The sequence below is a fragment of the Dromiciops gliroides genome, chromosome 4 (genome assembly GCF_019393635.1).
Source record: "Dromiciops gliroides isolate mDroGli1 chromosome 4, mDroGli1.pri, whole genome shotgun sequence".
NCBI classification, from domain to species: Eukaryota; Metazoa; Chordata; class Mammalia; order Microbiotheria; family Microbiotheriidae; genus Dromiciops; species Dromiciops gliroides.
The window spans coordinates 63373835-64527267 of record NC_057864.1 but is presented as its reverse complement, the minus strand read 5'-3'; the positions used below and the strand labels follow the sequence as shown (position 1 = coordinate 64527267).

Genomic DNA, 1153433 nt, shown 5'->3' with positions numbered 1-1153433 from the left:
ATAACACTAAGAGAAAGCTAAACTCATTGAGTACAATGACCAGTGATGGCCCTAGAGGACAGATGGTGAAACACATTCCTTTCTCCTTAGTAGGAAGGTGAGACATTCCTGGTGCAAAATGTTGCATATGCTGCCAGATCCAATCACTTTGACTTCAGATCAATTTAACAAACATCCATTAAGTGCTTACTGTGTAAGGTAAGAGGGAAGGAATGCTGCATGGTGGATAGGGTTCTGGTCTCAGACCTTGAGTTCAACTCTTCCCCCTGATGCATATTACTGTATAATTCTGGGAAAGTCATTTAATTTTCTATTGATGCAGGTAACTTCAAGATTGTGAATTATAGAGTAGTTGTTAATAATCTACATTGGTGGGGAAGTTTCCTTAGGAGGAATTGCTTACTTCAAGGAAATCACTGGTATATATTTTTTCTAAATGCAAGGTACTGTGCTAGTGATGGACAGTGGGGTTGCTGACTTGCTTAACTGCTTTTCTTTGTTATAAGAGAAGTTTCTATGGTGGGTGCTAATATTGGAAAATAACTGTGGTATTTTTAAAAAACCTTTTCTTTTTTAAGTGGCTTTATTGCTTTGCAACTGACTGGAAACAATCAAGAATCTTTTGGTAAGGAGGTTTCTCTATTTTGTGAACTACATATCAAGCATACCTTGAAGGTGGCAAACTGATGTTCCATTAATATGCCTGTAGAATCATGCTGTATCTGTTGTGGGAATACAGTGGGACCTCAAAAAACCTAAAGATTCCAACTCCCAAGGAATCCTTAGATTCTCAAGGGAAAAGCAGCTCTGTCTCCCACCTTAGGAATGGGTGTTGCCTAGTGTCATGGGGCGCAGAGCACCCCAGAATTTCTCTGGGGCACACCGAGGAATCTTCTCCTTGAGAAACTAAACCAGAGAACAGATAACGCCTAGAGAGATAAGCTGAACCAAACTGGACTGAGCTAGCTTCGGATTCCTACCCTTCATTCTGGTCTCCCTTACTCTGGAGAGATAAGTTTGGGTGTGGCTTCGGCCTTTGTGTTCTGAAGAGGGATCCGTAGCCACCCCTCACCCAATTCCTTTAGTCACTACCAGTGGGGGATGGTCCTCCACTGCTCACCCAATTCCCCCAGCTACCACCAGTGGGGGATGGTCCTCTCTCACTAAAGGAACTTTTCATGGGCAGATGGTCCACCCCCATCAGTCCTCTATAAAAGTACCTTCCGGTCTCCTGTTCAAGGAGATTTGGTACCTCTGAGCCATGTGCTTTATGCCAAATCTCCCCATGAAAAGTCTAAGGATTTCTTTCATGGTTTCCCTCCCCCCACCCTTCCCTTCCCTTGGCCCTAAATAAACTATCACCTTGTTCTAACTAAGTTTTGTGTGCAAGAGGGTGTAATTCTTTAAAGAGGAATTCCCAAGAACCCCTCCCACCAACCCGTACCCCATTTCCCCCCATATCACTAGCATGACCCTGTTATGCTGATAAGCAATACCAAGGCCTCCAAGATGCTAGGCAGGATCTGGTTGGATGCTGCATATCCTACTGATACCCCATTATTCAAAGATCTCCTCCCAGTTATTTTGCCCTTCTCTCCCCATTGTTTTGTAAATATGCAAAAGACCACCCATATTCCTCTCTCCTAATAAATCTCTTTTTATTTTATAATATTTGTGATGAACCTCCAATTCTTTGGGCGAGCTAGTCCCCTAATCCAGGTTATAAATCCCCCCAAACATATCCTTCCTAGTGTCAATTTTTGTATTTTGCCTGTCTCCTACAGAAAAAAGAAAATAAACAAATCTGAGAAATCATTTTTATAATTTCTCCTACTGGAAAAACCAGATCAAAGAAATCATTTTCATAATGTCTCCTGTCTCTTAAAAAAAAAACAGATCAGAAAATGTCTCCTACAAAAAGAATAACAGATCAAAGAAATTATTTTTTATAATTTCTCCTGCAGGAAAAACAAACAAACAAACAAACAAACAGATCAGAGACAGACAGGAGAAACATAGTACCAGTTTATTTTGTCTCAAGAAGAAGCAGCATGAATCATGTGAGACTCCTTCCAAAGAAGAAGTTTGAAGACTCCCTCTTTCTAAGGGTATATAAGGTTTCTTTGTTCATTGGTTACAGGTGTTACCAATTTCATTAACATGATACAAATCAACCCAAAAGCAAATACTATAACAAGAATGGATGTAATGCAAAGCAGTTTTAACAATTTCAGTTATAACAAGTATGTAGGAAATACAGAAACACTATAAGATTACATGATTCCAAAAAGGAGTTTGGCAAGGATGAACATGCCCAGATGCTCCCACAAGATAGGTACTTACTATCCTGGGGAAAGAAGTCACCAGATAGGGACTTATCTGCTAGCTATCTGGGTTCAGTTTGGAGTTCAGTCAAAGAGCATTTTGCTCCTATTAATCCAGGGTTTTATAAAACACTTTGGGATAATAAGGCAACTCCATCAAATCCAGATGATCCATACATTCATATTAACACAAGAAACTGAGCACCATGGCTGCCCTCTACCCAAATACTCAGCTGGTGCCAAATATCTTTATTTTAATTTAAATAATTTTTTAAAAATTCAGTTTAAATACAGATGTTTTATTCTCAGAACCTCAGAGTGGGGAGACTACCTACTCCATAATGGAGACCATCTCTTCCAATGCATTTATAAAGTGTTTTAAGATCTGTAAAGCACTTTTCAAATATTATCTCATTTTAATCTCGAAATGTTTCAGGGTGGGGGGGCAGCTAGGTGGCCCAGTGGATAAAGGAGGACCTGAGTTCAAATTCAGCCTCAGACACTTGACACTTACTAGCTGTGTGACCCTGAGCAAGTCACTTAACCCCCATTGCCCTGCAAAAAACAAACCAACAAACAAAAAAAGAAATGTTATGGGGGACTTCCGACCTGGTTCAGGGGACTAGCTCATCCAAAGAATTGGAGGCTCATCATGAATCTTGTAAAATAAAGAGATTTATTAGGAGAGGAATATATGGCCAGGGAACAGATCACCTTGGTGACTGTCTGGCTGAAGTAAGAGAAGACTGGTCTTTTATATTTTTACCAGACAAAAGGGAGGGAAGGTCATTACAAAGAACTGGGAGAGAATTACAAAGCAAGAAGAAACACAAGATAAACTGAGGCCAGATAACTAAGAGGGGGTCTTTGATGATGGAAATATCAGTAGAATATGCAGCATCCCATACAGATTTTGCATATCATCTTGCAGACTTTAGCATTGCTCATCAGCATACTGGGGCCATGCCCTACCACAGCTCATTCCTGGGATGGTAGAGAGCTGTTTTGCCTTTGACTGAGGGGGTTTGAATCTTTTGGATTTCTTGGGATCCCACTACAACAAATGAAATGTAGATGCTATTATTAGATTTATTTTACAAATTGAGAGAGGCAGAGGTTAAGTGTCTTGGCAAGTCACATAGCTAGGAAGTGCTTGAAGTTGGATTGGAATTCAGTTCTTTCTGACTATATGTCCTTTGCTCTAGCTTCCTCTAATGCCTTTTTTTTTTTGTGAGGCAATTGGGATTAAGTGACTTGCCCAGGGTCACACAGCTAGTAAGTGTTAAGTGTCTGAGGCCGTATTTGAACTCAGGTCCTCCTGAATCCAGGGCCGGTGCTCTATCCACTGCGCCACCTAGCTGCCCCTAATGTCTTTTTGTAATACCAGCTACTGGGGAAGCTGACCCTGCTGAATTGGTTGAGGTCAGGAGTTCTGAGCTACTGAACCAATTGGGTGTCTACACTCAGCACCAATATGTTGACAAGTACAATTTACTAAGAACTGACTGATCTCACCTATTCTCCATTCCCAGGCCAATGAATTGCCTGGGGCTGACCAGACTTTGTCAATTTTAGCTTTCGATTATTCCTAGCACATAGTGGACACTTAATAAATGACTGACTAAGGAGGAGTGAACTAACCTCATTCAGAAATGGAACAAGTTCAAGATCCTATACTGATCTGTAGTGAAACTGAGCCCAAGAGTACCATTGTATTTCCAGTTGGAGTGAAATATACCAACACATTCACCAGGGGGGGGGGGGGAGCCTGTGGAAATTTACCAGAAATGAATTAATCAAGAATTTACAGATGAAAGAGTAATCCATACTATGAATAGAGTTGAATGGTGCTGAAAAAACATCTCTAGAAAAGTCCAAATTAACACTTTGGTAGGTGAGGGACTGAAGTACACAATGGTCATTCAAATAAATACTCTTACAAGTTTATTTTTATTGTCCAGCTTGTAATCCTATTAGATAACATTGCATAAAATAAAATATATAAAATTACAGAGGAAACAAATTAGGTTGAAATATAAACATACACACATTCATAGATTCTAGGTTAAAGCTGCCTGCTTTATAGGGCCTAAGAAAAAGTAATAGGTTACTCTCAGGTAAAATTCCTGAGTGGGAGGTGGAGGCCATCCTGGGGGGTTGCCTGCCCCGCAGGTTTCTGGGTGATAAGAGATGTGGTTCAACTGGTTGCAAACAAACAGAACAACAGGGCCCTTTTTCTTTTGATCTTTCCCAAGGTGCAGGTGTTTCCCCTCCTCAATTCTGCTGAGCACAGATTTCCACTGCAGATGGGAGGGGGCTAACTTTTACTTTTTGTTTGATCAGGCAACCCCCTGGGGGCGGGGGGAGGGTGACATTTTGGCCTTTGTTCTGCAGGATGCATAATCAGCCGAAACAAAGACATCTGTGGAGGCTTTGATGCATTTAAAAAAAATGTGTCTCAAGAACCTCTTAGCTCTGGAGGGGTCTAAAGGTAGTTTCCATATTCATGATTGGCCTTTTTAGCTGTGTGTTATTTTTTGGGCTTGGGTTCTGAGGGTGGGAGAGATGAGAGAGGTGATGTTTCTGCTCACCTAAGCATTTATATGCCTAGAAAATACATGTAGAGATACATACAGGACAAATTGGGGAGTGGGGAAAGGGAAAGGGTGATCTGTTACCTTTATCAGGCCATGACTCACTAGCCTTGACTCAAAGTGGCTAGCTGCTCCATATCCCACCCTCCTGAAGCTACATCCTTAGTAAAGATAACTTTTCCTGAATGGGCACTTCAATTTGGACCTTGTTCAAGGGCAAGATACATAAAGACTATAATTTCAATAAGGAGAAAACACCCCCTCCCCCATCCTTCAGTCCTCCTTTGTCTATTAGCTCCTTCCCTAATGCCCATGTCTCCTTCATACTAAAAAAACCCCTCTCTCCATCAGTTGATGTATCTACTCATTCCCTATAGTTATCATCCTGTATCTTTCCCATCTTGGATGGCCTTGTTTTTTCTACATTTTCAAAGTGGACTAATGATTTGCTCTTGATTTACTCATTGGATTTAAGTGAGGCAGAGCTGCACAAAGCCATCAGCCTTACTCTCTCTTCTTGAGTCATTCCAAGTCCAGTGGCAGGACAAAAGTCAAGACAGCCAGCAATGGCCCAGGAGGCACTGCATGACTTTGGCATCTTCTATGTCTGACCAAGCTCTAAGTGCTCTCCACTTCCTACTTCAGCTATCTTCAGGGCCTTTGGACAAATTGTTCTCATCTACCCATTCCACTGGAGGAAGTCTTCATATTACTTAGGGTAGGCACTCCCCTAGGTCACCAACAGGTTTGAGGCTTATTGGTTACATTTTGTGGTTAAACTCCTTGCAAAAGTTGTTGAGAGTGCCTCTCACTATGTTCTTAACTCTACCATCTGACTCAACCTTATCATTCAACCAAACTGCTCTTCCCAAGGTTACTTTGTTGTTATTGCTGAGTCATTTCAGTTGTGTCTGACTCTCCCTGATCCCATTTGGGATTTTCTTGGCAAAGATATTGAAGCGGTTGCCATTTCCTTCTCTAGCTCATTTTACAGATGGGGACACTGAGGCAAACAGGGTTCAGTGACTTGCCCAAAGTCACACAGCTAGGAAATGTCTGAGGCTGGAGGCTGGATTTGAACTCACTCCTGACTCCAAGGCTGGTGCTCTCTCCATTGTGACACCTAGCTGTCCTCCCAAAGTTATTATCAATCTCTTAATTGTTAAATCTAATGGTTTTTCTCTCAATCCTCATCCTTTTTTACCTCTCTGCAGCCTTTGAAATTATCATCCACTCTCTTCTTAATATTATTTTCTCTCTAAGATTTTGTGACACAACTCTCTCTTGGTTTTCCTCCTACCTATCTGACCATTCCTTCTCAGTTTCCTTTGCTGGATCTTCATTCAGGCCATGTTCATTAACAGTGAATGGACCCCAGGGCTCTATCCTGAGCCTTCTTGTCTTCTCTCTCCATACTATTTCTCTTGATGACCTCATCATCAGCTCCCATGGGCTCAATGACCATCTCTATGCAGATGATTCTCAAATCTACTTAGCCAGTCTTATCCTCTCTTCTGAGTACCAATATTACTTCATCAGCTGCCTACTGAACATTACAAACTGGATGTCCTGTAGACATCTTAAGCTTAACATGTCTAAGACTGAACTCATTATTTCCTCCCTAAATTGTCTTTCCTCCTGAACTTCCCTATTACTGTGAATAACAGTGCTCCCATCTTCTCGGTCACTCATGCTTACAATCTAGATGTCAAGCTTAACTCCTCACTTTCTCTCACCCATCATATCCAGAATGATGCCAAAGCCTGTACATTTCACCTCTGTAACATCTGTCACATATGCCCTCTTCTCTTCTCTGATAGATCCATCATTGCTATGGTCCAAGCCCTTATTACCTTATATGAGCCTGGACTATTGCAATAGCCTGCTGACTGATCTGCCTGTCACAAGTCTTTCCCTTCTCCGGTCCATCTGCCACTCAACTGGCAAAGTAAAACTCCTAAAGCCCAGGTCTGACCATGTCACCCCGCCTCTACCAAATAAACTCTGATGGCTCCTTGTCACCTCCAGGATCGAATATAAAATCCTCTGTTTGGCATTCGAAGCCCTTTAAAATCTTCCCCTTGCCCCCACCTTTCTAGTTTTCTTACATATTACATCCATCCCTACTCCATACACATACTCTATAATCCCATGGCACTGGTCTCCTTATTCCTCACCCAAGATACTCCATCTCCTGATGCCAGGTGTAACGATTGGAATAACGCCACCTGCTGGATACTTACTGTAGAAGAGTTCTGCCCATGAAGCGAAGGTCTTTGAGGGCAAGACCAGGAGTCTTTTCTTCAGGAGTCAGGAAGTGACGCGGACTAGTGGGAGGAGGAAGGAAGAGACTGGCGCTCAGTCTCGCGCTCTCTTTCCTCTGGACTCTGGTGGAGAAGGGAGCTAGAAATGTGCTCTCCCTTTAATAGATAGGAATCTAGGCCTTTTTCTCTCTCTTTACCAAATTCTTATTCTCCTTAATAAATGCTTAAAAGTCTAACTCTTGCTAAAGCTTATAATTTATTGGCGACCACTCATTAGATATTTTAGACAGACTAGCTAGAATTTTAACCCTTAACACAGGCATTTTCACTTGCTGTCCCACATGCCTGGAATGTTCTCCCTTCTCATCTCTTCCTCTTGGCATCTTGGTTTCCTTCAAGTGCCAGCTAAAATCTGCCCCTTCTACAGGAAGCCTGTCCTAATCCCCCTTAATTCTAGGGCCTTCCACTGATTATTTCTGCTTTATCCTTGATATATCTTGTTCACACTTAGTTATTTATATGCTATCTCTTCCGGTAGACTGTGAGCTCCTTGAGAGCAGGAACTGCCTTTTGCCTGTCTTTGTATCCCCAGCACTTAGCACAATTCCTGGCACATAGTAGGTGTTGGGTTTTTTTAATGTTTATTGGGGGCAGCTAGGTGGCGCAATGGATAAAGCACCCACCCTGAGTTCAGGAGAACCTGAGTTCAAATTCAGCCTCAGACACTTGACACTTCCTAGCTGTGTGACTCACTTAACCCTCGTTGCCCCACAAAACAAACAAAAAAGAATATCATGATTAAAAAAAATGTTTATTCACTGGCCTACTGCTTGAGTACCTGGCACTAGTAGGTGTTTAAAATGCTCTTTGACTGGTACCTACTTGAAGTTCTCCATTGAAAAGGAACTGGGGCAGCTAGGTGGCGCAGTGGATAGAGCACTGGCCCTGGAGTCAGGAGGACCTGAGTTCAAATCCAGCCTCAGACATTTAACACTTACTAGCTGTGTGACCCTGGGCAAGTCACTTAACCCCAATTGCCTCACCAAAAAAAAAAGAAAGAAAGAAAAGAAAAAAGAAAAAAAAGGAACTAACTACACCCCAAGGTGGCCCATTCCATTTTGGGGTAGTGTTCATTGTTAGGAAAGTCAACCTTATATCAAGCTAAGATATGATACTCTGTGTGAGAAATAATTAATAGACAATATCTTGGGGAACCCATAGGCCTCCCCTTTTGGGTCTTCTCTTCCAAGGACTGGGATTCCTTGAGAGAGTTCATCAAATCTCATCTAGTTTAAATCCAACCCAATTCCAGGTCACAAAAGGAGGTTTAGGTGGAGACAGCTTATTTTTTTGTCTGGATCATCCAAAGATTTCTGCTGTCGTCCTTGGACTTCATTTTGGTATAGCCTACCTTTAAGTCATGTCAGCCAATTGGATTTGAATGGTACTGATCAATTAGATTTGTTTGATGTATAATGACCCAGTTAGATTTGATTGATGTAGTAACAACCTGCCTCTTATTGAAAAGGGATAAAAAACCTGGATAGGTAAGTCTTGTGGTCTCCTGGGATTTCGCACTTGCTCTGGGGGATCACATGTACCATCTGGGGAATATGAAAAACTAAGGAGATTCTTGGTTAATCCCTTACTCATAGAAATTGTTAAATTGATAGTATGCTTACCCAAAACTTGTGTCTATAGTAATTATTTTCACTATCACATTTGAAACTTCTGTTCCTCACTCCCAGCTCTACTATCTGGGTTCAAGAAGAACAAATCCAATCTCTCTTCCACATGGAAGCTTTTCAAATATTCAAACGCAACTGTAACGTTCCCCCTAAGTTTTCTCTAGGCTAAACATTCCCACTTTGTTCAATCAGTCCTCATATGGCATAAAGCTGAGGCTCTTGATCATCCTGATTGTCTTCTACTGAGCAGTTTCCAGCTTATCCACGCCTTTCCTAGAAATCCTATACCATCAGCCAACAAGGATTTAATTAATTTTTTTTGTTTTTTTGTATGTTTGTTTTTTTGGTGAGGCAATTGGGGTTAAGTGACTTGCCCAGGGTCACACAGCTAGTAAGTGTCAAGTGTCTGAGGCCAGATTTGAACTCAGGTCCTCCTGAATCCAGGGCCAGTGCTTTATTCACTGTGCCACCTAGCTGCCCCCATTTAATTTATTTTTAATAGTATTTTATTTTTCTCAATTACATGTAAAGACAATTTTTAACATTTATTTTTTTTAAAACTTTGAGTTCCAAATTTTCTCCTTTCCTCCAACCTCCCTAAAATGGTAAGCAATTTGATATAGATTATGTATCCAACAAGTATTTATTAAATACCTACTATGTGCCAGACACAGCTAAATGCTATAGATACAAAGAAACGCTAAAAATGTTCCCTGTTTTCAAGGAGCTCTCAGGGAGACAGCATGCAAAAAAAACCCAACCCCTATATAAATAAGGTGTATGCAGGATAAATTGGACATAATCTTAGAAGAAAAATACTATAACACCTCAATGTGGTGTGTAAGTTCTTGATGTCTATGATAGTGGAGTGCATGCCCTGGAAGCTTCTATCACATGAACAAAGTTGTGAGTACTGACCCAGCAATGAACAGAGGGTGTCTGAGATCAAAGTCTAGTTGATAATTTCAGTAGTAAAAATAGCTCACATTTATAAGGCACTTTAAGGTTTGAAAAGAGCTTTTACATTTAATCTTTACAACAATCCTGTGAGGTGGGTGCTGTTATTATCACCCCCCATTTTACAGGTGAGGAAACAGGCTCACTGAGATTAATCAACTTCCCCAGAATTACACTGATAGTAAATATTCGAAGCAGAATTTAAACTTGGGTATTCCTGACTCCAAATCTGACAATCTTTTGTACGACTCCCTGTAGCTAAGCTCAGGGAAGCTCTTCACCTGAAGTTTTAGCCACTGGTAGATGCATTTCTTTGCCTCCCTCTACTCCTGAAACTACGCACTAAGAAATGGAGGAGGATGAGATTCATAGGTGGAGGAAATGCCTTTGCTGGGAAAATCATGGATTTTTTTTTTCTTTTTAAAAAGGGGCTCTGACTTCCCAAAGGCTTTGGGATTGGATCCCATAAAACACTTGTGTTAAAGATCCCTTCCTTTATGTAAGGCCCAGAGATGCTTTTGGGACTAGTGCAAGAACACTGACCTTGGAGTCAGGGGACCTGAGTTCAAATTTCAGTTTAGATGTATAGTACCTCTATGACCTGGGAGAGGTAATCTAACTTCCCCAGTACTGACCTTGATGGCTTTTCATTTTTCTGGCTCATTGTCCTAATCTGGAAAACTTTGGAGGCTCAGTATCTGACACTCCCCAAGGGAAGTCAGCACCAGGTAGCAAACTAGACATTAAAGAAACTTGTAAAAATATACAAAATATATTTTAAAATTTGTAAAAATATATAAAAATATTTTAAAACATAACATATATAAATATATAAAAACAATGCTATTCCTTACCAATTTTTTCTTTCAGAAAACATACTTTTCATTAACATGTTACTTACATGACATACAAGTTAATTATTATTTGTAAATGAGTTAATAAATATTTTTAAATTATCGGTTTTAATTTCTAACTTTGCAATATTAGAAATTTAGCTTAATTTATAATAGCTATAACCCCCTTCAACAGAAGTTCTTTGGTGTTTTCAATAAATTTTAAAGGGGTCCTGAACCCCAAAAGTTTGAGAATCACTGTTCTAATTCATCAGTTTCATCAGGGGGTCCTCATCAGACTGATCATTATGCTTTTCTCTGAAGTTTGGCCCTTTGACTCTCCTCAAACTTATCTTCTTGACCTTTTTCCTAAAAGGCCAGCTATGTAATTTGGTCCAATGATTTTGGTCTTTGTATTGTGGTGGGGTTTAGTTAGAAAAATAAAATAAATAAAAACCCACAACACATCTTCATTAAAGCTTCTTTTTCACATAGTCCCCACAGCCTCAAATCTCACCTAGTTAGCTTCTTTGGTAGCTCTGGGAACCCCTCATTCCTGTATGGTAAAAGTGAATCACTCCAATCTCATGCATGCTTATGGTGAGTCACTGCAACCTGACTCCTCCCTCCCCTGGGGTCTAGCCAACATATCTGTTCACATCACCTGGGTCATGGGGTTCACAGTAATAACCTCGTTTCTTCACCCACCCTCACACAGGGCAACTATGTTGGATTATTCAAATGACCAGGGCCTGCTTTCTCAAAAACATCTTGAAGGGAGTGGCCATCCCACCAGTTCCTCCCAGTGTGGGTTCTTAAACACCCAGAAGAGTCAGCCATTGTAGTCCCAGTTATATAAAAGCTTGATAAGCAGATCCTAGCAAGCCAGAAAAGTCTTCAAGTAGGGTTGAAAAACCAACATAACCAACTGTGTATCTGCTTTTGAGGACAGCTTAGTTAAGTCTGGAGATACTCATTGCTAAGTTAGCGGCAAGGTGATACTTTTTTAGTCATGACAATTCTTTTTTTTTAAATAATAAATGTTTTTGGGGGCAGCTAGGTGGTGCAGTGAATAAAGCACCGGCTTTGGATTCAGGGGGACCTGAGTTCAAATCCGGACTCAGACACTTGACACTTATTAGCTGTGTGACCCTGGGCAAGTCACTTAACCCTCATTGCCCTGCAAAAAAAACCAAAAACCAAAACAAACAAAAAAACCCCACAAAAAATATAATAAAGGTTTTTATTTATAGTTTGGGGTTCCAATTTTTATCCCTCTTTCCCTCCCTCCCTTCCCCCTTCCCTGAGGAGGCAAACAATCAGATATGAGTTATACATTGCGTGTGTGGATGGCCCTGTCTCCTGTTTCACAGGAGGCTTCTGGGGAAGGAGGAAGGAATGAGGGCCTTTTGGTTCCTGACTTGGGCTTGGCGGGAGGAGATGCTGGGCTCTCTTAGAGATAGTTAGATGAAGTTTTCTTTTTACCTCTCTCTCTCTCTCTCTCTCTCTCTCTCTCTCTCTCTCTCTCTCTCTCTCTCTCTCTCTCTCTCTTCACTAACTTCTAATGCACTTTAATAAATACTTAAAAGTCTAAACTCTTGCTAAAGCTTCTAATTTAAGGCAACCATTCATTATATTTTAGACATCATAGCTAGAATTTTAGGCCTTACAACATGTATGATTATATAAAACATTACCATATTCATAGTCATAACAATTCTTGGCAATAATCTATAAAAACATAGCAGAGTCTCAATCTGTCTCAGTGGAAGAAGCTATTTGAATTATTGGAAAAAATAATACAATGGAAGTTCCATTTTCTTGCACTAGTGGAACATAGAATCTCCCCATAAGACACTTCATTGCATGCTTAGCCACCCTCTCCTGTACTGAGTGCTCCTTCTCATGGCCCCTGAAGCCCAGGGTGAAGAGGAGGAGTAAGCCTTCTTAATCTTCACTCAAACTTGCAGACTTTCCCTTTCTCAACACTGCAAAACAACTTCTCCTTTCAAGTTTACTCCATCCATCTTTCTTACTCAGTCCACATCCTTGCTTCAGTCATCTAATGGGTTCCTGGTCACTTTTTTCAAGGAGTTCAGTGCCTAGCTCATAATCTTCCTCCCCACTCCATCTGCTGATCTCGTACATAGGCACTTCTTCATACTTAACAATGTCCCCTCAAACACCATTACCTGAAGATTCATTAAGTTTCTAAATTTCCATGACCTCCATTTTCACTTCATCTCAGCCATCACCAATACTTTTTTCCATCTCTGTGATATAGAATTCTAAAATTCTTCTCTCTGAACATAAGCTCCAATCTTTCCCTCTGCCTCATTTCTCTAGGCTTTCCTCTTCTCCCCTGAGTCCATCATTCTTATTCTGCTCCTACAAACCTCTACTCACACAGTTGAACCTTATGGCTAACCATACATTATCAACTACCTTTGAATAACCCTTGTCTTTTTATGCTGTCACAAGTTGCACCTTGCCCAACCCCAACTTTGATTACTTCCACCATCTTCTATCTCTGCTTCCACTACCATGTTACTTAATGTACCTAGAGAAAGTCATATAACTAAAACAAAGAGCCTCACTATAAATTTATGTCATCTAATCTCAACTGGGCCATCACTGCTATATGCAAACCTTTTATTTTCTTCCTTAACTCTCTCACTATGCATAATAGCTACTCAAAATTTATTCTCCTCAAATTTCTTATACCACTTCTTCTACCATTCCTTTTAGCAGAGGAACTATCTTGAGTTCTGTTTCAAAATCAAGCAATAGGGAGGGAAAATGAGCAAACAAACAAAAAGAACCTGACACTAGAAAGTTCTATAGTGACAGGAAAGATCAAGACAAATTCAGAAAAAGACAGCAAAGTTATAACAAGGTAAACAGGAAAGAGAAACCATAAGGGATTCAATAAGAGTAAACTGTTTCCATTCCTACATGGGAAGATGATACTTGTAGCTCCTAAAAATGTTATCATTATTAGGGCAGTTAGAAGGAGTATGCATAGACAGAGGTCACTGGTGTGAGTTGACTATGATGGGATGATATCCAAAAAAATAAAAATAAGGGGTGAGAAAGAGAGATGTACTAGGAGAAAGGGGAAATGAGAGGTAGAATGGAGTAAATTAACTTACATGAAAGAGCTTTTACAGTGTTGGGGAAAGTGGGAAAGTGATGGGGAACACTTGAACCTTATTCTCATTGGAATTGGCTCAAAGAGGGAATAACATACATGCTCTCTTAGGTAAAGAAATCTATCTTATCCTACAGAGAAGTAGCAGGGGAGTAGGATAAGAGAAGGGGAAAAAATAGGATGAAGGGAAATACACAGTAATCATAACTGTGAATGTGAATGGGATAAATTCACCCATAAAATAGAAGTGAATAGTAGAGTGGATTAAATACCAGAATCTTACAAAAAATTTTGGGGAAAAATTTTTCGGCAGGTTTCTCTGATAAAGGCTTCATTTCTCAAATATATAGAGAACTGAGTCGGATTTATAAGAATACAAGTCATTCAGGGCAGCTAGGTGATGCAGTGGATAGAGCACCAGCCCTGGATTCAGGAGGACCTGAGTTCAAATCTGACCTCAGACACTTAACAATTACTAGCTGTGTGACCCTAGGCAAGTCACTTAACCCCAATTGCCTCACCAAAAAAAAAAAAAGAATACAAGTCATTCCCCAATTGATAAAGGATCAAAGGACATGAGTAGATAGTTTACAGAAGAAATCAAAGCTATCCATAGTCATATGAAACAAAATGCTCTAAATCACTATTGATTAGAGAAATGCAAATTAAAACAATTGTAAAGTATCACCTCTCAACTATCAGATTGGTCAATATGACAGAAAAGGAAAATGACAAATTTTGGAGGGAATGTGGGAAAATTCAGTGCCAGTGCACTATTGGCAGAGCTCTGAACTGATCCAACTATTCTGGAGAGTACTTTGGAACTGTGCCCAAAGGGCTATAAAACATTGTCTACTCTTTGACCCAGAAATACCACTACTAAGTCTGTATTACCAAGAGATTTTTTTTAAAGTATATGTACAAGAAGATTTATAACAGCTTTGTGTATGTGTGTGGGGTGGTGCCAAAAAATTAGAAATTGAGAAGATGACTATCAATTGGGGAATGAATGGCTGAACAAATTGTGATATATAATTGTGATGGAATACTATTGTGCTCTAAGACATGATGAGCAAAATGCTGTCAGAAAAACCTGGAACGACTTACATAAACTTATGCAAAGCAAAGTAAGTAGAACCAGAAGAATGTTGTACACAGTAAAAGTAATATTGTTTGATGAAGAACTGTGAATGACCTAGTTATTCTCAGCAATACAATGATCCAAGACGATTTCAACGGGCTTATGATGAAAAATGCTATCAACCTCCAGAGAAAGAACTGATGGAGTCTGAATGTTCCTTTTTTTTTGGGGGGGGGGTTGTTGTGTTTTCTCTCACAACATGTGTAATAAGGAAATATGCTTTGTTTGATTGAACATGTGTACTCTATATCAAATTGCTTGCCTTCTCAAGGGGGGCATGCAGAGAGGAGGCAGAGAAATTGGAACTCATTTAAAAAAATGTAAAAAATTGTTTTTACATGTGATTGAAAAAAAATTTTAAAAGAAAAAATACTATATAATTATTAGCTACCATATAGTAAAACAGTCAATTTTGCAGAATATGTTATCTTGGGGTGTAAGCCATTTTTCTTTGTTTATCAATTCCACACCTTTATTTCTTGTACTTAGTGTTGATTTTAAATTTCCTACTTTGGAGGTACTTATAAGACTTTCTTTGACATGAAAATACTAGAATTTGGTAACTGTATTTCTGGATAATTTAAACTAGGAATTACTCTCTAACATTGCCCTGTTGATTTTTCTTGTTCTATAGGAAAGGTCTTAGCCTGGGGTTCAGGAATTTGTTGTTGTTGTTAACATACTCTGATAACTCTTGTTAATTATTTTGTTCATTTAAAATCATGATTCTGAGAAGAGGTCCATAGGCTTCATCATTTTGCTAAAGAGGTCTATGACACACACAAAAAGGTTAAGAACCCCAATCTACACATTTTCCAAATGCATCCAGCCAATGTTATATAATGTTTTCCCTGAAATATGATATTTATGATGTTTGCTTCGTAATTTTTCCTGGAAAGACAATTCTCAAATTCTCTTTCTGAGCTTTTTCAAGGTCATTTGCTTTGGTTTATGGAAACCACATACATTCTTTCAATATTGCTGTTCTTTGCTGAATTTGCTAAAATTTGTCATTCATTCCACGTACTTTTGTGCTGTATTTTCCAATTTTTTCTTAATGTCCACTACTTTTTTTTTTTAAGGCTTCCCACCTTTGTTTCTAAAAATTCTTCAAAGTTTTTCCTAATCAGGATTTTTTCTCTATATTTTTTGTTGTTCATTTTCTTGTCTTTTCAAATTCTTCAAGCTCTCTAATTTCCTTCCTTATATTTTCCTTTGACTCTTCATATTCATGTAGTACCTTCTTTCTTATTTCTGAGGAGCTAGTTTTTGTTATTCCAATATTATCCCTTCATCCCAGAATCTAGTGTATTCTTTTCCCTTTCCTTTTCCTGATAGTCCATATTCATTGTAGTAGAGCCTCTTTTTTGTTTATTTTTTCAGTTTCCATGCTTGTTTTTCTGCCAAGTATCTACTAGATACTAGTTAATGCTAATAACAACACATAACAGTGATGATAAATGATTCTGTACTGACAGCCTTAAACTCATTTTTCAGAGACCACCAAATAAACCACATAAGTAATAAGGATTCATCTGTCAACCATATATTTGTTCAAGAGATACGTGAAACAGCAGTTTCCTGAACTAGTGCTATGACCACAGGGGACACAGAAATAGGAAGACCAAAGCATAGGCATTGAAACAACACAAGCATTATTTGGGAGAAGTAGTTTGTACTTCTTCCTTGAAACACTCTAAATTTCACAGAGAAAGTCCTAATGTCAGGGAGGGAAAGGAGGAAAGAATTATGCTCACTTAAGAAACCACCCATGGATATCAGAGATGAGTCTGGATGATGGCTTCTCTGGGACCCAAGTTAAAGTAATGAAAGTGAGTGCCCAATAATCTTCAATGACTCCTTACTATCTCCAAGACAAAAATGTGAATTCCTCTGTTTGACATTCAAAACTCTCCACCATCAAGATCCAATCCTGCTTTCTGGACTAATTTCACATGGCTCCTCCACGTGTACTCTATGTTCTAGCCCAACTGGCCCAAGTACATGTATAATATATACAGTTTCTATTCATTGTATGAGCACCTTAGGATGAGAAGTACAATTGCTTTTCATTCATCCTCCTCCTTCCTACAAAAGAATTCATTCTGTTTTAGCCCTTGCACAGAAATGTTCCCCCTAAGAAATGACAGGAAGGAAGAGCTTTGGGGACTGAATCTTGTTGGACTTCATTTTAATTCTGTTCTCTTCCTATACATGCTTAAGAGAAAGGCTCCAGGTCCCCTGAGTATGAGAGCACTTTTCTGTGACTGATTTTGTGACTCTGATAGATGACAGGAAACTTGTGGCATGTGAAAAAAAAAAGAGGTGTTCATTATGTTAGTTAACGAGTAAAAGAATTCATTTTATGAACATAGACAGGAAACACAAAAGGCAAAAACAAACCTCTGGGGAAGTGATGTTGACCTTACTGCCAATAGCAACCTTAATATATTAGAAATTAGCACAATAAAGCTTCATAAAATGAAATAGAGAGAAGGCATCAAACAAGGAACCCCCAATCATCATTATTTTTTTTGGTGAGGCAATTGGGATTAAGTGACTTGCCCAGGGTTACACAGTTTGTAAGTGTCAAGTGTCTGAAGTCAGATTTGAACTCAGGTCCTCCTGACTCCAGGGTTGTGCTCTATCTACTACACTACCTAGCTGCACTCCTAAAACTTTTTAGAAGAAAGTTTTGTTTTCCATTTCTTTCTTTTCTTTTCATTTCTTTCTTTTTTTGCAGGGCAATGAGGGTTAAGTGACTTGCCCAGGGTCACACAGCTAGTAAGTGTCAATTGTCTGAGGCCAGATTTGAACTCAGGTCCTCCTGAATCCAGAGCCAGTGCTTTATCTACTGTGCCACCTAGCTGCCCCCTGTTTTCCATTTCTTAAAGTGAGAGGTGGCATGGCATAATAGAGAGAAGCCCCAGAGTCAAGACCTGGGTTCAGGTGTTGCCTCTGACTCATACTAGTTATGTAATCTTGGACAAGTTACTTAACCCAGTAATCTCAAGGCTAAGTTGAAGAAAAGATTCCAGTCCACAATTAGAGAGGGACTTTCCTCACTTGGACTTCTCTAGTTCCCTGCAAAGTTAAAAGACCACTAAAGGTAGGTAAGGATACCAACCTGACTGCTTTATCAAGACAGCAGCCTCCTTTCTTATAATGCCCACGAGTCAATGGGACTGAGGCTGTGTTGGTGGCCGGTAATCTTCCTGATCATCATTTGATAAAAAAACAAAAACAACAACTTTCCCCCCAAAATGAAGGGAAAGAACATACCAATTTCTCCTCTGTGGCCTGGGGTGAGATGGAAGATGGAACTAAGCAATCTTGTTGAATAACAAATAGAAAACTCCCCAGAGTTGCAAAGTGATCTAGAAGCATGAAAATATGTCTCATCAAAAAGACAGGAGCGGGGGCAGCTAGATGGCGCAGTGGTTAAAGCGCTGGCCCTGGATTCAGGAGGACCTGAGTTCAAATCCAGCCTCAGACACTTGACACTTACTAGCTGTGTGACCCTGGGCAAGTCACTTAACCCCCATTGCCCCACCAAAACAAACAAACAAACAAAAAAAAGACAGGAGCTAGTAAAGGAATGAAATATAAGGAGCTTATAGGGTTCATTTTTACTATTCCCTTCAGAATAAAGAGTTTGTTGTCTTTCCTACACAATAACAGAGAGAGAATGCCAGGTTAGTAATTTGTATTGAGTGGGTTATCCATCATCTATATTTAGGCCATTATACCTCATGAGACCTTAGGAAGCATAAACAAAAAAATAGATTCTAAGAGACTTACGAATGAGTTTGCCATTCTAAATTGTTCAACAATCACATCCCCACATAAACTCTGTGTTGTAGATGACATAAATACATTTATCCTCATTTTACGAATGGTTCCAAAAAAAGCTAAATGCCTTACCCAAGATCACATAGAAAAGCCCAGGTCTTCTTCTTCTAAGTTCTTGTGAGTTTTCTTATCATATAATATTGCTTTATTTTTCATGTCCTCCTCAGATCAGAGTTATCATTAGCATGGGGAGCTCACTCCCTTTACCAGTGTATACCCGCTGTTGAAGATATACCCTTATTACCTTTGCCTCATAAACTCCCTTATTGCCCTCAGAGCTCAGCTAAAGTACTATCTCCTATACAAAGTGTTTCCTGTCCACTACACTCCCACAACTACCGGTGCCCTGTCTAAACTACATTGTATTTATTTGGTATTTATTCCACATATTCTTATATATGTATGTATTTTTTCTCCCGATAGTATGCAAGCTTCTTGAAAGTAGGGACTATTTGACTTTTGTCTTTGTGCCAGGAATACAGTAAGCACTTAATAAATACTTGTTGATTGATCAGTAGATGCATACACATTGAAATGACTGGTGCTAAAAACATCTAACAAAAGAAAAAAGGGCCTATTTGTACAAAAAACATTTATAGCAGCTCTTTTTGCGGTGGCTAAGAATTGGAAATCAAAGGGATGCCCATCAATTGGGGAATGGCTAAACAAGCTGTGGTATATGATTGTAATGGAATATTATTGTGCTATAAGAAATGATAAGCAGGATGATTTCTGTGTAGTTTAAAATCTAAATTGTGGGTTCTAATCTGCCCCCCCGCCCAGTTGGAGGGCAGGGAAGATGGCTAAAATCACTGATCACATTTCAAAAAACCTCAAAAGACTTATATGTACTGATGCATAGTGAAATGAACAGAACCAGGAGAAGTTTGCACACAGTAACAGCAATATTGTACAATGAACCAGAGTGTAGGTGGCATGCCAGGAGGCATGTCTGGTGGGTTCCCAGGGGGTGGAGCAGTCCCATCGGGAGGTGCCTCTTCTGGACCCACCGTGGAAGAGGTTGACTAAACTCACCAGAAGAGCATTTCACACAGCTTTCCAAAAAGTGAAGGACTCAAATTTGTAGCCAAGGCAGTAGCAGTTTTTAAAGTTAACATTTAAGCTACTGCAAAAATCTGGGCACTCTGAATACTTGAATATGTGCAGAAGGAGAGAAGTGAACAACATTGCACTCTTTCAGTATTGTAAACAAGTGGAAATGCAATTCTTGTCCTGGGGAATAAAAATCTATTTAAAATTGGCAAATATATTACAATGAACTGTGAATGACTTAGCTATTTTCAGCAATACAATGATCCAAGACAATTCCAAAGGAGTAATGACGAAGCATACTATTTGCTTCTAGATCAAGAACTGATGTCAATCGAACACATTTTTATTTTGAGTCTTCTTATGCAAAATGACTTAATAGTAATGTTTTACATAATTTCACATGTATGACCTATATCTGCTTACCAACTCAGGGAAGGGATGAGGGAGGAAGGGAAGGAGGGATAGAATTTGGAACTCAACACTTTAAATTAAAATATTTATTAAAAATTTTTAAAAAGGGGCAGCTAGGTGGTGCAGCGGATAGAGCACTGGCCCTGGAGTCAGGAGTACCTGAATTCAAATCCGGCTTCAGACATTTAACACTTACTAGCTGTGTGACCCTGGGAAAGCCACTTAACCCCAATTGCCTCACTAAAAAAAATAAAATAAAATAAAATTGATGCTTGCTTTATATATGTAATGGAGGACCATAAATGGGACCATCAGGCCCCATAGAAAACTGTGCCTACTGTGGGGAGGCTTGGAAAACCTGCTTCTGGAAGGGTTTGATGATGTCTAATGAAGAGCCCTTTTCTCTATTTTGGAATATATGTCACCATCCTATGGCCACTTCTGGTCGGCTAATATGGTTAAAAAAAAAAAAGATGGACTTTTAAGATTGATGCTTATATGGGGCAGCTAGGTGGCACAGTGGATAATGCATCAGCCCTGGATTCAGGAGGACCTGAGTTCAAATCTGGCCTCAAACACTTGACACTAGCTGTGCGACCCTGGGCAAGTCACTTAACCCTCATTGCCCTGGCCCTGGGGGTAAGGGGGGAGGAATTGATGCTTATACACATAAAACACAGAAATTATATATGTAATGCAGATCTCACCCAAGTTAGGTGGGGAAGGGGGCAGTTGGGTGTTGTGGGCTGTACATAGAGGGAAATGTAACTCCTGATTCATGGAGAGAATTCTGAACTCAATGCTACATAGCATTATAAGGAAATTATTGGGCTGGTCCTAGGACTTCTTTAAAAAGATACATGGATAGTGGACACCACAAGAAGTGAGAGAAGGACTTAGAAACAGCAGATATGCATGGCAAGTCAACTCCATAATGTCTTGGTACCTATTTGACATTCTAGAAGTTACTAGAATAGTCCTCCTTGGGGTAAGATTTTTCTTTCTTTCCTGTTTTGAACTGAGTTTTGAACTTCACTCCAGCTGAAGAGCTCATTCAGTATTATATCGTCTTTGGTATGTTCCAATATGTATAACTTCTAATATTTCCATTTGCCATTTCCTTGAATAAATTACATGATTTGATAACATTTGCTATTTGTTATGGTCTTTTGTGTAATCAGTGCTTGGTGAGAAAAAACTAAACAGGCAAATGTAAACTAATTGCTACCCTCTTCCAATTGCCTATTTTGTCCAGAACATTTTGTGCCCCTAGACTCAGCAGATATTTGAAATGTGGCAGATAGATATAATTCTAGCCTAATACCAGCCTCAGAGACCAGAAAGAAGAGGGTTCATTCTCAATGGTGCTCCTGCATTGCCCCTCCCTTCTGTCTTCACCCTAACATAGCTGCCCTTACCTTTAACTCTCTCATTCTTTCCACAAAGCCCAGCCAGGCCTCAGATCATAACTATCTATGCAACCCATGAACTGCATCTACCCATTTACATAACCCATTTGAACATCTTACATGTCATTTTATAGTGATTTTGTAATTTTGCATGTTTTTTATATTTGACCCATACCCCCTTCCCCAATACACACAATCTTAGTACGGGTTAAGGGACCAGAATGAGATGTTTGAAATGAATATTAGAGCAGGAATCAAGGTAAAAAGTTTATATAACGTAAGGGAACTCTGCTAGAAAATTTAAGGCTAGAAGGAAATCATTTGGGCTCAGAGAAATGTCTGAAGCCTCAAGAAACAGAAGATAATATCCAAAGGGGAAGAGTTTTTACTCTTGCTCATACTCCACTGTTACCCATTCTCATGAAGTAGCAGCTTCAGGAGGGGAATGGGAGAGGTATATTCATCCCATTTAGAAGATTGAAGAATATGGATTATCCCCATGCCCCATTTGCTAATTGTAGCAAATTGTGAGAACTCTTTCATTCTTTTGACCTGCCAATTATCCAATGTTTCCAACCCTCATTTTGGTCTTGACGTTAATCCTAGCTGCTACTAAAAATATAACCTTTTTTTTTTTTTTGCAACAAACATTTATTTTATTCTTTCCATTTACATGTAAAGGCAGTATTCAACATTCATTTTCATAAGATTTAGAGTTCCAAATTTTTCTCCCTCCCTCCCTTTCCTTCCCCCTCCACAAGACAGCAACAGATCTGATATAGGGTTATATATCTCTGGAAGTATAACTTTTTAAAAAAATTCCTGGTCTCTCTCATTCTATTTTTGACAGCCTCATTGTTTGTTACTGTTATTGGTGGGGGTGGTGTAAAAATTATGGAGAAAACTAGCTTCTCTATGGCGCCCCCTCCCCCCCCCCCCCAGCACCGCCCCATGCTTCAGAAACTCCCAACTATGTCCTTACGGCACCAGATCCCATAAACACAACGGCATCTTCCTGGCCATCCTAGGTCTCCATGCATGCTCTTGACCTCCTCCCCAAGGAGAGGGAACAATCAAAGGTGAAAATGGTGTCAGATGGATACTCCATGAAACAACCAATCACTTTCCCTTCCCAACATGAAATTTCCCATCCACCTATTCCTTGCCTAAAACAGGACCGGTCTTGCAGAGAGCAGTGAAATGAGAATATAAAGGCTGAAATGTAAGCAAGACTGTGTGGAAAAAAACAACAGCACCACCATCACCTCTAGAATAGGGTAGAATAATAGGCCACAATTTCAAGACAGAACCAGGGACCAAGCTTAGATGAGAGTCATCACATGTCCAGACAAAACTCTAGAAATAAGATCTTAATCTAAGTCAAAGAGGATTTACAAATAAAGAAGGAAGGGAAGGCATGATGGGTTCCTGGGGAAGGAGAGTGCTTTTTTTTCCTCTTGCAAATGTTTCAAAGAAAAAAACTGATAGAAACACCAAGGAAGTGCCCTCCAAAAGTGCCAAACTGGTGGGTGAAGATGCAAAATACCTTATCTTTACAACTGCCACCCTGAAGTCACAAGTAGAAGAGCATTTTCTTTTTACCAGAAACACTACAGTTGAAATATATTATTTGTCAGGCGGGAGGGGGTTAGAAAAGAGAGGGAGATTGAGGTTATCCCAGTGAGAATGTGTTGATATATTTATTACCAAGAACTTCATAACCAGCAATAGGATATAGTAATGTCCCCTTTCAGACCACTCTTTCTGGCTACAGGAAGAAGAGCTGCCCCAGCCAAATTCACAGACATAAATATGCACAGTACTTAGCAACCTTTGCTGGGGGAAGGGGTTGTAACATAAAAATAATTTTCCCTACCCTTTCTATCTCCCTAGCTAATTACCAGCATAGTGTCACTCTCTGTATCTTCGTAGTAGTATTCCATTGATTATTTGTTTTGGGGGGGTTTTTTTGCAGGACAATGGGGGTTAAGTGACTTGCCCAGGATCACACCGCTAGTAAGTGTCAAGTGTCTGAGGCCGGATTTGAACTCAGGTACTCCTGAATCCAGGGCCGGTGCTTTATCCACTGTGCCACCTAGCCACCCCAGTACCACCTTGCTGCCCCTATTCCATTGATTATTAGCCATATTTTAGTTAGCTTTCAAAAACAGTTATTTACTAAGTGAGTATAGTAAGAAAAGTTGGTATAAAACTCTTTACAAAGCTGCTGCATTGAAAAGTGAGTACCATGACTGTGAGAACAATCAATGGTGTACTTTTCATTTGGATTTACATGAGTTTATGGGGTATTTTTCAAATCCCTTTCTCTACAAGATTATAAGATTTCAAATTTAGATCCAGAAAGGATTTCAGAGGTCCTTCAGTCTAATCACTTCATCTTTCAAATAAAGAAACTGAGACAGAGAAATGAACCAACCTAATTGGGGTCCCACATGTATTGTAGGTAAGGGGTAGAGCCAAGTTTCAATTGAACCAGGTTGACTCTATATTAAAATGTCCCTTGGGATAATAAGATCATTGATCTAAAGCTAGAAGGAAATTCAGATATCATTGAATCTACCATCCCCCAATTATTTAAAAAGAAACCAAGTCCAGAGATGATAAGCACTTTGCCCAAGTTCACACAGGTCATAGGCATGCTCCCCTGACTCTAGAGCTGGTGTTATTTCCATTCTAATGTCATGATTCCAAAGAGCTTTATATAGCATTATCTTCATCAGCATCGCTAACATTTACATAGGGCTTTAAAGTTTACAAAGTTCTTAAATACATTATCTCATTTCACATTCTCATAATGATCAAATAAGGTAGAATATATATCACAAACTTAATTTTACAATTAAGTTAGCTGAGTTTCAGAGGTTAAGTATATGTCCCAAATTACACAATGACCAAAAGAGTGAATTTGTGATTCATAGTGAGATAAGAAATGAGAAGAAATATAAAACTATTCTGTATTCAGGTAACTCTTTTTCCCATCATGACCAAATTTTCCATGACTTTTTCCCCTCTGTGGAAGGCTACAATGGTGATCATGTAATGACTCACCATTGTGGTGCTCTGAGTTGGGACCATCATAATGCATGCTTAGATGCCACAATGGCATGTGGCACGCTATTTACTGAAGGAGGAAGGGTGTGATTTCACTGAAAAGCAGATCTAATGAGCAGAAAAACCTCATAGCATAAGGGAAAAAAAGTTGTTCTTTTACCATAGTCACCAAGGATCCTGTGATTTTGTGATCCATTGTGACAGGAGGAGGCAGAGTTGTAAACCAGTAGGATTTAACATTTAAACTTTGGTACTCAGAAACTTGGAAAATAGAGAGAATGCAATGATGGTTACTGCAAAGAATTTTGGGAGAAATGACAATAATGGGGGTGGGACAGGGAAAGAAAAGAATGGGAGAGAGAGAAAAGGGCATTAGCATGGTGGTTGAGGGAATCTAAAACACTGTCCTTGGAGTCAGAAAGACATGGGTTCAAATTTTCTTTCTGTCATGTGATGTGTGACCTTGAACAACACACCTAATTTCTCCAATTGTCATCAGTTTCCTCATCTTTAAAATGTGAAACGTACTACCTCTGTTCACAATATTTTTATGAGGCTTAAAGTAGAAGATGTAAAAGTTGCTATGGAAAATAAGAGGTGTAGGAGACCCAGGCTGACTGAAATCCAGTCAAACCCTCTTCTCTTGCTCATTGCTTTCAGACTTGCATTCTCTGGGGACTCCTGGATATGAGCTCATGAGCTTCCCATACATGCTGAGCAGGTAGGAAGGGCTTGCCTGATTCCTCTTGAGCCATTCCCACTCCAATCCTGCTTTCCAGTCCCTTTGAATGGTACCAGGGGCATACATGTAAAGTATATGAAGCAGAATGTATATACATATGTACATATTGTGAATATGTACATACATATATATACATATATATATATATATATGCAAAATCCACTGGTCAAATTCATTAACAGTCTTTCCTTTAAAGTAGATTGTGTACATGAATTTCATGTATATATGTTGTTTTGTTTTGTTTTTGTTTTTGTTTTTGTTTTGAGGGCAATGGGGGTTAAGTGATTTGCCCAAGGTCATACAGCTAGTAAGTGTCAAGTGTCTGAGGCTGGATTTGAACTCAAGTACTCCTGAATCCAGGGCCAGTGCTTTATCAACTGTGCCACCTAGCTGCCCCCCATGTATATTTTTGTTATATCACATAACTGGCTTATATATAGTAGAGCAAACATATACTCTATTATTTGCATGTTGTTAATTCTTTTTGGGTTTCATTAGCAGAGCAAACTGTAGATTTATCCTTTTTCCCCTATCCAGATCTCCCTTAGGCTGGAGCAGTGTTAGTATACTAACCTGTAATGATTAGAATGATGCCACCTGCTGGAGAACTACTGTAGGAAAGCTCCACCATGAGGAGGAGTCTAAGGGCAAGTCATGTGGTCAAGGTCCTTGGTATCAGGAAGTGACATTTGCTCGTGGGTGCTGTCTATCAAGGCTACCAGCCAATCAACTTGAGGAGCCTCCCATTTCTGGGAGGGGGACACGAAGTAGGAAGTGGACGCTGGCAGAGTGCTTTTTCCTCTTTTGGTTCCTGACCTCACCATGGCGGATTGGATGATGGGTCTCTTAGAAATAGTTAGATTTTCACCTTTCTCTCTGATCCTAATGCTCTTTAATAAATACTTAAACACTTGAATACTCTTGCTAAATCTTATAATTTATTGGCAACCATTCAGTAGATTTTACATAGTATAGCTAGAATTTTAGCCCCTTACAAACCCTTTCCCAAGAGTATAACCACAATTGGCTTCCTCTCTACAAAGATTTTGAAACATATACTTCCCAAATGAGCCCTTCTATTGCCAATTATCCAGGGGTCTCTTTGGATCTTGTTGCCTCAGTTCTTCTATCTTCCTTTTCTTATCTTCCCTGGGAAGTAATGAGTGGTCATAAAGCACACTGTCTTTATAGTTCCTCAGCCATTTTCTGGGGCCATGTTGTAAATTGGTAGAGTTTGATGTCTCTCAGCTTCTTGGTATGATATGGATCTCTGCCCGTATGCTATCTTGTTTTTCTTTTCTTTTTTTTGCTATCTTGTTTTTCTATGAAAAATAACATTTTTATATCAGGACACTATCTTCATCCAAAAAATAAGGGGGTTTGAGGTACTTTCCACTTGTGATTACAATCCCCTGGTTGGAGTTTCCAAACTTGAGCATCATACACTGCTTATCCCTAAGGCCATAGCTAGGTGGTAGGTCTCTCAATCAAATGATATATCAGTCCATATGTGGTCTTTTCTTAGAAACCTCAAGACAAAGCTATGGCTCTTGCCAAAGCCTCAATATATATGACATAAAGCTTGTACTAACATTCTTAGTAGCATTATAGGCATGTATCAGAAAGGGCAGTTGTTTCTCCATCAGTCTCTTGCTTTGGTCTTAGCATATCAGAATATTCACTGGAGTAAGATCAAAAGGCTCTATCTACAGATATCCTTAGATATATGGAGAAGTTTTGGAATTCTTCATTCCTTCCAGGTCAGTCACCTCCTTAAGTAACTTGTTCTCAAAATTTCACCCCTATCTAAATAAATTCTAGGAAAGCCAGATACTGAGAAGTAATTCTTCCATGTTTCCTTGGTTGTTATGGGATCCTTCTAGATTCTACTTGGTTAGACCTGTGTATTCTGATTTTTCTTTCCATTTTTTTCCCTCTACCTCCCTTACTTTATTTTCAAAGTCCTTTTTGAGCACCTCTATGGCCTGAGACCAATTCATATTTTTCTTGGAAGTTTTGGATGTAGGAGCCCTGATGTTGCTATTCTCTTCTGAGGGTGCACCTCAATCTTCCTTGTCACTAAAGAAACTTTCTATGGTCTTCACCTTTCTCTGTCTGCTCATCTTGCCTGTCTTTTAGCTCCTTAAAGTGGGGCACTGTTTCCAGGCTGCACTGTCCCAAGCTTCAGGGGGTCCGGGGTGGTATGATTTAAGGAGGGGCAGGTTCTTCACTCACCTGGCCTGTTCCCTAGTCTGTAGATAACCCCAGGCCAACTTGCTAATTAACCAAACAGCAAAACTTTTGTGTGCTGTGGTTGTTAGCTCTGATGAGCCAGCAGCCTTCTCCTACCTGGGCCACTGTTACTCAAGCCTCATAAATATATCTGCTTGCTATTCCCCTTTTTTTTTTGGCAGGGCAGTGGGGGCTAAATGACTTGCCCAGGGTCATATAGCTAGTAAGTGTCAAGTGTCTGAGGCCACATTTGAACTCAGGTCCTCCTGAATCCAGGGACAGTGCTTTATCCGCTGTGCCACCTAGCCAGCCAGGCCTGTGTATTATGGGTGATCAGTTCATGCCCATGTTCTTCTGATCCCCCTCCAGAGACAATATTTCCATGTAGATCAGTGCTAAAGGCTTGTTTTCCTTCTGTTCCTGGTCTCCATGTAAGTAGTTTGAGTCACTAGCACATTGCTCTTGGCCCAGGTATTCAAAATATTATAGCTATGGACTGGGCTTTGGGGCAGAAATGATTTTTTTTTTTTACCTATACAAATAGGGTTTACTAAGTCTAATACCATACTCCATGTCAGAGCTCCAGTGGTGCCCACCCCAGCCCTACTCCATTTTCAATCCCTTAACCACCAGGAATAGAATTTCTAGGAAAGTTAAATTTAGTTCCTTTTCTCTTGGTTAATGTCTCTGTTTATATATATACACATGTTAAACTGGGTTTGACATTAGGACTGAGCAAGGAAGATTGATTCAAAGTTAAACAATTTACCTATACTAAACATATACTCTCCAGAGTATAATCTCAGTTTCTTTTATGTCCTTTGTCATATTAATAACCTTATATACTCCATGTTATAGATAATCTTCATGTTCCACATGAAGATTAGATTTCTGATATATAGGGCATACCAGATAGGGGGGATCTTTATTCACATTGGTTCTTCCTGGCTAGTAATATATGCCAAACCTGCTACCCATTTTCAAGTACCCACCTAAACATTCATCACAATATAGGTCAGTGTTTATTGTCCATCAATATTTAAAATCAAGCCACAAATACAAAGTCTGGGAGCTTTTCAGTGACAACTCCTTCAAGGTTAAGAACTACAGTTTGTGGAATAATGTCCCTTCCTGTCGGACAAAACTATCCCTTAGTAATCTAGGTTGAAATTATGTGCAACAAAATTACTTGCTGAAATAACAACAACAACAATAATGTTATAATCTCAACCTCTTATCTATGTCATTGGGAAGAGAAATTATTTCACAGCTTAGCCTTATATGCATCATTATCTCTCCTAAAGATGCTATGTCTTTCAAATTAAAGTGAGAGGGCAGCTAGGTGGCACAGCGAATAAAACACCAGCCCTGGATTCAGGAGAACCTGAGTTCAAATCCAACCTCACACTTGACACTTACTAGCTGTGTGACCCTGGGCAAGTCACTTAACCCTCATTGCCCCACAAAAAAAAAAATTAAAGTGAGAGTTAAAGCAAAACATTTTATTAATCATTTGATGCCCATGAGTGACAATAAGCCATATGACTTCCCTGAAAAACACATTAAATAGCTCCTTCATCTTCTGGAATTTTTTTGCAGTCATATCAAAACGTTATTGAATTATACACAATAGTTAGCATACATGCACCAAAAGGCATGAAATACTATTGTTGTTTGTCCTTTTTTTTTTCTTTTTTTAATCATAACAGTATTTTATTCTCTTCTAGTTACATGTAGAGATCATTTTTCAACATTTGTTTTTATAAGACTTCTAGTTCCAATTTTTTCTCCTTCTCTCCCCTCCCTTCTTCCTCCCCATTGCCTTTTGTTTTTCAAAAAGGACTCTTGACATCACAGGGGAATGTCTTGACTTGCTCATGAATTGGATATAAGTGAGGCAGAGCTGCAGAGTCACCAGCCTCACTCTCTCTTCCAAGGTCATGGAAGTCCAGCGACAAGACAAAGTCAAGATGACTAATGATGACCCAGGATGCAGTGGATGGCCTTGGCATCTTTAATATCTAACCAAGCGGGGGCAGCTAGGTGGTGCAGTGGATAAAGCACCGGCCCTGGATTCAGGAGTACCTGAGTTCAAATCTGACCTCAGACACTTGACCCTTACTAGCTGTGTGACCCTGGGCAAGTCACTTAACCCCCATGGCCCTGCAAAAAAAAAAAAAAAAATCTAACCAAGCACCTGCTTTAGCCCCCTTCATGGCCATTGGAACACATTGTTCTCAACCACACATTCCACTAGGGGAAGTCTTCACATTCTTGGGGAAGATATCCCCCCTAACTCAAGAGTCTCAAACATGTCAACTATCCTTAACCTGATTTAGCCTGTCTGCAGAGATGATTTTACTGGTGTGTAGCCACTATGTATGCTACAGGTTTTTGGAGCCACAAATAACATGTAAATACTTAAAATAAAAGTTAATTTCATTAAGAATAATAATAGCAATGACAATATTAAAAAAATTTTAGGATAGAGGCAAAGCAATATTTATAGGAAATTTCATATTACTAAGCACTTTTGTCAAGAAAAGTGAGAGAAAAGATCAAATGGAGCATACAACAAAACAAAACAAAACTAGACAGCCAACAAATTTTTAAAAAGCAATTAAACTGGGGCAGTTATGTGGCACAGTGCATAAAGCACTGGCCCTGGATTCAGGAGGACCTGAGTTCAAATCCAGCCTCAGACACTTAACACTTACTAATTGTGTGACCCTGGGCAAGTCACTTAACCCCAATTGCCTCACCCCCCAAAAAAAGTGAAATTGACAGGCATTGGCAATATATTGGATATGGTGGGGTGAGAGAGAGTGAGGATTCCAGGAGTTATAGAGGAAGAAGAGATGCCAGGACAGTGTCTTGGAAGACATATATGGTTAGTGGGAGTGACCTTGTTGAAGATTTAGCAAAGGAGACTGAGGAGTTGTCAGACAGGTTGGGGGAGATTCAGGAGAGATCAGTGTTATGAAAACCTAGAGAGAAGACAATATCAAGGAAAAGAAGGCAAATAAAAATGGCAAAGGCTGAAGCATGGTCGAGAAGAAAGAATATTAAGAAAAGGCAATTAGCTGTGTGACCGTGGGCAAGGCACTTAACCCCCATTGCCTAAAAAAAAAAAAAAAAAAAAGGCAATTAGATCTGGCAATTAAGAGTTTGTTGGTTACACATGGACAAAGTAGCTTCAGTTGAATAAAGTGGCCAGAAGCTTGACAGAGTAAGAAGAAAGGAAGTAGAGGCACTTATAGAAAACCTTTTCAAGGAGTTTCACCACGGAATGGAGGAGAAATATAGGACAGTAGCTACTGAGGATGGACAGACCATGTAAAAGTTGGTTTGGCGGGGGTGGGGGGGTATGAGGATGGGGAGAGATTTGTTTATTTTTAAGCAGTAGGGAAGCAACTGATTGTTTGGAGATTGGTGGAAAACTTGGTATAATAGAGGAGGTAATCTTTTGGAAAAGATGGGGTAGGGTAGGATCACTTGTCCAGGTAGAGAGGTTAGCTTGTGGCAAGAAGGTGACAAAAGGGTGAAGGTGGAAATATTGCTAGAAAGCACAGGAGTGATGTGAGATAAAGAGGAAGGGATAAGGGGGAGCTCAAATGGCTCCATTTTTTTCAGTGAAATATAAGGCAAAGTTCTTCATTGAAAGTTGGGGGTGAGGGAGGGGTGTGGGAGGCTGGAAGAGGGATTTGGAAGAAGTGTTGTGTTGTGGTGGAATACTATATATATATATATACTATAAGAAATAGGTTGATTTTAGAAAAACATGGAAAGACTTGCATGAAATAATGTAGAGTGAAACAAGTAGAACCAAGTGAATGTTTCATACTGTAACAGCAATATTGTTTGAAGAGTAGCTGGGAATGACTAAGCGATTCTGAGTAATATGAATATTCAAATCAAGCACAAAGCACCTATGATGGAAGATGTTATTCACCTCCAGAGGAAGAACTGATATATGGAAATATGTATTGTATTGTTTCACACACACATATAGTATGTGTGTGCATATATATGTATGTATGTATTAAATGTTGGGGAGGGAGATAGCTCAAAATTCAAAATGTAACAAAAAAATTTTCTTAAAAAAACAAAAGGTTTGATGATGAGAGGAATAGTAAATCAATTGTTGTTGTTGAGTTGTATCCAACTCTTCAGGATCCCATGGACCATACCGTCCATGGGTGTTTTTTTTTTTGGCAAAGATACTGGAGTAGTTTGCCATTCCCTTCTCCAGTGAATTGAGGCAAACAGAGGTGTCTGAACTAGGAAGTGTCTGAGGCCAGACTTGAATGCAGGTCTTCTTGACTCCAAGCCTAGCACTCTACCCACTGAGCTACCTAGCTGCCTCAATGAACCAATTAAGGAGATTAAAAAAGTAAGTCAGATTGTATAAAACAGATTAGTTTAAGACACAGTTATCACAGTTTTGTGATTTTTCTCTGACCTTTTTCAGCAGCATAGGAACAAAAATAGATGGTGAGGAGTAATTCAAGGCTGAGGCTTGGCAGGGCAGCATTGCAGATAGGATAAAGGATCTGGAGAGAAGAGGACAGTGTCATTGTTGTTGTTGTCATTGTTGGTCCTTCATTCTTTGGGGTTTTTTTTGTTTTGTTTTGTTTTTTTGGTGAGGCAATTGGGGTTAAATGACTTGCCTAGGGTCACACAGCTAGTAAGTGTTAAGTGTCTGAGGCTGGATTTGAACTCAGGTCCTTTTGACTCCAGGGCCAGTGCTCTATCCACTGTGCTACCTAGCTGCCCCTGGTCCTTCATTCTTGAAAAGGACCACGACATCAAGGTGATATCATGACTTGCACTGAATTGGATTTACGTGAGGGAGGGCTGTGTTCAAGGTCATCAACCTCACTCTTTCCTCACTCTCCTGCAGAGCCATCTGATATACATGAAGATGACTGGAGATGGTCACAGATGTGTAAGGCAATTGGGGTTAAGTGACTTGCCCAGGGTCACACAGGGTCTGAGGTAAGATTTGAACTCAGGTCTTCCTGACTCTGGGGCCAGTGTTCTATCCACTTCCCCTCCTAGCTGCCCCAGAGGGCAGTGTCGAGTTGGACTGATTATCCAAGGTGTCAACATGAGATAGGGGAAAAGAGTGTAGCTAATTCAAGGGTGATGGCCTGGAAAAGAACAGAGAGGTACAAGATTTATCAAGTCAAAAAACAGGTTTTGGGAATTTGGGACAGAAGGATAGGTGGAATCACAAGAGATTGTGATCAGATAAGGAAATGTCAGAGTTTCAGGAACATGGAAGTGGAATACTTATGGGTGATGGCAAGATGAAGAGTATAACTATATGTAGCGGAGGTTGGGTGGAAGAGTAAATCATTGGAAATGAGTAAGTTGAGGAAGTGGGAAGCGAAGGTGAATGTATGTATGTTGAATTCCCTAAGAATGAGAGCAGGAGCTGGGGAAGATATAAAGACTGTGAACCAGGAAGAACTCAATTCATTGAGAAAAGGTAGGTGTCCTGAATGAAGGTCAGTAAATAACAGCTACCAGAATCTTAATTGGGTGGTAAATATGGATGGAGTGAACCTTAAAGGAGAGGAGGTTGCTGGGCATTGGAGGCTGAGGGAGAACCTAGAAGTAGCGATGGAGAATGAGGAGTATTCCAACTCCCCAACTTGGACCATAGAGTGAAGGGTAAGAGTGAAAGTACCACCAGTACTGGGAAAATGAGGTAAGGGAAGCTGAGTAATCAGGAGGGAGGCAGACTTCAGTGGGTACGAGAAGAGGGAAGGAATAGCAAAATAAAAGTTTTAAGAAGAAAGCAGGAATTCCAAGGAGCACAATGGAAGGGAAGCTTTTGAGTGGGTTTGTGTTGAGGGGGGTGAGATTAAGTGCAAAGACAGTGGAGGACTGAGAATGGGGTTTGAATAATGATGGTCAGCAGCTCAAAATCAGAGATGAGGGCGCAGCTAGGTGGCACAGTAGATAAAGCACCAGCCCTGGATTCAGGAGTACCTGAGTTCAAGTCCGGCCTCAGATACTTGACACTTACTATCTGTGTGACCCTGGGCAAGTCACTTAAGCCCCATAGCCCCGCCAAAAAAAAAAAAAAAAGAAAGAAAGAAAGAAAAAAAATCAGAGATGAGACTGGTAGGAAGGAGTGGGGATTTGTCAATTACTAAGGAATAAGTTTTGGTGGAAGTTTGGCCTCAGGATGGAGACCATTCATTGTATATTCCCAATGTATATTAAAAGCAAAATTCTCTTTCTACTCCCATTAGATATAAAAAATGTTCATCATTTGACAAGTAATATAAATTTCTTCCATTACACAAAAACATGTTTTCTACCTTTTTCATCATCAAACTGCTCCTTATAAAAAGGGTCTCCAAGAAATAATCTACTTTATGTTAACCTGGGGGCATTCTGGCTGGTTTTATTGACTGTCCTTAACTAGATATGGTCACTAATAGGTCCAGCACCTATGCACTAAAATAGCTTGACCTGCTTATATAAGGAAAAGCTTTCTGACTTTCTGACTTTAGCTCTGCAGATGGTAGCAAACAGAGCTGCTCAATAACAAGAGATGCCCAGATAAACAAAACATTACTTAATGGAGATCTCTCTCTCTCTCTCTCCATATAGATATAGAGATAGAGATAGAGATATATGCATATATAGAGAGAGATATATACATATACATATATACACATACATGCATAACATATACACACACACATATATATATATGTATGTATGTATATGAAATTAATCTCATGGCTAACATACAACCAGCAGAGTAGAGAGCAACACTATAGCATTATCAGAAGTTTTTAGCATTCTGGCAATTATAAGAGGTGGAACACCACCCTGATCATATGTTTCCTTTAAATCACAAGGGTTACATGGCCATGTATGTCCACCACAGATGTTCCCAGGTCAAGTGTATTTTCTGCCTGTGTGTACTCTCCCACTGATGATGTTATAATGTGTGAGTGTACCCCATCTGTACATGGAAGAATCTTTTGTCATTTTCTCACTATTTTGTTTGATTTGAACTAATGTGCACTCTAGCTATAAACACATTGCTGGGAGCTCATGAACTTTGATTCTGAGTGTGTGTTTTTTCATAGAGTGCTGTCTCCCAGGTAGTTTTTCTTTTGCTTTTCTTTTCTTTTCTTTTTTTTTTTTTGCAGGGCAATGAGGGTTAAGTGACTTGCCCAGGGTCACACAGCTAGTAAGTGTCAAGTGTCTGAGGCTGGATTTGAACTTAGGTACTTCTGAATCCAGGGCCAATGCTTTATCCACTGTGCCACCTAGCTGTTCCCCCAGGTAGTTTTTCTATACAAAGTACCCTGGGGGATACAGTTAGAGATCAGATGAAGCGGTCATTTGAATGTTGAATTGATACATTCTGTAAAAATGTCATGAGCTCTAAGACCTTCTCCAACCCTAGAATTCTATGGCTTTTGGATGCATACTGGAAAGAGAGAATTGAGATAAACTCTACACAAAACTAAAGATACAGTGAATAACTGGAGTCAGAAAGGCTTAGCTTCAGGTCACACCTACTTCACAAACTGTTAGCCTGACAAATTTCTAGGGCAGTGTCCTCAGACAAATTACAGAGCCTGCACAGAAGCCTAAGAGTTTGGTATGTCTGACCTTTGGACAATGACCCAGTTTCAGTTTCAGAGCCCACAGGATAGAGTTGGAGAGAAATATGCTTTAGTGAATTATTCTCCTCAATTCAATTCCATTCTGACATGAGGATAGCCATCATAAGTTTAGACGTGGAGGAGACCTCAGAAGTCAAGTAGTACAAGCTCTTCGTTTCACAAAAAAAGGAAACTAAGGCCCAACTAAGTTAAGTGACTTCAATTTCAAGCAGATACTAAATATTTGAACCTGGATGCTCTGGCTCCAAAGCCAGTACTTTTTCCTCTACGTTAAACTACCTCCTAATCAATATGAATCGTACTAATAGTTATTAAGTGGTTACTATGTACAAAGCACTGGGCTAAGTCCTAGGGATACAAAGACAAAATGAAAAACAGTCCCTACCCTCAAAAAGCTTATATTCTATTGAAGGATATAATGTTTATAGAGATAAATAAATAAAAGATAATTTGAGGACTGAGATAACACTAAGCAGTTGGTGGAATGAGCCACCTAAAGAGGCAGCATCTGAGGTGAGCCTTGATTCTAAGGGGCAAAGGGAAGGAGATGTTGTTGTTGCTGTTGTTGTTGTTGTTGTTTGTCCTTCATTTTTCTTTTTTCTTTCTTTCTTTCTTGCCCTGGGTCACACAGCCAGTAAGTATCAAGTGTCATAGGCCAGATTTGAACTCAGGTCCTCCTGAATCCAGGGCTGGTGTTTTATCTGCTACACCACCTAGCTGCCCACTGTCCTTCATTTTTCAAAGAGGACCAATGATATCCCAGCTGACGTATTGACTCATGAATTGGATATAAGTGAGGCAAAGTTGCACAAAGTCATCAACCTCACTCTCTCTTCCTAAGTCATCTAAATCCAATGTCAGGGCAAAGGGAAACCAGATTGTGGATAATGGTAAATGACAAACTAAGGAATTTATGTTTTATTCATGAATCAATAAAAGCCATTGTGGGTATTTGAGCAGGCAAATGTTGTGGTTAGACCCATGTCTATTTAAAAGATGGATTGAAGAAGGGAGAGGCTGAAACAGATGAGACTAGGAGTCTTGCAGGTGAGAGGTGATAAAAGGATTGAATAGGGATAGTGATTTTGGAAATGATCAGAAAAAGACAAATGGGAGATATATTATAAAGGTAAATAAAAATAAGTCATAAGACTTGGCAAGTGCTTTGACGGGGTGGAAAGGAAAGAAAAGAATCAATGATGATGCTAGGGGTCATGAACTTGAGTAACTGGAAGAATGGTTTTGCCCTCAATAGAAATAGGGAAGTTTGGAGGAAAGGTGGGTTATAAGGGGAAAATAATGAACTCTGTTTTGGACATGTCAATTCTGAAATACCTATAGGACATTTAGGTGGAGATGGTCTAGAAAATGGTGAGCTGGATTTCAAAAAAGAGATTAGGGCTGAATGTATAAGGTTGGTGTCTTCTGCATTAAGAAGATAAAAAAAAAACCCAAAGGAGATGGTGAGATCATCAAAGGGGAATATAGAGAAAAGAGATTATGGTACAGAGATCTGAGAGATATTCACATTTAGGGAAACAAACATGAATGATGCCTCAAAGGAGACAAAAAAATAATGATTAGAGAGATAGGATAACTAAGAGAGAATAGTGTCACAGAATCCAAGGGAGGAGAGTCTCCAAAAAAAGGAGTGGCAGATTGTAGAGGCAGTCTAGGGTTGCAATTTGGTAAGATGTAGACAATAATAAAACAAGGAATCAGGAGATTTAAGGATAAGGCATAATTAAATTTATCAACCACAGGATCAAGACTGTGAAGGGAGTTTTGTCTAGGAGTCTGTTAATAAGTATCTGATATAGATGTATCCTGGTTCGAGCTAAATTCACACCAGCCACCCACCTCATAGCTTCATCTCAAAATGGCAGGGTCTGAGGCACACTCAGAGTCCATAAAGAAACACATAATAAACACTTAATGGATGCTTATTGATTTTACAGATGTTAAGTGACAAGCTCAGGATTATACAGCTAGCAAATGTCTGGGGTAGGATTCAAATCCATGTCTCTGTGACTCCAAGTCCAGGGCTCTATCCACTATGGACCTACCATTAGAAGTACCAAGTCTTTAACTATTCTTTGCAATACGATGATCCAAGACAATCCCAAAGGACTAATGATGAAGCATACTATCCACCTCCAAAGAAAGAACTGACATTGATTGAACACAGACTAAAGCATGCTCTTTTTTACTTTCAAGTTTTCTTATACAATATGACTAATTTGTTAATGTTTTACATAATTGCACATGCCCTATATCTGCTTGATTATCTTTTCAGGGAGGGGGAAGGAAGGGAAGAAGCATAGAATTTGGAACTCAAAACTTTAATAATAATAAATTTATTTATTTAGAATTTCCCCCAAGTTGCATGTAAAAACAAATTTTCACATTGATTTTTTTTTTTTTTTGCTGGGCAATGAGGGTTAAGTGACTTGCCCAGGGTCACACAGCTAGTAAGTATCAAGCGTCTGAGGTCAGATTTGAACTCAGGTCCTCCTGAATCCAGGGCCAGTGCTTTATCCACTGAGCCACCTAGCTGCCCTGCATTGATTTTTTGTTGTTGTTTTTTTTGTTTTTTTGCTGGGCAATGAGGGTTAAGTGACTTGCCCAGGGTCACACAGCTAGTAAGTATCAAGCGTCTGAGGTCAGATTTGAACTCAGGTCCTCCTGAATCCAGGGCCAGTGCTTTATCCACTGCGCCACCTAGCTGCCCCTGCATTGATTTTTTAAAACTTTGTGTTCCAAATTCTCTTCCTCCCTCCCTCCCCAACCCTCCCTAAGAACTCAAGTGATTCAACATAAGTTATCAAAACTTTAAATAAAAATATTTATTATTATTTTTAAAAAGAAATTCTAAGTCTTGTGATACCAAAGGTAATAGGGAATCTTCCCTTAAGAGTTAAGGAGGGGCAGCTAGATGGTGCAGTGGATAGAGCACTGGCCCTGAAGTCAGGAGGACCTAAGTTCAAATCCGGCCTCAGACACTTAACATGTTCTAGCTGTGTGACCCTGGCCAAGTCACTTAACCCCAATTGCCTCACCCCCCCCAAAAAAAATTCATTAAAATAAAAAAAAGAGTTAAGGAGACAGGGAGCTGAGCTATAAAGTGGAGGTAATAATAGCACCTCTCTCACAGGATAACTGTCAAGGTCAAATAATCAAGTATGTATAAAGCCCTTTGCAAGTCTTTTATATCATGTTGGGCTATTGTGATGAGCAGATATGAAGTTGGCTACAGAACTGAGAAGACCTGGCTCACTTACCTCTCCTTTCCTTCAAAACTGAATCAAGGGGGCAGCTAGGTGGCGCAGTGGATAGAGCACCGGCCCTGGAATCAGGAGTACCTGAGTTCAAATCCAGCCTCAGACACTTAACACTTACTAGCTGTGTGACCCTGGGCAAGTCACTTAACCCCAATTGCCTCACCAAAAAAAAAAGAAGAAAAAAGAAAACTGAATCAAGCCAACTTGCACATACCTTTACGTGCCAGAAATAATCCTTCCACAGCTCCATCAAAAATTAAAAAGATCTCCTCTCTCAATCCAATTAATAATATTTGAGGAGTGGCTAAAAACAAGCCCTTTATAAGGTTGTGAAACTTCTGAATGGATCTCATGCCCCTACAGTGCTTTGTGATGCTAAATACCACTCAGGAAGCTGACCTTAGTTTCCTAGGCTGTAAGATGAAAGTATTGGAGCGGCAGCTAGATGGCACAGTGGTTAAAGCACCAGCCCTGGATTCAGGAGTACCTGAGTTCAAATCTGGCCTCAGACATTTGACACTTACTAGCTGTGTGACCTTGGGCAAGTCACTTAACCCCCATTGCCTGCAAACAAACAAACAAACAAACAAAAACAAGATGAAAGTATTGGACCAGATGTTCCCTATGGTCCATTCCAGCTCTAAGGCTATGATAATTTAAAAAGAGTTGAAGGAATGTTCATACATGTCCAGTATTCTTAGAAGTCAATACATGTCTTGCCCTTTATCATCTCATTCTAATACTCTCCCAACCGAAACCTCAGCGATGTAGAGAGGATACAGAGGTTTGAGAGTTCTGCTTGAGAGACTTCTGTTGCTCACACTTTAGAATTCTGTTTAACACCTCTGCAACTCTGTTTTCAGTATCTGGGTCAGATCAGAGCTCTTCCCTTAGTGATCTGTGCCACAATTAGGGTTTGTTTGACAAGAAAACCAGCACGCGTAATTTTCTGTATTGTTAAACCCATTGAGGACGGATTGAGGTGGAAGACAAACATCTAATTCTCTTCCCTTTCCTCTCAGAGTCCTCTACTTCCCACCCCAAATCAACTTTTAAAAATGTCTTCTGCCAGGAAATGAGTTACTTTCCACCAGTTAGTGTGTGAGATGAGAATGGAATGCACGAGAAAAAAAATAACCTTGCACCAAGCTAAACAACCCAACCGAGAAAAATTTTAAAGACGCTGATTTATGAAAACTCACATCTATCAATCAGTCCTCTTTTTCCTTGGCAAGAATTCCCATCTTGAGGGGCAGCTAGGTGGCGCAGTGGATAGAGCACCGGCCCTGGAGTCAGGAGGACCTGAGTTCAAATCAGGCCTCAGACACTTAACACTTACTAGCTGTGTGACCCTGGGCAAGTCACTTAACCCCAATTGCCTCACATACACACATGCGCACACACACACACAAAAATATTCCCATCTTGTATGTTAGGTAAAGTGCCTCACTCATGGAGACAACTGAATTTAGTACTGTAGTTATTTTATACACTCTGCCTTTGAAGTGGTTTTATTTGTTCAAAGAAGTCCCAGGCTATAACAGCCAGGCCTTTCTAACTCCTCTGTGGCAAGCAGTAGTGGAGGAGGGGGGATCCCCTTGGTGGTTAATAATTCACAAGGAAATAAGATTTTCAGTGAAGTTAAATCAAAGTATTTAGCAATAAGGATAAAAATATTAGACAGAAAGGAGTTAAATGTGCTTATTAATAATTAATATTTAGATGATTCCTTAAGGTTTTCAAAGGACCTTGCAGATTGTATCCCATTTAAATCTTTACAACAACCTTGAAACGTAGGTATTATTATTATTCCTATTTTATAGATGATGAAACTGAGGCTGAGAAAGATTAAGGGATTTAGGTTCACATAGCTACTAAGCGCCTTCTTACCCTAAGGACTTTGTTACTTTTACCACCTAGGTCCCTTTACTGTTTACACATGTACAATGAAGCAATAAGATGCTGTCTTTCTGTGAAAGAGAGATAAAAGCTATTTATTTCTCACCTATGCTGTGCTACGCTTTACTAATATCTCATTTTCATCCTTGCAACAATCTTGGGAAATTGGTACTATTGTTATTCTCACTTTACTGATGAAGAAACTGAGGCAGGCAGAGTTTAGTTGACTTGCTCAGGGTCACGCGATATCTGAGGCCAGATTTAAACTCAGATCTAACTGACTCTAAGTCTGGCTCTATCCACCATGCTGAGGAATAACAATTGGAAAGTGCTACAGGTAATAAAAATAGATTTTTTTAAAGTATGTTTGGGGGCAGCAAGGTGGCACAGTGAATAAAGCACTGGCCCTGAATTCAGGAGGAACTGAGTTAAAATCTGGCCTCAGACACTTGACACTTACTAGCTGTGCGACCCTGGGCAAGTCACTTAACCCTCATTGCCCTGCCAAAAAAAAAAAAAAAGTATGTTTGATGCAAAAAAAAAAAATTTCAACAGACTTTTATTAACCAACTACTATGCCAGAAACTTGAGGAAAATACAAAATTAAGAATAAGGTAGCCCCTGCCCTTATGGAAAGTTATCTCTTTACCTCACAGGATTATTGTGAGAAAAGTGTTTCATAAATCTGAAATCACCACAGAGATGGTTGTTGCTACCAAAAATATGGTAATCATTGTATAATATCACAAAAATAAAATTGACTATATCTTTACAGACAGGAAATGAGTAGACACCAATGTAAAACTCATCAATTAATTAATTGATTCATTCATTAAAATCATTAAGTTGTTAAAACAAAGATCAAATTCAAACCAAATAAGAATAAGGGAAAAGAAAGAAAGGGAAAACATATGATATACAGTTAAAACAGGCCCAACCTGATATGTTTTTAAAAGTAGTTAATACACAAAATAAAAAACATGAAATGAATAAGGCAAAATATATTGACATAGACAACTTGACCATTTCCCATAGAAGCTTAACTATGTAAATCAAATTCCAGGAAACCAGAAGAGCCTAGAAATTGTCTCAACCAACAAGAAGAGAAATATAGCACCAAAGGACAACCCTGTTTAGTATGAAAGAATATAACTTATTATGGGGGAGGATGGTGGAAGATCTTGAGAAGAATCATTTCATAAATCAAATCACCCTGACTGAGCAGAAGGATTAAATTAAATACAGAATAAAAGATGAGAAAGAATCTGTTGTTTACAATAACTGTTTTCTACATCAATGAAAATAGAGTCACCATGTTTAGACTCTAAGATCAAAGTCCCCAGTGTGCTGCATAAACAAATAGAAATAGAGCCAAAGCTCAAAGATTAAATGAGTGACTGACACAGACCAAGTTTATATACAGGAGGTCTGAACTAGAAAGCAGACCATTTTGAGGGCACTCACGACTAAATTCTCAAGATGAAGACATGGGTGGCCTGGCTGCTCTTTCTTTATTGTGTGTTAACCTTTTTTTTTTTAATTTATTTATTTTATTCTGAAATTAAGAAATAAAATAAGCATTTCCATAACATAGTAGAATAGAAAAAAAATTGTACATGAAACTGCAAATCTGTTATGTATAACTTGTTATTCCATTGAAATATATAATAAAAGTTGTCATGTAAGTTTCTTTTTTACCCCTTTTATCTTCCTCCAAACCTGAGATAGCTACTATCAGGCACAAGTATAAATATGTGTGTGTGTATACACACAAATGTGTGTGTGTGTGTGTGTGTGTGTGTGTGTGTATATATATATATATATATACACACACATTTAAAATTTAATAATGACATTTAAAATCTAATGTGTGGTCGCCTTGTTTCTATCCTCAGTGTAGGGGGAGAACTAGTTAAGGTTTACTTATAATTTAGAAGCGCCAGCACCAGTTTTTGGCATTAAGCATTTATTAAAGAGTAAAGAGAGAACACATGGAGTTCAGAAAGTTAAGAAAGAAACCTATTTACCCTAGAGTTCAGACTGGCCTCTTTCTTCTCCTTCTCTTTCTGCCACCAACATGAGGTTTGGAAACGAAAGAGAGAGAAAGAGCGAGTGAGCCTGCTGCACTTCCTACTTCCTGCCTCTCTGCGGGACTGGAAGAGGGGCGGTCCCCACATACAGCTCCAATGCTAATTGGCTGGTAGCATTCAAGTCCATTGATTGACATGACTTAAAGGCGGTCCATGAATTGTGAGGTAACTTCCTGATGCTGATCTGACCTCAGAAAGGTCACCTCATGCTTTCTTGGCAGGGGGCCCTGATAATAATATTCTCATACCATACACACACACACACACACACACACACACACACATATACATGTATGTATATTGGTATAGGTATTTCCATGTGTACATGTACATGTGTGTAAAACCATTGTATACATTTACTTATCGGTTCTTTCTCTGGATGCAGATAGTGTCTTCCTTCATATGTCCTTTGTAGTTACTTTGGATATTTATAATAGTCAAAATGACTTATTCACTCAAAGTTGTTCTTAAAACAATATTGTCATACCTGCATACAACATTCTCTTGGTTCTCCTCATTCAGAGACTTCTTTAAATAAAGGGTCTTGGGGGAACCACCCAATTGAAGGAGGACCATTTTAAAGAGACCACCTAGGCCACTTATGTCTTCATTCCCCTTCTAGGCTGCACTCCTGACTCTCCTTCCTGACTTCCTCTACAAAGTCTTTCTTTGTGCCAGCTATCTTCATTCCCCCTTCTCCATTTTTAGTTCCCTTTTTTTGTGCTGTCTTCCCCCATTAGAATGTAAATTCCTTAAAGGAAGGGATGGCCTTTCTTTCTGCTTGTATTTATATTCCCAGCATTTATCACAAAGCCTGGTGTGGTAAACACTTAATAAACACTTTTAGATTTAATGTGATTCTCAAGATAGTGGAATGAACCATAAGACCAGAAAAAATAATGAATGGTAGTACTGTTTTTTTAGAAGGTAATAGGAATCCCTTGGCAATAAAAAAATCCCAAGGCAATAAAATCAGTCAATACTCAAAGAAATTAATCCAGACTATTCACTGGAAGGTCAAATACTGAAGCTGAAGGTTAAATACTTTTGGCCACATAATTAGAAGACAGGATTCATTGTAACATTGTAAAAGTGTTGTGATGGGGCAGCTAGGTGGTGCAGTGGATAGAACACCAGCCCTGGAGTCAAGAGGACCTGAGTTCAAATCTGGCCTCAGACACTTAACACTTACTAGCTGTGTGACCCTGGGCAAGTCACTTAACCCCAATTGCCTCACCAAAAAAAAAATGTTGAGAAAGATTGAAGGCAAAAGGAAAAGAGAACAGCAGAGGATGAGATGGTATAGATAGTGTCATGGAAACAATAAACAGGAGCTTGGATAGACTTCAGGAGGTAGTGGAGGATAGAAGGGCCTGGTGTGCAGTGGTCCATGGGCATCAAGGAGAATTGGACATGACTGAACAACAAGGACATAAAAAAAAAAAAAAAAACTACTAACCCAAAGATGTTGTAGCTCTCATTTTGGTAAATTTCAGCAAAACATTTCTGAAATAATAGACCTTGTGGCAAGATGGAGAGAGATAGACAAGGAGAGAGTGTCATTGGAGATATTCAGAACTAGTTGAATCGCAAGTCCCAAAGAGGCTTGAGGTCACCTTGTAAAGAAATATCTGGTAGAGGACCTCCAACAACTTATTCTTGCCACCATGCCATTCAAAGTTTTTTATCAATTATTAGATAAAAGAACAGGTGACATGTTTATTAAATTTGCACATGACCCAATGTGATGCTGGGGATTGACAGTCAGGATTTAAAAATAACTTGACAGGCTTAAACTCAATCTAATAAAATAAAATCTAGTAGAGAGAAATACAAAGCCATACTTTTAAATAAATAATTTTTTTCCTATTTTCCCCCCTATTAGCTAACAATGTCCAAAAATTATTGTGGACAACAAATATTGCTTCAAGAACAGAGAACTCAAATGTGTGTGTGACTAGGTTCAAACAAGTTCAAAAAATAATCTTCATAAACTGGGGAAGGCATAGATAGCTATTAGCTTAACTGAAAAAAATCTGTGGTTTTTAGTGGGCTACAAGTTCATCATGTTAGTAAAGGGCTGTAGGGGTGGTTCTGCTTTGCATAGTGCCTAGAGCATGGGTGAAGACTGACAAGAAGGAGAGATTGTAATAGACTTACTGTGTCCCTTACAGGACAATTTCCTGCAGTCCGCCCCCACAAAAGAACTGTGTTTACTTCTGGGCACAGGAGACTGACAAACTAGAAAAGATGTAGGTGACCAGGATGGTCAAGGACCTTAAGACAAGGCCAAAGAAGGATCAGTTGAAGGAATTGGGTGTGCTTAGTAGGTATACTACCTAGACGGGTCAATCTGTCAGCTAGGGCCTAGAAACAGGCCAATCCTTACATTGGGGTGTCATCAGTGATCTTTTGATAAAAATAAAAAGAACAGAATGGGTGAGATGCTACAGAACCTGGAGATAAAAATGGAACCTATTTCATGGGATTTATTGGGCAGGTCAGATGAGATCGTGTAGGCGAAGTACTTCTCAAACCATGAAAGCATTATGCATGCTGGCCATGTCCAACACTGCAGATGAGTCCAAAGTGCTGATTTTCTATAAAGGAAAAGGCAGAATCTTCAAACTATAGGTCAGTGAGATCGGTGTCTATACCTGGCAAAATATCAGAATGTATCGCTAAAGGTATATTTTATGAGCAAAGCTAACACACTGAACAATAGAAATAGATTAAAAAAAAAAAGATCTTGTCAGCCTAAAATTATTTGACTAAATCTAATTAGATGAAATGTTAGGGGGCTAGATGTAAATTCTTATACTTGACCCTAAAAAGTCAACAGGAATTTACTACATGGGGGAACCTTTACTAGATACAAATTCATGTGAAAAATTCCTTGAGGTTTTAATAGACTTCAAACTCGATATATCTTCAGGGTGACACAGAAGCCCCCAAAGTTCATGCAATGTTAGGCTATATTAATGGAGATACTATTTCCAAAATGAAGAATGTAATCCTGACAAAGGGAGCCTGCCCTAGTCATCGACAGAGGTGCTCCATAATTGAATGGAATTCTTTGGAAAAAAAGTAAACACTTTTTCAAGGGAAGTACCCAGATGAGGCCACATGGCTGGTCAGCGACACTGGAAAGGGAGTTCCTGCATGGAATAGTAGGTTGAAATGAATGACCTCTAAAGCCCCATCCAATTTGTGTGATTTTAAAGTTGTGGTTTTTTTTTTTTTGGTGGGGGGGCAATGAAGGCTAAGTGACTTGTCCAGGGTCACACAGCTAGTAAGTGTCAAGTGTCTGAGGTCAGATTTGAACTCAGGTCCTATAAAAATAAGCTATTCAATTAAGAAAAGGGGGGGGCAGCTAGGTGGCACAGTAGATAAAGCACTGGTCCTGGATTAAGGAGGACTTGAGTTCAAATCCGGCCTCAGACACTTGACACTTACTAGCTGTGTGACCTTGGGCAAGTCACTTAACCCTCATTACCCCCCCCCCCAAAAAAAAAGTTATATTGAACTCAGTTCCTCCTGAATCCAGGGTCAGTGCTTTATCCACTGTGCCACTTAGCTGCCCCCTAATTAAGTCATTTTTTTAAAAAAAGTTGTTTAAAACATCCCTGGGTGGTAAGAACCCAAGGCCTGGACACTGGGGCTTTCAGTAGCAGCTCAATGCTGCTAAAGCATAATAGGTGAGCGGCTTCTAGTGGAACAGACTTCTCCACTCATCACAGCCACAGCCTTGAGACAAGAGACCAGAGATAGCTTAGCCTTTGACCCTGGCCTTCACTCTACCCCACCCTTCACAGTGAATCTCTTCCCCACAAGAAAGGAACAGAAATGCTACCCAGGGTAAAAAAATACTGTAGCGTGCACACAGCAACATCGTCATACCCCTCCTCCTTAGGCATATTGCTCAGTCTTTTCCTAGAAGGCTAGTTCTCTGAACTCAGGTAGGGAAAAATTTTGTAAGATTCATTTCTTGTTGCTGCTGTTTGTTCAGTTACTTCAGATATCTAACTCTTTGTGACCCCATTTGGGGTTTTCTTGGCAAAGATGCTGGAGTGGTTTGCCATTTCCTTCTCCAGCTCATTTTACATCAAACAGGGTTAAGTGATTTTCCCAGGGTCACACAGCTAGTGTCTGAGGCTGGATTTTAATTCAAGAAGATGAGTCTTCCTGACTTTAGCCCCAGTGCTCTATTTTGACCTGAAGTCAGGAAGATATGAGTTCAAATTCAGCTGTGTAATACTTGGCAAGTCACTTAACCCCCATTCTATTCTTTCATGATCATTTTGGTCCTGTCTTAGGGTGAACCAAATGCTTTGTCAGAAAAGAAAGGGGAAAAAGGGAACAAATTTGGCTTAACTAGCCTCAGGATCTTTACGATATATTGAGTAAAGGTAATACTCCTTATTAGACTAAGGGCCATGGTATTTCTAGATTGTTTCCTAACTAGTTAGTTATATTCAATTCTTCCTTCCCCCTTTTTCTGCATGTGGATATACTTCTAAAATATCAGTCATTTTCTCTGCCTCTTTCTCTCTGGGTCTCTTTCTGTCTCTCCATTCCTGTCTGTCTTTCTCTCTGTCTCTCCCCCATCCTCTCCCTCCTTCCTTCCCTCCCTCCCCCCCTCTCTCTGTCTCTTACACACACACACTTCTCCCCACCCTCTACCCCCACACGTGTAGCAACTGCTCACAGCAAGTTTCCTCTTCCTACACAGTTGTGGTTAAGTCAAAGCCTACTTTAGAGGATACAAGGTTACCACCATGGGGGGCTAGAAAAGGAGGTGGGTTTTTTGGTGGGGTTAGTTTTGGGTGTGCTTTTCTTCTTTGGTTTTTCTTATAAAACACAAGTTGCTTGCTGAAGCAGCAATGGCTTTCTTTCACTATTCCATTTATTTATTTATTGCTTTGCAATGATAAGGAGAAACAAGAGGAAGAAAGAATAGAGAGAAGAACCAAGGTAAAGAGCAAGTTTGAGTAGTTTGGATAGGGGAATATGTTCCCTGCCTTTGTATCACTGGAGTGAGAGAAGATGCTTCAGGGCACCCTTAGGCAAACTTTTCCTTTGCTGAAGCTTTCTCTTCAGAGGGAGAAGGGAGAAGGGAAGCAGTGTGATATAGTGGAAAGAACTCTTGATTTATAGTCAGAGGTACTAGGTTCAAACCTTGCATCTGCAATTTATGACACCTGGGTGACTTTGGACAAGTCACTTAACCCCTGGGAAAGGTTCCATGTGGAAGGTGGGACTTTAGCTGAGACTTTAAGGAAGATGGAGAAGCCAAAAGGTAGAGATAAGGAGAGAGAGAGAGAGAGTTATGAGGGGGCAGGGGAAGCAAGTGAAAATGCCTGGAGTTGAGAAATGAAGTGTGTGGAAGAACAAGGAGACCAGTGTCACAGGGTTACAGAGTGTGAGGAGAAGCAAGGAGTCCAAAGACTAGAAAGGTAGGAGTAGGCCAAATTGCTAAGGGCTCTTGAGCTCTGCCAAACAGAAGATTTTATATTTGATCCTAGAGGTATGAAGGAGTCACTGGAGTTTACTGAATATAAAAGGGTGGCATGGTCAGATATGTGCTTAAGAATGAACAATTTGAGGGGATACACATCAATTGGGGAATGACTGAACAAGTTGTGGTATAGGAATGTAATGGAATACTACTGTTCTATAAGAAATGATGAGTAGGAGGAGTTCAGAAAAACCTGGAAAGATTTACATGAACTGATGCTGAATGAAGAGAGCAGAACCAAGAGAACATTGTACACAGTAACAGCAACATTGTGCAATGATCAACTGTGATAGACTTAGCTCTTTTCAGCAATACAATGATCCAAGACAATTCCAAAGGAATCATGATAGAAAATGCTCTCCACATCCAGAAAAAAGAACTGGAACCTGAATACAGATTGAACCATACTATTTCTACTTTTTTGTTGGTTTTGGTTTTCTTTTATGAGGTTTTTCCCTTCTGTTCTGATTCTTCTTTTACAACATGACTAATGCAGAAACATGTTTAATGTGATTATATATATATAACCTATATCAGATTTCTTTCTGGCTTGGGGAGTGGGGAGGGAAGGGAGGAAGGGAGAAAAATTTGGAACTAAAAATCTAATGAAAACAAATGTTGAAAACTACCTTTACATAAAATTGGAAAAAATACTATTAAGATTTTAAAAAAAGAAAGATCAATTTGACTGATGAGTGGTGAAAGACTTGAGATGGCTTCCCCAGAAGTTTACTTTCCCTCACCATACTCCTTTAGTAAGTGGGATGCAGGTGACTATTATTGAAGGCTATTGAAGTTTATGTTGGGTTTCTTTCCTGTCTTCCAGCACCTATACCTTTATTTCCACAGAATCAACTGTCTAGTGAAAACTGGAAGAGCCCATCTAATTCAACCTATACTGGACCAAGAATCCTCTCTCCATCTTGCCCAACAAGTGGTCAGTAATTCCAACTTCCATTTAAGACCTTTAACAAGGGAAAATCTATCATCTGAAGCAGCCTGTTACATTTTTTTTGATAGTTCTAACAATGAGGAAGCTTTTAGACAGCTTCTATGGATTGCTTCAATGTGCTATCTACAGCAAGCCAAGGCATTTAAGTTGCATAGAGGGTAAAACACTGGACTTGTTGGCTTCAGGAAGATGTGAGTTTGAGTGCCAACACAAACATTTCCCAGATATGTGGCCTTGAGCAAGTCAGTTTCCTCATCTGCAAAGAGATGTTAATAATGGTACCTACTTTGAAGGCTTGTGACAATCAAATGAGATAATCTATGTAAGTGCTTTGCAAACCTTAAAGCACTATGTAAATGTTAGTTATTAATATTAAACAGAACAATTATAATCCATTCAAATAATTAAAGAAAACCTTCATGTCACCCATTAATCTTCCCAAGTCTAGGTGATTTGGTTCTTTTGGGGGCATAGTCTACAGACCTTTCCCCATCCTAGTCACCTCCCTCTGGGATCTCATTGGCTCACCCTAATACATGTTTGTCTGACCTGAATACAATGTTCCAGGTGTGATCTGACACAGGCAGAACACTGCAGGATTAACATGCCCCTTGGATGGTCTCCTTTGCTTGATCCTCTTCCGGGTCATGCTCTCTAACTGTAGAGATCCTTCAGAGTTCTTTCCAGGGGCTTCTCCTTTTCTTTCTCTATACTATTTCACTTGATGATCTCATCAAGAGAGGGAGAGAGATGTTGCTAAGATTAGTAGTTGCATTGATTTGAATTGAATTTCAAATCAATGCAACTACTAATCTCAGCTCCAAAGGAGTAATGGTGATGCAACATCTCTCTCTCTCCCTCCCCCTCTCTCTTTTTCTGTCTCTCTCTGTTTCTCTCTGTCTCTCTCTCTCCTCAGTAGAAAGGTTGCTACAAGGGAGAAGTCTATTGATGGGAGTAGGATAAAGAGATAGAAGAGAGAGGAGTTCCTGCAGAATTATCAGGAAGTGACAGTGATATAAAAAAAATAAAAAAAGCATCAATTTTTTTAAAAGAAAAGAAAGATCATAGAAAACTTGAGAGGTTCTACAAGTCTGGAGAATGGAAAATATTACTGTGCAAACCACAGACCAGTAACTTGATTATGATTGCTTCCAAACTTCTAGAATGTATTATTTAAGGAAAGATTAGTGTGCATCTAGCAAAGAAAGTGGTTTAGAATCACAAAGAAACAGTATGGTTTCATCAGAAACTGGTCACACTAGCCTATGTTCCCCCTATTATTTAACAGAGCATCTCATTTTATCCTTGTGGTTTTCCCCAAGGGAAGAGGGGCAAATATCAAAACTTAGTTGAGAGGCCAGTCCCAAAGAATAATCATTTGTGGTTAGATAATCGTAGTGGGATGAAGTCTCTTTTGGAGTTCCTTTAGGAAGAGTTGTTTGTTTGTACTGTTTAACATTTTTGTAAATGACTTACAAATCACTTAACCCTCATTGCCCTGCCCCCCACCCCCACCCCCACCCCCCAAAAAAGATGTATAGCATTCAGGGCTAAGAAGGTCTCACTATCCCCTAGTCAGACCATATCTGGGTTAATGTGTTCAGTTCTAGGTGCCTCATTTTAGGCGGGAAAATAAGCTGGAGAGCACCAGGAAGAAGGCAGTCAGGACAGTGAAGGGCCTGGCATTCATACCATGGTGAGGAAGGAAAGAATTGATGGATGGATAAAAAAGAATTTACTAGATGCCTACTTTGTGCCAAGTACAACACTAAACATCTGGGATACAAATATGAAAGCAAGGAGCAGCTGGGTGGTACAGTAGATAGAGCACTGGCTCTGTATTCAGGAGGACCTGAGTTCAAATCCGGCCTCAGACACTTAACACTTACTAGCTGTGTGACCCTGGGGAAGTCACTTAACCCCAATTGCCTCAACAACAACAACAAAAAAACCCCAAATCTGAAAGAAAAGATAATCCCTGCCCTCCAGGATCTTAACATGGGAGACAACATAGGTAGACCAGTGGCCAGGGACTGTCACTTTGGAGAAAGACACTTTGGTCCAGAAAGCTATGAAAATGCTGGTTGGGGCCATAAGGGATTAGAATGAAGGGCTGAAGGGCAGAAGATCATGGGGGAGGTGGTGGTATGAAGCAATGGCCAACATTAATGACTATTCTTTACTGCAATTGCAATAGAAGTATATCTCATTTTTTAAATAAAATCTAAGGTCAAACCAAAGTCCACCAAAGTGGGACTAACCCAGTGAATTATAACTCCAAATGATAGTGAATGAATGCAATAGTGGTTGATAAAGTATGCATAATGAAAGTAAAATCTGAATCATCACGTATTAGTGCAGTTGTTTGGTTTTTTGTTTTGTTGTGTGTGTGTGCATGTGGTGATTTTGTTGTTATTGTTGTTGTTGGGGTTTTTTTTTTGGGGGGGGGGCAATGAGGATTAAGTGACTTGCCCAAGGTCACAAAGCTAGTAAGTGTCAACTATCGAATTTGAACTCGGGTCCTCCTGAATCCGGGGCTGATGCTTTATCCACTGAACCACTTAGCTGCCCCTATGAATCATCACATATTACTGCCTAGTGTCATGACACAGATTGATTGGTTGCACTTCTGCATGTGAATGCTAAATGTATAACCTATGAGTTGAAAAAAAACACCCAACCCTGTGAAGTTAAAAGTACCATAATATCGCTGATATTTTGCAGCATCATTCATTTTGCCAAGTACAATATAAAAAGTTGCTTTCTAAAACTTACAACTTTTAAAATATTGAAATAACTTGAAATGGATAAAGGCAATTATTTTAAGTTTTACACATTTAAGTATGATTTTAATTATCTTGTATTTTTTGTCTCCAGTTTTTAAAAAGTTAAATGATATCCCTACATGATGGATAAATACACAGGCATTTTGATGAGGAAATCCATGGGAATTACAACAGAGATAGTTTAAGTAGCAGAAATACAGAAACACAATATAAAAAGCCCAAATATGATTCACTATGTTTAGCATTGGGAGTCACAAATACTGTCATTGAGAACACTGCTTGCCTAGCTTCAGAGATGAAATCTAATCTAAAAAACCAAAACATCTTGAAAGTATTCAAGATGGCAATACAAGAGAATTTTTCCAAAGAAAATTAGATGCTTTAAATAAGCAAAACCAAATATTTTTCAAAAATAATCTCATATTACGAGACTACTTTCATTGTATAAGACTGCTTACAGGGGCAGCTGGGTGGCACAGTGGATAAAGCACTGGCCCTGGATTCAGGAGGACCTGAGTTCAAATCCGGCCTCAGATACTTGACACTTACTAGCTGTGTGACCTTGGGTAAGTCACTTAACCCTCATTGCCCTGCCCCGCCCCAAAGTGCTTATAAAATGGGTAAGGCAAAAAAGCAATTCAATAGGAGAAATGTTGGAGTTACCTAAAGCTACTTATATGGTCAAAATGATGTTTGGTGAACCATATGCGAAGTAACTTAGAATTTTTCCACTTGCAGATGATACACGGGAAAGAGAATAATCCAGGTCTGAAGATCTTAAGATCTTTGTGATCAATTAATTGGAAAACTAAAGTCTTCCTATTTTTCATTACAAATGTATGAAGCAACAAGCATAGTTGAAAAGGTTCATTGGTTACAAAGTAAGATATGTTATTCAAACACATTAGGGAGGGAAGATTTGTTATTTTGGAAACCTCTTCACAGCAATGTCTCAGCAAGAGAAATATAACTGACAGATTTTTTAAAAAATGAAAATGATAAAATGGTGAAGAATTTCAATGCAGTCTACACTGACAGAGTTCCATCAATGTCCAGGTGAAATACAATCCCACAATCTGTGATCTCAGCTACCTAGGAGGCTGAGACTGAGGGCTCTCTTCAGTTTAAGAGTCCTGAGCTTCAGTGGGCTAAGCCAATAAGGTATCTGCCCTTAGTCAAGCTGCTCAGTCCCTGGGAGTAGGGGACCATCAGGTTGCCACTGACCCAGATGGTGAGCAGGCCGAAGCTCTTGTGAAGATGGAGTCTGGAAATGATAAGGAAACCCAGACATTTACAAAAAAATTCCTCTAAGGAATAATGAACTATGAAGCATTGACAGATTGAAAGAGCTTTTTCTCTTGAGTAAAATCCTACTTTCCACTTACTTCAAAATAATAACATTTGATAGACCATAATTATTCTAAAAATAGATTTTTTATTAGAAGTATCTCTTCACAGAAAAATATGCACATATTGTATATAAATATTGCAGACACAGGACAAATAGCTTACATTAATTAGAACTTTACCAGTAGCACAAAATATTGTGCTGGCATAAACACTTCACTAATAGTTAGCTCCTTCAGAAATTAAGATTTGCCACTTAAATCTTTCCCAAATTTTTCTGATAAGAATTTATGGGAATTCAGAGTACTCAAATATCCCTCTACTTAGAGAAAACCCAAGTAAATACTCATCAGAGAAAATTAATATTCCATAGTGCTGGAACTGACATACACACCTGTAAACACACAATAACAATTGCACTGACATCCTTTGTATGTGGACTGGAAGGTAGTTCCTTGCACCGGAAAATTCTTGTCCTCCTTGTCAAGGAAAAACCCATGCTCTTGGAAATATATCTAGAATTGTAGATGCTCCAATATGGCAGGGACCCTTTCACTCACTCACTCACACACACACATACACACACACACACACACACACACACACACACACACGCACCATTCCTTGCCATTCACATTCAGGAATATTCAGTTGAGGACCAACTTCCCTTGAGGTAGTAAACGTATCCATGAAAGTTAAGTTTCAAACGTGCCCTTTACAAGTTTTAAAGCTCAAAGACCACATAAGAGTTTTCAGAATAATTCTGGTGGCCACTTGCTGCTACACCCTCACCCATACCCAATGGCCAGTGGATTTCATATTTTTCCTCCACTGGCTCATGGACCTTGGGTGAGGTAAAGAAACCACGGACCCAATGATTATCAGGGTCCTATTAGGACCCTTGTAGTTTGTGTGGCTTCCTTTGACTCCAGGTTGGATCCCCCATTCATGGAGATCCTTATCAAGGCAATGTCCTCAATGCTCTCATGGACCATAATGAAGCAGTCCCTATGCTCTTCTTTAGAGCTGCCCTAGAGTTTGTATAAGCCAAAAAATGTCTTGGATTCCTCAAAATTCACCAGTGAAAATGCAGAGACGTTGACGTACAAGCTGTCGGCACTGGTAAGGTTGAACACGGCCCCCAGGTAGCTGCTTTGGGCCCACATCTGCCTGGTGGTGCAGTAATTCATCTTCTTTTCTTCCATCAGTATCAAGTCTTGGGGGTAGCTGGGGTTCCTCTTGTAGAGTATGTGTCTCAGGGGCTGGTTGTCACAGAGCTGGCCCCTGAAGTACACCTTGGAGTAGACAAAGTAAAGGCCAGTGTCGTTGATCACCAGACCGCGGTTCTTGTATTTGACTCCAGAAACAAGGGTGATTCCGTAGGTGTCCTCCCATTCAAGTGGGATGCCTTGTGATTTAGGCTTGCCTAGAATCAGAGAAGAGCTTTAAATGAGGGGCTATTGTGCATCTGAGCACATTGTTTCCCTATCACAAATTCACATGTCCTTGCTATAGCCAAAACTCATCTCCAGAATCACTTAGAAATAGGGATGTAGCTAGGGGTAGTGAAAAGAATATGGGACTTGGAGTTAGGAGACCGGGTTTGAATCCCGGCTTTGCCATTCACTAGCTGTGTGACTGTGGGCAAGTCACTCTGAACCTCAGTCCCTTCATCTGTGAAAGGAGGGAATGAACAGGATGATCTTTAAGGTCCCCTCCAGCACTATGAGTTTATGGATCAATGCCACTGCAGGGAGAATAACAGTGAATTTAATTCAATTCCTGGACCTACTGCTAACTTCCCTTTGTGATCCTGACTGGGTATATTGATTTATCTCTGTGCTTCAGGGTTGTCATCTATGAGTTGGAAGCAATAATATCACTCCTGCGCCAATGTCATCAAGATATCATAAAATTAAATTAAATCATTCAAATGTCTATAAAATGATCTGAATCAAAAGTGTCAGGCTCACAAGACTCAAAAACAAAATGGCCCTGAAGGGGTGATGATGTGTTAAGAGATGTGCTAATTCATAGACTATTGCAGTTGGATAAGATCTTCAAAGTCATATACCCCAAGCTCCCATCCAAAGTTGAGAAGGACCCCCTGAGGTCATGTATTCAACCCCTTCATTTTATATATGAAGGAACAAGACACCAGATACAGTATGGTACTTGTCTAAGATCCTACAGGTGGTAAATAGTGGAGCCAGGATTTCAAATCCTGTGAATCCAAAACCACTATACCATGCTACCTCTGTAACACATTTGATACTTGATCATCCAGATTTGACTTAAAGATTTTGTTTTTGGTGAGGCAATTGGGGTTAAGTGACTTGCCCAGGGTCACACAGCTAGTAAGTTTCAAGTGTTTGAGGCCAGGCTTGAACTCAGGTCCTCCTGACTCCAGGGCCAGTGCTCTATCCACTGTGCCACCTAGCTGCCCCTGACTTAAAGATTTTTAAAGGCAGGCAGCACACTGCTTTGTGAGAAATCCTTATCTATTATGGACATGATAAATTGTAAGAATGATTTTCTATGGATAGTAAATCATTTGTATCCAGGTAATGATCACATTACTAGAAGTATGAGGCTGCCCCCTCCACCCCTCCTTCCACTATATTTCCAATTACCCTATTTCTACTACCAGGTACAGTGGACTTGGAGCTGCTGGGCTAGGTCATTGATTATGCCCCACCCCTTTGCAATGTACACGCCAAAGTCAGTGACTAGACAATTAAGACTAGACATTTAAGGTTATTTTTCATTCTATAGAAGAAATGACTAATCATGACTTCAAAATAACTATAATTGGAAAATAAAACCATCTTTGTGGTTTTATAACAATAAAGACACCAGTTTTTCAAACGTATGTACAATCAATTTTGTGGGTTAGTCAGGCCATGGAGCCTTAGAAATTGGGGGGGATTTCTGTGGTTTCTCTTTTATCTAACTAGTTTGACTGAGAAGCCCCTCCTTTCTGCCAGTGGTTCCCTCTACCCATCCTGTGCCCCTGTTACAAACCTGTTAGATGGGCTGCTTTCTTTAGTGCCTTCTTTTCAAATGTGTTGGGATTACCTGTAATATTTTTTTAAAAGAAAAAAAAAGTTGATGAAGAATGAGACGCAAATCACTTCATTGGTACAAATATAAGCAGGGAATCACCACATGAAAGGAAACAATTTAGAATGCACAAGAGGCAGATGTCATCAGATCGTGTGACTCTTGATGGCATGGTATCTCAGCAACAAATAGCTATATATGAATATATAAAAGGATATGGAAGAATTGTACAGATTAGGAGGGAAAGGATACCATCACTGGAGGCAGCTGACTGAGATCATGTTGAGTGTTTATTAAAATACTAGTGTATAACATTGAAAAAGTTTAAAAAAATAATAATAGTAAAAGAAATCACTCCTATGACTAAGTAGGAAGTGAGGCTTTTAGCTAGCTAACATATAAATATGCATACAAAAAGCAGGAAGGAAGGCTACATTGGGTTATGGTTAGATAGGTTCCAAGATATTCTCTGGTTTAGCACAAAAATAAACTTGAGCTGACACAAAATGTGAGCTAAAGTCAGGATCACTGCTCTCCCCTCAGCTAGCCAGTTTTCCTGCATTTCACCTGCACATCAGTCATTCATGAAGCCTCATTGCTCCTGTGCTATATTTTAACTATCAAAAAAAATTCACAATTCCCCCTACACCCACACATATTATAACTATGAAAATGACATAATCTAATGACCACAGCTAATTACTTGACTCCGAAAACTCTCCCTCCTCTTAGTGGTGGTAACTACTGATGCTCAACATGGTAGCTGCTGACAGTTTTTACATCAGTTGGTTTTGTTTGTGTTACAAGGGAGGATGGGAGGCAGGTTTCTATGGACAGTATATACTGTGATATGAACAACAAAAATCAATAAAGATTGAAAAAACATGCAGGAGAAGGAAGAGGAGGGGGAGTAGGGGGAGATAGAGGAAGAGGAAGATGAAAAGGAGAAGGATGTAGTGGTACTGGAGGAGGAGGACGAAGAGGATGAGGAAGAGGAAGAAGAGGAGGTGGTGGTAGTGAAGTTAGAGAAGGAGGAGGTAGTAGAGGAGGAGGTGGAGAAAATGATAGAGGAGGAAGAGGTAGATGTAGAGGAGGAGATGGAAAAAGCATGACTGAGAAGTGAACCCAAATCAGGCACGTTGTAATGGTACAATGAAACTCAACCACAGTGTAAGATTTGCCCCATTAGCTGAAAACACGACTAGAAAGATATTGAAGAGGTCTTGGCTTTCTCCAGACCCTCTGTACCCACTCATGACCATGAACATACAAAGGTCAGTAAGGAGAAAAATCATTAACAAGCCCTCAGGGATCTATCTGCCCCTGCTTGGAGCTCACAAAGTGCTGCCAATGTCAATGTAGCACTCACCCACCTGGCACTGGTGGCAGTTTACATTTAACATGTTTATATCTTATATACTACAATGACTTATGAGCTCCTGGAAAATAGGCATCTGTGTGTGATGGGAGAAGCAATGGACTTGGAAGTCAGGAGACCTCTATGGGAATCTTGGCTCTGACATTTCCCCAAGCCTGTGTTTCCTTGTTCTTTTCCTCATAGGACTGTGAGGAGAATGCTTTGCAAACTGAAGAGTATTAAACAAATCAGTTGTTGGTATAGAAGGCATGGGTTTAAAGCCTACCTCTGATGATTACAGTCTATCTGATGTTGGGCAAACCACTTAACCTCCCTTGGCCTGTTTCCTCATCTATAAAATGGGGGAATTGAACTAAATGGCCTTTAAATCTGTGCTTAATCACAACTTTACATCTGTAACGCTATGATCCTAAGGCACAGCCTCATTTTTTCAGCAATCTGTGTCTACAGTGTGAAGAACGTTGTGCTAGGTGCTGGGGTGGATGCGCTGTTTAGCCAAGACATAGTTCTTACCATTATCAAGCTTCAAGTCTAGAGCAGTAGGATGACGCAAACCCATGCAACTATAATACACAGGATTATAAGAGAAGGATATTTATGAGATTGGGAAAAAAAAGTATTGTGTAAAATCTGAGGGGGAAAGGATGGTACCAACCCCGGGGATCAGGGGAGGCTTCGTGGAGATGGCACCAGATTGCAGAGGGCTCTGGACAAGCAAGCACACTGGTTTCAACTTTACTGGGATGGCAATAGGGAGCTAGTGAAGATTGCCGAGAAAAAGAATGATATGACCAGATCTCGAGTGAGTCCCTTCTTTTCTATTCCCAATGCCATTGCCCTCGTACAGGCCCTCATTAACACCAACCAGACAATCTCAATTGATACCTGATTGGTCTTCTTGAATCCACTCTCAGGTCCCTGCAATCTATCCTTTTTAACACTGACAGACTAACACTCTTCCTTAGCCGTAGTTCTGATCCTGTTAGGACTATGCTCAAGCATCTTCCATTGCGCTCTGTTATCTACAGAGTTCAGACTCCCCTGGTTGGTATTGAAAGCCCTCTATAATCCAGTCACCCTTTCTTATCCCATACCATTCTCCTCCAAGAACTCTATGCTGCAGCCAGATCGAACCACTGTCCCTCAAACACACCCTATGCTTTTCTCCATCGCTGACCTTTAAAGATGCAAGCCATTCTCCACTCCTGGGATATTCTTAAATTCCTATCCCCATTCATACACCACCTCCTCTGTGAAGCTTTCTGGGGCTTCTCCCCAATCTGTTTCCAGCCCCACACACTGTCTGTTAATCTTTACCTTTATACCACCCTTAACACTAAATTTTGTACTTCTCAGATTCACTCATCATGTCATATTGTATATGATTGCTTTCTCTGCTTATGTTTTATCATTCTACTAGATTTCAGCTATAGTAGAGGCATCTAGGTGGAGCAGCGGATAGAGAACTGGACCTGGAGTCGGGAAGACATGAGTTAAAAGCCTGCCTCCTCAGACACTTCCTAGCTGGGGCGAGTCACTTAATGTCTGTCAGCCTCAGTTTCCCCATTTGTAAAAGTGGGGATAATTATGGTACCTGCTTCCCTGGGTTGTGGTGAAGCTAAGTTGATATATTTGTAAAGCACTTTGCAAATCTTAAAGAGCAATTTATGATTACTATTATTAATACTAATGATTACTATTGTTATTACTAATGATACAGTAATTATTACTCCTTGAAGGGAGGGGTTAGATCTTTTCTAAACTTTCTATCTTGTCCAGTCCCCGCATGGTACTCTGGACAGAGTGAGAAAGTGCTTAATACATGTTTACTTGTATGCATTGTTCTTTGAAGGACTAAATATTTGCTGAATGAGGGATTTAATGAACATGAATAGTCAATGGCTTTTTTCTTTTTTTTTTTTTTGCAGGGCAATGAGGGTTAAGTGACTTGCCCAGGGTCACACAGTCAATGGCTTTTTGACACTACAGCTCAGACTCCACATTCCAGTCACCCTATCAACTTGACAAGTGATGGAATTTGTCAAGTGTTCTAGATAGCACCTCCATAATGGAGTGCCCAAGTAAAATGGGAACTTCGCCAAGGAACTGTCTTCCCTAGTGACACAGATGGAACATAAGACACTGGATTAAAACATTTAACGTTGGAAGAGACCTTAGAGATCACCCACTTCAACCCTTATAGGACTAAACTGGAAGCCTAAAACCGCACTGAACCTTTTGGGATGCTATATATGTGTGCATAGGAGTGTGTATGTGTACATGTGTGTATATATATATATATATATACACACACACACACATACACACACATGTGTACACACATGCCCTATTATGCACACAGTACCTAAAGGTCTCTACATGTGTGCAGTATGCCATATACACACCTAGGCATGCACACACATGTGTATATAACACCTATGTGCTGACAAACCTCTCATATTCTTCACCCCTCCCCTTGCCCACTTAGGATATTTGGAGAAAATTAGGAAATGTGCTGCACACGAGGAAAAGGATTTTGTGAGAAGAAGCTAATGATTTGTTTTAGTTATAAGTAACGACATTTCTAACCAGTCAATGAAGGGGAACATGGGGAGAGAGTCCAGAAAAGGGTGGATTTGGCAAAGGAGAAAGAAGAGCAGAACCCTAGAGGCTGTGGGACCCTAGTGGCTAGGGCTGGATGGGAGGGGACTGAAGGAATACCATGGGCAAGTTCCTTAATGAAGCTCATATAATCTGCACCCCATGGACCAGAAAGTGCTTTCCTTGGGTCCCTGACCCCAAACCCCAAATCTAAACCTTGCAGTCCAATTATACGGATGCATAAATGAGTCATGGTCATTTATGAATATGAAGAATTTCTCAGTTTATTTAGAGTCCTATACTCTTGTTTTCTTGTGCAAGGAGTAAAAAACAAACAAAAAAACCCACAAGACTTTCAGTGACAAGCTGAGACATCTGACAACTTGATCTATACACAGGAAATTGACCTCAAGCAGGAGATAAGGGGTAAGGAAGAGAGCTGGTCGTTTCAAAAGATCAAACATCTTATTGACATTCATAGCCAGATCCAATTATTAATAAATAATACCTAGTCACTTACATAGCACTTTATAAGTAAGCTCATTTGATCCTCATAATAATCCTGGGAGGTAGGTACTATTGTTATCCCCATTTTATAGATAAGGAAACAGAAGGAGACAGGTTAAATGACTTGTTCAGGGTCATAGAGTAATTAAGTGTATGAGGCTGGATTTGAACTCAGGTCTTCCTGACTCCAGATCCAGCACTCTATCCACTGTGCCACCTACCAGCCTTTTTAGAACTGCTATTAGCAATCACATTCCTCCTCTAGAGCTTTGTATCAGTGCTTCATTGAAGTCTGTAGGTGACCCTGGTTTTCCCAAGACTAGGCCTGAAAAGTACAATTTCCATTGGGTTCTATCTTGCTAGCTCAGCTTCCAACACAGGTCCTGTGATACTCTCTCATCAGTGGACCAGATAAGCCCCAGCATGAGGTGGCCAGGGGACAACATATTTTTCAGTCACTGCAGTTCTCAAAGGCTAAGTATCAGAAGAGAGCTTTTATTTTAAAGTGGCAGAAGAAATAGTCAGGCTGAAGAAATCACATGTCCTTGAAGGTTAAAAGTCAGTAATGAAGTATTAAATCTAAAATTAGGAGGTCATTTGCTTAATGCTACATGTGATATGAAACATCCTAAAAATGTTATCTTATTTGATCAAATTGATGCCCTTTTCCATAAGCCCTCTCAAGATTTGGTTTGGTTTCCAGCCTGACTGTATCATTTTCATTTCCTCCATCTTGTACATCAATCAATCATCAATCAACCAATGGATCAACAGTATAAGCTGTAACATCCCCCAAGAATTAAGGGCTGCTCAGAAACATCACTAAGATCCCTGTGTCTAGCTTACAGGGCTTCATAACTTTGATTCTATATACACACAAGCACACATGCACACACAAATGTATATATAAACACATGTATGCATATATACATGCAAATAAACAGAATATATTTATTGATATGCATATGAAAATATGTATTTATAGGTCTCTATATATTGATAACTAGATTTCAACATAATCAGTTTGTTTTGAAAACCTATGTATTTTATTTTATACACATTTTAAAACATTATTTGCCTCGGTTTCCTCAACTGTAAAATGAGCTGAAGGAAATAGCAAAGCATTCCAGTATCTTTGCCAAGAAAACCCCAAATGGGGTCACCAAGAGTCAGACATGACCAAAATGACTGAACAACAACAGAAAAACATCATTCTGAGAAGGGATCCACAAGCCTCACCAGATTGCTAAAGGGGTCCATTACACAGAAATGATTCAGGATATTCTAAGACAGTTTTTCATCCATGTTACATGTATAGCTGATGGAGCACACATTTAGAAATGCACACCAGGAATGGTTAAAGCTTAGCTTGGTTACCCCCTTTTTTTGTCTTCCATTTTTGTTTGTTGTTCAGTCATTTTCAGTCTTGTCTGCAGCATTGTGACTCCAGTTAGGATTGTCTTTGCAAAGACACTAGAGTGGTTTGCCATTTTCTTTTCCAGCTTATTTTACAGATGAGGAAACTGAGGCTAAAAGAGTTAAGTGACTTGCCCAGGGTCACGCAGCTTGTAAGTGTCTGAGGCTGGATTTGAACTCAGGAAGATGGGTCTTCCTGATTCTGGGCCCAGCACTCTATCTACTGCTCCACCCAGCTGCCCTCTGGTTTAAGGTAACATTTTTCCCCTTCTTTTCTTAGGTTTCATTTCCTCCTTTCCTTGTTTGGTCTTCAGCAAATGAAAACTTTCACAAGTGAACAAGAAGCTTTTTTCTGATCTCCCTTATTGCTAGTGCCTTCCCTCTGTTGATTACCTTCAATTTATTTGGTCTTTATCTTGTCTGTAGACAATTGTTTTCATGTTACTTTCCCCTCTTCCCCATTAGACTGTGAGCTCTTTAAGAGCAGGGAATGGTTTTTTGCCTTTCTTTGTATTCCTAGCACTTAGTATAGTGATTGCCATATGACAGATGCTTAGTGAATGTTATTGACTGACTGACAGACAGAATAGGTTTTATTATTTTGGGAGATAATGCATTATGGTGGAAAGAGCAAGTGACAGAAAATCAGAAAAGCCAGGTCCTAAACCTCTCTCTGCCACTAATTAGCTATGTCATCTTGGACAAGTTACTTAAGTTTTTAGAGGTGCAGTTTCAGCATCATAGATTAGATGATTTCTACAATTCTTCCAACTCTAAATTCATGATCTGGGACAGCCTCAGTGCCTTCTCCCTGATCCAGCCCCAATCAGGGATTCTGTATGAGATTACTCTTCACAGTCAAGTATGGCAGTTCATTGAAAGACTCCCCCTTTGTGTAAGAAGGTAGGCCAATGGACAAATAAGTGACCCGCGTTTCTGACACCCAAGAGCCAAGGAAAGCTTACTTCTGGTTAAGAGCCGTAACACTGAGCTTCAGAGTTAACCCAATTTTTTGTTTCCCAACAGAACAACCCTTGCTCTGATAGCTACTTGTCTACTTAGGAAAAGAAAAAGAAATGCTTCACAAAGACTCAAAATTTCATCAGTGTTGGGTCTCCCCTTTTTAATTCAGATCTCACATGAACCTTCCGTGCCTTTGTAGACTGTACTTTATGAGCTGCTGTGGCCAAAACAAGGTTATCACCCATGGGCCAAAACTTCTGGTTATAAGCTTCTCCATTCTTAGTGAGGGTAATCTTCAGATGAGAGACAAACACTACATTATAAAGCCCATATCTGAATCCTTTCTAGCTTTATAGGACCCACAAAGATATCGTGCTCCATTGGTTTAGAGAACTAAAGTTCACTTATATATCACAATGTGGTATCAGAGTAGGATGTTAGTGGTTAACAGTAGCAATAAAGGAAACAAAGTTCAAATTTTGTAAAGCATTTTTTTTGTTTGTTTTTTTTTTAGTGAAGCAATTGGGGTTAAGTGACTTGCCCAGGGTCACACAGCTAGTAAGTGTTAAGTGTCTGAGGCCGGATTTGAACTTAGGTCCTCCCAAATCCAAGGCCGGTGCTCTATCCACTGCGCCAACTAGCTGCCCCTTTGTAAAGCATTTTAAGACCAGACACATGAAGCTAAGAGGATTATAGAACTGTGTTCAATTATATTTAAAATCCTTGTTTCACACCTCTCTGCTCTTCACATGTGTGTACTTAGCTTTCCACTTAGAATATAATCTCTTTGAGGGCAGAGATCACAGGATCACAGATTTTGAGTTAGAAAGAACCTCAGAGGACATCTAGTCCAACCCTTGTTACAGATGAGGAAATTGAGGCGCATGGTGATGAAGTGACTTGCACAAGATCACATAAGCAGTAAATAGCACAATCGGCATGTGAACCCAAGTCCTCTATTCTAAAAGCAATGATCTTTCCAGGGTACCATTCTGCCTCTTCATGGGGCCAAGTTTCTCAGATGTTTTAGTCTCTCCTAATAACTAGTTCAGAGATGTCTGTTGAATTAAATTGAATTATTGCACTCCCTACTCTTTTTCCAACTCTCTCACATATCCCCATTCGTGTTTTATTAATACATAAGCCAGGTCTCCTACCACTAAAAATTTGCAATTATTAAGATCTAAAGATTTTAAAATCCAGCTTAACTTGACCACTGATAATATGCTGTGTCACCAACTAGTAAAGAAGCATATTACCAAAAGTGTGGGTATCTGACATAACATAAAAGGCATGAGTGAACATCTTTATACCTTGAAATGCAGGTGAGCCAATCATTGAGTAAGAATGAGACAACAGATGGATTTCTCAAGTACACCGATATCTCTAAGACGCTGAAAGAACCACATGGCCTCTTAGTCATCACATAAGTATTATTTTGAAGATTTATAAGAAAGTGCGTGATGGGGCAGCTAGGTGGCACAGTGGATAAAGCACTGGCCCTGGAGTCAGGAGGACCTGAGTTCAAATGCAGTCTTAGACACTTGACACTTACTAGCTGTGTGACCCTGGGCAAGTCACTTAACCCCAACTGCCTCACCCCCCCCCCAAAAAAAAATAAAAAGGAAAGTGCACGATGACAAGGACTGGAAGATTTGGGGACCTACATATAGATTGATCAAAGTATCTAGTCATGGATCCCTCAGAGTATCTAGTAACTATCAACTAATCTCGAACACAGAGTTTATAAGAGAAAGGTGCAATTGCTCCAAACAAACATATAGTCAAAGCTTATTCTTGGACCTAGGAGGGAGTCCCTCCTACCTCTTCAAATATCTAATTGACTTAGGGCTAGTAACGGAATTGAGTCAAAAGGAATCCAAATTGGGCTTATGCATGGGTGCATGCATCCCAAAGCCAAATGTGTTTTGAATTTTCTGTAGTTTTGTCTTATTCTAGTCATTTATTTCTTCCATTTACAGAAATAATCAAAACTACAAATATATGGTCTAGTAATACGAGGCAGCTAAAATAACCATGATGATCAACAGAAGAGTTAGAAGTAGCCCAGAGTATGTAGTCAGTGATGCGTCAGAGAATAGAAAGAAAAAGGATGAAAATAGGAGGTATTTCAGCAATCTGGTTGTTTACCCAGGATTTACATGGGGTACCTCATACACATGTATAAATATGACTCACCTATTTGCTGCTCAGGAGATGAAACTACCTGCCCATCGCTGGTAGACTGGCAAAAGAAAATATACAAATGTAAGATGCATTTTGTCTAGTGAATGAAGGAGGTCTCACTGTCAAGACTTTACAGTCCTAGGTAATGACCCCAGCAAACCTCAGAACCTTTTACTCACTACCAGTGACTCGAGAAAGGTCAACATTCTTTGTGCCTTGGCCATATCATTTGAAAAACAGGTTAGAAAAAAACAGATTGCCTGAGCACCTAGGATTCACATGATTAGGTTTGAACATTTCCTTGCTCCATTGAAATCAAAAGCTCCTACATTCACATTCCTAAGTGTTGTTTCTATTTTTTTTCTAAGCTGCTGAGAGAGGCAGGGCAGGCAGCTTTTCTTCTTCTTGTTGGAATCTGATTCCAATTTGCCACCCCCCCCCCATTCACCTTATTACCAAAGATCAGACAAGCTCAGAGCTGGGAGAGACCTCCAATATTGTCTAGTCTAGACTAGAACCTCCATACCTCAAACCTCACTTTGCCCCTCCATCTCTCTGTAGGATGGGGTGACTAGTGCTACCCACTTCACAGCAACCAGAAAAAGGATCAGAAAGCACTTTGTGGAGTGACTACACACAACTCAGCACTCCAATATGTAGCACTGCAGCTAAGAATTGGCTCAAGCTTACCTTTCTGAGTTCAGCTAACTCCTTCTGCAGGTGGAAGAGTTGAAACATTCCCAACCCCAGTCCAGCCAGGGCCACCAGAACCATAAAAAAGATCAGAAGAAGATAGAGACTTGTGTTGTTGGTCCTCTTCTTTAAAGATGAGCAAGGGAGGAGAGGGGGAGGTGGAGGGAGAGGGGGGGAAGGTGGTGGGGGTGGCGGCGGTGGCCTCCTCAGAGCAGCCCTTCCAGGCACAGGGGGTGGACAGGGAAGAGCTGTCACTGGAGGAACACAAGGAGGGCTAGCACTGCTCTCCACCCAGTAGATGGGAGGGTACAGATAATTCAGGTTCTGCTGCATGGCACACAAGTGGTAGCAGAGGTCGGTCCTCCTGGAGTGGAAGGCACTCTTCTCTTGTTTCTTTGGAAAGACCAATACTCCTCCGGTTAAAGTAAGTGGTTAGAAGAACAGGGATTCCTGTGGGGGCCGTATGAAAGAAACTCAGCTCTCTCTTTATACAGCCACAGCAGCCCAGGGAAGCCCCTCTCTTGTTCTCAACATGTGCAGCTTCTCTGAGAGACACCTACTCTCTGAGGAAGCCTCAGGAAACTTAAAGTAAACCTCTGAGAGTTTCCACCCACAATCTTCTGACGTAAACTTTCAAAAGCTCCGGGCTGATGTCCCTGCCTGGGTGAGGGAGACAACCTGACCTGGCCCTCAGACCCTACTGGAGCAAATTCAAGTCAACAAGCATTTAGCAAGCACCTTTTGGGTGCCAGGCTTATTCACTGACAGACCAGCTCTGGATAGTCCAATTCTAACCTCCCCATGGTGGGGACCATTCACCCATTTCCCTCCTCCCACTATCCACAAGGTCTGCCTTATATATCATAGCCAAGATCTGGTCATTTTGCCTTGGTCATAATTGTACATGATTGCATGAATGCTAAGTAACATTGCTTTCATTCTCTAGAAATGTTAACTTTTACCTTCATTTGCACAAGTATTAACTTTTCTTTCTTCTATTCCTTTTCACTCATCGCTGACTTGGTCACCTGGTCACCGAACTAGGGATTCTTGAGAACGTTAGGAGAAGTGGGATGGCATTCACTGCCATGTATATCAAAGGAAGCCATCATCTTCCTTTTAAGTTTTATCCCCAAAACATTCACCCCAGCAGTGATTGGCTCTTTTCATGCAATCCATTTTTCCTCGACTTAGCCCTTAGATGTATATTGAACTTCTAGGCTGGTACCTGAAGCTGTTCATATTTGGTAAGACCTGCCAGATACTTAGCAGATACCACGTCACACCTCCCTCTCCCTTCTCTGTTCTGGTCAGAAACACCCAGTTCCTTTGGCCAATTTTTCTGTGCCATGGCCTCAAGTCTCTCCTACCACTTACTAGCTTTGTACCCTTGTACAAGTCAGTACATGGAAGAGATTATATGAAATAACAAGGCACATGTTAAGTACTTAGGGGCCCAGTACTACAATGGGTGGTGAAAAGGTAGGGTGCAGTGTGAAGATGGAATAAAATGTGCACAACAAACAGTATTAATTGCCTGGAAATGCATGAGTCTTGGGGCCTTTCTCATCAATTTTCTTTTTTATATCTGACACTTAACACACCCATGCAAACACAGCATGCAGTGAATAGAATGCTAGGCTTGGAATCAGGAAGACTTGATTTCAAATCTGGTCTCAGAGACTTACTAGTTGTATGACCGAGGGCAAGTCACTTCACTTTGCCTTAGTTTCCTCATCTGTAAAATGAGCTGGAGAAGGAAATGGCAAACCACTCCCGTATCTTTGCCAAGAAAACCCTAAGTGGGGTTGCAAAGAGTTGGACATGACTGAAACAACTGAACAACTACAAAATACATATACATGTGTGGGTAAAATACATTTATATATAATAGATAGTAAAATATATATATATATATTTGCCCACAAACTATATATATATATACACACATATATAGTTTGTGGGCAAATCAAATGTACCAAAGACCAACTTAAATATCAGTCATTTTCTAATGTCACCCACTCTTTTCTTTTTGTGCTTAAAAGAGTTTTTTTAATTGGGGGCATTCACATAGATACCTCGAGAGCAAGGCTTCACTTCAAGATCTCCTAAGTAAGCAAATCTTCAATATGTAACCATATGAATTATGCATACTCTTTGATCTAGCAATACCACTGCTGCTAGGTTTATATCCCAAAGATAGCCCCCAAAAGAGAAAAAGACCTATTTGTACAAAAATATCTATAGCAGCTCTTTTTTTGGTGGCTAAGAATTGGAAATCAAAGGGATGTCCATCAATTAGGGAAGGGCTAAACAAACTGTGGTATATGGTGATGGTGATGGAATATTATTGTGCTATAAGAAATGACCAGGAAGATGATTTCAGAAAGGCCTGGAAAGATTTATATGAACTGATGTATAGAGTGAAGTGAGCAATACCAAGAGAATGTTGCGCACAGACAGCAATATTATTTTATGAAGAACTGTGAATGACCTACCCAACATGTATTCTCAGAATACAATGATGTAAGACAATAGCAAAGGATTAATGATGAAACACTATCCACTTCCTTTCTTTTCTTTTTCTTTCTTTTTTTTTTTTTAGTGAGGCAATTGGGGTTAAGTGACTTGCCCAGGGTCACACAGCTAGTAAGTGTTAAGTTTCTGAGGCCGTATTTGAACTCAGGTACTCCTGACTCCAGGGCCAGTGCTCTATCTGCTGCGCCACCTAGCTGCCCCCACTATCCATTTCCAAAGAAAGAACTGATATTGATTGAACACAGACTGAAGCATACTATTTTTCACTTTCTTTCATTTTTTTTCTTTTATTCAGGTTTTCTTTTAAAAAATTACTAATATGGTAACGTTTTACATAATTGTACATATATAACTTATATCTGATTTTTTAATAGCTCAGGGAGGAGACAGGGGAGGGAGAGGAGGAGGGACAAAATTTGGAACTCAAAACCATAATTAAAAATGTTTATTGTTAGGAAGAAATATGCAATCATGTGATATTGCTTCTATTTCTGGTAATAAAAATAATAATAGCGAGAATTTACATGGCATTTCAAAGTATGCCAAGTACTTTATAGCTCTTTCCTTTTTCCCTCAAAAGAACCCTAGGAGATAGAAGATATTATTATTCCCATTTTACAGATGAGAAAGCTGAGGGTGAGAGAGATTAAGGGACTTGCCTGGTGTTAGACAACTAAGTAATTGAATTTGCACTCAGGTCTTCCTGATTCCAGGTCCTGTGCTCTCTGTTCACTGTACTATCTACTGCCTTTACATCATTTGGGTAAATATCAGTTGCTGTCTTTTTTATATGGGGTATAAAAGCTCATTATAAATAAAAGGAGGGAGAGTTAGTTCTGACACTGTCTTTTTACAGAGTTATGTAGACTCATTTAATTTCTCTGGGTCTCAGGTACAAAAGGGCTACATGGCTACATCCCTTGTCAACTCATTAGCCATAGTCTTAATCAAAGAGTTGGGAAAAGATGTAGCTCCCCTTCATTTTATTGCTGACTTGGCAAGTGACATTTTGTTCTCTAGAAGTTATGAAAATTAGTCAACTAGCATTTATTAAGTGTTTACCATGTACCAGGTACATACCAAGAATACAAAAAAAGGCCAAAAAAAAAAATCCCTGCATTCAAAAAGTTTAAAGTCTAATGGGAGGAAACACTTGCAAACAACCCAAACAGGATAAATTAAAAATAGCAGGGAGAAGGTACTTGTTTTCGTTGGGAAAAGGGGAAAGGATTATTACAGAAGGTGGAACTCTAGCTAGAACTGAAGGAAGGTAGGGGAAGTCAGGTCATAGAGATAGGGAGGGAGAGAATTTTAGACAGGGCAAACTACTAGTAGAAATGCTCAGAGTCTGAAGATAAAGTATCATGTTCAAGAAATAGCAAGGATTTTAGTGTTGTTGGAGGAGGATCCCTTAACAGATCAGTGCAGGATGGACTAGAGTGGAGAGAAACTTGTGGCAATGAGACCAACCAACAGGCTAGTGATGGTGAGGCCCACACCAGAATGGTGGCAATGTCAGAGGAGAGAAGGGGGTGTATGGGAGAGATGATACAGAGGTAAAATCAATAGCCCTTGGAAACTGATTGGATATGAAGATTGAGAGAGTAAGGAATTGAGGAGGATACATAGGCTTCAAGGCTGAGTGACCAGGAATATAGTTGTACCCTCCACAACTACAGGGAAGTTAGGAAAAGGGGAGAGTTTGGGGGAAAAGACAATGAGTTCAATTTTGGAAATGTTCCTCTTTAGATTTCTTTGAAACAATCAGTTTGACACTGAAGATGAGAAATTCAAGGTCCAGAGAGAGGTTAGGGTTGGACAAATAACTCAGAATTAGCTGCAAAGAGATGATAGTTGCATTCATGGGAGTTGATGAAATCACTATGTGAAACAATATAGAAGAAGAGAAGATGGTCCAAGACAGAGCCTTGTGGAACACCCGCAGTTAAATGGACTGAAGTTCCAACAAAGGAGATTGAGAAGGAATCGTCAAATAGATAGGAGAACCAAGAAAGTGTAGTGTCCTAAAAACCTAGAGAGAAGAGAATATAAAGGAAAAGAAAGTGATTGACAGTGTCAAAGGCTGTAGAGAGATCAAAAAGGATCAGATTGAGGAGAGTCCATTAGTTTTGGCAATTAAGACATCACTGGAAACTTTGGAGTGAACAGTTTTGGTTGAATGATGAAGTCAGACTGCAAAGAGTTAAGAAGAGAATAAGAGGACAGGAAGTGGAAAGACAAGTTATAGATAGCTTCCTTAAGGAGTTTAGCCACAATAGGGAGGAGAGGGATGAGATGAAATACTATGAATGGAGAGATCAAATGAGGGTCTTTTAAGCATGAGAGAGACACACACATGCTAGTAATAAGTAGGGAAGCAGCCAGCAGACAAGGAGAGATTGCAGAGAAGTGAGAGCTGAAGTGTTAGTGGGAACACCATGCTGGAGAAGATGGTACGCAATGGGAACACTTGTACATGCAGAGGGGTTTGCCTTGGCAAGGAGGGCCACCTGATCATGACAGAAAGGGGTAGAGAACATGGTGACAGAAAGCCCCTGAGTGCTTGAGATGAAGAGGGAAGACCATGGAGTTCTCTGTAAATGACCTAAATTTTTTCAGAAAAATATATGAGGCAAGGGTTTCAGCTCAAAGGGTAGAAGGGAAGGGGAGACACAGGAGGTGTGAAGGAGGATAAAAAAAGTTTGAAAAAGCCATTGCAGTGGGTGGAATAAACAAGGATTGCCTTGCTGCAGATGTGGATGCAGTCAAGATTACATAATGGAAATTTGCAGTGGACCAAAATCAGCACGGTTTCATCAGCGTGTAAGTAGGAATGAAGGTGATGGGGTAGTAGGAAGGATTCTGGAGAACTGATTGGTGAAAGGAGCTGTTGAAAAATCATGGAAGTCGGTTCGCCTCCTCTAGGCCAAGCCTGGCAGTCAGCTTCAGATCTGAATGGGCTACTCTGTGACACTTTGTAGCAGCTTCAGAAGGTCCAGCCAAGGCAATCCCCCAGGCCTTTGCAAGGCATTTGGATGGGATACATTTGAGAGCGGATGTGAGGTTTTGTATATACTCTAAATTGGATGCAATAGGCTTGGCCCAAACTAAACCTATTGTGATTTGGTCTTGAAGCCTCAGGAGGCCCAAAGAAACTTTGCCACCAGGAAATTTTCAATGAATACTGAAGTGACCTGGTGCAAAGCCAAGTGTCCTAGAATCACACCAGTACAAACTATCGATGTGGGGGGAATGGACTTGGAGTTCGGAAGGTTGACTAGAAGGCTAGGATATAAACACAAGACTGAGACAGTCTTTGCCCTCCAGAAGTTTATACTCTAAGTAATTAAGGGATTTTGGCAGCTGATCATTGGAAAGGACAGAGGACAGGACAGATCACAATGTAATCCTGGAATGGACAGTACTAGGGATGATATTAAGCGGGTTCTCACCCAGAACTCAGCCAGGCTGATGGCTATGCCTTTTAATCAGCTTGGTCAGCGACCAGCTGATTATCTTTGAGGTTTCTTCCTTATCTGATGAGATGGCATTTAGAGATGGGCCTTAAGCATAGTGCTAGAGTTGATTTTCCTAGGGCTTAGCTGATTCCCTCTTCTCCTTCCCTCACTATCTCCCTCATCCCTGCTGCCCTCTCACCTGTGCTCATCCAGTTCCATAAAATCATCCTCTCCCCTGGGGACCAGAGGTCAACAAAACCATCTCCACTTCTGGGTACCTGAGGTCACTGTTGCCCCCTTACATTTCTGCTTCAATTCCACTTCCCATGATCTGTAAGAAATCAAGAACACACTAAAGTTTAGCTCACATATCTCCTGGTCTGTCCTGCAAAAACCTCAACTCATTCTTTTCCTGACAGTATTCAAACTAAGCAGCAGTGTCCACTAAAATGGGTCTGCTGGGGCAGTTAGGTGGCTCAGTGGATAAAGCACTGGCCCTGGATTCAGGAGGACCTGAGTTCAAATCTGACCTCAGACACTTGACACTTAGTAGCTGTGTGACCCTGGGCAAGTCACTTAACCCTCGTTGTCCTGCCCAAAAATAAATAATGAAAAATGGGTCTACCAACTGGAAGAAGCCCGAGAGCTTCAAGGGAGAAGAGGAAGGACATTCTGGGAATGTTCTCTCTTATGGAAGAATGCTTCTAATCATACCACTGTACAAATGCTTGGGTGAATTCCATTTTAGCTTTTGAGTATAAACTCAAGGGCGGCCAGCGTGAAATAAGGGAGGGAAGGATAGTGAGGAAGTGGTCAGATTCTTAACAGGAAGGGCTTCCTCTAACAGACGGTTCTGCTGGCAGGAGCTGTGAGACATAACCACAGGAGCTCCTAGGCTCAGAGAGTATCCTCAGGGCTCTGAAACACCTATTTCCTCCTCCTTACCTCCACCTCAGAGGTCTATGCCAGTCAGTCAATAAACACTGTGCTAAATGTTGGGGATACCAAAAAAAAAAAAAAAGAGGCAAAAGACAGTCCCTGCCCTCAGGGAGCTCACCTTCTAATAGGGGAGACACCAAGCAAACAAATATGTCCATATGTCCTCCTTTCTAAAAATAAAACAAACAAAAAAACCCATGGATTCCTCATATACTGGGGTATAGACCTAGGGCTCAACCAAGATGCAATTCTAGTTCACGTTCACATAACATTTTTATTTCCTGTTTTGTTGCTAGGTCACTAATCATAGAAAAAACTCAGAAAATTGCTGGACTTCTTCCAGGTCATGCTCTTGAATCATGGGTACCCCAGGTTTCTGTCCTGGGCCCACTTCTTCTCTCCCTCAATCACTATTTCACCTGGTGATCTCATCAGCTCCCATGGATTTACTTTCTCTCTGCTGATGATTTTCAAATCTACTTATCCAGCCTTAATCTGTTTGCTGAGTAGCCCATTAGACATTTCAAACTGGATGTCCCACAGACATCTTAAATTCAACAAGTGCCAAATTGAACTCATTATTTCCCAGACTCTTCCCCTCTTCCTAACTTACTGTTAAGCGTACCACCACCTTCCAAGTCACTTGGGCTTATAACCTAGGTGCCACCCTTGTCTTATATCCAAAAACTTGCCATGGCCTTTATAACATCTCTTTGATATGTTCACTCCTCTCTTCTGACACTGACACCATCTTGGTATAGGCCCTCATCACCCCGAGCCTGGACTATTGCAATAGCTTTTTGGTTGGTCTCCCTGCCACAAGTTGTACATGGTCATTTACATGGTCTCTCCCATTAAGATTGTAAGCTTCTTGAGAACAAGGACTATTTCTTTGTTTTTTTAAACTTTTTTTTGTATCTCCAGCACTAAGTGCAGTTCCTGACACATAGTAGGTACTTAATGAATGGTTGTTGATTGACTCATGTTATCAGTGAAAGAACTCTCTTCTACAATGCCCACAGATTAATGTCTGACTCTCAACAGTACTACATACATGGCCTGATTAGTGGGAATAATGAATCTCCTGAAATATTCAAATCATTCCAATTTGTACTGTCTACTTCCATTGACTGTCACCAAGTAATCAAATTTAGATATAAGGACCACTTCGGAGGATTCATTATTGTCACTAAATGGGACTTAGTTGTAGACTATACTAGAACATTATTTTAGCTAGTCCCATAAACTCTATTACATATTCCTAGCATCTAGTCTTTTTTTTGGTTGGTTGGTTGGTTGGTTGTTTTTGGTTTTTGTTTTTTTTGCGGGGCAATGAGGGTTAAGTGACTTGCCTAGGGTCACATAACTATTTCTATCAGTTCTTTCTATAGGAGTGCATAGTAAGCTTCCTCATTAGTTCCTTGGGATTGTCTTGGATCATTGCACTGCTGAGAGTAGTTAAGTCATTCACAATTGCTCATTGAACAATACTGCTGTCACTACACACAATGTCCTCTCAGCTCTGCTCACTTCACTATACATCGGTGTTCATTAGTCTTTCAAGGTTTTTTTGGGATCATCCTGTTTGTCATTTCCTGTAGCACAAGTCCATTCCACTACAATCATATAACACAGCTTTTTCCATCATTCCTCAATTTATGGACATTCCTTGATTCTCAATTCTTAGCCTCCACCAAGAGTTGCTATAAATATTTTTTGTACAATTTTGCCCCCTTTTCTCTTTTTCATGATTACTATTGTTAACTGTTTCCCTTCCATTCTATTCCCTTCCCCATGATATTTATTCTATTATCCATCTTCTTTCATCCTATCACTCTTCAAAAGGATTTTGCTTCTATCTGTCCCCTCCCCCACTCTGCCCTTCCTTCTTTTGCCTTTCTCCCTTTCCCCTCCTATTTTCCTGCAGGGTTATAGAGATTACTCCACCCAATTGAGTGTGTACATTATTCCTTCCTTGAGCCAAATCTAATAAAATTGAGGTCTTTGAGCCAATTTTGATGAGTGTTTGGCTCATTTACTGCCCAGATTAAATAGATTACTCCACCCAGTTGGGTGTGTCTATTAGTCCCTCCTTGAGGAAGCCCTGATGAGTTTAAGATCTTTGAGCCTTTTCTGATGAGTGTAAAATTCATTTACTGCCCTGCTCCTCTCCCACTCTCTTCACCCACTCCATAAGCCTTTTCCTGTTACTTTCATGTAGGATTTGGCTTCTGCCCTTCCCCCTCCCCCAATGAATTCCCTTCACCCCTCAATTTAACCCAAAAGATGTTATCATCTAGCTAAGTGACACAGTGGACAAATCATCACCCCTGGACCCAGGGGGATCCTAGCCAAAACCTGGCCTCAGACACATGATAGTCGCCCAATTTATGACCCCAGGTATGTTCCCCAGCTCCAATTTTTTTTATGGTTCTCTAGGGTCTTGTATTTGAAAGTCAAATTTGCCATTCAGTTCAGGTCTTTTCCTCACAAATATCTGAAAGTCTTCTTTTTCATTAAAGTCCCATTTTTTCCACTGAAAGACAATGCTGAGTTTTGCTGGGTAGGTGATTCTTGGTTGTAATCCCATTTCCTTTGCCCTTTGGAATATCATATTCCATGCCCTCCGGTCCTTTAATGTAGAAGATCTTGTGCTATCCTGACTGGGGCTCCACTGTACTTGAATTCTTTCTTTTCGGCAGCTTGCAATATTTTCTCCTTGACCTGAGAGCTCTGGAATTTGACTATAATATTCCTAGGAGTTTTCTTTTTGGGATCTCTTTCTGGAGGTGATCGGTGGATTCTTTCAATTTCTATTTTAGCTGCTTCTTCTAGAATTTCAGGGCAATTTTCCCTGAGAATATCTTGGTAGATGGTGTTTAAGCTCTTTCCTTGATCATGGTTTTCAGGTAGACCAATAATTTTCAAATTATCTCTCCTGGACCTATTTTCCAGGTCAGCAAATATCTTTTTCCCAAAAGATATTTCACATTACCCTCTATTTTTTTTATTCATTTGGATTTGCTTTATTGTGTCTTGGTTTCTCATAAAGTCACTGGTTTCCATTTGTTCAATCCTAATTCTTAGGCAATTATTTTCATCAGAGAGCTTTTGTACCTCCTTTTCCATTTGACTTTTCAAGCTGTTGACTTTTTCCTCATGTATTTCCTGCATCACCCTCATTTCTCTTTCCATTTTTTCCTCTACCTCTCTAATTTTATCTTCAAAGTCCTTTTTGAGCACCTCTATGGCCTGAGACCAATTCATATTTTTCTTGTAAGCTTTAGATATAGGGGCCCTGATGTTGACATCTTCCTCTGAGGGTGCCCCTTGGTCTTCCTTGTTACTGAAGAAACTTTCTATGGTCCTCACCTTTCTCTGTCGGCTCATCTTGCCTTTCTTTTACTAGACTTTTAGCTCCTTAAAGTGGGGCACTGTTTCCAGGATGCAGTATCCTAAGCTTAAGAAGTCCCAGGTGGTATGATTTAAGGAGAATCAGGTTCTTCCCTTGCCCGGGCTGTTTCCTGGTCCTAGATGACCCCAGACCAACTTGCAAATCAATCAGCTTTGTGTGTTGTGGTTGTTAGTTTCAACAAGCCTGTGCTCCTCCCCCACCTGGGCCACTTCTACTCGAGCCTACCACCTGGTTCTCAGTAGGGGTATAGAATCCAAGTTCTGCCTTAGCACCAGCATAGACCCCTGTAGTCTCTCTCCTTCCCAGGGCTCAGCCCACTCACCAGACTGTGAGCTTAGCTCCAGATGACACTGGTGCTTCAGCTGATTCAGAGGCTCTGGGGGTCTCCTTCTCTGGTGAGGACTTCCTGAGACTGGATCTGTGTCAGGGTGACTGTGGGGTTGGGCTCGACTCCTGTATCGGCACAGCAGCTCCTTCCTTCTGAGCTTCCAAGCCGTTCTTGGTTAGAAGATGATTTCAGCACATTCTTCTGTGAGTTTTGCTGCTCCGGGCATTTTTTTCCTATGGCCTTATTTGGATGTTTTTTGGAGCGATCGTGTCATGAGTTCAGGAGCTCACTGCCTTTCCTCCGCCATCTTGGCTCTGCCCCAGAAGTCGGGGTCACATAACTATTAAGTGTCAAATGTCTGAGGCCAGATTTGAACTCAGATCTTCCTGAATCCAGGGCCAGTACTTTAACATCTAGCCTCTTTTTACTAGAAAGCTCTAAATCAGATGTAATAGGCTTGGACCAAACTAAACTAGAAAAAAGTGCCAGCTTCTATGGTGTGTTAATTATAACAGCCTATCGCCTATAACATAAGTGTTCAAAGACTGGGTTGGGGAAAGGAAGTTTTTGCATGTAAAACAGTTATACATGGTAGGAGGCACTTAATATTTGTTGCAGGAATGAATGGACACTCAAATTTATCCTCAAACACACTAAGTGGACAAAGGGATTCAGTGGGGTGAGGGAAGAATAAAAGCAGTAGGTCTGAGCCCCACTAGCTCCCTAGGAGGAAAAAAAGGCCCTACAAAATGTTAAATAGCAATCCCAATAGTTAAAAAGTCTGTTCCCACCTACCTAACATTCCACTGAGTTGTGATGTGAGAATATGAACCGCCACCCCCACCCCACCCCACCACGCTCCTACCACCTTTTTCCCCTATCAACTCCCACTGTTTCTCAGTTCCTCAGGAAACAACTTTGAATTTCCAGACACCCCCCTGAAGATGCCTATTTCTACCCACTGGATCTTTCTCCAGGAGCACTTTCTTCTGCTAAGATACAGGTTCCGTATTTCCCCATTTTGATGTTAAGCTCCAATTCCAATGTTTTTTCCTTCCAGGGGGCTTCTTTTCTTTCCCTCTTCCTCCCTAACAACTTGAGTGCATACTTGCTCAGAAGCAGAGGAGAGATGGGGATTCTCTTTCAGCAGTGCACTCTTGTATGTTTTCAGTAAACAGCTGGTCGGTGCCCCCCTCTCCTGGGCTCTTCCCCTGGAGGACCAAGGGATCAGGAGTTAGAGAGGAAGGAGTTATTCCAACCAGAGTGGATGAGCAGGGGAGCTTGCCCACCACTGCTTGAGCTGTGGGCAGGACTATATAAGGAAATATTTTGGAAGCACCTATCTTAGTGTGCTAGACCAAGCTGATAGTCCAGGAGAGACCTCTTCAGTGGGCAGCTTGGTATGGAAGACAATATAGCTTTTTCTCTGGATGAGCAAAGGGGCCCAATATTCTCAACTAAAGACCAAGAATGGCAAAAATATGGAAACAGAGTGGGTGGCCCTCAAATGGATAATGACTGAACAAACCATGGTACATAAATGTAATGTTCTGTTATCATCAAGAAATACTAGCTATGAGAAAAACTAGAGAAGACTTTTATGAATTGATAGAGGGTAAAAGAAGCAGAGCCAGTGAAATGATAAAATGACTTTAATGTAAATGAAAATACTGAAAGTTAGTTGAGGGCCGCTAGGTGGCCCAATGGCTAAAGCACCTGTCCTGGATTCAGGAGGACCTGAGTTCAAATACAGCCTCAGACACTTGACACTTACTAGCTGTGTGACCCTGGGCAAGTCACTTAACCCTCACTGCCCCATAAAGAAAGAAAGAAAGAAAGAAAGAAAGAAAGAAAGAAAGAAAGAAAGAAAGAAAGAAAGAAAGAAAGAAAGAAAGAAAATGTTAGTTGAATTTAGATTCAATGCCATGCCTAATTTATTGATTCCAGGGCCTGATGATAAAACATACCTTTCTGCTCTCAGTGCAGAATCACTCAGGCAATGACTACTGATGATGAAAGTTCTAGGTACAGTTACTATGCTTCATTTTGCTAAAAAATTTTTTGCTTTGTTGCAAGGGATAGTGGGGAAGCAGAAAAGAAGAAAAGTTAAAATTATAAGGAACAGATTATGTGATGTAAAGAACAAAAAGTGTCAATTAAACTTGTTAAAAGTGACCATGCATGGGTATATTAAAATCTGTAAGTTTGTAAATTCTCTTAAGATCTGTTAGTCAACTTTCATTCATTTATTCACCAAACATTTCACAGATCAAAGAGTCATAAGTATATCTTTGGAAGAGATCTCCTTGATCATTAAGGCTAGTGGTGTCAAAATCAAATAGAAATGGCAGGGGGCAGGGAGGAGGAACCAATAAACTGCACATAAGGATCCTTACTTTTATTTATTTATTTGTTTGCTGGTTTATTTATTTATTTGCTTGTTTGCTTATTTATTTATTTATTTAGTGAGGCAATTAGGGTTAAGTGACTTGCCCAGGGTCACACAGCTAGTAAGTGTCAAGTGTCTGAGGCCGGATTTGAACTCAGGTACTCCTAACTCCAGGGCTAGTGCTCTATCCACTGTGCGACCTAGCTGCCCCTAGGATCCTTACTTTTAAAACGTAATAATGCTGTCTCAGGCACATAACTGGAGGAACCATCGGAGCGGCTGAACAGCTGGCTGCCACAGAAATTATGGATCCCTCCCTGGTGGTGAGTTAATAAAATCCAGCTCTTTGAATTAGCTGAGCTGAAAGCAAGTTTGGTTTTGAGACAGCCTTTGCTAGAGCCAGGGAGATTATCCATTTTCCTCTTTCCCTATTCCCTTGTCCTTGACCTTATTAATTTCGCCTTTGCTGTGTATTTTATTCCTATTAATAAAACCTGATTTGTTTGGGGAAAAGAGGCTGTTAAGCTCCTTTCTTATTGGTCTGGGAGAAATAACTAAAAAGGCAGTTCAGAAGGGAGGAAGCTTTGGACTTAGAGGTTATTTTCTGAACCCCAATATTATGGTGAACCACCCAATTAACTCTCCCCATATTAAATTTGGCTCCTACACCCTGGGCAAGTCACTCCATCCTCAATGCCCTAAAAAAAATGTAATGCTATCTTTATTTTATCATATTTTTAATTATTTTGTTAAATGTTTCCCAATTACATTTTAATCCTGTTCAGCTGCACTCCCATGGGTTGCTTGTTTGACATTTGTGCTTCAGGCCATACAGAGTTTTCTCAAGGTACTAAAGTAGCACACTATGAAGTTATTGCATATAGAATACATTAAAATGAAAATTCAAAAGGAATTGTGAACCTGACCTGTGGCCAGGCTCCGATTACCAATGTTTTATTACCATCTAGCTATCTGGACTCTTCCGTGCTTTCTAGCAAACCCCGCAGGAGTTCAGCCCTGCTCATCAGAAAGAGGAAATGGTTGCAGGCACAGTCAATTCCCTTCGCTTACAAAATACTTATCTGTCTCCTCCTCCCAACCTGTAAAGGATAGGGTAAAATGAAGAGCTGACTTTCAAATTCCTCCACCACCTGTGCATTCCATCCATTGGCTGGGCCTCAGTGGCTTTTCCTTCCCTGGTGGCTATGACTTGACTCCCTTTGACACAGCTTGAAACTCAGGATTTCCAAAGATCAGAGAATATCTTGCTGATGTGCTCATAGCCCTTTGTGGTCTGAACTGTTCCAGGGTGCAGTGGAACATATGTACAAGTTGCCCTGAAAAAAAAAAAAAAGAAATCAAGCTATCATTTTGTTCCATGGGGCCATGTTACATGGTACACATTGGCTTCCCAGCCCCGATCAGCCCTGAGTAAAGCTTGGCCCCATTGCTAAGCAGTTGAGTACATGGACTTTTTATGAGATTTCTCTAGGATGGGAAATGAAATTTGTAGTGGGGACCAGACAGAGTCACAGAGCAGTGATCAGCAATTCCTGTCTGTCAAGAGCAGCTTTGGGTAGCTGGTGCTTATATATCATAAACATACATCCTGTTTACTGGTTACCTAGTGCTCCTCTATAGCACTAAGCTCAAGCTCCACCTTACAGAGAGATCATTTTTCATTTCTTTTATAGCTCACCCAGAGTGTGAGTGTGTGATGTGTATTTGATGTGTGATGTGTGTGATGTGTGTGTGTGTGTGTGTGTGTGTGTGTGTGTTCTGAGTATGTGACAGAGATTCATGTGAAAAGCTATATAGGATAGGGGGCAGCTAGGTGGTGCAGTGGATAAAGCCCTGGATTCAGGAGGACCTCGGTTCAAATCTGGCCTCAGACACTTGATACTTACTAGCTGTGTGACCTTGGGCAAGTCACTTAACCCTCACTGCCCTGCCCCCCCCCCCAAAAAAAAAGCTATATAGGATAACAAATAGGGCACTACCACACTTGGATTCAAGACCAGGTCTGAAGTCAGATACTACCTGCTTCACAGGGTTTTTGTCAGGCAGCAAAGTAACAGGGATTGAGGCTGGATTTCACTGAGCTCCTGGGCAAGGAAGACTCCCCCTACCAGCACTGGTCAGCACCTTCTCTGCAGATGACAGTCTTCTCAGTGATGGCCATTGCTAGAGGCTGATATGTGCTTACTGACTCTTCTGTCTCTGGTTCCGTCAACGTGCATTCATATGTTCCAGGTCCTTTGCTAAGTTCTAGGAATTTAAAAAAAAAATGCAAAACATAATTCCTGCCCTCATGGAGCTCACAATCTAATGAGGAAGACAACATGTAAATAACAAGGTATAGACAAGATACATAATAGATGAAGGTAATTTGAAAGGGGGGAGCTATTAGCAACTTGGAGGGATCAGGAAAGGTCTCCTGCAGAAGGTACAAGTTAAGCTTAGTACTGAAAGGAGACAGAGATAGAGGTGAAAGGGAGGGGACTGGGCATTCCAGGCATGGGGGACATCCAGTGCAAAGACACAGAGACAGAAGATGGTATGAGTCCCTGGCTGAGAGACAAGTAGGCTAGCATAATTGGATTGTAAGGTATGTTAGAAGCTGGAAGGCTAGGAAGGAGTCAGGTTATAAAGAACTCAAAATGCCAAAGCATATTTTACATTTGATACTTGAAGTAATTGGGAACTACTGGAGTTCCATGCAGAGGAAGGGAAGGAGGGAGGGAGGAAGGGAGGGAAGGAGGGAGAGAGGGAGGGAGGGAGGGAGGGAGGGAGAGAGAGAGAGAGAGAGAGAGAGAGAGAGAGAGAGAGAGAGAGAGAGAGAGAGAGAGAGAGAGAGAGAGAGAAATGAGAATGAATTAGATCTATGCTTTAGAAAAATCACCTTGGTAGCTGAGTGGTGGAGGGATTGGAGTGGGGAAGAGATGAACCAAGGAGACCAAACACTTGAAAGCAGTCAGAAGAGAGGTGATATGGGTAGAAAAGACAAGATTTGGCAATGGGCTGGATATATGGAGGAAGTAAGCAGTCAAGGATGATCTGGGAGTATGATGATACCCTTGAGAGTAACAGTTCACAAATGGGGAGGATTTGGGATGTGGGGGAGAGAAAATGCATTTAGTTTTGAACATCTTGACTGTGAAGATGCCTACAGGACATCCAATTTGAAATGTCCAAGAGACAATTGAAGATGTGTGACTATAGTTCAGCACAGAGACCAAGGCAGGATTTAAGACCTGGATATCACAGAAAGGACAACAGCATAGAGATAATCAAACTCACCGGAGCTGATGAGGTCACAAAGCAAGACAGCACAGAGGGAAAAGAGAAAAGGACCTGGGACAGAGCCTTGGCAGACCCACACAATCCGTGGGCATGATCTGGAAGAAGATCCAGCAAAGGGGACTGGGGGGCGGGGCGGGCAGACAAGTGGGAAAAAAACCAGGAAAGAGAGCTCTAGGAAAACCCAGAGGGGAGAGAGCATTTAGAAGGTGAGCAAATGTCAAATGTTGCAAAGAGATCAAGGATGCTTAGATTAGGTAACTTTGGAGAAGGTATGTATCTTCAGGTTGCAGGTGACTGAAAAGAGAGGAAGTTGAGACACCAGTTGTAGACAGAGTTCCTCAGGGAGTTCAGCTGGAAAGAAGTAGAGAGATATAACATGACAACTAACAAGGATGGTTAGAGTGAGAGTTTAAGGATGGGGCAGACATGAGGTTGCTTTAGGGTAGCAGGAAAGAGAAGGGGTGCTAGTTTGGCAAACTCCTTACTACTTGCTGCCACTTTCAATTCTCTCTACCACCATCTCTCAGTAACTTCTTCGCTTTTGAAGTTTGTGCTATCCAAATTTATCACCCAATTGAGATTCTGGTGACTTTTAGCTATGAGACCCAACAACATTTGCTTTCCTCAGTGATGTCAGTGCCAGTCTGTCTTCCCACAATTCCTGCCCCAAACTATAGCACTTCAGCGTCCATGATTTCCTCAAATACCCTATTTTCACAGGTTTTTTTTTTTTTTCCCAATTTATTCAACCACTCTACATCAGCCACACACAGGCAGTCATACATTTGCACTTATCGTTACCTCAGCTATTTTGCTATCAGTGTATTAATATGTCCTTTCCTGAGCCAATGGCATTATTGATATATTGAAAAGGGGGTAGAACGAAAGGGGTAGGCATGGTCTCATGGAGTTCAGAATTGAGTGCTTTAAAAGGTCCTCCCAGGGCATATTCTCTGAAAACAGAATTATAAGATTTAGAAGTTATGTAGTACGGGGGCAGCTAGGTGGCACAGTGGATAAAGCACTGGCCCTGGATTCAGGAGTACCTGAGTTCAAATCCGGCCTCAGACACTTGATACTTACTAGCTGTGTGTGACCCTGGGCAAGTCACTTAACCCCCATTGCCCTGAAAAAAAAAATAAATTATGTAGTACTACTCATTCACTGCACAGATGAAGAGACTGAGGCCTACAGAGGCTAAGTGAACTCCCTTAACTTTAATCCTAACAGTGCAAGGGGAAGAAAATACTACATCTTAGAATTTAATGATGGGGAAGGGAAAGCCAGGCACAGTATCTTGGATTTTGGGAGAGCACGTTTCAAAGGGTTCAGTAGGCCAGATAGAATTTTCATGACCTAAAGTTCTCCAAGGGATTAGTACAGGAGGGATAGAAAACTAAAGATTGCAATTCTGAGGACATAAAGGGAAATCATTCTAATGAGGAAGGGGAAAATGGGAATTGCCCATAGAAAGACTGGATGTACAATGCGCTGGCCAACAAACTTAAGATAAAAAAAAATGGGAGAGGGAAGCAAGGAGGCAACAGAGGTTAAACACAGTACTTTATGAATGAATAGGGTCACTGCTCACATCTCAGAATAAGCTGAGGTTGATGAAGAAATCTAAGAACAACAACAAAAAAACCCTTTTTGTTTTTTAATTGGTAGGGGGAAAGGAGAATTAGAGAAGTAGCCTCTGCAGGTGGTGGACAAGATCATGATAACTGAAAACTTCATGAAGATGGACCTGCTCAACTCATATCTGTAGGCACTTTCTAACGTTCAATATAAATGGGAGATCATAAAGAGAACATGGAGCTGTCCTGGATGAGCTCTTCCCACTTAATTCAGGTGTAATACATCTTCAGAAACTGATATAACCTGCAGAAGAGATGACTGAGTTGCTCTCAATGATACTGAAATCCTGTTCTGCAGCCCGGGAAGGCAAATATCCTGATTTTCAAAAAAGAGAACTTAAGAGTTTACCAACTATAAACTACTGAACTTGGCTAATTTGTGGTGAAACTCAAGTACATCATATAAATGAAATGGTCCAGAGAACATCAGAAAAGAAAGTCATGATCAAAGGGTCAGCATCACTTCATCAAGAACAGTTCATGGGCAGCTAGGTGGTGCAGCGGATAAAGCACTGGCCCTGGAGTCAGGAGTACCTGAGTTCAAATCCGGCCTCAGACACTTAACACTTACTAGCTGTATGACCCTGGGAAAGTCACTTAACCCCAATTGCCCCGCAAAAAACAAAACAAAAAACAAAAATTCCAGTTTTGGAGCAGCTAGGTGGCGCAGTGGATAGAGCACCGGCCCTGGAGTCAGGAGTACCTGAGTTCAAATCTGGCCTCAGACACTTAACACTTACTAGCTGTGTGACCCTGGGCAAGTCACTTAACCCCAATTGCCTCACTAAAAACAAACAAACAAACAAACAAAGAACAGTTCATGCTAGACTAACCTTATTTTCCTTCTTTGGACAGGGTTACTAAACTGGTAAAGCTATATAGTTTATCTCAATTTTCAGCAAAGATAACCTACACCACACTATTCTTCTGTAAAAGATGAAGAGATGTGGACTAGATAGTAGAATTTGATGGATTTAGAACTGATTAGCCAGCTAGATTCAAAGACTTAGTCATTAATGACTCCATGTCGGCTTGGAAGGAATTGATCAGTAAAACATCTCAGGGATACTGTGTTTGGCCCTGGGCTGACTTACCATTTTTCATTGATGCCTTAGATAAAGGTATACATAACAAATGCATCAAAATTGCACATAAAATAGAGCTGGGCAGAATAGCTTACACATTGACACAGGATAACAGTGAGGACAGGCAAGAACATCAGGCTGAATCTAATAAGATGCAATTTAATAGGGATAAATGTAAAGTTTAAACATGAGTTTAAAAAAACAACTTGACAAATACAGTCTACCTTTTGTCCCAAGAGGGCCAAACTAGGACCAATGAATGGGTGGAAGTTGCAAGGAGAAAAATCTAGGCTTAGTGTCAATATCAGAAACTCTAAAATGCAAACGGGCTGCCTTGAGATATGGTGGGTTTTCTCTCATTGACCAAACCATGTACATTACAGTGGGAATTCTTTTCCAGGGATTGGACATGATTGCTGAATTCTTTCCAACTTGGAAATCCTAATCTTTTTTCAATAAAGGTCAAAATGAGCTGAGGCTGACAGAAAACTAAGGTCAGCAAAAGGGGTTTGCTGTTGTTCTGAGAATCAAAGAAGGGCTAAGGCATCTGCTTGGACTGGAAAGAAAAATGCTAATAGAAAGTTGAAACCAAAGCTAAGTATGGAGAAAGAAAGAGATAATGTTGTTACCCTTGATGAGTTCAAATTACTTGTCCCAAATGACTGGGACTTAAAACTGACAGATGTAATTGCTGAGCCATAGTCAGTAATACCTGAAAAATGTTGGAGAATGGGAGATGAGGCAAGGGCAAATGTCCAAACTGTTGAGAAAGAGAAGGAAATAGGAGTCTACACAGGCCAAGGAGCTCGACTCCTAAACTTCTGGCAAAATTATAGAATGGATTGGTAGTGATAAGGATCACAAAAAGCTAGCACAGATTCCTCAAGAATAGATTGTGCCAAACTTTAGTTCATTTTTAAAAGTAGATTTTTTTTGGGGGGGGTCTAGATTAACAAAGAGCTGCTGTAGATATTTTGGGGGGAAAGGGAGGGAGAGCTGGAAAGATGTAGTTTAGTGAAGGTACAACTAGATGGATTAAGACCCAATTAAATGGTATGGCCCAAAGAGTATTCATTAAGAGTTTGATATCAGCTTGAAAGGTCTCCATTGGAGTGGCTCTGGGATTTTTGCATAGTCTTCTGCCAAGGGCAAAGGGCCATGCACTCATGGGATCCCTAATCTTTAAATGATGCAAAGCTTAAAGTAAAAAAGCAGACAGATATAAAGATACAAAGTGTCAAGTTTCACTAACACACGGGATAAGTTAGGATCCAAAAGAAAACATTTGTATACTAGAATACTGAGCTGAATATAGTAAAATGAAATTAAATGCAATGCCTTACATTTTTTTTTTCTTTTTAGTGAGGCAATTGGGGTTAAGTGACTTGCCCAGCGTCACACAGCTAGTAAGTGTCAAGTGTCTGAGGCCGAATTTGAACTCAGGTACTCCTGACTCCAGGGCCGGTGCTCTATCCACTGCGCCACCTAGATGCCCCGATGCCTTACATTTTTAAAAAATGACTTACTAAGATGAAAAAAGGATTGGGGGGTGGTGCGGGGAGAAGCATGGTTAGACAACAAACTTGTCTGAAAAAGATCTAAGTGTTTGAGTGGACTGAAAGTTCAATGAGTCAACAGTGAAATATGGCAGCCAAAAGGCAAAAATAATCTTGAGTTGCATCTAGAGAAAGGGGTTGCTCTTTCTGGAATTAAGAGGTAAAAGTCCTATTGTCTTCTGCCTTAGTATTGAGTTCAGTTGTGTGCACTGGATTTTAGTAAAGACCGTGGAGCCCCCAGGGGAGGAAAAAACATAGAAGGGTCTTAAATTTTATCTCACATGAGGATCAATGGATGGAATTGGGGATGTTTGGCCTGAAATGTGAGGAACATGATAACTGTCTTAAAGTACATACAGAGATAGCATATGGAAGAGAGATGAGATTTACTTTGTTTTGTCTAAAAAGGGGCAAAACAAAGTGAAAGCTTCAAGGAGGCAAATAAAATTCAGAGTTATGCATAAGTGAAAAGGGAATCCTGGGGGGAAAGTGGATTCTCCCTCCCTAGAGGTCTTCCAACAGAAACTAAACTGTCACTTATCCAGTATCATTTGGAGTGATTTCTGGGGGATCTTTTTTTTTTTTTTTTGCAGGGCAATGGGGGTTAAGTGACTTGCCCAGGGTCACACAGCTAGTCAGTGTCAAGTGTCTGAGGCCGGATTTGAACTCAGCTCCTCCTGAATCCAGGGCCAGTGCTCTATCCACTGCACCACCTAGCTGCCCCGCGGGGATCTCTTGGTAGAGACCGGACTAGACAGTTGCTGCTGTCCTTTCTAATTCTGAGTTTCTATTCATCCCTGCCTTATTCTCTTTAAATAATAACCTTAAATAAGGAAGCTTGAGTGATACTTTTTCTCCTCTAAGTAAATTTCCCTGCAGCAAGTAGAGGCAATCAAACCCCTCCTACTGACCTTAGAACTTCAAAGTTCTAGAGTTGTTGAAGGTGGTTGTTTCTCCCACTGAAAAACCATTTTTTAAAGCAGGGCTGGGCAGGTCACATCATCAGCAGAATCATTAGAAGTTTCTCTTTTTAACCATCTGACACTGCTTTTTCAGTTAACTGAAACTTTTTAACTTAAGGAAGAATAATTCTATCTCATGTAAATGCTATATAAGAGACTCCCTAAGGGGTATTCTCCCATTAATAGTTAAAAGATCATGGTATCTAAGAAGGAAGGAAGGAGTATTGTATTCATACTATAGAGGAATGTGCTATATTATAGTATTTTTATTTCTTCAGAATTCCTATAAGGTCCTTGTTCTTGAATTCTCATAATTGTATATTTTATAAGCAGAGAAAAATACTAAAATAGTCAACTAAAATAAGGGTTGACTCAATATTTCCTTTACCTTCTCCATCTCCTTAATTTATTGAGAACTTCAAGTACAGTTGCTCTCTCTCTATAATATATATAAAGGAACTATAGGAAATAGTACATGCTCTTAAATCATTCTGTAATCCTCAGATAGTATAGGAAACACCCGACACTTTTATTGAACTCTACCAGAGCACTTTCAAAAACTAAGAACAATTGCCAGGTTGTTAACGTGAACTTTAAAAAGGTGCTTCAACACGACCCCCCCAAGAATTGGTATTACAAGTAAAAATCCAGCATCCCTCACTGTGCATATGCCTTTATGTGGCAAGAAATGAACCAGCAACTGAGTGATAAAACACTAAGCAAATACCAGAAGGTATTTCAGTGTTTGGTGTTTAGTTCCAGCCCACTTCAAAGCTGTGCTTATTATCTGTAAATGACCTTATTGTGTCTCAAGGGAAATGTAAGGTCACTAAAATTATTAGGACCATTAGCTCTGACTTGGCAAAATAGTATAGCTAAAGCCAGCAGAGACCTAAGGGGCTATTCATCTAAGTCAACTGCTTCATTTTATAAAGGAATTGAAGTTCAGGGAGGCTGTGATTTGTCCAATGTCATATGAGGATGGAAGCTGTATGGGAAGTAAGGGTCTCTGACTTCTGAGCCAGTGCTCTTTCCAGTACACCACTGGGCTTTCTAGTAGATCTATGGCATGGATTTTTATTAGTTATATGAGCAATGAAATACCAAGCATAGAAAGAGGAAAACTTGTATGTGTTGAGTTATAACAAATAATAAGCTACTGGAGTTATTTTGTTGTTCTCACTTATTAAGGATTTGGTAAGCAGCAGTATCTTTCAACTCACATAACTAATAATTTGATATAAAAGCAAAAAGGCAGATGTAGAATTAAAATTATTTTCTCCTTAAGTATGGAGTTCATTAAGTTCAAAATAAGACTGAAAGCTATATCGCAGAGATCATAAAAAAAGGGAAAAGGACCCCAATGTACAAAAATATTTATAGCAGCTTTTTTTTTGTGGTGGCAAAGAAATGGAAATTGAGGGAATGCTCATCAATTGGGGTATGGCTGAATAAGCTGTGGTATATGAATGTAATGGAATACTATTGTGCTGTAAGAAATGATGGACAGATTTCAGAAAAATCTGGAAAGATTTATATGAACTGATGCTGAGTGAAGTGAGTAGAACCGAGAACACTGTACACAGTAACAGCAGCATTGTATGATGATCAACTGTGATAGACTTAGTTCTTCTCAGCAATACAATGATCCAAGACAATTCCAAAAGACTCATAATGGAAAATGCTTTCCGCATCCAGAAAAAGAACTATAGAGCCTGAGTGCATATCAAAGCATACTATTTTCATTTTTTTGTTGTTGTTTCTTCTTGTGTTTTTTCCTTTTGTTCTGATTCTTCTCTCATAACATGACTAATATGGAAATATTAGTGGAATGTTTATTATATAAACAGTGGAAATATGTTTACTGTATATTTTATATATATAAAATGTTTTAATGTAATGTAAATATTATATAAAAAGTAGAAATATGTTTAACCTGATTGTAATGTATAACCTATATCAGACTGCTGGCTTTGGGGTGCAGGGGGGTGTCAGGGAGGGAAGGAGAAAAATTGAGAACTCAAAATCTTACAAAATGAATGTTGAAAACAATTTTTACACACAATTGGAAAAAAATACTATCAAAATGAACCTAAAGAAGCTAGTCTAGGAAGAAGACATATATAAGGATCAAACAAAATCAGAATGTTAGCTTAATAACAGAAAACCTGAAATTGTTATCAAGTAAGATTAGCACCAAGCATTTATGTACAATCCATATAAATGTTGGGAGCATTTAGCATTTAAAAAGGTTACAGGGATCAATAATGAGCTTGTGAATTTCTCTTAACAAAAGGAAGAAAAGCCATTAAATTAATAAAGACAAGTGTTCAGATTTATTTGGAAATTCACAGTTTCTACTGGCACTACAGCTCTGTAGTTACATAAGTCTTCTTTCCACAATGTTGAACGCTGCACTCAGATGATATTTTCCCATCCCTACCTCATTCTAATTTGGACCTCAATTCATTGTAATTTTTATAAAACTCAGGCCCTCTTGCTCTGAATGGCTAAATGTGCAGACTGACCAACAAAAATTACATCACCCAAAATGTACTGGTAAACTAACATGAAAGCAGCCAAAAAAAAAAAATTTAAAAGGCTTTAAATAAGTCACATTACATACAATACCCAGAAAAGGCATTAAATCAGTTTTTAAAAAGGATATTACTAAAAAGTGCTCAATAAGTTATAACAGCCTTACAAGGAAGGTAAGCTGTTAGACCTCTCAACACAAAAAGAAAAAAGAAAACGCTTTTTCCAACTTCACTCACCATTGCACATTCACACCCCCTATGGAATAATTGTAATCCAAGTATACAATCGCTGCCAAAATTTAAAAAAAGAGAAAGTATGAAAACATACAAAAACCACACACATCCAAACATTCTGCCCTGCACATCTGTAGCCAATACTAAAGCAAACACATTATGGAATAATTCCTTCAGACTTGACCGTTTAGACAAGGTTTGGCAAACTCACTGGCATGCCTGCTTACATTTGGACTGCATGGATAACAATTTCACACTATAACTGGTCACAAATGGTTTTGTTTTTTTCCATTTGCCAAACCTATTTCTCCCAATTTTGCATGTTTAAAGTGTTAATGTTCATTGCGAACAATCAGAATTCAAATGCAGCCAATGAGTACCCATAATGGTAGTTAGATATCCTTAAAGTGAATCTATTAAAAAAAAAAATAGTTTGGGAATAATGGTCATCTGCAAGGTACCAGGTGGTCCACTTTATGTTTATATCATTCAATTCCCAAGGACAAATGAATTCATTCTAAATCAAGTAAATGAAAACACCATTAACAGCATCCCGTCCCCCTCAGAGAACAGGTGCTGTGGCCCTGCAAGTCTTTTATATTCCTTGGTGAGTTTGCCTCACGGAGATCTTCAAGGCAAGTTTTGTCTGATTTTTCCTGCCTGACACACAGGGACAGGCTGAGCTTCAGGCACAGACCATTTGTAGAGCAATGTAGTGTTTACAGCTTCAAAAGAGCTCATGTTACCAAAGAAATCAAATGACAGAAACAAGTTTCTCTTTCTCTCTCCTCCTCCAGTGGCGTTATAAATAGACACAAGGCACATAAATATGGGAAGGTGCAAGAAATAGGAACAAAGCTGAAGGAAGAGCATTAGGCTTTCATTCCTATTCTACCCAAGGAACTGGGTTTCCAAATTACCTTTGCCCCAGTAATTAATCTGTGAAAAAACATCTTTATAAAATGTCTCCCATTTGTCCAGGTAGGAAGTGATCAGCCTTGTAAAACTGCAGCTCATTAACCAAGATTGACACAATCCCATCTACTTAAACAAGGCAGAAATCATAATTTCTGAATACTTTTCCCATTAGTTTTTAATACCTCCCTAACCCACCCCCCTTCCCCAGCCCCTTCAAATACCACAGACTTCTTCAGTGAACAACAAAAGTCTCCAGTATGAAAAATTCAGCTAGATGTGTCCTGATACTGCTGTGACCCCAAATGTTCCCACCGTGATGTCCTTGTTTCCTTTGATGAGGTCATGCAGGCTCGGCATTGAACCTGACTTAGTCTGAATTAAAGTTTTGATAAACTTTCCTTGGTCTTGAACTCTAGATCGCCTTCGTTTCAAAGCCCTTTTCTCAGTTTTTGTTTTTTGGGTCTGTCCATTACACAAACTTGTGCAAGCTGAAATGCCACAGAAGTAGGACTCCTCTGACTGTGAGGAGGTCTCTGAGCTTCCTTCAGATGGAGGACCCTTATAAGAAGAGTGATAAACCTCTCCCATATTAGAGAAATCCCTCTGGTTCGTAAAGGGTTTCCTTCCTTTAATGTCTCCATTGGCTATAGGATGCGTTGTGTCAGCTGGCTTTACTGTCTCAATTTTTTCAGTTTTATATTTGCAGCGTTTCTTCTGTAACACACACAAGAAAACAGATTAGAATTTCAAAGATTAGGCACTTATTTATCTGCAAGAACAAATTACTGTGGAATAAGTGCTATCTTCTGGTGTCAGGCACTTAGTAGGCACTTAATAAGTATTTAATGATTTGAAAAGTAAGAATACATACGTACAACTGTTAACCAATACTGAGACCCTCCCAACTTTGTATAACACCAATCTTTTAAAATTAACATATTTTAATTCAATTGCTACCTGTGGACAATTGTTATTAATTAAGACTGAGATAAGCACACTAATAACATTCTTATAATCTATAAAACAAGAATCTATTTCCCACTTTTATGGGGAGGGGTAGTATTTAGCTGGCTTCTATTTCTATCTATGACCATACTGACCCTATTCCTTAGCTACCACCTCATAATATACCAAATGTACTCCCTAAATGCAAAATTACCTTTTTTTCTGGTGAGAATTTGAGTGGTTCTACGATGTATAAATCATCTGGGTCTACTACAAGAAGAAAAAGGGCAGATATAAAAATGAAAAAGTCAACTGAGCTGCAATTATTAATCCCTAATCTTGTACAACATTACTATTGTGGTAAGGTTTTTAACCTTGATCCTTTAAGATCTTTAGCAATCTATTACTTATATTCCTAACAATTAAAAAACATTTTATTTATAATTATAATATAAAGTTGTTAACATACACACACACAAACATACAAACACATGCATGCACACACAATAGCTAAAGAAAAACTTCAAATAACACTTCTGATTCAGTCAAGGGCATTTTTCAAAATTTATGGCTCAATATGCACAAATGCTGTGATACTATGAGGCATTAGAAGTATACCGTCTTGCTTAGGTTTTCTCAGAGTCATTTAGGAAACCCCTTCAACAGCCCTGTAATGTTATCTATTCCCTGCTTGATAACAACAATAACAATGATAATTACGATAAAACTAATGCTAGTGTTTTAAAGTTTACAAAATATTTTATAAATATTATTTAATTTTATCTTCACAATAATCCTGGGAGGCAGGTACTAATATTAACTCTATTTTACAGATAAGGAAATTGAGGCAAACAGAAATTAAATGATTTGCCTAGGGTCTCACAGTAAGTGTATAAGGCAGGATTTGAACTCAGATCTTCTTGACTCCAATACAAACACTGGATTTACTGTGCTACTTAGATGCCTCGTGCCACTCTCCCTGCCCTGCTTTTGTGAGATAGAGAAGTCACTATTGCAAGGTGGGCCTATTCCATTATAAAATAGTTCTAACTCTTTGGAAGTTTTACTTTACACTCACATTAAATATTCCCTCCCTGTAACTTCCATCCAATGGTTCCAGAATAATTTAAACTTTTTAGAATGTTTATCATTCCCATCTCAATGACATGAAGTCTGAAAAGTAGGTATAACTTTTGTTGCAAACATAATCCTCCAATTTATAATAAGAAGTGTTATCATTTGCCACAGATATCACTAAAAAGGTGAATATGCTTCATTTTTTTCACCTACTTCTTGAATTATGGTAAAACAAAGTCAATTTTAAAATTCAGGTGGGTTAAGCAGGAAGGTTTTAATATCTGTAAGGTACTGAATGTAAGCCTCAGAAAACTAGCAAACACACACAAATTAAGGATTATCCCATAATTTAATTACAGATCCTGCTTATTTAAGACACCCCTCTCCCCCCCCCCAAATGCTATAATCATTTTAAGCTTAGAAAAGACAAATATTTTACTTCTATTTTGGCAAATGTTATTTTCTAAAGAATCATATAAAGCTTTAAAATATTAAATTCCTCAGAATCATTATTAAATTTCTTTATATGTTCTGTGCGGCATAAATAGGCTATTATATACATCTTAAATACAAACACAACAATTAAATTCTACTCTATGACTGACTTTTGCCCTGTTGTTTCTCAGTCTGAAGAATGCCCAGCAGACTCTCCTGACTTATTGAAATCCCTTTTGACTCTCTGCTCTGGAAGCTGAAGAAAAAAAAGAAACTGCTCTATTTATTTAAAAAAGTAGCCATGTGCTAAATTACTACTTAAGCTTTATTAAAAATAACCACAAATGTTAAACAAAGGAGATGCAGCATAAAATTTCATTCTCACAGATTTTCTCCTAAAATAAATTATATTTTAAGGTCTGGCAAATGTTGATTTAGCTGGATAGTTACATAAACTATATGCACGTGGTAGAAGGATTGATTTATAACATGACTATAACCAAGTAGCACTTTCATATCAAACCCTTTTGTAAAAAAAAAAATAATAAAACCTACTGATCATATAAAACTAGTATAATTATTCTTAGTGGATTATAATTAAGTGATGATATATTAACATCTGCCCAAAAAGATAATATTTATAAGGTTCTGCTATGTCATTACATTATGTTGCCCACTAGAAATCTGTTTCTAATCCATCAGGCCTATTAGGCAATAAGGGACAGAGAAGCTAATCCAAAACTAATCTCAAGAGATAATCCACTAAGATAACTGGATGTAAAATGAATTAATCAAAAGTTTTAAGAAAATGACATTCTTTACATGTAATTAGAAAAAATAAATTTGAATAAAAAAGGGGGAAAAAATAAAATTACATTTACTGAAATCTTAAACTTGTCCATCTACAATGAAGTACATGTGAAGAGCTGCTAAAAGATGACATCTACTGGTGAACCAGTAAATTCTGACTCAAGCTCTCGATTACAGGACAAAAATCAAGGAAAATAAGTTAAAGCGTGAAAATACGATGGGAGTGATATATCATAATTAGAAACAATGTTTAATGCCTAATAATCTAATGACCTTTCTACAATAGAAACAGTAGGCTATATTACACACATCAGTAATATATATAAAACTATTTTTTATGTATCACACATATATACACACTCACACAAAGCCTACCTTCTCTGCCAGTTAACTGAAGAGATTTAGATCTGATAAGGGGAAATGAGGTTCTTCTTTTTAAATTCAGATCATCATAGGAGGAGAAACACCTAAAAAGTTAAGAATCATCAGCATGTACCAAAAAAAAAAAAAAAATCAGAAAATCACAAATAATCCTCCAAAATATTTGGGCTAGATAGTAATTAACTCTACAAAAATTACATGAGGATATGCTAAATGAATAGTACACATTTAAAATCTTTTAAATTGCATTTAAATACTAATAAGTATTCATTAAGTACCTATAGGATATAAGGACAAAGAATAAAATAATCCCATCTCACAATTAGCTTGTATTCTAATAAGGGAGACAATAAGTACATATACATATAAAAACATAAAATGCATGAATATAAAGTTATATCTACACACACACAGAGTAATAGTTTGGAAGGTAGGGCATTAGCAGGTCGGGGCAAATCAGAAAAGATTTTATGCAGAAGACTGCCTGAGTTTCATCTTAAAGGAAGAGAGGGACTTCGAGGCAGAGGTAAGAAGGGAGCGAATTCCAGGAGTGAGGCATGGCCGGTACAAAGGCCTGAAGATGGACTGTCATGAGTGAGGAACAGGGAAAAAGCCAGGTCGGCTTAACTGCTGGGTACAGTACAGGGAATATCTAATAAGGGTGAAAAAGAGAGGTTAGAGCCAGGTTTTGTATAGGGCTTTAAAAGCTACACAGGAGTTTATATTTTATACTAGAGGCAAGAGGATGAACTCAATTTGGTTCAATAAGGAAGTAACAAGGACAGATCTACTTTGGCTGCAGTATATAGGGATGGACTGTATTAGTGAGACAAGTCAGGAAGACCAAGTAGGATGCTTATTGTAATAATCTACAGAAGGGTGGTAACTGTGGGAGTGGAAAGAAAGGGTTGGACATGAGTGATGTTTTTTATAAAAAACATTTATCTATTTGTTCCTTTGTTGTTCATTCATTCATTCATTCATTGTTTATCTATTTTTGCAGGGTGATGAGGTGATGTGATGACTTGCCCAGGGTCACACAGCTGGTAAGTGTCAAGTGTCTGAGGCCAGATTTGAACTCAGGTCCTCCTGAATCCAGGGCCACTGCGCCACCTAGTTGCCCCCCATGAGTGATGTTGTAAGGTAAAAATGACAAGATCTGGCAACTGGCTGTATATGTACAATGAAAGACAGTAAGCAGCTCAGGATAAAATTACAAAATTACAAACCTGAGACCCTGCAATGATGGCAGTGCCTTGAAAGAAATAAGGAAATGGAAAAAAAAAAATAAATAAGGAAATGTGGAAGAGTAGGCTTTCTGTGGAAAAGATAATAAATTCAATTTTAGACACCTTGAGAGAGAGAGAGAGAGAGAGAGAGAGAGAGAGAGAGAGAGAGAGAGAGAAGCTTCTTTGGGTAGTGAGCTAGGGAATCAATTAGTGAGGAATAAAAAGGCTTTCTTGCTTTAGTAAAGGTCCTGGTGAGATTATAGAACATGGATTTGTAAAGTAACCATTTAGTATATTTGTGGAACTTCCTCCAGCTTTGTTCAGCAGCTCACAAAAAAAGAGTAGAGGAGGTAGATGGTGAAAGCAACTCAAGGCTGGGGTTTATAAAGAGGAGGAAGATGATAGGATAAGAGGGCAAGGGATTTAGGAGCAGAGGGCAGTGTAGTATGGAAACGACTAATAACTGGTCTGAAGTGAGAGCCTGGTGAGGGAGGAAAAGTGAACCTGGAGCAGGGGTAATGACCTAAGAAAGTCCTGAGGGGTGGAGGAAAGGGAGGCTCTCTATAAGGAAGGCAAAGAAGTGTATAGAAGAAAAGCATAGGGATAAATGGAAACATAAGAGGTTATGGTCAAATAAAACTGTCTGAGTTTCTAAATAGAGACATCAAACACTTATGGGTAATGGCCAGATCTGGTGTGTGACCATCTTCATTGGCTGAGGTAGAATGAAGGAGGCGGAGAAAATAGGAGGTTAGGTAAGGAGCATTTACATGAATCTGAAAGTCTCCAAGTATAAGGGCAGGAGTTGGGAAGGAGAAAAAGATCATGAACCAGGTACTGAATTCCTTGAGAAAAGAAAAAGAATGGCCCAGAGTTCACTTTACTATAGCTACATAATTTTTATTAGGTGAAAAATTTTAATTTTGAGGACTTCAAAAGAAAGATTATTAAGTGGAGAAAGAGAAACAATCTTATTTGGAGCAAGGAGTATTCTGATTCCCCTTCCAAAACCAGTGAGACTGAAAAGATAATAATTAGATAGATAGATAAATATAGATGATAGATAGATGGATAGACAGACAGAGACGGCATTTATATAATGCTTTAAGGTTTACAGAGTGCTTTATAAATATTATCTCACTTTATTTTCACAATAACCCTAAGAGCTAGTAGGTGCTATTATTATTTCCATGTTGAGAATAAGGAAATTGAGGCAGGCAGAGTACTGGTCCTCTGACTTCTATATTCAATTGTTATTTATATATAGATATGGATATAGATATATGTGATTTTATAGGAAAAAACCACTAAATCTCAATCTTATCAATAGGGCTCTTATCATTCAAAGGAGGTTTTTCTCAATAAAGCTAAAGTAGCCAAGTGCTGGCATTGACAATGAGCCAACTGAATTTACAGGACCTCAAAGAGGTATGGGAAGATCATTTTCCTTCAATTTCACTTGAATAGTAAATAAGTAGTTTACCAAAAAAAAAAAAAGTCAACTGTTTAAACTGTTATTAAAACAAGTTATTCAAATTATATTCGCAAGAAAATGAGAATACTGTTGAAACAGAGAAATAAGCTAGGTTACAGGATCATATATCTAGAGCAGGCAGGGAACTTAGAAGGCCATCAGTCCAGTCCTTCATCTTACAGATGAGGAAACTAGAACAATAGAGGTTCTGTGTCTTGCCTTACACCACAAAATACTAAGTGTCAGTGAGCCAAGACTTGAACCCAGGCATTCCTGACTCTAAAGCTAGTGCCTCCTCTATGCTTATTACTAGAGGAAAAGTAAAATGATCAATTTCTTAGAAGTGTGTAAAACGTTGCAAAGAAAAGACAAAATGAGAGATGATAACCACTGTACCTTTTAGGGCTGGGATAATGATTATTTTTAGGAAGCTTTGACATATAATCTCCATCAAATTGAGAAGTATTCCTACAGCGCTGCATACAAAGCATCAGTCCCAAGACGACACACAACACCAAAGAAATCACAAGGTAGCTTTGTCGATCTGAAACCTAGAAAGGGGTAAGTAATAAAACATTTTATAAACTATTTAGTTACACTAGAGGGAGATGTGTGTGTGTGTGTGTGTGTGTGTGTGTGTGTGCACATGCCTACTTGGTGAATTGAACAAATAAAACCATTTATTTTGTCTTCAGTGATTACTTCAAGATAAAGGGCAAGCACTTTTGAAAGCCTACTTTCTTAGTATGTCAGCACTTAATTGAATTGAAACATTTTAAAAGAATTTGCAAAATTAATCAGAATACTACATACTTATGGTTCTCAGATGTTAAATATGGAACTGACAATGTTATCTAGTTGTAAATATATAGATATACACACATAAAAATATTACATATATATATTTATATTCAAATATAGGCATAATTTTCAAGTTTACAAATCATTTTATATCCCTATTACTTCATCTAAGGCTCACAGCTTCCCTCTGAGATAAGTGCTACAGTTACCATCTACATTCTAAAGAGAAGTAAGAAGGTTCTCAGAGATAAAGTGACTTTGCTTATGGACAAACCATATCTCAGAGGCAGGATTTAAACTCAGGTCTTTCAGATTCCAACACAATGTACCACATCAAACACTTTATTAGTTCTTGAGTAGTGTTTGCAATTGTGGCCAGTAGTTAAGTGATAAATTATGTTTATTTGAAACTTAATTCATTTTTGGAAAAAGTAGCATGTTCTTTTAAAAAAAAAAAAAAGGAAGGGAAGCAGCATGGCTTGGTGGGTACAAAACTGACCTCTGAGTCAAGAGGGGCTTAGTTTGAGTCCTGTCTCTTTGACCCCAACAAGTCACTCACCCTCTCAGTGCCCAGGCCACTCTCTTAGGCTGTGAACTGAAGAAGAATGCTGGGACCCACATTACCAGAGCAGCTCCTCACAGAACGACCTCCGACTACTATTCAGTCAAAAAGACTCGGGGCAGGGGGCGGGGGGAAGAGTTTCAGAGAATGTGGGACTGAAACTGATTCTTCATGGGCAAGTAGCCCGAGAAGAGCACAAGAGAAGATGGGGAGCAGAAAGGAGCCCAGGTTAACCACAACACCGACAGGGTGAAGGAGAATTCAGCTAATAAACTGAATTCAGGTTGAATACGTTAGGTCTACCAGAAAAAGGGGGGATGGGTTGGAGTTGCCTAGAATTATTTGGGGGTATGTCAAGTTACAGAAAGAAAATCTTTGTTTTGGAAACCAAGTTTAATCATGATTTGTTACTCAAAAGTTCATTTGGGGAACATTAACTGGATGTACTTTTCAATTATAAAATCTTGTTAGCTAAATATTTGCTAAAATCTGGATTATGAGACTGTGAGAAAAAGATAAAAGAAGATCTTCAAATTTTAAAACGCATCTATCCAGATTTATGATAATATTTATGTTACCTGCAAGATAATCTATTTCTGAGAAAGGTTTTAATATTCTTTGATTTTCATCTTTACAACAATTTTCTGGCATGGACTGCCTCACCATATTAATAATTACCTCACGTTTTAGTTCTGCTACTGTTGTTGATAAATTAGAAACTAGCTGTGTCATGTTAGTCAGCTGTGCCTGCAGCAATTGGATAGCTTCAGTTTGCCGCTGATCCTGTTTAAAAAAAAAAAGACGTTTTTGTTTTTGAGTTAAATGTGCAGATAGAATTGGGAGTATAACTGGTTGTATTTTGTTTTAAATTTCACTACTTGAACTTAAGTCATAATATAAGCTTTTCATAGTTTTCAAAACTTATGCTATTCTAATTATAAATCAAATATAGCAAGATACACTGAATATCATGACTTTGATTAAGAAAGTTATTTTTCAAGGAACCACCATTTCAAGAATCTGAACCAGGTCAGTTTAAAAAAACCTGCTTCATCTACCTGAAGCACTTTATTTGTAAACTGAAAACTTACCAAGAATTAAAAATCATTTTGTGAATTATGAATTAAAAATCGTGACTAAATAAGAAACAACCCAAAAGTTCATGAAAACTTATACTCTGGGAAGATAATCTTTCTATCTTTAAAAAATTAAGTCAATTGAAATTTGCAATATTTATCCATTTATAAAACCAAATGAAATCCATTGACATCTTGTTCTTACCTACAAATACCATTTGTATATATTTTTTAAATTTTATAATTTTTCAATCAGCATAATTCTACTTTCTCCCTCCCAATATACTATTTCTCCAAAACTATCCTTTTCATCTTACAGCACAATTTGTATTCCATAATATTTATATAACCTAATCCATTCAGCTCTTATCCAATTTATGACCTCTCCCTCAGATTCCCATATTTTGCTCCCTTAAAGAGCTAAACCTTTTTTTTGCACATTCTTAGGATTTGGTTTTGCTTAGGACTAATCACCCACTTTAATCTTCTCTCCCTTTAATTCCCCTTCCCCATACTCCCCCACTTATTTCCATTAAGTGAAATTTATTTTTGTACTCAACAGTGTATAAGTGTCTTTACGATTCAAGTGTCAGTGTTTCCCGCCCCAACTCCCTGCCTCATTTGTACAGATATCTATTTGTGTACCTTGATTATGCAAAATAATTTTCCCTGAACCTTTTCCCCTCCCCCACCAATGTTCTTCCCCTCTTCTTCCATACTTCTTTTAAGATGAAGACACAGCAGAACCAACCCCAGGCCATATGTCTAACTAGACTCCTTCTATGATTTCCGAGGATAAGATTCACAGGAGACATATGTAACATCTCCCCAAATTAGAATGTAAGCAGTTTGTATCTTTGTTTAGTTCTTTATCATTGTTCATTTGTGACTACCTTTTTATATCTCTCTTAAACCCCTGTGTTTGAACTTCCAAGTTTCTAAATAGCTCTGGCCTTGTCATTATTTCATTTTTTTCATCTAAAGGATTATACTTAGTTTTGCTACACCTTTATCTTTTGCCCTCTGGAATATCATATTCCAAGCTCCCTGTTCCTTCAAAGTGGGGGCTGCAAAAACTTGTGTGATCCTGACTATGGCTTCTAGGTACTTGAATTTTCCTTCTGGTTGCTTTCAGTATTTTTTCTTTGACCTGGAAAGCTCTGGATTTTAGCTATGATATTACTGGGAGTTTTCAGTTGGGGGTATCTTTAAGCAAGTGATTGGTGGATTCCCTCTATTTCCTTTGTCCTCTTGTTTCTAAGAGCTCTAAGTAGTTTTAAGATTTCTTGAAATATGATGCATCTCGGGGGCAGCTAGGTGGCTCAGTGGATAAAGCAGCAGTCCTGGATTCAAATCCAGCCTCAGACACTTGACACTAGCTGTGTGACCCTGGGCAAGACACTTACCCCTCATTGCCTCACCAAAAAAAAAAAAGAAAGAAAGAAAGAAAGAAAGAAAGAGAAATATGATGCATTTCTAGTCTCTTGCTTTGGTCATGGTAGCTTGAGAATTCTTAAATATTTGTTTTCCAGAACAGTTGGTTGCTATAAGACTTTGTTTTAATAGTTATCTCATAAAATCTTTGGTTTTATGTGATCTATTCAATTTTTCAGGGACTTTATTTGCTTACTATCTCTTGTGCCAAGCTTTTAATTCCCTTTCTAATCTTTCTTTCATTGTCCTTATTTCTTTTCTAAATTTTCCCTCTAATTCTCATTTCAATGACAAAAAGATTTTAAAACTCTTTGTTTTAATCTTTTGCTTCATTTTCTTTGTGGCTTTGCTCAAAGATGTTTTGGGCTCATTCTCTTTTTCTGGTTTTGTGTCTTGAGTGTCCCTGTCACCATAATAGGTTTTTATGGTGGAAGTCTTTTTTTGTTTGCTCATTCTTCCAACCTACTTCTTGACTTCAGACTTAATGTTAAGGTTAGACTGTTGACTTCTATAGGGAAGACTTAGACTGGTCCTGTTGCTACTTTCTTGGAGTGCTTGAGTATTGTGTTGCTCCAAAATCTCATGGACAGCGCAAGCTTTTAGCACTTCAAAGTGGTCTGATCCATGGTAAAGTTTTAAAAATGCCTCTCATCTGAGCTCTATGCTTGTCTGACCTGGGTTTGGGGTTCTGAGCAACAGCAGACTGCTGCCAGACTCAGCCAGTTAGCCAGCTGCGAATCTCTATTGGTTCAGAGTGAAAGAAATGCAGAATCTCACATCTAGAGTATCAACAGGTTGACTATTTGGTAATGAAGTCTTTGGCCATGGGAACTCGTGAAAGAAAAATACACAAATGGTTTAATCATCTCAGGATGTTTTGGTTTTTGCTGTGAAAGTGGTATAAAAGACAGAGTATACCAAGAATCATACTTTTCAGATTAAAAAAAAATTTAACTTAAGTAATGACACTAAATGTAAGAATCTTGTCTCCAGACGGCATACTACTCCTAGAAGCAAAGACATCTATCAATCTCCCCCCCCCCTTTTTTTGGTGAGGCAATTGGGGTTAAGTGACTTGCCTAGGGTCACACAGCTAGTTAAGTGTTAAGTGTCTGAGGTCGGATTTGAACTCAGGTCCTCCTGACTCCAGGGCTAGTGCTCCAGCCACCTAGCTGCCCCAACATCTATCAATCTTGACATTTTTGCTATTAAATAAAACCATTAAAACAAAAGCAAGTTGCAACTACATAAAAGGGAAGGTTTACACAATTTTATCAGAATTGGATTTCTCACACTTACAGAGACAGCAAGAAACAATTTCATAGGGCATTTGGTGATCTCATATTGTAGCATAATAAAAATAACTATTTGCAAAAAGGTCACCAAGAAAATAATTGCGCCTTGTCATATTTATTGCAAAAGACAAAAAGCTAGAGAAATTCTTTGAAGATCTTCCGAATTAAACAAAAACATACTTTTCCTGTGGTAATTAATATCATAGCAAAGGTGAAAACAGTGAAAAATACTGGTGAATATGACTCAAGAGTAAGGAAGCAAAGATGCAAGACTGGTGGAATATGGAAAAGCCTCACACCTACACATCATGAATTCTCTGAGAAAAGATAAAAAGGCCACACACAATGCAAAGGTTAATTAATATCCTAAAATGAAATTTTAACAGAGAGGAAATGACTATTATAAATAAGAGTCATTCCTGAATCAGCAGTCTTCTTTTATCCAAACTCAACTAGGCAGCAGGGTACAATAGCTAGGGAACCTGGAGTCAGCAAGACCTGGTTTCAAGACTTGATTTGCAAATACTAGCTGTGTGACAATGTCACATCCTCTCTGTGTCTGTTTCCTCATTTCTAAAGTGAAGGGGTAGGACTTGATAGCCTTGTAAGGTCCCTTCCAACTCTAAATCTTTGATTCTATGATGTCTCATGCCAATCCTTTTCCTCTTCTGTGATTCTCTATAGAATATTTCAAAACTCTTCTCTTAAGGCACCTGCATACCCTCCTTTCCCATCCCTTCTCAGTAGACCTTACCTCATATTTAACAACAACAACAACAAAAGTGTGGCTATGTCGTGTGCTCCCTTTCCTCATCCATTTCACATTTGAAATGACCCATCTCCCATTCTCTCCTTTGCTTCAATTTCAGAAAATGAAGTGGCTCATTTTGCTAAAAATAACCCCACTATTTGTTACTACCTCTCATCTCTACCATGAACTTACCCCTTTGATAATCCTCTCATTTGTATTTGTATCTCTAGTGTCTGAAATATAGAAGGCTTGAGTGACTGAATTCAGGTGAATTTTTTAGTTCTTAATGTATTACCCAAGTGTTCAACGAGTCACTTATAATATATAAAAGAATGTTTCATTTTTGTCTATGTCCCCTGAGCCTAGAACATAATAGGCATTTAATAAAACATATTAAATTGAACTTACATAAAGTGTTCACATTGTTCCTCCCTATAAGAGGGGATAGATCACTGCCTTTTACTAAATTTAACTATTTTCTTTAGGTCAGGCCAAAGAAAAATTTTAGTGTCCTGGAATATTAAATAAGAAAGACCAAAGAGACACTAAGAAGGCCAAGAAATTACTTTGTAACTGATTCTGCTCAATCAGCTATTCTCTGCTGCAGATAATTCTATCTTTGATATAAAAGCTAAATATTAGAAATCACATCTCTAACTGAACCAGGCTTTCTTCAGAACTAGAATGGTCTTCCTAATCAGGTACCAGCTACCTGATCTAACTAGCTTTATACATAAAAATAATGTTTTTCATTCATCTAGCAAAAGTGTGTCAAAGGGAAATATGCATTCCCATTCAGCTTTATCCCACTTATTCCCACTCACAAATATTCTGCAGTCCAGACAACTTGCCCTCAAGGAATAGATAAGATAAGTTCACAACTAACCATAATACAAAGTAAGAATATGGCAAGTGCCAAGAGAGGTAGAGAAGAACAGTAGGTGTTCAGGAAGGAAAGACTTCTTTCTGGTTGACAGGAGGCAAATGCCAGAATGACAGAAGGCTTTACAGTAGAAAAGGACTCTAACCTGGAACTCAAAATGTTCATTAGGATTTCACCTTAAAAATAAGACTACAAAAAGGCCAGTTCAGAGAGAGAATAAAGAGGTGGGAAAGGCAGGGAAACAGGCAAAGTTGAGGACTCAGTATAGTGCAATCCATGGAAAGGCCTTAAATATTTAAAAAGCATGGATTTATTCACTGGGAAGATTTAATTGGCAGCAATCTATCAGATGGGCTAGCAGGAAGAAAGATGGACAGGGAAACTGAACTAGTCAGAAGAGGTTTAAAATAAAAACCCCTAACTTTCATAGTAACTTATGCTTCTGCTGTAGAAAACTAAACATATATCATATATGTATAATAGGAGTCCTTCAAAATTTCAATTAGCTTTGCTAACCACCAAACATACTTTGACAAAACTCATTTGCACCATTATTCTGTAAATTTTTTTCTCTCATCTAGCAATATTCTGAGATATCAAACTGAAAAGAATTATTTGAAAAGACCCAAATAAACCATTTTTAGGTATAATTATATTTCAAATGTTCTTCATCAAGATTATGAAGAAACTACCTAAGGGAATTCCTAATGCTGATGGCCACACAAAAACAAAACATTAAATAGCAGCCTTTAGAGTCCACCAACTAGCAGAAAATACAATGCCCTAATAATTACTTCTCCCATTTTAGCAGGAAGATATTTAAAAAAAATTCAGGAGGAGCTTATTGAAAAAAACTGTAGTAGCTACAAAGACTACTTACCTGTTCCTCTGCTATTCGAGAAGTGTTCTGAAGTTTTATTATAGTTTTATTAAAGGCCTTTTGCATTTCTTCCATTTGTTTTCGATATCTGTGAAATGAATAAACTTTTAAATTAGTTTTTCTTTTCCCCTAATTTACTTATTATTCTACATACCCTCTACTTTGGTGAATTCTATTCCTAGTTTCAACTCCTTCACTGATTTTCTCAACAATGATACTCTTTGTTTTCGCTAATAGTTTGTTTATATAGCTCCTTATAAATATAAAGAAAAGAGGTCCTGAGGGTCTACTGGATACTGCTATTTAGAGATGGTGATAACACCATACTCCTTTAGTGGTCTAAGGTTTTGTTTGGTTTGAGTTTTATGTGGGGAGGTGGAGTATGTTGGATAGGTAATGAGAGACAAGGAAAGGCCATTTTGGAACATGAAAGAAGCATTACTCAAGTAACAAGAAATAGGAGGTGAGAAATAGGAAAGAAGTATCTTACCAAATATAATTTTTCCTTACTGTGGCCTACTGAAATCCTACCCTTCCTTCTTCTAAGGCCCAGTTCTGATATTGCCCACACCATGATATGTCTTCTGATAATTTTAGTCAGAAATTATCTTTTCAAACATCGGAAGAAGGAAATGTTGGCCTTATCCAAAACTAAATTTTAATTTTCATGTGTCTGTCAACAAGCACTTAACTACCTATTATATAACAAGAATTTTGTTAGGTGCTCTGGACACGCAAATTAAAAAAAAAATTCTCTCCTCAAGTAGGGGTGGGGAGGGAGGTGGCTATGGAATGCAGCTTGTTCACAGCTGTTATTATTTAAGTTATTATGCTGGGGGCAGCTACGTGGCTCAGTGGATAAAGCACCAGCCCTGGATTCAGGAGGACCTGAGTTCAAATCTGGCCTCAGACACTTAATACTTAGTAGTGTGGAAATTTGTTTTGATTTGGGGACCCTACCTTTAGGCTGAGTTTAGAAAGCCTTAGGCCCTCAGGGTCTCTTCCCCTCCCCCTCTGCTTCAGCTGAGCCAAAAAGCCCCATGGGCTGTACAAGACTCCAGGTCAGACAGCTGGGGGGAAAAAAAAACCCAGCTCCCTCCCACCTGAGTGGAGCTATCTGAAAGATCCCAGATAGCTTGTGCTGAGGCACGGGATGCTTGAGCGTGCCCCCCCCCCCCACCGGCTGCAGCCCTGACTGGCGGATTAGCTTGGTCTGTGGGGGCACAGGAAGCCCCGAGATATGAGTGGAGAGAAGAAAAGGTATATATAGACCTGGGAGTGAGACAGCAATGGGGGGGGGAGTGTAAACGAGAGAGGCTGAGAAGAGGAAGACTTAGGGGGGTCTGACAAGGTACGGGGGCTGACAGGAGGACTGGGGGCCTGCGGACAAGACTCAGAGGTTCAGATGGATGAGACGAGAAGAAGAGGTCAAGCGGCAGCTGACAAGATTAGAAAGGTTGGAGCGTGGCAGACTAGAGACAGGGCTACAAGGACGCAGGAGAAGGCTTAAGGACTAGGAGCAGGGAAAAGAGAGGCCGAAGGGCAGACTGACGGAGCAGACAGGCAGAAGGTCGGTGAGAGAGAAACACAGGGTTCAGCGGTGGCAGTAAGGAGGAGAGGAAAGTTAGAAGCAGGGGGATTTACAAAGTGAAAGGGCACAGGGAGTTAGAAGAAAGGAGCTGAGCAGGGAAAGTGTAACATGCCCTGAGGCCCTAAGGCCCTTATTGTATTAAAAAAGTTCGAGGCACAGCAGGTGACACAGTGGAAAGAGACCACAGCAAAGCAATAAGGTTGTAGATTTTATTTCCCTGTATTCTTAATTTAAATAGTACCTCATAAACAAACTCTGCTTTGATTATTTAGTTAAGAGGCTTCTTAATATTTTGCTTATCAATTTGGGAGTAGAGCAGTGTGGTAGAACTTTATAAACTTTATAAACATTAAATTAACAGCAGTCAGATAGCCCAATTAGTAAAAAGTCCCCAGATTAGTCCTCCATAGTTTAGCCCCCCAAAATTAGGTCCAGCTAATCATTTAAAATATTCTTACATTTGAATGGTGACTGCAGCAGGACATATTTCCAAACCTATAATTTTTCATTTAGTTGTAATTTTTCATAAGTCCAAAATTATATATAATTTTTCCAGATTAGATTAGCTATTAATAATTAATTTTTATTTACAGTAGCTGTGTGACCCTGGGCAAGTCCCTCATTGCCCTGCCCCCCCCCAAAAGCTTGGGATGTAAAAGTTATTGTATTTTAAATCTCATGCTAGCATGCTAACAATGCTAAGCACACAGAAGGTTATATGTTTTATTAATGTCATTTGCTTTTACATCAATGATCATTTCTTTATGTACTCAGCCCATCTTATGGGTTGTCATTATAAAGAAAAAGAAAAATAGTTCAGCCAAATCAACCTATATCAACCTGTAGTTACATCAAAAGAGTAGGCAACATTCTGAACCCATAGTTCTCTGTCTTTCCAAAGAAAGGTGGGAGCTACATTTGCTCATCTCCCAGGACTGGGAAAATCACATAATGATCATAATGCCCAGTCATTATAATTAATAGCTAGCATTTATATAGCACTTTAGCCTCACAGCAATCCTTGGAGGCAGGTGCCATTATTATCCCCATTTTACAGCTGGGGAAAGTGAGGCTGAGAGCAGTTGTGTGATTAAGTGTGAGAGGCAGGCTTTTACCGCAGGTCTTCCCTATTTCCTATTTCTAACCCTATTTCCAGTCCTACTTAGCTGTCTGTGTCTCCTATACAATTGTTCTGCTTTCTTTACTGCATGTATTTCCTGGGGTACTCCTAAAGGACACAATGGAACTGTAATAATGTAATGGAAGGGAGCAGCTAGGTGGCGCAGTGGATAAAGCACCAGCCCTGGATTCAGGAGTACCTGAGTTCAAATCTGGCCTCAGACACTTGACACTTACTAGCTGTGTGAACCTGAGCAAGTCACTTAACCCCAACTGCCTCACCAAAAACAAACAAAATAATGTAATGGAAGGGCTCATTTGACTAATGTAGCTGGACCCAGAAGAAGTGTGAATGTAATAAGGACTGAAAAAATATTATCAAGACTTTTCTAAAATCCCACTGTTTTCATTACTTAAGAAGAAGCCCCCCACACAGCTGAGCACAAAGCTGATTGTTCAACCATTTGGTTAACAGTAAGAAGAAAATCTTGAGGGTTAAGCCTGAAGGGATGGAGCCAGGCACCGGGCAAGCTCAAAATTCTGACAAAATGTTATCAAGGGCTACAAGAGAGCAGGCCCAAGGAAACCATGTGAAGTGAACTCAAGAATCTAGCATGGAGCAGTCTTCAGAGTGTCCCCACAGGGACTCACTCCCACATTAAGTTCTTCTCAATCTTTCATCAATATGCAGAGTTGCCTCTAATGGTGTGTTGTATAGTTAATGAGCTTGCCTACATAGACAAAGGACTCACAGGGACATGGTGAAGGATGGAAAATGAATTAAGCATACATCCTTACCATGGAAAAGGAAGAATGGCCCTCCACTTTCTAGTTTAAAAGAAAACTGGAAAGTGTGTGTGTGTGTGCGCGCGTGCGCGTGCACGCACGCGCGCTCATCTGAATAGACTTGAAGGGGCAGGGGGACAGAGATGGCTTGATCTCCCTCCCTTTAGCTCAGAGGAAAGTAATCTCAGCTTTTAGTAGGAAATGGATCTGATGTCTGAGAAGCTTAGCAATCATGCCTAGCCAGGATCACAGGATAAGAGGCAGCACTGGAAGAGGCCTCAGAAGATGTTACAGTCTCAGTGATTTGCCTATGCTCACATAGCTCCATGGAGGTGGCACTGGACATGGGGCTGCCTGAATTGAAATCCACTACTCTGCCTCTTTAATTTGAAAACCTCTTGGGGGCAGCCAGGTGGCACAGTGGATAAAGCACTGGCCTTGGATTCAGAAGGACCTGAGTTCAAATCTGGCCTCAGACACTTGACACTTGCTAGCTGTGTGACCCCGGGCAAGTCACTTAACTCCCACTGCCCTGCAAAATAATAATAATAATAATAATAATAATAATAATAATAACAATAACAATAATAATAATTTCAAAGCCTCCACCAAGGATGGAAAAAGGAAAAGTTGTCTTTTTTCACTCCATGGTACATATTCCTGAAGTATCTGCCTGAGAGTCGCACACTCCGCTTTCCCCTTACTCACTGCATGTAGACTTGGATATCATTTTCTAGTGAGACTGAGCCCTCTCGACCTATCTTCTGTGTGTCTTCTTTACCCAACTATGATATATGAGAGTTATAGTCATGATTCATTAAAAGCTAAAATTCTGAAAAGGCTCATGCCCATTGCCTGGGGAATGGCTATACATACTGTGTGGTACAGGAATGTAACGGAATACTAATATTACTGTTAAGAAATGATGAACATGAAGAAGACAGGGAAAACTGCATGAACTAATGAAAGTAAAGGAAGCAAAATCAGGAATATATACAATGACATAAAAGTGAACAGAGGGCTAAAAACACCAATAAAGTAAGTGAAACAGAATGATGCAAAATCATAATGACTGATGACCAAATCCTCCCCCACCCCCCAAAATACAGAAGGCATCACCTTCATGTTACTATCTGGTATTTCTGATATGATGGTTGGTTTTCATGAACCTTTTTTTTTTTTCTTCTGAGGTTGGGAAGGGAAATCCAGGTAATGTAAAAAAGATATAAATTTTTAAAAGCTAAGTATTCCCTATAAAATCTAGTTATCTTATGTTTGCCAAAATGGAGAATTAACTCATTTGGCTTAGCACTAAATTTCCCTCAAATGGTCAATAAATAGTTCAATTCTATATGATTAATGAAATAAACCACTAAGGGATCTGTGTTGATCTTTGTTGCCAAAATAAACTAAGATAATAAAATCATAAAACTCTTGCAACAGGAGAAGGCTCAGTAACACATGAACAGTAGGGTAGTTCTAGATCAATGATCCAATCACAAATAACCCAAAATCTCACTTCAGTCTTCCCCACTAGACAAACAATAGCTGGTGAAAAATAAGAAAACTGGTCAATTTGAGCTTTACCATTATTTTACTTTTCCTTCCTGCCCCTCTAAGATTCAAGCAGCAAAATGGTCCAAAGTTGGCTAAGACAATAGAAATAATTCAAACTTGACACCCTTGAATAAGTTTAAGTTTCATAATATCAACCAGCTCTGGTTAAAATTCCACAATTAAAACTAAGGGGAAAAAAAAGTAAATTATTTCATTTTCATCCGACATTGAGAAAGCGAGAGTGAGCGTGCAAGCGCGCATGCTTAAATGCTGTAGGTAAATGCTGACTGGTACCATTATATTAAGAATTATTCAATCCTGACCTACATTTTTTTTCTTTCTTGAACATCCTAACTCCAATCGTTAGGGAAAACACTACTGTACTTGCCCTTTAGGTACAACTGATTCAACTAAACCACCTAGGACAGTCTTACCTTTGGCTAAGTTCCTCTAGGTATCGGCCACTGAGGGACATGTTGACTTCTAGGGCTTTTATGCGGTTGTTAAGCCTCATGAATATAGACTCTTTTTGGTTGGATCCATGCACAAGATTTCCATTAGCATACCCTAGGTCTGTTGAATTTTGTAATTCAGCATAAAAATCAGGAGCTGTCCTCTGCAACCCACCATGTACCGGGATAGCCAGGAGCACATCTTCTGCTGCTTGCTCCTCATCTCTTATGTCAGAGACTGGAGAAGACTCCACAACAGGAGGCGGAATGTGCTTGGGTGTGTCAGTGGTGGTAACCTTGGCTTCATCATCTTCACTGTCTGACACAGAGGCCGTGTGTTCGGGTAGCAGGACTGATTCTGAAGGCTTCAGGCTCATTTGGATGGAGGTGACATCATCCCTAATGCTACTGTCCCTAACTTCACCCACCGTATTTGTTTCATGGATCACAGAATGCTTTTCTATAGAAACAGTTCCCTCAGACTTTTTTTCTGTTTCTGTATAGACTTCAACAATGCTTTCTTGAGGAAAGAGCTGTGACACTGTTTGTCCTACTTCATGTTTAACAGGCTCATGAATCTCAGGTTTGGAGGATGACTTGATTTCTGGAGTTACATCCAAAAGGTCTGACTGAGACACAGCTGGAGGATGGCTGGGCTCTAGTTCAATTGCATCCTTGGTATGATTGATCAAATCCTCATGGATAACACTGCTTACATTACGTGTCACAGCAATTTCAGCTTCTCTCTCCACCATCTTACTGTCCAATTCCTCACTCAGAGGTTGTGACACAGAAGCCTCTACTGACTCAGTAGCCATTGGTAATGGCAGCTGAGCTGTAACAGGATAATATGCCTCTTTGCTCCCCACAGTTCTGCTGCGTTGACGAGAAAGAGCAACTCTAATGGAACACCACTTCAGCATATACTCTGAAAAGCTAGAAACACAACATGCTGTCACTAGCTCACTGCAATATACTTGTGTCTCCAACTCAGACCAAGCGGGGGACTCGTCTTCCTGTTCATCATTCCCCAGAAGAGTGATAGTTGATGGGCTTGGCTCCTCTTCTTCTTCTTGGACCAGTTGTACAATTGGGCCTTCTTTAGGAAAGTCCAAGTTGGGTGGCTCTATATCTGGTAAATGACCTTCTGCAGTTACAAACCTAAGAATAAACACCTCTATTACAAATCTAAAGGCAAAACAGGGTTTGAGCATTTAAAAATATTTGTCATGCAATAAGCACTCTGTTATTATATTAATAATATATGTTAATATTTTAAGTTAACTTTCTACCTTAAAAACACATTCAATATTTCAAATGTTCAAATACTGGAAGCAACTAATTATTTTTTCAAAATTATCATTAATACATCATTTTTATTTGGGGACACTGCTAGATTAAAGGGACAATGTGCCAAACAGTTATATTACTAGAATCCAGGTAACTAATTTTTCAAGTATGATATCATTCTAAATCATAATCTTTGAATAAGGGAAGTCTACCTGTAATGACTACCTTTCTCTTCCCTCCTGGCCTAAGCCCTCAAAATATTTTCACGCATATTCTCATACAGATATCGCTAACAGACAAAAACTAGAAGTAAAAATAAATAAGCAAGTGAACAAAAAACTGAAGACTTAGACGTTCATTAGAAGAGAAATTTTTGCAAGAGATAATTTGAGGGTGGAGTATAGGGAGAACTGAGGGAAAATCACTTTGAGGGTAAAATTTTGAGGTATCTTAATATTTTCTAGGATGGTGTTCTATTGTTTTAAAAACAAGGGGCGGCTAGGTGGTGCAGTGGATAAAGCACTGGCCCTGAATTCAGGAGTACCTGAGTTCAAATCTGGCCTCAGACACTTAACACTTACTAGCTGTGTGACCCTGGGCAAGTCACTTAACCCCAATCGCCTCACCAAAAAAAACAAAAATAAAAACAAAAAATAAAAACAAAAATAAAAACAAGACACTGTGACCAACATTCTTCACCTAAGATCAATAATGACTATAAAAGAAAACTCAAAGTATCATTAAACAATACTATATTTCAACTCTGATTTCCTTTAATACTTAAGAGTATGTAGCATAAAATTTATCAATTGAATATATATTGTCTGTTAATTGTGGAACATTAGGAATATCATAAGTTTTTCAGAGGTTCTACTTTTCTTGTATCTTATATAGGCCCTAGGCACATGGTATGCACTTAATAAATAATAGGACATTTTAACAAGTCCTCTGACCTATAATCATTAACTAGTCTCAACAGAAAAAATTTGCAGTAATGGAAAAAAATAAGTGCTAAAAATACTGAAAAGGTCAAAATTATGCATACCTAGCATTATAACATGGTGAGAAGGGTTGTTTGTTTTTTTCTTCTTTTTTTTTGGTTCATTCATTTTTACCCTGATGTAACAGATTCACCTGCCTTTTTAAGTTTTGCTTGGGATAATAAGGTTTGAGATTTAATGTTTTAGGGGGAAAAACATATATAAATACATTTTTAATAGTAATACCTCACTTCCATTTCAATGGGATTCAAATTAATACTCTGCTGCTTCTGGGTTTAATATTCTAGGTAGGGTACTACTGTAACTTACTCAGGTGATGGAATGGGGCCTGGCTCTGGATCAGGCATCTGAGGCTCTGCTGTCACTGGGGCATTCTCAGATACACTCTTATTTCCTATTTTAAAAGAAATTATACACATCCACATTGAGAAGTTAAGCAGAATATTTTCTTAAGCTGTACCTCAATACAGAATTCTATTTTCTTAGGCAATGATAAAGAAAACAAATAGCTTTATTATCAGAGTATACTGTCCTTCATATAATTCTGCTCAAGGCTTCCTTAACAAAAGCAAAAATTCCTGGTTAGCATTTTCCCAATACCACATAGGCCTGAATATATATCACCGTCATCACCACTACCACCAACACCCTGCCCCTGCCTTAAATCTGGTAATGATATGGAGACAGCCAAATAGTGCAGTGGATAAACCACTGACCCTGGAGTCAGGAAGACCTGAGTTCAAATCCAGCCTCAGACACTTGACATTTACTATCTGTGTGACCTTAGGCAATTCACTTAACCCTCATTGCACTGCCACCCCCCCCCAAAATATGGTAATGATAAAAATCAGAGTAAGAGATGTTCTTTCAGTATATGTGCTTTTTTCTCCCACAACTCATTTTAAGGCAAAAGGCATGAGTATATATTAAGATCAATATGGTGGGGCAGCTAGGTGGCGCAGTGGATAGAGCACCGGCCCTGGATTTAGGAGGACCTGAATTCAAATCCGGCCTCAGACACTTGATACATTCTAGCTGTGTGACCCTGGGCAAGTCACTTAACCCCAATTGCCTCACAAAAAAACAAAAACAAAAACAAAAGATCAATATGGTAACACAAATAGTGTTCTAACTTTCCTTCTCTGCCTTCTATCCTGCTAAAGAACTTACGGAAGGAAAGAAGGCAATGACCTTGTGGCTTTAATTGTGCCATTGGCAGTAACTAACATGAGATACCATGTTGTCAGAGGAGCTAAAATGACAAATAAGATAAAGGACAACCAAAAGACATAATATGGTAGACATATATAGGCTGCTGCATGCCACCAAAAATTATGATTAACAACATATATAACTTGGAAAAGGAGGTAGGCTTTTTTATAGAATGAAAAGCAGCAGATAGACAATGTGAGTAGAATGCTGCTATCTCTGAAATACAGAAAGAAGAGAAAGACTTCTAGTTCATGGCTTCTTAACCCCGGGCATATAGGTATATAATAGGTATACAAAACCTTTTACCACTGCCAAAAATCTTGCAACCCTCACATTCAGTTATGCTACCCCATGTGGGTTCATGACCCACAGTTTAAGAAGCTTTGCTCTAGAATACTAGATAGATCACAAATGGAGGATTTATGGGAAAACACAGATAAAAATCACAGGAGAAGCTATGGGAGAGCCACAACCTCTATCAACAGAGGACATACCCATAAACTACTCATCATGGGTTCATCAAAGTAATAATCACATGGGAGTTTTAAATATCAAACATTTATTAAACAGTTGTTTTGTACTCTAAGAAAGGGCCAGGAAGTTGGAAGAATACAAAACTGAGCAATGACTTAGCTCATGCCCTCATGGAATTTTACAGCTTAGTAAGCTGATGGAACAGTAATGCTGATAGCTATAAGACAAACTATTAAGTGTATGAGACAGTTATAAGACAATATGCCATGTGAGATCCTTAGGGGAAGACTGTTACTAACCACTGTTACTAACCCCAATCGCCTCACCAAAAAAAAAAAAAAACAAAAACAAAAAATAAAAATAAAAATAAAAATAAAAACAAGACACTGTGACCAACATTCTTCACCTAAGATCAATAATGACTATAAAAGAAAACTCAAAGTATCATTAAACAATACTATATTTCAACTCTGATTTCCTTTAATACTTAAGAGTATGTAGCAGGGGGAAGGGGAAGACTGTTACTAACCACTGTTACTAACACCAATCGCCTCACCAAAAAAAACAAAAACCAAAACCAAAAATAAAAACAAAAATAAAAACAAGACACTGTGACCAACATTCTTCACCTAAGATCAATAATGACTATAAAAGAAAACTCAAAGTATCATTAAACAATACTATATTTCAACTCTGATTTCCTTTAATACTTAAGAGTATGTAGCATAAAATTTATCAATTGAGTATATATTGTCTGTTAATTGTGGAACATTAGGAATATCATAAGTTTTTCAGAGGTTCTACTTTTCTTGTATCTTATATAGGCCCTTAGGCACATGGTATGCACTTAATAAATAATAGGACATTTTAACAAGTCCTCTGACCTATAATCATTAACTAGTCTCAACAGAAAAAATTTGCAGTAATGGAAAAAAATAAGTGCTAAAAATACTGAAAAGGTCAAAATTATGCATACCTAGCATTATAACATGGTGAGAAGGCTTCACAAAAGGTGATTTTGACCCCTAGCCGAGGATCCTAACAGCTTAGGAATCAAAATTATCAATATCCCACTCTCCTGACTATTCAAAGTAATGAAGAATTCTAATAAATAGTAACTAAAAGTTATAGTTAATAAACACGTGTTGTGTGTATGTATGTAAACAAGGAAGAACAATTAATAAGGGAAAGAATTATACTTGTGTTAATAACACCTGTTACAAATGTAGAGCTGCTAGTAGCTCTAAAAGTACATTCTTAAGTATTTTATTTATATTTTTCTTTTTGAAATCTAGTTTGTTAATTGGTCTTCCTAGGTAGGTAGAGCAATAGAAAAGGTAATATTTGAGAAACCATATTTGAAAAAAAGATTCAAGAAACGAATAAGGAGGTACCTTCTGCCTCAGCAAGGTCTTCAGTTTTTGCTCCCAAAATATTTGCAGCAATATTCACCATATTTAGAATGGCATCTAAACAGAATGCAACCAGTCAATTATGGAATGTTATGAAATATTACTGTTTCAAACAATTTTCTAAAACAAAAATCTTCATGTAATTCATGATAGAGCCTTAATTCACAGAATACTTGATACTAGTTTATTCACTGATAGGTACAAATATATTAATAAATGTATATTATATAAACATAGTGTGCCTAATCCCAACATTTTTATTTTGATGGATCTGTGACTGATTCCCAACTCCTTCCAACACCACCCCCTCCTCATCTGATGTGACATGTCCATAAACTTCTATATACCCTTCTCTAAATTTATGCTTGTTAGACTTCCTTAGGAAATGAGGCTAGTATTTATTAATATCCATTTTCCATTCTTCAATAGAAAATATCCAATCTTCCAGATCGATTGCATGCTATATGTTCTTGTCTCTCATCTGATGCAGATTTCAATATTTAAAATTGCAGGCATAGCTAACAGCTTTAGAGAGTTGTTTCAAGAATGACTCACACTGTTATAATCATTTTCTCTCCATCCTTTTTGCTTTGCTATTTTATTCCATGATTACCATGTGGTGACTGTAGACTCTCTCCCTGAGGAGGCTATTTATGATATCCAAGCTGCTGCTTAGCCTTTGGTCTCTCTTGTTTCTTAATCCTAAACCATGTTTTCCAACATAATTTTTCCCCTCTTCTTCAATTTGTGCAATTTTTCTACTACTTCTTATTGGGTTCAGCATAGATATACTTGCAATACCATCTCATTCTTTTACAATTTACATTAGTGCCTAAAGTTCTATCATTATAATGATATTTTCACAATTCACTGTGCAATAAATACAAAAGGTCATGTGTTTCATAAAATGATGTTTGAATTAGTTTTGTACAAATGATAAAAATCCATCTCTGCCCACTCTTTTATTGGTTTCTTCAAGGAGACTCTCCAAGTCATCTTTTCGAGTTATTTAGAGTCAAATACCTTTGGTCTTCTGGTTTCCTTTACAGTGAGAATGTCAATATTGATATGATTTGATTATTGAATAAAACCACTCACTGGTCAATGGATTAGGATTTCACTTTAATTGCCAACAGTTAACTCAATGTTTATAAATGTTCTAAAAGTGACATGATTCCTAGAACACTCATCTTGTCACTCTGACTCCACCATTGCAAAAGTGAAAGGGGGGCTACACAGAACTGAAGGCCATTCTGAATCCTTCTTCATTTTATGATTTGCCACGTCCAAATAATATGTCAGCAAGTGTTGAGCCTTTCTGTACTTTGTTCTTGGGGAGGAGAAAGGTCTATTTCTGTGAGTATACTTGGAGTTTTTTCAACATGGTAGAACCTAACAGAACACTATTAGCATAGCTTTCACAAAACCAAGGCTCACACACCACAAGGCATTTTTGTAAAGGTAAATCAGAACACCAATGGTACCTGCCAAGAGAATACATAGACAAAACATAGCAAATGTACCAAATGTTATGTTGGAAGGGGGGCAGAAGGGAGGGCAGGAAGGAGGGAGTAGTGGTTATAGCAGAATTAATGTTGCCCTGCTTTTTTTTTTCTCCCCTTGATTTGGTAGTGGGAATGAGAAAGAGAAATAAAGGATACAAAGGGAAAGGTAAATTAAAGATGAGTTATTTGAAAATTATCTTTGAGTATTTTACAGAACCCCAACTGCCAACCTTATTCACTGTACCCTACGGATAGTTTCTCGTAGGACACCTAGAAAGTTAAGGCATTTTTCAGGGGTTATAAATTTAAAGCTGCATGTTTAGCAATAAGCTGAAAGTCCAATTAACATGTTCATAAGACATTATTTACAATTGGTCTGCTATATTTATGTATATATAATTGAAAGCATACAAGGAGCCCCAACAAATTACTGAGAGCTATACTCATATATCAACACTTGTAAAAAGTTAGAAATGCCTTACGATTTTCCTCAGCTGTAATTTTTTTTTAGGCCAAAGATAATTAAGTTAAAGCCTTACACATGGGGTGGGGAGGTCTTTAATACTGAAATGAGATCAATAGATTGACAGTTCATCTAGTCTCCCAATGTAGAATTGATGAAAATGTACTTGGCACAGTAGGGATCAAGGGAGATCCCTAATAAGTCTGTGGTATTGGGAAAAATGGATTCCTCTGTGTACACCCTACAATTCTTTTTTCCCTGCTTCAACTTGGGATTTGTGATGCTCTCAATATTGTCCACTTGGTCTTCCTAATGATATAATTTAAGGCCAAAATGTAAATATATGGATAAAGGTAAGAGGCAGCTAAGCGGGACAGTGGAAAGAGTGCTGGTCACAGAGTCAGAAAGACCTAAATTCAAATCCTGTCTCAGACACTTATTAGCTTATGTATCCTTTGGCAAGTCACATAATTTCTCAACCTCAGTTTTCTTCCTCATCTGTAAAGTGGGCACAATGACAGACACACACCCTATCTTGCAAGGCTTTTTATGACAAATTTTGCAGACTTCAGAGTGTTATATCATCATTGTCATCATCAACATCAGCCCAATGAACCGAGGGCCCCCCTTGACAAAAGGTGATTTTGACCCCTAGCCGAGGATCCTAGATTTCATTACTTTCAAGTATTTGTCTCAAGTCTCAAAAAGAACTGGACGGCTTACAGCAGCTTCTGCCTTTGCTTTCTCTCCACCCCATTTCTACAGGTATATGAAATATAAAAGGATAAGAAGCACACTTAGGAAATCATCGAAGATTTGGTTTTCCTGGTGTGCTGCTGGCCCTATGCTGCTTCTAGCAGCTTTGCAAAGTCCTCTAGGCACCAGACCTCTGATCTGGTTTTGGAAATTCCCAAGTGAAGAAACTCACTTTACTGACAGCATTTTCTTCAGTTTTTAGTCTTATGGAGCTAGATGCCTTGAGCACTAAGAGGGTAAGTTACTTTCTGAGTCAGTATGTGTCAGAAAGAAGATTTAAATCCATGTCTCCCTGCCTTTGAGGTCATATTTTCCCCCCCTTATTTCCAAGGCTTTATTGAACAGGGTTATAAGACTGTTTTAGAAAATTCTGGTTCCAATTCCTTTCAATCCCCTGGCATGAGATGTATTCAGGGATAGACACATGCACACACATAGACATACACACATATTCATACTCTGTGATGAAGACACACACACACGCATACCATAGCTACTAAGAGTGGTGGGTCTAGTCTATATCTTTTTTTTTTTTTTAAGTGAGGCATTTGGGGTTAAGTGACTTGCCCAGGGTCACACAGCTAGTAAGTGTTAAGTGTCTGAGGCCGGATTTGAACTCAGGTACTCCTGACTCCAGGGCCAGTGCTCTATCCACTGTGCCATCTAGCTGCCCCTATATCTATTTTTAAAATCTTATTCATAGACCCAGTCATGGGCACAAGACTTATAGTCAACCAGTTCTTCAGGTTTAAACCACAGGCTGATCTTCTCAGCACTTTTTACAGAATCACTGCCATGAATGATGTTCCTGCCAACTTGAATGCAGAAGTCCCCACGAATGGTTCCTGGCTTAGAATCAGCTGGGTTAGTCCCCCCCAGCATCCCTCTGCCTGTCTTCACCACATTCAAGCCCTCCCAGACCATGGCTACAACAGGTCCTTAGTTCATGTATTTCACAAACCCAGGGAAAAATGGCCTGTCCTTCAGGTCAACATAATGCTGTTTCAGATGTTCCTCTGAGCCCCTAAGGAATTTCATGCCCACAAGGCAGAATCCCTTCTGCTCAAAACGTTTGATGATTTCCCCGACCAGGCCCCGCTGAATGCTGTCAGGCTTGATGGCAATGAAGGTGTGCTCGGTGTTGGCCATGGTCCAGGGAAGCTTAGGCTGGAGCAGGAGAAGCAGGCAGCTGTGGGTGCAGCGGAGGTGGCAGCTGGACCCGAAGAGTCTGCACTTCACTCTCTGAGGTCATATTTCTATCCAATATACCACACTTCATCTAAAGTCCTTCTTACTAGGGTTTATTAAAATACAGGTGGCTCCTAAAGTAGAGGACTACTGAGTTTTTGTGTCTTTCCTGTCTTTGGACAAAGAATGATGATGGTAGAGGTTTTTGAATCTGTGTTAATAACGATAGAAGAAAAGTGCTATGAATAGAGGAGAACTTCATTTAAACAAATGCTGGATAGAAAAGCCAATGATGTATCATTGTAAATTCAATATAATACTCTTTTTATTTTGTATAGCAAACCTACCTATATGGTAATAGATTCCTCCTATTGAAAGAATTTAATTTGCTAGAAATATACCAAAATATGATGTCACATGCTATCCTGTTACTATATTACATTTATTATATTTAATTTTAATAAAAATTAGCATAATACTATTTCTGTGGGATTATGTCTCACTAAGTAGAAACCACTAGCCTGTTTGAATAAGTTATAAAATCAATGTGGCAATAACAAAGCATGACAGAAAGAAGGCAAATGCAGAAGGCTATTGTAATATTTTATCACTACATTTTTACTTTTCATGACATTTTGTCAGTTTTTCTTTGCTTATTAATTTCTGATAACAGGAAAGTCTTATAGGGAGCAGCTAGGTGGCACAGTGGATAAAGCTTTGGCCCTGGATTCAGGAAGACCTGAGTTCAAATCCAGCCTCAGACGCTTGACACTTATTAGCTGTGTGACCCTGGGGAAGTCACTTAACCCTCATTGCCCCACCAAAAAAAAAAAGGAAAGTCTTACAATCTATAATAGTTAAAACACATACACACACACGTGCACACACAAACAGAAACACATATGTATTTATTCCACTTTTAAAAATTAAAGAGTCCTAATGGGAGATGGCTCCTGACTAATAGTACATTAAATTTCCCTCTGCTTCTCCTTCTGTGTAAGAAGCATCATCTCGGGGCAGCTAGGTGGCGCAGTGGATAAAGCACCAGCCCTGGATTCAGGAGTACCTGAGTTCAGATCTGGCCTCAGACACTTGACACTTACTAGCTGTGTGACCCTGGGCAAGTCACTTAACCCCCATTGCCCTACAAAAAAAAAAAAAAAAAAAAGGAAGCATCATCTCACACAAAGAGGTGGTCCTTCTTGCTAAAGCAAACCCCTCTGCAGGAACAAGCCAACTACACCTTGTCTTTTCCACCAAATTGCCCCTTCTATCATCCCCATTCTCTCATCTACTTGATATTTTCCTGTCACCAACATTCCCATGTCTCCTCCATCCTCAAAAACACATCACTTGATCTATCCATCCCTGCTATTATCCCATATCATTTCCTCCCTTTTATTGCCAAATTGAAGGGCCTTTTCCCCTCCTAAATTCTTAGAGACCTCTGCAGTCTTTGACCTTATTAACCACCCTCTTCTCCTTGATGTTCTCTTCTCTCTAGGTTTTTGGGACACTGCTCTCTCTCCTGGTTCTCCTTCTACCTACCTGATCACTTGTTCAAAGTCTCCTTTACTAGATATCTTCACTAAGGTCTTGCCTGATAACCATGACTATTCTACAGGGATCTATCCTGGGACATCTTCTCTGTTCCCTCTATACTATTTCACTTGGTAATTTATTCCAATTTGATGAATTCAGTGATCATTTCTATGACAATAATTCTCAAATTTACTTATCCAGCGCTAACCTCTCTGCAGACCTCTAACTTTACATATCCAAATGCCTACTGGACATCATGAACTGGACTGTCCAGTTTATCTTAAATTCCACAAGGCCAAAATTGAAATTCTCCACAAATTCCCTGCCATATGCCCCTCCAAATCCTTCCAACTTCCAAACTTTCCTCCTATTCTCCCAGGCACAGTCTCTCTAACATCTCTCACACATGCCACCTTATCTCTCTGACACTGCCACCACACTGATGCACACCCTCCTCACCTCACGTCTGGGTTACTGCAATAACCGTCTCAGTTGGTTTCACTGCCACAAATCTCTCTCCACCCCAGTCCATCCTCCACATCAAAGTGATCTTCCCTAGTCTGACCACATCACCATTCCCCCCCCCCACACACACACACATATACTCAAACTCCAGGGTCCAGTGGCTCCTTATCAATTCTAGGATCAAATATAAAATTCTTCATAACTATTTCACCTCCCACCTTTCTAGTCTTCTTATCCCCTATCCCCTTCCCTGTTCTTTCCCTCCCCCCATACACACTCTGTCTCCTTGTTGTTCCTTGAAAAAGGCACTTCATTTCCACTCTGACCAATGTAAAATTATGGCCAAAGTAGACACTCAATTAGTATAATGTATCTCACTTGCATCTTAAAATCAGTTCTTCCCCTTTATATATGCTAACACCCCAATATGCTGAGACACAAAATCCAGGCTCTTTTCCCCTTTGCCTAGTCATTCCCTGCCCATCCTTGTTAATTCTGTGTATTGTAGCACCCTTCTCCTCAATATCTTAATCACTAATAGTCTCTTCAAAGGTCAATTAGCATATTCTCCCTCCCTTTCTTCTCTTATATCTTTTCTTTTTTGTGTGTGGGTGAGGCAATGAGGGTTAAGTGACTTGCCCAGGGTCACACAGCTAGTAAGTGTCAAGTGTCTGAGGCTGGATTTGAATTCAGGTCCTTCTGAATCCAGGGCCAGTGCTCTATCCACTGTACCACCTAGCTGCCCCTTCTCTTATATCAATTCTCATCTGTGGATATAAGGAAGCCAAGAGCATGTCACAGCAAATGTTAGAAATTTCCAAGTGGGTAATAGAATGAAAAAATTTGGGAAGCACTACAAAGTGTCAGGGGAAAACTACTTACTGGTAGCAGAACCAAGAAGATTTTTTGAAGATTTGTCCTCCCCAGTACTATAATCCAAAGGATAATCTGTTTAAAATAAAATAATTTTTCATCATAAAAATTACACCATTATCAACAACTGTAGCCATATACAGAAACAAAAAATAAACTGGGAACACCAACACACTGGGAAAAATCAGTTAGCAATTTATTAAGTACTATGTGCCAATTATATTACTTGGTGTTGGGAATACAAAAACAAAAATCAAACAGTCCCTGTCCTAAAAGAGCTATCATTCTATCACGTATATAAAAATATATACAAAGTAAATACATGGTTACTGGGGGGATGGTACACCATCATTGGAAAGAGGAAAGAGAGGAAGGGAAATATCAGGAAGAATTTTATGTAAAAAGTCCTAAGTACCTGAGCTGAATTTTGAAGGAAGCAAAAGATTCAAGAGGCAGATTGGAAGAATGGGCATTCCAGGCATGAGTGATAGCTGATGGAAATGAGAGAGAGAGTTATATGTAAGGAACAGCAAGAACCTGTTTAGCTCCATCCCTACAAGGGATTCACATTTTAGTGGAAGTGAGGAAGACTGAACTAGGGTGGTGGTGGTGATATAAAGAGACAAAAGGGGATGGGTAGGAGAGACAAAGAGGTAGAAATAACAAGATCTGATGAATGTTTAGAGAAGTAGGATAAAGTTAGGTGTAGAGTAGAGGATAATGCTGAGATTTGCAAACTTAGGTGACTAGAAAGCAACATAGTAATGCAGTAGATATAGTGCTAGGCCTGGAGTCAAGAAGACCTGAATTCAAATCTAGTCTCAGACACTTATTAGCTGTGTGAGCTTGAGCAAGTCACTTAACCTGTTTGCCTCCATTTCCTTATCTGTAAAGTGGGGAGTCATAATAGCACCTACCTCCAGGGTTGTTGTGAGGATCAAATAAGATAATATTTGTAAAGTACCTGGCACATAGTAGTTAATTAATAAGTCATTCCTTCCTTCACTCCCTCTCTCCCTTCCTTCTTTCCTTGAAGGAAGATGATATCTTTAACAAAAATAGGGATGTTTGGAAAGAAGTTGGGAATGGAAGACAGTGAGTTGGGTTTGACACTTATTGGACATTTAGCCTGAAAAGTCCAAGAAACAGTTGGAGATGAGTGACAAACTAAAGAAAAGAATTAGATATCTAGATTTAAGATTATCTATAGAGATGATAATTGAACTGATAAGAAATAGTAAGGTTACCAAGTAATAAAGAGTGAAAAGAGGAGAGAATATGAAGCAGAACAGAGCTTTGAGATACTACTACAAGTACAGGTTGTGGTATGGTTGGTGAAAAACATTAACTCTGTTGGGTTACAAAAATTTGCATAAGCAGTGGAGCATTTGTAATAATTATAGAACTTAAAATTTAAAAGGGATATTGTATTTCATCTGGTTTGATTCCCTTTATCATATCATATATAGGTGAAAGAAATACTCCACGGTGAGGTTAAGTGAGTAGGTGAAAAGTGACAAAGGTACATTTGAAATATTACAAACTGCACATGTGAAACTCAAATTTCCTGACTCAGCACTGTGGACAGGGCCCAGAAGTTGTAGTCAAAAGACCTGGTTCAAAACAACCTAACCACCTATGGGACTGTGGGTATGTTACTCAACCTGGCTGTACCTTAGACACACACACACAATGAAGGAAAATTAGAATTAAAGTCAAAGGAAGTAAACAGATACCAATTAACATACAAGAGAAAAAACTATTCGACAAAATACACCGATATACTGATGTTAAAAATGGCCAAAGATAAGTTGGAGTGGGGCAGCTAGGTGGCGCAGTGGATAAAGCAGTGACCCTGGATGCAAGAGGACCTGAATTCAAATCTGGCCTCAGACACTTGACACTAACTAGCTGTGTAACCCTGGGCAAGTCACTTAACCCTCATTGCCCCGCAAAAAAAAAAAAAAAAGAAAAAAAAGTTGGAGCCATATATTTTGACTACTTTCAAGAACTAAAAACCAGGATCACTTAAGTGACAAGGAAATATTGTATTAAAGGAAAAGAACAGAAGGACAAGGAGGACAAAAATGCTTAAATGTATTGTTTACCTCTGTAGGCGACTTACCATAGTCCTCATCAAATAGCTCTTGTCGTTCAGAGTGGTACTGAGAATCAGCAATTTCTTCATATTCTTCAACCATGCTGGTGCCAAATACCCTAGAAATATCAATTTATAATAAGAGATTCTCAAAACAAAGCTGAAAAAGCTTATATTCATAAAAGCACATGTAATTATTATCTATATGTCAATAAAATTGCTAGCTTAAGAATGTATTAATAATTAAAAGGTTTTACAAGATTTTTATGATTAAAATTTCAAATTTATACAAAAATGCAAGATGCTTTGAAATCCAATTAAAATGTTTTGAATAAACTAACTGAAATTTCTTACATATTATATTTGATCAGCAAAACATTAATGTAACTCCAATATGAATTTGAAGATTCCAACTTTATGAAACTTAATATCCTAGGTTAACAGGGTTGCCTTGCTATCTATCTGCCTATCATCTATACAAATAAATATGAAAGAAATCTCTTTAAATAATGCAGTTAAAATAAACATGTTAGGATTTTAAAAACATTAGTTGTGAAATATTTTTAAGGCCTTAAATGGTGAAATAAACCTAGTGGTTACTTTTCTCCCAGAATATACATTTTGTACTAAATTACCTTATAAGGCTTAATGGACAAAAGTGTTCTGATCCAAAATGTGATACCAACTCCACCTAAAGAATAAAAGTATTTAAAAAATGGAAAACCAGAAATGTTTAACCATTACAATTCAAGATATATATCCAAGTTCTACATTTTTAATATTTTTATAAGGTATACATTCCCAGAGAGAAAGTGGGGAGAGAGGGAGAGGAAGAAGGAGAGAGGGGAAGGCAGAGAAAGGCTTGGAAACTTTTGTGTTTGCCATGCATTAAGATGGTGAGCTGCAATATACCAAGCTCTATGCATTCAACATTCCAAAAGAGAAGGTTGCTAACCTTTATGTATTTGATGAACATCTGAAGCAAGAGAAAGGAAAAGAAAAAGATATCAGTACAAAGTCTAGACAACATGCTAAAGGCAAATTCAAATATTTTAAAATAACATTTTATGGAGAAAGTACAGAAAGAAATGTACTGTACTGGATAAAGTTGTAGTACTCTCATATTTTGAATAGAAACTAAAACTATAGCCTTGTTTTTATCATTACAATCTATAAATATAATCTAATGACATGTGTTGGTGCTTATATCAAAATAAAGAAATTAATAATTCTCAAAGATTTTGGTTACTTTAGTTATAATAATCTCTACTGACCAGATTGTTAGTTTGTCAAAATTATATTATAATTATCTCATTAATGTTTATCAGATGTACAAAAATTTATTTTCCTATAAGTGAAAATGTATTTTAATCCATTAATAGCACATAGGAAGGAAATAACTAGTCTCTTTCTTAACAGCTACTTTTACTACAGCAGCTTTATTCTACAGGTATATACATGTAGATGTAGTGTTTAAAGGTTATTCTCCTAATGTGAAAGACTATCTATAGCTTGCCATCCTATTTTAAAGAAATAGTCTCAGGCAAAGCTAAAGCAGGTAAAACACAATTTTTTGATAAGGCATAGCAAGTATCCTTTTAAGCATCATTTAACTAATTGTAAATATTGGTGATACTGGAAGATATATAGTAAAACTGCATTTGCAACAAAAAATGTTTAAAAGAACAATTTATAGAGTTTCCCAATTATTGATTGTCCTTGGAGAGGATTAAAAAATTAATTATAATCCTAAGATTATAGATTTTTGAACTCACTAAAATTTAAGCTCTCAGGTCATGAATTCCAAACCCATTTTATAGATAAGGAAACTGGGGCATAGAGCTGTTAAGTGACTTGCCCAAGGCAACATAGTTTTAGGGGTACGACTTGAAACCAGATCCTTTGACTCCAAATACAACACTCTTTCCACTGCACCAGCTACACAGTATAAGAAATTGATCAATACAGAATGAGAACCACAGATACCTGGTTCTGACAAAAACCTTGGTGGCTCAACTCTGCAAAAATGATAAACACCAAAAAAAGTCCCAAGCTGCCCATAATGAAAAGGGGATAATCTGTTTAAGGACTCTTCAACTTGGGCAGGAAATTTTGAAACAAAAATGCATTTATGCTCTAAAAATGCACTTCCACATTTAATAACATAAGCAATAAAATAAATTAAAAACCATGTCGATACTTTGCCTTTATTGAATTGTTGCTACAAAACAGTATCAAAAGCAGTTAAAAAAATAAAATTTCATACTTTAGGCTAAGACTATGAATACTACAAGTTTACCCGTTTGCAAATGCCAATTAAATACATGCTAAGCAAACAGTAAAACCCCCAGAAGACCATTAGCTAGCTATAAATTATTAAAAGAACAGCAGAAGTGATCAATGAAATTGCCACTGAAAAAAAATCACTATACTAGCCATAATAGCGATTTCAAAGTTTGCAGCTATGGACAGAAAAGAGGGTGGGGTGGGGTGAGATGGGAAGGGCAATGTTGTAATCTCAAATCCAACTACAATTTTACTTATTTAACTAGGAGATAGTGGAAAAGGGACATTAAAAAAAAAAAAAGAAACCTCTAAAGATAAACATCAAAAGTAGGATTTCCACATAACATATTTCATTTGTATACAATAAGACTAGACCAAAAGTTTTGCAACAATTGCTTCCTGCTTATTTGTTTAAGCTATATCAGAAATCTCTACATTTTTACTTTTTAAGAAATTATACATAATAAAATTTTATTAATTAGTATAGGGCAATGCTCTAGTAATATACAAATCAAATAAATACAGAATTAAGATGGAAGAAAAAGATAGTTTTAAATCCTACTATTTTTAAATGATTGTAACAATCAAGTTTCAGGTTCCAAAATATTAGGAAAACAAATCTGCTTTATCATTAACAACAAAATATGTAAGAATAAGATTGAGAAGAGTTTAGATAACAGGCAATATGCAATGGTGCACAATAAATTTCCTTGGATAATTATTTTCAGACATTGATATAGGAAGCAGAACTATGACAAGACAGCCTTGGAAAAAATAAAAACTAATCTGCTATTTTATCATGCCCAGAGATTACAAAATGAACTCATTCAGCCAGTTTGCCCAAAAAACAGCAATGTCAAAGAACAATAATTTTTCAATTAAATGATTAATAGCTGCATACTGTCATGTATGCTCAATTTAAATTTTTTAAAATGAGAATAGTGATGTTTTCATTACTGAGTACAATGTTCTATTATGAACTATTACCTTGACATATTTTGCATACATCTGTTCATCTAAAGGGAAACTCTGGACGGTCCTCTCATCTCTACCATGAAAAGTACCCAGTTTAATCCATTTGCTTGTTGGATATCTGGAAAACATACACATCCACCCAAATGGGTGTATTACTTAGCATATTATGTCAAGTTTTTGTCCTTAATTTTCTTTTTCCTATCCAAGCTGACATTGTTTTAGCTCAGTATAATCATGCCAACTTCTCTGCCTTAGCATTCTTTTTCTATACATATGGTAATCACTGCTAAAGCCCCTGTAACAAAGTCTGGAAAGTGCCCCTTTAATGGGGAAATAGTTTTTGGACAGGATGAATTTGCCAGATAGCTGCAAGGGTGAAGATAAGATCATTTACAAGGGCCTATAGACATTAGAGCAATGATGGAAGATAGTCAAGAAAACATGGAACTCTGCATCTGTAGCTCTGCCTGGTTTCAATTGCACACAACAAGAAGACCTCTTGCTGAACCCTCTGGTGTCCCCCTCCCCTCAGCTCGCTTCCTTTTGTGTGCTGCCTTCCCCCATTAGACAGTAACTTCTTTGAGCTAACCCTAGAAACCATCTCCCTTTTCTTACTTGTATCCTCAGTACTCAGAAAAATGCCAGCTCACAGCAGGTGCTTAGTAAATGTTTGCTAAATTGAATTGAAGTGATGTTAGCATAAATGAATGAGTGGATGGTTTCTGTGTTATAGAGCAAACCTTCTTAAACTGTGGGTCCTGAAAAATTTGGCAACAGTAAAAGGTTAAGTATAACTATTTTATATACCTACATACCCAGGGTCATGTAAAAATTTCTTGGGAAAAAGGTGTAGTGAGTGGGAAAAGTTTAAGAAGCCTAGTTATAGAGGCTGTAGGAAGAGAAAGCAAAAATGATGAGCAGAAACAAGGCTATCACAATCATATTTAAGTCTGGAAGGGGTGTACTATTATTTAAAAAAATAGACTAAAATTCAAAACTTCCCAAAGTAGTAAACTGGAGATAATTGTATTGCCAATACAGTTATCCCTACTAAAGGATCCAAAAGACCTAGCTCCTATTACATTAACAAAAATTCAATTCATATATACTTCAGAAGTAACATCTTACTATGCAAAACGAGTCAATTATAACTGTTCTATAAAATGAGGCACTTGCCATGGAAAACAATAAAAGATTGGCAATTTAGGTTTTAAAAGAACTTACCTGTCACTAATAGATACCAGAAAATCTTTAGGAGTAGATGAAAATAATTCATAATTAGCAATGTCGAACTGTTTTACTTGAATTGGCTCACAGAGTTCAATAACAAACCTTTAAAGAAAACATAGAAATTATCTGAATAAGATTATCATAGTGATAATCATTTTATTGCTCTCAACAAATTAAATATCAGTACTATTTAAAATTTTTAATAATTTGAAAGATAAACTAATTTTTTAGCATAAATGATTGTTTCTGCATCTATTTAAGTGATTATGTGGTTTTGGATTTTAAAAAAATATTATTATTATATTGACTGTTTTCCTAATATTAAACCATCTTTATATTCCTGGTATAAATCCAACTTGGTCATAATGAATGATTTCTTGGATAAAACACAGTAGTCTGAAAAGATTTTACTTTAAGTCTTCAAATCAATATACACTGGGGGCAGCTAGGTGGCGCAGTGGATAAAGCACCGGCTCTGGATTCAGGAGAACCAGAGTTCAAATCTGAACTCAGACACTTGACACTTACTAGCTGGGTGACCCTGGGCAGATCACTTAATTCTCATTGCCCCACAAGAAAACAAACAAACAAACAAAAATCAACATACATTAATATTACTGATCCATCATTCTCCTGTGTTTTATCTTTCCCTAGTTTAGGTATCAGGACTATATTTCATAAAAGTAATTTAGGAGGGGGTTTGCTTTCTCAATTTTTGAGAATTTGTACAGTAATGGTACTAAATGTTCCTTAAAAGTCTGTTTAATTCTCCTGTGAAAGCCTAAGGAAAATAAGTTTTTTCTTTTGTAGTGCTAACATTGCTAGTTCTATTTTTTTAACTGAGATTTCAGAACTATCTTTTGTAAGTTCTTCAAATTAAGAGGTTTGAATAGTTTATATTTTTGAAATATTCCTCTTTTTTTGGTAGCATATAACATGCTAGATTCTGATCATTATTTTTATTTCTTTAAATTTTATTGTAATTTCACTTGGTTCATTGGCTGTTTTGTTAATTCTGATTTTCAAGTCTCTTCCATCAAGTTGCAGACTACAAAAATAAACCCTCAAAAATGAATAGCATTTCTATGTAATAACAATATCTAATGGAACTTAACAGAAAGGAAAATTCCATTCAAAATAACTACAAAATACTTAAAATATTTGGGAATCAAATTACCTGAGCACACAAAATACTTGAACAGATTCAATTACAATGTTTTAAAAACATAAAGTATAAAGAAATAAAGGACAGCTTAAATAGCTGGAGGAATACTGCAGTGTTCATTACTGGTCATAGCAACATAAAAAATGATGATTTATACTTAAGTAATTTACACTTTTAATGCTATACCAATCAAATTGTCAAAGGGATATTCTACAGAATTCATTAAAATCATAACACAATTCACCAGGGAAAATAAAAACTCTAGACTATCAAGGAAAGAACACTTTCCAGAACTCAAAACTGTATTATAAAGCAGCAACCATGAAAACTATCTGATACGAACTAAAAAAATAAATCTATGGAATAGACTAGAGAAGGGAGAATTAGAAACAAAAGAACTCAACAACTCAGTGTTTAATAACCAGAAAACCTGAAAACTCCATGTTTAAAAAACAAATTCTAGGAAAACTAGATATCGATGTGGAAGAAATTAGTCAATACCCAATAAATACCATATTCCATTTTATATAAATATATGGGGGGGGGCGGCGAAGAGGGTTAAGTGATTTGCCCAGGGTCACACAGCTAGTAAGTGTCAAGTGTCTGAGGCCGGATTTGAACTCAGGTCCTCCTGAATCCAAGGCTGGTGCTTTATTCACTGCATCACCTAGCTAGCTGCCCCCTCCATAATATATTATTAATAGATATGTGACCTTAATGTCAAAGATGATGACATAAAAAAACTTAGAAGAGAAGAAAATCATGTATCTTTCACAGGTTTGAGTAGGTCTATTCTTTTTTTTGTTTGTTTGTTTTTTGTTTTTTGCAGGGCAATGGGGGTTAAGTGACTTGCCCAAGGTCACACAGCTAGTAAGTGTCAAGTGTCTGAGGCCAGATTTGAACTCAGGAACTCCTGAATCCAGGGCTGGTGCTTTATCCACTGTGCCACCTAGCTGCCCCCGAGTAGGTCTATTCTTAATCAAAAAAGAAACAAAAGGCAATTACAAAAGATAAAGAAGATAACTGATTTACTGAAAAGCTTCACTACAAATAAAATTAATGCACTGGGGATAAGAAAGAATTTGGCTGAATGGGGGAAAAATCTTTATATCAAATTTTACCAACAGTGGTTTGGTATCTATGACATGTAAATAATTAACTTATATGTGCACACATATATGTAGTTACTTGTATACTTGTATATGTGTGCATATACACATAAATGAACAAATGCCATTTCCCAATGTATCAAAGTATATGACCAATTTCTAAAATAATTTCAAACTATTAACAACCATATAAAAGACTGCTCCAAGTCACTAATAAGAGAAATACAAATTTGGAATTATGCAAATGAAATTATTAAAATGTCCAGGATTAAACCTGCCTCTCTGCAACTTTGCTCTACTATTTTATCCTCCAGGCCCAACATTCCTCCTTCCTTCATCTACACCATATAAAACATAATCTGTCTAAATTACACTGCTATATTCTAGGCAAATTATATGCTAAAAAGGGAAATAAGATTAGTCTGGCATGACTTGTTCTTGATAAAAACTTGCTGGCTCTTTGTAATTACTGCTTCCTTTTCCAGATGTTCATTAACCATCCTTTTAATATTATATTCTAGGACTTTTGCCAGAAATCAGTGAAGCTTACTGAATTATAAACATCACTCAGTTACTTTATAAAAAAATACATTTACAAATGATATCAGCAATTTTTAATTGAAAATTCTATTTTTTTCTCACTTCCTTTCTAAAAAAACCCCACATCTTATTAATGTCCTTTTGTTTTTATTTTGCCTTCTTTTCCAAATGTATCCCTTGCAATAAGGATTTTAAAAAGAGGGAGGAAAAGGCAATTCAGGAAAACAAACCAATAGTATAAGTAACATTCTAAACCCCGTTACCTACTCTGGGAAGAGGAGATACTCTTTTTAAGTTATGAATACACCTAGTATATGCTTTCAGGTTAAAAAAAAAAAGGCAATGGGATTATGAAAATTTCCTAACAGTATAGACTATGCATATAGGAGAAGAAGAGGATGAGCTGACAACAGTTTTATTTGTAAGCTAAGATCATTTAACTGGCACAACAATGCTTGTCCAACCACAATTCTCTTTATGTTTAGTTGGACTGCATTCTTTTGAGGAACTAGATAAAATAGCTGGCCAGAATAAGCCCCGAGATCACCCAAATGCCTAACTCTGATGATAGGCCTATAACTATCAAATTTGTTTATATAGAAATATAATTATGACTTTAACTTACCAAATTTTAGTACTACATGGATTCAGCATATATAAGTCCATGTTTTCTATCAGAATTGCAGATGTGCTCTATGAAAAGGAGATAATAGTTACAAAAGGAAAATACTAGACAAAAAAAGAAAAGTATTTTTGAACAGTTATAAACCTCTCAACTTTCCACCTTTTCACTTCTTCAGGTACTTAAGTCTCAGAAAGCATATTAAAATCTATAAAAATAAGGAGTTGAAACAGAACAAACTCATGAGTTAGAGATACCTCAAAAGAAACATCTAAGTATTTGTTTCTAAAACTTAGGGTCAGATTTTATTTAAAGAAATAACATTTCACATTTCCTTAAGACATTAAGATTATAGTTTAAAATGTCCCCATATCCCTTTTAAAAAAAAAAGAAATCACTAAAGGCTCATGTGGTATAAGTTGTAAAAAGTTGTACTGCATCATAATTCTCAAAGAAAACAGTAAAAAGGGGCAGCTAGGTGGTACAGTGGATAGAGCACTGTCCCTGGATTCAGGACTACCTGAGTTCAGGTACGGCCTCAGACCCTTAACACTTACTAGCTGTGTGACGCTGGGCAAGTCACTTAACCCCAATTGCCTCACTAAAAAAAAAAAAGAAAAAGAAAAAAAAAGAAACAGAAAAAAGCTACTTTATTCTGAACTCTTATGTAAAAAAATGTTTAGAAGAATTATCTTATGTATAATTTAATTATGAATCAAGACTCAAATTGGTCAACAAGTATTTATAAAGCACCTATGTGTCAGTCACTTTTGAAGGTGGTGAGGATACAAATACTACATCATCATCATCCATATCTCAAGAAGCTCACATTCAATCAAAGGAGACAGGGTGAACATATATAAATAAGCACATAAAAAACAAACACGAGGCAGTTTAGGGTGGGAAGTTATTAACAGTCAGAGGAAATCAGGAAAAATTTTATGCAGAAGGGAATCCTTAACCTGAGTATTAAAGGAAGTAGGCAATTTCATAAGGCAGGGGAAGGAAGGGATGCATACAGGACTGCAAATATGGGAGTCAGCCAATGCAAAGGCACAAAAGATTCGAGATGGAGCGCTGTGAATGAGGAACAGCAAACCCAAAACTGCATAGCTAGACCATGGAATGTGGGAAGGAAGACAATGATGAAATCAAAAAGATAGGTAGTGAGCAGCTTGTGAAGAACTTTCTTTAACAGCCAACCAGGAGCTCCTGAAATCTACTGAGAAGACAAGTGACATGATTAGAGCCTGCACTTAAGGAAACCTGATTTGGCAGCTGTGTCAAAGATGGGGAAGGGAAAGTCAACAAGCATTTATATAGCACCAACTATATGCCAGGAACTGTGCTAAAAACACCTTTTACAAATATTTCATTTTCCATGTCAGTTAAGATAGAGTTGATTGAGGAGAGACTTGAGGCAAAAAGGCCTACTGGGGGAACACTGAAAAAGTCCAAGTCAAAGTACTGACAGTCTGAATTAAGGTAGTCTGTGGGAGTAATGAGAAGGAATGTGAAAGACAGCAAGGAGGTAGAAACACCAAGATTTGGCAACTGAGTGTGTATGTAAAGTGAGGGAGAGGAAGGAGGAGAGAATAATCCTGGGGTTATGAACTTAAGGGTAGAGAAAGAAGGTGGCTTCCTATGTAGAATTAGCAAAGTTCAGGAAAGGTAATGGTTTGAAAGCAATGCCAGTATTTTCTATTTTAGACATGTTCAGTTTGAAATGCCTAATAGAATAGCCAGTTTAAAATGTCCAGGAGGCAGTTGGTGATATGGGACTGGCATTCCAGAGAGAGAGAGAGAGAGAGAGAGACTAGGAATGAAATATACAGTGGAGAGAAGAAAAAAATTAGGTATGACAACAGAGACTTGGAATATAATAACACATGATAGGAATAAAAAGTATAAGTGAATATCATTACTGGGACCTCAAGTCAAATGTAAAGTTCTTTCAAATAACCCCATAACCATATCAATAACTAGATTGATTAATCTAAAAACTTAACCTTCAAAAATTCAAGAACTTCAAGCTTCTCCTAAACAGATACCTTGGCCTCTGGATTAGCTGCTAATATTTTGGCACCACATTCTACTGAAGCATAATTATTCCGGTTTTTCTGGACCTTCTTGGTTGAATGTTGACCACCATTGGAAGATGGATGCATTGACTGACCTGTTGGTAAACATTATTTATAAACATTTATATTGTGATTATGAGAGAGAACAACTCAACACCCACCTGTCAGTTAACAATAGGAATTACTAGAAACAGGAAAGAAAACAAACAAAAAATTCTGCTTATATGATCAACCTAATGTTATCCACACCATTTTAAAATTCATCTAGTATTCTTTTAACTAGCAAAATTCCAATCAATTCAGACATTTATTAAATTTCCATAATGTACAAGATGCTGTTCTAAGTTTGGGAAATAAAACAGTGATAGGGTAAGCTAGGTAGTACAGTAGAGAGTGCCATGCCTAGAAGACGTGAGCTCATATATAGCCTCAGACATTTACAGTATGAATTTGTATGTGTGTGACCTTGGGGAAGTCACTTAACCTCTGTTTGCTTCAGTTTCCTCATCTCTAAAATGACAACAATCATAGCACCTGAGTGAGATTTTCCCCACCCCTTAGTTATAAGAGGTTTAATATAGTTATAAGTGATTAAATTATGATAATAATCAGCATATTAACTGAAAATTTGTGATTTATTATATTTAGATATCTTATTTTAATCACATTAGTAGATTAAGTTTCTTTTCTTTCTAATTAATGTCAGATGATACTTTCTAATGTTAAGCATTAAGTAATATCAGAGGATACTATAGTCAGCAATAATATATTTTAGAAATCACAAGTGATATGCTTAACTAAAGGGAGTCATGCAGCAGAGTTATGACCCTGTTGCCACAAGAAGACTGATAAGATTATTGGAAAATGCTGACATTTGTCACATAGGCAGTTTCAATATTTCCTAAGAAGATGACTTAAAATTAGATTCTTTTAAAAATTAGTATGGTATATGAGCATTTAAGCTCTGTTGGGGTATAAAAACCCTGTTGAGTACTTATCTTGAGGTCTTTCAGGTCCAACCCCTGACTGACTGGCTTTATTGTGAGATAGGCCCTCTCTCAATAAACCTATTTTCTATGGCTTGGAGACTTTGCTGTTTCTTTTCCTTCATTGGACTTAGAAATTTTCGCGACACACCTACCTCCTATGAAGACCAAATGAGATAATAATTGTAAAGCTCTTAGCATAACGACTGACACATAGTAGGTACTATATAAATGTCACTCATTATTATCTTAAACAAAACAGACCCTACCATCAGTGAGTTTATATGTAAGCCCTGTCATTTCTCCACTAGGAAACCTTTTATCCATGGGTATAGTATCTTTCTGTATTATATAACCTTTTACACATGAGGAATGGTACAGTTACATATGTAACGTTAACATCAATAATTTTCAAGTAATTCTTTAACTTAACACTTGAGTCTTTCTACTCTGGCACAATATAGCAGAAGAAAGAAATCAGTTAACTATGACACTGAAGTCAATCTTTATACACATACACGCACACACGGGTATACGTATATAACAAAGGCACTTCAAACTAGCTGGCTTTAAAGCAAAACTATGTATATGTATGTATGTATGTATGTATGTATGTATGTATGTATGTATGTATGTGTGTGTGTGTGTGTGTGTGTGTGTGTGTGTGTGTATTTGCTGATTCAAACTGTAAAGTATGAGTCAATGAGAAAGAGGTAGAGAAAGAGGACTCAGGGAGGCAACAACTGTGAAGTAGAAGCTAGCCAGAGAGGGGCACACATGATATAATTTTTGTTCTTGCAATATCTCACTGAATGAATACAGTCTTCTCCCCCAATTATAATGCCAAAGACTTATTCATGCTGGTTGTGTTACCAAAAAGGAAAAACAAAACAAAACAAAGCAAAACCCTAAACATAGCTAGAATGGAGATTAAGGACAAAAATCCTATCAGTTCTACCTAATTATGACCAAATTGCATAATTCTACCCTTAACATGGCACTACATACAATGTAAAAATTCAAATTATATATATATATAAATACATATATACACACATATGCGTGTGTATAAAATCTCTTCATTTTATAAAATGGTACTATACTGTTATTCAAATTTTAATGTCTCTCAAATAAGGTTTCAGTAAAACACAAAACATTTGTTATTATTTGAATGTGTTTTTAAAACCTACCTGCTGAAATGTTTGCAACATCTCTGAAATAGAAAAATATTCTTCCCAATAGTAATTTAGTAATTTTTTTAAGTTAGCACTTTATACTAGAGAAATATACTTATGGAATTCCAAATGTAGGATTTCCAAAAACAAAGCATTAAGAATAAGATTACTTTAAATACTACTCATTTTATGTCACTATGAGAAAAGATATAAATAATATTTAAATAGTCTCCACATAAAAAGGGAATAAACTTCTTGCTTACTTTTTTCTTTCTCTACTTCCATAACTTTTTTTTTCCATTCATCAAATGTTGGAATGTCTCCTGGATCTTTGGGACTTACTACTGATGTGGAGTCAGCATCTCCAGGCTTTCGGTAATCTGCTACCTGAAAAAAAAAATTCCATTCAACTTTAAATTTGTTTGAAGGAACATTCAATGCCTACCATATAGTACAGTACACTCTTCTAGGTTCTAGGTCTAGAAAGATTGAAATAAAACATAAGTCTGACCTCCACGAGCTTAAATCCTAGTAGGGAGAACAAAAAGATATACACAAGAACAAAAAATAAAGTTAAGTACATTTTCTAATCATTTTCTACAGTCAACTAGAGTGGCACAAAAGATCTGAGGAAAGATCATTGCTAGCTGAGGAGAATCATGGAAGGCTTCTGAGAGGCATTACCTGAAATAGGTCTTGAAGAAAGATAAAAATTTCAACACATAAAGATATGGGGAGGGTAAATCTCAATATGATAAGAGAGTACACAAATACATAAAAATGGGATATGGCAGTATGACACTGGAGAAGAGCTCACTGTATAGTTTGACTAGAGCATGGAATACATGAAGATAACCAGTGTTCAAGTTGGTTAGAGAAAGATGGCCATGAAGACCAGACTGTAAATGCCTCATATTTTATTTAATAAGCAATGGAGAAACACATTTTCACTAGTCCAAATCGACCCTAAACTATTTTCTTTGAAGTTATTTTTTTTTTTACTTCTTCAAGGAGTAGATTCCTCAGTGTCCAATAATTGTGTGTGTGTGCCTATCAGATTGGCTAATATAACAAAGAAAGAAAATAATAAATGTTGGAAAAGCTGTGGAAGAATTGGAACACTAATGCATTGTTGGTGGAGCTGTAAACTGATCCAACCATTCTGGAGAACAATTTGGAATTATGCCCAAAGGGCTATAAAGCTGTGCATACCCTTTGACCCAGCAATACCACTATTAGGTTTTTATCCCAAAGAGATCATAAAAAAGGGAAAAGGACCCACATGTACAAAAATATTTATAGTTGCTCTTTTTGTGGTGGCAAGGAATTGGAAATTGGGGGGTTGCCCATCAATTGAGAAATGGCTGAACAAATTGTGGTATATGAATGTAATGGAATACTATTGTGCTGTAAGAAATGATGAGCAGGCAGATTTCAGAGAAACCTGGAAGGACTTGCATTCTGAACTGATGCTGAGTGAGATGAACATAACCAGGAGAACATTGCACACAGTATCATCAACATTATGTGTTTATCAACTATGATAGACTTGATTCTTCTCAGCAATACAACAGTACAAGATAGTTCCAAAGGATTCATAATGGAAAATGCTCTCCAAATCCAGAAAAAAAAGAACTGTGGAATATGGATGCACATTGAACCCTACTGTTTCTTTTGTTTTTGGTGCTGTTGTTTTTCTTTTTTGAGGTTTTTCCTTTTTGCTCCGATTGTTCTTTCACAGCATGACTAATACAGAAATATGTTTAATGTGATTGTACATATTATAACCTATATCAGATTATTTGCTGTCTTGGGGAGGGGGGAGGGAGGGAGAAAAATTTGAAACTAGAAATCTTACAAAAACAAATGTTGAAAACTGTCTTTATATGTAACTGGAAAATAATAAAATACTTTTATAAAAATTTTAAAAAAAGTCAAAAAAAGTCATTGTGCATGTATTCAGTGCTGGGAAAAAATAACATCATCACATGGCTGTATGAAATCATATCTGATATCTCTCAAATGTATTTAAAAGTAATGGGGAATTCCAATAGAGACACCTTCCTAATAAAAGAATATCATTATAAAATTTTGGTTAATTTCAATAGTAAGACTGAAATAGTCAGAAGCAAAAGAAAATGGCAGAAAGAAGGCAAAACTGAAGATCATAAGACCAGAATTACAGTCCTGGACCTGCCACTAACTAGCTGTAGGGCTTTCTGTAAATCACTTCAACTTTTTCCATTTTGGCACCTATAAAATATACAAAGATTGGAGCAGCTAGATGGCGCAGTGGATAGAGCACCAGCCCTGGAGTCAGGAGTACCTGAGTTCAAATCCGGCCTCAGACACTTAACACTTACTGGCTGTGTGACCCTGGGCAAGTCACTTAACCCCAATTGCCTCACACACACACAAAGATCTTCAGTCATCCCTTCACAGGTCTTAAATTTTAGAGTTCTAAGGATACTAATGAAAATAGTTTACAATGCTTTAATAACTTTCTGAAAATTGTTTTTCTTTATTTTTCACTATTTAGAAAATTTTATTTTTCACACACAATGCAAATTCATTTCCTATATAGACTGTATATATGTAATTGTATTGTAAATTAAAAACAAAAAATAAAGGAGTTATTAAATATTGAAACTCCTTCATGACTTTTGGCCCACTCTGCAGATTAAGACAATGACAGACATAGAAAAAAAAAACCAAAAAACTAAGCAGGTTATCAATGTTTGCCTTCTTGCAAGATATCATATATACCCTAATATATCTACTCAGAAAGTGGCAATTCAAACATTTATTATTACATTTTCTTTCTTTCTTTTTTAAAGGCAGTAGAAAAACTGAAGAGACCAGTGGAGGGGGAAAAACCACGTTAAGATTACTTGCCATAATTAAATAAATTCACTACCTTAAAAGAGATTTGTTAAAGTAAGATTGAAATTAAGAGCTTGGGGCTTTAGGTGTAGATTGAAGAAGCATGGACCTCACTAAATTAATATAAAGCTATTTATTTCTACTTTTTTCAAAAATCAACTAAAAACCTGATAAGTATAAAAAATTTACAAATCTAGTTGGATAATTAAAATTATTTCTATTCAAAGAATAGCATTATATATTAAATGGTGCTAATATGTTATCTACTAAGAGAAAGTGTAGCACAGTATAGAGAAAGGTAGTGGAGTCAGGAAGCCCCAGGTTTAAAACCTACTCCCCCCTGCTAAAGCATACTGCCTATGAGATCCTGCACAAGTTGCTTAAGTGCAGGAACCTAAGACAATTCTATGACTAAGCTACAGAACAGTTGCCTATGTTCCTCAAATACACCAATTAAATCACAGGTTTCATTCTCTCTTCCCCCTTAAAAAAGAAAACACTAATGAAGCAATCAAAGAACTAGAAGGACAGAACATGGAGAATGGTGAAAGGTCAAAAGTCAGAAACACAAATCATAATACCATCTAAGTATAATACAAATTACCTGAACAGAAAGAAGAAATGGATTAAGGGTATGTAAAAGCAACAACACAGTAATGAATGGAGGACATGAAATTCCTAGTCCTCTGCTAGAACTTTCCCTCTTCCACCAGAGTAGATAAATTTAATAACTTTTTCTTTAAAAAAAAAAAAAAGAACTCCCCAACTCCACCCCAAAAAAGTCTACCCCCTAACATGGAGGGATTGATTACTGGGAGGGGGAAAATAATAAAAATAAAAACTTAGGCGAAGTGACCACTCCCTGTAAGAAACGACAAAAAAGAAAACCAGGCAGAGTTTGACAATGTTCAAGAGAGGGTGGGCAGAGGGAGGAAGGGATAATAAATGTTTGAAAAATAAATATTTTTAAAAGAAAAATTTTCCTATTAATATGTCTATGAGGGTGTATATACAGTTAGCAATTCCATTAAAAATATAATCTCTCTACCTTGATAAAGACAACCACTTAATTTGTGGACAGTTAACAAATAAATGACAAGGAAATTCAATTCAACAAATACCTATTAAGTGCCATATACAAGATACTGGTAGTTACTATCTACTGTGAGTGGTAGTAAACAAAGATGAATATGCTGTCCTCTCTGCCATCTATCTCCATAGATATAAATGATAACATCTTACAACACTGAATTCCATCTCACCCATAAGACTGGTAAAAATGACAAAGAAAAAATAATTGTGAAGGGGCTTGGAAAGACAGGAATACTGGTGCACTGTTTATTGGAGGTGCTGTAAATTGGTCCAGCCATTCAGGAAAATAGGAGCCATTCCTCAAAAATCACTAAACTCCACACTCAATCCCTCACTGGAATGGCCAAACTCCTTGAGAAGAATGTCTACAATAGTAGCTTCCACTTTCTTTCCTCTCACTCTCAACTCTGCAGTAGGTCTTTCAAACTCCTTATTCAAGGAAAACTGTTCCTTCTGAAGTTACTAATGAGTTCTCAACTGCCAAACTGAATGGCGTTTCTAAATTCTCATCCTTCTTGATCTCTCAGCAGTCTTTGACACTGTCAATCACCTTCTTTTCAATACTCATCTTTCTAGGGTTTTGTGACACTACTTTCTGCTCTAGTCTTCTTGACTGGAATTTCATCCAATTCACACCTATTTAACCATGATTGTCCCACAAGACTCTTCTCCCAATTATCTCTTCTCCCAATTATCATCTTTATGTTAATGATTTCCAGATCAACTTACTCAGCCCTAATCATTCTTCTAACCTCCAGTTTCACATCTCCTAACTGCTCATACTTATAGAAAAGTCTAAACTCCTGTAACCAAATAAAGATAGAATTTCAAGGAAAAACCAAAACAAAGAAAAACCAGAGCATTTCTCTTATACTCCAGCCTTTTAATCATGGACAGGAGCACCAGTAATTGGTGTATTTGTTTCATAACTTCCTTTAGAAAACTTTTGGGTAAAGAATCTTTAATTTAAAAAAAAACTTTAATAGCCCTGAATTGATTTGTTTAATCTGAGAGCAGACAACTTAACTGTTATAATACCTGAGTTTCAACTTCAAGCTAAAAGGGAGCTGGGGGATGCTGTTTGTCAAAATTGTTAACTCTGAAACAACTACCTATATCACACAATGCAGAAACACCTGGATAAACAAAATCATCCTTGAGTCAGTGGCCTAAGTAATCTGTCAATCAACTCTGCCCTTCATTGAACATGTGGCAAAAAAATAGTGACTTGATGTTTATAAAGGCTGACTAACATCAAAAACATCTTTGTCACTGATGTCTGATTTCACTTACCTCTTTTAAGTTCTCTGAAGCATTTAATGCAGATTTTTGATGATCCACATCCTGCTTACTTGTTGAAACTGATTCAAATTCTGATTTTGTCATCATTCCCTTGTCTTGTGAAGAAGAAACATTTTCTATATGCTGACCAACAAGACTATTTATGAAAGCAAAAAAAAAAATTTAAGTTAAAAACATTAGCTGGACCATATACATTGCTATCTAATCATGAAATAAATATATTACAGTGATCAGGTCTTTTATAATAAAAATAGCAAGTTAAGAACAACTTTCTATACTCACTTTTCTGGTGGACTGACAAAGGCTGAATGTTCAACATGATGATCTAAACCAAGGGTCCCATGTTTTTCAACTTGGGGGTCTGAATAAAGGCTCTCACCAATATTACAGTCAGTTTCAGACTGCTCAATTTCACTCAAACTAGCAAGTGGGATATCAGCACTGGAATTTTCTATTTCACTGAAGTAAGGGAAAAACAAAAACATTCTGATCACTGAAAAAAGACTAAATTATTTAAAAACACAAATAAGTCTAGCACAATGCCATAAGTAAAGGTGAGAGTTGTGAAAAAGAAAAATGCCTGAATCAAATAGTTTTTCAGGTATACTTATACAGCATTTCCTAGGATAAATGTATTTCCCTATTTTAATTCATATAAAAATGATTCAAAATTTAACTTGTTAATGTCTTCTCTTTCTACAAAATTCACAGAACAAGTACTTTAAAAGAAAAAGCTTCAATTAAAATACTTTAATTACCATGGACAATATTTTGGCAATAAACAATTATAATATATATTATATATACTAATTAACATTGGATTGCCCATATTTCTCTTTCTATATCAATAAAATTTTACTGTGTTAAAGTTGCTATTGTAGGAGAAATCACCTGTCATTTTTAAAAAGCACTAAAGTTTTTATAACATTTCAGAGTTTTATTTTTAAAATATTAAAGGTCCTAACATTTGATTTCTTAGGAATAAAGGTTTTATATACATATATAAATCTTATTATTTGTGGGAAAATATTTTAGATTTACTACTCCCATTTTTTAAAAAAATCTTTATTATATATGTGTGTGCTTGTGTTGTCTGATTACGACAATGACGATGATGATAATGATGACAACAAGGACGGGATAGGGGATAAACCTGTGATTTTGATGATATAAACATACAGAGAAATAAGGAAACATTCCTTCCCCATCCAGACTGTACCATCTTGGAAACTTAGAGAGTTGCCCAGGACACTGACATTAACTGACTTGCTCAAGGGCTCACAGCCAGAAAATGACAGAAGCAGGACTCCAAACCAGATGTCTCAGGCCATCACTCTATGCATTAGCAATAATAAACAGCTGACATTTCAAATTTGCAAAACACTTGACATACATTATCTCATTTGATCCTGTTACTATAGGTATTTTATCCCCTCTTAATGGATAAGAAAGCTAATAATCAGAGCAATTAAAAGTTATTAACATGGTCATGCTAACAAGTATCAAAGGCAGAGTTTCAAACCCAGATTTTCTTGACTCCCAAGTTTATTACTATCCTATCCACTATGCTCATTATAAGTTTCTTGAATCTAGGCCCATATCTTACTTTTATATTCCTCCCTACTGGGTCTGCTAAACTAGTACCTTTTTTTAAAAAATGCATGTGGAGGGGCAGGTAGGTGGCACAGCGGATAGAGCACCAGCCCTAGAGTCAGGAGTACCTGAGTTCAAATCCAGCCTCAGACACTTAACACTCACTAGCTGTGTGACCCTGGGCAAGTCACTTAACCCTAATTGCCTCAGTAAAAAAAACCAAAACAAAACAAAAAACCCAAAATGCATGTGGAGCAAGGAACAGAAAAAAGGGAAAATGTTAGAGTTTTATTAAAATTAACACAACCAAAAGGCAAAATAAGATTGAAAATATATAGGATAAGAATACTGAAGACTGAAAACATATAGGAATACAGCAATGATATCTACTAGAATTGACCAGTGTATAATTTGCAAATTCTAGAAAACTACAGTAAAGAGATTATTCAATATATTTCTTTAATAAATATACTTCTTTTGCAGAATTTATTATTATAAAAAAATCAAAATATAAAGCACAAAGACTGGCATTACTTGCCTAAATTAAATTTGTGGATAAGGTTACTTCATATCAGAAAAACAAATGCTTCTATCTTTAGTTGATCAAGAAAAAAATAAAATTAGTTATACTTAGGTTTCGAGACTGGAGTGATCTCTGAGGTAGATGAGGTGGAAATATTCTCAACATTTTCAATATTTGCAGCTATACTAGGAGAATCTCCATTGATGTCAACTGATGGGAGTGTCTCAACTACAGTTGAACTTAAAATCCTTGACTGTGTATCCTGTTTTTAAAAAAGAAATTATTAATATTTATATAAAACCACAATGTTAATTGTCATCTTATTTATCCTTAATAGGTTTTAATGGAGAATTATTTTCTGGGCTGACAACATTCATAAATATTTTTCCCCACAAAAATGTTATTCCTTTTCACTTTACCAACCTATTTAAATACTTGCATTTAATTTCACATTTTACTTATTTTCACATTACATTTGCAGAATTGTAAATTAACCAAAAAAAAGTCCTACACTATTCTTATTTTTTCCAATTGCCCCATTTAAAATTTTTCTTTAATCTACACAAGAGTTTCCTCTAAGCAAATGAACATTTATTGAATGCTTTCCCTGTGCACAGCACAACAAAATGGGACTGAATATGGTAGGGAGTAGAAGAGAGAGATGATGTTACAACCAATCACCTTATAAAACCATCCTTACTTGCAAATTAGAGTGCTCTGCTTGAACCCTAATTTGTCAATAGACCCCTTAAAACATAGCACCCAGAAATGAACATAATGGCCCACATATAAGTTGTCTAAAAAGCATAGTAGAACTGTTTTATCCTATGTAAATTCTTTGCCTCAATATCTTCATTTGTAAAATGATGTTTAGAGGGGTGGGAGAGGTAGAGGAAATAAACACTAATTAACTGAAAAAAATGTATTTAATTAAAAAAATTACTCACTGACAACTAAATTATTTCACAGCTTTAAATCTATGATCCCATGACTTAGACACCGTGCTTCCACACATGCGGGCTGTTTGCTTAATTCTACCAAAATCCTACTCTGATAATTCTCTGAAGGCTCTTTGGAGCATACATGAATAGAGCATAAGTTCTGATAGGGCTCACCAAACTAGAAAGACTTCAAAAACAATCTCCAACTTGTCTGAGGACTGGTTTTTGCTGAGGCCCAATCATATGGAGGTTAAGCAGTAGATAATTTCTTTTTTTTCTGTCTTTATTTTTGTAAACAAACCAAAGAATAGGGGAGGGGAAAAGGTAGTGAAATTCATTAAAATCTACTAAGGTGGGCAGCTAGGTGGCACAGTGGATAAAGCACCAGCCCTGGATTCCGAAGGACCTGAGCTCAAATCCAGCCTCAGACACTTAACACTAGCTGTTGTGACCCTGGGCAAGTTACTTAACCCTTACTGCCCCACAACAACAACAACAACCACAACACAAAAACAAAAATCAATATACTGAAAAATCTACTAAGGTGAAGAAGGGTGTGCTTTCTAAATTCATGGAGGAAATAGCCATAATGACAAAACTGTGGATCCCTGAAGTATTTAAGATAACATTACCTTCAAATTTCTTTTCACAAAACTACTGTCAAGATCGATCTTCCCAATGCTGGAAATTTTGAAATTATTTATTAAAACCCAAATGTAGGGCTTAAATTTGATCTTGATAGGTACCGAAATCCAACTAGCTTTTTAATGGAGAAGACAGAATCCAAAAGTTTTTTCCTTAATTTTCTTCCCTTGTCATGTTTGTTAATCTGTAAATGGGTTAAAAAAGTCTAACTTTACCTTTACTATCTTTCAACTACAAAAACTGCTTTTATGAATGAAAAGCTAGTTTAAAATTCAGTTATTCATAATTATACTTTATATTACATAATAGTAAAACAGAAGCATAGTAAATTCAGTTCTTACTCTGAATGTTTTTTTAAAAAAAAGAATAGTGGACTCATTTTTGCTTGATCACTATTCTTGCTATAACTTTGTCCTGTCACAAATGTCCTTTTAAGTTTAGGGTATTCTCATTTTTACTCTTTCTACTGATTAAGTGTAGATTTTAATCTTTGCTCTAGCAAACTGATAGACTGTACAAGGTAACTGATTCAGAAGGACTTTCATATTGTCAGTAATCATTCTTCCTTTCTCTTATAGTCCAAATTTTATTTTTTTGCAATATTATTCAGAACTGGCCATATCAAACATCTCTTGATTCTCTTTCTGAAGAAAAGTATTCATAATCTACAGGTGAGATATGAGACTTCTGAAAGTTGTTGGCCCTTTTCCGTTCTTGGTCATGAGTCATATTTTCTAACATACTTTTTTTTTTCTATGCTGCCCTAATGCTCATCTTTGTCATTTAACTTGGTATTAAAGTACATGTTGATTTATTTCAAAGTTCCTTGCAGAAATTTTCTATAACCTTATCCTCTACAATAAATGCTGCTATACAAGCTATCTTCACAGTGATCTTTTTGAAAGTATTGCAATTTCAGAGGAAGAAGTATCTCACAAAACGATGTTTCTTGCTGCTTTTAGACAACAAATCCAATCCTGCCAATTTCTCTTTATTTGTCTCTCCAGAGAGAGGTTATGGGACATTCATACATTTTGTTGCAACTTTCTTATATACGTCCTTGATTTCATTTGGATGTCAAAACTGGTAAGATTCAGTTCCTTTGGTAGTATGTCAACTCACTGGTCAGCATACAATGATTTCAATTAAGAGTTCCAAGTTACTTTATAAAAACTATGTGATTCTTAACTTTCCTCACTTTTTTGACATTACAGAAGCAGAAGGAGTCCACATAGGATGGAAGGCTGCTTCTCTCATGTTATTTTTAGGAGGTGGAAAGGGGGGAAAATGGAAAATTGACTACATAAGAATGTGAATAAAGGAATCAGTTAAATAATTAGACCCCCAAAATAGTAATCAATGGTTCAATTCATTTGGAAGTCTCCATTCAAGTACCCAAGGAATTGGTGGAGAAACCTGTGCTGTTTATTTAACACTGTTATCAATAACGTGGATAATCACACAGCTTCAGGCATATTTATCAATTTACACATGACACAAAATTGGGACAGATACCCAGCACACTGAAAGATAGTCGGATTATTTTTTAATCATATGAACAATGGACTGAATTATAAACAAAATTTAATAGAAATATGTGATTATTTACAGGTCAAAAAACCAAGTTCACAATTACAAGCTGAGAGAACCATAGATAAAACAGCATTTTGTCTGAATAAAATATTGGGTTTTAGTTGACTTCAAGCTAGACATGAATCAATAGTGTGATGTGGCAGCCAAGAGCTGCAATGTAATCTTGGGCTGCATTAAACATCATGACATCAAGGACTAAGGAAGAGTCCTATTTTTTTTCCCCTGAGGCAACTGGGGTTAAGTGACTTGCCCAGGGTCACACAGCTAGTAAGTATCACGTGTCTGAGGCCAGATTTGAACTCAGATCCTCCTGAATTCAGGGCTGGTGCTCTATCCACTGCACCACCTAGCTGCCCCACCAACCTGTTTTTGTATGGCTCATGAACTAAGAATGGTTTTTACATTTTTCAAATGAAGTTTTATTGTATTTTTTTAAATGTACAAACCATTCTTGTCTCAGGGGACATAAACAAACAGACAATGGGCCAGATTTGGCTCACAGTTCATAGTTTGACAATTTCTGGGTTAGAACACATTTGGATATTGTGTTCTGGGCACCACATATTAAGCACCGTCTGCTCGAGAGAGTATAGAGAAAGGTGAAAAGGATGGTGAAAAGCCTTGAAATCACACCATATGGGGATCTATCTGTTGAAGGAAATGGAGGTGTTTACCTGACAGAAGATGATGAAAACTCTTGCAAAGTATTTAAACGACTATCAGGCAGAAGAAGGATTAGAACTTTCTTAGCTCCAGAGGCACAAGTAGGGCAATGAGTCAGTTGTACAGAAGCAAACTAAAATGTGATAAAGGAAAAAAACTTCCAAATGAGTAGAGGTATCTAAAAATGGAATGAGATGGGATGCCTCAAAGGATAATGAATTCCCTATTACTGAAGGTCTTCAAGGAAAGACTAGATAGCCACTTGTTATATAAAAGGGGTTTTAAAGAATAAGCTGGACTGCCAACCAAAAACTGTGATTCTGTATTTTCCATTGTTTAATGGATTGGCTTGAACAAAGAATGAATCATCTAGTGTTCAATCACTATTATTTTTATGGTGAAAACATAAGAGGGGGAACAGGCTATCATGGATGATATTCCTCAGACCATTACCCCCTTACTGAGTAAATGGTAAAGAAAATATAAGATCCCACTATGCTTATTGTTGGTTGATTCTTAAAAAAAGAAAATTTAAAAGGGCAAAATATAATATTAAAATTTGTCTTCCAACAAGGTGTCTCTATTAATGTTAATCAATAATATAAGATTATTGATACCTTTGAGATCAGTATCCTATTAATTATTAATATTAAGAGAGATATAAAATAGGAAGATATAGTCATCAAAAGTTTTGCACTCATGGAGTGAAGATAAGGTCTCCCATGTAACTCCAGTTTATGAATGTCATTATCAGTCATCATTAATTATATCAAATTCCAGAACACTGCAGAATTTCCTTCTGAGAGATCCAAAGGCATGCAGAAGAGTTGTTTATATGCATATATGCAAATATATGCACACACACAGGAAAAATTAAATGAACTTAGAATAACTGTTGTCTAGATGATAAGTAACAATTAGATGCTAAATGAGCTGGTCCATTAAAATTAAGAAATTTAGGGCCAGAATAAAATGGGAGTAAAACAGGTAATATTGCATATGGGAAGTTATGTGTAGTACTTTCAATGATCGTGAAAGATTATTCCCAAAATACATCCTCCTTCATGTTTCCAATAATGTTATATGACAGCAAATCATAAATTAACTCATTCTCTAAGGAATCAAAATTTCAGGTAATAAAAAGGAGAGGAGACAACTCATGATGGACATAAATAGGCCACAACATTCTACAAACTATGAAATGGCATAAAAAGATAATGAGATATCAAATGTCCAGAAATGGTCCTGTCACACTTTGAAAATAAGAGATAAGAGTGTACACTAGTACAGCATGATGTAATGCCCGCCTCCTAGGGAGGGTTTTATAGGGTTAGGAAGCATGTAGAAAGTCTACACCACTAGAGGGAGTGCTCATATAAATAAGATTATGGATCACAGAACTAATGTACAGAAATAAAGTACCTTTCAGTTAAGCAGTAACTTGCAAAGGATTTTCAATAGTACCTACAACTTTCTGTTGTTAAAATGTCAAGTGTTGGTGCCGAGCACTCTACTAAGCATAGGAAATACCCATTAAAAACAGCACCTGCTTTCTAGTAGCTTAGTTCTAATAGGGGAGACATACAAGATATAAGGTAATCTTAGATGGAAAACCACTAGCAGCTGAGGGGACTGAACTAGGGCAGGCCTCCTGCAGAAGACTGCCCCTATGGAGATGAGAGTTGGAGGTGAGAAAAAGAGCATTCCAAGGATGAACTACAGCCAGAGCAAAGGCAAGTAGAAAGGAGATGGAGCTTATGTGAGGAAATAAAAGTAGGCCAAGTATAACATGTGGAAGGAAGGAAGGTGAAAGCCGACTGCAAAGATGAAAAGGAGCCAAAGAAAAGTCTCTATATTTGATACCAGAGGTAACAGAAGTTACTAGAGTTTACTGAGTTTGGGGAAGAGGTTAGAAGGGTGACAAGCTCAAATTTGAGCTTTAAGAAAATTCCTTAGATGGTTGAGTGAAGAATGAATAGAAGTGGTGAAAGACTTGAAAAGCAGGAAGAACAACTGGAAGGTTATTGTGATAGTTGAGGTGAGAAGTGGGGAGGGCCTGAACAAGGTGGTAGCTATGTGAATGAAAAGAGATTGTAGACAAGAGATGTTGTGGAGATGTAAACAACAAAAGTTGGCAAGTGACTGGATATAAGAGTATTGAGAGTAATAAGAGTAAAGAATTGAGGATGACACTGATGCTGACAACCTGAGTCACTGGAAGGAAGTTAGTACAATGAGAACAATCATTAAGTTCAGAAGAAAGATGGGTTTTGAGGATAATGAGCCTCTTTTTGGACATATTTAGTTTAAGATGCCTATGAGACATCCAGTTTGAAATGTTTAATAGGCAACTGATTAGACAGGAACTGAGTTCAAGAGAGAGAATAAAGCTGAATATATAGATCTGGAAGACATGTGCTTAGAGAGGAAAACTGAGCCTATAGAAGCTAAAGAAATCACTAACGGAATGTATGTAGAGGGAAGAAAGAAGAGAAGAAAACCTAAGATAGAATCTTGGGACACACCCAAAGTTAGCTGACATGATACAGATCAAAATCCATGAAAATAGAATGAGGAGTGGTCAGATACATAAGAGGGTAACCAATAGAGAGTTATGTCATGAAAGCCCAAAGAAGAAAGAGGAAAATGGAGAAAAAACTCTCCAGAGTGTCAAATGTTACCAAGAGATCAAAAAGATTCAAGATTAAGAAAAGGCCATGAAGTCTGGTAATTAAAAAATCACTGGTAACCTTGGAGAAAGAAGTTTAAATTGAAAGATGATGGAACTCAAATTAGAGATTTTAGAAAATAGTGAGTAGAGGAAATAGAGGCACCAAGTATTAAATTGTTTTTTAAAGGAGATTAGGGTAGAAGTCATAATTAGCTGGTGGGGAATATAAGACCTAACACAGGTTTTGTTTTGCTAACTTTTAAGAAAGCAGGAGGCAGGTTTGTGTATAAATATCAGGGCAGAAAAACAGTAGGTAAGGACAGAGAGGGGTAAGAGTACAGTCAATCGAAGAGCAGTGGTTCCCACTTAGTTGTTCATAAACTCCTTTAGGGTTCATAATGACAATGCAAGGAGTGTGTTTTAAAAATTCTTTAATAGCACCTTACATAGTAAATAAATTGCCCATTTAAATAAATACATTTTCCTCTGTGATGTTTAAAGTATTATAGATATTTTTCAGCAAAATGGAATTATCATGAATATACAACAATGGTGTTTATACAGCAATTATATCAAATTCTGACCACTTCTAAGTAAAATGTGTTCTTGCACCTTCTCAGTATATCATCAAATTCTTTCTCAACTTCAAAAAAAGACACAACGTTCGATTACAAACTAATTCCCATCAGATGGTCAGGAGCATGCATTCACATACTCTAATTTGCATTCTGTACAGTACACCAAAATTCCCTCATAACCCCATTACTTTCTAACTGTGCCTCCTGAGCTGTATAATCACATGATCAAAACATTACAAATATTTCAGTTCTGACAAATGTTAGACTGTTTGAAAATCATGTACATTACAAGCAATCTTAAAACTATGCTCCGTAGAAACAACCCTTATGTTGCTATACACTGCCTATAGTGCAGGAGGAGTAAGGCTGCTTTCCAATCTAAACTTATCCTCCCTTTGTTTATGTTACTATTTTTCTATCTGGCGGACTCAAAGCACTGGTTGGCAACAGTGGTCAGTTGTTCTGAGAGTTCCTGTAAGTGTCACCAGTGTTCCAAGGGGAGAGGAAAACAAAATCACATCTGAAGAGATTGTCTTACAAAAATTATTTTATATTAAACAATGTTTAAAATGATGAATATGTGCAATTCAACTTTTTAATTATTTATTATTATTAGGACATTTATTATTTAATACAATGCTTGTCATTAGCCAGTAGAAAAGTAAATATTTTATAATAGTTATTCACATGGATAGGTGACTAAAAATTTAAAAATTAATTCCCATCTCTCAACAGAGAGCTAGTAAAATTCTTCTACTATTTTCTATCACATAATTTATGTGATCATGCAATTTCATTTTATTCTTGTTTCAAATCACAAAAATAAAATCAATTGCAGAACAAAATTTAAAACTGTCTAGTACTGAGCCAAATATTGCAAACTGTTGTTCAAATTTTAAAGTCTAACACTGATTATATTATGTTAATAACCTGCCAAATTATAATTTATTTCATTAAATGGTATTTAACAAAATTTGTAAAATCAATAAATTTAATATGGAATTTTATGGATAATAGTAAACCTAAGGTCTTGCTGGATTATTTTTTAATTCTAGAATGTCCCATATAAAATGTTAGTAATTATTTTGTAATTGTTTTTATATAATTTTATTTATAATAACTTTTTCATAATTACATGTAGAAAAAAATTTGTAAACATGCAAATTTTTATTTTGGAAACTTTAGGGTCATCATTGTACTTACTCTAAGGACATAATGAATTAATCTAAGAGAATGTGACAGTAAATCACCCTAGCATTCACTACACTTTTTTTCTGTAGACAAAAAAAATGTGGGAAACCACCATGCTAGAGAAAAGAGAGGATGGGATAAATAGAACATATAGAAGGGTTTGCTTTGGCAAAGTGAAGGGGGTACTTTTAAAGGAAAACATCATGGGTATGATGTCAGAAAAGAGAGATGAGAAGAGAATTCACAGCAAATGGCCTTAGTTTTTTGGGTGGTTGTTTTTTGTTGGGTTTTTTTTTGGTGAGATATGAGATATGGTTGAGGCTAAGGATGTTGTGGGAGGCTTAAAGAGATTACATAGGTTTTGCCACAGTTACTACATAGAGTAAGACAGGGAACCAATTTGGGAAGAATAGAAGTACTGCCTTATTACAGTGAGAACTCAGGTCAGATAAAATAAATTTGTGGTGGACTCAGCATGGTTTCTTGGCTTCACCTGCTGCACTAAAAAGAACATGAATAGAAAGAAAAGCATCAGTTCATAGGAATAATCCAGGGTTGAAATTTGACAATGTATGACTAGCAAAAGGACAAGGTGCACAAGATGATGAGCCTTCTGGATGAGGCTGGGAAGGAAGATTAGAACCACAACAGAGTTTGTACTAGGTCTAGGAAAGTACTGAGTGGTAGAAGAATTTTAAGTCATGGTGTTGACAAAATATTTGGAGTAATAAAGAATAGGAAGAATGAAATTACAAAAGATTATGATTAGATAACAAAACTTCAGTGTTCTTAAACATCAAAGTGGAAGGCTCATGAGTAATAATAGCAAGATCAAGGGTATTGCCATTCCCATGTGTAGTGGAAGTAGAAGAGAGGTACAGGTCTTGAGAGCTGAGTGTACTGGAAAATTAGTCTAAGTCAGAGAACATCAATATTTGTGTTGAAGGGACCTAGTATGAGGACAGGAATTGAGCTAGAAGGTAAGATTGTGAGTCAGGCAGTGATCTTGTTAAGAAAGTAGGAAGAGGGGGCAGCTAGGTGGCACAGTGGATAAAGCACCGGCTCTGGATTCAGGAAGACCTGAGTTCAAATCCAGTCTCAGACACTTGACACTTACTAGCTGTGTGACCCTGGGCAAGTCACTTAAACCCCGTTGCCCCACCAAAAAAAAAAAAAAGTAGGAAGGATGTCCTAGGGGAAGGGCTCTGTAAAGAATGGCCACTGAGATCTAGATGAGTTGATAATTTGGACTGAGAGAAATTCATAGTAGGAAAGGTCACTGAGTGATGGCAGTAGAGGGAGGTTCTTGAATTGGCAATGAAGATCACAGAGCATTAAGACTCCCACCGTGGATAGTAATCATGATCTCAGAGAAAGCTAAAGGAAAAATAAATTTAAAAGTGATAATCAAGATTACATTTCCCTAAAAGGTTCCAAAGACAATGAAGTAATAGCAAAAAAATTTTATAGCAGGTTTCTCTGATAAAGACCTCATTTCTCATATATGAACTGCATCAAATTTATAAAAATAAGAACCAATCCTCAATTGATAAATGGTCAAAGGATATGAACAGGCAGTTTTCAGAAGAAGAAATCAAAGCTATCTAAAGTCCTTTGAAAATACGTTCTAACTCACTATTGATTTACTGTTGTTCAGTCATTTCCATTGTGTTTGACTCTTCATGACCCATTTTGGGGCTTTCTTTTTTTTTTTTTCCTTTTTTTTTTTAGTGAGGCAATTGGGGTTAAGTGACTTGCCCAGGGTCACACAGCTGGCAAGTGTTAAGTGTCTGAGCCCGGATTTGAACTCAGGTACTCCTGACTCCAGGGCCGGTGCTCCATCCACTGCGCCATCTAGCTGCCCCTGGGGCTTTCTTGGCAAAGATACTGAAGTGCTTTGCCACTTCTTTCTCCAGCTCATTTTACAGATAAGGAACTGAGGCAAATAGGGTTAAGTGACTTGCCCAGGGTCACACAACTAGTAAGTCTCTGGAGCCAGATTTGAACTCATGAAGATGAGTCTTCGCGATTCTAAGCCCAGTGCTCTATCCACTGCACCACCTAGCTGTCCCCACTATTGATTAGAGAAATGCAAATTAAAACAACTTCACACCTACCTATCAGAAATGACAAATGTTAGAGATGAGGGAAAAATAGGTACACTAATGAACTGCTGGTTCATATTGAAATGGTCTAACCATTCTGGAAAACAATTTGGAAGTATGCCCAAAGGGCTATAAAATTGTGCATATCCTTTAAAAAAATTTTATTTAAACTTTTAGTTCCAAATTCTTTCCCTCCCCCTTTCCTATTTTTCCCCCTCCCCGAGGAGGTAAGCAATCAGATATATATATATATATATATATATATATATATATATATATATATATATATATATATGCAATTACTGGGCTAAACAACTTCAATAGTTATTAATAATACACTTCTCATTGGCCTTTGAATGTAAAGGGGTCCCTTTTTAGATTTTCTAAATGTGTATAATTATGTGGTACTTCCTAAGAGATCAAATCAGTAGCCTATATACAGACTGCAGTTAACTGAGTTTATCATAATGCTACACAATAAACTCTCCAATACATTTTTTCAAAGATATTAAGAACTCAAAATTATCTAAGATATACATGACTGGGGGCAGCTAGGTGGCACAGTGGATAAAGCACTAGCCCTGGATTCAGGAGGACCTGAGTTCAAATCCAGCCTCAGACCCTTGACACTTACTAGCTGTGTGACCCTGGGCAAGTCACTTAACCCTCACTGCCCCGCCAAAAAAAAAAAAAAGGTTAAGATATACATGACTGTGCATACCCTTTGACCCAACACCACCAGTACAAGCTCTATATCCCAAAGGGATCAAAGAAAAGGGCAAAGGACATATCTGTATAAAAATATTTATAGCAGCTCTTTTTGTAGTGGCAAAAAATTGGAAATCAAGAAGATGTTCATCAATTGGAGAAAGGCTGAACAAGTCGTGGCATATGATTGTAATAGAGTACTATTGTGCTATAAGAAAGGATGGAGTGGGGAAGGTTAAGAAAAACAGGGCAAGACCTCTATGGACTGATCAAAGTGAAGTAAGGAGAACCAATGTCGTAATGACCAACTGTGAAAGACTCGGGTATTCTGGTCAGTACAATGATCCAAGACAATTCCAAGACAATTCCAAAAGACTCATAATGAAAAAAATGCTATCCACCTCCAGATAAAGAACTGATGAACTCTGAATGCAAACTGAAGTATAATTTTCTCACTCTATTTGTCTTGCCTTTGGGGGGAAATATGGCTAATATGGAAATGTTCGGCATGATTTCACAAGCATAATTGATATTATATTGCTTACCTTCTTAGTGGGTAAGGGAAGGAGTGGGAGGAAGTAAGAGAATTTAGATCTCAAAATTTAAAAAGAACACTGAAAATAAGTAATTGGGAGAGGGGAGGGGGCTCCCATGGGGATAAGTGAGTAGGGGTATAAAACACAGTATAACCAAAACTAGAAAGGATGAAAAAGGCAAGCCATTTGTGGAGAACAAGTTCCTACTGAGTGCTAAAAGATGGAAGGAGTATGGAAGATGAAAGAAGAGGTCTAAAATAAAATTAATTATGGATTGAGAGTCTTAGAGAGCACCTTGGAAGGGGTGGCCAGATTTGGAAATGGAAGAATGGGATGATGAGGGAGAGGAGAAGGGGAAACTGGACAACAGTGGTGGGTAGATGGGGTTTGTTCTTCTTCAGTCAGGGTTTCAATATCATTAGGATGGGGAGAGCAAGACGGGTGGGATTATGTTAAACAATGAGGAATAAGTCCTGGCAGAGTTACCATAAATAGAAGGCATTCCACTATGATTAAAAGGTGCAAAATTGGCCAGAAACCACAAATTCCGTCTCCCAGGAGGCAGTGATGCTCGGTCCCATCAGGGTATATAGCGCTGCTCCTGGGGACATTGGGAATCTCAGCTTCAAAGGAAGTAATACTGATATTCCCATCTCAGTACCTTTGTACTAGCTGTCCCTCATGCCTAGACGCAGCTCAAGTCTTCTTCTACATGTCTTTTCTGATGCCCCAGTTGCTAGTACCCTACTCCAAAGAATCACCCTGAATCTATTTAGTATAAATTTTCTAATACTTACATATATACACATTATCTTCCCTAAGGGACCACAAGCTCCATGAAGCAGGGACTGTTCTATTATTGTCCTTGTAGTCTCAGTGCCTTCCACATTACTTACCACAATACAACCAAGAAATGACCCCCACTATTTTATTATTGCTAGTTTTCTGTTAGTTATTGGCCTTATGGAAGTCAAATGAACACATCACATCAACTGAAAAATTTGGGGTAGATTATAGATAATATTTATATATTATCAGGAAGTACAGGAAAATTCACAGTATTGCCATGGTAAAGTTTCTTATTTTGTAACTTTTTAAAAAGAAGTATTTGTAGCAGATAGGTAAACTCTTACTATGCCATAAAAACATAGTAATCATAAAATCTAGTGACTAAACAAAAAGTTAATGGCTAGATGCTATCTTTAAAAAGGCAGGTCACAGGGGCAGCTAGGTGGTGCAGTGAATAAAGCACCAACCCTGGATTCAGGAGGACCCGAATTCAAATCTGGCCTCAGACACTTGACACCTACTAGCTGTGTGACCCTGGGCAAGTCACTTAACCCTCACTGCCCCACCAAACCAAAACCAAAACAAAAGGGCAAGTCACTCAAAATCAAGATAATGCAGCTTTTACCTGTTCATCAATGCTGCAGTCATCTACTACGGGATCATGTTCAGGTGGACTAGGCATGGTTGAGTCTATATTTTCAAACAATTCTGTATTAATGGATTTATCAGTTTCCTCCTAGATGAAAGAAAAAGAATACATCAAAAAATACTGGTTTTGATAATATTCTTAACACAGATGTTCATTAACTACTTGGATACTATATTTCTTCTCATACTTCTCAAACGGTAAAAATTGTCTGTGCTCTACTGTTTTAATTCATTTCCATATCTCTCCTCTTTTCCATTTTATACTACAGAATAAAGCCTTCATCTTAAAATCCGTCTTTGCTTTTCACAACATCCAGGCACATTTTCACTTATGATACTGTCACTATCATTCCTTCATTTCCCCCCCTTTATTGAGAAGAAAAAGAAGCATCAGGCTGCAACTTCATTCGGCAGATTTTTTTTCCCTCTAGAGACTTCAAGTTGAATAGTCCCCCAAAATGCGCTTTCAAATCTGAAAGCAGAAAGTACTACTATTATATATTCAATTTAAGTTTTATAGTGTTAAAGGCTAAAATTCTAGCTAAATTGTCTAAAATATCTAATGAGTGGTCACCAATAAATTATAAGCTTTAGCAAGAGTTAGACTTTTAAGCATTTATTAAGGAGAATAAGAATTTGGTAAAGAGAGAGAGAAAGACCTACATTCATCCTTCTATTAAAGGGAGAGCGCATTTCTAGCTCCCCTCTCCGCCAGAGTCCTGAGGAATGAGCTCGAGTCAGAGCGCCAGGCTCCCCCTTCTTCCTCCCACCAGCAAACATCACTTCCTGATGCCAAAGAAAAGACTCCTGGTCTTGCCCTCAAAGACCTTCACTTCATGGCGGAGCTTTTCTACAATAAGTCTCCAGCAGGGGGCATCATTCCAATTGTTACAATAGACTGAATATTTATGCTACATCAAATCTTTCATAAGTGTTTTTTATGTATACCATGATATGGGTAAAACATAAGGGGCTTTGCTGGAGCCCTTTAGGAAAAAAAAAAACCCAACACTGTATTCAACATATTTATACCTATTTTATAGAATTGGAATATGGTTTTACTATTTTAAAATTAGGTTTGCAATTCTTGGTGTGTTCCTCTGACATGATCACGTATGCTTTAGTTAATACCACGTCAGGTAGAGAATATTTCCATGAGGAAATATGATCCATTTTATGGTTCAATTTCCAAAGAAAGAAGGAAGTAAACAAGAATTCATTAAATGCCTACCATGTTGCAGGCCCAGTTCTAGCACTCTACAAAAACATCTCATTTGATCCTCACAATTCTAAAAGAAAGCCTTAGGGGGAAAAAATTGGTACTATTAAGATTTCTAATTTTTTTATTTTAAATTTTGGCTTTAGAACTCAAAACAAGCTTAGAAAAAATCTTCTAAATGCCACTTCAAAATGTAAAATAATTACACTAAAAAGTACAGAAAGCACATGAAATACCACACTTACACCCCCAAAGAAAACCTTCTTCTAAAATCAATTCTCTGTTCTTATTTACCTTGGAGATACTGAGGATCTCCCAGGAGATGGTAACTTCAAAAGGAAAAAAACAAAAAACTTCAATCTAAAAGCTGAGCGAGTTTATTAAACTGGAATTACTTAAGACAAATCTCTCTGGGTGGTAAGAATGTTTAAATAAGCTTACTCTAATGGAAAAAAATATATCATTTCAGTGCTTTGGGCCCTGAATCTTTGGCTTCCACCAGCTTTATTATTAAAACTATAAGGCCTTATTTCTGTAAGATTCCAACTGCGAAGTTTTACTTATTCTTAAAGTATCCTGATAGTCGTCCTTTTTTTTTTTGCTTTTAAATGTACTTGTGTTTTATTAACCACAATTGCCTCTGCACACATTTGAAACTTGCATGACATGAAGAGAACTGGAGAAAAGTCCCCATCTTATTGGGGGAATTCTTTGTGCAGGATGTGCAGAAAGATAAAGACAAATGTTGTATCAGAGGCAGACATGGATGAGTTTCAATCTCCATCATTATAAGGCGTATTCACACATACTGAATGAAGTCACAGATCCACTGAAATATCAAACTGTAAGTGAAGTATAATTGATTCAATAAATAGAATTATTATGACAAGTCATTAAATGTTCTCCTTACAATAACTCCACAGCCCATAGGTTGGCAACCATGGGGATAAAAATCTTTAATTCAGTCTTCAGATTGTGTTAAAATAATGGATTTAGCAGATAAACTGATTGAACTGACTGGATTAATGGCTGACTTCTAGTTAACTAGATTCTAAGCACATCTGGCTGGTACTTGAGAGTACTTAAGAAAGCATGATTCTCCAAAACTAACAATTTTGAACTTTGACCACCTTCTGGCCCAGTCAACCAATCAGCTTAAAGAGCCTCCCATTTCTGGGAGGGGACAGGAAGGAGGAAGCTGAGCCTGCGCAGGGAGCTCACTCTTTTTGGCTGGGAGACATTGGCATGGTGGCAGGGAACTTCACAGGGGAGTTTAGGAAGGGGAGGATTTCAGGCTATAAGAAATCTGTTCTCAATCTCTATTTTTCTTTTACCGTCTTTCAATAAACCCTTAAAAAGCCTAAACTTGTTTATCAGTAATTTTAGTCAGTTTTCCCCCAAAACTGGCAGGGGGAGGGTCAGACTAGAACCCATATTTAGAATTTCAAATTACACAAGATTAAACTAGAAGTTAGTAGAAATACAAATTCTCTAATCCCTAGCTTCTTAGACCATGGGGATTGCAAAAAATTTGACAATAGTAAAAGGTTATGCATACCTATTTTATATACCTTTATATACGGACTCACATAAAAAATTTCTCAGGTAAAAAGGGTCATGAGTGGAAAAAGTTTAAGAAGCCCTGCTCTAATAAAAAACTTTTTAAAATTTACTTTCAAAGAGGTGTTTTTTTAAAAAAAGGAAAAAAATCTAAGAAAACTTTAATATATATTTATAATTTAGCAACTGTACCTTTTTCTGGAAATGTTCATCATCTTCATTTTGAATTACACAATTGTCATTTTGAGAATAATATGAAGAAGGTGAAGAACTCTCTTTACAACATACACGCCAACTGGGAAACCTGTTAAGATAACACCAAAAAAAATATATATATTTCAAAACATGATCGGCAGAAAAAACTAAAATCTCAATTCATAAAAACTATTCATTGGTTTCCCTGTCTCAGATCTCTCTTCTCTTCAATCCATCCTCCAGAAGTACCAAAGTGTTTGTCCTATGTCACTCACTCCCCTGCTCAATAAATTCCAGGAGTTCCCTATTACTTTATAAGGTCAAATACAAATTTCTCTGTTAACCATCCGGCTGCACTCTACCTTCCCAGAATTATTATGCATTACTCAATCAAACAACTAATCCAGAAGCATTTGTTAAGCATGTTCTTTGTGCCCATGGCACCATATTAGACACTGGGGATATGAAAACAAAATGAAGACACTGTTTTTGATATTTTAATTTACAAAATGATTCTTGAGTTAAGTTTTGAGAGAAATTAAAAGGAGAACATGGCAGAAGGCCATCTAAGTGATAGAGAATCAGGAAGAAAGAAGAAAGAGTTCACATCAGATGGCCTCAATTTTTCCTGTAAAATATAAGTCACAGCTCTCATACTGAGAGGGTGGCCATGGGAGATTTAAGAAGGGATTTTTAAAAATTTGGAAAAGCTGCTATAGAGAATGGGATAGTGAACTGATAAGGCAGGTATGGCAGGATTGCCTAGCAAGCAGTGAGGGCTCATGGTACACCCAGTCAGAACAGATAGATGATTTTTCTCCACATTCATTCAGCAGCAACAAAGCCTCTAGTTCCTTGGATGCTATGCATATATGTAAGGGGTAGGGGGGCGGGGGGAAAAAAATCAATGTTTTTGATGATTTTCCAAGTGCATTTTGATGTGATTTATTTTTAAAATTCGGCAAACTCCTAAATTTTGGGTAATTTTGTGGACAGTGTTTTAAAAGATTCCACTTAATCGCAGAAACTTGAAATTGAAAGGGCATTGATTGAGAGAACAATATAATCTAACTACCCACCCCATACAGCACTCCCCTCCTCAATTCCTCCACACACGTAAGTAATGTGTGTGTTGGAGGGGTTAAATAATTCCAGTGATGGGAAGCTCACTTCCTAACAAGATATTCTATTTTATTTGTTGACAGTAAATGCCTAAATGAGAGCTTTCTACAATTCAATTTAAATGTTTTATTGAGCATCTACTACATGGAAGATGTTGTTGAGTTCAGAGGTCAGGAAGAACACAAAACTAATCTACTACCCAAAATGACCAAAACAGTTCTATTTCTAGACAAAGTATTAAAACTAAGTGGATTCATTTGGGGCAAATTTTATGATGCCACATCGATGTAAGAATTTTGCCTTCTAAATGTAATGTATCAATCTATAGAAAAAATTAAAACTTCAATAATACTACTGGCGGAGCTTTCCTACAGTAACTCTCCAGCAGGTGGCTAGCTAGGATTTTAGCCCCTTACACTAACAAAGGACTGTCTACTTATATATTTAAGGCATCAATAAAATGAAATAAAGAAAAATAGTAAAGACTACTAGATAAAAGTTATTATCCCTCCTCTCCCTCCAAACCTTCCCTATGCCCCATACTCTATTACCTGGGAGCATTTATCTTGTATACAACCAGTCATCTATTCCTGGATAGCAATCATCAGGACTTATAAAATTAATTGAAATAGCCATGGCCTTTCATCAGTTATTACATTTAACTTGTAAGAAAGTTATGATTGGGGACAGCTAGGTGGCGCAGTGGATAAAGCACCGGCCCTGGATTCAGGAGTACCTGAGTTCAAATCCAGCCTCAGACACTTGACACTTACTAGCTGTGTGAACCTGGGCAAATCACTTAACCCCCCTTGCCCCACGCAAAAAAAAAAAGATTGCCTCACTGTTTAAAATTCTTTTTTATTATTAATTTATAACTTATCATAAACAAACATGAACATTCCAATAATAGAATGTTACAACATCAAAAAAGAAAAAAAACCAGAAAATCATATATGAAACTACATATTTCTAAATTAAATACGTGGCTCATTACTTTCAACAGTCAGATTAATTTTAGTATGCATTAAATACTCCATTAAATAAAGGTATGTAAAACAAACATCTGTATATCAAATCAGTTCTGCTCCTGATTTCCAATATAATTATGGAGTTAAGTTCCCTTAGTATACTGTTTAAGCCCAGAAGTAATAAAAACTGCATACATAAAGGAATCCTATGAAGTGGAATCAAAATGGTGGCGTACAGCAAACTCCACCCCCAAAACACCTCAAAGGGATCTAGAAAATGCACAAGGACAAATTCTGATCGGGAAAGTCATAGTGAGAACATCTGTCCAGTATAGGTTAGCAAAGGGACATTAGGAATAGCCAGGAGAGCACTGTAAGGAGCATTCCAGAGCAGTGAAAGGCTGTTCATCAGACCCTTAGCAAGGCATCCCTAGACGGTCTAGGGGCAGGGGGGCCTCAACAGGAACAGTTGCAAACTGGCAGTTTTGTTTCTCTTTCATTCTTAGAGGAGAGAGATTAAGAGAAAAGGCAAAGTTTTGCTAATTATATAATTTTTAATATATATATATATATATATATTTCAAAGAATTCTAACCAAGTCCTATTCTGATACTACAATTGTACTGTGGAACTGACCCTGAATTCTTTTTTTTTTTTTTTAGTGAGGCAATTGGGGTTAAGTGACTTGCCAGACTCAGATACTTTAGGTTTGGAAGAACACACGGCTAATAAGTGTTAAGTGTCTGAGGCCACATTTGAACTCAGGTCCTCCTGACTCCAGGGCTGGTGCTCTATCCACTGCACCATCTAGCTGCCCCCGACCCTGAATTCTTAAAGGTTATGCAAACAGAAGACAAGCTATGGCAGGTTCTAACAAGCTGCAAAAGTTTTGATTACAGCCAAAGAAAAACTATCCTCCAAATCAGCCTATTAAAGCTGCTCATCAGCAGAAAGATGCCCACCCCCCATTTTTTTCTGTCAAAAGCAACTTATGAAATAGCATGTCATTCCATAGAATACGTGCATTGTGGTCAGGCGAGGGCATGCCTATACCAATAAAATCATAGACATTTACAGGAACATTCTAACTTTTCGATACATAATTTCATTCTCCCGCACAACCTCTGTAAGGAAAGAGTCAAATAGATCATCAATCCACATGTAATCAGAGCTTGTCTGGACATGCATAGATCACCTAACACGGAGGCAGCCTGAGGGGCCTTTGGAGCAAGTCCAGATTGCCTAACATGGAAGCCACTGTGTGCCCTACAACCATGGTTTGGGGTAGCCTCCTTTGATTGGCTGCATAGCCAGAAAAGGCTCTTTAATACGACTGAGACAGTAGCTCTTTCTGTCTTGCTCTCTGAGACATGCAGATTCCTGCTGCATCCAGAGGGTGAAGATCACAGGTCACCCACACCTCAGATGTCAAGAACTGAACAAGTGAAAGGGAAAGGACCTCATTCCTCTGCCGCCCCTCTCTTTTATTCCAACTCCAAAGGGGACTGGGGGGTGTTTGTTTCTTCTATGTAGTTTTCTCCTCAGTTAGAGGTGCCTGCAGTGATGTCCTCTGACCTGGAAGGTCAAGCCATTGCACCCACAGACCTAGGATTCCAAATAGGATACTACAGTCAGCCAGCCCAGCAGAGAAGCCCAGAAAAGCCAGATGCCTGAGACTGGAGCTCCACTGTGAGTGTTGGACTTAGAACTGAGCTATGCTATGAATCTAAACCCTCCCCAGAGACTGAAGTGGTACCAAAGGAGAAAGGGATTACGCCTCTCATGTGTTGGAAGAGTATGTTTGTCTATTTAAATCTACAAAACAAATGTTTAAACAGCCACACTGGCCTCACCATTGATCCCTTAAGGCATGATGATACTTCTCCGATTAAATGGGTATAACTTCTACAGAATTATTATTAATAATAATATCTAGTTCTTTTATAGTACTTTAAAGTTTGCAGATCACTATGTGTGTGTATAATCATTTGATCTTCACAACACCACTGTGAGGTAGGAGCAAGGAGACACCTTTTTTAAGTGCTGATTATATTCCAAGTGGAGCAACTAGGTGGCGCAATGGTTATAGCACTGGCCCTGAAGTTAGGAGGACCTGAGTTCAAATCTTACCTCAGACACTTACTAGCTGTGTGACCGTGGCCAAGTCACGTAACCCCAATTGCCTTAAACATTCAGGGCCATCTCCAGTCATCCTGATACATATTTTGCCACAGGACTTAAATGGCTCTGGAGGAAAGAGTGAGGTTAGTAACCTTGCACAGTCCTCCCTCACTTAAATCCAATTCATTGAAAACCATGACATCACTAACATCATGATTCTCTTTGAGAATGAAAGACAAACAACAGATGTTCCAGGCATTGCGCTAAGTGCTTTACAAATATTATCTCATTGATCCTCACAAAAGCACATGGAGGTTAAGTGCTATTGTTATCCCCATTTTACAATTGAGGAAACAGGCAAACAGAGGCTAAATGACTTGACCAGGGTCACATTGCTAGTAAGTATCTGAAGCTGCATTTGAACTTAGGTCTTCCTGACTCTAGGTCCAGAGCTCCATCTACTGATACCTAGTTGCCCCCCTACCCCACCAAGGTAGTTTTGACTATCTTTTCTCACCTTTAAATCTTCAATTACTGCTTAATCAACTACTTAAAGAGATAAATAAACTTAGTATGTAGAAGAATTGTGCAGGGGAAGGAAGCTAGGTGGAGCGAAGAAAAGAAAGAAGAAGGAAGGAAGGAGAGGAGGAGGATGAGGAGGGGGAGGGGGAGAAGGAGGAAGAGGAGGAGGAAGAGGAAGAGGAAGAGGAAGAGGAGGAGGAGGAGGAGGAGGAGGAGGAGGAGGAAGAAGAAGAAGAAGAAGAAGAAGAAGAAGAAGAAGAAGAAGAAGAAGAAGAAGAAGAAGAAGAAGAAAAGAAGAAGAATTGTGAGATTAGGGTCAAAAACAAAAAACAACCCAGCTACTAACCATTACTAATAAGTAAAGCAATACAAATACTAAAGTAGTGAAGATTGGTGCCAGGTAATTTGGATTTATGAAGCTCACATTTTCATGCAAGCCAAGACCCTTAAAGATCCAGGTGAACCTATAAGATCTGGACATCTTCAGACTATTAAAAAACTACCCCAAAATGTTGGAGACATTTTTTTTCTTTTTTACTTCCAATGGGACTTAAAGTCCTGTCTTCACTGAGAGAATTCTGAACTCTGAGAAACAGAATTGTTCTGGAATTAAAGAGAAATTTCCAAATGGGATACTGCAATATAGAATTACATGCTACATGTAAATAGGACCAGAGTTTGCCACAACCTCCTCCCCCCATCCCCAACCTGAGTGGGTTCCAATTTCCCTGAGGCAAGCTTCCTGGTGTGGAAGCATAAAAGGTCCCAACCAGGTTGAGTTAGGGGTGTCTCAGAGTTGGTGGGCATAGGATTCATCCTACCTTGATGACTTACTGAGCAGATATTTCCAGATGGAGATGAGTGGGAATAAGTGCTACTCTATCCTTGCTGAATACTCTTACTGTGTAAGGGCAAAGTAACCCTCCTTTGTTCAAAGTGCAGTGACTTACAAGTACCTCACTTCATCCCAATGCTGAACATGAATTATCAGTGGCTGTTAAGAGCTTACAATATGTGGTGGAATCTTGGGAGAAGACATGGCCTCATGGTTCACATCACAGTTGGGTTGAAGGGAATACTCTACAAATACAAGGATGCCTAAGCAGACGGAAGGACAGTCAGTGCCTGGGTCCCTATCACCAAAGTCCTCCTTGTCATGTATGAGGAGTCCTCTCTGTGGGACTGGCAGTGGGCTCCAGCAGATGCTGGAGGAGGCTGCCCAGAATGGCAAAGAAAATGCCCTAGCCCAAATTCCCTGTATGTTGTTGACTGTGCTGCATAAATTGGACAGCCAACATAGTAAGACTAAAAGTAAAATTGGGCTGGTACATTCCACAGCTAGATGCCCCAGACAGGAATTCACCCTATGGTCTCTGACCCAAAGGTTCTGGTTTCTGCTGAAAGTGCCAAGAGTCTTGTTGTTGAGAGGAGATAAGACTTGGAGCCTTTTGGGGAACTCCCATCCAGGGTGTGACTCTGTGCCCGGAGGGAACAAGTTGTGGACAGAGTCCTCTCCACCAAGGAGCAGAGGTGATTTTAGAAGAAGTTCAAAAGGAAACCTGAGGAGTCCCTCAAGCAATAATAGCTCAAGAGAGTTTGGTCTAATGGAGCCCATGTTGACAGTCTCTCCACCGTGGACTTTCAGACCCTGGGGAAAATCTAAACACTCCTTTTACAGAGACAATTCTATCAGAGCCCCAAAAGGGCAATGCTCTTTTCCCCTTTTTTTCAGAGGACAAGATGGGGAGAAAAGATAAATTCCTCGTGTAGCCAGCATGCAGATAGGGATCAGAGAGGGTAATTTTTCCAAAGAAAATAGGTTTCATAGATTAGACTTAGGTGCATCCCCAGGCACAAAGGCCTGCCACATAAAGAAAAGATCATTATTCTCTAGAGATAGAAGAAGCTCTGTTACCTGTGAGGAAGGCAGATGGTACCTGGCAGCTTGCAGTGGCCTATATGGATTTGAACAAAGCCATTCTGCTTATCTCTAGATAGTGAGTCCTGATCTGGTCAATGCTATACATCAGGTTGCCCAGACCAAGTTAAGTGGAAAGGGGATATCGACTTTGCCAATGCTTTTTCCCTCTATAGCTGTGACTGACACTAGTCAGGAACAATTTTGCTTTCAACATACTTTCACCTTCCTTCCCCAAGGCCACATGAATTCTCTCTCTTTTTTTTTTTGGCAGGGCAATGAGGGTTAAGTGACTTGTCCAGGGTCACACAACTAGTAAGTGTCAAGTGTCTATGGTCATATTTGAACTCAGGTCCTCCTGAATCCAGGGTCAGTGCTTTATCCACTGAGCCACCTAAGCTGCCCCAGCCACATGAATTCTCATTCATATGGCCACATTATGGTGGGTAGAAACTTGAAAAAGGCCTCACTCCCTGAAGGATGTGGTGGTACACACCACTACAGTGATGACAGAGTCCTGACTGGGCAGGCTGAGAGCATAATGGCAGAGGCTCTAGATCAGAGAGTAGTTCATATGAAGGATGAGAGGTGGGAAATCAAGCCTGAGAAAATCTAAGGTCCACCCTGCTGAGCTGAATTTGAGAATATAGTGGGTGGAGAAAAGCTAGAGGATTCCAAGCAGAAAAAGCTGACACTTGCTTCTCCACAATCTAAGGAAACAGACTCAGATACTTTAGGTTTGGAAGAACACACATTTCTCACACCTGGATATACTGATGGCTCTCATTTGCCTAACACCAAGTTATAGCACAGGAAGAGAAAAAAGGTTTGTCTGGGCACCTCTGGCATTAGTGCTCTTCAGACAGGTGGTGAATATGCCAGAGACTGAGGTCTCCAGGCCAGACCTTAGAGTCCTGCTTCTTCTGCTGGACCAGTGGCTGCCCACCTCTGAGGACTTGGCTCATTAAAAATGTCATTTTGCCTGGCTAACTGATGGCTGCACTCGCAACAAGAGAGGCACATGCAACTGGTCTTCAGCGGCCACTAATCAAGTAACAGGAGACACCCTTGGGAGCAGGGGTACTGGCAAGTACTTCTAACTGGCTGAGCTCCAGGCTACATAGCTGGCCATGTGGGAGAGCCTTGAGGGATGGAGCAGGGAAGATCTTCATCTATATCAGTTCCTGGGCAGTGGCCAGAGGTCTAGCCAAGTGTCTTGGCCTGGAAAACACAGAACTAGAAAACCAAAAGCTCTTCCCTTTTGGGTCAGGACCAGTGGAGGTGTTCTGCTGATACCTCCCCTTACATAGCTGTTTGTGGGGCACACCAGTAACTGTCAGAGATATATGCTAAACAATCAAGTTAGAGCTGATACAAGAATAGCAGGTGTTGGGGAGTGGGTCTAGTGTCAATCTGGACATTTGAGTGGTGATAACCATGCTGTGCTAGGCACAGAACCACATGATCTTCCTCAAAGACAAAGGAATGGGGCAGCTAGATGACACAGTGGATAGAGCACTGGCCCTGGAGTCAGGAAGACCTGAGTTCAAATCCGGCCTCAGACACTTGACATGTACTAGCTGTGTGATCCTAGGCAAATCACTTAACCCCAATTGCCTCACCCCCCCAAAAAAACAAAACAAAAGACAAAGAAGCAATTCTAATGTAAGTGGCCCTCAACTTGTCCTGAAATGGCAAAATGGCATTATCTCATCTCAGAGCAAGAGTTTGTCTGTACTACTGAACAACGGCATCATCATGCATCTGCCTGCCTTCATCAGGTGTCCAACCTCCCAAGCCATGTCTGCGACAAATCAATGCTACCCTGGAAGGAAGAAGGGGTCTCTTTTCCAGTGGTTTCTTGTATCCAGACTCCAGGAAGAATTACCTGATAAAAATGGATTTTGGGGGGGGACGATGTATTTCTGGTTCATCCTTCTTTGGCCCTTCCTTATTCCTTCCCCAGCACAGGGATGTCTTGGCCTCAAGATCCTTTTCCCCTCAGAGGGGGCTCCATACAGGTCTCCCTCAACTGGAAAACTTTTTCCTCTGAGATGGTTCAGTGAATTTCTTCTCAGAAAGGGTTGAGGGACCAAGGTGTGGTATTGTTCTGTCTTGCTTTCTAGTAGCATAAGAGAAGATGAAACTGTTGCTATATACCTATGGTAGGTGTGTATTTACCTAGAAGAAAGAGGATCCCTTAGGTAACTTCACAGTAATTCTGAATCACTGGATGAAGGTAAGAGAAAGTCCTTTTTTAGTCACTATGGAAGAAGGGAACAGCTCTTCAACAGAGGCTTTTTGGGGGCAAAGCTAAGTGCTATTACCATGTTCTTAGTCTGTTAGGGCAAAGTAAGTCTCCTTTGTAAAACATTCAGTGACCTGCAAGTGCATCATTTCATCCCAATACTGAACTTGAACTAAGAAGATGCTAGTGTTAGAGCTGAACCCACAACACCACTGGTGTGGTCTGTAGCAGCAGTTTTGTTGTAGCAAAGAATTGGAATTAGTGCTAAATCAATGAGAGAATGGCTAAAATGTGGTGTATTAGTGTAATGGGATATCATAAGAAAAGAAATGACTAATACGACGGTTTCAGAAAAAGCTGAGAAAACTTGTATGAACTGAATTAGACAAAGGGGAGCAGAACCAAATGAAAAGTTTACATGATGATCACAATGTAAAGAAAGGAAAGCAACTTCAAGACTTCAGTACTCTAACCCAAACAGTAACTAACCAATACTTTAAAAGGCCAATGCTGAAGCATTCTTCCTGCCTCTTGGCAAAACAGTGAAGAGGCACACATTTTCAAATACATCCAATGTGTTGATTTGTTTTGCCAGCATATACTTTTTAGATGGGAAAGTTTCTATATAGGGGTTGAGTTAGTGGGTAGTATTAGAAATACCCCCCCCAATTTAAAAATACACAGAAATATATTCTGACTATCACAAACTCATTTAAAATATACTTTAAAAATAAGCTGATTGTAACAGAAGTTAATTGTTTCTTACACACTTTGTATACTGAAATATCATGTTTGCTTTTGATTTGTTCAAAATAAAAAAAATAAAGCAGGGAAAGCATGAACTTAAATTGAAGTCTGGCTTAAATTGGGCCCTGTGCCATTGTCCCACAGATTTCAGTAGACAGTATGATATGGTGGGGGGAGACGATACTAGAGAGTCAAAGAGCCTGAATTTGAAAGTCACAACTTTTCCACTTTAGTTTCTTCATTCACTTAGACAACGAAAGATTGGACTAGATGACATGAAGGTCTTTTACAGCTATAATGCAATAATCCTAAAATCTTTAATTCTCAAGGAATACTTTGAAATACCTGCACTTATGACAATCAAGAAAGGTGACCTGTAAAATGAGTAACTTTTAGGTCTAAATAAATAATATAAAAGTTTGGAACAATCTTGAAAGGAAAATCTATTCAAAGACACAGTGTAAAACTGGATTAAAGTCAACATACTCTACCACATTTTAGATTTTTTTTTATGCTGTAAGATTTTACTTTTTCTCTTCATTTAACATGGGAAAAATTCCTTATCAAAATACTAATCAAGCAAAGTGCCTAGATAAGAATCATCACAACAGCTGAACAAATACTAAGCATTTCTAATAACTATACTACTAAGAAAATAATCACACATTTCCTCACATAAATAAAACAATAAAGCTAGGAAAGATTATTTAAATGTAAAATTGAATTAAAAGTCACATGCTATCCTATGCAGTAGTATCTTCTTATCACTTTTATTTCAAAAATTTACAGACATTCATAGTAATTTAGTAAATGATATTCATTAATTCACTATTCAAATATACTAAACGATGTTAGAAGGAAATTCACATCTGAGTATATTAACAAGGGAAAGGGAAGTGGGGGAATCAATTCAGCATGCAAAAACACACAAATCTTCCCAAAAGTGCAAAAAGAAATTTTGGAAATCCAAAAAAGAAAAAAAATTTGACTATTGCACTAACCACAGAAGTTATTTTTAAAAGATCAATGCACAGCTCAGCTATTGGTTAATTTAATTTAAAATGAGATAAAAACCAAATTCCCAACATTTAAAATAAAAGAAATGGATAAGAATATTACCATAAGTCATCTTATCAAATTATACAACAAAACTCAAAACATAAATGAAATAGATAACTACACACAAAAATATGAAATACCAAAAATTAACCAAATGAGAAAAATATAAACCCAATTTCTGACTTTGCTAATAATATATGGACTATGGCACAATGGGGATCCAAGGAGAACACTAAGGTTATAAAACAGGGAAAATTGGGAAGAATGGCATTGCGGAAGCTTAAGAGTGGAGTGGGAAAAATAAGTTGAGATAAAAAGAAGAGACTTGGATTTTCAGTCTCTCATGGAAGAATGTTCTAGTTGACAAAATGACAGGATTAGAAACAACATAGGAAAGTTCTGAGACAATTTTATGCTCAATGTAAGAAAAAACTTCTTAACAATCTGAACTTTCCCCAGAGTAGCATGGATTTCCTCCATACAGGGAAGTTTTCATGGGTAGTTTTTGAGGAAATCACTGGATGATCCCTTGTAAGATATATTAATTACACAGAGGATTCTTTTTCTGGTATCAGGCTAGATGGGCATTTGAGGTCCCTTCCAATTATAACACTCTGTGACTCAGTCCAGGAAGAATGGGGTTGCTTCAAAAATAAAATTCTGAAGACACAGGAAATATACGAAGATGAATGGAATTGTCTAAAAAGACAAATGTGTTCAAGTAAGGAATTCATTAATCAAATCAAAATCCCCACTCCCTATTCAGCTTCTTTTGTATTTTCTTTCCCCATTAGACTATAAGGTCCTTGAGGGCAGGGGCTACCTTTCTTTTTTTTATATCTATTTCACTCAACCTTTAACATAGTGCCTGACACATAGGCACTTAATAAATATTTGACTATTGAATTATCCTCCTGAGTTCTCACCCTCCCTCAGTTTTCATGATGTATTCTCTCCTGACCTTCATGTTACCAGTCTGACCACTCCTCACTGTCCACATTCTTTTCCCAAACCAGGGGGTCTCCCACCCAAGACTCTACCTAATCCTTGTTATTTTCTAAAAACCTTCTCTTTTGATGACTTATCAGCTTTCACAGATTCAATTAGCTCTTCCAGATGCTACTTACTCATGACATATCTACATATCCATTCCTAGTGTAGATGCTGAAATCTAGTTCCCAACCACTACCTGCCTGCTAAATACCTTCAGCTAGATGTCCCAAAGGTTCAACATTTAAAAAAAAAAAAATGACCTTCCAAAATTGATCTTTTACCTGGTCAGCCACCACCCACACCACCTTCAGTCACCTGAGCTCATGAGCTCTGCTTCAACCTCAACTTTTCCCTTCCATTCACTTTGCTTATGCAACTAAATTTGCTCCATCCAGCTCTTGGAGAAGGAAATGGCAAACCACTCCTCCATCTCTGCCAAGAAAACCCCAAATGGGGTCACGATGAATTATATGTGACTGAAAAAAGTCCAGTTCTACAACACAGCCACCACAGATATCACTTTATCACGTACCTGTCACCTGGACTACTGCAATAGAGTAACTGGACTCTATATCTAGTCCTTCCTCTCGGCAACCAAAATAATCTTTCCAAAGAACATATCTAGTCATGTCATTACTTAATCAAAAAAACCCCCAAAGAACTGTCCAATGGCTCTGGATTATCTCTAAGATAAAATACAAGTTCCTCAGTCTGTCACTCAAAGCTTCTCACATTGTCTCTAGCCTACCTTTTCTTTTTTTTTTTCTTTTTTGTGTTTTTGTTTTTGTTTTTTGCAGGGCAATGTGGGTTAAGTGACCTGACCAGACACTTGTCAAGTGTCTGAGGCTGCATTTGAACTCAGGTCCTCCTGAATCACAGGGCACTGAGCCACCTAGCTGCCCCCAGACTACCTTTTCAAGACTTATTAGGGGGCAGCTATATGATGCAGTGGTAAAGCACCAGCCCTGGATTCAGGAGTACCTGAGTTCAAATATGGCCTCAGACACTTGACACTTAGTAGCTGTGTGACCCTGGGCAAGTCACTTAACCCTCATTGCCCTGCAAAAAAAAAAAAAAAAAAAAAAAGACTTATTAACCCCTTCCCTTTTATATACTCTACTTTCAACTGACCAACTCATTCATTAAACTCTGCATTCCATTTCTTCCTTCCATGCCTATGCCCAGAAAGTGGGAAATAGAATTTCCACATTTAGAATGTAACTCCCTTCTCATTCACCTTTCACTTAGTTCCTTCAAGAACTGAGCTCACATGCCACTCATTCATTCTAGTTGTTGATACTATTTCTTTCACAAAATTATCTTTAAAAAAAAAACAAAACAGTTACCACACTTTAAATTCCTCTAGGAAAATATAAACTCCTTTATGTATGAACATTTTTCTTTGTAGCACTAGCACAGTGACTTGCACATAAAAGGTTACTTAATAAATTGTGTACTAAACTAACCCTCTCCCCCATTTCAGTTTTGGCCATAGTAATATTTTCTCAGAATCCACTAATGTTTGAGGTTTGCCTATACAGCACTACAATAGAGTCTCATTTCTTAATTCTTAACTATTTTGTATTAATATTTTAATTAATTTGTATTGGTATTATTTTTAATATGAACCACTGAAAATCCACAGAAAAGAAAAAAGAAAACTTGAAATCACAGCTTCATTGACTGCATTATATATAATGTCTACTTTTCAAATGAGTCAGGTAAAAAGGGGGGGAATAAAAAGTAGAAACAAATAGTTAAATAGTTAAAATAAGTTTGCATTGGTTTCCCACCCCTCCAAGGTATAAGTAGTAACAAAAACATTTAAGCTAATATTAGTGAAACTGATAAAAAAAAATTCAGTTAGTCTATATAAAGCCATATTGGCATACTCACACAATACTTATCAAATTTCTGAATTAAACCATCTTCTCTCCCATCTGACCCCTTCTCTTCACTTGCACAGCTGCTGCCATGGTTCAAGCTGTCATTGCCTTAAGCCCAGACTTCTGCAATAATTGCAATTTCTGCAATTGGTCTTCCTGCCTCAAGTCTGTCTTCATTCCAATTCGTCCTCCACATAGCTGCTGTGATTTTCAGCAAGCACATGTTTGACTGTCACTCCCCTAGTGAGGCAGCTAAATGGCACAGGAGATGGAGCACTGAGCCTGGAGTCAGGAAGATGGGAGTTCAAATCCAGCCTTAAACTCTCACTATCCATGTGACCCTATGGCAAATCACTTGTTTGTCTCAGTTTCCTCAACTGGAAAATGGGGAAAATAATAACACCTACCTCTCAGGGTTTCTGTGAGGATCAAATAAGAAAATATTTGTAAAGTGCTTATCACAACGTCTGGCGTAGAATAGATTCCCTTAAGTGCTTATTCCCTCTCTACTCAATCAATTTCAGTGGCTTCTTTTTGCCTCCTGGATAAAATTTAAACTTTTTTTTTTCTTAAATCCTACAGAATCAGACCCCTACCTCTCTTTACCACCTTGCTGGTCATTATTCCCCCTCCTCTGCACAATAAATTGGTCTTCTCTGGCCTTACACATAATACTCCATCTCCCCTGCCACTCTATTTCTGAAATTGCACTGGCCATCCCGTGTGCCTAGAATTCATTAATTTACTTACTTCCACCTTGAAGTGTCTTTCTCTTTCTTTAAGATGAACTTTATCTTGAACTTTAAGCACCACATTCTATATGGAAACTTGTCTGATCTTCCTGACTGATAGTTCCCTCCTTTCCAAAAGACCATCTATTTAGCTACTATGCATTTATTTGTATTTTTCACTTTATATTTACGCTGCTTATTATTTGTATATGTACTTTTCAACTCATTAGAATATAATAAACTCTTAGTGACTTGGGATTGTTTCATCTTTTGTACTTGTATCCCTAACACAATTCTTGATACATAGGAGGCATTTAGTACTTGTAATGACTATTAACGTCTTCTTGAAACTCCTACCTTGGCTTAAATCACACTGTACTTTTATCCCCCCCTTCTCCTCCCCATTTACACACACTCTTCTTTAACCTTTCTTCCCCACTTAACTATAGGTGTTTTTCTTTAACCTTTCTATACTCTTTCTGACTCAGCAGCAAAGGTTTAGATGATCATGGCTTTAGTTATCATGGATCTGGAGAAGACTTGCAAATTCACATCACTAGTTCTTAGCTCTCCTCTACCCTGCAGAGTTCAAAATTTCCTGAAGACTATCTTCATTGGTTCCCCTTCCTACCCACCCCATTTCTTTTCTTTGTTGTCTCCCAAACTAGAAACCTTGACATCACTGACCAATCCCTTTCCGCCTTTTATAATATAAGATCACAGGAATATCAAAAGCTGAAATAGACATTAAGGACCATCTAGTCCAATCTCCTTACTTTACAGATAAATAAAGCAAGGGAAGGAGACTGAATGTTTCCCCAAAGTTTCACGGCCAATCAGTATCGCGCAGAAAGAGTCAGGATGTTCCATACATTGTCAGAGCTCAATTCTGGGAACAGGAAAAAGCATTTAGAAATGACTGTGATATAAAAATGAAAAGTTATCAATAAAATTTGAGGTTATAGAGGAAGAGAAAAGGGGGGAAGGAAGGAGGAGGAGGGAAGAGGAGAGGGAGGTGGACTATGACAACCAGAATCTAGGTCTCCTAATTCCCAACCCATTATACTGATGACAATATATCTACTTCCCTTCATTGCTAAATCCAGTAATTTTTTTTCCCTTCAAAACATCTCCAATTTGCCCTTTCCCCACCAGGACCACTGCTATTATTCTAGTTAAATCAATGGCTCTTCTTCCTCCATGCCTATTTTATTTCAATAGCCTAACTGATCCTCAATATTCTAGTCTCACTCAAGTTTGATTCACCTTGCACATCGATACTAATCTTCCCAAAACTTTGCTTTCACTACTGTCATTCTCCTGCTCACGATGAAGTGTATACTGTAAAGAGTTACTGTAGTTTCAATTTTAAATTATAACAACAGCCAATATTTATATAGCACCTACTATATGTCAGACTCTGTGTAAGTATTTTAAGATATCTCATCTGATCCTCACAAAAGCCCTGGAAGGCAGGTGCTATTGTTATCCCCATTTTCCAGGTAAGGAAACCAAGGCAAATAGTAGTTCTGTGACTCTGGAAAAGTCATCTAACCTAAGTGTCAAAGGCCAAATTTAACTCAGGCTTTCTGGACTCTAGGCCCATACTGTATCCACTAGGTACCTAGCTGTCCCTTACCTGGCTTTCAAGACACCTCACAAAATAATCCTGCCTACCAATTCTCATGCCCCATTACATGCCAATATATCCCCCTCCACTCTAGTCAGAGTGTTGTACACTATACTCATTCTCACTGTCAAAAATCTGCATATGACTATAGCACCTTCCATCCTGTAAAGTTATCCAATTCTTATCTAACCTTCAAGGCCTAATTCAAGGTCCACATTTTGCATCAAGACTTCTCTGACAACTCTAGTTATCATACCATACCACTTCACATTTAGCCATATATTTGTTTTATATAATTCAAGCTCTGCATGTGAATCAAATTTTCTCCTCTATAAGATAAGCTCCAAAGATGGCAGGTAAAGTTCTATACTTTTTTTTTTCCTCACAAAGCCTAGAACAGCTTCAATAATAAATGCATAGTGATTAAATAATCTTTCACTTTTTGAATTCTAATTCTAGACTCAGACAACTAGGCTATATACCATTTTCAAAAGAGATACCTGTAAAATGAAAAATGCCTTTCTATTAACATCAAAATTACAACAAGAAGGAAATATAAAGATAGCTTAGCATTTGTGGTGTTACATGTGATACATGTTACAAAATATCTTAAAGTGATAAAGTAGGTATTAAGTAGCTAAATAGGTATTATGTATATGGTGGTGGTGGGGGGGGGGGATCAGACTTTTAAACAAACCACTTAATTGTGAAAGTATAAAGACCTAAAGCAGAAATAAGCCACTGTTCTACAAATGATTTTCATTCATGAAACAAGTCCAAAAAAAGCTATAGTCTTAGGGATTAACATTTTTCTATTGCAAATTCCCAAAAGCATGTTTTCCATTCCCTTGTGACTTCTATAATTTTGTTGTAGGCTTATTACATAAGCCCAAAACTTCTTTAAAAACTATGAGTTGGAAACTGAACAGCTGGGTTTACACAAGAATTTCATTAGTATGGATGTCAGATAGGAGTTCACCAATTTTCAATTAGGTTGATATAGCAGAGAAAGTATCTCCTACAAAAAGCATTGGGGGGGGGGCGGGGACAGGGTGTCTGGCTAACAGAACTGATGGAATCAAACACCCTGCTAACCAATTAGCTTTGATCAATGTATAATGACCCGCCTCTTGGCTCTCTTGACCAGCTCCCTTGGCTTGGAATGCTTTCTCTTGGTGCATGCTCTTCCTCTTAGGACTATGTAGGTATGAAGGCCTGAGACTATGAGGAAGTTAGGGAGACACACAGTCAATACTTTACTGATATTAATATTAAATGCTTACTGCCAAACCGGGTGTAATAACAATATATAAATAGTAATTAATTTATAAAATACATTAGCAAATAATTTTTAAAAACACAAAAACAAACCTGAGGTTTTATCTCACACCAAACTGGAAAAGACAGATGAGAACTGTCAAAGTTTTGAGAGGGATGTGGTAAGAACACTGTTGCAGGAATTATGCAAATAAAGTAACTAATTAGATCATCTCCTTTAACCCAGAGATTCTACTGTTGGGCATAGATCCAAATGTCAATGACAAAAAAGAAAAGGCTCCCTCAATCAAGAAGTAAATGTATAAGATTGAATGTATACCAAAGGGCAAAGTTAAAGGCAGGGGACAGAAAGAGAAGGTTCCTGCACCCAGGGAGCTTGCATTCTAACAGGGGAGGCAACATAAAACCGATTATGTACAAACAAGACATAGACAGGGTAAAAGGGAGGGCTGAGTCAGCAGGTGGAGTGACCAGCATACAGAACAGACAATCAGGCCAGTGTTGTGGATATGTAGAAGAGATTGTGTATGGTATAAGAAGAATAGAAAAGTGGGAAGGCGTTAGGTTTATGAAGGGCTTTAAAAGCCAAACAGAGGATATCATATTTCATCCTAGACGTAATAGTGAGCCACTGGAGTTTATTGATTAGGGGTGATATGGTCAAACCTGCACTTTAGAAAGATGTTTGGTAACTGAGTGGAAAATGGGGTGGACCAGGAGACTTGAAGAAAGGAGACCAACCAGCAGGCTAGGACAACAGACCAGGTATGAGATAAAAAGATCCTGCACTAGGGTGGTGGCTTGGTTGAAGGGAACATGGCAGAGGTTGCAAATGTATGGAGGTTGTAAATTCCAAAATACTAAATCAATCAAATGGTAAGACTTGGCAAAAGACTGGATATGTGAGTGAATGAGAATTGGGAGTTGAGGATGCCACCTAGGTTGTTCAACCTGGTTGAATGTTGTCTATGAGATATCCAGTTCAAAATGTTAAATAGATGTTAAGGTTAATAAATAGATCTGAGAACCATCTTCTTAGAGATAACTGAATCCACAATAGTACAGTGCTCAGGACACAGTCCTGGGAAGACCCAACTTAAGTAAGCATGACCTGGGCTAAAGATTTAGAATGGGAGAGAGACTAAGAAGGCTAAGTCAGATAGGAAGAGCACCATGAGAGAGCAGTATTACAAAAATCTAAATAGGAGAAAGTATCCAGAAGAGGATAAGAGGGTGATCAACAGTGGTAAAATATTTATGGTAGTTCTTTTTGTAGTAGCAAAGAAAAGGAAACAAAATAGTTGTCCACCTAATGAAAAATGGCTAAACAGATTGTGGTAAGTGAATGTAAAAGAACATCACTATGCTGTAAGAAAAGGTTAACATGAAGACACATGGTACAACTTAACAAGAATTGATTAACAAAGACAGGAAAACTATGTATAATGCCCACATCTATGTAAATGGCGCTACAAAACAATCAAAGATGAATGTTGCAAAACTATAAAAAACCAGTGTGACTCTAAAGAAGAACCACTGGAAGATACATGATTTACTTCCCTCCTCTGAGAGCTAGGGGTCCACAGGTGTGAAATATTGTCAGATTTGTTTGATGTATTAATCAGTTTTGTTGATTTTTTTTCTATTTTACTTCTTTTTCTTTAAAAATAAATTGTTATAAAGGAGGGCTCTCTGGGAGGTGGAGGGAAAGGAATATAAGGGGTAATCTAGGGATTTTTAAAAAAATAATAAAAATCCATTTCTGAAAATAAACAAAAAATGCAAACTCCTTAAGGGTGTCTTTCTATCCCTGGCATAGCACAGTGCCTGACAGGTAGTTAGGGTTTAACAACTGCTTGCTTGCTGACTCCAAATTCAGCACTCTTACTTTTATACAAGAGAAAACCATAGCCTACAAGTATTTTGTCCATGGTAACCCATGAAAGAGAGAAAAATACAAAATATGATTCTTAGTTTTGCAGAGTCACTTTCTCCTTCCACATAACAATGGAGGAGGGGAAGTTAAAGGAAGAGATTGTATTAATACTCATAGTGTTCTTAGATTATCTGGAAACATTTAACTGCTGAAGCCCAATATTTTAATCTTTGTCCAATAACTGCCAAGTGAATACATTGCTGGAGAACCTGAATCACACACATATTGACATTGTGAAGTTAAGACAAAAGGGTACAATGAAAAGAGCATCTACTTTGAAGCCAGGGGCCTTGGGTTCAAATCTTATCTCTTCCACCAAAAAGTTGGTGATAAGCAAGTCACTTACCCTCTTGGCTCTCAGTTTCCTCACATGTAAAATGAGCCTCCTGGGTCCACTCCAGCAATATGACCAGGATACTAGTGGGTTATTATGCTAAGTTTCCCCACTTCAACCCATCCCATGAAAGGATATGTTCCAAAAAGAAAGGCCTAGAAAATTGAGTCCCCAAGAAACAAGGCTCAGGCCTTGGCCTCTGTTTTTGTTTCTTTGTTTTTCCATTCTAGGTAAAAGGAACGAAGTCTCCAAACTCGACTTGGAAAGTAAGCTACAAAAACCCAACAACAGGAATCCAGGCCAGATTATTCAGCCAAAGGAGCAAGAAAGAATCTTCCAGTCCCCAACCCAGCGAACTCACCTGACGGTCATATTCATCTGTTCTGGAACTAATGGGATTGATGCTCTATGGGATCTGAGCTAAATTTTGAGCCCACTCTTTCTCTTCTCCCCAAAGGTAATAGGGGAAATGTCTATACAATTATTCTTGAATTCTGTTCAGTCATTTTTCAGTTGTGTCTAACTCTTCATGAGCTCATTTGGGATTTTCTTGGCAGATACTGGAGTGGTTTGCCATTTCCTTTTACACTTCATTTTACAGATGAGGAAACTGAGGCAAAGTGACTTCTTGACCCCAGGCCCAGCACTCTTTCCACTGTGCCACCGAGATATTTCTTGAATAGCCCTTCCTACCTGATGTTAGTGATTAAATGGAACTGGAGTGCTGGTCATGGCCTAACAAATGGGGGTGGGAACTTAAGCTAATGGAAGCAGAGATACCCTAAATCCTCAGGGTGCCCTTATGGCATAGTAAGGGACAATGGAGCAGAGGCATGACTCAGGGAATGGGGCCAGAACATACAAACTATATGTAAGTGTTGTCTGACCCATTAGAATATGAGCTGTACCTAGAAAAGTGTCTACTACCTCAGAGATGTTTAATAAATGCTTGTTGCTTACTTAAAAAAGCAAGCAGAGTTCAAAGATTTTCTTTTTTTTTTTTTCTTTGCTGGGCAATGGGGGCTGACTTGCTCAGGGTCACACAGCTAGTGAGTGTCAAGTGTCTGAGGCCACATTTGAACTCAGGTCCTCCTGAATCCAGGGCCGGTGCTTTATCCACTGCACCACCTAGCTGCCCCGAGTTCAAAGATTTTCAAAGAGGAAAGAAAAAGTTGTCAGGTTTTGTTTTTGTTTTTTCCCCCATGCACGAAAAGACAACAATAATCATCATTTCATGGGACATGTGATCATCTCTCCTTATCCTGTTAATGATGACCTTAAAAAGCAAGCATCTCACATAAGGAAAATTATAGTTCATGTAGTAATAGGTGTTCCAAGGGGTGGAGGAGAGGAGAAATTATTATCTACAAAATGATGGGATTGAACAAGATGATCTCTGAGGTCCCACCCACTCCAAAATTTATGATCTTAAAAAATAACACATGGGGAGCCAAAAAATAGTACTGAAAACAAATGTGTGTAAAGTGTTTTGCAAACCTTAGCATGCTACAGAAATAAGAACTATTAGTTTCGGCAGCTAGTGTGGTACTGTGCAGTAAGCACTGACCCTAGAGTCAGGTGACCCAGCTCACAGCCTTCTTACCTGCATGACCTTAGGTGAAAGTGTTCTTGGACCTCAGTTTCCTTTTCTCTAAAATGAGAGGGTTGGACCAGGTGCCTGTAAGATTCCCTCTGGCTCTAGAACTATTATCCCATGAGCCTCTAGTTTTACCCTCCCTATGCAATTTCAACAGGTACAGTTATAGCAAGAACAATGCTAAGGACGACTTCATGCCTGATCTCAGTTTAGGTTTATCAGAGCAATGAACCTGGAATCAGAAAATCGGGATTCAAATCTCTACTCCAATTACTAATTGTGTGAACACAAGAGAAAGTCTGAGAGCCAGTTTCCTCAACTATAAAATGGAGGTAATAGCAACTACCTCAGAGTAGCTATGAAATGTAAAACAACTCAGAACTATATAAATGTCATCTAACAAATGGGAAGTTAAGTACTTTTTTTTAAAGCTATTGAAACATTTAATACAGCTCTGTGTTGTTGATATGCAGCAAACAAGTCAACACATTGACCATATCTGAAAACTTATGTCTCCTATATATCACCTTTCTGGCAAGTAACTAATGACATGCTTGATCATTAGTCTTATAAGGTCATGAACGGTCAATGGCTTCACCAATAAGAGTTCTACGGTCAATACTGTTTTCCCGGTCAATGTGTATATTATCCTAGCTCTTTTATTTCATTCTGCATCATTTCATTCAAGTCTTCTAGGGTTTTTCTATATTTGTAACATTTAAAATTTTTTTTTTAATTTAACAGCATTCCATCACGTTCCTACATTACAATTTGTTCAGCCATTCTTCAATTAATGGTTCTCTCTCACTTCTTAGTCTTTTGCAGTCTTCCAACTGTACCACTGAACTGAAACTGCTCTGTCCAAAGTGACTGAGGATCTCTTATTTGCCAAATCCAGTAACCTTTTAAAATCTTCAGTCTTGACTCTGGCATTTTAATGGACAGAATGCTGGGCCTAGAATCAGGAAGAACTGAGTTCAAATCCAGCTTCAGATACTTACTAGCTGTGTGACTCTTGGAAAGCCTGTCTGCTTCACTTTCCTCATATGTAAAATGGGCAGAAAGAAATGGCAAACAATGCCAGTATCTTTTGCCAAGAAATCTCAGGTGGAGATTGGACATGACTGAAAATGACTGAACAACAACACAGGGCTGTTATGAGGATCAAATGAGATAATAATTGTTAAATGCAGGGGCAGCTAGGTGAAGTGGATAAAGCACCGGCCCTGAATTCAGGAGGATCTGAGTTCAAATCTCGCCTCAGACACTTGACACTTACTAGCTGTGTGACCCTGGGCAAGTCACCCTCACTGCCCCCTCCCCCCAAAATAATAATAATAATTGTTAAATGCTTAGCACAGTGTCTGGCACATAAGTAGATATTATAAAAATGGAGGGAAAGAAACTAAGTATATAAATGCTGATTCCCTTCCCCTAATCTTCTTTCAACCTGTATGACTACCCCTTCTTAGTCGTCTTTACTGGATCATCATTCATTTCCTGCCCTCAGAAGTAAACTTACCCCAAGGTTCTGAAACTTCTCTTTCCAAAGTTACCATCTCTTAATTCCCACATCTAATAGCCTTTTCTCAATTTTCATTCTTCTTTGTAGGCTTTGACACTGTCAATCACCCTCTTCTTGCTATTCTCTTATCTCTAAATATTCTTCTTTGTCCTGGTTCTCCTGTCTGACAGCTTCTTCCTTTATTAATCTTCATCCAGGTCATGCCCAATAACCATAGCTGTTTTGGGCCTTCTTCTCTTCTCCCTCTATACTATTTCAATTGATGATCTCATGAACATCAGTGGATTCAATGATCACATCTTTGCTACTCAAATCTACTTAACCAGTGCTAACTTCTCTGCTGACTTTCAGTCTCCCATCTCCAACTGCATATTGGAAATGTCAAACAACATTTTCAAAATGAACTCATTATCCTTCTCCAAACAACCCTCTTCCTCTTCCTAAATTCCCTACTACTGAGGGTACCACCATCCTCCTAGTCACAAGCTCACAACCTAGACGTCATCCTTGATTCCGCACTCTCCCTCACTCCCCATATGACTGTGGGGAAGCTTCTTAAAGTCTTTCACATATGATCCTTTCTCTCCACTCACACTTCCACCATCCTCTTCACCTCATGCCTGGTCTATGCAAAAGGCTGATAGATCCCCCTGCCACATGTCTCTTTTTGCTCCAGTCCATCCTCCACTCAACTGTCAAATTGATCTTCCTAAAAATTACAAGTCTGACCATCTCACCCCCTAATTAATAAACTATTGGCTCCCTATCCCCTCCAGGATCAAATGTATAATCCTGTTTGGTGTCTGAAACCCTTAACTTCAATAACTTGCCTTCCCCCCACCTTTCTTTAAGAAGCCTTTCCCCAATTCCTTTCTCTCTCCCTCCCTTAATTTTAGTGAGTTTCCTGTTGATTATTTCCAGTTTATCCTGTACATAGCTTCTTTGTGCATACTCGTTTACATAGTCTCCTTCAATAGACTATGAGCTCCTGGAGAGCAGGGACCTTCTTTATCTCCAACACTTAGCACAGTATCTGGCACAAAGTTGGTGCTTAATAAATGTTTACTGACTGGATAACCTTCCCTTCTCTCTTGGTGAGCTCATCAACTCCCACTGGTTCAATTATTAATCTTTATAAAGATTACTATCGGGGCAGCTAGGTGGCACAGTGGATAGAGCACCGGCCCTGGGGTCAAGAGGACCTGAGTTCAAATCCAGCCTCAAACATTTGACACGTACTAGCTGTGTGACCTTGGGTAAATCACTTAACCCTAATTGCCTCACCCCCCCCCAAAAAAAATTACTATTGCATTTACAGATCCAGTCCTAATCTTTCTTTTGAGCTCTAGTCCTGAATCACCTACTTCATATTGGCTATTTTGAACTAGATGATAATTATCTTCAACTTAACATTATCTAAAACTGGATTCTCCCAAAGAAACATTCCTTTTTTAATCCCCTATGGTACTGTCAAGTCAAGAAGCATTTAATAAATGCCCACAATGTGTCCAGCATTGTGCTAAATACTGGTGATACAAAGAAAGGCCCTTCGAGGGATTAAAAATCTAATCTATGTCCAAACAAAATACATATGGAAAAATTGGTCATAATCTCAGAAGGAATTCTAGTGTCTTCCCTAAGGGGGAACCAAGAAAAATTTTTGCAGAAGGAGGGATTTTAAAGGAAGTTAGGAAACCCAGGAGTAAAGGTGAAGAGGGAGAGCCTTCTTCTAGGCATGGAGAAAAGCAAATGAAAATGTATTTGAGTCTAAAGATGGAGAGATGAGTTCAAGGAACAGCAAGAAGGCCAGAACTACTAAAATCCAGCCTCCTAAATCATAAGCGTGTGTGTGTGTGTGTGTGTGTGTGTGTGTGTGTGTGTCAACCAATATCCACCAATTAGATCTAACCATTTGCCAAGCCTTGTCCATTCTAATTTTACAACAGCTCTCATATCCATCTCGTCTTTATTCACACAGTCACCAATCTAGTTTGAGCTCTTAACACCTCTCACCTGGACTAGAGAAACAGACTCTTTTAAAAAAAATGGTTTTTATTCTAAACTTAAAATACCAAAAAAGAGCATTTCCATACTCAGAAGACAAAAAGAGGAATCTCCAAGCAACTAGGAATTTCCATTTCACACTGCTTGCTTTTTATTAAGATATAAAACAAATTCTACATGTTACTCTCAAATCGTTCTTTTGTCTTTGCTCCTGACCTTCCTTTTGTCTTCTTTGGTGCATTTAAAAAAAAAGTTTCAATAACCTTCTTATTTTTGACATCCTAGGGACAGAATTATACTTTTTTTTAAGCCAAGAAAAATAATTTAGAATTTTTTTGGTTTTAATTTTCTAGTCATTTTCCCCTATGACTTCACATCTTGATGCCTGCTTAGTTTATTAGAGTTCTCAAAGGCAGAAAGTATACAAATAATGGAAATTTGGGGATATACCCAATTTAGGCTTTTCAAAAAGCCTAACCAACCCCATTTAAAACAAAAACAAAAACAAAAAACCCTGAATCACGATGAGATTGCAGGTGATATATTTTGCTCAATAGCCAACTAACTGACTTAAAGGCAAAAATCAGAGGACAAAAATAAAAGATTTTCACAGAAGCACAAGATTTGGGTATTTTTTAGCAGTATGGTAATAGATAGCTAGCCTCAAAACCAGGAAGACCTAGGGTTCAAGTCCTACTTTTGCTACATTTTGGTCCTATGAAAGATTATGATTTAGCTTCTCAGTATACCAAGCATTTTGTTAAGAACATAAATTTCAGAAGACACTGGATTTGCACTGGTAACGAAATCACAGGTCCAGCCCATGCCTCTTTATTTAGCATCTTTATAAAAATATTTGAAAAGAAGTCACAAATTCTGGCTAGTTAAGTGTCAAGGTGATAGGAAAAGAAAAAAAAGTTCTTTTTTTAAAAAAAGGCACAAAAGCTGAAAAGTGGCAGATGAATTTTTTATTTGTAATGAAAAAAACACTAGATTTAGAATCAGAAGACTTGTGTATGTTGAGTATGAATAACTACTTGAGTAATTCTCAACAAGCCCTCTTCTCTATCTGGGCCTTAGTTTCCCTAATAGTAAAATGAAGGGGACTGGATTTAACTATCTACCATATCCCTTCCAATCTAAATCTTATGATCCTATGACAAAAGATGATACTAATCAATTTTAAAAGTGTACACATACACGCAGGTTTCTCTGAGTGTAATCAAGTCCTAGGAAAGTTTGAGTCACTTCAGGAAACTGATCCAATATCCTTCTTTTTTTTGGGGGTGAGGCAATTGGGGTTAAATGACCTGCCCAAGGTCACACAGTAAGTGTTAAGTGTCTGAGGCCGGATTTGAACTCAGGTACTTCTGACTCTGGGGTCAGTGCTCCATCCACTGCACCAGCTAGCTGCCCCCCAATATCCTTCTATAAGAGAAAAACACGTGGAAAAAAATTAAGATTATTTTAACAGCTTACATTTATATAATGCCTTTGGAGTTTACAAAATTCTTTCCTAACAATTACTGTGAGATAGGTAGTAAAACAAATAATTTTTTCTATAATCACACAATTTAATAAATGTCAAAGCAGAATGCAGAATTCAAGTCTTCAGACACTAAATCCAGCACTGCTCTATCCTGCTGCCTCTCCAAGGATGCCAGGTTATACAAAACTTAGGTATATAAATTAAAATACTTTATATAGCCTGGATACCATATAATCAAAAAATAATGCAAAGCACAGGATAACTAGAATAGAAAGATAGTAAGAAAAGGTTGCCCTACAAAGACATCTCAAAAACTTCATGGCTCCTCTAACCGGAGGAACAACTGTGGGTAACTAAGGTAAGTCACAAACTCTCATCCTCATTCATAAAATCAAAGGGCTGGACTAGACGGTCTCTACCGTCCTTTCTAACATCTACTATTCTATGAGAGAAAGCAATCAAAATCAACAAGCTTATGGCACGTGTAAACAAAAAAGACTTTTTCTGCAAACTACATGTGAAGTTAGTTTTAGAGCAAAGGAAAAGTTCTGTAACTTCATCTGGTGGGTAATATGTATCAAATTTATGTAGATACTTTTTTTTTTTGGTGGGGCAATGAGGGTTAAGTGACTTGCCCCTGATGGGGGCAGGAAGGTGGTACAGTGGATAAAGCACAGGCCTTGGATTCAGGAGGACCTGAGTTCAAATCTGGCCTCAGACACTTGACACTTACTAGCTGTGTGACCTTGGGAAAGTCACTTAACCCTCACTGCCCTAATTTCAAAAAACAAATAACACCAAGAAGTGGCATGGGTAGGAAATTTTAAAAAACAAACAAGAACATATGATTTACTAAGAGAAATAGCTATGATATACCTAGAGAGTTGTTATCAAAAAGTACAAGGTCCTCCAATGACTAGTTCTTTGGAGACTTCTTTGGCAACCTAATCCTGGAACCCTAAACCTTACTGGGGATGACAATCCAATTTCCCTGTTTGAACTCAGGAAGTTTCGGAACATTTTGCTCTCCCTTTTCTTACCTCTCTCCATATTTCCTTTCCTCAACAAACAAAACAAAAAACCATTGGGGAACAAACAAGAGCAAAATAATAATGATAATCTCAACATTCCTTTATTCATTGGTTCTATTAGTCTAAATAAGGCAACTTGTTAGTAAGGCCACTACCCCAGGATGGTCGAAATGTTTATATGCCTGCAATTTGGGCTATCCAAAAAAACCCCAAAATCTCAAAACCTACCAAGTAGTTTATCATGCCAATAAATTTCTTATGCCTTTACTTGAAATTTTAAATAAAACTTAGTATCTTATAGTTGAGTGGAATCTTCAGAAATATGAGTAAGTGCACTAGTGAAAAACTCAGTTAGCTTTTGAATACCAAGTCAACCTTCTTATCTAGCAAGTTAGCACTTTTCTCACTATATTTTTGTGTACTTGAGAAATAAATTTTAATAATGGCAAAAGGAAAAAGATTTTATTCAACTCTGGATTATCCATGATAAATGATAGCATGATTAATTTAAGTCTCAAGAGGACTAGAAACATTTTGGTTTCTAGTTATAACTTCTGCTTTCAAGCTTTATTTTTTTCTTTTTTGAAGCTGTTAATATGTTTCAAAACTGAAGACTGAATTTCAACTCTTCTTGTAACCACCTACTTGAGAAGATATTAATGAGTAGCAAATTGATAAAAAATAAAGGACCTATGCAACCCAGGAACTAGGTAGTGAGCCTATGAAATGACTGGGTTGGCTATAAATGAGGATTCAATTTATAGTTTAAAATGGTAAGTGATTCCCCTCATGCACACTTCTAGGTACATAACAACTAAAACTTTTAGAAACAAATGATAGTTGAAGGAATGGAGTAGAAGGTAAAAGACAACTCCCTACTCTTTCTTTACTTTCTAAATTTGAAACTACCTAGCCAAAACATTTTCTTTATGCTTTATATATCCTGTACCCTTTAAGTCTTCAGAATCCAAATAATATTAGGAATTGACAAATGATGAGTCTTTTGGAAACTGTATTAAGCTTTTTTCCTATAAACAACAATCCAACTACAGGTACTTTTACCCTAATGTTATTACATTATAAAATATCTTCCACATTCAACAAGATCTCTGTCTCTGTCTCTGAATTCTTGAGGGGAAGGGTAAAAACATAAAACAAGACTTCAAAGAACACCTAAATAAAGTGCTGTATTTAGCTGACTGTGCATAAAACCCCAGAAATCAAAAGGCATTTATTTATTATTAAACACCTTTTATGTGTCAGGCATATTGCTAGGTGATAGCAACACAAACGTGAAAACAGTTCATAACATAAGACTTCTTCAATGAGATCTGTAGTCACTCTACAACATACACAGGAAAAACTAAGTGGATGAGGAATACTAACTACTGCCCACATTTTGAGATTCCCGGAGATCGCAACCCACTGAATGAAATCTATTAGTAAAAATGTTTTGGACAAACATTGCAGATAGGTAAAAGCTAGGCCAGAGAAGAAAGACAGCAGCAGAACTGCATAAGGGAAACTGCATAATTTTCTCAATAATACCAATATAATCCTCCATACAAACCCTCATTTCATCTTTTTCACCAATATTTCCAATGATACCATACAGTGAGAAAGCATGGCAGAGTTGTGATCTTCACCTACTGGGGAAATAACAAAATCAATGAGATTAAATGCCCGCTGAAGTATTCTAACACAATGGTACATTGGGAAAAGAAGTGTTAGGTATGGAGTCAAAATAACTGGGTTCAAATTCTAGCTCTGCCATTTAATACCTATGTGACCTTGGGTAGAATCAGATAGGTGGTCCAATCTTTGGAGGGCCCAGCCTGGAGTTCGAAAGATTCATATTCCTGAGTTCAAATCTGGCTTCAGACACTTACTAGCTGTATGACCCTGGGCAAGTACCTGTTTGCCTCAGTTCCCTCACCTGTAAAATGAGCTGGAGAAGGAAATGGCAAACCACTCCAGTATCTCTGCCAAGAAAACACCAAATGATATTAAGAGGAGTTGGACATGACTGAAAATGACCGCACCACAATGACATTGGGTAAATCACTTAAAATCCTAAGGTATCAGTTCCCTCAACTGTAAACTGAGGGGGTTGGATTAGATGACTAGAATTAGAAGTTTCCTTCCTTTGATTCTAGGAACCTTATCTGCTCAAAACAAACATCATAAAAGAGGAGTATGAGTAATAGGAACAAGAAAAATTCTTGAACATACTTTTTCGAGCCTTCAAAACACAATACCTACAAATGTGAGGCCACCAAAAAATAATAAAAACGTAAAGGAATACTTTTGATAATACCCCTTTAGCTTCTAGGTACAACGCAAAGACCACCAATCTTGGCCAACCCTTCACATTACACCAAAAGTCTCTTAAGAACCAAAAAAGCTCTCCAGGCCACCAGAAAATAAACAAAGATTCTCCAAAAAAAACCCATCCATCGCCGGGTACCTCGTATTTAACACCCACGACAGCTCTTCATCTTTAAACCTCCCATCCATAGTGTTGTCAAGTCAACAAAACCTATTTATTAAGTGTCTACCATGTGCCAGAAACTGTGCTGAGGACTGTGGATACAAAGAAAAGCAAAAACCAACCAATAACAACAACAACAAAAAAAACAACCCAAAACACCCATGCTCAAGGAGGGGTGCTTTATAAAGTGGCCTTCAAACTCCATCAAAACACCCTGGGTCCGTCCATCTCCGGCAACGTGCATGTGCCATCCTATCAGACCCAGTCCATGCACACAAGCTTCAGACCCCGGTGCCACGCTGAAGGCACTTTCTAGCTCCTGCTCCCCAAGGACCTTCTCCGCCCCCCCCCCCAACACTCCGGCCGGGGAGATGCAAGCACGGCATATCCGCACCCAAGCACCCGGTGGGAGCGCTTGGTGAACGGACGAGTTCGAGGGAGCCCAGGGGCTCTAGGGGGCACCCCGAGGTCGGGGGCTGGGGGACTGCCCGGTAGAAAGCAGAGGCCGGAGCGACTCACCAGACCAGGGAGCAGAGGAAGAGGCAGGAAACCAAGGCCAAGGCCCGCCGGTACTTCTTCATCTTCTCCTCCTTCTTCCCCCGGCCAGAAGGCGGCACATCGTCCCCGCAGCCGCGGCCGCCGGAGCCAAGATGGAGGAGTCCGAGCCCGAGCCGGAGCCGGAGCCGGAGCAGAAGCAGGAGCCGGAGAAAGGGACCGAGAGTGCCGAGGGCGGCGACACCGCCAGCGGCGGGGATAGGCGGGAGGGGGCTGCGCCCGCGCCGCCCTCTCCCGAGGAGTGACAGGCACGGACTGAGGGGCTGCTCAGGGCTGGGGGAGTCGGGGGGCGGTTGCTGCTGCTGCCGCTGAGGCAGAGGCTGCTCCTCCTGCGGCTGCTGCTGTTGCTCCGGCTGCTGCCGCCGGCTCACCCGCGCCCGCCTCCTCAAGCCCCCGCCAACGCCGCTGCTGCCGCCGCCACCGCCGCCGCCGCCGCCGCCGCCGCCGCCGCCGCTGCCCCATATCCCCCCCGCCCGCCCCGAGTCTCGCTCCGTGCTGCTCGCGACCAACGGCTGCTCCGTAAGCCACTCGCAGCAGCCAATCGCCAGCGCGGCCGTGACACCTCACGCGCCGCTGAGCTGGAAGGAGACGCGTCATTCGCCTCCACTCCCACCTCCACCAACCTTAACGGAAACCACTCCCCCCTCGCTACGTCTCCCACTCCGCCCAGAGAGAGGGCGGGGCGGGGGGAGGGAACAAAGAGCCGGGTCGGAAACGTTACCCGTTGCCCCGCCTATCCCTCCCGTCTCCTCCTGTTATTGGTTCACGCTCAGGAAATCCTGCAACCTTTGGACCGGACGCTTATTTCCAGACAAGGTCCCATCCATTTCTACACCCAGCCTTACATTCCGCGCAAGGCCTGCCGGGAGTTGCAGTTTTTGCCTTCCCCCTCACCCTATACACGCTCGCTCCATTTTCTAGCGGCTGGAATGCACGGTTTCGGCGTCTCACTTTTTGTTCATACATCCCCAAAGAATAAGAACAATTTGTCCAATACAATTTCCATTTTACTAATTAGTAGATTTCTGTTCTACTTTTTTTAAAAAACTAATTCATTTTGCAAGAAGCCGTGAGATCAACACTAATATCAAGTTTGACTCGAAAAGCTAATTACTGTTTATTTCTAAAAATTAAAATACCCTGAAGGGCAAGTCCGTCGGGCTGAGTGTTGATTGGCTTGCAGAGGGAGACGTCACACGGGACTGTCCCATCCTGATTGGGTAGATGGAAAGCCCCTGCCTTTACCTGCATCCTAGGAGGATTTCCCCAATCCCAGTTTAGCTGTGAATGGGTTTGGGTGCAGATCTTTCACTCCATCTCTGTTTCTCTCTGTCTGTCTCTGTCTCTGTCTCTCTTTCCCTCCCTCCCCCTCTACCCCTCCCTCCCTCCTCTCTCTCTCTCTCTCCCTCCCTCCTTCTCTCTCTTCCCTCACTTGAAAGTCGTGGAGGGACCAGCATCCCTTTAGTGCTTTATGCTCCCTGGTCAGGTTGTGCTGAAGTTGAAACCCCAGAGAAGCTATTATCAATCTAGGAACACGTGATCCTGAAGTGACGCTCACACTAAGTTAGGCTGCTAGAAAGAAAGGGGCTCTTTCTTCCAAGCCTGTACCAGCGGGGGTGAACAGTGAAAAGAAGTGAAGTATTGGATTCAGTGTTCCGAGGATTCTGGGTTTCGAATTCTGACCCTGTTGCTTACTGGCTGTGTGACCTTGGGCACGTCACTGAACTCCCCAAAGTGTCGATTTCTTCCTTTGTAAAATGAGAGAATTGGTCCAGGTGGCTCCTAAGATATGATTTCCCAACAGATTTTAAAAGGACCTTTGCACTGCTCCAATTTTGTTTTGTTTTGCTTGCCTAAAGGCATCCAGCTGAAAAGCTGGGTATTTTCTGTGGGGAAATCACACACTCTCTTTGGTATTTCCAAAAGAACACTAAACCCAGGAGTTAAAAGACCCAAGTATTTCTGCCTTTTCTGGTCCTCACTTTAGATTCAAGTGCCCTTGGCAAGTGACAATTCAGTGCCACATTTTCCATGCCTGAAAAAAATAAGATCATTTTAAAGGTCCCCTTGGGCCTTTAAGAGTCAGTAAAATGTATGTATCCTCCAGTAGTTTCCTTAGAGATCTAACTTGGAAGTTGAAGTTAGTCAATTAGCATTTATTAAGTGCTTACCTACTATGTGGCTGGAGCAACTGAGGATACCAAGAAAATTTAAAAACTGGTGTCTGCTTTCCAGGAACTCAAGACTAGAAAAGATCTATGACCTACCTTTTTTTTTTTATGTATAAGGTATTTTATTTTTTCCGTTACATGTAAAGATAGTTCTCAACCTTTGTTTATACAAGCTTTACAATTTCAGATTTTTCTCCCTCCCTCCCCTCCCTCCCCCCTCCCCTAGACAGCAGGTAATCTGATATAGGTTATATCTATATATCTATATACATATACATATATATATACACACACATATATATATACACATAATAACATTAATCCTATTTCTGCATTAATCCTGTTACAAGAGAAAAAATCAGAGCAGTGATGCAAAACCTCAAATTAGAAAAAAAAAAACAACAGCACCCAAAACAAAAGAAATAATATGGTTCAATCAGCATCTATACTCCACAGTTCTTTCTTTCTTGGATTTGGAGATCCTCTTCTATCATGAGTTCCCTGGAACTCTTCTGTACCATTGCATTGGTGAGAAGAATATAGTCCATCACAGTAGGTCAACATTCAATGTTGATGATACTGGGTACAATGTTCTTCTGGTTCTGCTCATCTCACTCATCATCAGCTCATGTAAGACCCTCCAGGTTTCTCTGAACTCTTCCTGCTCATCATTTCTTACAGCACAATAGTATTCCATTGTATTCATATACGACAACTTGTCCAGCCATTCCCCAATTGATGGGCACCCCCTCAACTTCCAATTCCTTGCTACCACGTAAAGAGCAGCTATAAATATTTTTGTACATGTGGGTCCCTTTCCCCCTTCCATAATTTCTTTAGGCAAAAGACCTAAAAGTGGGATTGCTGGGTCAAAGGGTATGCACAGCTTTATCGCCCTTTGGGCATAATTCCAAATTGCTCTCCAGAATGGTTGGATCAGCTCACAGCTCCACCAACAATGCATTAATGTTCCAATTTTCCCACAGCCTCTCCAACATTTATTATCTTCCTTTTTTCTGATTTTAGACAATCTGATAGGTGTCAGGTGGTATCTCAGAGTTGTTTTAATTTGCATCTCTCTAATCATTAGAGATTTAGAGCATTTTTTCATATGGGAATAGATAGCTTTGGTTTCTTCATCAGAAAACTGCCTGTTCATATCCTTTGACCATTTCTCAATTGGGGAATGACTTGGATTCTTATAAATTTGATTTAATTCCCTATATATTTTAGAGATGAGGTCTTTATCAGAAGCACTGGCCTCAAAAATTGTTTCCCAGCTTTCTGCCTCCCTTCCAATTTTGGATGCATTGCTTCTGTTTGTACAAAAATTTTTTAATTTAATATAATCAAAATCATCCATTTTGCATTTTATAATATACTCTATCTCTTGTTTGGTCAAAAACTGTTTTCCTTTCCAAAGATCTGATGGGTACACTATTCCTTTCTCTCCTAATTTACCTATGGTATCACCTCTTATGTCTAAATCATGTATCCATTTTGACCTTATTTTAGTATAAGGTGTAAGATGTTGGTCTATGCCTAATTTCTGCCATACTATCTTCCAGTTTTCCCAGCAGTTTTTGTCAAATACTGAGTTCCTATCTCAGAAGCTGGAGTCTTTGGGTTTATCAAACACTACATTACTAGTGTCATTTACTACTGCATTTCCTGAGCCTAGCCTATTCCATTGATCTACCACTCTATTTTTTAGCCAGTACCAGATAGTTTTGATGACTGCCGATTTATAGTAAAGCTCCAGGTTTGGTACCGCTAACCCACCTTCCTGTGAATTTTTTTTCATTATTTCCCTGGATATTCTTGATTTTTTGTTTTTCCAGATGAATTTTGTTATTATTTTTTCTAGCTGTATAAAATAATTTTTAGGTAGTCTGATTGGTATGGCACTGAATAAGTAAATTAATTTAGGCAGTATTGTCATTTTTACTATATTAGCTCTGCCTATCCATGAGCAATTGATATCTTTCCAATTATTTAGATCTGATTTGATTTGTGTGAAGAGTGTTTGGTAGTTGTGTTCATAGAGTTCCTGGGTTTGTATGACCTACCTTTTTATGGAAAGTAGTTCTACCAAAAAAATGGAGAAGGGGTCCAGGCAAAATAGACAATGGATGGAGATGGAGATTTAAAGCATCCTAAGGAGGGATTGTTTTGAATTAGTCAAAAGCTTTTTTTGCTTCGTGTTTGTAAATGTCAAGACATAGTTGAGAGTGTGAGAAAAGCTAAGCTGGTAGATTGTGACCTAACCAAGATAAATGGACTGGGCTCAAATTATAGTTCTGCTAACACACCTTGGTTAACTTGTACAATTCAACTAAACATTCCTCAGGACCTCAGTTCCCTTTGCAAAATAAGGGAGATGGACTCGATGATCTCCCTTCTTCTCTATCTAGATCCTATAACTGCTCATGAGTATGAAGAAAGGCAAACTTGGAGAGTACCTAGCTGTCTTGTCATCACTTTTCCAAAGGAGAGATTCATATGATTCCTAGCATCAAATAACTGGTACCAGCACTTTGGGTAGAAATATTCCTACAAAGGTTTGGGGGAATTTTTTGTTTCTTTTTAACTGGGTCAAACTTTTCCATGTAAGAGAAATAGGAGTACTTTGGGAATATATATACTAAAGTACATATTAATAAAACTGGATTGTAGATTTAGGGCTATAAGGAACTTTAGAAATCACCTAGTCTGTCTGTCTGTCTCTCTTTTTTTTTTGGGGGGGGTGAGGCAATTGGGGTTAAGTGACTTGCCCAGGGTCACACAGCTAGTAAGTGTTAAGTGTCTGAGGCTGGATTTGAACTCAGGTCCTCCTGAATCCAGGGCCAGTGCTCTATCCACTGCGCCACCTAGCTGCCCCAGAAATCACCTAGTCTCAATGGGGAAACTGAGATTCAGCCACATATATAGCTCAGAGGTTCTCTATGCTTCTGGGGGAAACAGTAAAAGGAGAAATTTTTCCTCCATTCCTGAGAGGAGGCAGCAAGTATTTGCGTAATGCTTCAGCAAAATTCAGACAATTAAAGCTACGGCTATGAAATGCAAAGCCTTATATTTTCCTGTTCATCCAATATGCAAGTTGTTAAGACCTTTTGCTGTCCATAGATTATTACTGTTCCCCAGGCTGACTGTGGGCAATGAAGAAGGCAAGTTGGATCGCTTGCAATTCCTTCTAGGTTTGAGAAGTGGTAACTTGAGAAGTGTGTGTGATGTGAATGGATATTTGATGCTTGACTTAGCACTTTGTTGTTCACTTTGCCTTTTGTTTTAGTGTTCCTGTACCTTACTCTGATGTCACAGGTTGTTTTTTTATCTTGTTTGGAGGGGTTTCAATGGAAATGGGAGGTCATGAGCATGAATTGGAACACATGCCTGACCAAAGGTTCCAGAAACATTAAGGCAGATAGTGGAGGGACTAAATACAGCCTTGATGGATTTAGATAACAAATAGCTTTTCCTGAGGCCTGATTCCCCTTGAGCAAATCTAGCCATTGATTCATTCAAAAGATGCTTACTGAACACCTGTGAAGCATAAGTGCCTTGGGAGGATGGAGGGGAAGGGGAGGGGAAAGAGATGCTAAGAGCTATTATTGCCCAGCGTGTTTACAGTCAAGTTGGAGAGATAAGCTGTTCCCAAATAAGTACGATCTAAGATGTCATAATAACAATAATAATAGCTAGTATATATATATATATATATATATATATATATATATATATATATATATCATTTTAAGGTTTGTACCTTACAAATGCTGCCTCTTTTCATTCTCACAATAAACCTGGGAGGTCGGTTCTAGTATTATCACCATTTTGCAGATGATGAAACTGAGGCTGACCAAAAGTAAGTGGCTTGCCCAGTATCACACAGCTAATAAGTGTCAAACTGGAAATCAGGTCTTCCTAACTCTGGGTCCTGAGCTCTATCCAGTTTATTACTTAGCAGCTTTAATCAAGATAAGTTTCCTGTAAGAGAGATAGATGACAAATTCCATAAGAGTTCAGAAGGGAGAATAGCCATGTACTACTGCCACAGTGATTGTGGAGGACTTCATGCAAGAAGTAGGATTTGAGTTCAAACTGGAGGGATGACTAGAACTTTGATAGGCAGCGTGACTGGAGAGGGATAAATAATAGTATATAGCCCCCCCCAAAAAAAAGGGGGGGCAGCTAGGTGGTGCAGTGGATAGAGCACCGGCCCTGGAGTCAGGAGGACCTGAGTTCAAAATCTGGCCTCAGACACTTGACACTTACTAGCTGTGTGACCCTGGGCAAGTCACTTAACACCAATTGCCTCACCAAAAAAAAAAAAATAATATATAGCAATATTGTCATGAGATGATGGGCTAAATCAGAAAATTGGGGCTCAAGTCCTGACTCTTCAACTTCCTATGTGACCACCTCTACTCTGAATCTCAGTTTCTTCAGTTGCAGAACAAAACTAATAACACTTGACCTTCAAAATTTGGGGGAGAGGAATTTACTCCTTTGGGACTAACACTGAAATAACACTGCAGTCACTATGATACTACCTTAATTCCCCATCATGGCGGTGTTGGGCTCTTTAAAGCTGTACTGGCAGAGCCCAAGCTCCAACAAATTCTACAGATGCAGTAATATTATGTATGTATGTATGTGTGTATGTATGCATGCATACATACAATTGTTGCTGTCTGTCTATATGCATACATACATATATACATGCATGTATATATGTATATGTGTGTATGTACACATATATACACAACCACATATATATGCCCCCAGTGGGAGATGAAAATGACAAAAAATTGTCAATGATTTCCAACCCTGTATTTCCCTTCCCCCTTCCATGATGGATTGATAGGGATGGAAGCCACACTGAGGGCATGGTATGGAAGTCCAGAAAGAAGTAAGGCCTGAAGGGCATGAAGTGTGCCCAGTCGAGGTTCTTCCTCAAAATGGTGACCCAGAAGAAACTCAAAAATAAGAAAACAGGGGGCAGCTAGGTGGCACAGTGGATAAGGCACTGGCTCTGGATTCAGGAGGACCTAAGTTCAGGTCCAGCCTCAGACACTTGACACTTACTAGCTGTGTGACCCTGGGCAAGTCACTTAACCCTCATTGCCCCACCACCACCCCCCCAAAAGAAAGAAAGAAAGGAAGAAAGAAAGAAAGAAAGAAAGAAAGAAAGAAAGAAAGAAAGAAAGAAAGAAAGAAAGAAAGAAAGAAAGATAAGAGAACAGGAAGGAGAAGTGAAGAGGGAAGGAAGGGGAATGTTACAGGAAGAGAAGTTTAAAGGGAATGATAGGTGCTATGAGGTGAGAAGGCCCCAGGTGCTGGGGTAGTCCTTAGCATGGTGTTAATGTCCAAAAAACAAAAGTAAAGCCAAGAGAGAAATGAAAGCTGGCTAGTCTGGGGCAGAGGAAAATAAGAACCATACCTGTCTTAAGCCATCCACAAACAACTTAAATGTTGGCATTTTCAACATGAGATTGTTGTCCAGTGACTAATGTGGTGACCACTTGAGGAACTGAACCATATTAGTAATGGTCATCAAAAATAAATATTCAAATGTAGAAATAAGAATTTTAAAGATTCAACAAATTATATACTTTGGGGGGGGGTGAGGCAAATGAGAGTTAAGTGACTTGCCCAGGGTCACACAGCTAGTAAGTGTCAAGTGTCTGAGGCTAGATTTGAACTCAGGTCCTCCTGAATCCAGGGCTGGTGCTTTATCCAACATCATATACTTTTCCTATTTACAATATCATTTAAGCAAAAATGTGTATATTAACAATGAAAAAAGAGGAGCAGAATCATTTTATTGGTTTTACTGTCCTTTTTGGAACATCTTTATTTTTTTGTTCTCTATTATATGGCTATTCTATCATAGGCTTTCTTTATCTTCTTTACACAGGACATTCTATTTTCCTTCTTAGTGCCCATTGCAGAGACTATATCCATAAAACAGTTTTAAAGACTACTGAATAGTTATTTAACAGCTACTTTAATACTGCACTTGTCCAGATATTTCCTTCCACACAACCATATCTTCTGGCAAACCAAGACAAGGCTTGGCCTCATTCTCTAGTCAGTGGTCATCTCTCAGTAATTGTTAGAGTCATTGCCAGGAGTCACTTCCTAAAGTTCAGTTGGCACCCACAGAGAAGGCCCAGAAGTTCCCAACCACCTTATCCAAACTCTCCCAGGAATCCTGGAGAGGGTGAAAGGTGAGTTTGGATGAAAAGACAGTGAGTTCTGTTTTGGACAAACAATTCCAATAGGCTTCATGATGCCTGATTGGAGCTCGGAAGAGGCTACCGCGTGCGCACACACACACACACACACACACACACACACACACACACACACAGGTGGAGAGAGAGACAGAAAGACAGAGAGACACAGAGACAGAGACACAAAGACAGAGAGAAACAGAGACAAAGAGAGAGACAGAGACAGAGACACAAAGACAGAGAGAGACAGAAAGAGACAAAGAGAGAGACAGAGACAGAGAAAATGAGAACCCTGGATCCAGCTGTTCAGGAGAACCAGTTGTTAAATTTTCAATATGAGCATTTATACATTGGAAATCAGCAAACAATACAAACCAGGACTTCATAGGTCATTTTGTTGATTGTCCAGACTTAAGGTGATGAAGAAAATCATAATAATGCAGATAAAACTTAAAAGTGTGTCATGTGTACATTTTTCCCCCTAGGGAGCTGATAATTTGATAACTATCAATTTATATGCAATGTATGCCAACCACCCTATTGGACATTTCTGACTAAATGTCTCATGGGCATTGCGACATTATGTCCAAACACAGAAGGAATTGTCTTTACCACTTAAATCTACCTTTCCCCCTTTCATATTTCTGTTAAGGACAACACTAGTCATTCAGATTTTCAATCTTGGAGTCATTCCTGACTCCTCACTTACCCTCAACTCATTTATCCAATAAGTTGCCAAGTCTGCCTCCATAACAGTTCTCCATTTCTTAGAATCTTTCTACAGACTCCATTTCTTAGAATCTTTCATTTCCTTTAGAGTTCACCTCAATCAATAACCCCTTCAAGTCCTATCCTTATTCTTCCAGTCAATAATATTCCTCTATTCTCATTGTATTTGTAACCCTTATCCCAAAGCCAATTAGTATGACACGCTCTCCTTATTGGTGGAGATGGATGCCCTGGCCCTGTGTGAAGGGTGGGATAGAATTAGGAAGAGTAGAAGAACTCCAGCCTTTGGGAATCTTTAGGTATCTTCAGTCCTTTTTGGGAATATTCAAACAGAAGTCCTCTTTGGGACTTCTAAAGCTTCAAGTAGTTGTTGGAACTCTTCAAACACTGAATCACTTCAGGTGCTTTGAAGACTTTGAGCTTCTACAGGGAAGATGGAAGAAACCAATCCTACTTCAGTTTCTGAAGGAAAAGCCTCTGAGAAGATGTGAGAGGAGCTAGCAGGCTCCATTATGTCCCTATCCCTATGAGCTACAGTAGAGACTTTGGGCCTTTTTTTTTTCCTGGGAGAAATCCGAGACAGTCTCTTGGTTGAGCTGTGTTATTTCTCTGAATGGGCGAGCTCCTTCATTCTCTATTGTCCGGCATTTATCTCCTACATATGCCTTCTCAGATTTTTGTTTTGATATGATTTGGATAAATAAGTTTCTTTGCTACTTGCTATGTGTGTTTATTGTGGCATTTGGTGGGAAAGCAGTTGGTTTTGGTCACCCTTCCCCTCAATAATAATGACAAAGCAAGAAGAAGTTAGATGGAAATTGATCATATCCCCTGGACTAACAATAGTCAAGGGAGAAGATAGTTATACTGCTAGTCTGGTAACCCTCTGTCTCTGAAGAAATCAGAATGACCTCTGGCCCCAACTTCAGGCTTCTCCTTCTGGAAGGAATTAAAGTCTCCTTGGAGAAGGGTGGAGGGAGAAGAGGCTAGATGTATAGAGTCTATCTCCCTTTAAACCACACCAGGACAGACTTCGCCACAAGTTTGCTTCCCTACGAAAGAGTCCTTTCTACTTGCAGGCCTCTCTTTCCCTACATATTTATTTATTTGTTTGTTTATTCATTCATTTATCTATCTATCTATCTATCTATCTATCTATCTATCTATCTATCTATCTATCTATCTATCTATTTTTATTTATTTATTTATTGCTGGGCAATTGGGGTTAAGTGACTTGCCCAGTGTCACACAGCTAGTGTTAAGTTTCTGAGGCCGGATTTGAACTCAGGTACTCCTGAATCCAGGGCCGGTGCTCTATCCACTGTGCCACCTAGCTGCCCCTCCCTACATATTTATTTTGTATATATCTTATATTATTTGCCTTTGAGAATGTTATATATCCTGTAGTAGAATGTTAGCTTCCTTGAGGACAATCCCTGTTTCACTTTTATCCAAGCACCTAGCCCTGTGCCGGTGACCAAAAGGTAACAGGCACTTAAGGAATGTTTATTGATTGATTGGCATAATTCTTTGTCTTCCTTTATGTCTTGTTTTTGTAGGAAAAAACACCAGTTCAATTCTAATGAATGTTTTTTGATTGCCTGTAAAATTAACTCTTTGTCATTGTCATCTTGAAACTTCCCAGTGATATTCAAAGTAAGATTTGGGCTTCATTCCTTTTTTTTTGGTGGGGCAATGAGGGTTAAGTGACTTGCTCAGGGTCACGCAGCTAGTAAGTGTAAAGTGTCTGAGGTCAAATTTGAACTCAGGTCCTCCTGAATCCAGGGTTGGTGGTTTATCCACTGTACCATCTAGCTGGCCCCCTTTGGACTTCATTCGTATTGGTGGTCTATAAATTCTATGAATTTTCTGAATTTTCTTTTTCTTTTTCCTTTTATCAAAGAAATAGTCTCATATGATTTCCTAAAACATGGACAGCAGAAAAGGAAAAGAATAAAAGGGGGATTCTATACTTGGAGGTTAAAAAAAAGTTCCTTTTCCTGAAAAGAAGGGATCTAATGTCTCTGAGGAGAGAGCACAGAAGCAGACATTTGTCCTCTAAAAAAGTAGAGCCCTAGAAGCTGTCAGGTAAGATACCTAATAAGAGTCAAAGGGAAAGAAAAATAGTGGTGCTCATTAACTTTCTGATCAGGAATATTGAGGCAAATGTTATAACTTGATCACGGCAATTAAGAGATATATTGTCTTCCCAGCTAGGTGGCATAGTGGATAGAGTACTGACCCTGGAGTCAGGAGGACCCAAGTCCAAATCCAGCCTCAGATTAAGTATCTTAATTTATATTAGTAACTTCTGTTACAGATACTTACTAGCTGTGTGAACCTGGGCAAATCACTTAACCCTGTTTGCCTCAATTTCCTCAACTGAAATAGGAACTGGAAGAGGAAAAGGCAAACCACTCATATTTGCCAAGAAAATATCAAATGGGGTCATGGAGAATTGGATACAACTTAACCAGATTCAATAACAATTGTCTTCCCAGTAAAAATGTACAAAAAAGATGTCAAAACAAATAGTTCAAATTGGTAGTCATTAATGATATTGCTAACAAAGATTTCAAAGTCTTGGAGAAAAAAGAAGATAACTTGGACACAGGTTGTTTTTCTTCATTAATGCCTTTGGAAGGCAAGGGATATAGAAGAAAAAAATACTGATTTGGGAAATAAACAGTTAGCTAAGAAAGTGGTATCAAGGTTATACCTAGATACCAGGATTTCTGGGCCATGGCTTTTGCTTAGTAAAATGCTTAGATTTGTATCTTGCAAATCTAGTCAAAAGGCTTTAAAATAAAATATGTAAGGGAGGAGAAGCAGAATAGGGGGAAATGTGGTATGGGGATGATATGGACTAGCATTGTAAATTAAGAGAGTGTTGGCACGTGGGAAAATCCAGGAACCAGAATAGGGAAGCATGGGAAAGAACATTTGAGTGAAGATTAATTGAAATAAAAATCAAAGCCATTTTATCAGAATATACTATGGAACTTCTAGAGAGAATGAAGAAATAGGGGGAGTTCAAGAACAGATTACATCCCTGGCACGAAGACAATGGGTATAAGATTAATGGGCAACTTCAATTATCAAGACATTGCTAGAACTCCTTCTGCCAAAAAGCAGAATAGTCAATCATTTCCTGCCTTGTTTTATGAAAATGTAATTCTTTAAAGGGTAGAGGAATCAACAAGAGGGGAAGTTCTATTCCTGATCTGAATTTCCGAAGAATTTGCATGGGGAAAAATGATGGGAACTTTTGGGGAGAAGTAACTACTTTCTGCTCGAATTTGTGAAAAAGGAGAAAAAAAGCCTAGCATAGTCTGACATTTATCTTAGAATTTGAGAGAGTAAGTTTCAAAGGGTTCAGAGGAAGGCTATGTAGGATCCTATGGAATAAAATTCTACAGAAGAAATTAGCTCCGAAATTATGGCATTCTGGAACAGGCCTTACCTAGGCTGGTATGGTGGTTCAGTGTCAAGATTAGACCAAAAAGAGATTCCGGTAGGCCATATAACATTTACCAAAAGGAGTTTCCTTAACCAAAGCATGGAAAAGAACATTGATTCAGATCAATGCAGTCCCCCTTGTTTCCATAGGAAGATAGTTATTTGATTTACAAAAAGAGTTTATTAAGACTGAGGGGATACTTATTACTCTTGATCTGGACTTTTTATGCTTTAGAGAAGCAGGATGGCAGGTCAGCATTTTAAGTCTTAATCATCTGTATCAACTAAGTTTCAAGGATGGTTTCATTTCCTCTTTAGGGGGAAAAAACACTAGGCCAATCTACATGGCAGGGGCTTTCCAGTTGCAGTAGATATTGCTCCAATTACAGACAGGACATACTCAAGAAGGAAATTCCAAATATACAAAGCGAAATAATTCCAATGAGGAGGGAAAATGGGAGTTGTTAGAATGGCTAAAAAAAGTATGGTATATGAATGTAATGAAATACTATTGAAGTGTAAGAAATGATGAAATAAACAATTTTAGAGAGATGAACTGATTCAGAGTAAAGTGAGCAGAACCAAAAAAAAATTATACTATAATAACAACATTATAAAAATGAACAACTTTGGAAGACTTAAGCACTCTGTTGAACATTCTGACCCACCGTGATTCTAGAGAACCAATGATGAAGTCATCTATCTGCCTCCTCATAGAGAGGTAATAGACTGAATATGTAGAATGAGACATAATTTTGGGGTGTAGATAGTATGGGAATTTTTTTTTGTTCAATTATGCATATTTGTTATAAAGGTTTTGTTTTTCTTTGTCTCTTTAAGTGGGGATGGAAGTGGAAGGGAGAGAAAATAAATGCTTATTTTAAAATAAAATTTAATTTTAAAAATTGAAGAGATGAAGAATTCTAGCTGTGGGATGTTAAGTATACTGTCAGAAACAGCTGACATGATGGTTGTTGGTTTTATATAAAAAGAAATTCCCTTAAATCTTTGTTTCAGGCTAAGACTCACTAATAAGGGGAAGAATATATTTAGAAATAAGTGTGATATCAAAGTAAAATGTATTAATAAAACTTTTTTAAATGAAAAAAGGAATCAATGAGTATGCCCAGGATACTCATTAAATAACATAAATTAAAAAAAAACAATGCTATATACTTAATTATACACAATTGCTTCATTTTGTCCATGATATATTTACTAATTTTGTGTCATTATCCGTATTATTGCATCTTAAGAAAATATTGTTTTTGTTTTTAGTGCTTCTATTGTTCAAGTATATTTTTCCCTAATATTCTGGCCTCTATTTTTTCAAACAACATTTTTTTTTTCATTTTGTCAGAGCTCTTCTTTCATTTGTTCATTTCTTATATTGATTACAACCCCCTCCTGGAAACAAATCAACCAACCAACCAATTTTCTTTTGGAATTTCTGGCAGTATTCCTTCCCCTCCCCCCTTGCCATTTCTATTTTTTTGGGGGGGGGGACAATGAGGGTTAAGTGACTTGCCCAGGGTCACACAGCTAGTAAGTGTCAAGTGTCTGAGGCCACATTTGAACTCAGGTCCTCCTGAATCCAAAGCCAGTGCTTTATCTATTGTGCCACCTAGCTGCCCCCAACCATTTCTATTTTTTTAGATGAATTCTGAGCTTTGCTCTCTTGTGACCTCTCAATCCTCCACTTTCATGGAAGTCCATTGAACCATATCCACATTGCCATACTTAGTTTTAATCAAGCCATACAAGACGAAGAATTTGAAGCCAAATCACAAGAATCAATCACAAGAAACAAGAAATGTGGTTACATGGAATACTTGATCATCTTGCCTTACACTACTCATAATAAATGAAAGCAATATCACTGTGAAGATAATTGTAGCTTATGTGGAAAGAAGGGAGGGAAGAAGGTGGGAGGAAGGGAGGAAGAAAAAAAGGAAGGAAGGAGGGAAGAGAAGAGGGAAGGGAGAAGGGAAGGGAGAGAAGAAAGGAAGGAAGGAAGGAAGGAAGGGAGGGAGGGAGGAAGGAGGGAGGAAAGAGAGGAGGGAAGGGAGAAGGGAAGGGAGAGAAGAAGGAAGGAAGGAAGGAAGGAAGGAAGGAAGGAAGGAAGGAAGGAAGGAAGGAAGGAAGGAAGGAAGGAAGGAAGAAGGGAGGGAGGGAGGGAAGCAAGGAAGGAGGAAGGAAGGAAGGAAGTAATAAAGGAAGGAGGGAAGGAAGGAAAGAGGGAAGAGAGGAAGGAGGGAGGGATGGAGGAAGGGATGGAGGGAGAAAGGGATATAAATAAAAATGGAAATAGACACATGTAAGGCATTGATTTGGAACATAACTATTTTTAGGGACATTTAACTGATTCAAAGTAGTACTCATAAGGAAAAATCCTAAAGAGGAAACTACTGCATCTTGCAACTGATTGATCTTGCCAAGTGAAGAAACATTACAGCCAGGGAAACACAGTTAAGGATATAACACCAGAGGTATAAAATCAGTCTCAATCGCAAAACATTACTGAGAGGGATGGTGAATGATTAAAATCCAATCACATGAAAAAAAATCAATTGAGAAAAATAATAATAACCAACTTTAATATCTTCAAAGAACTTTACATACATTATGTCAGTAGAGCTTTGCAAAAGCTTGGTGTGAAATCCAGCACAGCCTCATCCTCCCAAAGATATTTAAATGTAGATGAAAGTAGAAAGAGGACAACATAGATGCAGAATGGAACAGATATGCTGGGGGGGGGGCGCAGCTAGGTGGCACAGTGGATAAAGCACTGGCTCTGGATTCAGGAGGACCTGAGTTCAAATCCAGCCTCAGACACTTGACACTAGCTGTGTGACCCTGGGCAAGTCACTTAACCCTCATTACCCCACCAAAAAAAAAAAAAGAAAAAAAGAAAAGAAAAAAAAAAAGGAACAGATATACTGGCTCTTTGCATGGGGGACAATAGTGGAACCAGATGATGGGCTTATCACTTTCTGACATACTATTTGAGGAACTGGCAATGATATTAAGCTGAAGTTGGAAAGAAAGCTTGGACTTGACCCAAAGGAAAGAAAGGCATTTAAGGGTTGTGGTATGCCTTGGTGGAGATGAAGTCATAGATTTATCAAAGGCTAAAAGTAAATGATTCCCCCTCCCCATTCATTAAACTCCAGTGACTCCTTTCATTCCCCACAACCTAATATAAAATCTTGTTTGGCATTCAGTCTTGCATATCCCAGCTCCCCCAAAGCTTTCCAGTTTCACTTCACACACCCATCCCTACCCCCAAGTACTCTGCAATCCAGTGACACTGACCTCATTGCTTTTTCTTGAAGAACATACTCCATCTCCAGACTGGGCATTCTCACTGATGGTTACCCATGCTTGGAATACTCTTTCTCTTCATCTCTATATCCTGGCTTCCTGGCTCCCTTCCAGTCCCAGTTAAAATACCACTTTCTAGGAAAAGCCTTTCCTGACTCCTCTTAATACAATTCCCCCCCTTTTTGGATTATTTCCAATTTATTCTATCTGTAGCTTGTTTGCACAGTCTCTCTCATTGGACTCTGGACCTCTTGAGAGCAGGGACTGTCTTCTACCTTTCTTTATATCCCCAGCACTTAGTGCCTGATACATAGTGAGTACTTAATAAATGTTTTAACTTAGTAAACTTTAAATTAAATATCTTTAACTTAATAAATGCTCTGACTTAAGGATCTCATTTCCAAAATATATAAGGAACTGGTTCAAATTTATAATATTATAAACCATTCTCCATTTGATAATTGGTTAAGGGATAGGAATAGGTAATTTTCTAAATAAGAAATTCAGGCTATCAATAATTATATGAGTGGCTAAGAATTGGAAATCAAAGGGATGTCCATCCATTGGGGAATGGCTAAACAAGCTGTGGTATATGATGGTGATGGAATATTATTGTGCTATAAGAAATTATTTCAGAAAAACCTGGAAAGACTTACATGAACTGATATATAGTGAAGTGAAAGGAACCAGGAGAATGTTGTGCACAGTGACAGCAATATTGTTCAGCGAAGACTTGTGAATGACTTAGCTACCCTCAGCAATACAATGATTCAAGACATTCCCAAAGGACTAAATGATGAAACATGCTATCGTCCTCCAGAGAAGGAACTGATATTGATTGAACACAGACTGAAGCATGCTATTTTTACTTTCTTTCATTTTTTTCTTGTATTTGAGTCTTCTTATACAAAATGACTAATATGGAAATGTTTTACATAATTGTACATGTAAAAGCCATATCTGATTGTTACCGCCTCAGAGAGGGGAGAGGGGAGGGAAGGAGGGAGGGATTGAATTTGGACCTCAAAATTTTAAATAAAAATATTTATTAAAAAATTTTAAAAAACATGAAAAAATTCTCTGACTGAATGATTTGGAAACTGTATTATCACAAAATCACAGAATTTTGGAGTTGGAAGGAACCTCAGAGACCATTTAATCTCTTTCTCCATTTCACAGAGGAGAAGACTGAGGCCCACAGAAGCTAAGTAACTCACCCAAGGACTCACAAATGATAAGAGGCAGAGCCAGGATTAGAAGCCACATCCTCTGACTCTCATTCCAAAGCCTTTTCATGTGCCACATTGTCTTCTTGGGGCCAAACAAAATAAATCTAATAATTCTTCATCTATATTATCTGAAGGCATCTACTTGGAAAAGAGCCTCGCCGTCCCACTCCATTTTCCAAATTAGAACGGCATTAGCAAATGTTTTATTGTATACAACATTACAGCATTTATGAAAGAAGCTATTCAAAATAGATTTTTTTATTGAACTTTCAATTGATCCTACTCACTCAGTTTTCATTTGATTACTCATCATCAAACCTTTGAGCTTAGTGAGAAATAACTCCCAAAATATAATTGAAGTTAATCATGGAAACCTATTCAATATGCATGTGTTAATCACCTCATTTCTTTTACTAATTAATAAAAAGCATTACATGAACTTTTATACTGTCTATCACCCAAAATGACCTCCTCCCATTTCATCCTTTCCTGCTTCCTAGCACATAGTAGGCACTTACTCAATACAGTTTGGTTGATTATGTGATTGATTTGAAGAGAATTTTGACGGCATCTAGAGAAGCTAAAGCCACCATACTTCTGGTCTATATGGTGTTTTGTGTGGGGAGGACTAATTTAAGGGAGGAAAAGTAGATCATAGACAAGCTCTGGGATGACTATTCTAAACCCCACTCACACTAGCAGGCTGGCTCCCCAGAGGGCAGCTGCGATGTTTCTCTTCAGGGTTTCCTAGGGAAAAATTCTGGAAAAGTTGGGGATTTCTTTTCTAGTGCTAGTGCTCATAAGCCCCTACCAGTATGCTTCCCCAGTGATTATTGATTGATACAAATTAATCAGACAACCTTTAGAAAGGCACTGTGGCAAGAAAGCTATTATAAGACAACCCATCAAAAGTTTGGGACACACTTTTCCACACTTTCCCATAAGTACATACAGAGTCCTCAAGTTTAGAGATTCTATGTGATAAGGGGAGAACCCAGTTTCTGGAAATCTTTTTTCTGGAATCTTCCAAATGTTCTCCTCTTAAGGGGTGGGGCTTTTGTGCTCATCCCTTTCCCCCTTCTTGTCTAGGCTATCTTTAGCTTGGACTCCTCTATGATGCCAATGGGAAGTCCAAAAATAATCTGGACTGTTCAAAGTTCAAAAAGTCCTCCTCTAGCCGAAGGTTAGAATGCTGAGACCAAGACGGAGGCCAAGGCTGGGACACGGACTTGTCTCCTCCCCAACAAGTGACTGTTTCTCAGGGTTTGACTAAAAGGCTTCCATCATTAAACTGATAGGTGCTGGAATTCCTGATTCCAAACTAGGTAGATGGTTTTATATCAAACCAATAGAAAATGACCAAGTACCTCAACCAATCTAAATAGATTTCCTGTCAGTTTAGTGTCACAATGGATAGAGTGTTAGAGTGTTGAACTCAAAAAGGCCTGAATTCAAATTTACCCTGAAATACTTCCTAGCTGTGTGACCCTAGGCAGGTCACCTAAACTTTGTCTGCCTCAATTTCCTCATCTGTAAAATGGGGATAAGAATAGTACGTACTCCCCCTGGGGGTTTTCTGAGGATTTAATTTGAAATAATATTTGTAAAAGGCTATAAAACTGCTAGCTATTATCATTATTATTATTAATTCGTTCAATGGAAAATGTCTGAGCTGTGTTTATACCTAGATCATACCTTAAATCGGTTGAACTAAGATGTGGTCTCAACTGATAAATGTATCAGAGCTAAGTGTAGTGGGGTAATGGATTAATTTACTAAACTCAATTATAAAAACATTATTTAAAAATTATTTTAAACTTTATTTTGGTTATAATCTGGTTTTGGTTCTTATCCCATAAATTAGTATCTATTATTATTTTTAGGATCAAGCATTGTAATTTCAATTTTGAAAAACAGCTAGTGTTTATTAATACATTTAGAGGTAATAGTCTGAGTCTCCAGTCAGTATTGATGTAACACTGTCCATCAGTTGTCTCTCCTCTATACCAGACTGGTCCACCTCCTTTTCTTATTACATATTATCAATGATGTGTTTTACATGGATTCTCAAAGACAAGTAATTGTTAGTCATATGTTGCAGCCTACTTACACCCACCATAACTTTTTCCATTGTTGGTTAGGTTGCCTATAGTTTTGATTGGAAAGTTGAAATCCTATTTAATATCCCTCCTACATATGTAACTCTGGGCGCATCATTTAAACCTTCCTCAGCCTCAGCATCCTCATTTGTAAAATGGGAACGATAGTATCTACCTCACAGGATTGTTAAAAGGAATCAAATTAAATAAAATACAGCCTATCCCAAAAGTCTTTAGTGCAGTTTAAATTTATAATGCACTAAGACTTTTGGGACCCTGTGTAAAATGCTTTGGAAAGCATCAAGTGCTCTATAAATGGTATCTGTTATCATATGGAGGAGTATACCTAAATTAGCAAGTATCTCTTCCTAGTTTTCCCTTTCACTTGCATGCTATTTTATGTTTTCATTTTGTCTTTAGTTACTTGCACCTACCCCTAACTTATTTCCTTCCCCATCCCCGGGGTCTTTAATACCAACTCTTCCCACAAAACTGTGTCGAAGCAGTTTCATTATCTACAACATGAGGGGGTTGAATTAGCTGGGTGTCATGGTCCTTTTTAGTTCAAACATCCTGTGATTCTAGATACCTAACTTACCAAAAATGGGGGTGCATAGAGAAACTTAAAATGATCAAGACCAAGTGCCCCCACTTATGTTTTTATTAACTTCCATTAATGTCCTGACCATACAGCATCTGATTAATCCTTAATTCATTTTATGGTTTCCCACTGTTCAGTTGGGAAAAGTGAAATACCATGTGGTCTTGAGGCCAGGGACTATTTTTGATTTTGCCTCTGTATCTGTAGATCTTAGCACATAGTAGGTGCTTAATAAATAATGGGTCATAATGGTTGGATTGGATTGTAGTGGCTTCCCTAATAGGACCATAAATGCTGTTAAGGGAGAGAAAATGTTGGTACGTCCTTTGCCCTTCTCCACAGACTTAGATACAGACATAAGCATGTAGCAAGCACTTAATAAATACTTGTCAGATTATGTAAGCTGATTTGTCTTAGGGCAGATAATGAGTCAGACTTCATCTCTTAGGTGTGCACTCTCCAGAATATATCACAGTCTCCATTATTCATGGCCTTCCTGCTTTATAAAGCTCTCATCACTGTGCTTCTGTTTAGTCACTTGATTTAACGATTACTTTCTCTCTCCCCTCTTCCCTAGGAAATCTCTTGACTTTATTTTATCCTTATTTCCCACAAAGCAACTTTACAATTCTATGATTAGGTGAAATGTGGAGTTTACTGTACCAGGGACTACCAATCAGTAGATAGCTCTATGCCCACACAGGTGCTGCACAGTAATAAATGTAATTGGCTGCTCTAGCCTATAAAGTGAGTCACTACTGAAATGAAGCTGTGGGCTTTGTTACCCTTTGAGAAGCAACTTGGAATATTTGGTTTTATAGGGCGAAGGGGCCTTTCCCTACTACTTGAAATAGGAATGGGGTTGGAAAGACTTTGACTCATAAGGGTTTTCCCAGTGGAGGCTAGTTAAGGTAGATTTAATTGTAGGAGAAAGAGTAAAAATGGGAACTAGATCAAAGGGACCCAGAGGCAACAGGACACACTGGTTACCTATTAATTTAATAAATAATCTTTCTCATGGATAAACCAGCCTTAGCTACCTACTTCTTTAGGGAAAGAAAAAGAATAGTCCAAGCTACTGTATTAAACTATGAAATAAGTGATGGATAGAGAGGGGATGCTGTTTGTTTTGTTTTGGGTCAGGTTACTTGCTTGCATGATGGCAGATTGACAGACTGTGCAACTCTTATAACCATTCGAGTTTTCACCCATGTATTCAGTCACCTAGAATGTCTTTCTTCCTCCTCTCTGACTATACAGATTGTCCCCATCAGTCAGGGCCAAGCTCAAATGCTATCTTTTCCATAAAGTTATCCTTAACCTCCAATTCAAAGTGATCTCTCTCATTTCCACACTGAAATCAGCACTTATTGACTCCACAACTCATTTGGCATTTGATCATATTTTGCCGTGAGATGGTTCTTTTATTGTTACTCAATACTTAACTCTTACATTCTTATTTAGCTTGTCCGAAGGACTCCCCAATGATACAGTATCCTACTGTACAGGGAAGAAGATATGGTTTCTAATTGGAGAGGACTTTTTGAGCCTATATTCGGGAGAGAGAGGGGAAGAGAGAGAAGGAAGAGGAGGTGGAGGAGGAAGGGGGGAGGAAGGGAAGGGAAGGGAGAGGAAAGGAAGGGAGAAGAAAGAGGCAAAGTGTAGACTTGGTTAATGGAAGCATATGTCCCTTCATTCCCAGAACCTCCACTCCAACATATTGCTAGGAGTGAACTCTTTTTTTTCTTTTTTTTTTTTGAGACTATTTTAAAAAATAATATTTTATTTTCTCCCAGTTATATGTTAAAACAATTTTTAAAAATTATAACAAGTTTTGAGTTCCAAATTTTATCCTTTCCTCCCTCCTTCCCCTTCCATCTCTCTGAGAGGTAAGCAATCTGATATAAGTTATACAAGTGCAAGAATGTAAAACATTTCTATATCAGTCATTTTGTACAAGAAGACTGGAAAAAGAAAGGAAAGGGAGGGAGAGACACAGAGAGACAGAGAGAGACACACACACACATAGAGAGAGAGAGACAGAGAGAGAGAGAGAGAGAGACAGAGAGAGAGACATAGAGAGAGACAGAGAGACAGAGAGAGACAGAGAGAGACAGAGAGAGAGAGAGAGAGAGAGAGAGAGAGAGAGAGAGAGAGAGAGAGAGAGAGAGAGAGAGAGAGAGAGAGCATGCTTCAGTCTTTAGTCAGACAATGTTCTTTCTCTGGAGGTGGATAGCATTTTTTCATCATGAGTCCTCTGAGATTGTCTTAGATCATTATATTGCTGGGAATAGTTAAATCATTCACAGTTCTTGATCATATAATATTACTATTACTGTGTATAACATTTTCTTGGTTCTGCTCACTTAACTTTGCATCAGTTCATATAAGTCCAGATTTTTCTAAAATGATTCTGCTTGTCATTTCTTATAGCACAATAATATTCCATCACAATTATATACCATAACTTGTTCAGCCATTTCCCAATCGATGGGCATCCCCTCTATTTCAATTCTCAGCCACCCCCCCAAAAGAGCTGCTATAGATATTTTTGTACAAATAGGACCTTTTCTTTTTCTTTGTCTTTTTTTGGATCTAGGAGTGAACTTGACTGAGAGTATTCTAAGCTAAGATTTCACCTTGCTCCTGAGACAGAGACCCCTTTACTCTTATGTTGTTTATCTCCTAGATTAATCTGTATGACTTCCCTCTAACTTATGTTTTGCCACTTGCTTTAATAAACATGTTTGCTTGGTATCCATGATGACCTATTATGTATTAAGCTTTTGGTGGGAGTGGAGCTAAACTGGCTAAAATTAAACTAATTACTGTCCTCTTGGCCTGGGTTGGGACTACCTCCCACCTGGAACATAATAACATAATAATAATATGCATTTATATAACAAGGTTTGCACAGTGATTTACAAATATTATTTCATTTTATCCTCACTATAACTCTGCAATGTAGGTGCTATAATTATCTCCATTTTACAGATGAGGAAACTGAGGCAGAAAGAAGTAAAGTGGTTTGCTCAGGGTCATAATGATAGCAACTGTCTGAGGTAGGATTTGAACTCAGGATTTGGACCTCAAAACCATACCCTCTACTGCTCTGTTGTCCTAAAACATCCTCTGGCTCATCCTAGATTATTGGTTCCAAAAAGTTGGGCTCTTCACCCATTGGTTAATACCTTCTGGATCCTCCATTTTGGGGAGGAGTGTAGACTAGGCAGCCCTTCCAACCCTCCCATTCCTCCACAATGGGAACTTTCCCTACTGCCTCACCCCTCCTCACTTCTGTGTGTTGACTTCATTCAAATGTAGGTTCCTTGAAGGCAGGGACTAGATTTCTTTTTGCTCATATTAATAAATGTTTGTTTCCTTTCCTTGCAAACTCCAGATCCAGCACTCTCTCCACTATGCCTCCTAGTTGAACCCCAAAAGAGTATTGTACATTAGGTTGCAGATACTTGAAATGTAATACATATAATTCCAGCCCCAATATCCCTCCTGGACATAAGAAAGCAAAGGACTCCTGTCCTACTCTTCACAAAGAGGGAAATCACAGTCTCCATTGGAGATGTGGAGTGGGGCATTCCAGATCAGAGCTATCTAAATAAATTCCTACCTGAGCTGTCCTGGGGTTCTGGAGGCTAGTCTTTTTTTTTACCCATATAACATTTCAGCTATCTGTCTTATTGCCTTAACTAGATAGTAAGCTGCTTGAAGGTAAGAATCACATGTTAATTTTCTTTGAATCTCCCATAGCACTTAGAGTAATATCAAGCACATAGCTAATGTACAGCAAATATCTGTTGAGCGAATTATTTTCTTTTAGAAATTGTTTTGTTATACCTTTTGTTTTTACAACACATTTATTTCCAAATATCTCCCTCCTCTGCTGCTTTACCTGGTGAATCTTCCTTTGTGACAAAGATTTTAAAAGGAAAAGCAAAGAATAAAAACAAAATCAGTTCAGCAAAATCAATCAACACATTATGACAGTGGGGGCAGCTAGGTATCACAGTGGATAAAGCACCAGCCCTGAATTCAGGAGGACCTGAGTTCAAATTTGGCCTCAGACACTTGACACTTACTGGTTGTGTGACCCTGGGCAAGTCACTCAACCCTCATTGCTCTGCAAAAAAAAAAAAAAAGTATGACAGCATTACACACTTAAATTTCCCTAGTGCCTTTTGCGAGGGGGGGGGGGAGGGAGCGGTTTCAGTAGCCTTACTTCACTTGCTATGACCCATGTCATGGGTCTAGTACTCTTATGTTTGAATTTCTATCTGTAAAAGTAATGCTAAGGGCAGCTAGGTGGCACAGTGGATAAAGCACTGACCCCGGATTCAGGAGGACCTAAGTTCAAATGTGACCTCAGATGCTTGACACTTGCTAGCAGTGTGACCTTGGGCAAGTCACTTAACCCTCATTGCCCTGCCCCAAACCAAAAACAAGAACAAGAAAAAAAAAAGTAATGCTAAGTTGAATATCAAGTCATTATTGTTGTTATCAATATATCCATTCTTATTATTCTTTTGCCATTATCTATTGTCTACTGAAAATATAAGTCCAGGCTCCATTTTGGGAAATTTCTTTCTTAAGTTAAAAAAATATCAATAATGAATTATTATCACCTCTCTTGCATATTCAATTAGCAGTTATCTTTGGAGCATGGCCTCCAGTCACTTCATAAGCTAGCATGCTAAAAGTTCAATAGGTTTTTCTTTTTTTGTTTTCTCATGACATCTGCAAAAGATTTCCCTCCCATCCACCAAGAAAACAGTTGTTTCTGTGGAGTCCAGTCTCAGGATAGTTATTAATATCCAGCCTGAGAAGACTGGCCATCCTAAGATAACTGCCACCTCCTTATGTTACTTCCTATATGTTGTTTGAGACAGCTAGGTGACCTAGTAGACAGAGCACTAGGCCAGGAATCAGGAAGAACAGAGTTCATATCCAGCCTCTGACACTCACTGTGTCACCTTGGGCACGTCACTTAACCTTTGCTTGCCTTAATCCATTAGAAAAAGAAATGACAAACTACTATAGTATCTGCCAAGAAAACCCAATGGATAGTATGGTCCCCAGGATCACAAAGAGTCAGACATACCTGAACAATATATATCGTCTTTCGGTTAATTATGAGAGCCAACATCATCGATTTTCCCATGCATCTTGCATATGGGCCAAGACTGAATTTCCTGAAAGATCAATCATGAATGCAGAAAACACTGTCCATAAGCTAGGCCTGGGTGCCCTAGCCAATTAGCATTTGGAAAAGACCCTTTGCAATCACAGGCCTGTGAAACCTAACCAGTGAAGACTCCTATATCTTTAAGAACACATAATAATAACACATAGAGAGTAATCCATCCTCAAATTATGTGGTTTGTCCTGAAATTCTTGAATTCTTGTGTGTTGTTTGTCCTTCATTCTCTCTCTCTCTCTCTTTCTCTCTCTCTCGCTCTCGCTCTCTCTCTTTTGCGGAACAATGAGGGTTAAGTGACTTGCCCAGGGTCACACAGCTAGAAAGTGTCAAGTGTCTGAGGACGGATTTGAACTCAGGTCCTTCTAAATCCAGGACTAGTGCATTATCCATTGTGCCACCTAACTACCCCCTGTCCTTCATTCTCAAAGAGGACCATGACAGATGTTATGACTTGCAGTGAGTTGGACTGAAGTGAGAAAGGGCTGTGCAAAGTCACGAGCCTCACTTTCTCCTCCAGAGCCATCTGAGTCCAGTGGCAAGATATACATCAGAATGACTGGAGATGGCCCCGGATGCTTAAGGCAATTGGGGTTAAGTGACTTGCCCAGGGTCACACAGCTAGTAAATGTCTGAGATCAGATTTGAACTCCAATTCTCCCAACTTCGGGCCAGTGCTCTCTATATCTAAAGCCTCTTGTGTGTGTGTGTGTGTATCAGCATGGAGAAACCTAGTAGAAGATGAGAAACTCAACAGTGGCAAAGGAATGAGCCTTTCATATAGAAAAAAAACTAGTGAGAACCTGGCAGCATTTATATTCTCTGCATTTGCTTTTCATCCAAGATCAACTGGCTGCAATTCACATCTTTAATAAGTTCAGTGCAAGTGAATTGCATTTGGTTTTGCTATCACCTTTTAGCAGCATGGAAGTAGTGCTTACCATAAAACTATTTATTTTGAGGGTATTTACTGGTAAATGATTGGAAATGAGTAGAAGAACCTGATGACCCTACTAACCTACACTACCACCTCTGGAATAAAGGGAAGGAGGTGGGTGAATTTTCCTCAATTCTTCTCCAGGGTCAGGCTTGGTTGATATAACTGCAGGGGTTAGTTGTTGTTTGTTGTTGTTGTTTAGAACACATAGAAAGAGAAAATAGATGAAAGGTTCAAGTGTCAAATAACAAGTCTGGAAGAGAGGCCTGAGACAGCAGATATGAGAGACTTCAATTATCCATGCATCTACTGGAACTCATTGGGGGAAAAAAAAACCCCAGATAATTTCTTCAGTTACTTTAGTGATAATTTTAACCTTCAAAGGGTAGAGAACCCAATAAGGGGAAATCTTTTAGTAGATCTGCTTCTCATTAATGGTGGGAAACAGGTCATGTGGGAAAAGTAACGGGAATATTTAGGGGAAGTGATCGCCTCTAATGAGAGTTTTTTAATAGAAAAGGAGAGAAAAGCTCGGTGTCATTTGGCATGCACCTTAGATTTGGGGGTGAAACAGATATCAAAGGCTTTAGAGTAAGGGTAAGTAGGACCCAAAGGATTAAAATTCAATGGAAAGGGGCAGTTAGTTGGCACAGTGGATAGAGCACTGGCCCTGGATTCAAGAGGACCTGAGTTCAAATCCAGCCTCAGACCCTTGACACTTACTAGCTGTGTGACCCTAGGCAAGTCACTTAACCCCAATTGCCTCGCCAGAGTGGGGAACTCTCAAGATGGAAATTCAATTAATCGATCAACTTTAAGTTCCTGCTATGGTTCAGGTACTTTGCCAAATACTGGAGAGGTAAAAAGCAAATGAATACATACAAATGAGCTATATATGGGATATGTAGGAAAATAAATTAACAGAAGGAAGGCACTAAAGTTAAGAGGGGTAGGGAAAGGCTTCCTGTAAAATATGGGGTTTTATTTGGGACTTAAAGGAAACCAGGGAAGTCAATGGGCTGAATTAAGGAGAGAGAGAGAGAACATTCCAGGCATGGTTGGCAGACAGAGAAAATGCCCCGAACCCAGAGATGGAGTGTCTTCATGGAACAGCAAGGAGGCTGGTGTCATTGGATTGAAGAAAACATGTCAGGGAGTCAGGGTCTAAGAATACTGGAAAGGTAGGAAGGGGATAGATGATAAATATGTCAAACAATTGGGGTTAAGTGACTTGCCCATGGTCACACAATTAGCAATTGTCAAGTGTCTGAGGCTGGATTTGAACCCAGGTCCTTCTGAATCCAGGGCCAGTGCTCTATCCACTGCACCACTTAGCTGCCCCATCATTGTTTTTTAAGTCTGTGTGTGGCTTAATCAGATCTGCATTATAGAAAAATCAATTTGGTGTCTAAATGGATGATGGATTGGAGTGGGAAGAGATTTGAGGCAGGTAGACCCACCAGCAGGCTATTATAGTCATCAAGACATGAAGTGATGAGGGCCTATATCAGTGTTAACAGAGGGGAGAAGGGGCATATTCAAGAGATGTCTTGGTCTCAGCAAAAAATTGGATGGGGGCACCGTGAGGTGGGAGATAGCGAGGAGTAGAAGAGGAAGTCTAGTTTCAAGCCAAAGGGACTGAGAAGATGACCCTACTCTGTACAGTAATAAGGAAGGGGGATGGTGGTTTGGGGTAAAGAAAATTAGTTCCGTTTTGGATATAATCAGTTTAAGATATCTATATGTGTAGTCAGTCTGAGATTTATAAAAAGACACCTGGAGATGTAAGAGTGGCTATCTGCAGAGAGGTTGAAATGGAAATAGATTTGAGAATCACCAGTATAGAAATGGTGATTGAATCCATGTAAACTATTGAGATCACCAGGTAAAGTAGAAGAGGAGAAGAGAAGAAGGCCTAAGATAGAACCCTGAGAGATGCCTATGGTTAGAGGGTGTGAGCTGGATGAGGATCCAACAAAAGCGACAGAGAAGGAGCCGTCAGATAGCCAGGAGAAAGTGGTGTTCTGAAAACCTAGAGAGAAACAAATATCAAGGAGGAGAGGGTGATCAATGGTGTCAAAGGCTGCGGAAAGGTCAAGGATAATGAGACAGAGAAGGAGCCACTGGATTTGGCAACTAAGAGATCATTGGTCAATTCGGAAAGAGAAGTTTCTACAGAATGATAAAATCCAGAGCCAGATTGTAAGGAATTAAGAAAAGAAAGGGGAGATACCCATTGTAGACTGTCTTTCCAACAACGAAGGGCTGAAGATATAGAATGATAGTAGGGGTGGAAGGATGAAATGGTTTTTTTCAGAATGGGGGAGATATGGGTATGTTTGTATGTGGTAGGGAATGAGCCAGTAGACAAGGAGAGATTGAAAATGTGATAGATTGGGGATGACAGAGAGGGGACAATCTGTTGTGGGAAATAGCATGAAGTAATGTGTTAAAATTGTATTTTCTTGTAGTCACCCTTCTAGTCACTTCCCCTTCTAATCAGTATAGTAAGTTTATAAGTAACTAGCATAAAGTGGCAATAGCAGGAAATAAGATAATAAAGAGGAACCTGGAAGTCACATATGGACTGTCCCAAAGATCAAAGGAGCATAATTTACACAATGTATCATATATATTTACACATATGTGTTGTTGTTTTTTTTTTAATTAGGCTAAAACTATGTGTTTTTTAATGAATTGCTATTGTACCAGTTTGGGCAGTAAGCATTTATTATTTATTAATATTATTATACCAGTAAAGGATTGACCGAGTGATAAAGAATGCAGGGGAAAAAAAATAGGAAAAAAAATTGGGGCAGCTAGGTGGCACAGCAGATAAAGCACCGGCCCTGGATTCAGGAGGACCTGAGTTCAAATACGGCCTCAGACACTTGACACTTCCTAGCTGTGTGACCCTGGGCAAGTCATTTAATCCCAATTGCCTCATCTTGCCCCACCAAAAAAAAATTGGAGAATGCAGGGAGAGAGATTCAGCATGGCAGTTAGCAAGAGAGTAGGAAAAAAGTCCCCCAAAACCCATGCTGTCTCCAGAGGGAGTATGTGGTCTCAAGGAGACCCAAGGGCGTTCACAAGACCTACACTGTCCTAAGCGGGAGAGCCAAGCACCAGCCAAGAGAGCACTTCTGGCATGTCCAAGGGTTTTATCCTCTCTTGATAGAGTCAAGTAATCATTATATATTGATCGAAGCTAATTGTTTAGCTTTCAATTCCATTGACTAACATGACTTGAGGGTGGTCTAAATTAAAATGAATTCTACAGATGACATCAGGGAGAAGATCCTTACTAAGTTGCTTAGGGCAAAGTCCATTATCTAGGTGTGGTTTGTGGTCCTTCACTGAACTAGACAAAACAGTCTATCTCCATTTCTTTTGTTCACTTGAGTTTGTTCCAAATAAGATGAAGGAGAACAGGACTTTCTGAAGTGGGGGGGGACAAAGGACTGAGAAAACTGACCTCTGACTCCCACAGGAAATCTATTATTAATAATTATTTTCTCACACATATATACATATATATGTATACATGATATATGTTACATATATATAGTTTTTGATCCTATGATTTTTAAATCTCAGACAAGTTCCAGACATCAAAAGTTCCAGAATACCAAAAGGTGCTGATAATTTTGAGATGATATGAACACATGAACTTTAAAGTTTTACTAACAACTTTGAGATGATTTGCACATGTTAATGAACTAATCCTAAAATAGCACAGGTAAGAGTCAATCTATTCCCCCTCCCCCCCAAAAACTATAAAAATGACACCTCAAACTCCTGCCCCCCAAGCCCTCTTCCATCTCCACTGGGTCCATGCTGCCTAGTGTTTCCAACTCTAATCCATTGTTATGTGAATAATTTTCTTTGCCTCCCCTCCTCCCTATCCTCTTCCTTATACATTCTGCCTTCTTTCACCACCCCATCCCCTGTCCATATACCATCTACCTCCATACCCCTTTCACTGCTTGTCTCCATCCTTTCTCTGCTGTTTGTTCCCATGCCCTCTGTGGTTATTAAAGTGTGTTTACAGCTCCATTTCCCACTGCTATCACGGTCTTTCATGGAAAGTATCTAAAGAACTAGGTATGCCTGCACTCATTTAATAATTTCATAAATTATCAATTCAAATGGGATCACTTGAACAAGTAGATAGGTTAGCCTTGGTAAGGCCATTTCATCATGTCAGATGGGGTGAAGGAGGAGATAGGAGATGAGGAAGAAGGGAGGAGAAGTAGTTCCTGGTAAACAGCCCAATTTTTTCCTATGAAATGAGGCAAAGATCTTAGTTCAGAACATGAATAGAAGAGCAGCCATGGTAGGCTTGAGGAAGGATGAAGAGGTTTGGAAGAAATGCTGTGGAGAATGGGATAGTGCGTTGACAATGGAAGTATAGTAGAATTGCCTAGTAGTAGTGAGGACCCAGTTGAGTTTGTGTAACAAATTTTTAAAGAATCGGGTTAGTATTATTTTCTCCACCTTTGTTCAGCAGTATGTGTGTAGGAGCAAAGGCAGGAGTGGTCCAAAGACAGGACTTGGCTTGGCCTAATCAATAATGTGATAAGGGGGATAGGGATTCAAGAAAGGAGGGTAGTATAGAGTTGAAATGGTTTACAGAAGGGTCAAGATGAAGAAAAGAGGAGAGGATGGCTAGTGCAGGGGGAAATGGACTAGGAGATAATTGAGGGGTTGAAGGGGATTGGAAGTAAATTCAGAAGAAACAAAGGGAAAAGACTAATGATCAAGAAAAATGGGAGTTGTCTAAAGAGACTGATGTGGATGCACAGGAAACTCACCAACCAACTTACATTTAAAAATACAGTATATACAACATATGGAAACAAAAACAGGTAACAGGATAAAACAGAACATAAATGACATACTTCTTTAAAAACAGTGTCAGGAGTATGAAACCTCAAGATAAGTTGAAGATGGTCAGGGAAAACTATAGTGAATAACATGGTGTTTGTTGCTTTGTTTATAACTCTACTGAAGAAAAGGATCAGAGAAGAGATAGAACCATTGCTTGGGATGGATAGGATGATGATAACTGAAAACAGAGAGAAGATGAAATTGCTCAATTCGAATTTTCTTTTTGTTTTCTCCAAGGAAGATCTCCAGATCAGAACAGAGGCATTAAAAAGAAAAGACATAATTTTAGCCTTGGGGCACTCTGCTTGGCTTTTGTTAGCTTGGGATGATGCCAATAATTAAGCTGTCCACCTGCTCTTTTCTGGGAGCAGTTCTAGTTACTATAATCCAACAGACTGAAGCTTATGATTTGGCTGTCCATAGTGAATTGAGTCCAGAAGTTAGCAGCAGGGAGCAAGGTCCAGAAGAGACACTGAGACCAATGTATTAAAAGAATGCCAGTGTGTACCACATGAAAAGCCCAGGCAGAGGTGCTAAATCCATTGAGGAGCAGGTTTAGAAATCCAAGAAGAGCAATACTCCCTTTGGAGACTCCATGCTCTGTGGACCAACTCAACTATCAGAGGCATCCCCAGAGGACATCAGAGGTCCTACAGAATTGCACATGTGTGTTGCCCTTCTAAACATATTCCCATGCATGGGTCACTCATGTGTAATTTCTATGCATGCTCACTCTCCATTGATGTGACTATTTTGGGGAAAGTATATCCTAGGTTTATGGAAGGAATTTTCTATCACCGATCTTCTTGCTATGTCATTTCACTGAAAGTCATTGCTTATAAACTGAGTGCTCTGACTTAAAAAAAAAAAAAGGAAACACACTGGTGGGGGATTATCAGTTATTATTTTCTGATTTGATGTTTATCCATATAAGTACCTTGAGCTTGGAGTCACTATTCTGGGCACCCCACATGTGAGGGAGGCGGTACACCAGAAGCTACATACATTATTATAGTCATTGTGTGTGTTGTTTTCCAGTACTCTGCATTAGTTTAAATAGTTTTCTAACACTGAATGTCAGAATTTTTATATTACAGGACCACTAGAGCCATTGTATAAATGATATAACAAAGATTTAGGAAACAATAGTTTTTAAACTAGAAATTTTAAAATTAAGTCATAATGAAATTCATTCTACACACACACACACACACACACACACATATATATATAGTGAGGCAATTGGGGTTAAGTGACTTGTCCAGGGTCACACAGCTAGTAAGTGTCATGTGTCTGAGGCCAGATTTGAACTCAGGTCCTCCTGAATCCAGGGCTGGTGCTCTATCCACTACACCACCTAGCTGCCCCTTCATTCTACTTATATTTTAATTACTCTCTTCAGGACTGCTTCTGATAAAAGCACTGTGGGTTTCATACCTTTGCCAGTTCCATCCAAGAATGTAAGCATACCTCTACTTCAGTATACAGGCAGCCTGTTCTTTTAACTAACTGAAGATTGGAACTGCCATTTTTAATTTAAATTTTATTTAAAGGGTATTGTGTATAGAGGGAGCCATTATTAATAGATACAATTACTTGGGTTTCTGATTTAATACAACAGATGTTTGCTTGTGTGTATAATACTCATAGCTTCTGAGATCTTTGGGGAATTTGGAGTCCCTGGTTTCCGGTTCTAGGAGAAGATATTAATAGCTAAAAGCAGTGGGCAAAGGGATTAAGCCTGTGAAGTGTACCTTTATGTTCTATTATCTAACTTGCATGTGATAGTAGATGACCTCCACAAATTTGGCATTATGTTAAGGGTTTGGAATGAACGTTCAGTGTGGAAATGTCCGTCAGTTGCAGTGAATGACAGTGTGATGAGGGGAGTGATTAGGAAAGCCTTTGCAGAGGTGAAAAAGGAGCTTCAAGGTATAGGAGCAGGTCCTGTAAAGGTCCATGTGCATCTCCGTTCCCTGATTGCTTGGCTCATCAATTTCCTTTTCCATCTTGTCATCCACTCTGGAACTATCCAGGTTCTTTGCTTTGATGCAGATGAGATTTTGTCATTCTGAAGACTCTATCTCAATGTAGACCACAGCCATGGAACCTCAACTCACCCATCATTTTGTCCATATTTTTCAATAAATCATTCCTAGAGGTACTACCCAATGCAGTGAAAATCTTGGTATCAGTGTAGCCTTTGGATGGTCCATATGTATTCTCTCATTTTCCCTTCCTCACCAAGCCACTTCCTTTCTGATCATGCATTTCTCAATAACTTCTTTATGCTGCTTTTAAAGCAAGTCATCACATGTTGTAGCCTACTTACTAGGCTTGCAATTAGCTGAATGTCATCCTAATGCTATTCTCAATAGAATGTAAACTCCCTAAGGTGTGAGAATTTGTATCCCTAGCACCTAGAAAAGTGTCTGCCACATAGCAGATATTTAGCAAATATTTGTTGATTGATTAATGATTGAGAAGAACTAATTTCCTGGCATAAATGGAGGTTATAAAACATCTATTGAGTCACGGAAAGGTTGTATTCTTCTTTGGTGAAGGAAGTGTCACCCTGAAGAAATTACAAATCTCAGAAGTGTTGAAGAAGATGACTAGTTTATTCCCAAAGATGAGTTATTCACCATAAACCCAGAACATCAAAAAGCACCTTTAGATGAAGTCAGAACTTGCCGGACAATATTTCTTAGTCTTAATATCCCCAAGGGTAACTAAATCCAACTAAATAAAAGGAAGTGCATGTCCCTTCTTCCTGTCTGCTTTTTAAAAAAGAAAGAAAGCAAAAAATATTTGGTCCTTTAATGAATGCCTGATTTCATCACTATGGGGAGGAAAGGAAGTAGGATAATTGCTCCCATTTTATATATGGACTTAGAAATAAGAATGGGAAACATAGCTCCACCCAAGGTTAAAGAGTCAGTACCTAGCAAATTGCCCAAGATTCCTGAACCTTACTGAAAGTAGCTGACATTTATACTGTGTTTAAAATTTGTAAAGCACTTACATGTGTCTTATAATCTGAACCTCACAACAAACCCTCTGAGGGAGGTACTACAGGGGGCATAGATAGGGAAAACTAGATGTGCAGAGGTTAAGTAACATGCCCATGGTCACACAACTAAATAAGTATCAGCATTAGGATTTTAACCCAAGTCTTCCTGACTCCAGGTCCAGCATTCTATCAGTAATGCTGCCTACTTCCTTCTTTTTTGTTTCTGTATTAATGATAGAAGACCAACTATCATAACCCACCATTTGTTCCCAGAGCAAACTTAATTTCATTGTAGGGATTATAAAGTGACCGCTAAGTCTATTCCAATCCAACCCCAAAGCATTTGTTAAATGTCTAGTATGTTTAAGGCACTGTAGGGTCTCCTCATTTTTCAGCAGTTGGTTTTACCTGACTGTATACCCTATTTCAAGTCTGATTTTACAACAATGAGGATTCAAAAGCAAAGCAATATAGGTAGATATATAAGTTTTGTATCTATTACTTATATATAAATATATTAAAATATGTATGTATATATGTTACTTAATCCTTTATTCACTTGGAGGAGAGCAAATAACCACTTATGGGACTGTATTATGTGGTGAGTAAAACTATATGTGGTCGCCTTATTTCTGTCCCAAGTTTAGGGAAAATTAGCTGGGGTTTATCATATATTTGTTACTTAGAAATTAGAGGTTACTGCAGCAGTTTGGGGGCATTAAGCGTTTATGAAAGTATATTAAATATTAGTAAAGAGAGCACATGTGGCTCTGGAAGATAGGAAAGCCTAGTTATGAAATAGAAGAGGAGAGAGAAAAAGAGGAAGTCTCTCTCCCTGTGTGCCTGGAAGCTTCCTCTGGCTCTGGAGGAAAGTCAGTCCCTCCACACTGCTCAGAGCTAATTGCCTTGCATCATTCAAGTCTATTGGTTTACTGGGCTTGAGAGTGGTCCCTGAGCAGAAAACTGCTGAGGTCAGAGTTCAGAGAACACACCCCCTGAGGGCCAGGCTCTCAGGTAGGTGTTGTTTCAATCAAGTTAACTTTAAGTGAGTTAATGAGCAAAGTCGATCCAATCAATTCCAATATTATCCTCTTGGGGCCCTCTGGGCATCCCCAAACCCATTATTTTCTCACAATTATCTAGCTTCATAAATAGTCATCAATAAGTAAACTGTCTCTGGATAATTTTAAAATTTGACAACAGTTTTTCCTTATTTTTATTTCAACTTTTATATGATAAATGGAGATGATAATACCTACTGTCTTTCTTATCTAGAGCTGTAAAATCAGGCATGAAATAGGGCACACAGTCATGTAAAACCAATTGCTGAAAAACGATACAGTATGTGCCTTGTGCTGATAAGGAAGCCTGAAGTAATCTTGGGCGAATTTGCCTTTCCATAAGAAACCAAACATTCAGGATCCAGGAAGCTTTTTCTAACATCTTAGTACTTTGTTAGAGGTGGAAGAAATGGAGATAGGGAAAAGATGATTCTCCCTTGGCACATCTTTTTTTAATGTGGTTGAATGTTTTTAGTATATAATGAATATGCTCTAGTTCACTCTTCCAAAGCCAACTCTTCCCTTATGGTTCTAGGGAATGGAGGTTGTCTCTCTCTTTTTTTTTTTTGTAAGATCAAATGAGATAATGTCTGAAAAGTGCTTTGCAAACTCCCTATTATATAAATGTTAGTTATATAAGAATGGTAATAATAGCTAAAATTGATATAGTTTGCAAAACATTAAACATATATTACATGTACTTTATATAATATAAAATAAAATAAATTATGTTGTATATTATATCATATAAGCATGCAAAATATCTAATTTATATAAGATATTAGGTATTACATTATATATATATTTTTGCAAACTATATCCATATCAGTTATTGTTATCATTATTATTCTTATATAGCTAACATTTATATGACATAGAGTTTGCAAAGTATTTTTTTAAAAATATTTTATTATTTTCCAGTTACATATAAGGATAGTTTTCAACATTTGTTTTCACAGTATTTTTAGTTCCAAAGTTTTTTCTCCCACCCTCCCTTCCCTCCCTCCTCCCCGAGACAGAAAGCAGCCTGATATAGGTTGTATATGTACAATCACATTAAACATATTTCTACATTAGTCATCTTGTGAAAGAAGAATCAGAGCACAAGGGAAAAACCTTAAAAAAGAAGGAAAAAAAGCAAGTCCAAAAGTAGAAACAGTATGGTTCAATCTGCATTCATAATTCACAGTTCTTTTTTTCTGGATGTTGAGAATATTTTCTATCATGAGTTCTTTGAAACTGTTTTGGATCATTACACTGTGAGAAGAGCCAAGTCTATCACAGTTCTTCATCACACAATGTTACTGTTACTGTGTACAATGTTCTCCTGGTACTGCTCCTCTCAGTCAGCATCAGTTAATGTAAGTCCTTCCAGGTTTCTCTGAACTCCTCCTGTTCATCGTTTCTTACAACATTATAGTATTCTATTACATTCATATACCACGACTTGTTTAGCCATTTCCCTATTGATGGGCATCCCTTCAATTTCCAATTCTTTGCCAGCACAAAGAGAGCTGCTACAAATATGTTTGTACATGTGGTTCCTTTTTTCTTTTCTATGGTCTCTTTGGGATACAGACCTAGAAGTGGTGCCACTGGGACTGGAGGTTTCCTTAGTGCCATCAGCATGAGCCCCAAGAGGTTGTATTTCTCCCACTGTTAGTCATCAGTAAGGAAGGCCCCAATTCTATAAAACCACTTAAAATCAATTAACTTTCACCTAGGAATATTTATTTCAAAGTCATGGCAAGAACAAAAGTACAAACATTCTCTCCCTGCCATAAACATACCCTGGTGGGGGTTGAGGGTAGCAAACTCTCCCTCAACCCACCTTGGTCTTTAGAGGGAGTAGTTGCGGTCTTACCACCATGTTTGCAAGACATTGGTCCCACCAAGTTCACATCCAAATGCAGTATTGATATTGAATGAGTCCTGATCTCAGCTACCACTGAGCTGGGTCCCAAAAGGTCACTCCCATAGGTCACTCTTTGCTTCTCTGGGCATCAACACTAGGCTGGCAAACAAAACAAAACAACAACAACAATAACAAAAACCCAAAACGAAACAAAACAAAAAAACCCTGACATGGACTGGGACTCAGGCTCCTTGAGGTTCATTCTCCTAACTTTTTGGAAACTCCCAAGATGGGGGCCTCCACATTAACTTCTATCACCTAAAATGTAAAATAACAAGCACAGAGGGAAAGTACCAAGGCCTGTTTCATTGGACCACATGGTAGCCTTAGAAGGAAGAGGGCCTCTCCTCTTAAAGTCTCGTCTCTCATCAGACACTGTCAGCAAAGGGGTCAAGCCAAGAGAGAACAGCCAAAGAGAATGAGGCCAACTTAGTCCTTTTTGAAGTTCTAATTCTACAACTAGAGGCAATCACAAAAGCTCCTTCTCCCCACATAGTTAGCAGGTCAGAGCCAGTTACAGAATGCCTACACATGCTCAAATATCTCTGCAAGGCATATCCATCATAGGTCATCATAACTTTTCTGGAGGCAGGCTCCCCAGTATCTCCACATTGGGAGAAGTCGGTCCAAGTAGTCATCAAATTTGCTTTTAGTAATTGACTATTCTTCCTATGATCTCCACCCTTGTAACTTTCCAAACCAAAATGTCCATTCCTAGCCACCAATATGTGTGTTTTCTCCTTCAATGAAATATAAACTCCTTGATAGCAGGAAGTATCTTTGCTTTTTGTTTGGCACATAGTAAATGCTTAATAAATGCTTTTAATGAATTCATTTATTCATTCATTCACTCATGTTTTTAGGAACATATAAATACCATTATAGGGCAGGTAGGTGGTGCAGTAGATAGAGTATTGGGTGGTCTGGAGTCAGGAAGACCTAGTTCAAACCTAGCCTTGGATTCTTACTAGCTGTGTGATCCTGGGCAAGTCACTTAGCCCCATTTGCTTCATTTTCCTCATCTGTAAAATGAGCTAGAGAAGGAAATGGCAAACCACTCCAGTATCTTCCCCAAGAAAACCCCAAACGGAGTTATGAAGAGTTAGATTTGACTGAAATGACTCACACCAACAACAAATATCATTACACTAAGCAGATCCAATACAGACAGAAAGCATGCCGTCATGAAGCTAACTATAGTATCCTTATTGAAAGAGAATTAGAGTGGCAGCTATGTGGCACAGTGGATAAAACACCAGCCCTGGATTCAGAAGGACCTGAGTTCAAATCTGGTCTCAGACACTTGACACTAGCTATGTGACCCTGGGCAAGTCACTTAACTCCAATTGTCTCACCAAAACAAAAAACAAACAAACAAAAAAAGAGAATTAGAGATAAGACCCAGGGGCAGCTAGGTGGTGCAGTGGATAAAGCACAGGCCCTGGATTCAGGAGGACCTGAGTTAAAATCTGACCTCAGACACTTGATACTTACTAGCTGTGTGACCCTGGGCAAGTTACTTAACCCTCATTGCCCCGCCAAAGAGAGAGAGAGAGAGAGAGAGAGAGAGAGAGAGAGAGAGAGAGAGAGAGAGAGAGAGAGAGAGAGATAAGACGCAGAATATCATCTTTTATAAATTTATAAGAGTTCAAAATAGGCTCCCAAAAGCCCACATAACACACCTTTCCCTGTTAAGAAAAGTATGTTGTGGGGCAGCTAGGTGGTGCAGTGGATAAAGAACCAGCCCTGGATTCAGAAGGACCTGAGTTCAAATCTGGTCTCAGACACTTGACACTAGCTATGTGACCCTGGGCAAGTCACTTAACTCCAATTGTCTCACCAAAACAAAAAACAAACAAACAAAAAAAGAGAATTAGAGATAAGACCCAGGGGCAGCTAGGTGGTGCAGTGGATAAAGCACAGGCCCTGGATTCAGGAGGACCTGAGTTAAAATCTGACCTCAGACACTTGATACTTACTAGCTGTGTGACCCTGGGCAAGTTACTTAACCCTCATTGCCCCGCCAAAGAGAGAGAGAGAGAGAGAGAGAGAGAGGAGAGATAAGACGCAGAATATCATCTTTTATAAATTTATAAGAGTTCAAAATAGGCTCCCAAAAGCCCACATAACACACCTTTCCCTGTTAAGAAAAGTATGTTGTGGGGCAGCTAGGTGGTGCAGTGGATAAAGAACCAGCCCTGGATTCAGAAGGACCTGAGTTCAAATCTGGTCTCAGACACTTGACACTAGCTATGTGACCCTGGGCAAGTCACTTAACTCCAATTGTCTCACCAAAACAAAAAACAAACAAACAAAAAAAGAGAATTAGAGATAAGACCCAGGGGCAGCTAGGTGGTGCAGTGGATAAAGCACAGGCCCTGGATTCAGGAGGACCTGAGTTAAAATCTGACCTCAGACACTTGACACTTACTAGCTGTGTGACCCTGGGCAAGTTACTTAACCCTCATTGCCCCGCCAAAGAGAGAGAGAGAGAGAGAGAGAGAGAGAGAGAGAGATAAGACGCAGAACATCATCTTTTATAAATTTATAAGAGTTCAAAATAGGCTCCCAAAAGCCCACATAACACACCTTTCCCTGTTAAGAAAAGTATGTTGTGGGGCAGCTAGGTGGTGCAGTGGATAAAGAACCAGCCCTGGATTCAGAAGGACCTGAGTTCAAATCTGGTCTCAGACACTTGACACTAGCTATGTGACCCTGGGCAAGTCACTTAACTCCAATTGTCTCACCAAAACAAAAAACAAACAAACAGAAAAAGAGAATTAGAGATAAGACCCAGGGGCAGCTAGGTGGTGCAGTGGATAAAGCACAGGCCCTGGATTCAGGAGGACCTGAGTTAAAATCTGACCTCAGACACTTGATACTTACTAGCTGTGTGACCCTGGGCAAGTTACTTAACCCTCATTGCCCCGCCAAAGAGAGAGAGAGAGAGAGAGAGAGAGAGAGAGAGAGAGAGAGAGAGAGAGAGAGAGAGAGATAAGACGCAGAACATCATCTTTTATAAATTTATAAGAGTTCAAAATAGGCTCCCAAAAGCCCACATAACACACCTTTCCCTGTTAAGAAAAGTATGTTGTGGGGCAGCTAGGTGGTGCAGTGGATAAAGAACCAGCCCTGGATTCAGAAGGACCTGAGTTCAAATCTGGTCTCAGACACTTGACACTAGCTATGTGACCCTGGGCAAGTCACTTAACTCCAATTGTCTCACCAAAACAAAAAACAAACAAACAGAAAAAGAGAATTAGAGATAAGACCCAGGGGCAGCTAGGTGGTGCAGTGGATAAAGCACAGGCCCTGGATTCAGGAGGACCTGAGTTAAAATCTGACCTCAGACACTTGACACTTACTAGCTGTGTGACCCTGGGCAAGTTACTTAACCCTCATTGCCCCGCCAAAGAGAGAGAGAGAGAGAGAGAGAGAGAGATAAGACGCAGAACATCATCTTTTATAAATTTATAAGAGTTCAAAATAGGCTCCCAAAAGCCCACATAACACACCTTTCCCTGTTAAGAAAAGTATGTTGTGGGGCAGCTAGGTGGTGCAGTGGATAAAGAACCAGCCCTGGATTCAGAAGGACCTGAGTTCAAATCTGGTCTCAGACACTTGACACTAGCTATGTGACCCTGGGCAAGTCACTTAACTCCAATTGTCTCACCAAAACAAAAAACAAACAAACAGAAAAAGAGAATTAGAGATAAGACCCAGGGGCAGCTAGGTGGTGCAGTGGATAAAGCACAGGCCCTGGATTCAGGAGGACCTGAGTTAAAATCTGACCTCAGACACTTGACACTTACTAGCTGTGTGACCCTGGGCAAGTTACTTAACCCTCATTGCCCCGCCAAAGAGAGAGAGAGAGAGAGAGAGAGAGAGAGAGAGAGAGAGAGAGAGAGAGAGAGAGAGAGAGAGAGAGAGAGATAAGACGCAGAACATCATCTTTTATAAATTTATAAGAGTTCAAAATAGGCTCCCAAAAGCCCACATAACACACCTTTCCCTGTTAAGAAAAGTATGTTGTGGGGCAGCTAGGTGGTGCAGTGGATAAAGAACCAGCCCTGGATTCAGAAGGACCTGAGTTCAAATCTGGTCTCAGACACTTGACACTAGCTATGTGACCCTGGGCAAGTCACTTAACTCCAATTGTCTCACCAAAACAAAAAACAAACAAACAGAAAAAGAGAATTAGAGATAAGACCCAGGGGCAGCTAGGTGGTGCAGTGGATAAAGCACAGGCCCTGGATTCAGGAGGACCTGAGTTAAAATCTGACCTCAGACACTTGACACTTACTAGCTGTGTGACCCTGGGCAAGTTACTTAACCCTCATTGCCCCGCCAAAGAGAGAGAGAGAGAGAGAGAGAGAGAGAGAGAGAGAGAGAGAGAGAGAGAGAGAGATAAGACGCAGAACATCATCTTTTATAAATTTATAAGAGTTCAAAATAGGCTCCCAAAAGCCCACATAACACACCTTTCCCTGTTAAGAAAAGTATGTTGTGGGGCAGCTAGGTGGTGCAGTGGATAAAGAACCAGCCCTGGATTCAGGAGGACCTGAGTTCAAATTTGGCATCAGACACTTGACTCTTACTAGCTGTGTGACCCTGGGCAAGTTACTTAACCCTCAATGCCCTGTCCCCCCCACCAAAAAAAAAAAAGTATGTTGCTAGTGTATTTCACTCTGAGAACAATCTGCCCCAACATTTTCCAAGATAGCTATTTTTCCACATTGCTCTTCTTTCAAAGAAAGCCTCTATGTTTTCCTGAAAGCCCCACTATGGAGAGCCGTCAAATGCTTTACTGACTGAAACTGGGTGTAAAGGAGGGAGACATCTCTAACTCACACACAGCCACAAGGTGAGCTGAGCGAGTTTTCCCCAACACCCATGCCTGCAGCCTCATCCTCATATCACTAGCACGTCATCTCCTCTTTCAAGCTAGGGCTCTTTCTGAGCACATACTAAACATGATATTCACTGAGTAATTAAAATTCCTCATGTGGTGGTGCCTGCCTTGGGTCTGAACCCATTCACCCTGTGCTTTAAATGTGTTGCCTCTTGCATGTTATGCTTTCCTCTAAGTCAGCCAGCTTGCCTGGGCTGGCTCATAATCCACAATGTGGGGAAAGAGATGAGCACATGGGTTTCCAGCAGAGCCAAAACGATGTGTTTTCTCTGTCACTTCTGATGGAGCTGGTCCACTTTTAGATTGTGAAATTAGAGCCTCCTGTAAGAGCTGTTGAGTGAAGGGGATGAGAGACAGCAGCTTGGAGTAGAGAAAGGGTTTCTCTTTCCTTCCCATTTCCTTTTTAGAGTTGTCCCTAGTCAGCAGAGGCTGAACAGTGAGACTATTCTATGGTACTGGTGAAATGCTTTAAAGAGAGACTTGTCTCTAGTTTCCTGTCATCACTGGTCTTAGAAGAGATGACAAATGGAGAAATTAATCCCATAATACTCCTAAGTAAAAAAGAATCCAGTGAAATGAGCTTCTTTTGGGCATTCATTGAACACATATCAGAAACTTCTGAGTGCTTAATAGGTCCTTTGATTATCCATGATATCAGCCGGGATGCTTCTCCATTTGAGTCTGATAATTACAGACTAGTGAATAGAGCTCTGAATTTCGAGTGTCAAAGACTTGGGTTTGAATTCTACTTAAGACTTTTATTAGCTTCCAGACTCTGGACAAGTTATTGAATCTCTCTGGGCCTCAGTTCCCTTAGCTATAAAATGAGGGGTTGGATTTTTTGTTTCAAATCTATGATCATATGAACATATATATATTTGATTGAATGAGTCTATTTATGGATGTTTCTGGTTTTTTGCCAGTATGTATTCCTATTAAGGAAACAATGGGAAGATTCTTCCAAATTCATACATTTTTGGAAATCATGATTCTATACCCATTTCTTGGTCTATATCTACTCCTTCCTCCAATTTCTTTCTTTTCCTTTCTTTTCTTTTTTCTTTTTTCCTTTTTTTGTGGGACAATAAGGGTTAAGTGACTTTCCCAGGGTCACACAGCTAGTAAGTGTCAAGTGTCTGAGGCCGGATTTGAACACAGGTACTCCTGAATCCAGGGCCGGTGCTTTATCCACTGTGCTACCTAGCTGCTCGTTCCTCCAATTTCTTGTATTTGTCAGCAATGACAAGTAGGGGCGTTGCTTATTTGACAATAGTAGCCTTTCCATTCCTTGGCTTTTCTAAAGAAATATCTTTAGGAATAAGGCACATGGGTAGCACAGTGGATATACCACAAAAATTAAGAGTCAGGAAGACCTGAGTTCAAATCCAGCTTGGACAAGTCACTTAACTCCATTTGCCTCAGTTTCTTCATCTGGAAAAATGAGCTAGAGAAGGAAATGGCAAACCACTTTAGTATCTTTGCCAAGAAAACCCCAAATGGGATCACAAAGAGTTGGATATGATGGAGCAAAACAAATCTTCAGGAATGCCCTTCTAAAACATAAAACACTATAGGCGTGATGTCTTATTATTACTGTTAGGCAACAATGAAGCACAGTGTTCTGTACCCAAGTTGTCAATCAGTATTACTGGAGCTTTCTCTCAAACTTATATTGTTTGCTTTTTATGTCTACTTATTGCTCGGTTCTTTTCCTTAATGGAAGGAAGGGTACAAGTATTTATTAAGGGTCTACTATGTGCCAGAGACTCTGCTAAGTACTCTACAAATATCTCATTTGATCCTCACAACAACCCTGGAAGGTAGGTGCTTTTACTATTCTCATTTTAGACTTGAGAAAACTGAACTAAACAGAGGTTAAGTGACTTACCCAGGGTCATACAGCTTGTCAGTATCTGAAATCAAATTTGAACTCAGGTTGATGATATTATGCAATGAGAAAAGATATGTTACTTTGCAACATTATAAAGACTATTTTGAAATTCTTTTTTTTTTTTAGTGAGGCAGTTGGGGTTAAGTGACTTGCCTGGGGTCGCACAGCTACTAAGTGTTAAGTGTCTGAGGCTGGATTTGAACTCAGGTACTCCTGACTCCAGGGCCAGTGCTCTATCCACTGTGCCATCTAGCTGCCCCCTGAAATTCTTAAGAAATATGATCAACACAGTGATGAATCATGATTCCATGGGTCTAGTGATAAAGAATGCTACCTCTTGATGGAGAGATAATGAATGAAAATGCAGAATGTGACATACACTTTTGGATATGACCAATAAGGAAATTTATTATATTTGATTATGCTTATTTGCTACAAAGATTTTGTGTTTGATACTGGAGGTAATAGGGAGCCATTAAAGTTTATTGAGTAGGGAATTGACAAGGTAAGACTTGATCTTTGGGAAGATGACTTTGACTGGCAAATGGAGAATAAATTGAAGTGGAGACAGACTCAAGGAAGACAGACTCACCAGCAGGCTATTGCAATAATCCAGGCACAAGGTGATGAGGAACTGAACCAGAGAGACTGCAGTGTCAGAGGAGGGAAGGGTTTATGAGCCTGTGGGACTAACAGGATAGAAGTGCCCTCAACAGTGATAGGGAACTAATCACTTTACTCAGAGCAGGGCATAGTACAAGTAAGACTATCATTCTCTCTCTATCTGGAGGTTATATTCCTTTTATTTCAGTTTTCAGTTCAGTTATTTTCTGTCATGTCCAACTCTTCATGACCTCATTTGGAGTTTACTTGGCAAAGATATTGGAGTAGTTTGCCATTTCCTTCTCCAGCTCATTTTACAGTTGAGGAAACTGAGGCAAACAACATTAAGTGACTTGCCCTGGGTTGCACAGCTAGTAACTGTTGCAGGCCAGACTTGAAATCAAGAAGATTTGTCTTCCTGACTCCAGGCCTGGCACTCTCATCACTGTGTCACCTAGCTACCCCATTTAGCTTAGGGAAATTTTTATTAGTCATGTCATACTGTTGATTCATATTGAGTTTGAAATCCCCCAATATTTCTCACATTACCTCTTATCCAGACATAACTCTCACCTATTCCTGTTCCACAGCTTTCTTTTTATCCAAGGTGTAGGACTTCATATTTATCTCTGTTAAATGAAATCTCATTAGCTTTAGCCCATAAATATAAAATGTCTATATTTGGGGGGATATTGACTCTGTTGCCCAACCATACTAGCTATTGCACCCAGCTCTGTGTCATCTGCAAATTGACTAAGTATGCCTTCATCTAGGGAGAAGGGGAAGAGAACAAGCATTTATTAAAAACCTACTACTTGCCAGACAGCTGTGCTTAGCACTTTTACAAATATGACTTCATGTGATAATCTGACTCAGTGGTCAAACTCAAATAGAAACAAATCTTAGCAGCAGGCCCGCAGGTTAACTCAGCAGGTTAATAGATAACATTAACTATGCTGTCTATATTTTGTTAAACATTTCCTACTTTAATTTTAATCTGGTTCCTTAGCAATTTTGTCTGCAGTTTGTGGATTGAAAGTTTGACGCCTCAGATCTAAGTCATTGAGAAAATGTTGAACCTACTGTTCAGTGCTCCCAAACAAATCATTAGAACTGCAAATTGCAAAGTGCTTTCAAATCTGCATTATTAATAGGCTTTCTCTAGGGGGCAGCTAGGTGGCACAGTGGATAGAGCACAGGCCCTGGAATCAGGAGTACCTGAGTTCAAATCTAGCCTCAGACACTTAACACTTACTAGCTGTATCACCCTGGGCAAGTCACTCAACCCCAATTGACTCACTAAAAAAAAAAAAAAAGGCTCTCTCTCTTAGGTAGTCCTCTATACCAATGAAATTTCTCCCACCCCCATTAAAAAAAAAAAAAGGCGAACTGAACCAGGACCAAGGAAAACATCCTAGGACGTTCTACTTGGAGGGTTCCTTCTGGGTTTATGTTGATCTATTAATTACTCCCCTTGCTCCAGTCAGTTCCCTCATCTGAACGTACTCAATTGTATTATCATCCAGGCCACATCTCTTCATTTTGTCCACAAGGATATCATGACTTGGTCAAATGCATTGCTAAAATGCATTTCCCCTAATCTTCTTGTTTTGCCTCGTGTCATAGGAGGGTTGTTGGCAGGTATTCTAATGGTGTGATTGTGCCAACAGAGGCAAGTGGGTATAAAACTATTTGCTTAACTTGTAAGGATATAGTTACCAACCCAGGACAAAGATATATGTTGATAGTTATGATTCTCTTTGATTGAATGTCAAGACCTTTCTTTGTCTTCCTTTGTCTCCATGAAGATGATATTTGAGTGGTGACAGTGAAACCCATTGGGTAGTGACCATCTGACAGGTCTGAGAAGTCTGGAAGCTTCCTAGGTGGTTGATTACCTTTTCAATGCTAACGGGGATGTCAGTGACCAAGTCACTGGAGAAAACCTTTCTATTATGCATAAAACAAAGAAACTTTTCTGCTTTAGCTGCATCTGTGGGAAGGACTGCTGTTCAGCAGCATTCCCTAATTCCCATGAGGCTTGTAAACCTGTTTCCTCCATTACCTAGGGACTTCCCCTTGAAATTCCTCTATGTCACAGTGTCATCTCATACCCAGGTAACGTGCACGGGGGCTGGATGCAGTCTACCACTCCCTGTTTAAAGATAAGGGAAATGAGGTTAGTCTGGTGTGACTTGTTCTTGATCAATCAGTAATGTCTCTTAATGATCACTACTTCCCTTTCTAAATGTTCATAAATCATCCACTTAATAATCCATTCTAGAATTTTACCTGCAATCAAAGTCAATCTCACTGGCTTATAGTTTGAAGAACTCACCCTCTTCCCTCTTCTTAAAACTGGGACAATATTTTCCTATCTCAAATTCTAGGGTGGCTCTCCCATTCACCATGATTTTTGAAAGATAACAAAAAACAAGTTCTAAGAAATCACACCCTGGGTTCTTTGATTACCCTGGAATCTGGGTCTGATGACTTGAACTCATTGATAGAATATGGGGGGGGGGCAGCTAGGTGGCTCAGGGGATAGAGCACTGGTCCTGGAGTCAGGAGTACCTGAGTTCAAATCCGCCCTCAGACCCTTGACATTTACTAGCTGTGTGACCCTGGGCAAGTCACTTAACCCCCATTGCCCCACCAAAAAAAACCAAAAACCAAAACAAACCAAAACAAACCAAAAAAAGATAGAATATAGGGGCTGTTACTGTTCATTATCTTGGGTTTCAAATCCCTGTCAACCATTTTTTTTTCCTTAAGAAAGCTACTTTTATTTAATAAAATCTAATTATATAACATTTCACCAAAATTTTCATCTTTAAGGGAAATGTTTTTTAAAAATACATAAAATAGGTGGTCGTGGACACATAGGGCCGGGCCGGGGTTGGTCCTGGGTATTTAGTGTGGTTGAGGAGAAGTCACTGCACTGAAGAAGCTCCAAGTAGCTTGTGGTGGCGTTTGGATCACTCAGAAGTTTTATCCTGGAAGAAGCTGACTGAGCCAGGTGTTTCTGAGATCAATTCAGGTGAAAGAAACCAGCTAAAAGTACCCAACCACCAAATTATTATCTGAGAGGAGTCACTGTTCCACCTTTCCTAGCAAGATGAACCACAAACACCATCATGGAATGCACCATGTGGAAGAAAATACCACTATGATGCCCCACCATCATTCATCTACAGACTCTCATGCTCATGGTGGGGGAGGAGGAGGACACATGATGATGCCTATGACCTTCTATTTTGGATATAAGAATGTAGAAGTGCTGTTTTCTGGATTAGTGATCAATACACCTAGGGAAATGGCTGGGGCATTTGTGGCTATCTTTTGTTAGCCATGTTCTATGAAGGCCTCAAGATAGCCCGGGAGAGCTTGCTTCGTAAGTCCCAGGTCAGCATTCGTTACAACTCCATGCCAGTCCCAGGACCAAGTGGAACCATCCTTATGGAAACACACAAAACTGTTGGGCAACAGATGCTGAGTTTACCTCACCTTCTGCAGACAGTGCTACATGTCATCCAGGTGGTCGTCAGCTACTTCCTTATGCTTATCTTTATGACCTACAGTGCATACCTCTGCATCGCAGTAGCAGCAGGAGCTGGAACTGGCTACTTTCTCTTCAGCTGGAAGAAGGCAGTAGTAGTGGACATAACAGAGCACTGCCATTAATGCCAGACTTTAGAATGTGGCCTTATTCACCACAATGGGAAGCAGCTGGAGACTGGGAGCCAATTTTTAAGTCCTCCCTTTGTCCCTCCATGACCCCCTGCCTCCCAACACTTGCAGATCAAGGAGGTTTACCTACTAACCTCCAAGCTGGATGGTGCCCTCCCCAAAATGTTGATTTCTGCTATTAGGCTGAGATCCTCAGTTCTCCTAATCTAAGTAATGTTTTGTTGTAATTTCTTGATCACATACTTCCCTTTTTAATCTCTTTGTTATAATTTTGTGGATTGTAAATTCTGGGTCCTAGGTGGTCATGGGAAACTCCTACCCACCACTAGAACATCTCCCAGTTTTTGGACTGAGTGGAGAAATAGGGTGTGCCTTTGCCAAGGTATGTGATGTGATACATGGCATTCTGAGAATCTGAAGGATTTACAAATTTAATAAAGGTGTAGCAGCATAAAGAAGTATTCCCTTGAACAACAGTCCAGGTCAGAAGCTTCTGCCAACATTTTGCTTTCTCACCAATCACACTTGACAATCAATTGACAATTTAGGAAATATATTCATATAAAACCATTGGCTTTTAAAAAAATACATAAAATATTAATATACTAGAATAAGTGAAACTATGAATAAATGAAGCTATGAAACAGGCCCAAGCAGGCAGAAAATGTAGACTTTCCTTTTACAGAAAATGTTAATATTAAGGCTATAATAGCAGCATAATTTATTTACATATATAATGCATATATATACATATGTATATGTATATACATACACACATCTATGTCTATATCATCTATATCTATATCCATATCTATATCTCTTTATCATCTATCTGTCTACTCACATATCCACACATATTATAGAAAGGCCAGTTTTGAAAACAGATCTTTTATATACAAAACATTTGATCCTGTTTTGATCAAATAGGGTTTATAATAGCAAAATTGATTAAATTCTTTAAATTCACAATAGGTACATATGTTACTTGAAGGTTTAATTAATCAGCTATGATTGCAAACTTCCCCACTGTACCCTTAATGTAAAATCGTGGTTGACAGTGCATTCAGGTCTCTCATATTTGGATATGCTGTCAGGATCTGAACAATTTTCATTCTTTGCTCAGAGTCTGTAAGTACCTTCAGGAGGGCTTCCCTTCTGAACATTTCTGTGGTAGAATCATCAGACTTGGTTGTATGTTGGCTGGGTTTTGTAGGACAGGGAAGTTGGGTTGCTGGGAAATCCAGTTGCTTAGAAGAATGCTCTGAGTCCTGACTGGATTGTCAGATGGTGCTGGGTACCTTGGTGTTAAGGACCCCGAAGGAAGTTTCATGAAGTCCTCCACTTGGCAGAAATCTGGGTGGAAGTGGAAAATTCCCAAGGAAGAATTTTTATGAAGAAATTCCTCTAATCTAGGTTTACTTCTTCCTGGGGGGGGGGGGAGGCAGATATGTGGTCCAGTGGATAGAGCACTAGCCCTGAAGTTGGGAGGACTTGAGTTCAAATCTCACCTCGGACACTAGCTGTTTGGACTAGCTGGGCAAGTCACTTAACCCCAATTGCCTTCAACATCTAAGGCCATCTTTAGTCATCCTGATATATATATCTTGCCACCAAACCCAGATGACTCTAGAGGAGAGAGTAAGATTGTTGATTTTGCACAGCCCTTCCTCACTTAAATCCAATTCACTGCAAGTCATAACATAACCGATGTCATGATCCTCTTCCAGAATCAAGGACAAACAACAACAACAACTTCTTCCTAAAGGATCATCAAGAACCATAAATATGTCTCCAAGAAATGTACACTGAATTAACCTTTAAAAACTAATTTCTTGGGGCAGCTAGGTGGTGCAGTGGATAAAGCACCAGCCCTGGATTCAAGAGTACCTGAGTTCAAATCCAGGCTCAGACACTTGACACTTACTAGCTGTGTGACCCTGGGCAAGTCACTTAACCCCCCATTGCCCCGCCAAAAAAAACCCAAACTAATTTCTCTCCAAGATACCAATTCAGTCACAATTCTCTAAAACTATAATTAGTTACAATAATGCCATCAATCTTGTCAGCTAGGTACAAGAGAAACCTGTCATCATGAGGAGCAGTTCTTGTTGCAAAGACCATCCATGTTGAGGTTAACAATAATATTCTAAAGTCCTGGAACTGGGTCAAAAAATGTTGCTCTTTGATGTTAGGGTATAAAATTGAAAATTGATTTGAATTCCATTTTGCTAGAACCTCATCAAACTAGATTTAATATTCCTTTCGGAGGTTCCTTCCCCTTGTAAACTTCACCCACTATCTACATCTATGAGAAACTTATCTAAAGGGCAAGCTTTTGTCTTGTGATTACCTCTGCCTTTTTAACCCCATCCATCACCCAATTTCCAGAGAAACTTGGTTAACTTAAAGGTTAAATCTCATCAATTTAAACTATTGTTGTTTGTCCTTCCTTTTTGAAGAGGATCAATGGACCACAGATCAAGGTCTTGATTTGCATGTGAATTGGATTGAAGTGAGGCAGAATCTCACAAAGTCATCAGCCTCATTTTCTCTTCCAGAGTCACTGAAGTCCAGTGGCAAGACAAAAATCAAAATGACTGGAGATGGCTCAGGATGCAGTGGATGGCTTTGGCATCTTTAATGTTTGACCAAGTTCTAAGTGCTCCATAATGCCTGATTCAGCCCCCCGAATGGCCCTTGGAACAAATTGTTCTCATCCACCCATTCCACTTGGGGAAGTCTCCACATGCTTTGGGGCAGATATCCCCCTAACTCACCAGTCTTGGTTACCCTCAGCCTGGTTTAGCCTGTCTGCCAAGATGATTTTATCAGGGTGTGGCCACTGCACATGCTACAGCTTCTTGGAGCCACAGGTGAGAGTCAGGTGAAAGGTGGACACCAAAGGTGGCTAAGCAGCCCTGAAAAGGGCTCAACAAACCTTCACACCAGAGGTGCTAGTCCTCCCTAAACACCTTTTATAACAACTCTCCTTACATGAAGACTACTGCCATTGGTTGGAAACCTTTGTCTTGTGACTTGAATCACATCTAGGCTGTGATTAAGGGGGTTTCAGAAAGAGAGGTCCAAATGATGTAATCTCAATTCTGACTGCCATTGATAGCAATCAGAAGAAGACACCACATGTTGCTCAAGATTTTGCTCCATCATCTAGTTAATTGTTATAAAACACCCTGCCAGACTCAATCACCATCTTTGGTCATTGAGAGAGGCCATTGACCCAAGTTTTTAGTTACTGTTGGTCTAACTAATAAATTGATCCTGCTCAGAACCTTGTCTCTTAATTTACCTTAATCTATCTCTCTCTCTCTCTCTTTCTCTCTCTCTCTCTCTCTCTCTCTCTCTCTCTCTCTCTCTCTCTCTCTCTCTCTCTCTCTCTCTCTTGCAGGGCAATGAGGGTTAAGTGACTTGCTCAGGGTCACACAGCTAGTAAGTGTCAAGTGTCTGAGGCTGGATTTGAACTCAGGTCCTCCTGAATCCAGGGATGGTGCTTTATCCACTGTGCCACCTACCTGCCCCCCTTAATTTAAATTGTTACAAGGATCACACCTTGTTCTCCACTGAGGGATGAATACTGTAATGTTTCAGTTGCCAAGTTTCCAAAAGTGTTCAATGACAACTGCAATCTCTCAATCAGAAAAGAACATGTGCAGACCACGGGCAGTTGCAACACTGTTCCCGTTTTTAACAACATGCCTTTAATCTGATCTACCTGGTTCATTTTTAATTCCAGCCTGAATGGTATTTTCAGAGTATCCTGGAATCTTTGGACCCCAGTAACTAAGGAATCAATACAATGATTGGATGATCCTGCCAGCCTAATGATAGTAATTGAAGAGAGTACCTGGCGTAGATTTTTTTAAAAGGCATCAGAGAGAGGGGTCGGCCAATTGGCTTGATTTGGGAAGAGTTGCAACATCCCAGGTGGCTTTCACATATAAGGACATTATTCTTTGGAACTGTGATCCCAACTTTTTGATACAAAATATTTTCATGAATAACTGGTACTTTTGGCTGATGACTCAGAGTTCCTCTGGTAACAAAAATCCATGTCTATAAGTACTCACTTGTCATTCAAGTGCCTCTTTAAAGGGGAACAGAAGATGAAGAGCCATCCATTTCTAGATCTATGTTGGGAACATGGCTCTGGGTAGAATTACAATTTTCTGTTTTCTCTTTTTTTTTGGAAATGGAACTGACAGTTTTCATTTTACCATTTGAGGTACCTGGTTTTTCTTCTATTCTGAGAGGTGACTTGATGGTTTTCTGTTATGTTTTGCTGTGTGTGATCCTTGTTTCCTTTGGAGAAAACTTCACTTTAAGTTTATTTTGACTATTGCAAAAAAAAAAAATGACATCCAGGCAAACAATCCTAAGGAAGATATCTTTTTCTTTATAAAAGTTTTTGTTTTCCCTTTTCACTTTCTTCTTCTTCTTCTTCTTCTTCTTCTTCTTCTTCTTCTTCTTCTTCTTCTTCTTCTTCTTTTGCGGGGCAATGAGGGTTAAGTGACTTGCCCAGGGTCACACAACTAGTAAGTGTCAAGTGTCTGAGGCCGGATTTGAACTCAGGTACTCCTGAATTCAAGGCCAGTGCTTTATCCACTGTGCCACCTAGCTGCCTCCTGGCATATACCATTAATTAAAACCAAATGTACCCCTGTGAATCCAGAAAACATTGTAATCTCAGAAACAGGGATCCCTGCTTTCTGGCTTTCGTTCTCCTGCAAAACCTGTCCATCATTGGACATGCTCAGCTCTTGGATGCCGTTGTGAGTAAATTCTGTTGTACAATCTGTTAGATCAATAATATTATCAGTTCTGGCATCATCTATTTCATATGAATCTTGACCTTGGGTAAGATTTTCCTCAGTGAATTGGGTAAAATCAACAAGGCCATTATATATCTTCATGTGATTCGTCACATCATTTAAATTGCTTTTTCCCTTATGATCCATTCTGAGGACTTGTCAGACTCATTTTCAAAGAACTTTACAAATCACCAGATGTGACTTTGGCTATAATAACAGCATCAGTACCCATCACTACTTACAATGTCCAGAATGGACATATCAGCTCATTTTAATTCTGACACAACTCTTATGAAACCATGCCACTCTTTTGTATTTATCCCCAATTACTTCTCTTTGCTTCCAGATTCTCTAAGTACTTTTTTTTTGGGGGGGGGGCAATGACAGTTAAGTGACCTGCCCAGAATCACACAGCTAGAACGTGTCAAGTGTTTGAGGCTAGATTTGAACTCAGGTCATCCTGAATCCAGGGCCAGTGCTTTATCCACTGTGCCACCTAGCTACCCCTCTAAATATCTTTTAAACATCTAAATTGGTTGAAGAATTAGTTCCCTGTATATCCAGGGATCTTCCTCTCCCCTTCCCTTTTTAATTGGAATTATTTGTGTCCATGCTATCAGAATTGTACATGTGAAAGTTTCCTCTTAGGATAGCTTGACCTGAAGAATTTTAGGCCAAGGGATCTTATACATCCTTTTCCTAAAATCTTTGAAATCTACTCTTCTCTAAATCAAAAGTGGGTGTAAGAAGATATCTGCTTTCCTTTCCTTATCCATAAGAATCCTAAACTGGAATAAACATTTCTTCTCTATTATATCTTCTTTGACAACCAGTCCCTCTTTGTTGGGGAAAATTAGGTCCAGAACAGTAATCCCCCTTATAGCTTCTACTACCTTTTGAAGAATAAAATTATCATTAAGCCTAGTCAAGTATCCATTAAATGTTCTACTTTTAGCAAAAGGAGAGCTCCAGGAGATGTTAAAATAATTGAAATCCACTATTACCACTATAATAAGCCTGTATGGGCAGTTTATGATCTCTTTCCAAACTTATCATTTTCTCCTTCTGTTTCTATTTCCCTTGATCCTTATCCGAATATTTTCCACCATACTTCCATTGGTTCCTAGATTGTTTCATACAAATATGCCTTGTCTTCTTCACATATTCTCTGTGCTAACCAAGCTGGAGTACTTGCTGTTCCATGTACAGAAAATTCTAGCTCTCATTTCAATGCCTTTGTAACACTCTTGGTAACCTTATAATCTTCCATGAGCTTAATTATCATCTCTACAAAAAATGACTCATAAATCTCTATATCCAGCCTCAGTATCTCCCCTGATCTCTAGTCCCCAATCATCAATTTGGACATTTAAAACTGGATGAACCTGATCCATCTCAACCTTAACTTATCAAAACCAGAATTTTTATATAGCTTTCTCTCCAAATCCAACCCTCTTCTAAACCTTCCTATCTCTGTTGAAGGCATCACCATTCTTCAGGCTTTACTAGATCTACAACCTTGATCACCTTGATCTATAACCTTGGTTCACTTGATGCATAATTTTGATGTCTTGCTTGGTCTTACCCAACATATCCCATCATTTGGCAAATTTGGCTATTTCTACCTTCACAACATCTCTTGCACCTAACCTATTCTCTCTATTCATACAATGACTAGCTCCGATTCTTCACAACTGGTTTCTCTGCTTCAAGTTTCTTTCCACTCCATTCTATGGAAACTTGCACACAACTTGGTTTCAGAGTGACTTTCCTTAAGCCCATGTCTGACCAAGTTGCTCTACTACTTAATAAATTCCAATGGTATCCTATTGCCTCTGGGACAAAATATAAACTCTTTTTAGCTTTTGAAGCCTTTCATAACCTGGCCTCAACTTATCATTTTTTTTTTTTGCAGGACAATGAGGGTTAAGTGACTTGCCCAGGGCCACACAGCTAGTAAGTGTGAAATGTCTGAGGACAGATTTGAACTCAGGTCCTCCTGAATCCAAGGCCTGTGCTTTATCCACTGTGCCACCTAGCTGCCCCCCTTAATTTATATTTTAGTCTCATTGTATGCTAGTCTTCTTCTTCTTCTGTACTCTATGATCCGATGGATCTAGCGTTATCTCTGTTCCTTACATATGGCTCTCCATCTTCTAGTGTTCTTGATTGGAACACAATCCTTTCTCCCCTCTAGGTCATAGAATAGTTCATTTCCTTCACTACACAACTCAAACTTCACCTTCCACATGAGCCTTTCCTGAATTACCATGTCCCAGCTGTTGGTATCCTTCTTCTCTCTACCTTGTATTTATTCTCTTTATATTTGTTTCTCTATATACTTATATTTGTACTTGTCATTTCCCCCTTGCCTCAACACATAATGGAAACTTTGTGAGGGTAGGGATTGTTTTATTTTTTGTATTTATATCCATAGTTCCTAGCAGAGTTATTGGCATTTAATAAATGCTTGTTAATTGATTAATTCTAAAAACCCTTACCTTCAACCCACAAAAGTGATGAAAATACCACGTGAGTTCAAATCCCATCTCTTCTACTTATCACCTGTGTGATGTTGGGTCTCAGCTTTCTTTTTTTTGTTTTTGTTTTTGTTTTTGTTTTTGTTTTTAAGGCAATGGGGGTTAAGTGACTTGCCCAGGGTCACACAGCTAGTAGGGGTCAAGTGTCTGAGGCCGGATTTGAACTCAGGTCCTCCTGAATCCAGGGCCGGTGCTTTAACCACTGCGCCATCTAGCTGCCCCGGGTCTCAGCTTTCTTATCTGTAAAATTAGAGGGTTGGCCCAGATGATGACTAAAGTTCCTAGCAGCACTGAAAACTTGATCCTATGACCCGATTCTTTTTTTCCTTTGCTCCAGTCATTATCCTATTTTAAGTGTTCCAATGCTTTATTGGAATTTCTTCCCATCCTTTTTTCTGTGACATCTTTTCCCTTCCTCCAATCTTCTGAAGCAGGATAGGGGGAGAAAAACAAAAACCTGCCTCTATCACTTGCTAACTGGGACTAAAGGTCTCTTTCACCATATTACCCTCCCTACATCTCTCAATTATACCCTACCTCTAAGCCCTCATAAGACTGGAATGAAGAGGAGTGGAAAGTAAAGTAACTGCTCCCACCCTGCATTGCTTAGAATTTCTAGCACTGGCCTTTCGAGTAATGTTTCGTTGGCCTTCCCAGCAGTTTTTGCCATAAACCATCCCATCTTCTACTGATCAACTGAGTTGCTTGGTCATTTAGACTTCCTACTCCTATGGTAAGCTGGGGACTTCCTGATCCTCAGTTTTTATGATTCAAAGTCATTTGCCAATATGGAAAATCACATCTCTTGCTACTTCTTTCCAATTTCAGGCCTATCTAGTTTAGCCCATCGATATCCTCTTTTAATCTCTCCTTCATCCATGTCTTTTGGAACCACCATTCCCCAATTATTTACAGGCTCTCTTCCATCCCAGAGCTGTGTCCTTTCACACTCTTTCCATCTTGTTAAATTCATGGAGCAAATCTCATTCCTTGAAACCTTGGGAATTCTGATGTCCTCATCCCACACCACCCCCAACTAACATACACTGTGCCAGGAAGAGAAGTTAACACATTCCTAGGAAACTGCGGCTACCTCTAGACCCTCCCTCCCTAGGAATTTAGCAACTGATGCACAGTCTCTCTCCACCCCAACTATTTCCTTCATTCTTAGGGACTTGATTCTTCATATTGGTGACCCTTCAAACATCTTGGCTTCCCAGTTCAATCTCAACTCTTATAATAACTGTTTTTACTCTATCTCAGTTCCCCATATTGATGGTAACATCTTAGCTCTAACCATTCCTCCAAACTATACCACCAACATGATTTTGAACTCTGAAATTGCCTCTTTCTGATCACAAATTTCCAACCTTGCATCTCTTCTTCACCTTCACTCTTCTTAAACTCTTCTTTGCCCCCCTCAATGATCTCTACTCCCATCTATCTCTGATCTCTAGTCCATCATTCCTATTCTAGTCTTACTTTCTTCTCTTTACCTTCTTACCTGAGTCACTGTCCTCCACCTATCCATGTCTTGTTTCCTTCATGTGAGCTACCTCTCCCCATTCCAGCTCTCCCCTCCCCCCTCCCCCAGTCTATTCCTCTGACCGTCGTCGTCATGGGTTAGCTAGGTGATGTCTTGCCATTTTCAATCCTGAATCATTTCTACCATTTGCTTTTTTCTCTTCCTTTTCTTAAGCTGCAGAACAGTGCTGGAGAAAGTTATAAATGATGCCAACTTGGACTATGAAAAAAATTATGTCACTAATTCAACTAGGCACTTACTACATGCTGGGAAAAATGAAAACATTTTGTCAGAAAAGAGATTTAAGCCAACATCATCTGCCATATACCAAAATAAATTCCAAATAGATAAATGAGCTATATATAAAAAGTTGTACAATTTAGAAAGTTAGAGGAGAATACTTATAGCTCTCACATTATGGATAAAGGATGAATTTACAATCAGCAATGACATTGAGAATATTATAAAAGATAAAAGCAAAAAATGTTGCACAAATAAAATAATGCATCTAGAACAAGAAAAATAAAAGACATAGATTCAGAAAAAAAAATTGCCCAAAGCATTTTTGATAAAAATCTGACATCCAGAATTTACATGGAATACAAATTGAGGTTAAGAGTAATCTCAGGGCAGCTAGGTGGCACAGTGGATAGAGCACTGTCCCTGGAGTCAGGAGGACCTGAGTTCAAATCTGGCCTCAGACACTTAACACACAAGCTGTGTGACCCTGGGCAAGTCACTTAACCCCAATTGCCTCACCAAACCCCCCCCCCAAAAAACCCCACCAAAAACAAGAGTGATCTCAACAGCTAAGTAAAGGATAAGAACAAGCATTTCTCTAAAGAAATTATATAAACTACAAATCACTGGTGTATAAAGTGCTCAAAATTGCTGATAATCAGAGCAATGCAAATTAAAATAGTTACTAGGTGTCACGTCACAACTATCAAATAGGTAAAGAGGGAAAATCCAGTGTTGTTGGGAATGTAGAAAACAGGCACATTTGTGTTTTACTGGTACGGGTGTATATTGATCCATCTGTCTTGGAAAATGATTTGGAATTCTGAAAAAAAAAAAAACAACCCTGTAAAAGTAGTCTGCCAAGTCACAAATATGACTTCGTAGGCTAATTTCTAGGGATTTGCTTGAGTTTTAAGGAGGTCAAGTGATTTATAAATAATTAAGTGTCATGAAGCAGGATTTGAAATCAGTAGTCTATCCACTAGGGAATTGTGACACTTTTGCATATTATAAATTTACATATTATACATCATCATTATTATTATTACCACCATTATTATTATTTATGCATTTGTATTAATTCTGTATACACTCCCAGGTTTGCTAATTTCCTAGGCAGTGGGTCTCATTTCATGTTGGTATCCCCAGGCAAGTGCCTGGGACATAGTGGGCACCTAACATTTGTTTAATTCAATTGAGCCAAAAATTCTGTATCTCTTCTAAGTTCAGGGATGCCAGAGGAACAGTCCTTATCTTGGGTTTGTCATGAAAGATAAATAATGTCTCTAGGGCTTGTGTCAGCAGCAAGGGTGGGGCTGAATGCATCCTTCCACAGTTCACTTAGCATCATGCTAGAGGTAAATACATCATGATTAATCCCGATGAAGGCAGGCCTTTCAGCAAGCAAAGACAGGCTGGCCAGAGACAACATTGTCATCGTTGTTTTCCTTTCAAAATGAGGGTAACTAAGCCCAGAAAGGAGGTCCAGAAGAACCAGCTCCTTGTTAAATAACACATATCGAATACAAAAGGTAAAATCTGTGAATAGCCATACTCACAAAATGTTCCTCCCCAAATCCAACATGATTTAGTACTGAGATGGACAGTCAGAAGATTCATTTCCTATTCTCGATTCCGCAACTGCCTAAGCTTTTGAATCAATCTTCCAATAACCCCTTGTCTTAGTTTCTGGGGGTCCAAGTACTCATTTAAGGGGGCAGCTAGGTGGCACAGTGGATAAAGCACCGGCCCTGGATTCAGGAGGACCTGAGTTCAAATCAGACCTCAGATACTTGACACTTACTAGCTGTGTGACCCAGGGCAAATCACTTAACTCTCACTGCCCTACAAAAACAAACAAACAAATTTTACCTCAGACACTTATTGGCTGTGTGACCCTGGGCAAGTCATTTAATCCCAATTGTTTTAAAGACCATTTCCAGTGGTCCTAATCTATATCTTGCCACTGGACCCAGATGATTCTGGAGGAGAGAGTGAAGTTGGTCACTTGACACAGAACCTCCCTCACTTAAATCCAATTCACTGTAAGTCATGATATCACCTCAATGTCATGGTCCTCTTGGAGAATGAAGAACAAACAACATCAACAACAACTCATTTAAGGTAAAATCTAGCAAGCATCTTAAAGCACCTGAACCTCATAGGAGGTTCTCTGATACAGAGTAGAAGAGACATAAAAACAATTATGACATGATTTCTGCCCTCAAGGCACTTACAGTCCATCAGAGGAGGCAAGGCTCTCACAGAAATAACTAACATCAGTCAGAACTTGTTAAGCACATAAAAATGGATAATCCATAGCAAATTGCTTGCCATCTTAGGGAGCCGGGAAAGGAGAGAAGGAGGGAGAGAATTTAGAACCAAAATTGTTTTTTAAAATGTAAAAAGTGGTTTTTATGTGGAATTGGGGGGGTGGAATTAAATATTATTAAAAACAAAAACAAAAACAAAAACCAAAGTCCCAGTATCCACCTGTATATCTCACAACCAGTCTCTGATTTAGTAAATATATCCTAGGGAATTGCCTTCAAAGGTGAGAAGTTCAGTGACTTGACCACAGTCTTTTAACCCTCAACATTTATTTAGCTACTTATTTTAATTATTTCATTTTATTTAACACATTTTTTTTAGGCTCTTTGGTACCAGCATTATACTTTCATAGCACTACATGGTTATTTTCTGGGAAAAAAATGTTAAGTGCTTGAGAGAGGTATGAAATGGTTTGTGTTTGTTTGTTTGCTTGCTTTGAGACTGAGAAAATAATGATTATTTCCAAAAAGAGAATTAAGTATTTTTTCTGGAGACCACATTTTAGGAAAGATATTGATAAAACTGGATGACAGCCATAATAATGAGGATCCTTGTGTCCATGTAACCTAAAGATCAGTTGAAAGAACAGAGGATGTTTATCCCAAGGACAAAAAGACTAGGGTAGAGGTGGGGATATAATAAGGACTTTAAACATCTGAAAGGTTATGATATAGAAAGAGGGATTATATTTGTTCCTCTAGGTCCCAGAGGGTAGAAAGAACTGTGACCTTGTTCCATCACGTAGCTCTTAGCCTTCCTGCATTTTTAATTTTTTCCTCTTCACTGGCTTCATTCCCACTGCCTACAAATGTGCTCAAGATTCTTGCCTTTAACTCAACAACAGAAAAACAGAGCTTTTTCAATCACCCTGCTATCCTCATGAGCTTATGGTCCTTTTTCTCTCCTTCCTTTCATAGCAAAATTCATCAAAAAGAGTCTTCCTTTTTTAGCCACCTTCATCTGTAACTTCTACCTCTTCTTCAATGCATACATCTAGGTCTAATTTGCCAAGTCAGATTTATCCTTACATCAAGAGATCTTATGTGGGTGCTTCCTCTTCATGAAGAGCTCGATCCATCCATGCTTCCTCTGGTCAGTGTTAGCCCAAAGCTGGGGCCTATTAATAAGAGAGGGTTCCCCAGTTTAGTGGGATGAGCCTGGGGGGTCTGGAGTACCTTCTACTCCTAAGAGGCTAGGACACCAGGGAGCCTCACCTCTAAAGAGGCCTTTTTTTGTTGTCTCTGTCTCTTTATGTCCCCATAAAGGGGACAATCTGTTTAAATTTAGGTTTGACTGGTATCTAGTGTCTACTCAAAAGTCATTAAAAGAGGGGGGAAGAGGATAAAAATTGGAACCCCAAAGTATAAATAAAAAAGTTTATTATTATTAAAAGTCATCAATGTACAACCCAGACCAGGTAGAGGACAGCTATTTTTCCCCCTGTATCATAAATAAATGTTAAAAATGCTTAAAAACAAATGTTAAATACAATATTGAAAAATACTTTAAACATGTAGTAATAGTAATATAGATATAGTAATCCATCATACATTAAATTCTCCCAGGAAGTTACTACTTAAAACCTAAAATGAAAGATTTTGTGAGATTAGTAAACAGGTATTTAACTTTCATCTTGCTCTGCACTGTCTGAGCAACTCACTCAAGGTCTTTATCTTCTGGCAAGCTGAGACACAGCTTATCCTCCTTTGTGGTCATCTTTTCCCCTCAGAAGCACTGAAGTAGCTACAAGAAGTACCTTCCATTGGGCAACCGACAGCCAGAACCAAGAGCACCTGATCTCTCAAACTCAGAGATTGTTGCTAAGGCTAGAGGCATGGATATCAGGATTGCTGTGCTATCTATTACCTGAATTCTCTGAAAGTAACACAAACAGGAGAGGCAGCTATAGACCAGAAGTTCAATTTCAGGCTCATCTAGGTCAGAAGATATACTTGTTGCCTTGTTCAGGCAGGTAATATTGATGTCAGAACAAGAACCACCTTCCCTTCACCCCCTCCCCCCCCCAAAAAAAAAAGTTGAGGGAGAGTTGTTAGAAAAGAGGAGAAAGAAAAGAGGTTATTCTTTTTAAAGTCTACTGAGCAGGCAGTGCTATTTTTTCAGAAACTATCTGTCTTCAACATGACATTCATTTAAGGAAAGTAGCGGGGCTTGCACAGGGTAACAAATCAAAAGCCCCCGACTTTTCATCTTCTATAGTGTTAAGGGCTAAAATTCTAGCTAGTCTGTCTAAAATATCTAATGAGTGGTCACCAATAAATTATAAGCTTTAGCAAGAGTTAGACTTTTAAGCATTTATTAAGGAGAATAAGAATTTGGTAAAGAGAGAAAAAGGCCTAGATTCCTATCTATTAAAGGGAGAGCACATTTCTAGCTCCCTTCTCCACCAGAATCCAGAGGAAAGAGAGCGAGACTGAACGCCAGTCTCTTCCTTCCTCCTCCCACTAGCCCGCGTCACTTCCTGACGTCAAAGAAAAGACTCCTGGTCTTGCTCTCAAAGACCTTCGCTTCATGGGCGGAACTCTTCTACAGTAAGTCTCCAGCAGGTGGCGTCATTCCAATCGTTATAATAGCAAAGGGTCCATTGGCCAATGGTTCCAGGGTACAAGCTTACCTACAGAGGAGGTGACCTAATCTAGCTAATTAGGGAAGGGCTCAGACCAACTTCCTTGATTACAGGTGTAAAGTAAGAATTGAGTTGTTTTAATTTTCATTTCTCTTATTATTAGTGTTTTAGAGCATTTTTTTCACATGCTCACTGACAGAAATTTCATCTTTTGAAAGAATTAAATTACAAGATAATATATTTAAAATATGGTCAAGTGGAATTTTATTTTTTAAAGACATCAGTGTAGCTCACATGCCTATTCATGTTATAATAGACCACAAACTAAGGATTCTCATTTGAACTGCCTGGGTTTGCAAAAATTAGACAGTGACAATAACTCACCTCTTTCCACGTATTGATCAACAACAATTGTTGATAAGGAATATTGGAAAGCAATATAGATATCTGGCTCATTGATGTGAGTACAGAACTTCAATCACCTTTTTGTTACTGAACAACTGCATTTTCATGATTGTGTGTAGACAGGAAGCCTGTGATCATATGTAATTTCACAGTGAGCCTACTAACTACATTAATTTCCAAGTAGTGATGAGTGTAAATGATATTTCAAATTGTCTGCAACAACTGTAAAGGGATATGAAAATATCTGTGATGTCTATTGGTGACATCACTGCTTTGGCTAATGCTAATATGGTTTGTTGCCTACATCCATAATTGATACAAATGTTAAATTTCACATAAGGTTAGTGAAAATAAAGATGTAATTTCTCCCCCTGCTAAATTAACCTACCAGCTGGTGCGGATTCCAAGTTAAAGACCCTGAAATTAGACAATAGACTGATGAACTTGGAATCAAGAGATCCAGTTTTGAATTCTGACACAGGTATTTACTAATTGTGAGATTGTAGATAAATGAAAACTTCTCTCAGCCTCATCTTCCTCATCTGTAAAAAAGTGGCAATAATACTAGACTATCTGCCTTACAGAGTTGTTGTGGAGGAAAATTCTGAAAACCTTAAGGCCTGGCAGAAATGTGAACAATTAGTTATTACAGTATCACAATATCCCTCCATTGGTCCTTCATCAGAACTTGTAAAAGCTAGGTTCAGATCATGGGTAGAGTAGAAAAATCCTGCAGACCATAGTACCCCCCACCCCTTGTGAGGCAAAAAAATTTGAGGTAATTGATGGGAAAATATATTTCTCTTTTCTCTAGAGAAAAAGATGTCAAGTGGCCTAGGGTGCTACCTCTTCATCTGTAAATCCTGTCAAAGCAGCCAAGTTCTTAAGGCTTATAATGGAGGCTTTGGTTTTTCAAGAAGGCTTCTTTAGTCCAAAGATACATTTGTACCTAGGGGCAGATAGGTGGTGCAGTATTTAGAGCACTGGCCCTAAAGTTGGGAAGACCTGAGTTCAAATCTCACTTCAGACACTTACTAGATGTATGACTCTGGGCAAGTCACTTAACCCCAATTGCCTTAAAAGTCATCCAGGGGCATCTTCAGTCATCCTGATATATATCTTGCCACTGGACCCAGATGGCTCTGGAGGAGAGAGTCAGGTTGGTGACCTTGAACAGCCTTCCTTCACTTAAATCCAATTCACTGCAAGTCATGGCATCCCCTCCTGTTGTCATGATCCTTTTCAAGAATGAAGGACAAGCATTTGTATCTACTCACCTAAGCTTTCTCCCCTTCTAATTTAAACTCTCTGGTACCATGAGTCATAAATTGCCATAGAAATATGAAAGAACAATATTTCTTGTTTCCAGGAGGGCCTTATTAAGATATGTGTGTTGGTAGAGGGGCAACTAGATGGCACAGTGGATAGAGCACCGGCCCTGGAGTCAGGAGGACCTGAGTTCAAATCTGGCCTCAGACACTTAACACTTACTATCTGTGTGACCCTGGGCAAGTCACTTAACCCCAATTGCCTCACTAAAAAAAAAAAAAAGATACATGTGTGTCCATTGTCATGCCATCTCCTACTTCTGGGAGTTTGGACAGGCCATCCCTGCCCCCACTTTCCTCATTTCTTGAAAGTCTCTCAGAGCTTTCTCTCATTGGTACAATGATTTTATTGCCATCGACCTCATAGTTTACAGAGAGCTTTACAAGCATGATTTCATTGGAGGCTCATAATGCTCCTATAAGGCAGGTAATACAGGTATTATTACTTTCATTTTACTAAAGAGGAGATTGAGGCTCAAAGAGAGTAAATGATTTGCTCATATTTATGTTGAAAGCTATGGTGACTCAGTATCCCATCGTTCCCAGCCCTGCTTATAAATCAGTGTTGGGGAGGTTGTGGTGGGGAGGGAGACACTAAGTATGAAGCTTTTTATGTTACTTGCCCTTTGTCCCACACCCCTACCTGCAAATTGTCATGTTCTTGCTACCATGCAAGTGGATATAGCCTGAGGGATGCACTGGTCCTTGAAAAATACTAAAAGACATAGAGGAAGGTCTCTATTATGTTGGATAGATGTGCAATAGTATTTATTAGAAAACATGGACAAGAAATATAAAGGTTGAAGATACAAATGTAACCCAACTTCCAAAGTCCATTGGTGTAAGGTTGGGACTGGGATTACACATAGATTCATTCTGTTCTGAACCAGTGAATAGAATATTCACAGGTAGGGGATCACATAGCAGAACCAGTATAAAGGCTAGACTAGTAAACAAGAATTGCATAGACATATAGACAATAACTAGTATTTATTAAGCACTTACTACATGCTAGCCTCTGTGCTACATACTGGGAGTGCAAATGCAAGCAAAAAGACAGAAAGTTCTATGAATATATGGTTGGTCTGGTCATCTTCCTTAAACTGGAGGTTCTGGAAGGAGCCAGCCAATCAGGTAGAGAAGCCGGAAGGGGTGGAGAGTATTTCCAATATGAGAATTATTCTAGGAGTAGAATGAGCTTCCATAGTGAAGATATTTCTCTGACATGATAGAAAAAAGTCCTGTGGAAATACAGCAGTATAGCCTAGAGAGGAATGGAAATATATATATATATATTTCCGCCCCCCTCCCCCAGGGAAAGGAGGGCTAAGTGACTTGCCCAGGGTCACACAGCTAGAAAGTGTCAAGTGTCTGAGGCTGGATTTGAACTCAGGTCCTCCTGAATCCAGGACTGGTGCTTTATCCACTGTGCCACCTAGCTGCCCCCCCCATCTATTTAATATTTAGAAAACATCATGCTAGGGGTCAAGATCAAGCTCATTGGTCTATCAGTCAAATACTCTATCTAGCCTCTTCTCTTTTCTGAAAAGCAGAACATTTGCCAATCTGTAGTCATGGACCATCCCTTTCATTCCCCATGGTTTGCAGACAACACTAACCACAGCTCACTAGTATTTTCTGTAGCCTGGCATGTAACTCCTTTAGGACTGGTGATTAAAACCCATTCAAAGCAGGAGGTCTTAACATTCATCACCTCACTTATTTGTGCTTTTAGCTCCATGCTAATGGAATTGAAAAGAGCCAATGAAGCTGTTTAACTGACTTTTGATGAGAACTAAATCAAATGCCTATTTAAAACTGAATTTCTGAGCCGTCTTCTCAGCATTATGCCATAACAAGGCTTGGAATTCTAGGATCACCAAATAAGCTGAGTCCCAAATTTGACATCATTATAATGAAATCTGACAGGTTCAGAGGAGACACAACTGCAAACTCTGAGTGGTGCCAGGCGAGGATAATAAAGAAAGGTTTATTCTTGAGCAGAATAAAACACAAATACCCATCGGAGCCAGTCCTGTCTGATTAAGGGAAATTTAACTCTTCAGAAGCTACCAAGCTGAACCACTCACTATGTGACTCTGGGGAGGCAGTTTGTCTGAAAGAGATAGGAAGGGAAAGACCCAAATGCAGCCTAAACTGAGACAATGTGAATGTGCTTCCCTGTCTGTGAGATAGGATTAGAGAGAACCCAGCAACTTGGTCAGGTGGGTATACCCCCCTCGGCAGAAAGGAAGAGATATAGTCATTGTGGATTACATTTGTTTGATCTAATTTGTATTAAATCTTTGTGGCAGAGTTAAGCGGGAGACCTGGAACACAGCCAAGATGGAAAATTACAAGGACATGTTCAAGGCCCTGGACAAAATGGTATTTACATAACTTATTTTCCCCAGAATGTAATCAGATAAGAAGACTTTATCAGTTCTGACTGTACCCATCAAGGAAACTCCTGAGAGAGCCTCCTTCTTTGGTGTCTTTTCTATTCATATGAGAAGCCTTGGCTCAGTATAGAGACAGATAGACAACAGAGACAGACAGAGAGGGAGAGAGACAGAGACAGAGACAGAGACAGAGACAGAGAGACAGAGAGGCAGAGAGACAGAGAGAGATAGACAGAGACAGAAAGAAACAGAGAGATAGAGACAGAAAGAGACAGAGAAAGAGAAGGAGGGAGAGAAGAAAGGAGGGAGGGAGAGGGAGAACGTTTATAAGAAAGAGCTTTGGAATGGCAGACAGGTATAGTGGGCTTAGGTCTTCTCTTCTAGTAACTAGTAGAGGTAACTGATGAGTGACATCAGCAAGTCTCTTGGTCACTTTAACCTGTTTCCTCATGTGTAAAATGAGGCAGTTGGACATTTTCATCTCTAAGACCCCAATGGTTCTAAAATTGTATTCATCCATTTATTAGTACGGTTGACCTTTTTTCCCCCTTCTGCACTTCCTGGGAACAAGTCCCAGTCTAGTTTCCAAGCTGTCAGCTCCTAAATGAGAGGCCTCCCTCATGGGAGATAACAGTTGTTTATTTTGCAGACAAGGTTGGCCAGGTTTCCAGAGGTCCTGCTTTAACAAAATGTATAAAACTCCAACAGATTAAGCTCTTGTGGGAGTCCTGGACTGAGCACAGTTCTGAATCATCTGGATCTGTTTCCCAGGGAACTCCTACAGGGGATGCTTGACCTGATTCCTCCCCCAGAAACTTAGCCCAGATCAAATGTATCTAAGATCCAGAGCCAAGTTATACATTCACCTCTCCCACTACTGCCCTTGAAATGTGGGTCCCCACTTCCCCCACCCCACAATGGATTAATTTTCCCTCTCAATAACTTTTCCAGAGGCTCTCATCTTGGTGTTTTTAGTAATAATTATGTGCTTGAAACATAATAAGGTCTGAAAAAAATGCTTCTTGACTGATTTAGCTAACCATGTACGAGTAGTAGACCTAGAGGAAGAAAGACCTCAGTTCAAATGTGTTTTAGACATCAGCTGTGTGACCCTGGGCAAATCATTTAACCTGTCTGCCCCAGTTTCCTCATCTATAAAAAAGAGGATAATGATGCTGTGGTACCTACTTCCCACGATGACCATAAGCCTCAAACAAGGTAATTTATATTAAAAACTGACCAAACTTAAAACACACTAGAGAAATGTCTGCAATAAACAATAGCAATAATAGGTAGCATTTACATGGTACTTTAAGGTTTTTAAAGCACTTTACAAATATTATCAGTGGGTTTTGGTTTTTTTTTTTTTTGCCAGTGGTTTGGTTGGTTTTTTTTGGCAGTGGGTTTTTTTGTTTTGTTTTGTTTTGTTTTTGTGGTGCAATGAGGGTTAAGTGACTTGCCCAGGGTCACACGGCTAGTAAGTGTCAAGTGTCTGAGGCCAGATTTGAACTTAGGTCTTCCTGAATCCAGGGCCAGTGCTATATCCACTGTGCCACCTAGCTCCCCCACTTTACAAATATTATCACATTTGATCCTTACAATGACCCTGGGACCTAGGTGCTACTATTATTCCCATTTTACAGATGAGGAAACTGAGATCCAAAATTACACAGCTAATAAATTTCTGGTGTAGGATTTGAACTTAGATCTTCCTGATTCCAGATTCAATACTCTATACATTTTACTACCAAATAATAAAAATGACAACAATAACAACAACAATAACATATTGTTATAAATTGTAACAATTTATTCTACACATAATGTAGCATATTATAATTATATTAATGATGCTATAATAATGTTATTGTCGTTGCTGTTACTAAATACTCTAGCCTACTGCCTGATACATAGTAAGTGCCTACTAAGTGCTTATTGATGACTTGACTCTAAGCATCTTGCTCCCCTTTGCTATGTCAGGTCTCTTTGAATGTAGGATGGAGACTGAGAGTATTTTTCAGGGAGGGGGAGAGAAGCCATTCATTAATGAGAGGAATATCTATGTCATTGCTACAAAGATCTTTCCTGAAGGCCCGGGAAAGATTCCTGTTTCAAACTAACTACTTCAGCTGGACTCAAAGTCAGACAGGAAAACGACAAACTTGCCAACAAACATTTACTATATTGTCTAAATCAAATCAAGAATTGGGCAGTGGGAACACCTCCAGTATCAAACATCAGAAGACTCAAGTTCGAATCTCATCTCTTTCATCCTACAAAGTACTCAGCCCTTTATTCAACACTGTGGGAAGGACTCAAAAAGACTCTATTATTGAGGATCTTATGTGATAAAACCTGCTTAGGGTGGTGCCCAGTGAGAGGCTGGCTTTCTCTCATTTTTCTTCATTTGGGTATCTCTCAGTGCAACCCCAGCACAAGACAACCTTAGTCATTATTCAGTTAAGCTTTCCTTCAGGGGGAGGAAATGCCCGAGAGCAAACTCCATACAGGTAAGCATAGTTATGGTTATATAAACTGGTTAGGACAAGACATTTGTACCTGTAGGCCAGTTGGAACATAGCAACCTCTGGGAGCTCTCTTCTACCCAGATGTTTCTTGAACCTCCGTTGTAAATGCACACATTTCAGTTTGTTACAAAACAAATACCTATGTGCCATGGGGAACAGAAATTTCTGGTGTCAAGGCAGCCACAGCAATGTGACTTTGTAAAGAATAATATTTAATAGTGACCCCCATTCAGATAACCACATGCTCCCTCCATGTTGTACCTTAAGCAGCTGTTTCCTTGCTCTCAGGTTGGCTACAATTTAATGCTGGCATTCACAAAGTGTGGTCCAGGTATACTTGAGCATCCCTGAGACCCTTTTGGGTGGGTGGATGGCATCTGTGAAGCCCAAAGTATTTTTAAAATAATATTATGATATTTTAGTGTCTAATATGGTAAATATCAGGGCAGCTGAGTGGCACAGGGGATAGAGTACCAGACCTGGAATCAGGAAGACTCTTCTCCTTGAGTTCAAATCTGGCCTCAGACAGTTACCAGCTACGTGACCTTGGGCAAGCAACTTAACCGTCTTTGCCTCAGTTTCCTTATCAGTAAAAGGAGCTGGAGAAAGAAATGGCAAAGCACTCCTGTCAGTATGTTTGCCAAGAAAATCCCAAATGGGGTCAGGAAGAGTAGGGCAAGGGGCAGCTACGTGGCACAGTGGATAGAGCACCAGCCCTAGATTCAGGAGTACCTGAGTTCAAATCTGGCCTCAGACTCTTGACACTTACTAGCTGTGTGACCCTGGGCAAGTCACTTAACCCCCATTGCCCCACAAAAAAGAAAGAACAGGAAGAGTAGGGCATGACTGAAAAAACAAACGAACAACAACAACAAATATACCTCAGGAGTATTTTCTGCATAAAGGTCAGGTGACCTGACATGGAGACAGATTGAATAGAGGAATAGCTCTGACAGACCCAACCTTGGTCACCAACAATGTTGCTTAATCTGAATGTGTCTAATGCCCTACAGGTATGACCCTAAATGAGAGGAAGAAATCTTGTTGTCCTCCTGCTCAAAGCAGAGTAACAATGATCAGTAACCACTTGCAAAGGGCAAGATGACCCTAGAAAGGGACACACACACACTAAGCTGCTATTCAATACAGCTGTATGTAAGCAGGAGAAAGCTCTGCCAATGCTTTCATCTTGCGTCTGAGTATGTAAAGTGATCTCAGAAGCATTCCTAGGGGAGCAAGCACGAGGTTGCCACTGAAAAGGGCAATTAAAAACCAAAGGCAGTGGTGGATAGTTACGTAGGACAATGTAGGTGGCTGAATTGCCATCGCCAGATTGGGTTATCTGCCTTTAGGTCAGAGGTCAGTTCTTATTGTTAATGTACATTCTATGGGAATACATGTTGATGGACCCAGAAGTCCTCATCAGGCTAGAAATTAATGAGGGCCTTTGAAACTAATCATTGGCTCTGTCGTCATTGGAATCAAAGAGCATTAATCTTTGTTTTCTTATTCTTTTAAAAAATTTTACTTTATTTTTCTATTAGCAGAAATCTATTTTCTCTTCTTTCTCCTTCCTCCCCACATTGACGAAAAAAAGAAAAAAGAAAAACAAATCCTGGAACAAATATTTACAATTAAGAAAAAAAAAACACAATCCATTCTATAACCTGAGTCTCTTGCTTCTCTGTCAACATGTGGGTATCATTTATGGTTGGTTATTGTGCTTATCAGAGTCCTTGAATCTTTCGAAGTTGTTTTTCGTTATGATGTTTTTGGATAAATTGTTTTTCTCATTCTTCTAACTTTACTCTTCATTAATCCATACACATCTTCCCAAGTTTCTCTGAAAGTGTCCATTTCATCATTTCTTATGGCACAGTAATGCTAGGTAGCACAATGGATAGAGCACCACTCCTGGCGAGACCAAATCCCACCTTGGATACTTACTAGGTTTAAGTCACTTAATCCCGTTTGTCTCTGTTTTATAATTAATAAAATAAGCTGGAGAGGGAAATGGCAAGCCATTGTAGTATCTCTGCCAGAAAACCCTAATGGGGTCACAAATAGATGGGCATGACTTTAAGAACAACAACTGAACAACAAACATTAATATACCATAATCTGTTCAGCCCAATTGATGACTGTCCCCTTAGTTTCCATTTCTTTGCCACCACAAAAAGAGCTGTTAGAAATTATTTTTGTACTCATAGTTTCTTTTCCTCTCTCTCTCTCTCTCTCTCTCTCTCTCTCTCTCTCTCTCTCTCTCTCTGTCTTTCTTAGAGAAATATTCTTTTGTGTTAGTGAGGAGTTGCTACATAACATATGAAGAAAAAAAGATTATCAAGCCAATGTATATCCTCAAAGACAGAAAAGGGAAAATACCCAAGAGTGGGTTAACATCATTGTTGTTTTCCCAAAAAAACTCTATATCCATAGTTACATAGAATGGGAATTAGAGCCCTCTTTTTCACTAATGAAAATGAACCTAAAGGATTATAAATTGAATATATACTTGGTATACATTCATTCATTTGATAAACATTTATTAAACACCTACTATGTGCCAGGAACTTTGCTAACTGCGAGGGATGTGAAAAATGGCAACAACAGTCCCTGTTCTTCAAGGAGCCTACAACTGAATGGGGGAGATGACATGCAAACAAATATATACCAAGTAAGCTATATATAGGATAAGTAGCAAATAGTTCAAAGCGGGAAAGTACTGGAATTAAAAGGAGTTAGGCAAAGCTTCCTGTAGATTCAGTTGAGACTTAAAGGACACCAGGGAAATTGACAGTGGGAAGGAGGAGGGAGAGCATTCCAGGTATGAGAGAGTCAAAGAAAATGTCCAGAACTGAGAGATGGAGTATCTTGTTCATGAAACAGCCAAGAGATCAATGTCACTGGATGGGTTGTCAATGTCAAGAGTGTGGGTTGGGGAGTAAGGTGTAAAAAGACTGGAAAGGTAGGAGGGGGCTAGGTTATGAAGGAATTTGAATGCCAAGCAGAGCATTTTGCATTTGCTCCTGGGGGTGATAGGGAGCCACTGGAGTTTATTGAGTAGGAAGGTGACAAGATTAGATCTTTGTTTTAGGAAAATCACTTTAGTGGCCTAATGGAGGATGGATTAGAGGGGAAGAAACTTGAGACAGGCAGACCCACCAGTAGGCTAGTGCATAACCTAGATATCTGGTAAGGAGGGTCTGCCATAGAATGGTGGCAGTGCTGGAGGACAGAAATGAGCATATTGGAGAGATGTTGCAAAGGTGAAATAAATAGTCCTCGGCAACAACTTGTATATGGAAGGTGAAAGATGGAAGGAGTCTAGGATGAGTCCTAGGTTGTGAGCCTGAGGGCCTGGGAGGAGGGTGTGGCCCTCTATAGTAATAGGGAAGGTAAGAGAAGGGGGTAGATAGATTATGATACTGAGTTTCATTTTGGACATGTTTAGCTTAACATGTCTGTTGGATATCCAGTTGGAGATATGAGATTGGAGGTCAGCAGAGAAACTGGGGCAAGATGGGTAGATTTGAGAATCATCAGCACAGAAATGGTAATTAAATCCAAAAGGACTGATGAGATCACCAAGTGAAGCAACATGAAGAAGAGAAGAAGACTGGGAACAGAACCTTGAGGGACATAGAATGAAAGCTTTCTAAGGTCAGGGAATGATTCATTCTTGCCTTCTTATCCCCAACACAGCACCTGATTCATAGTAGGTACTTAGAATAGCCAGAAATATGGGCAACTAAGTGGTATAGTAGCTTAGAGCACTGTCCCTGAAGTTGGAAGTACCTGAGTTCAAATCTCACTTCAGACCCTGGGCAAGTCATTTAACTATGTTTGCCTCAGTTTCCTTATCTGTAAAATGAACTGGAGAAGGAAATGACAAACCACTCCAATATCTTTGCCAAGAAAAACCCAGGTAGGATCATGAAGAGTCAGACTTGACTGAAAAACAACTGAATAACAAATCAATTTAGAGATGAGCCGATTGGAAACCTAGAGAAGTTAAATAGTAGGATTTGAACCCAGGCCCTGCAATTTTAGATCAGAGCTTTTCCCCCACTGCCCAATTCTTCCCCTTTCATGTTTGTGATTGTTGTAAATGATGATATGGTTTCCTTTCTACATTACAACCTAAGACAACTTCTTAAATGTTAGCTGTTCAAATGCTATCCTGCTATACCATCCTGGTGGCCATTGTGGAGACCCATAATTGAACTGAAAAGGAACTGAATTAGATCCAGAATCAAGTCACAAGATGGAGTTAGTGTGGTCCACTCACTTCCCACAATTCCCTCAGGTAGGAATGTCCCAGGTTCCTGTACCTGGGGAAGAAAGTTGAATCTCAACTCAGCCCTATGTATATTTTAAACCTGGAAGGCACTACTGATCAGAAAGTAGCATCTCCTGACATTATGAAAAAATGGGAGGTACACCAGAAACTGGGTCATCATTAACCTATCTAAGGCCAATGTCCAGGTCTTCATAATCACCTAATAGTGACCCATGTTGCTAGAGAAAAAGACTACATGTTCTATCGCAGGAAGGTATGTCTTATGCTACAGACCCTAATAGCTTCTACCTGCCAAAGTCATAAGTCATTCCAGGGTCAATTTTCTCTAAAGGAAGCTTGTGGCTCTTACCCACTAAGACTTAGCCCCATTTAAAAAGGGACACTGACAAACTAGTTTATCTAGAGGAAACTACCTAGTAAAACAAGGGCTCTGGAAAGTTTATCACATATGGATCACTGGAATGAATGAGAGAAGAGAGCCTACTGGGGCAGGAGGTGATGAAAAAGATATGACAACTATCTTCAAATGCTGGAAGAATTTTATGACTCTTGACATCAAGATGACTAGTTTATCGGTTTTAGAATATATTTTATTTCCCTTTTTGGAAAATTAGGATAATATTGGTCCATCTTTAGTCATCTTTCATGTTTTCCACAGTTCCTCAGAGATGACTTAAAGTATTTCTAAGCCTTTCATCAATCAATCAATCAATCAATGATCATTTGTTAAGCCAGGCAAGATGTAGGAGACACTGGAGATACAAATGTAAAGAATGAGGAAATCCCTGTTCTCAAGGCCATTGCCTGGCACCTCGTAGGCAATTAATAAATGCTTATTGATTGACTGATCAACATTCTCTGGGGGAGATGGCAAGTACTTTTGTAAGTATATACAGAATAAATACCAAATAAATACAAGATAGGGAGGGAGGCACTAATAGTTGGAGTGATTCCAAAAGGCTTTACATAGAAGTGGACACACATCTATAAGAATAAGAAAATGGAACAGATGTGCTTGGTGTTGTTATTCCAGAGAAGAGAACTAGACCTAATGGATGGGAACTATAGGGAGGTAGGTTTGGGCATTCAATAAATATTTGTTTAATCTATGACCAAATGACTAAAAGAATGAACTCCTTAGAAATTAGGACCATACAAAAGAGGCTAGATGACCATTTTGGTTATAGTGGGAATTCTTTTCATGGGTGGGTTAAGGTAGATGGCCACTGAGATGCCTTCTAATTCCAAGACTATGAATTTTTGACCAAAGAATAGTCCATTTTTATTTATTTATTTACTTACTAACTTATTTATTTTTGTGGGGCAATGAGGGTTAAGTGACTTGCCCAAGGTCACACAGCTAGTAAGTGTCAAGTGTCTGAGGTCAGGTTTGAACTCAGGTCCTTCTGAATGCAGGACCAGTGCTTTATCCACTGCACCATCTAACTGCCCTGAGAATGGTCCATTTTTTGACTAAATATACCCACAGGAAGTGTTTAAGCACAGAATGAAAGACTGCCAAAGGGTCTGGTCAAAGGGATTGCTTTGAGGGCGAGGTTGAACTAGATGACCTCTAAGATCCTTTCCAACATTCTTGACATTCTTATCAAGTACCTACCAGGTATATTGCACTGTTTAGGTACAAGGTACAAGAGAAAGACAAACATTTAGTCCCTGCCCTTAAGAAACATACTATCTTTGAGAGAGATAAGACTGACTTATTGAAGCAACCAGGGAATTCTAACCCTACTAATTGACCTTGGGCAAGTCACTCCCTTATCTATAAAATGAGGAGGTTAGATGACAAAATATCTAAGGTCTCTTCCAGTCCTAAGGCCTATGAGTCAGTACAAGCAAATTGCAAATCATATGGTTCAAATAATAAGAGCTATTGAAAATCAGAAAAGGGAAAAAACCAACAGGGATCTCTGAGAAGCCTTCATGGAAAAGCTGGGCCTTGAAAAATAGGTATTATTTGGGTAGGCTAGGGGAAAGTGTTATCAGGCAGTGAAAAGGAATGACAAGGGTGATCAAAAAGGCATGGGGCCAGGAATTGCTATGTGGTTAGGTCCTAGCTGCTTAAGTACTATTGCTATCTTATAGTAAGGGTTGAGTGAGAACATAAGGGTATATATAACCTTTAACCCCAACTACTGAGCTGTCTCACTTTAAGGTCTTGAGTTAAGCCCCCTGTTACTACTTGAGTTACTCCTAGCTCTCACCATTAGGTGGGTGATGGGTACCAGCTACTTCCCTTAATGTCTGTGTATAAAATTGGTATTGGTTAAAACCTCAGGGGAGCCACAGTCACAACACTGATACCCATCTAAAGAGAAAACACGTGCTGAGGCTGCATTAACAATTTAAGAGTTAAATTTTTGAAACCTCTAAATCCAGGAATTGATTGGCACAGAGCCAAGCTCGGGGGGAAGAGCCAGACAGAAGCTCCTGCTTCCTAAAAGGAGAACTGTTTGATACTTACCTGAAAAGAAAGCGATTTAACATCTTTGCACAGGACTGGGTTTCTAAAGAAGATAACTTTCTCAGGGTGATTTTTGAGAATGCAATAAACACTAATAAGTACCAAATGCTTTAGAGTGATGAATTGTTCTTGAAAGCAGAAGGGTTACATTTGATGGCCTCTGGAGGGTCCCCTTAGCCTTGTAGCCCTATAAATTCTATCTTCTCCACCCCATACAGAGAGCTCTGAATAAACAGGAATCAAAGAGTCTGTTCTCTTCAGCTTCTCCTTCAGGGTAAAGCCCATTTCCTTAAACATTCTTACAGGTAAACAAGGCCTTCTTGTCCTGGCTCAGTTTCATCCTGGGACTACAGGGTGAGGGGAAGAAAATTCTTTTCACACGTACTGTTTTCTTTTTAGGATTTAAATTATTAGTTTTAACCGAGAAACAAAGGACACACTGTGTGGATGCCAAGATTTCTAAGACTGGGCATTGCTTCTCAACCTGCAGGCAGGCTGAACCCAAGGAAGTGTGATACTGGTTAGCAGTTTTACCATAGTACATGGCCTGGAAGATGAATAAGCAATTAAAGACAGTTTGGACCATCAGAAAGTTGTAAGCCACAGAGAATAACCTTTGGGTTCTATTAATGGTTCTGCCATGGACATTCATGTATACTGGAGGAAAATCACTCCTCTTTTGAGTGGCCCAACTTCCCTTCCAGAACAAGAGGAAATAACTTTCAAATCTGCCCCTCCCAACTTCCCTGTTTCTATTGATTGTGTCACTGTCCAACCAGACACCCAGGCTCAAAATGTTGGTATGATCTTTGACTCTTTCCTCTCCCTCACCTCCACTATGCAATTAGTTGCCAAATCCTATCCATTCAACTTTTATGAGTCTCCTATCCACCCTGTCAGTCTTACACATTAGTACCCTCAACTGCTCTTTCCTGGGCTAAATGGCCTCCCTCCCTCTAGCCTCTCTTTCCCTTCCTCAATACATCTAACAACACAGCTGACAAATTAGCCTTCCTAATAAATGGGTCTGACCATTTCACTTTCCTACTCAGAAATCATCAGTCATAGCTATTCTCAGCAATACAGTGATTCAAGACATCTCTAAAGGACTTTTTTGTTTTAATTTTTTTTTTTTTTTAGTGAGGCAATTGGGCTTAAGTTACTTGCCCAAGGTCACACAGCTAGTAAGTGTTAAGTGTCTGAGGCCAGATTTGAACTCAGGTACTCCTGATTCCAGGGCCGGTGCTCTATCCACTGCGCCACCTAGCTGCCCCATCTAAAGGACTTTTGATGAAAAATGCTATCCATCCCCAGAGAAAGAACTAATAGTGTCTTAATATAGAGTGAAGCATATATTTTTACTTAATTTTTCTTGAGTTTTTTTGTCTGTTTTCTTTCACAAAATGACTAATATGGAAATGTTTTGCATGATACATATGTATAACTTATACTAAATTGCTCGCCTTCTCAAAGGGGGGGTAGGGAGGGAGGAAGGGAGAGAATTTGGAACAGAAAGTTTAAAAAATAGATGTTAAAAATTGTTTTTACATCTTATTGGGAAAAATAAAGTGCTAAATTTAAAAAAAGAAAAGAAGAAAGAAGTCATTGGTCATTTATTGGTTACTGCCAAGTATGTTGCATAGAAGATGAAATGAAAATTCCTTATCCTGGCATTCAAGGCTCTCTCAGATCTGGCTCCACCCACCCTTACATCCTGATGTTATGTACCTCTCTTCCAGATGCTTTTGGTTCTGGCCAAATAAGACTACTGGTTAGTTGTTCTCTGATCCCATACCACAAACTCTTTTTTTTTTTTTTTTTTTTTTTAGTGAGGCAATTGGGGTTAAGTGACTTGCCCAGGGTCACACAGCTAGTAAGTGTCAAGTGTCTGAGGCCGGATTTGAACTCAGGTACTCCTGAATCCAGGGCCGGTGCTTTAACCAACCACAAACTCTTGCACAGACCATACCCCATATTTGAAATTGGCTCCCTGGCCATCATTACTTGTTGCTAACTTTCTCTTTACCCCTTAGCTTAGGGAGCACTTTCAGAGGTGTGCTTGAGCTATCTCAAAATAACCCCTGAGCTAACTGTTTGAGCATTTTTACTCTAGAAATCAGCAAACACTATAAATCAGAGCTTGATATATTGAGGGTTTTTAAAAAATATAATTTAGACAAAGTTTTACTAATGTAGATTAAACTTAAAAGTATGCTATAGGGCAGCTAGATGGTGCAGTGGATAGAGCACCGGCCCTGGATTCAGGAGTACCTGAGTTCAAATCCGGCCTCAGACACTTAACACTTACTATCTGTGTGACCATGGGCAAGTCACTTAACACCAATTGCCTTACTAAAAAAACCAAAGCAACAACAACAAAAAAGTATGTTATGAGTATTTTTTTCTGATTTTCTTCCCCAAAGAGATGTTTTTTAGACATTTACCAGCACACCCTCCATAGAGATTTTCCTGACTTCTATGACTGAAACTGATCTCTCTCTTTTCCATTGTCCTCATCTCTCCTTTGTCCTTATCACATTCTGCTTCTACTCCTTTTCCCCTTCTCCCATTTTGTTATAAGCTCTTTGAGGGCAGAGAGTAGGTCACTTTTCATTTCTGCATCCCTAGAAGCACAGTGTCATACATACACTAAATAATTAAATGTTGGATTGAATTGCTGTTTAATCACACAGGACTTGAAATTAAAAAGGAATATAGTCATCAACACTGGCATAATGGTTAGAGAGCCAGCTTTGAAGACAAAAAGACCTGAGTCCAAATCCAGCCACTAATATATACTGGCTGTATGACCCAGGAAAAGTCATTTAATCTCTTAATACCCCAGGCAACTCTCCAAGACTAAGTTTCAGAGATCGTCCCAACTTTTGTTGCTAGAGGGAGTACCCTCATCCGTACATTGCCCATCCCAATGAAGTCACAGGTCCAGCCTCCATCCCATAGTCCCCCTTATGTAACACTTGAACATTAACTCACTGCCTCTTTCTTGTGGCCCTGTTATTGTGAAATCCTAATGGTCTCTTGCAGGACAGGTCATCAGCTAGGAGAAGTGAGCTGGCAAATCCACGTGTAACAACCATGAAAACTTCCTGGGCACGCTCAACCTTTGCCTGAAAACTGGGAACGGATGTTCAAGGTGCAATCCTTCTTGCTTAAGCAAACCAGGTAGTTCTACCTGTTGGCAAGTGATCAGGAGGCACAACTCAAGCCAGAAATGTTTGTCACCTGCCTTGGAGAGCAGGGAGAAACCTGGTTGCTCATTGGGTTACACCTGTCCAACTTGGATTCCTTGGCTGAAATGTCAGAATTCCCCCATGGCATCAAAAGCTCTGTCCTCAGGGCTTCTGTGCTTCTTCCTGAGGCCCCTTTTCTGTTGAGGAGAGAACAGTCACAGGGTTTGGGGCTGGGGAGAAAGGATTACCACACTCGCTGTGGCAAAGACAGTTGGGAGTTTAGTAAGCCCAAAGGAAGAACTATGGTCCATTCTAGTAACAGTTCTTGTTGCAGGAGCTGATGTAACATAGCAATGTGTGAATGCTGACAAGGAGGTAGACTTTGACACTTGCCTCCAGGAGAGAGGGGTGAAGGGCAGGGGGCACTGTGTCCCCATCACCTGACTCTGATGACACAGGGGTATCAAACTCCAGTCCGGAAGACTGATGTGGCATTGTGTGTTTCAAAAGAGTCAGGGGTAAGGGAGAGGAGTGGAGAGAGTATAGCTCGAGGAGGGAAAGAAAAAGAAAGGAGTAGGAGGGAGGGAGAAGAGGAAGGATTGATTTCAAGGATTAGTTGGACCATGTATTTTTTCTTTTTTTTTTTCTTTTTTGGTGAGGCATTTGGGGTTAAGTGACTTTCCCAGGGTCACACAGCTAGTAAGTTGTCAAGTGTCTGAGGCCGAATTTGAACTCAGGTCCTCCTGAATCCAGGGCCAGTGCTCTATCCACTGCACCACCTAGTTGCCCCAGACCATGTGTTTTTGATTGAGCAATTTCAGTTCCTGTGCCTTTAAGCTCAAATGTGGCTGTCCGTGGGCACACACTCATACCTAAATAGGGAACGAGCTTTCTGTCTCTATGATCTCTGTAAAGCTGTGGCTGCAATTCGGGAGCAGTAGAAAGAAAACTTCATAGATGTCTGTGTTAGTAACTCACCTCACTTTAACTGCACCCTGCCCCATCTCCTCTCCTTCCCTGATCATGGAGAAAAGTGTGAAACTGTTCTCAAACTGCAGCATTGTACAATTATAGGGCTGAAAGGAACTCATAGATCATCTACTTAGTCATAGAATGAAGAAAACTTAGAAATCCCCATCTCCTCCAACCACTTCTTTTTATAGGGGAGGAAACAGAAGCCAGAGGAGTTGAGATCACCTGCCCAAGATCCCACAGTTAGTGGGATGGTTTCTTAGTGAGGAGTAGGGATGCCTTTTTTTGTGGGACTAGAGGAATGAAGGAGTAAGTGATGCTGCTGAAAGTTTTGGAGAATGGAGGAAGGGAGTCAATGAAACTCATATCTAATGCCCTTAATCTTTTCCACGAATTAAGTGGCCAAGTCTTGAAGTCATCAGCCACAAGCATGAGGGTTGAGGATACATTTGGGGACTTGAGATTTCTAATGGTCTCAAAAGGGTAGCAACAAAGGCTCAGCTGAATTAAATCAACTTGATTTTGTGACTTTCCTCTGGTTGTCTTGTCCTTCATTCTCAAAAAGGACCATGACAGGGGCAGCTAGGTGACACAGTGGATAAAGCACTGGCCCTGGATTCAGAAGGACCTGAGTTCAAATGTGGTCTCAGACACTTGACACTTACTAGCTGTGTGACCCTGGGCAAGTCACTTAACCCTCATTGCCCTGCCCCCCCCCAAAAAGGACCATGACATCAGGGTGATGTCATGATTTTCACTGAATTGGATTTAAGTGAGGGAGAGCTGTGCAAAGTCACCAAACTCAATCTCTCTTCCAGAGCCATCTGGGATCCAGTGGCAAGATATACATCAGGACAACTGGATGTTTTAAGGCAATTGGGGTAGAGTCATACAACTAGTAACTATTTAAGGTGAGATCTGAACTCAGGTCCTCCTGACTCCTGGGCCAGTGCTTGTTTTTTTTTTTTTTTAGTGAGGCAATTGGGGTTAAGTGACTTGCCCAGGGTCACACAGCTAGTAAGTGTTAAGTGTCTGAGGCTGGATTTGAACTCAGGTACTCCTGACTCCAGGGCCGGTGCTCTATCCACTGTGCCACCTAGCTGCCCCAAGGGCCAGTGCTTTATCCACTTCACTACCTAGCTGCTTTTTGTCTTTTAAAACTCAGAAGTAAAGATAAGAAGTGATGGAGGGACTGGGTAAAGAAAACAAAATTAAAAAATAACAACAGGCAAACTAATACACTGTCTGTGGAGCTATTAGTTGGTCCAACTATTGTGGAAGGCCATTTGGGATTATGTTGAGAAAATGATTAAAATGTCCACACCCTTGGATCCATGGATCCCACTCCTCAGAATATACATTAAAGAGGTCAAAGATAAAAAAAAAATCCAATATACACCAAAATGTTTAGGGCAGCACTTTTTGAGGGGAAAAAAAGTGGAAATTAAATATGTGCTCATTGATGAGGGAACAGCTAGACAACTTATTTATTAATATTATGAAATATTATTGTGAAGTAATGAATATAAAGACTACAGTAGGTCTGGGAAAACATAGGAATTGATACCTTAGTGGAATAAATAATAACAAGAAACCAATATCTACAGTGATAGAAGTGGAATTAGAGTTAGATATAGGATAGAAGTAATTAGAAGGCAGGATTAGAAATATAGGATTAATTTCTAGTATACTCAATTAATATAACAATGTAAATGAAACAAAGAGGATGATTGAAGTGAATACAGTGGAAATATAATGACCCAGCCTGACCCTAAAGAAGAAATGTGCCACTTCAGGGAGGAAGGAGGGGAGGGAGGGAAAGAGGGATAAAAATTGGAACCCAAAACTATAAATAAAAAAGTTTATTAAAAAAAAGAAGAGATATGAAAAGGCATTTCCTTCCTTTCTTTGAAGTTGAGGAATACTGCATCAACTTTGAACTTGACTGATGATTAGTGTTACTAAGCATTATTATTTTTATTACTAATTACTTTTTTTTCCCTTTTCTTTTCTAAATACTTGAAAGAGATAGCTCTCTTGTTGGGGAAGGGAGGATATACTGGGAAATGAATGTGATTAAAAAAAAGATATCAATAACAATTTTTTTAAATGTAGAAAAATAAATTTAGGTACCAATTCCTTTCTCTTGGGCCTGACACCAATCCATTGCCTTTAAACTGATTTTCTGAGAAAAAAATCCATAAATAATTTTTTGCTCATTCTAGGAATTGATCCAGAATCTCCTATCTTGGGGATGTGGGCTCCCTTGCCCACAGTTTTAGTCCATGACCCTCAATTCTAGGGAGTGCTTTTAGATCACTGAAAGACTTCAGTGTCTTTGTGGATGTGGGAGGAGACAATGTGAGGAGGAGGAAGTCAGCATAAAAGGAGCATTCTGTGTCCTGCCTGGATAAGCAGCATTCCCTCTATGAAAACTGACATGGGGATTCAGAGAGAATACAGACGGTTCTCATGCTCATCAGACCAAAAGAGAATAGAAAGAAAGCCTGTCAGAGCCCCGAGCTGCTCCTGCACATTCCAGGGCCGTTGGCAGGGCTTGCTGGCCTTATTTTTTCTAAACATAGCAGGAGACTGGCAGGACTGAATATTTGTCTTTGGCCTGCCAGGAAGGGGATTCTATCAGATCAATTGTCCAGATTTTGGCATTTTTTCAAATCAGTACAGAAGACATCACCTAGCAAGATAGGGATAAGGACAGAGAGACAGAATAGGTTTAACACTAGGGCTCGGACTGGGGGGCAGGGATGGGGCTAGGGATAAGAATAGAGATAGGGCTAGGGATGGGGATAGGGGTAGGGACAGAGATAGGACTAGGGCTAGGGCTAGGGCTAGGGCTAGAGATGAAGATAGGGCTAGGGACAGAGATATGAATAGGGGCAGAGATAAGATGGGGACAGGGCTAGGGATAGGAATGGGGATAGGGCTAGAGAATATGGATAGGGACATAGAGAGAAATAAGAATGGGGATAGGGATAGGGAAAGAGAGAGAAAGGGGCATTCATAGGAATAGGGACTAGACCTGTTATTTCATTGATGTGTTTTTCTCATTTTTCCAAGATGAGAGATTCCTTCCATTAATGCAGATTGTGCCTTCTCTGCAAATGAGCATAGCCTGGGGGCAATGAGAAATTGTGTTCTGCTATGTGTATGGACATGTCTGTCTGTCTGTCTGTCTCTCGCTTGCTCGCTCTCTCTCTCTCGCTCTCTCTCTTTCGTTCATTATAAAAGAGAAAAAAAATGGTGGTGGGGAGAAGATGGTTAAGTGACTTGCCAAGGGTCACACAGTCAGCATGTAGGTCTTCCTGGCCCTGAGACTGGCTCTCTATCACCTCTATCACATTACCTCCCATCTAATAAACATGGAATTAATCTTAATGTCAACTGATATATAATTAAAACCCCTAAATGACCAGCCTTGAGCTGTTTTTGGTTTATCAGAATTTCCAAAAGAACTTGAATTCAGAAGAGGATTTTACTCTAGAATGGCCAAATTGAAACCATATTTACTGAACACCTGCTAGTTCCTGGGGCTATGCTGGGTTAAGTGGGAGGATATAGATGAAACAAATATAGAGGATACAAATCCTGTCCTCAGAGGGCTTTCAGTTTAATTTGGAAGGCGATACTTCCATGAACCAGTGAGAGTAAAACAAGGGGTGAATGATGGTGTTGAACTTGCCAGCTAGGAATCAGCTGGAGAAGCCATGTGTAATGTGAGAAGGGCAAATTTCAGCATACTGACTGAGCTGGACAAACAAAGGAAGACTTGCTGAGCATGTGGGCAGGTTGCTGTGGGTTATGGAGATGAATGAATGGTATACCTGGGCCAAGATCAAAGTATACTTTTGTGCACAGAATACTGTCTCCTTGGAATGAGATACCTCCAGTTATGCCTTGTCCAAAGTGTTGATAATTAATTTGATGATATGATACTATGACAATGAACTATATCCAGTGGATGTAAGATAATTTTTATCATGTTTTATTATATGGAGGCAAGTGAATAAAGTGAATAAAACAAGGTTCTAGAGGAAGTGGGGCAGCTGATTCCAAAAACTCCCTGAAATTCTCATTTTCTAAACTGTAGAACTATACCTGAGCAATTTTTGATGCTGGAGCAATCAGGTTTGTTGGGAAGGGAGAGGGGAGATGGAGTCCCACTCAAGGCCACTTGCAGAAGAACATTGATCGGAGTGGCAGAGTAGGACAAGTGTGGAGAAGCTTACTAGCTCACTGGAGCGGTCAGCTCCCTCTCCCACCTCCCAAACCAAAGGAAGCATGCTAATTGGTAGCTTCCTAATTTAGCTAATTATTTTTGTTAATGAGATGCTAAGCTCAGTTTTTGATCTACTGTAAAAACAATACAAGTGCTATCAGCACCCCCTAAATTTTTGCCTCCTGGGGCAAATTTCTGGTCACCCTGCCCTAGTTATAGCTCTGCTAGGTGGGGTATGCATTCATTATTCCAGCCTGAATGTAGACCATTAGGTCATTTAGTTATAGCACAATGCTAATTAGGCCATGGGCATGAGTTGGATTCCCCGTGAGCCAGTTAACTACACCCATAGTTAAAAAACATCACCCCTCATCCCCAGATAGCCATCTACAAAGTGCACATAAGAAAGAACAGGTAAAACAGGAGAGTTTGGATGGATAAGACCATCACTACTGAACAAAGTAGTTCAAAGTACATTTTTTGTATAAAAAATATGGAACACTTCTCACTGACTGAAATAAGTGTCCATTTTGTATTTAAAAAAAAGTTAACGTTTGGTCAGATGGAAATAAGCCTGAAGGCAAGATGCATGTTTCATGGTAGTTGTCATCACAACAACAATAATGATAATGGTTAAACTTTAAATATCACTTTAAGGTATACAAAATGTTTTATAAATATCTCATTTTGTCATCACAATAATGCTGGGGGACAGATTTTATTATTATTATAATCCTCATTTTTCAGATGGGGAAACCGAGGCAAATTGGGTTAATTGACTTGCCCAGGGTCACACAGTTAATAGCTATCTGAAGCTGGATTTGAACTCGGATCTTTCTGAATCAAGGTCCACTGTCCTATCTATTGTACCATCTAAAATGGAATCAACAACTCGCTCAGTGCCAACCCTCTATACTGCATGTTTGGCACTGGAATAATATGTGTATTCCATATTAAGCAGTTCTATCACTATTTTATATATATATATATATATATATATGTATATATATATATTCTCATCTTTCAAAAAAATGCTGTGAGCACTCTTACAATTGAATTCAATTCAAACTAAGGACAAAATGATATTAGAATAAAAATATGAGGAATGATTGGAAGTCGAGATTTGGGGTTAATTTAAGGACAGATTTCCTAACAAATAGAATTGCCCAAAAGTGAAATTGATTTTCTCAGGAGACACTGGCTTTACTGCAAGTGTTTAAAAAAGAAATGGATGACTACTTGTTGGTAATATTGTTGAAGGGACTCTTGGCCAGGTCCTGATTGAACTAGATTGACACTAAATTCCATTACAACTCTTAGACCCTGTGATTCAATGCAGGACAACTCAGAGATTCAATTATTATTGGTACCAATGTCCAATATTCACAGATGATAAAATTATTCCTAATTTCCTCTAGCCCTACTAAGATGGGCTAGAAGATTAGCAAAGTGGATTCATTGAATCATACATTTAAACCTATAAGGAACCTTAAAGCTCATCTAGCCTCTCCTTGACATTTTTACAAATAAGGAAACTGAGGCCCAGAGGGGTTCAATAACTTATTCAAGGATACAAAGAGAGTAAGTCACAGAGCTAGGATTTGAACCTACGTTCTCTTACCCCATATCCAATAGTGACTTCTTTGGCATCTAGAGAAGACTAAGGGGAGACATTATAGCTTCCCTCAAATATTTAAAGGATTATCATTAGAAGAGAGCACAGACATATTATGTGTTACTCCAAGAGGCAAATCTCAGAAAAAATGGGTAGAAGTTACGAGGAGGAAGATTGAAGCTCAATATAAGAAAGAATTTTCTTTCTTTCTTTCTTTTTTTTTTTTGTGAGGCAATTGGGGTTAAGTGACTTGCCCAGGGTCACACAGCTAGTAAGTGTTAAGTGTCTGAGGCCAGATTTGAACTCAGCCAGGGCCAATGCTTTATCCACTGTGCCACCTAGCTGCCCATTGTTTTTCTTTCTTTTTTTTTTTTTTTTTGGTGAGGCAATTGGGGTTAAGTGACTTGTACAGGGTCACAGAGCTAGTAAGTATCAAGCATCCGAGGCTGGATTTGAACTCAGGTCCTCCTGATTCCAGGGCCAGTGCTCTATCCACTGCACGACTTAGCTGCCCCAAGGATTTTCTAATACCTAGAAATGTCTAACAATGAAGCCATCAGACTTGTGAGGTGGTAAGCCATCCATAATTGGAAATATTCAAGTACGTGTTGAATGTTCTCTTCTGGGAATAGCAGCACTATAGCTGGAATTGTAAGAGTACTTTAAGATACATATATACACACATATAGATATCTTAAACATGGGTATAAATATAGTAATCAATTTTTAATATTTATATCTAAATATAAAATATGTATAAGTATATTATGTATAGAATTTATTTTAGCTATATTATAGACAGGACTTCTGTACTGGATGGAAAGGAAATCTATGGGGACTTCTAACTTCCCCTCCAATCTAAGACCTTATAACCTCCCCTTGAAGATGGGCCTTGTTCTTTGAGATTGCACAATGGCAAGTCACTGCTTTCATGACATACTAATACCTTGTCTATAAGTCCAGTTGCAGCCAATGTCTGGGTGGTTTGCAATGTAACAGACAGATTCCTAAGTATTGCGGGTCAGAGCCTAATCCCACTTAAAGATATCTGAGAGAAATGAAATGAATTTTAAGCCCTTTAAAAAAAATCATATGCATTTCTTCTGCTATATATTATTCTCCCACAATCTCTCTGAATCAGCGGAGTGACTGGAGCAGAGCAGCCAGGGCAAGAGATAGAGCACTGTGTCAAGTTGGGGGAACCAAGTGTGGTAGCGCTTGAGCTTCCTGTCAGGGTCATCTCTACAGTCCTGAACATGGTGAGGCATGAACAATGGCTTTTTCTTTTTTGACTTTTTGGAAAGTAGACTCCTACATCTTATCTTTTCATAATATTTGCCCATAAGATCTGAGAACACTGATGTTAACTTTCCCCTTTCCTTCCCTAAAGGGCAGGGATTCTTAACTTTGAGTCTGTAAATTTGTTTTAACATTTTGATAATTATATTTCAATATAATTTGCTTCCTTTGCAATCCTATGTATGTTATTTTATGTATTTAAAAATAGTATTCTGAGAAGGAATCCAGAGGCTTCACTAGACTTTTTTTTTTCAGGGCAATGAGGGTTAAGTGACTTGCCCAGGGTCATATAGCTAGCAAGTATCAAGTGTCTGAGACCACATTTGAACTCAGGTCCTTCTGAATCCAGGGCCAGTGCTTTATCCACTGTACCACCTAGCTGTCCCTTCACTAGACTTTCAATGGCTTTTATGTCATTACTATTCGGTCAATTCAGTTCTGTCTGATTCTGTTACCCCATTCGGGCTTTTCTTGGTAAAGATACTAGAGTGGCTTGCCATTTCCTTCTCATTTAATATATGAGGAAACTGAAGCAAACAGGGTTAAGTGACTTATCCAGAGTCTCACAGCTAGTAAGTGTCTGAGGCTGGATATGAACTTGGGGAGATGAGTCTTCTACCCACGCACTGTACCACCTAGCTGCACTCCAATGGGGAATATAATTCAAAAAAAGCTAAGAAACCCTGATCTTGGGTGTCACATGCTTTTCCTCATCCCATTTTCCATTCTGTCATCAGGTTACAATTAGTGATCAGAGAGACAAGGAAGTATGATATTTACCCTGCTAGGAAAACTGTTACAGCTGCATAAACAGTTTCTTTGCATGGGAAGGGGAGGAGATGTCCAGAATTCAAAGGTACATTTGACCTTGAAGGTAATTTCTTAGGCTCATATCCAGGCACACTGGTTCAGCTGTAGCTTTCACCAGGCATCCAAACCTTACACACACACACACACACACACACACACACACGGCTCTTGTCCTATTTCAGGAACTTGGATATTTTATCACCACAAGTGGAGTGAGGTGAGAAAAAGTCTTGAAGCATGATTGAAAATGAATCTCCAGTTATAAGACTGACTTTTTGAACCTGGATTCAACTTCTTGGAAAAAACGCCAACCTCAGTATTCATTCCTAAATGTTAACAAATCAAGTACTCATCAAGTATAAATTGAAGCAAAATAATAAAATTTTGACACATAGCAGGCACATTGTAAATGCTTGTGGTTATAATAATAGTGATAACTACTGTTTACATAGCTCTTTAAGGTTTGCAAAGAGATCTACAACTATCGGTTTATTCTCCCAGTAACCCTGAAAGGTACATGCTATTAGTAGGCCTCCACGACCATGGATCAGCGCCTTGAAGAGCCACAGGCCACAGTGTGGCTGTGCAGTCTGATACGGGAGCCGCAGCTCCTGAGTGACTTATAACCGGTAACTGCCACATCACCTCATGAGGAGTAGCTGGAGTGTCCTTTCCAGGGCGCTGGCCTGGGCGGATCAATATGGAAAACAAGCTGTTGCATGCAGCAGGTTTTCCCTTTCCGCGACACTGGTGGATCCAAAGGAGAGGCAGAGCCAAGTGCCACCACAGGAGTTGCCAGAGGGATGTGATGTCCAACATCCAACTGCCTAAGGGACTCAACTCCTGATTTTTTCCTCGGGGTTAACTCCCGAAGCCTTTCCCAGATATGGGTATAGCCGCAAGGCAGTGAAGGTTTAAAATCAGGGTTTCCTTCCCCTAGGCGGATTTCCTGCCAAGGCTAATGAGCCCCACCTGCCTGAAACATGCTATTACTATCTTCGTTTTATAGATAAGGAAACTGAGGTTGCAAGCTAACTGACTTGTTCAGGGTTACCCGGCTCACTAAGTAACTTGAGGTCAGATTTGAATTCAAGTCTACCTGAATCCTTGTCCAATGCTCTATCCATTACACTACCCAACTGCTGCTATGTATCATATGGGATTAAGGAAAGTATCTATCATTTCAACAGTATGGGGAACTGAGGCAGACGGAGTTGTCTTAGCTATAGGGTCACATAGTTAGTAAGTGCCAAAGGCAGGATTCTAACCCAAGTCTTTCAGACTCCAATTTGTATCTCTGTATCTATTCTGCCTATGCCATCATGGCCTATCGCTAAAGTACATTATGAACACTAAATTTAATCTGCATAGGGAAGAAGGTTGAACCTGGAGTTATGGTAATTGGGTGGCAGAGTGGCTAGAATACTAGGCCTGGAGTCAGGAAGACTCATCTTCCTGAGTTCAAATCCTGCCTCAGACACTCACTAGCTATATGACCCTGGGCAAGTCACTTAATCCTGTTTGTCTCAGAGTTTCCTCATCTATAAAATGAGCTGGAGAAGGAAATGGCAAACCACTCCAGTAGCTGTGCCAAGAACACCCCAGATAGGGTCATGAAGAATCAGGCATGACTGAACAACAACAACATGGGTTTAAATAATTTCTCTATTATTTACTCTCTTATGTGACCTTGGGCTTTATCTCTTTGGTATTCAGTTTTCTCATTTATAAATGAGGGATTTGACTAGGTGATCTCTACGGTCCATTTTAAAATATGGAGCTATGAGTCCATAAATACATCACTATAAATTTATTCACTAAAGGGACTTATTCCATTAAATGGGGATAGTGAAAGAAGGGAATTATTACTCTAATTACTCTCCACTATTAAAAACATGCACTGGGAGCTAGTCAATAGACTTTTGACTCTGAGGACTCAGGACTGGCCACTCAAGCCAAAGTTCTGAGTTTGTTTAATGTCATTAAGCCAAACCATGTTGATGTATCAAAGGGGAAATTAAAAGTTCATTACCAGGTAGGGTGGGCATGTTCAGGATCATGGGATCATGGGTAGGACCTTAGAGAACATATAGGGGCTGCTGGGTGGCGCAGTGGATAAAGCACTGGCCTTGGATTCAGGAGTACCCGAGTTCAAATCCAGCCTCAGACACTTGACACTTACTAGCTGTGTAACCCTGGGCAAGTCACTTAACCCTCATTGCCTCCCCCCACACCCCACCAAAAAAGAAAAATATGATGCTCCAAACCGAATACAATACTTTAGATGTACTATGGCATAGAGTACAGCAGACATTTCCTTCTTCTGAACAATATAACTTTCTTAATGCAGCCTAAGAACATATTAACTTTATTTTTACTTTCATGTTAAACTGTTGACTCATACGTATCTTATAGTCCATTAAGAACCCTGACATGCTATTGTTAACTATACCTCCTCATCCTGTACTGTTGTTGTTGATTCCTTTTCCTTATTAAGTTTCATCTTTTTAAATGAATTTAATCAGTCATTTTAATCTGTTGTAATCTTTTTGGACCTTGACTCTCTTATTCAACATATTATTCAGCCTCTTCCACTTCTTATCATTCACAAATTTGTTAAGTATGCCATCTATGCCTTTATCTAAATCATTAATAAAAGCATTGTACAGCACAGGGCTAAGAAAAAAAATCCGAGGCCTTATACATTGATCATGAGCCAGAAATGATTAATCTAGGCAGATGAGATTCCCTGAGTGGATGGGTGGAGGGAACATGAAGACTGGTGTGGAATTGGCTAAATATAATGAGTTAAAGTAAGTTTTCTCTCACTCATCCATCAGGACAGCTCACCCCTAGGGCAGGGTCCCAATTGCTTCCCCAAGGAGACGGGGTATGGTGCCTGTGTGGTGGTGTTATACAGGTGGAGAGAAGGGAAATTCTGTCGGGGAGAAGACAAGACATCCTGGATGAAGGGCTCATATACATGCCCTTCTCCTCAATCATCTAGCCATAGCCCTGGTTCAGGCCCTCATCTCTCTCATTTGCACTTAATGTAATAGTGTTCTAACTTGTCCTTCTACTTAAAGTTTCTCCCCACACTGACCCCTCATCAGCTGCCAAGACGATTTTTTTTTCCGAAGCAATGAGGGTTAAGTGACTTGCCAAGGGTCACACAGCTAGTAAGTGTCAAGTGTCTGAGGCTGGATTTTAACTCTGGTCCTCCTGAATCCAGGGCTGCACCACCTAGCTGCCCCCCAAGATGATTTTTTAAAAACACTGATTAGACCATGTCACCCCATCCCCTCAGTGAGAGACATTGGCTCCCTATCATCTCCAAGATCCAATATAAAGTCCCCTGGCTTTTCAAATCTTTTATAACTTGGCCACTTTTTAGCTTTGTAGTCTTTTTAAACTTTATTCTCATCTACATACTTTACAATTCAGTCATGCTGCCTTACTTTGAGTTCCTTGAACACAATACTCCATCACCTCTGTGTCTTTACACCATCTCCTACACCTTGAATCCTCTGGTCTCTCATCTTGGTATCTTAGGTCTCCTGGCTTTCTTCCAGAACTCAGCTCAAATCCCACCTTCTTCAGAAAGCCTAGATAGGGAGAGATGGAAGATTGGAGAGAAAGGGGAAGATAACAGGAGAAATCTATTGGGGAAGAGGATATATATGGGGAATGTGGAAAGGAGATAGCCTTGGATGAGGGGAAGGGCTACCTCTTCATTAGAGACTTAAGTAAAGGATATCAAAACTTTTTTTTTAAAGAAAGAAAAAACTAATTGAACAGGAAGGAGATGTAAAGTAGTGACTATAGTGGCTCACAGGTGCTATAAATTACCAACATGTGCAGTCTGGTAACTTCTTATTTTAACTGGGGGGGTTTCCCCCTCACTGATGAGGTGTGATGCTTATTTGTTTATATGCTGCTGAAGGAATACAGGTGCAAATGTTTTGTTGTTTCTAAATTTTGGAGCTCCTGTCACCCCACACTATTTTTTGTTCTTCTCAGATACACAGAATCCAATCAGAATCCAATTGGGCTTACTCATAATTGTGTTGTTCAATGTCCCTAGGACCCAGAATACAAGAACAATTCTTCTTGCTTCAGTCCGTGTGTGTGTGTGTGTGTGTGTGTGTGTGTGTGTGTGTGTGTGTGGTGGGGGTGCCACCCTTTTTTACTTGACCTAATACTCATTCTCTCTCTCTCCCATACTCAGTTACTCTCCCCACCCTCCACAAAAACATTAAGTTTTATACTCCCTCATACCTTCATTCCTGTCCTTTTTCTCTGTCATTTGTAATACTGCCTGACACTCCAACACAGATATCTTCAATCACTCTTTCTTTCTGCAAACACATTTGTTGTTGTTGCTCAATCGTGTCTGACTCTTCATGACCCCATTTGGGGTTTTCTTGGCAAAGACATGGAGTGGCTTGCCATTTCCTTCTTCAGTCCATTTTATAGATAAGGAAACTGAAACAAACAGGAATGACTTGCCCAAGGTGGTCACTCAGCTAGTAAGTGTCTGAGGTCACATTTGAATTCACGTCTTCCTGCCTTTGGGCCCACTGTTCTGTCCACTGAGCCATGTAGCTGCTTGTAATGACACCACTCAAACAAGAGTGTGTCTTGGCATTTCCTACATAGCTTCAGTGATCATTAGCATTTGGAGGCAGCTGTGTGGCCTGTAGCCTTGAGTACACAGCTGAACCTCCTTTATATTTTATGACTGTGCAGCTGCCAACTCTGCCTTGAATAGAGGCCAACTGTTCCCCCTCTATAAGGCTGCATAGGTGAAAAGGCTACAAAAGAATCACTCTCCCCATGTTTAGGAACAGAGACAGTCCCCTTACATACACAAACCCAGAGGATATTAAAAACATGGTTTCTTGAATTTATAATAGGCACCCAGTTGACATGGTTGATAGAGCACCTGACCTAGAGTAAGAAAGACCTGAGTTTAAGTTTGACCTCAGATAATTACTATGTGATCCTGAACAATTCAATTAACCTATCTGCCTCAGTTTCCTCATCTGTAAAATGGAGATAATAGCTCCCACCTCCCAAGGTCATTGTAAGGATAAAATGAGATGATATTTGAAAAGTGATTTGTAAACCTCAAAGTTCTATGTAAATTCCAGCTATTATTATAATTGAAGGAAATGCTCAATTTCATTTAGAAGTTAGTGAAATAGCCCACTCAACCCTCTTTACAGCTAGCAAGTAAGAATTCCCTGAACCTTGAATCTGGGTGGGAGTTTGAATAGTTTATTGATTTCATTCCCCTGATTCCATATACTGCCCCCTACGCTACATAAATACAAAGTAATGGGTTGGTTCTCATAGGTAGAGTGGAGTGATCATGAAAGACTTCAAAGGGAAGTTGATACTTAAGCTTAAGAAGATGTTAGGTAGTCTATAAATTGGAGGAAAGGAGGGAACACCTTTCAGAAAATGGCAGACTGCCTGTGTAAAGGTTCAGACAGGAAATGGAAACACTATACAAGGAATGTCTGTTAGGTCAGTCCAATTGGACCTACATACACATTTCAGATCTTCCATCCCTTGTCTCCTACTTGGTAATCTGTAAATTTGAGTATCCAACAGTGAGATTACAGGCAACAACAACAACAACAACAAAAAACCCATTTGGATATGTCATCCCTGACTCTCACTCCATTGGTTGAAGAATGGCTCCTACAGTAGAATCCCTGTATCAGTTTATTTTGACTCTTCCACTGGGTGACCTTGACCCGCTCAGTTTTGTTTCATGATCAAAGGTGTTAGAATACATTCTTAAACCGCAGGAGAGTTTATGGGATTAGCTATATAATTACAGAGCATTTTTAAAAAGGTAAATTCTCTTGGTTATTAGCATTAGTTTAATACATTGTACGTTCCAGTGTCCCAAAGTTCAAAGTGAACGACAAGGCCCAGGACTGACAGATTTGTGTTCAGCCTTTGATCCTTTAAGCCTTACCCTTGCTAAAGGAGTGAAAATTGAGCAGCCCAGGTGGATGGCTGGGGCCCAGTACCCTATACTAGGTTTGCTCATAGGGAAATGAAGGCAGATAAGCAATAAAGGCCCATGGGGGAAAATTATTTCCCTTTCCTACAAGGGGTGTGGTGAAAAGATGGAAAAGAAAATGGATTCCAAACCTTCATAGTAACAAATTGGATAGGAAAATGTGCATTCTCTTCCATTCCTTGGACTTCTTTCTCAAACTATTCAGATACCCAGCTCTGCAGTCACTATGAGAAACTCATATTTTTAAAAACATCTGTTTGAAAGTCCCAAGGGGAGCAAACTTCAGGACAGTTTTGTTTTGGTTTCCCAGGCTCCCTTCAGAGACTACTGTCAATGATTTTTGCAGTCTGATTTCTACTTTGTTCTATTCGTTGTTGTTGTTGTTATTGTTTTCATTTTGATTTTATTTTTCTTGATATCTTTATCTTTTTGGTCTTGTCCTCATATTCATTTTCAAATATATCCCTGCCTTTTCCCCGACTCAGTGAGCCACCAGTTTTTTGTGTGTGTTGTGTGTGTGTGTGTGTGTGTGTGTGTGTGTGTGAGAGAGAGAGAGGCAATTGGGGTTAAGTGACTTGCCCAGGGTCACACAGCTAGTAAATGTCAAGTGTCTGAGGCCGAATTTGAACTCAGGTCCTCCTGACTCCAGGGCCGGTGCTCTATCCACTGTGCCACCTAGCTGCTCCTGAGCCACCAGTTTTAATAAAGATTTTAAAAAGAAAAAAGTGATGGATATATCTTGCCTGAAGTCACAAAGATAGTAAGCCACTAGAACTTAGTTCTTGTAACCATCAATCAGATGTTCTTACTACTACAATATGTCTCTACACACATTCCAATCTGGATAGGGGGTCCATTTCACAGTGAAAACTAGCACTGGGCAGAATTTAACAGATATCAGAATTCCAGAGGGCAGCCATTTGTTATGTTCTAGATTGTGCTTTCTTCATTACAAATATTCAAAAATGCTAAACCAAGCAAATAAGAATTCACAGAATGGGAGCAAATGGGTGTTTATCATTCATTCCTGCTGAATTTCTAGGTCATAGCAATTCATCAGGAAGATTCATCTTCCTGAGTTAAAATCTGGCCTCAGACACTTACTAGCTGTGTGACCTTGGGCAAGTCACTTAACTCTGTTTCAGTTTCCTTATCTGTTAAGTGAGTTGGAAAAGGAAATGGAAAACCACTCCAGTATCTTTGCCAAGAACACCCCAAATGGAGTCATGAAGAGTCGACATGATTGAAAAAAAAGACTGAACAACAAAAGCAATTCAATTCCAATTCAAACAAAGATTTATTATCTGCAAGACATTGTGCTAGTCCCTATAGATAGAAGGGTAAAAAACCCAAGAAACAAAAACAAACAAAAACAACTGACTACTGTACCTCAGGGTGCTTACTTATGTTCTGTTGGGTAGAAAAGGAATGCTGGGAGGGGTATGGCATATACTCCCCAAAGGGCAGTATTAGGCAGACTATGATAGGGGCCAAGGAGAGATCTACAGAAAGTTCTATTGAAACATTTAAGGAGGGACAGAAAACTTTGGGGGGCAGGGAGGAGAGAACATGGAATACTCCAAGGTGATCCCCAGGCTGAATCTTGAAGGAGCATAAGGATTCTGAAGGTGCATATAGTGTCTTCAGTGTTATGTAAATAAGATAAAATACTTGCCCTTATAGACCCAGTGGTGTATGACATACACACAAATCACTATAATACAATAAATAGGATGAACAAAGGAAGTATCCAACACAATGCTGTATGATATCTGAGGGAGAAAATGTCATGGGGGGAGGGGATCAGGGAAGGGTTCATGGTGAAAGTGTCATTTGAGTTGAGATTTAGAGGAGCTGAGGGTGTGGAAAGGATTCCATATGACCACTGGATTTGGAATTAAAGTTTTATACACTAGCTCTGTTCCTCATTACTGTACCAGGTTTGTGGTTTGGTTTTCTTTGGGCAGGGGCAGCAGTTGGGGCTAAGTGACTTGCTGAGGATCACACACCTAGTGAGTGTTTGAGGCTGGATTTGAACTCAGGTCTTCCTGACTCCATGGTTGGTTCCTCTATCCACTGCACCACCTGGCTGTCCCACTATTGTGACACTTTGAAAGTTACTTTTTTTGGGGGGGGGCAGGGCAATGAGGGTTAAGTGACTTGCCCAGGGTCACATAGCTAGTAAGTGTCAAGTGTCTGAGGTCAGATTTGAACTCAGGTCCTTCTGAATCCAGGGCCAGTGCTTTATCCCCTGCACCACCTAGATGCCCCCAAAGTCACTTTTTCTTCTATGGGCCTTGTTTTTTTTAATCTTTAAAATGGGAGGATTGGTCTAAAAGATCTTTGAGGTTCTTTATAGTTCTAGATGCTATGATCCAATGAAGAGATCCTTGATTCAAGAGACCCTTCTTCCATTTGTATTTCAAATCATTCTGAACAGCAGTTCTTCCTCAGAGAGAGAAGCAACAGCTAGGTCTATGCCTTCAGATATTGTAAGCTACCACTAGAAACTTCTCAGCTTAAACCTCAATGACACCAACCCAACCCATCCCTGTTCACTCACCCTTTAACATTGAAATGATGATGTGGAATGCAGCATTTATTGCTGTAGACATGCAAAGTTGCTGGGCTGGATTTTTTGTTAAGAGAACAAAATTTTGACTTGAAACCATCCCAGAAAGGACTGTGAAGGCCCTGGGCTCTGCAAACAGATAGGAAGCCTAGAGAAATAGCTTTAAAAGATGTGTCCAGAGCCTCTTTGCCAGCCCTTTGGAGAGTGTTTGGAAGGTCTGAACATCTGGCAACAAGCCATCCTCATCCTTTCCCCAGGCATACACATTCCTTCTCTGTAAGGTTTGAGTTACTGGGGCCCAAAGTCAAACGCTTGAGGATCAGTTGTCACGGAAACTCAGCTAGCACATGAATAGCTGGCTCTCTCCTTGGCCTTCACCTTCCTGGATTCCCCCTGGCCCTCTTGCTCTCAAAGGAAGGACCGAGCAGACCATAACCCAGCCGAAGAGGTGGAGGTCAGGCGTGGGTGGGTGGGAATAAGGAGGCATTAAAGGGGATAATCTGAAATATGGTCAGATGCTTTCAGAACAAAGGGTTTTGCTTTCTCAAAAAGTTCATAGAAGCTCAGCCAGGCATCCAGCAGTAGATCTAGAGTCCAGAAGATAGGGTTTCAGGTACTTCCCCAAGCTGTAGTGACTGTGGCTGTGTGACCCCAGGCAGGCAGTTAATCTCATTCAGTCTCATCTTCCTCTTCTGTAAAGTGGGGATGAAAGGAACACCTGTCTTACGGGGTTGTTATGAGGATTAAATGAGATAATATCTGTAAAAGTGTTAACTATTATTTAATTATTTATTATAGAATATTAATACATCAATTAATTATTAATTAATTATTATCCCTAGGTGGTCTGTGATCATTTAGAGAAGGTTAGGAAGAATTTTGGAGGCTATCTTCCATTATTTGAGGGGCAGCTAGGTGCTGCAGTGGAGAGAGTACCAGCCCTGGGATCAGGAGGACCTGAATTCAAATCTGTCCTTGGACAAATGTACTACAGTACATTTACTAGCTGTGTGATCTTGGGCACTTAATCCTGTTTGTCTCAGTTTCCTCATCTGTAAAATGAGACAGAGAAGGAAATGGCAAAGTATTCTAGCGTCTTTGCCAAGAAAACACCAAATGGGGTCATGAAGAGTTGGACATGACTGAAGCAACTGAACAACTTCCAATGTCTGAAGGTTTCCAATGGGTAGAAGTTGCAGAAGGGCAGATTTTTGGCTTAATCATAAGGAAAACCGTCCTAATAATTAGAGCTATCCAAGTGTGCAATGTGTTATCTTGGGAGGTGATGGGATCCCCCTCACTGGTGGTCATCAACCAAAGATCTATCACTTGCTGGAAGTGTTGTAAAAGGAATTCTTATTCAAATATGGGTTGGGCACATGGCCTCTGTGGTCCCTTCTGACTCAGAAGTTATGGGATTCTGGGATTGTTCACCTAGAATGGCAGACTTATGAGGAAAACTGAGGGCTAGGGCTGTTTGTTTCACTCTAACTGGGCTGACTAGGGGATCTGGGATTATTATTTTCCTAAATGAGCTACTGTCTCTACATAAGTTACTGCATTGTTCATACATAGACTTTCTGGTTATTGAAAGAGACAAGGAAAGAATATTTGCATAAAGATCACTGATAAAATCAGCCCTGAGAAGAAATTCAACCTCTCAGAGAAAATATTGTGGAGAGACACAGACTGTTTTAAGGATCTGAAGAAAAACTGCCCCTTAGATAAAAGTCTTGATGTTGTTTGTCCTTTGTTCTTGAAGAGGACCATGACATGGAGTTGATGTCATGACTTGCAGTGAATTGGATTTAAGGGAGGAAGAGCTGTGCAAAGTCAGCGACCTCACTCTCTCCTCCAAAGCCATCTGGGTCCAGTGGCAAGCTATATGTGAGGAATACTGGAGATAGCCCTGGATGTTTAAGACAATTGGGATTAAGTGACTTCCCCTGGGTCATACAACTCAGAAGTGTCTGAGGTGACATTTGAACTCAGGTCCCCCCACTTCAAGGCCACTGCTCTATCTACTGTACCATTTAGCTGACCCAAAAGTCTTGATAGGACCTGTTGGAATGCTGAGCCATTGCCTAGGTGAGTTAAAGATGGTAGGGATGCATTTACATATCAGTATCTTTAGAGTTTTGAAGGATAGAGCTGATTAATTCTAAATCAAATAACTTTGGGGACAATGGGAAGATTACTGAAGGATAGTTGAGGTCATGTCTGACAGAAAAGTGAGATCAACTAATGGGTAGAAGATAAGGACATTAAACAACAAGCTTAGGCAACCTCTATCTTGGTGATAGTTATTGGGTTTTTTTTTGTTTTTTTGGGTTTTTTTGGTGAGGCAATTGGGGTTAAGTGACTTGCCTAGGATCACACAGCTAGTAATTGTTAAGTGTCTGAGGCCAGATTTGAACTAAGGTCCTCCTGAATCCAGGGTCTGTGCTCTATCCAATGGGCCACCTAGCTGCCCCGATAGTTATTGTTGAATTGGTTTTTGAGTCATTTTCAACTCTGTGACCCCATTTGGGGTTGTCTTTGCAAAGACCCTGGTGTGATTTGACGTTTCCTTCTCCAGCTCATTTTACAGATGACAAAACAGTCCAACAGGGTTTAGTGACTTCCTCAGGGTCACACAGCTAGTGTCTGAAGCCATATTTGAACTCAGGAAAATGAATCTTCCTGACTCCCGGCCTAGCACTCCATTCATTGTGCCACTTGGCTGCCCATCTTTTAAAAAAAAATTTAATATTTAAATTTAAAAAATAATAAACATTTTTATTTAAAGTTTCAAGTTCCAAATTGTATCCTTCCTCCCCTCCCTCTCCTTCCCCTTCCCTGAGGTGGTAAGCAATCATATATAGGCTATACATGTGCAATTATGTAAAACATTACCATATTAGTGATTTTGTATATTAGCTGCACATCTTGGTAGTTACCAGGGAGATAAACTGTAAATGGAAACACTTCACCTTGATAAAATCTATGTCATGTGAATATTGCTTTAAACCACCAAATGCTAATTGGTAAAAATGGCTGAAGCTACACAGACCCCTTTTAACTTCTATGACACGATGACCACCATCATCACTACCACCAGGACCTCATCATTATGGCACCTCCCCCACAGGGTTGTTGCAGGAGATCAAAGAAGATACCATGTAAACCACTTCGCAAACCTTAAAACACTAGGTCGATGCTAGCTACTGTTGTGGTACTGGTGGTTGTTATTACCCAAGTCAATTGAGGAAGAAGTATTTCAAATAGAATGGTCCAAAATAGGCAGGTGTGTCATGTGTTGACTGCTACAAGAGGCCTTTCCTGTTTCCTCTCTGCCTCCCCTCAAGTTATTAATGTCCCTCCTTTTATATAACTTTATGTCTACTAATCTATGTCCATGTTGTTTCCTTCAGCAAAGTATAAATTCCTTTTTGTCTTTTTATCCTTATCCCCTAGTACAGTACCTGACCTATAGTACCATTGATAAAAATGCTTGGCGAATCGAACTGAAGGAAGGGATTGAGTGGGTGAAAGGGGTCTCAGGGTAGGAAGAGGAAATGAGGAGAGCTCATGTCTTAACTAGAAGTGCAAAGAAGTGGGAGGTAGAAGGATACAGAAAGACGAACTTCACTGACCTCCTAATCTTGCCTTGGGCTGACTGTCCTCAGGGTCCCTGGTGGAGTATATTGATCCAACCTGGTTTTTTCCATAATCCAACAGAACCTTCCAAACAGCCCTCTAGGCCCTGCTGGCATTTGATCAAAGTAGTCAGTCTAGTATAATAGGTTAATCTTGTGGTTTAGCACTATTGTTAACCTGACCCCCCTGTTGCAAGAATAATTCCAGACAGTAGGCCCTTTTGAAAAACTCAGTAAAGGAGGCAACTGCACTTTGGGATACTGTTCCCTTGAATACAAAGTTGATATATATCTCTTGAGAGGTATTCCCTGAGAACAGGAACAATGCAGAGACATGCTACAGCCTGCCTGGGTGAGGTATCAGGTCACACTGATGTATTTTTCAAAGGTTTATAATATGATGCTTTCAATCCATTAAAAACCATCCCCAAAACAGCACTTAAGAAACAACTCATCTATAAAACAAGAGCAGGGATGTAGAGAAGATTGATGGCAAATACAAACCTTATCAGAAATGCTGTGTCAGGGGGCAGCTAGGTGGCGCAGTGTATAAAGCACTGGCCTTGGATTCAGGAAGACCTGAGTTCAAATCCAGCCTCAGACACTTGACACTTACTAACTGTGTGACCCTGGGCAAGTCACTTAACCCCAATTGACTCACTAAAAAACAAACAAAATGGCTACTACCTGAGGGAGCTAGGATGCAGAGATAATCCCAAAGCTCAGAACCATCATTTCAAAAAAATCCCTCTGACTCTCAGGAATATGACAAGCATCCAAGCTTTCCCCACCCCACCCCAAAAGGGAACTTTCTAGTTTTCAAGTGGACATCCCAGCTATCCATTATTAAAGCTTGTGCCTTCCCTCCTTTCTACAAGGAGGATGAGAATGTTTTTAAGCTCTCCTCCCCAGGGGTGAATTCTTTGACTTCCCACTAGGTCGTCTTCCCTAACGCCAAATAAAGACTACTTGAATTCTAATTGGATTGTGTGCAAGAGTGTAATTCTTTATTGAAGAATATCTAAGAACCACCACAAATCCCCATTCAGAACTCAAGTTCTGGAAGAAGTAGGAATACTGTAAGGGGAATGTAATGTCACACCTGAGATAAGATGAAGAGGGAGGACTCTAGAAGTAGAAAGGGGGGAAGTGAAATTCAAAGGAATTCTTAAAGAATTAAGTAAAATTATATAAATAGTATTTTCATTCCATGGAACATGATTTAAAACAACAAAAAATAATGCATTTAAATTGTATAAATGAAAACAATGCATTCTTCAAAATAGGGACAGGTGATTCCCCCCCTGCCCTGGCCCCTTTTAAAATTAATATCATTTGGTTATCCATAAGTACCTGTGTCACCTTGGAAAAGTCACTGGGTCTCAGCTGTTGGTTTTTTGTTTGTTTGTTTGTTTGTTTTTTCTTGGTGAGGCAATTGGGGTTAAGTGACTTGCCCAGGGTCACACAGCTAGTAAGTGTTAAGTTTCTAAGGTCAGATTTGAACTCAGGTCCTCCTGACTCCAGGGCTGGTGCTCTATTCACTGCACCACCTAGCTGCCCCCTCAGCTGTTGTTTTTAATGTGTAAAATAAAGGAACTAGATGGACTAGATGACTCCAAGGCAGGAATTCTTAATCTGAGGCCCATGAACTTGTTTTCTTTCTAAAATATGGTGATAATTGCATTTTCATAAAATTTCTTCCTTTTGTGATCTTTGTATTGTTTTTATTTAATTCTGAGTCTAGAGACCTCTCTCTCCCTCTCTCTTTCTCTCTCTCTCTCTCTCTCTCTCTCTCTCTCTCTCTCTCTCTCACACACACACACACACACACACACACACACACACACACACACACACACACACACACACACCTCCTGCTGTGAGGTCCCTGCCAACTCTAAAATGAGCATCTGATCTTCCCTTTCATTTCTGAACATTCCCTCCCCAGGTAGTCATTTGTTGTGTAATAAACAAATAAATAAAAAGGAAGAAGAAAAGAAAGCAATTCAGCAAAACTTGACAACACATCAACCGTGTCTGACAGTGTATGCTATGTTTCACATCCACAATCCCTTAGTTCTGTAAAGAAGGGAGAGAAGTTAATTTTCTCATCTCTTCTTCAAGGACAATCTTGGTCATCATAATTACATAGTGCTATACCAATGTCAGACAGTTGATAAGCCTTTATTAAGCACCCACTATGTACCAGTCACTATGCCAGGTGTTAGGAATACAAAGGACAAAAAGTACATGCTCTCAAAGGGAAGACAACATGCAACTATATTCAAGCAAGGTGTATGCCTACACATGCCTATACATATAGACATATACACACATAGACATATGCATATACACATAGATATATTTATGTATATAATGCACATGTGTATATTTTTGTTGTTCAGTTGTTTCAGTCGTGTCTAACTATTTGTGACCCCATTTGGGGTTTTCTTGGCAAAGATATTGGAGTGGTTTGCCATTTCCTTCTCCAGCTCATTTTACAAATGTGGAACTAAGGTAAACAGGGTTAAAAGTGACTTGCCCAATAGGGCAGCTAGGTGGCGCGGTGGATAGAGCACTGGCCCTGGAGTCAAGAGGACCTGAGTTCAAATCCGGCCCCAGACACTTGACAACTTACTAGCTGTGTGACCCTAGGCAAGTCACTTAACCCCAATTGCCTCACACCCCCCCCAAAAAGTGATTTGCCCAGGGTCATACAGCTAGGAAGTGACTGAGGCCAGATTTGAACTCAGAAAGATGTCTTCCTGATTCCAAGCCCCACACTCTATCCATTGCACCACCTAGCTGCCCATATGTGTGTGTGTGTGTGTGTGTGTGTGTTTGTGAAACATATTGGTGGTAATCTCAGAATGAAGGCACTAACGTTAAAGGAGATGTTTTTAAGGATGTAAAATGTAAGGGGAAATATTACTATGCTATAAGAAATTATAACTGAGGAGTTCAGAGAAAGATAGGAAAACTTATGTGAACTTATTCAGAATGAAATAAGTAAAACTTGAAAAATAATACACACAATGACAAATGGAAAGATTGAAATCTAGGAATTTGAAAATGTATCATCATAGATATCAATTGGGAAGAGAAAAGATCATATTTATAAACATATGTATATGTATGTGTATATGCATGCTTATAAGTTTTTTCATTGATTTCATCGATATGGGAAATGCTCAGTGTGGAAAGTTTCTCCCCCAATGCAGGGTGACAATTCTGAAACATTTTCTTAGAGAGTTTCCTGGGCCACTGAGATTAAATGACTTGACTGTGGTCACACAGGTAGTTTAGGGCAGAAGCAAGTCTTGAATCCAGATTTTCTTTTCTTAAGAACATCCCTCTATCCATTATGTCATGTTGCTTCTCTCTATATTGTTGTTCAGTAGTTTCACTTGCTTCTGACTCCACATTTGGGGTTTTCTTGGTAAAGATACTGGAGCGTTTTGATATTTCCTTCTCTAGCTCATTTGTTTTGTTTTGTTTTGCAGGGCAATGGGGTTTAAGTGACTTGCCCAGGGTCACACAGCTAGTAAGTGTCTGAGGCTGGGTTTGAACTCAGGTCCTCCTGAATCCAAGGCTAGTGCCTTATCCATTGCGCCACCTAGCTGCCCCTCTAGCTCATTTTTACAGATGAGGAAACTGACGCAACCAGATTCAGGAGGACCTGAGTTCAAATCCCACCTCAGACACTTGACCCTAGCTGTGTGACCCTGGGCAAGTCACTTAAACCTCATTGCTCTGCCCCCCCACCACCAAAAAAAAGAAAGTAGAGGCATTGTTTCCAAAAGGTTTCTGTGAACATGTATGATCTGTTAAGAAAAAGTGAAAAAAAAAATTAAGGGTATTCATGCATAGAGTAACAGTGACTTTTGGAAGAGAATTTTTAACTGTCTCAGGAAAGGAGCTGGAAGAAACTAAAATGTAATGTGTATAGTCAAATATTGTGATTTGTTCTATATAGGAATGCAGTATTCAAGAATGAATATTTAGCTATATATGTTAACAGTCTGAAATATATCTACCCCCCCTAAAGATGTGGGCTAGCAGTATTTATGTGCTGCCAGAAAACAAAACAAAACAAAACAAAAAACAACAAAGGTTGTGAAAATAAGAGATACTACCTTGTATTATCATGCTATGGTAATAACTACAATTAATTTCTCCTAAGCTGGGAGATTTGGCAGAGTTATATGGAGCATGAGTAAATTTCTGTTAGAACAGAATAAATTAAAATCATAAGAGGAGGGGTAAAATAGAGAGTGTTGGAGATATGAAAAAAAAAGATGTGAAGAAAACTATCTGGAGAAGGGGGAAAGAACAAAATAAACAGTCCCTGATGCAAAGGGTTTAATAGAGACCATAGACAAAATACAATAAAATGTAAGACAGAAAAGGAGAAGAAATAGAAGCAATCAAAGAGCAAACCAGAGAGGGTTATGTAGTTAGAATATTATCAGAGAAGACAGAGGTCAGGTAAGAATAAAGGCCCTCCCTACAGAGATCTTAGAGTATGCAAGGAGAAGAGAAGTGAGCAAAGTAGGCATAGGACAAAAATGGGCTAAGATGGAGTCAGGTGAGACTAAGAATAACAGAAATTTTTTTTCCTGTATGGTTTCAGGAATAAGAAAAGTACACAGAAAAGACATGGGCTAATTTTGGCACACCAAATTGATGATGACAAATTTGACAAATGATTTCACAATTGATATTAGAGTTTGAGAAATGAGCAACGTTATAGCCTCACTGTTGACTTCAAAACTTTTGTTTGTTTTTGTTTTTGTTTTTTTTTTGTGAGGCAATGAGGGTTAAGTGACTTGCCCAGGGTCACACAGCTAGTAAGTGTCAAGTGTCTGAGGTCAGATTTGAACTCAGATCCTCCTGAATCCAGGGCTGGCTCTTTATCCACTGTGCCACCTAGCTGCCCCGATTTCAAAACTTTTGAGATCTTTGGCTATGATTTTCAGTGGCATGAGTGAGAATGGAGAAATGACTGACACAGTGAAACAAGTGGTATTGATAATTATATTGTTCTCTTAAAACTATATTATAAACTTAATATTAAACATTAATGTAGCCAATCAAACTTTCTTAGCAAATATTTGCATTTGAATAAATGAATGCTAAAGTACAAAATGACAATGTGGAACTTTTTCATTGACTTCTTAGAAGTTTCCAGCAATTTCCCAATTTCTTATTTTTTCCTCATAAAAGGTGGTCATTCTGTTCTCCTAGTTTTATTTTCTTCCTCATTGAATTATTTGAATTTTCTTCCAGATTTCTTTATGCAACTTGATTTTAATCACATTATAGCATTCCATTATATATATATATATATATATATATATATATATATATATATAATTTATTTAACCATTGTGTTGGACATGTAAGTTGCTTGCAGTTTTTTCCCCAATTATGCATAATGATGCTATGAAAACCTTTAAACAGATAAGCTTCTTTTTTACTTGACTAGACTCTCAAGGCATATTCCCAACAATGGAATTAAAGGGTCAAAGTATATTTAACCATTATTATATACTGCCAGGTCCTTAAAAGACTGCCGGTTTCTAATTTCACCAGCAAAGAATGAATATGTCTCCTTTTGTTTTGTTTCTCTGTATATTTTGTAATACACCCCCCTCCATATAAAGTTTGATTGTATTTAATTATTTTTGCATATTTGGTAGATCTGAAGTGAAACTTTATCACTTTTTTTTCTTTTTTTTAGTGAGGCGATTGGGGTTAAGTGACTTGCCCAGGGTCACACAGCTAGTAAGTGTTAAGTGTCTGAAGCCGGATTTGAACTCAGGTACTCCTGACTCCAGGGCCAGTGCTCTATTCACTGTGCCACCTAGCTGCCCCCTATGAAACTTTATCAATGGTTTAATTTGCATCTTCCTATAATTTGCAAGGGTGAAAAATGTGTTGAAGTGATTTTTTTTTCAGAAAGAAGTATCTTATGACTTTATTTTTTTTTAAGAAAAGATTAATGGGCTCTGGGAGAGGAAAATGGGCGACAGGTTAGTCCATCCGTGCTTTCAGTGTCCTGGTGGTGATCTTGTCCTTCTCAATGATATGGACAATCACCCCCATTCCTGACACGGCATCCCGATCCACGGCATTCAGCATTGCTTGGGAGATGGTTTCAAAGAGATGCTCTGGTTCCATATCAGGTTCCCAGAGGGATTCACACATCCCATACATCTGCTCCGAGCAGGTGCCACTGACCACAAAGTCATCAGTCACCATGGGGCAGCCGATGAGGTCCAAGGAACAAATAAAGGGCTCGAAGGTCTTAGGGTGCAAGCCAGCAATGACTGGCTCAGTGTAGTAGGGGCCAAACCGTTTCTCATAGAGGAGGTTGGCTACCATGCTCATGAGGGTATAAGGCTTGATCTGTCGTCCTTCCTTCAGTTCATATAAATTCAGCCGGAATTTGAGGCGCTGAGCTACGGTCTGTACGTCGGTGGCGAGCCCGGCCAAGCCGATATATAAGCGGTCACCCATGGGGAAGATCTTCTGGAAGTCGGTGGTTACCATCTGGGCCTGGATGCCAAAGCGCCTGTCCGCTGCAATGGCCACACAGTTCTTCCCCTTCATGGCCATGACGGCCCCTCCGTTATAGGACATAATAGACATGGTGCCGGCGTTCGAGAAGTACCCAATAAATCAGCAGCTTATCCCCGACTCCGCCGGACTCCTGGCCTCTCAGTGTGCAGTCGTCTGAAGTGATTTTTAAAAACAATTTTATTTCCTCTCACGTATATGGTCTGCTCATATCCCTGGTTCATTTTCCCAGTCTGTTCCAGGCATTCTGGGGATGAAGGAGGATTATGAGAAAAAAGTGAAACTCTCCAGTAACATCAAGATTTAATAAACATAAATGCCTCCAATTTGGCAGGCACTTAGCCTAGTGTTTAGCTTAGAGGATACAAAGTCAGAAATGAAACAGTCCTCTCCACCAGGGAGCTTACAACTGACTGAGTAGAAGTAACACATGCACATATAAGTGGATACAAACTATTTAAAAGGAAATACAATCATTTTTAGCAGGGATGGGGAGAACACTAACAACTGATATGTATCAGAGGCTTCCTTTAGGAAGTGGCTCTTGAAAATAAATGACTAAAAATGATCTCCACATCCAGAAAAAGAACTATGGAGTCTGAATGCAGATTGAAGCATGCTATTCTCACTTTTGTTGTTGTTTTTTGTTTGTTTTTTTCTTTTCTGTGGTTTTTTCCCCCTTTTGTTCTGATTCTCACTTTCGTTGCTTTTTGTTTGTTTTTTCTTTTCTGTGTTTTCTTCCCTTTTGTTCTGATTCTCACTTTTGTTGTTATTTTTTGTTTGGTTATTCTTTTCTGTGTTTTTCCCCTTTTGTTTTGATTCCTCTTTCACAATATGACCAATGTGGAAATATGTTTAACATGATCGTAATGTATAACCTATATCAGATTGCTTGCCGATCTCAGGAGGGAGGAAAGAAGGGAGGGAGAAAAATTTGGAATTTAGAATCTTACAAAAATGAATGTTGAAAACTATCTTTACATGTAATTGGAAATAAAATAAAATACTATTTTAAAAAGTTAAAAAAAAGTTAAAAATGAAGGATTGAGAAGTTATGACAGTGTTATTTTGTTTTAGACATGTTTTAGTAAGCCTAGTTATACTAATTCTCTATTGAATATTATGTTGGCTCTTAGTTTAAGAGATAGACTTTTTATTGTGTCGAAAAATGCTTCAATTCTTACTTTTTCCTTTTTTAAAAAATAATTTTGGGGGCAGCTAGGTGGCACACTGGATAAAGCACTGGTCCTGGATTCAGGAGGACCTGAGTTCAAATATGGCTGCAAACACTTGACACTTACTAGCTGTGTGACCCTGGGCAAGTCACTTAACCCTCATTGCCCTGCCCCCCCCCAAATAAATAAATAATTTTGGGTTTTCAATTGTTTTTCTGCATAAATTGATTGGATCGTGTGGTTTAATGGGTTTTTTTTTTGTTGTTGTTGAAATGTATTCCATTAATAGCTTTCTTGATGTTGAACCATTTTAAAGGTGTTCTTATATTCTGTTAGTTAATATTCTATTTTTATTATTTTTACTTATTTTATCAGGCAAACTAATCTATCATTGTTATTAGCATTTTCTTTGCTAAGTTTTTAAATAATGCTATTTTGCATCATAACTGGCACTGGGAGATGGTATTCAATCCTTATTTTATAAGTAATCTATGCAGTATATGGCTATTATCAAGGGTGGCTATCTGAAAAATATGAATTAACACACTGAACACTAGAGTAAATTAATTTAAATTGGCTAATTTCAAAGGAAGAAATATGAGAAGTTTCTTTTTTAAAAAAAAGTAATAAACATTTTTATTTATAGTTTTGGGTTCCAATTTTTATCTCTTCTTCACTCCCCTTTCCCTTTCCTCCCCTTCCCCCTTCCTGAGGTGGCAAGCAATCGGATATGGATTATACATGTACAACTATGTAAAACATTACCATATTAGTAATTTTGTATAATAACACTTGAAAAAAAAGAAAAATGAAAGAAAGTGAAAAATAGCATGCTTCAGTCTGTTCCATCAATATCAGTTCCTTCTTTGGAGGTGGATAGTATGTTTCAATAGTCCTTTGGGATTGTCTTGGATCATTGTATTGTTGAGAACAGTCAAGTCATTCACAGTTCTTCATCAAACAGTATTGCTCTCTCTGTGCACAATGTTCTCTTGGTTCTGCTCACTTCACTATACATCTGCTCATATAAGTCTTTCCAGGCCTTTCTGAAATCATCCTGCTTGTCATTTCTTATAACACAATAATATTTCATCACCATCATACACCATAGTTTGTTTAGCCATTCCTCAATTGATGGGCATTCCTTTGATGTCAAATTCTTAGCCACCACAAAAAGAGCTGCTAGAAATATTTTTGTACAAATAGGTCTTTTTCTCTTTTGGGGGATGTCTTTGGGATATAAACCTAGCAGTGATATTTCTGGATCACAGGGTATGCATAGTTCTATAGACCTTTGGACATAGTTCCAAATTACTATGAGAAATTTCAATGATTAGCCCACTAAAATCAAAAGTGCTTAACTCAGATGATGTTTCTTTTCAGGAACAAATAACCCCTTTTAATCTAGCTAAATTTTTTTGTACTAAATGTGTTTTTGTAAGCTACAAAATGGTGGGTTTTATTTCTTAATCCATCCCATTACTTTTTTTTTTAATGGAGGAATGGAAGCCATTGATATTTATAAGTTACAATAACCTCCTTATTAGTCTTCCTGCCTCATGTCTCTCCACTCCAATCAATCCTCCATACAACTGCCAAACTAGTTTTCCTACAGCATGGATCTGACTATGGCTCCCTCCTACCCAATAAATTCCAGTGCCTTCTTTTTAACTCTAGGATCAAATATAAATTTCTGTGTTTAGAATTTAAAGCTTTTCATAACTTGACTTCTTCCTTTCCAGTCTTTTAACATATCACTTCTATTCATGCACTTGACATTCAATTACATTGGCTCACTTGCTGCTCCTCATAAGTGATGCTTCATCTCATCTCTATGTCTTTGCATTGGCCGCCCTGCTGGCCCTCATCACTTTATGTTTGGACTATTATAATATCCTTCTGATTGGTCTGTCTATTAGTCTCAACTTTCTCCTCACTCCAGTCTATCCTCCACTCAACTGTCAACGTCATCTTCCTAAAGATCAATTCCTTAAAACTTCCCCAAAACCTGTACTTAAAGATTGGATGCAGGCCATCCATCTCTTCATTTTCTTTTTAAAATTTCTCAATAATGCCCCACTGGAGCCTCATCAATGGCAAACCTCATCAGCCTGAAACATTTAATCAGCCTTGGTACTCATCTCATCAGAACGCTTTGACCCTGTGGATTGGAGGGTGAGGTCATGAACTCCTAAACCTCCATTTTCAATTTCTTTTTGTTTATCTTTCCCTCATTAGTTTGCATACTCCATGAGGACAGGACAGGGACTATCTTGCTTTTCTGTATTTGTATCCCTAGAAGTTAGCACAATTGGCACATAGTAGGTAATTAATAAATGTTTTTAATGACTGTCTAAAGTAAAGGTCTAACCATGTTGTCCACTCCCCCCCCTCATCAATTCAGTAAACTACAGTGGCTCCTATTACCTCCAGGATTAAACATAAAATCCTCTGTTTGACTTTTAAAGCCTTTTACAACCTGACTCTTTCCTACCTTTTTAGTCTTTTTACTCCCTTTCACAAACTTTATGATCCAGTGACACTGGCTTCCTTTACTGTTTCTTGCACAAGACATCAACTCTTGACTGAGCCTGTCTCAGTCAAGAGTTGCCCTTGTCTTCTTTGTCCCCTGGTTTTCCTGGCTTCTGTCAAGTAAGTATTAATTAAAATTCCATCTTCTAATAGAGCCCTTTCCCAGGCTTCTTAGTGCTTCTTGCATCTAAGATTATTTCCAGTTTATCCTGTATATCAAATCTGGCCTCAGACACTTACTAGCTGTGTGACCCTTAACAAGTCACTTAAGCCTGTTTGCTTCAGTTTCCTCACCTGTAAAATGAGCTGGAAAAGGAAATGGCACACCACTCCAGTATCTTTGCCAAGAAAACCTCAACTGGGGTTATGAAGAGTTGGACATAACTGAAAAATAGCTGAACAAAAGTAGGGAATCCTGGGACATAAAAATGGAAATCCCATCCTCTCTCCACTATGGCAGAATATGTGGAAACTTGAATCATTAGGGAGGATAGGAGAGTTTGTTTTCCTTATGCAGGTTAGTGATGTGGGAAAGCTCACCTCTTTTGGCAGGGCTGCCCTCCTAAGGTATCTTGGGCTTTGGCTGTATGCCTGAGTTGAAGAGGACAGTGGACCCTTTCTTAAAGGAAAAAGAGAACCTGACTTACTCCACCCTTGTCAGGAAGTCTTCAGGTGAGAGCAAGTTCCTCATTACAACCCAGTTTTAGGGAACTGTAGGCACTGGGAGAACATGAACTTCTTTCTCTTCAGGTTAGGAACTGGTATAATAAATGGACTCCTAGAATGAATGAATGAGTAAAAAAAAGAATTTACCAAATGCTTACTGTATGCAAAGACCTGAGAATACAAATACAAAAACAAGATGGTATCTGCTTTCAAGGATCTCACATTCTAATGGAGGAATCATACATATGCAAGTCAGAAAGGTTTAATTATTTGCTCAAGGTTACAAGTATTATATATAACTAAGACAGGATTTGACCTATATCACATTGTCTTTCTCTTATTTTTATATGTCTCTCACCACTAAGGAGTCAGGAAGTGCAATGGATAGAGAGAGCATTGTGCCTGGAGTCAGAAAGATCGGAGTTCAACTGTAACTTCACTTACAAGCTGTGTGGCACTGGTTAAGTCATTTGAACCGTGTTGCCTCATTTTCCTCCTCTGTAAAGTGGGGATAATGATAGTGCCTACCTCCCAGAGTTGTGGTGAAGATCAAATAAAATAATTGTAAAGTGCTTAGCACAATACCTGGCATATAGTAAGTGCTATATTGTTGTTCAATTGTTTCAGTCACATCAGACTCTTTATGACTCCCTTTGGGGTTTTCTTAGCAAAGATAGTGGAGTGCTTTGCCATTTCCTTCTCCAGCTCATTTGACAGATGAGGAAACTGAAGCAAACAGGGTTAAGTGACTTGCCCAGGGTCACATAGCTAGTAAGTATTGTCACGGGGGGGGGGGAAGGTGGAAAGAATAACACTTGGGGGGCAGCTAGGTGGCACAGTGGATAGAGTACCAGCCCTGGAGTCAGGAGTACCTGAGTTCAAATCTGGCCTCAGACACTTAACACTTACTAACTGTGTGACCCTGGGCAAGTCACTTAACCCCAATTGCCTCACTTAAAAAAAAAAAAAAGAATTACACTCACACACAGTCCAATTAGAATTAAAATTTTTTTTTTATTTGGTGCTAGGGTAGGTTACCGAGAGGAAAGTTGAAGACTTTGCTTCAAGGAGAAGAGAGCTTAGAAACATTCTTCTCTCAGAACAGAAGGAAGGCAAAAGCTTTTATAGAGGCTAGATGGGGTGTCCACTTGAAAGTGGAAAGTTTCTTTTGGGGGTGGGGTAGGGGAAAGCCTGGATGCTTGTCATATTTCTGAGAGTCAGGGGAATTTTTTTGAAATAATGATCCTGACCTTTGGGGTTATCTCTGTTTCCTACCTCCCTCAGGTAGTAGCTACATCTAATTGACTTTCTTGCTATAGAATTTTATCAGCCCTTACTTCTTCTTCTTTTTTTTGCAGGGCAATGCAAGGGTTAAGTGATTTACCCAGGGTCACACAGCTAGTAAGTGTCAAGTGTCTGAGGCTGGATTTGAACTCAGGTCCTCCTGAATCTTGATTCCAGGGCTGGTGCTTTATCCACTGCACCACCTAGCTGCCCCCACCCCTTATTTCTTAAGTGTATCTGTCCTGATATCTAGTTGATCAATCTAAACTTTAATAATCCCTTGATTCCTCCATGTGTTTGTCCTGTTATCTGGTCATCTTTGGTTTTGCTTCTTACAGGAGAAATTTCTGATTTATTTTTAGTCCCATGTCAGTATCTAAGGCCAGATTTTAACTCAGGAAGATGAGTCTTCCTGATTCTAAGCCCAGTGCTCTATCCACTTTGCCCAAGTGCTTTATACATGTAAGCTATTAAATTAATAACCTCGGTGGGGAATGGGAGTATCATTTTTTTATGACTCTATAGAAGATCAAGAAAAACTGAGTCAGAAGGCACTTCATTGTATCTGTCACTCAAGGAAGGAGGGCTTAGTATGATCCACACAGAATTTTTTTACAGCTTAATATTTTTTGGGGGCAGGGCAATGAAGGTTAAGTGACTTGCCCAAGGTCACACAGCTAGTAAGTGTCAAGTATCTGAGGCCAGGTCCTCCTGAGTCCAGGACTGGTGCTTTCTCCACTGTACTACCTAGCTGTCCAGTACAGCTTAATGTTTTTTATCCAACTTTAGAATTTGATCCAATGGGGGCAGCTAAGTGGCTCAGTGGATAAAGCACCATCTGATTCAGGAGGACCTGAGTTCAAATCTGGCCTCAGATACTTGACACTTACTAGCTGTGTGACCCTGGGCAAGTCACTTAACCATCATCCCCCTCCCACCCAAAGAATTTTATCTCACATTAGTGAGGAAATGACAATTGTGGGACAAGCTTCAGATTCCATCTTCCTATATTCAAAGGCTGGATGGAAGCAACTATCCATTAAAGAGAAATAAATATTGAAAAGAAAAAATAGCAATTTATGAAAAAAAGACCAGAAGAGGATAAAGGCTGAAGACCAGAAATGCTGTTGGTGACTATGCTATAGCAGCAAAGACTCCTCTCCCTGTTACCCAAAAAACCATGAAAGATTTCCTGTGTTTATAAAGCAGAAGTAAATGAATGATTTGGAAGAGGAGGATATTTAAAAAAAAAAAAGTTTGCAGGAACTAGGACTAGGACAAAAAAAGACATCAATGGACTATCATTTATTCCATACTGTTAGTTGAAATTACTATAAAGCTTTCAGAGAGAAAGAGCTTTATAAGGAGAGACAGGTGCCTGGGGGAGGAAAAATAGCAGCACTTAATCTTGGAGTGTCCCATAGTAAATATCTTTTGGTGCCAGTAAATCAGTCAAGGGAGGGGCGGAGGGGATGGAAGGGGTGGGAAAACAGAGAACTGTGGGTGTGAAAGTGCTTAGGCTGGCAACTTCTTGATAATTGGTCACTTGGGGCACTGGGAGGTTAAGTGTCTAGTCCAAGGTCAGAGTATATGTCAGAAGCAGGACTTTAAAATAGATCTTACTTATTCCAAGACCAGCTCTCATTCTAGAAGAAAAACAGCCTTGTTATTGGAATATACTGTTTGCCTGAACTACACCCCTGCCTTGCTCCACTCCCCATGCCCATTCTGCCTCAGACTAATAACAAAACCTGACTAAATCACCACCCTTTCTTCTGTAGATTAAATAACAAAACCTAACTCAGTTATCTTCATCTTGTTTGTATTGAACACACAAAACCCCGTCAAAATGTTGCTCTCAACACACAACTAGGAATTTTCCAGAACAATTTTCCCATAGGGACAGACTGCATCCCATTGGTCCATTCAAATGCTGTAGAGTACAGCTGAATGACTATCATTACTCTGAGCAGACCTGAGAAATCTAAGCCAAATCTGTGTCCCAGGAAATTAAAGTAGCTATAATAAGTAGTCTTCCACAGTGGGCTAATAAATTTCTTCTTCTTTCAGTTTGGCTCCTCATTTTATTTGATGACCAGTCATTTAGAATTGCTAGTGGTCCATTAGATTGTAAGCTTCTTGAGAGCAGAGACTGTCTTTAGCTGTGGTTAACACAGGGCCTAGCATATAATAGGTACTTCTTTTAAAAAAAGTATTTTATTATTTTCCAGTTACATATAAGGATAGTTTTCAACATTTGTTTTCATGTCTTTCCTGCATCACCCTCATTTCTCTTTCCATTTTTTCCTCTACCTCTCTAATTTTATCTTCAAAGTCCTTTTTGAGTGCCTTCATGGCCTGAGACCAATTCATATTTTTCTTGGAAGCTTTAGCTATAGGGGCCCTGATGTTGACATCTTCCTCTGAGGGTGCACCTTGATTTTCCTTGTCACTAAAGAAACTTCCTATGGTCCTCACCTTTCTCTGTCTGCTCATCTTGCCTTTCTTTTACTTGACTTTTAGCTCCTTAAAGTGGGGCACTGTTTCCAGGCTGCACTATCCTAAGCTTCAGAAGGTCCCAGGTGTTATGATTAAAGGAGGGGCAGGTTCTTCACTCACCTGGCCTGTTCCCTGATCCATAGATGACCCCAGACCAACTTGCTCATCAACCAGCTTTGTGTGTTGTGGTTGTCAGCTCTGACGAGCCAGTAGCTGTCCCCCACCTGGTTCCCAGCAGGGGTGAAAAACCCAAGTTCTTCCTCAGCACCAGCATAGACCCCTGTAATCTCCCCCCTGCCAAGGGCTCAGTCCTCTCACCAGACTGTGATCTTAGTTCCAGATGACACTGGTGCTGCAACTTATTCAGAAGCTCCGGGGGAGGGGGGTGGGGGCTCTTTCTCTGGCGAGGCCTTCCTATGACTGGATCTGTGTCAGGGTGACTGTGGGGTTGGGCTCCACTCCTATCTCAGCACAGCAGCTTCTTCCTTCTGACCCTCCAAGCTGTCTGTAATGATTGGAATGACGCCACCTGCTGGAGACTTACTGTAGAAGAGTTCTGCCCATGAAGCGAAGGTCTTTGAGGGCAAGACCAGGAGTCAGGAAGTGAAGCGAGCTAGTGGGAGGAGGAAGGAAGAGACTGGCGCTCAGTCTCGCGCTTTTTCCTCTGGACTCTGGCGGAGAAGGGAGCTAGAAATGTGCTCTCCCTTTAATAGATAGGAATCTAGGCCTTTCTCTCTCTCTTTACCAAATTCTTATTCTCCTTAATAAATGCTTAAAAGTCTAACTCTTGCTAAAGCTTATAATTTATTGGCGACCACTCATTATATATTTTAGACAGACTAGCTAGAATTTTAGCCCTTAACATGTCCTTGGTTGGACGATGATTTCAGCACATTTCTCTGTGGGTTTTGCTGCCCCAGGAATTGTCCAATGGCATTATTTGGATGTTTTTTGGAGAGATTGTGTCATGAGTTTGAGAGCTCACTGCCTTTCCTCTGCCATCTGAGGGTCCACCCCAGAAGTCCTCAACATTTGTTTTCACAGGATTTTTAGTTCCAAATTTTTCTCCCACCCTCCCTTCCCTCTCTCCTCTCCAAGACAGAAAGTAGTCTGAAAAAGGTTATATATGTACAATCACATTAAATATATTTGTACATTAGTCATCTTGTGAAAGAAGAATCAGAGCACAAGGGAAAAATCTCAAAAAAGAAGGAAAAAAAAAAGTCCAAAAGTAGAAACAGTATGGTTCAATCTGCATTCATAATTCACAGTTCTATTTTTCTGGATGTTGAGAATATTTTCTATCATGAGTTCTTTGAATCTGTTTTGGATCATTGCACTGCTAAGAAGAGCCAAGTCTATCACCATTGTTCATTACACAATGTTGCTGTTACTGTGTACAATGTTCTCCAGGTTCTGCTCTTCTCTGTAAGCATCAGTTCATGTAAGTCCTTCCAGTTTTCTCCAAACTCTTCCTGCTCATCATTTCTTACAGCACAATAGTATTCCATTACATTCATATACCACAACTTGTTTAGCCATTCCCCTATTGATGAGCATTACCTCAATTTCCAAATCTTTGCCACCAGAAAGAGATGTACTATAAATATTTTTGTACATGTGGGTCCTTTTCCCTTTTCTATGGTCTCTTTGGGATACAGACCTAGCAGTGGTACCACTGGGTCAAAGGGTATGAACAGTTCCATAGCCCCTTGGGCATAGTTCCAAATTGCTCCACTAATGCATTAGTGTTCCAATTTTCCCACAGCTTCTCCAACATTTATTATTTTCCTTTTTTGTAATATTAGCAAATCTGATAGGTGTCAGGTGGTACCTCAGAGTCGTTTTAATTTGCATTTCTCTGATCAATAGTGATTTAGAGCATTTTTTCATATGTCAATAGATAACTTTGATTTCTTCATCAGAAAACTGCCTGTTCATATCCTTTGACTATTTCTCAATTGGGGAATGACTTGAATTCTTATAAATTTGATTTAGTTCACCATATATTTTTAGTTTTTTGTTTGTTTGTTTGTTTGTTTGTTTTTGGTGAGGCAATTGGGGTTATGTGACTTGCCCAGGGTCACACAACTAGGAAGTGTTAAGTGTCTGAGGCCAGATTTGAACTCAGGTACTCCTGAATCCAGGGCTGGTGCTCTGTCGACTGCACCACCTAGCTGCCATTCACTATATATTTTAGAAATGAGGCCTTTATCAGAAATGCTGGCTGTAAAAATTGTTTCCCAGTTTTCTGCCTCCCTTCTAATTTTGGCTGCATTGCTTCTGTTTCTACAAAACCTTTTTAATTTAATGCAATCAAAATCTTCCATCTTGCATTTCATAATATTCTCTATTTCTGGTTTGGACATAAATTGTTTTCCTCTCCATAGATCTAAGAGGTAAACAATTCCTTTCTCTCCTAATTTATCTATGGCATCACCCTTTATGTCTAAATCTTGAACCCATAATAGGTACTTAATAAATACATGTAATGAGTGGGTGAGATTCTACCTGGGCTCTCAAGGAAACTGGCTGAGAAATTTGCTCAACACTATTCACTTATTCACCCTGCCATACTACGAGGGGAGGGCTAGCATATATATCATTTTACCATTAATTAATGATCTTAATTTATTAATGGGTGGGAGTTATCAAAAAGAAGGAGGAAAATTAACCAAACCTCTCTGAGATAGCAAAAATGGGATAATCTTTATTTTGAAAAAGGCAAAGTAATCAGACAATAAATAAATGAGGGAGAAATCAGTGTGGGCAAAACACCAGCATGCATGTGGTGTTCAGAGAGGACTAGTCCCTCTGGTGTGAGGGCTTGTTGAGCCCTTTTCAGGGCTTGCTCATCTACCTTTGGTGTCTCCCTGTCACTCAGCTCTCACCTGTGGCTCTGAGAAGCTGTAGCATGTACAGAAGCCACACCCCAGTAAAACCATCTTAGCAGATGGGCTATACAAGGTTGAGGATAAGCAACAGACCTTGAAACCATTGGTGACCACCCCAACATATAAAAACTTCCCCCAGTAGAATGAGTAGATGAGAACAATTTGTTCCAACAGTCATGAATGACAGCTGAAAGAGGCACTGTGAAACAGACAAACATCAACAATGCCAAGGTCATCCATTGCATCCCAGACCACCGCCAGTTGTCCTGATTTAGGTCTTGCCACTGGAGTTTGATGACTCAGGAAGAGAGAGTGAAACTGATGACTTTGTGAAACTCTACCTCACTTAAATCCAATTCACAAGCAAAGTCAAGACATCATCCATCATCCACTATTTTAACCTAACATTGTGATGTCATTGATCCTCTTCAGAAATGAAGGATAACCAACAACAGACATGAGATGAAGCATCTGTGGAAGCTTGGCTGGCTTTGGTAGTGGAATTAGAATTAAAATATAGATTATGCAGGGCAGCTTGGTGGTGCAGTGGATAAATCACTGGCCCTGGAGTCATGAGGACCTGAGTTCAAATTCAATTTCAGACACTTGACACCTACTAGCTGTGTGACCCTGGGCAAGTCACTTAACCCCAATTGCCTCGACAAAAATAAAAAGAAAAATGATAAAATAAAATATAGATGATGTATAAATACTTTATAATTTAATAAAAAAAAACCTGAGAGCACCTAATGAGATTATAGATTAGAAGGCACTTTCTGGAGTTAAACCTGATCTCCAGATGGAAGGTCTGTCACCTTCCTTCTAGGTGCTTTCAATGGGTGAAATAGTGCTAGAGATGTACTTATGGAAAGCAGTGTATTTGAATTCATGGCTATTTGACCAACAGTCCAATGTTAGAACTCCAAACAAAATAAGAAATCAAGACTATTGACATTTTGGTAATAAAGAACAAAAGCTTCTTTTTAATAGCAATAATAATTTTCTTTTCAGTGGTTTTAAAAAAAGCTTGGTGTGGGTCAAATTCTTGTGGTCTTAAAGAAGGCTCAACACAAGATAATTGCTACAGATGAAGGGAATAGCAGTGTGACTTATGTTGAAGAATTCCCATAATTACAGGTGAGGCTCAATTGGCTTTATTCATGGAAGATCTCATAGAAGGCAGACAGTGCAGCACAATAGAAACTGATTGGCTCTGCCAGGTTGATGGTGAAATACTGTCCCTTTCTTTTTTCTTCTCTCTCCTTTCCTTCCTCAAACCAATTTCTGAATCCCAGCAGTATTGTTTGCAAACCATGTTACAAAAGTCAGGTTATTTAGAAGTCTTATTTTGGGAGAAGGAAGGGAGAGTAAAGGGAGATGATGGGGGTGGGGGTGGGGGGAAGATGACTTGCCATAGCTTACATCATCGATTCTTAAACTTTTGTTCTCAAGACTTCTTTATGCTCTTAAAAATTATTGAAGACTTCAAAGAGCTTTTGTTCATGTGGCTATATCTATCAATAGTAACTATATGAGAGATTACAACTGCTAAAATTTTAAAATATTTATTAATTAAAATAACAAAAATCCCATCTCAGGTTGATAAAAAATGTTTTTATGAAAAATAACTATTTTCCAAAACAAACAAAAAAACACAGTAGAAAAGGGCCATTGTTTTACATCTTTTTGCAAATCTCTTTAATGGTTAGCTGAATAGAAGACAGCTGGTTACTCCTATCTGCTTCTACATCCAATTTATTGTGATGTTATTTGGGTTGGAGTATATGAAGAAAATCTGGACTCACATATTTGGAAAAGGGGAAAATGTGTCAATAGGCAAATAGCGTCTTAGTATTATTATGAAAATACTTTTACCTTTTGGACTTCCTGAAAAGGTCTCAGGAATCCCCAAGGATCCATGGACCATGCTGTGAGGACCACTGATCTAATCCAACTTCTTCATTTTAAAGATGAGGAAACAGAGTCATAGAGAGTATTACTTTTGATTTTCACTAACTTAGGATTACTTCATATAAATCCTTTTATATGTCCTTGTATTATTCATTTGTTGTTTTAATGGTTTCATATGAAGTTAGACTGCAATAACACAATTTATTCTGTTCAACGAAATGGCTGGATATGAGAATTATTACAAGTCTTTTGCTATTACTAAAAAAATCAGCTCAAGATATTTTCATAATGGACAAATTCATCTTTTGTTCCTTTTAATAATGTCCCTAATACAAATGTCCTAGGCACTTGCTACTCTTAGCACAACCCTAGTTGTCTCTGAGACAAAAAAGCATGATCTGTTTTCTAATTCATTTCATGTTCCAAGGCAACTTACTCCAAATTGGAGGAATTTAACTTCCCTGAAACTCCATATTCCTGCTGAATTACAAGTTTGAGCCAAATAGGCCAGAGTTCTCTACAATTAAGAAACAAGTTTTCCTGGAAATAGCAAAGAGCAGCTGTGTGAGCCTGGCTCACTTTTCTCTACTTCACTGACCCAAGATCTCACATGCTTTGCCAAAGATTCCTCAAAGTACAAGAGGGAACAGAGGGATGGGTGATATATATGCATGTCACAGTTTCCCCATCTGTTTAACTGTTTCTAGTCACTGAATTTGATTTCATTTAATAGTCATTAAGCATTCTTGCTGTTCCTTGCACATGGCATGTCATCTCCTGACTCTGTGCCTTTGCATTGGCTGTTCTCCATGCCTGGCATGCCCTCCCTTCTTACCTTTGTCTTTTGTAAATACTTGGTTACCTTTAGGACTTCCCTGAATTCTGTTGCCACTATTCCTGGACCCCTGGGATACTTGTACCTCAATCCCCCAACCCCACCCCAGACCACCTTGTACTTATTCTGAAAGTTTTTAAAGTTTAAAATCTCATAGGTGAATGTTGTATCCCTATTCCCCCAAAGGTCCCTTCCCACAATTAGAATGTAAATTCTTTAAGGGTAGGAACTATTTGGTTTTTGTCTTTGTATTTCCACAATTTAACAGTCAAAGAGATCCTGACTTCTTGATTTGGCCATCGAAGTGTGTGATCTGGCACAAAGAGTCCAAGCCTTGGCATCAGGAGGCCTGGGTTCAAGTCTCAACTTTTACACTTCCTGGGTATGCAGTTTTGGACAAGTTACTTAGCTTCTCATCTGTAAAATGGAAATCTACCTCACAGAGCTGTAGCCCACAAAGCATTTTGAAGACCTCCAAGCCCTTTGTAAGTATGAGCTATTATTGTCTTGGAAGGATCTTTGGAATGTGTTGAATGATGCCTTCCATTTACTGGTGGCAGAGAACAATCAAGTGGAATCTATTGAAACACTTGCAAGTTTAAAAAAAAAAAGTAACAAATAGTGAGAAGAGTGAGTTTAGAATATAGAGCAACTTTATAGCAGAGTGGTCATCTTAAACTTGGGGGAACCACTCCCCAGGGCAATGGTGGAGTTAAGCTGCTCTCTGAAGGATCATCAGCTTCCTAGTCTCAGAAGTTCAATTTCATCAGTTCCCCCAAGAGGAACCAAGGTTTGGGACATGGTTCTCCTCAAACCAAGCTCACAAAAGGCTGGTTGGCAAATTAGAATCTGATTTATTAATTTGTAACGAGAAATATAGTTGCTAAGTGGGACCAAAATACATAATTTGGTCAATAGATTCTTTCTTTTCCAAGTAGAGATGTCTACTCAGGAAATGAAATTAAGAGGTGAAGCCTTCTTGATGGGCATAGGGTCCATAAAAGGAAATGGCTGGTCTTAATGGACATAGCTATAAAATTATAGGATCCTTTTACTTCTATCATCACTCTTAGGCATATATGGGTAAAACAGATTAGAATCCCTTGTGTTGGTCTGTCAGGACACCCTCTCCCTTAGGTAATTCTAGAAATGCACTGCAATATTCTTACTTTGGACACTCTTTTTTTTGGATATTATATTGACAGTTTTTGCCTCATAATTCTGTTATACTAGCATTATTTCAGATAATTACAATTAATTAGGATACAATCATTAAACATTAGTTATATATTACTTATATTTAAAATATTAGTTCATAAATTATTATACATTTGTCATATATTATATACATTATCACATATTAGTTGTTTTATATTAGTTTGTTTTATTTATCATATATTGGTTATGCTTTATGTACTAGTATAAAAGTTATTACACATTCATTATGTTTTATGCAACTTGTCCATGCACTAGTTATATTTAACAAATTAGTTTACATGTTGCTACACACTTGTTATAGTTTAATCTTTTTCATGAGATTTGGAAGGAATCTACTGACATGTTTGGTAAAACTCCTCTGGAGGATCAATAGAATAGTGTAGACAAGAATTGTATAGGGTGAAAAGGTATGGGTTGGTTACTCGTCCTGAAGAAAAGTATGTTTATATCAAAGGGATCACAATTTATTGTATTTTACATGTGCTCACCCCCAAAAACCCTCCCATTCTGTTATTTGTCAGACACTAGACCTTTCTTCTGTCTCTTTTAACTTTACTCACCGCAAAAACAAATGGCCAAATGAGTGGGGCACAGGTAACAGTGTAGTAGTAGTGCTCTTAGCACTAAGGTAGGCTAGAGCCCCACTAAAGCCTTTTACATGGATTTCCTTTGGCTTACTTGTAGGAGTGACATGAGTCACACAGGATGAGCAGGCCTGGGTGGGTTTCTATCTTCATCAATGGAAGGAAGAAACATATCTATAAGATCACAGATCTACTGAGTATTTGAGTTGTTACTACAGGGAGCTTGTCTGGGGACAATATTAGAAATTTATCAATTCCATTCAATTCAGCAAATTTAGAAAAGAGGGGGCAGATCATGGATTCAAGTTTTGAAAAAAAAATTTATTTTAAAAATTTATCTTAGAAAAATTTGAGGGGCAGCTAGGTGGCATAGTGGATAGAGTTCAAATCTGGCCTCAGACACTTAACACTTACTAGCTGTGTGACTCTGGGCAAGTCACTTAACCCCAATTGCCTCACCAAAAAATACCCAAAACTGAGTCCAAATTTTCTTCCTCCCTCCAGGTCCTCCCTTACCCATTGAGAAGGTAAATAATATATTAATTAAACATGTGAAGTAGTGCAAAATATATTTCCATATTAGCAATGTTGGAAAAAAAGCAAAAAAATAATATGCTTTAGTTTGCTCTTAGAATTCATCAGTACTCTTTCTGGAGATAGATAGCATTTTTCATAATGAGTCCTTCAGAATTTCAACAATTTTTGTTTGTTTGTTTTTATGTAGATTGTATTTTATTTTTTCCAATTACATGTAATAATAGTTTTCAACATTCATTTTTTTGTAAGATTTTGAGTTCCAAATTTTTTCCCTCCATTCTCCCCTCCCCAAGATGGTAATCAATCTGATATGGTTATACATGTGCAATCATATTAAACATATTTCCAGATTAGTCATTCAAAAATGTTTTAAATGAGTTTTTATGTGGAAAGCACAGGGTTAGGCAGTGGGAATAAAAAGACAAGCACAAAACAGTTCCTGCCCTCAAAGAGTTTACATTCTACTGGGGGAAATAAGATGTATAGATAAATAATAAATGTTTATTTCATTTTAAAAATTTTAATTTTACTTTTTTCAATGGAAATAATTGATTTTCTTTTTCTCTTCTTCCTTGCCCCCTCCCCCATTTAAAGAAAAAAAAAAACCCTTGCAGAAAATGTAGAGAGTCAAGCAAAACAAATTTCCACATTGGAGGTATCTAAAAATCTGCACCCTGATTCTGTCACTTCTCTTCATTACCAGTCCTTTGGAATCCTGATTTATCATTTCATTGATCAGAGTTCTTAAGTCATTCCAAGTTGTTTTTCAATGCTATTACTGTAAAAATTGTTGTTGGGTTTGGATTTGTTTCTTTGTTGTTGTTGTCGTTGTTGTTGTTTTTGGTTCTACTCATGTCTGCTTCAGTTCATAAAAGTCTTCCCAAGTTTCTCTGAAACTGTCCCCTTCATCATTTCCTATAGCACAATACTACTCCATTACACTGATCTCTTATAATTTATTCAACCATTCCTAATTGATGGGTGATTTGCCACCACAAAAGAGCTACTATAAATATTTTTTGTATATAGGCATTCTTTTCCTTTTCCTTTTTAATTCTTTTTAGGGCATAGTGGTATCATTTGGTCAAATTGTATGTACAGTTTAGCAACCTTTGAGGCATTGTTCCAAAATTACTTTCCAGAATGGTTGGACCAATTAACAGCTCCACCAACAGGTGCCTGTTTTCCTGCAGCCCCTCCAGAATTCATTTTCTTGTTCTTCTTGTTGTTGTTGCTTTGTTTTGGTCAGCTTTGCAATGTAATGGGTGTGAGGTAGAACCTCAGTGTTGCTTTAACTTGCATTTATCTAATTGTTAGTGATTTGGAGCACTTTTTCATATGGCTATTGATATCTTGCATCTCTTCTTTAGAAAACATCTCATTCATATTACATTGGCCATTTATTATTTATGGAATGATTTTTATTCAAGAAACGATCATTTGAAGAGAGAGAAAACATTAATTTGACTTAGTGATCCCTCTGTTTTTTCCTGGGTGCCTTGTGTGGAAGTGTACCATTCCCTTAGATAACCTACTGGGGCATATGGAGCACTGGCAGCCTGGAAAAACTGACATGATTATAGGATGCATTAAGAGAGGAAGAAAGAGGGTCTAGAATGAGGGAGGTGATTCCCCTACCATACTTTGCCCTGGTCAGGCTATATTTAGAGCATTGTGTTCACTTCTGGAGGCCAGAGGGATATTTGTAAATTGGAGCATGTCTAGAGGATGGTAACCAAGGTGATAAGAGAGATGTTGAGAGGGCTGGAGTCTAAGCTAATTAAAAATAGCAGGCAGCTAAGTGGCATATGGGATAGACCACTGGTCCCAGAGACTGGAAGATCTGAATTCAAATCAGGCTTCAGACCATGACTAGCTGTGTGACCTTAAGCAAATTATTTAATCTTGATTTGCCTCAGTTTCCTCAACCATAAAATTGGAATAATAATAGCACCTTCCTCCCAGGTTTGTTTCAAGAATCGAATGAGATTATAATAATAAAGCACTTAGTACAATGCCTGACATATAGTAGGTGCTATATAAATGCTAGTTATTATTAATAACGGCCACCTTTGTAAGAGTACTTTAAAGTTTGCAAAGCCCTCTACAAGTATCATCTGATTTGATCCTCACAACAGGCCTGTAAAGGTTAATGCTGCTATTATCCACATTATATGGTTGAGGAAACTGAGGCAGATAGCGGTTAAGTGACTTACCCAGGATCACACATTGAGTATTGGATTAAGGATTTGAACTCAGGTCTTCTCTGGCTCCAAGACCAGGATTCTATGCACTATGCCAAAGCTTTCTTTTTCTTTTTTTCTTTGTTCAGTATTTTATTATTTTCCAGTTACATATAAGGATAGTTTTCAACATTTGTTTTCATAGGATTTTCAGTTCCAAATTTTTCTCCCACCCTCCCTTTCCTCCCTCCTCCCCAAGACAGAAAGCAATCTAATATAGGTTATATATTTGCAATCACATTAAACATATTTCTGCATTAGTCATATTGTGAAAGAATCAGAGCACAAGGGAAAAACCTCAACAAAGAAAAAAAAAACAGCCCTAAAGTAGAAACAGTATGATTCAATCTGCATTCCTAAACCACAAAAAAAGAACCACAGTTCTTTTTTCTGGATGTTGAGAACATTTTCTATTATGAAGTTCTTTGAAATTGTTTTGAACCATTGCATTGCTAAAAAGAGCCAAGTCTATCACCATTGTTTATCACACAATGTTGCTGTTACTGTATACAATGTTCTCCTGGTTCTGCTCCTCTCAGTAAGCATCAGTTCATGTAAGTCCTTCCAGGTTTCTCTGAACTCCTCCTGCTCATCATTACTTTTCACATTGATTTTTTAAAACTTTGTGTTCTAAATTTTCTTCCCTCCCTCCTCATCCCTCCCTATGAAATCCAGAAATTCAGTATAAGTCATACATGTATAGTTATGCAAAACATCTTCTCATTAGTCAGGTTGTGAAAGAAAATAAACAAATACCTTTAGAAAGAGGAGCTAACAAATAAAACTATACTTCAATCTGTATTCAGATAACATCAGTTCTAACTTTGTTGATGGTTTGCATTTTTCATATGTCCTTCTGATAGCATCCTGCTCATCATTTCTTTCAGTTACTATAGTTAACTGTATTACCCTCCATCTTAATCCCTCACCTTGATATTTACTCTATTATCTATCTTCCTTCACTCTATCCCTCCTTGAAAGTGTTTTGCTTCTTACTGCCCCTTCCCCCAATCTACTCTTCTTTCCATTGCCTCTCTGCCCCCCCCCCTTATCCCTTTCCCCTCCCCCTTTTCCACAGGGCAAGATATATTACTATCCCCTCTTGAGTGTGTATATTATTCCCTCTTTGAGCCAATTCTGATGAGAGTTAGGCTAACTCACTCCCCTGCTCCTTGCCTATCTTTCCCTCTACTCCATAAGCTTTTTCTCTTTCTTTTATGTGAACTACTTTTCCCCAATCTGCCTCTCCCTCTCCCTTTCTTCCAGTACATTCCTTTTACCCTTTAACTTTATTTTGAAGATGTCATCATGGGTCAGCTAGGTGACACAGTGGACAAAGCATCAGCCCTGGACCCAGGAGACCCTGAGCCAAAATCCAGTGCCAGCCATAAGCCATCCCACCCTGTCTGCTCCACAAAAAAACAAGGATAAACAAAAAATAAATGCTTTACAGATATCATCCCTTCATATTCAACTCACACCTGTGCCCTCTAAGTATATTCCTTTTAGCTGCCCTAATACTGAGAAAGATTTTATGAGTTAAGAGTATTATCTTACCATGTAGAAATGTAAACAGTTTAATCTTTTAATATCCCTTATGATTTCTTATACCAAAGCTCTTTTTTGGGGGAGTGCAATGAGGGTTAAGTGACTTGCCCAAGGTCACACAGCTAGTGTCAAGTGTCTGAGGTCAGATTTGAACTCAGGTCCTCATGAATCCAGGGCCAGTGCTTTATCTACTACACCACCTAGCTGCCCTTATACCAAAGCTGTGGGTTGTAACCTCATATGGGGTCAAGTAACCGAATGTGAGGGTTGCAAAAAATCTGGGAGTAAATGTTTGATTTGTATACCTATTTTATATACCTATATACCCAGGGTCATGTGCAAAATTTATTGGGCAAAAAGGGGCTGCAAGTGGAAAAAAGTTTAAGGAACCCTGCACAAATGAAAAGAAATAGGCCTATTTAGCCTGGATGACAGAAGATTTGGAAGGATACATCAAGTGCTTGAGGGGTTCAAAGAAACTCTAAATTGGAAGAGACCTCAGTCCAGCTAGATAAAGAATTATTGTTGTTATTATTGTTTTTGTTTTCTCACCACACCCTCTTTCTTAAAGACAGCTATCTTGCATAGTGGATAGAGCACTGGAACTGGCATCAGGAAGGTCTTGAGTTCAAATTTGACCTCCAACACCAACTGTATGGCCCTGGGCAAGTCACCTAACCTCTGTTAGCCTCGGTTTCCTTTTCTATAGAATAGGGTTAATAATAGAACCCAGAACTATTGTGATGGTAACATTAAATGGCACTAATGAGGCACTTCACAAACCTTAAAGTGCCATATAATTGTTGACTATTATTATTATTTTTTGGTGATTTCATCAGCTCCTATGGATTCAATTATCATCTCAAGTAGATGACTCATCGATGATGTATTTGGGTTGAGTATCTCTGCTGAACATAATACCAATTGTCCACTGGACATTTCAGATGAGATGTTCCAGCTACATCTCAAACTCAGCATGTACCAAATAAACTCATTGTCTCTGCCCCCTCTCCACTCCCCCCATTATCACTCTCCTAAATGTCTCTGTTTCTATCAAAAGTATCACTATCCTTCCGGTCTCATAGGTTTTCAATCACGGTGTTATCTTTACATCCACCCCCTCCCACTGCCCACCCATCCAATCAGTTGCCAAACCTTGCCCTTTCTACCTCCACAACATCCCTTGAATTTGTCTCCTCACTATTCACATAGCCATCCCCTTTATTCAGGTCCTCATCACTTCTTCTTCTCCCTTTTTTTTTTTACATCAAACATTTATTTTATTTTTTCCAGTTACATGTAAGGGTAGTTTTCAACATTCATTTTCATAAGATTTAGAGTTCCAAATTTTTCTCCCTCCCTCCCTTTCCTCCCCCCTCCACAAGACATCAACCAATCTGATATAGGTTATATATGTACAATCCACAAGTGCTCTTTTTATCAGTTCTTTCTATGGGGGTAGATAGTATGCTTTGTCATTAGTCCCCTGAGATTGTCTTGCATCATTGTATTTCTGAGAGTAGTTAAGTCATTCACAATTGCTCATTGAACAATACTGCTGTCACTATGCACAATGTCCTCCCAGTTCTGTTCACTTCACTATACATCAGTTCATATGAGTCTTTCCAGGTTTTTTCCAGATCATCTTATTTGTCATTTCCTATAGCATAATACCATTCCACTACAATCATATACCACAGATTCTTCAGTCATTACTCAGTTGATGGACATTCCCTTGATTCCCAATTCTTAGCAACCACAAAGAGTTGCTATAAATATTTTTTGTACAATTTTCCCCCTTTTCTCTTTTTTACAACTACTATTGTTAACTGTTTCCTTCCATCCTATTCCCTTTCCAGTGATATTTACTCTATTATCTATCTTCTTTCACCCTATCCCTCTTCAAAAGGGATTTGCTTCTGTTTGTCCCCTCCCCCAATCTGCCCTCCCTTCTTTTGCCCCTCTCTCTTTATCCCCTTCCCCTCCTATTTTGGGGGGGGGGAGGGTTAGATAGATTACTCTACCCAAATGAGTATGTATGTTATTCCCTCCTTGAGCTAGTTCAGGTGAGATTAAGGTCTTTGAACCAATTCTGATGAGTGTTAGGCTCATTTACTGCCCTGATTAAGTAGATTACCCCACCCAGTTAGGTGTGTGTGTGTTAATCCCTCCTAGACAAACTCTGAGTCCTCATCACTTCTTTTTTTTTTTTAGTGAGGCAATTGGGGTTAAGTGACTTGCCCAGGGTCACACAGCCGGCAAGTGTTAAGTGTCTGAGGTCAGATTTTTTGAACTCAGGTCCTCCTGACTCCAGGGCCAGTGCTCTATCCACTTCGCCACTGAGCTGCCCCTCCTCATCACTTCTTAATGAGACAATACTTATAGTAATTGTTCTCTCTGCCTCAGGTATCTACCTATTTCCATATTTCCTCCTTATAGCCACCCAACTTTCCTTAAATACAGATCTCTGTCACTCCCCTACTCAAAAAAACAAAACCAAAAAACAACCCAAAACTTAAGTGCTTTCTTATTGCTTGTAGGATCATATAGAAACTCCTTGGTTTGGCTTTTGAAATTCTTCACAACCTCTCCTCAATCTGCCTTCAAAGGACTCTAGTTCTTATTTGTTTGTTTGTTTGTTTATTTGGTCAGGCAATTGGGGTTAAGTGACTTGCCCAGGGTGGATTCAAACTCTTGTCCTCCGGAATCCAGGACTGGTGCTTTATCCACTTCACCACCTAGCTGCCCCAAAGGACTCCATTTTTTATCTCTGTGCCTTTGCCCTGGACATTGTGGATGGCTGGAATGTACTCCCCTTTTCACTTCTACCTGGAAGATTATTTTCTTTAAGACTCAGTTCAAGGACTATTTTCTCAATGAAACCCATTTTCTGATCCCCTCAATGGCTAGTGTATACATATGTATGTATCTACATACATATGTATATCAGTACACATACACACATATGTGTATATATAACATATACATGCATGTATATGTACTGATACACACATATGTATATATAATATATACATGTGTGTACACACACACATATATCTATGCATACATATTTTGCTTTCTTCAATAGAATACAAGCTGAGGTCAGGGACTGCTCCATTTTTTGTCTAGCACAGGGGCTGTCACATAGTATGTGTTTAACAAATTCTGGGGCATTGACAGTTGTCTTGATGTATATCTTGCCATTGGACTCCAATGACTCTGGAGGAGAGAATGAGGCTGATGACTTTGTACAGCTCTGCTTCACTTAAATCCACTTTACTAGGAAGTCAAGACATCACCCTTGTGATATCAAAGGTCCTCTTTGAGAACAAAGGACAAACAACGACAATAAACATTTAACAGATGATAGTTGATTCATTAACCTTTTTTTTTTTTAGTGAGGCGATTGGGATCAAGTGACTTGCCCAGGGTCACACAGCTAGTAAGTGCTAAGTGTCTGAGGCTGGATTTGAACTCAGGTACTCCTGACTCCAGGGCCGGTGCTCCATCCCCTGCGCCACCTAGATGCCCCATTCATTAACTTTTTGATACTTGGGAAGTAGGCATCCTACTTTAGCTTAAAAAAGTGAGAGAGAGTCGGCTATGTCTGGAACCAGCCCATTTCTCTGTGGGACAGCTGGAGCTGTTAGCAAGTTTTCACTTGCATCAAACCTGAATTTTTGTCTTTTCAGTTTCTACTCATAGCTGCTGGTTCTACTTCAGGGGCTAGACCAAACAAGTCTAATGCCACTTTCACTGGACAACCTTTCAAATACTTACAGACAGCTGTCATGATCCTCCAGAATCTTCTCTTCTCCAGGCTAAATATCTAGGTTGTCATGTGGAAAAGGGATTAGATTTATTATGCTTAAATTGCAGAAGGAAGAGCTGGTGGCAATGGATGATTGTTTCCCAAAGGCAGATTCTGGATTGACATAATGAAAACTTTCACAATTAGAGCTTCTTCAAGGTGGAATGTGGGTTGCCTCAAGAGAGAAAGTAAATTCTCCATTACAGGAGGTCTGCAGGCTGGTTACCTGTTGGAGAGGATACGGACAAGGTTTCTGCTTAGGTTGGACCACAACCTTTGGCATCCCTTCACACTCTGAGATCCTTTGATTCTGTTAGGATTCTGTTCCTTCCAACATCCCCATCCCATTCCATCTCCATTCTAGCTACCATTTAAGCTGGAATGCACAGCTCTCACCCTCACATACATCTTGCCCATAAGTATATGCTCCTTATGCTCTCCACATAACCTTGAAGCCAATAGATAAGAATTATTTAGTTTCTTCTTTTAATCTAAAAGTACCTAGATGGTGGGTTGTTTTTTGTAGGAAACTGTGAGGGCCAAAATTTGATATACGGAGCGTGATTAGGATGACTCACCTTAATATTGGGGTCCCAGAAATATGAGGGACCTTTAAGGCTTATCCTCCCCTCTGAACTGCCCTTTTTAGATATTTCTCCCAGGCCAATAAGAAAGGAGCCTCTAAGCTTTAGTTCACAAAAGGATCAGATTTTATCACTTGGGAATTAATTAAACAATGGTGAAACTGATAAAAATCAAAGATAAGGAAATAGGAAAATAGAAATACAGAGAAATGCTCTTAACTCTAAACTTAGCCTATTAGGGTTTTTTGTAATTAAACTCACCAAACACCTGAACAGCCCACCAGTCTAAGGTTGCTCGCGCACCACAGAGAGTACAAACACGGGCCACCAGCCCAAGGGCCCAGAAGGAAAAAAAGACCAAGTTCCGGAAGATGCCTAGCCTTCTAGAAGCAGCCTGCCTCCCTTCAGCAAGCATTCAATCTCTCCTCCCCCAAAAGGGGAGGTCCTTCAAAAGCTGCCTTTCTGAGCTCAGTAGCATAAGTAACCTCAGGGTGGGCCAGGTGTGGCCCCTCCCAAATGAGTTAGCTAAAAATGGGAATATTAATCTTTACCACAATACTCTACTTAACATTTCTTCTTAATTACTCTTCTTTGTATTTCTCTAGGGAGATGTCAGAGGTGAGATGTTTCTTTAGTCCCTTCTACCACCACCATTCAATGTAGCCACTAATAGATATTCAATAAGTATTTCTTCTTCTTTCCTTTCTTTACCAGTTCATCAGGCCAGTTGGTCAATTAGCATTTATTAAGTGCCTACTGTGCAGCAAGCATGCTGTTAAACACTGGAGAAATAAACACATAAAGGGGAAAAAAATAAAACTAAAAAAACAGTTTCTGCTCTCAAGGAACTCACAGTCTAATGGGGGAAAAATAATATACAAACACATATATATGAACAAGATAGAGACAAGGATATACTGGGAGCAATTTCAGAAGAAAAGCACTAAGATTAAGAAGGACTGGGAAAGGTTTGCTTTTGTTTTTGCAGAAAATGAGACTTTGGCTGTGACTCGAAGGAAGACAAGCAGGCTAAGTTTCAGCAAGTAACCATGACCATGCTTTCTGTCTGTTCTTGGATAGGTCTTGGATGTACATATTGGAGAGGGCGGCAGAAAAAGGGGGAAGTGAGGTGGGGTATTGAATGAAAAGATGGCCCTTTAGGATCCCAGAACAAACCTGGATTCTAGTAATTAATCATTCAACACTTGTCAGTCATTTGAATCAAAGTATCTTTGGGCCAAAGTCAACACCTTAACAATAATTCACATTTATATAGTACTTGCTTTAAAGTTTACACATATTAATTCATTTCATCCTTATAATGACTGTGTGAGGCAGGTGTATTATTTTCATTTTACAGATGAGAAAATTGAGGCTTAAGAGAAGTTAAATGACTTGCCCAAGGTCACAAAACTAGTAAGTATATGAGGTGGAATTTGAATTCAGGTATCCCTGATTCTAAATCCTCTACTATCTCCCCTCTGCTACCTAACTACCAGGAGGAAGCAAAGGGGAGATATAGGTGGCCCTTATTCATTCTCTCTCCCTCTCATTTTTTACGAGGCTTAACACCTGATTGGATTTCTAGACCCTCTAAGGGGTTTTCATTTTTGTTTTTGTTTTGTTTTTTGTTTTGTTTTGTTTTGTTTTGTTAGTCAGGCAATTGGGGTTAAGTGACTTGCCCAGGGTCACACAGCTAGTAAATGTTAAGTGTCTGAGGCCAGATTTGAACTCAGGTACTCCTGACTCCAGGGCCAGAGCTCTGTCCACTGCGCCACCTAGCTGCCCCAAGACCCTCTAAGAGTGATGGAGAAAATATCTCCACACAACTCACAACCTGGAATTGGAAATGCTTTTACTAATTGGGATTTTAACTGAAGGTAAATAAGAAGCACTTTCAATGTTCTATGTTAACCAATAACATTTAAAATCCTATAAATTAAGTGATTCTATTATTAGGATATAGATGGTGGACATAAAAGTAGGAGTAAAAGATCTTCCTCAGGAAGGAATGCAAAAGAACCTTCCTTCTTGGCCATGAATGGGTGTGGAAGGAGAAGAAATGAAAAGATGGCAGCAGTGACAGAGTGAATCAGTAATATTTACTGTGCTTAGGAATCTTGGTGATGTTGAATTCTGCCCACATATTCTTTTCATCTTCAGGATGTTCTTTTTTGTAAGTCAGGTTACTCTTGGAGGATGCTATAAGATCAGTATATAGTGTCTGTAAGGGCTTCTTGGGACCCCAGATGGCCCGCATTGGCAGTCTGTACCGAACATTTTCTAGAGGGGGGAAAAGTACAAGGAATGAGTGAACCTGTGAAGATTTTAAAGCTCTTATTGTGGGGAACGGATGGCAAGGTTTTCAAATTTCTCTGAATCTGAAATATACTTCAAGAAACACTAAATGGCTACTCCATGCAATTGACTGGAAGCAGGAGTTAGGAAGAAATAAATAATATTTGTAAAGCATTTAGCACAGCGCTTAGCACTTTGAATATGTACTTAATAAATGCTTGTTCCTATCCCCACATTTAAGCTCAGTAAAGTCAATTTCTGATTATTTCATAGATTATCCAGGCTTCACCTTGTTTTCTCTCCCATTCAATGGGTTTACTGCTTATTAGGACCTTTGTTTTTGTTCTTTTTTTTTTTTCCTGTAATATCTAACTCTTTGTGATCCCATTTGGGGTTTTCTTGGCAAAGATACTGAAGTGGTTTGTCATTTCCTTCTCCAGTTCATTTTAGAGGTGAGAAACAGAGAAGGAGGGGTAAGTGAATTGCCCAGGGTTACAGTTAGCAAGTGTTTGAGGCCAGATTTGAACTCATGAAGATGAGTCTTCCTGATTCCAAGATGAGTACTGTATCCACTGCATCACCTAGCTGCCTATTAGGGCCTCCACACATGGGCTAAAGGGGAATGAGTAGACTCATGAGTCTATTCTTGTCTTGCTCTGGGGGAAATGGTGATGTGAAATAAAGCCAAAACCCAAGGCCTTGTATGAAGTTTTTTCTGACTGTCATGTCCAGTGACCTCATTAGTTTGATTGGGGAATCCTCTAGCTTGTTAAAGGACTAAAAATGGCCCATAGTCTACAATCTTATAAAGTTGGTTGTGGGATCAGCTCTCCCCTTGTTAAGGATCTCTGAATTTCCATTATCCAAACCCCATAATGACAATCAAGCATTGATTGAACTCAATCTGACTCATATCCTAAATAATAAAAAGAGATAAGCAAGGGGGTAGGATGGGAGACTTATGGGGGCAGAAGGGCAGAACTAATTGTGGGGATTATTTGTATTTCAGAAGGATTGCTCCACTTTATAAAAAGAATTCTCAATTCAGGGCAAAGTTCCCCTACATTCCACCCCTGAGCATTTATAGTTTTGTTTAATAATCTCATCTGCTTGTCAGAAAGGTTGGGTGTAAAGGGGATGATGAAGCATGGGAAAAAGATACAACAGATAAACCCGAAACCGAAGCAATAGGAGCCACTGCTGATTGAAGACAGATGAGAAATACAGATTAAAACATCTGAGAAATTGGGAAATAAATCAATGGGGAACTAGAATCCAATTTCCTGGATGATTTTTTTAGGAGTCATATGTCCAGGTCTTCTCTTTTGTATGAAAATTAAAGAAATTAGAGTTCATGTTTTAAAAGAAAGAAAGTAAATTGTGGACATTAGAAAGGGATTCTTCCCTTTACAGTATGATTCATTTCACTGGTCCTACAGAAGGCTAGCCCAGTGCATTAGAAATATGATTCCAGCCAAGTATGGTATTGTACTCCTGAGATCCTTACTACTGGAGATGAGGCAGGGGAGGGGAGGAGGGAGGGTCACTTGAGCTTGGGAGTTCAGAACTGCAGTAAGGCTAATGCTGATCATGAATCCTCACCAACCTTGCCACCAATATGGTGGCAGCAAGGGGCTAGCTACTAGGCTGTTTGAGTATGGGCAAATTGGTCCGAGTCAGAAATGGAGTAGATCAAAGCCCCTATGATGATCAACAGTGGGATTGGGTCATGAGTGGCTGGGGCACTTCCAGGCCAGGGGAGATAGGGAGACCTAATCAGACAGACAGAAAGAAAGAAAGGAAGCAAGGAAGGAAGGAAGGAAGGAAGGAAGGAAGGAAGGAAGGAAGGAAGGAAGGAAGGAAGGAAGGAAGGGAGGAAAGGAGGGAGGGAGGGAGGGAGGGAGAGCAAGAGAAAGAAAGAAAAAGAAAGGAAGGAAAGAAAGAAAGAAAGGAGGGATGGAAGGGAGGGAGGGAGAGCAAGAGAAAGAAAGAAAGGAAGGAAGGAAGGAAGAAAGAAAGAAAGAAAGAAAGAAAGAAAGAAAGAAAGAGAGAGAGAGAGAAAGAAAAAAGAAAGGAAGGAAAGAAAGAAAGGAGGGAAGGAAGGAAGGGAGGGAGGGAGAGCAAGAGAAAGAAAGAAAGGAAGGAAAGAAAGAAAGGAGGGATGGAAGGAAGGGAGGGAGGGAGGGAGAGCAAGAGAAAGAAAGAAAGAAAGAAAAGCATACTAAAGGTTGATACAAAGAAACTCTTCATTACATAAAGGAATAAAACAGTGAGTTCACCATCACTGGTGGACTTCAAGGAGGAGCTGGATGACTACTTGTCAAGGATTTATTTGAAGGGATTCCTTCTCAGATATAGGTTGAACGGAATGACTTCTGAGGTCCCTTATAATTCTGAAGTTCTGGGGAACCAATACTTGAAATATGACATCGGCTCCAGCTTCTAAAGGATTTGGATGCCTGAATTCTGTGGGACATTCTAATGCAATCAGAGGCTATATTCAGGAAGTATCTTGTTCAGAACGAGAGAGATATTCATCTTACTTGTACTGTACTTGACTGGGCTGCACTTGTAGTATTGTGGCTCATTTCTGGGTGAGGAATGAGTTGAAATGATCCAGAGGAGAAGACAGTCAGAAAGATGCTTCCAACAATGGCATATGAGCATCTATTGAAACTATTCGGGATGTTTCATCTGTGCAAGAATTTTTTTAGAGAGGCATAATTGCTATCTTCAGATATTTGAAGGGCTGTCTTATGGAAAAAGGATCAAATTTCAGAGGGGAAAATCAGAAGCAGTGGGTAGAAGTTATAACATGGTAGACAATAGTTTAATAGAAGGAAGAAAGTCTAATCAATCAGAGGAATCTGAAAATGAACCAAGTTGTGAGGTCCTCCTCATTGCTGGTAGAGCTCAAGTAGAGCTTGGATGATCACTTTTAGGAAGAGGTCATCCATAGTAGTCCATGGACTAGATGATCTGTAAGGTTTTTCTCAATTCTGAGATTGTATGAATCTGGAAGAAGTCCATTGGCTAATGTTAATGAATGATCCCAGAGAATATAGAGTAATAGAAATAGAGTATCGGATCTGGAAGGGACCCTACCAATTGTCTAATCCAACCATGTCATTTTACAGATGAAGAGACCAAAGAGGTTTAGTGTCTTACACACAGGTAGTAAGTGGTAGAATCAGGACCAGAGCTCGGAGCTCTGAGGTTCCAATGCTCTTTTTACGACAAGCTGCAGACTTGATTCAGGTTGGTAGCATTGACAACAAATAAAGGCTGAAGTCTCTGGGATCTCATTAGGTTCCTGAGCTCAATTCTGAGATTAAATGCAAAGAAATAGTGCATATGTAACTATGCTTATCAATTAGGGGATCTAGCTAGCTCTCATTCTTAGGTGTCTGGTTCTTCTTACATTAATGTTAACATAATGTTAACTAGAAGAACTATAGTCATCATTTTTAATTAAGGCAAATTAGATGGGTTAAACAAATCCTAGCCATATGCAGTGAGGCACCTAAGTGATACAGTGACTAGAATGCCTGGCCTGGAGTTAGGAAGACCTGAGTTTAAATCTGGCCTCAGATACATATTAGCTAGTGTACCTGGGCAAGTCACTTAAAAAAAAATCTGTTTCCCTCAGTTTCCCTATCTATAAAATGAGGATAATAATAATACCTACCTCCCAGATGAGAATCAAATGAGATTAATATTTGCAAAGCACAATGACTGATACATATTAGGTCCTATATAAATATTAGCTATTATTATTAATAATGATGATAGTGATAACTGACTTTTACATGATATTTTAAGGTTTTAAGAAAAGCTTTATCCATACCATTTCATTTGATTCTCAGAACACCATAGAAGGTATCTCTAGTACAATATTATGATAATAATAATAGCCAGCATTTACATAGAACCTTAAGGTTCGCAAAGCACTTTACAAATATTATCCCATTTGATTCTAACAACCCTGGGAGCTGGATGTTATTATTATTCCCATTTTACTGATGAGGAAACTGAGGCAAATAGAGGTCAAGTGACTTACTTAGGGTCACACAGCTAGTAAATATCTGAGGTCTGATTTGATCTCAGATCTTCCTGATTTCAGGTCCAGCTGTCTAAGCACTGGGCCACCCAGTTGTCTATTATTAGACCTATTGTGCAAAAGAAGAATCATAGGCTAAATGTGACTAAGGGACTTGCCTACGGTCACACGCCTGTCAAGTGTCCAAGGTAGGATTCATATCCAGGTCTTCTTAACTCTATAGCCAGCATGCCATCCACGACACCATGAGATAAACTGCCCAGTTATTATGTAGTAAGCATATACATTCAAGAAAGTGCTATCCTATAGAACCATGAGATTACTCTTATGATTCCCAGAGATGGGAATATGCTAATATTGCCTCAGCTACTAGTGAGGACTACAGGGACTGAGAGGTTATTTCAAGGCTGAAAGAATTTATACTAAATTTCAGACAAGGAAAGATGCTGGAGGTCGTACAGGCAGTCAGTAGCAAAGGCAGAATTTGAACCCACATCTTGTTTTCTAATTCAGGACCCTTCCCATTGGGCCATACTGCTCTTCCCTCCAACCCAGAATGCCATGGTCTGAGGCTATGTACATCTTTATTTAGTCCTAGCCCTGGTGACTCAAGAGCAAGTTTCAAAGGCTAATGGATTGATTAAAGTCTTATCACATTGGCCAACCCTACCTTTTACATTGACTTGTCGGCCCTTCCCCAAGAGGCCCATCCTTGTTTTGGTCCTTTCCCAGGCTTCCCCAGCATTTTCTCCTCTCTTGTTCTAAAAAGCATCTATTCTGAATGCTTAAGGGATGTTTATGGCATACTCCATGGGATGGCTCCAGCTAAGCTTAGCAACAGTCTATTCACAGTACTTGCTTTTTAAAACATGCTTAATCACTGTCCTTTCACTAAAGTAGGATCTAGCCCAGGCTTTGAAGCCCTCATTCTTTGGCCAGATCCATCTAACTGAAGCAAGAAAAGGGGCTCTTTTTCCTTTTTTAAAAAATGGATTTCCACAGGTAGTTCATGATTATTATGAGGACAAATAATGAGAAGATTTAAGGCTTAGGCTAAATTTGAATTGTTTGTCTGGGCAGTTCCCAAAAACCTGATCTACACTATGCAAAGGTCTGGCCCTTCTTCCTGGTATAGTGGGTAGAGTGCCGGAGTTGGATTCGAGCTGGATTCAAATCCAGATTCTGGCCTTTACTATTGGGTGACCAGGAGCACAGCTCACTTACCTCTCTGGAATTTGGTTTGTTCATTTATAAAATGGGGATAAGAAAAATGCCTGTGGTACCTACTTCACAGGGATATTATGAAGCTGAAATTAGGTAACATATGAAAAGCATTTTACAAATCTTAGGGTTCTTTACTCAGGGGCAGAATTGCATAATGGATAGAGGGACAATCCTGGAATCAGAACTATCTGTGTTCAAATCAGGCCTTGAACACACACTAGCTGTGTGGTCCTAGTCATTTAATCTCTTAGTACCCTCAGGCAACTCCCGAAGATGACTAATTATACATGAGTTGCTGATCTGTATAGGTGGAGGGAGTTTTCACACTAGGATGCCAATGGAAAATCACAGGTTAAAACCAAAAGTACTCCCCTCCTCCCCCAAAAAACCCCAACCCCAGAAGAAGCATACTACAATGTCAATTGGCATTATTTCACCACCTTTGCTCTGTTCTTTTGCATGAGGCAAGAACCTGACTTTTCCCAAAAGATTTGGCCAAGAATAAAATGATGCCTGAAGCTCTAGGCAGATCTTCTCACTTTTGCATTACCAATGTCAGTCAGAACAAGCAAGTATCTGGGAGTGTACTGGCAGAGGGCAGAGAATGGCACTGCCCTTTGGTACAGCTACTGCTTATTCTCTCTGCAAGTTTGGATACCTCAGTTCACTTTTTTTTTTTAGTGAGGTAATTGGGGTTAAGTGACTTGTCTAAGGTCACACAGCTAGTAAGTGTTGTGTCTGAGGCTGGATTTGAACTCAGGTCCTCCTGAATCCAGGGCCGGTGCTCTATCCACTGCGCCACGTAGCTGCCCCCATCAGTTTACTTTTCTAGGTCTCAATTTCCCCGTGTAGAAAAATGAATAGTTGGGTTAAAATATATCTAATGTCCCTTCCGGCTCTAAATCCTATGATCCAAGGTCCCAAAGGGCATGGAGGTCAGTGGCAGGTTAGCAAGCCTGGCACTTCTTAGAAACAGTCTACCTAGCACCTCTGGAGGGTCTTCAACTTTGTTTCTTCCCCAAGAGAGTTTCTCCCCAGGTAGAAGCACTAGGTTCTCCTGTGGTACTAGCCCTCTCCACAGTGTACTGATGGGATTCAGCTATGGTGGAGAGCCCCTGATAGGGGAAATTCTGATTTTTGTCGGCGGGGAGGAGAGGCAATGGAGTACAACTGCCCTCGGAGTCTGGAAAACCCAGGTTCAAATCCCGCTTCTGACACCTAGTGGATATGAGACTCTAGGAAAGTCACCAAACCTTTCCATGACCCCAGCCAACTCTTAAAATCTATAAATCACAGATTAGGCCAGTCTCCACTGGTAGAAAAAGCTTTTATGAGGAACTCCCTATATCAGTGAAATTACAGATCCAGTGTGGGCAAAATGGAGGTTATGCAACCAGATGAGAGAGCTCAAAGAGCCTAGATACAAAGGGATGAAACCTTATAAAATCTGGATGGCCCTAAGCAGGAAATAGGGGAGTAGGCTGGTTAGAAAAGGGGGTAAATGCTAAGACTTGGACTCAGGGTGATCTGAGTTTGAATCTTGTTTTAGATAATTACTAATCGTGAGACCTTGGGTAAATCACTTCAATTCATCCCATCTTAGTTTCTTCATCCATAAAATGGGGGTGATAATAGTGCTTGATTTGGAGGGTTGTGAAAATAAAATGAGGCAATATGTGTAACGTGTTTCAAAAACCTTAGAGTGTTATATAAATGTTAGCAATTATGATTATTGTTATGGAGATGGTGGTGATGATTATTTTGTTGTGAGGATGAGGGGTAGTAATGGTGGGGAGGGTCCTATCCAAAAATTTAAAAAAACATGATTGGGAACTGCCAGTTTTGGGTTGTGGGTAGTGTTTCTTACACTAGGAGGGTTCCATAACATATCCAACCTGCTTCGATGTCCTCACAGATACTGCTTTCTGAAGACTTGTATTTTGTGCTTATCAACCTGATTGGAAAAGGCAATGGATTGCATTAGTTAGGCTTCTTGGCCCTGGAAGAAGCGAAGGCAAAAAACAGGCTGATAGCTGGTCATCACACGACTAATGACACAAGTCATTCACAAGTTCATCTATAAAATGGGGGTAAGAAAAATGCCTTTTTTTCCCCACAAACATAACCCTCAAATCTATCTTGCCTCAGCAAATATCCCAGCCCATTTAAGATGTTTTTCAGCTGAACACTCTGAAAACCAACATTCCACATGGCTCATTGGGCTTCAAAGTATCATTTCCAGGGTGAAAATCTGAATGTGTCTATACTGACGTTTCCCAAGTGTTGTGTTAATGGTGGCGCATTTCCATTAGTTCAGAGGATATGATCACTGGAGTGAGGGAGTTGGATTTAGGATTTCACATGTTGAAATCCTGGTTCCGACTGACATTTACTATATGTGACCATATATAGGTTTGCGAAATTCTTTACAAATATGGCCCTTACAACAACTTTGTAAGGTGGGTGTTAGTATTATCTCCATTATATAGATGAGAAAACTGAGGCTGAGAGTGGTTAAATGACTTGCCTAGAGCCACAGAGCTAGTAAGTGTTTGAGACAGGATTTGAATGTAGCACTCTATCCATTGAACCACTTAGCTAATTTCATACAAGAGATTTCATTTGATTCTCACAACAGCCCTGGAAGCTAGGTGTTATTACCCCACTTTTACAAATGAAAAAGCTAAGGCTCAGAGAGGTTAAATGATTTTTCCAGGGTCACATAGCTAACAAGTATTAGTCAGGATTTGAACATGGGGCATTCTGTATCTGAATCCCTCACTCTATCCAGTGCTAACATCTTAGCCAATGGAAACATTCCACCATTGAGACACAATTTTGTAAACCTATACCACTATAACTAACCTGACTATACCTACAGGTTAGATGTGTGTGTGTGTGTGTATGTATATTGTAAGGGCCTGAAATTCAAAGCTGTGATGTCTAAAATCTAATGAGTGGTTGCCTTTAATTAGAAAACATATAGCACCAATCTTTGGGCATTAAGTATTTATTAAAGTATATTAGGGGTTAGTAAAGAGAAACACATGAATAAAGTATGAGATTTGCCTGCTCCCCTTCTCCTGCCTGTCTCTGCCACCAAGCCGCTGTCCAGACAAGAAAAGGTCTCGCTCCTAAGCGGCTTCTCCCAGAAACCTCCTGTGAAACTGGAAACAGGGCTGTCCACACACACAGCTCCAAGCTAATTGGCTGGTAACACTGATTGACAGGACCCATGGGCAGCAGACATTACTTCCTGACACTGATCAGACCTTTGAAACCCCAGAAAGGTCATTTCTGGATGCCAAAGTCACATGGTTTCTTTTCAGGCCATAGCTCACAATGTCCCTCCCAGCAGGGGGTGTCATTCCAATTCTCTCTCACTCTCTCTATATACATATACATATACATATACATATACATATACATATACATATACATATACATATACATACATATACACATACACATATACATACATGCACATATATACACACATACATATATGTGTATATGTATATGTGTGTATGTGTTAGTATAGGTTAGTATAGATTAGTTGATCTACACTAAGCAAAGGTCTTTAACTAACCTATACCACCTAGATGCAAGCATGTATTAAGCACCTACTATATGCCAGGCACTATGCTACCTCACAGAGATGCTGTGATGTTCAAATGAGAAAATATATGTAAAGTACTGGTCCAATCTCCTCATTTCCTAGAGGTCTACAGCAGTGAAATGATAAGTCCAAGGTAACACAGAAAGTAATCAATAGACCTGAAATGCAAATCCAGTTCTTCTAACTCCCCAAATCCAGAACTCTTTACCCATGTTGCAAGTTTTTGGCTGTGGATTCTTTAACTGGTCACAGTATCTCAATGGGAACAACTTTGAAAGGGGGTAGGGAAGAGGAAAAAAAAATTATTAAGTGCCTACTAAGTGCCAGGCACTATGCTAATGCTTTACAAAAATTATCTCATTTGATCCTTACAACATCCCTGGGAGGAAAGTGCTATTATTATCCTTATTTCATAGTTGGGGAAACTGAAGCAGAGAGAAGCGAAGTGACCTGTTCAGAGTCACACAGCTAGTAAGGGTCTGAGGAGGGGGATTTGAATTTAGGTTTTCCTGACTCCAGACCCAGCTGTTCTAGTCACTGTGCCACCAGATGCCAAATCCCTGGATATCTGGAGCATAGCTCCCAACACCATTCAGCTTCTGGTGCTGAACATGGAATTCAGTTACTTCCAGGTTATCAGAGGAATCAGAATGCCTCATTGCTCTGTTATATTAGAAGAGAGAAATAGGAAGGCTAACTTGTCTTCTCACATAATATTCCTGTTGATGAGAAGAAAACATAGTAAAATGTTAAGTGTCCTTTTTTTTCTTATCATCTGAATTGGGCTTTTAGGTATGCCTCTCTTTGGGGGTGGTTCTCTTTCTCCTTTGGGCCAAGTTTATGTACCTTTGAGTCTTGGTTGGGGTAAGTGGGTTATTATTTTTTAAATCACATAATAAAATATTTATAGCAGGACTTTTTGTGGCACCAAGGAACTGGAAATGAAGTAGATGCCCATCGATTGGGGAATGGCTAAACAAATTGCAATTATGTGAATGCGATGGAATATTCCCGTGCGGTAAGGAATTATGAATACTATGAATCGAGAGAAGCACAGGAAAGACTTAGCTAAAATGATGCAAAGTGAAGCAAGCAGATCCAGGAAAAAAAATATACACAATCACTACAACAATGTAAATAGAAAGAATGACAACATATCAATTAAAAATGAATTTTGTGGAATTTTTTTTTTTGCGGGGCAATGGGGGTTAAGTGACTTGCCCAGGGTCACACAGCTAGTAAGTGTCAAGTGTCTGAGGCCAGATTAGAACTCAGGTCCTCCTGAATCCAGGGCCAGTGCTTTATCCTCTGCGCCACCTAGCTGCCCCTGAATTTTGTGGAATTATAACAGGCAAATTTGACCTGAGCAAAGAGATAGAAGAAGGCATCTCCCCTTGCTTCTTGCAGGATAGCTATGAGAATGGAACACTACATATAAAAGTTTTTCAATATCTTGATTAATTTTGCTGAACTCCACCCCCTCCCCCTTTATTATTTGTTCTAAGGGATGGGTATCTGCGAGACAGCCTTCTTAGGAGACAGGAAGGAGGAAGGATACATGGGAATATGAAGGTGATATAAAAAAAACCAAGATATAGCAACAAAATTTATTTGTAAAAGTACATGACAATTGAATCAAATGCTACAAAACTGTAATAATGAAGCTTGGTCCCAAAGAAGAGATATGGGAAAGTACCCCCATACCACTCTGACTTTGATTTCTTTATAGATTTGGGAGGCTATGGGTATGGAATATCGTCTGTGATTTTCAGGGTTTTTGAAGAATTATTTGTTTTGCTGGACTGTTTTTTTTCCTTTTTTTTTTTTTTTTGTTCTTTCATATAGGACATCAGTGTTTTGGAGCAGTTGGGGAAAAGAAAGGGATACATTAGGAAACAGAGGTGATATAAAAACAAAGGATACCAATAAAATGTAATTTTTTTCAAAAAGTATGTAGCAGATCCTACACTTCAGTCTGTCAGTGAAACACAGTAACGCCTTGATGAACTGAAACTCAACTAACCAGAACTCTCCATTACCTGGGATTTTTATTGTATTAAATTCAATTCAATAGACATTTATTAAACAACTACTGTATGAATAGTACCATTCTAAGTCATGTGGCAGGGGGAGATACAAAGATTAAATATCTTCCCTGGCCTTATGAAGCTTACTTATTATACTTCTCATTGAATAGAATAAGGGGATATAAAAGATACCCATGTAATAATTATAATATAATAAATTTATTTCATATTTCTATATTGTCTTATGGTTTACAAAACACTTTCCTCGGGGCAGCTGGGTGGCGCAGTGGATGGAGCACCAGCCCTGGAGTCAGGAGTGCCTGGGTTTGGGTCCGGCCTCAGACACTTGACACACACTTGCTGGCTGTGTGACCCTGGGCAAGTCGCTTAACCCCAATACCCTCACTAAAAAATTAAAAAAACAAAAACAAAAACAAAAAAACACTTTCCTCATAACAGTCCAGTAAGGTAGATATTGCAATTATTACAAGTACCCCCATTTGACTGAGTCTCACAGAGGTGAATGGACTTGCCCCACACAGCTAGCACCCATGGGAGGCAGGTGTCTCCTGGATTCCTTCAAGAATCAGCTCAAACACCACAATCTGCAGGAGATGTTTCTTCCCAGTCTCCACTCCACCCCTCTCTCTATGTGCAAAGCTTCTAGTGCTTTCCCCTCTAATGTGTATGTACCTTACACGCACGCACACACACACACACACACACACACATACACACACACACACAGTCTCCCCTATCAGAATTTGAGCTTCATGAAAGTTCCCCCCCCTCCCCTCTTTGTATGCCCGGTGCTTAGCTCAATGGCTGGTACCTACTAAGCACTTAAATTCTTGTCAATTGATTGAAAGTGGACTCGTGTTTTACAACTACTTTCAACAACAGGGTTGAAACAAAGAATTGTGATGATTTAATTCTTGTTTAACGGAGCAGACTACTCCTTCCCCATTCCTTCAGCACAATTTATTTCATTGGTCTTAAAAATTCTCTCAGCCCTCTCTTTTCAGTATCTGATTTTCAGCTTATTGAGTTCCAGAACTGCCTGGGTTGATATAGGGCAAAGAGAGAAGAACTGGGAGGACAATTTATACCCATAGTAACAACAGCTTAGAGAAAAACAAGTTCAAAAGACTTTAGAACTCTGATCATTGCTATGATAAGCTAAGTCCAAAAGAATGAAGATGAAACAGGCCACTCACCTCCTGACAGAGAAGGAAGGAATGAAATAAAATGATGAAATTGACATCCATTTTTAGAAATGGGTTAAGAAGGGAATTTGTTTTACTTGGCTATTGCAGCTATGTTTTGAGGGATTGAAAAACTTGCACATTGGTGGTTAGTGGATTAATTTAAATGTGTTACTTGAAAAATAATGCATTTATTTTTTTAGTAAGAGAATTGTCTGGTTGGGGGGTAGTGGTGGTGGGTACTGAGAGATTCTGACTTCACTAGGGTCATGCAGCTATATGTATCAAAGGAGGTAGTTTGAACTCAGGTCCTTTATGACTCTGAATGAGGGTTTCCATCTGCTATGCCAAAATGCCTCCTATAAGTATTTTGGTTCATCAAGGTTTTATTGCAGTTCCGAATCTTGCAATTCCATAGCTACTCTTTCTCCCCACAATATTCCCAGAACGAATTGTCCCATTATAAGCCTTCAACTTACTTGTCATTTATAAAATCCATGAGGGGAAGTTGTAGGTGCTTTGGCGTATCCAGAATCATCATTTTTTTGGTTGGTTTTATGAAATGGGGAAGGCCATGGTATCTTGAGTCCTGCTGATGGAAGCAATTAAGATATTAGGTAACAAGCCACATAGCAAACCTGAGCTATGCCTTCTGTTCCAGGCACTTCCCTGTATGGTCTGAATATATCAGAACCAGAATCTACTAGAAGCCTTTAAGACATCCCTCAATCTGTAGAAGCACAGGGGCCTCTTCTCCATCTGACCAGGTTTTGAAGTTCAAAGCTTCTGAGGGTTATTAAGCAATTGATCCAAAGGAAGACAAGTTGTACCCAGTATCCACTCCCATCCATGGATGGATATTAAATAGAAAAGGTTCGAGAGGCGATATTTAGCTCACAGAATAATAGAATACAGAATGCCTTAGAAGGCTAAGGTCTTGAAAAGTTGAATGATTTATCCTAAGTTGCACCACTAGTTCGTTGGTAGAAGATCCAGGATTGGAACACAGATCTCTTTGACTCTCAGCTCAAGCTCGATCCCTTAGATTAAGCTGAAATAGATGAGTGTGAGTTTGAGATAATGGGATGGACGTGTGCTGACCAACAGGCAGACACAAAAAAATAATCAGTGAAGACCAGGAGAGTTGCTCCATCACCTGGAAAGTAACTTTTAGGAAGCTCTCAGTTGAGGATGATGCCTCCATCTACTAGAACTGCTGAAAAAAGGCCTTGACAGGCTGCTATGACCAAAGGGCTGGAAATCACATCAGGCAGAATAGAATGTGCCTGGAAAAAGATCTGCAGTTCAGGTCTTCCTATTCCCTGAGGTTCTCCAAGGCTCCAGGAGGCATTCTGGTTTAGATACTAGGAAGGACTATAGGACCCAGGATTTTTATTACTGGGTCTCCTACTTTTGGACCAATTAAAGGAGAAATGAGAGTTGGGCTGAATTAGAGTAGATTGTTTAAATAATAGCCCAGTATTGTTCCTTCTGACCAACCATGATTGCTTTTAAGAGGCAGGAGAGGAAATCTTGAGAAATCAAACATCTGCTTATGTCCCAAGGCTAGGCCTTGGGGGAGTACAGATGAAATCATGTCAGGGAGAAGGTCAGGAGAAATATGAATCTTAACATCACGCAGATCTGTAAACTAGGGGTGAGTATTACCGGATAGGGATTGGACCTATTTCATTGGCATAGGGAACATCCAAATGTGGAAAATCCTTCTAACAATTCAGGTTGACACTTGGAATTTATAGTCGTAGAAAGTTGCCTAGGGCAAAATGATTTGCTCAGGATTACAAAGTCACTGTGTATCGGTGGCAGGACTTCCTGGCTTTGGGACAGGCTCTTGACCACTATACCACAGGAATGTGGCCTTTTATGGGTAGCATCATTTAAAATTCCAGGATCTTAGATAACATTTTTCAAAGCTCCCCTGCCTTCCCTTTTCTCCCTTCCCTGGAAGACCTCAGCCATGAACTCTGTGAAACTCACTCCATTGATGGCACCCAAACACAGCAGGTACTTAGGTAGTAGTTTGATGAATGCATCTTGTTTTGTATCCCTTACCTTTTCTTTGAGTATCCTTTTCTCTGCCTTCATTCTCAAGCAGTCTGGGCAGAGGGGGTATTGGTCAATGACAGGAAGGTCAAAGCCAGATGCGCTGTCACTTGGATGTACTCGTGCTGCCTACATGAAGAGAGAGAGAGAGAGGGAGGGGGAGAGAGAGAGAGAGAGAGAGAGAGAGAGAGAGAGAGAGAGAGAGAGAGAGAGAGAGAGAGAGAGAGAGAGAGAGAGAACAATGGTTGTTGTGGAGGGCACAATAGGAAGAAAGGAGATTGGATGGATGGGTGAGATTAATAGGAAAGGATAGAGATAAGGTGGCTGTAGGTAGGTCATAGAATACTAGATATAGAATAGGAAGAGATCTTAGAAGCCACCTGGTCCAAACCTCTCATGTTATAGAAGTAACTGAAGACTGGGGGATTGTGACTTATTCATGGTCACATAGCTAGTGAGTATCAGATATGGCATCTGAACCCTTTGGACTCCATTGGAACACACTAGGTGACTGTCATCACCCATCATTCTCACATATGTCGACCCTTTGGACCTCAGCTTCCCTCTGAGCTGGAACATGGATGAGACATAAACAAACAAATCAATCAATAAACAAACAAATGAATGAATGAGTAAATAAATAAATGATCAAATTGTTAATCAATTAAATAGGAGATCAACAGCAGAGTAAGGTGCCACCCAGATTAAAGGCTACTGAATCCTCGCCTCACACACTAACCCTGACTCCCTTTCCTTCCCCAGAACCAACTGTTCAGCCCACCTTTGGTCTTTTCTCTTTCCCTGAGGATTATCATAAAGGTCATAGGGTTTAGAACTATTTGGAGGAGGTCTGAGAGATCATTTCATGTAGCCCACTTGATTTAGAGATAAGGAAAGAGAGGTCCAGAGAAAGGAAAAATGATTGACTAAATCTCTTGCTCTTGCCCTTACAGGGTCCTGGGGCAGAAGTGGGATGAGGAAGGTACAAAGCTCCAGCTTTGGTTTCTCTTTCAGGGAACATGGTGCTAGAGGTGGGTTGGGAATGCCTTCTGTTGAGGGGGATGAGAACAAGGTCATTTCCCTACCAGGTAGCAGGATGCTTTCTGTGTCTTCTTACCTCACTTTAAATACTGAAGGCACAGATTCCTAGGAGGCTGGAAAAACTTAAATTTGAGGGGAAGGGGAAGGGGAAGGGGAAGGGGAAGGGGAAGGGGAAGGGGAAGGAAATGTGTTTTGGCTGCTTTATCAGCAACTCTGGCTTAAAGCTTGGCCAAGAAAGCAGTCAAAATGGATGCTTAAAAAGAGATTTGAAGGGGGCAGCTAGATGGCGCAGTGGTTAAAGCACCAGCCCTGGATTCAGGAGTACCTGAGTTCAAATCCGGCCTCAGACACTTAACACTTACTAGCTGTGTGACCCTGGGCAAGTCACTTAACCCCCATTGCCCCGCAAAAAAAAAAAAAAAAGAGATTTGAAAAGTCCCTTCCCTCTGTTAATTATCTCCAATATATCCTGTGTGTGTCTTATTTGCACATAGTTATTTGTTTTAAATATTGTTTCCCCCATTAGAATATAAGCTCCTTGGGGGGGGGCAGGGAGGGACCATTTTTGCCCTTCTTTGTATACATAGTGCTTAGCAAAGTGCCTGGCACATAGTAGGCATATACTAAATGCTTGTTGACTGACAGTTTCCTGATTGCATTGATTTCCCTCATTATCTCCTCCTTCATTCACATTAAAGGGTAGGTTATCTAGTTGGGACTTGTGCACCTTAGGATCATAGACATAAAGTTGAAAGAGGCCTGAGAAACCATCTGGACCAAGAGAGGATCCATGGTTTGTCTAAAAGTCACATAGGATGTGAGGGTAACAGGTAAGACCTTGATATCCCTAACTCCAAATTCAGCAATTTTCTCACTGTGACATGATGCTGCCTATTGGGGATGGAATAAATAATGGTTATAGGACTGAAATGAGGAGATAACTTAGTATCCACTTTATGTAATTATAGCACCATCCCTGTCTTGACTGCCCTCTTAGGTTGGTGGTGGATTTGTTCCTGAGTGAAGAACTCCTCTCTTATTCCAACCAAGTGAGATCAGGTTCTCTGTTAGTGCTCTGGAAGACCAGAGGTAAGCAGAGTAATGAGTACTCTGGAATAGGTTGGTTCTTTTATTGACCAGAATTTTTGAGTCTTTCAGAATGGTTAGATTTTTTCCATATTGATGTTATAGTAGAAATGGTTCTCCTGATTCTGCTCACTTCTCTCTGTAAGAATTCCCAAGTTAGGGGGCTGCTAGGTGGCGCAGTGGATAGAGCACTGGCCCTGGATTCAGGAGTACCTGAGTTCAAATCCAGCCTCAGACACTTAACACTTACTAGCTGTGTGACCCTGGGCAAGTCACTTAACCCCCATTTCCCTGCAAAAAAAAAAAAAAAGAATTCCCAAGTTTCTCTGAAACCATCTCTTCATTTCTTATAGAACAATAGCATTCTGTTGCATTCATATAGATAATTCATTTAGCCATTCCCCAACTGATGGGCACCCCCTTAATTTCTAGTTCTTTGCCACCATAAAAAGAGCTGCTATAAATATCTTTGTACACACAGGGCATTTTTCTCAATCTTTGATATCTTCAAACAGTTAATGCCCTTTGATCCAGTGATACCAAACAGGACACTCTTAAGAATTTCTTTCTTTCTTTCTTTCTTTCTTTCTTTCTTTCTTTCTTTCTTTCTTTCTTTCTTTCTTTCTTTCTTTCTTTCTTTCTTTCTTTCTTTCTTTCCTTCTTTCCTTCTTCTTCTTCTTCTTCTTCTTCTTCTTCTTCTTCTTCTTCTTCTTCTTCTTCTCCTCCTCCTCCTCCTGCTTCTCCTCCTCCTCTTCCTCCTCTTCCTTCTCCTCTTCCTCCTCCTCCTGCTTCTCCTCCTTCTTCTCCTTCATCTCCTTCTCCTTCTCCTTCTCCTTCTCCTTCTCCTTCTCCTTCTCCTTCTCCTTCTCCTTCTCCTTCTCCTTCTCCTTCTCCTCCTCCATCTCCTCCACCTCTCCCCATTCTTTCTGTCTCTTTCTCCCTCTCTCTCTAGGCTATACTGTTTCCCCAGTCTTATTGTCCACCTGAAGTCTTGCCTATTGGGGATGGAATAAATAATGGTTATAGGACTGAAATGAGGAGATAATTTAGTATCAACTCTATGTAATTATAGCACCATCCCTGTCTTGACTGCCCTCTTAGGTTGGTTCAGCAAACCTGAACTGATATATTTGTGTGTGGGAAAGACAGAGGTGGAGATGTTTTGCATTTCCTATGAGGTAGTTGTGATTAAGTGAGTGACTCAATGGCTGGGCAGTTTCATATGCTCTGTGCAAGCTCACTCTTGCAATGAGTCCCCCACCTTGTTAATGCAAATAGGTTGGGAATCCATCTTGACAGGACCTTGCCTCTTTTAATCTGGGGTGGGAGGCCAGGGAGTGCTCTGCTTCTTTCTGAAATAAGGGATTCTTTCCTTTCCTGCCATCTCTTCTTCTTTTTCTTTAATGTTAAATTAGCAACTGGGGACAGGTCTGGACCCATAAATTGTTATAACAATTGGAGGACCAGGTATCTGGTTCTTTTGAATCTATGAGACAGAGTTAAGATAAGGTTGGTGGGAACCTCACTCCTCAAGCAACAGCACCAAGAGTAAGAGGAACCTGCTTGTCTGGCCCCTAGATGTGTCTCATGTTACTGACTAAACCAGAGAATCAATAGCCTGCTCTTCAGGTTGCACGGACAGAAAATTCTTGTTATGTCTCCATACCCAAAGTCTAACAAGGTTGCTGCAACCTGGAATGGCAGCATTAACATATACTCCTTGAGTGAAAGGGACACTTGTACTAGAGCTAGAATAGCACCTAGATTCAAATCCCCCATGATGCTTATGATCTTTGTGACCTTGGGCAAGTCACCCAGCCTCAGTGCTCATCTGTAAAATGAGAACTGTAGACAAGAAGATTCAATAGCCTCTGGGGTTTGGCTCAAGATTCAGGATCCTCTGAGAACATACTCACACCTCCTTAGATAATAGACTCTGAAATTAAAGACAACAGAAAGTAAAGGCATATTTGCTTCTATTTTTTTCGGGCCCCCAATAGTCCCCCATCCCCTCTGTCCTGTCTTCCAACACATAACAGCACCTTATAGATGGTCTTCTGTGGTTGAAAAAATGTATAACCCTGTAGCCAACTCCCGTGAAGATCCTCTTCAAGTTTAGTGAACAAATAACATAGAATCCATCCCTGGGCCTGTATGTGAACATTCTCTAGCACGGTAGGATCTGCCACAGGTTCTGTTTGGCTTGTCCAGACTTTGGGGATCCAAGTTTGCCCTTCTAAGATCATGTGGCTTTTAGGGAAAAGGACCAAAGACAGACATTTCTGACCTCTCTCTCATGATTTCTCATGAGTCATTGTACACAAATCTGGGATTTGAAATTGGGATTCCTGGATTGGTTTCCATGTTCTGTACTGGTCTGGTTGTATGTCTCAGTGACTTCTTTGAGCCTTGCTTATTTATTTATGACTACTGAAAGAGCAAAGAATCAATACCTGTTAGTAACAGGTGAAAGATTCCATAGAATAGCTAACAATTATGTGGGGCTTAGGATTTCCAAAGTACTTTACATATTTCTTAAAAATAATTTTTATTGATTTATTGTTTTCACATGGTTTAGATTTAGTCCCGTATTCCTACTTCTGCCCTTTCTGAGAGCCATCCTTGAAAAGTTTTTTTTTTTAAAGCAGAAAATGTTTTGAGTATATTATTTTACTTGATCCTCAAAACAACCCTGTAAGAGCAAAAGCTTTCCACGGGATGTGTTTGCAACAATATGGCACAGCAGATGCTATTGCGCAACATAGAAATAATATTCTCCTTGTTTGTTGATTTTCGTATTTGTCCATTGGATGGCCTTCTCTTGACCTGCTCCATCCTCCCTACTATCAGTCCATCTCAGTTCCTATCAGGTCATCTTTCCTCTGCTGGGTGCCACTCTATCCACTAGAAAAATAATCATTATCCAAGGCTCTGAGCCAAGAGCTTCCACCAGGTACCTCACTCAGGCCCTACGAATGTGGCTCCCAGCAATTCTGCAAGCTGGTCTAGGATGCCAAAGGGAGCCAGGTCAGGCTTTCAGTCAGATGACAAAGCCCTTATTAAATGCTTACTATGTGCCAGACGTTATGCTGGTGGCAGGACCATTGTATCTGTCTCCTAGCCCATGCTCCAGGGCTGTTTCCAGTTTGCTGCAATAATTCTAGCAGCTGCCTTGGCAAGTCCTGGTGAGTTGGGGGGTGGGGTGCGAAAAGAACCACAAAAACAAACAAAATAATCCCACCAGTCAGAGGGCATCTCCCTCAGTTAAGACAAACCACAACATCTTAACATCTTTCTTTAAAGAAAAACCAACAGAGATTTTACTGGGCTCCCACCTCTCTAATCAGACACTAGCTGGGAGTGCCCCCTCACCCCCACCCCACTGCGGCTTAGACCTCTCATTCCTGTTGTGTCTCCTTGATTCTCTCCTGCCTACATCCCTCAGGGCCCAACTTTAGATTAGAGTTCCCCTTCACACACACCCTGGAGATGAGGGGTGGCAGCCTCTATTCAACAGAATACAGGATGTCAGAGATCTAGCCATGCGTTGTTGAAGTGAAACTGAAATGCACACACTCTTTATCCTTTTTTATGAAGAACGATGGCTATGTGACTTTGGGAATATTCAAAACCCCCAAATCAGCCAGGGCACTGAGTTTCTGAATGGAGTTTATATCTAGTGGCCAATGGTGCGCATATCACAAATGTGAAGACACAGAGACCCCAGAGAAATGCTCACAGGTTTAGACCTGGAAGGGATCATCTATAGCACCTAATCTAGCCCCCCTCATTTTATAGATGAGGGAACTGAGGCCCAGAGAAGGTAAAGTAGCTTGCCCCAAAATCACACAGGTATTAAGTGGTAGATTCAGCATTTGAACCCACACCTTTCCACTACATCATGAGGCACCTAGCTTCTGGCCATCCATCCTTAAAACATTTCTTCACCTGCTGATTTTCTGTGGCCACACTTGGTTTTTGCTAGAGGACAGCTTCTTAGATCTCTTATTATTCCTTGTCCATTGTGTGCCCCCTTTCAAGTTATCAGAGCTGTGGTGAGCAGGATCATTTTCACGTTTATTACTGGTGGGGTGTGATGTCTGGAATCCCAACTGCCACGAAAGCTGAAGCTGGCAAATCAATCTCTTGAGCTTGGGAGGTCTGAGCTGCGGGGGTTGATTGGGCACGTACAACAAATCTGGAATCAATATGCCGAACCCCAGGAGGAGGGGGCCATCAGGTTGCCAAAGGAGGAGTAAATCGGCCCAGGTCAGAAACAGAGCAGCTTGTGTTCAGATCCGTGTTGGGATTGGGACACAAGTAGTCCTGCACTTCCAGACTAAGCTAAACCAGTCTTTAAAAAAAGACAGGAGGCTCAGTCTTTAAAAAAATGTTTATTGCCCATAAATCCTTACTTCCCATCTCTGAGCAGAGGTTTCATTCTTCAGGGCCCAGAGAGAAGCTAGGAAGTCATCATGGCTATTCGATAGATGTGCAGGGCGACAGCTTGCAGAATGTTCTAGGTACCTGCTTTGCCTTCATTCAAACCCCTACCCCAGAAACCTGCATGAGGCCGGGGGACACTTTATGGATGTTTCCCTACATGCTGGGGGCAGAGCTGTTGTGATGTGGGTCTGGAGGGGCAGAGCTATCTGATGTTGTGTCCACAAATGGAGGGAACAACTTACTGAACATCAAAGCTACCTTCTCCTTCCCCCCAATCCCCACTCCCAATCAATGATATAGAGAACTGATGGACATCAGAGTCAGAACAGGGCTGGGGATTCAGTTTGGATTTTATTGAGTGGGCAGATACAGGCCAAACCTGGGGTGGGATGAAAAAGCTACCGGAGGTAGTGAAGCTAGCTCTAAAAATAATTATTTGGGACAAATTGGCTAGATTGGCATTGACTAGATGGCATGGACCCTGGGTTTCATCCTGACTTGACTATGTGAGTGTCAGACAAATCCTATCATCGGTCTGTTCCTCAGTCTCCCTACTTGTAGGATACAGCCAAGAACACCTACCTATCTCACAGAGGTGCTGGGAGGATTAATGAGGTCACATCATTCTGGCATTTTTCTGGGTCCCTATATTAACCAAGACTTCTCTCTCTCTCTCTCTCTCTCTCTCTCTCTCTCTCTCTCTCTCTCTCTCTCTCTCTCTCTCTCTCTTCTATCTCTCTCTCTCTCTCTCTCTCTCTCTCTCTCTCTCTCTCTCTCTCTCTCTCTCTCTCTCTTTCTCTCTCTCTCTCTCTTCCTCAGGGAGGTGAAGGAAATAAAACAATAAAAACAACACGACTGTCTGCTTATAGATTATGTCACAGTTAACAGAGCATTGTTTTTAATGGAGTAAACATTTTTATTTATAGTTTTGGGTTCCAATTTTTATCCCTCCTTCCCTCCTTCCCCTTCCCCCTCCCTGAGGCAGCAAGCAATCAGATATGGGTAATACATGTATTAACAGAGCATTTTCACAGACGTTTTATCTTATTTAACCCTCACAGCAACCCTATGAGGGTAGGCCAGAGCAGCTCTTATTCTGTCTCTCTTACATAATGAGGCTCAGTGAGATTAAGTTACTTGCTTATGGTTTAAAACTCTGTTCTACCATTTATTCATTCTATTATTCAATTCAATTCCATAAGCATTTATTAAGCTTCAACTGCCTAGGAATGACGAAAACAAAAACAAAAACAAAATGGTGCCTGCCCTCAAAGAGCTTCTATTCTATTTCTTTTTTTGGGGGGGGGCAGACAATAAAGTTATTGTTATTCACCTTTTTTTTTAAGTCATGTCCAACTCATTGTGACTCCATTTTAGGTTTTCTTGGTGAGGGGTTTGCCATTCCCTTCTCCAGCTCATATTACAGATAAGGAAACAGGCAAACAGGGTTAAGTGATTTGCCTACTGTCACACATCTAGTAAATTTATGAGGCTGGATTTGAACTTGGGTCTTTCTGGCTCCAGGCACTCTGGCCACTGTGCTTCCTACTTGCCCAGGGAATAAGTACACAGTCTCATTGAGCCTCAGTTTCCTCATCTGTGAAATGAGCATAATATCTATTCTGCCTAACTCAATGTTTTGTTAAGAGGATTAAATGAAATAAAGCATTTGAAACAATTGAAAACATGAGCTATTATAGAACTAATGATAAGGCATTATAGCAACAAGCACAGGTATATCAAGCGTCTCACAAGACTATATAAAGCACCAGGAAACACACACGTATGTGCACAAGTGGACAAAAATGCTTAAGTGTGACAGCATTAATTGTGGAGAGAGAGAGAGCCACTGCACATCCCTCCTGGTGACACTAACCTTGCTCTTGCTATCTACCTCCATGTGTCCTATTTCTCCTGCTCTTTCCTTGGTCCAGGGTGCTTTCCCTTGTTACACTCAAACCCCTGTTCTGCTCTCAGCTTTCCTTTCTCCCAAGCCAAGAACATCAAGGTGACTCCATCCCAGAGGACAGGCATACAGGAAGCCATCCAGCCAAGTATTTTCTTTGAGAGAAGGCATTGACCTGTCTTTTTTTTTTTTTTTTTTGGGAGGGGTGGAAAGGAGAGTACAGGATGGGAGCTTTTGGAGTATCCTCTGACTGACATGGGAGTTTGCCCTGTCTACTTGGTGGAAGTCTTCCAACTGAGTCTCTGTAGGTCAACAGGAGAAGAGTTTCCTCCACCCCCATCCAATTCACCAAGGAGCAAGGGAGGAGGGAGATGAGAAGGAATTGGAAGGCAAGTGACAAACTCTGCACCCTGGGGGTTCCAAGAACAGCCATTTGGGCTCATGTCACTGGAAAACTTGAGTACCTGAGGGGAGGCTTCTGGCATTTGAAACAAGCTGGGCAGAGTCAAATCCTTCTTGATGTCAACAGTGGTAGGGGGTGAGGTTCGAGACCTGAGTAATCAAGAGCAGACAAAGTTAACACCCCCTCCCCCCACCCACCTAACTACCGGGATTGAAAAGCCAGTCTCTTCTTGTCTGCTTTACAGGGAGGTCTAATACAGAGGGTTTTTTTGGTTTTGGTTTTTGTTTTTGACCTTACTTGTTATTCTCAGATGGGGAGGAAGAGAATGAGAATGACTATGTTCCTCCCAAATCACCCATCTCTTCCGTCCCCTCTCCCTCAACGAGCAGAAAGCTTTCTATGAATCGGGAATACAGTCCTGAAGATAATATTGTCAGTAGGCTCTCCCCCCACCCCTTACATATAAATTAGGAACAAATGTTCATAAAAGATGGATGAAATGTTGGCCTTCCAATAGGACTTTGAGCTGGAAAAGGACCTCCAGGGTCAACTCATCCAATGTCCCGAGAAGATGATTTTTCTAAGATGAGAGAGGTTGCTGGGATGCTTAACCAACTCTTCTGAAGCCAAATACTCTTTCCATGACAACATTGCAGACTACTCATGTGTTTCTGTTTTCCCAAAGGGAATGAAGTCACTTATAAAAACAATTCCTAAGACAAGTTGTGTTACAGGAAAGCCTAGCTAAGGCGAGAAAGGCTTCCAACCAGAAGCTTGGTCAGTATTTTCATCTGCAAAATGGGGATAATAATAGCACCTACTTCCTGGGATTATTGTGAGGATAAAACGAGTTCATATTTGCAAAGCACTTTGCAAAACTTAGAGCCCTATAAAGGTTATCATCATCATTATTGTAATTATCATTATTATTATCATTATTATAGATGAGCAATTCATGTAGCAATTTGCAGTATGGAGGGGTTAGCATCCAGGCTGGAGGGAGCACATCTAACTTTGGCTCTTCTAAGTGATGACTAGATCCAGTTCCCCTTTCTCATTCTTCCCATCTTGCCCTCTCTAATTCCTAAATATAGAGCCCTGTACACCAAAACAAATTATCCATTTTTTTTTTTTGGTAAGGCAATTGGGGTCAAGTGACTTGCCCAGTGTCATACAGCTCGTAAGTGTCAAGTGTCTGAGGCTGGATTTGAACTCAGATCCTCCTGAATCCAGGGCCAGTGCTCTATCCATTGTGCCACCTAGCTGCCCCCCTATCCATTTCTTTCTATCAGGTTTCCTTCACTTCTTCCCCTTGGTCCTTTGTATATACGCACATATATGTACGTATTTATGTGTATATATATATATATATATATATAAATTATAATATAACATGCCAGTAGTGTGCTGGGCACTAAGTGATTATAAACTGTCTTTGTGCTATTACCTACCTTGTTCCTGGCATCAAATAAGTGGAAAATATGGATGTGAATAATAATAGCTTTGCCAAGAACTGTTTTTTTCCTCTCTAAGTGGGGTAAGGTTTCATTGTCCATTGTTCATTTAAAACAAAGGCATGTAGAGGGAGAATGCCTTAGTATTCACGAAGTATTTGTCCTATTTATCTTTACAACCACCCCCTCTCACCAAAGGGTATGTGTGTAGGGGGGAGAGGACAATGTTCATCATTCCAATTTAACTGCCTCTACTTTCTGCATGGGAACAGGTTAGAACTTTGGCCCAATCACCTGATTCCTAGGAGCTGCAAATTGCTGACCAGGCCTAATCAGGCCGGTCTGAGATTCTTTCACTCTAGAATAAAAACCAGCCTTAAATCAACAGGGCTTCAGAGTGAGCAAAGTGAAGCCTTTTGATACGAGGCCTGGCATTCTTTGGCCAACTGTAGAGAATCATGGTAACAGGAAAATGCACTGGAGGTACACGTGAGAAGTCATGGGTGGGTTCAGCTCCAGGGATATACAAATAGGTTATGTTTTTCCTCTTTCTAGCTTCTCAATCCATTTTCCTTTTTTTTAATTCTGAAGTTAAACAGCAACAGAGAGAGAGAGAGAGAGAGAGCGCGAGAGCATTTCTATGCATAAAACACAGAACCCAAAAAAGGGATTCTCTTAGGAACCCATAACTTTCCATTTCATTCTACTTGTGCTTTAAAAATAGTACATAATAAATTCAATACATTACTTTCAAAATGTGATCTCAAGCTATTTTTCCAAATCTTGAGTTTTCAAGTAAGTATATTTGGCCAAGTGTAGGTTGTTTCCCCTTTACTGATTTGTTTAGTTTGCTTGACAAAAACTGTGTGGCATTTGGGTCACTTTAGGAACTTTTTAAAAGAGTCCCTGGACTCAGAAGATGTTTTGCTACCAATAGCCTACTTTGGAATAGCCAAGACTGCAAACATCTGCAAATCCAACCTTGGGTCCCCCTCCACCCCACCAACACAATAAACTCCGGGTGTGAATACAAAATCTCCTGTTTGACATTCAGAGCCCTTCACAACTTAGCCCCAACTCTACTTTTCTAGTCTTCTTACGCCTTTTTCTCCACCGGTATTCTTCAGTTATTATAACTGGCCCCCTTTCTGTTCTGTGAATGAGACACTCCCTTCCTTCCTCGGCTGTGGGCATTTTCTCTGGCTATCCCTGATGCCTGGAATGCTGTCCCTCATCTCCCCCTACTGGATTCCCTGGTTTCCTGCAAGTCCCAGCTTTATATATATGTGTGTGTGTGTGTGTGTGTGTGTGTGTGTGTATGTGCATACATGCACACACACATATATACACATATTTATTTGTGTATGTATATATGTGTATATATATATATTTCCATCTTCTACACAGCCTTTTCCAATTCCTCTTAATTCTAGTGCCTTTCCTCTGTTAATTATTTCTAATTTATCTTATATATAACTTGTTTGTACATATTTGTTTGCTTGTTTTCCCCACTACATTGTAATTTCCTTGAGGGCAGGGACTGTCTTTTGCTTCTTTTTGTGTTTAGCAGTGTTTAGCACAATGCCTAGCCACATAGTAGGTGCTTAATAAATGCTTATTTACCTACTGGCTGAAATATCTTTCATTTTCTGGGAGCTCAGAGCACTTCACTGTTGAGCAGCTAATACTCTTCATGGAATTCTTAAGCAATTTTTTCCTCCCCTTGACACTAGCCTTTCCATATGCCTTCCCCTAGTTGGGAAAGAAGAGTGGCCTCACCTTCCATCTCCCTTTGACATCTCCTTAAGTACAGTTTGTGCTGGACTCCAGGAATAAGTCGTTCTCCCAGAGCTGGTGGTTCCTGTGCCACCAGCCCTGACACTTCTCAACCCTGTTGTGATGGGGGAGGCAGTGGTAGTATGAAAGGTTTTATAATCTAGTTGTTTGAAACTGATAGTTTTAAAAAAATAAATAGAACTGTTGGTTTCATTAGGAGGTGTTTAGTATACTAATGAACTACATATTGTCCTTGTCCTTGTTTCTTTGTTTCACCCCCACTTTGGGTTCTTTTTTTTTTTTTTTTTGATGATTGCCTGGTGTGCTAACACACCCCTTTAATAATTCCATTTTTTTTTTTTGGTGGGGCAATGAGGGTTAAGTGACTTGCCCAGGGTCACACAGCTAGTAAGTGTCAAATGTCTGAGGCCAGATTTGAACTCAGGTCCTCCTGAATCCAGGGCTGGTGCTTTATCCACTGGGCCACCTAGCTGCCCCAATTCCTAATTATTTGTGTTCAATAAATAATATAATTAAGTTGCCAAAATAAAGGACTTTTTTTTCTTTTAAATCTTAGGAGATGGAGAATAATAGAAAATTAGAACTGGGAGAGTCATTAGAGATCATCTAATCAATGTCTTCCTTTGATAAATGATGTAACTGACAATTGCACTCCCTCTTCATCTCCCCACAGTCATAAGCTAATCAATAATGGTCAAATGGGAAGAAGAAAGACCAAGATGATGGTGTGGCACTCCAGACAACTCCAGCCTTTCTGCTTGCAAGTGGATCTCCTTGCTTGAAAGTGAGGATGACCTCTCTATACTAGAAATAAGCAAAGTACTGCAAATGACCCAATTTTTCCAACATCCCTAGTGTTAAATACACCCTACCTAAGGGCCAGCAACTATTTAGAAGTTTATCCAAAACCAGACAATTAACACATATTTAGGTGGAGAAAATGGACACAGAGCAGAAAGGTTTGGGTTTGAATGCTGTTTTTCTATTTTCTATCTGTGGTTTTTGTTGTTGTTTGTCATTTTTAGTCATGTCTGACTTTTTGTGACCCCATTTGGGGTTTTCTTGGCAAAAAATACTGGAGTAGTTTGTCATTTCCTATTCCAGCTCATTTTATAGATGTGGAAACTGTGGCAAACAGGGTGATGTGACTTGCCCAGGGTCACACAGAGAACAAGTGTCTGAGGCCAAATTTGAACTCAGGAAGATAAGTCTTCTTGACTTCTGGCCCAGCTACTCAATCCACTACACCACTTAGCTGCCCAAAGCTGTGAAGCCTTGGGGCAAATCATTTCTTTTAGCTTTCCTTTCCCCATCCATAAAGTTGGGGTGATGATAGTCATGCTATCTACCAAGCTGTTGTCAGGAAAGCACTTTGTAAACCTTAAAATATTATTATGAAGTGAAATGGTATATGCAAAGTTTTTTGTAAATCATAGAGGTGAAGTATATGAATGTTCTTCATTATTATTATCATTACTATTATCACTATAGTTTTCTGGTTACCTTGACAACTAAAAAGAATAAATAAAACAAGGAGAAATGCTTTAAGCTATGAAGTCTTAATGAATCCATTGAAAGTAAGGTAATGTGGAGGCAAGATAGTGGATTTAGAGTCAGAGAACCTGGATTTGAATCCTAACTGCTATTTACTCCATAGGATAAAACACATCATCTTATGACTTCAGTTTTCTCATATGCAAAATATGGGGGTTAGACTACTGTCTAATGATTTCTAAGGCTCCAGTACTAGATTCTTTGATACCAAATAAAAGATTCAAGGGAGGCAGAGAGGAATCAAGTGAGGGAAAATAGGTTGGTCTGTGAAAGGATTCACATGGAGGGAGAAGGATAGCTGAAGATCTCGAACACTGGACACTCTTCTTGTTCAGGGTAGACTTGGACATTCTAGAGAGACATCGGCATTACATGAAATATATGACACCTGAAATGAGAAGGACTCATTTGTCCAGAGACTTGTTGATCTGATCAAAAGGACTTTAAAGTAAAAATGTAAAGGGAGGGAGAAAAAAGTCCAGATAAAACTGTGCCAGAAATGAAATCTGACATAAAAGAATCAAGGTGAAGGATACGGTTATTAAACCCATGAGAAAAAAAAAATAACTGGAAATTGTCAGAAGGAAGACCCATGACCTGAGATGCTTGATGTGCAACGGTATGGGTGATGAAAGGCACTTGAATTGTCAACACAAGGAAGGATAGTCAACATCATAGGAATTACAAAAACTGGGAAGGAAGGGACTCATCACTGGAATATGACTAATGTAATGATTGGAATGACGCCACCTACTGGAGACTTGCTGTGGAGAGCTCCACCATGAGGAAAATGCCTCAGAGGCATTGTGGCTTTTCCTTGGCGTCAGGAAATGACGCTTGCTCATGGGTGCTGTCTATCAAGTCTACCAGCCAATCAACTGGAGGAGCCTCCTATGGTCTGGGAGGAGACAGGAAGGAGGAAAGGGAGCCTGCGCAGGGAGCGCTGGCCTTTTTTTGGCTTCCAGACTTGATGGTGGTGGTGGCAGAGGACTTCACAGGAAATTTGAGGAAAGATAGGAATGCCAGGCTGTTAGAATTCTGTTCTCAATCTTTTTCTTTCTATTTTCCAATAAACCCTTAAAAACCTAAACTCGTTTTATCAGTGATTTTTAGTCAGTTTCCCCCAAACTGGGGGAACACATTTAGAATCCACATTTAGAATCTTAAATTACACACTAAGAAAGGATATACTTATAGAAGAACATATTTGAGAAAAGTAGTAGTGGAATCACACTGAGTCAATAAAAATGACACAGGTAGAAATCCATGATCCCAAGACATGCAGAGGTTTTGAGTGAGGATAAAAGGAGAATAGTGATACTATTAGAAGAAGATAACATTGACCTTTTAGCCAAACACACCAAATGCCTAATAATTTCCAGGTACAGATTGCAAAACTGCATAGGAATCAGGTTATGGGAGAAGTCCCATTTGCTAAAAGCAGAGCAAATGGTAGATTCTTTAATATTTCATATACGTGAATGTATATGTACATATGTATTTATGTGTGTATTTGTACATGTACATGTATATACACATATATAGTTTGTTTTGTTAAATATTTCCCAGTTACATATAAATTTTTAAACATTTTGAGTTTTAAATTCTCTCCTTCCCCTTCCATCCCTTCCCACCCCTTGAGAAGATAAGCAATATGATAGCAATTACACATGTGAAGTCATGCAAAACATATTTCAATATTAACCATGTTGCAAAAAAACCCCAAGAAAAATAAAGTAAAAAATAGTATGCTTCAAGCAGTATTCAGAGTTTATCAGTTCTTTCTCTGGAGGTAGATAATATTTTTCACCATGAGTCTTTTGGAATTGTTTTAGATCATTGTACTGATCAGAATATCCAAGTCATTTACAGTTGATTGAAATTACAATATTGCTGTTACTGTGTACACTGTTTTTCTGGTTCTGCTCACTTCATTTTGTATCAGTTCATGGAACTCCTGGTTTCTCTGAAACTATCCTGCTCATCATTGCACAATAGTATTCCATCATAACCATATACCACAACTTCCTTTGCCATTCCCCAACTGATGGGCATCCCCATGATTTCCAATTCTTTGCCACCACAAAAAAAGAGCTGCTATAAATATTTTTGTACAAATAGGTCCTTTTCCCTTTTCTTTGATCTCTTTGGGATACGGACCTAGTAATGGTATTGCTGAGTCAAAGGATATGCAGAGTTTTCTAGCCCTTTAGATGTTGTTCCACATTGCTCTCCAGAACAGTTAGACCAGTCAGGTGATAAATTCTCGACTAGCCTTTTGAACAATATAATCTTTAAGAAGAAAGAAGAAATGAAAGTGGGATTACTATGGACTAAATTAGAATTAACAAGGGAGAATTGGTTGATGAAGTGGACATGAGAGGACCCCTCAGAGAAAAGTGAACATATGTTGTACTAGTTTTATGATGATCTTCCTAATGCCCCACTGTAATTACAGAACTCCACTGCTCAAAGACCTTCTATGATTCCCCTTAACTACTGGAAAAGTTCAAACTCCTTAGCCTGGTATCCAGGGCCACCAGCTTCTAATATATCATTCTAATCTGATAAAGCACTACTCCCTTTCAAGTACTGAACTTCATTTGCACATTATTTGGGTTTTGATCACTCAGAGTAAGTGTTAGCAGCAATTGTTTCTGTTCTGGCCAGAAACTCTGTGGGTCTTCCTCTCCCAGACTGATTTTTTTTGTATAGTAAAATGAGGCCATCTTTTGCTTACCTGGGCTTTAATCACTGAATGTGTGTTGTCTCAGATAAATTGAGACTTGAGAAAGATGTTAGCTTAAAAAGGCCAGGGTCTCCCACTGCATTAGGGCCATCACCAGTCATCTTGACCTATGTCTTTCCACTGGACTCCAATGACTCTGGAGGAGAGTGAGGCTAATGACTTTGCACAGCCCCACCTCACTTAAGTCCAATTCAATTGCAAGTCAAGATATCACCCTCTTGATGTCATTGGTCTTCTTTGAGAATGAAACAATACTCTATAGCTAAAATGAGCTAATTATCTGTTCCTTGATCTTACAAACTGCTTTCCAGATTTGACATTCTCAACATCTGAATGCCTTCCACCTCACATCAACAGTGGTTGAAATTCAGCCTGTCCTTCAAGGCCTAGTTAAAATACAACCCTTTCTCCTCCCCCCAACCCTTGCACCAAGCCTTTCTAGATCACTCCCAGCCTACAGTGACTTCTCTCTCAATTGAGCCTTTTTTTTTTTTTTTTTAGTGAGGCAATTGGGGTTAAGTGACTTGCCCAGGGTCACACAGCTAGTAAGTGTCAAATGTCTGAGGCCGGATTTGAACTCAGGTACTCCTGACTCCAGGGCCGGTGCTCTATCCACTGCGCCACCTAGCTGCCTCAGTTGAGCCTTTTATACTTCCATTCTTCATTTAACATTTTTACTATAATTCTTTTTAAGCAATCAAATGAGACTTCTTTATTTTGCTTTTTTCGTTTTTGTTTTTGTTTTTTTGCGACTGTTTTTAAACAGCTTACACTTTATTTAAAGGGCTTCACCCAGTTCCACAGAGGCAGTGGATTGCAAGAAGGATGTGTAAGCCAGAAGAACACTGAACCAGTGCCACCCAACTCTTCTAAGGAGGCAGAGATGCTGTAATTTCCATCGATTACCTCTAGTTTCTGGATCTCTATAAAGAATTGAAAGATTGTTTGCAGCCTTTGCAGGTGAGAGCTCTTTCTGTAATGTGTCTCAATATTGTGTGCTTACTGATGGGGTGCTCCTGTGCCTAGCATGTTGAATCCTAGAACCCAATGATGCCTCAACCTCCATGAGATGCCCATGGTGACTGACTGTTGTCTACTTTAGAATTCTGTATTTCTTTAGTCATGTTTATCTTTCTTTTCCACAGGATGTTCATATAATTACAATGGAAAGAAATCAATATTGATTCATTCTTACCATTTCCATCAGCCTATAGTCATAATTATTGATAAATAAGTTATTCATGCACAGTATCCCACATTATCACCTCTACTAGATTATAAACTCCTTGGAAGTAGGGGCCACATTTTGTTTATATTTGTATTATTTCTAGCTCCATGTACATAGCATTGCACAAAGTAGGATTTGATAAAAGTTTCCTGGAATGAATGAATGAATGAGACAAAGAGAGGAAAGATGGATCTAGCCAAACAAGTACTCTAGATTTTAGGAAGGCAGACCTCAAAGTATTCAGAGAAAGACTGGCATATAACCAGATACTCTATAAGAGAAGATGACTCAAGAGTGAAGGGAGACTCTCAAGAAAGAGATGTTATAATCACAAATGATCCCAGTAAGAAAGATAGGGGTGAGGAGTCCATATAACATCTAACAAATAACATCTAACATATAACAAATCCATATAGTTTTTAAAGGAACTCTAATCAACTCAATCAGGAACCTAATTTCCAAAAGATGGCACACCTAAGCAAGGGAAACCCAAGCAAGGAAGAATATAAAATAGTCCATGCCATAGATTTGTAAGAGCAGTGCTGGTAAGGCCAGGATGAATCAAATCTTATAAAAATTCTAAAGACAACAAGAAAAAGGTTTTTAAAGGCAAGAAGAGTAAATCACTTGTAATCATCCCAGACCAGGAAAATCATCTCCAGAGTGCTGAAAGAATTGTCAGTGATCTTTGATGAAATGTAGAGAATAGGAGAGGATCGGAAAACTCAAAACAGGCAAATATCTTGATTTTTTTTTTTAAAGGAAGAAGTTATATTCCGCTAGTTACAGGTCAGTGAGTTTGATGTAGATCAAGACAAAGTTCTAGAACAAGGTACTAAATATTTGTAAGGAAAGATGGCTCTGGCCAAACAAGTACCCAAGATCTTAGCAGGACACAGCTCAAAAGTGTTCAGAGAAAGACTGGCATTTAGGCCAGATACTCTAAAAGGGAAAATGGCTCAAGAGGTAGGGGAGACTCAAGAAAAAGATGTTATAATCACAAATGATCCCAGTAACCTAGACAAAGATATAGACAGAATGCTTATCTGGTTTTCTGAAGACATGATGCTGGTAAAGCTAACATATTGAATGAGAGAATTAGGATCCCTCAATAGATTAGCCAGAGAAATTATCTAAGTCTAGTAAAACAAGATTTTATAAATATAAATATGAATTCAAGGTAATGGGACATAGTGACTTGCGGGCCATACTCAGAACCATTAGGAAGACCGAGGTTCAAAATTCTTAACACATATAGGCTCACTTCACCACTAAGTGTTCTAGATAATTCTCTAACACAGAATAGAATGTAGAATGTCACCAATCTGTACACATGGAGGGAATTTTCTTGTGTAGATATGGACCTAAAATTTAAATTCTTCTTCTTGGGTTTAAAAATAAACACAACAAAATCAAAGCATTTTTACTAGTATAAAACGACAGAGGCATGGTTAGAAAGTGTTACATGAGAAAAAGACATGGGGATTTTAGTTGGCTGAGGGCTCACCAAAAGTCAACAGCATGATGTGGTGGCCAAAAAGCATCAAACCAACCACAAACGAACACAAAAACACTCAATGTCATCTTGAAGTCTAGGAGCATAATGTTCCAATGAAGGGAGGTTATAATCTCTCAGTACTCTGCCCATCTGGGCTATTGGGTTCTGTTCTGGGTACTATATAGGACATCTGGGGCTACAGTGGAAAGAAGGTTTCATTTGGAGTCAGGAACACACAATTCAAATCTGGGCTCAGACACTAGTACTAGTTGTGTGACCCTGGGCAAGTCATTTGACCACTATGAGCCTCAGTCTACTCATATGTAATTTGTGATAATAATAACACCTATTTCATAGGGTTCTTGTGAGGATCAAATAAGATAATCTATAGAAAGTGCTTTGCAAACCTTAAAGCTCCTCATCAATGGAATTATTATTATGTTTCAAGAGGAAGATTGACAAGCTAAGGCTTGTTCAGACAAAGGGAACTGGCACAATAAATGAGAGACATTTAAAAGCATGTTAAATGAAGAATAATTGAAAGAACTAGAATACTTAACCTGTAAGGAGAGAAAGATTGGAAAAGGGGGTGGGAGGGATGTGATAGTTATCCTCAAATATTTAAGGGCTATTATATAAAGTTATGTGATTGATTCTATGTGGCTCCAGAGAGAGGAACTAGCAAATTTCCCCTGAATGTAAGGAAAGGGCTTTCAATGGAATGTTTCGGCTTCCTACCTCATTATGGCTGAGGCTGTCTCAGTATGGAGTGAGTTCCCTGTCTCTGGAGGTGTTCAATCAGAGGCTGGACAATCATTTACTAGCGATATTTTAGAAGGGATTAATGCCTCTCTCTGGGGGTTTATGACATTAAGTTCACTTTCAGCTCTAGAATTCTGTTTCTCAGATTCTATGACACCAATTATATTGTCACAATACCACAAAGTGCCATGACATGATTGGGAGAGTTCCTTAAGGGAAGGACAGTTTCCAAACACCCTATGGGCTTCCAAATATTTCAAGGGGCATTTTGAAATTCTCTTTAAATATACTAGCCAAAAAGGAGATGTTTTCTTTAATTCAACAAAGAAGTTTGTGCGCTGTGAAACTTGGAGCTGGGGTGGTGGGAGACAGAGAGAGAGACACACACAGAGAGAGACAGAGAGCCAGAGACAGAGACAGTGACAGAGAGACAAAAAGACAGAGAGAGACAAGAAAGAGGGAGACAGAGGTTGTCATAAAATCAAACATGTCAAAATCTACTAAATTTGGAAATCATGGTTCAAGACTTTTTGTAATGGAAAGCTTGTAACTAACTACCCAGGAAGGAAAAGGACATCCTGAAATGTTTCAGAGAACAGAATTTGCTTTTGGGTACAGATAAGTGGTAAAGAGACCGGGGAAATAAGCTGGGTTTCACTTTCCCCAATTTATCCTCATACAAAGATCTTTAACCACTTGTCTGAAAATACTGGCCAAACGGTTTGTATTGCCAGGACAAAACCAGCCACGGGGGAAAGCTAGGTAGCACAGTGGATAAAGCACTGGCCCTGGATTCAGGAGGACCTGAGTTCAAATTCAGTCTCAGACATTTGACACTTACTAGCTGTGTGACCCTGGGCAAATCACTTAACCCTCATTGCCCTGCAAAACAAACAAACAAACAAACAAAAAAAGAACCAGTCAGCTAACATCATAGCTTCACTCCCTGAGCATGTGCTTAGAGAATCAGATGCCAGTGATTGTGGGTGAGCCTGTGGATCTAGATACCTAGCCCCTTTATGTTGGACCGAGCAACATTTCTAGCATGAAGTAGCAAATAGGAATTTAGAACCCAGATTAAGACATTCTGGCCCCAGTGACAAAATTCCAGATTCTCGGCCTCCAGAACTCTCACTGGTCGATTAATTTGGCCACGAAAACATTTGGGGCTTTGAAATACTACCACAGAATTGGCCTGGGATATGGTATAAACTGGGGAATGAGATGGGTCAGGAATTTGGGGATTAAAATAGAAGCAATTAAACCTACTCCCATGCTGAAAAATTCCTTCAGGTAATAAATAATGTTGATACATATACACTTCCATGTTTAACATGACTATATTTCAATTTATAGAATTCATTTTATATTTCAATTTGTAATAATATATTTTAAATATTTCCTATTTAATATTAGCATTGAAGGGTTGTCACGGAAACACTATGACCTGCAGAATACTAGAGCCCCCCAGGAGAGTTTGGGAATCCCTAATATACCAGATATTTCCATCCTCCAAGACTTTCCCCCCATTGGGCTAAATAATAGTTTAGAAGACTGGCTTGGTCATGTTATCTGATCACTAGAGCCTTGGAAGCTTCCTTAAGGTAGCCTTGACACTTTAGTGGTTAAGTTTGTTACCTTTTTTGAAGTGTGATGAACAAGGGCTTGTTTCCCGCCAAATTGGGGATGGTGTCCTTGTTAGAACCTGTGTCATACTTTACGATGGGAAATATGAAAGGAACCTGGAGAGGAAGAAGCAAGCCTGGTGAATTTCAGAACTTGTTCTACTGAATAATAATTACAGCCCCCAATACTGTCTTATTTTGAAGCTTACAAAGTGATTTACTCCCAGCAACTCTATGAGGTAGGTAATGAAGAAAGTCCCCATTTTACAGATAAGAAACTGAGGCTAGAAGAGATTAAGAGTGTGCCCAGAATTAACCCATTTCCTAAAGAGGGACCAGGAATGGATCTCAGGTCTTTTTGAACTCCAAGTCTAGTGTCACATGTCACTGTTCCTCCTCCTTCTCCTCCCATTACTCAATAAACTCTACTGGTACCCTGTCACCTCCAGGATTAAATCCAAAATCTCTGTTTGGTGTTCAAAGCCCTTCTTAACTCCCCCTCCCCCCCCAACTCCTCACTGATACTCTTCAAGCCAGTGACACTTGCCTCCTGGCTGTTCTGTGAGCAAGACACTCCCTCTCTTGGCTCCTGGCCTGGAACGTTCTCCTGCCCCATTCTCTCCTTCCTGGCTTCCTTAAAAGTCCCAGCTAAAATCTCATCTTCTATAGGAAAGCTCTCCCAACCCCTCTTAATCCTAGTGCCTTCCCTTTGTTAATTACTTCTTTTTCATCCTATATACACTTGTCTGTACATATTTCTTTGCTTGTTGTCTCTCCCATTAGATTATGAGCTCCTAGAGAGCAGGGGCTATCTTCTGCCTCTTTTCCTATCCTTAGGGCTTAGCACAGTGCCTGACACATAGTAGGTGCTTAGTAAATGTTTACTGATTGAATGACCAACTAACTCACTATTGTAGCTGTAACTCTAGTCAAGATAACTCTCCATTACATTGCAGTCACCAAAAAAAGTGAGCTGGTTTGGGGGAGAGGACATGGGTTTGAATCTTGGCTTTGCCATTTACTATTGTGTGACACGAAGTAAGTCATCTACCATCTCTCACCTTAGTTTCCTTAATTGTAAAAAAGAGAAAGCTAGACTAGATGGCATATAAGGTACCTATTCCTTTGGTTTCCAGTTCTTGGAGCTGCTATAAATATTTTTATACATATAGGGAATATATACATACATACATAGACACATATACATATGCAATGCACATACACATGCAATGCTTATACAAATACATATATGTATACATATATGCATACCTATACCCATACTCATACCTATACCCATACCCATACCCATACCTATACCTATACCTATACCTACACCTATACCTATACCCATACCCACACCCATACCCATACCCATACCCATACCCATACCCATACCCATACCCATACCCATACCCATACCCATACCCATACCCATACCCATACCCATACTTATACCTATACCTATACCTATGCCTATGCCTATGCCTATACATTCCTCTTTCTTGGATCTATTTGGGGTATAGACCTAGTAGTGGTATCACTGGGTCAAAAGGTATGCACCGTTTAATAGCTTTGGGGGCATAGTTCCAAACTACTTTCCAGAAAGGCTGGATTAGTTCACAGCTACATCAACAGTGCTCAGTGTTATGCCACAGCCCCTCCAGTGTTTACTATTTTCTTTTGTTTTGGTCAACTTTGACATTCTGATGATTTAATTTGCATTTTTCTCTTAGTGACAGAGTATTTTTTCATATGGCTAATGATAGCTTAGATGTCTTCCTCTGAAAACTGCCTATGCATATATACTGTGACCATTTATTAATTGGGGAATGGCTCTATAAGGCCATCTCCAAAGTCCCTTCCAGGTTTAATATTTTATGATGTAGACAATGTATACAGTCTTCACAGGATAGTTTCAAGGACCAGATGAGAAAATCTATGGAAAGTGCTTTACAAACCTTAAAACTCCATCCATACCTATCTGAACTATTATTATCAATACTCAAAACTCTGGAATCCTTTATTGTCTAAGTCGAGAGACAGTTTGATACAGTGGAAGGCACTCTGGGGTCAGAGGACCTGGGTTCAAATCCTAATTCCACTAATTACTGCTAGTGTGACCTTAGGCCAGGGGATCTTAAACTGGGGTCCTTGATTTTTTTCCCCGTTATTTAACAAAAGTATCTAAATGATTGTTGGTGAATTTTATGTATTTTATACACTTAAAAACATTCTGAGCAGGGACCCCAAAGGCTTCACCAGACTGCCCACAAGGGGTCTGTAGGGAAACTTAGGCAAAATCTCCCTTTCCCCCTTCGATTCCTGACTTCAAGTCTTGGCTCCAATCTCCACTTCTTCAGGAAGTGGTATAGATAATATAAATGTGGTATCTAGACCGCACGTGTGTGGCATATAATGTATGTGTGTACGTGCACACATAGACGCATGCCCCGCCCTCTTTGTGCATAGTGTCCCCAAAGTCTTGGTGCAGTTTTAAGGCGATAAAGCACATGACATCTACACACATCCACACGCTTATTTAACCACTAAAGCGTAAAACTCCACTGTGCCTTTTTGGACGCCCCGTGTGTGTGTGTGTGTGTGGGGGGGGGGGGTTCCCTGTTAGGATGTAAGCTACCAGAGGGCAGGGGTTCTCGCTGCCCGCCTTGGCTCAGGGCTGGGCACGCAGTCGGGCCTGCCCTTCCGGTCTTCCTCCACGAGGGGGCGCCAGAGGACAGCATCTCCACGGGCGCCGCGCTGGAGGCGGCTCGGGCCGCGGTTGCGCAGTCGGAGCTGGGGCCGTCCCAGGAAGGAGTTGGGAGGACGTGGTTTTGGCGGTGATCGAGGGGAGGAGTTTCCACGGGGCCCACAGGTAGGGGGAGTGGGGCGGGCCCAGAGAGCCCGGGGAGGAATTGGGGTCCCCGTAGCTCGCGGGGTCATCTACCTCGGGAAGCAGGAAGGGGAGGGGGGGGCAGCCTAGCCTCTCCCCTTTCCCAGCCCTGGCGTCCCTCTCCGGGGTGGGGACATCAAAGGGTGTCTGGGGCCGGGCACCCATGACTTCTGCTCTTGGCCGTTTAGTTCAAAGTGCTCATTTTATGGTGTCGGGGAAACTGAGGCCCGGGGGGGCCGAGCAAAATCACCGGGGGGTGGGGGGTGGGGGGCACGGAAGCGGGACCTGAGCCTGTGAAGTCCTAAAGACCCAGGCTGTAACCCCACCTTCTGCAAAAGGCCCCCCTCCTCGTCCCTCCTTACCCACCCATTCAGCTCTTTTGGGGTCTCCCGCGGTAGCCCGCGTGCGGCCCTGGGGAGCGGGAGGGGGTGGGGGGAGGGGAGCGTGCTCTCTACACTGGACCGACTCTGCTCTGCACCACGCTGCCCCCTAGAGGCCCCCGCTGCCCTCGCATCCTCCGAGCTGACCCCCACCCTCAGACCCCGCCGCGCAGGAACGCTCGGACCCAGCCTTCCGGGGCTTAGGTGGAGAGCGGAGAGCGGGGATGTGTCACCGTCTCCTTTTTTACCGACGGGAAACCGGGGCTCGCAGAGGCTAAATGCCCGAGGGGCCGGCTACTTCCGGGTGGACTTCTGACAGCTCTTCAAAGACACACCCCTCTTTATTATTATGACTATTTCAATCTTTATAGTATTTTGTTTTTTTCCCCAGTTACGCGTAAAGATAGTTTTTAACAATCGCTTTTATAAGATTGTGAGTTCCAAATTTTCCTCCCTCCCTCCCTTACTCCCACCTCCCCAAGACGGCAAGCAGTCTGATGTAGATTATTTATATACAATTATGTCTCATTCACAAAAATTGCGTGGGCTTAGTTTGCCTTGGATTGCTACATTAAAAAAAAATGGGGATTGCTACATTTCAAAAACGCTCAATAAATCATTCCAGTACCTACTTCAAATTAGTCCCTGGCTTGTTTTTTATTTTTTGTTTTTTGTGGGGCAATGAGGGTTAAGTGACTTGCCCAGGGTCACAACAGCTAATAAGTATCAAGTGTCTGAGATCGTATTTGAACTCAGGTCCTCCTGAATCCAGGGCAGGCGCTTTATCCACAGCGCCACCTAGTTGCCCCCCCCCTTTTTTTTTTTTTAGTGAGGCAGTTGGGGTTGATTGACTTGCCTAGGGTCACACAGCTAGTAAGTGTCAAGTGACTGAGGTCGGATTTGAACTCGGGTCCTCCTGACTCTAGGGCTGGTCACTGCACACTTTTAAGCTTAATCTGCATTATTAACATATCTCCATCACTTATCTAAAGTCTAGACAAAGTACAAAACAAATCAAGAACTGACTTGTAGTGTTTCCCAGGTCATACTGAAAGTTTAACAATCAACTCTCCCAGGCCTGAATGAGCTGGTTGCAACACATCTATGCTTTCTTTGAAGTCCTGCAATAGTCATTTTTCAGATGAGGAAACTTGTCCAAGCTCAAACAAGTAATAAGTGACAGCTGGATTCCAACCCAGGCCATCTGACTCCCAAGTCTAAGGTTTTGGGTTTTTTTTGCCCTAACTTGCCTCCCTACTAAACTATTCAAGTTAGAGTGGTACAAAGTTCCCAGGGTGAGAGCAGGTGGTAATGGTGTTTACCCTCTTAGACTAGGGGAGAAGAGTCTAGGGAGCAGAACCTACGAGAACTCTGAGCACCTCAGCTGAGGTCGTGATAAATACATGGGGTCCTAGGATCTTAGAGATGGAATAGAGTTTGGAGGTCACTCAGCCTAATGTCTATATGGTACAGAAGAAGAAACTGAGGCCCTAAATGATTATCCATCTAGTTTTAGGCAGAGGTGAGGCCAGAACCCAGATCTCCTTATTTTCAGGCTGGCTTCGCTGCCTTGGCAGTGGTCACTGAGTAGGGAACAATGGGTGATGATGCCCCCTTCTCTGCTATCCTGTGGGAGTCCTGAGCCCCTGCTACAACATGAAGAAGTCTGCCTAGGCATCCCGGTTTGCTGCCACTAATGATGTCAAAGATTCTGCCCCCAAGAGAGGGGATACATAGTCCCCTGGGATCTGAGCAATTAATGATTTGAAGGGCAAGTTTCAGATCCTTAGTGTCCCCATCTGTTAAATGGGAATAACAGCACCTTCACAGGAGTATTGCAGATATGAAAGGGCCATAGCTATTTAAAAAAGAAGCAGCAGCAGCAGTTTCTGACTCAGTTGACACATGAAAATTCTTTGTTCTGAGCAAAATGTTGTATCAGTCTTATCTCTATATATCATATGACCCTGCTAGATTGTAGTATCTTATCAAAATTTGGTTTCTTTCCTGGCATCTAACACATGGTATGTAAGGAATTAATATTAGTTTAAAAGGAAAAGGGTGTAAGGAAAAATGATAGCAGCAATTTATTTACTTATTTAACAGTATTTCTTTAGCTCTGGTTTGTATTCCTCCAATTTCCTAGTGTGTCACACTGATCTGGGGTCCTGTATAGCTAAACATGTTTTAGAGCCGGAGTGTCAAACCCAAATAGAAACCCTAATGACTTAGAAAATCACAAATTAACACTATGTTTTATGGTGTTTTATTTATTTTCCTAAACATTTCTCAATTTTAATTTAAAATTTAGTTTAAAGCCATTTTAATCTGTCTGGGAGGCTTGGTAGCTTTAGTAGGCCCTGAGTTTGCCCCCTTTGCTATAGAGGAACTAGGCTCTGTGGGTCTTATTTATTAGGATCACAGAATTAGAGCCAGAAGGGACTTCAGCGGTCATCCCATCCAATCTTCTCTCAGGGGGTGAAATTACTTGCCTAAAGTCACACAGGTATTACATGGCTGAGATGGGATTCACACCCAGGCCCTGTGATTCTGAGTCACAGGAAATCGTATTTGTAAAAAGTTTAGCCCAGTGCCTGGCACATAGTAGGTGCTTCATAAATGCTTGATCCTTTCCCCCATTGTATCAACACCATTCTATTCTCTTTAGAGGTAGGCATCTTGTCATTCAAAGTACTATGGTTAGAAAAAAGACAAGCACTTGGAAAGTTTTTGTGACCAAGTCTGCCTTAGTCTGATTTGAATGGGCTAAATAGGTTTGATTTGCCATATTTAATTCTTTCTTGGTTGGTCTCCAAGGATTTCATTTTCCATAGATTAACCAATATTCTCTTTCTTTTCCCCATTTCCCTCTCCCTCCTCCCTCTTTGCCTTTCCCTCTTAGTTCTCTGTTTGTCTCTTTGTCCTCTCTATCTCTCTCCCTCTCTCCCTCCTTTCTACCCCTCCCAGAAACGTGGTTGACCTTGTTCATCTAATGGACCAAAGGCATTGACTAGAAAATCATCTGGTGCAGAAGATCATGGAGGTCCCAGAAAGGGCACATCTTCCAGCCTTCTGAAGAGCTAGCCCTCCCTGGGGCACGTGACTTATGGGCAAGAGTTAAATCCAATCTGCATTTGGATGAGAAAGGCCTGTGTTCACAGCTGATGGCCAGCGCTAGGGTAGCAGGCTGGCAGAAGGTGCTGTATGAGCGTCAGCCCTTCCCTGATAACTATGTGGACCGGAGGTTCCTGGAAGAGCTCCGCAAAAACATCTCTGCCCGGAAATACCAATACTGGTCTGTGGTCTTTGAGTCCGGGGTGGTGATACAGCAGCTGTGCAGCGTCTGTGTCTTTGTGGTCATCTGGTGGTACATGGATGAGGGTCTGCTGGCGCCACAGTGGCTCTTTGGGACTGGGTTGGCTTCCTCCCTGATTGGCTATGTCTTGTTCGACCTCATTGATGGAGGGGCAGGCCGGAAGAAGAGTGGGCGCACACGCTGGGCTGACCTGAAGAGTGCCCTGGTCTTTATCACCTTCACCTATGGCTTTTCCCCGGTGTTGAAGACACTGACAGAATCTGTCAGCACTGACACAATCTATGCTATGTCCGTTTTCATGCTTTTGGGTCACCTTATCTTCTTTGACTACGGTGCCAATGCTGCCATTGTGTCTAGCACCCTCTCCCTGAACATGGCCATCTTTGCCTCTGTCTGCCTGGCCTCCCGCTTGCCTCGATCCCTTCACGCCTTCATCATGGTGACATTTGCCATCCAGATCTTTGCCTTGTGGCCAATGCTACAGAAGAAACTGAAGGCCTGTACTCCACGCAGCTATGTGGGGGTCACGCTGCTGTTTGCTTTCTCTGCCCTGGCAGGTCTCTTGACCATTAGTGGTGTGGGGGCCATACTTTTTGCCCTGCTGCTGGTCTCCATATCTTGCCTTTGTCCTTACTATCTCATCCGCTTGCAGCTTTTCAAAGAAAACATTCATGGACCTTGGGATGAAGCTGAAATCAAGGAAGACCTGTCCAGGTTTCTCACCTAACTTGGGGAGTGCAGAGAGTGCCCACATTCTGGTATTAAAGGCTGAAAGACCAGACTTCCCCCCAAAGAGCAGCAAGGAGGAGAAAGTCTCCTGAGAGCAGTGGGTTGGAAGGTGCCTGAGAGAACAGCAATGGGAAAAGAATAAAGTAGTGATGGTTGGTTATGGGTCATATCTCCCTATCTGTAAGAGGTGACTGCATCCTCCAGAGGTCTGGCAATGATACTGACACTGCATTTGAGATTTATTGTGGCTAATGGCATGGTATAGTCTTGTATTAAACACTGAAGCTAAAAGTCTCAGTTCTTTCATTTGACTCTCCTCTAAGGCGGGGAAGGGAGCAAGCATTTATTAAGTGCCTACTGTTTGCTATGCACTGTGCTAAGCACTTTGTAATTATTAAGTCATTTGATCATTGCAACAACCCTGGAAAGTAGAGGCTATTATAATCCTGTGGGAAAATAATATTAATTATATATATATATATTAATAATGGATTTCTTGTGGGACTCAGAAATCAATTTCTCAGTTCTTACTCCCCCCACATTCCAGAAAGTTCTCCTTGATTTGGGACAAACCCAAGGGAACAAAAGAAATCGAGATCGACCCTTTTGTCTAACTCTGTGAAGGACTGATGGGATCAATCCATACTTAGATACTGGACTTTCCCTTTACTCTTTTATATTCTTCCCCCTGATGTTATCTGTGGAGATCATTTTAATATGGACCACCCTCAAGTCATATCAACCAATGGAATTGAATGATGCTAACCAGTTAGCTTTGATCAATGTATAATAACCCACCTCTATCAAAAGAGCATAAAACCTCTTGGAAGAGGCCATGAGTGCTCTCTCAGCACAAGCTTTTGACTCTGGGCTCTCCCTCTTAGGACAGTGTAGGTCTGGTGGCCTGAGCCCATGAGACATTAGGAAGACACAGGGGTCAATCCTTTACCTGCATTTATATATATATAAAAGTGGGACAGTGAGGGTTAAGTGACTTGCCCAGGGTCACACAGCTGGTAAGTGTCTGAGGTCAAATTTGAACTCAGGTCCTCCTGAATCCAGAGCCAGGGTTCTATTCACTGCGCCACCTAACTGCCCCCCAAGCGATGATTTCTATTGGGGCAAGGACTGTATCTTACCTAAACTTTATAGCTTTTGCTCGAACCTACCTACCACAGAGCTCTGCACACGGTAGAGGAATCAGTGTGGATTAGATTAATGAATAAATAGAAAAGAGAAAGATGATTGATAAAAATACACCAGTTTTCCATTAACTCTGGGCCTGTGTTCCCATAATTTCTTGGGGGTACCTTTCACACTGAACTGGAATCCTGGAAAGCTAACTGTGGTCTTTATAGAATCATAGAATTTCAGATTTGAAAGGGACCGCAGAGGACATCTAGTCCAGCCTGTACCTGAAAAGCAATTCCCTCTAAAGTATCCCTGCACAAGTGGCCATTTAATCATCATCTAAAGGTTTCCAATGAGCAGGAAGACATCACTGTCCCAAAGGGAGCCAGTTTGACTTTTAAGTTTTTCCTGACCTCGAGCCGAATTTGCCTCTTTACAACATTCATCCCTTGCTCCTAATTTTGGTGTACTCTTGGTCAAATAGAATGAGTACTCTTCCATGTGGCAGCTCTTCAAATACTAGAAAGACAGCTGTCATCCTCTGTTGATTCCTTATATTATGCCCTCCTGGCCTCTCACTATTTCGGTTCATACTCCTCTGGATACTCCTCAATTTGCCAAAAATGTGTGCCCAGAACTGAACACTCTCCAGGCTGTACTCTGATCAAGGCTGGTTGCACCAGGATCAATGTCTCCCTAATCTATTAAGACAGCTGAAGATTAGATCAGCTTTTTTTTTTTTTTTTTTGGTTTGCGGGGCAATGAGGGGTTAAGTGACTTGCCAGGGTCACACAGCTAGTAAGTGTCAAGTGTTCGAGGCCGGATTTGAACTCAGGTCTTCCGGAATCCAGGGCCAGTGCTTTATCCACTGCGCCACCTAGCTGCCCCTATATCAGCCTTTTTGCTTGTCATATGACCATTATATTGACATGGTCATAGAATTCAATCGCTTGACCTCAACCTATGGAATCTTAAAATGGGGCTAACTTAGTTCCTGCCTGTGCCCAAACTTTGTAGATATTCAGGTCACATCAGATGGAGGGGGCAAGGGAGTATTTTCTTTTGAAGTGGGTGTTCATATAGGATGAATGAAATTCCATTGCTTTGTGGAGATTGGGTTATTTTTCTTTGGAAAGATGTTTCAGAAAACTGGTTTTGGTTAGGATGTTGGACTAGTGTCTTAAGCCCTGTAGTCTTGTGGGTGTTCTTTTAAAATTTTGAGTTCAGACAAATGAATACTTCAATGGATCTTTGATGATTAGAACACATAAGAGTGTTACTTCTGAGGCATACACCATAGGATAGTTGAATGAAAGTTTTTTCGTGGGCCACATAGGAAATATGTGAAGTATGATTTATCTATCCCCTACTTAAAAAGCCTTCAGATTCTTTGTCAATACAGAAAATTCCAAATTCTTTACTCTGACATTTGAGGCTTTCCATAATATGGGCTCCAACCTATGTTGCCAGCCTTATCTCATAGTACTCTCTTATGTATACTCTATGACCCATCCAAATAACTTTGTATTTGGGTATACATCCTTTCAAGCTAAATGGCCCTGGGTACCAGGGAGCAAAGAAACAAGAACATGGATTAATTCTAGGATATAGAATGAAATGCTCTGATCTGTTATCCCTGATTTGTCCATAAGGAGAGTGGCTCCATGTGCTCCTGGACCCAAAGTGGACAAAAAATTATTATCTATAATGAGGAAAGATTTGGGAAACAAAACAGAAAACTTCCTTGAATGTATGTAACAAGCATCCATGTAAACTCTGATGCAGCCACATTTGGAATACTTTATGTAGTTCTCTGGTCCTCACACTTGACTAAGAATATCCTAGAATTAGGGAATGTCCAGAGAAAGGAAATTAGAATGATCAAGGTAGTAAATTCCATATGAAATTTTATATATATATATATATATATATATATATATATATGTGTGTGTGTGTGTGTGTATGTATGTATGTATATGTATATATATATGTGTGTGTGTGTATGTATGTATATGTATATATATGTGTATATATATGTATAGCACACACACATTTAAATGTATAAGTTATATATATAAAAACAGATATAGATGTAGATATATATACACATCTCTAACTTTTATATAAACAGATATATATATATATATACACATAGATATATCTAAACATGTGCATACACAAACAATATACACGTGTATATTTATCTCTCTAAGGTAAGAGCTAAAAAGAAATATAGTCAAAATTTTTAAAACTGACTGGTGTGGATAAGGTAAAAATGGCCTTGGAACTTGATTGGTGAATCTTGAAGTAACTACAATAAGGGTGTATGTCCTCTCTGAAATTTGAGGGGGAAATTTAAGCTATTAATAGTCCTTCTTGCCATAGGCAATGAAATTATAGACTTACTACTCCCAACAGATGGTAGAAACAATAAATACAAATAAATTAGGAATGAGTTGGGCAGGTTTGTGAATAACTGTCATAAAGAGCTACTCAGTTCAGAAATCCTTAACCAGGTTCACCTCAGAGAGGACAGTGTTGTAAGAGGACCAGGAAAGGCTTCTTACAGAATGTGGGATTTGTGCTGAATCTGGAAGAAAGCCAGGAAGGAGAGCATTTCAAGCATGGAGAACAGTCATTGGAAAGTCAATGGTGGAGGAGTATCGTGTGGGAGTACCAACAAGAAGGACAGGGTCAGTCCCCAAGGTGGGGCAAAGTGGAAGTAGCCTGGAAGGTTAGGAAGGGGCCAGGTTTTAAAGAGCCTTGAATGCCTAAGAAAAGATTTTTCATTTGGACTTAGAGATAATGGAGAACCACTGGAGTCTGAGGAGAGCTGGGTGACAGGGTCATACCTATGCTTTAGGAAGATTGCTTTAGCAGCTGAGTAGAGGATGGTCTCTTCTTAGGAGAGACTTGAGACAGAGAGACCAAGTCTAGGAGAAATAGAGTGAAGCTGGAAACAACAAACCCTTGTTATAGATGGGATATTTGGGGTGAATGCAAGTCAGAAGTCAAGAGCATCTAAGTTAACTTAGGATTCAACATGACCTCTTCAAACATTAACCTAATGCTCAATAACCTAAAAAATGGTCACTACAAAGCAATCTTGGTGTCAGTCTTGAGTTCTTATTTGCATTCAATTGCAGGTTTCTTTTGGAAATATTTAGAATTATTCAAGCTTTTTAATTGAGGGATTAACTACAGTATATTTAAACAAGTGAAAAATATTCGAGGACCAGAGCATAACAAAAAAGCAAAGAATTCAAAGAAAGAGTCTTTTTTTTTTGCCAGCAGAGGGGGCTAGTGATATATTTATATTGAATTTCAGCGGGTCCAAACAGCAGTGCCATCTTGTGGATATCTTGAACTCTTTCTTTTCTTTTCGTTTCTTTTGTTTCTTTCGTTTCTTTCGTTTCTTTCGTTTCTTTCGTTTCTTTCGTTTCTTTCGTTTCTTTCGTTTCTTTCGTTTCTTTCTTTCGCTTCTTTCTTTCTTTCTTTCTTTCTTTCTTTCTTTCTTTCTTTCTTTCTTTCTTTCTTTCTTTCTTTCTTTCTTTCTTTCTTTCTCTTTCCTTCCTTCCTTCCTTCCTTCCTTCCTTCCTTCCTTCCTTCCTTCCTTCCTTCCTTCCTTCCTTCCTTCCTTCCTTCCTTCCTTCCTTCCTTCCTTCCTTCCTTCCTTCCTTCCTTCCTTTCTTCTTTCCTTCTCTCTCTCTCTCTCTCTCTCTCTCTCTCTCTCTCTCTCTCTCTCCCTCCTTCCCTCTTTCCTTTCCTTCCTTCTTTCTTTTTTTTTCTCTCTCTCTCCTCCCTCCCTCCTCCCTATCTTTTCTCTCTTTCTTTCTCTTCCTCCAACCACATTCTTCCCTAAAGACTTTAACCTATTCTTAAGGTTTCCTCCAGTTAAAGTCTAATATTGCCATTGAAATTGAGGCCTTCATAATTTCAGTGTTAGAAGGAGCTGATCCACCAGGCTTTTAAAGAAATGATCTTCTTCCATGATGGGTTCTTCCTTTTATGTCAATATAGCCTATATTGTGGTCTGGGATGCAGATGAATTACTAAATAGGTTTGAAGTGTCATGAGCTTTTTAAAAAAATTTTTTTTAATTTTTAAAATTTAAAATTTTTTTTACAAGGCAATGAGGGTTAAGTGACTTGCCCAAAGTCACACAGCTAGTAAGTGTTAAGTGTCTGAGGCTGGATTTGAACTCAGGTGCTCCTGAATCCAGAGCCAGTGCTCTATCCACTGCACCACGGAGCTGCCCCTGTCATGAGCTTTTTTGACTCTTTGTATTCCCAGTGCTTAGCACAGTGAATGGCATATAGTAGGTGCTTAATAAATGTTTAATGGTTGATTATCTCCCCTGCCTCTTTCAGTAACACCTCTCCTCACACACAATAAAGTATCCCTTGCTCATAGTTAGTCTCTTAGCCACCCAACTTTGCTACTGCCCCTCTCAAAGCTGCTGACCCACTTCCCTAATTCTTCCATGCCATCAAGACATAGTTATCTTGTGTCCCTATTCCTCAGGGCACTGTTTTATACCAGAAGTTCAAAAGAGGTGACATAGAGTAGTAGAGAGAGTTCAAATCCCAACACTTAGCTGCTGTAAGGCCAGAGGAAAGGGGGAAGGGAATAAGCATTTATGTAACACCTGCTATCTGCCAGGTACTGTGCTAAGTGCTTTATACAAATATTTCATTTGATCCTCACAACTCTGTGAGGAAGGTGTAATTGTGATACCCATTTACAGATAAGGAAACTGAAGCAAAGAGAAGTTCAATGACTTACCCAGGGTCACACAGTAAGTATTAGAGGTGGGATTTGAATTCAGGTCTTCCTGACTCCAGGCTTAATGTTTTATCTACTGCACCACCAACTACTTCTAAAGGCAAGTCACTTAATCTATTTGAGCCTCTCTGTCTCCATCTTTACAATAGTGATGTAAATACCAGTTGTACCTATTTCACAGCGTCATTGTAAGTCTGAGAAGAGAAAAGTAGAAGCTATTATCTTTATAAGATTCATACTCTTTTGGTTCCATGATCTTAACAGCATAAGTACTACCTCCACCAGTATAGTCAGGTAATGAGCATGTATTAATCACCTACTATGTGCCAGGCATTGTGCTAAGGTTGGGATACAAAGAAAGGCAAAAGACAGTCCCTGCTATCAAAGACCCCCATAGTCTGTGGGGAGATAATGTGAAAAAAACAATTATGTATAATCAAGTACATACAGGAGGCCATTTGAGAGGGCAGGCCCTAGCATTAGAAAGGACCAGGGAAGGCTTCTTGTAGAAGGAGACGGGGGAAGCCAGGAGACAGAGATGAGAGCACCGCAGGGGTGGAGCTTAGCCATTGATCATGCTCCATCGGCAGATGGCGTGTCTTGTGTGAGGAGCAGCAAGGAGGCCAGTGTCACTGAATCGCAGTGTCCACTTGAAGGAGGGAAAAGTCCAGGTTGTGGAGGGCTTCCCATGTTTGATCCTTGAGGGGATGTCAAGCCAAGGGACTTAAATAGGGTGGGGGTGAGGGGAAGGGCCACAGGGTCGGACCTGTGCTGTAGGAATATACCGTTTTGAGAGCAGCACTTCTCAGACTCTTCATCCTCTCTGATTCTTGTCCGTGATTTCCCATAAATCCCTGTGAGGCCTACTTCTCATTCTTTCAGTATTTAATGGATACCAGTTCAGCTCCTGGCCTAGACCACTTCCTTTTTCAGTCATACATAATGTGTGCTGTGGTAATCGGATAATGTGTTACCCTCTGGCAACATAAGTACCTTTTAACAAGCCCTTTCTGGAGATTTAATATTTTTAGTAGCAAAACCAGTGTGGATTTCATGTAGCATATGAAGATGGTAGGAAGATTTCTAAGCAGGTGGACTTTTTACTGTCCCTTAAATCAAATCACCTAATCATCTTTTGGTGTGTCTGGTTCTAGATGTGATAGGAAGCCGAGGAGGTAGTCATAGCCATTGTCTGATTAGAAATGACTTCCTGAGTCTTGATTTGAGTGAAAACAAAATGGTAACATCTCACAGCCAAGAGGGCTTTGGGGGGGACTAGGATCTAATATGGGCCCGTTTGATAGCTGTGATAACTGGGAAGGGCTTAGGGAGAAGAGCAGCCTTAAAGCTTTCTGTCTTTCCAGGCTGAACAACTCAGGCCTTGCTTTGATTAGGACCTCCTATTATATTCCAGGCAGACACTATCTGCAGCCACCAACAGCCCCACAGGGCCTGCCTTTCCATCTATGCAAGCCTCCCCCTTATCCTACTTTCTAGCCACACACAGCTGCCTGATGCCATAGGACAACTCCACCTGAAGATGAAACCCTGTGGATAATGCTAATAGTAACTCATTCTTCGATCATGAACATACTTCCCCACTACCATCGCCATTGTTCAAACCCGATTCTCCACCCTCCATTGACTAATCTCTTATACTTATCCCCTTTAACTTCCTTCCCTTTCCCAACCAAAATCCACCCAGCCCTTCCACTGTGCCCTTTGGAATTCTTGTGCCATAGGAAACAAACTTACTATTATCTTCTATCTTTTCCTTTCTCACTCCTTTTGTCTTCTGGTTCTTACTAAGAGCTGACTCCCTCTCAATGAATAATGCAACCTTCCTGGGTACCCTTTCTAGCACTGGCTGCACTTTCACTCTTTTCCCATGGTTCATTGGTCAGGGAAGGGGAGTTAGAATACTCTTTATTCCCTATTGCTACTTCCAGTTCTCTTCTTACCACCATCACTCAGTAACCCCTCCTCCTTTGAGGTTCATGCAGTCCACCTCTATCACCCAATCAAAGTCCTTGTCATTGTTGTCTACATGCCTCTAAGGACACTCTTATTCCTTCCTCAATGGGTCCAATACCTGGATCACAGTCTCCTTCCCAACTCCCCCCCCCCAACCCCCAAACTAGAGGACTTCAATATCCCTATTGATACTCCTTCAGATGTCCTAACCTCCCAATTACTCAACTTACACACACACACAAAGAAAAACAAGAAAATTCCAACTTGGCCCTTAGTAGAGCAAGGCAATCCTTTTAGATCTTCCTAATTAGAGAGGAGACAGCCTGTTAACTCAGTGGATAGGATGCTGGGCCTGAAGTCAGGAAGACCTGAGTTAAAATCCAGCCTTTGACACTTATTAGCTGTGTGACCCTGGGCAAGTCACTTAACTTCTGTTTGCCTTAACCCACTGGAGAAGGAAATGACAAACCACTCCAGTATCTTTGCTGAGAAAACCCAAAGAATTGGACATGACTAAAAGACCGAATGATAACAACTAGATTCACTATATTACTCACTGCAGTGCCTTTTCCTCCTGTAATTTCTTCTGTTTGTGAGGGTGTGTGTGTAAAACATTGCTTTCCTCTTTGTTTTCCTCCTACCTGTCTGACTCTTCCTTTTCAGTCCCTTTAGCTAAATCATCACCCAAATGATTGCCCCTAGTTGTGGCAGTATTAAAAGATTCTGTCCTCTATGGATGTAAGTTCATTCTTAGTATTTATATAATCAGCATAGGATAGTGCCTGGAACATGTAGGTGATCAATAAATGCCTGTTGATTGCTTGATTTTTGGAGTGCTTACTACCAATGAATGAGAACAATCTCCCAGTATTCTTGAGACATGAAATGAGAAGAATCATGAGCAAGGAGAAAATTGCCAATGAGTACCAACTACTCAGTTGCCTAACTCAGTGGCCTGGGCCAGGCTAGCCATGGGGTTCCTCTATTCATGTTTTCTCTAGTTTCTTCAGCAATTTCAGAAATTACAGGCTTGTGGGGGGGAAGATAATTCCTCAAAATGTCCTGGCACCATCAGCTGGAATTCTCACTGGCGTATAGGAAATCCCTAAGGGAGGAAGATTAGGACAGAAGTCAGCAGTTGCTAATCCTCAACTCAAATGAGACGACAGAGTAGTCTAAGGCTTTCTCCTGCTCTGGACAGAATGTCCTCATGATTCTTGGTCTACAAAACTGGTATAAGTGGTCATATCACTTGGACAACATGAAGGTTTTTATCACAAATCGTAAGACTGGGAGGGCAGGGCAGGAAAGGATGACATTGCTCCAACATCTAATCAGTCAATCAAATAAATAATACCCATTTCTTAAACCCCCACTATGTGCCAAGTGTTGTTCTGGGCTCTGGGGACACAAGAGACAAAAGTAAAAGAGACCCTGACTTTAAGACACTTAGATTCGAGGAGAGAAAGCATGTAGATAGATGGTTGGATAGACAAATAGACAGATAGACATGAGAGAGATTGATAGATACAAAATACATAGAAAGCAGATAAAAATAACCTTAGATGGGCAGACAGTTGAAGCTAGGAAACAGCTTCTGTATAATGTCGTACCGGAACTGGGTCTTGAAGAAAACCAGGAATCCAGAGAGACAGATGTGAGAAGGAAGAACATTCCAAGCATGGGAGCCGGTCAATACAAAGACTGAGATTCAGGAAATGGAGTGTTATATATAAAGAATGGCAAGAAGGCTAGTTAGCATAACTCGACCATGGGATGTAGGGAAAGGATTGACAACAGTTGGAAAGGTAGAATGGGATCAGGTTGTGAACATGTTAAATGTCAAACACAAGAGTTTATATTTGGCCCCAAAGGTAATATGGAGACACTGGGATTGACTAATTGGGAAAGAGGTGGTGGGGCAATATAGTCAGAGCTGTGCCTTAGGAAAAATAGTTTGGCAGCTTTGTGGAGGATAAAGTGGGGGTGGGGGGAGATCAATTATGATGTGATTTTCCAGATGTGTGGTAAGGAGAGGCAGGAGTAGGGTAGTGGATAAAAGAAGAGTAGGTGGAAGTTACAGAGATAGAAAGAACAAACGGTGAGTCTGTAGGTGTGGGATGAATAGAAGAAGTGACACTGGAGTCTGATCTTTCATTGAACTCTGTTGCTGACTTGGGAAAAAGTAGGGAAGTTCAGAAGAGGGATGATTCTTGGGGGAAGATAATTAGTTCTGTTTTGGACATGGTGAGTTTCTGATGCCTATGATATCCAACGTGAAATATCCTCTAGGCAGTTATTAATGTGAGGCTAGCGCTCAGGAGAGGGACTCTGGCTAGCTCTATAGGTCTGGGATTCATCTGCTTAGAGGTCACTGAACCCATGGGGGTTGGGGGAGTCTCCAAATGAGAGAATATAGAAAGAAAAGCAATCAGGGTCCAGCAGGGAGCCTTGGAGCATACCCATACATAGTTAGTGGGTTTGATGGAGAGGATGATTCAGCAAAGGAAACTGAGGAGCAGTGATCAGGCAGGTAGGAGAGGGGCTGAGAGGAGTGTCATGAATCAGAAAGAAGACAATATCCAGGGAGAGAAGGCTGTCAGCAGTGTAAGAAGCTTCAGAGAAGTAAAAACAATTAGGATTTAGAAAAGGCCATTCAATTTGGCAACTAAGATGTCACTGGTAACTTTGGAGAGAGTAGTTTCAGAGAAGAACACCAAGGGCTTAGATGTGTGAGGGAAGGTGTGGAGAGAATGACAGTGGACAGTTGTCTCAAGGGGTTTTACTCAGAAAGGAAAGAGAAAAAGAAGATAGTAGGGAAGATGGTAGGACCTAGTGAAGGATTTTTTTTTTTTTGATAAAGGGGAAACTGGGGCATGCTTGTCAGTATCAGGGAAGGAACATGTAGAGAGAGATTAAAGATTAGAAAGAGAGGGGTGATTCTGGGAACAATTTTCTAGAGAAGATGGGGAGGGCATAGGAACAAGAATACACGTAGAGGAGGTAGCTTTGGCAAGAAGGGACACCTCTTCATCAGAGACTGGAAAGAAAGAGAAGATAGTGGAGGGTGGGGAATGTCCAGAGACTGCAAGATATGGAGAAGGGTTGAAGACAGAGTTCATGGTGGATGGTGTTGATTTTCTCTGTAAAGTTTGAGGAGTCATCTTCAGTTTTGAGGGTGAGGGAAGGGAGGCTTGTGGGTAAAAGAAGAGTAGGTGGAAGTTGTAGAGATAGAAATGACAAATGGTGTCTTGAACTCAGAGACTTGGAGAAAGAAGTTTGGAACAACTGCTGAGGTATCTGGGGAGACAATCCATTAGGGAGGAGTAAAAAGATTCCCTTGCTGCTGCGTGGGCCCAATTGAGATTAAGTTATATAAATTTGTAGTAAATGCAGCAATATACCACCTAAAATTGAATACAGATGTGTTACTTTTGTTCCAGTATTTGATTGGCTCCTAAAGGGGAGGTTCAAAGGATGACTTCTCATATTGTGCTCCTTCCCTGTTTTCCCAGCCTAAGTAATATTCAGGTTCACTGGGCACAAGGATAGGCACAACACCTTTCTCCATTTTATCTTCATTTCATACACATGAAAACAAGATCACATGGTTTTAGTGGAAAGAGTACTGGGAATGTCATCAGAAGAGGGATGGACTCCCAGGCTCTGCTGAACAAGGCTTCGGGTTCCTCCTTTGTAAAAGGAGTTTGTGTAGGGGGTGGGGTTGGAGGTGCAAAACAGGTTTGGACTATTAGTGGTGATAGAAAAGTCAAATAGCAATGGGAGAGCCACTAAACTACAGCCTAAGAATCCCTGTGGGCACACATTGACTTAGAAAACCACATATTAACATCATCTACATCATCTATGTTCTATTGTATTTTTATCTATTTTGTTAAATATTTCCCCAATACATTTTTTTTTTTTAGTGAGGCAATTGGGGTTAAGTGACTTGCCCAGGGTCACACAGCTAGTAAGTGTTAAGTGTCTGAGGCCGGATTTGAACTCAGGTACTCCTGAATCCAGGGCTGGTGCTTTATCCACTGCGCCACCTAGCTGCCCCCCCAATACATTTTAATCTGCTTTAGCCCCACTCAGTGTTGTAGGCCGCAGCGCTGAGGGCAGTGTGTTTGAAACTTCTGAACCAGATGACTTCTAAGGCATCTCCTAGCTCTGACTATTCTGTGACAGTGATTTTGCTGTAAATGAGTCACTGATACAACTTGGGATTTGGGACTTCTAAGCAAACATTTCAAAAAGGATCCCTTACTCTTTAATTGCAAAAAGAACAGTTTTAGCCCTTGTGTAATACAAGGCCAATTTCTGTCTATGCAGCAGAAGGCTATTTTGGGGGGGGTGCTGCTGGAAAGAAGGGGAAAAGAGAAAATTGGGGAGACCTCTCTCCTTAATCTGATTACACTTTCTCTATTGCCTCTTAAATTTTATCTACTTAGAGCTATGAGGCTACAAACTGATGCTAAAGGAAGGAAAGAAACAAGCATTTATTAAATGTCTATTATGTGCGAGGCTAAACTGTGCTGAACACAAATATTATCTAATTTGATCTTCCTAACAGCTCTGTGAGATAGGTGCTAGTATGACTTCTATTTTACTGTTGACGAAGACTGAGGCAAACAAAGGTTAAGTGACTTGTCCTGGGTCACACAGCTAGTAAACTGTCTGAGGCTATGTTTAAACTTAAGTCTTCCTGACTCCAGGTGTATCTATCTACTAGATGCCTCTATAAACTAAGTAACCAATTGGCAGTACATCTAGAGGCCGCAAAAACCACATTTGAACCTTGGAGGTGTCTAATAAATAAATATTGTTCAGTTAGTTGACCTTTAGAGTGGGTGGGGCCTCTGACATAGCTTCCCTAGAGGCATATCTAATTTCATGTTTTGAGGCTTGATCTAACAGTTTGTACCTGTAGAGTTCTTTGCACCTGATGCCATTTTGTTGGAGAACCCTATTTGATATAAATGTGGTTCTGCTGGCGGCAGCTCACAGTGCTCACCCCTCCATGTCCCACAGCCCCTTGGCATGACCATTTCAGAGCAATGCAAGAGTGAAATGTACTGTTGCAAATGAAAAGGGAGGGACTCAAACATCCTGATGTTCCAGGTCAGATGGTGTATGTACATGATGATGCAAACAGAGGGAACCTATTCAAACTGGATTCACCTTTGGAAAAGGTTTACTCCAGAAGCACAGAAAAATTGGGGCTCATCTGGACAGTCAGGCAATCATGATTAAAAAACCAACCCAAGCCAAACCCACTACCAAGTGACTATTTCTGAGGATTTGTATTATATTTAATGTGGACCGAAGTGAAAATATGGAGGCCATCAAGTATCAACTTTCCCCAGCTGTGGAGAAAAAAAGGGGAGTGGGATCCAGTGGATAGAGCTGTGTGACCCTGGCCTTGTCACTTGATCTCTCTGAGTTTCCATGTCCTCATCCTTGAGATAGGGAGGGCTTCAGAGAGTTGTCAGGAGGCAGTGTGGGCTCTGTAAATCTTAAAGGACAAGCTAAGTGCAAGCTGCTACAACCACACACTCACAAAGCCAGAGCTACTTGAAAGTGCCTTGGATGGCCAAGGAGGCAAACCAGAGGTTGGGGTTACTTTGATCCACCTCACCAGTGCTAAGTCTATTTTCCTGTTGGTTTCCAGGATATCAGGTGAAAGAACTGTCAATGCAGATGTGATTCAGAAAGCTGAAGGACCTTCCTCTACTATTAAATTTGTCACGAGGGAAAGATCAGTGGAAGACTTATCTTACCTTTTGTGGTTTTTTGCCCATCTCTTATGCTGATGATCCTTGGTTACCTGCTTTTAGAAATTACCAGCTGCATCTTCTCTTCATTGAGATGTTCCAAGACATTGTGGAATAGCTTCCAAGTTAGGAGTGTTTTGTTAGTTCCCAATGACAGGTCAACATTCCAATATTTTCTTTTTTTCTGAAACAGTCCATGGAGTGTTTGGGACCCTGCATTGTTCTTCTAGTGGGAAAAGAACAGTCTGGGCTTCTGATTGGTTGAAAAATAAATTCTATTCCTTTCTTTCTTAGATGTCAAAACTACTGTGTTCTGGAATAGTGGATTGTACTGTTACGTGGGATTTAACTGGTCAGTACTATTCTAGAACTCAAGCAGCTGCTGTAGCTAAGTCAATAATAGTTTCTCTTGAAAAGGCACTTAGGTTTGGTATCATGAAATTTTTAGAGAAGAATGACTGGCTGGATTTCTCTGACCACCACGGACCATTCATGATCATTTATCTGGAAGGCACTTTGGCTTCCCCAGCTCCTGTAGAGCTCTGTATCCCATCTTTTGTTGGGAAAATACAATAAAATGGAGAAACAGCATTAAAATGTAATGCTTGCGCACCTGACTGTGGTTTCCATTACTAGTTGCTTTCTCCCCACTCCTCCTCTCCATTATTTCTTTCTTTTTTTTTTTTTTTTTTGGTGAGGCAATTGGGGTTAAGTGACTTGCCCAGGGTCACACAGCTAGTAAGTGTTAAGTGTCTGAGGTCAGGTTTGAACTCAGGTCCTCCTGAATCCAGGGCCAGTGCTTTATCCACTCCGCCACCTAGCTGCCCCCACCTTTTTTAATTTCTTGCTTCTTTCTTTCCGGAATATTAAGGGGATCATTCCCTCTTACAGGGAGACTGAAGGCTGCAGAAGGACAGAGGCATCTGCTGTGCTCTCGACACTCCTCACTCATGGGGTCAGTCACTTTAAATAATCCTGAATGTTTTACCTTCTGAATGCTAAGTTGTGCAGAATAGGAAAAAATGTGTTTAAAACATTTGGGATGATTCCCAAATGGAAATTATTGAAAAGAGCAGACCAGAAGAAATTCACATTCGTGTTTTTATACTTTTCTGGAAGGGATATAACTGAGCTAGGAATGACATGATGGTATGAGAATGTCATATAATAAGAATATTGTTACAGATAGAACAAATCAAGAGGTTTGACTCAAGGTGAAGGGATGTGCTATCCTGGATGGTGCATCCATTTAGTCATCTCCAGCCAGGTTAGAGTTAGTTTGGACTGACTTCTCTTTTCTTGTGCTTCTACTTTTCCTGGGGATCCGTAATGGCAAACTATTAGAAACCAGTTCTTTATCACGAGAAAGAGGGAATTGTTACACCATTCCACATAGAATTCCTAGTTACAAAGGAAAAAAAAGACTTTGTGGCTTGACTAGAGTACATTCAAAGAGAGTTTTGTGTAGGAGAAGAAAATATAACTGGAAGCTAGGTGGTGCAGTGGATAGAGCACCAGTACTGGAAGCAGGAAGACCAGAGTTCAAATCTGGCCTCAGACACTTACTGGCTATGTCACCCTGGGCAAGTCATGTAACCCTGTCTGCCTCAGTTTCCTCATCTGTAAAATGAACTGGAAAAGGAATCGGCAAACCACTCCTGTATCTTTGCCAAGAAAACTCCAAATGGGGTCACAATGAGTCAGACACGAGTGAACAGCAAGAAAATTCTTGTACATCTAAGAGTAAGCCTCACATTTTTATCCTATATGATCATAGGATCATCGATTTATACCTGGGAAGGGCCCTTAGGAGCCAAATAGGCAATTCCATTATCTTGCAAATGAAGAAAGTGATACCCAGAGTGTATCAACTGACTTGCCCAGAGTTATAGGTAGCAAATAGCTGGGCTAGGATTTGACCCAAGGCCCTCTGACTTCAAATCTACTTCATCATCTTCTTTTAGGTCTACAGTACTGAAGTCATTATCCTCCACTTGCCCAGAGAAGGTATTCAGGGATTAAGAACTTTTTTCATATCATAGCTAATATAGAAAAGCCTTCCTTATGGAAAGGCATCTGTAGGATTTGATTATGACCAGAGTGAATTGTAAAGTTGAAACCCCTTCAGTGAGTCTGCTCAGTCCCCCAGATGGAGAAAGAGGGTAGTTCTTTGATTCTAATTTGGACCATACAAAGATTCACAAAGTAAAGTTGTGAATTGTATTAAAACCACTGTAAATTATCAAAAATTCATGCCCTATATATGGTGTGATCTGTATTCCATTAAGAGCAACACCATTTATGTCATTCAGCTTTCAGGATAGTTCTCTTTTTAAAAAGTTAAGAAAAAAATTCACAATTATTTTCTGTCTGTTGAAATCCATGCCCTAGATTCTCTTCTTCCAGAACGCTATTGTCATTCAACAAAGATCATGTTTTTCTCAAAGTGACAGCATCCCTTGGACTGTTCTACCCTAGATTCAGGGTAACATTCCTTTGTCTTGCAATTGCCAATTGGAATTTGGGAGACTCTATATGATACATACTTCCTGTTTCTTTCATGATCTCACATATTTTATCTCCTACTGTGAGAGTTTAGGAAAAGGTAGACAGAATACTTCTTATTTATGGGGTTTCCAGAGGCCTGATTAAAATAATCCAGACTGTGGTGATTCTTCTGGACAATCCCAATTTTTATTTAATCTTCTCATTGTTTTATTGGATCTCACTTTAAGAGAGATCATTTACCCCTGCCAGAATGATGTCTTAGGTCGGGACACTTTAGTTCATCAATCATGTTCTGTATTCTCTTTTCTATCGCCAAACTCATTAAACCTTCAGATCATTTCTGTCCATTCTTTCTCTTAATTAGTCTGCATTTCAATAAATCACAGTTTCCTTTTAAACTTCTCCAATTAGCAAAGGAGACAACAGACACATTGAATTTCTTTATCCAGAATAAACTTTTGGTGTTTTATTGTCAGCAGTGATCAAAAATAGAGACTTTCTGTACACACGGCACACAATGCCAATGAAAGCTGTTTTCAAGACCATGATATAAACGCTGTTGGATACAAAAGGAGATGGATGGTGAGTGTGTTAGGATGGTCGTCCTGGAACAGCGGGAGGGGGCCGCCTGAAGGAAAACAAACAAAGTGACAACAAAAAAGAAAAACACAGACGAGGAGGGAGAAAACAGGGTTTAAATCATAAAACATTTGAATGGTAACATGCAAAAAATATCCCACAAAGTTAGTCACGTTCAAGCCAGGCACAAATAAGCAAGAGAAGGCGTGGGGGAGGGGATGGAAGAGGAAGAACAAGGCATGGCAAGAGTTAATAGTGGTTTCTACAGCATTGCTGCCCATCACCTGGACTAGCTATGCAGAACCTACATCATACAGAGGTTCTACAGTCGCACTACCATATTTTAACTTCAGAGACCTGTGATTTTATGCATGTGGATCGTCTTTCCACGAGTGCAGATCCCAATTCCTTTACACCTAATTACGTGATCTGGCCCCAAATATCTCTTACCTGGTGCACCCCGCCCCCCATAATGCTGAGCCTCTGCACACTTTGCTTGGCTGGTCTTTAGATGATCCTCCATCCAGCCCAGAGTCAAAATCTTTCCAGCTTCCTAAGATCTGGCAGAGCTTTTCCTTTGCTAGGAAAGTTTTTAGGAGTCTGGGATTATGTTTACACCATGAAAAATCACTGCAGTGAGAATTTCATGGAGGTGTCATAGAGTGATTAAATGAAACCCACCATCATATTTCAGAGGAATTTCAGGCAGCACTAGAAATCTTTGTGATTAGATCATAGGGTCCCTGGGATATTTCCAGGGATCTTACAAAGTATAGCGAGTGCTCCCAAAACCAAGAAAAAACTCCCAAATTATAGAATATGTTTTATTTTTCTTTGGAAGCAGCAGAGGGGCAGGTGGGGGTGGGACTTTGGCAGATGGGGCATCATAGGCAGCATTGTAGACTTGGGTTCTGAAAAGCTGGGTCCGGGTAAAAGAGTTGCTACTTGTTGGCGGTGTGATCTTGGCTTCTGGGTCTCAGTTTCCTCATTTGTTCAATGAGGAGGTAGAACTAAAACGTTTCTATGTGGTCTATGATTCTTCTACAAGAAAGGAACAGAAACTGAATTGGAGAAATCCTAAAAAGGATGAGAAAAATCTGTATTATAGATCTCTCTCTTAGGGTAGATTGTTGGGACAGTGGAAACTCTTGCGGTTTGTTTAGAATAAGGATGAGTTTGAATAAGGTTTGAGTTTGGTTGCTGGGGAGCCTACGAGGCCAGATCTGGTCTAGGTTTTTCCCAACCTGGTTTAGAGAATGGTTTTCCCCTCCCACCCACATGCCAAAGGCAGATCCAGTCTGGGGCTGCGGCTGAAGTTTTTCCTCTGCTGTGGTCAAAGAGCACACACAGGTCTTCTCTCTTCCCCCGGAGATTTTGTGTCTTGCTGTGGGTAGGGTAGAGGCCAAGGGTCTCACTCACTCTCGCTCTTGCCTCTGATGTTTTCTAGTCAGTTGAAGATTGTTGCCTAACACAGGTAATGTAGTAGAAGTCTTCCTTTGACTGACTAAATGGCCAAAGAACCATTTCTGTTGCTGGGCTGAAAAATGTCTAAATTTCTACCTATTTTCTCATTTTGTTGAGCTGGCAGTGGATTTCTCACTGGATTTCATAAATTAGACGCCTTGTTTATGTACACGAAGGGCTGATAGATCATAGTGTTTTCCTTGATCCAAAAATCCAGCATTCCATCAAAAGTAAAACTCCTGCTTGTGTCCTTCTTTCTGTCATCCACCGTGGGTCACTAACATAGTAGGCCTGGTAGGACCTCTTTTCTGATGCTGAGGCGCACATTCACTTTCAGCTTGTTTCCATCTTACTTTGGTACAGATACTTCAGGGAGATGAGGAAAGGCTAGCTTTCTTCTGTGGGAGGCTCATAGGTCAAGCTCAGTGATTAGGTCATTTATGAACAATCATTTTTTTAAAAATTCCCAATACCAGAAGATTGACTACCAAATGACAAACTCTTTTGACTGCAGTTACTCATGACAATGACTAGATGTGGAGAGGAGTCATGATCTTGACCAGTGGAGGGCTTCCCCTCACCTGTGAAGTCTCAGATCTTAAGCAAAATTGAAGGTTAAAAAATAATCAGATTTTCAGAGCTGGAGGAGAAGTCACTTAGTCCAACCCATATCTGAAGAAAAGTCCTTTCCATAACACGATAGTCTCTTTTTATTTTTATTTTTTTTTAGTTATGCCTTTGCCTGACATTTTATTCTTCTCTTTTAACATGATAGTCTCTTACTTGAGAATCAGAAGAAATGCACTAGTACCTGACACATTCTATGCTGCTTTTAGAGAGCTTGCCACATCCACCTGGTGCTTCTAGTCTTGGCTTCTGGGTACAAGAGAAACAAATGTGTGACATGTGACAAGCCTTCAAACACTTGGAGACAGCTATCCTGGGGGACACTGATGATAATGATGGTGTTTCACTAAAGCCTTTTCTTCAGGCTAAACTACCAGTTCCTTCAACTGGTCTTCCTGTGGTGTTATTTCCAGGCCCTTCATCATCCTGATAATTCTCCTATAGATAGGACACTTGTCCATATTATTCCCAAAATGTAGTGTCCAGCATTGAATCAATGTGGTCTGACCTCCACAGACACTTTGCCTTTCTTAATGCAGTCTAAAATCACATCAGTTTTTGCTGCCATATCCTACTCTTAGATTGTCAGATTTATTGCCATAAAATTGGTAAAATAGCTCCTAATAACGGCTTTAATTTTTTGTGGCTTTTCATGGGTGATGAATTTGCCCTTTCATATCCTATTCTTTTATTCTTTTTTTTTTTTTTTTAGTGAGGCAATTGGGGTTAAGTGACTTGCCCAGGGTCACACAGCTAGTAAGTGTTAAGTGTCTGAGGCCGGATTTTGAACTCAGGTCCTCCTGACTCCAGGGCCGGTGCTCTATCCACTGTGCCACCTAGCTGCCCCTATTCTTTTATTCTTAAAGTCCAGTTTATCTATCCATCCATCCACTAAAAGAGAGAGTTCATTTTTTTTCCCCCCAGATGATCTGCTATGTAGCCATACCGGCCCCGTCTTGGGCTTGTGAAATTGATATTTGAACCATAGTAAAAACCTTCAGATTTATCCCTATTAAGTTTCATCTTACTAGATTCAACCTAGTGATCTAGTCTATTAATACCTTTTTGAATCCTAATTCAGCCCTGCATTATTGGCTATTCCTCCCAGGTTTGTATCTTTTTCAGATTTATGAAGCATGGCATCTAAACCTTTATCCCAGTCGCTAATAAAATATTAAATAATGTCAATGCAAGCATCGAACCTAAGTATTTAGGAGGCTTCCAACTTATTTACATGACCAATTATTCGTTATTGTTACCTAGCCTATTATAAGGGGTCTGCTAGTCTTTAACTTCAGAGACCTTAGTAATGGGTATCCCTGGTGTTCTGATGAAGGAAGTATAATTAAATTCCTGTTGGGGTGAACCAGATTTATTACCAGAACGGCAAGAAGAAATTATTTTTGAGTTTTGATGGGGCTGTTGAACAAATTAATTGTCTCAGCAGGGTGGGAAGGTGAGACATTATATTGAGCAACAGAGTCATGGTGTGGAAGGAACATTTGCTAGCACATACTGAGGCACTATATTGCTTGGGAATGGTCCAGTGAACTAACCCCTAAACAGAACTGGAAGCTGTAGGTGCCAATGATGGGGAGGAAAGAATGTGTTCTGTCTGAAAATTTTAGTGGAATTTGTGTAAAGTATCAAGTGAAAGCTCATTTTGAGGAAAGGTTTCCTAATGATATTTTTTCTGTATCTTGATTTCTTCCCATCCTCAGTGACTATCAAAGAAAACATTGTGGTGCTGATAGTGATTCAGAATTTTAGTCACAGATCTGTCATGGCTCCCTTCAGTTTTGTTTGTCTTTGCCAGTCATTTCCCAGAATCTTCCATGTGTTGAGTTATTTTTGGATTGACTAATGCTGAAAACCCAAAACTATAACCAGGATGATAACTGGGACTTTCCCACAGGGTTTCAACATCTGTAGGTATGCTTTTTTCTTTGGTCTACTGTTCTTAATGATTAAGAGAAATCTGTTTGGTCCAGCTCCTCTCCTATTAACCGCCATGCCCTCACTTTCTGTTTCCCTCTGGGGTTCCTCAGTGTACCTCAACCTGATAGATTCTTTTCTACTGCCAAGTGCAACTATATCATGAGGATCCTGCCCCTTTCCTGGGAATCACTTTCCATCATGAAGGTTCCATTCCTTGTCTGTCTAACTATTGAGCCTATCTCTTCCCTTGGGCTGCCCAGTGGGACTGCACCCAGCCAGGGTAAACTGTCTTCTCTTTCTCTTTCTTTCTCTTTCTCTTTCTCTTTCTCTTTCTCTTTCTCTTTCTCTTTCTCTTTCTCTTTCTCTCTTTCTCTCTTTCTCTCTCTCTCCCCCTCTCCTGCTCCCTCGCTCCCTCACACTCCCTCTCTCCCCACTACCCTCCACTAATCCAGGGATTGCTCATATGAATATATCTGACCAATATGGATTGTTCTCCTCCCCATCTTCTCTTCCTTCATTTGGAGGCTGCCTAGTGCTACTGGAGCTCCTGCCCCTCTTCTAAAGCCCACTCTTAGGTAGGAGCATTCTACCTCTTCATGTCCCTGCCTCCTTCATTTCCTTTTGGGGATTGCCCAGTTAATTGCACCCAAATAGGGGAAGATTACACTGTGCTTCTCCATCATTCCTTCCCTTTGGAAAGAGTTTGATTTGGAGGTTTTTCTCCTACCACCTTCTCTCCACTGTTCCTTGTATCTGCTGCCTTCTGCACCCAGTAGGGAAGAGCTACCTTTTAAAGTCTTGTTCTCCCACATAATATTTTGCCCAGTATATCTGCCCATCAGAGCCACCACCACCACCAATTGGTACCTTTCCCCAAGGGTTTCCCTGCAGGGGTACAATACACCTTAGTCAGAGGGATAGTCCTCTGCATCTCCATATTCTTCCACCCAGGCACCTGAATAATAAAAACACCTAGTTTCTATAAGTGGAAAAGGACTGGATTATAAATGTGGATAAATTAATGGTTGAAGGAATTGCGAATGTTTAATCTGGAGAATAGAAGACTTGTGAGGAACATGGCATTAGTCTTCAAAGATGTGTAGGACTATAACATGGATGAGGGGTGTATTTGTTCTTTTTGGCTCCAGTGGGCAGAACTGGGAGCAATAGGAAGACAGTGCAAAGAGATGAATTTAGACTCAAGGAAAGAAAAAAGGTTCCTAATAATAGATTTTTAATAATTTAAGTTCCTTATAATTCAAAATTGTAATGGGATGCCTTGGGAAGTAGTAGTTTCCATTCACTGATCTTTAAAGCAAAGACTTAGTGACCATTCTTCAGGTCTATTTTGGAGGAGATCCTTATTCAGGTGGAGGTTGGACTAGAGGATGGATTCTCAAGATCCCTTCTGAGTATGGGATTTTGTTATCCATCTATATCTTGCTCACATCCAATCCAAAATTCCATTAGAAGACTGGTCTCAAGCTTAAGTATCTTTCCATGAGCCAGTGGAATAGCTATTGTCCATGGCTGATGTTTCTGTGCATATCTTGAACTATTTGAGAGATATTGTGAAGGAATTTTCATTGATGACCTTAAGAGTTATAAGACAAGGAACATATTGTGGTTCTCGGAAAGAGATCAAACATCCCATTTAAATATAGCATGCAAGGTCAATTTCTCAAAATAAGATGAACTTTAAATTTCCACAAAAGGAGAAAAATGATTAAAATGAAACAGGTGTTCCCACATCAACCATTCACAGATACAATTGTTTTTCAAATACACAGAGAGGAATGGCCTAAGTAGCGACACTAAGGTGACTTAATGTAGCTTCCTACAGTGGAAGCTCTCCTGAGCACACCAATAAAATTCATCTGAAATGTACAAAAAGTCACCCAACATATTTACCATGAATTTCACTGTAAGTATTTCCTCTTGTAGTATTGATGTGTCAATGCTTACAGAAGGAACAGAGTGTGTATGGATTCATGAGGAATTAACACAATAATCTACCTGATTCTTCCCCACCCCATCACTAGGAAGTGAGCATTTCCTGTTTGCAGAAGAGGAAAAACCGCTTCCTGTGTCTTCTTAGACTCTCTTTCTTCATGTCCAATTTAAGGAGAGGAGAAGTGAACTGAGGCTAAACTCCCCAAGTACCAGCAGTACAGCTAGGACTTCTCTCAACACGTCTCAGGACAGAATTATGGGTTGTAGAAGAGGCAGTATAGTCCATTGAAACAGGCCTAAAGAGAGGATCAGTCAGGGCACATGGTGGCCTGCATAGGCTGCTTAGTATCTTTACAGTCATAGGTAGGTAAATCACTTAAAGTCTCTGGGACTCTGAAATGGGCTGTCTAGATAATCTCTAAGGATACTTCCAACTTCTAATCCTATGATCATGATATAAAGACCTGTGTGGAATCCTTCCATTAGACCTTGAAGAATGCTTAGAGGTGGGATGTGATCATTTCACTCTCATTTACTCCTTGTATGTTGTGGGCACACAACAGAAAAAAGTACTTTATGACATGGAGAGCAGATGGCGAAGCTACACACATAAATTTATATATATATTTATATCATCTCCTAGGTGAGAGGCTCCATGATTTTCTATGTGAAATACATCCTTTGTCCACTTGGAAGACATACTTTCTCATTCTACTTATATTGTTTCTTGTGAGCCTTTTTTGGTTCCAAGACAGACAGGGATAAAATGTTCCAATGTCTCTTGGTAGGTATTGCATTAGCCTCTCCAGCTGTATGTGTATACACATATATATGTATACACCAGTATATATGTACACACCAGTATATATGTACACACCTGTACATGCATATATATATATATATATATAAAATAGATATACACATATATGTATATTCACCACAGCCCAACAATAAGACTCCTAAAGTAATGGGGCAATCTCTCTCGGTTTCTCTGCTTTGATTCATCTTTTACGCTCCTTTAGAGAGCCTTAAAGCCAAAATCTATGATTATGATATATAACATTCTGGCATTCACCACTTTGGCTATTTTTGGCCAATTTGGCCAGAGCCTGGGTTCTTTGAACAAAAAAGAAAAAAAAAATACCATGCTAGGAACATTTGGCTTTCACTGAAATACAAAGACATAATTCAAATGTCATGAAGAAGAGAATGAAGAAGAGAAGTAGTCCTTCAAATGTTGTAATTTATTTCAGGTTCAGAAATACAACTTCACAATTTTCACAAGAGGTGCATATGACCTTCCAGAATGACACAACAGTCTTTAGAAACTTGGGGCAAATGACCCGTCCATTTCCAGGTTCGGGTATCAATGCTAGGAAATCACTGACAGTCCTGGCAGGTCAGTGGGACCTATTCTGGCTCAGATTAGTAATTAGAGAATCAACAGAGAGAACCAAATTTTGCTAATATCTGAACACTTTTTCTTTATAAAAATGTTTGGGTGATTCTGAAAAGGAGAGAGAAAAGAAACACAGACAGTACAAATAAAACAAAGGCTGGTAAAAATCAAGTAACAGTGGTAGAGTTTCTGTTTGGGAGGAGCCATTCTTATCAGATCGCCTGCAGACAAAGCAAGAGGGAAGACAGGCAGAGTAATATTCATTTATGACAAGAGACTATTCTATTACACAGAGAACAAGATGTAAGTATTCCTAAGATAAAGTTTTAAACCAATAACAAATCAATAATAATAATAACAATAATAATCAAACAGTTGAGCCTTAATCGGAACATCAGACCAGAGAGGTGAGAAGTCTCACCAATACACCAGTATGAACAGGTCATAAAACAACAGAATCTTTCACTTCACTTCTTCCATCTCTCTCTCTCTCTCTCTCTCTCTCTCTCTCTCTCTCTCTCTCTCTCTCTCTCTGACACAAACACACACACACACACACACATATATATACAAATATATAATTACACAATACCAGATATACACAAAAATAGTGTTAAAGGTTTCCTTATAGAGCACCACATAACTTACAACAAATCAACTAGCCAGGGTGACAAAATGGATTCAGTAGACATGTATGACAAGAAAGGTTTATTTGGAAAGGGGTAAAAGGCTGGACACTGTGTGGTTGGATGATCTGGTGAGCTAGTGATCTTTTCTCTAGGATCATTCCCATTTAAAGTATTCATAGCAGGCATGCATCTCCCCTGCTCTTACTTCATGGGAGAGTCTCAAATTATTTTCTTCCACTGAGTTCCATGATTTTGAAAATGTGGTGCCTGGACACTGCACAACACTGAGGAAATTCCTGGATGATTTTTAAACAATTATACCAAGTGCCAAATCTAATAACAGTGTGAATAATAGTTTTGAAAAGGATTTTTTTCTTGAGGTTTCCATCAGATTTATTCTGAAAAGCCTCAATTTTCTTTATGCTGTCACCTCTCTCCATTTTATTCTTGGAAACATGGTAGAGAGAAAACTCAGAGAGCAACTGGATTCCTGACCAGGGACCTTAAAATGTGAGTTTCCAGACCTTAAGCATCATGTCCATCTGTTTGAATAAAGGATGTCCATTTTTAGACAGCATAACTCTGAATCTAAATTAAATGTCTGTGAGTGTTATGTTAACTTACTTGGGCACAAAATGCAGCAGTCATTCTCAGAATTTGTGTGGCCCCTCTCAAACAAATACAATTTGGATAAAAAGATTCCTGTGTTCCGTGAGAGATGGTGTCATTAGATAATTGCCATAGATTTCCATAGATTCTTCATGGCTACCTTTTACATTAACACAAGTCGTTTTTTTTTTTTTTGTTTTTTTGTTGCGTTTTTTTTTGCAATATACTTATGAACACCCATACTGGACATATAGATATGTACATACATACATGTACATATATACACACATATATGCACACTATACATCTATAAATCCATGCTTGAAGGGTTTTATCAAGTGCTTTATGAATTTCCACAAAACACATATACTTACATAAACATGATTCAGTATTTACTGTATACAGAGTGACACATGCATAGAAAATGGGTTTGCACACATCAGACATCAACATTTATAACATACTGGTATTAGGTCCCTTTTCATATTTGAGAGTTATGGCTACAATATACACAGAAGGCTAAGAAAATTAAATCTACTTGACTATTCTTATTCTTTAAGTTTAGAAGGCTTATTATACTTAAATAGCTCAGGAAACAATTTCATTCTAAGGTTTAGTGTTAGACTTTGTTTCCATCCCAACAAATAGGAAACTGGCTAATAAGCAGATCCTGCTGCCCATCTAGCTAAAGAAGCCCAGCTCAAAGCGTTAAATGTTAACTAGCTGTTTTTGGAAATGAGATATACCTGTTGAAAGTGAATTAAATTCTGTTTCAACAATATGTGCACATCTAACTCAGCTGTTATCACAACAGGTCAGTATGCATGCAGTATTTTTCTTGTTTGTGGAAATAAAACTATCTCTGGCCATCATGTCTACATGTATGCATTTAGTATTTGCTCTCCTGTGCCAGATATGTTACAGCTATAATTGTAGGAGTTACAAATAGACTCTGAGCAGCTAGCTTAAAAGGAAGTTCCATGGGAGGCTAAGCCAGCATGGTCAACATTTGGAACACGCCTGCATTCAGGTATATTCCTTTCTTAGGGCCATATGTGCAGGGTGTGCCCCAGAGTAAAAATTCTTCAGAAGTTCAGATTTCCCTTACATCAGCTTCTCCCTTTTGCAAAACATGAGCTCTTTGGGAAATGGGAACAATGCTAAAAAACAATTCGTATAGTACACGTGACTCTCCAAGTCCTCAGGGTGGCTAGCTTCTATTAGAAACATTTTAGAAGTGGGGAAAACACAAAAAAACAGTTACCCCCGAAAGGGGACAGTTGTAGCCAAAAGTTTAACTGCAGGGGTATAATCTGGGCGTGAAAACCAAAGATGACAAATGTATTGTTTATGACTGCATAAGATCAGTGGAAAGAAACTTGAAAAAATATGCAATTTTCTTTGACATGGTTTGAGACAATTTAAAAATGCACCAGTGGTTATCCACAATATTTTCCTTTAACTTGAAGGAAAATTTTTTTTTTTTAAATACAGCAAAATGTAAAACCACACTTTGCATAAAGCCAAACCCCTGAAGTGGGAAGAGTATTAGGCAGCTGGTTGCCTCTTTGCCTGTTTAAGATAATGAAAGTGAAGACAAAACGAAATCCTAAAATGGGGATTCATATGAAAAGGTCTTGTATCCCCTAACTCTGACAGGTTATTTAATATTTTCCACTTACCTAAAACATTTTAAAGAGAGAACATGGACATTAAACATCTGTTCCATTTGCAAAGGCAGGCTTTTTTTTTTAATGATGAGAAAACAAGAAATGGGAGAATTAGAAAAGCTAAAGAATGTGGTGGTTCCTATGGTGACCTATAAATCAAGTCCAAATATCTGGAAACTTTAATGTTAACATATCTTTGTTAACCTAAGGTGACTTCATTTGCTGGTTGCTACATATAGTATTATATTATCCAAATTACTGTTGAGCACTTATGAATTTTAATAAAGTCAACACCTCATTCAACCATTGAATTTGGTAAATCTTTTTTAAATATTAATTTACATGTTAATTTGATTTTCCTTGCCTCATACTCTACAGGTGTCTGCTTTGGGTATAAACTACAGGAAATTAAAGTTAAGCTAACATACAAATCATGCAAACTGCCTTCAAAGTAAAGCTTTTCAGTTGGCAAAATCTAATTTACTTATGTACAATATGAAATAGCATGTGACATAACTATTATATGAATATTTGGTCTGCTGTCTAGGAATAGTTAGCTGATGAAATTCACTTTAGCCCATGGAGGTTTCCTTCATGCCATTTCTTTTGGGCCTCAGCAGTATAAAACTCAGCACTGAGGACTGAACAATTAACTGACTGGCTCAGCTGCCCTTGAAAAATTTTGGAAAGTACCTTAGAAAGGAATAAAAAGGTAATTTTCAGCCCCCAGTTCTTGAAGACTATCTTATATTCTATCTGAACGTCCTGATTCTTTCTGTTGAAATCTCAGGGTACTGAGTGACCTTAAATTGGATCTGGGAGCTAGGTGATTTTAAAAGTGTGAGTTTCACCTTTACACCATGGCACACTTAGGTTGACAGGCTCTCAGTTGTAGGACCCATCCTTTAACAGGTGGCTACTCATAATAAAATCCCAACTTTGTTAAGAATGATTTGAATGAACAACAAAAATAACATTCCAGTGGGGAAAAATGGAAAAAAAAACAAATCCGAATTCTTAAGTAAGGAAATCAAAAATTAGCAAAGAATATTCGCCCACACCAAAACATCCAAGATAATGATAAAATGGAGTCAGTGTGAGTGAATTTGTTACAAAACTGTCTTCAGAGTATGCAGTTGGTCAGCTCACTCCTTTCACAGTGGTGAAATGACTTGATCTCAGAGATTCAGACTCATATTTGATACTAGTCTCATCTCTTGCCTTACTCCAAACAATGGCAACCATCACCGTTACGGACTCTAAGGTGACTATTCCTACTTATGCGAAAGAAGAAAGACTTTCTCAGACACTATAACAGATGGAGTGTTTTGCTTCACTTTTAAATCCTAAAATCAAGCTGCTATGTCCACTGATTGACAAGTGAAGAACAAGCTTTGATTCCCAGTTGTACACAAAGCAAAACAAGTCAGTAGAAGGAAAAGGTCTTTAAACTATGCAAAGCACTGAGTTTTCTTTAGCAAAGCACCTTATACATTTTGAAAGCTTTGACTCCTAAGAAATCATAATGGAACCATTTCCCAGCAGGACTGTGAAAGGCAGGAGAGGGGGAGGGAATCTGAGTGTGTGATTATGGGGCAGGCAGCAGCTTGAATAACAGACAACAAAATTAATCCCTCTCACCCTAATTAGAATTTATGGAAAGAAGGATGTGTTGCATAACGTTACTATTCCTTATTACACAGGAATGCTCCTTAATGAATAACATCATTAAAGCAAACTGTCCTTAAATTTGGAAAGGCCAAGTTCAGTCATATGCAGGCAAAATATGTGTTCTCAAAGATCTTGTTTCTTTGTATAGGACTGCACCCCAAACCTGCCCTGGTCAATGGCCCATGGAAAGATTCTATAAGGCCAGTCATTTTCATGGGTTGAAGCACTATGGACTTTCCCCAAAGATTGGAAATGCCTCAGGCAATGCAGAATGAGTGATGAGTATATTAGTAAAACCGGTTACTTGCCTACAGATGTCCATACATGCGACTACTCATGATTTATCGCAACAGTTATCAAATTAGTTGGTTTCGTATAATTCGTTAGCAATTAGTTGACATGCCAGAAACTTCACTTAGTCTAAGAGGGAGGATTCTAATGGACGGATTATAGTGGGACGAGTTGGCGATGGAGGTGGTCTCCGGCTAAAAAGAGAGAAAAACAAAGATAAAGACACAAGTAGAAATCATAACCTTCCTGGGACAGCAAAAAAGTGAAAACATCAGCATGCATAGTCTCGTCAATGCTGAGCAGGAGCAGTTTCAGATCACTACAAGTAAGACAGAGCAGCATCTCATTAATCTAGCACCTTAAAGGAATGAGATCATTCACATGCAGGCATCTTCTGAATAGAAATGAAACTTGAAGCTTTTAAGCACCACAACTGGCACGCTTTTAGCATTTTTTATGATTGTCTCTCTCAGGTGTATTGCACTTCCTTCCTAGAATATACTAAAAATAATTTCACATCTTTTTGAGGTTCCCATTATTAAAATGAATTATGCCCTGAGGGACTACAGAGGCACATAAGGCTCTTTGTCCCTACACTAAATGCTTCTGGAATCTACATTTTGCTTCTTTTTTTAAAAAATCTTGGTTTTATGTGTTTCCTCCTTGATTGTCAGCTCTACCTTCTTACTTCTTTTTAAGTTGCTGGTGTGGAGAACCAGATAACCAAGTTTTAAAAATTTTTTTAGAATTGCCTGAAATAAGAAGCAAATGGGCTTGGAGTGAAGGGCAAAGAATTTCTCCTGTAATAAAGTACAGATACGTAGGGTCTTTGCCCCGACTTTTGGCTCATCATACTGAGCTTCTTGGCTTCCTGTTTTAATGAATTATTCTAGGTGCTAAGCCCTGCTACTTCTGTGCTGCTAAAGAATGGTAAGTGCTGTCATCCTCTTTATATAGTGTCCTGAATGAAGCTCTAAGCATTCTAGTGATTGTCCTGATTGTGCTAGAGGTTGGAAGGTAGAAAAAAAATCAATTAGAAAAGAAGTATAAAGTACCTTCATTACAGCCACAGACTAGAAGAAAAAATCGGGGCCCAATCACCAAAGGGTGGGGAGGACCATTGCTCATGAATGGCTATGATACTAACCCACCCAAGTCTGATTTTTAGATCTTTTCAATGTGAATGTAGCATTTTCCTCAATCACAGGTACCAGTCAAATGTCAATTAGGACTCCAATTAAAGTTGTATGATAGAGGGTCATTAGCTGATGTGGTATAATGAAAAGAAATCCTAGATTCAAATATAAAGTCCCAAGACATTCATGTCTTGGTTTAGTCCTGTATTTAGCTGTATGCTCATTGACAATTCACTAACTTTTCTGAAACTTAGTCTCATCAATTATAAAAGGTAAAAGATAATATTTAACTACCTTCTCATACTGAGGAAAGTTCTTTAGTTTTAAACTGTTAAAGTCATAAAAATGTGAATAACAATAATAACAATAATGGTTATAAATAATTACTGGAACTAAATGCAAAAAGGAATATTTAAATTGGAAATAAAGGGTTTTTTCTCTTTTTGGGGGTCATTGAATGAGACTGATAAGCTTTTACTAAGCAACATTAATTAGTTAATTTGACTAGGAAAACAAGGCCTCTTGAGAAGTTGACTATAACTAATTAGAAATATCGATGATTTCCTCCAGGCATTTAAAACTATGACAACGAGGTATACTCAATACTATTAAAACACCTTTCTCTTCTTTGCTGACAATTAAATACTTTAAAAAATGGATCTTTTAAAAATGTATGTCCTGAAGATTGACTACCTCTGTTTGCATCGATATCTGCTTACATGGTAAACCTCTGGAGCAAGGGCTCTTATCTTGGGGTTTGTGAACTAATTTTAAAAATATTTTGATAACTATATTTAAATGTAACCACTTTCCTTTGTGATAATATGCATTAGAAACATAATAATGATGAGGGTTCTATGGAAGGGGTTCACCAGACTGCCAAAGGGATCCATGACATGAAACAGATTGAGAATCCCTGAAGGTTTCTGAAACTTTTTGCACTTATGTCACCTTTTCACTTGAGAAATTTTTATGTGACCCCAGGTATATGGATATATAAAATAGGCATATATAACCTTTTACTCTTGTCAAATTTTTCGCAACACTCCACATTCAGCTACTGGACCCCATATGGGGTTGTGACCCACAGTTTAAGAAGCTTTGGTCTAGGGGAACAGAGTAACTTTTATTTTTAGAAGGATGATAACAAGTTAGACCATGTTCAGAGGAGTGTGACTAGAACAGTTTGGGGGACTAGAAATCATATTATATAATGACTGGAAGAAATGAGGATGGAAGACTGAAAGGAACGTGATCCCTCTCTTCAAATATTTAAAGGACTTCTAATTGAGGAAAGAATTTGTATTTATTTTGTGTATCTTCAGTAAGCAGAACGAAGATCCACACAGTGCATTCATTATGGGGAGGCCGATTTTATTCAAAAAAAAGAACTTCCCAATAATTAAAGCTGCCAATAGCAGAATAGTGAGTTCCAAGTCACTGAAGGTATTTAAGTGGAAAAAGGATAATCACTTCTCAATAACGTAGAGATGACTAATTCATCATCTAGGAGTTTGACTTAGATGGCTTTTAAGTTTCATTTAACTTTGTCATTCTGCTAATCTTTATTCACTTGTTTTAAATGGTCTATGTGCAGTTAGATGTTTAAAATTATTTTAACTTCTGCTTTATATTGTCAAGCATATTTATGTGTCTTTAAAATATTATGAGTATGATCTGATTTTACGCATCAGAAGATAGACTTAATTTTGTCTCTTGCTTTACATCTACCCAACCTCTCTAAAACCTGGTTCTTATCTACCTTTACAAGATTTTGCCACTAACTTTGTGATTTTACATGTTGCCTGATCTCTCTTGGTTTCTTCATCTGCAAAATTAAATAATTTGAAACAGGGCTAGACAATAGTGGATAACAGTCATATGATCGAAATAGTGGATAAATATAATTAAAGGTGCTGTGTGTAGAATTATGAATGGGTAAACATTACAAAGTGAATAATTAGTAGATTATATGAGTTAAGGCATGAGGTGACTAGGGCCTAAATAAGAAGCCTAGTGGTCTGGATGAAAGTGAAAGGTATGTTCAATTAATGTTGTAGAGAAGGAAGAGGTTTAACTTCTCAATAGCCAATATCACTGGGTATGAAAAAATTGATAAGATAATATAGTGGCAATGCCTAAAGCAGTGGGCATTTCAGGAAAGAAAGAAAGAATCTTGATCAAAAAGACAAATGAAATTTCAATACTTTCTCTCAAGCTGGTTAATATCTTAAATATTGACAGTAGATACACAAACTCTAATACTTAGCACAGTGACATGTATAGTTAGGTTCTTAATAAATGTGAAATTGAATTGAATCTTTGAACTATATCCTAGTTCACAGTTTATAGGAACAAAATTAAACTACAAACATAAATATTTTGTAATCAAATAACCTGGACTGATAATTGTTTCAGAGAAAAATGAGATAAAAATATCTAACTTTAAAATTTTGGTAGATTTCTATCTCAAATCTTACTAGAAAATAGCACAAAATGAGTCCTAATTTATTAATAACTGACTGTCAAGATGTGAAGAGGTTTTACTAGGATAGAGGATTGGGCTAAAACTATTTTATATGGATAAACAAAGTCTTATAATTGGTTTAAGTAATCAAGTTCCTAAGTAGGATATGGCAGAGGGAATCTATGACTAGAGAGCAGTTCATCTGAAAAATAATCTAGGATTGTTAGTGAACTTCAAGTTTGATCTCATTCAACAGTGGTAGCCAAGGAAATCTAATGTAATATCAGGTGGCAGTAAGACAGGCCTACGGTCCAGAGGATACATAATTCAATGTCCCTGCTTTGGGGGGATCCCATGAAAAGCATTGTTCAGTTGTGGGGGCCAAACTTGATGATGACATTGACAAGGTAGAGAGTGTTGAAAGAAGGGCCATTATGAAAGGGAAGGGTCTTCATGACTTGTGAGGGCCTGTGGAGGGAACTGAATATTTAGCCTGGAGAAGTGGAGACTTATGGGGATATGAAAACCATTGCACTGTGAGGAGCGACCTCATGGAAGATGTGTTAAGACTTTGTTCTGCCTGGCCTCACATGGTAATACTGAGAACAATGGGAGGAAGCAATAAAGAGCCCAAATTGGGGGAATGTAAATAAAAAAACTTCCTAACAACGATCAGTATCTCAATGAAGAAAGAGCTGCCTTTGGAAGCAGTGACATCCTTTGCTCATTAAAGATCTTCCAGCAAGACCATTTGTCAGGTTCATTATGGATACTATTCCTGGATAGATATGGGTGAGACTCAGCAGTTTCTGGGATCCCTTCTGACTCTGAGATTCTGGGACTCAATGTGAGTTTTACTAATTCAAAAGTGCCAAGATACTCCCTATGGGAACCACCAGAAAAAATGCAGATTCCATTTGGCAAGTGCATCTCAAGGGCCTGCTCTGTGGCCGACACTATACAAGATGCTGAGGACCTATGGACAAAAAGGGAAACAGGCCGTGTCCTCAAGGATTTTACATTCTCCCAGGGGGCAACATGTCAATCAACCAATCAACAAGAATTTGGGAGGACTTACCCTGGGCCAGGCACTGCATGGGCACTGTATTGTGTGTGTCTGGTGTCAATATTTAATGTGATAGTCTAGGGAATACAAAGAGAAGTAAAAAAAGTCCCTGCCCTCAAGGAATTCACATTCTAATGTCACGGAACTGTGAACCACTGTTTGTATAAGATGGTGAGTACACAGCAAGTGGAAGGCAATTGGAGAGGGAAGGGGGATAAGTGGCTGCCTTCAGTCGGTGGGATTTGAGTTCAGTCTTGAAAGATACCAGGGAAGTCAGGAAGAGGAAGGCCTAGATTCCAGGCATAGGGGACAGCCAGCACACAGAGGTTGAAAGATGGCCAATGCATGGAGGAGAGCAAAATAAGGAGGAGGCTGAAAAGATAGGAGGAAGAGCTTGGGAGGCCACAGAAAGGAGGTCTGGAAGCTACAGGGAGCCCCTGGAGCTCACTGAGCGGGAGTGACATGGTCAGACCTGAATTTGAGAAAAACCACCTTGGCATCTTGAGGATGGTTGGGTGGCTATTGCAGAAGTCCAGGTGAGAGGTGATGATAGCTTGAATGAAAGTGGGTGCTGCATGTGCTAAGAGAAAGGGACACCATGGGGAAATGATTTAGGGTGAGTGAGAGCCAGGGGTCGGAACGATACCAAGGCTGAGTGCCTGAGAGGATTTCAGTGCACTTCACAGTAACGGAGAATGAGCTTGAGACATTTGGAGGTTGTGCTGCCTAGAGGACATCACATTCAAGATGTCCAAAAGGGAGTGGGTGAGATGGGATGGTAGGTTACAAGAGGGACTAGGACTGGATCTGTAGATCTAGGAATTCTTTTCATAGAGCTGATAACAAGTAAATACAGCGTGTCCAAAATACAAAGGCTTGGGAGGGCTGGAAGTGTTTGACAGCAAAGGGAAGATCAGGAAAGGCCTCATAGAAGGCAGAATTTAAGTGGAGGCTTGAATAAATCCAGGGATTCCAAGGAGCAGAAGAGAAGAGGGAAAATAATGCAGGCATGGAGAACCTACAGTGTGCAGGCCTAGAGGTGGACATAGAATGCTGTCTAAGGGGACTAAAGTACATTTCAGGTCAACCATTAATGTCCATTTCATTATTTTAGCTTCTAATCTATTCAAAGTGGTTTTTTAAATTAAAAAACATCTTCTATGCAATAGTTTGTTTTGGGTAGAGCAAAGTTATTAATTTTGCAACAACTGTTCCTCAGTTGCTCTGCTTTGTGATGGGTTTCATTAAGTTGCCATTTTTATTGAAATAGAACATCTTGTATCACTTAGAGTTTATTGAAACACTGTGTGTATGTGGTTGGTTTATAGTTACTATAGGAGAGCCATGCTTCTACTTTCAAATCAGAGTTGAAAGATGTGAGACCAACAGAATGGCCTTACAATTTGTAGCTGTAGGGCTGGGCACTGTATACTATTTTTGCACCCTACCAAATGTCACAAGAAAGGCAAATGCTGCTGCAGGGTGGATGGAATTGTGGATGAGTAGAATGGCTTCTCTGGTAAATCAGATGTGTCTGCTAGTTTCTTTGTTTCAGCCTATTTTCCCCTTCTGATTTATGGTGGTAAGAATAGAAGAAGTAAAATGTCAGTTGCCCCTTGAGACCAATGACCTACTTTGGCTAACCTTAGGTAGCTCTGAGCTTTTCATGGATATTGAGTCAACTTTATAGTAGGACTCTTGAAGGAAAAATTGCTCTGGATTTCAGGGAAAGTAGTTTGGCTAAAATGTCGGAGATTCAAAAGTCCTACTCTAATAAAGACGCTTGTGGGTTATCATCACACAATGTGTTATCATCACGCAAGGATTAGAACGATGTGGATCTATACAGGTCATGAGTAGTGAATTCTAGATGGTCTCAGTAGGATGATAACTCTTCTAAAACATACTGAAAAGAATAATAACTAGAAGGGGACCTTAGAATTCACAGTTCAACCCTTTTATTTTACAAATAAAGATACTAAGGTCCAGAGAAGTGAATTTGCTTACTCAAAGGCATACAGGTGAGTCAGTGACAGAACTGGGATTTAAATCCAGCTCTTCTGACTACAGATCCAATACTCTTTCCATGCTCTCTTCATACTCTTACAGTTGGAAAAGAATAAGTTTTTAAAAAATGAAAATCAATTTCTGCAAGTATCCTTTCTTCTTAGTAAGTATGCCAATAATGCAGTGACAAAAGAAAGTGGTAAGTCCTATAGCCCTGAGTTCCTAGAAATGGTAGCATCAGTTTTGCTTTTGTTATTGCTTAAATTCACTTAATAGAGAAAAGAAAAAGTAAAAAAGGAGGGTATAAGCACAGTTTACTGCAATAGACAGAATGCTAGACTTTGTGTCAGGAAGATGTAGGTTCAGATCCTGTCTCTGATACTGGGTGACCATGAACAAGTTCTTATCATCTGAGACTTAGTTTCCATATCTGTAAAATATGGAGTCTAATTAAGAGGGAGGAAGTGGTTTCTGGGGTGAAATAAGGGAAACATTAAAGCCTGGCATAATCTTATATATACCCTAGATTTTGGGAAAGCAGATTTGCGAAGCCATCAGAAGAAAGCTAAATAGTATTTTCCGTGGACTAAATTTTAAAGGGGAAGTTGTCTCCAAAGAGGAGGGGAAATTTTCAAGAATGAAACTGACAAAAGGAAGTATCTCCATTGAGGAAAAATAGGAGCTATTTAGATGCACAGGAAACACTCCAACTTAGATTTTTAAAAAAATTATACATCTATATCTCTATAGATATAGAAATACATATGTACAGAGGAAGGAAGAACAGGTAATAGAGAATAAATTCAAAAGTGTAGTACAGTTTTATAAACTGTCAAGAATACTAATGATCAGAATAAACTGAGGTTAGTGATGAACGTTAAGGACAATGAAGAGGTTTTTAAAAAAATTATGTTGGGGAAAGAAGTTAAAAAAATATTTACTGCTTAGGGTGGATGGGATGCTGATAACTGACAACAGAAATAAGGAAATCAGCTCCTAATCCATGATAAAATATTCCTGTCAATTCTAAAATAACTAAACTAAAAGAAAAAACAAATACTGGTGTGAAACTTGATCAGAGGTTTTAAGAAATTCTAAATAATAATTGCTAGTATTTATATAGGACCTTAAGGTTTGCAAAGCACTTTGTAAATGTTACCTATCTGAGCCTCATAATAACCTCAAGGTATGTGCTATTGTTGTCCCTCTTTTATGGAGGATAAAACTGAGTTTAAAAAACTGACTTTTTAAGTACAAGATATGGGAGGGGGAGAGGAAAAATTAGGTACCAGTTTGTCTAGAAAAAAATATAGGGACTTGAGTGGGCAGCAAGCTCAATATTAATAATTATTGTGACATGGCAGACAAAAAGCTAATGCAACCTTGATTTGTATTGAGAGACATTGATTGCAGAAATGAGCAAATAATAGTCTCACTTTACTCTTCCCTGTTCACACTACATAAACTGGGTTCAGTTCTGAGAACCAGTTTTCTTTCTTTCTTCTTTCTCTCTCTCTCTTTTTTTTTTTTTTTTTGCGGGGCAATGAGGATTAAGCGACTTGCCCAGGGTCACATAGCTTGTAAGTGTCAAGTGTCTGAGGCCAGATTTGAACTCAGGTCTTCCTGAATTCAAGCCACTGCTTTATCCACTGTACCACCTAGCTGCCCCCTGAGAACCAGTTCTGAAAAATAATCAATAAGCAGAAAAGTGTACAGAGGAAAGCAGCCAGGATTAGGAAGGCCTTTAAAACCATGACATGTAAAGAACATTTGAAGGAATGGGGGATGTTTAGCTTGGAGAATTAAAGACTTGTTGGGGTTGTGGGAGGGAAATGATAATTGTTTATCTTCAAGTATCTTAAAGTCTGTCATATGGAAAAGGGAGTAGATTTCTTTGGTCCCTGAGAGCAACCAGGAACAAAAGGTAGAATTTGCAAAAGAAAACAAAACAAAACTCAAAAACCAAAAACAACAAAAAACAGATTTAGTCTTGATATAGGAAAAACTTCCTATTAATCAGATTTGTACTAAAGTGAAATGGTGAGACCTCATTGGAAGTCTTCTGGTGGAAGACGAATGGCCATATGTAGGATTTGTTGTAACAGGAATTTCTTTTTGATTGTGGATTAGACTAGATGGTCACCTTGATCCCTTCTAAGAAACTCTTAAAATTCTGTGATTCTGTAATATGAGAAAATACCTACCTTATAGGATCGTTATCAGTATCAAAGAAGTATGAAAGTATTACATAATATTAGATGTCAGCTACTGCTAGTATCATTATTATAAGAGGAAGAATAGAAAGATGGTGGGAATCCTTTGATTTTAAGAAGTAGTCTTAAACATGGCTAAGATTACAGCTGTGGATTTAGGTTTACAGACGTTGAGGATGAGGCTTGATCAAGTTCGTTGTTACTTCTTCATTAGCAATTTAGAGGACTACAACAAATTATATGGTATTAACAAATAATATTTGCTTCTAAAAAAGTCAATATACACAGATTAAGTATGTCTAGTATCAAAAGTGAAATAATACAAATTTCCCACTAGGGATTGTAAGAATGCAGTACCAATCCATCTCAGAATTAGTGTAACCCACTCTAAGGAAAATCTTTTTCAAGGAAATTCATAAAAGGGAAATTATATTATTAAATTAATATTAAAGCTTCTTGTAGCTAATAAGATCTCCTTATTACATATTTAATATTTTAACTGTCATTCAATTTGTAGAACTTTAAATTACTTGCAATTTTTACAATGAACTCATGAGAAAGAAATGCATGACTTCGTTAAATCTAACACTGAGAAGATAGTGTGATTGTTTCTGGAGAATTTAAGGGCTATTTTATACTTTTCAGTCTTTATGGTAGGAAAATATTGACCCTCAGGAATGTCCTTAAGTGATTTATGAATTAATTTGTATGCAATTTAAGGTCATTCAAAATTGTTCTGTCTAGAATTCCACACAAAACCAAGTAGATAAAGAATTCATAGTGTTCACTTAATGACACACAGGTGGATGCCTAGCCCATTGTATTGGTTCATTGGTTTCTTGCACCGGTATTGCAAGTGGACCAAGACTGGACCCACATGGATTACATTTGGGAAATTCAGTAGTCCTTTCAGTGTTATTAGGCTGCTCCCTGACATAAAGGCCCACCTTTTTTTTTTTTGGCAGGGCAATGGGGGTTCAGTGACTTGCCCAGGGTCACACAGCTAGTAAGTGTCAAGTGTCTGAGGCCAGATTTGAACTCAGGTACTCCTGAATCCAGGGCCGGTGCTCTATCCACTGCACCACCTAGCCGCCCCAAGGCCCACCTTTTTAACAGCAATATTCTATAGGCTAGGAATTATGGAACAGCACAATATCAAGGAGTGATGAAAGAAGAGGGAAGAGATGTGTGATGGGTATAAGCAGGCTATGCTATGTTACCAATGGTTACTTGGGAAGGTACAGAAATAATAAATTTAATTATCATAAAGATAATTAAACAAATCACCGATAGTCCCAAATTGTTAAATAAGTCACTTTCTTATAAGGAAGAGTTAAAACCTTTGAGATTTTAGACAATCATGGTTTGTTTTTTTTCCGTGTCAAATCTCCTATTTTTTACTTGTGCAAAGGTATGCAACATTCAATGTGTGAGAGTATTTCCTTTACATGAAATTTGTAAACTCCTTGATGATAGAGGCAATATATTACACTGTTTTGTATTCTTTCACAGCGTCTAAGATAGCATTTTGTACATGCTATGAAAGAAAGAATGAATCATTCAATTAATAGGCACTTTTCTGGTATTTACTGGAGGCTAGGCAATGTAACTGTGTTGGAAATATAAAGATACATGTGTAACAGTCCCTGCCCTCTGTACTCAATGAGTATTTAATGAATAACTATTTAATTTAGGATAAACTTAAAGTAAATTTGGGTTTTCCCTCTAAGAAAACACAGTTTTAGTACAGTATTTCACGTTTCAGCATATTTGTATTTTGTAACATTCATTCATTCTTTCAGAGATTTACTGAAAGCCTACTCTATATAAAGCACACAAGATTCTAAAAATTGCAATAGAACTTTGATCCTTATAATACAAAGTTTTCCTCTCTCTGTGGGCACCAACATACACCATGATTATTTTTGATGACATGACCTCAAAAGGTTTGTGGAGGCATGTAGCTCAAACAAATGAACTGAGCTTGAATAGACCATTATAGGTTTGTCACTATGGAGTGATTTAAACCTTTATTAAAACAATTTATATTTTCAGCCTGCCTACACTCCTTGGGGGATAATGAATTCTATTCCTGTTTGATGTTTAAACAGTACTTTCTCTTAATTGGTTTGAAAATTAATATCTAGAACAGTTCTGGCACAGAGGAAGCATTTAATAAATACCTGATGTTTATTAATTGATTGATCATATTCTCATCAACAAGCTAGATTTGGCTGATGGAGTAGAAATGACAAGAATCTTAGTGGGACAAGTGACTGAAACATTTTCAAATTTGTGATGAAGGGTTATAGGAAAATTGTTGAACTCTCTAGATTTTGAGAAAATAGATTTCAGAGAAAATATAAGCGAGATTCCAGGGACAAAAATCAAATAGGGGAAAAAACTCCAGGATGGATGGGGGAATTATATTCATGAGATAAACTACCCAGAGTAATAATTCCATTGAGGAAGAAAAAGAGTGGTTTTGTAAAGAATCTAACGCATGAGGATGCACAAGGAATTGATATTTAATAAGCATAAATGTAATGGATTTCTCCTCACTAGAGGTCCGCAACCATCATTGTGGACTGATATTTTATTCATGTATGAGTTGGTCTACAAGGCTCCTGAGGTCTGTTTAACCTCTGAGATGTTGTGATTCTGTGATTAATGCAGCAAGGCATCACTGTATCTCCATTTTTAGTTTCCTGTCAATTCTACATTAACTCAAAAAATGGTGTGAAACTTTGTCAGAGGTTTTAAGAAACTCTAATAAGTAGCATTTAAATAGGACCTTAAGGCTTCCAAATCACTTGCTAACTCTTATCTCATTTGATCTTCACAATAGCTTCTAGGTAGCTATTATTTTTGCCCCTGTTTTACGGAGAAGGAAATTGAAACTAAAAAAGTTAAGTGATATAACCAAGATCACACAGCTAATGAGGAGCAATGGTGGGATTCAAATGCAAACCTTCTTCACTCTAAGTCCAACACTCTCTCCATCACATCACCTCGTTACCATGAATTGTGTCAATTAGGTTTTCCTTAACAATATTCTTACTTTTTTTTCCCTGAAAAATGCTAGCAGGTGAGTTAGGAGTGATTTTACATAAATCTTATTGCTCTCCTCCAAAGAGATGATGGCTAAACTCTTCAGTGATCATGTTTTTTTTTATTATTATTATATATTATTACTAACACAAACTTGCTTATTGTAGAAGTGAGAATTGCTGGTGTGTAATTATCAGGGTTTTTTCCTTCTTTTTCAAGTGGGTTTAAAAAAAATACAATCACAGCCTGGAGTTAAAACTAAAGTTATTTCACTTTCACTCCAGTACTCATACGGTTTACAATAGTTCCATAGTTTAATCTGTAAATTCACTGTAAACAATTGGATGCATTCCTATATCTGTGATTTATTTATAGTCAATTTTTCAGTTAGGTATTGCACATCCTTACCATTATTTGTCTAAAAAGTCTTATAGCCAGCTTCCAAATAAAATTTAGGAATGGGAATTTAAGTCCTCAATTTTATTAGAAAATTATAATTTTCCCATTTAATAGCTGCTTTTAAAAGTTTGTGATTCTTGGGGCAGCTAGGTGGCACAGTGGATAGAGCACCAGCCCTGGAGTCAGGAGTACCTGAGTTCAAATCTGGCCTCAGACACTTAACATTTACTAGCTGTGTGACCCTGAGCAAGTTACTTAACCCTAATTGCCTCACTAAAAAAAAAAAAGTTTGTGATTCTTATTCTATCTTGGGACCAAAATGTTTTCCTCCATAGTAACACATATCTGATTTTATAATGTAAATCATTGGTATAATATGGTATAATTTCTGCAAACTGGCTTTTCAGGAACATACTTCCATAAAGAAAGAACTGTTCTGATTTCTTTGACTGTGTGATCACTTAATTTCCTGTACATAACAACAGTTGGTCTTTGGAATTTGTGGTACATAAATTACCTTGTTATCCATTTTGCACATTTGTATGAATATCTGACTTGGATCCCTTTCATAGGGCTAGAAAGATGGTATCACTAGTTTGATTGTTGGGAAGGGCCAACTTAAAATATAATTTACCCAGGCTATCTAGTAATTCAGGCAATAAACATTTATTAAGTACCTACTAGGTACCAGGTGCCATGCTAAGCATTGGTGATATAAAAGGGTCAAAAGACAGTCCTTGGTCCCAAAGAACTCACAATGTAATGGAGAAGACAAGAAGCAAACAAATACCTACCAACTATTATAGATAAGTGGGAAATAATTAAGAGAGGGAAGTCACTAGAATTATGTATGCTCAGTTAAAACATTCTGCAGAGTAATGCACAACTGAATTCATCTTGACTAGAATGGAGGGTTTTATGGTGGAGGAGAGCTATAAAACAAATCAAAAGTGGTCTAATACAGGGATAAATTTTGGTCACCGATGACAAGTTAACCCATATCTATATTATTATTTATTATTATTATTTTATGAATACAGGTATGTCCTACTTCAAGAATATGAGGAATATAAAAAAATTCATATTTATAAAAGATGCATTGGGGATAGAAAGGACTTTAGTATAATATGTATATATATATAACATATTTTATATAATGTATATTATACATACATTGTACAAGAGATAACTCCTCTATTATATTTAAATGTTTTAGAGATCATTGGTATAAAGAACCTAGAGAACAGAGTGGGTTTGTGAGAAAGTCAATAGGAAAAAGAGTAGATTCAAGAGAAAGTTAAAGCCTAAGTATTAGGAGCTATTATTGTCAGTACTTCAAAGGCGAAGATAGATATCAATGAAATAATTGTGTTAAGCAATGGCAAAATGACCAGATTTGCAAAAACAAAACCAAAAAACAATGAAAAAACAAAAGAACCCCAAATCTGATAATCTTATTTAGATAGGATTTTTTTTAAAGTAACACAACACCTGAATCATCTAGGAAGATTGCGGTAGTCATAAAGCTTTTTGGCTAGTGGAGATCTTTCTGGTGATCCTTAAGAGTTTGCTTAAGTGGCTTTCTAGTAGAAGAATGCATTATTGTTCTTCCTGAGACTCCTGGGAAGAGAGTGTAGGGAGGTGTTCGGATGCTATGGATGATCTCCATTTCCAGAATGAGTCATTTCCAGAGTGCAATCTACCTGAAAGGAGGTTTTAGACAATGCTATCCCTTAATAACTTTGCCCCCAGCCCATTTCTTCAGGCTCATTTGGACATGATTCTCCCTCCTACATGAGGAGGTACAGCCAAACTGCCTTTCTTTCTACTCCCTACAGAGGATCTTCCATCTCTCATGTCTGTGCATGTGGACTGACTGTCCCCAGTGCTTGGAACACACTCTCCCTTCACCTCAGCCTCCCAGAATGCCTCCTTTTAAAATGCAGCTCAAGCACCACCCTCTTCGTGAATGAAGCCTTTTCTGATCCCTTCAGCACTAATGCCTTCCTGCTCAGAATACATTCTATTTAATTACTTTGTATTCATTTGTGTGTTTTTTCTTTCTATTTATTCTGTATAGACTTAGGTGTCTGCTCCTCTTCCCTCCTTAGAGTGCATACTCCTTGCAAGTGGGCATTGCTTCTTTTATTGTCTTTGTACACCTAGTACCTAGCACACTGCCTGGCACACAGTAGACAATTAACGCTTCTTGATGGTTGGTAGATTTAGCTGTAGTTTCTGGACACCGAGAAATAAGGTATGTGTATCATTGGAAAAGGCCAACATCTTGAAAAGATGAATATTTTTTGACAACCTAATGTCAGGAAGACGAAAGAAAAAGGGAAAGTTGGTGAAAAAAGCTATCTGTGAACCTAGGCCCAGGAGTCAGCAATTAAACTGAGTTAGGGGACATGGCGAATGTGGAAAGAGTGAATGTCTATGTTGCATCAAGTGGGAGTGGTAGGCATTTGAGAATAGTGAGGCTATAAACGTCACTTTTTGAGTAAAGTTAACATTTTAATTCCTACCTTTTTGAGAGAATAATGATCACCCAGTAAAATACAACATATTTCGGTGTGGTGGTACATGCCTGTGACTCCTGCTACTGGGAGAGGCTGAGGCTGGTGGATTGATTAAGCTTAGGAGTTCTGATTGGGGTGTCCATTCGAAATTTAGCACTAACATGGTGAAGCTCTGGGGTCAGAGCGCCAGCAGGCTGCCCAATTTGGGAAAATCGAGCAAGTTAAAGCTTCCTTGCTGATCAGTACTGGGACTGGGCCCATGAACTAACATTGTATTTATGCAGGTCATTCAGCTAATAAGTGGCAGAGGCAGGAGTCAAGTCCCAGGCTTCTGACCCTTAACCCAATGGTCTTTCCATCTGGTGGTTTTGAAAATTCCATTGATCAAAAGAGGCATCATTCTAATAATCAAAATGGAATTTTGGTCAGAACCAGGTTTTGGGGATTATTTTCTAAAGAAATTCCATTAATTTCAAAATTTTCCAGCAGGGGGAGTTCTAACATGCTGCATAAGAGATTTTTCAAAGACTTTTCCCCCCAAAGCAAACAGAAAAACAAACAGAAAGGCTGTGTGCCTTGCTTTGCTGCCATGTCAATGAGTAAATATGTGACTAAGCTCAATTAAATGTTTAGTCCAAAACCAAGCAATGATATTGGTAGAGACAGAATGGCCCACATTTTCTCTGCCTCCATGAAGTTCTTTCTGATGTAGTCAGATTAGGATTGGATTTTCTGTGTTAGCTGTTACTGAGGAGCAAAAGGCCAATTTATGGGCAGAAATATAAGTAGTGTTTTTTCTTTCTGATAATGTCATGCTGCCTCTAAGTAATTTCTTAGTCAGAAAAAGACTCAAAAACAGTCTTTGAAAACGAAATTTTCAACATGTGGCAAAGGCACTTCTGAACTCTGGAGAATTCAAGTCCATTTACTTAGTGGCTGGCCTCTCTTTCTTTCTTTCTTTCTTTCTTTCTTTCTTTCTTTCTTTCTTTCTTTCTTTCTTTCTTTCTTTCTTTCTTTCTTTCTTTCTTTCTTTCTTTCTTTCTTTCTTTTTTTTGAAAAGGAAATACTATGTTTGTAAAAGTTAGTGCTAAAAGGGCAGGGATCATATGTCCCTAGGGTCATGTAAAGAGTCTGGAGAAGGAATCAGAGGTTCTAACTAACAACCATCGGCTCAGTCACAAAGAATTCACCAAAGAAAATGGTTATCGATCGTATGAATGCAACTGTTATTGATGTTCCCTATCTTTTCTACGTTTACAATTTTGTGAGAGAGTAAGTGATGGGTGGGTTGCTGTGTGTAGGGAAGAAGAGCAGTAGTGCAAATGTGATAAATTTTCAACCATCATCCTTGCTCTAGACCCAGGACTCTAACAAGAAGTTAAACCTTTTGTTTTATATTTAATAACACATACACGTTTTTAGTAGTTGTTTTAATAAAAGCGCCTACAAAAACTCTACCAGTTCAGGCCTAAAGTCACTAAATAAAGCAAGTCTAGACTGCAGAATCGATGAAAACCATATGGGAGCCTTTCAGGCATCTCCCTTAACAAAAGCTGCCATCATTCTGGAGCTATGTGCCACAAAATATGCTTTCAGAAAAACATTGCTACAGTGACCACGGGAAGCCCTTGATGAGATAACTGCTGCACTTTGGCAGGGAGAAGCCAAAAACATTTAGAAATAAAAGGCTTGCATTTTCTCTCACATCTTGCACACATACCTTTTCTTAAACATCATTGATGTGATAAAAAAGGTCAGATAATAAGAACAGATGAAATAGAGATAGGAAATTTAATAATATAATATAATCTCTCTATGTCTAAAGTAAGTGTAGAGTATAAGGTAAATTTCTAGTTTTCAAGAAGAGCACAATTATGCTGCATGATTATTTCTTTCTTTATATTTTTTTTCTTTTTTTTCTTTTTCTTTTTCTTTTTTTTTTGGTGAGGCAATTGGGGCTAAGTGACTTGCCCAGGGTCACATAGCTAGTAAGTGTTAAATGTCTGAGGCCGTACCTGAACTCAGGTCCTCCTGAATCCAAGGCTGGTGTTCCATCCACTATGTCACCTAGCTGCCCTGCATGATTACTTCTTGACTCTACTGGAGTACCTCTGGTCAACAGATCTCAAAGCAATTTTGGACAAGGCCTGACAACCAAGTCCTGTTTTGAATAATGGTGGATGTTACATGAAGCCAAAAAGAGATGACATTTTCTTCCTCTCATTACCTCATTGTACTTGTCTGCCCAAAGCTAGAAGGCAGGTGCCTAACATGAGTAACTAACGGAAAAGAGAATGGGATCCAGAGTTCTAGAAAGTGCTGCTGAATTGAGGTACAAAGAAGAAAAGAACTGGGAAGGAAAGAAGTGGGGAGGTGGAGTGAAGAATGACTGCAGGAGAACATTCTCAAGTACTGCCCCTGACATTGGAGACAACTGACCCATGATCTCTGTAATCACTTCTTAGTCTTTTCTCAAATCTTTATGCACCATTTAAAAAAACTATATATTCTTATAGAGTGGGTGAATAAGAAACAGACAAAAATAAAGAAATAAGGACTTTAAAGGTAGCTATAATAAAACATTGAAAATTTTCAATATTGTGGGGATGCATTTGTAAATTCTGGAGATCCACTGGGGACCTCTTATTTCATATACCTATTGTGGCTTTCAAGAAAACTAGTGAAATCCTAGATTGGTTTTCAGCATTTCATTGTAGGAAGGAAAGACATAGGGATTTAGGGAAAGTAAAGCCTCCATGTTTAAGAGCATTAGCTCCTTAGGACTGAGGTTAGAGGTTTTGTAAGCAATTAGAATGTTGTAACTGCTGAATAAATATTAATTAAGCAACAGTATGGAGGCAAACGATCTTACCTACATAGTAAAAAATAAAATAAAATAAAATTGAAGCATTTGGTCACATAACCAAAGTTTGAAGGGGGGGGCAGCTAGGTGGCACAGTGGATACAGCACCAGCCCTGGATTCAGGAGGACCTGAGTTCAAATCCGGCCTCAGACACTTTACACACTTACTAGCTGTGTGACCCTGGGCAAGTCACTTAACCCCAATCGCCTCACCAAAAAAAAAAAAAGTTTGAGAAGGAATGGGGAAACTCTATTCAAGTACATTTATTATTGATGTAATATCTTTTTCTTAAAATGAGAATGTTATAGTTTGAAAAAATTATACAATACTCTCAAGATGACTGAAAAAGTCTATTTATATAGTCTGAAAAACTGAAATGTACGGTCAGTATATTGGAAGCAGGATGGTCCAGTGCAGAAAGCCCCGGGATTAAAGTCAGAGAGACTTATTTTCCAATTCTGATTCTATTGCTGACTAGCTGCGTGATCTTGGGAGAGTCACTTCTCTGTTGGGGGAGTTTCAGTTTCCTCATCTACAAAACAAGAGGATTGGACTGGGTGATCTCTAAAATCCCTCCCAGTTCCAAATTATGCTTCTGGGATTTTTAGGGATCAGGGAGGCAATAGGAAATTACTGTACTGCAGCGATTCTTCCACTAAACACATGCACTAATGCTTCCTTAATTGTCCACCTCCCAAAGCAATCAGTAATTTAAAATTTTTCTCTAATAAAGTTTCTTTATTTCAACTTATTTTATATTTCCCATCACTGATAAAAGGAGAAATTTCTCTTGGTCCTTACAAATAGTAGTGGTAATTCTTTTGTTCAGTTTCTACATTTTTTTCATTTACTAACATAAAGGAATGAATAATGGTAGGCATGTGGATATTCAATTGCCACAGTGCCTTGACTTCAAACTTTGAGAAAAAGATCAGTCACTTTCAAAATTGATTTTGAAAATAATTTCAAAATGCATCAACACAATTGTATACAGTGTAGAATGGGCTTTAAGGATACTAACACTCATCTTCCAGACATTGTGAGGAAAGTGCTTTGAAAATATCAGGTACTATAGATATATGAGGTGATAACCAACGTTCTCACAATTTGAATGAAGCTTCTCTTGGAATCACAGAGATAGCAAAGTACCCGGAAATGTCCCTACCATCCACCCTCCTCCTCATACACATTGACTGAGAGTCCTAGACCAAAGCTTCTCCTCTCATGGTCCCCAGGCAATGCTCAGGACTCTAAAGTTAGGGAGAAATGGGAATCTTCTTGGAAAGAGGGAGCATCCTCCTCCAGTGAAATTACAGACTCTAAGAGGGGAGGGGAAGGGTGGTATTTGGTAAAGTGGTTGTAAGGCCAGTGATTTGCAAACCTAAAACACTCAGGACCAGTGAGTAGTTGATTATCCAGTCATTAGTACCCAGTTACTTTGTTTATTCTTCTCCCTCTTTCTCTGCCACACATTTGACCTGTATTACTTTTGACTGATCTGTCCATCAAAGGACAGGTAAGGGATGGAGTTTTACATTTCTCATCCATTACAACCCCCTATTGGATTTATATTAGAATAATTAGAAAATATTCTTGGTACTTTTTTCAGTGTCTGACATAATTTAAAAGATGCTGCATTCTCATAGACTAAAAACTCTTTATGTCTTGGGGAAAATCTGGGTCAAAGCTTTTCCTGTTTAGGTTGAACAGTTGAGAATTTGAGGTACTGGCCTTTCTGAGCAGCTGAGATGGGGGCATTCTTCCTATAGTAAAAGTGAATAATAAAACTCTTAATACTTTTGCTTCTCCTTAAACAACACTGGATATTTATTGATGTTTGTGGGAGCAGGTTGTTTTGTTTTGTTTTTTAATTCACCAGTTTCAAGCACTCCTTCTTTGTAGTTTTTGTACACCCTGTGGCTGTGATGTCTGAAGAGCAGCCAAAAGGAAAGAACAAGGGTCACACCAAGTTACAGCATCGCCTACACTGGGAAGTTGCCTAAATACCTTGTGGCTTCAGACTTGCCCTCTACAGAAACTTTTCTAATTTTGGATCATGGAGCCATGTGACCCTCACCCTCATCCAATTGCTAGTAATTTGGCATCAATACACAGTCAGCTCTCTCAAGCTTTACCCGCTCCCCTCCCCTCTAAACACTGGCCAGAGCAAAAAGTACTAAATTATTTGGGGCCACGTGATTCTGGAAGCTAGGTGGATTTTATCTGGCAACCAAAGGGTGTAAATATGTGTTTAGACCCAGACACACCCACAGAGGAAACTAACTATATGTAGACATGAGCAAGCCAAGGGCTTTCGATGTCAACTATTTTAAAGTTCTCCATTTAGACAGCTATAAGATTGTGACAAGCAGACAAAAGCCACCAAGCCCGCAGCTCCTTTTTAAACCCTTTTCTTGCTGGAGGTAGGCACCTAAAGACATAGGGCTTTGAGGGAAGGATCCAGCATTTAAACTTTCATTTTGAATTTCCTGGTCGTTATTGGTTAAAGCAACGGCGGTAAGCATTATTTACATTTTGCTTCTAATTTTTCATAATAAACGATAACTCATAAAGAAGGGAGACTGCGCTGCCTGCTCATTCTGGGAGCTTGGTAGTTGGATGGAATTTAAGGGATGGAGGGCTACAATTCAGCATGCCATGAAACTTTGAAGTTTTGGAAAAACTCATTGGATAACAGCTAGCTCTAACTGGCTAGAACAGAATGCCTAACTGTAAATTCATTCATTTGTAGCAGTGAGAGAGAAAAAACCCCAATGAAACTGTGGCAATCACATTGTAGGACACGTCCACCACAGTACACATTGACTTACAATCTAGCCTTTTATTTTTAATCTGACATTAACTTGTGTATAGGAACATTCAGCAGATTTCAACTGGTGACAATTTGCTGCTGACTGGCCACAGGGAAAACAATAAATCTTTGACTATAGCATATTCTACTGGTCACTGATTCCTGTGCCAGACTTCTGCCTTGGCTGTCTTCCTCTATCAATCAGGTGAGACCTAGGGCAAGGCTAGGAATACTTAACCTCTGGAAAGGCTTTCCCTCCCTTTGTGGAAGCTAGCATTTCAGAGCCCCTAAAGAGAACAATGAAAGGGCTATTTGCTATTTCTTGTCATGGAACACGGAAGTAGTTCTGTTTAGTTAACCCCATGCCAGCTACCTCTGAGCTAACAAGGGCATATTGTTATACCCCCAGTTGCCTGACTGCATTTACACGACTTGTGCTTTGATGCATGTAAAAAGCAAACTATATAGTTTTGTCATCTCTTATTCCCAGCTTCACTCTCAACATTTGGTGTATGGAAAAACCATGTAGCAAAGCCCTTTAAAAACACTGGGGAAATAGTCTACCTCTGCGATCTGCCAATACTCCCCAATTCTGATCTCCCCCAAACTTGTAGTTCTATTCCTGGGCCTCTCGTGAGCAGTGTCTCATTCTGATTTGTGGCAGGATGGAGATGTTTATGGAAAGTGGAAAGTTCTCTAGGCCCAAGAAGGAAACCACCAAACTCATTTTACTTTGACTGAAACAAGTTTTGAAACTAAGAACTGAAATGGGAAAGCCTGAAATTAGGCATCTGGTCACCTAGGCTGATGTCACATATTGGGAATGACAGCCATACTAGAATGTGAGAGGGAGGTTTCCCTGAGTGCCTAAAGGAGAGGAAACTAAATTGGCCGTTCTCTCTTTATGAACCAGTATATTGAGTTGTATAGGGCCCTAAATGATAGTACTATCTAATGCTAAGCTAGCAATACTGTTAGAAGCAGGGTCTCATAAATTCTGTTACATAATAATCTTGTGGACATTCCCTAAATATTAGAAACAGAAAAAAAATCAAAGTTGGCTTCCTGAACCCGGTCCACCTCATTGTTTGTCTTTAATTAATTATTTTAAAGTTTAACTTGGTTTAAAAAATATATATATCCATCTGAACAATTGGAATTCTTTTTTCTTTTTCTTTTGTTCTTTTTTAAAGGGAGAGTGGCTAAGGAAGTGGGAAGGTCTTGACTGAAACTAGAAGTCACAAGCTGAATGCGTCATTTGTCCAGATGACGACAGACTGTTACAAGAAGCCATAACTGTGGAGATCTGAGGAGTAAGAATGACTCCAGTATACCTATTGAGGAGGAATCAACACAGGCTAGTCACAGAAGCAGACTTGGTCCCTTAGCCAACAACTTTAAAGTTCACCAGCTTCATCCTCCATGGTACCAAACCTTGATGTTAAGGATGCAATGGCATGTTCGTAAGAATCGAGGGGTTGTCCTTACTCAAAATTTGGGGGACTGGCTGAAAAAAAAAACAACAAACAAAACAAGGAGACCTTATCCCTAAGTGAAAGCAAATTCATGTAAACTGTCATTAAAACCCATGGTTAACTTACATAAAAGAGATATTTCCAGTCATCAGATGCCACCTGAATTAATACTAAAGCAACTTTTAAATAAGATGAAAAACAAATCACAGGTCGAATCAACTGGAGTTCATTACTGTAGGGAAAGGAACATTATTAATACCTTGTTTTCTCCTCAAAGGTACTTATATCACATTTCCTCTGGGATTACGTGATTAAAGAATAATTGACTGAGTATGGGGGCCTGGAGGGAGGCCGCCTTACCAAATATGCCAAGTGAATTAGCTCAGTGAAGTTTGCAATGGGCTTGCTCTCCTCTTCAAACTTGGTAGCTCGGGACCAAAGGGCCATTCTGATGTGGGCCTGTGGTTCTGTCATATGAACAAATCAGATGCAGGGCATGATTTGGTCATCAGCCTCAATGGTTAGACACCATTAGTAGTGATAAGGCTCTGCTCTATGTAGTTGTATGTGTGGATAAACTAGAGTGAATTGGACTTGAGAGTCAGTCCTTTGAGATGGTCTGACTTAGCCATGCTTAGAAAAGGATCTGCGAAGTGATGGCTAAGATCCGTTCAAAGAAGGTGGGTCACTTATTATTATTATTATTTTAATGTGGTCTAAATAGAAATGGGAGTGCTGAGGTCCATGAAGAAGTAGATCCTTGGACGGAGACCCTCTCCATCATACCCCACCCTTCTCTTCAGATCCTGGTAAAACGTCTTAGTTCAAGGAAAAGGGAGAGGAGCAGAGAGTACAAGCCAGTGAGTGAGTGAATGCCAGAGACAGCTTTCGCCAGGAAAAACACACTCTGATTCAGTTAATTTGTTCTGTTAATGGCCAGGCCGAACTGCCCAATGAACTCATCTGAAGAGGCTGTAACCAAGAATAACTATTTGAGAACTAAAGTTAGTGTGTGATGAAGATTCTGATCTCCGAGTAGGAGAACAAGGTCATAATGGGACTCCACCGAGGCAGTTGGATCTGCTTAAGATCATGGCACTGAGCAAGCATACAGCTGGATTTCTCCAGCCTGGCTGGAGGAGAGTTAGGGGGAAGGGGGGAGGGGACAAGCCAGATCTCCTGGCAACAGACAATGTTTTACAAATCAGAGACGCTGCACAATCAACTTACTCACTAAGTCAGCACCCACATTCGGGAGCTTGGTCGGGATAGACTCTCCCCTATTCAGGTGGGATTAATTAAAGCAAGCACACATCATGCAACGGTTTCAGCTTCCTCACAGAAAAATCCAGTGTACATAAACCAAAACAGCTTGAGAAGCAGAAGAAAAGTGGGCCAAAAATCACTCCCCCTCGTCTCTCCTTCCTCTCCTGTACATTAAAATGGAAAGCAATTTAAAAAAGAAAAAGAAGGAAACTCCCCCCCACCCAGCCCCACCCCAACCCCAAACACTCATGTACTCTTGAAAACTGCAGCAAGCAGCTTGATTAAGTCTGAATAAGGCTTGATAAAGTTATATTTTCTCTTAAAAGGCATAACTTGCTAATAAAGTGGTGGCTTGTCCAAAAGTAAAGTAAGTAATCAGGAGCCCACATCGAATGCCCGCCTTCTAAAGATTCAGTTATTGCTTCTGTAACAATATTAAAGGCAGCGGGGAATGCACAGGAAGGTGTTGCTGTTGCCTTGTCACCTTAGGGGTGTCTGTTTCACACAGACTAGAAGAAAGGGTTTTCAGTGTAGCAAAGAACTTGAAAAATGAAACTTCTTTTTCAGTAGAGTAAGCTTGCTATTGTCCCTGATATGATGGAAAATAACACTTATGCCTTTAATTTTTTTTTTCTTTTTTAGGTAGAGAAAATTGTGGCAAACCCATCAGGGAAAAAGAGAACATCCAAATAAATAAATAAAACACTAGTAAAGTTTTAAGAACATCCCTCAGCTTATTATTATTTTTTTTTTTTGAAATCTTAAACCCCCTTTCTGGCCTGCATTTGCTAGGATTCCTGGTCTGGCTTTTTATTAAAAACAGACGTTATGCGGTCAGAGTACTCCATCTAACACTAAACTTTTAATGGGCATAAGAATACTGAAATATTCTTTCTTTCAGGTGACTCAGCCCCTCACAGGGCTTTTCATCTTCACTTGCTAAACTGGGGAGTAAATTTGAAGCCTCAGCAAAAAACAATGTGCTTTCCTGATTCAACTATATTTCTGTTTTAGAGTTAAGTTCTCTATTGAATTTATCTGCAACCTACTAAATTTTTTTAAAATGGATGCTAAAAATAAATAATAAATTTAATTTTTTAAAAGAATGGAGAATAGCCCGTGGTTTATGGGAAAATATTATTTTGATTCTTTTCTGACAACGATATTTCATTAAAAGATTTGGCTTCAAGCTAACTGTGTGTTCTGGTTGACCAATAAAACAAAGCACTTGGGGGGGGGGCGGAGAATTTATCTACAACTTAAGATAAGCTTACAGTGGATCTATGCTGAGGCCATTCTAGAATTCTCTTTTATGGCAACTTTTAAGTCTTCTGTGTTTGTCCAGTGAGGGCCTTTTAAACTCAATGACCCCCTTCACCAGCCATCCCGTTCCCCGCCAGCAAGCACAGCCGTAAAATGATGGGCTACTGCCGCTTTTTCTGTGAGGCAGGAAATGCCATGAGTGGCTCCACCCAGCTTAACAAGTCAGTTTAGGATTCAAAGGATTATGTTCAGACATGCTTTTGGCAAGCCATCTTATCTGCAACCAAGAAGTGAAGCAAAGTCATGCGAGACAGGCAAGGCAGGCCAATTCAGTGCCAAGGCCAGGCATTGCTAAGTTGCTATGGTTCCTTCTTAGAGTGACACAGACAGAATCCTCTGGGGCGGGGCTCCTCTCCCACCCTTCTCTGAACCTCCTCCATCCCCTGATGGCACAAGGGCAGGCACTGTTTTCCTATCCATCTGAAGTTCTCCAAAACCAACAATTTGTAGACTGCATTTTGCTAGTGTGTTCCTGGGAGGATTAGTTCTAAAATCTCATTTTTTATATTTAAGGGAAATTCTTTTGCATATTTTTGCTGAGGTTCTCATGCCAGAAGAACATTTCAGCTGAGCCTGAAGTGGGTAGGCCAAACCTGGAGGGGATTGGGATGTGAGGACATGAGTAAAAACATTCTGGGAAAATGGAACACTCAGCCCACAGTGCACGGGTCTTTTTTGTCACGTTAGTTCTAAGTGTTTGAAGCCCTCAATCTGTGCATGCCTCTCCTCCCTGCTGCTCCATTTCTATCTTGAAGAGAAAAATACAATTGAAGCATCTTGTCTGAGAGCAGCTAATATTACTCACCTTTAACAGGTAGATTGGAACTTCTAAAATCAAGTGTTTTCTCTTTCTATTATACATTTGTATAGTTGTATTTCTTTTAGAAAATACAAAACAAATTAGTTCAATAATCTTTTTAGAGTAGCACTTAATGTCTAGAGCATTTGTGCTACCTGTGTTTATTATTTTTATTTCTAAAGTCTAGGACTAAGCAACTTTTGCCTCCTTATGCCTTGAAATATGCAAAATCAAGGTGGTTGTTAAGTCGTTTCAGTCATATCTGAATCTTTATGATCCCATTTGGGATGTTCATGGCAGAGATACTGGATTGGTTTACCATTTTCTTCTCCAGCTCTTTTGACAGATGAGGAACTGAGGCAAACAGCATTAAGTGACTTGCCCAGGGTCACACAGCTAGTAACTGTCTGAAGCCAGATTTAAACTCAGGTCCTTCTGACTCCAGGGTCAGTGCTCTATCCACTGAACCACCTAGCTGCCCTAAAATTAAGGTACTATACAATTTTGAGCATAATTATATGTAAATCTCTTCTTAACTTGTCACAATGTTTGATCAAAATGTGATATTCTATTTCTTACATGTCATATTACTGACTATTCTCATGGAATATTATGTTTATGATGACATTTTTAACCATAAAGTTTTGTTTCCAACTTTGAAGTGTTCCTACTTACAAATTGCATGTAGCTTGGGATAAAATATTATTTTGATTTTTTAAAAAATGAATCTTCAGAGGGTATTTGCATGACCTCAGAAAGATACATTCTGGGATTTACCTTGAAATTGGGAAGGTGAGGTATCACCCATAGTACTACTCTCCACATAAAAAAGACAAATAGCCTGTAAAACTCCAAATTCTGCTCTTCTCTCTTACATTGCTCAGCTGAATTCCTGTGATGAGTGGCTGCCACAGTGTCACTCAGATGGACCAGGTTTTCTTTAATTAAATTCTATTTATAGATATTTTACATTGTTGAAGGTTCCACAATGACCTTTAGCCCACACAGCAGGCCCACTCATTTTCCTATGTGGATCTGCTACGAATATTTACCAACCCGTTTACTCTGGGGTGTAAAAATTGCATACAAAAACAGGAAAATGTTTGCAATTTTCTTTTTCAAATAAACCATGTCTGTCATTCTAGGAGAAGAGAACCAAACAACCTCCTTTCCAATAAGCATTCAGTTCCTTACCTTGGGACACTGGGAGGAGCCCGGGTTGGCCGGGATGGAACTTGTGGAGGTGCTCCAAATGCATCACTGTTACTAGGAAAAGGAGGCAAAGGCCCTGGACGGAATGGGACTGGTGGAGCCCCCGACTGGGGGCCTGGGGATGGAATTGCTGGAGCAGGTCCTCGGCCTGACGTGGGTCTGGTGGGAGGAGCATTCAGTGTTGGTCTCCTTTGGTTTGTAGGGCTGGGAGGGGGTGATCTGAGGCACAAAAAACAAATAGTTTACATATGCCTACTCTCTGCCCTTCTTAGATCTTTTCTCACGTTTTTATCTCCTTATTGTTTGTGGAAGATGATTGAGGTAGCTAGATACTATCACCTTGATGCTACTCCAACGATCTTTTTCATTTTCTTGTAACACCCTTTATTACTAACCTTTGTTTCTACTTCACCTAAATTCTCCCATATGTCCTTCCCCCACCCCTTCCCAGACAGTCATCCTATATCATGATGAATATTGTTTAAAAGAAAAAGAGGAGAAAGCATATAAGCAAAATTAATCAATGCATAGAAAAAAATTGTGACATCATATGCAATGTACGAACCAGATTCCCGATCTCAGCATCATCCTCCACTCCTCACCCGTCTGTTGCCAAGGCTTATTATTATTCACCTTTGTGCCATCTCCTCCTCTCCTCTGATGCTGCCCCCACCTTGGTGCAGGCCCTCGTCCTCTCACTTTCAGACAATTCTAATAGCCTGCTGGTGGGTCACCCTGCCCCCAGTCTCTCCCCATTCCAGGCTATCCTCTCCTCAGGGGCTATGTGCAGGTCTGGCCATGCCACTCCTCTACTCAGTAAATTTCAGCTTCAGATAGGAAATCCTCTGTTTGGAATGCAAAGCCCTTCATGACCAAGGTTCCCCCAGTCCCCACCATGCCAGTTTTCTTACACCTTATACCTTTCCCTCTGGTACTCTTCCACCCAGTGACACTCTCCTCCTTCACTTTTCCTCAAACAAGACCCTCCACATCCCCATTCCAGGCATTTTCTCTGGTGAACTCTTTGAGGGCACAAACTATCTTTTGCCTTTCTTTGTATCCTCAAAACTTAGCACAGTGTTTGACACACACTACAAAGGACTGGAAGGAAATGTCTTCTCTTTCTTTTGGGGGGGCCAAGCTGATTCTTTGTAATTTCTCATTATTCATCACTGGTTGTTTTGTGGTGGTTGTTCTTTCCATTTACATGCTTATAGTCTTTTTGTATATTGTTTTCTTGCTCTACTTATTTTGTGTCACATCATATAAAATTTTCCATGCTTCTTTGTATTTATTATATTCAGCATTTCTTACAACACAGTAATATTCCATAAACTCAGGTATCATAATTGATTTAGACATTCTCCAATTGATGAATATGTACTTTGTTTTTAATGTGATGTTATCATTAAAAGTGCTGATTTAAATATTTTTGGTATATATGGAGACTTTTTGCCAATGAGTGGGATCTCTGGGTCAATGGGTATGGACATTTTAGTCATTTTATTTGCATAGCTCCAAATTATTTTTCAAAATGATTGTATTAATTCACAGTTCCACCAACAATGCCTCTCTTCCCACAATGCCTCTCACAATGAGTTTGTGCTTTTGTAATCTTTGCCAATTTGCAGGGTATGAGGGTTGTTTTTATTTGCCCTCCTCATATTATTAGTGACTTGAAGCATTCTTTCATATGGTTTTTAATAGTTTGCCATTCTTCTGTTGGAAACTATTGATTTATATATTTTGAACATTAGGGAATAGTGTTTGGTCTTATATGTTTCTGTTAGTTGCCTGCGTATCTTGGATACCAAACTCATCCATCAAATTTGATACAAAGATTTGCTTCTTATTCTCATTACAATAGTTTTGTGGCAAAGCTTTTTATTTTTAAGTAATCAATGTTATTTATTTTATCTTTTGTGATTGATGCTATCCTTTGGTTAAAATGTATTTCCAACCCAGAGCTATGAAAGTACATGATCTGTTTCACTTCTAATTATTTTTTATATCATCTTTAATATTTAAATCACATATTCCTTTTGAATTTATTGTGGACTGTGGTGTAAGATGCTAGTCTAAGACTAATTTCTGCCAGACTGCTTTCAAGTTTTCTTACTAAGTCTTATTAAATAGTGAATTCTCTCCTAAGTAATTTCTTTTCAGAAATTATGTTCTTTCTAGCATCTTCCTAATACTCAGTATAATGGTAGGGTCGATTAATGGATAGAGTTACAGGAAGACCTGCCTCACACATTTACTGGATGTGTAACCTTGGGAAAGTTATCAAACTCAGATTTAGTTTCTTCATTTGTGGAATGGTAAATAATAATTCCACCTCCCTCACAGGACTGTTGTGAGAATCAAATGAGATAATATATGAAAAGTGCTCACATCATTCTATCAATATTAGCTATTATTATGACAACTAAAATACTTTGGAGGGAAAAAAAGTCATCCTGAGTACATTAAGCTACCATTTATTAAAATAGCAGTTATGTACAATAAAATGAGCCCAATGAATGAAGGATATTAATAAAGAAGTATAATAAATTCTATACTTTCAATTCTATTTAAAGTTAATTTTTGCTTGGTTGGTTATTTGTTAAGAATTCAGCTGGCAAGAGAAATCGAGATTTTTATGCTTTCTAATCTTAGGGATGCAAAGGGCAACCAAGAAAAGGCAAGACAATTCCCATTATTGCTATGTTGTCTACCAAAAATACATGTGTGATCTAGGACAAAGCTTCTGAAACTGTGGGTTGCAACTCCATATGGGGTCAGGTAACTGAATGTGGAAGGGGCCATACAAAATTTGGCAACATTAAAAGGTTATGTATACATATCATCTATCTATCTATCTATCTATCTATCTATCTATCTATCTATCTATCTATCTATCTATCTATCTATCTGGGGTCACATAAAAATTTCTCTGGCGAAAAGAGGTAGTGTGGGGCAGCTAGGTATCTCAGTGGATAAAGCACTGGCCCTGGATTCAGGAGGATCTGAGTTCAAATCCAGCTTCAGACACTTGATACCCATTAGCTGTGTGACCCTGGGCAAGTCACTTAACCCTCATTGCCCCCTGCCAAAAAAAAAAAAGAAAAGAAAAGAAAAGAGGCAGTGAGTGGAGAAAGTTTAAGAAGTCCTGATTCTAGGAAATATATGCGAGGAGGGAAAGTGGATGAGCTTTGTTTTCACAGGAGAGACCTAAGATAATTTAAATATTCTTTGGCCAGAGGACCTCAGCATTTTAGGCCAAACAAGACAGAGCCATCTCTAAGACCTAATATTACAGGGAGATAGAATTTCAGAGTTGGAAGGAATCTCAAAGGCTACATACAAAACCATATCTGAACAACACAAGAAGTGATCAATCATCCAGCTTTTACTTGAATACCTTCTGTGACAGAGGACCCACTATCTCCCAAGGCAATCCATTCCACTTTTGTATAATTTTAGTTATCGGGAATATTCTTCCTTTTGCCAGACAAAAAGTTTCTCCACGGGGGTAGAGGTTGAGAAGTAGTCCTAGGGTTCCCTGACTGAGCCAGGTTTGTCATTAGGTATGTCAATTTAGCTGTTTCTAAATTCATTTAATTATATGGATATCTAGTCCACAATTTTCCATCTTTTTTTATAACAAGAAGAGCATGAGACTCTGCTGAATGGCTTGCTAAAATATAGGTAAATTATATCATTAAACATTCTTCAAATTTATCAGTCTAGTAATCTTGTTTCTATTTTAAAGTTTTTGTGGTTAATCTGGCATGATCTTATTCTTATTGAAGGCTCTTTGTGAGAAAATTCAGAAACAAGGTAGGAGAAGAATGACAGAATATTTGAATGAAGGTGTATGGAGCAAGAAACAAATTATTTTGTCATTGGAATATATAATAAACTATTTGAACAGAAAGAAGAAAAATGTGAGGAGTTTGGGAAACATAAACACAGCCCAAGGACATGATATGCTTGTTATTAGGGACATAGGGGGTTTCAATTATGCAAACTGCTGGAGCTTTCCCTCTCTGTCTCTGTCTGTGTCTCTTTCACTCCTCCCTCCCTCCCTTCATCCTTCCCACTCTTCTTCCTTTTCCTCTTCCTTCTCCTCCCCTTTTTGCTTTTCCTCTTCCTATCTGCCAAAAGAAGAGGAAACAGTAACTTCTTGACCTGTATCAGTAAGTTTATCCTTCTTCAGGTGGAGGAACCAACAAGGTGAAATTATAATTGGGATCTCAGTTGACAGGGAGAGGGGTACTAGTGATTGTTAGGGGTGAGCTAATGGGAACTCTGCAGAGAACTGACTACTTACCCTTCAAGTTTGCCAATAGAGGAGAACAAATTCAGGCTTAATATGACATGAGCTCTAGACTTTGGGATAGCTTTTTGCAGAGGTTTTATAGGAAAGATTGGTAGGGACTCATGCAGTAAACTGTTTAAGAGAAAGTCAGCTCAGGCAGGATGGGAGATGCTCAGGATTAAGTTTTAAAGAAACAAAGGGAAATAATTACACTGAGTTAAAATAGGGTTTGTCTAAATGTGTGTATGCTCAGTGAACTTATGGATCAACTTGTATTTAAAAAGAAAATGTACAGACAATGAAAGAAAGAGGATGAGTATAAGAGCTTGGCATAGTCCCATAAAGTGGTGCCTGGAATTCAAAAGCTCAGAATGAACTGAAGCTAATGAGGGATGCCAGGAACTACAAAGGGTTGGTTTTGTTTTTATTATAACCAATTTCTGAAAATTGACTGTGACTTCTGGGAACTATAGTTCAGCACAGATAGCATTCTCCTCCTGCCCTGGGAGGGACTGAGACTAAAGTATTATAAACACAAAGACTGGGACAGAATTGTGCCATGCAGGGAGTTTTAGCTATTGTGGCAGAGAGGTAGACACCTGACTTTGGCAAACATCAGAGTGGTTGGCACCAGTGATATAATGTTGAGGGGGGGGGAGAGGGAGGAAGGGAGGGGGGGAGAGGGAGATTGAGAGACAGTGGGACAGAGAGAGAGACAATGAGAAACATAGACAATGAGAGAGACAATAAGAGTGAGGAACAGAGACAGAGAGACAGAAAAAGCAACAGAGACAGAGAGAGACAGAGACAGAGAGGCATTTGGTTGGCAATATATGAATTCAGACTTTAGAGTCTAAGTGTAGCAAGTTTGTTCCAGTGGCCCACCCTCTACTTTCTAGAAAAATGAACATTGATGAATATGGCCAGAATGAGCTAATGTGACTGATGGTGGTCTCTCTTTGGGATCAATGCAAGGAGAGTGAAGTGGAACTCTCTTCCCCAGGGTTTATACATGACAGGCACTTTCTGCACTGTTTTCTCTATTTCTTTAGCAGCTTTTATTTCCCGATTTTGTCACGTACAAACTAACACCAGTCACAGGTGATATGTGACTCATATCTTTCAATGAACTGCATGATCTGGAAAGAACTGGTTTTTCCCACTTTCCTAATGTGGGAAGAGGAACCAGAGTGACCACTTCATTCTTCTGGAGCTTCTACTCTAAAAATGCCCCTGTTGCCAGCAGGTAGCAGCACATACTGGTCACCCAGCCATGCCTGGAGAAAGGATGCCAAGAGAAGGGATAAGACTGTTCTTAGGGTGGATGGGATAAAAGTCACTGACACCAGAGAGAAGACAGAGCTACTCAACTTTTATTTTGCCTCTCTTCTCTGCCAAAGAGAAGGACCTTTGTTCAAGAAACGACTAACAGGGAGCTGATACCCAAGTCAAGTAGGGAACCAGTAAAAGAACACACTTAGCTACCTCTGATGAAAAAGTCCCCTGGCCCAGATGAACTCTGTATCTCCAAGTGCCCAAAACTGGGTAGTGTAACGGAGATGCTGCGAAGAGGGAGAAAGGCAAATTGTCTGATTTTCAAAAAAGGAAAGGAAACAATCTGGATGCCATAGGCCTGTGAGCTTAACTTTGATTCTGGGAAGAATCCTGGAATAGATCATGACAGAAAAGGTGAGTGAACAACCGTTTAATGAAGTCGTGCTTATAAAGAGCCACCTTTGGCTTTCTCAAGAACAGATCATGCCAAACTGACTCCATTTCATTTTTATAGGATTACTAAACTTGGAAATGAGATGAATACAGTGGCTATAGTTCATCCAGATTTTAGTACGGCTCTTGATAAAGAATCTCATCCCATTCCCTTGGAGAAGAGGGAAAGATATGGGCCAGGCAATAATCAAATCAGATGGATTCAGAACTGGTTGTTAATGATTCCATGTCAAAGTGACAGAATGTCTCCAGTGGAGATACGCACTTAGCTCTGTGTGGCTTGATATTTTTATCTTTCATATCACCAGGTGTCAAATTGGCAGCTGACTCAAAGTTGGGAGAGATAGCTGGCACATTGGGTGGCAGATTCCGTATCTAAAAGCATCTTGTCAGGCTACAATATTGGACCGTGTCTAATAATAAGAAATACACTGGGGATACATGCAAAGTCGTATACTTGGGTACAAAAAATGAGTTTCCAAGTCCAAAGTGAGAGGAGTCTAGTTAGACAACTGTTGTTCTGAAAACAATCTGACCATTTTAATGGACTGCATGTTTCATATGGGTCAGCACTTTGACGTGACAGACAAACAAGCTTGGGTTACATTAAGGCTTATGGGAAGAGGGAAATGATAGTTGCCCATATCACATCTCATCTGGAGCCTTCCTGTATCTCCAACTGCCATTTTGAATGTCTAGTAGACATTTTAAACTCAACATGTCCAAAATGGGACTTTCCTCTAATCTCCCCCCCTTCTCCTTTCCCTAATACATTAGAGGGCAACACCATTCTCCCAGTCCCCCAGGCTCACAACCCAAGAGTCATCCTGGATTCCTCACTCTCTCTTACCCCCTACTGCCATCCAATCTGTTGCCAATGCCTGTCAATTCCACCTTTGAAACATCTCTCTCAAATATCCCTCCTTCTCTCCTCCGACGCTGCCACTACTATAGTGCAGGCCCTCATCATCTCATAGCTGGACACTGCAATAGCTGCTGATGAGTCTGCTGGCCTCAAGTCTCTCCCCATTCCTGTCCATCCTCCATTCAGCCACCAAAGTGCTTTTCCTAAAGCTCAGGTCTAACCATGTCACCTCTCTTCTACCTCCTCCCCCTGCCTTGGTAACTGACTGATTGCCTGATTGAATCACTGCTTTTATCTTATTTCCCATAACTTATGGGTATCTTGCAGCTACTCTAAGATCTCTGGTTTGGTATAGGCATGGACAGTTTTCTTTTCCCCTTCCCTTTCCCTTTAAAGTCTTTTTGATTAGATTTTCAAGACTCCAGGAAAATTATTCTTTACCAGCAATTACCCTATTGTTGGCCAGGAGTCTGTCATTGCTATATTTCCAGTCATCATCTAGCAATCCAAATATTCTTTCAGACACGATCTTCTTAACCAGCCATTCACTCCCCACATTTTCATTTCTCTTTTTACTTAGTGCTCCATGTCACACACTCTACAATTCAACCATATTGGCCTCCTTGCTATTCCTCATACCTGATGATGTCCCACCTCCATGCCTCTGCACTGGCGGCCTTCTTATGCTTGGAATGCTCTTCTTCCCAACCTGCATCTCTTAGTGTCCCTGCCTTCCTTCAAACTCATGTCACTTACTTCAGGAAGCCCTTCCCTCATTTGCTAGTGCTTTCCCCTCTAAGGCTACCTTCTGTCGACTCTGTATATATCTTATACATACCTAGCTATTTACATGTTGTCTTCCCCATTAGAATGTAAGTTCCTTGAAGGCAGGGGGTACATTTGTTGTTTTTTTTCTCATAGACACGGGGCTTAGAAGTTTAAGTACTGGCAGATAGTAAATATTAAATGCCTTTTGGTCAATTGATGATTGATTGAATTAGCCCAGAACAAAAGAAATTAAGTTGCTAATCCATTGTTTCAATTACGTTTAAGAATGTAATGATTATTATTAAATATTATTAATGGTTTTAATCATGCTATGAATTTTAAATCTTCCTCAGTACAAAGACATATATCACTAAACTCTGACTGATGCACTAACTTATGCTGAAATTAATAAACAGTTGGAGGCACATATCCATTTAGGAATTTCATTCTGTTTCAGAATGGTGCATTGACTCTGAGTTAAGGCACATGTTGGTATTCCTTAGAAGTAGTTTTGTGGTAGCAAAAAATGAAGATAATGTGGATGAGGGAAAGGCTGAATAAACTGTGGTGCATAAATATAATGGGATATTATAGTACTGTAAGCAATAATGAATAGGACCAATTCAGAGAAGCTGGGGAAGGCTTCAATGAACTAATATAGGATGAAGTAAGAAGAATCCTGAAGAGAAGATACAACAACAACAAGGTAAATTTAAAGACTATGAAAATAAAACCGAATACCTAAAAATTATAATAATCTTGGTCTTACGTCAGGGATTAGGAAGTAGATTTCCCTCCTTTCTTTGGAGAGCTAGGGTTTCAGATTTGGTAGCTGTGTTTATTGATTTTGCTTAACTATTTGTTGAGGGGCGTTATATCCAGAAATGACCTGATGTGAAAGGTGATGCAGCCAATAGAGTGCTGGACTAGGAGTCAGGAAGACCTGAGTTTGAATCCTGATTCAGATACTTACTCATTGTGTGACTGTGCAAGTCACTCGACCTCGCTAAATCTCAGTTTCTTTATCTGTCAAATGGGGACAACAAAAACACTGCTTCACAGGGTAGTTATGAGGAACAAATGAAATAATAGATGTGAAGTACTTTGTAAACCCTATGACTTTTTTTTGGGGGGGGGCAATGAGGGTTAAGTGACTTGCCCAGGGTCACACAGCTCATAAGTGTCAAGTGTCTGAGGCCAGATTTGAACACAGGTACTCATGAATCCAGGGCCGGTGTTTTATCCACTGCACCACCTAGCTTCTCCAACCTTATGACTTTCTATAAAAGCAAAAGGAATAGAGAAAATTTTTACCTTTTTAAAGTATAGCAAATTTGTTCCAAACCAAGTCAACTAAAGTATAGAGGAATAAATAAAAAGAGAAATGTGAAACATAGACCTCACTTCATTTGGCTCACAAAGATAAGCAAGTTAAAAGCTAGCTAATGCTTTGATGAAATAGAGTACTCACAACAGTATGAATAGTAGGTGTTGTTTCTTGGGAATGCAACATAACACATTGGACATGTGAATAGTTGGTGTTTAAAAATAACCTAGGCGTCAGATTTTCCAAGGCCTTAGGGTAAGCAAAGAGCATTTCCTTACCTACGAGAATGCTGTAGCCAGGAATCATCCACAGGAGGAGGTGCGGGAGTAGACACGGTGGCACTATTGATATCCCCAATAATTATGAGGGCTTCCTTAAGAGCTTGGTACATCCGAAGCATCTCATCTCGGCGTTGAGCCTGCTCAGCAGACTCTTCCATCAAAGTATTTTGGTCCTCTGAGGAGTATAACTGTGCTAGGAGCTCGGAATTTATGAAGTCTTTGACCTGGCATGTCATCATTGGAAAACAAAAGAAAATGAGTGAGTGCATGGTCCAAACATTTCAGAGACATCCAGGGCCAGTGGACAAAACCCACTAATGTCCACTCTAGGATAGTGTGTCTGTTTATCTTTGCTCTCTTTATTACCCGTTTTTGTCTTCAGTAGTGGTGCCAGTAACAGTTTTCATTCTTGTTGATGATTGGTGACAATAAAAAATAATCTTGAGTGAATACAGAGTAAGCCAAAAATTTGCCATTACTTTTCTAGTGCCTGCTGATAGCCACAGCAACCCCACAATGTTGTGTTTTGTTTTTTTGTGGGGTTAAGTGACTTGTCCAGGATCACACACCTAGTGAATGTCAAGTGTCAGGCTGGATTTGAACTCAGGTCTTGCTGAATCCAGGGCTGGTGCTTTATCCACTGCCCCACCTAACTGCCCCCCCCTCCCCCACAATGCTTTTTGAAGCAGTGTTGCCTACCTTGTGGCAAAAATAGGTATTTTTATCAAGAAAAGTATCATGATATTATCTAGATAAGCTACAGTGTTACCTGTCCTAGAATTAGCATCAGTTGAAAAATATTTGCCTGAGATGCATGGGGACTATGCTATATGTTTCACCACCAAAATTAAACAGATCCAGTTTCTAACCTCTAATAATTGTTTGATTTAAGAGAGAGAATTCTGATTAGGAGTAACCAACAGTATACTGAAAACTGAACCAATAGTGAATAAGGACTAAGAGTAGATCAAGGGTAGGTCAATTTTGTGGGATGGTGTAGTCAAAATCTGATAGACAGGAAGGCTATCAGAGCGATCACTACCCTTAGGTAGTAATCACTTCCAGTTGGGTAGAGAAGGCTTAATGGAAGTAGGGAAATTTAATTTGATCCTTAAAGAAAAGGAATATCACCAATAATAGCATTTATAGAGCGCCTACTATGTGTCACATAAGCACTTAAAAATACTCTCATTTGATCCTCATAATAAATCTATGAGGTAGATGGTATTATTTCCATTTCCATTATTTCCATCTCCATTTCCATTTGAAGAAATGGAGGGAAACAGAGGTTAAGTGACTTGTCCAGGGTCATACAGCTAATATCTGAGGCTGTATTTGAACTCAGGTCTTCCTAACTCTATATTAGTGTTCTATTCATTGCATCACCTACCTGCCCTAGAACCTGCCAAGATAGTTAAAAAAAAGAATAAGGCAGTAAAGTTCAAAAGATGGGAAATGGGAGGCAGCTAGGTGGCGCAGTGGATAAAGCACCAGCCCTGGATTCAAGAGGACCTGAGTTTAAATCCAGCCTCAGACACTTGACATTTACTAACTGTGTGACCCTGGGCAAGTCACTTAACCCTGATTGCCCCACAAAAAAAAAGGAAATGAATAAGAAAAGAGGGGATGCAGGAGTATGTGTAGTGAAAAGTGAGACCAGTCTGTCCAGAGGTAGAGAGAAGTGGAAGATCAGATCAAATTGTTAGGTGAGGGCCTTCAAAGCTAAAACATTTGGACACTATCCTGTAAGTAATGGGGAATCAAATAAGGATTTTCTGAGAAGCAGAGTGACATGATGAAAGGGATATTTTTAACAAGATCAATTTGTTGGTGGCATTCAGGGTACATCGAGAGTGAAGAAAAAGAGATCATTTAGGAGGCTTTGAAATAGTCAAAGAATGTGGCAATAAAGGCCTGGACTAGGGTGGCAGATGTGAAGGAAACTCTTGAACAACACAACAAAGAGGGAGTAAACAGAGCTTAGTGACTGATTGAATGTGAGGTACAAGAACGACGAAAGAGTAAAGAGGGACTTTGAGGTTGTTGCACTTGGATGACTGGGAAAATGATGACACCATTGAGAATAATAAGGAAGCCAGTTTGAGGGGAAATATGATGAGTTTGGCTGGAGGAATGCTCCATTTCCCCTCTACAAACATATTTCCATGGGGATAAGTTTGCAGGTGTCTATACAACTATAGGTCACCAAATCCCATACTGCATTTCGGTAGACAGTGAGACTCTTACGTGGACAAATCTGACATTTTTCATGCCTATGGCCACCAGTCCTTCAAAAAGGTTTACATTTTGCTAAAGTCTCTTAATTAAATCCAATTCCAGGGGAAAGAAACCCCAAACCTTTGCAACTTTTGAAATTATGCATGTGTATTTGTGTATACATGCCATTCAGTGGCATAAGTTAACATTTTAGTTCTCCATCTAAAATTTCAGAAGGTACTCTCTCTCTATCCTGCTCCCTTCTGCTTTTCCCTTATTGCCCCTCATAGTCCCTTGAGCTAGGAATTGGCAGCTTTGGGGAAACTCTTTTCCTGGGGTGCTGAGCACTTCAGTGAATTCTTGAGCAGTGTTTAGGTCTACAGCACGAACACTCAACTAAAATGTACAATTCTGTTACTTAATATTGTTTATGGTGTACGGTTACTCCCTCTGCTTTCCTAGAAGGTAGAATTAAAATTAAATTAAATGTGTAATATAAAGCAAAATAATTATACTTGAATATTAGAATGGGAAAACAAGGGAATGTAAGACGTTTTTACGGGTTCCCTGTATTTTCTTTTTCCACACCTAAGCCTTTTCTGTCAACAATTATAACCCATTCCTTTCCAAAACATTTTTAGTCTGAATTACCTCGACCACTTTTAAAAGTCCCACAAATAAGGAAAGAAATTCTAAGGTTTCTCATACAATACAGTTCCACAGGAGATCATTTCCTGAGCATCAGCTTGTTTCTAGATTTTTAAGGAGGTGGCACAGCAGGGTTTCTCTGCTGAAATGTATATATATATATATATATGATAATTTAATTGAAGGGCTTTATTTTCTTTGTTTTTTGGTGGCATAGTTAGTATTTTACAATTCTTAGGGGTCTTACTGGGACTCTCAGAATATTCTGAACTCCCTACCCAGTTCCTCCACAATCATCCTCGCCTTCTTTCCTCTCTCATGTATACCTTTGATCCCCTTCCCTCCCATCTTGTTCCAGCAGACTGTCCCCACTATCATTATGTCTCTCCCTCCCTATCTCCTCCCTTGCTTCTGACAAACGTGCCCAAGTGTCCCCCATCCTTAAAAACTCTCACTAGCTCCTACCATATTTGCTAGTTATTGTCTTCTATCTCTACTTCAACCTCTTCATCTAAACTGGAAGAAGCCATCTATCTATTCTCTATGCTCCCACCTCTCCTTTCAGTCTCCTCTAAACTCTGCCATCCGGTTTGTGACCTCATCATTCAACTGACATTGCTCTCCCCTGAATTACAAACGATCTCCTGATTGTCAAATCGAATGTCTTTCTCTCTGCTCATCCTTCTGGCTCTCTGTACAGCATTTGATACAATTTACTATTTTCCTCTGGATACCCTCTTTTCCCCGGGAGTTTTGGTGACTGCTCTCTATTGGTTCTTATCCTCCCTATTTGGGAGTACCTTACTTGTCTTCTTTGCTGTATTTTCTTCCTCCCCCCATTTTTGTGGGGCAATGAGGGTTAAGTGACTTGCCCAGGATCACACAGCTAGTAAGTGTCAAGTGTCTGAGGCTGGATTTGAACTCAGGTCCTCTTGAATCCAGGGCTGGTGCTTTATCTACTGCGCCACCTAGCTGCCTTTTTTTTTTTTTTTTTGCTGTATTTTCATCCATGCTTCATTCACTTAAAGGTTTTGTCCAGGACTTTCTTTTCTTTTCTCTCTATGCTTTCTCACTTGGTATTCTCATTGGCTCCCAAGAGTTCAATTATTATCTTCATGTATATGATTCCCAGATCTAATTCTCCTGAGATCTAATTCTATACCACCAAATACCTAGTAAACAAGTCTACCCCTCTTCAGAAGCTCCCTTTATGTCAAGGATAGCACCAATTGTTCCGGGCACCCAGGTTTGTAATCTTGGTGTCCTACTTGACTCAATTCTCACCCTCTCCTTTTGATGCGTGTCCCCCTTTCTTCACGTAGAAGCCACCCCCTGCCTCAAGTCTCTTCTTACTCCAGTATATTCTCTGCTCAATTTCCAAAGGGCTTTTCCTAAAACACAGATCTGACCACATTACCCTTCTAGTCATTTAACTCTAATTTAACTCTTGGTGTCTATTACACCAAGGATTACATAAAACCTCTACTTTTGGCATTCAAATCCGTTCAAGATCTGACCTTCTCCTATCGTTTCAGTCCCATCACTTTCCTCTATGTCTATAGTCCAACAATAGTAGCATACTAGCTGTTCCTTACACATTATCATCTACCTTCTTTCATCTCAATACTTTTGCACTGGCTGGCTCCCATGTCTGGAATGTTCTTCCTCCTTCTTCCCCTAACATCCTATCTGAATCTATGGTTTCCTTTAAGACTTGGCTCAAGCACCACTTCTAGCAGGAAGACTTTCCCTGTCCCCTCCAGCTGACAGTGTCTCACCCTTTAATTCTACCTTCTATGGCCTCTATATGTACTACTTTGTAAATACTTTATCTACCCCATCACAATGTAAGTTCCATGAGGGTAGGACACTTTTTTTGTGTGTGGCTTTTTCTTTTAGTGTCTGACACAACTTAAGCAATTAATCTTTTTGTGGGCTGATTTATTGGTTGGTTTCAAGATATTTGAGATCCGTTCAGACCCTAAGCTACCTTCTACTTGGTAATTCTTTTAACAGAGAAACAGTAATACAAATGAACATGTACAATGCACTTAGCAAAGTGTTATATGCATGTTATTGTTGTTGTTATTATTTTTATCATCATATGTTAAACATGTATTATTCTTTCCTGTTTCATAGCACTTCTGCACTGTGAGGTAGAGTATTGTTCTAGAATTCCACAGCCTTAGTTTTACCAAATTATTAGTTAAATGATTATGGGAAAATATAACTTCTACTTGTGAGCCACAGTTTCCTCACCTATAAAATGGGGACAATAATACTTGCAAATGTCTTCCTTCCCCACTTCAAAATGTTGTCATGAGACTCAAAATGGATAAACCACTAGTAGAGTCAAGCATGAGCTGTGAATTGGAACTAGACTTCCATAATATATTGCCAATTAAAACCATGATCTAAGCTGGATACTCTACTACTGCAGCTTTTTCAAGTATCTTTTTTAAAGGGAGATGATCTAAAAGGGAAGAGTCTGAGAAAGATGCTGGCACTGATGTGGCAGCATGGCTGTTCATATGTTGAAATTGAAGTCCTTTTCTTTCTCCCCTTAAGCATTAATGTCCTGAACACAACTATCTGATGGTTTGATTGTTTCCAGTGTAGGATAACCTCTGACTGTAAACATGCTGCTTCTTTGGGTTGTTGTTACCTGGTATGTTTTAGTAATGCAACAGCTGTTGCATTTCAATGGACAAAAGCCTTAGAGTATGTCGGAGGAAAGGCATGCATTTTTGGACTTTAAACTTCTTAAATAATCCCATATGGAGACATGAGTGGCAGAATTTTTAATTTAAACTTTCCAAGGGAACTGCTCACCAAATTCTAAACTTTATGAAAGCTGGCTGAAACATATCCTTTCTTTTTGTTTTTCTCTTCTACCCCCCCTTTTTTTTGCAGGACAATGAAGGTTAAGTGACTTCCCCAGGGTCACACAGCTAGTAAGTGTCAAGTATCTGAGGCCAGATTTGAACTCAGGTCCTTCTGAATCCAGGGCCTGTGCTTTACCCACTGAACCCCCTAGCTGTCCCAAAACATATCCTTTCTGTGGCCTAGAGTAGCCATCTCAGTGAAGGACTCAGCAGAACTCTAGAAAATCAGGAATTATACACATTGGCCCTAGAGAAAACACTGGCTCTTTAACCTGAAGAATATACATACATCCCCCCCCTTTTTTTAAATAAAAGCAGCTCAAATTCGTGGAAAGAGCAGAGAATGAAGAGTTCAAAGAACAAAAAAGGTAAAAATCTATAAATATTCCCCATTTGTCAGGTAGGCAGTGTGCTATGTTGGAATGAACAGAATCCAGCATCCGGAGACCTAGGTGCAAGTCCTGGAGCCATTTACCACTGGAAGAGTTTTTTCTACATTATCATCATTTGTTCTATTCAGGATCCAACTTCAAAGGTCAGTCTCACAGGTATTGAGTCCACTTTCTCTTAACTTTTACACAAGGTTTGTGGTCTTTACTGGTCAACAAGTAGATTTCACTCGTTCCTTACTTAGAGGCATCTATGTCTTGTGAGATTTAAAATTGGATACTAGGGCATTAATCTCCCCTCTTTAACCTTTCCCTTAATTTATCTCCCAGACTAGTAAATGGATGAAACTTTTTACCACAGTCTTATACAGCTTTTGATTCATTTCATTAAAGAAAACAGGGGGATGAGCTGAATTTCTGCCAAGCTCATCCTGTCCCTGACAGACAGGAAGCATTGTTTCCTCTGGGAAGGATTTAATATAGTACAGGACAAAGCCCTGGTAATGATGGTAACATCAGTGGCTTGAGATGAAAGAGCAAAAGAATAAAGGGTATCTGATCATGAAAAATGGTTAACAATATCTTGTTGAGTGACTGTCATTTCTGCAATACAATAAGAACTTCAGAATCACAGACTATTGTAGAGACAATTCTTCTCAAGTAGGAATTGAAATGAATGATTTTTGAGATTCTTTCCAGCTGAGATTCTATAATTTTATGGCTCGATGGTAAAGAGATAGAATAACTGATTTTGAATAGGAGAACATGTTTAAAGCTGCCCCCTGCCACAAAACCTCCACAATTTAATGCTAATATTATCATTATGTACATATGGTGATGAATATTTGGCCAGAATAACTATCCAAGACCATCTCCTAAGTTACAGAGGGATTATGAAGTGTGCTTATGAAAGGAGTATACACACCAAAGAAATCAGATCCCAGAAGTACCAAGGTATTCTCCTAGGGACTAGGGGATGCTTTAAAAATCCAAACTTTGGATGACAAAAAGGGCAATGGAGAGATGCATGGTAGGTGTAGGGCAGTTTCAATGCACTGCCAGTGATTACTTGAATATAAGAAGTGTTTTCAAAGGGATCCCCAAGGCAAGAGATGATCAGAAAATGACAAAATGCTTAGAGATCCGGGGGGAAGGCCTCTAACACATGAGGGAGATTCTTTATTGGAAGATCATGGGAGGGTGAGGACAAGAAGGAATGTATGGGTTGTACTTTCAATGAGATCATAAGCCATTAAGGGATGTGTAGAATCCCAACAGTTCTCTGATCTAGGCTAGCATTATTAACTACATTTGAGGGGGAAGTGAACCTCTCTCAGAGATGAAAAATAAATGATGGGTCTGACGTCACACAGCATGCCAGAGATAGAATTGGGCTAGAATTCACCGCAGACAAATTTCCTATTTACTGTTTAGCTGCCATCCATCCTACTATTTCTATTGTCACATTCCTTATTACCTATAATAAGGTAATCATAGAATAGTCATTCTTATTGTTTCAGGCTTATAAGAGCAGCTTAAAAATAACAGAAACTGAAGTGACTTAGGGTAGGGGTGTCCACAAGTGCAGCTTGAATTGGACTAAAATATAATTGGGAAATGTTGAACAAAGTAAATAAAAATATAATGCAACATAGATGATGCTGATTTGTGGCTTTCTGAGTCAACATACAGCTGCACAGGGTTTTGTTTCTACTTGAGTTTGATACAACCGAGGTAGAGAGTTTGTGGTAGAATTTGGGTCTTAATTTTGTTATCTGTTCTTCTTTCCACTATGCCATATTACTTTTCATGCTGTATTAGATGATTTAATTTTGATTCTTTTCAATGCTTTCATTAATTTTCTCTTAAAGGAAAAAAAAATCACTTCATAAGACTGACAGAGATGGGGTCTGGGCCTCTAATCTCATTGTTTCAGGGAGTTCCAAGTATGTAATTTTCTCTCCTGGTACAGGCTGGTACTTTACTGAAAATTCTAGTTCCATTTAATTACAGATACTTGTCTAGGACACCAAGAGGTTAAGCGACTTGCCCAGGGTCACATAGTCAATATATAACAGAGGTAGAATTATACCCAAGTCTTCTTGGGTCTAAGAAAAGCTCTTTATCCACTATGCCTCTATTACTCTCAGTATAAAATAGACACAAAGAGCAATTGTGATGTTTGGCTTAGTAAGATATGAACAGTTTAGATTTAAACTACTACACGTTTGCTTTCCTTAAGAAAATGACACTTTCTCAAAGACCTTGCGGCAATGTTTGGTAAGCTGTCAAGAAGTAAGATGCAGTAGTGTAATGGTCATACACACACAGGAAAAGGAAAGCTTTATGCCCACTGTTGACCTCTCCCTACTCATTACAAATGGCATATAGATTGCTGATCTCTGTAACACTATACTATGCCATGCTGTACCATATTATTCTAGACTATACACTATACTAGAGTATACAGAAGTATCACATTCTAGTCAGGTGAGTCACCTTTGATTTGTACTTTTTGGTCATATCACTGCTTTTCCTTGAAGTGTAATGTAGACACTGTATTGCATAGATTTCCAGAGTCTATGACATATATATGTATATCCCTCTATCTATATTTTGGTGTGGGTCTTCCCTCTACAAATGTAGATTATAGCCTTTCTGTGACTTAGGCAGATGGGCTTTGAGGATTACTGTGGTTGAAATATTCTATGGTCAGTCTACTGATGAGTCTCTGTTGTGTGGAGCTTCAGATGGTGGGCACTGGACTGGTGGGACTGGTGTCACTGGTTCACTCTTGAAGCTTTTCCATTTGGGTTTTGTTGTTGTTGTTCAGTTATTTTAGTTGTGTCTGACTCTTTGTGACCCCCATTTGGGGTTTATTTGGCAAAGATACTGGTTTCCTTCTCCGGGCTCATTTCACAGCAAACAAGGTTAAGTGACTTGCCCAGGGTCGCACGGCTAGTAAGTGTCTGAGGCCAGATTTGAACTCAGGAAAATGAGTCTTCCTGACTCTAGGCTTGGCACTTTATGCACTGTACCACTTAGCTGCTTTCTCCATTTTGGTAGGATCTGACAAAAATTTATATTCCATTAGAATAGAACCAGAAAGTGACCTCCTTACCAGGATAAGATGTTGAAAGAGGAGGAATTCCCTCAGAAAGATAGAAGTTAAAAAAACAAACCACCATACAATATATATATATATTTTTTTTTAGTGAGGCAATTGGGGTTAAGTGACTTGCCCAGGGTCACACAGCTAGTAAGTGTTAAGTGTCTGAGGCCGGATTTGAACTCAGGTCCTCCTGACTCCAGGGCCGGTGCTCTATCCACTGCGCCACCTAGCTGCCCCACCATACAATATTAAATAAAATATAGATAACCAATGATAGATCAGAAAGTAAAAGGCAAAGCTATGTATGATCACTTACATTGTTGATCATAAGGTGCATTATTGTTTTGGGAATCAGGTCTCGTATACACTTATTGATTATAGACATGTAGGAATCTACAAGGTTGCGAATAGTTTCCACTTGTCTCTCTAACTGTGGGTCCATGGAAAAGTTTTCTGCTTGACCGCTGTCATCATTGTCAGCCTAAATAAAAAATGAAGAGAAAACTTGTTTTAATAGCATCCCCTTAGTTCAAATGGGAAAAAAATAACCCAACAGCATCATATAACCAATTTCATCATATCCTCTATTTAGCATTTTTACCACTGATTGGCAATACACTTTATATTATTTCACACCAGATGAATTTGCCATTAGTAGGCCCTTGTAAAACTGGAAGCAGGATACTGTAGTGTGAAGAATGCTGGCTTTGAAATCAAAGAACCCAGATAATTCATCAAAATTAGATTCCCGAATTTAGAATTTTAGGTTAGAAGGGAAAGTTAGAGATCATTTAGTATAATTCTTACAATTTTGCACGTTAAAAAAACACAAAACAACAAACTTGTGTCCAGAGAGATAAAGTGACTTGCCCAAAGTCATTTAGGTAATAAGCAACAGAACTGGAATTCAAACCCCGCCTGGTTTTCTTCAGGCCACATATTCAATCCATTGCCAAATCTTGTTTCTTTCTTAATCATTTAATTATTTTTTTCCCAATGAACAAACATTATTCTCTTTCTCTCCCATATTCTTCTCTTGGGGAAAGAAAAAAAAAGTTTGTAACACATATGTATATTCAAACAAAGCAAATTCCCAAATTGTCTGTTTCCAAAAAAGATATGTCTCATTCTACATCTTGAGTTCACCTTTCTGTCATGAGACTGGTGGTATTCTTCATTATAAGTCCTCTCAAATCATTGTTGGTCATGGTTAAGTCTTTCAAAGTTGTTTGTTATTACAATGTTGTTATTGCATAATTTGTTCTCTTGGTTCTGCTCACTTCACTGCATCATGTTCACACAAGTTTTTCCAGATTTCTTTGAAATAATTCCTTTTGTTATTTCTTATGGTAGAACAGTATTCTACCACATTCATATAACATAATTTGCTTAGCCATTCCCTAATGGACAGGTACCTCCTCAGTTTCCAGTTTGTTTGGTTTTTTTTTTTTTTTTTGTTACAACAAAGAAAGCTGCTATAAATATTTTGGGACCTATAATCTCTTTTCCTCTTTCTTCGATCTCTGTGGAAAATAAACCTAGTAGTGGTATTGCTGGGTCAAAGGATATGAACAGGTTACTTTTGGGGCATAGTTCCAAATTGCTTTCCAGAACCACTGGACCAATTCATAGGTCCACCATTAGTGCATTAGTGTTCCTGTTCTCCCATACCCTTTTTCACAATTGTCATTTTAATTTTTTATCATCTTGGCCAATCTGTTGGGTGTGAAATAGAACTGTGGGGTTGCTTTAGTTTGCATTTCTCTAATTATTAGTGACCAAATATTATTTTTAACTTCATAATCTCTCTCCTATAGGAACCCTTTTGTTCACTCACTAGTTCAGGGCCTCATCATGTCTAGCCTGGACTATGGCAATAGTCTTCTATTTTGTTACCCAGTCTTTTGCCTTTCCAATCCAGCCTCCATTCAGCTGCCAAAGTGATTCTCCTACAGGCAGTGCAGGTCCAACAATGTGATCCTCCACTTCCACCCAATAAATGTCAGATTTCTCTTACCTACAGAATCAAATACAGAGTCCTTTGTTTGACAAACCTGATCCTTTCCCACCTTTCCAACGTCCTTACACTTGACCCTCCTTATGCACCTGAAATGTACTCCCTTCTAACTTTCATCTTTTAGAATCCTTGGCTTCCTTAAAGTCTCAGCTGAAACATCACTTTTTTTTGGCAGGGCAATGAGGTTTAAGTGACTTGACCAAGGTCACACAGCTAGTACGTGTCAAATGTCTGAGTCCGAATTTGAATTCAGGTCCTCCTGAATCCAGGGCCGGTGCTTTTTCCACTGTGCCACCTAGCTGCCCCTGAAACATCACCTTCTGTGGGAAAACTTTTCCATTTTGATACTAATGTCTTCCCCTCTGAGATATCTTTCAATCTACATTGTACATATCACATATATCTGATTATTGAAGTGTTATCTCTCCCAATAGAATGTGAGCTCACAGAGGGCAAAACCTGTTTTTGTTACAACAAAGAAAGCTGCTATAAATATTGTCCTTCTTTGTATCCTTATGACTCAGCAAATGCTTGTTGGACAACTAATCAAGCTATTCCTTTTCAGTCTCCTTTGCCATTTTGCCATCCAAATTATACCTTCTAATGGTATAAAGGACAAAGTCCTGTGTCCTTTTCTTGACTCTACTTTTCCATGTACGCTATCTCTTGGTGACCGAATCAGCTCTCACAGATTTAAATACATCCTCTGTTCAGATGACTAACACATCTGTAGATCTAGCTCCAGTCTCTTCCTGAGAGTCGGTCTTGCATCACTTATTGGCTACTGGATATTTTAAACTCACTGTCCTACAGACTTCTCCAACTCAGCATGTCAAAAATAGCACTCATCTTTTCCCCAAATACTCCCCTCTTCTAATCTTGCCTATTTTGTGGAAAGCACCACCATTCTTCCAGTCTCCCAGGTTCATAACTTCCATGTTACTCTCTGCTTCTCATTCTCCTCATCACACCTACATATCCAATTGGTTTCCAGATCTTGCTACTTCAACTTTCAACACATGGGAGAAATTCTTTCTACCTACCCGGTCACCACCTTGTTCAGGCCCTTATCACTTTTGTCGGAGCTTTTTAAAATAGCCTCCTAACTGGTGTCCTTGCTTCAAGTCTCCCACCAGGCCACCTCATCCTCTACATTGCTGCTAAGGAGATTTTCCTTCAGTACCAATCTGACCAAGTCAGTTCCCACTCAAGAATCTCCAGTGGCTCCCTACAGACAATAGGATGCAACCTCAACTCCTCTGCTTGGCTTTTAAAGTAAGCCTCTTCTAATCTGTCTCTAACCTATCTTTCCAGCCTTTTTGGACATTCTTCCTCTTCTTAAACTTGGCAATCCAGACAAATTGGCCTTTTCCCTATTTCTCATATAAGACTTTCCATTTTCTGTCTCCATGCCTTTTGCACTAGATGTCCACCATGCCTGGAATACACTTCCTCTTTACCTTTACCTAACAATTCCTTTCTTCCTTCAGTATGCAGCTCAAATTCCATCTTTTTCGTGAAACCTTTCCAGAACCCTTCAAAATTACTTTGTATTGAACTATTTTGCATATATGTATGTATTTTCTTTATATTTATTCTATATATACTCATGTACTTGCTTTTATATCAGAATATAAGCTTCTTGTCGTTAGAGGGTTTTTCATTCATTGTATTTGTATTTCTGGTTCCTTGCACAGTTCCTGACACATAGTGTTTAGTAAATGCTTGATTAACTGACTGCCATGACACCATAATAGCTTCTGTTTTAATGGAACTCCAAACTTTGGGGGAGATACTAGAACTAACCCATCCCAGGGATTCTCTAGATTAGAAATGAGATTGTGCTAGAATTCTTAGGTCTTTTCTAGACTAAATAATAATTTTTGTACTAACCCTGGTTCAAATCTGATTCCCCAGGGCTGACACAGATGAACAATAGGAGGCACAGTGTGCAATTGACACCACCACTTGCTTTCTGTGATTTATTATTACTGTGTTTTTCAGGGTTTCAACATCATTACTAAACACTAGTTTCATTGCAAACATATTATAAATTCACCTGTCAACTTGTTCAATGAATAAGACAACATAAAGAAATTATCTGTGCAAAAGAGAGTAGGGAAGCATCTGTTTTCTATATCATGAAACCTGAGTTCATTAATTTTGATTTATATGCAACAGATTGTCTTAGTACGTCATCTTTGTCATTTAGTGTTAACCCATTGGCTTAGCATTGAAATCAGAACAAAGAGTAGACATGTAAATCCAGTCAAATTGCCTAAGTTCCCAAATACCAGTATGTTATTGTAATAGTCTGGTTAATTTTAAATATGAATATAAAAATAAGGAAAATAATTTACTATCCTCAACACCAAACAAAATATAGATCTTTGGAAATGTATACTCTGATCTGTTAGGATTTTAATCCACCAGCAAATATTAATTGAACATCTACTATGGGCAAGGCACTATGCTCATTATATTGTTTAATTGTATTTGTGACACCTCTAAAGTCATTAATGTTAATTATTTATCCTGTAGGTAAAAAAGTCACAGTGCTAGAAAACAGCACAGAGACTATCAGAGGATAACAGAACAATCTCCTTATGCTTTGGTAGTCTTTTGAGTGATTGTCATTACAATAATTTGCTGCTTCCCAGAGTTACCACATATCTATATATCCCTTAGGGACATAGTGATGGGGCCACATCAGAGAAATACATTGTGGTCTCCTATGTTGCTAGAGGGAAGATAGGAGATTTTTTTTTCTCTGACAGCTGTTTTCCCTATGACCTGGAATTTTCCTAGAAAATGACTTCTCCGGTTATTGGCAAAAATGATTAAGCCAAGTCTCCTAGGAGATTCCTTCCCTAAACAGGAGTCATCTTTGTTTTTATTTTTCATGGGGAGGGGGTGATAAGAGTAGGACAAAGAGGTAGAAGATCAGAATTGGGGCCAGAGAATGGGAAATAGAGTGCAAGGGGTAGCAAAGAAGGCAGAACCAAGGAGAAAGGGAGGTAGGCAAGAGCAGTAGTGTCTGTATCAAAATTGGTCAAGTTCCCAAACCAGCTCACTGAGTTTCATGGCACAGAAATAATTTTAAAATCAGATATTTATCTAGAATGTGACTATTTCTAGAAAAAAGATTAAGTGTCTTCCTTCAAATACTCTCGAACTTGAGTTACAATATGAAGGTATGAGTCACTTACAAATTCAACATATAGGACCATAATTTTAAGCAAACGGTGATCTAGTACCTAGTATGGGAAAGGCAATGTTCAAGTCACTCTACAAAGAAACACTGACAAGGCAGTCTAATGGAAATTAAATTGTCCTTTTAAGTTCTGATATGTGGTTTCTTTTGGCTCATTCAGTCTAATAAGTTTTAACTCTTATTTTTCATTTTTGGTGTTTGCCATAAAGAATGTAATGGAGCCAAGAGAGCAAAGCAGAGAAACAGGAATTGTAAAATTTCTAAGGGTGAAACACAGTGCTAGGTGAACTGCTCTGTTCCTGGCTGCTATTTTCCTATGCGAACCCTGATTTTCCCGTCTCATACCATCAGTTTCACTTAGTTTTGCTTTTGGTTCTTTGAACATGCAAACATTTCTGGGCTTATGGGTAATTTGCACTAATAGCCAGTTTTGAAACTCAATGCAACTGATCGATTTTATAAGGTTGTAACACTTTAGATCATTGTAGAACAGACAGAGAACACCATTTTAATACTTTAAAGTGCTACCTAAAAACTCAGAGGGGGTGTTTACCAAAGTAATGGGTGAAACTCAACTTGAAGTTCTGTTTTAGATTCTGTAACGCTAGTAGACACAGTCACATGCAGAGTTTAATCATCCTTTTAATGCCCTGCACATGGTGGAGAGTCACAGAATTCACAGGGAACATTGGATTTTTTTTTCCTTCTGGTTTTAGGAAGAAGCAAACAGTAATTTCTCCCTTCTAAAATGCCTGAGATGAATGGAAAAAATTGTACATCTATGGAATTTTTCTTTTAACTAAGTAATTGCAGACAGCACATGCTCCTTTTCTCTACACTCTTCCCTCCTCCCCCCACATCTAACCAAATCCGTTATCGCTTTCTTTTGCTTATACATATACTGTATGTAACTGTGTATTTTTTCCTTTGTTTAAATTACAGGATTGCAATAAGATTCTTTGCTGGCTAAGCAGAGAAGTGACACATGTTTATCATTATCCTCATCAAGGGAATGTAAAATAAAAATAGTAATTTGTCTCTGATCTTTGAGGCAAAGAAGAACAGTCTGCAAACATTTAACCTTTTATGTGCAGGTTCATTGGCAATGTTTACAAAATGTGGATAATATTGCAGGAACCAATCTCCTTTTGAAAAACACAATAGATATGGTCTCGGCATTGCTGACTTTTTCTAAATAATTTTCAATGCCTTTAACAACAATTTGCAACAATGAAAATCCAGTCATCACGATTATAAAATTGCTTATAAAATTCATTTTGCAACTGAGTTTTTCTCTTTCCAGAGTCATAAGATTATAAGATCTTAGATCTTGAGGGGATTTAACTGTTTGAATCGGCATCTTTGAAAGAGCTTGCTTTGTAAATCCTTGATGGAAACACTGTATCTTTAACAGTGGTTGGGGGGGGGGACGTACAGCCTGAACAGCCAATAACGCTCACAATCATTTGAAATGTCACTTATGTTAGATGTACTTTTGGGAAAAACCTGATAGATAGATTGTACATATTTTGTATTGACTGATTTATGTATATATTTTCTTCTGTGATAAACTTTAAGTTCCTTGAAGGCAAAGAATGTTTTATTTTGTCTTTTATCCTCAGTACCTGACCTTTAGTAAATATTTATTCACTGAATGAATAGTTGCCTCGATGTATAATTTGCACTCTTCTTTTGCCCCAGTTCCTTTCATTATTAACAGTATTTGGTTAGATTTCAGGATTCTTTGAAGCATATTTAAATAATTATAGCTCAATTTCATATGATCTCATAAGATTTACAGGGCCATCTAGGTGGTTCAGGGCATAAAATGCTAATCCTGGAAGCAGGAAGACTCATCTTCTTGAATTCAAATTTGAGTTTAAAGCTGTGTGATCCTGGACAAGTCACTTCACCCTGTTTGCTTCAGTTCCGCATCTTTAAAATGAATTGGAGAAGGAAATGGCAAACCACTCCAGTATCTTTGCTAAGAAAACCCCAAATGGAGTCATGAACAATAAGACATGACTGAAAAACAAATAAAATTTACAAAATGGTTTTCTTATGTATGTGTCGATTTCCTCTCTTGCCTCCAGTTAATCACAGAAAGACAAGACACCTTTTGTTTGATTTAGTCAGTCAATCAAAAACAAACTAGGCAGGAACAAATTTTTGATCAGTTTAAGAGGATTATGGTGCTTTAACTATTGGATGAAAGCAGATGAGACCACATAAGGAAACATCTTGTGACTAGCTGAAAGAATCAGCTGAAAGAATCAGTAATGGATGGTCCAGTATTTAGCTAAGTCAAGAGGAAGACTAGTCTAGGGCTGGAGACCTCTAGTTTAGAGAATTCCAGTTCAAAAGTTGGAGCCAAGTTTCTGAGAGACGATCATTCTTGAAGGGCTGGTGGGGGTGGGGGTGGGAGAAGAGGAGGCAGTTAGTTTCTTTCTCTCCCTCTCTCTCTACTAACCATTTCATTAGAGACACTAGACCAGTAAAAGATAAGTCATCTAGAAACTGAGAAATATACACTGATGACAGTAAAGACAAACATGAATGGACAAACACAGACACACTTGGATATACACAGATAGTCCTATGAAGAAGGCAGCAGCTTCAGAGAATGTGAACTCCTGTGGTGGGGAGAAATGCTAGCTTCCTTACTGTGCCCTCAGCATTGAGCAGACAGTTCCTCCTAAGGGAAGTTGCTTGAATTCAGACTGCAAATGGATCGAAGGACTTCCAGTAAGCAGAGTTGTGAGTTATCCCTTAGCCCCAAGTGCCTTATGCAAACTTTGCACTTTAAGGTGATGCCCCTGCTACATTTCCTGACCCCATGTGTATTATAGTACTTTGACTCTTGGATGTGTTTGGGTAAATGCTCATCAACAACTTAATTTTTTTTTGTTTGTTTTCTAACCTACTTTAGTAAATGCCTTTTTTTTTCCCTCTAAAAGCTAATTGAAGTTTGGCAAACTGATACTAATGGAAATACACGGGTAGGGGTTTGTGTGCTCCTTAAGAATAAAGACTATCTTTGCCATTTAACCTTTCTTTGTATATCTAGCATTTATCAAAGTGCCTGGCACAGAGTAGGCACTAATCAATGTTTATTGATTGACTAAAAGTGCATCCTTTCAGGGTTACCCCTGGGAGTAGAAGTCAGCCAGTCTTTGGGGATCCAACCTGCTATTGTGAGGAGCTCTTGGATGGAGAGTTCTACTCACAACAAACTTAAGGGCTATTGGGTGCAAGAAAAACTATTCTCAATTTACAGGTTAAAAAATATAAACCCAGAGAGTTTCAATGACTTGCTCATGACTAAACAGCTAGTTTGGTTGTAGAATTGGGACTTGAAGCTAGCTTTTCTGATCTCAATTCTAAGACTTTTTTGACAAGACTATGTTATACCTCTAAATAAAGCATGTGGCTCTAACTCTTCAGAAGAGATTCACCATAAAAATGGAAAATGTAATCACAATACATCATCACACATAAGGCCTAGATTTAAATTTTTTTTTTTCCACAAAGAGCTTCATGGCCTAATCACGAGGCTCTTTACTATCCTGTTTGGCACCCTGAGGATACTTTGCACCCTTTCAATATCTCCCTACAATGTGACATTCAGAAATGAACACAGGACTGACATCTGTGGGTTGACTAAGGTAGAGGACAATGGGATTATCAGCACCTTATTCCTAGAAACTCTTACTCTTTTAATGCAGCTGAAGAGCTCATTAGTTTTCTTAGAGGTCATATTAAATTATTAATGAATTTGTAGTCTTCTAAAGCCCCCAGAGATTTTTTTTAGACAGTTGTCTAAACATGCCTTTCCTGTACCTGTGAAGATGCTTTTTTAAAATCCAAATAAGAGACATCAATCCTATTAAGTTTCATCTTATTAGAGTCCAATGATCTAGCTTATCAAGATCTTATTTATCCTGATTTTTGTCACAAAATGTGCTAGCCATAGGGCAGCTAAGTGGTGCAGGGGATAGAGTATTAGTCCTAGAGGCAGGAAGACCCGAGTTCAAATCCAACCTCAGATGATTACTAGCTATGTGACCTTGGGCAAGTCACTTAACCTTTGTAGGTGGTTCTCCCCAAAACCTTCCCAGGAATGCAAACCTCATGTGCCATGCCCAGCCCACTCCCCACTCAGAGGGTATAAGCACGGAAAACCTTGAGCCCTGCTTGGGTCCCTCTGCCAAGCCCAGCAGGGGTTCGCAGAAAAACCCCTTATGAGGGCTGGCCTTGAACACCTGCCCTGGGCATGGCCAGTGAATTAGCCTGGCGTGTGCATGGGCACGGCCCAGCTCGAGGTTTGAGGGGAGAGCTAACAAGAAGGTAGAGACACTGAGGGGTTGGTCGGTGGGAGAAGAAGCGCAGGGAAACCGGAGTGAAGGAAAAAAAGAGTGAAAGGGAGACTGAGAAGAGGGGAGACCGACAATGAGATGTAGTGAAGCAGAGGAGGCGGCTGACAGTGAAAGTGAAGGAGCTGTCGGGGTAGTGGAAGGAAGAAGAGTGAACGTGTGAAGGAGGATGCTACAGAGACTGATAAAAAGAGTAAAGCAGAGCGGTGAAAGGGGAGAGGAAGCTACAGAGAAAGCTAAAACACAGTCAGGTCATACTTCTCTTTGTATTTAACTCTAGGTTTGTTCCATATAAATAAACCCTTGTGTTTTAATTGGAAAAGAGGCTTTTGCTCATCAGTCTGGGAGAAGCAGTTGTGGGTATTTTTAAATGGCCCTTACAGACTGGCTTAGACAGCTAATAGCCAGCTATAGCTTTACCAGCTATAGTTTTACAGATAGCCAGCCAGGAGTTCACAGATTAGGATCACCAGTTAAAATATTTTTTTTACATGAATGGCGACCATGGCAGGATTTACAGGCCAGTTATAATTTTTCAGCTAGATATAATTTTTCAGATATCTTACAGTTATAAGCTTACAGATTAGCTAGTTAATATTTCTTTTTACACCTTGTTTGCTTCAGTTTCCTCTTCCATCAAATGAGCTGGAAAAGGAAATGACAAACCACTCCAACATCTTTGCCAAGAAAATCCACAAAGGGCCAGCTTGTATCACCTATAAATGTGATAACCATGCCATCTATTCCTTAATCCATGTTATTTTTAAAATGTGAAATAGTACCAAGCCAAAACATATTTTTGGGACAGTCTATAGAAGCCTTCTAAGTTGATCTCAAATCATTAATGGCTACTCTTTGGCTCCAACTATTGAACCCATTTGACTCTATTGGACTGTACTATCACCTAGTTCATCACTTCCCATATTTTCCATAAGAATAGGATAAGAGAATTTTTCAAATACTTTGCTCTATGTAAATGATATCCACAGCATTATCCAACTCTATCAATTTAGTAACCCCATTAAAGAAGGAAATAAGTTTATTCAGGCATGACCTGTTCTCAGTGAACTGGCTGACATGCTGGCTATTGGGGATCACCACTTCCTTTGTGAAGATGTGTGTTACACATCCTTTTAAGAACATTTTAGGTTGGCTCAAGGTCAGGAGGTTTGTCACTGGCCACATTTGCACTTAAGAGAGGAATTTGGAACAAAGGATTTGAGGTAGACTACTTGACACTTACTAGCTGTGTGACCCTGGGCAAGTCACTTAATGCCCATTGCCCTGCAAAAAACAAAAACAAAAACAAAAACAACAACAACAAAAAAGAGTGAGAGGGAGAAAAGGAAGTGAACACGGTAAACAATGAATAGTGTCACATTCAACAACCATTTATTAACCCCTATTTTGTACAAGACACTGTTCTAGGTATTAGGGATACATGATACAAGATGAGAAATGGGCCTTGACTTCAAGAAGCTTACATTTTACTAGGAAGATATAACATGTATGACGCCATAAACGTAATAAATTAAAATAATCATAAGAATTTCACTGAGTGGAACAAAATGCTGCCTTCTAGGCTTTCCTGCAACAAAATGTACCCTGAAGAATAATATTTATTAAGAAAATGGGAGAATCTTGTTGATGGCCAGTTTATGCTGATGCTGCTCTCTTGGATCCATGACAGGGAGGCAATCTTGTGATGATGGAATTGCTATTGCATTTGGTTAGATTATAAACAATCATCACAGTTAGAACTTGTTATAGGAAGGTATTTTGAAATTGTGCAAAATGAAAATCCTCAGGTGTTCAGTACAGGAATGCAGGGTGGGATACTGTTCAGCAGAGCTATTGGGTAACCTGGAAAGAGGGCCTTAGAATCACAAAGCTTCCTCTTCTAGACTGCTTCATTGTGATGGCACACAAATTTATATCATTGATGTTGAGAGGGAGAGAGCTCAATATCAGCTTCAGAAATAAACCAATATGAGAGGGCAGAGAAACTTGTCTTGACCTAAATAAAACTTTAGTTTTTAGACTCAATAAGATGATTCATGTGGAGAAAGTTGTATTAATGACTATTAGAGGTTTCTGCTCCCATGTTATAGCATTTTCTTCAAATGTTTATTTTTTTGTACTTGTTTGACACCATGCAATACATGAAGTTCATTTAAAAAAAACAAGTTTTTTTGTTTTAATATAATGTTGATGCATTCTTGTCTTTTAAAGTATTTCCCTGCTCTCGTAAATTGGAAAAACTAAAAGATGTTTAATTCCATATTGTTTAACTGCTTTTTACTATATTTGTAACAAGAGTTTGAAAATTCTGAAAGGAAATTAAATTAGCAAATATAATTATCTTAATAAAATATAATTAATATTTAAAAATTTAATATACCAAGCATGATAATTCAATGAGCAAGTAATATGTAAGGCATCTTTCACGTCTTTAACAAAGTGACTTTAGAGCAACAAGGGAGGCTTTTAAAAAGTTGCATGTTTTTCAACTTTCTCCCCATTTCCTGTGATTTCCTCAACTTACTCCCCCTTTTCCCTTTTACCCTAAGGCTTTTAAAATGTGTAGAAATTCACCATCTCTAATCTGCCCGATGATCTTCTTTCTAACGTATTTTTTTTTTTAGTGTCTGATGTTCTTTTGTTCTTACTTCATCAACATATGCTCAAAGGGATCTTCCATCACAACCCACTCAACCCTGACTAACATTTGTTGCTTTTCCATCTCCTTCTGTCAGTTCAACTTGATAAGTTTATAGAGGGCTTCCTTACCATCCTGGGGGTCTTCTTTGCTTTCTCCAGCCATCTCAAGGATAGCTGTGAAGGAAATCTGTCTACCTGTCCATCTTCCCACTCATTGCATGAGCAGCCCACCTTCTTTTTTACTCATACATTTCCCTGATGACATGATTTCTACTTCACTACTTCTTCAAAGTTCCATATATCAGTTGCAGGCTGTTAACACTCACCATATACCTCGCCATTACTTTCTATGTGATGCTCATTTTTAATTCTTCAGAGACTGCAGTCTTCCATGACTCATAGCCATAAACAATATAGTAAAATATTGGTATTTAAAAGATGGTACTTTGTTTCTGGAAGAAGTTCAAGGTTATTAAAAGAGCTTTTTTTAATTTTCAAAAGGTAACTAAACCCACTTTCCTACTGCTGTTTAGTTCTAGACCCAACTTTTCCATGTATAGTTTGTCCCAGATTTTAAAGGTCAATATCAATCCATCTATCTAAATAAAAAAAGGAATCAAAACTGAGTTCATTACTATGAGAAAAGTCCTATCAATGCAGGTTTGTACCTTTTCTTCAACTTAAAGGCTTAGAGAGTTGTCTAGAACACTATAAGAGATTTACTTAACCTCCCTTAACCCCTCCCTTAACCCCTTCCTCTTCCCTTTTGTTGTCTCTTTCTGTGTATATATGTATTTGCACATACACATACATATAGCCATATAAAATATATGTATATGACATATCTAGGTAGAATTAAATTGGGATTTACATGTATCTAATATATATCAATAGATATTCTTTATCCACTTGGTTTCTCCCATGTGGATGGTTAGGCCAAACTGTCTAAATTGAAATGTATTAATTAATACAAAATTTGAATTTGGATTGAATTAGTTCCAAATAGATAAAATTTTATTAAACTAGGTACATTAAGAATTATCACTTCAGGGCAGCTAGGTGGCACAGTGGATAGAGCACTGGCCCTGGATTCAGGAGGACCTGAGTTCAAATCCAACCTCAGACACTTAACACTTACTTACTAGCTGTGTGACCCTGGGCAAGTCACTTAACCCCAATTGCCTCAAAAAACAAAAAGAAAAGAAAGAAAAGAATTATCACTTCGCTAGCCAGAATAATCTTCTTAGTGCCCAGGCCTGATCATATCACTTTTCTATTCAATTACTTTCAGTGGCTTACTGTTGCCCAGAGGATAAAAATATGAATACCTTAGCCTGGCATTTAAGGATCTGTACAATTTGGCTCTAACCTTCCTTTCAAGTTATATTTAATTCCACTTCCCATCACATATTCTATGTTCTAGTTAAATAAGACTACTAGTATTCCCCTCCCCGACTTGTACATATACCTGAAAGCTGTCCCTATGCCTGGAACAAACTCCTTCTTTCTTTCCACTTTTTGATATCCATTTTCTTCCTTCAAGACCCAGATGGGAAACCACCTTCAATCAATCAATCAACAAGCATTTATTAAACACCTACTACATGCCAAGCAGTGCTCAGTACTGCAGAAACAAATAATGAATCAATCTCCATTCTCAAGGAGTTTACTCTAACAGAGGAGATAAAAAATACATATATACTGAATATGTGTGCGTGTATATATATATATATATACATATATATATATATATATAATAAAATATGCAAAGTAGTTAAATATCAGGAAAGTATGGAAGGGAAGGCCCTAGCAGTTGGGGAGTAGGAAGACCAGGAAAAAGGATTTATATAGAAAGTGGTACTTGAGTGATGCCTTGAAGAAAGAGTAGGATTCTCTGGATCAAGAATAAGAAGGGAGTGCATTCTAGGTAAGGGATATGGCCAACACAAATGCACAGAAACAGGAGATGCAGTAGCATATGTGAAAAAAAATAAGGGAAAGGCAGTTTTGCCAGGGGGCAGAACATTGGAAGTAGAGCAATATCCAGTAAGGCTTGAAACCAAGATGTGAAGGGCTTTAAAACCATGGGAGGTCATGAGGTGACAGAGAGGAGAGAGAAGACAAGAAGGCTTAGCAGAAGGAATTAGGAAACAACATGATATGGATGATGAACAAGATGAACAGATAGGTAACAGGAGAACTGGGGGGGAGAGAGAAAGAGAGAAAGAGAGAAAGAGAGAAAGAGAAAGAGAGAAAGAGAGAAGAAGAAGAAGAAGAAGAAGAAGAAGAAGAAGAAGAAGAAGAAGAAGAAGAAAGGAAGAAAGAAAAAGAAAGAAAGAAAGAAAGAAAGAAAGAAAGAAAGAAAGAAAACAAATATTTAGGATGAGAGCACAGTCAACAATGTCAAATGATCAGACTGGGTGAGGAGGAGAATTGAAAAAGACCATCAGATTTGACAAATAAATGATTGCTAGTAACTTTGAAGAAAGCAGTTTGTGTCCTCTTAGTTGAAAGTTATCTTTGTCTCTTCAAATTTTAATTTTATGGTACTTTACCTACTTTCTACTTTTGCCCTTGTCACATTTTACCTTGCATCATATATACTTGTTTACGTGTTTTTATCCCCTCATTTGATTGCAAGTTCTTTAATGGTAGGGACTATGTTGTACATCATTATTGTTGTGTACAAAATGGATGATTAATAAATATTTACTGAATTGAGTGAATGAGTCTTTTTTTTAGAGTGGATGAATAAGTCTTAATGAAAGTAATGATTTTAATTCTCTCCATCTCATGTTATATTTGATAATTTATTAAAGAAATAGGAAGATACCTGGAAATATGGCTAAATGGAAGGTTTTAAAACTATCTTCCCATTACTTCAAAATAACAAGGAATGTACCAAATAGAGTAGTAGAACAATGCCAAAAACCCAAAGGGGATAGAAAAGAATTAATCCCTATAGAATGGTCAGAAAAGAGACTGAAAAAATAATTTAAAAAACTTCTGGTACAATGAATACATATAGGGAGGACCAAAAATCATGATATTTTAATAGCTTTTTGAAAATTAATTTTTCTTAATTTTTCACCATTTATGAGATTTTATTTTTCACATATCATATAAATTCATTTCCTATATATATTACACATGATTCTATAGTATTATAAAGTAAAAACAAAAAATAAAGGCATTATTAAATATTAAAACCCCTTCATTCGCTCACCCTGCACTACATAGTGAATCAAAAAGATGAGAAAATTCCAATGCAAGGGGAAATACTGTCAGAAAAAGAATGTAACCTCCAGAATTGACAATGCTGCAACTGGAAGACCCTTAAAAGTGATTTGTAATATCAACAAAAGAATCAAAAATACAAATAAGGATCATAATTAGAAATGGAAATTAAAGATTACCTCCCCCCAAAATTTAAAAACAAATCATCTAAAATTCATCTAAAAGGATGAAATCTTAAAAAAAGATGATCAGAATCTGAATTTAAAATGTAGAGATATATATAAGAAAGAATATCAGAACAAAATCAAAGAACAGAAGAATGGTAGAATAGCTAATATTTCTAAAAGCCCTTTGGCTTCAACTGACCTTAAAGATAGAATCTAGGGAGAAAAACTAAGTCTTTCTGGTTGTCTCTCAGAAAATCAAGATGAAATAAAAAGCCTAAATAACATGTCTCAGAAGATCATACAAGAAAATTTTCAGAAATATTCGAAACAGCAGAGAAACAAACAAAAAAATTCAACTGTCTATGGATCACTGATAAAGAAAACCCCGAATATGTTTTCACATGGAATTGTAATGGTCAAGCTTCCAGGAAGAAGCCTTTTATGTACCTCAAATTCAAATTTTCTAAAGATGGGAAGAATGCCTTGTCCATGGGAAATTAAAGGAAAAATTATGATATATTTTGTAAAGGAAAGGAAATTAGTTTGTGTGCCAAATTAGGATATCCTGCAAAATTTAGCTTAACAACTCATGAATAAAAGTTTTCAGCAAAACTCATTCCTACCAAATAGATAAAAAATGAGCAGGGTGTTTTTCATGTGAATTCATGAAACAAAAGAAATGTAAGCAAGGGACATAAGTAGTCATACTTTAAAAAAGACAAGCTGATAAATCAATATTTACATGTTACAAAGATTAGATAGCTTAAAAAATACCTCTCACTGTGTGTGAAGGCTCATAGAACATATATATCTGATGAGAAAGATAAAAATGGAATCAAACAATATAACAGAGAGGAGCAAAGGAGAGATACAGGGTAAGAACTGAATTAATGGGTTTGGTTTTTTTTTTTTTTTTGGAATAGGTCATTACAGAAGGAGAAGGGTCAGGGCACAGAGTTGGCTGAGTGTTCCTGGAGACTGGCTCTGGAGACACCAGGAGTCTACTGGGAGCAATATTAAGCCTCACTTCTTATAATATATGTAGACCCAACCATTAATTCTATTGCTTGTAATTAATCCTTACTTCCACCTTCATAAAACCACTTCAATGTTAAATAGTTGACATAATATTTGAGGAAGGACATTGACTAAATATGATGAGTTCAAAGAAGATTGCACAGAATGGGAAAAAGGTTATATGAAGAAAATTTCTATCCTGAAGAGAAGATTAATACAAGATATAATCTGCTTCAGAAAGCAAAATTAGGACCATTAAGTCAACTTTGTAAATCACTTAACTTTTCTTGTGCTGAGTGTCTTCATTTATAAAATGAAGGGTTGACTTAATAGCATGGGATGGCAGACAGAGTACTAGATTTGATCTTAGACTTGGATTTGAATCAAACCTATGTAAACCACTTAACATTTATGAGCCTCAGTTTCCTCATCTATAATATGGGAATATGAAAATACTAATAATACCTCCTACCTCCCAAGGGTCAGATTGTGAGGATCGAATGAGATAATGTGATGTAAGACAACTTGCAATCTTAAAGCGCTACATAAAAATCAACCATTATGATTACTTGATCTCTAAGGTCCTGTCTTGGTCTAAGATGCTAAGCTTATAGTTCTTAAATGAATGGAAAGTTGGGCAAAATGACTTCTATGGTTCCAAGCAGCACTAAAAATTGATGAATCTACATGGTCTTATAAAAGACAAGACCCATTCACCTATTTTTAAAAAATTCTCCTTCATCTAATTATCCAGGCAGGAGAATATATAGGCCAAGTGAAACAGAAAAGCAATAGCTTCTGTGGTGGGCATGTCTAGATACTCCATGAGGAGTCAGGTAAATCCCTTCCACCCTCTTCTGGATAAAGTGTTAATTTCCTGGACAATGTATTGATCTCTTGGTCCAATATGGGCACATTTATAGCTTCAAAACTAGCCATATATAGAAAAGTTTGTCAGAACCTTAGGAATAATCAAGTCCCCATACGTAAGCTGTTCCCACATGTAAGTTTGTCCTTTAAAGCACTTAGATGGTAGATAGAGATTTAGAGAGGTAGACAGAAAGACACTGGACCCTAAGTAGATATGGAAGGAGGCTGGCATTATCCAAGCCAAATTAGAAGAATGGATAATGAGAAGACAAAACATATATGAGTTCTAACCTGACCTGTTTAATCAACTCACTTCTGGAAAAGGGGCAGGAACCTACATCTGACAATAAATACCTAATTCCATTGCCAAGCATCCCATGGAAACAGGGAGTAATATTGGTTTAAGTATAAGTTCATTTGCAAAGCATCACAGAGGGTGATGACTGAAATTAACATAAAAGTATAAAGCAGCCAAGGAGAACCTATGGTGATACCTAAAACCCTTTACTGGTGAGGGCAGGAAAAGAACACAAAGCTGCAATGATGGATCATGCCCATGAACAACTTTTAAAGCAATCTATTTTCATCAGTGATGACAGTGGTACTGCAATATTTAAACACCACCAAGGTGGTACAGCGGATAGAGTGTCAGGCCTGGAGTCAGGAAGACTCATCTTCCTGATTTCCAATCTAGTCTCTGACACTTGCTAGTTGTATGACTCCAAGCAAGTTATTTCACCCTGTTTGCCTCAGTTTCCTCACCTGTCAAATGAGTTGGAGAAGGAAATGGCAAAGCTCTCCAGTACCTTAGCCAAGAAAACCACAAATGGAGACTTAGATATCACTGAAAACAATCGACTGACCTCAGTACTCCATGAAGAGGAGAATATGACAGTGTCACTTCAAAATATGAAATGGGGATGAACGTTTGTGTCAAAACAATCATGAAGAAAAGGTAGTTGAAACCCAAGGGTACCATGTTCAGTTTTGGATGCAATGGTTTAGAAAGCATATTTCTAAGTTAGCTCATCTCCAGAGGAGGATAGTTAGACTGCTGAAAGAGGTTGAGATCATGCCACATGAGGAGTAGTGGAAGGAATTGGGAATTGTTTAACTTAGACAAGAGGAGATTTCATGGAATCATGAGAATTGTCTTCTCAAGCATTAGACATGTTCCGCTTGACTCTGGAAAGCAGAAAAACAAAAATCAGGACAATCCAAACACGAATGACTTGCCTCCAGAGATAGTGTGCTAGCCCTCACTTGAGATCTTTAAACCTAAACTGGATGGTCATTTGTCTGGCATGTTTTGGAGAGATTCTTGAGAACGTATGAATTAGATTAAATGGCCTCAGGGCTCTCCAATCTAAAACTCATTGATCAGATCTTATAGGACTGTTGTGAGACTCAAATGAGATAATGTAATAAAATATTTCACATTTGCATATAAAAGTATGCTATTATTATTATTATTTTTTATTTAGGCTGCTACCACAAAGTATTTTATAAATACTTTAATGGCTTTGATAAGTCAATGAAAGGATCTGTTGCTATCTCCTTTCTACCGCCCTCCTCACCCCACTTCCCAATGATGATTACAGGAAAGCCTTAAACTTTATCTGGAAATAGAGTGAAGGTTCTGGGGCTTACTCATAGTTAGACTCATAAAACTGCTAATTAAAATAGTCCATTCTGAAACAGATGAGAAAAGAAACACACAAATGAATGGACTCAGGGAAAAAGAGTACAGAAATCATGGAGCATTATTTCCATCAAAGATCGTGACTATAGCCCTTCTCAGTCACAAGAAATGTGTGTAGGCATTTCACGTTTCTTACACAAATAGTCTGCACTTAAAGAACTTTTAAATACCTTCCCTGCAATGCTGGTTTTGACGTTCTGCCAAAAGCTACTTAATGTTTTTCCAAAGACTGTTGGATGAGCAAGAGGAAAAGAAATATATACACAGCAAACTTTTTAAAAACGACTTGAGAAAAATAGATCAGTTGTTTAGCAAACAAGTTCTGTTTTGGATTTTGTCAAACTTACAATTTCTAAATTGGTCTAAACCACCCCTCCACTACTATCCAAACAAGCTGGGATTTTAAAAAAAAAGATTGATCCAGTAGATCAATGAGAATGTGATCTCTCTCTTTTGTTTTTCTTAGAACACAGAAAGTAACCAGGTTGAAGAGCCTGAAAAAAATTGTATGGTTGGAAAGGAATGAAAATTAAGAGGTTTTTAGCCTACAAGTACGGAGGTAATTAGCCCTAAAGCATTTCAGACAGAATCTAGTTGCACAATGGCTGGCTAGCCTATGGCGCCCAAAGCCAAGAACAACACTCACAACCAGCAGTGTAAATCATTTATAGACCACTCTCTGTGGAAAAGAAGGGAGGGGGAGAGGAAGGTGGCTGTCCAGACACCAAGCAGATTTTTAATATTTACTGTAGTGAGGTACCTCACTCTCTCAAGTCATGGAGTGGGAGTGGGGGCACAGTTAAGCAATTTCAAAAGATTTTCGAGGTGGGGCAGACTTACAAACAATGCTCTCTCCAGAAAGATACAGAAAGAGTGAATCATGTGGTCTGAATTAATTTGGAGCTACTCTGTGGCTTTTCTTTGCTTCATATCCACTCTGATGTCGTGGGGGAGTGGAGAAGAAGAAAATGAGGTTTTGGAAAGCTTGCCTGGATTATGTCTTTATTCATTTTCACAAAAAATGCATCACTTGGCTGAATGCTAACTTCAACTTAGAAATTTTGGAGGGAAAGAGGGGTATCTCATGAAAATCACATGAGAGAGCTATCCTGTGATAAGCAATGAATCAATCTGAGAGACACCCCTCTTTCTGTTAGCAATACAGGATTTCAGCAGGCTCCCCAATAACATTTAATCATCCCTCATGGTCAGGTCATGAGGGGTCCCATAGTGCTTTGACAGGGTAGAAGGGAAGTGGAAAACTGACAGGTTTCCAAGGTTAAAATCTGAATCAGAGCTACTTGAAAAAAGCTAAGTTATGTTGCCAATAAGGTAGCCCAGCCATTCAGAAAATTCAATCTTGCAACACGTTTGTCTAAGAAGGGATAAAACATTTCTAATTCATCTTGGTTTCTAAACAGAATAATTTCACATACCTACATTTTCCACTCAACTCTAACACACCTGAATTAGGAGTAATAATTTGTCTGGATTTTAATTTTCGGTTGTCATTTCTCTACACGTAGGAGGGAGTTTTCAATTCACACACACACTCTTGTAAGAACAACATAAGTTAGCAGGATTTAAAGCCTTCTATTTTCAATTCTGAAGTCCCTACAGGGAAACTGTGGTTCAGGTGCCAAGGAATACAGTCATTCATTATTTCTTCCCCCCTCCCCCCCTTTTAGCTCCATAAGGATATTAGCAGATGGGGGATGGTGGGTAGGAAGGCACAGGAAGGGGAGAAGTGAAAGAGAAATGAAGATGGCATTTTAATAGCTCCCACCACTGATTTCACACAGTAGGAACCTTGTGCTCCAGACTTGAACTGCTTCCTTCCTCCTTTGGCTAAACCTTCCACTAAATCAGTATTCTAAGTCATGCATTGTTGTTTCTAGACGCCATTGGAAGTGGATTTGAGTAACAAATGGCCTTTTTGAGAGAGAGAGAGAGAGAGAGAGACAGACAGACAGAGACAGACAGACAGAGACAGACAGACACTGGGTGAGCCTGAGGAAGCTACAAATAACTCCATCTATTATTAGTGAGCCATTTTGAGTAAACGTTTTTCTCTCCATTGGAGGAAAAGGCAATCATCGGTCAAGTGGCTATAAAAACACTGGAGTCCTTTTGCCCCTTCCAGTGTCTAGTAGGACTCCTCAAATTTATAAACTTCTATATGTTCTGAAATGTCCTATACTTACTATAACACATGCTTTTCATAGTTTACACAAAAAAATGAAAGTCCAGTTCCAGCAAGAATAATATAATAGAGGTCTCTGTATGACTGTGTGCCCCTCAATCAAAAATGCAGTTCCCTTAGGAAATCTTTAGTGTGTACATTTTAGCTGTGCAAACATGGAATGTGGCAAGAGGTTTGAGTCATGAATATAATAGTTCACATTTAGATAGCATTTTATGGTTTATAAAGCACTTTACAGCTATTACCTCATTTGATATTTGTTTCAATAAGTTTTTATAACCCAAATGAAGGGGAGGGAAGTTAATGAAGATTTTAAAAGTACTACAAACAGAATACAGTGCTTGCTTTCACATGACACTGAGAATTGTACTTCCCACACCACCCCCATATGTTTATCTAAGGATTATGCAAATTGGAAAACTTGCTTTACTCCTAATTCTGATAAAAGGCCACTAAAATGGTCCCAGGATATGTGAGAGATGGTCCAGTCTATTGGCTGTTTTCCACTCTTCCATATCCAACTCTAAATAGTTGAACTAAGTGACTCAAACATTTTTCAGATAATGGCGACCAAGTGAAACAAAGTAAGATATTTTTCTCCCTCTTAATGATCACATTTATATATTGGCTAAATGGTACTTGGGTTACATAAGCAATAGGTGACTGGGGAAGATGGAGTTTCATTTAAGTCAGTGGCAATTCTGCAGAGACATTAAAAAAACAAAATACAGACAAAGGAGGTAGCTGTTTGCTGGGTTGACCCCTATTTTCATTTCCATTTCTAGAGTTGAGTTCTTTTCTTATCAACCTCAACTCTGCAAATGGAGATGAAAAGAGTTTTAAGTAATTTTTTTTTGGGGGGGGTGGAGTGCAATGAGGGTTAAATGACTTGCCTTGGGTCACACAACTAGTAAGTGTCAAGTGTCTGAGGCTGGATTTGAACTCAGGTCTTCCTGAATCCAGGACCGGTGCTTTATCCACTGCGCCACCTAGCTGCCCCCACTTTAAGTAATTTTTGAACATTTAATTTAATATCTCTGTGCTTTGTTTTCCTCCTTAATAAAACGAGGATAACGATAGCAATGTACTATTTAGAGATGTTGTAAGGGACAATAAAAATGACCAAAACATTTATTACTTATATGCTGCTAATAATCAAAATACTCCTATAAAGCTACATTACAATGTTCTCGGAATACAGAAAAGCAGTATGTAAGTAAATGAAAAGAAAAAAATGAAAATAGGCAACCAACTTAAAAAACACAAAAGCTTCATGAAAAACATTTTATATCTTGAAAGCAATAGCAATTATTTTAAACTACACCCTCTCACATTTAGTATTGTAGACAAAAAGTGTGTGTAGGGGGAGCAGGATGTTCATTCTTCCACTCACAATGAGATTTGTAGTGACAGCTACAAGTTCAGTAGTACATTCCTGTTTTAAATGGTCTATATTCAATAACATAAAGTGCAGTATCACACAGCTGTGCACAGAGTGGTCATTTTAGACAGAAGGATAATACACATCTGAGCGAGGCAAAAACCACAATCTACTAATGGCTCACAACCCCTTTGGGTGAACCACTGTTTATTGCATTAGTCTCCTTTGGCTGTGCACTGATCTGGGAAGCTGAAGGATTGGAATTTGTCACTTCATCAGCTGCCAAGAGGTGGGCACATTGATCTCTATCATTCAGGTGGGCAGAACTCGGCGAGGCCTCCTAATAAATATGGGGTTGGTCCAGCTCAAATCAAGACATTCTGTTTTAAAATGCACTGAAAATAGTTGTGCTCCTGTCATATTTTGAGTTGTTTCTAGTCTCTTCATTTCATTTTGTTACAAGCCCATTCTTCCTCTTTCCTTACAACAAAAGTGTGTTTTAAAACGGCACATTAGAATCCCTCCCCCACCCCCATTTTACTAATTCAAAAACAGCTGAACTTACTTTCTGAAAACATGTAAAAACTCCTGGGCTGAGACCTGGTATATCAAATTTCAGACTGAAGGGTTGGGTTTTTTTTTTCTTTTTTTTTTGGCATTTGTATTACCAACAGTTTATACTAAAAATGCTGACAGATGTATAACAGCCTCACCAAAACTGATCTTTATGTGAATCTTGGACAACTATGTGGTTCCTTGGGGGGAAAAAGGGGGGAAAATGACCAGTCACTGAACAATTTAACTTTTAAAAACCTTGCTTTTATTTTCTTTTTCTTCAACAGAGAAGAAAAGAAAACCATTAGTCAAATGTAACTGAATTTGGGGAACCTATGAAAAGCAAACTCACTTACTATTTCCCATTCTATCTTCTTCACAGCATAAGAGATATTGTTGTATTTACCACAACTGAAGGCTAAGATAAGAGCCAGACGTCTGAAGTTGTAACTTAGAAAACTCCAAGTAGATAGCTAAGTGAAGGATTTGCGGCAGGAAGTCTCTTGAAACTTGGAGAAAACAAGAAAAAACTCTGATATTGTTTCCGGTAGTACTTTTTCTTTGTTGATACTAAAGAATGAGTTGAGAAAACTAAAAACAGTGAAGGTTGCTTCAGAAATAATTGGATGTTTATAAGTATTCTAAAGACAGGTCATTGAAACTTTCCAAGGCGGGGTAGGGGGAAGCAGCGGGAACCATTTTAAAGGATGTCAGGGGAAGAAAATGAATCTTAGCTTTAAGGAGGAGGGAAGAGATGAATAGCCCTTTTGTCCCTGTAACCTTTGCTATTTGAATCCATTTTGGTTAATTCCATCTGGCATACCTACGTTTTCTGCTGTTGTTTCAGTTGGGAATGATATTCCTGGCTTCTGTTTGTCCTGATCCTTTGAGCAGCATTGTGCTACATTCTTAGGGAACAATTAAGTAGTGTACAGATAGACTCATTGCTGCTATGTTTCATGAGGTTAAGAAAATTGTTTAACGTAACTGAGCAAAAACAGCCTTGGCACAATAGAGTAAGTCAGCGACAATGCCAAAAATAGGACTTAAAAACCAATCTGTCCTCTCTATATATTCTCTGATGGTGGGGGTGTTTTGGAAGAGTATTCTAAACATTTTATTACATTTCTGCTTCCTAGAGAATTGTTTCCACAGACTCCAAGGAAATAATTTCCTCTTCTACCCTCCAGTTGTTATGCAGTTATGCTGTAATATGCCAGTTTCCTTCAAGTCCCAGCTAAAATACCACCTTCTACAAGAAGCCTTTCCCAACCTTCCTTAATACTAGTGCTTTGTTTCTGTTGATGATTTCCAATTTATTCTGTCTATGGTTTGTTTACACATAGTAGTTTAAAATCTCCTCCCCCATTAAACTGTGAGCTCTTTGAGAGAAGGGATTGTTTTTTGCATTTCTTTTTATCTTTAGAGCTTGGCACAAGGCTTGGAACATAGCAAATGCTTATTAAATTATTGTTGATGGGATGACTAATGAAATAATTTTCTCAAAACCTGAATGTTGCATAAATAATCATGAAATGGAAAGCTGGATCAGAAAGACTAAAATGATCCAGAAATCATCCGGATGTCACCAGGATGTACCTTACAATGTAGCACAAAGAATATCTCACCTGGGAAAAAAAAAACCCACATAAATAAGATAACGAGGGAGGGCATGAAAAATGTGAGTCATTCATTCCCTGTTGTAATTACTATATCAACAAGCACTGGAGATAAATGACATTGATTCAAAAAGTGAAATGGAAGACTCAGAAAGAACTGATTTCAAATACCAGCTCAAACATCAGCTATGTGTCCTTGGGCAAGTATGTCACATAACCTGTTTCAGCATCAGTTTCCTCATCAGGACAATGGGAATAATAATAGTACCTAGGGTTGCTGTGGGAATTAAATGAGTTAATATACAGTGTTTCCTAAAAGTCTTACCGAAGTTTTATTCCATCAAAGCTTAAAACTCCATTGACTTCTGACTGTAAAGCTCTGAAAAACTTTGATTATTATATAAATGTTACCTATTCTGTTGTTACACAGCCTTCATTTATCCTCTCATTCAGTCATAAAAACCCGAATCACTCAATTCTGTCAACAAGGAAGTATAGTAAAACTTTATTATAAATTTAGTTTCTTTCTATGCTTACACTCACAACACACACTGACCTTGATAGATTGGATCTCCCTAAAGTAGCTGCTACTGCTCTCAGGGGTAACAGCGGATGGCTATCCTCCTTAACACTGTAGCTCATTAGCCCCTCCCAGTGTGCTTCTTTTAAACAACCAGTTCTTGGAAAAGGCATTTACTCAAATGGAAAGCAAGGAGAGAAGGAGTTACAAAGTACTCCCTCCCATCTCCCCCACCCACAGATAAAACAAAACCTAGGTTACCTTTTTCTACAAATGCACACAGATTTCATAGGGGAAAGAGTGGGCACACATTTAAATCACAATAGTAGTGAGGCTTACTTCTAGGGAATACACAGGCTGAATTCAACTCAGATCTCAGAATTGCAGGACTTCATACCTTTCCCCTCCTAGCATATCTAATTTTAGAATCTAAGAAGAATGGATAGATCCTCTCCTTTCTATACTCAGTAGAACATACTAAGACAACTGGGTATAATATTCCTTATAAAAACTAATCAAACTTCCAGACATTGTACTCGGTACTGGGTACACCAGTTCAAAGAATAAAGTGATCCCTTCATTCAAGGAGTTTACATTATAGGGAGAAGTTGCAAAACAGTCTAAAAATGACATCCTCATGAAGGAAGAAGATTTATACTTTTGTGTCATTGAAAAATTAATATCATTCTTAGGGGGTTGCAAGCAGACAGGTGGCACGGTAGAATAAGGAGATGCAATTTTTAAAAAAAACAACTATAAACTAAAAGTTTTGTCCATTCGTAAAGAGAATAGAAAATTTCACTTGATATATATATATATATGTAATTTAAGCATTTATATTATATTTATGATTAACATTTCTAAAAGATGTTCTCCTATCTGTTTGACCACTCCTCAGTCTCTTCCAGATTTTGTCTACAGATTTGATGAACATACTATCTATGCCTTTATCCAAGTCCTTAATAAAAATGTTCAAATGCACAGATCCCTGGGGCAGGCCTCCTGCTATGCTGGCATTTGAAACTATTAACTATTCTGAGTCTGGCCATCCAAAAACATCTAAATCCATCTGACAATATTATTGTCTAATCAATGTCTCAATTTTTTTCTACTTTCATGAAATAATTTAACAAAAGGTTTACTAAAATCTAGGTAAACTCTATCTGCAATAGTCACCTCATTTACTAGTTTAGCAATCCTGTCAACAAAGGAGATTAAGTCCACTGTCACCTGCACTGGAGGAAGCCAAGCAGGCTCTGTAATCATCGCTTCATGGTATAGATGTTTGCTCACCATTTCTTTAATGATCTGTTCTTGAATTTTCCCAGCTATCAGTCACCGTTGAAGCAAATCGTTTGCATGCTCAGCTGTCTTCTTTTCTTTTCTTTTTCTTAAAATCAAGACTTTTGTCTTTCCCTGATCATGTGGTACTTTGGCTTCCTAGGATCTTTCCAAAATGGCTAATCGATTATACTTGCCACTTCTTTTAGTATCTGAGGATGTAGGTCATCTGGGTTAGATGACTTGAATTCATCCAAGGTAGCTAGAGACTCTCTTATTTTAATTTTACATATCTTGGTTATCAAATCTCCGTTAGTGATTTTTTGGGTCATTTCCAGTGCAAAGGTCATTCTTTTTTTTTTTTTTTTAGTGAGGTACTTGGGGTTAAGTGACTTGCCCAGGGTCACACAGCTAGTAAGTGTCAAGTGTCTGAGGCCGGATTTGAACTCAGGTACTCCTGACTCCAGGGCTGGTGCTTTATCCACTGTGTCCCCTAGCTGCCCCTGCAAAGGTCATTCTTGGCAGAGAAATTAGAAGCCAAAAGGAAAGAAGAAAATTGGCTTCTGTGGTCATTTACTGTCTTTTCTCTCCCAAGAAGAGGTCCTATATCTTCTTTGATTCTCTTTTCCCCCAAGAGAGCTAAAAACCAACAAATCCTTTTTGGTGACGTTAGGTTCTTTTGCTAGTTTCAAATCATTTGGACCCTTAGCATTCCTAACATTATTTATATAGGATTGTGACATGCACTTATATTCTTCTTTCATTACTTGGCCTTGCTTCTATGTTCTGTACATTTCTTTTTAGTATCTAAGTTAGGGATTTCCTGCCAAGTTGACTCTTCAGTGAGAGAGAAATTACCCGGCTCCCAGATACCTACTCAGGTAAAATCCTGAAGTTTAGACCAGACTGAATAATAATCAAGAAATTTAATGAGAATTTATAGTAAATAACTTCTTCCACACCAGAACTTCATTAAAAGATAATTAGCCGGGGGCAGCTAGGTGGCGCAGTAGATAGAGCACTGGCCTTGGATTCAGGAGGACCTGAGTTCAAATCTGGTCTCAGACACTTAACACTTACTAGCTGTGTGACCCTGGGCAAGTCACTTAACCCCAATTGCCTCACCAAAAAAAAAAAAAAAAAAAAAAGATAATTAGCCGGGGGCAGCTAGGTGGCACAGTGAATACACTTACTAGCTGTGTGACCCTGGGCAAGTCACTTAACCCCCACAGCCCCACACACACACAAAAAAAAGATAGCCACCATGAGACAATAACCCCTCCAGTGAGCTAGTGCCAGAGACTGGGATTTTCCCCAAGGACTACATGAACACCTAAGAAGAAATGTAATAAAAACTTTCAAGGGAAAAAAGGAAGAAAAATAAGTAGTTTAAAAGATAAAGCTATAAACCTTACTCAAGAAATGGACACTGGCAATTTGGAACTATGCCCAAAGGGCTCTAGATCTGTACATACCCTTTGATCCAGCAATACCACTGCTAGGTTTATATCCCAAAGACATCCCAAAAGACCTATTTGTACAGAAATATTTATAGCAGCTCTTTGTGTGGTAGCTAAGAACTGGAAATCAAAGGAATGCCCATCCATTGGGGAATGACTAAACAAGCTGTGGTATATGATGGTGATAGAATATTATTGTGCTATAAGAAATAACAAGCAGGATGATTTCAGAAAGGCCTGGAAGGACTTGTATGAACTGATATATAGTGAAGTGAGCAGAACCAAGAGAACATTGTGCACAGTGACAGCAGTGTTATTTGATGAAGAACTATGAAAGACTTAACTATTCTCAACAATAAAATGATGCAAGACAATGCCAAAGGACTAATGATGAAGCATACTATCGACCAAAGAAAGAACTGATATTGATTGAACATAGACTGAAGCACACTATTTTTCACTTTCGTTCATTTTTTTCAAGTTTTCTTATACAAAGTGACCAATATGGTAATGTTTTACATAATTGCCCTTGTATAAATTATATCAGATTGTTTAACTCATCAGGGAAGGGGGAGGGGAGGGAAGGAGGGATAAAAATTGGAACCCCAAATTATAAATAAATATGTTTATTCCTTAAAAAAAAGAAAAAAGAAGTGGACTCTACAAATTAATAGCTACATGAGACAGCAAGAAATGTTAGAACAAAATCGAAAGATTGAAAAAATGGAAAAAAATATAAGATATTCAGTAGAAAAAATGACCTAGAAACTAGATCATTTAAGCACCAATGGAATTCCATGAAAATCATGATTTTTAATAGCCTGGGACTCTATGTTTGATCTATTTGAATCAAAGGACAAAGACAGAAAGAATCCACTAATTTCTTCCTGAAAGGAACCTTAAAAGGAAAAATTCCAGAAATGTAATAGCCAAAATTTAGAGCCACTAAATATTTAGAAAGAATCAAGCAAACAAGCAGTTATTAAGTACTTTGTATGTCAAGAAAGGCAAAAATAGCCTTTGATCTCAAGACTCATAATCTAATGAGGAGAAAGACAACATGCAAATGGGTATCTACAAATGGTATAGACAATATAAATTGAAGATGGTTTCAGAGGAAAGGAACTAGCATTAAGAAAGAACGGGGAAGGGCAGCTAGATGGCGCAGTGGATAAGCACCGGCCCTGGATTCAGGAGTACCTGAGTTCAAATCTGGCCTCAGACACTTACTAGCTGTGTGACCCTGGGCAAGTCACTTAACCCCAATTGCCTCACCAAAAAAAAAAAAAAAAAGAAAGAAAGAAAGAATGGGGAAGACTTTTTGATGGATGTGGAATATTATCTGGGGCTTGAAGAAAGTCAGGGAAGCTAGAAGTTGGATAAGAGGAGGGAGAGTTCCAGGTATAGGGGACAATCAGTGAAAATGCAGTTAGGATAGAGTATCTGAGGAACAGCAAAGAGTCCAGTGTTGCTGTATTGCAAAGTATGTGGAAGGGAATAAGGTTCCAGAAGACTGGAAAGGTAGGAAGGGGTTAGGTTATGAAGGTCTTTAAAAGCCAAACCGAGGATTAATATTTGATCTTGAAGGTAATAAGGAACTAATGTCATTTATTGAATGGAGGTTGTGGTGACATAATCAGATCTGAGCTTTAGGAAGATAAATTTGACAGGTGAGTGGAGAATAGATTAAAGAGGGGAGGGACTTGAGGCAGAATACCAACCATGAAGCTTTTGTAGTAGAGTTCAGGAATAAGGTGATGAAAGCCTGGAACCAAGATGGTGGCAGTGTCAGAAGACAGAAGTGGGCATAGATGAGAGATGCTATGAAGGTAGAACCAATATGACTTGACAACAGATTGGATATGGGGAGTGAGAAAAGAGAGAAGTTGAGGATAATACCCAATTTCAGAGCCTAGGTGACTGGGAGGAGAGTGGTACCTTTGAAAGTAATAGGGAACTTAGGAAGAGAAGACAGTTTTATGATAAAGAAACTGAATGCAATTTTGGACATTGCATTTAAGATGTCTATAGGACATCTAGTTTAAGATATCTAATAGACAGTTGAAGATATGAGACTGAAGGTCAGAAGAAGGTTTAAGGCAGGACAAATGGATCTGAAAATTTTCTGCATGGAGGTGATAATTGAATCCGTGGTAGTTAATGAGATCACCAAGTGAAACATTATAAAGGGAGAAGAAAAGAAAGCGTAGGTCACAGCCTTATGGGACACTCATGGTTTGGGGTCTGGATGAAAATCCAGCAAAGAAGATTGAGAAGGTACTGTCAGACAGGTATCAGAAGAACCAAGAAATAACAGTGTCATAAAAACTAAGAGAGCAGAGAGCATCAAAGAGAAGAGGGTGATAATGTCAAAGTCTGAAGAGAAGTTAAAGAAGATGTAGTTTAGAAAGGCCATTGAATTAGGGAATTAGCAGATCATTGGTAATTATGAAAAAAGAGTTTAGTTGAAGGGTGATATGAGAGGGCAGGCTGCAAAGAGTTAAGAAGAGGTGAGAAAAAATGAATTAGAGGCACCAATTGTAGATGACCTTCTCAAAGAACTTGAAAAGGTAATACATAGTGGAGATGGATGGATCCAGTGAAGATTTTTTGAGAATGGGAGATGGATTGCCATGGTTTTAGGAATCAGAGATGCAGTCAGTATATAGGGAAAGATTGAAATTTAGTGAGATTGGGGAAGATAGAAGAGGAAATCTGATAGAGAAGATGGGCTAGAATAGAAACACTTGTGCGTGTAAGGAGATCAGCCTTGGCAAGGAGAAGGACCTCCCCTTCAAGTGAGATAGCAGGGAGGAAAGATAAAGTAGAGGAAGGCTTCTGAGTGACAAGAGATGAGGGTGGGAGAAGAGGGAGCTCTTGGTGAACTGTCTCAATGAGGCAAAATTCTCAGCTATGAAGCTGGTGGGGAGTGAATCATGGGAAGCTAAAGGAGGCTTGAAAAGGTTTGGAAAAGCTGTTGTAGTGAGTGGGATCATGAGTCAATTAGGGAGATATAAGAGGATTCCCTGCCCAGCTGTGATTATATAACATACATTTTTAGGTGGCACAGTCAATACAATTTCGTTATTTTCTCCAGCTTTGTTCAGCATCATGTGAACAGAAGAGAAGGCAGTGATTGAAATACTAAGGAACTTAACAGTCTGAATCACATAAAACCTTAACATTTCTACTCAAAATGACAGGAAATCTTGGAATACTATATTCCAAAGAGAATGACTTTTTTTCAATCACTTTTTCATAATCACTTTCAGGGTTTTTTTTTTTATCATTTCTACTCCATCAACCAGATCTTTTTGGTTAATGAGAATCAGATCCAACAGAGAAATTTCCCTTTTGGTTCCTCTGCCCATGTAAGATGAAAATTATCTCTAAGGCAAGGCAAGAATTTAATAGCTTATCTGCTTTTGGTAGAGAGAACTCCAGTTAAATGTCTAGATAAAAGTCCTCCATCATCACTTTATGATCAGTCAACAAGCCTGTGTGCCAGGCTTGTGATTTGTTTCTCAAACTTCTCATCTATTTCCTTTTTCTGTCCATGAGGTTTCTAGTCTCATTTGGTAATATAATACTAATATGATACTTCAAGAACAAAATCACTTCTGTTTCTTCCTCCACTGACTTTCAGTCCATCATGTTCCCTCAGTGTTGTTCCAGGATTTCCTCATATGAGTGAACCTTCTCAATATTGACTCCTACCACACTCCCCTTTTAGCTTCCTGTTTCTTTTGAAATAAGGTATACCGACCAAGAACCATGGTCCAATCATAGATCATGTTTTCCATGTTACTATAATAACTGTAGTCATATTTTGCCTCCTTGAGTTAGGTCTTCTATCTAGTTCCTCTTGTTTGAATCAACATATACTTCACTTAGTCAAGTGAGTTTCAAGCAAATGAGGACTAAGATAGGATAGTAAAAAATATGGCTCAGGATTGAAAAATAAAAGAAGCCAAAAATATGTAGTCTTTAAAGAAGCCTATTAACTATTCATTACATTTTTTAAAAAAGAGAGAGTTGGGGGGGGGCACTGAACATAGGATATTACACAAAATAAAACTGACTATATACATATCTTAACAAGTAGGAATCAACTAGTTTAAAATGTGAGATATTTTTGAATATTCTGCATCAATTAAGTATGTTGTATGGAGACAAGCAGAAGACTTGGAAGAGCAAAGATCAAAATCAATGCTATATTAGAAAATAAAAATGAGGTGTGTGTCAAGATAATGGAATGTGGTAGATAAGGGCATTTAGCAGATCCTTAAAGGCCTACCTGGAGATTAATTTAAACTGATTGAATTAAGTGAGAGTGATTGACTGCTGAATAGATTGTAAGCACATCTGGCTGGCTATTTCCGGTCCAGTCAACCAATGAATTTGAATGACGCTAGTCAATCAGCTTGAAGAACCTCCCGTTTCTGGGAGGAGAACATGAAGGAGAAAGTTGATGCTGGTGGAGGAATTCTTCCTCTTGTGATTGGAGACATTGGCTTGGTGGAGGACTTCATGTGGGAGGTTTAGGAAGGCTAGGATTTCCATGCTCTAAGAAATCTGTTCTCAATCTTTCTCTCTCTTTACTATCTTATATCTTTTAATAAACCTTTAAAAAGCCTAAACTCATTTATCAGTGATTTTAGCCAGTTTCTCCCCAAAACTGGGGGAACAGATTAGAAGCCACATTTAGAATTTTAAAATACACAGATGATAAAGGCAAACAATTAAAACATCTGCAGCCTGACCCATTCAAATAAGTTACTGATGCACACACTCCACCCCACCCCACCCCCAGAAATATGAAAAAAACCAAATACATGATGCAGATAATAATTCCCTAAGGATGAAATATAACTAATGTAAACAAACGAGGAGCCAAAAAGAGATGAGGAAATTACCTTCATTAGCAAACACTTGGTTGCGTTAAGCACAGAGATAAAGCAATGAAGAACAAAATGGATTTAGAAAGGGAATGGTAGAAAATTAATAGTGTTATTTCATAGAATTAGTAGTGGGAAAATAAATTACAGGTTCTATTCCCAAAAGGATTCCCTATGCATTTGCTAAAATCATGCAAAAGATATAAGAACATAGATAGTGTTATTCAATAGTCCTCTGCTGATTAATATCAAGTAAGACCTAGAACAGGGAGACCTGTGTTCACCAGAAGTGCTGGCCACTGTCAGGTAGCTGTCCAGTACAGAGTATAAATGGAAGATGTATTCTTTGCTGATAAAGTTTTCCAGCTGAATCTACTTTCAGATGACATACCAATTTGCATCAAGCCCCAGAACACTGCAGTATCTGTTAAGTTAGATCTATCATCATTTTTTTTTTTTTTGGTGGGGCAATGAGGGGTAAGTGACTTGCTGCTAGTAAGTGTCAAGTGTCTGTGGCTGGATTTGAACTCAGGTCCTTCTTAATCCAGGGCCAGTGCTTTATCCACTGCGCCACCCAGCTGCCTAGATCTATCATCATTTAAAGATTTTTATCTAAATATCCATATAATGAAATAAGCCAGTGAATGAAGAATACCTAATATCCAGACTTTGATGTGACATTGCATAGGCCACCTATAGATCTGGTCGATCATTGTACATACTTTGGATAAAGAGATAGAGAATGACTTGGGCCTATAATTGAATAGCAGAAATGTTTGTGAAGGGACAGTACTTTTTGTTTGTTTGTTTTCCCCCCAGGGCAATAAGGGTAAAGTGACTTGCCCAGGGTCACACAGCTAGTAGGGGTCAAGTGTCTGAGGTTGGATTTGAATTTAGGTCCTCCTGAATCCAGGGCCAGTGATTTATCCCCTGCACTACCTAGCTGCCCCCCAGCACAGTACTTTTATTTATTTATTTATGGCGGGGCAATGAGGGTTAAATGATTTGTGCAGAGTCACACAGCTAGTAAGTGTCTGAGGCTGGATTTGAACTCAGGTCCTCCTGAATCCAGGGCCAGTGCTTTATCCACTGCACCATCTAGCTGCCTCCCAGCACAGTACTTTTATTAAAGAGTATGAGGTTCTCTCTGAAGCAAAACATATTCTTTTAAACCAATATTCTTCTGTATATGCTATATAAACATAGGAAGTGAAACACCACAGTCTTTTAAGAATGCCACTTAAACATGGAAAATGGAAAGATGCATGTTAGGTATAAATAAGCTCTAGCATATTATCATTGAAGAACTGTACACAGAGAGTAACATAAAAGATTTCATAATAGAGGTATATGACCGAAAAGGTGGTTTATCAGTCAGGGAGCGAAAGTGAGGTACAACTTATGTGCTCTGTTGGTATTCACATAATGTAGAAATATAGAAAATAACATTAACTACATTGGGAGGACCCTTTGTGCAGGATACCCTGGATAATTTAGAAAAGTCACCTATGACAAGTAGGTATGAATGTGCTAGTACATATAACACTGAAGGAAGCACCACACTTCAGTGAGATCATAGATCCATAGAGATAGGGAAATATATATGGCAAATGGAAAAAAAGTCAATTTGTAAATTTAATTATCTATTTGTATTAGTAAAAAAAGGCCTTGGGTTTTAATTTTTCATCAGTTTTTTAGATTGAAAAAGAGGAAAATTGGGGCAGCTAGGTGGTGCAGTGGATAGAGCACTGGCCCTGGAGTCAGGAGGAGCTGAGTTCAAATCAGGTCTCAGAATCTTGACACTAGCTGTGTGACCCTGGGCAAGTCACTTAACTCCAATTGCCTCACCAAAAAAAAAAAAAAAAAAAAAGAGGAAAATTGCAAGAGAAAATTAGGTCAGAAATTAGAATAGGCTACTGGGAAATTGTACAATATTCTCTAGAGGTATTTAAAAATTGGGCAGGAAATCATATTTGTAATGGTCTAACATATAGGATTCTTGGGCTTTCCTGCATGATTATGGTTCAGCCTCAATTATAAAATACTATTAACATAGTGCTGTGCTTAATAATTGTTGGATTGCTTTGGATTCTATTTATCTATTTATTTGTGGTGGTGAGGAGGGAAACCTTTCCAGGCTAGGGAGACAGAAAGACAAAACGAAATAGTCTCAGCTCCCAAGAAACAACAGGTACAAAGATGAATCTATTTGAGGAGAGGAGAGCTCTTCAGTTCTCTTCAAGCTTCAAGTCTTCTTGGGGCTCTTCAGTTATTCAGGAGCTTCTAGCTTCCAGCTTCAAGAGAAAATATGGAAGAAGCCAACCCACTTCAGATGGCTTAAGGAAGAGACTGGGAGGACATGAGAGGAGACGGCAGTCTTTGTCTTATCCCTTTCACCAACTTGCTACACCACAGACTTTGGGGGAACTTCCCTTTGGTTGAAAACTAGGTTGGTCTGTCTGTCTCTTCCTGTTGAACTGAGCTACCTCCTTCCCAATGGGAGAGCCTTTTCACCTTATTGTCTGGTATATATTCTCATACGTATATTTCCTCTGGCTTCTGTTTTGCTACCAATGTGGATATATGGACTTCCTGGCTAAGTTTTATGTGGGTTTGTTGTGTAAGCCATATTTGTTGGGAAAGGGGGTCAAGCTTCCTTCTACTAAGCAAACAGTGATCAGAGGTTAGATTGAACCTGAACATCCCTCATCCCAGACTAACAATATCTAAGGGTTGAAGATAGATCTAATTCTCCCACTGTACCCCGTCTTTCTTAGGAGAGTAGAATGGTTGAACCTCTCTGCTCTCCACTTTCTGCTTCCTTCTCCTGGAAGGAATTAAAAATCTCCCTTGGGAATGAGTTGGGGAGAAGAGGCTAGACATGTCTATTCTACCTCCCTTCAAGCTACACCAACGACACCCTCATGCTACATGAAGGGGACAGTCCCTCACCAAACACACACACACACACACACAATTATATGTGCAAAGCAAATAAATCCAAGATAATTTTTTTCATGAGGGAGGTACTAGCATTTGTGAGGATTTAAAAGGGTCTTGGGGAGGTGGTACTTGACTTGAACTTTGGCTAGGGATTATAAAGTGAGGAGGGAGTGAATTCTAGAATTGTAGGTCAGTTTGTATGGAAACAAAGGGATAGAACATGGGAAGTACTATGAGGAAGCAAAGTAGAGTACACGAAAGAGAGCAATATATAATCTGGATGGAAAGCAGGTTGGAGCCACAGGATGAAGGGCTTCACAAAAATAGGTACACGCATTTGATCCTAGAGTACTCACGCTTCCTGAAGAGGGGAGTGACATGGTTAACCATATGAGTTTGGCAGCAAAATGAAGTAAGGATTAGAGAGGGGGAGATTGGAAGAAAGCAAACTAAGAGAAATGATGACCATCTAATCTAGGATGGTGGTCATTAGAATTGAGAGAAAGTGATGGATACAAGAGTGATTATAGAGGTAGAATTGATCAGACTTTATAATTTATTGGATGCTGGAGTGAAGGAGAGTGAGAAGCCAGGAATGAATCCAAGGGTGTAAGGTGGCTAGCATTAGTGGTACTCTCAATAGAAATAGGGAAATCAATTAAGAGAGTTTCACATGTGTTTATAAACACAATGTAGATCATGATTAATAATGCAATTAATCATCAACGCACAAAACATTCATTGAGAAGAGAGTTGTTCGGTCTGTATTGGAAACTGGGGGAAGATGTTGAAAGTTACCACTTTAAGCAGGAAAAATGAAAATCAGTTTAGTTATTATGGACTTTATTATAATACCCACAGGATGGTTTTGCATCAGCTGTTTTAAACAAATGCTGATTTGGTGTTTTTATAATGATAATCACTAGCAATATCAAATAACTATTCACATGTTAATGAATCATTGGCATGATATTTCATAACCCTCTGTATTCATGCTAATTTGTCCCAGAGGTATAAGTACTACTTACCCAATCTAACCTACATAGAGAGTTCCATCCTCACTCATTCTATTCCATTAAGTTCTGTGGCAGAAAATATTGTTTGTTAAGGATCTGATGTTTAATTTTAGTTTTAAATTTGGAAAATACATGTTTGGTCTTTCCAAATCACAGCTCTGCTATTTCCTGCCTACGTGAACTTGGGAAAGTCATCTCATCTTTTTCATCTTCAGTTTTCTCCTCTGTAAAATAAGGAGGCTAGACTAGCTAGATTATTTAAATTTTTTAAATTTTTATAATTATTTTATTTTCTATTTTTTAATTTTCTTTTTTTTGGCGGGGCAATGAAGGTTAAGTGACTTGCCCAGGGTCACACAGCTGGTGTCAAGTGTCTGAGGCTGGATTTGAACTCAGGTCCTCCTGAATCCAGGGCTGGTATTTTATCCACTGCACCACTTAGCTGCTCCTAGATTATTTCTAAGGTGATTTCTAGCTCCAAATTCTAAGATTCTGAATAACCTACTATAGCTAATCTCAGATAATAGGCTTTATTATTTTTGAAAGTGTTATATTTATTATTGTTTAAACCAATAAACCATGTGGGATAGAGATCCACAGTTAAGTACTCACTCCTCTTTGTATATGAAATTCTCTGACTCTGTCTCTGTCTTTGTATCTCTCTCTCATGTTTATAATGAAAAAAACAACAGAACAAAACAGAAAGATTTGTATGAACTAAAGCATAATGAAGTAAGCAGAACCAAGACAACAATTTACAATATAGAGAAAAACATCACAGAAACACACCAGAAATCTGATCAATGTAATAATGTGTGTTCTTGATTCCAGAGGAGTGGCAGTGAAACCTACATCTTCCCTTCACTTGGAAGAGGCATGGTGGACTACAGCAGAGGAGTCAGGAACTGGGCATCAGAAAGGGTCAACGTGCTTAAAACAAAGGGTGCTATTGGGGGGGGGTTGTTGTGAAGAGTCATTGGAAAGAAAAATATTTATTTGAAAAAAGAGTTCTCAAAACAAATGAAAGCAAAGACATAGTTTCAGAAGAAGGGATACAATCTCAGAAAGGGTAGATGGGAAATCTCGATATAAGTGAAGTGAAGAGAAACTAAAAAAACCTAGTTGGTAAAGAAAGGAAGATCGATAAATTTGAATTACCTTCCAGCCACAAAAATGCAGCAAATCATGGGGGTCCAAATTCCACTTAGGAATAATGATTTCTCATTTCTACTGTTTTAGTTTCTCCATCTTTTTATATTTCTTTTCACTCCTGTGCTTGAACTCCAAAACTTTTCTGCAGCTCTGACCTCGTTACCAGGAATCCTCAGAAGTTCTCTAATTAATTAAAGGCCCATTTATGCACTCACCCCACCCCCACTCCTGCCAATGTGGCATCATACTCAGTTTTACTGGGTAAGATATTCTTGGATATGACTTCATAGCCTTTGCCTTCTGAAATATCATATTCCAAGTTCTCCACTCCTTTGAGGTGATGGCCGCTAAATCACAGGTGATCCTGACTGTGATTTCTTAGTATGTGAATTCTTTCTTTATAGATTCTTGCAGTACTTTTTCTTCGACCAGGAATCTGGATTTTGGTTATGATGTTTCTGGGAGTTTTAATTTTGTAGTTTATTTCAAGAATTGACTAGTAAATTCTATTTCTACTTTACCATGTAACCACAGGGCCATGAGATCTACAAGATCTAGGTAGTTAAAATATTTCTGGAAGTACGATGTCTAGGCTCTTTTTTGGTCTTAGCATTCAGATAGTCCAATAATTCTTAATTATTTTCTCAATCTATTTTCCAGGTCACTTGTTTTTGCTATGAAATACTTTACATTTATTTTATTTTCAGTCTTTTGACTTTAATATTTCTTATTACCTCTTGAAGTCATTGAATTCTTTTTGGTCTATTCAAATATTCAGAGAGTATGTTGCTTGGGCAAAGTTTCTGCTAATTTTCTTTTCTATTCTTTCTTCCATCACTCTAATTTCTTTTCTAATTTTTCCAATGGGTGCTCTCATTCCACAAGGAAAAATATTTTTAACTCTTAAAAACCCAACTCTTCATGTTTTCCAGGAATTTTACTTGAGTTTGTGCCCAAGTTATGTTTTCCGTTGAGGCATTTCTTGTATGTATGAATGCATGCATGTGGGTGTATGTATGTATACACATATACATATATACACACATGCATACATATATACTTCTTTATGTACATAGAGTTATACACACATATACACATATGTATATACATATGTTTTGTGTATGTGAGCTTATAGATATTTTAGAGTTATTTTCTTCTTTTGTATTTGTCTTGAGCATCCTTGCCACCATTATAACTCATTAGGATGGAGTTCTTTTTTTTGTTTGCTCATTCTTCTAGCCTACTTTATGACTTGTGACTTAATGTTAGGGCTCTGGAATACTTCTGGAGGGAAGGTCTGGGCTTGTTCTGATAATATTTTCTTAGGGCTATGAGTATTGTGTTATTCTAAGATGTCAGAGACAGGCTGAGGACCTGCAAGTTTTCAGTGCTCCCAAAGTGGTCTGATATGGGCCAAAGTCTCTACCATGAATTACCACCACTGGATAGTGGTGCCTCTGAATTTTCAAATCTAACAAAGTTATTTCATCTCTGAATTCCTTAACCTTTAATGGAATAGAAAAATTTTAAACAATCCGGAAGAAAAGATCAGAGCTGAGGAGAAACCTTTAAATACAAACATAGGAATTGAGAAAAATTGATGAAAAGGTAATATTCAATTTTGGACTTCAGTCAAAAGTAAAAATGGGTCATCTATTTTAGATATATCCAATATTTATGAATTTGCTACCCGGAATTATGATATATATTTATGTACGTATGTGTGTGCATATATTTATGTATATATGTGTGTGTATACACACACACACACACACACACATATATATATATATATATATATATATATGAAGGAAAAAAGGATTTATGGAATAGAAAAGAAATTAGACACGGAAGTCCAAATGAACATAATTCAACAAACAGTTATTAAATATTACAAGTATAGCACTGAGGGAGATACAAAGTTTCAATCAGACATGGTTTGTGCCTTCATGGGACTTAAAGCTTAGGAGAGCATCATGGGTCTGATAATTTTTTAAAGTCACTCAATAAATATGTTAGGTATTGTTTCATAGTATAACTATAAAATAGTACTGTGTTAATAAGTACCCAACTTGCATAAAGGATGATTTATTCACTTAGTCTCTGGTCCATTCCTTTCATTGAGCTATTTAGTACTCACTTCTACTATCTTTTATAGGCTTACTAACTTGTGGCCTATTAAAAAATGTTTATAAATGATAGCTTCAATTCAGGTTCTATGCTAGGCACTGAGACACAGACAAAAATTTTTTTAAAACCCTTAGTTCCCTTAATAATATTACCTTCTATTGAGATGTACAATATGTAAACAGATAAACAAATAAAAGATAATTTGAGGAGAGAGAAGTGCCAACAAATAGGAAGAAGAGAAGTTTTTCCTAGGAGGCAGTGGCTAAGCACTCCAGGGTTGTTTAATTATTGTAGTTTACTTCTTGATTACTTCTTTGTTGTAATACCCTATTGGTGACATGTTATAGCAAAAGTTGCTTTCCAAAATTATATATACATTGAGAATAAATCTCAACCTGTCTGAAGCTGGAGTATCCAAGATACAATTAAACTGAATATATTCTAAAGTCTGTGTTATTATTTGTAATAATAATAATAGCTAACATTTATATAACACTTATTTTGTGCCAGGCCCTGTCGTAATCACTTTACAATTATTATCTTATTGGATCTTCACAACAACCCTGGGAGGTAGGTGTTATTATTATCCCCATTTTACAGATAAAGAAACTTGAGTTCAACAGAGGTTAAGTGACTTGTCTAAGGTCACAGAGCTGTTTAGGTGTCTGAGGTTGGATTCACACTCATGTCTTCCTGACTATAGACCTGTCATTCTATCCACAGAAGTTATAGGTATCTCATCATTTAGTTTCTGTCTGCAGAAAACAGTAAAACATAGAAATGTGGATGTGGAAGATTTGGCAAGGCGGCTGTGGTAGTGGTTCTTCCCTGTATTACCTCAACACAGGAAGACAGCAGCAAAGTAAGTGAAACAACAATAACAAAGGTATAAGGGTAAAGCAAAGGAATCTTCAAATGAATAACCCCACAAAAAGAGACTAAATACACAAGAAGTACCTCATCACACAGTGAAGAATAACCATGGGGTAAAATAATATGAAAAACATACAGAGAAAGGAAGTAATGTTGCAATAACTACAACCAGATCTCCAGAAATGAAAATGAATAAATGTCACAAAATCTCCAAGTGTTTGAGAAACTTGATAAAAGAATTAAAGGAAGAGAAAAGGAAAAAAATTAAGAGATCTTGAAGGTTTCAAAATGAGACGCAATAACTTAGAAGATGGAGAAATTCAATGGCATGGCATTTATTTTTCAATCATTTTCAGTCGTGTCCAAATCTTTGTGACCCTATTTGGAATTTTCCTGTTAAATATACCAAAGTGGTTTGTTATTTCCTTCTCCAACTCATTTGATAGATGAAGAAATTGAGGCAAACAGGGTTAAGTGACTTTCCCAGGGTCACACAGCTAGTAAGTGTCTGAGGCTATATCTGAACTTAGGAAGATAAGTCTTTCTGACTCCAGGCCCAAAACTCTATCCACTATACCACCTAGCTGCCAAATAGCATGATAGGTCCTCTGAAAAAGAGAATGACAGAGAGAGAATACAAAAATGTAGTAATATAACAAGGAATAGAGCAAAGTTGAGAAGTGAAGAATATTTGAAATTTAAAAATCTGTAGACAAGTGGTAGCAAGGAAATTTTAAAATTATATAAATTATATAAAAATTATAGGTCTCCCAGAAAAAGGGGGGAAAACCAGTATGTAAAAAAAAGTTTAATTGTTCAAGAAAATTGACCTGAAGAATTGGAAATAGAGAATTCAATATGGATAGATAGAATACATGGGACACGTACAAAGGAACAAAATTCAACTTACCTGTAAAGGTAGTCACTAAGTTCCAAAATTCAACACCAAAAAAAGAATTTTTGTAAATAACCAGGAGGAAAGAAGCCTTTTACATATAAAAGGAAATAAATTCAAATTACATAAGGCTGTGATGGGATCTAATCATAGGAAATGAAAAGGGCTAATCATGGGAAATGAAAAAAAAAGATGGAATACAAAGGGAATAATTTTGTACCCTGAAATAAAATATCTGGCAAAGCCATGTTTAATCATCATCAAAAAAGGTAGATTTTCAGCAGAAAGGCAGAATTTAAATCATTACTACTGAAAAAGCTGATGGTTTGTAAGGCATTTAACATATAAATTAATACAAAATTGATAAAGGTAAGTAAAACCATATAGCATGAAAAGGCCAAGTAAGTAAATGAATATTTGCATGTTACTAGAAGGAATCAGTGTTAATATCTTTTGGAAGTATTGCCTTGTCTAAGAATCATTGAAACAATAAAATGAGAACGCATATGGCAACAAATAAATAAAATGTACATTCGACAAAAGAATGGAGACAGGAAAACTGAATAAATGGTTCTTGTATTGAGGCATCGCACATTAAGTTAATTAAAATAAAGAGATGAGGGAATAAAAAAAAATAGTGTGATCATCCTTAAGCACCTACATTTAGTCTGGGTAAAGGAGGTCATAGGTCTGTCTTTTAAAAGTCATACCTTCTCTGAAAATAACCAAAAGAATAAAGAGTTAAACATTTATGCATGAAATATTGAAGGGGGAATCAGGAAGTCTTAATATATATAGACATCACTGAGAGACAGACCATGCATAGGCAAAATACATGAAAGGAATAGGCATGTATAAACATATGGAAAAAATGTGCTGCTATATTGAGTGTACATGGCTTATACTTTATATATGCCTAAGAAGAAGGGAAGATTTCATTCAAGAAGAAAGTGGTAAGGAAATAAGGAACTTCCCAACAAGGTGGTAAGGTGATTAAGAAAGAGAAATGGAGGGTAGTGGACTCCAAACTCTAATTTCTATCTGGAATGGACAAGTAAGTGGGAGGCAAAAAATGATAAAAGAGGAATCTGTTTTTAATCTGAGAAGTAAAGACCATAACCGAATTTGATGGAAAGAATCAAAGTTTTGACAATTCTAACTTCTTATATTAAAGACCAAACTTCAGGGGGCAGCTAGGTGGCACAGTGGATAAAGCACCAGCCATGGATTCAGGAGTACCTGAGTTCAAATCCAGCCTCAGACACTTGACACTTACTAGATGTGTGACCCTGGGCAAGTCACTTAACCCTCATTGCCCTGCAAAAATTAAAAAAAAAAAACTGATTCCTGAGTACTTTAAAAATAAATAAATTTAAAAATTAAATTAAAAAAATTTTAAAAAGATCAAACTTCACCCTAAAATAGGAAGGAGTATCAGAATGAAATAGCAAAAAGTTGACAAGAATTTGCTACATAGAAGACACATGGAGAGATAAAATGATGAGCATGCTTCGAGTGAAAGGAAAAAAGTAAGAGTTTTAATCACAATTTTGGGTAAGGCAATAATAAAACAATAATCTTGAGAGACAACTGAGATTTCTCTTCAAAGCAAAATATAAAATGAAATAATATATTTTGCTTATCCAAATGGATTTTGTTATTATTTTGTCTGACTTTATAAAGTAATCTCTTGGGTAGTTGGATTGTATAGCATTTACTCTGTAAATTAATTTACATTACAGTCATGTTAATGTATTTCCGCATTAGTCATGTCCTAAGAGAAGAATCAGAACAAAAGGGTTTTTCCACAAGAAAGAAGAAACAAACAACCAAGAAAAGTGAAAATAGTATGCTTTGGTCTGTATTCAGACTCCATAGTTCTTTTTCTGGATGTGGAGAGTATTTTCTTTTTCTTTTTTTTTTGTTTTTTTTTTGCTGGGCTATGGGGGTTAAGTGACTTGCCCAGCGTCACACAGCTAGTAAGTGTCTGAGGCCAGGTCTGAGCTCAGGTACTCCTGAATCCAGGGCCAGTGCTTTATCCACTGCGCCACCTAGCTGCCCCGGAGAGTATTTTCTAATATGAGTCCTGGAATTGTCTTGCATCATTGTATTGCTGAGAAGAGCTAAGTCTATCATAAGTGATCATCACACAATATTGCTGTTACTGTGTATTATGTTCTCTTGGCTGTGCTCACTTCACTCAGCATCAGCTCATTTAAGTCCAGGGTTTTCTGAAATCTGCCTGCTCATCATTTCTCATAGCACAATAGTATTCCATAATACTCATATACCACAACTTGTTCAGCCATTCTCCAACTGATGGGCATCCTGTTAATTTCCAGTTCTTTGCTACCACAAAAAGAACAGCTATACATATATTTGTACTTGTGGGTCCTTTCCCCCTTTTAATGATCTCTTTGGGATATATAGACCTAGTAGTATTGCTGGGTCAAAAGGTATGAATAATTTTATAGCCTTTGGGGAAAAGTTCCAAAATGCTCTCCAAAATGGTTGGATAAGTCCATAACTCCACCAACAATGCATTAGTGTTCCAATTTTCCCACAACTTGACCAACAATTTGGTGTCAGAAGTGGAATACCTGTTAGCCTGAGGACCTTGAAAGTTCTTCAGGACAAAAGATATTGAGTAAGTCACCATAATCTCCATATTGAATTTGAGCAGAGCCAGCCTTTATGGGATCAAGGTGGTCACAGAGAAAACCTGGTGAGTACGGTGGAGCTTGGGTCAAACATAGTCAAGGTTGGACTGGGTCTTAGGACTGAGAACACAGTGTCCAGAAAGTTAGGGCCACTGTGTAATACCTTGACTCTGGGAGATACATAAGCAGGGTAGAACTAGCTAGGTTGCCCCAGCTGCCCAGTAGTCCCTTTAAATTCATCACCTGAGGACTCTGGGAAGCAGTTCTATAAACATTTAAAATCTGGCTAGTCTTTTGACAGAGGTTTCTCTCTCTTTTGCTGTTTTTTTTTTCTTTTTCTTCCTGTATTTCTTCCTTTAACCTTTAGAGATAAGGACAGGCAATAAGGTTAGAAAAACTAGTGCTTCCACTTTAGAAGTTTTCCTGAGTGTACAAGGTTATATTTACCTTGGAGATTTTAAAGAGTAACACCCAGGTGAGCCATAAAGACTGCTGCATAATTTCAGAAAGGGCGCTTAGAAGTATAGGTAATAGAAGGAAGGTTTCATACCTAAAACAGCTCTCAGCTATCTGTAATCTATTAAAATTCTGAGCCTAAACTCTCCTTCTGAATAAGCAAAAATTTACTTCGGCTGACCTTTTGATCAAACGTTCAATGGGAGAAAAGATTTTAGAATGGGCAGAAAAAAAAAAAACTTGCAAGAAACTATCTCTGTCTTTTTAACTTTGGCCAGGTTGAGATTGCAGAGATAAGGACAGGCAAGAAAGAGAGGAAATCTTTTTTTCCTGGTGGGTAGAAATTTATGCTATTATAAACTAAATAAAGATTAAATTTGTTACTGAAGAATAATTTCTACTGTAAATTTCCAAATTATGTTTTTTTTGGTTTTTTTGGTTATTTTAGTGAGGCAATTGGAGTTAAGTGACTTGCCCAGGGTCACACAGCTAGTGTTAAGTGTCTGAGGCCGGATTTGAACTCGGGTACTCCTGAATCCAGGGCCGGTGCTGATGTTTTTTCTAAATACTAAAGTATCCTAGTGGATTTTAAAAATCTACTAAGGTACATAAGTACTACAAAAATAATGTTGGTGTCTGTAGTCCTGGACTGCTGTTTTGCCTGACCCAGATTCCCACAGGGCCCTGACTGGCAAAGTCAAGTTGCTGAGGATGAGAGAGAGGGCAGCTTCAGCTGCAACCTTGGGGGCCGAGGCCGTCTGTCGTGGTGGAAGAAGAGGTGGGAGTACATAAGCCCTCCTGAACCCAAAGCTCCTACTACCCTAGAAGTTATACAGTAAATTCACATTTTCAAATAGAACTGACTATATTGTTAATTCTATTTAAATAATCACTAGGCTTTGATTGAATATACTATCTCACATTTGCACTGTTAAGCAAAGCATCCTGAGGAAATGGGAGGAAAGGGTCCACAGTCGCTAAGATCAATTGCTTTGGTTTTGTTTGTTTGTTTGTTTTTAATTTTTTTTTTTTTGCAGGACAATGAGGGTTAAGTGACTTGCCCAGGGTCACACAGCTAGTCAGCGTCAAGATTCAGAGGCCAGATTTGAACTCAGGTGCTCCTGAATCCAGGGCCGGTGCTCTATCTACTGCGCCACCTAGCTGCCCTCAATGGCTTTGTTAATGCATTAAGTGGTAGTTTTCTACCACAGCATAGTGGAAAGGCCTTTAGATCGGATGTCAAGGTACTTTATTCTAAGTGCTAGGTCTTTGATGTACTATTCCTCTTTGCCTCAGTTTCCTTTCTTTCTTTTTTGATTCCTTTCAATTCTATTGATATGTTTTGTGTTTTATATTACATACATTTCTATTTATCATTTGAAAATTGATAACAAGAGGTGATATAATTGAATAGTTAGGAAATTAATTTCTCTTTTAAGCTGGATGCTCTTATAATTTTAACTGTTAAAGAATGTGGTTACAATGTGTGAAAACTGCTAAGTATTTAATTGAGTAGATTTTGCTTTAAAATGGATAATAATTACTCCCACTTCTCTCACTTGTCACTGAAAAGGTTACATACTGGTTGGTTGGAACATAATTCCCTCCTCTGGGGTGAGAGGTGGGGTAGGAAATTTTGCATTTACTTTCAGATCAAACACATTTTTCTTCCCCTCAGGTGGAGACAACAAGTGTAGAAAATTGTTCAAGTCCGTTTCGATAGACAGTTTTTCTTTGTTACAAAAGAAGATTTAGGGTCTGTATGTATGTATGTGGGGGCTACACTAGGATGACTGTGACGTAAAAAACAAAAAGCATGAATAACATTTTTTTAAGTTAAAAAGTTAACTGTTCAGATCACTTCCATCTCTAGATCTCTCAATCTTTTTTATAAGTAATCTTCATAGGGCTAATTCTAAATCATTTGGCAACTTTGAAAAGTACTATGTCAAGACTCTGACCCTCTTCTTTTTCTTTCTTCTTCTTTTGTATATGCTACATTAGTATGGTGGAGATTGGAAAAGAGAGGATAAGATAATGAAAGATACTAGTGTGATGGTTGCTGGTGGTACTGGGGAAGGATTAGAGACTGTAGTTTAGATGAGGGAATTTTATGGTGACTGATAGGGAGGCATGGCAGCAATAACTGCCCCTCATGCCAACTCAGGCACGTGTACCTCCCCATACAGTTGATGTTTGATTTCAGGGTATTTGAATCTAAAAAGACAAGACCGTAACATACTAGTAAGAAACAAAGGGGGCAGCTGGGTGGCACAGTGGCTAAAGCACTGGCCCTGGATTCAGGAGGACCTGAGTTCAAATCAAGTCTCAGAATCTTGACACTTACTAGCTGTGTGACCCTGAGCAAGGCACTTAATCCTCATTGCTTGCCCCTCAAAAAAAAAAAAGGAACAAAAATTGTTACAAAATTCTGACCCAATTCAATACAATCCCAGCAACCCCATTTAGAGATTGAGGAGCCAAAGTTAATGAAATGTGTTCTTGTTTCTCCTTCAATGATTTTACTTGTTCTATTTGATTACTGATTAGCAGCACTCAAGGAAGAAAATGGAAATTAAGGTGAAAGGAGACAATTTTGCACTCAGGTGTATGTTACAGGATACCAAAAAGAACAGGTTGATTGGTTGAAGTCCCACTGTAGAAGGCCTTCAATGCCAGCCTGGGGAATTTGCTTTTTATTCTGTGGGTAAGGGGGAACCCTTAATGGTTTTTGAACAGGGCAATGACAGGAGTATAATAAGTGTAAAAGGAATGAACTGGATAGTGGCATATACATTGGATTCTGGAACAAGTCAGGAAGCATTACAGGAAGAAAGGAAGGCATTTATGAAGGAAGGGGTAGGGTGGTTCCATTGAGGATGGGAAGGAGGTGGTGATAGGTTTTAGAAGGATTTCAGAAGTGATCATTCTAACCCATCTTCTCCAACAGATTTCCCCCTCTGCCATCCCTACGCTTTCACTTATCACATTTTCTTCTTAAGCATTCAATTCTGACTTCCTGCCTTAATATTTCACCAAAACTTCTCTCTCCAAAGAGAGATCTCTCAATTGCCAAATTCAATGGCATTCTGTCATTCCTCATTCTCCTTAATATCTCTGCAGCCTTTGACACTGTGGATCACACTCTCTTCTTTGATACTGTCTTTTCTCGAGGCTTTTTTAGGACATCATTCTCTACTAGTTCTCCTCCTACCTATCTGACTACTCCTTCTCTATCTCTTTTGTTGGATCATCTTCCAGAAAATGCCTAACCACATCCATCCCTCAGGGTACTGCATCCTCTTCTCTTCTTCCCTATATGCTACTTCACTTGGAAGTCCTGTGGCTTTAACAATCATCTCTATGCTAATGATGCTCAAACCTATTTATCTTGCCCCCAAATTTCTGAGTACCTCTAATATCACATCTCCAGTTGCTTTTCAGACATCTCAAACTGGATGTTCAGCAGACATCTTAAACTTAATATGTCCAAAATGGTACTCCTTTTTCTCCCTAAGGCCTCCCTCACCACTACCTTCCCCATTAATGTAGAGGGTAACACCATCCTCCCAGGACCTCAGACTCTACAATCAAGAAATCATCCTGGTTTCTTCACTATCCCTCATTCCTCTTCCTCTCCCCACCAAAATTCAAGCCAAGACCTGTCCATTTCCATTTTGCAATATCTCTTGACTATGCCTCCTTCTCTCCTCTGACATCCCCCGTCCCCACCCCATGCAGGCCTTTATACATCATACCTCGACTATTGCAATAGCCTGACTGTGGGTCGGCCTGGTCAGGTTTCTCCCCACTTCAATTTATTCTCCAAGTGATTTTCCTAAGTGAAGTTCTTCTGATCAAGTTCTTCTGATCTTCTCCCAATGAATGTACTCCAGTGGCTCCCTATTATCTCCAAGAACAGATACAAAATGATCTGTTGGCATTCAAAATCCTTCATAACCTAGCCCCTTCCTACCTTTGGAGTCTTTTTACATCCTACTCTTCACCATGTACTGTTTGATCCAGTGACACTGGTTTCCTGTTTGTTCCACAAAACAAGACACACCAACTCTCAGCTCTGGACATTTCCTCTGGTTGTCCCCCAATGACTGGAACACTTTCCCTCCTCCAATCTGACTAGTGAAACATCCCCTCCTCCCAACCCTGGCTTTAAGTCCCAACTAAAATTCCACCTTTTACTGCAAGCCTTCCCCAACCCTTCTAGTGCCTTCTCTCTATTAATGATTTCTATTAGTGCCTTCCCTCTGTTAAATATTTTCTATATATCCTGTACATATCTTGCTTTGCACATTTCTGTTTGCATGTTATCTTTTCCATTAGATTGTAAGTTCCTTGAGGACAGGGGCTACATTTTACTGATTTTTTTTTAAAATCCTCATCACTGGGGGCATCTTGGTGGTGTAGTGGATAAAGCACTGGCCCTGGATTCAGGACTCCCTGAGTTCAAATCCGGCCTCAGACACTTGGCACTTAACTAGCTGTGTGACCCTGGGCAAGTCACTTAACCCTCATTGCCCTGCAAAAAAACCAAACCAAACAAACAAACAAACAAACAAAAAGCAAATCCTCAGCACTTAGCACAGTGCCTGGCACAGAGTAAGTATTTCATAAATGTTTATTTATTGATTGAACTTAAAATGCTAGGTTTGGCAAATGGTTATAATGAGGGACTTTGTGAAGAAAAGGGGGGCAGCTAGATGGCACAGTGGATAAAGCACCAGCCCTGGATTCAGGAGGACCCGAGTTCAAATCCGACCTCAGACACTTGACACTTACTAGCTGCGTGACCCTGGGAAAGTCACTTAACCCTCATTGCCCTGCAAAAAGACAAAAGAAAACAAAACAGAAAAGGAAAGTAAGAGATAACTCATATTCAACAAATATAGTGAAGGAAGCTAGTGTTAATGACTAACATGAGGATTTTAAAATTTTTTCTACAGTTTAAAATTATTGAGACTTTTATGATTCCCATAAACACAGATAATTGAGTTATAGTTGCATTTACTATATTCTCTATATTTTGAAACCCTAGTCCTATGAACTATTAGCCTATTGTCCTCAGATACAAATTAGCAGGCAGAAAAGGAACTGTGGCAAGTTTCCATATGGGAAGCTCAACCTATAGCTGTTTGAGAAATGGTTTTCCTTCAACTAGTATTTTCTCTTGCATATTTAATTCATATTCTTTGAGGGACTTCAAACAGGAAATCTTTAGGCAACTGAGAAAATATCACTTTTGAGAATCAAACATTTTCAAACAAAGTAAAACTAGAAAATTCTTTATTTGATAACTTTCCATAAGACTGAGAATTTAGTGATAGGGTCTTTGGTTGATTTCTCCAAGAAGTTTTGAATGAGAAATTTTATTCCCGTTGAATATAATTATCTTGTTATCTTTTCCTAAAGGTAGATAATTAAGCTAATCATTTCAGGGTCATTTTATTTAGACTAACGAATGCTACAAATATTGGTCATGGGTAGGATGATCAATAGGCTCTGGCTATAAAAAAGGGAACAGCTTCAGTTGACTTGTACCTACTTCTTAGAATTATTGGAATGCATATATTTATGTGGCATGAGTTTTTCCAGTTGAATATAATGAAATCCAATCTGAGACAACATGAAAGATCCAAAGAACTTTTTATTTTTTGGTTAAAAAAATGTCACGTTTTTCAGGGGAAAATATTTTGCCAAGTATTTACATATATACTTAATAAAGGCACATGAGAGTTTATGGGCATGTATGTATAAAAGTGTGACTGTTTCAAAATTCATATGGGCAATAAAAATGCAGTTTGGTAGCTATTTCTCAGAAATCTAAACCTTCAACTATGTAGAATCATCTATATTTTCAAGTAATTCCTAATCCATCCCAGTTCGAGCTAAATTCTTTGCTAAGTCTCATCATAAAAATATTGTGAGAAAGTGTTATAAGCTCTACAGATTCTGGTTGGCAAATTGGGGGCCTGTAGATCTTACTGTGGTTCAGCCTCTGGCGCCATCAGTTGGGCCCAAAATCAAAAGCAGTGGAAAGAGGTAATTAAAAGTGACTTTCCACCGCTCAGTTGGCAACAGCAGATTTCTTATAGCCGCTGTGAAAGTGGGTGGAAAGGGGCTCACGAATACTCTTTCAAAATAACACTTTCCCTTTAATATTGATGATTCCTATAATGAGACATTTTCACAGGGGAAGCGTTAACTCTTATTTTCCTAAGCCTTTGTCCATTGATGACTGCGTCCATATTAAATCAGAGAGGAGTCAGAAGTCTGATTTTTTCAACTAAGGAGATTATAGTCAGAACACCTTCTAATCAGGTGTAAATGTAAAGGATGTGCTGGGAATGGATAATGTAATAAAACATCCACAGAGGAGCAAAGCCTAAACTTCTCTCTTATTGGGTCCAGAAGCAATTATATCAAGGATAGATGTTTTAGTAAAGTAGAGGAAATACAGCAATATGGGTCTCTCCCTTATGGTCCTCTGAACCTCTCTTAGAAAAGCTGCTGATTTCCTAAATTTGATAGCTCAATGGAAAGAAGTTGGACAGGTTCAAGCCATCCTTTTTGGCAACAGACATGATCATTTACAGATGAAGGCAAAGAGTGAACAGAAGAGGAGAAGATTGTGTTCCAAATCTAAGCAGCTGAAGGAAAGTTTATATTTATAAAAAACAATCACTTGGTCAGTGACTCACAGGGAAGGAATTCTTCAGCTTTCTTCAGGGAAACCCCAGTAAATAACATGTATAATAAAATGTAGATGGTGTTGTCTATTCTGTTGTGTTATTTAGTCCACATAATAAACCTTTTGGCAACAGAAATTCTGAACATGATTCTCTCTGGGAAACCCCAAAGCAGCAAGGACTACTGCGGCTTCCTTAAAAGTCTGCAAAATATTTTGTATCTCAGATTTGTATGAGAAATGAAAACTTGGAAGACATGTGAAGAAAAATCTGCTTTTTGTTACAGGGTTGAGAATTTTTCAATGTGTTGCCTCCATGATTCACAGTGCACTACCCTCTTCTTTAAAACAAAACCACATATCACAAAAGCAATAGCACTGGCTTTACTTCATTCTTCTTTAAATCCCCAGAGGACTAAATGTGTTGTGTCCCACACACTATAAATGAGAGAAATGAATAAAACGTTTTCTTCATGCACCAATTTACTGGAATATGGTGTAAATCATATATTCTCCAAGAGGTTTTGGTCTCTGCTTTTTTTTTTTAAATAAAGGATTTAACTGACATAATGTATAACGGTTTTGGTTCCCCTCTTTTTAATTAGCAAAAGCTTTGGAATTTTGTTATTTTCAGCTTCTAAGAACATCTTGCAAGGATGAAGGATGGAATAAAGTTAAATGTGTTTAAAATTATTCAAGAAACTCCTCTTTGTCTGGAACAAGAATCATTTTAGGGTTCTCTACATGATAACCTGTTATCTTTAATGCTTTGTTCAAGCCACATGGCATCTAATCAGCATGTCTTGGGTTATTTGGTGTTAATTAAGATTATGGTTTGTTCCAAAAATTAATGTATACGTGTGCATGTAGCTTCAAAGGTTATTCTGAATTACTGGCTGAGGTCCATTGCCTCAGGCAGGCTTGATTTGTGCTAAAGCTGTTTATGTTAAACCAAGTTTATTGCTGAACTCATTGGTTACTGTGGGTTAAATACATGTAGCAGGCTTATAAAATATTTTCACATTTTAAAACTTATCATAGGATCTAAGAGAAGAGAAAGTAATAGCAATTCAAAAGTTTCAACTTATTTCAGAACAATGACTTTATAGAACACAGAGCTATGAAGAAGAAAGTATAGGTCAGAATCTAAGAAGGTCAGAGTCCGTTTGGTATTTACTTGACCATTGCATTACTGTTTGATGCCCATTTAGGTAACTTCTCTGTGTCAGTTTCCTCCTCTATGAAATAAGCAAATTCTACTGTTTATCCTATTGGGCAAAAAACCAAGAGGTTAATGATCTTGGCTTTAAACTTTGGGCCATCAAGACTGAAAACTCTTTGAGGATAAAAACTAAAGCTGACATGTAGTAAGATATATATACATATACACATATACATATATGTACATATACATATACACATATTTTTTTTTTGGTAGAGCAATGAGGGTTAAGTGACTTGCCCACCAGGGTCACACAGCTAGTAAGTATCTGAGGCCATATTTGAACTCAGGTCCTCCTAAATCCAGGGCTGGTGCTTTATCCACTGCGCCACTTAGCTACTCCCTCAATAAATATTTGTTAATTATGAGTATATTGTTAAAACAATATATACCTTATATATGCTTTGTTTTTACTTTTTTTACAACAAGTTTTTAAAACAAGGTTGTTGGGGTTTTTTTCTACCTTGCAGTATGTAAGCTTCTTGAAGGGAGAAAATTGTTTCATTTTTGTCTTTGTATCTCCAGTGTATAACACAGTGCTTGTTGAATTCAATAGTATATAAAAGTGCTTAATACACTGGGGAAAAGTAACTAGAAAAAAATTGAACAAATTAGTTTGGGTAAAAATCCAATGAAGCTTGTAATGAAGTTTGCAAACATTCCATGAGAATCCAGGAGGAGGGTAAGATTTCTTGTATAGGTTCCTGATTTGGCCCTGTCCTCTTGGACATTTCATGGTTTAGAGGAAAGAAAGGAATACCCGTCCAGATTCTTATCTTGTGTTTCCTTCCAAGATGCAGGCACTGCTACTGACCCCAAATGAAGATAGAACAAAGCAATGACTGGGACCACTCTTGGAGAACCCTAAGCCCTGCACATATACACATGACAGCCTGCAGACCCAGAGCATAGTTGGAGTGGAGGTAAAACAGACTGGAATGGATTGGAAACTGACCAGGTGAGCCCATTGTCAACCACAACAATGGTGCCAATGTCAGTGTTTTCTCTTGTCCTTGTTTCCTCAGATGAATTGTTGAGGAAATGCCCAGGTTAGGATGCAAAATTTGTCAAACTCTTTCCCTTCTCTTTCCTCTTTTCTACTGACTTGGAGGAGGTGTGTGGGGGAAGGGGACTTGACATTACTGCAGTGGACCCAGAGCTTGTTATTTAAAAAGCTCTTTTATAGTCTGTTTGCTATTCTACCTTTCCTTCCATAAATACCATGGTAAGCCATTAGAAGTGAATTGTCAAATCTGATGAATGAGGGCTTGTGAATGAGAAGCAGCTCAAAGAACAGATGGGGGAATTTCTTATTTTGGTAATTTTAAGCATCTTCCAGATCTTATGTTTTCACATGTCTAGATTTATATCAAAGCTGGGGCCAGCTGTGGTTTCTTGGCATGTTCTGGATAGAACTGGTTGGTGGGAGTGAAGAAGAGGTTACTCCCATGTGATCAGAGCAACAACTGAAAATAACGCAAATTTTGGGAAAATCCAGAAGGCACATTGATCACACCCTCTTACCCAGCTTGGATTGGTGGACTGAGAGTTGAATCACCTGGTAGACAAATTAGACACTACAATAGCCTTCAACCAACGTGCATACATTTAATTAGCTAGTCAATCACAAGAGAGCCCATTGGTCTCCTAAATAGTAGAAAGTAGGTTAATCATCCAGGTGTGAGTAGACAGGGCTCTGACAGAAGAACCATATATATACCTGGTATTCCCCACCTGTACCATCTGTCATAGGTTAAAAAGAAAAAAAAAACAGCAAATGGCACATATTAAAAAATGAGATATGAAGAACAATCTAGCTTTGCTAGAGACAGATTAGAACATGACTGTGAGACTGAAAAAATCTTTTACTCTTAGGAAAGGTATTTCAGAGAGCAATAAAATATATGGAATTCATATAAAACAGGAAGAGGCTCTCTTGTCCTCTTTCCAGTCAAATATTTTCTCCTCCTACTAGAAAAAAATGGCAAAGAGCATCATGAAAGTCTTGGCACAGCCACAAAAATTTGAAATCATTAATTAGATTGAATGTGAATATACTCTTCAATGAACTATACTTATTTAGGAGACCAATACTGTGAATACCAGAGTAAAAATCATCTGTAAGCTGAATAATACTTCTACAGAGAAACTCTTTCTACCACTTCCAGAACCAAGTTTGGATCAGTTTCTCCATTCAAAATGACACATTTTGTGATATGAATAACCTTATCTAGAAAACGCCTTCAAAACCACCAGAGATTCTGAGCACAAAAGTATAAAACTGTAAGTTAATTGCTTCATTTCTCCAAAGAGAAATATAGAGAGGGACAAGTTAGTCGTGCGTACCCATGATATGCTACAGGAAACATCAAAGAGTCTTTAGCTAGTTTGACCTTGTGCCATGGCAGGAAATGTTAGCCTTCTTTCCCTGACTCTTCACTCCCTTACCCCTTGCGGATGACTGACAGCAAATTTTGAGAGGAGAAGCTGAATGACTTGTCCTAATGTTAGTGTGAGTACTGGGGAAAGAATCTATTTATATTCTACTGCATGATTTGCCAAATTATTCCACTGCCACACATATTGCAATAACTAAGGCAGGTTTTAAATAGAAAGATGAATTTGCAATTTCAAAAGACCTAGCCTTACGCTTCTATATTTATTTTTTAAAAATATTCATATATTTTTAATGTTGAGTTCCAAATTCTCTCTTTCCCTTCAGCCTTTTCCCCACCCATCGAGAAGGCAAGCAAAATATCAATTATTCTTTAAACCAAGGAAACTCAAGAGTAAAATCTGAAAGTTTTAACTTTTTTCTAGTAAGGAGCCTGCTCTCTTCCTTTCTTCACCATCACTTTTTTCTCCCTCAAGGTCCTTAGCACACCCAACCTACACATTCCTTCATCATTGTTCTTAATAGCAGTAACAAAAGGGAATTATAGTGGTTACAGTCCACATGGTCCCATCTTCCAGGAGAAATGCCACTTCCTTCCTCCCTTCTCTCCCTCTCTACTCAACCCTTGAGATTGTTCACCAGCTGAATGCTTACCCTGTCCCCTTTTCTCAAATTAGAGAACCCGGCTTTCTGAAAATATAAGGGCACACCATGTGTGCAGGCTGTGGACAGGGAAGAGGGCGAAAGCGTGTGGATGCAGATTTACAGTGAGTTGGGTCTGAACACTGGCTGCTGAAGGTGGTGATGGTGGTGCTGAATGACTGAATCTGGCCTTCATTTTCCATTTCATGCCAGATAAAACATCTAGGATTTTCAAGCATCAGAACCATAGACAACAATACACAATAGATACAGGGTGAATACTTAGACACAGGGGAATGAACCAGCAGCTGGCCAGAGGTAATCTGAGTGCCAAAGGCTGGATGGAGCAAGGCAGCATGTCAGAATGAGGAAAACAAGAAAACGTCAAGGCCTAAAAGTCAAATTAAGGACTAGGTCTGCAATAAATGTCATTTCAGGCTTAAAGGATCAAATAGATAGAAGTAATCGGTGTTGTAATCTAGTCAATACGCCTTTATTAAGCTCTTAATAAGCCAGACACGGTGCCAAGTGCTATAGGCAACAAGTTTGGAATTCAAGGATATAGTCTAGACAAGGAATCAGGAGCCCAATGTGCAGTATACTTCCCATTGTGGTAGGGAGCCTCTGCTTCTCAGGATCTAAATGCTTCTATTAAGACAGTGTCAGACCCTACTTGCTTCTTTAGTTGCTGTATTCCATGGTTGGCTTCTATTAAACCTGTGATCAAATGGCCCTCCCCCTCCAACCCCTCCTCCCACCCATCTTGTTCACACGAATGTCACCACACCAGCTCTTCCTCTATAGCAGATCCTGCCTGGGTACCAGGCCAGCTGGCAGGTTCACCTTTAATAATGCCAGGCAACCTCACCCAAAAGTGTCTGAGTCTACGAGCACTTCAGAAATATTGCAGTTACCTTGACTTTGCTTACTTGTTCTCAGCTTCTCCATACTAGAATTTGACCTAAAACTCTTGTTTTCTCCTTGGCCTTGTAAATTTTAATTCCTTCTGCCTGCACTCTTTGTGATTGACTTCCCAATTCCTAGAATGGCTGGATTCCTGGATTCCCAGTTGCCTTGTGGTAACCATGCCACTCCATCCAATGTCCTCAAGGCAAAGAACCTGCCACAAGTAGAACTTGACACAACTGGCTCTTCATTGGATTCATGAGCTAATCAGTGTGGTTACTTCTAGTAGAGCAGGCTGAAATTGCTCTCCGTCTTCTCTTTCCCATGTGAATTCTGTACATGTCCTTATCTAAACCCTCCATGAAGAGGGTTTGCAACCAGCTGGGGGCTTTCCATTGGCTAGATTCCTACGAACCTAGTTTACATTCACTTATTCACTGCCACCTTCATGGTTCCAGTAGCTCATTAAATAATAAGTCCTTTCAGATGATAACAACTCATTCAATAGTTGTGAAAACTTAAAAAAAAGTACTAAACACAGGACTTCCCTTTAGTAATATTAAGTGTAATCTTGATTGTATTGGTCTACCAGTACAACCTGATGAAATTGTTTTGAATTGTGATTCAGCCATCGATAGTATTTATTATGGTACTATTTTTGTCATATTTAAATATTTATTTTATGCCTTCTAAGTGAATCATTAATGTCTATTTTTGATTTAAGATTGAAAGGAAAAGGCAGAGTTTTGCTCCCAGTTCTCTATAGTAGACTGTATCATTAGCCACACAAATCACTGATTTCCTTATTGTTTGGTTGGTTAGTGATACCCAACTCTTCACAACTCTGTGGACCACACCATCCATGGGATTTTCTTGAAAACAATAAATGGTTTGCCATTTCCTTCTCTAGTGGGTTAAAGCAAACAGAGGTTAAGTGACTTGTCCAGGGTCACACAACTAGTATGTGTGAGCCTAGTTGGTTTCTCTGATTCCAGTCTTTCCCCAGCCTCAATTCATCCTTGATGAATCTAACAAAACAATCTTCTTGAGGCACAGGTTTGACAATGTCACTCCCCCCCTTATAAAAATCTCCAGTCTCCTTACTGCTTATAAGTTACAGTTGAACTACTTAGCTTGGAATTAAATGGCCTCTACAGTCTAGCACTTACTTCTCCCAATCATGAATTCTATGTTTCACCTACTCTGTATCACTAGCTATTCCACAAACTTGATCATTGAACTCCTTCCTCTATGAACTGATGCAAATTCTTCCCTTAACCTGGAATACTATCCCCTCCTCACCTCTGGTTCTCATAGTTGTTTTTTCTTCCTTCTGGGCTTAGTTAAGGTGACACCTCCTCATGCAACGTCCCCAATGCCCTCAGGTTTAATTGTTCCCTGACTGCCCATTTTATAACTGTAGCATACTCAAGTGTGTATAAATAAGGTAGATCTACCAACCAGAATTGTGTCATCTCTAAGGGCATGCAGTGTTTCATTTTTCATTTTGTATTCCTAGTACCTATCACAGTCCCTTGGACATGGTAGCTACTTAATAAATGTTTGTTTAATTGCATTGAATTTATTTTAAAAACAGAATTGTAAGATTTTACATTTATCCCTATTAAATTTCAGTTTCTTAGAACTAATCAAGAGATTTTAACAATTCTAATCTTGTCCAGCATGTGTCAGCTATTCCTCCTAGCTTCTAGCCATCTGAAAATATTATTAGCACACCACTTATATCTTTATTTAGTGATACAGCACAGGGCTAAGCACATATCTTGGAGCTACACTATTTTAATTTAATTTAATTTTTTTAGTGAGGCAATTGGGGTTAAGTAACTTGCCCAGGGTCACACAGCTAGTAAGTGTTAAATCTGAGGCCGGATTTGAACCCAGGTACTCCTTACTCCAAGACCGGTGTTCTATCCACTGTGCCACCTAGCTGCCCCTTGGAGCTACTCTAAAATAATAGGTCTCTAAGTTGACACTGAACATTAATAACCACTCTTTGGGTCTATTCCACCTGTTCTGAATCCATCTAATAGCATTATCATCAAGTCCATAATTATTCATCTTTACCACAAGTCTAGGATCAAGCAATATCAGATGCTTTCCTAACCTCTATTTTTTTAAAAAAAATCAATGGTCTCGTTGTAGAGCAGCTTAGTTATACTGTCAAAAGGGGGAACAGATTTCTTAATCTTGTTGAAGTCACGTTTGACTTTGTGATTACCACTTTTAAAGAATCTTCACACATTCAGGATAGGCTAGAGGATAGTTTCTGCAGGATCTGGGTGGTCTGCAAACTCCATACTGGACAGGAATATGACACAGCAGCCAAAACAATGAATCCTATCATAGGATGCATCAAGAGCCATAGCATCCATAGCCGATGAAGTACAAGTTCCACTCTCCACTGACCTCATCAGATCGCACCTAGACTGGCATTCTCAGTTCTCAGCACACATTTTAGGGGAAAATGGTGACAAGCTGGAATGTGAACAGAAGAGGTGACCAAGAAGGGAGAGGACTAGAAAAACAACAGGATCTTGGCATCATATCTAGGTCATCCCTCAATATATACCAATCCCTAGTGAGGTCAAGTGCCCTGCCCAAAGTCACAAAGGTAGTAATTGGCTGAGCTAAGATTTGAAATTGTTGCTTCTTACTCCATCCAGATCCTGTGTTCTTTCCACTTTATCATATTGTCTCTAAACCTAGAAAAGTTGAAGTGGAGAACAAAAGACTTATAGGGGATGGGTAACTATCTTCAAGTATTTGAAGGGCTGTCATATGAAACTTGTTCTGATTAGCTTGAGTTAAGTCAGAACTAGGAGCAATTCATGGAAGTTGCTGAGAGATAGATTTAAGCTTGATGTAAGGGAATACTTCCTAAAAATGATTTCTGTGTAAAAGTAGAACTGGCTATTTTGGGAGATAATGAGTTTCCTCACAAAGGATATCTTCCAAGTTGAGCTTGGATAAGCAGTTTTTGGAGATTTTGTGGAAATAATTCCTGGTCAGGTACAGGGGGTGGGGTGGGGGACTTGAAGACTTGGAGGTGCCTTCTAGCTCTTAGATTCCATAACATCTACAGTTTGTCACCGTGTGATTTATTTTTTCCTGACTCTGTCTGCTAAGAAATGGAGGGAATTTTGATTTGCATTGATTTAGGATGTACCTACAGAGAAGTAATCACAGATGGCTTGTAGTATATAGCTTCAGAACTATATATTTCATGTTTTTACAATTATAAGGTCTTAATCATTACCATGTACTGTCTCTGATGTCAATGTAATTAATATTCCCACATAAACTGGAAATATGAAATTGCTAATTGTCTCCATAAGGTTTGCTTTTAATAATTTACTCTAGTAATTTTGTCTGTTTGATACTTTGAAACTTCAAGAACCTAACTCATTGATAACAGAAAACTTTTGTTTGGATCTATGAAAAACCACTGGAAGACAAAAACACTGTGCCCCTACCCTTCAAGATGGCAAAAAACAAAAGGGCAAACAAGGTGAAGATGTAGAAGATATTATCATTGCCACTGGCCCCCCTCCCCCACATCCATTTACACAACTGCATTTTCTGTAAGAATATTTATAGTTAAGAGTTATATAACAGTTCAGTTAGGTTTTCATTGTCCATGAAAATTAACTTATAAGAATGAAAGGAGGCAGAGTGTAATTGTGGATGGAGCATTGGATGTGGGGGCAGGAAGACTCTGGTTCACTACCTGTGGGATCCTAAGCAGCTACTTAGCTTCCTCATCTGTAAAAGGAAGCAGTTGGATAATCTCTGATTGTATGATCTTATATTTTACCTCTGATATACACTAGCAATTCAACCCTAATCAGTTACTTAACCTTGTAATGCCCTAGGCAACTCCTATAGTCGAATCTTTAAGTTACAGAGGAATTGCCAATATGCACCTGTGGAAGTAATGTCCACCCCAGCTAAATCACAACACTGATGACATCACACTTCTGTGCACTGACTCCCTATACTGCTCCGCTACTCCACCCCCACCCCCCAAAGAAGTCTCTGCTACATCAATGCAAATGTTTTCATAGAGAATAAGATGGTAAAAATGGAAGTGGGTGGTAGTGTCTTAGGTATTCGATTTATTCTACATTCTTATTTTTACCTCTTTCTTTCTAATCTACCATTTTGAGGGGAATTTTGACTTCCAACTGGCTGCCAATAACAATATCTTGTTATAGTCACAGACAAAAGCTTCCTTATTTTCCATCACTGAGCCTGGTTTGCATGCAGTATTAAAGAGGAAGAAAATAAAGATATCTTCTTATACATTTGAAAATATTTGCTTTATTTACAATTGGCTTCAATGCGTTTTTAGTGCACCTATTTCTAGGTCTAGTTTTGATACATTCTTATTTGGAAAAGTAAATGTTTTTTAGCCTTATTGACTCCTAAATTTGAAACATTTAAAGGGATAGACTCATCAAACTATAAATGTCTGACCTTAGCTTTAATTCTTGGCCAAATTATAGAACTTATCAAAAGGATGGCTGATCAACATATAGAATAGAAATCAGTAATAGGAGGAGCCAGGTCATCAATAATGGTTCACATCAGACTAAGATTTCCTTTTCTTGACAGGGTTACTAGACTGGTAGATAAGGAGAGTACTGCATATCATTTACCTAGAGTTCGGCAAAGGATTTAACAGTCTCCCTTACTATCTTGTAGACAGAAGAGAGAGCTATTGATTAGACAATCCTACAGTTAGGTAGATCTGGGATTGGTTGAATGACTATTCTCTACTCAAAGAGTAATCTGAATAGATCAATGTCAACTCAAAGGGAGGTCTTCAATGGAGGGTCCCAAGGGTATGTTCTTGGACCTTTTAAAATAAAAGAATGGATGGACGATATTTGCAGTTGATGCAAAGCTAGGAGGGATAATTAACAAACTGGATTACCAGGTCAAGATTTTTTAAAAAGTGCTTAATACACTACACCAGGGGGTCTTGACTTTTTTTTTTCATGATGGATCTTTTTGGTAGTCTGGTGAAACTGACAGACCTCTTCTCAGAATTAATTTTTTTAATAATTAAAGGAAATGATAAATTTCAGTTCACAGTTAGTGAAAATATATTTACAAATTGTCTGAAATTTATCTGCAGGCCCTCTTAAGTGAGACTGAGAGCTAGATTCTAATAAATTTAGATTTAATATGGGTATATGCACAATACAACACTTGGGTTCACAAAATAACTACTCTGGTACAGAACAGGGCAGGCATGGATAACAGGTCTTCTGATTCCCAGGCTAGTTTTTTAAACTACATCCCACTTTGTCCTTGCTAAGTGCTAATCATCTGGATTAATCTGTCTGATACATATATGTATTATATATATATGCAATACACATATGTATATACACGTGTTGTGGGTATCTTTCTCTCTCTTCCCCTCTCTCCATATCCATATCTATCTCTCTATCTCTATCTCTTTATCTCTATCTCTGCAGGCTCTACCGAGCCAGGTTGCTTAACTTTTTTTTGGTGGGGGGGGGGGGAAGGCAATGAGGGTTAAGTGACTTGCCCAGGGTCAAGTAAGTGTCAAGTGTCTGAGGTCAGATTTGAACTCAGGTCCTCCTAAATCCAGGGCCAGTGCTTTATCCACTGCACCACTTATTTGCCCCAGGTTGCTTAACTTTTAAAATAAAGTTTTATTGATATCTTTTGCTTTTACATTGTCTAAATTTTCTCCTGTATTCCTCCCAGAAAGTCATCTCCTATAACAAAGCATTTTAAAAGTAAGTTTGCTTAACATACTTTAGTAGAAACTTGTTTTTGTTTCCAACTAAGTTTTTTCTACAACTCCGCTTGCTTTTTATCTTCTGCATTTTACGTCAGGCTCATTCCTCTGGCCTAGTTCACTATGTTCTACCATTGCTGTATTCTCTTTGAGGTTGGATTTAAAGCTCTGCTCTTTGTGCCATTAGCTTTCTCTAATTTAGCACCGTTTGTAGTTTACTCAGGAATCAAAGGGATGTTTAGAAAGGCACCTACCAATGGGCAGCTAGGTGGCACACTGAATAGAGTAGCAGATCTGAAGTCAGGAAGACTCCATCTTCTTGAATTCAAATTTGCCCTCAGGCCCTAGCTGTGTGACCCTGGGCAAATCACTTTACCCTGTTTGCTTGTTTCCTTTAAAAGGAACTAGAAGGGGCAGCTAGGTGGTGCAGTGGATAAAGCACCAGCCCTGGATTCAGGAGGACCTGAGTTCAAATCCAGCCTCAGACACTTGACACTTACTAGCCGAGTGACTTCCTGGGCAAGTCACTTAACCCTCATTGCCCTGCCAAAAATAAATAAATAAATAAATAAAAAAAAAATAAAATGGACTAGAGATGGAAATGGCAAGCCACTCTAGGATCTTCACCAAGAAAAGCCCAAATGGAGTCAGAATGAGTGGGACACCACTGAAAACAACTAAACGAAACCAATGGGATCCCCACACACCACCTGAAAGAAGGGCAAGAGCCAGCACTGAAATGTCATGAGTAAAATCTGACTTTATTCCCTCAGAACCAATTTTTTTTTTCTTTTGGTTTCCTGATGGAGTTTTCTAACTCTAAAGCAACTCCCTTGCTGTTCCAACTCCAAACTATTTTTTGCCAAGCAAAGAGCTGGATCTATTACAAATGAATCAACTAACTGATTTTTTTTTCAAATGAAAAAAATTCTAACTTGGGAATAATTCAATAATTTTTAGACCTCACCATAAAAAATAAGTGGTGGTTGATCAGGGCCCACAAACTTAAGACTATAATGGAATGTGGGGCTGGTTTGAAATCTTAGTTCTAAAGTTCACAGAACTACAGTTGGATAATATCACAACAAACCTAACTTAACATAGCAGTCTTGGTGTATATATAGTGAACTGGGACAGTGGTGCTGACAGGTACAAAGGTGAAATTTAAGGAAGAAAGATTACTCTAGGAAGATGAAGAGGCTGGGGAGCACAGAATGTCAGTATTGGAAACAAAGAAAGTATTGAGAGCCACAAGCAGGAAAAGGATGTGAGAATTTAGAACCTTGCAATGTTGTTATCCAACAATATGTGACACAATGAGAAAAAATATTTGGCTGAGCAGAGCAAATGGATAGGAGTTAACAGAATTAAAACTATTGGTATTAATAGGGAGAACAATAACATCATTAAACCAAGGTCCTCAGATTTTCAGTTCCACTAATAGTACATATTTCTCCTATCTCTTTTCTTCTTTTAAACTTCCCTTTACTTTTTTAAAAAATTTAATTTATTTAATTTTTTTTTTTTGCGTGGGGCAATGAGGGTTGAGTGACTTGCCCAGGGTTACACAGCTAGTAAGTGTCAAGTGTCCAAGATTAGATTTGAACTCAGGTCCTCCTGAATCCAGGACCAGTGATCACTGAGCCACCTAGCTGTCCTCTCCCTTTAATTTTTTATTCATCTCTTTCACATTTGATTATATCTTATATATCTCTCCAGAAAGTCTAGATGGGAGTTCTTAATCTTGGGTCCATGAATTAGTTTAAACTTTTTTTGATAACTGTTTTTAAAATGAATTAATTTCTTTTGTAATCCTACATCTTTTATTTGATGCAATTAAAATTACTATTCTGAGCTGGAGTCAATCAATTTCACCAGATTTCCAAAGATGTCCATCACACAAAAATGGCTAAATCATAAAGTTTCATATTGTTACATCCATCCTATTTTTAATATTCTCTTTTTGTTTATGTATACTTACTTATTTAAATACTTTTTCATAGAATTAACTTACAGATTTTCTTAACTCAGTCCTTGTTTTAATTCCTTTATTTTACACTTCTTCTATCACCTTTGACTATTTTGCATGAAGCTTTCATAAGAATTTCTGCTTCCTACTTTATTTAGCAAGGCAAAAACAGCAAGGGCCTAATTTGTGGCATTCCCCAATTACTGCTTCTCATTGCTTTCTTAACTTACCTTTTATTCTTAGCTTTTCTCTCCATTTTCCAAATACATTTTCAACTCCATATTTATTCCCTATAACATTGTAATTCTGAATTTTGCTCAGTTCATTCCACTCTTTAGACTTTCCTTTTCTCCTTCCCCAAACCTTATCTTTACTTCTCTCATATAGTAAAAAAGTAGAGAGGGAGGAAGGATTAATGCTTAATAGTCACTCAACCCTATAGAGAGAGATAGAACACATGGAAAGATTATTCAGGAATTCTATTGCTATAATTTTTCATTTGATAAGGCAGAGTAGTAATAAATGATTCATACTGTCACTGAAAAGTTTGGATTTTACAATATGAGAACTCAAGAGACTATTAATTTCTTCTTAGGTCTTTGTCTATCATTTGGGGTTTTCTGCCATGAGATGGAGAATACCCTGGGTATGGGTGGGGAACATGTGAAGGACACATCAAGCATGGCCTGAACTGGAAGTGATGAGGACACTCATGACATATGCCTTTGTCCAAATAACTTGGCTTCCCAAGAGTATGACTGAGAGAAAAATTTACTGTAGTAACATTTCCCAAGAAAATTTGGGAATATTTTCTAAATGAAAAGTTCTGAAATCAGATGCTAAATCTTCTCTGTTCTACCTTCATAACCTCTTTGTGAAAAGACATGGAGGTAGCGATGAAATTTGTGTGGAGTTGTCTCCATATACAGGATTACCTGGAATAGTTTGTGAAGAGGAACAATGTGAAACATGCCTGAAAAAGTGAGGCCAGAGCCAGATGCAAAGTTTAAATACCAAACAGTGGCTTCCTGTTGTCTCCAGGAAGAAAACAAACAAACAAACAAACAACCCAAAGGTCTTTTCCAGGCTGGCTCCATGTCTTTCATCCTCTTTCTCCTCACATTTACCTTTTGGAATTTCAAACTCTTTTGAAGGCTTAGTTCAGGTACCAAGTTCTACACAAGGTTTTTCCTAATTGTCTCAATTAATAGTTCTCTCCCTAAAATTATATTGTATGTACATATGGAGTATTCTATCCCTGCCTTAATACATAATGAAGGCCTGGACTTCTTAATTGATGCAACCAGTAGAGGTCTATACTAGGTATGAACACAATGCAGACATGTTTGTTGAATAAGGCATTGGATGGAATAAAATGATGGAACACAGGAAGTGTATTTGGATTGGCTGAGGAGACAGTCTTGCCGTACGGGTCATGTATCAAATAGCAAGCTAGGATGGAGTAGTTCTAGCCAAGACTGTAAGAGAAAATTTTTAGGTTTAGAGGAAGAAAAAGAGCCTCTCTCTCCCCTTAACTATGGGATGACCTTGTAAACGTTGAAACACTGAAAGAACTGGACTTCTTAGAGATGTTCTAGCAGTTCTCCCAGAAGATCAGGATCTGATGACAATGTCTGTGTAGGGGGCTAAGGACAAATTAAATACACCAAAGAAAGGCAGTTTCAAGATTCTCCAAGAAGCACAGGAGAAAACTGGACCAAACCCTATAGGGGATTTCATGATGGGGGAGAAAGATTTCCAACAAAAGGAATTCCAGGAGCTAGTTCCCTTTGTCATGTGGGCAAATCTGGAGCCTATGTTCCCCTGGAATCTGCACATTTCTGAAATTCTGTCTTCCTTGAGTTGGGGTATGTGTGATTTTTTTTGGGGGGGGGTACTGATTGTTCTTGCTATACTAACTTAGTGAATGTCAGTTTGCAAAAGTTAATTTAATATTGATAGTTAAAGGATATCAGTGGAAAGCACACCAGTGGAGTCTTGGGGGAAATAGCATTAGGAAGACTACCTAAACGCATCAGGGCCATCCAAAACTGCTGGCAGGAGATGCCCGCCCTTTGGGGACCTAACACACCAGTGTGAGTGGGGGTTAAGAGAGGAAGTCAAGAACCTGTGCTAGATAAATTGTTGTTGTTGGCAATCTGTGTCCATGCTGTATCCCTCTAGGTGGATATAAGGGCCTTGAGGGCAGGGATCATTTTATTTTGTCTCCAGCATCTAGCATAGTGCCTTGCTTAGAGCAGGAAAATAATAAATACTTTTGGAATTGAATAAAATGAAATATATTGGATTGGGGAAAGAGAATATAGAAGAATAATACATCCTTGAAAAGGTCATTGAGGACCATTTTGGAATAAAATATAGAAATTAAACATTTTCTCATAAAATTACTATATTTAATGTTATACACACACACATATATTTCATGAATTTTGAAGGAAAATATTGTTGGGATTAGTATATTTTACCAGGATCTCTGTTATAATGGATGGAATATAGTTTGGGAAATTGTGCACTTTAGTAGGCAGTATAATGCTGTTGGAAAAAAGTCTCGATTTTGGTTTTTGTTCTGGGTTCAAATTGTATTTCTGACACTTAATAGATATATGATCATTTAGAACATGTTGCCTCATTTATAAAGTGAAATAATACTACCAATATAGGACTATTGTAATGGTCTCATGGGATTATGTATGTATGTATGTATCTCTGAAAACAACTGCACAAAATCTCTGAAGCTTGGGACAGTGTGCCCTCTACCCTGGTAGCAGAACCATACTTTACCAAAGAGTTAAAAGTGAAGAAATAAGCTGGGGAGATGAGCTAACAACAGAAAAAATTCTGACCATAGAAAGCTACTATGGTGAGAAGAAAGATCAAAACACACTTTCAGAAGAAGATAACAAAATCAAAGTTCAAAGTTTTAAAAATAGAGGTTAAAATGGTTTTTTTTACATGTAATTAGGGAAAAATAAAATACTAAAGAAGATTTAAAAAAGAAATTACTCTCATTACCCTTTGATCCAGCAATACTACTACCAGGCTTGTATCCCAAAGAGATCATAAAAAAGGGATAAGGAACCACATGTATAAAAATATTGATAATAGCTCTTTTTGTGGTGGCAAAGAATTGGAAATTGAGGAGATGGCCATCAACTGGAGAATGATTGAACAAGTTATGGTATGTGAATGGAATGGAATACTATTATGCTATAAGAATTGGTGAGCAGGCAGATTTCAGAAAAACCTAGAAAGATTTACATGAACGGATGCTAAGTGAAATGAGCAGAACCAAGAGATCTTTGTATGAAGTAATAGTAACATTGTATGATTATCAACTATAATGATACAAGACAAATCCAAAAGATTCATGATAGAAAATGTTTTCTGCATCCAGAGAAAGTACTAAATGCAGCTCAAAGTATACTATTCACTTTTTTTTGTTTTTCATTTTACATGGGTTTTCCCTTTTGTTCTGATTATTTCTCACAACATGGACAAATGTGGAAATATGTTTAATTTTATTGTACATGTATAAACTATATCAGATTGCTTGCTTTCTTGGGGAGAGACGAGGGGAAGGAGGGAGGGAGGGAGAAAACTTTGGAACTCACAATCTTATATGTTGAAAACTCTGCATGAAATTAGAAAAAAAGGTAAAATACTTTCAAGTGGATAAAAAAGAAATTACTCTTCTTCATGCACTTTATGGTCCAAACTGGCCTTATTGCTTTCCCTTACATACAACCTTCTACATCTCACCTATGTACCTTTATACTTGGTATTCCCTTATACTTGGTATTCCTCATGCCTGGAAGCCATTCCCTTCTTACCTCTACCTCTCAGAAATTACCTTAAAAGTTTACCTCAAAGGCCCTTTCTTAAAAAAGTCCTTTCCTGATGCCTCTGCCTACCACAGCTGCTCCCCAACATTATACTGTATTTTTTGGTATCTATTTTGAAGAGACTTATCTGTGCACATGTTGTTTTCTCCAATACAATGTAAGCTCCCTGAAGAGAAGAGTTGTTTCATTCTGGCCTTTGTATCCTCAGGTCCTACCTCTATGCCTGGCACAGAGAAGTTAATTAATAAATGCTTATTGATTTGTTTGTGAAGTGAATGGGAGTCCCCATATTTTATACAGAACTATATTTTAACTATAGCTTATTTTTATATAGTATTTTATAAATACATATGTGAAGAAGCTGTGATTTCTTCAGTATGTGGGAACTCTCTTTACCTGAGCAGATCACAACTTGTCTATGACTCAGTAAATAAAAGTCCTTTGCAGTTGTCTGAGATCAACAGAAGTCAAATGACTTGCTTAGGGTCACAAAAGGTACTGTTGTTTCAATGGCAGAATTTAAATCCAGTTTTTCCTGACTTGATTCCTTGCCTTCTATTCATTAGCCATACTGTCTGGATTTGAGACTGCATTAATACTTTATGTTTTTACAACACAATGTCATATTATAATGCTTTCTCTTCTAATTTACAAGAAAATGGAAAACTTATTAGCCATGTGCATATTTAGTTCTAGTCCTTATTCACCACTCTCTGCCTCAAGAAAGCACAATATAAAGTTAAAATGAAAACAAGGTTACAGTACCCTTCAAAGTCAACCTTTGCACAATGGAGCATAGTGGGAAAGCACTATCTTATATTTCTATTAATTCCTTCTACTTTGGGGAAATCAACACATCTTTTTTAAGAGATTCTATTTAGTCAGATTGGTATATCTGGGGACAGAACACACAGTCAATTGTTACCTTTTTCAAATCTCCTGTCAGCAAACTGAATCCCTCTTCCACCTCATCCACCTATCACTTGCTAGTTCTTAAAATCAGAGGTGGGAAATGGGGATAAATAGAAAGAAAGGAAGGAAGGAAGGAAGGAAGGAAGGAAGGAAGGAAGGAAGGAAGGAAGGAAGGAAGGAAGGAAGGAAGGAAGGAAGGAAGGAAAGAAGGAAGGAAGGAAGGAAGAAAAAAGTAAGAAAGTAAGAAAGAAAAGAAGAAAGGGAGAAAGGAAGAAAGAAATGCTTAATAGTGTTGAGATGATCAAGATAGACAATTCATTTTTACATCCACATGGAAGTAACACTTTTGAGGCTAGTGAGTTTTCATCTTTTCTTTTAACTTTAATGATATCCTTATTGGGTAATGAAACTTTTATGAACAATCTTGGGGAACCATATGGTCTCTGTCTGTATTCTGGGCAATTAAATTCCCTAGATCTTCTACAGGAAAATAGGGTAAGAAGTACATGGAAGAATTATGCAAAGGAAATAAACAAACCTAACTGGATTGTCTGTACAAAAATAATTTGGAGTTTTCTGGAAACATGATGCTACTTTATACCTCAGAGAGGCTAAAGCTATGGTGTAGTAATGAGCCATCCCTTATCTCTAAAGTTGATACTTAGTGACCCACTATTAAGAAGAGTGCATTTCGAATGATTTTTTCCAGTAGCTGTGAATGATTTTAATTAATCTATCTTTACTCTGTTACAAGAACATTATTTTGACCCAATAGGAGACATATAGGAGATCCAGAACAAGAATTATAGGGTAGAGTCTGTGGAAATGCTACATATATTCAACATCTGGTAATATGAATGTAATGCATTTTGATGCTGTTCTGTTTGGCACATGCTATGCTTTTGCAAATCATTGCTATGGATACAAAACTAAAAGATTCTTTGTATTTCCCACCCATTGTTTATCTTAAGTCATACAGATCTCAAAGTTTATAATTCTAAGTAACACTGTCTTTCCCAATGATAGAACTTGACAAAGTCAACCAGGTTTACAGGCACATGCTGGAAGAATAATTTGATATAGTGGTGTTTTTTCTTTAAAGTAGCCTACCTAGGTTTTCTTATAGACTTTTCCTTTTAAAACATCAAAGTACTCTGACAAATAAGACCAAATTTTTGATTTGATAAACTTACTTTTATATAACTTGAAGAATGAATGATGACTTAGAAAGCAGCTTATTTCCTTTCCTCTATTCTGGAGTGCCTCTGTCTCACTTCTCATTCATATATGCTCTCTCTCACTACTCTGTGCAGTCACCATTGTGCTGCTGCTGGGAAAAATAACTGTCCTTCAGTTGGAAATGACCAAGCTTTATGAAAATGATTGTAAATTTTTCCTTTAAAGCTATTTGAAAAGGTCACAAGGGAAATAGTTTAATTTAGTCTGTTTTTCTTCACATATTAACATTTGAAGCATTCCTTTCTGAGCTTACTGTTCTTTCATCTAGTACTAACATATGTGAAACAACTCATTTCCTCTACCAAAATCAATCTGAAATTTGAGAACATTTCTGGTAGGATTCTATTCCTGAAACTTTTCTCCATCATGTTGAAAAGGCTTATTTATTTAATCGTTTAGCATCTATACTTAGTTCAAGAATCACCTTTTTATGTTTAAAAGAGAGAACACTTCATTTAAGTTTTTGGAATTTTCTCTCTGCTTTACTGGGGGAATATAAACAAAAGGGGGGCAAATATAAAGATGAACTTGGAATGTGAAGGTAATAAAGGAGCACATTTAAAGAAGGCAGGGTAGCCTTTTTAGTGGGGAGGCAGGACAAAAAAAGTAGAGATTCCTTTTTATTTAAAGTTAGATTATATTTTTGAAATGTCACTCTTCAGATGGAAAATTAGGGAAGAACTCAACTAATACTGAATCACACTGGTGTTCCTTTAAAAAAATCACCCTGGAGTTGAAAATATATATTCACATTCCTAAGACTGACTCAGACAATCCCAGATGTCTGATCCTTTTAACAAAACAGTTGAACTCAAATCCCTGATCCAGTGAAATTTATCCAGGCAGGAGATAGAGACTCTAACCTAAGCAATTAAGGGTGTCACTATGCCAACAGTAAAACATTTTCAAGGGGGAAAACCAAGTAATGGACCTGGCAAGAACATTTTTTTTTCCTGAGTAACTGATCTCTTAAAAATAATTTTGCTTTTTTAAAAGCAAAAGAAAAAATTAAAACAATAGTATCCAAAGAAGAAGAAAGTGGATCTGGGACCCTTGTAGCCATTATACATTCATAACATAAATTCAAGCAAACTTCTGTCATGGGGATTTCCCTTATAGTCTTGAGTATTTTATCCCCAAAATGCAATTTAAACTTAACAAATAGTAAGGTAGACGGATTTTTAAAAAGCATTGTCATTGAGATAGTAAGAAGTATTGTGTGAAATACAAAATACCCTATAAAAAGAGGGAGCATTAGAAAGAGAAAAGAGCATTGGGCAGAGAGTTAAAAGATCTGTTTTCTACTCATCACTTAATTTCTCAGTCTCAGTTTCTACACCTATAAGATGAGAAGACTGATTTATATTTTTTCTCACATAATGCTTTCAACATTGATGGCACATGGATTAATCCGTTTCACTTTATTGGAGTACTAGAAGAATATTCACCACTTTGAACTCTATGTGTTTTATAGCTATATATCTAGGGTTGGGTTTTTTTTTGTTTTTTTGTGGGGCAATGGGGGTTAAGTGACTTGCCCAGGGTCACACAGCTAGTAAGTGTCAAGTGTCTGAGGCCGGATTTGAACTCAGGTACTCTTGAATCCAGGGCTGGTGCTTTATCCACTGCACCACCTAGCTGCCCCCTAGGGTTGGGTTTGATTTTTTTTTGGTAGGGGGAGTGGGTAGGTTTGGGGGAGGAGTAGATCTATGATTCAATTGGCATAGGAACCTACCCATGAGAAACTGACACTTTGAATACAGATGAGTATGGTTACAACTGATAGTCTTAGAGAGTTTCCTGGGGCTTTCTTGTTGTTGTTGGTTTTTGTTTTTTGTTTTTTTTTTGGTGAGGAAATTGGGGTTAAGTGACTTTCCTAGGGTCACATAGCGAGTAATTGTTAAGTGTCTGAGGCCATATTTGAACTCAGGTCCTCCCGAATCCAAGGCCAGTGCTCTAGCCAGTGTGCCACCTAGCTGCCCCTTTCCTGGGGCTTTCTAAGGGGAGAAGTTAAATAACTTGCCCAAGGTTGTTCAGCCAGTTTATGTCAGATAGGTCTTGGATGCAGGTCTCCTTATCTCCAAGGCCTGATCTTTATCCAGTATAATCATAGCCTCTCATAGCTAGCTGACATCAGAAATTTTGCAGATTTTAATACTTAATTTTTTTTATTTCTTTGTCTTTAGCATCCTTTTTAAAAAAAACTGAGTTCCAATTTCTCTCCCTCTCTGCCACTCCTCCCCTACCCATCGAGAAGGCAAGTAACATGATATACATTATTTATATGAAATCATGCAAAACATTTTCATATTAGCCATGTTGCAAAAACCCAACAACATGATATTAATACTTTCAGAAATCTGTGATTTCATTGGTATGTGTATTTCCTTAACTGACACATCACATCCTCTCCAATCTCTTCTCAGATGGTTCAGTTCTTCTCTGTACTTCCCTATGAAACTTTTACAATGTATCTATCTAATGTGCTGGAAGCTTTCATCTTATACTTTTAGTAGTGGAGGTACCAATGGAAAACAAATCAAATAAAGGTCTCAATAAAATGTGCTTAATTAGCACATCTACCTTGTTATTAAGCACATATGGGTGCTTAACAAATGCCTCGTGTCTCTCCTTTTCTCCCCCTTTCAATTACTAAAGAGAGTGAGTTTTGAGAAAACAAACTTGAGTCACCTTTAACCGTTGGCTAATGAAAGGTAACAAGTCATATATACTGTCCTGGTGACATTTTTGGACAGAATTTCTTTCCAGTATGAGTGAGGAGAGCAGGATCGAAATGCCTAAAAATTTAGTTCTCTCCTCTGGAGACTACATGGCTTGTATTCCAATGCATTCCACTTATGCTGAAATTGTAAGTTAAAAGAAAATAGCATACAGATGTGCTGTTGGTTATGTGTATAAACTCGCTCATGCAAGGGTCTGTGTTCACCATAACTTGCTTATTTTCAATGTATAAACAAAGTATATTTTCACAACAGGCTCATATTCATAAATAACTAATATCTAATTTTTAAATAATAAAAAATCAAGTAGGAATGTATTGTAAAACAGCAATAGAGAATTTTTTAAAGTATTATGGTATACTGAAAAAAAATATTGAATTTGGTTGTTTTTGGTTTTTTTTCAATTAAAAGACCTGCCTTCAAAGCCTGGCTCTACTGTCTAATACTTTTAAGTTCTTAGACAACTCACTTAAACTCTCTGGGACTCCTTTCTTCACCTATACAAAATGAAGGTGATGTACTTAGGATATTTAAGGTCTCTTTGAGCTCAAACTTTATGATACTATACTCTCCAAAGACCCTCTCCCATAACTTTAAGAAAATACAATAAAGTCTGTTTGCCTGGCAATAGAACAACCAGAACTCTCGATTAACTAGCACTCCTGTGGTTTGCCAGTAATAGATGTTCATAACTATGTTGCTCAGGGCACTTACTATAAAAAATCCTGAAGTGATTTCTGAATTATTAATGATCCAATTCCATCCATTTCAGATTTTCAGGGTTGTGTTATTTATTATAATTTTTAGAAAATTAGTTCATTCTCATAATAGTTTTTTTAACATAATGTTTTATTAATCTAAAAACCACACTCCCCATTCATGCTTGATGACAAAGTTAACTATGATAGATAAAGAAATCCTGCCAGTGAGTGAGAAGCACAATACTTCATTTCTGGAGGTTTGTCAGCTTTTGTCAGTTATCAGTAAAATAGTGAAATAAGAGAAGTAATTTGGAAAATACTACTCTAATATCTCAAAAGAGTTAATAAGGATAAGGACTGGGGCCGTGCTTTCATTTGTTTAGGGACCCCTCAGAGTAGAAAACTACTTTTACTAATATAGGATAGCAATTGTCCTTCAACTTAGAGTCTTAGAAAGTTGTTTTGGGGACTGAGATATTAAGTGATTTGGTAAAGGTCACAAAGCTGAGTATATGTGAGAGGAAGGATTTAAAACCAGGTTTTCCTTGTTGTGAGGCCATCCCTCTAAATACACCATTGTACCCCTCAAAGAAATTAATGCTCTATCACAGTATTTAAAAGCAAGCTTTGCTCACAAATCTGTGACCTTTCAGGAAAAGCCTAATGCTATAAATGAATAAAATTTCTGATACTCAAGAAAAAAATAAATAAAATTTTAAAAAATAAATAAAATTCCCTTCATACACAGGAAATAAGAGTGTTTTTTAAAGTAATGCAGTAGCTACTATTGGAACAAACACATAGTCCTATCACATTTTCTTTTAAAAAAACATATTAGTCACCATAATCATCTTTCTTTTCTAGAAGTTCTAGGCCACCTTCAAACTCATTACATACCTTTTGTTCAAAAAGGAGTATAATGTGCTCAGTTCACCCCCTGTTCCCTAATGAATGCTGATCTTGTTCTTCTGATATTACTTTACCCTAGTCACATTATTACCTGGGTCATAAGAAGTTATGTCAATATTCCATTCATATATTCAAGATATTTATAAGGTGACACATTTTCAATGTAAACCATCTACTCAACACAGTGCATTTTCAAACATTCCATCGAATTAAGCTGCAAATGATTTCCCACATTTGTTTTATATTCTATACGTAGAGCTGATGAGGAGCAAGTATGATGAACTCCAGCTGGGTTACAATACACAAGCTGGACCATTTAAAATGGTCCTTATTCACTTCAATCCCTGGTGCATTCAACAGTCATTCTGAAATGAGCAACCTTAAATGATGAAACACCAAACAAGTGTCTGTGAAAAACCAAGTAAAGTCAACACCTTGGATATCTTTCCCCCTCTATGATGATGTTAAAGTTTTAAAGCATACAGTATGAGGTTTTCACCTTTTAGATAATCAGAAATAAAAGCTTTACGAAGAAAAATTTAGCAAATTATTAAATTGCTACTTTATCTCCTAGAACAACATGAAAATGGTTTTCAACATTTCTATGTGTTGCCTGGTTTCACAAAATCTATCATACACATTTCAATTCTCCCCCTCTATTCCCCACACCCTTCTGCTTCTGTCCAGCTGGAATGCATCAAGGGTGCAGAAGCCAAGTCAAATGTTGACCCCACCCTCCTCCATCCATTTTAAGGCACCTTCAAAGCTAGAGTACTGATCTAGTTCAGTTTAGCCAATAACACCAGCAATCCTGTTATTTAAGACTCTAGTTTGGGGTTTTTATAACTGCCCATTAACATGGGAGCTTTGATATTTAGTCAAAAAACCCCAGCTGCAATGAGTTTCATCAGATTGTAGTAACCTTTCCAAAGAAGGGTCCTTATTATTAAACCTTCATAATCTTTGCTCTCAGTGTCACTTTATTCCCTCCTAATATCAACTTCTCTGAACCTTCCCTATAAACCAGGCCTGAAGAACACTAAACATTTCTCTTCCAAAATGTTGAAACAGAAGGGTCATTATGGTACTACAAGTAATTTTTTTCACTGATGTTTGAAAGCATTATATCATTTGAACATTGTGACAGACAACAGTCATTTGAAACTGCACAGAAATGCTAGGTCTCCTGACAAAAAAAATTGGCAAGATTAATGTAAATGGGGGGAAGCATAAACTGCAACAGGACAAAGAACTTACTTTGTTGTTCCCCTGTGCATGTAGCCGCAAGGAAAAAAAAAGAAAGAAGGAAATATGTTAAACTTTGATTTGTTTCAAAGTGGTGGAACCTCTTGCTATAGCAAAACCAAAATGAGGTGCTTAATTCAACATATTAACAGCAAACATAGACACAGGATTCCAGAATTAATGGACAATTCAGAAGGTCAACTAAAATGAACTGAAATCATACATTCATAGCGGCAGAAAATGATTACAAAATGATTCTTTCTTTCTACTCAGAATAGTTTGGGAATGGGGACAGAGCCAAAAAGAGCCATTTCCCACCCCCCACTTCTCATGAACTGGTAATAAGCGAACTGTTAGCATGAAAGACAAGCCATTTAACATGTCTATTTGCCCTTTTAGGACAGCCCTCCTCCAACATGCCAAGGAGTGGAAAGTTTCGACAGCCAATGTGTTTTAAAACAAACATTGCATCCTTGGCTTAGAAGAAGAAGAAGAAGAAGAAGAAGAAGAAGAAGAAGAAGAAGAAGAAGAAGAAGAAGAAGAAGAAGAAGAAGAAGAAGAAGAAGAAGAAGAAGAAATGGAAAAGAGTGCAGAGGGAAGGAGTGGGTGGTAGAGTAAGCAGAACATGTTACGACAAACATCTGTATGATTCCTTTATTTTTTTTTTAATTATGAGTTTTTCCATGGGCTGGTATGGAGAGTGCTGACTATATAGTGGGGATATAGCCAGAATAAACATTAGTCCGCATTTCAGAAACTGGGGCTAGAAAGGTTGGTCACAAAGATGTAGTCATTTTTTAAAGGAGGGGATCTGGATAGAGATGCAGAGAGCAGGAGTAGCCAGCTGGTAAATGGATATCCTGTTTCAAACTGAAACTGCAAGGGTGTGATTTATATCAACGAATTTAACTCACATATGGTTTAAAAAATAAAAACAATGATTCATTACTAGAAGGGCAGCCCAAGTCTTCACAAGGGCAAATCCTATGGGGGAGTGAGAGAAGTGAAAGGATATGGGCAGGGATGGTTCTGAAACCGTCTTGTAGGGGGCCCTAAAGGAATTTCTAACAAAGATATCGCAGAGAGTGCTAGAACTAAAATGGAAGCCTGAATGGGGATAGGATGAAAATGGGGCAGAATAACAGGTTAGGATACATAGCTGGCAGCTAGTTTTAAGCTTATGAAAAACACAGAGGGAAAAACAACATAAAAGAAGCCTTCTGGGTATTCTGGGACTACACAGTGGTGAAGCAATAATCCCCCAAAGAAAGGTTATTTCCTGGAAAATAATACTAATTAGAGACCACAGAGACCTTGACTGATCCAGGGGCTATTATTGCTATCATAAACTGCACTGAATAAGAAAACTATCCAAAGATACTGATAAATCAGTGCAATGAGGTGCCCAGTTTGTTTTTGGTTTTGGTTTTTGTATTGTTCAGTTAAAGTCGAACACTATGTTGCCATAGACACGACTGTTTGTTAACATTCCTAGTTTTCCTGAGGAGTTAATGAAGGGGACAGGAATGAATGAGGGAAACAGGATTCTATTGCAAAGATCATGCCAACTTTTCAATAAGGCAATAAAAGTCTCCACATTGGGCTTTATCAGAAACGAGAGACTACTTTCAAGAATAATGGGGCCCTAGTTCTCCAAAGAATTGCAACATTACTGAAAATACCTCAAACAGAGGGGGTTTATTGCATTCCACAACAGTGCAGCTTTTGATCTACTAAAATAAGTTTCAGGGATTTAAGCAAGTGTTTTCGTACATTATGCAATGACTGGATTTCACACTGTAGGGGCAGATGGTTCACTTTGCAATGGTAACAATGATGTCATGAAGAGAAAGATTCCTGTTTTTTAAATACATAAAATGCACAAGTACAGTACTTTGCTTTTTTCCCCCTGGCTTTTTGTTCAAAAATTACTCAATTGTCTGGTGTGAGAGACTCATAATAGTCTTGAAGTGGCAAAACAGAAGTACTTAAAATTTCTCTGTAGTGTCAACAGTTTAAGTTTAGATCTCTGACACTGACTTCATTTTTTAAAAAATGCCATTAAGACAAAGCTGAATTGGCCAGTGGGGGATAAGATGTTGTTATATTTGAATTCCATTTGAAGCAGTACTAGCTGAACTGAAAAGAAAGAGGGTGTTTAAATGTTGGTGAGCCTGTGGAGAAAGCATGCTCTATTAGTCTTGTCACATGAACATACTATCTGCTAAGTGGACAAAGATATCCAATCAGCATTATATTAATATTATATTAATTGATATTTACAGATTTTCCATTTCTTTCCCCACCCCTTAGTTGGTGGAATGTTGCTATGTATGTCACCGTTTTAGTATGGAATTTGGTAGATGGTGGCCCTATTGGAAAAATGTTATGATTTGCAAAGCACTTAGCACAGTCCTAGCACATAGTAGGGGCTTAATAAATACTTGTTCCCTTCTCCTTCTCCTTCCTGAAATAAAAATGCTATTCACCAAGGAGGCACTCCAGAGGTATGCGTTACAACAAAGTGGTTCCCGAAGACGATACAATAGCTAGGGAGATTTAATTCTCCAAACCCAGAATTGGGACAAAGGATTTGAGGATATTCTTTTGGTTACATGGAAAGTACATTTACTTTTCTTATAATAAGAATGTATAGTTGCCATAGTTTAGGGAGAAATTACTATTTTACTACTTCCATGATTCTGAAGACTTTTTAATTAATCAATTAAAATCAATAGCAGTGTTACATCTTTACATTGCAGTTATTACAATGTGGTGTAAAATCACCTAGCATCAAATAGAAACTTTCTAGCTATACTATTTTTGACATATTAATTATTTTGTATAACCAAATAACCTAGAATCATAAATACTACTGGAATCTGAAGGATTAGAATCATGGGAACATAAACTTTATAGCTGAAAAGAGATAATAATAAAAAGTAACCTAAAATTTTTGAGTATCTGAAATTTCATCAACGTGGATTTTCCATCTGTTGAGGAGACAGTCCCTCTAAAACTTAGTTACTGGGCTTCAAGAATCACTCAACCAACTATCATTTATTAAGTACCTACTATCTTCCAGGGACTGTGCTAGGTTCTGGGAATCAAAGGAAGGCAAAAACAAAATTTTAAAGAACTTCTATTTTAATAAGGGAAGACAACAAGCAAACAGCTATGTATAAACAAGATATATACAGGTTCAACTGGGGTAGTCTCAGAGTTAAGACTAAAGAGGACAGAGAAAGGCTTCCCATAGAAAGTTAAACTTTATCTGAGACTTGAAAGATGCTAGAGAAAGTAGAAGGTGGAGATGAGAAGGCAACGTGTTTCACAAATGGTAGAGAGTCAGTTAAAATCCTCACATTTGGAGATGGAGTGTTATGCACAAGGAACAGCAAGTTCTTTGGAGGAGAGGGATAGCTGAGGCAAGGAGACCAACTAGCAGGCTATTAGAGTGGTTTAGGCATGAGGTGATGAAAGTCTGATCCAGGATGGTTGCAGAGTCACAAGACAGAAGGGGATTATAGACAAGAGATGTTAGAAAGGTAGATACAAAAGGACTTGACAACTTCTTGGATGTGGAAGCACTGAGAGAGGGTAAGAAATCAAAGATGACACCTAGGTTGCAAACCCCAGTGACTGGGAAGATGGCAGTTATAGGGAACTTGGAAGTTAATGAAAACTTAGGAAGAGGAGGAGGTTTGGAGGACAAGATAATAAGTTCAGTTTTGGACATGCTGAGTTTAAGATATCTATGGGACATCTAGTACAAGATATATAATAAGCAGTTGGAGATGGGAGACTGGAGGTCAAGAGAGATGTTAAGTCTAATACTCATATGCATAGAGTTAATCATTGAGTCATGGGAGCTGATGAGATTACTAAGTGAAATAATAGAGAAAAGAGAGTCCAGGACAGAAGCTGGGGTCATACCCACACTTAGAGGTCATGACATGGATGAAGATCCAACAGGAGAGACAGAGAAGAAATGATTAGACAGGTAAGAGGAGAACAGGAGAGAGAAGTGTCCCAAAAAACAGAGAGAAGAGAGTATCAAGAATCGGTGATAATAGTATCAAAGGCTGAAGAGAGTTCAAGAAGGATGAAAACTGAGAAAAGACCATTAGGGTTTTTTAAATTAACAGATCATTAGTAACTTTTGAGAGGGCAGTTTCAATTGAATAATGAATTTCTGTGATAGATAATTAGAACACATTTACATAGTGTTTTCTCACCATAACCTTGTGATTGTTGGTAGTAAAAGCATTATTGTTCCTGTTTTTCAGATGTCAACACTGAGACTCATAGAGGTAAGACAACTTGTCTATGGTCATACAACTAATTGATCATTATGATACAAGTCTAGGCCTCTAGACTCCATGCCCAGAGCCCTTTCCACTATACCACCTACAGTTGTGGTTAAAAGGAACAAACAAATAAGAGACAGAAAGTATTTTGAGAAAGAATCATAGATCTATCAATCTCCCCATTTCTTAAATTTTATCTGTTCTTAAGGTTTGCAAGGCTTCTGAAGCTTCTGTTAGTTTCAATGTCATTCCTAGGGTTTCCTCTAATTTATTTGGCATTCTTTACCCAATGTATTGTGTATACCGAATATTTATGTATATTTCAAAAAACATCTTTCTAATCTAACAGTATTACGTCTTCATTTTTGTACATAGACACCTAGCCAAGCATATACTTATGTATTTGCATTCATATATTATAGGAAAAATCACATATTACCCTGTATATATGTAAAATCACCTTTTAAATTTTTCGACTGGAACTAAATTATTAAAATGCCGATGTTAATTATATGTCAGTATCCTTGACAAAAATGACTTATCAAAAAGAATTTTTACTTTGAATGTATGTAAAAATGCCATATTTCTACCTAGCAGTACAGACCTTTTTTCTTTTCTTTTTTTTTAAACATGGCCTGTTTTTTTTTTGTTTTTTTTTTAGTGAGGCAATGGGGGTTAAGTGACTTGCCCAGGGTCACACAGCTAGTAAGTGTCAAGTGTCTGAGGCCAGATTTGAACTCAGGTCCTCCTGACTCCAGGGCCGGTGCTCTATCCACTGTGCCACCTAGCTGACCCCAAACATGGCCTGTTTTAAAATGACTGGTCACTATTCTATTAAGGGGGTAGAAAAAGAATATTTTGCTTCATCCAAATTCAAACTCACTGTTTTCTTACCCAGTGGGAAATTCCTACTGTTCAATAATATTAATTGGCTGGTAAGAAAATACATTTGTCACTCTGAGAAGTCAATTGGAAGGGCACAAAGCAAATCAGAGGTACTTGGAAACAATCTAGGTCTCCCAAATCCTATTCTTATGATGTGTTCGATCTGTCATGTTACATCTGAACTTCAGTTTAGCAAATTTGAGTCTATTCCATGTTAAGCACTTACAATGCTAAATATTCCCTGTCCTCAAGCACTTTCTATTCTACTAGAGGCAGGGTATGGAGAGCATACCATTAAAATAATGAGTGTATCATAAGTCTTTAATCAATACTTGTTGATCGATTGCAAGGTAAAGTGTGAGGACATAGAAGAAATGTAGGCAAAATGCTCTAAGACTATTTAAGGAGGAAGATAGAATTTTCACGTTAGAGGATCAGGGAAGCCTAAATGATTAAAGTGGCACCTGAGCTGAGCCTTGAAGAAATATAAAGATTCTGAAAGGTGGAGATGACAACAGAAAATATTATAGGCATGCAGAGATGGCCTGGAGCAAATGAATGGACAAAGGAGGAGATGGCATAAGTTAGAAGAATAGAGAATAGTCTAGTTTGGTGGGTAAGGAGAGTGAAGGAAAACACTTAATGTGAAATATGTAGGTCAGGATAAGAATGTAAACAGCTTTAAATGCCAAGCTGAGTTATTTATATTTTGTCCTGATAGGAAACAACTGGAGGGTTTTTTATAGGGAATGCCTGAGGAAGATTGTTTTTGCAGATATATGGCACATAGATTGTAGAGGAGAAAGCCTGGGAGTAAGGTTACCAATTAGATGGCTAATATAATAGTTCAGGAAAGAGGTAATGACCATATTAACTGGAATTGTGGCAATGTGAGTGGAGATAATCAGAGAGATGTAAGAAATATTCAAGAGGCAGAATGAAGAGAATTTGTCAAAATATTAGATATGGGGGAGGAGGGAGAGGGCAATAGAAGATGATTCTGAGGGTTTAAACCTGGGTGAGTGAGAGGAGAATAGCTGAATCAACATAAATAGGAACTTCAGTCCAAGCATTTGTATGGATATACATTTATACAGTCGATGCAGACACCATGTAAAATTATTTATTCTATCAAATGATATGTAAAATCAATTATGTTATTAATGCTTTCTAGGGCTGTAGCCCTGTTTGCATGTATGCCATAGACATAATACTTTGGGCAAATATAACTGTACTGTGTATAAGGTAAAAGGTTTTTTTTGAAAATTCAAAAAAAGTTTTCTCATCTTTTGACATTATGATAAATTTTAAAGATTAAATTCCAAAACAAGCAATCCAACAGAGAAGATCTATGTTAAATTTAAATAGCATAAAGCTTTGCCTGGACAATAAATGCATTGAGAAAGATGTATTAAATGTAGTATTGTCTTAAATAGAGTTAACAAAATCAGACATATTCAACTTACTAAAGATTTGTCAGGATAGACACCAGCTCGTAGCAGAGATGCCTTCCAGCTATCTACATCTTCTTGGGAGTCACATGCCAACTCAAGAAAGCGATAGTCCTTGTATACATTCCTGGAAAAAAGCAGTGGAAAAAGGCATTGTTGAACCAAATTTCTTCAGTAATCAGTTTTTTAAAATATTTTTAAATTCCTCTTTTAATTACTCAGAGGGCCATCACTCTAGTTCAGGCCTTCACCATCACAATAGACTCCTAATTGGTCTCCCAGACTCAAGTTTTTTTTTTCCCCTTGCAATAAACCTGCCACTGAGCTGCTAAAGTGACTTGTCTAAAAATTCAGGACGGACTGGTCATATTATTATCCTATTTACTAAGATCCAGTGGCAGACACTGTTGATGGAGCTGTGAATTATTGGTCCAACCATTCTGGAAAGTTAATTGGGAACTATGACCAAAATGTCACCAAACCAACCCTTTTTCACCAACCCACACTGAATTCTACCACTATTAGGCTTGTTCCCCACAGAAATCAAACAAAAGAGAAGAAAAGACGAATGTGTACACAAATACTTATGGCAATTATTTTGTAGTGGCAAAGAGTTGGAAACTAAGAGGACGCTCATCAGTTAGAGAATGGGTCAACCAATTATGAGCTAACACCATGCAATAGTGCCCTGCAAGTCTTTAAGTGCTAAATAAATGTCAGTTTAATAAGACATTTTTGCAATGTAAGAAATTATGTAAGAGATTGAAAAGAATTGCATTAACTGATGCAGATGGAAGGGAACAAAATCAGCCAAGCTATTTATATGGTCATGACAATAAGTAACAACAAAGAACTTTCAAAGATTCAAGAATTCTGATCAGTGCAATGACCAATCATGGTTCCAGAAGACTCACTATGAAACCTGATCTCCATCACCTGACAAAGAGGTGAAAAACTCAAATTGCAGAAGAAGACACACATTTTTAGATACAACCAATGTGGAAATTGTTTGCTTAACTATGCATATTTGTCATATAAAGATTTTTTTTTAATTTACGGAGAAACGAAATGTATGTATGTTTGGGAAGACATAGGAAGAAGAGGGGAAGTGGGAAGTCTATGAACCTTTTATTATTAACATTAATTAAGGTTTATTACAGGAAACCTATGGTTGCCAAATATGTTTGCCGCTGTTGTGGAGGATGTCTTGTGTCTCATACAAATTGATGGGGGACTCCATAGAAGTGGAGACTGCTTGCTTGCAGTCTGCTTGTTGTTTGGTGCTTATTTCATAAAAGGCCCTGAATACTTGAGAGTGTCCTAAAAGGAATCCAAAATTATTCAAAAGTTTGGGGAAAACTAGATGGATAAAAATTACTGTTTTATAGACTGTGGTATGTAGTTGAATGGTTGAATATTGGTTCGAATGGTTGAATAGTTGAACACACACAACTGATTCTATAGTATCTCAGCCTATATATAGACAATGATCTAGGCCCCCAAAAACAACAGAAAGAAGAAAGTGGTATGGATTACCTTTGGGAAATTTCACAGTGCTTTAAATGACTCCAAGCTTTTTCCCCAAACAAAGACTCACTTTTAAAATAACAATATCCTTCCAGTGACACTAATGTAACTATAAGTTCTGGAATACCATGCTCTCTGAAAAAGTTTAGTCACCCAAAGCATAATGGAGAGGTTCACAATAGGTGAGAGTTGGCTACAATCCATTACCAATAAAGAACTGAGCAACAGAACCAGGATAAAGGATCCCATCATAGATATGTGACGGGAAAAGACAGCCAGCCTGGCACGTGGCAAGACTGAAGAATTACTAATGCACAGGCCATGTGACCTATTGTCATTTATACAACTTCCATAGAGGAAGGCCACTAGCAGGTATGTGGACCTCTGTGAAGGACTCCCAGGAGGATGAGGACAAAAGCTACATAATCTTTAAAAGAGCATGGATGGGTTGTGAGCTAAATCACTAGAAGGAGGACCCACGGTCAGGGAGATCACTGGCTCATAAAGCCAGGTCAAGAATCACACAAGACAGGGAAACATGGAGAAGTTGGAGTTTGCATCAGTGTAGTGTATGCCCCAATGAGTGGATTTGTGTATGCAGCAAAGTGGCTGAACTTTCAGTCAATTCTCTAAATCCAGGTCCTCTTCCTCCCTCCCCTACACTACTGAAACAACTTCCCAGCTGAATCACCAGCCTTCTAGCAGTTCATCTTCTCCAAATTATCTTACACACAACTGCCAAAGGAATCTTCTTAAAGCTCTAGCCTAAGCATGACCATTGCCCAAGTGCTTTTAGTGCTCACCTGTTGACCCTAGTATAAAATACAAACTTCTTAGTTTGACTTCTAAATCCTACCATAATCTGACCCTAGCCTACATTTTCAGAAACATCACTGATCTTTTTCATATTCCAGCCAAACTGGAATATGAAACTCATTTAATATTCCATCTCCTACCTTCATACTTTTGCCCAGGCTGTCCTCTATGCCTGGAACACTCTCCCTCCTCTTCTTTGCTTCTTAGAAGTAATTCCTGGCTTTCTTCAAGGCTAGACTCACAAAGCCACTTTATAGGGGTAGCCTTTTTCCTGCTCTCCATAACTGAATGTCTCTTTCTCATAAAAAAAAATCATATAGATTCTTACTGTTTACATGTTGTATTCCCCACATGCCAGTGAAATTGCAAGTCTAGTTCCTCTCTTCCTGGCCTCAGACCTAGGGTATTGCTGTAGCCTAATGGTTGGGTTTGCTGCATTAAGTCTGTTTCCACTTCAGTATATTCTCCCATTAGGGCACCTATGGTGAAGGGCACATTTGCAATAAACACATGTGATTAGAGCACAATGATAGAAAAAGCTAATACTTCCATCAAGCAAGGATGCCTATGTATTCTTTTTTAGAAAAAATATTTATTTTATTTTTAATTTTTAGAATAAAACAAGCTTTATGTCTTCTGGAAATGACATCCTACTTCTCTCCATAGGTCCTGCTCCACGCCAGGCATTGTTGGTGCCAGCCACCTATTCTCCTCACCAGACACTGAATCTCCCCTGTCCGCCACTTTGTATCTCAACTGCTTCATAATGGGCATCATGGCTTAGCTCTATTTTGTATTCAGTTATCTAACACATAATATCAGGTATTTCCTAATGTCTAATAATTGTGATGGATGTTCTGGTTAGCTGTTCTCTTGCAGAGGATAATGATAGCTCTCTGTTTCAGATATAAAGTTCAGCTGATATGTTATCTTTGGTGGCCCCTACAAATCTGTCTTCCATACACAATGGGAAAGGGGTATTGCTATTAGAAGCTTTCTCCTGGGGCAGTGGATAAAGCACCAGCCCTGGATTCAGGAGGACCCGAGTTCAGCCCCAGACATTTGGCATTTACTACTTGTGTGACCCTGGGCAAGTCCCTTAACCCTCATTGCCCCACAAAACAACAACAACAACAACAAAATACCTTTCTCCTCTCCACTGGAGGACTACAAGGATTCTCCGTCAATGACAGTGAAGGGCTCCCCCTCAGCCAGGCTGCTCTTAGAAGATAACAGATGGTGATTTCCACAGTTCAATTTTTTTCTAACTTATGATCGGAAAACCATTGTATTTCTTACTTTGTATCATGCCCACTGACTAGGTAAGTATTCTCAGGGCTTCCTCAAACAAAACAGAGTTTAATAATATCAGTGGGGAAACTTTTTAACCTCCTCCACCATACTCTCTTGTTCTATTCCAATGACAAGGGATAGGATGGTACAAGTAGATCTTTGTCTCATTCCCCTCAGCAATAAGACACAGCTTATTCTCTCTCTGATCTCTATTCAACTATCAATGAAGAGGATGCCAAGTCTTTATTTTTAGACTTTATTGATTTTCTGAGATATAGATCCAATTGCCCACACCTCTACCTGGATAAACTCAATATTTATATTATCTTTCCCTCTAAACCTGCTCCTGAATGAATGTTTTCAGTCAAAATTCTATCATTCACCCAATCTCTCAAGTATCCTGTGATCCTTCACTCACCTGTATCAAACATCCTAACCATTCTTTCCCCAACCCTTCCCCTCAAAAAAACCAACAACACCCTCTTTCACTCCAAATATGAACACTCAGAAAGATCCAGGAATTGGAAGTAAGAGAAGGGAGGAATGGGTGCATTCATCTCCCTACTTGATGCTATTGTTATACAGTAGCTCTCAGTGCCATAGCACTTTGAGATTTCCAAAGACCTTTCTTCATAATGATCCTGTGAGTCAGGTAGTATATATAGTATGATCAGTACCATTTTACAGATGATAGAACTGAGACAAAATGATAATAGTGACTTGTCCATAGTCACGCAACTAGTGTCAGAAATAGGATTCAAAGCACTATATTTCCCCTAAAGCATTTTCTATTTAATAAATGCTTGTTGATTAATTTTCTTCTCTCTTCTCATTAATTCAAGACAAAGATAGCGAGCACCACCTCTATTTCATCTCTACATACTATAGGATACACTTGCTAGAAATATATTTGTTTTTATAAAATTATATTACAACTAAATTCAATATCCCATGGGGTTATTTTACTTGGATTTTAAACTATGTATGCAGATATTTCCATCCTATGGTAAAGGATTATGGAAGGAGTAGAAGAAGAGAAAAGGATTTGAGCTGAATAAGTAGGAGAAAGAAATTATGCAGGTGACTTGGAGGGGTTTGCACTTTTAAAGCCTCTGAGAGGGGAAATAGGGGAAAATTTGAAAGAGAACAATCTCCGGGTCCAACTTATATCTTTGGCTCCTGTGAGAGGTTAACTGAGAAGATGCAGGATCAAAGAGAATCAAAGAGTAAAAGACCAAAAGAAAAAGACTTAAGGAGAAGAAAAACAAGAGGTTATTTGACAAGATAAGGTAAGAAAAATAAGAAAAGTTAAGTCAAACAAATTCGATGGTAAAGCAAATTGGTAAAGTGAATTGATGTGTGGGAAAATTCATGAAATATGAGGTTGGTGCAGGAAGAAGAGAATTAGGTTATGGAGCTGTTGAGACTAAGGAAAGAAAGTTGGGTGGGTCTGTCTACTCCATTAAGAAGTAATAATTGACTACAAGGGTATTAACAAAGTGCTTAAGGGTGAGCCATAAAATATCCACAAGTAAAACAAAAATGATGCTAAAAATCATCTTAAGCATGAAAAGTTAGGCTAATTTTGCAATGATTTTCATTTCCATGTGAGAAATGGGAATTTTGGGCACAACCAAGTAACAGAATCTGTATTCCAAGTGTAGGCTGGTTCTGGAAGAGAAGATGAAGGTAATCAAGGCTCATCACTCCACACATTCATCACGTCATGGTTGTTAGGGGAAATGAAGCATTCTGAAAAGAAGCACAAAAGGCAGGGGATTTTTAAAAAGCTGTGGTGGGGAAAAGCAAAGATTCAGAGAAGAGACAGAACCACCACCCCTTAGTGTGGTTGGGATAATAAGCTCTTATTTTGCTTTTGTCTTCCTCCCAGGAGAAAAATCTTTGTCCTGGAAATGTCAGAACAAAAACTGGCCAATAAGGAGTTGATTCTCATAATGAATAAGAAAATGATAAGATAGCACCCAGTTCCTTTTATGAATTTAAGGCCACTTGGCCCAGATGGACTCTATCTGTGGGTAGGTAAAAAACTGGCAGATGTGATTGATAGACCATTGTCAATGATACTAGAAAGCTAGTGGACAATGAGAGAAGTACTTCAGGAGTGGAAAAGTAGAAATGTAATCCTAGTTATTTTTAAAGTAAAGAAAACAAAGTCTACATTATAAGATAATCAACTTTCTTCCTGCAAAAATTCTAAATTCTAAGTTTAAGAGGTGGTTAGTGAACAACTAGAAGGTGCAGTGACAGCCAAAAGGAGTCAACAGTCTCATCAATCTTCACCTTCCAAATGTTCACTAATTATATCTTAAACTAGTACACCAGGAGAATGCAATGAATATAGTTGACTTTGATTTTGATAAAGGATCTACTACTATTAGTGTGAAAGTAACAAATAGCTATGGATTGAAAAACAATGCAATCAGATAAGTCCAGGACAGAACTAAAAGAGGTTTGCAAGAGGTCTATTTGGGCTTGATGTGAAAAGGCTATCCTAATGATTAGAACTAGCCCAAAGTGGAACAGGCTGCCTCAGGAGGTGGTTGGTTCACCCTAATTAGAAGTCATTAAGCAGAGACTAGATAATCCCTTGTTGGGTATATTATTCCTTTGGGGTATTCATTGGAGGAAAAAAGTTCTTAAGATCCTTGCCAACTGAGGCAAACAAGGTTAAATGACTTGCCCTGAGTCACACAGCTAGTAAGTGTGTCTGAGGCCAGATTTGAACTCAGGAAGATGAGTTTTTCTGCCTCCAGGCTTGGTACACTGTTCACTGTGCCCCCTAGCTGCTCTCTAGCTACGGTTTAGTGGCCCTTGTTTTTATTTCAGTTTGATAGAACTGAGCTACTCTATAGAATACAGTTCTGGTGGGATAGATAGTATATAAGCCAGGTATGAAGTGGTGAAGATCTAAACTGAGCATGCAAAGGAGGGGATGAATTCAGAAACAGAAACAATAGGGGTAAATGGCTGGCTGGAGAAGAGAGTGGGAGAGAGAGGAGGAAGAACCAAAATGATTGAGCTTTTAATCCCGAGTGAAAGGAAGTATATATAGTGTATCATTTTCAGAAAGCAAAGTCAGAAGGACCTTGCAGGGAATCAGTTTTAGACTGGTTGAGCTTGAGGCAAAGGGAGGATGACCAAATGAAAACATTCCATAGGCAGACACTCAAGACTAATAAGTAACCCTATGAAGATCATAATAATTAATATTTATGTTATCCTCTAAAATCCACAGAACTTAAATGTTATACACAAAAGAACTGATGGACTCTAAGTGCAAATCGAAGTAGAATTTTCTCACTTTATTTTTCTTCTTTTTTGGGGGAAATATGGCTAATATGGAAATGTTTTATATGATTTCACATGTATAATTGATACCACATTGCTTGTTTTCTCAGTGGGGGTGGAAGGAAGAGAATTTGCAACTCAAAGTTTAAAAAGAAAATAATGTTAAATAATAAACTAAAATGTAAAAAAAAAGAATTCTAGACATTTACATATCTCTTCTGACCCACACAGCAATCCTTTGATTATAGGTATTATTATTACCATTCTAGAAATGAGAAATCGGAGGCTTAGGAAGGATAATTGATAACTAATAAGTATTAGAATAATTGGAATGATCAGATTTCTCCTGATTCCAAATCCAACAGTCTTTCTACTAAATCATGTTGCCCTGATGCACCTGAGGTGTCAGGGGCCATGTCAATCTGCTGGTCTTCCTTTAACAAAGTCGGCTTCGTTAAATACAGAAGATATAGCCAAATCGCCATGGGTGCTGGCATCAACTTGGACATAACTGAAAACAGGCCAATTAGCCATTTGGACCAAGCCCTTAGAATAAAACAATTTTGCAATCTTAACTTCATTCATTCTCAAAACAATGAAAGACTGTGCCCTGAAATTAATAAAAAAAAGAAATTGGCAAAGAGAGAAGGGGACGGAGCTATAATCACATCCAAAAGCTTATCTTTTTAGTTAAAGGCAATAATAGCAAAGATCTGCTTCAACTATTTATTTTTAGAATACTGAAGAGGATAAACGAGCTATTCATTCCTCTCCTGAAAAGTCATATCACTTCGGAGAAAAAAAATCCTTTCTACTTTGGCTTTAAAAAAAATTGACTAAGCATGAAAAATACTTGGTGTTCACATGGAGCTTTTCATTTGAAAACCTCAATTCATTTTGCAATTTCATTCTGTTGACATATAATGCATATTTCATGGACAGCAGTCTATACAAGGCAAGCATGATACAAACACAATACAGACACACTGGGTTGGCTAGGAACTTAGATGAAAACAGTTTGTGGTAATGTGGAGGGTCAGGCATTCGTGACTTCTCCTGGAAGAACATGGAATGACATTCTCATGATCCACAGAGTTGGGGTGGGGATCAAGGAATCTATTTAAGTATACCCATCTATCTCTGTTATAATGGGATGGAAGAGGAGTGTGAAAGAACCCCAAGACCTGGGGAAAGATGATGGGGAGTGTGTCTCCAATGGTGTGTTATACTTTGCAAATATATCACATATATCAGAACCATCTTTGCCAATACTGTTCTGAGCGGCATCCAGGTGGCACACTGGATAGAGTGCTGGGTCTGGAGTCAGGAAGACCTGCATTCAAATCCAGCCCCAGACACCTATTAGAAGTGTGACCCTGGGCAAATCACTTAACCTGTTTGCCTCAGTTTCCTCATCTGTAAAATAGGGAAACTAATAGTATTTACCTCTCAGGGTTGTTGTAAGAATCAAATGAAATGATTATTGTAAAGTGCTTGGCAGAGTGCCTGGCACATTAGAGAAATGTGAGTTATCATTGCTGTCATTATACAAATTCTATAAAACCTGGTGTGTTTAGTTTAGCTTAGTACAAGGACAATTTTGCATATGATGATGTGCTTGGAATTGACACATGTCGGAAATAGGGTTCTCTACTGTAGAAGCACTCCTGAGAAAGAAGCAGTAGGGAAGATTCAGTCGCCTTCTATGTAGCATGTCTTTGGACATATGCTACTACCTTTGGCAGTTACTCCAGACTCCCTTCATTTTAGGAAATGAGATAACTTGTCGATGTACTTTAAAGAGAATGAAATTTCATGGAGTACACACAAAATATATTTGACAAAACGTGCTGAAAAAAATAAAACAAATGAAATAAAAAGCTTTAAAGAGAAGAAACTAATGGTTGAGAGGAATTGTTTTGGATGAAAAAATATGGCATGCACCTTATGGATACATTTCTACAAATGATAAAAAATGGGTTCTATAGGAAATGACAAACAGGATTATTCCATAAAAACCTGGAAAGAGGGGGCAGCTAGGTGGCACAATGGATAAAGCACTGACCCTGGATTCAGGAGGATCTGAATTCAAATCCGGAATCAGACACTTGACACTCGCTGTGTGACCCTGGGCAAATCACTTAACCCTCATTGCTCTGCAAAAAAAACTGGAAAGACTCATATGAACTGATATATGGTGAAGTGAATAGACCTGGGAGGACATTGTGCCTAGTGACAGCAATATTGTTTGATGAGCAATTGTGAATGACTTAACTATTCTCAGTAATACAATGATCCAAGAAAATCCCAAGGGACTAATGACAAAGCATACTATCCACCCCCATAGAAAGAACTGATAAAAAGAGCACTTGTGGATTGTACATATATAACCTATATCAGATTGGTTGATGTCTTGTGGAGGGGGGAGGAAAGGGAGAGAAGGAGAAAAATTTGGAACTCTAAATCTTATGAAAATGAATGTTGAAAACTACCCTTACATGTGACTGGAAAAAATAAATGTTTGTTGCAATGAAAAAAAATGGGTTTTCTTCTAAAAAGAACAATTAGTACTTTCATGTCAAATAACACTTTTGTGGCAAATCTTGAGTTTTAGAATGAGGGAGGGGAGGTAGCTTTTTTGTTAAGTGACTTGCCCAGGGTCACACAGCTAGTAAGTATCAAGTGTCTGAGGCTGGATTTGAATTCAGGTCCTCATGAATCCAGGGCCAGTGCTTTATCCACTGTGGAGGTGGCATTTTTGAAAACAGATTTTTGTCATTTTGTAATTATGATCACAAGTACCAGCTGGCAAAAAGATTATTTTAAATTATAAACTGGGTAATGGCTTAGGCAGGAATGGAGATAGGCCAGGAGTCCACAATAAGTAAGCAGGGTGGGTGAAACATTATTCTTGAAAAGCTGAGAGCAAGATTTGAGGGTATGGGGTGGGAACATGAAGGTGCACACTCTATCCAATTTTCTTAGGGAACTACAACGACTCTAGATTTCCACTCGTTTTCTCATTTCCTACGAGTAATCTTAAACTCCTGTTTACACATTTTTCACTGTCTCTGAGACAGTATTCTGTCTATTAAATAACCTCTAATCAATTATGTGACATTAAGACCCATAATGCCAGTGAAATGGTGGGCATCATCACTTAAGAGTATTGAAAGTAAAAGAGAACACAACTACTCACACAAAAATATGGAACACTCACATATGGCATACTATGCACCATTTTGATTATTATACCAAGCATCTGAGCTTTCTCAAAATCCTTCCTCAACTCTTTTTTTAAGCTAGTAATGTCCTGTACCCTGGAGGATATCTAGAAAGGGCAATTTAAATAGTCAAAGACATGAAGAAGTACTGCCTTAAGAGGACTAACTTAAAACAAAATTAAGAACCTTAAAATGGACATATGAATACTGAGATATGACCAATGGTTTACAAAGTTATGATCCATATGGAGAGGTTGCACATAGATTACTTGTTAATGAAACATCACTATTCTAGAATAATGGAGCATCTTTGCAATTCAGTTCAAATTAGTCCAATGGGAGCATTTATTAAGTGCCTCATACATGCAAGGAACTGTGGATACAAATATTTTATGCAGACTCTGCTCTAAATAAAACAAATAACAAAAGGTAAGATAAATGTAAAGGTGAATCTAGGGAAAATATTATGAAAAATTTGAAGAGGGAGATAAAACTATCATTTTGTAGGGATAGGGGAGAAAGGACAAGTAGAGCATTGTCAAAGAAAATTTAATGAAAGAATTGCTGTGGGAGAAATGCCATTTTATAAAAAGAGCATAGCATTAGGAAAGACATGGAGATGAAAATGGGACAACAGAGGATGAGAACAGTTGGCAGAGTAGTCCAATTTGACTGGAACATGGCATATGTGAAGAAGAGCAGTATGAGCTAGAGTTTGTCTAAAATCATAACAATTATATGTAATGTGGAACTAATGATCATTTTTGAATAGGAGTGATTTGATCAGAGCAGTGCATTAGGAAGACTTCTTAGTTGACTATGACAGATGGATTGGAGAGAGATGGGAAGATTGGTTAGGAAACTACTACAATGGTCTAGGTGAAAAGTAAGAGGATAATCTTTATTGTCAGCAGTAGGAAAGAGAGTTATGAAGAACAGCAAGTGGCAAATTATTGAATAGGCTGAAGAGAAGAAAGAGTTAAAGGTTATGAGTCTCAGGAGATTATGAATTGCTGTACAATTAGACATGAGAAATTTAAGTCACCAGTAGATATCCAATAGGAAATTGGAAATATGGGACTGGAATCTTGAAAAGAGGTTAGTAATGGAGATAAAAATTTGGGGATCATTTTCATAGAAGTGATAGTTGAAGCAATGAGAGTCGTAAAGATGACCAAGGAAAAGAAAAATAGAATAAAAGAGTGCCTAGGATAGAAATTTGAGGGATATGTTCAGATTTAAGAAGTAAGTAAAAGAGAAAGAGAAGGAATGGCCAAAGAGGTATGAGACAATCCATGGGACTACAATATTATGGAAGCCAAAGAAACAGCCTGTACGAAGAAGGAAGTGATGATGATCTATCATGTAATAAGCTTTGAAAAGGTCAGGGAGGTCAAAAAGATAGAGAAGGTTACTAGATTTGTTGATAAAGAAGTTATTAGTGAATTTAAAGAAAGCCTTTATGGTAGAGTATCAGGGTAGAAAAACACTGAGAAGGATTGAGAAGTGAATGGGTAAGAACATACAGATGAAGTCAGTAAGCAGACCACTCTTCTAAGTGTTTGGTAGTGAAGGAGAGAGGGCTTGAAGGGAGGGTAGAGTCAAGGGATTGTTTCTTAGAAATGGGATATTTGTATGTGTTTGTAAAATGAGGGGAAAACCCCACTGGAAAGGAGACTATTAAAGATACATGAAAGAGAAAAGGAAATTGGAAATATGAGATCAAAAGTAGAGTTGGGCAGATTAACTTTAGCCAGGGAGGAAGCCACTTCTTCCTCTGGTGAGGATGCTGAGAGAATGAGAATAGAGGGACGGATTTAAGGAAACTCACCTTCCATAGCCTTCTCCTCAGTAAAGCATAGGCAAGGTCATCTGCTGAGAGTAAAGGAGAAGGTGGCTACAGGTAATGGCTGAAAGGAAGGGAATGGTGCCTGGAAGAGACTTTATAAAGAGTATGCTAGAGACTCAAAAACAATGAATGAAATCTCGAAGGTTTAGAAAGTCATTTCAGGACAATTAAGAAGAAATATTCTTTTAAACATCAGGCAGTGGTTTATGGAATTTATTATATCTAAAGGTGAAACAAGTTGAGGATATTAACAGCTTCAAAAAAGTTAAATTCATAATAAAATGGGATTTAGTGATGTAAGGCACTATAGATATAATCTATAGTTCTGACCCCTGGATGAGGAAACTGAGGCTGGACTGTGTGCACAGTGTGTGGCATATAGTGGGCACTTGATAAAAGCTTGTTGGATGGAATTGAGTATTGGAATAGGAATTTGAGTCCAGGTCTTTTGTTCTAAATCCAGTGATCTTTCCATCATACCAAGTTGGGCTCTTAGAGAATAGTAGTGATTGTTGAGAGGTGAGTGTGGACATTCCACTGAGGTGGAAACTCAGGATGACAGACATTTAACAGAAGTCCATGGGTGTAATCTAACAGATGTCCCTGGCCGTCTCTGGCAGAGAGATTCTTGAGCTGGACGAACCATGAATTTGTGTAGAAGAACAAAAAGAGAACTGGTCTTGGAATCAGGAGTCCGGAGTTTAAGACTTCTCTTCGCACCTCACTAGCTGCGTGACCCTAGGCAAGTAACTTAACATCACTGAACTATGTATGTAAATTGAGTAGAGGAGGCATAATAACTTCTTTACCAGCCCCAAAACTCATGTGAGAACTGACTTAAAAATTGTTAGAGTATTTCCTAAAAAGTTAAGTGTTCTGTAAGCATTAAGAATTGTGGTATTCTTATGTACTACAAAGGATATATTGAACAACAAAGACAGTAATTGATTGAGATCTGACTTTTCACCACCATGTAGCTCAATAGTCTGACCAATGAAAGCTACAAGGCTGTTTTCAAAAAGTTCCATCTTTTTTACTTAGTACTCCAAAGAATGACATCCATCATACTGAAGATAAAATAAATCTTTCCAATAAAACCCACAAGAGTTTTAAAACAATGCCTTCATTTAAAATGCATACTATAAAGAAGTTTTTGAGAAAAAAGCTGTATCAGAGCCTTTAGACTCTCTCACTCTAACACTGAGATGTGTCTTTGCTTCCAGGAAAGCTTAGAGGCTGTGGACATCTTTCAGGTTTTTTTTCTTTCACATATTACTGGCTTTAATTTTAAGGAAAAAAAGAAAAGAAAAAAAATTGCATGCACCACAGAACAAAAACTTATTGCAAAACAAGTAGTTGCAGATTTTTTAACCACAAAGCAACTCTAAATCCCTTAAAAAATTAAATGGAGGAAAGCAATATGGTGCCTTCCTATCTTTATTCCACCTAAATCTCATCCAGTACCAAAGTTAGAATACTGCCTTCTTAAATCTCAAGAAAAAAATAAAAACAGAGATGAGCTGAGATTATATAGAATTGAAAAACCTTCAGGACTCACTGAGGGGGAGTGAGAAGTAAAACTGGAAAACTGGTCAAAAAGTAAGTAAATCCATAAGGTAAACCTTATGGAATAATAAACCCTCATGTCTAATAGAGTCCTTTGTACTCTGCATCGGTCAAGCTCATAGAAGAATGTTCTGTTCAGTTCTGGGTGTCAACTAAAAAGAGAGATGGACAGCACAGGAGGATTCAGATGACAGGCACAAAGATGATTAAAGGGTGTTGTGGGAAATAAGGTTAAAAGAAGAAGGAATATTTCTTTTCAAAGGGGGAAAACCAAAGGGGAAAATTGCTGCCTCCAGTAAAATCTCTCTTTTTTTTTCTTTTTCTGTGGGGCAATGAGGGTTAAGTGACTTGCCCAGGGTCACACAGTTAGTAATTGTCAAGTGTCTGAGGCTGGATTTGAATTCAGGTTCTCCCGAATTCAGGGCCAGTGCTTTATCCACTTCACCACCTAACTGTCTCCAGTATAATGTCTTTTATACAGGGAGAGCTCTTGGAAACCAGTTCAGCAGGGGAATGAATAAGAAGAAATAGACAGAATACAATGCATAAGAAGTTTAGCTCTATAAAAAGTTTAGAAGAACTTTCTGATAATGAGAAAAGATATGTCAGGGATGTCTGAATCATCCTGATACTCTGGCACTGCTCGGGCTTCGACTGGTTAATTCAGTTGCTGCAACATGATATCACTAAAACTCTATCTTTGTCAGACAAACTGCTGTCTGGCCATGCCTCCCCTATTATGCATTTCTGAAGTTAACAATTCAAACCTAGGTGTAAACATATTAATCCATCTAAAACTGCATATTATTGGTTTGGCTTAGTTTTCTAATATGACAACACCTTTTTGGATCTTGACTTTGTCATCCCATGTTTTAGTGCATCTTGGGTACACTGGTTCCCTCCCATGTTCTTCAGTTCTCTAAGTGCATCAATATTGGTCAGAGTTAGGCTCTGCCCTCTAATTTCTCCCTTTCCTCCACAAGTGGATGGACAGAGTTGAAGTCTGCTGCTTATTATCACAGAGTATACGATGAGAGCAGGAGCAGGATACGCTGGTAGAGACTGCTAAAGTGGCTGGGAAATTGCTGAATGGGTACTGGAACACAAGCCTCTGGGTCAAGTAGTGTACTGTGTCAGATGTGGGGTTGTTAGTCAGAGGCAGGTCTGAGGGAATGTGTGAGGGATTAGTTTTCTCCACTGTTATTTATTTATTTTTTTGTGGGGCAATGAGGGTTAAGTGACTTGCCCAGGGTCACACAGCGAGTAAGTGTCAAGTGTCTGAATCCAGATTTGAACTTAGGTCCTCCTGAATCCAGGGCTGGTGCTTTATTCACTGTGCCACCTAGCTGCCCCCTCCACTGTTAATTCATAAAGCTGTCCCCTTGTCTGACCTCTTGATGTCTTGACCTGTGTGTGGAAACATTTGCAATTGGTCCGTTGTAATTGGTCCTATCTTTGGTCCATAATTGATTTTGTTAGCAGGTAGGCTGGGGAAGAGAGTGAGAGTTAGGGGGGACTGGAGAAAATGTCTAGTCCTCAGTCGCATGAACTGAGGCTACATAATTTTCACTCCAGAGACCAAGTCCTTGTTCATAAGGATCATACATAGAATAGGGTTTCTTCTTATTGATGTTTACTTCTTCTGAAGGTTGAAATGATCATTAGGCTAGGCCAAGAAATTAATATTTGTTCTGCTTCTGAGAGACACAAAAACACATCAAGATTGAGACAAAGAGCAAGACAGAAGAAGAGAGGAAGAGAGTGAGAGAATGAGAGAGTTCAAAGAGAAGATACTTGAATACTTGAAGTCCCTTGACACTAACATATGTGTGTATGTGTGTATGTATATAATATTTCTATACCAGGCTTAAGATCTTATTTCCTCAAATCTTCAAAGAATTCTTTTTATGCAGGGGCTCTGCAGATATTCTGATAACAATATTGCTTCTGTTCTCAGCCCCTGTTGACCTTAACTCAAATGTTCTCTAGCATGCATCCCATCTCTGGTTAATTTTCTCCTTTTTATTCAGTAATAAGTGCAGAAGGCATCTGGATGGTGTGAGATGAAGAAGAAGAGGAGAAGAGTGAGCTCTCAGCGAATGGCTTCAATTTTTTTCAGGGAAATACGAGGCAAGATTCTTACCTGGGAGGATGGTGGAAGGAGAGATATGGAAAGTTTGAAAAGGGACAAGAATGTTTGGAAAAGGCACTGTGGTGAGTGGGCTTGTGAATCAGTTAGGTGGGTGTAAGAGCATTTTCTTGCCACAGTGAGGGCCTGGTTGGGATTATGTAACATAATGTTGCAGTGGCTCCACTAAAAATAGTTTTATGCACATGAAGAGTAACAAAGGCATCAGGTGGCAATCCAAAACTGGAGTTCGGAAGGGCAAAATCCTCAATAGGATAAAGTGTCATGGGACATGAGAGAAGAGGACAACTGCAGAGATGAGCAAGAGTCAAGATGGGGAAGTGAAGAGAGTGTAGCTAGTGGAGGGGTAATGGCCTGGGAAAGAACTGAGGGGTGGAAGGATTGGGGGTCACCAGAGGATGAAGAACAGAATTTGGAGTGTCAAGGTAGAGGGAGAAGTAGAATGCTAATAGATTATGATAAGATAAAGGAATTTCAGAGTTCATGAATATGGATGTGGAACACTTGTGGGGAATGTCAAGATCAAGGATATGACCATGTATTTCCTTGTGTAGCTGTAGTTGACTGATAGATTGACCTCCTTGGGCTTTATGCTTAGTAATGAGATCTTTGAATAAAAGCACTTTATTTGCATAATTCAAAACTGCTTTCTAAAATGAATGAACTGATTCGCAGGCCCACCAATCATGCACTAGTGTGTATTCCTTTGTATATATTTTGGATTTATCCATCTGTGTAGCACCTAGATGGCACAGCAGATATAATGCTGGGCCTGGAGTCAGGAAGACCTTCATTCAAATCCAGGCTCAGACACTTACTAGCTGTATGACCCTGGACCCTCACTTAACTTCTGTTTGTTTCAGTTTCCTCAACTATAAAATGAGGATAATAATAGGACCTATCCTCCAGGATTTTTGTGAGGAGCAAATGATTTATTTGTAAAATACTTAACACACTGCCTGGCCCATATTACGTGCCTAATAAATGACTTTCTCCCTTCCTTTTTCTCTCACTTCCTCTCTCCTTCCCTCCCTCCTTCCTTCCTCCCTAGCTCCCTCTCTTTCCTCCCTCTTCCCTTCCACTTTTTCCTTCCTTCCTGTCTCTCTTCCTTTCTCTTCCATTGAGTTCCCTCCTCTCTTCCTTTCTACTTTCCTCCCTCCTTCCTCCTCCTTTCTTCCTTTCCTCTTTCCTCCTATGTAAAATTTCCATTGCCCCAGTGGAATGTAAGCTCCTTAAGCGAGGACTGTTTCATTTTTGTCCTTGTATCCCCATATGATTAGCAAGTAATAGGCACTTCATAAATGTTTGCTGAATTCAATTGAAGGGCAGGCCATATCAAACTAAACTAATTTCCCTTTATGAAAGAGTTACTATATTCAGAGAAAAGGGAAATGCTACAAATTCACTATGCCTACATTTTTATAAAACACTTTACCAAATCCCTGCTGTGATTCATGTGGATAAGAAAGAAGAGATGTGGGTTAGACAGTATTATTATAGTTAGGTAGATTCATATCTAGTTCAATGGCTATAGAGCATCTTTTAATGGTTGGCTATCATCTTAAAAGACTGTCTCTCAGGGAAAGCCTTAGGAATATTTTGTTGCCCTTGTATTGATACAATGACTTATAGGACACAGATATCATAAGAATAGAAGACATATGATGTACCTGATGGCAGAGACAATTTTCAAAAAGCTTTGACATACTAGAATATGTGACTGTCTGATAAGATGAAATTTAATAAAGTGGAATGAAAACTTTTATACTTAGGTTCAAAAATCATCTTCAAAAGTACCATATATGGGGAAGTATGACGAGAGAGCAGGAGCAATTCATCTGAACAAGATTAGGGTTTTATTAAATTGTAAGATGAATATATGTCACCAGTGGGATACAGCAGCCCAAGATAATGAACAACACCTTTGTCTGCATTAAGATAGACAAAACTGGCTGCTTGAAGAGCTAACAAGGAGCTCTGGAAGTAACAGGAATCAGGCCTGTTATGGGCAGAATGTGACAACATTTACCTATTAAACTGCACTTACATAGATGTCTATAAGACAGTATGTCCATATGAATAGGTGAATGAATATATTAATAGGAATTCCTAATAATATGTGTATATAAGAATATAAATATATGAATTTATATGCTATAGTTTTATAGATATACTAATAATAACGATAATAACAAACATTTACATGGCCATAGCATTTACTATGTTCCAGGCACTATATTAAGCTCTTTACAATTATTTTCTCAATTGATCCTCCCAGCAACCCTGTGAGGTAGGCACTATTATTATCCCCATTTTCAGAAGAGGATGCTGTGGCAGACAGAGGTTAAATGACTTGCATAGGATCACACAGCTAAGTGTCTGAAGCAAAATTTGAACTCAAACCTTCTGGACTCCAGACATAATACGTACCCAGTATCTATTATGCAGCAGATTATTAATGTGTAACCCAGGCTTCAAGCCAAGCCTCTCAGGTCTTTTTTATTTTTATTTTTTGCAAAAGACCTTGGTAGAGAAGGTAACAAAACATTGAATGATTGAATGAGGAGTTGGTGTGAGAGCTTTGAATACCAATGAAAATGGCTATTTCTAAGTTTTCTCAAAATAATGTATTTAAACAAAAATGTAGGACATACTTCAGGTTACATACAATCTAGCTTACTCTAAATGTGAATGATTCCTTTATACACTGAAAGCAGAAACATGACATGTAGTCTAGTAGGGCTATGTTTATAAAACCAGATTGCTAATGAAAATAAACAAAGTAAATTTCACCATCAGAGAATTTGCTAAACTCTTTCAGTTAAGCATAGAAAGGTTAGTCTTTGCACAAAGTTGCTCCAATAACAGAAACCACTAAGAAAGAACATTTTAACCTCTAAATTAAATCAATAATTGCAAATGGCTTGGATTATTTTTCTGTCAGTATATCTTGGAGGGGTTATAATGAAAATGCTGATAGATCATTAATGGCCAGAGAATGAATGATACCAAAGAGATATAACCTGACTTCGTATAATTATAAAACAGATGGATTCTTTTGCTTATAGTCCTAATTTATAATTAGTGTTTGGAAAAAGACTGGACACCACATTTTAGTAAGGGCATTGAGAAACTGAAAAGCTTCCTGGGAGAGCACTCACAGTGGAGAAAGTCCTGAAGTCCCTGCCATATAATAAGAGGACTGGCAACCTTAGGAGAGAGTCTCATAGATTCATGGTCTCAAGTGGCAGAATCAAAAGGTCCCAAGTTCATAGTAACTCTGTCTTGGGAAACATGAATGGCTCATGCCTATGACCCCAAGTAATAGAATGAGAACTCCCCAACAATGGGGTAGGGAGATTTGGGATCCCATTGCTTAGCTAGGATAGTTCACTCCTGAATGACGATGAGAGGTATCATCCCGCTAACAAAAAAAACAGAAGGAGATACAAAGGATAGGACCAACAGGGTGTTTATGAGCAATAAGATTAGACCAACCATTTACTATCTGAGCCAGAATAAAAGACACAATTAGTAAAGGGTTATTAGGCACATCCATTTGAAATAAGGCAAGGGATGAGGGTTAAACGCTCCCTGAAAGTTCCTCCGGGCCTATTTTTGTCCTTAAGATTCCAGCCATCTGAGTGTCTATTTTATTGATTAAAACCCAAACCAAACACAAACACAAACAGAAACAAAAAATCAGTTTATTCCTCACTACTTATCCCTTTAGCTTTCAGCTCTTGGCATCTCCCTTATAGAAGCTTAGGTTTGAGGGAAGGAATTGCCAATGTCATTGTCACTGGCTACTGTGGCTTCATTGCTGTTCTCTATGTATTGGGGGAAAGCCATGTCCTTGCTCCTCCCTCTCAAGCGGTCCTTAAAACTCCTGCTGTTGAGGAAACCCTCTGCCTTCACGTACCGATTTTGGGTTAGCTTCCTCTCTTCCCGTGCTAGTAAGGAATACAACTCCGGGGTCTTTAGCAATTTAGACTCCATTTCAAGGTCGCTGGGCCAAGCCTCGCCACTTAAACATTGGGGATGTTTAATGCATGACTTGGAGGGCCCTGCTATCTTACTGCAAGCATTTGTGGTCTAGGAGGGCAGAAGTACGAAGAATGTCTAGAAGTTTTAAAGTGGCAACTGAAGCTTGGTGCCAGAAACAACTTCCTAACTCAGAGCCGTCCCAAAGTGGAATGGCTATGTCAAGAGGCTGGGGGTACCCAGCCCTCCATTGGATTTCTTTAAGGAAAAGTTGGATGAGCACTGGATGAGGTATGTTATAGAAGGGATTCTTTGTCACACGTGGGTTGGACTATGAAACCACTAGGTTACCTTCCAACTCTGAAATTCAGTAATTCTGTGAAAGGGATGCAGGAAGTGCCGATGAAGCACAAAGCCATTGCTGTGAAACTATGTCTTGTGTCTTGCATTACTTGATTCTTCAAGAAACTGGCTTTGGGATCAGTCCTGCAGGGGACTAGGGTTCTGTTGTTTGTCCTATTCTGGAACACCAAGGCAGATACTCCTTTAGGGGGCTGTAAATCATTGTCGGCATCAGCTGATGCTCATTAGCACCATATGGGCAGGGCAGGATAGAAGGCAAACAGTGTCTAGCAGTCATTGAGTGAACAAAGTATCGTCCTGCTTGCAGGCATACCACACAGAATCCCTCTCACTCCCCTCAAAGCTCTCTGTTCTGGACTCTCCTTTAGCTAACTGGTTAATGAGCTTAGTTTGTTCTTTCCCCAATACTTCTCATTTGTGTCCCCTTCCAAAATAATTTTGGATTAACTCCCTAGCAAGGTCATAGCTGAGAACTCCCACTCTCTAACTGGTGGCAGCAGCCTGAGTGGACCAGTCAGAGGCAAGCCATGACAAGCATTCTGCTTGATAAACTTTCTGTTTGATCAATAGCCTAGCAAGTGAAATTGTTTTGAAAACTCAAGATAAGTTGATCTTGGGAATAATAGATATATTAAGTAGATATCTAACTAAAGTAGACCATCTTTTAGATTTCATATGTACATTGCCCTTTCAATAACTAACTCATTATTAATTAATAACTAAGAATTATGTAGAATCAAGCTCAAGATCCATCTAAGTGAGTACATTGTTCTGTCTTATAATACTCTATCTCAATCAATAACTAAAGAACCACCTTCAGCGCTTCACCCTATATTTATGCCTTTGCACTGGCTGGATTTAATGCTTCAAATGTACTTCATCCCTCCCATTCCTTACTCCCCACCTCAGAGAGTGCCTTATACGTCCTTCATGACTCAAATCAAACTCGACTTTCTACATGAAACCTCTCCTGATCTCCCTGGCAGCTATGGCCTGCCCTCCCAAACTTAACATATTTATTTTGTAGTTCTTTTTGTGGCGCGCGCGTGCGCGCACGCGCGCACACACACACACACACACACACACACACACACACACACACACACACACACACACACACACACACTCCTCCTGAACATAAGTTCTCAAGGGCAATGACTCTTCCATTTTTATCTCTGCATTTCTCACACCTAGCAGAGTATCTGACACATGATACATGGTTAATACTTTTTGACTGCTTATAAAAAGGAATAACAGTCTTCTTTGCCAGTCTCCCTCAAAAACTCATTAAGGGTCTGTCAGTTAGTGAGAGGACTGGCTGTTGGAAATAGAAGGTGCTTCCTGAAACTGTGTCCCTTCTTGGAGGGGATGATCACAGGAAGATGAGCCATGAATGCACGCATGCGTGCCTTGTTGGTCAGAAAATACAGACTTTGAGTAAGTTACTTGGATAGTGAAGATCAGATGTCAAAGTAAAATTTGTTCAGTGGTCTCAGAAACTTCCTGACTTTTCTACCTACCAGGAAAATGTCATAGAAATGATCATTATTGTTTGTTATTTTAAGTATCTGTGAATGCACACTTATGAGTATTGTGTCTTTATGCATCTCATTTGTGGTAGAACTAAAGAGCTGATCTATAGCTAATATCTACTACCCTATATATCAAGTAACTCTAGAAGAGTACTTTAAACCCAGGTTGCCTGATTCTCAGTCCTGTACTCTTTTTTTTTTTTTGCAAGGCAATAAAGGTTAAGTGACTTGCCCAGGGTCACACAGCTAGTAAGTGTCAAGTGTCTGAGTCTGGATTTGAACTCAGGTCCTCCTGAATCCAAGGCCAGTGCTTTATCCACTGCGCCACCTAGCTGCCCCCCAAGTCCTGTACTCTTTAACCTTTACAAATGTCTTTCTCCTAGATGCCTGTGTTCTATACCTGACAGCAACCTAGACTGATTCCCTATGAAAATAATGGCACATACTTCAATTTTTGCTTTCATTTGAATTTTTGTGCATTTGGATCACTGATAAGTATATTTTACTATATATTTGATCTAGATAAACACTTATTAAGTCCCTACTTTGTGCACAACACTATACTAGGCACCAGAGAAAATGGGAAAAAAATAGAGGATACAGAGACCCTGTCCTCATGAAATTTGTAGTGCAACCGGAGCATACAACTCATAAAAGATAACCAAAATGTGTTTTGTTTTTTTAAAGTATGCTATGGGGCAGCTAGGTGGCGCAGTGGATAGAGCACTGGCCCTAGATTCAGGAGGACCTGAGTTCAAATCCAGCCTCAGACACCTGACACTAGCTGTGTGACCCTGGGCAAGTCACTTAACCCCAATTGCCTCACCAAAAAAAAAATATGATAAACACAATAAAGGGGTGCTATGTGAGGTTCCAGGGGACAAAAGTTATCATAGGGGAATGCTTGCTGAAGGAGTCAGTATTTGAGGTTAGTAGGATTAGTAGGAATTCAACAAGGGATGAGGGAAAAAGAATATTCTAACCCTAGGGAAGAGCATGAACAAAGGGAAAGACAACAAAGGGTGTATTCTAGGGGCAGAGAATACTACTGCTTCACTAGAGTTAGAAATGAAGCTGGAATGTAAGGTAGAACCCAGTTGCAACAGATCTTGAAGGCAACCAGAAGTCGCTAAAGATTTTTGATCAGAGTATATGGTTAGCCAAATTTATTTTTTTCCTTTCAAAAATATAGCTTTCTTTTGTTTTTGATCCACCTTGATTTTTTAATAATTCTCTTTTCCCTCCCCAAGGCATCTCATGCAATAAAGAATTTAAAATAGAAAAAGGTTCAGCCAAATTAACCAACACATAAACTGAGTTTGACAACAGATCGTTTCAAAATCAGAATCCCAAGCCTTTTGCTCTTTTTCTGATGATTGTTCATGTCCTGCAAAACCCCAACCCTGTCTGACTCTCACTGTCTGCTCCTATTCACATGCTACTAAATGAAGTTGGAGGAAATATAGTGCAGATATGTTACCTAACCACAACTGACTCCTCACTGCAGTAAGGCAACCTGAACTCTACCTTAATTGTTTTCTATCCCACTCCCCATGAAGGCTATACCCAAGTGTCTGATGAGGATGTAGCCCTTGTCTCCCAAAGCAGCTTTTCTAAATGTACCCTACACCTCATGCAATGCTGTCTTTTTAGCAGATTGTCTACACAACCACCCCCCCTTTCTCTACTCTTTAGTCTTTCCCAATCTACTGGGTCTTTCCCCATTGCCTAAAACATGCTTGAGCATCTCACATCTTCAATCAAACAAGGACTTCACCAGACCTTATCATCACCTCAAACTCTCATCCTATTATCTCTTGTTCTTTTTTCATCCAAACTCTGGGGTGGTGGTGCTGGAACTATCATCTCTCATTGACTCTCTTGCTGTCCATTCACTCCTCAAACCATTCTCAATCTGGTTTCTAACCACACCATGGAACAGAAATGGCTCTCTCCAAAGCTGGCAGTCATAGAGCCACCACTTTCATCACCTTTCTTTTTTTTTGCAGGGCAATGAGGGTTAAGTGACTTGCCCAGGGTCACACAGCTAGTTAAGTGTCAAGTGTCCAAGGCTGGATTTGAACTCAGGTCCTCCATCACCTCTTGCCTGGACGATGACATTAGCCTCCTAATTTGTCTCCTTCTCTCTAGTCTCTTTAAACTCTTAATACATCTTCCATTTAACTGCCCCACGCACAGACATTCTCCATCAACTTTAGTGGCTCCCAGTTACCTCTAATATCAAATATAAACTTTCATTTGTCATTTAGAGCTCTCACAATCTGACCCCAACCTATTTCCATTTCTTGATAGCCATCCTTGCTTAATCCCTCATATACTACCCATGTAAACTGACCTTCTTACTGTTTTTCATAAACAACACCATAGCCCATCTCAAAGCCTTTGTTCTGGCTTTCCCCAATGCTCTTGTCATCTCAGCTTGTGTCCTTCAAGACTAAGTCTAAGGGCCATCTCCATGAAGCATCTCTTCATGCCCCCAGCTGCCAGACCTTCCTATACAAAAATTACCTTTTATTGATTTTCTAGGTATTTTCCATATCCATCAGAGATAAATTATCTTTCATGATAGAATATAAGTTACTTGACAGCAGAGACTATTTCACTTTTGTCTTTGTACTATGCCCAGCATAGTTCTTGGCACGTGGTATATACATAATTATTGCTTGCTGCTAACTTGATTGGCTGATAAGTGTGCATGTTTGGGAAGATAGGAGGAGGTGCATTTTTCTCCACTCTTCTCCAGATCCAAGATTCTTGGTCATTATAATTATATAGCATTCAGTCCCTGATTGTTGTTCTTTCCTTTTACAATATTGAAGTCATTGTGCATGGTGTGATTTTGGAGGATTGAGAAGGCTGGAATAGGAAGTTCAAATACATGGCTTCTGACTGCTACAGTAAATATCTCTATCAACTTGGTTTGAAATGAATTGAGTTTTCCAGAAGTAGTCTGTCATTAACCTCTGCCCCAGGATAGTCTCTAAGGATCATATGCAAAGAGAATTTGATAACAAATAAAATCATTGGGAAATCACTGGGAAACCGAGAAGAGGAAAAAAGCAATGTACAAACATGTTTATGAAGAAAATGTGCCCACTATAGTACTGGAAACAAAACTAGAATTGATATATCACAGAGCCTTATGGAATGCAGCATCTAACCACCCTTTCAAAATGAGCACAGACTCTCTGTCCCACCAGTTGTTTTTTAATTCATAGGTAATGGGCAGTATGTGAAGCAGCCATGGACAGAGAGGGATTAGACTGGATGACTTCTAAGGTCCCTTCCGAATTAAAGATTCTATAAGTATATAAATCATATATAATTTAGATAGACTAATAGAGCAACCAAGTTTCCATCTATATATGGTTTTTGTTGTTGTTTGGTCATTCCAGTCATGTCTGACTCTTCACGACCCTTTGGGGGGGTTTTCATGGCAAAGATACTGGAGTGGTTTGCCATTTTCTTCCCCAGCTTATTTTACAGATTGGAACTGGGGAAAACAGGGTTAAGTGACTTTCCCAGAGTCACACAGCTAGGAAATATCTGAGGCCAGATCTGACCTCATTAAAATGAGCGTTCTTGATTCCAGGTCTGGTACTTGTTCCATTTTGCCACCTAGCAAATCATACTACATTATAATTATATTATGAAAAAAGAGGGATGTCATACATACACTATATTTCTTACATATATTTTCACTATAAAGGCATTCATTTAATAAACTATGTATATAACATACACACTGAAAGCAACAGGTAAAAATGGTATTTGGGTATTTAAAAGCAGTCACCAAAATCATAGTCACTGATGTTGATCTTTTATGTGAATGATGCTTTCTTCAAATTCCATTAAAATGACAGTTTTAAAATCTACACAGTTACAATAAGGGAGAAAAAGAAGTAAGCCAATACAGTTAGTCTCTGAAAATATTTTCTTTATGAAACCACCCATCTGCTCTGAGTCAGCTACAATGTGTAGCTAGCATTTTCTACCAAAGAGGGTGACATTTCAGTTCTCTCTGCTGGGCTGTGTTAATTAAAATTAATTACATAGGCCACTAAATGGTTTCACTCAAGATCTAGGACATTTAAGCAGGAAAATATGATTTTTGATTAAGGACTTTGAGATTCAAGTCTTTACATTACTTCTCAGCAGATAGACTCAGCAAGACTTCTTTATAGGTAAATTGCTTCCTCTCTAAGTCAACTAAGAAAAAATAAACATATTGTGTGCATGTAACAGAGAGTTAGAAATGTACCTTATTCTTAAAGAAACTGGAAACAAAACCAAGTTCAGAGAGTAAAAATGTTCTATTAAATAGTTAGGAAGAGATTATTGTATATTTTGGCTTAGAGTTCATAAGCCTTTCTCAATTTACCAAGAACGCAGTAGGTGGTGATTGCTTTATGCATTGAAGTATGATGGAATAGTAACACTAATAATAACAAAAAAATTCTTCCCTAAGAATGATGTTCCTACATTGTTCAAGTGTGACTAAATTTAAGATAACAGCCCTAAAGAGTTCACCAGTTAAAATAAACAAAAAACAGATATTCCTCTTTTATCCTCCTACTGTTCTATTATTATGATTTTTTTTTGCTTCAACAGTGATTTGTTTTACTTACTCAGCAATATTTTACAGATGAACACAAAAACCTGATCATCCCAATAAAGGGCTATTCCTTTGTTGGGAGGAGGTTTCCATGACACTAAAGCAATTTGGAAATTTTCTTTCAGGCTGGGCATAGCTAACACACTATTCAAGGAAAATGTTCATAACACTGTTGAGTCTTTTTTTCTTAAAAACTATTCAACTCCACTTCCTGAGCAGAATACTTTTGTAGCAGAATATTACACATCTTCATGGGCAGCTAGGTGGTGCAATGGATAAAATTCTGGGCTTAGTGTCAGGAAGACTCATCTTCCTGAGTTCAAATCTGGCTTCAGACACTTCCTAGCTATGTGACCCTGGGCAAGTACTTAACCCGGTTTGCCTCAATTTCCTTGTCTGTAAAATGAGCCAGAGAAGGAAATGGCAAACCATTCCAGTATTTCTGCCAAGAAAACCCCAAATGGGGTCACAAGGAGTTGGGCAAGACTGAAGAATGTACAACAACAACAACATTACACATCTCCCAACTCTGTATTCATTTTGTGCCACAAACCCTCTTATACAGAGTGATGGCCAGGGGCTGAATTCTATTACAATCCAACTTAACCTTTATCTTCTCTAATAGTTTTTAAACTTGTTGAACATGATTGTCTGGGAAATTGCAATTAACAACTTTAGCTTCTCCTGAGGAGGAACACCATCACTTTGTTTGTTTTTTCAGCCTCATCCTCTAAAACAAATCAGAAATTTACCATAAATTTTTAAAACTACTAAAATTTTCTACTATGCAAATTATGAATATGACTAACTTATTTAATTATCAGGACTTCAAACACTTTTGGTTCTAACGTTTAATTATACGTTTACTCTTACCCGACCTCTGCACAAACCCTTGTAATGTGGTAACACAGTTTGTCAGGCTCTCTCTTGTGATCTTCACCTCCTAATCTAAGCACAGTCTCATTTAAAGGCGATCTAAGAATACAATCACTTTTTTGCATCATTTTCACAACTTGTGACTGCTTCCTTATCATTAATGAATAGCAGCTGGGATTCCTTTATGGCTTCCGAATGTAGACACACTTGTCTCCTAAGCTACAGTACTTTTCTGAGAGGTGAGGAAAAGTGCCAATCAGCAAATAGTTTTTACGGGAAATAGGTGGGGAGTGGGCAAAGTGTTTGCTCTGAAATCTTAGAAGAAAAGTAAACTTGCCGGGAAAGCCATAATTTCTTTTTGTTCTTGAACTTTGCACGGCTGTTTGGGGGCTTATTCATCAGTGCAGTCCTTGGAAGCGGACCTACTATATACTGCCTCATGGACTTTGATTCAAAATGCTTGCTGATAAAGATGAGCTGTTTAAGATACAACCTAAGTCTAAGTCATTGGAAAAGTCTAAATCATGTGAACCTGTGGTCCCATCACTTACTTTGCTTAAAATCCCAAAACATTCTAAGAAGTATTATCTAATTCTAGAAAAATACATTTATTTCTTATGTTTGTGTTTTAAGCACAAAGAATTCTCCTAAGTGTTTAAATAACTTTCTGAAAAGCTGAAAGGAACCAACTAGCTGGTTGTTTTTTCCTTTCTGAAAAGACAGGCACATTCATCTATATAGAATATTACACTCCAATTTTCTTTCAAAGTTTAATTTAAAAAGCAATAAGAAAGGAATTTAAGTTAATTGCTTCAAGTCATAGGTTTTTCATACATAAGTAATTATGTTGTCCTTCATGAGAATTTATCTGAGCTGTGAAATTGATTATCACAGGCTTAGGTCACTCAAATATTATAGCAATAATATTTTATTCCTGCCACACAGTTATTAATGTCTGGAGTGAATCAAACTGGCAGAAGCCATTGATGCCCTCCACCTATTCATCTGCAGACTCTTATTTTAAATAATTTTCCTCTCTTTTCCAATGAACTTAGTAATGTTATTTCAGAACTGCTGAGGTTTTTCTTAAATGAAAAAAAAGGCATTAGATATGTTGAAATATGCAGAATCAGAATCACATGACAAGAAAAAACCTTGCAGGGACAGATAGGGATCAAGGGAAAGAAGAGTCCTCAACAAAATTCTTGGAATCAAAGGAGATATGGCTTGAACAGCTTTCAAGATAAAATATACTTTCGTTTCCTTGTTAATCAGATTGCTCTTACAAATCTTAGAGAAGCAAAGAATGCAGTTTATCAGTTTAGATTTAGAGATGGGGAAAAGTGATCCTTAATGGGAAGGTATTTAATATCTCTACTGTATTTCTCTTATCCCTGACATATATGAACTAGATAATAAGAGCAGAAACAAAAGTGGAGAAACAGCTAAGTATGTAAAATGTTTGCCTCTAAAATCCTCATTCTGACCTTCCAGTTTTTCCTGTGTTCCTTTATAATACTTTTCCAAGCTTTTCTTGAAAGCTCAACATTTAAAATGTGTTGCTAAAGCTAACAGAGAAATATAGGTTTGGGAAGCTTAGGATAAAATCTGACAAACTATTTGTAAACCATGAGAAAAGAGTTCAAAATGGATTTATACTAGAACTTCCAAGTCTATTGAAATATGTAATTTTTAAAGATGATATATAGGCTTGTTCTATCCTATAAAAATACAACCTAGTTACCCGGGCTGTAAATTTAAGTCTGTGGTAATTTTCTGGGCATAATAACTTTTAAGAAAGATTTCTTTCTGTCTTCAAGTCATCTCCTGAAAGAATCTGAAACTTTACTTCCATTTATCATCCTATTTAGAGCCCAATATATTGGTTTCTAAAGTTGACTCATGGAATTCTTTCATTTGTCAACAATATGATACATTGACCTCTTCTCTATACAGAAGCAGGGGGAAAACATGCAGTAAGGAACTTGTCTATCACCATGTTCCCTTTTTTGATCTCTACATACTAATTTTATATTTTCATGGCAGCACCCTTGGATCCTTGATCAATGCTAATTTCCCTCATCTAATGAACAATAAAAGGTGTTTTGGTCTCACAGGATTCCTTTTCTTGTAAGAAATGGGTAGACACTAAGAGAGCCCTGGGAGACCAAACTCTTCCATAATGCCTAGAATTACAAAGCAGAAACAAAGTAAGTTTGTGATAATTCATTTCCTTTTCTGAATTTTCTCCACTAGAAGAAACTGTTACTTTGGGACCTTTCCAAGTTTAAGGTTGCCTCACTCATCTACAGAGGAATAAATGGCAATGAGATTTTGTATTCTCCAAGGTGAAGATGGTAGAACCAAAGAGAAGTAAAGCCATCTCAAGATGTCTACTCTGTTTTGTTTTTTTTTAGTAAGAATAATCATGGAGTATTAAAGCTTCAAGAAACTTTAAAGATCATCTAACCTCAACCCCTTTACTAATGAGAGGTTGTAACCTGCCCAAGTGTACATACATTGTAGGTGGAAGAGCTAGAACTTGAATGTAATACTTTTGACCCCAAATCCAGTATTCTTTCCAATATATCATGATGCAATACTCCAAAATATGCAAACTCCAGCATGTCTTGATAAGAAGACTAAGCCATAAAGGTACATGAATTGAAAACCTGACATTTCTTGTCATCTAGAAAATGGAAAAAAATCTAACTCCTTCAACAATGAGATTAAAGAACAATTCTTTTAATATGCCTAAAGCACATATATGTAGCTATATCATAGTGGTGTTTGACATTTCCTAAGCATTGGAAATGAGCTAAGGACTAAACAGAGAACTGAAAAATCTAAAAATCATATTCTAAAGAAAAAAGGTGGTAGTATTGATGGGAAGAGGGGCTGATAGACCATATCTGGAACCAAATTAAGTCAAAGAAAAATCACTTTATTTAAAAAGCAAATAGAACTGGGACCTGAAAGAGCAGTCAGAAAGCACCACATTGCTGTCCCACCAATCTCCTGGATAGAAACACATCTCAATTGGCTATCTGAGCCAACATACCTCTGACCAAATGGGCCTTAGCATGACCTCAATGTTACAGGCCTACTCAAGGACAGTGAAGACCAAGTAAGATATTTAGCAAAGGTTCTGCTATGGATAATGTGACAATACTAACAGTACAGAAATTCTGATGAGCATTTTAATGCCTTAGACTATTACCCTCGTTCTCTCCCCCCACCGCCCCCCCCAAAAGCCCAGGGACCTTCAACCTACAGCTTAAGAAAGGTTTTATGAAGCTGTAAATATAAAAAGAAAATATTAGAAATACAATCAAATCCTCTCACATAACTCTGACACTAATCTTAAAGGATACTCAGAAGGGGCCTCGAATTCTTATCCTTACATGAAATTTTATGTAAGCTGAATCAGTCATTAGTGTATGTAGCCAACTAACCTCAGAAGCTGAAGAAGTAACTGCTACTAGTAATAAATCCTTTCATTTAAGAAATTTTAGCTCCAAAGCACTGTTTACAATGCATCAAACATAGGCGTCACCAGTCTAGTTAAGACCACATGAATGCACTGAGAACACTAGAGGCTTTTTAGGGGAGGATGTTAAATACATTAGTTCCCATACACCTGATGATGAGGGGCCACAGAGAAACTGCTTTTGTACTTTATAGCGGAAAGTGGAAATAGCAACTGAATGAGCTTTAGGAATAAATCTGCAACCCAAACAGAAGGGACTGAAAAAGTCATTTCTCAGAAATGAAAGGGGAGCACTTAATCAGGCCTGTCATACTTTAAAAAAGCATGCTGAAATTTCGCACCTAAATTTAGAAGATCTGTTGAATGATTCTTCTGAACCTCAAAGCACTCAAATATCTGATTCACAATACCTTGCTCCATTAACTACCCACTTCCTCCCCTGAATGTCTTCGGTGTCTCTTTACCAGCTTCTCTTTTACCTCCAAACTTGTTTGTCTCAATCTGGTTTCTGTTTGTTAGTTTTTGTTTGTTTGTTTTTTGTGGGGCAATAAGGGTTAAGTGACTTGCCCAGGGTCACACCACTAGTAAGTGTCAAGTGTCTGAGGTCGGATTTGAACTCAGGTCTTCCTGAATCCAGGGCCGGTGCTTTATTCACTGCGCCACCTAGTTGCCCCTCAATCTGATTTCGAAGTAACAAACCTACCTTCTACTCTGATATTCCCTCAAATTATTTCTCTCACCCCATTCCCTAGCAAAGTTTATTCAATTACTCATTCATATAATAAGCATGTATATGTAATAAGCATCTACTATGTACCAGGCACTATAGTAGGTGATAAGGCTGGAGAGACAAAACTAAAAACAAAAAAACCTTCCAAAATAATGATTTCTGCACAAGAGGAGCTTATGTTATATTGCTTGGGAAGAGTGGGGGGGATAGGTATATAAAAAAACTAAGTACAGAATATATTGTTATTCAGTCATTTCAGTCATGTCTGACTTTGTAAGCTCATTTGGGGTTTCCTTGGCAAAGATATTGGAGTGGTTTGCCATTTCCTTCTCCAGTTCATTGTACAGATGAGGAAACAGAGGTAAACAGGGAGAAGCGACTTGCCCTGGGTAACACAGCTAGTGTATTCTGTCTCCACACAATATGACTTGAAATGTTCTCTCCAGATCAAAGTGGTATAGATTTAGGTAACTAAAAGATTATCTAGTCTAATCCCCTTATTTTACAAATAAGAAAGCTGAGGCACACACAAGTTAAATGACTTGTCCAAAATCATGCACTTAGTAAGTGTCTAAGGAGGATATAAGCCCAGATCTAACGCCAATAGCTGTCATTCACAGTTGATCATCACACACTATTCCTATTATTGTGGATCTGCTCACTTCACTTTGCATCAATTCATATTTATGCTTGTCATTTCTTATAGCACAATAATATCCCATCACAATCATATACCACAACTTGTTCAGCCATCTCCCCAATTGATGGGCATCCCCTCAATTTCCTGTTCTTTGCCACTACAAAAAGAGCTGTTAAAAATGTTTTTATAGCATACAAGTCCTTTTCCTCTTTCTTTGATCTTTGGGATACAGACCTAGTGGTGGTGTTTCTGGGTTAAAGGGTAGCCACAGTTTTATAGTCCTTTAGGCATAGTTCCAAATTATTGAGCCTCTTCTTGAAGACACATTTATGTTTTGTAAGTGTGAGAGTTCTGTGGCTTCTTCAATGTTTTCATTTAGATGTATATTCCCTATGATCTGAACCATCTTTCACCTGAGCCACAAAGGAAAGGCGTAGCCTCAATCTTGTCATAACTTCAACCTCACCATGGCCTACAACTCTTCAACCTCCTTGATTAAGAACTCTAAAAACCCTCTCTCAGATCATAGCCTTTCCATTTTGCCTTCTGCCTTACTCTTCCTAAATCTATTCTTCGTAATCATGATCTTCCCACCTTTCCTTGCTCTGTCTTCACTTTCTTTCCTTTACAATTCTGACCTGATAACTTATCAGATCATTCTGATCTCAACTGTTCCTTAACTGCCTCGCAGAATTACTTTTAATTTTTACTGACTTATCTGTTTTCTATTATACTCCCCATGGCATATGTATCAAATATTTTCTCAAGTTACTTCCAGGTACGTGGCATAGTAGATAGATCAATGGGCCTTGGGATCAGGAAGAGAAGAGTTTGAGTTCTCAGACACTTATTGGCTGGGTAAGTCACTTGATCTTTGAATGTCCCCGTTTCCTTATATGTAAAATGGGTATAATAATAGCATGGTTATTGTGAGGATCAAATGAGAAAATAATTTTAAATAGCTTAGCACAGTGCCTGTCACATAGTGAGCACTATGCAAGTGTTTACTATTTCTCTTCCACCACTACCACCACTAGCACCATCATCAGCACCAACATCATCATACCATCCCTTTCTCCCCTCCATCTCAGCAGAATTCTTTATCTCTTTACTAAAAAAAATGGAGGCCAAGTACACCATGGTGCTTTTGCCAAATTCTATATTTGTAATCTCCTTGACATTTTCTCCTTCTCTTCTCTTTTGCTCCAAACTTTAAAGTAATAATTCTCTTTTCCAAGACCAAAACTTTTACATGATCCTCTTCACAGTGCTTCCACATGTAAGCTAATGAAGTGGAAGAGCAGTGCCCCATAGACCACTAACCCTGCTATCAGCCTATTGCTTAGGGGAGCAACCCTTGTGGAGATATGACCTATTAATGCCCATATATATACTGCAGCCCCTGACTCCTCAGTAGCCACAACTACTGAAGACCAAAAAAGAAAGTTTTCACGACCAAGTTCTTTGACATTGTGAAATGGTCAATTACTATCTGCTTTGCCACTATACCCTAAGGACTCCCTAGACCTTTCCTTTTGACTTTCTGGTGAAACCTTATAGGAATTTGAGAACTTCAAGAGAAGGGACACTCTAGCTTCTCTTTTTGTATTTTCAGAATAAGAATAGTGTTTTGCACTAGTAGATGTCTAGCAAATATTCATTCATTCATTCATTTTTTTCACCTTTGATTCTATTTTCTTCCAGGAATTTTCCCCTTCAATCATTCCCAGTCTCTCTACATTTCAGTCTCTTTTATCTGCTGACTCCTTCGCTGTTGCTTATGACATAACCATATCTCCTTCTCCTTAAAGCAAAACAACCCCCTAACTTGACTCTGCCATTCAATTAAGCTATCAAATCTATCTTCCCCTTTCACAAACTTCTAGCTAAAAAATCATCTAAACAAAATGCCTTCATTGTTTTCTCTTACATTCACTTTTCAACCCTATGCAATCAAACCCTTTCACTACAAAATGGCTCTCTCCATAGTACCAGTAATTACCCTCTTAATATATCTAATGACCTTTTATTCAGCCACCATTCTTGACCTCTCTGCAGTATTTGACACTGCTGACCAACTGTCCATTTTCTTCCAACATACTCTCTTCTGTTTTTTAAAATTTATTTTTTCTCATTCCTACCTTCCCATTTAATTGGGAAGGTGAGGGAACTTTCAACTAGTAAAAATAACCAAGAAAAAATATTCCTTACTGGCCAAATCCAAAAATGTGTCTCTTTCTATATAGTAATCTTTGTCAAGAGGTGGGAAGCATTCTTCCTCATTGGTCCTCTGGAGTCACAGTTAATCACTGTATTGATCAAAGTTTTCGTCTTTCAAAATTATTTTTATAAATATTGATAATATAATTTTTTATCTCTTGTAGCATTACCACATTTGTAGTTCAATGTTTTTACTTTGCTGTGATCTTCTCTCATCAAGGATGCTTGAAAATCCTCTAATGTAATATTTTCCCTGAAGTATCATATTTATTTTTAATGGATAAAGTATTCTGGGTTGCAGGCCTGTGTCTTTTGCTTTTGGGAATGTGGCATTACATGTTCTCTGTTCCTTTATAGTGATTATGATTGTATTTACTCAATACTTGAACTCTTTCTGGCTTCTTGCAGTATTTTTTAAACTAGAGCTAGAAGCCCATGATATTTCTAATAGTTATCACTCTAGGGTTTTTTTAGATGATGATGATCAGTGGAATCTTTATATTTTCATTATTTCCTTATTCTAATATGTCCTAGAAGTTCTTTTTCATGATTTCTTGAAATATGATATATAGACTCTTTTTAAAAGTCAATTATGGGTTTCAAGTTGTCCAGTGATTCTTGAATCATCTCTTCCTGACTTATTTTCCAAGTGAGTTTTTTTTATATGAGATACCTTAAATCTTCTTCTATTTTAAAAATCTTTTTACTTTTTCTTAACATTTATTGTCATCTCACAGAGTCATTAACTTCTGTTTGGCCAATTCTATTTTAGGAAGTTTATTGCCTGGGCAAGGTTTTCCATCTCTTGTTTCAAGTTGATGATTTATTTTCCACTTCTCTCCTCCACTGTTATTTCTCTCTAATTCTGTCCTCTACTGCTCCTATTTAATGTACAATATATAAAAAAAATTCTTTTTAAAACTCTTTCATTATTTCTAGGAATTCTTGCTGATTTTTACACAAAACTATGCTATTCTTTGAGGTTTTACTTGTAGGGGTTTGGAATTATTCACTTCTGGGTTTGTGTCTTGGGAATCCCTGGCTACATACACCTCTTTAATTTTGTTTGTTTGTTTGTTTACTTATTCATCCTATCTTATACCCTGAACTAGGACTTCATGTTAGGGCTAGACTTTGCATACTTCTAATGGGACTGTTGTGGCCTGGTATCATCCTGGCTTATCTCATCTGTTTTTCTAATACTAGAGTCAGAAGGATAACGCTATGGTCCTCATCTTTCCCTGGGAGTGGCTCCAATATCCCCTTTTCAACTTTAAGAGTCTAGCTCTGAAATCCCCTCTTCCTTGGTAGAGTGACAGTCCTGTGACCTCTGGGTTTAAAAGCTAAATATTAGATTCCACCCTTCAAGGCCAACCAGGGACCTTGTTTTTTATAAATCTAGGGGGTAGCTCTGAGGTCCTCTCTCCTGAAGCAGACAGGAATTCCAAATCTCTTCTGTTCCTGGGAACTTGTGCTGAGATTTCCTTTTCTGAAAAGAATGGCAGCACTGCAATCCTTGTGCCTGGAAGCTGAATTGTAGATGTCCCTTTTGGGGTCAGGACAATAGCACTATGGTGTTGTTCTTTGCTGATGGGCTAAATCCAAGGTCCCCTCTACAGAGTTTTATTGGTGGATCTGTGGTCCCTCTGCTAGGGGACTGCTTGTATAATCCCAATCTTCCTGTTCTGTTCTTGGGGTCCGGCTATGTGATCCAGGCTTCACCTTGTGCCATAATTCCTACTCCCATTACTTGCCTGAAGTCCTAATTTGTGATTTTGTGCAATGGAGATGTCCAACTATGGTTTCTCCTTATATTCTGTTCACTACTAAGTCTGGTACTCTTGTAACTCTTGGTTGAGCTAGAATACACATCTTCCTGGATATTTATAACAAAGGTATTTTGTGGTCATCAGCCATTCCCTCCCACTCCCAATCCCATTCATATATGTGTATCAGGGTTCTCTTTATAAACTCTCTCAATGACCTAATCCTTTCCCATGGGTCCAAATAATCATCTCTTTGCAGATGGTTTTCAAGTTTATAGTTTCACTCCTTATTTCTCTTCCTGAGCTCTAGCCTCATACCTTAAAAATGCCGAATGGACATCCCCACCTGAATATGTTTATCCAGCTCAAAATTTCCAAAATGCAACTGTCTGACACTCAAAACTTGCCTCTCTTTCTAACCTCCCCATTACTATAGAAGTCATGACCATTATAGACATTCAGGTTTACAATTTGGGAGTCATTCTCAACTCTTCCCCCTTCTTCAGTTCCATATCCAGTATCCAATATCTATTGATTATGCTTTCATAATATCTATCACATCTGTTCCTTCATTTCTACTTATAACCACTACCCTCTAGATCTGGCATTTATCACCTCTCACTTCAACTATTAGAGGCAGTTAGTTGGTGCAATTGAGAAAGTGCTAGGCTTGGAATCAGGAAGATCCAAGTTCAAATCCAGCCTCAGAAATTTCCTAGTTGTGTTATTTTGAGAAAGTCACTTAGCCTTTGTCTGCCTTGGGAGAAGGAAATGGCAAAACACTCCTGTATCTTTGGAAAGAAAACCCCATGGATAGAGGTCAGACACTACTGAAATTATTGAACAACAACTACAACCACCTAAACTATTTTATTTGCCTCCAAAGTGGGTTCCCTGGACTCAATACCAATCCTCTCCAATGTATTCTCCCGACAGCTGCAAAATTGGTATTCTTTCTTAAAATAATAAACATTTTCATTTAAAGTTTTGAGTTCCACATTGTATCCCTCCTTCCCTACCTCCCTTCCCTGACTCAGTAAAAGCAATCTGATATATGTTATACAAGTGCAATTATGTAAAGCATTACAATATTAGGCATTTTGTATAAGAAAACTTGAATAAAAGAAAAAATGGAAAGTGAAAAACAGCATGCTTCAGTCTATGTTCAATCAGTATCAGTTCTTTCTTTGGAGGTGGATAGCATGCTTCATCATTAGTCCTTTGGGATTGTCTTGGATCACTGTATTGATGAGAAGAGTTAAGTCACAGTTCTTCATCAAACAATATCGCTGTCACTGTGTACAGCGTTCTCCTGGTTCTGCTTACTTCAGTATACTTCAGTTCATACAAGCCTTTCCAGGCCTTTCTGAAATCATCCTGCTTGTCATTTCTTGTCGCACAATAATGTTCTACCACAATCATACACTGCAACTTCTTTAGTCACTCCCCAATTGATGGGCATTCCTTTGATTTCCAATTCTTAGTCACCACAAAAAGAGCTGCTAGAAATTTTTTTCTCTTTCTTGGGATGAATTTGGGATATAAACCTAGCAATGGTATTGCTGGATCAAAGGGTATAGCCCGTTGGGCATAAAAACTAGGATTCTTGAAGTACACAGTGTGTCCTTGTTGTCTTGTGGATTTACTTCACATTCTCCCTTCTGATCTGTATGTGCAAACTCAGTGTCAGTTCAACAAGAATTTCTTAAAAACTTACTTTGTATCAGGTACTGTGCTAGGCACTTTAATATGCAAAATAAAGAATAAAATGTGCTCTGACCTCAAGAAGCTTATGTTATACTAGTGGAAACCACATATACAAATAAGAAAATAGAAAACATCGAAAAATGTATTATTATTTATTTATTAATTTAATTTTAATTTTTACAGAGCAATGATGGTTAAGTGACTTTCCCAGGGTCACACAGCTAGTACGTGTCAAGTGTCTGAGGCCAGATTTGAACTCAGGTCCTCCTGACTCCAGGGCCAGTGCTTTTTCCACTGTGCCCCCTAGCTGCCCCGACATCAAAAATTTTTTACTAAATAATCACATGTTAAATGAAATGGTTTATATTTTAGCTGAAATTGGTGTGAAAATTATCCCTGAGTTTGGTGTTTGTACTGTCAAATCAACTAACTCATCAGAATTATGAGATCAGAATTTTTTTTTAAATTGAGAAAAAGGCATAACACAAGTTAAAACAATTTAACCCTCAACTACTTGAGTCCATATGCTAGTAATTGATGATCCAAAAATGGGAAATACATCCAGATTTTAAAGCAATATTAGTTAATTTGAAGTCATATCCAATTCTGTGCTCATAAAGTCATTATTCCAATTGTACCACCACTTGGTTTTGGCTAATCAAGTTTTTTCTTATTTACAAGGGGAAAAAAAGTTGTTGTTGTTGTTTTAAAACTCTCTCTCTCCCTACCACTTCATAGTAAGATGCAACTGAAGACTTCCAAAAAATTTTTCATGCCTAACCTGATCCTACTCTGATCATTTTTTTGCCTTATCTCCATAAGAGTTTGAGAATCATGTTAACGTATGTGACAGTGTATCTGCTCAGAAACTTCTAGTTATTCCCTAGGAACAACTTGATCACACACTCTTTATGGATCATGTCTTTTTTTAAAAAATAGCACACAGACCCAATGCTGTACTCAATATGTGCTTTTTAGTGGACACATTTTATGGAGGGCCATATGAATTAAGTTCAAGTTTGATAGTATATTATCTCTCTTCCCAAGTCTATTAAATACAGTATTTATCCAAAGGATTTCAAATTTCATTAGTTCTTGCTAATGAAACAAGAAAATGTGTGCAAGTCCTGGAAAACAACATGAATAGAGAGAGAGCCCAAATTATTACCCCTGTTTTACAGTGAGTAACGAGTAACTAAGGTTCAGATACATTTGAAACTTGCTCCTGGTCACACAGTAAGCATCAGAGGTAAGCATCTAGTTTGGATCACCTAGTAACTCCAAGGCCAGGGCTCTTCTCACTATCCATTTTGTTATTTTTGAGGTCTATTAGGAGATCTAGGAGAGGCTTCTAGAATATGGACTCAAGCCATGTTAGTGCTTCAGTGGGATAAAGCTATACCAATAAGCCAAAGCATTTCTGATACACTTTCTCATAGAGCCTACAGGAAGGAACATGTTTCCTTAAAGGATATCAAAATCTTGGAGGAAAGGAGGATGCAGAATAATCCCTCCCTCTAGGGGTTTTCTAGATCTCTCTAATTAGTTTAAACTGAAAATGAACTACCTTGGATGTTCTTTTAGACTGTACCTGGTTCCTCATTATACTCTGTTCACATTCTGATCACAACCACTGTGACAGTTCTGAGGTTATCAAAGGAGCCTTGAGGTTCAACAGGTTAAAAATGGCTTTTTGTGGTTCAGTCATCTCAGTTGTACCTGACCTCATTTAGGATTTTCTTTGCAAGGATACTGTTTTGCCATTTCCTTTTCCAGCTCATTTTACAGATGGAGAAACTGAGGCAAACAGGATTAAGTGATTCGCCTAGAGTCACACAACTCAGGAAGATGTCTTCCTGACTCCAGGCCCAGCACTCTATCCACTGACTCACTTAGCTGCCCCTAAATATGGCTAGGGGATTAAAAAAGAAAAAGCTGACTGCCCTGTTTTATGTAACCAGACATTCAAGTCTACAAGTCATGAACACTTGACTATATGTCATGACTTTAGGCCATGAGTTGCCAGAGGGTCCCATTCAAGGGGATCTACTGAGAGATGTGAGCTTCCCAGGGTATTTGTGTCACAAGGAAATTCTTATTTCTGTGATGTCTACGTCATATACTATCCGGGTTGTCCAAAGACTCCTGATTTAGTCTGACTTCTGATTTGACAATTACATTTCCTGTTCATCAGGGTAGGAGCGTGGAAGATGCAGGAATATGCTGTGTGGAGCACTTCTCTGCAGCTCACTTCAGAGGCACACCCAATCCCCCTGACGATGGCCTCTAAATTTTGGCCATCTCTTTTGGCCTCCCTCCATTATTTTTAGTGCCTTTGCTCTGGCTCCTCTAAGGTAAAGATGCCAATGTTAAAGACCATTTTATTTTTCTTTAGGATGTCTTTGTTGTTCTTGTGTATTTCTTTTTGATTCTCTCACTCCTGTGGTTTAAAAATGTTATAAATAATGAGTCACTGAGCAATAGGCTAGAAGCACAGGAAGGAGCTTTGGTCTCTTGTTCCCCACTCTGGGTTAGCCCCTGAACATAATAAATTGCTCTTATTCATTTGTAAATGAAGACGCAAGGAAATCTGGAGGCACTTGTTAAATATCAGATTTCACAAACTGGCGTTGATGCTCCTTCACAACGGACTCACAGAAACAGACTTACACGGTTTTGATCCTGTTCATTTTTCCCATTAAAAATTACTTCCTACTTTCACACCTATTTTAGACTTTCCATCCTTTTAAATTTTCTTTCCCCTTCTCTAATTGAACAATGTTATTATGAAGCTCACAGTGACCTTCATCTGCAAATATGAAACTACTGTCCAGAAGGAAATCCTGATGTAGAACTATCAGCATCTTTTCAAGTCAAGCCCAAAGTGAATGAACCTGGGAGAGGGGAGGCAATTGCCTTTCTCTGCTTATCTCTCTTTTTACCCAGCTCACAAAGAGGGGCATGGAAATGTTGATTTTAATATAGGGCCAGGGGGTTAGTCCTCTGTTACAGGTGCTGGAGGCAATGCCTGTGTGCTTGGGAGTTTAAGCCATGGTGATACCAGTGACTGCAGATGGGGTGATGCAGCTGACCAGCCTGGCAGGGAAACACTGAGAAGCCACGGTCCCTGGGACTTGAACCTGAGATATGTTTTGGACCTGGAACTTCAGACTAAGGGAGTTGAGCTAAACTGTGACCCTAATCCCCATTCTCTCCCCTCAGAGACTGAGGAGGGGGTGATTGTGCCTCTCACAACCTCGGAGCAATAATTAATTTTGCAAATTTGTGATCATATCTTTGAAAGTAAATACAGGGACAGCTAGGTGGCGCAGTGGATAGAGCACTGGCCCTGGAGTCAGGAGTGCCTGAGTTCAAATCTGGCCTCAGACACTTAACTGTGTGACCCTGGGCAAGTCACTTAACCCCCAATTGCCTCACCAAAAAAAAAAAAAAGTAAATACAAAAGCTCTACTCTTACCTATACACTGTAAGTGAAAAGGCTTTCAGAGACTGTGAGACTGTTCAAACAGAACATTATTACAATTATCTCTGGTAGGATTCTAGTCATAATAGATCTGGATAGACATTACTTAATGAGCTATTTTTGACACCAGCAATTTAATATGTGAAACAAAGGCATTGTGATTGACAATGATGATGTTATGGCAATTATCCAACTTCTATAGAACCTTAGCATTAACAACTTCATATTCATAACCTATTTTAATTCTTAAAACTTTTGTGATATAGGCAGTAGTGTTCTTCTTCCCATTGTAAATGTGAGAAAACTGAGATTCAGGGTAAATCATTTTTCCCAATCAGTAGCTTGTAAAGACTGGATATAAGCCCAAGCCCAGCTAGTGCGCTTTGAATGCACCTTGCCTTTTAATAAATAGTACGGAAATTCGAAGTTCAGGTAAAGGAAAGCCTCTGTGTAGAGGCTCTCTCTTAAAAGCAGGAGAAAAATAAGATGACATTTAGAGATATCTGTCAGCCTAAAAAAAGATACCAAAACCCTATACAGTGCAGAGGATATAAAAATAAAAGGAAAGGAAGTAGAAACCTCAAACAACCAGTTTAGGGGTAAGAATAATGTGTGCGCGTGCGTGTGTGTGTGCGTGTGTGTGTGTGTGTGTATGTGCACAGCTTCTGAATTTCACTCAGCTTTAGCAAAATCCATGAAAGGAGAACCTCCTTTATTTTCTTACCTTTGCTCTGTATTAAAAAGTGCAAAGATATGCTTGCTAGACATAAAGCTTTTTTCCACATCTCGAACTTTCAGGTTGTCCAAGGGAAGCATGTATTTCTTTTCTTTTTCCTATTGAAAAAAGCACAAGGGAAAAAAATTTGTTCTAATAAAACTTGTTTGAATATGCCAACAGCAACATATTCCCAGAGTTATTTGATTACATTACCTTGATACCTAAACAAGCTACTAAGGAATAAAGAAATACTTGAGATGGAAGTCTAATGATCTTTGACACGTGGCTTGGAAGGATAGGGGGAGGGGAAGTGTAGGACTTGAGGATGGAAAAAACACATGGCCCTCCATGCTTTTCCCCTTTTAGTGGGTCCCCTCAGATGTTTTAAAATGTTAGTTTGATATTAAGAATTTAACCATCTGTTAATATTTAAAAGAAATGTTCTGGTCCTAATTCAATGAGAAACACCAGATGGGTTTCATTTCAAATTTTATTTGCAGCATAAGCAGTTTTGATAGCCAGTGCTGGCAATGACTGGAAACACGAGGACAACAGTATATGGTACCCCTTGTGCACTGAGATACAGTTTTCCTTTAGTTGGGTCAGAAATGAAATGTGAGCTCAGTATATTATTTGTGAAAATGGCTGACATATTTAGAAAAAGAGGACCCAGTACAAGTAGACTGAAACGAACTAGAATCCATTCTTTTTTGAATAAATCTTTCTTAGGAATTAAGGGAGGGGAATGCACAATGAAGAGGTAGTTTGACAATGCTACAAAATTGGTTTTATAAAATGTAATGGTAATTGGTAAGACTTTTAACTTAATTTAATTCTTTTTAATGAACAAAAAACTATTCTCTCCCTCCAGGGGAAATAAAAAAGAAAATACTTGTAACAAATATGAATATCCAAGTAAATCAAATTCCTGCATTAGCCATGTCCCAAAAAAGTGATCTCAGTCTACACCCTGAGCCCATCATCCCTCTGCCAGGAAATAAGTAGCATGTCACATTATGGGCCTTCTGAAAACGTGGGTTCATCTTATGTTGATCAGAATTTCTGAGTCTAAGTTCTTTGTCTTTACAATGTTATTATTACTATACAAACTGTTCTGGATCTATTTACTTCACTTTGCATCATTTCACACAAGTTTTCCTCGGTTTTTCTGAAAGTATGTCTTTTATTATTACTTCCAGTAAAATAGTATTCCATAATATTCATACACCATAATTTGCCCAACCATTACTCAATTGATAAGCACCTCCTTATTTTCCAGTTCTTTGATACCCGCCCAAAATTGTAAATATTTGTCTACATATGAATCTTTTTTCCATTTCTTTGATTTTTTTGGTGGGGGGAACATAAGCCTAATTGCTGGGTATTGCTGGGTCAAAGGATATGCACAGTTTAATAACTTTGGGGGAATATTTCCAGGTGGCTTTCAAGAATTTCGTTAATAATTCACAGTCTACCAACAGTGTACCAATATGCCTGTTTTCCCAAAGCCCCTCCAATATTTGTTATTTCTTTGGTCAGATTTACCCACCTGAAGTCTATGCATTTTAAGATGATTAATCATTTGGAGCATTTTTTCATATGGATTTAGAAAGCTTAGATTTCCTCATTAGAAAACTGGTACTTCATATTCTTTTTTTTTTTTTTTTTGGTGGGGGCAATGAGGGTTAAGTGACTTGCCCAGAGTCACACAGCTAGTAAGTGGCAAGTGTCTGAGGCTGGATTTGAACTCAGGTCCTCCTGAATCTAGGGCCAGTACTTTATCCACTGCGCCACAAAGTTGCCCCCAGTTCATATTCTTGAATGATTTATCAATTGGGCAATGGCTCTTCCTATAAATTTGAGCCAGTTCCTTAAAAATGAAAATTTCATCAGAGAAATTTGTTGCAAGGACTTTTTTTCTTCTAATTTTAGCAGCATTAGCTTTGTTTGTGTAAAACCTTCTAAATTATATAATAATTAAAATTGTCCATTTTTTTTTCTTTGATCCTCTCAACCCCTAGTTTGGATATAAAGTCTCTTCCTATCCAGGGAGCTTAAAGCAATTTCTTCCTTGATCATCTAATTTGTTTATGATGTTACTTTTTTTTTTTTAATTTTGTGGGGAAATTAGGGTTAAGTGACTTGCCCAGGGTCACACAGCTAGTAAGTGTTAAGTTTCTGAGGCCAGATTTGAACTCAGGTACTCCTGAATTCAAGGCCAGTGCTTTATCCACTGCGCCACCTAGCTGCCCCATGATGTTACTCTTTATATGTAAGTAATGTATCCATTTAGAGCTTATCTTGGCATACACTGTGAGCGGTAAGAAACTTCAGAAAAATTTCCTTTTGGATAATTATTAGGTCAGGTCCATAGCTACCATAATTGCCAATCCCTAGGTATACCAGAGAAACAAGTGGGCAAGAACTAAATATTCACCACTGGAACCCTGATAATTGCCAGTTCCATTTTGGATTGGCCTTTGATGAACCAGAAGCATTGGAGATAGTGTGGAATATTATACAATTGAGAGCCTAGGTCAGGAAAAGGATAGAATTTAAAAGATGTCACTACAAAATTAATTTTTTTTTTTTTTTGGCGGGGAAATGAGGGTTAAGTGACTTGCCTAAAGTCACACAGCTAGTAAGTGTCAAGTGTCTGAGGCTGGATTTGAACTCAGGTTCTCCTGAATCCAGGGCTGGTGCTTTATCCCCTGTGCCACCTAGCTGCCCCCACTACAAAATGAATTTCACTGAGGTATTTTCCCTTATTATAATCCTCTAGCATGGAATTTTCATATTAACACCTATCCCTTATGCTGATTTAAAAGAATTTGGCTACCACTTTTGCCAAACCAATTATAATGCCTATTACTCTAGCATACCTTTATTACTTTTCACACATTATCTGTGTATAGAATATTAATTTCTACAATATTCATAAATGTCTATTGTATTAATACATGCGTAACATAGAATAAACACATGCCCTGTTCTGAAAGCCTCTGACGTCAAAATGTATTTTGGTTTTGTTATATTTTGTTATGCTCTTAGACCACCTCACTAGAAATCTTTAAGAAGCGTCAATTACATGCCAATAAATATCTGTTAGTACCTAGTTTCTAGAAGTATCATGTTAAATGCTGGAGATACAAAACCAAAAAAGATATAGTCACTATTCTCAAATCAATTATGTAACAAGAGACTACAAAGAGAGACAAATGGACTAGGCAAAATGCAGCTGGAATAGGTGAGGAAAGACCAAGGAAAAAAACAGTCAGTAGTCAAGAAACGAAAAATGAACCAGAACTATGTGAAGTTATGAAGAAGGCAGGCTGTTGAGTGACAAGGATTAGATTACATCAAATGTTTCCTTTTGTACATGATCCGAATCATAGGATTTCTGACTTCAAAGGAAGTAAAAAAAAAAGTCGCCTTCTAATCCAATGCCTGCCTCAAAAACGATGACCACAACAACACAGTCAACAAGAGGGCCTAAACCCTTTGTTTAAATACGTCAAATAAAGCAGAATCCACTTCTTTATGAGGACACCCATTCTACTTCTAGGAAGCTCAGCGATGAGCTTATTTCCCCCTTTATCAGGTTTAAATAAATATCTTTACAATTTCCCCCCACTCTTTCCAGTTCTTTACTCTGAGGTCCAAAAAAGCAAATCTAATCCTCAGGCATCTCTTCATTTCCCACCCAGCTGCACTCTCACTTTGGACCTCTTTGGCTCTTCCACTATGTCCCCAGCATACATACTCATCACTGGGAATAAGTCTAGTTAATCCCGCCTCTTCAGTCCCCTCTATCTTTCTGATTGGACTGTGAAGTCATAAACTCTTCCATTTAAGGAGAGGGAACAGGACAAACATCTCCTTGGGCATCTCTTCATTTCCCACCTGACATTTTTCTTCTTTGACTTCTCCATTATGCCCGAATCTGTGGACCTCTCCCCTGTTCCCCACTTCCCCTGCGCACTTTTCATTTTTTTCTTGTGTGTGTTTGTGTTGTTTTCCCCCACTAGACCATAAGATCCTTGAGAGCAGGGACTATTTTTCTTTTCTTTTCTTTTCTTTCTTTCATTTTTTTATCAATGCTGTTTTGCACAGTGTTTGACATAGAATAGGTGCTTAATAAAAGTTTACTGTTATTGACTTTTCCACATGACAGCCCTTCAAAAATCCTCAGACAATAATCATGTTTCTCCCAAATCTTCTCTTCTACAGATTCAACAACCACAATTCCTTCAACCAGTCCTCAAATCACATAATCAAGTGAGATTTTATATTCTGGTTTACCCACTTCTCGAAGTTTCCTAGTTTATCAATGCCCTTTCTAAAATATGGCATCCACACAGTTGAACACAATATCCCAAATGGGGCCTGACCAGGGCAGAGTACATTGGGACTATCAACAATCTTTTCCCTCTCTCTTAATACAGCCTAAGTTCACATTCTTCACTGTCATATCTCACTACTGACTAATATCAAGCTTGTAGTCCACTAGAGAGAGCTCAGGTTCACTACTCATGCCTCTCTCTTCTGCCTTAAAAGATCTGAAAACTGGACAAAAAATCTCACTAACTTGATGAAGTTATAGCCACCCATCTTCCTGTACTAAAAACACGTGAATGTCATATAGCATGTGGATCCCATGTGGATACTCTCCAGGGAATGACACTAGCTTTGTTGCTTCTTATTTCTAAATAAAGCTGGGGGAAAGTCATCAACAATTGAAGAGAACTTGCTGAAATGCCTAAAAATGTGGGAATAGGCTAGGAGCAGCATTACATGTTATTACCCCAGGAACAGAAGTGCTTGGGGGGAGGGGAGATACTGCTTGGAGATCATGGTGACAAATGTGGCAGAGAATGACTTCCCAGAAAAGAAAGAAGAGGGAGACAAGACAGGTTTATGTATGAAGAAGCAAACTTCTACATTAAAATTACCATTTTTGTACACTCAAAAATACTATTTCAACAAACATAAAGTTATCTTTCATTAGAACAAAACAAGTGAATTAGACCATTTAAATACTATATGGAGTCTCTGAGCCCCAAAATGCCTATCAATACTCCTGTGGCTGCTTCAGAACAAAATATTAAGAGGTAAAATTCTACAGTGAATGAAAATTTATCCACTTCATAATCAAATGAAAATTGCTTGGGACCCCACAAATATTCTTCAATTGGACTTTTTGAATGTCCTAAATTTAAGCAGCTGGAATTATTTTTTTAATGTACTATCCTATTCAAACGTTTGAAATGATGGATTTGTCTTTTAATGGGAAATCTGCATTTCATTGTAAAGACAGAACAAAATGTTCTTGGCTCATGCTCCAGAAGCAGGATTCTTTTTGTACTGTACATTTAGCATATAGCAGAGACAATCAAGATTATTTCTTTTAGGGAAGAAACACCAGAAACACAATGGAACATAAAAACCTAGCCATTGTTTTTAAAGTACTGAGCACCACTATATTAAAATTTGGGGAGGTGACATTATTAAATCAATAATAAATAAAATGTGCTTATATTTTTTGTTGTTGTTATTAAAAGGCAGGAAAACATTAAAGTTCAAATGAGTTAGTAGTAACTATTGAAAATGTAGTATGAGTATCTTTCAAATTTTTGCTTTTTGGGGGGAAGAGAATATTTTCTACTCAAAGGGCACCTTTCATTTGTAATATATAAAATAATAAAGTATTCATATGACCCTTATTGCTAAAACATTAGTGAAAATTATCAGTAGCTTACTAATATATCAATTCTACTTGCCTACTAGATACTTCCATTGGAATTTCCCACCATCCTCTCAAGATAAACAGGGCATCATTTCACACTGTAATTCTCTTCACTACCCACAATCTAGGGCAGCTAGGTAGCACAGTGGATAGAATTCAGGAAGTAAGTTCAAAGCTGGCCTCAGACACTTACTAGTTGTGTGACCCTGGGCAAGTCACTTAACCCCCCTGAAAAAAAAATGTCAACCCGAGACACTGGATGGATGATGATGCCTTCAATAGTAGTGGGGAAGTTTGGAAAAGGGACAGTTTGGGAGAAAAGATAATGAGTTCAGTCTTGGACATGTTCAGTTAAAATGGCTCTAGGTAGGATGTACAGTTTAAATATTTAATAGGCAAATGGTGATGTGGGACTAGGAGATGGATATACAGATACAGAAATTATTTGGAGAAAGTTAGTCATTAAATTTATGGGAGCTGATGAAGTTACCAAGAGCATAGAGAGTGAAGAAAAACTCAGGAAAGAAGCTTGAGGAATACCTGGTGAGGTATGATATGGATGATGAGCCACCAAAGGAGACTGAGAAAGAAAGGCCAGGTTGGTAGGAGGTGAACAGGGAGAAAACAGGGTCATGAAAACTCAGAGAAGAAAGAATATCCAGGAGGAGATGGAGCAAAAGTATCAAATGTCAAGAAGGATTAGGACTGAGAAAGGACCCTCAGATATGGCAATTAAGAGATCACCGGTAACTTTGGAAAGAGTAAATTCAATTGAATAATGAGGTAAAAAGCCAGAATATTCTTTCCATTGCATCATATAGAATGAATGGATGAATCAATTGATGAAGTATTTATTTAGGACCTACTACTGTATGTACCAGACACTGGCACTGGGAGGGGCAGAGAGAGGAAGAATAACAAAAAGTAAACCAGCTCCTGGCTTTGAGGAATTTAAATCTAAATAGAGGCGTAATATATAAAGGAGAGTGGAAGCTAGGAAAATGAGTAGGTGTTTAGGTTGTCATAGATATTCTGAGGAGATCCATAAAACAGTCTTTTACATTCTTTTCAACAATTAGGGTAGTGTAGAATTTAATACTGTTCCCAAAGCAAGAGTAAGAGAGCAGATGGCAAGATGACTGTGCTAAGTAGGATCTTCTGGTGGATGGCTAGATACTGTCTCTTGAAGGAAATACAGATTGGTGGAAAGGGAAGCACATGCTTGAAGATAGAAGGCAAAAACAAGCAAGGTTTGTGTACGAAACAATTTTGTTGAAGCTAAGTTTCTTGTATTAGAACAAATAAAATTATAGTGAGAACATGTCATGTCAGGGGAAGAAAAATTCAAAGTAAATTAAAGAACAGGTTGTGGAATGTGAATGTAGTATAAGAATATTAGTTTTTTAATAAAGGTCTAATGATCAAAATGTGTGTGTGAAATTCTTTGTGTTCTAAGTAAGCATATTTCTTGAAACTGACATTCTTTCACATGTAAAATGATTATGAGACAATGTTACAAACCAATTTACAAATTGAAATAATAAATAATGTAAGAAAATGTAAGTTTTACATTTTATGACCTCATTGAAGATCATAAAAATATTCTACTTTTTTAAGGGGTACTTACAAAATTAGAAGGAAAGTGGGAAACAGAAAAATTTACAGCATGGTTCTCTAATAAAGGCCTCATTTCTCAAATATATAAAGAACTAAGTCAAATTTATAAGAATGAGTCATTCCCCAATTATTAAATGATCAAAGGATATAAACAGGAAGTTTTCAGAAGAAATCAAAGGATCTATAGTCATAGGGGAAAATACTCTAAATTACTATTGATAAGAGAAATGAAAATTTAAGCAACTGTAAGGTATCACCTGATACCTATTAGATTGGCTAATATGCCAATATGAAGAAAAATTGGAACACTAATGGGGACATTAATTGGGACACTAATGCACTCGTAGTGGAGTTGTGAACAGATACAACAATTTTGGTGAGAGATTTGGGAACTATGCCCAAAGGGCTATAAAACTGCATACCCAGCAATACAGCTACTAGGTTTTTATCCCAAAGAGATCAAAGAAAAAGGAAAAGGACCTAAATGTATAAAACTATTTATCACAGCTCTTTTTGCGGTGGCTAAGAACTGGAAATTCGGGGTATGCCAATTAATTGGGGAATGGCTGAAAAAGTTGTGGTATATAATTGTGATGGAATACTTTAGGGCTATAAAAATAATAAGCAGGATGGTTTCAGAAAAACCTGGGAAGACATATGAATTGATGCAAAATGAAGTGAGCAGAACCATAGTAATAGTAATATTGTATATTTATCAACTGTGAATGACAGCTATTCTGATTACTACCATGATCCAAGACAATTCTGAAAGACATGATAACAATGCTATAGACCTCCAGAGACAGAACTGAAGATTGAATGCAGATCAAAGCATGCTTTTTTAAACCTTATTTTTTTTCCCTTTTTGGTCAGTGTTTTTGTTTTGTTTTGTTTTTGCAACATAGCTAATGTAGAAATATGTTTTTCATGACTTCACATGTATAATTCTATATCAAATTGTTTGTCTTTTTGAGGGAGGGAGGGAAGGACATCATTTGTAACTCAAAATTTTGAAAAATGAATATTAAAATATTTTACATGTAATTTAGAAATATTTTATGAAATAAAAATATATTGGAAGAAAATGGGCAATTAGTGACTCTTCAATATGACTTTTGTCCTACTTTTTTTTTCAGTTCCCCAAGTTTTCTTGGAATATTGTGACCAAAGGGAGAGCACCCAAAAGAGAAAGGTGTCTCTCCCTTTTTCCCACTTCTTAACTTAATTTCTCTTCTATCTCACACTTTCCAAGTTTTATCCTTCAGTCTGACTCACTTTAGAACAAAATATCTTGGCTCATTATTGAAATAGTGGGTTTCTAAACTATATTAGATTATCAATAATTAATTATTTAATCACATACTTGGTGACACTCTTTTGTGTGCCTAGCATCCAATCATTCAATAGACATTTATTATGAACCTACAATTTGCAAGGTACTATATACTAGAGGTGTTGAAAAACAGAAAGATTAATCAGATATGTCCTGGTATTCTAGTGGAAAAAGAAAGTACAATTTCCTCACCACTGATAAATGTGATAAAAAACAAAAAGTAGCTTCTAATAAAAAGAAATAATACAAATGAAAGAGAATACAAGAAAATATATAATCAAGTGGCAAGTCCCCATTTATCTCTGTTTCTTCATATGTAAAATGAAGGCAGTCTCTAAGTTACACAATCCTAAGACACTTTGAATAATAAATTTGTGATACACTCTCCAAGTACCACAGGAGTTCAGAGAGGAGTCAAATCAATGTGCCATCAAACAGGAATTGAAAGTATCATAGAAGATATTATACTTGAAATGAATGAGTAAGATAGGTATATGGATGAGAGAAAAAGAATTATAGGCAGGGGAAAAACACAATGAATCATCACAGTACGGTATAGCAGAACAAAAATTGGATTTGTTCCCTGACTGTTTCATATGTGTATATACAATCTTCACAAATAAATCATAAGCTATTTGAGGGTGAACACTGTGTCCTTGTATTCTTTTGTACTCCAATGGTGCTGATATATTGCTGGGCATGTGTAGGTATGCCATAAATGCTTAAATAGGTGAATGAATCAAATATTTTGTACAGAGTAAATGTTCACATTTTTATATAATCACTGATGATATCCTTTAAAACAAGGTAATTCTGAGTAGCTCTTAAAGCATACGTATTAGAATGAAGGACCACTAACTCTATATAATATACAACAATCTTCATTATGTTTAACACTTAGAATACCATGTAAAAGTTGTGAGTTTTTAACACATTCTGCCCATTTTCCAATTTGGGATGGACTGACTAAAATGATATAAGCAATAAAGCCCCAAGAGAGAAGGAAACACACCCACTGTTCTACTCTCTCATTCCCTGATTAAACAAGGGCCATGCTTTAAGTGGAGAATTGGTCATCTGTTAACCAGCTGGTTACCACTAAATACTGACTCTTGTGTTTCTCCTAGCCACTAAAAGAACTTTCAGAGCAGACCTTAACACTGGGAATTTCAAGAGAAATCCACTGATATTAGGACGTTCAAAAGCATTCTGGGACATCTGCATTATTACCTTCTTTTTGGTTCTTTCATATCTTCAGTCAGATTCTTAAATGGTGCTAAACATAGTAACACCACAATGAAGGGAGAAAATTGATATGCCATGGAGTAGTGACATGATATAGAAATACAGCATAGATTCACAACCTCCCATCTATCTAAATCTGACCTCCACATTATAATTGGAGATCTTTGGTGAAGGAACTATCCCTGCCACAAATTATTTAAAGGAAATCAAAGGCAATGACAGAGAACTAAGAGTAGGAGCATACTACTTAGATAGAATACCAGTAGCTTTATAAAGACAATAATTTCCAAAATGTATGTAGTGACATGCATCCCTTTTTAATTAAAATTAATCTGTACTTCCTTATACTTTTCATAAAGCAATTGATGTACATTATTTTCTTAGCACAAATTTTCTTCAAATAGAACTTAGATTTTATTATAATTTTGTATCAAAACAAAAAAGCCTTAAGTGCTTAAGGAAAAAATGGAATAATGTAAATAATTGCTATACTTTATTCATTATCATGGAATTTAAATCTAAAATGGCAAGCTCCAGGCTCAACAAGTCTAACTTTCTCATTTTATAGTTGAGGACATACATCCTGTTCTCTCTACCCATACCACCACTTACCCTTCTTCAGTTCCTCACCACTTCTAACATGATTATTGAAATAATCTACCCCTTACGAATCTATCAAAGTGATTTTCCTAAAGTGCAGGTTGAACCATGCCATCTACTCACTTAATAAGCAATATTTCCATGATTAGTCATGAAAGGAATTGAGGTGGGGTCATACAAGTAGGAGGCAAGTCAGGAGAGGGGAAATTTCATCAAAATTCAGAGCAGGGAGGATATCCAGGAGGAGCAGATTCTCAAAAGAGTCAAATGCTATAGCTATGTCAGGAAAGATTAGGACTAAGAAAAGACAACCTAATTTGGAGACAACTATTTCATATGAGTGATCACGTTGAAAGCCAGATTGCAAAAGGTTGAGGAGTAAGTGAGATGAAAGCACGTGGAGGCCGTGAATGTGGAGAAGTTTTGCTGAGAAAAGGTGGAAAGATATAAAAGAAGGACATGGGGCGGAATGAATGGAGGTCTCAATGAGGGTAAAGAGCAAGTATAGGTAAGATGAAGCATGGAGAGAAGGAACGGGGGCAGCTAGGTGGCACAGTGGATAGAGCACCAGCCCTGGAGTCAGGAGGACCTGAGTTCAAATCCGGCCTCAGACACTTGACACTTACTAGCTGTGTGACCCTGGGCAAGTCATTTAACCCCAATTGCCTCACAAAAAAAATAAAAGAGAAGGAATGAGAATAAGTTATGGTTACAGAAGGGAATTTCAGAGTTTCTCAACATGAAAAAGGCACACTTGTGGGTAAAATAGCAAGATCTAGTGAGTGACTGACCATCTCTATGAGTGGCAGAGACAAAGCGAAGGAATATAACTTGGGTTTTTAAGGTCAAAGGAAATGGAATGTGAGGAAGCATGAGGCAAAATCTAAATGGCTATTAAAGTCTTCTAGTATAACAGCAGAGGAAGATAGTGAGTTGGATGCTGAACCCCTTAAGAAAGGAGGAAGGACCAGAGAGCTGGTATACTATAGTTTCCATAATTCTGGTTGGATATAAATTTTTGATTATATGGATTTAAAAAGAGGAAAGATTTCTGAGTCAAAAGGCAAAGGAAAAGTCTGAAAGTAACAATGGGGGTGTGTGACCAAAGGTATAGCCTGTACAATCAGGGATACAGTGCTGTCAGAGAAAAGCCAAATTGCTATGGAAAGTATGAAAGAAAGAGCTCTAGGATGAAGGAAAATTTTATTTTATTCTCTTAGCATTCTCAGTACCAAATACATTATCTTATAAAAATTGCTTTTAAAAAAAGAAAGAAAAAGTGCTTTATAAATGCTTATTGTTTGACTGATTACCCAAGTGATTACATATGTAATAAGTGAGTGTTTCTCTTCTCTTCTTCTCCTCCCCTTCACCTAGCTATAAGTGAATTCACTTGTTAGTATATCTTTTCTTGACTTTTGATTTTAATTTTGTTTTCGTTCAAAATAGTGAATGTATTTTGTGGTAATAGTACTTCAAAATAGTAATAGTTTGGCCATCGCATTGACCCATTCCAAGAAACTTTTTATAGTTTGAAAATGACTTTTCATAAATTAGCTCATTTGAACCTCATTACAATAGTATGAGGTATGTTTTGCTCTCTAGTGAGGAAACTTCTACCAACACAGATGAGCAACTATTCTGAACTCAAATGTTTTCTTCAGGCACCTAAGGAGTAAAATGACTTTTCCAGGGTTACACAGCCAGTAGATGTCAGAAGTAGAATCAAAACTCAGGGATTCATGATTCTGAGGTCAGTTTACTACGAACTACGTTATGTTGTCTTTTCTGATGTTGATATTACACCAATTATTCCCATTTTATGCATGAAAAAGTAAGCCTCAGAGAATTTAAATGATTTACCCAGGATCACATAGTAAGTATTAGGGGGAAATGTCAATTCATGATTTCCTGACTCTAATCCCAATACATTATCCACTATACTAAAATAGTCAAAAACATATATGATCTAATTGATTAGGGAGTTCTCTTCAATATTGCTAATCACAACCTTTCCATGCCTATGTTGTTCCTGTCCATGTCCTCCCCCAAGTTTTTTTCTCAGGAGTCCCATTCAATGTGCTATAGGCATTAATCTCTTTCTTCCAACATCATGAAGGTACCAGTGGAGCACTCTGGCTATCAACCTTCAGTCCTCATTCTTGCCATATGGCTAGCCTGTTTTTTCTTCACAGCACACAACTCCTTTATTCTTGTTCTTTGGAGTCCCTCATTGTGTATATGCTGTATGTAGCATGCTTACACCTTCCACATGCATCTCCATTCTTTTGTGAGATGCTGATTTTTAGTTCCTCAGAATGCCATGGTATTCCACATCTCCCTGATATATAGCAGCATTGACAAAATGTTGCTGTTGAAAAGATGAATCTTGGCTTTCACAAGGAATTTTGGGTCAATAAAAGACTTTGAACTTTCTCCAAAGCAATCCAGCCCACTCGCCCAAGTGTCCTAGTCCCATGATCAAACTCTTAGATGTGTCCATTCAAATGCACGTTGTAAATTGGACAATAGATATTCCTCATCCACTTTGAATGATTATTTATCTTTTTCTATAAGCTCCACAGTAGTCTGGGGTTTGATTTAATAAGTTCAATGAAATCTAAAGACAGGAGAAGCTTGAGGACCTCATTCTCAATATGGAATCCAATTTGCAATCTGGATCCTACACTGGATCCACTTCATCACAGCACAGTGAAAAGTATCTTTGGTGGACATATATCTCCCTATCTTACATCTTGTCTGATGTTCATTATCATAGTCAATGAACATAATTATTTCCATTGTTATCAATTCCAAGGAATCTTCAATGATCTTTTTTGCATTAATCTTGCTATATCAATGGGAGATACTTGGTTATAAAAGAACCTGTAAGGTGCTTTTTATTCTGAAAAGTTAATGTTTTTTTAAAAATAATCAACCAACAAAAACTAAAATGAGATATTATATTCTCTATATTTTTCAGCTAATTGTGAAGTAGCCCTCATTCAAATTCTACCACTAGATCCCTGGTACTTGTGCACTCTGTGGTCAAAGGATCAGCAATTGCTGTCTGGTCCCTAGACCTGCCTATGTGATGTGAGCTTTTCTGACTGGTAACTCCTCTCATTTACTGAAGGCTTCTAGCTATTTTCTTGAACTGAAAAAAGGACTCCCTCTGATTTCTCCTTTAGTTTCCAGGTCACAATTTTCTCTAGTGCGCATCCTCGGTCTTTGTTGGAGTAGTTGTTTTGTCTGAGAAATAGACACTGCATAGTCTTTGGGGATGTCCATTCACATACTGTAAGCTGGTTGAACAGATATTTTTCATTCATTTTGAAATAGGCTAAACTCCTTGAATGATGATTGGCTTCAGTAAGTTATGCAGTGTTTAGGGGCTCTTGATGTAATCAGTATGATCTCATCTAAAAACAGGAACAACTTGCAGAGCTCACTATCCACATGAAATGCAATTTTCAATTTGGAATTTTTACTGGATCTACCCCATCATCAAGGAGATTATTTTTGGTGAGCATATATCTCTCTCTCTTGTGTCTTGTGTGATGTTCATTATCATAAAGAAGAATGGGAGAGAGCCAAGCTATACTGCTGCTTCTTACCCTGCTCACTCTGTCAGTCATCTGCCAGTTTCCCCAATAAACTTTTTCAATATTAATAAGGTCCAAGGTTTATTTATAAAACTTTGGTTTCTTAGTAGATACTAAGACAGGAAGAAAAAATAAAATAGGCTAAGGACATGAATGTTAACAAATATGGAACTCATGGCCTGACAAAGACCTTTCTTTAAGGACATGAAGATTAGGTAAAGGCAGAAAACAGGATAAATACAGAAGTGTTACATGATCCTAAAGGATGTTTAGAATGCTACGACCCAGAACAAGGTGTGTGTGTGTGTGTGTGTGTGTGTGTGTGTGTGTGTGTGTGTGTGTGTGTGTATAAATGCATCCTTAAGTATATCAGGGACAAGGAAAACATTTAAGAAGCAATAGGACAACTCCTTGGGGGGGGGGTAGAACAGAAAATAATAAAAGATATCAAAAAGAAGTCCCAATTACACAAAATTGTTCTGCTTCTCTTTTTTTCTACCCAAAAGATTTATCCTGGGATTAGAATATATGCTACAGAACAATTCTTTCTCTTGACAAGCTAGATACCATGGAGAATAACTATAGTGTAGGATGCAAGAAGTATAATTTACATGAAAAAAATCCAAGAAAGGAGTCAGCTATAAAACCCATACTATCAGGTGCTAAAATGTATGATCAACTTGCTGCAGAAATGCACCAAGTATTGGTAACAAGTGAGGTGAACTAGATATTATAATGTGAAGAGGAATATTTGACCTCATTGAGATTTGAAGAGATAGACTCATAACCAAAACATAGGATCTATAAGAATATACTTTTTTCTATACATATAGAATAAATAAATAATTTCAGAGGGGATAGCAGAGTAGTATACTCATTTGAAGAAGTCAGGAATCAGAGAAGTTTGGTAAGAATAAGGTCAAAGAACAATGGAGGGAGAAATATAAGTTGTAACAGAAGTAGAGTACAAATCACTAGGAAAGAAGGAAAAAGTAGATGAGGTATCCAGGACACAGATCTAGAGCATAATATAATAATGATCAGGAACTTTGATTGTATAGGCATCCACTGTACTTTACTTGCTGCCTAAATAGAGAAGCTATTTTTATGGTTTGTTTAAATAATAATTTTAGTCTTCAAAATGTGGAGGAACCAACAAGGGAGCCTGCTGTTCTGTATCCTAAGCTAACAAAAGAGTGACAATAACATCTTAGAATTTGTTGTAAAAGAGGAAAACAATTAGAACAGTCCATCATAAACTCTAAATTTGGCTAGAGTGAACTTTAGTCATCTGAGAAATAAGTAAAATTCCATGGACTAATCTTTGTCAGAAAAGTCAATCATTAAGGATGGGAAGCTCTCAAGAATAGAACTTGGAAGATATAAGTAAGATAAATTTTTGAAAAGAAATTCATTGACAAACAGATTTTTAAAATATACATATTCAAGATAGAAGAAAAGATAGGTAACAGAAGAAGCATAGCAAAAGTTGGAAGCAATGCAATTTAGAATGAACTGAGGTTGAGAAGGAAAGCTATAGGGCAACAAAAAGATGTGGGGATGGTTTAGGTATATTGTGGGGAAATGGAAGATGAAAAAAAGATAGGACCCTTTGCTTGGGGTAAATGAGATGAAAATAAAAGATGGGGATAAAACATAAATATCCAACTTTAATCTTTTTTCTTTGCCAAGGAGAATGATGTTTGGACTGGAAAAAGTGGGAACAAAGCCAATAAGGAATAATAATACAATATAAGTAAGGAAATAATAAGCTTATGACTTTGATGAATCCAAAGTATGATTCCCAAATGAACTCTATTCCAGGATTTAGAAAGAACTGTAACATATGATTGTTGAACCACTGTTGGTGATTTTGAATATACTCTGGAGAATGGGAGAGGTTGCCACAGGGCCCTTGAAAGGCAAATCTTGTCCCAATTTTCAAGAAGCAAAGAGTGATTCTACAAACTAGAGCATATGAAAGAGATTATTTGGAAGCTGGCTGCTAGGTGGTACAGTGGATAGGGTGCCCAGCCTGTAGTCAGGAAGGCCTGAGTTCAAATCCAACCTCAAAACCTTGGACACATTACTTAATCCTATTTGCCTCAGTTTCCTCATCTGTAAAATGAGCTGGAGAAGAAAACAATAAGCCACTCCAGTATCTTTGCAAAAAATAAAATAAAATGAAATCCAAAAGGGGTCATGAAGAGTCAGACACAACTGAGACAATTAAACAGAAACAAAGAAAAGGAAGCAGTGATTATGAGTCCCCATTTCTCCTTTAAAAATAGGTCATGTCAGGTTAACCTTAGTTTATGTTTTGAGAAGGTCATTAGATTGGTAGATTATTGGTATGAATGCTATACAAATAGTTTGCTTAGATTTCTACAAATCATCTAACAAACTCTTTCATATTATACCTTGGAAAGAAGATGGAGAAATAAGGGTTAACCACAGTTAAGTGGAGTTTGTTAGGCATAGAGCCTTGAGGTTATGATGTATGAATATCAGTTGAAAGAATGAGATAGGCAAAGAAAAGGGGAAAAGACACATATGTACAAAATATTTATAGTAGTTCTTTTTGTGGTGGCAAAGAATTAGAAATTGAAGGGATGCTTATCAATTGGATTTTGGCTGAACAAGTTATAGTATATGATTGTGATGGAATACTATTGTGCCACAAGAAATTATGGGGAAGATGGTTTCAGAAAAATCTGGGAAAACATATGAACTGATGCAAAGTAAAGTGAGCAGAAGCAGGATAACACTATACACAATCACAGTAATATTGTAACAATGATCAACTGAAAAATTTAGCTATCCTAATCAAGACAATGACCCAAGTCAATTTCAAAGGACTCATAATGAAAAATGCTATCCAACACCATAGAAAGATCTGATGAACCCTGAGCACAGAGTGTAGCATACTTTTTTTCACTTAGTTTTGTGCTTTTTAATGTTTTGGGCCAATATGGAGATATTTGCAAGAAATCATGTGTGTCATCGATATATTACTTGCCTTCTCAATGGCAGGTGGAGGGGTGGGAGTGAGAAAATTTGGAACTAGAAATTTTAAAATACGAATGATAAAAATAAATAATTTTTAAAAGGAAAAAGAAAAAAAACTAGATACATTTAACCCAGAGAAGAGAAGACATAAGGAAAACAAGATGATTCTCTTCAAGTATTAGAAGGGCTATCATTCTCAAAAGTCATGATACTTGGTTTGTTTGGCTCCAAAGAGTAGAACTATTTTTTTCAGTGGGTAGAAGTTGCAGAAGAATTTCAGGATGATGAGAGGAAATACTTGTTAATAATAGAGATAAAATTGCTTCTAAAGGCTGCCCTTTGAGAGCTTCCTCCCCTTTCGAGGTCTTTAAGTAAAGAATGGATGATAAAGTTTCATGGAAAGGATGGGCCTCTGAAGTATGTTTTTAACTTTGAGATTTTGTGTGGCCACATGGCAAGTGCTCCATGGAAAGAAAAGGGCTATAACTCAAGTCTTCTGACCCTAACAGTTACTATAGCATCACAAATAAACTAAAATGACATTCACCAGGAAAAGCAAAGTGGAAAAGACATATTTGTCCCATCACAGGCCCTCATGCTACAATACCCAGATGATATATCATCTGCCAAGTCATTTAAGAAAGGATCAATCAACAAGCATTCATTGAGTGTCTAGTAGGTGTCAGAAAGTCAAGCAATGGAGATACAAAAACAACTTATCCCATATTGCCTTGTATTTTTAGTTAGCATTTTTTATAGGTCTTTCCTAGTATTCACTCTATTTCCATCTGCTAGTGCCTTCCCCTTTGAGATTTCCTCCCATATATTCTGTATATATCTTGTATGTAGCTAGTTATTGACATGTGGTTTCTCGTAATTCCTTGAGGGCAGGATCTGTTTTTGCCCCTTTTTCAGCCCTAGCACTTGCATAGTGCCTGGCACACAGTAAATGTTTTATAAATGCTTTTTGATTGACTAACTGATACAAGATATTCCCAAAGGCTAGACTCCCGTGAAAAGTATATTTTCTATTTTGAAATAGAAAATAAATCAGCATAAATACTCTCAGATCAGTCTTTCAGTCTGAATAAATGTTAAAAAAATGTTTAAGTTGGGGGCAGCTAGGTGGTGCAGTGGATAGAGCACTGGTCCTGGATTCAGGAGGACCTGAGTTCAAATCCATCCTCAGACACTCGACACTTACTAGTTGTGTGACCCTGGGCAAGTCACTTAACCCCCATTGCCCTGCCAAAAAAAAAAAGTCTAAGCTGACACATTCGTGTGCATGATAATAGTAAGAAATTTATAAAGCACAACATGAGTAATGAATGATGAGTATTTTTTCCTCCTTGGGTTCAGACCACTGGGACAACTTCTATATGGTCCATTTTTTTCCAGGATCATCACACATTATTCTTCCATGGATTCTGTCTTCCAACCACACTTTACAATTACCATCTGTTCCCAGAACTCAATGTGCCACTTGCCACCTGCACGTATCTGCACAGACTATCCCCCATTCCTGAAATGCATGACTTCTGACTACCTCTCCTCTGCTTTGTGAAAACCATATCTACCCAGCAATCAAGTCACCTTCCTCTAGATATCTTAATATTAGGTATATATAAAGGTGGCACAGTGGATAGAGTGTCAGGAAGATTCATCTTCCTGAGTTCAAATCTGGCCTCAGATGCTAGCTATGTGACTGGAGAAAGAAATGGCAAACCATTCCAGTATCTTTGACAAGAAAACACCAAAATGACATCACAAAGAGTTGGACATGACCAAAAATGACAGAACAACAACAATATATAAATAATATTTCTTGATATAATTATATATGACTTTTACCATAACACCTCATATATATTCTAATAATGTATTTAATTGAGGTGGTAAAGTATGAAAGTTATATTTGTACAGGTAGGAGTTATAGTAACTCAGCTACTGTGAAAAACAGCATGAACAATCAATTTAAGATTCAAAATTCTGGGGGTGGGGTGGGGTGGGGTGGGGGAGGAACTTGAGCAGCCTTACAGACAACCAAATAAGGTCACCAAGACGTGAGCAAAACAGAAAAATAAATTCCACATGACATACAAGTTCAAAAGTGTCACATGAGCTGTCTGAAGAATAGCCATGTATTTCATCAGTTAACTTTTCTGCAATGACTGGCTTTCTGGTATTTTTCAGTGTCATCATTTATGCTTTGTACTTTTCAGTCAGAAGGGAGGAAACAGTTTACCAGTGTGGTGAGATATGCTGAAAGCATTTTCATTTCACATATTTCCCATGTGTAATGGCCATGTTCTCCCTTTTGTTATATTCTTAAAAACCACCTCTTATTTTAAAAAAAATGCTTACCAGAAGATAAAAGAGGTTTTCAATAGTGACTAGTTTGCTTAAGAAATCTTGGAATTATAAAATATCTAAAGGAAACAGTGGTAGGCAACTTTTTTTTTTAAGAAAAAGAACATTTTAATGCTTTATATATTCCTTTGTTTAAAAAGATTATTTGACTCTATATTTATGAAAGTTAAGTATAATAACACGTGTGATTGTATCATCATAACTCATGTCAACATTAAGGCTCTCTATTTAAGAATATAACTTATTCTTAATTATCAGTGAAAATGAGAATAATGGTGGGGTGAACAACAAAAAAATCTGTGATCCTCCTCAGATCCCATTCCTGCTCTCCTTCCTCACTCCAAATGTCAGAAAGTGACAGAATTGAATTCCACCTCTCTCCCGCTCCTACTTTGGCTGAGCCAAAGTTTCCACAAGCCAGGAAATATTCAAACAGAAGGTAGCCCAAGGAAAGGGAAATAGAAACAAAAGAACCTATGATTCCACAAGAGGAATAATTAGTTCTTAAACTCTTAAGGCTGAGTTCTTGAGGATTTTTTCCAATGGATATTTATATTATTTGTATGATCTTTTCAACAGCAAAGTGCTGTTCAGCATATTCTGAAATCAGAATAGCTGAATATCCATACTGGTATCCATACCCAAGTTTTTAATGAGTCCAATTCTTTCCTGTTTGTCAGAGAATTAATATTCCAAGAGCAAACAGGAGGAAAGGGGCCTCCTTTCTGTTCCTTCAGATATTCTGCCCTGGACTCAGATGACACTTGGCTGTATTACTTTGATACACAGCTGGTGGTCTGTGCTTGGCCACTGGCTAGAACACTTCTCTGTGCAGCACCAGGGCCTTTGGTGAGGAAAAGAAAGAATAAGAATGGCTCTTCCCTGCTCCCCAAAACTAACCACAATCGCCTCTATTGGTTTATTATTCCAGTGCTTCTAATGGGTTATTATTTTGGAAGGGGTTTTGTAAAGATAAGGACAAAAGAGGAGCAAGGAAAAGGGTGCAAAGGATGAGGACAACTGAACTATATAGGACAGATAGTCCAGAATGATTTGTACTTGTTCCCTTCCCTGGTTAATCTTCATTGGCAGAGTAAGTCAGTCAATAAGCATTGATTAAATGCCTACTCTATGCCTGACACTGTTCTAAGTATCAAGATGCAGAGAAAGACAAAAAACAGCCCCTGCCCTCAAGGAGCTCAGAATCTAACTGGGGAGATAATATGTAACAACTATGTATGAGCGAGCTATATACCCAACAAATCTGAAATAACCAACAGATGGGAGATACTAGAAGTAAGAGGGATTGTGAAAGGCTTCCTGTAGAAGAAGGGGTTTGGGCTGAAACTTCGGGGAAGCCAAGGAAACCAGACGACAGAGATGAGTAAAAGCATTCCAGGCATAGGGGAAAACCAGTGAAAATGCCCAGAGGAAGGAGATGGAGTTCCTTATACAAGAACAGAAAGGAAGCCAGTGTTACTGGATGGAAGGAGTATGGAAGGGGCTGAGGGGAGTGAGTGTAAGGTCTAAGAAGACTAGACAAGTGGGGTGGGGTAGGTCATGAAAGATTTGAAATACCTACATCTGTTCTTTGTGCTCCAAAGTAATGTTCAAAACAATTCTTTTGGGGGGGGGCGGGGCAATTGGCGTTAAGTGACTTGCCCAGGGTCATACAGCTAGTAAGTGTCAAGTATCTGAGTCAGGATTTGAACTCGGGTCCTCCTGAATTCAGGGCTGGTGCTTTATCCACTGCACCACCTAGCTGCCCCAAAAACAATTCTTAAAGCAAGAGATTGGAATAAGAATATTTGACATTCTTCAAAGGCTGATAACTTTCTTGAAAGATTGAATAAAATATCTGAATCTCAACTATAAGCATCCTGGAGAAATATGGCAACAGATTTACTAATTTAGAAGCACAGGGAAGGTACTCTCTTGCTTTGCCTTTAACTGTGCAACTTCAGAAAAAAATATTTTCTTTATTTTTGCTTCATTTTCTCTATTTGTAAGGAAAAATCTAAACTAAAAAAGAACTTTGGGAATAAATTATACATGGAAAAGTGTGAAAAGTTTGATTTAAGAAAAGGTATTATTTAAACATAGGATACTTATGAAGAAATCTGGTTTATGCATCATTTACATTGTGATAAGCCCTTTAAAATTCGGCCCTTCCTAACTTTCCTGTATATATCTTGTTGGTACATATTTATTTACATGTCGTCTCTCCCATTAGACTGCAACTGCTAGAGAGCAGGGACTGTCTTTTACCCTTTTTTCATCCCCAGTGTTTAATATAGTGACAGGCACATAGACAGCACTTAATAAATGCAGTTGATTGTATGGTTTTATTTTTAAAATCTCTACTGCAGTGTGTGTGTGTGTGTGTGTGTGTGTGTGTGTGTGTGTGGCAACAGGTGTTAAGTGACTTGCCTAGAATCACACAGCTAGTGAGTGTTAAGTGTCTGAGGCCAGATTTGAACTCAGGTCCTCCTGACTCCAGGGCCAGTGCTCTATCCACTGCGCCACCTAGCTGCCCCCTCTACTGGTTTTTACTACAAAAATGAACCAGAAATCCTTTATGTATACAATGTAACTGGACTCTGACCAGCTGACTTCTCCACTTCCCACCTTCTCCAAGTAGTCATGAAAAGAAATGGCAGCTAAAGGTGCTGACATCCTGTTGTTCCTTTGTGGAGAAAGTATTTCTCTTTTTTGAATAGGAAGCAATACAACTGTCTGGACCTCAGAAGATTGGCCATATGCTTGACAGCCCTTAAAAGGCTCAGCTCACCAACTCTATTCAGTCTAGGCAGCAGTAAGCAACTGATGACTTTTAGCCTGTGCTTGAAAGATAGGGGAGGGGCTTTCTTTCTCCTCACTCACATTAGCCTTGGCTACATAGTTTGTATCCCAAGCTACTTTCCGAGTAGAAGGTACCTTATCTAGTAGAGAACAGAGAAACACACTCTATAGGGGATATAGCATGTATCCAGAAAGAAAAATGCAAAGTACCTGGAGGAAGGATAGTGAATACTAACAACTAAGGAGAGAGCATTCAGCAGCAGCTGAAGGATGAAGAAAGTCTTCATATAGAAAGTAATACTTGAGCTGATCCTTGAAAGAAAGTAAAGATTATACATGGGGGGCGGGGTGAGGATGGAGTGAATAACGGGAATGGGGGACAGCCTATAAAAAGCACAAAGAAGGGAGAAAGGGTGTCATGTGCAGGATCTGGTTCCAGACTGGTTTTGGTCTTATTTTACTTTACTTTCCCTCATGCATTCTTGTGTTTCAGTCACACAGGACTCTTAGAATCCATCATTTCATCTCTCATCCTATTTCTGTGTATTCATGTAATTACTTTAAAATTACCTCTATCTAAAGCTTGCTACAATTTATTTATCTAAGTTATATTTCTACCTTAAAAAGTATCTTTTTTGAGATCAAGATTTTTAACACTAGTACCTCTTTGATCATTGTTAAATGGAAGGAAAATTTTAAATAATGACAGTTGCTGATGATAGCAATGAGGCAAGGCCCAGATCTTGCATAATTTTCCTTCCTTATCGTATTTTGACAGTGGAAATGTCAAGGGAGGCTGCATAAAATTATTACGATTAACACAGTAAGCATTATTTTGACGCAGGCTCTGATGAACTCTGGAAATGAATAAGATTTCTATAATAGAAGTGACAGAAGTAGAGTAGACTCAAATTCAATTCCCCAGCTCTTTTCTTAATCATAGTTGATGTAGCATATAAATTTAAAATAACTTGAAAATGGAAATAATGAAAAATTAAGAGAGGAAAGGTCAGAGAACTACATATCTCTGATGCTCAGAAAACAGGGGGAATTAACTAGAGGCATAGCCTTGTACTCCCCTTGGCCTTGTTATACTTTATAAAGTTTCTTCATCTACCCGCCTTCATCTCTGTAGAGCATGTTAAAAGAGCTTCACAACTGTATTCTGATGCTTCCTCATGGAATTTTTATAATCCTAAATTCTCAAGGAATTTACTACTGGTGCAAAACTACAAGCCAAGCCAATAATAATTTTCATTTGAGAAAGGTCATAAAATGACCATATGATGTGTATGGCTGAAAAAAGAAATAGCCCAGTCATATAGTAAGAATGAACAATAACACATGAATTACCTAAACAGCCCACTGGTATCCCTGAAATATTTGAAATAACAGAGAGGAGGCCTCCATTATGTTGGGTGTATCCTATATGGGAAAAAATGATGGAAAGACATGAACAGGAATCATGTAGGAGGGAAATAGATTTGCATTGCTGAAAGGATGAGCTATATCAGTGAGATTTAATTCAATTCAATAAGCATTGGCCCTTTATTATGGATCTATAAAAATATCTAACAAAAGACAAATGATGAAAGAGTTCTGCATTTAAATCATGCAATTCTACTTCACTGTTTTCTTGTTCTGTAAAACAGTTGCTGACATATTTCAGACCCTTAGTTCTAGAATCTTAGAATCTTGGAAGAGTGGGAAGGGAACACTGGAGATAATGTAGCCCAGAATTCATTAATAAATCCTTTCTACAACATTTCTATCAAGTTGCCATCTAATCTTCTTTCATCATACAAAAGGTGCTGCTGAAATATAAAATACAGTTACAGAATAAAATTATGTTGGGGGCAGCTAGGTGGCTCAGTGGATAAAGCACTGGTCCTGGATTCAGGAAGACCTGAGTTCAAATCTGGCCTCAGACACTTGACACTGGGCAAGTCAATTGACCCTCATTGCCCGGCAAAACCAAAAAAAAAAGAATAAAACTAGGTTGCAGAAGTGAAAGAAGGATATATTGCCTCTGCCTTTTCTAAGTATGCAGTACTCAGAAAAGAGAGAAAGTTATAAGTGGTAATAAAATGGATCCAGGCTTAGATCACTTTTATTCTTGATTGGTTTTGTGGGTCTAGATATTATGCCAGCAAGTACTGTTATGTTACACATAACAAGTATATAACTTCAGCAAGTAAAAGTAATGTTAAGTTAAATAAAGTGATTCAGTTTAACTCCACTTAAATCTGTGTCTCAGATTCACCTACCCATCTTCACCCAACACTGATTGGGACAAAAAATTCTGACCCCCTAAGACACTTTCTTACAAAGAATATTTTGTATTTATTTTTTAAAATGTAATTTGTCAATGGAATAGGCTAGGCACAGGAGACATAGTATTACTGTAAATGACATTAGTAATATACTGTTTGCTAAACCCAGACTCCAGCTTCTGGGATAGGAAATCAGTATTTGATAAAAACTGCTGGGAAAACTGGAAGATAGTATGGCAGAAATTAGGCATAGACCAACATCTTACACCTTATACTAAAATAAAGTCAAAATGGGTATATGATTTAGACATAAGAGGTGATACCATAGGTAAATTAGGAGAAGAAGGAATAGTTTACCTTTCAGATCTTTGGAAAGGAGAACATTTGATGACCAAGCAAGAGATAGAGAATATTATGAAATGCAAAATGGATGATTTTGATTACATTAAATTAAAAAGTTTTTATACAAACAGAAGCAATGCATCCAAAATTAGAAGAGATGCAGAAATCTGGGAAACAATTTTTATGGCCAGTACTTCTGATAAAGGCCTCATTTCTAAAATATATAGGGAATTAAATCAAATTTATAAGAATCCAAGCCATTACCCAATTGAGAAATAGTCAAAGGATATGAACAGGCAGTTTTCTGATGAAGAAATCAAAGCTATCTATTGCCATATGAAAAAATGCTCTAAATTACTATTGATTAAGAGATGCAAATTAAAACAGCACCTGACATCTATCAAATTGGCTAATATGACAAAAAAGGAAAATAATAAATGTTGGAGAAGCTATGGGAAAATTGGAACACTAATACATTGTTGGTGGAGCTGTGAACTGATACAGCCATTCTGAAGAGCAATTTGTAACTATGCCCAAAGGGCTATAAAGCTGTGCATACCCTTTGACCCACCAATACAACTTTTGGGTCTTTTTCCCAAAGAGATAATAAAAAAGGGAAAAAGACCCACATGTACAAAAATATTTATAGCTGCTCTTTTTGTGGTGGCAAGGAATTGGAAATTGAGGAGTTGCCCATCAATTGGGGAATGGCTGAACAAGTTGTGGTATATGAATGTAATGGAATTCTATTTTGCTGTAAGAAAAGATGAGCAGGAGGAGTTCAGAGAAACCTGGAAGGATTTGTATGAACTGATGATGAGTGAGATGAGCAGAACCAGAAGAACATTATACACAGTATCATCAACATTATGTGTTGATCAACTGTGATAGACTAGATTCTTCTCACCAATACAACAGTACAAGAAAGTTCCAAAGGACTCATGATGGAAAAGGCTCTCCAAATCCAGGGGAAAAAAAAAGAACTGTGGAATATGGATGCTGATTGAACCATACTATTTCTTTTGTTTTTGGTGCTGTCGTTTTTTCTTTTTTGAGGTTTTTCCATTTTGCTCTGATTCTTCTCTGATAACAAAACTAATGCAGAAATATGTTTATTGTTATCATATATATATATATATAACATACATATATATGTATACATATAACATATATCAGATTACCTGCTGTCTAGGGGACAGGGGAAGGGAGGGGAGGGAGGGAGAAGAATTTGAAATTGGGAATCTTATATAAACAAATGTTGCAAACTATCTCTACATGTAACTGGAAAATAATCAAATACTTTTCTTTTTAAAAATGTAATTTGTCCTTTTTGCAAATTCTAACTTTATATACTAAGAGTAAGGGGACAAGGTACTGGAGAATTAGTGTCAAGCAAGCAAACAAACCCCAATACCTTGGGGCTACCTCAGAAAACCACAAATTAACATTATCTATGTTGTAATATATTTTTATTTATTTCATTAAAATTTTTCCTATTACATTTTAATCTGGTTCTAGAGTACACTGGAGAGTTCTGGGCTGCTTACAGCTGGGCAGAAACTTGACACTTCTGGACTGGAGGATGGTGGATAGTTAGGGAAGAGAGGATAGAAAGGTGAAAAAATCAGGAAGAAGTTGTCTTCTAGGAGAAAGGGGAAGAAAATCCACAACAGATAAAGTTGAAACCAAGATTCTATTGGGCAGTTCATGGATCTTTGAAGAAGCAGCATCTTCACCACAGTGACCCACCTCACTTTTCATACCTTAGATATGCTTAGCTTGCACTCACTTCTGCCATAAAGAGATCAAGCAGAAACTTTTAATTTTCCCCAAAGTACAGAATATAAGTGGTTCACTTGATCTTACCAGAGTCAAATACATGGCTGACCACAGTGAGTCATAGTTTTCAGATTTATGAAATTGGTACTCTTAGCTTTGTTAGGGGTTTCCACCTGTCCCAAAAAAGAAAGGCAACAGTAGCAGAACTGTTGTACTTCAGTTCACAAGCAGAAGGTCCCACCCCATTGTAGGAAGTAACAGTGATAGATGTTGAAGAATTGGGATACCATAGGAAACCCACAGAACACAACTAGGAAAGACCTCAATATCTTAGCTAAGAATCATGATCTGAGGTGACGATGATGATGTATTGTAATTCTATAAGGAACACTGGTTTCTTAGAAAAATGGGTTCAATTCCTTTGGAATAAATGACTATTGATTTCCCATTTCTAAATTTGTGAAATTTAGAAGATATGGTAAAAAATCAGGATGTTAAGTTTGTTGACAGCTCAGAAAATGGAAGAATCATCTCTGACACCCATCTTCCATTGGTAATCTATTGATATTATTTACAATTTGATGTTGATATTGGTAACATATGATATTATTTACAATTTTAAATGTGAGCCAAGACTGAGGTCACAATCATCGCTTACTGGTGCCAGCGACTGGAGTATAAATTTAAAACAATACAATCTGAATCCTCCATACATTTAGTTTTTCTTTTCTATTTCTTATAAAGAAACTATGAGATTGTAAAGCTAAAATGAATGATTTGCTCAAGGATTTTAATTCCACTTAATGGAAAGGAACATTTACCGGAAAAGAATATTTGTACTTTTCCAAGTTGGCCTTGATTGCCTTTTTCTGAATAATTTTGACCTTTTGAATTTAAGGACCAACAAGTTTTCAGTTTCAGTTGACATCTGGTGAGTTGGATACTCTTGTCTAGTTGTATTATTTTTACTAAAGCATTCATCACAAATGAGGAAGTCTGGATTTATTACTAATGCCGTTGTTATTATTACAAAGAAGAATTTTTCATGAATAGGTGGATTATTGCCCACTGGTTAACATACCACATCATCATTATTGTGATGGAACACATACATCTTAAGATAATGCCATTGCCAAGGTACTCAAGGGGATTTCAGATTTTGTCTCAGAGTTTTCTCTAAAAATTCTGGGTTGAATTTTAAGAGGAAAAAACCCCCAAATTTTCTAAAGAAATTGTGCTCCTGGAAGATAAAGACATTCTGGAACATATCTTCTAATGATCTCCTTGAAGTCTAACAACTTCTTTTATAAGTAGTGAATCACACCTGTTGATTTTATTATCTTATTATAGATTTCTGGTTTCCTTAAAAGATAAGTAGAATAATTTTAAGAATTGGTAAATAAATATCTGAAGTTTCACACTCTCACCACTCTTTTTTTGGGGGGGTGGGGTTAAAGTTCACTAATATAAATTATGTTTATATAAAGTACCAAGCACTTTGAAGAAAACTGTACATGAAAGAGATAGCAGGGGATCTTTGGTGTTTATAATAGCCAATGCTGTTCAAATTACATTCTTGCCACAGGAGAGAAAAACTCCAGTGGCTGATCTTCCTGATGGAGTAGGTGTGGAAGGACAGGTTCTGGGAAGGGTGAGGACCTGGCTCAGGTCTCAAGAGCAGATTAACCTCTAGTCTCCAGTAGGAGCAGATGACAGACCATTGTGCCTAACTGGGAAAGATGTATAGTTAAAGGAAACTTACAATTCTACACTTTAAAAAAAAGTATTCTCTTCCAGCCATTGCTTTCTCCCATTTGGTTTTATTTAGAACATCCTTTAATCTTCCAAATTTTACTCTGGTAAAATTTAAGTGCTCCAGATTTTCTGCTTTGGGCTTGCCTTTTAATCCAAAACATGCATCCCCAACAATGACTTGAGACTTAAAAGCTTTTCTGACTTTAAACCAACCTTTTTGTGACAATGTAATTTTTGAAATGTTTCCTTTTACTCTGTAGGTTGACTCTTGAGACAGTCATATTTGCTTATGTCTGTCTTTCTCCAAAGAAGCACAGAATGTTTGCTTGCTACCTCAAATTGGCATTCAAGGTGCACTCTAAATTAGCTGGGACTGCCAGGAGACAATAACTCCAGAAGAAATTATTATCTTTCACATGTCAAGAACCTACAGTGCACAAGATGTTATTAAGAAGAGGGATAAGAATTGTTCTTGCCCAATAGGCTCAGAAATGATGGCAATTTAACACATGAATATATGCTAGCCTCTATAGAGTAAGCCATTGGGCTTATCAGATGATATAAATGATAAAATGCTTAACTTGGCATATTATAAACTAGTGCCCAAGTCCATAGATCTTTCATTTCTAGTATGTCTTATATTTTCAGGTAAAATGACTATACATTCCCATTTATATATATGAGTATATATACCATCTTCATTTTTTAGCACATTTTCAGTTTTGGGGTCAAATTTCTTTTAATATAAACTTACAAACTTTAAAATGATTGCAACTAAAGAAGTAGGTAGATATTTTGAAAGATCTACATTAGAATCTGTAACCTAGTTTATCAACCTAAATTTGAGCCACAAATAACCAAACCCCTAAGCTGTAATATCCTGTAAGCATAACATGAGTTTCAGACCCTTGAAATACCCTAATCTCACACAGGCCAAATTCAACTCTGACCCCAGAAAGTAATTTCCTCTCTTTTGTTTCATTGTTCATTTTTCCTTCACTGTGGAGCTACTCTGGGAAAATCTTGAAAATAAAGCTTGACCTATCTCAGAGTTAGATTCTGCCTTCCAAAATGTGAGTAAAAGGAGTTCCTATCTCCGATACGTGAAATAATAAATGCAAATTTATATTTTTTTCCTGGAAATGGATTTTTAATTGATAAAAAACAAACTATCAGAGAAAGTCAAACAAATAAAAATTGGTACCCACATAGAAATCATCTAAACTTATACTCTAATGTCATAGATAAAGAAACCTGGGTTCAAGGAAGTTAAACAATTTGCTCAAGAACAAAAGTGGGCCACCAGGAAAGGCCCCCTGGTCTCCTTTCCCTCTTTCTCTCATGGAAGAGTATTTCATGAGGCTAAGTCAATAGACATTCAACAACTGGGTATGTGTAGCTTAAGAAAATATTATTGATAGTACAGATAAAAAAAATGTTTTTTTTCTTATTATCTCCCCAGGAATAAAGACCTGGACTCTAATTCCAGTTCTCATATTAATTTGATTGGTGACCTTGGGAAAGTTATTTCACCTTTATGGGTCTTAACTTAATCACGTATAAAATGAAGACAATGAAGTAAATTCTCTAAAAATCCCTTTCTCATTTATAATCAGACTACGTAAAAAGTAATCATAATAGCAAACATTTATATGGTGTATAGTATGTTCCAGGCACTGGGCTAAGTTCTTTACTTTTTTATGAAATAAATGCAAATTTATAATTGTTATTATGAGATAATTTTTATTTCAGGCCTCAGAAAATGTATAAGACTCATAGGAGCCCACAGACAGATGCGAAATACATGTGGTATTCAAATAGTTCCTATGTTTCTCCTGGAATGCCATTTTGGGGAGCTCCAAAAAAAAAATAACAAAAACGTTTCCTACAATCATTTGTGCATGGTAATAGCAGAGAGCATACAAGGCCCGGATCCTTTGCTTTCTCAAGTCACAAGTTGTCTTCAGCGACACAGCAGTCCTCTTCTTGCTCTCAAAGTTTGCACTGCTGAGGACACCCTCTCCATCTAGAAATCAGGTCTCCAAATTTGACCTTAGGCTGAGGATGACTCACAAAGCAAACCTCAAAGTGGAAACTTTCTAGAAAAATCTGCCTTCAGTGGTGAGAAGACAAGGTTTTAGGAAAATTGTCTGGCTTCCTCTCTTGGGCTGAGAGGACACATGCGACTACTCCCATGTGTTCCTGTAGGAAAGCTCTCAGCACCCCAGCTGTTGGCATCTCCTGGGCTGCGAAATTTTACTGTTAGGCACTCTCCTCTAAGTTTTGGGGGTCACGCTCATGTACCTCTTTCTGCTTGTCTGTCCTAAAATAGTCATGACCAGTTCTTTGGGGTGGGGTGTGAATGATATTTATCATCATGGTCCTAAAATACTATAAGATGTCCAAATGAATGTCTTATAGGCATCTCAAAATCAGTATGTCCAAAACAAAATTCAGTTTCTGTCTCCCCTAACCCAACTCCCTTTTAAACTTTCCTGTTTCTGCTGAGGGCATCACCAGATTTCTATTCACACCCATTTGCCACCTTGGAGTCACCCTTGACTCATTCTTTTAACTCCCCTCTCCCAATCAGTTGAGAAGTCTTGTTATTTCTACCTTTATATGTAGCACCTGCCCCATTCTCTCTATTCACATAGTCACCAGACAGGTGTAAAGAAAGCCTAATCCTTCTTGCCTCCAGTAGTGTCCTAATGGGTGTCCTGGCCTTCAGTGTCTCCCTTCTCCTATCCATCTTTCATACAGTTGCCAAGTTGATATTGCTATGACTAAGGCACATGTCTAAACACATCACCCACTCACTGCTCAAGAAGCTGCAATGACTCTCCTTTGCTTTTAGAACGAATTACAAAATCATATTTTATTTCCTAATTACCTCCAGCCTATCTTTCCAGGCTAACCAAACATTAGCCTCTTTCTAGTGCCCTTCATATACTCACATCTCCAGTCAAACTGGTTTCTGCTTTCCCTAAAGTGAGGCACCATCTCTCCTCTCCTTGTCTCTGTGCCAGTGGTCCTTCATGCACAGAATGCAATGCTTCTTAACTTCCAAGCTCTGCCTCAGATAATATCCAGCTTCCTTCCAAGCTCAATTCAAGTTGCACCTTATATAAGAAGCTCCCATTGGTTGTACTCTTTCTTCCTCAAGAAGTTACTTTGTAATTAGTTGGCATTTTCTTTTCAGTGCTTACATTATTGTCATCAACAGAATATAAACTGTTTGAGAGTGAGAACTCTTTTGTTTGGGTCTTTCTTCTCTCTGATGCATAGTATTGGCTTAATAAGTACTTATGAAAGGACTGAATGCCTGATTTCTGGTTTACATATCAATTAGCAGAGGGAAAGTACTACAGTGAAAAGAGTAAATCGAGTCTGAAGCCCTGGGCTCTGGTGAGGCTTCTAACTCATGATAACCATGATAACCTGGGCAAGACATTGAATCTCTGACCTCATTTCTTCCCTGTAAAAGGGAAGGGGGTTCCTTCCTGTAAAATTACCTGCCTTACAAAGCTGTGAAGAAAATGCTTTATAAACCTTAAAGTACTTTATAAAATGTGAGCTATTATTTATCCTCATATGAGCTGAAATGTGGGTTAATACAAAGAGCACATAGATGAAGTCTGTCTGCTGAGTCTGTTTTCTAATGATTCCTCTATCAAGCAGCATCAGTGTCTGAAATGAGGATGCTGTACTTAGAATAAACTTGTTAGCCTGAAGGAGAGCAGATTAGAGTTACTTTCTAAAAACAACTATCATCCAAATCAATGATTTTCATTTCTTTTTTTAGTGTATTTTAAAACAAAGATAAAAATGTGTACATTGTCAGTGACATATAATGTGTTTGATGCCTAGCTAATTTGTTTTGGGTTTTTTTTTGTTTGTTTATTTGTTTTTGTTTGTGACTCTTGCAAGTCACTTCACCCTGTTTGCATCAGTTTCCTCATTTATAAAATGAGCGGGAGAAAGAAATGGCAAAACATTCCAGTATCTTTGCCAAGAAAACCCCAAATGGGATCACAAAGTGTTGGACATGACTGAAAACAACTAAACAACAACACTACTAACAATAATAAATTGGAGAAGTAATATAAAGGATGCCATCAAAGAAAGATATGACCAAAACAGAGGAGAGGAGGGTCACGTGGAAAGATGAAACAGATGATCATTAAAGCACCCTAGGTGCTTCTTGACAAGTCAGGTGAGAGCACAACTGTCTGCAGACTCCCTTGCTCTCTCCTGCATACTACACGTGTGAAGAACTAAACGGAAGACACAGCCAAAGCCGGATACCCTGGTCAGGGTTAGTTGGCATGTGATTTGCCTCTCTGGCCATAATAACCATGTCAATGAGATCACAGATGCATTTGAGAATTACAAAGAATAGGTGGGTAGTCAGGTATTTCCCCATGCTAGTTAACTCCCCCAAACACTCACATATAGGCAGGCATAGAGTCCTAACTGTAAACTACCACTGAATTTAGTCTCATTTTATTTTTCATTTCCACCTGATTCTTAGAAAGGCCCTTTTCTTCACAAGTCTGTTGTAGGCTCATTTTAGTTACTGTTGTAGGAAAAACAGAATGCATCAGGAGCCAAAACATTCTCTTTATATAGATATGAAGTCTCAGTAATTTCAGGTTTCCTTTCTCTACCATATCCTCAAGCCATTTTTGGTAACAAAACAAATAGAAAATTTTTCAGCTAGATTGGACCTAAAAGTCAGGGTGGTAGTTGGGTCATTCAGTCCACAAGAAATGTCCAAGTATACAAAAGACAGGAATATATTTTGTCCTAGTTATGAAAAGAAAAAAAAAACTTTCAGACCATAATCAATTTCATTGTGGTGGAGATTTCTGCAAAACACATTAAGAAACTCACTCCTGTGGTGATGGTCACTACAAATATTTTGGAATGACTCCCAGAACTATAAGATTTTTTCCAGACGTCCAGGAGAGACTTTGGTATGACAGAGCTCCAGCTTTTGACATTTTTCTTTAAAGAAAAAGAATTATGGCAAAAAAACCACCTTGAAGGTTAAATTTCAGCTGGACTTTCTTTTTCCTTTCTTAGCCAAATTGTCTAAGATGTGGAAAATACAAAATACAGTTATCAGAGGCAGGACTCTTATGCTCCCCCCTTCCCACTCCAAAAAAAATGTTTGCTAGTTTCAGGGACACTGGGAGGCAATAATGTTACTTTTCCTACCAAATTGGTTTTTGAGGTATTAGTAAGAGATGTTATACTCTCTGCTTTCAAAAAATGAAAAAATTACTAAAATCATAAATATTTCAAATAGATATTAAATAAACATTAAGATAACTACTCATTTGTAGCACTTCGGTAATGTTGCTTTTATTAATTTCATACTAAACCTTAGATAAAATTTATTGGAGGGGAGTGTGCAGTGGTCTGAAATCCTTGCTGAAATCATAATTCTCTGAAACAACTGTGTGATCAATTATCCCATTTTTAAGCTTCTATTTTTCCTTCAATAGAAACTCCCTTCTACCTCATCTAGGGTTACTCCTTCTTAATTCTCAGCTCAAGAAATGGGGAATTCAAGAAAAGGGAATTTCTATAGAAACAGAAAGCCCAAACCAATCCACCAAGATCCTCCTCTGTGCTTCCTGAACTGTGATCCCCCCAAAACCCCATATTATTTCCATATTCAGGACCACTTATTCCAAGGGATAAGGCCTTCTTACCTCCCTGTTTTTGATATTTGTAGTTACAAGGATGGATTTGTAAGGGATATGATGCACATCACTATTCTTTCCCTTCTAGGCACTTTGACTACAAGGGTAGTACCTGGGTTTTTGTTGCATAATGCAAACATATAATCGCTTAAGTAGATTAGGGTGGGTGGTACATCTAGAGCTTTTATATCAGGCTCAGGAGTTTAGACCTTGTTTTGTAGACAACAGAGAGTCAATAAAGAGTTTCAGTTAGAGAAATGACATGACCAGATTTGTTCATAAGGAAGATTAAGCTGACAGTCCCGTGAAGGATGGGTTGGAAAAGAGGAGAGAGTAAAGGGAAAAAATACCCAGCAGGAAGGAGGCTATTGCAATAGTCAAACAAGGTATAAAATCTGGAGTCATGTGCTTGTGAAAGGCATTTATTTTCTGCAGTCATGGAAGAGACTTGGTGCAAAGTCCACACTGGGGAAGGATTACTTATAATTGGAAAGTTCTGCTAAAGGCCACTATTTGCAGATGACACTGTGCTCGTCATATCAGGTCCTAGAATGTTGCAGAGTTTCCTAAATGAGATTCATAATCATTCAAAAGAGTTTGGCCTAAATAGCCACGAAAGAAAAAAACAAGTAGCTGAAAAGTGTGTGTTATCCAGATAAGCACTTGAACAGATCATTCATAGAACTTGTCCATCATTACACATACATATACATACATATATAGACAAATAAATGTATGTGTATATGTATCTCTCTGTCTGTCTGTATCTGTATCTCTATCATCTATCTACATATCTACCTATCCATCTACCTACCTACCTGTCTGTCTGTCTGTCTGTCTGTCTGTCTGTCTGTCTGTCTATCTATCTATCTATCTATCTATCTATCTATCTAATGGAGAGACATGGCAAAATAATAAAAAGAGGAAAACAGGCTAGATTACCTTTAAGGAATTGCAAAGTCCTTTTGATGATCACAAGTTTTCTCTGAAACAAAGGCCCATGTTCTGAGCACCAGTATTCTTCTGGCGATGTCCTATGCCTCTAAGCTATGGACTACTACTGCCTTTGAAGAAGTGAAATAATGAATCAACTAAAGGCTAATGAAAAGTCGATAGGCATAAACAGGCTATAGCACAATTCAGACAAGAAATTATTTAGGAGGAACAATGCAAAGAACGTTACCAGGAAAACATCTGATGCTAAAATCTGGACCAGACACAACAACAGAAAAAGGAATAACTGATGGGCAGCTTCTTGGCTCTTAGTGTTATTGAGATGCCAAGAGAAGAGAAGGAAGTCCCTGCCATCGAGGAGGTGTGGGCACCCCATGGCAAACAGGGGAAAAGATGGACATAAGTGGCACAGATTGGGCTGCCCTGAATGGGATACAATCAAAATCAGTGGAAAGAATACCTTTGCTGGTGAAATCACAGTTCCGCTGGAACCTTGAAAGATTCACAGCAATATTTTTGTGCTTTTCCCATCTATTTATTGAAAATTTGAAATTTCTTGGACAGATTTTCTACCTCTTTCTTTAATGGCTATGCAGTAATATATTATATATTAATACATCTTATATGCTAATTTATAGAAAATGGGAAAATGCCATTTTTAAGCAAGGGTATATTTCAATATAACAAATTCAGTGTGTGTGTATATATATATATATATATATATGTGTATATATATATATATATATCTTTTAATTGACAAATATGCATCTTAAGAAATGTGTGCTTTTCTTTTCCTACAAGTGTAAATGAAAATCCTGAATGTTGTGACATCAAAAGTTCAAAATTGTTTTGTGCTATTTAAAAAACACACAACATTTTGCTTAAGATGAATGATTATCAAAAGAAGGCTTTAAACACTATAAGTTACAAGTCCTCTGTAATGAGTGATAAAGAAATAATAAGATTTTACTCTGTAGAACATTCTCTACAAAAGGGACATTAATTTTTCAACATTCATCAGTCTCAGACTAAATTTATATGTATTATTAAAAAAAGTTTCCTATGGAACCACACTCACATACTTTCAAAACAAAACTACTTAAACCTTTTAAGTTATGAATTGGGAGGCCAGAGAGTCCAACAACTAATAGCAGCTAAGAGATGGGCCCAAACCCATCTTTCTCATGTCACTTAAGGTTGTAAATAGGAATGGATGGAAAATAATTAAAAACTTAATGCGAGACTGCATAGGAATCTAGTACTCTATACTTTTAGAATCAGGGATAAGAAACCTCAGCTGTAATGGAAAAAAATCAGAATGACTTTGTTTCAGAATAAAAATTTTAGCGGGACAGGGCAAAGGCAATTGATCACATATTTATCAAATAACCTAGAAGACTATTATTCCCAACCATTTTTTGGAAAGGCTATAGTTGTGATTACTGCATGGGTACAGGATGAAAAAATGAGGATAAGGCCCCTTCCAAGTCAGAGTGTCTCAATATGGGATTTATGGGGTGTTAGAATGTCCTATCAGTGTCAGTAACAACTAAAAAACAGGCCACATCCAAAACTTGTTTTTCCTATTTTCCCTGTGTCATATCTGGGATTGGAAGTACTAGAAACCTAATTCATTCAAACCTAATGAAAGTTCCCATGGACTTGGAGATTATCCCCAGGAAGTGCCACCTCAGAACAATTTAGCTGTTATCAAGGCAAAACAATATTTATATTTCTCCCCCTTCTGGGGACAAGAAAGTATGGGCACATAATTGTCCTTTTCTGACTCCTGTGCTCAATAGAGAATAGACTAAAATTGCACGAGCTGCTGTAAGCAATTTAAGTGAGATATACCACTTGTAAGAGATTGTTCCCTTCCATTTTATTACAGCTATAGGCAATAATTTCACCAAACTATGCAATATTTGAAAGCAATAATATTGTTTTCATATCTAAATATATATGTATATATATGCATATGTGCACACACATATACAAAGAATAGATAACACCATTACAAGATGCAAAGCCACTAAAATGAATTATCTGAGACAGTGTTGTACACTTGGTGGTAAGATTGGTAGACAGAGTCCAAAGAAACAGATACAAATATTACATCTAGTACTACTCCATGTGCATGCATGTGCAAACAAGCTGCTAAACCTCTTTCAGACTCAGTTACTTCATCTGAAATGGGGATAAGGATACCTATGGTACTTACCTTATAGAGATGATGTGAGGGTCAAAGGAAATAAAGAATGCTTTTTAGAAGCATTAAAACACTATAACATGTAAGATATTATCATCAAAATCAGAATATACATACTTTATGCTTCAAATTTAATGTGGAAACAGTGTATCTTGAAATATTCTCCACATAGCGCAGAAGAAAAGAAACACATATGGTCCTTGTCAAAAGTCCCCCAGCACTGGGAGATGTTTCTTTCACACCACCAAGAAAATAATTTTCATGACAACAAGGCCTCAGCATGCAGAAGGATATAAATACTTTACGAGGTAACTGGAGAGTGGTGCTATAATCATTTTGTATAGCTCCACCAAGGGAATGCCCAACATGTCCATAATATGTTAGACGAGGATGTTAAATTCTCAGGCAGAAAGTCAAAGTCCTGGGCATAAACCCAAATCCCACGATTTTTATTTTAAACACCTTGTGTCAAGCTTAGTACTTATTACTAAATATGTGCATTGAGAAAAGTACACCATTCTATGTTTAACAGTCACAATACTCCTTTGGAGAGTACCTTTCATATGAGAATAACAAAGGACTTTATGACCATTAAGAGCCACATCTGATTGTTTTATCTCCTTTACACAGATAGAAAAATTAAGGCTCCATGAAGAAAAATCATTTGTCAAGTATCACACAATGAGTTAGTGACTGAAATGGAACAGAATTGACATTTTTGATTGTCACCTCCAGAGTACAACCATTAAAACATACAGTTGATTAAGCTCTGCTATGGTCAAGATTCTAGCCTGGCAAAATTCTAGGTGCCATGACACCTATAGATCTCCATTGTACCAATAAGACCCCCAGGATCATGCCCTTTTCTAGCACAATATGCCCCAAACAAAGATTTTTATTTTGTTTTATTAAAAAAAAATCTCTTGCATCAGAATAAACTTGAAAGAGAAATCTGGTTGATTCATTAGCATGATAATCACAAGACTCACCAAAAGTGTGCTCTAGGACCCAACTTATTAAACTGTGGGTCATGACCCTATATGGAGTCATATAACTGAATGTGGGGGTCGTGAAAATTTTGGCAACAGTAAAAAAGGTTATGTATACCTTTTTTATATACCCATATACCCAGGATCATGCACAAATTTCTCAGATGAAAGGGGGTTGTGAGCAGAAAAGGTTTAAGAAGCCCTGCTCTAGAAAGTTAAACACCTGAAATGTTGTGAATCAAATACTTATTTGATTTGATACTGGGGCTGCTATAATATTGCTTCTAATAACCCACCAATCCACCTTAGGAACAGCATACCCCTCCCCACCCAGCCTACCTAGTATAATGTTTTTGCTCCTGCTTTCCTGACCAAAAGAGTTTGAATACCCCTACAAAATGCTACCCTCAGCCTTTGCTGATAGTGCATTCAGGAGCACCCAAGCAATATAAATATGGGGTCTGGAAAAAGCTGCAAGGTTTTCCTAGAGGAGGTCATGATGCCCCACGATTATCTAAAAGCAGATAGCATATCATCCTAAAAAAGGAAGAAACCCTCCAACTTGGTCTTCTTCTGTAGCATATTTGATTATAAACAAAAGGTGAGTAGAAATATAAATTAAAATTAATTTCAATAGGGTAAGTTCTCACTTAGTAATATCAGTAATCAGCTACCTCATTGTGAGACAGTTATTTTGTCTATATAACTATCTGCATACACATACATAAATGTGTTTTAGAATAATCATAGGTACAATTTTAGTAACTAGCCATATGTTAGGACAGCTAGGGGATGCAGGGGATAGAGTGCCAGGCCTGGAGTCAGGAATACTCCATCATTTCGCTGTGTGACCCTGGGCACATCACTGAACCTGTTTGCCTTAGTTTCCTCATCTGAGCTGGAGAAGGAAATGGCAAACCACACCAGTATCTTTGGCAAGAACACCCCAAGTGGGGTCACAAAGAAGCAGATACGATTGTAAGATGACTGGACAACATTTAGAGATGCAGATATGAAGCTCAGAGGAGAGGACAGGCCTGGAGATGAAGATCTTGGGATAGTTTGTTAACAGGTGGGGATGAGGTAAGTTCATGAGACGGCAAGAGAGGATACAGGAAGATAGAAAAATATGGTCAAGGGTCAACTTTGTGCAAGATACTCTTTAAAAAGTTGGCAAAAGAAAAAAAATAAAAATAATTTTAAAAAGTTGGCAAAAGGAGGAGATAGTGAAAGAGATGGAGAAGGAGCAGCTACGTGTTTCCCATTATCTCCTTATTCACCCTCACCCTTCTGTTTTCCAAAGGCAACTCTTCCAAATGTACAAGTGATCACATTCCATGCCATCTTTTCCAGTAAATTTCATCCTCTATCATGCCCACTCTCACTAATCTTCAATTTTTGCCTAATTGTTGTTTCCCTACTGCCTACAAGCATGCTCATGTCTCCTCTACCCTCAAAAACTCTTACTTGATCTATCCATCCCTGCTGGCTATCATCCTACATCTCTCCTTCACTTCATGGCTAAGATCCGTGAGAAGACCATCTACAGTGGATGCTTCTACTTTCTTTTCTCTCTTACTCTTCTTAACTCTGCGGTCTGGCTTCTGACCTCTTTATTCAACTGAAACTACTTTTTCAAAAGTTACCAATGATCTCTTGATTAGCAAAGCTAACGGCCCTTTTTTCAATACCCATCCTTCTTGTCCTCTTTGCTATCTTTGACACCTTCAATCACCTTCTTCTCCTGTATGCCTTCTCCTCTCTAGAATTTAATTACACGGTTTCCTCCTAATATTTTTCCTGTTTGTCTGACTGCTCCATCTCAGTCTCCCTGGCTGGATCTTTATCTGGGTCACACCCACCATCCATTGGGTGTCCTAGGGTCCTCCAATGGTTTGGTTATCATCTCTATGCAGATGATTTTGAGATACATTTATCTAGCCCTAAATTCTTTCTTCAACTCATCCCACAGCTCCAACTACCTATAGGACAAACAGTCTATAGACTTTTAAAATTCAACATATGTTGGGGCAGCTAGGTGGAGCAGTGGATAAAACACTGGCCCTGGATTCAGGAGGACACGAGGTCAAATCTGGCCTCAGACATTTGACACTTACTAGCTGCGTGACCCTGGGCAAGTCACTTAACCCTCATTCACACACACACACACACACACACACACACACACACACACACACACACACACACCCCAAAACATTATCACCTCTCATTTGTAATATTGCAGTAGCGTCCTCATTGGTCTCCCTTATCCCAACATCTTCTGATCTATCTTTTCAACAATTGCCAAGTCTTAACCATCCCATATATAGAGACAGATAAAGTGATTATGATTGGTCTATGGATTATAGTATATGCTAAACAAAGGCCTAATATAAAGTTAACATGAGGGCACTCAATTCTGGACAGTGATATTTTTTGGGGGGGGTGGAGCAATGAAGGTTGAGTGACTTGCCTGGGGTCACACAGCTAGAACAGTGATTTTTTTTTTTTTTTTTGGTAAGGCAATTGGGGTTGTGACTTGTCTAGGGTCACACAGCTAGTAAGTGTTAAGTGTCTGAGGCCGGCTTTGAACTCAGGTCCTTCTGACTCCAGGGCCGGTGCTCTATCCAACCTAACTAACCTATCTAACTCTATCTAACCTAGCTGCCCCCGAACAGTGATATTTTTAAGAATGATTAATCACAGGGGCCAGCTAGGTGGCATAGTAGATAAAGCACCGGCCTTGGATTCAGGAGTACCTGGGTTCAAATCTGGCTTCAGACACTTGACACTTACTAGCTGTGTGACCCTGGGCAAGTCACTTAACCCTCATTGCCCTGCAAAACAAACAAACAAAACCCCAAACGAACAAACAAAAAAGAATGATTAATCACTACAGTAAGTCATCTGGACTAGCTAATGTTGTCTTCATGGAAAATTCTTCTTTTAGTGATCTTATAATTGGCAACGGCCTCACAGGGGAATAGGATACCTACACTGAGCTATCCTTTTCCCCGTAAGGCCATTCCCAATTATAGGATAAGATAAGTGAAGGCAGAGCTTGGTCATAAAGGATGAGTAGGATTTCAAAAAGAGAAGGAAGGAAAAACGATGATCAACATTAAGACATATTTATGTAGGTATGTATATGCATATGAAAATTTACGTATGTACATGCAAATTTATATGTGTATGTTAATTTATATGAGTGTATATGTATATCTGTATCAATCTATCTGTCTCTATATATGGGTGGTAAAGTCCTTCAACAGAATGCATTCAATTTATTGACTTTTCTGTTAGGCTGAGGCCAGCTTCCTTTATTAATGGGATTGCTAAAGAGACATAGGCTAAAACACTAGGTAAAAACCAAATTCATAAAGAATCCCTCTCCATCCTGGGCTATCAGGCAGATCAGACACACCATTCAAGCAGAACCATTTAAAAACTTTCACATAAAAAGGTCTGCCAAGAGAATGAAAAGGCAGAGACATTTTTCAAGTTGCCAAAGGCTCATTCAGGCAGAAACTTTGTAAAGATCAATTCCTACTCATTCATCTGGATTTACTGTGGTGAAAGGGCCAGGTGCCTCTGGGAGGTGGATCAGAAGGAACATTGGACTGCACTTTAGCTTCTGGAGAAGTCTAAAGATCATGGGCTAAGCACAGTAGCCTCTTCTGAAAAGGAGGGAGAGGTTAGGGATTTCTAACATCTTCCCTTGGCAAATGGAAGTCAAAGAATATCTATTCAGATGCATGCATTACTGGTGCTACTACACAAACTAAAGGCCACAGGGAAAAGAGACCCTGCCTCAATCTTTCAAGGTCAAAAAACAAAACAAAAAGACAGTGTCTCAGAATCAGAGTAGATGGTTTCAACACCCCAAGTTCACAGGTCAAGATAATGTGTTATTATCCAAAACTTCTTGGAATGTATAACCTATGCTTAAATTAAACCTTATGTACTTTGAGGTAAGTTTGGCTATAAGTAAAAACAACCACAGAGGTCTGAAAACCTTGCTCCCATTTTGACCTTAAGTATCTACAAGATTGTTGCTCCCACACTAAGAAATGCCTTCCCAGTAAGCATTCATGTGGAATTGTGATGGTCTATTTTTAAAAGTGAGCTAAAACAGTCTTTCTTCTTGTTGCAGTTTTTATTGTAATTGCTGCTTAACTAACAATGCTCAGTTTGGGGCTTCTTACATTTTTGCCCTTTTTGTGACATATGGGTCTTATTATTGCATCACAGTCAGTTAGAAAACAATATTAAATCCAACAACTGTTAACCATAAGACCAATACTTTGACTTAGTTAACTACTATCTTTATCTAGAAACTAAATTTCTCTTTAAAAATATAATTTTCATAGATTACTTTTCAAGGTTATTGTAGTATCTTAGCTGGTCAGTAAAGTCTTTGGGTTTTATTATATTCTTTCTAGCTGTAAGACTGTAAAATCATCTCAATGAGTTTTAACTTTATTAAAACTGGAAATATCATGATTAACTAGAAATTCTGGATATTTTGGTCTCTAGAATTTAACTGCTTGTCTTAAATCTCTTTAAATTAGCTGTTATAACACTACTACTATAGTTGTTGTTTGTCCTTCATTCTCAAAGAGGACCATGACATCAGGAGGTGATGTCATGACTTGCACTGAATTGAATTTTTTGGGGGGTGAGGCAATTGGGGTTAAGTGACTTGCCCAAGGTCACACAGCTAGTAAGTGTCAAGTGTCTGAGGCCAAATTTGAACTCAGGTCCTCCTGAATCCAGGGCCAGTATTCTATCCTTTGCACCACCTAGCTGCCCCCGCTGAATTGAATTTAAGTGAGGAAGGGCTGTGCAAAGCCACCAGCCTTACTCTCTCCTCCAGAGCCATCTGGGTCCAGTGGCAAGATATAGATCAGGACAACTGGAGATACTGTTTAAAGCAATTGGTGTTAAATGACTTGCCCAGGGTCACACAGCTAGTATGTCTGAGGTGAGATTTGAACTCAGGTCCTCTTGACCCCAAGGCCAGTGCTCTATCCCTGCTCCACCTAGATGACTCATAGAGCTATTACAAAATCACAGAATGCCAAAAGAATTATTCTTAAGTGCACAATTACACACTAACCAATTTTTGTTTTGGTCAGTTTCCTATATAGTTCTGTCTATAAGCTGTCTGTGATTATCATGGAGAGCATTCAGTGCCTTGTAGTTACATCAACATTTTTTGTTCTAAGCACATTGAGCACATTTGCTGAAGCTATATTGGAAAATGGGCTCGGTGCCACCACCCGCATCCCCCCCCAAAAAAAAATTCTTAATGATTATTAATTAATTAATTGATGAAATGGCTTTGTTTTTTTGTTTGTTTGTTTGTTTGTTTTTGTGAGGCAATTGGGGTTAAGTGACTTGCTCAGGGTCACACAGCTAATAAGTGTCTGAGGCCGGATTTGAACTTAGGTATTCCTGACTCCAGGGCCGGTGCTCTATCCACTGCGCCACCTAGCTGCCCTGATGAAATGGCTTTGAACCTTGCTGCTAAACATTTAAGAAAGGTTCTTCTTTCAATCTTGAGTTTTAATTTCTCTTTGCCTTTAAATAATTTACCTATTTTCTTCTCTCGCTCCCTTCTCCTGTCCCGAATAAAAAAGAACAGAAACAGATGCTTAAACAGAAAACAGAAAGAAAATAAACTTAACGCATATGTGGAACCTTTTAACTTTGTCAAAGTGAGGGGCGCTCAGGTTTCAGATTTTCCTGAGTTTCTCTCCCTTCCTCTAGTATCCCCTCTGTGGAAAGAAGGGACTCTTTCATCCGTGTGCCCCTCATTCTATCATGAAGCCCAAGGTCATACACTTTCACTTGTCAGGCCCTGACTAAATGTTTGTTGAACTGAATTTAATCTGAATACAAGGATTGCTCCTCATAGGCCTCCGTACATGCTGTCTGCTCAAATGGAATGCAAGCTTCCTGAGGGCACACCTGTTTCACTTTTCTTCATGTCCCCAGCATTTAGCACAGTGTCTGGCACAGAGAGTTTCATACAGTCCTATGGGTTGATCTGGTGAGGGGAGAGGACCTCAGTGGCATCAAGCCCCAGGGATGGTCACCAACCCATCCATGGTACATGACTAATAAATAAAGGACAGACCTGGGACAAAAGCTCAGCTTACCTGACTCTCAGTCCAGAGTTGTAGACTTCGAGTCAGGAAAACCTGGTTTCAGATTCTGCTTCAGATATATTCACTTGCTCTATGACACACTGTCTCGGAGCCTGCTCATTGGTAAAATGAGCGTAAGAGCATTCTCTTCCCTCCCATGTTTTCCCTCCGAGATAACTTGGAACATCCTCTATACATATTTGGGGCGTCCATGGGTGTTGGCACGGTTTCTACCCCATTAGAACATGAGCTTCTCTGGGACAAGGGCCCGGCATTTGCCTTTCTTTGTATCCCCATTACTTAGCACAGTTTCCGGCACATAGCAAGCACTTAATAAATGCATTTTCATCAACAAAAACTCCTGACCATATTTGTAAGAAGTGTCTTGTATATCTTTTTGTTTGTTTGTTTTGGTGGAGCAATGAGGGTTAAGTGACTTGCCCAGGGTCACACAGCTAGTAAGTGGCAAGTGTCTGAGGCTGGATTTGAACTCAGGTCCTCCTGAATCCAAGGCCAGTGCTTTATCCACTGCGTTACCTATTTGCCCCCAGTATCTTGTATATCTTTGTCTGAGAGAATTTGATTTTTTTTTAATTTTTGGTGAGGCAATTGGGGTTAAGTGACTTGCCCAGGGTCACACAGCTAGTAAGTGTCAAGTGTCTGAGGTCAGATTTGAACTCAGGTCCTCCCGAATCCAGGGCCGGTGCTTTATCCACTGTGCCACCTAGCTGCCCCATATCTTAAATATCTTAAAGCTCCGCATACAAGCAATGATTGTGGCTATGGATCTTAATTTTCCTTCTGCAACTGGTTGCATGCCCCAGGGACCTCACAGCCCCTTGTTTACTTCTTTTTCCCTCCTTCAAGTGTCCCCTGCTCCTTCTCAGGTCCCCTGTGTTCTCAGGCTGCTACAGTTCTCCCACTATTAAGAGGACAAGCTCTACAGCATGGTACATTTTGTATATCTAAATATACTTCCTGTATTTTTAAAACAATTGAACATGGGCTCAACCTTTGTTCAAGGATTCAAAATCCTTGTTTCTTAAAACACCCAATTCTGGTGAACCAAACTTTTTATTGAATTGTTTATATTTAGGGCCATATCAGTTTTCAAGTCAAGGACATGCGATATGATGAAAAAAAATGACTGGACTTGGACATAGCTTCTAAGTCATGCTCAACTACTTAGCATCTGAAAAATATTGAACAAATAACTTGAACCTCAGTTTCTTTCTTTGCAAAATGATAGTTTAGGATAGACTATGTCAACATCTAGCTATAAATACTCTGATCCTTGACTCCACTAGATGCATTCTAACAAATTTCATCACACTAGTTATACTTTTAATACAGGTTTTCAAATTAATTTATATATAAAGTCAATAAAAATATTTAATTAGAAAAAATAAGTAGCCTGATAGAATTCATGGCATAACTTCTCACTTCCTCAGTATACCACACCACTCAAGGAAAACCTATGCCAGCATGCCAAAAGTAGAATTGGCTAGATTCAACATAGTAGCCCAAAACAAAACCAAAATCCAATCCTAAATCAGTCAGTCAACTAACATTTATGTGCCAGGCATTGCACCAAAACCTGGGGATGTGAAGAAAGACAAAAGCCAGCCTTGCTCTCAAGGAGTTCACAGTCTAATGGGGAGACAACTTGCAAACAAAATGTGAGTAAACAAGATATAAATACAAGGTATGCATATTGGCGATAATCTCTGGGGTAAATGACCAAAATTAATGACAGGGCAAGGCTGCTTGTAGAAGGGATCACTTTCATTAAGACATGGGGGAAGGGGCAGCTAGGTGGCGCAGTGGATAGAGCACCGACCCTGGAGTCAGGAGGACCTAAGTTCAAATCCGGCCTCAGTCACTTAACACTTACTAGCTGTGTGACCCTGGGCAAGTCACTTAACCCCAATTGCCTCTCACACACAAAAAGAAGACATGAGGGAAGCCAGGGAAGTTAGGAGGCAGGGATGAAGAAGCAGAGAATTCCAGGCAGAGAGCATGGCCAGTAAAAATGTTTGAGGTCAGTACCTAAGAGTATCATGTAGAAAGCCAGTGTTACTGGGGATGGTATTGGGTGTAAGGCATAAAAAGACTAGAAAGGTAGGAAGGGCCCAAGTTATGGAGGGTTTTATCAACGAAACAACTTGATCATTGATTTTAAAAGTAACAGGGAGCCAATGAAGTTGATTGAATGGGGAATGAGGAGTGACATGGTCAAACGTGTTTTAAGATGATCAGTTTGATGGTTAAGTGGAAGATGGACAGGAGGGGGAGAAAATGTGAGAAAAGGAGACCAAGCAGCAGGCTACAGCTGTAGTCCACACGTCAGGTGATGAGGCCCTGTACCGGCAAAGTGGGAACTATCAATCAGAAGAGATACGTGGGCTCATAAGAGAGATGGTGTGAGGTAAGAAAAAATAGGACTTGGTAAATGATTGAATAAGGGGGGAATGAGAGAAGGTGAGGAGCTGAGGATGACAATGAGGTAACTATTTTAAGCTGCTTTAATAGAGATAAGCTTTCAGAAAGAGTGATGGTACTCCTAATGAGCACAGCTTTGGCCAGACCACATCTGGGGAATTATTGGGCATCTCATTTTAGGAAGAATATTCACAAGCTTCAGTACCTCTGGAGCAATAAGACTTGATGGCGAGGGCAGAGAGAAAAGAGGAAGGTTAAAGGGAAGAAATATAGCTGTCTTTAAGAATTTGAAGAGCTTCCGTGTGGAAGAGGGATACCAATTCTTTTGGTTCAGCCCCAAAAGAGAAGCAAAAGTGATCCGTGGAAACTGCAGTGAAGCAAACTTCATCTTGATACAAAGAAAAGGAAAACTTAAAAATGAGACCATCTAAACATAACGGGATGCCTCGGGAGAAGCTGAATTCCCTATCACAGAGAGAGGCTGCACGTGAACTCTGTGTGACTACTTGCTGTGGATGTCATAGTGGACACCCTATGCAGGACCAGGTTGTACTAGATGACTTCTGAGTCCCTCTTCTGTCCTGAGTCTCTGTGTATCACCAATGGAGAGAGGGAAGAGATCTCAAAGATAATCTGGAACACGCTGTACTCAAATCATGAACATCATCTACATGATTCTTTTTTAGAATATCTCTCTAATTGTTATGAACTTTTCCATGTGTTGAATTTCCAATTGCTCTTAGTGTTTCTCCCTTTGGGCAAGCAAAACAAATCTAAATTGATTAACATTGTCCACAACCCCCAAAGTTTAAAAAAAAATCATTTCAACAGATATGTATCCTTAAGTAAAACAAATCTACATACTCATCACATCTGCAAATGTACATCTCATACTGCACCTGGAAATCATGATGTCCCTTTTAGGAGGCAGACAGCATGCACCATCAGTTCCCGGGAGTAGTGGTTCATCATTGCATTGATTGTATTTTTAGATCTTTCCAAGATTGTTTTTACAATGTTACTTTTATCAAATAAATAGTTCTCCTGGTACCACGCACTTCACTGTGCATTAGTTTAGAGAAGTCTTTTCAGATTCCCCTAAAATCAATTCCTTTTTCCCTTTTCACCAGTTCTTTAATTGCTGAACAATTTTATTCAATTCATGCAATGCAATTTGTTGACATCTCCCAAATGATGGGCACCCCATTATTTTCCATTTTTGCTGCAAAAATAAAGCAGTTATAATTTTTACATATGTATCGTTTCCATCTTTGATCTCTTTGAGGTAAAGGCCTACTATTGGCATGGCTAAATTAAAGAGTATATACATTTTAGTGACTTCTAGGGTACCATTCTTTCCCCCCAAATCTGAATAAATTCCCATCTCTACTCATTTCTTTCCAGACCACCCTTATTCAAATGTAACACTTCCCTTTTTTGTCATCTCTCACAACCTAATGAGCATAAGATAGAAACTCTGTTGTTGCTTTTCTATAATTAATATTTAGATTTTTCCCACATCATTGTTGATAGCTTAACTATTTTCTTCTTGTGCTTTGTTCGTGTCCTTTGATCTTTACCTATTGGCAAATGTTTCTTATTTTTATAAATCTGAATAAGTTCTTCATAGAGCTTTGAAATCAAATTTGGATATGAGAAAATTTTCTATTTTATGTAATATAAATTGTTCCTTTTGTCTTCCATCATCCTCTTTAGCTCTTGTTTGGTCATGAAATCTTGACTAATTCATGGTTGCAAAAGATATTTCCTTTTTTGCTCCTCTGATCTATGATGTGAACTCTTATATTTGTTGCATATCCATTTGGATCTTGTTCGAAACTTAATTTCTGTCATAATAATTTCCAGTTTTCCCAGTCAATTTTGTTGAATAGTGAGCCCTTACTCTAGTAGTTGTAGTCTTTATTTTTTATTTTTTAAAAATCCATACTAATATGCTCATTTACATCAGTATGTTGTGTGTTCTGATTAATGTGTATAACGAATCCTACAGAATGGTCACATTATTTGAGTTTGCACTATTTCAAGTTATAATTATGCAAAATACAGTAAAGGGGGAGGGTACAAATATGATAAGGGAAAGTTTACAAAATAAATTTTTACCTTTTATTAGTGTAAGAGAAAAGGATAAGAAAATGTATTTGTGATTCAAGTTTGTAACAAAGTTAAAAACAGTCATAGAAGGCAAAATTTAAATATAGAAAATTACTAAAGATCTAACCTGTAAGTCAATACTGACAACATAAGGAAAATGTCATTATTGTAATTTTAAAATTGTAGCCAGATAACCTGAGGTATCTTTTCTTTCTTTAAAATTTTATCCACATACTGGAAGGTGTTGTACCAGTTTTGGCAGCATTTTCACTGAATTTGTATAATCACATTCTCACACAGTAAACTAAGCACAGGTGGATGACCTGGGGCACTTTCTAAAATCAATAATGCTTTCAATGGGGTATTGTTCTTGCAATATATATATATATATATATACATATATATATATATATATATATATACACATACACACACATACATTCATACACATATATACACATATACATACATACACATACATATATACATACATATACACACACACACACACACACACACACACATATATATATATATATAGTGGGGCAATGGGGGTTAAGTGACTTGCCTGGGGTCACACAGCTAGTAAGTGTCAAGTGTCTGAGGCCAGTTTTGAACTCAAGTACTCCTGAATTCAGGGCTGGTGCTTTATCCACTGCACCACCTAGCCACCCCCTCGCAATATTTTTTTAAAGCTGGGAAGCCAGCTTGAAAACTAGTCTCTGAAAAACAGCTTGACTGTCAAAGAACTAGAAGCAGTTGATAGTAGTAGCCACTCAGAGCATATGGATTTCAAAACCAATAAACAGGTATGGTTTTAATTTGAAATCCCCTTCTGCATGACCTCTCAGTAAGTGTTAGGTAATCCTTAGACACTTTAAAACAAGATTGAGTTTTTTCTTTCTTAGAACTGTAACTTCTAGGAGGAATCTTTATCACAATGTAGCTATTTCATAGATATTAAAATTTAGTTTATTGAGATACACTTATATGCCTCCTTCAACTATTTTCTTCAAAACATTAGAATATTTAGCTTGCCATGTCCTCATCTTCACTAATAATGCAATTGAACTTGAATGGGGGGGGTGAAGCAATTGGGGTTAAGTGACTTGCCTAAGGTCACACAACCAATAAAGAACTTGATTTTAAAATAATCAAACCAATCAATGTTTCAAAAAGTTTCTTCACTATCAACTTTGTTTGAGTTTTCTTTTATTTCCTTGAATAAACCTGAATCTTTTGTCTGAATGGTTGCTCTGCTAAGAAGATATTTTTTATTCCAATCACCAATGCACATGGCTAAATGATAACATTTCTACAATTATAAAACTTCTATTTCTTGTAGCAATCTGGAAACCACAGAAAGGTGATGCAACTTTGCATTTTTCCTTTACTTTATTTGCATGTTTTATAGTATTATATACCAAAGACTCAGATATGTTGACACCTTGCCTTTTCTTTAGAATTATAACCATATTCATACCATTCAGTTGTACCAAATTTTTGTTTTAATGTAAAAACAAGTCTCTTTTCTTTTCTTTTCTTTTCTTTTCTTTTCTTTTCTTTTCTTTTCGCACTGGCAGTATTTCCACCTGAAGCATTCTCCCACTTGTTAAGAATTTCTTAAAAAGTAATATAACTGTCATAATATATTTAGTAGCACATCTCATCCACATAAAATGACAGGCAAGTGAAAACTGACAATATATTAACCCTTGACTAATTCTCATGCAGCTCATTAATTATATTTTGACTCAAATTAATTGCAACCTGTTAGAATTTTATAATCTGCACTGAATCACATTTGCATTACTCAAACTTACATTGATTATGACATAGCTTTACTTAATCTGTTCCACTATTAAACTTTTCTATTTTTTAACCAATACCAAAAAGTTTTGATGATTACTATTTTGTAGTACACTTTGAGACCTGGTATTTCTAGGTCTTCTTCATCCCTACCTTTTTTCATTATTTTTCTTGAGGTTATTATAATGTAGTCTCTCTGTATATGTCTTTTTTTTTTTTTGCAGGGCCATGGGGGTTAAGTGATTTGCCCAGGGTCACACAGCTAGTAAGTGTAAAGTGTCTGAGGCCGGATTTGAATTCAGGTACTGCTGAATCCAGGGCCAGTGCTTTATCCACTGTACCACCTAGCTGCCCCCATATATGTCTTTTAATAAATTTATTTTTGTTCTTGTCTTGTTGGAAATTATGATTGGTATGGCTACTTTTTTTGAGTTCAGCTGAAGAATAACAGATTTTGCTTCAGATTTTTACTTTAAAGTAAATCTTTTTTCAAGAATTTTTTTTTTGGTACAAAACAAATTGTTGGACTCTGTTTTCTGATCCACTCTGCCATCTTCTATTTTATGTGTTAATGCATCCCATTCACATTTACAATTATTGTGAATTATGTATTTCCTTCTATGCTATTTTCCCCATTTTTTCTCCCTCTTTAAATAGAGGAAGGTATTGACCGAAAAGGTATGCACTTAATATGAGTGTTCTATATCAGATGGAATGTGCTTCTGCTTCCCAGTTTCTCTTCTTGTTTCCTTGGCTAGAGTTCAGTAAAAGTTTATTATCATTATTTTTCCATTCATTTTAAAAACCCATTCCCAATTCATCATTAATTATTAGTTTGTTTTGTATATGACTAATTCCTCCCTAAATATGCCCTCCCTTTTTTTCCCTTCTTGTCCTCTTGGGCTAAATGTATTTCTACACCTAACTTGTGTGTGTGTGTGTGTGTGTGTGTGAGAGAGAGACAGACAGAGACAGAGACAGAGACAGACAGAAAGACAGACAGATAGACGGACAGACAGACACAGATTTTTATGGAGATACAATTGATAAGACTTGTAAACTGATTCAATATAGGGGGTGAGGGAATGTGAAGAGTCAAGTGTGACTTCAAGGTTGAGTACCTGCATGATAGGAAAAATGGTATTGCCATTAACAGAAATGAGTAAATTTGGAGGGATAGGTTGGGGAAGGGATAGAATGAGTTCTGTTTTAGACATCCTAAGTCTGTGATCCCTATGGGACATTTGGGTGGAGATGTATAGGAGGTGATTGTCATTCAAGGGATTAGGTATCCCTCCTATCTCTGCCAACCATGTCTTCTATGTGTTCATGCATGTCATTGCCAAAAAGCAAAACAAAGCAACAAAAAAAGCATTAGAGAGTACAAAGCTAAGCACAGTTCTCTGAGGCACTCTACTAGAGACTTTCTTTTAAGATGATAGGAAATCATTAATTTCTACTCATTGGGTCCAACCAATTAACTAGTCCTAAATCCACTAAAATTTACTATTATCTAATTTGCTGTTCTTTATCTTATTCATGGGAGAAATTGTCAACTGTTTTCCTGAAATATAGGTAATCAATATCTACAGAAATACCTAATTATCCAGCCAGTTGAATAACCCTAATGAAAAAGGTAATAAAGTTAGCCTGTCATGGGATGTTCTCTGATGTTTAACACAAGGATGAGAAGGGCTCAAGCATATAATAATAATTTATTAAAAGCTTACAACTCAACCCACATCTCCATAGTTTAATGATGACATAGGGTTGTTATATACTACCTCACTTCATCAGTTGCTATAGCTACATGAGTATGGTGAATTCTGCCCAAACAAAAAATTAGAGCAAACAATTAAGATACATAGTGAAATTTTCTTGTATTTGTCTAAAATAGCTCTTGACTAATCTTATCAATTCAGTTGTAAAAGAAATGCAACAGGAAAGCCATTAAAACCATGCAGCAAAATTAAGTTTCTGATTATTGAGATAAAAACTGGATCTTTATTTGGCTCTTATGGATGAATGCCAGTGATTTTTTAATATAATAAAAATGAGTCACTCTTAAAAACAAATCTCCTTCAAAATATCATTCTATCTAGGAAATAGAAGTTACATTTTTAAAATTGGAATGGTTGCTTTTTTTAAAAAATCAACTAAGGGAGAAATTTGTTTCCCCATCCAGAAAGCAGATAGTTATGATCATAGCTTATAGCTAGGGCAGAAACAGCCAAACACTGCTCAGGCATATCAGAGTGAGGGAGAGAGATAGCCTATAGATCTAAATGGGATCATGGCATTCAAGGTCACAGACACAGTAAATAAGTAATTTGGGGCACATCTGACATATCAAGGTCATGGCATTCCAGGCATCATGGCAAAGATGCCTGATATTTGTTCTGAATCAATACTCATCCACCTCGTATGCAATGTTCTCTTTTCCTTAACATGAATTGTCTGTAATGAGTGGCTTTAAGACAAAGGGGCATTAATTATGAAAGAGTTTCTAATTTTACTAAAATTTGACTCAGGGGGCAGCTAGGTGGTGCAGTGGATAAAGCACCGGTCCTAGATTCAGGAGTACCTGAGTTCAAATCCGGCCCCAGACACTTGACACTTACTAGCTGTGTGACTCTGGGCAAGTCACTTAACCCCCATTGCCCCGCAAAAAAAAAAAAAAAAAATAAATAAATAAATTTGACTCAAAGTTTTGTGATCCACAATTTCTCTACCTGAGTTTAGCCTTCCCTGAATAAAGTCAGAAATCAATGCCCTGTTCCATATGCCTAATTAGACTCAGCATGAAATTCTCATTCAAAAGGAAAGTCTTTAAAAGTAGATGGAGGGGGGGCGGCTAGGTGGCGCAGTGGATAAAGCACCGGCCCTGGATTCAGGACTTCCTGAGTTCAAATCTGGCCTCAGACACTTGACACTTACTAGCTGTGTGACCCTGGGCAAGTCACTTAACCCTCATTACCCTGCAAAAAAAAGTAGATGGAGGCAAAGTAAAAAGAAGGGACTCAAGTTGTATTATACTTTCTACTTTAATGATTTCAGTTCATTACAATTTATTGGCATCTTCTATCTCATTCAAGTACAGGGTGAAAATAAGTCCAGGGCGGGGGTGGGGTACATTCCAACTTTAGAGGTTCAACTTCTATTTCCTAGATAGAAAAATGTTGCTTCAGGGACAAATCTACACATACATACATTCACATGTACATGCATATTCATATATGTATATGTATGCATTACAGCTGGATTATAACTTAGTATATGCTAGTATAAGTAGCATTTGTTCAGAGTAATACTAATCCCTGTTGGCACAAAGCTCAGCTATGCTAGACATTAATTTGATTTTATATACATAAGATCACTATAATTAGATGCATTTTATCCTTTCTGCAGAGAGATCAGTATCTTCAGCAAAGATCTTTCTTTTTCCTTCACTCCACTTTCTGCTTGGGTGACTAAAAAAGTTTAAATGTTCTCACTTTTCCCTTTACCCATAGCCAGACTTCACGTCCTGTCCTCTAGACAATTATTAAATGGGGTGCCCGCTACTAATAGTAAAAAGTTACAGCATATGCCAGATAAGAATTCAAAGAAGTCTATATTAATTCTTTAACACACTTTGATATTATCTTCATATAGAATGAACAAAGAATTGTGTCAACAGTCACAGAAAACAGCAGTCAAGCAATTTAATTCCCCAGTACCAAACGAGTTAATTAAGAAACAAAGAAAGAAAGAATGTACGTAATTATAACTGGCCTGGCTTTGACTATTAGGTTTCAGTCAGACAGACACCACAACTTCTTTTAAATAACCCCAGTTTATTTTTGAAAAAATTCCTTTCTTCAGACAGGATATGGGGGAGGAGTCAAGGGGTGATGTTTTACACATGCACATCTGGACACCGTCCAATTATTCCCCTTCAACATTCCCCCAGTTGTTTTCATTTTGCTTCATGCCTTGGCATTCATAAATTTGTGAGATTAATGTGTGTCAAGAGTATGTAGTCCTCAAACTGGGCATCCGTTAAATATAAATGCAGCTAGAAGTTAACACTATAAAGAACAACAAATTCAAAGAAATGAAATCAAAGGCTTAAGCTCAACTCTAAGAATAAATAAAAGCCACCAAATGCATCACTATTTAATATTATGGCACTGCTGTTAAACAAATAGAAAATGCTAGGATCTTACACATAGATGCCCCTGGAGCAAGATTAAGGCAATATTCTTAGATCACATAGGGGGAATGTGTATCAGTGGTCATAAGTGGTAAATTTGCACTTTATGTTTTTTTGTCTCAATGTTTTAACATTATTAGAGAAAATGTAGTAGGAGGCATTCACAACACCTTGTAAGAAAACTCAGATACCATCTATTTCAATTCCTACCTAAAGAAAAAATATCTTCTACAATATATCTGATAAATGACCAATCAGTCATTATTTGGTGATTTCCAATAAGGAGGAACTCACAACCTTCCAAGATAGCCCACTCCACTTATGGATTTTTCCAATTGCCAGAAGGCTTGTCCCTGCTTCATCTTAGTCTTTGCAGGTTCAACTCACTGCTTTCAGTTCTCTCTGAGCACAAGCAAAGCAAGTCTATTCTTTCTTCAGTGCCATTGCCCTTCAAATATTTTCAGAGATATATTACAATTCACCTGCATCTTCTCCAGGATGTGCTATAGAAATGTTAATCACTGATCCAATAAGTTTTGTACCACTGTCCACTTTATTCTTAAATTGAACTAACCTCATCTTGAATACACAGCTAGGCTCACAGTTTTATAAAATGTCCACAGAAATGTTCTTATACATCAGCAAACACAATAATCTGCCTGCAATAGCTTGGACAAATTTCCACGGATTTAGGTAATTCAGTCGAGTTTTCCCTGGCTGTGCCCTGGGAATTCTCCATTCTATATACCATTATTAAGCACAAGATCACAAACATTTCATAGCTCAACCCCCACCCCCCTGAAAAACTATAAAAAGTACAGAGAAAATGTAATCCTCAAAGTAACACACCTCTAATCCTCTGCCCAAGCAAATGTGGTATGTGCTACAAGGGAATCTTTTTATATTTCACACATTGCTATGAATATATAGCACTCAGAGTCACAGATTCTTAATTTCAGAGGTTTGACCTAGAGCCAAACAATAACCTCCTCAAAAACCGACCCAACAAATGGACATCCAACTTTTGCTTGACAACTGTTAGAAGCTGTAAACCTATTATCTCCTAAGGCATCCCATTGCCCTTTAGAAAGCTCTGACAGAAGGCTTTTCCTCATAGCAAGGTTAAATATACTGCTTCACAAATTCTGCCCTTTGCTTCTACTTTTGCCCTCTGGGGCTCAGCAAAGCAAGTTTGATCCCAGTTCCACGTGACCGCCCTTTACATATCTGAAGACATCCATCATATCGTCTTAAGCTGCCTCTCCTTTAGGCTGCACATTCTCTAATATTCATGTAACATGATCTCAAGGCCTGTCACCATACTGGTCAACATCCTCTGGGTAATCTTGAGCATATCAATGTGCTTCCTAAAATGTGGTCTGGAGAACTGAACACTATACCAGATGTGATAGAGGAACTGGGACTCTCTCAATGCACCCGAAGATTAGCTTTTGTGGACTGCCCTGTATACACTGTTAATTCATACTGGACTTGTGGTTCAATAAAACCTTTTTATAGGAAGTCCTAATCCGAGGCTCTCTCATGGTCTGTAAATGACTGCACTTTTGAAAACTTTGCCAGGAGAACACACGCTCTACCAAACAGCGAAGGCTTCATGTACAGATAGGTTGTGTTTACTGTGAGCACCAGCTCAGTTTAGTACAGTGGAGTTCATTACCAGAAGACTGGCTAACAGGTGATGGAATTGTGCTGCCACAGTGACCTAGGAAGCAGGTAAAATACAAAACAATCACCAGGCCTGTACTGTTTCCTGTCTGTATCGACAATCACGGGTTAGAATGACACAAAAGCTGGGAAGATGATGTTAGGAATCACACGGTTCTGAAACCATCTACAAACCACTTGTTTAGATATTATTGCTCATATAATCTTTCTCCAACAACTGAACTGATTTGCTACTGTGGTAACAGGACCATATTCTCTACACATGAAACAAAACATAAGTAAGTTGGAGCTAAGTGGAGGAATTGCTCAGAGATTCCTTTCAGAGTCACAAATAAAGGAGTTGGCAGACTTGCCCAACGGCAATAAAAACCATCAGCTATTAAGATACGCAGTCGACATACTTCTTTATGATCATTATCAGCTAAGCAAGCAGACCACCATGAAAATAACAGTATCTGGGATGCCAACATCAGTTTCAGAGAATGAAGTTCTATGAAGAACCTGAAAAGATCTTTCAGACTAAGTTAATATTGAATAATTCAAGAAATATGTTGGGAGACATGGTTTGGAACCAAGAAATGAAAGAGACCAACTACTTATAGATTACTTAGAAGTCTCATGACTGTATATTAGAGGAGTTTAAGAAGAGTCAGAAAGCACTGGGTGTAGGGAGCAGTAAACCTTACAAAAATGAAACTGATTCTATCTTAGTAGATATGAAATGGCTGGTTGCTATGATTCATTTAATAATCAGCTGTCAGATCATTAACCAGTTAGATAAATGGTGAAAATAAATATTAAATTCAAAGAAAGGATAAAAATGAGAGCATCTAGTGTGTTTACAACAGCTCCAAACTAACCAGTTTAAATAAGTTGTTGATAAAAAAAAAAGGAAGTGAAGAAAAACAAAGAGGTCAAGTACATCATCATTTATTAGGAAGTTTGTGCAAAATAGGCACTACAAAGGAGCAATGATCTGGAACCAGGACTGAAAGGTAGAAGGAACACAGGCTAAGTTGTATTTCAGAAACTGTTCTAGGGTAGGCTCTTTTCTCTTCTCCCTTTACACTTCATGATGCTATTCTCAGCAGCTCTCATGAGAACAAGGATGATTTTTATACAGATAATTTCCAAGTTTTTCCATTCAACCCTAATCTCTCTCCTGGTCTCTAGTCCTGTATAGCCAATTGTCTATAGGGCAACTTCTACTAGATATCCTAGCAGTAGCTCAGACTCAACATAAACAAAATAGAACCCTTCTATCCCCCGAAAATGATATTTCCTCTAAGCTTTCTTAGTTCTGTCAAGGACACTGCATTCTCCTAGACATCCAGATCCATAATCTTAGGATCATCCTGTGCCTTACTTTTCCTTCATTCTGTCCCACACCCCACAATGAAACAGTTGCTGCATCTTGTCATCTTGCTATCCAAGAATATATCTTGAATTCATCTCTGCTCACACAAACTACCTGACTGGTTCAGATTCTCATGACCTTTTTGCCTGACCTATTTTAATAGCCTCCTAATTGGTTCTCCTGACTCCAGTCTCTTCCACACTCCAATCAATTCTCCACATAGCTGCCAAAGTGATTTTGCTTAGACAAAGGTCTGACCATGTCACTCTTCTGATCAAAAAATTCCTCTGGCAACCTACTGTTGTAGGATTATATACAAAGTCTACTGTTTGGCCATGGAAGCCTTTTACAACCCCCTTCCCACTTACTTTTCTAGGTTTATATCACAACTCTTCTCCTTCATGCACTCTACATAGCCGCCAAACTTCCCCACTTGCTAGCCCTTTCCCAAGACATTCTATCTCCCATCTCCATGCCTTTGAACAGTTTTCTTTGTACCTGAAATAAACTTTCTCCTCACCTCTACCTTGTAGAATTTCTAACCTTTTCAAGACTTAGTTTGTCGCCTTAAATAGGAGGCCTATTCTGACTCTCCCTTCAATACCCCAGAAATTAGTTTGTACTTTTTATAAATTTAGTATTTACTTGATTGTGTTCATAAGAAAGAGAAAAAAAGAAAGAAAGAAAAGAAAGGAAAATCAAAGTTATACTTTTTGGCTCTACCATTCACATGGTGGGAAAAGTTTAATTATGATTTAGATTTCCTTCCAAATGGATTTCTTGGCATTCTTCTTTTGATATGAGGTAAAGGAAAAGGGAATATTTAACAGTAACTAAAGGAAGTGACTTGAAGGATAACACTAAGGTATTTTTTTTTTAATGTCAGCCAAGGAAGATAAATCATTAAGGTGTAACTTGTCAGTCCTTACCAGACCAAAGAGCAAAAATTAAGACCAAGTCCCTTTCCTGCCAAGAAACAGATTTCTTGGTTTCAAACATCCTCCAACCATTGGTGGGCACATTTTGTATACCAAAACAGAGCAGATTAACTTCACAATGAAGCCACAGTTAGGTAGGAAAGGTCTCAACACTCATTTGAAACTCAAATTCAATATCAGTGAGATTTATATTCTGTCCTTGAGTTAGTAGGTTTAGGTCCAGAATTAAAAAAAAATTTTAAGGAAAAATTCCATTCTTAGCCATCACATTAATTTGGTGTTCAACTACAGTACTTATAATATACTTGTTGTTCAGTCATATCTGACTCTTTGTGATCCCCATTTGGGATTTTCTTGGAAAATATATTGGTGTGATTTACCACTCCCTTCTCCAATGCATATTACAGATGAGGAAACTGAGGCAAACAGTGCAAAGTGACTTGCCCAGGGTCATGCAACTAATAAGCATCTGAGGCCAGATTTGAACTCAGAAAGATGATTCTTCCTGACTCTAGGGCCAGCACTCTATCTACTATGTTAACTAGCTGCCACAGTGTAGTATGATATATTATAATATTGTAAAAATACATTTCCTTAACTTTTTGGAAAGGATCTACTAAGATATCAGGGCCAACAAGATCTAGAAGAATTTATTTTCTAAAAAATAGTATCAGGTAGGTCATTACTACTGACACTTTATAGTTTGCTTTGTATATCTCCTAAAATCTTACTCCAAAGCCTGGTCAACATAAAAGTTTCCTTTGCCAGTAGAGAACAAGTTCTGCCCAAAGATACCAAATTGAGACTTAAAGTATGAGCCTGAGACAGACTGTCACATGAAGATCAGCTTGGCAAGTTTGGAGAAGCTCATCCTCAAGAGAAGTATGTTTAAATAATTTTTTAAAAGAAGAAAAAACAATTGGCCATGGCATCTCATGAAGACCTTTGTAAGGGTCTGAAGGTTTACACTGATGTGGAATAGTAACCACAGTTTTAAAAACAACAGGTCTTTTGAGACATTGCTGTATCACCTGTTCAGAACTGAGGATTATTCCTCTGAAAGTATATGTTGCCATCACATGAGCAATTATGCTAAAATGATGACTATGTGTTGGCATGTTTCATCAGTAGATTAGTAAGATTTCCAATTCATCCTTCTAAAATAGAAATATAGCTATTAAAATAGCTAGACATAAACTTGGGGGGAGACTAAATTTGCAAAGGAGAGGAGGAGAGAATAAGCATTTATGTGGCATCTACTAGATGACAGGTTCTATACTAAGTGCTTTCTAGAAATATTATCTCGTTTGATCCTCACAACAATGCTGTGAGGTGGGAACTGTTATCCCCATTTCACATTGAGGAAAGTGTGGCAAACAGAGGTTAAATGACTTGCCCAGGGTCTCGAAGTTAGTATCTGAGGCTGGATTTGAGCTCAGGTCCTCCTGACTCCAGGGCTGGTATTCTATCAACTGTGCCACCTAGCTGCCCTTCAATTAGGTGTAAACAACTGATAATGCTTAATGTGATATATTGCCTCTAGAGTATTTGTATTTTAGCATGGCATAAAGACCTAAACTATAGAAATATATCATGGCAGTATTTACATTATTAACAGACATGGGAGGGAAGCATATTTTTAAAGACACAACTTTTTCCCCAGTGCCCTGTGACCATAAAAAATACTCTTTTTCCTTCTTAGCAGGTTCTCTTCTTTCTCCCCTCATCCACAGAAATGGAAGCCTTTTTTCCCTATTATATATCAGATGTGCATGGGGGCCCCAGTAAAACTTACACACAAACCCCCATCTCTGCATATATAGAAATATAAACATATACATACACACATATGTATGTATATACACATATACATATATCTACACACATACACACACACACATATATAGCGATAAACGGATATATAGAGTCTTCTATTTATTTGTTTCTGTTTATTTATTTGTTTATTTCCCAGTGGTCCATGAAGATGTGATATCATAGATGATGGGATGAAAGAAGCAGACCCCAGGCTAAGTGGACATCAGGTGGTGGGGTGAGGGGAGGGACGGGGGAGGGGGAACAAGGCCCTCAGGTCTCTCTTCTGAGGCCTGGTTTGGAAGGAAGCATTTCTGAAGGGCAATGAGCACTGAGTGATGACCTGGAAGTTTTCCTAAAAAGTCCTGCTGCCAAAACTCTTCCCCTATTTCTGTTCCCTTTTCCTATGACCTAACTTACCTTTCCCAACAAACTCAATCCCTCTCCAACAATGGTTAATATTCCTGCTAAGTTTCTGCCGTGATAGACTGTGCCCTGGAACTCAAACAGGCAGCTTCGTGGAAATAAAACTAAAGGTTCACAAAGTGGCTTCAGCTTGAGGACAAGATGAATTCTGCTCTCTCTCTTTGATCGTATCTGGTCATCACGAGAATGGGCAAAAGAGTTGGACTGAAATGAGAGCACAGACTAAATGGAAAGCGCCAGACAGAGAAGAAATAGTATGAGAGCAACAAGCCCACTCGGGGCCCAGGTCTGGCTGTTGGTAAGAGAGGAGGAAGGACACATTGTCCCTATTTCACAATCTTTTTATTGTGAAGGTAAACACATGCATTTGATTTGTGTCTACATTTTTGCATAAGCTAAGGAAGGTGCCCTCAATAGGCTAAAGATAGTATGGTCTACTAGAAGAGGCATTTAATCTGGAGCCAGAAAGCTTGGTCGTTTAGGATCTTGTCTCAGTGACTTGCTATCTGTGTGACTTTAGATAGGTCACTTAACCTCTGAGTCTGTTTCCTTCACTGTAAAATGAGAAGCTTGGCCTACATGATCTCTAAGATTCCTTCTAGCTCGAAATCTACATTTCTCTGATAATCAGGAATACAGCTTGTGTGATTCTGGCCTAGGCATGGGCATGGAGGTTGCCTATAGTCTGGTCTAGTATCTGGGGAAATACTTAAGTAAGTAATGGACCTAGCAAAAACTGGTCAAAAAATGCCTTGTTTCCTACACTCCACTTCCCTCCTAGCAAGTAAATGGGGTAAAGATGTTTTTCAGTTCTGCTCCCCTCTCTTACTCTGACTTGGCATGGCAAGAAAAATTCATTTTCACATCTCTTGAAGGGCTCCACATCTTCTGCAACGGCATACAAGGAGCAACTCAGAAAGATCCAGTGTTTTATAGCAAGAGAACATTTTCCTAAAGGTCAAAACCAATGTAACAGAGAAAGGGGCGGGGGGAAGAATTGAATGTTGTCAAATATGAAAAGAAGTGGTGCTAAGAATTCCATTTTTAACCTCAGAGGCAGCCGTGAAAGAAAAGCAGGACTTGTGTGAGTATCACAGGACCTGGCTTCAACATTGGGATCTGCAGGGTACAGACTGTGCAGCCTCAAGAATTCCAATTCTCTCCCCATGGCCTTCCTCTGTTAAGGACCCTCCCAGTTCTTAATTCATGAGCCAATAAAAGAGCGACCTCAGAGGCACTAATCATTATACTGGTAGACTAGAGAGGGTCCTAATAATCCAAAACAACTGCTTTTACTTCTAACCCTTGGAAAACTAAATATTCCAAGAGGTATGTTTGTTCCCTAATGGTATGGGAACTCTAGGTCATTAGAAAATTATATGTGGCTCCTCATGATCCCAGGTGAAATTTTTGCTCAAAGATGTAGAAGAGTTACTCTGAGGCAGCTTGCTGATGCAATGGATATAGTACTAGACCCAGAGTCAGAAAGACCGAGTTCCAATCCAGCCTCAGACACTTACTAGTTGTGTAACCCTGGTCAAGGCATTTAACTTCCATTGACCTTGGTTTTGCATCTGTAAAATGGGGGTAAGAGTAGCACCTCCTTCCCGGGATTGTTGTGAGGATAAAGTGAGATAATATTTGTGAAGCATTTTGCAAATCTTAAAGTGTTAGATAAATATTAGCTGTAAAAAGATACAGTTGGAAAATCACTTATAGGATGACTGATAAGGCAGGTAGTGAAAAAAATCGTGTTAGGCTTGGTCTGCTCAAGGTCCATCAGTGTCTGAGTGACTTAACCTTATTGATATCCATGCAAGACTTCTTGCAAGGTGTCCTTAGGGAAGTAGACTCCTCTTAAGAATATTTTGGGAACAAACCCCCCAAAACCCAAAAAACTAGGCCTCAGAGACTTGAAACTTACTATCTGTGACCCTGGGCAAGTCACTTAACCCTCATTGCCCTGCAAAAACAAAAACAAAAAACAAACAAAAATATTTGGGAATGAGACCAGTACATTTATGATGCTGTATTGGAAAATGAATGTTTATTACAGACAAAGTAGTGAAATAGTGATTCATTGATTTATTTTGACCCAGGGCAAGAATGCAGGAGTAAGGAGATCTGGGCAACAAGATATTTATGAAACTGTATGAATGCAGCTCGTCAAATAAAACATGATGCCTCTAACGTTAAGTAAAGGAAAAAAACGCATTCAGATTTTGTAAAGAAATATAACAAAAGCAAATATATTTGCCCAAGGACAGCTACTATTTTCTATATCCCTGATATTTTCAGCAACTATTTACAAGCATTTGCACCCCCAGTCTTTCAAAGTTTAAAAACAAAAGAACCATTTTCATCCTCACATTGAAGCTGACTCTGTTTTACTGAAACATCTAGACTGTAAACCTCTTCTCTATGGGTTCATACATCTGTGGTTACTGCAACTGAGCCAGAGGAATTTGTTAGTCTCTGCCTAATTTTAAAATTGCCTGCACCAATTCTTACCAACAGAAGAGTCTCTGCAAGCACATGAGACTGTGTGTGGCCTGTTAACACTACAACCTCTGAACCCTCTGAGGTTGCCTCATGTGGAGCTGGTCATGGGTACCTCGAAAGGCCCGGCATCTAAATGGGGGTGTCCCATGCAGAGGCGTGCTGGGTATTTAATGTTTCCATTGAGGAAAAGACGGCTTGGATACTGGAACAGGAAAAGAAGACTTTCGACCAAGCCACGTCTCTCAAGGCTCCCATATACTCCAATTGCTTTGTGGAAACAAGCCAGAGCATTGGGTTGCTCATGAGCAATTCTAATCACTCCAGCACCCTGGTGGCTGGTGATTCAGACACATACCTGGCTTCTTTCCAGAGTGCTGTTTTCAATCATCCAATTGTCTCGATAATAGAAGAAATGTACACTCCAGTCCTGAGTATAAGCATTCCACCATGACCACCGATCCTTTGTTAAACTACGTGGGGCTATCCTCAGTAGTAAAAACATACAGTAAGAAGTGCTTGTCCTCAAGATAGAATTTAAGATTCTCCATCAATAGTAAGATGTTCTTCATTTATCCACTATAATACTGAGATGAGCATAAAAGGATGATAGAAGCTGAAGCTAATGTTAAGAAAAACACTGTCACCCATTCATTCAACAAATATTTATTATGTATAATAATAATAATAATAATAATAATAAATTATGGCTCTTACTTAAATCATATTTTGAAGTTTGCAAAGTACTTTATATTCATTAGCTAATTTTACCCTCACAACAACCCTATGAAGTACCTGATCATAACCATTTCTCAATGTAAAGTCCCAATGAGGAAGTCCAAAGATCCCAGACACCAACTCAGCCAGCAAACCCTTGCTCCCTTTTTGCTAAATAGACATGATGGTCAAGTAGAACAGGGGTTTGGAATATGTTAATTCATTTGTATAGCATTATAGAGGAGGATTTTGGAAGATTATGAACAGAAATACCTTACAAAACAATTGAAAACAATAAAGGGGACTAGTCTATAATCAACTTGGCTTGATACTCAGCTAAGACCTTATCCCATGGGTACTTAGTGATGAAACCTGAAGGAAGACAGCAAATAGATATTAAGAGGAATAGATCTGTTAAGAGATTTTATAGTGATCTATTTTGTCAATAGCACTTATAAAATGATGCTTGAAATTTATGTGGTAAATACTTGTACCACAGATATCATTTTACAGGTGAGAGAAGTAAGTCTCACATTAAATGGCTTATCTATGGTCAGATGGTTAAGAGTCATTCATGGGTGAGATGTGAATACAGGTCCCATCTAACGTACAGTTCAGATTTCTTTCCATATTTTGCTGTCTTACTCCATAAAGTTGAAATTATTAAAATAAATTCATTTTTCTAAAACACATTACGTTTGTAATAATGATAATTCACATTTCTATGACGCTTTAATGTTTACAAAGTGATTTCTGAACCACAAGTTTGGAGCAAGCAATGCAGGTATTCATTGCCTTTGATGAAAAAGTCAATTTTCATTTTTACCCTTAATTAAACCGGGTAGAAGCTGCCATACCTACCCAGGGTGCTGGAACCATTTTTTCAAGAATATGGAGAAGTGGATAGGAGATTTAGAGAAGCAGATTTTGGTTGTATGTGCAGAAAATTTTCCTAAAGATTAGAGCTGTAAAAAAGTAGTCTGGCATACCTTATAAGGTAGTGAGTTCCCCATCACTAGGGTCTACAAAACCAGAACAGATAAGCCACTTGTTGAGAATGTACTAAATGTCAATGCTCTTCAGATATGTCTAAGCTAAGCTCTTAGATTTAACAAGTCTATGATTCTGCTCCTATTTGATAAATGAAGAAATTAAGGCTTAAAGGAACTTGCCCTTTGTGAATTTGGGAGGTGTTTGACTTGTATTATTTTGTGTGGCTGAGGGAGAGCTACCTTCAGGAAACTTCCCACGATGTCAGTTTCCTCGGATTCTTTCTAGGCTACAACATATTGCAAGCAAAAATTCTGCATCAGTGCTCTGCTAGTAAGTGTTCAAAGATAGGAACCCAAGTTTCTTAATATTAAGTCCAGTACTCTAACAACTACGCCATGCTTCTTCTGAACTGGGCATTAGGAAAAATACAAAATCCATGAAGCAAAAGGAAAACAATTGTTACAGATAATATTAAGTGGATTCATGCATGTTATTTTCCTTTGAACTTATATAGTGTTATCAACTGAAGAAACAAAATATCAGGAATTAGTCTCTACAGTACTTCCTAGAAAATGTCACTAGTCATGCCTTGCTCTGTTAATTTGAGGTATTAATTCATGTAAAGTCAAACAAACCTGTTCTTTAGGGACACAAAGACAAAAAGAAAACTGTCCTTGACCTGATGAAGCCCGTTCTCTTGGCATGTACTAAGAAATGAGCACAGAGCTCCTTTACTTTGCCTTCTCTTGGTCCAGGAATGATGACATTTTTAGCCAATAGGCCCTAGAGTCTTGAACTATGGTTGGACTTAAATATGTTGTTGAAGATTTTGATTTCAGTAGTCTCCTTTGTGGTAGGCTGCTGCACTCCTATTTTTTCTGAGGTAAACCAGGAGAGTCCACACAAAAAGTCTCTAATAATCAATTCAAGAAATACCAGATTTCCTTAGAAGAGAATTGGCTTTCCATCTTAAGTTTGAAAAATGGTAAAATCTCAATCCTTTGACATTCATCCAGACCACAAAAATTCAAATGGTAGATGATCTAGCCCATTGTTTCTCATTTCCCACCTTTTTACTCCCATTTTTGGCCCATTAAGTATTCTCTAGGCCAAAGACAGGGAAAGTATTGGAAATAAATCATTCAGTTCTATTTTGTTGGCAGTTCTGCTAACAGTAGAAGAATTAAAATCATGGGGTAAAATGGAATTTGGATATTATCTGAATTCCATGTACACAGGCTATCCTTGACACTCATTACTGTAATAAACAGAGCCAATAGAAAAATCTTTCTGGAATCTGACAGTCTTAATAGATGTGGATCTAAAAGCATCAACATGAAAAAGGATTATTTTGATGACGGGCATATTCACATTATAACCACTGTAAGATCTAAAAGGTTATGGAAAGTTTTGTGTTTTTTGGTAGTGAGTATGTCATGTTTAAAGATAAAATATATTTTTGTGGAGGAAGAAGAGAGGGAAGAGGAAATACAGGAATAGATATAGGTTTATTTAGGGTTTTGATCTAAAATTTAATGATATATTTGAAAGGATTTTGGTTATAACTGGTCCCAGTATTCAAGAAATAATTTATTGTGTGCAATAAAATGGAGAGAGGATAAAAAAGAGAGCAGACAAGAAGCCCTGCATTCATAGAGCTCACTACCTAATTGTGGTACGAAAATGGCACAATGAGAAAAAAGTGTTGGCTTCAGAGTCAGGGAGCCAGGTTTTAATCCAAGGCTTTGCCACTTACAATCTATATAACTTTGGGGAAATTATTCATCCTTTCTGGGTCTGCATTTCCTCATCTGTAAAATGAGGGGATTAGACTAGAAGACCTCAAAACCTCTAGCCTTCAATTTGTGATCCCACAATTTTATTTGGGAAGATAAGATATATGCATTTAAATACTCTAATGGATCTGCAGTCTCATGGATGTGGGTATTCTCTCCAATAATGCAAATCACAACCCAGGCATGCTTTTCAATTCCAGGTGATTCTTTGTAATGCCATAAATTCTCTACAGGATTTCCATCCAATATGGTAGGTGCTGTTGTACAGATCATTTGATAACTTATGTGCTAAGAGAGTATGGGCTATTCATTGGTTGTCCTTTGCTCATGCTACATGACCTTCTCATCTCCTTTACTAATGATAAATCTGAATGGCAATATCTTTTATGGCACTTCTTCTGCAGAGTTCTTCATTGGCAATGTGCTGTCACCTAGAGAGAACCCTAGAGCGAGAGGGAGTGAGAGGTTTCTTAGCTGTAGCTCTCAAAGAAACAAAACAAGCAAAAAAAAACCTCCCCAAATCAGAAAATCCAGAAAGGAGAAGAAAGGTGAAATAACCTATCATTAAGGTAATTCTTACTGGGAAAAAAAATTATTGAAGACAAACTCACCAGTCAGTCACTCCAGGTGCTTCCAACACTTATTGCCTTCCCTGTACCAACAACACAGAAATCATTCCAACTGGCTGTAGGTTCCCTCTGATCACTGCAGTTTTAAGCATCCATCTTTCAGAGTTAACCCCTTTATAATTTCTTAGGGTCACAACTACATCCTATTATATCTTCCAGAGCATATTGTTAAACATGTAGCAGCATTCTAAGGGAACTCTCAGTCTCAGAGAGATTTGACAATTATGAATCAGATGAACACACGGTTTTGAAAGAAAGAAAAGGTGATAATTATGGAGGAGTATGGAGTTTGAGTTCCAAGAAAGTAGAGAAGGATGAACAGAACTATAGTCAAGAACAAAGAGGAGGGAGACCAGGAATTAACTTTTAATTACAATTAATTATAGCACAGAAGGAATTGGACCAAGGAGGAATTAGAGAAGGGCAGAGAAGAGACTGAAATCCCACACTTTTCAGAGCACCTCTTTGAGTAGTATTTAAAGTTTTTTTCTCTAACAACTTCGACATCAGCCCTCAAGGGCCAGCATAGGAACTGAAGAAATTCAGTTGCAGAAATGACATTAGAACTCAAATAAGTGGAACAGGTAAAAATAGAGTTTAGACTCTAATACACTGACCACTCAAAGTCTCTCTGCAACAGTGTCTTAACTAGCATTCTCTGAAGGAAATAGAGCTTATTCAACCCTGAGGGTCTGAGAAAAAAAAGAATAGGCACCAAGGGCGGGGGAAGTGGAACATTTTGATTTGACAATAATCACATTTTCAGCAAGGCTTCGATCAGGAAAATCAGCTTAGTGATTAAAATGGGAAAAAGCTAAGAGAGAAACATGCAAGTATTTGTAGAAAAGATTGATTTAAGTGGGCAAGATTTTCACACTAAAGAAAAATGAGTCACAATTTCCTAAGGTAGCTGAAGATATCTATAAATTATGCAAGGCTCCTAAAAAAACAAAAAACTCCAAGAACCCCCAGAATAATACAGAAGAGAAATACAAGAAATCAATGAAAATACAAAAGAATTAAGGATAAGAAATAGAGCTCTTAAACAAGAAATTATTAAGTTTAACCAGAGATTAGAAACTTTAGAATATTAGCATTCCTCATGCTAATAGATTCTCCAAATATATATATATATATATATATATATATATGTATGTATATACACACACACATATGTATATACATATATTCTTTTTCTGAAATTGAATTACGCATATTATATATCCTTGTTCTATTCATCTGGGCATTTAATATTGTTGGACATATTCAATAATTTCATTTAAATTGTTGGTTTTATTAACATATAGTTGAACAAACTAGTCTTTAAAGATACCTTCTTTTTTAATCCTCTTTTTTAAATTTCAAAATGCTGATTGTTTAGTTTTCTTCTATTTAAAAAAAATAATCAAATTGCCTAGTGTTTTAATTTATTATTATTATTATTTGCAGGACAATGAGGGTTAAGTGACTTTCCCAGGGTCACACAGCTAGTAAGTGTCAAGAGTCTGAGGCTGGATTTGAACTCAGGTCCTTCTGAATCCAGGGACAGTGCTTTACCACTGTACCACCTAGCTGCCCCCTGTTTTAATTTTTTTTTAAATAACCAACTACTAGTTATATTTATTAAGTCAGTGTTTTTTTCTTTTGCTTTCAGTTTTGTTTATCTCTACTTTGATTTTCAATATTTAATCTTTTCTCTAACTACCCTTTTTGAACAATTTTATTGTATTTTTATTAATAAAGAATATATTTAATATCTGTTTTTCTGCATTTGTTTTTGTTATATTTATGCCCTTTTATATTATCAGTTTTTATAAAGGTTCTACACATTCTCACATAATATGTATAGTTCTCTCTATTCCCTTTCAGTAATCACTACCCATTATTTTCATTCATTTTATATATGTTTCTTATATGGAGAAAATTTGGGGGACTTGCTTTCCTACACATTCATCTAAATGTTTTCTTTTTATTAAAATACTTAATACCACGCTATTAAGAAATATTAGTTTCTGGGGCAACTAGGTGGCGCAGTGGATAGAGCACCAGTCCTGGAGTCAGGAGTACCTGAGTTCAAATCCGGCCTCAGACACTTAACACTTACTAGCTGTGTGACCCTGGGCAAGTCACTTAACCCCAATTGCCTCACTAAAAAAAAAAAATTAGTTTCTTTGGTTTTTCTTTCATTAACTATATGTGTATATCCCAATAATAGTAATTCCTCTATTTTTCTTCTGATTTTTTGCATTATATCTTTTATCCCTCTTGTCCTAGAACTCAGTGATGTCCTTTTAACCTTTCCCTGTTGTTAGTAGTTAATATTTTTTAAAGAAAGTAAAACGAACACAAATAATCCCCCTTGTATAGCCCTAGCCACCTAAATATTATTTTAATCTTAATATTACTTTTTTATCCTCTCTTTACTTTCATTTTGTGTGTGTGTGTGTGTGTGTGTGTGGCAACTGGGATTAAGTGACTTGCCCAGGGTCACACAGCTAGTAAGTGTTAAGTGTCTGAGGCCGGATTTGAACTCAGGTCCTCCTGACTCCAGGGCCGGTGCTCTATCCACTGTGCCATCTAGCTGCCCCACTTTCATTCCTTTTTAAAAATATTTGACTTTCTGCTGATTAGCTTTCATGTTGTATGCCTTGATCTCCTTTAGATATTTTTGGTAGGAATGAAATGGGACTAAATGGATTTACAAGCAAAAATAGGAAATGTATGGGTCCTACTAAATTCTTTCTATGATACAAATATGGTCATGATAGGGTCTAAACAGAAAGCAATAGACAAATATCTTTAACGAACACAAAATTTCTAATAAAAATATTAACATAGAGTCTATAGTAACATGTCAAATGGATTTATATGTAAATGCAGGGTTAGGTGAATACCTGAAAAACTCTTAAGATAATTGATTATATTTATAATAAAATGAACAAAAATCCTATTATTATGATTATATCAATAGATACTAAAAAAGCTTTTGAAAAGATATAAAATCTATTTCTGATTAAAAACACTAGAAAACATAGGAATAAATGGACATTTTCATAACAGTAAATAATATTTATTTAAAACCAACATTCAGTGGTATATGTAGTGGGGACAAACTAGAAGACTTTTAAGGGTAACATAAGTATTACTGCTACACTTTAACACAGTTCCAGAAATGCCAGCTACAAATAAATTAGACAAGAAAAAGAAATTGAGAGTATAAACATAAACCAAGAGAAAACAAAATGATTTCTTTTTGCAAATATCTGAACCCTACAGAGTCAACTAAAAAATTGAATTAATTAGTAACTTCAGCAAAATCACAGATATAAAATAAATTCATATATAATATAATATATACATATACTATATGTAATAAATACGACCTAGAAGGAAGATAAAGAAAGGGAAATTCAAATTCAAAGATGTCACAGCACAAACATACAATCAACATAATCAATTACGTAAATAATAAGGATTTTTAAAAGTGTGTGAATGTTTCCATAGATACAGAAAAGGCCGTTGGCAGAATATAGGACATGTCATGTAAAAACAAAACTAAACAAAACAAAAACCAACAACCCAAACAAACTTTAAACATCATAGGCATGGAAGGGCCTTTTGTTAACATGATCAAAAAAATTCATTTAAAACTGATTTTTCATTGCTTTAAAAGAGTAAACACTAGAATAAGTATCTTTTTTATCTGTGGTCCATGAACTTTAATAGACAGATATTTACATTTCTATATAGTTGGCTTATACTCCTAAGTATTTTATTTAATGCTTTAAAAAACACTGTTCTAAGAAAGAATTCATAAATTTCAAAGACTGCCAAAGGGATCTATAATGAAAAAAAAAAAACTTCACCAGAAACTTTCTCAGTTTAATCAAGAGTAAAGCAATATACTCCTCCTGAATATCATTTGACATAGCTTTAAAAGTGCTAATTATTGTAATAAGAAAAGAGATTAAAATCAAAGGAATAAAACATTGGTAATGAAGAGACAAAACTAACTTTATTTTAACGAGGGAATGCTAGTGTACTTAGAAAACCCTAGATAATAGTTACAGAAGCTAATGAAGATGATGGCCAAAGAAGTTAGTAAGACAAATAAATCTATTAAACTCATTAGCATGTCAGTGAAATATTAAACAAAATCAAGAAGAAACAATAACAATTCCATTTAAAATAGCTAAAAATTACACAAATTACCAAGATACATGAAACATTTAAATACTCATAAATACTCCTTAGAGACAAAAATTGAAGAGATAATCATTGCTCATAGTTGACTATGCCAATATAATAAAATTAATTTATTACTTAAATTTATATATTTAATGCTATGCCAATCAAATCACAATGGAGAAAATTTGGATAACTAGATTCAATAATAATAAATTTAATTTAGAAAAATGAAAAGTCTAAAATCTTATGGGAAATGAGGAAAAAGTAAAAATGAAGAGGGCATAGTGTTACCATATGCCATACTGTATAAGAAAATGGTAATAATATAAGACTATGTTGTAATAATTTAAAAGCAAAAAGGTCAGTGAAATATATTAAATCTGCAAGAAGCAAAAACAATGTATACAGGAATTCAATGTTTGATAGGTTATCTTATCCTTAAAATGCTTATCATACTTTGGAGACAAGTAGCATTCTTAAGATCATAGATTTAGAGTGGATAGGGATTTCAGTGGTCATAGAGACCACTAATGAGATGAAAATATTGAGGCATAAAGAGTTTAAATGACTTGGTTTTAGTCCTGTTCTTACCAGAAAGGAAATTCCTTCTACTGATCCAGTCTGACATAGTAACTGGAAAATACAACTTTTAGTCAGAGAACCTTTGACTCATTACTCTTACTAATCCCATATACTTAATTAGTTGTCAAATCATATTGTTTCTACCTCTATAGTATCTCTTACATCTGTTCCCTTCTACTTGCACAGCTGTAAACCCAGTTCAGATTCTCATCACCTCTTGTCTGGACTATTACAATAGCCTGCTAATTAGCTTTCAAGTCTCTTCTCTTTCCAATGTAACCTTCACAGAATTCTCAAAATGATTTTCTTGATTGTAAGTCTAACCATGTCACTTCCCTGCTCAGTAAATTCCAGTGGCTACCTAATGACACTAGAATAAAGTATGTAGGGGGCAGCTAGGTGGTGCAGTGGATAAAGCACCGACCCCTGGATTCAGGAAGACCTAAATTCAAATCTGGCCTCAGACACTTGACACTTACTAGCTGTGTGACCCTGGACAGAGTCACTTAACCCTCATTGTCCAGCAAAAAAAAAAAGTGTAATTTCATCTTTATCTCATCCTTTTAAAAATTTCTATTCTACTGTAAGTTTTACAAAATATATAATTACTGGCATATGAATATAATGTATAGATAAGTAAATATAGCGAAATTGGAAGTCCATGCATGTTTTTATTTTTTAGCAGTGTGTGATCAAAAAAGTTTGTTGCCCACTGATGGAAAAATAAAATACTAAATATTTCTGAGCAAAACTGTGAAAGAAACTGTGTTTTGCGTACATTAATCTGCCTGAAAGAAGGAAAGAATAAACATAGACCAGTTAGCAGTCTATTGTAAATGCCAATGGATATTCCTGAGGTTAGTAAGACTTGGTCTTTAGAAGAGAATGTTAACTGACAAGTACTATGACTGACTAGTATAAAACAAAATTTTAATATGAATGCTAATTTACTATAGATTCATCCTTAATAAATAGTTGAAAATACTATTAAAATAATCATAAAAGCTCTCTTTTAACTAATGCAACCAATAATCAGCCTTTAAAACAAAAATATAAGTGATAATAGTAGCAATATTATTCATTGACTGGATAAAAAGAAAACTTAAAGTGCTTTACAAATGTGAATACTGTTATCACTCCATCCACTCACCTCACTTTCTACAGGTAAAGAAATTCAGTTCCAGGAATGGTTAGGTGATTATCCCAAAGTCACATGGGAAGTAAGTTTATTGAATTGAATTGATACTCACTTGGATTATTAGCCCAAGTTTTGTCTTTTACTAGAAATTATATTGTCGTATGTAATAAATCATGGTACTATAATGCATTAAGCAGCTGTATCCTATGAGTGTGTCTTTGTGGGGCTCAAGGGGGATGTTTCTTGAGAAAAAGTTCCTAACAAAGGGTGAGTAGGACCATGGAGTATTCCTGATTACTGAATAATTCATAACCATATTCATCATTCCCTAGTCCAGAGTCAGAATACAAACAGTATAGGTCTTAATTCCCCTGTCTTTCTTTTCTAGGGAGCACCCAGAGAAATTGGGTTTGGTAGGGTGGGAGACTAATGCATGTGCACCAGACTGATGAAATAATTTGTGAGAATTTGTGTTCAGTGCCACCTGGTGGTCAAAAAAATGTTACACTCTCTTGCTGGATAATTTAATAAAGTGGCATCCTGCCTTCCTTTGTCTCTGGGAAGGTACCTCATGAGCTGATGTGGACTGCTATTGCTACTGCAGCCCTCCAGGTATTATATAGTTGCCCATTAAACAAATACATGACCTAACATGCTACATTTATTTGTGCTTCTGTATAATTTTAATTTTATATAAAGTTTTTATTTTAGAGTAAAGTAGTTTTAATTTTAAGGGATCATAACTGATGTCCTAATAGTCACATCTTTGAATAAAAATATGCATATACAAATATGAAATGATATAAAGAATATATTAAAATTGACAACTAATTAAGATATATAAATACACAAGAATTTTTGTTAGATGAAAAAGTCAATAAGCATTTATTCATTTTGACATTTCAGATACACAAATTCAAAGCAAATGATGCATAGCTACTATTTAAGCACCACAGTAAACAAATTTTAATGACATTTTTATACTATTCAAGATAATTCTCTAAGTTTTTAATAAATTATTATTATATAAAATGGACCAATTAATAGATTTGTTTTTTTCTCTTACTGCAGTGGTCTAAGGACCCCTAGGGTTCCCAAGATGTTTTCAAGGGGTCTACAAAGTAGAAACATAATAATACGAAAACATTATTTTCCTATTAAAATCCTCCTCCCTTTTCCAACTACATATCTGTATGAGGCTGGATTTTCTTTTTTCTTTCTTTTTTTTTTTTTTTGGTGAGGCAATTGGGGTTAAGCGACTTGCCCAAGGTCACACAGCTAGTAAGTGTCAAGTGTCTGAGGCCTGATTTGAACTCAGGTACTCCTGAATCCAGGGCCAGCGCTTTATCCACTGTGCCACCTAGCCACCCCCAATAAATAGTTTTTAAATTGCCAGTTTTAATTTCTAATATATCAAATATTGATAAATATAGCTCAAACCAAACTCTTGGGGAAAGGGTAGTTCTCAAAAATTGCTAAGAGGGTAAAGGGGTTCTGAGATCTATTACACAGGAAGCTGCTAATATTGTATATGTATTTTATGAAAATTGTTGGCAAACAGAGTGAAATAATAGAGATGATACCTAATAACCAATATTTGTATAGAGCTTTTTTTTCTTTCTTTTTTTTGTGGGCCCAATGAGGGTTAAGTGACTTCCCCAGGGTCACACAGCCAGCAAGTACTGAAGTAGTACTGGATCTATCCACTGTAACATCTAGCTGCCCCTATAAAAAGTTTTCTGAATCCTTTATCTCGACCCTTTATAGAAACAATGCATAAAAAAGAGAAACAAACACAGACTACATACAAGAAAATTGAAGGGGGCAGTCATATGAAGGAGGAATAAGAAAAGGCTGAAGAGATGGCAGATGACTAGTCATGCCAGTGGAATAACTTACTTGAACTACATCAGTCCTAACATTCTAATTACAAATGAAACTATAAACAAAGAATTTTGTAGCCAAGTAAGGTGGTAGGCAGCAGCATCTCTTTGTAGGGGAAAATAGAGGAGATGTCAGAGTTGGTTTTGTTGTTCATCTGAAGACAGTAAGAAACATTATTTCATGGGATATTTGATGAACTCATATTGTAATGCTTGTATTAGCATTTATAAAAAGACCACCATGAAAGCAAATGCAGATTATGTGCCGATATCTTTTGTAGAGCATGAAGTGGTAGGTAGAGTTCTAATGTGATAATACCTTTCAAATTAAAATAACATTTACTTTAATAACTAGTGACTTCAGTGTAAGGATGGGCATATTAGTCAACAACTATCAGTAAGTATTTACTAAGTACTTACTATATGCCAGACACTGTGACAAGCAATAGGGATATGAAGACACAAGTTAAAATCTCTACCCTCAAGGGGCTTACATTCTAATAGAGGACACAACATGCATATATACATAAAATTTATGTAATACAGGACTGCTGCTGGTATCAGGGAAGCTAAGTCTGTAGCTTTCCTCTTCTAAATGCTCATTAATTACTCAAGGTTCTCAAATTCTCTGATTCTTTACATGTACATGCATGCATGTGCACACACGCACATCTCTCTCTCTCTCTCTCTCTCTCTCTCTCTCTCTCTCTCTCTCTCTCTCTCTCTCTCTTTCTCTCTCTCACACACACACACACAGCTGCCCTGGGGAGAATACCATCAAGGTTAGGCATGGTTCATATCTTGGGTCCCTCTCAAAAAGAGGAGTAAAAAGGTATTCAGTGTACAGTGTAGAACAGGTACAAGACAGGTATTTATTTCCTAAACAAAACAAAAAATAAAAGGTCTTAAAAACCATAAAACTCACAAGTATGCACTGAGGAAGACAAAAACATGAAGTGCCACAGTGTCACTACTATTACATTTTCCTGGAGGCTGATATATTAAAAATATGAACTACTTCATGGAGCTGTTAAATGGGCCTTTTGCCATCATCTTGGCTCTGCAATATTCAAAGAATTCCATCAAATATTAATATCATTTTCAAGACAGGTCAAAGAATGTACTCATTTTCCTGTCTGTGGCTGTTTTCTCCTGAAATAAGGGTTGCAATCACTACAGGAAGCACTTCCAGTAGTGCAGCAAATAATGGCTGTGGGCCCTTTGAACTCAAAAGGTGGTTGTGAGGATATGAGAATATCAATAACTAGCATCCCATATCCCTCCTCTCTGCAAATTTTATAACACTAATTTTTGCATAGACAAGAATATATAAGATGAAAAAATAAAAAAGAAGTAGGCAGACTCTTTCGAATGCTATTCTCAGGTGACATCTTTACAGTCATACAGTTGTCTGAAAGGTCCAGAGAATAAAGGATGTCGCTGCCCTGACTGTTGGTCTACTCTAAAATAGCATTTGATGAGGAAGAGCAAAACTCCACCTTAACTAGTCTCCTCCAAAAATATGCTTCCCATGAGTATATCAAAGTTCCCAAAATAAATAACTTTGTTCAAGGACCTTCTGATTGCTAACATCAAGCAAGGCATGAATCACTTATCAAATGCCATTGTCATGGAGGGCTGTCCATTGCCAAGTACAAGGTGATGAGGGATTACCTAGAGATGGTCAGGTCCTCTGGATGATTTTGGTTATAGATGAGATGATTCTGGTTGTGTGTCATGGCCCAGAGGACTGCAGAGTCTTTTAGATGATATTTGTAATCTCTCTGAAGAGTATGACCTAACTACTCATACAGGGAAAGCAAATGAATGAAGAATGCCTGTTGTTCAAACTAGAAGCTATTGAATAGATGCCTCTATGCCCTGTTCACGTAGTGAGTCCTAGAAGTTACCAGGTAAGGTATATTCTAGGAAGAAAACCAGCTGGAATCAGCTGGAACATGCATGCATACATACATTCATATATATACATATCCCTATATACATACATATACATGCACACATATACATACATATTTACAGACTGTGTGTATGTTACCCTAGGTATTGGTGCCTTAAGTTTGCGGTCCGATGAGATCTTTTTAAAAGGCCACAGATTTGGGGCGGCTAGGTGGCGCAGTAGATGAAGCACCGGCCCTGGATTCAGGAGTTCCTGAGTTCAGGTCCGGCCTCAGACACTTGACACTTACTGGCTGTGTGACCCTGGGCAAGTCACTTAACCCCATTGCCCCATAAAAAAAAAGGCCACAGATTTGTAGTAATTCTGCCCTTGAATATATAGTTATGAAACATGATTTGCTCATGATTATGTCTGTTATTAGAAAGCAAAAACCCTGGGGCAGCTAGGTGGCGCAGTCAATAGAGTACTGGCCCTGGATTCAGGAGGCCCTGAGTTCAAGTCCAGCCTCAGACACTTAACACTTATTAGCTGTGTGGCCCTGGGCAAGTCACTTAACCCCAATTGTCTCACAAAAAAAAAGAAAGCCAGCAAAAACCCTTCAACAATGGGGCAGGGATTGGGATGCCAGGTTTACACTGGGAAAGGTTCTTCTCTTCTATGTTGTTCCCAGGGCTGTCTAGAGCATTCATGCCTCTAACAAAAGGATTCAAAGAAATCCCAAGGGCAGGGTCAACCACAAGTGTTCAAAATAAATAAGATTTGATTGGTCAGATGTAGTGGGGTTTAGATACTAGTGCCAATGAGCCATCTGAAGACAAGAGGCCGGAGTAAGGACCACCAGTTCCTCCATGCTTGTTTTTTTTCTTTCTTGGCTCTCCAGCCACCTGAGAGAATGTCTTCATCTCCTATTTGTTCCTTTAGCTTTCATCTGGGTTTGAAAAGGAAAACTGCCAATGTTGCTGTTACTATTCCATGTGCAGGGAAAGCCCTGCTACTTTCCTCATTTTTGTATGTTCTTTCTTCTCCCTCTAGGGAGATTCTTCCCCTCTCTTTCCTTAGTTTCCACTCCTCAAGGTAGGAAGAATTGCAAATCCAAATGCCCCTAATCATTTAGCTGCACTTTCAAGGGAGCCAGGAGGACGGATGTATATTCACGCATATGTATGTGGATGTCTGTCTATCTCAGGGTCATAAACATAGAGATAATTAAACCCAAGGAAGCTCAAAAGGTCACTGAGGGAGACTTTCACTGAAGAGCAAAAAGACGGTCCAGGACAGAGCTTGTGTGTGTTTAAGGGGTGGGGGGGAATAAGGGGGTGCAGTCACAGTTAAAGGGCATGCTATGTATTATGATCTAGTGAAGTAGATTGAGGAGCAGTTAGATAGTTAGCAGGAAAACCAAAAGGGAGACGGAGTCAGACAACTTGGGTTCAGACCTTGCCACTAATGTTTGGTCTTCAGTCAAGTTTACCTAGCTTTATTTCCCTGCATCTCACTTTTCTCATATGTAAAATGTATAGGCTTAAATGACCTCTGCCATACCTTCCAGGTCAAGGTCTAAGATCTTCTATGATCTATAATTCTATGGAAATATCCTAAATGACTGCATGTTAGCAATTGCTATCTACCTTTATCACTTCTTTAGGACTTTTGCTCTTAAAATATACAACAGACCTTAAATAAATGTAAAAGTGCATGAGCATCAATTCACCCTAGAAGCACAATCATTTACCATAAAATGCCACCAACTGTGGTTTGCAGAGCTCAGTTGATATGCTATGGACTGCATCTTGTTAGGAGGTCCCCTCTTTGCGATGCAACCTTTCCCAGGCCCAAACAGTGATGGTTTATGTACCATCTTCTATTTCCATCACATAGTTTGATATTGAAGTTGGAGCATCCTAAACTCCAATATCTATTAACTTTAGAGGAAGAAATACAGTTCTTGGGGGTGTCCAATGTTTGGATATCTGCCCTCTACTGCATTTTCTTCCCTGTTCTTTTAAACTGTCTATAGAGAAGCCTACGTTTCATAGACACACTCTAACCAAGGATTCCAGTCACCAAAAAACTGGCTATGAGTAACAATTAAAATCCCCTCAACTTAATGAAAAAAAAAAAGTTTTACAAAAAATTCAAATGGAAAGCAATGAACAGTGATCTAACTCTGTTAAAAGAATGAGGGGGATTTTAAGCTAAATTTAATAAATAAATAACTTGATTGATAGTTAATAATAATAAAGAACACAATTAATAAAATTTATTGTTCAAATAGTCATCTGTGTAAAACATCAAAACTGGTATCTTGGCTTTTAAAATACTACCTTTGACATCTTTAGTCAATTCAAGCTTACTTTTATATCTCATTTGAAAGATAGCACTTCCAAAAGACACAGTACCCCTTTAATTATGAATTTTGGCTCAGATAAAGGATGCACCTGCCACTAGTTATTAAGGATAACCACAGTCCAGCTGTGGTTTTCAAGTTGAGAGTTTTCAAATTGAAAGTTAATATAACAGTAAAAACTACTACCTTAGTTATAATTCATTCTGTGATATCCAACATAAATCAGGAATGAAACCAAGTGGGGCAGGGGAAAGGAAGAGTTTTTGTATATGAAATACAGTTAGCCTTTTAAGCTTTTCAAAGTACTAGAACCAATAGATTCACTAACCATTTAAAGAATGTGTATACATCATTTCTTAATATAAATAAATATGCTCCATGGGGAAACATTCAAATCATTGCCTTATGCTGAGGCTAGGAAGTCGTGGTTAATTTAAAATAAAACCCTGCTTTTCATGCTTATCCTGTATCTTTCCAATGTTGATAAATTTTATCATTTACATGTTGTTGAAGAAAGGGAATTAATACTCTTTCAGAGCTATATTTATGAGATAATTAAAAGCATCTTAAATGTCACCAAATAGAAAACTAAAAAAAAAGATTGGGAAAAAATGCATTTCTTAAACAACAACAACAAATAGCTTAATACATTTCTTCCCTTCCACCTCTGGCCCCAGATATAGGCAAGCATACATGCATGAACAATTTCCCCCAAAGGATTTTTAACCAAACTGAAGGAAATAGCTATTAAGAATCCTTCATCTACCCTTAAATTTTACTCTCAAACTAACAGTTCTTTCCCAACTGTTTACTCGACTCACTTCTCACATAATCTAGTCTCAAAGAGAGTTTAGAATAAAAATGCCATTATAACCTTAATTAAACCAAATGTTTCAGTTTTATTTGTTATACATCAACAGGAAAGAGAAATGCCAATCCATTCCACTGAGGTATAAGAAAAGATTGAATCAAATTCTTGTCTTCTTACAGGATTGTATGGGATGAGATCGGATTACTTAAATTCCAATATACCATTACTACATGGGATTTTAAAATTTAATCCCTTTGCCATTCATTTCAGTTTTAAATAGCTTGTTTATCTCCTTCCTGCTAGCCCAAATTTAAACGAAGAAATAGAAAGCAGATTTCTTTAACTTAGTGAACTCCATGTGGTTTCCATATTTCTCTCCATTGTGGTTTAACAGTACACATTCATCTGAAAAAGCCTTCCTTGACTATGAATTTAAAATAAAGCTTCATTTTATAGTATTTCTTAGCAAATTCTAAGCACAGGCTCAAAAATATTTTGATGATTAATAGAGCAATTCAAATGTTGTGTACCATTTTATATATTAATTGCCTTTGCAAATATAATTATGTATAAAGAAGTTGAATGATTCTATAACTGGGAACAACCTGATTTTCCTTGTTAATCATTCTTACTTGCTTAAACACTGTCTTTCTCTATTGTTCAAGTTACTATTGTGAGTATATCTTAACTATTTAAGGAATGCCCAAAGATTGAATTACAAAGTCAGTCAATCTCAGTCAATCCAATCAGTCCAATCAATCCCCTCTGGTTGGGGATTTGGGGCATTGGCAAAGCCCATTATCTTCTCACAAGACCTATCAGGCATGAGTCTTTGTGCTCAGTGTTATGAAAACAAAGAAGTGCAAGTCATGGTTTATGGAACTCAAAGCTTCAAAAAGCCTAAAGAAATAAAACTAGAGAAACCAGACATACATTTAGAAGTCCAATAATGACCCAGGAAAGCAAAATAGGATGACATAAGACAGTAAATTATTAATTGTCAAATGAGTGGTATACACAATATGACAGGGATAAGAATTGAACCTGTGATTTCATTGGAAAAGTGTATCCCCAGTGAGGAAGCTCCCTCCACCAATGCAAGCTGACACATTCTTTGTACCTTATTGTCATAGAGAGTTGTCTAGAACCTGGCTTCTTAAACTGTGGGTTACAACCCCATATGGGCTGGTATAACTGAATGTGGGGATCATGAAAAATTTGGCAACAGTAAAAAGTTAGGTATGCCTATTTATATATCTATATACCCAAGGTCATATAAAAATTTCTTGGGTGAAAAGGGGTCATGAGTGGAAAAAGTGCAAGAAGAGCTGGTCTACAACACGGAGAGGTTAAGTGATTGACCCATGGTCACAGTCAGTTTATTTCAGAGTCAGGACTTGAACCCAAATCTTCCTGGCTTCAAAGCTGGCTTTCTAGCTACTATACAATGCTGCCTCAGAGATATTAGCAATTGTTATCCTTATAATTTAGTGGATATTTTCATTGGAGCTACCTGAGAGCAGATCAAAACAGCTATTAAGAACAATCTTGAACTTAAAAATCAAGGTGCACTGACACAGAAAAATAAGCTGGAAGCCAACTATATTCACCCAAAAGAAATGAACATATTGTACTTCCATGTTGTGGTTAGTTAAAGGAAGCCAGCAGTGAACAACAACAACAACAACAACAAAAATAAAGCATAGGAACTCAGGTCACATAGAAAGGGAGAGAGAAAAAGTAAAAACTAGCCATTGGTTAAGAAGACCGGCAAAGCAAGAAAGGGAAGAACTGAGAAATAAACTAAAAGAGTAACAAAGGGGAAAAAAGGATATGTGCATAGAAGAGGGAGATACAGAGACAGTAAGGCACAGTAGGAGGAACAGTTATTGAGAGAGAAGGAAGGAGAATATATGAAAACAGTGACAAAGGGAAAAAATAATAGTTCTGACCTGTTAATAAGCTGCCTTTGTCAATATGTTCCTGTTAACTTAGGTGATGGATTTCAAAGCAATATTACCATTTAACTTCTGAAATGTTAGTTATTCAATTGACCATTACTCGCAGCTCTTCAACTTTTTTTTTCTTCAACTTCTTAATAAGAGACTTGATCGGAATGGGAGTGGTGCAAGATATAAGGGAGACATTCTCTGACCTTCAAAAAGAGTGAGGACCCCAATATCATCTCTAAATGGTTAATCATTCCTGCTCCAGGCAAATGCCACCACAACTTAAAGCAACTATTTTAATTTAATATCTTAGGCAAAAAATTGGCTTAATAGTAATGGAAAATGGAGTTTAGAAACCAATGGCAATGAATTAGATCTGTACAGATGCTAAAACCTTAGGACTCTGCAGTAGGCACTTAAGTCTGTGGCTTTATTGTTCTACAGTGAGGAGTAATTAAGAACTTCTGGTGCAAAGTCATTCTGCATATTTAGAAAGTAAAGAAAAATGGATTCTGACCCTCATTCTGCATTTTTAGACACTGCTAACATGGCCACTGCTAAAAGTTTAACCAAAATGTGTAAAATAACTACTTACAACATAGTCCTCACAGTCAATGTGAAAGAGGAGGGCATTAATAGGAATGGGAGTTTTCAAGTAGGGAATTTTATACACCATCCCAATTCTGCTTATACATATGTGTATACAATATACATACTCTGTATACACACAAATACTATACATAAAATAATGTAAGATAATGGCATTTCAATTGTTATAACATAGGTATTCACCATTTAGTAGAGTTCAAACCCATATAAATGGAGTACAAACTCATATAAACAAGTTTGTAAGTTTCAATGAAAAACAAATTACATCAAACAAGAACAAAATCAAACCATCTTTCATATTATTTCTAAATAGGCCAAATCAAAATAATATTGACATTGTAAGTTGACCAATGACTATTGTTTTAAGATCCATAAGCAAAGATGAAAATAGAATTGTGCTTAATTCAGAAAATTAATGGGCAACAAAATCAAATCCAACTGGCTTCATTCTTTTAAGTTGAAGATAAATGATAGAACAGAATAGCCAGTTAGAACAGTAGATAGAGTGCCAGACCTGGAGTCAAGAAGACTCTTCTTCTTGAGTTCAAATATGGCTTCAGACACTTACTAGTTATGTGACCCTGGGCAAGTCACTTAACCCTGTTTGTCTCAGTTTCCTCATCTATAAAATGAGATGGAGAAGGAAACAGAAAACCACTCCAGTATATTTGACAAGAAAACCCCAAATGAAGTCAGGAAGACTTGGACATGACTGAAATGACTGAACAACAAGATAGAACAATAAAGAAAGTTGGATACCATGTAATAAAGGACAAAAAATACCAAGGTACTGGTAATCAAAAACCAAATCCACCAGCCAAAATGGACTTTGCCATTGGCATAATACATATACTTCCCAGAAATTCAAAAGTTCCTTTTCTATTGTCCCAAAACATATTTTCATCTTTTCTTCAATCACTATCTTGAAAAACAAAACAAACAGGGTTCATGGCAATAACTCCATAAGTCAAGAAGTTGTGCTCTACCCCCTACCACAGCAGCATATCCTTACAGAGGCCAAGGAGCCCCAGGTCTTCCAACATCCCTTCCATGAGGTCTGATTCCCTTGAAACTGAGGTCCTTTAAAAAACAAACAACTCTCTAGTGAAACAAGCTATTGTTTTATAAGCAAAGAACATTCCTGTCGGTGAATGAAATGTAAAGCTAATTCTTCCCAGTAAAAGTTAAGCAGGAGGAGAAATGGCACACAGAATGCCTGGCATCCTGGGGGGTGGGGGAGAAGGTGGGAGTAGAGGTAGAGGAACAATTACCAATCAACCACTGTAGAGCCAAAGCTAAAGAAACTACAGGTTTAAAAACTAAACAGCAACTGTAGAACATAGCAGTAGCTTTACCTCTATACAAGGAGAAAATGCTTTAAAAGGGGTCAGTTGCTGATATATCACAAATATTATTTCCTAGAAAACTTGCTAAAAATTTCTGTAAAGAAGTGTTCAATAAAACCCCCACAAGGACTGAAATACAAAATAACGTGATAAAAAAATATGATTTCCAAAAGATATTGCACATGCTCAAGTAACCATTACAAAGGACTTTTGATCATCTTTTAGCTGTATTATACATGTACATATGGGATATATATATATATATATATATATATATATATATATATATATACATAGATATATGTATGTGTGTACACATACACACATACACACATACACACACACACACACACACACACACACACACATACATGAGGTCCCAGCAATCTTAGTGAAGTGTTAAGCTATTAAACCTTAAAGTCCATGCGATACTTTTAAGTTAGCTTTAAGATCACCTGGAAGGCTTGACTTTTCATCTACTCTCACCTAGCTCCAAAGAGCAAATCCACAAAATTTTCAGGATAGAGAGTTAACTTTGAAGCCAGAAATATTTGTCTTCAAGTCTTACCTCTGAAACATACTGGCTCTGTGACCATGGGCAATACATTTAACCTCTCAGCATTCCCATTAGTTAATGAAATGTAAACCGTGTAAAGTTATTACCATGAAACTTTTTAAACCATTAAAACTTGAAATTGCACTAAGACTTTAGGGAGACACCCTATCCAGAGAACCATAACATAGATGATCTATTCACACATTTGTTTACTTGGAAAGGGAAAAGGGAGGTTTTGTTTTGCTTTCTTTTTAATTGCTTTAATTGCTTTAATTGTTATTTCTGCATATGGACAGGATGGTTACTACTTGTGCATTTTACTGAGGCAAGTCACAATCTCCTGGGCTTCCTTTTCTTCATCTGTAAAATGGATTTCAACTAGATGGTCTCTGATGGGAGTATCCATAGTGATATTTATGCTCATAAGGGGTTTTATTGAACACTTCAAGGATCTGTGATTCTGGTAGTGAGGGCATTCCTTCCCACGTTGTAGATCTCAGGAGATGGTCATGGATGCCATGGATGAAAAATTATGATGAATCCAATCAGGTAACGAGTTTTACTTAATATAATAAATATAGTACTGAGGTATATGTGCATAAACACATGTACACATTGACTTCAATGGCACATTTGGTCTATAGTCTTCATTTTAGCACTTAATCCTATTAAGGTTTTTTATTGTTACTTAATTGTTCCACTGTGTTGTATGACTTCACTCCCTAATGAGATTATAAACTCCTTGAGGCCAGGGGGTCATGCCATATATTATGTTTTATCCCCCAGTGTTTAGCACAAAACTGAGCATTTAGTTCATTCAACTGTTGAATGAATGACCCTCATTTACAAGAATTCACCTACCTTTCAAGGAACATACAAAAGAGAAAATCCATCCACACTATTTTTATATACTCCTTGAAAATAGCTTTCAGTTTTATGAAATCTCCACAATATCATCTAATGTTTCATGATAGCATGATTTAAGCAAACTCGTGCAGCTGGCACAAGTTCAGAAAAAAAGGTCTCTGCATAGAAACAATTAAGATTAATTTGCAGTCATGTAGGTGACTTTTTAAACATGCAGATTCATACAGAGTGTCATGTTTTGCTGTGTGTTCAATTAAACTCCAGTAGTATACTGTCTGTTATATGAACAAGACAAGTTCATGCTTTCATGAATACCTGTCTAAACACATCTAGGGACTCAAGTAAGGCTAGCTACTAGACTAGATGGCTGAAGGGAACAAAATAATCAGGGTCAGCTCATGCTACATGGCAGCTTCATGCAAAAGATCCATTTGCAAATCTGTACATAGAAAGTCACAGTCAACTCATGTCGGACAATATTATGCAAGCTCCCCTTGTCTGCCTCCAATACTTGGAGCTCCTGAATGCTTTGTTACCACAATGCCTTTCCAGCGTGAAGCAGGTAACATTCCACTGTGCATAATAGAGTGTCTTATTCCAAAATATGCTTTTGATTTGACACACAAAGAACAGCCATTGTCTATGTATCTGTGAAAAACGGCTTTCTATAAAATGGGGATTAGAATATTGTGGATATCTTAAATTTCCAAAGTCCTTTACAGTTTACAGGGCATTTGAAAATAGAACATTTTGTTTGAACCCTGACTTCAACCCTATGAGGTGGCCAGGGCGTATATTATCATTTCCACTCTGCCAATGAGAAAACAGACGCCCTGAGAATTTTAAGGACTTGCTCACGATCATGCCCACAGCAAGTGGCACATCTGGGAGTAAAATCCAGGACTTCTGATTCCTAACTCAGGAGCTGACATTTTAAATGTTCGTTTCAGGGTAGGAGCAAGGAAATGAGATTCTAGGGATGCCAAAATACCTTAAGAGGAAATATATCTAAAGCCTTCAGTGTCATAAAGGGACACTGTGTACCCCTTAACCAAGTGATCCAGGGCTCATTTTAAAGTCTGATTCTAACTTGGAATTTCAACTGGAGCAGACTAAAACCTAGCCCACACTAAAACCTAGCCCACAGATGATGCTCATTAACTTGTGAGGGTCAAGGAAGCCAGCAGTCTGCATTCCTGCTAAGTTTTCGCTTGAAGCCTGCATGAAAAGGCCAGCAGCAATTTGCCACCACCCTCCTTCACTTGCCCTCCCCAAAGATTTCACGACATCGCTGTTGAAATTGCACTTGAAACATAAATCATGTATTTACCCCCATGTGACTGGTATTTGATAGAGCCAAAGATTCTCGAGATTTGCCTGCTGTGTGTATTATGTTACTGAAATGTAGAAATAGCTGAAGTGTAAACCATTCCCCAGACAAATCCAAAGAAGCAACAATGAAAGCACCAACAATTTCTTTTTCCATTGACCTGAAGAAAGAATGTTCATAAAAGATCTACTGTTCGTGGTAGGGCTTGATTTCTGAACATACAGACTCAGCGATGAAGATCTCAGAAGGGGAAAAACACTTATTTGTTGCTTATATCTTAATCAGCTTTCTGATATACTTTGCCTTTGATAATCTTTCACAATTATAAAGACAGTTGCCCATTTTGTAAACATTTTAATGGTTATTTTCTTTTTATGACAAGGAAGTGCTGACAATCTTTCTCAAGATGTTTCCCCTTTAAATCGCACCCTCTGATAGGGTTCCTTTCTATCTTGGTCTGAGAGGAAATTCCCATTTTCTGAGACCTGGAGGCATTGTAGGAGGGAAGAAAACAATATGTGAATGCAGCAACAAATAATATTTTTATTTAATGTAGAGCTCTATAAATTTAAGCCCTGTCAGGACCAATGAAATAGGAAAGGCAGAGACCATTTAAGTACAACATTCCTTCCTTTTAAAAAGTGCTAATCCAGACAACATAATAGTGACAGAAGTGGGAGCTATCTTCCCCAGTTTGCAAATGAACTGAGGTCAACTAGATTTGTGTCACTGTGGATCAGCAACTAAGGAAGCAGCCTAGCAAAGCTAGATCCTGAGTTTCACACAGGATTATATGACAGATAGACACAGGATGTGTGCTTATGATTAGAAGGACAAAAATAAGCAAGTACATACGGGTTTGTTTCAGTAGGAATAAAGTGATATGACACTGGATGGCATCTTGACTTAGAATGAAAAGGGGAATATGTAAATAAGAATTTAAGTGGAAAATATGGAGAGTTCCCCGATCTAAGTTAAACAAGATCATGTAAGTCCTTTAATACAACTTTGACAGACACATTCAGAAGTAGTCAAGAATGATAAGAACTCACCTACTGTACTGAGAATCTTACCTCCTGATGCCAGACTGGTAAATATCTTAAATTTATCTTACATCCTTATACATTACTTCACTCAAACATCACTTCCCCCAATTAGGACCACACACAGATTAATGAATCTTATGGGGTCTGGTAGTAGATTTCTCTTGAACTATAGTATAGATGAACTAATAAGGATATGATGCAGAGAGTATTAGTTCTAAAGACAGAAGAAATGGGTTCAAATCTGGCTTGCTACTTCTTATCTATGATATATAGGGCAGCCATATAGCACAGTGTGCTGGGCCTGAAGTCAGGAAAACTCATCTTCCTGAGTTCAAATCCAGTCTTAGACATTTACTAGCTGTGTGATCCTGGGCAAGTCACTTAACCCCGTTTTCCTCCATTTCCTCATCTGTAAAACTAGCTGGAGGAGATGACAAACCACTCCAGTATTTTTGCCTAGAAAACCACAAATGGGGTCACAAAACCGTACACCACTAAAACTACTGAACAACAATCTATGATATACTTAGCCATTCTGGGCTTCTATCTCTTCATATGTAAAACCAAGAGTTTGACCTAGATGATCTCCCACATCCCTTCCATCTCTAAATCCTTTGGTCCTCTGAGAGTCAAAAGACCTGGGCTTCAATTTAGGCACTGATTCTTCTTAATTGCTTGACATCAGATGAAAAAATCCTCCCCATCAACGCAAATCAGCATCTTCTCTCCAACTTATTGTCTTATGGAGTTTCCTAGAAAACTGAGATGTTAAGGGTCTTGTCCATACATAGGCAGAAACTGTGTTTCAATCAAGATTTGAATCCAGGTCTTCTTGGAAATAGGTGTCTTTTAAAATCTAGACCTGGTTTCATCAGTGTAGGAAAGTTACTGTGTCTCAGATATGGAGCATCTTTTCACCAATCAGTAGATCACCATCTAGGTTGGAATTGATAGTCCTAGAGAATTCACTGAAAGTTTCATGACTTGATGGAGCCAGAGTGTGTCATAGGCTAGGCTTTGAACTCTGGTGTTCCTAACTCAGATACCACCCAGGCAATCACTCAAATGTGAGCTATTAGTAATAGCAATTTCTCTCTTTGAAATGTAAAACCAACAACTTTCATGAGTTTCCTAAGTAAACAGCATTGTGGAAGATACAAAAATGAATATTCATGGTTCTTGTTCTTCAATAACTGAGAGATTATTTGGAAAAGCAACATATTTCATGCAAACAGTTAAATAAAAATACAAGGTTCATATGATAATTCAATATCAGTCAAGCAATGCTCAGGACAATCTATGAATCGTTGTTCAATGGCACAATCAATTTGTGCTATGAGTTCAAAAGGGAGAGCAGACCCTTTTTTGGATTAGAAGTAGAATTCAGAAGTATATGTATCGGGGCAGCTAGGTGGCACAGTGGATAGAGCACTGGCCTTGGATTCAGAAGGACCTGAGTTCAAATCTGGCCTCAGACACTTAACACTTACTAGCTGTGTGACCCTGGGCAAGTCACTTAACCCCAATTGCCTCACCAACCCCCCCCAAAAAAAAAACAATAAAAAAGAAGTATATGTATCTAGAATGAAGAGAGTGTCTTCTTAATGAACAGCAAGTTATGACTGCATTGCAGGTGGGTAACCAATCTCTATCAGGAAACAGGTAGTTACAAGTCTGTAAAGCTTTAGGATGCTGAATGGTTGAAACAGTTTTCATTTTCCATGACATCTTAAAACAGATTTTGTCGTTATAGTTGCACAATCACATCAATCTAAAAATCCCCTTTGGCCAACAATCTATATGTATGTGTGTAATATATACAAATATAACACATGTACATGCATATGTATATGTGCGTATACATATTGGTAATAAGCAAGTCTTGGAACATTGAAGGTGCATAAATAACACATGGATTTATGGGACTAGAAATAGAAAATGTAGCATGTGCCACAGTCAGATCAGTGTCATCCAACTATTCATTTGGCTTAGAAGAAATGTAAAGGAATTTCTCTTCACATAAAAATATGAGTGGCTAAGGGAATCACTTTGTAGAGACAGGCAGAAAAATAAGATTGAATCAGCTTGAATTCTGGTTGATTACGTTCCTCACTTTCTCATGGTGCCAATTACAGTGTTTTGTGATGAAATGCACATTTGCAAGACAGCGTTGAAGTCCTTATGTCAAAAGGTTATGTCTTAGTTGCTCTTACATATTCTTGTTATTATAAAGATAAGGGTAGCATTTAAAAGGAAATTCAGTTATGAGGACTCACCATGTTCAAGGGATGTAGTGATAGATATTAAAGAAGGATACACAAAAGCATGCAATGCAATCCTCAAAAATATTCTTTTGATTAACTCAATTGAGGACTCACATCCTTTGGATTTACATGTCAAGGCCCACTCTTTCTTTGGTTAAACCCTATGCCACTGAGTAACAAATATGGCAATTTCTTGTACCATATTTAATCATCATCATAAACTGCTGAGACACCATAATGCTTTTAATACTGAAGCTCTCCAAATGTCTTTTAATCGATTTTGAACCTTTTCGTATGAGGCTTTTGTTGAAGAGAGTGCATTTCATGAAAAATGAGTGCTATGTATGTCAAGGCTCATTGGGATATTTTTGAGTCACCCATCTCAATGTACAGGAAAGGATTAGATTTTTCTGTTTCCAAAAAACTACGTATAGAAATTAACTGACTTAAATATAGTTAAGGCTTGTAGAATTGCTAAGATTGAAAGGAGTCATTCTGTGAACAAAATAAATGGTTTGGTAGATTACTAAAAATTAACAACACTACTCAGGATTTTTTTTTGCCCACATTTCAATATAGGATAATTAATCAAGTTGTTACTTGAGAGAACTTTAGCTTTTATCAGAGATCCTAGGGGATGAAAATCAGAGAAGTTTGCATATCCTGAATATTCAATATATAATGGTGACGAAAGAACCCAAAGAAAGGACCAGGGGAGAAAAAGTAGATGCCAGTGAAGGGATATCATTAAACTTATGGTCAAATCATACTTGGCAAACTTAACCAGATCTGGTAACTTTCAACAATGAAATTTACTAGTAGAACAATGCCATCTAGGACTATTACAACACAATGTAAATATTACAATAGAGCCAGAAGTTACCAGTGCAAAACAATGCCAGACCTAATAGCATTGACCTAGCAGAGGCAATTTATTATGACACCAGAAAGCGCTCTTTTCATAGTAGAGGTTTGAAATGAAAGCTTTAACGCTTCTTTAAGGCTTGAGCTATAGCGGGGCTTCAGCCAGCCAGCCAAAATAGCTGAGGGGAAATGGGAAGGCCACATGTGCAACTAATTACTCATGTCGAGGCTATGACAAAGAACATTTCTCCAGACTTTTCATGGGGGCTTCACTTTCAGGAAGTAGCTATAATGACTGTTCGAGTCTAGAGCAGCCTGCGTGCTGCTGACAGATCCAAGAGAGGAGGAGGAAGAGGAGGAGGAGGAGAGGGAAGGAGGGGGAGAAAAGGAGGGGGAGGAAAGGAGGGAAAATTAATCTATTTGCCCTTTTTGATGAGTAAATACTGTAGAATAAAACTCCACAAAAAATTTCCACAAACTTCCAAATGAGCCCTGGCTTACACCATTCACCCCTCTGGCATCTGTTTCTCTCTCCTCTGTCTTCAAATTCATTTTCCAGCATAGAAGAGAGTATATGTCTGCTTCTACTTTAACTCACTTTCAGTTGGCTACAGAGAAACAGTACATCTTGACTCTTTTTTAACAGCTTTTCCATACTGGGGCCCACTTCCTGCCCAGTTGAGGAAAAAAATCTGGCCTGAAGATGAAATGACTGCTTAACATTACACTAGAACATCTGGTACCATTTTATGCACAGACCCATGTCTGAGAGCAGGCGATTCTAGCGGTCTCTCCAGCGGCACAGTGCATACCCAAACCTCCCTAGGGTGACATCATCCCATATATGGACTCTCAGGCCCAGCCCTCCCCCTTTTCCTGGTCCTAAATTCATTGCCAGATCCCCAGTCTGCTGCAAATGTGCCACGTCAAGACTGGAAATCACAGCACTTCAGTGTGATTCAGTCAGTGCTCCAGAGCGCGAGGGGAAGCAGAAAGCAACCCCCTGATGCAGGAAGGGAAGCTTTTCCCAAAGACTAAAGAAGGATTTAAAATAAATAAATAGAAGCGTCGGGAGATCCTGCTCCGTCGCCCCAGTGTTCAGACTACCTGTTCAGGACAATGCTGTTGTACAGTAGTCTGCACATTGGTTAGACTGGGCAAGGGAAAGCGGCGGCATGGACTCTTGGGGACACAAGTTGCTATCACAGAGGAGAAGACAGTCGTTGCTCCCTGATTTTCAGATCTCATATCCAGTATTTTTCTTCACAGGTTTTGCACACTAGGGAATAAGGAACGATAAGGGGCCCTGTGGAAAAAGGAGGACTTCACCAAGTTATGCGGGGGAAGAGCTTCGGGTAAGGCCTACTTTGGAAGCACACCTGGCCTGTGACCTGGCGGACCTAGGTGACCTCTACATTCTCCCAGTCATCTCGGCAAGAAAGATGGAGCTTTGATGATTTACTTATAACATATGCAAGAGACAGAGAGGTAGATATGATGATCTGGAGAGAGGCCTATTGGATACTTAGAGAGGTATATATGTATTTAACGAAATTTTGTAAACATTATATACCTTCTAAACAAACTGAAGTGAGAAGCCCTTTGGAAACATGTTTTGAAAGTAAAATTTTTTCTAGTCCAAAATTTAAGATGGAACTGAAATTGTTGTAGCATTTTAGAAATAATTTAAATGGGCAAACTGACTTACTAAAGATCATCCAAAGGCTTACTGACTTAAATCAAGTTTAATAAGAGTTTGTAAGTGTGTTTTAGCAGCCTAGAATTGGTTGGGTCAGCTTTGGATAAAATGAAATAATAATACTATTTCTAATTCTATAATGTGAGTGAAGGTACTTTTCTAAAAAGTAATTAAGAGGCAATATTTATTTTTAAAAGTAACTGTTAGAGTAAACAACCCATAGATGAAGTTCCTCAGAGCTGATAAGCGGTGGTAACAAAATATACCAATGCTTTCTAAAGTAGTTAAAAAATTTTTAAAAAGGGCTTGCCAAGCTTTTGCCAACTAGACAACGAAGATGGGACTAGCCCAGAAAAGATAGCCAAAAGAGAACAGATTGAGTCAGCAACGTAACAAGTCAAAACAAAAAATATAACAAGCCCGTAACTTTAGGTGTCCCAATATGCATCTATGTATTACTGTAAGAATTTAAGAATAGCGAACGGCTATACCTTCTTGCCGATATTTTACGCTGTTATTATTCTTCAGAGCATTTACAATGATAAGTTACTTTGTCTTGAATCCCACTGATAAAAAAGGAATTTGTAAACGAGGGCAGAAGTTTTCTTTGGTGAGTTTCCAGCAGTCCTGGATGAGAAGAGGGGTTGGGCAGTGGGGGGAGGAGGAAAGCCCTCAAGTTGAATGAAATCCCCACGGAGAAAATAATACAGAAAGTCTGGACTGCAATATGATACTTGGTGAACTTTAAAGTCTGGTCCCTTAAAGTAAGCTCTGGTAACAAAGCTACCATGATCTCCAAAAAGTTAAAATAATAATAACAATAAGAAAAGTGATGGTAATAATGATGGTGATGATATACACCCTAAAACCCTTCTGTGCATTAAAACATCTTCTATTAACTTTTTATGTAAAAATGAATATTTCTGGATTATCTCATTTTAAACCTCTACAGTTATTATCTCTGAAGAATTTCTAAATTTAAAATGTGACTTTGTGATGAAAACAAAATGACAACTCCTGACCCCAGTGATTAAGACTCTCCAATTTTGTTTTCACAAATTGTGCATACCTTAAAACAAATGTCTCCAGAGGTAAACTGTCCTCACTGCTTAAAGAAAATATGATGATTCTTTCTAACCTAAGCAGGATTTTGAACTCCAAATTTAAAAGGGAAGCAGGAGAATTTAGCTATCTTCTCTGTTTAGATGACACAATATTGACATTTTTGTTTATGAACTGGTGGTTTCTTTATTAATCATTCCTACTATTGGAAATTAGATTTCTAATCCACACAATTTCTCTTATATAGAAAAGTTCCAAATCTATTAGCATTTTCAAAAATCAAAATTCCTAAAAAAATATTTAATTCTGTTTGGCATAATACTTAACTGCAACTAATGTTTACATAGAATTTTGGTAATGTTTACAGTTTCTTGAATTTTCTGTTTTCTAATATATGGAAATAGATTTACCAGCATTCAGTTTTTATTATACTGAAAAATGGATGTGTTACATGAGGAATTTTTATTTTTGTTGAGAAAGAAAGTTCAGTTTAACATTTTTTTTTTTAGTTTTGAGATTGTTAAAACAGTATACTGTTGTAACTTTAAGACCAATTTCATAATTTCAAAAAAAAAAAGATTCCCTTGAACATTTACTTCATCTTCCAATAATATATTCACACCTAAAATTTTGCACGGATGCAAATTATAACAGAACAAGGATAAACACGTTATAAAATATAACCTGATCTTTTAACTAGGAGGGGAAGCTGAATAGCATGTGGAAATGGTAAAGGCTCAAATGTGGTCTATTAGTTACATCAATCTTAATATTATTTGACCTTTCTGCTTTTAAGAAGCTTACTCCCACTGACTCCCCACCAATTTTTTTTTCTTTCCAGATAACTTTTAGTCTGGAGACTGAAGGTGGAAAGTCTGTTCTTGGCATCAGTTTAGGAAGTGGGGAAGGAGATTACAGTATTGAAGGATAGTGCTAGGAATGGAAGGAACATTTTGTAGAGTAGTAGCCAAGCAATTCTTGTGGCCACAGAATGAAGAGACTTGTGCTGTGTACAAACCTATTCTAGTGGGTCTTTAATAACTGGGAATCAATTGAGATTAATATAAAATTTTATATTTTATATAATACAAAATGTCAAGATCTGTCTTTAAAAAGAACCATTAAATGCAAGGTGTTAGGTTATGTCTATTTTACATATACATACATTAAAATATAAACTTAAACACAGATCCTTTTGAAGATAAAGAACCCACCTCAAATGGTAAATTAGATATTGAACTGATTTTAAAAGTAAATATGTAATATTTTAGTGACAAAAGATTATTACAGTGAGAGCAAACCAACAGTGCCAGAACCTAAAACCACTGGATTTCATGGTGAGTATAAGCTTAGATAATTAAGTATTTCTGATTTAATATAGACGATATAGTTTTCAGGTTAAGTCTTTATTGCCAACCAGCCTGCACTTCAGGAGAATACATATTATCTTAGCACTACATATATTGAGATCTATCTATAATTCTGTAAATTATACTAAATAGCAGTTCAGAAGGGAATTTATTTTCTACCAAATCAGAGATAAATCTTAACTTTAAAGTTAAAAGGTACCTTAAAAGTGATCCATTTCTATATTTATAATTTGGATGACATAATTAATCAGGAAAAGGATGAGCTGAAAATATTTAACTTTTTTAAATCTAGAAAAATAATTTTAATATATATCTCCAAAACCAAAGGAGTATTCTTATAATAATAATTTTAAGTGCTCATTGATATTTTTTCCTGCCTTTAGTTTATGTATTTAATGTTCTTCTACCTTAGTATTCAGGCTAATGCTCCTGAATAATGTGTTTATATTGATAAAAAAAACTACCTTATACTACCCACTCCCACTTCCATCCTATGGCCCACCCAAGTACATATTTCACTTTGTGGGAAAGATTTTATGCAGAAAATAACAAATGTATCTTTTTTATATTTTTGTATAAACTATGAGTAAACGTGTAGGGGGAGAGAGAGATAGAGAGAGAGAGAATAGATACTTGATAATATAGAAGTAAATAAATCTGTATAATTTCACTATCATTAATAAAAAAGTACAGAGTATTAATGCTTCTTCAAAATAATATGCTTTCCTTTTCCACTTTAAAAGAAACAATTTCCCCTCATATTATTGTTCAAAGAATCTGAACTAAACACATATCAGCCCAAAATTGCAATTTAAAATAAACAAAAGGTCAGACTTTAATTTCAGGGGGCAGGAAATTCCCAAGTCAAGGCTAAAACTCTTAATTTGCTTCATTATGCCTTAGTGTACTGCATTTTCTAGAAATACACATTTCCTCTAACTCTCCTGATGAAGTTTATCAGTTTTGATGCATAAGGATGAAAAAGTAAATAGTCAGGGACAACAACTTACTCCTAATTCTATTTCATACCTTCAACAGAGAAAGACAATTTTTAAATATTTAAACTGCAAATAATTTCTGATTGTGTGTGAATTAAGAGGAAGAAGTATTTTTCTCATAACATTATTATTATCAGAAATAAAAGAACCCAAATGTGGGTAAAAGAAAATTATACTACTTCAAGAAGTATAATAAATCATGCAAATATCTCTCTATATTATAACTTTCTGATTGATCTTTTTAAAAGCTATCTTATTTTCACTTGACTTTAAATGATCATGCAAGATGCATCCTGTAGTTTGCCAGTCATAAAGAAAACATTACAAAAAATTGTGTACTCAAAGAGTATAGAGTACACCTCTATATCATGTGAATGTGTAAATAATCATATATATAATGTGAAATATATATATATATATACACACACACACACACAATATGAGGTAGATAGACAGACAGATGGATGGGAGTAAAACTCAACAAGAAGTACATATTGGGAAAAAATGATGTTAAATAACAATTGTATTTCTGCATCAAATAATGTTTTTTAATCCCTGAAGACAAACCAGTCACTGGTCCACATCATATACTGATGATGGTTTTAAGACAGACCCATCTAATCCTTTCATGCTCAAGGTTCTCGGCTTTATTTTGGAGAACTGTTTCATATTACAGAGGAACAAATCCTCACAGGTTCTAGTTTTCTTTTCCAGGCTATATCATTCCATTAATTTATTACAGTTAACAGAATTAAATTATAAATTGAAACATGTTAGTTTTAATATTTCTCACCAACATAATTATAAATCTGCTATACTTCATGACTTTTGTTCTGTTTCAGATTAACTGACCAAGCAAATGACATCTTGAGGCACTTGTTTCTGACTTCCTTTGCCTTTGTGAGCATTTAAAATTTCTTTTAGAAAACCTCCCAAATAGTCAGTCACCTTAGTAAATGATTCTTTCTCTTTCATAATAAATCCCATTGGTTGGGGTTTTTGATCAGTTGGAGTTGTATTTCTAAAGGGGGAGGGTAGTTGGAGGGATGGAAAAATTATAACCATGTATAAATGAAAATTATTCATTTGAAATCAGAGCAGGAATAAATGATAAGATTTGGCCTTGTGGGGTGTTATTGAGCAAATACATGTTAATAAAATTTAATTCTAAGTCTTGTGCAGAGCTTAAGGAAAGGTGTCTTCTTTTAAGATTTTTAAAAGGAATTTTAAATTAGGGGTTCTTCTGAGATTCTATGGCCTTCTTTTATAGCTGAACCTTGCCCTAACAATGTCCAAGACAAATTCTGAACACCCTATAGGACAATATATACTTGCTTATATACTCTGCAGTTCATTGAGAGATGCATGAAGTAAGCTCCTAACTGCTATTCTATTGCACTTACCACATGCACAGTTAGAAAGTTTGTATTTTAAGAGAAAGAAAACAACTTAAAATGATTTGCTGTTGCTTTAAAAAATATTGATAAACTATGTTCTTTTGGCAATTCCTAAAGCAAATTGATCATACACAAAAAGTGGGATAGTGGGTTGCAAAATATATTACATTTGTTGATCTTTATGGAGAATTCTATTTCCAACTAACTGACAAGTTTCTTTTTCATAGACAAGATTATAGGACTTATCTCTTCCTAAAAACTAAGTGTAAACACAGCTTTTATCTTTAACTTCGGTATTAAAATATGCAGTGTTTACAAGAAGAGGAAAAACATCTGGTTCAATTCCTCTGCGCTATGAGTGCATGTGAGCAAGCTGTAGCATGAAATGGATTTAAAAATAAACCCTCTGTTGGGTTCCCCCCACTAAGTTTTCAAAGTGAGGTTTCTGTTCTCCTCAACATTCATGTTAGTATATTTGGATCAAATGTATAAATGTGAATTTTTGAATAAAATCAAAAGTCTAACTTGTTCGATAGTTCCATAATATTTTAAAGTTTAATTTTGTTGTGTGTTTTTCTCCCCTTCCCCTTCCTTTAAAAACTCCCCAAATCTGGAGTGGTACAGACTGATTGTATCTGCCCATGAGCAAAGGAACCCAGATGGAACCAAGGGACTGGCTGGACGGAGTTGTCATGTGTCTGCCTGTCTACACTTGCTGTGCAGAACATCCTCTCACCTGTACAGCAGGCACAGACAGGCAGTCACATGACAACCCAGCCTGAGTGACAACCAGCCAATGAAAGCAGCTCTCAAACTATAGCATCTACACCAAGAGCTACAACCAAAAAGAGGGAGCGGAAGTATGGGGAAGGGAAGGGACGACTTGGTGTTTCAGTCTGTTGGTTCAATACTGAAGTCGTTTGTGTATTAATATTATCATTCATATTATTTCATTATTATTTAATTTGGTTAGATTATTGAAACCCACCCAAAGTAAAATGAGTGGTGCCTGCAAAATATAATAAAACCCATTTCTGAAATTTTTTCCTGTGCTTTCTATAGTACTCTTTTCCTAATTGTTATTATTAACTCACTAACCATAAAGTTTTATTCATACACAGTTTCACAGCACCACTGTTATCAAGACAACAAAAGATGTTTTATCCCATTGCTTGAAAAATGAGTGAATGAATGATTCCTTCAATTTTACCCAATAAGTCCATAAATTAACTTCTTTTTTCCATGCAATGAATTTTTTATCTCCAGAAATATCTCAAAATAAGATGAAAGGAGAGTAGCCCAAAGGTGGAGGAAATTCAGACTAATATATTGTCACCAAAGTTAAATGAATTCTAGGGAAGAGAATATGTTACAATTTTCACAATTATTAAAAATATTCTTCCCATTTTTGTTCCAATACAATAGGAACTTGAAAATAAAATGTCATATTCTTTTATCTCATGATATCTAGAGTTTTATTACTTGAGTATTTTTTTCCCATCAAGTATTTACTTTTACTATAATTTGGAGATAGAGAAACAAGACCATAACATTCTCTTGAATCAGACAGTTTCTATTTCCTGTAAACATTCAAACATATTACAAGACTTTCAGAAAGGGTAGGGTTGGATATAAATGGAATAAATTGTATATTTTGTCTGAAGGTCTGGGGGATTGTCTAAACTTAAAGAAATACTTTATTAACCAAAGGTCAAATAATTTGAGTTCTCCTGTATATAAACCATGAAAACTAAGGAAGGTGATAGAATCTTTCATGAAAGGGTTCTGTCAAGTTTGATTTGTATGCACTTTGGTTTTTAAACTAATTTCTTCTCTTTTTTTCACTAAAGTTTTGGGGGGTTTTTTTGTTTTGTTTTTGAGATTTAATATTCAAACCTTTTACTTTAAATGTTCTTTTCAACTAAAAACAAATTTGCATTGACAAAACTCATCATTTCTAAGATAAAGAGTTTGGATTAGACAATTTTTAAACTCTTCCATCTCCCAAATCCTATGATTATATTATTCTGTTTGCAGAAACAATTAAAAAGTAAACCTGAAATCTCCTTTTAGAAGCTCAAAACAGATTAAATGTGAATGAATATTTTGCTCTTAATCATCAATGGAGTAAAACTTGAAGCTTTTTTGTCAGAAAATGCATTGTCAACTAAATTAAAATGCTTCTAAATAAATTTGGCCATGAAGTTTTTATCATAAAAGCTGTAGACTCCAAATGAAGCCTAGAATTGTACATACATACATACATACATACATACATACATATATATATATATATATATATATATATAAAATTTAGTGTTTTAATGAACTCTTATAGACCAATGTTCAATTCAAAGAGCTTTATGTAAAGTTTTCAAGGCCCTCATATAGAAACAACACATAATGAATCACTCTGCTAAATACTGAAATCCAATCTCTTTTGACCTGTTACTTAACAACAACGCTCAGAACTATACAAAAGCCAAGTCAGAAAGTGAAGAGACTATCTTTAAGTAGACAGGAAATTCCAGAGTTAAGACTAACACTCTGAGTTTATTCCATTTTGTCTTGGTGTGTAAAAGTTTCTAGAAATACATACATTCGACTTTCAAGTTCCTGAAAAAAGAAGTTTCTGAGGTTTGATAAATTATCATAAAATAGTAAATAGGTCCTGACTACAGTTTAATCTTAACAACAATTTTCTAGGTTAAATTGAAAAGGCTATATTCTAACAGAAAGTTAAAGAATGTCAAAATTTTCTTTTCAACTTTAAGTTTTAGAATCTTTTGATGAATACCCAAGTAATAATCCATCCAGAAGGTAATGGCCAAGGGACTACAGCTTTCATTTAAAAAATGTGAAAGATCTTCACTCAAAACATATGGTTAGGATTATTAAATATAAGACGCTTACTCAACTGTCAGTATACATCACATTTGCATTTTTGACATTTTGGATTAATGAAAATGTTTGCAAAATGGCTGTTAGTCTTTTATTTTCAAAAATCATTAAATGAGGTTGAGGAAGACATATAAAGTTTAATTTTCCAGGAGAATACTTGTCTTCCCATTAAAGACTACATCTTGAGTTGTAAATTGGGGCAGTTAACAAGAAAATGAGATGGGGGGTTGGGAGGTATTTTCATTTCATTTGAAACAGACTGCTCGACTAAGTATATAAAACAATAGAAACTCTAATACAACAGAAATGGATAAGTATGTGAACTACATCAGTGCATTGAAATATCTGTAGTGAAATGATGATAAGGAAAAGACACAGAATCTAATATATATATATCTATATATATAGATATATAGATATATATATCCAGTTTACAACTATTTAAAATGTAAGTATGTGTACTAACAACGACTGAAAGAAAATTTGGAATAATGCAAAATTTTGTATTTTAATGTTCTGTCAGTATCAAATTGCTTGAATTCTTATTTAAACAATAATAGTATGTTCTACAGGAATAGGAACTGACATAATATAATGATAAGCTGTCATAGTGTGGATTGTCTGGGAACATCATGTGGAGAGCTAGGTCTATCATCTTATTTCCTACCAAGAAAATTACTGTTGTCATTGTTACAAATAAGAATAACACTGGGTAAACATCAGTGTTATGGAAGCATGTAATCTCTTTTTCATGTTATCCAAACACCTCAAACCACAAAAATTGAGTTCATGACTTTTTTGAGTCCAAGTCCAGAAAATATCCTTATTTCAATCTGCTTTTTTGGTTTTACTTTAATAGCGTGAGGTTAGTGCATTTCCACTTGAAATGCTTCTGTTTATATTCTCCTAAAACCTTCTGAGTATCCCTTTGTCATCAGAGTAGTAATATAATTTTTCAACTTCTCTGCTGGCCTATCACAAATATTTATTTGAGCTAATATTGAGGACTGAAGAGTCAACAATGATTTACAGATTTCTTTTGAATATTACACACATAATAAAACCTATTTTCCTAGAACAATGATATTCCATAATATTAAATTCATGCTTTATGCTTGGGTGAAAGGCTTTCCTTCAAAAAGCTTTCTCTCAACTTTTATTTTTATATTGAAAAATAAAGTTATCCAAGCTCTAAATCATGCTTTAATGGCACAAGTGCACAACTTGTTTCTATTCTACCTTATATCCCACCTGGCTTTTTCCTAAGTCCCTCCCCTCAATCATTGCCCACATTAAATAACCTGTATCTGAAGTGGGTGAATTCAGATTTGTCTATTATGTTGCAAATGGAGTAAAAGTTGCGTAGATCAGTTATCTGGAGTGGACTTGTTTTTTGCCAGTTGTATTCTCTTAGTTTTACTTATTACTTAGGTAGTCAATGCAAAAGATAAAATATAGTTAAATTTAATTATGGCACACGAAGCCAATGCCTGTTTTGTTTTTTTTTCCTATGGACTCTGTATGTGTTCCTAATAAAATAGGACAGCTTACAAACCTCAAAAATAATTAAAGGGCCTCAGAATAAATGTGTAATATATGAAATTAAAATTCTTTTCAATTCCTAAGTAATAATCAAAGTTATATAGCTCTATACCAAAAGGACTGAAAAAAAAAACTTCAATAGCTGTTAGTATCTTCTGAGGTTACCTCCCATTTACTGTGGAAAGCAGGAAATTCAGATAGTTTTCTTCTCGCTGTACTGTTCCCATACGACTCAACAACTCAGAGAAAATGATTTGACTTGATGAGTGCTAATACACAGACTTTATGCTACCATGAATATTAAAATACTTGAATTTAAGCAGGCAAGGTTGACTATCTTCTTTTATCTGTAAAAGCAATAAACAGCTCTCCTTTTTATGAACTCGATAAGAAACTAAGCAAAAAACAATCTAGATGTGAAATTTTCATGAGTCATTTAGAAAAATCATCTACATTTTTGCTGAGCAAAGGAAGCTCACTTTCTAGAATGTTAAGAAATCTAATTCAAACTTTGCCAGTTGGGAATCATTAATAGTTCAGTTTGAGTTAGGATGAAATTTAGCTTTACATTATTGGTAAAGAAAGAGTATGCTGAATAATAATTATGCAAATAACACGGAAAGGGACCAGTTTGAGCCTTAGGGTTTAAAGTGTTCACTACATTAGTATGATAATTTTCCTATATTAATGCTAATAATAAATGACTATTTTAAAAAATAGATCCCAAAACTCTACCAGGAAATAGCCTGCCAGAAGTTAGTTTGGAAGTAATAAAACTCTAGCTAGGTGGCACAGTGACTATAGTGCCAGGCCAGGAGTTAAGAAGTCTCCTCTTCCTGAGTTCAAATCTGGCCTAGGGGCAGCTCGGTGGCACAGTGGATAAAGCACTGGCCCTGGATTCAGGAGGACCTGAGTTCAAATCCAGCCTCAAACACTTGACACTTCCTAGCTGTGTGACCCTGGGCAAGTCACTTAACCTTCATTGCCCTGCCCACCCCCCCCCCAAAATCTGATCTCAGATACTAGCTAAGTGACCCTGAGCAAGTCCCTTTATCCTGTTTGCCTCAGTTTCCTCATTTGTGAATTGAATTAGAAAAAGAAATGGCAAACCAGCTTTGCCAAGAAAACCCTAAATGGGGTCACAAAGAGTCAGAAATGACTGAACAACAATAAACCACACTCAAAAATACTTAATGGTCCAGACTCCTTTTCTTACTCACCCTATTTATCTAATCAGCTACTAGATATGATCCTTTTTATGTCCCCAATATTTGTTCTATGTATCCCCTTCTCTCTGCTCACACATTTTCCACTCCAGTTCAAGCTCTCATTACCTCTAGAGTAGACTATCTCAACATCTCATTCATTGATTTTCCTGCCTCAAGTCTCCTTTCATTCCATTCCATGTTTCACAGCTGCCAAAGTGATTTTTGTAACTCACACATCTGACCATGTCACCTCCCTACCCTAAGTCCACCCCCTTTATCCCAAGTCAATAAACTCTAGTGGCCTTTTATTATCTGTAGGACCCAACACAAACTCCTCCAGTTGACATTGACACCTCTTCACAATATGGCCCTTTCTTATCTCTCCCATTTCTTTACAGGTCACTATCGTTTATGTTCCAGCCATACTGTGCTACCTGGAGTCCCTCACACCCAGCATTTCGTCTCCCATGTCAGTGGGTAGTTACTGGCCATCTCCCATGCCTGAAATGCACTCTCTTCTCACCTACACACCTTAGAATCCTTGGCGTCCTTTCAGATTCAGGTCACCTGACCACCTCTTACAGGCTCCCTTTTCTGGTCCCTCAAGCTCTTAGTGTCTCTTCCTCTGAGGCTACCTCCCATCTCCTCTGTATATATGTTATACATCCTTACTTATGTAGATGCTAACCTGTAAACTCCTTGAAGGTAGGAACTGTTTTTGCCTTTTTGTTTTATCTTCAGCACTTACCAGTGTCTGTCATATAGCTAAGCAATTAATAAATGTTTATCTTTTGATTGCTTTACCTTCCAAAACAGTTCAAAATAGTGAAGTTTTACTATAGAAGAGAAAGGGGAGACTCAAGTCACAGGTAAGAAGCTAAGAAGATATTATTATTAAGATATATGTTAAATTAATAAGATGCGTTCAAACTGTTATAGGGCCAGGCCACCCCAGAAGTTCTCTGGGGTATATCAAAGAACCTTCTCCTTGAGAAACTAAACCAAAGGACAGACACACCTAAAGAAATAAGTGGAACCCAATCTCTACTTAGCTAGCTCTGGGACCACCACCCTTCATTCCAGACTCCCTCACCCCTGGGGAGATAAGATTAGGTGTGACTGCTGCCTTTGTGGCCTGAGGAGCAGAGAGATGGCTTGAGAGATCCGCAGCCACCCCTCACCCAACTCCTCCAGCCACCACCAGTGGGGGATGGTCCTCCCTCCATAAGGGAATTTTCTACAGTCAGATAATCACCCCCATCAGTCCTCTATAAAAGTATCTGCCTATCTCTTGCTCAAGGAGATTGGTATCTCAGAGCCACGCTCTGTGCCATGCCTTCTCCCCATGAGAAGTCCAAGGATTTCTCTCTTGGTTTCCCTTCCCCAGCGCCTGAATAAACTTTTATCTTATTCTATTGGTTTTGTGTGCAAGAAGGTGTAATTTTTTAAAGAGGAATTCCTAAGGACCCCAACCTTTACCCCAAACCCCTACCTCTATCCCAAACACCCCCACCTATTTCCCCACAACAAAACAAAACAGAGAAGTTGGGCTTGAATACTGAACAGAAAGGTTGTTGTTCTTGTTGTTCAATAATTCAACCATGTTCAACTCTTCATGATCCTGTGGACCCTACTGTCTGTGGGGTTTTCTTAGAGTGGTTTGCCATTTCTTTCTCCATGGAAGAGACAGAATTTAAACCTATGTCTTCTAACTCTAAAACCAGTGGGTTTTCAACACCATGCTGTTTCTCTGAGTAGTCCATAATTGAGAGAGTGTGTGGCTCAAAATTCAAAGTCTAGCTGACCCCATCAAGTCAGCTCAAGGAATTAAACTATTAGAAGTCTATTTAAAAGGTGTGGTTACCATAATCTCCTCTCTCACCTTAAGAATATTATTCATGTTGGGGCAGCTAGGTGGCGCAGTGGCTAGAGCACCAGCCCTGGATTCAGGAGGACCTGAGTTCAAATCTGACCTCAGACACTTAACACTTACTAGCTGTGTGACCCTAGGCAAGTCACTTAACCCCAATTGCCTCTACAAAAAAAAAAAAATACTATTCATTTATACCATTGTTTTCCCCATTGCTAGTTTAGATATTAAAAAAACAAACTACATAGATGGTAGAGGCTAACCAACCACAGCTACAAACAATAGTGGGAGGAAGCATGGAAGCGTCACTGAGGATGATGGCATCTGACACTATCGTTTTCCTTTTCTCCTCCCTACCCATCCTAGTCTATGCTGAGAACCCTTGGCCTAACTTCTAGCTCTTGTTCTTCTCTCAAAATGAAATGAAAAGGAGCAGGAAATCAAAGTAATTATGAGTCAAAGAATACTACCCCAGGAGCAAGTGTTATTTGCAAAAGCAAAAATCACATTTACAATTTTCAAAATCCTTTTCCATGTATTTTCTCAGTAAAACCTTATACTCTCCTTGGGAGAGAAGGGAGGAAAGGCTCACTATTCTGGCTGACAGAAGAGGAAGTCCAACTTCAGAGTGACTGTCACTTGCCTATGACCATATAACTATTAAGTGATGAGGCCAGAAGGAGAATATGTATCTCAGCTCCTAGTTCAGTGGTCTATACATTGTACTAATAATAACTAGTCTAAGGTAGGTTTTCCCCCACTTAAATAATCCTATTCTAAAGCTTGAGAATTTATGTTTTAAAAAATATACCAAAAATTTATTTCATAACCCACTAATATCTTTTGAAAACTACTTGTATATTTGCATATATGTGTGTGCTATATGTGTGTATGTATATATATAAATATCCATGTATGTGTATATATCTATATACATATGTGTATTATGTGCCTATATGTATACATATATATACACAAATATGTGAAAATCTCTTCATATGCTGTTGCCTAAAGTCTGTCTTGTAACTCCCTCCTCCATGTCTCCAGAGGGCTGATCCCCCAAGCCTGGCATGCTGCCTACTTTCTCAGCCACTCTGCTTAGAATCCCAAGGATGCCTCAGCTCATGATTTGCCTTCTATAAAGCTTCCCCCCTGATCCTCTGGATTGTAGGCTCTTCCCCTTCTCAAATTACTTTGTGTTACTAATCTCTGGACATGGTATATCCAATGAAATGTAAACTTCTAGAAAGCACAATTTCCTTATTGTCTGTGGCCGCAGTGTGTAGTATATCTATAGTAAGTACTTAATAAATGTTTGTTATTTTTTTTAGTGCATATTCTCCATTATCCTAAAAATTGGTACTGGAATCCAGGAAACATATGGAAAAAATAAAGACTCAATATGAATTCCTGAATAAAAAAATAGTGACAATTTATGACATTTTTACAGTACTTATTTTAGTTACTTAAGGAAGATAATATTGTAATGTCATTGTATTAGAGAAATATCGTTCATAGACAATGAAGTAGGTATAAATACAGGCCACAGGGAGAACATATAACTGATAGCCAACTTACAATACTGAAGGCAACCTTCCATAAAAACAACATTGCTTAGGCTCCTAGGAAATCCCTATGATACTCTATTTAATCCATAATATACCTGAAGTACTTTACTAATATTTTTATAGGACCTAACCATCATTGTAGTACTATTTCTATGAGAAAGCATGTTTGGACTTTGAACTCAGGACATCAGAATCACATCTCTCAGTCTGTTTGGATTCCCAAACACAGCTATGAGGAAAGGCTTATGTTTCCTCCTGCTCAAATGGTAGGAGTAAGCTATGTCTTCTGTTCAGACAGGAAGTGTAGGAACATCTTCCCACCTATGCACAAAAAGAGAAAGGCAGAACTCCTTGCACCCCACCTTTACACTGACAACACAAACAGAGAGATCTCTGTCTCAAGAAGGAAGGCAGATCCAAAGGCAATGGGCAGTAGCTGCTGCAGAGCCAAGAAAGTATGGCCATGACTTCAAGTGGGAGTTGAGATTACCCTAGTGTCTGCCCTTTTGTATCTTGGAGTCCATCATGAATTGGGTACCTGTGGAATAGAAGATTGCCCTTCAGGACAATGCCTGAACTGTGTACATTATTGTTTTGTTTTATTTTTTTTCTTGGTCGAGGCAATGAGGGTTAAGTGACTTGCCCAGGGTCACACAGCCAGTAAGTGTCAAGTGTCTGAGGCAAGATTTGAACTCAGGTCCTCCTGAATCCAGGGCCGGTGCTTTTATCCACTGCTCCACCTAGCTTCCCCCTGCATTTGATTCTGTTTTATTATTGTTTAATAACAACAATGGCAAACATATGCAGCATTTTAAGTTTTCAATGCATTTTACACATTCCATTAGCATTTACAAAGCACTTTCCTCGAAACTATCCTGTGAAAAAGTCCTGTTTCACAGAAGAAAGTGAAGGCTCAGATGAGACTCTTTGACTTAGTGATACGGCTAGTTAGTAGCATAATCAGGTCTCAAAACCTAGTCACCCAACTCCAAATGCAGAACTCTTTCCACTACCCAGTCCTACCTTCTCATGCTTGGCCCCAGAATCCTATGGCAATTTATTAACTGTTAGGTCATAGATTGTGACGATATGGCTCAACTAATACTAAGAGAGCTATAAGTTAGCAACAATAAATATTAAAAATTCAACATATTATTTCCAATTCAGTAATTGTAAAATATTTAGTTAAATGCATCTTTATATAAAAATACATACATAAGCAGAAAAATTGAAGAAATACTTTAACGTAATTACGATCAAGGAAGACTAAAAGAGAAAACGAAAGCTTTCCAAAAAATTTACTTAAGGTATTCAAGACAATGAATGTTCTAAACCCAAACTGATATACACCTACTATCACTTGGATAAAAATGAACACAAAAATTCATTTAATTTTTCAAATATTAAAACTTAAGAAATCTCCAAATAACTAGTACAAGCAAGTAGCAGATCAAAGTGTTTCTGCTGTTTCTCTTTCAAGCTTGGGTGTTTGGTGATCATGACAGTTTGCTTATGTTTACATTTTCCTTGCTTACTGGGGAATCATAGAAAGCAGTAGCAATGAGGAGCAGACTGGGAAATAGGGGTGAGGCCAATGCAAAACTATGAAACCTATTCAAGTCTCGAAAACACCTTTTCTTCAAAACTGCTGAAATAATATACATGTTAGAAATTTAACATGGACACTTCCCAATGCGTGCCAATGCTAAGAGCCAGGAGAATTGGGATTTGTAGCACACATATTTCCTATCCTTTCTGCTGAAACACTCCCAAAGGAATCATAGAATGTCCATTTGCAAAGCCTGAAGAGACCATTCAGTTCAACTGCTTCCTGAACAAGGGTCCTCTCAGGAGCATCCCTGGCAAGATGTCATCAAATCTTTGCTCCAAGACCAGATGTGAGAGAAACTAGGAGGAAGCTCCCGAGGCTGCCCATGTACCCTTTGGGTAGCTCTGATCAAATTTCCTTACGGTCAGCCTAAACTGGTCTTTCCATAACTTTCATCCATCATTCCTCCTTGTGGTGTCTGGTGCCAAGGGGAACAAATTTAATTAGTCATTCACGTGGTGACCTTTCAAATGCTTGAACATGCCAATCACTTCCTACTGAGTTTCCTCTTCTCCTTGTACCTCATGTTTGTGAGGTCTGGTACTTTTCCTATAACTGCTCTCCAGTTCATCAATGTGCTATATAAAGCATGACACCCCCAAGTAAATAGCATAGATCAGATGTGTTCTGACCAGAAGATAGTATATCGTTCCTATCACCTCCCAAGTCCCCGCCACTATGTCCTGCTTAATGAAGCCAGAGTTTGCATTAGCTTTATGCCACAATCGACTTCTATTCGGCTTTCAGTGTACCAATATCCACCACATCTTCCTCATACAGTTCACTGTCTAGCACCATGCTTCTCTAATTTTGCATTGATGATGTTGTTTTTTAACCTACATAAGACAATGCATTTGTTTCTATTAAGGTTCATTTTCTTAGACTATATGCAACATGGTAGGCTATCAGGAGCTTTTTCCATCCTTATTCTATTATTCAATATATCAACTATCCCCTGCAGCTTTATGTTTTTAGCACATTTCACAAGCATGCTATTTGTACCTTCATCCAGATCTTTGCTAAAAATGTTAAGCAGGACAAGTACAGATCCCATAGCTATTCCAACTGAATGCCCTTCTTCAAAATGACAATAAGCCATTAATGACTTCTTCTGATCATTCAACTTGTTCTGAATGAATGTAATACTGTTTGATTTGGTCTATATATCTCTTCCCAGCACTTGCACTTAGGACAGTGTCTGGCACATAGTAGGTCTTTCACAAATGCTTATTGGCTATCTCTTTTTCTTGAACATAAGAATAGCATGAGGGACTTTGTCAAGTACTTTACTAGGTAAACTTTGTCCACAGAATCCCCTGGTTTACTAGTCTAGCAACTCCAAAGGAAAAGAAAGAAATGTAATTATTTTAACATGACCTATTCTTTAATAATATATTCTGGCTCTTGGTAATTACTGCTTCCCTTTAAAAAACATTCACAAACTGTCCCCTCTAATGGTGTGCATTAGACCCTGGGTACTTCTTGGTGGACCTGTGTATTGGCCTGGTACTCCATATAGCAATTTGGAACTAGGTCCCAAAAGTGAATAAGCTATGAATATATTTTTGCCCACTAATACCACTCCTAGGACTATGCCCTACCCTCCAAAAATATCCAACAAAGAAGAAAAGAAGTCATACCTACAAAAATATTCATAGTAGCACTTTTGGTTGTAGCAAAGAAATAGAAATAAAGAAGGTTCTGTCAATTGTATAATCACTGAGCAAGTTGTAATACATGACTATAATGGAATATTATTATGGCACAAGAAATGACCAAAGGAATGGTTCTAAAGAAATATGGAAATATTTATATGAACTGATTCAGAGTGAAGTGAACTAAACCAGGAGAACAATTTGTACAGTAACCATATTTTGAAGAAAAACAACTTTGAAAGATAAGAACTCTCATCAATTTGATGACTAACCATAACTTCATAGGACTAGTGAGGCTACCCACCTCCTGAAAGAAAAGTGATAAATTCAAGGTGCAGAATGAGCCATGTGTTTTTGGACATGCTAAATTTATGAATTTGTTTTGCTTGACCATGCTTATTTATTAAAAGAATTGTATTTTTCTTTTGGTATTTGGGTAGGAGGTGAAATTTGGGAGCTAGAGAAGAGCTACACTTAGGCTTAACAAAAAAAAAGAAGAAGAAAGAAAACAGGATCATTTCAGTATGGTTTTTTTGTTTGTTTGTTTTTTGGGGGCACTGAAGGTTAAGTGACTTGCCCAGGGTCACACAGCTAGTAAGTGTCGAGTGTTGGAGGCCGGATTTGAACTCAGGTCCTCCTGAATCTAGGGCAGGTGCTTTATCCACTGCACCACGTAGCTGCCCCTCAGTATGTTTTTAAAACAAACAAACAAGCAAACAAACAAAAAACCTTAAGGAAGTTTGTGAAAGTAATATTTTGAATTTATTATATACTTTTAAATTTTTTTCATATATAGCAGCTAGGTGGTGCAGTGAATAAAGCGCCGGCCCTGGATTCAGGAGGACCTGAGTTCAAATCCTGCCTCAGACACTTTACACTTACTAGCTGTGTGACACCCTAGGCAAGTCACTTAACCCCCATTGCCCCGCCAAAAAAAAAGAAAAGAAAAGAAAAGAAAAAATTTCATATATAATACTCTTTTGCTGTTCTTTTTAGTATATAGAAATATTCTTTTTTTCTTTTTTGTTTTAGTCAAATTCAGAATAAATGTAATACTTTAAAAAAATATGTGCTAGAATTGGTTATAGAATTTAAGCTAAACTCATTGGCCTCTAATTTGCAAACTAATCTCTTCCTTTAAAAAAAAAGGAATAGGGAAATATTTGTTTTTCTCTGCCTCTATGGTACCTCTCCCATCCTCCACAATCTTTCACAAATCACTGACAGTACCTCACTCTTGGCACTCCTAAATTCTTTCATCACCTTGAAATATAGTTTGACTAGACAAATTATAATCGATGTTCACCAAAGGCATCAAAGTATTCTTACCATCTCCTTTGCTTATTTCAGATTTAAACTACCTACTGCAAAGTTTTGTTCGATCTTTTCTAGTCCCAAGATTTTTTTTCCTCCTTGGCAGAGAAAACAGGTACAAGAGTTAAGATATTTTGTCTTTTCTTTGCCATGCATTATCATCATCCCATCTACCTCAAGCAGCAGTCTTATCCATTCATTGATCATTCTTTTTTTCCCAATATAGGAAAAAAAGAAACTAAGCTTTTGTTGTTCTTAGTATTTCTTGACAGCCTATGTTCATCCTAAGTTTTATTGCTCTTGACACTATTCCCATAGGACAATGCTATACTCAAGTATTCTTCTTCTATTGCCTCCCCCTTTTTTCCATCTTTAAAATCTTTAAAATATGTCTTAAAAATCTAAGTTTGATGAGTTACTTCTTCATTGAAACCTGACCCTTTCGATGGCTCAGTCTTTTCTTCTTTACTGAAGCTGTTTCTATCTGAACCTGCAGAATATCAGTCTAGGAAACTACTTGTCCCTTCCTTGGCAGGTTTCCTAGGCAGAATTTTAGGCTACAGGGTTCTAACTAAGCTTCTTCTGAACTCTTTGAAATGTGCTTTCCCAGAATCTAAGGTTTCATACAATGCCCAGATTTTGTCTCCTCAGTCACAAATTCTAAGTTGAATTAATCACACTCCCTCCCCCAATATCTATATAAAGTCTACATCAATAATAACATTTCTCTAGGTGTTCCTCAGAATCAGGTCCAGAATAGTAGTTCCCTTTGTCTTTCCTCCTCCTTTAGAAAGATTCAGTTATTATTAATTCAAGCTATGAATTCATTAGCTTTCTCTGCCTTGGGCTGGGAGAGAGGTGCAAAAAATATCTAGATAACTTAAAACCCCAGCCTTTACCCTATTGTCAACTCTCTACACCACGCTTATGTACCAGAAATGCCACATTATCACCATTATGGGTGAATTATTAGAAATGGCATTACATTTCCAAATCACTTTTACAAAATTATCTACCTATTATTGTTCAAAAAAATCCTTGAAGAATACTCGGGGATAGGTTTTTTTTTTAAATCTACCATATATAAAGCATACAAACCAAGTTATAAATATTTTTATAATCAAAATATATTTTTAAAAATCTATGTGTTGGTTTTATTCTAAGGCCATTTTATGCTTTTTATTCTGATCTACCATCTTTTTAGCTGATAGTAGTCAATTAATATTGGTTTCATTGGCCCTAGATTTTCCAAACTACTACTTGTTGACTATATCTAAGTAAACAAACATAAATATACTATCTCAATGTAAGTTAACAGCAACAGAAATTCAGAACACATTTTGATGGTGGTAAGTTCTGAAAGGAATATCTATCTCCTCATGGAATGCAAACTAGAGCATAAATCTTGTCTGCAAGGGAATGAATGGTTTCCAGAGCATGTTCACAGCAATAAGGAGAATTGACTAAAAGTGATTTATAAGAGACTGGATAAAACCATTTCCCTTACCTCATCATCTTTATACCAGGACAAGCTTTCCGCAGTAAGGACAAACCAATATTCCTTGGACCCTCCTTTCATGATGCCAATGTTGTTGATAGTTAACCATCCCTTCCGAATCACCTACAAAAAGTGAGAATAAACAAATACATTTACTTTAACATTAAATGGTAACACAATAGATTCGGTTTTTAGTCTAGTTTTCAGAATATTATATAAAAGATACAGTATAATGAGATACAAACAAATGCTTTAAAATGAATATGCTTTTATCAAAATGCTATGAGGTTAGCAAGATAACTTCTTTTAAAAGTCCAGATAACCAAAATGAATATAATCAACAGTTTGTGTTGACAGTTAAAAGAGAACTAAAAATGATGGACTGAGGCATATCAAAATTCGTCCATTATGGTGCAGCCAAATACTGTTATTTCTGCTATTACTCATTCAATTAAAATGTATTTATTGTTAAAAAATGTATTTCTCTACTTGTGGTTTGAAAGAGAGTCTTTTAACTATCCAGGTCCATATTCTCCCTGTTCTTCCTTCTGGTCTGTTCATTATTTTCTGAACCAGGAAATGGCAATAAAATAAGACTCCAATCCATTGGTTTGTTATTAATTATCAGCTTTGGTAGGTTTAGTAAGGAAAGATTTTTCTATTACTGAATAAACTTTCTTCTTTTTTCTTTTTTACTTTCTATGATTTTATTCATATTATCCCTTGGCTTTTAGAGGGGGTATGAAACCAAATATCAAAAGCATTTGCAAAAAGTCACTCTGTAGTTGAAATTTTCAAAAATACTAATTACTTAGGTTATAAAGGAAGAATCTTTAAATGACAGTTCAAAGCACATTTAACTTTTTTTGTCCTCACAGCTAATTATGATTACAGTTACAATTCAGTTCTGCCAGCCATGGGACTCAGTTCTCTTTATTCCCACATTAGTCATTATCTTTTCACAGTACAGTATCTGAAAAATATGAGTGCAGTAGTCTAATGTAGTTGTACTATTTTAACAAATTTTCATTCTAATGTATTATATAATTTTTGCATATCATATCTATAATCTGAATTATTAAAGTTTAAAAATACACATACTTTAAGGTACTAAATCAAAGACGATCAATGAAAAAGTGTAAAACCTAAGGATTTAGATCTATAACATATATTTCTATTTTATTTTTCCTTTAGCAAAATTGAGTAGTAGGTAAAGTTTTCCTAAAATGTTCCTGAACCTTCCTTCTTGCCATCCCGTGTTGCTTCCCAGGGCTCTCTTTCTACCATTTGGAAGATAGGTACCCAGAGCCTCCCTTTTGCCCTCTGGTTACTCAGAGATCCACTGCAGGTCTGATGTCTCTAGACACTTCTACATACTCCAAAGTCATACCTCCCTCCCAGTCTTCACCTTAGCAGGTCAATGTCTCAGTCTTTATCCACCAATCAGAAAACATGCATTAAGTACATGCTACATGCCAGGCTGGGCACTGGGGACACAAAGACAAAAATGGAAGCTCTCAGCCCTTGAGGATCTAGTTGCCTAATGGGAGAATCAAGAGGCGGCATGCTGGCATGGGGTAAGAAAACCAGGGATCAAATTCTGCCTCCACCACTTAAATGCCTGCTTGACTCTAGACGTGTCACTCAACATCTGTGCACTTGTCTCCTGATGTATAAAATGAAGGGGGAAGGCAGTTAGGTAGTGCAGTGGATAAAGCACTGGCCCTGGATTCAAATCCAACTTCAGACACTTGACAATTACCAGCTGTGTGACCCTGGGCAAATCACTTAACCTTCATTGCCCCATAAAATAAATAAAAGGATGGATGGATGGATGGATGGATAGATAGATAGATAGATAGATAGATAGATAGATAGATAGATAGATAGATAGATAGATAGATAGATAGATGATAGATAGATAGATAGATAGATAGATAGATAGATAGATAGATAGATAGATAGATAGATAGATAGATAGATAAATGAATGAATGGATTGGTCTAGATGGCCTTTGAGCCTCTTCTGACTCTAAATTCATGACCTTATATATGTATATATATATATTAATGTATGTATAATAGTATGTATATACACTCACACACAGATATATAGATATAGATATAGACATAGACATAGACATAGATATAGATATAGATATATAGATATACACACACACAGAGATATGTGGTAATTTGGAAGGGAGAACAGTCACTTGTTGGAGAAAACTTCTGCTGAGCTTTGAAGGCAGGCAGGGATTCTAAGAGGCACCAGATGACAAGGAGGGCATTCCAGGCATAAGGGAAAACATTTTTAGAAGGAATATATCCTATTAACTTTACATGAAGGTTTAAACAACTTTGTTGCTCATGCTCTAATGATATTTGTGTTTTATTTAAACCTATTTAAGAGAGTATCTTATAAACCCAAATGAATGAATCTCCAATAAAAGATTTTATCAGGCACATTTATCACTTCCACCTTCACCATGTCTCTCATATACAGATGTCCTTCTCTCCCCACTTATACTGCCACTGCTTTGGTTCAGGTCTTTATTACCTATGGAGTGAAATATTGTACAAGCCTTCTAATTAGTCCCTCAGTTTCATCTCTTCCCACTTCTTGCTGTCCTCCACCCAATTGTCATAGGGTTTTTCCTAAACTATTATCCTGACCATGTCACTGCCCTACCCCCAATAAACACTCAATAAACTTCAGTGGCTCCCTATGGCTGCAGGACAGATCAACAAAGTCCTTTGTTTGCCATTTAAAGCTCTTCATGACCTGGACACTTTCCGATCTTTATTTCCTTCCATGCATTCCTTGATCTAGCTCTACTGACCTACTTGCTCTTCCTCAATCAGGACACTCCATCTCCCATCCAAATGCCTTTGAACTGTCTGGCCTCCAAGTCTGGAATATTCTCCCTCTTCAACTTTGTCTCTTAGAATAAGTGGCTTCATTCAAGACTCAGCTCCAATGCCACCTTCTACAGGCAACCTTGTCTGAACTCCCCACCCCACCCTTGGGCTGCTATAGCCTTCCACTCAAAAGTTACCTTTGGGCACATGCACACACACACACACGCGCATGTACACACATTTTTTTTTTAGATGATTTCTTCTTATTAGAATGGATGCCCCTTGAAGGCAGGGGTTATTTTTTTACTTTTTAATCCTCAAGGATTATCCAAGGGCCTGGCACATAGTAAGTGTTTAATAAATGCACGTTGGTTAGCTGGGCCTTCTTAGTGACTCTCAAATTAAAATCTTTAAGTGACTATTGACTCCTGCCCCTTTGGAAGCTTTGACTCTGTTGAAATAAGCCACAAGAAAACTCTCTGATATCAGCAGTGCAGCTATCCACAGTTTCAAGAATCTGAATCCCACTGAAGAGGAAATAAATGATAAAAAGGAAAGTGAAGAGTCATTATAATTAAGAGGAATAAGAGATTTGTGGAAGAATATTCCCAGGCAAAGAGAAAAGAGATCAGTTTTAAAATGATGACATTTTATAAGTAGAAATATCAGTTCTGCTTTCAAACCTAAAATCATAACAAGGAAGCATAATAGTCTTTCTCTTTTCCAGATAAGACTTGGGTTAGATAGTATAAGGTGGGGGTTGGAGGGGAGGAAAGAGAATGAATTCACTAAATGATTTTAAATTTCTTAGACTCTGAATAACACATCTGGCCTAGAGTGCTGAAGTAAGCAGAAGTCAGGAATACTAAGTATGAAATTACCAAACTTGAAGAGGGAGTGAAAGGGCTACAGGACTGAATGTATATTTCCTTATTTGTAAACTGCTTCTTGAAAGAAAGGATCATTATTTATGTATTGGTGCAGCAAGAACCTCTAGCTTTCTTCAGCAATTAAAATTTGTCAAATAAAGAGATTCACAAGGAGGTTTGTTAGTGGATAGGAAATGGGGAAATCTGAGCATGGTCTTCTCACATGAAGACAAATGCAACACCACTCCATCCATTCCTCTGCTTACCAATGGAGTTTAAAATAACTTCAAATTTGTCAAGTTGACAAATATTTATTAAGTTCCTACTGTGTGCTTGTGGCCACTGTACTCAGTGCCAAGGACACAAAGCAATGCACACACAAAAATTCTGCTCTCTTGCAACTCACAGTCTAATAAGGGAAATTATATACAAACATGCAAACAACTATGTAGAAACAAGACATATAGAGAATAAACTGAAGATAATTGATAGAGGGAAGACAACAGCATTATGGGGGAAAGGCTTCTTCTAGTGTGTTTTCTTTTCTTTTTTTTTTCTTTCTTTCTTTCTTTTTTTTTTTACTGGGCAATGAGAATTAAGTGACTTGCCCAGGGTCACACAGCTAGTAAGTGTCAAGTGTCTGAGGCCGAATTTGAACTCAGGTCCTCCTGAATCCAAGGCCAGTGCTTTATCCACTGCACCACCTAGCTTCTAGTGTGTTTTCTAACACCAAATGATTTGTCAAAAATAAGACTTTATTCTAAATAAGGTAAATTTAAATTTCAATAAGGTAAAGAAGCTGTCCATATAAGTGTACAATCTGAGCAATACATAGATAAATGAGAAAATTAACAATAAAGAAAATAATCAAATTAACAAATAAGCATCAAAAGTTGAAGAATGCTTTTATGGTCTCATACTTCACAGAGCCACAGAATTATGGATTTTAGAAATGGAAGGGAGCCTCAGCCACTATCTAGCTCAACCCAAATAGGAAAGGACAGAGCTCTAGGCATAGAGTCAGGAAGATTCATTTTTTTCTGACTTCGAATATGACCTTAGACAGTTACTAGCTATGTGACCCTAGGCAAGTCACTTGACCCTGTTTGCCTCAGTTCATCATCTGTAAAATGAGTGAGAGAAGGAACTGGCAACCATTCCAGTATCTTTGCCAAGAAAACCCCAAATGGGGTCACAAAGAGTTGGACATCACTGAAACAACTGAAACAACAGCAACAAAAGGGTCAAGTGATGACTTGGAAAGGTGGGATGACGTCATGAAAAGATCAAAGGACTCTAAGGAGCCTGGGGTTTTGTTCTAGCTGCAACATTTACTGACTCTGACTATCAGTAAGTCACAACCTCTATGAATATAAATTTCCTCATGAGTAAAATGAAGATAATAACAATTTCATGATCTATCAACTAGATTATCCTATAACCAGATTCTCCAATAACCAATAATCTTATAACAAGTTTTTTTTCTAAGCCTTAAAATATGATATAAATTGTTATTCTATTTCTTTCATTTTAACATTCCAAATATATCACATAGCATTAGTCCTTAGTATTACATAGTAGTAATGTGAGAAATTCCTTGAAATATTTTCTATTGAATAAAAAACATTCTAGAAAGCTCACAACTCAAATGAAAAATTTCTAATGCAGACTGCAAGACAGAAAATTGTTGGATGAACACAGAAGATGCTATTAAGCAGAAGAAACATTAAAGTTTTTTAAATAAGGCACAGTCTTGATTAACTGAAAACATATAGCCAGCATGGAAGAAAACCTAAGTGAAAATATAAGAGATTAATATTGAGATAAATATACCAATATACCTTTTACATTAGAAGATGCAGCAGCTTATAGTGAAATTTCTTTTAAAAGGATTACCAAATGTCAGCTCCTACTTATTGGCAGTGGCAGGCTTAAATCCGAGGGTCTAAGTCAAATTTTACCAAAAAGTAAGTCTCCTTCAAAGAGAAATATAGGAGGCAATCTGTTCTTGGAAGGCCAAACTACACCTCTATCTTTATTACCACCATTTCCCCTTGGATCGACATGGATGCAGCCTAAGGCCCTTGCCTCAGAGCAACAGAGAGACCAGGGCCCACCAAGCCATCAGTCCTAATTCCAAATTGGTCCATCAGCTTTTGTCCAAGGAGTAACCTGTGCAGAGAAGTAGTAACCTCTGACTAAGAGCTGCCCTACCAATAGGCAGGGAGTCTCAGAGCCTTGATAATAGCAGACCCATCCAAATCACTTACCCCACTGAACCCTCAGCCTCTCTGTCACAGTCCAGCAGTCACAGCTACTGAGGTCCCAGAAAAGAAGGTTCCCACTACCACCACCTTTGGCATAGTCAAATCATTCAATATCAGAAACAGACATAACGGTCAAAGGATTTTTCCAGCAGCCTCACAGCGGAACCTTCCCCATTAGAATGCAAGCTCTGCAAGAGGAGGGGTGGTCTTGGTTTTCTCCTTGTGTCCCCAAGGCTTTGGCTTAATATATGCTTTTTTATTGACTCAAAGCTACTCCTCCAATTCTCCACTCCTGCAAATAATCTTTTCACTCATACCCTAGGATTCCCTCTTTGAACCAGCAAGCTTCTAAAACCTCCATATCTGCTGAGACAACAGCTATAGCACTCTTTATCAATACTCACTCATGAGAGACCTACTCTTTACACAGCATTAGGCACATCACAGCCCAAAACTTTTAAAAGTCTTTGAGCCTGACATTTGGCTTTTGGCCGATCCAACTTTTCTACGATTGTTACATGCATTCAGTTCTGCTATATCTATCAATATATTCTTTTTAAATTATTAAAGTATTTTATTATTTTCCAGTTACATGTAGAAATAGTTGTCAACATTTGTTTTTATAAGATTTCTAGTTTCAAATTTTTTCCCTCCCTCCCCCTTCCCCAAGACAGCAAGTAATCTGATATAGATTATATATGTACAATAATATTAAACAAATTTCTGCTTTAGTCATGTTTATCAATATCTATTCTTGAAGGATTTCTTCATATTTTGAAAACAAATATTTGCCTCAGTTTTCCATAGTGTGATTATTTCTTTCCTGTGCCAAACTCAGTAACTAGCAATTTATTTCATTTATTGCTAGTAAGGTTGTTTTTTTCCCTTCTAAGGCCTATTTTTCTATTTAACTCTCCAAAGTAAGATGAGTTTTATTTTTTAAGTTATTTTCCCCATGTATCTTTTCCATATGCTTATTCTTTTGAAGTCAAAAGGGATTCTTCATGTGGAAGAGATTCAGTGTGATAGTAAACAGTAACTTTGGCCCATCACCTATTACTTACATTCTCATATTCTCTCTCTCTCTCTCTCTCTCTCTCTCTCTCACACACACACACACACACACACACACACACACACACACACACACACATTCATACTCATGGCCATATAAAGGCGAAAAAACCCTCATAATAATCAAAGCCTGAAATTAATTAGGCTGTTTCACTAAAATAATTCAGAAAGAAGCTTTAAAAATTAACAATATTGAGGCTGGCAGAGCTAGTAAAGTTTCAGCTCAGGAACAAGTATTCTCATGTAAATCTGGGTTCATATGAAAGAAGAATAACTTGTTAAGCATTTTCTATGTGCTAAACACTGTCAAAACCCTACAGATAACAAAAGTGAGATAATCACCACTCTAAAGAAGATCACAGTGTAATGAAGGAGACAACAAACAAAAGAAGGTTAGGTTCAGCTAAGGACATATGGAAGGCTCCAGAAGTCTGAAGGGAGCATTGACCGGACGTTTGGCAAGGCCCGTGAGTCATTAGGTGCATCGATGTATCAATAGATCTGATAATAATGCTGGAGTCTGGAGGACACAAAAGCAAGTCAAACGGTAAGGCCTGGGGGTTCTTGGGGTGCAGCAGCAGGACATATGGTAAGGCCTGATGGTATAACAGAATGAGTAACTATCTTATCCAAGAAACGTGAGCATTAAAGCGAGTGAGATGGACAGGAAAACAGAGGTGAAGGGTTCTCCATCTCTTCTCCTCCTTCCCACCATCTCTTCATTCTCTCCCTTCTTTCTTCCTCCCCTCCCCCCTCTCTTCTTCACTTTCTGAATTCGGGCTTCTGACTTTATCATTTAACTGATGCAAATAAAAAAAAAACCTATGAAATCAAGAAATTAGAAAGACAATAAAACACCAAAGTAGAAATTCTGAATAATCACATCACAGCCTAATTAAATTGAAAGTTAAGAAAGTACGCTGAATTTATACTAGGAACTATTTTAAAAAAATAAAATATAACCCATTATCTAATTTGACATTTTTAAAAGGGGGAAAACAAATTAATAAGCATCAGAATTTTTTTTAATTAATAAACATTTTTATTTATTTATTTATAGTTTATCCCTCCTTCCCTTCCTCCCCTATTCCCTCCCTAAGGCAGTAGGCAATCAGATATGGGTTAAACATGTATGATTATGTAAAATATTACCATATTAGTCATTTTGAACAAGAAAACTTGATTAAAAGAAAAAAATAAAAGAAAGTGAAAATAGCATGCTTCATTCTGTGTTCCATCGATATTGGTTCTTTCTTTGGAGATGGATAGTATGTTTCATCAATAATCCCTTGGGATTGTCTTAGATCATTGTATTGTTGAGAATAGTTGTCATTTATGGTTCTTCATCAAACAGTATTGCTGCCTCTGTGCCCAGTGTTCTCTTGGTTCTGCTCACTTCACTATACATCAGTTCATACAAGTCTTTCCAGGCCTTTCTGCTGGTCATTTTTTATAGCCCCAAAATATTCTATCACCATCATATACCACAGCTTGTTTAGCCATTCCCCAATTGGAGGGCATTCCTTTGATTGCCAGTGCTTTGCCACCACAAAAAGAGCTGCTATAAATATTTTTGTACAAATAGGTCTTTTTCTCTTTTGGGGGAAAAAATACAACAAATGAACAAGCAATAAAGAACCCAATTAGTTATTATTTTGCCTAATTATGTGCTAATAAAAGTAACAAATGAAATGGATGAGAATTTGTAAAATTATAAAATATTTAAATTAACAGAATAAATCATAGAGAATTTAAACAACCCAATCCCAGAAAAAGAAATTGAACAAGCCAAAAGTGAAGTCCCAAGATAAAAAAATAACAATAATAACTGGGACCAAGCAGATTTTTAAGTGAATTCTATCAAACATTAAAAGAAAAATTAATTTTAATGTTATACAAAAATATAAAATTTTGTTTACAAAAATGGTAATACACTCTACCAAATTGTTCTTTATGATAAAAATATCTTATTGGCACTTAATCCAGAAAGAGTTAAAACAGAGAAAATAAACTATAGAATAATATTCTTAATAATCAGTGACATAAACATGTAAAATATTATATCAGAAAAGATGCAACAGCAACAAATTACAAAGATTATATCCTATGGCCAAGTTGGATTTATAATAGAAATGTATGACTGGTTCAATATTCAGAAAACTATAAATATAACTAACCATATTAATAACAAGGACAAAAAAATAATATGATTATATCCACATCCTGCTTCCTCTCCTGGAAAAAGTTAAACTCTCCCTTGGAGAGAAGGGTGGGTGTATGAGGCTACAGATATCTGTTCTGCCTCCCTTTGAGCCACACAGTGACACCCCATGCAACCTGTGAGAAGTAGCCTTCACAAAATATGGGGCCTTGCTATATAAATACACATATGTAATTTAATAAGAATCATATTGCAATTATAATAATACTTTATAATTAAAATTAAAATATTATCTCTATATAGGTATACATATTTATTTCTGTGTCCTGAGTTTTTTAGTCAAGAAAGGACCTCAGAGTGCAGTGATCTTTAGAATCTTCCTAAGACAGTTAATATGGAAATGATTCCGTTTCCTACCATGGCACTGGTAGGCTGTCCAGGTTTCAAAGGCATACAACAATGAGGTCAGCACGACAACTCTGTAGACCTTCAGTTTGGTAGGTAGTCTCATACTTCTCTACCACACTTTCCTTTAGAGCCTCCCAAGCACTGAGCTATCTCTCGCAAGGTATGTGTACTTACCTGGGAAGTATTCTGCTGAGGTAAGTGAACTTATCCACAGCATTCAATATCTCTCCATTTACTAGGATCCGTGATTCCATGTATGGATGGTGTGGTACTGGCTGGTAGAGAACATGTGTTTTCTCGGTGTTAATTTTTAGGCCCAAATCAGCACAAGCAGCTGCATTGCATGCACAATCATCTGTGAACAAAAAAATCACGTACCGACTTTCCTCCACTTTCGTCTTGGCTTGTGGCTTTTTCAGTGTGTATCATTTCCCTTCAATGTAGTACCTGACCTGGATGCTATTTTTGTCCTCATTGAAGTCATCTGATAAACTGCTGAAAACATGATATTAAAAAGCATGGGAGCAAGCATCCTTTGCTGCTTCACTCCATTGGTGAAGAGCATCATCCATTATCCAGAATGTGGGCAAGCATGCCATCGTGAAATTGATGTACAATGCTGATAAACTTCTCTGGACGACCAAATTTTGCCAAAATTTTCCACAAGCCCTCACAACTCACAGTATCAAAGGCTTTGGTCAGATCAACAAACATTGTGTAAAGACCTCTGTTTTGCTCCTGGCATTTCTTCTGGAGTTGTCAGGCAGCAAACACCATATCAACCCTGGCCCTTTCTGAAGCCACATTGGTTCTCAGGTAGATGACCATATTCTAAATGAGTGATCGCCTTATTAAAGAGGACTCTGGCAAGAATCTTTTCAGCAATGACTAAGAGAGAGGCTCCCCACTGTGATTAGCACAGGGCAATCTATTTCTTTACCTTTATAAAGATGGACAATGGAAGTGTCCTTGAACTACTGGGGAACCTCCTCATTCCATATAACCCAGAACATTTCAGTCAGATTTTGTATGAGCAGTGCACCTGTCACCTTGTAAATTTCAGCTGAAATAGAATCAGCACCAGGTGTTTTGCCACATGACAGAAGTCTAATGGTATTCAAAACCCCTTCTTTAGCTGGAAGTTCAGCTAGAGAGCAGTTGGCTTCAACGTGAAGTAAACAGTCAATGGCTTCAGAACTGATTGATGATGGTTTGTTGAGAACACTATGGAAATGTTCAGCCTCTCTCTCCAGATCATGTCCTTATCACTAATCAGTGTGGGTCCATTAGCACTGAGAGTTGAGAAGCACCTTAGGTCTTTAGTGCATTAATAGCCTTCAGAGCATCATAAAAGTGCTTTGTATTGTTACTATCAGCACAGAGCTGAATTTTTCTTACTGAGCCAAGAATCTTGCATCTCTCTAAGCTTTGCTTGCACTTCACTTTTGATGGAGTTAGATGCTAGTAAATCCTGTGGAGGTCTCATTTTTCATTTGGCAGCTTCTGAATTTCCCCATCATTTTTGTCAAACCAATCTTGATGTCTGTTCTGGCACAGATGAGCAAATGCAGCACTGTACACCAAATCTCTGAAAACTGCCCACTCCTTTTCTTTTTTTTGTGGGACAGTGAGGGTTAAGTGACTTGCTCAGGGTCACACAGCTAGTAAGTGTCAAGTGTCTGAGGTCGAATTTGAACTCAGGTCCTCCTGAATCCAAAGTCGGTGCCTTATCCACTGTTCCACCTAGCTGCCCCTACCCACTCCTTTTTTGCTCCACCGTTGCTAACCATGTGTTGGTTCAGCTTTCCCTCCAAGTTAGCAACAAACTGTCCACACTCAGAGGAACATTCTAATCTATTGACTTTAAATCTTCTGGTAGTAATCTTGCCTTGAGACCCCCACTTTTTTTGAATGTAAATATTCAGTTTGGAGAGGATAATTTTGATCAGTCCAGCACTCTGCACCACACATTGCCTTTGTCATTCTCACACCCTGTTGGTCTTATCCTTACAACAACATAGTCTATTAAATTCCAATGTTTGCTGTGAAGGTTCATCCGAGAAGTTTTACTGCATTTAGGTAAATGAAAGACAGTGTAGGTGATGAGGTCATGAGATGCACAAGTCTTCAGTACAAAGGGACCATCGCTGCTGCCATTTCCAACTCCGTTCCTCCCAAGGACTCCCTGCCATATCTGATAGTCTGCACCTACTATGGCATGAGAGTCTCCCAGAATTGCAAGCTTGTTGATGATGAGGGTCCCCAGGTCATCATAAAACTGTTCTTTGACCTCATCAGGGTTCATGATGGTGGGAGCATAGGCACTGACGACGGTGGCATGGTACGTTCCTACAAGTGGCAATCGCATTGTCACAAGCCTGTTGTTCACTCCTTTTGGGAGGCATACAAGCTTGGTGACTAGATTAGTTTTGATTGCAAAACCGACACCATCTTCACAATGTTCCCCTTTGCTGCGGGCACTCCAGAAAAACGTGCATGCAGCTCCAACTTCAGTAAGCTGGCCTTCATTCGGGGCTGCTATTTGGATGCAATACCTACTGAATTGTCCTGTAACAAGAGTTGCTCATCTTTCAGGTCTACTCAATTTCATGTTGTCCACAAGTGTGAACACATTCCATGTGGGTGGAGTCATCTTTGCAAAAAGTTTTGTACATTTTTTGTGTGTCAACTTCAGGATGGGGTCCCCAATGGCCAGGGTTGAGTAAGCAGATTGTTTTTAGAGCTTCTTTTCTAGCCCCTTCCTTACACTAGAGAGTGAGCAGTGCAGTCCTTTAAAAAGGCTGCTCAGACACCAAGGGGGCTGCTGGGTCCCACTGATGCTTCAGTCCAGTGGGAAGATGTCCTATGGCCTGGGCTGCCTGTGTGCATGCAGGGTTGTAACTACAGCTCCCAGTGTATCCGCACCTGCTGCTCTGTCACGTGTCTGTTGCTACATGACTTTGAGGTAGGTAAAAATGGCAAAATGTTATGGGTGATGTCTTTTGATTTGTGCATAAATTGGATTTAAGTGAGACAGAATTGTCCAAAGTCAGTGACCTCACTCTCTCTTCTAGAGTTATCAAAGTCCAGTGGCAAGACAAAGTCAAAATGACTGGTGATGGCTCAGGATGCAGTGCATGATCATGGCATCTTTAATGTTTAACCAAGCTCTACACAAGCCACAGCACCTGTGTTAGCCATCTTTATGGCCATTGGAATAAAATGTTCTTGTCCACCCATTCTGTCGGGGAAAGTCTTCACATGCTTGGGGTAGACACTCCCCTAACCCACCAAAGAGCCTGAGCCCCTTCAGTTACCCTCAACCTGATTTAGCCCATCTGTTGACATGGTTTACCACATGTGGCTGCAAGCACATGCTATAGCTCCTTGGTTAGAGTTCGGAGAATCAGGTGGACACCCAAGGTGGAAAGCTGCCACGAAAAGAGCTCAGAAACTCTCCGACCAGAGGTATTAGTCTGCCCTGAAGACATCCTATGCCCCACGTGAGAAGTAATCAAAGGAGGAAAGGCACTAGAGTTAAGCAGGATTTGGAAAGGCTTCCCGTAGAAGATGGGGTTTTAGCGGGGATGTGAAGACAAGGAAGCATTTTACGCATGGAGGCTGGACAGTGAAAATGCCTGGAGTTGGGAGATGGTGTGTCTTGTTCAGGGAACAGCCAAGAGTCCAGGGTCAGTGGATTTCAGAGTGCATGGGAGGTATAAGTTGTATGTATGTATGAAAATTATATATAAAATGACTAGAATGGGGTGGGGGGAGTTCTGAAGGGCTTTGAATTCTAAATAGAGTCGTTCTATTTGATCCTGGAAGATGGTATAGAGCCAATGGAGTTTATTGAGTAGGGGGAGGGAGAGAATGTGGGAAAACGGTCAGACCTACGCTTTAGCAAAGGCAGAGCAGGCTGGTAGTGTGACCCAGCAGACAGATTTCTGAGTCAAGAAGACCTGGATGTAATCTTGCCTTTAAGATTAGTCCTTTACAATAAGACTCCATCCTATCCATCCCCTCAAACCCCCATATTCCTGCAGACAGGCCTCCTTGATGTTCCATCTCCTTCCTCCATGCCTTTGCACAGGCTGTTCCCCCATGTGTGAGATTCTCTCCCTCCTTACCTCTACCTCTTGTGACCCTTGACTCCCTTCAAAGTGCAGCTCAGGTGTCATATCCTGCAAGAGGCCCTTCCTGATTCCAGTCATTACTGCCCACATGCTCCAACAAATCATTTTTGATTTGGCATTTACTTATCTGTATACATATTATATAACCACTATACAATATAAACTCCTTGGGCTCAGGGACAACAGTCCTCAAAGCTTAATAAATTAATTGGAATTTTTTTCTTTTGAATCTTGGGCAGGTGCCTTGGGCCACTTTCTAGAATTCATCTGTTATGTCATATTTGGGTAAGCTTGTGTGGAGGGCAATCCTCATGTATATGAAATGATAGGTCATTTGTGTATTTTTAAAAACGCTGATCTGATGAAAAAGGAACCTCTATGGGACACCGATACCTATACAATATTCATGACATTCCATTCTTATTTATTGAGTCTTTCCAAGATGAATTTATTTTAATCAGGGAGTGTAGGTCACCTGTGGGACAATGACATTGTAAATGTCTAAAAGTCAGATATAATGTCTTATACTTCTCCATTATCTAGCATACTTCCCTATGGATAGTAAATGCCCAATAAATTCTTGATAGTGATTATCATAACGACAATAACAAAATATTTATGTAGTTTTTAAGACATATTTTCCTCACAACAATCCTGTGAGATAGGTAGCTCAAGTATCATCATTCTCATTTTACCTACGAAGGAACTGAGATTATATCCCCATAGTCATAGTGTTAGACCCAGAACTTGGACCAATGCATAGTCACGATATTTTCCCAACATTTTCCTACTTTTCTCTAAACAGATAAAAAAGTATCCTCTGCTTTATGGAAAGCAAATTTCAGGGGAAAAAATCATTGAATTTATAGACAATATTTGTGTCCACAATATTAGCTGTCCATGTGAGGGATAGTATCAATTGAATGGGAATAATAGTTTTCCTTTCTTAATCAAATATTTTCATTTATTCAGTAAACAAATAATTCATGAATTTATTAACAATGACACAATAAATTTTTTAAGTTACTAATCTTAGTGTCTCGTTGGTGACATAATACATTTCTATATAAAGTATTAAATAATAACACAATATATTTTGATATGCAAAGGAGTATGTTATTAAGTGCCAAAAATATGCAAAACCCAACTTGTACGTTCAAAAGAAGGAGATATCCCCATGTGCTAATGAGGTTTAGGTATGCTATTTTCCCAAAGCAATCTATCAACAAGCAATTATTAAACACTTAATATATACCAGGAAATATATTAAGGGGTAGGGATACAATGAAAGGCTCACATTCTAGTGAGGGAGTCAGCATTAAATGAATAGAACCTAAAAGATACATACCAATGAATACAAGAATGAAAAATTACCCACAAAGAAAAGTCTCTAGCAGATGGGGAGTGTGTGGGGGGGGGGCGGGTTGTATAGGGATAAGGAAAGGTCATCTATAGAACATGGCATTTGAGTCGAGTCTTAAAAGTCAGAGATTTGGGGCAGCTAGGTAGCACAGTGGATAAAACACCAGCCCTGAAGTCAGGAGTACCTGAGTTTAAATACGGCTTCAGACACTTGACACTTACTAGCTGTGTGACCCTGGGCAAGTCATTTAACCCTCACTGCCCCCCCCCCAAAAAAAAAGTCAGAGATTCTCAGAGGCAGAGGTGAGGACAGAGATCATTCCAGGGAGCGGGAATCACCAGTGCAAATTCATTGAATCAGGATATGGAGCATCTTGGGGGGGGGGGGAGATAGATAATAGATCAATAAAGAAGTTGCAGAATTCATGGAAGGATTTCACAGAAAGGATCCAGATCATGAAGAGATGTAAATGCCCAACAAAAGATTTTATATTTGATCCCAAAGAAAATAAGGAACCACTTGAACTCATTCTGTATGTAGGAGGACAAAGCATGGTGGTATAGCATCATCAGACTTACTCTAGAAAACTCACTTTGGCAGCTATAGGATAGATTGGAATAGGCCAAGACCTGTAGCAGGAAGACCCTTCAAAAGGCTATTGCAGTGGTTTAAGCAAGAAGAATTGAGGACAAGAGGATGGTGGCTATGGAAATGTAGAGAAAGAAACTGTAATTGGAGAGACAAGGGCCTTTCTGAGGAATATCATGAAGGTAGAAATGATGTGAGTTAGTAAGAATGAGTAGTCAAGGATGAAACTGAGGTTGCAAGTCTAGGCAACTAAGAGGAAGATAGTCTTCTCAATAATAATATAGAAATTTGGAAGAAGAGAGAGAGGCAGAGGGAGATAAGCATTTTTGTTTTAAACATAGTGAGTTTCGGATGCTTATGAAACATCTATTTTAAAGTGTCTAAGAGGCAGTTGAGGATGAAGGCCTGGAGCTCAGGAGAGAGACTGAACTGCCCCCTGAAGTTCTTGTTATTTAATGAACAAATTCCCCTTCATTTTAGTTGTCTTCTCTTCCTTCTTTCATCTGCTGACATTTACCTGGCTTTCTAGAGATGATAATGCATCACAGGCCAACCTCCTCTAGAATGTGTTGCACATTCACTCACAAGCCCTGACACACTGGCTCTAGATGGGGGGTCAGAATATAATCATTCACCCATTTCTCCTTTGAGGTTCACTTTTTCAAATGATCACCCAGTCCAGGTCCTGGTAGTGGTCACTTATTGATCCCTGAGTCCTTTGCCCTCCTTTCTCAAACAGTTTGGTTTTGCATCTGTTTATACACATTCACAGGGTTCCTCTCCACTCTCCTACTCTTATATTAGAGGATTATCTGAATTCCAACCCTTGATACTCTCATGATCTCTTCCCTTGATTCTACTCATGAGTTGCTGAATGGAACTGGAGGAAAATACAACTGAGTCTACAGGGTTGAATGTGAAATGATGCTGCATAATTTCACTGACCTTTACCACTGCAAAGGAATCTTCTTACTCCCTAGATGATTTTTTCTTCTTACCCGCCACAAAGGCCTGTTCTCTCCTATTCACCAATGAGGCCAAGCCAAACCATAATATCTTTTCTTATGCCTCCCATATCAACCATCTAAGCTGAGGACTTTGTCTCATACTTGAGTGAATCCATTACCATGAGTACCTTCATTTCCCTTTCTCTACATCTCAAAACCCCTTGAATTCATCCCTTACTCTCTCCTTCTTTACTCCAGTCTCTGATGAAGAGACGGTATTTCTTCTTCCAAGGCCAGCCACTCTTACATGTACATTTGATTCAATCACTTTTGTCTTTTTCAACAGTTTTTCCTCACTATCACCAGCCCTGTCTCTACAATTTTAAATTTTGCATTAACTTCTTCCTTTCCTGCTCCATACAATCATGCCCAAGTCTCCCCTATCCATAAAACAGATGCACAAAGTGAGAAAATCTTTAGGGACAATTTATATATTAACAATAACAGTGTAAAGGCAAACAACTTTGAGATATTTAAGAGTTCTGATCAATGCAATGACCAACTATAATTCCAGAGAACCAATGATGATGCATGCTACCCACCTCCTGACAGAGAAGTGATAAATTTTGGTGTTGAATGGTACATACATACATATGCAATTTCCTTTAATGGGCAAAGGATAGTTTCATCTCTTTCTTTAAATTCCGAGCAGCTAACGAAAAACCTGGCAAATACTAGGTACTTAATAAATTCTTACTGACTGAATATTAATCAGTTGTTTGGATATTAATCAACAATTAATATTAAATAATTAATATTATAAACTATAGAAATTCACATTTCTATTTCCCTTCTTTCAACTCCTAGAATAATTGTCATGTGAAACACAAATTTAGCCATAATTTTATATTATCCTTTACAATTTCTCTAATTGTTACATTTTATTTCATTTTATGCTACCACCAAGAGGTTAAGCTCTTCCAAGATAGTTTAGGACAGAGATCAACTATGCCTTAAACTTCTTTTACATTCCCATGGTACTTGAACTTTACTATAAGAATAGAAGGCACTTAATAGATATTTCCTTTCTCAATTTTCCCTTTGCCACTTTATTTTATTTTCAAAATATTTTTTTTCTCTTAAAAATTTTTATCTCTCTTTCTCTAGCTCTTCTAGGAATTATTGTTGGGCTTGTGTCCATTTGCCTTTTTATTTTAGGCTTTGCATGTAGATGTTTTCACTTCATTTTTTCTGAGTTTATATCCTGAACTTTCACTACAGCAGCATTAATGAACAGGTTCTTTTGCTGTTGTCTGCTCATTTTTTCAGCCTATTCCTTGATTTTTAACTTTATGTTAAATTTGGGTTCTGCTCATTTCGGGAGTGGGGTCATGTTCCAAACTATGGGCTCTTCATCTTGCTGTTTTCACAGCTGGTTCTGAGGGTCTGTAAATTTTCAATGCTTCAAGGGTGGTATGATCTGGGGAGAGGTGTGGTCACTTCTCTCTTAGTCTGTGCTCTCATCTTTACGCAAGTAGGGGCCCTGCTCCCTTGTGGTTTTTTGGTTTTTTGTTTTTTGTGGGGTTTTGTGGGGCAATGAGGGTTAAGTGACTTGCCCAGGGTCACTCACACAGCTCGTAAGTGTCAAGTGTCTGAGACTGGATTTGAACTCAGGTTCTCCTGAATGCAGGGCTGGTGGTTTATCCACTGTGCCACCTAGCTGACCCTGGCCCTGCTCCCTTGTAACCATAAGTATACTTCTCTGCCCTGGAACCAAGACCCAGAACTGGGAATAGATAATTGAGTTGTCAGACAGTGTCCCAGTGCTAACACAGGGGTCCTCTCTAATCTCTTTCTGACTAGCTGTACTATCATTTTTCTATCTCTGGACATTGAAAACCCAAGAAACTACTGTTGCTATATCACCCCCACCTCTAAGGCCCACAGCTGGTGGTGCCATTCTGCTATCCACATCCTAGTGTCACAGACCTCACTCTCTGACTTCCTAATTGTCTTGAGCTAGAAAAATGTCTCATCCTGACCTTGGGCTGGCTAGGCCATTCCAGAATTCAATTTGAAAATTTATTTTAAAGTTGTATGGAGTAGAACGTTAGGAATGCTTAGATGGAATGCTCTCTCTACTCTGCCGTCTTGGCTCAGCCTCTCAAGAAATATTTTTGATTAACTGATCATTAAATCCTTATAACATTTTGGTATAGATAAGAAAGGTATTGTCAGTTCTGCTATAACACTTGTTTTGAAAACTCAAATTTGTTCTAACATGATTGATATCAGAAAACTATAGCACTTCACTATAATTCACAAGTTGCAACCTTTCTGAGCCAATTTCCATAGACAAACTTCAGGTCTGTGTCAAGGTAAATAGCTATATTTATTGTATATCTTCTGGTGAGTTTGCTGCTATGGCCTGAGGAGGGTTGCTCCCTACCCACATACTACACTCTCACTTTATTCCATAACCACACCTCTGACCCCACTCCCAGAGCTGTGGCCCCACACCTCTCACCTATAGTCATGAACTTTACCAGCCTCTGAGCATTGGGAAGTGAGGCACAGGTCAAGGGATAAGCTGAGGCTGCCAGAATTGCAATTATTTATTGTAGCACTTATGTATTTATAAAATTATATAACATTAAATTTAAATTGTGTTGTTTTTATTAGGTGTCTATATTGTGTTACGTATTTCTAAAGTTTTTGAGGGTTAGTGCATTTCTCCCATAATCCTTGTGGTTTATATTGAGCAAGTTTGCATGGTGGTAATTTTTAGGGATATATGTATAACATATATGACTGTATCAGTATTGCCATTTTATGGATGAAGAAGCAGAATCAGAGGTATTTGATTACTTGCCCATTTTTTTCACAAATATACTAACAAGGATTTTCATGTTTTCAATTCACTTTAACAAACATTTAAATGTCCATTATGAGCAGGATATCACATTTTTCATAGTTCAGTAATTTAAGATCAATTTCATGATAAAATGACAATCCACCATGCAGCAGTTTAAAGGTACATGAACTAATTTCCCAAATGATTTTTTAGCAGGCAAATTGACAAACCACATCAGTAAGACTTTAAATTATACTATTCAAAAATAGCAATTATTTGATAACTAATTCTCAGAATATCATATTAACATTATACAATTCCAGTGCATTTCTGATATTCCCATATGTATTATCAACTTTGACTCTCCTAGGGTAATTATTCTATTTATATAGAAACAATTTACTCTAACTTTTTTGCTTCTACCCTTCCTTTCTAAATCCCAAGTCACTGGGCCATTTAGCTACTTTGTAGCACCTGGAGTACCTCTCTCTACAATATTAAATCGACACCATAAGGTTATTGTAAGGCTCAAATTACAACATTTCTGTAAAGTTCTTACTAAACCTTCAAGCGCTATTATCATCATCACCACCACCACCATCATCTTATTCTTCTCATCTTTTCTGATTGGCTTCAACTAGAAAGAGTCCTAAGATAAGTTTCTCTCCTGGTATCGACCTTTTATATTTAATGTTTTACAGACTATTGCACGTATGGCAATATGGTAAAGTAACTTTTAGGAACCCATGTTAAATTTTGGAGAATATGGGTAATAGTTCAGTCTGAAGTCACATCCCAGGTTCATTTTGGCTATTTTTCTTCTTAAAAATTGTCATCTCGCTTTGGAGCCCAATCAGAAATAGGCCCTAGCAAAGTCTCATTCTTTTATATTTTGCAGATAATTGCAGATATGAAAAATAACCACATTTTATCAATGAATAAAAGTATCAGGATATAAAGCTCATATTCTATAAGCATACTATAAGCAACCTGTTTTTCTTATATGAGAGTGAGTTCTCAAATTTTGGTGGCGTTCAGATAGAATTCTTTCTGAGACTTTTATTCTTTTTAAGGAATGTTTAGGGAATGTTTAGGGACTGTTGCACAGGTTGCTAAAATAATCTCTTTTCATAGCTGAATAAACATATTAGTATAAAATGTATATATAATATATATATATTAATAATAGTATATAATCATCATTATCAACAACATTTTTATGTCACCATTAGAAGGAAGAAAGAGTTAAAGGCAATGCTACCTGAATCAATAAAAATGTTTTGTTATTACCTTGGCTGAAATGTTTTAGGGGAAATTATCGATATTCATCATTAAATAAGTCTTTGGATCAACTGTGAATTTCAATGATCCTTGCTAACCCTTGCTATAATTCACATTTTCCTTCTAGAACATTTTTTACCAAAGTTCAATGTGCAAACAAATGAACTACTTATTAAAGTTTGAAAATGTATATGAATTCAGCAGTTTTATTTTTTGTAAGATATAGAAAAGCCCTGGTAAATAGCAGTCAACCAAAGGCTCTGTCTCACTATATGTGTTCTGCACAACTACTTTTCACCATTCTTCATTTTAAAATGCCTCATACTACTGCAACTTGACTCTGCATGTGCTGGAAATCAATGGCATGAATTATGATCTTTAGGAAGAGAAGTGTGAGCAATAGCAGAAGTGACAGGAGATAATGTTCTGTGCAATAGTGAGGCTGTGTGGACAGGATGCGTGAAGGGTGACATCGCTCCTTCCTCTAGGACACAGATACTGAAAACTTGGTGTCTGAAAATGAAACTTTTGTTTGAGTGTGTAGCAAACAAGAGGAAGTCATTTTAAAGATAGTTCAGTTCTGAAAAACAAGTTCTATCTCTTCCTTTCCCCTCTTCCACATCATGGGAGGGCAACAGGAAACAAGGTTTGCTGGAAAAGGATAAAAATGCAATACAACAAAACACTCAATTCCTTTCACTAAATAAATTCTTTTTAGTGGAACAGGACAGGAAACAGTAAAATAGCTATCCAACTGTTATATATCCTGGTTTGTTTGGTTTTTTTTTAAATCAAAGAAGATTGTAATGTCAGCTTAATGCTTGAACTATATTTTGGAAAATTTTTAGGCCTCAGACATTTACTAGTTGTGTGACCCTGGGCAAGTCACTTAACCCTATTTGTCTCAGTTTCCTTATCTATAAAATGAGCGGGAGAAGGAAATGGCAAACCACTCCAGTATCTTTGATTTAAAAAAAAAAAAAGAGCACTCCAAATGGGTCCACAAAGAGTTGACATGACTGAAAAACAACATAATTTAAAAACAAAACAAAGGTGGCATAAGTTAGCAGCTAAGGCATTCCCATTGCATCATGTAATGAGCTAAATTTTGGTGATATTTAGCATTTCTGTAACATAGTGTAAGTTAAAATTGCTTTACAATCATTTTTATGTACATAATGTCTATGCTATGACTGCTGAGGTATTATAAACAACACAGCATCAAGTTTCAATTCTATTGGGATTATATTAATCAGGTGCAGATCCTGATACGAATTAGGACTGAAGCATCAGCCAATTACTTGGTTAGGAAAAAGCACAGCATCAAAGTGATTAAATTTCCTTATTAAAGCAGTACATTTATTTCCTAACCCAATAGAGAAAAGGGAACATTCTTTCTAGAGTTGCTAGAGTTACCATTATAATATGGTGAGTAAGCTACTCTCTTTTTTAAAAAATTATTTATTGAAGAGCTTTCATGAAGGATTTTTTATTCATTTAGATAAGGAAAGCACAATGCTGTACATTTTGTTCAATAAATCATTTGGGGGTAAGTTTTATTTGTTCTCAGAACATACATAATTAAGAGCTACATTCTTTACAGGTAAAACTGTATTTCCCTAAAGTTTCCCTAATATATCTGACATATGCATTAACTCTTTGAAGCTATGTAACATTAAATAAACTATGATCATGCTTTCTTGAGCAAAATTATGCCACAGAGGCCTCAAAGCTAATAGAGTTTCTCAAATGTCTAGCTGATTCTAAGAATAATATTGACCTACTAATAGAATCCAAATCAGGAGTTCTTAACTTTTTTATGTCATGGATGCCTTTGGCAATCTGGTGAAACCTACAGACCCTTCCCAAAAAATGTTTTTAAATGCATAAAATAAAATACATGGGACTACAAGGGAAACAATCCATATTGGCATATAATTATCAGAAACATTTTTTAAACAAGTCCATGGTCAACATTTAATCTACGTCCTGTCCTCTCTGCTCACACAGCTATAACTCTTGTTCATGACTTAAGCACTTGTCACCTAGACTACCACATTATCCTTTTATGTCTCTCCACTCCAATCAACCCTGAACTCAGCTGCCAAGGTGTTTTTTCTAACCTGTAGGCCTGACTACAACAGCCCCTGCTCAAATAGCTCCAGGGGAGGGGCAGCTAGGTGGCGCAATGGATAGAGCACGGACCCTGGAGTCAGGAGGACCTGAGTTCAAATGGGGCCTCAGACACTTAACACTTACTAGCTGTGTGACCCTGGGCAAGTCACTTAACTCCAATTGCCTCACCAAAAAAACAAACAAACAAACAAAAAACAAATAGCTCCAGGGGATTGCTGTTACCTCCAGGATCAAATTTAAATTCCTCTCTGATCTGATTACACCAGCCTCCTCAAACAGACCTCTACCCATCTCCCAACTCCATGCCTTTGCATTGGCTGTCCCCATGCCTGGAATGCCCTTGCCTTCTCATATTGGTCTCAACTGCCCTGGTTTCCTTCAAGATTCAACTTGAACTCCATCTTCTGTAGAAGGCTGTCCTGGTCCTACCAGCTGCTAATGTTTTCAGATTGCCCTTATGTGCCTGGAGTGTGTCTGTTATGTAACTATCTATTTGCATGTTGTTTTCTCCACTTGTTAAGAGCAAGGGATGTTTTTTGACATTCTTTGCATTTCCAGCAATAAGTTCAGTACTTAGGCACACATAAGTGCTTACTAAGTACTTGTTGATTAACTGATCTTGTGCTAACTAGAATTTTTAATTGACTTATGTGGAGTTATTAATTTGGAAATCTGGATTAGATTGAATTTATCGATCCTGAGTTAGGTACCTAATCACGTAGAATGGGGGGGAGGAAAGGATTTTCTGGATAAAAATGATCATTTTTTTTAAAAAATGGAATTAAATGATAATAGCAACATATGCTAATGCTCAGAAGTGATATTCCTTTTAAACAATTAGAAATTGAGGTTCAAGATAAGGGAGGAGTTAGGCAATATGAGGATGGGAATGAAACTCACAAGTCTGACTCAGAGTTTTATGTTTTCATCAATAAGCAGAGAGCAGCCTCTTCAGACTTAGAACCACAGGGCCATAGATGTAGAGTTGAAATGGATCTTAGATGTCATCTTAGTCCACCGCCTTCATTTTATAGATTATTTTTAGAATTTGTCCCCAATAAATTGCAGATTCTTATGTATGGCCAAATATTCTATTTTGTTGCTATCTTTCTGAATTCTGACTCTGTTATTCAGTGTCTTAGCTATTCCTCCCATATTTGAGGCATCTGAAAGTTTAATAAGCGTGGCATCTCTGCTTCTGTCCAAATGTCCAACAAAAATGCTGAGAAGCATAAATCGAAGCAGAGATTCCCTAGGGCACTCTCAGTAGAGACTTCCTTTTATTTTCTTGTTGTTTTAGTGGTGTATGACTCTTCATGACCCCATCTAGGGTTTTGGGGACAAAGATACTGGCGTAGTTTGCCATTTCCTTCTCCAGCTCATTTTTTTTTTGGTAGGGCAATGAGGGTTAAGTGACTTGCCCAGGGTCACACAGCTAGTAAGTGTCAAGTGTCTGAGGCCACATTTGAACTCAGGTACTCCTGAATCCAGGGCCAGTGCCTTATCCACTGTGCCACCTGGCTGTCCCCTTCTCCAGTTCATTTTACAGCTGAGGAAACTGAAGCAAAGAGGGATAAGTGACTTGACCAGAGTAACACAAGTTAATAAATGTCTGAGTCCATATTAGTTCCATCTGACCATTAATTATGCTTCTGAGGCACTGAGTGTATGGCTTGCTTAAGATCACATGGAAAGTAAATAGTAGAGCTGGGATTTAAACTCAGGTGCTGAACCTCTAAGTTCAACACTATTTCCACTTCAGCACATGAATTATTTCAATTCTTTTTGACTAAAATTGTCTGACTTTGCCAGTATTAGCTTCTCTTCCTCTTACAAGTGCTTCAAGATTTTCTTACTGGTCTCAATAACATGAAGAATTCACATAGTCAGTACTATTCATTCCTGATTGGAATGCTACAGCAGCAAGATGGTACAATGGATAGAGGCTTGAACTCAAAGTAAGAAAACCTGAATTCAAATACAGCCTCAGGCACTTGGTAGTTCTGTGACTCAGAGCAAGTCACTTATCCTCCCAGTCTTAGTTTTCTTATGTGTAAAATAGGATAATAGCACTTACTTTTCAGGGTTGTCAAAAATGAGATAATAGTTAGAAATGCTAGCTGTTATTACAACAGTGAACATAGAGAAGACATATACTTTAAGGAAACAAACTGAGTTTCACCTTTGATGTGGGGCATTGAGAGTCTCCTATTGAGTAGAATAGGTTTTTGATGAAAACACGTTTCCTTACCATACAAAAAGGAAGGAGTATCCATCCAAAAGATTTAATGATGAGATTTTTTTCTCCTGGACTAATTATTCCTTTATTATAGAGTACGTAGTGTGGAAACATCTTTCCCAGATCCAGATATGTAACTTACTTATAAGTTTTCATCTTAGAAAGTTCCTGGGGGAACTGAGAAGTTAAGTGACTTTGCCCACAGTCGCATAGTAATCATAGGCATGACTTGAATGCAGTTCTTCCTGGCTCCTACACTGCCTTCTATCTGCTCAAAAGCATTAGGAAGGTCCGATAATATACATTTGTTTTCTTGTTGTCCCCCTAGTAGATTGTGAATTCCTTGAGGGCAGGGACTATCTTTTTTGGCTCTTTTTGTATCCAGGCATTTAGCACAGTGTCCAGCGCGTAGTAGGCACTTGATGTTTACTGATGACTGAAATAGGCATTGTTGGGAAGTAATTATTTGTTGTTGTTGAGTTCTTTGGTCATGTTTGACTCTTCATGACCCCCTTTGGGGTTTTCTTGGAAAAGATACTGGAGCGGTCTGCATTCCCTTCTCCAGCTCATTTTACAGATGAAGAAACTGAGGCAAAAAGGGTCAAGTAGTTTGCCCAGGGTCAGATTCCTAGTAAGTATCTGAAACTGGATTTGAACTTACATCTTCCTGACTCCAGGACCAGCACTCTGTCCACTGTGCCACCCAGCTGCCCATAAGGAATCACTGGTGGTTACCAGTTCTCTGAATATCTAGATATTACTGAATATTACACTAATAATAATTTGTAATTATAATGAATTCTTGATATTCTGATCTATATTACCAACTCCAATTCTGATGGGGCTAAATCATTTATTTCTGTATTAACAATATACTCTTTCCTTCTCTGCTTTTCCTCAAACCAGAAGCAATAAGTTCAAAAAAGAAAATTTAAATTCAATTTAAAAAGTCAAGCCAAACTCCCTAAACATTAGAATTGTACAGAACTGGGAGGAGAGTTGATTCCTCCCAAGAGTCAGGCAGCACATTGGGTAGAATGTGGGGCGTGGCATTCAACACTTTTCTGGGTGACTCCAGACAAGTCTCTCTCCTTTAGTCTCAGTTTCCTCATTGGTAAAATGGCATCTACTCACAGGGTTGTTATGATGATCAAATGAGATAACACATAAAGCATTTTTCAAGCTTTAAAGTGCCATGTGAATGTTAACTAGTATTTAAGGTTTTCAAACAAAGCCTGCTTGGTCACTTGGTGGGTATGACATTGAAGAGACTTAGGTACCGGTTGCACTACTCAATCAGTCAATAAACTTTTTATTAAGCACCTACTACATGCCAGACACTATGCCGAGCACTGGGGATACAGACAGAGACAAAAGACAGTCCTTGCCTTCGAGGAGCCCACAATCCAATAGGGGCAACAACAAGTAAATTAATAGGTATTGACAAACTATAATACAGGATATATAGGAAATAATTAACAGAGGGAAGGCACTGGAATTAAGAAAGGTTTCAGTAAAATAATAGATTTTTCTTGAGACTTAAAGGAAACTAGGAATACCAGGAGACAGAATATTCCAGACATGGAGAACAGCCAGAGAAAATCCCTGGAGCCAAAAGTCTTATTCATGGAACAACCAGGAGTCCTTGGACAAAAGAGTCCATCTTATGGAATAAGGTTAAAAAAAAGACTGAGAAAGGAGGAGACAGAGAGGTTGTGAAAGGCTTTGAATGCCCAACAAAGAATTTTCTACTTGCTCATGGAGACAATAGAGAGCCATTGGAGTTTATTGAATGTGTGAGGGGGGCAGGGGGAGGTTGGTGTGTGTGTGTGTGTGTGTGTGTGTGTGTGTGTGTGTGTGAGACATGATCAGTCCTACACTTTAAGAAATCACTTTAGTGGCTCAATAGAGGATGGATTGTAGGGGAGAGACTGGAGGCAGGCCGACCCACCAGCAGGCTACCACAGTAATCCAGGCATGAGGTGATGAGAGCTTGCAATAGAATGGTGGTAATGTCAGAGGAGAAAAGGAGGCATATTCAAGAGAGGTTGCCGAGGTGAAACCAAGAGGCCTTAGATGGAGACTTGGGGGTTGGGGTGGGGGGGAGACATAGTGGGGAGTCAAGGATGATAGCTAGATTGTGAGTTTGAGGGACTGGGAGGATGTTGGTGTTTTCTACCCTAATAGCAAGTTAGGAGTATTTGGAGGGGAAGTTCATGAGTTCAATTTTGGACACGTTGAGTTTATGTCTACTAGACATACAATTTGAAATACTTGAGAAACAGATGGAGATCAGCAAAGAGGAGAGAAGACCCCGATAGGTTGACATTATGATAGGTTGTTGAGATGGTCATTAAATTCATGGGAGCTGATGAGATTGCCAAGTGAAACAGGACAGAAGGAGAAGAGAAAAAGGGCCCAAGACAAAATCCCGTGGGACACCTACAGTTAAAGGCATGATCTGGATGAAGACCCACAAGAGACAGAGAAGGAGCAGTCACATAGGTAGGAGGAGAATCGAGAGAGAGAAAAGTTTCCTGAAAACCTAGAAAGAAGAGAGCACCGAGGAGGAGAGGGTGATTAACAGCATCAAAGGCTGCAGAGGAGTCAAGGAAAATGAGAATTGAGAAAAGTCTATTAGATAAGCTCTAAGGTCCCTTCCAAGTAACATTCTGTGATTCTTCACTTTTTCCATACATAAGGAATGTGTGATCAATTTAATTAAAGAGAAAGAATGGGAAATGTTTATGAATTAACAGATATATTTCATTCTGGTCTAGAAAAATTACTCATTTTCTTATTCTAAAGCATTACCAATACTTGTAGACACGAGCTTCTATCTATTTCTTGAGCTTTGACATCAACAGTTTTCACTTAACTGAAATTTAACCACAAAAAATCTTTAAAGAGAAATCAATCAGAAAAAAAGGATCAGGGAATGCTCAGGCAAATACAATTCAAGCTCTGGTACAGTAGACAGAGAATGACCAGATGGTAGTGTTAATTTCCTCTGGGCTTGCGTTCCCTCACCTGTAAAATGCACCAGTTTTTGTAGGGGTCATATTAAAGAATGTATAGAAAGCCTTTTAGAGATGTAAAGCACCATAAATGTCTGTTAGTATTATTGATAGGGCATCTAGGTGGTCTGGTGGATAGAGAACCAGGCCTGGAGTCAGGACGACGCATTTTCCAGTTCAAATTTGACCTCGGAAACACAGACATAGCTGTTGATTCTGGGCAAGTCATTTTAACCTTCTTTGACTCAGGTCCCACATCTTTAAAATGAGCTGAAGAAGGAAATGGTAAACCATTCCAGTATCTTTACCATGAAAACCCCAAATGGAGTTACAAAAAGTCAGACAAGACTAAACAGCAGCAATTATTATTGATAGTAACAGAATGTCAATTCATTATATCTAATAGTACTTTACATTTAATATATGGGCAGTAGTTAGCATACTGCCACATCTCATCTTCATTTAATTTTAACTTAACGACAACCTGTCTTTCCTCTGATAAGAGCAACATTAACCGAAGCCTTTTACTCAAGCCAGAAGATCGGTAGGTTCTTTTTTTTTCTTTTTTTTAAATTTTTTTTTTTTTTTAGTGAGGCAATTGGGGTTAAGTGACTTGCTCAGGGTCACACAGCTAGTAAGTGTTAAGTGTATGAGGCCGGATTTGAACTCAGGTACTTCTGACTCCAGGGCCGATGCTCTATCCACTGTGCCACCTAGCTGCACCAAGGTAGGTTCTTTTAAAATAGTACACTGATTGTATCCCTTTGGAGATATTTTAATTCAATTAAAGGATAACTCAGGTATGAGAGATATAAGAAATACAATGTCAGACACTATAGCTTTTCTCTTTAAGTCAGATTTTCTCTCAATCTTTCACCTGGGCAGGTAGATGGTATAGTGGATAAAGTATTAGGCCTGGAGTCAGAAAGACCTGAGTTCAAATTAGGCCTCAGTTGTGTGAACATATCACTCAATCTTTGTTTGCTTCAGTCTTCTCAGCTACAAAAAGGGGATAATAATAGTGCTTTTCTCCCAGGTTCCTTGTGAGTGTTAAATGAGATGTATGTAAAGTGTTTAGCCTAGTGCCTAGCACAGAGCAGCCCCTTAATATTTGTTCCTTTCCTTCCATGTGGACACAAAAGTAGTTCATTCTTTCTAGATGTTTATAGAAAACAAATTTTAAGCAAGCATAAAATTAATGTACTAGTGATACATGTTCCCAGTCATGTTCTTTGCTATCATTGACTCTAACTTAAAGAGATACTTATTATTAAAGAGGGAGTTTCTTAATCTGGGAGTTGTCTATACCATAGGAGTCAAACTGGAGAAGTGGCCTTCAAAACTCCCCAGAGCAAAATGTAATTGGAATGTGTTTAACAAACAAAAAAACAAAACAAACAAAACAAAAAACAACCCCACAACACAACATGGGTAATATTAATTTGTGGTTTTCTGAGTAAATATTTGGTTAGCAAGCAAGCTGGGATCATTTTCTATTTGTTTGACACCACTGTTGTATACTGATGAAATCAAGGTCCAGTTTCTATCCCTATCCCATATCTTCTGAATAAAGGACAAAATAGTTATCTGTAGTTTTAAAAGCTGTTCAATTGTTATGAATTAAGTTATTAATGAAACAGTTATTTTTGTTCAGATAAAGATGATTGGACAATCATAATGAAAGACTTCAATTCTATATTTGTTTTCTATCACACACAAAAATAGTTTGAAAGATAAAATACACAAAGATAATAGGAAAAATCTCAAACAACAAGACCCTGCTAAATAGACTGCTTAAAAGAAATTCATTACCTAGAAATCTGGCCTCATTAAAAGAAATAAATTAGGGTCACTAATTCTTGCTACCATTTTCTTTTCTTTTCTTTTTTGTTTTTTGCAGGGCAATGAGGGTTAAGTGACTTGCCCAGGGTCACACAGCTAGTAAGTGTCAAGTGTCTGAGGCCAGACTTGAACTCAGGTCCTCTTGAATCCAGGGCTGGTACTTTATCCACTGTGCAACCTAGCTGCCCCATTGCTACCCTTTTCTATTCCTTATTCTTCCTAAAGCACAAGTCTGTACATGCCACTTCCCTATTCAATGAACTCCAGTGTCTCCCTATTGAAAGCCCTCCATAATTTGGTTCCTTTCTACCTTTCCAGTCTTCTAATACCTTACAAGCCCTCCACATGCTCTTTTTTTTTTTTTAAAGTGAGGCAATTGGGGTTAAGTGACTTGCCCAGGGTCCCACAGCTAGTAAGTGTTAAGTGTCTGAGGCTGGATTTGAACTCAGGTCCTCCTGACTCCAGGGCCGGTGCTCTATCCACTGTGCAACCTAGCTGCCCTCCACATGCTCTTTGATCCATGACGATGGAATTCTTTGCAGCTCTTCTAAAAAGACTCCTGGTTCTGGGTGTTTTTACTGACTGTCCCCCATGCCTGGAATGTTCTCCCTCTTCATCTCCATCTTCTGGCTTCTTTCAAGTCCCAGCTAAAATCCTACCTTCTCCAGGAAGCCTTTCTGATCTTCCTTAATTCCAATGCCTTCCTCTGTTGATTATCTCCAGTTTGTCCTGTCTGTATCTTGCTTGTACATTGCTTTTTTTGTTTTTTGGGGGTTTTTTGGTGGGGCAATGTGGGTTAAGTGACTTGCCCAGGATAACACAGCTAGTTAAGTGTCAAGTGTCTGAGGCCGGACTTGAACTCAGGTCCTCCTGAATCCAGGTCTGGTGCTTTATCCACTGCATCACCTAGTTGCCCGGTACATTGCTTTTTACATGGTCTCCCAATTAGACTGTAAGTTTCTTGAGGGCAGGAACATTGTTTTGCCTTTCTTTGTACCCTTAGTGCTTAACACAGGGCCTGGAACATAATAGGCACTTAATAAATATTAATTAATAAATATTACTCATTGATTGCTGATTGACCTGCCAAGAGTTACCTTTGCTCTAAGTTGGGGGGCAGGGTATGAGGACACCACTTCTACTATAGCAGGTCAGCACCTTCTATGAAACTTAAAGTCTCAGAGATGCCTTTAGAGCAGGGGTTGGGAAACTGCAGAGGCCAAATCCAGATGGCTGCCTATTTTTATATGGCCCATGACTTGGGAATGATTTTTATGCTTTTAAATAGAGGAAAAAGATGAGAAGAAGCATATTATTTTGTGACACATGAAAATTGCATGAAATTCAAATTTGTGTCCATAATAAAGCTTTATTGGAAAACAGCCATGCCCATTCATTTACATATTGTCTATGGCTGCTTTCCAATGGTCAGAAACCATATGTAACGTTCTTATCTCTTCTCACTGCTGCTTTGTTGTTTATTCTTTCAGACCATAGAGTGAAATACTATAGGACTACCTCTATATGGCCCCTCAAACTAGTGACTGGTTAAAAAGGTGATCAATGGCATAACCAGTGGGGTTGTTAACCAACTCAAATTCCATAGAATTATTGACAACTCTTAAAGACATGGGAATTATTTGGGGGGTGTATTTTAATAACTAAGAATAGGGACTAGAGCTGTGATTTCATTGGTATAGAGAACTCTCAGATGAGGAAATTCCTTCTACCAGTGGGGGACAGCACCTTCTCTATTTAATGTTTTTGTCTTAGAGACAATAGAGAACAATAGTGTGTGGAGCACTGAGAGATTAAAGAACTTGCCCAGGGTCACAAAACCAGTAAAAGGTAGAACTTGAACTCAGATTTTCCTGGCTCCAAGGCCAGCTTTCTAAATGACTATGTATTGCTGTCTCTTATTTTTTAAAATAAATAATGTTTTTAACGAATTGAGTCTTTGTGAGCCCATTTAGGTCTTGGCAACAATATTAGAGTGGCTTACCATTTCCTTCTCTGGCTCATTTTGCAGATGAAGAGACTGAGGTAAACAGTTAAGTGACTTTCCCAGGGTAACACAGCTAGTAAGTGTCTGAAGTCATATTTGAACACAGATCTTCCTTTCTCCAGGCCTGGTTCTCTTTCCACTGCACCTTAGCCTCCCAAATCACAGTGAAGCATTTCAAGAGCCATACATATCACCATACTGTGACAGTTTATTAATGTATTACCTGTACATACTCATCATGTAAAATAAGAAAAACTGACATAGAATGCCACACTTTTAAGGCATAGTGGAGTATAGATTATTCTGTCATTGAATTAGATAGTGAAGCACGTTTATTATGTAATGACATGATAGCTATCTTACACTATATCTCAACATTACCAGACTCATTACAATATTCCCAACTCACAAAAAAGTGACAGTCAGAAAAAAAATTAAAAATTCAAGACAAAATATCTTATCACAATAGAATTTCTTAACAAAAATAAAAAATGAAAATGAGGCTACCACCAAAGTAATTTTCTGAGTGGCTCATTTTTTAGCCAATTCAGGAAAACTATTTACCAATGATGAGTTAATTAAATTATGTTTGATTTCAGCTGCTGAAGAAATGTCAACAAAGAAAATAAACTTGCTTAAGATTATTAGCCTTTCAATTCCATTAACATTCTATGTTTATGGATTGATATCAGTATTTAGCAGTACCTATTTGTATGAAAAGACATTTTCAAAGATGAAATACATAAAATCTAACCACAGATCAGAATTAACAGATATTTGCACTCAATTTTGATGATAGGAAACACTAACTTTTTAAAAATTATTTTTAATTTTATTTATTTTTTTGTGAGGCAATGAGGGTTAAGTGACTTGCCCAGGGTCACACAGCTAGTAAGTGTCAAGTGTCTCTGGTCGAATTTGAACTCAAGTCCTTCTGAATCCAGGGTTGGTGCTCTATCCACTGTGTCACCTAGCTGCCCCAGAATCATTAACTTTTAATTCTAATTAAGCAAAATGTTATTCCCCCAAAAATAATTCCATGATTCTCTTTAGTAGATTTGTATTTTTTAATGTACTCAATTATTACTATTGCATTTTGAATTTCCTCATCAATAAAATTTTTTTGGAAATTTGTTTTCTATCTTCTTTGTAAGTGCCTACATAATCAAAGATCAAGTGCCACCTTCTGTATCTCTCCTGATGTTCTCTTGAGCTGCTAATATCTCTCTCTTCATTCCCCATTTAAATTAGCTTGCGTATAGTGTGTATATGTTGCTTCCTCTGACAGAAGGTAAGCTCCTCAAAAACAGGAACAGTTTCATTTCTATTTTTGTGTTCCCAGCACCTAGCAAAGTACCTGGAATATATTAGAGACACTTAATAAATGTTTGCTGATTGATTGAGAAGAGGTTGGTGTCAGAGTTCCTGACTGTTCCACTAGCCTAGTCAATTTCAAAGAAGATCCATCATCAGATTGGCCAGCAAGTGATATGACCAGTGCTGACCGTTCTCCAAGTCCTTCTAGTAAATCACAAAAGAATGGCAATCTAGCACCCAAAGCTACAAAAACACGTCACTAAAGTTCATATTAAATGAAAAAAAAAAAACCAACAGTACTCATTAAAAACTGTATTTAGGATTACTGAAACCGGAAGGAGTATTCTTTCCCTGGTAATGCACACTTAATGGGTATTTAATTTCCCACATAATGTTTTCAATTCATTATTTATTTTAAAAAATAAGAAACAGCAGGACATAGCCATTCAGAAAGCTAGCCTGGGAGCCAAGAATATCTGAGTTCAAGTTCCACCTTTTACTGGTTTTGTGACCCTGGGCAAGTGTTTTAATCTCTCAGTGCTCCATGCACTATTATACTCCATTGTCTCTAAGACAAAAAAATTAAACAGTGAAGGTGCGATCTTCCATTGATAGAAGGAATTTCCTCATCTGAGAGTTCTCATACCAATGAAATCACAGCTCTAGTCCCTATTCCTAGTTATTAAAATAAACTCCTGAGGCAGCTAGGTGGCCCAGTGCATAAAGCCAGGCCCTGGATTCAGGAGGACCTAAGTTCAAATCCGGCCTCACATACTTGACACTTACTAGCTGTGTGACCCTGGGAAAGACACTTAACCCTCATTGCCCCATTTAAAAAAAAAAAAGAAAAAGAAAACAAAACAATTCCCATGTCTTTAAGAATTGTCAATAATTCTATGGAATTTGAGTTGGTCAACAATCCCACTGGTTATGCCATTGGTCACCTTTTTAACCAGTCACTAGTTTGAGGTGCCATACAGAGGTAGTTCTATAATATTTCAGTCTATGGAGAGAGCAGGTACATATTCACTGTAGGAGATGACCATTTGGTGACCCCTTGTATAATCCCTTCCCTTTTCTCAGCTTTACATTTGCTCTAATTAAGTGCTCTAGGAAGCTGGCCAGGATGGCCCTCACCCCAAAACTATGCAGCTAGCCCCAAGAACAAGTACAGCTGCATCCAGGTGGCCAGGCTTGGCTCAGGGACAAGAAAAGTAAACTTAACGGACCCCTCTGGGAAGCCCTAATGCCTTCCCAGACTTGACAAGACCCCACCTTGTGCTAGTTGCTCCACTGGGGACCCAGCTGCATGTGTCCCTGTGGGACTGAAAGACTAGAGGAGTTATACGTAAGCCAACTAATGAGAGGCCACCATGTATTTCTCTTTGTTGTCAGTTACCTTGCTTTAAATATATATTTTCATTTAAATAAACTTTAACATTGAAAAGTAAAATCAACCATCTGTATTATTATTTCTGTATTAAAAAAAATCCCAGAATATACTATCTAAGCCTGAGGGTGTTCTTGTCTTGAAAAGACCGTCAACTTTCTTTTGCCAAATACCAAAGAAAACAAAAAGCCCTGATACAGGGCAGGGCAGTCTGGCTTGATGTTGCCAGCTAATTTCAATTTAAATACACTATTAAAACAGTGAATGCTCTGAGTTGCTGATCACTTGTGGCACCAAATTCTAAGAGACTGAAGATTTTTGCTAGACAGGTTTTTGGTTCTCTTTGTTCTTCTCGTCCTTGCCAGTAGACAAGATAAATAAGAAAGGGACTGAACCTAAGCTTTCATTGATATAGAGAAGTCTTGGGTTAGCAAACTCCTTCTAGGAATGTAGATTGTCACTTTTTTTGGTCATTCACAGTATTAAAAAGGTGCCTAGATCCAAATAACGCCAGAGGAAAATGCCCGGAGCAGCAAAACCCACAGAAGAATGTGCTGAAATCATCTTCTAACCAAGGACTCCTTGGAAGGTCAGAAGGAGGGAGCTGCTGTGCTGATATAGGAGCCGGGCCCAACCCACAGTCACCCTGACACAGATCCAGTCCCAGGAAGGCCTCACCAGAGAAGGAAATCCCCAGAGTCTCTGAATCAGCTGAAGCACCAGTGTCGTCTGGAACTAAGCTCACAGTCTGGTGAGTGGGCTGAGCCCTGGGCAGGGGGAGATTACAGGGGTCTATGCTGGGGCTGAGGCAGAACTTGGATTTTACACCCCTACTGAGAACCAGGTGGTAGGCTCGAGTAGAAGTGGCCCAGGTGGGGGAGGGACACAGGCTCGTCAGAGCTAACAACCATAACACACAAAGCTGGTTGATTGGCAAGGTGGTCTGGGGTCCTCTAGGACCAGGAAACAGTCTGGGTGAGGGAAGAACCTGATTCTCCTTAAATCTTACCACCTGGGACTTCTTAAGCTTGGGATACTGCAGCCTGGAAACAGTGCCCCACTTTAAGGAGCTAAAAATCTAGTAAAAGAAAGGCAAGACGAACTGACAGAGAAAGGTGAGGACCATAGAAAGTTTCTTCAGTAATAAGGAAGCCCAAGGGGCACCCTCAGAGGAAGATGTCAACAACAGGGACCCTATATCTAAAGCTTCCAAGAAAAATATGAATTGGTCTCAGGCCATAGAGGTGCTCAAAAAGGACTTTGAAGATAAAGTTAGAGAGGTAGAGGGGAAAATGGAAAGAGAAATGAGGGCGATGCAGGAAAGACATGAGAAAAAAGTCAATAGCTTGAAAAGTCAAATTGGCCAAATGGAAAAGAAGGTACAAAAGCTCTCTGATGAAAATAATTGCCTAAGAATGAGGATTGAACAAATGGAATCCAGTGACTTTATGAGAAACCAAGACACAATAAAGCAAATCCAAATGAATAAAAAAATAGAGGGCAATGTGAAATATCTTCTTGGAAAAACTTCTGACCTGGAAAATAGGTCCAGGGGAGATAATTTGAAAATTACTGGTCTACCTGAAAACCATGATCAAGGAAAGAGCTTAGACACCATCTTCCAAGATATTCTCAGGGAAAATTGCCCTGATATTCTAGAAGAAGAAGTTAAAATAGAATTTGAAAGAATCCACCGATCACCTCCAGAAAGAGCTCCCAAAAGGAAAACTCCTGGGAATATTATAGCCAAATTCTAGAGCTCTCAGGTCAAGGAGAAAATATTGCAAGCTGCCAAAAAGAAAGAATTCAAGTACTGTGGAGCCCTAGTCAGGATAGCACAAGATCTAGCAGCGTCTACATTAAAGGACTGGAGGGCATAGAATATGATATTCCAAAGGGCAAAGGAAATGGGATTACAACCAAGAATCACCTACCCAGCAAAACTCAGCATAATCTTTCAGAGGAAAAAATAAAACTTTAATGAAAAAGAAGATATTTGTGATGAAAAGACCTGAACTGAATGGCAAATTTGACTTTCAAATACAAGACCCTAGAGAACCATAAAAAATTGGAGCTGGGGGACATACCTGGGGTCATACAGTGGGCCACTGTTTTGTGTCTGAGGCCAGGTTTTGGCTGGGATCCCCCTGGGTCCAGGGGCGATGCTTTATCCACTGTGTCACCAAGTTAGGTGATGACATCTTTAGGGTTAAATTGAGGGGTGAAGGGAATGCACTGGGGGAGGGGAGAAGGGCAGAGGTGAAATCCTACATGAAAGAAACAGGAAAAGGCTTATGGAGTGGGGGAAGAGATGGGAGAGGAACAGGGCAGTAAATGAATTTTACACTCATTAGAAAAGGCTCAAAGACTTTAAACTCATCAGAGCTGCCTCAAGGAAGGACTAACACACACATACCCAACTGGGTGGAGTAATCGATTTAATCTGGGCAGTAAATGAGCCTAACACTCATCAGAATTGGCTCAAAGACCTCAATCTCATTAGAATTGGCTCAAGGAGAGAATAATGTACACACTCAATTGGGTGGAGTAATCTCTATAACCCTGCAGGAAAATAGGAGGGGAAGGGGATAAAGAGAGTGGGGCAAAAGAAGGAAGGGCAGAGTGGGGGAGCGGACAGACAGAAGCAAATCCCTTTTGAAGAGTTATAGGATGAAAGAAGATGGATAATAGAATAAATATCACGGGGAAGGGAATAGAATGGAAGGGAAACAGTTAACAATAGTAATCATGAAAAAGAAAAGGGGGAAAAATTGAACAAAAAATATTTATAGCAACTCTTGGTGGAGGCTAAGAATTGAGAATCAAGGGAATGTCCATCAAATGGAAAAGGCTGTGCTATATGATTGTAGTGGAATAGTCTTGTGCTACAGGAAATGACAAACAGGATGATCCCGGAAAAACCTGGAAAGACTAATGAACATCGATGTATGATGTATAGTGAAGTGAGCAGAGCTGGGAGGACATTGTGCATATTAACAGCAGTATTGTTCAATGAGCAATTGTTAATGACTTAACTACTCTTAGCAATGCAATGATCCAAGACAATTGCAAGGAACTAATGAGGAAGCTTACTATGCACACCCACAGAAAGAACTGATAAAAAGAACACTTGTGGATTGTACATATATAACCTCGTTGTGATCTTGTGGAGGGCAGAGGAAAGGGAGGGAGGGAGGAAGGGAGAAATATTTGGAACTCTAAATCTTATGAAAATGAATGTTGAAAACTACCCTTACATGTAACTGGAAAAGATAAAATAAATGTTTGTTGCTTAAAAAAAAAAAAAGGTGCCTAGATCATGAAGAGATTAAATAATTTGCCTGTGGCCACACAACCCTTAGGTATCAAAAGTCGGACTTGAATCTGGATCTTCCTGGCTCCAAGACCAGCTTTCTACCCACTAAGCTACACTGACTTGTATGCTGCTATTAGGCAAAGAAGCCAAAAATGACAGCCCACAGAGAACTAAGCTGTGCACAGTGTCTAATGAAGAAGTTATGTTGGTAAGTTCAGTTATTATTATTATTATTATTATCCTTTAAATGGGCAAATGTGAGAAAGAAATTAATGCATATTCTCTCTCTCTCTTTTTTTTTTTTTAGTGGGGCAATTGGGGTTAAGTGACTTGCCCAGGGTCACACAGCTAGTAAGTGTTAAGTGTCTGAGACCGGATTTGAACTCAGGTACTCCTGACTCCAGGGCCGGTGTACTATCCACTGCACCACTTAGCTGCCCCTCAATGCATATTCTCAAAACAAAATTGACCTGTATTATTATCTCAAGACAATTACTGTTTTCCCAGGTAAATCTTGTCTAAAGCTGCTGTATGGACCCAAATCACAGGACGAGAAGAAATCACATGGGGAACCTTTAGTTTGTGGAGTATTGACTGTCCTCTGGAAGCTTCTGAGCTGGGCCAGAACATCAAACCACAGAATTTCCGAATTTGAGGGAATGTCAAAGGTTCTCTAAAAACCAGACCTCAACAAGAACTCCCCATTGCAATGCCCGCAATGAGCCACCATCCACACTCTGCTTTATGACCATCAGCAACAGGAAGGTAGCATGGCATTGTGGAAGGAATACTGATGTTAGAATCAGAATCCTGGGTTTGAATCCCAGCTCAGATACCCATTAACTGTAGGAATCTGGGCAATTCACCAAACTATATTCACCATACCTAAGTTTCCTTATCCATGCAATGAAAAATGTATAACTGAACTATCGACCACCCTTGGTGACTATGAAGAAAGTATTTTGTAAAACTTAAAACACTATAGAAATGGAGGCTATCTATATTATCACCTGAGACAACTCATTCCACTGTTTTGGCAGCTACAATTGTTTGGAGGTTCCTCCATATGTTGAACTAAAATTTATCTCTCTGCAGCTCCCATACACAAATCCTTTTCTGTTCTTTAGACCAAAGTAGAACAAGTTTAATCCCTTTTCCACGAGACAGACCTTCAGTCATATGATGAGAGTTTTTATTTCTCTTTGAGTTAAATATTCTGAATTCTTTCAAACACATCCTTTATCCATCCTTGCAGCAATCTCCTGAATATGCTTAAGTTTGCCAATATCCTTCCTAAAAGAGATATTCTGCATGGAAGGCAATACTGATGTATTACTTAATACATCAATATTAATATTAATTAATAAATAATTAATTAATTAATTAATAATAAAATTAATTAATAGCTGAGAACTGACCAGGGCATAGAGGGGCACTCTCACTTCCCTTGTTCTGGACATAATGCTTCTATTAATGCACCCCAAGTTTGCATTAGCTTTTTCGACTGACATGTCACACCAGTAACTCACAATGAATTTGCAGTTCATGAAAACCAAAGGAACAAAAAGTTAATGGAGGATACAAACTCCTTGAAGCAGGACTATTTGGGTTTTGTGTTATCACAGTGCCTAGTACATATGAAGAACTTAATAAACATTCATTTAATTTATGTGTTTTACAAGAAAAAAAGGAATCTAGAGTCCTAAGTCATAACCTCAGCTCCATCACCAATTTTAAATCATTAATTCCCTTAGCCTTTCTAAGAAAAAACAACCTGTAAATTACTTTGGTGAATGGAAGTGTAAAGGTAAAAAATGCATACATGATGAATACCCTTTATTCACAACTGAGACATCAAGGCCACTGCCCTCCCACTGTCACTCAACCATCTTTCCTTTGAATTCCACACCATATGATCATAATAGACTCTTTACATCCTTGCCACCATCATCTTACCAACACCTAAGACACAATTCCTTCCTCAATTAGCACTTGGTTATTTATGGTCTTCCTTTTCACTCCTAAATTCTGCTCTCACAGTCTCAGCAATCCAAACATCAATATGGATGAGATGACACCTGGCCTTCAATGACCCCCAACCTTCTCAACTTCTTTGATTCATTTGACTTTCAGCTCCACACTATATCAATTATCACCTGGGGAGAGGGAGTGCACATTAATAATCATTTAGATCATCTTTGTCTCCAAAATCTTTAACTCTGACATTACCCTCTATGACCACGACCTTTGGTCTTTCCTTTCCCATCATCTTTTAAACTCTTCCTGAAAGTGCTCGTCACCATCACTGTGACCTTATGCCTCTCAGTCTTTACCAGTCTATCATTCCCATTCTAGCTTAACTCAATGTGCAGCCCAGTCTTGATTCCACAGTCAGCCATTTCAGTGATGTGCTCAGATTAATCTCTGAATCCCTCACCACCTTGATCTTCCAAAATTCCTACTCTGTTAATCTCTAGATTTGCATAATCCACAAACTGCTTTCACTGTCTCTACTGCAGAGGTGCTTATACTTAATTGTAAAAGCTGTGAAACCATAATGACTGAGTCCTCTATAAATTTAGTCTAACTTCAACTAGGCCCTTTTGCTGCATGGAAATGCTGATATTCATCTCTTTTTTTTTTTTTTTTTTTTTTGCGTGGGGCATTGGGGGTTAAGTGACTTGCCCAGAGTCATACAGCTAGTAAGTGTCAAGTGTCTGAGGCGAGATTTGAACTCAGGTTTTCCTGAATCCAGGGCCGGAGCTTCATCCACTGTGCCACCTAGCCGCCCCCTATTCATCTCTTTTATTTTTGACTCCATATCGCATTTCTTCAACTTTGCTTTTGTTGTGGTTGTTCAAGTCATTTCAGTTCTGTCCGACTCTTTGTGACCCCATTTGGGGTTTTTTTTTGGCTAAGATATTAGAGTTTGCCATTTCCTTCTCCAGCTCATTTTACAGATGAGAAAACTGTACCAAACAGGATTAAGTCACTTGCCCATAGAGCTAGTAAGTGTTTGAGGTCAGATTTAAACTCATGAAGATGGGTCTTCCTGTTTCCAGGCCCAGCACTCTATCCACTCTACCGCCTAGCTCAACTCTGCTACAACTCCTCAAATTACTGTCTCATCTCACTCGACCTCACCACCAATCTTCTGCAAAGAACAGTAACTTTCACAGTTTCTACCTTCTCTCTGCTTATTCAGCATTTCAAAATCCCTTGCAATTGATTCCAAGCATTCTAATTAAATTATGCACTTGAAAATCAGCCAAGTTCTCCCAATACCAAGTCTAGGGGCCTCTTTCTCACTAATCTTCAGCCTCCTCGACTTTCCTATAATATTCTACTTTGTTGGCCACCTCTTACTTGATGTTCTCTTCTTAAGTAAGATCCAAATGCTTATTATTCCCCTCCTGTTAATACAGTGGAAAGAATCCTGGCTCCAGAAGTGGCGAATTAGGTTTAAATCCCCAGAGTGATACTTAGTACCTGTGTGACCCTGGCCATTAGGGATGCTAAGTGAAGGAGTGCACTGCATGTCCTCTGTTGTTACCTCCAGCTCTAGAGGTATTATTCTAAGATCCATCGCTGGCCCAGCCCCATCACGTTGTTTCCTGAAATAGATGGCCCACCCTATTGTCTTCAGGGTTCTCCCCACCTCTATCCCCATCACGGGGGATAAAGAAAACCTTTCATGCATCTTCATTACTTGGGAGATAAAATATATGTTCTTTAACCTGCAATTCAAGGCCTTTCACATTCTGAGTCTAATCTACCTTTCAGACTCCTTCCCCTCTATTTCCCTTCATATATTCAATTTTCAAGTTAGGATGAAATACACCAATCATCAGACAGTCAGTCGACAAGTACTTATTGCCTCTTACATGCCAGACACTGTACTAAGCTCTTCATTTCCTAAACTCATCTTACCATTCACTGTTCCCATTGCTCATTTTGTCCAGTACACCTGGGATGTGCTCTCCTGTTTCCTCCTCAAGGCCTATAGCAGGTGCTTCCCCCTCCATGAAGTCTTCCTGGATCCCTTGAGTCAGAAATAATCCTTTCCTCTTTGAAATCTCACAGTATTTCATCAGTATCTTTTTATGTACTTCAGATAATGCATGTCAAATTAATTATTTTGTACCTGTTATGTCTCATCTGTTAGCTGCCATTTATATGGTACTTTAAACATATTGTTTTCAATTTATTCTCACAACAACCCTCTGAGGCAGAGGAAACGGAAAGCTGATGACTCTGGTAGATCATAAGCACCTTGCTAGCATAAGATTATGTCCAGACATGTAGCAAAATGTCATAAAAAGTATCATATGTTCTTGATAAATGTCACTGATTTAATTATCTTTTAAAAATTGGAGTTTCTAAAATTTCTATATCTTTTGTGATTTTTTTTCAGTTTTGGAGCTAACAATTTTTCCTATGAAAACATATCTCCCATCTCAAAATGGGATTCAAAAAGGAAGTAGCAAAAATATTTGAAAAAAACTACTTTCCTTTGCGGCAGCTAGGTGACACAGTGGATAGAGCACCAGCCCTGGACTCAGGAGGACCTGAGTTCAAATATGACCTCAGACACTTAACACTTACTAGCTGTGTGACCCTGGGCGAGTCACTTAACCCCAATTGGTCCACCAAAAAAACAAAACAAAACAAAAACTACTTTCCAGGAATGTGTGTTACCATTTTTGAGATATATCTACCTGTCTAAGCACAACACAAATTGTACTATTTTGCACTAGTGATCATTTATCTGTACCTACCTAAAGAAAAAAAGTCAGCTGGCAAGTGAAAGGGGTTTGCTGTCTCTTCTTTAGGCCTAAAGCAAGACAACACATGACTACTTGATACTGCATAATCCCTAATAAGGATGATAATCCCAAGGTTACTGGGAAATATGAAATTGTAAATGAAGTGATGAATTCCAACTCAGATTAATGATTGAACCTTTAGTTTTCTCATATCTGTTGTAGAAGATCTCCCAAATATAAGAAATACTTTTTCTATTTTTTTTACTACTCTTCTTATATAATATTAGCATATTGGCAATCCAATTCATGCTTCTGATTTATTACCTTGGCAGTGAAATTGGGATAGTCATACAGAGCTATAGCCAGCCTAAGAAAAATGGGACTTTGCTCCAAGAAGACAACATAGTGGGGAGATCACTTCTAGTCCAGGAAGTGAAGTGTGTGCATCCTCTTTCCAGCAATCACCACCCCTGTGTGTCACACCATCCCTGTGGTTCCCTACTGTCCTGGGCCCTACAAATCCCCAGCTGTCACCCCCATCATTGTGTTATCATGGTAACCTCCCATGGCTACCCTTCCTCCTTAGGCACAAGTTAACCCACGGTTACTGTGTCACCTTTCTGTCCTCTTGCCTGCTTTTGTCCTACATGGAAAAAACTTTTAGTCACAGCCCTGATTATACTCTCATGCCTCTATGTTTTATTTTGTAAACGTATACATACCAGTCTAGTGAAAGAAATGTAAATGGAAAAAGTTTTATGGAGTTGAGGAATCCAACTTAGAACTAAAAATAGTTTCTGAGTCAACATATTATAATATTCTAAAACATGTAGAAACGTATTTTCCACCCTCGATTCTATAAAAATCACTAATGTTGAAGAAAACTTGTATGTGCTTTCTTGATTTTCTTATAGACATTTTTATAGTATGTCCTTTTATAAATATCACCTGGAAAATATCAGTGGTATAACCCCAGTACAAGTTAAAGTTCTTACTCAGTCCAACTATATGTCACGAAAAGTTTCCTCATGTTTTTTGTATGTCTCTTGGCTTCAGAATGATGGAACGATCATATTTCTGGGCAGATCAAAGTAAATGGGCTTCAGACTTGGAAAGTATCACTTCCAAATTCCTCCAATATGATCATGGGACTCATGTTGCCTAGGAAATCTATCTATATTACAGTACTACAAAAGCTAAGACTGTCAAAGAAGTATCTGAACTAGTACATTATAACCAAGGCAAGTTTCAGGACAACTAGATACCCAGCAAGCAGGAAGTGAAGATCAATTAGTATGCACGAGGCTGTAAACTGCCTTGGTTCATGTCCTCCAGACAGACCACTGTGTCACTTTGGAACAATCATATAAGAAGGTTTACACAGAACTTTATGCTCCCCATTCCAGGGCTTAGAAAATGCTTCAAGATTTCCTTCTTCCACCTTCCTCATCCTATTCCCAAATGAGAACGGTGTCCTTATGGATGAAATTGAGAGATTCTCATACTATACTAAGTACTAGGGATAGAAAAGAAAGGTAAAAGACAATTCCTACCCTCAAGGAACTTCCATTCTTATGGGGAAGACAACATACAAATGACTATGTACAAACAATCAATAGACAGGATAGTTGGAAATAATCAATAGAGGGAAGGCACTAGAATTAAGGGGGATCAGAAAAAGCTTCCAGTAGAGGGTAGGATCTTAACTGGGAACAGAAGGCCGAAATGAGAAGGGAGATAGCTAGTGAAAGGCTCAGAGTTGTGACATGCAATATCTTATTTGAGAAATGACAAATAGGCCACCATCACTAAAACACAGAGAATGGGGGGGGGGTGAGAGTGAGTAAAGCATAAGAAGACTGGAAAGGTAGGGGGGAGAAAACACCAAATAGAGAATTTTGTATTTGATTCTGGAGATGATAGATCACTTTGATAGCTGAACAGAGGATGAAATAGGGATGGGAGACACTTATGGCATGCAGACCAACTAGCAGGCTATCGCAATATTCTAGATGTGAGATGATGAGGCCTTGCATCAAAATAATGGCAGTGTCAGAGGAAAGAAAGGTTTATGTAAGAGATATGAAAAAGGTAAAAATCAACTGGCCTTGGCAACAGATTGGATATGGGAGGTGACAGAGAGTGAGGAGCTAAGCATGACTCATAGGTTTGGATAACTGGGAGGATGGCGGTAGTGAAAACAGAGATAGCAAAGTTGGGAGGAGGGGAGAGTTTGAAGAAAATCAAGGAAAAAAAATACGAAGGAGAAAAAGGTGATCAGCAGTGTCAGAGGCTTCAGAGAGGTCAAGAAGGATGAGCATTAATATTTCAAAATTATGAGGCCATTAGCAACTTCAGAGAGAGTAGTTTAGGTTGAATGACAAGGGCACATGATGGAAGCCAGTCCAGAGAATTACAGCCAGGTGGGAAATGAAGAGCTAGCTAGCCTAGAAGCCCTTTTTAAATGTCAATTTCCTTTTGTGGGTTGTTCCCCCATTAGATTGTAAGCTCTTTAAAGGCAGGGACTGTCTTTCCTCCTTATATTTATATCCCTATCACTTAGCACCACATCTGGCACATAATAGGTTTTTATAAATATTTACTGACTGATTGGCACAAGGCATCTGGATGACTGAGATGAGACAGGGACCTTTTGGCAAACTCTCCCCTCCCAATAAAATATTAGGGAAGACTCTCAGGGAGAAAGGCTTCAGGGACAAAGTTATGGGAATTTGGAGATAAAAAAGATTTGGAAAAGCTGCAGTGATAATGGAGTAGAGAGTTAATTTGAGAGGTATAAAAAGATTGCCTTGCAGCAATGAGGGACCAATTGAATTTATGCAAAATAAATTTATAGTCAACTCAATTGGGACATTGTCATATTCTTTTTTGGGGGGGTGGGGCAATGGCAAGTCACCTAACCCTCAGGGACTTGCCCAGGGTCACACAATTACTAAGTGTCAAGTATCTGAGGTCAGATTTGAACTCAGGTCCTACTGAATCCAGGGCTGGTGCTTTATCCACTGCACCACCTAGCTGCCCCCATCATCATGATATTCTACAGCTTTGTTCATCAGCACATGTGTAGAGAAGCAAGGCAGCAGGTGTGAAGAGTGATCCAAGCTTGATAGCCCACCAATCCTAGATACAGATAGCTTCCAGAACAGGGCTATATAGTAGAGGGTTAAGCTTTCCTGTGGATAGCAGAGAGCCAATGCTTTTAGCACGAGGTAGGATGCCTCCCTCTGGTGCCTAGGAGCCCTTTTCACCTGAACTTTCTGAGCACAGGGAATTCTATCAGTCGTAGGTCCCAAATTTGCCCTAGGCAGCACTAAGGTGACCAAACATCTTCTCTCCCTCTCTCCTTTCTTTTCCTTCCTATTAGGTCAGATGAAAGTATTGTTTCAGCCCTGAGCTCTCCCTTAGCACTGAGTCTGACGATATATGCATTTCTCTAGAAAGTCATAAGCCCAAGCTTGCCCACTGTCTCCACCTCAGGTCCTCCCTTCCTTATTCTAATTTCTTTATTGTTACTGCTGAGGTTCACTGGGCCTGAACACCAAACACAGAACATTTTAGCATTCATGGCAAGCTTTCTCTTAGTCAAAGAGCCTGGCTTTTAGTTATCTCCAAAATGGCTCTGTGAGGTAGAATTACCTTCAAGTACACAAACAAGTCCAATGAAACGGTTCCAGTCTACTCCCCTGTGCCAGGCTCTCCATTGCCACCTTTGGTCTTCTTCAGTAAGGCCATCATTGCAGAAACAGTAGAACTACAACCAAGGACCCAGCCCTGACCCAACCCTTCCACCCTTCCTCTGGCCAACAACATCTATTGTTTTAAATTCAGCACCTCTGTTTTTGTGGAATAGATGTTCTCACTGAGGAAGATAAACTATTTAAAATTAACATGCTAATTTTGAGCAACATTAGTCCAATTTGGAGAGGAGTATTTTAGAAGGTAGGGGGGCAATCCAGGTGCCCTGGCCCAGGAAAACAGAAAACTCAGGATCTGCCCTCTGGGAGCTTGTAACCTCTTCTCTCAAAACAGGCAACAGTTAAGTCACTGATAGGACCAAACCTAGAATTATCTACTTCCTTTTCACCTTCACCTCTTGGAATCTCTAATTTCATTCATGGTTCTGAGTCCCCTAGATGTTAGTGCTATTTCAGGCCCCAAATTATTGTATGTGGGGTGGGGGAGTTCCATACCTTCCACTTCAAATAATGTAAATAAGGCTTAGACTTCTCAAATGAACCAATCAAAGGTACAAATGTGGAAACAAGTCAAACACCGGTATTGAATTAGTCAATTAAAAGCATAAACTACTTTAGTATTCTGCTAGAGGAGCTCAGTACAATCACACATAAGTGGAACTACATGAGCACTGCCTGAAGAGGGAAAAGGAGATCAAGTAACCTGGAATCATGAGTTAGCCCTTAGCCCTTTTGGCCCCATTTGTTCTCTAAGCTTGAGCCCAATTTTCCCATGGACCTTGTGTATAATAGTGGGAGTTTTGGTGGAGTGGTCTTTTTTTTTTGTCCCAGTTGGTCTTACTATACTATCTCTGTAGATGCCTTTTTTTTTTTTTTGATGAGGCAATTGGGGTTAAGTGACTTGCCTAGGGTCACACAGCTAGTAAGTGTCAAGTGTCTGAGGCCGGATTTGAACTCAGGTCCTCCTGACTCCAGGGCCAGTGCTCCATCCACTGTGCCACCTAGCTGCCCCTATAGATGCCTTTTCTAAAATGAATTAACTCTGACTAGCCAAATGGTAATCAATGGAGAGTGCATCAAATGGGAACTTAAGAAGAAAAAGTGAGAGAAGCAATCAGTCACCCCACAGAACCAGACCTGCCAGTGCTAGTTGGTAGGGTGAGTCCAGGGGTGGGGTTACATAAACTAATTACTTTACCTGCTATATTCCTCCCATAGTAGAATATAAACTCTTTGATCTGGGAATGTTTTTTTGTTCTATCTTTGTGTTCCCTAGCAGTTGACAGAGTGCCTTGTATAAAGTAGATGTTTAATAGATGGTTGTTAGATGAATACAGATAGCATTTACATAGTGCTCACTATGTGCCAGGCACTATGTTAAACACTTTTACAATTATATTTCATTTGATGCTCATGACAATTCTGAGAGGTAGGTATTATTATTTGTATTTTGCAAATGAGGAAACTGAGGCAAACTGGTTAAGTGATTTTTCAGGGCCATTCAGCTAAGTAAGTGTCTGAGGCCAGATTTGAACTCTGGTCTTCCTGACTCCAAGGCCAGAGCTCTATTCACTGAGACACCTAGTTACCGCTAGATTATTTGGGTTAGATGATAGTAGTTAGATGAATTCGGAACTGGTTGAATAACCAGACTCAAAGAGTAGTGACTAATGGGCAAATGTCAATCTAGAGGGAAGTCTCTAAAGAAATGTGCAAAGCTCTGTCCTTTGCTTTATTCCAGTATACATTTTTGACAATGGCTGACAAAACCATCAGATTGTGAAAGAAAGGAAACTGTGTGGGATTACTGATGAGCTGAATGACAGAGAAATTTTGATAGGCTAGAGCAATGTAAGCTGGGATTTAATAAGCTTGAATGTAAAGTCTGAAAATGGGGTTAAAAAATCAAGTAAGCACAGGAGAGGCAGATGTGGCAACACAGCAATGGAACACCATCGCTAAAAAGAAAAAAAAAAACTAATGCTATCTTAAACATCAGAATGAGGGAGGCTTAGTCTAACTGTGCTCAGACAGACCACATATGAAATACTGTACTGAATCCAGACACTGATTGATGGTCACAGGAAATATAAAACTCCGATGCTTCATAAGCTTTAGAGATTACCTACTTCAATCTTATTTTACAGTTGGAAAAATTGAGTCCCAAAGAGATTAAGTGATTTTTTTCCCAAGGTTACACAAATGTTAAAGATGGGATTTAAACCCATGTTTTTCTGATTCTCAATCAAATGCAATTTCTCCTCTTATCTTGCTTTTCCCCTAGAAGCAAAAAACTAAAAACAAGCTGAATTCAAATATTCCAAAAAATTAAAGATAAAATATGATAGAGAAACTATGATAAAGGTTAGCCATAAAAACAAGAAAAACCCATAAAACAAGAAAAAAATAAATGGCCCTCAAACCAATATGATCTCTTTTGGATTATGCAGTGGCAGTGAAAAAGTTCAGGGAACAGGAGCTGAATCATGCAAGTTTTAAATTGTCAAGACATTTTCATTTAACTGTGGGTGCTGTAAATGTAAGGCCTTTTTCCAATGACCAGAGAATAGACGTATTAAATCAGTCTTGACATTCTTGCTATAAGAGAAACCAAAAGAATGGGGAGGTATAGCCAGAACCAAGAACAAACTCACAAGTACTTGTTGGAGGGGCAAAGAAAAATTGGTAGGGTGGATCTTACCGTGAGGACACACTACTTCCTGCTATTTGATTATCACACCCTGTAGTACTAAGGATAATTCTATCGGGAGGGCCACTGATTCAATCAATCCTTCTCCCAGTTAATACAACTGATATCATTCTCTAGCCCTAACACCTTTATCAGGTATGACCATCTCTATTGAATCCATCCATAGCAATAAGCCCTTGTATGCCAATGGAAAGTAAGCTCAAAACCCAGACATGCAATCATCTGTTAACATACAGGAGACAACAGTTCCAGCCAAACACCTGAGGGGAATTTCTTGGGAGGGAGCTGTCGGATGATGGGGAGCAGTGAAGTTTATTTGTAAATGATTGTTTGCATGGTTCCTTTCCCAGCTTCCTGAGAGCAGGGCTGTTTTGGCCTTTCTTTGTATCCCTAGCACATGGAATAGGGTCTGATACCTGATGAAAACATAATGCTAGTTGACTGACTGACTGGTCAGCAAAGGGAGGATTAATATTCATTCATTACATCATTTGAATAACTTTAATGTTCATCAGAAAAGCTACTCTACAAATGGAATTATGTAAATAATCCTTCCAGTCTATTAGTAAATAGTTCTAATAAGAGGCTCCATAATGGGATGCTTACCAAACAAGTTAAACTCAATAAGGCACTAGCAAAAATATTCAACAAACCAAAAAAATGTATCAAGTAATAATAATATAAATCCCACAAAACAATGTGTAGTTGAGAAATGGTCAGGCTTCATGATTCCCTTCTTGCTTGCTGACATCATTGAGTAAAACAAGGAAAACCATAGCTGAGCCATAAATAGGACTGGGCTTTATTCCAGATCAAGAGTGCTGTATCTTATTTACACTCTTCCAACAAGTGTAGAAACTACTGAACCTGAGCATCTAGTTATCAAGGATAACTAGTTAAAATAGGAAGTTCCAAAAAAATTTTTAAAAAAGGAAGTTCGTAGATGCCTCCAGCCCTACCTGTTGCCTAGCACCAAGGCCATTTTGTAGGTGAAATCCTTCTTAACCCTGACTAACCCTGCTCCTACCCATCTGCAGCCTCCCTAGCAGTAGCTGGTGTCATGATGTCATGAATGTCTTTCCCCATGAAACTTTATGTTGGAGGGTCACCCCTGCTAACTTACTTTGTCTTCATAAATTAATCTGGAAATGCTTCCATGCTGCTTACCCTCAGTGTGTTTTGTGAAGCTTGTTCCAGTTGGCAAAGTTGCTAGCTAAGATGCTGAATAAAAAAGTTGCTTTTGTTATTTCAAATATATTAGAAGACAGACTAACCTGTGGCTTAAAAAGAAACATTTCCAAGTCAGGTCAAAACCTCAGACGACAGCATTAAAAGCCAAAGATGAGGTGTGAGAAGATAAATTAATAGAAGAAAACAGAAAGCTAATGATACCTTGTCACAGCAATAGGGCATTCCCGTGTCACACAAACACAAACATCCAAATTCATAAATAAAGAAAGCTGCTTCATTTCATTAATTAAAGCACATCGCAGTCAAACCAGAAAAAAGTAACCCAAAGGAATATTTGCAACATAAAATTGTATAATAACATGCCAGTAATGCTGGAACATATAGTATATGTAGCATTAGACACTACTGCTCTGGTCTCATCATTTAGAATGCTGTGGCTTCTTTAAAAGGTGGCATTCCATGATTTAGTAAAAAAATCACAGATGATTCTGATTTTATTCCTCATTATTGTGCAACTTAGTGCTGCATTTCATTCCCTCTTGATACTGATGAAATATGTGTGCGTAATATGCCATCTTTTATAATGTATGTATAGACTTTTATGGGGTTACAGAGAATTTTTAAAGTTAGAAAAGAGAGATAATTATTCACATCCTAGAATGTAAACTCACTGAAAGCGGGTGTGATTTTTTTTGTCTTTGTATGTGTGCCCCAGCCCTAGCACAATTCACATTGCATAGTAAGTACTTAATGTTAACTGTTTGTTGGGTGGACACTAATGAGTTTGGGGGTTTTTTGCATAAAGAAAAACAATCTTGATTTGGATAGTAGTCTCCTCAGAATAATTTGCTGTAGTTTTATTTTTAAAAAATCACTTGAACAATGGCCATGATGTTGGCATACCTAATATCTTTCCTTCAAAAGCTTTGTTCTCAAATAGTATGGACACATACTTGACTGGAAAATGAGACTTTCTTAGTCAAACTTTAGGTTTCATTTTAGCCCTGTTAAAAATGAAGTCTTCATAATCTAAGAAAAAAGCTCAGCAGAATCCCTTCTGCTCATGTCAAGTCAAAGGTCATGTAGCAGTCTTTCTGCAGATCCATACAATGTTGGTTCTAAGGTTCTCTGGCTTTTCAGGTCTAGTTCCTTTCCTATCTGTCATTAAAAGGGATTAGATCTTAATGCATGGAAAATATCACCTGATTTAAGGTAACTCTTAGCTATTTATTTTCATAAACTTTAACTAGTGAAATGGGGTATTGGTACCAATAATACACCAAAACCAAAAAAAGCCCCAGATGCCAGAATATCTGTCTACCTTTCCAAGAAACAGTTTGTATTTATTGGAAGTATCACAAAACAGTAGAGGGAAATTTATATCTTATAATGATATAGCATAAAGGGATAGGTATTTTAGTCAATTAATGATTTTAATAATTATAAGACCCATGACAATTAGAAGAAGATCAAAGCATCCATAGTGTTAATGGCTTAATACTATGGCACATCACGTTATACTAGTTCATACTTTTAAATCACAGCAAGTTATTAGCAGTGAAGGGATGAACCTTCCTGAGTTTCTTATTTCAGTGAGAGGATGGTATAAAGAAGACAGCCTAGGTTTAAAAAAAAATTAGTAGCAAGCGCTAGTTGAGTTAATTAGTTAAAGACAAACTTTGCACTTGGGGAAGCTGAATGAAAAAGCAACAGTAAAGCTTACAGAACTTAGCTCGTACAATTTGCCTTGAAGGCGGAAGATTGGTTCCCTGAAATAGCAAAGAATTGTGTTTTAGTTAAGAAAAAAGTTTCTAGAGAAAAATCTGAGTCATTTATTCCTTCTCCCTTCAAAACAACGAAAATCATAAAATTCAATCACAGAGGTTCCCATTTATTGTTTATTAACCATTCCTCTGCATCATGACAATTTACATTAGTTACAGAATCTTCATTGTTTTGACATGAAAAGAAATAACAATGCAAATATTCATTATCACACAAGACATAACAGTAACAGCAAAATTTTAGTTAATGCAATCTCTGCAAAGCGCTATGATTAGTCAGAGACAGCTGGTCAACCTAAAGGATGAATATTTTAAAGACCAAATCAATGTTTGTAATTAACATCTTCTAAAACCAATAGAAATTCTGACAAAGAGCAAATCAAGCAACAGCCTTCCTCTATGAGCTGTCCCTTCACTGTTACCAAGCTGTGCAAATGTGTGAACTAGTAAGCAGCACCAGAAAGCCCATGCAAGTACTCACCAGCACGTTATCCTTGAGTTGACTCACAGATTCAATGATCATCAAATTAAATTTAGGGGTAACATAAGCAGGTAAAATAGTACATAGAGGCCAGGAAGTGAAAACTCAAAAAGCTACGCAAATAGCAGGAGTTATTAAAAAGAAATCAAACTGTTAGCAGCACAAAACAACTACTGAAACAACTTGTTTTCCTTCTGCAAACTTAGAAGGTGAAATACAAGCTGCATGTCAAGCAGAATTTGCATAAAATTATTTGCATTCAAAAATTGTCAATAAAGCGATTTGGCTCCAGTTCATTCAAGCATGCGGTTAGTAATTCTTTTTACAAAATTCCTACCTGATTTCCAACTGCACTCTTCTTGTGAACCTGACTGCTTCTCTGCTGGGCACTAAGAAAGGAAAAAAGGAATGTTTCAGTGAAGAAACTGAAGATTTATTCCTGAACAACAAACAGGTATTAAAATATACCCAACCTTGATGAAAGTAGAATTGAGTAATTCTTTCTAACCAAAAGATTGCAGATTGGCATGAAATTCATGAAGAAAAAACAGCTATTCTGAACTTGCAGTAAATGATGTTTATAAAACAAAAATATGGGAATGCTACAGGAAGAAAAGCTGTATCTAGAATCACATGAACCTGTAAGCATTGGTTAAAAGTGTTCTTCTCTCCTTTTCCTTTTGCTCCATGTTTGCTTGCTCCATACTTCAGGACATATAGGTTGATGTCCCTAGCCTCCACATTCATCATTCTTCTCATTTCTATAGTCTTCATCTTCACTGTACCTCAGCTCATCACAGAGGTAGTCATACCTTAAGATCTCATCATAGTTAATAACCATGCCACTAACACACCTATCTCCATCGATCTGAACTCAAAATTTACCCTGTCTATTCACAGCCTCCTGTTCATCAATTAATTAAAAATGTTTAACTAGTGCTTATAGGTTCATATGATTCTAGATACAGGTATACAAAAAATTAAACTTCAGCCTGGTCAGTCTGTTAGAGAATAGAAAAGTCCAACAAGCTCTTTTTTTACATGTGTGAAACTTAGCTTCTATTATTTTAAAGCATTCTATTTGATTATATTAATCTATGTACTCTGCCATCTCATCATAATACGAGAGGGCAAAAAATCAAAAGTAAAAAGACCAGTTTGGTTATTTTGGAAAAACTAGTAAAGTCTCTCCTTTATTTATCCCTCAGTGGTTTATTTTACAAACAATTCTGAAATCTTCATTGAACTTTTCAACATATTCTCAGGGGTTCATGTATTTGAATAAATATTTAATGCCACTAAAGGTAAGTGTTAAAATGATGGAATTCCATGACTCGGTATGTTTCGATTAAAACAGATACCAGTTTTGAACAGTTTCTCTAACAGCTGGTCCTCAATAATTTCATGCAAAAGGTAAGTACACTGTACTTTTTTCATAAGGGGAACATTATAATCACTTTATTCCCTTTAAGAGATATTTAGACAAACTACTGACAATAAAAATTATACCAAACTGGTAGAAAACTATAAGAAATAAACTATACTTGAGTAACTAGCTTTTTTTAAAAAAATACCATTTGGAGTCTTCTATTCAGATAATAAAAATGGAAATCAACTAAAATTCTATTGCTCTAAAAGAACTCTGTTTTGTAAAGAGATCAAACAACTGATTAAAAATAAAACCAGAATGGTATTTGTTACTCAGGACTGGCTATCGTATCAAGACTGTTTTCATGTAAAATGGTTTTACTTGTTTATTTTTAATGACATCTCTAAAAGAAAAAGAAAAGTGCATATCTATCAGCAGTAAGGCAGGAACCCAGGGCATAATCCAGAATCTAGTTGGGCCTTAGACAAAAAAATGTGAAATAAACAAGAGCTCTGAGGTGATCTGTATGTGATCAGTAAACCCTACAGTATGTATAAGGTGAATGTGGCTGTAAGTTTGTCCTTGGAATCCTAGATCGGATCCACAGAGGTAAGGAATTAACCTCATAAATTATGTCTGCTAATATGTTCCTCCTCCCAGAAAGTATAAGGCCTTAACCCAGTTAAGATGAACGTTTTTTCCTGAAGGGTTGAAGGAAATATTTGTAGCATGGTACCTTTCAAACACCTGTCATTCTTATTCCACCTCTGCTTGGTGATAACCCTTTCCTTAGTATCCACCGGAATTTCATAAATCATAGAATTATAGAGCTGAAAGGAATTATATGTCATCTAGTCTAACACCCAGCTTCATGATTGATTATAAATGATCATCTTTTTGTAGTTCCATACCAGATACATATAATAATGGGTAACATCTAACATTTAAATAGTGATCTAAGGTATGTAAAACATTTTATATATAATGTTGTCTTTGATCCTCATGACGCTGTGAGATAGGTGCTAATATTATTCCCATTTTTCAGATACAAAAACAGACAGATTTAAATGACTTTTCCAGTGTCAAAGTAAGTGTCTGAGGCAGGATTCAAACCCAAGTTTTCCTGTCTCCAAATGTAGCACTCCATCTGCTATGTCACCCCCGAGAAATTTTTACATGACTCCAAGGTATATAGGAATATAAAATAGGTATATATAGCTTTTATGGTTGCCAAAATTTTCACAACCTCCACATTCAGTTACACAACCCCATACAGGGTCATGACCCACAGTTTAAGAAGCTTTGGTTTACATTCTGGAGAGCAATTTGGAATTATGCCCAAAGGGTGATAAAGCTGTGCATACCCTTTGACCCAGCAATACCACTTTTGGGTCTTTTTCCCAAAGAGATCATAAAAAAGGGAAAAGGACCCACACGTACAAAAGTATTTATAGCTACTCTTTTTGTGGTGGCAAGGAATTGGAAATTGAGGGGTTGTCCATCAACTGGGGAATGGCTGAACAAGTTGTGGTATATGAATGTAATGGAATTCTATTGTGCTGTAAGAAACGATGAGGAGGAAGAGTTCAGAGAAAACTGGAAGGACTTGCATGAACTGAGGATGAGTGAGATGAGCAGAACCAGAAGAACATTATACACAGGATCATCAACATTATGTGTTGATCAACTGTGATAGAGTAGATTCTTCTCACCAATACAACAGTACAAGAAAGTTCCAAAGGACTCATGATGGAAAAGGCTCTCCAAATCCAGGGGAAAAAAAAAGAACTGTGGAATATGGATGCTGATTGAACCATACTATTTCTTTTGTTTTTGGTGCTGTTATTTTTCTTTTTTGAGGTTTTTCCTTTTTTGCTCTGATTCTTCTCTTATAACATGACTAATGCAGAAATATGTTTAATGTTATTATATACATAACCTATAATAGATTACCTGCTGTCTAGGGGAAGAGGAGAGGGAGAAAAATTTGAAATTGGAAATCTTATATAAACAAATGTTGAAAACTATCTCTACATGTAACTAGAAAATAGTAAAATACATCAGGAAAAAAAAGAGAAAAAAAGAAGCTTTGGTTTAGTAAGTGTTTGTTTTCTCCCCTCCTTTTTCCTTTTGCTCCATGTTTGCTTGCACCATACTTCAGGACATATAGGTTGATGGCCCTTGCCTTCACATTCATCATTCTTCTCATTTCTATGGTCTTCACCTTCACTGTACACCTCAGCTCATCACAGAGGTGGTCACACCTTAAGATATCATCATTGTTAATAACTATACCACTAACACACCTATCTCCCTCCATCGATCTAAACTCAAAATTTACCCTCTTTATTCAGCCTCCTGTTCATCAATGTTTTTCCCTCTGCCTAATTTCTCCTAAGCCCTTCTTTTATTTTCACAGTAATGTCCTGTCCCTCCTTCCATCCATTCCCATTCTCTAATTCCATCACCTGGCCTCACTTTGTTTTGACTTGACTCTAGAGTTGACTAGTTTTGATATACACTGAACTCTACCCTTTACTACTTTGTCCTGCCACTATTCATCCCTGACAACCCTTTTTCTGAGATTCACCCTCCTTCCACAATCTAGGAAGACTAGGTCCCTCGTACTTCTAAGCTACTGAACACTGTTAGAGAAAGGCACACAATCATATGAACTAGGTCCACTACAAATTGATCTTATTTTTTTCTCCTCTCACTTCTGCAGAGCAAAATTTGTACTTTTTTCATTTGCTCTCTATCCCTTAGAAGTTGTTCCAAAGTCTTTCTTTATTCAAGCCTTCAGTACCTTCTCTGCCTCTCTCACAACAAATGTCCTCATGTCTCACTTTATTATTAATTAGTTCCGAGTCCCCCTCTCACTTTTATGTCCATCCTTTCATTCTTTATTCCTGCCTTTGAGGAAGTGGTGGCCCCTCTTAACAGGGCTAATCTATGTACATGAGTCCTGAATTCTGTGTCTTGGCATGTCTTCCATGAACTTGACCCACCCCAACTTTCGAATTCTCCCTATTTTATCTTATTTTTATGTTTTGTTTTTACATCATATTCATTTTTAATATTTCTCTCCCCATCCCCTCCCCAGTAAGTCATCCTCTATAATAAATATTTTTTAAAAAACAAGTACATAGCAAAATCCACCAATTGTTATTAAGCTTTCATTTTATTCCTCCCACCTGCCTGCATTAAGGGGTAGTAAGAAAGAAACATAGAATTTCTATATCACATGAACAGAGTTACCCATCTATTGTTTCTTTCTTCACCGAAGACAATCAGTGCTCACCCCTTCTTAAAGAACAACAAAAACAAAATGAAACAATAACAACAAAAAACCTCACACTTACCTTGCCAGTCCCTCAAGCGGTCATCCAATATTTCGTTACTCTCTCACAACAAAACACCAGTATTCACAGCCTCCAAAATTTTACTACTGCTAACTTATCCATCCAGTTTCACAGCTGATCTCTCTACTGAAACCACGCTCTCATTATAAATCGTCTGTCCTGAGGCCTTTTCTATTCCCAATCATAATTAAGAACTACTATCCTGCTTTGGGTGTCATGAACCCAATCAGTAATCTAGTGAACTCTATGGACCCCTTCTCAAAATCATATTTTTAAGTACTTGAAGAAATTATTACATTTCAGTTACAGGTTAATGTAAATAACAATAACTTTTTTTCTTCTCATCTCAGTTCATGGACTTCCTGAAATCTATTTGTGGAACCCTGCTTAAGAACCTTTGATCTAAGTGAACTTCTTTGTCTATCTCCTCAGCACCACTAAGTTCAAATGTCCTGTCTCCCCAAGCAAACTGTTTTCAAATTCCTATACCTAGCTCTAATTTCCCTGCTGAACTGAAATCATTTGTCAGCTTCCTGATGGATCCATTCTAAATGTCTGTAGGCCTCTCAGACTCAGAACGCCCTAAAGAGAAATCAATGTATTCTGCCACAAACATGCCCCTCTGCCAAACTTCCCTTTTTCTATTGCGGGAATCATCATATTCCTACTATTCCACTTCCCAAGTGGTTTTAAAGCCAAACCAGACCACCTGCTGCTCCCTACACTCGATATTTTGTATTCTTCATATTTGGGACATTTGCACTGATTATGCAGCACTCCCTCTGCCTTGAGTCTTTCCCTTTCCCTCAAGTGCTTAGAGCTTTCTTGTCTCAGAGCATGGAGGGCTATCTTCTAAGTCATCTTCATACCAGGCCGGCCCTTGAGCTCCCTGTCCTTCATCCCTTCCCCAGGCTACATGGCTGGTCCATTGTCTTTTCCAGTCATAAATAATCTTGATGTTGTAAAAGGTATTTGGTGCAATCCCAGATCACCTAAAATAGAGGCACTACCATGTGTGATGCCAGAGGCTTGCTTCTAAGAAATAGGCACAGGCACGGACATTCCATGTTAACTTACCATGTGGGTGACAGGCCTCTTTATTAGGTCTAGAATTGTCTGCTTCTTTAAATCTATCTGACTGATTCATAGCTCCTTTTTTTCCCCCTGTGATGTCTAGGGGCAGCCAGGTGGTGCAGCGAATAGAGTGCTAGACCTAGAGTCAGGAAGACTCATTTTCCTGAGTTTAAGTCCAGCTTCAGACACTGGCTGTGTGATCCTGCGAAAGTCACTTCACCCTTTGTGCCTCAGTTTCCTCATCTGTAAAATGAGTTGGAGAAGAAAATGGCAAACCATTCCAGTTTCTTTGCCAAGAAAATCCCAAATGGGGTCACAAAGAGTCAGGCATGACTAAAACTATGAATGACAAGTAGGGGTGAAGGATTCATTCATTCACTCACTCACAGCAGAGGCCCCATGTAATAAGCTAGGGAAGGAAGATCCCAAGGTGACTGAGAAATGGGCTTGGGGTTCTGGTCTTGTTGTGCAGGGACTGGAATCTCTGACTGGGAGCTCAGGCCATGGGGTTCTCAAATTCCAAGACTTCAGGCCAGATGTTGCAACCGGCCCAGCAGAAGAGGCTGAAGAAGCCAGAGCTAGAGTGACAGAGGGTGGGGGTGGACTTGGGAATCGATGAGACTAGCGCTGGGAAGGAGATAAGCTGAGCTATGAGCATCCTTTCTCTTTTTCATCTTTAGTCTTTATCTGCTAGCTCTTTCCTTGCTGTCCAGCAGCACTCTCAGGACACCCCTGGCACTTAAAACCTCATTTGACCCCGCATGTCTAAAAGTCACCATTTTATATTCTCTGCCCTTTCATAACCATCATTCTATAAAAGGAAGTCTACCAATGACAATTCAAGAAAACAGGCACATTGATGTAACATAGATGGAGTTATGGATTGATCCAGCAATTCTGCAAAACTGCTGACAACTAACCACCCAAAGTCACTAAACTGTGCATTCTTTTTGATCCAGTCACATCAATACTAGGTCTACCCTGAAAGAGGTCAAAGAAAGAGGAAAAGGAACTCTCATTCTGTGTGTGTGTGTGTGTGTGTGTGTGTGTGTGTGTGTGAGAGAGAGAGAGAGAGAGAGAGAGAGAGAGAGAGAGAAAGAGACAGAGAGAGAGAGACAGAAAGAGAGAGAGAGACAGAGAGAGACAGAGAGAGAGAGAGAGAGAGAGAGAGAGAGAGAGAGAGAGAGAGAGAGAGAGAGAGAGAGAGAGAGCGTGCTTTTTTGTAGTGGCAACAAACTGTAAACTAATCATAATGGCTAGCGTTTATAGACTACTTTAAGGTTTATAAAGTGCTTGAATGATAATATCTCATTTGATCTGCACAAAAGCCATAAAAGGGGAAGTGCTATTATTATCCCCATTTTATAGATGAGGGAACTGAGGCAAATAGAAGATAAGTGCATTGGCCGGGATTATACAGCTACTAAGTAGCAGAGGCCACATTTGAATACAGGCCTCTGTGATACCAATCCACTATACCATCTAGCTACCTTTAAGGACATATCCATCAATCAGAAATGGCTAAATAAATTATAGTAGATGAACATAATGGATTATTATCATACAGTAAGAAATAATAAAAGAGATGGATTCAGAGTAACCTGGGAAGACTGGGACAAGGGTAGGTTTCAATCAGGCAGCCACTATGGGGAGATGTTTCTTGCCTTTTCTTTTTGTTGCACTTTTAATAACTATATAGCTGGCATATTCCTTGTTGATTTAAGTTGGTAATGTTTGAGAATTGTGTTGAGAAACATATCATTTAACATTTATTTTCCTAAATATAGCTAAAAATTTAAAAAACCCTAGGTGGTAGTTGAAGGTAGTGAATAAGACTCAAAAAGAGTAACATGCAGCCTATGAGTTACATGTACAGAGTTTGAAGGAAAGGGAAATCCTTGCATTGATTGGAAACTGATGGAGAAGATAAATTCATGGTTTGACTAAATGGATATTTTTTTTAGCACCACTTGGCTGAGCAACTTATATGTACTCTTTTTCCCTAAATTAACTGCTGCCCTGACTCACTGGCCCAGCTGCTAGCAAAAAGAAACTGTCCGAAGCATTGGACCAGCGTCAATCACCCTGTTTTATCATACCCTAGGTATGACTCTACCAAAAAGCAACAATTCTAGAAAATATTTACCACAAGATTACAAATAACATCAAGGAAACTCTAAAACTGAGATATATCAAAATTTAGTCACCACTCCTATCAGCCTGAGGCCCAAGATAAAGAAACACACATGTGTGTGTACACACACATACACACACACACACACACACACACACACACACACCATGCATTTTTCCTTTCCTTTGCTAGATTTTCAATAAAACCATAGAGAAAAGCACTTCCCAACCAGCTCCTGCAGTTGGGGGCTGATGAAAGAAAAGTTCCCTCTACTAAGATTCACAAGTGAGGGTTGTGTTGGAGATATTGATAGTATGAATTGAAGAACAATGGCAAAGAACTTCATATTCTCTAGGATGGTAAAATACACACCTAAGCAATTTGTAAACAGTAGATTCAATTCATATAAGAATAGGAGACATCTTTATAATAAACCAGGGTTCAGTACTTTGGAAGGGCTAAAGAAACAATGTGAGAAGAAAAAACAGGGTAGCTCTGCAGTTTGATGCCAGGGTTCTAATATACCGCATTTAACAGGGGCAACACAGACATTCTGTAGGAGAGAGAAAGAGATATAATGAACACTACAACTCATAGAATTTTCACGGTGCTCATATGACAAGCACTGGAGTATACACTGTATCATTTCAAGTGTGAGAAAACAGGTGTCAGGACATACTCAGCACACTGGAAAACAAACAGACCTTGGTCTGTTATGTGGCATTGAGATATCACTTTAACAGGCTGTCTGGAGCCCATGTTTCCTTTAAAGCACTAAGAGAACATAAATCTCAGTAACTCATAAGCCAGATTGTCCACGTGGGACAAATGGAGGCGAACATGAGAACTTCAAAGCTTACTACACACAAAAGAGTTCAGCTAATAAGCTGGCCATTCTACTTAAATGGTAGGATTATAGAGAAAGAATGAAAGTAAAAGAATAATTTGATCAGTTATTATTTATGTAAATTCCTAAATAAAATTTGGGGTAGGGGAAAAACCAGGATTTGGTGCTTTTTTAGACAAAGAGAATAAATTCACTCCATGATTTTTTCTGAATTATTTGATTATTAAATATAGAAACTATTATAATTCAAAAATCACACATAGAAAGAGCAGGGAAATTCAGAATAAAATCACTGTTGGCAGCAGAAACTTGGCTACATTACAAATAACACACATTTATGACCTATATTTGATAACAGTAAGATGGAGGGGAACATGTGTTGTGTAAATAATATGGTGAAGTTCTACTTCAAGAACAAAATCTGTAGCAAGTTTATCTTATGAAGATCTTATATCTAGGATAAATAGGGAACTAATTCCAACTTATAAGAGAAATGATGGAAGGAAATGAGCAGGCAGTTTTTTAAAAAAATAAAAACCTAAGCTACCAAGAGCTGGATTTTTAAAAAACCATTAAATAACTAATAATTAGAGTAATTCAAATTAGAGAAACTTTTAAGGTTCTGCCTCCTATCCATCAAAAGACAAAAATGACAAAAGTTGTTGGGGTTATGGAAAAGCAAGAGCTGTAAATTGATTTAGCTATTCTCCAAAGCAATTTAGAATTGTGCCCTACAAGTTACTAAAATGTCCATAGCCACTGGCCCAGCTTTGTACTACTATACTATAGTATATGTACTAGTATATGCCCAAAGAGATCAAAGAAAGAGGAAAAGAACCTATATGTGTGTATGTTTATATACACTTACATACACCATACACATATGCATGTATATATGTATATATACATATATATTTTATTATTTTTAATAAAAATGTTTATTTAAAGTTTTGAGTTCCAAATCCTACCCCCCCCTTCCCTCCCCCCTCCACCCCAAGGCAGTAAGCAATCAGATATAGGTTATACACATACACTTATTTTTATAGCAGCTCTTTTCATAGCAACCCCAAACTGAAAACTAAGGGGGGTGTCCTATTAGAGAATAGCTAAACAATAGTTTATGAATAGAATAGAATGTTATTGTGCCACAAGAAATTTTTAAATAGGCACTTTCAAAGTATGCTGCAAAGACTTTTATGAACTGATGCAGATCAAAGCAAGTACAACTCAGAGAGAGAACAATTAATACGACAGTCTTATGAAGAAAAACAGCTTTGAAAGACAGACTTTTGCCTAATACAATGATAAACCATGAGTACAGAAGACTGAAAAAAGAAACATACCATTCACATTCTGCTAAGAGAGGAAAAGAACTTAAAATGCAGAGAAAAAAAGGTTTGGGGGCAGAGCCAATGCGGGGATTTATTTTCCCAGACTACGATGCGGGTTTTATTTGAAAGATTTTTTTTTTCAATTTGGGGGTCCAATTGGAGGGACAGAATAAATGAAAGTTGTCTGTAAGTGAGAACCATACTGAAAGATGCAAGTATCCTTAAAAAGGAAAAGAAAAAATAAATGTTTGTATTATATTAATAAAAGCTAGATTAGTAAGGAGCAGATCTACCCACCATAGAAATAAAAAGACTAAGTCCATAATTGTCTATATATTCTAATTTGGAGATTTTAAAATGCCCATTATAACACGAATTAGCCTTGAAATTTCAGTTTTAAGGGACAATGAAAAGATTCTGAATATATAAATTGTAAATCCTCATTCAGTCATTTCTTCTTTGATAACAGGAATTTAACTATCTCTCTTTTACTTTAGAATTTATAAAATGGTTCCCTCACAATAGACCTATGAAATAAATGCATGTCTTAAAAATAATAGCATATTTTACACGTTGATTTACTTTGCAAAGCTTTCTATATGAGACACGAAATCAAAAGAATATCAGATTAATAAGGGATCCCAGAGAGCATTAATCCAAATTCAGACATGAACAGGCATCTCTACAATATAATCAACAAGAGGTCCTCCAGACTTTGCCTGAAGAACTCCAATAAAGGACAGTCCAGCCCACTTCAAAATTCCTCTTTTAAATAGTTCTAATTATGAGGATCTTTTTCCTTACACAACCATCACAGAATCTTAGAGTTGGAAGCATCCTCAGTGACCAAGTAGTGCCACCTTTACAAGTAAGGAGTTACCACTCTAGCATGCCTCATTAGTGCTCATCCAGCTTCTGCTTTCAGAATGCCAAGGAAGAGAAAATCTTACCCATCCAAGCAACTCAGTCTTCATATCGAGCCTAAATTTGCCTCTTTGCAACTTTTACTCATTGTTCCTGGCTCTGTCTTCTGGGACCAACAGAATGTCTAACACTTATTCCACATGAAAGAGTTTAAAGTGCTCAAACACAACTATCATAACCCCCCAAAATAGGCTCTTCTTCATCATAAGCATTCCCAGTTCTTTCAACACCTTCCTAATTAAAAGGACTCAAGTTCCTTCATCATCTGAATTGTCATCTTCTCTAATCTCTCTACCTTATCAATGCCATTATTAAATTGTGACCCCAGAACTTATCATAATATTCCAGATGTAAACTAACAAGAAAGTCCATAATCATGCCTCTCAATGCAATCAAATATTCTTTGGCTTTTGTGGCTACCACATCATACAGGTGGTTGATATTACACTTTCAGTCCACTAAAATATACAGATATTTTTAAATTGTTGTTTAACCTTGTCTACCCCATCTTGCACTAGTAAAGTTGATTTTTTTTACCCACAAGAAAGACTTCATATTAATCCCTATTGAATTTCATTTGATAGGTTCCATATAATGTTATGGCTAGTCAAGATCTTTTTTGGATCCTGATCCTATTACCCAGTATATTAGCTATTTATCATAGCTTTGCATCATCTATCATTTGATAAGCAAGTCATCCATGCCTTTACCTCAAACTCAAATAGAAATGGGTCCCTGAGGGAGCATATTGACTTAGAAAACCACAAATTAATATTATCTATGTTCTATTGTATTTTTTAAAAACATTTCCCAATTACTTTTTAATCTGGTGTGAGATGCACTGGGGAATTTTTCAAGCTTTGAGTTTGATACCTCTAATATAAATCATTGATAAAAATGTTAACTAGTTCAGAGCCAAGCACAGATTCCTGAAGACCTCCACTGCAGACAACCTACAACGTTGACATGGAGTTATTAAACTCTTTGAGTTTAGCCATTGAACCAGTACTAAATTTATCTAACTATATTATCACCTTAATCAAATGTATCCATCTTTACCATAAGAGAATTATGAGCTAGTTTTATCAAATACTTTGCTAAAATTTGGATAATATCACTCATCATATCTACTAGTTTAATAGCCTAATCAGAAATAATGAAGTAAGAACGATTTTATATTAATCTGAAGAAGGACATGGCATTGAAATGAATAGGCAATTTGGAGTTTATCTGATATGCCACTATAATGGAATTCCAGTTCTCAGGTCAAAAATGACCACTGCACAATGCATATCAATATCTATACTTCTCATACGCAATGTTCTCTTAACATTAATGTGCAGTTCATATCATGAGTGACTACAAGTAAAAGGGGCAATAAAGATCATTTTCTGTAGGGGATTTTCTTCAGCATGAACCATAGTTGACACACAGATTTCAGATGTATGATATTTCATCCACTTAACTGTCAAAGGAAAGACACTTAGGGGCACTGATATCAAAATAAATGAAAGGGTTTCTGAACACAGGCTCTCATCCCTCCTTATCTCCTTTTCCCCCAACACCAGATTAGAATCAGAAGATTCCTGCACTTGCTTTAAGATGGCATTAATTGTCACTACATACATCATATAGAACATTATATAGTCATTATAGTAACTGAAAATATATATCCTCATTGTTTTAGCATCAAGTTATAAATGGGCTGATTTTTATTAAATATACATACATACATATATATAGACATACATATTATATATACATAGATATCCATACATAAATATAGAAATGTAAAATGCAAGTTCATTTCACCTAGAAGCAGCGAGGTGTTACAGTGCACAAAGCATTGGACCTAGAATGAGAAAGACTTGAATTCAAATACAGCCTCAGACACCTCTGTCTGCTTTGGTTTTCTCTTATACAAAATGGGGACAATATCCACACCTATTTCCCAGGATTATTGTGTGGAGAAAATGAAATATTTGTAAAGTGCTTTGCAAACATTAAAGCACTATGTTGTTAGATATTATTTCTTTGCTCACATTATACAAAAGAATACTGTAGATATAGTTTTCTGAAACATAGACAGCTTCAAACAACAGTTGCAGTGAAGTTTCTAGGAAGTGGAGCCACAGCGGATGTCTACTGTAAATGTCACTCTTTAGCTTTTTTTCAGATTAGAAGGATTAGAAGGTACAGGAAAGATCCCCATTATCTTCTCTATTCCCTCTTGGGTCTTTGCTTTTCTATGGATCAGACTATAAAGATTTTGCCTAGGACAAAGTTATATTCTGTATTTCCCTCTTTATTTATAGTCTGCCATTGAAGTGTAAAGACTAGATAGATGATAAGAATGTCAATATTGGTCCCAACTACTTAATTCAATGTAACTATTTTTAAATTTCAATTTTATTTTTTGTTAAATTTTACTTTCAGAACTGTCCCCCTCCCTCCCCACACTGCACTAGAGAAGGCTATTATTTAATATGTGTGTATACACACACATACACACACACACACACATATATATATACATGTATACATATAAAGGTACATATATATACACAAATATAGTTAAAACCATACTCTACATACTTCTGTGTATCAGTTCTTTCTCTGGAGGTGGATAGCATCTTCCCTCACAGGTCCTTTGTAGTTGATTTGAGTATTTGTAATACTCAATAGCTTAGTCATTCACAATTATTCTTCGAAAAATATTGCTATTACTGCATACAATGATCTCTTGGTTCTGCTCATTTCACTCTTCATTATTTCATGCAAATCTTTCCATGTTTTTTTTTAAATCAACCTGCTCATCATTTCTTATAGCACAGTAGTATTCCATCACTATCATATACCACAACTTGTTTAGCTATTCTGCAATTGATGGGCCTCCCCTCAATTTCCCACAAAAAGAACTGCTATAAATATTTTAGAACATAAAGGTTCTTCTCCTTTTTCCCTGATCACTTTGGGAAACAGACCTATGTAACTATTAATTTGGAAAATTTATGAAAGTTATTTTGTAGCTTCCATCTGCTGAAATCGCTCCCAGGGTGGGAAGAAGTAGGCTTGAAGTGACACAACGAACTCACTACTTCTTAATCCTCTTTGGAACCAGAAAATAATCCTTCTAACCAAAACAGCAGACCACACACGTCAACTCAAACAACACGAGGAAAAAGAATAATTAACAATTGAACTGGTGAAATGAGCTGAAAATGTCCTACTCACTGGCCTGGCAGGTTTATTTGTTCATTTGCTTTGTTTTTTGTTTTTAAAGAGCAAGGTACAAAACCAACGCCAGCTGCCCTTTGGCTGTCCTGCTCTAGACACTATTTTAAATGGCAGAGATATTTTCTTAAGCAGCCAGGAGGTCATAGGTCAACTGTTCCTTTTGCTTTGAACTTTTCTGCAAAATTCTCACTTGATTGAGGCTAAAACTTGTTCTTATAATTATAGGAAAGGAAACCATTGATTTCTGTAGTAAATATGCAGTTTAACTTGGCAATATCTTTTAATTCATCATCTTTGCTTATAAATTTGAAGATATTTCCTACACAAAGATTCCCATAATACCAACATAACAGCGGCATGTGGATTTTGTGGCAGAGCCTGACCCTGGATATGAATTGCTACCTAGCAGTTTGCGTCTCAGGAAATTCTGGCACAAGAAAAACTATTTCTCATCCAACAAGGGCAGTTCTAGGCCTGGCACCACTAAGTCTCACACCAATGGCAAAAGGGACCTACCACCCTACAGGACATGGTCATCTTCCCTTACTCTGAACCAGACCCATGGCTTGTTTGTGATCAATCTACACTGGCTTTTTGGTTTCACTTTTTTAGTTATTTTCCAACCATCTCCTTATTGATCTGTTCTAGAATTTCCCAGGAATTGAAGTGAAGCACACTGCTCTATAGTTTGAAGATTTCTTTTTTTTTTAAACATTGGGACATTCATCTTTCTACACTTTTGCAGCACCTCTCTTCTTCTTCTTCACTATTTAAAATATCGCTGACACTGACTCAGTGATCATACCTGACAGTTCTTTCACTGTCTAAGAATTCAGTCACATCTGGCTAGGCCCCCTGAATTCATCCGGGACAGCTAAGTCCTCTGTTACTAGCTCCATATTTAGGTTGTTTATCAAGTGCTTTCACCAGAAGCTAGGGAAAAAGAAGAAACACTGAGGAAAGGCAGCTATATTAATCTACTAGAAGATAGAAAAGCTATAACATGCCCAATAAGAACATCTTGAGGATGTCAGCAAAATGACTTCCAGAAGCTGTGAATTGTCCTACTGCCATGTGCACTATCTAAATTTGAATCCATCTATTCTGGGTTTTAACAGTAGGTGGGGGAGTATGTCACAGAACTTTGGGACAATGGAATATACCACATTCTTCCTATAGCACCTTAGTAAATATCTACTTCTAAAACCTAAGTTTCATGATCTTAATTAGTAACTGTTATATATTACCAGTGGGGGTTCATTACATGAAAATATTAAAAAGATACCTCAATCCCTTAGAGCTACTCCTAGAACTAGGAGAGAAAATATAGCATTCGAGCTCTGAGGACCCAACTAGTTGAAGTTAGAAAAGTAAGAGAATGCCTTGTATGTCCACTCTTCTGGGAACCAAATGATACATAAAGGAGAGAGTATATCTTGTTTCAGATGGATTTAAAAAAAAAAAAAACTTCTTTCCTCACTATATTTTCTTCTGCTTCTCTGTGTTTCCTTCTGAACTTCCTTTTCTTTTCTTCTGTGCATTTTTAAAAAGTGTTAATGACCCTCTTTGTGGCATTTCTATTGCAATCACACTCCCCATAAAATATTTCTGTTAAAAGTGAGGTATACAAGATATATAAGAAACTAACACTAACATACAGGAACAAGAGCCATTTCCCAATGGATAAGAAATCAAAAGAGATAAACAGTTCTCAAAAAGAACTACAAATTATCAATCACCATATCAAAGACTTTTCCAAATCACTAATAAAAAGAGAAATGTACATTGAAACAACTATGAGTTTTCAACCTCCAAGAAATTGACAAAGATGAAAATAGTCATTTTTTGAAAGTTTGTGATAAGAAAACTACACTAATATGTTGGTGAAGCTATAAATTGGTCACTATTCTGGAAAGCAATTTAGAATCCTTCTAATAAAGTGATTGAAATATCTATAACTTTTGACCCATAAATACTAAGTAAAAGAACTTCATAACAAAAAGTAATGCCCTATATACACCAAAATATTCATAGCAACACCTTGTGTTAGAGCAAAGAATTAGAAACAAAGCAAATGCACTTGGGAACAGTAAAAAATTGCAGTACATAAATGTAATAGAGTATTATTGTACTGTAATAAACAAGGAATAGGATTAATTCAGAGAAACATGGAGAAGACATATTAACTGATGTGGAGTGAATTGGGCATAACCGGGAGAACAATATACATGAGTAAAACAATATAAATGGAAAGAACAATAGTAATGAAAATCAAAATTAAATACTGCGAAATTCTAACGATGAACTCTTTTATGAAGGAGTGGGAGATTGCATGGGCATAGAACACTGCATTTAATGTAAGTTGATTTGTCCATTAAGTTTGTTGAACTGTTTTTTTTTTTCTGTTTTTGATTCTTTGTTATAAAAGCTGCTCTTTGGGAAGGAGATATATCAGGAAATGCCAGTAATGTAAAAACAAAATATATAAATAATTTTAAAGAGATTATGCGGAATGAAAATCTGTTTTGACCAGTTGTATTTTCCACATAAGAGAATGCATGATTGAATATTTCAAGACATTTTGATAAGGTCATTGTGAGTATACAGAAAATTCTTTTCTTTCTAGAGAAATATACACACACACACCAAATAAACACAAAATAGGTCAAATCACATACTTTGGGGGCAGCTAGGTGGTACAGTGGATAAAGCACTGGCCCTTGATTCAGGAGGACCTGAGTTCAAATCTGGCCTCAGATGCTTGACACTTACTAGTTGTGTGACCTTGGGCAAGTAACTTAACCCTCATTGTGCCCCCCCCCCAAAAAGCACGTACTTTGCAAAGCCGATGAAGTCTTCATGGTTGGTGTTAATATAGGATACCTGAATGTCAATCAGCAATAATACCTAAAAGTCAAAGAAAAACAGAACAATTATTAAACACAATATGTCATGAAAGGCAATCTTTAAAATGCCCCAGAACCTCAAAAATGAACACTGGACTTTAAAATTTCTTAGTTTAAATGCCTAACCATTAGAGAAATCATTATATGAAATCATTATTTTTTCCATGAAACTAACTTTCTTTTATCTCATTTCCTTAAGCCAACTCAGAACCAACATATGATTATCTTGAGGTGTGGTCAATAGAGAGTTTGTGTGTTCAACATAGTGTGAAATAAATATGAGGAAGGCTCCCTAACACATACAGTGTGCCACTTGTGGATTATTTTGGGGAAGACATGAACGAGTTGCCCAGGATGGTCTGACAGGTTTAGATTGCAATCCAGATCTTTGGCAGAAATACTCACGTGGATCAAATCATAGAAATATTGGCATACTAGCAGAAAAAAAGAAGTTTGAATAAAGATAATAGCAATACAACTTATAGGATAAGCACTATGAGTGTTTTCTTATCTACAATCTGAAATCAATTTAGTGTAATGACAGGAACAAGAAGGTAATGCAGAGGCATATATGTTTAAAAAAAAAAAACTCTTTGGGGCGGCTACGTGGTGCAGTAGATAAAGCACTGGCCCCGGATTCAGGAGTTCCTGAGTTCAGATCCGGCCTCAGACACTTGACACTTCCTGGCTGTGTGACCCTGGGCAAGTCACTTAACCCCCATTGCCCCACAAAAAAAAAAATAATTAATTAAAAAAAAAAAACTCTTCCAGGAGAAAAAAGTCCAATACTAGCAAGACCAATGAGCCAGTTCCCTAGGTTTTATCTCCAAAAAATAATCTAGTAGCTACAAACAGATTGCTACTATCAATTACTTCAAGGCTCTCTCATTAACTGTTTGAGCTACTTTACAACAAGGCAGTCACTAAACTAACCTAAATGAATAAGAGAAGTAACTAAAGGGCCCACCTGGGATCATTAAGGGCCCTCTTTCCCTCACAATCATGAACCTTTTCCCTGTGTCTCCGAGTATAAAGCAGTTTATTTCATTCATCTTAGTACAAATCACAGGGTTTTAACTGCTTAAAGATACCTCCCAAACTTATCATTACTTAGTGTAACAAGTATCTATTGATTGATTTATAACTGAAAGCACAATTGAAATTCATGAACCAGTGAATATATAAGTATATGTGTATATTTAAATACACACATATATAAGTAGATACATATGTGTATGCACACAAAAATAAGTATGTGTATATTATACTGCACATACATAAGTACACACATACGTAATTTACCAATTTACCATACACATACATATATACACACACACATACACAAATATGCTCATTGGTACATGAATATCAACTATGCTCTCATTCAGTTATACATAAATCAAAAGATATTGGTTGAATTAAGAAGTGATCTGTTTGGAAGTTACTTTTAAGCAGTTATGCCCTTGTGCATCATGTATCTATGCATGATGTGTATACATACATACATAACTGTATGTTTACATATACATACATACATCAATATAAAGCTTCAAATTTCAAATGGTAATATCAGATGCAAACTGTGGTTTACAGAGATCCAGAATATTCCTATGCTAAGAATATAAGGAAATAGCATGTTCAAGACAAAATAAAAGGGAAGCCAGGTTATTGGTTACTTTTATGGAAGGAAAGGATTTACTCCTAAGACATCACAAATCAGATCTCTTCTCATGGAGAGAATCCTAAGAAATGGGAAGAGGTATACATAACAGTTTGGTAAAAAGGCAAGAACCAATACATTTCAAGTATCAAGATATCTTGAGCCTTTTACATAGGAGCATAAAGGATCTGCCATTTTTGTGCTCATGTACTGAAGCGGTACCACCATAAGAAATGTAACACTTCTATCATTCTCCTGTTTCTTGAGCTCATGTCATGAATGTCTCAGATGTTCATAGACATTAATGTGAGGTGAAGGGTGGAAAAAAACTAGAAAAAACCCTAATAGATGTTTCATGTTCATGTTCAAGGAAATTTCATTTCTGGGTTCATCTCAGAAAAATGAGAAGATGTCTGTGTAGGGAAGAATGGAGATAGCACACTTTCCCTAATTTTGACATTTTCTATTCATTTTCTTTTCTCATTGTAATGTCTATAATTTATGAAGCTTTCTGAAGTTCAGAGATGTTAAGTAATTTGTCCATGGTCACAGGGTCAGAAGTAGAATTTGAAAAAGGAGGTAACACAGAATAAAGTTATTCTCTTGAAACAGAAATAATCACCATGTTCCGGGCTGATCTTCAGTACTGGAAGTATCCAAACTAATAAAACACATAGAATATGTCCATAATTTAACTATTAAAATTTACTCTTTAAAGAAAAAAAATTCCTAACATCATCTCATAACCTTTATCATCTAAATCCTTCAATTCACTGGAAACCAATGCTGGGGCAAAATCGTGACAATTTCCATTTTGAAAGGCAATAATAAATGATGATACTGGAAAGTCTCAAATCCAGAATTAACTACATTCTGTAAAAAGACAGGACAGCAAAGTGGAAAGAGCAATGGACCAGAAGCCTAGGGTCCTGACTTGAGTTCTAGGTTCCACACTTGCCAACTGTATTACACTAATATTTCCTTATTAGCTATCAGGTCACTGAACCTTTCATAGCCTCAGTTTCCCTGTCTGTAAAATTATGATAATGTTCATTATTACTGGTCTCACAAAGATATTGTATGGAAACCATAAAACACTTCATAATCCTAATTACAGATACATAGATAGATTAGATAGATTGATAGATAGATCTATGAATTATTTTTCCCTTCCCGACCCTTTATCAGCTTTGGTGGACATTTCTGTCTTGCTCTTTTCCTCTATATTTCTTTATCCTTCTTTCCCTCTCGGCCTCTTTTCTCACGTCTCTTTCCATCTTCACAAAATCATGACACAAACTCCAGAAGGTAGTATAGACATTTAGAACTAGAAGAGACCTTAGAGATACTTTGCCATAATTTCCCTATTTTGAGGAAACTGAGGCAAGTAAGGTTAAGTAAAACTAAGGCAAATAGGGTGAAGTGACTTGTCCAGAGTTACACAGCCAACAAGTGTCTGAGTTTACTTTTGAACTCAGGAAGATGAATGAGTCTTCCTGACTCCAGGTTCAGTATTCTATATACTGTACCACCAAGCTATATCTCTAAAAAGATAAATCTAATATTAGGTTGGTTATGTTTTTTTAATGGGGCCTCTGATTAATTTTTTTCCTTCATATCAGTGGCCTCACAAAAAAGGACTCTCCTCAATGGGATATTAGCAATTACAGGGTTATCAAATATCTCCTAATTCTAAAGTTATTTGATTTAACAACTCATAATGATTCCCTAAAATGGTTAAAACATTTTAAGGAAGAAAATACTGGAATTATTCCTTAAAATCTCTCCTAAAGAAGCTTATGTGCTTCACATATTATTTCCCCATGCATCAAATTAAAATTTATTTCTTACCTGGTCCTTGGTCTTTCCTTCTCTTTCACGAATGTGGTTAGCAACAATCCTTTCTGTTTCTTCACAAAGTCTTGGGAAGTTTGCAAGCTACAAGAAAAAAAAATGAATAAAAATGTAAATAGTTTTAAAGCATGCCACAAAAAGGAACATGAAGGCATTGTGTTATCTTCCTTATTGTGATTTTGGAATCTTTTTTAAAAAATAGAGCATTAAATGTCCCTACCTTTGACCCAGAAGTCCTACTGCTAGTTTTGAGGAGAGTATTACAACAGTCCAAGGTGATGAGGGCCTAGGTTCATGGTCATATAAGTGGAGGGAAGGGGATAAATGTAGAGGATGATATCAAAGCAGAGTGATCATGACTTACAATTGATTGGTCCTTCCAAGCTGGCTGCATTATTTCTCTTTATATACAACATTGCATCCTCAATCTGTGCATTTGCACAGGCTGCCTACATACCTGAAATGCATTCCCACGTCATGTCCCCTTGTAAAACCCCTGAATTCCTTCCAAACTCAATTTAAATGACACCTCTTCCTCGGGGCTTTTCCTGATTCCCCATAGACTGGATGTGTGAAGTGAGGGAGCAGGAGAAAATGGAGCTGATTCCAAGATTGTAAAACGGGGTGAATAGAATGATAGTAGAAATAGGAAAGTTTGGAAAAGACGCTGATTGATGGGAATAATGATGATGACAATGGGATGGTGATGACGAGGACAATTCTGTTCCATTCAGTTGATGCACGTTCCTTTCTTATGACAGGAAAAGAACAGTTTTACTCTCACAATAGTATTTGGGTTATAGCACCCGAAGGCAACTCCCAATTTGAATAGTGGGTCCCCATCAGGTCCCCCAGGTCTTACCTTCTGCCTTGGCTCTATGCCCTTCAGGCATCAGCCACTGCCCTACATCTGTAACCTAAACACCCTGGTGCCTTACTATCCACTCCACAGCAGCAGTCCTGAGAGTAGCTGAATGTCCTTCCATGGGTTGTCTACCCCAACAGGTGTTTGAATTTTTTGAGAGAAAGGATGGTCTTGCTATTTCCAGTTGTATCCCCAGTGCTTGGCACATAGTAAGCATTTAATAGATGCTTTTTTTCATTTATTCAAGGTTTCTCTGGATTCGAGGTATTCTGTAGGTCCACCTCTGCTTAAAACCATAAGCCCCACTTTTTCTAGTCTGCCTAAAGACAAAATTGTCTCAAATAAAGGGTATCTAACCAAAGAGTATACTAAGAGAAGTTGCAACAAAACATTTCTTTTATAAACCTGAAACACACTCTTCCACAAATACACATACTTTCAGTTGAAAGAATGAATACACAGAGGGGACATGGATGGAGGGATACAAAGGTGGGGAACATATGTTACTAGGACACACGCGGAGTTGCACAAATGTGAGAAACATACAACCAGGGTTCATTCAAAGAGGGGCACACATAGAGAACATGTGTGGGCAGAGACCTGCAGGGCTGCTGATGTCTTCTGGTGACATCACCATATTTCATTCCCTGGGCCTGCTCCCCACTGACATCATGTTGTTGATTATAGTCTTTGCTGGACATTCCTTGTTGCTATTCTCCCAGAGTTAAAGCTTGACACTGACGTGCTGGTTTCATTCAGTAGAGCTTCCCCCCCTCCCCGCCCCTATTAATTATCTTCAATATCTCTATCTGTTTCCTCCATTAGGCTGTGAGCATCTTGAGATAAGGCACTATCTTTTGCTTTTGCTTTGTACCTCCAGCTCTTAGCACAGTGCCTAGTAAGTAGATAGTAAGTACTTAATAAGTGTTTATTGACTAACTGGCAAGGGGTTAAAGATGTGAGTGGAAGATGAGAAAATGGAGCTGAGGAATGTAATGATCATTTTCTGGAAGTTTGACTATTAAAGGGAGATATAGGATGAAAACTGAATGGGATATAAGGCTCAAGTGATGGCTTTTGAAGAAGCTCTACCAGATTACTGGGAGAGGAAGCTAGTTGGCATAGTGGATAAAGCACTGGCCCTGGAATCAGGAGGACCTGAGATCAAATCTTACCTCAGACACTTACTAGCTATGTAACCCTGGGCAAATCACTTAATCCCAATTGCCTTAAAACATCTGGGGCCATCTCCAGTTGTGTGTGTGTGTGTGTGTGTGTGTGTGTGTGTGTGTGTGTGTGTGTGTGTAGGGGGGGGGGGCGAGAGAGAGAGAGAGAGAGAGAGAGAGAGAGAGAGAGAGAGAGAGAGTGTGTGAGTCAGTCTTGCCACTGGACCCAGATGGCTATGAAGGAGAGAATGAGGTTGCACAGCCCTCCCTCACTTAAATCTAATTCAGTGCAAGTCATGACATCACCCTGATGTCATGGTCCTCTTTGAGAACAAAGGACAAACAACAACAAGCAGATTGCTAAAAGAGAAAAGAGTTTTAAAAGTAGAATTCGATTGTCATTTAAAGTTCCAGTTTCCAGAAATAATAATATGTTTTTCTTTTATTTTCAATTTATTTAAGCCTGACAACTTTGATGGTATAAAAATAAATCACAGAAGCATAGTCATAGAAAGTCTCCCTCCAAAATTTTTTCTTCATTGAATTTCCTGCACTTCCTGTTGTTCTATTTCACAGTCTACTCTTAGATACAGATTGGTTTTCCATTTTTCTCTGTCAGGCTCTTTCAGAAATATTGTACTGCTGAGGAAAGCTAACCCTAGAAAATTGAAAGTTATTTCTTGCCAGGGTGGTTTAAGGGAGTTCCTAGACATGAAACCTCTCCTCTTCATTTGTATAGAATATAGATGCAAAGCTTTCAGCAGCCTGGTTTATCTTAGGATTTCAGGATCAACCTAATGTGTCCAGTAAAAATAATTGTTTTCTTAGTTGTATTCTACATAATATATGAAGTATTGGGGAAACATCTTCTTTTGGACACACAAATATACAAATGAAATATACAAATATACAAATGAAAAGAAATAACTGAACCAAAAAGAAATAACAGTTTCATTAATGATATTTAGGAAATGGATTGTAGTGGAAAAATATTTTAAAATACAAAATAGTAGCAATAATAAATATTTATTCACAAACTAAGTATCTGATGTTGAAGAATTCCAGACTTTGGGTCTTTACTTAGTTAAGAAAAAAAGGCTAAAACTAATTAATCTTAGAAAGTATAGATATATAAGCTCTGCCTCCAAGCTACTTCCCTAGAGATTGGGAGTTTATAAACACCAAAAGACAGACGTTTTAAAATTGTCCAGGCTGACATACATTGAAACAGTTTGTCCAAAAGTGAATAGCTATGGTACTATAATTTGTCCTACAAAATAATACAGTAGATTGGAAAGAAATGAAGAGGTAGCCATGCTTAAGTTTTTAGTAGACCAGAGAAGAACTGGCAAACACTAGAAAAAGTCTCTTTATGGAGAAGAGAAAAATAAAAATATTGGAAGAAGCTAATAAGTTCAGAACTTAGAAGCCACTGAACCACAAAGCAATTGGTGTGACTCCCTAGTGTCAGTTTGCTGGTGTTCCTGGAAATGTTGCAGGAGCATGAAAATTAAAATGTTAGCTTAAAATGCTCCTAGGCAGTAAAAGAGTATGTAATCTGACACCGCATATAAATAGAGGGAGGCCTGCTCTCAATTGAGGGCACAAGTCCCAATTCTTGCCCTTATGATTCACACAGGAAGAGAAACAAAACACAGACATTCAAAGTTATTGCTGATCAGGCCTTCCGCCACTCACCTCATTAGGGAAATAGCTCATACAAAAATAAGCTGTACCAGGAGTCCCCAATCTGTTTTCATGTCCCTTTGCTTAAAGAACAATTGACTTTGCCTACTCAGCTCTATCCCTTAATTCATTTATTTTCCTTCCCTTATTTCTCATTCCTTATTTACCCTATTTCCACTCCCTAATATATGTAAACATCATTTCTATATCAATTTTAATTTTATTTTACCCTTGGATTTATCTAACAAATCTGTAGTAAACAGAATTAGAACCTTTTTTTTTTTTTTGGTCTGACACATCCAAATCTGGTTCACACATTCCAAACACCTGAACTGTATGTAGTACTTTGTTCTTTGTCTAATGTTGCTTTCACTATTCAATGACTTAGATTATGCAGTCGTAGAACAAAAGATTTGCTACTAACTATATTATTATGCATGTATGTACTATTTTACATTCGTATGGTTTATTTTATGATTTTATGATGCTACCTCAAAAGGGGACAATCAGTCTAATTGTAAAAATATTCAAATCATAGATTTTTATGATTCTGGCAATGAAATACAAACGTTGTTTCATGAGTGTTAATCATCAAATCATTTATATGGCATAAAGCAAGTCACCTAACCTTTCTGATTCATTTGTAAAGGTAATGTTAATGTTTGCTATCTCTTCATGCATTTCAGTTAGGAAATTTGATGTTCATGGTCAGTAAAAAGTCAGCAAACATTTATGAAGCACCTACTGTTTGCCAGGAACTGTAATAAACAGTAAGGATACAAATACAAAAAAAGACAGACAGTCCTTGGGCTCTAAGAGCTTGGGGGAGGGGGGGCAGGCAATACACAAAAGGAAGCTGAAAAGTTGGGAGCAGGGGAAGGGAGGAGTCAAATCAGTGTTGGGGCCACTGTAGAGACACCAAAGAAGTTCAAAAAGAATGTAAGATACTGGCTGAGGAAAGCTTTCTTAATCCAGCTGCAGTTCTTAGTTCTTTACTGTCTTCCAAGTCTCCCAGCACTTCGCAAGGTCACTGGCACATAACAGGTCCTTCATAATGTTTATCGGCTGACCTTCTCCCATTCACAGCAAAGACATGAGCAGGGAGGAAAAAGTGAGGCGATGTGGGAAAGCAGCAATGAGAGCTGGGTTTGGAGCTAGAGCATCTGCGCCAAAGCCCTAGACCACTTACAGTGTGTCCTTAGGTAAATCATTACACCAAAGGGACCTCAGTTTACTCATCAGTAAAATGAAAGAGTAAAATGGACTAGGTGTCCTGTAAAGTACTTTCCAGCTTTAAATCTGTGATCATATGATCCTATAGGACTCAATGGCCCAAAGTCATCTTCTAGCTATAAATGGCAGCTTCTCCTACCTTTCTGGCCTTTCAATTCACATAATACAAATAGAGAAAGAGGTAGTAAGTCACCTGTGTCCACACCAAGAGCAAGGAATCCAATGACTGTCTTCTTTTTTAATCATCAGAACTAAGAAACTTCTTACCCTCTTAGAAGGAAAAAAAATCATTTTACAGCTCAGCTTTTTAGCTGCTGAGTGAACTGTTAGACGTTTCCATTTAAAAATAATAGCTATTTCCTCTAGCAGACAATCAAGCAACTTGCAATTCTTTGCACATCTTATTTTTACAGAATTCTTGAGGAACTGCTCCCTAAAATATATAATTCCTTTCAAGAATACACATTTTTTAACGATTCAAATGCAAAAATAAATGTTTTTAAATCTAGGTATAAAATTCTTTCATGATGGTAGAGCCTATCCTAACTCAAAAAAAAATTAGTCAGAGCTTTACGTGAAATAAGATACATGAGAACACTTTGGAATGTTAAAAGTGAAGCACAGCTTTGTCATTTTCATGGCTTGTTTGTGTGTTGGGTTGTTGTTGTTTTGCTTCTGCTCTGAAGTCACACAACAAAAAAGATGAATTTAGTATGGTCAGCTGACTTTTATTAGTCAGTATAACCCTTATTTCAGAAAAGAAAATTTACTAAACTTCTCATGCCACCCACATTTTATGGAAATCGCTACTACTCTTTTACCAAGAGATTCTAAGTAGACCTCTGCATAGAGATGCAACAATTCACTAAGGGGCACAGATTTTTCTTAAATTTCATAGAATTATGGAATCATACCATTTTAGTGTTGGCGAAGGCCTTCAGTAATCAGCTACTGTATCTCATACATTAATGAATCTTCCCTGTAACATAGCTGCCAAGTAGCTACCCAGCCTCTGAAGACATCTGAGGGAGTCCATTCCACTTTTTGACCAGCCTTAATTGTTAGGGAAATTTTTCTTGGCATCAAGCTTAAATTTATCTCTTTGCAATTTCTACACAGAGCAAGTCTAACCCTTCTTAGACAAGACAATCCTTTAAATACTTGAACATAACAATCATGTTTCTCTTGAGTCTTTTCTTCTCCTGGACACACTTTTACAGTTCCATTAACCAATCTTCCAATGGACTCAAATCCCTTCACAATCCTGTTTGTACTCCTCTGGACAATCTCCAGCTTATAGGTGTGCTTTTTAATGGTAGTACACCAAAATACAACACCCTAAATGAGGTAAAAAGGGCACGGCATTTACCAGATATAACGTCCCTATTCCTCTAAGCTATGTCTCTGTTAATAAGTCCCAACCACATTAGCTTTGTTAACAGTCACATCACACTGCTTACTCTCATTGGGCTTGCAGGTTACTAAACCTCTCAGATATTTTTCAGAAAGACTGTTGCATCATCATGCCTCCCTATCTTGTTGTTGTAAAGTTTATTTTTGTAATCACAATTTATCACTATTGAATTCCATATTGAGTGCATGAATGAAAAAATTTATTTAAGTGTTTACTATGTGTCAAGCACTCAGCTAAGAACTGGGAATGCAAATACAAAAAGCAAGACAGTTCCAGACTTCCTCAAGGAACTTACATTTCAATAGCAGAAAACACCATATTTACAAAAGTGATTTCCAGGGAAGGATGTTTTAATTTGGTAAGTCACAGGGATGCTCAATAGAATCCTAGGAAAATTGATCCACATGTACTTTCCAGGAATAGTATTACTGATATAATTACCATTCCCAGGAAAGGGGGCAAAAACAGGGATAGGGGAGGAACATGCCATATGAAATGGCATGAAGATGACCACAGGGCTTCATAGTGGGTTTGGATATACCTTAGATATGAGGAACCCTCACCAATCAGGAGTACAGGGAAGAATAGAGTACCAAATGGGAGGTGGAGGGTAAATAGGGGAGGAATGGAACAAAGATGGCTAGAGAAGAGGTATTCTTATTAGAGTCAACAAAATGTTCTTTCTTTCTTGAGAACTTTTTGGGAACAGAGTGTGATCTAGCATGTTAGTTATCCCTCCTAGATCTGGGCCTTCTGAAGATTTCAGGAGCATGCCACATATGTCTTTATCCAAGTCATTGGTCTTAAAATGTGAAACTCACAGGTCCCAGCACCAATTCTCAAGACATACTACTGTACATGTCTAACCATGTTGATACTGTACCATTAAAAATACTTTTGAGTCTAGCCATCCAACCAATTTTGAATCCATCCAACCATTTAATCATCTTGTCTCTATCTCAATATCTTTTCCACAAGAGTAGCATTAAACTTATCAGAAGCATTACTAAAATCTACTTAATTATGGCCACAAAATTTCCCTCATATACTAGTTTGGCAATCCTATCTAAAAAGAAGATAAAGTTAGTCTTGTTTGACCTCTTCTTGATGAAGCCAAGCTTATCTTCGTTTTCTAAATTTTAAGCAACAATCCCTAAAATTATCCATTCTAGAATTTTGCTGGCTATCAGCCAAGCTCACCTATAGTTTGAGGAGTGTGCTATTTTCCCTTGCTTGGAAACCAGGTTTTGCCCTTCTCTAAAGCTGTGTCACCTCTCCCACTTCTATGATCACTCAAACATCAGCCACAGTGGCTTGGTGATCATATCTGCCAGGTGTTTCATTAGGGAGGATGAAGGTCTTCTGAACCAAGTGAATAGAATTTCTCAGGGGAAAGAAAATGCTCTCTCACAGTCTGTCTGTTTGCATGTAGTAATTTTGTCATTTTACTTTGTCATTTTCAATGCAAACATTATTCTTGGAAGAAAAATTAAAGCAAAATAATGGTTAATTCTTCCTTCCTTCTCCTATCAAGTACTGTCACATTCACACCAAGTAAGGATCTTGTCCACTGGGTAATAATTTTTTCTCCAAAAAATAGTTTTATAACTTTTTGTTGTCCTTAGTTTAGCTCACCAGTGTGTTAATCCCCCTCCCCCAACACCATCTTTATGGTATCATGATACACTCATCCTGTTACCTGTCTTTGCTTCCATATCTTCTTTTAAAAATCTAATTTGGTTGGTGAGTTCCACATACATCCATATCAGTTTCTTCAGACAAGTCTTTTCTTTCTCAATGGAATGATCTCACTTGGTATTTTCAGAATTCTCTTCCAGAGCATCTCCCCTTCCCACTGGACTGACTCCCTTCCAGAATATTAGCCCATGAGATCTTTCGTAACTATCCTCTGAACCATTTAACATTTGCTTTCCTGAAATCTAGGGTGCTATAAAACTATATCTGGATTTCCTCTCCTCAATAAGGATCTCTTGGAGAGAGTGGTCACATCTCCCAAAGGTTCCCATTACTTCCACCACAGCAGCCTGTTCTTATATGTTAGTACGAATCTGCTCCAGAAAAGAATTTACCCTAATACATAGCCTTTGAAGAATAAAATCTTCCCAACCTCAAGTCACGAAGTTATTATCTGGTCTGTTTGGGCAGAGAAAGCTGTAGCAGATGTCCAGATAATTGGATTCCTGGTCATTGTTGTATCATGCCTCCATGCCAGACTTATGATCTGTTTTCGAAATTTCTCATCTATTTCCTCTTTATGGGCAAGTACTGAGTGGTATGTCCAGTGACAAAATCACTTCTGCTTCTCTCTCCACTAACTTTCACCCACATGCTCTCTGTCATGCCTCCCCACTCTGATTCCAGGATTTCCTCAAACGAGTATACCTTCTTAATGTCCTATGCAATCCGATTCCAGTTTCATCTATCCTCTTTCTTTTATTCTTCTTCTTTTTTTGGCAAGGCAACCGGGGTTAAGTGGCTGGTCCAGGGTCATACAACATGTCAAGTATCTGAGGCTGCATTTGAACTCATTTCCTCCTGACTCCAGGGCTGGTATGTTATCCACTGTACCGCCTAACTGCCCCATCTAGCCTATTTCTTAGGAATGAGGTATACCCATCCATAGCCATAGTCCAGTCAGGTTTCATCCAAAAAAAAATCTCAGTTACCAATATGAGGTCAAATTTTCCTCTTTGTAATTGGACCTCCAATCTATCATTTGTTGCCCATGCATTTGTATATAGACATTTGAGGCCACAGGTCTTACTATTGCCAATTGTCTGGAATTTTCTCCCTTGTGAACTTCTGAGTATTGTACCTGCTATTACTTTTCCATCCTTGTGGCTATTCTTCATGTTATCTAAGTCGGTGAATATACATAGGCAGTTGTCTCCTTGTTCCATCCCTTTTAACAATTTGCAAAATGCTCAGCATAATACATTCTTACCAGTCTTTGTTATGGCCAGGAATCTGTCATGCCTATATGTTGTCATCCAAATCTTATTTTTAGAACCAACTTCCTAGTTAATTGTGCACTTCCTAAATTCATTTTTTTCCCTGTATTCTTTGTATTCATTTGGCAACAGTGAGAAAACCACAATCTATATCCTTATGGTCTTTAGTTTCTTGCTCACTACATAATAATCATTGACAGTATTATTTTAGTTTCCATTTAGGGGCAGCTAGCTGGTGGAGTGGATAGAGTGCTAGGTCTGGAGTCAAGAAGACTCATCTTCCTGAGTTCAAATCTGGCCTCAGAAACTAACTGTGTGATCCCAAGCAAGTCACTATATTTGCCTCAGTTTTTTGAACTGTAAAATCAGAATTATAACATCTACCTTCCAGAGTCATGAGGATCAAATGAAATACTAATAGTAAAGTACTTAGCTTGGTGCTTGGCACATAGTAGATACTTATTAAATATATCCTTCCTCCCTCCCTCCTCCCTTCTTCCTTCCATCTCTCTCCTTCCTTCCTCCTTCCTTCTTCCCTCTTTCTCATTCCTTCCTCCCTTCCTTCTCATTTGTTTCCACACAAATCACAAGAAGTGGTCAGTTGTCTTACATTTGGACAATTTAGGAAATTGTCTGTCTGGGCCCTGGTACAAGCCCAGGAAGACAACAGACCTCTCTGGTTTTTGTAGGGCCAATAAATAGCTACCTTGGTAACTTAAGCAGGAAATATTATTTAATTGCAATAATTCTTCCCATGTTCCTCTGACCATTACAGAATGGTCTTCTTTGATAGTTTCTTTGGCTCTACTGTATTATTCTTTGGAAGATAAAGACTTTCTTCTTCCTCAAAGCCTACAACTCCCTCCTTTTCAGGGAGACCCTTAGTTATACAGCTGTCTTTGTCCTTCCTTTTCTCCTCCATGTAACACTCTAAAAAACATTATTCTTATTTTTTTCTTTTATATATTTTTCTTTTTTGTATTTTATTTTATTCCCCCCTTTTAAAAGAGAAGTCAAAAACAAAATAATTTAAAGAAAAATTCATAATCAAAAAATTTCTACATTGGCCATGTAAAAATATGTCTCATTCTGCATGTAGAGTACACTATCTCTTTCTATGTTGGAAGATAGCATTCTACATTATCAGTGTTCTGGAATCATGGTAGGTCATTGCATTGATCAGAATTCATAACTATTTAAAATTTCTCTTTACATTTTTTGTTATTATATAAACTCTCTTGACTGTTCGCATCACTAGTCAACATGTAGTTCACACAAATTTTCTTGCTTTCTCTGAAAGATACCCTTTATCATTTCTTATGGGGGCAATGATATAATTTGTTCATCCATTTATAAATGAATTTTTTAATTATAAATTCATCTGAATTTATAATTACCCCTTTAGTTTCCAGTTCTTTATCACTACAAAAAATGGTTACTATATATATATTTTTTACATGTGGGTCCTTTTCCTCTGTTTTTTGTTTTGTTTTGGTTTTTTGCAGGGCAATGAGGGTTAAGTGACTTGCCAAGGGTCACACAGCTAGTAAGTGTCAAGTGTCTGAGGTCGAATTTGAACTTAGGTCCTCCTGAATCCAGGGCCAGTGCTTTATCCACTGCGCCACCTAGCTGTCCTGCTTTTCCTCTCCTTGACCTCTGGGGCTTAGGCCCAGTAGGGGTTCATATCACAGTATCAAAGGACATATTCAGTTTAGTAATTTTGGGCCAAATTGCTTTCCAGAATGACTGAACCAATTCACAGCTCTACCAACGTTTCATTAATTTACCTGTCCTCCCACAGTCCCTCCAATATTTGTCATCTTCCTTTTTTTTTCTTTCTTTCTTTCTTTTTTTTTTTTTTGGCTAACTTTGTCTATCTAAGGAGTATAAGGTAGAACTTGTCACTTTAATTTGCATTTCCCTAATTATTAGTGATTTGGAACATTGTTTTTCATAAATCTATTGAAAGCTGCCTGCTCATATCCTTTGACCATTTATTAATTGGGGAATTATTCTTATTCTTTTACATTTAAAACAGTTCGTCATATATCTTGGAAAAGAAGTATTTATCAGAGAAAGTTGCTGCAAAGATATTTTTCTTGGTTACTTGTTTCTCTTCTAATCTTAACTTCAATCAATACTGTCTTTGTAAAACTTAAGTATTTTTTTTAATTAACAAAAATCCACCTTCTCTCTTTTCTACCTACTCCCACTCCATTGGAAAAAAACAGAAAAACAAAAACTTGGTAACAAATACACATAGTCGAGCAAAACAGATTCCCACAGCAACCTCGCCCCCCTCCCCAAATATACTTTTTGTTCATCCTTTGCATCCCAAGACCATTGCCTCTCTATCAGGCGGGGTCGCATTTTTCATCCTGATTGTTCTGGAATCTTTGTGGTCATGACATTGGTCAGTTTCTCAGCCCCTCATTATAAAGAGTGAGAGGATAGTAAAAGAGGAGTGTTTTCAGCACCAGTCCTCAAGGTGTAAAGCCATCTCCTTTTGCTTCATTCACCTGCCCTTCTCTTTTCCAGAATGAAAGTTGATTCAGAGGTTTTTTTAATTCTTTCTTCTTTCCTTTTAAACTATTCTTTAGAATCAATCCACTCTCAATGGTTAGAGTCTATTATGCTCTGGACTAATCCCTCCCTTAATCTATTTCCCCTCTTATTCCCCCCTTCTCCCCTTTTCCTCATCTATTCCTGTTCAATGATATTTGTATTTCTATATCCAGCTTTGTGTGTTCTTCCCTCTTTTTATCAATTCAGATGAAAGTGAGGTTCAATTGTAATCTGCTCTCCTCACTCCTTCTTCCTTGTTTTCATTGTGTTCCATCTCTGAATCCAAATTATGGTATATCATTTTCCCCACCTTTTTTTATTTCCCCTTCCCCCAACCAGTATACTCTTCCTTTCCCCTTCCTTTCCTTTCCTCATTAAGACCATAAAAATGTAACAAAAGTACTCCCAGTCTCTTTGTGATTCCATCTATAAATACTGATAGTAAAAAAGTTTTTAACAGGACACATAGCATCCTCCAACAGTAGACTGTAAACAGTTCATCATTATTTATTCCCCTCTGCTCTCTCATACTTCTATATATTTTTAACGTATCACTTGATTTCTGTATTTGTATTTCAAAGTTTCTATGTAGCTCAGGTCTTTTCATCAGGAATGTTGGAAGTCCTCTATTCCACTAAAGATTAATACTTACCCTGGGCAATTATACTCATTTTTGATGGTTGTCATTTTTTATTGTAAACCTGTATCTTTTGACTTCTGGAAAATCATATTTCAAGCTCTATACTCCCCTCTAATGGTGACTAATAAATCTTGTGTGAGCCTAACTGGGCTCATTGACACATGAATTCACTCTTTCTTTTGTTATTTCTTTTTTTTTTACCTGAAAGCTGTGGATTCTGGTCATAATATTCCTGGGAGTTTTTATTTAGGGGATTCTTTTTAAAAACGGTTTCTTTCTATTTTCACTTTGTCCTCTGATTCTCAGAGATCTAGGCAGCTTTCTTTTATGATATCTTGAAATGATGTCAAGGTCTTGGTTTGTTGTTGTTTTTTTAATCCAAAATATCAAGTAGTCCAATGATTCATATTTCTCTCTCTTTTTTAATTTTTTTTGAGGGAGAGGATAAATTTACTTCATTATCTGTGCCTTCCTCAGTTGCTGTATTTGATTACCTTTCTTGTATTTCTATTATCTGGAGTGTTTGAAAAGCAAATTATTTGTTCAGGTCTGGTTTTCTTTGTAGAAATTCTTGGAGTGCCTCTTTTTTTATTAAATTCCATAACTGGTCTGTATCTTGGTCTTCTTTGATATTTAGAACACATTATTTCATCCCCTTCTGTTGTTTCAGGTGAGTTTAAAAGAATCTTGCATTATTCTGATTTTCTTTTTACTTGAAGGTCTTTATCCTAGTAACTTGAAAATTTTGTTGTTGTCATTGGAATTGTTAAAAATAACCACTATGGGGGCACCTAGGTGGCATAGTGGATAAAGCACTGGCCTTGAATTCAGGAGGACCTGAGTTCAAATCCGGCCTCAGACACTTGACAGTTACTAGCTGTGTGACCCTGGGCAAGTCATTTAACCCCCATTGCCCCGCAAAAGAAAAAGAAATGAATAACCACTATGTGTCTTGGAATTAACTGAATAGATTTTGTTTTGGTTTTTTCTGTAGGCAATCTGTGGGTTCTTTCAATTGATGCTTTGTTTTCTGGGCAGTTTCATTGTTTTAATCATGCTTTGGTGTTCACGTTCTTTGACTTATCCAGTTTTTCTAAGAGATCTATGATTCTTTGTCTCTACGCATCCCATCTTCAAGATCAATGTTTTGCCTATATTAAGATCATGTTTTCTTTGTGTGTGTGTGGGGGGGGGTATATGTGTGTGTGTCTGTATGTCTGTGTGTCAAATGTCTGAGGTGGGATTTGAACTCAGGTCCTTCTGAATCCAGGACCAGTGCTTTATCCACTGTGCCACCTAGCTGCCCCCTTGTCCTTTGTTCTTAAAGAGGACCATGACATCTGGGTGATGTCACGATTTGCACTAAATTGAATTTAAGTGAGGGAGGACTGAGCAAAGTCACCAACCTCACTCTCTCCTCCAGAGCTATCCGGGTCCAGTGGCAAGGTATACATCAGGACAACTGTAGATGACCCCGGATGTTTAAGGTAATTGAGGTTGAGTAGCTTGACCAGGGTCACACAGCTAAATGTGAAGTGTCTGAGGCTTGATTTGAACTCAATTTTTCATGAATCCAGGGCTGGTGCTTTCTCCAATGCACCACCTAGCTGCCCCCCATGTTTTCTTTTAATGTTACTGCTTTTTCACTTCATGTCTGTATATTTGCATTTCTTATCATTTGTCTTCTCTTTTGTTTCTTTGTTGAGATCTATCATCACAGATTCAAGGTTTTTTTTTCTATTCTGCCAATCATATCTGCTATGCAGGAGATAAATTATACTTTTTCAGTTCTTATTTCTTTCAAACAATTCAGTACATCATGTTGCAATCGCCTACAATCTTGGGATTCCACAGGATCCTGCCACCCGAGGTATTAATTCATTTTCCTTTGTCTTGTAATATTAACTTATAGATGTAGGGCCTTTTATTTTTTACCTGATCTAGAGGTCACATTCCCTTATGTTATTAATATATTTCTTGTTGGTCTAACTTCTTAAGCAGACAGCTAGGTGGTACAATGGATAGAGCACTTGCCCTGGAGTCAAAAGGACCTGAATTCGAATCTCACCTCAAATACTTATTAGCTGTGTGACCCTGGACAAGTCACTTAGACCCAATTGCTTTAAACATTAGAGGCCATCTCCAGTCGTCCTGATATATATCTTACCACTGGACCCAGATGACTCTGGAGTAGAGAGTGAGGTTGGTGACCTTGCACAGTCCTCCCTCACTTAAATCCAATTCAGTGCAAGTTATAACATCACTCTGATGTCATTGTCCTCCTTGAGAACAAAGGACAAACAACACCTTCTTAAGCTCAAGATCTTTAAGTAACTTTTCTCTCTCCTGAGATTTTTGATGATCATAGTCTTTTTCTTCACAATTTCCTATTGCTCACTTTCTGAATCTTTCCCCTTTCACGGTGATTATTCAAAAGGCTTCTCACCCTCCTTCTACACTAAACAATTCATATTTCACTGGTCTCATTCTCTACCCCAAGTGACAAGATATACACAGTGAAAATGTAAAGTAATCTTAGAGGGAAGGTACTAACAAGGAGATGGGAGGGAAGACAAAGAAAAATCCTCTTGTAAAAAGTGGAATTTCAACTGAATTTTAAAGGAAGCCAAGGAAACCAAGAGGTTGAAGCAAAGAGGGAGAACATTCTAGGCACTGGAGAAAGCCAGTTAAAAAATATATATATGGTTGAGAGATAAAAGTGTCATGTGCAAAGAATAGGAAGAGAGCCAGTGTGGCTGGATCATAAAATATGTGGAAGGGGGTTCAGTATAAACAGACTGGAAAAGCAGGGAGGAACTAGCTTGTGAATGCCTTTAAAAACAAAGCAAGGATTTTATATTTGATTCTGAAGTAAATAGACAGCTATTAGAGTTGTGGGGGTAGGGTTGGATGTGGGTATGAATATGGATTATGGGATCAACCTGATAGATGAAAAGAAGAAGAGCTTAAGGCAGGGAGATATATTAGAAAGCTTTTGCAGTGACAAGGGATGCTGTCTACATGTTTGTATTCCTCCTGATCGATCCATAATTAATCACAAATACCTTTTCTACCTACTGTTTCTACATTATCTTGTGTTACTAAAAAGTTTTTTTAAATTTTAAAATAGGCATCAAAAACAGTCTTCAGGGGCAGCTTGGTGGCACAGTGGATAGAGCACCGGCCCTGGAGTCAGGAGGACCTGAGTTCAAATCCGACCTCAGACACTTAACACTTACCAGCTGTGTGACCCTGGGCAAGTCACTTAACCCCAATTGCCTCACTAAAAAAAAAAAAAAAACAGTCTTCAGTTTGTATTGTATCATTTCTCTAAAGCAAGAGCAAATTCAAGCCTGAAGCTTCTATTTCCTGACTCTTCCATACCAACTCTTCTGTAGTCATTATAATCCCCATGTCTGAGTTTCTATGTCATCCTACCTTTCCCCTAGGAATTTTTATAACATCATTTGAATACTATCTCTCCATAGATTCTCCAAATTGAACTTGTTGCAATGGAAAGAATTTTCTGACTGGAGTCAGAAGACCTAAGTTTGAATAACAGCTCTCACCTATACTTCATTTAACCACTCTGGGACTCTTTTCTTATGAGGGAGTAGGACAATATGACCTCCATACTCCTTTCAGTTTCTAAATTTGTGATCCAAAAGATTTCTTCTAATTCTAATTCTGTGATTTAGATGACCTTCTTTCCTAACAAGTAAAAATATACTGGAGATTTTCTCATTGTTTTTTAACTTTAAAAAGTAGGAAAACAAAGCAAATCTGATTTTTAAAATAAAATTACAGGGGCAGCTAGGTGGCGCAATGGATAAAGCACTGGCCCTGGAGTCAGGAGGACCTGAGTTCAAATCCGACCTCAGACACTTAACACTTACTAGCTGTGTGATCCTAGGCAAGTCACTTAACCCCAGTTACCTCACACACACAAAAAAAATTATAAAAATAGAATGACAGATGGGTCTGGGGAATCTAATATAATACTCCATATGTAGCCCTCCCTCAAATGTTAACTATTCAATGGAAACAATTTATTTGTAAATTTAAATTAAAGAATATTGAATAAAAATTAATTCAATCGTCATGAAGAATCTTTAAAGAGTATATCTGATTTTAAGAGTAGATAACTTTAATATTCAATCTCAAGATATACCATAAGTCCTAAGATTTTAACACTAATTCAAGAGTAAAAGCAACATTACAAATAAACTAATGTAAAAATAAGACACCAAAGTTATCAGTATCTAAAACGTCATCTGGATATGTGGGTATTTTAAATGACATTGTGCTAAATGCATCAAACCTCAAAATACTACAAAGCTTTCTAAATGAGATTCACAACCACTTTAAAGAATTTGCCCTAACAAGAAAGAACAATGAAGTAGATTAAAAAAAAAACAACACTTCTTTTTCAAACTCTGATATAGAACCGAGTAGAAAGTCCATTATTCTAATTAGCCGGTTCATTTATAGGTAGAATGGGAAAATTTCACAAAATTTCATACCTGCAATCTCTTTGATATGGGCTCTACCTCCACTGATGTAGAAAATAACCCTTCCATGTGCCCTCATCCAGAATGATTCTTGTCCACATAGTCCTGCAAATTGTCTACAAAGGATCCCAAGCAATGTCCTAGAAGCCTTCTTCTCCTTGTGTTGAGATATTCAGGTGATGTAGGATGGTAGACAGACCACTGATTTTGGAGACATAAGGACTCAGGTTCCAAGACTACCTCAGACACTAGCTTTGTAACCCTGTCTGAATCATTTAACATCACTCACTCTCACCTACCTTATGGGGTTATTGTGATGACCAAGTGAGATGGATATATAGCTGTTTTACAAACAGTAAAGAAATAAATATCAACTAATATTAGGACTAGTGACATCAATGAAAAATGCAGGCTTTCCAGTATTTATTCCTCCCTGTCACATGACTGAACTGCAATCTTTTCTTTCCATATAGTTTTCTGAAGACAAGCCTGATGCTGTTTCTCTTGAGGAGCTCTGGATTGGTAACACATTGCATCCTACTTACACTGACCATGTGCCTCACCATTATTACCCTTTGGGGTTACATTTAAATCTATTTCCTTGGAAAATGGGGTATTTTATGATTCATAGCTGTAAAAAAAATCACCAGAAGAATATCATTTTAAATTTGTTTCAGTACCATAAGAAAAGCATGCATTATCATGAGAATTCACAGACAAGATAATTCATTTCAGGCTAGGGAGAGGAAGGTGAATAAAAGTTCCTTAAAAGAGATGGCAGTCAGCTGGACATTGAATAATGAGTAGAATTTCAATAGGTAAAATTGAAGGAGAATATTCTAGACATAAGAACCAGTGTGAGAAAAGACATTTAGATAGCAAAGCATACTACACATTTATCAAGAAGAAAACAAATCATTGGTTGAAGTGTCAGGGACATGAAAGAGATCAGTGTAAGATCTGGAAAGGCGGGTTAGAACTAGACTAAGAAGGCTCTTGAATGCCAGGATAAGAAGTTTAAAATTAATTTAGTAGGCAATAGGGAACCTCTAGATGGTTTTTGAACAGGGTAATTATTCAGAGCTATGCCTCAGGAAATTTCACCTGGAAACAATATATAGAATGGAATGAAATGGGAAAGAAATAAAATTAGGGAAAACATCAGGCAATTTCAATAGTTCAGAGATAATGTTTAGAAGGTCTGACCTAGGATGATGGCTGTAGAAATGGAAAGTAAAGGAGAATTACAGCAGAGAGTCTTTGCATTCTAAGAAGCTCAGAAAACCATCCAAAAAGGTTGTGTGGTGCTTACCCTAATCCAGAAAATACCTAAGGGTGACTGACTTTTTTTTAAAATTTCTCATTCCTTATTGCCCTCTAGTGGATGAATTGAGTAATAAAAATGATGAAAAAAATAGTTGAAATCAAAATAAGATGAAAAAGAAAAAGCCACGGATTTGGATGAGCTAAAAGTGAAGAACTGTTCAAAAGAAAAAAACACACATGAGTCCTTTAATGTTTTTAGACAATGGAAATGTGTTTTCCATCCTCCAAAAACTTTCAGTGCTGGACTTCCAGCCAATAAAAAAGTTCAGAACCTAAGGCCCAACTGCATTTAAACCCTTACCCAAAAAAAAGCCTGTTTGACTACCAGAGAAAGTGAAAAGGAGGAGACACTGAGTTAATTTGTAACAGAAAGATAGACCAAAAATTGGCCAAAAACAAAATACTAAAGGTGCATACTACTTTTCTGTTATTCTCTAAAACTAGCCCTTGAAGTTAGTTACAAGTTAAATGAACAAAATGGATTCTGTAGCCAAACAGTGGTCTTTTCCTACTAGGATCAAAAAGTCATGGATCACTTGCTCAGTTTTGTGCATCTGAGCATAGAACTAGATATTTACCTTTATAATAAAAACTCAAAATTGAACATTATTTAAAGCAAATATGAAAATGAAAAATCTTTCCCCATCTTTCTCCCTACCAACAAAATTCATTGTTGGATCCTTCATTTTTTTCACATTCATCCAAAAGAAATTCTGTGCTTTGCTCTGTGTTGGTTGTTTTGTTCTTTTAAAAAAACAAGTAAACTTCTAAAAGCATAATTTGGGCTCAGATTAAAGAATCAGTACATTTTTTTGTGAAAGAGATTTTAGGATCCTGAGAAGATGCTTCGGTGAAGAGGAGGTAGAGAAAACGCAGCTGGAAGAACATGCCCACTAGAAGATTTCCAAAGTTAAGATGTCCTTGGGGTTGAGCCAAATATCTCATAAAGCCCCAATGTTCCTGTCTTGTCCTACTCTATCCAAGAGACAACTGTGAGAAAATGTCTGTGGAGAACGTGCATTCCCCCTGGCTTAAGATTCTACTTGGTGATTTGGTACTCAAAAACATACTTAATCATGAATAAAGCATAAGTACGCCCATATATGCACACGTATTTCTCACTGACATTCTTGAAGATAAAGAGAAAATGGTTAAAAAAATTCCCATGCAGTCACTGAGGATGAGTGGCAACCTCCTTTAAAATGAACACTAGCCAAGAAAAGGCATTTCCACCAAAAGCTGTTGGCATGAATAAATACCAGATTACAATTAAGGTTTACAACAAAATCTTAGTTATCAGATCAAGGGAATTAATCAAAGGATAAGAATAAAAAAATGGATGCCTTATGCAAACCCTGTTCAAACTCTTGAATTTTGAACCGGTGACCAAAACAGCCCCTTTAAAGCCAAATTCATGTTTCTTTAATACATGGATAATTTTCTTAAATCTAAGCTTGAAAGATGCATCAGTGTTTTCTGCTTACAAAAATCTTCCCTATATCAATTTTTTAAATGATAAATGAAAGCATTAGATAATACTAATGCAAAAAAATCACTTTTTGTATTGTATTTCAATGACTATAAACAACCCCTTTTTAATGTCATCAAAGTTGTAACACAATAGTTAACATGGTCAAATTCTGTTAAAGTAGGAAGCCTGTTGTTCCAAAGGCAGTGCACTATTTTATATGTGTATATTCACATATGTCTACATATATACATGTATATATACTATCATGTGATTATAAAGTAGAAGATAGATAGATAGATGTATGTATACACACTCACAAATCCAAATATCAAATAATATCATACTTTCTTTGTAACGGTGAGCTTCCTATTTGAAAAAAAATTTGGCTACAGAAACTATTACTACATATCACATAGACATACATATATTTGTGTGTGTGTGAAATAAATGCATCAAACAGTAAAATACAGCCAGGAGTGTTACTGAGGTGAGGGTGGGGGTTGAGGAAATAATTTGTTTTCTTTCTTCCCTTCCAAAGCAGTAATACTCAAGAAGACAATTCTTATAGGTCATTAAACAAAGTCTGCATGTTAAGATCAATTGTACTGAAAGGATCTCTGAGTCTGAACATATGAATGTTCCTTCAACCAATTCAAATCACACCTCATCTTACTCTTTGAGGGCCGCCAGGGCTAACCAAGTGGGGATCATCTCCAAATGGGTGACGCTAACTCTTATACAACAGACACAGCATCCATCACTAGCCCCTGCTCAGAGGTTTTTGCAGATCGCTGGAGCTTGTGCCCCACTATTCTTAAAAACACTGGTTCAGCCTCGGTTTATGATAAGGCATTGAAGTAGAACCTAAGTGGAGTGAAAATTAGTTAAATCAGTGCTTATTGACAGAACTCTGATTCTGACCAATCTCTACCCCTTCTTTTCCACTCAGCCACTGTTACTATAGAAATAGGAGGCCACACAAAACTGAAATTCATTTTGGCTATTTGCCCATTTCATGAGGGGAGGGGAGGGGAGGGGAGGGGAGGGCAAGGCAAGACAGGTGAGGGTCTATCTCCATGCACAAGTCATATGGTAATAATAAAAATAAATAATTTATATCAAGCGTTGCTATTATCCCCAGTTTTACAGATGAGGAAACTGAGGCAAACAGAGGTTAAATGACTTGCCCCAGGTCATGCAGCTAGTAAGATTCTGGGATATGAACTCAGATCTTCCTGATTCCTGATCCAGCATGGTCTCAACTGAACCTCTACCGGCCTATAGTAGAAAGCACTGGATTTGGATCTGCCTCTGAAACTTATTACTTGTATGGCTTTAGTCAAGTTACTTAACCTCTCTGGGTCACTTTCTTCATTTGTAAAATGAAGGGGTTGGATAAAAGTGCCTAAGATCCCTTCCAGATCTAAATCTATAAATTGAATAGTAACCCAATGGTTGTTGTTTTTTTCTAGTTTGGTAGAATCTACTGGATAGTATTCTATTCTGTCACAGACTTAAAGAACCCAGGGGTGGGCAGCTAGGTGGCGCAGTGGTAAAGTACTGGCCCTGGATTCAGGAGGATGTGAATTCAAGTCTGGCCTCAGACACTTGACACTTACTTTTTATGTGTGACCCTGGGCAAGTCACTTAACCCTCATTGCCCTGCAAAAACAAAAACAAATAAATAACAACAACAACAAAAAACAGGGGTACCTCCTTACTTTTCAGAGTGGGACGTTTTTAGAGACCTTAATATAATATTTGTTTAATAAGGTTTTCTTAACAAAATTTGAGATATTTTTCAAAATGTATTGATTACTTGGGATTCAGAGTTATAAAATGATTTGCTATGAGAAATAATAAAAAATATTTTATCATTAACTTGAGAGCTTTAATGAGATAAAAATATCTACCTTCAGTACCCATCTCAAAGATAATTAAGAAAGAGAAGCAGAGAATACAGGGAAACTTTCTAAATGTAATCATTTTAATGAAATAACAGTTTAGCAGGTGTCAGGCCTATTTGTCATTCAAAGGAATCCAGAGTACAGTAGTCAACAATCTAACCTTTTAAGGTTTGCGGGATACTTTCTTTATGGCTACCCTATGAAGTAAATAGTATAAGTATACAGATAATAGAAGGGGTGATTCACTACACTATAGGAGACTGGCAAAGTCTGTACTAGCTAGAATGCAGCATAAAAGATCTTGTTGCTGGCAGGTATGCATGATAAATGGATAATGTGGGCAAGGGGTGAATGTTGCTGGCCCTTACCACATCACCGAGTTTTTTGTCTTTAACCTCAGCTTACTTTATATGCCAATCAGGGTGGATCTTGGGAAGAAGATCCCTGAAGTGGGCTTGGGGTATACAGACTCATAATGAAATTAGGCAGAGTTTAAAAGAATTTCCTTACCCCAAGTAAGATAACTGTCTAGGAGCAAGCAGTAAAAGAAAGGGGATCAAAGTAACAGACAGAATCATAGGCTGGGCCTTCAGTTGCCTCTTGTGGTTGTCTGGGTAGATATGGTGGTTCACATCCCTTGACTAATGAACTATAAGAATATAAACTGCCCTCATCAGAGAATGACTTTTCAGACACTGCACTCTAGTATAAAGTAGCAGAGATAATTTTGATAGCCATGTCACCGACAGGGATGTCCAGGAATGATAACATGCTGGAGGATGAATATGTAATGCCTAGCCGAGTGATTGTATAACATAATGATGACAGCAGAGAACATCAATGTCCTTCTACATTGGACACCTGAAATGCTCCAACCATAAATGTCCCAAGTGTCTGGCGTGTCCAAGACCACATGAGCTTCTGGAATATGCCCCTTCATACATATTCTCTGACTACAAATGTTTCTTCTACGCCTTCCTTCCATGCAAGTTCCCTGGTCAAACGTGTTCTCTTCATGATCTCTTCCCCAGGGCATCCAGGTGGCACAGGAGGTAAACATCAGGCTTGGAGTTGGAAAGACCTGGGTTGAAATCTGGCCTCAGATACTTACTAGCTGTGTGACCCCAGGCAAGTCACTTAACCTGTTTTCCTTAGTTTCTCCATTTTTAAAATGTGCATAGTAAATAGTACCTACCTCCCAGTTGTTGTGAGGATCAAAAAAGAAAAGAAAATATGATTTTATCTGTACTCAGGGTTTTCTCTCTGGAGGTAGATAGCATTTTTTCATCATGAATCCTTTGGATTTGTCTTGGATCCTTTTACTAAACGGGTTTAGGAAGGACATGAATAAAGTTATACAAGAGGATGCAGTGTGGATGGATTGTGAACTGCACCACCATAAGGACCTACACTGATGAGACCAGAGTTCCAACAAAATGCTGAAATAGTCTCCTACTGGCTGATTGGAAACTGACTAAACAAATGTAAGAACCTTGGCCCAGACAATGAAAATTCCCTCTCCTAGCCAGGTATGTGGATGAGAATGAGGAAGGTGACACAGAATGATCTGAACTTTGGAAAGTGATTTTTCATCTACTTCAGAAAAAAAAAAAAAGCACAATGAAATTAAGTCTTCCAAAAAGTAACCACAATGATATGTGTCCTTCTACTCCATTCTTCAGTATCCTAAAAGTAGTATCGTTTTTCCATCCCAAAGCACATTTATATTGAGATAGTAGGTAGAAATGGAAAGTGGTGACTAAAACAAATTCCTTTCCATAACTAGAAGGTCGACAGAAGATCACACAATGATCATAATGAAATCATTCAGAAGTTACCTTTTTGGTACATTTCTTTACAGTGTTGATTAACTCCTGCATCACCAGGTCTACACTCTTCAGGGAAGGTCCTTTTAGCTTTACAATTTGTTTTTTTACTATTGCTTCAAATGCCATATCTGGAGTAAATAATCCTGTCCTGTAAATAGAGAAAACAGTATATGAGATCATATGATTTTTTAAGCGCTAATATTCTAGCTAGATAAAGCATTTATGGTAATAAAACCAAAGCATTTAAGTTTATTCCATCTGTGGTAATAAAAAAATACAAAGCAATTCTTGAGGCACATAATGATTTGTAACATCCATAGTGCTGTAACTAATAATGTCATTATTCCTTATAGTTCACATTAGATACCAATCTGTGAAATAATATGTACAAAATTGGAAAAAGAATACCACTGCTTAAAAGTATCACTGGAGAGTAGATTTTACAGAAAATGAAAATGAAAAATGTTGGAAGGAATGTGAGGAAATAAGAGTTGTGAATTGGTCCAACCATTCTGGAGAACAATTTGGAACTATGCCCAAAGAGCTATAAAACTGTGCATACTCTTTGATCCAACAATACCACTAATAGGTCTGTGTCCCAAAGAGATCCTCCCCTTCCCCCCAAAAGAACCTATATGTACAAAAATATTTATAGCAGCTCTTTTTGTGGTAGCAAAGAATGAGAAACTGAGGGAATGATCACCAATTAGAGGAATGGCTGAACAAGTCGTGATATATGATTGTGATGGAGTACCGTTGTGTTGTAAAAAATGACAAAGTGGATAGCTTCTGGAAAACCTGGGAAGACTTATATGAGTTGATGTAAAGTGAAATGAGCAAAACTAGAACACTGTATATAGTGACAACAATGTTGTAATGACAATCAACTATGAAAGACTTAGCTAATCTGTTTAATACAATGATCCAAGACAATTCTAAAGAATTTATAATTCAATAACAATGAAGGAGAAGTGGTAAGAAGTGTCGAACAGGATTTAGGAAGCATAAGTCTTAATATAAGTTATATAATTAACTATTTATACATAGATAACTACAACTTGGGTAAACATCTTTCGCGATCCTCAATTCTTCATATATAAAATGAGTACCTTGAATCACATTATCTCTAAGGTCTCTTCCACCTCCACAACTAAATTGTTCTAAGTTTCTCCATCTCACGCTATTTCCCAAGAGCAACTAAGAAATGTGAATTTGCTAAAAGTACAAAAAAAAAGACCGTAAGTTTAAATCCCTGCCCCCCAATCTTAAAATTTTGCCAAGAGTCCCATGGCACTGTTTGTGTTGCTAAATACAATGATCACCAGTAGAGTAACTAAGCCCCATCTCTCTTGCCCCAGATGCAAGAGATACTTTACCAATATATTAATTTTCTTTTCAGTAGCTTTGTGTCAGTCAGTTAGTCAACAACCATTTATTTATTAAGCACTTAGTATGTGCCAGGCACTGTGATAAGTACTAGAGATTTAAAAAAAAAAAAAAGGCTACAACAATCCCTTCCCTCAGTGAGTTCACATTGTTTTTTTTTTTCTTTTCAGGGCAATGAGGGTTAAGTGACTTGCCCAGAGTCACACAGCTAGTAAGTGTCAAGTGTCTGAGGTCAGATTTGAACTCAGGTCCTCCTGAATCCAGGGCCTATGCTTTATCCACTGCACCACCTACCTGCCCAATGAGTTCACATTCTAATGAGAGAGATAAAATGCAAACAACTAGGTACATACAAGATGTGTACAGGGTAAACCAGTTATAGAATTAAGAGGAACCAGAGAAGGCTTCTTGCAGAATGTAGGATTTTAGTGATTAAACTAGATAGTTGTCCAAAGGGCTGTCAGTCAATAGGTCCAGTTTTCATGAAGACTCAAAGTCTCCCATCTATAATTTAAACTTATACTAAAAGAAAGAGTTTTCCCCCAAAATACCTTAAATATGTTTAAGGTCTTAAAGTCCTGCTATGGCTATGGTCTGTACACAGATATAGTATGAGAGAACTAACATCCTAAAATATCAACCTAAATGATTAACTATATGGATGGCCAATGTTGTGGGTCATGACAAAAATAGAATACAGGTGTGTCCGTATTAGTACATGAACAAGGCATACCTTGAACACATATTAGTTGTGTGATAAAGGACAAATCACTAACTTCTCAGTGCCTTAGTCTCCTGGTCTGTAAAATAGAAATAATAATACTTGCACTATTGTGAGGAAAATATTTTGTAAGCCTTAAGATTATAGAGATAGAGATAGAGATAGAGATAGAGATAGAGATAGAGATAGAGATAGAGATAGAGATATGGATATGTGTAGGACTTGTCATTTTTGCATCAAAACACAAACATCCAAACTCATTGCCACTGGGTTCTTTTACATAGTTAAAAATCATCATTGCATATATCATATTATAGTTGTACTAATTCAATTTAAAAGTTAAATATAAATGCAACTTTTCAAAAATACACAAAGCAAAATATCTTTGTACTCACATAGCTAATATTCAGAGGAGATTCAAGGCTTAATTTTGAATGGAATCTCAAAGGAACAAAGGTGATTGGGGAAAAAATACATCAAAAAAAAAGGGGATTCCTTTTTTCTTGTCAGGTAGTTTGCTGTGGGGAAGCTAGGTGGAGCAACGGTTAGAACACTGGGCAAGGAGTCAGAAAGACCAGAGTTCAAATGTGACCTCAGACGTTTACTAAGTATGTGACCCTGGGAAAGCCACTTAACCCCTCCCTGCACAAAACTAGAGAAGGAAATGGGAAACTGCTCCAGGATCCTTGCCAAGAAAATCCCGTGGAGAGTTGGTACACAGGGTCACAAAGAGTCAGACAGAACTGAAAGTCTAAACAACAACAACAAAGTTGGCTGGAATAAAAGGAAAATGTTTATAGGAATCAAAGAGATTATTGATATGAAATCAAGGGCACTCGCAGAGTGGGGGTTTTCCTTGTTTGTTTTCGTTTTTCTCCAAGATACAGTTGGGGGAACTTCAGGCCTCTCAAGGTCAGAAAATTCTGGCATAAAGACGGGTCTCAGCCCCTAGATATAAGGGACGGACATTAATATGAAGGAGAGTGTGGTATAGTGAGAAGAACCCAGAATTAACCGTGAAGGCACACTGGTCCAAATCTTGTCTCTGCTACTTACTACAAGCCACTTAACCTTATCAGCTCCAGCTTCTTCATCCATATAATGAGGGAAATGGACTAAATGAACACTGTAACTCCTTTCAGCTTTAAATCTGCATTCCAGGAGTAGCAGACTAAGCAAGAAATCTGGAGCTTGTATAGGCAAGAGGGAGAAATACTGGGTGTAGAAACAAGAGATATGGGTTTTTTTAAAATTCAAAAGAAATCCAGATGCCAAGAGAGGGGCCTTGACAGAAAATCAAATTGGGACAAGATAATTGGCTACTCATTTGCCAAGCATGTATTCATTCTCTTCTAGAGCATCATAGCCCTCCTGCTAGGTACTTATGGTAAAGAATAAAAAGCAAATTTTTGTCTGAGAGTTTAAAAACTTGAATTTTGTTCTCAGTTGTAGCACTCACTTTTGAATATACCTCAGAAAACTATCCTCTTTTCTTCCTTCAAAACTTAGTACAGATTCTGCTTTTTGCAGGGCCCTTTCCTGGTTTCCTCTCACCAACTGCTAATACCTTTCCACAGGTAACCTCCATTTGTAGTGTCTATTTATGCATAATTATTTTCATGTGTTTTTTATTTGACTGCAAGCTTCTTGAGGACAGGGATCCTATCTTTTTTTTTAAGTGAGGCAATTGGAGTTAAGTGACTTGCCCAAGGTCACACAGCTAGTAAGTGTCAAGTGTCTGAGGCCGGATTTGAACTCAGGTCCTCCTGAATCCAGGACCAGTGCTTTATCCACTGTGTCACTTAGCTGCCCCTGATCCTATCTTTTTGTCCTTTTTTTTTTTATCCCCAATGCTAGGCATAATGCCTGGCACGTAGTAAATTCTCAATAAATACTTGTTGACCGAATGACTTACTTTACACAAAATCTAGACATTTCCAGAATGATTGTATTAGACTCTGGTGCCTCAAAAAGATAAGTATGATTATATATGTAACACATACTCAGTCCCAAGCTCAATCTGGAAGAAAATCATTGTCTATGGTCAAAGCTATTGAGAATAAAGGAGATAATTTTTTAAAGTATCATTGAACAAATAGTTCTATTTGATTTTAGTATATTGTCAAACACACATGCTTAGCCATATACACGTATATAAAGTAATTTACAATTAATCCCTTTCAATTCCTATCCCTAACCTTTTCCCAATTTGACCCTGAGATGAAAAGTTTGGACTGAATAGGAGGGAAGAGATCCCAGATCATCTGAAATAACTAACAAAGTTGAAAACAGAATTTAATGTATATTAAATCATGGCATAAGATGGACACAGTGTGATATACTTTTCTGGAAGATTACCCACGTTGATAAAATTAGAGATCTAATGAAGTAATACAATTGTTTTTCATCGCAATTCTGTTTTTAAAAAGAGTAATTAAAATCAGCCTTTTTTAAAAAACAAGGGTAATTGGTTGCAGGAAAATAAAAAAGATTATGTAAGGTGTGAAGAGCATCATTATAGAAACTAGAAATAGGATTTCCTATTAATATGACTCCTACTTCTCTGCACTGTTATCATTTGATGAAAAGATCACCAGTGACACATCAAAAAACATGTTTGTTTTCTTTTGATCATGATAACTAAAGACAAAGAAATCCATGTATCACTCACCTAATACCGTGAATATTTTTGATTGCATAGCTTATTTCTCTTCTCAGTTCTTTCTCGTTAAACTCCATCTACAAAACAGTGAGGCAAGAATAGATTCTGCTCAGTTCCTTTTGAATAATTAGGCAACCCAATATTAAAGAACAAGTATGACTTAAATGAGTTATTCAGAAACGGATACCCATGTTTCTTACAATCTACAATCAGAAGTTCAGAACTTTTGTTTATATGCAGGTCAAGAACAAGGGCTGAACCAGGTGTTTTGGGTGGTTATAGAAGGTTTTGCTGGTGACTCCATTACAAATAAGGGTAGAGTTAGCTTGGGATATAAGCTTGGCACTACCCAGACCTCGGGTCAAATGCTGCCACAACATTTACTAGCTGTGCTACCCAGAGCAAGTCTTATCTACTAAGGCATCAATGAGTTAAAATGTCCTTTAGCAGAAGGAATTTCAATACAAGGAGTTCCTTACACTAAAGAAATCACCCATCATTTTCTTACTAGCATACAAATAACAAAGGTTATTTTAAAGGATCCTGCCCATCTGTTATTTTGATCTCTGACATTCAAAGGTAAGGTGTTTATTATATCAACTCAGAACACTAATTGGTTTAAGAAGCCATAGTATAGGGGCAGCTAGGTGGCACAGTGGATAGAGCACCGGCCCTGGAGTCAGGAGTACCTGAGTTCAAATTCGGCCTCGGACACTTAATACTTACTAGCTGTGTGACCCTGGACAAGTCACTTAACCCCAATTGCCTCACTAAAAATAAAAACAAAAAAATTTTAAAAAGAAGCCATAGTATAACTGACAAATATCCCTACCATGTGTTTTATATATGTCACCTGTCCTTATATGAACAATGACTATCATTTCTTGGTAGCCATTACAATTGCAGTTGAAGATAAATGAAACATCTTTGTAAAAGGTAGTTTATGGAGGCCTGTATCATCTCCAATATCTTTGCTAACTCTAAAAATCTTTATAGCCTTTAATGTTGGACTAACCCACTATTGGGATTGCTGTAATAAATTCTTTCAGAGTTTCCAGACCCCTCTAATTGTTTTTTTTATTTGACACTATGGCTTAAATCAACTGGAAATTTTTAAAAATCAAATACTTATAGGTATTAGAACTTGAAGGAATCTCTCAAGCTCATGTAATCTAACCTTCTGCTTTCAAGTAAGCAAGGTATTATTCTCACTTGATAGATGGGATAATTGAGGCCCAGGGATGATACAAGGCATCATGGTACAGTGGAAAGAACATTGGATTTAGAAATAAAGCATCTGCATTTGAATAAAGGACCGAAGTTTGACATAGATTCAAATTCCCTGTCTGACCTCAAGCACATCATAGAACTTCTCTGAGCCAGTTCCCTCACCTGTACAATTATGTGATTAAACTCAATGACTTTTAAAGTCCCTCCTAGCTCTAAGTTTGAGTCTGTCATTTGCCTCAAAACCAAATAAATAGTAAGAAAGTAAATGGAAGAGTTTAAATTTAAACTGAAGTTCTCTGCTTCTGACTACAGTGTTTCCACCTCTAAAATTCCATGAGACATGTATTTTTTCAATCATAAGAGCTAATAATTGGGCATAAAACAGAGAGGGTACTGGCCCTAGAATTGGGAAGACCTTTGTTCACATTCTGTTTCTTGACATTTATTAGCTGAATACCAATGGGCTAATCATTTAATGTCTATGAGACTTATTTTTCCCATGTGAAAAATAGTGATAAAATTTTTCTAATGCCCACCTCACTGGGTTATTGTGAGGCCTAAGTAAAAACTATATATTTAAGTTATTGTCAACAGCATTCTCAAAGTTAAATGTATAGTTTATATACTGAAAGGAAAACAAATGTGTAAGTTATACTTTTAAAACTTAAATGAAAACTTACCTACTTTCCTTTACTTATTTGTTAGGAAATAGGTGTTTAATAAATGTTTGTTCAATTGAAACCCACAGGTAATCTTTTATTCTTCTAGTTTTAAATAGCTGATTAAAATTTTCAGGGGAAAGATTAAGATCTAAATAATAAAAGTCAGATTGAAAATGGAAATATAAAATTTTTTGAGATGTATTATATAGTGGCTAAAATTAATATTGTGGGTATTTAGTACTATAACTCAGAATTATGCATGTCTAATGAACCCATTTTTGTTTAAAGCATTAAAATTATTTGGATTAAAAAAAAAAAGGAAAGAAGAGAATAATGTGTAACAGGATGCCCCACACTGGCCAAGAGTTTTGATCTTTGAAACAAACCAGTAACACTTAAGACAAAGACCTAATCCCTCACAATATCAAATATGGAGTGAAACTCTATTAACATAGGTAATAATTACCAAAAGGTAATATTTCCCCTTCTTCTTTCCTGCCACTTTATCATAAGTAATAAGGAGCTAATTGGGAAACTCGGTTGCTGCCCTCTTTTGTTTTCACACAGTCCTTCCTCAGCAGTGATTTTGACAACAGCCAGAATGAAAGAAAAAGGCCAGGGAAGCAAGAAAGCCCATCCAGAAATACACACCTTCACGATTTCAAAAGGAAATCTTTCATGGAAAATTCGGTTTATTTTTGCACCACCAGAGAGTTCCAGTGTATCCACTTGATCTCCTGAGCCTTCAATTCTTTTCTCAAAATCCACTGAAAACTGTTGAACCATCCTAAAATATTAAAGAAAAAAGGTTTAAGTCAAAATGTCCAAGTTGAAGGGTTTTCCTTTTCTGAAATGAATTTTACTACATGTATTCCTAGATATTATTTTCCTAATGTATCTAGTGGCACCTACTGGCAAAATTAAGAATGCATGCTTTTCAGCTCTAAAAAAATAGACAACTATACAGTTTACATAGCAAGCACAATTTAAAGTGGCATAAATACTGAAGTTCTTATGTATCCTTAAATGAATTCTATCCATTTGATCAGAACCGTTAACAGTATTTAAGTAATATTTCAATTTTCCTAATAGTAAGGAGACAGACTATGAGAGTATTTGGTCTCCCTTGATGAAGTCTAGTCTCACATGGTTCATATTAACTTCATCTTGAAAGTTCTGGCAAAACTGGCAGATGTTAATTGCTGACCCACTGTTGGTGATATTTGAATGATCATGGAAATAGGGGAGATAACACAAGGTTAGAGAAAAACAAATGTTCTGATTTTCAACAAAAAAGAGGTTATGGGGAGACTACAAACTATGAACCAGTGAAATTGACTGCTGAGAAAATTCTAGAATGGATTATTATAGAGGTTGTTGTCAAAAATCTGGAAAGGGAATCATAAATTATAAAGATTAACTTGGCTTAATCAAGAATAGGTCTAACCTCACTTCCTTTTTTTGACAGGATTAGATTAGTAGAGAAGAGACCTGGAGACCCTTAAGAAATAACCAGAATTAAGGGGTATTAAATGGATAATAAATTAACTAAGGAGACTGAGGATGTTAGACCTCCATCTTTTATCCCCCAAGACCTACTTCTCTTCTGACCTTCCTATTACTGTTGAGGGTACCCAGTCTCATACTCTTAGATACCCACACTCACAACCTGTGTTATCCTTGATTCCTCACTATTAATCAGCCCACAAATCCAATCAGTTGCCGAATCACATATAGTGTTTCTATACAAAGTTTCTCATATACAGCCCTCTCTCAGCTCACACAGTGTCCCTCATCTCCTCTCACCTAGATTATAGCAACAGCCTCCTTATTTGTCTCTCTGCATAAAGTAATTCCCGAATCCAATCCATTTTCCACAGAGCTTCAAAAGTGTTTCTATCTAAATTACCCCTCTACTCAAAAAACTCAAATAAAGGAAATGCCTTCCTATTGTTTCTAGAAACAAATACAAACTCCTCCATTTGGCATTGAAAATTCTTCACAATTGGGGCAGCTAGGTGGCGCAGTGGAGAGAACACCGGCCCTGGATTCAGGAGGACCTGAGTTCAAATCTGACCTCAGACACTTAACACTTACTACTAGCTTTGTGACCCTGGGCAAGTCATTTAACCCCAATTGCCTCACCAGAAAGAAAACAAAGTAAAAATTTTGTTTTTATTTTAAAAAGAAAGTTCTTCACAATCTAGTCCCTTCCTATCCTACTCTTCTTACCCACTACTCTCTCCAGGCACTCCACAGTCCAGCCATACTGGCCTACTTGCCATTCCGCACATATGACTCCATCTTCTATCTTTGTGCTTTTGTGACAGCTGTCTCCACGCTGAGAATGCACTCCCTTCTCACTTTCACTTCTTAGAATACCTGACTTCCTTTAAAACTCACCTAAATTCCTCTTTGAAAAAGGCAAAGGGGGCCACTAGGTGGTGCAGTGGATAAAGCACCAACCTTGCATTCAGGAATACCTGAGTTCAAATCCAGCCTCAGACACTTGACACTTACTAGCTGTGTGACCCTGGGCAAGTCACTTAACCCTCATTGCCTCACAAAAAAAAAAAAAAAGAAGAAAAGAAAAGAAAAAGGCAAAGACTTGATTTTCTCTTTCCCCAGCAATTAGAGCCTTCACCTACAAGGTCCATTTACTCAGTATATATCTTGTCCCTACCTCTTTACGTACATGTTGGCTCCCTCAGTGGAATGTAAACTCACTGAGGTCAAGGACTGTTTTTGCATTTTCTTTATACTCCCAGGTCCCTCCTCACTTCCAACTCTTTAAATCTCTAGTTCATATCAAAGTAGGTTAAAAAGCCACTTTCTATATGAGGTCTTTCCTGAGCCCTCCAGCTACTAGTGCTCTCAAAAATATTTTGCATTTACTTTTTATCTGTTTTTATGCATGTATGTATGTTAGATATGCACATAACAAATATATATGTATATAGCTATATACATATGCTAGTTTGTATACAGAAATATGTACATAGATATATAGATTTATAACATTTACTAATATGCATCTATGCTATTTCCTCTGAGAGCACAGGGACAATATAAATTTGGTCTTTTTATCCCCAGCGTCTCACCCAATGTTCATGGACCACTTAATAGGTATTTAACAGTGCAACAAGTGAAGTATATTGACACTAAAATATTGCCCTAATATTTCATCATGGCTCAGAAGCGACATTGAGTACACAGGCTATGAGAGCAGACAAGTTCTTGAAAGTCCTATCAGTCTGGAAGACATTGATTGATCAAGGACTAGACTGTGGAATTCTGTCTGTGGAACAGAGTACCTAAGTTCAGCAAAACTTGTGACTAAATGATTGTCACCAGGTACTGAAATGCATTTGGCCACAATACCTTATGAAACCATCTTCCAAGGCTTGGAATGGTGGCAATCAGGATCGCTGAAGGGAGAACCCATAGCTAAGAAATCAAAATCTCTTGGGAAGTGTATTACAATCATGAAGAAACAGCACATTAAAATAATTACCAATGACATTTCTAAAAATGCTTAAAATGTGTAATTTTATATTTAATTCATATTCTCATGCAAGAGCATTCCTAGCTCAAAGACAAAAACAAAAACAAGATAGCACAACTAGTATTAAACCTACTAATTAATTGAATGAAATGACCCAAATTACAACATAAAATGGAAAAACCAAATAGTTAAGAATCTAATCACATGGTGAGGGTAAATATCTAAGTATCTAAAGACTAGGAAGTCTCCGGAGACTCGCCTATATAGTAATAAATGATAACAACAGAGGAAGCCAAAAATTAAAAAAAAATAAAACATACAAAAAAGTTTAAAAATAAAATAAGAGAGGAAGCCAAAAATCAAAATGAAAGAATGAGTTTATGAACAGGATAGGACAGTGACAACTCACTGTAGCAGAGCCTTTGTCTTTCTTGTAGGATCTTCTGGCTTGAAGTTTTTGTAGGCTTCTACTTCATGTTCTATAGAGAGTAATTGTCCCTGGAGTTTGCTCCTGAAGCTTGGCAATGTATCTCGAATATGGTTAGTAAGTTGCTAGAAAAAAAATCATGATAATGGATAGATTAAAATTATTATTAATATGGTAAGGAATTATGTATTTTCTTTTCCTTTAAACTTTTGAAATATCAAATACACCTTGTTATATGCGAATACGAGAGGATATAACAATTGGAGCACACTTTGTTGACATGGTTCCCTTTGGGCTGCTTAGTGTTCTGTGACTCTAAGAAAACATTATGGCTTCAAGATGGAGTTTTGCATAGTGCATTTTCTACAGTGGTAAAGTTCAGTTTTTCTGTATTCTTCCTAATTCCGTGTATGCTAGCAATCAATCACCTACTACATGCCAGGTAGCTGGTGGCACAGCAGATAGAACTCTGAACCTGGAGTCAGGAAGATCCAAGTTCAAATTCAACCTCAGACATTTATGAACTATATGACCCTGAACAAGTCATTTAATTTCTGTTTGTCTCAGCTTTTTCATCTGTAAATAACAATCATAATAGCATCTACCTCCTAGAGTTGTTGTAATAATCAAATGAGATAATAATTGTAAAACACCTGGCACATGGGAAGCACTGTATAAATGTTGTTATTATTATTATTATTATTATCATACCTCTTCTATAGGTAGTTCTTGGTCTGTTTTCTTTCCCCATTAGATTGTGAGCTCTATTAATGCTATAACTGCTTTTTACCTTACTTTTTAATCCTTAGTTTGTATTTAGCACAAAGCCTATCACATAGTAGGAGCTTAACGACTGATATGTTAACTTAAACTGCACATACCGTTTGACTCAGAAATAGTTCTTATACAGTCAAAATTGTCAAAGAAAGAGAACCATATGTACACAAAATATATTTACATTTATAATAGCTATTTTGTTGCAGCAAAGAACCAGAAATAAATGGGGAAGCCATCGATTGGAGAATAGTTGAACATAGTATTGTGCTATAAATAACAAACAACTGGCAGTTTCAGAGAAACCTGGGAAGACTTTATGAATCAATGCAGAATGAAGTAAGTAGGACCTGGAGAACAATTTATAAAAAAAACAAATTCTAAAGGAAAAAAAAATGAAAGACTTAAGAACTATGATTAATCACAATGACCCACCACAATTTCTGGGGACAAATAAAGCAACACACCTATCTTCTGACAGAGATGACAGACTCAAGATGCAATGAGACAGACTGGACATGGGCAATGTGGGAATTTATTTTGTTTGACTATGTACATTTGTTACAGGGCTTTTCTTTTTTATTCTTTTCTTTTCAATGCAGGTAGAAAGTTGAGAAAAAAATATTTATTAATTTTTTAAAATTTGAAACAAAAAATTTAATCATGTGCCTCATCAACCATGTAAATTTTCACTAGAATTCATATGTACATATATATTGTAACGATTGGAATGACGCCACCTGCTGGAGACTTACTGCAGAAGAGTTCCGCCCATGAAATGAAGGTCTTTGAGGGCAAGACCAGGAGTCTTTTCTTTGGCGTCAGGAAGTGACGCGGGCTAGTGGGAGGAGGAAGGAAGAGACTGGCGCTCGGTCTCAGGCTCTTTCCTGGGGAGGCTGATGGAGAAGGCAGCTAGAAATGCGCTCTCCCTTTAATAGATAGAGGAATCTAGGCCTTTCTCTCTCTCTTTACCAAATTCTTATTCTCCTTAATAAATGCTTAAAAGTCTAACTCTTGCTAAAGCTTATAATTTATTGGTGACCACTCATTAGATTTTTTAGACAGACTAGCTAGAATTTTAGCCCTTAACAATATGCATATATACATATACACATACATATACATACATATATTTACACATATCTATGCATTATAATCATTTTTATATACTCAAACATTTCAGCTATATCACTTGTCTTTTTAGCAAAACAAAAGGAAAACTATGCATTGTGTTCATAGAACAGGATAAGATCTAGCTCCACCTTCTTTTTTGGTTCATAACAATAAAAGCAATATTACTGGGGCAGCTAGATGGCACAGTGGTTAAAGCGCTGGCCCTGGATTCAGGAGTACCTGAGTTCAAATCCGGCCTCAGACACTTGACACTTACTAGCTGTGTGACCCTGGGCAAGTCACTTAACCCCCATTGCCCCACAAAAAAAAAATAATATTACTGTCTTTTATTTGGAAAAAATGAATTTTAAAATGTAAAAATAATATTTACTTTCAAAGTTTCAGCATATAATTTGTCCAATAACTGAAAAAAGCATGTTAAGAACAAATATCTTGCTATTCACCTGATTTAGGACTTTCTGAAGATGTGGCGTTCCCATTCGATCAGCAATATGTCTGTAGCCTGGGTGGGAAAGAAAAAATTTTCTTTCTGCCAGCAGGGCTGCCTTAATATCCTTCTTTCCATCAATGTCTTTTTGACTTCTATTTACCACACCCACATAACCTAAAATAAGCAAGAAAAATCAACTTTCAGGGTCCAGAATTTAATTAAGCATATCTGACTTATAATGATACTTTTGGGGGAGGGAGGGGAAATATCACGAGTGGATCTTTTGCTTCAAAACTATGAATTTCAAATTGATTCCCAGACTATTATGTCTCTCAGATGTTCTGTGAAATAACTATGTCCATTTAGCAGTTAAGTAAATTAGCAAAAAAATCAGTTAAGTGACTTCATTATTATCATAAAGTCTGTACTAAAGCCATATACCCTCTATTCAATTCTCTTCCCTTCTTTTTCTTCCCTGTTCTCTTTGCTCAGACATTTAAAGTAAGACTTCTCCCTCTGGATCGTTGTTGAGATATTATCTGAATATATTTGTTCAACTGTGGTAAAGGCCAGATCCACATTCAATAAATGACCAAGATAATTAACTTTTTCAGCTGAAGAGACTGCATCACAATTGATACTACCATTAGCAGCTCAAACCATTTCTATTCCTTATATCATCAGGTAATGTTTGGGACATCATGGCATTACCCCTTCGAAGAGGAAGCAATTTGTTCTCTAGAATATCCCTTGCATCTGTTCCTTCATCCATAAGATCTAGTTTGGTGATGACTCCAATAGTTCTCAGACCTGCATGATAAACAAACAAACAACAATAACAAAAACCCAGTTTATAGGCTGATGAACATGTTGTACAGGAATGTCTCTCTCTAAACAAGCTTTGGTAGGTCAATCTTTCTAATAACAAGTTGAATACTTCCCTTTTCCCTAATTCCAGGATACATGCCTTCATTGTTCCTGGTTTTGCCTGTATAATTCTGACCCTTCTTTTTTTTCCATCTATATTCAAGTTTCTCACATTAATACTTTCCTTTGTCACCTTACAGCCTAATAAGAAAGCTTTGAATTCACATACCAATATTATTTTCCTCACTGGGGAAAAAAAAGGAAAATGAATTCTGTATCATCAAAATACCTTTTCTTTTACATATATCAATGTATGCCCACTTTACTTTTAGAATGAAAATTCTATAAGGGTAAGTGTTGTGTCTTTATATTTCTTCCTGAACTAAATATAAACATATCATCATTAAGCTGACTGAAAAATGACCTTTCATTAAAACAGATTACGCTGTTAGTGAACAGTTCATCAGAAAAGTGATGTGTTTAAAATATTTTGGATGCATTGGATTTTTTCATTACGTGGAATGTTTTGCCATTTACAAAGTTCCAGGGTACAAGTTCCTCAGAATTTGCCGTGCTAAATTTTATTTTATTTGAATTTTATTAAGTGTCTATCAGTTAAAAGGCACTATTAACAAAAAGAATGAGAAAAGTGCATTCTAACTGGTGGATACATGTACATAGATAAGTAAAAAGAAGATAATTTGAAAAGAGAGGCAAGACTGACAACTTTAGTGGGAGGAGGGAATGATCAAGAAGTGTCATCTGAACTGCAAATTGAGGACTCCAGCTGGAGATTTTCCTACACACTCCCCCTCCCCAACCCAGGATGATTAACACACACCTTAAACCTTGCTCCCAATGCTTATTTTTCCTTTTCCCCTTCCTTCTGGCTAGACACTGGCCTCCCTACATTAGACCTACTCCACCTTCTCAGTGGTGGTAGGTTAATCACCTCCATGCTTTAATGCTCTTTGAGCCAGACACCCTAATTTACCTTAAGAAGTCCTAGGTGAGACTTCTGGGTCACACAAACAAGAAGATGAAGGACTAAATATCTTCTCTAAACCCTACAACCTCTCAAACTTCTCCAAAATAGATATTATGTGCAATTGATGAAGCAATTTGAGTTGTCTCTGCAGTCTCAGAACCAAAAAGAAGGTATAACAAACAAAAACCCCTCCCTAACCTTCAATGCTATGGGCAGCAAGGTTACAGTGGCAGTAGAAGATGGAGAGGGAAGCATAACTTGAAAAAAACCATCAATATTAGAGATGAATAGATGAAAATATAAGCCAAACGTATAACATTAAATGTGAATGGATTAAATAATCCAATAAAATGAGAGTAATAAACTAGCTATAAAAGGGAAAAAAATCTACAATCTGTTGCTTACCAAAAACACATTCAAAAGACAAAGATATACACAAAATAAAACTGAGGTAATATTTAAAAAAAGACTATGCATCAAGTGATGCAAAAAAAAAGCAGGATTTGCAATCATACTATCTAACAAAGCAAAAACAAACATGTAAATTTTTTTAAAAGATAAACAAGGAAACTATTAAGCTGAAAGGAACTATAGACAACAAACCAATATCCATACTAAACTTAAACACTACAAATAAAGGAAACATTATCTGTGCTATGAGAAGATGAAGCTATCCACACAGTAATGACAGGAGGTTTCAATATCCCTCTCTCAGTTTGGGATAAGTCTAACAGAAAAATAAATAATAAAGACAATAAGGAACAGAACAACTTACTGGAGAAACTAAATTTAAAAGATTTGTGGCATTTTCTAAATAGGTTAGCAAAATATATATTTCTTAGTAGCACATAGATCTTTTAAAAATTTGACCATGTACCAGGGCAGAGAGATATTGTAAACAAGTGCAAAAAGGCAAATATAGTTAATATATGCTTTACAGACCAGATCCAAATGTACAGTTAACAGAGAAATCCTAAATAATGAATGGGTCAAAGAATAAATCATAGCAACAATTAATAATTATGTAAAAAAATTATAACAATGAAACAAGATACCAAAATTTCTGGGATGCTGCTAAAATAAAATTTTACTCAGGGGGAAAAATAATATTCTTACAAACATACGTTAACAAAATAGAAAAAGAGAGGATTCATGAACTAAATACGTGTCGTTTTGTTTTGTTTTGGTTTTGGTTTTTGGTTGGGCAATGAGGGTTAAGTGACCTGCCCAGGGTCACACAGCTTGTAAGTGTCAAGTGTCTGAGGCCAGATTTGAACTCAGGTCCTCCTGACTCCAGGGCTCCATCCACTGCACCACCTAGATGCCCCAAATATGTGTCTTTTAAAAATCAAAAAGCCAATACATAAACCTAAAATAAGCAAAATAGGAGTTATTCAAAATTAGAGAAGAAATAGGTAACATGGAAACAAAAAATCCCAGAAATTATTTTTTTTAAAAAGCTAAAAGTTAGTTTTTTGGAAAGACTAATAAAATCAAAAAACTATTAACTGATCTGATTCATAAAGAAAAATTAAATCAATATAATAATAAATGGGCAAGGTGAAATCCCAGCAAAGCCAGAATAAAGATAATTATCAGAAAATATTATTCATAGTTATATGCTAAAAAAGAAAACAAGAACCCAAAAGAAATAGAAGAATGCCTTCAAAAATATAAACTACCCAAACTCTCAGAAGACCAAAGAAAAATCTTAATTCAATCTAAGAAAAGGTAATAGCTCCAGCTATAAAGGAACTAACAACAACAACAACTCTTGATCCTCATGGACTCATGAGAATGCTTTCAAATGTTTAAAGAACAGTTAGTACCCATACTTCACAAATTATTCTAAAAAACTGAGAAAGACAGCTGTACAATGGTCCAAGATAGTTCCAAAGGACTCATGATGGAAAATGCTCTCCAAATCCAGAAAAAAAAAAATGAATCTGGATGCAGATGGAACCATACTATTTCTATTGTTTTATTGTTGCTGTTTTTCTTTTTTGAGCTTTTTACTTTCTGCTCTGATTCTTCTCACATGACATGACTAATGCAGAAATATGTTTAATGTGATTGTACATATATAACCTATATCAGATTACTTTCTGCCTTGGGGAGGGGAGGGAGGAGAGAAATGGAGAAAAATTTGAAACTAGAAATCTTATAAAAACAAAGGTTGAAAATTATCTCTAAATGTAACTGGAAAATAATAAAATATTTATATGGGAAAAAAAAGAAAAAAATGAGAAAGAAAAAACCCTACCAGAATTCTTTTAGGAGACAAATAAACCTAAACTAAGCAAAGAAAACACAGAAAGAAAACTACAGGACAATATCATTAATGAAAATTGACCCAAAAATGTTAAACAAAATCCTTACAAGACTACAGCAATATATCTGAGAAATCATTCATTATAACCAATTGGGACTTATAACAGGGATGCAAAGATAGTTCAACACAAGGAAAGCAATCAAGACAATTACTCATATTAAAAACCAAAATATCCAAAGTCAAATCATCATCTTAACAGATACAATAAAAAAGTCTTTGACAACCAATACTCTTTTATGATAAAAACCTTACAAAGTATAGGCGTAAATTGACATTTTAACATCGTAAAAAATTTCTACTAAAACCAAAAGCAAGCACCATATGCAATGGAGATATACTAGAACCTTTTCCAATAAATACAGGAGTTAGGCAAAGGATACTTACTTTCCCCACTATTATTTGATATAGTTCTTAAAATGCTAGCAACAGCAATAAAACAAGAGACACAAATTAAATACATAAAGATAGGTAAAAACGAAATAAAACTGTCCCTGTTTACTGATACGTTAGTTTACTTGAAAATTACTAAGGCATCAGCGAAGATACTAATTTAGACAATTAAGTGCTTCAGCAAAGTTGTAACCTACAAATAAATCCTCAAAAATCAATAAAATTTCTATATAATAATAAAACACAAGAAGCAATAACAAAAAGGGAAATCCCTTTCCACATAATTTAAAATGCATAAAGTAGCTGGGGAATGATCTACCAAGCCACACAAAGGACTTGTATAGATTTAATTACAAAGTGTTCCCTGAAGAAAAAACTTGAATAGATGGAAGAATATTCAGTGCTCATGATGAGGCCATGCCAATATAATAAAAGTGACAATACTACCAAAATTAATTTGTACTTTTAATGCTCTACCAATAGAATTACCAAGGATGGAACTTGATAAAATAATAATAAATTTTGTTTGAAAAAAACAAAAGATATTCAATAGCATGGGAAATGATGAAAGGCAGTAAGGATGAAGGCGGAATAATAGCACTTCCAGACCTTGGATTATATTATAAAGCAACAGTCATAAAAACCATCTGGTATTGGTTAAAAAATAAAGAGATAGATAAATGGAACAGAATAGACAAGGGAAAATTGGAAACCATAGAACTCAATAAGCCAGTGTTTGATAAAGTGGAAAATATAAATTACTTAGTTAAAAACTCCTTATTTAATTAAAAAAAGACCTTCTGGGAAAACTGGAAATCGGTCTGGCAGAAATTAGACTTACATCAATACCTTATTCCATAATGCACAATACATTCTAAATGAACACGTAACCTTAATATTAAAGATATTTTTTAAAAACTAGAAGAGAAACAGATCATATACTTCTAACAGCTATGAATAGGAAATGTTCGCTTAACCAAACAGAAGAGCCAGAAATGGAGACAGAGACAGAGACAGAGAGGGAGGGGGAGGGGGAGAGGGAGAGAGAGGAAAATATAAAAGATAAAATGATAACTTCAATTACTTAAAACTGAAAAGCTTCTGCTCAACTAGGTTAAGAAGGGAAGTGGTCAAATGGAGGGAAAATATCTGCATATCAAATTTTTCAGACAAGGGTTTGGTATTCAAGATATATAAACAATTAGAGTGTGTGTGTATCTGTGTTCATGTGTGTGTTTGTGTGCATGCCCTCACATACATACGTATGTTTATCTTATATCCATTCTCCAACAGATAAGTGATCAAAGGATATAAACACATTTATCAAAAGAAGAAATGCAATGCAGCAGCATTAAAAAATGCTCAACCACAAATAAGAAAAATGCAAATCAAAACAACCCTGAGGTTTCATCTCACACCCTACAAATTAGCAAAAAAAAAAAAAAAATCCCCAAAATGTCAATATTCAATGTTAAAGGGGCTTCAGAATGATAAGAACACGAATACAATGTTGGTGCTATGAAATGGTACAACCATTTGGAAAGCATTTTGGAATTATGCAAATAAAGAATCTAAAAGGTTCATACCCTTTGAACCAGAGAGGCATTACTGGGCTTATATCCCAAGGGAACTACTGATAAGAAAAAAAACATCCCCATACACTATGAAATATTTATAGCAGCATGTTTTGTGATAGCTAAGGATTGGAAACAAGTAGATACCCATCAACTGGAGAATAGGTAAACAAATAAATTGTGATACACGGATGTAATGGAATATCACTGTGTTAATGCATACAGAAAAGTATAGAAAGATCTATGTGAACTTATGTAAAATGAGCAGAGCTAAGAAAATAACATTTGTAAAAGGAAAGAACTACACACCCCCAAATCAAAAGTAAATGTAATAAAATTATAAAGATCAAATGGGGGTTGAATGAAGAGATATGATAGGGCATCCCCAACCCAACACTTCGTGGAGGTATGAGGTACACAGGAGTTATACAGTGCACACATTTTCTGTCTTTTAAAATGTATTGATTGGTTTTGTTGATTTTTTTTCCTCTCTAAATACACGATTTTTTTATATGAGATGGGTCTCTAGGAGGAGGTGGAGAGGATGGAATATTTGGAATAACTATGATGATAGTAGTTGGAAGCAGTGTGGTGTGTAAAGAGGTGACCTATCTGGATGCCAGAAGACCCAGGTAATAAATAGCCCTGCCTCTCCAACTTGCCAGAAGGATTGGCCTAGGCAGGCACTTATAGCTCTGAACATCAGAGTTTTATATGGGAAGTTAGAATATCTGTTGGGCCTATTGTATGTGATCATAGGATCAAGATTTAGAGCTATAAGGGAACTTGGATGTCCCCTTAGATATCCACACGAAAGAGGCCAAGGGACTTGTCCCAAATCACACCAACGGGAAGTAGCGGCTACGGGATTTGAACCCTAACCCTCTGGCACTCAGGTCAGCATGTTTCCACTACATCACACTGTCTCGATTGCAAAGTTCAAATAAAATAAATAATTTATCAACTCTAATTTAAGAAAAAAAGAACTCCTAGAATTTACTATCCAATAGGACCTTTTCATCCACTCTTCAAGTGAACTTTCCTGTATATTTTGTCTCCCAAATCAACTCTAAAACTCACCCCCGCTGAATGTCCTCCTTCTGTTCCTCCTTCCTTCCTATGGGAGATGATGGAGGGAGCACATGGCAGATCTCCTCCCACATCTTCCACCATTTAAGGAGGGTGTCCATGGCATTCACCTCATCATTTCCCACCCAGCTGCTCTCCTGGGATTCATGATCTCTAGAGACTCATCATTCTGCAGGACGAAATCAACTCTCTAACTGGTGCCTCCTCAGATCCCTTCCTCCCAAGCTGCTGGACTTCATCATCTCCCCCGTGGCTCTCCTGCCCTGATTCTTTTTTGGCTTCTTTTCATATGCTTTCTTCCCCCATTAGACTGTGAGCTCTTTGAGGACAGAGATTGTTTTATGATTTTTTCCCCTGTATGCTTAGCACAGTGCCTGGCACACAGGCACTTAATACATGATTATTGACTCCAAGTCCCAATTAGAGTTGGAACCCTTTAAAGCAAGCACTGTCTTCTGTTTCTACGTGTATCCACAGCCTTCAGTGCTTTATCACATAGTAAACTATTAATAAATGCTCATTCATTGTTCATTCCAAGATGTGGAGAGTGCATTGCAAGCACCAAGAATTAACAATTTGTTGTGGATGAGCAGCAGAGGGTCCTACACTAGGCATTACAGGAAGAGAGATCCACATATAAAAGCGGAGGGGAACATGCTTAGCTGAAGTGGTAGAGAGCACTTAAATCCTCTCAGGTCCCTCCTTACAGAATAATAGGTTCTTGGAAGATTGTCCTGAATGCCCATCTAACATGTGATATAGACATTGAATTGACAATGGGTTTTGAGTTGTAGCCGTGTATCATACTCTTATCTGGGAACTCAAGAACTGTCAATGCAAGTGCAGAGTAGGAGAGGGAAAGAGCAGAGATCGAAAGCACATGCAGACTGTAGAGAAGATCCTGATTTTTTTTTTCTGATGAGCAACCTTATTTTCTCAAATACTACTAATAAATTTTCTTGGGTCAGGAGCATATGAATGACTACTAATTGTAACATAAGGTTCATAGAAGCATCAGATAGTGGCATATATTTCTCAAATAGCTTTTGTACTATCTAAGCATAAGACAAGCAAGCAACAGGAATATTTAGACATCAATATACAGACTCATTTGAATGACTAACAGAGGTTGTACTCTCTATGGTTATCTTCTTTCCTGACTTACTTTCCAACTATGTGTTTTATTCAAAAGCAAGATAGTCTTCCTGCTTGAGAAAAAAATGAAAACGCTTGATTAAATATTCCCTATAGGGGCAGCTAGGTGGCACAGTGGATAAAACACCAGCCCTGGATTCAGGAGGACCTGAGTTCAAATTTGGCCTCATACACTTGACACTCACTAGCTGTGTGACCCTGGGCAAGCCAACCCTCATTGCTGTACAAAAAAAGTATTCCCTCTACTTGGTTGACAAAAAGGAGGAGTTTCTAGGCAAAGTAGAAGAAATAATTCATAAAGGCAGTGGCAGCAGTCAGGGGGTGAGATTAGGAGGAATGTGTGTAGGAACTAGGTATCAAAAACAGTATCAGCAAACTGATGGACAGAAAAATATGACACAGAGAGTAGGAATGAATTAAAAGGCATTTATTAGGGGATTACTAGAAGAAACTATAAAACCACTGAAGCTATACAACATGTATGAGTGACTTCCCTTACCGTATAAAGCCAGACCTTCAGAAGAAGAAGCACCCAGTGTTAAAGACCATGACTTTGAAAGAGAATAGAGATTATGAGAAGTGAATTGCTGCTGTAGGAAGACAAGATTTAGTTTTCTGGATTAAAATAACAGAGTGATAAGATCATAAAAAATGGATAGAAGGGATCTCTTAAAAACTAAAAAGAGTATGTATGGCAGATTTTCAGACCTTATCAAGAGAGTTTTAAACTAACATTTTAGAGGGAGGGAGTTTGAAATGACTATATATTATATTTAACATAAAATTGGATACTATGAAAGAAAATGGGTATGACATTTAAAAGATAGGAAGTTCACTAGTTCACAGAACAAAACAATAGAAGAAAGAAGCAGAAATAACATTTAGGGGCACACACATCCACATATCAATGCATGGCAACGCATAAAATAGACTTACATTCCATACAATATATGATCTCATAAATATCACTGAGACTTTGATGGGATATATTTACAACTAGAATAGTAAAGAAGGAGTATATCTTGGTTTAAAAGAAACTGGTCTACAGGAAGGGTTGGACGAGTTAGACTTCATATCCATAAAATGAGAAGGGAAATAGGGAGAGGTATGTAGGTGAGGACAGAAGTAATATACACTGCTGAGCGGAATGGAGAATAAAAAATCATTTTCTACACAGATCACAACATTCTGAGAATTGTTATAGTAGAGATGGAATACCATAACTATTTGCTAGACATCTGCTAAAAGTTTCAATCTGTTGAAAGCAGAGCAATTTATAACTTCTTGCCTTGCTGACAAATTAATTCCTCAGAAAATAGAGGAAGCATCAAGAGGCAACTACTACTGTGAACTTAATTCTGATGTTTGAAGGAAAATCTAGTGGGTAGAGTGGGAATGGTAAACACCTTGGGTTAAAGTGACTATGTCATCTTTGAATTCATAATAGCCAAGTAAGGCAGTACTGGATAAAGTGATATATATGCCTTTACTCAGAAAAAAATAATTTGGGCAGCTAGGTGGCACAGTGGATAGAGCACCGGCCCTGGATTCAGGAGGACCTGAGTTCAAATTTGGCCTCAGACACTTGACACTTACTAGCTGTGTGACCCTGGGCAAGTCACTTAACCCCCATTGCCCTGCAAAAAAGAAAAGAGAAAAGAGAAAAAAAAATTCATGATTGGTATGAGTTGATGGGAACATGCTTAAAATGGGATGGGACACTCTCCAAAATAAAATTCTGTCAAAAATCATCTGATGACTAAGAAAAGGAAGAAAACACCAATATTATTATAGATGAATCTGTTTGATAATCCTGAACATTAAAGGCACACAAACTGAAATGTAAATTGGGGTACAAAATATGGATAAATACAAAAAATAGCATTGTAAAATTAATTTCAAAAAGGACAGAAGCTAGAATAAATTAAGGCTTGTAAAAAATACCTAAGATTAAAAAAGGTACTTTTTTAATGGAATGGTTTCACTAAATAAGAATAAAAAAAGGAAAGATCCATTGTTTGTTGCAAATGATATGACTATGTAAAAAAAAAAGTATCCACTTTCTCTTCTTCCATCTTATCTGTCAAAACTACTGACATCTAGCAATACTTCTAAACATTTATCATGGTAGTAAGAAGAAAACTAAATGAGAAAAATAAATCAGTCACTAAATAGAATTAGACACAGTTGTTTCACATACACTAAAGTCTTTTACAAAATAATCATCTCAGATCAATAGATCACTTTCCACCCAGTGACATCATCCTGCAAACTAGGTTGCTGTAGCATCTACATTTGTTTCTCCATGTCCTCCTTTATATAGCTGGTAATTGTTTTGGTAATTACCACCCACTCAGGATGCTTTGTCATATGTGCTTTGCTGATCTTGGCTATGACCCCTATTCCTACCTTATCCAGTCCTACCAGCTGCAATGCTCCTCCCTCCTTTTTGTTGTTGTCTGTAAACCTCTTCCACTTGGACAACTTTGATTTCACACTTCCCAAAATCAATCTGATGATATCAGTTTTCTAATAGCTTCTTTATTGGTTCTTCATCTGTATATGATAAAATAGAATCTTCTTCTTTTATTAGCTATTGTGTCTATAGGAAGTTTGATATCCTCAATTTTTCCAAATGCTGCAAAATATTCTTTGATTTGCTCTTCAGATGTATCAGTCCACCCACAAATACTTTGGCGGGGGGGGGGGGCACTCCTTTCTTTTTAAAGCGTTAGCCCTTTGTGAGTCTATATCAACTTGCCGTTGAGGGTATGTTCTTTAAATTTCAGGACCAAATCATCACAGGCTGCAATATCATTTGAGAGCATAAATCTTAAGACCCGTTATTTTCCAATGACTAGAACTGATTTAATTGTGCGATCTATAAGCTTTTCTAAATGAGAGAGGTATTCAGTTAGATCTTTCTTGTTCATATCCCAGTTTAACCCTCCAAAAAACATTTTACCATCATCCTTCTGGTTCTTGCTCAGGAGAATTTTGGAACCCTCAGCAAATTCCTTCATGTTGCTGTATTCTTTCATGTCCACCATGGTAGTAGGTGGTAGGCTGGGGACAGGTGGCATGGAGAGAAGTCACAACAGCAGCACATTGTATCCAGTCAGATTTAAAATCATGATAGAAGAGACAAACTTCCAAAAAGAATAATCTGTACTCACTGTGCTTCTTCACCATCCACTCTAACCCCTTACAAACTGTTTTTCATCCCTAACACTTAACAAAAAAACCTCAAGACTTGCTCCTCTCTTTGCTTCCATTACATTTCAGTCATATCTATCTCTTCCTACTTGTCTGTTTCTTTTCCTGGCCATTCATCCTCCTTCCTGATGCCTAAAATTGTGTATCCCCCAAGGTTCAGTCCTTGGCTTTCTTCTGCTTTCTCAATATTTTCCTTTCATTATTTCATCTTCCATAGATAGATAATTGAAGAACTATTACTTTTATGCAGATATCCCCCAAAGTTCTTTTTTTTTTTTTTTTTTGGTGAGGCAATTGGGGTTAAGTGACTTGTCCAGGGTCACACAGCTAGTAAGTGTTAAGTGTCTGAGGCCAGATTTGAACTCAGGTCCTCCTGAATCCAGGGCCAGTGCTCTATCCACTGTGCCATCTAGCTGCCCCTCCCCCAAAGTTCTTTAACTGGGTCATCTTTTCCCTTCATACTATTTCACTTGGTAATCTCATCAGCTCCCATGGCTTCAATTATTTTCTTTAGGCAGATAACTAAGATTCTGTCTATCCCCTAACCTCTCTCCTGGCCTCCAGTCCCAAATCTCCAACTGCCTATTAGGCATCTCATACTGGGTGTCTTGTAAACATCTTAGGCTCAACTGTCTAAATTTGAACTCATTTCCACCCCCTCCAAAAAAACCCCTCTTTTCTTCTTCTTCTTCTTCTGCAAGAAGAAATGGCAAGAGATACCCCATTTAAAGTAACTCTAGACAGTATAAAATACCTGGGAATATAACTATATAAACAAAATTATAAAAAATGTTTTATACAAATAAAATCAGATTTAAATAATTGGAGAAATATTAGTTGTTCATGGGTAGGCAGGGCCAATATAATAAAAATTACAATTTTACCTAATTTATATATTCAATGATAATCCCAATTAAATTACAAAAAAAAATATTTGACTGAATTAGAAAAATAACAACATAGAAAAACAAAAACTATAGGTTTTCATTCCAAGAGCATATCATTTTGGCCACTCAGAATTCTTTATTAATTTAGTTTTCCCTGCATGGGTAGGTATACTAAATTCTTTTGAATGATGTTGGATGTCATTTAGGAATCTTAGCATGTCCTTGGATAGTGAACAATTGGCAAAATAATTTTCAAGCAGAAGAATCTAGCAGACTTTACCATCTACAGCAAATTCTCACACTAGGATCCTATACCATAATTTTTCCATGACATCAGCAAATATTTTAGTGAGCATAGTTCTTATTTCATGCTTTATGGGATACTAATGATCAGTGGTGTATCAAACAAGATTATCTGTTATATATTTCAAGAGATCTTAAAATCTGTCAAAATTTTAAGACAAATTTTTCATGGAAGTCACCTTTTTGGTAGAGAGCTTTGAGAGAAATAATTTTTACTAACCAATTAGTAATATAGGAAAATCCAGGGATTTCCCCACCTATTTCCTCATTTGGAAACTAGGTCAAAGCAGCCTCTGAAGGATAGGGTTGATGATGATATTGGATTAACAGTTTCCTCAATCTTGAGCAAGACCCCACTCAACTAGGAAAGCTTAAATTTTGATTAAAGGGTAAAGAGAATCTAACCTAGGTAAATTCTGGCCAATTGTTCAACTATATAAGTGGCTTAGGTAGAGGTAAATCCCTTTGTCTAGATTGAAGGGGCACCACACACACCCCTGTGGAGATGAGTTTCTTTGTCCAAGAGTGACATGATCAGTCACATTCTCCTGTCCCTGTATTAGAAAAAGCCCGCCTATCATTATAATATTCTCTCATTAACCAATCAGAGTTGATTTCTATCTGTCAGGCTCACCCACTCTCATAAGGGTATTTAAATATTGAATGTTAGGGACAGGAGGGGACCTTTGGTTTATGAGAGAAAGCCACTAACCTTGATAAATTAATTATTTGCTAGCCATAATTAATAAAGTGATTATTTATTACCAAGAAATTATATCTCTTGGACACTTCATTCATCACAAATGCTTTTTTGTAGTCAATATACAATAAGCACAGTGGGATCTTGTATTCTGTGTCCTGTCAGTTGTGTGATAGGAATGATGTGGTCTATTATGGAACATCACTTTACAAAACCCATCTGGGTCCTTTCTAATACCCTTATTCAAGATAATCTTGATGTATATGTAGATTTTTGACATAAGATCTTCACATATATGGTAAAGTACACATATGGATAGATTGTTGTTGGTGTTCTCAATTCTTTTTTTAAGATAAAGTATGACATTTTTTCTTTACCTTTTAAAAAATTTTCACATATTTCAAAAGTTTATCAACCAATATTTTCAAAACTGTGTTTTGTTAAGCATAGACATCCATCTACATTTAGTCTAGTCTAGTTCCATTTCTAACCTTTTTTTTTTTCTTCAGTGACATTTTCACTTTTTTTGGACACCACATCTGGATCTATAAGGTTAGAATACAAGTGTAGTGACTCCAAAATACTTGAACCTGAAAAGTATGTGTTTAAAAAAAAGTTGCAAATCTTTTCCAAACTTAATTTATTGTTTTCCTTCTTGTTTCATCAATAAATGCTTGTGAGATTACTGTTTAACTGAATCTCTCACCAAACTTCCTTTAAACATTTTCACCACACTACTATTTCTCATTGTTCTGCAAAGCAATACTATTCCTAATCTTCCACTATCCTTCTACCTAAGATTTTACAATGCAATTATATTCTCAATGAGTTTTTCAATGGGTGCCAGACCTTTCCACTTGTCAAGTAAATCAACTATTTGCTGACTAATGTGGTTTTAGACTCCTTGATCTTATTATGGAAAAATATTTGTATAGCTTAAACATATATAAAACAGTTGGAATCAGAGTCAATGTTGTTTCCTCCACATACTACACAATTTGAGGCATCAATAACTAATTTTAAAAGGTTAGGTTGGAGTTGTTTTAATTACATATTACAGATTTTTCTCATTTTTCTTCTAGCTTAATGTTAATTTTGACCTTTGCTCTAACCCATCAGTTGTCTGATTGTTCATAGAAGTGCATTCAGGAATGATAACCATATCAAAATGAGTCATTTCCTGCCTATTAAAACATAATCAATTTTTATGACTTTTTTTTGTACTTGACATACTCATATATTCTTTTCTCAAGGAAAATATCCATAATGTATGAAGATTATATGTCACCTTTGGTTATTCCTCTATCCTGATCCATAATTACCAATACATTTTTGCCTTTTATCTATGCCAACTTCTGCATCGAATTCACCAAGTATGAAAGTATATACCGAGAATTCTTAATCAAATAAGGACTTGATTTCTTTATTAAAAACCAAAGTAGGAGTTCTGAGGGCAGAGCCAAGATGGTGGAGAGAAGCTAGGAACTTGCTTGAGCTTTCCCATATTTCCCTCAAAAACAACATTAAATCAAGCCTCTAAACAGAATTTGGAACTACAGAAGCTACAAAAAGAGAGACACAATCCTACTACTTGAGATAATTTAGAAGACTTCAGGAAAGGTCTGTCTCACTTGGGTGAGAGGACAGCTCAGCATTACTCGTCTCAGCTGGCAGCTCACCTCAGCAAAGCTCAGCTCAGTGGGCAGCTTGACACTGCTGCAACTTGACACACCTGAGAGTGGGGCAGTTGAGAGCAGTAAGAAGCTTGCAACAGTGACCCCTGTGCTCCGGGAGCAGACTTCAACTTTATAAGTTTAAAAATAGCCTACAACATAAGCAAGAAACAAAAAAGGACCCTTGCCATTGACAACTTCAATGGTGAAAGGGAAGACCAAAACTCAAATGCAGATGAGTTGGTCAAAATGCCCACAAGTGAAGACTCAAGAGGGAAGATGATGTCGTCTCAGGACCAAAAAAGCCTCCTTTGAAGAGCTCAAAAAGGTTTTTAAAAACCAAATAAGAGAGGTAGAAGGAAAAATGGGAAAAGAAATGAGAGAAATGAAAGTTGCACTGCAAAAAGAAGCACAAAAATCGACTGAGGAAAACAATTCCTTAAAAAATACAATTGGCCAAGTGAGAGGAAAAAAAATGGCCAAATGCAAAAAGAACTTCAAAGGCTTATTGAGGAAAATAAGGCCTTAAAAAGTGAAATTGAGCAGATGGAAGCTGATTCCATGAGACACCAAGAATCTGCCAAGCAGAATAAAAAAACTGAAAAAAAAATAGAAGAAAATGTGAAATACCTCATTGGAAAAAAACTGACCTGGAAAATAGATCCAGGAGAGATAGTCTGAGAATTATTGGACTACCTGAAAGTCATGATCAAGAAAAGAGTCTAGACACTATATTCCAGGAAATTATCAAGGAGAACTGCCCTGAAATTTTAGAATCAGAGGAAATAATCATCATTGAAAGAATCCACTGATCACCTCCTGGAAGAGACCCCAAAAGGAATACTTCAAGGAATATTGTAGCCAAACTCCAAAATTATCAGGTGAAGGAGAAAATACTCCAAGCAGCCAGAAAGAAACCATTTAAATATCATGGAGCCACAGTCAGGATTGCACAGGACCTGGCAGCTTCAACATTAAAGGATCGCAGGGCTTAGAATATGATATTCAGGAAAGCAAAGGAGCTTGGATTACAACCCATGATCAACTACCCAGCAAAACTGATCATTCTCTTTCAGAGGAAAAGATGGACATTCAATGAATTAGGGGACTTCCAAGGCTTCCTGAGAAAAAACCAGCACTGAACAGAAAATGTGATCTCCAAATACAAGACTCTAGAGAAATATAAAGAGGTAAACAAGGGGGAGAAAAGGGTTGTTCAATGATGTTAAACTGCTTGAGTCCATATGATGGAGGATAATGCTTTTAACTCAAGATCTGTATCTCAGTAAAGGTATTGTTATTAAATCAACTTTGATGTGATGATATAAAGAAACTTAAGGAACAGAATAAAAGAAGACTAGTGGGAAGAGAAGAAAGGGGAGGTGGAATGGGGTTAATTAAATCATATGAAGAGGCACAAAAAGAACCCATTACAATAGAGGGAAAGAAGGGAGGGGTGGGCATTGTTGCAACCTTACTCTCATCAGATTTGGTTCAGGGAGGGAATAAAATACATTCCTATTTGTATAAAGAAACTTAGCTTACTCTTTGAGGAAATAAAAAGGGAAGGGGGAAAAGAGTGGTATTGACAGAAGGGAGGGCACAAGTGGGGGAAAAAGGGGCAAGAAAAAGAAGGGCAGCTGATAAAAGGGAGGGCAGATTGAGGGAGGCAGTGGTCAGAAGACAAACACTGGTCAAGTGGAATAGGGTGAAAGAAGGGAGTACAAACAAAGGAAAAAAGAAGGAGGAAAATAAACAGTTAATAATTTTAACTGTGAATGAGAATGGGATGAACTCTCCCATAAAACAGAAGCAAATAGCAGAGTGGATTAAAAATCAGAATCCTACAATATGTTGTTTACAAGAAACACATTTGAAGCAGGGCGATACACACAGAATAAAGGTAAAAGGTTGGAGCAAAATATATTATGCTTCAGCTAACATTAAAAAAGCAGGGGTAGCAATTCATATCTCAGATAAAGCAAAAGCAAAAATAGATCTAATTAAAAGAGATAAAGAAGTAAACTACATCTTGCTAAAAGGTACTATAGTATTGATATTACTTCATTATCTAAACATGTATGCGCCAAGTGGTATAGCATCCAAATTCTTAGTGGAGAAGTTAAATGAGTTATGAGAAGAAATAGACAACAAAACTATACTAGCGAGGATCTGAATCTTCCCCTCTCAGAATTAGACAAATCTAACTGCAAAATAAATAAGAAAGAAGTTAAAGAGGTGAATAGAATATTAGAAAATTTAGATATGATAGACATTTGGAGAAAACTGAATGGGGATAGAAAGGAATACACCTTCTCAGCAGTACATGGCACATACTCAAAAATTGACCATGTATTAGGGCACAAAAACCTCATAGTCAAATGTAGAAAGGTAGAAATAGTAAATGCATCCTTCTCAGATCATGATGCAATGAAATTACATGTAATAAAGAGCTATGGAAAGGTAGATTGAAAATTAATTGGAAACTAAACAATCTCATCCTAAAGAATGAGTGGGTCAAACAACAAATCATAGAAACAATCAATATATATAAAGTGGCAGTCATCAAAACTATGTTATACTGACTAAGAAATAGAGTGGTGGGGGGGCGGAGCCAAGATGGCGGAGAGGAAGCAGCAAGCTGCCTGAGCTCTCCTTCTGTTCCCTCAAAACGAACATTAAATCAAGCCTCTGGACAGATTCTGAAACTACAGAACCTGCAAAGAGACAGAGAGACACAGTCCTCCAACCAGAGATAATTTAGAAGACTTCAGGAAAAGGTCAGTCTGACTCGGGCAAAAGGGAGGCCCAGCGCAGGGCAGCAACCCAGCGCCGAGGGGGTCGGGGCAAGTCAGCAGGAGCTGCGGGCCACAGCCGAACAACTGAGGCTCCCGGAACCTGGTTCAAAAATCTGGTGGCCAAGAAGGACAGTGGAAAAACTTACCTGCACCGGCCGAGAGGGCCACGAACGGCGGGATCAGACGCTGGGGTCTGGCGCCTGACTGGCCGAGCACAATCATACAGGAAGTGCAGGGCGGGGCATCTCCACACACCATAAAGGCCTCAGAGTAAAAGCCCGGACACACAGCACCTATACACCTGCACAAGAAGCCCAAAACAGGGACCCTGGTGCCCCCAGAGCAGACCTCAACTTAAAGAATAAATAAATAAGCTGCAATAATGAGTAAGAAGCAAAAAAGAGCCCTCTCCATTAAGAGCTTCTGTATCAATAGGGAAGAAGCCAACACAAACTCAGATGAGGACAATAGCCTCAAATTGTCTACATCTGAAGCCTCACAAGGGAAGGTGAATTGGTCACAAGAACAAAAAGCCTTCCTGGAAGAGCTCAAAAAGGATTTTAAAAATCAATTGCAAGAGGTAGAAGAAAAAATGGGGAGAGAAATGAAAGCAAAACAAAAAAAACTATGAAAAAAGAATCAGCAGCTTGGAAAAGGAAGCTGAAGAAAACAAAGCCTTAAAAAATTCATTTGGCCAAATGGAAAAAAAGCTGCATAATCTCACTGAAGAAAACAATACCTTAAAAAATTCACTTAGCCAAATGGAAAAAAGGGTGCATAATCTCACTGAAGAAAACAGTACCTTAAAAAATTCACTTAGCCAAATGGAAAAAAAGGTGCATAATCTCACTGAAGAAAACAATGCCTTAAAAATTAAAGTGGGACAGTTGGAAGATAAGGAATCCACGAGACACCAAGAATCAGTCAAGCAGAATAAAAAAAATGAAAAAATAGAAGAAAATGTGAAATACCTCATTGGAAAGACAACTGATCTGGAAAACAGATCAAGGAGAGACAATTTGAGAATCATTGGACTGCCTGAAAGCCATGACCAGAAAAAGAATCTAGATACCATATTCCAGGAAATTATTAAGAACTGCCCTGATATCATAGAATCAGAGGATAAAATCATCATTGAAAGAATCCATCGATCACCTCCTGAAAGAGACCCCAAAAGGAAAACTCCAAGGAATATTGTAGCCAAATTCCAGAATTATCAGGTGAAGGAGAAAATACTCCAAGCAGCCAGAAAGAAGCAATTTAAATATCATGGAGCCACAGTCAGGATTGCTCAGGACCTGGCAGCTTCAACATTAAAGGACCGCAAGGCTTGGAATATGATATTCCAGAAGGCAAAGGAGTTTGGATTGCAGCCGAGAATCTATTACCCAGCAAAAATGTGCATTTTCTTTCAGGGGAAAAGATGGACATTTAATGACATTGGGGACTTTCAATCTTTCCTGGTGAAAAGACCAGAACTGAATAGAAAATTTGATCTCAACATACAAGACTCAAGAGAAGTTTAAAAAGGTAAACAGAGGGGAAAAAAAAAGTTACCCTATTAGGTTAAACTGTTTATATCCCTACACAGGAAGATAATACTCATAACTCTTAAGAACTGTAAATGTATTTGGTCAGAGAGAAGGACTTTATATAGAGGGTATAAATATAAATTGTCTTTGATGTGATGATACAAAAGAATTAAGGGGATAAAAAGGGAGTCTATGGGGAGGAGAGGAAAGGGGAGGTGGAATGGGAGGAATTATATCATATGAAGAGGTGGAAAAAAACCTATTATAATAGAGGGAAAGAAAGGAGGGGGGAACATGGTTTCAACCCTATTCTCATTAGATTTGACTCAAAGAGGGAATAACATATACGTTCATTGGGATAAAGAAACTTAACTCATTCTTTAGGGAAACAAAAGGGGAAGGGAAAGGGGGGGACTGATAGAAGGGAGGACAAAAGCAAGGGAGAAAAGGGTAAAGAAAAGAGAGGGGGGGTGATAAAAAGGGAGGGCAGATTGGGGGAGGCAGGGGTAAGAAGTAAAACGTCGGTGAGGAGGAATAGGGTGAAAGAAGGGGGGAAAAGTACAAAGGGGGTAAATAGAATGGAGGGGAATAGACAGTCAGTAATAATAACTGTGAATGTGAATGGGATGAACTCTGCTATAAAACAGAAGCGAATTGCAGAGTGGATTAAAAACCAGAACCCTACAATATGCTGTTTACAAGAAACACATTTGAAGCAGAGAGATACACACAGAGTAAAGGTAAAAGGCTGGAGCAGAATATATTACACCTCAGCGAAAGTAAAAAAGGCAGGGGTAGCAATCCTTATCTCAGACAAAGTGCAGGCAAAAATAGATCTCATTAAAAGAGATAAGGAAGGGAAATTACATCTTACTTAAAGGTACTATAGATAATGAAGTAATATCAATATTGAATATGTATGCGCCAAGTGGTATAGCATCCAAGTTCTTAGAGGAGAAGTTAAATGAGTTACAAGAGGAATTAGATAGTAATACTATACTAGTGGGGGATCTGAATCTCCCCCTCTCAGAATTAGATAAATCTAGCCAAAAAATAAATAAGAAAGAAGTGAAAGAGGTGAATAGATTACTAGAAAAGTTAGACATGATAGATGTCTGGAGAAAATTGAATGGGGACAGAAAGGAATATACCTTTTTCTCAGCAGTACATGGCACATTTTCAAAAATTGACCATGTATTAGGGCACAAAAACATCATAGTCAAATGTAGAAAGGCAGAAATAGTAAATGCATCCTTCTCAGATCATGATGCAATAAAAATTACATGTAAGAAAGAGCCAGGGAAAAGTAGAATGAAAATCAATTGGAAACTAAATAATTTCATTCTAAAGAATGAATGGGCCAAACAAGAAATCATAGAAACAATCAATAACTTTATCCAAGAGAATGACAATAATGAGACAACATACCAAAATCTATGGGATGTAGCCAAAGCAGTGCTTAGGGGAAAATTTATAGCTCTAAATGCTTACATGAATAAGAAAGAGAAAGAGGAGATTAATGAATTGGGCATGCAACTTAAAAAGCTAGAAAAAGAACAAATTAGAAGTCCCCAATTAGACACTAAATTAGAGATCCTGAAAATTAAAGGAGAAATCAATAAGATTGAATGCAAAAAAAACTATAGAATTAATCAATAAAACTAAGAGCTGGTTTTATGAAAAAAACAATAAAATAGATAAAATATTGGTTAATTTGATTAAAAAAAAGAAAGAAGAAAACCAAATTACCAGTATCAAAAATGAAAAGGGTGATGTTACCACCAATGAAGTGGAAATTAAAGCAATAATTAGGAAATATTTTGCCCAACTGTATGCCAATAAATTTGACAATCTAAATGAAATGGATGAATATTTACAAAAATACAAACTGCCCAGGTTAACTGAAGAGGAAATAAAATCCTTAAATAAACCCATATTAGAAAAAGAAATTGAACAAGCTATTAATGAACTCCCTAAGAAAAAATCCCCAGGGCCAGATGGGTTTACAGGTGAATTTTACCAAACATTTAAAGAACAATTAATTCCAATATTATACAAATTATTTGGAAAAATAGGTGAAGAAGGAGTTCTACCAAATTCGTTTTATGACACAAATATGGTGGTGATACCAAAACCAGGCAAAGCAAAAACAGAGAAAGAAAATTATAGACCAATTTCCCTAATGAATATTGATGCTAAAATCCTAAATAAGATATTAGCAAGGAGATTACAGCAAGTGATCACCAGGATAATACACTATGACCAGGTGGGATTTATACCAGGAATGCAGGGCTGGTTCAACATTAGGAAAACTATTAACATAATCAACCACATCAATAAGAAAACCAACCAAAATCATATGATTATCTCAATAGATGCAGAGAAAGCTTTTGACAAAGTACAGCACCCATTCCTAATAAAAACACTAGAGAGTTTAGGAATAGGGGGAGCTTTCCTTAGAATAATAAACAGTATCTACCTAAAGCCATCAGCAAGTATTATATGCAATGGAGATAAATTAGAGGCCTTCCCAATAAGATCAGGGGTGAAACAGGGATGTCCATTATCACCCCTATTATTTAATATTGTTCTAGAAATGTTAGCTTTAGCAATCAGAGAAGAGAAAGGAATTAAAGGAATTAGAATAGGCAAGGAGGAAACAAAACTATCACTCTTTGCAGATGATATGATGGTATACTTAAGGAATCCTCGAGAATCAAGTCAAAAATTACTTGAAACAATTAACAACTTTAGCAAAGTAGCAGGATATAAAATAAATCCACATAAATCATCAGCATTTCTATACATGACCAACAAAGTCCAGCAGCAAGAGATAGAAAGAGAAATTCCATTTAAAGTAACGGTAGGTAATATAAAATACTTGGGAGTCTACTTGCCAAGACAAACCCAGGAACTCTATGAACACAACTACCAAACACTCTTCACACAAATCAAATCAGATCTAAATAATTGGAAAGATATCAATTGCTCATGGATAGGCAGAGCTAAAATAGTAAAAATGACAATACTGCCTAAATTAATTTACTTATTCAGTGCCATACCAATCAGGCTACCTAAAAATTATTTTATACAGCTAGAAAAAATAATAACAAAATTCATCTGGAAAAACAAAAAATCAAGAATATCCAGGGAAATAATGAAAAAAAATTCACAGGAAGGTGGGTTAGCGGTACCAAACCTGGAGCTTTACTATAAATCGGCAGTCATCAAAACTATCTGGTACTGGCTAAAAAATAGAGTGGTAGATCAATGGAATAGGCTAGGCTCAGGAAATGCAGTAGTAAATGACACTAGTAATGTAGTGTTTGATAAACCCAAAGACTCCAGCTTCTGGGATAGGAACTCAGTATTTGACAAAAACTGCTGGGAAAACTGGAAGATAGTATGGCAGAAATTAGGCTTAGACCAACATCTTACACCTTATACTAAAATAAGGTCAAAATGGATACATGATTTAGACATAAGAGGTGATACCATAGGTAAATTAGGAGAGAAAGGAATAGTGTACCTATCAGATCTTTGGAAAGGAGAACAGTTTTTGACCAAACATGAGATAGAGTATATTATAAAATGCAAAGTGGATGATTTTGATTATATTAAATTAAAAAATTTTTGTACAAACAGAAGCAATGCATCCAAAATTGGAAGGGAGGCAGAAAGCTGGGAAACAATTTTTGAGGCCAGTGCTTCTGATAAAGGCCTCATCTCTAAAATATATAGGTAATTAAATCAAATTTATAAGAATCCAAGTCATTCCCCAATTGAGAAATGGTCAAAGGATATGAACAGGCAGTTTTCTGATGAAGAAACCAAAGCTATCTATTCCCATATGAAAAAATGCTCTAAATCTCTAATGATTAGAGAGATGCAAATTAAAACAACTCTGAGGTACCACCTGACACCTATCAGATTGGCTAAAATGACAAAAAAAGGAAGATAATAAATGTTGGAGAGGCTGTGGGAAAATTGGAACCCTAATGCATTGTTGGTGGAGCTGTGAGCTGATCCAACCATTCTGGAGAGCAATTTGGAATTATGCCCAAAGGGCAATAAAGCTGTGCATACCCTTTGACCCAGCAATCCCACTTTTAGGTCTTTTGCCCAAAGAAATCATGGAAGGGGGAAAGGGACCCACATGTACAAAAATATTTATAGCTGCTCTTTATGTGGTAGCAAGGAATTGGAAGTTGAGGGGGTGCCCATCAATTGGGGAATGGCTGGACAAGTTGTGGTATATGAATACAATGGAATACTATTGTGCTGTAAGAAATGATGAGCAGGAAGAGTTCAGAGAAACCTGGAGGGTCTTACGTGAGCTGATGATGAGTGAGATGAGCAGAACCAGAAGAACATTGTACACAGTATCATCAACATTGAGTGTTGACCTACTGTGATGGACTATATTCTTCTCACCAATGCAATGGTACAGAAGAGTTCCAGGGAACTCATGATAGAAGAGGATCTCCAAATCCAAGAAAAAAAAGAAAGAAAGAACTGTGGAGTATAGATGCTGATTGAACCATATTATTTCTTTTGTTTTGGGTGCTGTTGTTTTTTTTTTCTATTTTGAGGTTTTGCATCACTGCTCTGATTCTTTTTCTTGTAACAGGATTAATGCAGAAATAGGATTAATGTTATTATGTGTATATATATGTGTGTGTGTATATATATATATATATCTATATGTATATGTATAGAGATATATAGATATAACCTATATCAGATTACCTGCTGTCTAGGGGAGGGGGGAGGGAGGGGAGGGAGGGAGAAAAATCTGAAATTGTAAAGCATGTATAAACAAAAGTTGAGAACTATCTTTACATGTAACGGAAAAAATAAAATATCTCATAAAAAAAAAAGAAATAGAGTGGTGGATCAATGGAATAGGTTAGGCACAGGAGACACAGTTGTAAATGACTATAGTAATCTACTGTTTGATAAACCAAATGACTCCAGCTTCTGGGATAGGAACTCAGTATTTGACAAAAACTGCTGGGGAAACTGGAAGATAGTATGGCAGAAACTAGAAATAGACCAACATCTTACACTTTATGCAAAAATAAGGTCAAAATGGGTTCAAGATTTAGACATAAAGAATGATACCATAGGGGGCAGCTATGGATAGAGCACCGGTCCTGGAGTCAGGAGTACCTGAGTTCAAATCCGGCCTCAGACACTTAACACTTACTAGCTGTGTGACCCTGGGCAAGTCACTTAACCCCAATTGCCTCACTGAAAAAAAATAAAAAGAATGATACCATAGATAAATTAAGAGAGGAAGGAATAGTTTAACTCTCAGATCTATGGAGAGGAAAACAATTTATATCCAAACAAGAGATAGAGAATATTATTCAAAGCAAGATGGAAGGGGCAGCTAGGTGGTCCAGTGGATAGAGCACTGGCCCTGGATTCAGGAAGATCTCAGACATTTAACACTCACTAGCTGTGTGACCCTGGGCAAGTCACTTAACCCCAATTGCCTCACTAAAAAAAAAAGTATAAAAAAAAAATCCAACTCCTGAGCTCATTGGCATGCTCCTCATTCCTTGCATGGGGTCGCCCATTCTCATGAGAATGAAATAAATCTGTCTCTGCTTGACTTGATGGTCTCCTCGAATTGTTTGGGTAAACTGAGGAAATTGTCCCATACATATGCTACCAGACTTAGTTGGTGGTTGGTTTGTTTTGCTGAAGTGTTTTTTCCCCTTGTTTTTTTGTTGTTGTTGTTTTATGTTTATTTGGTTTTTTTTTTAATTATTTAATTTTGGTTGCAATGGATGACTCTCTAGGTGGAAGAAATGCAAACAAATTTTTTTTTAAGTTTTGTTTGTTTGTTTTTTTAAATAAAGGGGTTGGACTGAAAAAAAAACCCAATATCAAGACCTTAAGACTAAAATAAGTTATCTACTTGTCATTTTAAAAATCATTTCAGATATCACCCTTACTCTAAACAGAAAGTGTATCTAAAACAACCTGTGAGACTATATGCCAAAATAAAAAATCTGCTAGGGAAGATCAGAATGGAATCAGAAGACAGATGGTCTAATTTTGATGCTGCCATTAATGTCTTAAGCAAATCTCTGAATCTCAATTTCCTTATTTGGTTACTAAAACTATGTATTATTACATGAAAGGGAGAGGGAAAAGGGAATATGTATAGTGTTTACTATGTGTTAGGATAAGAACTTTATAAATCATTTGATATCCTTTGATTCTCACAACAAGTGCTATCATTATCATCTCCATTTTATAGTTGAGGAGATTACGGGATTTATCCAAATGTCTGAGTTCAAATTTGAATTCAGATCTTCCAGACTTCAGGTTCAGCATTCTATCTATTCTAGCCACTGAGCTGCCTCCAGTACATAATAGTAAATCAGTGGAATAGATTAGATACCTAAGATTTAGAAGCAAGACCATCCGATTATCTAGTGTTTGTCAAGATACTATTGTGAGAAATAATTATCAATAATTGAAATCTTGGGGATATTCAATACTTTCCCCTTCCCCTTCTTTCTAAGTCCTTCAGGCTCTTTCTAATGGACTTTACTGATAAGATTTAGTGTGCACCAAACCACACCCAGGTGGAAACTATTATACTAAGTAAGATCAACTTGGGTGGGGTCTACATTCTTTCTCTGAAGTCTTTTTTTTTCTTTTTTCTTTTTCTTTTTCTTTTTTTTTTTTTTTTTTAGTGAGGCAATTGGGGTTAAGGGACTTGCCCAGGGTCACACAGGTAGTAAGTGTCAAGTGTCTGAGCCCGCATTTGAACTCAGGTCCTCCTGAATCCAGGGCCAGTGCTCTATCCACTGCGCCACCTAGCTGCCCCCTCTGATGTCTTTTTGACCAAGATTTGAGTGGCCTAAGTCATATATTCCAAGACTTCATTTTAATATAACCCACCTCCAATCATGTCAACCCATTAGATTTGATTGCTATGTGATGGACCACCTACAGTTAGAAGGGCATATAAGCTGTGACCCCACCACCATTAGGGGTCTTTGGTCTGAGAGAGACATCCATTGACCATCCTTTTATTGATAACTTACTGGTCTATTAATAAAATCATTAAATTACCCAGAAACTAGGCTTCCATATTTTTAATCATCACACTATTAGGAGAGATCCTGTTTTCCAGAGCTAAGGCCCAGCAAGCAAGCTGTGCCTTAAGCTTGGTATAACAACAATCCTTTGCGCTTACCCTCTAGATGAACACTGAAGTTACTAAATCACAGAACTGATGGTCTCTGAGCTTAGGCAAGCATCAACAGCTGCAGACAGCCCTGTTATGATCAGACAACCTTGCCTCACTATTGCGGTTGTGCCTCACCGTTGTTGCTACACTACACTGTTTGACTGTTTGTTGCTGGATCATAGAGTGCAGGGACTGAAGTGTAAGAAGAATGGAAAAGTAGGAAAGACCTAGGTTGTGTGGGTTTTTATTTGAATCAGGAAGTGATAGGGAACCATTGGAGTTTACTGAGTTTACAATAGATTGGAGCAGAGAGAGACTTGGGACAGGGAGACCAACCAGAAGATTGGTCTATAATCCTATAGTAATGAGGTGATTAGGCCTCACAGCATAGCAGGGGGCTACTACTTCAAGAAAATAGATATGAAAGATGTTGTGAAAGTAAAATCCAAAGGAATTAGCTACAGATTAAGTATGGGGGTGGGGTAGAGAGATAATAAGAAAAAAGTGATAATATCGAACCTTAAAAGATGACTAACTGAAGAATCAGACAGTAAAATGCAAAAAGTAAAATAAAATTAAGATATTGGATATATAAGATCATACTGGCCCCTACTGGCTGAAAAGACGCAAACAAAATTCAGGATAAAAACAGTGGGCTACCTCGGTACTACCTTGTTAAAGATAAATCACACATCCTTCATTTTCTTTAATAAATTACAAAGTACAAAAGCATATCTCTGTCATGTTATTTACTAGTCACAGTCTTTTGTATCATTCTACTTAGAAGTTTTCAAGTGCTATACTTTGTAGTTTGAGTGTTTATCAGCTCAGTTTAAATAATATTCATCAATTTTTTAAATGGACAGAAAATAAGTCTACAAAGAAGAACCTAACCTAGGCTAGGCACATTAGCAGCTTTATTTGTATTAATCTCCATTGGCAGTAGGCATTAAAGTTATTTTGTGGTATTTTTAGTGTTAATGTTTTTTTCATTTTCCTTTACTGATCAAAGAGAAGAATCAAACACAATAGTGTTATTGTCAACAATGTTTTTATTATTCAATTATATTGATGTAGTGCTTGTTTGAATTACACAGAATATTTTCAAAGTATTGTTACATTTAACTCATATGATCACCACATCTTTGTGCTACATGTAGAACTATATTATTCCTGTTTAATAGATATGGAAAATAAAGTCTATATTCTGAAGCAATTTTCAAACGTATATTTCAGAAGCAGATTCAAAGTTGAGCCATTCACTTTTACTGGAAAATAAGAATGGCCAGTTTTCCAAACCAGAATATGTACCAAAGAAGATATTGTAAAAATGTACATATATAAACTGATCATTGGAAGAAGGGAACCACCCAAATATGGCACAAAGTTCCAAGTTTCAGTTTGAAAAGAGAAGGCTATATGAAGAAAAAATGAAGACTTTCTGTTAGCTTAATTGTGTTCTACTCATTATTGGTTTTTAGCCCAGTATAAGTTGAAAATCATTGTCTTTAGGCTATGAATCAAACTTGCCTCTGCTGTTGGGTACTTTCCATTTGATCATTTACAAATTAAGTTTCTTTTTTTTTAATGGCCCAATTTCTGAAAGTAAGATTTTAAACACTCATTTGAAAAACACTAAAACATCCTAGTTATGCCCTCTTCAGCTAAGAAAAATAATTTATTTTCTAGATAACAGTCCTACAGGTATTTCAGGATAATTGTTTTCTCTTTCCTGTTTTCATGTTTTCCTAAAAGTGTGCTTCTCCAGGCTAAATATCCATTCCTTCTTTCAACTATTTCTCATGTGACTGGTTGTAAAGCAGTCATGTCAAAGACTATTACTGATCCTTACAAAAGGACCCCTGTAAGTGTGCTTAGTTTTTAAATGTAATATTATTGGGGGCAGCTAGGTGGCGCAGTGGATAAAGCACCGGCCCGGATTCAGGAATACCTGAGTTCAAATCCGACCTCAGACACTTGACATTTACTAGCTTTGTGACCCTGGGAAAGTCACTTAACCCTCATTGCCCCACAAAAAAAAAGTAGATAGATAGATAGATAGATAGATAGATAGATAGATAGATAGATAGATAGATAGATAGATGAATAAATAAATGTAATATTATTTATGTTTTGTTGTATTTTCATTTATTTTGTTAAATGTTTCCCAGTTACAGGTTTTTTTTTGCAGGGCAATGAGGGTTAAGTGACTTTCCCAGGGTCACACAGCTAGTAAGTGTCAAGTGTCTGAGGCAAGATTTGAACTCAGGTACTCCTGAATCCTGGGCCAGTGCTTTACCCACTGCACCATCTAGCTGCCCACCTCAGTTACATTTTAATCTGGTTCAGGTGACTGGGTGTTTACATGCTTGCATACATTCACACACCTACACCAAATAACCTCCTGTTTCTTGAAATGCTGCCCAGCACTATTCCAGATGAGATTAGATCATTACAGAACACAAAGGAATTATTCCTCCCTTGGTAGGTAGGTAGGTAGGTAGGTAGGTAGGTGGGTAGGTAGGTAGGTAGGTAGGTAGGTAGGTAGGTAGATAGATAGATAGATAGATAGATAGATAGATAGATAGATAGATAGATAGATAGATAGATAGATAGATGGATAGATGGATGTAGGTGTAGGTGTAGATGTAGATTCAAAACCAAGAAGAAAGCATAAAAGAATTCAAATCTTTATCTTAGAGGAAGCACTTTTAGGAGGAGGTGGGCTCTAGGGAGGGGAGCTAGGCAAGAAAGTTCCTTTACCAACATAGATGGCAACTACAGCTAGGTCCCTATAAATATAAACAATGAATTCTTTGGTGGACTCCATTATTCAAATTCATACTACTTAAAGTTTTATGTAAAATGTGATCCTTAGTTCCAGTCCAATACAAAAAAGCAATGAAATCTTTTTAAAAGCAAGTTTTTGTCTATTTATTAGCATAATATAACAGTCAAGAATAAGAAGCATGTATTTCTGATTCAAGTTTATTACAGTACTTATAGAAAGTATTTTTTTTAATGACTAAATATCATACATAAAGATAGGTACCAACCACAGGACAATAACATGATTATTGTCATTTAAAATATATTAGCACAGTAGACTAAAATGTCTTATCTTTCTTTAAGTCTTCATATAAACACTGGTAGGTGTAGAGAGCTTCAGCCCCATCGCAATAAATTTCCATACTCACATTCTCACACAATGAATCGAGTGTAGATCTATGACCTGAGGCATTATCTAAAATCAGTAATGCTTTAAATATGATACCAATAGCAGGGTTAAAAAACCAATCTTTGAAAGCAACTTTGGATAGCCATGCCTTTTTTTTTTTTTTTTGCAACAAACATTTATTTTATTTTTTCCAATTATATGTAAGGGTAGTTTTCAACATTCATTTTCATAAGATTTAGAGTTCCAAATTTTCCTCCCTTCCTCCCTTTCCTCCCCACCTCCACAAGACATCAACCAGATTATATATGTACAATCTACAAGTGCTCTTTTTATCAGTTCTTTCTATGAGGGTGCATAGTAAGCTTCCTCATTAGTTCCTTGGGATTGTCTTGGATCACTGCATTGCTGAGAGTAGTTAAGTCATTAACAGTTGCTCATTGAACAATACTGCTGTCACTATGCATAATGTCCTCCCAGTTCTGCTCACTTCACTATACATCAGTTCATATGAGTCTTTCCAGGTTTTTCTGGGATCATCCTGTTTGTCATTTCCTATAGCACAATAGCATTCCAATACAATCATATACCACAGCTTCTTCAGTCATTCCTCAATTGATGGACATTCCCTTGATTCCCAATTCTTAGCTACCTCAAAGAGTTGCTATAAATATTTTTTGTACAATTTTTCCCCCTTTTCTCTTTTTCATGATTACTATTGTTAACTGTTTCTCTTCCATCCTATTCCGTTCCCCATGATATTTACTCTATTATCCATCTTCTTTCATCCATCCCTCTTCAAAAGGGATTTGCTTCTGTTTGTCCCCTCTCCCAATCTGCCCTTCCTTCTTTTGCCTCTTTCTCTATATCCCCTTCCCCTCCTATTTTACCACAGGGTTAGATAGATTACTCCATGCAATTGCCTGTGTATATTATTCCCTCCTTGAGCCAATTCTTAGGAGATTGAGGTCTTTGAGCCAATTCTGATGAGTGTTAGGCTCATTTACTGCCCAGATTAAAGAGATTACTCCACCCAGTTGGGTGTGTGTGTTAGTCCTTCCTTGAGGCAGCTCTGATGAGTTTAAGGTCTTTGAGCCTTTTCTGATGAGTGTAAAATTCCTTTACTGCACTGCTCCTCCCCTATGTCTTCCCCCAATCCATAAACCCTTGACTGTTTCTTTCATGTAGGATTTCACCCCATGCTATCTCTGCCATTCCCCCTCCCCCAGTGCATTCCCCTCACCCCTCAATTTAACTCTAAAGATGTCATCATGGGGAACCCAGGTGACACAGTGGACAAAGCATCCACCCTGGACCCAGGGGAATCCCAGCCAAAACCTGGCCTCAGACACAAGACAGTCACCTACTACACAATACCAGGTATGTCCCCCAACTCCAGTTTTTTTTTATGGTTCTCTAGGGTCTTGTATTTGAAAGTCAAATTTGCTATTCAGTTCAGGTCTTCTCATCATGAATACCTACAAGTCCTCTTTTTTCACTAAAATCCCAATCTTTCCTCTGAAAGATTATGAGTTTTGCTGGGTAGGTTATTCTTGGTTGTAATACCAATTCCTTTGCCCTCTGGAATATCATCTTCCATGCCCTCCATTCCTTTAATATAGAAGCTGCTAGATATTGTGCTATCCTGACTGGGGCTCCACAGTACTTGAATTCTTTCTTTTTGGCAGCTTGCAATATTTTCTCCTTGACCTGAGAGCTCTGGAATTTGGCTTTAATATTCCTAGGGGTTTTCCTTTTGGGATCTCTTTCAGGAGGTGATTGGTGGATTCTTTCAATTTCTATTTTAACTTCTTCTTCTAGAATTTCAGGGAAATTTTCCCTGAGAATATCCTGGAAGATGATGTCTAAGCTCTTTCCTTGTTCACGATTTTTAGGTAGACCAATAATTTTCAAATTATCTCTCCTGGACCTATTTTCCAGGTCAGCAGTTTTTCCCAGAAGATATTTCACATTGCCCTCTATTTGTTTTTTATTCATTTGGATTTGCTTTGTTGTGTCTTGGTTGCTCATAAAGTCACTGGCTTCCATTTGTTCAATCCTCATTCTTAGGCAATTATTTTCATCAGAGAGCTCTTGTACCTCCTTTTCCATTTGGCCAATTTGGCTTTTCAAGCTGTTGACTTTTTTCTCATGTCTTTCCTGCATCTCCCTCATGTCTCTTCCCATTTTTTCCTCTACTTCTCTAACTTTATCTTCAAAGTCCTTTTTGAGCACCTCTATGGCCTGAGACCAATTCGTATTTTTCTTGGAAGCTTTAGCTATAGGGGCCCTGATGTTGACATCTTCCTCTGAGGGTGCTCCTTGGTCTTCCTTGTCACCAAAGAAACTTTCTATGGTCTATACCTTTCTCTGTCTGCTCATCTCACCTTTCTTTTACTTGACTTTTAGTGCCTTAAAGTGGGGCACTGTTTCCAGGCTGCACTATCCTAAGCTTCAGAAGGTCCCAGGTGGTATGATTTAAGAAAGGGCAGGTTCTTCACTCACCTGGCCTGTTCCCTGGTCCTTAGATGACCCCAGACCAACTTGCTAATCAACCAGCTTTGTGTGTTGTGGTTGTCAGCTCTGATGAGCCTGTGCCCCTCCCCCACCTGGGCCACTGCTACTGGAGTCTAGCTCTTGGTTCCCAGCAGGGGTGAAAAACCCAAGTTCTGCCTTAGTACCAACATAGACCCCTGTAGTCTCCCCCCTGTTCAGGGCTCAGCCCTCTCACCAGACTGTGAGTTTAGTTTCAGACGACACTAGTGCTTCAGCTGATTCAGAGGCTCTGAGGGGGTCTCTTTCTCAGGCAAGGCCTTCCTGGGACTGGATCTGTGTCAGGATAACTGTGGGGTTGGGCTCCACTCCTGGCTCAGCACAGCAGCTCCCTCCTTCCCACCTTCCAAGCCGTTCTTGGTTAGAAGATTATTCCAGCACATTCTTCTGTGGATTTTGCTTCAGCCACGCTTTCTTATGTGATTTCCAAAGAACTAGAAGCAGTGTATGTTTGTGGCCTCTCAGAATGTGAGAATTTCAAGAACAATAAGCAAACATTGGTTTTAGTTTAAATTCTTCTGCATTACTTCCCAATATGAGTGTTAGATGACCCTTTTGGACTTTAAATCCAGATTGCATTTTTTTCATTCTTAGAAGGCATCCTTTCATAGAAAAAGTCTGTTTAATCCACATTAAAAGTTTATCAGTGTGTACACCTTCAATTATTTCCTTCAAAACATCAGAATATATGGTAACTGCACCTCATCTGCTTCTCCAATATTTTTAACACTACACAAGTGAACTCAATTTTTAAAGCAATAAAACCAGCCAATTCTTGGAGTAAAAGTTTCCTCACTATGACTTTATTTCCATTTCCTTTCACTTCCTTAAATAAATTGAAACTTGTTTGAACAGGTCTTTTGCTAAAAAGGGATATGCTTTTTATTTCAATTTTCATTCATGCAGTTAGACATTCTATTTTACTTTCATCATAACAAGTCTGTTTCATACAGTTGTTTACAAACCACAAAAAGCTAGTACATTTTGTCCTTTTTTCTTTTATTTCTCCTACATGTTTTATTTCATTTTAATTTTTTTAATTTATGGAATAGAACAAGCACTTCCATGACACAGTATAATAAAAAGATGCTTGCACATGAAACTGCAAACGTATTATGCACAACTTGCTATTCCTTTTAAATATATAATAAAGTTATCATGTAAATTTCTTTTTTCTCCCCACCCCCATCCACCCTAGATGGCTCCCACTATTCATCGATTTTTTTATGTTTACTTATAGATGACTACCAAGAGGTATCTTTCAACAAAGTAAAATGGTTAAGTGAAATTAATAATACAGTTATCTCATTTGACAATACAGCCAATATATTTCAGATCTACAGCAATACCCTCAACTTGATTTGTTAAAATTAACAGAAATCTGTTTTCTATCCCTCCTACTCCCTAACCATTTGAGGAAAAAAGCAGGAGAGGGGAGGGGAGACATTTATTGTAACAAACATGCTTGCTTGCTGGGCCTTAGATATGGAAAACAGGATGTCTCTCAATAGTGTGATGATTAAAAATATGAGAGACACAGTTTCTGGGTAATTTAATGAAAGGAAATTGAGTGAAGGTATGAATTACAAATGACCTCCTAGAGGAGTTTAACCACCAAGGAGAGGTGTGGTGTTATAATGATAGCTAGTGGGTGGATAGGACCAAGTGAAAGGATTTTTGCTTTTTTTTTTTAAGATGGGGGGAGACATGATGTATTTGTAGGCAGCATGAAGATAGAAAATGATAAGAAAAAGAATAAAGATGAAAGTGGGAACAATCTTCTAGAGAAGATGGAAGGGGGTGAGATCAAGATCTTCTGCACAGGGAGGGGTGGACCTTGACAAGAAAGAAATTTATTACTTACTGAATAATAACATGCTTAGTGCTGAGATGTTTGAGCAAGGGTATTATTTTTTTAAATGAACACCATGCATAGTCTATATTAGGTGTTGGTAGAATTATCTTTAAATGCATGGAATTCTATAGACCAAGAATCAAGTCAACGAGACTTTATTAAGGGCTTCCTATGTAACAGACACTCTGCTAACCACTTATTTTAATGTGCTTTAATTTAATTTAATGCTAAAAAGAAAGGAAAAGGAGAGGAGAAAGAATACACTAGGCAGGAAAGGGAGAAGGGTGGGGGAAATTATCTCACATGCTTGAGGTATATAAGTAGAAAACTATACAAATAAGGAGGAATGGGTAAAGGAGATGGGCAGTACTTGAACTTAATTTTTTCATCTGAACTGGTCAAAGGAAGGAAGAATATACTCACAATCTGATACAGAAATACAGTAAAACAGGGGACAGAAAAGAAAGGAGAGAGAATAATATGAGCAAGGGTAAATGAAGAGAGAGATTAGTCTTAAGCAAAACAAGCACTAACTATAGAAGATGGATCATAAAGGGGGGTTTAAAAGGAAAGAAAGGATAAAAACTTGTAATTTAGCTTTAGAAGTAAAAAACAAAAGGGACAAGGGATCAAAAGCAAAAATACATCAAGCCTAGAATCAGGTCTACGTTAGCAGTTCTCATCATTTCTTCCACCTTCTAAAAGATAAAATGATCAGTAAAGTCAAGAATTCCTCAGCTGATGAGCTATTGAGAGAATTCCAATAATTGTTCGAACTCTCACAATCCTTACTATACCTCTTACCTCTATAGCATTTTTGAGGGCTGTTTCTAATTTCTGGGTGGAAGGTCTGCTATGTCTTGTTGCACCATAGTACTGCTCCTTTATTTCTTCATTAATTCTTACTTACTTACTTCATTAATTCTCAGTGATGACCATTCCCTACCTCTGTTTCATGGATTTCTACATTGGGCTGTACCTTCTTGATATAAGTATTCCTTTTAGCCAATCAGCTCTTTTAGAATAAAATCTACCATCCCATTGCCATATTCTAACCATGAGTGACAATCCCTCAAATTTCAATGATAAACATCAAGTTAAATTTAGACTTATGCAACAACCATTCTGTTACCCATTAGTGTTTAGAAAACTGAGGCTTTGAGTATTATTGCTACCCTTTTCCTGAATATTGTATCCAGTGGATTGCTAGGCAAACTGAATTCAATTGAGTTTCCATATCATTCTTCCTGTTATTTATACCTGTGGTACTCTCTCGAATTCAGGTCGGTAGTTAATTGTGGGCTACTTTCTCCATTCCTCTCTTTCACTATAAAGATCAATTAGCATTAATTTATTCTACCCAGCAATGTCATCTGCAAATACAATGATCATTTCTCCTGTATCACACAAAATTATTGATAAAAGTTCTGAATAGTATAAGACCTAAGACTGAATCCTGTTGTATTATACTAGAGAACTCCCTCTAGATTGATAACAGTCTACTACTCAATATTCCTTGGATATGTTGATCTAAGAAGTTATGGATCCACCTAACTATATTTTAATCTAGCCATATACTTCCAATTTGTCCACAGAGATAAAATATTAGCTCTTTCTAGTCCTAGTATTTGCCTACAGACATACCTCATAGATAGGAAATCTACAACATTGGAAATACCTGTTCCATCATTGAAAAAACCCTATGTAAATTGCTTGTTTATTTTCCTAAATGGATTAAAGCCTGAAGCTCAGGAGGGAAGGGTTTGCCGTGGGTGGTCAAGTATCCAAAATCACAATGGCCAGACAAAGAACAGCTATGGCATGTTTGAGATAAATAAATAAATGATGCCTTCTGCCTTTTTCCATTTAGTGACTCATATGACCTCAGACATTTCTTCTAACTAACCTAACTACTGACATATTTAACAAAAAGCAAATAATCAGTCCATACCTTTTTTCTTTCACTTACTGAAATCACAGTCATTTCCCATTCTTCACCTCAGCTATGAAATAATCAATCCAGAAAAATGACCAGCCAGGGAAGCTGCAGTTTCCACATGAAAGGAGATTACTATTCTATTTAGAATTAGAAAAGTCATTTCTCCTTATTAAGAATAAAACAGAGATACTTTTTGGCAAGTAAAAATAGCTACCTGTATTATTTTAACTTCCTACTAAACAACAATGGTGCTGTCAATATGTATTTGTTGACATGTTATTGCTTGGTAAAGAGTTGGATTTCCCCTTCATTTCTATTGAACAATGGCAGTACAAACACCCAACTTTAGGGAGACGTTACCTAACAGAAAGAACATTCATGCATATAAGAATGTCTGTGTTTGCTCTTTCTTTTTGTTCTCCTGGCCTTGAGGGAAATCTTTCTATGTTAGTTTTTTTTTTCTTTTGAACTAGTTTTTGATTCAAAGTGCAGAAGAAAAAGACCTAACAGCTCTTTCTACTTTTGTATTAGAATAAGAAAAGTATGTAAGCATGCATAGCAAATAGGCTAGTGGGACATTAATTGAAGCAGGGTATAAAGATATAAGTAAATGTGTGTCAACCAATGCAGATACAGATATATATGACAAGGAAAGCCTGATCACCTCACCTGCCTCTCTTAATTCCCTGATACAAACACTAAATGCCTTGTACAAATAGTAGACAATAAATACTCATTATACTGAATAAAATAGGCTATCATGAGAGACTTTATTAAATGCCTTGCTGAAATCCAGATATACTATATTAAAAGCACTTCCTTGGTCTAATAGTCTAATAACTCGGGGCAGCTAGATGGCGTAGTGGATAGAGCACCAGCCCTGGAGTCAGGAGTACCTGAGTTCAAATCCAGCCTCAAGACATTTAACACTTACTGGCTGTGTGACCCTGGGCAAGTCACCTAACCCCAATTGCCTCACAAAAAAACAAAAACCAACCCCCCCCTAAAAATAGTCTAATAACTCTCTCATTTATTTATTCGTTCTATTTACATATTCATTCAAAAATTGTTGATTAGATATTTACCCTGTGCACTATACTAAGAACTAGAAGAAAAATAAAGACAATCATATTAAGATGTTACTGCCTTCATGGAGTTTGTAATCAAGGAGTAAGATAGGACATGTGCTCAATTAAGCTATAATATATATTAACTATTTCACAACTACATTGCAGATAAAAATAATTAATATATGAGGTCCAATGTACCATATGCAAGGTCAAAGAAAGAGAAGATAACTTTTAAAGAGAAGGATTCAGTGAAAGCTTCACAGAGAGTTTGGCTATAACTTCAAACGGCAGAGATGAGGCAGAATTGAAAAAATGACTTGCTTTATTGAATATATCCTACTGGTGTTAATCAATCAACAAGTAGTTATTGAATCCCTGCAATGTGCTAGGCACTGTACTAGGTGCCAGAGATGCAAAAACAGCCCTTCCCCTCTGGGAGCTTATACTGAGTCAGAGGAAATATGGATACATACAAACATATACTTAATAAACACAAGGTAATTTTTTGAGGTGAAGGGACTAGCAGCTGGGGGGAGGGGGCAGGGATCAACTTCTCTTTTTCTATATGTAAACCATGTCATCAGTAAAGTCTAAAGTTAAACAAACTAAAATAATGCTTTATTAGAAACATATAGGTCAGGTCTTCTTATAATGAACTGAATTTGAATTATTTTATTCTAACAGTATTGAATCAAATACTGTTTGAAACAAGTAGACTATCAGCTGAGGCTTGGAGATTTTTGTATTTTAGATATGTAGCTTGATATGATATTTTAAAATGAGATTTTATCTTTACTATTTCATTTTCCTCGACTATTGAAATGTCAATTTTCAAAAATATTTTCATTAACAACCCTGTGACCTAAATTCACAAAATAAAATTATTTGAGTTGAATCACCTTTATATAGGCTCATATCCTTGAAATTTGATAGCTAACTCACCCTTACTTTTAAGGGTCAAACACTCACCTTGAGGGTCAACTTCTTTAGCTAACTTCAGAGCATCTGAGTTGGCAAGATCTGTGTTTGCAGGTGTAACAGCCAAAATCAAACAGTTTTCTCGAGTGATAAACTGCATAATCATTTCTCTGATCTGATATTCAATATCTTGTGGCTGATCCCCTACTGGCACTTTAGTGATTCCAGGCAGGTCAATAAGGGTTAGATTTAACACTGTAGACCAAGAAAAAAGAGTTTTATTTATATGCTCTGTTTCCAAAGGAAATTGATCATGTAAAGCCAGTCGATGCCTTAGCAAAAAAAAAGTCAAAATTATCTCAATTATATAAGGTGTCCCTTTTCTTAATAGCACTGTTATACAGAAAAAAGTGAATAATGCATAATTGTCATGCCAAAACAATTTTAACACAATCTGAAAGGCACTTATTTGCTTGTCTAACAGCTTTCTTTCAGGACTAGTAGAGTCAAAATGGGTGGGGGAAGGGATTATAATTAAAACACTCAGCATATGCATATGGTACCTGACATGTAATATCAATCCATAATGATGTGAAAACACTCAGACTAGGCTTGTCTTTCTCATCACAAACACCATATGTTATTTGTAGTGTGTTTAGCTAATTAGTCAAATGGAAAGCTGTTTCAGGCACTCATGGTGTCTTCAGGTGAACATACTAGAGTCATGAATCTTACATTTGGGGAATGAAAAACAACTGAGTCAGTGATAATTTGATTTCAACCCAAGTCAGTTAATATCCTGTGTATATATAACACAGTTTGGCACATATGGCAAGCATTATTGAGAAATTAGAATTGAGTACCATTGTCAATCATGTAGTAGAGTTGGTAAAGCAATAAAGGTGACTAGAAAAAGGGTTAGAGATGATGAAAGTGGGCAGCACTGACAACTTAGTTCGGAATATAGATTATTTCCAACAAGGCAGTAAATTTCATACCAGTGAAGGACAATCTTCATTTATAAGTTCATACCATTAACATGGATCAGAACAAAGGCTATTGTTTCAAGAATACAATATAGAGATGCATAGGATCATAAAGGAAATGCAGTAAGGGCAGACTGAATAAGAGAACTGAACAAACCCTCAAGATTTCTGTCAGTACAAAATTACTAAAGTAAGCAGTGAAAACATGTCCTGGATTTCAAAAGTTCAAGATAAACCCAGAGACTTTTTAAAATGCATGTTAAGCAGTTTGTGTACAGATATCCACTGGAGTGGGGGGAGCTGTTAACTAGATTTTGGGGAATATGTCATTTTTATAAGAAGTCCTAAACACTGCTGTGGAACACACAAAAAAAAATTTATTTGAGAGGGGAAAAATGTCTTATCAAATTAAGAAGTGAAAAGGTTGATGAAAAAACATTGGAGTTTATTTTTCCCATGAGCATGTGCCATTGATTTTATATAACTATATTTGTGAGATGCAAAGTGCATCACAAGAAAGGGACCTCACTCTTTATGGATTTTAAAGTACATATTATAGGTAAAAGGACCATTACACTAAATGATGCTGAAGCAATTTTTACTGAAAAAAATTTAGAGATGAATGATTTACTTACCATGTGGGGAATAGACTCGTAAATTAATAGGTATAGATGAAATGCCTTTATTCATTCCTGTCACTCGATCTGTTTCTGTTTCAATCTCTTGACGAACTTCATCGAAATCTGTAAACTTCCTTCCTTTGCAGTGTAAGAATTCAGCATATTCTATAAGAAAAAAGAAATATACTAGATCTAATGCCTTATTAAAATTATTTCAGTATTTCAAGGATTTGAGTTACCATTCTCTCCACTAATGAAAACTGTAAACCCTCTAAAATGTGGTAACAGAATATTTATAATGGACTTTGAGTTTTACAAAATTTTATATGTGTATATATGTACATATGCCAGATATATGTTTGAATACATATATTATAGATACATATGTGAAATTCAATTTGGTTTTATCATCAGATCTTTGAGATTGGTATTATATCCACCTTTTAAGAAAGGATACTGAGGCTGAGAGAGATTAAATTACTTGTCCAGCTAGCAAAGATCTGAGTTAGAATTCAACCTCATGTCTTTCTGACTCCAAGCTCAGCATTCTATTAACAATACCACCTAATTATCTCAATGAAGATAATAGTCTTTGAATGCTATCACAGCAAAAAAAAAAAAAAAGTTCAACTATCAACTCTATTAACATTCTTTATGCTATCTATCCTACACTGTGGTAAAAGGTATAGCTCCCATGAATAATTTATAAACTTTAGAAAAGAGGAATATGTGGAAACAAAAAATTTCACTGAAATTTATTTTAATAGAAGTTACAAAAAGCACTATGAAAATAACCCACAAATTCCTACCAATTCATATAGTTAAAATATGTTTGTCAGAAATATGATTAGGCTTTTTTTCCCCCAAAGGGAAAAATTTCCTACAATCTACAAAGCTTTCAAAAAGACAAGGGGTTGGGAAGGGAAGAAGTTAGAAAGAGATAGAAAAAAAAACTTAAACAATTAAATAAATGGCAAAATATTGGTTCCTTGCAAGAACAGAATCCTTTACTATATTGTGAATTTCTTGTGGACTTCCATAAAAATACAATTCTAAAGAGGGACTCAGGTCACAAAGAGTTGAAAATGACTGAAAATGACTGAATGAAAAAGAGAGACTGGCCATCCTAAATCCAAAACCTAACTATAACTTTAAGGAAGAAGGGGGAAAAAAAAAAACAATGAATAGCATTTGTTTCCTGATACACTAAGCCACAGAACAGTTATAATCTGAGCCAACAGGAGAAGTCTTCAAGCAAAACAAATCACTAATCATTTAAAGTACAATGATATTTTTCCAAGAGATTATGTTTATATAAGCCAGTAGTATCAAATAGAAATGGGATTCCTGCAGGCCACATGTTGACTTAGAAAATCACAAATTAATATTATCTATGCTATATTGTACTTTTATGTATTTTTAAAAATATTTATCAATTACATTTTAATCTGGTTAGGACTACATTCATGGAGCTTTGTAGGCAGAAAGCAGCCCACAGGCCACAAGTTTGATGCCTGTGAACTTTACTGGGATAAGCAAAATATGGCATAAGTACAAAGAATCCTTATATTCATCCACATAAACTTTCCTGTAATTTCTACCCACTGGTCCTAATTCTGCCCTCTGGGACCTCTAAAAACACAGATTCTCTTCCTAAAATCTGACAAAATTTCAAATGGTTAAAGAAAGATATCATTCTGACTTCCGGGGCAGAGCCAAGATGGTGGAGGAAAAGCAATGAGGTCCAGAACTCATGACACAATCACTCCAAAAAACATCCAAATAACGCCATAAGAAAATGCCTGGAGCAGCAAAACTCACAGGAGAATGTGCTAAAATCATCTTCTAACCAAGAACAGCTTGGAAGGTCAGAAGGAGGGAGCTGCTATGCTAAAACAGGAGTCAAGCCCAACCCCACAGTCACCCTGACACAGATCCAGTCCCAGGAAGGCCTCACCAGAGAAGGAGACCCCCAGAGCCTCTGGATCAGCTGAAGTGCCAGTGTTTTCTGGAACTAAGCTCACAGTCTGGTGAGAGGGCTGAGCCCTGAACAGGGGGGAGACTACAGGGGTCTATGTTGGTACTAAGGCAGAACTTGGGTTTTACACCCCTGCTGGGAACCAGGAGCTAGGCTCCAGTAGCAGTGGCCCAGGTGGGGAAGGGGCACAGGCTCATCAGAGCTGACAACCACAACACACAAAGCTGGTTGATTAGCAAGTTGGTCTGGGGTCATCTAAGGACCAGGGAACAGGCCAGGTGAGTGAAGAACCTGCCCTTTCTTAAATCATACCACCTGGGACCTTCTGAAGCTTAGGATAGTGCAGCCTGGAAACAGTGCCCCACTTTAAGGCACTAAAAGTCAAGTAAAGGAAAAGCGAGATGAGCAGACAGAGAAAGGTATAGACCATAGAAAGTTTCTTCAGTAACAAGGAAGACCAAGGAGCACCCTCAGAGGAAGATGTCAACATCAGGGCCCCTATAGCTAAAGCTTCCAAGAAAAATACGAATTGGTCTCAGGCCATAGAGGTGCTCAAAAAGGACTTTGAAGATAAAGTTAGAGAAGTAGAGGAAAAAATGGGAAGAGACATGAGGGAGATGCAGGAAAGACATGAGAAAAAAGTCAACAGCTTGAAAAGCCAAATTGGCCAAATGGAAAAGGAGGTACAAGAGCTCTCTGATGAAAATAATTGCCTAAGAATGAGGATTGAACAAATGGAAGCCAGTGACTTTATGAGCAACCAAGACACAATAAAGCAAATCCAAATGAATAAAAAAATAGAGGGCAATGTGAAATATCTTCTGGGAAAAACCGCTGACCTGGAAAATAGGTCCAGGAGAGATAATTTGAAAATTATTGGTCTACCTGAAAACCATGAACAAGGAAAGAGCTTAGACATCATCTTCCAAGATATTCTCAGGGAAAATTTCCCTGAAATTCTAGAAGAAGAAGTTAAAATAGAAATTGAAAGAATCCACCAATCACCTCCTGAAAGAGATCCCAAAAGGAAAACTCCTAGGAATATAATATCCAAATTTCAGAGCTCTCAGGTCAAGGAGAAAATGTTGCAAGCTGCCAAAAAGAAAGAATTCAAGTAATGTGGAGCCCCAGTCAGGATTGCACAAGATCTAGCAGCATCTACATTAAAGGACCAGAGGGCATGGAATATGATATTCCAAAGGGCAAAGGAAATGGGATTACAACCAAGAATAACCTACCCAGCAAAACTCATAATCTTTCAGAGGAAAGATTGGGATTTTAGTGAAAAAAGAGGACTTTCAGATATTTGTGATGAAAAGACCTGAACTGAATGGCAAATTTGACTTTCAAATACAAGACCCTAGAGAACCCTAAAAAATTGGAGCTGGGGGCAGCTAGGTGGTGCAGTGGATAAAGCACTGGCCCTGGATTCAGGAGTACCTGAGTTCAAATCCAGCCTCAGACACTTGACACTTAATAGCTGTGTGGCCCTGGGCAAGTCACTTAACCCCCATTGCCCTGCAAAAAAAAAAATTGGAGCTGGGGGACATACCTGGGGTCATACAGTGGGCGACTGTTTTGTGTCTGAGGCCAGGTTTTGGCTGGGATCCCCCTGGGTCCAGGGGCGAAGCTTTATCCACTGTGTCACTTAGCTAGGTGATGACATCTTTAGGGTTAAATTGAGGGGTAAAGGGAATTCATTGGAGGAGGGGGAAGGGCAGAGGTGAAATCCTACATGAAAGAAACAGGAAAAGGCTTGGGGGGGGGAGATGGGAGAGGAGCAGAGCAGTAAATGAATTTTACACTCATCAGAAAAGGCTCAAAGACCTTAAACTCATCAGAACTGCCTCAAGAAGGGACTAACACACCCAACTGGGTAGAATAATCTATTTAATCTGCACAGTAAATGAGCCTAACACTCATCAGAATTGGCTCAAAGACCTCAATTTCATTAGAATTGGCTCAAGGAGGGAATAATATACACAGGCAATTGCGTGGAGTAATCTCTCTAACCCTGCAGGAAAATAGGAGGGGAAGGGAATAAAGAGAGAGGGGCAAAAGAAGGAAGGCCAGAGTGGGGAAGGGGACAAACAGAAGCAAATCCCTTTTGAAGAGTTATAGGATGAAAGAAGAAGGATAATAGAATAAATATCATGGGGAAGGGAATAGGATGGAAGGGATAACAGTTAACAATAGTAATCATGAAAAAGAGAAAAGGGGGGGAAATTGTACAAAAAATATTTATAGCAACTCTTGGTGGAGGCTAAGAATTGAGAATCAAGGGAATGTCCATCAATTGAGGAATGATGGAAAAATCTGTGCTATATGATTGTAGTGGAATGGTCTTGTGCTACAGGAATTGACAAACAGGATGATCCCAGAAAAACCTGGAAAGACTAATGAACATCGATGTATAGTGAAGTGAGCACAGCTGGGAGGACATTGTGCATAGTGACAGCAGTATTGTTCAATGAGCAATTGTGAATGACTTAACTACTCTCAACAATGCAATGATCCAAGACAATCCCAAGGAACTAATGAGGAAGCTTACTATGCACCCCTATAGAAAGAACTGATTAAAAGAACATTTGTGGATTGTACATATATAACCTGGTTGTGATCTTGTGGAGGGGGGAGGAAAGGGAGGGAGAAAAATTTGGAACTCTAAATATTATGAAAATGAATGTTGAAAACTACCCTTACATGTAACTGGAAAATAAAATAAATGTTTGTTGAGATTCCCCAAAAAAAAAAAAAGAAAGAAAAAAAAGAAAGATATCATTCCTTCCCACTAGCTTTTCTTTTTTATTATGCCTCTGTAATACATGGAGAAGAGGAAGCATTCTCAGGGGAAGGAATGGTCATCATGATAGTGGACATTGGAGAGTTCCTCCCAGATTCCACATTTAGGGAGGGGGCTCAAGGAAGCCACTTCATAATTTCCCACCTGGTTATTCTTCTACTTAATCATCGTCTTCAGAAACTCAGTTTCCTCCGAGATCACAAAAATTCATCATGCCCCTGAACTGAGTGACCTCCCTTCCTCCCCTCCTAAGCCCCACTTCTCAGCCACTCTTTATATGTTATCTTCCCCCTTTATATTTTTATTTCCTTGAGCTTTAAGGACTGTTTTTGCCTTTCTTTGTATCCCCAGCACTGATCACAATGTCTTGCACATAAGTGCTTAATAAATGCTTATTTACTGATTGACTGACTATTATTGTCTTACTCCTGTTTTCTGTTTTTTTTTCTTTTTTGTCTTATTTTTTAGGGCACAGAGTAGCAACTACAGACTGTTCACCTTGGTCTCTGGTATTCAGCACTGAAGAGATTGTTAACTATTCTCCAGGAAAAATGAAGTTATAACTATACCTAAAAGTTTTGTCCTTTGAGTAATGTAGTACTTATATTAATAGCCTGGAGTCAGTAGACTTTAATGTGATTCATTATTCTACTACTGAATTGTGAACCAGAATAAGTTTTTCTACATATATAAAAAAATGAAACAATGTTATTTATCTAAAAATTAATGAATACCACCCAAGATGGCAGAGGAAGAAGCAATATTCTCCCCTTCCCAACTACCCCCAACAAAGTCCTAAAAAAACAACAAAGTCCTAATTAAAAATCCAAGGAAAATAAGTGTCACTTTTCCAGTGGATATACATAAGGAGACAGAGATAGCTCTGTGGACACTAGGGACAGGGCCTAGCTAAGGCAGTACCATAAAGATCTTTCCACTGTGGCAGCACTCTGAACAGGGGTCTGCAGGTATTATAAAACCAGCATAGATGGGTAGGGTACAAAGGATGAATGAGGAAGAGATTTCACCTGGCAGCTCTGTAGCTCATACTGCAAAGCTAGGTCACAAAATCAGTGTGGAATGAAGAGGAGTGTTGGATGAGGACAAAGAGTTTCCAGATCTGAGGCTATACACTAGGAAAGAATCAGGAACTGACCAGCATCTAGGTGACTATGGCTCCCAGAATGGAATGGGGGTCTTAATTCCAACCCTTATCCTAGTCTGAAATCTGTGCCTACAGAACTCAGAACAGTGATTAGCCTATAGTCCCCTTGCTCTATCCCCATGTAACTCTCCAGCTAGCTTACAGTGACTGGATCCAGGAGCACTCTACTGGAGCTCCAACCAGGGGCAAACCCACAGTTACATTGTTATGACCAAAACTGAGGCCAGAAGCTTGCAAAAACACAGACTAGGAGTGCAGTGATAAGACTTCACCATAAATTAGATCTCTCTGGGTGTCCTGAAAGCATAGCTTTGCCCACAAGATGAGCTAGAATTCCTAGAAGAAATAAAGAGCTGTTGGGGATTTTTTTTAGGATTTTAAATTTATTTTATCAAAAAAATGAAATCCCTAATGGAACGAATTGGAAAAATAAATGAGAGCTACAGAGAAAAGATTTGGAAGGAGACTTGAAAGCTTAGCAGAACAGGTTTGAAATCTTACCCACAACAGGTTCTTTGAAAATTAGAACAGAACAAACAGAAGTGAATCACTATGAGAAAACGAATTGAAAACAAAGATAAAATGATGATAAACAGAAGAAAATATAAGATATTTCATATCAAAAATAATTAACCTGCAATATAGATGGAGAGATCACTTAAGAATCATTGGACTACCTGAAAGCCATAACCAAAAAAAAAAAAATCCCTGGATATCATATTTCAAGAAATCCAGTAGAAAACATGAAAACAGAAAGAATTCACTGGCTACCTCCTGAAAAAATAAATAAATAAAATAAATAAATAAATAAAATCCCCAACAAAGGGAAAGGAGGTAGGAATTTGTGACTGATATGTAGACAAGGGAAAGAGAAGAAATACAGTGGAACAGAAGTAAATTGCATTAAGCTTAGTGAAGTGGTGCTGAACATACTCCTTGAGAACCTCCATCTTCTTTGCAAAGGGGGAGTGAGAAACAAAGAAAAGAAAAGTATAACAGAGCAGGATAAAGAGAAATGTACAATGATCAAATGATCAAAACTGTGACTTTGACTAGAATGAGCTCATTCATAAAACAGAAGATGATAGGAGAATGATTCACATAAGGTGCTGAAATAAAATCTATAACTTGGCTGAACTAAAAAAAAAAATAAGGTAGCATTATTAAGCTCTCAGACAAGACAACAGCAAAAATAGACTTGATTGAAATAGATAAATAAGGAAAGTACATTATGCTAAAAAGTGATGAATTAATTTAAATACTTAATATATGTGTACCACAAGGCATACTATCTAAATAAAGTTGAAACTAAGCTAAACTAGTTACAGGGTGAAAAAGATAATAAAATTATAATAGATGGGGGAAACTAGGTGGTGTAGTGGATTCAGGAGGACCTGAGTTCAAATACAGCCTCAGACACTTGACACTTACTAGCTATGTGACCCTGGGCCAGTCATTTAACCCTCACTGCCCTGCAAAAATAAAAATAAAAATTATGATAGATGTGTCCTAACTTTACTCCTTTCAGATCTAGACAAATTGAACCAAAAAGTAAACAAGAAAAAAATTAAGTACCTGAATAGAACTTTTTGAAAAGTTAGATAGGGTAAACCTTTGGTGATTGTTGAATGAGAACACAATGTACTATATAGATTTCTCAGCTAATTTCACATTACTCCCTTTCATATATTCTCTACCAAACTAACCTATTTGCTCTTCCTCATGGATGATATTCCATCCCTTTTCCCAGTCAGCACCATATGCTTAATATGTATTACTTCCTCACCCCCACCTCTTAGAATCCCGACATTCCTTCAAAGTTCAGCTCATCTGCTACTTTCTAAAAAGGCCTTCCTCAATTCTGCTGCCCACCTCCCCACAAGCTGTAAGTAAGTGTACCCACCAAAATTACTTTGTATTTACTTCGTATATATTTTCTATTTGCTTTTATGTATATGTTTGGTTTCCCTTGACAGAATGTAAACACCTTGACATCGAGGACTATTTCATTATTGGTTTTATATCCTCAGAGTATAGCAGTCAGTCAGTCAAATACTTAAGTGACTACTGTTTGCCAGGCACTGTAGAAGACAACGTGGAGTTAAACTGATTCATCAAGGGATCGAGATGGGGAGAAGAGGAGAGTGGCATGTATAGAGGAGACGGCCTAGGAAAGAATTGAAGGGCTAAGTAACAGACTGGAGGTCACATTGAGGATGAAGAGTAGGGTTCTATAAGGCAATGCACAGAGAGAGAGGTGGAAAGCCAATAGATTATGGCCTAAAAAAGGGATTTCAGAATTCATGAATATAGAGTTGGTGAATTGGTGGTGGTGGAAATATCAAGATCATCTCTGTATGGCTGAGGTGGGATAGAGGAAAAGGTGATAGGAAATGAGCAGAATGAGAAACTGAGTAGTTAGGGGAGAGTCAATATGTATGTATGTATGAGAGCAGGAGTTGGAAGGAGAGAAAAATTGAGAGCCTACTGCCAATCTCACCAAGGAAGAAAGAGCAATAACCTATAGAGGTCTGCAGACAACAGCCTCAAGGATTTTGATTGGGTGGAAGACTTAAGTTGTATGAACCTTGAAGAAAAGGTTACCCAGTGATAGAGGGAGAAAGAAAATGTAAAAGTGGCAATGGGGAGCAAGGAGTATTCCAACTCCCTAGCCAGTAAGCTGAGGGAAATGAGTGAAAGTGTAGCCAGTACTGAAAAGGGTGGCCTAGGAAGCTGTGTCATCAGGGGAAATCCAAATTTCAGTAACAGCTAGGAGGTGGAAGGAGTGGGAAAGGAAAAGATTTAGCATGAAGGGAATTGTGTTGCCTGTAGGACAGGCATTACAGAGGACACAATGGAAGAAGTGGGTGATGGATGGAATTCTGAAGTGGGAGAGTTGAGAGGAATAGGAATAAGGAATTTGGTGCTGGGGGATGGGTAATGGAGTTTGGATAATGGCGTTCAAAATCAAGGGGATGTATAAGTATGACCTGGTATGAGACTGTTCGTTATTGAGTGGAAGAGCCCTCTCCTCTCCCCAGAGGAGACTGGAGATTGAATTGGAGATACATACATGGGAAATGAGATAAAAGGCACATGGTCAGATGGTCAGACAGGAGGTCTCATTGAACTCTTCCTCTTCCCTCCAAAGGCTAGAGATGAGGCAGGAAACAGAATATCATCCATCAAGTCAAGCCCCACTCCTCACCAACTTTCCTCTTCCTCTATCCTCAAAGGACAGGCTGAGCCAGAGATGGAAGGCCTGATGTCAAAGGGGAGTTTCCTCTTCTTTGCATTGGAAATTCTCTGCATCACAGCAGGGAGATCTGACTGGGAGCAGGAGGTGGAAGATGCCCTGTACTGACACAGATGGAAGACCCTTCCCAGACAGCTTTCCCTCAGGCCACACTGGCAGGAGGAGATGGAAGGCAGAGTAAGTTCTCACTTTTCTTCTCACCTGAATGAGGTGATCAGGTGGGCAAAGCTGGTAGCAGAAGTCTCCAGGAGCAGGGGGAAGTCACTCGGGGGCACATAGACCTTGGCAGGCCTGGCCCCTTCCCCTGCTTCTCTTAGGAGACATGCACAGAGGAAGATGTAAGGTCCAGGGTCAAAGAACTGCCTAACATGGAGCAAGTGCCTAATGAAGGAAAGCCTGATCTTTTGTTTCTAACAAGTACTTTACCTTCATTTCTGTCTGTTGCACGTCTTTAAAAAGAAAAGTCTAATACAGTTAGCCAGTTCCCTGAGTATTATCTACTTACATAGCTCTGCCTTTGCTTCCTCATGGGAATAATTTGTGTTTGTGTCAAAGGAATTCCATGCCTTAACACAGTCTATTCCTCTTGGAAAGGACTGTATGCAATTCATATCACAGAATCCTACATTTGTATGAACTCTTTGAGATCCACTCTCCCAAATCTAGAGTATATGTCATATTCTGCCTGTTTTCCCCATATGTGTGTATGTATATATATATATATGTGTGTGTATATGTACATGTGTGTATAGGTGTATATGTACATGTGTGTATAGCGAATTCTCAGATGGACTGGACACTTCTTTCTAAGGTTCTCATTGTCACATCTGAGCTCTTAAACATACTCATTAGGGTTAGGAGATGGAGTCTCAGAACAAACTCTGTATCGGCAATCCAGCCGGGACTGTATCTGAAAGGCCTTTTCATTACAAATTTAGCCCTAAGTAGAAGATGAATCCCTTGCCAATTGGAGATGGTACCAAGTGCTACCACAGGACACGAGACACCAACGGAAAGGACATACAGTCATACACACTCTCACCAGCTGCTTCTGTGGAAATCAGTACAGAAGGGAAAAGACACAGAGGCAGATACTTAATTGAGGTTCCTCCTCAGAGAACCAGATAACTGAGTGTCACTTTTTCAAAAGTCTAGAGGCTCATCTAGGTCAGACTCTAGTTTTGCTAATTATCCAATCTACAACCTATTTAGATCTACCAGTAAACTACAATGATCATCCTCCTTAAATATCCTGAGAATCACCAATATCTTTTAATATAGGTTCCTATTAAATAATGTATACCCTATTCAGTGCCCTAAAATTGCCATATTCCACTCATTAATTACATCCAAACAACTGTTAATTATACCTGTGAGAAGTTGAATTTAGCTGTTTACATTAAAATCCCTAATTTACATTATTAATCCTATTTTGTACACTTGAGTATAGGCATCTTGAGTTGTACATTTTATTACTGCTTTTCTCCTTCCACATCATCTCCTGTCAAGTCCCCCCTTCACCCCTAATGAAATGCTCTATCTCATTCCTATTAACCGTTGGTGGTACCTGGCTTAATAGACATGAGAGTTAGACACTACTAAAATGACTCAATGACAACATAAAGAAGCTCGTCATCCAAAATCTTTGACCACTCAGTTCTTTCCAAGTTCATCAGCCCTGTAGTGGCTATACTCTCGTCTCTTCCTCATCCTGACCTTTGGTGAACCAAATAAGTGCTACATTTTCTCTCTTGAATCCTTTGTCCTCTTATCCTATCACTAATCTTCCCCTACCAAGCCTCAGCCTTAGACCAAACCACTCACTACCTTCATTCCTATATGTGTGCTATTTTTTTTTAAAGTGAGGCAATTGGGGTTAAGTGACTTGCCCAGGGTCACACAGATAGTAAGTGTTAAGTGTCTGAGGCCAGATTTGAACTCAGGTACTCCTGACTCCAGGGCCGGTGCTCTATCCACTGCACCACCTAGCTGTCCCCTCCTATTCGTGTGCTATTGAACAAAGCTGTAGAAAAACATGAAATTGTACTGTCTGAATCCACCACAAATTTGTTACAAAACCTCAACTGGGCTTTCACTGCTCTAAGGAAATCTTTTTATACATCCCTAAGTAACTCAATCACTCATTGGCCAAAGAATTACTTCCAACCTTATTCGTTCCTACTCAAACCTCCCTCTCTCTAACTTCTCGATTAAGGCGCTCACTTCATATTTTAATAGGAAAAAATGGATCCATTCACCAAGCTTCCTCTTCTCCCCTCCTCCTCATCTCCCTTCACACCGATGCCTTCAGCCACTATCTCCTTCACTCCTATCTCACATAATGAGGTAGCTCTTCTCCTTGCCAAAGCAAACCCCTCTGCACATATGTGATCTCATTCCATTCCATTTTCTCCAAGAAACTGCTCTCCTTTTATCCCCACTCTCTCACTTATCTTTAATCTCTCCCTCTCTACTGGCCTTTTCCTTAATGCCTATAAATGTGCCTATGTCTCCCCCACCCTCAAAAAAATTCTCACTTGGTCCTTCAATCTGCATCAGCTACTATCCCCTATTTCTCCTGCTTTTTGTGGTAAACTCCTTGAGAAGGCTACTTATAGCAGATTTGTCCACTTCATTTCCTTTCACTCTTTTCTTAATTCTCTATGGTCTGGTTTCCAACTTCACCATAATCTCTTAATTGACAGATCTAGTTGGCCACTTCTCATTCCTCATCCTTCTTGACCTCTCTGAAGCCTTCACCCCTGTCAATTACCCTCTTCTCTCTAGGTTTTCATGACACTACTCTCCCAATTCTCTTCATACCTATCTGACAAACTCCTCATGTGTCCTTCCTTGGATCTTCATCTAATAGCCACCGCTGGTAGTGTCCCATAGGGTTCTGGCCGGGACCCTCTTCTCTTCTCCCTCTCTCCAATTTCACTTGAACTCATAAGCTCCCATGGATTGAATTACCATGGCTATACTGATAATTCTTAAATCTTATCTATCCTTAAGCTTTCCAATGGCCTATTGGAATTTCAAACTAGATATCTAGCATAACATATTAAGCTCACATGTCCAAAACTGAATTCATTCTCTTTTACTCTCAAGCATTTTCCTCTTCCTTCCCTCTGACTGTTAAGGGAACCACCATTCTTCTAGATTCCCAGGCTCTCAATCTGGATGTCATCCTTAATTCCTTACTCTTTCTCTCACATATCCATGCATCCAATCTATTGGCAAGTCCTATCAATTTTACCTTTGTAGCATCTCTCACACAGATGCTCTTCTTTCCCCTCCTGTGACATGGCTTCCATCCTGGTGCATGCCTGCATTACCTCATATTTGGACTTTTGTAACAGCCCAGTGGTTGGTTTCCCTGCCACAAGTCTCTCCCCACTTCAGCTCCTTTTCTACTCAGATATCAAAATTATCTTCTTAAAGCACCAGTCTGACTATGTCACCCCCCACAGTCAATCAATTGCAGTGGCTCCCTATCACTTCCTCTATTTGACATTCAAAACACTCTATAACTTGCCCCTCTTTTCCAGTCTTCTTATATCTCTTACATCAGGGGTAGCTAGGTGGCACAGTGGATAGAACACTGGCCCTGAAATTGGGAGAACCTGAATTCAAATCTCACCTCAGACACTTATTAGCTGTGTGATCCTGGGAAAGTCCCTTAACCCCAATTGCCTTAAACATCTGGGACCATCTCCAGTCATCCTGATATATATCAGTGGACCCAATTCAGTGCAAGTCATGACATCTTTCATGGCCCTTTTTGGGAACAAAGGACAAACAACAACACCTTATGACCCTTCCCCCTTGTCCTCTGAAATCCAGTAACATTGACCTCTTTTCTGTTTCTTGGACAAAACAATTCATCTCCTAAGTCTGGACATTTTCATTGACTGTCCAGCATGCCTTGAATGATCTTCTTCCTTATCTGAATCCCCTGGCTTCTTTCAAATTCTAGCTAAAATCCGACTTTCAACAAGTGGCATTTCCAAATTCCCCTTAATTCTAGTGTATTTCCTTTCTTGATTATTTCTAATTTATCCTCTATACAGTTTATCTGTACATAATCGTTTGTACAGTCTCATTAGACTTTGAGCTCCTCAAGAACAAGAACTGTCTTTTACTTTTCTTCATATCCCCAGTACGTAGCATACTACCTGGCACATAATAAGCAATTAATAAATGCTAATTAACTAACCATCCATAATAATAATGGATCATTCTCTGGTTATCTTTTTTTTTTTTTTTTGTATAGCCACTGTTACTTCTTTCCACTTAATCAGTAACATTCTGTGCCTCCCTCCCATATCCTTGAGAGATCTTGCTTGCAACAACATATTTTTCAAAACAAAGTTCCCACGATTATATCAAATACCAGTGAAGGACATTCTGTTACATCCTTGGACCTCAACCAGCTTTTACTTAGACCTTGAGTGTCCCAGTTCTTGTCTATTTAAACTTCACTGCCCCAATAATTATGAATTGGTATTCTTCTAGAGGAAGTAATAACAATGATATTGACATTATTACTATAGAACTTAAGCCAAGAGACATGAAGAAATTACAACTGAATATACTTATTCTTCTAATTTGTCTTGTTTTTGTTTTTGTTTTTTTTTACCTAGGGTCTAACTAGTTGATGGTCTATGTACAGACACCTGATTTGGAACTGACTTTCATATCTGTAAATCAGTTGCTTCCTATATGTTAAGATATAGCCAATTTTTATTACCTACCTCTACAGATTTTCTCCCAAGTATGGAATAAAGGAAATTGAAAGTGTTGCTTTCATTGTGTGAACCAAAGTAACAAGAAATAATTTCATAGGATACTTGGTCATCTTGTCTTTCAGGCCTCATGATGACTGTAAGCAAAAAGACCACGATGATGATAAATGTAACTTAAGGGCCAACATCTCTTACTGAGCATAAAGAAGTAGAAACTTTCTTTTTTTCTTTTTTTTTTTTTTGTGGGACAATGAGGGTTAAATGACTTGCCCAGGGTCACACAGCTAGTGTTTGAAGCTGGATTTGCACTCAGATCCTCCTGAATCCAGGACCGGTGCTTTATTCACTGTGCCACCTAACTGCCCCCAGAAGTAGAAACTTTCTACAAAAAATCCATGAGACTTCCATTTATGCTCTGATTTGGTTACTACAATGAGAAGGTGAACAGAGGATAAATCGTTGAAAAAATACATTGGGAAAAAATGGCTCCGGATTAAGATATAAAGGAATCTAAAGGTTGCACAGAAGCCTCATTTCTTTATATAATTAATAGATTCTTCACGTAGAAAATTAGAAGGAAAAGCGGTAAATGAATCTGTAACAAAATGAAATTGGCTATATCTTAACACAGTAACTGGCTAGTGTTATGGAAGTCTTTTCCAGGCAGCTGCCTGTGAATATTCAGAACATCACCTGGTTAAAATGTAGGTTAAAATCAATAACAAATGAGAAAAGGAAACAGAAGAGTGAGAAGACATTATTTTGAAATTATAGGAGCTCCATCTACATAGTGGAAGTATAATATTTCTACTCAACACCTCAAGACCCATGTGCCATATGAAGTATAAATGGCATTTTAAAAGATTAAGTCTAGGAGAGTAAGTATATAAAGCATAGACATGCCAGAGGCAACATATTTTTGAAAGCATTAAGGAACTGGGATGTCTAATATAGGATGTCTAAGAGAGGAGCATACCAAAGGAATGGGGGAAATGCATAATAAAAGATATCACAGAGAGAGAGAGAGCACATAACTACTACTGCCCCATAGTTCTACTTTCGCTGTAAAATTTTCATCAGAATGATTTATAAATATACCAAGAATAACCTTTAAAATATTGTATAGGTACAGGCAGACTTTCACATGTGATTTTCTTCAGCAGATAGTATCTTCTTAAACATAATTGCCTGAAAGGTGGAAATGGTGGTGTCAAACTCAAAGATAAATGGATCCCTACAGGTTGCTTATTGAATTATTATTGTTGTTTAGTTGTTTCAGTCATATCTGACTCCTTGTGACCCATTTTTGGAGTTTTCTTAGCAAAGACACTGGAGTAGTTTGCCATTTCCTTCTCCAGCTCATTTTACAGATGAGGTAAATAGGATTAAGTGATTTGTTCAGAGTCACACAACTCTTAAGTGTCTGAGGCCAGATTTTAACTCAGGAAAAAAAGTTTTCCTGACTCAAGACTCAGCACTCTATCCACTATGCCATGTAGCTGCCCACATATTGAATTCAAAAACCACAAATCAACATTATCCATTTGGTATTATATTTCCATTTATTTTGTTAAACATTTACCAATTACATTTGGGGGGGGCGGGCAATGGGGGTTAAGTGACTTGCCCAGGGTCACACAGCTAGTAAGTGTTAAGTGTCTGAGGTCACATTTGAACTCAGGTACTCCTGACTCCAGGGCCAGTGCTCTATCCACTGCGCCACCTAGCTGCCCCACCAATTACATTTTAATCTGATTAGACTTGCACTGGGGAGATTTGCACAACTAACCTGCAGGCTACAAATTTGATACCTCTAGTCTAGAGTACAAGAGCCTATGGACTGTGAAAACAAAAACTTTTGACTTAGTAAAATAAAACAAACCTTTAAGAGTTTTCTTCAACAAGATATCTTCCTGTGAAAATGTTAACATCATACAATGCTATTTACAAGGAGGGAAAGAGGGAAGGATGGAAGGAAGGAGGGAAAGAAGGAAGGAAGGAAGGAGGGAGGGAAGGAAGGAGGGAGGGAGAAAAGGAAGGAAAGAAGCAACTTGAGATAAACTACCAAAAGGCAAAATAGTATAATGTAAGAATTAAGGACAAAAGGAATTATCAACTCATTTAGCTAGTCAAAATTAAGGTATCATATTTGACTTTTTGCTTTCTCCTCACCTCAAAAAAAAATTGTTAAGTCTATTTAGATAATATTCCTCACATCTTTCCTTTCCTTTACATTCTTAATGCTACCTGAGTCTAGGTTCTCATTGCTTTTCACCTGGACTATTTTGTTGAACTGGGTTCAGATATGGTATAGTGAAAAGAGTATCAAACTCAAGGCTAGGAGAGATCTCTGATAATGACTAGCTATGTGACAATGGACTTAACCTCTCTGAGATTCAGTTTCCCCACCTATAAAATTCAGTACCTATAGTACCCACCTCATAGGAAGTAATAAGAATCAAATAAATTACTGGATTAAAGTACTTTATAAACCATAAAGCACTAAATAAGTGTTAACTAATATTATTCAGCAACTATTATGTTCAATGCCCACTGTGACAAAGCCTTTTAATTAGTTTCCCACCTCTAATTTTGGGTCCCCTCCAATGTACCCTTCTCACTGTTTTCACATTAATAACCCTTTATAACTTCCTATCCCTATCCCTCCCCCTCCCCTTCACTGCTAATGTCTTCCCTCTGAGATTACTTTCCATCTACTCTGTATATATCTTGCATGTATGTAGTTGTTTGAATCTCGTCTCCTCTAGTAGAATGTGAATTCCTTGAGAACTGGGACCATTGTTTTTGCCTTTCTCTGTACCACCAGTGCTTCATACATTTCTGGCACATGGTAAGTAGTTAATAAATACTTGTTGACTGACTGTTATTCAGACATAGTACTTTTCAGATCATGCTTCTTCTTAAAATACTTCAAAATCTCCCAGGTCATTGGTGAGACCCTTAGTCATAGTATAGCAGAAAGTGTGAAGGATTGAGTCAGAAGGCCCAAACTGGAATTCAGACTCTGACAATTACTGTGAACTTAAGCAAGAACCCTCTCAAGGCCACAGTTACTGAGCTTTAAAACAAAAGAGTTGGACCACATTTTTCCTAAACTCTTTTCCAGTTTTAAACTTCTATGATTACATGATTATTTAAGAGTGAGAACTGTATCTCTCAACCACATCTCCCCATACCCAAAGTTCAATGTGATTAGTAGTCAATAAAATTTGCTGAATCAAGTTACTGGATGTAATGCATGTTCTGCATCAGACTCAATAAAATAATTAATTTATAAAAACTACCTCTAACTGATTGTTAAACCACTAGAATTGAACTAAATAATTTCTGAGCAGTCTTTTAACTTAGTCTAGGAATATTACTACAAAATTTGTATTCTGTCAGTAGAGAAATGTAACAAGTATATTTCATTTTCACCACTAGATGGTACATGTTTGCTTTAATCATTTCATTACTAAATCTTAACAGGTTGTAAACTCAGCTTCTTTTTTTAATTTCAATTCTAATTCATTTCTAGACTTCAACTTTCATCTTGGAGGGTGAAATAATGCTATGATTATTTATATCAAGCAAGGTACAAAACACAAAACCTATCTATACTTGTCAGAAAGCATTTACCACATAAAAACCCCCACCAACAACAAACAAAAAAAACCATGTTCTGTAAAGTACAAATAAAAGAGAAATTCCCTATAGATGGTAAGAAGATCCTGATGCTCAATGTAATGATTACATAAAACCCTTTCACACTACAGAGCTTCATCAATAATAGCTAGCATTTACATGACACTTAACGATTTGTAAAGTAATTTACTATATTTTATTTGATTCTCACAACAATCTTGTAAATAGGTATTAATATTATTCAGATGTGGAAACGGAGGTTGAAAGTGGTTAGATAACTTGTTCAGTTACACAGTAAGGGTCTGAATGGATTTAAATTTAGGTCTTCCTGACTCCAAATCCAGAATTTTATCCACTGCCCTTACCTAGCTGCATCAATGTTCATTCAAGTGATTGACCTAACAGTCTTGCCAGTAAAAAAGGAATTTATTCAGAATAACTATTGTTCAGAATATAGACATGAATTCTAGTTAATATGCCTGCCTGAAAAGAAACAGGCAACTTAGCCCCAACACACTTACTCCAGAAAAAAATAAAAACAAAAACAGCACCAATTAAAATGATCATCAAGAAATCCAATAAGAAACTAGAGTAAATCACTTCACCCATATTAGAATTAAACAGTCAACCTGAATCCTATTACAAAAGTAAGGCAAAGGAAGCCACTGAGCATTTCTAGTCTGAAAAACCTAGAGCCTACAAAGGTCTGTATCCAAAGGCTGTAAGAGTAGAGGGTTTTCATGAGAAAGCCCCAAGTTGATCAGAAATTCTTGGAAGCAAGTGAAACACTCTGGGTGAGGAGATCCCAGGTCCAAAGCACTCTGTTCTGATATGCCAGAAAAACCTGAAGATCCAGTGCTCTGAACCTCAAGGATCCAAAGGGGTCTAAAAACCTACCAGTGATCATAGTCTAGGCACTCTCCAGAAATTGTAAATCTAAAAAGATACCTAGTTGACCTATATCAAGATCAAACAGGTCACACCACACCACCCAAAAGTGAAACAGTAAGGTAGGACCTAACCCTGGCACAAAGCCCCAATTCAGGAACTATGACTGAAGATATAAATAAACAGAAGACTACACTGCTCACTACAAAGATTTATTCCAGATTCGCAGATAATCCAAAAATCCAACCTAGAAGAGGTTCCACAATTCCATAATTACAAACATACTCAAGGAAGAAATTGATAATCTCCATAATGACTACATAAATACATAAAAGAAATGAAGTAAGAAATAATAAAGAAATAAAAGCTCTAGAGGAAAAATTGAAATGAGAGTAAATAGATTAAAGAAGAAAGTGGTTAAATACAGGAAATAGATTCTCTGAAAATTAGAAATAGACTAAACAGGGGCAACTAGGTGGTGCAGTAGATAGAGCACTGGCCCTGGAGTCAGGAGTACCTGAGTTCAAATCCGGCCTCAGACACTTAACACTTACTAGCTGTGTGAACCTGGGCAAGTCACTTAAACCCAATTGCCTCACTAAAAAGAAAAAAAAATACACTAAACAGAAATCACTGACTATGAAACAATAAATATTAGAACAAAATCAAAAGAATGAAAAAACAGAAGAAAATTTAAAGCATCATAAATGAAAACTTCACAAATCTTTTGGAACCAGAGGACAAAGAAAATATAGAAAGAATATAATAGTAATCTCCTAAAAGGAACCCCCAAAGGAAAAGTCCTAGAAATATGATTGTCAAAATCCAAAAGTTCCTATGTCAAAGAAAAATGCTGCCAAAAAAAAAAAAGCCAGAAAGAAAGAGTTCAAATACCAAGGAATCACAGTTAAGATCACAAGACCTGGAAGTTCCTGCTGTAAATTAAAGTACATTTTTGAATGCAATATTCCAAAAAGCAAAGGATATGGGCTTATAACCCCAAATAACTCACTCTACAAAGTTGAGGATTATTACAAGGGAAAAATGGATTCAACGGTTTATAGCAGCGGTTTTCAAAGTGCAGTTTGGGGATACCTGAGCATCACCAAGACCTTCTCGGGGGTCTGAGAGGTCAAAGATATTTTTATACTAATACTAAGGGGTTTGAGTAGAATAGTGTTAAAAATCTTAGAGAAAGCACTCCAGCAGATTGAGGAGATTCTCTCTGGAAGACTTAATTGGAGAACATTGATAAGGATAGCCCAGTATGAAAAGGAATGGCTAGGTTGGAAATTGCAAAACTGCATCAAAATTATCTTTGAAAGGTCATGAATCCATTGAAATGTTTAAGTATTTGATCTTGTGACATTCATACTAATTCCATCAGATAAAGTAAAATAAGCAAGATTTTTCCAAAAACTTTTATGAACTTTTAGAAAAATAAAGGTATTTTTGTCTGTCTTCTTTTTATATCTGCTAATTATTTTTTTGTTTGTTTTTTGTTTTTTGCGGGGCAATCACGGTTAAGTGACTTGCCCAGGGTCACATAGCTAGTATGTTTCAAGTGTCTGAGGCCGGATTTGAACTCAGGTACTCCTAAATCCAGGTCCGGTGCTTTATCCACTGCACCACCTAGCTGCCCTATATCTGCTAACTATTACCTATCTATATATTTTCTTATTTATTAGAACTCCAAACTTTTGTTTTGGTTACACTTACATACAATTAAATTCATGAGAGATTCCAATTCTGTTCAGCTGACAGAAATTCTGTCATTAACAACCTAGCTCTGGAAGTCCTGTGTCTTCAGCTCTATAGAAAAGATTGTGAATGGACTAAACTGTTACATCAGTGTGGGGATTAAATAACAAAAGTCAGCTTTTGGATGAGTAAGGTCATTTATCAGCCACTATCAGGCAAATTGTAAATAGTCTATGCTACACACACATCTGAAAGTGGTCCCGGTTCTCCTTTGTTTCCAGTCATACATATATAACCATAAATATGGTTACAAAGTTGGAAAGGCTATCACAATGCCAATATTTCCCTTCCCTTATTGTGCTACAAGAAATGACAAGAAGGATGATTTCAGAAAGGCCTGGAAAGACCTGTATGAACTGATGTATAGTGAATTGAACAGAACCAAGAGAGCATTGTGCAGAGACAGCAATACTGTTTGATGAAGAACTGTGAATGACTTAACTATTCTCAACAATACAATGATCCGAGACAATCCCAAAGGACTATTGATAAAACATACTATCCACCTCCAAAGAAAGAACTGATATTGATGGAACACAGACTGAAGATTGCTATTTTTCACTTTCATTTTTTTATTCAAGTTTTCTTGTACGAAATGACTAATACTGCAATATTTTGCATAATTACACATATATAACCCATATCTGATTGCTTACCACCTCAGGGAGGGAGTAGGGTAGGGAGGTAAGAAGGGACAAAAATTGGACCAAAACTATAAATAAAAATGTTTATTTTTTTAATTAATAAAGTATTTTATTTTTTTCCTGTTACATGTAAAGATAGTTCTCAACTTTTGTTTATACAAGCTTTCCAATTTCAGATTTTTCTCCCTCCCTCCCCTCTCCCCTAGACAGCAGGTAATCTGATATAGGTTATATATATATATATATACATATATACATATATATATACATATATATATACACATAATAACATTAATCATATTTCTGCATTAGTCATGTTATAAGAGAAAAATCAGAGCAATGATGAAAAACCTCAAAATAGAAAAAACAACAGTACCAAAAACAAAAGAAATAGTATAGTTCATTCAGCGTCTATACCCCACAGTTCTTTTTTTTCCCCTGGATTTGGAGATCCTCTTCTATCACGAGTTCCCTGGAACTCTTCTGTACCATTGTATTGGTGAGAAGAATATATTCCATCACAGTAGATCAACACTCAATGTTGATGATACCGTGTATAATGTTCTTCTGGTTCTGCTCATCTCACTCATCATCAGCCAACACAAGACCCTCCACGTTTCTCTGAACTCCTCCTGCTCACAGTTTCTTACAGCACAATAGTATTCCATTGTATGCATATACCACAACTTGTCCAGCCATTCCCCAATTGATGGGCATCCCCTCAACTTCCAATTCCTTGCCACCACATAAAGAGCAGCTATAAATATTTTTGTACATGTGGGTCCCTTTCCCCTTTCCATGATCTCTTTGGGAAAAAGACCCAAAAGTGGTATTGCTGGGTCAAAGGGTATGCACAGCTTTATCACCCTTTGGGCATAATTCCAAATTGCTCTCCAGAATGGTTGGATCAGTTCACAGCTCCACCAACAATGCATCAGTGTTCCAATTTTTCCACAGCTTCTCCAACATTTATTATTTTCCTTTTTTTGTCATTTTAGCCAATCTGATAGGTGTCAGGTGGTACCTCAGAGTTGTTTTAATTTGCATCTCTCTAGTCATTAGAGATTTAGAGCATTTTTTTCATATGGGAATAGATAGCTTTGGTTTCTTCATCAGAAAACTGCCTGTTCATATCCTCAATTGGGGAATGACTTGGATTCTTATAAATTTGATTTAATTACCTATATATTTTAGAGATGAGGCCTTTATCAGAAGTACTGGCCATAAAAATTATTTCCCAGCTTTCTGCCTCCCTTCTAATTTTGGATGCATTGCTTCTGTTTGTACAAAATTTTTTTAATTTAATGTAATCAAAATCATCCATTTTGCATTTTATAATATACTCTATCTCTTCTTTTCCTTTCCAAAGATCTGATAGGTAGACTATTCCTTTCTCTCCTAATTTACCTATGGTATCACCTCTTATGTCTAAATTGTGTATCCATTTTGACCTTATTTTAGTATAAGGTGTAAGATGTTGGTCTATGCCTAATTTCTGCCATACTATCTTCCAGTTTTCCCAGCAGTTTTTGTCAAATACTGAGTTCCTATCCCAGAAGCTGGAGTCTTTGGTTTTATCAAACACTACATTACTAGTGTCATTTACTACTGTGTTTCCTGTGCCTAACCTATTCCATTGATCTACCACTCTATTTCTTAGCCAGTACCAGATAGTTTTGAAGACTGCCGCTTTATAGTAAAGCTCCAGGTTTGGTACCGCTAACCCACCTTCCTGTGAATTTTTTTTCATTATTTCCCTGGATATTCTTGATTTTTTGTTTTTCCAGATGAATTTTGTTATTATTTTTTCTAGCTCTATAAAATAATTTTTAGGTAGTCTGATTGGTATGGCACTGAATAAGTAAATCAATTTAGGCAGTATTGTCATTTTTACTATATTAGCTCTGCCTATCCATGAGCAATTTATATCTTTCCAATTATTTAGATCTGATTTGATTTGTGTGAAGAGTGTTTGGTAGTTGTGTTCATAGAGTTCCTGGGTTTGTCTTGGCAAATAGACTCCCAAGTATTTTATATTATCTACCGTTACTTTAAATGGAATTTCTCTTCCTATCTCTTGCTGCTGGACTTTGTTGGTCATGTATAGAAATGCTGATGATTTATGTGGATTTATTTTATATCTTGCTACTTTGCTAAAGTTGTTAGTTGTTTCAAGTAATTTTTTAGTTGATTCTCTAGGACTCTTTAAATATACCATCATATCATCTGCAAAGAGTGATAGTTTTGCTTCCTCCTTGCCTTTCTAATTCCTTTAATTCCTTTCTCTTCTCTGATTGTTAAAGCTAACATTTCTAGTACAATATTAAATAATAGGGGTGATAATGGACATCCCTGTTTCACCCCTGACCTTATTGGGAAGGCCTCTAATTTATCTCCAAAAATGTTTATTATTTTAAAAAAAATCTCTGGGGCAGCTAGGTTGCACATTGAATAAAGCACTGGCCCTGGATTCAGGAGGACCTGAGTTCAAATCTGGCCTCAGACACTTGACACTTACTAGCTGTGTGACCCTAGGCAAGTCACTTAACCTTCATTACCCTTCAAAAAAAATCTGACCTCAGAAACTTACTAGCTGTGTGACCCTAGGCAAGTCATTTAAGCCTGTTTGCCTCAGTTTTCTCATTTGTAAAATGAGCTGGAGAAGGAAATGGCAAGCCACTTCAGAATCTCTGCCAAGAAAACCCTAAATTGGGTTATGAAGGGTGAAACATGACAAAATGACTGAACAAGAACACTGAAGAAAGGATCAGAATTAATTGGAGTTGAACTATCTTAATTCTGAAAAATTGGGGTCAAAGAATAAATCATAGAACTGATAAATAATATCATTACAGATAACAATGAAATATCATACCAAAATTCTGAGAATGCAATCAAAGCAGTTCTTAAGAGAAAATGTATATCTCTTAAGTTATTTTCATTGACAAAAGAAAGAACATGTCAATGAAATTGATACACACCTTTTTTAAAAAATATATGAAAGTAACTAATTTAAAATTCACAACCGAATATCCAAACAGAAATCCTGAAAAGGAATAAAAATGATTTTTGAAATTAAAAACAAAAACTGAAATGATAAATAAAACTAGGAGCTGTTTTTTAAAAAAAAGATAAACATTAACTGATTAGAACAAAGGTAAAAAAAGAGGAAAATTAAATCACTATTCTCAAACAGGAGAAAAGAAATTTACAACTGAATAACTAACAAAGAATAATATTTGAAACTATTTTGCCAAACTATATGCCAACAAAAAGAACAAATTAAATGAAATGGATGATTTTTTTTAATGAAATACTCAGATCACCAGAACAAGAAATGGAATATGCAAACAACCTACTCTCAAAAATAGAAATTGAACCAGATATAAATGAACTACCAAAAAACAAAACTCATAACCAGATGGATGCACAAGTTAGTTTTATAAAATATTCAAAGAATGATTAATTCCAATATTATAAAACTGTAAAAAAAGCAAATGAAGAGATTCTATTAAATTATTTCTATGATGCAACTGTGGTTCTGAAACACCACAGACAATCAAAATAGAGAAAGAAAATAATAGACCAATACAATGATGATGATGATGATAGAAGCTTACATTTATATAGTGCTTTAAAGGTTTACAAAACAATTGATATGTTCTCTCATTTTGTTCCTCACAGCAGCCCTGTGAGGTAGGTGCTATTATTATCCCAATGTTAAGGATGAGGAAACTGTGGTGGAAAGAGGCAGATGACTTATCAAGGGTCACATAGCTAGTAGTCTCTGAGGCAGAATCGGAATTTTCATATTCCTCACTTCAAATCCAGGCTGTACCCACTGTACCACCTAACTTAGTTTCCTTTATCCCCAATTTAGAATGATGCAAAAATTTTAAATAAAACATTAACAAAGAGGCAACCATAACATGTCACAAAGATTGCATACTATGACCAGAGCAGATTCATATAAGGAAAGCAGGATTGGTTTATTGTTAACAAACCAATAAATTATTTGACTAAATATATAGAAGCAGAAAAATGCTTTTGACAAAATACAACACCCATTGATGTTTTTTTAAATAATTTTAGAAAATATATGAATAAATGGACCTTTTCCTGAACCAAGTGCAACAGTATATATAATGGGGATAAACTAGAAGACTTTCCAATAAGATCTGGGATGAAGCAAAGATGTCCATTATCAGCACTAGTATTTAACATAGTCCTAGAAATGCAAGCTATAGCAATAAAGCAAGAAAAAGAATTTGATGGAATATGTGTAGACAAAAAAAGAAACAAATTTTTATTTTCTGCAAATGATATGGTGGCATGTGTAGAGAATTCTAGAGAGTTAATTGAGGGCAGCTAGGTGGCACAGTGGATAGAATACTGACCCTGAAGTTGGGAGCACCTGAGTTCAAATCTGACCTCAGACACTTAATAGCTGTATGACCCTGGGCAAGTCACTTAAGCCCAATTGTCTTAAACATCAAGGGCCATCTCCAGTCATCCTGATATTTATCTTTCCACTGGATCCAGATGACTCTAGAAGAGAGAGTGAGGCTGGTGAATTTGCACAGCCCTCCCTTACTTAAACCCGATCCACTGCAAGTCATGACATCACTTCAATGTTATGTTCCTCTTTGAGAATGAGGGACAAACAACAACAGAGAGTTAATTTAAATTAATTGAAACAATAATTTTGGCAAACTTTCAGATTATCAAATAAATCTACAAAAATCAATATTTCTGTAATGTTATCAATTAAACCAATCCCAAAAAACATAGAAAAAATCTATTTAAAATAACCATGGAATATATAGATTATTTAGGAATCTATCCATCAATTTACACAAAGGAATTATATGAATATAACTATAGAATACTGTGTAATGAAATAAAGACAAGTGGAAAGATCATAGAAATTCAAACTGCTCATAGGAAGGTCAAATCAATATAATCAAAATTACAATGCTTCTTTTAAATTAATTTTCTTGTAAAGTGTCATACCCATAAAACTACCAAGGAATTACTTTACAGATCTAGAAAAAAATAACAAAATTCATATAAAGGAACAAAAGGTCAAGAATCTCAGGGGAAATGATAGAAAAGGGTGGGAAGTGAATAAGAGGACCTAGCAGTACCAGTTCTGAAACTATGCTACAAATCTCTAATCATCAAAACAATTTGGTATTGGATAAGAATTAAAGTTATTGATCAGTGGAAGAGATTAGATTGACACTGGTAGTTTAGTGTTTGATAAGCTCAGAGACCTAGTTACTGGAGAGAAGGGGGTCTCTAAGATCCTAAGCGATTTCTAAAGAGTGATCTTACAGAGAGAGACTATATGTCGTAGTGGACAAAGGGCTGATCTTAGAGTTAGATCTGCATTCAAGTCCTGGCTCCAACATATACTGTGTGACCATGGGGAAATCATTTGAGCTTCTAGGGTCCCAGCAAAGGCTATAAGATGATGTGTTGTAGAAGAGTTTTAATTTGCATTGCAGAGGGAATTACTGAGGGATAGAGGAAGGAAGGAAGGAAGGAAAGAAGGAAGGGAGTGAGAAGAGAGATCCTAGCAATCAATATCAAAATTACAATTTACATAAGTACACAAAATCAGTGTCCAAGTTCTTGCTTTTCTGGTTCCCAAAAGGTCTTTCCATTTCTGCTTCCATGTGTTTTTTATGTGTTTATTCATTCAATAAACCTTTATTATGAACCTCTTCTGCAAAGTACGGTGCTAGGTCCAAAGTCTAATAGAGAGGAGAAGATGCAAATATATAAAACCGAAAATGGCCCACTAAAGTGCTTGAGAGAGAAATAGGTAAGAGTTCTGATGAGGAGATCATTTCTGGCACTGGAAGGAAGTGGTGGAGAGCAGTGAAGGCACTGGGTAGGAAGTGGCACAAAAATGATGGGTCCTAAAGGACAGGTAAATTTTCAACAGAGTTGGAGACAGGAAACTCCAGGCTCTGTGACAATTTTTTCAAGCCATTCTGCTATTTCATTTACATTCCCAAATGTCCCCCACAAGAGATAAGGGAGGTTATTTCCTGCTGGGAAGAAGGCCAGCTGAATTTAAAGTAGCAGCTACAGTCCTGTGCTCTCACTGTCCCTCACAACATTGCTCAGCAATCGTGGTTTGTCTCTGGCACCAACATCCCTGCTCATTTAGATACACAAACTCTGTATTCAATAAAAACACATCAAGTTTCCTTACATGTTGACTCTCTGGCTTGTGAAGCACATTGACAGGCAATGTTGCTGCTGAAAGAATATGTATCTGCTGGCAAATGTTTTGAGAGATAAAACCAAAGTGAGGAGCAACAAAAAGAACATAGCCAGAATTCAGGAATCAGAAGTCCTGGAATGGAGTCTCACATATTCACTTAATTGATGTGTGGCCTTTCCCATGTCACTATACTTCTCTAGGTTTCTTCATCTGTTTAAAAGGCAGTTTAAACTAGTTCTCTAAAGTCCAGCACTTAGCACAGGGCCTAGTACATAGTAGTCACTTAATAAATGCTTATTGATTAATATTCTATGAATCTAATATTCTATGAATCTGTATCTTAACTATTTGAAAATTCTTAGGTATTTTAAACCAGAAATTCTTTTGGATCAGGAATCAATAATTTCTTTGAAAAAAACAATGATACAGGTATATACCTCTTAAAATAGACTTGGATTGTTAAATTGCAAAGTCACTGAAAATGCCCCAGAAATAGTCAAATAAGCACCACAGTTATTCCAAGATTTTTAAAAGAGGGCTTCCTTAAAAGGACTTTTATGTAACTATGATGAAAGCTTTCTAATGGATTGCTTTACTGAAGCTGGTCAAGTATTAGAAGATTTAATTACATGGAGACAAATGATGATAGAATATTTTCCACGGTCTCACTTAAGTGGTTCATTGATTTTATTCCAAATTCTTACTTCAAAATTTCCATAACTAACATTTAGCGAAATCTAACCCATGATATGGCCAATGCAAATGATGCTAGCAGAAATTTATTGGGCTAATAATAACAAAGCAAATAATTTATTTGATACTCATGCACTAAGGCTTTTCTACTATAATTTGAATGCTAAATTATATATGTAACCAGATTTGTAAGCAATTCCCTCAATGAAAACTAAACAAATAGGAAAAAACCTTAACAGAACTTATCCTGGAAAAAATAGTAATAATTCTTATGAATTAGCACAAGTGGTTGATTTGGAAATTGACCAAAGAATAACTCATATTACCTGTCAGTGAAAAATTACCCTGTTTGATAAAGAAATTGAACTCAAGATATTCACAATTTCAGCTGGTCAACTCCTTCCAAATGTTCTTCTGCACCTTAAGCTCATTATGGCAAAAACAGAAATTATCTCCAAAATGTTCCTCCCCTATTCCTGTTTATCAACTATTCCAGGAGTAAGAATGGTTGATTTGAAGGAAGAAGTACAGTCTAGTTCCTCCACTACACTTCTTCCATAAAAATCGAGAAAAAACACCTGACAGAATTTTGATTGGGAAATCCAAGAAAATCACAGTGAGTCATTTTCAGGTGAAGACAGCTTAGATAGACAATGAGTTCTTCAGACACTGGGGACTGTGTCTGGCCAAAAGCTATTCACAGAGCTTTCCAATGCCTAGGGACTGAAGAGGGCTAAGCCTGGGTACCAGGGCAGGAAGCACTGAGAGATCCCAAGGAATTCCTGAAATAGCACAGGGCCCAGGAATGGGTACATCTAACACTATAAAGTCCCAGGTCACAGAGCAGGAGACTAAGGATAGGACCTGCACCCAGCAGTAGTAGAGAGGAACATGGGCACTAGCTGTCTACTGAGCAAAGAATAAGTTTAAAGGCAAAGAAGAGCAGGGTGGCTCTGATCCCAGAGAAGAGCAGGGGTTCAGTTCTCACCTCCAGCCTAGGCTAACATCTGCAGTGGAATAGCCAAGACAGGAGTCCCAGCCCAAACAGTGCCTACAGTTGAGTCAATCTGAACCTTCAGAACCTCCCGGCAGCCATGTCCACTAGCAATCTACTGACACTTCCAACCGGGAACAAGCTGAAAGACCCAACCTGGGTCAGCAACTTGTAGAGCTCAGATGAGAAGAGCAGTGAGCAGACTTTACCCTGGATCCCATCACTTCAGAAGCACAGAAAGCCTGCAGGTCTTCCAAGCCTGAGTTGTGAAAGCAGCAGGACACAAGAAGACAGAAGTTCAGTAAGGCATCTCAGAACTAACAAAGTCCAAAGCCAGGAAGTGGGTTGGAAGAATGAGCAAACTAAAAAAAAAAAAAAAAAAAGATTCTCACCTTAAAAAGCTATTGTGGCAACAGGGAAAGCCCAAAATACAAACTCAGAAGTAGAGAATAATTCTAAAATATCTACATGCAAACTATCAAAGAAAAAAAACACAATTTGGACACAAATCCAACTAGAATTTCTAGAGAACCTAAAAGTGGTTAGAATTGAGTTAAAAAGTAGTTGAATTCCCCAATTGAGAAATGGTCAAAGGATATGAACAGGCAGTTTTCTGATGAAGAAACCAAAGCTATCTATTCCCATATGAAAAAATGCTCTAAATCTCTAATGATTAGAGAGATGCAAATTAAAACAACTCTGAGGTACCACCTGACACCTATCAGATTGGCTAAAATGACAAAAAAGGAAGATAATAAATGTTGGAGAGGCTGTGGGAAAATTGGAACACTAATGCATTGTTGGTGGAGCTGTGAGCTGATCCAACCATTCTGGAGAGCAATTTGGAATTATGCCCAAAGGGCGATAAAGCTGTGCATACCCTTTGACCCAGCAATCCCACTTTTAGGTCTTTTGCCCAAAGAAATCATGGAAGGGGGAAAGGGACCCACATGTACAAAAATATTTATAGCTGCTCTTTACGTGGTAGCAAGGAATTGGAAGTTATGGGGGTGCCCATCAATTGGGGAATGGCTGGACAAGTTGTGGTATATGAATACAATGGAATACTATTGTGCTGTAAGAAATGATGAGCAGGAAGAGTTCAGAGAAACCTGGAGGGTCTTACGTGAGCTGATGATGAGTGAGATGAGCAGAACCAGAAGAACATTGTACACAGTATCATCAACATTGAGTGTTGACCTACTGTGATGGACTATATTCTTCTCACCAATGCAATGGTACAGAAGAGTTCCAGGGAACTCATGATAGAAGAGGATCTCCAAATCCAAGAAAAAAAAAGAAAGAAAGAACTGTGGAGTATAGATGCTGATTGAACCATATTATTTCTTTTGTTTTGGGTGCTGTTGTTTTTTTTTTTTTCTATTTTGAGGTTTTGCATCACTGCTCTGATTCTTTCTCTTGTAACAGGATTAATGCAGAAATAGGATTAATGTTATTATGTGTATATATATGTGTGTGTATATATATATCTATATGTATATGTATAGATATATATAGATATAACCTATATCAGATTACCTGCTGTCTAGGGGAGGGGGGGAGGGAGGGGAGGGAGGGAGGGAGAAAAATCTGAAATTGTAAAGCATGTATAAACAAAAGTTGAGAACTATCTTTACATGTAACGGAAAAAATAAAATATCTCAAAAAAAAAAAAAAAAAGTAGTTGAAAGAGTTTTGAAAAGGAGCTAAAAAATGTTTAAGACCAAATGAGAGCAGTAGGGGGAAAACTGAGGGAGGAAAATGAAATTTGCAGAAGAAAGATAGGAAAAGACAATTACCAACATGGAGCAAGAGATAACAAAAGAAAAAGTATGAGAGAGGAGGGAAGGAAATACACAATTAACAATCATAAGAGAATATGAATGAGATAAACTCACCAAAAAACAAAAGAGGGTGGCAGAATGGATTAGAAACCAGAACCCAACAATATGTTGTTTACAAGAATTATGTTGTTTACAAGAATTGTTATATATTATATTATACAAATTCATTCTTGGTTTCCAGCATTTCAGAATTCCAATCACACTAGAGTTTTTCCCTCTGAACTCTCCAGTTTTCCTGCCCTGGATACAAGGTACATTAAGACTTTAACCATCCCTAGTGTGTCTCTGGTTCACATCTTATTTTGCTTTTACTGACTTTTTGGTCAGGTCCCTTCCCTATTGTTTGTCAAGTCAAGTCAACAAGTATTTACTAAGTATCTACTATGTGTCAGGAACTGTGCTAAGCACTAGGGATGCAAAGAAATACTGAGTCCCAGCTTTCAAGGATCTTACAATCCAATGGGCAACAATTCACAAAATAGTATATGCTAACAACTTAGAGAAAAGGCAGTAGCATCAAAGGGAAGAGGATAAGCTCCTTGAAGAACATGGAATTTTAGCTGAAACTGAGGCAGTGATGAAAAGACACTTTAATTCAAGGTATAGGGGATAGCCTATAAAAATTCAAGAAACTGGGCAATACAGTGTCTTGTGCAAGAAAAAAAATATAGACTGATGTCACTGAATAAAGTATGTAGAAATGAGTAAAGTGTGATAATACTGGAAAGGTTCAGGAGGGGTTATGAAGGGCTCTAAAAGCTAAACAAAGGATTTTATATTTCATTCTGGATGTAATAAGGGAGTCAGCCACTGGAGTTGACTGAGAATGACAAGATCCAACCTGTGCTTTACGAAGATCACACCAACAACTGAATGGAGGATGGAATAGAATGGGGAAGAGACTTGAGATTGGGAGAACAACCACGGAGCTATTCTAATAGTTTAGGCATGAAGTGATAAGGGCTTACTGTGATGAGTGATGGCAGTATGAAAAGAGAGAAAAGGGTTTATACCAGAGATGTTATGAAGATAAAATTGACAGCACTTGGTAAGAGATTAGATAAATTACAACACCTGGGAGTTTGACTGGGAGGATGGGGGCTACCTTGACTAATAAGGATATTAGGAAGAGGGGAGAATTTTGAGGGAAATTTAATGAATTCAGTTTTGGACATGTTGAGTTTAAGATGTCTATGGGATGTACAGTTTAAAATATCCAATAGACATCAGAATCCCACAATAGGGGATTGAAAGTAGAAAAGGTAAATGAAAGGATGAAAAACGGAAGAGTGTGAGGGAACAGAAAGGGTACAGAGAAGGAAAGAAATGCTTTGGATTTCAATAGCAACAATAAAAAGAAATAAAACAATTTTTTAAAAACTTGGTCTTCATATATATTTTTATGCCAAAAACTGAATTAAAAATCCAGTTTATAGACATGTTAAGACAACATGACACTGTGGATAGAGTGCTAGACTTGGCATCAGAAACACCTGAATTTTTTTACATTTACTATCTGTGTGAATATGAGCAGAGAAACCCTGAGGGTCTCCCCCTACCATACTTATTTATTTAGATGTTCATGCATTTATGTATTTTTGACTAGGTAAAAGAAGCTAATCTTTGCCTGATTTCTTACCTAGCCTTAATCATTGAATTGGGCATTGTCTCAGACAAACTGAGACCTGGAAAAGACCTTAACTTAAAAAGGCCAAGGTGCCCCATTGCATTCAGGACCATCTCCAGTCATCCTGATGTATATCTTTCCACTGGACCAGATGTCTCCAAAGGAGAGAATGAGGTTGGTAATCTTGCAACAGCCCTACATCACTTAAATCCAATTCACTACAAGTCATGACATCACCTCCTAATATCATGGCCCTTTTCTGAGAAGGAAGAACGAGCAACAACAAAAAATATGGGCAAATTGCTTTCTGAGTTTTTGTTTCCTCATCACTACTTACCTCATAGAATCATTGTAAGGCTCAGATGAGGTAAAGGATAAGAAGTGTATTCAGTTATTGTTGTAGTGAACCTACTTTGGTGCTCTATCCCAGAGCCAGGCAAGCTACATCTTCTACTGAGAGTTCAAGGGTATCCTAAGGGTTTTTGAGTGTCTCTTTTCTACTGCAGTTGGCTCGAGTCCCCACCAGCTGTGTTCCTCCCATTGTTAGGCAGTAATTGTTAGTGACTCAGTTTCTTTTAATCATTTAACATCAATTCACTTTTACAAAGGGATAACTATGACAAGGGGCAGCTAAGTGGCACCTTGGATAGAGTTATGGGCCTGAAATCAGGAGGACCTGAATTCAAATACAGCCTCAGACACTTACTAGCTGTGTGTTTCTAGACAAGCCACTTAACCTTGTTTACCTCAATTTTCTCATCTGTAAAATTAGCTGGAAAAAGAAATGGCAAACCACTCCAGTATCTTCACCAAGAAAATTCCAAATGGGATCACAAAGAGTCAAACACAGTTGAAACAACTGAATAACAACAAATTTATGACAAAGATGTACAAAAACAAACATAAAACTCTTCCCCTTCAGCACCTCAAGGGACAAACTCTCTCTTACACTGCCTCACTTTCCAGGAAGATATAGACTCAAAACTTAGCTCATATCCTACATAACATCAGTTCCACCAAGTTCATGTCCCTATTCACAGTTATTTTTTTTAACAAATTCCCACCATCTACTTTCTCTATTTTTTTCTTCTAAAGCTTTAGAAATGTCCAGATATGGAAAATATAAGGCCCTGAAGGGGCCTCCTAATTGGCTTACTTACCTTCCCAGCCTCTATCTTATGGGACCCATCTTTCGCACCACTGCCTGTGTAAGTATGACTATGTCACTCCCCCTTGCTTAAGAACCTTTAGAGCTCCTTACTGACTCCTTAGCCTGGCAGTTAGAGCCCTCCTCAATTTAACTTCAATCCTATCCCTGGAACATACTCCATCCTCATAGTAATCTCTTGAACTCCTTCATGGTGCAACCTAACTATTACCTCCCTCTAAGAAGACTCCCCTCATTCTCCCAGCCTCAGTTCCATCTTAAAATGACTTGTCTCTTGTCAAACTTTCTTAAGGCACTTTGGCTCTATGCTTTGTTGTTGTTATCACTGCCTGTTACTGTCTACCTGGATCCTACTTATCTTTGCATATATATTAGGCTTTAAGTTCCTTGAGGTCAGGAATTTCATTGTGACTTTCTTTTCCCAGTAAGTAGAATAGGGCCTTGGTTATAAGCAAGTACTTGTTGAATTTTGCTTAATCATAATTGCTCCTTGACACATTTTTCCTTAAAAGAAAAAAAATGTGGAAAATTGGGGATTCATTTAATTTTCTCCCAAATTGCTTTACAAAACTATTTGTGTTCGGAGTCCTATTTTTAACTGTTATAACAATATTCCTTGAAGAATTTTATCCTTACTTGACATGAACTCCTACTAGTATCAAAATTTATAAGTGGATATGATACCAATGATAGACTGTTGAAGTTCCCACTGCAACTGAATTGAAGTATTTGTAGGTCTGCGTCAGTGTAAGAGGAAATAGGTTCATTCTGCTTGGCCCCAGAGTGCAAAAATAAAAACAAATACAGTTGCAAAGAGGAAAACTTAGACTTGCTATAAGGAAAAAGCTTCGGGGGTAGCTAGGCGGCACAGTGGATAGAGCACCAGCCCTGGATTCAGGAGGACCTGAGTTCAAATCTGGCCTCAGACACTTGACACTTACTAGCTGTGTGACCCTGGGCAAGTCACTTAATCCCCATTGCCCCACCAAAAAAAAAGGGAAAAAGGAAAGGGCTTCAAATAATTAGTTGTCCAGAGGTGGGAAGTGCTGCTTGCTTCACTGAACAGAGTCCCCTTCACTGAAGGTCTTTGAGCAAAAGCTGGAAGTGTAGCAGTTGAACCAGACCAATGAGGTCCATTCTAACTCTAAAATTCTATGATTCTGAAAATATTCAATGAATGTAAATAATTCCTTAGCCAAAATTTATATATAGGCAATAAAACATGCATTAACAAGATGCAACATGTTGATCATTTATCCAAAAAAAAGCTTGAAAATCAGAAAGTAAACTTCTGAGAAATTAAAATAGAATTCATAAAATCTGTTCAGTACAGCTTATGCACTTTAAGGAGCTTATTTACCCTCTTTTTAGACATAGTTCTAAAAATTTGCTTATCTGGCTTCCCAAACAACAGCTGAATAGTAACAAAGAGACTGCTAGAGGCAAGCATATTATCAGCAGCAAGAAATGATGGTTCACCAACACAAGAAGTGCAGGAAAATGTGGACATGCAGTGAAGGAAAAAAAAATGTATCCTCTCTTTAATAATCCCTTCAGATGTCACTTTATTGCTATACAATAAATAGCCACAATGAAGATCTGGGGATCTTAGAATTGAAAAAAAAAATATGTTAAGTTGTGATTAATGTACTAGAAAGAAGGCAGAAGGAAGCATAATACATTTTTGAAAAATTTCTATCAAAAAATAGAAAAGTTTTCATCTAAGGGGTAAATTGTCTGGAAATTTCACTTGTATGAAATAGTTCATTTTCCAGTGATAACATATAAATAAAAGTTTTATTGTATTTAAGTTGAATCCAAGTGATAAACATTTTAAAGTATTTTTGAATCTATGTGTTCCAGTCAGATGTTTTCTTCTTTTAATAAAATGAAACTCATCTCTGAGGCAAGCAGAAAATAAAATCGATAGATAACTCCCATATAATAGCCTTGGTTCAGTTAATTATGATGTAGTTGACATAGTAAGTAATCTGAGGGGAAAGAGTATGATATCTTTCAAAAGGTAGTAACCCAAACTACCTGTATACAGAACAAAATTCCAGATATCTTAATATGTGTCTTCTTCAAAAATTGTGTCCCAAATGTTGACACTGCATTCATTCTCTCTTCCTAACAATATGTATTCATAGTCAATATATTAGAAGAAGCCTTTGGAGGAAGATATGTTCTAGAGTTGACACTCTGACATTTTTGGATTCTTGGTTTCATTTATTCACAAACATTCATTCTAATACATACTTTATACAAAATAGTATGCAAAGCACTAGAGATACAACACATATATTGCTTTCAAGGATACAATCTCATAAACAAATGAATAAGTGAAGAAATCAAGTTACAAGAATGTGTTAAGTGCTTACTATGTAGCAGGCATTGTGCTAAGTGTTGGGTATACAAATAGAAAACACAAGACAGTGCCAACCATTGAGGAGCTTACATTCTTGTAGGAGAAGAAATCATGTCAAATGGAGGCATGGGGGTAGTGTTTAGGTCAGGAAGTTGGAAAGATGGTAAATGGAGTTACAGGGCAAGTTATTGACCTGTTCTTTCCCAGAATGGAAGTATTGGTTTGGTTACTGTTCCCAGAGCAAGAGAAGGAGTTGGGGGTAGTGCAGAAGGGAAATGGGGCAGCATGGCATGAAGATGACTGAGGAGTAGCCCTGAGTCCGGCTAGAAATGCTGAAAGCTCACCAATCAGAATTCCAGGACTTCAGACTCTTGAATAAATGGCCCAATAGCAGGTGAAGTTAGGAGCCAAGAAGAATGGCACCAAGTTGTATGGGCATAGCTTCATTAGAGTAAGACATAGCTAACAGATATGTGAATGTATCTGTGTCTACAAGTGTATGTGTTATATGTTCAATATTTTATACATATACACGAGAATAATTCTAATACAAAAGAAAGTAAGATAAATTCGAAGGAAAACTTCTAGATAAAGCACTATGGAAATTTGAGGAGAAAAAGATCACATTGGAGGAAGATGCTTGAGAAGGTTTCATGGAAAAAGTGTCTTCACAGGCTCTTCTCAAAGCCTAAACTATATTTCTTCCTCACCTCTGCTTCTGAGAATTCCTACCTTCCTTCAAGCTTCAACTCATATGTCAACTCCTGTAAAAAACTTTTTTCTGATTTCCCTACGTTTTAATTCTCTGCTTTATCCTCAAGTTATCTTGTATTTATTTTTCTGAGTGAATTGTGTATCCTGCCCAACAGAACAATGAAATAGAGTTCCTTGTTTGGGGATGGGGGTGGGGGGAGAAGTGGGTGACTCAGTGGCTAGAGCCTTGGGCTTGGAATCAGGAAGACTCATCTTCTTGAATTCAAATCTGCTCTCAGATACTACCTAGTGCCTCATATGTAACATGAGCTGGAGAAGGAAATGGCAAACCTCCTTGGTATCTTTGCCAAGGAATATACCAAATAGGGTCACAAAGAGTTGGACATGACTGAAATGAATGAACAACAACCTGGGGGGTAGGGTATAGGGCAGGGGGGGAGGCGGTGATTCTTTTATGTCTTTTTATACCCAGTTCCTAGCACAGTGCCTTAATTGCACATAGAAGCCACTTAGATGCTTATTGACTTGAAATGAAAGGCAATCCTTGTTTTGAGTCATGAAGGAAGGGACTTCAATAAAGCCAGAAACCATGCTCCTCCACTGATCCATAGAACAATTATCTGTCTGATTTTAGCTTATGTAGTTTTACATTTTTTGTTAAAAGAAAACAGTTAAGGTTCTGAATCTCTACATCAAATTGCTTTTCCTTTTAATTTGGAAGCAGAAAATGTCTAATTAAAACAGAACTACTTAGCATTAAATTGCTATAACTCATTAGTTCTCAGCTCAATATATATTTTTAGCCATGACATATTCCTAGGAATATTTGCCAAGCAAAATGAAGCTCTAATAATATTAGCTCTAGCTGAGCTTTCAAGTCCAACTTGAAAGGCAATGTTATGTGTTTCCATTAAGAGATTCCCTTTCTAGCTTGTCATTATTTTCATATTATCCAGAATAAGAAACTCCTGATGGAGTAAAAAATGAAATACTAATTTAAATAAAGGTGATTTAATAGAAAATTTCACAACTGCTGAATCAAGCCACTCTGCCTAGAACAGGCTGCATTTCACTATTCAGAACTTTAAGATAGCAAAGTGCTCCAAGGATTGATAGTTACTATTATTTTCAGAGTATTTCATTCATTCATACCTTAGTGATATGGATTGGTTGGTTTTTGTCTTTCATTCTCAAGGGGGACCAAAAATACCATGACTATGTTGGGGTCAAGGGACAGTGTAGTGTGTCCAACTGTGGATCATTAGACCAATAGGAGCTCAGAGGCTCTACCATAGGTAAAGCACAAATAGTCCATATGAACATTTGGAGTGGAGATGTCTCTAAATCTATGTATCTCATGTTTCTTTTGAAATACTTTAATTCTGCTTCACTCATAGTGCACAGCACATTCTTTGATGCAGATATGCCATGCTGGGCAATCCTATGCAGTATCTCCCATGTCTCACAATTGATTCCAAAATTCTTCAGAGAGAGCTTGTGTGTGTCCTCATCTCTCTTCTTCTGACCTCCATGTGAGCACTTGCCTTGTGTGAATTTTCTGTAAAATAGTCTTTTACATTTGGAATTCAGACAATGGGGCCAGCCCATCGGAACTGCAGTTCAGTTCCACAAAGAACTTCAGTGTCTGGTACCTTATCCTGCCAGGTGATCTTCAGAATCTTCCTAAGACAATTCAAATAGAAGTGATTTCATATCCTGACATGGCACTGGTAGACTGTCCAGGTTTCACAGGCATACAACAATGAGGTTAGTACAATGACTATGTAAACCTTCAGCTTGGTAGGCCGTCTAATACCTCTTCTCTCCCACACTTTGGAGCCTCCCAAACACAGAGCTAGCTCTGGCAATGTGTGTGTCAACCTCATCATCTATGTGTACATTCCTGGAAAGTATACTGCCAAGGTAAGTGAAATTAGCCACAGTATTCAAAATTTCTCCATTTGCTGTAACTGATGGTTCTCCATATGTAGTGTGGTGCTGCCTGGTGGGGAACCTGTGTTTTCTTGGTATTAACTGTTAGGCCAAAATTAGCACAAGCAGCAGAGAATCAATCTATACTTTGTCATATCTCAGCCCCAGAGGCTGCATTGAGTGCACAATCATCTATAAACAAACAAACAAAAATCATGCACTAACTCTCCCTCCACTTTATTTAACTTGAAAAGGCTATAAGCCAAGACTAATTTACTGTCAGTGTAGTCCAGACCTCAATACTGTTTTCATTTTTGTTGAAGGTGTCTGACAACGTTGCTGAAAACACCATGCTAAAAAGCATGGAAGCAAGCACACATGCCTGCTTTACTCCCAAGGTGACTGACTAGAAAACATAGGAGCATCGGCCATTATCCAGAACATGGGCTAGCATGCCATCATGAAATAGATATACAATACTGATAAACTTCCCTGAGCAATCAAATTTTGCCATGAGCCCTCACAACTCACAGTATCAAAGGCCTTGGTCAGATCAACGAACATTGGGTACAGACCTCTGTTCTGCTCCTGCCATTTCTCCTGGAGTTGTCAAGCAGCAAACACCACATGAACCCTTCCTCAGCCCTTTCTGAAGCCACACGGGCTCTTAGGTAGATGACTATGTTCCAGGTGAAGGATCAGCCAATTAAGGAAGACTGGCAAGAATGTTGACAGCAGTAACTAAGAGAAAGACCCACCCACCCCCTATGATTCTCATAGGACAATCTATTTCCTTTACCTTTATAGAGATGGACAATGGAAATATCCTTGAACCCCTAGGATTAACCTCCTACCATATAACCCAGAAAATTTCAGTCAGCTTTTGTATGAGCAATGGATACCCCCTCAACTGGAATAGAATCCACACCAGGTGCTTTGCCACATGAGAGGAACCTAGTAGCATTCAAAACTTCTTCAGTTGGAAGTTCAGCTAAAGAAGCTTTGACTGACGATGGTCTGTTGAGAATGGCTATGGGGGGGGGTGCAGCTAGGTGGTGAAGTACATACAGCACTGACCGTGGATTCAGGAGAACCCAAGTTCAAATCTGACCTCAGACACTTGACACTTAACTAGCTGTGTGACCCTGGACAAGTCATTTAACCCTCATTGCCCTGCCAAAAAAAAAAAAGAAAAAAAGAAAAAAGAGAATGGCTATGGAAGTGTTCAGTCTATCTTTCCAGGATCATGTCCTTATCACTAATCCAAGTGGTCCACCAACACTGAGTAGCTGAGATGCACCATAGATAGGTCTTTGGCCCATAAATAGCCTGTAGGGAATCACAAAAGCACTTTGGATTATTACTAACAATGTAAAACTGAATTTTATCTGCCTTCTTAATGAACCAAAAATGCTTTATCTCTCTAAACTTCAGTTGTACTTTACTTTAGATGGAGTTTAACACCTTCTTAGTAACAAACTATCTAGACACTATGCTAGGTGCTGCAGATACAAAGACCAATATTAAACAATCCTGTTTTCAGTAAGTTTGGAGTCTATCAAGAGAATAACATGTAAATATACAGGCAAATGCAAAAGATATACAAAATAAATATAAGATAATTTTAGCTGGAGGGATTATTAGCATCTTGGAGAGATATATTAAGAACTCATCAAGGTGATAGCACTTGGGAGGATTCTGTGATTTCAGGCATAAGGGACAGCCTACGAAAAGGTATGGAGACATGAGAGGGAATGTCACAGTGAGAGAAGCAAGTAGGCCATTGTGGCTTTTCTATAGAGTGAAAGGAAGTTATAGGGAATAAGTTTGGAAAAATAGGCTAGAATCAGATCTATGGAAAACTTGATGGAAATGAGTGGTGGAATAAAGGTTAACCAGATGAGATCAAAAAAGTATATTAGATGTCTTCAATTATTTAAAGGATGGACATGTGGAAGAAAAAATAAATTTGTTCTGACTTGCTCCAGAAAGGATAAAGCTCAATGGATGGAAGTTTTAGGGAGACAGACTCCGATTTATTTTAAGGAAGACCTTTCAAATAATGAAATGAACTACATTGTGAAGTAGTGAGCTCCTAGTCAGTGGAAATATTCAAGCAGAGGTTGTACAACCACTTATCAGGGATATTGTAAAGGGTGGGGTGGGGTTCATGCACTGAATGAAGGACTGGACTGGATATGACTGTAAAGTCTTCATCACTGCTGAGATTATATAAATTATTTCTTTCCTACACAGCACATTGTTAAACCAAGTGTGACCCCAAAGAAAATAGGAAAGAGATTACAACACATTTGTAGCATATTATTATTATTATTAAGTTAACTCATGTTTGTAATCATTCTTGTCATTTGGCATTCTTTCAACTGAACCCCATAAAATTATGTTAGAAGAATAAAAAGTATGGAAAGTATAAATAAAAATAATGTGTTCATAACTAGGAAGCAAAGAAGTAAACACAAGGCATACTGAATGTTTCTTAATGTTAATATCTATTTTCAGCAAAGGTAACTCATGGTTTTTAATTGAAAGATGGCTTATCTACATTTTTCATAACAGAAGTAATTATCAAAACTAATGTGCACATGGTTTTTAATTACAATTGAGGAAATGGCAATCTAGTTTTTTGGAAATGTATTATCTGTAGAAAAGTATCACTCACAGTGAATAACTGTGGTGTAAAAATGCATCATTAGCCATCTTTAAAAAATGGTCTAAATCACTAATAAGTAGAAAAATACAAATTAAAACAACTTGAGTATCACCTCATACCCATCATTTTGGCTAAGATGACAAAAAGGAGAAAGGACAGATGCTAGAAAGGTTGTGGGAAAACAAGTACACTAATGCACTATTGGTGGAGCTGTGAACTAGTCCAAACATTCTAGAAAGCAATTTGGAACTATGTTTAAAAAGCTATTAAAATGTGCATGCTCTTTGACCCAGCAATACCACTACTAGGTCTATGCTCCATAGAGATCAATAAAAAGGGAAAGGATCCACATGTACAAAAATATTTATAGCAGCTCTTTTTGTGTTAGCAAAGAATTGGAAACTAGAGAAAGGCTGAGCAAGTTATGGTATACAAATGTGATGCAATACTATTATGGAGTAAGAAATGATAAAGGGGAAGGTTACAGAAAAACATGGGATGACTTTAATGAACAAAATGAAGTAAGCAAAACCAGGAGAACGATTCATACCATAACAGCAATATTGTGGAGATGATCAACTTTGAAAGATAGTAATTGTAATTGACACAATGACCAATCATAATTCCAAAGGTCCCATGAAATATGCCATCCACCTACATATAGAGAGCAAATGGACTCACAGAACTGAAGCATTTTTTCTTCTCTTTCCTGCTTTTTTCTTTATTTTTTAGGGACAGGGCTAATGCAGGAATTTGTTTTGTATGATTACACACATATATAATGGGTTTTATTTTTCTTGCCTTCTCAATGAGTGGGGGAAGAAGGAGGAGGAGGAGGAGGAGAAGGAGGAAGAGGAGGAGGAGGAGAAGGAGAAGAGAGAACTCAGAACTGAAAATAAAACAAAATTTTAAAACACATCATAAATTTCAGATGTAACTGGAGACAAAAATATGTCATTTTCAGTCACCTTTATTAAGTACGAACTTAAGCGCATGGTGCTTTCATCTGAACTGATCAACTTAAATGCAAAGGTTTCTTTATGTGCATGGCATTTAATTTTCTTAAAATCAAAGTTTAAACTATTATCCAAAAAAGAAGTTTTACATAAAGGCCAATTATTATAACCTTCTCACCAAAAGTCATTCTATATAATAGCTATGTCTGCACTATGAGAAAAGTACAATATAAAAAGAAAACAAATGTGTCCCTTTTGTTGGCAGTAATTGCAGTACAATTTTTAAGAAGACTAGAAATTATAGTTACTTAAGAAAAATAGTAAAAGTTATTATCTGAAAGTGTTGGTTTTTCCCTTTTTACAGTTATAATGGTTTTTTAATAAAAAGGAATATTTGAATAAGTTCGCTGATGACTCATAATAGAAAATAATGCTACCCAAAATAGCCAATATATTTACTAAAATCTATCTAGTCAAATAAAAATATCCTCTACATAAGAATAAACTCATATTCTGCCTTTTAAGTTTCCATGGAGCCATAAATGTAAACTTTATTTATTATCACACCTCTTTGTAATCAAGGTTTTGATTGAATGAATTCTTACAGGATCTGAATTTTAACACCTTGGGAGAATGGGAGGGGGAAAGGGGGAACTTATAAAGGAAAGTTCTAAAATGTTAATATGTTAAGACTAAGATCTGGTTTGTAAAAGAAAAAATGGGGGCTGGGGGAGAAGTACCATCATTAAAACCCCACTTAATATTCAACAGGATGCATCATATTGTGAAGATTAAAACAAATTTGGCAGATGTCTCTTTTGATTTTCTCATCAAAATGCATACAATTAAAATAAAGTCATTTGCAGAGCACTCAGCAAATTCAAAAGATTAAACCCACTACAGATGAAAACTGGGAGACATGCTGATATATCTGATAACCTCAGTTGTCCCAGAGAAGCTATACAAATTTGAGATGCCTAAATTTCCCCTCTAGCCTAGTCAAGGTTCTCAGCCTAGATTATTTCAACAGACTACTCTCAATATGTATATAGACATATTGCTTTAACACTAAGTAGAATTTTACGATTTAGGTGAGGAGTGGGTGTGTATTGCATAAATACATACATACATACGTATACATATATATGCTACCCCCATTCATGCATCCTATGTTCTAGCTGAACTCACCTTACATCCCAGAGCACATACCTCCTCATGCATAGTGGCCCCCCTTCCCAGAGCTGTACTCTTGCACTACTTGTGCCCTCTCCTTGTTTCTTCATCTTGGTTTCTTAGAATCTTTAGCTAAGGCTCAACTCAGGCACCATTTCCTACATGAAGCTTCTTCTGATTCCAACATCTATGCATTATCCCCTCAAATCGCCTGTTTTATCTGCTTTAATCTATGTTCTGTATATACTTCAGTAAGTACATGTTGTTTCTCCTACAGACTGTAATCCTCTTGAGTTCAGGGATGATTTCAGTTTTGTCTATATCCCTAGTGCCTAGTTTCTGCTTAATAAACATTTAATGGTGTGGCTTTTTTCCTGATCATAACACCTTCCAATTAACAAGGCATACAAAGTTCTAAAATGTTTGCTGGGGTGTCCAGAACCACAGATGAATTTGAAACATATATAGGCTATAGGACCGCAAGGGGCAGGAGGCAGGGAAAAGCTAAGTGGTTTTGTCTCTTAAAATCTTAGGGAAAGAAAAGAAAAATATGTTGAAAAGTCAATTATTCTGTTGGCTAAAATTAGACTCTCCTCATAAAAGGAGAGTATTCTGTTGTTGTTTTAAATAAAGAACAGGAGAAAGACCGTTGGAAGTAGCCTCATTTTTTCAGTAACTGGTCAATATGCCTATTTATTCCACCCCACCCTCTTAAACAAAAATAATAATAATAATATAATTGAGGAAGTGTCAGAGTACTACATTATGCTGCAGAATGCTTAGAAGTCTTGAATACTGGGAAGTGGAATGGATTCCATAATTCAGTTTCAGTTTAAAACCCCTTGACCTTAATACTTCCTCTACCTAAATCCTATTGTTAGAGCAAACACCCAACAGTCACTAAGTATTTTAGTCAAAGCTCCATTTTGGAATTTAGCTCCTTCCTGAAACTTGTCTATTTGAGGAAGTTTGTGAACAGGGACCCTAAGAGAACTGACTGGCTGTTTTTAGTGGCACTACTTCTTTCAACTGGAGTTTTATCAGAGCTAAACAGCCTTAAGATGCTGCTGCATTTCCTTTTTCAAAGTGATCGTATCAGTGAAATACTAAAATAGGGACTGCGATTCAGTGTGGTAAATGTTCATTCCCTTAGTTGTTCTTGGAAAGACCCCACAGTCCATTATACTGGACTCTCAGGAGCCATAAATATCAGGGCTTAATTTAGTGATGTTATAAATACCATGGACTTTACTTCCAATTGTCTTTAAAGTATCTCGGTCTTATTAATCTCTCCTTTACAAGTTAAAATTAGACAGTGGAACTGTTTATACTTTTTGAAATCTTTAATGAAATAATAAAGTTGCTGCTCAGTTTCCCTATCTGTAATATTGGAGACTTTTTTTTTTTACCCTGCTTACCTAACCAAGATGTTCTGAGGGTAGAGAATATGGAACTTACTTTTTGGGTCTGGACATATTATACATAGGCTGGGTCGGTTGGCTAACAAATACATACATATAATATTTATATTACATGTACATATACGAGAGAGAGAGAGAATGAACCAAAAACCTTGGTGCAATTTTAAGCTTATGTGTATATCCATGTATATGTATATATGTGTGTGTGCACATACACAATGTTCCTTTTAAGTCTTAAGAGCTTACACTTTAATAGCTTAAAACTACAGTAAAATTTTTAGCACATCCTGTGTATCAGCGCAGCTAGGTAACACTGGACTTGGAGTTGGAGGACATGAGTTCAAATCTGGCCTCAGATACTTGCTAGCTGTGTGACTCGTCAAGTCACTTATCCTCTGTCTCCCAGCTTCTCATCTATAAAAATAGGCATCATACCTACCTCTCAGAGTTTGCTTGAAATTGCTAATCAAAAGATCATTTTTAAAAGTTACCTCTGATATCATCTCTCAATTGTTGACCTAGCAGGGAGCATGATTTCTAAGTTACAGTCTCAGTAATGCTTCTGAAAGAATTTTGTTGAGCAGTAAATACCAACATGATACCCAATGTTGATCAGGAAAGACTTTTTTCATGCAATGATATTAAATACAGCTGAGCCTCAATTTGACTCTTCACTGGGTAACCTAATGCATTTATACAATCTACCATAAAGGAAATATAAAATAAAATTTAAGTACTGTACATAGTCTTTTACTGAATTTCAACAAGTTCATATAAATAAAGGTATATATGGATTTTATGAAGCATTTTAAAGAAATATCCAAGGTTTCTACTTTCTTCACATTATTGTACATTTGAAACTTTCTGAACCATCCCAGAAAATGTTAGATTTACACCCAGAGAAGAGTGGAAGCAGGTAATATCCCTTAAGAACAATTAATTGTCTTGGAATCTTCACTTCTTGGACTGAGATCAACTTACTGTAGTTTAAGACTATAATTAAAACAGGTTTTAAGGTTGCCCTTTTTGATTTGGAACAACAGAAAGGAAATTCATTTGTTCAAACAAACTGAAGTTAAGTTTATCTCCAAGAATAAGAGAAGGCAACTCAAATGGGGAGAGAGTGTTCATTTTAAATGACTGACTCTGAGCAGATCAACCATCTCCTTGTCTTATCTTTCACTTTATGAGTTTCTCTTTGAATAACAAGCAGTAGGTAAGGGATCTGCAAACTACACCACCACATCTCAAAAACTTCAATTTTTGAATACCCTTCTTTGCTTGACAAAATGTAGTTCTACAATAAGAAGTTAGAGGCTTCGTTTTTCTAATAAATCATAAAGACTAAAAATATACACCATTAACCCTGTCTAAATTTGACTATAGTCTCTTAATATGGAGCCTAGGCAAGAGTTTGAATGAAAATCAACATCAATCTTTTTAAGGGTGTCTACAATAGATACTTCAAGTCAAGTGGTTTTCCAGTCACTTTCTAAGTATAAATTGATTTGAAGGAACAATAATGCTATTCACCTCTTAAACCACAACTGTGTGTGTGTGTGTGTATGATAGTATGTTTTTCCTATTCTAAGAAGAATTTTACCAATGTCATATTGTATATATGTATGTATATTCTACTCTTAGCAACTTTTCACTAACCTTAACTCCTTTAAAATTTCATTATCTTTAAAATGGGGTTAATGTCTAAGTAATTTATGAGCTAAATACATGAATGCAAATTTCAAAAGAAACTTACATTTAAGCAGATCTTCTCTTGAAGCTTACATGCCTACTGTATTTTCAAGAAAATCCCCTACATCTTCCCTTATCTGTAGTCCGTCCCTTCTGGTTTTCTCATGTTGAGGTACTTAACATGCACTTGATCAGGTCAGACAATGCCAAATTTGTATACTTTGAAATTCTTTCACATAGTTAATAACTCATAAAAGGGAGGTCAAGGTTCAAATCCTGACTCTTCACCTTTCGAAGGTGTATGGTCTTAGGCTACTTACTTTACCACTCTGGGTCTGTTCCCCATTTGGAAAATGGACTTGAACAATGTCTTCCCCCTTCTAGTGATAAATCCAGTGATGGCGATGGGGGTTGGGAGAGGGATGGAGGGTCAAAAAATAATGATATTTAACAATAAGTGCCCACAGAATGCAGAAGGTTCTACTGGTTCCTGAGGGAAGGGTCAGCGCTCTTATGCACTTCACTGAACAGTTAAAGGATAGAATAATGTAGGAACTATTCCGTAGAGTTTATCGGGAAGTTCAAACAAAATAAGGGATGTGCTATACAAATGTTAGCATTAGTAGCGAAAGTATAAAATGAGAAAGAATCAAGGGAAAGCTTTAGGGTGATAATATTTCCAATGGTGGGTAGGAATTTGACAGGTAAAGAGGATAAGTATAGTACTTTTAAAGTATGGGAAACAGGTGTAGCAAAGGTTACAGAGGCAAAAAAAAAAAAAAGAGTCATGGATTAAAGAACAATAATTAGTCCCGTTTGAGATACAAGGAGGGAAATAGTATATAAGAGAGGAGTAGTGACATTGAGCTAGATGATGAAAGACTGAGTAGAGTCTTGAATGTCAGGCATAGGGAGTTCAAACTTTATTGCAGAAACAACAGGTAATATCAATGGGTTTTGAGCAGATTACATACTTACTACATGTGCCAAATAAATAATCTAGTTTCCAAAGAGTATTCCCTTTCTGCTGTAATTTACCTTGTTCATTTTTTATTCTGGTAGTACAATTTTCTTCTATTTTTCTGATCATATTATTTTATGGTTTATCAATTACATTAATCTTTTTTAAAGCACTGAATTTTATCAGTTCTATTGTCTCTTACTTCAAAAGTTTCTCCACTTCTTTAATTTTTAAAGATTTCTTCTTTTATACCTGTTTTATCTTCATTAATTTGTTTATTTTTGAGTGTTTTTTAACTGTATGTTTACTTCTAAGACAGGCAGTACCCAGGACTGTAGGAGAGACATAGAACCAGAGATGGGAAAACCTGGCCTTATGAATGGTGAGTGATAACAGGGTCTGAGACTAGGACCACAGCTTCACAATTCAAGACACAATCTCAGTCCTAAAACATATCACCACATTTAGCTGTTATTGTCTTCTTCATTAATAGATATTTGTAAGAATGAAGCACAGGAGAAAAAAAGAAAGATGTCATAAGGTTTACAAATACAATAGCATAGAAATGAGAGAGAAGAGGGAGCAAAATTCGGTATTTGAGAAGTTCTATCTTCATGAGAGACAGAATTAAGAAAAGAAAGGAGATATTCAATGACTGGGAGAATATCATTCAGAATAAACTAGAAGGTGAGAGTAAAATGGAGAAGGGCAAAGTAAAGGAATTGCTCCTGGAAAAGAGAATTGCAATATAATTTTATGCAAATTTAAGATGTTCGAGGAGAGGAGGAAAGATTCTGTGGTCTATGGAGTTTATGGAATATTAGTAGACCATAAGATATAATATGAAGAAGTCAAAGAAATTATAAAATGTTTCTCCCTACAGGAACTGATGCTGAGAAACAAGAAAAACAGTACACATAATTGTGCTCCAGGTACCCTTTCTGGCCACCTACATTACATATCCACAGTTTTTCTTATCTTCATCCTTTGAGCAATTTGGAACTGTGTCCAAAGGTCTATGGGACTGCGCATACTCTTTGACCCAGCAATACCACTGCTAGGTCTGTATCTCAAAGGGATCATTAAAAAGGGAAAAGGACCCACATGTACAAAAATATTTATAGCATCTCTCTTTGTGGTGGCAAGGAATTGGACATTAAGGGGATGCCCATCAATTGGAGAGTGGCTAAACTAGTTGTGGCATATGAATGTAATGGAATATTATTGTTCTATAAAGAAATGATGAGCAGGCAGATTTCAGAAAGACTTATGTGGACTTATATGCATCCTTCCATTGCTCTCTAGGCTTCTCTAACTTCCTATTAAAAATTTTGAACTGGATTGAAATAGACATCTTAAATTCAACATTTAGTCATTAACCTTCCCCCAAAAGATCTTCCTTCTTCCTAAAGCTTTCCTAAAACTGTCAAGGGGACTGCCATCTTTCTCATCACCCAGTTTCATAACTTGGGTGTCATTCTTAGTTCTCCCCTTTCTATCATTCCTCATATGTACTCTGTTGCCAAGTCCTACAATTTTTATCATAATATATCTCCTATACACCCCATTATTTCCTTAGAACACCCTGCAACCATGCTAGTGGAGAGCCTCATAACTTTATGCTTTAGATTATTACAATACCCTTCCATTTGGTCTCCCTGACTCAAGTCTCTCCAACTCCAATCCTTGATTTCCCATTCAGCTGTCAACTTCATCTTACTAAAGTACAGATCTGACCAATTTAATAAACTCCAATTACTATGTATTCCCACCCACCAAGACCAAAGATAAAGCCCTTTCTCACCTGGCCTCTGCCTACCTTTTCAGTCTTCTTACCCCTTACTCCCCTCCACACCCCCAGTAACCCAGCCTCCCTGGACATTTTCCTAGTCATGAAACTATAACCCTATTCCAGGCATCATCACTTCCTAATCCCCTGCCTAGAATTCTCTCTTCTCATCTTCACCTCCAGTTTCCTTCGAGTCACAGTTAAAGTCCCACCTTCTATAAGACCTTTTCCCAATATTTTTTTTAATTTAGGGCCTTCCCTGTAAGAGCACCCCCAATTTATCCCCCAATTTGTATGTCTTGTTTGTAAATGGTCATTTGCATGTTGTCTCCCTTATTAGGTTGAGAGCTTCTGGAGAGCAGAGACTGTTTTTTGTTTTTCTTTTGAAGGAGTTGTATTTGTGGCACTTAGTGTGGTACTTGGTACATAGTAGGTACTTAAATCCTAGCTGACTCACTTATATAAGAACTGCAACAATATAAATGGAAAATGCAGTAAAGGGGAAATAAATGCTGACTGTTTCTGTCAATGTCATAGCTATTAGCTCCTATTTGACCATCTCTGAGCTGTGTCACCTTGAGACAATAACCACTTCCTCTCTCTTTGGGGGAGTTGGTATTAAGTACACAATACCAGCTAGGAGAATCTAATCATTCGAAGTTTTCCAAAGTGATCCCCAACACAGCCCTTTTCAAAACTGTTATCCTTTCTTCTTACTTTGGGATCATCTTGCAAGGTTGCTAGAGTATTGTCTTTCTCCTGCTGGTATATACCTCCCACTTCTCCTTTTGTGATATACCTGCAATGTTCCAACCTCACTTTTATAACACCTCAAGGGCAGGAGACAAATCAAAAGTTTCTTACCCACTACTCCTCCTGAGTCTTTACCAGTCTTTTCCTGGGACATATTTCTCTCAGACTCTCTTCTTCCTGATCAAGACTTTCTGTATTATCTACAATCCTGACTTATTCATGTAAGAATGATATTTTCGGGGCGGCTAGGTGGCGCAGCGGATAAAGCACCGGCCCTGGATTCAGGAGTACCTGAGTTCAAATCTGGCCTCAGACACTTGACACTTACTAGCTGTGTGACCCTGGGCAAGTCACTTAACCCCCGTTGCCCCGCAAAAAAACAAACAACAACAACAAAAAAGAATGATATTTTCTCCCTGAAATGTCAATTCACTTCTTCCTACATTCTATTTGATTGTCCCTCTTATATTTTTGTTTCTCTGATTCTCCAGCCCCTTAATTCTTTATTCTCAATGTTTCTCAGAAGTGAAAGGTGGGGTGTGATTTTTTTTGTTTGCTTTTTTAAAGAAAATCAAACAAAAATTCTTCCCCAGCCTACATTCCTGGCTTTGTTTAGTCCTAATCATATAAGAACAACATATTTCATTTCTTATTCTTTCACTATTATCTGAAACTTTTTTACCTACTTCTGTTTAAACACTTTCCATAATGAATGTGCTGCTTAACTCTGGGCTCTGAGGAAAGGATGACTTGAATTTTTCCTTTTGGCTAAATATCCAATTATTTACTCTGATTCTTTTGTTTTGTATGAGAGAGAGATAGATGATAGATAGATAGATAGATAGATAGATAGATAGATAGATAGATAGATAGATAGATAGATAGATAGATTTTTATATGTGTATATATTGATATATACTGAGATATACATATATATATATATTTATGAGGTGGTAACCAATTTTCTTTGCTTTTTGGGACAACATATTATAATTTTTCCTTTAGTTTCTTAAAACCAAGGAGTAACCTTATGTGATTCTTATTGTCCCTCCTTAAAATATGAGCTTTTTACAAACCTTGTTGCCTACACAATTTGTTTTTTAACATTAACATGATCATTCTGAAGTCTGACTGATGTTTCTTGATGATTTGAACCCAAGATTCCTTTCTCATACCAGTCTTCCCTTGCTTCTCTGAAGTTTTTATATTGTTTCTTATGGCACAGTAATGTCTCTTCACAATCATTTACCACAATTTGTTTGTAATTTCCAAATAGACGGGCATCTATTTCTATTTCAGTTCTGTGCTATCACAGAAGTGATGCTTTGAAGATTTTTGTATATATGGGAACTTTCACTTTTTGTTATTTACCCGCTTGGGATAAATACTGAGGATTAATTTTTAAACTCAACATCGATGTATTGTCATATTATTAATACAAATTAAGTCAATCTGTATTTTCAGTAACCTAAAATAATTGATATTCAAAATGATGACCCTGAGGCACCATTAGATTCCAAAATACTTAAGGATCAAACATTAAATTGCTTTCTGAATAGTTTTATTTTTAATGGGGTTTTTTTTGGATTCTAAGTCCCTGAAAACTGGTGCATTGCAAACTCATAGAATTGTAGAATTACACATTTAGAAAGAACTCAGAGGTCAAACAATATCCCCTAATAAGCAGTCACTGAATGGACTCATTCCATTTTGAACAACTCTAATTGTTAGGAATTTTCTCTTTATTCTGAGCTACTCTTTCTGTCCCTGTAGCTTCTGCCTATTGTTCCTAGTTCTTCCCTCTGCCCCAGAGGGGCCACACTCATTTCTCTCCCACACAAAATGGCTAGGGAGATCAATAGATGCCATAATAATAAGGGAAGTACATATCTGTCAGGATTACTATGCTGGTCAATCAGAGGAATTATACTGACACCATACACCTGGATTTCAGCAAAGAATTTGATGGTATCTTTTAGATAATATCAATAGATTTGGGCCAGATGATAATGGACTTAAGTGAATTCAGAAATAACTGAATGATTGCTATATTACCAATACCATAGAGTCATTATTATTACATCATAAACCTAGAGAGATGGAGCAGATAGGTGGTGCAGTGGACAGTGTGCTGGACCTGGAATCAGGAAGATGAATCTTCCTGAGTTCAAATCTGGCCTCAGACACTTCCTAGCTATGTGACCCTGGTCAAGTCATTTAACCCTATTTGCCTCAGTTTGCTCATCTATAAAATGAGATGGAGAAGAAAATAGCAAACAACTCCAATACCTTTGCCAAGAAAATCCTACATATTGTCACAAAGTCAGACACAAGTAACAACAGAACAACGACAAAAACCTAGAGAGAAGACTTTAACAGAATTCCCCAGGAATCTATGCTGTTCAATAATATTATCAATGCTTTGAACAAAGGTATAGATGACATGCTTTCAAATTTGTAGGTGACACAAAAGTGCGAAGATTGTGTTGGACAACAAAATAGGGATCCAAAATTACATCAAGAGCTGGATAAAAGGGCCAAATCCATTTAATATGACGTTTAAATGCAAAGTCACAGAACCCCAGAGTGCCAGATTCAGAAGAGTCCTTAGAGTCCTTCACACTTAGTACACTTGAAGAAGAACACACTCTGCATCACAACTGACAAGGGGACCTGCAGGCTCACCCAAGAGGCCCCTGAGGCAACTATACTCTACTTCTAGATTCTCTCACTGGTGGGAAAATTATTCCTCATCTCAAGCCCAAATTTGTTACATGGTAACTTCATCCATCATTCCTAGTTCTGCCTTCTGGGGCCAAGAAAACAAGCAGAAAACTGCCTAATAAAGACATTCTCTCCATTTTACAATTTTCTCAATTTCCTCATTAATCCTTTTATCATTCCTTTCATCAATAAAGCTCCAGACTTAGTAAGGTCAGAGTTCTAATTCTGCCTCAGATATTCCCTAGCTATGAGACCCTCCACAAGTCACTTAACCACTCTCTACCTCAATTTAGTCACCTGTATAATAGGGGATAATAATAGCACCTACCTTATAGGGTTGTGGTAAGGATTAAATCAGTTAACATATGTAAAGCACGTTATAAATGCTGGCTATCATCATTATTATCTGAGTCTCCTACTCCCAAATCCACACATTTAAACATATCATTCCCTATACCAGGAGTGTCCTCCAATACTTCATATTCCAACTCCTTGACTGAATGGACAACATCATACCCTAATTTACCATAGCCTCTCACAAAATGGGCACAAATATTAAATTTACTTTTTCCTGAGCTAGATTCTTGCTCTTATAATATCTCTTGATTTGCTGTAGAATTCTTTTTTTAATCAATATTGCATAGACTATAAATTTATCCTTCAGAATGATAAGGACTCAAAACCATTTCATTGATTTGCATTCAATTCAATTCAACAACACTTCAAGCTACTACATCCAAGAAACTGTGCCAGACAGAGAGAATGTAAGCCAAGAAGAGAATAGTTCCTACCTTCCAATAGGTGACAGAGCTAAGCAAACAAAAACACAGGATCAAAAATCCCTATCTGTGAGGGATTTCAAATGCCAAGGCCATCTAAGGAGGAAGAAGGCATTAACTAGGGCAATAAATCAAGAGTTTCCAGAGGAGGTGGCAGTTAAGCAGAGTCATCAAGCAACTTAAGAATTCGATGAGTTGGGAAACAATTGGTACAATGTTCAAAGTAATGTATTGAGAATTGGAAAGGTATTTATCATTACCTGCTTTTGAAGTGACAAGCTGTAGAACAAGGGGTCGTCTTGTTACGATGCCTGACCCTCGAGGAAGAAAGTCCCTAAAAAAAATTTTTTTAAAAGTTAGGGCATTAAAGTAATTATGATCACTTAAAACTTAGATATCAATATCTCTAGCAACAGAATTCTTATCCTTTTCCCTCCTGTACCACATAGAACTGAAAGGCAGATAGGATGGTGCAGTGCAGAGAAGACTAGTATAAGAGTCAGAAAGACCTGTGTTCTATTCCTGCCCCAGGAAAGTCTAAGATTCTAAACCACAGAGAAGGCACCCATCTGCTTTGACAAAGGAAGGTGTTCCCAGCAAGAACTCTACACCAATGTAGTCACAGGTCTGGTCAAAAAGAGAAACCACAGATCCCATCTAAGAAAAACTTCTAGGTCTCCTCTGTTCAAAGTGATCAGAATTCTGCAGGGTCATTTACTTCTATGGTCACAACAGCTAAACTCAAATAGCAGTTGCTTCTGTTTAACTAAAATCCTCAGGGAATGGGATGTTCTGGTTAATTGATGATGATAGTGATAGCCCATAGTACTTAACAAAATGCATAACTGATTTTCACAGACTTCAAAAACAAAATGCACGACACAGATGTCAGTATTTTACAAATGCCTCAGAGTCATGACTCTGAACATAAATTAACATTGCAAAGCAACATAGATGTCACTAGCATAAGAAATTGGGCTTAATCTGGCTTGTCCTGCTCTGAAAGCTGCTTTTTCCAAATAAAAAAATAAACCCATGACACTGAGATGAGTGTTTGTCATTCTATATTAAAAAAAAAATAACAAAAAGCATAGTCCAAAGGGATGGAGGAATCTAACTTGAGTTTTCAGTTTTCTACATCCTAGATAAGTGGAAATTTGCTATCAGAGTTAGTATTTGTTGAATAGCATTATGTAATCCACATGACAGCTAGACTGTAAAAATATTATACAATTATGTCTGCAGTGCAGCATAAATCACTTATGATTCTGAAATGAAAATTAGAAATTCAAGGCGTACCTATGGCACAATATTCAACACACTGAGTAGATTATGTACTTGAGTTTTCAATAGAGATGTTTAAAATCAGGTAACTCCATTCAAAGGGGATTTTACCTAAAGTAACTATCTATTTGTGGGGCTTGAGAAAATCAGCACAAAAATCAAGTTAAAACAATACCATCTAGAAAACTAATGCAGTAGTGTTCAAATTGGGAGGCGGAGTGCAATACAATCCATTAGAGGGGGCAAAAAAAGTACTAGAATTGAGGAAAGGAGTAGAACAGTTTAGAGGACTTGCAGCCAATACCTGCCTTTGTTATTCTCCTTCTTCCTTCCTGTGCCTAACACCAGCTGCCCCAGAAAGTCAGTCACATGCAGTCCTCTCCAGGCAGACTGGTAGACAAGTTATAATTTCTTTTTGTTTAATTTTGTTTCTTTTATTCTGAACTTAAGAAATAAAACAAGCATTTCCATAACATAGAATGGGGGGGAAAGATGATTGTACATGAAACTGCAAATCTATTATGTTAAACTTGCTAGTCCTTTTAAATATATAATGGATGGGGCAGCTAGGTGGCGCAGTGGATAGAGCACCGGCCCTGGAGTCAGGAGTACCTGAGTTCAAATCCGGCCTCAGACACTTAACACACACTTACTAGCTGTGTGACCCTGGGCAAGTCACTTAACCCCAATTGCCTCACACACACACACACACACACACACACACACACACACACACAATATATATATATATAAAATGGATGTCATATAGCTTTTTTTCTTTTTTCTTCCCTACCCAACCCCACCCTAGAAAGGTTACCATCAGGCACAAATATGTATATACATATATGTATTTTTACACAAATACATATATGTATACATATTAACATATGTAAAACCATTCTATATATCTATTTATCAGTTCTTTCTCTGGAAGCAGAGTCTTCCTTCATATGTCCTTTGTAGTTAATTTGGATATTTATAATAGTCAAAATGATATATTCACTCAAGTTATTCTTAAAACAATACTGTTGTTACTGTATATAATGTTCTCTTGGTTCTGCTCATTTCGCTCTTCATTATTTTGTGCAAGTCTATTGGGACACATCCACTCTTGATGGAACCGTGAACTGATCCAGTCATTTTGTAGAGCAATCTGGAATTATGCCCAAAGAGTTATTAAAGTGACCCAGCAATACCGCTACTAGGTCTGTTTCCCAAGATGATTGGCAAAAATGGAAAAGAATCTATATGTTCTCAAATATTTATAGCTGCTTTTTTGTGATGGCAAAGAACTGGAAATTGCAGGAATGTCCTTCAGTTGGGGAATGCCTGAACAAGTGATATGTATATATAATTGTTTTGGAACACTACTATGCTATAAGAGATGATGAGCTCAATGAGCTCAGACTATCATTTCCCAACCAGATGCTATCCCCACCACTGTCCATTTCCTTCCCACCACCACATTAACAGCATACACCTCTTAAGTTCTGTAGCCCAGCTCTACACAGCTTGACACTTTGCAGAATCAAGCTCTAACAGACTCAGGCAGGCCTTGCTTTATGGACAGCCTTAACCTCAAGAAATGATTCATGGTATATATGTGCTCTAAAACCTGGGACAAAACCAATGTATACCATGAGTAATCTAAGGGCAGGAGGGTCCTCCAAAAGACCCAGCAATTAGGCTGGCCCAAGATAAAAATTTACCTTCCTGAGACTATGAACTCCTTGCTGCCCATAGGGGCTCTTCTTTCTCCACCCCAAGAGAAAAAATGGATCTCATGCAGGGCCTAAGCAGGCAGAGCAGTGGCAAGAGCAGAATGACCAACCAGACAGTATATCAGCAAATTAGGCAAACCTAAGGAAATCAGAGTCTACCCAAGCATCCTGCTATCTGCCCTGTTGAAGATGATTTCTCCCACATGACAAAGCCAACCTCTAAACCTGACATCTGTTCTCCAAAGACCACCCTCCCACTCCCTGACATCAGGGAAGACAGACATTTTTTTAACATTATGCACAGAGACAGGAATATTGTTTGATGAAGAACTGTGAATGACTTAACTATTCTCAAAAATACAATGATCCAAGACAAGCCCAAAGGACTAATTATGAAACATACTATCCACCTCCAAAGAAAGAACTGATATTGATTGAACACAGACTGAAGCCTGCTATTTTTCACTTCTTTTCATCTTTTCTTTTATTTGTTTTCTTATACAAAAATTACTAATATGGTAATGTTTTTACATAATTGCACATCTATAACCCACATCTCATTGCTTACAACCTCACAGAGGGAAGAGGGATAAAATTTGGAATTCAGAAGATCGACATTTACCAGAAAAATTTAATAAAATAATCTGAATAATTGGTGGATGAGTGTCATGATCTATTGGATATATTTATACATGATAGTGAGGAGCCTTTTCAGCTTTGACAGCCATTAAAATCAAGTATTAAGATAAAATGAATGGAAAACGAAATCTTTGAATCACATACAGGGATTATAGTGGTAAACCAATATCTTAAGAAATAATGAAGTATATTAAATCACATTGCCCTCATTAAAAATATCCAAAAAATTGGGGGAGAGCTAAAAGATTTTGACACCATTAATAAGTAACTTTTAAATATATTTCTTGGGGGCAGCTAGGTGGCGCAATGGATAGAGCACTGGCCCTGGATTCAGGAGTACCTGAGTTCAAATCCGGCCTCAGACACTTAACACTTACTAGCTGTGTGACCCTGGGCAAGTCACTTAACCCCAATTGCCTCACTAAAAAAAAAAAATTAAATATATTTCTTATTTATTTTACCTCATCCTTTTTAATTTCCATTTTTGTGTCAAAAATAGTAGCATGCCCATATGCTAGTATTATAAATCAATAAAGACATATTGGATATACATTCATAAGAATTATTCACTGATCAGGGTACATGATAAAAAAAACAGTTCATAGAGCACTCAACTAAAAGAGTATAGGTTCCTAAAAGTGGACTTGGAAGGGACTTTTGAGCTCATTCCTCATTTTGCAGATGAGGCAACCAAGACCCAGAGCAGTCAAGTACCTTCACCTGAGATCACACAGGTAGAAAGTACCAGTTACAGGTCTTCTGTCTTGAAATCCAGAGGTCTTTCTAACATTACACACTGCTTCATAAAAGCCACATGGGATCTCAGGCTACACTAAGGGCCATCATGCTCATGATGAGTTAATAGTTCCATCATATTCTGTCCTGGTAAGACAAGAGGTGGAGTATCACATTCAGTTCTGTGGGCCATATTTTAGGAAGGGCAGTAGTGAGCTGGAGGGCACACAAAGGTGTAGACCAGGATAACAAACAGGCCTGAAATCACACCCTGAGAAGATCTGTTGAAGGAAATACATATAAATGTATTGGAGAAGATAAGACTTAGAAGGAGGAAGATATCTGTCATGTGGGAAAGGGATGACATGACTCCAAGGGGTGTGTAATCAACCAATAGGAAGATGGAGCACATCTTCCCTCCACAATAGCTAATATGAAGCTTGTATCCAGCACAACCAAACCTACTCTTTTCTTTTCTTTTGTTTTGTTTTTTAGTGAGGCAGTTGGGGTTAAGTGACTTGCCCAGGGTCACACAGCTAGTAAGTGTTAAGTGTCTGAGGCTGGATTTGAACTCAGGTACTCCTGACTCCAGGGCCGGTGCTCTATCCACTCAAACCTACTCTTAATCCATCAATTTCCAACATTACCCTGCTCTGTTTCCTTCTACTGTATAAACTCAATCTCCCCTTCACACCTCTAGCTTTCTGTTCCAGGCATTGACCCCTCAGGAAAACTATAACCTAATACCATCCAGGCACCTAGAGAATGAACCGAGCAAGTTCAATTAAGAAAGTCTTTGTCCCAGGGGCAGCTAGGTGGAGCAGTGGATAGAGCACCAGCCCTGGATTCAGGAGGACCTGAGTTCAAATCCAGCTTCAGACACTTAACACTTACTAGCTGTGTGACCCTGGGCAAGTTACTTAACCCCAATTGCCAAAATAAAAAAAATTTTAAAAATTAAAAAAAAAGAAAGTCTTTGCCCCTCCCCATCCCAAACATATTCATCCCCTGACACCTAGGTCAACTGCAGGCTGCAATAATGCCCTCCTCATTGGCCTCCCTGCCTCAAGTTTCTCCCCACTGAAATCTGGTCTCCACACACCTGCCAAAGTGGTTTCTGTCAAGCACAGGTCTGAGCATATAACTCCCTACTTAGTACACTCCTGTTCTAATCGATCTGGAATCAAATGTAAACTCCTCTGCTTGGCATTTAAGGATAATCACATCCTGATGACAGCCTATTTTTAATCTTTTTGCTGTACCTCACATTCATTAAAAAAAAAATCACAACTAAAATATATAAAGTGAAGAGGACATTAAGTCATGATGGCATCCATTCACTAGAACCACATAGAGAAGAATGGATTTAGAATGAAAATTTTCTACTAAAAAACAAAATCAGAGACAATTAACCTTTTTTTCTGGGGTTGGGGGAGGCACTGTGTATGGTGAATATCTGGTGCATGTGGATAGAATGCTGGCATGGAGTCAGGAAGACTCATATTTGTGAGTTCAAATCTGGCCTCAGATACTTACTTGCTGTGTGACCCTAGGCAGATCATTTAACCCTGTTTGCCTCCATTTCCTCACCTGTAAAATGAGTTGTAGAATAGCAAACCACTCCATTATCTTTGCAAAGAAAACCCTAAATGGGTTCTCAAAGAGTTGGACATGACTGAAAAGCAACTGAACAACAGTGGTGAATCTACACACAAAGAAATATGATTCCTCTATAAAAGCTTTATGGTTACCAAATGTTGTTACCTATTACCTAGTTTTTATATCTTACCTAATTGTTATATCTTTCAATTAAAAATATTTTTAAAAGAAAATTCATCTACTTGATTAACTACATTAAGGAAATTAACTGAAAAACAATTATTAACAAACAACTGCTATTTCAAAGTAAACTTCATCCCCCATAGACATACATAAGAATATTTTTTAAATAATGAAGCATATTTGATCTCATTGCTCTCACTAATATCAAAAGGATAATTTGTACTATCATTAACATTTTAAAAGGGTATTCCATCTTAATGTCATCTTTTTAATGTCTATTTTTATGTCAACCTATGTAATAAATTTCATGTATATATTGTAAGGTATATCATACACCAATATAGTAGTATATATAATCAATAAATGTGCATATATTAGTGTTATTGCTCAGAACATTTTACTGATAGAGGTGAGCAATCAAAAGAGTTTGAAGATGATTATTCTAGGTTCTTAAAGAGCCTTAACTGCCTTTAAATGGTCTTCTTAGATCTAGAGTTTCTCCCTTTCAAGCTGTGCTACACAATCTTGACAAATTAATCTTCCTGGAGTATAATAATCCTTTCTTCCAAAACCATCAATGGCTTCCCACTGCCTACCAAATGAACTACAAATGCTTTTACTTTACAAGACTTTTTATGTTCGGGTCCAAATTTTGGCTCTTTGTAGTCTTATCTCACCCTGCAGTTACACACTAGCCTGTTCATTGCTCCTAGAACACAGACAACTACACTATCCTACCTTCATGCCTTTACTATTCTATCCACGTACAGTACCTTAGCTTCCCATCTCTTCCTATAAAAATCCCACATCCTTCAGGGTCCAGAAAGGATGGACTTTGGAGTGAATGCAAGATAAACAATGTAAGAAAACATGGTAGAGCTAGAGTTGAAGTATATGTGGAAAGTGAAGGAAAAAAGATGACTCTAAAATTATAAATCTAGAGAAGAAAAATTATGAACTCAGTTTTTAAATCTTCATTTGCCAATGAGATACCCATAAAGAATTACGTGGATCTAATATTTTAAAATAGATCAGTGTCAATAATTAAAGTGTTCTCTTTTTAAAGAAGTTCTTAGGTACTTGCAACATTTATTATGCTTAGACCCATTTCTGCTTGATGCCTATAGTTGTTTGTGCATTTGAATGTGTAAGAGCAGTCCACTTTCAACATAATCAAAACAAGTCAGATGTCAACCATTTTAACCTGTAGAGAGTTGTCAATGCAACATAATCATAACTGCTCCTCATTTCGTTTCTATACTTTTATGGATTCAGGAAAACTTTGTATTATAAGCGATAGAGTCAAGATATCTCCAATTCCTCCCTATCTGGCACTTCAACCTAATCATCTTTTCTCACACACACACACACACACACACACACACACACACACAGAAATAGCATGCTAACATTCAGAGATATCCCCAAACCTTATACCCAATGATCCTTGCATATAAATGGCACCCCAAAGGGTACTTGTGAATTGAAGACATGGTCATAATAATTTCCCTACTGGCTCTTCCCTTTTAATATGTTAGCTGTTATTTCAACATCCTTGCAGGATGCACTTGACTCATACACATTCAACACTGGAGCATTAAAATCGAATCCTTACTTTAAAATGTAATGATATATTTTCATGTCTTTATGAAAGTATTCTCTCTTAATGAGCAGAATATTATCTCATTTGGTAGAGGTGATAAGCGCTGATCTCTTCTTTGGTCTGATCTTAAGTTGAAATTGCCAAATGTACCCATACAGGAGCCAAGGTTGCATAAGAAATGAGGTCTTCTTACTTGCTTCATTGAACAGCCCTCACTACATAAGGGTCTAGGTTAAGCACTGTTGAATATTAAAATATAGCTTTTGCATCTTCCTGTCTCCTACAAACAGAATCAATAAACAAATCATAAAAATAATATTTTATAATATCTCCTACCAAAACCACATCAGACAACATATCTCCTACAAGACAAACCAGATCAGATCAGACAGAAAAAACATCAATTTCATATTTTGTCCCAAGAAAAATGATATAACACATGATCATGTGTGGAGTCTCCCCTCCCAAGATGGAAGCCCGAGGACTCCCCCTTTCTGAGGGTATATGAGGTTTTCTTTGCTCACTGGTTACCAGGTGATGTCAGTTTTATTAGCATGATACAAATTAACCTAATGCAAATACTATAAAAGGCAGCTTAAAGACACATGAAGGGTTTACCAAGGACAAGGATGTCTAAATATTTGCTCTATTTACTCTTTGGGGGAAAGAAGATAGTGAATGGGGACTCATTAGTTGAAGTTTAGTCAAAAGTAACATTTTGATTTGTTTACTCTCTTGGGGAGAGAAGTTTGTAAAAAGGGACTTATCTGCTACCTCTCTGGGTTCAGCCTGAAGTTTTAGCCAAAGGGCATTTTTCAGGGTCTTATAAAATCCATTTGGATAATAGGGTACCTCCATCAAATCCAGGCGATCCATACATTCATATTAACAGCACATTTAAGTTTCTCCTGCCCCTCTTTTAAATGAAAACATCTTTAATTTGTATTGGCACAACATTTTATTCATTTCAAGGAAAGCAATGTCGTTAAATGACACATACCTGGAAGAGCTAAGTAAATATTACTCATTTGCATCTGTGTATATAGTATTAACCACCCCTAAGGTATGAACCCAAAGAGGGAAAATCTGGAAATAGGGTCCAGCCTGAAAAAGGGTGAGAAGGATTATCTAATTTTGAGTCCCACCTCCTTCGAAACACTCCAGGAACCTAAGTCAGTTCCAAGAGCTGGCATTAATAATAGACTTACAGAATAATAGTTGCATAGAGACTATCAAGAGTCAAGTGTAGGGGGCAGGTAGGTGGTGCAGTGGATAAAGCACTGGCCCTGGATTCAGGAGGACCTGAGTTCAAATCCGACCTCAGTCACTTAACACTTACTAGCTGTGTGAACCTGGGCAAGTCACTTAACCCCCATTGCCCCGCAAAAAAAAAAAAAGAAAGAAAAGAAAAGAAAGAGAAAAAGAGTCAAGCATAATGGAAAAAGAATCCCTTCTACGGTGTCTAAGTTGTTATCTCACTCTGCCTGAAGACCTCTAGAGAGAGGGTACAGAAAGCCTCAGGAGGAGACCCATTCAATTCAGAGAGGGCTCCAATTGCCGGGCCCAGATCTGCCTCTTTACAGCATCCACCCATTTCTCCTAGTTGGGCCCTCTTCGGCTGTATAAAACCAATGGAACCCTTCTTCCGTGGGACAGCCTTCCAAGTACTTGAAGACGGTTCTCACGTATTTCCCTACTCTCATTCAGGTTTGATATCCTCAGGGACAATATTATATTTGTCTTTGCATCTCCAGCACCTAGCACAATGCACAGAATGAATATGGTTCCAACTCAGGGCCCCTCATCATCCTGGCAATCCTTGTCTGGACCCTCTCCAGCTTAACAGCATTTTTCCTCAAATGAGACACCCAGAACTGAACAACAAACTCAACTGACAAGTAAACGTTATCGTTGTCCCTATTTTGCACATGTAGAGAGACGTTCAGAAGTTGAACATGATGGAGACCGGCCAAAGAGGACCCAGCCCTGGAAGAACACGGATGCATGGCGAGCCAACCTCCGGGCATGCGTAATGGAGGGGCCTGCTCTTCACTTCAAAGGATGCCCAGCTATTCCATAACTGTTTCTTGTTCACTCAGTGTGTGCCTAAGAGAAGCTGATTGGCTGCTGAGCCAGTACAAGATATGCATGGGAAAGGCACTAAAAGGCCCAGTCAGGTGCTCAATGTTCCTGGTGGTCAGTGATGCAAGAGTGACCATAAGCCTCTGAGTCTAGAAAGAGGTAGAGCCAAAAGCAGTCCCAGAGGCTCCCCGCCACCCAGACCTATCCAAGGCTGCTGACACAGAGCACTTGTGGTGTTTGATTCTTTGAGTTTGTTATTTTTGACTCTCGGGTTCCGTACAGGAGATGGCCGTGACCTTGTGAGCTTTGAAAGGTCAGAAAAGAAAGCCAGCAGAGGTCTGAGAAAATGGAGTTCATACCAAAGTTGGCCAGCAGCTGAGCTGAGCATAGAAACAAGACGGCAGATCTTGAAGCACAGGAGCCATTCTTCTATAAATTATTCCACACTGGGGAAAGCACTAGCTGGAGTGAATGCAAAGCTTTTTAGCAATCACTTCAAGTATCATCACACTCTCCTGGACTAAGGTAATACAGAAGAAGGTGTGCCAAGTTTGGTGAACATGTGTCTGTACTTATGTTCTTTCTCTACCTTCTTAGTAAATACCCCTTTATAAAGCAAATTGAGGGCATCTAGGTGGCATAGTGGATAAAGCACTGGCCCTGGACTCAGGAGGACCTGAGTTCAAATCCAGCCTCAGACACTTGACACTTACTAGCTGTGTGACCCTGGGCAAGTCACTTAACCCTTATTGCCCTGTCTCCCCCCCCAAAAAAAAAGCAAATTGAGGCTAATTGGTTACGTAACATTGGGGCACTAATCACTGGATCAAGGAAAGCCATAAAGGAAATACTAGGTGTAACTGGCAAAGGATACTGGGGAGAACACACTAGAGTGAGGTTATAGACAATCACCTTAGAGAAGAATATCACAGCTTACCCAGGGTATCCCTAGGATTCTGAAGGGGAGATATGGCCCACTGATCTTTTGGACCCCGCCTGGATAGAGAGATTATGTTCAGAGGGGGGGCAGCTAGGTGGCGCAGTGGATAGAGCACCGGCCCTGGAGTCAGGAGTTCTCACCACATGTTCAGAGTCTCACCACATAAGTGAGTTATTTGCCAAGATAGACCAGTAGTAAATGTCCAAGATGGGATTCAAATCCAGTTCTTGCTGCCTCCAAAGCAAGCACTCTAACTACTACACCAGACTCTCTTCTCTATCCAATGTGCAGTGCTGTCCCCATCCCCCAACTTTCTTTTTTCCATTTGAGTCACATGAATTATAAATTTAAGTGTGATACAAAATGCTAACTTCAGAGTCAGAAAGACCTGGATTCAAGTCATGCCTCTGATATGTATTGGCTTTGTGACCCTGGCCAAGTCTCTTAACCTCTTAGAGGTTGCCCCAGGTAACTCTCTAAAACAATAAGATGTAAAACAATAAATGTGTACAGGTAGAGTGGAGCTTCTTTAGCAGGAATCCCCTGCCATGCTAAAATCACAGGACCAAGCCAGTACTTTAAGGTTTTCAAAGCACTTTACAAATATCATCTCCATTTATCCTCACAACCTGGAGAAGTAGGGGTAATCATTCCTATTTTACAGATGCAGAAACTGAGATAGAAGTTAAGTGACTGACTCAGGCTCACACAGTCAGAAAGTTCTGAGGCATCCCCAAAAAGAGAAAGACTTATGTGTACAAAAAATATTTATAGCAGTTCTTTCTATGGTGGTTAAGAATTGGAAATCAAAGGAATGACCATCAACTGGGGAATGGCTAAACAAGCTGTGGTATATGATAGTGATGTAATATTATTGTGCTATAAAAAATGACATGCAGGATGATTTCAGAAAGGCCTGGACAGACATGTATGAACTGATGTACAGTGAAGTGAGCAGAACCAGGAGAATGTTGTGCACAGTAACAGCAATATTGTTCAATGAAGAACTATGAATGACTTAACAATTCTCAAAAATACAAGGATCCAAGACAATCCCAAAGGACTATTTATAAAACATACTATGCACTTCAAAGAAAGAACTGATATTGATTGAATACAGACTAAACCATGCTATTTTTCACTTTGTTTCATTTTTTCTTTTATTCAACTTTTCTTGTACAAAATGATGAATATGATGTTTTACATAGTTGCACATGCAAAGACCATATCTGATTGCTTACTGCCTCAGAAACGGGGGAGGGAAGGAGGGATGGAGGGATGGAATTTTGAACTTGAGACTATGGGTAAAAACGTTTATTATTTTATTTTTTATTGTTTTGGGGGGGGTTGGCATTTTTTTGTGGGACAGTGAGGGTTAAGTGACTTGCCCAGGGTCACAGAGCTAGTAAGTGTCAAGTGTCTGAGGTCACATTTGAACTCAGGTCCTCCTGAATCCAGGGCCAGTACTTTATCCACTGTGCCCCCAGCTGCCCTGATAAATATCATTGTCAATCCTCACTCTTTTATCTTTACCCCCAAACTCTCTTACCAGGCTTCCCCCTCTAAGTGGGAATTTTGAGACAATAGCTATAGTTGTATATGACAAGCTATATAGAACAGGAGAGTAAATGGAAAATAGTGATCAGAGAGGAAGAATTGAAGAACTGGAGAGAGAACCACCAGGAGCCACTGAAGTAGATTTAGGTAGGAAGAATGAGACACCCCTTGCCCAGGAAGACAGAGAGTGCCAGTGCTATGCTTACACTACAAAAACATGAGTCAAAAATAGCATAAAATAAAATATTAAGACTCTCAAAAGAGAATCAGCCAATGGAAGAAGAAATGCACTTAGTTGTTATTGAGCATATAAAATGTCCAGTTTTTCAGGGTAGGTGAATTATTCAATGTTACAAACCTACTTTATGCATCTTTAGCACTTGAAGCTAGGGTTTCCAATATAGTACATAAATCTATGTTAATGAATATATAAAATCATGGTTTACTTTAGAACTAGGTGTATTGGCACTTATAAAAGAAAAGCATAATCAAAACTAACTGAAGCACTAATGCCTCTCAGGGTAATAAACTTTTAAACAGCCTGGATTATTCTCTAGGTACCTACCTGTACCTCTACAATGCTTAGTCATGGATGAGATAGAGATAGTCCAACTTTAAATACTATCTCCACTCTCTGGGTTTGTGTCAACATAGCAATAAAATATCTCTATATACTACTTTGTTCTTCCCATTTCTACAGTCAACAATGCCAGCAAAAACCCTATAGAAATATTGGCACACCACTTTTTAAGCTAGTTAATGACAATTTCACTCTGAAAATTACAAAGGACTCCCTTCTCCCACCTATCCCCAAAAGCAGGGAGGCCAGAGATTCCACATAATGAATACAATAAGACTGTTGAAGTGGGACTACATTGCCCTAGTCCCAGAAATTTGCCAGCCACTATAATGCTTCTATAACTGGTGAAGGATTATGCCCAAATCAATAGATTTAATTGGACATTTTCCACTAAACTAATTCATTATTCTTTTTAGCATAAATTTTACAAATACTGGAAACAACAATTTGCAAAGATTTGTAAGAGGTGATTTTTTTAATGCGACTATCTAGAGGTTTCATATCATCATCTAATAACCTATTCTAGCTGTTCATCCTGGCAAGAAAATAGCTCTGGCTTCTCAAAGGCTATCGTAGAAAGAACAACTGCTAGTATGATCCTACCAAGATGGAAATCTTTCCGAGTAGGAGTCTATGGACTGTCTTTTGTCTAAGGACTGGTCTAGTTAAGGGTACAGTTTCACAATCAAGTTAGCCAGAAGGCGATGAAATGTTTTAGCCACAAAATTCCATAAAGACTATCTAATAAGGTATAGAAGTTGCGGTCTATTTGTTTGAAAGACACGTCTGCAAACAGAAAAATCACAGATCTTTTGTAATAATGAAAACTCTCTTGTATGGGATATCTGAGATCAGCATCCTTTTACTGGAGGCTTTTATTTTAAGTCCTTCTACAGATAATACTATAGCTTCCTCTTTTTGACATATAGACACATTTCTTTTTATACCTTTCTTTATAAATATTTGAAGTCTAAATATTTAATTTGCATGCAGTCTAGGAGGTAGTTATATTAAAGCAACTTAAAAAGGGTTTTCAGAACTACATATTAATAGAATTCATATTTCAACTTTCAACAATGTGCCCTTCTCACTAGGAAATAATGTCTTTCAATAATTTTGTGCATTAATATTTAATATTTCTGAATTCAATATCATTGAAGTGCTCACAGAGTTCACAAAACTTCAGTTACAATCATTGTGCTAATAAGGCTAAAGTCCTTAGTTTGAGTCCTCAGTACTTTAGTTAACTCCCTATTGCTCCACAAACACAAATTGTACTCCTGACTTTAATCAGCCTTACACATACATGCTGCTGGAGGCAGCTAGGTGGCGCAGTGGATAAAGCACTGGCCCTGAATTCAGGAGGACCTGAGTTCAAATCCTGCCTGAGACACTTGATACTCACTAGCTATGTGACCTTGGGCAAGTCATTTAACCCTCACTGCCCCGCCCCCCCCCAAAAAAAATACATGCTGTTTATTAAATTGGACTGGATAGGAGTATGCAGCTAGATCAGTCAAACCAGCTGCAGATTCTTGTGTGCAAAAATTGGGAGGCAATGCATTGTAATGACAAGAGCCCTGGAGCTGGAATTAGAGGGGACTTGAGTTCAAATCTTCATTGGAGGTATCAGCTAGGAGTCCAGAACACCTAAGTTCAAGTCAAGTCTCAGACACTGGGCAAGTCAATTCTATTTGCTTCAGTTCTTTCAGCTATAAAATGGGGAAAATAAGAGCACCAGAGTTGTGGGGGTCAAATAAGATAATAACTGTAATGTGTTTAGCACATAGAAAAAGCTACTTAAATGGTAGTGTAAGGGGCTAAAATTCTATCTATTCTGTCTAAAACATCTAATGAGTGGTCGCCAATAAATTATAAGCTTTAGCAAGAGTTAGACTTTTAAGCATTTATTAAGGAGAATAAGAATTTGGTAAAGAGAAAGAGAAAGGCCTAGATTCATCTATCTATTAAAGGGAGAGCACATTTCTAGCTCCCTTCTCCACTAGAGTCCTCAGGAAAGAGCAGTGGGTCAGAGTGCCAGGCCCCACTTCCCACACCAAAGAAAAGCCACATGGCCCTGCCCTCAGAGGCCCTTTCCTCATGGTGGAGCTCTCCTACAGTAAGTCTCCAGCAGGTGGTGCCATTCCAATCGTTACAGCAGCTACTGTTTAACATCACTATTATTTGCCACCAGCCCCCCTACTTGGTGTCATGTTTCCCCCAAGATAAGCTCATCACTGGAAACCTCCTCATCATGGGGATTGCTTTGATACTCAACACCTCCTCAGTATCACCAGCTGCCTCTCTCCTGGGACCTTGGGATGGAGCAAAAACTCTTCTGGAAGCCTCCTTTTACAGGTGGCTCAGACTCCCGGGCAATTCTTCATTTCCAATGAGCTGCTCTGCTTGGTTTCAGATCCACAAACATCTTGGCCCCACACCCCTTTGCAGCTCCTTTTGGTTCATTGAACTTTCCCCCATTAAACTGTAAGCTCCTTGAGGGCAGGGACTGCCTTTCTTTTTCTTATTTACAACCCCAATGCTTAGCATAATGCCTGGTGCATTGTAGGCACTTGATAGTAGTCAACCATTATTGACTATTATTGACTATTGACACCAATATTTCCTAGTCAATTGCATCAGACATTCACCTCTTTAAATTTCAGTTAATTATGTATAAAATGAGAATACTTATCAAATAAAATGAGAATACTTATCAATACTTATCAAAATGTTGTGAAAAAGCACTATGTGAAACAATTATTATACCAGTTTTCACCACTAAAATCAACTAAAAATATATATATATTACTGATAGTGAATCTATGAATATTATACTGTCTTCACAAAACATACTTTAAAATGGATCATTTAAGGGGCAGCTAGGTGGCAGAGTGGATAGAGCACCGTCCCTGGATTCAGGAGGACCTGAGTTCAAATCTGGCCTCAGACATTTAACACTTACTAGCTGTGTGACCCTGGGCAAGTCACTTAATCCCAATTGCCTCACCAAAAAAAAAAAAAAAAGAATCATTTGGACATAGTAAAGAATACATAGTGGTGAGGTTTTTGTCTTTTGAGAAGCAGAGATTTCAACATGCCCAAGGTTCTCCATCCTCAAGAAGACCCACTACCACCCCTACTAAAATCCTATATCTCTCCTATCTTTTTCAGCCAAATTCCTTTTTTAATAAATTCACCTGAAATTTGTGCCTCTATTTCTCCTCCTCTTATCACTCCCCTCACTCCTACTGCCTTCCCTCTGATTATCTTGCATGTAAAATACATATGCATCTATATTATATCATGTAACCATTTACATTTTTTCTCTGCCTTTAGAATGTAAGCTTCTTGAAGGCAGATACAGTGTTGGGTTTTGTTCTGTTTTGTTTTACTTTCTTTGTATCCCTATTGCTTAGCACAATCCTGGCACATAGTAATCACTTAATAAATGCTTCTTGACAGACTGACTCAAGAAGTTCCATATTCATTCAAAAGAATCAATCATCCTAACCATTCACATAGGAAAAACAAGACAATGGAAAAACATAATATTCAGATTATGATGTATACTTGGAAAGCCAGCATATTGAGTTAGTCCATCAGTATGTACTTCTTAGATAGGTATAATAAGTGGAAAATCACAGGATTAAAATGAAGAGATCAGGTAAGATCACATTTGGAATATTGTGCAGACTTAGGTACAACAGCAATAACAGTGAGCAGGATGTGAGGGGGAGTAGAAGCTGGCCTGAGCAGAGGGCAACTGACATTGTTGCTGTCTTTAGGGATCCAGTCTCTTTTCTTGGTCAGGGCTTCAAGGCCACCCAGTGGCTCAGCCTCTGGGTGATGGAGACAGTCAAGAAGGTAGAAGTACCTCTGGAAGGGAATTTAACACTCAGGAGAAAGCTGTTCTCCACTTCTCTGGCCACCCCACCTCTCATCCTGGGCTGTCTCCCCACTACACATTCCAAGGGCTGGATCCTCATAGGACTCAAGAAGAAAATCTTCACTCCTAACATCATGGGATAGAAGAATAAGAAAGCGCCAAAGACAGAAACATCAGTCAAGAAGAAACAAGAGAGGGAGATCAATATTGAAAGAAAAATGGGTGTGATTGGGCAAGGGTCCATCCAGAATTGATCCAGTTCCACTCCATCACTGAGCAGGGTCCTGTCAAAATGAAGAAGATGTGTAATAATTGGGCTCAGTCTGGGAATGTGAAAGGCTTTGGCCTTTTTCAAATTATCATTCTCAAAAAGTAAAAGCAGGAGACAGATGAGGAAATGAAACCAAGTCTGCAGATTCTGGAAGACTTCCAGGTCTCCTTCATGAAACCTTCCATCATCCCTGCTAAAGAAGTTTCAGTGGTTCCCTATTACCTTTAAGATAAAACAGAAACACCTCTCCTTAGTATTTGATGCCCTTCACAGTCTGACTCTAGCCTACATTTCTAGGCTCATTTCATATAGCTTCCTGTCATGCATGATGTATGAAAGCCAGATTGGCATATTGGCTGCTTTCTGACTTTATGCTCCAACTCCTGCTTCTCAGTCTCCCATGCTTAGTATGCTTTCCTTTCTCACCCAGGAAGTTGGTGTTGCAGTGGATAGAGGTAGCAATGCTCCTTCCCTCCCTTGGGTCTCTATTTGGCATCAATCAACATAATTTGTATTATGTTTCTCAGTGTATTTAAGATACCCCTTACCATGAGAGTATAAACAAAGCTGTTCACAGAATGAATGAATGAAACATTTATTGAATACTTAATGTGTACAAAGCACTGTGCTAAGTTCTGGGAAGTTCTTATTGTTTATCCTTCAATCTCAAATTGGGAAGTGATGTCATGACTTTCAGTGAATCAAATTTAAGTGAGGGAGGGGTGTGCACAGTTACCAACCTCACTCTTTCCTCCAGAGCTATCTGGGTCCAGTAGCAAGGTATATATCAGGATGACAGGAGATAGCCCAGGATGTTTAAGGCAATTGGGCTTAAGTGACTTGCCCAGGGTCACACAGCAAGTGTCTGAGGTGAGATTGGAACTCAGGTCCTCCCAACTTCAGGTCCAGTGCTCTGTCCACTACACCATCTAGCTGCCTTTCTGAGGAGACAAGGAGAAGAGTGAGATAGCCTGCTCTCAAGGAACTCACACTCTAATGGCAGAGGTGGGGAGACAACACATATGGAAGTTTCAGCTGCTAGTCAGATGGAAAGCCCCATGGTACTTAGGGGGCAATGGTAAAACAAATAGTAATGACTCTTCTTTAATGTCATTTCTACTGACAAAATGATATTAGTTTCTCCAATGAAACTCCAGGCTGGAAGCAGTGCTATTCCAAAGGCTTATGGTTTCAGGTTACTGGGCTAGGGATTCTGAGCTATGTCCACCAGAGTATCAAAGGAGATCATAGTCAAAGTAGCAGTCAGTGGTGACTTGAGCTACCTCCTGTCTCTCCCTTAGTATATTTCATTGATGATTCTGGAGATGGCTGGCACCTTCTTCAAAGAAACCAATTCCCCAGATGAAGACTTTGAGGGGTGGACTAGAAATAGAACTGCTGGTCTGGGGAAATGTGCTCACCCCCAGGGCTCTTATGACTACCCATTGGTGACAAATTGTTCAGCAGCTTTTGCTGGTGGTGATGAGAAAAGTTGACTCCCTCTCCATAATGATTTATCTCTACAATGTTGGCTAGGGAGGTAGGGACTGGTATGGAAGCACTTATGGTGGTTTGGGGGGACTATGCTCTTGAGTTCAGGGTTCTGGGCTATTTCCATCAGGATCTGAGGGGAGATGGTTGTCAAAGTAGTAGTAGTGGTTTGACTTCCCTGACACATGCTGACTCCCATCCCATCTTCTCTATCTCTAAGGCTCTCTACTACTTCAACTAAGTTGACTTGTTTGTCCTGTGAGTGACCGTTGATGATACATTGAGTAGCTGCTTAATAAACAGGTTCTTTAGTTGAAATACTCAAATGAAATACAGAACACCCCACCCCCCAATTAAGGATTTTTCTCCTTGAAAAATGTAGAAATTGAAAAAAAAAGTGTAAAAATTTGTTTCATGAAAAATTCAAGAAATAACTAGGTAAGAGGTTCTCAGAAATGCTTCTACTCGTGTAGATGGAACTCTTCTAAGAATTACAGTTCCTTTCACTATTGCTTTTAAGAGTCTAGAAATAACACTTCCCACATTCATGCAAAATACTCTAGATACAAAATGTTCATTAGAGCCAGTACTTGAACTAAGCACACATCATCAAAATTTATCTTGAACCTCTCTCAATGCACTGTCTTTCCTTATTTCTTATTAACTTTTCCTCTGAATGCATTAGAAAATCTATTTGTATACACAGAATTTAGGTAACTACTGACTCCTCAGAAAGTCAAGAAAAAGATTAAAGTTAGAGGTATTTTTACAGATGTTTTATTTATAGCCTTAGTAAGCCCATCTTTTCTTCTCTTCCACAACACATAGGTATAAAACAAACTGAACCTATAATTATTTTGTTCTACTTTTGTTTTTGTTTGTCCACTGGGATTCACATTGCAATAGAGTAATAGATAATCACAACTTGTTGCTTTGGAAGTTTAAGAACAAAAATAATGATTAAAAAATTAACTGAATTTATGATCACTTGAATCTATTCTATCAAGCAGTGCTAATAAAGCAGAATATTTTTTATTTCTCTTTCTTCCTAATAAAATAATCAAGAGATTAAGTGGTATAATCATAATTTATTGCCCTCATTTCTTTGATCCAGATCGAACAGAGGATTTCCATATATCTATCCCATTGATACTCATAAATTTAACTAATCACTTATTAATTAAACACAGAAGTAACATCTGTATTCCACATACTAGGGCAATAAAGAGTAAAAATGAAAACCATTTATTTTCATAGAAAATTATGATTTAATGAGGCATATATATGCACAAAAAGATTAAATAAGGGCAGTATGATAAAAATACCAAGAAGTCCAGAAAAAGTACTGTAAGTAATCTGAGGAGATAGAGATCACTTTTAGACAGAGAATAAGGAAGTGTACATAGATGAAGTGGCACCTGAAAAGTAATATGGCATAGCTATATGTTTAGATGGAAAGACAGAACATAAGATTAAAAATAATTAGGAGATTTGGGTTCCTGATAATAAGAGAGTAAAATGACCAATGACAGAAGTTTTCAAGTGAAAATTGGCATGTTCTAGAGGAATTTTGTGATTCAGGTAAGAGCTTGGACTTGATAATCTCCTAGATGCCTTCTAATTATGGGACTCTAATTAAGAGTTGGAGCATGAAGGAAGAGAAGGAATTTCAACAGGTAGAAGTGAAGGTGAGGTGAGGAGTCATCTATTCCAGGAATGGAGAAATGGCATCAGTCAAGGCACAGAGAACAGAGAAGGTAGGTTGAAAATGGGAGGTAGCAGGGCAGCTAGGTGGTGCAGTCAATAAAGCACAGGCCCTGGATTCAAGAGGACCTGAGTTCAAATCTGACCTCAGACACTTGACACTTACTAGCTGTGTGACCCTAGGCAAGTCACTTAACCCTCATGGCCCCACCAAAAAAAAATGGGAGGTGGAGGTGGTGAGGAGTTGTAGAATCAGATTTAGAACTAGATGGGAGCTCAGAGACCAGCTAGTACAGAGAACTCATTTCATAGGTAAGGAAACCAGGGCCAGAGAAATGAAGTGATTCATAGGCAATAAATGGCAAAATTAAGATTTGAACTCAGGTCCTTTGACTGCAGAGCTCTTTCCATTGCACTACATCGTCCTTTGGCAATTATCTCTAGTTTAGTCTGGAACAGAAAGTATGTGAAAATATATATTGTGAAAAGTCTGGAAAAAATATTGTGGAGTCAGATTTTGGAAAAATTTTAAATGACAAAAGAAGGAATTTGGGGGGAGTGGGCAACAGAGAAACCACTAGAGTTTTTTCTAATAGAAAAATAACATTAACAGTGGTGCTTTAGGAAGCTTAGTAACCAATGGTATGAAAGGTAGATTGGAGAAGGGAAAGGCTGGGGAAATGTTATGGCAATATTCCAGATGACAGGGAAATGAAGGTTTGAATTAGGGAGGATGAAGTAGAAGTGGAGAGGAATGAAGATTTTGTAGCCTCCCTTATGGAAAAGGGAAAGAATCAAAGATGGTTTCAAACAGGGGTTTCTTTAAAGGACATTGATATAACCTATATCATATTGTTTGCCGTCTTGGGGAGAGAGGAGGGAAGGGAGAGAGGAAGAAAAATATGGAACTCAAAATCCTATAAAAATGAATGTTGAAAACTATCTTTACATGTAAGTGGAAAAAATAAAATACTATTAAGATTAAAAAACAAAAATTAAGGGGCAGCTGGATGGCGCAGTGGATGGAGCACCAGCCCTGGAGTCAGGAGGACCTGAGTTCGGATCCCGGCCTCAGACACTTGACACTTACTGGCTGTGTGACCCTGGGCAAGTCACTTAACCCCAATTGCCTCACCAAAAATATATATATATATATATGATGAAATATGATGAGCTAATAGGTTATCCCAGTTGTGATTTCATTAGGGAATTGGAAATATGGAGCTAAAACTCCTTGGAAAAATTATGGCTAGATATACATTTTGGAAGTTATCCAGATAGAGGTTATCATTGAAATCGCAGAAATGGATGAAACTTCCAAGATATCTTGTCAGGAGAAAAGGTCCAAAGACAGAAACTTTGTGACATACCCCACTCTACCTGGACAACCTTGAGCAATTAATTGCTTAACCTTTAGTCTTCTCCATCTCCAGTACAGACGTACCAATGGAATATTGGATTAGATGACCTCTAAGATGCCTTCCAGCTCTAAATCTATTATCCTGTAATCTCCTCACAAAAGCAACTTTGTATGTATCACATCAGGGTAGAAAACCCACATCTAGAACACAGTGACACACACTCTAACCCTGGCAAGTCTAGAACACACTGACTCACACACTCTAACCCTGGCAAGTCTAGAACACACTGACTCACACACTCTAACCCTGGCAAGTCTAGATTCCCAGAGATAGACAAAAATCACACCATTTCCATCAAACTCTCTCAAGGTCCTAATGGTAATCTGGTTGGGAAGAAATACACTGCCCCTATTTGCCACTCTAGATATTAAAGCACTCATCTGACCTGCTTTCTATCTACACAGCCAGCCGCTCACAATAGTTGTTGAAATCAACATATATAATAAATACATCACAATATGCACATAAAACTGGATCATATTGTCACATTCATGTACTAAATATCAATGATAAAAAGTGGGGCACGTACTTAGAGAAATCTGTCAGGGAAATCTCACAAGGAAGGAAAACTCATGGCCTCAGAGTAACACAACTCTGGACTTCAGGTGCTGATGTCATTGGTGCATCATGGAACTTCTACATCAGGAAAAAAACAAATATTTCTCTTCTCACTGCTTGACTGTTATTGCTTTTCAGCTGGGCATATCTTCTTCTCTTTTCTGTTCCATCAGAACAGAGCTCAGGGCTCACAGTAAAGCAGGTCAAGTTGACTCTTTAAACCAAACAAAAAATCCATCCAGGTCACCAGGACGTGAATAACAAAGCAGGTGCCTAGCCCCATCCACTTTTCCTTCTCAGTACAGTGCAGAGAAAGCAATGGGCTTTTATGGAAAATCACAGCTCTCTAAATGTAGGCTGAATGAAGGGTAATGGCTCTTGGGTCAATAAATTCAATTCTCTCTTTCACTAAGCACTTGTCACTCTGCAGAAGGCTTCTGCCAACTGACTGCTTCTAAACTCAGTAGTTCTCAAAACGACTTTTCAATCACCTTCTGTCTTTGCAATTCTTCTCCTTGGGTTCCTATGTCAGACTCTTCTGTTAGCTCCTATGCTTAGTACCTATTGCTTTCAATGACTTAAATGAGAGGCTATTGATTCTCAGTGGTTAAACTTTCACTTATAAATCACAACTGCCCAGCTCTCTCTTATCAAATTGACAGTCTTTTTTATCATACCTAGCTCTAAAACATTTATATTTCTCTTTTTTTTGTTCTGCCCTCTTTACTTGCAAAACTGTTATATATAAATTATACAAGATACCCATAATGATTATAGCTCTGAAGGTTTCAACAGGATCCTTCTCTGTTTTGCCCTTGAAACTGCATTAATTTCCCAAATATTGTATTCTTTTAATAAATAAAAGATCTTTCTCTGTCTCTTGAAGATATCAAACTTTCCACCCAAGTGAAGTATTATTATACATTGTTCACATAGAGATTTAAGTCTTCATGTTTATAACACAGTTTATTTTCTGTCCCAAACTGTTCAAATCCCATCTGAAAGCTATGTTTCTTTACATACATAGTATCCATTTTTATTAAAATAAAGTCATTTTTCTACTTCTTTTAGGTATCAAAAGCTGCATCTACATCCTTCAGCAATTATTATAAATCCTTTTTTCTACAAAAGAATGTTTTCAGGCAGTTTTCAACACTAAACTGCTCTATATGAAAAGGATCTTAAAGATGTAGCATAGGGGCAGCTAGGTGGCACAGTGGATAAAGCACTGGCCTTGGATTCAGGAGAACCTGAGTTCAAATCCAGCCTCGGACACTTGACACTTAACTAGCTGTGTGACTCTGGACAAGTCACTTAACCCTCATTGCCCTGCAAAATTGAAAAAAAAAAAGATGTAGCATAACTTAGACTATGTTTAACAGATGGAAGGAGAATAAGAATCCATGAGAAGAAATATAGATGGAAATGTTAGAGAGATAGAACAATAAAAGTGCAATATTGTGGATTCCAGATAAGATGCTACCTGAATGGAAGCAGAATGCCCTGCTCCTACATACTTATTCTAGTAAAAAGCTTTGAAATACACAATAAATGGAATAAGGGAAAAGAAATGCAATGGAAACTATAATGTGACTTGCAAGGCAGCACTCAGACAGATCAGGACAACCCAGGAGCTCAGGAACTCAAAAGTCCCTATCACTCAGTCCTTGCTGTGGTAGTCCTAAAGATTCAGTGCTCTGACTCTCAAAGAGCAGGGGGCAAGGGACGCTTCACACTTGGAGATGAAGATAAGCATAGGAACCCAGGTGAACCAAAGCAAGACAGAGCAGGGTCAATCACCCTCTCTAAAGCACAACAGGAGACAAAAATCTGGCCTTGGCACAAAGTCCCAAATTCAGGAACTAAAACTGGAGAGATAAGTAAACCAAAAAGGCACCAACTAGTCTTTTAAAAGTATTGTAGATTTGGAGATGCCTTCTAAAATCCAGCATAGAAGAAAGTAACTCTGTAAAAAACATAAATACACTCAAAGAAAAATGAATTTTCTGCAAAGACTACATGAAGCAATGAAGCAAGAGCGGAGGGGGGGGGGGCAGGGAGAATAAAAGCCCTTGAGGAAAGAATTGCAAGGAGAATTTCTTAGAAGGCAAAACGGCAAACTTTACCCAAATAATAGATCCATTGAAAATTATTATAGATTAGTGGGGGCAGCTAGGTGGTGCAGCAGATAAAGCACCAGTCCTGGATTCAGAAGGACCTGAGTTCAAATCTGACCTCAGACACTTGACACTTACTAGCTGTGTGACCCTGGGCAAGTCACTTAGCCCTCGTTGCCCAGAAAAAAACCCAACAAATTATTATAGATTAAATGGAAACCAATGTCTCTATAAGACAGTGAGAAATATTAAAACATCAAAAGGAGAACTTGCTTTTTCTCATAATTTGGGTGTGTAAGAAGAATATACAGACTACATGAAAAAGTTGAGCAGGAAAGGATAGTGGACATTGTATAAAACTTGCCTACCCTTATCTGAACCAAAGGAAGAACATAAACACACACACACACACACACACAAAATTTGTTGTAGAAATATATCAGTTACAACAGGGAAACAAATGGGAATGGATAGAAAAAGTAAGTGAGTAGATAATACTGGGGAGGAAATATACTTCCTGATGCTAAAAGGGAAGGAGGGTTGAAAGAGGAAAAAAAAAAAAAAGAACCAGAATCTAAGAGGGTATCCATCATTTGGGAATGAATAAACAAACTGTAATATATGGAGATAAATGGAATATTATTGTACCATAAGAAATTTTGAAAGAGATTATTTCAGATCTCTGATGAAGAATAAAGTAAGCAGTGCTGGGAAAACAATTTATACAAAGACAACATTGTAAAGAAGAAAAAAACATTTTAAAAGACATAAGTAGGGCAGCTAGGTGGCACAGTGCATAAAGCACTGACCCTGGATTCAGAAGGACCCGAGTTCAAATCCGGGCTCAGACACTTGACACTTGACACTTACTAGCTGTGTGAACCTGGGCAAGTCACTTAACCCCCATTGCCCCACGCAAAAAAAAAAAATTATATATATATATATATATATATATATATATATATATATATATATATATATTACATAAGTAGGGGGCAGCTAGGTGGTACAGTGGATAAACCACTGGCCCTGGATTCAGAAAGACCTGAGTTCAAATCCAGCCTCAGACACTTGACACTTACTAGCTGTGTGACTCTGGGCAAGTCACTTAAATCCCATTGCCCCACAGTGGGAAAAAAACATGAACAACCATGTTGTTATGGGGTTAGGACTATTAAAGTTTAAATTGGCTCACTGACACTGGTCTTCTGCTTGAGAAGACAGACACACTTTGAAGCAAGAGAAATAAGCCCATTAGACATGGCCACTGCCTGAGTGGCACCAGGGAAACAGAGATAGCTCAAGCGCCTCTTGCCCAACTTCTCCCTGCCCACCACCAGTGGGGAATGCTCTGCCTTTGGGTGATCACCCCCAATAAGGGAACTTTCCACAATCAGATGGATCGCCCCATCTGTCCCTCCACGATCTGTCCTCTATAAAAGTTTTTGCCTTTCTCCTGTTTGAGGAGATAGGTATCTCAGAAAATCACATCTCTGTGCCATGCTTTCACCCCATGAGAAGAAGTTCAAGGACTTCCCTCTTGGTTTCCTTTCTCTAGCACCCAAATAAAATATCACTTTATTCTAATTGGATTTCTGTGTGTGAGGGGTTTAATTCTTTAAAGAGGAATACCCAAGGACCCCCATGACAACGTTTTCCAAGAACCTACAACAAAGTGTGTCACCCCCTTCATTAGATTGTGAGCTACTTAAGGGCAGGGACTATCTTTTGCCTCCTTTTGTATCACCAAGGCTTAACCCAGTGCACACTTAATCAATGCTTATTGACTGACTGACTTCCTGATGGACTCAAGGGACATACATTTCCAGACATGGACATTGTGCAGATTCATTTTCATTGACTAAGCTTATTTGCAACAAAAAATATTTCAAGGAAACTCATTTTAAGGAATTTCAAACTAACGGTACTTATAAACTAAGGTGCTAATCAATTCTACACAAGCTGAAGTTGTGAACTTAGGGAAACTTCAGTTTGGGTAGATGGCGTGTTTGATGGCAGCAGATTCTGCAAAGTACAGCATCGCAACACAGTCTATTTAAACGAGACAAACACGAAGACTAAAGGGAAGAGGGAAGTGTCACATCACAGGCAAGGCATAAATTTCTTATTGCAGAAATTCGATCCCAAAGTCCAAAAATGTTACAATTCTAGAAAATTCCCCAAATGTTACAAAAGCATATAATGGCTAAAAGAGTACTGAACACTGTGTTTGTCACTTGGGTACTGGTCCAAATCCCAGGTTCAACAGCAAAAACTGTGTAACCTTGAGCAACTCACTTCTCTTTCAGAAAGTAATTACTCGCCAGAGTGTTTCAGGACTGCCTGTCATTCCCTGGAGTTCTAGCCAACCCCCCTAGAGAAAAAGAAGGAAAGTGTATGCAGTATAAAAAAAAAAATAAAACATTTTAAAAGAAAAAATAAGAAATATATTGTTACTTCTACAGAGTGGTTAGGTTTATTCCAAAAGGTATTACAATGTTAGAGTACTCTAATTTTACTTTGTGTTTTTAATTTTCTTGTTTCCTTCATATTTCTTTGATCTAACTATAAAAACAGTTTGAAGCCTCTCTCATCTGTTTCATAGAGTGACATCTCCTAAATCAGGCTGTATTCTGAAAAATAAAAAAAAAACTTTCAGTGTACAAACACATTCATTATCCAATGCCAGGCCCACAATGCAAATTTAACACATGGATCAATCCATTAAAATATTTCACAAACACAAAAACATGACTGATATTCAGCAGCCCTCAGACTTGGTAAAATTATAAATGTCATTCTCAAAGGAACAACAAGAAAAACTTTTACCAAATATAAATGAAAAACAATGAAAAAATAATAAAAGTTGATGTTGGCATCCTTTTTATAGCTTACAAAGTTTTTTCTTCATAAGCCTGTGAAATAAGTAGTACAAGTATTATTATTATTATTATTGTTATTGTTATTATTCCTTTCCTACATATAAGGAAACTGAGGCATAGAAGTTAAATGATAGTAGTATATGGATTAATAAGTACTGAAGGCAGTATGAGAATCTAAACCCAGGAGTCTTTCCACTATATCAGGCTTGCTTTTTTATTGTACTGGATTAAATTTTCTATGGTAAGGGACAGCTAGGTGGCACAGTGGATACAGTACCAGCCCTGAAGTCAGGAGGACCTGAGTTCAAATCTGACCTCAGACACTTACTAGCTGTGTGACCCTAGACAGGTCACTTAACACCAATTGCCTCTCACACACACACACACACACACACACACACAATTTTTCTATGGCAAACTCTATTTCATAGAACACAGTTTATTTTACATTTGCCTTAGAGAGTCAACTGAGGCACCGAGAGATTAAATGACTTGCCTAAGGTCAAACCATATCAGTAGGTGAGACTTGAGCTCAGGCCAAGGGCAATTCTCTAGGCACCACAGCAGGAGATGATTAGCAATAATTCACATTTATAAAGAACTTTAAAAGGTTTAAAACTCCTGTGCCAGGCACTGTGCTAGGCTAGGCTCTGGAGAAAGACAACAATGACTCAATTTTCACTCTCGAGGAGTTTACCTTCCACTGAGGGGAAAATATGTGCAGAGATAAAGAGATGCAAAGTATATACAAAGCAAACACAAATTCATTTCAGTGAGTGTGGGAAGAAGTCTAATAGCTGGAGGGATAAGAAAAAAATCTCATTCAAGAGGTGGCACTTGAGCTGAATCTTAAAGGGGATGTAGGGGTTCCAAGAGGAAAAGAGGGGAGAAGTGCATTCCAGGGATGAGTGACGTCTTGTACAAAGTCAGAAATGGGAAATAGAGTATCTTGCATAAGATGCAGTTGGTCTAGTTTGGTTGGATTACAGAGTTCATAAGAGGCCTTAATGTGTTGGAAAGATAAATCAGTCAGATTGTAGAAGACTCTACATACCAATCAGAGGAATTTGTATCCTAAAGAAAACAAGGAATTACTACAAAGTTCTTGAATAAAGGAGTGATTTGGTCAGACCTGTGCTTTAGATTGGAGAGCGGAGACTTCAAAGTAGAAATACCAATTGGGAAAGTACAACAATAATCCTAGCAAGAGGTGTTATGGTATTAACTAGAGTGATAGCCACATGAATGGACAAAAGGGGAGAAGATATGAGAGATATGGAAGCAGAGTGAACAAGACTTTGCAAATGGCTGATTGTTGAGGTGTTGGGGTGGTGATGGACAATGAAATTATTTCACATTTGCAAACCTGGGCGGTTCTAGGATGGTGGTTTGTGAGTACTTACAATGTAATACTATAATATAAGAATGCAGCATTATAAAGCACCTCCTAGCTTAGGTAAACTGGGACATGTAATTTTTTTTTGAGGGGCAATGAGGGTTAAGTAACTTGCCCCACATCACCCAGCTAGTAAGCGTTAAGTGTTAAGGCCAGATTTGAACTCAGGTCTTCCTGAATCCAGGGCCAGTATTTTATCCACTGTGCCACCTAGCTGCCCCAATATGTTGTAATTTGAAGTGATAATGTGATATCACTCAGGTCAAATTGCCTTGTAGGTAAAAACATGAGATTGGAAAAGGCTCCATAGCTTCCTTCAAGGCTCAACTCAGATACCACCTGTTAAACAAGTCCTAACATGATCACTCTAATCACTAGTGTCCTCCTCCCCAACAACAATCACATATATACATATACACACATATAAATACATAAATATATAATGTGTGTACATATACATGTGTGTGTATAAGCATACATGTGTTTACATATATCTCATATTTATTTCTCTGGGTATGCATTTTATCCTCTTGATACAATGCAAGATCTCTGACTACAGAGATTGTTTCATTTTTGTCTTTGTCTCTGTCTTTGTTTTTTTACTAGGGCCTGCCACATGCAAGGTGCTTAAATGCTTATCGAATGAATGAATGAATGAATGAATGAATGAATGAATGAATGAATGAATGAATGACTCGAGCTTGGGTATGAGATGAAGCTGGAGTAATAAAGTCAGGAATAAATAGCATTTGGTAATGAGTTAAATCATGCAAGACGATATGTTCTGAGTGGATGTAGAGGTTGTCTGCTATACAACGACCCTCTTAGCTAAGACTAAAAAAAAAATTAAGAGATTGTTGGAGCTAGCAAAGATAAGGAGGGAACAGAAAAGAGAACCAAGATTATATGGCATCACAAATGCCAAGAAAGGAGGGAGTTACAAGAAGGTGAGGGTAATCAACATCATCAAATGATGCTTAGAGATCAAGAAAAAATGAGTTGGATTGGAGTAAGTTCTAGGTTACTTTGTTTTTTACATTTCTAAACTTCAAATTGAAGTTTTAGCTATTGTTATCTCCAACAATTTCTTGACTTTAAAAATGTATGATAGACCCAAGAAAAAGGGAAACGAAAAACTTGGAGGCCTTTTTAGAAATTTAGATAGGTCATTTTTCTATTGATTACTAAATAGAAATATAAAGGAATACTTATATTCTCAAGTCTTATGCAGACTTTATAAAAACTGATCATGTATAAGGGATTAAAAATCTCACAAACAAATGCAGAAATGCAGAAATATTACATACATCCTTTTCCAACTATAATGCAACAAAATATATGCAATAAAGGGATTTTGAAGAAAGAAATAAAAACCAAATGAAAACCAAATTACATAAAACTAAAAAAATTAAGAAGCTGAAAAGTAAATCATTGAAACAAAATAGAATTTCATCAAAGAAAAAGACAACAAAACAATTTGGCAAAACTCTGAAATGCAGTGACAGTAGTCCTGAAATGAAATTCTATATCTCTAAACCCAGGAGTCTTTCCACTACATCAGGCTCATATTTGATTAAATTTTCTATGGTGAACTCTGTTGCGGGCAGCTAGGAGGCACAGTGGATAGAGTGGCAGGCCTAGAGTCAGGCATATTCATCATCATGAGTTCAAAAATGGTCACAGACACTTACTGGCTATGTGACCCTAGACAAATAGCAGCTCTGTTCACCTCAGTTTCCTCATCTGTAAAATGAACTAGAGAATGAAATGGAAAGCCACTTCAGTATCTTTGCAAAAAAAAAAAAAATCCCAAATGGGATCATGAAGGGTTGCACACAACTGAAATTTTATATATCTCAACATATCCTAAGCAGTCAATAAAATAGTTTGCTAGAAATATTTTCTAATAAAAAATACTTCTCCCTATTCCCCTTCTGTTAACAACAGGGTAAAGTCAAGATGCAGTGATTAAAAATTTACTATATGTCAGGAAATATCCTAAGTGCTAGGGATATTTTTTTTAAAAAAGAGTAAAACCAGAGAGGAGGCTAGGTGGCACAGTGAGAAAAGCACCAGCCCTGGATTCAGGAGGACCTGAGTTCAAATCTGACCTCAGATTTTGACACTTATTAGCTGTGTGACCCTGGGCAAGTCACTTAACTCTTCTTGCCCCACCCCCAAAAAATTTAAATTTTTTTTAAAGGGGTAAAAACATTCCCTGCCTTCAAAGAGTTCATGCTTTAACAGGAGAGGCAAAATGCAAGCAACTATGAACATACAATATATAAACCAAATACATCATAGGTAATCTGTGAAAGAGGCACTAATACTGAGGGGTTTATTGCAGAAGGTAGGACTTCAGCTGGAACTTCAAAGGAAGCTGGGAAGTGAAGATAAGGAGGGAGAACATTTTAGATGTGGGGTACAGCCAGCAAAGCAAATGAACCCAACACACATTCACAATATAGAGAAGTGCCTTCCACATCAGTTGTTTTTGGCTATTTTTTAAAAGAAATATTTTTATTAAATGTATGTTGATAAAGAATTTTCCAGCACTATTTTTAGAGAAGGAGGTTTTATGTTTTTGTTTATTTGCTTTTTAATATAACCATCAGGTAGCAACCAGGCCAGGCTGAACTACATCAATCAGCTCTTGAACCTGGAAGCCTGATTGCACACACCTGAAGAATTCACTCTCCCTTCGTTTCACATTAGCAGAACTACACCCTGCCTACAAACCCTGCTCAGGCGCTACCTCCCAGAGGAAAGGGAAAAGGTGTCTGCCGCCTTGAGCACTTAGTCATCTGTGTGGCCACTGGGTCGTGTTTACCAGGACTTTGTGATCATATTTATTCTCTGTCTGTCTCTCTGCCTCTCTGTGTGTGTCTGTCTGTCTCTGTTTCTCTGTCTCTCTGTTTCTCTGTCTCTCTGTCTGTCTCTGTGTCTCTGTCTGTCTCTCTCTGTCTCTCTCTCCCTGTCTCTGTCTGTCTCTCTCCCTGTCTCTGTCTCTCTCTGTCTCTCTCTGTCTCTCTCTGTCTCTCTCTCATAAACTCATCGCTATTAAATGTGGAACTCTGAACCCTCAGCCAGTTACTAATGACAGACTCTAAACTGGTTTTACAATCCCTCAAAAATGTAGATCTCTTTCCCTTAGGGTTTCCTCCATTCTTTCCTAATCCCCCCACATACATTCAAGTAAGTAGAACTGGCCAAGATCTAAAGGCTATCTGGCTATAGTCAAACACAGAGAAGAAGAAAAAACCCCAGCAAAATAACCCTTTTTAAATAAGAGCAGTTCTAATTGTTCTCCATTGCCCCATAAGAAGACCTCTAGATGAAAAGAGCCAGAAGTTGGTAGAGCTCCCAGACCTCAGATCCTTAATGATCTTGGGGAAGAATATCACATTAAATGCTAAGTCCATGCAGAATTTTCTCTCTCAGAAAACTACTTTACCAAGGTAAATTTCCAGTCCCTGAGCTCAGAATAAACAATTTCCATTTAAAACGTTTTCTTCACTACCTTCTCACATTTAAGTCATTTTTTAAAAAGTGACTGAATCAGTCCTTCCCAAACATCCATCTTTGAGCATAGATTAGAATATGAAAAGACTCATCCCAAAAGCAAACACTGAGAAAGCAAAGAGCAAGTGCAATGATGATTCACAACAAAATCTTTTTTGTAACCAGAGCAACAGAATCTCTAACTACCGACTGTATATATTGTGAATATATTCATTAACATATTTCTAACTTAAAATTTAGTCAAATGAATCCATTTTTTTCCACTCAAGCAAAAAATTCTTCTTATTCCTTCACCCCATCCTTACCACTTCTGCAACTGCTAAATGGGAATTTAAAAGAATCATAATGATGATTCTTATTCAATGACTAGAAACAGACCAGGAGCCCCTAACTGGTGACAGTAGCTTTAATCAACTGAAAATAACAATCCCCGAATCCATTGTAGAGTGCTCTCCATCAGATAACTGAAGAACTGACCTGTCACCACCAACATTTGCCAGCAAACAAGTCAAATAACTCATCCTAGTTGCACAGTTCAAAGGGACAAAATACGTGTGTGTGTGTGTATATAAATACCCACAGCACAACCTCCCATCCTCTCCCTGGAAGTCCTGGGAGGAAATGTCACTCCTGAGAGAATGACCTTTTCTCAAGCTTTCGAGTTCTCCAGTTAAGTAAAGTCCAGTGTAATGCATTTTCCCATCCAATTATTTTTTAATTTCAACATTACAGATTCAAAATATAAGAGTTGGAAGGGATTATAAAGATCACCTAATCCAACTCCTTAATCTCACAAATTAGGGAACTAGACCAGAGATTGACGATTTACTCAAGGTCACACAGGATGTTTTACTCATACTCCAGTGATTCTCACACTACCCCACACTACTTCACCTTATTAATGCAATAGCCCCTTGTACTAATAAAGACAAAGCATTTACTGATAGGCACAAGCGATGAAGACGAAAATGAAACAATCCCTATTCTCAAGTTTATTTTCTGTTCTTCACTATCTATAGTTAAAAACAAATCTTAAAACCTATTGCTTGGATTTCATACCGCTGTTAGCAAACCATCAAGATTTCAGTCTCTTTAAAAAAAAACACTATTACTGACTATTTTAAAGATAACCTCCATTGAAATATGCACCAATTAAGTGACTCACTGTGTTATACAGGACATCAAATCCTTTAATGTCATAAGAAGTTCATGATACTAAGATAGTCATCTTTAAAATAAAATTAACTTGTTCAAAGAGGCAGAAGGAAAAGATTGTTTACATTCAGATCAGTGCACCAAAACTATCTCTTCTACAGGAAAGGCCAAGTAAAAATAAGTTACATTAAGGCTATTTTATTTATATTTTTTTTTGAGGATGGCAATGAGGGTTAAGTGACTTGCCCAAGGTCACACAGCTAGTAAGTGTCAAGTGTCTGATGCTGGATTTGAACTCAGGTCCTCCTGAATCCAAGGCCAGTGCTTTATCCATTGTGCCACCTAGCTGCCCCTTCATTAAGGCTATTTTAAATGAGTATACTGATTAAATTGGGAAATTGCTCCTCATTCATTAATTCATTCATTCAAATATTTATTGAATGCCAACTATGTGCAAGACACTATGCAGTATATCTTTGTAGAATGTGAAATATTATATTTACCTACAGTATAGGGCATGTAAAGGGGAATAGTATGCTTTAAGGCTAGTTAGATAAATTGGGACTACACTGTGGAGTCAATTCTGACTATCATTCTAATAAAGAAAGTCTACAAAAACCACAGGATAGCCTACATGACACCCAAATAACTAATAATAATCAACTGTTTTAGCTATACACTAACAAGCTAATGATCTGATGGACTTTTTTCACACAATTGGCTAATTTGGTGGGCTATATTGAGAAAGACGTATATCTATATAGTTGGTAATTCAGTAGATATTTGGTTTTGTTCCGTTGTGTCCAACTCTTTATGACCCCATAGACCATACTGGCTATGGGGTTTTCTTGACAAAGATTTTCAAGTGGTTTGCTATTTCCTTCTCCAGCTGATTAAGGCAAACATGATTGAGTGGTTTGCCTAGGATCACAGAGTTACTAAGTATCTGAGGTCAGATTTGAACACAAGTCTTTTTGACTCCAGGCCTATACACTCTAACCACTGAGCCACCTAGCTGCCTCAGTATGTATGTATCTGTGTGTGCAAATACTGCATATATCCAGAAATGCATATGTGTGTATATGTATGTATGCTTATGGATGAGGTATTACTAGATATGTACATGCATACATATACATACATATGCGTAAATATACATCTTTATATATACTGATGAGTGAGACAAATAGACAGACAAATAATCTTGGATAGATATTTCAAATACTGGACATAGAATGATAATGAGTTGTACTCAGAACCAAACAGGAGAGTGGACAGGTTTGCCTTTGGGAAATTGCAAAGTTCTTTTAATGATCCCAAGCTTCTCTTAAATATGACTTTCATATAAGTATTCTTTCAGTATTTGTATGTGACTATCAGTCATGAAACCCTACAGTCTCCAACAAGTTGAAATTAAAGAGTAAAGGAAAGATGCATGGTGGGAGTGAACAAGTACATTAAAAACAAGAAGTGGTATAAATTATGTCATCAAAAAAATGTAAGAGTAAAAAAAAAAGAGGTGGGGAAGGAATGGGTCATAAGGCAATAGTGAGGACCGACAGTCTGTATGCTTTTAAAAGGAAGCAAGGAAGGTACCCAATATGTTGAGTGGACCTCTGGAACAGAATTTATGGGACCATAAGGACAGCATCTGTACAAGATGCTCAGGCATAGAAGGGTTGCAATCTTTGGAACTAGAAGAAGAACCAACATCACTGGGATTAAACATCCATCTGATGGATTATTGTGTCCTAAACTATGTTCATTTTCCAGAATAAAGGAATTCAAATTACATTGGCTCGAACACAAAAATAATAGCTTTAGCCTCACTAGTGTAAATGCAATCTGATTTATTTTGATTATTACTAATCCCCAATAGCACTAATTTTAATCAAAATCATTTTCTCAAATATTACAATAATGACAATGACAATACCATTTTTTCTTATCTCGTGTTCTTTTTATTTATACAATAGAATAATGAATTAGACAATTAAAGGATATAAGAAGAAAATGTGGTGCATTCTATCTTAGAACAAGACAAAAGCTAGTTAATATTTATGTTTAGAAGATAATAAAGTAATTGTTGCACAGTCCTACTCTACATCATATAGTTTAAGACATAATAATTTTATTTTAAGGAATATTTTCAATTTCTTAATTTTTTTTCAAGGTGAACATTCTCTAGGGTCTTATAGGAAAATAAGGAATTACACTCAAGAAATATAAAATAAGGGGGTGACAAGTGCCCCGTAGGCATTCAGGCTGTCAGCTAAAGAGTGCCATCAAATAGCTTCCTTGCTGCTCACCTTCACATATCCAAGTTTTCTGTTCTCTCTAAACCAAATCAGTCTCACAGTTTTTTGACACAAGGTGGGCTGAATTCTCCAGCAGTTGATAATACAATAAAATGAACTTCAAGCACCAAGCCTTTTTTTTTTTGCCCATCTTAAACCATCTTGGATGAAAACCCTTCTAAAATGTAGTATTTAATTTTCTTGTTTTCTTTAGTAGTATATACAGGCTATGATTTAAACCTTTTTCTTGATGAATCAATATTATTATCAATTTCATTAATTGTACTGTTATTAAATCTTCAATATTCGTAGTTGTCCCTATACTACAAGACTCCAGATTGCCTCATTTTTGGATTGATTGTGTCTCTTTTTTACAGTTTTACTATTGGCATATCTCCCTTATTGGCAGATTTTCAGGTGTCACTTCTTCCTGTTAGCGAATCTCTTTATAGGTATTCTTATTCCACAAATCTAATTTGCTGCTTCTGGTTTCTTTGGTTTGAAAGCCAAGTAGCTATGAAAAAATAATTATTAATAATGAATTTCTGGAGGACCCACAGATAGCTTCCCTACCCCCCCCCCCACACCCACTTCAGAAAGGTCAATTTTTATGAGGAAGTTTCGATCTTGTTCAAGGCCAGCCCCAGGTGTACAACAGGAATGGAGATAGATTCTTTTGTCTATCTAGCTCACTGAAGGACTGATAAGATTAAAACACACCTAGGTAATGGACTTTGCCTTGAGCACCTTGGGGCAGAGTCTTTTTGCACATTTTCCCCACGTGTCATCTGTAGAGATCATTTTAATTTGGACCACCCTCAGGTCATGTCAACCAATGGAATTGAATGATGCTAGCAAGCCTCCTACACTAGGTTAGTGCCATCTTGGCTAGATCTTCTTGGCATTCATGGCTTCCCGGACCTGCTGTCACTTGGTACATGCTCTTAGGACAGGGGTTTTTCTGCTTGTTAACTGCCATGAGGTCAATTCTTTACTGATATTCAATATTAATTAATAATAAATTCTTACTGCCAAAACGGGTACAATAGCCATTATTATATAGCCATTAATGTATAAGTAATAATAATTTAGAAAACCCAGCCTAGCCCCAATAATTTAAAAAACACATAGCTTAGATTGTTGAAATTGCATGCAACATAAATTAAATCCATTAGGTATAAAGGCATGACTGGCTTAAGCTATGAGAAAAGCACATGGACTTTAGAGATGATCTTCATCATTTCTAGTCTGGCTTTTATGAGTATTTTTTTTGTCTAATTCATAGTTTTATTTATGTTTCATGAATGTAAGTTTACCAGACATCTAAATTCTGAATGTTACTCTAATAATATTTTGAATTTATAGAAAAATTTATACTTTTCAAAATATTTTCATATCTATTACTTTTATTTAATCCCCATAATACCATATTCCCATTTTGTAGATTAGTAAAAAGAGAAATTGGATGATTTTTCCAATTCCTTTATGTAGTTGATTAGCAACAGAATTGGGATTATAAATCAGGTTTCTTCACCCCAGTATTCTTTTCTTTTCTTTCTTTTGTGGGGCAATGAGGGTTAAGTGACTTGCCCAGGGTCACACAGCCAGTAAGTGTCAAGTGTCTGAGACCAGATTTGAACTCAGGTCCTTCTGAATCCAGGGCTGATGCTTTATCCATTGCACTACCTATCTCTACCACCACCACCCCCCACTCCCAGCATTCTTTTCAAAGAGAGAGAGGGATGCTCAAAAACTAATCTAAAATCATATTTCCCTAAATGGTTTCAAAGGAGGAAACCACATCACTTCATTCTAATTCCTGCTGTCAAAAGAATTAAGAAATTCTGGTCTGGACCTGCCATTTCCTCAAGACAGACAACTCTCAGGTTAAAAACTCATGCCATTGCTTCAGATCCACACGCACACACACACACACACACACACATCTATAATCTATGGTTTTACTCAACTATCTGGGAGCACTGAGACTATAGTCACCTTCAATATGTGGTGGAGGCAGGACTTGAAAGATAGCTCACATTTATAAAGCACATTAAAACATTTAGAAATCATTTTCTTCACAACCACTCCATGAGATAAAGAAGAAAACCTTTAATTATGCTTTACAGATGAAGATACAGACTAAGAGGGGACAGATGACTTGCCTAAAGTAAACCAACTGATAAATATCAAAACGAGGATGTGAATCCCAAGTCTCAGGTCATTACATATCCAACCTTTTTCCATTACATGTGTTTTCCAGCATTCAGAGCTGTCATTTAGAAGACTTGCCCTGTTTAGCCACAGAGGGAAGAACTAGGGGAAATGGTTTGAAGTTTCAGAGGCAAATTTAGTCCTGATATAAAAGAATGTCCTGATGATTGCAGCTACTTCAAATTGGGCTGGGCTGCATCAGGAGGTTACACTGCAAGTCTTCAAGCAAAAGTCAGATGCCTGCTTGTCCAGTGTTTGTAGAGCAGATTCTTGTTCAGGGAGGGGTTAGCCTATTTGGCCACTGAGACTCCTTCCAGTGCTGAGATAATTCGATTTACATACTCCTGTGGAAATGTATTCTGATGAATTTGAGAATTCCCCGCAGCAGTTCAGATGGCAACCCATCCATGCCTGCCCATCTTGTGTTGTTTCCACCCATTTCCTCCCCACAGGAGGTCAACTCAGCCAGCTAGAGCCCTTCTTTACCTTCTCCCAATATTATGAAGATGTCAGTAGAACACTATGGCCAACTATGATATGAGACGTAATGATGGGGATAACATTTGTTTGAGTAGGATCTTTCCTTGGGAGACTGGGGGAAGAAGACAATCTCAAAGAAGGTCAGACACAGACTTTTACTTTTTTTTTTAATCATGGCTTTCAGGTAATCCAATAATTCTTATATTATCTCTCCTGGATCTATGTTTTAGGTCAGTTCTTTTTCCAATGAGAAATTTCACATTTTCTTCTATTTTTTTTCCTTTTTTGATTTTGTTTTATTGTACTTTGGTGTCTCAGAGTCATTAGTTTCCATTTGTTCAATTCTAATTTTTAAAGAATTATTTTCTACAGGGACCTTGTATACTTCCTTTTACATTTGGCTAAATCTGTTTTTAGGGAGTTCTTTTCCTCAGTAAATTTTTGTATTTCCTTTTCATGGTTCTCTTTCATTACTTTTATTTCTTTCCCCAATTTTTCTTCTACTTCTCTAATTTGCTTTTTAATCTCTTCCAGGAATTCTTTTTGGGCCTGAGACCAATTTTTCTTTGAAGTTTCACCTGTAGCAATTTTGGTACTATTGTCCTCTTCTATGTTTATGCCTTGATTTTCCCTATCACCATAGTAACTGTCAATAGTCAAGCTTTTTTTTTGCTCATTTTTGTGCCTTGATGATTTTATGAGAGAGTTGGGCTCTGTTCCTGAACTATCCCAAGTTTTTGTGCTGCAACTCTTGGTCTTACTGGTGGCTTTCACTGGGCTTCAGGGCTTAACTGCTTGCTTTCTCTGTAGAGTAAGCTTCCCTTCTGTTTGATATTGGGCATTAGTCCTCCCTTTTGGCCTCCCCTGGGTGTGGGGCTGGCCTTCTCCAGGGGTGGCGTTGCAAAAGTGATGCTGGGTTGCAAAAGTTAACAAAGTCTTTCTGTTGGCTGGCCCAGGAGAAGTGATCTTGTTGTTGGTCAGCCCTAAGGGAGGTGCCCTGCTGCTGGGTTGCTTTGTTAGAAGGGCTTCTCTGTTAGCAGTCTCTGGAGGAGTAATTTTGGTTCCAATCTGCCCAAGTGTGGGGGTCGTGCTGCTGGGTTGTTATGGTAACAAAGTCCCTCTGCTAGCAGGCCCTGGAAGGGTAATTTTATTGTGATCTGCTGAGGGTTGGAGTCCCCTGCTGCTGGTTTGCCCAGGAAAGAGCCTCTCTGTTGGGAGGTCACAGGGGCAGGAACTTGCTATTGACCAGGATTGGGTGGGACTTCACTACTGGTGAGCAGTGGGGTTAAAGCCTCTCTGGTGGTCTCTGCTAGCTGCGGGGTGCCTGCTATGCTGCCCAGGCTGCTCACCTGCCCAGGAACCTGCTGGTTTGCAGGTGAGTGAAGCCTCACTGGTGATTTGCCCCAAGCTGAAAGACCTGCTTCAGGCCCCCCTGGCTGTTAGCCCAGAAGCTGTTGCTGCTGCTCCTGGACCTCACTTCCCTCCCACCCAGGTAAAACAGACCTTTCCTGCTGGGCTGGTAGGCTATTTCCCTGCTCCTGGGATGTTTCAGAGGTAGTTTTTTATGTCGGTTTGGAGAGGAAATTTGGGTGAGGTCCAGAGGGTTCCTTCCTCACCCTGCCATCTTGGCACAGGAAGTCCTGCAGACAAAGACTTTTAGCTGAAACAAAAGAGCTATGAGACCTATGCACAATCAACAATTTAAAATTTTCAAACACACACACACACACACTAAAACCCTAATTCACATGCTGTGAGAACATAATAAAAATATATGTGTGTGTGTGTATATGAAAGTACTTGTAAGTTTTTTTAAGAAAGTTGTTATATGAAAACTGTACAGTCTATCATCATGTAAGACAGGAGAATATATGCATGTTCCAAAAGTCGTTGTGAAACTTGCTTTAAATGACACTAAGACTTTGGGAACACCCCATATTTAGTTTTGTGCTCTACATTCTGAAAATATGAATCAAAATTCTATGAGTTCAGAATTATATAAGTAGTTTTTTTGTTTTAAAATTTGAAAATCTGAAACTTTCCTTAGCCTATTAAAACCCATAAAATGTTTTAGAATGCCAACTCCTTTTATAATATATACTAGCAAAATAAAACTCATATATATACATGTATTATATATATATGTGTGTGTGTATGTATATGTGTACATACATATACATATATATATACATATACATACATACTAGCAAAATAAACCTTTAAAGCCAAATTGTTTTCCACCACAGAATTAGGTTTATATTTTAAATTCCTCTCAGTAGTGAGGAAAGCACAAGCAAGGTCCTAGCAAAGATCTCCTCTACAGCATCTCACAATAGGGCTTTCAAAGAAGAGTGCAGGGCCTGTAGATAGCGCTTCACACTAGCCGTCACATGGCAGCCACAAAAACAGACAAATGCAAAACACCGAGACAAAGAGCAGAGACCAAGCCTGGCTCTGTTCTGCTGACTCGACTTTTGCTACAATTCTTTTAGCTGGGGTAACTAATCAGAATTCTGCCAACATGCAGACGACCAAGTAAACTCTTGTAGGAACCATATATCCACAACGTTTGGCAAATATCCTAGAGCACTGCTGCTTTAACTTCCAACTGCTTTCAAACAATTCAATGCTTCTTGATGAGACAAAATCATAGTTCTGTTTTAGATACAGTAAAAACAAAATTCTGCATTTTCCAACTAAATTCTTTCAATCCTATCAAGTTTGTAAAAAAAAATTCAATGCCTATGAAATGCTAAGGATATTACCTATCATTATATTATTGGCTATTATATCCAAGAAAATAACCAAATGCTTGTGCTAAAGATTTTTGAGATCATCATTATACAGATTCAAGGAAAAATGGCCCAATGAAATGCTTATATTTGAAGATGCATTTAAAATGAAAATGATAATTAGATATGAACTATTTTTTGAGTCCAAAAAAAACAAACAACCCAACAATTAGGAAACAATTCAGTAGACTAAGATTTGAATTAAGAGTCTGAAGACAGGCTCAGAGCATGTCAGTGATTCTGAAATGGACAAGATATCATATTACTGTTCTTCAGTATCTTCATCTTTGAAATGATTATTATAAAAATACTTTAAAGGTAAATCAAGTTAGCAGGTTAGGTGACCTAATACTAGACAGAGGTATTTTCAAAGTATTTTTCTCCATACTATGGTAAGCAACAATAATAATAACAAAATGCACTTAGGAATATAAATTCTTGCAAAAATTCATGAAATTATCACTAAACAAAAGGAAGTGAGCTTCAAACTCAAGGGCTTGATCTGTATTTTTTGTCAGGAAATAGCAAACAAAAAACCAATCTGGGTGATGAAAAAAAGCAATTCAAAAGGCTTAATTAAATGAATATTGCTAAACTTTTTTTAGCAAATCAGGTAAATACTTCCGGAAAATAGTACTATAAAACAAGCTCCCAATAATATACAGAAAAGTAGACCATACCAGGATGGAAAGAGAAGAGGTAATACCACCCACAAGTTTAAGAAATGTCTACTGTGCCTTAAGAGTTAATACTTTAATATTTTAATCTTCTATATCTACATATAATATATATCATATATAACTTAATACTTTAATATCTTGGTCATATATCTATATCTATTGTATCAATAGAGAGAGAGAGAAATGATAGATGATAGATGATAGAGATAGAGATAGATGATATAAATATAGATACAGATCTATTTCCAACTGGTTAGTGTTGGCCCTGCAATCAGGAAGGCATGAGTTCAAATCCCTACTCATAAGCTTACTAACTGTGTGACCATGAGCAAGTTATGCAACTTCTACATGCACAAGGGATTCCATTCCATCCTGTCTCCTCCAGGAGATTATTCCCTCCATCATCCCCACTCTCTCACTTATCTTCAATCTTTCCCTGTTCAATTGCTGCTCCCTTACAGCCTACAAACATACCCATATCTCTCCCATCCTCAAAAAACTCTCACTTGCTCCTTCCATCTGCACTGTCATGCAAATCTCTTTTTTTAGGCAATTGGGGTTAAGTGACTTGCCCAGGGTCACACAGCTAGTAAGTGTCAAGTGTCTGAGGCCAGATTTGAACTCAGATACTCCTGACTCCAGGGCCAGAGTCACTCTACTCCACCACCTAGCTGCCCCATGTCATGCAAATCTTAAGAGCATTATATAAAATGTGAGCTATTATTCTCTTTACAAGTTTTTTACAGACCTTACATATCTAGTATTACCAAAAAAGAAAAATGAAAAAATATTAGTGGCTATAAATGTACTTTCTCATCTATTACAAAAATCTTTATGAAAATAATCCATGTTCATCAAGGGCATCTTGGATAAAGGTTTGAAAAGGGAAAGAATTTTGTAAATTATTGTCATTAACAGACTACATTCCTGAAGTTATGCAATAACCTGAGAGGTATAGAAAATATAAAATCCCAACATTCTGATTGTCTGTTAATGACCAAAAAAAAAAATTGTTCAATAAAACGACTTCATCAGAGGTTCTCTTCCAAAAGATTTATCAAAATCATAAAAATGTTCTCAAAGATATTATTAGCAATATTAAGTGAAATATAAAACAAATCTTCATCAAAGTTCACCACTCAATAGTTCACCACTATCAAGGATAATTTCTTGTGTAGGGCCCAAATGAAAGAAATTTCCTATAGATAAAATTCACCAGGTGCTCCTGTTTGGGGATAACATTATGATGTCAAGCCCCAGAATACTTCAATGCCTCCAAAATGAGATCCATAATAGCTCAAAAGAATTCCTCATAATTATCCATACAGAAAAAGTATGGATAGATGAAGTAGATGAAGATTGAGTATTGTCCAAACTATAATATACAGGGGGATGGACAAGACATGGAATTGCTCCGTCAGTACATCCCACCCATTTAGACACTAAAGATCAACAGTCAAATGGACCCAGAAATGAAAAAGAAAGCAAGTTATGACTTCAAATTATTACCTAAAGCAAAGTCCCTTATTTTTAATAATATTCTTTCGATACTATATGACTTGCAAGTAAAAAAAAAATAGCACAATCCAAAGAATTAACTTTTCAGCTCACCCAAGGAATAATGGAGAGACATATGGTGGGTGAATAGGCTGTATCATATTACCAATGAAGAATTATGCAAGAAAAAGTATAAAAATGCCATCACATATATGTATAAATTTGTCTGAATATATGTATGTGTGTATGTATGAATGATCAGGAAAGAAGGTAGCCTAATCATATGGTAAGAAAAAAGCCCATGCCTTTGTTCCATTAGGGTCTCTATAATAGTAAGAGATGTAGATTAGGGATTCTTAACCTAGAACCACAGACCCCCAAAGATTTCATATATAGATTTCATAAATAGATAGGATCCATGAACTTCAATGGGAGAAAAATTCCATCTTTTTTTAATATGATTCATTTCTTTTGTAATCTTAAGTATTTCATATTATACAATTAAAAACATCCTGAGTATAGATTTCACCAGACTGCCAAAAGGGTCCAAGACACAAAAACATTAAGAACCACTGACCTACAGAAAAGAGTCCATTTATAAGAGAACATGGACAAGAGTCGAGGATAAAGAGAAGGCAGGAATGGACTGTGACCTGCACCATTGAAGAAAGTCCCCGTGTCTAAAAGACCACTAGTATACTAGATGACCAAAGCAAACTTCCCTGATGTCTGAGGCACAATCCATTCCCAAAGTTCTCTTCTTATTTTGCTTTCAGGAATTCCAAATCATGGTAATTGTCTTCTGAAGTTCTTCTTCACTGGTCAAAATTGAAATCAGAGAAATAATTCCCATCATTACTTTCTCTACTTTCTAGGAATTGTCAGCAAATCAAGCCAAGGATATATCAGATATCTATTCTTATTAAAACTATAATCCCAACAGATGTCACCCCTAGCCAAAGTTTCTCATATCTGTTTTCTCTTTGTACAGTATGGTATAGGGAAAGAGACTGGACTAATGATTTTATTGTTATAGGAAGCACTCAAATGAGGAAACTCGCCCTACTAGTGCAGATTCGCCTTCTCTGCAATTTATAGTCTTAGGGAGTTGCAAAGTGCTGTTCAAATAAGTGATTTGTGGGGCAGCTAGGTGGCACAGTGGATAGAGCACCACCCTGGATTCAGGAGGACCTGAGTTCAAATCCAGCCTCAGGCACTTGACACTTACTAGCTGTGTGACCCTGGGCAAGTCACTTAACCCCAATTGCCTCACCAAAAAAAAAAAAAGTGATTTGCCCAGTGTAACACAGACAGCACATGTTGTCATAAGGCAGGAATTGAACCTACATGTTCTTGTGTCTGAGGCCAACTGTCTGCCACTCTATGATGCTACTTCTCTCTTTTAAAAGTTATCAAGGAGGGGCAGCTAGGTGGTGCAGTGGATAGAGCACTGGCCCTGCATTCAGGAGGACCTGAGTTCAAATCCAGCCTCAGACACTTAACAATTACTAGTTGTGTGACCCTGGACAGATCACAACCCCAGTTGCCTCACCAAAAGAAAGTAAAAAAAAGAAAAAAGTTATCAAGGGGGGGCAGCTAAGTGGCACAGTGGATAAAGCACTGGCCTTGGATTCAGGAGGACCCAAGTTCAAATCCAGCCTCAGACACTTGACATTTAACTAGCTGTGTGACCCTGGGCAAGTCACTTAACCCTCATTGCCCTGCAAAAAAACAAAAACAAAAAGTTATCGAGGTGGGGAGGGCAGCTAGGTGGCACAGTGGATAAAGCACCGGCCCTAGATTCAGGAGGACCTGAGTTCAAATCCAGCCTCAAACACTTAACACTTACTAGCTGTGTGACCCTGGGCAAGTCACTTAACCCCCATTGCCCCCCCCACAAAAAATGTTATCAATTGGGTAACCTGCATATATATATATATATATATATATATGCATACATACATAATTTTAATTCCACTCTACCTTTTTCTTAAAGTGTTTCAACTTTTAAATACTGTAGAACCATACACTTTCTCTTTTCTAAGGGAGATAGCATAATAATACTAATGGAAAAGAGTAGAATGTATGTCAGAAAACTTGGGTTCTACTTCTAGACTCACCACTGCTCTTCTGCATATCCCTAAGTCTAAGATTCACTTATATAGGATGAATATGCCATTACTTATCTGCATTCTTTATATTCTAACAATTTTTTTCTGTTCATCAAAAGGGTACAAGCTTTAGAAGGAGTAACTGCAGAGGCCATCTAATCCAACCAGTAGTTACCAAGAATCCCTTCTTTGATATACTCAACAAGCCATCATCTAGCCTTTGCTGGAACATATTCAGTAAGAGAGCATTCAGTCTCTCCTTAGGTAGTCCATTTCCACTTCTGGAGAGCTCTAAATGTTAGGAAGTATATTCTTATGTAAAGTCACACTATGCCTCTCTGTACCTTCTCTCAGTTGTTCAGATTTCCAAACTGAATTCATCCCTGTTCTACATCATAGTGCATAAAATTCTTGAAGACAATTATTATATTCCTCCGTAAGTCATCTTTTCTCTAGGTGAAACAACCCTACCTGGTTCCTTCAACTAATTGTCATGGCATGATTTCATGGTCCTTCACCACTCTACTTGACCTCCCCTGTAGGCTTATCAATGTCCTTCCTAAAATGTAGTTGGCCAGATCTGAAACATAATATTCAATATCTGGTTCAACGAGAACTAAATACAGTCTCGTGAAGACGTTGTCAGCAAATTAAATCAAGTTACTCCAGCATGGCTTGCTATGCTGGCTTTTGGGGATTGCCACTTCTTTTGCTATATGTTCACTTACTATTCCTTTAATAATAAATTCCAAAGTTTAACCAGAAATCCAATTACCAAATGACATTAACCAGCCAACAGTTTATAGGCTTTACTCCCTTTTTTGAAAAACAAAACCATTTGCCCTTCTTTAACCCCAAAGCACTGTTCCCAGCTTCAGGGAGCTCTCATCAGAATCACCAGTTCTTTCCATGCTTTGGAATGTTATTTATCTGCACCTAATAATTCAAACTTATTAAGCACAGCTAGGTGTTACTACCTTCCTACTTACCTGGACATTCAACTCCCTCTTAGCCATGTTTGTTCATACCTTCCAGTTCAAAGATGAAGAAAAAGCAAAATAATATCTGAATAGCTTAGCTTGATTCAAAACAGCAGTACTATTTCCTCCTTAAAGTGCAAAAAAGAAACAAAAGAGAATGTATTTTGATTGTTCTAAGCTATTGCTGGCTCCATTCATTCTGAACTCTAGTACTCATGGCAATATTTTTTTTAACATGGGAAATTATGCAAAACACATTTCCACATTAGTCATATCTCAAAAAAAGCAAGAAAAATAGAAAAAATTATACTCCAATTTTCATGCAGTTGATCATTCTTTCTCTGCAGGTAAATAGCATTTTTTCATTGTGAGTCCTTTGGAATTGTCTTGCATCATTGTATTGATCAAAGGAGTCAAGTCTTTCACAGGTGATCATCATTTCAAATTACTGCTACTGTATACAATGATCTCTCATTTTACTTTGTTATCAGTTCATATTGGTCTTCCCATGATTTCCTGAAACCACCCCTTCATCATTTCCTGTAGCACAATACTCCACAATTATATACCACAACTTGTTCAGTCATCCACTGATTGATGAGCATTCCCTTGATTTCCAATTCTTTGCCACCATGAAAAGAGCTACTATAAATCTTTTAGCACATATAGGTCCTTTTCCTTCTTCTTTGATCTCTTTGGGATACCTACATAGTGCTGGTACTGCTGGGTCAAAGGGTATGCAGAGTTTTATAGCCCTTTGGCCATAGTTTCAAATTGTTCTCCAGAATGGTTGGACCAGTTCACTACTCCACCAGTAGATCATTAGCATACCTATTTTTCCCTCATCCTCTCCAGCATATGTCATTTCTGATAGGTATGAAACAGTACCTCAGGGCATAGATAGCTTTGATTTCTTCTGAAAACTGCCTGTTAATACCATTTGTCAATTAGAGAAGGGGTACTTTTTTATATAAATTTGACTCAGTTCTATATTCAATATATATCTGAGAAATGAGAACTTTATCAGAGAAACTTTGCTGTAAAAAATGAAGTCCCTACTTCATTGTCTATGGCACCTTTTATCATAATACAGTTTCCCTGATTATCTCTTTTAATTAGGTCTATTTTTGCTTTTGCTTTATCTAAGATCATGATTGCTACCCCTGCTTTTTTTTTAATTCCAGCTGAAACATATTAGCTTCTGCTCCCAGCCCTTTATTTTAACTCTTTGTGTGTCTTTCATTTCAAGTGCATCTCTTACAAGTAACATATTGTTATATTCTAATTTCTAATTGATTCAGCTATCTACTTGTTTTATGGGTGAGTTCATCCCATTCACATTCACAGTTATAATTAACTGTGTATTTCCCTCTCCCATTTTCTTGTTTCTTCCTCTCTCTCTCTTTTTTATCCTGCCCCTCCTCAAGTCTATTTTGCTTCTAAACCTCCCTTTATCTGCCCTCCCTTTTATCATCCCCCTCACTTCTATCCCCTTCCCCTCCTGTTTCCCTATGTGTGTGTGTGTGTGTGTGTGTGTGTGTGTGTGTGTGTGTGTGTGTGTAGGTATAATTCTTCCTTCTTTGAACCAATTCCAATGAGAGGTTCAAGCACTGCCCCCCATTTTACCCTTTATTTTAAAAGTTTCCCCATTCTACTTATACCTTCTCCCAGAGCATCCGTCTTTCTCACCTCTTTATACTTTCCAATATAATCAGCTTACATCCATTCTACCAGGCCTCCTTCTAACTGTCCTAATTATGATAAAATTCTTAGGAGTCATATGTATCATTTTCCCATATAGGAATGTACATAGTTTAACTTTATTGAGTCCCTTATGATTACTCTTTCATGTTTACCTTTTTATGCTTCTCTTAAGTCTTGCGTTTGAATGTCAAATTTTCTATTCAGCTGTGGTTTTTTCATCAGGAATGCTTAAAAGTCCTCTATTTCATTAAATTTCCATTTTTTTCTCCTGAAAGATTTAGATCAGTTTTCCTAGGTAGGTTATTTTTTTGTTTGTTTGCTCATTTTTCCATCCAAATTTTTTTTTTACTCTGAACTTTATGCTAAAGTTGAGTTCTGCTCACCTGGGTCTAGGGAGGTATTGTCCCAAGCTTCAGCCTTTTTTGGTGCTGATGTTTTCAGAGCTAGTACTTGGTTTCTGCAATTTTTTGGTGCTTCCAAGGTAATGTGTTCCTGGAAGAGGTATGCTCACTGATTTCCTGGTCTGCATTTTGGTGCTTATTCAGGAGGAACCCCTGGTCCACTGCAGCTGCAAGTGCTAGCATTCCTCCTTACTTTGGTACTATGACCAGGACCCCTGCTCCCAACTACCAGTGCTCCTCTCCACCCTGGAACTGTGACCCAGAACTGTGTATGGACAATAGAGTTGTCAATCAATGTCAGCAGTACCCAGTGCCAGCAAAGGATCCCCCATAACCTCTTTCTGAACAGTTGTCCAACCATCTTCTGTCTCTGGGCTGAGAGCTTCTGAAGCTGCCACTGTGGCTCTGGCTACAGCTGTATCTGCAACTGATGTTGCTGCCACAGCATTGTGGACTCCAGAAAGGCCTTTGTTCCAGTGCCACAGACTTCTCCTGCCAACCTCATAAGTTTTCTTAGGCCAGAAAAATGTCTCTTTCCAACCTCTTTGAGGCTTTATTTTAAATTTGTTTGGAGGGAAATAGTGGGAGAGTTCAGCTGGGTGTCTACCCCTAATCTGCCATCTCAACTCCTCCCTCATGGCAATTGTCTTAGAAGATCCCAAGAAGCTCTTGCTGCCCTCCTCTGTAACACCCTAGCACCTGTCTTCTATACCTATCTCTTTAGAGTTCACTGTGCATCCATACATGGCTCTATGGATAACTCCTCCTTTTCCTCCTCCTTAGAACTATTTCCCTTGATGTCTTCCGAGTTTCTCACTTACATGGTTTCTAAGGTCACTTCCAGCTCTCAATCTATGATTTTCATGAACAATGATTCTGTGATCCTGTTTTTGTGATCATAAAAGTAATGGAAGTTCATAGGCAGGACATATAGTTAAATAAATGTTCATAAATATGCACATATATAATATAACATATATACTAAAATGAGTTTTACATCAACTTGGACTTCAACCAGTCAAATTTTTTGCATCTATGAAAGTTATAAAACAGCCTTTATATGCCTCATATATAAAAATAAAAAAGGTCTGTATCCAGAATACACATTTTAATGTCAAATAAAAATGGTAGTCACTGACACAGAGCACTGGTTTGAGAATCAAGACCTAAATTCCAACCCTAATGTCTTCAGCCATATGATCTCAAACGAGCAACTTTACCTCTCTTGACCCTAGTTTGAGAGTAACTGAAGTCCTGATGTAAAATTATATGAATAATAGCAATAGGTTTCTACTAGTTTGGAACTTAGAGCTCTCAAACAGGAAATAGGAGGATTCTCTTCATCAACACAGAGGTAATTGAGTTTTCCTTCATAGCAGTAATACCACTTCCTGTAATTCAATTGTTTGGTCAAAACTGCCTTTTCCTGTCCTGCTATAATGATATTTAATGAGAAGGAATTTTACTCAACCCCATACCAAAGTAAAATTCCACTACAACTAATGAGAGTGAATTTTCTAAAGAAGAAGCAACATAACAACCATCAATCTCATGTGCATGCTTCCATTAACAAAAATTTGTCCTATGACCTACATGTGTACACTTAAAATAATGTTAACAATTCAGCTGTAGGGGGCGGCTAGGTGGCGCAGTGGATAAAGCACCAGCCCTGGATTCAGGAGTACCTGAGTTCAAATCTAGCCTCAGACACTTGACACTTACCAGCTGTGTGACCCTAAGCAAGTCACTTAACCCCCATTGCCCCGCAAAAAAACAACAACAACAACAAAAAAAAAAAAATTCAGCTGTAGTAAGAATATTATCTCTAAAAATACAATTAATTAATAAGTATGTATTAGTTAGCAAGATTACTAGGGGTAATTCTTAATTTACAAAAAAACTGTAGATTTTTATGCCAGAGAAATAAAACTTTAATTTTGACCTTTTGAAAACATTAGACCTCTCCTAAACACTCAGCTTCCAGAAGGCATGAATAAAATATTAAAGAATAATCATTTATAAGACTGATAAAAAGCAATAACAATAGAAAGTAGCTAATGATTTTATCTATTTTTCTAAGGGATACCATTCTTCCACAGCTACCATGCTCTACAATATTAACAAGGACTAATATTTAGAGTTCTGTTAACAAGTACTAATATTTAGTTCTAATCTGAAGAAAGCCCTATATAAATAGGTAGCCAGATTCAATTTTTTTCTTGAAAAGGAATAAAATGTAGAATTAAATAACTATCCATCTTATCATGTTATTACAGAAACCACCCTGCTTTTATGGAAATTCTTGATATTCATATTGTATCAGTTCAGTTATGGTTCCTTCAGAAGAGCCCCTCTCTCATGTCTCTTTATAGATTTCAGAACATTTGGGGGTTATTCCCAATGTCAAGAACTCTGAAGAGATCAGGGTGGTTCAGGAGAAAAGCAGACTTGGGGAGATACTAAATCCCCTAAGACTTAGGGGCACATCCAATACTTGTATACAGACAAAACTGAGCTAAAATAAATATTATGTGTAGTCTTGAAGGGAAAATGAAATCTCAAATGGGTAGTGTAGGATGTGTGTAAAGAAAGGTGGAGAAACAATCGTACCTGGTTTTCCTTGTTGATGACAAGAAGGTTTTGGGAGACTATATACAGTACTATTTTTTTGTACCTGCTGGCATAGCCATTTTCTTCCCCCTAATAAGCTATCTCCCTAGGTCATGTTCAGCCGCTATTAGTGTGGGACCCCATGGGCATAGAGTTATCGTTCCAAGTTGTTGTACCTTAAGAATGACTCTTGTTTGAATAGATCTCTGACGATTTAATGGGACAGGGATAAGGACAGGGCACAGGAGAGTCCAGATTAAATTGACTTCCAGTTCTAACCAATAGTGATACCAGTCCCTAAAGGGAAGAGTAGATTCTAAGCTCCCTTAACCTGTCCCAAGGACCACTGGTATGAGACTCTCTCCTTATTGGTAGAGATGAAGGCCCTGTCCTGCATGAAGGACAGTGTGGAGCAGAGCTGGTGAAAGGTGAAAGATTCAGTTCTTAACCAGTCCCCTATTTGGGGACTTTTCAAGCAGAGTCTCCAAATGAGAGTTTTCTTCAAACAGAGCATAGAAGAGGCTTCTCACTTCAAGAAAGAAGATGGAAGAGGCCAATCCTACTTCAAATTGCTGACGGAAAAGACTCTGGAAAGACATAAAAGGAGCAGGAAGCCTCCATCATGTCCCTATTCTCAGCTTGCTACTCTAGAGACTTCTGGGAGTTTCCTCTTGAGTGAGATCCAGGACCCTCTCTTTTAGTTGAACTAGGTTATCTTGCTCCCAATGGGAGAGCTCCTTCCCTATGTGTTGTCCAGTATATATTTTCCTATGTATACCTTCTTTGATTTCTGTTTTGACACTGATTTAGATAAATGGGTTTCTTTGCTTTTTGCTTTATGTGTTCACTGTGGAACTGGTATTAGATGGGAAAGGGGTTAACACTTGGATATACAGCTTGGAGGCTCCCTTCCTACCAGAAATAACAAAGCAATCAGAAGTTATATGGAACCTTATCATATCCCTTAGTTGAACAATATTTAAAGGAGCAGATACAAATACTTCTAACCCAGTACGCACCTCTCTCTGAGGAGAGAAAAGCAGTGGCCTCTATCCCCAACTTCCTGCTTCCCCTCCTAGCAGGAATGAAAGTCTCCCTTATATAAGGGTATGTGGAGAAGAGGCTAGATATGTCTATTCTGCCTCCCTTCAAGCTATAAAAGAACAGCCCCTTGCCACACTTGGGGACCCTCTCTGTATCACTTCACTTAACATCTAGGACTCCTCAGGACAAGGTTTAACCTAGGGCTAATTTGGCCCAACCAGGATGACAGTTAACAAAGCGAGATCCCACCCAGTTATATATCAACTAGATTTATCTCTCACTGAGCCTAAGGTGTTCAATCAGAACTGGACCAGCCTTGGAAAAGTAGCCAAGTTGAACATCTATTCAACTCAATCAGATTCAGCTCTCAGAAACAGTTCCTCCATAATCAGGCTAAGTGACAATGTTGTCACTAAAGATGGTGTGACAAGCATACTGAGTAGATAGATATATTGAGTGGAAAAGTACCAATTACCTATTCTGATTCATAAAATTCCTTATCCTTAAATTCCAGACCCATCTTTTTATCAATAATGATAATTAGATCTCTAGGAAGAATTCTATAGTTGCAGTATTGACATTTAAATATTTTAAAAGAACCAAATTACTGATTCCTGTCCCCCAAAAAAATATTTAGAGGTTTTGGCAGGATTAGTTTTCTAAACTTCATTTGTTTTGGAATTGTGTGTGTATTTTGAAAGCATTTAAAGGAAGAATTTATTTTCATGCAAATTAACACCAAACTTTTCTCAAGGAAAAAGAAATAAGAAAGGGAAAACTACTATTCAAAGCTCTGAGTTTTCCTCCTAAGTAGATGTCATTGCTACAACTGAGATTTCCTCTAACTCAGGACCAACTACAGGCCAAATGTGTTTGGCAGCACATCAAAGTCCAGCCTTCTATACAGTGACATTCTCAGTTTGTGTGCACTGGAGGGAAGGCTGCCTTTTCTATCTTATTAGAGTCTCTAGAAACATCGAATACAGATTTCATAGGGAACATTTTCATTTCTAATTCTACAATAATTGCAATTTTCAGACTATTTGATTAGAAACTTCAGTTAGGAGGGACTTACTCACCAATTTACAATTCTATATAAACTATTACATAACATACACATTCCAATAAAAATACAAAAACTTCAGGTAAATTCTCTGATAATAAAAGTTCCTTTTAACAAAACTGGTCAAAGTTCCAGTTAAGATGGTGGTATGAGAGGTCATAGAGGAACATAAGAGACCTGCATGTCTCTAGAAAAGATTTCAAAAGACCATCTTTTACATTTCCTTGTATCCCTGGAGCTTAGCACTGTGCGTGGCACATAGTATGCACTTCATGTTTATTGAGGGAGATAGCATCAAAAAAAGATCAAGAAATACAAAGAGAAACATCAGTTAACTCTTCCATTCAGCCCAGAACTGCATTTTTAGAAGAGCCAGAAGTTATGGGGTCTTGAGGAGAAATCCTGCCAGGCAAGCTAGCAGCGACTTAGATAAAACAAGTCCAAAGCCAATGGCAGCGCCTCAACAAAGGCAGGCCTACTGAGGATTAGAAGCCCACAGCTGTGCCCTATCCTTACAGCCCAAGAAAGAACACACCAGAGGATCAGGGGGTCACTTCAGCACACTGAATGGGGGATTTGAGTTTTCTGTTTTGTTTTGTTTTGCTTTGTTTTTACCAGGGGGTACAGTGAAAGAACATAGAATTCTGACATTGGACAGTGAAGTCTGTCTACATTCAGTGCAAACACCAGAGAAAGTAGAATACAGAAGCAGAAGCCAAGGAGATTCAGATCAGGACAAAACATGTCCTGACCACACCATTTAAGAGTTCTATTGGGAATTTATACCTAACTCACTCCCTTGCACTAGGGGAAGAAAAGGGAATGGGCATCCTTTGCCTAATAAAAGCAGTGACAAAAAGAAAATAACAAAAGCCCTAGGTTATTACTAGAAGAGTCCAGATGTGAGAACTATTGTGATTTCTAACTTCCAAGATTGAAAACCAGAAAGTACCTTCCTTGTGCAACTCTCCTTTCATAGATGACAAAACTAAGCCCCAGAGGAGTGAAATAATTCACCCAAGATCACACAGGTAATCAGTACAGAAATAGGACTGATGGCTCAGTCCTGCAAGGTATTCCAAAGTCAGGACTCCTTCTGGTGCACTGTGATTCCTCCTCCCATGTCATCAGGCTCACAGTCTTAAATCTTAGAGTGGAAAGAAACTTCAGAGGAAATCTAGATGAGAGGCACCACGTACACAACCCACATGTGACCATAATACTCCCAAGTGTGACCCAAACTAGATCAAAATGTAATCAGGAGGGGACACTGGCCCTGGATTCGGGAGGTCCTGAGTTCAAATCCAGCCCCAGACACTTGACACTTACTAGCTGTGTGACCCTGGGCAAGTCACTTCATCCCCATTGCCCCCCCCCCCAAAAAAAATGTAATCAGGAAATATTTAGCAAAATACAATAAACATAGGTAATATTACATTTTTTTGTTGTTCTGTTTTATTGGGTTGGGGGTTTTTTGAAAGTCCGAACTCAAAAAATTTGTATGTACTTTAACTGAGCAAAAATATACAGGAACACGTCTAGTAACCATTCTCAATATCCAATTACTTTTCTTTCTTTTTTTTTTTAAATAAACATTTTTATTTAAAGTTTTGAGTTCCAAATTTTATCCTTCTTTCCCTTCCTCCCCTCCCCCTCCACAAGGCAGTAAGCAATCAGATTTAGATTATACATGTGCAAGTATGTCAAATATTACCATATTAGTAATTTTGTATAAGAAAACTTGAATAAAAGAAAACAAATGAAAGAAATAATGTGAAAAATAGCATGGTTCAGTTTGTGTTCCATCAATATCAGTTCTTTCTCTGGAGGTGAATAGTATGTTTCATCATTGGTCCTTTGGGATCCTCTTGGATCATTGTACTGCTGAGAATAGTTAAGTCATTCACAGTTCTTCATCCAACAATATTGCTGTCATCATGTACAATGTTCTCTTGGTTCTGCTCACTTCACCATACATCAGTTCATACAAGTCTTTCCAGGCCGTTCTGAAATGATCCTGCTTGTCATTTCTCATATTACATTTTAAAGCTGTCAACATGTGACCCACAAGGTTCCTCTTGTATGGTTTAGGGGCCTCCATTTCTATTTGAGTTAGATACCAATGATCTAGACCAACCTCCTCATTTTTCATTTGGGAAACAGAGGCCTAGAGGAATCAAGTGAGTTGCAGCTGGCACTTCTCCACAACCCAACTACCAGGTCTACCTGCTTTCTTGTACACAGAAAAGATCAGAAATGTTTTTGAGGTAGAAAAGAGGGAAGCTAAAAGTGCCTAAGTTAGATGCCCTCAGCCAAATGTGCAAACTCTTTATGACCTCCTTCTCTTTAAATTGAAGGTATTCTCAATAAGGATATCAACAGGGAACAAGTACCTTTCACAATCAATATTCAACAATGGATCACATCTTTACCATCTCAAAATTGGCTGAAAGATAGAGAAAACATAAGATCTCATTGTCCTTATTATTTGTTTCTTACAGAAAAGCATTGATTCTGTAGCACAAACAACTAGCTGTCTCATGTGTTTGTGTGTGTGTGTGTGTGTGTTTATAAAGACCATTTCAAGGACTCCTTGGAAGGTATGAATAAAAATAACCCTAGTCAATGATTCTCTGATAATGAACAAGTGAGGCACAAAATGGACTTGTTATCACATAAAATCCCCTTTTTCTATTCTGTTTTGCACATAGAAATACTTTTTTTGCATCATTTTATTTTATAATGAAAAATATAATTTAAAAAACTGTAGGGAGACATATGCTCATCAAAGATATTTACCACTTTAATGAAGGACAGTCCAGGTAAAAAAAAATAATTTCTTGTGTACGATGAGGTCCTTCCTGTAGAGGATGCTTTCATCAACTATGTTCTTTTGATTAGATGAATGCCCTTTCACCAACCTCTTAGAAACTTATTTAACAACTTGACTAGACGTTAAGGTCACATACTTAAATTTGTAATAGAACAGAGCAATTACATCCTCCTGATTTATAATTAATACATTCAGTTGATGTTCATACACCTCTGAAGTTTACAAAATTAATAAGGCATATGCAACAACCAAAAAAAATTCTTCAACATTTTAGTTTATTCTATCTCTAATTGTGTGATCTAACTGGACCATAAAGACAAAAAGATACTATCTAGAACATGCAATTGCTTACAACAACTTTAAGGATTGACTTTAAACCTAACATTTCCTTCCATTAATATTCATTATGTTTCATTTGCTCTACTTAATGCTCACTGGGCAAAAAATAAACCTCAATAGCACAAGCCCCATAGCTAATAGGAAAAGATTAACCCTGCCAAAAATAGTCATGTTTGGAAGAGAAAACATCTAGATTGTCAACCAAAAACATATAGATACCTGAAACACTCTAGCTGGCACACTTAGCCAGAGCACAGAAATTTTTAATTCTTATTTTATCCACTTGCAAAGGCTTGCATGATGATAAGATTTTTTTTTAAATTGAGATAATTGACTTTTTATTTACTTAACTTTTTAATGTATAAAATAAAACAAGTATTTCTATAACATAGTAGAATTTTTAAAATGATTGCCCCTGAAACTTAAAATCTATTATGTACAACTCACTATCAGTGATAACAATTTGAAGCCATTGAAGCCATTATAAAGTCATCTGTGTGGAGACCTACATTTAAGATGCAATGCTATAAATATATGTGTACACAAAATATTTATATATGCTTAGCTATAAATATACCTATTGACTGCCAAATCCTAACTTTAAAAACTACATTTTCTAATAATCACAAAAGACAACCAACAAGTAATTCCATTACAACTTTATAAGAAAAGACAAGTTAAATTTTTTTCACATCTGAAATTAAGATTCTGAAATGTACTAGTTTCTGTGCAAAAGCTCACTGATGAAGATGATACTTCAGAGCATTCCTGTTTATTTCCCATATTCCTTAATAAAGAAACAGTATTTACATTCACTCATTCTGACCTCAGGAGTAGATCAGAACATTAATAAGTAACGGGTTTTTATTCGTCACTAAGAAACAACAGAGAGTAGGAGAATGATGCATTGGGCTTGTAGTTGGAAATTGTGTTTGAAGCCTGTGTCAGACCCAAGCTAGATATATGATCACAAACAAATCACACATTTTCCATTTCTGCAACCACAGAATGAAGATCTTTGTCATTAGATACTACAGAAGAAGATTTAGATTTGTTCTAATATTATTTTCCCTGAAAGACAGAACTAGCACCAATGGATGAAAGAGAGAAGGAAGAAAATTCTGATTTCATCACTGGCAAGAATTGTAGAGGTTCACAGATTTAAAGCTAGAAGGAATCATGGTTAAAGGTGAGGAAACTGAGGTCCATGTTAGGTTGTGAACTCCACATGAGTAGGGTTTGTTTCATTCTTTATATTTCCATATCCAGTATATAACTCTATGCCTGGTACATAGTAAGTACTTAAATAATGGAGGCTTATTGATTGATTACACTACCTACCCCAAGAATCATACTGAAAGCACTTTAACATGTTACTAGATATATTAGAATATTATTTGTGAGCAGAAAGCAGTACTAAAGCAATCATTAAGAACATATATGACCATAAAAAGAGGTGGCCTGACTGTAAAATGAAAATAAGTGATAAAATAATGATATATGAACAGCTCAAGCATTATACTGTTATATTTAAGGACTCAAAGGGTCTCTAGGGCATAAGATAGATCTTCTATGGAAGATTTATGAAAGGATTTTAACAAGAATTACACAGATGAGTGGTAACCTGTATGAATAGAGAAAATGCCAACAACAATGAGATCACAGATCCACTTAACTATCAAAAAATATGCTGTTTAAATACGTGGTGGAAACAACTTATCTTTCCTTCTTATTTAATTCTGTTCCCTACTGTTTGTCTATCCTCCATATAAATGTCATCCACAAATAGGAGCATCTGGCCTACCTCACCAACTAAAGGCAGCTAGGTGGAGCAGTGGAGAGAGAGTACTAGACCTGAAATCAAGAAGACTAATTCAGGGGACAGCTAGGTGGTGCAGTGGATAGAGCACTGGTCCTAGATTCAGGAGGACCTGAGTTCAAATTCAGTCTCAGACATTTGACACTTACTAGCTGTGTGACCCTGGGCATGTAACTTAACCCCCATTGCCCACAAAAAAACAATAAAAAGACTAATTCAAATCCAGCCTCAAGGAATTACTTACTAGCTATGTAATCCAAAAGGTTACAACCTCTCTCAGTCTCAGTTTCCTCATCTGTAAGTTGGAAGATCTTAATAGCACTTAACTCCCAGGGTTATTGTGAGGATCAATGAAATAATACTTGTAAAATACTTTGTAAACCTTAAAATGCTATATAAATGCTAGCTATTATTAATAATAATAAAAAGAATATTTCAATCTGGGGCTTGTGTGTCATCTCCCATTAAAGTAGCAAGTACTTCTTATTTGCATATATCTCTTGGTTTATGCCTCTGTATCACTGAACAAAATTATTTCAGTTGTTATATTCATCAAGGAATCTTATGTGATCAAAGAAGAGACACATTATGGGCACAAGCAAGTAAGAGCAAAATAGATAACATCAAAGAAATATTGTAAGAAGTTGAAATCAGGGGGCAGCTAGGTGGTGCAGTGGATAAAGCAACGGCCCTGGATTCAGGAGGACCTGAGTTCAAATCCAGCCTCAGTTACTTGATATTTACTAGCTGTGTGACCCTGGGCAAGTCACTTAACCCCCATTGCCCTGCAAAAAAAAAAAAAAAGAAGAAGTTGAAATCAAGGATATGGGCCATTTATGTGGCAAAAAAAGAAATAACAGATAAATAGTCCAAATGCTTCACTGGTACCCACAAGATATAAAAAGACCTCAAAGAAGGACTTTAAAGAGATCAAAGGAAGGAAAGAAGGAAGGAAGGAAGGAAGGAAGGAAGGAAGGAAGGAAGGAAGGAAGGAAGGAAGGAAGGAAGGAAGGAAGGAAGGAAGGAAGGAAGGAAGGAAGGAAGGAAGGAAGGAAGGAAGGAAGGAAGGAAGGAAAGGAAGAGAAGGAAGAGAAGGAAGAGAAGGAAGAGAAGGAAGGAAAGAAAGATAGTATGTTTCAATCAATATTAAATAATATCAGTTCTTTCTCTGCAGGCAGATCACATCATGAGTCCTTTGGAATTTTCTTGGATCATTGTATTGCTGAGAATAGCCAAGTCATTCACAGTTCTTCATCATACCATATTGCTGTTACTATGTACAATGTACTTCTAGTTCTGCTCATTTCACTTTGTATCAATTCATGTATGTCATTCCAGGTTTTTCCGAAATTATCCTGCATGTCATTTCTTATAGCACAATAACATTCCATTACAATCACATACCACAACTTATTCAACCATTCCCCAATTGATGTGTATTTCTTCAATTTCCAATTCTTAGCTACCACAAAAAGAGCTGCTATATTTTTGTACAAATAGACCCTCCTCTCCCCACCCCTTTTTAAATCTCTTTGGGATACAGAACTTGAAGTGGTATTGCTGGGTCGAAGGGTGTGCATACGTTTTTAGTCCTTTGGGCATAATTCCAAATTGTGCTCCAGAAAGGTTGGATCAGTTAAAAATGCTACCAAAAGCGCTTATGTCCCAGTTTTCCCATATCCCGTCTATGGAGAATTTCTAAGACAGCATGGCCAAGAATTGTATAGGATAAGAAGGCATGGATGAGTTGTGATCTGTATCAAAGGTGGGAGTAACCAAATCAGTGCATAGAATCACAGAAGCATAATAGAGATGACAGTTTCAGGATGATCATTTTGTATAATACACTTTACTATTTGCTGTGCAAAGACACAATGGAAACAGTTAATAAGTCCATACTAACACATCAATTATGGTATAAAAAAGTAGGTAAAAGACTGTTATATATGAAAAGAAATAAAGATCAATAAAGGTTAAATTTAAAATTTTAGAACTATCCATGTCTCCTAAATTTTGAGTTGGACGCTATTATCATTTATTTGATTTTTCAGTGTCCCTTCCTTCACTAACTGCAGTTGGAGGTATATTTTTAAGATGCTTTAAAATTCATTTTGTTTAGGCATATTTTTAGAGTACTTTAAATAATTGAAGATACCCTGTAGGGTCACAACAACAGGTCTAGGAATCACTATTCTGAGAGCTAAGGGAAAGCTAAAATGAATGGATTCAAAGCTTAGAAAACATAGTATCCTCACAGTAAAATACCCACACTCATTTTCTCCCTGTTCAGAATCTGATATACCCCACCTCAAATTTAATAAAGATTCTGACCTCGTGGATCTGAATAGGGCAATTTACTTCTCATGCATTTAAATGCTAACCAGCAGCTAAAGGTCAAGAATTGGGTAAGTCAGAGCATATAAATAGGGTGGAGACAGATCATGGCATGATTCTCTTCATAGAGAATCAAAGTAAAATTGCATTTGAAAAAGAGATGGCTGATAAGTACCCTCTATTCTTGGTATGCTTCACTTCTTCAAGGCTGTTTCCTCATCTATAAAATGAAGGTTGTGTTGGCCTAGATGACCTCTCTGCTCCCAGATTTGCCAGCTAAAATGGGCTTTTGCTTTCAGACATTCATCTCTTCTTTCATTTTCAGAATTTCTACACTGTCACTTATTTGTGTGGTTTTTATTCAATGTCATTCAAGCTATTTTTTAGTTTCATGCCTAATTGATTTTTTCATCTTTCTTATAATGAAAACACTTAGAGCTATACATTTTCACCTAAGAGCTGTTTTAACTACATCCTCATAAGTTTTGGTATATAGTCTCATTGACCAAGGTATCATTCTTTAATGAAATTTTCTGTCATTTTATAATTTGTTCTTTGCCCATCAGGTTTTTGTTTGTTTGTTTTGTTTTGGGGTGGGGTTTTTTTGGTTGTTTGTTTTTGCAAGGCAATGAGGGTTAAGTGACTTGCCCGGGGTCACACAGCTAGTAAGTGTCAAGTGTCTGAGGCTGTATTTGAACTCAAGTCCTCCTGAATCCTGGGCCAGTGCTTTATCCACTGTACCACCTAGCTGCCCCTGCCCATCAGTTTTTAAAAATATATTATTTAGTTTATAATTACTTTTTTTTAAACTTTTTCCTCATAAGCCATTTATTGAATATATCTTTTATTGCATTGTGGTCAGTAAATGATGTTTGGTATTTCTATTTTTTTTTATTTTTGTGAAGTTTTTATGCTCTAATACATAGTCAATTTTTGCAAAGGTATTGTGTAGAGATGAGAGGCGTGCAAATGCCTGTTTGTTGTCATTCTGCAATCATCAGAGATCTATGATTCTGACGGTCTGTTCAGGTCCTTAACTTTTTTCTTATTTATCTTGTAGTTAGTTCTTTCTAGGTCTAAAAGGGGGTACATTGGTGTCACCAACTATTATAATTTTACTATTTCTCCTTTTGATTCAATTAACTTACCTTTTAGTGTTTGTATGTTATGATATTTGGTGCTATTTGGTATATTCAGTTTTGATGATAATGTTTTGATAATGATTCATTATCTTTAAACAATTTAATCTCATATAATTTCACTGCTTATCTATCTTTATTGTAGTTTTATCAAAAATCATAATCATTATCCTTATTTTTTTTAAATTAGCTAAAGCATAATAGATTTTGTTCCAGTTCTTCCATTTAACTATGTAAATGTGTTATATTCTAAATTTGTTTCTTAAAAGCAACATATTTTTAGATTCTATTTCTTAATACATTTTCCTATCCTATAGAATTTTGAGTTAACTCATCCACTTATGTTCAGTGTTATGATTGCTAATTATCTATTTCCCTCCATCCTATCCCCTTATAATTTTCCCTCTTTGTTCCTGACCCCTTACTTTACATATAAGATGGCAGAAATAAAGAAGGAATTTGCCTGATGTTTGTGATCCATAATTGAAATGACCTGATTCATCTCTGTTGCAGTTCTCTTCCTCCTGACCTAGCCTTGATCCCAAATTTTTACTTTTTCTTTCCTTTTAATTTCACCTTCACGTTCCTTTTTGTAACATTTGAGTTTGTCTTGCTTATGATTTTCCCCTACCTATTCTGCCTTCCCTTTTAAATCCCTTTTTCCTCCTCTCTTCTTCCTTTATCTTCTTTTGAATTTAATATATTTCTGTACTTAGAATCTGGATGGAATAATGTTCAATTTTCAACCAGTTAGGATGAAAGAAAATGAGGTTCATAGAATATATATCCCCATTCTACTCTTTTATCCATAATAATGTGGTCTTCATCTTATGCATCTCTATTATGTGACAATGAATCCAATACTCTCTTCCTCTTTTACTTTCCCAGGGTAATGTACTGTTCAGTCCTTTTCTGTCTTCTGAGATCATCAAAATAGAAGAAACAACAATCTATATACCCTCTGTAATTTTTACCTTTCTTAAAGATATCAGAGTTCTAAGGAGACATTTGTGTATCTCCAGATTAGCAGTTAAACAAATGTGTGTACCTTTCCCTGTTTCTCTTGATTCCTAGTTTCCAATTCAAAATGTCTACTAAGTTCTTGAATTTTTTTTCACTAATCATTTTTGAAGGAATGCTTAGAATCCTCTCTTTTATTAAAAGTCTCTTTTTTCCCCTGGAGGAGTATGTTTGTTTCTCCCAGATATGTTATTCTTGTTTATAAACCTTTATCATTTTTGATTTTGGGAATATCCCAAGTTTTCCAGTATTTGAATTCTTTCTTTCTGGCTTCTTGAAGTATTTTTTCTTTGACCTGGTTTCTTTGGATTTGGGCTATGATGTTCCTATGAGTTTTCATTGTAGAACTTCTTTTGGGAGGAGGAAAACTTGGGATATTCCAAAAAATCAAAAATGATAAAGGCTTATAACCAATTTTACTTTTCTTTCTGCTTCTAAGAGTTCTGAGCAGTTTCCATTTATGATTTCTTGAAATATAGTATTTGGGCTTTTTTACTTTTGGTTATGATTTTCAGAGTCTAATAATTCTTAAATTATCTCACTTTGACCACTTTTTTGGGTCAGTTATTTGATAATACATTTCTTATATTTTCTTTTTTTAATTATGTGGTTTTATTTTAATATTTCTTGACCAGCACTTAACAAAGCACCTAGCACATAATAGGCACTTAATAAATATTTATTTATTGATGTCTCATGAAGTCATTGTTTTCTGTTTGGCTCATTCTTATTTTCTACCTTTTGTCACTTTTTTTTAAACTGAAGCATTTCAGCTGCTGAATTGTTCATCAATGATTCAATTCACATTGCCAAATCTAGTCTCAGAGCAGATTTTAACTCTAATGATCAATTGTCTGCCTGCCTCATACAGTTTTGAACAATTCTTTCAAAAACAGGTCAAATAGAAAATTTAATTAATCCTGTTTTTATTGTCATGAGGGGATTTGTGATTCAAGTAAAGATTGGACCCTGACATCTCTCCCACCTCTTAAGAGTACATAATTCTTAGGATGCTGTAATATTACATTTTAAACGGTATCAAGTTTTTAACACCTAAAAAAATCTTCCTGTATAGGTACTCAGAAAGTGCTCAGTTCATAAAGCAATGAATGTTTCAAGTCAGATAAGAGTAGAGCAAAAACCTCTAGCATTTGCTAAATTTGAATAGCTCTTTAAATGCTATGACAGGATTGAGTCTAAGTTGATTCTCACATTCCTTTTCTGAGGTCAAGTGATATATTATAACATTTAAAAACAAACTCAGTGTTAAAGTCAAATAAGAAAAGCCAACCTGCTTCTGGTTTCAGGCATGTACAAACCCATTAGAATATAAAGGAAATGACTCTCCTAAAAAAATTTGATAATGCTATTATTAGGAGTGCTTATTCAATTGTGATGAGAGTAGTGAGCAGGATTTCCCTTCAGTTTCAAATATGAAAAGAGAAAATTACATAATTTTCCACATGATTTGATTTTCAATAATTTGAACTATCATACCCTTTTCACATTATATGAATCTCAGGATCATAGGATTTAGCACTAGAAAAGCATTTTGGAAGTGTTTTCCTCTAATCTTTCCAGGTTTCCCTAGGAAAAACAAGTTCTAGGTGGAGGGCACTAGCAAATTGTGGAATCAGGATAGCTTTCAAATCAAGTCAAGTTGACAAACATTTATTAAGCATTTACTATGTGCTGAGTTCTGTGTTGAATTATACTTTGAAGAAAGCTAAAGCTTCTCTAAGGGAATGTGAAGAAGTGCATTTTAGGCATGAGGAACAATAAGTACAAAGACACAGAGAAGTGAGATGGGGAAAGGGAGCTTGTGTATAAGAAATAGCAAGTGGGACAGTTTGGTAGGGGGAAAAAGAATACATGAAGAAAAGAAATGTGCAATAAGTTTGGAAAGGGAGAGTGGAACCAACTTGTCAAGGGCTTTAAAAAGCAACAAAAAAGCAATTTTTATTTTATCTGGGAAGCAAAAAGGAGCCACAAGAGTTTCTTGGGCTGGAATGTGACATGGCTAGCCCTATACTGTAAGAATATCAATCTGGTAGTTCTGTTGAAGATAAATTTGAAAGAAGAGGACTGTGGGTTGGCATTTCAATTTGGAGGCTACTGAAATAGTCTGTGTAAGAACTAAACTATGGTGATAGCTGTGGGAACAGAGAGAAGGGAACAGAATCAAGATATATTTTGAAGGTATACAATGGATAAGAATTGGCAACTGATTACATGTGAGAAGTGAGAGAGAGGGAAAGGCAAGGATGACTCCGAGGGTTGTGAACCTGGGTGACTGAAAGGATATTGATGCTCTTACCAAGAATAAGCAAGTTAGGAAGAGGAGAGTTTGAAAGGTGTGACAATTAAAAATATGAGAGAGATAGTTTCTGGGTAATTAAATAATTTTATTAATAAGGCCATCAGGTTATTAATAAAAGGATGGTGACTGGTCGTCTCTCTCTGATCAAAGACAAAAATGGCAGTGGACTCACCGTTCTAACTGTAGGTGGCGTATCAAATAGCAATCCAATCTAATTGGTTAATTTAATTTGGAGGTAGTCTATATTAGAATGAAGAGCTATACCAGACCACCCCTAGCCATGGGCTTTCAATTCAGAGAATGCATATCCTTTCCAATAGGTGGTCTTAGTGACCTTTCCCTGGACTGAGAGGCCTTCCTAGCTAGACAAAAAGGTCTGTCTCCATCCAAGCTTGAGTAGAGCACAGTGAGCCTCTCTATCCTAGATTAAATTAAATTCTTTGCAAGGTTGGATGGGCCTGATCAGAATGAAGAGATTCAAGCTTCCTATGTATTCAAATAAATGAGAAGAAAACAGAGAGAACAAATAAAAGTTTTCACTATGGATGAGTGTTAAGCTTTAAAAACTAACAATTTAAAATGTATTTAACCTAATTTTAATTTGTTATGAAATACACGTGAAAGAGATTGCTAGATCTGGAACAGATAAGACTGACTAGATCCAATTAATAGATTCATATCAACCTGAGCAGATGCCTCTGGTACACTCTCAGGTATCCATCATTGGCCCTGTGCTGTTCAACATTTTTATCGTCAACTTAAATGAAGTTGTAGATGGAATATTCATCAAATTTTAGATAGATAATACAAAGCTGGGAAAGATAGCAAATAAGATAGATGATAAAATAAAGACACTATAAAAGCTAGAAAGATGGACTCAACCTATTAAGGTCAAATTTTCAAAGGACAAATTAAAGTTCTACACTAGGGTTCACAATCTCAATTGCATAAAGTCAGGATAAAGAAGGCATACATATAGAATACAATTTTTGTGAAAATATACAAGAGATTTAGTGAACTATAATATCAAAATTAGTCAATAGCGTGACATGGCAACTAAAAAAAGACAAACTAGTACAATCTTACACTCTCCTAAGGGAGACAGTGTCCAGAGTGAAGAAAATATAAACCCCACTATCCTGTGCCAAGATCATACTAGAGTATCATGTCCAGTTGTAGATACATGTTTAAGTATAAAATTGACAAATGGAAGCCTATACAAAGGAGTGTAACCATAATGGTATGGAGCCTAGAGATTATGCCATTCAAAAATCTGTTGAAAAAACTGAGGATGTTTATTCTGATAAAATACTCAGTAGTAAGGAAGGGGAAATGATAATTCTCTTCAAGTATCTGAAGAATTGTCATGTGAAAAAAAAAAGATGAAACTTAGTCTACTTGGCCCCAGAGGACAGAAGTAGGAGCAATGGGTGGAAGATTCAGATAGATTTCCAGTCAATGCAATAAGAATACTTCACAATAAAGGGCTATCAAAATATTGAATAAGCTGACTTCTGAGACAGTGGGCTTGGCCTCCACAAAGGTTTCCAAGCTATATGACTACATATGGGTCAGACTAGATGGCTCCTGAGGCCTTTGAGAGTTTGTGAAATACTGTACTAGTAATAATGCAGCAATCTTCCCCAATAAGAAAGAGAGCATTTATCATGATGACTTTCTGTGGTACTCTGCAAATGCAGAATGAGGCAAAACAAACAGCAATGATTTGTTATTTAGCAGATGAGCCAAAAACAGGTTTGAGGGGAGTAGAAGAAAAATCGTGAAAAACCAAAGAAATGGATCTTGGTTGTCTAGCAATAATGAATTTTATAGCAAGTCAGCACAGTCTTATGGTAATTTAAAAGACAGATGAAACAATTAGTTTCCTTTAGAGGAGAAAGCCTTTGTACCTGCTCATACGCAATCAAAGGTGAAAATGGAAAAAAAGCAAAGTTCCAGAAATGTGCCATTTCTAGATTTAACCTCTCCTAAAACACATTTGCTAGCAAGAAGCCAGCAAATGGTTGGAATTCCAAAGAGATACAGGAGACAACACAAGTCAAAGAAAGTGCCAGAGTTTTCCTGAGAGTTAGGCACAAAATTTTTGCTTCTGTCTCCTGATTCAGAATCGCATCATTGGAAGGTCCTCAGTGGCCACCCACCTAATCCAACCTGTACTAAATATATATATTTACCATTGCTAACAACTGGTCACCTAACCACATCTTGAAGATCTCCAGTAAAGAGAGACCTAAAACCTCCTAAGGTTCATTCAAGTTTTGCACAGTCCTAACTATTAGAAATTATTTCCATACATCAAATCAAAATCTGCCTCGAATTAAATTTCAAAATTCTTCGTACTGAACAGTTGGAAGGAAGACCATGTTTAAAACCAGAGTAGACCTGGGACAATAGGTGCAGGATGTTGCACAAAGGAAGACTAAATGTATTTTTCAGTCCTACTCATTTCTTTTTTTGTTTTTGTTTTTGTTTTTTGTTTGTTTGTTTTTTGGTTTTTTTGGCAGGCAATGGGGGTTAAGTGACTTGCCCAGGGTCACACAGCTAGTAAGTGTCAAGTGTCTGAGGCCGGATTTGAACTCAGGTACTCCTGAATCCAGGGCCGGTGCTTTAACCACTGCGCCATCTAGCTGCCCCCCAGTCCTACTCATTTCAAGATTATTCTTCAACTACCCATGAAGGAGAAAAATAAGAAATTTATGTTTTTCTGTTGAGACAACTGAACATTTGGTGAAGTAATATAAATAACTGAGAAACTAGAAGTAATTTCTTTGTCTAAGTATCTGTAAGTAGACCAGGTTAGGACATTCCTGGCTTAGTTATGAGTAGTAAGAAAGTGCTACTGAATAGGTGGGATGTCTACATTTCAAAGCTAGCTGGCACAAAGTTGCTTCTAACAGTGGCTTCTACTACTGTCATTTGCAAAGTACATGTAAGGATTGAAAACAGGTAAAATTACCTAGTTTGTCACTCTGTGTTATATTGTAAGCTCTTTGAAAGTAGTAACTGTGTCTTTGGATGTACTAAAATAATAGAATGTCAAAGCTGAAAAAGGTCTCAGATATCATTTAAACCAAGCTCTCTTTTTTCCAATAATGAAAATGAGGCACAAAGGTTGCAAAACCACAATAGAGTGTAAGCTCTGTATAATTTCAGAGCTAATAACAGGATTTAAAGTTGGAATAACTTTATTTGTTGTTCTTGTTCAGTCAAGTCTTATTTTTCATGACCACATGTACCACAGTACACCTGGCCCTTCTATTCTCCACTCCTTCATTAAGTATCTCTCAAAGTCTGTCCAAGTTCATGTTTGTTGTTTCCATGACACTATCTATCCATCTCATCCTCTGCCACTCTCTTTTCCTTTTGCCTTCAATCTTTCCCAATATCAGGATGTTTTCCAATGAGTCCTAATCCAGACCCTCAGGTGTAATTCTTTTTAAATGATGAGAAAAAATATTGTTTACCCATAATATGCAAATTCTGTGATTTATTTATGCTAGAAACCATCATATCTGCAAAGCAATTCAAAAGATAAGCATTTAAAACATTTGGGTGACTGAAAAGTGACAAGTGAAAAAGCTAAACTGTAACTCAAATGGGTAGAACTTCAGCTTTGCTCCAAACAAACCTAATAAGTACATAAATGAGAACAGAATTTCTAAAATTAATCTGGGTTCATTACTTTGCATGTAGTTATAGGAAAGCAATACTTATTATGTTTAGAAAAACATCCACCAAAGAATGTATGCTTTACTTTCCTCATATCCCATATGATCCAGTGACATTGGCCTCTTTCCTATTCACGAGACAAGAGAGTCCATCTCCCAATTCCAGGCATTTTTCCTGACAGTCCTTTGTGTCTAGAATTCTCAGCCTTCTCATCTCCTAGCTTCCTAAAAGCCCCAACTAAAATTTCACCTTCTACAAGAATCCTTTCTTGATTCCTCCTTAATGCTAATGTTCTCCCTCTGTTGTTTTTTTTTAATCTCCAATTTAGCCTGTTTATCATTTCTTTGTACATAGTTGTTTAAATGTTGTCTCCCCCATCAGACTATGAGGTCCTTGAGAGCAGAGACTGTCTTTTGGATTTCTTTCGATCTCCAGCACAGTCCCTAGCACATAGTGGGTAATTAATAAATGCTTAGTGCCTAACTGCTACTTTCCTTTTTTTCTGCTCTCATACATTTACCAATGTATGTTGGTCATCAGACTGGTGAAGAAAACCTGTTATTCCATTTTTAGATACCATCACTTTAGACAATTTTACAAAAAGTTAATAAACAACCATATTCTGCCAACCAGTAGAATTATGTACTCATTTTCCAGCAAAGCTGGATCTCTCACCATTTGGTCCTATCTTCTCCTATATCCATGTCTTTGTTCCTATCCCCCAACTCTTCCCAATCTACCTTCATCTTTTGAAATCCCAATATTTAAATGTCTAACTCAGTTTACTATATCTTCCATTAACTCTTCCCTGGTTTCTACTACTATCATTTGCAAAGTACATGTAAGGATTGAAAACAGGTAGCTAAAAGCAACTATGCTGACTCCACCTTGGCATATATATACATACATACATACGTATACACACATAAATATATACATATATACATATATGTATATGTTCAGAAAATTAATATAGTACTTTTTCATGGAATAAAATACATTGAACCAATGAGAAAAATTGGGAGGCAGCATGCAATAGTAAGAGGAACAATGAATTTGGATCCGGAGGACCTGAGTTTGAATCAGAGCTTTGCCACATACTAATTAGCATAGTGCCGGGCACATAGTAGGCACTTAATAAAATGCTTGTTACTTGATTATGTCACTGAGCAAGTCTAAAGTTTCTTCCAGTTCTAACACTGTCATCATATTAATTAGTATTTCTTCAGACACAATCCATAATAAATTTCATAGCAGGCTATCCTAGACTGCTCTCAAATTTCAAATGGCTTTGGCCTAACTGCTCTCTCACTTTGGCATGAGTTTGCTTCAAGTTCGATCTCAACTTCAATGTTTTTCCTTCATTAAGATTGCCCTAAGGTGCTAATTCCAAACCCAATCCACCCCACCCTTTCCTCTTCTCTGCACACATTGAGTAGCACTTGTTAACTTCAAAGACAATATTGACTTGCCGTTTCCTACATGGCTTCATGGTTTAAAAGAAAACAGAAAAACTTGGCTTTTATCAGAATCCTGCTAGCATCCAAAGTAAAAATTTTAAATTATAGGAGCCAAACAGCAACTGAGTATTACAATACAACTGAATATTTAAACAACCGAGTATTTAGAACTTGACTACAGTGTAACAAAACAGTTGTTCTTCTTAGAATTCTATGGCCATCTCTGCAACAATAACAATATATTGCACCCTATCAAATCACAAATAATAAATGTTCTTCAGTACAAATTGGTAAACAAGTTTGATAATGGTACAAAATAAATCATGTCTAGAAACAAGTTGTTAAATAGTAAGTTGTTTAATGAATGAAAAAAGCATTTATGTGTTTACTATGTGTCAAGCATTGTGCTAAATGTTATAGAAACAAACACAAAGGGAAAAAAGCCCATCTCCTGAAAAGAGCTTACATTCCACTAATCATATACAACACATCTGTGGTCAAAATGGAATGTTCAACACAGAAATCAATAATGTAGTCATTCATCTTTTAATCTTAATTCCCCCATTAAGAAAATTTCATATATGAAAATGTAGACTTAAAAACAGACAAATTAAAAAATGATCACATTACAAAATAACTCTGTACTTCACAAAAAGATTCATGCTTTAAATAAAGAGCAGTCTGGCAAATTTAAGTGAAAGTATTAACAGCTACTGCCAAAGATCAAACAGAAATGAAGATAAATTATCTCTGAAGTTGTATTGTAAGTTAATGGGAAAATATTATTTTAGTTTAATTAGCATACAATATTTTCAAGGAAAAGACTATTTCACAAAGTCACAGTAGTATTTTTTCTAATAAAATTTGCCCCATTTAAGTATATAAACTGTGCTTCCTTTGTACTCCTTTTGGTTTCAGCTAATATTGAAGCCCTTTTTTTCCAGCTCTGGGGCCTCTACAAACTCACTCTACTTTCACAAGGCCTATCTGTTCTGCAGACAGCTGGTAGCTTGTCCTCTACACTGGCAAGATTTATTGGAAACTCCATTAATTCGTTCTAATCAGGCAGGGATTGACAACTCCTGGGTCTTCTTCTCTAAGCTGGCACAAATTCTTAAAGGTCAGGCAGCTGGAGGCCTCTACTAGAAAATGAAGAAGATAGAATCTAACACCTTATCTCCTAATGTTTGGTCAAATGTGCTTCTTTCCTCTACCCTCACTCCTGATGCATTCAATGAAATATGCTTCAATGTCACATGCCACTCTAAAGAAAAAAAATGTCTTTAGGGTTTTAATCTTCAAACTTTGTGTATCTCTTCTAAAAAGGAGAAAATACTTTTTCAAATACTGATTTCTCCATATGAAATAAAGATTCATGTCAAGAAAATTCAGCCTTTTAATTTTAGTATATGCCTTTATAATTGGTGTAATGTCCTAAAAATATTTATTTTCCCCCTCAACTAGTCTTAGAATATCTTGTCTGATCTCTCCTTTGCCATAATCATGCCCTGCCCTATGTTATTCTATCTGTGCATGTCATATCTCCAGCAGAACATAAGTTCCCTGAAGTCAAGAATTTCTTCATTTTTGCCTTTGTATTCCCAGGACCTAGCTCAGGGTGTATAATTAAGTACATTATAGGTACTTAATAAAAATTTTTGAATGTTCGTTTTGGCAATATTTAAATCTTTTTTCCTAAGCAACTTCAATTATTCAAATGTGACTCCAGGTACCCACAGTCCTAACCATCTTAATTAACTTGGGTTAAGAATATTATTTCCTTATTTAACAAAATAAATAAAAATACGATATGACATAGATAGTATTAATATGTGGTTTTCTAACTTGATATGCCTCAAGCAGAGATCCTTTTGTACAATCCATTTCTATTTAAGTTTGACATGAGTTTAGAATTTAGGATTCTAAATTCCTAATGCTGTAATCTATCAACCATGTGATCTGCACCAGACTGTTGTGAGGATCAAATGGGATAATATTTGTAAAGTGCTTAACCCAGTGCTTACCATGTAGTAAACACTTAATAAATACTTATTTCCTTTCCAAAAAAAAAGAATATTATTTCTTCACACATCATGACTTTTAGGTGTATCTGAGGACTGGCCTCAGAATCAGAAAGACCTGACTTCAAGTCCCAGTTCTGACACATAATGACTGTATGACCCTGTACAAGACACACCTGCTTGGTGCTTTAGGCAACTAAGACTCTAAGTTGAAGCTGTGGACCTGCACTGGTAGAAGGAGTTCCCCTCTGGGAGCTCTTTACACCAGTGAAATCAAAGATCTTGTCTCCATCCCTAATGACATGGAGATTGGGAAACTGGCCCACCAGCTATCAGGATGGACACACCTAAGAAGGAGAGGGAGATTAAATTCTATAGCAGGAAAGTCAGTTAGGCATGGCTACTACCTGAGCTAGAAGACAGAGATAACTCCAGAGGTCAGGATTATCATTCCAAAAGAAAATCCCCCTGACTCTTAGGAAACTTTCCCCACCCCCAAAGGGAACCTTCCATTATCAGGTGATGGTCACCCCATGTACAGTCTATACAAGCTTTTGCCTTTCTTCTGTTCAAGGAGAAACATGTCTCCGAGAATCATGTGTCTGTGCCATTTTCTCCCCTTGAGGGAAGTCTTTGACTTCTTTCTTGGTCTCTTTCTCTAGCACCCAAATAAAAGCCTATTTTATTTTATTTGAATTTGTGTGTGAGGGAATGTAATTCTTTAAAGAGTAATACCTAAGGACCCCTACCACCTATTTCCCCCATGACACTATCATGAACATAAGACCATCCCCCCCACCTGAATTAGTCATTCAAAAAAAGAAAATTGTCACTAACAATTACAAACTACATGACTAATGCTAATGAATCTTAAGGCAAATCACAAAGTCAAAAAGTACTTTCTGAGAATATATATATGATCTGAAGCATGTCCGAACACTATAGGAACCCATGGGCTTATAGAGATGCAGTCTCTGTTCTCTGGACCAACAGCCTAGGTGGAAAGACTAAAGCCAAAGCAGGGGCAAAAAAGTAGGAAAAAGAATCGATGTTACACATATGGTAGTTAGTATAAATACTATATGTCAGAGGCGGAGGGTATGGCTATGGACAAAATAATAAATATTAAATTTCCCTGAGAAATATGGACCAGTAAAATAGATGGTGACAAGCAAGAACATCCTGTGAGTCTCGGGAGTGAGAGGGATGGGGATGGACAGCAAGAGCGGGAACACAGAGAAAAAGGAAGCAATAGTGAAGAGACTTTCCATATTTGAAGGGATGGTAAGCCTTGGGGATTAATGGAAAATGAGATTTGTTAGAAAATATGGAGCCAGATTGTAAAGAATCTTGAAAAGCAGGCAGAGGAGTTTCGATTTGGTATGGAGGCACATCTTTAAGTTCATGAGCAAGAGACAAACCTGATGGAAGTGGTATTTTTGAAAGATGAATCTGGCAGCGAAAAATAAAAATGAGTGGACAAAAGCTATATTGTCTGGGTTCACGTCCTATCTCTGATACTACCGAGTATGTGACTAAGAATGAGCAAATCATTTGACCTCTTAATGACCAGCAGGCAACTCTCTAAAACTACAAAATGCAGAAGTCATTAATCTGCATTGGCAGAGGGAGTTATGCCCCACCAAGTGCTCTGATGAAACCACAAGTTCGGTAAAAAAAATTAAAATTAAAAAAAATTGTTTTAATTTTTACAATCCTGGCACTGTAGCAAGACCAGCTAGGAGGAAGTTAATAGTAATTAAGGTGGAACTTAAGAAGGGCCCAGACTAAAATAATGCAAGTTGTAATGAAGAAAGAAGGGTGAATAATCCAAAAGGTAATTCAAGTCAAGTCAATAAACATTCATGAAGAGGCTACAATGTGCATATCTTTTTGAAAGAAGAAATGCCAGGACTAAATAGAATGGAAAGGGTCAAAGATGACTAAGGATTCTAACCTAAGAAATGGATCTTTAGGAAAAGAAGTAATTCTGTAGTGCAGTTTGTGTACAATGCACCCCGAAGTGTTGTATGCACTCAAATATTTGGTGAATAGTCATAGTTTACTTTGAAGAAGACCAAGGGAGTAACTAAACAGAAGAAAGAGTTCTGTTCCACAGAATTTTTGTCCATAATTATAAGTACAAAAGAGGGGAGGCAGTTATAAGCATTATTTTGAAAAAGATCTGGGAGTTTTCATGAAATACAAGCTCAATATGAATCAACAGTGTAATATAGCAAGCAGTCAAGAAAACTAGTATAATATTAATTATATGAAGAGTCAGGATATTCATGAATGAAAAGTTGATACTCCCATTATACAATATCCTGGCCATTCAGGGTATTGTGTCAAATTCTGAGTGCCATATTTTAGGAAGGACGTTGGTTAGCCAGTGTGAGAAATGATATTTAATAATATTTTGGGGAAACTGTTTACCCAATTCTTTGAAAATCCTGACTCTTCCACCCAGTTCTCCAGGGTTTGTTTTGGTTTTGGTTTTGGTTTTTTCCTTCTTGATGAGACGAAATTAACTCCCTTTCATCTTGGTCAGACCCATCTCAAGCTTGCTAGGAATCTAGGGTGAGGAAGCTCATTGTGTCCTGCTGAAGCTTGGGTGGAGACATATCCTTTGTCTAGATAGGAAGGCGTCTGTCCAAGAAGGGATCACTCAGCCCACCCATTGGAAGCTATGGTGGTCTGGTATAGAGACACTTAGCCCTGTTTTAACATAGCCCACCTTTCCCTCCAAACTCCTTACCAGCCTTTCTTCAAACTGTATATAAACCCCTACAACCTAGGTCCTATTCAGCAACAGGCTGGCTAGTACCCATGGACATGTTAAATTTTCTTCCCTGTTTAATACAGCCTTTCTTTAATTTCACAAACATTGTCTTTCTCTGATTTCCTTCCCACTTAGAAAAAAAGGGGATTTAAATCTAAAGAACTGACCTTTGTGTTCTCCTGTCTTCAAGCCCTTTAGAGAAAGAGAAATCGAAATCCCTCAAAAGAGCATTTGACTTTGTCTACACCAGAGAACATCCAGAAGATAAGATTATATATTTTGTGCAGGTAGGGATCTTAGAGGACATTTAGTCCAGCAGTGTCAAACTTGAACAGAAATGGAGGCCACCTGTGGGGCACATATTAAATGTGTTTTCCAAGTTTTATTGTATTTTTATTTATTTTGTTAAATATTCCCAAATTACATTTTTTTTAGTGAGGCAATTGGGGTTAAGTGACTTGCCCAGGGTCACACAACTAGTAAGTGTCAAGCGTCTGAGGCCGGATTTGAACTCAGGTACTCCTGACTCCAGGGCCGGTGCTCTATCCACTGCGCCACCTAGCTGCCCCCCCCAAATTACATTTTAATGTAGTTCAGACCACATTAGGTAGGGCCATATATTCAACACCTCTGATCTAGTTCAGCCTCCTCGTTTTATGGGGAGGACACTGAGGTACAGAGAAGAGAAGTGACTTGCTCAAGGTACAGTTAGTTAAGTGGTAGAACCAGAATTCCAACACCACACCTATCAATCACCCTTTCCAATGCACCACACGGCCACCAGCACAGGCAAGGGCCTCAAGTTCATGACATATGAGATTGATAGAAGAAAGTGGGTATGTGAAGTCTGGGAAAGAGAAGAGAGGGGCTCGTGCTTGTTTTGAAGTATTCCATTGTAATCTATAATAATAAGAGCAGACACCGATATGGTGCTGTAGGGTTTACAGTGTGCTTGACATCCATTCTTACTGGATCCTCACAACAGTCCTATGAAGTATTACAGATGAGAAAACTGAGCTTCAGAGGAATTCGTAGGATCATAGATCGAGAACAGAAAGGGGCCTTGAAGACTATTTAGTCCAACCCTTTCATTTTACAGATGAGGGAACCACAGCTCACAGAGGTGTTAAATGTCAAAGGCAAGATTTGAACTCAGGTCTCTCCTGACTTCCAAGTCTTAACAATATCTATATTATACCCCAAAGCCAATCAATATTAGCCAGAAGCACACTGGTGACTATTTTAACACATAATTGTTTTTTAATTTAATATAAATCTACTTTCAATTGACCAGTGGTTTAATCTATTTTGTGAATCAGCACAGAACATTTTTAAAATCAAGGCTAGCTTCTCCCTGTTACCAAGAATGTTAGCAAATTAGAAACAAAAGGAATGACCAGAGTTAGAAAGGACCTGAGAGGGTCCAACCCATAGCTAAACAAGAATTCCCTCCTAACACACTTAACAGGGGAAAGTGCCTAAGAATTCTACCCAGAATTCACAGTCTCTTAGAGTTGGAAAGGTACTTAAAGATAACACAGATCAACTTCCCACAAGTGTTTGGCTCTCTTATAATATCCCTGAGGTCATACATCCTCTGCTTAACATTTTTCAGTGATGGGAACAAAGCAGCTGATTCAACTTTGATCAACTCTAATTGTTAGAAATTGTCCTACTACTAAAGTAGAGAATGTTAAAGATAGATGGTGCCTTAGATGATTTAGTCAATTAACCAACATTTATTAAGCACCTACTGTGTACCAGGTTCTACTAGGCACTGAAATAGTATGCCCTAATCCTCTCAATTTTAAAGATGAAACAGTAATTTGCCCATGAGCACCTGGTAGCACAGATGTAATAAAAACCCAGGCCTCCTGACTATTTCTCTATTGTTCTTTCTTCTAGATCATTTTACTTTTATATGTTGACTATCCAGGGAGAGTAAAAAATGTGATTAATTACCTCCCCCTCTCCTCCTAAAAAACCCTTCAATCACAACTCCTGCAAAATTTGATTTCTCTTCCTTCTCTGTCTGTTATTAATATGATATATGTATTTGTGTGCATATATATGTGTATACGTGTGTGTGTATATATGGAGAGAGAGAGAGAGAGAGAGAGTCAGTCACTTGGTTAACCTCAATTTAACTTCTCTGTATACATAATGTTCTCTGTTTCATAAACAAAAGTTTTGTCTCTCCCCAAATTGTAAACTCCTTTAAGGGTAGTTAGGGGCAGCTAGGTGGCTCAGTGAGTGCTGGGCCCAGAGTCAGGAAAACTTACCTTCATGAGTTCAAATTCAGTCTCAGATACTTACTAGCTGTGTGACCCTGGGCAAGTCACATACCCCTGTTTGCCTGAGTTCCCTCATTTGTAAAAATGAACTGGGGAAGGAAATGGCAAACCACTGTAGTATCTTTGCCAAAAAAAACCCCAAATGGGGTCATAAAGAGTTGGACATGACTGAAAAGGAATGAATAGCAACAAGTAAGGAAAATTATCATATCTAATATATTAGGCAACCAGTAAATATTTGCTAAATTAAATAATGCCTGCCATACCCCTTATTAGGCACAGCAAACTGAATTGACTAACAAATGTTCCAGCCTCTCTTTGAAGAGCTAGTCCCATAGAACTATTTGTTTCTGGCCCTTTCCCTAGATATTCACCTTTTAGATTTCATAAATCGGATCATTAGTGGTTGAAATCATTACCCAGAATCATAGAGCTGGAAAGGACCCCAGAGGTCATCGAGCCCATCCCTGAATAAGAGCTCTACCACATATAACACAAGTAGTCAATGGTCTGGAATATGCTTGACGATCTCAATGACAGAGTGCCCATCACCTCCTAAAGAAGCTCATTCTCCTTTTGAAGAGCCTTGGTTAGGAAGCTGTTCCTTACTTGAAACTTAGATCTGCCTCTGCAACTTCCTTCAGTGCTTCCAGTGCTGCCCTTTAGGGTCAAGCAGAACAAATCTAATTCCTATCCCATATATCAAATACATACTGAAGACAGTGTCTCTATTTCTGTGTGTCTCTCTCTGTCTCCATCTGTCTCTGTGTCTGTCTGTCTGTCTCTCTCTCTCTCTCTCTCTCACACACACACACACACACACCTCATAAAAAAAAATCTTCCTTTCCAAGGGGAAAACATCTCTAGTTCCTTTTAAAAATCCTCATGTAGCATCAGCTCAAGGCCCTCCAACCTGTCTACCCTCCTCTAGCCGCTCTGCAATTCATCAATGCCCTGCCCAAAATCAAATGCTCCCCAGCACTCAACACAGTTCTCCTGATGTCATCTGACCAGGACAGTCAGCAAAACTGTAATCTCCCTGGCACTGGGTACTCTGCCTTTCTTTCCTCATAGAGCTAAATTAGCTTACATGGTGCTACATTAGCTTTTGTGGCTGCCAGATTAACTAGAATTGAGTCTCTTGCCCTCTAAAACATGCAGTCTTTTTTCAGACAAATAACTATCTAGTCATATTTCTCCTATCTTGTGCTTTTGAAGTTTATTTTTAACCTGTTTAAGACTTAACATATATATATATATATATATATATATATATATATATATATATATATATATATATATATATATATATATATATATATACATACACATACACACACACACCTATTCAATTTTACCTTATTAAATCTACCTCAATACCCTAAGTCTCTGAATACCTGTCAGACAAAAAGAATTAAATCCATCAGGTTCTCTTTTCTGGTGGACAGATGAAGAACTTGAAAATTCGCCAACTTGTAGCACTGAGAAAAAGAAGCCAAGTTTTTTTGTGTGTTGCCTACTCCACTTGCCTTCTTCCCTGATAAAGTCCAGGCAAAGAAGCTGGCCCTAGAATGCCCCTGTTCCCCAAGCACACAACTACCGGCATTGTAGTACTCTTAGATAAAGGACAAAATGCACAAAGATACCCCACACATCAGCAAACATTCTGGGGTTCTCCAAAGACAATGTGTTTCCCATTCAGTAGAAACAGATATATAGCTTAGAGCAAAAAATTAATGGTTAATAAGTCCTGTAAATGCTAGTCAAGTTGAAAAAGATTATAAAGTGTAATAAATGATTCTTACCTTGGAAAATACAGTGTTACCATGACAACATCAACTACCAGAATTTTTTTATTTCTCTTAAGAACTAATAACATCAGATACTACAGCTTTTTTTCTCTCCACTTATATATGGTCTGTTCAGCATATCTGAAGAAAATACTATAAAGGGAAAACAGGAACTCCCTTAGCAACAAATTTGTTCTGTTTCCTCAGCTTATTACCTCCCTTGTAAAGTAATCTGCTTCTACAATCTGACTGTGACGACAGCTTTCCCCTCTCTTCCCTTCTCCCTACCTAAGGCTTCACCTACATTTTCAAAAATAGAAAAAATAACCACCTGCCTTCTTAGACAGGGTTATATTGGTTTACCCCATGTCATAGAATCAATTATCTTCCTCAACAATGCAGCCTCTGGAGCAGAGCATTGAATAAAATCTCGGTTTAATTCATTATGTCTGCTCTTATTAATTTCATTATCTCTGTCATTCACTGTGACCCCTAAAGTAGACTTTCTTCATTTCTAAACTAATGATTTTTAAAAGATTCAATGAAAGTTTTATAGAATTAGATGACCTAAGTGGAATGTTATATTTGTCACATAATTCAGGAGTCATGGGATCCGAGATGTTGAGTTAGAACCTCCAATGTCATCTGGTCTGTCTCCTATTATGGATGAAGAAACTGAGACCCAGAGAGGTGAAATAATTTGACAAGTCAAAAAGATGGCAAGTAACAGAGCCAATATTCAAATGCAGCTACCTACAAGGCTGGGGTCCCCTCCCCTATGCTACTTCTCAAATAGGTTTTTACTATTACTTTTCTTGTCAATCATTAAAGTTTTATCACATGTAATTTATTATTTAAAATAGTTCCTATGAATTCTAGGTGTGCTCTTTATAATAATCCTAGAAATAAGAATTCATGAAACAAAGAATGGAAAATTATTTTGAGTTTCTTGGAAGAAAAGCATATTTGTAGGTGTTTATACAGATGTTCTCTTCAATACTTTGATACTAACTAAATAATTTTAGTGTTATTTAATCCAAATAGCATACTAAACTTATATTAAACTCAATTCAAACATCATACATATTCATTCAACAAATATTTAAGTACCTATTATGTGAAAGGTCACAAAAATTAGCTATCCCCAAATGAGGAAAATCTTTCTTTAAGGAAAGCTTAAATATCATTTAAATCCAGTTTGATCTAAATTAAAGACCATGACCCAAATATAAAAATTTTAGTTCCCTAATTTTTGTCCAAAGAGCTTTCAAATGCATTCTAACTACATTTTATATACTTCAAAAGGTCAGTATTTTTAACAGCATAGTTAATCCTTCCTCCAACCCCAATTCTATTAATTCTGTTAATAATAATAGGCACCATCATGAGCTGCCAGGAGTCATGTGGGATACTCATCTGGTACCTGACCTTCTAATAGGCTTCTCTAAAGCCAATTCTGAGACAGAAGACATAGCTCTTACCAAGCCAGCATTTGAAGCCTTTCTGGCTTAATAGAACATACCAAAATTTGCAACCAGCTGGCAAAGCCTTCAAGAACTCAGTCACCGACAAACCTAGCAAAGGTAGTATTTTAGTGTAGCATCTTTTTGCATTTTTTTTAACCAACCAGAAAATACTTGGTAAGTTTCATCTCTTTATCAAGTCTTGCCTCATGTATATTCGAAAGAATATATTCTAAAACTAGATTAGCTTTAGTCTATCAAGTTGTTTATTTAAATTAATTATACTTTCCAAAGTACTTCCCTCTTCCAGACTAATGACACAATGGACAATGAGACTCTGAGGAAGTTCTGTCTATTTCCCATTGTGTATAGTATTTATGCTAATATGACTACCTAAAAGGCTTAAGGAACTAACAATGAGACAAATTCAGATAGGAACATTAAACTGCTAAGAGAATTTTACTTAAAACATACAGTAAATAAATGATAGAATTAGAGATCTAAGTGGAATGCAACATATGTCACATAATTCTGGAATTAAGTACACAGTCCTCTTCAAATAGCCATACTGCTCTTCTAATCAATTGAACAGCAAAGTTTATCATGCTGGAATTTCTCTTTTAAATTATTTCTATGAATTCCTGGTAAGCTCTATTCTGAAAATACATGATGTAAAAGAAACCAAATTTAACAAAAGAAGTAAATTAGGAGGCTAGAAATTTTCTAGTCCAGAAGTAGATAGCACATATTGAAACTTCGCTCCATTCCTTTTACCTTTCAATTTTCCATTTTATCAGAAAGTGGGGGGGGGGAATATTTCTAAAAATTTCTCTTTGATTATCTAGTAATTGGGGGCAGCTAGGTGGTGCAGTGGATAAAGCACCAACCCTGGATTCAGGAAGACCTGAGTTCAAATTCAGCCTCAGACACTTAACACTTACTAGCCGTGTGACCCTGGGCAAGTCACTTAACCCTCATTGCCCCGCAAAATAAAATAAAATAAAATGATGATCTAGTAAGAGGAAGGAGAGAAGGGGACAGGAGGAACAAGCTATGGAAGGGAAGGGATCGGGAGAGATCAAAGGGAAAGGGGAAAAGGAGGAGGGTAAGTCTGATAGGGAGGCATTCTAGAAATAAAAAGAGGAAAAGAGACTGGATTTGCACAGGGCTCGAATTTCACAACCCTGAGTTCTAATCTGAGACCCAGTGATACCTAACCTTTCACAAGTCTTTTGGTTTCTAATGAAGCACTAGGATAATAGCAAAGATTAAATGAGGGGTCATGCCTTTCACAAACACGTAATAAACAGAATTATTTGTTAGTGAAAAGTAAGGAAAGCTGAGATATAATAAAGGAGTGAGTGAAAATTAAGTGCTATTGTGTAAAAAATTATGGATTGGACATTTTTAATTAGATAGGATGCTTGCCATTTAGTCTTCCTATTTTTTTAGAAAACATTTTTTTTCTCTAAAAGAATTATTGACAAGAAATATTTCTTGGCATTTAGTATCTTTCTTTGTCTCTCAGCCTATTACTTTTGTTGAGTTCATACCAGATTAAAAATACAACTGTGTACTTCAAATCACTAAAAATTAGAGAAATGCAAATAAACAAGGTTTTACTTCATGCACTAAAGGTAGAAATAGTCAATGTACTAGGTAGAAATAAGTCAATATTAGAGGTGCTGCAGAAAGTCACACTAATACACTTTAGTGTGTTTGTAAATTGATCCTACCATTCTGGAAAGCAATTCCTTGACTCAGAGATCCTATTGCTTAGCCTATACCCCAAGTAGGTCAAAGACAATAATAGATCTCATGTAGCCCAAAATATAAGCAGGAAAAAGTATATAGATGTCCATCAATCAGGGAACAGCTAAACAAATGATAAATTTAATGAAATATTATTGTGCAATTAAAAAAATTGGATATGGGGAAATTGGGGAGAAGATGGCAGTTAGGATCTAAAGGATTTCCCACAAATATTGCACTAAAGCTCTAAACATGCACCAGAACAATGATAAACAAACCCAAGAAAAGAGCTATAAACTCCTCTATCCAGTCTACAATAGCACAAATGCCTTCCAGAATCTTCCAGAAGCTGAGTGGAAATAAGTCACAGTAGGCAAATATCGAATAGAGAACCTAGAGGGGTAGACAGCATTCAGGCAATGCATTAGCCAGGCCATAGGGCACCCAAGCAGTTCATGCCCAGACACAGCAGGAGAAGAGGGCAGGGAAGCACTTGGGAAACAAAAGAACATAATCAACAACATTTGGGTGGAGCCTGGCAGGACCTTTTTTACAGCAAGTAACAGGGCTGACTCTGGATTTGGAACTGGAGACAAAGGAGAGAAGGCCAAAACCTTGCTCCACCAAGAGCAAACCAAAGTCCAAGAACGCCTACAGGAGATGCAGACTAGACTTAGCCACAATATTTAGGACCAAGCAAGACCTACCTACACCATACAAGAATATAGGAGAGAGTAGAGTATAGTCCAAACATGAAATCTCAATCAAGAAACTGTAGTTGGAAATGAATGAGCAAAAGAAAATACTGAAAACAATGGAAGAAACTCCTTGGACTGAGAGATGTAAAGACCAAAGGTAAACCCAAAAGAAGGGACTAATTCCACAATTCCAAGTAGAGTTTCAGACAAAAGAATTTCCTGACCAAAAGGACTATAAGAATGGGGGGGGGGGGGCACAAAACAAGAGACACAAATTGTAAAGTTAAAGGTGGGGGAAGGATAGGGAAGAAAAAATAAGAAAGACAATTTATAGCTTAGAACAGGGAGTGCTAAACATTGTCTAAGAACTAAACTCCCCAGAAACTAGAATGGAGTACATAGAAATCAGTGGCATCATGAGACAATAAGAAATAATGCAGCAAAATCAAAAGATTTAAAAAAAAAAAAAGGTGAAATGCCCGTTAACTGCCATCAAAAACAACTGACCTGGAAAACAGGTCAAGGAAAGATAATCTAAGAATCATTGTACTACATAACATCTAAAACTAGAAGGAAAAGTTATTCAAATTGAAGGGAGAAATAGACAGTAAAATTATATTAGAGGATACCAATGTACTGCTCTAAGACCTATACAAATCTAACAAGAAAATTAATTTAAAGACATAAAAATTTAGAAAAATTAGAGATTATAGGTCTCTGGTAATTTATGAATGGTAACAGAAACTCATTTAGATATTGCTCAGCTGTGAATAGGACTTTCATAAAAATTAACCATGTGTTGGACATAAAACTATCACAACCAATGTATAAATGCAAAAATATTAAACACACCCTGTGCTGAATGCAACATAATAAAATTATGTTAAATAGATGACTTTTGAAGAAATTATAGAAAAAGTTATTGAAGACTGAATGGTTTAAGCCTAAAGAACTGGTGGGTGAAGGAATAAATCACAGAAAAATTCATGAAAGAATATGACAACAATAAGATAATATACTCCAAGACTTACAGGATGCAGATAACAGCATCTCTGGGTCTCAGTTTTTCCATTTGGAATATACGTATAAATATATTAGCAATACAAAGATGATCTTTAAGGCCTTTTCCAACTCTAATCCCTTTAACTCTTGTTCATTACCCTCCTCCCTGTAATAACAGAACTAGGAGCAATGCATGGAAGGTGCAGAGACAGATTTGGATCCAGAGAGATGTAATTTGCCCAAATCACTATTAAGTGATAGAATCATGATTAGAAACCAGATCCTTTGACTCTGAATCCAGCACTCTTTCCAATGAACCAAATCCCTCTTCTCTGTTACAACCCTAACGACATCTGAATAAAGCTATTCTGCCCCCACCCCCGTTTAAGCCCACTCTTCTGCAGGCTAATGATCGCCAGGTGTAGAGCTTTGTTTTCACACAGTAGTTCCCTAGTTATCTCATCAGGCTGGTCACCCTCAAATGGATGTGATTGAGCCTGTGTATAATCTTTCCTAAAAGGTAGTGCCTAGAACGGAGCACCACAGCTGACTCTAGATGTAATCTAACTAACCATGGAAGAGTATAGCATAGCTATTGCCTCCCTCTGGACACCAGACCTTTCTCAGTGCAGATTTTAAAAATGAATAGGTTTTTTTGGCTACCATGTCTAACTGCTAATACATATTAAACATGCAGTCCATTAAAAGGTTCAGTTTTTTTTTCACTTGAACTCTTGTTCATGTGTAAATTCTTACTGCCACATCCCACCTCATTCCATCATATAATTGGAAAGTTGAACTTTTGGACCCAAGAACAGAATTTTACATTTGATCCTGCTAAATTTCATCTTACTCAATTGAGCCCATTATTATAGTCTGTCAAGATTTGGGGGGATGTTGATTCTGTCATCCAGGTTAGTTATAACTTCAAGCTTTATGACATCTGCATACTCAACAAGAATGACATTTATGTCTTTATCCAAGTCATCACATAAACTTGAAATAGCACAGAGATAAGGACAGATCCTTGGGGAATTCCACTAAAGACTGTCCAACTTGACATCAAGACATCAATTATAATTCTCTGGGTCCAGTCATCAAATTAGGTCCAAATATGCTTAATTATACTATTATTTAGATTATATTTCCAACTTGTCTACAAAGAAAAATACAGATTTCAAAAAGTATCTTGCAGAGTATGTCTACATCATTCCTCTGATCAAGCAGTCTACTCTATGGTTGGAAAAGAGGGAAAAAGAAGTTAGAATGGTATGACCTGTTCTTTTTTTTGTGAAGGCAAATGAGGCACACAGCTAGTAAGTGTCAAGTGTCTGAGGCCAGATTTGAACTCAGGTCCTCCTGACTCCAGGGCTGGTGCTCTATCCACTGCACCACCTAGCTGCCCTAGTATGACCTTTTTTAAAAAAAATTTTTCGGGGAAATGAGGGTTAAGTGACTTGCCCAAGGTCACACAGCTAATAAGTGTCAAGTGTCTGAGTCCAGATTTGAACTCAGGTCCTCCTGAATCCAGGGCCAGTGCTTTATCCACTGTGCCACCTAGCTGCCTCATGACCTGTTCTTAATGAAAACATGCTAGTTTTTCCAAGATTCCCTTTCTAAAAATCCTTACACAGACCTCATAACAATGTATTACAGAGGTTTTTCCAGGAATAAAGTTGTTTACTCTAAATCTATAATTTGTGACCTTTACCTTCTTTTTTTTTTTTAAATTACATTTTCCTTCTTCGGTCCTGAAATATCTCTCCCTTTCGCCACTCTTTTCAAAGATGACTGGTGGTAGGTAGCTCAGCATTCATATCTATCAGTAGTTTAAGCATCACAGGAATTAGTTCCTATGACCTGGTGACAAACTGTAAGGAAAGCTAGATGTTATCTGACCATCTCCTCATTCTGATGGGGAGTGGGGGGGAGGGTTCCGTTCCCTACAAATTATACTTGTTTTAGCCTGCTCAGTTTAAAAAATCATTCCCCTTGAAAGAAAATAAAAGCATAAGAGCGTAAGAGTTGAGAAATTCAACCTCCTCTTCATCATCTATTATCATCTTATTCACACCAAACATGCATCCTTTCTCTCCTTTTGACCCCAACGTATTCAAACACTTAAATGGATTTGTGATCTCATCTTTCTGAATATTCACTCCAACTAAACCTGTCATATCCATGCCTGCTCATTCAGCATGATTCTTGTCCATGTCCTCACATAAGTGCACCACAAGGTATCCACTCAATGGGTTGAAGCCCTACCTGCTGTGGTTTTTTTTTAATTATTATTTGGGGGTAGGCTGGGTTTTCCAAATTATTTGCTACTTATATATTAATGGATATTTAGATGATAATGTCTATTGCACCTGTTTAGACAGTATTTATTATTAATTAATATTGAATATCACTATTGATTGTGTGGCATTTAACACAAGCAGAAAACCCCCAGTGCCATGTCTCTAAGAGAGAGAGAGTACATGGCCTACAAACAGGGTTCAGAGGCCCTACATTACCTACTCTGTTCTAAGAGGAGAGCACTCACCAACCACAGCCTTCCTGAGTCAAGAGTCCAATCCAAGATGGCGACAACCGGGAGCCTCCCATGGTCTCAGTTTTTATCCTCTTTTGATAGAGGTGGGTACCACTATACACTGATCAAAGATAATTGGCTAGCATCATTCAATTCCAGTGGTTGACATGACTTGAGGGGGGGTCCATATTAAAATGATCTCTATAGATGACATTAGGGGGAAGTATCCAAAAGACTACCTTCTATATTCCTCAAGGCAAAATCCATTATCAAATTGTGTTATAGACAAAAATGTCTATCTCCATTCCTCTTGTTCCTTTGGGCTCACCCTGAGATTAGAACTTTCTCAAAACCTGACCTTTCTGAAGTGAGGGGGAGAGAAAGCCGACCAAAACTGGGTCCCTGGGACCCCAAGAAATCCGTTATTAATAATCATTTTCTAACAATGATTTCTCCTGATAAAAGGAGGAAAACAATAGAGCATTAATTGTTCACCTGTTACCCCTTCTCCTAGCCAGGTGATTAGCCCTTCTCTTCCTATCATACATTTCCCTGATGGCATCTTTTATTGCTACTTTAAAGTTCTTCATCAGCAAAACGTTACACCTGCTTAGATTTAACTTCCATGTACTTCTCCATTGCCCTCTATTGTGATACTTCCAATTCTTCAAGTTCCATGTGGTCTATATCTGGCTGCCATACAGCAACACCAGTACAACGTTGGCATTGAAAAGGTGAACTTTGGGTTCTGTTTAGATATTGGGACCATTAAAGGAACCCTGCAATTTCCTGAAAGCAATTTAGCTTACTTTCCTATTCCTACTCTGGTCCCAAATGCCTGTCCATTTGTAGATCTGTCCATTTCTATGTGACTGTTTGTTTCTCTGTCAGAATGCAGGGCCACACATTTCTCTCATTTAGGTTAGCTAACCCTAAGGTGAAACTCCATTATAGAATACAATACAAAGGTTCAGGCAACACAGGACACTATAGGCTAATTACTGATTAAGCTAAATAAATAGTTTCTATGTCTTCATGGTAGCTAGCTGCCCACCAAATGGATTAAATTAGCAAAAGAAGATGCTACAGTGTTCAATGAATTTAACTATATGTATACTCTTTGGACAGGACATGTGCCCTGTTATGTACAGTAATAGAAACCACTGTTGACATAAATAATTTTTTATTTTTAATGTGCACTATTAACATAAATGTTTGTTAACAATACTATTAATACAAATAATTAAATCATATACCCACATATAATTTCAGCATGTTTTATATGACATTAATTTAGTAAATTACCTTTCAAATTGTTGTGCTTTATGAAGTGGCTATATTTTGTTTATTGGTAAACATTTACCTTAATTTGTGATATGCATAGTAGTTGAAAATACTGGAATTGCATTTCTCTAAAAATATTCAACAACTCAGTTTACTATTTTGACAGAACTATAAATACCCTTCTCTACCTTATATCCACCTTTGTCCCCTCCCTCACCTCCTACCCAAACACAACATTCTGAATCAGTGGGATTTTCTATAATAACATTTACACTTAAATGCCTAAAATGATCATTCTAAGTTTCTATTAGAGGGTTAAGACAAACTTCTAGGTAACCCAAATATGATTATTCTTCTTGAAACTGAATAAAGAACAGTAGTTAAGATGGAGAAGTATCTACATCAGTTTTAGGAAAGTAAAAGATTTTATTGTGATTAGTATTATTATATACGTAATTTTTTAAAATTATCTAGCCACACCTACTCTGCATCAACATTAGAAGATTAGATAGAAATCTCCCAACAACAACAAAAAATTACTTAGTTATATCCAATTTATCTTAGTACAGCTAATGTTAAAATTCTAGGATACTGAAGTAAAACTAGGTTATTTCAGCAGTGATACATCAATATGCTTCCCTATTAACATAGCTCTCTTTAAAAAAAAATACTCCAGACTCCTAAAAAGCTCTGTTAGTTGTTACCCATTAGTCACAAACTAAATATGCATATGTTGAGTAGATCTGTATACTACTTCAGGCTAGAATCAAAAGAGGTGGAATCATTGATCTACACAAACAACCTTGTGAAGCAGTTTACTAGTGTATTATTAAAAACATTTACATATTAGCAACTAGTAAATTTTTCCCTTACCCCTATAAACAAATTATAAACAAATAGTTCCTCTAAACAAAAATTATATTTAAGAGGTCTTCACAAAGAAGTATATGGCAATAGGGGGAAATATGTTTAATCTAGGGTGATTTTAATACTATTTGACAATGTTATATAACTTTGTCTTCTTAGGTGGTCAAAGGGTTAGTTCTCACACTACTAATATGAGAAGAAAAAATAGATATATGGTAAACATTGGCATTGTGAGTCTGGAAGACCAAATTTGAACTGTGCTTCAGACAATTACTAGTTGTGTGACTCCGGGAAAGTCACCAAGCCACACTAAGCTTCATCTGTCAAATGGGGAAAATAATAGCAGCTACCTCACAGAGTTGTAAAGATCAAATGAGATCCTCTATGTAAAGTATTTTGTAAGTTTTTAGATCACTATACAAATGCTAGATATTACTTATTGGTGATAAATAATAACTGGCATTTATATAACACTTTAAAATTTGAGAAGCCCTTTGCATTAAGTCTCACAGCAACATGTAGGTGAGTACTACAAGTGTTTATGGCTATAAACACATATTCATCAGTTTTGCAGATGAAGAAAATTAGGTTCAGAGGAGTTAAGTGATTTGCCCATGGTCATACAACTTAGTCAGCGACAATAATTGAATCCAAGCCCCAGCTGACTAGAAGTCCAGTGTCTGTTCCACTATACCACAATGCCTCATGATCAAACTGAAAAAAATTCAAATCATAGAAAGCAAGATTGACTTCTTGGTGACTCAATCCGAACTAAATGGCAAAGCTCAATATAAGTTACTGACCCCATATCTTTTGTCAGTGATCTAGTGTTCTTTCCATTAACGCCATGCTTCTTTTCTTAAGTACCATATAAACTTCTTGATGAGTTTTGATACTCATTATTTAAGAAAAAAATCAACATTAAGTATATCATTTAGAAGAGCTTATTCATAACAAAGCAAAAATCCCATCACTGAGTTTACAGTTTGTAGCTTAAAAAGTACAGAAATTCACATATGAACTCATTCAGTGGTGACAAAACAATGTATACAGACAATTTGGGGGAAAGGCAATATTATTAGTTCCTTGCAAAAGAAATTATGATGTTTATAAATTATTAAGGAGAAATCACATAATTTTCTATGTAAGTGTCCTATGATACTAAGCAATTTACAAAGAGTAGGAATGACTTCTTGTTATTATCATACACCGTTGATGTCAAATAGTTATACATAAAAAGGGGAAACTGTAAGGATTAAAGGGTTATTTTCTATTTCCACTAGCTCAAAAAAATTCAAATTCAAATTTGAGGTTAAAATACTGTGATTGGAATGAATGCATTTGTTCTTTGCTCCTGAATCAATGGTCAAAACAGGCCCCCATTTACTCTTACATATAATTAGAAAATCTGTCCTTTAATGGTTCTCTCAATGACAAAAGTCAAAAGGTCACTCAAGTTTCTAATATACATACTTTGCTAGACAGAGGCATTCTCTCTACAAATAACAAGTGCTAAAATTCATCTGTCAAATGAATATCCCTTAAAATCATCTTTTTGTCAATATCACAATATTAATTATTAACAAAACTCACCAGAGAAAAACAAATTATTTATGCACTTGAGCAAATGCAGGGATTTGCATAAAATCTATATTGAATTCTCCTTTTCCATTCTTTAAGGCAAAAATAAATATATTCTTTTGCTCAAAAAAATACTTGTTTGTTAAGGCAGGTGTGACTTGTCAAAGTCAAATCAAGGTTGACTCTGAAAGGACTATACCTTATTACTGCATTACAAAGAACAGCAGGGTTCAAATACTAAGGAAAGCAATTGACTGCCAATCAGAGGTCTCTCCAAATAAAGAATTCATGTGAACTACCAGTTCTCCCAATTAACAATATTAATAACTCATTAAAATATAGCCCTTATATTCACAACATTTAAATTATTAATTCTTGTCTGTATATATAACAAAACATAAGTCAAATCACTATTATAGTATCATGACTTAATACACTTCAGCTTTTGAAATGCTGGAATGAAAGTATCCTGTTTTCTATAAAGCCAAGTAAAATTGTCAGTCAGGTCCCAGATTTTTATAATGGTATCACTTTAAACCCACTATTTCCTTTTTCACAAAACCAAAAAAAAAAAATAAAGACTATCCTAAAGCACAGAATTATTATAATGCACTTATTTTTGGTTCACTTTTCCTCCGTCCCCTTCTAAGATGATATTAACAAAATGCTCTATCATTGTGCTTATCATTTTATTATTATTTATTATTCTTCAAAACAAATGAATAAATGGAGGTAGACTGATTACGCAGCTGTCCGCACACTTCAGCTTAGTGATTAGGCAGCTGAACAGCACACAGTTCCTGTTCTGTTGCTAACCATACTATCTCCAAATCCATGAAGAAAATAATCATTCATTTAAAAAAACTCTAAAATGACTGAAGCATCTTTTGAAGAAACCAAAAAAGCCCCACCTTTTAAACATATCCTCAGACTAGATAGATATATACAACTTTCTCTGAATTTTTCTGATTAGTAAAATTAGATCCCCCCCTCAAAAAAAATTTTCAACCATAAACCATTAAACAAGAAAAGAGACTTGAAATTCCTGGATACCCCTACACACTTTCTCTACTAATATACTAATATATTTCTGACTAGCTTATAGATAGCTAACAGACTTAGATCCTCATTAAGTTTTAAACTGGGCTATTGTTAGCAAATATCTTGACTATTCCAGCAAGACCTCTCAGGTATATCTGCTCTTTCTATAACTACATAGTGGCAGAAAGTCTTGTTCCTATTTAAATAGTTCTTTCAGCTCTTCCCTCATTCCCTAGTAGGAGTCATGGCAGAAACCACAAGTATCTTTCAGATTCAAATTGAACAGTACAGAATGTCGTCTTTGGGACCTGCAGCAAAATAATAGCTGAATGAAGGGAAGGAAAAGATGAAGGTGGAGAGGTTGGGGTGGAGGGGAGAGATTTCTAGAAAGGTGCCAGTCAATATTCACAGGCTGATGTGGTGATGCATAGAATGACATAGCACCCCCAGATGACAAAAGTCCGCGTACATAAACAGAGCAGACTCCTTGCCTGGATTTCTGTAATGCATGCAATTGTGAATAGATGCAAACGCCACCTTTTATCCTTCAACTCCAAAGAAAGAAAAGGGAATCCAGGAGGGGTTAAGCCACACGTTAAGAAATTTCTTTATTTCCGAATCCTTGCCTCCTCGATCAGCTCCCCCCAACCCAAGCTCTAAACAAAAGGGAGGGGGGAAGAGAGACACAACAAATGTCTGAAATAGTAGGCAGCGGAGCCGAGAGAGGAAAGGACGAAAAGGGGAAGCAAAGGAAATGCTGCTCTCTGGACTGCACAACCCACCCCCACCACCCACCCCGGATTCTGACGGGGGACCTCTTTGCCGGGCGGATGGAGAGCTCCCGAAGAAGAGATAACGGGAAAAGGCAGTCCAGAGCCCAGCTCAGCTGTGGCGGGCGGCCGGCCAGGTGTCCGGGTTGGACAGCAAGGAGAAGGGCCGGCGTGGGCACCACTGGGGAGGTGAAGGAGACGCGCTCTCTCTCCACCGACCCACCCCACCCCACGCCACGCCGGGACTCGCGTTCCCGGCAGGAGGAAGGGGAGGAAATGGCTTTGTATGACTGGATGAGAGGCAGCCAGGAGGGCGACATACATACACACACATACACACACACACACACACACACACACACACACACACACACACACACACACACACACACACACACACGACAGCCAGCTAGGAGCAGGGAGTGTGAGGGGCAACAAGATGCCCTTCCGCCCCTCTAGACACACACACACACACACACACACACACACACACACACACACACACACACACACACACACACACACGAGCCAGGGTGAGACATCCCAGCCCCAGCCCCGCCCGCTGAGTCCAAGGTCCAGAGCGTCCCCATCACTCTGGCTCGCGCTCCTCTCGCGCCGCCCCCCGCCTCGCGCTCGCGACCACCTCCCCAGCCCCCCAGCCTCGCTCTGGTTCCGCGTGCCCCGGCCACACTCCAACCGCCCCGCGTCGGACCGCTGGAGCCCTTCTTCGGGCGCCCTCCCCCAAGCCGCGTGCCCCGCTCCCCTCAGCCCGCGCCGGCCCCCCTCACCTGCCCACGAAGTTCTCGAGCACCGAGCTCTTGCCCGCGCTCTGGCCGCCCACCACGGCGATCTGCGGCAGCTCCAGCAGGCAGCTCTGCCCCAGCGCCGAGAAGGCGTCCTGCAGCCGGTTCACCAACGGGATCAGCTCCTCCATCTCCCGGTTCCCCATCCCGTCTGCTTGCCTGCCCGTCCGGCCGGCCCTGGCTGGCTGTCCCGAACCCCCACCCTCCCCAAGCTTGGCTCCCAGCAGCCGCTGCTGCTCTCGGGGTCCCGGTCCGCTGGGTCCCGGGAGCTGCCCACCCGACGCCCCGGCTCTTTGCCCCACAGCAGCCTGTGGGCTCCTCTGACAGCTAAGGGTCCGCACCACGCGTGCGCAGACGAGGGGGCGGGGTCGGCGCTCAACTCAACCCTCCTTCCCCTCCCCCTCACCCCTCCCCATTGCCCACATACACACGCACATTCACAAACACATCTATAGACATACTCGCACACTCCCCGTTTTCAGCTGCTCTGCCCCCAGGGTTCAAAACAAGACATCCCCTTGCTCCGTCTCCTTGACGCCCCCTGTCACTTTCCCCCTTCCCTCCCAGTTGCAGGCAGATGTTAAGGCCCCCAGAAAGAGTCCTATCCTTTCTGTTGAGAAGGTAAAAGTGTTTGGGTTAGGAAGTGACATAAAAAGTATTGTCTTTCCGCATGACCCTGTGTTTCTGCCGCAGGAGTGGTCGCGGCAATAACAAGGGGGGCTCTCCCTCACCCTTCCAATCCCCCACTCATTCCGTGCACTGCTGCGGAATTAATCATCCTGAAATGCACGCTTCAACGCCACTCCACTGCTCCTGAATCTCCAATGGCTCCCCAATGCCCACAAAATTAAATCCAAACACTTCATCCTGTTATTTAAATAAATCCCATTCCATGCTACCATGATTCATTCTAGATCTCTATAGTCTGACCCCACTTTTCTCCTCCCCTCTGCTCTGGTTAGACCAGTATCCTCAATGTCCTTCACACCCTGATGTCCCTGCAGAATGCTAAGTATTGTTCAGGGCAGGAGGGATAAAAGAATTCTAAAACATTGTTCCTGCTCTCCAAGAGTTTACAGTCCAGCTAGGAAGACAAAACAGATCAAATAATGAAAAACCAACGCACAATAAGCTCACATTCCTGTAGCTTTAAGATTTATAAAGTCTTTTCCTCCTGGGAAACAGACAGTGCTTATATGATTACAACAACTTTACAGCCCAGAAAAAATAAATGACTTGTCCACAGTCACACTCGTACAAGTACTGGCACAAGTGTGGTGTGCTGGGAAAGTTCTGGAGATAGAGCTGAAAGACCTAGGTTCAAATATCGTGTCTGCTGCTTCTAATTTGTGCAACTCAAAACAAATCACTTTACGTCTCTGTAAAATGAAGAGGTTGGACTCAATGTCCTCACAACTCTAAATCCATGACTAACATTGAAAGCTTTTGTCTCAGTCCAAATATTCAACACAAGTAACTATGTTTCAAGAGAAAGACTTAGAAAGGACAAGGCAAAATACTGCAAGAAATTTGAGAGGAGAATCACTTTCGTTTTGGTTTTGGTTTTTTTTTGCAGGGCAATGAGGGTTAAGTGACTTGCCCAGGATCACACAGCTAGTTAAGTGTCAAGTGTCTGAGGCTGGATTTGAACTCAGGTCCTCCTGAATCCAAGGCCAGTGCTTTATCCACTGTACCATCTAGCTGCCCCGGAGGATCACTTTCAAAGCCAAGAGGTTGTGGGGTGGAAGAGAGAGGTGGTTTACATAGAAGAGGAGGCATCTGAATTGGGTCATAAGGGAAGGATAGGTATCAAGAAATGGAGCTGGGGGTGGGGGCAGCTAGGTAGCACAGTGGATAAAGCATTGGCCTTGGATTCAGGAGGACCTGAGTTCAAATCCAACCTCAGACACTTGACACTAGCTGTGTGACCCTGGGCAAGTCACTTAACCCTCATTGACTTGCCCAAAAAAAAGGGGGGGGGGGCTTCAATAAAAAAAGAAACAGAGGTGGGAGTTTATTCCAAGTAGGAAATACAATATGACGAAAAGCACAGAAACAAGAGAGAGCCAGGCAGAATGAGAAAGTGGGGAAAAGAATACTCCAGCTTACCCAGAATGGAGACTATGCAAAGAAGAATAACAAATTTAGGCTAGTATGTTGGACCCAGACAGGAGAAGGACTTGAATGGGAGAATCAGAAGTGTATACTTGATTCTCTAGGCAGCAGGGAGCTGATGAGTAGCAGAGAGCCTTGATTAGAGCAGAATTTTTGGAAGATTGCTTGGGTAGCAGTGTGGAGGATAGATGAAAAATGGAGTAAATTTAAAGGAAATTCAAGGAAACAGAGCTCTTCACATGAGACATACTTCATTCAAACGAACAAAATCGGTGTCAAAATCACTTGGGCAAGCTTGTGGCAACCCAAATTTGGAGGTTATTATAATAAGAGAAGAACTAAGGGCCTGAAAGTGGATGATTGTAGCAGGAGTGGAAGGGAGGGACCAGACTTGATAAAACATGCAGAGGAAGCGATAATAGGGCATGGTAACTGACTGAATATGTGGGGTTGAGGAACAGGGAAAAGTTCAAAATAGCTCTGTGATTACAAATCTAGAAGACTAGGAAGATAGTGAACCCATTAATAGAGAGAGAGAAATTAAAAGAAGAGGAAATTAGACGGAAGCTAGGTGGCACAAGGGATAAAGCCCTGTATTCAGGAGGACCTGAGTTCAAATCCGGCCTCAGACACTTGACACCTACTAGCTGTGTGACCCTGGGAAAGTCACTTAACCCTCATTTCCCCACAAAAAAAAGAGGGAATTTTAGGAGGGAAAACAATGAATTCAGTTTAAAACATGATGAATTTTAAATTCTGAAAGAATATGTAAGCTATGGGATATAAGTTATAAGTCATGGAAGTGTTCAAAGTCACCCAATGGAGACTATGGAGAGAAAGGAAAGAAGAAGCTTAGAACAGAAACTGGAGGAATCTACTTTGAAAGGATAAGAGGAAATGGAGGGAGAGCTAGCAAAGGAAACAGAGAAGTGGTCAGAGAGCTAGGTGGGAAGAAAATGAGTACAATTCACAAATTGGAGGAGTGGTCCATATTATACATCACAAAGAAGTCAAGGTAGATGAGGACAGAGAAAAAAGGAATATTGGACTTGTTAATAAGGAGGTTATTAGTGACCATAGAGAGATGGTTCAGTTGAATGATAGGGAGGGAACCTAAAAAATGACTAAATAGTGAATAAGTAAAGGCTGTGATGGATAGCAGACAAGAAGAAAGGCTAAAGAGGTGGAAAGGTAAAAGAAAAAGGTTTGGTTTTTCCTTTTTTAGGACAGGCAAGAACTGGGCATGTTATAAGCTAAATGGGAAGAGCTAAAGATGTATGAGGTTTGAAAAGGAATGATATCTGGAAGTCACTGAGGAGAAAGAAAGGGATGGAAATATTCTTCAGCTCGAATTCAGTGCTATTTCCATTAAGCCACTACAGATATTATGGTGGGGCTAGAAGAATTTCTATTCTCTCTTTTAAGTATTATTCAGGTCCCAGCTACTCAGTAAAGTTTTTTTCCCCAATCATTCAAACCTACAATCAATCAGCCAACATGTATTTATTGTGCTTTCTCTGTGCCAGGTACTGTGATAAGTTTTAGGGATACACATTTTTAAAGCAATTCCTGGGGCAGCTAGGTGGCGCAGTGGATAAAGCACTGGCCCTGGATTCAGGAGAACCTGAGTTCAAATGTGGCCTCAGACACTTGACACTTACTAGCTGTGTGACCCTGGGCAAGTCACTTAACCCTCATTGCCCCACAAAAACAAAAGGCAATTCCTGCCTTCAGAGAGCTTACATCCCAATGAGGGAGACAGCATATATAAAACAATGTACAGAGAAGTTCTATATCTTCCTGCAAGGGAAGTAGTTTCAGCTGATTTGATTCTAAAGACTGTCCAACATCTGTTTCTGTAACTGGGTTACCTCCAGTAGGGGGAGCTATCTTAGCGTCTCCCTCACCACGTGGTGAGGCTGGGTTACCTTCAGCAGAGGGAGCCATCTTAGTGTCTCTCTGCCACGTGGTATCTTGTACAGAGAAGAGGGGAAAGTAACTTTAGAGGGGATGGTGCTAATGGGAGAGTGGGTGATGAGCGGTGGGGAGAAGGAGGAGACCAAGGAAGGCCTCCCAGCATTTAACACAGTGCTTGGCATGTAGTGGATACTTAATAAATATGTATTGAGTGATTGACATTTGACCTGAGTCTTAAAGAAAGTCAGGGATGCTAAGATTTTAAGAGTGTAAGGATGAGCATTCTAGGCATGAGAAACAGGCAGTAAAAAGGGAGATGGAGTGTCAAGTTTGAGGAACAGGAGGAAGACAAGTATGGCTTGATTATATAGGGAATAAAGGGGAGTAGAATTTAACAAGACATGCAGCTACACAGATTGGGCGACTAGATGGTCCAATGGAGAGTGCCCAGGTCTTAAAAAGGAAGACCTAAGTTCGATTCCTGCCTCAGCCCTTATATAGTTGTATGACCCTGTGCAAAACACAACCTGATAGTGCTTCAAGAGATTCAAGGCTTTAGGGTAGAGGTTTTTCCAGAATAGGAAAGACGCTCTTGAGGAAGAAGAGAAGTCCAGAAAGTGATTTGAGGTGTGAGATAAAGCATGGCTGGGGCCTTTCCTCAAATAGTAGTGATCATGTGACAGGTAAAACTAAATGTGTAGTCACCTTATTCCTGTCCCCAGTATGGGGAAAGCTAACTAGGATTTACTTATAAATTAGAAGCTTCAGCAACAGTTTAGGCATTAAGCATTTATTAAAGTATTTTAGAGGTTAGCAAAGAGAGAAAACGAAAAAGCTGCCTCCACCTAGCAGACCCAGGCTACCAAGAGAGGGATCCTGTGTCTCTGTGAGCAGAAGCTCCCTGCGGGTCAGGAAGAGAGGCAGTCCCCACACACTGCTCCAAGCCAATTGGCTGGTAGCATTCAAGTCCATTGATTGACGTAACTTGAAGGCGGTCCGTGAACCGAAGGTGCAGAGGTCAGAGTTCAGATCCTCTGGCAGGAACAAGGTTTTGTGAGGTAACTTCCAGACACTGGATTGCCCTTAGAAAGGGCAACCCATGCTCTCTCAGCATGGGGGGCCCCTGGTAATAATATTCTCACAATCAAAAGTGGGATTTGAACCTAGGTTTTCTGACTCCAGAGGCAAGGAAGACTCCACTGTACTGTTCTGTCTTTTTTTTTTTTTATCTTTAAAAAGAAGTACTTGGACTAGAACAGGGAGTTTTAACCTGGTGTCTGTGAATCTTTTTGTTTTGGTTTGGTTTTGGTTTTGCTGAGGCAATTGGTGTTAAGTGACTTGCCCAGGGTCACACAGCTAGTAAGTGTCAAGTGTCTGAGGCCAGATTTGAACTCAGGTCCTCCTGACTCCAGGGCTGGTGCTCTATCCACTGCACCACCTAGCTGCCCCTGTGAATCTTTTTTATTATTATTATATTTTTGATAACGGTATTCCATATATTGATAAATTGGTTTCCTTTGCAATCTTATATATTTTATATAAGCATTTATGCATTTAACGGCATTATCCTAAAAAGGGGTCCATCAGCTTCATCAGACTGCCAAAGGGGTCCTCAATGGAAATTGGGTTAAGAACTCCCAGACTTGAACTCCCAAACTAATTGTTCATTCCCCAAGTTGAAGGATTTCTCTAAGCTGTGACCATAAAATAATGAGTTGTTATAGTATTTTTTTAACAAACATACCTGATTACAGACTTTGAATTTGTGAGGCTTTTCACCTCTTCCCACAGTACTGACATTACTCAAAGCACTTATGGAATTCCACTTTGAGAATCACTCCCAGAGCCCCTTGACAAGTCACATGAGTCTCATTGCTTGACAAACCACACTTCATTCAGGGTCAAAATGGTATTAGCCATCATTATCACCTTGTACTTTATTCACCAGATTTGACTTGTTATGACCTTTGACTGTTTTAAAAATTCAAATCTACCTTCAAAAAATGTGCTCTTAAGGCAATTCCAAAAGAGGTCTTCCAAAAATGTTTTCAAGTAGTAGCAATACTGGAATAAGTGTGTGGACTCCCAAGGTGACTAGTTTGAAGAGGGGAGGGGAACCCTTTTGGATGTATAAATTCTCATATCTTTCTAATGTTAAAATATTAACTTTTCCCTGATTTTCTCCCAGAGGTCTTCCACTGGTTGGATCTTTGATCCTGTTACAAACAGACCTCTGACAAGTTTTGAGCACATCAAATATAAAAATGTAAACACTAAGAGAATTCACACTTGGGTACTATTAGACTTTAAAACACTCTCCTCACCAGAATCCTGTGAAGTAAATACTGTAAGCATTATTATCTCCATTTTACAAATGAGGCACAAAATTCAGGTCAGAAAAAGGTTAAATAAGTTACCCATGGCCTCACAACTGGTATGTGTCAGAACTAGAAAATGAACCCAAGACTTCTAAATCTCAATCTAGCACCTTTTGCCCTAGAGCATCCTGTGACAGTACTTCCCCAGGTTAAGAATAGGTAAAATGGATATCCCAATGGGCCTTGGAGTCAGGAAATCATGGGTCCAAATATCGGCTTTCAAATTTATTGTGGCATTGTACAAGTCATTTAAGCCTCTTTTGGCTTCAGTTTCTTCATCTGGAAAATGGGGATACTGAAACTTCTATTGCCTATTTCCCAGGTGATTATGAGGATCAAATGAAAAAAAATGCATGTAAAAACCTCAGCAAATTTTGAAGTAATACAAATGTCAGATATTACTATTAATGAGAAGCCTCCTCATTTTTATCTCCCATCTCCTTCACCAGCTGTCAGTAGAAAACAAAACCTTCCCTCAGAACCACTTGACTTCACTTTCTCTCCCTGAAGTCAGTATGAGAGCCAGCAGATGGGAACTCACCAGTAATCACACAGAACGGTTGCCAAATAGGACATCTATGCAAGACAGAAACGTGATGTGTTTCCTGACTGTAAGCACACTGAAAACCTGTTGTTGTTCAGTGGTTTTCAGTTGTTCCTGACTCATCGTAACCCCATTTGGGGTTTTCTTGTCAAAGATACTAGAGTGTTTTGCCATTTACTTATTCTTCCAGCTCATTTTACAGGTGAAGAAACTGAAGCAAACAGGGTGAAGTGACTTGTTCAAGGCCACACAGCTAGTAAATGTCTGAGGCCAGATTTGCATCTAGGAAGATGATCTTTCCTTACTCCAGGCTGGACACACTATGCACTGTACCACCTGGCTGCCTGCTGAAAGCCTAAGAACAATTAAATGTGATTTTTTAAAAAGAACTATTGGTTATTTTGTAGGTCAAAGGTATCAAATACATGGCCCATAAACACTTCCTAGACAGGGGAACCAGATTTTAATAATTGCTAAATATTTAAGAAAATAAGTAAAAATGCAATAAAACTTAGATAATATTAATTTGTAGTTTTCTGAGTCAATCTGCAGCCTACAAGGATCCTTATGTATGGTTTAGAGGCTCCTGTTTCTATTTGATTTTTTTTTTTTGGTGAAGCAATTGGGGTTAAGTAACTTGCCCAGGGTCACACAGCTAGTAAGTGTCAAGTGCCTGAGGCCGGATTTGAACTCAGGTCCTCCTGAATCCAGGGCCGGTGCTTCTATTTGAATTTGACCCTACATGTTACAAGGCTTAAGTGAATGGTAGGAAACAGACGCTTTACAAGAAAGACAATAACATTCAGAAATATTTATCCCTCAAATAGTAAAAACAGAAATGGGTGAGACAGAGCAATTAATACAGATCAGTGTAGACAACAGAATCTAGGTGAGTCAGTGACTATAGCATCAGGGATTCCTGTTAGCCACTCAAAAGTCTAAGCCTTGACTCCTTTACCCTGCCTCTCTCCAGCTCCACCTCTCTCCTCTCTAGTGTCTCTACACATACCCAGAGATATGGGCTCAGATGTTTCTCAGCCAATCATGAGTCCTGTCTCTCTGCACATGCAATGCAAGGCATTCAGTGTCAAAGACCTGTCCTTCAGAAAACTGCCAAGTCCTCCTGCAGTGTGTGGGGGGGGGGGGGGCGGCGTTGCACAAAGAAGGGAAGGAGGAGCATTCACATTCTTCCTCTTTGAGGCCAAGCTTGGTCATGATAGTTTCAGAGCATTGCTTCAATTATTTCATTACTGTTCTTGCCACATGTATTGCTATAGTTATTATGTCGAGTGTTTTCCTGGTTCTGCTTTGCATATATTTATATGTTTCCCATTTGTCTCTGCATTAATCATATTCAAAAGACAAGTAAACTATCGATAGACCTGTGAGTGGTTCCAACCATTCTGGAGGGCAATTCGGAATTATTCTAAGTGACTAAAATGTTCCTAGCCTTTGGCCCAGAGATCCCACTTCTAAACCTATGCTTCAAAGAATCAACAATAAATAAAAAGGTCCCACATATGTCAAAAATACTTGTATCGGGGGCGGCTAGATAGCACAGTGGATAAAGCACCGGCCCTGGATTCAGGAGTGCCTGAGTTCAAATCCGGCCTCAGACACTTACTAGCTGTGTGACCCTGGGCAAGTCACTTAACCCCCTTTGCCCCAGAAAAAAAAAATTACTTGTATCAGCACTTTTTGCAATAGCAAAGAACTAAAAACATAGGTTTCCTTTTGATGGAAAGGTGCTCTGATACAATATAGTTATAAAAATGTGATTTTTGCTTATGGGTCTTTAGAAACACTGGTATGTTATAAAGTATACCTATCTATAATTTGGGAGACAGTGCATTACTCTGCCAATGCTTCTTCCCCCTCATTGCCAGCTGGTGGCTGATCATTAAAGGGGTTTGTTTTTTTCCCCATGGGAAGCATTGTTTTTGAACTCATATGTCCAGACTTTCCAGGTAGTCTGAGGACCATAGCAGTAAAACTTTGTGGACTGCTCTTAATCTACATGCAATGTATCATCAGCCTGCAGTCTCCCTGCAGATGTGCAGGCCATACAATGGAAGTATAAAGATGTGACTTTATTGGCCCCAACAGAACATGATATGCCATCACCTATGGCATCACACTCAAAAAGTACATCGATACATGTGACAGACACATCTGTACATGTGTACTTATACTATAATTATGTATATATGTATATGCATGAACTTTGTATTTTAGTGATGTAGGGAACTCCCAGTGTGATAATTTCTTCTACAAACGTAGATCCACAAATCTATCATCTTTTTTTTTTTTTAATTTTTAGTGAGGCAATTAGGGTTAAGTGACTTGCCCAGGGTCACATAGCTTAAAAGTGTTAAGTGTCTGAGGCCGGATTTAAACTTAGGTACTCTTGACTCCAGGGCCGGTGCTCTATCCACTGCGCCACCTAGCTACCCCGACAAATCTATCATCTTAAAGAGTTTTCTGGTGGCATTGGGAATTTGAGTGACTTGCCCATGGTGTCAAAGGAAAAAACTGAACCCAGATCTCCCTGATTCTGAAGCCAGTTCTCTATTCATTGCATTACAACAGTGGTGTCAAACTCACATGGAAATAGGGACCACTACATCTTACATAATGATCCCTTTGGACTTCATATTGACTTAGAAAAATCACATATTAACAGTATCTACATGCTACTTTATTTTTATTAGGTTAAAGATTTCCCAATTACATTTTTTTTGTTTTTTATGGGATTTTTTTGTGAGGCAATGAGGGTTAAGTGACTTGCCCAGGGTCACACAGCTATGAGGCCGGATTTTGAACTCAGGTCCTCCTGAATCCAGGGCCAGTACTTTATCCACTGTGCCACCTAGCTGCCCTCCAATTACATTTTAATCTGTTTCCCACCCACCCACACTGGGGATTGCAGCCATGTGTGACAACTTTAATTACATAATAATAAAATTATAGTCAGATGGTAAGGCCAGAATAAGCCTCTGTGCTGTAACTTGAGGAGCCCAGGAAGGTCCCCCTAACAAAAAATATCTCCCCTACTACTTATCATGGTGTCTAAAATCCACCATTAGAGATTCATTCCTTTGTGTCATCAAGAGCTCCCTATTAAAATGATTAGGAGATTCAACATTTTATCAGCCAACACCTTAGGAGATACTGCATTTCCAATAATGACAGCTAGCTGAAGTATCAAAGACTGAAAGGGTAGACATCTAAGAGAGAAGGGGCTCAAGGATGCCACATGGATAAGAAACCAAGGACAAAGTTTACCTACTTCCCAATTCTTCCAAAATCTTCTCTTTTGTTTCTTACTTTATAGAGGAGTAATGTGAACAATGACAAAATTAATCAGTTTCTTCAGATTAGAGAATGTGTCCAGGGCAGAACTAATCTTGAGATGTATATCCAGTTCTTCCTGGTTCTCTGCTTCTTCCAAGGTGAGGAAGGTTATCCCAAAATATGCTTTGTATTTTTTGTATTATCTCCTACAAGTATGGCAATGAGATTTCAAATAGACCATTACAGTTTTCTTTCATTTTTTTAAACCAACTGCATTTGCAAACCTGATATTGAGACAGGAAAATACCTTCTATCCTGAAGCTATAAAAATGATTTTAAAACAAGGACACATTTGTCTTTGCAAAAGTAAATTTTAATCTCCCTCATCAGCTATCCACAGAAAGCAAAAAGAAAGAAAGAAAGAAAGAAAGAAAGAAAGAAAGAAAGAAAGAAAGAAAGAAAGAAAGAAAAAACAAAAACAAAAAAGCATCCTTAGAACCACTTACATCTTTTATCCCTGTTCCAGCAGCCAATTTGAGATCCCACAGATGGAAATTCACCAGTAATCACAACAGGCATGCCTACAAACATTACCCAGTCATCCTTCTTTCATACACACTTAATGAATCATAGACCTATTGGATCTTAGAGCAATAAGCAACCTTAGACACTTTAGAAATCATCTAGTCTGGACTCGGATTTTATAGATGAGTCACAGAGGTGCTTAAGTGACTTTGCTGAGGTGATGCAGCTAATTAGTGGCAGTGGTTTAGGGTCGATATCATCCAGAGACTGGATGTCTTTAGCAGGGTTCTTTTGATAAAATCTCAATTTTACACAGATGCATTCCCTCTCTTGTGGATTAATTATAATTAACAAATGGTTTATGTAATAAAGATCTATGAGACTGAAAATAATGACACAGCTGGCTATTATCTGTCTGATCAATTTCAGTTCTATATCTGGTAAAAAGTAGAACTGTATTTTCTTAGAGGAAGTGGAGAGATAACTGGGGGTGGGGGGATAAGGGGAGGGTGTTACAGAGAGCGACAAACCACCATATATCTTCACATTATACAGTAATGGAAATCAAGAGATTCTTTCACAAGTATGTGTGAACATTCAAAGGGCAGTAAGAGAACAAGAAGATAAACAATTTCTTTTTGTGGAAAAATTGAGATTAGGTTAAATTTTCACCTCTAATTTGTAATCCTCATGGTACAGATAAGAACTTAAAATAGGATTAAGATAGCAAGAATCCCCCTCCCAAAAATTTAAAAGGTACTTTATATATAATTTATATAATATATCATTTGAATTATATCATAATTGTATAATTATTATAATCCTATTACTTTAGAATTGTTACATACAATTATTTTGTAAATTATTATTAAAATATATAACATAACAAGATATGATAAAGTAAGATAACATAGCATAACATAACATAATAAATATGATGCATGATAAATATAATACAATGATTATATTATTAGAAATAGAATATAGATTTGTAATTATAATACATTAATTATATTAGATAATATATCAGATAATTATCTATATAATTATAGAAGGAGATAGAAATAGATAATTTTATGTATATACATAATACATGCAATTTTTTGTCCCCTGCCAAATCCTATCTATGTAACCTACCCATCCTTCCTTACAAAGGCTCCTAAGCATACAACATTGCTTTGATCCAGCTTTGCTCTGTCATCTCTGTTCTTGGCTATAGAGTTCACCTGACTTAAGAAAGTGGTTTTTGACCTAAGCATTTGGCACACTTCAAATCTTGCAAAGAAGCAAAATGAGATGCTGAGAAGTTAAGTGACTTAAGGTAATGTCAATGAAACAACAACAGAAGCCAAAAGTTCCCAAGCCCTGATTTTACCATCAGAAAACACCACCGTGTGCTGTTCATCAGGAGGATTTGATATTCTGATAGAACACCTTTCCACACTTCTTGTCTTAACTCTTCAACAAGTCTTCAGCCCAAAACAACTTGATGATTCTAAATCACAGATCTCGTCACCTTCCCTACTCAAAAATCTAAAGTGGGTCCCTATTGCATTTAGGATAAAATACAAACCCCACAGCCTACTATGTAAAATCCTCCACAGACTCTTGTCTACCTTGTTCTTCCCCTTCTTTTATTCTCTGTTCCAGTTCAAATGGCCCTTTCAATGTTTCCTTTAGCTATTCCAACTTTGGCCTAAATGCTTTTGCCAAATATTCCCCTATGACTGGATTGCACTTAGAATCCTTAGTTTCCTTCAAAGCTAAGTGACCCCCCTCTTCCCTGAGGCCTTTCCTGATCCCACAACCATCAGTCAACAAGCAAGATTTCTCAAGTGCTTATGATGTGTGAGGCACTGTGCTAAACTCTGGGATACAAAGAAAGGCAAAAACAGTTCTGCTCTCAAGGAGCTCACACCCTAATGGGGAAGAAAACAAACAGACAACTATGTACATACAAGATATCTGCAGTGTAAAATGGGAGGTAGTTTCCCAGAGAAAGCACCAGCTCTGGAATGGGGAGTGATGCCTAGCTAAAGGTCAAAGTGGAGCTGAGACTTAAAAGCAGCTCTCAGTCTCCTAATATCAAGATATTTTTATGTACTTAGTATTTTCTGACTTTTGTAGATGCTTCGTTCTCCCACCCACAGCCTTAAAAAAAATGCCCCCATGGAAGGAACAATTTCATTTTTGGTTTTGTATGTCCCAGGACCTAGCAGAATGTCTTAATAATAATAGCTAGAAGGGGCAGCTAGGTGGCATAGTGGATAAAGCACCAGCCCTGGATTCAGGAGGACCTGAGTTCAAATCCAACCTCAGACACTTGACACTTACTAGCTGTGTGACTCTGGGCAAGTCACTTAATCCTCATTGCCCCACAAATAATAATAATAATAATAGCTAGAATTTATGTAGTGCTTTAAACTTTGCTAAGCACTTTAAAAATGTTATCTCATTTGACTCTCACAACCACCCTGAGAAGTAGGAACTTTTATTATTCTCATTTATTATATTATCCTCATTTTATTATTTTTATTATACTCAAATCCTCTTATTATCCTCATTTTACAGATGAGGAAAGGAAGGCTGAGAGAGTGACTTGCCCAGGATCATACAGTTAGTAAATGTCTGGGGCAGAATTCAAATTCAGATCTGTCCTGACTCCAAGTCCTTCACTCTATACACTGCCCCAGTTGTATACTATGCATTTTGTATGTGGTAGGCACTTAATAGATATTTGTTGAATTAAATGGAATTAAGAATGGAATTGACATTTCCCCCCATACTCAAATGTGCCTACTTAAAAGGTTTATACAAGTTAATAAATATGTATTGATAAGGCAGAAAGAGAGAAATCATGCAGAAAGAAATTGGCAAGATTTTCCTTCTTCCATAATTTACTCATTTTTTTACTGTAAGAGCTCACACACACACACACACACACACACACACACACACACACACTCTGGTTTGAAGAAGGATTACATTCTTGAAAAATATGAGCTCAGCTGGGAGGGCTGGGTTTCAGACCCAACCACACAATGCCATTGATTTCATTAGGGCACACTCAGCTTATACCCTGCTGCAGAAATGAGTCTGCAAGAAAAGGATACCCAAGCTCAGAGGCCTGAGAAGCGTCTCTCTCCCTCTAGGTCATTCACATCTGTACGCTGACAGATGTGGCCCCCAAGTAAGAAATCTATTTCCAGATGCCATCGCTGCAGTAAGTATGATGGGGATCTGTTTCCTGTGAATGAGTGTGCATCTTTTTTATAATGAATCGGCTCTCCAACCAAAAATTAATTTCCCTGTCAGAACATCAGGAGAAGCCAGGCCTCTCTGTGGTGGCTCATTAAAAAAGGGCCTGTCTGGCTGCCATGCTAATCACCCATCCACTGACACTGGAGCCCTTTCCCATATGTAAGGGTCAGGAACCACACTTGGAAAGGCAAATCATTCATCCAATTTAGGCAAGAAGATTATCCTTATCTTCCTGGTCCCTAAAGGCCTTAGCTCCACTATGAGAAAAATCAGTGTTAGCTCATATGACCACAGGTTTTCTCTGTCCAATGGGCTCACTTGCCACATTCCTTTGGCCTGCTTTGTACCACCTTCCTCCCATCCTATCCTATTTCTGGAGCCATTCCCCCCAAACCTGGAATCCTCTCTGCTTAGAACCTCCCAAGCTTCCAAATTTCCCATTTCCTACCTGATTGGATTTTCCTTACCTTTGACCACAGAAATGGGAAACTCTCCAGACTTGCCGGAGCAGGACCTGACCCCTCCCTAGAAAACATTTGACCTGCCCTGACCCAGAGCTACTTTAGTTCAAGGAGTAAAGATGGACCCAGGAGTCCTAGTGAAAGCTTGTTGCAAAGCCTCTTACTAAACCTAATGTATTTCTTCCTCCCACCAGGAGGCCCCCTGACAACATCTCTTGATTGTAACCCTTCCCATCCCTTTCCTTCCCAGACCAGCTTTGGAAGCATTAGACAAGGCCTCAGTGTTGGGAGCTGGTGTGCCAAATGAGTTTGGAAGGTGTAAGCAGTTGTCTCGGGTTGGCTCAGGGGGAGGGAGGATGCTGCCCTAGCAACACGGTGTACCACTGGAAAGAGGACTGCATTTTCTCTCCTATGAAATGGAGCTGATTCCTGAAGCAGAGGAAAGAAACAAATAATGAGGAGGAAGGGAACAAACATGTTTAAGTACTACTGCATGCCAGGCACTGAACTGCTTTACAAATAGCATCTCATTTAATGCTCACAAGAGCCCTGGAAGGTGAGTGCTGTTAGCATCCCCATTTTAAAGTTGAAGAAACTGAGGCAGATAGAGATTAAGTGACTTGCCCAGGGTCACACAGCTTATTAATGTCTGAGGCCAGATTTGAACTTAGATTTTTCCTGACTCGGGGTACTGCAATCTATCCACCTAGCTCCCCTTAAGCAAAACAGAAATATTAGAGAGTACTATACAAATGTTAGTCATCACTATTGAAATCCATATACTAATAAATAATACATAAACTACATGTTTAAGCTTGTCATTAAAAGTCACTTACAATCATGCTCCAGCCTACTTTCTAGGCTTATTTCAAAGTATTTCCCTTGATCCGCTGTCTGTTCCAAACCGTCCTACTTGCTTTTTCTGAAAGTGGTATCCTATTTCCCACCCAATCTTTACAATGGGGGCAATGACATCCCCTACCTCAAAGGGCTGTTGTGAGGATCAAATGAAATAATATTTGTAAAATGCTTAGCACGGTGCCTGGCACATAGTAAGCACTTAATAAATATTTGTACCTTCTCTCCCCTCCCTCACCTCCCTGCCTTTGAAGCAAACTCTTCCTCCTTGCCTAGAATGGACTCCTTTCTCATCTTCATCTTTTAAAAACCTGATTTCCTTAAAAGAGTGTTTCATCTTCCACATCTTATAAGAAGACTCTCCCAATACCCCTAGCTCACAGTGGTCTCACTCTCAAACAATCTGTATATACTTATCTGATCACATGTTGCCCAGTACTTCCCCTGTGATGCTGGGGGAGGGGGGGTGGGGGGGACTGTTTTTGTTTCACTTTTTGTCTCCCCCATGCCTTGCACAGAGAAAGTACTTAATGAATGCTTTCAGGGAGGACTTGGCTTGGCTCGGATTGGATTGGACTGAACTGGACTGGACTGGAATGGATTAGATTGGATTGGACTGGATAGGACTGGACTGGACTGGACTGGACTGGATTGGATTGGATTGGATTAGACTGGATTGGACTGGATTGGACTGGATTGGATTAGATTGGATTGGACTGAACTGGACTGGACTGGACTGGATTAGATTGGATTGGACTGGATTGGACTGGACTGGACTGGATTGGATTGGATTGGATTGGACTGAACTGGACTGGACTGGACTAGATTAGATTGGATTGGACTGGATTGGACTGGACTGGACTGGACTGGATTGGATTGGATTGGATTGGATTGGATTGGATTGGACTGGATTGGACTGGATTGGACTGGATTGGATTAGATTGGATTGGACTGAACTGGAATGGACTGGACTGGATTGGATTGGATTGGACTGGATTGGACTGGACTGGACTGGACTGGATTGGATTGGATTGGATTGGATTGGATTGGATTGGATTGGATTGGACTGGACTGGACTGGACTGGATTGGATTGGATTGGATTGGATTAGATTGGATTGGACTGGATTGGACTGGACTGGACTGGACTGGACTGGATTGGATTGGATTGGATTGGATTGGACTGGATTGGACTGGATTGGATTGGACTGGATTGGACTGAACTGGACTGGATTGGATTGGATTGGACTGGATTGGACTGGATTGGATTACTACATGTATATTAATGTGTTAGAATACAGCACTTGGCCACAACTTCTAGAACATTGTGGAGTACGTGTTAGGTATCAAATAAGAATTGAACTGTGTGATAAGTCTTCTAGCCTCCGTAGTGAGCACAGATGAGGAGCAGAACCATCCAAATAAATTTCTGGCTTAGGTTTTCAAAGTCAGGTGCAGCAGAACCTAGTCTTCTGCTTGCCCAAGTGAGTCAAGATGTGGCCTTTAGAATTCCTATCTGTTCTTACCCAAAGACCAGGAGCAATGCAGTAGTGCTATTAGCTTGTGATGCAGCAACTCAAAGAATAAGTAGCAGAAGGGAAGGCATGAAAGGCAGCCCACATTTGTGTCCTCTCTAGACTGCATCTGCTGGTGTTGGTAGCTCCTGACTTTAGAGACTTTTACATGGCTCCAGTTAGGAAGAGAGCCAGAAAGTAAGCTTCATATAAAAGGAAAAGAGAACATGCCCAAAGAGTAAGTTTAAATTTCTCAGGCCTATATATCTTAAAAGGTTGGGGAACCCACTGCTGATCCCAAGAAAAATTTTGAGCAAGTGTAAATTGAGTGATCAAGCTCTCTCCCTTCTCATCCTATTACTTCCCCTATTTTGTAGATTTTTACGTTCGGTAAGTCAATTCTCGATGCACATCTTGGTAGGCTAAATAAAACCGCACCAGCAGAATGTAGAACCAGAAGTCTCCTTACCATCGCCAGCCCTCCAATGCTAGACTCCATCTCTCAGCTCTGGGCAATTTGTCTGGCTGTCCTCCATGCCTGGAAGGCTCCCTCACTCCTCTACTCTGCGCCTCCTTCAAGTCCCAGCTAAAATTCCGCCTTCCACAGAAGCCTTTCCCAGTCTCTCTTAATTCTAGTGCCTGCTCTCTGTTTATTTCCTATTTATTCTGTATACAGCTTGTCCATGCACATTTCTCTGCATTTGTCTCACCCATTAGACTCAAGGGCAGGAGTTGCCTCTTGCCTTTCTTGGTACTCTCAGCACTTAGCACAGTGCATGGCACATAGTAAGTGCTCAATAAATGTTTAGTGACTGACTGGATAGAAAATGGTCTCTATTTTCTCCTAGGTCTTGGACCCTTTTGGCATCCCTCAGAATAATGTTATTAAAAGCATAAAATAAAATACTTAAGATTACAAAGGAGGGGGCAGCTAGGTGGTGCAGTAGATAAAGCACCGGCCCTGGATTCAGGAGGATCTGAGTTCGAATCCAGCCTCAGATACTTGACACTTAACTAGCTGTGTGAGCCTGGGCAAGTCACTTAACCCTCATTGCCCTGCAAAAAAAATTGCAAAGGAAACAAATTATATTGAGATACAGTTATGAAAGAAAAATTTTCATTCATAAACCCCAGGTTAATTATGCCTGTCTAGGAGAATAATGTCATGGTCTGTAGGAATCATAGGATGTTAGAGCTAAAAACAAAGGACCCTGGAGATCATCTTGTCTAACCACAAGTTTTGCAGATAAAGAAACTGAAGTTCAGAGTGATGAAGTGATTTTCCCATCTCCCTTCCTTCCTCGGAATTTTTTTTTCCCCTCAGAAATTTATATCAAGTGCCTTGAACTGCTTGAAAGAAGGTAATCCCTGAAGGTTAAAACTTTCACATTATTATCCTCACCTTATAGTGAATCTTTTAATAACATTAATTTTGGCAGACAGGATTAACATATTTTTTTAAAAAAGAACACAGAGAGAACAATCAGAAGATTCCTGCAATAATCTAAGTATGAGGTGATGAGGGCCTACACAGTGTCCTGCACATAGCATCTACTTAATCAAATGCTTGAGGAATTGGCAGGGGGGGTTGTTTTTGTTTTTGTTTTTGTTTTTGTTTTTTGTGGGGCAATGAGGGTTAAGTGACTTGCCCAGGGTCACATAGCTAGTAGAGGAATTGTTAATGAAATATTCTTGTTATATCAGGGTGGGATTTTTTCTGCATCTAGTAGCTAGCTACTTTGGGAAGCACTATGATCTGACCCACAAAGAGTTAGATTATGGTAAAATTTGTGTAAGAGGAGTATATTGTAATGGGATCCTGCTTCATGTCCTAAAGGGGAAGGGAAAAATAAGCACTTAATTAAGTCCCTACTATGTGCCAGGCACTATGCTAAGCACTTTTTACAAATATTATTTCATTCAATCCTTGTGAAAATCCTGTGAGGTATACTATTATTATCCCCATTTTGCAGTTGAGAAAACCAAGACAAATTGAGACTAAGTGGCTTGTCCAGGGTCAGCTAGAAAATATCTAAGGCTAGCCACATTTGACCTCAAGTCATCCCAATTACAAGCCCAGTGCTCTATCCATTCTGCTACCTAGCTGCCTTTAAAAAAAAAAGGCTTAGTTTTTTGGAGATATATCCTATCTTAAAATGCTCTAGGAACTGGCTGCCAAAATCTTGGGATCTGTAATAATTGTACTTAAAAACTCACTGAGGAATGATAAGATCCCAAACAGCTGCAAAAAGCTAAATGCAGTAACTAAACATAAAAGAGAAATAAGGAGTTGCCTGGGATGAACAACTATCTATGCTTATGTCCACACCTGGAAAAATCCTGTTAACTAATCATTGGGGAAGGATATTATTTTAATTATAATTAAAGTTTTAATTAGCAGCCAAAATTGATTTATCACAAGCCAAAGTAGGAAATCAACCTAATGTCTTCCTCTAACAAAGCTTTTTTAAACAGACAATCCAAAAAGTGAATGACCCCTACCCTGGCTCCTCTGCCCCTCTTTCTTCAGCCCCACTACTGTCACTGCAGAAATAGAAGGCCCAGGGGCCAAGTCTTGTTGGTTTACTTCATGACTTGTCAATAACAATCAACTTATATCACTTAGGGATTAACCAACTGGTGAAGAGCCTCCTAGATCTATTTTTGGGGGTGGGGGCAGGGCAATGAGGGTTAGGTGACTTTCCCAGGGCCACACAGCTAGTGAGTGCCAGGTGTCTGAGGTCGGATTTGAACTCAGGTCCTCCTGATTCCAGGGTTGGTGCTTTATCCACTGTGCCACCTAGCTGCCCCCTCCTAGGTCTACTCCTAAAATCACTGTAGAATCTCCCAGAACTTGTGCCCCTCTGCTATGTCTTCATAACCTCAAGGCTACCTACCCAAATCAATGAGGCATTAAGAGGAAGGCCTCAGGCCCAATAGGCAGCTCCTCTATGGAGAGAATGGAATCTCATAGGATAAGGCTACAAGAACAGGTGCCAAATGGGAAATACTCAAATCAGTGAGATCACAGAGCTACTAAATTATTAATGTTAGACAAAGATTCTGGTTTTGTAGGCAGTAGCAGTAGGGGAAGGGGAAACCAGGAAAGACCTCTTGCAGAAGGTGGAATTTGAGTTGAATCTTGAAGGAAGTGAGGACATAAAAGTGAGGATGGAAGGAGAGCATTACAGACATGGGGGAGAGTCAGGGAAATAAAATGGAGTGATGAGATGTATTGCCACATGGGGAGAACCTAAAGTAAGCCAGAGTACCTGGACCATAGAGTAGATAGAAGGGAATAAACTATAAGAAACCTGGAAAAGTAGGAAGGGCCAAGGATGTGCTGAAGCCAGCTGGAACTCACTTGAGAAAGATGATGATTAAATTGTCAGTGTGTGCATTTACACGTTGGGAATCAGCAAATAGTACAAATTGGGGCTTGAATTATTATTTTGGTAATTGTCTAGACTTACAAAAGTGAGGGATAAAATGTGATAGTGAAGGTTAAACCTAAAAGTGTGTCATAGCTAGACAAAAAGCTGGTTGTTAAACATTTACCAGCACATGCCTGAAGGGGCCAAGTTTTGAAGGGCTTTAAATGGCAAATAGATCATTCAATATGTGATCCTAGAGCTAAGAGGGAATAACTGGAGTTTAGTGAATAGAAGTGTGACATGGCCAAAGCTTTATTTTAGGAAAAGCACTTTGGCAGCTGAGTAGAAGATGCATTGGAGCGGGGAGAGACAAAACAGGGAGACCTATCAGAAGACTGTTGCAATAGTCTAGGCATGAGGGAATGAACTCCTGCACCAGAAGGAGGGTTATATGGATGAGGAGAAAGGCATGTGGACAAGAGATGTTGCAAAAGTAAAAAAAGACAAGACTTGACAACTCTTTGGATATCTGAAGTGAATGGAAGCAAAGAGTCAAGAATCCCACCTAGATTTCATGCTTAGGTGACTGGAGAAATTGTTCCATCCTTGATAGTTTATAGGAAAGTTGGGGTTTGGGAGGAAGATGATGACTTCTGTTTTGAACTTGTTGAATTTTTTGATAACTTTGGACTTGTTAATAAATACAGGATATAAAGTTTGAGAAGACCACGAGGCAGTTCAAGATGCTTGGTTGTAGCTGAGGAGAGAGGTAAGAGCTAGGTAAGTAGATCTGAGAAATATCTGCAGAGAAATACCAATTGAACCCATGGAACCTGATGAGCTCACTAAGAGAGCATGGACAGAAAAGAGAAGAGGGCCTAGGACAGAACCTTGGCTGATGCACATACTTAGTGGGCACAACCTGAAGATCCAACAAAGGAAACTGAGGAACAGTGAAACAGGTAGTAGGAAAACCAGGAGCAAACAGTGTCACAAAAACCTGGGGAGAAGAAAATGACAAGGAGAAGAGGGTGATCAACAGTGTCAAAAGCTTTAGAAAGGTAAAGAAGGGAAGTGATTGAGAAAAGACCATTAGATCTTATGACTAAGAGATCATTGAGGGGGCAGCTAGGTGGAGCAGTGGATAAAGCACCGGCCCTGGATTCAGGAATACCTGAGTTCAAATCCAGCCTCAGACACTTTACACTTACTGACTGTGTGACCCTGGGCAAGTCACTTAACTCTCATTGCCCAGCAAAAAAAAAAAAGAGAGATCATTGATAACTTTGAAAAGAACAGTTTTCAGTCAGAAACTCGATTGCAGAGATTTTAGAAGTGGGAGATGAGGAAGTAGAGGTTCCTAGTATATACAGTTTTCTCAAGGAATCACCTAAGAAAGATATAGGACAGTAGGGAAGCAGGATAGTCCAATCAACTAGTCATTTTTTAAGGATTGGAGGAGGGGAGATAGGGCAGCTAGGTATCACTATGGATAGATCACTGGCCCTGGAGTCAGGAGGACCTAAATTCAATCTAGCCTCAGATACTTACAGGCTATGAGACCCTGGGCAAGTCACTTAACTCCAACTGCCTCCATTCCCTCCCCAAAAAAATTGGGGGAGACAGTAGGCAGTGGTGAAGGAGTCAGTAGATAGAGAAAAATTGAAGATTCAAGAGTCAGTCAATAAACATTTATTAAGCATCTACTATGTACCAGGTACAATGCTAAATTCTAGGAATAAAAAAAGAGTGTGGATAGTAGAGGGGGCAATCCACTGGAGAAGACTGGAGGGGTTGGGATCAAGGGTATGAGTGTGAAGGAGGAGATAATGGTGGGAAAACTTCTAAAGAGTGGGAAATGAAGATCAGGGAAGAAAAGGGAGTTCTCAGAAAATAATCTCAATTTTTCAATGAAGTATGAGGCAAGGTTATCAGCTGAAAGGATGGCTATCAGGCTGTTGTAGGGACTTTGAAGAGGAATGGGAATGTCTGGGACAACCACTGTGAGGAACAGAATAATGAATTGATTAGGGGAGTGTAAAGGACCACCTTGGTGCTTGCAGTGAAGGCCTAGTTAAGACTATATAATGTAGGGGCAGCTAGGTAGCACAGTGGATAGAGCACCAGCCCTGGATTCAGGAGGACCTGAGTTCAAATCCGGACTCAGACACTTGACACTTACTAGCTGTGTGACCCTGGGCAAGTCACTTAACCCTCATTGCCCCACAAAAAAAAAAAAAAAAGACTATATAGTGTAAATTTATAGTCAGTCCAGTCTGGACTGTTTCATCATTTCCTTCAACCATGGTTTAACAGTATATGAATAGGAGTGAAGGAACTAATCCCAGTTGGGAGTTTGGCAATCTGTGATCAGCAATAGGACAAGGGGAAGAGATGGAGGATAGAGTAAAACTGAACTGATTTCACCAAAGAATGGAGATAGGGGAGGGAGGAGAGTCTAGCCAGTGAAGGGGTGATGGCCTAGAGAAGAACTGAGAGCTAGAGAGACTGGAGGACATGGTGAGGATGAAGAACATTATTAGGGACCAAGAGGCAAAGAAAAAAAAAGAAGAAAAGATTATGATCAGATAAAGCAATTTTGGAGTTAATGAACATGGGAGTGGCCTTCTGGCCAAACTGACCTACTTGCTGATCTAAATATAGAGCCTTTGCCTAGGCTGTCTCCATCCCTGAAATGCCCTCCTTCACTCCCACCTCTGAGGATTCTAGCTCTCTTAAAAGCTCAGCTTATGAGCCACCTCCCCCTGGAGACCTTTCCGGACCTTACTGCTCCAAACTACTTTGTGCCTCCTAAGGTTAGAGTTCGTATTTTTTTTTTCATGTTGTTTTCCCCAAAAGAATGTAAGCTCCTTGAGGACAGGAACTGTTTTCTTTTTGTATTTAAAAGCAAATACCAAAAAAGAGGAGCTGATTCCAAACAAACAGACCTACCAACACACCCTGCCCATTCCACAAGCAAGAGAGAGGCTGAGACTACCTCCTAAGCAAGTCGTTAATTCCCCAGTATGTGTTGGACTAGATAATTTCCAAGCCCCTTCCAACTTTAAGGTTACTAAGAGGTCTTCAAGACAATGAACTTCACTCTGAGATTATCAACATTTTTCAGGTGGTCCTTCAAGATAGCACACTGTTCAGACACAAACAATGGGGTATCACCTGACATAGCAATTTCATTCAATCAGGCCATCATAGACTTAGAGCTAGAAAGGAAGACACAGTCTATCTAATCCGACTCTTTCATTTCACATAGTAGGAAAGAGAGACTCAGAAAAGTTAAGTGACTTAGCCAATGTCACACAGTAAGTAGCACATGTGAGGTTTAGCTCTTTCCATTGGATCATACCAACTCTCTTTTCTTTTTTTTATACCAACTCTCTATCACACACCAACTATCTGACAAGCTGCTTCCAACTAGGGCTGCCTAAGAGTCTCCCTACAACACTGTGCTTAGGGGCTGGCCACTGTGGCCAAAAGTATAAAATGAGAGAGAGAGAGAGAGAGAGAGAGAGAGAGAGAGAGAGAGAGAGAGAGAGAGAGAGAGAGAGAGAGAGAGAGAAGAAAGAGAGTTAAAATTGTAGAGAACAGCTATCCTCAAGCCTGAGTATTTTTAAAATGTATACCTAGGTTTATTCTCAATTCTCACATGAAAGCATTTTCAAATGTTCCCCATCTCTGGAAAGAAGAGGGTCATAAACCAAGTAGTGTGTATGGGAAGAGACCCTTCCTGAGCCGGGATCAGGAATATTGTCTTGTTGGATGCTCAGAAAAATCTAAGCATAGCCCTGATCAAAAAACTTTCCATGCTCAAAAACCCCACCCCCACCCCATCCCTTTCTCCCTGAGCCTGGACCAATTATGGAACACAATTGAGGCCTCTGGAGCTGGGTTATTTAATTTCCTGACTGCTCTTCCACAGCTTAAGGATTCTAGGAGAACTAACCTACTTATCAAAAAAAAAGCACCATGCAATATGGTTTCTATTCTGGTTCCATTTCTCTGTTTTAATGCAAATCTATTTATATATGTGTATGTGTGTGTGTGTGTGTGTGTGTGTATGCGTGTGTGTGTGTGATGAGCCCCCAACTGATATGCGAATATTCCAAGGAAGCGCAATTATCTTTTTTTCTAAAGGGACACACTTTATCATGTTCTCTCACTTAAAGCAGATGGCATCAGAGAGAATCAACAGCCCTTGTTATGTAGAGAAACCAAGACAGGTTTTTCCAGTGTCCAACACACTGTCTGTTGAAACAGATGGATCATTTGGGCATATTCTCCTAAGCAACGTGTCCTGTGTTTGCCTGACACCTCCCTTCAGAGAATCTCGAAGAATTAGCTAATGTTGTCTAAAAGTCAATCATCATACCCATATTGAGGATAATGAAAAATAAGAAGGAGGTAGAGAAATCCATGCAATAATGTGGCAAGGAGAATGACATCAGCAATATCAGGATTGGAACTCGAGTTCTGATCACTTCACTCTATGAGGCATCCAGGTCTAGGAAGTAGAAGCCAAACATTTTTATTTTGATTTTTGGTAAATAGGATAGAACTTTTGCAGAAAAGGCCAGCCATTTATAGCTAACTTTTACATGGTTGTCTTTGAAGGGAAGGCCTTTATACGGTCTCCTCTGACAAATGCCTGTAGCAGGGGGTGATCAGGGGAACCCCTGATTGATCTGCTGGCCTAGAACAACCTATGCTCTACGGCCCCACGCTGAGGGTCATGCATCCTGCTGGGAGGGAGGGTCCAGTGAACTCTGGGGACTGACTGGGGCTGCTTCCTGATGATTGGTCACTCAAAGTCAGGAATGCCAGATTCTTATCTCAAGAACCCTCTTGCTCTGTGGTGTAGAAGACTATGTTAGAATGAGTCTGTAGACTCGAAGAATGAGTTACTAAAAAGCTTTAAAAAAAATCCTAGTTCTGTCTTTTTCCTTTTTTTTCCTTTTTTGATATGGCTCTTCTTTCCACAGGCTTTCTTATCCTTGGAAATAAACTGGATGTCACAGTGGATATTAGGCTGATCCTGGAGTCAGAAGAACCTGACTTCAAATCTGACCTCAGACATTGATGAGCCGTGTGACCCTGGGCAAGTCACTTAATCTTTGTCTGCCTCAGTTTCCCCAACTGCAAAATGGGGGTAATAGTAGCACTTGCCCTCAAGAATGGTTGTATGGATCAAATGAGATATTTGTAAAAGTGCTTAGCACAGTGCCTGTAACCTTACTAATGTTTATACCCCCTTCCTTTCCTTTCTCCTCCCTTCCCTTCCTTTCTCTTCCCCTTCTTTCCCTGCCTCTCCTTCCTCCCCACCCTTTCCTCCCCTTCTCCTAGGCTCCCTTCTCCTTCCCTCCTTTTTCCTCTCCCTCCATCCTTTTTCCTTCCCCTCTTCTCCCTTCCTTTTCCCTCTCCTACTCTTTTCTTCCCTTCCCCTCCAGGTAGGGAAAGGACAAGGAATAGAGTCCTTTCTCCCCTATCCAGCAAGAATAGACTTACAGCAGAAGTACGAGGGTGTTAGGACACATGTGCTTGCTCAGATAAACCTAAAACTGACTCTTTAGATCAGTGGTTTCCAAAGTGAGACCACAGCCCACTGAGGGGCATGACCTGAACTGCAAGGGGTGTGCGATCAACCCAAAGAGTGGGGAAGATGCCCTTTCTCTCTCTCTCTCTCTCTCTCTCTCTCTCTCTCTCTCTCTCTCTCTCTCTCTCTCTCTTCCACTATACCCCCTCCCACCACCCACCATTGGCCTGCTTTTTGGGGGCAATCATAACCTAATTTGACTCAGGCATCCTAAACAGGCAAAATTTCTGTCCCATCTCCCCGCTCCCACATCAGCAAACCCTTTTCAAATCACCTCATGGTTAAAACAGTCACTGGCACTGGACTGTAACTTCTGTAACACTGCCCTCACCCCCCACCCCCACTCCCAAACCCCACTCCCCACTTTTGATAGGAATGAGTTAAGTAGCACAGGAGGACAAGGCATGGACCATCTGCATTGGAGATCTCATTGCATTTCTCCCCAAACCCCCTGCTCTTCCAAATTTCCCCATTTCTATCAGGGGCATCACAATCCTTCTGGTCTCCCTCATTGACAGCCCTCCTTGTTAACCTTGACTCCTCACTCAACGGAAGTGTCTCTCTTCATTGTTACTAATGAACTCTTAATTGCCAACTCTCATGGACTATTTTCTCTGTAATGGTCTATTGACCTCTCTGCAGCATTTGGCACTGGGGACCACCCTCTTCTCCAGAATACTTGACTCTCTCCTCTTTGGGTTACTGAAAACAATGTCAGTGTGTCACCTATAAAAACTCCTATTTGGAACACTTTTGAAGCTTTGCTAACAGACTTTTCTAATCTGTTTTAAAAACTTCCAGGTTGAGTTTCTGTGGTCTTTGAATCCATTTGTTAAAAATATAAAAATGCAACACCTTCTGATTAGTTTGTGAGAACAATTGATTGGCATCAAGGAGAATGGAAATTTACTAGCTGAATTTCAATTTAAAAAAACTTTTGCTAATTGGTGGATGGAGCTAAAAATGAATATTATGTTTTAGTTGGTGAAGTCAATGATGCATTTTTTGAATTGTATCTGTGTATCTTTGTGACCTATCTTTTTTCAACTATGACTATCATGAAAATAACACATTAAAATAAACTGAACTTAAAGCCAGACCTTTAAATCACTATGTCACAATGTTGAACCGATTTTCAAAAATAATGAAACATGTCTCATATCGTTCTCACTAACTATATCATTTAATAATAGAATGAGGGGTGCAGCTAGGTAGCACAGTGGAAAAAGTACCAGTCCTGGATTCAGGAGGACCTGAGTTCAAATCTGGCCTCAGACACTTGACACTAGCTGTGTGACCCTGGGCACATCACTTAACCCTCATTGCCCTGCAAAAAAAATTTTCATTTTAATTTTAAAAAATAATAATATAATGAAATAAAAAAGGTTTTCTGCACTATTAACAAATATTTCAAAATATTGTTTCACCTTTTTCTCATCTGTTTTTGTTTTTGGTTTTTTTTGGTGAGGCAATTGGGGTTAAGTGACTTGCCCAGAGTCACACAGCTAGTAAGTGTCAATTGTCTGAGGCCAGATTTGAACTCAGGTCCTCCTGACTCCAGGGCTGGTGTTCTATCCAGTGTGCCACCTAGCTGACCCATCTCATCTGTTCTTAATTTCTACTTTTCTGTATTTTGGATTTCTCCCACTATTCCCTGCTTTTACCTCTTCATCTCTACACATGTTGTTGTTGTTTACCCTTCCTTCTGGAAGAGGACCATGACATCAGGATGATGTCATGATTTGTACTGAATTGGCTTTAAGTGAGGGAGGGCTCTGTAAGGTCACCAACTTCACTCTCTCCTCCAGAGCCATCTTGGGTCCAGTGGCAAGATATATATCAAGGTGACCAGAGACAGTCCTGGTTGTTTTAAGGCAATTGGGGTTAAGTGACTTGCCTAGGGTCACACAGCTATTAAGTATCTGAGGTGAGATTTGAACTTGGGTCCTCCCAGTTTCAGGGCCAGTGTTCTTTCCAATGTGCCACCTAGCCACCCCATCTCTACACAGATGCTGCTGAACAAAGCTGGACTAAATCACAAAACTGAAACCAGGGTTCACTACAAATTTGTATTAAATAATCTCAACTATACCCACACTCAGACAAGGCAAACCTTTTGCACTTCCCCAATTGACTCACTATTACACTCATGACAGCACCTTTTCCAAAACTTTTCATCCTTCATCAAATCTACCAGAGTTTCCCCAACCCCCAACCCTCTCAGCTGAGAACCTTTGCCTCATACTTCACTAGGAAAAAAGGCAGTTCATCAAGAGTTCCCTCCTCTTCCCTCCACATCTCACATCACCCAGATGCCTTCTGAAATTTTCTCCTTCACCTGTGTCTCACATGAATAAGTCCAAACCCCTCTACAGGCACAACTGATCCCATTCCATCCCATGTTCTTCAGCAGTTTGCCCCCTCCATCGTCCTTACTCTCCCACTTATCTTCAAACTCTCCCTGTCTGCTGGATACTTTCCCTGCTGCCTACAAACATACTTGTGTCTCCTGTGTCCTAAAAAAAAAAAAAAAAAGAAAAAGAAAGAAAACCAAAACTCTCACTTGGTCCACCTATCTCTGCTGGTTATTGTCCTGGAGCTATTGTTTCCTCCCTTTTGTGGTTAAACTCTTTGAGAAGGCTATCTGCGATGGATGCCTCTACTACCTCTCCTCTTACTCTTTTCTTAACTCTCTTCAGATGAGCTTTCAACCTCATCATTCAACCAAAATTGCTCTCTTCAAAACTACCAGTGATCTCTTAATTGTCAAAATCTAAAGGTCTTTTCCTAATACTCAACCTTCTTGACCTCTCTGTAGCCTTCGACACAGCTGATCGCTCTCTGCTCCCTCATACTCTCTCCTCTCTAGGTTTCTGTGACACTTCCTTTTCTGGCTCTCTACCTATCTGACTACTCCTCCTCCGTCTCCTTTGCTGGATCCACATACAGTCACGCTTGCTAATAGTGGGTGTCCCCAAGTCCTCTCTCCTGGATCCTCTTCTTTTTTCCCTCTATTGTATTTCACTTGATAATCGAATCAATTCATATGGATTCAGTGATCATCTCCATGCTAATGATTCTCAAATCTACTTATCCGTTCTAATTTGGCTGCTAACCTCCACTCTCCACATCTCTGCCTATCTAACGGACATCTCAAACTTGATATCTTAAAATCAACAGGTGGTGCAGTGCATAGAGCACCAGCCCTGGAGTCAGGAGGACCTGAATTCAAATCCAGCCTCAGACACTTAACACTTACTAGCTGTGTGATCCTGGGCAAGTCACTTAACCCCCATTGCCTCACTCAAAAAAAAAAAAAAAAGTCCTGCTGTTTCCAGTTGTGTAGAATCTCCCGAATATGGCCTTTTTTTCTCTTCTGACACTGCTACTCCATTGCTTCAGGCCTTCATCATCTCATGAGTGGACTATTGAAATAGCCTGCTGATTGGTTTCCCTGCCTCAAGTCTCTGCTCTCTCTTCTCCATCCTCTGTACTCAGCTGTCAAATTGCTCTTCCCAAGGCAAAAGTCAGATCTCTCCCACCTACCATATGATAGTGGTCCCCTCTCACTTCCAGGATTGAATATAAAATCATCTGATGGGGGCAGCTAGGTGGCACAGTGGATAAAGCACCGGCCCTGGATTCAGGAGGACCTGAGTTCAAATCTGCCCTCAGACACTTGACACTTACTAGCTGTGTGACCCTGGGCAAGTCACTTAACCCTCATTGCCCTGCAAAAACAAAAACAAAAAACAAAAAACAAAAATCATCTGATGTTCAAACTTCTTCGTAACTTGACCTTCTTCTACCTTTCCAGTCACCTTACACATTACTTAGCCCCAGGTAGTCTGCTACCTGATGGCACTGGCTTCCTTAAACAAGACACTCCACCTCCCATCTAGGTGAATTTTCACTGGCTGCTCCCCCTACTTGGCATGCTCTCCCCCCTCATCTCTGCCTCCTGACTTCCCTGGCTTCCTTCAAGTTCCAGCTAAATCCCACCTTCTCCAAGAAGTCTTTCCTGATCTCTCTTAATGCTAATGCCTCCTCTCGGTGAATATCTCCAGTCTAGATTGTGTCTATCTTGTTTGTACATATTGTCTCCACGATTAGACTGTGAGCTCTTTGAGACCAGTATCCCCAGTGCCTGGTGCTTAATCAATGCTTATTAACTGCCTGATGACCAAAAGTGAAATTGGAATCCTTTCATTTTAGACCTCCTAGAGTAAGACAACATAAAGACGCATTTTTTCAGCATAAGTACAGTGGAAATTGTTAGTTCTAGAATCAGAATTCAAATCTGAATTAAAATGTTGGGTCCACTCTTGACTATCTATGTGACCTTGGACAAACATCTCATTTTCTGGGCTTTATTTTCAACATATGTAAAATTAAGGAGTTTGAACCAGCTGAATTAAAAGACTCCCTTATTAACATATTTCTATGGCCCTTTGGGGTCCTCCAGACTCAGTATTCTTTTCTCTCCATTAGGAAGTCTCTTTTCCAGAGGAATACAAGATGGGACCATGCCCAGAGCATCATAACACTGTCCTGTACTAGCCTATCTTCTTTTAAATCCATGTTCACAACTTCTTTACTGTCCTCAAACTCTTCACTCTCATTCATGCTACATATCTAATCCATTGCCAAGTCTTCTTTCTCATGTCTGTCTACTTCTCTCGACTCACTGAGTCACCACCTTCATTCAGGCCCTCATCACCACTAGACAGAGGTATTGTAATAGCTTCCTAATTTATATCCCTGACTCACATCTCCCCCACTCAAATCCATTCTCGTCATAACTGCCAAAGCAATTTTCTTAAAGGGTAGGTCTGACCATGTCATGCATCTACTCAATAAATTCTAGTGTTACCTCTGGGATCAAATCTAAACTCATTTATTTGGCATTCGAACCCTTCAAACCTGTTGCCAACCTATGTTTCTAGCTTTATTATATGTTACTCTTCTTCAGGTGCTCAAGAGTCTGGACAATTTGACCTTCTTACTATACAAACACTCCACCTTTCTCTCCATATCTTCTCACTGGCTGTTCCCTGTGCCTGGAACTGAATTGTCTCCTCACTTCTGCTTCATAGAATCCCTTTTTTATTTTTGGTTGCTCTTGTTCAATAATATCTGACTTTGTGACCCTGCTGTCTGTGGGATTTTCTTGGCAAAGATACTAGAGTAGTTTGTCATTTCCTTCTCCAGTGGATTGAGGTAAACAGAAGTTAAATGACTTGACCAGGGTCACACAGCTAGTAATTGTCTGAAACTGTATTTGAACTCAGATCTTCCTAACTCCAGACCCAGGGCTCTATCCACTAAGCCATCCAGCTGCCTCATAAAATCCCTCATTTCCTTCAAAACTCAGTTCAATCTCTACCTTCTGCATGGTCTTTCCTGATCTTTCTCTAGCTTCTAGTGTCTCCCCTCTTCTATGCCAAAAAATTACCAGTTGACTGGAGAAGGAAATGGCAAACCATTCCAGTATCTTTACCAGGAAAACCCCAAATGGAATCACAAAGTCAGACACAACTGAAAAACAACTGAACAATAGCAGCATTACACATTGTACCCTGTGATAAAATGTAAGTTCCTTGAGGGTAGGACTGTTTCACTTTGGGATTTGTATCCCCAACAGCTAGCACAGTACCCAGCACATAGTAGGCATTTAATAAATATTATGTGATTGGTTGACTTCTTGGTTAACTGGCTGATTCCTCTGCCTACCCAAGGTCCTGGCATACCTTAGTGGAAGACCTAGGATCAAGATTTAGTGGAAGAAGGGACCTTACACATCCCTTCATTTTAAAGGTGAGGAAACTGAGGCCAAGAAAAATGGAGTAATTTAATCAATTCCTTGGTTTCCTGTCTGTCTTGGTTCTCCCGCTGCCACTGCTTTCCTCTGTCTGCATCTTGGCTGCCCCTCCTTGTCTCATTTCCATCCAGCTGAAATCTTGCTATCTATTCCTGTCTGTTCCTTCTGCTATGGTATCTTAACCACCTCCATGTTATTGGATTCCCCAGTTGCTAGAGCAACATGTACTGACCTTGCCTTGCCCTGACCCCACCCTCATAAGGCAGTGACTGGCCACTGAGCTTACTTTGAATTGTAGCAGGACTTGATAGCTAATGAGGGAAAGCGGTCATTTGACTCCCTTCCCATTAGCTCTTTTTCCAAAGAGAAAACACCCGGGCAGAGGATGTTTCACCAAACACCTACATCGACATCTGCCATACTCCATGAGCCACTTTAGAAATCCCTGCTCTACTCTTCCCAGAGCCTTGCGATCTAAGAGAAATTCAGAATCTCACCTTCAGGTTCAGAGGACTTCCGCAAAGCAGGCTGGGAAAATTCCCATGAGCCACGAAAACACTGACTTTGCCACCTAAGGCTGCTACTTACCACTTGTGTGACCTTGGGGAAGTCACTTCCCTCAGGTCTTAGTGCAGGTGCAACCTCCTCTCTGAACTCTCTAAAGCCTATCCCAATTCCCTCAGATGTTAATATTTTCTGCCTTCTCATAATAAAATATTTATCTTCATATTTACTATATTCCTCAAATAGACCGTTCTCTCCTTGTGGCCAGGGCCTATTTTACCTTTTTAAATCCCCAAAATTGACCTGATTTCTTTCTTTTTTTCTTTCTTTTTTTTTTTTTGCAGGGCAATGGGGGTTAAGTGACTTGCCCAGGGTCTCACAACTAGTAAGTGTCAAGTGTCTGAGGCAGGATTTGAATTCAGGTACTCCTGAATCCAGGGCCGGTGCTTTATCCACTGCGCCACCTAGCCACCCCCCCTTTCTTTCTTTCTTTCTTTCTTTCTTTCTTTCTTTCTTTCTTTCTTTCTTTCTTTCTTTCTTTTTTCTTTTGGCTATACTTGTGCTTTCATCAATGAAGGGAATCCCTGGTGTGGAAACTCTCTCCACCAGCTGTATTTGGTAAATCTCATAATTTTTAGGATCCGAGAGAGTTGTCTGGGCCATTAAGAGGTAATACTTGAACCCAGGTCTTCCTGATTCTGTGACTGGCCCTCTTTCTACTCTAACCCCACACCCCTGTTCCTCACTTAATAGGCACTTAATACATGTGTGTTGAATCAAATGGAATTCACGTCTATGGGGCTCAGTTTCCTTCCCTATAAAATTAAGAAGTTGAACTAGCTGCTCTCTAAGGTCTGTTGCAGTGCTAGCTATAATGATCAAGGATTTGAGATCATTGGGAAGAGTCTACAGAGGACAGGACAGTCACCAAACCAAAGCAAGGTCAAGGAATGGAATAAAGATTCTCTGTATCCATGGGCACTTCTGAGATGCCGTCACTCTCTTTCTCTCTCTCCTCCCTAGCAGGGAGATAGAAGGTACATTCTGTGCTTCTCCCTAGGTTTTAGCCTGCTCTGATAGCTCTAAATGACTTTAGACTCATCCTTAATCCCCCAATATCTTGGCTTGGCTCCAAGGACTGCTCTCCAAACTGTGCCCTATGCGCCCAGGGCCAGAACTATGCATTTTGTATTCGTGGCACTGTTTCAGAATTAATATCATTTTAGAGCTATTCACAGGGGTGGGGGTAGTTTATATAACACCACATTATCTACTCTTGAACTTCCTTGGGCATTTCGGGCACACCTGATTTGCAGAGTTAATTTAACAAGCCATTTGTTCACTGTATTCACTGCAAGCCTACTATGTGTTCATAACTTCACAAGGCTCCATAGCTACCTGGCAAAGATGGTCTTCCACATCTCTACTCATTTTTCTGTAACGATTGGAATGACGCCACCTGCTGGATACTTACTGTAGAAGAGTTCTGCCCATGAAGGGAAGGTCTTTGAGGGCAAGACCAGGAGTCAGGAAGTGACGCGGGCTAGTGGGAGGAGGAAGAGACTGGCGCTCAGTCTCGCGCTTTTTCCTTTGGACTCTGGTGGAGAGCGGAGCTAGAAATGTGCTCTCCCTTTAATAGATAGGAATCTAGGCCTTTTTCTCTCTCTTTACCAAATTCTTATTCTCCTTAATAAATGCTTAAAAGTTTAACTCTTGCTAAAGCTTATAATTTATTGGCGACCACTCATTAGATATTTTAGACAGTTTAGCTAGAATTTTAGCCCTTAACAGATGGCTGACCACGAAGAGGAAAGCTGAACCTCACTTCTGATCTTCCGGTTGGGTAAGAAATTTCCCCTACCCTTTAAACTGCTAAGTACTGGCGCACTGGCTGTGTTTTCCCTTTAAATTTTTTCGAATGGACCTTTTAAACTCCCTAATTATCCTATTTTTGATTTTAGTCTGTTTAACCAGACAAATGGGAGATAAGATCATGTTAATGCTTTGTTTTTGTGGATTTTCTATTTTTCTTTTTATTTTTGTTAAAAGAGCCAGCAACTTACTCACACAAGGAAATATCTCTCCCTCTCCCAACCATGCTTTTTCAGAGAAACCTGAAGAGATTCCGGCAGCTTTTCCCAGTTCTAACACTAATTGTTGCTCTAATTTTGCATGCCTGGAGGCAATGACCCACCCTCTTGAAGCTTTTAATCCCCTAGCACCTGGAGGCAAAGTGGGGGAAGAGGAATCCAGGCCTGAGTTCAAAATCAAGTCTGATTCAAATTGTGCTGGTCCCTCCCCTCCTCTCCAGACCCCACCCTCTACTCCTCCCATGGCTAAGCCCATTGCTTCCCTTGCCTGGGAAGTCCAGAGATCTAATGCTCATGCGCAACTTTCTCTAACTACATTTGCAGCTTCAGGCTCAGCCCTTCCCCAGCCTGGCTGTGCTTCTGAGACAACCTTAAAAAGCCCTTTAAATTCCAGATATGCTCGTTTTGTTCATAATTTTGCTAACCTGCTTTTGTCTTTAATTAGTAATCTTATAAAGCATTTGTACAGTGAAAAGACTGACGGACAATATAGAGGGGTTAAAGAAGAAAAACTTAAGCTGAATAAGAATGACAATCAACATAGTTCAAGACTCTGCTTCTTTTGGCATGGAAGGGTATATATTGTACAGAAATGTAGAAGCAAGCAGCAAGGTATTGATATGAGTATTGGGGATTTTAGATATCAGAATCAAAAGTGTTCTGAATTCACTCAGAGTATTAATGTCAGTTCAGAGGTTACATAGGATTTCTATGCTATTACATATACATCTTGAAATTAATGGTATGGGTTTATTTTCATAGAGATTTTCATGCATTTGAGATTGTGTTTTATACTTAGTTTCTAAAACAAGGAGAATATTTGTAAAAGCTTTTTATAGTCATGTGATCAAGTTTATATTTTATAATACTCTTATTAATATTAAGTTCATATTCATTTAGATTTCCCTAGTTTGAATTTCATTGTCTTTTATTGTTCTGTGTGTATTTTTTTCTATTTATTCATCTCTCTAATTTTGAAACATTGCAAGATGGTTTTGATTTCATAATACAATGTTAATTCTAGGAGTATTGTGCTCCCATATTCTGAGTTGTTTGTTTTTGTTATTTTTTTCCTCAACTGATTATTTGATCAAACTCTTTAAAGCATTTCCCTGGCAAATTGGTTGCCATGGCAAGTGTAAATTGATTCTAGAAGTATTATTTTTGATAAGCATATTCCCCCCCCAAAAAAAAAAAAGAGGGGAACATTTGTAAAAGTTTTCTTTTTTCAAAAAAAAAAAGTTCTTTGAGATTCTGTTGTGCTTTAACTTGTATTTAAGTATGTTCTGATTTTTCACAAAAGTAATTGTATACTAAGTAAAAAAAAGGGTATTATTTGAAATTGTTGCATAATTATATATTATATTTTGAGTCAAGATGTATTCACATTTTTTGCAATCATTTATTATCCTCAATTTTAAATCCATATGAGACTTGGATTATGGGAACTTATCATTTAAGACATTAATTGCCTTTATTCTGAGTTATCAGATGCCAGTTGGCCAAGATGCCATCCAATCACAAGAGGAATACATGCAAGAGCAGACACTGAACTGTCACATGAGGGGAGACATGCATGAAGTCAAGGTATGGCCAAGGGAACGGCTTTTGACAAATGTTGAGGTTGGATTCTCTTGGTTTAATATTTTATTTTATTTTTCCCCACAATATTGTACAGATGGCTGGAAGTATTCATCCCACCCATCTCACTTCTACACCTGGCTTCTATGCTCCCTCCTATATGCCTGATGCCATGGACATCTCAATCCCATGCATCTGATTAAGTCTGACTCAGTTTCTTCCAATATGTTCGGTGGCATGGACATATATTCCATCCACCTATTTTAAGCCTGGCATACTGTATGGGCAGTACATATTGCTCAAGTGTGGGAATGCTCATATCCCATCATTTCTCTGTTCTTTTATGGTAACCCCCATAATTATCTCAGGTGTCACGATAAATACAGTGTTGAATTTGGCCTTGACACCTGTTACCAATTATATTAGATTTTTTAATTTCTCATAATGGCATGAGGATAATTAAGCAGATGATGCAAAAAGTGATGAAACAAAGATAAAAAATTATTTTTAAAAATTAATATCGCAGCAATTGTCTTCTCAATTACTCTCCATAAGGGGGGACTATAATAATAATGTAATTTTAAAGAATGGTTCAATTTTTGTTTTATTGTATGTTTCACGTGTTAACAACTAAGATTCTGTATTCCCTTAGACATGTTTTTGAGAACTTTCATTGTTTGATTTGATTATTGACAAAGCTATTTTAAAGTTGTGTTAAGCTCAATTTTGTAGGAAATTTCCTGGCTGATTACCAGTATCCACACATCAACCCCTGAAAAGACTTCTATTCCACGACTACACCTAGAGGACATCTGAGAAAAGACTTTCAGAGACTTTAAATGAACAGTTTTGATTTGTTTTTGTTGGTTTTTTTTCTCTTTCTGTTATAATATACACCATCTGTAACATGTATTCTCTGCAGAGGCCCTCCCTTTGCAAGACTAATGTCAAAGCGTCGGTTCATGAGGACAAAAAATCGCCCCTCTGGACAAAACTTTCCTCTCTTCCTTTTCTATATTGTTGTTCACATATTATTAGTTAGCAATAGTTATTATATTGTTTTTACTGTTCCGTCAAGGAAACATTTTGTTTCTTGAGGAACAACAGGGGGGACTGTAACGATTGGAATGACGCCACCTGCTGGATACTTACTGTAGAAGAGTTCTGCCCATGAAGGGAAGGTCTTTGAGGGCAAGACCAGGAGTCAGGAAGTGACGCGGGCTAGTGGGAGGAGGAAGAGACTGGCGCTCAGTCTCGCGCTTTTTCCTTTGGACTCTGGTGGAGAGCGGAGCTAGAAATGTGCTCTCCCTTTAATAGATAGGAATCTAGGCCTTTTTCTCTCTCTTTACCAAATTCTTATTCTCCTTAATAAATGCTTAAAAGTTTAACTCTTGCTAAAGCTTATAATTTATTGGCGACCACTCATTAGATATTTTAGACAGTTTAGCTAGAATTTTAGCCCTTAACATTTCATTGTGCCTATTTCCCTGACTGGGTACTAGCTTTTGTGGGATCGGTACCAGTAGCTAAGAGCAAAGTTTCTGAGGAGAGAAAAATCAAAACATAGCCATCTTCGGCGGTAACAGGCATCATTTTATCACTTGAAATTAGAATCATAGAACTGTGGAGCTAGGGCTCATCCGGAGTGGTGGAAAGAACCCAGGACTTAGAAGTAGATTGACCTAGGTTCAAGCCTTGGATCTAACACTTATTAACAGAGTGATCCTGGTCAAGTAATTAACTTCTACCTCAGTTTCCCTCATCTCTAAAACAGAGATAATAATAATTTCATAACCTATCTCACCGTGCTATATGGGAGGAAAGAACTACATGTAATTATTATACCAAACTTTTCATTTTACATATGGTGCCTGTTACCCTATGTTTTGATTTTTCTCTTCTCAATAATGTTTCTTTTATCCATGATTATTGACACAGATCACGCAAACTGAGGCCTAGAAAGAAAACTGTACTTCTCCAAGGTCATACATCTCATTAAATAATTCAATAAAGCTGGTTAGGTTAAAGAAACCTAACTCCTAAGGAGATGTCCTAACTCCCAATTTAGCTCTCTTTCTACCATACCACTTTTTCCTGAGATTGTAACCCATCATATTACATAAGCAATTTGCAAAGCCCCCATGAAGAATTCCTTTTTCATTTGTAATTGAAATTGAACAGATGTTCCTGTTCAACAACTTCCCACAAATAAAACAAACTTTGACAAGACCCCAAGATGGGTGGTGCTCCCCCCAAAAAAGAATTTGGCATTCAGGGTTGATTGAAAATTGTTGTTGTTTGTCCTTGTTTTGAAAGAGGACCAATGATATCATGGGGTGATGTCTTGACTTGCAATTGAATTGGATTGAAGTGAGACAGAGTTGCACAAAGTTGTCAGCCTCACTCTCTCTTTGAGAATCATTGACGTCCAGTGGCAAGACAAAAGTCAAGACAACTGGCAATGGTCCAGGAAGTGATGGATGGCCTTGTCTTCAGTGTCTGACCAAGTTCTAAGTTCTCCTCGGTGTCTGCTTCAGCTGCCTCTGTGGCCTTTGGAACAAATCGCTCTCATCTGCTCCTTTTTCACATCTACCCAACTCACCAACATATTGGGTGTTCAGAGAGGTGTTCTGATGTGAGAGCTTGCCAGGTCTCTTTCAGGGATACTCATCCACCTTTGGTGTCCACCTGTTACCCAACTCTCACCTGTGGCTCCAAGAAGCTGTAGCATGCACAGTATTCACACCCTGGTAAAAAAAAAAACCATCTCAGAAGACAGGCTAAACTAGGTTGAGGGTAACTGACAGTCCTCAGACCCTTCAGTGAAATAGGGGGATGTCTACCCCACGCATGTGATCAAAAATAAACTCCCTAGATCTGGATGAGCTTCCAAGATGTAATCTATGATCCAGGGAACCCAAAAGGCTGGAGTGTTCCAATAATTGTGGTCCAGTCTGGAAGTCTGACCTCATCTGGAGCACAGCAGGAAAGTTTCTAAATTTGCTTATGATATAAATCACATCTAGGTTTCCCCAAATGTGGTTAACAAGATAGGCAAATGCCACACAAGCAGTTGACATACAATATAGATGGCAGGTATGAGACAACTTTTAACTCACTCCCACAGAAAATGCAAAGGACTCAGGAGCCCATGAACAGACAAAGAAATGTGCGAAGCACTCAAATAATTCATTAGATTCCTCCACAGGGAAATTTTGGTGAGGAGTGGAGGCGAGACTTCTGGACAAAAAATCCGTTATCCACGGACACGCACTGTCTAAGTGACTCATGACAGTAGCAAGGTTGGTAAAGATCTCTCTCCCATGGCATGGGTTTAGTTCTACAGCTGTGAGGCAGTTCTTTGATGGAAATGTTCCTCCTTCTCTAAGAAGCAGTCTCTGGGAGACTAGTGTCCAGACATTCAAATATAGAACCTCTCAAACTTGGGATTACTCATGCGTCAAAGTGTAGTACCTGCAGTATCTCCTTTCTCTAGCTAAAAGTCTTGATCCCGAGGTGATCCTGCCTAGGGAATGCAAAATCTCCCTTCATCCCCACAAGAAGCTGTGGTTCAGGAAAAGTACCCTCGAACTCTTCAGCAACCCAGACCGTGTACGAACAGCCATCCCCTGCTCTCAAAAACACGGGAAGTGGGGCCGCTAGGTGGCGCAGTGGATAAAGCACTGGCCTTGGATTCAGGAGGACCTGAGTTCAAATCCGGCCTCAGACACTTGACACTAGCTGTGTGACCCTGGGCAAGTCACTTAACCCTCACTGCCCCGCAAAACAAAACAACAACAACAACAACAAACCAGGGGAAGTGATCACCTTTCCTCTCCTCTTGCCCCAGTGAAGAACAACCTCCAACCCTGAAGACCTAGGGAAAGTGAAAAATAAAAGTATGATAAGCTTGCTTGTATAAACCATGAGAGAAGGGCGGGTCTTCTGACAAGAGTCTGTGCCCCCTTACTCTCCGTCACTAACGACCTTGGAGACCATCCCTGTTACTGAGAACCAGTCAGAAGATCTGTGGCCTTCCACCACACCAGAGTCTCCGTGGGAGTGAGGTGTCCTGCAGACAAAGGTCCATGACCTACAATCAAATTGATCAATGGCTTCCATGATCCATACACCCTGGAGGAACTTTTAGTAGATTTACTTTTCATTTTTAATTTTTTTTTTTTTTTTTTAGTGAGGCAATTGGGGTTAAGTGACTTGCCCAGGGTCACACAGCTAGTAAGTGTTAAGTGTCTGAGGCCGGATTTGAACTCAGGTACTCCTGAATCCAGGGCCGGTGCTCTATCCACTGCGCCATCTAGCTGCCCCGATTTACTTTTGCTAATGCTTTGATGCTTCAAAGACTCTTCGATCTTATCAATGTGAGTATTCTACCAATAATACAAATGGCACAAACTCATGTGCACCTTCTCATCCTGAGTTACTCTTGTGAATGTCCTCCTTATATGGCAGGGCCTTCCTCCATCCTCATCTCTTGACATAAACACCAATAAAAGAGGTATAACTTGGAGCTTTGTCCCAACTCCCTTAGCAACTCAGAAACACCAGTCTTAAGGCCTAGTTAGCAGGAATTCATTAAAATCAGAAGCCACCAGATTGTTTACTTTCCCCTACTCAACTACAGCGATCTTTCTTGGAGCATCCTTATAGTGTCTTAGGGCCTCTGTCCTAGGCCTCTCCCTTGCTGTCAATTGGATTTGTCTTAAACAATTCATGTGATGGCACCTTTCTGGATGCTGATCTGGGTCATGTTTTGTGAAACTTGCCCCAGGCAACTAAAATGCTTGTTATAGTTCTGAACGACAGAGCACACAGGCTGTGTATCAGCTTCTCCTCACTCTCACTACATGACCAGCCCAGTGTTCTAATAATAACTGATATCCATATAACATTCAAAAGTTTTTCAAAGTACTTTATAAGCAGTATCTCAGAAGCACAATGCATAGTGTTAGACTTGGAGTAGGAAAGACCTGAGTTTGAATCCTGACTCAAACACTTACTAGTTTTATTACCCTGGCAAGTCGCTTAACCTCTGTTGCCTGAGTTTCCTCCTCTGTAAAATGGAGATAATCATAAAAACTACCTCCCAGGGTTGTCATGAGGATCAAATGAGATAATGCATGTAAAGTGTTTGGCAAGTCTTAAAGCCTTATATAAATGCTAAATAAATTTGTTGTTATCATCATCACCATTATTAGGCCTAACAATTGTGTGAAGTAGGAGGTGTAAGTATGATTACTCCCATATTTCAGAAGAGGAAACTGAGGCTTAGAAAGGTAATGTGATTTGCCTATGGTCATATAGCTAGCAAAGGAAGGAGGTAGAGTTTGAATCCAGGTCTGACTCTGAGTCTAGCTCTCTCTCTCTACTATATGCTACCCCTTTGATTGGGTTCTGTTTTCAAGAGTACTTTCTCCATTCCTTGATTTCATTGTCCCTTATCATAATGCCTATTCCTGACCCCAAGCCTTCAAAACCAGACCTCTGCTTCTGTCTCATTTTGGAACTCCCCTCCATACCTAGGGCCTCCTTGCCCCGGAAGATTTAACCATCCCCAGTGTTTTCTCAATCTGGAATACTGCTCTATAGGGCCACCCCCTTTCACCACTGATGAGTTGCTCCACGGGCCTCCATTTTGTGAAGTGGTCCAAGACAACCTGCATTCTCCTCATGGCCCTGTCCTGACTTCTTAGCTTAAAAACCATAATTCCAGTCAAGCACCTTCATTTCCCCTCCTTTCCACCTTTCTCTCCAATTTTCAGTTCACTTTAGTGTACTGTCCTTAGACTATAAGCTCCTTGAGGGAAAGGATGGTCTTTTTTATTTAAGTACACTTAGCAAAGTGTCTGGCATATAGTAATCCCTTCATAAGTGCTTGTTTCCTTCATTCCTTCATTCCTTCCTTCCTTCCTTCCTTCCTTCCTTCCTTCCTTCCTTCCCTCCTTCTTTCCTTCCTTCCTTCCCTCCTTCTTTCCTTCCCTCCTTCCTTCCTTCCTTCCTTCCTTCCTTCCTTCCTTCCTTCCTTCCTTCCTTCCTTCCTTCCTTCCTTCCTTCCTTCCTTCCTTCCTTCCTTCCTTCCTTCCTCTGAGTAGCTTTTGTTTTCAAGAATATTCTGTTGTATTCTGTTGCTTCCATCAGCAAGATTTTCGTTTTCCATGTCTGTCATGTCGCCTTTTTGGGAGGCCTCATGATCCAGAAACTCAAAGGTGTTTAACTTTCAACTACACAGCACCTAGCTAGCAACCTCAAAACTCATGTACTCTAGGAGGCCCTCCTTGATTAACCTAACCCAACTTCAACCATTCCTTTGATCTTTTTGTTGTTGTTTAGTCATTTTTCAGTCGTGTCCTACTCTTCATGGCCCCATTTTGGGTTTTCTTGGCAAAGATACTGGACTGATTTTCCATTTCTATCTCCAGCTCATTTTACAGTTGAGGAAACTGAGCCAAGCAGGGTGAAGCGACTTGCCCAAGCCGGATTCAAACTTGGAAAGAGTAGTTTTTCTGAATCCAGACCAGCGCTCCACCTTTGTTCTACCTCAACACTTAAATAATTGATATGAAATGTAGCCCTGGAGTTCTTTCAGACACTTTCATCCACAGATGATATTGTGCTGAATGAAACAAAGCCCCAAAACATTACTGGGCCTCTTCACTGAGATCCGTGATTATTCAAAAGAAATTGTTCTAACAATCTATATAAGAAAAAGTAAAGGGATTGAAAAAAATGTCTATTTTCTAACTATTGACATGCAGTTGGATGGTCAATCCATACATTTGGGACAGGTACTAAGGATGAACTACAAGTTGGGGTTGGGATTGAATAAATTAAATCAAATAATTTTTTTTAATTGAATAAATTAAATTGGACCTATATTCAAAAAAGGATTTTATTAAGAAAATGTGTGATCAGGCAAGTTGGTCATGGCTTAAGTGAGGGGAGAATCTGAGGCTTCCAGAAAGTGCAGAGAGAATGATGGGTCAGAAGGAGTACATCCCCGCTAACAATGAATAAATATCAATGGATAGCTACCACATTGGAGTGAAGAAAGGACCAATGGATCCATGAACTGTTAGGGATCTTGGTGGAAGGTGTTTTCTAAAATGGGATAAGGAGTCCAAGTAGCCCATTAAAAGCAAACCTAATGATGGTACTTTATAGTCATCATTATTTAGAGTTCTTTAGTGATGTGATGTGAGCACTTGCAAATAGGGAACATCAGACAGTCTACTATGAAAGGCTTCCAAGTTTTCTGAATAGGAGCTCAAGAAAAGTGAGATGAGAATAATCCTATAGAACAAAGGTCATCTAGTTCTTTTGTTATACGGCTATCTCTAGTACATGAATTCCTAACATAAATTAACTGAGGCACAGAGGAATTAAGTGACTTGCTTAAGGTCACACAGCTAATAATCAGTGCAGTTTGGAACAGGAACCGAAATTTTCCAAATCCTTTGGTCTGAGTTCTGGGTTTCAAGCCCCAATTCTTGATTAGCTCTCACATCAACCTGAAGAGCCTTTTGTGATGCCCAAATTCTCCTTTCTACCACATGATAGCATTTTCTGGGAGCTGCTCTGTCCCCCAAATCTTGACTCAGCTGAGTCCTGCTCTGTGGCCTCAGATGGGAAATCATTACAGCCCAGGAACCTCTAACTGTAGCTAGCTGCAGCTTTCTTTTTTGTCAACAAGTCAGCCGGGTTGGCTTTAGCTGCCAACCTAGGGCATCAATGGGAACAAGACAGTGACTCATCCTAAGAACTACAGTCTCCTGATTCCCTGGGATGCAAACATACTTTGTTTTCAGCAGGACCCTAAGCAGAAGAAATTGATGATGCACCTGACATAAGTTTTGGAGGATAAAAGAATTAAGCAAGGCACTAAAATTCCTCCCCTTCTGCCTCCATCTGTCCTCCCCCACCTTCTCCCTATGCCACCCCCACCCCTTTAAAAATTCATTGCTTGAATCAGTGAATTGGGTGATTGTAGATGAAGGCTGCACTTCTGAGATAACCAAGAAGGCAGCCCCAGCCAACAGTGCACTTTGCTTTAATCATGATGGCGTGTTTTCTATCCACTGTGCCAAGACCCTGGGTTCTCTTGTTCTGTACCCTTGGCTCATATTGGGAGGCATGGTGCCCACATTCAATTGGCTGCAAATCAAATCACTCTCTCTTCAACCTCACTCCCAGCTGAGACTTCCTCAGATGCTTTTGTAAAAATAACACCTGTACCATTAGAGGAGCCTGGCAAATGGGTTTCTAAAATCATTAGGCTCTCAAAAAAATTCCATTTGGTTCTTAATGTTTTTGCAAGCTCTATCCTCTTTTTACCAACAGTTCCTCTCATCTTCCCCACCTCCACCCTCCATTCCATTCTTGTTTCCTAGCATCAGGCTAAGAGCAAGGTCCTATACTTGGAATAAGGGATCCCAGAAATAGTTATTCATGGGACATATGAAAATATAAGTAGTGGAGAAGAGAAGCTATTGTGGAGGAGAAGGGAACACTAGGACCTGGGTATTCCCAAACTGGGTAATTCTACAGTGTGCCTATAGCTCTTGGCTAACTTGGAATAAACCACTTTGGAGAGCCTCTTCCACACTAGATATAGCTTCTATAAGAGCAGCTAGGTGGCACCATAGTGCATAGAGCCCTAGCCCTGAAGATTCATTTTCCCCGAGTTCAAATCTTGCATCAGACACTTAGTAGAGCTATGTGACCCTGTGCAAGTCACTTTGCCCCATTTGCCTCAGTTTCCAAAAATATGTAAATTGAACCGGAAAAGGAAATGGCAAACTGCTCCAATATCTCTACGACGAAAACCCCCAAATGGAGTCACAAAGATCTGGATACAACTGAACAACAACAAATAGCTTCTATAAAAACTCAAATGGGTCTAGTAGAGGGTGGCAAAGTGTATTCAACTACTCAGTATATGCCTCCCAGGAAAAAGGAAGTGAGTGGGGTGAGGAACACTCAGTAGCTCTGGGTTTGTAGAGAATTGGGTTCAAATTTTGTTTCTCCTGTGAATCTGTGCCCTTGAACAAATTGCTTAACCTCTCTGGGACTTTCTGTTTGTTTGGGGGTTTTTTTGTTTTTGTTTTTTTTTGTTTTCAGGGCAATAGGGGTTAAGTGACTTGCCCATGGTCACACAGCTAGTAAGCGTCAAGTGTCTGAGGCTGGATTTGAACTCAGGTACTCCTGAATCCAGGGCCAGTGCTTTACCACTGCACCACCTGGCTGCCCCCTCTGGGACTTTCTGGATGAGGAAAGAGGTTAAGAGACTACAAATCACTCAGTCATGGTCACACAATTAGCAAGGGTGAGAGGCAGGACACAAACTCAGTCCCCTTGTGACTCCAAGATTCATTCTCTTTTTGCTCTACCACGTTGCCACTGTAAAAGTGCTCACAAACTCTAGGCTCTCTGCCAGGTCTGTTCTTTCCTGCCCAGGAAAAATGGAATATTGCTTCTTTGGCCTGATGCTGGGTAAAATCTACAGCCCACGGATCTCTGCCTTCTATTCAACAGTCCAAGCTGGAGGCTGGCGGGTGAGGAAGGACTAAATGACTTAGTGTAGGTGGCTACCTGGGAAGTGTGATTTAAAATGCATTTGGGGCCTTCCTGACAAAAAAACAAAACCAAACAAAAGAACAGTCTCTCCAATCAGTCACAGGAAGTGAAATTGCCAACATTAGCATCACTGACTCAAGGGCTTTCTGGGAAAACAGACTTTTAACTGGATTAATCACACACATACAGACACGTTTCTATATATAGATGTCTATATATGTACACAGGTGTAATACATATACACATATCCACTTGTGTGTATTGTATGTACATCCATACACCTATACGTGTTCATATTTTCTTCCCTTCTCCTCCCTGCCTGTGTGTTTGTGCACACAGGCAGATATGTATACATACATATACATGCGTGTATATTATGTGTTAAAATTTGTGTGTACATCTATATATTATATTCATGTGTGTATTTGTGTCCATGTACACAGATACACACTTAAGCAGGGAAAAGGGAAGAGAAAGGTCTAAAGGAAAGAGAATACCAACTCTCAGGAGAAAGCTTCAGCATGGAGGGGGAAAGAAAGAGGAGCCTGGAATAGCCAAGGGGTAACAAAAGTTATTGAGTATCAGGGAACCAAAGGAGTTGGTTCAGGGACAGGCATCATAGACCAATTTTTCCAATATAGGCATACCTCAGAGATGCTGTGAGCTTGGTTCCAGAACACCACAATAAGGGAAATATCACAATGAAGCAAGTCACACAAATTTTTTGGTTTCCCAGTACACATAATAGTTATGTTTACACTATACCATAGTCAATCCAGTGTGCAATAGTTTTATGTCTAAAAAATATACATACCTTAATTCTTAAAATACTCTATAATTTTAAAAATATGCTAACCATTATCTGAGCCTTCAGCGAGTGATAGTATTTTTGCTAGTGGACCGTCTTGCCTCAGTGTTGATGGCTGCTGACTCATCAGTGTGGTGGTTGTTGAACTGACAATTTCTTAAAATAAGACAACGAAGATGTTTGCCCCATCAATGATTCTTCCTTTCACTTGAACACTGTAGGGTTATTAATTGGCCTAATTTCAATATTGTTGTAATTCAGGAAAGAGGGAGGCCTGAGGAGAGGGAGAGGGATGGGGAAAAGCTATTGGAGCACTCGGAACATACACAACATTTATCAATAAAATTTGCTGATTTATATGTGCATGGTTCAGGATACCCCAAAATAATTACAATAGTAACATCAAAGATCACCAATCACAGATCACCATAACAGAAAAAATAATAATGAAAAAGACTGAAATATTGTGAAAATTATCAAAATGCAAACAGAGGTACAATGTGAACACATGTTGGAGAAATGGCACCGATAGACTTGCTCAACATAGGGTTGCCACAAGCCTTCAAATTCTAAAAAACAAGATATCTGCAAAGCTCAATAAGGTGAATTGTCATAAAGTGAGTTATGCTTGTACTATAGTTTTATCTTGCATTAGCCCTAACTGCAATTGTTATCTTTTTTTTTTTTTCTGTGGGGCAATGGGAGTTAAGTGACTTGCCCATGGTCACACAGGTAACAAGTGTCAAGTGTCTAAGGCCAGATTTGAACTCAGGTCCTCCTGAATCCAAGGCCTTTGCTTTATCCACTTCGCCACCTAGCTGCCCCACTGCAACTGTTATGTTTGTAAAATGAAGTTAATACTTATGAGAAGGCTATTCTTTTTTTTTTTCAGGACAATTAGGGTTAAGTGACTTGCCCAGGGTCATACAGCTAGTAAGTGTCAAGTGTCTGAGGTCAAATTTGAACTCAGGTCTTCCTGAATCCAGGGCTGGTGCTTTATCCACTGTGCCACCTAGTTGCCCCTGAGAAGGCTATTCTTAACCCTCCAGAATAATTGTTCTGGGGCTAGTATTCTCAATAAGAACAACATTTCACAGTACAGCATAATCTGGTATACAGATACCAGGCTCTCTGACCCCTTAGTGCTAGAAAGTATCTGTCTTCTGAAACTTGAGAGAAAGGAAAAGGTAGATTTATGAAGGTCCAGGATCTTTTCTACATCATGTAGAAGCCCTTCCTGTAGAAACAGGGCTCCCTTTCACCATATTTTTTCCCCAAACCTTTTTTTCTACCTCAGTCCTATTCTTTTCCTCTGAGCCCTGTGATGTTTAAAATCTAAATTGTGGTCGCCTTAAATTAGAAGCTTCAGCACCAGTCTTTGGGCATTAAACATTTATTAAAGCATATAGGTATTCACAAGGAGTTGAGAAAGTTAAGAAAAAGCTTATCTAGCCTAGATAGAGTTCCAGCCTGGTTGGGTTCTTCCTCAAGTCCTCCTCCACGAGCCTGCTTTAATCAGGCAGGAACTCTAGCAAGCTGATTGTGGAAGCTTTTTATAGGTCTGGAACAGAGGCGGTCCTCACACGCTGTTTCAAGCTGATTGGTTGGCATCATCCAAATCCATTGGTTTTGAAGGTGTTCTCAAGTTGAGTTCACAGTCTAGCTTCTGAGAACAATACTTTCTTAAGGGCTAGCCAGGTGTGATTACAATCCAGTTAACTTGAAGTAGGCTAATCAGCAGTCAATCACTCTCACTTGATTCAATCAATCTAGATTAATCTCCAGGTGGGTCTTTGAGTATCTGCTAAATCCCATTATTTTATCACAGCCCTCGCAATGAATTAACAATCAGCATGAAGGTGGAAGTAGCAAGGTCACATACCAGAAGACCTTTGGGACTTGGAGGAAATTTTGCTTATGTTCTTTTACCAAGTTTTAATCTAGAAAGAGGGGAATATACTTAAAAATAAAATACTCAATACCTATATCTTTGAAGAAACAGGGATATCCTTAAGGTAACCCTCAAATCAAAGACTCCAGCTTAGTTTTTTGGTTTTGGTTTTTGGTTTTTAATTTTTTTGCGGGACAATGAGGGTTAAGTGACTTGCCCAGGGTCACACAGCTAGTAAGTGTCAAGTGTCTGAGGCCGGATTTGAACTCGGGTCCTCCTGAATCCAGGGCCAGTGTGCTATCCACTGCACCACCTAGCTGCCCCCTCCAGCTTAGTTTTTAAATCTTAGCCCTGGAACCTGGAAGAGACCTTTAAATATCATAGGATATTGAATTGGGAATAACCTCCAACCCTTTCATGTGACAGATGAGAAAACTGAAGTCCAGAGAGAGGGGAATGTATTCAAGGTCGCAAGGCCAGAGAGTTAGAATAATAATCTGAGCAACAGGGACAAGAATCGGACCCAAACCTCCTGATTCCTAATCCAGAACTCTACAGCTTCATGCTGGTATCTGATATTCTGAGAAACCTGATAATGTCTGACATTTGTGTTGAGTAAAGTTTTAAACTAAAGATAGCTTAAAGTTTGCAAAGTGCTTTATATACCTTATCTCACCTGAGCCTTGCTGCTACAGTCCTGTGCAGGCAGTGCCAGGGATGTTAGGCCCATGTTACAGATGAGAAGACTGAGGTTCACCCGCCTGGCTCACAGCTAGTAAGGATCAGAGGCAGGATCTCCCTGATTTCAAGGCCCAGGGTTTGGTCCACTATTCCCTATTGCCCTCTGTGTGGAAAGAGCCTATACAAGGCAGCTGGATGGCGCAGTGGAGAGAGCACCAGCCTTGGAGTCAGGAGGACCTGAGTTCAAATCCGGCCTCAGACACTTGACACTTACTAGCTGTATGACCCTGGGCAAGTCACTTAACCTTGATTGCCCCACAGAGAGGAAGGAAGGAAGAAAGAAAGAAAGAAAGAAAGAAAGAAAGAAAGAAAGAAAGAAAGAAAGAAAGAAAGAAAGAAAGAAAGAAAGAAAGAAAGAAAGAAAGAAAGAAAGAAAGAAAGAAAGAAAGAAAGAAAGAAAGAAAGAAAGAAAGAAAGAAAGAAAGAAAGAAAGAAAGAAAGAAAGAAAGAAAGAAAGAAAGAAAGAAAGAAAGAAAGAAAAGCATATACAGATAAAAGTTATGAACACAGGGGCAGCTAGGTGGCACAGTGGATAGAGCACTGGCCCTGGATTCAGGAGGACCTGAGTTCAGATCCGGCCTCAGACACTTGACACTTGCTAGCTGTATGACCCTGGGCAAGTCACTTAACCCCAATTGCCTCACTAAAAAAAAAAAAAAGTTATGAACACACAGCCCCTAGCAAAATAGAGCACTAGTTCCCTTTATGTAACAGATCCCCAAAGCTTGGGGAATTTTAGATACCCGTTCCTCCAGTCTTGTACTTTAATTGCTTTGGGTGTGTTAGTCTCGTATCAACTTAACTGGATCATGAACCCTTTGAAGGGAGGGGCAACGAGAGACTAAAGATATCTGCAGGATAAGTCCCCACAGTGCTGAGCTCAAAAAATACTTGATTAATTGAAACATCTCAGCTTCTTCTGGGAATGATTTATTGAAGGGGTGACAGAAAACACGAGCTAGGGTGGGCCACTGCACAGCCACTGCTGGTCCTTTTCTGGGAGCTGCAGAAATCCAGGGAAAGGGTTCTTACCCTTCTCTTGAAGTGAACAGTTCTCAGCTATTGATTACTTCAGGGTAATCAAAGACAGGAGTTTTCCTCCAAAAGTATTATTGTATATTATTAACAATGAATTGTTTAATTGCTTTATTGAATTTAATAATTAATATTATTATTACTAATTATGATATTATTGTGAATATCTTATCATCCTTGGGATAATATTCCTTAGCTAAATTTCTCTTTTGTATCAGTACCTCTTCATACTCCTGTTCCCATGATACTCTCAGAGTCTGCTCAACTAAACACATACAATAATAATAATAATTTTGTTCAATTACAAAAAAGCATTTATTTTAATCATCCATGCATATAGTCAACATAATATTAAATATTTTTAAAATAGCAAGGCAGTAACTTATCCCAGGACTCTTTCTGAATCCCATAAAAATTAGATGTGATAAAATAATAACAATAATAACAATAACTTATGCTTTAAAATTTACAAAGCTCATCTATTATCTCACTTGATTCTCACAACCACCTTGTGAGATAGGTATGATAGGCATTGTTATCCCCAATTTACAAATGGGGAAACTGAGGCACAGAAAATGTGGTGGGGTTTTTTTTATAACTTGCCCGGGGGGGGGGGGCAAAGCAAGGTGGTACAGTGGATAAAGCACCAGCCCTGGATTCAGGAGGACCTGAATTCAAATCCGGCCTCAGACACTTGACACTTACTAGCTGTGTGACCCTAGGCAAGTCACTTAACCCTGCAATAAAAAAAAAACTTGCCCATGGGCACAAAACTAGGGATTGTTGAAGGAATGTTTTGAATGCATGTTTTTTTCTTTGTGTTGGTTCATCCATCCAGGCTGTACTTGAACCTTAGTAGTTTGGGGATTCCAGGATGAGGCAGCCAGGCTGGTTCAAATAACTCTCAGGGTTCTAAGGGATAACATTTGTAAGTGTCTATTCCCTTACTACAGCACTTCCCATTTCACAAATCAGCCAGTGGAACTCCATTAACTCTTATTCAGAAACATTTACTGAACAGAATGTCAAAGCAAGAATAATGACATAATATTCCACTCATAAACTACAGACAGTTTCTCCTAAGGATGCAACACAGTGCGTGTGTGGGAGAGTGGTTGCAAACTTACAAAACCATAATGGGAAGGCATATGGTTAGGGAACACATGCCCCAGAGCAACTCACAAGTCTATGCTTCGGGCTTTGAAATCTTTTATTTTCCCCAGGAACAGGCTACACAAGTCACTGTTTGGCAGAACTGTTTCTCCCAGGCTGCTGCTCTTAGGCCTCCTCTCTTCTGTGTGTCAAGGTAGTGCCAACCTTTTTTTCCTCTTTTTCTTTTCCCTTTTCTTTCCCTTCCCTTCCCTCCCCTCTCCCTCCTTCTTTCCTTCCTTTCTTCCCTTCATCCTTTCTTTCCTTCTCTCTCTTTCTTTCTCTCTCTTTCTTTCCTTCTTTCTCTCTTTCTTTCTTTCTCTCTTTCCTTCTTTCCTTCTTTCTCTCTTTCCTTCTTTCTTTCTCTCCTTTCTCTCTTTCCTTCTTTCTTTCTCTCCTTCTTTCTCTCCTTTCTCTCTTTCCTTCTCTCTTTCCTTCTCTCTTTCCTTCTCTCTTTCCTTATCTCTCTCCTTTCTCTCCTTCTTTCTCTCCTTCTTTCTCTTCCTCTTTCTCTTCCTCTTTCTCTCCCTCTTTCTCTCCCTCTTTCTCTCTCCCTTTCTCTCTCCCTTTCTCTCTCCCTTCCTTCCTTCCTTCCTTCCTTCCTTCCTTCCTTCCTTCCTTCCTTCCTTCCTTCCTTCCTTCCTTCCTTCCTTCCTTCCTTTCTTTCTTTCTTTCTTTCTTTCTTTCTTTCTTTCTTTCTTTCTTTCTTTCTTTCTTTCTTCCCAAATAGAAACCCCAAGCCAAGGATCTGCAGTACTTTCCGAGGTCTCATTCATCAATTAGACAACAGGTGAGACAGAACAGCGAAAGATCACTTCTCCAAGCTAGTTCATCCAATCATCTCAGTCTCAAGTCTCTTCCCAGAAGCCTCTCCTGAGTTCTCAGCCCTCTAAACTACCTTACTGGTCCAAAGCAAGATCTCTTCAGTGAGACACTCCATTTCTATTCATTGTGATAAACCAAAACCCACATTTTTGCCAGCTAAGCTATCACTAAGCAATATACATTTGCCAGTTATAGGGATCAGGGTTTTTTTTTTTTTTTTTTTGGCGGGGCAATGGGGTTAAGTGACTTGCCCAGGGTCACACAGCTAGTTAAATGTCAAGTGTCTGAGGCCGGATTTGAACTCAGGTACTCCTGAATCCAGGGCCCGTGCTTTATCCACTGCGCCACCTAGCCGCCCCCGGGATCAGGGTTTTTAGAAGTTAAATCCCAAACCCTCATGTCAACTCTATTAAGTGCTTGGAAATCAAACTCTGTGGTCATTTTTTACCTTTTCTCTGTTAGCTGCTTTGTCAGTGTTTCTCTTACAACTGGTCTTGTGTCTGCTCATTTCAGTTAGAAAATAAAATTGCCACACCTGAAAGGGACACCCCTTTCCCCCTTTTCAAAAGTACACAGGATATTGACTTAATTTGGAAGGTCTTATTGAGCTTTTCATAGTGCTTCTTGTCTTTTATGCTCTAAAAAAAAAGGTTGGCCATAAGCTGAAATTATTTTTGGAGTGGTATTGTAGCAAATACTTGTCTTGAGAACTACAATAAGAGATAACTAAATGTCCCATGAAATATTTCTTGTTGCCTTTGTATGAGTGATAAAGGAGGGAAGAAAAAAAGGGGGGAAGAAAGTTACATGAAACTTTATTATATATTTTAAAGGAATAGCAAGTTGTACCTAATAGATTTGCAGTTTTGTGTACAATCACCTTCCCCACCCCACCCCATTGTACTATGTTATAGAAATGCTTGTTTTATTTCTCAATTTCGGAATAAAAGAGAGGGGGTTTTTTGTTTGTTTTATTTTTTGTTTTGGGTTTTTTTGTGGGGCAATGAGGGTTAAGTGACTTGCCCAAGGTCACACAGCTAGTAAGTGTCAAGTGTCTGAGGCCAGATTTGAACTCAGGACCTCCTGAATCCAGGGCAGGTGTTTTATCCACTGTGCCATCTAGCAGCCCCAGTAGAGGTTTAAAAAAAAAAAACTTAATCTAACCATCTATACTAGCCTTCATCTGCCTATATCTCCTTCTTTTTGTGGCTAGATTCCTTGAGAAAAACGTGTCCAGTCTCTATGTCCACTTCCTTTCCCCTCATTCACTTCCTAACTCTAATGCCTGGAATGCTCTCTCTCCTCATCTCTGCCCCCAGCTTCTCGGGCTTCCCTGGCCTCCTTCAAGTGCCAGATAGCTTCCCACCTTCTTTAAAAAGTGCCTTTTTTCTGAATATTTATAAATAGTTATTTGCATGTTATCGCCCCCCCCCATTAGACTATGAGTTCTTTGAGACCAGGGTACTAGCTTTTGCCTTTCTTTCCTTGGATCCCCAGTGCTTAACATAGTTCCTAGCACATAGTAGGCACTTAATCATTGCTCATTACCTGTCTGACTGATTCTCTCAATCCATATGTACACTAGCAGGTTGGATCCCCAGAATATAGCTAGTTACATCTTCCGGAGGTTCTAATGGTACCCCTGAGGAGTTGACAGATTTTTCCAAAGTTCTCAGCTCAAGCTTCCATTCTGATTTTAGTCCCCTTATCCTTTTTTTTTTTTTGAGGGGCCATGAGGGTTAAGTGACCCGCCCGGGATCACACAGCTACTAAATGTCAAGTGTCTGAGGCCAGATTTGAACTCAGGTCCTCCTGAATCCAGGGCGAGTGCTTTATCCACTGAGCCACCTAGCTGCCCCCAATATAATTTGCTGCCAATATGTCAGTATCTCCCCGGCCTCATTTAATCACTTGATATCTCCTTGATATCATCTATATGCAATTGATGTCAATTAGTTTTTTTATAGAGGAATTTATTTACCGAAAAAGAGATAGTAAGAACCAAAGTACAGCAATGCCCCATCCTGAACCGAGTCATACTCTCCCTTCTACCACCTCCATCCTAGGGAAAAGAGATTGGAACTTTAGTAGTGGTAGCTACTAAATATTTGCCTCACCATGTTCACTTCCAGATATGGCAGAGCCAATGAACCTTGCAGGACACAGCAGCGGCCAGATTATCCACGGCTGACCTGGCTCAGGCAGGCTGCTCCTACTCAGGCAGGACTGGTCTAGATCCACATTCAGCTGAGCCGTGGTGGCTATGACAAGCTCTATTAGAAAATCCCATCATGGGACCTCTGGTTTTGGTTCTTCCAACCTTCCAAAGCTCACAAGGTCATCCCATCTCCTACGCTCCTTCACCCAGGATGTGGATAGAACAAACAAAACAGAAACAGAGAGGTCTCTCTCCCCAGTACAAGGTTTATGCCATTTCTTCCTCAAATTTCACAAAGTTAGAGAGTATTATTTGGCCCATCCATGCCTTATGTGTGTGTAAATTTAATTCTGTCTCAGCAACCAATTAAAAGGTTTTCCATTAGCCAATGGTCAACCAACAGAAAAGGGTCACAGAACACCTGTGCATGCTTTGAAGAGAAGAGCAGGACGCTCCTCTATTATGCATTACCAGAATTAAACCCATCAAGCCTCCGTGTAGATTGGAAGTAGACAAAATACAATGTGTTGGCCAATCCCCTATCAGATAAGGAATTTCGGTGGAAAACAAATTGGTTTGTCTTCTCCCCCATCCTAAAAATAGCAAGATACCTTTTGCCATCTTGGTAAGTTGGAGAAAGAACCTGACTACTTCCCCTACAAATCCCTAGAACTGTCCCACAGGCCAGGCCCCTTTCCAAGCATCTTGAAAACCAGATGCTTCTCTACCATCCCCTCTCCCATGCCCATAACTACGCTCACTACAATCTAGTCCCAGGGCTTGGGAGTCAAATTCAGACAAATCATTATTCATGGGTTGGCATGGACAACAAAAGGTCAGTTTCTGGGAGTGGCCCCCAAATCATTGCCAATCCACAGAATACCCGGGAGATTAATTTGGTTTAGGCAATACTGCAAGAGTAAAAGTCTCTTCCAAGTCAGAGCTAAGAGTCTGGGTCAGTCCAAAGGGAGGGAGGACCATAGAGAATAGCATAAGTTATTTAGAACCTCGGCACCACTTTTAAATAAGACTTAACAGAACTGTAGAAATTACTCAGTCTCAGGGTTGGAAGGGCCTTCATGCATGATCTACTTCAGGGCATCTTAAACTTTTTCCCCTTGTGACCTCTTTTTGCCAAAGAAATTTTTGCATGACCCCAGGTATATAGTTATATAAAATAGATATACAAATCAAACATTTACTGCCAAATTTTTCATGACCCCCACATTCAGTTATGTGACTCCTTGTGGGGCCACAACCCACAGTTTAAGAAGCTTCGATCTAGTCAACTATATACTTTGAGAATCTCTTTTATAATCTATCCAGTGAATGGTCACCCATCTATCACTTTAAGACTTCTAATGGGGTAATGGTAGTGGGGGCAGGAGGTACACCCAATATTTCTCAAGGTAGGTCATTATACTCTTGGATAGCTCAACTTCTTTGGAGATTTTTCTGAATATTAACCCTAAATATGTCTCACTGAAACTTCCATCCATTGCTTTGGGGTCCTCTTTCTGGGGTAAGAAGAAACCTAAGCCAAAGCAGCTAGGTGGTACAGTGGATAGAGTACCAGCCCCGGAGTCAGGAGGATCTGAGTTCAAACCCGGCCTCAGACACTTAACACTTACTAGTTGTGTGACCCTGGGCAAGTCACTTAACCCCAATTGCCTCACCCAAAAAAAAAAGAAAGAAAGAAAGAAACCTAAGCCCTATATTACATGATATCTCTTCAAATCCTTGATTTAGGAAGAGCACATTAATCTGTCCTCTTCTCTAGGCTGGACATCCTTCATTTCTTTAGCTGATCCTCCTATGACATGACCTCAAGGGATAAGTTCCCAGGAAATCAAGCAGTCCATCCATACCTAGGACTCCACAGAGAGAGAAAGTTCCCTTGATAAATGTACCTCCAAGTATAACAAAACACAAGTGTTCTTAGCTACTGGCCAAGTGCTCAACATCATTGTCTCTCCTGGGCAGGCACCCCAAAATGCCCATCATCCATTAGGGTGGCACGGAGGAGTAAAGTATATACCCTATTAATGATTTTGAAAATCTAATGAAAATACATACTAAAAACAGCTAAGAGAGTGATAAGAACCTTCTTTTGGTAAATTCAGTTTGGGTTTTCAAAATGCCACCTGCATTATCATTTCATAGGAGAGAAACCCAAAGCACAGAGAGCTTAGGCGATTTTCTCCAGGTCATAAAGCTAGTTTAGCAACAGAGCCCCTCATCTAGAGCCCCAAGTATCCTAACTTCTAGCCCAGCCATTTTTCCAGCAGACCCTGTGAATCAAATGTTTTGATTAAGAAAAACAGTGTAACATCATGGAAAGAGTTCTTGATTGGGAGCTGAAAGACCTGGGTTTGAGTCCTAGCTGTAACATTTAATAGCAACAGAACCTTGCTCAAGTTGCATAAACCTTGGAGAGCATCATTTCCACATCTGTAATATGGGTACAGCAATACTTGCATGACCTGTCTTGCAGGGTTGTTGACAGGATAATACATGTCAAAGATTTTGTAAACCCAAGTACTATAGAAACACAAACTCTTTTTATAGTAATAGATTCACGGAAAATTAGAATTGTAGGGGATTTCAGTGGCCACGTAGTCTAACCCATAACCCCCCCTTTATTGCAAGATAATAAATGTTCTTCCAGACTCTGTTCAGTGACCTCCAAAGTGAAAGAAACCAAGGCCATCTGGTCTACTTTGGAGAGCTCTAAACGAGAGAAGAAGATAATATTCTCTTTCCCCCAGCCCTTCCAGCCCTGTCTTCCCCGAGAACTATAGGAAGCTCTCCCTGCAGCTGAACTGCAGAGTCATGCTTTTTCTTCTTTCAGATTGCTGGAAATCAACAGCTCTGTAATCACAGGGTCTGAGAAAGCTAGGCAGAGATAGGAAAGCCAGCCTTGGGCCCTTCAAGGCGAAGGACTGACCTTCATCCCATGCGGCAGCTCAGTTTGTTAAGAGGTTCCTGCTTATCCCCATCAAATTCAACAAGGCAGGTGTGTGAAATGCTTTGCAAACCTCAAAGCATTATATACATGTGAGTTGTTGTTATTAGTAATAGTAGCAGCCCTATAAGGATTTGGCCTCCCATTTCTCCATTTAAAAAAAAAGTCAAAAGTATGAATTAGAATTATTATTTTTTTTTTTTGGTTGGGCAGTGAGGGTTAAGTGACTTGCCCAGGGTCACACAGCTAGTGTCAAGTGTCTGAGGCTGGATTTGAACTCAGGTTCTCCTGAATCCAAGGCCAGTGCTTTATCCACTGTGCCACCTAGCTGCCCCCCTAGAATTATTTTTACATTTATTTTATTTTTAATTTATGGAATAAAACAAGCATTTCCGTGACATGGTATAAAAATGACTCCACATAAAATGGCAAATCTATTCTATACAACTTGCTGTTCCTTTTAAATACATAATGAAGTTACGTAAATTTCTTCTCTCCCCTCCCCCTTAATTATTAAGGAAAATTGCTTTGAAGTTCTAGAATCATTTTCAAAGATCAGAACTCGGGGATCATAGAGCGCCCAGAAGATGTAATCAATGACCAAGCCTAGAACCTAGCCCAAAACCTGGCATATTGTAGGTGCTTAATAAATGCTTCTTGATTGATTAATTGGAATTAGCTTTCCCATTTCCTCTGCACCCTGGCTTTCCTGGGCTCCCCATCCCCCAGGCAGCTCTGCCAGACAATCTAGGACAGTGATAAAAATGTCTCTTTCACTGTCCTCAATAGTTAACTTGCAATTGCCTCAAAACTGACTGTGCAGCCTCTACAAGCAAAGCAAATACACTCAGCAATGACCCTTCTGAGCATTTCATACATCCGTTTGTGTCCCTTGGAAAAATCCTAGTGGTTAAAGTTCTGGCCTAAGAGCTTTAAGTGGGGACAATGAAAGGCCCTTGAATCCCATAATCTTACCAACCAACAGCACATTGGCTTTATCCAGAGTTAAGCACCAGCCAGACTCATCCACCTAACTGGCAGATCTCCTCTGCCTTTCTTAAGAAAGCTATTACTGCTATTCCATGGCTCTTCCATCATCTTTCTGAAGCCTTCCCGCAGCCTGCTGGAGGAACAAAATCCTTATGTGAACTTGACCTGAAATAACAATGATATTTTTAAAAGGCCCTCAAGGTGCCAGGTTCCCTGCACAACTATTCCATCCCCAAAGGGAAGGGACAGTGCAGTGTAGTGGGAAGAACTGGGAAATCTGGATTCTGATCCCAGAATTCTCAGTAACCAGCTGTGGGATCCTGGGCCAGTCAGTTTCCTCTTATGTGGGCGATGAAGGGCGATGGATTGGATGGTCTCTCGGGTCTTCTCCATCTCTAAAAATCAATGATGCTAAAGATACGTCAGTCATCATTTCTTAGGCATTTCATATAATGGGAACACCTGACCCCCCCCACCATATTTCTCATTATGATACACCAGAAAGAATGCTGAATTTGCCATCAGATAACCTCGGTTTGAATCCTGCCACTGATACTTACTACATCAGCAAATCACAACCTCTCCGGTCTTCAGTTTTTTATTCTCTAAAATGGGGAGGTTGGGCTATCTAACCTTTAACATCTTTGTTTGTTTTGGGGTTTTGTTTTTTTTTTTTGGTCTGGCTGATTGGTTTGGGGGTTTTTTTTGCAGGGCAATGAGGGTTAAGTGACTTGCCCAGGGTCACACAGCTAATGTCAAGTGTCTCAGACCACATTTGAACTCAGGTCCTCCTGAATCCAGAGCCAATGCTTTATCTACTGCACCACCTAGCTGCCGCCACTAACCTTGTATTCCAACGACCACAAAGCTTCCAAAGGGATTGTCCCAGAGCACTGGTCTGATCTGGTCACTTTCGTACTTGGTAAATTTCAGTGACTTCCTCTAACTCTGTTTGGTATTTGGGTGGCTCCAAACCACCCCTGTGGTCTTATTTTACAATAATCCCCAGCAAGTACTCTATTATTCAGTCAGACTACTCTTCTTACTGTTCTCACACCTCCATACCTTTCTGCTGGTAGTTCTCCACACCAGGAAGGCACTGCTCCCACCTTTTAGAATCCCTAATTTCCTTTCCCTGGTTGCCAGCTTCTACATGAATCTTTTCTTGATTCTCCCAGCTGCTAGTGCTTTACACACACACACACACACACACACACACACACACACACACACAAAGTCTTTTGTTTATTTTGCATATATTTACTTGAGTAAATGTTCTTTCTCTCAATGCGATGTAGTCTTTTTGGGGACTGGGATGATTTCATTTGTGTCTTTATATCATCAGTACTTAGCATAGTCCCTGACAAAAGACAGGTGATTCATAAATGACTGTTGATCAACTGATTCTTCCAAGCTAAGTCAACATTTCCCAACATTTCCCCTTTTTTTCACCTATCATACCCCGCTTTAAACATGTATAAGATCATAGATTTTCTAAAATACTCCTCGCTCCATCTCGACCCTGTTGCCAGTATTTCTGTGTGTGTATCAGTGGACAGACCAAGCTAGGAAAGGAAGTTTTTTCTGACTGGCCATCGATGTTATGGGTGGAGTCAATGCAGACAAAGAAACTCTCACTTGGTTGCCCTGGCTACTGGGTAGATGACCCAGACCCAAGCCATTCTCAACTAGTGAGTCACTCACAGCTCAACTTTCTGTTCTAAGACTCCATTGTAGCAGAAGAGTAGGCCTTTAGCCTTTCAGGCGCCCTTGCCTCCGAATAACCAAACTTAACCAGGAGACCTCAGAATGAGATGTACCCAGCCATTTCTCCTGGTCTCTTGCTAGGGTTGCTAATTGTCCCATGACAGACTCGGGTCTTTAGGAAATCCCAAATAGCCATCCCTTATGCAAAGAATACCGGTCAAAGCAAGTGGCAATCTCAGAAGAATTTAAATGGCACACCACATAGTCTTTAAAATTGGCACTTTGAGGGGCAGCTAGGTGGTGCAGTGGATAGAGCACCAGCCTTGGATTCAGGAGTACCTCAGTTCAAACTTGGGTACTAGGCATACTTAATAGAGCATACTTATATCCATTTATTTATCAATTCAATAAACACTAAGTACCTACTATTAAGCGCCAGTCATCCCCACCAACTGCCAACTAACTGCCACACACACAAGTCAAACACTATCACTGCTACCTTGACTGCCTCAGACCCTCTTGGGGACAGCTTAGGACCCTGAACCCAAGAGCCTTGAGTAACAACGCTTCCAACCTAGTGCCCTCAGAGGTCATCCTGGGAAACAACCTGTGGAGATGTAACCTAGCAATTGTTCCTGCAAGGGCTAGATCCATAGCTAACACAGAATACAATTTATGGTCACCAAAGTCTTTGGAACTGTCAGATGCTTCAACATCAGAAACTGAGTTGATTTTATCAGCGGAAATGACATTGGGAAAAAAAAAGCATTCATCTGTTTTGCCACAGCAACCAAAGCATCATTCAACTTTTCCATCTGATTTACTGCTGAAACTCCCTATATCTGTTGTCTCCCCCCATTAAAATATGAAATCCTTGAGAGTGGGACTATCTTACTTTCCTAGTTGCATTCCCAGAATTGAGCATAGTGTTTTGTGAATAGCATGAGAAAATTATTGATAATAGGGGTTTGGGGACTCCCAGAGGCCCCCCTGGTGAGAGAGCCTGACCTGACCTTTTTTTTTTTTTTGGAGGTTAAGTGACTTGCCCAGGGTCACGCAGCTAGTAAGTGTCAAGTGTCTGAGGCCGGATTTGAACTCAGGTACTCCTGAATCCAGGGCCGGAGCTTTATCTACTTCACCACCTAGCCTCCCCTGACCTGACCTTTCTTAAGGCCAGCCCAGAGTCAGGAAGTTACCTCACTCAAAACCATACCCACCTGAAAACCTTGTTCCTGCCAGAAGATCTGTTCTCTGGGTTCTGACCTCAGCACGACAGCACCAAACCACCCTCAAACCAATAGAGTTGAATGATGATAGCCAATTAGCTTTGAGGAATGTGTATGGGTGGGCTCTCCTCCTGCCCACAGCAAGCTTACACAGACGCTCACTCTTTATGGCCCAGGAACTTGGGGAGAGCAGATGCAGCCCACTAGGGTTCCCCATTTTCTCTTTTCTCTCTCTTCTCTTTCCTAGTTAGGCTTTCCTATCTTTCAGAGCCATGTGCTCTCTCTTTACTAATATTTAAAATGCCTTAATAAATGCTTAATGCCACAAACTGGTGCAGTAGCCTCTAATTTCTAAGTAACAAATATATTATAAATCCCAGCTAAATTCCCTAACACTTGGGACAATTATAGGGTGACCACATATAGTTTTACTCACCACAATAGTAAGCACTTCATAATTTTTTTAAATTTATTCATGTATAATGATTAGAGAAGGATACTCATTTTCTGCTCTCAGGGAGTTCACACTCTAGTAAAAGTTAAAACATCATAGTATTTTTTTTAAAAAACACTCTCAAACTAAGAGCAGACAGACAATGACAGTCATATAAAGCATCTGCTGAAGAGGTAGCACAGTGTAGTGTTTGGGAGTTGAGACATAGATTCCACTCCCACCTTTGATACTTCTTCCCTGTGTGACCATAGGCAAGTCTCTGGTTTTCAGTTTCCCTATATGTACAATTGGATAATAATATAAAACCAATTTCACAGGGCTGCTGTAAAGAAAGTGTTTTGTCAACCTTATGGTCTTATAAAAATATGGGGCCACTTCTGTGAAACTCACTAGCTCCTATTCACAGATTTTCAGATTGCATCCTCAGGGAGACAACCACCTCAGGTTCTAGGATACCTTGTGGGTGACTACTCATACTTATGTAGTTCATGAGTCCCCATCATTATGTTTCCTATTTAGTATCACCCAGTAGATATGAACTGCTTTTAGCAAAGACATTCACTAAAATGCACAGTAGGCCCCAAAGGAATCAAGGCATCTTTACGATTAGTTTAATACCTAGTTAACATCTTGTAATTACATTCTGGACTTTCTAGGATGGAGAATTTGTCAAAGTTCAACTCCCCTAGAGAAATGTCTTAGCCCCAGCTTTTCCACCATTATGCTCGGGGAGGAGGTCTTTATTTCTGTAACCTTGGTCAAATCATTTCACTTCTCTGGGCTTCAATTTCCTTATTAGTCAGATGAGAGTATTGGACTAAAATCATATTGTCATAAAATTTAGAAATAAAAGATACCTTCTATAGTCCAATCTCCTCACTGTACAGAATAAGAAATTAGATGATTCCTCAGGTGTCTTTAAGCTTTAGATTCCTGTAATTCTACAGTTCAAAATGGTGCTGGGGGGCAGCTAGGTGGCACAGTGGATTCAGAAGGACTAGTTGCGTGACCCTGGGCAAGTCACCTCATTGCCCCACAAAAAAAAAAAACTATTAAAATGGTGCTAGGGAGCCTGATTTCCTAGTAGTCATAATACTAAGAAACATTCTTCTAGTCCCAGTCCTTTTGGGGGCAAGGAAAAAGTGTAGTCCTGGATTGATCAAGACTTGGCAGAGAACCATGGCTTGACATGCCATTCATTTTTCTTTAAGCAATGCTTTCAGCAAATACTTTTCCCAAGTTCCATAAAATAGCCAAGCTAAATTGTACCAGGGCATACATCCCAGGCCCTTCTTCAGTTCACAACTGAACCAAAGCAGCCTCTGAAGGTTGACTACTAAGTTTAATGAGCCATCTTGCTCCTCCTGCTCTGGGTCACTTTTCTGCTCAAGAAACTTCACTGCCCATTCCACCCCATGCCCATGCCTCCATTGCTCACCCAAGAAGTAGCATGGTACAGTGACCTCACTTCAAGTCCAGTTCTAAATCAATGTATCCCATATTTGCTCCAGGGAGTCATTATCCCAAATCCAACCAGCACGGATAGGTCAGGTCCCTAGACTTCAGCAACTTCTACCCAAGGATTCTAGGGGTAACCCCTGAGGCATGGTGGAGTTCTTCTAATGCTATTGCTCTCAAGCCTCCATCCAATGTATTCTTTTCCATTATCAACCAACCAATTAACATCCTTATGTCATCTAACTAGTGATTAGCATCTCAATATCACTTGGACCAGCTGATATATCATTAATATCACTTGTAACCAATTAATATCAATTATCTTGCACAAAGGGGCATTTACTGAGAAGATATAGCAGGCTCAAACTACAAAAACATTCCCCCAAACCAGGACACACCCTCCCCATTACTCCTGGATTCTTGGACAAAGTGGGCTCAAACTTAGAGTGGTTGCTGCAAGACGTTTCTCACACCAAGTTCACAGCCGATGGACAAGTTTCTCTCTTGCTTACCAGGGTATGGTGTCTCAGCATCCAGGTCAATTCACTGCTGGGCCCAGTCAGGCAGCTCACTCCTTAGGGCTGGATGCTTACCAGGTTTGGCTCCTGCCAGATGCTGCTATGGATTCCAGTTTCTAAACCTCTGGTGGGTTTGGGTTTTTGTTGTTGTTGTTGTTTGGTTGGTTGTTGTTGCTGTTTACTATTTTGAAGCACATGGGTAATTTCATTCCATCCCTAACACTCACTCACCTAGGATTAGAGAAGAATAAGCAGAACAGGGAGAGAAAAACAGGAGTACCACGTGTTCACAGATTTACGTCAGCCCGTTAAAAGAGAAGACCTGAGGTCTCTCCCTTCCACCTGGGAGCCACACCATTGTTTTTTTCTTCCTCTTTACTTAAATGCCAACAGGTCAGAGTTTTTCTGTTGAAGTCTTTTGTAAGCACACTCAGCCCCTGTATAGCAGCCAATTTAAAAAAAAGGCCTTTTAGTTATCATTTAGTACACCAACAGGAAACAGTCATTAAATACCTGGGTTTGCTCTGAATCAGAGAGCGGATGTGCATTTTGCACATCCAGAAGCAGGGTCATCAACTTCTCGCCCCCAGTAGGTTGGCAGTTGGCAGAGTGCATGCATGGAGGGCTGGGCCCCTACTGGCTAGTCCCATTATATCTATAATCCTATAAGCACCTCTGGTTGGCATTTAAAACCCTTTCCAAGCTGGCTACAGCCTATCCATCCAGGCTGATTACTCATTTTTCCCTCTCAAACAGCCTCTGTTATAGCCAAACAGTCCTCCTTGCTATTTACTGTACACAACATTGTGTCTCTCACCTCAGTGTCTTTGCTGAGTCTATAATTACCCCATGCCTGCAATGCTTTCCTTCCTCGGTTTTTCTTCTCGGAATTCTTAGCTTTCTTCAAGGCTTAGCTCAAGGACTGTCTCTTTCAAGAGTTGTTTACTAATTCCCCAATTTAGTACCCTGCCAAAAAAAATCATCATGCATTTAGCTGGTATGTGTGTGTGAGAGGGAGAGAGGGAGAGAGCGTATTCTGTATTTATGTATCTGTGAGGATAACCAAAAGCTTCCCTGTCCTACATTTGTATGTGGATCCTTCGTGCCTAGCAAAGTGGCTGCTATAAAACGTGCAGTTAATAAATCCTCACCGATTGATTGATTGATTGATTTGTCAAAACTGCTTGCTTCTGGTGATGCATGTGGGCACAAGGACTCTGGAAGCATTTACAAAGCATTTACAATGCGTAAGAAGTCTTGGAAAAGAAATTGATGATAACAGGGGTACAGGTGGTATTTTCATCATGGCTGCCCATCAAACAGCAAGGCAAGCAAAAGAAAAAGGCTGATTGATTAACTGATGAGGATGTGCAAGTTGGTTAGCAAGAGAGCAGCTGGGACTGAGATTGGGATTTCTGGAGGGAGGTACAGAAACATAATCATATGATTATGAGAGAGACCTGTTTGAGCCTTTTTGGTTAGCCTTGCAGATCTCTATCTCAAATCAGACGTTCTGAAAGAATTTTTACAGTATCCCAGACTTTGGCACCAGCCTCCTTCCCTGTTGTCATCATCATAGCGATCATTAGATCATAGATTCTGAGCTGAAAGAGACTTTGGAGGCCAGCAATTCTAACCTTATTCTACAGATATAAAAGAAGTGGGTCATGCAGCTAGTATCTGAAGTGGGTATTGAGAGTAAGGCAAAGCAACATGCATTTATTAAGCACTAATTATATTCCAGGCAGGAACTGTGCTAAGAAATGGGGATACAAATACAAAGCAAAAAGAAAGATGGTCCCTTGCCCTCAGGGAACTTATATTCTACTAGGGGAAGTCAACACACAAAAAGAATCAGAAAAGGAAGAGCAGAACCTAAACCTTCCTGACCTCTACCTGGTCGTGTCCATTGCAATATGCTGTCTCTCTGTGGTTGGCAGTGAAATACTCAGTTATACCTCTTGGCAGCAACTGTATGGGTGTAAAGGAGTGTTGCCAACCTAATCCCAGACCTTTGGGACTGTATGATTCCTACTTGCTTCCAGCTTGATTTTTTTTCTCCCGGAATGTCTTAATTTTTCCAGGCCCTAGCCCTGTGATAATTGATATAATTGTTTCTGAATGATGTGTTTGTTGTTTAGAAGAGACAATGATAAGCCAAAGTATGTTTAGTGGCTGTTGCTGTTGTTCAGGAGTGTCTAACTCTTTGTGAACCCAATTTGGGGTTTTTTCGACAGAGACACTGGTGTAGTTTGCTATTTCCTTCTCCAGTTCATTTTATAGATGAGGAAACTGATGGAAGCAGAGTAAAATGACTTGCCCAGGGTCACACAGCTAGGAAGCATCTGAGGCTGAATTTTAGCTCATGCACTACCTAGCTGCCCCTATGTTTGGTGTCAACTGGACTCAAAACCATCATATATATGACTATTGGTCAAAGAAAGAGGAAGTGTTTAACATAGAGAAAGGGGACGTGTAGGGGCACAAGAGCTGGCTTTAAGCATTTGAAGCATTGTCTCTTTGATAGAATATGTTATGCTTGGGCCCCCAAAAGACAGATCCAGGGCCGGTGGGTAGAAATTAAAGGGAACGGACTTTATTCCAGAGTAAGAAAAAGCTTAACAATTAGAACTATCCAAAAATAGAAGGTCACCTTGGAGAGTAATGCATTTCTGACCTACAGGGATTGGTAGACCACTTGTGGTAGAAGAAATGTCTGCCTCAGAAATGGATTGGACTAGGTGACTAGGTGACCCTTCCAATTTGCAGATCCTATGATTCCCCTCAGTTCTAATTCTGTCCACTGTCTTTGAAGCCAATGGCATCTTTTGGAGGGGAAGGGAGATTTGGGAAATATGAGTGGTGCTTTCTTGTAACCACAGTTCCTCAAGGAAAATAATATGCAGAGTTTACACTGATTTGAATGCAAAAAAAAAAAAAAAATGGATGAGCAGTGGAACCATTTGAGTTTCCCAACATGCAAGGGAGAGTGTGGGGAGAGAAAAACAGAAGCCTACTACTTGTCCCATTACTACTACACAGGGGCTATCTATTCAGAGACTCCCTTTTCAATTTTGGAGAACTGCATGTCCAATGGATATTCAATGGGGATTCTGCAATGGGGTAAAAGATAAAGTAAAGAATGAACAACTGAGTAGTAGGACTGTCATAAGTGACCAAGAACAAAACCAGAAGACACCAAGAACCCCAGAATTTTGGAAATTCTCCACTCCATAAACAGAAGACATAACGTGAGAGAAAACAGTGCATTTGGAGTTAGAAGATTGGGGTTCAAAGTCTGGTTTGTCATTTTTTTCAACAAGCCATATGACTTTGGTGAAGTCTCTATAACTCTCTGGCCCTCATTTTCCTCACACATATTAGATGATTTCTAAGGCCCCTTCCATTTCTGTGGGTTATTATTATTATTCTATTTGGAATTCTGTAAAAGCCACAGTGAGCAGCATGTGGTTTCTAGCACCCCCTTGTGGAACGTTCATAAACCATTAAGGCAAAAAACTGGAGATGGGAGTTGGTTGGTGGTGGTGGTCTTTTGTTTCTCAAAGAGGACCATGACATCAAGATGATGTCATGACTTACAGTGAGTCAGATTTAAGTGAGGAAGGACTGTGAAAGGTCACCACCCTCACTCTCTCCTCCAGAGCCATCTTGGGTCCAATGGCAAGATATACTTCAGGACAAGTGGAGATGGTCCTGGATGTTTTAAGGCAATTATGGTTAAGTGACCTGCCCAGGGTCACCCAGCTAGTAAATGTCTGAGGTGAGATTTGAACTCAGTTGCTCTATCCACTGCCCCCAGAGATGGAGATAATAAATGTGGCTAAAATGAAGTTTGCTGTAATCTCTCTCCCCTTCCCCCCCACACACACATCCTCAATCTAGAACTGGATGAGGAAACTGAAGGGTGAAACATTTTGCCCAAGGTCACACAGGGACGAAGAAACCAGGTACTCTGGCTCCAGAGATAATATTCTTTCCTTGGTATGTTTAAAATAGCCCCAGACTTTGAGTCAAAAGACTTGGGTTTGAATCTTGGCTCTCACACCAACCAGCTGTGTGACCTGAGGGAAATCACTTTACCTCCCTAGAACTCAGTTTCTCTATCTGTAAAATGGGTATTGGGCTACATGGCCACTGAAGTCTCTTCCAGACATCATTCTCTGTTACTTACTACTAGTGTGACTCTAGGCAAATTAATTAACCTTTTTGACTGAACCTTTGTTTCCTCTTCTAAAAAAATAAACAAACATAATAACTGACTTTTACAAAAAGAAAAAAAAAAGCAAAGGTTTTTCCTCAGACACTTGATACTTACTAGCTGTGTGACCCTGGGCAAGTCACTTAACCCCAACTGCCTTAAACATCCAGGGCCATCTCTAGTCTTCCTGATGTATAACTTGCCACTAAACCCAGATGGCTCTGAAGGAGAGAGTGAGGTTGGTGATCTTGCACAGCCCTCCCTCCCTTAAATCCAATTCAGTGGAAGTCATGACATAACCCCCGATGCCGTGGTCCTCTTTGGGAATGAAAGACAAACTGCAAGGTCTAACAATGATCCTATGATGTAGATTCTACAAGTTTTATATAAGCCCCATTTCATAAATGAAAAAGCTGAGAGAAGATAAGTGATGTGCTGAGGGTCACAACAGCTGTTGAATCTTGTAGGTGGGATCTGAACTCGGGTGTCACCAATGCCAAGCCCAGGACCATACCCATCATGCCCTACTAAAATAGGGAGGGTAATTTTTGCACCACCTGCCTCACAAGGGTGTTGTCAAGAAGACAATTTGTGTGGATGGTTTTCAATACAGTAAGAATAGGCATTCTCACATGCAGATGGGCCTGGCCTGCTGACCCTTCCTGGCTGCATGGCCCTGGGACGAGCCACCTGTCAGCCTCCCCTGTCCCCAGAATGCTCTCTAGGACCATACTTTGGCTTACAGTTGCTGACTTGCCTTGGTAGCTGAAGTTTCCTCTTTGGAGCTCCCCAAAATCATAGGCCAAATCCAAAAACAGGAGACAAGCATCAAGAGCTCACATACAGGGGTCAGCTAGATGGCACAGTGGATAAAGCACCAGCCCTGGATTCAGGAGGACCCGAATCCAAATCTGGCCTCAGACACTTGACACTTACTAGCTGTGTGACCCTGGGCAAGTCACTTAACCCTCAATGCCCCAACTAAAAAAAAAAAAAGCTCACATATATGCAACACTGAAAACTGCAAATACTTAATGTGTCTGACCTCATCTTATCACTTTAACCTTTTGAAGTAAGGACTTTGTTGCACAGCATGTAGAGTACTGAGCCTGGAGTCAGGAAGATTTATCTTCCTGAGTTCATATCTGGCCTCAGACACTCACTAGGTGTGTGACCCTGGGCAAGTCACTTAACCCTATTTGCCTCAGTTTCTTCATCTGTAAATTGAGCTGGAGAAGGAAATAGTAAACTACTTCCAGTATCTTTGCCAAGAAAACCCCAAAAGGGGTCACAAAGAGTGAGACATGACTGAAAAACATCTCAACAACAACAAAAAAACCTATTTTTTAAGTGTATAAACTTAGGCTGAAAGAGGGTAGGTGACTTCTACCATGATCTCCCATAGTTTGTATAAGAGATAAGATATAACCCCAAGTCTCTCCTTAATCAGAATCCATCACTCTTTCCACCACACCATTCTTTTTGTAACATTACAGTTATGACAACATCAATAAAAAGTTCCCTAAGTATCAAATGCAGGGCCATATTCTTCCAAGGATGGATTGGACTAGCTGACTTCTGAGGACTGTGCCTACTGTGAGATTCTGTAAATAAACAGCTAGTACGTCAGTGACCTTCAATCAATCAGTATAAACATTTATTAAGTGTCTATGTTCCAGGGGCAGCTAGGTGGCTCAGTAGATAAAGCACTGGCCTTGGATTCAGGAGGACCTGAGTTCAAATTCAGTCTCAGATACTTGACACTTAACTAGCTGTGTGACCCTGGGCAAGTCACTTAACCCTCATTGCCCCACAAAAACAAAAAAACAAAAAACAAAATTGTCTATGTTCCAGGCTCCATGCTATTTGCTGGCAAAAGACAATACCTGCTCTGAAGGAGCTTATGATCTAATGAAAGAGACAGCATGCAAACAAACATATGTAAACGAGTTATAAACAAGATAAATAGGAAATAATTAACAGAAGGAAGGTACTAGAAATAAAAGGGGTTGGGAAAGATGGGATTTTAGTTGGGGCTTAGAGGAAGCGAGATACACCTTGTCGGATATAAAGTAATATCTTTGTTACCTTCATACGTGGTTAGCAATTCTCTCCTGTTTTAATTATTGTCACCCATTGGCAAGTTTTTTGGATTCAGGTAGTATATGAGCCATACATCATGGAATGTATATGATGCCTCTACTCAGAAGCCCTGATGTGTAGGGAGTTGTTCAGGTTGCATGCTACAGAGCTGCGTTATAGATGAGGCAGGCATCAAAGGCAACAAAGGTCTCCCTCTTCCTCCACACACACAGTCATCAAATCCTATGAGAGAAGGGTGGGGGGAAGGGTGGGGCCGGTGTGCAGGAGTGTCTTTTAGTCCAAGCATCTAATCATGCCTGTCATCTCCTCTGCCTGGCGCTGGAATCCAGAAAATGGGAACGAGGACTCTTTAAGATAGCGCCATGGCCTCTCCTGATGGGGGGGGGGGGGGCGGTGGAGAAGGGCGGAGGAACCAGGAAGGACGAGGTGTGTTCGATACTGGAAATGAACGTTCCGTTGGTATTAAAGTCTTTCACAACCTCCCCTTCCAGACTTGTTTCACATTATTCTCCCTTCCAATACTCAGCTGCAGCCAAACTTACCTAAATGCTCTTCCATCCCCCATCCACGTGACTAGAATGCACTGCCCCTTTACCTCCACCTCTTAAAACCCTTAGCTTTATTGATGCTATGGTTCAGGTAACACCGTTCCAGATCTCCCCCAGGGGTTATCAGTGCTCCCTCCTTCCCGAATCACTCAGAATAGTATCCTTGGTTTACAAGGAATGGTTTTCCTCCCACCCCCAGGCAAATGCAAGTTCATTAAAACCAAGCACTGGGGAGCAGCTAGGTGGAGCAGTGGATAGAGCACCAGCCCTGGATTCAGGAGGACCTGAGTTCAAATTCGACCTCAGACACTTGACACTTACTAGCTGTGTGACCCTGGGCAAGTCACTTAATCCCCATTGCCCCGCAAAAACAAAAACACACACAAAAAAAACACAAGCACTGGCCCTAGTGCACAGTGATCCCAAGGAGTCCCTGCCCCCAGCCTCCACAGGCCTGCTGGAGATTTAGGGGCCTTTAAACTCTGTCGGGTCTGATCTCCCCAACAAGCATGGAGACAACAGATTCCTAGGATCTGGGTACAAATCCCCACCCCACCCCCTTTGACATTTCCCATGCATGTGACCCTTGGCAAGTTGTTCAGCCCCCATCCCTCCACCCTGGGCCTCAGTTTCACCATCTGTAAAAGAAGGCAGTTGGATCAGCTGGTCCCGGAGGTCCCTTGCAGACCTAGATTTGAGGGCTGTGAGGTGACACACTAGCCTCTATGGCCTTTCCCCCCTCCATCATCAATACCCATCAGCACCACCAGAGGGCAGACAAGACTGAAGAAACTCAAATAGATCTCGGGTTATTTAGGCTGATTTTCCCCAAGTTTTCATTAGCGTTCATTGAAACCACTAGCTGACTCTGATCAGTACGATAATCCAGGACAGTTTCAAAGGGCCCATGATGAAAAATGTCATCGACTTCAAGAGAGAGAACTGATGAACTCTGCGTGAGATTGAAGTACTATTTTTTCACTTTTTTTTTTTAATAAGGCTAATATGGAAAGGCTTTGCATGATTTCACATAATTGATACCATATTGCTTGCCTTTTCAATGGGTGGAAGAGGGATGGGAGGAAGAGAATTCAAAATTTGAATTTTGTTTTAAAAGGAATGTTAAAAATAATAATTTTTTAAAACCTACTAGCTAACCTAATGTCAATTATCTGTACAATCCCACTGTTTCCCTTGGGATGGATGTGGTCTGAAGAAAAGAAGGGGGAGCAGCTAGGTGGCACAGTGGATAGAGCACCAGCCCTGGATTTAGGAGGACCTGAGTTCAAATCCAACCTCAGACACTTAACACTTACTAGCTGTGTGACCCTGGGCAAGTCACTTAACCCCAATTGCCTTACCAAAAAAAAAAAAAAAGGGAATGACTCTAGTAACAGCTTACAAATACATTTACCACCTCACCTAATATAGGAAAGAAGGAAACAAACATGTAGTATAAAGTGCCTACTATGTGCCAGGCACTATACTAAGAGTTTTTACAAATATTATCTCATTTGTCACAACCACCCTGGGAGTTAGGTGCTACTATCTCCATTTTATAGATGGGGAAACTGAGGCAGGCAGGCGAAAATGACATGCCCAGGGTCACATGGCTAGTGCCTTAGGTGGAATTTGAACTCAGGCCTTTAGAAACTCTGAGCCCTGTGGTCTATGTGTTATGCCTTCTAGGCTGAAAGGTCTGCACTCAGAATCCGAAACCCTGCTACTTAACAAAGTGTTTAACTTTGGGCAAGTAACTTCACCCCTGGAAGTCTGTTTCATCTTTTGTAAAACTGCATTACTTTTCTGCCTAACAGGGACGGGATAATGTGTGAACAGTGTATGCAAAGGGATTTTGGGAAACCAAAAAAAGCTCTTATACCTCTACTGAATACATTACCAGGAATGGCCTTAAACCAACAGAGGGAAAACAAGCCAGACAAAAAAATGGGGAAGTTTCCAAGCATGGAATAAACAGACCTCAGAACATGGCTGTTTTATGGGCCAGGTAAGGCACTGAAATTCTATGGGTCTTATTTGTAAAAGAGCTTTGGACCAGGTATCATCACTGTATCACAGATTTGGGGGTGATTTGGTCCAAGGCACTCATTTCAGTCCATTTATTATTTCAGACAGACCCAGGGGGGTGATGGTCGCAAATGCAGTATTGTTAAGTAGAAGAGGCAGAACTAGACCCTGGCTCTTTGGGCTCCAAAGTTGGCATGGTGCAATGGACAGTCTTAGATTTGGAGTCAGAGGGCACTAGATTCAAATTCCAGCCCCACTACTCGCTACTTGTGTGAATTTAAGGCAAGTAATTTAACCTATTATCTATAAAATGAGATTGGACTAGACAGGAGACCTCGAAGGTTCTAGTCCAAGAATGTATCTCTAAAACTCCAGCCTGGTGCCAGGCCACAGACAGTCAAATAAACAAGAACCATTTATCAAGCACCTACTATGTGCTGGGACTGGGTTAAGCAAGAGAAATATCCCAGATAATTATCAATAATCTTCCAGAAATGTGGATGTCCCACTGAAATAGCCCTAAGTGCCAGCCTAGGTCACTTGTCTCCTCCTATTCCCCCAGTCACCAACCTCTTTAGACTCTCATTACTTTCCTAACAAGTCTTTCTACCTCTTCTCCATCATCTTTATACTTTGTACTGTAAAACTTGGCCAAACCAGTATTCCTTATCCATAGACTTTATGGTAACATTCTTCTGCTCAAAAAATTCTATTTGTCTCCCATTGCCTTCCATGTCAGTCAGTTAATAAGCATTTATTAAGCACCTACTCTATGCTGGGGATACACAGGCAGAAATACGGCCCCGCCCTCAAGATGACATTCTAAGAGTAGGCAACATTCAACTAACAACATACCCAGAAGATATAGAAAATAATAATGGAAGCTACTTTGAGGGAAAGAACTAGCAGCAGGGGTAGCTGGGAAAGGCCTCTGGCCAAGGTGAGATTTGAGTCGAGTCTTGAAGGGTTCTAGGAAAGCTAAAAGTTAAAGGTGAGGAAGAAAAGAATGCCAGGAATGAGGGATAGCCAGTGGACAAGGCACTCAGAATAGAGATGAAATACTGTGTGAATAGCAAATGGGCCAATTGGATTGGATCGTAGAGCACAGGGAGGAGACTAAAGTGTTGGAATTATTGGAAAATTAGGAAGGGGACAAGTTGTAAAGGGCTTTACGTGTCAGAGGATTTTATATTTGTTCCTGGAAGTAAGAGGGAGTCCCTAGAGTTTATTAAGTAGGATGGGTAACATGATCAAACCTGTGCTTTAGGAAGATCACTTAGGCAATTGAGTGGAAGATGAACTGTAGTAGAAAGGATGGAGCAGGGAGACCATGATTGCTAAAGTATGAGAAAGAGGTGATGAGGGCCTTTACTGAGGGAGTGGCCATGTAACTAGAGAAAAGGGGGTGAACACAAAAGACACTGTAAAGATAGAAATAAGATGTGACAACACATTGACGGTCTAGGGCCAGTGCAAGTGAGAAGTTAAAGAGGACTCCACTGAATTCTGAGCGAGCCCTATACTCTGCCTTCTCTATGTCCTTGCTTCTGTTGTTCTGTGTCAGGAAGACCCTCCCCTTAGCTTTTGTGCCTGTTGAACTCTGACATATTCTTTCAGATCAGATTCAAATGCCACTCCCTTATGAAGCCCTCACTGGATTGGCCCCTTAGATCTTATGTGCATTTGAGAGATGTACATAAGAGTGTGAATTGTCGTTCTCTGGGCCCAACCGGACCAGACCCTCCATGAGGGCAGGGGGCCTGTCTCATCTGCATCCCCATCGCTGCCTAGTACAGTGCTGTGCACTAACTAAGGCACTTGAGAAATATGAGTTGAATTCAATGGACAGGGATTTTCCCGAAGGTCCACTAGACAGAACCCAAACCCACTGAGTGTAACCGATCCATGTAAGCCCCAACGGTCCTCAGGCACTTAGTAAGGGCTGGTCCTGGAATCCTGCTTCCCTACTACCTGGAGTCTGTTGCCTCTGTTACGGGGTTAACTAGAACCAGGGAGGAAGGAGAGTTCGGGGGGAATTCTGGGAGGCGGGAGCCCAAATAGCCAATGATACTGATGGCAGACGCCCGCCTTTGTTCTCCCAGACCCAGGACAAGCCAACCTCCCAGCAAGTTCTTAGCAGAGGTTAACAGAGATTATAATCTACAAAGACAAGAGAGAAGCGAGAGGCTTTCAAATTATCTTTGTTATTTTTCTCTTCGTTTCTGTCCCCAAGGACCGATTATGTCGCTCCACTGCCCTGCCCTCAGTCATCACACGATCTTCACAGTCTTGAGCATGTCTGACAGGACGTATGTGCTATCAAAGCCCTTTCCTGGTCTCCTGAGTGTCCTTTCCAGGGCCTGGGCCATCTCCAGGAGCTCGGGGGTAGCCAGCTTATGCTCGGGCTGCAGCTGGCAGAAGAGGATCTCATTGACCTCGCCTTCGATCTGCCGTACATAGAGCAGGGGGAACACCTTCTTAAGCCCGGCCAGCACCGAGTCCTTCAACCCCGAGTCTCGACACACCAAGTTCAGAATGAAGACACCTTCAGGGTGGAGAAGAAAGAAAGTGGGCAGAGGGGTTTCAGCCTAGGGTGTAAAGCATTCACATGTATTTGATTTGATCCTTACAACAACCCTGGGAGGGAGGTGTTATAATTATCCCCATTTTACAATTGAGGAAACTGAGGCAGACAGAAGTTAAGTGACCTACCAAAATCACACGGCTAATAAATGGCTGAGGCTGGATTGAACTCAGGCCACCCTGAGTTCTGGTCTGGCTGCCTCTCTAGTGAACTAAAGAGCCAGAAGGAACATTAGCAAGAGGCAAAAGAACCACCACTCCCTCAGGTGAGAAAAGAGCCCCTTCCCTTGGTCCTGTTCCCCCCTACACTGCCCATACCTTCTGGGGTCAGGATCCTTTTGACGTTTTGCAGAAAAGCGTGGTCCACAAAGGCTGGAGGGGGACAGCTCATTCCTACCGATGGGTCCTTGCTGTCCACGTCAAACATGATGACATCATAGCGAGGCTGTGCTGGGAAGAAGAGAAGATCGGCCCACAATCAATGGGAAATCTCATCTGGTTAACGTCATACCCCTTGGATTCCTAGAACAAATACCCATCGTGTCTGGCCTGGGGAGAGGGTGATGGATGAGGAGATGATGAGAGGGAAGGGTCACATGGGGCAAGAGGAGATGGTGTTACAGATATCTACCACAGACAGACCACAGTAAGACCTTTTAAAAATAAGTCTGATTTTAGAGGTGATGTAGTCGATAGAGAACGCAACTTAAGAGGTAGGAAGATCTGAATTCAAATCCGGCCACAGTCACTTACTAATTCTGTGTGACTCTTAAGTGTTTAAGTTACCTAACTTCTCTGTGCCTCAGTTTCCTTGCCTAGGAAAAAAGTTATAAGAACAATGACCTCACAGAGTGGTGGTCGAGTGAGATAATATAAGAAAATGCCTTAAAAACCACAAAGCAATATAGAATGTTATACTATTAGCTATCATAATCAGTCATTATTTCACTAGTAAAGGGAACTCCTGGTAGAGTTCACTCACTTGATCAGTATCTAATCTTAGAGTATTCCTGACTTATCTGGGGAGGTGGGGAGGGCACCAAGAGGTGAAACAACTTGCTAAGGGTCCCACACCGTCATCCAGACCCCAAAGCCATCTCTCTAACCACTAGCTATGCTGCATCTCCTAGAAAAATATGTAGGACATGATGTGAGACTGTTGGGCAAAGGTACCCAACAATAGGCCATTAACGTATAAATGAACAGCCATCTATTCTTTTTTTGGTAGATTTTATTTGTTTGTTTGTTTGTTTTGTGGGGCAATGAGGGGTAAGTGACTTGCCCAGAGTCACACAGCTTGTAAGTGTCAAGTGTCTGAGGCTGGATTTGAACTCAGGTCCTCCTGAATCCAGGGCAGGTGCTTTATCCACCACACCACCTAGCTGCAGCCATCTATTCTTTTTTTGTTTGTTTGTTTTAAAAATTTTTTTTTTGTTTTCTGGCAGGGCAATGAGGGTTAAGTGACTTGCCCAAGGTCACACAGCTAGTAAGTGTCAAGTGTCTGAGGCCGGATTTGAACTCAGGTTCTCCTGAATCCAAGGCCAGTGCTTTATCCACTGTGCCACCTAGCTGCCCCCCAGCCATCTATTCTTTAAACAAAGATGCTCAACTTGGAAGTGGAGGTTTAAATCAGGAAGCTTTGGACATGATGTATTTCCAAAGGACATGTTCTGAAATGTGAGTCAACACATCCCACTTGGTAGCTTGAACAACAGTTATCAATCAATCAATAAACATCTATTAAATGTCTACTATGTGTCAGGCTCTGTGCTAAGCAATGGGGGACATAAAAAGAGGCAAAAGAAAGCCCCTGCCTTTAAGGAGCTTACAATCTAATGGGGGAAGACAACAAGCAAACACATATTTACAAACAAGCTGCAGCCAACCCTCAATTTTCTAGAAAATCGTGAGAAAGTCAAAAATGTAAATGCTGATACTCTGGACCTATGGGAAATAGAAGGCCAGGTTCCTGAGACCACCAAAATCTGTCGTCTTTTGCTAGGTACTGCTGAAAACACATTTTTCTGCAAACAATTCTTTCTAACAAAACATTAATTCTGATAATGCACACTTTTCCTGACACACTAACCATGAAATAACCCCTAAGTGCAGGGGACAGGAGAGGGAGGGACGGGGGCGATGTCAGAAGAACTTCAAGGTAAAAAGAGAAAGGGGGAGCCTGCCGTCTCTAAGCCCCTTTTCTCTGGCCTCCAAGAGGACAGGATGAGTGGAGCCCAGCAGCATGGGCAGCGGGGGAGGCAGGACACTAGCTTGGCAACACCAGCACAGCAAATGTGCGCGGCTGCCAATGCAAAAGTGAAAATGAATTTACTAATAAAAATCACACAAATGCCTGAAGTCGATAAGGTTAAATGTGCAAATGTTCAGAACTGATTGTAAATACAGGGTAAATAGGAAGTAATTAACAGAGGGAAGACTGGGAATGAAGAGGGTTGGGGAAGGCTTTCCAGAGAAGGCTGGTTTTAGCTGGCACTTAAAGGAAGCCAGAGAGGTTGGTAAGGGGAGGGTGTTCCAGGCACAGGAGATATCTTGAGAAGTTGATGGAAAAGGAATGGCTGAAAGCTCCAACTCTATGAGAAGATCAGGTGACCTCCACTGGTAGAGGGAGCTTCCTTACCTAGGAGGTCACTAGACCAATGCAATCCCAGGTACAATCCCTATGCCCTCTTGACTACTGAGTTTGTGACCAAAACTGAGCTAATTTCTGACCATCCTAGAACCAAACACACTCTGCATCCCTCCAGCCCAATCCATTTAATAGACCCACTCAATGAAGCTAAGGATGACATCCGGTAGTAGCCAATGCACCTTGAATGAAGTCTGAAAGTACGGGGCTATGGAGTAAGAAGGTGGCGTGTACCTGAGGACTCCCGCCTTAAGCAGAAAGAGGGAGGATACATTTCATGTGACCCTGCTCCCCAGCAGAAGGACCAAGGACCTGGACAAACATTCTCTTTGCCTTTTTCATGGGTTTTTTTAAAGCCCCAAGATTTCTGGGAGTCAACCAAGAGCTTCAGTAGCATCAGGGAACAACAGAGGATAGGAATGACAAAGGCTTGGGTTTTAATCACAGCAACAAAGTGCTTTGTTTTCTTTTGTTTTCAAAGCTAGAGCAAAGATTAACCTTATCCCTGCCCCTATGGGAATTAACCAAATTCCACTTCACCAGAGTTCAACTTGATGGGGCTTTGCTCTATCGCTAGCTCATCCCTTTGTCATTTTTCCAAGGAACATTCTACCCATCTGGCCAACTACTCACCTAGCTACGTAGATTTTAGGGGGCTGGGGTTGGTGGGCTCATCCCTGGTTCAAGACAGAAACCCACAAGTATGGGATGAATGATACGTCACTTTTCTTAGCAGGCTAACCTTCGAAGTCTCGCCCAGTGACACCCTCCCCCCAAAGTCTTCCTAGGCCAATACCTTCTCCGGCCAGGTTGGTGATGTAATCCAGGCCGTCTGCAATGTGAACTTTCATCCGGTCACTCTGGGTGAAGCCAAACCAGCGGGTGGCCACCTCCAGCACAGAAGGGTCAATCTCCACAGCATCGATGTGAGACTTCAAGAAGTGATCGTGGATGAAGAGGGGCAGGCTGCCACCACCCAGACCAACCACCAGTAAGGACAGCGCAGCCTCTGAAGTGAGACAATGACCCATCACTTATCTGTCCCAGACACGGAGCTTTCACCCCAACCCCAGGGAACATGGGAACCAAGGGATCTATTATGCTAAAGGCTTCATAAAGAAAATGCTGTGTGGGCTACAAAATGTTACACAAACGAGCTGTTATTGCCTCCTTGGCAAATGATCATCATTCTCACTACAAATGTCGACAGATGGATTTTTTAAGAGATTTATAGTGACAGAATCACCTCTAACAGTCAGAGCAATTGGAAAACAATGTCAATCCCTCAATATTTTGGGGAATTTGTGATCTCAAGGGTGTGGGGACAGCTTCCAATGGTGCAGAGATTATAACCCACCCATACCCCTCCTCCCGAGCTCACTCCCACAGGGGAGAAGCAGAACTACCCAAGTCACAGAAGGCACGAAGGCTTTTCAAAGTCTCAATCCCCCCAAAGAGAATGGCCTTGGAGACTCTCCTATCACCTTTGATGCAGATTCTTCGCTTAATTACTTTAAAAAGGTTTTAGATCAAAAATTAATTAATTAATTTTTTTCTTCTTTTTTTTTTTTTGTAATCAATTAATTTTTAAAAAGGTTTTAGGGGCAGCTAGGAGGTACAGCGGATAAAGCACCGGCCCTGTATTCAGGAGGACCTGAGTTCAAATCCAGCCTGAGACACTTGACACTTACTAGCTGTGTGACCCTGGCCAAGTCACTTAACCCCCGTTGCCTCACCAAAAAAACAAAAGGTTTTAGATCCCAGCAAGTCAAAATCTGATGATCTGCATGCATCCCTTGCCCTTTGAGTGACATTCAGTGTTAACTTCAGAGACCATGGCATTCCAAGGCTTATAGTCATAATGGGAAGAGTATTGGTGTTAAAAGATGGGCCTCTGCTGCAGGGAGAAGCTTGGGTCACACAGAACACCACACAACTCCCCAAAGGCAATCGAGGCTGCCCCTTCTTCCTGCTCCAATGTGGCCTAGCTCACTGTCCATCCACAATATCTATCCAAAGTACACAGACTCATGGACTGGCTCTACGGGTTGTCCATTCAACTGCACATTCTAGTCTGGACAAAAGGCATTCTTCATCCACTTAGTTTTTCCTTTGTAGATGGTTAGACCAAACTCTTTTGAGTAATTACTGATCTCATTTCAGAGATTCTATTGTGTTCAAAGGCTCACAAAAGGATCAAGGAATTCCAAAAAAAAGAGTAATATGTGTAGCAATTTTAGGATCATATCAATTTGAGGCTAAAATAATCCAAACACTCATTTATCTGGGAGTTGGATACAGTGTTCAAATAAACATACACAGTTATGTCAGTCTACATGGTTTTATTCTTCAGTCGGTTTTTTTAAGTTATATCTGACTGCTTATGACCCCACCCTCTGGGGTTTTCTTGACAAAGATACTGGAGTGGTTTGCCATTTTCTTCTCCAGCTCATTTGTCAGAGGAGGAAACTGAGGCAAACAGGATTAGGTTACTTGCCTATGATCACACTGACAGTATGTCAGAAGCAGGCCTTGAATCTAGGGCTTCCTGACTCAAAGGCTTATTCTTTGACCCCTGTAGACACTCCATTTGGCCTTTCCCTATACAAATGCAGCATTCTAGGCAGCACTGCCTCTCCCTCTCCCTCTCACCTGGGAGTGTCTCTGGGTTTTTCAGCAAGGCCAGTCCAGCAATCATGGCCTTGTGGTGTTCACAGCACAGAAAACTCTTATCAATGGGCTGATTTGCAGAAACAGGAGGATTCTCTAGAGCATCAGCTGGTCGAAGTTTCTTCTTATCCTTTTTCCGTTTCTTTTGGGCTAAGGCATGATGGGAACAACAGCTGATGAGACAACAAGTATTTGCTGAACACTCATGTGCCGGGCAATCACTGGCACCCCTCCCCCCCCAAAAAAGGCAAAAAATAGCTCCCACCTTCTAGGAACTCACATCCTAATGGGAGAGACAACATGAGCATATCTGGGTAGATGAAAGACACATACAGAGTACGTAGAGATAATCCGAGAAGTAAGGGCATTGGCAGCGGGGGAGGGGGGGGACACCAGGAAGGGTCTCTTGAAGGTGGGCTTTGAGCTGAGTCTTGAACAAAGCTAGAGAAACTAAAAGGTAGAGATGAGGGGCAGCTAGGTGGTGCAGTGGATAGAGCACCGGCCCTGGATTCAGGAGGACCTGAGTTCAAATCTGGCCTCAGACACTTAACACTTACTAGCTGTGTGACCCTGGGCAAGTCACTTAACCCCAATTGCCCCACAAAAAAAAAAAAAAAGGTAGAGATGAGGGAATGGAGAATTCCTAGAATGGGGGATGGTCAATGCCCAGACACATAGACAGGACATGGAATACAAGGAACAGCACAAAGGCCAATGTAGCTGGACCAGACTGTGCTTTTAAGAAGACTGGAAAGGTAGGAAGGGGCTTTAAATGACAGTTTCTCTTTGATCCTGGAAGTAACACGGAGCCACTGGAGCAAGGGGGTGACATCGTCAGACCCACACTTTAGAAAATCTACCTAAACAACTGAGTTGGGGATAGACTGTAATGAGGAGATGATGAGGCACAGCACTTAGGGATTGTGGCTCTAGGAGTAGAGAGAAGGGGACACACCCAAGAGATGCTGTCAAAGCAGAAATGACCAGATATTTGGGTGAATGCAAGTGAAAAGTCAAGGATGACACTGACTGTGGGTCTAGGTAACTCAGAGGACGATGGTGCCCTTGTCAGTAATAAAGAAGTTAGGAATGGGAGGGATTGGAGGAAAGATGAGATCTGTTTTGAACATGTTGAGTTTTTGATGTTTACGGGATATTCAGTTTGAGATAACCAACAAACATATCTGACTGTAGCTCAGCAAAGAGACTAGGGCCAGACAGACAGGTGAAGTCCTGGTTTAGGAAAGCCAGCAACCCAGCAGAAGCATAAAATGGTTAGGCCTGATAAGGGATTCTCAGAGAAAACTAAGATACCAAGGGTTGTCTTTGAACAACTGAAGTACCTTGGCAAACAGTGATTGCGGGTGTCCCACTGAGCAAGGAAATCCAAGATGTCAACATGCCCCCTATTTCTTATGGTGAAGTCCTTTTTCATGACCCCATTTTGGGTTTTCTTGGCACATACTGGAGTGATTTGCCATTTCCTTCTCAAGCTCATTTTACAGATGAAGAAACTGAGGCAAACAGGGTCAAGTGACTTTCCCAGGGTCACACAGCTAGTAAGTGTCTAAGCCCAGATTTGAACTCAGGAAGAGTAGTCTTCCTAGCTTCAGCCCATGCACTATGATGCCACCTAGCTGTCCCCTACTGCAGGAAGGCAATAGACAGCTCCTGTTTATCCCCAAGGTTCTAAGCCATGATACCATGGCTTCTGGCCACAGCACCTGATGGCAGAGGGTGGTGATGAGGTCAGAAACCAGGTGACAAAGATTATGGATCTGATTTAATGGACTTCATCTATTTCACCTTCACAGGCCTCAAATCCACCTCCCATGTGGGTTCCACATGTCCTCAACCAACAACCCTGTGAGTCAGGAAGAAGCAGCCTCATTTATCTCATTTCAGAAATTACAGAATAGGAATGATTTGGAATAAGTGACTCGGCTGAGTCAGAAAAAGCTGAAAAGTTCTAAAAGGAAAGAAGTTCTTTTTGTTGTTTCATTTTAAAAAGCAATCGTCTAGGGGGCAGCTGAATTCAAAAGGACCTGAGTTCAAATCCAGCCTCTGTCACTTGACACTTACTAGCTGTGTGACTCTGGGGAAGTCAATTAACCCTAACTGCCCTGAAAAAAATTAAAAATTTTAAAAATTAAAAAAAAAACAACCACCACCAACAACAACACAAAACCAATTGTCTACTGAGACCTGACACTGAACCATAGGGGGATGCTCCAACTAAATTGAAAGGGAGAGGGCCCTTCAGTAGAAACTACCAAATGGCTGAACAGAGGATGTGAAAAACATATCTGAAATTGGATGGGGGTTTCCATCAACTGAGGAATGGCTGAACGAGTTGTGGTATATGAATGTAATGGAATACTATTGTGCTGTAAGAAATGATGAGCTGGCAGATTTCAGAAAAACCCGGAAAGGCTTACGTGGACTGATGCTGAGTGAGGTGAGCAGAACCAGGAGAACACTATACACAGTAACAACAACACTGTGTGATGATCAACTATGACAGACTTAGCTCTTCTCAGCAATACAATGATGCAAGACGACTCATGATGGAAAATGCTCTCTACACCCAGAAAAAGAACTATGGAGAGAATGCAGACCAAAATATGCTATTTTTACTTTATTTTTTCATGTTTTTTTTTTCCTTTGGGTCTGTTTCTTTTCTCACATGACTGATATGGAAATATGTTTTACATGACTGCACATATATAACCCATATCAAAGTGCCTACCATTTTAGGAAAGGAAGAGAGAGAGGGAGGAAAATTTGGAACTCAAATTTGTTAAAAAATGAATGTTAAAAAATTGTCTATATGTAATTGGAAAAAGTAAAATATTATTAAAAAAAAAATGAAGAAATCGGACTGGGTTCAAGTCCAAGGCTTGTCACCAGCAGCCTTACATCAAAACAAGAATACATGAAAATGAAGAGTTCTTAGACTTTCTTTACCCATAGTCCCCTTGGATGATCTGGACATAGGGCTATATGGTATAGCAGAAAAAATAATTTTTGGACTAAGAAATCAAGACCCCTAAATTCCATATGTGGGATTGCTACTAAAGAACTACTTCAGAAACGTAGTAAGCTGCCCACTGCATGAAGTGTTCAAAGACAGGCTAGGGACTGTAAAATAATATCCTGCATTAGAGCAACTTTGGAGTAGATGACCTCTGTCATCTCTTCCAAATCTACAATTCTGCAAATTGAAAGTTAAGTTTCTCTTCAATAAAATGCAGATGGAGGGGAAAAGAAGAGAAAGGAGACAAGTCACAGGTTGTCAGTAAGATGATATGCATACAAAATACCTAAAGTTGCCTATAGGAGAAGCTCTTTAAAATGTGAGTCAATCCTTCTTTTTTTTTTTTCCTGGTAAACTCATATTCTTGCTTTTCTTTATGCCTGAGAAGTCCCTGGTTCAACATTAGGGCAAACACCACCACCCTGCTCCTATATCACTCTGATCCAGGACAATAAGGAAAACCCAGAGCCATCAGCCCCCACCTTTAGGTCTTTTTGTTCTATCTCACAGATGCTCCCGGCTCTCCCCAACCCACCCCCAAGCCCGCAGTCCTGCTGTGCCCACCCTGGCCACGGGACCCCTACCTCGATGAGGTGTATCAGTCAGCAACCTGGCTTCCGACTGCACCACATTCCTGTTGCTGAGAAAGATCAGACGTCGGAAGTAGCGCTTGTCATCCCCCTGCACGTCTTCAATGACGTAGTCCCCACTCAAGGAACTACAGTCTCGGTGCTGAATGGTCCGGACCCCAATGTCCCCGCCAACAGACAAGAAAGGCACCTGAAGGTAAAGCCAGGTAAAGGAATTAAGGGGGTTACCCAAACTTAGCCCCCAAAATGTCAGAGACAAAATGTTCAGTTCTTATATATGCATGTGAGAATAAAGAATGGGCAAAGAGGAGAGGAGACTATGTTAAAAGAACATTAAATTGGGGGCAGCTAGGTGGTGCAGTGGATAAAGAACCGGCCCTGGATTCAGGAGTACCTGAGTTCAAATCCGGCCTCAGACACTTGACACTTACTAGCTGTGTGACCCTGGGCAAGTCACTTAACCCCCACTGCCCCACCAAAAATAAATAAATGAATAAATAAATAAATAAATAAATAGATGAAAGACTATTAAATTGCCAAAGAGAGTTTAAAATGGTAAAATTCAATGTTTGCCAGATTATGAAGAAATACTATTATTTTTGGAGATACTACTATTATGGAGAAATAATATTATTATTAACACATTATTACAATGCTGGTGGAGACGAAAATTGGTGCCACCTTCTCTCTACTCACATGGCCACCCCTGCTGGCCTAAAGGACCCTCACCTCTCCCCTGGACTACAGTAAAAGCGTCCTCACTGGCCTCCTAACTTCCAGTTTCTCCTGCCAAAGTAATTTTCTTAAAGTGCAAGTTTTGGGTTGTTTTTTCCCCCTCCATAATCGAGTGACTGCTTCTTACCTTTAGGTGAAAATACAAACTCACATTGCCATTTAAAGCCTTTCACAATCTGACTCCAGCCGATTTTCCAGCCTTTTCACATATTTTTCTCCCCTTCGGGCACTGACCTATTTGTTATTCTCTGAATTCCTCATTCTACCTGCCACTGTGCCTGGAATGCATGTCCTCCCAATTTCACATCATGACCTTGGAATCCATAGCTTCCTTTAAGGAAATTCCTCATACCCCTTCTGGTTGTTGGTGCTTTCTCCCTCATCAGATATCATGTATACAGTTATCTGAAAAGAGGGTCCCGTGCTAGGAATAAGGCATGACAGGACCACGGGTAGACTACTCCATCGGTGCCGTTAGGATGTCAGGAGAAAGCAAGGAAGACCTCCAGCATGTTGACTGGATTTCCAAGGTGAACTGGTAAAAGGCCAAGGACAAGAATGGTATAGGATGGGCAACCATGGATGGGATGTAAATTGCCCTATGAAAGTGAACTCTCAAATCAGTGAGATCATGGACCCATTTGAGTATATAGAACAGTTATCTTTTTACACACTGTATTTTCTAAGTAGAATGTCTGTTCCCTTGTGGATAGGACTACTGTTCATGCCTTTGTACTCCAATCATCTAACTCAATGCCCTCCACAGAGCTGATGTTTAATGTTTGCTTGTTAGATAGGATCTTCTTGGAATGTAATATTGCATTAAGTGATAAGAACTACAGAGAACTACATAATCTCTAAATCAACAAGATTAGGACAATACCATAAAGATGCTCTTCAGGAAATGTTCTTATCAGCTTTAGCTGTAATAGCAAAAACAAAAACCCCAGGGCAGCTAGGTGGCGCAGTGGATAGAGTACCGGCCCTGGATTCAGGAGGACCTGAGTTCAAATTTGGCCTTAGACACTTGACACTTACTAGTTGTGTGATCCTGGGCAAGTCACTTAACCCCAATTGCCTCACCAAAACAAAACAAAGCAAAAAACCTGGATGCAACCCACATGTCCAATGATTGGGAAATGGATAAACAACTTATGATATCTTGAATCAAGAAAGTGTTTATTAAGCACGTGCTTATGTGTAAATCACTATTGTAGGTATTGGGGACACACAAAAAAAGAAAGAAACAGCCCTTGGCCTCAAGGAGCTTACATTCGAATGAGGGGACTGCCACACATGTAAGGAATACAAAATGCATGTGGAATAAATGCAAGGTAAATTCAGATGGGAGGCACTAACAGTTGTAGGGAAACTCTCATGGAAGAGGTGGCATGAGCTAAGCCTTAAACAAGCTGGTTGTTGTTCAGTCATTTCAGTTGCGTCTGACTCTTTGTGACCCCATTTGGGGCTTTCTTGGCAAAGACACTGGAATAGTTTGCCATTTCCTTCTCTTAAACAAGCTACTGGGGGCAGCTAGGTGGCGCAGTGGATAAAGCACCAGCCCTGGATTCAGGAGGACCTGAGTTCAAATCCGGCCTCAGACACTTGACACTTACTAGCTGTGTGACCCTGGGCAAGTCACTTAACCCCAACTGCCTCACTTTAAAAAAAAAAAAACCAAGCTACTGGAATTGTGGGAATTATTAATTATTAATTGGAATATTACTCTACAATCTGTCATAAGTATATAGATGTACACACATATATACACAGAGACATATATATGCATAAGTATACATAGATATATGTGTAGATATATACATTACCTATGTGTGTATGAACACATATACACACATATGATTATAAATTATCCGTCTATGCCATTAGAAATGACAATGAAAGAGAACAGAGAACTATGGAGAGGCGTATTTAAGTGATGCAGAATAAAAAAAAAAACAATAAAGAATTGGAAGAACACATACAACCTCCACACATACTCTCCACCAGCTCAGAACCAAACCTCATGACTTCTTCCGGGAAAGCTTCTATGGATAAAATATTCATCATTTAATATTGCCATTCTTTCACTTCTCTTCAGTCTCCCCTCCATCTACCAGTTGCTTCCCTGATGCCTACAAACATGCCCCATGTCTCCCCAATCCCTAAATCAACAACAACAAAAAACCACCTGTCACTTAATCCATTCATTCACCATTAGCTATTGGCCTATATCTCACCTCCCTTCCCTGGCTAAATTCCTTGAGAAAGCTGGCTGCCACAGATGCCTCTACAATTCTTTTCTCTCCTCAGCATTCAATCGAAGCTGCTCTCTCCAAGGTAACCAATGACGTCTTAACCCCCAAATGTAATAGGCTTTTCTCAGTCCTCATCCTTCTTGACCTCTCTGCAAGCTCAGCCATTGATGATCACCCTCTTCTCCTTGATCCTGTCTTCTCTGTAGGTGTTTGTGACACTGCTCTCTCTCTCTTCTCCCATCTGTCTGACTGCTCCTTCTGTCTCCATTGCTGGATCTTCAACCAGGTCAAGTCTGCTAAGCATGGATGTCTCCCCACCACCACCCCCTGGGCAGATCCTAGGCCCACTTCTCTTTTCCCCCTATTCCATTTCATGTGTTCCTCTCATCAGCTTCCACAGATTCACTCACCATCTCTGCAAATAATCTGAAAAATATCTATCCAGCCCTGACCTCTTTCCTGAACTCCAGGCTACATTTCCAACTACTTAGGATACATCTAGAAATGGAATGTGCCATAGACATCTTAAACACAACCTGTTCAAAACAGAATTCCTTATCTTTACCCCCACCCCACAAATCTACCTTCCAGGCATCCAGGCTCCCAACCTAGGTATCCTCCTCACCTCCTTAGCCTGGTTCATATCACATATCCAATCTACTGCCAACTCCCATTGATGCTACATTCATAACATCTCTTATATGCCTGCCTTCTCTCCTGATACTGCCACCACTCTGGTGCAGGTCCTTATCACCTCTCATATCTGAACTACTGCAACAGCTGCTGGTGGGTCTGCCTGCCTGAAGGCTCTCCCCACTCCAATCCGCCCTTCACTGGGCCATCAAAGTGACTTTCCAAAGTGCAGGTCCAATCAGGTCACTCCCCTACTCAATAAACTTCAGTGGCTCCCTATCACCTCTAGGATCAAATATAAAATCCTCCGGCATTCAAAGTTCCTCATCACCCAGGCTCCCCACACATTCCCAGTCTTCTTACACCTAATATCCCCCCATGTACTCTTGTTCCAGTGACAATGACCTCCCAACTGTTCTTCAAACGAGACATTCCTTCCCTCATCTCAAAGCATTTGCACAGGCTGCTCCCCATGCCTGGAATACTCCATATCCAAGATTCCCCGGTTTCCTTCAAGTCCCGGCTAAAATCCCATCTTTTACAGGAAACCTTTTTCAATCTCTCTTCATTCTGCTTCCTTTGTTCTATGATTTCCTATTTACTCTGTACAAGGCCTGTTTGCACATATTTGGTTGCTTGTTGTCTCCCCTCATTTGACCGTAAGCTCCCCGAGATCAGACGTCATCTTCTTTCTTTGTATCCCCAGAGCTTACCCAGCACATTACAGGTACTTCCTAAACCATTAATGACTGACAATAGTAGCCTTGTGTTTAATAAACCCAACGACTTTAGCTACTGGCCTAAAGATTCATTATTTGACAAAAACTTTCAGGAAAACTGGAATCCAGTTTGGATTTTGGAAAACTAGAAAGAAGTCTGGAAACTAGTATTTATACAGGGATTTAAGGTTTGCAAAATACTTTTCATATCTCACTTTATCTTCACAACAGCCCTGGTATATAGCTGTTATCCCCATTTTGCAGATAAAGGAACTGAGGCAGAGAGAGGTGAAGTGACACAAAATGTCTAAGGCAGAATTTGAACTGAGGTCTTCCTAACTCTAGGTCCAGTAGTCTTCCTACTAGGCAACCTAGCCACCAACAACTAGGCCTCAACCCCAAAGAGATCTAAGAATGAGAAAAAAGTCCCATATAAGCAAAATTATTTATGGCAACTCTTTCTAGTGGAAAAAAAAAAAAAAGGAAACTAGGAGGGTGCCCATCAATTGGGAAATAGCCAAACAAATTATGATATATGAATATAATGGAATAATACTCTGCCATAAGAAGTGACCAAAGGAATAGTTTCAGAGAAATATGAAGTGATGCAAAGTGAAGTGATCAGAGTCAGGAGGGCAATTTATAGATTAATAACAATGAAAATACAAACAGTTTTGAAAGATTTAGCCACCTGATCGACGCCATGGCCAACCTCTATTCCAGAGGACTGATGATAAAGCATGTTTCCCATCTCCCAACTAGAGGTAATGAACACAAGACAGAGAACAAGACAAGTTTTTGACTATGGCCCAAGTGAACATCTGTTTAATTTAAGGGTGCTTATCTGTTACAAAAGCTGCCATTTTGTTTTTTTAACTAGGTGTGGGAGGATTTGGGAGAGAAAAGGAGACTAAAAATGGCAAGGGGCTGAGGGGGAGAAAGAAAAAAGGGTTATGGTAGCCTTTAAAAAACTGGTCAGAAGAGATCAGATGCAGGGTTAGGACGACAGAGACAAGCAGAACAGCTTTGAAAACTAAGGTGTGGAATTTATTATGTAATTATTGAAAAGAAATGCAAGCTGTGTGTAATAGAGATGCAAGGTTTCATTTACAATCCTCTTTTCCCCCTTTTTATATATAGAAATGGTCGTGTTTGCCTAGCTAAAAAAATAACCCACCCAATGAACCCTTCATTGTGTTCCCATTTAGTGAGAAAGAGCGATGCTCTAACCACAACATCCGGAGCTTCCCAGGAAGAATTCCTAACTGGCAACTAAAAGACCTTAATCCCAAGGTCTGGCCAAGAAAGACAAATGAGCTGTCTTATGAAACAGTCTATGAAGCAGAGTAATGGACCAGATATCTGCATACCTGGATTCTACTTCCACATTTGCCACTACAGCACTAAACTTTGGGATGCCTCTGTTTCCCCACTGGTGGTGTAGAGACAGAAATCGTTGCCTCTAGTGATGATGGGCCAGGTTGGCACAAAAGCGCTCAGATCCTAATCACAGCCAATGGCCAAGCTTTCCCAACTGCTACAGAAAGGCTAATTAATATAACTGAGCTGAGTTTTTGTATATCCTTTTGTATATCCTTTCCCACCCTTCCACAAAGGTGGAAGTGCTCTTGAGTAATAAAATAGTCCAAAAAGGTCAGGTAAAGAACAGAAAATGAAAAATGTAAGGGCCTGGCTAATCTACAAACTGGGCCAAGTGATCTATATAGATGTGAAGCTAGGCAGGGCCTCAGAAATTATCTAGACCAGGGCTTCTTAAACTTTTTCTACTCACCACCCCTTTGTGCCTGGAAAATTTTTATGCAAGTCCAGGTATATAGGTATATAAAATAGGTATATATAACCTTCTACTGTTGCCAAATTTTTCACCACCCCCACATTCAGGTACATGACCCCATATGGGATTGCGACCCACAGTTTAAGAAGCTTTGATCTAGACCAATCTTTTCATTTGGAAAATGAGGAAATTGAGGGTCAAAGTGATTTAACCCTAAGTGACTTGCCCAAGGTCACTCAGGTTTTAATGGCCAAGGCTGGACTTGAACCCACATGCTCTGATTCCATATAGCATCTCATTCTCCTGTCACACTACCAGAGCATCACCTCTGAGAAGCTAGGTAGAAGGCATCACTTAAACACAAGTTGTCTGAATTCTCAATAAGGGCGACATGATCTCCCAGGGGCAAAGGCGAGGTCCCCTTCTGGACCTCAGTGGCTGTGGCAGCAACATTACCTGCTGCTGGGCTGGCAGCCCTGGAGGGGCCAGCTCCATGACTTTCCCTGACAGCTCGGCCTGGATGCTGTCCATGCCTTGGTACTGCTGATCCCTGTGCAAGGCCACTGTGATCAGGCGCCTGAAGCCCGCACTGGCTGCCAGCTGCTTCCGACCTTCCTCCGTGCCGAACAGCCACTCTGTCTCTCGGCCCTGGGGAACTGTAAGAAAAGGCTCGGTGTTAGGGGTACTAGGGACAATGTTAACACCTAAGGCCAAGATGTACCCCTGGGGACATGACCCAAAACGCAGCCTGCCCCAAGGAAGCAATGGGGCCGAAGAAGCTCTGCCACTATCCCTCACTTCTGAATTAGGCCCAAACCTAAGCTGTACCGCAGTAAGGCGGGGGGCTACCCTTCTCTAGTATACACTGCACCAAGTAAGTCAGAACACCAGCTGTTAGGACTGGTGGCTCTGGTGCCTTGACCAGGCATGCAGCTGTTATACTCTTGGCCTATTATCTAAATCCAATTAGATACTGTGCTCTTATGAGCCCACATGTGTACTTGGAATACCATCCCTCCCTCTTTTTGCTTGCTGAAGGCCTACGTAAGCTTTAAAAACCCAACTGAGGAAAGAACCCCCCATTCGACAAGAATTACTGGGAAAACTGGAAAGCAATCTGTCATAAATTAGGGTTTGGCCAACATTTTGATATGCCACAGAAAACGGAAAATATGTAAGACACAAAGCCATTTCCCAATAGATAAAGTCAAAGGATATGAATGGTTTTCAAAAGCAGAAATGCCACTTGTTAGCAATAATCAGTTGGTCAATAAGTATTTATAAAGCATGCTCCTGGTATAGGGCTAAGTGCTGGGCATACAAAGTTGAAACGGAAAATCTCTGTCTCCAAGGAGCATACACCCTAATAGGGGAGGACGGCTTGTAATTAGGGATATACAGGGGCAGCTAGGTGGCGCAGTGGATAGAGCGCCAGCCCTGGAGTCAGGAGGACCTGAGTTCAAATCCGGCTTCAGACACTTATCACCTACTAGCTCTGTGACCCTGGGCGAGTCACTTAACCCCAATAGCCTCACCAAAAAAAGAAAAAAGAAAAGAAAAAGAAATTAGGGATATACAAAATACAGAGGAGATGGGAGATCCACTAAGAGAGGGGAAGACATGAATAGCTATGGACACCTAGAAAGGGCTCCTGGCCAAAGGCAGAATTTGAAGGAAGCCAAATATTCTTTTTTTTTTTTTTTGATGAGGCTGTGGGGGTTAAGTGACTTGCCCAGGGTCACACAGCTAGTAAGTGTCAAGTGTCTGAGACCGGATTTGAACTCAGGTACTCCTGAATCCAGGGCCGGTGCTTTATCCACTGTGTCACCCAGCTGCCCCCGAAGCCAAATATTCTAAGAGGCAGAGAGGAGGAAGAACACTCCAGGCATGAGGGACAGCCACCGCAAAGGTACAGAGAAAGGGCTGGAGCATCTTGCATGAGAAATAACAAGTAAGCCAGTAGGGCTGGACCATAGAGTACACATAGGGCAGTAATCAGGGCAGATTACAGAGCTTTACATGCCAGAGTGATTTATAATGGATCCTAATGGTAACAGTCACCAGAGGTTATTAAGCAGAGCCTTAGGAAAGTCACTTAGGCCGCTGTCTAGAGAATGGGTAACTGTAAGAAGGGCTTGAAGCACCGAAATCAAAATAAAGAGGCGACTGCAACAGTTCTAGAGGAACTGATCTTAGGCGGTGTGAGGGAAGAAAAGGGAATAAACCCAAGAGCGATTGTAGAGAAAGAAACAATAAGATTTTGTACATATGGGATGGCGGGGTGAGAAGTCAAACCTGAAACCTAGTTTGAGATCCCAGGTGACCAGCAGAATGGTGCCTCCGAGGGTAAGGGGGAATTTTAGAAGAAGGATCGTTTTGGTGGGAAAGACAATGAGTTATATTTTGGATATGTTGAGTTTGAGATCACTACAGGACGGACGTCCAGCTTGAAATACACAAGAGGCAGTTAATAATGAAGGACTGCAGCTCAAGAGGGAGGCCCAGACTGGCCGTATATAAATCTGGGAACCATCGGCTTGGTGATAATAGGATCCAGGGGGAACTAATAAGATCAACAAGTGAGATACCAGAGAAAAGAGAAGAAAACCCAGGCCAGAGCCTAAAAAGCCACCACAATCAGCAGGATGCGCCCTAGAGGAAGATTCAGCAAAGGAGAATGAGAAGAAGCAGCCAAACAGGTAGGGAGAAAAGCAAAAGAACAAAGTCAAAAAACAACCATCTGAAAGAATGTTCCAAATTGGCAAAAATGTCAAGGGAACAATCGAAGTCAGAGGAGCTGGGGAGAAGCCTTGTTGCTAGAGCTGTGTGTGTCCATAGGACCACTGTGGAAAGCAAACTGGAATTGTGCAAATAAAGTGACCAAAATGCTCACCCCCTTTGACCTCAAAGATTTCACCAGGCAAATATCCCCAAGGAGGCTACTGACAAAAAGAAGACCAACACACAGGGTGTTCCCGCAGTCTTTTTTTTTTTTTTTTTTGGTGAGGCAATTGGGGTTAAGTGACTTGCCCAGGGTCACACAGCTAGTAAGTGTTAAGTGTCTGAGGTCACATTTGAATTCAGGTCCTCCTGACTCCAGGGACAGTGCTCTATCCACTGAGCCACCTAGCTGCCCTCCTGAAGTCTTTTAAACTATATAAGCTGAGACTTTGGGGACACCTGTTATGTATGGTAGAATTTTCTGTGATGGCAAAGAACTGAAAACAAAGTAGATGCCCATTGATAGGGGAATGGCTGGACAAACTGTGGTGCAGGAATTTAACAGAATGTTAATTAGTATTCTGTAAGAAACACTGAATATGAAGAGTACAGAGAAGCAAAGACTTAAATGAAATGAACAGTGTGGAAAATGACTACAACAATGTAAATGCAAAGAACCACCACAAAATACTCAAAACCAAAAAAGAAAAGCCAAACATGGCCCCAAAGACATGAGAAAACACCTCCCCCTGTTTCTTGCAGTGGTGGGAGGGGTCCACTGGTAGAATGCTACATATGATTTTTTTTGGGGGGGGGATGCATTGATCAGTTTTACTGAATTATTTTTTTCATTGAAAAAAAAAATTCTTTGTTATAAGAACCCTAATATACCCTTCAGATCTCCTGCAACATTTTGTTTTCTACACTTGAACTTAGATATAAAGTAATATTGTGCAACTAAGCTAATTGTAATGGTTTTTTATTCCCCTGACTAAACTAATCCTGTAAGGGCAGGGATGGTGGCTTATCACAACTTGGCATCCCTACAAGCACTATACCTAGCAGAGTGTTCTGCACACAGTAAGCACCTGATAAATGTCTGTTGCTGTTATCTCCCTATACATACCTCATGTTCAAGTCAAACTCAATTACTCACCATGAACAAAAACCCAGACATCCTGAATGGAATTTTCCTTCCACCACCTCTGCCTGTCAAAACCCTACTTATTTTTCACATTCCATTTCCAGTTCCATTCCCATTTATCCCTAGATGGGGACAGTCCCTTCTCTAAGCCCCATGGCCCTGGTCTGAACTTCTCTGTTGGCAAGATGGTACAACGGAAAGACAGAATGAACAGTTAGGAAACCTAGATTCGAATCTCAACTCAGATAATACTGTGCTACTTACCTCACAGAGCCATCTTGAAGAAAATACTCTGCAAACCTTAAATTGCACTATGTAAATGTGAGTTATTAGTATTCTAGCTATTCACATGCTGGTTTGACGCTCCTTCGGATGGTAAGTTTCCTGAAGGGACAGATAGTGCATCTACCCCAGGCCATGCCACCCTGGTACAAACAGGACAGGATAAGATCTAAATTTGGATGGAAGAGACCTCAAAAGCTATCTTATCCATTATCTTCATCTCACAGCCAAGGAAGTGAGGCCCAGAGAGATTCAGTGACCTTAACTGACCCAGGTGGTAAATGGCACAACCAGGATTTGAACCCAGGACCTCCCACTCCAAGTCCAGTACTCTTTCCTCCGTAGTATGATTCCTACTTCCATTTGAGTTCCATTAAATACTCAGTAAATATTTGTGCGAAGAATGAAATGAAAGCCAGGTGATGTAGTAAATAGAGCACTGGGCCTTGAGTCAGGAAGACCTAATTTCAAATCCAGTTTCTGGCACATATTAGCTCTGTGACCCCGGGCAAGTGATTTAGTTTCCCTTGGCCTTGAGTGCCTCATTTTAAAAATCAGGATAATAATCTCTCAGTGTTCTTGTAAGAATAAAATGAGATGTTTGTCAAGTGCCTTGCAAACCTTAAAGAGCAATACAAATGCTAGCTATTATTTATTTACTTAGCTTTGTTAAGTACTTAATAAATATCTGTCAAAACAATTAGTTAGTTGATTGATTAATTAATGAAGGCGTACTGATCTGACAATAAAGAAAGAACATTTAAGTGACTGGAGCTTTTCCTCTGTAAAATGACTTTCCTTCTGATGTTTACTACCTGTGTGACCTACTGTACACTGATCTGGCTCCTGTCACCCTCACTGGGACCCACTTTATTGTAAAAGCATACACATAACCAACATGTACATATCCCTAACAACTCAAGCCCCACTCTCTTGAAAATTTTAAAAAAAAAAAGGTAGGAAAAGTAGGAGTGGATCTCAACTCACTGATGAAAATGGCAAAATGATTGTCTCTGGATGGCTTCACGGTGGGGGTGTCCACAACATGCAGGGTATAGCGTGGCTCCCCAGTGCTCCCATCACATAAATCCAGGGACACACTCCCAGGTCCAGTCTTTCGGCTCAGCTGGCTCCGCAACCAGGCATACCTCTGCCGCTCTCGCACTGCCTCTGCTAGCCGCTCGGGATTCTCCAGCCGTACTGGCTTACTCTGTTCCTGAGCACACAGCTCAAGGATCTGAAGGGCAGAGCCAGAAACTGACCTGAATTTGGTCATGATGAAAGCAAAAACAGGCAGGGAAAACTGTGGCTCCGTCTCTGATGACTGGTTCTGGCTGCTGGTTACTTGGTGCACCCTTACCATCCAGCCTTCCCTGGAGAAGTGGCCCACAACTTTCTTCAAGATGTGAGCCTGGGCCAGGGAGATGCACAGATATCGGCCTCCCACCTGCAGCACCCGGCCCACCTCTGCCAGCATCCTGTCCACCTTTTCCAGCGTTTTCTCTTCCTCATCTGTCAGGACGGCATCCAGGGTGCCTTTGTCCAACACCACCTGAAAGGAGGCATCCGGGAACTCCATCTTTGTCATGTCCATCTGCAGGAAACTCATCTGAGATCGCCTGCTAGCATTTCGTTCTTTCATCTGCTTGATGACTACCTCACTGATGTCGATGTTCACAATATCCTGGTAGCCCACATCATAAAGCTGTTCACTCAACTCTGAGTTACCACATCCAACCACCAGCACCTAGGGAAAAAAAGATGGAAAAGAGGACTCTTCTGAGAGGAGATCTACCAAAGGAGAAATCTTTTCAAGTTGGAAGTAAATAATGGGTAGCTGGGGGAGGGGCAGTCTGCTCTAGCATCCTGGAGGGAAAAAAAATCTGTAAGGGTTCTTAAATTATCAGGGTCTCATCTTGCCTTTGCTGTTAGAAAGTAGAGATTACTTCCAAGGGAACCGGAAGACAACTGTCTCATTTGATCCTCACAAATAACCCTGGGAGGTAAGTGCTATTATTATCCCAGTTTTACAGACGAGGAAACTGAAGCACGCAGAGGTTAAGTGACTTGCCCAGTCAAAGTCACACAGGTATTAAGTGTCTAAGGCTGAATTTGAACTCAGGTCTTCCAGACTCCAGGTCAGGCTCTCCTGACTTCACTGTTCAATGTTTCACTGTTGAGTAAAATGAAGGGGCCTGAGTCAGTCGATCAATAAAGGCTTATTAAGCACCTACTATGTGTCATCACTGTGCAAAGCACTGAGGGGAAGCAAGAACAAGTATTTATTCAGAACCTACTAGGTGCCAGGCATCCTAAGGACCAGGGATAGAAAGAAAAGCAAAAGCCAGTCAATCCCAGCTCTCCAGGATCTTATAATCTAATGTTAGGAGGTAATCAGTAAACATTTATTAAGCGCTGGCAGCGTGCGTAACACGAGGAGTGAAGGGGGAACAAGCTTTTGTTTAGCATCTATAACATAGTGCTAAGCGCCCGGGGTACAAAGAAAGGCAAGGGTGGTCGCTGCCCTCAAGAAGCCCCCAGTGTCAGGGGAGGAGCCGGCGCGCATGAGGCCCCTCCGCCTCCATATCCTACCTAGGCTCCCGGGCGCTGAGCAGAGAAGCTGCGGGATCCCTGTTGCCCCCATTACCCCCTAGTAAGACGAGGTCAGACACCTAAAGCTCTGGGTGAAACGTACACAGTGAAATGTACAAAGCAGGACCGTACGGCCCGCCCCCTCCGAGGGAAACAGCACGGGGCGGGGCTCCTGGTGGGTGCCCCGGGCCCAGAGGGAGCACGTGGGCACACAGCTGGGGGGAGGGGGTGGATGCAGGGCCCCTCCCTTACCTTGTCCTTGGCCTTGATGTATTTGTGCAGCACCCCGCACAGGTCCAGGTAGCTCCCGTACCACTCAAAGGCTCTCTTTCCCCGCTGCTGAAAGAATTTCTCCCAGTAATCCACGGACCCAAATTCCTTGGAGCTTTTAGGCAGCAGATTCATGTTCCCGGAGCAACCACCTCCGTGGGCAAAAAGGATCCGCGGTTCTCCGTGGGCTAACCCCGGGACCGTGCAGGGTTGGGGGAAGCTGTCTTTCCCTAGGGGTATTTTTCTCCTCCAGATGCTCTCTTCCACGCGGAGCGACCACGTACACGCGCGGAGTGGGCCAACGGAGCCGCGACTAAGGCCAGATCACGGACCGCTGGGGACCCACATGCCCCGAGTCTCCTTCCCCCATCCCAGCCGCACTTTCTCACAACTCGATTTTAGAACGTTGCAACTCTTTCCGGGTTCGACGCGTCGCGATTGGTCTGTTTGCCAGTCCTTCCTGGCTTCTCATTGGCCAGACGTTTTCCTTTTCCGGCACCTCATTGGCTCCGCCGCCTTCTCTTCTCCTATCGGCACTTTAGGGCGGGCAGGTTGAGTGAGGGATTGACAGCCGCTGAGCTGAGGGCGGGGCTTGTACTGTCAGCCCAGAGGAGAAGGAAGAGCTTACACCCTAAGAAATCTTCCCAGGGATGGGGAGCCAGGGCTGAAAAGCAATAACCGCCAGTAATATCCAGCACTTATATAGAGAAAGCTTTCCCCACAACCCCTCTTAATTCCAGCACCTTCCCTCTGATAATTATCTCCTACCCATCCTGTATATAGCTTACATGTATCTGTTTGCATGTTGCCTCCCCCTTTAGATTGTAAACTCCTCAAGGGCAGGAACTATCTTTTCATGTCCCAGCAATATAGCACAATGCCTGGCACATAGGCATTTAATGTTTATTGAATTGAAAGTAATGATTATAAGGGGCAGCTCGGTGGCCCAGTGGATAAAGCACTGGCCCTGTATTCAGGAGCACCTGACTTCAAATCTGGCCTCAGACTCTTGACACTTAACTAGCTGTGTGACCCTGGGCAAGTCACTTAACCCTCATTGCCCCGCAAAAAAAGAAAATAATGACTATAATAGCTAACATTTGTATAGTGCCAGGAGCTTTACAATGTTTATCTCATGTGATTCTCACAACAAACTAGATTCTGTTATTATCCCTATTTTACAGATAGAGCAACTGGGGTAGACAGAGGGGAAATGACTTGCCATGGGCACACAGCTAAGTGTCTGAGGCAGAATTTGAACTCAGATCTTCCTGATTTCAGATCTAGTGCTCTATCCACTGGACTACCTAGTTGCCTTGTGCAAGCACAGGACAAACTTATTTTAGTACCAAACTGAGTATAATTTGTGAACTAAGAGAAGAGGGAGAAAAATGGAGACACAAAGCAAAGGAAAAATGAGAGGCAAGGGAGAAAGAAGTTGGTAAATAAAATCCAACTGATTTATAGTTCTCTAATGAGAGAAACATCTAGCATAGATAAAAAGAGCAGAACTTGGAGTCACAAGGCTGGAGTCCAAATCATAGAATCATAAATTTAGAGCTGGAATGGACCTTACAGGTCACTGAATCCAACCCTCACATTTTATATAGGAGGAAACTGAGTCCCAAAGATGTGAAGTAAGTTGTCCAGGGTTGCACAACTATTAAGTATCTGAGGCAGAATTTGAGGCAGGGCTTCCTAACTCCAAGTTCCCATACATTGTAGCATGTTTCTTCTCCAACTCCAAGCTCTGCCCCTTACTACGTGGCCTGGGACAAGTCACAGTTAACTCTCTGGGGCTGTTTCCACATCTGCAAAATAAGATGTTTGGACTTGATGACCTCCCTTCAATTCTAGGCATATGAACCTAAGAATAATTGAGATAGAAGGTGCTTGGAGAAGTGCCATATAAGTGTATAGAGAAGAAAGTACGGTTTGGACTATAGTTCTCATATATAAAAGTCCCCCAGTGCAGAGATTTCCCCCATCAGTGCAGCCTTAGAAAGTTGTTGGGACTGTGAGAAATCGAGTAATTTGCCCATGGTCATATAATCAAGTCAGAAGTGGGACTTGAACCAAGTTATTCCTGACCCTAAGGTGAGTCTTCTGTCCACTTGCCACTCTGCTTCTCATTTATTATCGCTGTTTTTGTTATAATTGTCATTATCACATCATCATCATCACGTAAATGGTCTTGGGACAAGTGGTAATCCTGCTTTTATCTTTTTCAAATTCAGCTTTCTGTAAGCTGAGTAGTAATATGGCTTAGTAGACAGAAAGCAAAATTCAGAGACAGGACACCCTGGGTTCAAGTGCTGCCTCTGACACATACCAACTGTGTGACTCTGGGCAAGTCACATAACCACTCAGTGCTATAAGCAACTCTTTAAGACTATAAAATAGCCGGGAAAGTACCAACCTGCATTTGGGGTGTGGATTTGATATCTGTTGGCTTATGAAAGATAGTATATACATATGGCCCCTTGATTGTACCTTTCTGGGATTTTGGTAGGAGTTAGAGTGGTATGCAAATTACTTGCAACTAGCAATAATTTTGTGTCCACAGTGGCCATGCATTTGTGCTTCAACTGACACCAGACTCAGAACACCTTAACCTGGACCAGATAGAAGGGGATTAACTTAGTTTTCACACTTTTAGTTAGTTCTCTGAGTACAAGATTTTATGCTATACACATATTTCATTGCGTTCTTGTGTTCTATTTTTAATTTTGTGCTTTTTAAGAATGTATATTACTCCAAGGAAAAGTGCAAAAGAATGAGAGAGGAAATAAGGTAAGGAAAGAAGGAAGGAAGATGGAAGGTGAGGGGAAAGAATAAAAAACCCACCCATGGGCTAACCATAATCAAGGTTAAACTTAGAAGAATGGACTTTTGGTTAAAGGTATTCTAAATACACCCTGTGATATATGATGAAGAATTAAAGGATTTGTGTCCAAAATTCTGTGGGTTCAATACCAATTCATGGAAAACAAGAGAATACAGCAAAAAGAACACAAATTACACATTATACATTTTTTCTAAAGATGTAAAAAGTTGTGAGGTTTATTATATATCAATATATTTAATATTTTACTTTTTCTAGTTTACTCTCTTTTCTTTTTTCTTTTTTTTTTAGTGAGGCAATTGGAGTTAAGTGACTTGCCCAGGGTCACACAGCTAGTTAAGTATTAAGTGTCTGAGGCCAGATTTGAACTGAGGTACTCCTGACTCCAGGGCTGGTGCTCTATCCACTGCGCCATCTAGCTGCCCCCCTAGTTTACTCTCACTCTACTGTAACTGTCTATAACTTACAGTGATATGTTGAAGAGTTTCTAACATTTCCCTGTACAATCTTTACTGATCAACAATCAATCTTTACTGAGCACTTTAAAGGATAACTTTTTAATAATTTCCAGTGATGAATTACCATCAAAAACCTTCATTTCTGTAAATGAATCCTTGGGACTCAGCCACTTGATTAACATCTCTTTGTCAACATATTGTTGATTGAATTGATGTGGGTGTTGACTATGGAGGGCCTTTTGATTCTAGCCTTTTCATAGACTTCATCCATAGGTCAATCAATTTCAAGTACATTTCACCAATCCAGTGGCGAATACCTATTTTCAGCCTTTGCTATTATTCAGTGAAGTAATAATATGTTTGTTCTGAGTATTTTGGTATGATATTCACCTACTTATCATGTGCTCTAAATGCATCTAGCAATCCTTATTAATGTTTTAATAGCTGCCTTCAGGTCAGGGACCCTATTAATATTAATTTTATTAATATTAATATTAATATTACATGGGATATGGGCAGCTAGGTGGCACAGCGGATAAAGCACAGGCCCTGGACTCGGGAGGACCTGAGTTCAAATCTGGCCTCAAACACTTGACACTGACTAGCTGTGTGACCCTGAGCAAGTCACTTAACCTTCATTGCCCTGCCTGTATATATATGTGTGTGTGTGTGTGTGTGTATGTATGTATGTATGTGTATATATATATAATATGTATATATATATATAATATGGGATACTTTACAAATCTGTTATTATCTATTTTATTGTCCCCAAAGTATACATTTAGACTGATGTAGGTGTTAATTACTTTAAATGTATTCTATCTGTTGAGATTTTATTTCAGAACAACAGTAAGTCTCCTGGCTTATGTCCGTAATAGCCCTTCCTAGGAGGCAAAAGTTTTAAAAGCCCCTTGGAATCATATTTCTTCCAGGTTGAGCTGCAAGTACTCTTATCTCAAGATCAGAGTTACAGGGAGCAACTGGAGGGGAGAAGAAAAGAGAGCAGAGGGAAGACAGATGAGAGGGAAGGGAGAAAAGAGGAGGGACTGTGTTGGCATGAGAAGATGGATGATTGACTTAGAATCCTTAGCTTCTAGAGCAGTTCCCTTTCCTTGGCTCAGAGCTCTCCTTACTAAGAGACTCTAGAAGAGAGTGACTGAGTTCTAGCTTCTCTGATGAACTATGGGAAGGATGCCGTTTCTCTGTTTCTTCTACTTCTGTTATTGCCCAAAGCAAAAGGTAAAAACCATAACTTCTAAAGGTTTCTTTGATAATTTAAATGTTTTGTCTGCTAATTTGCTTTTTTGCTTTTTTTTTTTTTTTTAGTGAGGCAATTGGGGTTAAGTGACTTGCCCAGGGTCACACAGCTAGTAAGTGTTAAGTGTCTGAGGCCGGATTTGAATTCAGGTACTCCTGACTCCAGAGCCACTGCTCTATCCACTGCGCCACCTAGCTGCCCCCCATGCTAATTTGCTTTTTCCAACCAAGGTGTCGAGAAAGATAAGATAATTTTAGTGCAGTCCTTAGTTCATGTGAGAGAGGGAAAGAAAACAACCCTGTGCTAAAAATTCAACTGGCTGGATGATCACCCTCTCTGAAAGGCAATGATAGATTGCCTGGGGGGAAGGTGGGGTCTTGAAAAAACATTTTAGGAATCTAGTTTGCATTTTGAAGTTTTTTTTTTCTTTGCTCAGAACTGGGACCAAAATGATCACAAACTAATCTCATTATCTCCAAGAAGCTAGTCACTTTGTGCCACTGGTCTTTGTGTGCCTATGTGTGCTTTCCCTCTCCATTCATTAGAGACAGAATGAGGAGAGACTCAAGTGGCTAGTACCAGAGAAGAAGTTGGTAAAGTGTTTTACTAATGAGTCATGAGCCACTTGAAGCATTTGAGCCAACAATTATAGATATTTTCCAGTCCCAGATGCTTTTCAGTTTTGCAGAGAAGTCAATCTGCTAACTAGCTTTTATTAAGCACCTTCAATGTGCTAAGTGTTGGGGATAGAAAAGAAATACATACCAGGAAGGAAGGAAGGAAGGAAGGAAGGAAGGAAGGAAGGAAGGAAGGAAGGAAGGAAGGAAGGAAGGAAGGAAGGAAGGAAGGAAGGAAGGAAGGAAGGAAGGAAGGAAGGAAGGAAGGAAGGAAGGAGGAAGGAAGGAAGGAAGGAGAGGGAGGGGAGGGAGGGGAGGGAGGGGAGGCAGGGGAGGCAGGGGAGGCAGGGGATGGGAGGGAAGGGAAGGGAAGGGAAGGGGAAGGGGGAAGGGAAGGGGAAGGGGAAGGGGAAGGGGAAGGGGAAGGGGAAGGGGAAGAGAAGAGAAGAGAAGAGAAGAGAAGAGAAGAGAAGAGAAGAGAAGAGAAGAGAAGAGAAGAGAAGAGAAGAGAAGAGAAGAGAAGAGAAGAGAAGAGAAGAGAAGAGAAGAGAAGAGAAGAGAAGAGAAGAGAAGAGAGAAGAGAAACAACAAATTTCTGCTCTCAAGAAGCTCACAGTGAATGGAAGAATATGTCATAGACTTTTGGGGAATCCTTATACAAACTATCTTGCTATGCCACCTTAGAAAATACCCCTTTCCAAAAGTTAGTTACATCTGTGTGGCTAATTGATACATCAACGTATAATCACTGTAGAAAATACTCATGGGGACTCATAAGTATTCAGAAAACCAGTCTCTTCTTTGAGTACTTAGGGAACACATAGCTCCCTTTAACCTGGAGACCAAACTTGTCAGTCTATGTGGGTATCGGGATAAGTTTTTCTTTATGTGCTACCAGTTCAATTCAATAAGCATTTATTAACTATTATATGCTAGGCTTAGAAATACAAAGACAAAAATTAAAACAGTTATGGAGAAGGGAAAGGATAAAAATGTTCAGAGATTTTTAAAAATACTACATAAATACAAAGTCAATACATAACTACTTTGGCTGGAGATAGCAGGAGGACTAACATCTGGGGGGATCAGAGTAGGTAACTTTTGAAGCCAAAATTTGACTAGCTAGAAATTCTAAAAGGCAGAAAGAGGGGGAGGAAAGATTAATATTCCAAGCATATGGACAGCCTATGAAAAGCACAGAGGCAGGAGATAAAATACCATATTAGGGAGGAGAAGGTATGCCAGTTTGGTTGGAATGGAGGACACACAGAGGGGTGTAATATAAAATTGATTTAGAAAGGTAAAGCAGGGGGCAGCTAGATGGCAGAGTGAATAAAGCACCAGCCCTGGATTCAGGAGGACTTGAGTTCAAATGTGGCCTCAAACACTTGACCCTTACTAGCTGTGTGACCCTGGGCAAGTCACTTAACCCCCATTGCCCTGCAAAAAAAAAATAGAAAGGTAAAGCAGAGCAAGATTATAAAAGTCTTAAAGGTCAAACAGAGGAATTTGCTTGAGGCAATAAAGAATTATTGAAGCTTTTTAATCAGGAGAGAGATGTGGTCAAATCTGGACTTTAGCAATATCAATCATGTATGAGATGTCTTTAGGACATCCAGTTTGAAATGTTTCATAGGTAGTCAGACTAGTCAGCTCTAACTTTATTATCATAAGGCCCATCTCAAATATTTCTTTGTCCTCAAATCTCTCTGATCAGCCTAGTTATAAGTTGTCTCTTCTAAAATCCTATCATTTTTATTGCCTTTATAACCTAGCATCTTACAAAAAGCCTTTTGGCACCTGTGAAATCTGACAACCACTGACACTTTGTGGGAGGAATGACATCACCAGAAGCAGCTTTCAGAGCATTACTGATGATTGTGATGTTCAAGACCTTAAGGATACAGTTGGCATTTTTTGCCATTGCTGTTGTTGGATTGCCTACAGGAGTTGCAGAAGAAGGAGACAAATTTGAGAAGTCAACAGCTTGCTAAGAAGATGGTGTTTTGGATCGAGATTTAGATTTTTGGACCATGGCTTAAAATGTAGATGTGATGTGCTCTTGTTAAGGGATAGAATGCACCTAACAAGGGCTAGTAAAAAAATAAGTCCCTGACCAACGTATTTTTTCCTTCCAGGATATGATCACGCACCAATAACATGTTAACCAGATATTAATATCTTATCATTTATGAAATATGAACATTTTTCTCTAAATTAGAGGGGGAACCTGGGCTTGGCCACCCCCTGAAGGACTTGAAATAGCTAAGCTATTTTTTACAAATCCATATAGTCTTAGACTTTTACTTAGAATTTTATTTAGAATTTTACTTAGAATTTTGCTGAGTCCAGGATGGAAGCAGCTTTCTGGAGTGGAATTGCTGTACCTGTATTAGGTACAGGTGGCAGGAGAAAGGATTTTCTCTCCTCACACCATCAGCCGTGGCATTTAGCAGCATAGGAAGAGATCCCCCACCTACCAGTTCAAGAATTCGTCATTTTGAGTTCAAAGCACAGCTGAGGGAACAGAGGTGCATACTCTCCAGTTAGACACAAACACAGAGAGGTGGTGACTTAAGTGAGGAATGTGATACCTGACAGCAGAGAACCAACCAAGGATTCATCATGTAGAGAACTGGACCCAGGGAGCCCAGCTGAGCAATCCATATAACAAACGGAGCCCAGAAGAGCAGCGTAAGGACTCCAGGTGGAGAGAAAGGACACCTGGGCCCTGGAGTACCAGAGATAGGCACTTCCTTAGCCACATGTTTCCTCCATTTATGCCTCACTGTAAATGTGCTCTAAGTTTGTTACCATTCTTCCCACAGGCATGTATGGGGTGTTCAGGAAGACTAGCACCTCTGATATGAGGGCTTACCAAACCCTTTTCAGGGCTGCTCCTCCACCTTTGGTGTCTACCTGTTTCATTCAACCTGCAGCTCCAAGAAGCTGTGGCATGGCAGCAGCCATATCCAGATAAACTGTATTGGCAGACAGGTTAAACCAGCTTGATGGTTGCCGACAGGCCTGAAGTCTGTTGGTGAGTTAGGGGGATGTCTACCCCAAGCATGTGAAGACCCTCCTCCCCGCCCCATGAAATGGATGGATGAGATCAGTTTGTTCCACCAACTTAAAGGTGGCTGAAGCAGGCATTGTAGAGCATTTAAGGCTTGGTCAGGCATCGAAGGTGCCAAGGTCATCCACTGCATCCCAAGCCATCACCGGTCATCTTGATTTTTGTCATGCCACAGGATTTCAGTGGTCCAGGAAAACAGAGTGAAGCTGACAACCTTGTGAAACTCTGCCTAACTTAAATCTGATTCACCCACAAGTTAGGACATGTTAAAATTGATGATCTGAAATAAAAAGGAAACTGAGGACAAAGTTATGGAGCCATCTATGATTTAATTTGCAAAGCTAGTATTTGCATATTAAACCAGGTCACCTGACTCTTCAGAGGTCAGAGACAAGAAGTGATTTACAGAGATGGTTTTTATTTTTATTTATTTATATTTGGGGGTGGGGCAGTGAGGGTTAAGTGACTTGCCCAGGGTCACAAAGCTAGTAAGTGTCAAGTGTTTGAGGCTGAATTTGAACTCAGGTCCTCCTGAATCCAGAGCTGGTGCTTTATCCACTTTGCTACTTAGTTGCTCCCCAGAGATGGTTTTTATAAGAAAAAAGAGGAATTGGAAAAGTGACAAAAACTTGTTTTGAACATAATTCAATTGGACAAGGCAGGTCATCTGACTATTAGCTTCTCCCAGACTTTCTTGATCCTATGCCAGACATCTTTTCCTTCCTAACCAGAATGTGTATTGGGAAAGAGGAACTTGTAGTGAGTGGTTGGCAGCCACCCTCCACCCCTGCCCCTGCCATCTTTGTTAGACTATTACTCAACTTAGACTCTAGCTTAAGAAAATAAAAGGGTGGGGTGAGGGTGGAGGCTTAACCTCTGGCTAATCTTTTTCCAGCTGCCAGAAAGGGGAATTTACCCTATCATCAACCCCTTTTTCTACTAGAAAGGTTTTGAAAAACTTTATAATTTTATGATTTTTTCTTCTAAATTATCTGCTATTAAATGATAGTCTTCTCAAGCTATCTATTCATTAAATCCATAGGTAACCTAGACTTAAGATACTATCTATGTTAGTCTGATTTAGCTGTTAGGGCTAGCTTTTCCTAAAGAAGGGAGACTAATCCTATAATCAAACTAAAAATAAGTCAAATTAATCAATAATAGCTGATTTCCTTTGTCACACATTACCCATGATGTCATTGGTCCTCTTGAAAAATGAAAGACAAAACAGCAAGTCTTCCCACAGATGCTGTGTATAAGAAATTAGATCTGTGGAAGAGCATGTTACAGGTTTATGGTGAGAATGTTTTATATCTTCTATTCTTACTATGTCCTCTTAGTAAATTAGTAATTGTGTCAGCTGGCTGATTGTTAATGACAGGCATATCAGTGGGGGCTCATAATCCATGCAGTCATAGGAGTCCACAAATGCAAACTGGGGAGACTAGATTGGAGAGGGTACTACAAATATATTTGCCTAGAGTATTGTAAATCTCATTAATAAAGCTTTAAACTAAAAATGGATGTAAAGGAAGAGGGAAAAAACTGGCCCCCTATAGCTGCCAGATCACATAGCATTATGGGTAACAAGTGCAAAATGGGAAGGAGAGCCAAAGAAAGAACCAATAATTAACTATAGACAATACAGGATCTAAGAAAAGAGCCAGTCACAGAACTTAGGGCCTTAAATATTTATATGGCATACATAGAATCATAACTATTGTGCCCAGTTTGGGGTGACAGCTAAAATAATTAATAAGCTAAAAGTATGTCCAGAAGAAGGCATCCAGAATAGTAAAGTACTGAAGCCAGTACTATATAATAATTACTTGAGGAAAAGTGAGAAAAAGCACGATCATCTTTAGTACTCAAACCCCAGAGTCTAGCAGTCCTGATTAGTGACCAAAATGGTTACAAACTGACCTACTTATATCTACCTGGCCCTAGACCCCAGATCATGATGGTTCATTTCACCTTTACCTCCCATCTAGCCATCCTCTCAGGCCATATTGTCACCTATCAGCTTCTAGTGTCCCCACTTCTTTCTACCTGAACCAGTAGCCTTCTATGCTGGACTCGAACCTTTCCCAGTGTCTGGGAAAGTTAATCCAGTCATCTTTGGAATTCTTGTCCTGAAGTCCAGAGTTTTTGTCCAATGCCTAACTACAAATTAATCCATGTAGTCTGCTATATCTGCCAGGCCCCATGACCTTTCACACTATATGCAGCCATCTACCCAGGCTATCATTCCATATGTCTTCTGCCACATGCACATTCTCCTCCAACTCAGCTCCCATTTCATACCTATTACTCTGTGCACAGCAAGCCATTAAAAAGTACCATTGTTTCATGTCCACTGGCTGCCAATTCACCTTCTCTGTTCCTCTCCAGATCAGAATTCCTTTACTTGGTCAATATTTTCCTATATATGTTATGTTCCCATAATAGAATGTATGCTCCTTGAGGGCACTGGTATTCCTCAGGGCTTAGCACAATGTCTGGCACATACTAAGTATCCATTCATTCATTCATTCATACACAATGAAAAGGTCTCCAGATTTTGGAAGCAGAGAAATTAAAAGCCTATTAAAGTAGTCCAGGTATGAGTGGATGAAAGTCTAAACTAAGGTGGAGGCACTTCTCTAGGTAATAAGAAGAGAAAGGAACAAATTTGAGAAATCTCTCAAAGGAAGAATCAACATGTTTTAGTGACTGGTTGAGTATAGCAGATCAATGACAAGTGCTGAGTTAAAAGAAAATGATTCCAAAGTTTGGAACTTGGGAGGCGGAAAGGATTGTAGTCTCTTTAACAGAAATCATGAATATAGCAGAATCTTTTTTCTGTAAACTGTGTGTGGAGTGTTTTTTCCCTATCTAAAAGCCAGTGTCTGTCTGGAATTGGATTTTATTTGAAATAACGAGACTGAGTTTAAACTGGTTACAACTTGCACTTGGTAAATGATTGGAGTTAGTTATCCATGATAAGGCAGTGCTTCGTGGGTGACCCTTAAAAATGGTTAAAAGGAAATTTGAAATTACATGTATCTTTACTCTCATTTAGTGCTACAGTTTCAGTGACTTACAGAGTGCTGGAAGTGTTGAGTGTTGGAACTCTGCTCTTCAAATGTGTTTGTTTTTCACATTTGGGAAGTTAAGAAATGAGTATTTTCCTGTGCTTTAAAATGATGGGAAGGAAGCCCTAGAGTCTGCTCTTAATATTATTTCACTCCCTTTTTACCCCTGGAACTGGGATGCAACTTGTCTTAGATGCCTGAGTACCCTAAGAAGCGGGTTGCTAAAGCAATTTACAAACTGAAATTTGGATCCTGAAAGTTCTGGACACAGAAGAATTTCATAACTTCAGAGTTATAATCCTTACTCATCCATTTGACCTGTCTCATTGAATGAGCTTTCATATTATAAGCAAGATTAGTACATTAACTATTCTTTAAGTTTATGAGTATATAGACATTGGGTTGTTGTTTTTAAGGCTGGATTCCATTGAACAACCAATTACTCTGAAAACAATATGTTAAAGTTAGTCTAACAAGACAGCATGACATATCATAGTGCAAAATGTAATGGATTTGGAGACAAAGGACATGGCTTTGTACCCTGACTCTGCCACCTGTGAGACTTTGGGCAAGTCACTTCCTTCTCTGGGCTGAAGTTTTCTCATCTGAAATAAAGGGGCTGAATTAGATGACCACCGAGGTCCTTTCTGGACCCAAATCTATGATCCTACGACTTGTTATGTAACTCATTAACCACTTAAATTTGACTGTTTTTATAAATGTAAATTATATTTTAACATAATTCTGAAGTTTGATGTGTCTTTTGTATAAACTCCTCATCTCTACCTCCACATTTCCCTGGCTTCCCTCAATTCCCAATTAAAATCCCACCGTCTATATAGGAAGCCTTTCCTTATCTTTCTTTCTTTCTTTTTTTTTTTTTTTTTGGTGAGGCAACTGGAGTTAAGTGACTTGCCCAGGGTCACACAGCTAGTAAATGTCAAGTGTCTGAGGCCAGATTTGAACCCAGGTAATCCTGAATCAAAGGCTGGTGCTTTATCCACTGCGCCGTCTAGCTGCCCCCCTTATCTTTCTTAATTCTAATATCTTCCCACAGTTGATTGTCCCCAATTTATCCTGTATATAGTTTTTACATAGTTGTTTGCATGTTTCTCTCCCACTGGATTGTGAGCTCCTTGAGAATAGGGACTATCTTTTGTTTTTTGTTTTTTGTATCCCCAGCACTTAGCATGGTGCAGGAACAAGGAATTTAGTAAGTGTGTGTGTGTGTGTGTGTGTGTGTGTGTGTGTGTGTGTTGAAAACTGTCACTGTTCCCCATTTTCAAGAATCTTGAGATCACTGGTACATGAGGTGCAGAAATATGGATATCTATTTATTTAGCAGGTGGAGAGGGGGGAAGGAAATATTGTATATGGTCATAAGGATAAAGTTCAGCAGCAGTGTGGAGTAGTAGATAGCAAGCCATCCTAGAGTGAAGAAGACCTGGAATCAAATCCTTCTTTTCACCTGTACTGGTTGTGGGAACTTAGGCAAGTCACTCTTGAAGGCAGCTCAGTGAAATAGTGGATAAAATGCTGGACTTGGAGTAAGGAAAACCTCACTTTGAATCTTTACCCCAGACATTTACTAGCTGTGTGACCCTGAACAAGTTGCTTAACCTGACAGAGACTCAGTTTCCTCATCTGTAAAATGGAAATAATAATAATACCTACTACACATAGTTATTGTGAGATAATATATGTAACATTATAGAAATCCTAGCTGTAATTATTATTACTTAACTTGTTAGTGCCTAAGGCAACTTTATAAGACTTAAATTACAGATGAGGTACCAACCAACCTTTACTGATAGTAGTTCCCTATACCAATGAAATCATAGGTCCAGTTCCATTCCATCATATATGGTAAATGCTGTGTTCCTAAGATCAACTGAAAGTAATATTTTTAAAGCTGGAAAGTCAGATTCAATAGTGCTTCCAGGGCAGAGGTCTGTCTCCTTGAGCCCTAAATGTGAAGGTTGGCATTGCTTCCTCTGGACCTTATATGTGTTTTTGCAGCCTGCTTATTGGGATGGATTAAAGAGACAGGGTGTTCCAATGTTTTCTCCATAACTTCATCCTAAACCTTTGAGACACACGTTCTTTACCAAAAAAAATTGGGGGGGGGGGAGAATTTTTTTAAAAGTTGTTTTTCTGCTAAATCCTGGCATTCAGCAGACTTGCTTTGGGAAAACTCATTACTTGCTGTCCAACTACAAGTGTCTCAGGTATCCCAGCTTATTACATGTGATTTGTCTCAGTACTAAAATAAGATCCTTTTTCCACCACATATGCCTACAATTCAAAAATAAAATTGAAAACAATGAAATCATTCATTTGATTGGTTTCTTTTCCCCCAAGGGGGTTTTAAAGACATAAAATGTTTTTTTCAAAGTCAGATCTTTAATGGAATCTGCGAAATAAATTCCCTTTAGTCCCGCAAATAAATGATAGTTAGACGTAACCTTTCTCTAATTCTAAAACTATTTTCTTGCCCTGGTAGAACTAGAAGGGATTTTCCAAAGAGGTTCTGGCATCCAAACATTTTTATGATCATTTTGCCTCATCTCTGAACTATCTGTGGTACTTATTGTCTAGTCGTTAAGAAACAAGTTATCACCAAGGCATTGCAAACCTTTGTAGTTCTCACCTAAGCAATCTGTGAAGCATTTCTGTGTCCATAAGGAAGGAGCCCTTGGGGCACATGGTTTGGGCATTTCTGAGGTAATTAATGGGTTAAAAAGAGTACCCTTTGAAAAATTTGGTTTGCCAGGCCAGAATTGAAACCTATGCAGCAAATTGCATATTAATGAGTAACACAAGGGCTTTAGGTTAACTAGACCGTCTAGTTAACTATACAGCAAATTTGGTTAACAATACAACAATTTTGCCAAAAGAAAAGACTTTCTTGGTCAAGGGTAACCAGAACTAGATCCCTTGTCTTTTAATAAATCCCAACTTATAGTTGGAAATCAAAACCCTTTTTAGAAAACAAACCTAGCAATGATCAAAAACACGATATGAAAGAAAATGTTCAAGTCAGAATAAGAGCATTCCTTAAGGCTTATCTTCAAATGTTTATATTACTTTAGTATCCGTGATAAACTTGTCCTGTTTATTTTAATACCACCTTCTAAGTTTGTTTCTTCCCTACTTTGTATTTTCCAGATCTTGTTCTACTGTTGCAATCAGTGTGTAGGTATATTGTGTATACCTTTACTCTATGTCCTTTAATGAAGGTCTTTTCAGATTTATGTGCATGCTTCATATTTGTAATATCTTAAATGTCACAATATCAGAGCCAGTGGGTGGGCGAGGGAAGAGTGATAGAATAGGAATCAGAAGTTCTGGAATTCAATTGTGGCTTTATTCCCACATATTCTAAAGCATAGCTATCACATAGTGTCTCTGTAAAATGAACAAGTTGAACTAAATAACCTTTAGGATCCCTTCCAGCTTGAAACTTCTGAGCTCAAAAACCATGAAATTAATATGACATGCATAAACTGAAATTTGTTCAGCTCCTCTAAGTATTGGGCACATGGTTGATTTCCTGTTCTCTTTCTTTCTTTACAAATAATGCTGCCAGGAATACTTTTGTAAAGAAGTCTATTTTCGTTCTCTCAGCCAATAACATTCTTATTATGTAGGGTCTAGTCCTAGTGGTGAGATCACTGGTTGGAAAGATATGAACGGGGTCAGCTAGGTGGCACAGTGGATAACGCACCGGCCCTGGATTCAGGAGGATCTGACTTCAAATCTGGCCTCAGACTTTTGACACTTACTAGCTGTGTGACCCTGGGCAAGTCACTTAACCCTCACTGCCCTGTGCAAAAAAAAAAAAAAAGAAAAGAAAAGAAGGAAGGAAGGAAGAAAGAAAAAGAAAAGAAAGATATGAACAATTTTCTAGCTCATCTTGTATACCACAATGCTTTACAAAAAAAAAGATGGCACCAGTTAACAAGCTCTACCAGCAATCTAATATTGTGCTTGTTTTTCTATGAGCACCTCCCATACCCCCACCCCACCCCCACTAGATTGTATTGTTTTTAACTATCTTTGCTAATTGAATGCTTGTGTCGAAATTTTTATTTGCATTGTTTTTATTAAAGAATTTGAAAAACTTTTTCACATGCTTATTAATAATTTTTCTTCTTTAGAGAATGAAGCATAGCTCTCTCATGTCTTTGATTTTCCTCAAAGTGCATGCCTTTCTCCAGCTTTCTGATTCTGAGTGTTGAGAGGGTGGATATATGGATAGGGAAAAGATTGGTGGGTCAAATTTCTTGCAATGTTTTAGGGGGTATTGGAAAGGTTCATGGTAGACTGCTATACACCAAAAAGGAAATATGAAGAAAAAAATCAACATTAAAGATGTCATCAAAAAAATGTATGAGTGAAAGCCATAGGTGAATCGTATGACAAGACAGTGATGCCTCACTCTTGTCATCATACCAAAGGAGCCTCACTCTCTTTTGGTAGCATAATTATTTCAAGAGAGAAGGAGGAAGGCCCCCCAGAATGTTGAGAAGATCTCATGTGGCAAAATTTATGACAGAAACAAAAGCTATACACTGGGGAGGCATGGACAGGTTGTGATCTATATTGTAGGAGGAAGTAGTTATATTGAAAGGAACATAGAACCACTTATGTGGACCAGTAGCATGTGGAATGTACCATTATGCTCAAGAGCTGCATTGTCAAGAGCTGTCTATCACTCCCTCTTAGGGTGGAGCAGCTAGATAGTGAAGTGACTGGGCCTGGAGTCAGGGAAACCTCAATTCAAATTCAAGGTCAGATTCTTAGAAACTGTGTGATCCTGGGCAAGTCACTTAACCTTGTTTGCCTCAGTTTCCTTATCTGGAAAATGAGCTGGAGAAAGAAATAGCAAACCACTACAGTATCTTTGCCAAGAATATCCTAAATGGGGTCACGAAGAGTAAGACAAGACTGAAGTGACTGAACAACAACATACCTCCCTAGCCAGACATTCCTTCAGCTCCTTCTCTTGTGCATGACTTTCTTTCTAACTATTCCCTCAGTTTATCCCTTCAAAGGAATGATTTTCCTTTCAAACCTAACCTCTAATACTTGCCCAGCTAATCACAACTCACTCCAGTCAGACTTCTGATTTATTCATTTCCTTGAGAAATCAATTAAACAATAAATCAATCAATGTCTTTTTTTTTGGAGGGCAATGGGGGTTAAGTGACTTGCCTAGGGTCACTTAACCCTTATTGCCCTAAAAAAAAAAGTAGCTACTATGTGCCAGGCACTGTGCAAAGTACTAAGCAGTTCCAACAATAACTTGCTCTGGCAAGTTATTTTTAAAAATCAATCAAAAATTCTTTTTCTTATAGCTCTGAGCTCCCAGCCAGAGAACTTACATAACCAAAAAATACCACAGTAATAAGTCTCAGTCTTTCTCTCTCTCTCTCCCTCCCTCTCTTCCCTCCTTCCTTCCCTCTACCTTATGGGTATTCTCTTCTGGCCCTTCTCTACTACATTTCAACAGGGATATACATTTACCAGCAATACAATGGTTAACCATGTTTATCATACTAAAAAGAAAAAGTAACCAAAAAAAGATAAAAGAAGCTCTTAGAAAACTGGCACATGCCCCTCCAAGAGATGGAGGGCAGAAATGTGTGTTATATAATATAACACAGGGCAAACAACCAGACTTCTTGATATTTGGGCAGTGAGGGAGTTAATGTTAATGTTTTGCTTTTTCTCTTGTAAAGGATGTTGTAAGATGAGTTTACACAGTAAAATGTGTTGTAACATCAATCTAGTCTAACTATTCCTGTCGTACTTGTAACCATAGCACCCAAACAGAGTCCTTTTGGTTTGTGATGTCACATTAATTCATTTAAACTAGACCTAAGGCTTAACTTTACTGTGTTTTGTTTGGGCATTTAAACTGAGGTGTTAAGAGAAGGTACAGTGTTTCATTTGCTTAAAAATAGTATTCAGAGTAAAACAAAAATCTAAAAATAATATGAAGATATAAAATTTCATTCTTCTGCTATAGCAAAACTCCAATGACAAATGCCAATGATATCTTGTAGGTTTCTCTGTATCTATAAATGAAAATTATCAAGAGAACTTTCTTATCTTCTTAACCAGATCAGTCCAAATCTTTTTGTTTAAATGTTCCTGAGCATTTTAGTAGCAACTAGAACATGGTGAAGATACGGAAACTATCCAAACAGGATTGAGAGCTGCTTCTCCAAAGACCCAAGTTCAAAGAAGACTTGTGTAGACTCACTTTTCTCCAAAAGGATATAGACTAAGTAAGTGAGAGCTTTGCAGATCTTAAATCAGATGATAAACCTCAGCTGGAAATGAAGAAACAGAGTCAATGCATTGGACCTGGCTACAATGAAGGGTTTTCCTGGAATAATGTTGAAATGATTCAGGTATTCAATCGGGCTACTCCTGATGGCTCCCTAATTGCTAATGGTGGCCTTCTCTGTATTCGAGGGCTCCCCTTTGGTTGTAACAAGGAGACCATTAGGCATTTCTTTTCAGGGTTAGAAACAGTGCCTAGGGGAATAATACTTCCTGTGGACTTTCAAGGGAAGAGTACAGGGACTGCCTTGGTGCAATTTGCTTCCCAGGAAGCAGCTGAAATAGCAATAAGGAAACACAAGGGAAGACTGGAGCCTAGCTATATGGGTGAACTCAAGAACAGTTCAATACAAATGCCTACTCATTGGGAACCTTTTCGGGCATTCATGGTCAAGCAGAGACCTGGCCCTTATGATAGGCAAGGCCCTGGATTGAGGCTTAAAACCATAAGGGCAGAAGGTTCTAATAAGGGAATGAGACCGAGAGTCTATGAGCAGGTAAATGGAAGCTATAATTGCAAGAATAGTTCTAATGATAACCACCACATTGATTTCAACATCAGTACCAAGAGAATACCTGACAACAGATACGGAGATTTCATATTTCACAATGCAAGCTGCCACCACTGGGTACACATGAGAGGACTGCCTTATAAAGCAACAGTGAATGACATTTACCATTTCTTTTCACCACTCTGCCCCTTGAGAGTACACATTGAAATTGGGCAAGATGGGAAGGCAACTGGAGAGGCTGATGTTGACTTCATGACACACGAGGATGCAGTGGCTGCCATGGTGAAGGAGAAAACTTACATGCAGCACAGGTACATTGAACTTTTCTTGTACTCAACTGCAAGAGGAAGAATGGATGCATTCACTAGTAAAGTCCTAAGAGCCAGGGGAAACCAGCTCAGAGGTGATCCCTTTGAGAGGCAACAACTGGATATGGGATGTAGCATAAGCAGTGGTCTTAAAAACAGCCTGGGAAGAGAATATGTGAATCGAGGAGTGATGAACAGTCATTGTTACGGCAAAGGAAACATTGTGTATATGCGAGTGAAGGGCACATCCAACATGTGTGATAAACGGAGATGACTGCACTTGGTTTTGTTTTCCACCTTTGATTAAGCAAACTAAATTTTAAAATTCTTTGGTAGCATAGCCTTGTGGTTCAAGAAAATCACGCAGGAAGTAAATGCCACAATGAATAAAGTTGACTGAAAGAAACTACGGCCCTGTTCACACTCTTGCTCCCTTCTTACTGTGAATTATAAAAGTGATGATAGACTCTGTATTCCCATTAGCATCTAGGAGGATGTTTGTAATATGCCTTCCTGAGAATCGGAGAAGGGTTTTGCCTAATGGTGCCAAGCTTAGAGAGTACTGACATTTGCAGCCTTCCAGTACAGTAGAAACAACAGAGCTTAGGATATAGTTAGACAGCTATTTCCTTTGCCTTGTCCTATTATTCCCCCGCCCCATGGTCTTCACAGCTATCACTTCAAACTGGTATTCTGGGTAGGAGATCTCCCTCCCTCAACTGACTGGTGAATCCTGCCATCCTCAGTCTTACTCTCTCAAGGTTGCTTTTTTTGGGGGGGGGGAGGTACTAACTCTAGGTACAAAAATTCCTAGTTATCACTTTCTTGGGAATAAACAGAATAACTCCCAGTTTCATATTTCACAAACTACAGCCACATATGGAGTTTCTTTCTTTCTCTCCTTTCCTTTTCCTCCTTTCTTCTCCTTCCTTGATTTTCTTTCTTCCCACTTTCCTTTCCTCCTTTTCCTCCTCTTCTTTCTTTCTTCTTTTCCTCCCTTCCTCCTTCCCCCTCCTCCTGTTGTTCTTATTCTTCTTGTTCTCCCTCTTCCTCTTCCTCCCCCTCCTTTTCTTCCTCCCCTAAGACAGAAGAAGAGATTGAGGATCTGCTCTGAGGTTCTCCCTCACATTTTGTAGATTGGTAAAGATGATTAAAATAAAGGAAAATAATAATTGTTGAAGGGCTTCAGGGAAACAGGATGGATGGAACTATAAATTGGTCCATTCATTTGGAAAACCAGAATTGTTTTCCATTCTGGAAAGCATTTCACGACTGTACACACACACACACACACACACACAATATCACCAAATTAAGCATACCTTTTAACCCACAGAAAGCAACTACTAGGCCTAGACCCCAAAGAGATCAAAGAAAGAAGAAAAGGACATATATATATATATATATATATATATATATATATATATATATATATATATATATATATACACACACACACACATATATACATATACATACACACATATACATACATATATATACACATACACACATATACATACATACATACATACACACACACACACACACACACACATATATATATATATATATATATATATATAATTTAGTAGCTCTTAGTGGCAAAGAACTGGAAACTAAGGGAATATCCATCACATGGGAAATGGCTGAACAAATTATGTTTATGACTGTAATGAAACATTACCACTCTGTAAGAAATGACAAAAACAGGGGCAGCTAGATGGCGCAGTGGATAGAACACCGGCCCTGGAGTCAGGAGGACCTGAGTTCAAATCCAGCCTCAGACACTTGACACTTACTAGCTGTGTGACCCTGGGCAAGTCACTTAACCCCAATTGCCTCACCAAAAAAAAAAAAAAACAAAAAGAAAGAAAGAAAGGACAAAACCAGGCAATTTGAGTAATCTGAGAAGACTTGTATGAAATGAAGCAGAACCACAAGAAAAACATATACAGAGACAGCAACATTGTAAAGAAAAACAGTCTGGAAAGATTAAGGAACCTTGATCATTATAATGACCAATCCTAATTCCAGAGAACCAATGATGAAGCATACTACTTACCTACTTAATGAGGACTCAAGGTGCAGACTGAGACATACCTTTCTGGACATGGGAGGTGTATATATTTGTTTCACTTGACTATGCTTATTTGTTAAAACAACAAACTTTTGTGTGTTTTTTCTTCTCTATAAGAGAGAGTGAAAAGCTTGAGATAGTGTTGACAAAAGAAAAAAAATAAAGAAATGAGAGTCATTGAAACATGTAAAAATATGCAGAGGAGAACAGAAGCTCAGGAGGAAACACAGACAAGGGCTAAGCTTTGAAAATAATGTCAAATTATATACTTTTTTAAAAGCAAGCTATATATAATAGAAATTCAGTTTCCCATGTAACTCCCTTTTTCTCTTTGGTGTATGGAAATGTTTTGATTTTTTTTTTTTGTAAGTGTGTAAGTTCAGAACAAACAATAAGGGTCTATAGTAGCAGCTACAAGATGGGCTAGAAATAATAAAGATGATAAAGACAACTGAAATTTACATGGTACATTTATGTTTACAAGATACTTTATATACATTATCTCATCTTATGATCTCATGTGATTTTTTCGACAGACCTTCTGAAACAGAACTCTGATCTGAAATAGATACTACCGGTATTATTCAGCCAATTTTACACATGGGGAAATTGGAGATCAGAGAGTTTAAGAGACTTATTCAAGTGCATACCACTAGTAAGTGTCATTAATGGGATTCAAAATTGGATCTTTCTGACTAATTCCATCACTCTACTCACTATACTATGATGCAAAATATGGCTTCCTTCTGACCTGTCCCTATTGCACTCCCATTTTCAGCTTTGTGGTTGAAATAATGCATAACCACAGACCACACACAGAACTTCATGTATGTAGGAAGACTGTTTTTCTACCCTCATTGAAAACCCACAAAGACAGAAAATGCCCCTCCTACTGAGGGCTATTTTTCCCATGACTGTGGTAGAAGCAGGCTTAAAGTGTTTGTGCTTCTGAAGGATCATTTTTCAAAGTAATTCAAAGCACAAATAAATTAAAAATCATTCTCATCACACTGTACAATGAGGTTGGCACTTGTATTATTGTCCTGCTATATAAATGGAGGAAATTAGGCCTGTATTGGAGCTAGTATTTTGCAAAAAGAGTAAGCTACATGCCTTTTCAGTTAAGCATTGGGCACCAAAAAAGAAGAAGAAGAAGAAGAAGAAGAAGAAGAAGAAGAAGAAGAAGAAGAAGAAGAATTAAAAGGGGCAGCTAGGTGGCAAAGTGGATAAACCAGTCCTGGATTCTGAGTTCAAATCTGGCCTCAGACACTTAACACTTACTAGCTGTATGACCCTGGGTAAGTCACTTAAGCCCAACTGCCTCACCAAAAAAACCCAAAAAGCATTGGGAAGTTATCAAATCCCTTTTAGAAGGTAGCTTAGTGTAAACTTAAAAAAAAAAAAGGCTAGATGCCTAAATTAGCTTTACTGAAAACACAGCAGGGAAAAATTATTAATGGTTCAAAAGAAATCCAGTAGAACAGAGGAGTTTGAATATATTACTAGATAAAAATAACGAATGGAAATGGAGTAGTGTTATTTATGCTTTTAATGTTTTTATATCACAGTTATTTCCCACTGAATCTTCCCTTGTAACAAAGAAAAGGTGATTAACAATGTAGCCCTATTTGATAGCATATGCAACATTTTGTACCTGTAACCCTCTAGCACTCTACCCAGAAGAGGAAAAGATATGTCATCATCTGCCTTCTGGTACCAAAATGAGTCATTGCAGTTAATAATCTCTGTTCAGCTTCCTCTTAATGTTGTATTTATCTACATAATTATAATTGTGAATCTTTTTCTTCTGGCTCTTTGCTCTGCATCAGGTCAAATATATCTTTTCATGTTTCTCTGATTGCTCACATTTGTCATTTCTTACAGAATATTTAATTTCATTCAAACATACCACACTTTGTTCCTTCATTCTCCAATTGACTCACTTTGTTTCCAGTTTTTTTGCTATCATGAAATGCTGATTAGTGTGTATATGTGTGTATATACACACACAAATACAAAAATGTACACACACATATATCTTTTTACTTCTTTGACCTGCTTGACATGCCTGTAGTGAGATGACTGGGTCAAAAGAATCTGAAAAGCTTAAAGACTTTTTCTTAAACATAATTTCAGATTATTTTCTAGATACATTCACAGCTCCACAAACAGGACATGAATGTGCTAGTATTTCCAGAGCCTCTCCAACATTGGCTGTTTCCATACTTTATCACCTCTGTCTATTTGATGGGCATGGGATAAAACTTCAGTTGAATTTGCATTTGTTTTATTACTAATGATTTGGAGCCATTTTAAAAACATGTTGAGAGATTGATTCTTTTTCCCTTAAAAACTGTTCATCTCTTTTTTTTTTCTTTTCTTTCTTTTTTTTTTTTTGGTGAGGCAGTTGGGGTTAAGTGACTTGCTCAGGGTCACACAGCTAGTAAGTGTTGAGTGTCTGAGGCTGTATTTGAACTCAGGTCCTCCTGACTCCAGGGCTGGTGCTCTATCCATTGTGCCACCTAGCTGTCCCTGTTCATCTCTTTTTAAAAGAATCATTGTTATAAAAGATGGCTTTCTGGGTGTGGGAAGAAGAGGAATAGGAGGAAATATAGGTGATATAAAAACAAAAGACAGCTAAAAAAAATCTATTTAAAATGAAAATCGTTCCTATCATTTGCCTTCTGGAGAATGGCTCTTGTTTTCATATATTTTGTGGCAATTCCCTATATACCTTGAACATCAGAAGTACTTGATACATCTGTCTTTAGACTACAATTTGCAAACCAGCCAATGACATTGCTTGAGGAAGTCTCTTTATTGGAAGTTCATTCATTGGAAGCACCAATGAAATTGGCAATAAACAAACAAAAAAAATAATGCAGAGCTTTTAAAATTGTCAGCTTCTTATTTTAGCTACCTTGATTTTGCTTGAAATAGACTTCTGAGTTGCACAAAGCTATTTTCCAATAAAAATTACTTTGTTTCTCAGTGGTGCACTTGAGATCATTGTTATTAATGTGACTCTTTTGTCTTTCCCTGGATGTGGAGATAAGGACAGAAAGTTAAGAACCTCTAAGGAACAAAGAATCCTAAGTTAAAATGCTACTCCAAAGGCATAAATGGCTATGTGAGATAAGTGCATATTATCAAAGCATAGGACCTTATCTAGTAACTATACCATTATATTATCTGATGAGGCTCAAGATTTTTTTTTTTAAAAAGTCAAAATACCTTTCTCTTTCTTTCATCTTACCCTTTTGCAAAGTCAAATTTTCCTTTGCATACTCCTGAAATATATAACACTAATCAGTTCTGTCTTGTCAGAAGAAAAACAATGGCAACAGCCTTATATGTATTATCTAACCTAATAATGATCTAGAAAACAAAATACAAATGACTATATAAATGAAATAGATACATTCCATACTTAGCTAAAACTTTTCATGTGAGAGTTAATGGGATGCAAACAAACATTTTTACCAAGAACTGTAGTAACTGGAAGATAATGGACAGAGATTATAGTCACAAAATTTTAGAAATGTTAGGGAAAGTAGAGGTAATCTAATATAATCACCTCCTTATACAGGTGAGAAAACTTGAACTCTCAATAAGTGAAAAGGTTGGTCCAAGATCATATGCTAAGATGGTAGAACCAAACCTCATGACTCCTAGTTTGATGCTATATATTCTTTATATCACTCTGTCTCTCATGATTTTTCACATATTTCAGACAGGGAAATGACTTCCTCAAGGCTAAAAATGAGGCTAAGCCTCAGCAAGGAATCACTATGCCTGCTCTCATGCTCATGATTATATATGGCAAAATATATTTTCTCTCTTCCTTTCTCCCTCTCCTGTTTTCCCTTTCTCACTTCATCTCTTCTCCCCATTTCCTTTATCTTAAATTTCTTTCATCAGTTTTCTCCCTTTTCCAAAACAAAATCTAAAAAATGTTTTATCAGTCATTTCAGTCATGTCTTACTCTTTTTTGTGGCCTATTTGAGGTTTTCTTGGGAAAGATACTGGAATGGTTTGCTTTTTCCTTCTCCATATCATTTTCCAGATGAGGAAACTGAGGCAAACAGGATTGAACGATTTGCCATGGGTCACACAGCTAGTAAGTGAGTGTCTGAGACCAGATTTGGAACTCAAGTCTTCCTGACTCCACGCCCAGTGCTCTATCACTGTACCACCTAGCTATACCCTGATCCCTCAAAAAAAAAAAATAGAATCCATTAATCAATATATATTTATTGAGCACCTAATTTTGGGGTGCAGCTCTGGAATAGGTTAAAATTCATTCTCTGTAAAAAGATATCCCATATCAGAATGGAATACATAACATAGGACCCTGTCCACATGTTCTGGAGCACATTGGCATATGTGTATAAAGCTATTCTAAAGATGGATATCATCCATAGAACTTGGAAACTCCAAGTTGCAAAAGTTAGATAAACTTGTCAGGATTCCTAATAAATGCCAACATGGCACCTGGGCCTTTGCTCTCATGTGGGCTGCTCTAAAAAGCTACCTCAGGTTCAAGGTGTTCTGTGGGTCAGCATCCACTCAAAACCATAGCTCATCAGCCCCCATCAATATATTTACTTTTACTAAGCTAACCAGAACATACACATTAGTTCAAAGCAAAACAGATTTCTTGACAAAGCAGATTCAATTCCCAGGATCCCTGATCTACAACTAGACAGAACTGAAGAAGCTGTCTAATCTAATCCTCTTATTTTGCATATAAAGAAACCAAGACCCAGGAAGCTTCTCTAACTTTGGTAAAGTTACATAAGTAGTAAACACCTGAGATAAGATTTGAACCAGGGTCCTCTCTGACTCCAAAACCAATGCTCCTTTTATTGTATCTTGAAGAATTCCTCACTTCCATACTTAAAAGTGTTACATTCTCCCACAGGTTATTTATTTATTTGTTTGTTTGTTTACTTTCTTTCTTTCTTTCTTGATTGATTGATTATGGGGCAATGAGGGTTAAGTGATTTGCCCAGGGTCACACAGCTAGTAAGTGTCAAGTGTCTAAGGCCAGATTTGAACTATGGTCCTCCTGAATCCAGGGCCAATGCTTTACCCACTGTACCACCTAGCTGCCCCTCTCCCAACATGTTATTAATACACTACCAGTGGGATGCGTGGAAGGAAACAGGAATTTATTAAACACTATGAGCCAAAAACGGTGCTAGGCACTTTATAAAGATTACATCATTTGATTCACTCAAAAATCCTAAGAGGCCATTTTACAGTTAAGGAAACTGAGGCAAACTAAAGTTAAATGACTTACCCAGGGTCACATGGCTATTAAGTATCTGAGGCAGGATTCAAAATCAGGTCTTCCTTTCTCCAGACTCAAGTATGGCACACACAAGCAGAGAATACAAATGAAAAGGAATCACATACAGAGGGATACATATGCAGGAAGCGTGTCTATGTCAGATATATGTAAGTAATCTGTGGGGCCAGGAAATATACATGGTTAGGCAATTCACATTTCTGATGCTGAAAAGCTTCTAGAGAGTCTGTGTATCTACAAGATGTAGTTTTGTAGGTAAGATAGCTGCACCAAGTCATGCAATCTGCAGAAGCCGGAAAAGTCCTCAGGCTAGGACTCATTGTTCTTTTGGGTCCTCCTCTTGCTACATCCATCCCCAGTCAACTATGTGATTTGGGGTTGGAAAAATCCTTTTAACTCTAGTTGAATATCTGATTATCTGCTGGTGGGCTGGATAGCTACAAAGTCCAATATGGAATCTGCTTCCCTAATCTCTGTTGGCTTACCATTGTCACCTTTCTGAGTTCACAAGGTCATAGTTAGCTCTGAAAACAGGAAGAATGAACAGAGACTAGAGACAGAAGCAAGAGTACAGCTAGGCACCCATGGTCCAAATGGCAATAGCTCCAATGTGGGGGAGATAAAGGTCCCCCTTGGAGGTTTATAGCATTTCCTTTCTCCACACTATACTGCAGCCAGGCAGGAGAGAGACAGAATTTGTACTTCTGTCTAAAATCACATTAATCATACCAGTAATCAATAACAACATGTAGAGCTTGACAGGGCCAAAAGATTTACCTAATGACGTTATTCTGGAAGAACAAATTCTTAGTCCCATCTGGACAGGTTTAGTATGGAAAGATACTGAAAGCCCAAATTAATGTGAGAATAATTACACATGATTGTAGTGGAAAGTATGCTCTTTGACTCCACTATTAGTTTTTTCTACATCAAGTCATAAGGTATTAGCAAACCATATTGCAGAACAATTTAGGTGTTTGGTGATAGTGTTGCAATATGAGTTTTGGCTTTGTGACAGCTCTAAGATAAAATTCTTGCAACCAATATACCAAGAAACAAAACAGTAACAAAGTATCTTTTAAAATACCGTTCAGCTATGCTCAAAGGTATAAAACTTTGCATACCTTTGATCTAGCAATACCATTAATAGGTCTATATCCCAAAGAGATTTAGAAAAGGAAAAAGGACTTATTTGTACAAAAATATTTATAGCAGCTTTTGGTGGTGGCAAATAATTGGAAATTGAGGGGATGTCTACCAATTGGGGAATGGCTGAACAAGCTGTGGTATATGGCTGTAATGGAATATTCTCATGCTGTAAGAAATGACAAGCAGGCAGATTTCAGAAAAAACTGGAGTTACATGAACCGGTACAAAGTGAAGTAAGCAGAACCAGAAGATTGTACACAGTAACAACAATAGTAAATGGTGATCAACTGTGAATGACATAATTATTCTCAGCAATACAATGATTCAAGAAAATTCCAAAGGATTCATGATGAAAAAACACTATCCACATCCAGAGAAAGAACTGATGGAGTCTGAATGCAAAGTGAAACATACTATATTTTTCACTTTTTTTGTGTGGAGGATTTTTTTTGTCTGTGTTTTCTTTCACAACCTGATTAATGGAAATGTTTTGCATGACTGCACGTGTATGACCTATACCAAATTGCTTACTGTCTCAGGGAGCGGGGAGGAGAAAGAGGAAGAGAGAAGATTTGGAACTCAAAATATTTTTAAAATAAATGTTAAAAAAATTTACATGTAATTTGGAAAAAATAAAATATTCATATAAAAATAAAATATAGTTCTGGAGAAAGGAGAAAGATTTCAAGGAGAAAGATCCAGGCCCGATTACAGATATTTTTGTTGTTTTTGTTTTTTTCGTGGGGCAATGAGGGTTAAGTGACTTGCCCAAGGTCACACAGCTAATAAGTGTCAGGTGTCTGAGGCCAGATTTGAACTCAGGTTCTCTTGAATCCAGGGCTTTATCCACTGTACTACCTAGCTGCCCCCATACATTTAAAAATAATGATATTATATTCACATAATCAATCAACAAATATTTAATAAGTGCCTGCTCTCCCACCCTTTGAAAGTGTATACTGTATTATAAAGAAGATATTTTTCAGGAAATTAATGTAAAATGCTTTTTGTATCACTGATGACATCATCACAATAGGTCACGCCAGATTGTTTTTATTATTATTATTATTATTTCTGCAAGGTTTTTTTCCTGTTTCTGTCTGGTCTCTCTGGGTTGGCTGGGTCTGGCTTCCTCCCTCTCCCCTTCCCAAGTGGGCAGTGGGGTGTGGATGGAGTCGGGGCCACCCACAGCAGCCCTCTGCCTTCCTTCCAAAATTTCATGTTTTGCTGTAAAGTGTATCAGCCCTCACACTGTCCCTGGCCTCTTAGCGGTTAACTTGATGTTGTGACCCTGAAGGAAAGAGCTGGTGATAGAAATCCACCCCATGGGAGACAGGGCAGAAGGCTAGACTTTGTACGTGCATCTTAATATGTATTTTGTTATTATTTGCGTGGAGAGCTTTAACCATAGATGGTTACATCATTTTCAGTTTCAGTGCCAATAAAGTTGAAACTAAACCCCCCCCCCCCAAAGTGCCTGCTCTGTGTGAGACACTGTGATGCATCTTTTTCTTTGTAAAAACAAAAATGTTATCTTATTTCATACTCAACAACAGCCTTGTGAACTAGACAAGGTATCCCAATTTTACTGATGACAAAACAGGTTGAAAGAGGGGCTTAAGACTTGCTTGTGGTTATGGACATGATCAATCAAAACAAATTAAGCACTCTCTAAGTGTCAGGCATGGTGCCAGACACTGGAAAGACAAAGACTAAAGGGAAGCAGTCCTTGATCTTAAGGAGGTAGTTTTCTATGGAGGGAGATAACATATATAAATAAATACAAAATACCTTATGTTCTATAAAAAGACAATATATGTAAGCATATAAATTTAAAAAAAAATTCATGTTAATTTGGAGAGTCAGGAGTTAGATCAGTCAGGGAAGGCCTTATGTAGAAGGTAAAGCTAATGAGTGGGGTTGAGGAGTCAAGAGTCTTTCCATTGTTCTGTGGATAACCAAGACTTTACTGTTAGTAGAAATGGTTGTGTATTTATGTGTAAGTGTGGGGAAGAGAGAACTGGGCATATTCCCAGTGAACAAAATTCCTTGTTTTCTATTACATCATATACTTTACTGCCAGGCATAGAAAGGTAGTTGGTAGGACTAGTCAAAGATGGTGAGAGAGGAAGGAGATTCTAAGAGCAGCACTGTTACTACAGACTACTCCTGCTGTTCTTATTTATTCTTTGCTGCTCTCAAAGCTGCTTCTTTTCTTCTGCTTTTCCTCTCTCCTTTTGTTTGAACTACTCTGTTTATTTTTTTTTAATTGTAGTATAAGAGGTAGTATGCCACTGTAGATAGGACAGTAGGGAGCAGCTAGGTGGCACAGTGAATAAAGTACGGGCCATGGATTCAGGAGGACCTGAGTTCAAATCGGGCCTCACTTGACACTTGACACTTACTGGCTGTGTGACCCTAGGTACATTGTCCTGCAAAAAAGAAAGAAAGAAAGAAAGAAAGAAAGAAAGAAAGAAAGAAAGAAAGAAAGAAAGAAAGAAAGAAAGAAGGAAGGAAGGAAGGAAGGAAGGAAGGAAGGAAGGAAGGAAGGAAGGAAGGAAGGAAGGAAGGAAGGAAGGAAGGAAAGAAGGAAGGAAAGAAAGAAAGAAAGAAAGAAAGAAAGAAAGAAAGAAAGAAAGAAAGAAAGAAAGAAAGAAAGAAGGAAAGAAAGAAAGAAGGAAGGAAAGAAAGAAAGAAGGAAAGAAAGAAAGAAAGAAAGAAAGAAAGAAAGAAAGAAAGAAAGAAAGAAAGAAAGGAAAGAAAGAAAGAAAGAAAGAAAGAAAGAAAGAAAGAAAGAAAGAAGGAAAGAAGGAAAGAAAGAAAGAAAGAAAGAAAAGAAAGAAAGAAAGAAAGAAAAGAAGGAAAGAAAGAAAGAAAGAAAGAAAGAAAGAAAGAAAGAAAGAAAGAAAGAAAGAAAGAAAGAAAGAAAGGAAGAAAGAAAGAAAGAAAGAAAGAAAGAAAGAAAAGAAAGACAGGAGACTAGGCCTGAGAGTTGGAAGACCTGGATTCAAGTACAAGCTCTGATACATACTGGCAATATGTGCAAATCACTCAACCTCCGCTTGACCCTGGGCAACTCTCTACTGACTAACTATTGGTTGCAGATCTGCTGGGGCAGAGGGATGTTCTTCACTGGAAGTTCCCAGTATTAATGGAATTGAAGTTCCCAACCAAAAGAAAGAAAGAAAAAAACATGCCATAATGGAAATAGTGCATGGTGTGTGGATGGAATTCAAGTTTCATCTCTTATTAGCTCCGTATTCTCAGTCAAGTGACTTAACCTTATAGACATGCAGTTTCCCCTCTATAAAGTGGGTCTAACAATTCCTGTCATCTCTCCTACTTACTTCAGGATCAAATGAAATCATTTATGTGGAAGTCCTTTGAACGGTCCAAATTGTCGTGTAAAGTATTCTCTCTTTTTTTTTTAATGCAGCTGGGGTTAAGTGACTTGCCCTGTGTCATACAACTAGTGAGTATATGGCACCATATCTGAAATGAGGTCCTCCTGACTCCTGGGCTGATGCTCTATTCAGTGTGCCACCTAGCTGCCCCAGTGTAAGGTATTTTTTTTTTTTAATGAGGGTTAAGTGAATTTCCCAGGGTCACATAGCTAATAAGTGTCAAGTATCTGAGGCTGGATTTGAACTCAGGTCCTCCTGAATCCAAGGCTGGTGCTTTATCCACTGTGCCACCTAGCTGCCCCAGTGTAAGGTCTTCTTAAAGCAGGAGATCTTAACCTTTTTGTATGTGTCAATGGACCCCTTCTACAATCTAGTGAAGCCTAGAAAGCGGACCCCTTCTCAGAATAATATTTTGAAATGCGTAAAATAAAATAGAATTACAAAAGAAGGAAGGAAGCAAGCATTTATTAAGTGCCTACTATGTGCCAGGAACTGCGCTAAACACTCTACAAATATTATCTCAGTTGATTATCAAAACAACATTGGGAGACAGGTGCTATTATTATCCCCATTTTACAGTTGAAGAAACTGAAGCAGGCAGGGGGTTCCCAGGGTCATACAACTAACTACTTAGTTTCGGGAAGATGGATTTGAACTTGTCTTCCTGATTCCAAGGTCCAACCTACTGTATCACCTATTGTACCTGCTCTTCCCCCCCCCCTTTAAAAATAATATTTTATTTTCCCCAATTATATATAAAAACAATTTAAACATTTTTTAGGTTTAAGTTCCAAATTCTATCTTTCCCTCTCTCCCCTCCCTATATCTGATAACAGTGTACCTGCTTTTACAGTAGATGTTACCTACTGTACCACTTTTTGCCTTGAAAAGGACCCCAATTACACTGAAATACAGTTATAAACTTTTTTTTTAGGTTCATGAACTCCTGGTTAAGAACCCCTGTCAAAGTCATAAGTAACATGTTTATAAAGCACCTTGAACAGATGGGGCAGGGAACAGGATGATTCAATGTAAAATACAAACAAACAAAAACCCCAAACCTAAAATCTAAAAACTAACGAAGGTCTAAAAGTAAAAATGAAAACATAAAATAGACAAAACAACGAATACAGTCAAAACGAATGAATAGTATAAATGTATGTAGGGCTGGAGAATACAAAAAATAGTTAAGTAAAACAGATGAGATAATGAGATACCACAAATGAAATATTTAAGCTTAGGTAGCTCAAAACTGCATCAAGATCTTGGGGACACATATAAAGCTTTTTGCTAACATTAAATCACTGCATAATTTTTAGCTTTGATTGTTATTAAGAATTAATGAATTCTGGCATAAGATGAAGGTAGCTGGGAATACCTTCCCCAAACACTACAGATGTGAAGGGTTTAACCACCACATAAAAACAGGGATGAGTCTTCAAAGAGGCGGAAAAGGGAGCCGAGGCCATTTTTGTCTAATGGGTTTCCTTTTTCCAGAGAGAGTGTCCGAAACTCCTAACGCAAACACACTCTCTTTTTCTCCCTACCTCCCAAGGGGGGAAATAACCTTTGCCCTTGACTTCCAGATCTTCAATTACCTCTCTTCCAGTCCTGCTACTCTTTCCCTTCCCTCCCTGAATCAACCTCGCCACCCACCCGTGGGGTTGGGGGGAGGAGGGTCCCGCCCTCTGTCGGACCCTGACTGGCATCCTCCTGCGGACAGGTGTTTCCAGATGGCTTATCTCCCACAATCTTCAGTCCAGCCCGGCCAGCCCGGGATGACCCCCGCGAGCATCAGTGGAGCGGACGTGTATAAGGGCCTGGAGAGAGGGCGGAGTCGAAGGGACCACCACCTCCCAGACCAGCCCCTGGCCGCTGGCCCCGCCGGGACGCAGCTCCTGGGACTGGGCATTTAAACCGGCAGAGGCGGGGCCGCGGCCGTCTGGGCCTCCCTGGGCCGGATTCTGGAGTCATCGATTCGCTCGGCGATCGCTGCCGCCTGCTCCGCAGCAGCCCCGCCCCCCCTTTTCCTCCCTCCCTTCCTCCCTCTCGGCCTCCTCCTCCAGCCTGCCCTGCGGAGGAGCGGGGAGCGGGGAGCGCCGAGCGCCTGGATGCTCGCTGGTCCGGGCGGGCAGCGGAGGAGGCGAGCGGCTGACGCTGGGTCCGCGCCCGCGGCCATTTCCCCCTCCCCCTCCTCCCCTTCCTCCTTCCTTCCTCCTTCCTCCCCTTCCCTTCCCCCCGCCCAGCTCAGCCCGGTCCGGCCCGGCCCGGCCTGGCCTGGTTCCGAGAGGCCACCGGAAGCATTCCGGCGGACGCCCAGGTATCGGGGGAGCCCTAGTCTCGATCCGCCGGTGGGGGGGTCGCAGGGGTCACTGCGACCTAACTGCAGCTGGCCCCAACGGCCAGTCCGAGCAGTACCCGCCGGGCCGGCCCCTGGCCCAGGGGTGGGATGGAGACCGACGGGGCTGAGGGTGGGGGCGGCCGCAGGGGCCGCGATCGGGCAGCCGGCGGGGCTTGGGGGAAGAAGGGGACGGTCCGGAGGGGAATCTGGGAGGGGACCGCAGGGGTCTGGGGGGGAGAGCAAGTGTCTTGGTTCGGAAGTGGGACATGGTGGGAGTGGGGTCGCAGCCTTACTCGAAGTGAAAGCATCTTGGGGGTGGGGAGAGATGAAATGGGCTGATAATGACTGAGGCAGCCTGCAGAAGTGGGGGGAGCGCTGGGGTCCAAGCGGACTTAGGTTCAAGTCCCATCTTCTACGGGAACCCTCTCCCAATCCTTCTTACTGTCCATTAGGTAGAACAAATGGGATAATGAGATACCGCAAGTGAAATATGGAAGCTTTACTAGTTTTAAAACCGCACTAAGACTTTCGGGACACACGGTACATATAAAGCCCTTAGCTATGATTATTGTGAAGAATTTAAGAATTCTGATATGCCTGATTATTTCCAGTTTTTCTTGGCCGTAGCTTGTTTGTCCATAGTTATTTGCAGTTCTCTCCCCCCTCCCCCCCATTAACTCCTTTTGTCCCGGAGCTTAGTACAGTGCCTGGGACATGATAAATATTTCTTGATCGACCGACTGATTTACTGACTGTGGAACCCTGGGCAAGTCACTTAACCTTTTGGTGGCTCAGGCAACTCTTTAAGACTCTTAAGGTGCTAAGAATAAGCCAACCTGCTTTGGTAGAGGAAGTTCCCTCACCTGGGGGTTCTGAACTCACCATCCTTTTTTTGACTGCTGTGGAAGATTAATAGCGAGCATTTATATAGCGCCTTTAAGTTTTTTTTTTGCAAAGTGCTTTACTGCTGTCATCTCATTCGATACCCACAGAGGTAGGTGCTGTTATTAGCTTTATTTTACAGATAAGGAAAATGAGGTGGAGAGAAGTTAAGTAACTTGCCTGGGGTCTCCCTGCAAAGTAAATGTCTGAGGCAGAAGTTGAACTGGGATCTTGCTAAATGTGTGGCCTTGCTTGCCTTAGGCATCTTGGGCCAGCCCTTAATTCAGCCTCACTCTTTGGAATGAATCTGTCACCAGTTGACTGGCTTTGTAAATAACCTATTATTTTTTTTCTTGATTGCATTTCTGTGAACCAGAAACTAAAGATCTTAATTAAAATATTAGGGGGGCAGCTAGGTGGCACAGTGGATAGAGCACCGGTCCTGGATTCAGGAGGACCTTAGTTCAAGTCTGGCCTCAGACACTTAACACTCACTAGCTGTGTGACCCTGGGCAAGTCACTTAACCCCAATTGTTGCCTCACCCCCCCCCAAAAAAAAAGATTAGGGAAGGAGGAGAAAGAGGAAACACTAATATTATACAAACTTTTATCCTAGGGCAGAATTTAGAGATTGAAGGGACCTTGGAGCTGTTCAGCTCCAACCTCCTTATTTTACAGATGAAGAAGTTAAGGCTCAGAGAGATGAAGGGCAGAAGCAAGGTCTGAACCCAGGCTTTCTGACCCAGTAATCAAGTATTCTTTGTGCTATACCCTGATTGATTCCCTAATCTAGCTCATTAAGAGTGATATTGTAGGGGCAGCTAGGTGATGCAGTGGATAAAGCACTGCCCCTGGATTCAGGAGGACCTGAGTTCAAATCCAGCCTCAAACACTTTATACTTACTAGTTGTGTGACCCTGGGCAAGTCACTTAACCCTCATTGCCCTGCCCAAAAACAAAAACAAACAAAAAAGAGTAATGTTGTATATATGTCTTTATATAAATGTTATAGGTTAGGGGGTTATGTTTGAGGGGACTTGGGTTATAATAGTAACCTGGTTCTTTTTTATATTTAAGATAGTATGACAAGTTTGCTGATCAATTAATTAATGATTGATAAATTACCAATTTATGAATTGGTAAGCCTTACCTAATAGTTCCCCTCTCCCCCATCCTGCCCTTTGAAGAAGTCTTCAGATACCAGGTTTTTCCATCTGTTTCTTTATTCAAAAAATAGTGATATGTTACTGTTACAAATTACAAGTGGTATGAAAATATATCTAGCCCAGGGAACATGGTGTAGGCTTATGAATGTAATGCTTAGAAGGGACCTCAGTGGCTTTCTAGTGCAATGCTTTCATTTTAGGAATAAGGAAACTGAGGCCAGGGAGGTTAAGTGACTTGCAAAACTGTGGGTAAGTAGCAGAACCTACCGCTTTCCGTTCAACCTTGCTGACCTACTTTCTGTTCCTCATCCCCCAAATTCCATTGCCTGCTCATAGACCCAGTTATACACTCCCCCGCTGTCTGCTCCTTCCTTCCCCTGTCCCTTTCTCTTCCTCTCACAATCTCTGCATTTCTTCCCAGTTCAGCTCAAGGGGCATTTTAGGCCTCCTCCCTCCCCTTTCCCCTACATCCCCCCCCCCAGCTCTCAGTGTATCCCCTTGTATTTACTTTTTATATATTTTCTATTTACTTATATGTTTACATGTTATTTTCCTGACAGACTGACCTCCTTAGTATCTGCTCATAATAAGCACTTGAAAAATGCATGTTGACTAATAGGTTGATTGACTAACTGACAGAGGTCAAGGACTATTTCTTTTCTTGTCTTTGTAACCTTAGCTCTGACCATAGTTTCTGGCACATATTAGGTACTTATTCTTTGTGTTTAGTCGTTTCAACCATGTCCAACTCTTCTGACCCCATTTGGGTTTTTTTTGGCAGAGATACTAAAGGTTTGCTGTTGCCTTCTCCAGCTCATTTTTCAAATGAGGAAAACTGAGGCAAACAGGGTGAAATGACTTCCACCTGGTCACACAGCTAGGAAATTGTCTGAGGCCATATTTGAACTCAGGGAGATGAGTCTATCTGACTCCAAGCCCAGCATTCTATCCTAGTTGCCCATATTTGGTTCTTAATCAGTGTTTATGGATTTGATGATTGAACTGGTCTAACTCCAAATTCATAGTGATCAACTGTATTTGCCATCATAATTTATATGTAAATTAAAGTGAGTGTCTTACACTATTCTCTGCACATAGAACTAGGTTTGTTGTGGCTTAAATATTAAATTCTAACTGCCTTTGTTGTAAGAGTTATTAAAGAAGTTGCGAAAGGGAAGGAAGGAATAGAATGAACAAAGTCTATATTTGGAGCATAGTATTTCTCACCTTCATGAAACTGGGGGCACCTTTTGGCAATGGATGTCAACTTACCAAACATTTGAGTGATTAACTGCAAGATAGAGTTTCGAGGGGGTTCAAAGATGAACAATACAGTTCCCTTATACAAGGTGCTTAAAATCTGCTGGGAGGTTTACACCTTAAGTGTTATAGTTGGATAAATTGTTGTATAGCTACAGTCTAAGACAGTGCCAAAATTTAGTCAGTTCAGTGTAAATCACTCAAACCTTTTTGTTTGGTATTTGTAGACAAAACAATTTATTGTAATAATGTTCACTTTTGATCTTTGAACTGATGGTTTAGGGAGTTGTGCTGAAATTATAACTAATGTCCTAATAGACTTATGTCTAAAGTGAGGAAAGAGAAATGAAAATGCTTCAGGGATTTTCCCTGGTAAACATTGTGTTCCCAGGCCAAATGTTTTATAAAAGATTATTTCCCTCCTTAGGCCTACTTAGCATTAAACATTTAGACTAATGGAACCTGTTTCTGTTTAACCACTTCCCTTTATAGTGGGTTAGGTAGCCCTCCAATCAATCAAGCATTTATTGAGTACCTACTGTGTACCAGGAACTGTGCTAGGTGCTGGAGATTTAAATACCAAAAATGAAATAATCCCAACTCTTAAGTAAGTACCTTACATTTTGAGGAAACAAATAGATACATATATATAAACAAAATAAACACAAGGTGGCTAAGGAAGGGCACTAGCATTTGGGAGGATCAGGACTAGGCTTTATGTAGAAGTTAGAGCTGAGTCTTTAAAAGGCCAGACATTCTTTGAGGTGGGGAAGAAGGGGAATGCATTCCAGGCCTGGGGGATGGCCTGTGGAAGGAGAGGATAAGAGAGAAAATGGAAACCATGAACAAAAGTAGAAGTTTGACTGACAAAGGGAGGAGAGATGTAAGACAAGAGCTTAAAGTGATGGGGTCTAGGGAAGGCTTAATATTAGGTAGAGGAACCTTGAAAGCAATTGGGAGACATAGAAGCCGAGGATGGGGAAAGCCTGAAGATTAGAGACTGAGAGGGAATGATTAAAGAGACAGTCCTCTGGAGAAGATGGAGGGGATGAGATCAAAGGCACATGTATAGCAGATGCTATTGCCAAACCTCTGTCAGTGATATTTGAAAGAACATAGGAAAAAAGAAGGGTTACCTACAAGACTGGGGAGGGGGAAGGAAAGAGAATGTAGTCTGCAAACAGTGAGCTTGAATCCAATTCCTGGGAGAATTCTAAAACAGATTATTAAAGAGATGATTAGTGATCATCTAGATAGGAAAGGAGTGATTTCAAAGAGCTGCTATGATCTTATCAAAAAGAGATCACTCCCAACTAACCTCATGTTCTTTTATGAACCTAGTGGATGAGGGGAATGCCGGGGGACACCTTTATCAAAGATGTTCAAACAAAGGTGCTGGGATATTTGTAGAGGTGGCTTCAAAAGTCCCTTCCAGTTCAGATTGTTTTCAATTTCACGTTTAATAAATGGGAACCAGGGTTTTGTTTGTTTGTTTGTTTGTTTTTACACATTAGATTTCAGTTTTTTAAAAACACTAAATAGCAGCTTACGAAACAATCATTACAACTAGTTTGGTGAGACACCATTGGAGTGGTGAATTGATTGGGTGGAATGCATCTTAAAGAGCTATTGAATTCAACAGTTCTAAATCCTGGACAGCTTGTTTTGGTAATTCTGAAATTATGATACTGTACAAGGTATCCCTAACTGATCTCTTGGTATTAATTAGCTAACAATAAGGGAAAAAACTCAGTGAATATTAATTTTCAGGAACTTGTGGGTCCATTAGCATAAAGATAGAACAATATTGTTTCAGTGCCCTTAGTATGGTTTGGAAATTGTACCTTGTATTTTGTAATCTGCTGGAGGTTTTGAACTTTCAGTATAATGCATGATTTATTATAAAAAGTATCTATGGGGGCAGCTAGGTGGCTCAGTGATAGAGCACTGACCCTGGACTCAGGAGGACCTGAGTTCAAATCCAGCTTCAGACACTTGATACCTACTAGCTGTGTGACCCTGGGCAAGTCACTTAACCCCAATTGCCTTGCCCCCTCCCCAAAATCTATAGGCCATGGAAATCCAGATTTTTCTGTTCCTAAAAAATCCATGTGTATGTGTGTATAGAAAGTAATAATAAAAAATTATCCTGTGTTACTCTTCTCTGCGTACACCTACCTTGCTTAACCCTGCTCTCATCTTCGTTCCAGAAGCTTTGACATGATTTATGATAATGATAGTTGGATTTTATGGTGCTTTGGGGAGGTATTGTGGAAGTGAAAAGGGGGAGCCTGAAGCTGTTGGTATATTCAGCGTTTCCTAGTTACACTAGCACTTAATCTTGGGAATCTTGTGAACGCTGAAATACTCACTTCCATGAAATAGAAGAGTCTTATGATTTAAACAACAAAAACTTCCCACAAAACAAACTGCAATCCCTCTGTGACTTAGAAAGATATGTGACAGGGAGGTAAGTGATGAGACAGGACATTTAGGCCATTCAGTGGAACTTGACTCTTCTTCATCAGTCAGATACAAATTCTCTTCCATTAAGCAATGACATAGGAATTAGACGGAATAGCATGGACACTGATTGATTAACAATTCTGGAAATTTAAATTTTTTAATCTTTTCAACCCCCCAGCCTTTGATTAAAATGTTTTAATCTGTTCCATATTTAAGTCAGATTTGCATTTGAGGCCTGATTCGATTGTATCCTCTCTTGATTTCCATGGATTGCTTATTCATACAGAAGATCCTTTTGTGGAAGTGAAGTCCTGCATTTAAAAGAATTATACAGGACACTACACAAGAATGTGGGAATTTTGATTTAAAAATGCATGTATACTGCATAGATTGACCTTCACTATTTGTTGTAATAGTCTGTTGTTTTTTTTTAACATAATCAAGCCCATGTGTGCCTTAACCAACAACAATTCACAGTTTTAATACATGTAATTAATACCTTACAAAGCTTTCCAGTTTACGAAATGCTTTCACTTGGATACACACACTGTTCAGTGCTTAACACAATTCCTGACACATAGTAGACATTTAATATATGGTTGCTGAATTGAGGTTAAAGGAGTTGTATACAGCTAGTAAGTGTTAGTGACAACATTCATATCCAGGTCTTCTGAGACTAAATCTAGTGCTCTTTCTAATATATCACACTCCTGCCTCCCTTTTAAGGGAAAGATTTTCTAAATATTTCATTCAAAATAAATTATTTAGCCACAAGTTTGATATTTTGTTAAATATTTATATTTATTTTTTTAAATTCTGGACTTAAAACAGCAAATGAAATGGGTTATTTTCATATTTAGTAGAAGAGAAAGTGAAAATTGTACAGAGAACAGCAAATATTATGTACATCCTACTTTTCTTTTGAATATAAATTAAATTAAAAATGTAACTTTCAAAGTCATCCTGCCTCTCTGTGATTCTTTCACTGCCTTCAGTGACCTTTCCTTTTCATTTTGAGTACCTTTGGTGTGATCCTGATTCTGATTCTTGGGGCCTTAAATTGTTTCTTTTTTGCTACTTGCCCTTTTTTTTCCCCTTTGGCTTGGAAGCTTTGGATTTTCACTACATTGTTCTGGGAGTTTTCATTTTGGTGTTTCAAGTCATGATTTTTAGGTAGTCTGATGATTATTAGATTATTTCTCCTTGATCCTTTCCCCTAGGTCATTAAAAAAAATGGATAAAACATTTCTTAAGCACTTAGACTTAACTCTGTGCCCCATAGTGTGCCAAGTGCTAGGGATATGAAAACAAGACAGTCCCTGCTTTCAAAGAACTTACATTCTAATTATGGAAGATACCACCTAAATGGAGAATTGGAAAGCTGGTGGGTAAGGGACTAGTGCAGGGAGGTAGAGCAGAATGGAGAGTGAGTTGAAGAGGAGAATGAGAGCTGCATATCTAGGCCTTTTCTGGCTATGGAGGAACTGGAAAGGAATTCACTAGTCACTGAGTTGGCCTCAGGGTGGAGTCATCCCCAGAGAGCTAGGAAGCCCGTATGTAGGCCAAGTGGATAGAAGAGTGATCCTGGAGTAGTGAGTGCCAGGCAGGAACCAAGAAGAGACTGAGTTAGCCTCGGGGTGGAATCATCTCCTAGGGTGAAGTAGCTGATGTGGAGGTAGAGGGGGCTAGAGGTGTAGATGAGCCAGAAATGGTAGAGCCCTGCTCTTTATCCACTCAGGAAGACTTGAGTTTGAACACGGCCTTAGCTACTTACTAGCTTATAACATAGGACAATTCACTTAACCTCTTCCTGCCTCAATTTTCTCCTATGTAAGATGAGAACACTAATAATACCTACCTCTCAGGATTGTTGTGAGGATCAAATGAGATAATATTTATGAGGTGCTTCACAAAACTTGAAGTACTATATGTACACACACACACACACACACACACACACACACACACACACACACACATGCTATTTTACCACTACCACCACCACCACATTTTCTTCTCTTATTCCAATCTTTTGATTCTGTTGTATTATTTCTTTTTTTCTTGTGGTGTCATTGCTTTCTGCTTGGCCCCTTCTACCATACAGTGAATTTAGTTCTTGGGTACGGTTTACCATCATCTCTTCTAAGCTATTAATTCTTCTTTCCCTAATTGATTTTTTTAACATTTTATTTTGTATTTCATTTCATTTTTTCGAGGCACTCTTGTCATCCTTTTGGCTGGGAAATTCTTTTCTCCAAGGTTGCCCTTGGACTTCTGGAGTTGTTCTCTTCTGTTTATTTCTTGGGCTCCTCTCAGTGCATAGGACTTCTCATTTTGCTCAGCATTTTCTTCTGATTACTCCTGTCTTCAGCTTTAGTTTTTAGTTTGGGATTTCATGCTTAGATCATACTCTGATTCCTCTTGTACCGTTGAAAGATCTTGTACCCTTGAATTGATGTGGTGTCTAAGACTTAACCTCACATGTGTTTTTTAGGAATTCCTGATTTTGCACAGTTCCAGACCTGGAGTTGTTTCTCTCCCTTTCTGTGAACCTGACCAGCCCTCTCTAGCCCACCCCCAAAATGTTGTTGATTGTGTTTGTGGGCCTCCTCAAAGACCTCAAGTGTTTTGCTTCCCAAGGGCTAACATGTCCCTTTCTCCTCCTGTGGTGCCTGGTCTTTTCTCTTGTGCTAGGTCTGTCTCTTGCCTCTGTATCCTTGCTACTTCCTTACTTTACCTTCCTCATGCCCACACACACACACACACACACACACACACGTATATATGTATGTGTGTATGTATCTCTATATATGTGTGTGTGTGTGTATATATATATATATATATATATATATATATATATATATATATAATCTGTCAGAATTTTTGGAGGATTCTGAAAAAGGGTTCATAGGCTTCACTAGACTGTTAATGTGTCCCACGTCACAAACGAGGCTCACTTTGTAGCAAGTTTGAATCTCTGATATGTAATAATGCTGGGCCTATTTTTCTGATCTCTGAGGTCCCATTCAACACTAAAATCTGATCTTCATTTTAGTGATATGAAAAGCAGTAAAGTAAGATAGAGGGACAGAGAAGGGATAAATATGGGTTTGGAATTAAATGCAATCTGAGAGAATTGGCTGCTTTTTGAGAGCTGAAGAATTTTACAAAGTTGTGTTCAAGTGTGGGCAAGGGAAGAATTGAGTAAATGGTCAAATGTCTTATGAAAGTTAAACCTTTCAGATTTTACTCTATCAAATCTGTGAAGCAGTTAAAAGTTTCACATCAGTTGAACTAATCAGTACACATTGATTTTCTCTTTAAGGTGGTATATATCTGCCTCTTAAAGTTGGGAACAGGAAAACAACTTTTTGAGTAATAAAGATGCCTCCTAAATTCAAGCGCCACCTAAATGATGATGATGTCACTGGTTCCGTGAAAAGTGAAAGGGTAAGTTCTTTGCAAGAAGCTTTTAAAAATAGTAAATCAAAATAATAGTAGTTGTTATTATTATTATTTTCTAAATAATTTGGTCTAGGGAGCAAAATTTAAAGAAGTATTTGACTAATTCTTTATTATTGGTGTACATAAAGTGTGTATGTAGAGAGACTTTAACAAGAGCAGTAAATTCTTTAAATGAGATTACCATCATTATGTATCATAATTTCATACTGAGAGATTCTTTTTAAGTTTTTTTAAAAGGTATATAATTACCTAATTTTTAAAAGCAGCTTATGTAATACCTAAATTACTAGTCTATTTTGAGAACAGTACATGAAAATTGCACTTATATCTGAAAATCATGAAGCATTTTAAAAGTAGACATTTTGAAATGGATTGTTAGGTAGATTACTTTTTTATCAGGCACTTAAAGCCCTGTTGAGGAGATGAAGGCATTCATTTATCTCTTTTTATTGATCTAGCTGGCTGATTGAAGTCCTTATCATGCAAAGATTTTAGCTCAACAAAGCAAAACTTGTCCTGTCCTTGTAATTTTTGTCCTTGTACTTTTTCTTATCAAGTAAGGATTAAAGAGAAGCTTTTCGTGTGTGAATGCACAAATATAATTTACTATTTTTTATCATTTAACTCTTAATTTATACATTGTTAAGGCACAGGCTGGTGATCCCAAACTCTGCATTGGGGTGACCACCTAAATTGTTGTTTGTTTGTTTGTTTTAAAAAACAAAGAGATATACACATACAAAGACAGATATTTTTATAGGCCTAGCCCAATTCCATGTCTAATAGCTAATGCTAAAAAATTATTATTGAATTGAATAGCTATGGAATAGGCAGAACGCCCAATGAATTTGGAGCCATATAACCTAGCTTTGACTCTTGATTCTACTTCCTGTGTGATTGATGTTGCTCATGGTATTAAGTTTCTTTGTAGTCCTAAATACTTTGGTCCCATAGCATCACAAGACATGATAATACAAGTTACAGTGGTCTGTGAGTTAACTTCACTTAAACTGTTTACTTCATTTTCTTGTGGAGAGACTTAATTAATGTTAGGGAGTTTTTCCTTTATGTTAAGCTCTAGCCATCTGAGTTATTTGACTAACATAATAAACCAGATAATCAGTACCTGCTTCTCTCTCTTTGTTCAGCAAATCAACAAACTGCTTGTGTGGTGAGACTTTTTCTAATTAACATAAGGCCTTTTTAATAAATGACTACTATCTTGATGGGGATCTATTACATATATCAGAGTGGGATTTTCTAGAACTGATCATTTGTGCTTGCTTTCTCATTGTTTTCCAAGATTAAAAAAAAACTTTTCTGCAGTAAGAACTCCTAATTGCCATTTGTTTTTCTAGGGAAAAACATTATAAGTATAACCCCTATCTTTTTTACATATTGAACTGAAAATAGACTGTTGTTAGAAATTATTTAAGAAATATTTACTTTCGGAAGCCCAATAACCCCCTGGGCCACACTGTAGCTCAAACAGTGTGTCCTGGAAGCAGCACTACACTTTAAGAAGGAGTTAAAAGCCAAGAAATAGCTGGCCAAGAAGAGTAAGCAGAGAAAGCAGAAAACCATTGAAAACTTCTTTGGGGGAAAGGTAGACCACAATACACCCTCAGAAGAAGAAGATAATAACAGGGTCAAAGCTCCAACATTCAAAGCTTCCAAGAAAAATATGAATTGGTCTCAGGCCATGGAGGCTCTCAAAAGGGACTTTGAAGAGAAAGTAGGAGAGATAGGAAGATTTAGAGACATGGAGGAAAGAATGGAAAGAGAAATAAGAACAATGAAGGAAAGTCATGAGAAAAAAGTCAACAGTTTGAAAAGCCAAATGGGAAAAGAAATAGAAAAGCTCTCTCAAGAAAATGTCTAAGAATTAGGGTTGAACAAATGGAAGCTAGTGACCTTATGAGAAATCAAGACATAGTAAAGCAAATCTAACTGAATAAAAAAATAGAGGGTGATATGAAATATCTCCTTGGAAAAACAGCTGACCTGGAAAACAGATCCAGGAGAGATAATTTGAAAATCATTGGACTACCTGAAAACCATGACCAAAATAAAAGCTTAGAAACCATCCCACAAGAGATTGTCAGAGAAAATTGCCCTGATATTCTGGAAGCAGAAGGCAAAATAGAAATTGAAAGAATCCACCAATCACCTTCTGAAAGAGATCCCAAAAGGAAAACCTCCAGGAATATCATAGCCAAATTCTAGAGCTCCCAGGTCAAGGAGAAAATACTGTAAGCAGCTAGAAAAAAGGAATTCAAATACTGTGGGGCTCCAATAAGGCTAAAACAGGATCTAGTAACATCTACATTAAAGGATCGGAGGGCATGGCATATGAAATTCCAGAGGGCAAAGGAACTGGGACTACAGCCAAGATCATGTACCCAACAAAACTGAGTATACTCTTTCAGAGGAAAAAGTGGGACTTCAATGAAAAGAGGACTTTTAGGCATTTGTGATGAAAAGACCTGAACTGAATAGAAAATTTGACTTTCAAATACAAGACCCTAGAGAAGCATAAAAAGGTAAACAGGAAAAAGACTTCATGAGGGATATTAGAAGATCAAACTGTTTACATTCCTACATGGTGTAAGGGGCTAGAATCCTAGCTATACTGTCTAAAATATCTAATGAGTGGTCGCCAATAAATTAGAAGTTTTAGCAAGAGTATTTAAGTATTTATTAAAGAGCATTAGGATCTAATGATCAGAAAGAAAGGTAAAAATCTAACTATTTCTAAGAGGCCCCATCATCTGACTTGCCATGGCAAGGTCAGGAACAAAAAGGACCCATCGCCTCCTGTGAAACTGGGAACATCCCATCCACACACACAGAGCTCTAAGCTAATTGGCTGGTAGCTTTGATAGACAGTACCCACAAGCAAACATCACTTCCTGACACCAAGGAAAAGCCACATGGCTTGCCCTCAGATGCCTTCTCCTCATGGCAGAGCTTTTCTACAGTAACTCTCCAGCAGGTGGCGTCACTCCAATCATTACAGTGGGAAGATAATACTTCAAACTCATAAGAACTTTCTCACTAAGGAATTCACAGAAGACACAGACCTGAACTGAATATGAAGGGATGATATCTGTAAAGCATTTATGTTTTGTTCTTTATGAGGCAAACAGGGTGGGGTGTCTTGTGTCTGGGACCAGATTGGGTTTGGGGCTTCTTGGGTCCAAGGCTGGTGCTTTGTCCACTGTGCCACCTAGCTAATGCATGATGACATCTTTAAAATAGGGTTAAGGTTCACTAAAAAAAAACTAAAAAAAAAATAGGGTTAAGGTGTAGGAGGAATAGACTGGGGGAAGAGGAAGGGGAGAGACAGTCTGGGGAGAGGTAGTTCACATGAAGGAAGCAAGAAAAAAAGCTTATAGAGGGGAGGGGAAGAGGGGGAAGGAGTTGGGGAGTGAGTGAACCTTAATATCATCAGAATTGGCTCAAAGAGGGAATAACATACATACTCAAGTAGGTATAGTAATATATTTTTGCCCTGAGGGAGGGGAAGGAGATAAGGTGGGGGGCCAAAGAAGAGGGGAAGGATTAAAGGGTGGATTGGGGGAGAGAGCAGTAAAAAGCAAAACACTTTAGAGTAAGGTGAAGACGTTTTGCATTACTGCATAAGTATGACATATTGAATTGCTTGATTTCATAGGGAGGGTTGAGGAGGGAGGGAGGAAGAAAAATTTAGAACACAGAATTAGCTCAAAGACCTTAATCTCATCAGAGTGGGTTGAAGGAGGGAATAACATTCACACCCAATTGAGAGGAGTAATCTATTTAACCCTACAGGGAAGTAGGAGGGAAGGGTGAAAAAAGGGAGTGCAGAGCAGGGGAGGGGACAGTCAGAAGTAAAACACTTTTGAAGAGGAATAGGTTAAAAGAAGATGGAAAATAGAGTAAATATCATTGGAAGGGAATAGGATGGAGGGAAATAGTTATGATAATTGATTATACTGGCAAAATGTATGGTGCCTACTTTGCTGGGCTAAAATGAAGAAAATTCTTTGTCAAATTTAAGGTGTTATATACAGGTTATGATGAACAGGATACTATCAGAAAAACCTGGAAAGACCTACATGAACTGAAGCAGAGTGAAATGTACTGTATACAAAATAACAGCAATAGTGTAAGATGATCTGCTGGGAAGCATGTGGTTATTTTTAGCAAGGCAGTGATCCAATATAACCCTGAAGAACTTATGAAAATTGCAACCCATCTACAGAGAAAGAACTGATAGTATCTGAAAACAGATGGAAACATTTTTTTAAATTTGTTTTTGACCATTCCTTAATTTGAAGTTTTGTTTTTTGACTGTTTTCTCTCACAACCTAGCTAATGTGGGAATGTTTTCCATGACTACTCATATATAACTTATTTTGAATTGCTTGAGTTCTTGTGGTTGGGGGGTGGGAAGGGAGGGAGGATGAGACATTGGAACACAACATTTTAAAAAATTGATGTCAAAATTTGTTTTTACATATATTTTGGAAAATAAAATTCTATTCAGAAAAAAAGAGAAATATTTACTTTCAGCTTTGCAAAATTGCTGAAGGTTTATAATGTACTAAGGCAAGGGGCAGCTAGGTGGCACAGTGGATAGAGCACCGGCCCTGGATTCAGGAGGACCTGAGTTCAAATCCAGCCTCAGACACTTGATACTTACTAGCTGTGTGACCCTGGGCAAGTCACTTAACCCTCATTGCTCTGCAATAATAATAATAATAATAATAATAATAATAATAATAATAATATACTAAGGCATCACCTAGATAATAAACAGTATAATCATTTGCATTTTCAATCCTCTATTATATAGAGAATCTTAATTGATTTTAGATTATAATGTTTAGTTACAGTGTATAGTTTTATGCCAGCTGCTTGATTCATTATGTTCCTGAAAAATGTGATCTTTATATATTGATACTAGTAATTCCCTATCAGAACTTAGCTGATATTTTGTCTACATCTAAGGGTAGTATGGCATAGTAGAGAGTACGCCAGACTAGAAGGTAGGAGAGAAACTCTAGTCACAGCTTTCTTGGGCCACTGATTATCTCTGGGACTTTGGCATTTTACTTAACTTTTGAAGGCCACAGTTTTCTAAAGAAGGGGTTGGATTACATGATTTTAAAGATCTCATCTGGATTAAAAATGCTGTAATTCTATGTCAGATAAAGTCATTTGACTTTTTTTAAGTGTCTGCTAATTTACTTTGCAGAAAGTTGAGGAGACAAGTGTTTCCTAAAGTTATTGCTTTGTGCAAGTATAAAAAATGATACCTTTCTTGTTCTGCATAGTGTTCTTATCTAGTGCAGTACAGGTCAGACGTTGGCTTCTCTTCTAAACCTGCAGCTGTGCAGATTTAACAGTAAATTCTTGAACCTTCCTTATAGACGGCCGGGACCTAGCAAACCTCAAAGGAACTCTATGTATTGTTGGCATTGGCAAGTACAAGACAGGGACTTGCATTCAGAAGACTTGGGTTCAAATCCTAATTCCACTGTTTACCAGCCATGTAACCATGAACTTTATCTGAGTTGTCTCCTCACCTGTCCAAGGCTATACTAATATTTGCATTGTTGTTTACCTTGGGAATATTGTGAAGACAGTGCTTTGTAAACTGTAAAAAATCATACAAATATTAATTCTTTTAGTTATCTGGTTATCAAAAGAAAAAAAAATTACTGGGGAGTTTAGTGACTTGCCCAAGGTGACATAGTCATGGGTGAGTCCAAATATAAACTTTAAGTCACCCAATCACTAAATGGCAATACATAGCATTCCAAGAAAATAGTCTAATACTTGCCTTAAAAAAAAGTTATTTGTTTGAGGTGTGTCTTAAAAGTGTTACTTATTTTTCTTTAATCAATTATACCAGACACTTGTATGAAAAAAAAGTACTGTCCTTTAAAGTGGTTATCTTTTCTGACTATATACACAATCTAATACTGCTTCCTCCAACACTTCAGAAAACATGTGTACTCTTCCCTTGGAACAATGTCTTTGCAAGTTTAGGGAACTAAAAATTCAGGTTTGTGATTTTTATGGTCATGCCTTGTTTGAGATTTAAAAAAAAAAAAGAAAAGATAGAGGTGCACATTGCTCATAGATCACATTCACTGGATTTTGTCTCAGAAGATATAGCTGTTTATAAATGTCAAATGAAAGACAAAAGATATAAATATCAAATGAACTCCAAAGGAAAAAAAATTTCCACCATTAAGGGTCATCTTTCTTTCTTTCATTTTTTTTTTTGCAGGGGATTGAGGATTAAGTGACTTGCCCAGGGTCACACAGCTAGTAAGTGTCAAGTGTCTGAAGCTGGATTTGAACTCAGGTCCTCCTGAATTCAGGGTCAGTGCTTTATCCACTGTACCACCTAGCTGCCCCCAAGGGTCATCTTTCTAAAAGACATGTTGCAGGCTCTAAAGGCAGTTCCCAAAGAGGAGTTCTATAAAACAGAAGGCAATTTATTTCCTAGAACATATCAAACTCTAGGGTGTTAGCCAAATAATTAGAGATAGGTTTTCTATGAAGTCTTTGGAAATGACACTTGCATAGAAATTAATTATTGACAATAGAACTCAAACAAGCATTTAGAAATAAATCTTGGGGTAGCTAGGTGGCGCAGTGGATAGAGCACCGGTCCTGGATTCAGGAGGACCTTAGTTCAAGTCTGGCCTCAGACACTTAACACTTACTAGCTGTGTGACCCTGGGCAAGTCACTTAACCCTCATTGCCCTGCAAAAAAAAGAAAGAAAGAAAGAAAGAAATCTCGTTGGCAAAGAAATGTTTTAAAGCTTATTTTCTTACTAGGGTCATATTTAATTTTTTTTTTAATTAAATGCAGGGAGTTATGGGGAAATTTGTTTAAATTTTGGACTTATATCTGTGATGCATAACATATTAAAGTTTGAAGGCTAACAAATAAAGTTACATTTTCTAGAAAAATAATTGTACCATTTCTCAAAATATATTTTATAAAATGCTTTATTAAAATGTTTTATTTTGCAGAGAAATCTTTTGGAAGAAGATTCAGATGAAGAAGAAGACTTTTTCCTGTAAGTATTTTGAAAGCCCCTTGCTATGAAGAAATGAAATGTGTTTTATACCATTCTTGGGGTAATTGGCAAATAAATATTGTTTAATTTTAGTACCTTCTAGTAACTTCTTTTAGTTTTGCTAATCTCACCGTCACGAATGTTTTTGTCTCCATTGTACATTTCACTTGTCCTTTTTTGGGGGAGTAACCTTAGTTTATAAAGGTCAATATTTTGCAATTCTTGATTTTATCTGTTAATACTTTCAGATTTTCTATTTATTTTCTCCATGTTGACAACTTTTTAAAATTACCTCCTTCTGATCTTCTTTAGGACCATTCAATTACAGCATTAATTCCTCCCAAGATCTTTAAAAATTGCTATATGTTTTTATTTCCACTTGCGATTTTCTGCCCATATCAATTCTTACTTAAATGTGATGTCCATTTGAGGATCTTGAGATAGTTGTGTACTATTTTATTTTTCCATGTTCATTGCTTCTAGTGTTTTAAAACCTTTATTTCAATTGATTAGCAACTTATTTGTATTATTTTGGAACATTTTGATTTACTCATTTTGGGGAAAATTCACATATTCTTGTCTGGATTTTTAGCAGTTTTGTTTCTTTTTTCAGTTATTTTTGAGAGAGATATGAAGATCTTTGTTCCCTTGCAACTCTCATCCTACCATCTTCTGAAAGTCTTTGTATTGAGGAGACTTTGGGGATGAATTCATGGTTCAGAGAAGCCTTAGTAGGAGTTTTAAAGAAAGATAGATCTGGTGTGTCTAAGTTTTAAGGGAAATGGATACAGCTTTATGGAGGATTTTTTAAAGTTCTATAGACATGTACAATGAACATCACTAAGCTATTTCTGATTCCCCCCCACCCAGTAGTACAAATCATGTTGGTATATGAAGATGAGCTTTTGGATATGTTTTAAGACCTTTAGCACCTGCCCTATCCCATATATTCACTAGAATTTGCCAGATTTACTTGTAATATCAAGAAAAGTATTAAGAAATAGTTAAATAAGGAATAGTAAAGATGAAATACACTATGAGTATATTAAAGAGATAACTTGAATAGTGTTGCCATATTTGTATCTACCATACTGTCATGGAAATTTCATGCTAACTAGTAATCAAATATAACACATTTTAAAATTTTTAATCTTTGGAAGGAATTATTTCTTTGCACAATCCTGCTATACGGAAAAAAAATTGGTGGTGAATTTTCCTTTTCCTGGGGCATATTTTTGGTTGCTCAGCTTTTTTGATGATTCATTATCTCTTTAACAGTTACTGATATTTTATGATTTATTCCTTCTGATGTTTTGAAATCCATTTACTAGAAGCAACAGTGAATAATTAATGATAATTATGTGCATCTGATTCCCTAGAAATGATAACATTAATATGAATTGTGTTAGATTGGGTTAGCAATGAATATGAATGAAGTATAAGAATAAATTAAGTGTGGTACAACTCCAGATGTGCAAGTAAAATGCTATTTTACTACGTGAAATGACTTAGCTATATTTAAAATAAGGCTTTCATTTATAGGTTTTGTCTCTTAAAAGAATAATCATTGTTAATGTCTACTCTTTACTTTGATTTCAGAAGGGGCCCATCTGGACCAAAATTTGGACCTCGGAATGACAAAATTAGGCAGTAAGTTCCTGTAGTACTCATCCATGAGATGATGTAGATTTGTTTATGATGAATCCATGTTGATGTAAATCATCTCTGTGTTATAAGGGCCTAATCAATAGTACTTTTACAAAGTTGTATCTGATTATCATTTTACCAAAGTTGAAAAAATTAAATTCCAGGTGTGTGATTTTTTAAAAAAAGATCACCACACCACTAAAAAAATAAAAAAGATGACTAGGTTAAACAATTTTTTTTCAGATAAATATGTTAAAGATCTGCTTTTAAACAGTATTTTAAAACATTTCATTGGTGTGGTTATTTCTTCCATTGGTACAACTGCACACAAGCTATATCTAAATTAACAAACCAAAAAAAAAAAAAGTCTTTACCTGATTGCCGGCCTTCTGGTGATTAAGGCTTTTCAAATTTAGCTAGGATAATTCTTGAACAAGGATCTACACTCAGAGCGTTTCCACTTGAAAGATCTTACCAGAACTTACACTATATCAGTATAGCATTTGAGAATCCAGAGCTGCTCCCATACCATATGAGGAATCTTAAGAACTTTTCTTGGATGTTTTAAGTATTATTCCTTTTAAAACCTGCAATCTTAGTTCCCTCTTTCAGAATTGCATTAACAGGATATTGGGTTTATACTTAATAAATGTAAAGTCTTTTTTTTTTTAATCAACTATTTCTCTGCCTCTGACTAGCTCTGTGACTTTAGATAAATGATTCCCTCTGAGCTTCATCTATCTCATTTATGAAATGAGATGGTTGGGTTGTCTCTAAGAGCCCTTCCTGCCATATTTAATATGCTGTTTCTTCCTTAAAAATAATTTTAATTGATACCTTTTTTATACCAATACAACTTCTCCAGGATCTCCTCCCTTCCTGTTCACAGAGAGCCATCCTATATCACAAAAATATCTTAAGGGAAAAAAATCAGCAAAATTGACCAATACATAGAAATCATCAAAAAATATATACAATATTACATTCCCATGGACTTCTAATCTCTTCGAAGGAGTAGGTTAGGGGTATCTTCTCATATCTCCTCTTTGGGGCCATGCTTGTTCTTTCTAAATTTGCAATATTTACTTTTGATTGGTTTGTAGTTCTTTCCATTTACATTGTGGAAGTTGTTATGTACTGTATGTATGTAGTTTTGTGTAATATTGTATATATCGTGTGAATATCCTTTTCTTGACTCTTCTTACTTCACTCTGCATCCAAACATGTAAATCTTTATATGCTACTGCATTCATTACATTCATCATTTCTTATTGTGCAGTAATATTCTGTTATATTCATGTAATGTTTGTTTAGCCATTCACCATCTGATGAGCATCTACTTTGTTTCTAATTCTCTGTGACCACAGAAAGTAAATATTTTGGTGTATGTAGAAATTTTCTTCTTATTAAATGACCTCTTGTGGTATAAGCTTAGTAGTGAACTCTCTGGGTCAAAAGGTATGAATATTTTAGCAGTTTTATTTGTATAATTCCAAATTGCTTTCCAAAATAGTTGAATTGGTGCATAGCTCTACCAACAAGTCACTAGTGTACCCCTTTTCCCACATCTTCTACAATACTGACTATTCCCTTCTTTTGTTGCAATTTGTTGGGTATAAGATAAAATCTCAGCATTGTTTTGATTTGCTTTTCTCTTCTTCTTAGTAGTGATCTTGAACATTTTTTACATAGTTGTAAATAATTTGCAAATTTTATTTTGAGAACACCACTTATCTCATGGGAAATGACTTCTGGTCATATATGTGTATATATTTACATGTATATGTGTAAACATTTACATATATACACATATGTGTTAATTGTCTGTGTATTTCTTTCTTTCTTTGTATATTTCTTGAATACCAATCCTTTATCTGAGAAATTTGATAGAAAGATTTTTTTTCTCATTTGACTGCTTTCCTTCTTGTCTTAGATATATTATTTATGTTTGCACAGAAGCATTTCAGTTTAATTAAAGTTATATATTTCTTATTGTTACCACCATGCCTTGTTTGGTTAAGAATACATTTTCTAGGGGCAGCTAGATGGCGCAGTGGATAGCGCACCAGCCCTGGAGTCAGGAGTACCTGAGTTCAAATCTGCCCTCAGACAGTTAACACTGGCTATGTGACCCTAGGCAAGTCACTTAACCCCAATTGCCTCACAAAATTAAAAAAAAAAAAAGACTACATTTTCTACCCATAGCTGTGAAAATTATGTGGTCTGCTTTTCTTCTAAATGTTGTTGTTGTTTTGGTTTTGTTTTGCTTTTTTCTTGGGGGGGGGGTGGGCAATGAGGGTTAAGTGACTTGCCAGGGTCACAAAGCTAGTAATGTCAAGTCTCTAAGGCTGGATTTGAACTCAGGTCCTCCTGAATCCAGGGCTGGTGCTTTATCTATTGCATCACCTAGCTGCCCTTCTAAATGTTTTTATGGTATGATCTTTAATATTAAGGTCACATATCCATTTAAAATTTATTGTGGAATATAGCATGTGATGTTGGTCTGAGCTTAATTTCTGGCATACTACTTTTTAGCTTTCCCAGCATTTTTAAAAAATCACATAGTGGCTTCTTTCCTAAGTAATTTATGTTTTCTAGTTTATGGAATACAAAGTTGAGTTAATATTTATGGTTTTTGAATATTTTTTCCCATATCACTATCCCTATGTGAGTGGGGAAAAAAAGGGCATGATGCAAAACATTTGGAGGCAGATTTGACATGATTTAGCAGTTGATTGGATGGAGGGGTAGGGAACAAAAGAGAGGATCAAGGCTTAATGTCAGTGTTGTGAATTTGTGTGATTAGGAAAGTGATCATCCAGATCAGGCAGAAATAGGGAAGGTTTAGAGGAGGGCTGGGTCTGGGAGAAAAGGAATTCTGTTTTGGACATGTTAAATCTGAGGTGCCTGTGGAACCTGCAATTGAAGGTGTCAAGCCTGCAGTTGTTATTGTGGGATGAGGTCAGGTCAAGATTAAGGATAGCTATCCATTTGGTTATTATCTACACAGAGATGATTGAGCCCATGGGAGGGAGTTGAAGAGCTCCCCTGAGGGAGAGAGTTCTGGGGGAGAACAGGACAGAGTCATTTCAAGCAATTGAGGTAATGGTAATACTTGATTTATAGGTAAAGAAATGGTTTTTGTCTGATAAAAAAACCACTATACAAACATTATTTAGTTTTATCCTGACAGGAATCCTTTGAGAGAATATCATTATTCCCATTTAATAGATGAGGACAGTAAGGTTCAGAGGTTAAGTGATTTACCCAATATCACAAGCCAGTACAGGGTAGGCCTCATACTCAAACACAGGTCTTTTGATATAAGTCTAGTGCTCTGTTCACTCCACTCTTTTCCAAATTAATTGTTTTGGGTCAAATAACAAATTTGAAGTGGCCAACACCATGGACCATCACCAAATGAAAACACGGAAAACCCTTTTCATCATCTCAACAATTCTGCTCAGATACCTCTGTAGCATCTATCCCTTCTATGTATTCTTTGTATATATTGCATGTACCTCATTATTTATATGGTATCTCCTCATTTATAACCTAAGCCCCTTGGAAATAAATAAGCACTGTTTTTACCATTTTTTAAAAATCTCTAGCACTGGGGCCAAGGCCTGGCTCATGGGGAGTGCTTAATACTTAATAAATGCTTATTGATTGATTTGTCTTTTGCTCCAGCTGTAGGAGTCTCGTGGTCCTAAACAGATATTCAACTGCTGAATTTTTTATGTTCTCCCTTTAAGGAAAATTGTGACTCTAATGATGTAGTCAGTAATATCCATGCAGTTTGTCTTTTCCCTAGAAATATGAATTATAATTTGATCTCAGGATACATCAACTAAATACATCCTCAGATGAAATCTCAAATCTTTCCCCCCAAATTGGACTTTTTTTTTAATAAATATTAGCGTATAGTGCCCGTTCATCTTCAGTGAAGATGAACCTTCTTATATCTCATGGAAATTGCATCATTACCTAAATTACATGCAGCATTTTTCCATTGGAAGCTAATTGTGTGCGTGTTTTTTATTGTTTTGTGTTGTAGAATTAAAACCACTTGTTCATCTTAGCAGATTATATTAACCTAGACTTTTATTAAGCAGTCAACTAACTGGGGAAAAGTTGTCTTTATGAGATGGTTTTCACCAACTCAAGAAATCAGTATAACTGCTAAGTCAAAATTTTTCCAGTGTCTGAATTTAAACACAAAGGCATAAACTTAAGGGTTACTTAACAGTCACTTAAATTAGACTGGTTTTCAAACAGCATCTTCCTGAGTACAAAAGTACACAATTTACAGAAAAGGGAGAGAGAGAGCTAGAGTGCTTTGAGCCAAAAGAGAAAGTTATAAAATAGGAAAAGCTAAGTTGGCTTCTATTATCAACAGGTCTACTTTATAAATGAAATGATTTTCTCTTCTGTTATTTCCAAATATCCTTTGTATTTTAAAAGGTACTGTAAGGGGCTAAAATTCTAGCTAGTCTGTCTAAAATATCTAATGAGTGGTCACCAATAAATTATAAGCTTTAGCAAGAGTTAGACTTTTAAGCATTTATTAAGGAGAATAAGAATTTGGTGAAGAGAGAGAGAAAGGCCTAGATTCCTCTATCTATCTCGGGCAGCTACAGTTCTCCTGCTCCGCTCTCCACGAGAGTCCTGGCAAAAGAGAGTGAGAGAGCCAGCCTCGCCCCCTCTTCCTCCCACAAGCAAACGTCACTTCCTGATGCCAAAGAAAAGCCACATGTCTTGCCCTCAGGTGCCTTCTCCTCATGGCTGAGCTTTCCCATAGTAAATCTCCAGCAGGTGGCATCATTCCAGTCGTTACAGTACATACATAATAGACTTTCCCACTGTAGATAAATGATTCTTTTGTTCTGATGTGTTTACTATATTGGAATTTTCTCAATGATGTTTCAGTTTTTATACTATACACTCAATGAATCTATTACTTTAGAATTATTTCATACACATTAACTCGCATAATGCCACTTGTTTAGCTCAGAAGTAACACTGTAATAAATTTTAAAATTGCTGTTCATATCTTAAAGGATCACATTTAGTACTTTTTCAAATCTTTTGGTAATTTTCAGAATCTTATATTTGAAAAATCATATTAAAATTCAGCATAATGGGGCAGCTAGGTGGTGCAGTGGATAGAGCACCGGCCCTGGAGTCAGGAGTACCTGAGTTCAGATTCGGCCTCAGACACTTAACACTTACTGGCTGTGTGACCCTGGGCAAGTCACTTAACCCCAATTGCCTCACTAAAAAAAACAAACAAAAAAAAACAAACAAAAAATTCAGCATAATAATTGGAGAGTTCTCCAATGAAGATTTTTAAAAATATTAGCTGCAGCAATATTAAACATTTGATGTAGCTCAACTCCCTATTTTTTATGTGATTAAAATTTACATAATAAAAGGCCAAACTCCAGCTCAGTTAAATTTTAGCCCCTTGGTTGTTGTTTCTTTTAAATAATGGGACATATTGTCATGAATTTCTTATGACTTTGTAAGGATGGTAATAGGCTTAAAAGTTAGACTGGAAAGAGAAGTATTTTCTGTTAGTGAATACAAGTCTGAGCAACAAATGGAAAGGATGAAACGCTGTTGAATTAAGAGATCTTTTTTTTTTTGCTTGTTTAAATATAGAGGAGCTTATATCAAAACAGCAGGGGACTAAACAAGAGGCAGCATATTGTAACTAAAGGGCATTGGTAACCAAACTTGACCCCAAAAAAGAGATATGCAAAGGCACTTCCCCATACTTCTTTGCAGGCATTGGGGACTGTGGATGTGGAATACTGTATATGAAGTCAGACATTTTTTCTCTGTTTTTTGTTTGTTTGTTTTGGGTTTTTTTTTTTTTTGGTAGGGCAATGAGGGTTAAATGACTTGCCTGGGGTCACACCGCTAGTAAGTGTCAAGTGTCTGAAGCCAGATTTGAACTCAGTTACTCCTGAATCCAGGGCTGGTGCTTTATCCACTGCACCAGCTAGCTGCCCCCTCTGTTGTTTTTTATATATTTATTATATTGCTGATTTTCTTTTCTTTTTTTATATAAGGGATGACTTTCTGGGAGGGGGAAGGGAAGATACATTGAGAAAACAAAGGTGATATAAAAACAAAATAGATCAATAAAATATGCATTTGTTTGCTTCCTTGCATCTCTACACTGCTGCATAGCTATGCAAAGCAATTCAGCTACTTAGGTGTCATTTTTCTCACAGTGATAAACTTGGATTAGATGGTTTTTAGGGTTATTTCCAGTTCCAAAAAGCTACAGATTCTCTGGTTTGTTTTTTTTTGTGTGTGTGTGTGATATTTTACTTATACAAAGGTCATCATTAATGGTAAACATTGCCCAAATTTAAAAGGAGAGAAAGGGGCAAATTGCATCCGTCAGCTATAGACCAATGAGATTGCCTGGTCTGGTGAAATAACCAAATGTATTATTAAAGTGATGGTTAGTGACCATCTCCAAAAAAGGAAACAATCAAAGTGCCTATCGATTCAACAAGAACAGAAGATAAAGTATATGTAGATTTTAGCAATGTATTTAATATAAATACATTGTGCTATTCCTGTAGAAAAGATGATAGTTCAATTAGATGAATTTGGAATTGGCTGAATTGTCTTACCCAAAGAATAACCATTAGGGTCTTTAATGCCACCTTGGGAGGACTCCTCCAGTGGAATGTCCTAGGGAGGGACCTATGTTTTTGCCTTTGTGCTGTTTAACGTTTTTATCAATACTTTAAATGAAGGATTGATGTCATGTTTACCAGATTCCTGCCAAGAGGACCCACAAAGGTCAAACCTTATTCACCTTCCTATGTTTGATGTTTCAGCAGTCAGTATTTTAGTGATGACTTTGTCATCTAGTTGTTTAACGAAAATCATTCTCATCTACATTTTATATAACTTCTTCCTGTTTGACATCAGACCCCTTGTATTTGTGAAATTCTTAGGGCAGCTAAGTAGCTCAGTGGATAGAGTGATGGGCCTGGAATCAGGAAGACCTGAGTTCAAATCCAGCCTTAGACACTTACTATCTGTGTGACCCTGAGTAAGTCACTTAGCCTCTGTTTGCCTCAGTTTCCTCAGCTGTAAAAGGAGAATAATAATAGTACCTACCTCCTAGGGTTGTTATGAGGATGAAATGAGATACTATTTGTAAAGTGTTGAGCACAGTGCTTGGTAGATATGAGGCACTATTTAAGTGCGTATTCCCTTCCTCTCCTGTTCCCCTTATGCATTCCTTCTATTTCTAGATTAAGGCTACAATAATTTTTTATAAATGCTTATTGATTGCTACTCCAAGATGATGCCATTTTGAAGTTAAGCATTGTGTAAATAATAAAGTGGGTGGGTTTTTATATATATATATACCTACAGACATTGTGCTAAAGAGAAAATAGACTAACTAGGCAATTTTGATAAAATGAAAGGTTTGATTATTACCTTATAATACTAAAGTAGCACTTTATCAATTAAAATCTGTTTAGTGTTTAAAGATAAAATCAGATAAAATTAGCAAAGTTACTATACTGATTCCTTTAGCCTAGCAGGGAACAACCATCTACGCTGAGAGGGCACCATGTTACAGTGGAAAGAACACTGTCCCTAGAGTGAAAGGACCTAGATTCAAATCCTACCACTGACAATACCCGTGTGACCTTGGGCAAATCACTTACCCTCTATGGCTTCTGTTTGCTCATCTCTAATGAGATGATTGGACTAGATTGCCTCTGTTCCTTGAATCTATAAAGCTATGATCCTATCAAAGTTTTATGGCATGTATAATATTTCCTATGTGACTATTACTTACAGTACTATGACACAGCCAGGGAAATAAAGGGATTGCCAGTGCATCTGGAAACATCAGCTTTCTCTCTTTTTGCTATGAACTGTAATCCAACTCAAAAAGAGTTAGTAGAACCCACCAAGAAAAGTTAGCACTGGTGATAACCTCACCCTATGAACTGCCCTTATGTATTAAGGAAATATCATAATTAACATACTGCTGTTAACACATTGTTGGGGCAACTAGGAGGCACAGTGGATAAAGTACTGGGCTTGGAATCAGAAAGATTCATCTTTCTGAGTTCAAATCTAGCTTCCTGATGACCCTGGACAAGTCACTTTAACCTGTTTTCCTCAGTTCCCTCATCTATAGAATGAGATAGAGAAGGAAAAGGCAAATCACTTTAGTATCTTTGCCAAGAAAACCCCAAATGGGACCATGAAAAGTTGGATACAACTGACATGACCGGACAACATTGTTGCACTCTTAAGGTTTTTGTTCTGTTGAATGTAAAGTCTTTTGCTATTTAGAAGACCTATTCTTTAAGATAATAGGTTTTTTTCTACTGAAAAGTTTGCAAAGGTCCTATTATGATGCTTTTATAGTTTCATATAGATGACCCTAGTTCTTGAAGGCTAGGATCTACCAAGCTGGAAAGTTTTTAAGTATAGTCCTGGTAAGAAACTGTTTTACCTCTGAAGTTCAGCCTAACTAAGTATGGAGAGGCTCTTGGCCAGGAGGTTGGCCAGTAAGTGATGAATTCTGTGGGCATGGCCACTCAGCACAGAGTTGACCTCAGTCCTATACATTCTGCCTTCTACTTCTCAAGTGACAGGGGAAAAGTGGCAAAAGAGCAGACAGAAGCAACTAAGAATCACAGTTTTTAGGCAGCTATAAAGACTGTTGGCAGCCAGCGAGATGGCCTAATGGGACAAACTGAACCATATCAGGACTGCATTTTTCTAGATGAAAAAAGATAAATGCAGATAGATGGATGGATGGCCCGGGGTTGCTTGAAAAAGGAAGTCTAGAAGAGTTGGCAGAATTGGTTTCGTTGTACAGCCAAAGCCAACAAGAAACAGAATTTCATGTGATAACTGATCGTATCATCTTGCCATCCAACTAGTTGGCAAAGAGGCTGTCCCTTGGGTTCTATACCCACATCAATTGCAGGGCATGAGGAGGTTAAAACGAGATTGTTGTCTGCGTGTTCTTTCCCCTAGTAGAATGTCAACTTCTTGGGGGCAGAGACGGGTTTTACTTTTTTGTATTCCCAGCTCTTAGCCCAGTGCCAGGCTGGAACATAGTAACTACTTAATGAATGCTTGTTGGTTAACTGTGGGCCTTGTTAGAGCTATGAACTAGAGTGAAGTGATGGGTTTTGTCCTAGTCTGAAATTTAAAGAACATTAAGTGCATGTATTTCTTTCAGCAGGTAGAAACAGCTAAAGTTAGCACCCAGTTTGCTTGCTTGTTTGTTTTTTGTTATGGACCCATTAGTGGGGGAACGGGTGGAGTGGGGGGGGGGACAGAGGATTTTGTATTTGATCCTAGAGGTGATTTGCAATCACTGGAATTTATCGAGTAGGAGGAGGTGATGTGATGGGACCTGCCCTTTAGGAAAATCACTTTAGTGATTTTTTTAGAGATGTTACAAAGTCAAAAATCAATAGGCCTTGGCAACAGATTGGATTGGTTGATTGATTCCTGAGATTTCCTCTATTTAATGTGGAAAATTTCTGTGACTGGAGATAGGCAGCTATTCTACAATTTACTGCCTTGGAGTTAACTAAGGTCAAGAGAAGTTAACAAAGAAAGCTTATATTCTGTTTCGGGGAAACAAGTACATGTAGAAGAGAATATATATCGAGTGGTTATAAGGTGTGGGAAGGGGAGGGGTGTCTGGAGGGTAAGCTGGAGTCAGATTGGGGAGGGCTTTAAATGCCAAATAGAAGAGTTTGTGATTTACAGTCAACAAGGACTTAAGGGGGCAGCTAGGTGGCACAGAGTACCAGCCCTGGAGTCAGGAGGACCTGAGTTCAAATGTGGCCTCAGACACTTGACACTAGCTGTGTGACCCTGGGCAAGTCACTTAACCCTCATTGCCCTGCAAAACAAAACAAAAAACAGCCCAAGGACATAAGAAGCTTTTCAGCAGGGAGGTGACCTGGTCCATTAGGGTGACCCCTTTGGCAACTCAAAGGAAGTTTACTTGATTGGGTCAGCAGGGCTAACCAGGAGGCTTTTGCAGTAATCCAAGAGTAATGAGAACCTGAACTTTAGCAGTGGTAACTTGAGTGGAGAGAAATGTATGAATGTGAAAGGTAAGAAGCTGGAATCAAAAAGGCTTAACTGATTAGATATGGGGATTGGGGCAGAGTGAGGAGGAATTCCGAAGTAAATCTGGGTGACTCAGAGGGTGAGAGTGTCTTGCTGTAGTAGACAAATTCGAAAGAGAGTTGGGTTTGGGGTAAACAATAATAGGACACCTGGTTTAAGATGTCCAAAAGGCAAACTATGCTATTCCCTTTTCTGAGCTTTGGAGAAAACTATAGGAGTAGGGGTGTCATGTCAGACACTAGGTAGAGCTATTCTCATCTACGAGTTGGGCAGGCTTGCTTTAAGGTGGTGTGACAGATTGCCCTCCAGTACTTTTCTCTTCTGAGAGATGAACTTTCCCCCCCTAGCAATAATGAGGGAAAAAGCAGACAAAATAGGCATGCCAGACAATTTTCAAGATCCTTCTTAGATCTTTTCCCCACTGTGAATTATCTCTGGCACTGTTGGCATGAGGGATTGAGTCTTGACTATCCAGAAATAATTAAAACCAGAAATACTTCAATATTTGCAGTGGAAATGTGAGAGTCATTTCTTAGGTCAGTTTTATTGGATCTTGTGGTAGGCAAGAATACTCTTTTCCCACTTTGAAATTTGCCAGATATATCCAGAAAAGAAAAAAAAGAAAAATAGTTCATTGGCCACAGATGAATTTGCTTGGGAAAGGGTAATGACCATCATAAAGTCAGATAAACTATAAAGCACAACTACTGGATTTTTCTTTATTATTCCATAGAGCCCCTTTTAAGTCATATAAAGCATAAAACTCAGAATTTTTGTATAAATTATTGCATGAGTTTGCAATTTCCACCTTTTAAAGTGAGCATATTTCTTTGCTATACCCAAGAACTGAGTTTAGTGGTTATATATCTGGCTGTCGAAAGCAGCGTTAGGAAGGGCACATTTTGGATTCAGTGGCTGCTAGCCTTTCTTGGCTTTGAAATTGTACTTTTCTGGTAAAACCTTCGAATCCTCAGGGTCACAACTTTGAAAAGCAGGGTGGAATAGTGGAGAGAGAAAGGGCCTCTGAACAGATAGCTTGCAGGTTATTACTTATGACTCTTGTTTCTGTTGCCCTTGGGCTTCTGGCTATCCTCTTGTGCAATTCTAGGACAGAGGTCACTTTACTGGAGTTCCTCATTAGATTTTTTGGTCATTATTTGGTCTGGTGTGAAATTGAGAGTTTTGCTGGAGTAGGTGTGTGGGAGCTGAGCAGTCAGGCAACCATCTTGGTCAGAAGCCTTGAGAAATAGAGATCTTAACCTAATCTTAGAAAAGAAAAATTAAGGTAAGCCATAAGTGAACTGCCATGGGGTAGGGATTGGGGGACCTTAGGCTAGATAGATTTATAAGTAGATCCTATCAAATATTTAAAAAATTATACCCACTGCACAAAATTTATTTTCCTCTACTCATTTGATATGACAAACACAATCCTATCCTGATACCCAAACCAGAGAAAGACAAAGCAAAGAAAGAGAACTATAGCCCAGTCTCACTGGTAACTATTGATATAAAATTTAAAAATAAATCCTTTCAAGGAGAATACATCAATATAATCAGAAAATAATTAAGGGTAGTCAAATTTTGAGTCTTGCCGGGGACTTAAACATGGCTGGTCCTAATTTGGAAAGTAATTAACATAATCATATAAACAATAACCACATGGTTATTTCAGTAGATGCACAAAGGGCTTTTGACAAAATATAGCACTTATTTGTGTTGGAGACTTTTAATTGTATAGGAATGAAATGCTTTAATAGGCTAAAAAGCATATCTCTAAAATCAAGGGCTAGCATTACTTGTAATAAACTGCCTATATTTGATACAGCCACTTTATACCTGTGGTGCTTAGGACCATACATTGCAATATTTAAACAGTTATTGATTGGATGAGTTCATCTTTATGATTATTTATAAATAGCATAAGTTGTTTTTGTTTTCTACAATAACTAACCCTGTGGATGCTAAACTGAGTTATTTGTTCACATAGAAGTCATTATTAAGATGTGCAGATCAATGCATTGTTTCAGAGATGACTTTTTATCTACCTTCTATGTATCTTGTGTGTATATAACTGCATGTTTCTCTCCCATTTGAATGTAAGTTCCTTAAGGAAAAGGACTGTTTTTGCCTTTTTTTGTATCCCCAGCACTTAGCACAGTGCCTGACACATAGTAAGTGTTTAATAAACGATTGTTCATTGACTGACTTTTTAGGGGCAGCAAGCTAATTCAGATAGGGGTTTGCAAGGGTCCCTGGCCAGATTGTAAAATGAAAACAGAAGGAAGGAATAGAGTTCTTCATATCTGATTAGGGTTGAAGAAAATCCTTTCTCCAGCCTAGTTAGATCAGTACATGCAATGATATAAGATTTGGATGCCAGGGAAGTCTGGTAGAAAAGAATGACCAGAGACCCAGAGTAAGTCCTCTAGAGCAGAGGTGTCAGACTCAGCTGCAGATGACCTACAAATGGGCTCCTGGTGTGCCTTGAACCACATTGAAGTATAATTGGGAAACTTTAACAAAATAACACAATTCGACAAAATGTTATTTGTGGTTTTCTACATTAATATATCCATTTCTGAGCTTACACCATTAGAAGGGAACAAATCTGTTGTAATCATTGTAATATTGCCATTGGAGGTAATGCCTATATCACTGAAATCACACAGGAGTCAAAGTAAATAACTTTGTCCTAGAGCAGTGGTGTCAAATGCAAATAAAAACAGATTTCTGCAAACAGCATATTGATTCAGAAAACCACAAATTAATATTGTCTATGTCATATTTTTTGGTTAAATATTTTCCAGTTACATGGGGGGGGGCATTGGGGTTAAGTGACTTGCCCAGGGTCACACAGCTAGTAAGTGTCAAGTGTCTGAGACTGGATTTGAACTCAGGTCCTCCTGAATCTAAGGCCAGTGTTCTATCCACTGCGCCACCTAGCTGCCCTCCAATTACATTTTAATCTTGTTTCCTGTCACCTGGTGTTTAACACATCTATCTTAGAGTCTACCAATATGGATAATATTGGGGTTTTGAGCATTTATTTTCTTTTTATCAATAAGTGGTTAGAAAAATTCTAATTCCTGGGAGAAATAATTTTTGTCCTCTACACCTTTGTCTTTTTTTAAACCTAGTGTACAGAATCAGGTGGATGAAGTAATTGATGTCATGCAAGAGAATATTACAAAAGTGATTGAAAGAGGAGAAAGACTGGATGACCTACAAGACAAATCAGGTGCAAATACTTTCTTTTTATATTTAATAGCACTTTTATTCTTATTTTGGCATTTTAGATTTAATAAACAACATTAGTATTAACAACTTAAAATTAAGAATTGGTTATATGATTAAATGCACCAACGTTTTTCTAAGTAAAATGTAGGTACATTTAAGTAAAACATTTTTCCTCCTCTGGTAAAAGTTATTTTTATTTTTATTCTGAAATTGAATAGCAAAAAAGAACAATTCCAAATACAAAGCAGAAAACAAAAAAGATGTTGTACTGTGTATAAAATTTAGGTTCTCCATTGCATTTCACTAGCATTTAAAAACATTAAAAGGGGCAGCTAGGTGGCTCAGTGGATAGAGCACCGGCCCTGGAGTCAGGATTACCTGAGTTCAAATCCGGCCTCAGACACTTAACACTTACTAGCTGTGTGATCCTGGACAAGTCACTTAACCCTAATTGCCTCACTAAAAAAACAAACAAACAAATAAAAAAAACATTAAAAACCTTTTAAAAATTCACTGACATTTTAAAAAGCCCATAATAATTCCACATTAAGTAAAACATTTTTACTAAGCCCTCATTTTTCATTATTCCATTTAAGTCAACTATCAAGTGTTTACTTGATCACCTACCTGTTAAGTAGAGATTAAAGCTGAGAGGAAAAGCTATTTTCTGAGTAAGAGTTGATTTTCTTCTCAGATTCTAATAGATTTCTACTTTTGGTTAACAAAAGGAGTCGGAGACTTCTGATTACTTCTGCTCACTACTTCTTAGCAAGATAATCTGTCTAGCTTTTCTGCCATTAATGCTTTATGTTTTGCTACTCCTGGTTTGGTTAATTACATTTACCCATAGATTTTCCTCCTTATATGGTATTTGTCTATAATTAGTAGATAGTCCATTCTTTATAGATTTGTTTGACCAAGAAACTCGTTTGTTTATCTAAAATTCACTGGTTTGGCTCAGTTCAGTTCCTGGCATTCTTTACCTCTTATATTAAATCATTTTCTTGTATAAACTCCTAATCACTTAAACGCTTAAGCCACTTGACTTTTAAATAACATTTCCTCACCAAATTTAGTACCCAAGGTGAAAGATTTGTAATCATTCATTTATTCAGCAATCACTCATTAATCCCCTACTATTTGTAAAGTTATGCCTTAATTCATGTAAATTAACAACATAATCAAACCATAATCATTTGAAATTCTCACATCTGAAACAGATACTGTAGCATTTCTTTGGGAATGATATTCCTTTTATGATTAAGAGGGAGTAAGCCTGCAGAACTATAAATTGATGTTTTCTTGTCCTTGTATGACCTGATAAGGATATCCTGCTCTGTCTTTTAATCATTCTCTGTCTCCTCTGTGATTTAGAAAGCTTATCAGATAACGCAACAGCTTTTAGCAAGAGATCTAAACAGCTTCGAAGACAAATGTGGTGGCGTGGATGCAAAGTGAGTACCCGGGAAGGTGGTAGGTTGTCTTATAATTTAAGTAGAGCAGTTACAAAGAGTGATAAATCCTACTGAGGCAGGGGGAAATGAAGAGAATTCAAGAACACTTTCAAATGCAGAGCCACACAATTCTTTCATAAAACATAATTCACAATATCTTTTCAATAGCTTATTTCCTCTAGATAGATTTATCATATTAGAAAAGCTGCAGCCCTCATGTTTTTTACATTGTGCCTTCCCTCTAAAGACAGTTCACAGACTTAAGAATGGGACTTCCTTTTTATGGTGGAGTGTTTTATTAAAAACTTAATACTGGGGTCAGCTAGGTGGTGCAGTGGATAAAGCACTGGCCCTGGATTCAGGAGTACCTGAGTTCAAATCCGGCCTCAGACACTTGACACTTACTAGCTGTGTGACTCTGGGCAAGTCACTTAACCCCAATTGCCCCGCAAACAAAACAAAACAAAACAAAAAACAACTTAATACTGAACATCAGTACAATAAACTGAGTTGTTCTTTGTTCGTTTTTCCATCATGTCTGACTTTTTGTGATCCCATTTGGGATTTTCTTTGCAAAGATACTGGAGTGGTTTGCCATTTCCTTCTCCAGCTCATTTGACAGATGAGGAAACTGAGGCAAACAGCGTTAAGTGAGTTGCCCGGGGTCACACAGCTAGGAAGTATCTAAAGCCAGATTTGAACTCAGGAAGATGAGGCCCAGAATCCAGCATGCCACTTAGCTGCCCCACAACGAACTGAACTTGCTTAGTTATATTTAAATTAATTTCAACATTTAAAGTATCATAACAGTTTTCAGTGTAAGTCCCCATCAGGATTCTTAGTCCATTCATTCTTTCCCCCTTTTTAAAACTGATGCCTTTTCTTTTACTATCACATTCATTTCTGAATATATCTATTTCCCCTCTCATGCCAATGATCAAAAAAGAAAAAAAAAACTTCAGCAAAATCAACAAGATCACATTGAACTTGTTTGCAATATGCAATATTGCACACCTGTAGACCCCCACCTAAAAATGCAACATTCCACTAAAATATGGGAAGAAATGATATTGTTATTTTAAATGAACAAGTAGAAAAAATAAGAAAAATAGTAGGCAATGTTGAAATCAATTATTTGGCAAATTCATTTTTTAACAAAAATCTAAGTATTCAGCATCATTCCCGACAGTTATACTAGTCTCACAAAAATTTTTATCAGAGAAAAGTGTATTTACAGAGACATTCCTGCAGAAATTTTTATATGAATCATTCATTCCTCTTTAATTTAGCGTGACTACCAAGCATTAGAGGAAAAATATTTCTTTTATGCTTAAATGATGACTTTGAAATTTCACAGTAGCAAATCCCTCACTTCTCCCCTTGACCTATTTGTCATTCTTGGCTTTCTCGAGAACTTTAGAGATTCATTCCTTTTTGTAGTTAGTGCCTGTTACAGAAACAAATCTCATTTGGGGGATTAGTGACATTTTTCTGCTTTCTCTGCCCACTGCTTCCCTAGCTGGCATTTTGCCTTGCCAGTCTTCAGCCAGAGCTGCCTCTCCATCCCTTTTGCCTTTTTGATTAACAGCTGTAATGGTGGTGCAGGGAGAATGATCCATATGGGGAGAAAAACCTCCGACCTAACAAGGTAACATGTGAGCTGTAGACCCACGACAATTCTGGTTTCTGTGGTGAATCTCCATTTTAGATAATCCAGGTTTAAGTATATTCAAGTTCTACCTCCTTCTTAGGAAGGGCAGAGGCTTTGGAAACCATACCCTGAATTTGAAGATTTATTGAGGTGGGTTTTTTTAAATTAATGGTTTGAAGATAATATAGAAAAAAGATTATATTAAAAAGGAGAGTTTAATTCATGTTTCTCCTAGTCTCCACAGACCCAGGACAAGACCTAAAATACAGGATTAAAAAACAACAACAAAAAAAAAGCTTATAAAATCAGTAGAATGATTCTGTTAGACTTTTTCATTATTTTTACCATACAACTTGTAAATGAACATTTAGCAAGTCTATGTGGTTATTTCTCTGAAATCCAGATCACTTGATATAATCATCAAGGCAAGCACTGAAAGCTTTGGTTAAAAAAAAAAAAAAGACAGCATAATGGTGTAGAATGATCAGGAAGTTTGAAGCCAGAGGATTTAGGTTTAAATGAAGGACCTGCTACTTATTAACTTTTTGACCTTATGAAAATACTTATTTTCTTATGGTGATGTTTATACAGTACATTGTTTGTAATATGTTTTATATATATTCCCATTCCAGCCTCACAACAATTCTATAAAGTAGGTATTATATTTGGAAACTAAGATTCAGTGAAATTAAGTTACATACGAAGTATCTGAGCCAAGATCCTAAGCCTGATCTCTGATTCCAAAAAATCTTTACACTATATTACACTCCTGCTTCTCTTATCTATAATGAGGTTCTAAAGCCTTGGTGACTTTTTCAAGTGAGCAAGATTTCATTGAAGATTACACAGAAACTCTTTGTGTCTTCATTTTCTCATCTGTACAATCAGGCAGTTTACTTTTTGATCTCTTCCAGCTTTAAATCTGATTATCTTAACTGAAACCTTATTACAAGGTCTGTCCATCCAGGACTAGTGATTTAACCCCTTTGCCCAGGCTTCAAGATCACTCTGTATGGTACTGAATTCCACTGGATTGCATTATAGGAAAGCTCCAGAGAGATTTTTTAAAAAATAAATAAATCTGAAATAATTTACAAAATAAGTGAAAATGATTACAAATTGGAGAGCTTCAAAATTTTTTATTTTACTTTATTTTTGCGTTTCCCTGAACTTTGACTCTTAGTTTAAATTGGCCCCTTTCCCTTTCTTTCTCACACACAGATACAATACTACTATTGTTGCATTTAGGCATTCCCTGGCAGAGTTGTATATTCCAAGAAGAAAACACTATTCATTGAAGTGTTTTAAAAGTTATGTAAGAATTTCCTTTCCTATCTTCTGAATTTTGAATCTAGCACAACTTGACAGGACTTTGTGATATGTGTTTTGGGTAAGGTTATAAAACTCTTAGAATTTTGTTCCATACCAACTTAGTGTTCAGACAAAAAGTGGTAAAGCACTAAAGTTAATATTTTTGTAAAAACCGCCCAAATACAGCAGTTGTTTCCATAATAAATAATTTAATACAAATCAAATTGCTGTTGGAATCATCTAGGTCATTTTAGTTTTGAACATATATACAACAGAATGTTGAATGTATTGCCATTAAAATATTACTAATTTGTCTTTAAGAGAGATTCATTCAGTTCCTGAGCGATTTTCAATTTAAGGCACCAAAAAAAATTGTTTTTCCTCATTATAGCCATGTATGTTCTCTTCAGTTTGAACTGCTCTATATTGTTTACAGGTACTTTTGCTAAAAGGCCTCTATTTAGAGTCATCAAGAAAAATCAGTTTACAAGTTCACTATTCAGTACTCAGCAAGCAGTGAAACATTTTCAAATGTATATAAAGAGACCCTGTATAATAGGCTGAGCCTAACTCAGGTCCCTGTGGTAGTTTAGCTTCAGTATTGGAATGTGATCCACAACCTTTAGCAAATTTCTTGCTATCTTAAGGAAGTGGGGAGGAGAGGGAGGGAGAACAGTTGAAACTCAAAATTTTCTAAAAAATAATGTTAAAAACTTTCTTTACATATAATTGGAAAAAATAAAATACTATTAAACAATATTGGGATATGAGGCCCTCAATAGGGAGTGAAAGGAGATGTAGTTACTCATAACAAGGGAAAGCTGTGCTTCAGGGACACCACAAGTTGATTCAGTGAACTGAAGAGCAGCTGCCTCTGTTCTCCCCAGGGTGCTGTCCCTCCAAGCCTTCAATCTAGACTGAAGCACTAGGGCTGTTTTGACTCCAGCAACCAGGAAGTCATATCAGCTGCCCAAGGCCTTGTCTCCCAGAGTCAGTCAGGTCTCGAGAAAGGTTTCAACAATATCCTTTAAGGAAAAGTAAGTTTTTTCCAAAGGTTGCATGGAGAAGGGAGTTGGATATTATACAAATTGTTGAAATTTTTACCCAAGGGTTTCTATTTAAAGTCATCCAAAAAAAATCAGCTTATGAATTATTCACTTTTAGTATTGGTCTAAAAATAGTTCTTAAGTATAGAAAAGAATAATAGTGATTCTTAAGTTATTTGCCCAGGATCACATAGTTAGTGGGAACAATGTTTGCTGGAACCAGGACTCAGTTCTCCTGTTTCACTATCACCCTAGGTAAATCACTTAATCTGTTCATCCGAAATCTTTGTGGGGAACATTATTGATAGCCTTCAAAATGAAAATACAAATATGGAAAAGGTTATGAAAATAATTTAATAAAAAGTATTCACTTAGAAAATAAGTGCTATAAATATGCCCTTCATTCCTATTCTTTGTATGTTCCAGTTAAAAATTTAGATTCCTTTTTTGGGGGGGGGGGCAAAGTGACTTGCCCAGGGTCACACAGCTAACAAGTGTCAAATGTCTGAGGTTATATTTGAACTTAGGTCCATCCAGGACTGGTACTTTATCCACTGTGCCACCTAGCTGCCCCCTAGATTCCTTTTCAAATCAATGCTTATTTGCCCCCCTTGTGCAGAAGGGCTATATTGTGTTTATGTGACTCAAATACAGGACTGTCCCACATAGCGTTGCTCTGACCAAGTTTCATAGTGTTGTTGTTGAACATTATAATCAAACCACACTGTAATATCTTTCTTTCCCCCATCACGTTAGCCTAGTTTCTGGCTTCTCAGCTCTGTTGAGCTCTGTTCCCTCTCTAAGCCTTAGGACCCTGGGTTTGTTCTGTGCCTGTCTTCTCACCATTTCCTACTCCTGGCTGTGCTCTATTGCTCCCCACCCCTGGTTCTTCTGCCCAGCCCTACACCTTCTACCAGGCCTTCCACAATAACAAGTGCCACCTCTGGAACTCTGCTCCGCTCAATCCAGGTGCCAGTCACTCTCTGTGCCTTTGCCTCCCAGAGTTCCTCACTTATTCTCCGCTCTTAAATTCAGCCCTAGTGCTTCCTGCCCAGTAACACATCTCTTATTTATAACATTATTCCTATACTATATTGACATTAAACATACCCATAAAACCATGTTTTCATGAAACCATCCAGGGGGTATACTTATAATCCAAATTTTTGTCATTCCACCTTTGGGAGAAAAAGGCAAGAGATCAGTAAAGCTGACTCATATCAAAGATTTGGTTTAAAAAAAAAATCAGTTTCCTCAGAATGTTTTCAAGTCAGTGTAGATTTTACTTACTTTCTTCCAACAAGGATAAAGAATCTTTTTTCTATCCAAAGTGTTTTAAATAAAATGAGTAAAACTAGAATTGATCTAAAGTCACATAAGTTTTTAAAAAATCTAATTGTTTTAGAATTTGAGAGGGAGTTTTAAAAAAGAAGAAAGATTAAAATGATTTTTCTATTAGTCTGTTTTTAAAAATTAAGTACAGAAAACATTGTGATACTAAATAATAAATAATACAAATTGGTTTTACATGCAATTGGAGAAAAACAAAATATTTCAAAAAGGAAAAAATTTTAGTCAATAATGACAACAAATAATAAAAGATATATACTTCTGGGAGCAGCTAGATGGCACAGTGGATAAAGCACTGGCCCTGGATTCAGGAGAACCTGAGTTCAAATCCAGCTTCAGACACTTGACACTTACTAGCTGTGTGACCCTGAGCAAGTCACTTAACCCTCATTGCCCCATTAAAAAATAAATGAATGAATGGATAAATAGATATATACTTCAGTTTTCCCTAAAAAAAGAGAATGGTAAAATACTAAGAAGGAAGTTGATAGAAAGGTAGAGATAAGGAAAGACAAACATGCATATGGAAAGGGGACAAGACAATTCCCAGACATACACCTTTGTGGGATGCCAATCATCCCTCCACCCTTGGGGCTTTTAGGAAATTAGGGTTAAAAGCTTAAAACCATGATGCATTTTCAAAAGCATGAGAACAAATGGAATTGTCAATTTTCTTAGTGCTTCCTGTGAATTGGACTGAGTTTATCTGAAGGCCAAAGATTCCCCATTCTTTGAATCATTTCTTCTATCTTCACAATCTTCTACAAGGAGGATTTGATTTTAAACAATGATTCTACAGCCCTGCAAGATTCAACCTTGTGCAGAGTACTGTACTTAAGGCCACAAAGCATACCTACTAATGAAAACATTTTACAAAAGTTTTCTATGACATGTTGAAATAAATTTTAATTAGTAAAAACAGCCCATTCCTGAGACATTCCGGTTAACTGAGATTTAACTGTGATTTTTTTAAAGTTTACTTGTTTTGTTTTTAGCAAATATTAATGGTTTCTTTGTTTTTTGTTGTGTTGCAGATGAAGGCCATCATGGCTTTGGTTGCTGTTATCCTCCTGCTGGTGATTATCAGTGAGTATTGATAGTTCTTGGGGAGGGTATTAATTATCTTTCTGTAGAATATCCACTGGAGTTGGTTATTTGCCTTTTATTTTTATCCACTTGATGTAGTATAGCTAAGTTAAGAGCATGTCATTTATCCAGTTAGAAATATGACTTCTGGCCTTGTGCTCTAGAACAGAGCATCCACTCCACACTGTTGCTTAGCTTCATATGTTCCCTTGATGAAGATAAACGTTCTTTGATTCAAGAATGGACATTTCATTGCTGATACTTATGTTGATATATTTATTTATTTGTCTATGCTTTGTCTTTTTGAAAATTGACTGAGAAAGTTGAATATATCTCCATGTCTCCATTTATAAAATAAGGCTATTTTTACTTTGTATGACTATTTTTTTTTTGTTTCTTTCTTTTATCTTTTTTTTTTTAATATGAAACACTTCATGAATTTGCATATCATCCTTGCACAGGGGCCATGCTCCATGCTTATTTTAGAGGGGCTTTGTGGATATTTTTAAATTTGAAATTTCTTCAGGACAATCTTTTGAAGAACTCTAATTTGGTATTTATTATTTATTAGTGTATGGCATCTCTTGTTTGTTTGGATAAGGTTGAAGACAAAAGTTTAAAAAAAAACCAATCCAAACTTTGCTGTAGCTTCTGTTTCACTTTCCAAAGGTAGACGGCCCAATGTCATGTTAACATGTCAAATTGCATTCACTCTTACTCGCCCCACAGCCAAATCATGTCATTTCTACTTCCACATTTTTGAATACCTCTCTGTGCTTACATAGCAACTTCCCTAGTTCAGGCCTCTTGCCTGAAAGTTTGCCTTTTAGCCTTCTGATTTGCCTCCCTGCCTCAAGCATTTCCCTATACAAATCCGTCTTCCACACAACTTTGGAAGGGATGTTCCTGAAGCTTGGGTGTGACCAAGTTACTCCTCCACTCATTAAACTAAGGTGACAACCTCTTACTTTTAAGTACTCATCCATAAACTCCATTTGTCATTTAAAGTGCTTTGCAATTTTGCCCTAATGTATTTTTCCAGCCCTTTCATGAACCTTATTGCCTTGCCAAACTGGCCTCCCATCTCCTATCTCAGCCTTTGGACTAGCTAACCCCCTTGCCTGGGACGCCTTCCTCCTCATCTCCTATTCTTAGAATCTTTAGTTTCCTTCAAAACTAAGTTCTAGTGATATCTTCTATATGAAACTTTTCCTCCTTTCCCTATATGCTACTGTCTCCCCTTCCCCCCGTGCCTTTTGTTTTATATGTTGTTTTAGATGTCTACATTAATCTACATTTTGTAGATATCCATAGTTCTATATTGCCTCCCCCAATGAAAGGTAAGCTCTGTGAGAGCAGGGATTTCTTTGCTTTCAACATAGTAGCTACTTAATAAAGGCTCCTTAACTGATTGACACACTGTTGTTTTTCTTTTCTCTCTTATAGTTCCTATTGTCCTGAAATATCGGACTTGATTCAGTGACCAGAGATCTCCAATAAAACAGTTCTGGGACAATTAAAAAAAAAAGATTGCTGCATAATTTAATGAAATATGTATATGACTTTCAAAAGTGTTTTTTCTCAAGAAGTAAAAAGAGGCAAGTGTCCAGTTCAAATTGGAGCATTGACAAGTTTCCAATTAGCCTCCTCCCCTTCACCAAAATATGCTTTCATTAATTTATTTTTAAAACAGAAACATCTAGTTTGCCGTGTTTTAGGAGCCTAATTTGCAACTAGATACTTGCCAATACATTATTTGTATATAGAGTTAAACATTGATGATGATATTTATAATTTAACACAATTTCCTACTGTAAACTAGAGAGGTGGGGATTTATTGCATCAAGTTCAGGGATAGGGTGGGAGGTAAGAGATGAAACATTATGTAAAAAGGGATGGTAACCATATAGTTAATGATTACAAAATGTATCATTTTTCTCATGTAAAAAAAATTAGGTTTTGGAAATGGTTTCCATATATTTATGGATAAACTAATGTTTTCAATACTGCTACTTTCAACTGTGACTAAAGACATTCCAGTAAACCTATTTTGCCTGTATGTAGAATTTGTGACAACTTTTTTTTTTTTTTTTTACTTTAGGGCGATAGTAATGTATTATGATCAATCTTAAAGCACAGTCTGGCACAATTGAGGCAGGAAATGAGATTGAAGGAAAGGAGATCATCAGTGGAGTATTTGGGAATAATGACTCCTACATATTGGCACACTGAAATCAAAAACAGTCAACTTCCATTTCCCCCCAAGAATAATTGGAGAGAAAATAAGAGATGATGAGTAAAGGAAATCCATAGACACACAATTTATTTATCCTCAACAAAACCTCTTTCCAGAGCTTCTAACATAACAAAAATCAGTTGCTTTGACTTTACCCACCTTTCCTCCTTACCATCTTGTCCTCTGGTAGAAATGCTAATTTGCCATGAGATGGCCAAAAAGTAAGCAGTAGGCCGTAGGAGAAGCCCCCAGGAGCCTGAGTAATCCACAGATGGGATCATCTGTACCTCAAAGATCACATTCTGGCTAATGTTGAAAGTTTAACATTTTTCTTGACCTAGTTTCACTTAATAAATAATTAAAGACAGGTTATGAGATTCTTTTTTTAAAGCTTAATCTAAGTTGTGCCAACATAGTTGTGTTCTTCACGCAAGCCAAAAAGAAAATACAAAATCCATTTAAAAGCTCGGCAAAGTCCCACAATGATAACTGAATGATTTTATTTCAACTTTGTTCATGCATCCTTGTGTCTAGAAGGCTCTTCTTCACAAATTTTAAACATAAAATAAGTTACAAAATGGAAAATGACAATATTTCATAGAAAAAAATGATTCTTTAGGTTACTTTTTAAAGAAATTCTGTTGCTACAAAACATGAAATACAAAATTCATTTTATTTGATTATATAGGGTCAGTACTAAGAAGAAGAGCTGTTCTCTTTAGAATGGGGAGAAATATGAAGAGAGAAAGTAGACTAAGGTAGACTAAGGCACATTCAGGACACCTGCAAGTGATGAAAATATTCAATATGATTGCTGTATTTTATAATTTGTTAATTGCTTTTTAAAGAACCATTTCTACTTCCAGAGATAAATGTCTTACGTACTACAGAATATTCTCTGGCTTCCTTATCTTTTGGAGATATCCGCTGGTAGAAACTGGGACTCGGATTTTGATGACAAAAAAAATAATTTTGCTTTTAGACTTAAAAGCAAGAAATTAAATATTTTTACTGAAGTAGCTAATGACTGCAAAAGATAACAGCAATGCTTATTTAGGTCAATTTGGGCTCATTGTAAGGAAAAACTTCTTGATAGGGGTATGCAAAAGTGGAATGGGATATTTTAGGAGATGGTGAATTCCTTTCATTAGAAATCTTAAGCAGAGGCTCAGTAGTTAATTTGGAAATGTAAAGGGGATTTCTGTTTCAGATGGGTGATTCTGGAGGCCCCTCCAACACTATGATAATAACTAAGTGGGCAAAATAACGATTTGTGTTCATCATTCAGTGGATTTGCAAATACTGACTGTAGAAAAAGCTAACAGATGATACATCTTAGAACTAAAATAATCAGCATTGGATTTTTTCAGCAAATTGTGTGGAGATTTGGTCTGTCTATTACTTACATTAGTAAAGGCAAAGAGTACCTTGGGTTATATCTAGGACTTGCATTTCCAGTGTTAACTTAGTGGAAAGAATGTTACTACTTTTAAAAAATTGCTGTTGAAAAAAAAAATAAAGGAAATATTTATGAGTTTAAAAATGTAGTTATATTTTGCACTTTCAAATACTGCAGGGCTGGTGCCAGGCATCTCACTATCTGCTAAACTTTACAAGGGTGCTAATTTGCATCTTATCCTTCATACTCCCCTGCTCATGATTGCTCATTGTGTTTTTTAAATGGCACATTTTGTGATGTTTGTGGTTCTAATTTTATAGTCATATCCCATCTTAACATGAAGAAAGAAAGGAAGAAAAATGTGGTTCTGATTAGTTGCTTCCCCACCCCTTCCTTGGCTACTCCTCTTCTCATTCAGCAGCTCAGCTGGCCCTGCACATGACAGTGGAGGTTCATTTAGTGGGGGTCAGTAACAAATGCTCAATTAGTAATGGTCCCTGAAGTCAGGAGCTTCTCCAAATGACCATGTGGTCTGCTGGATGACCTTAGTGATTTATACTATAGTTACATAAAGCACAACAACCTGCAGGAACATTATGCTCATAACAGATTAATTAACATGTTCTTAATTTTAACAGTATGCCCAGGCTATATGATGACCCTTTTCTCCATTGAACCTATCTAACTGAATAGTATTCTTTTTGTAAATAGGATTTTGTTTTGTTTTTAACTTTAAGTACCAAGATGTTAAATTAAAAGTTGTAATTTATCTGATAGGGGAAAAGGTAATATAGACACCTAATGTTTGTTTAAGTAGTTAATTTTAGTGCCACTAAACATTACTGATTATTACCCTGGATGTGGAAGTTACATAAACTTGAAAAGACATTGTATGGGCAGCTAGGTGGCTCAGTGGATAAAGCACTGGCCCTGGATACAGGAGTACCTGAGTTCAAATCTGGCCTCAGACACTTGACACTAGCTGTGTGACCCTGGGCAAGTCACTTAACCCCCATTGCCCTGCAAAAAAAAAGAAGAAGAAAAAGAAAAGACATTGTGTACAACTTTTAGTATTCCTTGGCTATACATCTGACAACTTTTTGTAAGTCTTCAGAAATCTTTTCTCTGATGATTTTTTTCTATTTTTAGTTGTCTTCATATTTTTTATCATATATGCCTTTAGTTCAAACTGAGCTTGATGATACTTCAGCTCATAATTTACCAATAATAGCTTACATTTACATAGCAATTTAGGCTTTACTGTGTGCTTTCTTTAAGGCAATGAAGTGTAGTAGGTGGTACAAGTGTTATCCCCATTTTAGAGATGAAAAAACAGTCCCCAAAGGCCTTTGAGTAACTTCCACCTCACCCCTGGAAAATCTCTTGATTCCCATCCTCCACAAAGTCTTTCCCTTGATAAGAATGAGTTGCCCGACTCCTCACTCCACTCCTCATTCAAAGTTCTTGAGAGTTTTCTTTGCTTTTATATAGTCAATTCTTTCATCTGCCTCTTATTTGCTTGTACTTCTGCTTTGCTCACTCCACTTGAGTTCATCCGCAAAATATTTTGTGAAAATATTTCTCCTCCACCATTCTAAACCAGTCACTTCTCAGAACTTTAAAGCATCTCCTTTTTGCTATCTTTCTGCGCCTTAAATTTCTCCTTCTATGGTATCTAGATTAACCTTCCACTTATTATCTATTTTATGATCTCATGTCCTTTATTTAAATCGCAGTACAAAAACTGCATCTCCTTAAATCTGCCCAGATTCACCCCTAAGTAGGTCCAGGTTTTTCAAGGATAAATGTTTAACTGCTTTTTGTATTTAGAATACTTCACTCTGGGTTGGGGGGGAGGGGTATGCAAAAGCTATACTCTTCTGTGTAGCATCTAATACATTGAAGGTGCTCATTGTAAAGTTGTTGCAAATATATGTTTAAAATGTGTCCTGATGCTCCAGGAGCATTTTTCACATGCCAACTTGTTACAATCAAAAAGGTGATCAGAATCTATACAAGAGTGGTTTTGTTTGAATTATTGCCTGTAATTATGATTACAGTAGAGTTGAGTCAATATTGTGTTTCAGAGAAATCCCAACGAAGTCAACTTAACTGTCTGGGAGAGTCAAGTTGAAGCATAGGTGGTTCAAAAAAGCCTTTCTCCATTTGCTTTTGGAATGCATTATTTTATTTGAATAGTGAATATGTTTCTTTATGAATTATTTATGAATACATTACATTTGCTGTAAAACAAAATGGCCCCAAAGTAACCTAATTCAAAGGGAAGAAGTGTAGCTTCTCTCTCCTACAAGCTGCCCAGTGCTTTCATGCTTCAGATAAACAGCATTAGGAATGAAGTTGAATTATACCTGAGTAGATTTACCCTTTTCCTAAGATGGCTGTTTGTTTCATTTAGACTGCCTTGGAGTAGAATTATAGATTGTTTGAAAAAATGTTTTATGGCGGGGGGGGGGGGGCAGCTAGGTGGTACAGTGGATAAAGCACCGGCCCTAGATTCAAGAGAACCTGAGTTAAAATTCAACCTCAGACACTTGACACTTACTAGCTGTGTGACCCTGGGCAAGTCACTTAACCCTCATTGCCCCAAGGAAAAAAAATTATGTTTTCCAATTACATTTAAAGATGATGTTTAACATTCATTTTAAAAATGTTTTTGAGTTTCAAATTTTCTCCCTCTCTTTCTCCCCTCTCCCTTCCTTAAAAAGGTAATGGTTTTCAATAGGTTATATATGTGCAATCATGTAAAACATATTTCCATATTAGTTATGTGAAAGAAGAAACAGACCAAAAGGAAAAAAACACAAAAAAGATATTTATGATAGTATGCTTCAATCTTCATTCAGACTCCATCAGTTCTTTCTTTGGATGTGGAGCACATTTTCCATCATGAGTTCTTTGGAATTGTCTTTGTTAAGGGCTAAAATTCTAGCTAGTCTGTCTAAAATATCTAATGAGTGGTCGCCAATAAATTATAAGCTTCAGCAAGAGTTAGGCTTTTAAGCATTTATTAAGGAGAATAAGAATTTGATAAAGAGAGAAAGGCCTAGATTCCTATCTATTAAAGGGAGAGCGCATTTTTAGCTCCCTTCTCTGCCAGAGTCCCCAGGAAAGAGAGCGAGACTGAGCGCCAGTCTCTTCCTTCCTCCTCCCACTAGCCCGCGTCACTTCCTGACACCAAAGAAAAGACTCCTGGTCTTGCCCTCAAAGACCTTTGCTTCATGGGCGGAACTCTTCTACAGTAAGTCTCCAGCAGGTGGCGTCATTCCAATCGTTACATCTCGGATCATTGTATTGCTGAGAAGAACTACTAAGTCTGTCATAGTTGATCATCACACAGTGTTGCTGTTACTGTGTACAATGTTCTCCTGGTTTTGCTCACTTCACTTTGCATCAGTTCATGGAAGTCTTTCAAGATTTTTCTGAAATCTTCCTGCTTGTCATTTCTTATAACACAATAGTATTCCATTACATTCATATACTACAACTTGTTCAGGCATTCCCCAATTGATGGATGTCCCTTCAATTTCCAGTCCTTTGTTATCACAAAAAGAGCAGCTATAAATATTTTTGTACAAATAGGTCCTTTTCCCTTTTTTAAAAAAAAAATTTCTTTGTGATACCAGTAGTCTTATTGCTGGATCAAAAGGTATGCACAGTTTGGGAATTAGAGATTGAGGGAGATTTAAAGACTACATTATTGACTTCCTCAGATGAAACAAAAGAGGCCTCAATAAGTCACTTGTTTAAGGTCACTCAGCTAGTTAGAAAAAGTTCCAGGACTCAAAGCCAAGTTTCTTGGCTAGTTCCAATGCTTATCTTAGGTGCAAATTTGTAGTATATAAAGTATATACAGTAAGAGAGGAAACCTTAGACCTCTCCTATTCCTCAATCATAAAGACTTAAGATCAAAGTATGGCAGACAATACCAGGGGGAAAGCCCAGCAGCGTGCCTAGGACGTTATCAAGACAACTGAAAAATAAGTAGGAGTTAACCATTTCCTCTATTTACTTTTAAAATATAATGGGTTATTTACTCTTTAAGAAAAGACTATGTTTTGTAAAACTGTGGTTAGGAATAAGAGAGAATTCCACTTTAAGGTGTTTGTTATATTCTTTACAAATCAAAGGTTAACAACTGAATATTTTGAGGCCACAAAATAATATTTTGCAGACAATTACTGAGATGTGCCTTTGATCAAGAATGGAAGAAAGTCAGATGCTAGCAATAAGAAATTTCAAGTACTTTGTTTATATCTAGATTTTTAAAATGTAAATCTTTTAAATATAGCACATTAAACTTAGCCCTTTTGAAAAGTGCCTTTGGTGTGTTTTTAATTGTAGTTGGAGAAAAAGAAAATGTCAAGAGGTGTATTCCTGGTTCCCCAAATCACAATTTTTAGAACAGCTTTGAAACATGGCCCTCAGCTGCAGTAAGAATCATTTAAAATTCTTCATAGTAAACAATGAAATAAATTCACAGAAAAGCATTTGTATTTAATTGTATTACCTGACTTTTTAAATTTGAAAGCCTATACTTTCTTACTATAGAGTCAGGATAAATTTTAAACATTCAATTCAACAAACACTGAGCACCTAACATGTATAAGTCATGGTGCTAGGTATTTGGAGAAATAAGATACGGCCCTTGCCTTCACAGGAGTGTTAAGACATAGTAGATAATCATACTCAGATAATCATACTGCGTGCAGAAAAATGCAAAATGTTGTCTTTGTTAAGCCATCCTGCCTAAACATTTAAATCCCATTTCAAATATTACCACTTCTCTGGAACTTTCCCTAGATTGGAAACCATCTTTCTTCCCTATAACTCTCATTTACTTTATACCTTTACTTTATTTACTTTATACTTACTTTTTACTTTTTATTTACTTTATACCTCTTGTGCTCTTGTAGATTGTAACCCCCCCAGGAGAACAGAAACTATCTTGTAGTTAACCCATGTATCTCTCCTAGCACAGTCTGATGCACATAGTAGACATTTAGGAAATATTTCTCTCAAAGTTCAGGTTCCATCTTCATGAAATTTGCCCAGTTCCTTTTCTTTAACTGCAAATAATTTCCCACTTCAGACTTCTCCTGATGCATGGCAGAGGTCTCCTTTGTCCCTATCACATTCTCCATTGTATCACACCTGTGTATCTACTATATATCCCACTCCCAAAGAGATTGTGATTCCCTAAGAAACAGGTAATCTT

The 1153433-nt window shown here is 38.4% G+C and overlaps 9 protein-coding genes and 3 pseudogenes across 19 annotated transcripts; 4 read left to right on the top strand and 8 right to left on the bottom strand.

The window, feature by feature from the left end:
- Positions 1-53380: 53380 nt before the first annotated feature.
- FASLG (Fas ligand) lies at positions 53381-67801 on the bottom strand. The gene is made up of 4 exons (XM_044000148.1): positions 66066-67801; positions 65388-65433; positions 56285-56338; positions 53381-54686 (listed from the first exon to the last, which is right to left on the bottom strand). The coding sequence occupies exons 1-4, from the start codon at positions 66399-66401 to the stop codon at positions 54292-54294; spliced, it is 831 nt and encodes a 276-aa protein (XP_043856083.1). The 5' UTR covers positions 66402-67801; the 3' UTR covers positions 53381-54291.
- A 22185-nt stretch (positions 67802-89986) lies between these two features.
- SUCO (SUN domain containing ossification factor) lies at positions 89987-191373 on the bottom strand. Of its 2 annotated transcripts, XM_044002423.1 has the most exons (24): positions 190938-191373; positions 160786-160897; positions 157792-157902; positions 144854-145008; positions 142913-143089; positions 142622-142766; positions 137617-137740; positions 135163-135287; positions 133115-133182; positions 129670-129777; positions 128458-128563; positions 126140-126160; positions 125820-125875; positions 125212-125303; positions 123096-123161; positions 116277-116351; positions 113506-113590; positions 110888-112066; positions 105401-105488; positions 99760-99864; positions 98115-98269; positions 95010-95101; positions 92527-92582; positions 89987-92081 (listed from the first exon to the last, which is right to left on the bottom strand). In XM_044002423.1, the coding sequence occupies exons 1-24, from the start codon at positions 190997-190999 to the stop codon at positions 91638-91640; spliced, it is 3807 nt and encodes a 1268-aa protein (XP_043858358.1). In that variant the 5' UTR covers positions 191000-191373; the 3' UTR covers positions 89987-91637. The 2 variants fall into 2 exon arrangements, with proteins under 2 accessions (XP_043858358.1, XP_043858359.1); XM_044002424.1 differs by lacking the exon at positions 126140-126160.
- Positions 119712-120167, bottom strand: LOC122754213 (annotated as a pseudogene).
- A 46816-nt stretch (positions 191374-238189) lies between the features above and the next one.
- Positions 238190-239149, top strand: LOC122756336 (high affinity copper uptake protein 1-like). Its single transcript, XM_044005580.1, is given in 2 exon segments — positions 238190-238599; positions 238602-239149. Coding segments are annotated over 2 exon segments (564 nt in total). The 5' UTR covers positions 238190-238376; the 3' UTR covers positions 238943-239149.
- Positions 239150-239982: 833 nt separating this feature from the next.
- Positions 239983-243863, bottom strand: LOC122754603 (annotated as a pseudogene).
- A 52899-nt stretch (positions 243864-296762) lies between these two features.
- Positions 296763-297493, bottom strand: LOC122755720 (proteasome subunit beta type-3). The gene has a single exon (XM_044004486.1). The coding sequence runs from the start codon at positions 297465-297467 to the stop codon at positions 296850-296852; it is 618 nt and encodes a 205-aa protein (XP_043860421.1). The 5' UTR covers positions 297468-297493; the 3' UTR covers positions 296763-296849.
- A 65008-nt stretch (positions 297494-362501) lies between these two features.
- On the top strand, positions 362502-367368 carry PIGC (phosphatidylinositol glycan anchor biosynthesis class C). The gene is made up of 2 exons (XM_044000109.1): positions 362502-362634; positions 365935-367368. Exon 2 carries the CDS (start codon positions 366197-366199, stop codon positions 367073-367075), a length of 879 nt encoding a protein of 292 aa, XP_043856044.1. The 5' UTR covers positions 362502-362634; positions 365935-366196; the 3' UTR covers positions 367076-367368.
- A 16362-nt stretch (positions 367369-383730) lies between these two features.
- On the bottom strand, positions 383731-975901 carry DNM3 (dynamin 3). Of its 8 annotated transcripts, none has more exons than XM_044000106.1 (22): positions 975557-975901; positions 882995-883068; positions 829365-829514; positions 827795-827998; positions 790225-790323; positions 789527-789687; positions 787158-787300; positions 783895-784030; positions 781361-781428; positions 776592-776730; positions 752995-753081; positions 749414-749484; positions 732637-732688; positions 731774-731803; positions 679590-679703; positions 566293-566402; positions 524423-524534; positions 517774-517785; positions 441534-441698; positions 431964-432190; positions 422677-422913; positions 383731-383880 (listed from the first exon to the last, which is right to left on the bottom strand). In XM_044000106.1, exons 1-22 carry the CDS (start codon positions 975715-975717, stop codon positions 383844-383846), a joined length of 2589 nt encoding a protein of 862 aa, XP_043856041.1. In that variant the 5' UTR covers positions 975718-975901; the 3' UTR covers positions 383731-383843. The 8 variants fall into 8 exon arrangements, 7 of the variants coding, with proteins under 7 accessions (XP_043856041.1, XP_043856036.1, XP_043856038.1 ...); XM_044000101.1 differs by lacking the exon at positions 383731-383880 and adding an exon at positions 391040-396276; XM_044000103.1 differs by lacking the exons at positions 383731-383880; positions 731774-731803 and adding exons at positions 391040-396276; positions 730118-730123.
- Positions 800181-800958, bottom strand: LOC122753365 (annotated as a pseudogene).
- A 74112-nt stretch (positions 975902-1050013) lies between the features above and the next one.
- On the bottom strand, positions 1050014-1072900 carry METTL13 (methyltransferase 13, eEF1A lysine and N-terminal methyltransferase). Its single transcript, XM_043964435.1, has 8 exons — positions 1072484-1072900; positions 1070627-1071386; positions 1065949-1066148; positions 1059350-1059545; positions 1055711-1055878; positions 1053855-1054067; positions 1050730-1050861; positions 1050014-1050373 (listed from the first exon to the last, which is right to left on the bottom strand). The coding sequence occupies exons 1-8, from the start codon at positions 1072634-1072636 to the stop codon at positions 1050099-1050101; spliced, it is 2097 nt and encodes a 698-aa protein (XP_043820370.1). The 5' UTR covers positions 1072637-1072900; the 3' UTR covers positions 1050014-1050098.
- Positions 1072635-1093756, top strand: LOC122754602 (heterogeneous nuclear ribonucleoprotein H2-like). The gene is made up of 4 exons (XM_044003121.1): positions 1072635-1073052; positions 1090130-1090367; positions 1090758-1091009; positions 1093623-1093756. Exons 1-4 carry the CDS (start codon positions 1072635-1072637, stop codon positions 1093642-1093644), a joined length of 930 nt encoding a protein of 309 aa, XP_043859056.1. The 3' UTR covers positions 1093645-1093756.
- Positions 1093757-1104843: 11087 nt separating this feature from the next.
- Positions 1104844-1149054, top strand: VAMP4 (vesicle associated membrane protein 4). 3 transcript variants are annotated; one of them, XR_006356337.1, is made up of 9 exons: positions 1104889-1105273; positions 1114394-1114518; positions 1121573-1121619; positions 1123219-1123269; positions 1136565-1136665; positions 1138039-1138118; positions 1140991-1141084; positions 1144511-1144562; positions 1146009-1149054. XR_006356337.1 is itself a non-coding variant. In XM_044002226.1 (8 exons), exons 2-8 carry the CDS (start codon positions 1114453-1114455, stop codon positions 1146035-1146037), a joined length of 426 nt encoding a protein of 141 aa, XP_043858161.1. In that variant the 5' UTR covers positions 1104981-1105273; positions 1114394-1114452; the 3' UTR covers positions 1146038-1149054. The 3 variants fall into 3 exon arrangements, 2 of the variants coding, with proteins under 2 accessions (XP_043858162.1, XP_043858161.1); XM_044002226.1 differs by lacking the exon at positions 1140991-1141084 and having other exon boundaries at positions 1104981-1105273; XM_044002227.1 differs by lacking the exons at positions 1138039-1138118; positions 1140991-1141084 and having other exon boundaries at positions 1104844-1105273.
- The last annotated feature ends 4379 nt before the right edge of the window (positions 1149055-1153433 follow it).

What these genes read in the sequence shown, in the direction of transcription:
- METTL13 (XM_043964435.1), bottom strand. Translation starts at nt 1,072,636, where the DNA reads ATGAATCTGCTGCCTAAAAGCTCCAAGGAATTTGGGTCCGTGGATTAC. An exon ending in AAACCCAGAGACACTCCCAG is followed by an intron (nt 1,054,068 to 1,055,710) that starts GTGAGAGGGAGA and finishes GTCTCACTTCAG; the next exon opens with AGGCTGCGCTGTCCTTACTG. An exon ending in CACCAACCTGGCCGGAGAAG is followed by an intron (nt 1,050,862 to 1,053,854) that starts GTATTGGCCTAG and finishes TCTTCTTCCCAG; the next exon opens with CACAGCCTCGCTATGATGTC.
- LOC122754602 (XM_044003121.1), top strand. Translation starts at nt 1,072,635, where the DNA reads ATGTTCCCGGAGCAACCACCTCCGTGGGCAAAAAGGATCCGCGGTTCT. An exon ending in ATTAGGCATTTCTTTTCAGG is followed by an intron (nt 1,090,368 to 1,090,757) that starts GTTAGAAACAGT and finishes CAGTACCAAGAG; the next exon opens with AATACCTGACAACAGATACG. An exon ending in AAAACTTACATGCAGCACAG is followed by an intron (nt 1,091,010 to 1,093,622) that starts GTACATTGAACT and finishes TTTTTTCGACAG; the next exon opens with ACCTTCTGAAACAGAACTCT.
- FASLG (XM_044000148.1), bottom strand. Translation starts at nt 66,401, where the DNA reads ATGCAGCAGAACCTGAATTATCTGTACCCTCCCATCTACTGGGTGGAG. An exon ending in AGTTAGCTGAACTCAGAAAG is followed by an intron (nt 65,434 to 66,065) that starts GTAAGCTTGAGC and finishes TTCTTTTGCCAG; the next exon opens with TCTACCAGCGATGGGCAGGT. An exon ending in GAAAGCAGCCCATCTAACAG is followed by an intron (nt 54,687 to 56,284) that starts GTTTGTAACAGG and finishes CTCTGATTCTAG; the next exon opens with GCAAGCCTAAATCACAAGGC.
- VAMP4 (XM_044002226.1), top strand. Translation starts at nt 1,114,453, where the DNA reads ATGCCTCCTAAATTCAAGCGCCACCTAAATGATGATGATGTCACTGGT. An exon ending in GTTCCGTGAAAAGTGAAAGG is followed by an intron (nt 1,114,519 to 1,121,572) that starts GTAAGTTCTTTG and finishes TTTATTTTGCAG; the next exon opens with AGAAATCTTTTGGAAGAAGA. An exon ending in TGACCTACAAGACAAATCAG is followed by an intron (nt 1,136,666 to 1,138,038) that starts GTGCAAATACTT and finishes TCTGTGATTTAG; the next exon opens with AAAGCTTATCAGATAACGCA.
- DNM3 (XM_044000101.1), bottom strand. Translation starts at nt 975,717, where the DNA reads ATGGGGAACCGGGAGATGGAGGAGCTGATCCCGTTGGTGAACCGGCTG. An exon ending in AGAGTGCAGTTGGAAATCAG is followed by an intron (nt 731,804 to 732,636) that starts GTAGGAATTTTG and finishes TTGCTATTTCAG; the next exon opens with GGAACCAATCTTCCGCCTTC. An exon ending in TGGCTACAGCATTCTCGTAG is followed by an intron (nt 422,914 to 431,963) that starts GTAAGGAAATGC and finishes TTTGTGCCTCAG; the next exon opens with ATCACCCCCTCCCAGCCCTA.
- LOC122755720 (XM_044004486.1), bottom strand. Translation starts at nt 297,467, where the DNA reads ATGTCTATTATGTCCTATAACGGAGGGGCCGTCATGGCCATGAAGGGG.
- PIGC (XM_044000109.1), top strand. Translation starts at nt 366,197, where the DNA reads ATGGCCAGCGCTAGGGTAGCAGGCTGGCAGAAGGTGCTGTATGAGCGT.
- SUCO (XM_044002423.1), bottom strand. Translation starts at nt 190,999, where the DNA reads ATGAAGAAGTACCGGCGGGCCTTGGCCTTGGTTTCCTGCCTCTTCCTC. An exon ending in GCTATTTGATGAGGACTATG is followed by an intron (nt 123,162 to 125,211) that starts GTAAGTCGCCTA and finishes TATTTTAAACAG; the next exon opens with ATTATCCTTTGGATTATAGT. An exon ending in AATTCTCACCAGAAAAAAAG is followed by an intron (nt 92,082 to 92,526) that starts GTAATTTTGCAT and finishes TGTGTGTTACAG; the next exon opens with AAGAAACGCTGCAAATATAA.